The sequence below is a fragment of the Mustela lutreola genome, chromosome 1 (genome assembly GCF_030435805.1).
Source record: "Mustela lutreola isolate mMusLut2 chromosome 1, mMusLut2.pri, whole genome shotgun sequence".
NCBI classification, from domain to species: Eukaryota; Metazoa; Chordata; class Mammalia; order Carnivora; family Mustelidae; genus Mustela; species Mustela lutreola.
Window position 1 is genome coordinate 131,693,243 of NC_081290.1, and position 1,153,433 is coordinate 132,846,675.

At 33.9% G+C, this 1,153,433-nt stretch overlaps 1 protein-coding gene across 2 annotated transcripts; it reads right to left on the reverse strand.

Annotated features, from left to right (window-relative positions):
• Window positions 1-54,951: 54,951 nt before the first annotated feature.
• On the reverse strand, window positions 54,952-818,914 carry FSTL5 (follistatin like 5). 2 transcript variants are annotated; one of them, XM_059174403.1, is made up of 16 exons: window positions 818,233-818,914; window positions 771,806-771,947; window positions 690,719-690,749; window positions 572,589-572,837; window positions 425,789-425,985; window positions 411,378-411,498; window positions 323,191-323,357; window positions 256,941-257,061; window positions 213,088-213,249; window positions 208,150-208,284; window positions 170,199-170,225; window positions 159,975-160,093; window positions 138,032-138,181; window positions 125,807-125,914; window positions 118,098-118,222; window positions 54,952-57,498 (listed from the first exon to the last, which is right to left on the reverse strand). In XM_059174403.1, exons 2-16 carry the CDS (start codon window positions 771,935-771,937, stop codon window positions 56,796-56,798), a joined length of 2,547 nt encoding a protein of 848 aa, XP_059030386.1. In that variant the 5' UTR covers window positions 771,938-771,947; window positions 818,233-818,914; the 3' UTR covers window positions 54,952-56,795. The 2 variants fall into 2 exon arrangements, with proteins under 2 accessions (XP_059030386.1, XP_059030375.1); XM_059174392.1 differs by having other exon boundaries at window positions 690,719-690,752.
• Between the last annotated feature and the right edge of the window lie 334,519 nt (window positions 818,915-1,153,433).

Sequence of the window (1,153,433 nt, forward strand, 5' to 3'; positions counted from 1 at the left end):
TTTTCCTTATTAAAACTTGTTTTTCACTAAGGACAGTCTTTACTTTGCCTTCCTTTTGAGTGGGCCTCTTTAATTGGTCACCAATTATTAAAAGCTGAAGCTTATAAAGGAAGCTGCTAGCATACTGCGAGTCTTCTCATCCATGACCAGAGTGTGAGGGAAACTCTCCTGTTTCTCCTCTAATCTCAATAGGTCTTTCCTGAAGCCAGACATGTGAATTTTCCCATACATCCAACAGTTCTCTAACACTAGCTGAGGGTCTGGCAATTCAACTCCATTCTGAACTATCTACCCAGAGTTATCATCAGAACCCACAGGTTAAGAGCTCAGTCCCCAAATGCCTCCACTTCAGATACAAATCAAAGTCCTGGCTGTCACCTATGCTCATGACTGACTGGCTCTGAATAGGAGCTCCCCATGACTCCCTATTCTGGCTCATTAATTTGGGGACTCACAGTATTCAGCAAAACAGTTACTTACTAGCTTATCAGTTTATTATGTAAGGATATAATTCAAGAACAGTGAGATGGAAGAGATGGATAGAACAAAGTATATGGGAAAGGCAAGAAGCTTCCATGCCCTCCCCAGGTGTGCCACCATTTCAGCTTCTCCACAGGTTTGTTTGCCAATCCGGACATTCTCTAAACCCATCCTTTTGGGGCTATATGGTGGTTTCATTATATAGGCAAAATGGATACAATCATTGCCCCTTGGTCATCCCTTACTGCACTGACATCAATCTCCAATACATTGATAAATAGAATGGTGAATGCAAACGCCTTCCTTTTTCCTGGTCTTAAGACAAAGTATTTGGTCTTTCATTATTTAGTAGCATTATTTATGATACCCTTTATCAGGTTGAAAGAGTTCCCTTATTATTATAAATTTATTTTCCTTCAGCTTTTGACATGACCATACAGTTTAAGTTTGAAAGCTTTTTTTTTTTTTTAAAGATTTTATTTATATATTTGACAGAGAGAAAGATCACAAGTAGGCAGAGAGGCAGGCAGAGAGAGAGGGGGAAGCAGGCTCCCTGCTGAGCAGAGAGCCTGATGCAGGGCTCTATCCAAGGACCATGAGATCATGACCTGAGCCAAAGGCAGAGGCTCAACCCACTGAGCCCCACAAGCTTTTTTTTAAAAATATGTTCAATTACACCGATTGATATTCAAATGTTAAACCACCTTTTAATTCTTTAGATAAGCTTCATTTTTACACTGTTCTGTATTTTTGTTTCTGATATGTGTTTACCTAATTTTGAAATCAATGCAATAAACTCAAAAAATGAACTTAGAAGTTTATTTCATTTCAGTTTTCTGCAAGAGATTATGTAGGGTTTTATTTTATTTTTTCTCCCTATGTTTGCTTTGCTTCATTTATTGATGAAGCCATCAGGGTGTGGACTTTTCTTTGTGGGTAGTTTTAAATTGTAGTTTTACTTTCTTTAATAGATACAGACTCTCATTTCTTCTGTGAATTTTGGTAGTTAATGTTTTTCAAAGAATATGTCCATTTATTTTTAGTATGTTGGTGTATATTTGTTCATAATAATTTCTTATTGTCCTTTCAGTCTCTCCACAATTTGTATTGATGTCTCCTCTCTAATTGTTAATATTGGTCATTTGTGTCTTCCCTCTTCTTTCCCTGATTAGTCAGGGAAATTAATAAATTTAATTTTTCCCCATAATGGAATAGATTTTGGTTTCATTTTTTGTTGTCTAATTATCCATTTACCTTTTATATTTATTAATTTATTTCTTTTGCTTTATTGCTTACTTTTCACCTTAGTTGCTTAGTTTGGGAACTGAAGCAACTGACCTGAGACTTCTTGTCTCTCTCTCTCTCTCTTTTTTTTTTTTTTTTTTAGGACTTTGTTTATTTATTTAAAGAGAAAGACAGATGAGACAGGTAGTGACATATATAGCAAGTGAGAGCACAAGCAGGGAGAAGAGTGAGAAGCAGGCTTTCACTGAGCAGAGAGAGCCTGACATGGGGCTCAATCCGAAGACCATAGGATCATGACCTGAACCAAAGGCAGATGCTTAACCCACTGAGCCACCCAGGAGCTCTAAGATTTCTTTTCTAAAGCTTTTGTTTCTAAAGCATTATTCTAGTAAATTTACTATATAACTAACCCTCTAAGTCCCACTTTAGCTGAATACTATACATTTAGATGTGATATTTAATTTTTTTATTTAAATTCAATTAATTAACATATAATGTATTATTATTATTTTTTAAGATTTTTATTTATTTACTTGACAGACAGAGATCACAAGTAGGCAGAGAGGCAGGCAGAGAAAGAGGAGGAAGCAGGTTTCCTGCTGAGCAGAGAGCCTGATGCAGGCCTCGATCCCAGGACCCTGGGATCATGGCCTGAGCTGAAGGTAGAGGCTTTAACCCACTGAGCCACCCAGGCGCCCCATATAATGTATTATTAACGTCAGGGGTAGAGTTCAGTGATTCATCAGTTGTATATAACACTCAGTGCTCATCTTTACATCATGTGCTCTCTTTAATGCCCATCACCCAGTTTCCCTATCCCCCCGACCCACCTCTCTTCCAAAAACCATTGGTTTGTTTTCTACAGTTAAAAGTCTCTTATGGTTTGTCTCTCTGATTTCATCTTGTTTTATTTTTCCCTCCCTTCCCCTATGCTACTCTGTTTTGTTTCTTACATTCCACATATGAGTGAAATCTTGATAATTGTCTTTCTTTGATTGATTTATTTCACCTAGCATAATATCTTCTAGGTCTATCCACATCATTGCAAGTGATAAGTTTTCATTTTTTTGATGGCTAAGTAATATTCCCATATATATACTATATTGTCTACTCATCTTTGGATGGGTAGCTGGGCTCTTTCCATAGTTTAGCTCTTGTACATGTGCCCCTTCAGATCACTATATTTGTACCTTTTAAGTAACTACCTAGTAATGGAATTGCTGGGTAATGAAGTAGCTTTATTTTTAACTTTTTGAGAAACAGCCATACTGTTTTCTAGAATGGTTGTACCAGCTTCATTCCCACCAACAGTGTAAGAGAGTTCCCCCTTCTCCGCATCACCGTTTGTTTGCTGACTTGTTAATTTTAGCCATTCTGACTGGTAGGAGGTGGTATCTCATTGTGGTTCTGATTTATACTTGAGGAATTGTTTCTTATAAAGGCCCTCAAAACAGGTTGATGGCAATTCAGTAAAAATAACCCTGGTGGCAGGTGAGGAGATATCCTATTTTTTTTTTTTTTTTGAGTTTAAAATACTTTATAATTCTACCATTGATGCCCTTTTTGACCCATGGATTATGTAGAAACATAATATTTAATTCTCACCTACATGAGGCTTTTCTAGGGACTGTTCTATTATAGATTGCTGACTTAAATATGTTGTAATCAGGCAAAATACTTTTACTCTTTTAACTTTTACTCTTATAAATACATGGATGTTATTTTATGGATTATAATGTAGTCTATCTTTAAATGTTTCCTGTGCAATTGAGAAGAATGTGTATGTTGTTCAGTGGAGTATTCTATAAATATCAAGTAGATCTACTTGATTGCTAGTGTTGTTGACATCTTCTGTATCTTTATAATTATTATCAATTATTGAGAAGTGGATGCTGAAATCTCTGACTATAACTGAGAATTGTACCATTTCTACTTTCAGTTATATCAATTTTTGCTTAGTGTTATCTTAAAGTGTTCTTATTAGGCACATAGACATTAAGTAAATACGATATATATATATATATATATATATATATATATATAGTTTCATTCATTTGTGTTTGAAATTTAGTTTCTGTCTAATGTGGTTTTTCTTTTGACTTCAGGATTTCTTTTAACATTTTCCATACTGATAGTCTGTTATTGGTGTATTTCATTTAGTATGTCTGAAAAATATTATCTATACAAAAGATATTTTTGCTGGATATAGAATACAAAATTAACAGTTTTGTTCTTTTTGTACAAAAGAAGGAAAAAAACAAAAGATGCAGACGTTTCTCTGCAACAATGTATTTTTTGTGTGTGTGTGTTGCCTGTAAGATTTTCTCTCTATGGTTTTTCTTACATAATTAATGAGGCTATGCTTTGATGCAGTTTCTTTCATATATCTTTTATTTGGGATTCTTTGATCTTGGAACTATGGTTTTATGTCATCAAATTTGAAATATTTCTATTATTTATTCAAATGTTTTTGTGCCCTGTGAATTTTTCTGGGTTTCTATTATGGTTGATGAGGCTAGTATCTACTTCTAGTCCTGTTTGAGGACAGATGATACTACTCTCTGATCCATTTGGGTGAGTCCTCTCCAGCATGACTTGACCTTATCCACACACACTGATCAAAACTCAGCTAAAGACTTGAGGAAGATCCTCCACAGATCTCTGTCTGGATGTCTTTGTGTAGTTCTCCCTTCTCTGATCATCTGTCTTGTGATGACTATCCATTTTTCTTCATAGACCTCTGCTTCATCTTCTCAATTGAGGGAGACCCTCAGGCTCTTTCTGAGGTCCTGGGCCACGTGATGTGGACTAGAACTCTGCCCATAAACTAAGGCAGTCAAGTCTTCCCTCAATTTTTCCCTAACTTTCATGGATTCATTGGCTGATGTCCATGTCTTGAAAAGTGTTTTATATATTTCATCTGCTGTGAGTTTTTCAGGAGGGTGGTAATCCAGTCCCTGATAATAAACAATATTTTGAGTATTTTTCTCTTTCTTTCATCTTTATATTTTTTTTTTAATTTTTTATTTTTTATAAACATATATTTTTATCCCCAGGGGTACAGGTCTGTGAATCACCAGGTTTACACACTTCACAGCACTCACCAAATCACATACCCTCCCCAATGTCCATAATCCCTCCCCCTTCTCCCAAACCCCCTCCCCCCGGCAACCCTCAGTTTGTTTCATCTTTATATTTTTTAACTTAGCAGAATACTGGGAATAGATTAGGTACAACACAAACAGTTTGTATTTCTCCTTATATATATATGCTATAAAAGTATGTGTTTGTATGGGAAAGGGAGACTACTTTCCCTGGGTTTATATTTTCAAGGGAAGAACGATTACATTGGAATAACATTTTGTTTGTCTCTCTTCTCCCTATCTCACTCTGCTTAACATGACAAAAAGTGAATTATCTGATTTGTAAAATTGGGACCAAAAACTAATATGTGTGTCTCAACCATATACTCTCTTATCTTTTTTAGGAAATAGCTATTTGAAGGTGTTTGAAGGAAACTCATATTCTACTCTGAATTATAATGTGTTAGTTCCTTTTTATGTTGAGATAGAATTCACATATAATATTTACAAATTTAAAGTGTGCAATTTAGTGGTTTTATTTTATTTACAAATCCCTGTAACTAGTACCACTATCAAATTATAGAATATGTTCACTACTTCAAAGAAAAACCCCATAATTGTTAGCAATCATTCTCCTTTCCCCACCATCCCCACTGCTGGCCCCAAGCAACCACTAAAACACTTTTTTTCCCCCTTCTTTCTAGAATTTGTCTGTTCTGAACATTGCATATAAATGGAACCATGAAATTTGTGGTGTTTTGTGTCTGGGTTGTTTCTCTTTTCATAGTGCTTTCAAGGTTCATTTATGTTGTAATATCAACCAGTACTTCATTTCTTTTCATGCTAAAGAATAGTCCATTGTATGGGTATATCACATTTTGTTTCTCCATTAATCAGTAAATGGACATTTAAGTTATTCTCACTTTTTGACTGTTATGGAGAACACAGCTATGAGCCTTCATGTAAAAGTTTTTGTGTGGATATGTTTTCATTCTCTTGCATCTACACAGTAGTGGAATTGTTGAAACATATTTTAATTCTACGTTTATACTTAAAGGAACTGCCAAATTATTTTCCAAAGTGGCTATAGAATTTTAAATTCTCACCATCAATATATGAGGACTCCAATTCCTCCACATTCTCATGAACATTTGATATCAAATATCCTTCCCATTATAGTCATTCTACTGAGTGGGGAGTAGTATTTTAGTGTCGTTTTAACTTTTATTTCCCTAATGATTAATCATGTTGCACATTTTTATATACTTCTTGGCTGTTTGGATATCTTATTAGATATTAGAGGAATTTCTATTCAATTTTTTGTCCATTTGTAAACTGCCTAATTTATCTTTGTTATTATTGAATTGTAATAGTTTTTTTATATTTTATAGATATGAGTACCTTATCAAATAAATGAATTGCAAATATTTTCTTCCAGTCTATGGATAAACTTCACTTTCTTGATCCTCTGAAGTGTGGAAGTCTTTATTTTTGATGAACCTAATTTATATATGTTGTTTTTGTTGCTGTTTGTTGTGCTTTTGCTGTTATATCTAAAAATATTTTATCTAAATCAAGCTCACAAAGATTTATTCTTATAATTTCTTCTAAGATTTTAATAGATTTATTTATTATAGTTAGATCTCTGATCTATTTTGAATTTGTGTATATGGTATGACTTAGAGATCTTTGTTCTTTTGCATGTGGATATCTAGTTTCCCCAGCACCATTTGTTGACTTTTCTTTCCACATTGAATTTCTTTGACAATCTTATTAAAAAATTAATTGCTGCCAACGTGTGGGTTAATTTCTGGATTCCAAAGTTTAGTTCATTGGTCTGTGTGTCTCTCCTTAAGCCTTGGTTACACTGGCTTTGCAGTTTGTTTTGCAGTCCCAAAGTGTGGATCTTCTAAATTTGTTCTTCTTTCTCAAGTTTTGAATTTTCTAGATCAACTGTATTTCCATATAAATTTTAGAATCAGCTTGTCAAACTGTGTAAAAAGACATCTGGAATTTTGTGGGGATTAAGATAAATCTGTAGGGCAATTTGTGTGTTGTTGATATCTTAACAATATTGTTTTCTATATCATTAACATGAAACATTTGTCTATTTTTAGGTTTTTAATTTCCTTCAGCAAGATATTGTACTTTTAGTGTACAAGTTTTGATGGCTTTAGATTAATTTATTCATGATTATTTGTTTGATGTTATTGCAATTTGAATTACCTAAATTTTGTTTTTATATTATTCACTGTTATAGTTTAGAAAGATAATTTTTGTATGTTGATCTTGTATGCAATGTTGCTGATTCATTAAGTAAGTTATTACTCTAATATTGTGTGTGTGTGCATTCCTAAGGATTTTCTATGTACAAAAACATGTCTTTAGAAAAAGATTATTTTATTAATTTCTTACTAGTTTTAAAAACTTTCATTTAATTCTCCTTACCTAATTGCCAAGGTTAAATTTTCTAGGACAAAGTTGAATAGAAGTGGACATCCTTGTCTTGTCCCTGTTTTTTTGAGGAAAGCTCTCAGTCTTTTAACATAAAATATGATGGTAGCTGTGGGTTTTTCATAGACGGCCTTTATCAGGTTGAGGAAGTTCTTTTCTATTTATGGTTTCCCAAGTGTTTGAGAATGTAAGGGTATTGTATTTGGTTAAATATTTCCAGTATCTTTTAGATGATCTTTTTTGTTGTTGTTGTTCTTTGTTTTATTAATATGGTGTCTTACTTTGATTGATTTTCATATTGCAATGGACTAAACTTTTGTGTCCACCCCCATTCATATGTTGAAACCCTAATCCCGGTGTGATTATATTCAGAAGTAGAACTTCTGAGAAGCATTTAGGTCATGGAGATTCAAACTAGAGCTCTTGGGAATGAGAGTAGTACCTTTATAAAAGACCAAAGAGCTAGTTAGCTCTGTGTTGGCACAGCAAGAAGATAGAGGTCTTCAATCCAAGAAGACACTAATCAGAAACCTATCCTAATGGTATCCTGATCTTGGACTAGCAACCTCCAAAACTGTGAAACATAAATTTCTATTTTTTAAAGGAAGATTACAGTATTTTGTTATAGCAGCTAGAACTGAAAGAGATGTTGAACCAAACTTGCATTACTTGGATTAATTCCACTTGATCCCTGTGTATAATTGTTTTACATGTTGCTAAATTCTAGTATTTGCTAACAGTTTCTTGAGTATTTTTGTGCCTATTTTAAGAAGTGATATTGGCCTGTAGTTTCTTGTGATATTTTTCTCTGGTTTTGGTTTCAGTATAATAATGGCTTACAGAATGATTAAGAAGTTTTCTCACTATGTGCTATGGTGAGTGCTGTGAATTGTGTAAGACTGATAATTTACACACCTGTACCCCTGAAACAAATAATATATTATATTATATATTCATATATATATATATATTTTTTTTTTCTTAGTGAAATTAGTGTTAATTCTTCTTCAAACATTTGGTTGAACTTATCAGTGAAACCATCTAACCTGGACTTTTCTTTATGGGAATATCATTGATTACTAAACTAATGTTCGTATTTGTATGTCTTTCCAGATTTTCAACTTTTCTTGCACATGAGAAATCATTTTTCTTTTCCTAATCTCTATTTGTGTTTGGTTTTCTGCAATTTGATTATGATATGCTTAGATGTGACTCTGTCTTTTCTATTTTTTGGCCAGTATTCTTACTGCTTTATGGAAAAGAAAATTTTTAAATGTCCTTACTTTGTTATTTTTGCTGACATGATTTTATAACCTTGGCTTTTACTAGGGAAGACTCTACTCTCCTGGTGGTCAGCAAATATGTAACTCAGTGAATAAGTAGGTCTACTCTGGAGTTTAGTACTATGAAGTCAATTTTTAACTATTTCTATTGATAATTAAACTGATATTGTTATTTTCACGTGCACATGTCTTAACCCCTATCTTTCATTTGGTTCAGAACTTAAGCAAGTAACATGGCTGTAACTCAGTAGCCCTCTTCTTTCTCACAATTTGCTTGACAAACACTGTGAAATTATCTCTGGCTAAAGGCAAGGATTCTTGATCATACCTCAACTGATTTCATTGTAGACAAATTAGCAAGAACCCAAAGGGATATTTCCTCCCTAGTTTATGCCAAAATGCTATTCAGACTTAAAGTCAAATTCTTCTTCATACTCAGAGTACTTACTAAAATACTTTAGTAAAAGCTAATATCTAAGATTATCTGACAATACAGTATAATTTTATCTACACTAATAACTAAGCTCTTTTATTAAAAGTTTTCTTTTCTCTAATTATGTCATATGTTATATCTTCCCCAAAAGAGATGTGTCTTCAAAGAAGGAATGAAGCTTAATTTTTTTTTACTTTTAGTATATTAATTCATGAAAAAATAATAAGTATTCAGTTAATATTTATTGTTTAAGGATATGTAAGTAGGATTAGTGATTTCAGTTATATATATATTTTTTTATCTCCCAAAGACTTTATCTATTTACAGACAGAGATCACAAGTAGGCAGTCAGGCAGGCAGAGAGAGAGGGGGGAAGCAGGCTCCCTGCCGAGCAGAGAGCCCAATGCAGGGCTCAATCCCAGGACCCTGAGATCATGACCTGAGCAGAAGGCAGAGTATTTAAGCCATTGAGTCACCCAGGTGCCCCCAGTTATATATATATATTTTTATCACTTAAAAATAATTATCTTGATAAAGTTTCTCAAATTTTTTGCTCATCTATGAAATGCAATAACACTAATTAAATGCAGTATTATATAAAGTATAAGGCTTAATAAATGGCAGTTTGCTCCCTGCTTGTTCCAGGGACTAAATAACTACTTGAAATAAATATTGCTTACTGTGTTTAATAAAACCATTTCACTAATCTTCTCATATAGCCCACATATTCTCTCCAAATATATGTGATAGTACACAGATTGTAATGTTTTGTTTTGTTGTTCTCCATTTCATAGATCAATGATAAATGTTAAGGAATTACCGGTTTTTAAATAAGAATCTTGGTATTGAGAAAAATGTTGAGATTAAGTATAAGATCTTTATTCATGCTATTTTTTTCTTCATATAATGTCAGTTCTCACATTCAAACTTCAATAAATAGGATTTTCAGAGGTACAATTCAGTGAGCTGTCACTTGAAAAGGAATGTTATGTAAGCACTCTTCCTTGAGTTTAACAGAATCTTCAGAAATGAATAATATCTTAGATATCTTAGAAATGTCTGCTCAACAGATTTCATACATTTGATTTGTCTTCTGGCTTTGCTTACTACTTACACACAAAGAAGATGGCTGATTACCACACTATAGACTTTGTCAGTTCAAGGTTATATGTGAGTTTGCTTAGAACTTTAATACTCATCTATTCATCCTCTACATTGTAAGTTTTTTTTTTAAGTTTTTCTTGTTTACCTCCTGCACACTTTCATATATTTTAGGGAACTCTTTGAATAAAACATATTTTAATAGTTATCATTTAATAAGCACTTATTACATACCACTGTATTATATTTATATATATAAATGCTTACTTAGTATTTATAACATCATCTTAAGGTAGATACTACAATATTCAGAAGTTCATAAATGAGAAAACTGCATCACAAGCAGGTTAAATATCTATTAACATATTTTCCTGACTATTAAGGTAGAGACCTCATTGCATCATGTCAACCTTGCTAATCTCTATATTATGATGCTGAGTTTGAAAATCTGCAACTGCCTTCTTGTTACATTCTGACAAGAGAGAGGAGCCCAGTAGAGATTGCAAGGGAAACAAAGGGAAGAATGTCTTCCTTCTGCCCCGTGCTTGCTACTTATATCACCATAACCTCAATCAGTGGACTTCACCTCAAGAGAAAAAGTTGGTTCCAGTCTCCAGATCTTTTTTCTCTCCTAGGACCAGTATTATTGAAACTCCTCCTGGTACCTGAAGCAGCACATTCACACAGGCTCCTTGAGGTTCTGAGTTTTTGTTCTGCAGGACTGTTCTCGCTAGTCTATATTATAATTCCAAAATTTCCCCTTTATGCCCCCAGATATAAGGATGATAGATTCTTCTTGTAGTTATTCCCAGCTTACCTCAGAGTTTTTATTTTGTTTTTGTTTTAAGATTTTATTTATTTATTTGAGAGAGAAAGCATGAGCATAGCAGAGGGAAAGGGACACGCAGACTGCTGGCTGAGCAGGGAGCCTGATGTTGGGCTAGAATCCAAGACCCTGGGATCATGACATGAGCCAAAGGTAGCCACTTAACTGAACAACTACCCAGAAACCCTTTTGTTTTTGTTTTTTTACTCATTCAGTTTATTCAGCACCCACATAACCAATTCTCTTAAATTCTTCATTTCAAATACCTAATTCCGTTTCTGTTTTTCCTGCCAAGCCGCCTGATTTATAAACTCTCTTGGCTCATTTCTTCGAATTGTTAGATCTCTTAATGTAGGTCCCTTATGGAGTGAAAATAAAATTGTCCATTTCATAACATTTTTAAGTGATTATTGATATAAGTAAACAAATAGAACTACTTCTTACATCCTGGATGACAATAATGCTCAAGTAAGAATTGTTATCATATGCTCATGTATGATCTGAGAGTTGACATTGCTAACACCACACCACTTAGAATTGGGAAGTAGCCTGCCTTTATGCTCATATCTGTGTGGTTCTTGGTTTCTCTTGTGCCCAGAACCTGCCAATATTTTTTAGCTCTCCATCAATCAAAATCCAGATCTCATGCCCATATCTATATTTTTCTCACCAACAACTTTCCTTTTCACTGTACTTCATTTTTAGAATTTGAATTCAGAGCTAAGATTCAAAAGAAAATTAGGCATTACCAAATATATTAACTCATACAAATAGTATATGCGTGTGTGTGTGTGTGTGTGTGTGTGTGTGTGTGTTGGAGAGGCAATGGCAATTCCACGTGTTTAGTAATTCTTCTGTTTTAACCAGTCCAGGTGAACCATCTGAATTAACCATGCTGCACAGAATTGACTTCACCATTCATTAGTTCTGGGATTTGAATAAACTACTCAGGACCCACACACTGTTTCCTCACCTCTAAAGTGGAAATTTTAAAAGTATCTGAATTGAGGATTATGTGGTTAAGTGTGTCAGTAAATTTAAAGTGCTTAGAATGGCATTGTCACATGGTAATTGTTAAATGAATTCCACCTAATGTGGTTGCTATTATTCTTATAATATCCTAGAATGGCATCGATCAAACAAACATGTACTAGAAAAAATAATAATGCATTCTCAAACATGCAAGGGAAATGTCCATAAACTAGAAACAGTTTGCTCAAAAATATGGAGTACAGATTTATCAATTTCTCCTGTAAACAGAAATATCTGAAATGAAGTCAGGAATGTCAATGGAGCCACCAGGTCATTGGGGAGGTTAGTCTTATGCCTGTCCCTACCTGAATGGAACATGAACTTTTGGACTATACCAACCACAAACTGCTATGTCCTGTTGTAATCCTCAGAATGAGGCTAAACTCCAACCTAGAAACTAGCATAGTAACGTGTATTATGGTATCTACCAATGTTAATTATTTTTGTTTATACTAGTCATAACCCTTGGAAAACAGTTTATATAAGTCTGCAGTTTTTGCCTTTATAAACTCCGTGTCTCCCCTCTCACCCTTCAGAGCATATTTCAGGTACTCCTGGATCTGTGTCTCCTGAATTCAAATTCCTTAAGACCTACAAATAAACTTTTGGCTTGCTTAGCAATCTCAATTATTTTTTGTTCGACATTCCTTTATATTTGGCTTATTGATTGGGTGGAACTGTTTCACACTTCTGGAGAAGACAGCCCCTCTGGTAAAAGATGTGTGAAAATAGTCTCTTCCCCTCCCTATCCTTCATTTCTCCCTTACTATATATTCTTAGAAACAATGTGAAGGCTGATGTCAACAGCATATAAAATTTTTTATTATGGAGGGCATGTATTGCATGGAGCATTGGGTGTGGTACATAAACAATGAATTTTGGAACACTGAAAATAAAGTAGAAAAGTAAATAAATAAATACATTGATACTATTCATACAAAACAACTACAGATTAAGCAGGTTGCTATATTGTTTGTTTCATTTAGACAAATTTTCTCAATCCTGTAAAGAACAGTTTTCTAGTTCTTTGGCAGGAAACTGAACACTTCCCCTCAACACCAGCCATGTATGTATGTATGTATGTATGTGTCTATTTATCTATCTATTTATCATCTATCTATATCATTACTAGGCAGATCTTTTGTTTCTTGTCTTGGATTTCTCTGATTTCCATATAAACTGACATTTGTTTTGGGATATGCTTTTTTTTAATACTTTATTCAAACTGATCTTGGTTCTCACTCTCCCTTATGAGAAATAGAGTTGAATCCTAGAGGCCAAATGTCTGAATATAAACGCTGAGTCAATCAAAAACTAGATCTCCTGATCCTCGGCCAGGCATCTTTTGTTAATGTCTAAATTAGAGGTACATGTTTGTCCTTTTCTAGGGCAAGGATGAATAGCCTTTATTAGATTCACATATGGATATATGATGAAAAACTGGTAAATACCAGAATTTTAAATATTACAGTAAGTTTGGGATTTGAGTTTGGTTTTGTGAAACTGGTGATAGTGAATGCAACTGGGATAGTGACTGCACTGTGTCCATTACTATGTGGTGAGCCCATTTCAGGTCTATTGTACTAATCCCGTTTCTCTGTGGGTGGGAGAGAACCAAGTAATTCAGACTAAAGAGTTTTTTCATTTCTCCTTATCTTCTGTGCTGACTGTGCCTAGCTGAGACTTCTCTGAAGATAAAAAGACTAAATATTTACTTCAGAATAAATGTTTTTTCTTATTTTTCAATACACTGGAGACACAGGAGTTGGAGAAAATACAACACAAACCAAAATTGGCCTCAACTTGGCCAATAGGGTTCCCGTCACAGGATACTGCAATTTTTGGGAGGAGGGGTTGTTTTAATTTAAACATATTTTATACTAAAAATATGGAAAATAGTTATTTAAATGTGCTACATTTTTCTTGGAGCATAACATGTTGCAGAGATATATGAAACATACCGCACTAGACCCATATATATATATCCGGTCCTGGAGATTCTTGGATTCTATTTCTTTCTTTCTTTCTTTCTTTCTTTCTTTCTTTCTTTCTTTCCTTTTGTTTTAAGATTTTGTTTATTTATTTCACAGACAGAAATCACAAGTAGGGGGGGGATGGGAAAGCAGGCTCACCCCTCAGCAGAGAACCCGATGCAGGGCTCGATCCCAGGACTCTGAGATCATGACCTGACCCAACGCAGAGGCTTAACCCACTGAGCCACCCAGGTGCCCCTTGGACTCCATTTCTATTTCAGAAGAGAATTCCCTGGAGCAGGCAGCCAAGACAATACGGCAGGCAGGAAATAAAGAGAAAGCATTCCACACGGAGGAACCTGACTCCTCATCTATTCTACAAAAAATATAAGTGTAAAGAGGTATGAAATCTACTTATATGAACAGTCTCATAATACGATGCATTCATAACTGAAATATCTACACTTTTTATCTAGTGTGAAATGTAATCATCTCTAGAGTTAATATACCTTTCCTTTTCCATACTGAAAATCCATTAGTGTAGTCCTAGAAATTTATTTTTCTTTCCCTCTCTGTCTCTCTTTCATTCCCTCTCTTTCACCTATTCCCTCTTCCTTTTCTTTCTTTATACATCTGGTTTCCTCCATAATTTAAATAATTTTGTTTCACAAAATATAATATTTTAATTGCCCAAGCAGCATGCTATCGCAAGTCATAAAATTCTATATGCTTACTTATTCCTTAAGAACAGCAACCAACTGCCTTGAAAGGAATACATATCAGCAAAAAACCCAGTGGGAGGGGGAAGTTACAGGGACACCACATTTCCTAAATGATACTGATGTTCGTGTTTGTTACTAATTCCTAAATTCACCTCAATCCATCCCTGTTGAATTCTTATTTCTAGCAACTTTACCATGAAAACTTCTGCTCCTCTAAAAGCTTGTTTGCATTAAAACCAAGGAAACTCTAAGAATTAGGTTTATAAGAAACAGGAGAAATTGTCCTGCTTGATTCTGTTGCATTTTCTTGTATTTTTTAAACAAAACTCAATTTATCAATTCGAGAGAGGGTAGAACATAAAAGTAAAGGATGTTGCCATAAAAGTTGGAAATATATCCTCTATAACAGCTTCTGGGGCCGATCTGCATAGCAAGCTCTTGGTTGTTTATTCAGTGTAAAAGCTAATAAATCTATTTGTGAGAACTCCTAAAAGGCAATCATTTTCAAAAAGAGTGAATTCTGGCAAAAGCTATTGTTTCAGCAAATCCAAATGACAAGTGCTTTAATATGACAACATTTGCAGTTCCGGGGGCATAGTACATTTTGGAATCATAAAAGTAGCAACACATTCTGTGTGGCAAAACATACTGTGTTTAAATCTGTCCTACTGAAACGTGCTGCTAATGGTTATGCACAATACATTAAGGAGAGAAAGGATGACAAATTACAAACCTACACAGATCTCATCATTTTGCAAGAAAGTCTTTATTTTATTTATTTATTTTTTCTTTCCATCCATCTGTTTTAGTTATACACCCTCTCCAAATTCAGCTAGAAATCTGTCTCTCAAGAGCCTTCTCACACTGCATTCTACTTTTCTTTAGATGATATGCATTAGATTTCCCAATAACAATACTTTTTATTTTATTGATAGTAGCAAATAAAATATATTTTTAGATTAATGAATTAAAATAAACACCTTTTTTGGTCTGTATAAAAAGTAATGACTATTGAAGCTTAGTAAGGTGAAATTCAGTTCTCATTTAACTTCCTTCTTCAGCTTCTATTCTCAGTTTGTCACTGGGATACAGGACACCAAACATTGTGGAAAATGAGAAGTTGATAGTCTTTGCCCTGAAGCTTGCAGTCTGAGAGTAAAAACTTGAGACAGGCAGAGTCAAAGTAGGAAAGCTGTACCAAAGTGAAATAAACATTGTTAGAGGTAAGGCAGTAAGAAAACGATATACTGGGAACTTGGAAGTAGAGACAAAAATTGTGTTTATTTAACAATTGTCAATCTTTCCAACTTCACGCTGCAAGATGACCCCTGTTATAGTAAGCTTAAATTTTTTCCTAAAGGATTCATGGATGAGGCTTCTTGTTTGGACTTTCTGATTTGTGCTTCAAACCACAATGCAGAAAATTGCCTGGAAAACACAGCAATTTTTGAAGGCATTCCTGCATACACTGTAATCTGACTCCATTTTTTTCTGTCACATTTAATCTAAACCTGTTACCCAGTTTTTCAAAGCTCTCTCTTCTGTTAATCTGCCATTCCTAATGGGTCTACCCTCCTAGTCAATAATCAGGCTAGATTTCCTGTGACCCACTTTCCTGATTTGAAGTGTTCAGTTTCTTCTGTTCTACCTATTCAAATCTTGTCATTTAAGCCCAGATAAATATATTTCTTCCACTATCCCTACACTATTCTTTTTTACAGATCTCAATTACTATGTTATAGGAAGGTGTGCCTTATGGATTGTCGGCTCCTGTTTCTGTTGCTCCCTCAATTAGAAGATGTGCTGCCTGAGGAAATCTGTGATGTATTATGTGCCCACATAGTTCACAAAGCCCTGAATAGAATATGTCTTTGTAATATTCTCAAAACCATGTCCATGTGCTTAAATGACAAATGAACATGTTTTGTTTCTTAGATAAATTCTTCATTAGTAATTATATTATTAATGCTTATTATATTGAGTATAATAACTATAAGTGATGGGTTAATGAAAGTGTGATTTTTATCTACTTTTAATTTTAAAGTTTTATTCTTAAAATTATTTTTGAATACAACATTTGGTTCTAAGATAAATTTTCACTGTAATGTCTTTTTGTAATTTTCCTCCACTCAATTCCATCCCAATTAAGGTGAAAAGGGCAATAGGGTTACTCTCATAAGTTTCAATTGAACTAATACAAGTGAGGATGGTGTATATTCTCTTGAATACATACAGATATTCACAAGCATACACACAATGAATTTGGCTAAAATATTTTAATTATTTATAAGTTCTGATTGTTTTATAATTACAACATCACTTTCTCGGGCTCATCAAAACTTTTTTCTTCATAAATGACTCTCATATGCAGGCAAATAAGTATATTTACTTTCTGTGAACTCTCAGTAGTTCAAGTAATATTTAACTCCATTTTGGTTTAAAAATTCAGTAATATTACTTGGTAAATAATACAATGAAACACTTCCTGAAGTAAGTACACTACATTAGCTAGCATGGTCTCAGATAGTGATACTATTCTGCAATGTCAGGGGAAATAGTCACAATTTTTCTAGTTACATTTAGAGCAGAAAATGTTGTAGAATGGGATAAGAGTTGAACCCTGATCTGTCTCTGATTCACAACTTTTGACCACTTTGCAATCTACCTTTCAGTTTTTATTTGCTGAAAGTGGTGAAGTGATGCAAAGAATGAAGATCTCTCTCTCCCACATCTTCCACATCTCTCTACTACATCTCTGTGTTTGTGTGTATGCATAACATATTCCTACCTGAAATAAAGTTCTACAGCAAGTCTCACATTTTATTTACAATAGAAGTCAAACTCATTAGCTGTCTTCCATCTAACTTTCCTGCTGCCATCCTCACACTACATTGGATCCAACTCAAATTTCTCACAATTTTGAAAATATGACCTGATCTTTCCCACCAGTCGTTCATCTGTACTATTCTCTCTATCTTGCAATCTTTCCATTTTCCTCTTGATGCCTAATTTCAAAGCTCTTGTCAAAAATAACTTTCTCATTGATGACATGATTATTCCTTTGCTCAGTCTAATTTCTATCTCTTTCCTTTATCCTGATGTCCCTGAGTACTCTCTGTCACATCTGCATAAAAACTGGCCTCCTTGAGATCACTAATACTACCCACATTGACCATTCACATTATCAGTTCTCAATAAAATATCTTACACAGCATATGAGCCAAGTTTGGTGTATTTAGTACCATTGATAAGGCATTTTTTCGCATGGTTCAGAATACTATATTTTATTATTCTTCAACTAACTTACTTTTCTGACGACTTTTGTTTCTCTCAACACTGGTTAGTGTTAATTCTTAGTCTTATTTTTTGTTCTATTTATAAATAACCTTTGGATGATCTCATTGATCTGATGGTTTAACATAGGGCAAAAGCTAACAACTTACAGATTTATTTTCATGATACCTTCATTCTCTCAGTTACCCAGTTAGAAAAATTCTAAAATTACTTTTTCTCTCACCAACATACCCATCTGAAAATCATGTTATCATTTAGATTGTAGCCATTTCTCTGTCTCTTTACCTGTTAATATCTTAACTCGGATCTGAGTTGTTATCGTGTCAAGTTTCATTTGCTGTAATAACCACTAGGTCTCAAGTTCTTCTAGTCTTCTCTACAATCTCTTTTTAAAATAGACACTGCATTGTGCCTGGGTGGTTTCGTGGGTTAAGCCTCTGCCTTCAGCTCAGGTCATGATCGCAGGCCCCTGGAATAGAGCCCCACATCAGGCTCTCTGTTAGCAGGGAACCTGTTTCCCTCTCTCTCTGACTGCTTCTCTGCCTACCTGTGATCTCTCTCTCTCTGTGTCAAATAAATAAATAAAATATTAAAAAAAAATAGATGTTGCAAAAGGAAACAGTCAGCAAAACTAAAAGGCAGCCCATGGAAAGGAGGGGGATATTTGCAAATGTCATTACAGATAAAAGGCTCTTATCCAATATCTATAAAGAACTTCTCAAACTCAACACCCAAACATAAATGATCAAGTCGAAAATGAGCAGAAGACAGTAGCAGAAACTTCTCCAAAGAAGACATACAAATGGCTAACAGACACATAAAAAAATGTTCAATATAATTAGCCATCAGGGAATTTCAAATCAAAACCACATTGAGATACCACCTTAGACCAGTTAGAATGGCAAAAAATTAACAAGACAGGAAACAACACATGTTGGCAAGGATGTGAAGAAAGGGGACCCCTCTTACACTGTAAGCTGTAAGGAATGCAAGCTGGTGTAGCCACTTTGGAAAACAGTGTGGAGGTTCCTCAAAAAGTTAAAAATAGAGCTACCTTATGACCCAGCAATTGCATTACTGGGTATTTACCCAAAGATACAGATGTAGTAAAACGAAGGGGCACATAAACCCCAATGTTCATAGCAGCAATGTCCACAATAGCCACTATGGAAGGAGTTGGGATGCCCTTCAACAGATGAATGGATAAAGAAGATGTGGTTGGTACATATAATGGAATACTACTCAACTATCAGAAAAGATGAATACCCACCATTTTCATCAACATGATTGGAACTGAAGGGGATTATGCTGAGTGAAGTAAGTAAAGCAGAGAAAGACAATTATCATATGGTTTTACTCATATGTGGAACATAAAGAATAGCACAGAAGACATTAGAGGAAGAAAGGGAAAACTGAAGGGGGGAAATCAGAGGAGGAGATGAACCATGAGAGGTTGTTGACTCCAGGAACCAATCTGAGTTTTTCAGAGGGATGGGGCATGAGGGAATGGTGTAGCCCAGTGATGGGTATTAAGGAGGGCACATGTTGTATTGAACTCTGTGTGTTATATGCAAATAGTGAATCATGGAACACTACATCAAAAACTAATGATGTACTGTATGGTGACTAATATAACATATAAAAGAAAAACAAAACAAAACAAAACAAAAAAGAAAAGAAAACAGATGTTGCATAGGTCCTGTAAAATGAGACCTGATTCTTCTTCTCTGGCCCAAGCCAAGCAATGATTCTCCATTTCATTCAAAGTAAAAGCCAAAGACCTAACCATGACCTAGAAAATGTTGTAAAATCTGATCCTGCTGTGGGCTGAATTGTATCTTCCCACAATTTATTTATTGATTCCCTCTAATACAGCGTGATGATATTTGAAAATGAGGCTTTTGAAAAATTGTAGGGTTTGGATGACATCATGAGAGTGGGGTTCTTATAATGAGATTAGTACCCCTATAAGAAGAGATGTCAGAAAATTCATTCTTTTTCCTTCTGCCATGTTAAGACACAGACAGAAGGTGGTCATTTGAAACCCAGGAAGACATCACTCATCAGAACTCAACAGTGCTAGCACCCTGTTATTGGACTTTCAGCCCATGAAACTGTGAGAAAATAAATTTCTGTCATTTAAGCAATCCAGTCAGTGCTATTTTGTTATGGCTGGCCAAACTAAAACAGACCTTTTTTTAGTTTTCTGAATTTTTATCCTATTATCTCTTTGACTCCAGTCAGAGACTCCTTATTCATTCTTAGTCTACTAAGTAATGCCTATGTTAGAAACTAGTTCTATCTATCCTCTGTGCTTGACATAAAGTTTTGGAAGACATTAATTTGCCAGAAGATTTTATCTCTTTCAAGTCATTGCTCAAAATCCCACTTTCTTTGCAAAGTCAACTCTGCCTGCTCAATAAGCAACCACTTTTATACCCGAACCCTAGATTCGCCACCCTCCTTACTCTGTTCTATTTTTGTTAAGTTTTCATTTAAATTCTACTTAGTTAACATACAGTGTAATATTAGTATGACCTCTTCCATACACATGATTCTCATTACAACAAAGTGCCCCTCCTTCATCCCCATCACCTATTTCACCCATCTTCCCACTCACCTCCCTTCTGGTGACCATCAGCTTGTTTTCTATAGTTAAGAGTCTGTTTCTTGATTTGTCTCTTTCTTTCTCACCCTACTTTTGCTCATTTGTGTTGTTTCTTAAATTCCACATGAATGAAATCACATGGTATTTGTCTTTCTCTGACTGACTTCGTATAATATTCTCTATCTCTAACCAAGTTGTTGGAAATGGCAAGATTTCATTCTTTTTTTTGTAGCTGAATAATATTCCATTGTATGTTTTGTTTGTGTGTATGTATATTTACACACAAACATGACTATCAGTTGATGAATACCTGGGATGTTTTCATAATTTGGCTATTATGCATATTAGATAATGTTGTTAAATCATCCAGGTGCATGTTTCCCTTCAGACCAGTATTTTTGTTTTCTTTAGGTAAATAGTAGTGGAATTGCTGGACCTGGGGTATCTCTATTTTTAACTTTTTGAGGAACCTCTACCCAGTTTTCAAGAGTGACTGCACCAGGTTGCATTCCCATCAACAGTGCAAGAGAGTCCTCCTTTCTCCACATTCTCACCAATACATGTTGTTTCTTGTGTTGTTGATTTGAGCCATTCTGAGAGGTGTGAGGTGATATCTCATTGTAGTTTTGATTTGCATTTCCCTGATGATCCAGTGATGTTGAACATCTTTTCATGTGTCTGTTGGCCATCTGAATCTCTTATTTGGAGAAATTTCTATGTCTTCTGCCCATTTTTGATTGGATTATTCATTTTTTGGGTGTTGAGTTTTCTGTTCCATTGAAATGATCATATAGTTCTTATCCCTTCTTTGATTAATGTGATGTATCACATTGATTGATTTGCTAATATTGGACCACACTTGTAATCCAGGAATAAATCCCACTTGATTGTGGTAAATTATTTTTTATTACTGAATTCAGTTTGCTAATATTTTATTGATAATTTTTATATCTATTTTCATCAGGGATATTGGCCTATAGTTCTCTTTCTAAGTGGTGTCTTTATCTGCTCTATTTTTCTTTAATGGAACATATCATCTTCTAACCATAAGATATCATTTAGTGATTATCTTTATTATTGAATGTCATTCTCTGCTGAACTGGGAGCCTCACAAAAACAGGGATTTTTTCTTTATGTTTTTTTCCTAATGAATCCCAAATATATATACAGAATATATGTTATTTTTCCTTAAAGATTAAGTTTTAATGTATTTTATACTATCAATGGTAATTCTTTCCTGAGAGCTCAGAACATTCATATAATAATTATTCACTATTATGCAGATTTCATAATTTTCCTTTCTCTTGAAATATTTGTAATAAATAATTTATCTATTTTTTGATTTTCACTATTTATATTAAAACATTTATATATAATTAGCTTCTTTTTATTGAAATATAATTAATATACAATATATTAATTTCAGATGTACAACAAAGTGATTTTACATTTGTATGCATCGTGACATGATCATCTCCCTTAATCTAGATACTATATGTCACCATACAAAGTTAACATGATTTTACTAATTATATTCCTCCTACTGTACATTGCATCCCCAGGGCTTATTTATTTTATAACTGGAATTTGTACTTTCTGATCCCTTTAACCCATTTTGTACTCCAACCCTCATCTGACTAGCAACTACCAATCTATTCCCTGTAGTTATGAGCCTTGGTTTTGTTTTTTTATTTTTTTTTTGATTCCACATAAAACTGAATTTATAAAATATTTGCCTTTTTTTTACTCATTTCATATAATGTAATACCTTGAAAGTCCATCCACATTGTTGCAAATGCAACATTATACTCTTTTTAATGGCTGAGCAATGTCCATTGTGTGTATATATGCATCACATCATCTTTATCTATCTATCATGAACATTTAGGCTGTTTCCATATGAAATGATGCTTCAATGAATACAGAAGTGCACATATCTTTTCAAATTAGTGTATTCATTTTCTTTGGATAGCTACCCAAAAGTAGAATTGCTGGATCTTATGGTAGGTTTTTTTTTTTTTTTTCACTTTTTGAGGAATTATAATACTGTTTTCCACAGTGTCTGAACCTACTCACATTCCCAAAAAACAGTGTACCAGGGTTTCCTTTACTCAACATCCTTATAAAAAGTTGTTATTTTTTTATCTTTTGCATAATAGATTGTTGTGACAGGTGTAAGGTGATATCTTACTGTGGTTTTGATGTGAATTTCCCTGACAATTAGTGATATTGAACATCTTTTCCTGTGCCTTTTGACCATCAATATGTCTTCTTAGGGAAAATGCCCATTCAGATCTTCTGCCAATTTTTTGATCATATTTTCTATTTTCATTTTTGTTGTGATTGAGTTTTATGAATTCTTTATATATTTTGAATATTTACCCCTTAATGAATATCTCATTTGCAAATATCTTATCCCATTCAGTAGATTGTTTTATTTATTTAGTTATTTATTTACTTAATTTATTTGCTGTGTAGAAGCTTTTAATATGTTGTAGTCCCATTTACTTATTTTGCTTTTTTGTCCTTGTCTTTGGAGTCAGATACAAAACAAATAAACAAACAAACAAAAAACAACAACTAAAATAGCAAATCTAAGATTTTTTTCCCACTAAGATTAATGGGAAAGAGTTTACCACATATATATATACATATATATATGTATATATGAATACATATATATATACACACATACATACACACACATATATATATGTGTACATATATATATATTTTTAGAACAGTTATAATTTAAGTTCTGGCTTTAATAAATTAAAAGTTAATATTTTTGTGTGTGGTATAGGATGGTTTTCCAGTTTCAGTCTTTTACAGGTGGCTGTCCAGTTTTCCCAACATGATTTAGTGAAAAGACTATACATTCCTCACTGTATATTCTTGCCTCTTTTGTCATATATTAATTAACCCTATATGGGCAGGTTTATTTCTGAGCTCTGCTTTCTGTTCCATTGATTTATATTTCTGTTTTTATGCCAATACCATCCTTTTTTGATTACTATATCATTGGAGAATATCTTGGAATCTGGGAATATATAGGACTTTGTTTTAATTTTTCAAGATTGTTTTGGATATTTAGGGTCTTTTGTGGTTCAATACAAACTTTAGGGATACTTTGTTCTAGTTCTGTGAAAAACTGCCATTAAAATTTTGATAGGGATTGCATTGAATGTGTAGATTGCTTTGGGTAGCATAGACATTTTAACAGTATTAATTATTCTAATCCATGAGCACAGAATATCTTTCCATTTATTAGGCTTTTCTTCTACTTCTTTCTTTAATATCTTATACTTTCCAGTGTAAAGTCTTTTTCCTCATTGGTTAAATTTATTCCTAAATATTTTATTATTTTGACACAATTGTAAGTGCAATTGCTCTCTTGGTTTCTCTTTCTAATAGTTCATTATTAGTGTATAGAAACAAAACAGATTTTTGTATATTAATTTCATATCCTGAAGCTTTATTAAATTCATTTGCCAGTTCTAGCTAACAATTTTTGAGTGAAGTCTTTAGGATTATCTGTATATTATCAAGTCAACTGCAAATGGTGACAGTTTTGCTTTTTTCTTTATAATTGGGATGCCTTTTATTTATTTTTCTTATCTGATTGCTTTGGCTATCATTTTCAATGTATAAAAATGGCAAGAATTAGCACTCTTGTCTTGTTCCTGATCTGAGCATGATATTAGCTATCAGTTTGTCATATATGGCCTTTATTATGTTGAAGTACCTTCCCTCTGAACCCACTGTGTTGAGAGTTTTTATAAGCAGATGTTGCTTTTTGTCAAATGCTTTTTCTGCATCTTTTGAAATAATCATGCAATTTTTATCTTTCATTTTGTTAACATAGTGTATCACATTGATTAATTTGTGGATAATGAACCATCCTTGCATTCATGAAATAAATCCCACTTGATCATGGTGTATGATCCTTTGAATCTATTGCTGAATTTGATTTGCTAATATTTGCTAATATTTTGCCAATCCTAAAGACTTCACCCAAAAATTTTTACTTACCCTCCCATTTTGTTTTTAATGCAAAATTTACTTTTTTTCTTTTTTTTTAAGAAAAAGAGAGAGAGAACATGAAGGAGGACATAGAGGGAGAGGGAAAGAGAAAGAATCTCAAACACGTTCCATAACCAGCAGACAGCCTGACACAGGGCTCAATCTCACGACCCTGAGATCATGACCTGAACTAAATCAACAGTCTTAACCAACTGAGCCACCCAGGTACCCCTCATTTTACTCCTTTATATTTTATGTATTTTAATTATTATGGTTTTAGTTTATCTTACTACTTTTTTATTAAAGTATAATTTATGTGAAATGTTATATCAGTTTCAAATGCACCACATATTGATTCAACAATTCTGCACATTGTTTAGTGCTTATCACCATACAACATTATTATAATATTATTGATTATATTCCCTATTTTACTACTTTTATCTTTTAATCTTCATATTAGCTTATACCTACCACCTTTATATGTTTACTTTTTCAAGGGATATTTTCACATTCATATTTTTTCTTGTTTTTAAACAGTGTCATTTCTTTTCAGCTTAAACAAATTCCTTTAACATTTCTTGTAAGGCTTGGTTAGTGTGGATGATTGGACTTTTTCTTATCTGGAAAACTATTTATCTCTCTTTCTGTTGTGACCAGATAGAGTATTATTGATGGGTAGTTGTTGTTGTTGTTTTTTTTCCCCCTGCTCAGCATCCTAAATATGTCATGCCACTCCCTTCTGGCCTACAAAGTTATTGCTAAAAAATCTCTTTACAGACTTATCGAATTTTTCTTAAACATGACAAGTTACCTTTCTCTTGCTGGTTTTAAGATTCTTTTTTTATTTTTAACTTCTCATGTTTTAATCATAACATATCTTGGTGTCACTCTCTTTGAGTTTATTTTCTGTGACTCTTCATGCATTCTGAATTTGGACACCTGTTCTTTCTATACCTTTATGAAAGTTTTCAGCCATTATTCTTCAAGTAAGTTCTCTGTACTTTTCTCTCTCTTTTCTCCTCTTGGGAGCCTTATAAATACAGAAGTTATTCTGTTTGATGTTTTCTCAGGTCTCTTAAATTATCTTCATCTATTTTTTTTTTCTTTCCTTCTCTTTTTTTTTGGTGCTCTGGGTATGTCCCAAATCCTTTGTCTTCCAGCTCATTGATCCATTCTTCTGTTTCATCCAGTCTGCTGGTAAACCCTTCCAGTGTATTCAGTTTTTATATTTTTCAGTGGTACTTTCTTATATTTTCCAACTCACTATTGAAGTTTTCATTGTATCCATCCATTCTTCTTCTGAGATTGGTGAGCATCTTCATGACCATGGATTACTTTCTTCCTTTATTTATTTAAATGATGTAGTTTATTTACCTTCATCATATTAAGGTCTTTTTCTGAGATTTTGTATTATTCTTTCATTTGGAATATATTTTTCTTTTTCTTCATTTTACATTGACTTTTTATGTTTGTTTTTATGTATTACACAAAACAGCTATCCTTGAGTCTTGAAGGAGAGACCTTATTTGGTGATGAAATTTCTCATTCACCCTTGTCTTATTTCACCATTTTTCTCTCAAACCTTTGTGTTTGTCTAAACAACCTGATTTATTCTTGATATGTCTTCATTGTTGAGGGTGTTTTAAGACGTGTCTTTGTTCCAACGTGAAGAATCTCATTTTGTATGAAGCTTCAGGCTGATTGGAAGCCAGACTCTTAGACAGCAGCTTTTAAAGCATTCAAAATATACAATACTATGAGGACCCACTTGTTAACCCTTCTATTTTCTAGATCTCTCAATTTGGAGATATTCCCTAGGCAAAAATAAGAACTCTAGATAAGCCTTTTACTGGAAGTTCTTATCAAGTTGTAGCAAGGCCAATTGGGTGCAAAAGAATGGTGTCTCTCTTCTTATATTCCCTGGGAACTCTTCAATAGCCTATTGATGTGTGCAAAACCTGGAGTCTGTTTCTCAAGCTAAAGCTCCAGGATAAGTAAATAAGTATTTTTCACAGGAAAATTGGAGGTATGCTTTATTATCTGTGCTGTACCCTGCCAATAACTGTCCTTCTGATTGTTATCTAATTGTTACTTTGAAGTTCAGGAATACCAGGCACTTTGGCTACCTAGGCCAGGCAAACATAGGTTGTCTCCTGTTGTTTTTGTATACTCACTGGCTTTAATAGGGCAGCTGGGAAGTGTAGTTTGTAGCACACACCAGCTTCAGAAAGATAGCAAGAAAATGTCTTGACTAGTGTATACTAGTGGGCTTCAGTGATGTTGTACATAATTAGCTTCTTTTTTCTTAACACTTCGTTTGTGAATGAACAGAACATCATTGCTTTAGGTTGTTGCATTTGGAATACTGAAGATCTAGAGTTCTTGTCACAGTCCCCTTTGTAATATACCTGAGGCACTTGATGTATATCTGTGATCAAGACAGAAACATCCTTATCCTCCATCTTCAATTCTAGAGATCATGCTTCATATATCCTATGGGTTCAGATCTAGTTATTTGAGTGTCAAACACTATTATACTCTTTTGACCCTCTTTCATCTTAAAAGTTTCATTCATAAGACTCAAATTAAAAATTTCTTTCAAAATCCCTTTTTAAACCATTCCCATGCTCCCTATGTCTCCTCAAATTTATTAATTTTAATCTTTTAAAAAATTAATTTATTTATTTTCAGAAAAACAGTATTCATTTTTAATCTTTAATATTTATCCTTTATGTTAAGATGTTTCTCTTATAGTTCGATATGATTTATTTAAAGCTTTTTTTTTCTTTCTTTTGATGGATTATAAATTCCTTTCCCTTAAATGAGTTGATATTTGTAAAATAACTGTAAAAGTAAATGCAAGCTTTTAATATACATCCCTTCCTTGTCATAAAAATCATTTACTTTTACTATTTCATCGCCACTTTTAAAAACTCTAGGCCACAATACAAATTGCAAACTTTTTGTTAATATAATTTACTCCTTTCATTTTTATCATTATTTTGTACATATTTCTTTTAGTTTCCTTCTTTCTTTCTCTCTACTTTTTTTTTTTTTTGCTTTTACATACTGTCACTCCATTAGTGAAAATGAATCTAAAAGATTTTAGCCAACTTCGTAATTTTATTCTTCTGTGCACTCAAGTCCCTGCCTGAGAGTGAATTAGGCACTTAGAGAGGACCATTAGCACTTGCAGTGCATGTAAAATGCTCAAAACAGCACCCATGTGGCTTAAAGAATTTATGTACCTGATGCCAAAGATTCTTACAGAGCTTGACTTAGGTTCTAGAGAGAAAGGAAAACAGGATCCTGGGAGACTATCTGATCTAGCTTCTTGCCTTCAGGCAGGCACATGTTGAAGCTATTCAGAAATGATTTTTTCTAATTATCATTCTGAATATCTCATGTTCATTTTTTTCTTCTCAAAATTACACAAGGCAGTTTTCACAATGCTATGCACTTGGTGCTTTCTGATACTTCCTGGATTGAATGGTTGCCTTACATCCTTTTTGTTGTTATTCGTAGGTATCCATCTAGCAAGGCTTAATATATTTTACTACTCACTATTTTAAATTGAAATAAGACTAGCATTCTGTGGTTTTAAATTTAGATATCAAAGATAAAAAAAATAGGTAATGTAAAAGCAGAAATAAATCTTTTATTATGAGATTCCAGCTATTTCCATTGGAATCTCAATGCTTTGGACACTTAACATTTTCTTCCCTTGTTAAGTATTAAAAATAATATCTGCATTAACTACCTCATTGAATTGTTGTAAGGATTAAATAAACCAGTGCATGTGATGGTGCCAAGAAATCTACAGGGTACTATTCAATTATAAGGCCTTTAATCACTATCCCTTCTATGTCCCTGGCAGAATTTGTTTACATAGCTATTATAGCACTCAGGATATTGTTTCTTAGTATTAAATGTGTCTCTTATTTCCCAACTACTAGAAAGCAGAGGCTCTAATTTATTGCTATGCTCCCTGAATGTTAACAAGTTCAGTGCTATGGATGTAATAGCCAATAAATAAATGTGGAATAAATGAGTAAATGAAATGTGTAGATTTCATTATTATTTGCAAAACTAATATGTTATTATGCTAAGTCGGAAACAGAAAACAAAGGTATAATGAAAATAGTTCCAGCTATATATTACTAGATTTTAATGGTAAAAAAAAAAATGATATAAATCTGTACAAGAAATATTGCCAAAATAAATTTTAAAAAAGAACATCCATGATCGATCTTAAAATATTAGGAAGTGTTGCCTTACTTTATGAACATCTCAATCTTATTTCAAAGTTTTACTCAAGCTTTCTCCAAACACTATTCAAAGCAGAAATTTAGAAAGTTAGGGACAGAAAATTCAGCAAAAGCAATTATATAGTTTGGTGTAGCTAAAAGAAATGTAAGAACACCAAGTATTACTTAAAATATTTGAGTACACTGATTTTCTCAGCCTTCCTGAGGGAAGTATTTGTTCATATTAACTTAATATTAATAAAAGAAAAAAGCTTAAAGCATGGGAATATTTAAATGCTGACAAAATGATGACATATATCAAGCAGGAAAAGCTATGAAGAAAGATAAACAGTCTACTTACAAAGAAGTGAGATTTCACTTGATTTAAAATAAGTAGGGTTTGTTATATTAGTAAATGGGATTTTAAAATAACTCAAAACAATTTGCTTCTTATTTGTTAAATCTACATTAAAATTCTGAAATATGTTACTATAATGATATTATTATTAAGAGCACATAAGAAAAATTTACTTAAACTATCTTCCTCCCCCCAAAAAAGAGTATCTTTCCCTTCTCCATATATATATATATATATATATATATATATATATATATATATATTTAACCTTACCAAAAGCAGAAAAAGAAAACAAAAACAAAAGCAAAAACAAAATGCTGAGGGGTCTTTCAATTTCCAATCACGTACTTGTCTAATTGTCCTGAAATTTGGGGGGCTCGAAATCCTGGTGGGGTAGAAAACTGCTAATGTTAAAGAAAAGAAAATGTAAAGGAAAAGATTTTTTATTTATGTAGGCCTTAGCAGTTTACAGTGTGATTGTTCACAACATTTTTTACTCAATCTGATGTTATATCAGTTGTCATAAAAACAAAGTTTGTACGATTTTCTCTTTCTTTAAGAGCTTTTAAAATGGCTAACTTCATGGCATTTTAATCAACATATTTACTTCAGTTAGAAAATATTTACAAAAATTTATTAATATTTATTTTGTTGAAAAATCTCATAAAAATGTTGTATTTATGTCAGTGGTGGCTTTTGCTATTATGAAATTCTGATTCTTTGGTTTGGGAGATCGGGAGATCAAATGCCATTTTTGGAAAAAGTTTTTCCTTACTTTATTTATCCAAAGTAAGGAATGAATAAATGCAAGTACCAAATGAAATAAATATTCAAAAGACTGATATCTAAAAATGTGTGAGAGAAGTAATAACAAGCAGAATCTTATGTATAAGGAGAGAAATAAATGGGAGAAGACTGGACAGTCTATTCTCACTTTACAGTTCATAGTTAAATGACATTGCCAGGGTAACAAACATATGAAAACCTGTTTCACAATACCCAAGATGGTGTTTTTCCACTGTTTTCATTGATGGTTAAAAAAAATAAATCTTGGGGTGGTTGGCTCAGTGGGTTAAAGCCTCTGCCTTTGGCTCAGGTCATAATCTCAGGGTCCTGGGATCAAGCCCCACATCAGGCTCTCTGCTCAGCAGGGAGCCTGCTTCCTCCTCTCTCTCTGCCTGTCAAATAAATAAATAAAATCTTTAAAAAAATAAAAATAAAAAAGACTGAATCTTTTGTGAGTCACAACATCATGCAGTGGTTGAGTGAGTCCTCTGAAACCAAACTCCTTGAATTCATATCCCATCTCTGTTACTTACCATCAGTGTGACTTTGAGCAGCTTACCTTCTCTGTATCTTTGTTTCTTTATCTGTAAAAGGGCCCTAACAATAGCATATACTTTTTAGAGTTTTTGTAAGTACCTTATTTTATTCACGAACAGTGCACAGAATGGTACTTAACACATAGGGTGTATCTGTTTCCCATGGCTGCTTTAGTAAACAACCATGAATCTGGTGGTTTAAAACAGCAGTTTATTCTCTCAGTTCAGAAAACTGGAAGTCTTTAGGTAGATAGGTCTGGTAGGTCCACATTCTTTCTGGGAGCTCTATGGTACAAGTTATTTCTTTTCTCTTCTGTCTTCTGATGCTGCCCCAGCATTCCTGGGTTTGTGGCCATATCTCTGACTTTATTCTCACATCACGTACATTGTATCCTCTGTGTGAAACCTACTTCTGTTTTATAAGAACACTGTGATGACATTTAGGGCCTATTGAGACAATCCAGAGCTATTTCCCCAACTCAATATTCTTAACTTATTTGTATAAGGACACTTTTCCAAATCAGTTAACATTTATAAATTCCAAGGATTAAAATTTGAGATGTTTAGGTGAGCAAATTCAACTCCCTATATAAGGGCTTTAAAAAGTTACTATTTTTAGAATTAGGGGGCTTTTGGATGTCCTTTTGTTTTTTTAAGATTTTATTTATTTATTTGACAGAGAGCAAGAGGGAGAGCACAAGCAGGGGGAGGAGCAGCAGAGAGAGGGGGTGAAGCAGGCTCCACACTGAGCAGGGAGCCCAATGTAGGACTCGATCCCATGACCCTGGGATCATGACCTGAGCTGAAGGCAGTCACTTAACCAACTGAGCCACTCAGGTGCCCTGGATGTCCTCATTTTATGACTAAGTTTAGCAGAGTCAATTATCAAAATATTAGGTCATTAACCTCTAGAACTGGAGAGAGAAAGATCTTGAGCAAAGTAGGACAGACTCAAAGGGAAGACTCAGAGCTACCAACAATTCTTGCTAATGAAGGAAGGAAGGAATAGCATTATTAAGAAAAAAAGAAAAAATTCAGTAGGTTTATTTTAATATGCTTCTCTAATCAACATATCAGTGATTTAGTAATACAGCTTAATTGTGAACCAAAGTGAGATAAATAGGATCTTTTTTCTTGAAACTTCTATTGTATTTGATAATGTGTCTAAAAACACTCGCTGATAATAAAACCAACTATTTTTATGGAGTTGTTCAGTACCATTCAAGAGTCCTATTAAACTCAGGGTGCCTGAGTGGCTCAGTCAGTTAAGAATCTGTCTTTGGCTTAGATCATGATCTCAGGGTCCTGGGACAAAGCCCAAAGTCAGGCTCCCTGCTCAGTGCGGAGTCTGCTTCTCCCTCTCCCTCTGCACCTCTCACTACCCTCTCCCCTTCTTCCTGCTTGTGCTCTCTGCTCTCTCTCAAATAAATAAATATATATATTTTTAAGTCCTATTAGTCTCATTGAAATGAGAAAAAACAAACTAAACTCTCATCTTGAGTTTCTACTTTCTTTAGGCCTTTTCTAATTTTTTTCTGTGTAAGTCAGGGCCCTGAAAGAAACAGATCGTCATGTTACAATTAGAAGAAAGTTTGCACATTGAAAGGTGTGGGAATGAATTAGAAAAAGCAAGAAAGGATGGTGTCCTACTCCAAAAATAGTGCCATCAGGGAGACCCCACTGGGCATGAGTGGCAAGGTGGGGGAGCAGTGACTGGAAACAAAGAGCTGAATGGAGAAGTCTTTCTGACTCAAGCCATGTCCTTTAACACTATCGTGGTAGATAGGGAGCCAGAAAAACAAGTATCCTGGGTTTTTTGTTTGATTATTTGGGCTTTGGATTCTTTTTCTTCTTCTTCTTCTTCTTCTTTTTTTTTTAATTCTATTTAGTTAACCTATACTGTATTGTTTGATTCATTTTTGTTTCCTGTCTTCTGTATGGTATTCTGGTTCCCATGTTGAATACCTGAGGACTGGGGAGTCCAGTGATTGAATCCATCTGGGCCATTCTCCTAGAACACAGACATGAGGGAGGATAAAGGATGTTTTGGGCCGAGAAGGCATCCACCACACTTACTTGGAAATTTTGGATTCCTCCTGGGCTCTTTTGTATATTATTGCATGCAATTTTTCTTTTCTCTTCTCTCTCTCTCTCTTTTCAGTTTATTTTATTTTATTTTCAGTGTTCCAGAATTCATTATTTATGCACCACACCCAGTGCTCCATGCAGTATGTGCCTTCCATAATACCCACCATTAGGCTCAACCAACCCCCCACTTCCCTCCCTTCCAAAACCCTCAGCTTGTTTTTCAGAGTCTACAGTCTCTCATGGTTTTTCTCCCCCTCCAACTTCCCTCAACTCAATTCTCCTCTCTATCTGCCAATGTCCTCTGTGTTATTCCTTATGCTACACAAGTAAGTGAAACCACATGATACTTGACTTTCTCTGATTGACTTATTTCACTCAGCATAATCTCTTCCAGTCCCGTCCAGGCTGATACAAAAGTTGGATATTCATCCTTTCCGATGGATGCATAATACTCCATAGTATATATGGACAACATCTTCCTTATCCATTTGTCTGTTGAAGAGCATCTTGGTTCTTTCCACAGTTTGGTGACTGTAGTCATTGCTGCTATGAACATCAGGGTACAGATAGCTCTTCTTTTCTCTACATCTGTATCTTTGGGGTAAATACCCAATAGTGTAATTGCAGGATCATAGAGTAGCTCTCTTTTTGATTTCTTAAGTAATCTTCACACTGTTTCCAAAGTGACTGTACCAATTGGCATCCCCACCAACAGTGTAAGAGTGTCCCCCTTTCTCCACATCCTCTTTGATACATATTGTTTACTGTCTAGTTAATTTGGGCCATTCTAACTTTATAGATCTTGGATATCAGCATTTGTCTGTAATGTCATTTGCAAATATCTTCTCTCATTCTGTCGGATGCCTCAATGTTTTCTCGACTGTTTCCTTTGCTGTACAGAAGCTTTTGATCTTGATGAAGTCCCAAAAGTTCATTTTCATCTTGTTTCCTTTGTCTTTGGAGACATAGCTTGAAAGAAGTTGTTGTGGCTAATGTTGAAGAGGTTACTGCCTATGTTCTCCTTTATGATTTTGATAGATTCCTGCCTCACCTTGAGGTCTTTTATTCATTTCACGTTTATCTTTGTGTATGGTGTAAGAGAATGGACAAGTGTCATTCTTCTACATATAGCTGTCTAGTTTTTCTAGCACCATTTATTGAAGAGATTTCCCCCCACCCCACCCCACACACTGGATATATTTCCTGCTTTGTCGAAGATTATTTGACCATAAAGTTGAGAGTCCATATCTGGGCTATCTACTCTGTTCCACTGGTCTATGCATCTGTTTTTATGGCAGTACCATGCTGCCTTGGTGATCACAGATTTGTAGTAAAGCTTGAAATCAGGCAACATGATACCCCCAGGGTTTGTTTCTCTTTTTCAACATTTCCTTAGCATTTTGGGTCTCTTCTGGTTCCACACAAATTTTAGGATTGTTTGTTACAGCTGTTTGAAAAATGCTGGTGGAATTTTGATTGGGATAGCATTGAAAGTATAGATGGCTTTAGGCAGTATAGACATTTTGACAATGTTTTTTCTTCCAATCCATGCTCATGGAATCCTCTCCCATCTTTTCCTGTCTTCTTCAATTTCTTTCATGACTGTTCTGCAGTTCTTTGAGTACAAATCCTTTACCTTGTTGGTTAGCTTTATACCCAGGTAGCTTATGGTTCTTGGTGCTATGGTAAATGGAATCAGTTCTCTAATTTCTCTTTCTATATTTTCATTGTTAGTGTGTAAGAAAGGAACTTATTTCTGTACATCAATTTTGTATCCTGCCACATTCCTGAATTGCTGCATGAGTTTTAGTAGTTTGGGGGTGGAGTCTTTTGGGTTTTCCATATAAAGTATCATGTCATCTGTGAAGAGGGAGAGTTTGACTTCTTCATTGCCAATTTGAATACCTTTTATGTCTCTTTGTTGTATAATTGCTGTTGCTTGGGCTTCTAATACTACATTGAACAAGAGTGGGGAAAGTGGCCATTCTTGTTGTATGCCTGATCTCAGGGAAGGCTGTCATTTTTTCCCCATTGAGGATGATATTTGCTGTGGGTTTTTCATAGATTTTATGAAGTTGAGGAATGTTCCCTGTATCCCTGTACTTTGAAGGGTATTAATTAGGAACAGATGCAGTATCCTGTCAAATGTTTTTTCTCCATCAGTTGAGAGGACCATGTGGTTCTTCTCTTTTCTCTTAGTGATTTCTTCTATCACATTGATTAATTTATCCACCTTTGCATGCCATGGGTAAATCCCACCTGGTCATGGTGGATAATCTTTTTAATGTACTGTTTAATCCTATTAACTAGGATTTTGTTGAGAATCTCAGCATCCATATTCATCAGGGATATTGGTCAGAAATGCTCCATTTTGGTGGTGTCTTTGCCTGGTTTGGGGGTCAGAGTAATGCTGGCCTCATAAAGAGTCTGGAAGTTTTCCTTCTGTTTCTATTTTTTGAAACAGCTTCAGGAAAATAGGTATTATTTCTTCTTTTAATGTTTGGTAGAATTCTTCAGGAAATCTGTCAGGTCCTGGGATCTTATTTTTTGGGAGGTTTTTGATCACTGCCTCAATTTCATTGCTAAATATTGGTCTATTCAGGTTGTCAATTCAGTTTTGGAAGTCCTGATTCAGTTTTGGAAGTTTGTAGGTTTCTAGGAATGCATCCATTTCATCTACGTTGCTTAACTTATTGACATATAACTATTGATAATAATTTCTGATGATTGTTTCTATTTCCTTGGTATTAGTCATGATCTCTCCCTCTTCATTCATAATTTTATTAATTTGAGTCTTCTCTCTTTTCTTTTGGATTAGTTTGGCCAGTGGTTTATTGATCTTATTGATTCATTAAAAAAAAAAAAAAGCTTCTAGTTTCATTGATGTGTTCTACTGAATCCCTAGTTTCTATCTCATTGATCTTTGCTCTAATCTTGATTATTTCCCTTCTTGTATGTAAGGTTGGCTTAATTTGTTGTTGTCGCTCCAGTTCTTTAAGGTGTAAAAAGGTGTAAAGAGAGCTGATGTATTTTGGATTTTTCAATTTTTTTTTTTTTTTTTTTTTGAGGGACGGTTGGATGGCTATGCATTTCCCCCTTAAGGACTGCCTTTGCTGTATCTCTTAGGTTTTGGACCGAAGTCTCTTCATTTTCATTGGTTTCCATGAATTATTTCATTCTTCTTTGATTTCCTAGTTGACCCAAACATTCTTAAACAAGGTGGTCTTTAGCTTCCAAGTTTTGAATTCCTTCCAAACTTTTTTGTATGATTGAGTAACAGTTTTAAAACATTGTGGTCTGAGAATATGCAGGGAATAATCTCAATCTTTTGGTTTGGTTGAGTCCTGATTTGTGACCCAGTATGTGATTTATTCTGAGAAAAAGTTCCATGTGCACTTGAGAAAATGAGTATTGTTTTAGGATGGAATGTTCTGTATATATGAGGTCCAACTGGTCCAATGTGTCATTAAATGCTTTTATTTATTGATTTTCTGCTTGGATAATCAGTCTATTACTGAGAGTGGCATGTTAAGATCCCCTACTATTAATGTATTCATATCAATATGACTTTTTACCTTGATTAACAGTTGTCTTATGTGGTTGGCTGCCCCTGTTTTGGGGACATAAATATTTACAATAGATCTTCTTGGTGGATAGACCCTTTAAGAATGATGTAGTGTCCTTCTTTATCTCTGACTACAGTCTTTAGTTTAAAATCTAATTTATCTAAGAATCACTCCCCCAGCTTTCTTTTGAGGCCCATTGGCATGAAAGATGTTTCTCCATCCCTTCACTTTCAGTCTGGATGTATCCTAGGTTCAAAATGGGTCTCCTGTAGACAACATTTGGACAGGGCTTGTCATTTTACCCAATCTGCAACCTTCTGCCATTTTATGGGAGCTTTTAAGCCATTCGCATTGAGAGTGATCATTGAAAGGTACGTTTTTTTGACATATGTTGCCTTTGACGTCCTAGTTTCTATAGATTGTCTCTGTAAATTTCTGTCCTATGACATTCTTGGGTTCTTTCTTCTTTTATATAACCTTGCTTAATATTTCTTGTAGTGCCATCTTGATGGTCACATAATCTTTTAAACCTTGCCGGTCTTGGAAGCTCTTTATCTCACCATCCATTTTGAATGTCAGCCTTGTTGAATAAAGTATTCTTGGCTGCATGTTATTCTCGTTTAGTGCCCTGAATATGTCTTTCCAACCCTTTTTAGTCTTACTAGTTTTCGGTGGATAGGTCTGACATTATTCTAATGGATTTTTCTCTATAGGCAAGGAATCTCTTCCCCCTAGCTGCTTTCAAGAGCTCCTGTCTAAAATTATGATTTGTCAGCTTCACAATGAAGTTTATTGAGGTTTTTCTAGATTTTATGATCTTGGGGGGAGATCTTTCTGCCTCAAGGACATGAACACTGGTTCCATTCCCCAGATTGGGAAAATTTCCATGGAGAATTTGATCAACTGTATCTTCTAGTCTTCTTTCTTTCTCCTCCCCCTCAGGGATCCCAATAATTCTAATTTTGGAATATTTCATGGTTTCGTTTGTTTCCCTAATTCTGCTTTCATCGCTTCTAAACTGTTTGCTGCAGGCCTCCCCCTGATCCTTTTTCTCTATCAGTTTATCCTCTAGATCACTAATCTATCTTCTGCTTCATTTATCCTAGCTGTTAGAGAATTTAGATTAGATTGGAACTCATTGATAGCATTTTTACGTTCTTCCTGGGCAGCTTTCACTTCCGCCTTAATTGAGTCCATGTTGTCATTAATGGTTTTCTCCAACCTAGCCATTGCCTGGATAATTGTTATCCTGAATTCCCTTTCTGACATACTGTTTATGTCCATATCCAATAGCTCTGATGGAGAGGGCACAGTCTCTGAATTTTTCATTGTTCCTCTTCCTAGTCATTTTGGTGAGAGATTGTTGAGGGGGTGTGTAGCTGAATATATCAAATGTGATTCAGACAAAGTGTACCCTGGAATTCGTCTGAGGAATCGAATGTAACCACCAAAATGAAAGAAAAAAGAAAATATAGAGAAAAAGAGAGAGACAGGAAAAAAAAAAAAAGAGGGAGAGAGACAGAGAGAGAAGACCCAGCCAGATTGGGCCTCAAAGGTAAGATTTATACAATATACAAACAAAAACAGACAAATGAAAAGACCAACAAAAGTAAATAACAAGAAAAAAAAAGAATTGTCCAAAATGAACCCCAAGGATAAGATTTATATAATACCAGAACAAAAACAAATACAAAGAAACACTGACAGAATAAAAAGATGGGAGGGGGGACACCTGGGTGGCTCAGTGGGTTAAGCCACAGCCTTCAGCTCAGGTCATGAACTCAGAGTCCTGGGATCGAGTCCCGCATCGGGTTCTCTGCTCAGCAGAGAGCCTGCTTCCCCCTCTCTCACTGTCTGCCTCTCTGCCTACTTGTCATCTCTCTCTGTCAAATAAATAAACAAAATCATTAAAAAAAAAAAAAAAGATGGGAGGGTGATTTTAAATCTTAAATGTGGGGAGGAAGGTTATTTTCATTCTGCCTGGGTGTATCTTGATATCTTTGTTAAGGGACTCAACTTTCCAAAGATAAAGGGAGATTAAAACTGGTTTATATATGGGGTAGTATTGATTAGGGAAAGAGGATTATCGTGAAGCTTATACCTATATGTATATTAAAAAATAGAAAAGCAAAAGAAAAACACATATATATGTGTGAAAAAAGGTCAAGTTAAAAGGTTATTATGGAATTTGTTGTATTGAACCTCTTATAATTGTAAAGAGGTTTAAAAAAATAAAAAGAATGAGAATAGTGGGAACAAATTAAAAATAAGAGTTGTATCTATGAAATATATGGGTTTTAGGACAATACCGGGAGCTTAATGTTTTCTTTTCTCCTGATACTGGGGTTTTACAGTTTTTTGTGAACCCTGTGGTGGTTGTCCTCTCATTGTTTCAGCTGAAACAATTTTGGGGGGAGGGGACTGCCACATTGTTTTTCAGTCAGTCTTGCTTGGGTTGAGTGGCCTGCTCCCTCTTAAGGGGCTGGGCTCTGTTGAAGCTGTTTTTTCAGGCTTTTGTTCTCTGGAGGTTTTTGTTCTTTGGTGATTTTTTGCAGCTTTACAGAGGTTTAGTGGAAAGCAAACTGCACCCAGACCACCGTCTTAGAGAGAAGCCTCAGTCTGCTCCCCTCTTGGTGGTCCAGAACACACATACTCCCCTTTTCAAACTTCACTGAGCCATGCAACCTCCCACAGGCAGTGCTCACCCTCAACCACTGTCTCACGTGTCACAAAACACCCCCATTTGTCCCTGCACCGCGTGCCACTAAAACCACAAGCAATATTGGTCCAGGGACCCTGCTTCTAGTGGCTGTCTTTGCCAGGACTGTGATAAACCAGAGATAAATCACACTGAGACTTTCAAGCCCAGGCTGGGAGCGTTGAGACTCTTGGCCAGTCCTAATGCACACTGGCTAGTGCCCACACACAGAGAACTCACAAGCATGGGTGAGGAGCAAGGTTCAGTCCCCAATTGTGTAGTGCACATGCAGTGCATTATATTATCAATACATGTGCATTATATCATCAATACAATTTATTAGGGCACAGGTGGTGATTATCAAGATCTGCCATGACAGATTATACTTCTTCATGCAGAATTAATACCATTAAAGTAGAACTCACCTATTGCTATGATAACACATTAAGAGTGTATTGAGTATTTTCCCAAGTCAATGCAAACTCTTCCTGACTGTGTTTTATAAGACTGGGAAAAGCTAGCATGAACATGATCAATAACAGCATGCCATTGTCCTGCATGTAGCCGAGCTTCCACTACCCCAGTGATTAAAAGCATGGACTTTGGGGACAAACACCATGGATTAATAGTCTAGCTCTACCTTTTATTAGCTGCATGACTTTGCCCAAGTTACTTAATCTTACTGTACTTTGTTTTCCTCAGTAAAGTGAGTTTTAATAGTACCTACTTCACAGAGTTGTCATGAGCATTAAAACAGTTAAAATACTTAAAGCATATAATAGAGTGCCTATATAGAGCTATGTAAGAATTTGCCATTATTCTTATACCCTAATATTTTACATATACCACTTTTGTTAGAAATCATATTCACTAAGGTCTTTCTTAGAGCCAATACTGTTTCAGATTTCTCACTACTTTGCATTCCATACATCAGCAAGGTTTTAACATTTGGTTACAATTCCCACCTCACTGTCTGTGCTGTGTCTACTAGACATACTAGACAAATGTCATACTAGACATTTTTAACCTCCTCTTTCATTTTTGACTTGTTCACCACTACAGTCACATAGCTGTCTAAGGTTACAGCCAGCCTCTAGTGTCCATGTTTAGAACTAATGGCATAATCCACAGAGCTCAGGAGTCTCCTCCATGGTATTTGTCCAAATCCCATCATCTCAATCTTCTATGGAGCAGTTAACAATAACTAGGGAAATGCAATATATTTTTTTCTTCTTTTAAAAATTCTAATGTAATCTAATGAGGCAGACCTCTAAGAGATAAGTCATTATAATCCACTGATAATTCTACTTGCCATCATATATCTTAGTGTCTGAGTCACAGGGGATACATCCAATCAATCAAGCATCATATGTTCTTACCAAACTCCACTCCCTTTATCACCCTGGGATCTTTCCACTGAGATTTACTCTAGCAGTTTACGGTTTCCATGGCAAATCATTTAAACTACACTTAAATCGGTGCAGTCAGAATATGTGACAGAAAGAAGTACCATTTTTCATAAGTGATAGTGGTATAAAGTTCTTAAAACTTAAAAATCCTCATCTGTTTGGCAAAATAATAATATGAGGGAGAGGCACATTATATCTCCAGGATGCTCAAATGGGCCATGAAAACTCAGCCTTATACATACAAGGGTAGACAGCTACTGTAGTACATAGCAAGATCTGAAACACACTACATAGCTCATGAGTATCAGGGAGGTGTTGTGTCCCATTTGACTACAGGCTTGAATACACTCTTCATTTGCCATCTGTAGATTCTGAAGTGAATAAAACCCTGTCTAAGTGTGTTCTTGAACTCAGAGCTATAGAGTTAGAACAAGAGTCACATCACACTCAAATGGCTCTGAAAGTGGCTAACAATCTGTTAGGCAATCACATGGCCTATATTTAGCACTCAACCTATTTAAGTAAATTGTTAAACATAAAATTTTTGAATCTATCATATCTGATCACATTATTTATAATGACTCATTTATGCTGTGACTTTTTGAAATTCAGTGTAGGGTGGAAAGTCATACTGTTGTTTAATGACTTTCTTGAACTAGGGTAGGACATTTGTACTTAGAAGATATCCATTGCCTCTAAGATGCAGTGTGGATAGTGTGCCAAACTTGATAAAAAGGGCATTGGTTGCTGTGGATTAAATTTTCCAGGTTAGTTTTATGAACCTTCATGCATCTTCTGTGTTTTAACTGAGTCAGTTTGTTTGTGTATAGGTGTGTTTCTGACTTATATGCTTTTCTCAGGACTCTTGTACACTGAAAGCTACAGTGAAAAAATGGAGAAATGATAGAATCATCTGGAAAGGGATATATAATAATACATAGAAAATAGAAGTAGGAATTGAAGCCACCGGACGTGGGGCAAGAACTCAAAGAGAAGAGTTTTGTCCTCCTAATTCCCTGCTTCACCCCCACTATACAAACCCCCTTCAGGAAAAGTCTTTGTCTTTTGTAGAGGGCATCTGTGTGTCTCAGTCAGTTAAGTGTCCGACTTTTGATTTGGGTTTTGGTCATGATCTCAGGGTCATGGGATAGAGCCCCATGACAGTCTTCATGCTGGATGTGGAGGCTGCTTAAGATTCTCTCTCTCCTTCTGCCCCTCTTCCCCACCCTCACACAGGTGTGCACTACTTCTCTCTCTCTCTAAGAAAGAAAAAGAAAAAAGAAAAGGAAGGATGGAAGGAAAAAAGGAAAGAAGGAAGGAAGGAAGGAAGGAAGAAAGTCTTTGCCTTTTTTGTTCCTGTACAGCTAGCACCTAGAGCAGAACCTAGCCATAGTTGGTACTTGATAAATATTTCATATATGGATGAACAAAAAACCAAAGCAGCACAAAAAAGCAGCATTTGAAAATTAGAAGGTTTATGTAGCTAAGGACACAGCGAATTCTTCTGGTAAAAAGTCAGGCTTCTAATATAGACAATGTCCATTTGTCCCTAGAGTAAATATTTACCATTTGGTAAATATTGGGGGGGAGGGTTATGTTATTATATAAACATGATAACCTCATGCTCATCTAGCACCTTGTTAGCAAGCTGCCCAAACTAGCAGTGCTGCAAAACACAAACGCAAATGATTGCACTGATAAAGTTAAAAAGCTGCCAAATCAATCTCAAAATATTTATTTTATTTGTTTGTTTATTCCTCACTGGATTGAAAACTTCTAGGGATGGTGATAGTATCTCATTTATCTTTGTTCCCTGGTAACACACAGAATCTGATTCAGAGGCAGCATGCATTTATTAATTTAATTGAACTAAATCCCAAAGAACTTTCTCAGTAAGCAGACGTCCTGCCAGATCAAATAAAGCCTGTCCTAATCTTTGCAAGCCAAGATTGCCGGTGTTGTTACTTGTTAAATCTCCTGTAAAACAGGTAACTTCAGGCAATTCCTCCTCTAGCTTGAAAGAACCACAGCACTGACACTAATTTGATTTTTTTTAATGTTTTCTCTTCTATAATCGTATCACCTGAGGTATGCACTGCAAATCTGTCTTGTCAGACAGCTTGTTGCCACCCACTGCCTGTCAGCCTTTCAGCCTCTCAGAAGATGGTGGCTCAGTGAGAGAAAGCACATTTACACCTCTGTGATTCAGCTGGTTGAGAGAAGCACCACTTCTAACAGCTCAGCTTCCATATGATGAGAGAGACTTGTACTCTCATCCCTTGGGCTATAGTCTGATTTGTATTGAAAAGTGTTATTTATATGAGCCAACTGAGACTGGGGGAAATAATATACCAGGCCATAGAGGCAGACATCAATATTTTAAATAAAACAGAAAAAGCAGGATGTGAGATAGATAAGGAAACAAGGGAGCTTAGTGGTCTAATTTTTTCATTTCAAAGATAGATAAAAAATTCCAAAGAGATTATGGCCCAATAAGGATTACATAGATAAGTAGTAGGAAAAATACTGTAAATTAGAAGCAACATATATATACTATGTACTACATTAAAAGGATATGTGCTTTGTGGTATATACATATGTGCTATGGTGAGCACTCTGAATTGTGTAAGACTGATGACTCACTCCTGAAACAAATAAAGCATTATATGTTATTTTAAAAAAAAAATCTTAAAAATAAATAAGTAAATAAATAAAAGGATTGTTTCCCCCATATTTTTAAAAACTAGAATTGTGAAAGGCTGGTTCTATCAAATATGGTAAGCACTAGTCACATGCAGCTGAAACTGAACATTAAAATTTAATTTTTTTTTAATTTTAAAGAATTTTTAAAATATTTTATTTATTTATTTATTTATTTATTTTTAATACAGCTTGTTAGTCACTGAACAGTACATCTTTGGTTTTTGATGTAGTGTTCCATGATTCATTGTTTGCTTATTACTCCCAGTGCTCCATGCAATATGTACCCTCCTTAATACCCATCCCATCCCACACTACCCTCCTTTCTAAAACCCTCAGTTAATTTAATTAAATTAAAAATTTTGTTCCTCAGTTATACTACCTACCATAGATGGCTAGTGGCTATATATTGGACAGTGATAGTATAGAATTTTTCCATTAGCACAGAATGTTCTTTAGGATGGTATAGATGGAAAGATTATGTTTGCGGATGGATACAGCTCATATCAAATTAAATATTTCTATAAGTTCCTTCTACTTAACATATTTGACTTCCTACACAGAATTTTATTTAAAAATATGGTTTAAAAATAATATAAATAGCACAGCAACTTCCTGTTTTTGTTTCTATCTCCTTAGGAACATAGTGATACATCATAGTGACACTTACTCCCACAGATACAGCACAAAATAAGAATTTGTGGGACTGGATTATAAACCAAAGTTTTTGTAACCAGCAAATATAGTTTATTTACTACATCCTTAAAGATTGACAATCATATAAATTTAGTACACTATTTCAGTAAAAATTCAACTTTTTTATTTAAGATTTTATTTATTTATCTGACAGAGGGAGAGAGAGAGAGAAAGCACAGAAGCAGGGGATACAGCAGAGGGAAAGGGAGAAGCAGGCTCTCTGCTGGGATCATGACCTGAGCCGAAAACAGATGCTTAACAGACTGAGCAACGCAGGTGCCCCTAAAAATTCAACTTTTAAAAATACTTAACTTTGAAAGAATTACAGATTCACAGGAAATTTCAAAAACATACACAGTAAAGTCCTGTGTATTCTCTATCCAGGCTCTACCAATTTTAACTATAGTAAAATATCAAAGCCAGGAAATTACCTTGATTCAAAGTGCAGTTTATACAGATTTCAGCAGTAATGTGTATGTGTATGTGCATATGTGTGCAGCTCTATGCAATTTTACCCATGTGTAGCTTAGTGTAACCACCATCCTTGAGGATACTTAACTACACCATCACACAATTCCCTTATGTTATAGCCAAGTTTATTTTATCCCACTCCCCACCATGACAATCAAAATTCATCCCTATCTATATAATTATATCATTTAATAAATGTTTATATATAAACAAAATCACATTATATATGTTGTTTTATGATTGCCTTTCTCCACTCAGCATAATTTTCCTGAAGGTCATTCAGGTTCTTGTGTATATCAATAGTTAGATCCTTTTTATTGCTAAGGAATACTCCATGATATGGAAGTTCCACAGTTTGTTGAATTGTTCACCCATTGAAGAACATTAAAGAAGTTTTCTTTTTTGTGTGATTATGTACAAGTTTCTACATATATCTCTGGAATAAAGGCCGAACACTGCAATTCTTGGATAATTTATGAAGAACATTTTTAGTTCTAAAAGAAACTGCCAAACTCTTGTCTTGGATTACTCTTCCATTTTACATTCAAGCCAGCAGTGTATGAATTACCAGCATCAACACATCTTCACCAGCACTGGGGGTTATTGCTATTTTTTAATTTAGCCATTCTGATGGCTATGTAGTAATATTGTGATTTTCATTTGTATTTTTGTAAAGGCTAATGATATGGAACATCTTTCCATATACTTATTTATCATCCATTTATCCCCTCTGTGAAATGTCTGTTCACATGATTCTCCTCATTTTCTAATGGTATTGTTTGTTTTACTAACATAGAGTTTTAAGAATTCTTTACATAATATGTATATGAGCCCTTTGTAAGATTTAGTATTTGTAAATATTTTTTCCCAGTAAATTATTTTTTCATCATAGAGTTTTTAACAGAGAAAATTTAAGTTTCAATGGTTTGTTTATCAATTCTTCCTTTTATGGATCATGATTTTGGTGTTAAGTGTGAGATATTTTTCCTAGTCCTAGGCCCCAAATACTTTGTCCTATTTTTTTAAATTTTTACAGCATTATGTTTCATATGTAATCCTTTATCTGTCGCTCTCGCCAGCAAGAACAACCAGGAGACCTCAGCGAAGCAAACTTTATTTCTGCGTAGCTGTTGGGATCCCCCTCTCCCCCACCCGTACATGTCTATATATACCAAGGTTGCACAACCAATCACTCGCAGCCACATAGATACAAAATCCTAAGTTCCGCCTACTGGCTCGCATCCAGCCTCCATCTTAATGGCGTGTTTACTTTCGGGCACCGAAAAAGTCGTGCGGTGCCCGCCCCCCCCCCCCACCATCGCCACCGGGTGGCTGTGGCAACGGCTTGAGGCAGCAGCGGCCGAGGCATCGAGCAGGCACGGTGGAGCCCAGAAGCATCACCGCGCATGCGCTACAAGCCGCTCAGGCACCGACATTTATCCATTTTTATATAAAGTGTCAGAGATTCATTTTTGCCAATAGCTGTCCAGGTGCTCTAGCACAACTTGTTGAAAAGATTACCCTCCTAAATTAAATTGTTTTGTCCCTATGTCAAAAATTAATTCTAGTTTCTGTATTCTATTACATTTATCTCTGTCATTCCCTCCAAACGTTCCACATTCTTTTAATTATTCCAAATATAGAGTAAGCCTTCATACTAGCAAGAATGGTTCCTCTCAATTTTTTTAAATTTTTATGTCTTAAGGAATTTTTATAAAAACTTTAGAATAAGTTTATCTCTACCAAAAATTACTGAGAGTTTGATAACCGTGTTAAATCTGTAATCAATTAAGGAGAATTGACATCTTTTCTATGGCGTATCTTCCAATCAATAAAAGTAATATGCCTCTTCTAGTATTTATAACTTCTTTGACTCTTTTCTTCAATATTTTATTTTCATCTTCTAGGTCCTATACATGCGTTTTTAGATTTATACCTAATATTTCATTTTCTCTGGAGCAGTTGTACATGGTATTGCATCTTTAATTTCAGTCTCCAGTTGTTCACTGTAAATGCATAAAAATGCAATTGACTTGTGTGTATTGATCTTGTATTCCATGACCATACTGATTTCATTTATCAGTTCTGGAAACTTTTTGGTAAATTTCTTGGAATTTTCTCCCAAGAAATCTTGTTTTGTGAATATTTCTCCTTCCATTTCCATCATATTTTGATTTTTTTAATGTAATAGCTTTGGTGAGATATATTTCAAATGCCATAAATTCAGTCATTTAAGTGTATAAATCAATAGTTTTAGTATATCATAGAGTTGTGCAATTACCATTATAATTAACTGCAGAATGTTTTTATCACCCCAAAAAAAGTCAATGGCCATTAAAAGTCGTTCCTTCTAAGTCCCTCCAACTCCCCACCATGCCAACCACTAATGAGTTTTTCTATCTCTATAGATTTGCATTTTGGAAATTTCACATGATTGGAATTATTCAAGATATGGTCTTCATGACCATTAAGCATTTGCATAATGCTTTCAAAATTAATCCATGTTAAAGCATGTAGCAATATTCATTCTTTTATGCATGATATTTACTTACTCGGAATATACACTATGAAAATTATCCATTCAACAGGTGCGAAACATTTAAGTGTTTCCACTTCTGGTTAGAATAATACTGCAATGGACAATCATGTATATGATTTTGTGTGGACCTATGTTTTAAGTTACTTGGCTATAACTCTAGAAGTGGAATCTTTGAGTCATTTGGTAATTCTGTGATCAATACATCAGTAAAACACTTGATTTTCAGCCTGTTTTCCCAAGTGTCTATAACATCTTCTATTCCCACCAGCAGTATAAATCCATTCTAATTTCTTCAAGTCTACCCTGACAAGTGTCCTTTTCTTTTTTTTTTTTTTTTAATATTCTAGCTGGTGTGAACTGGAATCTTATTATGGTTTTTAATGGTATTTCTCTGGTAGCTGATGATAGTCAGTAGATTTTCATGGGCTTACTGGTCATGTTTATATCTTGTTTGTTTGTTGTTGTGACTTTATTGAGATATAATTGACATAATACATTGTGTAAGTTTAAGGTGTATAAAATACTTATTACCATATGATTAGTTAGCATACCCCACACCTTTTATAATTATGATTTTTTGTTGTTGCTGTTATGGTGGGAACATTTAAGATCTACTCTCATAGGATGTTCAGGTATACAATACAGGATTATTAACTATAGTCACCTTACTGTACATTAGAACCTGGAATTTATTCACTCATAACTAGAAGTTTGTATTCTTTGATCAACATCTCCCCATTTTCCCCCATTCCTCCACCTCAAGTCCCTGGCATTAACTATATATTCTGGTTCTATGAGTTCAGCTTTTTTTTTGGATTCTACATAAATGTGAAATCACATAGGGTTTTTCTCTGATTTATTTCACTTAGCATAACACAATCCATCCACGTTGTTACAAATAACAGTATTTCCTCCTTTTTTGTGATCCAGTAATATTCCTATTATTCCATTGTGTGTGTGTATCAGAGTTTCTTCATCTATTCATCCACTAATGGACATTTAAGTATTTTCCATACCTTGTCTGCTGTAAATAATGCTGCAGTGAACAATCTCTTTGAGACGGTGATTTCATTTTCTTTGATTAATATCCAGAAGTGGAATTGCTGGATCATATTGTACTTTTGATTTAATTTTTTCAGGAAACTCTACTTCTTTCTCATAAATTAGCTGGCATACAATGTACCTTAGCTCCACTTAGTTGCTTATCATCCAAATTTTTGTTTGTAAGAGAGGTCTCCAAGCTCAATTCATCACATTCTCTTTCCAAAATTGTCAGTTCTTCTGAGGATAATTTTGGAATTATCTATTCTTATGGCCTGCTTCTCCTGTGCAAAATATCTGGTTACTGCTCTGGAATTGGGAGTGAGAACAGTGACTCAATTTTCCCGGGTTGACACTAGGCTGGTATTGTAGTTTTTGGTCTTTTTGAATTCCCTCAATTTTCCTGAAACTCTAACTTGCAAGTAAGTTCAGACAAAGTCAAGCAAAACCAGGGTTTTCAATTTGCCTAGACTCACATAGATTTTTCTGCCCTATGAGTGGGGTAATATGAATATCCAGTTTTTGGTTCAACATGTTAAGTAATATCAATTTCATAATGCACAATTTAAGTCATATAGTAACTTCGTCCCACAGGGTCAAGTGTTTAGTCTCAGCCAGTAGTAAACAAGAAACTACTTTTAATTTAAATAATTTTTTTCTGATAAAAAGACTCTTCTCCAGTACCTCTGTGATTACAGGCTTAATACAAACAACATGGCAGTACATTTTATATTGTAACCTGGACCTTTTATGAATCAATTTAATATCTTACACCATTACTAGTAATGCTATTTTAAAAACTTTTATAATATAAGATTATTAACTTCTGAAATAAAATTTGTTTACCTTAGGTCTGTAGCTGACTTTCCCTCATACCTTACTGAATATATGAATATATGCATCTTCCATAATCCTCTGAAGTATATGAATTTCTTTTAGACTCAGACTATTAAACATCTTGGCTTGGTTTTAAAAGGTTAACTAATTTATAATAATATTATATTTAGATAAATATTACATTTAAATAAATATAATAAAAACAAATATAATTTAGATAAATATAATATAATATAATATAATATAATAATGGTTTCATTTCTTTGTCCTAAATTCTCTTTAATTCTGTCTGAGAATAGTCTAAGAGAATTCAAAAATACAATTTATAAATAACATAGTTTAGCATTTCAAATATAATATGTACATTTACTTATTTTTAATTATAATTTCCTTTAATTAGTATGATCTTTCTGGATGGTAATACTCAGTTCAATTAATCATAACTAATAATATTAGCAAAAATAAACATTGAGCTAACAATGGAAGGAAATATTAGTTTTATGCACAACACATGAGTAAGTGCAATTAGAGGCAAGTTGTATCAGGTTGGATATTACAGAAAGTATAAATTCATCAAACAATAAAATTTAAATAAAATTGAATTTGCTTTCAACAAGGAGTGGTATACTTTTGATTTTATAAGTTAGTATTTTTTTAAGATTTTATTTATTTGAGAAATAGAGAGAGAGGGAGACACACAGACATCCATAGATGGATTGTGTTATGCTAAGTGAGGCAGACTTCCCACTGAGAAGAGAACCCACATGCGGCTCGATCCCAGGACCTTGAGATCATGTCCTAAGATGAATGCAGACACTTAAACGACTGAGCCATCCAGACATCCCATAAATTAATCCTGAAACAGAAATATAATCATCCACAAATACACTGATATTTCTTTTAGATACCATAGATGCAGAATCCTTTATGTAAGCATGCCTCTTGTGGCAAGGTTAATATATAAAGAACAATCTGCCTCTATAAATAACTAAAAGATGATATATATTAATTTAGAGTTTAATAATACCTGAAAGGGACTAATCTTTAACATAACAAACATCATGTTTACATAAGCAATTACATTTGAGATGGCAAATGTTTAAAATACATCATCTATCCAAATGTTCATTATATATCTATTAGCTCTAATACTTTAGAGAATTAAAGAATATTAAATATAAAACACCTGCCTGAATGTTGCTACAGTTAATTATCCCAGTTTAATAACATTCAAGGCATGCATTTTAACATAATGATTTGAGATTCTCAAAAAGTTAAACACATATTCTATAGAGACCAAAAATATTTTGAGTTCAATTAAAACAACAATTCAATTGTCTCACATATGTTTATTGGCTGCCTAATACATACCTACCACATTCCAAGCCCTTTTCTGGATATGATTTAAACAAGACAGACAAAGTCCTTGCTCTCATTTGGTTGTATTATGTGTATGTGTTGAATGGGGTTATACAGATAATAAATAAATACACAATAAATTTTATAGCATGTTAGGTACTAATACATAATGAAAATGCATATCAACAAAGGTAGATGAGCATATTTTGGAGGATGATTTCAAATTTTAAATAGGAGAGTCAGCAAATCTCACTAGTAAACATCTATCTGAAGAAAGTAAATAAACAATTCAGGAGAATATCTGGAGACCGTATATCATAGATGGAAGAAACAACATCTATAAACTGCCATGTCAGGAGTAGTCTTTCAAAAGAAAAGAAAGGGAGCTATATGACTGCAGATGAATGATTGTGGGAGAAAGTTCTAAGGGGGTGATCAATTGATCAGAGAGCTAACTGGATGTTACATCATGAAGTTCCATGTAGACAATTTTAAGAAAGTTCCAGGACTGGAGAAGTCAGTTTAGAGGAACAGAGGCTACCATCTTCCATCCATTGCCTTGCTCATAAAGCTAGAGTGTCACTCGAAGAGTAGGGAGCAACTATTTCTACTTTTATGGTGGCCACCTCTTTATCCTGTGCATGTCAAGAGCTAGGTAGTTCTTTGTTCCTCATTGGATATTAGATAACTTGGTGAACTTGCAACTCTAGATCTATAATCTAGATGTTTAGGTGAAATTATAATATTGTTGACTTGTCCAACTTTTCCTTTTATTAGAGTGGCAATGACTTTCTTTGCCTATTTGTACTTTTTAAGCAATATCAAAATCTTCACATTATTTTTGAAGTATATTGTTTTCATTTTTATTATTATATAGAGAATCCAGATTGTATGTATCTCAATTTGATTTTTTCTTTAGTGTTGTTTTTGAATACTTGTAAAATGTCTATCCTTATTTATTTAGATACTTATAACCTCTTAAGTGATGGCAAAATTTGGCTATTTCTCAGTTTTTTCCAAATGGATTGAGGATGTTTTCTGCACTATTTTCTTTTTTTTTTTCAAGTTTTTATTTAAATTCAAGTTAGTTAACATACAGTGTCATACTAATTTCAGGTGTACAATATAGTACCTCACCTAGTGCTCATTACAAGTGCACTCCTTAATCACTACCCTTTAACTCATCCCCTACCTACTTCCCCTCTGGTAACCACCAGTTTGTTCTCTATCATTAAGAGTCAATGCCTTGGTTTCTTTCTCTCTCTCTTTTCCCTTTACTCTTTTTATGTTTCTTAAATTCAACACCTGAATGACATCATGTGGTATTTGTCTCTGACTGACTTATTTTACTTAGTATAATACTCTCTAGCTTATCCAATTAAATAATGGGCAGAAGACACAAATAGCCATTTTCAAAAGAAGACATACAGATGGCTAACAGACAAGTGAAAAGATGTTCAACATTAGTGATCATTAGGAAAATACAAATCAAAACTGCAATGAGGTATCACCTCATGTCTGTCAGAATAGCTCAAATTAACAACACAAGAAACAACAAGGTGTTGATGAGGATGTGGAGAAAGGGGAATCCTTTTGTGTTGTTGGTGGGAATGCAAACTGGTGCAGCTACTCTTGCAAAGAGTATTATGAAGTTTCCTCATAAAGTGAAAAATAGAACTACCCTATAATCCAGCAATTGTACCATTAGATAGTCACCCAAAGAACACAAAAATATTAATTCATATATTAATTCAAAGAGTTACATACACCTTGCTGTTTCTGGTTAGCATTATCTATAGTAGCCAAATTATGAAAACAGTCCAAGTGTCCATCAACTGAAGAATGGATAAAGAAGAAGTGGTGTGTGTACACACACACACACACACACACACACACACAATGGAATATTACTTGACCATAAAAAAGAATGAAAAATATTTTCTTTATTAAATGTATGCTTTTAATTGATTTTATAATGTACTAGTAGTTTCAAAAAATCAAGGACGTGATGTATATATTTGTATATAAATGTATATATATGTGTGTATGTGTGTGTGAGGGTGTATACACACAGATTCATTTGTTAAATATTAATATTACATTATTCAAATCCTATATATATATATTCTTAATTTACTTGATCTAATAGAATCTCCAGAATCAAGTCTCATTATTATTTTGTTTCTTTGATATTCCTTACTTCTGTGTAGTTTATACTTTTAAATACTTTGACAATCAACCATGTCATTCTAGATCTAACAGACATTCTACAATACTAATGGGATATGTCTGGATATTTAAATTTAATTCTCTAATATTTCCAGATATGCTTCCAGTTTTTCATAGTCTTAATGAACACACACACACACACACACACACACACACACACATCCAGTGAGGTGTCTAATTGCTGCAGCTTGTAAAACTGCATGGCATATGGAATAGTTGCACCAAAATAAACAAAATGAAATCATATATTTTTGTCAACAATTTTTTTAATTATGCAAAATTAATATGCTATATGTTAATATAATACTTTATATCTGTATATTTATTTTTGCTCAATTTATATTTCCTTCAAGAAAAATTAATGTATCCAAAGGATGTTTATTGTTCTAGAGAAAGTCATGAATAATATTTTATTTACAAGCTCAAATGTTGAATGCTATGCTACTCCTTGCTAATAGTTCTGACCATAATAAAGAACTGAGCAAAACTGATTTGAAAGTAGGTGGGTAAGCTGAAGCACACTAAAGTAATTCAGTGATAATTTCAAAAAGTTACATAATTTCATGTATGTTGAGTCCCTATCCTGATTATCATGAGACTTTTCACTTGAACCTCATAGCACTGAACAAGTATTTAGATCCAGGTTTAAAAAAACATTGTGATTTTCTTTGGAAATGAAAAATGGAAGTATAAAAATTGCACCATTAGGTAGTAGGTATACACATGAACAACAGACATTTTTAATGGAAGTAATAGTATATTCTTTTGACACTAAAACAATCTGGATTCTAAGTGGTTAAATGTGCATTTGCAGACAGTCTTCAAAACATTAATCAAACACTAAAACAGAATATATTTTGTGTTTTAGTATGTCCTTTCTCAATTTCAGCCAAATGATACTACGTACAAAATTTAATTATGTACCTAAACATGAATCTCCAAACATTGAGAATTTTATCATTACTAAACTTAAGTAAAAAAGAACAATTAAAACTTTTCTAATTCATCAAGTGTAGCTGTAAATCACTGTAAAATAGCTATAGTGTACTCATTAAATACCACAGGGACACGTATATTTTGCTGATGAATATTACTAAAAAGCTAAGTGTTTTTCCAATTACTAATAGGACTAGGTAATTTATTAAATGCAAACAAACAAATAAAGAATATGCTCATATGGTCTGGTTAAGATTTAGTATTCTGTGAAGATGGGAAAAGTTACCACAACTTAAGAATACAGACAAGAACTTTTATAGAATGACTTTCAGAATACATTTCCATTATGAAATTTCCCAGGAGAGGTAAATGATATTAGTGTGTTTTTGGAAAGAAAGTAAAGATAGGCTTTTGATAAGGTGCTGCTTTTGTTCTCTATTTCCATTCATACAGGAACACATAAATGGTAGATATATGAACAAGTGATATTAGAAGTAACCCTGGTGACTTTTTAAGGTTGTAATGTTGGGTCGTCCATTTTCATCTTGTATTGATTTCGATCATAGCAGTATTCTTAAAATTTTTCTCACTTTAAAATTTACATAATATGATAAATTGTCAGATATGACTAAACATACTGTTTCATCCTAGAAAATCTTCATTAACAAATGTAAAATCCAGGCAAACTAACTTCTTTCTCAAAAGAAAACCCTGTGAAGAATTTTTGGGTGAGGATCTGAAAGGTGATAAGATCTACATTGCATTTTTTAAAGTGTTTCAACTTTTCATAGATATAATTAGACAATACAGTTGGTTTGTTATGCGTGATGGCACTTCTTTGGGAATATATTTCATTGTCTAATATTTTCACTTAAAATATTATCTAAAATCCTTATTCTCTGACCCCAATCTGTTTCTCTTTCCTGTGTTTATCAATGATGTCATATATGAGACTGCTCATGTTTGTCTCTTTTTATTATGTCTAATACTTATTCAGTTCTATTTCAAAATAATACACTTTAAAAGTGTTGTTTCCACTGCCATTTCTCTTTTTAAAAATCACTGAGTCCTTATTACCTCGATTATATCCAAATCCTTTTTTTATCTATCTATCTATCTATCTATCTATTTATTTATTTATTTACTTTTTGCATTCTTCACCTCCTTCCCTCCATAATCATATCATAACCTATTTTCTTGCCTTATCTATATCACCTCCTTTACATAAAACTTTTATTTCTTCTTGGTCAAGGTCGAAGTTCTCCCTCAAGGACTCTCACATCTATTTTCATTCTCGATTTCCCACCTTTCTCATTCCCATGCCCTGAATCGCTATTGCTTCACTTTGCCCCTGCTTATTACAAATCTACTATTTGATGTTAGAGTTTTGTTTTTGTTTGTTTGTTTGCAGTCACCTCATAATTTTATCCTGGTTTTTCCTTTTTTTTTTTTTTTTAAGATTTTATTTATTTAAGACAGAGAGAGAGAAAGAAAGAGTACAAGTAAGGGAGAGGAAGAGAAAGGGGCAGAGGGAGAGAGAGAGAAGACTCCCCGTGGATATGGAGCCCTATGCTGGGCTCAAACCCAGGGCCCTGAGATCATGACCTGAGCTGGTCAGATCCTCAACCAACTGAGCCAACCAGATGCCCCTATCCTGGTTTTTTCTTCAGTTTTTACACATACTTACATTTTTGATGAGATCATTATTTGCAACACAATTTATATTTTATATAAAAAGACAAAACAAACGCCTTTCCTTGATTGATCTCACTTTACTTGCCCTCTACCCCATCAAATCAACTTTAAAAATAATGCAGAACACCAGACTATGTTGGAAGCACTGGGAAACAAAACAAAATATCGATATGCACATTAAAACATTGGACTCTCAAGGGTTAAAATTTAAGAGGTTTATTCTCTTTTTATCAAGCAATGTCTACAGACAGAGCATCCACATGGTATAAGCTACCAAAGAAGAATGTATGAGATGGACTTATATTAAATCATTAGACACTTTATATGGTTCATGTTCACAAGGGAGAAAATTGCTAAAAAGGAAAGCAGGTAAGTAGAAACATAAGCTGGTAGTTTATTAAATCTACCTCTCATAATGTTTTCTTAAGCTAAGAAGAAATCTACTGTATCACACAGCTCAGGATGCTATATATACATAAGATATTACACACACTATAAAATTTCAGGTTTCTAAGCAGTTTTATACAATTTAAATTTGAGTAAAATTTGTATTTAAAAAAGACCTTATTGGATTACCTTCAGTAAACGGAGGTCATTTCAACAACCCATTAGCATTTTTAGCAACAATTAAAAAAAAAAAAAAAGTAAAAAGATTCTCCAAACATGTAAGCTATTACTTTAAGCCAAGATAATTATCTGCTTATTTCAATAAACCAACTCTCTAGTTTTAATTCAGCTCTGCTAGCCTTTTATTTGCCCTTCAAAAAAAAAAAAAAAAAAGAAGAAGAAGCAATCATTTTTATTTCTATATAGTGTCTCAAATAAGAGAATTAGTTAGGTTTCAATCTATATGCACAGTTAATGAGAGGGTCATTTAAGGATTATTCAGGAGTTGAGCAGAACTCATTTAGGAAGATTCTTAAGAAATGAAGTTCCTTCATGTGTTATGTTTAAATTGCCAATGCAAGAGTAAATTATCTCTTTACTCACCACTGTGGAGTTATCCCTTACTCTCAATTTCCACTACTAATTCTCCTAAACCACTAATACTTATCAATTCTCTAGCTAGTATTTTCTCCCTGGTGTTAATTTCCCTATATGTGGTTTACTTTCAGCAGACACAAATGATACTTCTTTTTTAAAACTGAAAGTTCCTGCTGTTTCAACACTGGACTAGACTAAAAGAAAGAAACATATTCTGCTAATAATAAACATTTGTAAGCAGTTGACATCTGAGACAAACTTGCATTAAAATACAGTGTACTCCAATGATTAAAAGCAAAATGAGTAGAGAATACATTGCAAACATTTTTCCAGAATTATTTTTCCTCCCTTCCTCCCCATTTTCCATAGCATGCTGCAGACCATACAGTTAAGTATCAAATAGAGTTTGTTACCTGTATACAACCTAAGGCCAACTTATGCCTTCAAATGATATTTTGCTGAGGTTTAAAATAGTGTCAAAGACAGGATTTAGTGCAATAAATGTTAAACTTTTCTCTTTTAATGACAAAAGATTTATAGTTATGGGGGTGTTCGGAATGCAGCATTTAACCTATCTTTTCCTCTTGTGACATTCCCTTCAAGGCACAAAAGATTATAAACAGTGGATGGGACAGAATATTTTGAAGTAAGAATTTTAAGGTTCCACAATACCTTTTTATTTCTAGTTTTAAGCATACCAAAAGACAAAGGAAAGAATAAGAGATAAGCCACCCCCAAAATGAAATAGTGCTTAAAGTCATCTGAAATTCCCTGCAGTTATTTTTATGTATTTAAATTTCTATTTTATTAGCTTAAAATGTTATTGTAGATTTGATTCCTGTGATTAATGTAGTTCTTAATGTGTTTTAAGTATTTCTAATCAACCAATAGTACTAATTGTGTGTATCTTTGAAAAAAAAAAAATCTATTTTATTTGGCCAACCAAGTAACTTATGCTTGACTAGGGTATCATCTTGTAAAGTTAAGCTATAAATTTAAACAATGGATTAAGTGCAATGCACTGGAAAACTCTTTATTCAATAGTTATCTAACAGGGCTCCTAGGCATCTCCAACCCAAATGACTGTATTTCCTTTCTCAACTTCAGTAATCTCACAGTTTAACTTATTGAGTCGTCCATCTAGTATAAAAAGAGAGTCCTTGGAAGGTGTCATCAGGTATTGACCAAATAAGCCACTGTCCTGGATTTGCCTGTTCTTCTGGTTCCAAGGCCATTCTTCTGCCTTGAGTGGTTCCTTAAGACTCTTTATCATCTTAACCTTCCCAGAGGAGAGCTCAACAAAGAGCACATCAGTCTGTGTGCTTGAACTACCATAAATGTTGTATTGGTGGGCTTCAGTAAAGGATGGCTGAAATGCCAGATCAGATATGTGCAGATTTGTGTGAATATCAAAAGCCTCTTGTATTTCTCCTCTGATGGTAATGTACTGGACCCTTACAAGACCTTTCACATCATTAATGCTGACAAGATAGTGCCCATCTGGAGAGACATAGGGAGTGCCTGTCACATCACTATTGAATCCAATGACTGAGTCCGTTACACCATCCACCATAAGCTGTGGTGGTATTGCCCCAGTGCTGTCAGGTTTGCAGCCAATAAAGTAGTATCCTCCCAAATGTGTATACGCCAATGACTGAGGAATGCACTTATAGTCCATCAAGTTAATTGTCTTGATGTATGACATGGTTTCAAGATCAATTTTTTGTAGTGCAGCTTCATCTTTATGAAGAATAAATCCAAACCTGAAAAGACGAAAACCAAAGTTAGACAGAAAACTACAGAGTGGTTCCCGTATAAATATGCAATGTGGGCAGGTAGAAAGGGTCATCACTAGTCTAGGCATTAATTGTCAGGCTATGCAGCAATTTGTGTCACCATCGTGTTAGAATTAAACTTTAAATTGTGTTCCTTTCACCTCCTTTCTCTAGGTCATTTTTTCATTATAGCCAAACAATTGTAACTCATGGTGTAGAAAACAAAATAATTAAAAGCAATATATCAAGTTAATTGGAACAACAGATTTTACTTTTACCATACATAAAAAGGTAAACATTATTTTGTGAGTCTCTAATCCTTCTGATATTGAATAAGACTGGTTTACTGCTATTAAATTCAACAATAAAAGACTTGAATATATATCTATTATACTCGCTTCATTTACTTCTTATTTTGTCCAAAGACCATCTGAAAAGTCTGACACTCATTATTACTTAGACAATTATCCACATCTTTCTCATTTTCTGAGGGTTTTTTTGTTTTGTTTTTGTTGTTGTTGTTGTTTTGGTATAGAACTATTAAACTTCTATTTGTTAGATTTTAAGATTGCCTTGATTAACTACTTTTATGATTTTAACACTCTTTTATTTTAAGTTTTAAATACAGGTTACATTTTTCAACCTTGTTATACTTATATTATCATTTTTAGTAATATACCTGCATTATATTTGTTATCATATATTGAACAACAATGAACCTTAAAGATTTATGCTTTTTCTGTTAAAGTTACTTAAAAATAAATATTTCTTATTTGTTTTGATAGTCTCTTTAATTATTTCTGTGCTTTTCAAAGCATTTGTCCTGAATTCTAGCTGCAAATTATTTTAAGTCCTTGTGACAAATATAAATATATTTTGTAACTATGACCTATAACACCAGTGGGTTCTTAGAAAAAAAAAAAGTTAAATAAGATAAAATGAGATGGAAAGTAGTATAGAAAATTATATCCAAAATGGATACTGGCCAATAAAATTTTGAAGGACACTTACTTTTGTTTCCCTTAATAATATCGATGAAAACACATACTAGTATTTTTAAAGACTCCATAAAAAAACGGGGGGGGGGTCTATTGTTATAATGAATGTGCTCATAAATGAAAAAAAATTAAACATAAGATGACTTGTGGCACAGTAAAACAGAAACTCTAAAGGTAATTATTTTCACCTGTGCAATTCATTTTTGATATGCTAATCCTCACACAAAATTTTATTTATGTAAAAATAACCACTTCTACACATAATACATAAATATAATGAACTCAGGGTAACAACTCCTTAAAATTTCAAATATAAGCATATGGCAAGCCCCTCAAATAAACGCATCTTCAATATTATAGAAAGGATAAGATGAATGTTCTCAAAAAATCAGTCTTTGTGCTGTAATTGTGGAAGGCGACAAGTGCATCCATAGAAATTTTACTGAAATAGATGTAAAGATGTAGCCACTTCTATGTTATTATATTACATATAGTTGGGAAACTCCATATTACAATTTTAGCTAATTTAAACATTTGTGAAAAAACTATTTGTTGTCTTTAGAGAGATTACAACATCCATACAAAAGAAAAACTACCATGTACACTTACTCCTTTAAATTTTTTTTAAAAATTTTTATCGAACAACTACTGAATATGAGGCACTGGGAATATATCAGATCAACGTAACTCTCCCTGCTCTCAATGACTCTGGGAATTTTAGTAATAAAAACAGAAAACTTAGTGATCAATGTTTAATTATAGCATCTTACTATACTATCATTTAACTTAGTGATTATTGCTTTTTCTATTTACAGGAGATGGAATAAAGTAATCACTTTGAAAATAATATTTCTGGTGTATTTCAGAATAACATTCACCATTTCTGGCTCATTTCCTCGATCTTTCTCTTTTCCTGTGTCCTTAATAACTGTGTTTGTGTCACAACTCCCATCATACCTATTTAGGATAACATTTTCATTTGATTATAATGGTATGAAGAAGAATTTGTACTATTAAAAATTACTTCCACATGTTTCTATTAAAATATTAATGCTTAGCACAGGTTTTAAATACTACCTGAATATCAGAGAATAAAACAAAAACAAAAACAAAACCCTCAAACCAAAAACTGCGTCCCATGATTTTTTGTCAACCTCAAAAATATCATAAAATCCTAGATATCACTATCCATTCTCATACTTGTCTTAATAAATAATTAACTCTGATTACTGTAAAGGGATATTTTTCCATTAATGGACAATCATTAAGGATACAGAAGTATGTATATGATTGTATCTGTATGATTTATGAGATTTTGAAAAATGATGGAAAATACTTTCTTTTATGTTATGCATTGTACCTGTTCCCAGAGACAAAAGAAGTAATATGCGCATTTAATAAAAGCAACAAGCCAATCAAGTTTTGGCATTTCAGCTCCTCTTTTAACCTTGAGTCTTTCAGTCCCTTTGGGCAATGGTTTGTGAATGCTAATGAAGAAGAATGTGACAAGCTTTAACTACTCTTGAACTATTTTAACTCTAATACTGAAGAATGCACTCAAGTTTTCTGTGATACAACCCAGCTTCTTTTGAAGGTAATTAAAATTTTAAGAGAAGGTCCAGTTAAAAATGCAAAACCTCCATGTGGGGCGATAAAATCACATCTATTTTGGCGTCCATGATGCATGTTCCTTTAGGACTAGAAATCTAGCTACATAAGCAGATGCACGAGAATGCCTTCAATTTTTCACTACTGATTTATTGGGTAGGAAGTGATGTCTCTAATTCAAAATTTCCCCCTAGTACAGATTGATATTCAAAAATCTCCCACTGTTCATTAGTCTATGATTAATATTTACGAGGTTCTCAACTTCCATGCCTGCTTAGTATAATAAAATCCTGCCCCAGACTAAGCCTAATATAGTTTGTCTAATATTTGTCAGAATATGTATAGGAAGTTGCAGACTGTAAGAAATGAGAGTTAAAACTTACTCTTGGAATGACTGCTTTTACTAGGAAATGGATAAAGCTAGGAAAGTGTGACCCCCTCGGTAACGGCATTGTGTGGATTTTTTGCTGAACTTGAGGAGAATCAGGGCAATGTTTTTCATTTACAAATTATTTTATTTTTCTGAAGTGTAATCAATCTAATTTATTATAAAGATTTTAAAAAGTTCAATTTAATTACTGCTTTTGTACTTTAAGGCAAGGTCCTGAAGTGATTCATACAAGGGAACTTCTTATTTTGGAAGCAATAAAAATTTTCAACCAAGGGTGATTTAGTTTCGTGTTCCAGTTTTTCGATATAATAGGTAGCTGACCTTATGTAAAGTCCTTGAACTCCCTGAGTTTAAATTCCTTCGTTAGAAAAAAAAAGGACAAAAGTATTACCTTGCTTGAAGTATAGAAGTTAAATGTGTGTTACCAGGCAAACCGTACATTATCAATAAACAGAACTTGCCTATGCTTTATACATTAAGTAACATAATTTTCCCCTTATGAACCCAATATGATATTTCCTATGGGACTACAGATTATTACAATTCATAAATGGGAAGAACAGAAACAAATTATCAGTTTTTCTGTATAGCCAGTATTCCCAGGTTTTTTTTTTTTTTATTTTTTTCTTTAAATAAGCACATTGTGCTACTCCAATGTGGCAGGATTTTTCTCCTTGCAAATTCAGCAGATATCACACTTGTAATTGAAATCCACATTTTTATTCTTGCTCTCACTACTGACAACAGGTTCTATGGCTAGTACACCCTTTACCCAATTACAAATCTCTCACATTTTTAAGAAGGAAGGCAGTCTAGCTCACTCCATCTTCTTTAGAGGTGCTGCATCAGTTCTCACTGAGGGCATGAAGCAGTGAGCATGGTGTGCTGGGTGATTTTGACCTCGGCACAGAGAATGGGATTTGAAATAGATACCTGTCTTGCTCAAGAATTTTCACTTAGAGTAAGAGGAAATTTTGAGACAGACATGGATATCTAACGACATGGAGAATTGCAATCAGAGTATATCATGGCAATTCAAGAGATTTGTAAAAGAAGTTATTTGGCAGAGAGGGGAAAAGAACAGGTATTTAGAGAGAAGCATGACTGAAATACTATGGAGTCTATTAAAGAGCTCCTCGAAGACCACATCCCACAAGACCACGTGCACTCCTTGAATCTGATTAATGACTGATTTCCCCATATCTCTTGCTCAGTTCCTGAATGGGTCTGGTCACAGAGAAACTTTCAGAGCAATTTCCCAGTTATTGTCACTCCATAGCATCTACCATGTTATTCTACTCTGATTCTGCTTTCGGAGATGCTACTGAAAGAATCCCATAATGGCAATTAATAACCTGTATTAATTTGCCATGATCAGTGCCAACAGTGTTAATACTCCAAAGTTTGGTGTGAAAGAATCTCATAACATTTGTGCAATAACAATTTTTTTTTAATCTCTTGAGTCTTAATATAGTGTTGTCTTTCCCCAGAGTCCTCATAGAGTCTCACCTGAACAACTCTCTTTACTGCCGACTTTCACTATTTACCCACTGAGATCAACCCCCATACTACCAGCTGAGAAGTGTTCCTGAACATCCGTACATGACCTCTTTCCTCATACCCCATCTTCTAAACCTCCTTACATTTTAAAACAAGCACTTCTATGTATATCAGTGGACACAAATTGGAAGTGGTAAATGCAAGACTGGGTGTACGTGCCATCAAATGCTCTACCACTGAGCTATGTCCCTGTATATTGAAGGTGTCTGAACATGGGATTACTCAGACACTCTATCCTGTAATAAAAAAACACTGCTGCAATCCACACCTCAAACAAAAGCATTGTCCAAAACTTTTCTGACATCTTAATAGTAGAAAATATGAAATTCCAGGACAGAATACTTCAACAGGCCTAGGAATTACTTGTGATAGGATTTTACTTGTGAAAATCTACATCTAAAACTTATGATCTAGTACTTAGTATTTCATAAGAATAATGAGCAAGATTATTAAGACCCTGTTTTTCTAACTGGATTATAGTTAGCACGTTTTTCCAATTGGAAAGTAAGAGATATTTAAGAGAAAAGAAACTGAAATTATAGCCTCTTCTCCGCATAATTAAAATATAAACTCACACATGCAATGTGCTGTTGAAATGACATCTTCCATTATGTTACAGCTGAAAGAGAGTTTTCATGGACGCAAAGCATAAATCTGACATGAGCCATCATTCACTAGTTTATGAATTCCTTTATATTTAGTTGTTTTCTATTATCCCAGACTGACCCTTGTAAGAAAAGATTGAATGTTGTTCCCACACAAGTACCAGAGGATTTAGTTTTTATCTGAACTTCACATAAATAGCTCAGTAAAACATACCTGTTCATAAACAGTGGTCACATTCATATTCGGGAGATGGGAGGCACAGAGAAATAGAATTGACACATTTACTGAAGATTTACAACCAGAGCAAGGACAGTTTCTGAATAGACCTAATGCTTAGATGTATTTGAGAGATCATACTACTTTGAAGATCTCTGTTCTCAAAACATAGGTTGAAAAGCTAAAATAAGCCACAGGATGCCTCCTACCTGCCTTTAATAAGTATATTATAGAAATTCTATGTTAAAGATTTTAACGTTACTTTCCCTACTTTCAGTTTTAGAAATCTTTTCTTTAAAAAGTAGACTGTGTTTCTGAATACTAAATTGCCTATTTTCCTCCTTCTCTGGTATCATATTGTTTGGATCTGTAGGCCAAATTGAAACATAAATGCATAATTTAATTATAGTATATCCAGGATGTGTAATGGCTCAACAGAATTAATACAGTACCTAAAGGTATATCACTTCTAGTGGCCAGGACATTAAAAAATTTTAAAAATATATTTATTAAGAATTCCGTGCACACCGTATATACTACAGACCATATTTCAACAACCGAAGTCTTCCACCTCTTTCTGAAGAACTTAAGAGCTTAGGGGGAAAGAAAAGAAAGAAAGAAAGAAAGAAAGAAAGAAAGAAAGAAAGAAAGAAAACTGACAACTATGTTTTCAGATAGCATTTTATAAGATTGCTTGCTCTTCTGACCTGGTTTTGGAAAATCTGAAAATCTGAAAATAGGAGCCTCATGGATTGTACCCATATTTCTAATCCGGGCATGTTTTATGCAGGAATTGGCAATGGAACAGGGATGACATTGTAGAAGTGGATATAGTAAATAGAAGAATGGGAAATAATTTGTGAGTGCAGAGGTGGAAATACAAAAGGAAGGTAAAACAAAGGCAAGAGCAAAATCTGTGAAAACAAAAACAAAAACAAAAACAAAACAAACAAAAAACCAAAAACCTACCAAAGTGGCCATTGCATACCTGGCAAACAGAAATGATGGGTGAAAAAAAATTCAGTAAAGAACTAGGTCTGTCATGAGTTGGGTTCCAGATACCACGTGACCCAATTCAGTATTATTCACAAGCTGCTATGTTCAACACACTTTGTAAAACCTTATGAAGGAAATGGGAAGGAAATACATGGCTCCTATCCTTAAGGTAATTATAGTCAAGCAGAGGAGTGCTTATAATTGGATGCCCTGACTTTCAAAAGGTGTTTAGGGAGCCTCTTCAAAGATGAGAGGAAAGATGGGTGTAGCTACATCTCTGTTTCAGCTACTAATTTACATTTCAGTTAAGCTACGCTTTAACTGAAGAGAGAGTTTATATTAGTCTGGATCCCAGAAGGAAAGGAATAAATTTCAATTAGAATAAATCAAGGAGGGTATGATAAAGAGACTGTTTACAGTGAAATAGAAACTGGTCACAAGGGATAGTGCAGTAATATGTGGAGAGTCACAATGAAGCTGTTGTCATTGCTCTATCTGGGTAAGAGGGAGTTATGTGGAGAGATGTGTCTTGTGGTGTTTTGTTACCTGTGATCTAAAGAAACAGCTGGTCACCTACAAAACAGCACACATGGTGGGGAGTGAGGGGATAGAGAGTAGGAAGGTAGGGGGTATTCTACACTCTGGTCTCATGTTCCTTCTTTGTGCAATCTCCAGTCAGGCTTTTCATTGGCCCAACCAACCAGAAACCCTATTAGCCAGCCTTCTGGGATAGAAAGCAAGGTGGAGAAGGGTGGGAATAGAAATGCAAAATAGCAACCACAGATTTCCTTGGCCAAAAAGTCTTGAAAAACTCAATTCCAGTGAAGATACAGAGTTATATGGAGTGATGATTGTGGCATATATGTTTAGTACCTAAATGGGATCACGTGACAATGGATAAAGGAAAATTGTGTAACTTTCCAAGCTGCAAGAAAGCATTCTTGATTTATTTTCCCCCCCTAAAATGATAGCATTTTCTTACTTCCTATAAAGTTTCAGAAAATGTCTCTTACCTTTAGTTACTGGTAAAATGTTTTTAATAATTGCTATGTACTAAATGTTTGTATCCCCACCCCCTCAAGCCCCCAACAGATTCATATGTTGAAGTTCAAATCCCACTGTAATGGCATTTGGAGGTGGGGCCTTTGGAAAGAAATTAGGTTATGGAGGTGAGCCTTCATGGATTAGATTAGTGTCCTTAAAAGAAGAGACATAAGAGAGATGATCTCTCGCTCTCTCTCTCTCTGCCATGTGAGGACAGAGTAAGATGATGGCATTCTGCAAACTAGAAGGAAGGGTCTCTCCACAATCTAAACAGTTTGACATCCTGATCTCTGACTTCCTAGCCTCCAGAACTGTAATAAACACATTTCTGTTGTTTAAGCCATCCTGTCTGTGATATTTTGTTAAAGCAGCCTGAACTGACTAAAACATCATTGGTACCAGAAATGAGTTGCTGTTACAACAGGTTTCTGAAAGTGTGGAGGAGGCTTTGGATCCAGATAAGGCATAAGGGCTGGAGGCGTTTTGAGGTGCATGTTAGAAAAACTCAATATTATTGGGTTGGGGTCACTAAAAGTGATCTTGGTGAGAGCTCAGAAATGAAAGGAGAGAGCTGGAGAGGAAGTCTTTATCTTCTTAGAGAGTACATAAATAATCATAAACAGATTGTAGAAATGTGGCTGGTAAAGGGCATTCTGATGAGGTCTTAGATGTCAATGGGGGATATGTTATTAGAAACTGGAGGAAAGACATATCCTTACTATAAAACAACAGAGGATTTAGCTAAACTGTGTTATTTCTGGTGTTTTGTGGAAAGTAGAACGTGAGAATGATGAAATTGGATGTTTAGCTGAGATTTAAAAGCAAAGGGTCGATGAAGTGATTTGTTTCTTCCTGATTGCTTTTAGTAAAATGGAAGCAGAAAGAAATAGATAGAAGGAGGAATTGTTACGCAAAAGGAACCAGAACATAAAGATTTGGAGAGATCTTAGCCTGTCTATAATACCAATAAAAGAAGGGAGGGAATGCATACTCAGAAAAGAACATTACCAGTGTAGAAGACCAGCCATTTGATAAGGATATTAGCATGTTGTGAACCACAGAACTAATCAGCCACCCAGCAGGGGGACTGCCAGTTTGAATTGGAGGAGACAGAAACAGAATGGACTGAGGGAAGTCTGCTGGACTTCTTGAATTTTATAGGATAAGACCACACAGCTCTATATCTATACGAATGTGCATTCTTCTTCAAGATAAAGGAAACATGATTCTAAGGTGATTCAGTGATTATTAGGGCTGCTGTCTCAGTTTGAAAAGGGCCAAGACATCACCCAGAGCCTTGGAAATAAAACCATCACCATGCAGAGCTGTAGGGGCAAGACCACAACTGCAGTGGGGCTGGAAATCAGAACATCAAGTCAGAGAATTATTCTCAAGCCTTAAAATTTCATCGAGGTTGCTTTGCCAGATTTTAGACTTATTTCGGACTTATAATTACTTTTTCCTCTCCTACTGCTCCCTTTTGCAGTAGGATGTCTATCTTCTGCCTGCCCCACCATTTTATTTTGGAAGCACATAATCTATTTGATTTCATAGGATCACAGCTAGAAAGGAATTTTGCCTCAGTGTGAATCAGACCTGAGTCTTTCCCATATCCACTTTAGATGACATTTAGATAAGATTTTGGATGTTCAACTTTAGAATTGATGCTGGAACTAGTTAAGACCTCCTGGGGGCGCCTGGCTCAGGTCAAGATCCCGGTGTCTTGGGATTGAGCCCCACATCAGGCTCTCTGCTCAGCGGGGAGCCGGCTTCTTCCTCTCTCTCTGTCTGCTTCCCTGCCTACTTGTGATCTCTGTCAAATAAATAAGAAAAAAAAAATCTTAAAAAAAAAAAAAAAAAGACCTTTGGGACTCTAGGATAAAATAAATGTATTGGGACGCCTGGGTGGCTCAGTTGGTTAAGCAGCTGCCTTCGGCTCAGGTCATGATCCCAGCCTCCTGGGATCGAGTCCCACATCCGGCTCCTTGCTCGGCAGGGAGCCTGCTTCTCCCTCTGCCTTTGCCTGCCATTCTGTCTGCCTGTGCTTTATCTCTGATAAATAAATAAAATCTTTAAAAAAAAAATAAAAATAAATGTATTTTTTTTTCATGTGAGAAAGATATGAATTTTGAGTGATTAGGAGTGAGAATCTATGGGGTGGGGTGGGAATCTATGAATTACCTCTCCCCCACACCTCAAATTCTTATGTTGAAGGTCTAATTCCCAAAGTGATGTTATTTGGAGGTGGAAATTTGGGGAGAGAATTAAGTCATGAGGGTAGAGCCCTTCTCAATGGAATTGGTGCCCTTGATAGAAGAGACATGAAGATATGATCTCTCTCTCTCTCTTTCTCTCTCTCTGCCATGAGAGACACAGCTTAAGGCAGCAATCAGGCTGCCTTAATCCAGGAAGAGGACTCTCACCAGAATCCAAACATGTTGGCACTCTGATTCCTGACATCCCAGCCCCTAAAGCTGTGAGAAAGAAACTTCTGTTGTTTAAACCAGCAAAACTGTTGTTTAAATTAGCAAAACTAAGTTAGAAATCATGTGGTAAAAGTTACGCACATGATTAATACCAGTGATTGTTTTATTATTTTCCCATTGCTTCTGCATTTTTTTTTTTTTTTCAGGTAAGAGCAAAGCTGCTTGAGTAATTGTTACTTAACAGAGTAAGGGTTTGTAATATATCTTTAAAAACATCTGGATTTAGTAATTTTTTTTTTTACTTTTATTAATTTGTGTGTGTTCTCAGGTATGCAAGAGTAAGTGAAGGGGGAGGATTTCTGTTTGCTTGTTTGCATTTTTCCTTTATACAAATGACAGTATATATGATATGTATCTCATATTGTGTCTTTTTTTTCTTTCACACTACATTTTTAAAAGATATATTCATGTTGCTCTGTGCATTTTTACTGTACTACTTATAGTCATTCATCAGAAATCAATTGTATGATCTGCCATATTTTACTTAATCAGCTTCCTTAATATGTGTACTCATGTGGCCTCATTAAACTGGGGCTTGGTTGGTGGCTGAAGTCAACAAGGAAGCCTGGGATGAGTGAGCCTTCCTCTCTCCATGTGGTTTTCTCTCCTCAGGGATGCTCACAAGATTTCTTTTATAGGTGACTGCCAAGTTCTAATAGGGAAAGCTTTTGTCAAGTCTCTGCTTGACTCATGTTTGCTTATGTTGCATGGACATAAAGAAATCACATGCCCGTGGTCAGAGTGCAAGGGAACTACCCACAGACATTGACACTCATTAGTATAACAATCTTTCATATAAGGTAATGGTTCAACTGTTTTATTTTTTTAACTATTTTAAAAAAATATTTTATTTATTTATTTGAGAGAGAGAGAGAGCAGGCAAGAGAGCACAATAGGGGGAGGGATAGAAAGAGAGGGAGAAGCAGGTTCCCGCTGAGCCAAGAGCCAGATTTGAGGCTCCATCCCAGGACCCTGGGATCATGACCTGAGCTCATGGTAGACGCTTGACCGACTAAGACACCCAGGTCACCCCCCCTTTTTAAAAATTATTCTTAAGATAGATATCTTTTATCTCCTATTTTATTGGATAGTGCATCACTTTCTACTAACTTGGAATGTCACTTGGAATTTAGTCTATGTCCGTTGTTCTATTTCTTTCATCACAGATACATGTTGCACTATCTTATTCATTGAACCTATATAATATGTATAAATATCCAGGAGAATGAACCTAACAATTTTTTTCCTCAAAATTTATTGGCTATTGTTGAGTTTGTGTGATGTTCCATAAACTTTTCAATCAGTTTATCAAGTTAGAACATGATTAGTACTTTTATCTCACATTTTAGAATCAGCTTATCTAATTTTGAAATGCTGATATATTTGAGGGGGTTTATTACATTTACATACTAACCAGGTTATAATATTTTAAAAATAATATGATATATATTTTTACTTATTTGATTCTTATAATCAAATTGCTTTACCAAGAAAAATTGATTTGTTCTTAGATATATTCATAGATATTTTACCTTTTGCTTGTTAATATTAATGGATTCTTTTTTCCATTATATCTTCTGTGTGTTTTTATTTATAAAGTTATTAATATCTGAATATTGTTTTTGTGCCCCTTAACATTTGGATTATTCCATTTTCCTAATAGGTTTTTAGCTGGTATTCTAGTGTTACTTATATTCAATTATAGCATTTTTAGAGATGAATAATTTACCTCCCTTTTGCAATTTCTAACCTACTTGTCTTCATATTTTTCATTGCAGTGGCTAGTACATTCCTCTTATTTTTAAAATACACATCTCAAAAAGTAAAATAAAACAAAATACACATTTCGATACTGGCTTTGATCCAGTGGTGTTTCAGCAGTACATAAAAATATTGGTGGAATAGAATAAAAATTTCAGAAGCAGACTCATATGATATGTGAAAGTTAAAAATATAATAAAGATTGTTATTGAAATCTGTAGAGAAAATATAAGCTATATAATACTTTGAGATAATCAGCTGTGTCAGAAAAATGTATATATAACTCATTTTTTACACAAAGTAGTATCTAGAGAGATGAAAGGGTTGAAATTATGATAAACTAATAATAACAACAGATCAGTATTAAACAGCAGTATTATAACAGCATTAAAAGCATCAGATATTTAAATATTGAAGAAGATGATACCTTTTTAAGCAAGATCCCATATTCCAGAAGTCTAGAAGTGAAGCTTGATAAAAGTGACTACATTTTTTAAATAAACAAACAATGGTTAATGCAAACTATAAAATGAGTAAATATAACAGAAAAAGTCAATATTCTGACTGTATAAGAAATTACTAAAATAAGAAAAAGCAAAATATTAAAAAGAAAAAATAGTCACCAAATAGCTATTCCTCACATGAGGGGAGAATTAATGGTCCTTTAACATCAAACTTTCAAAACTTCATAAAGAATTAGGTGAATTAAGTTAAAACAAAAAAGAATGTGATATTTATTTTTAGCAGTCTACATTATCTACAGTGACAAAGTGTGTTTAAACCCAGCACTGATAAGGATGTGATCAAATATGTTCTCTCACATACTACTGGTGGAAGCATAGTTACCTTGGGCTTTTTAGAGAATAATTTGATATTACCTCTTAAAATTAAAATATGACTCTGCTTTAATGAAGCAATGATGCCTCTCAGTATCTCCTCTTTTTTTTTTTTTTTAATTTTTTATTTTTTATAAACATATATTTTTATCCCCAGGGGTACAGGTCTGTGAATCACCAGGTTTACACACTTCACAGCACTCACCAAATCACATACCCTCCCCAATGTCCATAATCCCACTCCCTTCTCCCAAACCCCCTCCCCCCGGCAACCCTCAGTTTGTTTTGTGAGATTAAGAGTCACTTATGGTTTGTCTCCCTCCCAATCCCATCTTGTTTCATTTATTCTTCTTCTACCCACTTAAGCCTCCATGTTGTATCACCACTTCCTCATATCAGGGAGATCATATGATAGTTGTCTTTCTCTGCTTGACTTATTTCGCTAAGCATGATATGCTCTAGTTCCATCCATGTTGTTGCGAATGGCAAGATTTCATTTCTTTTGATGGCTGCATAGTATTCCATTGTGTATATATACCACATCTTCTTGATCCATTCATCTGTTGATGGACATCTAGGTTCTTTCCATAGTTTGGCTATTGTGGACATTGCTGCTATAAACATTCGGGTGCATGTGCCCCTTTGGATCACTACATTTGTATCTTTAGGGTAAATACCCAATAGTGCAATTGCTGGGTCATAGGGCAGTTCTATTTTCAACACTTTGAGGAACCTCCATGCTGTTTTCCAGAGTGGCTGCACCAGCTTGCATTCCCACCAACAGTGTAGGAGGGTTCCCCTTTCTCCGCATCCTCGCCAGCATCTGTCATTTCCTGACTTGTTGATTTTAGCCATTCTGACTGGTGTGAGGTGATATCGCATTGTGGTTTTGATTTGTATTTCCCTGATGCCGAGTGATATGGAGCACTTTTTCATGTGTCTGTTCGCCATCTGGATGTCTTCTTTGCAGAAATGTCTGTTCATGTCCTCTGCCCATTTCTTGATTGGATTATTTGTTCTTTGGGTGTTGAGTTTGCTAAGACTTTATAGATTCTGGACACTAGTCCTTTATCTGATATGTCGTTTGCAAATATCTTCTCCCATTCTGTCAGTTGTCTTTTGATTTTGTTAACTGTTTCCTTTGCTGTGCAAAAGCTTTTGATCTTGATGAAATCCCAGTAGTTCATTTTTTCCCTTGCTTCCCTTGCCTTTTGCATTGTTCCTAGGAAGATGTTGCTGCGGCAGAGGTCGAAGAGGTTGCTGCCTGTGTTCTCCTCAAGGATTTTGATGGATTCCTTTCGTACATTGAGGTCCTTCATCCATTTTGAGTCTATTTTTGTGTGTGGTGTAAGGGAATGGTCCAATTTCATTTTTCTGCATGTGGCTGTCCAATTTTCCCAGCACCATTTATTGAAAAGGCTGTCTTTTTTCCATTGGACATTCTTTCCTGCTTTGTCGAAGATTAGTTGACCATAGATTTGAGGGTCTATTTCTGGGCTCTCTATTCTGTTCCATTGATCTATGTGTCTGTTTTTGTGCCAGTACCATGCTGTCTTGATGATGACAGCTTTGTAATAGAGCCTGAAGTCCGGAATTGTGATGCCACCAACATTGGCTTTCTTTTTCAATATCCCTTTGGCTATTCGACGTCTTTTCTGGTTCCATATAAATTTTAGCATTATTTGTTCCATTTATTTGAAAAAGATGGATGGTACTTTGATAGGAATTGCATTAAATGTGTAGATTGCTTTAGGTAGCATAGACATTTTCACAATATTTATTCTTCCAATCCAGGAGCATGGAACATTTTTCCATTTCTTTGTGTCTTCCTCAATTTCTTTCATGAGTACTTTATAGTTTTCTGAGTATAGATACTGTGTCTCTTTGGTTAGGTTTATTCCTAGGTATCTTATGGTTTTGGGTGCAATTGTAAATGGGATTGACTCCTTAATATCTCTTTCTTCTGTCTTGCTGTTGGTGTAGAGAAATGCAACTGATTTCTGTGCATTGATTTTATATCCTGACACTTTACTGAATTCCTGTATAAGTTCTAGCAGTTTTGGAGTGGAGTCTTTTGGGTTTTCCACATATAGTATCATATCATCTGCGAAGAGTGATAATTTGACTTCTTCTTTGCCGATTTGGATGCCTTTAATTTCCTTTTGTTGTCTGATTGCTGAGGCTAGGACCTCTAGTACTATGTTGAATAGCAGTGGTGATAATGGACATCCCTGCCGTGTTCCTGACCTTAGCGGAAAAGCTTTCAGTTTTTCTCCATTGAGAATATTTGCGGTGGGTTTTTCATAGATGGCTTTGATGATATTGAGGTATGTGCCCTCTATCCCTACACTTTGAAGTGTTTTGATCAGGAAGGGATGTTGTACTTTGTCAAATGCTTTTTCAGCATCTATTGAGAGTATCATATGGTTCTTGTTCTTTCTTTTATTGATGTGTTGTATCACATTGACTGATTTGCGGATGTTGAACCAACCTTGCAGCCCTGGAATAAATCCCACTTGGTCGTGGTGAATAATCCTTTTAATGTACTGTTGAATCCTATTGGCTAGTATTTTGTTGAGTATTTTCGCATCTGTGTTCATCAAGGATATCGGTCTATAGCTCTCTTTTTTGGTGGGATCCTTGTCTGGTTTTGGGATCAAGGTGATGCTGGCCTCATAAAATGAGTTTGGAAGTTTTCCTTCCATTTCTATTTCTTGGAACAGTTTCAGGAGAATAGGAATTAGTTCTTCTTTAAATGTTTGGTAGAATTCCCCCGGGAAGCCGTCTGGCCCTGGGCTTTTGTTTGTTTGGAGATTTTTAATGACTGTTTCAATCTCCTTACTGGTTATGGGTCTGTTCAGGCTTTCTATTTCTTTCTGGCTCAGTTGTGGTAGTTTATATGTTTCTAGGAATGCATCCATTTCTTCCAGATTGTCAAATTTATTGCCGTAGAGTTGCTCATAGTATGTTCTTATAATAGTTTGTATTTCTTTGGTGTTAGTTGTGATCTCTCCTCTTTCATTCATGATTTTATTTATTTGGGTCCTTTCTCTTTTCTTTTTGATAAGTCGGGCCAGGGGTTTATCAATTTTATTAATTCTTTCAAAGAACCAGCTCCTAGTTTCGTTGATTTGTTCTATTGTTTTTTTGGTTTCTATTTCATTGATTTCTGCTCTGATCTTTATGATTTCTCTTCTCCTGCTGGGCTTAGGGTTTCTTTCTTGTTCTTTCTCCAGCTCCTTTAGGTGTAGGGTTAGGTTGTGTACCTGAGACCTTTCTTGTTTCTTGAGAAAGGCTTGTACTGCTATATATTTTCCTCTCAGGACTGCCTTTGTTGTGTCCCACAGATTTTGAACCGTTGTATTTTCATTATCATTTGTTTCCATGATTTTTTTCAATTCTTCTTTAATTTCCCGGTTGACCCATTCATTCTTTAGAAGGATACTGTTTAGTCTCCATGTATTTGGGTTCTTTCCAAACTTCCTTTTGTGGTTGAGTTCTAGCTTTAGAGCATTGTGGTCTGAAAATATGCAGGGAATGATCCCAATCTTTTGATACCGGTTGAGTCCTGATTTAGGACCGAGGATGTGATCTATTCTGGAGAATGTTCCATGTGCACTAGAGAAGAATGTGTATTCTGTTGCTTTGGGATGAAATATTCTGAATATATCTGTGATGTCCATCTGGTCCAGTGTGTCGTTTAAGGCCTTTATTTCCTTGCTGATCTTTTGCTTGGATGATCTGTCCATTTCAGTGAGGGGAGTGTTAAAGTCCCCTACTATTATTGTATGATTGTTGATGTGTTTCTTTGATTTTGTTATTAATTGGTTTATATAGTTGGCTGCTCCCACATTGGGGGCATAGATATTTAAAATTGTTAAATCTTCTTGTTGGACAGACCCTTTGAGTATGATATAGTGTCCTTCCTCATCTCTTATTATAGTCTTTGGCTTAAAATCTAATTGATCTGATATAAGGATTGCCACTCCTGCTTTCTTCTGATGTCCATTAGCATGGTAAATTCTTTTCCACCCCCTCACTTTAAATCTGGAGGTGTCTTCGGGCTTAAAATGAGTTTCTTGGAGGCAACATATAGATGGGTTTTGTTTTTTTATCCATTCTGATACCCTGTGTCTTTTGACAGGGGCATTTAGCCCATTCACATTCAGGGTAACTATTGAGAGATATGAATTTAGTGCCATTGTATTGCCTGTAAGGTGACTGTTACTGTATATGGTCTCTGTTCCTTTCTGATCTACCACTTGTAGGCTCTCTCTTTGCTTAGAGGACCCCTTTCAATATTTCCTGTAGAGCTGGTTTGGTGTTTGCAAATTCTTTCAGTTGTTGTTTGTCCTGGAAGCTTTTAATCTCTCCTTCTATTTTCAATGATAGCCTAGCTGGATATAGTATTCTTGGCTGCATGTTTTTCTCGTTTAGTGCTCTGAAAATATCATGCCAGCTCTTTCTGGCCTGCCAGGTCTCTGTGGATAAGTCAGCTGCCAATCTAATATTTTTACCATTGTATGTTACAGACTTCTTTTCCCGGGCTGCTTTCAGGATTTTCTCTTTGTCATTGAGACTTGTAAATTTTACTATTAGGTGACGGGGTGTGGGCCTATTCTTATTGATTTTGAGGGGCGTTCTCTGAACCTCCTGAATTTTGATGCTCGTTCCCTTCGCCATATTGGGGAAATTCTCCCCAATAATTCTCTCCAGTATACCTTCTGCTCCCCTCTCACTTTCTTCTTCTTCTGGAATCCCAATTATTCTAATGTTGTTTCGTCTTATGGTGTCACTTATCTCTCGAATTCTCCCCTCGTGGTCCAGTAGCTGTTTGTCCCTCTTTTGCTCAGCTTCTTTATTCTCTGTCATTTGGTCTTCTATATCACTAATTCTTTCTTCTGCCTCATTTATCCTAGCAGTTAGAGCCTCCATTTTTGATTGCACCTCATTAATAGCTTTTTTGATTTCACCTTGGTTAGATTTTAGTTCTTTTATTTCTCCAGAAAGGGCTTTTATATCTCTCGAGAGGGTTTCTCTAATATCTTCCATGCCTTTTTCGAGCCCGGCTAGAACCTTGAGAATTGTCATTCTGAACTCTAGATCTGACATATTACCGATGTCTGTATTGATTAGGTCCCTAGCCTTCGGTACTGCCTCTTGTTCTTTTTTTTGTGTTGAATTTTTACGTCTTGTCATTTTTTCCAGATAAGAGTAAATGAAGGGGCAAGTAAAATACTAAAAGGGTGGCAACAACCCCAGGAAAATATACTTTAACCAAATTAGAAGAGATCCAAAATCGTGAGTGGGGAGAAAGGGGATAAAAAGAGGTTCAAAAAGGAAGAAAGAAAAAAAAAAAAAAAAGAAAAGAAGAAAAAAAAAAAAAGAAAAGAAAAGAAAAGAATTTTTTAAAAAAGAATACACCTAAGAAAAATGTAAAAAAGAAAAAATATATATATTAGATAAACTAGTATAAAATCGTTAAAAAAGAAAAAGGTAACAGTTAAAAAAAAATTTTACCCGAAGGCGAGAAAAAAAAAAAATGAAAAAGAAAAAATTAAATTAACTGCAAGACTAAAAAAAATCACAGGAAAAAAGCCATGAGTTCCGTGCTTGGCTTTCTCCTCCTCTGGAATTCTGCTGCTCTCCTTGGTATTGAAACCGCACTCCTTGGTAGGTGAACTTGGTCTTGGCTAGATTTCTTGTTGATCTTCTGGGGGAGGGGCCTGTTGTAGTGATTCTCAAGTGTCTTTGCCCCAGGCGGAATTACACCGCCCTTACCCGGGGCTGGGGTGAGTAATCCGCTCGGGTTTGCTTTCAGGAGCTTTTGTTCCCTGAGCGCTTTCCGTAGAGTTCCAGAGGACGGGAATACAAATGGCGGCCTCCTGGTCTCCGGCCCGGAGGAGCCGAGAGCCCAGGGCCGCACTCCTCAGTGCGCGCTCAGAGAACCGCGCCCAGTTACTCCCGTCTGCCTGACCTCCGGCCGCGCTCCTAACTCACCGAGCCTGTGACCGGTTCAAGGTAACACGGAGCTGTGAGCTTACTGTCGGCTCTGTCTCTGTAGCCGGCTTTCCCGTTCCAATACCCGCAAGCTCTGCGACACTCAGACACCCCCGATCCTTCTGTGACCCTGCGGGACCTGAGGCCACGCTGACCCCGCATGGGCTTCGCCCCGGTTTAGCCTCTGGAGCGATGTCCCTCAGCAGAACAGACTTTTAAAAGTCCTGATTTTGTGCACGGTTGCTCCGCTGCTTGCCGGGAGCCGGCCCCTCCCCCCGGGGTCTATCTTCCCGTCGCTTTGGATTCACTTCTCCGCCGGTCCTACCTTTCAGAAAGTGGTTGTTTTTCTGTTTCCAGAATTGCTGTTATTCTTCTCTTCGATCTGCCGATGGATTTTCAGGTGTTTGCAATCTTTAGATAAGCTATCTAGCTGATCTCCGGCTAGCTGAAGCAGTCTCAGCTTGCTACTTCTCCGCCATCTTGACTCCTCCTCCCTCAGTATCTCCTCTTAATAAATGCTCATAAATGACCACAAAGTAGCATGCACAAGGATATTCACTCCAGCACTGGTTACAATAGGAAATTTAGAAATAATTTAAATGTCAAACAATAAAGGAATACTTAAATATACCATGAAGCATCTGCCAAATGCAATCTCATACTACAGCTATAAAAATGATAGGTTATTAGTAATGACCTACTGGTATCTCCAAAATAGTTAATGTTTAAAGAAGTACATACCAGATTTAAAAGAATACTATATATTTAATGCGTTTATATGTAATTGCTAGAAGAAATGGACTAGGAGGTTACACAACAATATGTCTAGTCTTCTAAAAAGAAAAGTGCTGAGTACTTATAGGAGATTTGCTATAAGGAGATTTGTACATATTACTATATTAACTTCTTTATTGTTTTAATACAGCATGTATGTATCAAAATAATACAGAAAACATGCAGTCCCATTATTTTTCTACTAAAAAAAAATTAGAACAGTGATACATCATGTTCATTTAGTAAATTAGGAACACATAATGTTAAAGTATTCCATGAAATTGGCACTAAATTTGTTAGTAACACTGTAACTTGCATATAGAAAATAATTAGTAATTAGAATCAAGGTTCTTTCACATATTTCTACCCTTTTAGCAGTAATTCATTTTCCAATTAACTATCTTGAGAGTATAATAATAAATGTGAATAAAATTATATGTACAAATATATTCATAATATTATTATGTATAGTAGTAAAGATGTATAAACAACCCAAGAGCCCATACATAAGTGAATATTAAATGGTGATGCAGACATGATATAATAGAATACGCATGTTGGCAATACCAAGCAGAGAGTCAATTATCATATGGTTTCACTTACTTGTGGAGCATAACAAATATCATGGAGGACATGGGAAGTTGGAGAGGAGAAGGGATTTGGGGGAAATTGGAAGGGGAGGTGAACCATGAGAGACTATGGACTCTGAAAAACAATCTGAGGGGAATGAAGTGGTGGGGGGGTGGGAGGTTGGGGTACCAGGTGGTGGGTATTATAGAGGGCACAGATTGCATGGAGCACTGGGTGTGGTACAAAAATAATGAATACTGTTATGCTGAAAATAAATAAATTTAATTAATAAAAAAAACCTAATTTAGAATTAATGTCTATTCAGTAAAGTTATATGAAAAGAGCACAATATTATGTGAAAGATATGATTAAACCATTAAAAATAAAATAAACAAAGGTCATGCATGCACTGAAGATAACACACCCAAAGTTTGACTTTGGTCAAGTTTGGAGACTGAAACTTAAGTTTGCAATCTTTGGTAAATGAACATAGTGATTTTTTGTAATGACAAATATATTTTTTATTTCTACATATTAATAGAAATAAAACACTATTTATGAAGTCTAGATAAAAAGCTCAGGACATCCTCATGATAATTGCTCCTTATTTCATTCTTGAATATACATTTACTAGGTGTCTAAACAAAGTACAGACCTCAAACTCACCATTATATATAGTTAACTAATTTTCAACAAAAGAGGCAAGAATATTCAATGGGGAAAAAGACAGTCTCTTCAACAAATGGTTTTGGGAAGCTACATGCAAAAGAATGAAACTGGACCACTTTCTTATACCATACACAGAAATAAACACAAAATGCACTAAAGACCTAAATGTGTGACCTGAAACTATAGAAATCCTAGAAGAGAGCACAAACAGTAATATATCTGACATTGGCCATAGCAACTTCTTTCTAGATACATCTCTTGAGACAAGAGAAACACAAGCAAAACTAAATTTTGGGGACTACATCAAAATAAAAAGATCTGTACAACAAAGGAAGTAACCAACAAAACTAAATGACAACCTGTTGAACGGGACAAGATATATCTAAGTGACATATCTGGTAAAAGGTTAAGATCCGAAACATATAAAGAACTTACACAACTCAACAGCAAAAAAAAACCAAATAATCCAATTAAAAATGGGCAGAAGACATGAACAAACATCTCTCCAAGGAAGACATCCAGAAAGCCAACAGACACATGAAAAGATGTTCAACATCAATTGTCATTATCAGGGAAATGTGAATCAAAACTACAGTGAAATATCACCTCACACCTCTCAGAATGGTTAAAATCTCAATGAATAGTTGTATAGATAAGGATGTGGAGATGTATTGATAAGGATGTAGAAAAAAAGGATTCCTCTTACACTGTTGGTAAGAATACAAACTGAGGCAGCCACTTTGGAAGACATTATGGAGGTTCCTCACAAAGTTAAAAACAACTACTCTACAGTTTAATAATTGCACTACTGGGTATTTACCCAAAGAATATTAAAAAAACAAAAAACATGAATTTAAATAGCTATGTGAATTATTATGTTTATTGAAGCATTATTTACGATAACCAAACTATGGAAGCACCCCAAGTGTCCATCAATAGATGAATGGATAAAGAAGATGTGGTATATAGGTACAATGGAATATGATTCAGACATAAAAAAAAAATAATGAAGTCTTGCCATTTGCAAGAACATGAACAGATCTAGAGAGTGTAATTTTAAGCAAAGTCAGAGAAAGACAAATACAATATGATTTCATTTGTATGTGGAATTTAAGAAACAAAACAAATGAACAAATTAAAAGAGAGAGAGAGATAAACCAAAAAATGGATTCTTAACTGCAGAGAACAAACGGAGGTTATCAGAGGGGAGGGGTGTGGGGGATGGGTGATATAGGTGATGGAGATTAAGAGTATAATAATCATGGGGCGCCTGGGTGACTCAGTGGGTTAAGCCACTGCCTTCAGCTCAGGTCATGATCTCAGGGTCCTGGGATTGAGTTCCACATCAGGCTCTCTGCTCAGCAGGGGGCCTGCTTCCCTTCCTCTCTCTCTGCCTGTCTCTCTGCCTACTTGTCCCACTTGTGATTTCTCTCTGTCAAATAAATAAAATCTTTAAAAAAAAAAAAAAAAAAGAGGGTGCCTGGGTGGCTCAGTGGGTTAAGCCTCTGCCTTCAGCTCAGGTCATGATCTCAGGGTCCTGGGATCGAGTCCTGCATCGGGCTCTCTGCTCGTCAGGGAGCCTGCTTCCCCCCTTCTCTCTCTCTGTCTGCCTCTCTGCCTACTTGTGATCTTTCTCTGTCAAATAAATAAATAAAATCTTTAAAAAAAAAAAGAATACACTAATCTTGATGAGTGCTGGGTAATATATGGAACTGTTGGATCACTATAGTGTACACTTAAAATTAATATAACACTGTATGTCAAGTACACTGGGATTAAAATAATAAATAAATAAACAGACTGTGCTTCATGCTTCACTAAAAATTCATCTATGTAAAGACTTAATCTGCAAAGAAATACAGACATACTGAAACAAATTCTGAAAATACCAGAGTATGCTTTGACGTTAAATTTAATGAAAAATTGTGCAAATGCAAAGAATACCTGTACTGAATCACACAAGGAGATAATGGAACAATAAATTCATAGTATAATAATGACACAGTAGCTGAGTATTAGAAGATCAATGGGAGATGTTATGATGTATAATTTTAACAGAGAATTTGCATGCTAGAATGAAACTAAAAGTTTGTCTGGAAAAAATGCTTGCAGTTGTGATCTTAACAGAAGATACAGCAAAATATAACTGAATGGAAAAATTGGAAACAGGAAAGTGTTCTCTGAAGACATCATTCCACAATGTTAATTAGAAGTTATTTTTTATATTTCTCTAAACTACTCTGTCTTTGAAAATCTACTTTTACATTCAACATGGGATAACTATATATTTTTTACAACTTCTAAATTCAAAATAGTACCTTTGATAATTATCTTAACTCTCATTTCAGTAATACTGGAAGGTTTTCCAGTTTTAAGTCTATTATATGCAATTTGGTGACCAAATATCAGAATTTAAAATCGAATGTGAAAGGACATATTTATTTCAGAGATTGAAACAAGCATACATACTAGAAAAGTAAAGAAAAACAAGTCTGAAGTAGTAGTTGAATTTGTATAACTCCTTCATCAATTTTGCTTGAAAATTTAATCTTACTAACTTAGTAGTCTTTCCCTGATGACTTCTTTTAATTGGCACGATGTTGTTATAGAAAAACATGTAGTGAAGTTTTATGAGGAAGAAGGTAAGAATAGAAAAACCAAAGTGTGCCTATAAGTCTGCACCAAAACTATAATATCATTGGTTTTATTTCTGTTTGTACAATGGTGATTATGCCAGTTACCTCCCAGAATACTACAAGAATAAATTAGTTTTAAGAATATCAGTGTTTTAAGTCATGAAATTCCTATGCAGGAGGCAATGTACATATAACTAGAATGTTTATAATAATGAACAAATGGTAATATTTCACTTGGATGGAAATTGGATGGTTGTTGCCTTTTTAGAAAACTTAACTAATGCCAATTAATTTATAGTTCAATAATGACATGTATGCCATGTATTTTTCTAATTTTACTAGATTTTATTTCAATTTTTTATAACTTTGATTTTCTCTTACTTTTCAGTCATCAGATTTTCAAAAGTGACTTTTTCATATCTCTGTATAAACATCAGTCAATTAAGAGTAGGTAAAAAGCACAAAGGAGCTGTTACTGAAAGGAGCTGGGTAAAGCTAACATTCCTGAAGACAGCCTGATAGAAGGGAAAGTGAAACACGCACACACACACACTCAATGCAAAAATAACACAATATTTCAAAAAAACAAAAACAAAAAAATTAGGACATTTTGGGCAAAATAATGTATTTTAGAAGCATTTCACATGAAAGTTATTGTTTTAAACAACAGCCTGAATTATCACGAACAATTTGTATTACTAATAATATAATTATTTGGCCCTTACACTGACTTTTCCCTTGAAGAATCCACATTACTGAGCTTTACTTTATACCACTTAAAATATTAGGAACTGAGCAATACGTTTGGGAACAATGTCACATTGTGTTTGTTTTTTTCTGAATGTGTTCCTAGCACCTATGGATTATTTAACTCCTTTTTTTAGAGTGATAGATTTAGCAAGATTTGTTTCTGTGAAGAAAGAATTTGGAGTTCTCTTTGGCTCTATTCCTAGCCTCCTTTTTCTCCTTGTTTTGGTTTTGGGTACACTGCGTACTCCCCCTTCTATGTTAGATTCTTGGACTGAGCCTAATCTGATATTTGCTTCGTAATGGTCAATACCTCCTTTAGCGACCTCTGATGATGTAAAATCAAATCCCACTTACACCATTCAATATGCTATCTTAGGTACAAAATCAAAATCATGATTTGTACTTCCCAGGAGTATTAATAATTAACAAATATAAATGACAATCAAAATATTGAATCCTCTAAACACCTCAACATCATAAAAAGTATTATTAATTCTTTCTATAGAACTTCCTAGTTTTTGAGCTTTATAAGAAGAAAATTTTTCTTGCTGTTTTCACAGAACTTACACAATTTATTTTTGTATGAAAAGCAAGAAGAAATATTGAGAAGTCAATAAATTTGAGGAAGTTTTTAAAAATTTAAAGACCTACCTAATTATTGTAGAAGATATGATCTAGTTTACTGATACTGAAATGTATCAAAAGTAGTTATTTTCTTGCACTTTTTTACTGGTATCTTACCAATATTTTTTTTTTTAATTTCAGAAGAAAGATTTCAAAATGATCACCAAACTTTGCACTTTAAGAACTAAAAAGGAAAGAACAAACCAAATCTAAAACCAACAGAAATAAATAACAATGAGAGGTGAAGATATAGAGAATATGAAAATAATTTTTATTGTTCAACAAAATAATATTTAACAAAAAATGTTGATTCTTTGAAAAGTATAAGTATAAAAAGTGACAAATATTTTAATAAACTGAAAAAAAGAAAATAATCAGATTCTAAATCAATAATGAAAGTGGGATGGTACTACTGATCTTACAGAACTAAAAATAATTAAAAAGGATACTATGAACAATTATAGGTCAACAAATTAGATAACATAGATAAATTAGATAATATGGATAAATTCCTAAAAAACACCAGCTTCCAAAACTCACTTAAGGAAAAACAGAAAATCAAAACAGACATATAACTAGAGAAGAGACTGAATCAGTAATTAAAAGCCTTCCAAGAAAGAAAAGTCCAGGGCCAAAAGGCTTCATTGGTAAATTCTACTAAATATTTGAGGAAACATTAACACCAGTGTTCCTAAAGATCTTCCACAAAAGTAGTGGACTTCTTCCATCATGAAGGCATATTAAAAGGCCTTGCATATTAAAGACCATCATTACCCGGGTACTGAGGTCAAAATATGAAAGAAAGGAGAAAGTAGAAAGGAAAGAAAGAAATAGAGAGAGAGAGAGAGAAAGGAGGAAGGAAGAAAGGAAGGAAGGGAGGGAGGGAGGAAGGGAAAGAAGAAAATTACAAAGCAATGTATCTCTTTAAGTGTAGATGGAAAAATTCTGAATGAAATACTACCAAACCAAATCTACAAGCATAGTAAAAGGATTATATACCACGAGCCAGCGAATTAATCTTAAGATTGAAAGGGTAGTTTGTTATGAAAAACTCATTCAATATAATTGTCTACTTTAATGGAATAAAGGGGGTCATGGTCATTAAAATTGATACAGAAAAAAAAAAAAAAAACATTTCATAAAATCTAACACTCTTTCCTAATAAAAACACTTAGATAGTTAGTAAGAAAAAGAAATCTTTTTAATTTGATAAAGGATGTTTATGAAAAACCTAAAGCTAACGTCATACCAATTGCCACCAAAACCTTCCCTCTAAGATCCTGGATAAAACAAAAATGCCTACTTTTTAAAGGTTTATTTTATTTGAGAGAGAGAAAGAGCTGGGAGGGCCAAAAGGAGAGAATCTTTAAGCAGACTACCCACCGAGCCTGGAGTCCAACCTGTGGCTCAATCTCACTATCCATGAGATCATGACCTGAGCCAAAACCAAGAGCTGGAGGCTTAACTAAGGAGCCAGCCAAATGCCCCAAGGGTGTCTACTTTCATCACTTTTATTCAACATTATATTGGATTTTCAAGCCAGAACAATAAGGTGGTCTTAAAAAAAAAGAAACGCATTTGAATTGGAAAAGAAGTAAAACTATCTTAATTCAAAGGTGCCTTGATATTATATGTAAAAAATTCCTAAACAATACACTCACGTACACACACACACTATCAATACTAATAATTTCAGCAAAATTGTGGATACAAGATCAACATTCAACACTCTGTTGTATTCTATATGCTAGCAATAAACAATCTGAAAATGGAATTAATTGTTTTTATTTACAATTGCATAATAATAATAATAAAATGCCTAAGAATAAAAGTTTCAACACTGAAAGACTTTCACATTGAAAACCACAAAGCATTACTCACAGACTTTATAGAAGATTAAATAAGTGGAAAGTCATTTTTGTACATAGCCTAAAATAATCATATTGCTAAAATGGCAGTACTCCTCAAAGTGATCCAGAGATTCAGTGTAATCCCCAGCAAAATCCCAGTAGCCTTTTTTTTGCAGGAATGGAAGAGGCAAACCTAAAATTCATGTGAAATTGCAAGGTTTCCAAAATAGGCAATTAACCTTGCAAGAGAAGAACAAAAATGTCAGACTTAGATTTCCTGATTTCAAAACGTACTAAATACCTACTTTATTCACTACTGTGAATAAAGTTGTAGCCAATAGAAGAGTAAGGATAAAGTTGTAGCCAATAGAAGAGTATTGTGAGTCAAAAACTATGCAATACTTCTGTGGTTACATTTACTTTTTTCAATGAAACTAAGACTATTCAATTGGGTAGGATAGTCTCTTCAACAAATAGTGCTGTGAAAAATTCATATCCACTTGCAAAAGAATGAAGTTGGTTCCCTTCCTCATGCCATATAAAAATAAAATAAATTTTAAAAATATATAAAATAAATAAATAAATAACAAAATAATAATAAAAATAAAAAATAATTTAAAAAGTAAAATAAAAAGGAAATAAAGAAATAAGTAAGATCTGTAAGTATAAAAGCCTTAGAAGGTAACAGGTATAATTCTTCATGATCTCAGATATAGTGAGAGATTCTTGGATATGACCTCAAAAGTACAACTAAAAAGAGAAAAAATAAAAGATAATTTGGACTATATCAATATAAAAGATTTTGTGTATTGGGGGCACCTGGCTGGCTCAGTGGGTTAAAGCCTCTGCCTTTGGCTCAGGTCATGATTCCAGGGTCCTGGGATAGACCCCCCGCATGGGGCTTTCTGCTCAGCTGGGAGCCTGCTTCCCCTCCTCCCCCCGCCTGCCTCTCTGCCTACTTGCGGTCTCTGTCAAATAAATAAATAAAATCCTAAAAAAAAAAAAAAATTGTGTATCACCTACCACCATCAAGATACCATTAAAAAGGGAAAAGACCTCTCACAGTATGAGAGAAAATTTTTGTGAATCATATATCTGATGTTGTCTAATATCCAGAATAAATACAGAACTCCGAGAATTTAAGAGCAAAAAAGACAAACAACCCAATTAAAAAATGGACAAAAGACTTTAACAGAAATTTCTCCAATGAAGATATACAAATGACCAAAAAGCACTAAAATGTGTTCAATATCATTAGACATTAGAATTGCAAATCAACCCGCAATGAAATACCATTTAATACTCATTAGGATGGCTACCATCAAAGAGATGAATAATAACAAATGTTGATGAGGATGTGGAAAAATTGGAACTCATGCCTTCCTGGTGGGAATGTAAGATGGTGCAACACTGAAGAAAACAGTCTGGCGATTTCTCAAAAAGTTAAACATGGAACTATCACAGGATCCAGGAATTCTATTTCTAGATATATATCCCTCCAAAACTATAGATAGGTATTCAAACAAAAACTGTACAAAAGTATACATAGCAGCACTATTCTCAGTACCCAAAATGTAGCAGTAACTCATGTCCATGAACAAATAAATGGATAAACAAAATATATTCATATAATGGGATATTCAACCAAAATGTGGATGAACCTGGAAAATATTAATCTATGCTAAAGAAACAATATATATTGATATATAGATATAGCTATCTATAGATATTTATAGATATAGATATAGATATATAGATACAAAATGTTCCATAATCAATGATACAATCAGTATGAAATATATTCCATTTATAGGTAATACAAAAAGGTACATACAACAGACAGAATGTATATTAGTGGTTTTTAACGACTGAGGCAAGGGGGAATGGGAAATGATTGCTTCATAGGTACAGGTTCTCCTTTAGAGACAATGAAAAAAAAATTGGAATTTTTTAAACTGGAGGTGATGGTGGCACAGCATTCTGAATATACTAATACTACGAATTGTACATATTGAAATATTTAATTTTGTGTAATGTGAATTTTACCTCCAAAGTTAAAAAATAATCTAAATCTAAATGTTAATTGATGGCTAGGCTAAAACCAATAGCAAAAGAGGAGTAGGAATTGCTGACTCAGCCTAACTCAGGACAACATTGATGGTATCAAACAATGCTATCCCTGATTTATGGCACATTTGAATCAAATAGCCGTTTTGTCACACCCTGGTACCATTCTGAATTTTAGTTACTGGTCAGAGGAAGCAAACAATAAAAACAGAAGCATCCTATAAAAGACCATAATAGTCGTTAGATACAGAAACAGAAGAAAACAACAATACCTATGTAATTTAGCTTATTCACCTGAAAGAAGTAAAAAAACAATACATTTAATGTTTGCATTTATAGATTCTCTGAGTAAACAATGCTTCTAGAACCTTTGAGATATTTTAGTATTTAGTGAAAAGGAGTCATTTACTTACCATGGGAATATCAGTCAGGTATCTTAAATCTTTTCATACCTTATATTTTTTATCGAAAGAAAACCTAGATAGTTGTCTAAGATTTATTACTTAAACTCCTCAAAAAAAAGGAGAAAAATGATGTGAGAGGGAGGTAAGCAAAAAAAGCAAGAAAAGATTCAGAGAACAAATAAAATAAGACCATAATAACACCACACCAGCAATCCCAGAAGAGTATTAACTGAACATTTTTTTCTGCATGTGGAAAAAAAAAATATTGAAAAATAAGATTGAAAATAAGACTGAAAAATAATTCAGACTTATTATTTCCTTCCTTTAAATATTGGTATGAGTTCTAATGTGGAACAATATTCCAGTTCAAGTTCCTCATGATTATATAGTAAAAAGGTATGTTTTGGAGTCACATGAATTTGAGTATTTTTCTTGTGTAATTTTGAATAAGTTACTTTATTTCAGCTTTGGTTCTTCTCTTTGTTAAATATTCCAATAATGCAAACCAGTGAATATTAGAGAAAATACATGTAGAAAGTCTGATATATTGTAGGAACTTAGTAATTACAGCTATTATCATTAACGATGATTGAAAAATATTGAGAACATATATTAAAATTACAAATAATGCAAAAATAAGTCACCAGTTTCTTTTCAAGAATTTAGATCATTACCCTGAATAGGGAAGATAAACATATTTAAGAGCTCTGATCTTTTTTTTCCCTCGGCAAGTTTTCTTCTCTGCTTACATTCTTTTGAGGTTCACTTAGCTGTTTTGGTTTTAAAATAATTCCTCACCTTTTACCTACTCAAAAAGATACATGTTGCTTTATGAGAGTTAACTAGCATTTCAAAGCAACAGTTGCTAATTTGCTTTGATGTTATTCTTTAATTTATGTCTACAATGGGTGGGTGAGTGATGGATGGCCTGCACAGATCACTTCTTTATTCAGAGAACTTAGTGCTCAGATACTTAGAAACGCCATATGGAGAAATATTTCTGTTTATCACATTCAAACATATGAGCTTATGTTTACATTAAGCCTGATTATATATCTTTATTTATTGATGAGATTTCAATTCCAATCCATCAGCATTAATATATGGAATAATAAATGATTTTCCCTAAAGTACAATGATCTAGTATAATGTATAATTATATTACTATTCCCCTAAGAGAAAAATATAAAATGTTTATTTGAGGATAAGGTCATTGAATTCAGCTCTTTTCTTCTGATGACTATGAAAGATTAAGTATATTGTCCAGTTTTCAAGGCTGATTATAGAATAAACAATTTGGTTTAGAGAATTAATGGAGTCAGTGACCTTCCATTTAACTCTTTTGATCTATTGGTGCAACTAACAATGTTTAAGTTGTTATATTTCACACAAGCCTTTTCTGTTCATTTCTACTGAAGATTTTGCTCCCGAATTATTTGGTCATTTTATTTTAAATATGATTGAAATAATTTCTTGTTCTCTCATCATGTCATAGCTTCAGTTACATACAAAGTGTGGATTCATCAACACTTCTAAATTAATTTATGTAAGTTTTAAAAAATATTCTGCATAAAACCATACCCAACATTGTTGGCCTTTCTGGGCTTTATAAATTGCCCATTTCCTGAAGGAATCTCATGCTTATTTTCAATATTCAATACATTATACTAAAATCTGTGCATTGGACAGCATCTCTTTATATAAAGTCAATTTTAACAAACATAAATATTGCTATTTTAAATTTCAACAGTAGCCTAATTATCTAGTTGATATTTAACTGGTTTGTTTGTTTTAACTCTAGCAAATTTTGTTCAAAAATCCACAACTCTTTATGGTCATACATAATGAGTGAACTTTTCTCTCTCTCTTATAATCAGAACAATTCAGCCCCACAGAAAGTAATGTGTGCCATGTTTCCTACTAATTTTTAATAATGCCATCTTTTACTCCAGCTAGTTTATAGTTACTAATTTGTCTAATATGTTACATTATTTTTCAACTTTATTTTTTTTTTTAAATAGGCTCCAATGCCCAGTGTGGAACCCAACACAGGGCTTGAACTCATGACCCTGAGATCAAGACCTGAGCTGTGATTAGGAGTTGGACACCTAACTGACTGAGCCACCCAGGCTCCTTCCCAACTCTTTGACCCACTCTTCTCATGATGTTCCATACAGAAAGTGATTTGGGTACTAGAAATACATCACAGAACATGGAAAAGTTACTGTTCCTGAGGAGTGTAGAGTCTAGGATTAAAAATTTGGACCTGGACACTAAGCTTTCTAGCTTCAAATCCCATATGACTGTGTAGCCCTTAGCAATCTAGTTTTAGACAGGACTAGAAATGACATCTATTTATAAGGGTTTTGTGAGGACTGAGTAAATTCATGTAACACAAACAAAATTGTATCTTGCACACACTTACTCCCATATATGTTTGTTCAATGAATATTTAAACAGAGACATGAGTCTCTGTTTAAATGAGTACACAAATTAATATAATGTATTAAGTGTTATAATTAGACACAAAATTACATTAAAAAATGAGCAATTTATACAGACTGATGGAGATTTTGAATGCCTTACTGGAGGAAATAAAATAAATGTTGGAAACTTGTGTTCCGATGAAGGAGGAGGAAAACACATTTCGAAAACAGGGGACAAAATAAGCAGCATAGTCTAAAACAGAAAGCATAAGCTACTTTGCATCACAAAACTGAAGAGTAAAGCAGAGTCATCTATTTCATTCTGTTTTTAAGTTCCCTGAGAGGGAAGTCTTGGACTACCAGATGTGTGTACTGTTAGTCTCTAACCCAGAGCTTTACATAAAATATATTCATCATCTCGTGCATTATTCCTGTGATAGCTTTCTAAATGTCTCTCAAACATGTTCTCTATCACATTTCAATCTACTTCATGTAGAGCTTCCAGGATAATCTACAGTATACACATAATCCCTCAAAAGACGAGTAGGCTGAAGAACATTAGTTGATGCTTGTTACCAATGGCATTAAAGACATATTCCTGTTCTAACACTAAACATATTTTTTATACTTTATGGCCTCTTTACTTTTTTATTCAGCCTCCTCTTTTCTTCTGTCTCAATCATATATATTTATCTATACATATGAAACAAAATAATTTTCTAACTATAAAATATCCATTTTATATGGCATACTTTACTAGATTTTTTTTTTATTCTTAAAACATGTTATTTATTTATTTGAGAGAGAGAGAGAGGGAGTACAAGTAGGGGGAGGAGCAGAGGTAGAGGAAGAAGCAGAATCCCCACTGAGTAGGGAGCCCATATAGGGCTCCATTCCAGTACCTGGGATCATGACCTGAGGCAATATCAAGAGTTAGATAATTAATTGACTGAGACACCCAGGTGCCCCCAAATCTAAAAGTTTATAAAAATGCACTTGGAGGGGTGCCTGGGTGGCTCAGTGGGCTAAGCCTCTGCCTTCAGCTCAGGTCATAATCTCAGGGTCCTGGGATCGAGCCCCACATCGGGCTCTCTGCTCAGCAGGGAGCCTACTTCCCCCTCTCTCTGCCTGCCTCTCTGCCTACCTGTGATCTCTGTCTGTCAAATAAATAAGTAAATAAAATCTTTAAAAAAAATGCAGTTGGAAAAACAGAGAAAACAGCAGGAAAGAAAATACTCTTTTTTTTTTTACTATGTATTAATAATTTTTTATTTTTTATAAACATATATTTTTATCCCCAGGGGTACAGGTCTGTGAATCACCAGGTTTACACACTTCACAGCACTCACCAAAGCACATACCCTCCCCAATGTCCATAATCCCACCCCCTTCTCCCAAACCCCCTCCCCCCAGCAACACTCAGTTTGTTTTGTGAGATTAAGAGTCACTTATGGTTTGTCTAATACTCTTAAAGGAAAGAGATTTCTTGAATATTGGTCAATTCTTAGTACCATGTCCTTGAGTGTTAACTGTTCTGAAGGTCCTGCCCTTGGATTTGGACTTTTACATTAGCTATACACCTGTCCTCTTAGAAAATAATCTCCACAACCACACACTTTCTCAGGGAAAATTAGATTCCATCTAATCTTCAATCAAAATTTGTAATGGCTTCTATCACACTCAGAGTAATATGAAACTGGCAGTACTTCTCCAAACTAATTTCCTACCTCTGGAACTGTAGAGGTCTCCATGCTGTTCCTCAAGCATGCCACAGGATTTCTGTTCAATAACTTTGCACTCAGTTACCTCTATCTAAAATACTTGGCTTGATTGTTTCCTCACTATTTATTTTTTAATTCTATGATCTTTCCACAAATATACCCTACTATAAGTATTGTCAGTAAATTTACATTCTAATCTCTTAGTTGACAAGATTTTGGTCATCCCCGGATACTTCTGAGTCTCTAGGCCTTGCAAGTAGAGTCTAAACCCGGAATTCTGTGGTCAAATCCCAAGAACTTCTTAGTAAGATTCTGCTCAGCAGGCAGCTTTTGGGTTGGCATTATATGATTTCTGCATGTCATCCTATTAATACCTACAAATTCCTCGTTTGAAGGGTTACTGAGAGTACTAAATATTATACGTAAAGTACGTGTTAGACTGCCTGGCACAAAACAGTGAAGACGGTCCACTATTACTATGATTGCTGCTCTAAGGAGCACCTGAGTTTCTGAACAGGAAAACTAGTTTTACCCCCTGAGTTAATGAGAATTTTATTAAGAGTCCAGAACTAATTTTCTCATTTAGATTGTCTGGGTTAATCCAGAAATTAATTAGGTTTGGAGTTATCCCACAGAAAGTGAAGTTAGGAATCCAAGGGGGCTAACGTAAAAGTGTGAGATAGCATCACAGCTGAGGAAAAATGAGCATCTAGACTGGGCCTTAGGACTGCCTATACTGTGTTCCCTTGATTTCCCCTGGCTGACTTTGTAACCAAAAAACAAACAAATGAATAAAAGAAGCAATTTGAGCATTCCTGGCAGGATGCCTAAATACTACCCTTCAAAGTGCCCTAGAGAATATATTTTATTTTTCAAAAATAAATCCAACTCCTTCTCTCTTTGAAAAGGAGACTACGAAAGAAGGCATAGTGTTCGCTTGGAAAGGACCTATAGCCTAAAAATACATTTGCAGCAGATTACAATCTGATCACAGCTTCACTTATCTATTTGGAAAGGCATTTATATTGCACTTATTACCTAGTCACTGTTAAAGCTGTTTATGGAGACCACAAGGAAGAAATAATTTTTATGCTTCTTTTAGTTTGCTATAAATTCAGAAACAATTTTGCTTGAACAGCTGATCTGTGAATTAATAATGAGGGACTATAACTTTTTTTCACTACAGTATGTCAAGTACTTCTTTGTGTTTAAAAATTGATGAGGCTCAAAACTCCATTTCTTTACACAAAACAGATTTCAAAGGCATATGGGACAATCACCACTTCCCTCATATGGAAAGTACTTTCCAAGATCATGTCTGGCTAGTAATAAATAAATAAATAAATAGAGTTTAGCTTTGATTGTAGAATGAAATAAAATATTATGTTCTTTCTTTAAATACTTCATGAAAATATTCTCCAGAAAAATTATGTAAAGAATAATATTTGGTAAAATATATATCATAATTTATCGCAGAAATGCTATCTACCTTAAGAAACAGTTGGGGCCTCCGTGGCTCAGTGGGTTAAGCCTCTGCCTTAGGCTCAGGTCATGATCTCAGGGTCCTTGGATCAAGCCCCACGTCAGGCTCTCTGCTCAGTAGGAAGCATGCTTCCCCCTCTCTTTCTGCCTGCCTCTCTGCCTACTTGTGATCTCTGTTAAATAAATAAAATATTAAAAAAAAAAACAATTAACTGAGTCTTTCTGTAACGTGAATAATCCTCTTAATTGCTTTTGTTGGCCTTGTATGTTTGGATTGTTATATCTACTGTTTTTGAAGTACCAGTATTCTTTCTACTATATATTTTTTTCATTCATTATTAGCTTGAATTTCTTTTGAAGATTTATTTATTTTAGGAAAAGAGAGAGAAAGAGAGTAGGCGAGTGGCAGAGGAAGATGGAAAGAGAGAGAGACGCTCCCAATGAAGCATGGAACCCAATACAAGGCTCAATCCCAGGACCCTGAGACCATAAGCTGAACTGAAACCAAGAATTGGATGCTCAGTTGACTGAACCACCCGGATGTCCTACTACTAGCTTGAATTTACCAAGACTAATACATCACTGAAATGAGCTTCCTATCATTGGGATAACTGGACAGGTAGAGGCAAAGATGAAAATTCCCTCATTTCCAAATATGATGCCTTAGTCCTGAGCATGGACATATCAGTAATTGAACCAGAGTCAATCTGAAGGTGATCTGAGGCAGTGGACAGGGTTTGATCTTTTCTAGTACTTCTTATGGTTTATCATCAGATGGAGGGTAGAGAGGAGATAATGTTCATGTTGAAGTTGAAACATTGCCCAGATTATCCATGCAGTAAGAGTAATTCTTAAAGTTGCTTTAATATAATTATTTTGTCATTGGAAATAGGGTGTTAATGTAATCAAAATATTTACTGACTATTTACTGGGAAATAGGGGATGGCAGTTAATAATACAATGTCTTGAAGGCATATAGTCTATCCCGCATAAGTTTTTCATTTTTGAGGGGCAGGGAGAAAATTTCCTAAGTAGTGTCTTTAGAAGATTTGCATTGTCATTTATTTAAAGAAAGTTTATACCTCTTATCTAAAATTTTAAAAAAAAATTGATTTTCCTTTATATTGTATTGTTTTCCCATTCTATCTCTTTTTTCATATATTACATATATGAAATCTTCCTTCTTTCTTAATTTTCTTTTTATCTAGGACTCAGTATGGTGATAAGATTTTGTAAATATCCAGTCTCTAAGTATAGAGATTGGAAATTAAGTTCATTTGCCACAGATACACTCTGCAAATGAACTTTAATTTTAAGAAATTTAAAAAGACAAAAATATTATATAATTTTGGAAGTTTTTTAGAGGCAGACACTGAAGTTAGAGAGAAACTATAGCTAGGAAAGAAAACCATTTTTATATCATGGAATGTTGTTATCTTGTTCATGTTTTCCATAATTAGATATTAACTACATTAAGGTATGTAAAATACCAATCCAAATATTCTGGGGTGTGTGGAATGTGACAGGAATAAGTTGAATTGAGCTAGAATTTATTTGTAGTTAAGACTGTATTTGACAATATGGTGAGTTCTGCTGTGCTATAGATATCACTGATTTTTGAATAATTATGTATTAGATTTTAATAGGTATTAATTGCCCAGGAAGTTCCTATTCCAAAGATTGTTTGGCCTCCAAAGAATGATTAATACTTTGTAATTCTTATATAATATCACAAGGCATTAGAGAGAAGAACAGCAGAGAGCCAGATGTTCTGGTCTGAGGCAATCTTAAGACTTTGAGTTTGCTTTAGTACTGAAGGAACTTTAAACATGATCTGGTTCAATCCCTTCATTTCACAGATGAAAATCTTGAAACCCACTGAAATTAAAGGATATACCTGAAGTTACACAGCTTAGTTACTGAAGAGCTTGGATTAGAGCCTATGTTCTTAAATTCTATTGTATTCCCCTCTCAGGAGGGAGATGATCATGAGTAGAGCTTATAAGGTAAAAAAAAAAAAAAAAAAAAAAAGAGATAGAGATAGATAGATATATAGATGTAATATAGATATATAATATAATAATATAATAGATATATATTTAAGTTAACGCAAAAAGAAAAATAAAGATTAATTATTTAGTAGTGATTGAAAATTTTAAACCAACAGAAAGTGCCAAAAAAAGATATTTAAGAAAAAAAAATTACCACCTTCTAGGTAGTATCTCAGTGTATACTATTTGAATATTATTTGTCTTGTGTAACATAAACATTTTTGTAGCTACATATTTTTACTATATGTAGATATTAAATTTAATACATTTGATTAACATACATATATAGTAATTCTACCCAAATAATATTTAACAACCATTATCTATTAGGTACTACAATAAGTGAACAGTTTAACAAATTCTATTAAAATCTAGAAGTTTAATTTCTAGAAGGCAAAGATACAATTCTGTGATATAAAATATGATATTATAAGTGCTACAGTAGCTTAATCATATCAGCTTTGAGAAACAGAAAATGGACAGAACAATATAGATGTAGCTACAGAATGGTACTGAAACATCTGGAAAAAAATCCTCAAAGCTAAAAGACACAATGTGATGTGAATTTTAAACAAAAGACAGAACCTTGTAGGCAGGTATATGGAGGTGGGCATTTTTCATAGGAATTATTCCAAGTTTCCTTTCATTACATGTCCCTTTTCCTTTCCAAGCTTGAGGGCATAAGTCTTTCAATATAAGAAGGTAAATATTTATTTTATTTATCAAGAGGAGTAAAACAACCATTCTTTCTCTGATCTCTAGCTATGAGTGACTTGAAAATAATTTACATAAAATTTACTGGTTACTTAATGATCTCTAACCACACTTAAAATATTTGCCAACTATCTCAGTTGAATTCAGTTTATGAACTCATCATAAAATGGTTTTTGAAAGGATTTATATTCTCTAGCAAAGATCATGTTAAGTATAAATCATGTCAAAGTTTGAGAAAATAGATTTAAAAGTCTACATCTATTGTTGAGATTAAAATACAAATAATGTATTATCTATGAAAGAAAACCAAGCATTGCTAATATCAAGATATTATAAATATATAAAATAGAGATTAGCTAGAAATTAAGAAACTCCTAAATTGGATACTAAATATTCAATAGTAGAAGTTAACTTTAAAATTTTACCTAGATTTCAATATGCTTCCTGAGAAAGATAGTCCCCTCATTTTTATTGTTACTTTTAATTTAGCTTAATTTAACTAATTTTATTAAGCCCTTGCTGACTATTGATTTCTGTAGGATCCATGTCCCATGCTGTGCCAGCCATGAAAATAAGATCATCAGTTCTTCTCCTGTAGGGACTCTAATTGACTAAGGGTCTCAGCGGCTGTGCTTGGAAATCTATAGCTGTATTTGTGACCTAACCATGTTTTCCACATGCTGCTCTGAGCCAGTGTTGGAGGGTAGTACTAATAGGAAAGCAGCAGACCCATTTCTACTAGAGGAGAGGCTTCTCTGAATGGGGATTTTGGCTCTAGGACTTCCAACAGCACTGTTCAATCTTCTGCAGACTCTGGGAGTCTAGGATGTTTCACCCAGACTCATTTTTTTTTTAAATAAGATTTCATTTATTTAATTTGAGAGAGAGAGTGATGGAGACAGCCGGAGCAGGGGGAAGTGGAAGAAGCAGACTCCCTACTAGGATGGTGAGCTGAAGGTTTTTTGGCTCCGGGTCCTGTAATCAAGCTTAACTAATCAACACTTAACTAACTGAGCCACCCAGGTGCCCCTCACTTCCTTTCTTTTCATTCTTCTTCACTCAGGGTCAGACAGGAACAACACATTTCTGCTTGATGTCTGCTTTACAAAAGATCCAGAATAAGGCACATACATATAGAGGATATGTAAAAATAATGTCCCATTACAATAAGCTATATCATGAATGTGACAAAATTTCAACAGAAGTAATAAATTATTATTACACCAGATGTTTAGTCCTCATAGTAAACAGTCAAAACTAGACTGCTCCTTGGCAACTCTCAAAAAAGCTATTCAAATTGGTCAATGAATGTCACACTTTATGCTTCTACCATACAGATTCCTTTGGGATGTCCCCAAAGGAATCAAAACAGGTTTTTAAGTGTATTTTTTTCTGATTATAAAAGTAAGCATGCTATTGTTATTTTTTTTTAAATTAACATGGTATTTCCTCTACCCGCAATAAATTTCCTGTTTTTTCCCCTTGTTCAGTATGACAAGCTATGCAACTTTTCATAGCTGTCTCAGAGTAACAATGGTTGATAGATATTCTCTATTTGACACAAGCAAAAGGTCACTCATTTTTTAATGAAGTTAAAAATTTAAGAACATGTCTCGATTGGTTAGCACTTCTTCCAGAAGATACAACAGAATGCTTTCAGTTGGGGGAGTAATTTTACCAGCCCACCAGTCTCCATAAGAGGAGGGGCCCGCCGAAAACCCTGAAGATAGAATAAAGATCTAGACAACTCCATTCTGTTTATTCCTTCAGTTCTCAAGGGATCTATATATCTTCCTAGATTCTTCCAACTCTTTGGTGGATTTTTGGCTATTGCCACACCCTTGCCTGATCTAATAAACAAACATTCCTAAGTGTTTACTAAAGGAGCGAGCTGATGTTTATTTTCTGTGTAAGCTATGTGCTAGCATTTTCATGTCCCAAGCTTTGCTTTCTTTATTTCTTTAAAACCAACTGTATGCATCATTGCTACTGCCAACTTTCTGACCTTTCTGCAATGATTGTGTCCTTCACTTCTATTAGAGATGTCTTGGCACTACTTCCATGATAGCACTTACCATTATGCTTTAAACTATATTTATATATTAAACTATTTTACAAGGTTATGAAGAACGTGATGAAAACATATTCTTAATGATTTCTGTATCAAACTTTTCCACCTATGCCTACATTTATCTGCAGATGGTCAGATTAAACCAATCAAAAAATTGGGATAATTCCTTCACTAAGATTAATAAGAATTACTAGCTTTATTTAAGATAGAGACAAGGACTCTTTCCCCAAGTAATTTCAAGTTTGCAGAGGAAATTTTTTGAAGTCTGTACAAGTAGCTTCTACTAATTATATTTAATCATTCCTTTACTGAGTATTTATGTGCCAGGCAATGAGGTATGGGTTAGGTATAAAAATACAATGATTATTATGATTCTGTTATTAGGGACCTTATTCTCACTTATTCTCATAGGGAAGACAACTATGTAAACAAATACTTTTTGAAAAAATGAGTTTTGCCATCCTAGAAATTTGCATAGAATTCCATTAGAATTATCCAGGGCTACAGTTGTTTCCATAGACGGGATGAAGTGTCGACACATTGCAGCATCGGTGAGACTGACACAACAGAGACACTGGGAATAGTTTGTCTGAAGCCCAAGATAAATATTAGGAAGTAGCTGATGGTGAGGATGAAGAAAAATTGAAAAATTAAAGATTAAAGATGTCTTTAATCCCATGAAAAATATTCTGGTATTTCTTGTAAAGATATTGTAAGGACCTATTTAGAAACTGTCCCTGCTCCCCTTCCCCCAGGGTATTTACTTGGAGACAAGTCCCGGGAACCAGCTTCAGGTAACAAAGCCCATATACAAAGGTGGGTCAGGCCAGGTGGAGACATCTGATCAGTTGAGGGATGCATACTGTCTCCCTGGTAACCAAGGAGTATGGGCCCCGCCCTTTGGGCGCCAATCCCAATCAAGGCATAATAGGCTGGTTCAAATGTCTACTAAGGTAAATTGTAACTCAATTGGTCACCCAGCATCACTGTGGAGTTTCCTGTGTGTGTTACAATCTTATTGGCGACCTGTGCGTGGCCAGGCCCGACCTCATGGCCTTTGCCTTTAAAAGCTAGTCTGTAAAACAGAGAAGGGTCGCCCTCTCTTGTAAGAGGTGCGGCCCCAAACATTCGGTTAGATTCTTGATGCTTGGCGCGAAAAAAAGCTTTCCTTGACCTTCGCTTTGTATCAGTCTCGCTCCTTTAATCACGGACCCATTATTGGGGCATAACAGATTAATAGGTGCTGTAGGAACAATTATTAGACAAATTAGATTATATTTTGGAGATAGAATCAATAGCACTGGTTGATCTTGTGGAAGTGTGAAGTATGGTGGGTGAGTAGTCCACACAGATGCAGAAGTCACATGGCTGGAAAGGGCATGGAGACGAAGGTACCCCACTGAGGTTTTTAAACAGTAATTGTTGTTAAAGGGTGGTTTAGATGTTGTTAGGTAGCAATAAGAAGTGGAAGTGATTCAGCTGAGATGAAGGATTATACATTTCTACAGGGGATCACAGGTATTTTTCTCATGGTAATGAAGGACCAGTTGTCTGTAGATGACCCTGTGGGCAAAAATGGGAGAGGCAAACAACTCCCACCTCTCAGCCTCACACACTTCAAGTCTGTTTAGAATAAGAATACTCAGGCATGTGTGCAAAAATAGCCTACAAGAAGGAGAATGGAGTTTCATTAAAGGCAAGGAAGGTGAAGAAAAATGCTTTTAACAGTCTGTGGAAGTAAGGAAATTTAACTCAAATAGCAGTCTATAAAAATAAGATAATGTTGAGGCATCTGAAGTGATTCTCTGCCTATGAGCCCCATCTGTCCATTTGAGGTTTTTCACATTTATCTTTAAGTGGGCCAGAGACTATACTTAGGTTGTTGGTTTTTTTTTTTTTTCCCCTTTTTCTTTTATGTCCACAATGTACTGGGAGAAAATAACAACTGCTACTTAGAAATGAGTGAACAGCTTATTGTACTAGATGCATTGATGGTAAAAATGAATATACATTCAAGAAAAGGATTTTATCTAAAATCTTTCGTATGTTGCTTTTTAATTACCCTTTATGTCTTGCTGATGATTTAAAAAAATAGACTGCCCAATTATCATTTTATATGGCTACAGAATGGCATTTTTCCAATGTCCCATGGCAGGGAATATTTATAAAAGTCTAAAGAACAACAGAAATTATTTTCCAGCTCTACAATTCATAAATTTAAATGAACAAAAGATAACTGAATTGCATTAAGGTATATCATTACTGGACAAGGGATCAAAAGTAAAATTAAATTGATGACTTTAATGTAATGAATTATGATATTCCAGATGCTTAAATATGTTTACAGAGTATTTAATTATCTTGTATGAAGGAATGTTTTTGGAAGAGAAAAGCACTCTACCCCGATATAATAAATCAGAAATGAAAATCTATTTTATAGTAATTTCTGTCTCTCATACTTGAAATTGAAGTATATATTTTATTCTTTCTAAAGTTTATCCCAGCACTATTTGGGTAGTGAGTACAAAGACTATTTTTAGAGTATTTAACAGTATTGCCAGTATATAACTGGCAGCTATACAGAAAGCTCATAGATGATGATTAAAATAAGGAATGAGCTTGCTTTCTTTCAATTGGAAGTCATTTTTAAGCACTGAAAACACCAAAACATAGCCCTAGCCCTACCCAATTATTAGAAAGCACACATTCAAATCAATATAATTTCATTGATTCAGTGTCTTTTAACATGGTATGCCACTGTTTGTGCATTAATGAACGTCTCTCAAAAAGCATCCCATAAAACAAATTTCAGAAATATATCTGACTGAATAGTAGACTGTGCAAAATCTCTCCACAAAACAAACAAACAAACAAAAGGAGACATTTTAAGTGAAGGTTAAGTGTGTGTGTATGTGTGTTGGGGGAGTGGATCACTCAGGGCCCCTCAGGAGGAGAGTGTTTAAGAACACTCAAATGCAATGCTCTAACCAGACTATGCAGGTTTGTGTCCCAGCTCCATCATGCAATAACTTGCGTGATGTTGAGTAAGCCATTTACGTTCTCCATGAGTGTTTTCTTAATGCATGAAATTGTATTAGTGTGGTTGTTCTGATTAATAATAGGCTAAAATGTGCACAAGATAAAACACTCCTTTCACAGATTAAGCATTCGATAAACTTCGGTTATTTCTGAAGGGATATTAAAAATATCTGACATCTGATAGGTCATGGGCACCAGCCAATTGGAATGCATGACAACCTGGTATCCACTTCGTTAATGCAAACCCTGATTATTTAATACACACACATACGTGCATGTGTAAAATACATGTACATACAGAGTGATTTGAAACCAAATAACTCTTTTAAATTGGTATTAGTCAAAAATTAAGTTGTGCATGTAAAAGTTATCAAGATACCCTTTAGTGCATCTACAGATTATCAGAAAAGTTCTCCAAGTAATGGCCAAAATGAGCTGGCACTGAGAGAAGCATTTATTGATACTACAGTTTGGCATATTTTCTATAAGTGATTGGAGATAGATTATTGCCATTTTCAGAAGCTATAGGTCCTGACAGAAATAGATAATGTTGAACAATAAAATATCTGCTATTAGAGTTGTGGAGAAAATAAGATGACTTTGCAATTCACTTCACAATGACAGGGCTACTTTTGATTTTATTTATTTTTCTTTTCTTGAGCAGAAAAAAAGAATAGACATGATGCTCCTAGGGGGTACTGAAAATAAACATGCCATCACTGAACATGTAAGGGATTCATTGATGTACAGACCTTTGCTCCACTCTATCATCTATCTATCTGCCTTTCTGTCTGTCTGTCTATCTACCTGTCATCTATCATCTATTTACTGCAGCTAACACAGTGAGAGTAATCACATATGTGGACTTGTTGATGAAGTGTTTTATTTTCTTTCCCTCTGTACCTACAGAAAGTCTCTGACAACCTCATTTTCAAACAGACTGGGGTTTTGTCCTGTTTTCCTCATGCTGTTCTGAGTTTTCTAATGAACATCTACTATGTCAGTGGTTTGTTCATTCTGTATAAAATACTGATGTGCCTCTGGACCTGCCATTTAGTACCTCTCCATGATTTTTTTTATTTTAGAGGTTCTTGTTTTTACCACATTTTTCCGTTTGTCCTTCTGAAAATGAAGGACTCTGTCATGGCTCTGATTTCAGCCACTAATGATGTTTTACTTCAAAAGGTCTAAATGAACTATACATAGGACTGACGTTACAGTGGCACATACTGGACATAATAGAAATAACTGTGAGTGATTCTTTATTAATTTGTTTGAATATTACTGATATTCCTAGTAAACTAAGTAATAAATCTGAGTGTTCAAACATTTACCTGCTTGATGCTCTTCAGGTAATAAGCCTACAGGCTTATCATTTGGTTGCTTTGACAAAAAAAAAAAAAAAAAAAAAAAAAAAAAAAAAAAAAAAACCAATTCTCCAGTATTTCATTTAACAGGTATTTATTCAGAATTCTTCCATGTCATCTTTATTACAGGATTATTGAAATATTTCTCTCCAGAGATGAGCTACTCAATACAGCTCTCCAAAGGAGTTATATGAATCATTAGTCCTCATGATTGCCAAAAAACCAAAACTATACTTGGTTTTGAACTTCTTCCTATATCTTGTTTCCAGAAGAGTATGAATTGCTTTCTCTAGAACACCAATACTAAAAATCTAAATTAAAATGAACAACAACCCAAAGCTTCCTGAGCTTTATAATACTCATAATATACTATGAGTATATACTCAATACTGAAAATATACTGTATAGTAAATATAATACAGTAAATATACTGAAATATACTGAAAATATACTGAAAATATAATACAGTAAATATACTGAACGTCAACCTCAGATGATATTCTTCTTTGTAGTGTTACAATTTGATAAATTCAATTTTAAGAAATGAACTACACTCTTTGGAGATATATTAGCCATGGGGTAGGTAGGGTTCTAACTTACTTATAAAACTTACCAATTATTCAGTATTGTTATGAATCAGGGTTTTAAAAAATTTTTTTTTTTTATTTGACAGAGAGTAACAGTGAGACATAGAACACAAGCAGGGCGAGTGGGAGAGGGAGAAGCAGGCTTCTGGCTGAGCAAGGAACCCCACACAGGGTTCAATCCCAGGACCCTGGGATCATGACCTGAACCCAAGACAGATGCTTAATGACTGAGCCACCTAGTTGCCCCTGTTATAAACTAGGCTGATGTTAAATTAAAACTGAGACACCTACCAAAATATCCACTCCAATACACAGTACTTTGAACCAGAAAAAAAAAAAAAATCACTGAGTAAACATCTCTAGAATATTTTCAGAATCTCATAAAAGACATAAATTTCAAACAAACATTCTAGGAGATTTATAATGAAATCTACTCAAGAGAGGGGAAAAATAGATTCTCTAAACCTTAGAAGAATTGTAATATTCCTGGAGTTCAGGTTTTGTTAAATCACAAGTTTCACTCAAATTCTAAAAGAAATAACAAGCTTCCCTTTGAGAAAGTCCTAGAGAAATTTCTCTTCTTAACACTTAGAGAAAATGTGGATTTGTGCAAACTATAGATATAGATACCCAGACTGAAAAACAATGGCCTTTCCTATAACTTGTAATTTAAGGGACTCTGAGGAAACCTCTAAAGATGAAACCCTATAGTTTTAGCATTACTCTTGAGTTGCCTTATTTGTCCAAATATCTTCAAACTGAGTCATCTTCTTAAGGTGTTACACAAGTGGTTGATAAACAACAACTCCCTGTCTCCATAGCACTAAAGCCATGGAGAAGTTTTTAGTAAGATACAAACTGGGACTTGACTCATGGCCCTTTTTTTCTTTTATGCAGAATCACCATGCTAGACAGACAGAGAAACATTACTAAGTGTGTTACATTTTTTAAAGATTTATTTATTTATTTATTTATTTATTTATAGGGAGGGAAGGGCTGAGAAAAGGTGACAGAGTCTCAAGCAGACTCTGTCCTGAGCATGGAGCCCCACAAAGAGCTGGATCATATGACCCTAATATCATGACCTGAGCTGAAACCAAGAGTCAAGTAAATGCTTAGCTGACTGAGCCACCCAGGCCCCTCTAAATACACTATTTTTTAACAAATATTTATTGAGCACTAATTAGTATAACTGCTAGGGTTATAACAACTATACTGTGATAAGAAATTCATCAACCCAAGGGAATAGGAAAATAGCATTTGTTAATCACATTTTGTGTGCCAGGAATTGCACAAGCTCCTGCAATCAACTCAAAAGAGTGTGAAGTGGGTAATATGTGTATTTTAGACATAAGAAAACCTGCTCTTAGACTCTTTCATCTGTAAATAATAGGATATGCAATCCAGACTTTTTAAACCACAAAAATATGGGATTTCATACAGATGGAATTCTAGAACCAGCTCAAGTATAGCTGAAATTTGGTCTACAGTAATGTAATATAGATCATATTTTCTTCTTAGTGCTTTGGCTCTGCCATCTACTATATGGTTTTCAGGTCTAGGCTTCACATGGTATGAAAGTAATTGCCCTAAGCTCTATATCTCCTAGACCAGTCTACACACAAAACCAAAGTCTCTTTCCGGAAAGTCCCAGAAAAAGTGTTCATTATAACATGCGAGTTCAGAAGGGGTAATACACCATGTCTACACTAATTATTGGGGCCAGAGAGAATTTGGGAACTTACTTGTCTATGCCTTTCTCTGGTGCTCTTCCTCTTTGGTTAGTAAGTGAAGCAAGGCAGGCAAAAGACACAGGCCTAAGAAGAGGGCAGGATGAACCTCTAGCAGACAATTGAAAATAATTTGCCTTGATAGAGTTTGGAGTCTGCATACAGAGTCAGGGAAGAAATGAAAGTGAAGGTGAGTGGGTCAGGCTTTCTCCTTCCACCATCCCCACCCATCTCCATTTAATTAACCTGGGTATTATGGCATTTATTTCATTTACATTATATACTTCAACAGAGGGTCACACTGCTCTAAGGAAGAAAAAAAGAAAGAACACAAGTATTTTAAAAATAGATGTCAATTCACCTGAGTAGGGACATAAATTTTGTAAAGCTGTAGGTGACGGGGTGGGAGCTTGGGAGAGGAATAAGGTAACAAAATCATTCCAGTAAATTAAAGATAAACCATTACTTGAAACAAGCAATATTTCTGGATGAAACACATATCCTTAGCAGACAATTTTTGAAAATATCCTTTAAAAAGTTTAATCTACTTAAAATCACATTGTAGTAAGTGGTAGCATCTGAATTTGAAACTATATTCTTACCATTCCAAAACCAGTTCCTAAAAGGAAAAATACATCTAGGGCACCTGGGTGGCCCAGTTGGTTAAGCACCCAACACTTGACTTTGATCATGATCTCAGGGTTGCAGGATCCAGCCTTGTGTCGGGCTTCACGCTCAGACTGGAGTCTGCTTGAGACTCCCTCCCTCTTCCCCTGCCTCTCCCCACTTTTGTACTCCTCTCACTCTCAAATAAATAAATAAATTCTAAAAAAAACATGTATTTTTAATTTTTTTTATAAACTGTACAATATACTATAGGAAAGTAGGACAAAAATCTGTACTCATGCTCCTATTAGAATCTAGAATAGCATCTATTATGTGAACAGTTCAACTGTATTGAATGAATGAATGAAATAAAATAACAATTGGTTCATGCCTTAACAAGAAGTGAATTCTAAGGAGAGTGTTATTATAAATGACAAAGCAATAGAAAAAGTTGCATGACACAGAATGCACTTGAGTTTGGCCAAGAAATTAGCATAAATTAAGTGGAAACAGGGAAGTATAGGAGCTACTCAGGTTCACACTGGCTGGGCCCTAGGGTGTCTGCAAATCACACACTTAGAAAGTGGCTTAGGTGTGGCTTAACTTTAACTTAAAAACAGTAATAAATATTTTAATTTTTTTTCTTTACAGTGCAAAACTGTAGGTGAGAAAATATGGTGTAGGTTTGTTGTGAGGAGGCGAGTTCTGTTGTAGCAGAGATAACAGAAAAGTGAGAGAGAATGTGTTAAAGGTAAGTGTGAGATAATTTGTAGAGGATATCAGTCATTAGGTTTTACCCTAAAAGTGATAAAAGGACTTGAACACTAAAATGTATTAAGTGCTAAGAAACTAAACTTAGACAGTATGGAGTTTATAGCTTGTTCCAATACTTACTAGTTAAGTGATTCACCATATGTAGAATAGGGATAAAAATTTACATAGTTGCTAGTTCTAAATGAGTCAGTGCATAAAAACTCTGAGCCCACTTTCTGGCATAGAGTAAGTGCTCAATGTTTCCTCATTACTCTTAACATATTATATAACAACCATAGTAATAAGAACAAAAACTGTAACCAAGGAATAAAACTGGAGGGTATGTAAATGATACAGTAATCTCTGACTTTAGAAAATCAGGTTTTGTTTCCATATTAAAATAAAATTATAGGGACTATAATATGAATAAGTGGTAGTGTATTTCCTGTATTTCTAATAATTTTCTCATATACCTAGTTCTCTTCTCCTTAACATTTACATTCCTTTACTTCCTGCTAAAATTCAAATTTGTGATTTATTCCTATGCATAACTTTTAGGAAATCATTATAAGTCTGTCATAACTTAAAGAGTGATTCTCTTTAAATTATTTACATTAACAACTTACAATTAAATGTAATGTTATTGTGTGTGTTTCACTTATATAAATACAATAAAGAACAATGTTTCCCTGATGAATTTGAAATTTTAATAACAACTTCATGAATTTGAAGCATAAATATAATTTACCTGCTTTCTGTAAACCCACATACGGTTGTTCAAAAGTGTTTTCATGCATTTAAAAATTGTTGAAGATGGGGCGCCTGGGTGGCTGAGTGGATTAAGCTGCTGCCTTCGGCTCAGGTCATGATCTCAGTGTCCTGGGATCGAGCCCCACATCGGGCGCTCTGCTTAGCAGGGAGCCTGCTTCCCCCTCTGTCTCTGCCTGCCTCTCTGCCTACTTGTGATCTCTCTCTCTCTCTGTCAAATAAAATAAATAAAATCTTAAAAAAAAATTGTTGAAGATGGCAAATGGAGCAAGCTGAAGTTAATTAAGTGGTAAAAGTATCGAAAAGATTATTAATATATCTTTGATGGTGACAGGGCACAGACTGGATTCAGTAAATGAAAAATGTAACAGATAGGTTAATGTGACCCCTCTTTTCATAAGGCCTCTTATAATGATAGCCAGGAAGTATATCTCTTAATTCACAAAACAAAAAGTACTAAGTTGTTAAAAGTATATCTAAAAGAACTATTACTAAATAATTTCTATTCCACTTTAAGTCTATTTTTAAAAAATCATTTGTATCCAACAATCTCTTTGAACTAGATTCTGTTATATCCCAATGCAAATAATAATTCAGATGGAAGTAGGGGTTTTGATGTCAAAAATTACCAAACAAAATTAAGGCTGTATATAAAGAATCAGGAAAGCACATTTAGTTAACATAAAGATATGTGTACCTATGATCTATTAAAAGTGTTTCTTAACAAAACCTTCTTATATAAACTAATAAACTATTTTCAAATTATTTTCACATATTAATTAAATTAGTTTTTCAAGCTTTTTAATAAATATTCTACAGATGTTCCAAATATTCTATTACTTTATATTTGTACAGCTAAGTTTTGAAGCAGAATTTAAACACTGTATACTTTAATTAAAAAACACAAAAAATGTTTTCTATCACTCAAAATTGATGAATAATCCTGATTTACATTATGAGAGGAAAATCTAGGTTATTTTAGGATTTTCTTGGCTTACTTATATAAATCAGCACTACTTTCATAGCACATGCAAACCCTGATTTCCTTTTGTTTCAAAGAACTAAAAACTACATTTATGCGTTCAAATTACATAAGCATAAAAATAAGCTTCTACATTATGACCAACAAATGAATTACTGTAATTTCATACTGTTTTCCTTGAAAATCAGTTGTGAATACAGGAAAAAAAAAATCTATAAAGATTCATTATCCACCTCCCAAATAACAGAAAAATGGGAAGGTAAGAAAGGAAAATTTTCTATAGTAAAGAAAAATTCAGCTAATCTCAGTCTAAACCAATACAGAGATTTTAACCATAACTAACCCAGGTAGCAGTTTAAAAAATGACAGGCAACTGTCATTTTGATCTCCCCTGAAGCTGTCTATTTTAATCAATTCTGTAAGTTTTATGTATCCTACAAGGTGCTAGTGTATACACCAAAGAATAAAACCCTGGCAGTTTGATATTTGTTGCCTAATGTTCTTAATCTACTCAGGTAGTTATGTTGAGTATTTCCACATATAATAGATGATAGATGAGACCTAATAGGTAGTTTCTCCATATATCTACTAATTTGGTGGGTTTTTCTGTTACAGTACCTTTTAAAGGCTCTCTGACATCCTGTCATGTACTTCATTTTTGCTTGAACCAAATCTTTAAAACCAAGGAATTTCAAAATCTGAAATTTTCCTGCAGGATTTCTTTTTCACAAGGAGAAGCAAGAGATAAAGCACTGCTACAGAACAAGTGATTGTTAATTTAAATGAAAAAAAAAAAAAGGAATGCATTTGTGTAAATATATTTGATTGGCTTACAATAACCAATACCTTTCTCTTACATGGATAGCCATAGTGAGGCCAAATCCATAGATTTACAACTAAATTAGAATGGCACAGGAGCACATGGGTGGCTCCGTTGGTTAAGCATCTGACTTGATTTTGGTTCAGGGCATGATCTCAGGGTGTGAGATTGAGCCATGTCTTGGGCTTCTCTTGCTCTCTCACCCCTCTGCCCCTCCCTCCACTCTGGCACTCCCCCCACTTACTTAAGTAAGAGTTCTTTCTCTCCCTCTCTCTCTCGCTGCCTCTAAATAAATAAATAAAATCTTTTAAAAAATGCTATAAAATATAAACTTGTGTGGATTCACAACGAATATTTTTATAGTCTTAAATCATTGTAAATAAAGTATCAGTGCCACCATGTTGTCCATCTAAAGACACCTCCCACTACTACCACTAATTTTACATTTAAGAGAAGTTTTTATAATTAATTAAAATTGAGAAGTAATGTGTGTGTATGTGTATATATATATAAATACATATATATATGTATTTAGTCACATTCACAGAAAATTTCAAAAAAATGTTCTATTGACCACAGTTCTATTGACTTTACACAATATTCAAGGATAAAATTATTTATTTTCAACTATATTGCTCTATTGAACTGCAGTAGGAGTCTTTCATTCAAAAAAGAGTTTTTGTTAAAGTTATGATATGTGTATGTTAAGTTTTAGCATTTTAATAAAATATTTCATCAAAAAACTAATGAATTCATAAAATAAGATACTATGGTAAAATATATCAACTTTTAACAGAATACTAACAAAGCCACTTCAGATAGAAAGAATTAGAAAACCCAATATACATTATTCTTTTGTATACACATTTTATGAGAACTAGTTAATGTCTTATACACTTGATTCAAAATACTATAATCTATTAAACATATGTACGAAATAGGCCATGTAGTACACATATTAAATTCACATAAGAAATTAGTTAGGTTCTCAGGATGAGTTTTGGCCATCTTTGATATATTGTATTGTATTTTAAATTTTGTTATTTTTCTTTCTTAACCTTAATTGTTATCTGAGTTTGTTTTTACTACCAAGCAAAAAAGCAAAGTAATCTATACAACCATATCATTTACTCATTTAAGGTAAAATAAGTTTGATTTACAATTCCAGCAAAACTTAAAATCATATGTGACAAAGAAAAAAAAAAAGACCATACAAATTTGCTATGTATATCTCACACCTGCCTCCTAAGAATCCTGGGTCTTGTCAAATGGACAGCCCTATGTTTTACTGAACACCTTGATGAGTTAGCATAAGGACCTCTTGAGAGAAGCAAGAGCTATTTTTCTTTGCATAATAAAACTCAAGAGGCAGATTTGCAATGCAGAGTGTTTCTAAATTACACATTATTAGTGCTCCATTGATTTCTTCAATAAAAAATGTTGTAGAATGAATCTACTTAGGGGTTTTATTAAATCTTAAAGCTTGGAGTCTACTAATAACACCTGTACAAAACTTTGCCTTTTTAAAAAATAATGAGATCCTCATATTTTAAATATAGTTTGCTCTTTAAATCCAACCTCATTTATCCATACAATAAAATATATATATATATATATATATATATATATATATATATATATATATCATAGCTAATATGACCTACTAATCTGGCTAAGTGTATATTCTGCCAAAAGAGGAGTTGGCCTTCTTGGACACTAGATTCTTGATTCTTTTTTTTTTTTTTTTTTTTTTTTTTTTACAGTACTTAGTGCAGAGACCTATTAATGTAGGGCAGAGACCAAGCATGGAAGCAGACAGTATTCTCTAACTCAAGAAATAATGAAATTAACAAACTGAACACACACACACACACACAGAGGCACATACACACGCAACACTTGGCTATAAGCGCTCAATGGTTTTCTGTCTAAGCATTTTATACTCAATGTGTTAGCTACACAAATATGCTTAAGAAAGTGGAAAATAAAAAAGCAAATCCCGTAACCAAAATGAAAAAGGAGAATAACATTACAGATCCAAATTGAAGGGTGTGTTTACTACTTCTTCTCCTCCTCCTCCTCCTCCTCCTCCTCCTCCTCCTCCTCCTCCTCCTCCTCCTTCTTCTTCTTCTTCTTCTTCTTCTTCTTCTTAAGAGTTTATTCATTTATTTGACAGAGAGACACAGGGAAGAGAGGGAACACAAGCAGGGGGAGTGGGAGAGGAAGGTTTCCTGCTAAGCAAAGAGCCCAATGCAGGGCTGGATCCCAGGACCTGAGCTGAAGGCAGATGTCCAACGACTGAGCCACCCAGGTGCCCCATGTTTACTTCTTTAAAAATTAGTATGTTTAGGGGCATCTGTGTGGCATAGTTGGCTAAGCAGCCGCCTACGGCTCAGGTCATGATCCTGGGATCCTGGGATTGAGCCCCACGTCATGCTCCCTACTCAGCAGAGAGACTGGTTCTCCCTCTCCCTCTGCCTGCCACTCTGCCTACTTGTGCTCTCTATCTCTCTGTCAATAAATAAATAAAATCTTAAAGAAAAAATAAGTGTGTTTGCTTCTTTAAAAGTAAGATGAAACAAGTTATCAAGAGCTTATGTAGAAGAAACTGTGCACCCATATAAAAAGGTTGGAAAGTTTACCAACATGATATGTATTTGTATTGCATACCCACTCACAAACATATACATATGTACTCTGTTTAATAAACAACTTATGGATGTCTTCTGTTTTTCAATAGTGCACTAGGCTATGGAAATGTAAGGGTCCCAAGATATTGCAGGTCCTGACAATCTAGAGTTTGTGTTTGTGTGCTGTGGAGAGGGCAATGAAAAACCTCAGAGACTCTGGGGGAGGAGATCATAATTTCAGAATTCATAAATGTTTCAGGTATTCACTATATGTGCGAATACAGACAGAGAGAGCTCCCATTCCTGGTTTATTTAGAATCTTCATAGTTTGTTAGTTTATTTCTTTGTGGGAGAAATTAGCATATAAGTTTGAATGGAGTAACAAACAAAACAAAACAAAACAAAAAAAACCACTGAACTGTGATTTTGTGAGATCTTTATCTAAGAACCATTTTTGAAACAATTTTGATGATTGCTTATCATCTTTAGTTTATATTTTTCCTATAAAGGATTGAACAACTGATATTTTCAATTTCTGATGTGCCAGGATTTCAGTTACCCAGGCAATTTTGCTGCTGACATTGTATCTCCATATACCTGGCCTGTCCATGAATCAAGTCACACGTGTAGGGTTGTCTTGATAAATGGCTAGCCATATATATAATTTTGCTTTAACAGATTTGATAAAATATGAGGAAGAATGATATACTTTACTTTAACTTTCACTTTCACAGAATGTTTATTTTTCCCTTGGAGAAGCTTCAAGGAAACATAAATCAAACCCAATCCCTTCTTAATCATTTCCTTACTGTAATTTATAACAGAAAAGGAGCGCTATAGACTTCTCTCCAGACTCCTAGAATGGTGCCCGCTACTTGTTATTTCAGCTTTCTTCATCCTTTAGAGTGGTGCCATAGCCGTTGGGCGGGGAGGAGTTATGACTCATCTGGAACAGGATAAGCCCTGAGCCCCTTATTCCACATTTGTCTGCAACCCTTTTACATTACATTCTTCTCACTCATTTGACTTTTGAGGGTCTTAAAACTGCCTTTCCAGCCCACCAAAGCTGAAAAGTAACACTGAGGTCCACTTTCCATGAAATCCCTGAATTACCCAATTTGAGATAATTATTTGACACTGACATCATTTTAAGGTATGTGGTAGGGAAGGGATGAGTGTTACAAGGAAACTTTTGGAATATTGTTTGTCTGTTTGTTTTGTTTAGTAGGTCAAGTCCAGAGGAGGAGAAAAATGTTGGAACTGGCATTATCAGTTTTTATGTAAATACTTGTTGCTTTCAAGTTCTCTATTATATATACTCTATTCATCTTATTACTTATCATGTAATCATAGATTGAAATAAATACACACACACACACATACATCCTCCCAAGTTCAAACATTAATGTTAAGAGACTACATAATCAACCAATCAACCCATAAATAAAAATGCCAATAAGAAAAATGTCGAATTTCCAAACGGCCCCCCCCATTTTCCTGTCAAGAACTAGGAGTACTTTCAAGGTAGATTTCTAGAGAAACATAACCCAAAGTAACAAGAGTAGTTTAAATCCAAATGCTGGTGTTGGAGGTGATGTCAAGTGTAGACAAGCCTTTTGAAGAATCTCAAATAGCATCATTGAAATTATTATCTTCCCTTTCTATCTCAACACTACTCCTGAAGTAACACATAAATCAGAAATAACTTCCTTCTTTTTTTTACTAAAAGTTTCTTCCGTGCCAGGTGAACTGGATAGGATTAAATTTGTCTGTAGTTGCAGTCAACTTCAGAGAGGACAGGAAATGCAAGACAAATGATTTGTAGATGTTACAAGGATCAGGCTATAAAACACAATTTTTCTTCATGTATTTTATCTATTTAAAATTGTATCAAAGGTATTATTTTGGTCAGTGAAAATTTAAATAATTTCTTAGAGCCCTAATGAAACTGAGTATTAGCTGTGCCTTTGTAATGTAGGTAAAAATATCTAGTTGTTCCCCCCTTCCTTATCTTTCCACTAATTTTATTCATGACAAGACATGACACGACATTCATGATGTGACAAGACAGAAATACTTATGCTAATTCTTGCATTTGTCATACCTTGTACTTTCTGGCCTTCTCCATCTCTTCCACTAAGCTTTATCAAGTTTCCTTGCTCTCAACCACTCTGGCCCTTAAGTAAGTCCCACTTTCATCACCCCACTACCGAAAATAAACCATTCTTTAGAAAAATTATTGAAGTATTTTCGGGGAGAGTCCCATGGAAATACTTTGCCATTCACTGCTTGAATATCTTTCATCTCACTAGCTTCTCCTCTCATTTTCTCAATTCTCCTCACCCCTCTAAACTCACACAAGGGAATATTTTAAAAATAAACACGCAATAATGCAATAAATCACTGCCAAACCTGTGGTTTTCATTTTCTCTGCTAATTATAGTAGCATTTGCATAGTAAGTTGTAATCTTTACATATATCACAATAAGAAATTGGCATTTAAATTTTTCTCTTCAGAATAGTACAAAAATGAAACACAATCAATTGTGTAAATGTCCATTCTTTATGAGATTTAGTTGCTTTGAAGATAATACAACCATTACGATACAACAATTTTTCTGGAAAAAAAATAAATTGCTTTGAATTTACTTTTTAATATCTAGCAAATTAAAAAACTGACGCAAAAATTACTAAATCCCACATGCATTATCCATATCATAAAAAACGTTCAGAGTAGTAGAACTATGTCTTTCACATATCTATTTGCATGTAATGATATTATAATAACTTAGCATTTTGGATACAAGTTATGAGTACAATAATGAAACATTTTCCTTTACATTTGTAGAACACTTGTGATTAAAAAAGAAAATGAATTATTATTTCAATTTTTATACATTAAATAGACATAACTGATTCTTCTGAGAATTATACATGCATTTTCATTTTTAATAGTTCTCTTTCAATTTTTCCTTTCTGGATATATTTGTATATAGAAAAAGATAAAAATGCAAATTGAAATTCCTCATATAAGAAATTTATATTTCTCATGTCATTACAAAACACATTCTTTTTCACCGCATAATCTCTTCAAATTTAGAACTATGATTTATGATTAATTAATTACTTGGTGGAGTTTAAGCTTTTTAAAGAAAATTCTTTATTAACTACAAGCCTGAAAAATGAGTATCTAGTTAATATATGTTGCCAGTTAACTGAAATGTGCTATGAATTACTAATATGAAAAGTACATCACTTATTAAATATTCAATGGATCTGTTTTTATGAAAATTAACAGAATATAAGGTATGATTTCTTTACTCTTTAAAAACAAAAAAGAAAACATAATTATAGAGTGATTTAAATCAATATATTTCAATAAACATCAGATTATCATCTGTGTTATTAGCTAAATATCAAGTAATTTAAGTTTTCCCTAAACAATTGGAGAAGTAGATATTAAGCAACTCACACTCAATATTAAAAATACATATGTTAGAATTTTAATAAACTTTTAAAAACAAACTTTTAGTCAATAAGTATTTAGTCAGTCCCTTTCAGAAGCTGAGTAGGTAGTTGGAACTTTGGGGAGACAGGATTGTAATACATCTTCTCTTATCTTCCAGGAAGTCTAGTTTCATTAAACCAAAGTGACTTCACAGTTGGGGCTCACATATCTGTATCTTAAAGAATGGCTGCGTGCTAGTTTAGAGTTATTATCCCCTGGTAAGCATGCATATTCAAGAGAGTGTAAGGCACGGACACAAGCTATAGCTGAGTCCAGTAACCAGAACTCAATCGTTTAAAGACCATTTTGATTTAGATCAAAGGAAGTATGGCATCAGTGTATCTGGTATATCCTCAGCCTAGGGCTCAGGTACTCTTCTGATTCCTATGGAGAAGGAAGGAATACATAAAACCAAAACGGGATTCTTTTTACTATTAAAGTGCCATTCCATAGGATAAAATGGGAATAACTGTATGTGTGCTCACTTAGGCAACATGTATACTTAAAAATAGGAATAACTGCATGTGGTCTGGACTGGGTCTCTCAAGGAATGGGAAGGAGATCACTGAGGAACTGAATGACTGCATAGAATCAGTCCAGATATTTTTTAGATATAAATGAGTTTTCCAAAATTAAACTTTCTCAGGTCATTCAAAATGGATAAAAAAGATATGAAACACATGTACACACACAAACACACACACACAATCATTCCATATAATGGAATATTACTCAACCATTAAAACAAATGAAGTCTTTTATGACAACATGAATGGACCTAGAGGCTATCTCGCTAAGTGAAATAGGTCAAACAAGGACAAATATCGAATGATTTCACTTATATGTGGAATCTAAAAAGCAAAACAAAATGAACAAACAGAATCATAAATACAAAGAGTAAATGTGGTTGCAAGGGAGGGGACAAAGAGGGGGATGGGTGAAATAGGTGAAGGGGATTAAGAAGTACTAACAGGAAATATAGTCAAACATATTGTGATATTTAGGTATGGTAACAGGCGATAACTATACTTACCATGGCAAGCATTGCAAAACGTAGAGAATTGTCAAATCACTATGTTGTACAATTGAAATTAATATAGTATCAAGTGTCAACTATATTTCAATTAAAAATGAGGGACATAAATTAAGATCCAAAAATTTTTTAAATGCTGAAACTTTTAAGCTGTTTTAAAAAGTGAACAACTTTCTAAATTTTGTGAATTTTGGTTATTTTTTAAGCTACAAGCTTGTTTTTTAACATAGATGGATAAAATAATTTTGGTTCTCTTAAATTCCTCAGTCTCAATTTACTTTACAGACTAGATTAAACAAACCTGAGAATTTTAGACATTGAAAAGGGAGAAAAATGTAGAAAAAAATGAGAAGTTAAGCAGGGAAAATACAAACCTTTAGCAAAATTGTCACTATTCACAGAGAAACCCCTGCTACAGTGTGGATTATGAGTAGTATCTATATCATGATTATGGGCAACTTAAAATTTTTTTGATTTTTTTTTTTTGAAGATTTTATTTATTTATTTGACAGAGAAAGAGAAAGAGTACAAGCAGGGGGAGGGGCAGAGATGAAGGGAAAAGCAGACACCCTTCTCAGCAGGGAGCCCAAGCTGGGACTCTATCCCAGGATCCTGGGATCATGATCTGAGCTGAAGGCAGCTGCTTAACTGAATGAGCCACCCAGGCCCCTGCAACTTAATATTTAAACATTATTTCATTCCAGTCCTCAGAAAGAAATGAAGTAAACTGGTTAAATTCACAACAGCCAATGGCGAATGTTGTTGCTGGGACCTTCAGACTTTGATCTGACCGGAGATGTAAGTACTTATTGTTTGTATTTACTGTTTCCACATAATTCATGTGCACTTAATACAATACTTGTTGCATCTCTGATACCGTGTTAGATGCTGGGAAATTCAGTACAAAAGAAATACAGTTCCCTTAATGCTATGTAATTCTCTCAGTCTTAGACATAGTCTGGTTTAGGAAATAGCATAGCACTTTCTTCTTTATTTCCATTCCTGTGAGAAACATGAATTAAGAGCCTACCAATTTTTAGGCACTTAGGGTATAAAATCCTGACACTTGTCCAGGATCTTTTCAGACATTTGAGATATAAATTATTTGAAACGAGAGTGTAGCAATCTGAGAGAAAAGTAGATTAATGTGATGAGGGGTCAGAGGAAGGAAACTCATATTAATTAAACACGTATTATGTGTCAGACCTTCTGCCTGGCCTGGAAATATATACCAAGCCCAGCATCAGAAAATAGTCTCAAATTCTGAAAAACTCAAGTTACAAACAAGATCAATCTCTGCAACACATATTTAAACACATGCTAGATTTGGTTAGAAAAATATGTTACATGAGATTGGTAGGAGAAAAGACTGTATCTGTCCCTCAGATTTTCCTGACGTAGAAAAAAATTCTCATTATATTAAAAATAATTTATATTTAATGTTTTGACTTTGAAAATGCATGCTAATTTTTACTCTCACTCTTCACTTAGTAATAGGAATAATTACTTTGAAATGCAGTAGAAAATTTGACCATCATTCACATTCATGAAAATGGGACTGTATATGGAAGCTATGCAAGTAGGCTTGCTATAATTTAATTTATTATATTTTACAAGTATGGCAAAACAACCCTGCCTATCCATCCCTAAAAGGAAAATGATGTTTAAAAATATCCTCAAGCATACTTTTCAGTGTTTCTCATAATATAAAGAAATAACTAAAATAAAAGTTTGCCTTATATGTGTTCCCATTATTTAGATGTTCTTCTAATTATTAGCTCCAACTCTAGCTATAATCATTTCAACCCTAAGAAGATATTATGTTCTGACTGCATATATAGCAATTCTATAATCATGCAATATAATTTTGTATATCAATTATAAATACAAACCCAGAATTACACATAGCACTTGCTGCATTTAAAGAAAGTTAAACTCTTGACCTGGTAGCTGTTTTACCACAATGATATAATTTACTGGTTGCAGGGGAAAAGAAATAGACCGAACTATACACTATTAACCCTATTAGTATTGTAGACCAGGAAATTTGCCCCAAATAATTCTGTTACTAGTGCATTCAGGGAAAAAAAAAAAAAGTGAAGTTGATAATAGTATATTGAATACAGTAATGTGTAATAGAAGAATAGGATAAATAGAAAGCAAGTGTTACACAGTAAATTATTGATGATAATAATTTATCAGCAACTTGAAAATAACAAAGGAATTAATTATAACACTCATTTCCAAATAAAAATGTATTTTTTTCATACTATCTCCAGCGGTCCCATTTTTCGTTCATATTCTAATTTCTTTTGTGTCTGTACTATTATAGCACTTACAGTCAGATGTAAAAATTATTATTTCAATACAATACTTTAAAAATATGCTGCATTTTCAAAAAGTTCCACTTATTTTCCATAAAACATGTAATAATTATAACAGGACATTATGTTTTTTAATCACTTTATTGTTGAGCACATAATAGACATTCTGAAAATAATGGTCATTTGCTTGAAAAATATACTAACCTCTTTGAAAACATACTTGGCTATGCAAATGACAGTTTCTATGTAGTGTCTGAAGATGAACACAATTCTGATTTATTAAACTCTCTTTTTTACTTGTGTAAGTTTGAGAATTCTTATAACTCTAACTCTTAGATAAGGTAATTTCCAATTTAATACAAGAGAAATATATATATATGTAAGAATCAAATAATGAGTCATATAACATCTGGAACAGTTCTCTCTCAATATAATTTACTTGAGAAACACAACAAAATGATAGTTTGGTTCAAATTCACTAACATTTAAAAGTTTTTCAGTAAATTATCAAAATATATAGTACTTAAAATTATGACATATTCTGTCTCTCTCTGTCAAGCATTTAAACCCTTCCATGGCACTTTGGAGTAATGTCATTAGAAGTAATTATCTTTTCACCTCTTATAAATACATTCAAGGGTAGAACACACCATGTTTCTTCAAAGTGTAGGCCTCAAACATTTCATTTCAATTTACTATATGCTTCCAATACATTTTTATGCTCATTTCTATAAGAGGAAAATAATTAAAGAATGTCATTATAATATTTGAATGGATTTCTATGAAAGTGTTTCTTTCATCATGCCAAGTTCGAATATCAGCATTTTACAAAAGCTTAATAAGAAAACTCCAATGGCTATTTGCAAAAATATTAACTATAAAATTGATTTTAAAAATCAACTGATTGTTTAAAATTCACTCCTTTTTGAGGCATAAAATGAAATACAGGACAGGAAATCCATTACTAAAGTTGATAAAAGTTCATCAAGCAGATGAGACAAGGTAAATCATGTGCAATTATGTGTGTATCCATGTATAACAGAAATGTGTTTTGTTTTTTGTGACTTCCCCTCGCTTCCTATCAAAACCAGAGAGAAATCTAAAAGTTGATCACTCATTTAGCATTTACCTTATGTGGGTGATGATGAGTGTTGTAGTAGGAATAAAAAAATCATCCACTCGGTCAAACTGCTTTCCCACAGGCTGGGTGTGAATAGTATGGTGTGGCACATTCCCGCTGGCCAGCGTTATTACCTAAACAGAGCATATTACAGTTAGACATTGCCAGTGCATTCCCTTAATAGTACCAGCATTAATTTTGTCTAGAGATGAAACAAATCAGGAAATGTTTCAGAGACTCTTTATTGCCCTCTCAAAACTAGTACATCATTAAGGAAATTGGATTTTTGTAATTGTTTGCTTATTTTCAACCTAGAAATGTGTTTTTCTAAAGAAATAAAAAATAGAGAATGATTTATCTTGAATAATTTCTGCCTAAATTATAAAATAGGTAGAAACAACTTCTGTATTATAAAAGCATTAACCTTGCTATAATGAGAAAAATAAAGCAACCGTACATATCTCTTTCTTGCTTGCTCCTCTCTTTCCCTCCCTCCTTTCTTCCCTTCCTCCCTTCCATTCTTTCTTTCTTCAGCTTTGTGGAGTTGATGATAGTATATTGAATACGGTAATGTGTAATAGGAGAATGGGGTAAATAAAAGCAAGTATTACAGGTTTTTCTTTCTTTCTTCAGCTTTGTGGAAGTGTAACAGAAAAACAAAACAAAACCAAAAAAAAATTCCTCCTAATATAGACCACAGCTGGGAACAAAACTGAAAACTCCGAAACAAATCATGAAATCATTTTAGTTCTTAGCAACTTTAAAATAGATTAAATTATAATATTTTTTCTTCTTATAAATTGAAAGTAACAAAGTTCAGTAAGTTATTATTTATTATTATTATTTTTTTTAATTTGTTTAGAGAAGAGAGAGGGAGAAGTGGGGAGGAGGAAAGGGGGAGAGAGACAATCTTGAGCCGGCTCCCTGCTGAGCATGAAGCCCAACATGGGTTCCAACTCAGTGATCCTGACCTGAGCCAAAAACCAGGAGTTGGATGTTTAACCAAACTGAATCTTCCAGGTGCCCCAGATTTAAGTAAGTTCTAATCAAAGACATTTCTTCTTCTTAGACATCATTAATTGGTTTTTAAAATCTTTATAATCCAGGATGCTGGGGTGGCTCAGTGGGTTAAGCCTTTGCCTTCAGCTCAGGTCACAATCTCAGGGTCCTGGGATCAAACCCCTGCCTTGGGCTCTCTGCTGAGTGGGGAGCCTGCTTTCCTCTCTCTTTGCCTGCCTCTCTACTTGTGATCTCCCTCCCTCTGACAAATAAATAAATAAAATCTTAAAAAATAATAATAAAAATAAATAAAACCTTTATAGTCCATTAAAGAGAAGATCACTACATTTAAATTCTTTTATTCCTTGTATCACATTATGCACCAAATTCTATCAGTTCTTTCTTCAGATTTTTCATACCTCTCCATTTGTTTTCCTATTGTTTCTGCTCGTCAACCATTGTTCTGTGTTAGCCTTTTAAAACGCATTCTGTCTTTATTTCTCCCCTTTTAAGTCCTTTCTATATATGGCCACCAAATTAAACTTCCTAAATAATTGACTCACTTTCTTAAGGTAATTACTTTCCTCCCTCAAAACAGAGTTTTTGGTTTTTATGACAGAAGTAAGTAGCACTTTGATTTTATTTTTTTCTGAATAGCTAATTTTTCTTCACTCATGTGAGTATGCTTTCATTGAGTTCCCTCTGGAAATTGCCTTTTCAATGAAAATAGCTTATTAGGATTATAACTGGATAGGCTCAGTTACGTTTTGGTTAAAAAAAAAAAAAATAGAAAAAAAATACTAAAGTCTTAGAGGCTTGAAGACTTCATCTCACACCCATGAATTTCCCCGAGGGTTTTGGTGGGGTATCCACTGTTTCACTTAGTATCCCATGCTGAACGAGCAGCCAACTACGTTGACTATTTCCACTGACAACCGACCACATTTGCCAGAACTAATCATATGGCTCCTCCCAACCAAAAGGAGCCTATCATGTGCCCAGAGGAAGAGAGAACCAAAGTCTTTTAAAAAGAGCTTGAAAGATACCATACCCATTTTATTAAGGAATGGCAGTGAGGACATTTTCAGTGGATTTTAGCCATTCATGTCTGTAAGATTTTAATAAAGGTCAACAGAAGTAATGGAAAAGGGATTCCTCAAATTTTCTTCCCCTTAGTTTGTATAGGGGTGCTTAGCTCTGAAATGCATGTACATGTATTCAAAATTAATACTCAAACTGACAACAGCAATAATAATATTTACTAAGAGCTTGTTACATGCCAATTATGTGTTCTCAGTAGTCTACAGGCATCACATAACTGAATATTCAAACAACACTATAATGTATCCCAACCTTACTGATGCAAAAATATTTTATGCCAGTGAAGGTATAGTAAGCATCTGAGCATCTCTTTGGGTTTGGCACAGTCCTAGGTTGTAAAAGATGCAATGCCATTTCCATAGTTCTTCTCAGTCTGGACTTTGTTCCCTGATGGTTCTAGGTCCTTCTCACTGCTGCAGGTGAACAAGATGTAGTGGACTGCCAGATTAAGGACTGAGCTGACTAACAGCAAGGATGCACAGGTTGATCTATGATGCACCTTAATCAACAGGTCCAATCTTACGACAATCCTTGGTTTATTCCTAATTGTATCCTGCTGCTGGTTCCTCCATATGTGACGTCTTCCACAAACCTACAGCTGCCACATCCCACTGTCACCCCATCTGGCTGGGGCCTACATCCTCGCCAACAACAAGGTGTAAAGAATTTATTCCAAGTTGTTTCCTGGGGACATTTCTTCTCTAATTTTGTGCATTTGAAAAGACATTACATACGGATTATAAAACTGTGTAGATGAGAGTCACATGACTTTTAGAATAGCATATCTTAAATTTTCATAAGGCATAAATGCCTTTTAAAAAGGAAAAAAATAACTGTGATAAATCTTTGAGAATTCATCTGAGAACACTAATTGGAAAATCACTGTCTTATACACCTACCATGACAGTTTATGGGTTTTTATTAATTAATTATTATTATCACAGAAAATAATATATTTTGCTCCATAATTGACAAAGATTTATAGATTGGATTATAGTCAAAATGAAAACACAAAGTAGGGGGCGCCTGGGTTGCTCAGTGGGTTAAAGCCTCTGCCTTCGGCTCAGGTCATGATCCCAGCGTCCTGAAATCGAGTCCCACATCGGGCTCTCTGCTCAGCAGGGAGTCGGCTTCCTCCTCTCTCTCTGCCTGCCTCTCTGCCCACCTGTGATCTCTGTCAAATAAATGAATAAAAATCTTAGAAAAAAAAAAAAACACAAAGTAGAAGTATACATAGGACTTTTGATCCTTGATAGGTTTCAGTGGCCACTATTATATACTACATTAGGACAAAAATTTACTGCCTAACTACTCATCACAACCTAGCATCAATGTCTCTAGTTCTAGTCTGATCTTTTAATATAGCACAAGGGCACTTGGGCAAAAATGGGATTTTGCCCATGTTTTGGTTTGGTGATTTTGATCTCAACAAAGGAAAGTCTGTTTCTCTTGTCAAACAAATCTTAAATTCCATTTCCTTTTGCAAATGTTTCCTGAGAATCTTGTTGGAAGACAATCATCCTGAATATTCTGATATTTCTGCTGAGTCAGGTCTTTCTAAGCAAAGAGCTCTGGCAAAGTTGGAGAAAGGATGATGGCATAGCAAAAATGCCTTGGAAGATGAAGGTGGGGTATTGCACCTGAGAGAAGTAGAGACTTAATTTCCTTGAGCCTTACTGACATTCTAGCATACTTATCGGGTAAAATTTGCATTCCAGAGTATAACAATATATTATTATTTATATAAGTATAGAGTATAACAATCTCTATCTGTCATGAGAGGATAGATTGATATGCCAACAGTCTTAAAAACAAACAAACAAACAAACAAACAAAAACTCTGAGACATGTAATTTCAGGTTTCTTCTCCTGTTAGTGCAAATGTGCTATTCATACAGGGTAACATTAGTCTGTCACCACATCACCCTTAGGATGGAGGCTGGAGCATAAACACTAGCATGATCTTAAATAAGAAATGGTCTGTTCTCTGATCCAGAGACCATGTGTTTCCTGTCAGTCTGTCTATCTATATATTATCTTATCTAATCTGTCACATATATATGCATATGCATTTGTGTATAAATTTTAATTTATGCAAATAAATCTTACTATATGTACTATTTTAAGAGTACTTCTCAATTCTTACATTTTATTTTACATTTACATTATTTACATCTCAATTCTTACATTTTATTTTCAGGCGTGAGACTCACCTTTCCCTCTACTCAGCAAATATTTTAAAAATTCATTAAATCTTAAAAGCATATTTTTATTGGACTTTCAGAGAAAAAGAACCCATTTTTAAATGGCTGAATAATGTGTGGAAAGTTACTTAACACCTTTTCAAAGACTTTTTCTCCCTTTCTGTATTATATTAAAGGAGTTTGCCTAAAGTGCTTTATGGAAGGTTTGCAACACTGAGAAAGCTATTAATCTATCAAAGTAGCAAGTACCAAAGGGGAGGAGGATTCAGTTCCAAAGAATATGCTATATTGAAAATTCATACAGCTTTAAAAGAAAAAAATATATATATACATATATACATATATTAACTTTTATAAGCTGTGTTTATTTTAAAGGTAATAGCATTAAATATAACTCATAAGTGAATTTTTAAAAAAATCATAGATATTGACCTGTTCTATGTTGTCAGGATTTAAGTACAAAGTATCAAATAACTAGACAATATTACCATATTGTGATGATAGATGAAGACTATATTCTTTCCATCAAAAGAAGAGCTTTGTTACTTCACCCTCTTGATACTAGGCAGTCAGTGTGACTTGCTTTGATCAAGAAGTTGTGGTGGTATTGGCACAAAAACAGACACATAGACCAATGGAACAGAATAGAAACTCCATAAATGGACCCCCAACTCTATGGTCAACTAATCTTTAACAAATCAGGAAAAAAAAAAATATATATATATATGCAATGGAAAAGTCTCTTCAATAAGTGGTGCTGGGAAAATTGGGTAGCCACATGCAGAAGAATGAAATTGGACCATTCTCTTACACCATATACAAAGATAAACTCTAAATGAATGAAAGACCTCAGTGTGAGACAAGAATCCATCAAAATCTTAGAGGAGAACATAGGCAGTAACCTCTTCGACGTTGGCCACAGTAACTTCTTTCAAGACACGTTTCCAAAGGCAAGTGTAACAAAAGCAAAAACAAGCTTTTGGGACTTCATCAAGATAAAAGTTTCTGCACAGCAAAGGAAACAGTCAACAAAACTAAGAGGTAGCCCATGGAATGGGAGAGGATATTTGCAAATGACATTACAGATAAAAGGCTGGTATCCAAGATCTATAAAAAACTTCTCAAACTCAACATTCAAAAAAAACAAATAACTCAGTTAAAAAATGGGCAGAAGACATGAACAGACACTTCTCCAAAGAAGACAAATGTCTAACAGAAACACACAAAAAAATGCTCAACATCACTAGCCTTCAGGGAAATACAAATCAAAACCACAATGAGATACCACGTTATGCCAGTGAGAATGGCAAAAATTAACAATAACAACAAAAAATTAACAAACAGGAAACAAAAAATGTTGGTGAGGATGTGGAGAAAGAGGAATCTTCTTACACTGTTGGTGAGAATGCAAGCTGGTGCAGCCACTTTGGAAAAGAGTAGGAAGTTCCTCAAGATGTTAAGAATAGAGCTACCCTATGACCCAGCAATTACACTACTAGGTATTTACCCCAATGATACAGATGAAGTGATAAGAAGGGGCAGATGTACCCCAATGTTCATAGCAGCCCTGTCTACAAGAGCCAACCTGTGGAAGGAGCTGAGATGCCCTTCAGCAGATGAATGGATAAAGAAGATGTGGTACATATATGCACTGGAATATTACTCAATCACCAGAAAAGATGAATACCCACTATTTGTGTCAACATGGATGGAACTGGAGGGGATTTTTTAAAGTGAAGTTAAGTCAAGCAGAGAAAGATAATTATCATATGGTCTCACTCATATGTGGAACATAACTAGTAGCACAGAGAACCATAGGGAAAGGGAGGGAAATCTGAAGAGGGAGAAATCAGAGAGGGAAAAGAACCATGGGGGACTATGGACCCCAGGAAATAATCTGAGGATTTCAGAGAGAAGAAGGGTAGAGGGAGGGGGTAACAAGGTGATGGGTATTAAGGAGGGGACATGCTATGATGAGCACTGGATGTTATATGTAACTAATAAATCATGGAACACTACATCAAAAAGTAATGATGTACTATACAATGGCTAATTGAACATTTAAAAAAAAGTTAAAAACTGAAACAAACAACAACAACAACAAAAATAAGTTGTGGTGGAAGTGACTTAATAAGAACTCTAATGCCTACATCTTAATTAGCCTCACAACTTCCACTCTCTTATACCCTGGAACCACCATGCTGACATACCAGTCTAAAGGATACCAGGCACATGCAGTAGACCTAAGCCATTCAGCTATTCACCACTATTACATAATGGACGTGGGGGTGAGGCTATTTTGAACTACCCAGCTACTGTAATAAGATGAGTGTGGCCATCTGAGTGTTCCCCAATTATGCCCCACAAACTGCCCAGATTGCTGAAGCACAAAAGTATGGGTAGTAAGTCATTCTTTAATTCTGTTTAACACATCAAATTTTAGGGTGATTTGATTTGCCACAATAGATAACTGGAATACTATTATATGTTAGATGTTTCAAATGACACATATTTCTAATGAAATATAATAGGAATCTTCATTCCGATAGCTCTCTTAAAAGATTTTCATAGTACTGTCTTTTGTAAGTTAAATATTGCAAAACTAAAAATCTTTCAAAAACTTTTAAGGTATTGGTAGTGACAATGGATTAAAATAAAAAACATGGCACTCAATTGACTTAATGAAAACCAACCAAAGTTTAATGATTTGTAATAAGTGGAATGTTCACAGCCATGCTATAATCACAAAGTAGTCTGAGATATAGATAAAACATTTTCAGGGACAAATGTTCCTTCTCATTCCCTCTCAGTTTTCTGTTAAACTTTTAACTCCAACAATTGAAACTGTGCCAAAGAGATATTGTCAAAATATATAATTTTTCCTCTGTCAAGTTCTATATAAACAACTTTAAAACATAAAACATAAGCAAATTCCACAAAGATTATACCGCTTATTCCCCAATTAGAAATGAGTCTGTTCTCAGATAAGATCATACTACCTGTCTGGAGAAAAATAGAGATCTGCCTTGAGACTATCTAACTCTCTTAGTCTCTAGCTCACATGCCCCATTTCGGAAAAAAGAGATGGAAACAAGAAAATTCTCATGAAAACTGAAGGGAGGCAGGTAATTGTTGAAATACAAATTATGACTATTTTTCACTAATGGCATCAGTTTTCCAGTCATTGGTTTTTCTGCTTGCATATAGTTTAAACTTTGATAAGAATGACATGCAATATTTTCCATTCAAACAAGTACTTGTGTATTAACTTCTTCACCCTTTTCTGTGCAGATCTAGAAGTGATTAAAGTACAGTCTTTAGATGAAGATCACTCTCGAATAGTTATAAATATCCAATGAGATAGCTAAAGGTTTAAATACCACGGTTTTCTCAAATATACTGAAATGTGCTTACCTGCAGTGTTGGGGAAATCTTTTCCATGGTTCCCCAGCTCAGCACCCAGACCTGATCATGTGATTTGTCATAGTGTAATTTAACTGGTACAGGGTCTGTGCTTACTGCCTGTAATAAACGGGAGTTGAAAAAAAATGTTTCAGACTGAAATATTAGTTTAAAACTATGCCAGACATTATGAAAGAACACAAGAGTTTAGATACCAATTTAAAAATTTATGTTGCCAATTTTCTGATTTTTCTAAACCTTGATTTTTCTAATTTGGAAATATGATACTTTACCCAGTGTGTTTATGCACAATTTTATATAGTGTTATGTTCCTTTATTACCTATGCAAATTGGGTGTCTGTGGAGAAGCTATTTAGGAACTTAAGATATATAAATGATATATATTCATATTTTATTCAATTGTTGAACACAGGTAAGAACTATGTTTATACTATTAGGTTGTTTTTCATTCTAATGCTGGGCATGGGATTTGGCCATCTATAGTGCTAAAATGCCTAAGTCTGATATACAGTGATAACCCTAATGACAGATTACCTAATTTAATTTCCTTAACGAGAAATCTAAAATCACGGAAAGAAATAAATGCATTTTTCAGCTATCCTTGATATGGTAAATGTGTTTTTCTGCTACCGTTTATAATATTTAGCATTTACTTAAAACAAAACTTCCAGAAAACAAATTGCTGCCAGGAAGTTATTTCGCTTACCTTAATTTCAAGTTATTTATATTTCAAGCTAATACCTTTTTAAAGTAATTTCCCGTGGTAGTTCTTTATGTATATTTTTATAATTTTATAACATGAAATAAATTGTATTGAATATCACTACCTTTATTCAATATTGAAAGCATTTCTTTCTAAAGAAACTCTGGTGAATAGCCTTAGAGAATTTCCCAAGTCCTAGTTCATAATGCAATCCTCTTCTCAGTGGGTTAAAGGTAAAGTACATTTGTGGTTGAACATGTGAAGGTTCATATTTTAGCTAAATGTTGGCAACTTAGTCGTACTAAAGTATTTATTTTTAAAAGACTTGCCCTGGATTTTATCTATTTAAAATTCTCAATACTCTTAGATTACTGATTGATTATTTAATTTCTGAAAATGCCTACTTAAACATTTCTGTATTAATGTCTTCCCTGACTTTCTTCCTGGCTAATAGAGCCATTATGTTGTTTTGAAATCTTGTAGCCAACAACTTTCTCAGGGAAGGCAGCTCACTTGGCAAGCACCAGAGATTTAAGCCTATTCCCCTTTCACAAATGCCAAGTTTCCCAGCCTCTCTAGTGGCTCCAGTAGTCACATGACCTAGACTCAGTTATACATGATAAGGATTAACACGATGAACGATACCATTTTTGACAATGATACTGTGCCACAGTTTCTCTTTTTTCCTGCTTTGAACGCTATCATGTAACAAGATTAAGCCTTCATTTCCAAAGTCATTTTGAGGCCTGAAACAATAAGCTTAAGAAGGAAAAGCCACACAACACTTTGAGGATTTGGCAGGAGAAAAATGAAAGGAGAATGAATTCTCCATAACAGCCTTGAGTTGCTGCACAAACCTAGAGTAACTGTCTCTAGACGAAGTTATTTGGGATAATTAAATAGCTTTATTGCTTAAGAAATAGTCTGGTGTTTTGTTAATTGTAATCCAGTGAATGCCAAATGTTTCATTTAAATTCTTCATGTATTCACTGATAATTTCAATGTGTATATAGCAAAAGTGCCATCATTAATTATTACACTAATAACAAAGCAATAAGATTCCTTTGATTTTTCATATTTTCCCTTTTATATGTAAAACTTGATCTGTACATGATTATAAGTTACCCTATTTTGCATGCAGCTTAAAAAGAAATAATCTCTAGGTTTTTACAATGTTAAAGATAAAATAGTTCAACAACAAAAGCAATAGTAACAAAGACCTCACTGTTATTCAATTGTTAAGAGTCAGTTACACAAAGAGCAAAGAGCTTTAGATTACTTTAAATATTAAGGAAAAATTTAAATAAAAATTTCCAACTTGCCAGCTCTCATAAGGTTCTTTTCTTTTTCTGGTTCCTCTCCTAAGTATTAACTTCTAGGGCATACCACAGTCCATGATTAAGTTAATATCCACATAAAGCAGGGCAAAAAACGGAAACAGCCTTACCAGGAGTCATCCAGCGGGTGATCAGCAGAGCTGGGATTGGATGATCTGTTTATCCCCAATGTGCAACCTCTCTGAATATGAACCGGCATCCTTCCTAGTTGTTAGTTTAATTCCCAACACTGCGTGCATACATTGCCCTCCTATTGTTCCCTCATATATAAGAAATATTCTTTGGACTTTTTCTTTTTTGGAAAGTGGAAGGAATCCAAGGGCCCAAATATATGCAGTATCATCTGTATAAGCAGTACAGACCCAGCTGAGAACCAATGAATGGCAGAATACACCATGTTTGTTTGTTTGTTTTAAGATTTTATTTATTTATTTGACAGACAGAGGTCACAAGTAAGCAAAGAGGCAGGCAGAGAGAGAGGGTGAAGCAGGCTCCCTGCTGTGCAGAGAGCCCAGTGCGGGGCTTGATCTCAGGACCCTGGGAATCATGACCTGAGCCGAAGGCAGAGGCTTTAACCCACTGAGCCACCCAGGCGCCCCAAAGAATACACTATGCTTACGAGCATGAATTCTGAAGCGGAAGTTACTAAGATTTTCTGTGGTGCACCATGGAAATACTACTATTACTGTCAGAAAAGCTAATTGAACTAGAGGTATTTCACGACAATAGCCTCATAGTGTTTTAAAGTTTGGAGATGCAGCACCTTTATTTAGCAAATGAAGAATCTGAGATTTAGAAAGTAAAAAAACACAGTCTCTAATTCCTTAAAGAATTAGAGGCTAGAGGGTGGAAGAACTTAAAATAGCTAGATGCCTAGTCACAAAATAAAAATAAGGACCAAATGCCAGGAAAGTGCAGAGGAAAAAGTACAAACCTGGAAGGATAAGGGGAGGAGGTGATGCTTTGATTGAGCTTTTAAGTATGAATATTTTTATAAATGGGAAGACAGAGATTATTTTTTAAAGTTAACTGATGAGAATATGTTTCAGGAGATGTCAAAAAGCAGTCCATGAACAACTGCTTTCAAATAATTAAGATATACGTATTTGAAAGAGAAATATATCAAATTTCAAAACAGTGTCCGATTTTGAAAAATATCTGCTCAGTGATCTCCAAAACGTTTGAACATTTTTGTCTCTCAGCATTTCAGAGGTTTGGTATTAAATTCAATATATTTTGGTTTGGGGTTATAATAGTTCACCAGAACTGAAAAAAGATATGCAGATCAAAAATGAAGAAAAATACATCTGACATACTTTATTTGGAAAATGTTTAACTCTTAGGGAAAAAAAAAAAAAAACCTGTTTACAACTTTTCAAGTGTGGAGATATAACACATTTTACTGAGGGAACATTAACATAGTTTTCAGACACAAGATCATGTAACAAAGACAGAAATATTTCCAAACAACCATCTTCAGGATAATCTTGCCATACCAATCTTCAGCCAAAAAACAGATATTTTCCTACTTATATTGTCAACTTTTGAAAGGAATAAATTGCACGTATTGGATTTCACAAAATACCTGCTAGTACACTCTGGAAATTACTTTAAATGATGAGTAAGCTTAAAAGCCATTAGCTTTTGTAAAAGAGAAAGGCACTATATTTGATACCTAAAATATTATATTTCTTGCCACAATTAATCCTGTCTCTGTGTTATAAGTAGTTTAAGTATTTCTCCACATTTTAAGAAAGGCATTGTAAAGATTCTCTTATCCTTGACCGCCCTCTCTCTCCCATGCCTCACATTCTCAGGAAACCGAGTTCTATCTGCCCTCTAAATACTGACCTCGGCAGTACCTTACCTGATACCATCAAGAACAGAGCCTCTATCCTCTCAACTCTCATCACATGGTTTCTAACTTTTAACTTTTTATATACTCACCACCTTTCTCAACAGATTTGTTAAAATGATTTTTATTTTTTGGTAAGCATTAGACAGATCATAATACTAATCTTAAAGCATTACAGCGTCTTCTCATTTCCCTCAGAGTAAAGACAGAGGTCCTTCGAATGACTACCACACCCTGGCTGACTTGCCCCTTCTGTCTTCTTTCTCTGATCCCTTCACCTGCCACTCCAGGGGAGGGGCTCTGGGTCCCCTGCTGCTCATCCAGCATGCCAGCCACACTTCTGCTTTTCGGAGGGCTTTTCCCTTGAACGGTCTTCCCCTAGACAGCCCAGTGTCTGCTTCCTCAACGTGTTCACTGCTCAGAGCTCCTGCTCCCAGTGAGGCCAGTCTGATACCCTGCTTAATGCTGTAACCAGCCTTTGCTTGGTACACATCTTCTCATCCTTAGTTTTCCTAATTCCACCTGGTCTTACATCACTGTTTTACCTTTTCTAAAGCACTTACCATCTGACCACATATTATAATTTGCATGTTTAGTATTCCTATTTTTCATTGTCTATCTTCATCTAATGGATTCTAGGTTCCAAGAAAGCAGCTTTTTTGCCTGCTTGTTTAAGTCAATAATACAACCTAGGCACTTAGAACAATACCTTTTAAATAGCAGTATGCAACAGACAACTAATGGGACTTTAAATATACATGACTGGGAAAAGCAAGTTGCAAAATTAAACAGTATTCCAAAACTTATTATTATTAAGAACATCATTATTATTTTATTTAAGAAAGACAATTATACTCTGTACCATGCTTATTATGAACAGAGAAGTTATTTTTAATGTTTTACAAATAAAAATTATTTTAATTTAATCTTTGTAACAACTTTTGTGTTGAGGTATGCAGTACTGTTATCTCCTTTGTAAAGATAAAAGTGAAGTAAAGTACCAATATTGATCCCCTCTTATTGTAAAACTCCTACTTTCGTCTTCAGGTGCCCTCCTGTCCATCGAGCATTACATCAGCATTCAACATACAGTTAATGTAGGATTACCATGTTGGTCCATATATTAAGAGATTATAAAGTGTTACATGATTTTTTAAAGATAAAAACACATATTAATGACATCCTAGTATTTCTTTCTCACAAGACAGCATCTTTCATTCCATTTTGGAGACCACTAGTGTATATAGTTTTTTGTTTTGTTTTGTCTTGTTTTGTTTTTCTCTACAGCCACCAACCATTTATCAAGAAGAAATGATATAAATTGAATAACAACATTCAAGAATATGGGATTTATATAAATTTATATAAATATATATAAATATATATATATTCCATATATATTTATCTTCCACCCCAGAATTAACCTATATAGATTGCTCATCTATTACTTTGCATAGATTTGTATTTAACTACTGATATTACTTTGTTAGGAAACTTGTTTTCAGACTTTGCCTTGAGAAGCCTATAGAAATGAGATTTATTTGTAGCAGGTGATTCAAATTCCAGCCATAATAGAACAAACAGAATCAGTTTGGATCTATCGAATGACTCCATAAGATTTGTTTAAATTAAGGATTCTGATACTATAGGTTGGAAATTTCTCTCCAGTATCATAAACACTATGGTTTTCTGTACACAGTGGGATTTGCTTGGCCTGATGATATTCGGATAATTAAGCCACATTCTTACTTTCAAAAATGAATTGATCTTTTAAACGCTTTAAGAAATATCTTTCAAATTACAATGTGTTATTATAATTAATAAATAATAGTGATCTACATATTCAGGTCTGAAAATGCATTTCTTAACTTCTATATAAGAACCATTTTTGGAGTGTTATATTGTCATGTTGAATTAACTTCTTCTATTCCTTCCTTAAAATATACTATATAATGTAATAATAAAAAAGGTCTTATTTGTAGCATTATAAAGATATCAATAAAATGTTTCTATTTAATATTTTAAAACATTGCTTGAGCATATAATTTACATATATTGTAAGGGTTTTTTTTTTTCTTTTTGTCAATCCACAAATATTAACTCCTTCATAATCCCCAACTACCCAGTATTAAACAAATTTATCAGTGTTTCTTGAGAAGATGAGACAAATAGAAAAATTTAAACTATACACTATAATGACCATGGACCAGTTGCATCTGGTACTGATAATCTATAAACATCTATACTGATAATAGCAACAAAGATAAACAAAACTTGGGGTTTGGTCTTAACAAGAAGGAACAGTGAAGCACAGCTTGTTTATCAGCCTGACAAGGAGAGTACCAGCTGGCTAATTAAGTGAACCTAATTTAAACTAATGATGTCGATTCTCAAGATAATGTGCTAATGGCTGGAGGAGACTGCTCCTGACACTTAAGAATACTCCCAAGGTGTCACAAGCCACTTTGGCATCCAAGCAGAACCCGATTTTACTCCATAGAAGACAAAATGAGGTCAGTTGTTTACTAGTCAGTCTTTAATACAGCCAAATATCACCTGCCTGCCACTCTGACAAAAATTCCACAGTAAGAAAGGCAATACGCATTTGATGGCTAAAGCGATAGCAATCTTAACGATTCCATTAAAACATTGTGACCTTTTATATTTTAAGCTGCAGATGAAAATATAAAAATGGTATCGTTGCATCCACTGAAAACAAATGTAGTCTAATGGTAATATTTTATCATGAATTTTCTAAAATATTGTCAAGATTTCAAGAAAATATTTGTCATTTTAATAATAAAATATAACAAAGCTGTTCCAAATCTTTAAATTTTTAACCCTCAATGCACATTTACTGCCAATCCACACAGTCTTTCGCATGTATTGTTTTGCATGTATTTGCATGAAAAAGAAGTAGTAAGAAATATGATTTCTTAGATAAGGTCGGTATAAAACACTAGGGATCTACTTTAATTAGATTGAAAAATAAAGCTTGAAAGATCAAAGTTAAATAATAGTAGTGTTCTTTTTTGTCTCTTTTCTTTTCTTTTTCTTCAAGATTGATTTTGAACTTCATTGTTTTGTTCCTTTTCTGTATCTACACCAGAGAAAATTCCATGGCATTTACTATCATGTTTGGGAGAAGGTTAACTAAATTTCTGTTATAGTTAATATTCTTAGCTGTTTCTGTATAATACACTCAGGTTTGAAAGAAAGAAATAAATGCCTACAGCACACAATCGGGAAGTATAACTTACTTGGATGCAAAAAAGATTGACTTAAACTTAGCCTCAGTTGAGAAAAGTGGTCAAGTTGAGAAAGAATGTTTAACTTTTTATAAAATTAACTTTGTACTTGGCAGTTGACTTTGAGTGTGCTCTGTCCTTGCAGATAAATATAGCTGTATTCATTTTTTAAAATATTTTATTTATTTATTTGATAGAGAGATCAAAAGTAGGCAGGGAGGCGGGCAGAGAGAGAGGGGGAGGCAGGCTCCCTGTTGACCCAATACGGGGCTCCATACAGGGCTCAACGGCAGGACCCTGAGACCATGATCTGAGCCAAAGGCAGAGGCTTAACCCACTGAACCACCCAGGCGCCCCAATAAGTATAGCTTTAAATCACAAAGTTGTTGTTGTTTCAATATAGTCTTTTAAGTAGCTAGAAATGCTCTTTTTTTAAATAGTTTTAAGACTTGAACTTCTTGGATTGTTAATTTATAAAACAGAGGGTTCAATATCTAAATCTGCAAAATCTATAATGCTGTTTTTAAATTGGGAAAGCCTTGAGGGAATTTACAATTCTAAGAAATGAGGTATTTTCAAGTATGAAAATAGAACCACTAGGATATTTATAATTCACCTTCAAGCATGTACTTTTGAGGACTGAAATTCACAGATTCTAAGTTATGTTAAGACAAATATAAGGCAGTGTTCTTTCACCCAGCAGGTAAGTAGACACATGGAATTCATTATCTAAAGAGCTCACAAACTGAAATTACAACATGGCTTTGAAAGTGAAAACTTAGACAAAGTAAAGCCCAGAAAATTTTAGTTTTTTAAAAAGACAATCTTTTGTGGTATAGATCTAAAATTTTAGGTTGATATTTACAGTCAGTAATAGATTTCAAGAACTAGTATTCCTATCAGTAAGAACAGGAAACTGATTCTACCCAGTATGGAAATTTTCATTTTATAAACAATGGTGATCTCTGCATTTCTACAGAACATATTGTTGCAGAATGTCCCAAATCGCTGCAGCTGCACTTTCACTTCCCTTTTTTCCAGTAAGGTATTCAGTAGCCCCTATGATTCAAAACCATTTCTTTTTATTGAGAGAAGCATAATATTCAACTCCATCACACATCTAGCCAGAGCTGTGCAAGTAACCCCATGACACTCTGTCTTTTTGTGCCATGGTTTAAGTTCTCACATTTTTCTGACAATAGGAACAAATCTAGTACGTTATTCTTGGTTTGCACTGTTCTCCAAATAGAAGGAGGCCATAGGAAGTGAGACAATAGGCTGATAAATGGTGGTGTGGGGCAAGATGCATGGAGAGAAGCTTTAGATTTGTCTTTGGTAATAGAAAATCTGAGAATATACAGAGGCTCTAGCCAGAACAGGTGGAGTGAGTAAAGCAGGAAATCAGTACCATGTCAGCTTTCACCTCTAAACCCATCTGGGGCAGAATATTTTTTTGTTGTTGTTTTATTTTAGAACTCTCAAATCAAGATTCCTTTTTTATTCCTATTTTGGTTACATGATATTAACATCTTTTCCCTTTAATTTGTTCTTTCCCATTTTGCTTTTAAAATTCAATACCATAGGGGCACCTGGGTGGCTCAGGGGGTTAAAGCCTCTGCCTTCAGCTCAGGCCATGATCCCAGGGTCCTGGGATCAAGCCCCGCATTGGCTCCCTGCTTGCAGGAAGACTGCCTCCCCCTCTCTCTCTGCCTGCCTCTCTGCCTACTTGTGATCTCTGTCTGTCAAATAGATAAATGAAATCTTAAAAAAAAAATTCAATACCATAGTTTTTTACCTTAATACTTTCTTAGTTTCTTTTACTCTAGGAGTGTGGTTATATACTTTTACTCAATTCTAATAGTGTTAATCATGACTTGTCATTTTTTGCAAAAAATTCCCAGCTTCCTTTTGATTGTTCTACTAGATTTTAAGAATTTTAATTTTTAGTTTTTTCAATAACTTAATTTTTACCTTTATACATTAATTCCTTTGTGTTTCTATATACGTATCCTTATACTTTCCTTCTTACATTCAGATTATTCTCCTTTTCTTCAGCTAAGTTCTAAAATTATCTGGTTAAATTAATCTATTACTTTTTTTTTCATTAAGGAGCAAAATTCCCTAACACACAGTCTTATCTGGATTCAACATATTTAATCATGATTATCAATATTACTTGATATTGATATTAATATTTTGCATTTATATGGGTGTTACTAATAATTAGCTTAACATTGTGCCAGAGAATCGGTATGAAGTAACTTTCATTACTATTTCTTGCAACTTCCTTTATAGACTATTATTTATCAGTAGTAGCTGATTCTATAAAGTAACCGCTAATGCTGAGTTTCTGAATACTGACCCATTGCTCCTAGGGGTAATACATACTTAGGTTCCTTTGAGCCTCTGGTCTCAAGATTTTTATCAACTGATCAATAGATAACTTTGTTTCATATGTGTTTCTGTTCAAAGACACTTTATTTAATATATATTGTTCATTAATTAACATTGAACTTGTAGCCAAATAACACTAGGACTCAGGGCTGAATGAAACTTACCATTCCTTACATCACAGCTTTCTTGCACAGGCATTTCAACACTGTGCTTAGGAGTCATTTTAAGCAACAGAGTTGCCAACAAAAGCACAAAAATTCAAAACACATAATACTAAAAAGTCCATGAAAAGGACACTTGTTTACAGTATAAAAACTGACACAAGAATGCAGAGTCTCTTCTTATTCAATTTCAGCTAGAAACGTGTGTGTTGGGTGACAAATTTTTAACCATTCTGTTCATGTCCTTGCATGACCACAAAAGCCCCATGAGTATTGATTTTATGCTTTTAAATAAATTTAGGTGAATTTTCAAATGAGAATCAACAAATAATTAACTGTAATTGATTTATCTCCAGCAAAGAAAGAATCACACTACACCTACATTTAAACAAAATGATCTTATGATTATAATGTAGAGCAAAGTAGACAGATACAAAAAGTGAATGCTATATATTTCCACTGATGTAATATTTAAAATCAGTCAATGTTTATTTATGGTAGCATAAATATACATTATGATTATCTATGAATAGTTAAGGAGTAGAAGGAGCAATAAAACATCATTATTATTTTAATAATAAGATCATAAGAAGAACTTATTTGGACTGAGGCCCAATTTTCTAGCCTATAAAAAAGTAATGTTAGATTTTGTTTAAAAATACTCCATAATGATTATATCATAAACATGATTTTTAAAAATATTTTAGCATTAGGGTTACATTCCATGGTATTTCATAGCAATTAGAGGCAAATAAAAAAATAATATAATTTATGTGACTTTTACATTTCATTATCAATATTTTCTATTAATTTTAATTTTTAAATTAATTTAAAATTTTATACTGTTGTCTGAAGATGGAAAGGATATGAAGATAAATAATATTAGTTTTTCTCGCTTTTGAGTATCTAGTAGGTAATACATAATTAGAATAGATTTCTAGTTTGAAAACAAAATTTAAAGACCAATTTGATTATTTCTGAAACATACTTCTAATTTTAACCTGCTGGCTATAGAGTCTAAATAATCCGAAACTGAATGCCTATAATTTGATCGCCTATGTTATAGCTGAAATCAAGATCAAATTAACTTGGTCAAAATCCAGTAGTCTCAGACAAAAGAGGTGAAATACACAGAAAAATATATATTCTCAAGGTGGATACTGAACCATCAGACTGGATATATATGTAAACCATGCAACCCTAGAGGCCTTAGAGAAGTTTTCTAGTAGAACAGTTACTGATCATTTTCCTCATGATTATACCAGTCACTCTCTTATTAGAAATTTAACCATTAGACTAAATATCCACTGTAAATTTGTAAAACCAGAGATAACAGAGTTTTTTGGTAGAAACACTTTCACTCCTTTATTTGCCATACCAAACATATCCATAGTAGGCAATTAATAAGTATACAAAGAGTGGATGGATAGATAGATGGATGATTGGATGATATCATGTGAAGCTATGAAGGACTCTTAGAATGAAAAGCCCTAACTTTGAACTTATTGCCCCTTTTTGTAGTTCTAGTTAGGAATCATTAGAGGAGTTACTTCAATATTTGATTTCAAACCAATATAAATGAAAAATATAAGGACAAATATAAGGAATGGTTAGTTTCTAGTGTCTCTCAGAAACTTGATAGTAAGTAGATGTAAATCACTTCTATATGCCAAGATCTGCTATAATTTTTTTTGCTATAAATGTTTTATATGCATGAAGTTAATTCTAAATACAATTTTATGAGATATTTACAATTATTAATCCCATTTAGTGGATTATGCATATCCAATAAAGCTGTTTTAAATTTGTTTCCTCTGATCTGAGAAGCAAGAGATTGTAGTAAGAGTCAAGGGTCCAGTTACTATAGCCAGGTCACCTAGAAGCAAACCCCATACCATCCCTGGCTGTTGTGCAATGGAGTAAAAATAGACTGCCAAAGTTAAACAACTTTGGAAAGAACTGGAAATGAAACATTTGGAGACTCAAACCAGAATTTTTTTCTATAACCATTACCATGACAATGTTTACTTTTTTTTTCTCTGTCATTGACCTATATACATATTCCTTGTTTTACTACTATAGTAAAACCTACTAAATTATTATTATCTAACAGTCTACTATTATCTTGGCTTTTGTGAAGAATCAAGTAAGGAAGAAATAATACTGTTTCTGGAATGGTAACTAGGAATACCTTAATTGGTGTCTGACTGGAACTTTCCTGGCTCTAACAGAAAAAATAAATCTGAGGTTGATTTTTGTGGAACTAATCATGTTACTATTATGATGTGTTTATGGAATCTAATTGTTGAAAATAAGAAAAATTATTTTTAAATCATTAAACTCAAGCAACAGACTAAGAGGAAAGTTTGCAGAAAATGCATACATTATCCAGTTATCCAAGTAATAAAACAAATTATCAATGACAGTCAGATGGCAGTGTACAAGTTACCTGGTAAAGAATTGCAAAAAAATAAATAATTTTTAAAAAATCACCTTCAAATGTAGGGATTGCTCATACCTGAACAACTTTTTGGGACTGCACATCAACAATGAGGACTCTGTCCAGAGTTGGCTGTGCAACATAAATGAACTTGTCTTTGACATTAACAGCTGAGGCCCACACACACCTCTGAACTTCATCTTCTTTAGCTTTGGGACAGACTTCATCCTATAATTTAGAAAACAGGGGAAAACGTGAGTATTTTAAATCAAGATGCGTATGGCATATTAGAAGCAAAATTAATATTTGATGCTTTATTACTTTCAACATCAAAATTATATATATATATATATACACATATATATGTGTGTGTATATATATATATATATATATATACACACATAGATAGTGTGTGTACTAAATTAAACAATCCCCTTAAATATAAATCAATGGAAATAACTCTTTGATATAAATTTCATCAGGCTCTTAATTACTTATTTCTAATAGGATATAGCCTCTTCATATGTTACTATCTTGTTCATAACTCAGTAACTTCAGAAATAGATAATAAATTCAAAGTTTTCTCTCAAATCCTCCAATCTCAAGCTTCTTTACCAGACATTAAATGTCACACTGGAGTATATTTAGAGGTTATCACATCAGCGGCTGGCCCCATGCCCTGTCCTTGATCTTTTCAAAAGCTACCAAATCTACCAGAAGTGATTGAAAGCTTTCTAATCTGTGGAGAATCAGAAGCTTCGAAAAATTATAAAAAGTTAGTTATTAAGAAGGCTTATTTTATTTTTCACTTTTTATCAAGGTCAAATTTTACAAAATCTTTTAATATGTCCAAGCATATTATTATTCTACTCCTTCACCCATAACTGTTTTCTGGTTGAATATTATATTGTTTGTGCTGGACTGTCATAAATGAGACAAAAACAAAAACAAAACACACACACACATAAAAACTTCTATTCCCTCCTATCCAGAATTTTGTTAATAAGTGAATGTTGAAGGGATGTATAGGCCCAGTGATCTGTGCTGGTAGACACATCACAAATGGAAGAAATGTCATTTAGCCCATTATTTTTCTTTCAGGTTTTTCTTTTATTCACTGATCTTTTTGTTTTGTAATTTTCTCACTTTACCTATAGTTAGAAAACCACTAAGAAGAAATATTTGTTGATCTAAACATAAAATATGTGTGTAATGATTCTAGTGTTTCATTTGTCTTATGATTTAGGTATGATCACTGATTACTAATATCTAATTTATTGATTTGTATATTCCAGTTAGTAACTGTTAAATTAGAACACTCTCCTTCTCTAATTCAAATAAAAACATTTCTTTTCAGCAGAGATTCCATTCACCATTTGTATTTAATAATCACGAGTTACAATTAACAAAGCTTACATAATCAAGCCCACTAAGCATTTCTTTTAAAGATAATACTGACAGCAAATCACATTTTACATATAGTAATTAAAATGGATATACCATAATAACACCTTTGGAAGGAGCACAAACATAGTAGGTGGTTTTTCTCTTTGCTTAAAGTTTAGAAAATAATATAAAAACCAGAGCACTTTGAAATGAGAGCTCAACGTGTGGTCTGCTGTTTTCGTTCTCCAAATTTCAGATATGATTCAGGGAGAATCTGGAGTGTCCACTGATTTTTAAGATTCAATCCAGAAGTTGCCACGCACTGTCAAAACACCCGGAACATATGATAGGGTCTTCCTTTAAACAGTACATGTTATTCCCAGGCTTCCAGAACATAACCAAACAAATTAAAAACTAAACATCTAATGCATGATTCTGGTAGTTCTGGAGGTAGAGAATTAACTCCATTACATGGGATGTACTACTATCATTTTAAAATGATTACCAGTGGGGTCATCCTGAATCATGTCCACAGCATCCTCAAGCAGGCTCACAAACCTGAACTCTGTCCTCAGCACATGCACAAAACAGTTTCACTCATCAATTCACTGAAACATTACTTTCTATACCAAACATATTGCTTCAGAAGTATATTAAATATCTTTGGCAAGAGCCTAATTTGTGAGAATCCAGCACAATATAAAATGTGTACTTCAGAGGCATGAATATGTGGGGGGAAAAAAAGTGGGATCTAACGTTGATGAAAGGCTCTGAACACAGGGAAATTGTTTATAAATTCTTTGCTGTTGTGTAAAAGCTACCAACAAAATCTGCCAAAATAATAGGAAGTGTGAGTGACCTGACACATAACTGTCAGCGAAACAACTGCTGAACAGGAGCAATTTCCACCCCTTTGTTTGCTATAAAACTATTCAACAGTAAAATAAACTGCTCTGCTGGGAATTATTTCCTATTTGTATGCTGTCTCTGTAAGATGTCCCTGATCAGCCTCACAATTATTTTTACAAAGCCATTAAAAGTTTCCTGACAGCCACCCTGAGTTTTCTTTGCTTCACTTTATGCCATTATTTCTGATTATAGTCTATTAGGTTCCATTTTACAACGGCACTTTTATTTTTTCAGATCACATAGATTAATATTTACTTCTATGGATGGGGATTTTAGAGGAATATTTTTCACATGCATTAGGCATTTAATGAGATAAAAGATGAGCTCAAAAAAACCAAATATGCAAAATAAAATTAAGATAATACATACTGATGAGGAAAATTGTGAGGAATTATATCAAGAAGTTTAATTAAATCACTTTTTATAGAAATGTGTACCACAATTTAGAGTAAAAGGAATTAATAAGATATTAAAACTAATAAGGGTAAGAGTCAATAAGAAAAAGAAAATTCTAGTTCATAGTTAGAAATTATCTATCTCCCTTTAAGTAATTTCCATATTTAATTACATCCTGTGTATACATTATCTCTTTCCAAAATTTTAAAGGCAAACAAGATGTTTCTAGTGATGATATTAATTTGGATTTAACATTTAAAACAATGCTGATGATACCTGATTGTTAAAAATAAGTAGGTCAGTTAGGTGGATGTATGCATTCATCTTCTATAGGACTTTGCCATTTTTATTTATTGTATTGATTTACTATTAAAAACACATTTCCCAGGATGCTTGGGTGGCTCAGTCCATTGAGCCTCCAGCTCTTGGTTTCAGCTCAAGTCATGATCTCCAGGTGGTGGGACTGAGCTCCAAGTTGGACTCAACTTAGTGGGGAGTTTGCTTGAGAAGATTCTCTCCCTTTGCCCTTCCCCTCATTCAATCTCTCTCTCTCTCTCCTCCAAATAAAGAAATAAATAAAATCTTTAAAAAAAAATGCATTTCCCTCAAATCTCCAAATACCCATCTCTCTGTCCTCTTCTTCCCCATAGTCTCTCTTTCAGCACGTATTCTGTCATTCATGTCGGGGACAAATGTTATTTGTCACAAGCACCTCCATTTTCCTTGCATCCAACTCAGTAAGTTTCTATCATTATCCCCTCCTCTCAACCTTCTCTCCAATCATAGATTTGTCCACTGTCCTTTGCCTTCAGAAAGATCTGTTCTGTATTTAATTTGTCATTGCAGTCACATCCAATGTCAACATTCCCTTGCAATTTAAGAAGAAAGAATAACAAAACATTACTTGGATTTATCTTCTTTCCCTTCCAATCATCCAATTCTCTTCAGACACTAAACAAGCTGTCTAGAAATTTACCTCCATTTCCTGACCTTTCAGTCTAAATTGTTCATACTTCAAATAGCTTTCATCATCCTCTCTCTTTCAAAACAGGAGAGATCACCAGTGGCCTCAGAATTTCCAATCATTAGTCTTTACTTCTTGTTGGGAAGCACTTATTGAGTACTCTCTATGTGAAAGATAGTGGGAAAATTATATTTGGAAATAAAACTATGAATACACAAGAATGCCTGCTCTCACGTTGCTTATAGTTTCTGATGAATTTGGTTATTCAGACATTTATTCTTCCTAAAATATTCTTTCATTTTTTCAAGGTAAAAATCAGCAAACAATGGTCCCAGGACAAATTCATACCATTGCCTTTTCTGGTACATGGCCCAAAAACTGAGAACGTTTTTTGCATTTCTTAATGGTGGGAACAAAAATCAAAGGACTACTACTCTGTAACATGTAACAATTATATGGAATTCAATTCAAATTTACATAAAGGTTTATTGGAACAAAGCCAAATCCATTGACTTAAATATTGTCTATGACCATTTTCATGCTATAATGGCAGATAAAGATCCTGTGGACCGCAAAGCTTAAGATATTTACTATCTGAACCTTTGCAGAATAAAATGTTGTTGATCTCATTTTTGAATAGTTCCCTATCCTAGTTATCATTTAAATTCTATTAGTGAAATTCTGTCATAGTGGCTTCTTTATGTTATGTTCCTTAATTATGATTCAGGAAAGGTAAGCCTCAGACTTTGGTTTTCTATTCTATTTCCTTTACATTAAATTCCTCTTAGAGTGCATTCATTTTTATGTATTGATTTGATTTTGAGAGGGGTTGGAGAGAGGCAGTGGGAGAGTGAGGGAGAGAATCTTAAGCTTTCCATGTCCAGCACAAACCCCAAGGCAGGGCTCAAGCTCACAACCCTGAAAACATGCCCTGAGCCAAAATCAAGAGTCAGACACTTAACCAACTGAGCCACCCAGGTGAGTCCAAAGTACATTCACTCTTACTGCCTGGTTGTAATCACGATCGAATGATACAAAGAGATTAATCTGTGAATTGTCAGTCACCAGGCTTTCCTTCCTCTATCAGTCTTTTCATAGAAAAAAAATCTGTTAAATGAACAATTTGAAATAAACAAAGTAAAAAAAGTATACTATATTAAAGGTAATTAAAAACTGAATAGAAAAAAAAGGTGTAGTACACATAGATACACATGAGCACATGCAAATAAATTATAGGTAGAGAATAGAGAGATGACAGAAAGGGAGAGAATACACAGATAATATAAACAGGCATTATCTATGTAAAGATATATAAGGTTTGGTTTATATTAGGGAACTTTATTGAAAAAAAAAAAAACTAAACGATTCCATAAAATAAAAGACTATCGATTGATAAAATAACAGAGTAAAATTAATAGTAATAATCATGTATAAGGCTATATACAGAAAATAAGTATGGTTGGTATATAAAATATCTTGTTTATAAGTAAACAATAGTCTAAGGAATGCCAGGCTTAGGAGCACAGGAAACAAAAGCACTAAAAAGGCTAGGTAATTAAATACAAATAGATTAGAGTTCTCTAAAGTTAAACAGAAAAGTAAACATCTGATCTTTTGCATAATTTGAATTACAAATACAGTGAGTATTACATAGAACTTGAATAAAAATAAGCTGGCATTAGTATTATTTAAAAAGGAAGAAATAAATATGTAACAAATAAGGTGATCTAACATGTATTCATCCAGTTTAGGCATTGATTTTGGCAGCATGTGGATTCACCCAACGGTGGTAGATAGACACTCCTAGGTAGGTAGGTACTGAACTACTGGACATGTATATTGTCAAAGAATGAGAGAAAGACAGTTTGATATTCTGATCAATACGTCGCATTTAAGTTTGAAAATTATTAGTTATATTGTAGACCTGGTTGCCTTACTGATCTGGTCACTAATTATTGAAAATAATTTGATTTTAGTAGTTCTGCATTGATAAATTTTTCTGCTTCTTTACCAGTCATGTTCTTAAGACTGTCATAATAGTTCCTTTCTTTGGCAGTAACTGAGAGTGGACGTAGAGTAGGACGTAGAGTAGGAGTAGAGGGACGTTGTGGAAGAAAATAAAGAAAGAAAGAAAGAAAGAAAGAAAGAAAGAAAGAAAGGGAAAGAAATTGTAAAAATGTTATTCAAAATGTATAACACGATTTTCATTATTTTCTAACAAATAGTCTGTTCTTGCTAGAATATTCACATCAAAATTTCATAAAAGCAAATGATTTTCCACAGACAGTAAAGAGCATACCACACATTTTATTAATCAAATTATTTTCAATCTACATTTCGCCATCATATTTCCAATACCTATGTGACTTTTGGTCTTCCTGATTTTCTTCTTGCCTAAACTTCTATTATATTTACATTTTGTGCCACAAAACTTGGCATATAACCCTGTACTATCATCCTCAGTTAAAATGTTAGCCTTTGCTCTTCCTATATTTTTACATTTTTCCAAACACCCTAGTAAAGATACAATATTTCCTCAGTAAATACTTGTTTAAATGTCACTTATTATAGAAAAAAAGTCAAAAGTGTATACTTCTCAGTCATGCCATGTCATTCAGAATGATTGAAAAACTGAATTTTAGAACAGCACAATTCAAAATGTTGTGTGCGAACAGCTGCCAGTTGGCATACCATTTGTTACCAAGCTGAGAATAATATAGAAATTGAAAATAAACATTTAGAACCTTTTATAGTAATTTGACATTGCCAAAATAGCCATGTGCTCCTATGATCAGTAAACTTATCTTTATGAACAGGATTTAGATCAGTTTGGGTGGTTTCAAAATTGCCTGGAAGGTTTCTTGGAATGAAAAATACTTACTGGTTTAAAAAAAAAAAAAATAGGTTGAACAAAAACCAAAGTGATTCTTCTCCTGCAAATAGTTTAAGAAACAACTGATTTTGAGCTTTCTTCTCTGTCTCTCTCTCTTTTTAAAATCCAAACTGTCATAATCTGAGTCAACTGAGATATATAGAAAAATAAATAATGAAACACTTTAAAAAATAGTATTCACTTAATCAATAGAACACAAATAATTATTCTCAATGAGATTTCATTCAGGTTATCATGAATCAAGACAAATGAAACAAAGGTTCTTTTGTACTGTACGGAATGTCTAGGTTGGGATTCCTAGGATATTTTTCATAGCCATCTGGAAATTAATGTGGTCAAGGTTAAGCTTTTTTTAATACACCAAAAACAGTATACTCTGCTGAAACCTGTAAAACATGTTTCACAATATTTTAAAAAAATGAGATTTTACAATAATGTATTATTAATTTAATATTAGTGGTTATCTCCCGGGTGGAACATTTTTTAAAAAAGAAAGACCTGAAGTTTAAATACTTTCATCAATTTTTAATTGAGATTACTGGTTATACCTGAACAATACAACTGGATTTTTTTCTAAAATTACATATATTAATCTATATAATTCTATCTGCCATTTCATATATTAAAGTATATAAACAGTCTAGCTCATATAAGTCCAAGCATAGGTAGTCATAGAAATGTAAGAGGTGATTTGTCTTAATTTGGCCTATCTTAGAAAACCATCATACAGCATGATTTTGATTCTAGGATATCAAAAGTACAAAGAAAACCTTACAGAAACTTTCAATTATTTTAACATAAGAAGATTATATTTATGTCTTTCAGTGTTATAATAAAAATGGAGTTGAGAACATTACACTGTCATAAATTGAGAACCAGTTTTTTTAGGGACAGTGTATTAGAGAGGTTATGAAAATAGTCCTTGAAGTCAACCAGACCAAGACGTCATGTCCAGGTTTACATTCATATTAGCTGTGTAAATACTCCTTTTGATCCTCATTTACTATAATGGTATAACAATATTACCTATCACACAAGATTATTATGCACATTAAATAAAATCATGTTTGAGAAGTTCAAGTGATCAATGATGTTACTTGTTATATCCTTTTCTTAAATATTTTGTTTATTTATTTATTTATTTATTTGAGAGAGAGAGAGAGCATGAGCAGGGTGGAGGGGCAGGGGAAGAGGGATAATCAGATGCTCCCCTATCCCCTGGCCTGCAGGGAGATGCATGCAGGGCTCAATCCTATGATCCCAAGACCATGACCTGAGCTGAAGGCAGACGTGTAAGCTACTGAGCCACCCAGGTGTTCCATACCTGTTATTTTCATACACAAAATTTTCTAAGGACTATATTTCGTAAAACTATAATAGCCTACATATTTTCACAATTTTTTTAAATTTTCCATAATGTTTTGGAGAATATTTCACTGTGAATAATTAAGAGTTTCAGAGAGGTACTTGAAGTATGGAATAATTGTTGCATCGAGAGAATTAAAGAGAATGTTTTCCCCCTCTATCATTTGGTAGTTCTGTGACACTGAGCAAATCACTTGACCTTTCTCATTTTGCCTAGAAACTGAAGAGATTGAAATAGGATTTGGGGGGCACCTGGGTGGCTCAGTGGGTTAAAGCCTCTGTCTTCGGCTCAGGCTCAGGTCATGATTCCAGGGTCCTGGGATGGAGCTCCGCATCGGGCTATCTGCTAGGCAGAGAGCCTGCCTCCCCCTCTCTCTCTGCCTGCCTCTCTGCCTACTTGTGATCTATGTCTGTCAAATAAACAAAAAACATCTTTTAAAAAATAGGGTTTTGTCAGCTGTTTTCAAAAAAGGAAACAAAAACAAGCTCTCTGAATTACTTCTATTTTGCTTAAATGGAAAACATTTTACCCACTTTATAAAAATATTATGTTAGATAAGAATAGCAGTTAAAAAATAAAGTTTAAGAGTGTTAAATTTCAAATGTCTACAGAATATAAAAGAAGAAAACTGTAGACCTTTTATAAATGTAGGACTAGACGGTTTGTGTCTTGGTTCTCTTGGTTCTTGTAAAGGAGTTGAAATCCTATCTCAGGGTTGATCCAGGGGCCAATAGACACAGAGAATCCCTGGGGCAGGAACTTAATGTCTGTTGGGAAAGGCATGAATTTGAATAATGGAAAGGCCAAATTAAATATCAAAACCAAAGGTATAAAGTTATGTTGAAAAACCAGTAAATAGTGTTTGACAAAAAGTGTTGGTATTAAAAGCTAATATCAGGCACTAAAACAATTGGACAATTATGGTAGATATCAGAAAGTATAAATTATATGGACCAATTTGGTTGATGGTGGATAACTTACATAGTGGGGATAGCTGAAACTAAAGAATTAGTTGTGTTTAATTTTGATCCCCAACATAATGAAGATTTGATTTGTATAAAAGTAATAATCATCTTTCCTGACTTTGTTTTACAAAACACAATTAGTAAGGTGGTTATGTAGAGGGAAAAACAATAAGATTAAATTTTTTTTTCCTTATCAAATAACACATGAGGTTAACTGACCAGAAAGAAAAAAGAAAAGAAAAGAAAAAAAAGAGAGAAAAGAAAAGGAAAAAGAGACAGAAAGAATGGATGAGAGCAAACAAGCTGAGCTATAGTATGTAAACAATTCTTTAAAATAATGAAAAATTCATAAGCATGACATCATTATGAATACTAATGAATATCATGGGAATATGGGGCTTATTTCTTTCTAATATGTTCTATACTCTAGTTTCTTTAAGTAGCAGCAAAAAATACGTGTTCAAGTGGTCCCTTGCAACTATTGATTAGAAGACTCGTCAATAAATAGATCAATTAAGCATTTCTTTAAATGCCAAATGTACACATTCCCTTGTACAATTTTTCTGATGGCTGGATACCTAGTCTTGTTGTTGTTGTTGTTTTAAGTTCAAGAAGAGGAAGACTTCTTTGTAAGGTAGACTATTTCATTTTGACTAAAGAGCATAAATCTCTCCCTAATAGCTTCCCATCATTCAATTTGGTTCTGTTTGAAACAATACATTTTTTAAATTTTTAAAATTTATTACCATATAATGTATTGTTAGCCCCAGGGATAAAGGTCTGTGAATCACCAGGTTTACACACTTCACAGCACTCACCATAGCACAACCCTCCCCAATGTCCATAACCCCACCACCCTCTCCCTAACCCCCTTCCCCCGGTAACCCTCGGTTTGTTTTGTGAGATTAAGAGTATCTTATGATTTGTCTCTCTCCTGATCCCATCTTGTTTCATTTATTCTTTCCCTACGCCCCCAAATCCCCCACGTTGCATCTCCACTTCCTCATATCAGGGAGATCATATGATAGTTGTCTTTCTCTGATTGACTTATTTAGCTAAGCATACCCTCTAGTTCCATCCACATCATCACAAATGGAAGATTTCATTTCTTTTGATGGTGCATAGTATTCCATTGTATATATATACCACCTCTTCTTTATCCGTTGTTGATGGACATTTAGGTTCTTTCTATAGTTTGGCTATGGTGGACATTGCTGCTATAAACACTCGGTTGCACGTGCCCCTTCAGATCACTATGTTTATGGAGTAAACACTACTTTAGGGTAAATACCAAGTAGTGCAAATGCTGGGTCATAGGGTAGCTCGATTTTCAACTTTTTGAGAAACCTCCATGCTGTTTTCCAGAGTGGCTGCATCAGCTTGCATTCCCACCAAAAGTGTAGGATGGTTCCCCTTTCTCCACATCCTTGCCAGCATCTGTCATTCCCTGACTTGTTAATTTTAGCCATTCTGACTGGTGTGAGGTGGTATCTCATTATGTATTTCCCTGATGCTGAGTGATGTGGAGCATTTTTCATGTGTCTGTTGGCCATCTGAATGTCTTCTTTGCAGAAATGTCTGTTCATGTATTTTTCCGAATTCTTGATTGGATTATTTGTTCTTTGGATGGGGGGGTTTGCTAAGTTCTTTATAGATTCTGGACACTAGTCCTTTATCTGATATGTCATTTGCAAATATCTTCTCCCATTCTGTCAGTTGTCTTTTGGTTTTGTTAACTGTTTTCTTTGCTGTACAAAAGCTTTTGATCTTGATGAAGTCCCAATAGTTCATTTTTGCCCTTACTTTCTTTGCTTTTGGTGATGTTCCTAGGAAGAAGTTGCTGCGGCTGAGGTTGAAGAGGTTGCTGCCTCTGTTCTCCTCAAGGATTTGGATGGATTCCTTTCTCACATTGAGATCCTTCATCCATTTTGAGTCCATTTTTGTGTGTGGTGTAAGGAAATGGTCCAGTTTCTTTTTTCTGCATGTGGCTGTCCAATTTTCCCAATAACATTTGTGGAAGAGACTGTCTTTTTCCCACTGGACATTATTTAGTGCTTTGTCAAAGATTAGTTGACAATAGAGTTGAGGGTCTATTTCTGGGCTCTCTATTCTGTTCCATTGATCTATGTGTCTTTTTTTTTTTAATGCCAGTACCATACTGTCTTGATGATGACAGCTTTGTAATAGAGCTTGAAGTCTGGAGTTGTGATGCCACCAACTTTGGCTTTCTTTTTCAATATTCCTCTGGCTATTTGAGGTCTTTTTCTGGCTCCATATAAATGTAGGATTATTTGTTCCATTTCTTTGGAAAAAACGGATGGGATTTTGATAGGGATTGCATTAAATGCATAGATTGCTTTAGGTAGATTAGACATTTTCACGATATCTGTTTTGCCAATCCATGAGCATGGAACATTTTTCCATTTTTTTGTGTCTTCCTCAATTTCTATCATGAGTACTTTATAGTTTTTTGAGTATAGATTCTTAGCCTCTTTGGTAAGGTTTATTCCTAGGTATCTGCTGGTTTGGGGTGCAATTGTAAATGGGATTGACTCCTTAATTTCTCTTTCTTCTGTCTTGTTGTTGGTGTAAAGAAATGCAACTGATTTCTGTGCATTGATTTTATATCCTAACACTTTACTGAATTCTTGTGCAAGTTCTAGCAGTTTTGGAGTGGAGTCTTTTGGGTTTTTCACATATAGTATCAAATCATCTGCAAAGAGTGATAGTTTGACTTCTTTGCTGATTTGGATGACTTTAATTTCTTTTTGTTGTCTGATTGCTGAGGCTAGGACTTCTAGTACTATGTTGAATAGCAGTTGTGATAATGGACATCTCTGCATTGTTCCTGACCTTAGAAGAAAAGCTCTCAGTTTTTCTCCATTGAGAATGATATTAGTGGTGGGTTTTTCATAGGTGGCTTTGATGATATTGAGGTATGTACCTTCTATCCCTACATTTTGAAGAATTTTGATCAGAAAAGGATGCTGTACTTTGTCAAATGCTTTTTCAGCATCTTTTGAGAGTATCATATGGTTCTTGTTCTTGAAACAATACATTTTATCATAAATTTTACATAAAAGTCCTTCAAATGTTAATGATAATTTGTTAATGTGGCTTTAAAACACGACTCCCAAAACTGAACTTGAGTTTTTTAACTTCAGTCCAACTTGCGGAGCTCATTTCCTTTGCCTTACTGATTATCCACTTCATAGGTATTATTTATTTTGAAATCTGCAATTGCTATAAGTAATATGATCAGAGCACAGAGAAATGAAATCTATTCAAATACAATTGCTTGCTTTTAGAAAACATTGTAAGTGAATCTCTTTGGATTAATTTACTTTGATGCTTTGAAATTCTTATATTAAAATGGAGTAAATTAAATCATTTATAATCATTATAAGTCCATAGTATAAAGAGTTAAACTTTTTTTTTTAAGGAAAAGGATTGAACAGTTGTAATGAGATAATATCAAAAACAATATAACATGTCTTTTCCTTCTTTAAATGGTCATGTCTCTCTCTCTCTCTCTCTCTTTTTTTTTTTTAGTAGCAATGTGTGAGATTTGATAATGCGCATTTTACTAATTTTTCTTTTTGGAGATGTTAGTTGAGGAGCAACACAGGTTTTATTGATTACCTTTTAAAAAATGCATATGTAATCTCTTCCTGTGAATACCTTATTTTATCTTGTAACTATTTAAGCAGTGTTGACCCTAAAAGCATAAATTGAGTTAATTTTACAGTTGTGGGAGTATCTACATTTGGTTAAACACTGTATAATATCATTTAGGAATTGAGCTTTTTTCTGTAGTACATAATCTCACAATGCAGATGGTGACATGTCATTTTGATTGAGTTCTTCCATCTTTCCATATTGTCCAGCACATAAGTGCCTTATGTGGAAGACAGGCATAATAATTTTTGCAAGATTACTATTTACTGTAACGAATTATTCTGAAGGGTGATAGATTTATCTTCTTAAAGTATAAAGCTGTTCATAGGATAACTATATGCATTTCTATTTTTAAGCTTTATTCTAACACACATATAAATTTTCTCCACATCAGAATATCTATACTGAATAACATTACACTTCACCTTTTAGGTGAGTATTCTTTTAAAAATTATTAAAAATAATTAAAAATTAAAAAAAAAATAAAAATTAAATTAAAAAACTATTAAAATTACTTTAATATAATTTATATTATTTACTGTTTAATTTTTATTGAAAATGACTTTATAGTCTATATCTTACTACAGTGAAAAAATACTGACCAAATAATTTATACACCTATGTATTTTATCATGTTTGTATCAGTTAAATAAAAGCCATGAAAACAGACTCATTTTAAAGCATATTTTGCAAATGTTTAGAATAAATTTTATGGTAAAAAATAACTACCTTCATTATAAGTAAGAAAATACAAGCTAAAGGTACATTTTCTTTGTCTTTTCTTTTTGAAACTAAATCTTTACTTATTATATTACCCACAGAATTGTATTTTGTATTGTCTCTTTCTTACTATGAATTAGATAGGAGTTCTGCCACACTATCAGTTTCAGAAACATTCTTGAGTAATAACATGAAAACTATATTGAGAATTCACCAAAAATGCCTCTGTAATTTAATTCAATGCAAATCCCCTAAAATGTATATGGATTATTTAAGCAGATCTGCTATTATTTTATTCTACCTTTAAGTTTTCCAAATAATTTCATAAGTAAGATATCAGTAATAAAATATATTTTTAAGAAATTACATTACTAGATAAGTATATGCTGAACATTACACATTAAACAGTTCTTTTTAAATGAAGTCCAGTGGATACACAATATTACACTAGCATCAGGTGCACAGTGCAGTGACTTGAAATTTTTCTACATTATGCTGTGTTCACCTCAGGCGTAGCTACCATCCATCACCTACAACACTCTTCCAATACCATTGACTGTATTCCCTGTGCTTCACCTTTTATCCCTGTAACTTTCTTATTAAAAGTTACTATTCTTCAATGAAAATGATACTAGTATAATAGCTTTTTAAATATGTTAAGCTCATTTTCTTCGGCTCTCATCATAGGGAGTAAATTTTTCATCTCAAAATCGAGGTGAGGTAGAAGTGGCCCTTAGGGTCTTTTTCGAGATGGAAGAAAGAACACTGAAGATAGAGTAGTAAATGGATCCAGTTTCTGAAATAAGAAACACTTTGGTGGTGATTTGGGGCAGCTTAGACTGCTGGTAGTTCTGCCATTGGATATGGCTTCTGTTTCATTTTCTTTAGCACTGCACCGATGAGATTTCAAGAGGGAATGGAAAGATTTCTGTGTTGTTTGGCAAGTCCAAGATGAACTTTAGGTTTTGTCTCTAATTTACTGTGTGTCCTCTTAAACTGTTTACATAAAATTTTAAAGACAAATTACTAAAATACAAAAAAAAGGAGTTTTACTGGATAATGCATTACTATCTTAAATAGTTAAGAGATAATAATTTTGAAGTTTAAGTTTTCTTATCTTTTTATTCTTGTTATATAGTTGTATCTCCAGTTTTCATCTGAGAAACATATAAGATCATTATATGAGAAGTATATGGAAAAATACAAAACTGTTCATTTTAAGTTCTTTCAGCAATACTTTTTTTTAAAGCAATTCAAACAGTTAATAAGGTACACTTGAGGGAATTAATTTGCTGTTGTTTTTCTTTTTACACCACCTCTTAAATTGTGCAAACTGAGATTTAAGACCTATCTGAAATATGAAAATGATATTAAAGAAATGACCAGCCATTGGTGTTAAATTGCAGTTTTGACTACTATCTATGAAATATAAAATACAAGCAATAAGAAATAATATGAAAAAATACAAACAATAAGAAATCAAGCAACAGCTTGGAAAATTAAAGTTACATAAAAATTTTAGAAAATTTCAAGAAAAACAAAGACAAAGATTTAAATAAATCATTAAAACTATAAATCTAATTCTCAAACCATTAAAATTATTACATAATTGTTAAAATATTTAGAAAGAGGAAAAGTTAGGAAATGCATAAGCAGAATTATCATCCATAAAGAAACACTAATGGAAAATATAATTCAAGAGCTATCACTATTGAGCATAATCTTTAAAGTAAATAAATGTAAAGTAATAAATGTAATGTAATTAATTGCATACAGTGGGACTGGGAATAGAGAGACATGAAGAAAGAAACTAGTACTTTTTATTATGCATTTTTGCATTATTATATCATGCAAATCTATTACTTTGGAAAAAGGAACCAGTACGTTTGTTGTGAGTAAAACTAAATCTTAGACCAGAACTATAGTTTAAGATTTATATAAGACAAATTGATGTGATTTTATAAATTTCAAGTAAAAAGTTTTCATGTGTAAGGATGTCTGAATGAATAATTTTTATAAATTAAACTTCAATTTTATCCTGAAGAAATATACATTGAAAATTCTAAATTACTATGAACTTACTTCTTTCTGAAGTGCATAGAATGTACTTGTATGTGATAGTGAGTCCTTATTTCTCATTTAAAAAAAAAATGTTTCAAAATGACAAAAGATGACCTAAGACATATGCAGCATTCTGTTAATAATTATCTAAATTACTTGGCTGGTTCTCATTAATAATTCCTGAAGAGGACTTAATCTGCTTTCTTATATAAAATCCCCTGTTACTTAAATCCATTAACACAACTGTTGCACAATTCACATGTTTCCCATTGTTGTTCTCCCAACGTCAGCCTTACATACTTATAGACTGTAAGAAGCACAATGTAAGAATTTCGTTTATTTATTTATTTATTTATTTATTTATGCTTTTATTTATTTATTTGACAGGGAGAGATCACAAGTAGGCAGAGAGGCTGGTAGAGAGAAAGGGAAAGAAGGCTCCCTGCTGAGCAGAGAGCCTGATGCAGGGGTTCTATCCCAGAACCCTGAGACCATGACCTGAGCCGAAGGCAGAGGCTTAACCCACTGAGCCATCCAGGCACCCCATAATGTAAGAATTTTAAAACACTAGATTTTTAATCCACAATCTTAAGGCCTCTTCAAGCTTAGGACTTCAAAGACCGACGTCATGAATTTTATTTCTCTCAACACCCACTGACTAATCTACTGAGAAACAAGGTAGTTTACATTACTCTTTAGGAAGTTCTTTGCAGGACATCACTTCAACCACTAAGGGACAAAAGCTTAAATCTTTATCATTCTAAACTCTTTTTAAGATAAGCCTTGCTAGAATAGAGACCCATTGAGAAAAGAGTAAGTGGGGAAACACTCCTCTCTGAAATGTATGGTAGGCATTGAATTCAAAAGCTTGTTCAGTGGCTTCATGAGGAAATGGTCTGTGTCATTTAAAGGGACTGGTTTTTGTTTGTTTGTTTTGTTTTGTTTTAAGATTTTATTTATTTATTAGAGAGAGAGAGACTGAGATCACAAGTAGGCAATGGGGCAGGGAGAAGCTGACTTCCCGCTGAGCAGAGAGTCTGATGCAGAGCTCAATCCCAGGACCCTGAGATCATGACCTGAGTTGAAGGCAGAGCCTTAACCCACTGAGCCACCCAGGTGCCCCTAAAGGGACTGGGGTTTTAACCAATATTTTTGCAGACAGAGTTTGGAGAAATGGTAATTGGATAAGAAACAGAATGAAATGCTGAAAAGGGAAATGTGGAAGGATAAGTAAGGGAATGGCTGAATGCCCAGAAAGCTGTAGTGCTTGAGGTAAGGGAGAGCACCAAGAGAGAAAGAAATATACACTGTTGTGTTTGCCTATTTCTAATTTCAGCTTCAATTTCTTGATATCTAAGTATTCTGAACACTGTACATAATCTGTTCCTAAGGACGAATTCCATTCTAATAGAGTTCTAGTAGTATTTATTTATAAAAGTAATTTTCATATGTGGGAATTCCAAACCTAGAAAAGAGACATTTTAGAGGTGATTCACATCAGACTTCCTATAGAAAGTACATTCCCCTGCAGTTCAGCACCATTGAAATCACCATTAAAACTAGTAATAAAACTTTCATGTCTCCAAATATAAGACCTGTGCATGATAAGATATATGGGATTGTCATTTAAGCTCTTCTAGTACCCATGAAAAAATAAAGAGCACTGTAGTATATGTGAAGAACAACAGCTAGAGCTCTAATAAGCAAACACAGAAGGAATGGAATTAAAAAATATTAAAAAAATAAAAGAATAGTAGTTAAAGATGATGAAATAGGTGAAAACTAGAGGAGCAGAAAAGAGTCATCTTGGAAAATCCTGTCATCCTGAGTCTATAATTTAAACATTTTTTCAACCCTTTTCAGTTTGCCTTCTGAGTTCATAAGTCTGGGAGAGAATTCTATGTGTTTGAAGTTCATACTGTAGGGGACAAGATGAAATCATGTGTACAACTAGGATAAATATAGCAAGAGTCTTATCTAGTAAGGGTATATAACAAAAAAGAAAAAAAAACTGATTCAAATATAACTAAATCATGTTGCATGAATCCTCGCCAACTCACTATCAAAAGCTGAAACCCGATGTAATCTGACATTGCACAAAAATTGAATTTTTATTTAAAGCAAGCAAATAGCATCTTCTGGAGGTTTGATGGAAAATTCTATATTCTAAGTATTTCAGTTTTTACCTAAATGTTACTAACTAATGAATTATATTGGAAATTGCATTGCTATTTTCTTAATATCAACAATGACTTTGAAAAATATTATATTCATGTTTAATCATTTCATGGGAAAAATAATTTCAATAGACTCATTTCTGCTACTCTCGCTCAAGAGATTTATTTTCTAAATCACAAGGAAGTAGTTTTTTTTTCCTGTAATAGAACTCCCAACTATCTTATACAGTGTATTTGCACAGTACATTTTGACTATGTGATCCTGAATTAAATAGACGCATAAGGTTATATTTACCCTGAACAATTTATTGGTAAATTATTCTATGGAACAATTTTCACAAACACATAAGAAGAACACTGTTTTATGGAATTGTAAAGTAAAGAATAATATTAAGGTGAGGAAGAAATTGGACATATATGTGTTTAAACTTCGAGAATGCATAGAAGAATGAAGGCTCTAAGCAATGGAATTTTCATTAAATTCATTTAACAAACGTTTGACTATCTGCCATGAATAAGGCACTGTACGCAACATGTTGGGAATACAAACAAGAATTAAATAGGCCCATGACCAAAAGCGATAGTCATAGTAAGATGTGACAGTTAACTTTATGTATTAACTAGGCTATGGCTAGGCTATCGGTGTTCTGTTGTTTGGGCAAGCAACAGTCAAGATGTTGCTATGAGGTTGTTTAGAGGTGATTAACACAATTGTTCTTTACAAAACAGATCATCTTCCGTAATATGAGTGGGCCTCTTCTAATAGATTAAAGGCCTTAATATTTAAGAATGAGTTTTCCCAAAGACAAAGGAATTCTTCCTAAAGATTTCCACAGAGAAATCTGCTTGTTTCCAGTCTGCCTACAGATTGCTAACTCAAGGCTTCAATATGAGTTTGTGTCTGAATTTCCGGTCTATTTGCCTCATCTGTGGATTTCAGACTCCAGACTATAGCATCCACTCTTACCTGAATTTCCTGGTGGCTGTTCTCCCCTAGGGGTTTCAGACTAGCCACCCCACCCACCATCACCTGAGACAATTTCTTGTAATACATCAAACAGAGATAGAGACAGAGATAGAGATAGATGGAGATGGGGATAAAGATAGTGACAGATATATATACAGATATTAATTCTATTGGTTCTGTTTCTCTGGAGAAAAGTTTTCTTTTTACATAATACTCAAAAATTTCCTCAGGACATTATTTTATAATTAGAAATGTAAATCTAGAAATATAACACCAGATAGCTTACACACTCTGAAATTGACATCTCTCTTGTGTTTAAACAGAAAATAAAATAGCTTCACATAAGAAATAATTATTTAGGAATAAAAAATAATGGAGCAACATGAAATAAAAGTTTACTTGCTGTAGTCTTTATTTCATATATATATGGACTATTTAGTTACATGGGAAATATCTTTCTTTGTTGGTATTCATAGAATGTCTCTATAGTCTGCATTTAACAGTTATAAGAAGGACATACTTTTAGTTAAGTCACAATTTTAAATATTATTCCTAATGCTTTAAAAATATATATTGGTCAGCTGAAATGAATTTATCTTGCAATTTCAACATCCAAGGCAACAGAAAGGCCATAACTTAAAGAACATACATTTGCGGCACCTGGTTAGCTCAGTCAGTTAAGGGGCCAACTTTTGATTTTGGCTCAGGTCATGATCTTAGTGTCATGAGATTCAGACTCATGTTGAACTCTGCCCTCAGTGGGGAGTCTGCTTGAAGACGCTCTCCCTCTACCTCTGCCCCTCTCACCATTCATGTTGTTTCTCTCTCTCTCTCAAATAAATAAATCAGTCTTTAAAAAAATTAAAAAAGAAAACATTGATATTTGTTCTCAAAAGTACAAATCTGATGTTTCTTACTCTTTTTGCTTATTCTTCCATTAGAATATTAACTTTTTTGTAAATTTTTATTTTATATAATATAGGTAAGCTAACATATTCTCTTTCATTTTGGCATTATGCATTCTTAGCATAAACTCATATGTAGCATGAATATAAGATTTCCATAGGCTGTGATTTGGAAAATCGGATGCAATAAATTAGTTCTTCGTAACTATCCTGGCTTTGATACACTGTTGATGTATGCTTGCTGATAAGGGGTTCCCAGGTTGAAGGAAATGAGTGAAGACTGTTGTTGTGGGTTTGGTTTTCACTTCTTCAATTTTTAATTTTTACAGAAAATCATATATAATGTATATATGTATGTATGTAATTTCTCACTATATATAGCCAGATATATAGAGATAAATAGATATACCTAATCCTATCTAACTAATAGATAGATATACATAATTTCTACTTTAGTTGTTTTAGGAGAAGCCTATATATTCAAAAGCTTTAAAGAAAGAGGAATTCAGGACATCCCTATTGTCTAGACATGTCACAGTGTCACATCGAGTTTTTCTTGTTTTTTCAGCTTTAGATTCCAAATAGTTAAATTAACTCAATGAAAGCCATCAAGAAATGTTCTGAAAAAGGACATTCTTCAACATTTGCATTGAATCAAATTACATTACATTTGTTATTACAAATAACAACTCTGGAATTGCAGAGTACTGGTTAATGGTTTAATTCCAGAGTACTGGTTAATGGTTTAATTCCAGTACTCTGGAAGAAAATTCTTTGTCTTTAAAATTTCAAATCAAATTCATGAAGTTTTGTTATGAAAAGTACGGGTTTCACAGATTATCTTATTAGTTAGTAACTGAAGTTTCAAGCTCTGTGATATGACCAACACATCTGTGTCAGCTACAAAACTGCTGGTCCTGTAAGACTCAGAGATATATTCTCCTACAAAATTGTTTCACTTTGATTCAAATCATTTTGATGCTACATTTCCTAAATTTGTGAATTAGCCCAGATTTTTCATCCATAATGCTTTTATGAAAATAGGAATGTGGTATAAAATTGTATGATTTGCTTTATCATCACAAGCAAATATTTATATTTTCATATACATTTATTTATTTACATACACATAGGCACTTTATTCAAGATGGTCTCAGTTATATGATTATAAGACAAAACAAAATTACATGTGCAATTTAAAATATTATCTGACTTATTAAACCATAACTTAGCAAAAATAACAATAATTCCATTCAGCAATTTATATTATAACAAATATTTTAAATTAAAATGGTTTCATTTGTTTTTATTATTTTATTTTATTTTATCTTAAAGATTTGTTTATTTATTTAAGAGACAGTGAGAGAGAGCAAATGAGCATACATCAGTGTGGGGAGGGGCAGAGGGCCTTCAAGCAGACTTCCTGCTTAGTGAAGAGCCCAGCATGGGGCTCCATCTCATGACCCATGAGATCATGACTACAAAAAACAAGAGTTGGATGCTTAGCTGACTGGGCCACCCATGCACCCCAGAATGGTTTCATTTCTTTTAAACAATCATAGACATATTAAGTTAAATTATTTCTTTTATTTCAAGTAAGAGGTTTTTTTGCTATAAAATATCTGGAGGGTAGCTGGACTATCTTATTTCACCCATATACTTTTTTTCTTCTTATTTTAGGGCATAGATTTAAGGTATAAATTGTTGTGTCTATCAATATAAAACAACAGTGGCTAGGTTGAAAATAGGACTTCAAAGTAGTAAATCTAAATAATGACATTAAATATTTATTTTATTCATATCTCATGGCCATACCAACCTTAAAAATGAGTATCAAGAGAGAGTCCATGATGAGGTCTACCAATATCTTATCTTATATTGGGTGTTTGGTGCATGTCCAAATGTGTATGGGAACACATGAATAACACAGATGATTTAATATTACATATTTTGATGTATATATGTTTATGTGGAGAGATACTTACAGTTATGATAATATAAAAATAATTATAATTTATTATTATCTTATTAAAATACAGTCTCTATATAATCTATATAATCAATACCCATTTTGTTAAATATTTTATTTTCTGAATCCTGTACCAATATTTTAGAGAAAAAAAAAAATCTTTCTGGATCGGTAAGATACACATAAATAAATAAATAAACTAATGTTTTGTATATAAATCTAAAGTATTCATTTCATTGATACCTCATAAAAATGAGATGAAAAATAAAAAGAAATCTATCTTTATAAAGCAACTAACAGACCTCCAACTTCCCATCAGATTATTTGCATTCTATTTTCTTTCATTTTGTTAAAGTAACCATTGCCTACCAAAATGTAAAACATCCTAAATTAAGGAGTAGGTAAACTTACTACACTGTGTTCATCCTACATATTTCACTTCTATTGTCTTTACTTTAATTAGAACAAGTAATTAGGAATCCACAACATACCACTTTTCTTCCTCAAATATTAAACTTGCATAGAATAACAGCCCTTATACCAGTTTTAATATTCTCCTCCCCGAGCATCTCATATATGCATGGATTTCCTTGTGTTTCTGAAATGTAATTCTACTTAACAAAAACTGCCCCATAAAACTGCAAAGGAAGTTTTTAAATACTTGCCTGAAATCCAAGGAGCTTTTCACTAGGCTTAATGTGTCTTTGAAATTCACATTCTATGGGTTGTATCACTTTGATTCCATCTTCATAAAAAACATAGAACATGTTTCCAATTCCCAGACCTTAGGAATAAAAACACATTCAAAAGTTCAAAATAAAATTATCAGAAATCTTTACAACCCAAACTCAGTGTTCCTCATAATACCAGCAGGAGATCGATTTGTAAAGTTGTGTAATGTTAATAAAGCAAACCATATGAAGCCTTTACCGTACACCAAAGCAACTTTCTGATATTATGCAGATATTCTACTTTATTCTCCCTAATCTGCAATTCAGTGATTTCTTTAATATAATTCAATAAATATTTCAGATAAAAATGAAAATAATAAACTCTCTGATACATAAATTATGTCTGAGACCTTCCCCCACTTAATTTAAGTGTTGACTAAGGAATAAAAATATTCTTTGAAGAATTATATTTACTGTATATATTTTTAAAGATTTTATTTATTTAACAGACAAAGATCACAAGTAGGCAGAGAGGCAGGCAGAGAGAAAGGAGGAAGCAGGCTCTGTGCTGAGCAGACAGCCCAATGTGGGGCTCGATCTCAGGACGCTGGGATCATGACCTGAGCTGAAGGCAGAGGCATTAACCCACTGAGCCACCCAGGCGCCCTTATTTATTGTATATTTTTATTTGAGTTCCTTAGGAAAAATAGAATTTCACTCTTTGTATAAATATAGTTTACAAAAAGACTGTTAAAAACAAAAAGACCAAGTCCTCCAGATTTTGAAGAATATATATTTTCCAAAATAGCTTTTGTAAATATAATCCTACATAGAGGTCTTATATTTTAGTTTTATACCAACAAAGTTTAGGATCCATTTCTATACTTTAAAACTTGAATTAATTTACAGTCTTAGAAAAATCTGAATGAACTATTTAAATCATACTTCTAATTTTGTTCACACTACAGATTTGGGTGTATGGTATCTTAGAAATTCATCTCACTTACTTTTTCAAGCCACATGTAATGGGTGCAGGATGGTACAAATTTGACACCTGGAATGCAATTGGTGTTAACTGATGCCTGCACATGGGTATCTTCATATATTCCACCTGTTTTCTATGTCTCTTCTGGTTCTGCTTTGTTCCAACATGGCCAGACCTAAGTGCATCCAGTGCCTTCCTTTTCTGATCTTCACTTGACCCTTTGCCCAGCTCTACTGGTTTGTACAATCATATTTGTTCAGTCTAACTATAGTATACACAATTGAATGATGGCATGTGTTCTTTAAAAGATAAGTAATGGTATTCGAATCTTGGTAGTTTGAAGAGCCAAACCATTGCTACTTAAAAGGTTTAGATTCTGAAAATATCAATAAAAAGAAAGAATTTACTTAAATAAAAAAGATTCCCCAATTATCATTTTCATTTTGATTGATAATACCTGCAAGGTTTATTAAGTCAACCCTGAGGACCATGATAGAGGTGTACTGATTCATAAAAATATTTGATTATTCAATTTAAACCATATTTATTCTTATTAAATATGTACCTATTTAATACAAAAGTCTCCAATTTTGTCCATTGAGTCATATATCCTTCTATATTTATGATTTAGAGGGAAATGTATTTAAGCATAATTATGACTTTGTTGATGTTTATACATAGTGGTTATAATTTTCTTTTAGCACATGAAATTATTTCCATCTAATACGGTTCTGCATTTTAAGTGACTCCAGATTGTTTTGACACATCTTATTGTTTTATAAATATTCTATAGTACTCATAGCTTAAAATAGGCAATCTTTATCAGTTAATTACATACTATAGTTCCAGGGAGCACTACATTATGATGGAATATTCCTGAATAATAGAAGTGGCAAAAACAAATTCAAGTCATATTTTTCAAAAAATAAATTTAGGGGGTGCCTGGGTGGCTCTGGAAGCCTCTGCCTTCGGCTCAGGTCATGATCTCAGGGTCCTGGGATAGAGCTCCACATCAGGCTCGCTGATCAGCAGGGAGCCTGCTTCTCCCTCCCTCTCTGCCTGCCTCTCTGCCTAGTTGTGATCTCTCTGTCGAATAAATAAATAAAATGTTTAAAAATAAATAAATAAATAAATTTAGTAGTTGCCAGCTCTTATTAATTATCATAATTATGCATCAAGGAATATAAGTTCTATGCCCAAAGGATAAAACTTTTAAAATGTCAGTTTTTATTCAAAGTGATAAGAATCGCCAAGCTTCCATGTCAACATTAACATAGGACTCACATGTGCTACATGTCAATGACTCTCAATTTAACATTATTGGTTGTTGAAATTTGGGAACATGACCAGGTCTCAATGTGGTGCTAGTTTTCAGCTGTGCCAGTTACGCGCTATGTTTGATGATTATTACAACGCTCCTAAAATTTTTAGTGAACATGACTCTCCCTCCCTTCAGCTGCTGCAAAATTTTGCTCCCCAATTAGGAATTCGAATGTGTTTGAACCTGACAAATACTCTAAGTCCAGACTGTTTGCAGTCTGGTGAAATATTTCTGCCCTTATTCAAATGGGTACTTTCATTATGTTATTTACCATAATATGTACAAACTACAGTCAGTGGGATTCCACTGCATGGTTTCACTGATGAAATTTCTGAGCTGTATTTTCCTCTAAAAACCATTTAATTCATCCAAATCACTTGTTCAAATCTGGTCTATTTTCTTACTTTTTATATGAGTTACACATTCAGCATTTTTACAAAGCATGAACTACTTTCCAGATTACAGGTTATTAAAGAAATACAGATTTCATTATGTAAGGTTTACTTTGTTTTTGAACCTCATTTTTTTCAGTGAAAATATAGTTTTTCAATGTTGATGAATAGTAATGTCAACAAAATACCATGTATAAATATATTAGGTAAAATAATAATTTTAAAATAAGTAACTATTTTTTAGTCAATGTGCTATGAATTAAAATTTTATGGCCATCCATGAGTTCCTCCTCTCTCTACCACAAGACACATGTTTACACTTTCTTTTTGGGGGGGGGCTAGGGAGTTTTTTTTTTTTAAGATTTTATTTATTCTTTTGAGTAATAGAGAAAAAACAAGCATGAACAGGGGAAGGGAAAGGGCAGAGGGAGAAGTAGGCTCCCCTCTGAGCAGGGAGCCCATAGGTGGGCCTGGATGTTGGAACCCTGGGATCAACCAAAGGCAGATACTTAACTGACTGAGCCATACAGGTACCCCTTGGCTAGAGAGATTTTTTAAATCATGTTTTCTGTGGGTTTTAGGAGCATGCATTTATGATCTGAATATATGCTATAGAAGTGCTTCTTTTTAAATTTACTGCCATATAAGATAATTACACTGGGCACAGAATAATATAAATTATCTGATAATGAAAATGTTGAAAATTAAAGACACATGTAGATTTTCATTTGGAGGATTCATTAACTTTACTTACAAACAAAATAATAATGTCTTTGTGTATGCTCACTATAACTGTTACATTCCCATGTCTGAACTTTTTTCTTCTTTTTTTAATGGGAGAATGTTACAGAGAGATAAACTCCATTCTCTGGGTTCGTACAGCTCAGAGGCCAATCATGGCTCTAGAACTGTGTTGTACCATGGGAAAGTTATTCAGTCTATATCATAATTTCCCCATCAAAAGTTTGGAGATAATAATTATACTTATATCATACAGCTATTATAAGAATCAAATTTGATGGAGAAAGTAAAACATTTAGCAGAGTGACCAGCACATAGTAAAATTTTCAAAAAATGGTACTGTCACTATTTTTATGACTGACATTATTTTTTCTTTTAAACATTAGTAGAAAAAAAATGGTGTAATAGTATATAACCAGATTTTGGTTTCTGTTTCCACGTTTTCCTCAAATCTATACTGTGAGATATATTGCTACATTTCAGTTTTCTATGATCTTTTTTTTCTATGATTCAGTTTTCTATTGCCACATTTCAAATTCTATGAATCCATGAGCCTGCTAAAAGATCAACTTCATGTTTATAAAAAAAAATTTTAAAAAAGATCAGTTTCGTATTCTAGTAGGCAATTCTCATAGTTGATCCTTTCAGAGAGTCTGCAAAATCAAAACAATTTTTGTAATAATATTAAGATGTCATTTGCATTTTTCTTTCTCATTCTTACAAATTAGATTCTTCCAAATGTAGAGTGTACCTACAGGCTACATGACATATGATGTAATGAGTGATATCACAATAATTCATTGAATAAGCATATATAGGCATCCAGCATCTTCTACTCAATCAGACATCAAAAATATTTTCAAAATACAAAACAATGTGAATCTCTTCATTTAAAAAATATATATAAACCATAAGTGACTCTTAATCTCACAAAACAAACAGAGGGTTGCTGGGGGGAGGGGGTTTGGGAGAAGGGGGTGGGATTATGGACATTGGGGAGGGTATGTGCTTTGGTGAGTGCTGTGAAGTGTGTAAACCTGGTGATTCACAGACCTGTACCCCTGGGGATAAAAATATATGTTTATAAAAAATAAAAAATTAATTAAAAAAAATATATATATAGCTTTAAAACTGTGCTATTTATGGGTACTTATAAATTAATTTATTATGGTTATTTTCAATAAATTAATAAATATCTGTAATTTTTTTACTTTTATTTTGATTATGGTAAATATAGGTAAACAAATAAACAAACAAATAAACAAGAACTTTAAGTTCTCAGTAATTTTGAAGAATGCAGAGGGGTTCTGAGTTCCAAAAAGTTTAATAACCATGTAGGTTTCGATCACAGTTCTCTCCTCATTCATGCATTGTATTGCCAGGATATTAAAAAAGTTCCTGGCTTCAGTTAAAAGCTTCACCACTCTCATCACAGTAAGAATCAGCAATATGTGCTGCCTCTAGTTTCTTTTTTCATCACCGGTGAAGACAGACACACGTACTTTGTCTTTTCTGGGTCGATTGTTAATCTAATGGAGTATAGTGGCTCCAGAAAGTGATCCATAATTTGTTTGTTTCTTGTAAGCTTTCTTTTTGCTTTGTTTTTCTTTCTCTACAGAGAAAGGACGCAAGCAAGAATTACTTGCAGTCTTATAAAAGGGAAGTATTTCCCAGAGGATTTTCTAATCAATACTGCACTTTTAAATATGTGAAATGCTCTGAGAAAAATGTATGTAATGCACACGTCTGTCTCAATCATTTAGCATAGTTGTTCATAAATAACAGCATATTGTGATAATACAATGATGTTATATCTTCTATTTAGCACATATATTAAATAATTTGTATTAGTGATGAAAGTCGGATAATTTCTGATTACTGGATGGACAACAGTAACAAAAGAAAGTTAATAATATATTTTGTGGTGATGTTTGTCTTCCTCTGATCTAAATTGCTATTGATTTAAGATTTAAGTTGTGGTCAAGAGCAAAGTATAATCATATGATGCAGTGATTTGGTAATCAATTGAAGATAATTCAATAAATTTTAGTCTTATAAAGTCCTTTATTAGTTGATTTTATTCTTTTCACTTTTAAGGGATCGAAACTCACTTTTTTTGTGAAATCTGGAAAAAAAATCTCTTTTTCTAGCTAAAGAAAACTGTAGGCAAAAGTAGATAGACAATCCATATTGCGTTTCTCATCTTGAATAATTTAGCAGAGGAAATATTGTTGGTTAGTGAATATCCCCATGTTTTGTATCTTTATCTTTAGAACAAAAACTTCTTTACACACAAAGTAACATCATTCCACTGCACCTCAATAAGATCTTTACATTATGTTCAACTAAAATAAAACTTACTATTTCATTCTTGCTAGAAAGTGAATGGTTGTCTCAAGCTCTTTACTAGCCACTATTAATCCAGAAATTGGGTACTATTTGCCTAGTCACAGTGATATTACCGAAAACCAGTCCTTTTGAGTCAATATAGCATTTCCTGAACTTCCAAAGATATGCTGAAAAAGCTGAATGCAGATCTGCATTGTTAATTTCACATTTAACAAATAAATAAGTTAATAAATAAATTCATTAATAAATAAATAAATAATAAATAAATAATTAACAAATTTAACAAATTTAGCAAAGGTTACAACATAATAGAGTATTTGTGCTATATAATTAATGTTAGATGGAATCATATATAAAATTATATATGTATTCATATGTGTGTGTATGTATGTATGCATCTATAGATCTAGCATGTATATATACATATTTATGTGCATGTATATATACACATACCTGCAAATCTGTATCTCTTGCCAGATCACAATTTTGATTTGAAAATTGTTTTAATGGAAGAATATAGAAAACTAAAAATTTTAGGTTGATGTTATTATTTAAAGCAATGAGGGCAGACCGGCTAATGAAAATACTGAGAACTTGATTACAATTTAATTGGCATCATACACTGACCATTAGAAGTCATGGTCTCTACCTCTCCAGAATGCTATAACTTTCTAAGTTTGATGCATTCAGAAGCCTACGCTCTGAAAATTTCTTTTTTTATTTTAAATAACTCATCAATATTACTGTGAGACAGTAATCTGGTCCCGAGAACTTCAGCATTATTTTTCTCTAAAAATAAGTTTATGAGAAACTTATGGAACTCACAAAGCTGCTATATATTAGTCCTAACCTCCCTTGCAATGTAGAATAGTCTGGCCAATGAAATGTGAATAATTTCAGGATGAAGAAGTTAAAAGATGACCTGCTTGCCATATCCCCTTTCCCCCACTTTGATGAAATTATAGATCACGAAGTTAATCAGATTATGGTTTAATATGTACGTCTTGTTTTAAGATTTCCCTGCCATTTCTACTTGCATTTTGTATTGGTAAGTGTAAATGAGCCTGACTAATATAATGTTTACCTCAATCATTTCTATATTTTCATGTGAATAGATTTGTAAATATTTACAAAGAATAGAAGGGGCATTCAATTTTTATAAACACAGAATTTTTTTTTTTTTTTTGGCTTTCGAATCATTAGTCTTAACCATCCAGTTTTTCCCAAAATAGTCTTTATTCAATATTGATCCTAAAGATATTCATCAAAATAATTCCATGTTATAACAAATTTAGGAAATGTTATGCTATATAGTGAACCATCTTACATCTCTCCTTGGAACTGAATTTAGCATATTTAAAAGTTAAGATTAATTCATCAGTGAGTAAAATGGCTTATAGTTATTTAATTTGGTGTTTTTCTAAATCAAAACATGTGTGATTGAGTTAGACCATATAGTATATTCCTTAACTGTTGTCCACTAAATAAACTTTAAGATGTATTTTGTTAGATTATATTTTATTACAAGATTAAAAAAAATATTGTAGAAGGAAATCAAATAGTGGATCTTTTAATGTGTATTTTCAACTTTTTAGTAAAATTAGTTATCAGTAAGAATGATTAAGATTTTAACTTACTAAATCAAAATTTTCTTTAAGGAAGATATTCCTATCTTTATAATTCCAGTATTTTCAAAGTGCTTTACATTTAAAAGCTCTTTAAAATATTTGCCAATAAATAAGTGACATGTTTCCTTTCTTAACAATGTCTTTCCACACGCCTGCAAACCACAATGATGACTAGAAAAGAACTGGAAGAACCCAGAGAAGTAGAGGACGCTGTGTTTCAAGCTTAAAAATCCATATGATTCCTAAGATAATACATATTAAATTCAGTAACATCAATTTAGATTACAAAATCCTGGCTAAGCTAGATAGATTCTAATGCTCATGTTTAAAAAATAATTTTTCAGTTAAACAGAATTTTATGGTTTTAATACTTGCATATAAATACAATGGCATTATAAGAGGTTTGTAATTTTTAACTCTATTTCCAAGATTTATCTTAGAATGTCTGAGATTGGGATGCCATGCTGGGATAAATTTCTCTTGGCCATGGTAAAGAGTGAAGCATGCAAACAGAAAACGTTATTATGGCAGAGATAAAAGTAGATCTTGGGATTACGCAGTTCATCCTTGTTATTATTCAGTCTTTAAAAAAAAAAGTAAAGGTAAAAAATTTTTGGAAACCCTAGTTAGCTATTAGTTTAATTACTTTTTATGAAATAATTGTATACACTGTTAAGATTTAGTGATTCCTCAAGCAGCTCTATTATCTCTGGCTACCATTACTAGTATTATATGTAATCATTTCTAATTGTAATGCCTCACCAATAAGTGTGGCATTGTAAAAAAAAAATAATTTACAGATGCCTATGAATCTAAATCAGGCATATTGTTTTCTCAAGTATATTATGTTAAATCTTGTTTATTCTAAGAAACAACAAAGGACTCTGATGATAATTGCACATGAAATAAAAGATTTAAAAACTTTACCCAAAGACATTCATTATATATGTCTTAAACTTATCTACAAAAAATACTAAATAATGATTATTTCTCAAGGACATATTCTCTGTCAAACAAAGTTATGGAGAGTAAGCAAATCATTAATTAATGGAGATGATAAAGAATAATTATCGAGAGTACACATGTTGAAAAAACTAACAAAATAAAATATTAAATAGATAAAAATGGTTTCATGTAATGAATCTCAGGGTGATTCTAATTAATCTGGAGATCTCATATTTTTAAAGATAGCCTGAATAATATAATATTATTATTACATATTAAACTTGTACAATAATGTTCATAGTTATTATTAGTCAAATTACAAGAAAGCATTGTTTTACATGCTTTAAGGACATTTGCATATCACAATTTTATAAGGAGAGTGCCAGCTGCATTTTAAGCAATGTATTAGAAAATTCTGGCTCAGAGAAGTAAAACAACATATCTAATTTTTATCAACAATTAGCCAGCAAAGCCAGATCTGTGCTACCTGGTCTCTGATTACTTGGGTTTTTGTTCCTCCCATTACAATAGCATGAAAAATCAATTTTTAAAATGAACAGAGATATATTTGTTTGATCTGAAGAGGGAAGAGAGTGTATGGAAATGTTGTTTAACAGCTATATTAATGCTAGTTTTGCAATGAATACATCTGTACGTTCAAATGTGAAATATCTAGGTGGACTAAAATGAGAAGGCATAGTACTGGGGTGGCTCAATGGGTTAAAGCCTCTCCTTTTGGCTTGGGTCATGATCCCAGGGTCCTGGGATTGAGCCCCGCATCAGGCTCTCTGATCTGCAGGGAGACTGCTTCCCTTCCTCTCTCTCTGCCTGCCTCTCTGCCTACTAGTGATCTCTATCTGTAAAATAAATAAATAAAATCTTTAAAAAAATAATAAAATGAGAAAGCACAGTCATATCAGAACGTCTTTAGTAAACCAGACTTTGAAGAAGCCTATACAAAGGATTTCAGAAGCAACCGATACCAAGGGGAGAAATGGTAGTGTGCCTCATCATTGAGAACAAAACTGGGATGCCTCAATTCTCAAATTACTTGAAGCTTATGAGACAGGACCCTCACAGGTGGCAGTGACTCCAGTTGATATGGGAAACTGTAATCAGGGAAGAAAAAGTTTATCTAGGATGGATTATGAGGCAATATTTTGATCCCTGCTTACCAGAACAGTAATGGTGACTTATTACATTTTACTTCTAAAAATTTATCTAAAGTATGTGAGTGCCTGGTGAAACACATCCTCCCCAGTCTTTACAAATAAGAAAAATAATAATTATAATAAATGGAAGTGGATACTGTTTATAGAATGTAGTCTATATTTAAGGAACTGGTAGCAGCCCTACTGAGTATTAACGACTATCCTTATTTTTAAGATAACCAAATTGAGACATAAAGAGGCCTTAGTTATAGTATACGGTGGTGGAGACTAGATTTGAAACTAAGTCCTTCAAGTTTACAACCCATTTTCTTAAATAATTTATTAAGTTCCCTTGATAAGGCAATGATTTTTAAAGTTTTTTTTTTCCCCTAATCTAAATCAAGGTCTATTATGGAAGTTATGTTTAAGTTTGCTTTTATTTCTTTGACTTAATTTTAAATTCTTAAAAACATTTCAATATATTATAATGTACTTTACTGATTATACATCAATAATAAATCAAACTGATAAAAAGGTAGTAAATATATCTAATGGTATCAGGTTTAAAAAAGAATATCAATTTACAATCAAACAAAAATATTGAGTCAACATAAAAATGAATAAGATGATTATTAAAACTGATATTCAACAAATCCACTAAAATTAGGCAAAATAATCACAATAGAAAAATAATGGAATTTAGTACCTTCTTCTCTCCATAATATGTTAGCTACTGCAGCATGTTAAAGGAAAAGGAGAGAAAGAAAAGTGAGTAAATAGAGCTTCAATTGCATAATAATATAAATAACTATTAAAGAGGTCACAATCTCTAGGATAGAACATGTACATAAAAGTGGTGATGGTGAATTCAACAGACTACTTTGAAACAGCAAAATTCTGGTACTAGCTAATAATGCTCTTTTCATTTCTTAAAATTGTCAATTATTAGGAATAAAGGTTTTTGTTAATAAAGAACATTTTATGCATCACTGGAAAGAATGGGATATTTAGTTTATGTTATTAAAATACATCTTTAGAACAAACACTAGTAGTTAAAACTATTTATTTAAGACAGTATAGTTAAAAGTTGTTAACTAAAAAGAACTTTAAATTCTCAGTAATCACAATATGTAATATTCTTATACAATATGCAATATTCCTGAGCAAGAAGATTTGTTTAAATAAAGGATTTTGAACACAGACATAACTTATTTTTAAGTACTATATGTTTTCATTTTTTAAACCAGACAATGAAACATCTAAATATATCTTGTGTAGTTCAATGCACAATAATGATTCATATTAAATTGATTCTGGACAATGGGTATATTAAATACTACATAGAGATTAAATCAATAGAGTTAAAATATTGAGATAGAAATAAAGTAAAAAATACCAATTAGAAATATTCTCAGAGAAGTGTCTGCCTCCATTACTAATTCAAATTCACCCAAATTCTGTTTTCAAAGCAAAATAATATATCAAGAGAAAGTGTAACTGATACAAAAGCTCATCTAAGTATACCCTGAATATTTTAACCATATTAAAGCACAATCACTTTTTTTTTAACTGAACCCCTGATGAATGAAGCAGAGCCAAGTCTATAGTCCAAAGTTCCTAGTTGGAGGCTGAAGGCCCATGTATCCAGTTTCAAAACCTGTTAAACATTTAAAAAAATTTTTTTTTGTAAAGTGACATTCATCCCTTCAAAACATTTTGTGGTGCTGTTCTTGTTGTCTACAGTGTTCTTGAAATGAATATGAAAATGATAGATCCTATTTGCAAGGAAAGGACACAGACCTCAGTTATCAGCAGTTAACCTCAGTCTGGAAGTAGATGATCCTGTTCCTAAAGTTTCATCAGAATGTAAGTGCCTATGTCATTCACTTCATCTCATCACAGGAGCATTTTATCATCTCACATCATCACAAGAATAAAGGTAAGTACAGTACAATGAGAGAGAGAGTATATTCACATAACTTTTATTATAGCATATTATTATAATTATTTTTATTAGTTATTATGGTCAATATTTTATGGTGCCTAATTTATAAAATAAAATTTATCATAGGTATGTATGTATAAGAAAAAAAACAGCATATATGGAGTGTAGTACATAAATAGTTTCATGCATCCACTGGGGGTCTTGGAACATATTCTCCGCCTGAGGGGGAACTACTATATTCAGAGAAATTTAAGTAATTGAGTATGTCTGAGAGCAAAACTGATAGAAGATGGGGTCAGAGAATTTTTCCATGAGCAGATTAAGAAAGTCTTTTTTACACAATGCAGAAGAAAGTAAATTTTCCTCTGTAGGTTCAGGAAAGGTTGGTTCATGACTTCTTTCTCTCTCTCTCTTTCTCTCTCTCTCTCTTTTTTTTTTTCTTTGTTTTCTGTTTTATTAAAAAAGAAATGCAACAGATATATGTTTCCTCATATCTTTATTCATTTGCTTAGGGAGTACTGATTGAGTGATCTACCATGTGTCAGACATTGCATTCAGTGATACAATACACAGATTATGTAGGTCCATTCTCTCTGTTAATAAAGTTTATATTCTAATTGAGGAAAAAAAATATTATTCACCACACGACAGAGAAAAATTTTTAAATTACACATTTAATGGGTTATAAAAGAGAGGAACAGTACTAGGAATGCTTTTAGCAGGTGAATTAAACATAGAGAAGTACCAAAGGTGAAGGATGCAAGATGAATTAGAGTGAACCAAGTGAGAATTGTAAGGATAGGTTTCTAGAGAGAAGAAAAAGCCTGCACAATCCTTAGTGGTATACCAAAGCCCTGCTAGTTTAAAGGAGTTAAGGACAGAGATATTTTCAAGATAGGCAATCATTTATGGGAAAGTAGCAAAAAATACATAGTTTGTGATATTGACATCAAACAAAGTAAAATTCAAAGCACTTCATATTGAAATTAATATTATATAAACTAAAACCATCATTTTAAAATATGAAGCAAAACTATTAGGACTGGTTACAAAATTGATAAATCCACAATCATATTTTATTTTGTTACCTTGTCACTCTCAGTATTTGAAAAATAAAAGAAAAAAGACTAAGTTTAAATAATATAATTATTAAGACTGAATTAGTAGGTTCATAATGAGTATTGTACTATACAAACAGAATGTTGAACTATAAAAACATAAGTGTTTTTCAGATTTTCTGGAAAAATTTTCAAGAGTGGTCACAAGGTAAACTAGAAAATGAAAAGTCTTTATTTTGTAGGTATATTCTAATCAGTATATTTTAAACATTTTCAGACAATAAAGTAAATATGAAAATCCATGAAATGTGTTTAAACACACAAAATTCTTCCACAAATTAATTTTTTAAATCAAATATGGGGTACCTGGTTGGTGCAGTACGTTAATGTCCAATTCTTGGTTTTGGCTCTGATCTCGGAGTTGTGAGATGGAACCACACATTAGGCTCCACACTCTGTGCAGAGTCTGCTTAAGAGTCTCTCCCTCTCCCTCTTCACTTCCTCACTAATCTCTCTCTCTCTCTCTCTCTGACACTCTCTGCCTAAAATAAATAAATAAAATCTTTAAAAATAACTAAATAATAAAATATGATTATGATTCATATAAGACAACAAAAATGAATATTCAATATGTGGACCTAAAGAGTTTTGGCCAAGAGATAAAAAAGAGACTTGACTGATGCATTATTGAACAAAATAGAAAGAGGAAAAAATGATAGAGAGAAAGCAGAAGTGGAACCAAAACCAGGAGGAAGAAAAAAGGGAAAGAAATGGAGAGACAAGGAAGATAGAAGGAGTGATGATAGCTATGATTTTAAATTAATGTAGGCTTTTTTGTATTTTTAAGTTTTTATTTAATTTACAGTTATTTAGGGGCTCCTGCATGGCTCAGTGCATTAAGCCTCTGCCTTCCGCTCAGGTCATGATCTCAGGGTCCTGGGATTGAGACCAGAATCAGACTTTCTGCTCAGAAGGGAGCCTGCTTCCCCCTCTCTCTGCCTGCCTCTCTGCCTACTTGTAATCTTTGTCAAATAAATAAATAAAACCTTTTAAAAAATTAAATTATAGTTATTTAACATATAGTATAATATTAGTTTCTGGAGTAGAATTTAGTGATTCATCACTTTAATGTAGAATTTTCACTAATAAACTTTGTAATCTGGATTTCACTCAAAAAAATTCAAAGAAATATAAATATCCAAACTTAAATGAAGAAAAAATGAATAAAAATAACCATGGTACTGATTGAAACATGTTTTTAATATAAATTCAGTTAATTAGCATATAGTATATTATTAGTTTCAGAGCTAGAGTTTAGTGATTTATCAGTCTTATATAATACCCAGTGCTCATTATATTATGTGCTGTCCTTAATGTCCGTCACCAGTTACCCTATCCCTCCACTGCCCTCCCCTCCAGCAACAGTTTTTTCCCCTATGATTAAGAGTCTCTTATGGTTCGTCTTCCTCTGATGTGTGTTGTTTTATTTCTTCCTCCCTTCCCTTATGACCCTGTCTTGTCTCTTAAATTCCACATATGAGTGAGATCATATAATTGTCTTTCTATGACTGATTTTTTTCTCTAGCATCATACCCTCTAGTTCCATCCATGTTGTTGCAAAAAGAAATATTTCTTTTTTGATGGCTGATTAATATCCCATTGTCTATACATACCACATCTTCTTTATCCATTCATCTGTCGATGGACATCTCTATTTTTTTCCACAGTATGGCTATTGTTAACATAGCTGCAATAAGCATTGGGGTGCAGGTGTCCCTCCAGATCCCTACATTTTTATCTTTTGGGATAAATACCTAGTAGCGCAATTGCTAGGTCATAGGGTAGCTTTATTTTTAACATTTCTTTTTAAGATTTTATTTATTTATTTGTCAGAGAGAGAGAGAGAGAGCGCTAGCACAGGCAGACAGAGCAGCAGGTAGAGAGAGAGAGAGAGAGAGAAGCAGGTTCCCTGCCGAGCAAGGAGCCCGATGTGAGACTTGATCCCAGGACACTGGGATCATGACCTGAGCTGAAGGCAGCCGCTTAACCAACTGAGCCACCCAGGCGTCCCTCTATTTTCAACTTTTTGAGGAACCTCCATAATGTTTTCCAGAGTGTTATATCAGCTTGCATTCGTACCAATAGCATAAAAGCGTTCCCTTTTCTCTGCATCCTCACCAACACTTGTTGCCTCTTGTCTTCTTAATTTTGGTTATTCTGTTTGGTGTAAGGTGGTATCTCATTGTAATCTGGGTTTGCATTTCCCTGATACCAAGTGATGGCATTTTTTCGTGTGTCTGTTCATTTGTATGTATTCTTTGGAAAAATGTCTGTTCAGGCCTTCTGCCCATTCTTGATGGGATTATTTGTTCTTTGGATGTTGACTTTGATAAGTTCTTCAGAGATTATGGATACCAGTCCTTTATTTGATATGTCACTTGCAAATATCTTCTCCCATTCTGTCAAATGTCTTTTGGTTTTGTCGACTGTTTCCTTTGCTATGCAAAAGTTTTTGTCTTGATGAAGTTCCAATAGTTCATTTTTGCCTTTATTTCCCTTGCCTTTAGAAACATGCCTAGTAAGAATTTGTTGAAGCTGAGGTCACAGAGGTTGCAGCCTGTCTTTTCCTTTACAGTTTTGATGGATTTCTGTCTCACATTTAGTTCTTTAATCCATTTTGAGTCCATTTTGTGTATGGTGTAAGAAAATGGTGTAGTTTCATTTTTTCTGCAAGTGGCTGTCCAATTTTCCCAGGACAATCTGTTGAAGAGACTGTCTTTTTTCTATTGGATATTCTTTCCTGCTTTGTCAAAGATTACTTGACCATAGCATTGAGGGTCCACTTTGGGCTCTCTATTCTGTTCCATTGATTAATGTGTTTTTGTACCAGTGCCATACTGTCTTGATGATTACAGCTTTGTAATAGAGCTTGAAATCTGGGATTGTGATGTCACCAGCTTTGATTTTCTTTTTCAGTGTTCCGTTAGCTATCCAAGGTCTTTTCTGGTTCCATACAAATTTTAGGATTATTTGTTCCAGCTCTGTGAGAAAAGCTGATGGTATTTTGACAAGGATTGCTTTGAATATATAGATTGCTCTAGGTAACATGGAACTTTTCACAATATTTGTTCTTCCAATCTATGAGCATGGAAAATTTTTCCATTTCTCTTTGTCTTCCACAATTCCTTTCAGGAGCATTCTATAATTTTGTGAGTAGAGTACCTTTGCCTCCTTGATTAGGTTTATTTCTTAGTATCTTAGAGGTTTTGGTGCGATCATAAATGGGATCAACTCCTCAATTTTTCTTTCTTCTGCCTCATCATCAGTGTATAGAAATTCGACTGATTTCGGTGCATTGATTTTATGTCCTACCACCTTGGTGAATTATTGAATGAGTTCCTGCAATTTTAAGGTGGAGTATCTTGGGTTTTCCACATAGAGTATCACGTCATCTCTGAAGAGTGAGATTTTTATTTCTTCTTTGTTGATTTGGATGACTTCTTCTTGTTGTTGTCTGATTATTGAGGCTATGACTTCTAGTACTGTTGAAAAAGAGTGGTAAGAGTGGACATCCCTCTCCGTAGGGAAAAACCTCTCAGTTTTTCCTCATTAAGAATAATATTTGCTGTAGGCTTTTCATAGATGATCTTTATGATACTGACATATGTTCCCTCTATCCCTAAACTGAAGAGTTTTAATCAAGAAAGGATGTTGTACTTTGTGAAATGTTTTTCCTGCATCTATTGAGAGGATCATAAGGTTCTTAACTGTTCTTTATTACTATAGTGTATCACATTGATTTGTTGATGTTGAACAACCCTTGCAACCCAAGAACAAATCCCACCTGGTTGTGGTGAATAATCCTTTTAATGTACCGTTGTATCTATTAGGTAGTATCTTGGTGAGCATTTTTGCATTATGTTCATCAGGGATAAGGGTCTGCAATTTTCCTTTTTGTTCTGGTCTTTAGCTGGTTTGGGGATCAAAGGAATGTTGGCCTCATAGAATGAGTTTGTAAGTTTTCCTTGCATTTCTATTTTTTGATACACCTTCATAAGAATAGCTATCAGTTCTCTAAATGTTTGGTAGAATTCCCTTACGAAGCCATCCAGCCCCATCTGGGGTCTTGTTTGTTGGGAGATTTTTGATGACTGCTTCAATTTCCCTGATGATTATGGGTCTGTTCAGGTTTTCTATTTCTATTTCTGAGTTTTGGTAGTTTATAAGTTTATAAGTTTCTAGGAATGTATCCATTTTTTCAAGATTGCCTAATTTGTTGGCATATATTTGCTCATATTATGTTCTTAAGATTGTTTGTATTTCCTTGGTGTTGGTCAAGATCTCTATCATTCACAAATTTGTTAATTTGGGTTTTGTTTCTTTTTGATAAGTCTGGCTAGTGGCTTTAATAAGCCACTATGAAGAATCTTATTAAGATTCTAATACACTAATAAAGAATCTTATTAATTCTTTCCAAGAATCAGCTTCTAGCTTCATTGTTCTGTTCTTCTGATTTTTTATTTCTGTTTCATTGATTTCTGCTCTAACATTTATTATTTCTCTTCTCCTGCTTGGTTTAGACTTTCTTTGCTGTTCTTTCTCTAGTTCATTTAGGTATAAAGTTAGTTTGTGTATTTGAGACCTTTTATATTTCTTGAGAAAGGCTTATATTGCTATGTACTTCCCTCTTAGGACTGCCTTTGCTACATCCCAAAGATTATGAATAGTTGTGTTTTCATTTTCAATTGTTTCCATGAAATTTTAAAATCTTCTTTAATTTCCTGGTTGACCCATTCATTCTTCAGTAGGATGCTCTTTAATCTCCAAGTATTCAAGTTTCTTTCTTCATCCCAAAGATTATGAATAGTTGTGTTTTCATTTTCATTTGTTTCCATGAAATTTTAAATTCTTCTTTAATTTCCTGGTTGACCCATTCATTCTTCAGTAGGATGCTCTTTAATCTCCAAGTATTCAAGTTTCTTCCAAATTTCCTTTTCTGATTAAGTTGTTGTTTCAAAGCACAGTGGTCTGAAAATATACAGGGAATAATCTCAATCTTTTGATACCAGTTGAGACATGATTTGGAATCTAGTATGTGATCTATGCTGGAGAATGTTCCATGTGATCTCAAGAAAAAATGTGTATTCTGTTGTTTTAAGATGGAATGCTCTATATACATCTGAAGTCCATCTAGTCCAGTGTTAGATTATCTGTCCATTGCAGTGAGTGGGTGTTAAAGTCCCCTATTATTAATGTATTATTATCATTGGTTTTTATTTTTTATTTGGTTATTAATTGGCTCATAAAATTCATTGCTCCCGTATTAGGGGCATAAATATTTATAATTGTTAGATCTTGTTGGATAAACCCTTTATATATGATAGAGTATCTCTCTTCATCCCATACTACAATCTTTGTCTTAAAATCTAATTTGTCTGATATAAGGATGGCCACCCCAGCTTTCTTTTGGAGCTTTTTAACATGATAAATTATTTCTCACCCCCTCAATCTCAAACTAGAGGTGTCTTTGGTTCCAAAACAAGTCTCTTGCAGACAACATATCCATGGATCTTGCTTTTTTAATCCATTCTGATACTTGTGTCTTTTGATTGAGGCAATTAGCTCATTTACTTTCAGAGTAACTATTGAAAGGTATGAATTTAGTTCCATTGTATTACCTGTAAAGTCACTGTTTCTGTATACTATTTCTGTTCCTTTCCAGTCTTTTTTGGAGGGGGAGTCTTTGCTTAAAGAATTCCCTTTACTATTTCTTGCCAGGCTAGGTATCTGATCACAAATTCTTTTAGTTTCTGTTTTTCCTGGACGCTTTTCATCTCTCTTTCTATTTTGAATAAATAACAGCTTTGCTGAATAAAGTATTCTTGGTTGCATATTTTTTGTCATGTAGCACCCTGAAAATATCATGCCAGTCCTTTCTGCCCTGCCAGGTCTCTGTAGATAGGCCTTCTGCCAGTCTAATGTTTCTATCCTTGTCAGTTATGGACCTCTTGTCCTGAGCTGCTTTCAGAGTTTTCCCTTTGTCTCCAAAATTTGCAAGTTTCACTATTATGTGTTGAAGTGTTGACTTATTTTTAGTAATTTTGCAGGAGTTCCCTCCCTCTGGACTTGAATGTCTGTTTCCTTCCCCAGATTAGGGAAATTCTCAACTATATGTATACCAGTATACCTTCTGCCTCTCTCTTTCCTTTTCTTCTGGGACCCCAATTATTCTAATATTGTTTCACTTTATGGTATCACTTATCTCTCAAATTCTCCCTTCATGATCCAGGATTTATTTATCTCTTTTTGTTTCCTCAGATTCTTCATTCGTCATTATTTTCCCTTCTATATTACTAATTCTCTCTTCTGCCTCATTTATCCTAACAATTAGATCCTTCATTTTTTATTGTATTTCATTAATAGCCTTTTTAATTTTGACTTGATTAGATTTGGGTTCTTTCATTTATCCAGAAAGGGATTCTTTAGTGTCTTCTATGTTTTTTTCAATGCCCGGTAGTATCTTTATAATTATGATCTGAGCTCTAGTTCTGAAATCTTGTTTCCATATTGACTAAGTCCCTGGCAGTCTCATCTTTTCTGAGGTGAGTTTTTCCATCTTGTCATTCTTGAAGAAAGTGGCTGCTTTTCTATTCATATAATTACAACAATTCTTTTCTTCCATCTCCAGTTGAGTTCACAGGTGTTCAGAATGATTTGATAGCTATCCAGCTGAATTCCTGGGACCCGACAAAACTAAAGTCTCCTACTCCTCTACCATCTTGGAAAGTCCCTGATTGAAATATTTTTTAAAAATAGTTTTTTTCCAATATCCTCTCAGGGTCTGAGATTTTGTAATGAATATTTACTAACTTTTAAGTTTTGTACAGTTCCAGTTCTGTTAAATATGTTTAGGCTATGGAAACACTTCTATTTATTTTATAAAATCAGCAAAAGCAATGCCAATAACTAATCATAGTAGCAAATCAAAGGGAATTATAGAAAAATTTTACTAGTGACAAAAATTAAAGATAAAATGCAAACAAAATTCATCAGGGTATTAAAGGTTGATCATAGACAGGAATCCCTTTGGAATGAAGGAATGTATTGGTAAGAATTTAGTTAAGAAATTTAATTAACTTAATGCACTTTACTGGTATATCAAGTGAGAAAAAGCAATGTAATTTAACTAAACAATTGTAATATGATAAGATGTGTTGCCTATTACTAAGTATAATCTAAATACTCTTAGTGACTGAGCAAACTATAAGTAGGGGATATTTTGCTGTCAAATCAGACAAAGAAAGACAAATACCACATGATTTCACTTATATATTGAATTTAAAAAGCAAATGAACAAGCAAACAAAACAAAACAGACTCATGAATACAGAAAATAAACTGGTGGTTGCTAGAAGGAAGGGGAGGAGGATAGGTGGAATAAACAAATATGATTAAATGGTACAAGCTTATGGTTATAAAATAAATAAGTCATGGAGATGAAAACTACAACATAGGGAATATAGTGAATAATTTTACAATAATGTTTTATGGTGAGGGAACATTTATTAATGTATAGAATTACAAAATCAACATGTTATACACCTGAAACTAATATAACATTGTATATTAGTTATACTTTGATAAAATAAAAATAAAAAGGAGAATGTAAATACAATAAAACCAACCTGATATTATCTGTACTTTAAAAAAAAGACTAGAGGCATACTTTATATTAATGAAAATTTAACAAATATTAGAATAATAAATTAAGAGCCAAAAGAGTGGATTGAAATTGTCATTGGGAATTAATTTTTTATGAACTAGACAATTTGCTAAGTCAAGAAATAAATATAAATCATATAAGTAGTCCAAATTAGAAAATAACCAAAATTTGAAGATAAAATCTGTCAAAAGATTACATAAAAAGTACACATAAGATTAGTTAAATAGTTCAATTTGGTAACAAGACACAAGATAAATACTCTCAAATCTATTCTTTTTTTTTTTTTTTAAAGATTTTTTTTTTTATTATTTATTAATTTGACAGAGAGAAATCACAAGTAGACGGAGAGGCAGCCAGAGAGGGAGAGAGAGAGGGAAGCAGGCTCTCCGCCAAGCAGAGAGCCCAATGCGGACTCGATCCCAGGACTCTGAGATCAGGACCTGAGCCGAAGGCAGCGGCTTAATCCACTGAGCCACCCAGGCGCCCCTCTCAAATCTATTCTTATGTAAGAATTAGAAAATGTTGGGGCGCCTGGCCTGGGTGGCTCAGTGGTTTGGGCTGCTGCCTTCGGCTCGGGTCATGATCTCAGGGTCCTGGGATCGAGCCCCGCATCCGGCTCCCTGCTCCGCAGGAAGCCTGCTTCCCTCTCTCTCTCTCTCTCTCTGCCTGCCTCTCTGCCTACTTGTGATCTCTGTCTGTCAAATAAATAAATAAAATCATAAAAAAAAAATAATTAGAAAATGCAATAAATCTTATTTACAATACCCCAAAGCATAATGTGTCAATGAATGAGTAAATTCTATATCTGGAATATTACACTGTATGTTAATTAACTGGAATTTAAATAAAAATTCAATGATTCATGTAAAAATACAGTAAATCTAGTGTAACATTCACTAAAAATATTCTATATGGAAAGCTATATATTTTTAAATCAAAAGAGTGAATGTTATAAAGAGAATTTATTCTGCAATTATGTAATTTAAAAATAGCATGTATTGTTATTGTATATTTAGAACATATTCCATTTTTTTTAAGATTTTATTTATTTATTTGACAGAGAGATCACAAGTAGGCAGAGAGGCAGGCAGAGAGAGAGAGAGGAGGAAGCAGGCTCCCCGCTGAGCAGAGAGCCCGACGTGGGACTCGATCCCAAAACCCTGAGATCATGACCTGTGCCGAAGGCAGTGGCTTAACCCACTGAGCCACCCAGGCGCCCCGAACATATTCCATTTTTATAGTATAAAGTTGGAATGCACATTAAGTGTAAAAAATAGTTTGAATTCAATTACATAGGTATAATAACCAAGCCTCTTTTCCTTAGATGTCTTATTATTTTTCTAATTTTTATATAAGTGTACATGTAAATGGGGGTATTTTTGATACTATGAATATACAGCATGTAAAAATAATTTTAATCCTGCATATTCATTTATTGTATCTCTACTTTGGTCTTCAATATACAGTTTAAATCAATATACACTATTCCTTCATATGGTTTTCTTCCTTCAAAAAATATTACTGTTCATTATTAATCAATCCAAACTTGATACCTATTGCCAGAAGCTAGTATAAGTTATAAGATTCAGTAAGCACCATTGACTTTTCAGTCATATACACATCTATATGATGTATGGATATATACATATTCATTGACAAACAAATGTGTGTGTATGTGTGCATGGATGTGTTTTAACTGTGATGACCATCATTCAGTGTAGTAATTTCATTGCTATATATTCCTACAGGAGGTGTAGGAATGTTTAAAGCCACTGGCACATGTTCAAGTTAACTGCCAAACATTGTTATCAGCACCACAAACATTGAGTGCAAGTATTCACTCCTCCATGCTCAAGGTAGACTAAAACTGTATGTATGTGTATGCATGCACATGTGCATAATATTACCAAACATTAATATATAAACATTATAATATGTGTTATATATAATATATGGTAGTTTGATTATGTTATATTATTTTTGCAAATATTGAAAGAAAATTTTCTTGTTTTTTAATGCCTTTAACCCATTATTTCTATTGCGATATTACTTTTCTATATGTATATACACTTTAAAGATTTTATTTATTTGAGAGAGAGGATGAGAGAGAGAAAAGAGCATGAATGGAAGGAGGGGCAGAGGGAGAAGTAGACTCTCTCTTGAGTAGGGAACCTGATACAAGTGCTTGATCCCAGGACTCTGGGATCATGACATGATCCAAAGGGCAGACATTTAACTGACTGAACCACCCAGGTCTATTTTTTTTTTTTTAACAACTACTTATATTAGAATAACTTTATAATATTGATCTATATTTCACATAATAAAAACTGCTATCTATAATGAATGCTGACTTACTCACACCACTTATTTACTTAAAAACATAATGCATATTTGTGTGTGTGAGTATATATTCTCAAAGTCCTTAGTATAGCACATACAGTCTTTTATGACATGCCTGTGTCATTTTAAACTCACACTCCTAACATCAAGACATTTTGAATTTCTTCATGTTTACCCATATGTTAAATCTGACAGTAATACTCTTACCAGAAGTCTTCACTTAATTCCCCTCTAATCCTCCTTTAAACCAGCTTATTATTTTTTTTTTAAATCTGTAGCTATCCTGTAAAACCTAGTCTGAGCTAAAGAAGCTGGTTTTTTTTTTCTGTACTTATTGAATCCTATTATTATGCCCTTATTACAGCATAAATGAAATTTCTGTTCTGAAATCTTTTATTTTTAATTGGACAATAAACCCCTCAAAATTGCAGACACCCCATAATTTAATATTTATTCATAACTTAATTGAAATATAAAATTTTTCTGAAGATAACATATGCCTTATAATGAAAATGTGGTTCAAAGAAACAGATGTCTGGATACTAGTAACAGAATCTTCTATGAATGCCCTTTTAAATAAAGTGCCTTATTTTATATATTAGGGACTTGTGATTACATTCAAAGTGATGGATCTCATGTTAAATATGCTATCTGTATGTGAAAATATATGTGAAGAGTTGAATGTTATATAAGTAACAGCAAAAGATGATTAAATACCTAGCAACATGCTATAGTACTGAACAGGTATTTTACTCACTCACATGGAAACTGGTTGGATTTGCAATTAAATAAGTTTTTCTTGTCCTTGTCTTTGAAAGTGTAAGGTTTTCACTAGTGGAAAACTTTTTTTTTTTTTTATAAACTGCATTTATGTAAGGATAACATTTTAGTTAGATGTCTTATTCACTGCTTCTCCTTTTGGATTTAAGAAGTTGACTTAACTTCAGAAGGCAAATGGAAAAGGGCAATGTTAAAAGAAAATGTAAATAAAAATTTAATGTATCTAAAAAATGTATGGTTAGTATTATGGTAGCTGAAATTTCTTTGAATGTGCATATGGAGAATGAAATGAGACATTTAAAATGGACTATTTTTAGGATGGAAAGCTATATAAGATATGTCAAGTACATTGCCTGCCATGTGCCAAATTCAAAGCCACTTTCAAATAAAACTGTCATTTGTTGGGCACTGATTGAAGATGATTCTCCCCTCTGACTACAAAGATTCCCAACCTAGTGTCTAACATTAGCTGATTAGGCTAGAGTGTCCAGCTAACATTAGGGAATGTGACTCGGAAACTGGCCAGGAATCTGTGGTCCTAATTTCTACAAACTGATGAAATGGGATAATCAGATTCTTTTCAGGGATAATTTGAGTCAAGAAATCATGTTTAAAAATGGAGAGCACAGAGAACCAGAATTGTAAGAATGCATAGCAAATGGCACCATGACGTAGAGTCAGGGCCCTTAATGGTTTGTGAAAACGAAGATAACTCAGAATTGCAATAGGGACTCTTCCATGAAGAGAGAGAGAGTCAGAAGTTGTCTGTGGAACATCAGTTTCTGGGTTCTGAATGAGGATACATCTCAGACTGCTTCACATTGCCAGTTTAACAATCACATGAATTTAAAAATAACCTCTACTTATCCAAATAGAGAACCTACTTCTGGAAACCAAATAGCCTGAGTGAAACCAAGACAATGTAAGAACTTTTGCTTTGTCAAAAAATTAAAGCCACAATACAAAAAAAAAAATAAAAACCATATCCATCTTTCCAGGAACCTGGCTGGCTCAGTCAGAAGAACAAGCGACTCTTGATCTCAGGGTCAAGAAATTCGAGCACCACAATGGGTGTAGTGATTACTTAAATAAATAAATAAATAAATACATGAATATGAATGAACTTAAAAAATACAATATCTGTCTTTCCTTCCAATAGCAAATCAAGTAAACCAATATTTGCAGTAGTTATTGCCTGATGCATAAAACATTATCTCAAGACTTAGCAGCTTAAAAATTCAAAAAATTGTTATGGTATTTATGGTAGTGGCTTGGCTAGAAGCATTCTGACTTGGGTATCTCATGAGGCTCTAGTTATCTGAGGGCTTAACTTGGGCTGGAAGCTCCACTTCTGAGGTGGCTCACTTAAAAGGTTGCCAATTTAGTGCTGGCTATTGGCAGAAAGCCCCAGTTCTTTACCTATGGGATTCTCCCCAAGGCTGCTGACATGTTCTCACATACTGACAATTAGCTTCCCCCAAATGAGTGACCCATGACAGCAAGGCTGAAGCCATAGTGCCCTTTTTGACCTGACTTCAGAAGTCATATACCTTCACCTCTACACTACTCCACGTGTGATAGAAACTGATCTATTTCAGCATGGGAAAATAATACAAGGGTGTGTGTATCACAGAAAGAGGAGGATTATTAGGATCATCTTGGACACCAGGGAATGTTAATGTAACAGACTGCTTACTAAGCAAATATAACTTCAAGAAAAATTTTCTAGCTAACATCCTCCCAGGCACACTACCAACACCTGAGCTTTTCTTGATAGAAATTCTAAGCCCACCACTGTCAGAAAGTGACTTGATTTTGATTATTCTTCACAGGAATGATTGATTGCCATTTTTACATGATTAACAATAAACAGTGGCAATATTAAACAATTGTAGTGAATAGCTGCAGATACACGGGAAAATCTTTGCCTTCTAACTTGCTCATATATACTACGGTTTTAAGTAGGTGACAAGCAAAGTTACTTCCTCTTTAGCTTTAACTCCCTCAGCTAGAAAATCCACCAAATGGTTGATTAGAGAATTAAAAAATAAAATGATTATTAAATATTTTAAATAGTCCATGACACATAATTAATTGCTCAATAGGTCTTGGCTATGTAGTTATATATTCATATATCCTAAGGAAAACTCAAGATAATCAATCATACCTATAGAAATTAAATTAATAGAAATGTTGCCAAACAAAACATTACATAAAAGTATATCTTAACCTATAATTAGGGCTATCAGAGGATTCTCCTTATTATCATTTGAGAGAACACAGTAAGTAGAAAAATAGAAGCCTACTTAGATATTAATTAGCATTTTGTATAAAGAAAACAATGAAAAACAGAATTTAAAGCTATTTCAGTGCTGCCTAATTTTTATAAAAGGGTATTATTTCTAATATTTTTAAAGATTTATTTATTTGTTTTATGAAGAGGGAGAGAGAACAAGGGCTAGAGTGGGGGGAGGGGCAGAGGGAGCCAATCTTCAAGCAGAATCCCCACTGAACATCAAGCTAGATCTCAAAACCCATGAGACTGTGACCTGAGTTAAAACCTAGAGTCATACGCTTAACCGGCTGAGCTACTCTGGTACCCCGCTAATAATTTTCATTACTTCTCTCATTTTCTGAATTTCTCACTACTTACTTTTTACTTTTTAATTTTTAAATATATCACTACTTAATATATTTATGTTACATATGATGTTAACATATAAATCGAATTATATTTAAATATAGAGTAAAATAAGAGATACAAAGTTTTTGAAGGAAATTGACTACTTTAAAACATGATTTATTAATAAGATAAAGGTTGCTAGGTAAATATTTTATGAGGGAAATTACAAATTATAATTACAAATCTCAAGTTAAATTAAATCTCTTGATAGTTAAGAATTTTGGATAAACACGTAGTTTCTAATTCAGTTAAAATTGCTCAGCTTTAAAGATATTATAAAAGAGATTAGTAGCAGTGAAATAAAAGGCATCAGACATCCAAACGAATAACTGCTGTAGTCAGCTATAAACTTGTCACCTGAAATTTCTAGCAGTCGCAGGATGAAAGGAAAAAGAAATTGGACATTATATTGTCTGGGAAGTATTCATGTAGAAAATGACATAAAACAAGTTGATCATAAGTTAACAGAAGTTAACTTCTTCTTAGAACAGATTTCTAAAGAAATTACATGAAATATACAGACGAATTAGACAGTATAAGGCTTTTATGAGAATTCCATGAGATGAAAATTTTAAATTGCTTAGAACAGTGACTAGCACATACTCAGACAGCCTCATGTATGCACACACACAACACATATGTTTGTATGCATGTGGACACATATCTTTGGAAAACAGAAATAAATTTTTCCTAAGCATAACTTCAAAGGTAAGAACTTGATATTGTGACTCAAATATGAAGTAAGTTGCAGCACAAATTAGCCTATACATCTTGTCTTTTTAATTAAGAAAAATAAAATAATGTTTGTGTGGACACAGAGTTGCAGAACACGTATTTAACCTATTTATCTAAGGTACCCTCCCCAACAGTCCTTGAAATATTCTTTTCCAAATATCAGGTATTAAAAGCCTTAGCAGACCAATGACAAGTTCTGAAATAAATTCAAATTTGTCTCTTATAATTTCTTAAACTTTTACATTGTGTTGAGTAAAGTGAATTTCCTATTGCTTTTGATTTGCTTTTAAACACAATAAGCACCAGACTTTTCACTCTGTTACAAAAATGTAAAATGGATATTCTCAATCTGCTGCATTCCCATTCTATAACAATAAGGTTACATGAAGGGATGCCTGGATGGCTCAATCAGTTAAGCATCTACCTTTGGCTCCCCGTTCATGATTGTGGGGGGTCCTGGGATCCAGCCCCACAATGGGGTCTTTATTCAGCTGAGGACCCTGCTTCTCCCTCTCCTTCTGTCCCTCCCCCCTGCTCATGCTTGCTCTCTCTCTCCTCTCTCTTTCAAAATGAATAACTAAAATCTTTTTTAAAAGTTCTCATGTAATGGGATTAAAGGGATGACTAATTCTATAACTGAATTCATTTTCCTCAAAGCATTTTAAATATATCTTAGTTCTTTTACAATTTCATGATAGAGAACCCAGATATCTGTGCTATGCAGTGAGCATTTTGATGTAAAAATGTTAACTGGAAAATTAGAAATTAATCATATTTTATAAAAGAATTTCAGTTTAATCATGGAAGCATTTGTGCTCTTAAATTAGAAAGTATCCTGAGGGTTCCAAGACAAGTTCACTGGACACTGCATGTCCACTTTGTTGATTGAGAGTGATCCTATCAAATCAGATTGGTTTGCACTGGCCAATTCAACTTTAGCCTGAGGTCCCTTTAAGTGGTTTTTTTTTTTTTTTTTTTTTTTTTTTTTCCTTTCTGGGATAGTTTTCTTTCTCTTTAACTTAATTGTGAATGTAGTACCTGCTCAAAAAATTATCATCTTGATTTTGCTTGCATTAGTGGGAAAGGAATGGCAGCTTCTGCCTAAAACAACATCATAAACTCCTGATTTTGTTCTCAGCTCTCCATGGTACTGTCACTAGTCTATGTTTTCCTAAAATTCTCAGTAGATACGCTTCTAACTCTTGGATTTTACTCACATGTTTTTAAAATATCATTGAGATGAACTAAGTGAAATGTGTCTCCAATGTGATAAACTAAGAATCGGTTCAATAATTTATTTAAAGAGGAAAATATAATGAAACCAAAAAATGTCTCCAGTCATCCCCAGTTATTTTTTTCCCTGAATTGGCTGACATGCTTCTTACATTGTTACATTAAAATCCCTGATCATAATTTTATTTAAATCTTTAATTTTCCAGAAGCCTCATATCTTCTCCATGGAAATACTGTCATTCTGTTTTAAATGTCTGTAAAGAAGCTTGAGAACCACAGTTCTTTCCCATTATGTGAGAAGGGGAAATTAAAGCATGAAGACTGAGTAAAGGAGGCAAGAATGTACCCTGCCACTGCAAAGAAAGATTAGGAATTGTAATTATCAGCCATATAATTCTAACACACACTGTCTTCTCTACTTGAAACATCATTCCTACCTCGGGGAGCAGGATCACTGCTTAACAACTGTTACAACACAGAAACAAATGCTGGACAACCATAAAAGGAATAAAGTGGTCTGTTCTCCTTCAGTCCTGTCTTTCCTCTCTCCTCTTCTTTCCCATCTCCACCCCTATCCCATGAAGATTCTATATTAATAAGAACAATGCCAGCTGCCTGTTCTTCCTTCCATTGTCATCACTGAAGAAGAAGGGCAGAACAGACAACAGACTGCAGTGACACTCTAGCAGCTGCAATCACTGGCATGGAGAAAAGGGAATGAGGTCAAAGATGTTCAGCAGAGAAATGACAGAGAGAGAAACAAAAAAACCCCACAAAACTAGGCCAAGTAGCAGCAGTGTAGCCACCCGTGGCTGTGGTAAGAATGAATGTTGGCACCGAAATGTGAAAGAATTCTCAGCTGAAACCTCCTGATATATCACAGTGACTCTGCACACGTATAACCTTTAATTATTGCTCCCTCTTGAAAATAAAATGTGGTGAGACATGACTTGTAGGATGCTATATACATATATATATATATAATACTAATTAGTATAATTAATATATTAGGGAATATTAGTTATATATATAAATATATATAATTATATATAACATATAGTCATCTATATAATTAATAATTAAATATATAATACTCATTAATTAATTAATAGTAAAAATTCATCGTTTCATTATTAATTTAATAATAAAATTAATTAATTATATATAATATAATTATATATTTATATATAACTAATATTCCCTAATATACTAATTATATTATATATTATACTAATATATAATATAATATAATATTATATTATATTACATTATACTAATAAACTATACTAATATAATTATACTAATATATATAATATATAATTATACTAATATACTAATATACTAATTATATATATTATATATTATATACATATATACACTAATATATATGTTACTACTATTCCCTATGAAACTTATCTTTCTTCCCATACTCTCCCAGAAGAAGCAGCAAAGATAATTATCAGACTTGAATGAAACTCTGAAATTTCATGTCCTAGGAGCATTTTTTCAAACTTAAGGATAAAATGTTAGGATGGGAATCAAAAACATAACTTAGCTTCACAAAAAAGTGATAGAACATATAAGATACAAGAGTAAAAAAATAGTTGAGACACTTGTTAATGAAAATGTAAGAAAATATCTGAATTTCAAAATACTTTGCTACTAAATATAAATCTGAGATGTCTAGTTTGGAACTCTTTCTTGAATGGGCCCAAATCTAGTTTATGGCATTAGCACATTTACCCATTTTTTTATACATTTTCATAATTTTTATCCATTGTTCAGTATTTAAGAAAAATTTAAGCTTAATAATCATTGACCCCAAATAATATTAATAATTGTAATCAAAACAAATACTTACTGAGCCCTCATTATATGTTAGACACTGTGCTAAGAATTTTATAGCATTAGATACATTAAAATGTTATATCTGCAAATGTCTCCAATTGAGTTAATTTCTATAATAGCTTACTCTAAAAAGGCAAAATAAAGCAAGCACTTGTTAAAAATATAAGAGGCTAATCACATAGTCTGGGGTAAAATAATAATATTCAAAAAATAAATTGAGAAACAGAACAACCACTTTTTAACGTATCACATAAAATGTTTTCATATTAGGCTATAGCCAGACTTCTTTATCTGGCCAGCATCCTACCAACCGTATTTATATCAGGGTGAAGTACAGATTGCTCAGAGGGCTACAAAAGCATTAAGCTGATGGTAGATTATCTTCTATCTATTATCATAATAGAATCTTTCCAGTGTCAGTTTTGCTGTAATTTAATGATTACAAATTAATAGGCATAAGTTGCCTAAGGCATAATTTTAGTCCTTGACTATTTTAATATGATTATTTATTATGAAAAATAATACTTTATGATTGCACTGGTTTTCTTCCTAGAAGTTCAAATAGGCTGATGAACCATGTAACACTACTTTGGGGAAATGCTATTATGCCAAATACTCTTGAAAAGATGGATAAAGGGAGATAACCTCGCATCGAATGCTCACATTAATTGTGTTCCACCAGCATGCTGTAATGAGTTTTCACAATACACATTCTGTCTTGAGATTAAATACAAACTTGTTTGTCTTATAAACTAAGCTGGGAATTAGAATTTTGGTTAATTCTACCCAATAAAAAAAAAGAAGGTCAAATGTCCCCTATATGTTAACAATAAAATCTAGCAAAAAAATGCTTATCATGATCTCTGAATATTGAATACAAATTCTCCCTTTGAAAGAACATAGCATGTAAGTCACTCTTAATTTGACTTTTTCATTCAGTTCAAGGCCTTCTTTAGTTTGGTTCTACCCAAAGATTTGTTCTCACTATGTATATTGTAAATTCCCAACAAGCATTTTTATGGTGATACATTACACAAAGTTCATGAAACATACCATGTATTTTATGATGGTTCTCTGAGTTTGACATACTTTTAAGTGTCCAACTATGGAAGTATCCTGGTAGCCACCAAATATCAGCTCAAATATCATCACCTCAATAAGGAAGGGCTATGCTATGCAACTTGGTTGGAATTTGTTGTTTCTGTGCCTGCGATCCTATCATACCTGGGTTATATGCCTAGTTTGTTCTGTATAGATTTCTTTGTTCTCCTTACAATGAAACATTTTATTCACTATAAATTTTGTAAATGTCCATTTCCTCATAGATAATTAAGAAAGGAGTAGCTAAGTTTGAAGTAATACTGACATTCATGCTGATGGGAGGGTAACCAGTTTCACACACATTTAAATTACAGCCATTGTAAAAAGTATTTAAATTAAATTTAGTTCAGTTGCCATAGAAATACAGATGGAATTGAAAGGCAGATAAAAAAAGAAATTACAAACTGTTGCAAAAATATTAAGTACATGGCAGGTTCTTCTTAAATGACTTCTGAACAAATGGCAATTCAATGTTTCTTTAATACATGAAGATTGCTGGCTCCCAAGTTATATGTGAAATCAACTCTAATAGATAATGATGCCAAAGTGCTTTCCAAAAGGTGTAAAGATGGCAGTGGTACTAACAATGTATAATGATTCCTTTTTTTTCAAATCTCACCAAGTCTTGTTATTATGCAGTGTTTTAACTTTTGGTATTCTAGTGCATGCAAAATGACATTTCTCTCTGGTTATAAGATATTTTTCCTTGACACCTAATGAGGAGTAACATCTTGTCATGATATATATTGCCATTTTATTTATTTATTTTTCTTGTCTCTGAAAGCTCTTTTGAAAATTATGCTCTAGTTTTCTTTTGGGTTGTTTCATTAACATCTGTCTATCTTTCTGCCTATGAGACTAAATTCTTATCAGGTATTTGTATTGACAATATCTTGGGAGTAAATTTTATGATCACAACTTCTTAATTTTAACATCATCATACTGTTTCCTCCAACGTTTACTCTGCTTTTGAAATACACCCCTAAAATCACACTTTGATATTAACATTAGTATAATTGTAATTTATATAATATTAGTTGTAATACATATAGTATGTTTATATATCTCTCTATATATGCAGTCTTTAGTTAAATTTCATTATAATAATTAAATTGGAAAGATATTATTTTTGTTTATTCTATTGTACTCTCAGTCATCTGAATCCAAAATGTCTCTAGAAATATTTTGACTTCCTATTGAAAAACGTTTGAAAAATTTTTTTAAGGTTTGAGATAAAAACAGAAATATTTTATTCACTAATAATTTATTTTATATTAAAATTTCACTATTACTAGAATTTTCCCCAAAATATTATGGTTTACAGCAGAGTTTAGTATAAAAATATGTATTAGATAGACCAATATAAGGCAAAGATATTCATATTGACACAAGTTTGCTGCATGAAATAGAAAATGTTTTTTTTAAGGACTTTCATTTTTTAAAAAAAGATTTATACGTTTTTTAAAGATTTTATTTATTTAGTTGACAGACAGAGAGGCAGCAGGTAGAGAGGAGGAAGCAGGCTCCCCGCTAAGCAGAGAGCCTGTTGCGGGGCTTGATCCCAGGACCCGGGGCTCATGACTTGAGCGGAAGGCAGAGGCTTTAACCCACTGAGCCACCAGGTGCACCAAGGACTTTCATTTTTAATAACATTTCATATGTAGTGTTACATTTCATATGTAACACAGGTATGGAAATATCCACTAAGTTGAAAAGTAAAACAAATAAAGAGGCAGAACAATAATAAAACAGACCCACTCGTCCTAGAATATTCATCTCATAATCAGAATTCAGAGATCTGGACAAACAGAGGACAACAAGACACACAAATGTGTAATCTGGTTCTGCAGACAGTTGATAAAAATGTATGGCATAAATTAGATTTTATAAAACTTGAAGAAGGTAAGTCACTGCAGCCCCTCACCCCAGAGCCTGTGCATTTGAAGGGCACATTTATTTTAGTAATGTTTCACACATTTACACTGTTTCCAACCAAATTCCTACATCAGAGAATTCTAAGAAATCACAGAGTGATGATAATTCTAACACCCTTTTTGAAACTAAGTGCACAATTATTTTGCGAAGGAATCACAAAGCTTAAAGCCTCTGGAATTATAGAATTTTAAAGTGAGTTCTAACATTCTTACCTGACCACCACCAACAAAATACTAATATGTAGATTTTCTAAGAGTGTCATAGAGATTTTATGCACAGCACTGTCACTGTTTAGAAGCTTATTTAGTCTACATGCCTGAAGTAATATAAATAAGATGTCACCATTGCATGCCTAATTTATCATCAAATAAATTAGGCAAATTGGCATTGTGTAATATGAGATGAGATGAGAATATTCCAATGAAGATATATAATGCCTGGCAGATGAAATGTGCACAATAAATCAAACTAAACAAGCTTTGAGTCTTACTTTGTTTTCTAGGCAAAAAAGATGCCCGATTCCTTAGGATTGTTATAAACCTGTCAATCTGATGACATTCAGATCACATAACAAGTCTCTACTGTTGTGCAAAAATGGAATAGCAATGTGTTAGACAGATCTATTTAATGACATTGAAAAGGATTTTATTTTAAAAATACAGCCTTCAGATATGGAAATCACAAGGCAGATAATTTCAGTGTGTTCTGGGTCAACAGATGAAAAGATTTATGGAACAAGTTATATCACAGGATGTGACAATGTCATTGGGCAAATTGAGACTATGAATATTAGAATTTATGATAAATAATAAAAGCTCATAAAATAATAACTGCTTATCAAGCACAGTTAACCTTGACATGAGTCTGATTATCCTAAGTGCATTTTATTTCACACTAAGTTTACTGATACGTAAAGGTCTGTGACAAATATTAAATAAATAGGCTTGGAGACTTTTCAAAAGGTATATGAATTGTTCATTCTGCTTTAAATGTTTTTAGTATAGCTTCTCTGCAGAATAATATTCAGTGAATGTTAAATTTAAAAAATGATTTTTTTCACTTATAGATTTATTTCATTCTTCCTGAAATATTTGTTTTTATTTGATTCTTTTTGATTCAAGCACTTAGCTTATAACTATCAGGGTTAAAATTTCACACTGGTTATCATAGGCACACCTTATCTTTAACTATGGACTTTTATTATTCCTTATTATTCTACCTATCTCACTGTACTGGTTTACAGACTATGCTCCTCTACTTACATTATCTTTCTAGCCTCAGAAGACATCAGTAAGATTCTGCTTAAATATTCTTATTAAATCTATACAACTGTTCTGGAGCACCTGGGTGGCTCAGTCAGCTAACCCAGCTCTTGATTTTGGCTCAAGTCACGATCTCAGTTTCGTGGGAACTAGTCTGCATTGGCTCTGGGCTCAGCTGGGAGTATACTTGAGGATTCACTCTCTCCCTCTCCTTTTGCCCCTCCCCCACTCACACACACACACTTTCTCTCTCAAATAAATAAATATTTTTTAAAAAATCTATACAACTGCCTTTTGGAAATAGATATTCTCTATTCTTAAAAATAGGAAGTAAAGGAGTTCTTGGCTGGCTCAGTCAGTACAACATGGACTCTTAATCAAAGGGTCTTGAGTTCAAGCCCTATGCTGGGTGTGGAGCCTACTTAAAATTAAAAAAAAATAATAATAATAAAGTAATAAAAATAAGAAGCAAATGAAGTCTAGAGAGTTAATTAATTTTTCTATATTATCAGAATATATCCTATTTTCAAAGTTTGCAATACTGTACTCAAATTGTTTATATATAAACATACCATGTTTTAATCTATTTTAAGATTCTTTACTCAACTTCTTTTCAGTTTCTTTTTATTTTTTGACATGTTTTTATTTGAATTCTACTTAGTTAACATACAATGTACTATTAGTTTCAGGTGTAGGCAATCTGGCTCTCTGTCACCCAATTGACTGCCAGGGTTGACTCGGCTGATGTGACTGGCTAAGCATGTGTCCCTTTCCTCCCTGTCTGCTACATGTGCATCCTTCCTAAGCTGCACCCTCAGTGGAAAAGGACGACCTTATCAAGGTGGGCTGTTTTGGTCAAGGGTATAGGAGTAGTTGTACTCCCCTGCTAGAACCTCCAAAGAAGTTCTCAAAGTCCCTTTCCTCTACTTCCAAAATAGGCAAACACATCTTAAACATTCACATTATCTTTTGAAATATTTAGGTATGAATGGCTACATTTTACCATATTTCTAAATTCCATGTACTATTAATTAGTCATTGTATTTTTGTAATATTACTAATTTACATTACCATTCTATATATAACTTGTATATTCAAGTAATCTTGTCATTGAACTTAACACATTTAAAATATTGTTTTAGAAAATTTTATAATTAATTTTATAATTGTCAACTAATATTAATTTACTGAAGTTAATTCTAAAATAAGGATGGTTGTAAAGGCTTTGTATTTCCAAATATAATGCTGACTGTGACAATGATAAAAAGTAAAGTTGTATATACTATTACAATATATTCTGACATTCTGTTCTAATATTTACATTAAACTAGATTAATCATATCCTTTACTAAAATCCTAGCAAGTTGTGATATAATCTGTGCTCAGTGCTTAATGCAGCCAGTAGCTTAAAAGCTTTCAATAGCAGCCTACGCTTACACTGCTTTTCATTTACCTTAATCCTGAAGATGAATTATTATCATCTGGGAATTGAACTCCGCTTGGGAATGGAAATGTATCAAGTGCTTATGCCACTTGCAAGCCGTTTTCAAATGAATAACATTTACCTCTGCCTAAAACCCCCTCATATATTTCATATCATGTGTTACAATCCCCTATGGCCCATTTCTACTCTTCTTTACATTTAAATCCTCCCTGTATATCACCCCATTAAATCTTAGTTCTCAAACCCTATCCCTAATGTACCTGTAAATGAGATTACTCTGAAGCACTTTTTTTGTAGTTCAATTTTTCATCTGAGAAAACTTCATGAGGTTTGTTGACAAAGTTGGGCACTGTAACTCAAGGTTTTCCAATTCAAAGATTAGGTTACAAGCAAAACATAAACTCCTGAGCACATGATGCTTTGCATGAATTGTTCACTCAACGATATCATCCTGCTGGGAAATGTAGTATAAGGGGAAAAAATGTGATTGATACTACTCTGACTGCTCTATTATGTAGAAAATAATGGATGATTGCTCTGAAGCTGTAGCTAAACAACGTAAGAATGTTGTGTCATTTAGTCCAAAAGTTGTAAGTCTCCCCCCATGTTTATCGCTGTCTATATGGAATTCAATACGTCTCTTCTCTGCATCTTTCAAAACAGAAAACGGAAAACTTTACAGAAGAATTTTAAAATGTAATAGGAGGATGAGGAGGGGCAAGATGGCAGAGAAGTAGGAGACCCTGTTTCAACTGATCCCCTAAAGTGAGCTAATTATCTATCTAGAAAACTCTGAACACCCATGAAACCAGCCTCAGACATAGGATTATACACTTCTGGATCTCTATGAGGGCAGAAGACACCAGTGGACAGGTAAAGCATACTAGGAATGATTGGACTGATAGCTAAGGATAAATAGAAGGGGGAGGGAGCCACCGGAAGCAACCCATTGGAAAGTAATACCCCAATATGAAACTGCTCTATGATTAGGGACCCGCATTGACTTAGAGTCTGGTTAAGAGCACTCAAAAAGAACAAAATATCTGAAAGGGCAACTGGTGGAATCAGGTGGTCATGGGCCTAAGGCCACAGACCCAGGATGGCCACCGCCAGAGACCACCCATGCCAAGGAGAGTGCAGCAGCAGAGCCTCCAATTCCTGGTCCCAGAGCCTGCATGGCTTGAGGGAATCTGGTGGGCACTCTCTAGAACCAAGCCTTTTGCACTCTGTGCTCACTGCGCCAACAAGGTCTGAACCACACTCCCTACCCATGCCTGAGAGTGCTCTGTGTGGGCACTAGCCAATGTCTCTAGGAATGGCCAAGGGTCTGAACACTTCCAGCCCAGACTTGAAGGGACAAACCCAGACAGCAGTCCTGGCAAAGGCAGCCACTGGAAGTGGGTTCCCTGGACCATTATGACTCGTGGTTTTGGCACAGGGGTGCAGGAACAGATGGGCGCTTTGGGTGCCCCCTGAGGTGATAGCTGGGGATGTGCACTGCCTATTGGAGGTTGCACGGCTCAGCAGAGATTATCGAGGGGGAGTCTGTGTGTTCTGGACAACCCAAAGGGGAACAGACTGAGACTTCTCTCTGAGACAGAGTTCTGGGTGCAATTTGCTTTCCACTAAACCTCCAAAAAGCTGCAAAAATCTACCAAAGAACAAAAAGTTCCAGAGAACAAAAGCTTAAAACCAGTTTCTACAGAGCCTAGCCCCTTGATAAGGAGCAGGAAGACTCAACCCAAGCAAAACTGAGTGAAGAACAATACAGCAGCCCCCTCGCCCAGAAAGGCAGCTGAAAGAATGAGAGGACAACCACCACAGGGTACCCATAAAACTGTTAAACCCCAATATCAGGTGAAAACAATATATTAAGCTCCTGGTATTGCCCTAAAACTGGTATATTACATAGATACAACTTCTATTTTTAATTCATTCATTATTTTTTTAACCTACTTACTATTACAACTAGAGGTTTAATACAACATATTCCATAATAATCTTTAAACTTGAACTTCTTTCATACATATACCTCTATTTTTCTTTTCCAAAGATTTTATTTATTTATTTGACAGAGAGAGAGATAACAAGTAGGCAGAGAGGCAGACAGAAAGAGAGAGGGAGATCTCCCTGCTGAGCAGAGAGCCCAATGTGGGGCTTGATCTCAGGACCCCAGGATCACAACCCAAACTGAAGGCAGAGGCTTAACCCACTGAACTACCCAGGCATCCCTCTTTTTCTTTTCTATTTTTTTTTTAATATACATATACATAAGCTTAAAGGTAATCCTCTTTCCCTAATCAATATTACCCCTACATATAAACCAATTTTAATCTCCCTTTATCTCTGGAAAGTTGAGTCCTTTAACAAAGATATCAAGATACACCTAGGAAGAATCAAAATAAACTTCCTTGCCCACATCCAGGATTTATAACCACCTTCCCATCTTTTTCAGTCAGTGTTCCTCTGTAATTGTTTTTGTTCTGGTATTATATAAATCTCATCCTTGGGGTTCATGTTGGCTTTTTTTTTTTTTTTTTTTTTTTTTGGTTTGTTTGTTTGATGTCTGTTTTGTTTTGTTTTTCCTGTCATTTACTTTTGTTGGTCTTTTTCTTTTTGTCCAATTTGTTTATATACCTTATAAATCTTATCTCTAGGGCATATTTTAATTGGGTCTTCTGTTTCTCTCTCTCTCTCTCTCTCTTTTTCTTTCTTTTTGATGGTGACTTCGATTTCTCAGAAGCATTCCAGGGTGGACCTTGCCTGGATCATGGTTGACATATTCAGCTACACATCCCCTCAACCACCTCTCACCAAAATGACTAGGAGGAGGAACAACCAACAAAGGAAAAATTAAGTGACTGTGCCCTCTCCATCAGAGCTATTGGATATGGACATAAACAGTATTTTGGAAAGCGAATTTAGGGTAATAATTATCCAGGCAATGGCTAGGTTGGAGAAAACCATTGATGACAACATTGAATCAATTAAAGCAGAAGTGAAAATCACCTAGGAATAAGATAAAAAATGCTATCAATGAGTCCCAATCTAATCTAAATTCCCTAACAGGTAGGGTCACCAAGGCAGAAGATAGAATTATTGATCTAAAAGAGAAACTGATAGAAAAAAAAAAAAAAGGATCAGGAGGAGGCCTGGAACAAACAGCTTAGAAGCCATGAAAGTAGAATTAGGGAAATAAATGTCTCTATGAAACATTCCAATGTCAGAATTATTGAGATCCCTGATGGAGAGGAGAAAGAAAGAAGACTAGAAGAAATAGTTGAACAAATTCCCCATGAAAATTTTCCCAGTCTGGGGAATGGAACCAGTGTTCATGTCCTGGGGGCAGAAACACTACCCCTCCCCAAGATAGATGCATCTAGAAAGACCTCGAAACATGTTATTGTGAAACTGATGAATAATAATTTTAGACAAGAGCTCTTAAAAGTAGCTAGGGGGAAGAGATTCCTTACATACAGAGGAAGGTCCATCAGAATAACATCCGATCTGTCCATAGAAACCTGACAAGCCAGAAAGTTCTGGCAAGATATATTCAGGGCACTAAATGAGAAGAACATGCAGCCAAGAATACTTTATCCAGCAAGGCTGACATTCAAAATGGATGGAGAAATAAAGAGCTTCTAAGACTGGCAAAGTTTAAATGAGTAAGTGACCACTACGCCAGCACTACAAGAAATATTAAGGGTGGTTCTATTAAAGAAGAAAGAACCCAAGAGTGTCATGGAACAGAAATTAACACAGACAATCTATAGAAACAAGGACTTCACGGACAATGTGCTGTCAATAAAAACATAATTTTCAGTAATCATTCTCCATGTGAATGATCTAAACACTCCCATAAAATGGCACAGGGCTGTAGATTGGATAGAATGACAGGACCTGTCCATATGTTGTCTACAAGAGACCTATTTGGAACCTAAGTCTACATCCAGACTGAAAGTAAAGGGATAGAGAAGCATCTTGAATGCCTCAAAAGAAAGTGGGGTAGTAATTCTCATATCAGATAAATTAGATTTTAAGCTAAAGACTGTAGTCAGAGATAAAAAGGACACTAGATCATTCTCGAAGGGTCTATCCACCAAGAAGATATAAAAATTATGAATATTTATGCCCCCAGTATGGGTGCAGGCAACTACAAAAAACAACTGTTAATCAAGATATTCATATCAATATGAATGCATTCATAGTAGGGGATCTTAACACTTCACTCTCAGTAAAAAACAGATCATGCAGGCAGAAAATCAAAAAAGAAAAAAAAAAAAAAAAAGAAACAAGAGCATTGAATGACACATTGGACCAGATGGACCTCATAGATATAAACAAAACACTCCACGCTAAAATAACAGAATACTTATTCTCTTTGAATGCACATGGATCTTTCTCCAGAAGAGAACACATTTTGGGTCACAAAAAATGCTCAACCAATACCAAAAGACTGAGATTATTCCCTGCATATTTTCAGACCACGATGCTTTGAAACTGAAACTCAACCACAAGAAAAAGTTTGGAAGGAATTCAAACACCTGGAAGCTAAAGACCACCCTGCTTAAGAATGTTCGGTCAACCAGAAAATCAAAGAAGAACTTAAACAATTCATGGAAACCAAAAAGAATGAAGATACTTTAGCCCAAAACCTATGGGATACAGCAAAGGTGGTCCTAGGGGAAGATACGTAGCTATCCAAGCCTCCCTTAAAAAAAAAAAAAATTGAAAAAGACAGAATATACCAGCTCTTGTTACACCTCAAAGAACTGGAGAATCAACTACAAATTAAGCCAACCCCATACACAAGAAAGGAAATAATCAAGATTAGAGCAGAGATCAATGAGATGGAAGCTAGGGATATAGTAGAGCACATCAATGAAACTAGAAGGTGTTTTGTTTGTTTGTTTGTTTGTTTGTTTGAAAGAATCAATAAGATCAATAAATCATTGGCCAAGATAATCCAAAAGAAAAGAGAGAGGACCTAAATTAATAATATTATGAATGAAAGGGGAGAGATAACATCTAATACCAAGGAAATAGAAACAATCATCAGAAATTATTATCAACAGTTATATGCCAATAAGTTAAGCAACCTAGATGAAATGGATGCATTCCTAGAAACCTAAAAACTTTCAAAACTAAATCAGGAAAACATTGACAACCTGAATACACCAATATCTAGTAATAATATTGAGGCTGTGACCAAAAACCTCCCAGAAAACAAGAGCCCAGGACCTGACGGATTCCCTGGAGAATTCTACTGAACATTCAAAGAAGAAATAATACCTATTCTACTGAAGCTGTTCAGAAGATAGCAACAGAAGGAAAACTTGAAGACTCTTTTTATGAAGCCAGCATTACCCTGATACCCAAACCCCACCAATAAGGAGAATTTCAGACCAATATCTCTAATGAGTATGGATGCCAAGATTCTCAACAAGATCCTAGCTAATAGGATCCAACGGTAGATTAAAAAAGTTTATCCACCATGACCAGGTAGGATTTATTCATGGGATTCAAGGATGGTCCAACATTTGCAAATCAATCAATGTGATAGAACAAATCAGTAAGAGAAGAGAAAAGAACCACATTGTCCTCTCAATTGATGCAGATAATGCTTTTGACAAGATATAGCATCCATTCCTGATTAAAATGATTCAAAGTATAGGGATAGAGGGCACATGCCTCAACTTCATAAAATCTATTCCTGAAAAACCCATAGCAAATATCATCCTCAATGGGGAAAAGCTGACAGCCTTTCCTTTGAGATAAGGAACATGAAAAGAATGTCCACTCTCACCATCGTTGTTCAACATAGTACTAGGAGTCCTAGCAATAGCAGTCAGATAAAAAAAAGGAATAAAAGGTATTCAAACTGGCAAAGAAGAAGTCAAACCCTCTCTCTTCACAGATGACATGATACTTTATATGGAAAGCTCAAAAAACTCTACCCCCAAACTACTAGAACTCGTATAGCAATTCAGTAATGTGGCAAGATATAAAATCAATGCACAGAAATCAGTTGTTTTCTTATACACTAACAATGAAAAAATAGAAAGGGAAATGAGATAATTTATTCCATTTACTATAGCACCAAGAACCATAAGATACCTGGGAATAAACCTAACCAAAGAGGTAAAGAATCTGTACTTGAGGAATTACAGAACACTCATGAAAGAAATTGAAGAAGATACAAAAAGATGGAAGAGCATTCCATGAGCATGGATTAGAAGAATAAACATTGTCAAAATGTCTATACTGCCTAGAACAATCTATACTTTCAATGCCATCCTGATCTAAATTCCACCGGCATTTTTCAAAGAGCTGGAACAAACAATCCTAAAATTTGTGTGGAACAAGAAGGGACCCCAAATTGCTAAGGAAATGTTGAAAAAGCGAAACAAAACTGGGAGCATCACGTTGCCTGATTTCAAGCTTTTACAGCTTTTACAAAGCTGTGATCACCAAGATAGCATGATACTGGCACAAAAACAGACACATAGACCAGTGGAACAGAGTAGGATCCCAGATATGGACCTGCAACTCTATGGTCAAAAAATCTTTGATGAAGCAGGAAAAAATATCTAGTGGAAAAAACTCAGTCTCTTCAATAAATGGTGCTGGGGAAATTGGACAGCTATGTGTAGAAGAATGACACTTGACCATTCTCTTACACCATACACAAAGATAAACTCGGAATGGATAAAAGACTTCAACGTGAGGCAGGAATCTATCAAAATCCTAGAGAACATAGGCAGTAACCTCTTCAACATTGACCATAGCAACTTCTTTCAAGCTATGTCTCCAATGGCAAAGGAAACAAAATGAAAATGAACTTTTGGGACTTCATCAAGATCAAAAGCTTTGGCACAGCAAAGGAAATAGTCAATAAAAGAAAGAGGCAGCTGACAGAATGGGAGAAGATATTCGCAAATGACACTACAGACAAAAGGCTGATATCCAAGATCTATAAAGAAGTCCTTAAACTCAACACACACAAAACAGGTAATCACATCAAAAAATGGGCAGAAGACATGAAAAGACACTTCTCCAAAGAAGACATACAAATGGCTAACAGACACATGAAAAAATGTGCATCATCATTAGGCATCAGGGAGATTCAAATCAAAACCACATTAAGATACCACCTTATACCAGTTAGAATGGCCAAAATCAACAAGACAAGTGTTGGAGAGGATGTGGAAAGAGGGGAACCCTATTATACTGTTGGTGGGAATGCAAGTTGGTGCAGCCACTTTGGAAAACAGTAGAGAGATTCATTAAGAAATTAAAAATAGAGCTTCCCTATGACCCTGCAATTGCAATACTGGGTATTTACCCCAAAGATACTGATGTAGTGAAAAGAAGGGTCATTTGTACCCCAGTGTTCATACAGCAATGGCCACAGTGGCCAAACTGTGGAAAGAACCAAGATGCTCTTCGACAGATGAATGGATAAAGAAGATATGGTCCATATATATAATGGAGCATTATGACTCCATCAGAAAGGATGAATACCCAACTTTTGCATCAACATGGATGGGACTGGAAGAGATTATGCTATGTGAAATAAGTCAAGTAGAGAGAGTCAATTATCATGTGGTTTCACTTACTTGTGGAGCATAAGGTATTACATGAAGGACATTGGGAGATGAAGAGGAGAAGAGAGTTGGGGAAAATTGGAAGGGGAGACAAACCATGAGAGACTGTGGACTCTGAGAGAAAATCTGAAGGTTTGGGGGGGATGGGGGATGAACCTGATGGTGGGTATTATGGAGGTCACACATTGCATGGAATATTGGGTGTGGTGCTTGAACAATGAATTTTGGAACACTGAAAAAAATAATAAAATAAAATTTTAAAAAATGTAATAAGAATATAAACTGACTAGTGTAAAGAGAAGTAAAGTGTAGCTTTTGTTTTCTTTTCTTTTTTTTTTTAAAGATTTTATTTATTTATCCAACAGAGAAAGATCACAAGTAGACAGAGAGGCAGGCAGAGAGAGAGGAAGGGAAGCTGGCTCCCCGCTGAGCAGAGAGCCCGATGCAGGACTCAATCCCAGGACCCTGAGACCACGACCCGAGCCGAAGGCAGCGGCTTAACCCACTGAGCCACCTAGGCGCCCCTAGCTTTTGTTTTCATTCTGTGACAAAAGTGGACTCTGGTGACAAGATATTTAAAATATCTTAATAGCTATATTAAAGGAAAAATGTATTCTCTAATCACTTGAGTCAAATTGTTTTAATGTAAAATGAAATAATGATTTTTATATTTGGATATTTAATTGCATAGATGTCTATATATACTCATCTCTCTCTTTCTCTCTCCCTTTTATCTCTACATATATCTTAATATCTGTATCAATCTCTATTTGTCTCTATATATCATTCATTTTAGAAACTCTAATTTTAAAAATTAATAGATTCTCGAGTTTTTAAAGAATAACTTTTGTTAATGTTTCTTGCAAGGAATAAATAATTACTTTCATAAAATAAGCATGAAGTGGAGGAAGAGCTACTTTATGTCTAGCACTATGGAGAGTGCTCTATAATATCTACACAGATACCCCTTAGTGAGTTAATATTCGTACCGTATCATGACAGATAAAGAAATTAGAGCTCAGAGAGGTTATGTAATAGCTCCAAATCATAGAACTATTATGTGGTAGGACAATGACTCTAACTCATGTCTAATGGCAAAGTTCATGCTCTTCTGTGATAGCAATCTGCTTTTTTGGATGCATGTTGTATCCCATCACTACTGAAAGGGAAAAATGATCTGTGAATTTATTTTTCACGAAAGCAGAATGGTAAATAATTTTTTAATAAGTGCAAATAAAAAGATGAAAGTATCACTGGTGGCTCTGTGACTGTTTCCTTTGGCTTTTTTGAAAATATCTACCTATCCAAAATGCCTTTTGTATAGCCAATATTGGTCTTTGTCCATGGAATTACTAGAAGAGAACCCAGAGCAATCCTTAAGAAGTAGGTTATAAAAGCCAACACCTTTTTCTAAAGTGATCTCCATTTGATTTTGGTTTTGTTTTTGTTATACAGGATTCTGACAGTTTATTGAGTACTAGTAGACATCCCAAGAAAAGCTTGTCTGCTACCTCACAAACATTCTTACATTTCAGTTTTTTCTTTTCTGTAACTCCTAATATTCTGCTAAGTTTGCTCATTTAGTATTATTCAGATTTAAATTATGTGCATATAATTCCAAAATGGGTGTGTTCAAGTCAACAAAAACCAAGAGAGTGAAAAGTCAACCTATGGAATGCAAGAAACCATTTTCACTGAGCATGAGAAATGCAAATCAAAACTGCAATGAGATATTATCTCACATTTGTTGGGATGGTTATTATTATAACAAAAGATAAAAGTATGGGCAAGAATGTGGAGAAATTGGAACTTTTGCACCTTGTTGGTGGTAATGGAAAATGGTATAGTCATTATGAAAAGTATAGAGATACCTCAAAAAATAACAATGGAGCTATCATATGATCCAGTAACCCAATTTCTGGGAATATAACCAAAAGGACTGAAATCATGATCAAAGAGCTATCTGTACTCATACATTCATTGCAAGAGCATTCACAATGGCCAACATATGGAAACAACTCAAATATCTATTGACAAATGAATGGATAAAGAAAACATTGTATATACATACAATGGAATATCATTTCACCTTAAAAAGAAGGAAATCCTAACATTTATGAGAACATAAATGGATCTGAAAGATATCATGCTAATTGAAGCAAGACAGCCACAGAAATACCAAGACTGTGAAACTATACTTATGTGAACTGTCTAAAAGAGTCAATATCATAAAACAAAATAGAATGGTGGTTGTGAGGTGATGTGGAGGAGGGAAAAATAAAGAGTTGTTCAGTGTATAAAGTCCAAGTTATACAAGATGAACAAGCTCTAGAGATCTGTTACACAACCCAGTGTCTATAGTTAACAAAAAAATGTCATGTACTTAAAAACTTAAGAGGATAGAATTGATGCTGTTCTCTTACCAAAATAAATGAGTTAATTCAGTTAAAAAATGAAATCTGTTAGTTTGCTCTCTCATTTTTTAAAATATTTTATTTATTTGAGAGAGAAAGAGAGAGATAATGAGCAGGGGTGAGGGGAGAAGCAGGAAGGAGAAGGAGACTCCCACTGAGCTGTGAAACTTATGCAGGGCGTGATCCCAGAACCCTGGGATCATAACCTGACTGAACCACCCAAGCACCCTTTAGTTTTCTCCCTTTCTCTCTGAAAATGTTACATAATTTAAATACATAAGGAACATCTACAAATAATTTGTATCCAGACGAACAAAATCCTCCAAATCTTTTACTTCTATTTTCCTATAACATGACTTTGAAAGTTCTATAAATATAGATGTTGTAAGGCCTGAATTACTAAAATTGAAAAAATGTTATCTCTTATTTTAATACCATGCAATCTCAAAAATTATTAAAAATGGATAAAGAAGATGTAGTGTGTGTGTGTGTGTGTGTGTGTGTGTGTATACACACACACACATATATATATATACCCAATGGAATACTATGCAACTATCAAAAGAAATGAAATCTTGCCATTTGCAACAATGTGGATGGAACTAGAGGGTATTATGCTGAGCAAAATAAGTCAAACAGAAAAATACAGTTATCATTTGATCTCTCTGATATGAGGAATTTGAGAGGTAGGGCAGGGGGTTTGAGGGGAGGGAAGGAAAAAATGAAACAAGATGGGATCGGGAAGGAGACAAACAATAAGACACTTTTAGTCTCACAAAACAAACTGAGGGTTGCTGGGGGGAGGGGGGTTGGGAGAGGGTGGTTGGCTTATGGACACTGGGGAGGGGATGTGCTATGGTGAGTGCTGTGAAGTGTGTAAGCCTGATGATTCACAGACCTGTAACCCTGGAGCAAATAATATATTATGTGTTAATGAAAATAATTTTTAAAATGTATTATTTTTACCTAAAAGCTTAAAGTAATAAGTAAAATAATATAAAAACATGATTTCAGAAGCTGTTTACAATTAAACAAACATTCATATGACTAAGTGTATGAATCAAATTATTTTAAATCTTCCTTAAAATTATCCTCAAATTTACATGCTGGTAAATTCTTAGTGATTAACCCACTAAAGGAATTCTGGCTAAGTATTTTATTCCTGTAACTAAGGAAATATATTAAAAAATTACTTGACCAACAGTAAAAGAAAATCAGTATAGAAAGTTGAAATTAAAATGTGTCACAAATGTCATCATAAAGGACAAAGAAAGCCAAAGTATCTAATTACTTGTCACCTAAAGTTATTTTTTAACAGAAAGTGAATTGCAAATTGATATTTAGCAGAAATATATAAAAGGAGTAGAAAAATTATGGTAGACCTTACCCAGGTTATTAAATCCATCTTTCTTTTCTGTTTTTCTACCTTAAGAATTTTCTTTTTAAATATTTGTTTGTAACGATCATTATCCTAGACAGACCAAATATAGACAAAAATATATTGGTAGTCAGGAGTTAGATAAGATCCTTCTTCCCCATGGGATCCACTAATATTTCATGTACTCACTGATTTAAAGAGAAATAAGATTCCAAGACAATGCTTTACCCTTTTTCAAAAACTTGGTTCAGAGAAATAAGCAAGCCAAACTAGAGTCCTCCAAATATCAGGACCCTTGCAACGAATTAGATTAATAAGACTTGTGAATATAACAAATCAGACTGAGAAGCAAAGAAAATAGTCATGCCAAATACATCCAGACCCACTCCTAAAACAATCAAACCATGGCATACGCAGACTGAGGAAAGTAAGTGTCTGCGGGATGTCCAATGAACGTTCATTTGATACATGCTATAGGAGGACTTTGAGGCCCAAGAAATTTAGCTGTAACTAAAAATCCATCTATATCATCCCTACCCTATCCATACCTCTTTCACTAGGTAACAATTTTTTTTTAAGAATGATACATTTTTGTCTTATTAGATGGTATAACTGGGAAAAATGTACAGCAATGGAAAAGGACTTCTAGCCCTAAATGGAGAAAACACCCCAGGGATTGATGTCTTATGGTGAGTGTCTTACAGTGGCAGTAACCATAGGGCTTACTGCAGAGAAGCCCTGCTCTAGGGCTCATGAACCACTGACTGCAAGGCAACTGAGAGAAAAAAAAAGATATGAATTTATTAAACCTATAGGATCCCTCTTTGCTGTATCTTGGAACCTTGAAATGCCCATGTCGTTTGGGAGAGGGATTTTGTGGCAAGTTAAATTCGTCTATGTGTGAATGGGAAGACAGGACCTGAAATACAGTGTACTATTTGCAAAGGAAATAAAATCATTCTAGTGTTGTATTAAAAATTTCACAAGCTTGTTTAATTCATAAATCTGATTTAATATTTTAAGATTCTTATATTTCTTATGCTTGAATTTTTTTTAATGCATTCTTCATTTTGCCAAATTTTCTGGTGCTTTTGCTTTTTGAAGAAAATAAAAAGCTTAATTGTAGAGTACAACGTGTGTGCGTAAGTGCACTGCAGGTGTATACATACGGGTCTTTCTAGCAGAATCTTCAACAAAAAGAGAAGAGATGTCTTCATCCACTCCTGCTTCATTCTTGGCAATACAAGTGTATGCTCCTGTATCTTCATAGCGTACATTGCTTATATGAACCTCACTGCCATTTGCTGAAAACAGAAGGCAAATGCAACTTGTAAACTATGATTTCAGTTTTGGTACAGTGCTTTCCGATTACACAGTCAAGCAGTTCTCTTAGCTTGTCGTAATTAAACTGTTTTCCTTCCTACTTCCATGCTTTGGAGGCATGCCAAATTATTCCAAAATCATTCAAGTGTTTCATAAACTGTGTTGTCATTCTATTGAGAGCCCAAAACTCTATGTCAAATGCACAAGCTTCATATTTTACCTTTATTTCCTATTTCCTGCATTTCATGTGTATGTCATATTGATGACCATAATTCCACTTATATATTTATTTTTAGTATTCAGAATCCACTTTACAAAATTTTAAAATAATAGCAATATGGTTCATACACAGAAGAATATGGATAAAAAGACTTTTCGTAAAGATATTCAGTGAGCTACATCATGAAATATAGTACAATTGCCACTTATTAGGTACATTATTGAGACCATATTATACATCTGGAATTATAAGGTAAGGAAGGTATTAAGTAAGGAGAACAGAAAGGTAGGGCGCCTGGGTAGCTCAGTGGGTTAAAGCCTCTGCCTTCTGCTTAGGTCGTGATCCCAGGGTCCTGGGATGGAGCCCCTCATTGGGCTCTCTGCTCAGCACGGAACCTGCTTCCCTTTCTCTCGCTCTGCCTGCCTTTCTGCCTACTTGTGATCTCTGTCTGTCAAATAAATAAATAAATAAAATCTTAAAAAAAGAGAGAGAGAAAGGTAATAACATGTGATTTGTCTGCAAGATTTCAGTCTTTTGCCAGAAATATCCATAAACAATATTATAATGATATTTGGTATACTGATATACAGTCATAAATTGATACAATCAGTATACAACCAAAGGATTAAGAGAATAATTAGCTCAATTTTTCAATCTTGGTAAGGTACCTTTTTTTTTTTTTTACTTTCTAGTTCTTCATTCAAGACACACACGTTATTTAAAAAATACATATTCTTAAGGGCAACATAGTAATTCATTTAGATGGATCTACTTTAGTAGTTTTACCTTTAAAATAGTAAGTCCCCTCATTAAGACAATGATATTATAAAGAATGCTATTATGAATATAACTCTTAATAAAATAACTTCTTAAGCTAAAATCTGATTTCCTAATGTAGAAATCAGAGCATAATTAACCACCAACTGTGTTGGAAATATGTTGGAAATATACAAGGTACCTTAACATATTTTATATCTTAATTGTCCTAAATAATTCATAATTTTCAGAACAGAATCAGAAACTCATAGATTGATCTTATGGAAATCACTCAATTCAAAACATAAGGGCTAGACACCTATCAGACCCTAAAATTCAGTGCTCGTTGTGCTCATTTGTTTAGGTTTCTGTCTCTCTCTCTCTCTTTCACTTTATTTTCATTCATTCTTTGTTTCTGTGTGTGTTTGTTTCATATTATCCAATCACAAGAACACCACGCATCATGTGTGACAGAGTAATATGACTATTTAAGACAGATAAGTGATAAAATAATCCATAAACCTGTTTGGGGAAAGGACATAGAAAACCAATGGGAAAAAGAGCTAGGGAATGCCAGTGGCTCTCAAGGGATTTGAATGGGATATGGAGAGGCAGTTAGTGTTTGGGGGAGGAATAATGATTCAGATAACTTGAACCCTTTTCCTCACATTACAGATGGTATTGCTCACCTCCATTCCCTGATCCACTGGTGAGAATCACTACTCCAAAACAGAAGGTTGACCATTTGGTTTAGGGTTGTGGGTGCTTTTTCTGTTTTGTTTTGCCATTAAAGGCTGGGTAGATATGCTTTGTAGGCAATAAAGTTTCTTTAACGCTACTCACCTCTGTCATAGCAGCATGAAAGCAGCTATGAACAATATTTTAAAACATGAGTGTGGCTGTGTTCTAAAGACAAAAACAAAAACAAAGCCCCCCAAGTGGCTTTATTTACAAAATGGGCCGTTTCCCAGATACATTATTTTTAAGCCTGTGTCAGCTTCTTGTTTTGCATGATATATAGCTTTCTCCAAAGAAAACACTTTCTCTTAAGAACCGCACACTTAGCAACCTAAATTCTCTAGATTTTTTTTAAATATCAAAATCAATTTATTCCTTTTTCAAATGTTCTTTTCTCAATATTGTTGTATGTCCCCCTAACCTACATGCTCCAACTGTCTTCCTCCTTCACTACATAATCTGCGATTGCTAGATATTTTCTACTCTATTGCTAGAACTAGCAATTTCCTCATCCATTTATCATTCTGACACATATACCTTACCAACTGCCAAAACTAGAAAAAGTGGACGTATCTCTGCACTTAGTGTCTCTGCATCTAGTTTTCTGAGTACATTAAAGACAACTGCATAAGCAAATTTACAAATTCACAGTTTTCAGTTTGCAGGATGTTCCATGCTTGGTATTCACTTCACTTGACCTTGACAGGTATATGCCTTTCATTTCCTGCTCTGTTTTTATTTCAAATCTTTACTCTGTTTGATGTTTCCCATCCTAATACTACCTTCTCACCCGAAGCAAGTGACCTTGTTTTTAAATCATGAAGTGCATACATGTAATTAACAAGTAAACCCAAATCATTTTTCAGTATATATCCTTATTAAATCATCACATTTTATACCTTAAACTTACACAATGCTATCAATTATATTCCAGTCAAAACTGAGAAAACAAGTAAAGCCAACTTCCTATTTCCATCTATAGCTTCACATGTATTTATTTCTCAAAAGAAGCTCTCTGTTTCTTTCCAAAGAAAATGTCCTTTCTTTTCTTTATGATTTCTACAGTTATTTAGTCATCGTTCCCCACTTCCATTATCTGCACATATTTTTTCTCTCTTAGTATTTCTTCACTCGATGTTCTAAGAAAAAAAATATCATTTGTCCTAATCCTTTCCATCAAGAGCAACTACCTTTTCTTTTGTCCTCCTTTCAAAATCTGAAGAGATTTTTATACTTTCTTACTTCCTCTCTTCTAAACCAAGGAAAATTGATAACTATGAATAAAGTTTTTCCTAAATGTCAAAAGGTCAAACTAATCACCTGACCCATGAATACATTTCAGTGGCTTTCCTCGACCTTTCTGTGCATTTAATATTGTTGAACTCTTTCCCATACTTCGCTTTCTTTTATGTAGGATCACCTTTTTCTCTTGCATTTTGTTGATTTTTAGTCTCCTTGTGTTATTTATCATGATTTGCCTTCTAATTAAACATTTCTGCTTTTCTAAGATTTTACTTCCTCTCATTAACATATCATCCCATCCACTGATGTATTCAGTACATGCCTAGACTTAGACCTTACATGTAATCGTTAACTAAGCATTTGTTGAATAAATGGATAATTAAACTATAGGATTTGGTAACATGTAATCATACAGAAAGCCACAGAGATTTCACATGCCTATGCACCCAGATTTATCTCTTAGGTTGTGCTCTCCACTCTTCATTTTTCATTCTCTCAAAACTTCAGTGATTTTCTCATTAAAAAAAAAAATGATAATAGCTACCTTACACGGGCCCCCACCCTTTCACTATTGAATCTGGAGTGTAATCAGCCCTTCATATGTGCCATTATGTGTATTCCTAGAAACAAAGATATAATATGCTCATCTAATACTGTTTGCTGCTATTAAATGGGCAAGAGATGACAAAGGCAGAAACTAATTAGGACTTTCTTCACTTTAATTACTGTTTATCAGATCAATCCTTTTCTAAGATTATAGACATTAAAAATGTAATCAGTAGATGTAAACATGTAAATTCCTTGAATTTACTTCTACTAATATAGAGATTTGTAGAATCTAGGTTTTAAAGGTCACAATTACTTTCATATGTCATTTCTGACTTACAAAAATAAAATAGTTAATATTTCAAAAAGATTTATTTAAAAACATTTATCAAAACGTTCACTGTTAAAGTGTAATAAGAAGTAAAGTCTATGCTTATACAAATAATGCAAAAACAAAAATATATTCACTTGTAGTATGAATCAAAGGAATTTAAAGCATGCAGTAAAGAATATAGTGTCATACAACAGACACTCCAATAAAAAGACTCGTCATGTTCTACTCTTGATGGTAGAACTAAGATTTATGCATTTTTAAACTTACTGGTATACTCAACATATATGCAACTGCTTTTGCATTATTTAGGTATTTGGAATTACAAAGTTTTTGTTGTTTGTTTTCTACTTACCACATATTCATTATTATTATAATCTGTATAATAATTCTGTCTCATCCTAGACTATTCAAACTTTGAATATTTATATGTTAAAATTCAATAATAACATTAAATACCTTTCAAACAATGTAAGTGTGAAACATATTTAGTATCACTTTTTTCTTTCTTCATTTGCAACTTATGCTACAAAATATTCACTAAGGCATTCTATACTATTGACACTCTCTAAGATTCATTTTTAAAGTATGATTTAAATATTTAAATGATCCCTTCAAAATGTATTCTATGAAGAAATCCATTTATTCTGTTCAGCGTTTCTGCTATAATTCATAGAACAATTACTTAAAAGATGCATAATATTTTACTTATTGCTGAAATAATAGCGTAACTAATTATTATGTCATTATTATTTAAAACAAAAAATACTAATGGACTCTATTTCAAATAAAATGTCTTAAGAACAACTATATAGATTTTTTCATATACATGACATTTGGTTGCCATCAACTAGCTTTTTTTTTTTTTCAAGTCATGTAAACTCTGTTATAAATTTCAGTATAAAATTTCTGAACAGTCATTTAAGAGGAAAAAGTGCAAATAAAAAGCACCTTGAAGTGTGAGTTGTTTGGACAGCTTTGGTGTTATATCAATTCCATTCTTGAGCCAGCCAAGCTGAGGGTTTGGTATTCCCTCTGCGTGGCACCTGAGACTTGCAGTTACCCCAGGTTCTCGAGCCTGACTCTCTGGATACACCCGGATTACTGGAGGGACTAAAAAAGAAATGGGAGAAAAAAAAATGAATTGGTAAGCCATATTCTTTGATTTTCTAAAAATTGCAGTATGAGAAATTGTTAATTATGTATTTTAATGATATGTATTTCCATAATCTTAGTTTCCAAATATCATCATCTGCAAAAATGTACCACTTACCTTTAACTGTACCAGTAACCTTTAGTACATACAGGTTACTCTGAGACTGTGCCAGGAAAAATACAAGCTGAGTTGGTAATAAGAGAAGTTTTCAAAATATGATAGAAACATTAAAAAAAAATACAGAAGCCAACCTAAAGGGACTTTTATTTGTCAAATATGAGAAAATTTGAGCATTAAAATAAGGAACAATTACAAAAAACATAAGAAATTTAAAAAGACTTAAAGAATTCAATTGTAGGGGCACCTGGGTGGCTCAATGGGTTAAGCCTCTGCCTTCAGCTCAGGTAATGATCTCAGGGTCCTGTGATCGAGCCCTGCATTGGGCTCTCTGCTCATCAGGGAACTTGCTTCCCCCTCTCTCTCTGCCTGCCTCTCTGCCTACTTGTGATCTTTCTCTCTGTCAAATAAATAAATAAAATCTTAAAAAAAAAAGAATTCAATTGTGTAAATAAATAAATGAATATAAAAATGAGGAACAATGAAAATCTTTTCCTTACCATAGCATATATAAAAGATCAGGATAACAATTTCATTTAGAGAAGCATCCAAAAAATAAAATATTTAGAAATAAATTTCAGCAAGGAGGTGCAAGACTTTCACACTGAACACGGCAAAATGAGTTGAAGTATATTTAAAAAAAATAATGAAAAGTCATGAGTTTATGAATTGAAATAATTAATTAGTAGGATAGTAAGAACTGGTAAGAATTGTAAGATGACAATACTCTACAAAATTGATCTATAAATACAATGTAATCCTTACAGAAATTCCAACTGCATTTTTTTCTTTTTGCAGAAATGGAAGCGCTAATCCTCAGATTTCTATAGAATCACAAGGGACCCCTGAAATAACCAAAACAACCTTGAAAAATAGTAACACTGGAGGTCTCATACCTCTCAATTTCCAAATATACTATAAAGTATGTGTATAGTATATATATAGGAATCAAAACAATATGATACTGGCATAAGGAAAAAAACTCTCAAGTCTATGATATAGAATTGAGTTGGGAATGCAGGAAAAAACCTATTAATCTATAATTAATTGATTTTACAATAAATGCCAAGAAATAGTCTTTTCAAGAATTGATGCTGAAACAACATCCGTATAGAAAAGAATGAACATGAACTCCTACCTCACAACTTATATAAAATTTAACTCAAAATTAGTAAAAAACCTAAATGTAGGAGCTAAAATAATAAAACACTTAGAAGAAAACTTAAAGGTAAATCTTCCTGAATTTGAGTTTTACTATGTTTTCTTAGATATTATTACTCCAAAACCCAAGCAACAAAAGAAAGATCAATAAATTGAACCTCATTAAAATTAAAATTGGGGAGTGCATCAAAGGACACACATTATCATGAAAGTATATGTACAACTCACAGATTAAAACAATATTTGCAGATTGTATCTGATAACATAGTAGTATCCAGAATATATACTAAGCTGTTATAACCCAGAAACAAAGGGCAAATCACTCCCTCTCCATAGCAAAGGAAACTGTCAACATAATGGAAAGGGAACCTACAGAATGGGAGAAACTATTTGTAAACCAGATTATCTGAAAGTGGTCAATATCTAAAATATACAACTCATGCACTTTAACAGAAAAAGCAATTTAAAAATGCCCAAAGTACATAAATATGCATTTTCCAAAGAAACTGCAACCTCAAAAAGGTCTAATACAGGGACCACCTGGCTAAGCTGTTCTCAAATTCCTTAGTTGTCTTATTTCTCTACTTATCACCTCATATCTCTATTTTCCTGTTATTATCTCATAAGATTAAAAAAAATGTTTGTTGGTTTAAGCCACTAAGTTTTAGGATAATTTATTGTTTGCTAATATGTAAAGTAAGTTTCTTGGTTGAAGAGGTTTTGCCTTATTTAATCTTTATATCCCCTTACATAGTTGAGTGACAAAAGCACTATAGAGCAAGAAGTGTTCCACAGAATGCGTATTACAGACACATTACACATATATTTTATTCACACTCACACTTTAGCATTTGTTATTTAGAATGACCATGAGAACATATGTACTCTGCATTTTCCTTAGTAAGAATATGACTTGGTAAATGTGGAGAAACATCCTGGTTCTCAGTGCAAGAATTTTCTGCTGAAGCTCTCAGCAAAAGACAACAGACAGGAATGTTCATCAGGACCATCCTGCTCTTTGGTTAATTAATATACTTTGAACTGCCTGGTTTCTTTTATTTTTCACCCAATGGAATGCCTGTCAAAGATGCAAAATCAAAAATCAGACTGAGACTCTCTTTAGGCTCTCAACTTGAGACCCAAGTCAATTTCAGCACTGTTTTTTCTAGCCATTGTATACACAAGTTAGATTGACTAATGAATAAACGTCAGCCTTCTAGGTCTACTGAAGTTATAAAAGCAATTCAATCCAAGAGACAAGTTGAAGCCACCACTGGACTACAGATACGCAGATCATCCTACTGGCACTTTCATTCTGGCTATACACTAGAGGTCCTAAACTGGACTCATATCAGCTCTTACATGGAGACAAAGGGAAGGAAGTGGTACTTGGAAATGCCCAGTAATCCTTTCAAATTGAAGCTGGGTCTTTGTTTTGTGAATTGCCTTTAATAGTTTCTGAAACAGAAATGTAATAAACTTCCAAATTTCCAAGCACTAGATTTTTGCTGTATTCTTTCACCCTCTCCTAAATAGAAGTCAGAACAAATGCAGTATGCACAAACATCCAGAACAATAAGAGGAGTAAAACCAGGCTCTTTAATTTTTTTTTAACCTTGATGACTACTTAAAAGGTGTATTTTGAAATATATTTTCAAAAATAGTCCTCATAAAATTTTGGCACATACTTTCTTAGTAACATAGAGCACAAATTTAGGCTTTTAATTTACATCTAAAAGGACAGAGTATTTTTTGTATCATTTTATTATATTGGAGGCTCAAGTTAATAACTTTTTAAAGAGATAGAATAATATATTTCCAGCCAAGCCACATTACCATAAGATCTGGAGTAAAGAGAATTTTTTCAAATACTCAGACCTAATCTCTTATCTCTTAACAACTCAGGAGTTAGGAGATGAGCTTTTTAAAAAGACTTACATAGAGTGCCAAAATGGAAAACTACTCTCTCAATAAACATTTAATAGAAGAAAATGTATCTTGCCATAAAACTTATAGCTAAAGCAAGGGCCAAGGTTTCTTACAACATTCTTTGGAATAGCAAAACATTGAGATGACCTAAGTATACTGAAATTAGTTTGAAACGAAGCACATCAATCAACTCAATGATAACAATAGATTCTACATCATTTATATTTAAAAATGTAGATATTATATAGGTCACGTATACTGTCACTAATAGTTCCCTAAGGACAACTTTTCCAATAAGATATTCATTTTCCTCTTGTGTTCCTAGTTGTTTTCTACTTTATTGAAACACTTGCATGTGAACTGAAAGGAAAACAATGAATAATAATTTTTGCCACATTGAACTTTTATACCCAAATAGACACTATCATATTTAAAAAAAAAATAATAATACTCATATAATATGCTTCGTATATTGGTATCAAGTGATGGTCTGAAAAATATCTCTTAACTTACACAAAATTGAAGGATAAGTGATTGGCATAACAACTATTTAACCTCCGTGACAAGCTACACATTTTAAAATAGGTTATTTTTCCCGGGATACATATTATGAAATATAAATGAGGATTGATGGCAGCCTGAATTAAAAAGTCAATAATCCTCCAGAGAACATTTCAAGCCATTTGTTACAGTCATTTTTAGTTAGGAGGTGCACTCTATGAACTTGTCTTTCCTTGCTGTTGCTATTGCATGAATAAAGAAACTGATGAAAAGGATCAAAGCGTTTTCACATTGGATTTAGAATCCAATCTGCATGTGCTACCATGAAAATATTTAAATAAGGCTCCCAATATCTCAAGGAAAAAGGTAATATTTAAACGTAAGTGTCTATGTACTTAAAATTTCCTAAGATATCCAGTGTCTCACAAATTTACTCTTGAAGCAGTTTTCTTGATATAATATTATCTAATAAAGTCAAATGATATCTATGTAAGTAGTGATTATTGCATATTGTTCAATAGCATCCCATAAAATATAACCAAATAAGTTTTTGTCACTTAAAATGGAACAGATATGAAAGGATTTAAATATGTGAATTTTATTTATGAATAAAATTTAAGAAACATATAAAATGTGATCTATTTATTCTGAATTTTAGGATAATATAGAAATATTTATTGAGCAACTTCTGTGTGTAGCATATTGTGGTAAATGACTTTCTCTCTCCATCTCTTACATGCTCTGTTTTATACACTAACATGTTGATTGGGTATTGAGCTCAGGTTTTGAAATTAGCCAAAATAAACACTGGAAAAATAGATTCTTTTTTTTTTTTAAGATTTTTTTTATTTATTCATTTGACAGAGAGAGATCACAAGTAAGCAGAGAGGCAGGCAGAGAGAGAGGAAGGAAAGCAGGCTCCCTGTTGAGCAGAGAGCCCGATGCGGGACTTGATCCCAGGACCCTGAGATCATGACCTGAGCCGAAGGCAGCGGCTTAATCCACTGAGCCACCCAGGTGCCCCTGGAAAAATAGATTCTTACCCTAAATTGTATTATATGGTACCAACCATAAAATAAACGTTCCCATTCACATAACTACTGGAATTTGTTGATTTGAAATCCAAATATAAAATCTGAATTACGTGTTTTAGTCATTATATATAAGGTATATTTGAGTCCTTGAAAATTATATTTTAAAATGTGAAGGTCAAGTAATTATCAGTGCATTTATAGAAATTTGGAGAGGTATTAATAATTCATCTCAAACGGTTACAACTTTTCAAGGAAACTGAACTGTTTCTTTCCATAAGCCAGGTAAGATAAATATCATCATATGACTGTATTAAACTGATAAAATAAATCTGCATTTAATTTACCTAATAGTTCTTAGAGCATAAAGTATAAATAATAAGATACTGTGTACAGAGGACTAGTTGCTCTAAAAATACATACTTAAGGCTAATACTTTTTAACTAGTTATAGAAATTAAAATGAAATGGGGTTCTGCAGACACTTCTCCAAAGAAGACATACAAATGGCTAACAGACACATGAAAAAATGTTCATCATTAGTCATCAGGGAGATTCAAATCAAAACCACACTGAGATATCACCTTACACTGGTTAGAATGGCCAAAATCAACAATACAGTAAACAGCAAGTGTTGGAGAGGATGTGGAGAAAGTGGAACCCTATTATACTGTTGGTTTGAACATAAGTTGGTGCAGCCACTTTGGAAAACTGTGGAGATTCCTTAAGAAATTAAAAATAGAGCTTCCCTATGACCCTTCAATTGCACTACTGGATATTTGCCCCAAAGATACTGATGTAGTGAAAATAAGGGCCATCTGTACCCCAATGTCCATAGCAGCAATGGCCACAGTGGCCAAATTGTGGAAAGAACCAAGATACTCTTCAACAGACGAATGGATAAGGAAGATGTGGTCCATATACACTATGGAGTATTATGCCTCCATCAGAAAGGATTAATACCCAACTTTTGTATCAACATGGACAGGACTGGAGTTGATTATGCTGAGTGAAATAAGTCAAGCAGAGAAAGCCAGGTATCATATGGTTTCACTTATTTGTGGAGCTTAAGGAATAACACAGAGGACACTGGGAGATGGAAAGAAGTGAGTTGGGAGAAATTGGAGGGGTACACAAACCATGAGAAACTGTGGACTCTGAGAAACAAATTGAGGGTTTTGGAAGGGAGGAGGATGTGGGGCTGGGTGAGCCTGGTGGTGGGTATTATGGAAGACCTGTATTGCATGGACCCCGGGTGTGGTGCATAAGCAATGAATTCTGGAACACTGAAAAGAAATAAAATAAAATAAAATAAAATAAAATAAAATAAAATAAAATAAATGGGGTTCTGATAGTAAATATTAAGTTTAGAATCAAAAAGCAATTCAGCTAAAGAAAATACAATATAACTAGTGTATTTTTCTAGGTCTTTCTTCCTGGAAACTTTGGGGTCTTTATGGAATCAGTTGTGAAGATTTATCAGCTCAAAACTATAAAGTATTGAATAATATTAATACATATAAAACTTGGTACTAAAGTTGGTGGATATATTTCTTAAAGGTCTATAATAACTTCATTGTATTAAAAATAAGTGTTTTCTCAATAGTAGGAATTACTTAATACAACCTAATCATCTTTCTAATCTAGTATTAGAAATGATTTTATGAAAAAATAGCTATCTATAATACTAAGCCCTGATTTTTCATTCTTTCACGTTCATTCTGTGATCTTTCTTTAGAAATTGCTGCACTGTTCCAGAATGTATAAAAACAGCATAACCTGCGTACTTTGGAAACCTGATTTTTGAATCAGGAAGCAGAGATCACTGACCCAATACAGTGACTGTAATCTAACTGAAAACAAAAATGAATTTAAGGTGAATTGTCAGGTCACTGGTATGTAAACAACTGAACATTTGGGTATATTTTTTTTCTCTCAACACTATTATCTTGTATTCTTTTGAAGGATTCTATCACTGCTCTTCCACAAATTATTCACACAGCTGCAACTGTTAGAGGAGGTTCTAAGAAAGCTTGAGGGTAAGAATATAAATGCCTCTGAAGTAGTGCTGACTCACAGCGGCATCTGGTTTGTTCTGTTTGTATTATGACTTCCTTTGTCATTAAAGCAACTTTCCTATGAAAAATTACAGACAGAGTTTAATAAATATTTTAAACACTACTGAGCTTGTCCAATGCCTTTTGTCTCTGACATTATTAAAGCCATCAATTTCTCTTTAACTTTGTCCCAAAGCAGTCTTTTTATATTCATGACTTTCACACTGCCTCTTGTCAATATTACAAAACTCTCTGATCACATTATATCAGCCTTCATAAAAATGTAGAAGAAGCAACGAATGTTGGAGGCAAAATATAAATTAACAAAAATATACTTATGCTCATAAACTTTTGTGATTTTTCTACTGGGTCTTCCTATCTATTCTATAATATTTTAACAGATCGCAACTTTTTAAGCTATTTTGAAAGGGAGAGCAGTCTATTCTAGTTTAATGAACTTAGATCTAATCTACCAATCCTTAAAGTTAGTGGCCCTTTTAATCTTTAATTTTTAAAAAATGTCAAAGGCCATCATTTATAGAAATGCTCTCTGAAATAAAATCTAGCCAAAGCATTCAAGGTAATAATACAGAATGTTGTTTTTCTAAATCTATGAAAAAAGAACTAATGAAATAAATAATTTAATGTCTGGCACATGATGGTTACTGTTTTTTTTCCTTAGATGTTACATTTAATATATATTTAATTTAAAGAAATTTTCAGAAGATAACAAATTAATTATTTGAGGCAGGGAATGTTCAGTAAATACATTATAGTAACCTCTCCACATACACACCTGAAAATCTGAATGTATTTTTAGCACTCTATGCTCTAAGGGATAAAATATCTAATTTCTTTAGTTCTCAGATTCCCCATTTATAAAGTTTGAAACTCTTCCTAGAATTAAATTGGTTAAAAGAAACAATGAATGGCAAGTGGAAATATTAGGTGTTGTAGCTCACACACTTTAATTTCCAGAAATCATATTTTTGCTATTACATGAAGAATGACTGAGACCTAATAGGAGAAATGACAAATGTATGTACTTTCACTAGTCAATACCAATTGATTAGTAGAGATGGACTTTTTTAGAGATCCAAGTTGGAAGTGGCCTAAACCCATATATGGATTCAATGGGATAGACTAGCTGTAATTGGTAAGCCATAGCTGCCAGGACTAGAGAAAGGGAAATGGAAGCAAGACACATTTTGCAAACTTGCTTTAAGATGTAAATATAGGGGCATTTGGGTGGCTCAGTGGGTTAAGCCTCTGGCTTCAGTTCAGGTCCTGATCTCAGGGTCCTGGGATTGAGCCCCACTTCGGGCTCTCTGCTCAGCAGGAATCTGCTTTCCTCTCTCTCTCTCTCTGTCTCTGCCTACTTGTGGTCTCTCTCTCTCTCAAATGAATAAATAAAATCGTTTAAAAATGGATGTAAATATAAGCCCTATCTAAATATAATGTATAACTAGATTTATTCAAAGCTGCCAATAAAAGAATTCTAGACAGGTCAAGTCAATCTTTTAAACTCTTCAATCACATTTGTAGCTCATTGGACATTTAATACACACATACCCTTTAAAAAGGCAGTTTTTGTGACTGGAGAGTAAGGAAAACAATTGCATTAGTTAAAACTTAAAAAGATACAGAAAAATATGTCTTTGTGATATTAAAATGTGTAGCAAAAAGCATAACTTTCCTTAAAGCTTTAGTCTAGCTAGACTTCTATTTTTCCACCATTTGTATAAGAAATAGAAGAACTTTCAAAACATGTTAAGACCATAGAATATAAAACACTTTGTATCAGGCAGGATTACTATACTCAAGAAGTAGATCTTAGGTCACAACTTGGAACGGAATGATTTGGGGAGACTTACTCCAACTCTTGCAGTGCCTGTTCCTTCATTTGAAAAATAAATGTTATAATGAAATACTGTGATGGCATTTTAAAATAGAAAATGCCTTGCAGATAGAAATGGAGAGAAATGAATTTATGATAATATTGTTTAGGCAAATGGTGAAAATCTCTTCAATAGAGTAGATGATGATAATTACAAATATTCAGTATTTTTTCTCACAGTTTTTTTTATTGCAACTACTTTATGTAAAAGGCAAAAAAAAAATCTGTAAGTTTAAAAGGTTAAATTCATCTATAGTTATAACAGTGCTAACACACTGGGGATTATAAATATAATTTCCTAATTTCAGAATGAGCTTTTTGATAGGAATTATAAATGCAATCTACCATAATTAGAGATAGTCATGTAATTCTAAACCACAATATTAATTTACTAAAATTGTACAGATAGTTCATCTGAAAAAGGCAGTCTTGAATAAAACAGCAGCAAGCTTTATTTTGTTTTTATTTAAATATTTAGTTTTTATTTAAATTCAAGTTAGTTAACATATAGTGTATTACTAATTTGGGGGTAGAATTTAGTAATTCATCCCGTTGGATATGACACCCAGTGCTCATCCCAACAATTCCCAATAAGCTCCTCCTCTCCTTAACGCCATCACCCAATTACCCCCATCCCCCACCCACCTCCCTTCCACAGCCCTCAGTTTGTTTCCTAGAGTTAAGAGTCTCTTATGGCTTGTCTCCCTCTCTGTTTTTATCCTATTTTATTTCTACTTCCTTTTCCCTATGTTCATCAGTTGTTTCTTAACTTCCACATATGAGTGATATGTCTTTCTCTGACGTACTTCACTTAGTTAGCATTATACCCTCTAGTACCATCCATGTCACTGCAAATGGCAGTAAGCTTTGTTTTAAGCAAACATTATTTTACCTGTATTTTACTCAACAACTGTCAAAAAAATCTTTGCTACAAAACTACAAACAAAACTGTAGCCTTAAAAGCTATGCAAAAATCACATTAAGTGCAATCCTTATTAAACAAAGAGAAAATATATGATTATGTCTTATTAAAACAATTGCTTAAATTTTTCATTTTTAAATTGACTAGGATTTTTATTTTAAGTTTTTTTTTTTCATTTGTAAAAGAGAAAGCCTTTCATGACATACATAAAAACTTGCTAACTCCCGCAGAGGAGGACTATGCTATTTTAGACTTAATGCATTTGATAATTTTTAGAATATCCCCTTACTTAATGGGCGGTGACAAGGCTTTTTTCTCTCTGGTCAAAACCTAATAATTTCATTTTATACAGGATCTATTAGCAGAATCTGTCCCTGTTTCATCTGCTAAATCCATGAACCACATGAAGCCAGACTGATCAGAGTTTGAGGCCCATGTTCAGCATGTAAAGCACCTGTAGTTAGAAACTTCTTAAGCTTTCTCAGTCTTGTTTTTGTCAGTCATAAAATTAGCATATTAGAAATAATTGCTTCAAGGATTTTTGAAAGAGAAAGAGATCATGTATGTAGAAAAGCCATTTAAAATGTTGCAAAATAGAAATTACTCATTCATGTTGGCTCTAATTTGTTTCTCTTTAATTTCTTTTGTTATTGATATCTTAATATACTGTGTATTTATTATTAAAAACACATTATACAGAGGAGGAATATAAAATATTAATTGCCTTTCTCACCACAGACTTTTGAAATGACCAGTTTTAATCTTTCAGTGTACTTTTTCACCTCTATCTTTATGCAACATACATGCACATATATATTTCTCAAATACGAACTTCTCTGTATCTTACTTCAGATGTTTTTCATTTTAGACATCTTAGACATATTTGAGGACAATATATGTAAATAAATTTATTGTTTCAATAGATTAATAATTTTTGCCATAAGGGTATATGATAATTTATTCATCAATTTTAATAATGATTCAGGTCAAATTTCATACTATTTTACACAACTTATATAAAAATCATTCTTGTACCTACATACTACTGTTGCTTTTAATTTTTCAGATTAGCTGAGTCAAAGAAAAATTGCTACATTGAAAAGTACATGCATTTAAAATTGAATGTTAGATTACTATGCTAACATTTTGTAGAAATCCCGTCTCCCAAATCTAACCATGGTATGAGAGGGTCCATTTGCCACAAATTCACCTGAAATGGGTATTATTAATCATTTAAATTTGGCAAATGGTTCCTTATTTTAAATAAATTGAATTTCATTGTTTGCTACTTGAATATGTTTTCCTATACTCATTAGTCATTTTGATTCCTTCCATGAAAGGTCTGTTCATAGCTTTTACCCAATTTTTTTCTTGTTAATATATAAGAATATTCATCTAGACAAATGTATAATAATCCTTTATCCCTTATTTGTGTTGTATTGTAAATATTTTATCTAGTATATTTTAAGTAATTACAATACAGAATATTTTTTATTTACAGTAGCCCATAAAACATCTCTTTTATTACTACTGGATTTATTGTTTGCTAGAGAAAAATATACATACACTGCCATCCTCAATATATTAAATAAATATTTTCCTTAACAATGAACACACTAAATTTATTTTTCCTTTTAACACAATTATATTTCTAATTAGATTACAATCTAGTTTACAATCCAGTTTCTGGGAAACATTTTTACATAATGTGTGAAGAAACATAATTTTCTTTAAGTGACTTATTTTTTTATATATCATTCAAGAATGAAACAATATATTCTCAATAATTGGATATCCTTTCTTCACCACAATGTGTATAATTTTTCAACAAAGTATATATTTTCATCATATATTTAAGTGTTTATTTTTATTTTACATATAATATATATGCACATATATTTTCAAACTTAAAATTATCTAACATATTTACTGATTGCATCTCTTTTTTGGTATTTTACCCACCTCAAGAATCTGTACTATATTCTTTGGTTAGTGTAGATTTAAATTGTTTTACTGTCCCTTAGAACAAATCCATGCACACTAGTGTCCATTTTATCAGTTTTTTTCCCTCATTTCTTCTTTTATTAAAAGAAGTGGGATGGGAGAAGTAGGGGGAGCAGAATGAAAAAAAAAGAGAGAGAGAGAGAGATGTAGGGAGGAAGGAAAGAAGAAAGAAAAGAATCAGAGAAAAGAAAGGAAAACAGATTTTTGGAATTCCTGTTGAAATTGAATTGAACTTATAATTAAAGAAGCTGCACAGTTAATTTAATATTGAATATCTCCCAATCTAAGAATGTAGTATATTATTCCATTTGTTTATATTATTTTTGAAGTCCTTTAGTAGAATCTGAATTTTTTTCTACTAACTTTTTTAACATCTGCTTATTGCTGTTAATGGAAAATCTCTTTATATATATTCATAAGTAAAGTGTCTATGAGCCCTAATTTTCTTTTAGTAAGAAAGCTTTTAGAATTTAATCTCTTGGGTTTCAAAAGTAAGCCATCATATCATCTGCAGATATATATAAAAATTGTCTATCTTATAATATTTATATGTTTAAACTCCAAAACAATTTGAATAATGGTGGAAATGGATAATGAATTATAGTCCTGGAAAAACAGATAATTGCCCTGGCTTGTTTAGATGTTAAAGGAAATATTCATTTTATTAGTTGGTATTTTAAAAGTAAGCATTGTAAAGTATAGGCTGATTCCTTTGGTATCTAAGTACATCATGGTATATTAATTTTTTCAGTTACATTTTAGCTACTTTTCAGCATTATATATATATATATTTGATACAGATATATATGAGAAAAAAGTATGTATATGACATCACTAATGCTACATCCATCCAGCCATCCATCTTTCTACCTATAATCTAAACACAACATGTATATCTCAGACATATTCATTGAGTTATTTTAATATTGTTTACTTTCACTTAGATTTTATTCATTTAATCTGTCAAACTTTTTTCTAACTATATATTAAAATCCTCACTAGCATTATAGCTTTATCAAATAATTCTTTGATTTTTATATTTTGCTTGTTGAAATTTCAATGTATATATTTGGCACATAGACGTTTTTAACTCTTACAGGTTCCTTTGTATGTTTTCACTAAGGGAAAATATTTTTCTTTATTCTAGCCAATGGGTTTAGCATAAATAAAACTTTAGCAAATATAGGTACACTACAATTGATTTCATTTAATTTATTATTTTACACATGTATTGATTAATCACTTTATCATCAATATGGTTTTGTCATTTCTTTTTAGGTTTTTCTTGCAACTATCACATAGTTGATTTTTTTAATCTAAACATTAAATTTGAAGCAGGAGTTCAAACCACATATATCAATTGTAATACATATGAAATTTGTTTTAATTTTTCATCAAATTTTATAATTGCATTATACACTGTTGTTGTTCTCACATTTTTTCTGACTTTTTCTTACCTATACTATACCAGTAAAGTTCCTTTTTATTCCTTCTTCCTCCATTCTTCATGAAATTCCCATCTTTAACTGTCTTATGAAAATCTTATTTGTCAAGTCATATCTAATAATTAAGTAACATCTACTCCTAACTCAGGATGTAAGATCTCCTCTATCTAAAATAGAGTTTTAGAATTTCTTTTTTCTTCATTTCTTTTTTGTTCCTCACATCCACTCTCAAACCTTCAAAAAGTAAAACAGGACCAGCAAAAACACTAACTCAAACACATCATGGAAAGAGGAATATTTTTATCTTTCTGGCATATTTAGAAATCTATGAGTTGTCCAGGGAAGAATCAGGTTTGCAACTATAGCAGAGATGGTCCAATTTGAAAGAATGCTGTCATCCCTTCCTTTGCCTGCTACCTATCAGGTCATACCCGTAGTATTTTCTCTTTTGTTAGTGTTAATGTATTATCCTTCTGTCATGGCATTATCACTGATTCACATCTCACACTGTATACAAAAATTAACTTAAAGTGTATTTAAAACTGCAGAATACGGAACTGTAAAACTTTAAGAAAATGCATAGCAAAAATTCTTCACTACCTAGGAATCAGCAAAGAATTCTTAGATTTGACATAAAAGAACTATTCATTAAAAAAAAAAAAAAAGATGAATTGACCACAACAAAATTTAAAACTTTTGCTCGAGAAAAAATATCCCATGAAATGGATTAAGAGACAAGCGACAAACAGACACATGAAAAAATGTTCATCATCACTAGTCATCAGGGAGATTCAAATCAAAACCACATTCAGATAGCACCTTACACCAGTTAGAATGGCTAAAATTAGCAAGACAGTAAACAACAAGTGTTGGAGAGGATCTGGAGAAAGCAGAACCCTATTATACTGTTGGTGGGAAGGCAAGTTAGTACAGCCACTTTGGAAAGCAGAGTGGAGATTCCTTAAGAAATTAAAAACAGGGGAGACTGGGTGGCTCAGTGGGTTAAGCCACTGCCTTCGGCTCAGGTCACGATTTCAGGGTCCTGGGATCGAGTCCCGCGTCGGGCTCTCTGCTCAGCAGGGAGCCGCTTCCTCCTCTCTCTCTCTGCCTGTCTCTCTGCCTACTTATGATCTCTCTCTGTCAAATAAATAAATAAAATCTTTAAAAAAAAAAAAAAGAAAGAAAGAAATTAAAAACAGAGCTTCCCTATGACCCTGCAATTGCTCTACTGGGTATTTACACCAAAGATACAGATGTAGTGAAAAGAAGGGCCATCTGTACCCCAATGTTCATAGCAGCAATGACCAATGTCCTTCAACAGATGAATGGATAAAGAAGATGTGGTCCGTATATACATCGGAGTATTATGCCTCCATCAGAAAGGATACCCAACTTTTGTATCAACATGGACAGGACAGGAAGAGATTATGCTGAGTGAAATAGGTCAAGAAGAGAGAGTCAATTATCATATGGTTTCACTTATTTGTGGCGCATAAGGAATATCAGGGAGGACATGGAGAGATGGAGAGGAGAAGGGAGTTGGGGAAAATTGGAGGGGAAGGAGAACCATGAAAAACAATCTAGGGTTTTGGGGTGTGTGGGGTGGGAGTTTGGGTGAGCCTGGTGGTAAGTATTATGGAGGGCACCTATTGTATGAAGCACTGGGTGTGGTGCATGAACAATGAATTCGGAACACTGAAAATAAATTAAAGAACAATTAAAAAAAAGACAAGCTACAGCTTGGGACAAAGTATTTACAAAACAGATATACAAAAAAAGAATATCTAAATAATCATCAAAAGTCAACAGTAAAAAACAAACAAACAAACAAGGAATTCAATTAGAAAATGGTTAAAGGATATACCAGGACATTTTATCAGAGATGATATACAGATGGCAAGTAATCACATGAAAAGATGTTTGGTTTCATTAGCCATTACATAAATGCAAATTAATACGACAATAAGATTTCACCACACATATCAGAATGACTGAAATAAAAACAGTGATAATACCAAATGTTGGCCAAGATACAATAAAACGTAATCCATCATGCATTGCTAGTGATAATGTCCAATGGCACAAGCACTCTGTCAGTTTATTTAAAAAAAAGAAAAAAAATCTAATCATGAAACTACCGTATGACTTAGCAATTAAATTTCTGAGTATTTATCCCAGAGAAATGAAAATTTGTGTTCATATAAAAACCTCTTCATGAACACTCTTTGCAGTATCATTTGTGATAGAAAATAACTGGAATCAGCCTAAATATCTTTCAACAGGTAAATGAATAAACAAACTCTAGCATATTCACATCATGAAATACTATTAAAAAAAAAAAGAACAACTATTGAAACCTACAACAATATAGATGAATCTCCAGAAAATTGTGCTCAATGGGGAAAAAAAGCCAATCCCAAAAGGACATATATTGCATAATTACATTTATATAACATTCTCAGAATAACTCATTATAAAAAGCAAGAACAGATTAGTGATTGCCAGGTGTTAATGGGGAGGGGAAGTGTAGACAGGAAAAAAGTAAGTGGTTTTATTAAAAGGCAACATTAGGGATCCTTGTGGTGATATAGTTGTGTTGTATCTTGACTGTATCAATATCAGTATCCTAGTTCTTATGCTGTACTCAAGTTTTGCAAGACGTTACCAATCAGAGAACATGGGGAAAGGGATTAAAGGATGTTTTGCATCATTTTCTTAAGTCGTAAGAATCTACAGTTATCTCAAAATAAAAAGTTTAATGAAAATGTTATTGACCTATTTTCAATAAAACATGATTTATTTCAATAGTGAAGAAAAGCCCATCCTGAGTAACTCAAAGAAAATTAGTCATGCCATTGTAACCATTATAATGCCATTCTAACTTTCCCAGGAAAGCCTTTGTTTCTGGTTTCTTCATACTCTCTGAATTTCCATAGCTTTGGTTCCCTAATATTGCACTTTGAAATATCTCACTACTGATCCGTGCTTGACAGGCTCTCCACGGGCGGAGGGGCGGTTTCCTTAGTCCTAGTGGTGGCTGCTGTCACCAACAACTAATGTTTCTTATGTCTCAAGCTAACGTCATGTTCAACTCAAAAATGGCATGTTTCTTACAAGTTTATTTGCAAATAATGCTGCCACCACATATCTCCAAATTTTTAAAAAATGTGAGCCATCTGTAACCTGCCCCTCTAATTTTTTGGTAATCTTCCCAACCAATCCGCTAATTATTTACCACAACATATTTACTTCTAATTTTCTCTCAGTTGCATTCTCTTTTCCTACCCTAAGTCGACTTAGAAGCTTTGCTATTTCTAGCCTTTGTTACTATAAAATCTATTAAGTGTTTTTTCCTACATTCCTGTGCAAACCCATTCTCCACATCACAGCTAAAATTATGTTTAAATTGAAAGTAGGATGTTGCATCTAATATACTCAAAATTCTTTGTTACATTAACCCCATTTTTTAGAATAATATCAAAACTACATAACACAAAATGTCCTTCACTGTCTAGTCTGAACTTGCCTTTCAAAGTTTACATCTTGCCAATCCTTTCTGAAACACCTATATTAATGTTTCCAAATTGGCAGATGCTGTTCTTTCTCTTCCTGCTCCCATTCTATTCCTCTTCCTATTTCTATTTCTGTATCTCCTCTCTGTTTTCTCCTGCTTTCTGCCTCACCACTTTCTCCTCTTTTTCTTTCTCTTCCCTTTTATATTCCATCTTCTTTTCCTTATTTTCCTTTTTTCTCTTTTTTCAGTCTCCTCCCCATTTTTCTATCCATGTTTTAGTTGTAAAATTTAACTTATTCTTTCATTCTTTTTTTTTTTTTTAAGATTTTATTTATTTGCCAGAGAGAGAGAGAGAGAGAGAGAGAGAGCAAGTGAGCACAGGCAGGCAGAGTGCCAGCAGAGGCAGAGGGAGAAACAGGCTCCTCGCCAAGCAAGGAGCCCGATGTGGGACTCGATCCCAGGACGCTGGGATCATGACCTGAGCCGAAGGCAGCCGCCCAACCAACTGAGCCACCCAGGCATCCCTTATTCTTTCATTCTTAGCTTCATTATTTTTGAGGTGTTCATCAAATGTTTTATTGAATAAAAACCACAGAAAAGACAGTCATGGGGTCACTCTCCAAATGTGAGAAGCAGCCCCTGTGGGAAGTAAAGAATATCCTCAGCTATGTGGGTTTGAGTCAGTTAAAAGGCATGTCTAAGGCACACATCTGGTGGCCACCTTTGTGTCAGAAGACGTGGTGGGTGTATTGCTCAGTGGAACTATTCCCCATTTTTATTAGGCTTCCAGTCACAGCATGCAGGTAAGGGTGGCTCTCTCTGCCCCTAGATGGGTCTCCCTACCCCTTCCTCCAGGGCAGAATGTCCACCTCATTATTTTTTAAATAGACAATACATTCACTTGATAGAAAATTCAAAAGATACAAAGAATATACTGTGAAAAGTCTCCCTCCCAGCTCTTACCTCCCAGTTATCTAGGTTTCTCCTCTCCGGAAGCAGCTAACAAAAGTTACCAGTTTTTCATGCATTTTGACAGAGATATTGCATTTATATACTATTATGATAATATACATACATTATATGCTGTCATATATATGATAGACAATATATTATCCAACCATACATGCATAGCTACCTACATCCAACTATATATGCATAGCTAATTACATACATATACTTATATACATCTCTCTCTCTCTCTCTCTCTATATATATATATATATATATATATATATATATGGATTTATCTTGTTACAGGAGTTTGACCTTACGCAATTCAATTGTGTAAACTGAGTAAACAGCCTCTCAGGCTATTGTCTTCCTGTCTGATTCTGGATCCTGAATTCCACAAGACAGACAGTGAAGGAGGAAAGGTAGTTTTAAAGTACCACAATAGGCAAATCTATAGAAATAGAAATTAGATTAGTGATTGCCTGGGGCTAGAGGATAGAGGGTAAATGCCAAATGGCCACTAATTGGTACAGGGTTACTTTTTGTGATGGTAAAAATGCTCTGGAGTTAGATAGGGGTGATGGTTGAACAGCTCTAGGAATATATTGAAAAAAAAAAAAAAAAGCACACACACTCTAAATTGTGCACTTTAAAAGAGTGAATTATGATATAAGAATTATAGTTTAGGGGAGGCTGGGTGGCTCAGTCAGTTAAATGTCTGCCTTTGGCTCACGTTGTGATCCTGGGGTCCAGGAATCAAGCCCCACATGAGGCTCTCTGTTCAGTGGGGAGCCTGCTTCCTGCTTCTCCCCCTCCCATTCCCCCTGACTGTGCTCTCTCTCTCTGTGTCTCACTCTCTCAAATAAATAAATAAAATCTTTTATAAATTACAGCTTAAAAGAAAAAATGAAAAGAACAGTAAGTATAGTACATTATCATCTGTGTGAAGAAAAATTAAAATAAATAAAATAACTAAAAATAAAATAATAAGTAAAGTAAACTAAACTAAACTAAACTAAACTAAATAAAATATTACTGGCTTAAGTGTCTTAATGCAGCTAGGCTGAACTACATATCCAAGAATTCCCTTTCTTGTATTTTTCCAGTTAAAGTAGGTGGATAAGAGATTGTTTTTTGGTTTTGTTTTTGTTTTTTTGTTTGTTTGTTTGTTAGTTTGTTTGTTTAAATAAGAGTTAGTTTAATTTTGTCTGAGGTTTGTTGGGCAGAAGTAAACCAAAAGCCATTCTGAAAGTTGGGAAAGGGTCCTTATGTGATCTTGTAGCCACACAGTGTTGCTTATCTGGGACTCAGATGTTGGTGATGAAGGGTAGCAGACAGGCCTGCAACTGCTCCGCTTTCCTTCAGCTTGATAAATTTTGGGCTTGGTGTGCATTTGGTTCTGTTCAACAGAGATCAGTATCTCATACTCTCACCTCATTGAGGTTGGAGGCAGTGAGAACTGACATGGGTATCAGGCCAACCTTGTGAATTCCAGGTCACATTCAAAGGTTTGTATTTTTCCTTATTCTTCTCCAATATACATCTATTTTCCTCTCTTCAATTCCCACAGTTCTGCTTCATTGATCTATAGGTCTATTCAATATCAATATAACACCATCTTGGTTATTGTAACTTGGTAGTCCTATTCATATTTTGCTTGTACAATATTTCCCTATTTTTTATAATGTCACTAATGATATATTAAAAATCAAAGTACTTGAGGAGAAGGCAGCTTGTATTTTTTTTTTAGTTTTTTAAAAGTTTTATTTATTTATTTGAGAGAAAGTGAGACCTAGCGGGGGAGAGAGAAAGAGAGAGAGGAGTAAGCATGGCTGGGGGAGGGGTAGAGAGAGTAGCAGACTCCCCACTGAGCAGGGAGTCTGATTTGGTACTTGATCCTCTGACCCTGGGATAATGACCTGAGCTGAAGGCAGTCGCTTAATCAACTGAACTACCCGAGTGCTGTATTTAACGAGAAGTTGAAATAGCATCGAGAATGACAGAAAGCACTTCAAAGAATATAATTATCATTAATTCACTATTGGGCCCTCAGCATCCAGCATAGTATATAATAGATCTAATCTACAGTTCTAAATATAGATAGATTACATATGTGTGAATAAATGAATGAACAGGATCTTGATAACATCTTTATATTCTATCACCATAATAGCACACCAAAGTTGGCCCTGGTTTCATTTCAGCCTCCATGTTAGTTCCTCCCTATTAAAGCTGTGTTTGTTTTTATTGTTTCTGCTCTTGTCAATGCATTGCTTTCTCTGCCGTACCTGTTAATGTTCTGGCATGTGTCACCTGCAACATAAAATCCAATCAAACCCTAGAGGTCAATGGATATTACCACTGCCTTCTCCTCCTTTCCTATCTGTAGTATTGTCCCTTAATTAGTATAGATTTTTTAAAAACTAGCTCTCCTAAACCATTCTGTCCCATCTTTGATAATTTGGCCAGAAAGGACATAGACTCTTCTATCCAGATGTACTGTAACAAATTGGAAAAATTGAAAGTTTAATTTAGAATTATTTAGAATAGCTAATCTAATTTAAAAGTTTTTTAAAACAGTAATCTGTTATTATATATAATCAAATGAAAATTTAAAAGAAAAATAAATATTAAAATGGTCATGGTAGTATGCTAAAAGGTAAGTATTCAAATTTTTATGTGTTAAAGTATTTTCTGCATATTAAATTAGAATAAACAAAAAAGAAACAATGATTCATCATTCACCATATAGGTATTTATTCCTTAATTTTTTTAGCAGAAAAAAGTGTATAATATTAAAGTTAATTTTCTGCAGTGATTAAATTTATTATTATTCAATTGGATAACAGCCTAACTAAACTTAAATCAATAATCAATATTTATTATGTGAAGTATAACATTATTAATTGCACACACGTAAAGACATACATAAACACACATAAACACATAAACACATCCACACAAGTATTATTTTTAACACAAGTCCAGTACTTCATGTGATACAATAATAATTTAAAATAATCGCAACAATAAAGAATATATATTTTTTGGAAATATTCCTATAAATTATTTTATTCCTATAAAATATTCCTATAAATTCTTAGTTTTTCTTAAAAGGAAACTGTAGTTTTCAGTTTTATCAATAGATGGCACTACTATTTACCACGTTTTTTTGTTTTTTTGTTTTCTGCACTACATCTTAAAATATTTGCTAAAATCTGTCAGTTGATCAAATAACACATTATTGGTATTCTTTCTAGAAGTATTCCTTTTGGAGACTTACTTTCACTGAACAATTATTATTACATTGACACAATTGATGTGTTACTTTAAAATATTCACTTTCAAAACTAATAGAGTTTTTGAAACTGTGATAATTACTGTAAAATGCTTGTTATCACCCATAAAATTTCCCAGATACTTTCTAAGAAATATTTTATTTTTATTTTTATTTTTAAGACATTCTGACTTAGCATTTGTGAGAAAAGGGAGTGTTGAATTTGTTGGGAGTAGTACCATCATTGGGTGTTTTGCTTATTTTTTGTTTTTTTAAAGATTTTATTTGTGTATTTGACAGACAGAGATCACAAGTAGGCAGAGAGGCAGGCAAAGAGAGAGAGGGAAGCAGGCTCCCTGCTGAGCAGAGAGCCCGATGCAAGACTCGATCCCAGGACCCCGAGACCATGACCTGAGCCGAAGGCAGCGGCTAACCACTGAGCCACCCAGGAACCCGGGTGTTTTGCTTATTATTTGCTTTTATTTTAAAATGATCGGTGGTCTTAAAAAGTGATTTAGAGGAAACTTCTAAAATCTGATGGCATATATTACCTATGAATGGTGATAGAGCCCTGCTGATAGTCACAAATTATCTATTTTCTATTGTTAATCCCTTGTGCAACTATATGACTGGTAAAATAATCGGTATTCTGTCATGAAACCTCTCAAGTCACTATTCTAGATGTTAGTTTAGAGCATTCTCTTTGTTTAACCTCTGGCAAAGCTACTTAAACTAATTTGTGTTAGCTGGAAATGTGGAGTCAGAAGCAAAAGAGAACTTCTCAGGCTGCTTTATGAACAGTAAAATAATCAGAGCCTTCAAATCCATATTGTCTTTTCATTTTCTTTTGGCTTATCTTGTCTATCACCAACATCATATTCATCATAACTAGCAAGTAACAACAACATCTTTTAGCATGTGGTCAATATAGAGTCATTATTTATGGCATTAAACTTCTAGAAGTATGCTTGCTTCATCATCTCAACTAAATTGAAATCTCCTTGTTCTTAATATAATCTCCATAAATATAATACCATAAATGTATATGCAGATTTCTGAGGAAAAAGTGCTATTGTATGACCACAGCTTTCTCTTTGGCTCTCATCTAAAATTATTAATCTAAGTGAGTGGCAATCCTGCTACTAAAAGAAAATGTACTCAAGCTAGGATGTGTTCATGGGCTTGTTTTGGAAAAGTTCTTCTTTGCAACTTACACAAACTTTTTGGATTTGTCTGACACCCAAATTTCAAAAAGCCTACATGGGTAGGATCTATGTCCTTGTTTATACCACACATTTAATTAATGACCTTATCTACTGTGAGTTTAATCCAAAAGCTGCTTTCATCATTATGAGACTACTATGCAGCTGATCCTTGAAGATCACAGATTTGAATTGCGCAGGTCCCTTTATATGCAAATTTTTCTGGTAAATACAGTACAGTACTATAAATGTATTTTCTCTTCCTTATGGTTTTCTTAATAAAATTTTCTTTTCTGTAGCCTACTTTATTGTAAGAATGTAGTATATAAACATATAACATGCGAAATATGTAACTAACGGCTTATGTTATCAGTAAGGTTTGCAGTCAATGGTAATCTATTGGTTGTTAAATTTGGGGGGAGTCAAAAGCTATACACAGATTTTCAACTGTAAGAGTGTTGGCACCCCTAACCTTCACATTGCTCAACAGTCAACTGTATATGGAGATACAAATACCATGGTACATGTAGAGTGGCGAACTTATATCAGCCCACAGCTATTTAGTTTATTATATTTTAGTATAAACAAAAAAATTTCCAGGGTACGTCAGTGGCTCAGTGGGTTAAGACTCTGCCTTTGGCTCAGGTCATGATCCCAGGGTCCTGGGATTGAGCCCCATATCAGGCTCTCTGCTTGGCAGGGAGCCTGCTTCCTCCTCTCTCTCTGCCTGCCTCTCTGCCTATATGTGATCTCACTCTCTTTCAGATAAATAAATAAAATCTTTAAAAAAAAGGTTTCCAGTTCAACAAGCAAAATAGATCAATATATAACTGTCTACTGTATTCTGTCTGCAAAGTACAAAATTCAGCATATAGAAAAAAAGAATTTATGAAACATGGACCTCATTCTTTGGATATCTAATTGCAAAGCTCCATATATATCAAGACCCTAAAGAAAGATGCTATGAAAATCAACCTAATTACTTCTAATGAAAAAATATATATATATACATATATACATATATGCATACATGTACGTATACATATACATATACATATGCATATGTATACATATGCATATATATATATATATATGGGGCAATGCGGGATGTCTAAGATGAAAGAAATTACTGGGAGCTGCAATGCTTGTGGCTACCTGCACATGAGCATGGAACACAAACTGAGCCTTAGCAAATGGATCTGAATGAGGTCAGAGAAAATGGGAGCCTCACCCATGCCTGTACTCAGACCCTGATGGCTTAAAGAAGTAATGTGCTACAAGAGTAAACTGCATTGAAAAAAAAAAAAAAAAAAAGGACTGGGTAGTAAAAATCATGTAAATGAATTACAACCATTACTCATAAGAAAAGCATAAAGAGGTATTAATTTGCAGAACTCATCAAAGCCTAAATACAGAATGTGAAAATATAATTTTATACTTTCCCAAGATATCAGACAGTCTACAATTAACTGAATTACTGCTACAAATACAAATGAGTCCTGTTTCATTGTTAAATTAATTTCTAGAATGTTCTTTCCATTTGGTAAGTTTAAAAATGATATAGATATCAAATAACAATCAAATAATGAAATCATATTTACTGATATATTGATATATTGTACTATGTAATATGGTATATAAATGACACATAAAGGAGTTAAATGGGTCCAGTCATGACTGGTCATAACTGCTTGCATTATACTAAGCTATCATTTCATAATTTAAAACATCTTACTATTTTGGATTGAACTGCAATTTAAACATAATATGGAAGAAATAATTGTAAATAATACATATATCAACTGCAAAATTCAGGGAAACACCATCACCAATAACAGTAAAACAGTACAAGGGAAGAGAATGAACAAATTCATTAATTTAAATGAAGTAAAATTTATTTTTAGAACATATGGATTAACAAGTACACATGTAAATTGCAAAAGGTGCTTAAAATCTAATTAAGCTATCTTGAGAGTTCCTTCATGCTAAATCTTTAAGATCAAATAAGCCTCATTATCACATTAACCTTCTTTCAACTCTCTTGTTATACAAGTGTCATTACATTAATTAGTCATTATACTGTTCTTTAAGTGCTGGCCACCTCATGAGTGTTTTGTAACATTACCTAGTACTTGTATACACAGAAATCATCTATGAAATAGCACTTCTATGGGCAGGTGTAAACCAGCCAAGTAAACTATGTTGTGCTAATCTAAATGGGCCTGTCGATATAATCATAATTTTATGAAGAAATGTAATTTTGTAGCATTTAAAAATAAGATTTAGTCCATTCATTCACCCATAAAAGTCCATGAATACATTCACTTATACCCTAAAAGAGTTCTGGCTGAATAAATTTAGGTCTGAGTCAATTGTGAATGAATACAAAACATTAGTATCTGAGAATGAGTCATCTACCTGAGAGATTTGCTCCTATTAACAAAAGTCTCCAAGTAACTCTGATTCATGGAGACGATTATATCTCTCCCAAGATGTTCAGAAGTCCACAAGTAGGAGGAGGGAGGAAGTATCGTCTTGGCACACTTGAAGAAAGACTGAGCTGGTTCAGTTCTTCCTTCTCACATCTGGGGTCTGGCAGTAAAGAGGATGTGTGTTGTTCTGCTCTGCGGAAAATCAGGTCTCAGCTTTGTTTCCCTGTGCTGAGGTCTATAGTAATGTTTATGAGTTATTAAGCATATTAAATTATGGAAATTAAACAATTGTCATAGATCTCAAACACATTCTCTAAGCAGGTTTTCCACAATGATATGCTGACATTTATATAACTCACTATCTTTCTCTCAATTGTTTCTGAAGATCAGATCAGGAGGGGAAGAAATTGGTGATATTTACCATCTCTTAGATGCTCAACATCTGATGCTTTAGGAAACTTTGACAAATTTATAGAGCAAAGTTTTGTCGACATAATAACACCAGGAGGAATCACAGCTTTTGAACTAGCTCTGGTGGGTAACTTAGATAATACATGCTTTGATGGTAATTTTAGAGAGAGAGAGAGAGAGAGGTTTCTATATGCTGCAGCCTTACTTAGCAAGCGGCTTTAGGCCTAAGCTTCAATAAATACTGGCTAATTAGATTTGATCCCATTGGGTGACTTTTTCCCCATAAATGAATAGCTGTGTTTATGTAGGCAGAACTGTGTGTAACAAATACAGACCTTAAGAAGCAGGTCACCCTATTTATATAGGCTGTCATAATTCAATTTTGAATTACACAGGTGCACTTTGGTTGGATATTTTAATCAAAGCCAAAGTAAAGGTAAATCCTTTTTATGTATCAGTAAGTGGCTTTTGCTGTGTTTCTCAACCATGTCTGTAGGAAGGGTTTTTGTTGTTTTGTTTTATTTTTTTTTTTTCCCTAATGCACAGGCAGCTAATTTCCATTAGTGTTACAAAGCCCTAAGTACAGGTTACTCCTTTATATTATTAGTGGCATACCTAAGTAGGCAATACTAAATTGACTACCCAAATTCCATTAACTACCTTTTTGTTACAAAAAGGGGAGCTTTCTCAAGGACTTAAGTACCAGCCCACTGCTAGTGGTCACAAGAACTCTGGTTTCCTTAATTATATAAACTCTGATCATGGCTTTAGATTTCAGAGATCTATAGTGTGTCTTGACCCAAAGAAAGATGATATATATTTTTAAACAGACAAATGGAAAATAAAAAAGTATCTTATCTTTATTTTAGAGAAATAAATCTCAAGTTCTGGATACACTAGCAACTGCTGGTGAAAATACTGCCAACTAAAAACCTAAACTGGAAATTAAACTTCCATACCCCCATTGTCTCTAAGAATTAGGTTTGCTTAGGATGTCAAGGAGGAACTGAAGCCATTTAAAAATATCCTGTCATTTTCTATCAGGACATGAATAGAAGCAAATGAAAACAAAAGAAAAGAAGACTGATTAAACTAGAAAAGAGAGATTTACTTAGGAGGACATCTTAGAGGACAGAGCAGACTGATATAAAAAAAAATTAAATCTTGAAGTCCAATGTACACACACACAGACAACACATGCACACGCACATGTCACCTACAGCCAGCTCTTAAAAAGGGTATCATTAAAAACCGAGGAGATGTTTTTGTTGTCTGTTTAATAAAACCATAGGTAGTACCCCCTGCCACCTGACAGCTGAAGAGAGTGGAAAAATCTGAGAAAGCAGACTAGAATGATTCCTCAAAGGGAACCTGAACTAGGAAACAAAAGGGAACGTTTATTTATCATTCCTATGTATTTAATCAGCACATTGCTTCATTCTGGGTATCAAAAAGCAGACAGAAAAATAATCTCCTCCAGTAAAGAAAGACCAAAACTGAACTATGAACATATGAAATAAGTAATTTGTCTTAAGTCTAAGATGTTATAACATATATTAATAACAAAGAAAAAATTGCTTCCAGTTTAATAGACACATTGGTTCTTATAACCCTAGACTGTAGAACGTATCCCTATTTCAAGGATATTAAAATATAACAGAAAAAACAGCATAAATAATATGTTAGGATGTGTGAAGTTATTAGAGGGTAATAGCACTATCGATAAATAAAGTTGAGAGTGACTGCAAGTGGGCGGGTGGGACTAGGTATAATTTTAAATTGTGTCGTTTGCATAGGTTTCATTAAAAAAAGGAACATTTAACCGAAGAGTTGAAGGAGGTTGGAACTGAGCCTGGTGAGGATCTGGAAAGTATCCTTAGGCAGAGGGAATAGCCAACTGAAAATGCTTTCTATACTTAAAGATAAAAAGAGCATTTAATGCAGCTGGAGTGAAGTTTGCAAAAGGAAGAGTAGCAGAATAGGAAGATACCATAAAAATCAGAACATTTAGTGTTTTGATGGGCATTCACATGATTGGCTTTTAATCTGAGTGACACTAGGGGCAACGATAGGATTTTAAGCACAGTAGGGACATGAGCTGATCCCATAAAGGTGAAATTAGGGATACAAAAAAATTGGAATGATCATAGTAAGTTGGGAATACACAACAATGAGAATAATATCTCACAGATATCTACCAAGTGTTTACACTGACTGTGGAAAAAAAAAATATATATATATATATTAGAAGGACAGAAGAGAAGCATCAGATTCTCATAGCATCCCTGGCTGTATTTCAAAATAACAGTTACTGCAGGTGGCCATGGAGAGAGCTATCCTCCGCAACTAAGGGCACATGACCAGGAAATCTATGGAAAAAAAGATTCTGAGAGAAAACAGAGCGTAGAGGAAACATGCTAAAAGGAATCTAGGCAAAATAATGGTGGATTATGTCCAGACACAGGTTAGTTACTGTTCTAATGGAAGAAGAATCTCTGGCTGGGATTACTTGAATCAAGAAGGAGAAGGTGGACAATATGCGTCTGGACTGTGAATGTTTTTGGCAGATCCAGATGCAATATTTTCAAATCCCTCCCTGTGAAAGATCCCACAGGACAACATATAAATGTAAGGACCTATTTAGCAAGAGAGTTTCATTAAAGTTAAACTGTCCCAGCTACCCTTCCCCCAGGGGATTAACTTAAAAACAAGTCCCGGAAACCAGCTCAAGGTAACAAAGCCCAGATACAAGAGTGGGTCAGGCCAGGTGGAGACCTCTGATCAGTGGGGGGGTTGCATACTGTCTCCCTGGTTATCAAGGAGTATGGGCCCCACCCTTTGGGAGCCTTTTTGGCTCCAATCCTAATCAAGGTGTAATAGGCTGGTTCAAATGTCTGCTAGGGTAAATTGTAATTCAGTTGGTCACCTAGCATCACTATGGAGTTTCCTGTGTGTGTTACAATCTCATTGGTCACCTGTGTGTGGCCAGGCCCGACCGCATGGCCTTTGCCCTTAAAAACTAGTCTGTGAAATAGAGAAGGATCACCCTCTCTTATAAGAGGTGCGTCCCCAAATGTTCAGTTAGATTCTTGATGCTTGGCGCAAAATAAAGCTTTGCTTGACCTTTGCTTTATATCGGTCTCGCTCTTTTAATCATGGACCCATTATTGGGGCATAACAATTAAGAAATACACAAGAACATTTCCTTACACCACACACAAAAATAGACTCAAAATGGATGAAGGATCTCAATGTACGAAAGGAATCCATCAAAATCCTTGAGGAGAACACGGGCAGCAACCTCTTCGACCTCTGCCGCAGCAACATCTTCCTAGGAACTACGCAAAAGGCAAGGGAAGCAAGGGAAAAAATGAACTACTGGGATTTCATCAAGATCAAAAGCTTTTGCACAGCAAAGGAAACAGTTAAAATCAAAAGACAACTGACAGAATGGGAGAAGATATTTGCAAACGACATATCAGATAAAGGACTAGTGTCCAGAATCTATAAAGAACTTAGCAAACTCAACACCCAAAGAACAAATAATCCAATCAAGAAATGGGCAGAAGACATGAACAGACATTTCTGCAAAGAAGACATCCAGATGGCGAACAGACACATGAAAAAGTGCTCCATATCACTCGGCATCAGGGAAATACAAATCAAAACCACAATGAGATATCACCTCACACCAGTCAGAATGGCTAAAATCAACAAATCAGGAAATGACAGATGCTGGCGAGGATGCGGAGAAAGGGGAACCCTCCTACACTGTTGGTGGGAATGCAAGCTGGTGCAGCCACTCTGGAAAACAGCATGGAGGTTCCTCAAAATGTTGAAAATAGAACTGCCCTATGACCCAGCAATTGCACTATTGGGTATTTACCCTAAAGATACAAATGTAGTGATCCAAAGGGGCACATGCACCCGAATGTTTATAGCAGCAATGTCCACAATAGCCAAACTATGGAAAGAACCTAGATGTCCATCAACAGATGAATGGATCAAGAAGATGTGGTATATATACACAATGGAATACTATGCAGCCATCAAAAGAAATGAAATCTTGCCATTTGCGACAACATGGATGGAACTAGAGCGTATCATGCTTAGCGAAATAAGTCAAGCAGAGAAAGACAACTATCATATGATCTCCCTGATATGAGGAAGTGGTGATACAACATGGAGGCTTAAGTGGGTAGAAGAAGAATAAATGAAACAAGATGGGATTGGGAGGGAGACAAACCATAAGTGACTCTTAATCTCACGAAACAAACTGAGGGTTGCCGGGGGGAGGGGGTTTGGGAGAAGGGGGTGGGATTATGGACATTGGGGAGGGTATGTGATTTGGTGAGTGCTGTGAAGTGTGTAAACCTGGTGATTCACAGACCTGTACCCCTGGGGATAAAAATATATGTTTATAAAAAATAAAAAATTAAAAAAAAAAAAAAAAAAAGAACACAAACAATAAAATAGAAAATGTCAATGATTTTAGGCTATTAAAATATGTATTTATGTAGTGTAAAAAAAAAAAAAAAAAAAAAGAAATACACAAGAACAAAATGTTTGGGCCCAAAGGCAGAGAGCAATAAAGAAGACGGAAGACACTTATTTCTAGAATACCGTCCTGCTGAAGGAAAAGGGAGAGTCCAAATTAAGACGATAATGAAGTTGGTGAACACTTCTGAAATAAATAATGGAACAACTAAAGAGAAAGAGAGCAATAGAGCAGGGAAAAATCTAATAGAAATAAATACTACACAAGGTCTGCAATCCTTCTAAACTGAGGAAATGACACAGTGTAGAGCTCATGGTGAAGTTAAGGTCAGCAGTAGTCCCCTGAAGGCATAGTTTTCAGAAACATTAATCTCAATTTTAGTTTCAAAATCAGCTAAAGGCTATATGTCAGCTGAAGCAATGTGGGGCCTTGGTAAGATCGTTGTGGTTTCACAATACAAATAATTCCATGTGGCACTGGTTCCAAAAACGCCTATTCCCCAGAGAAGATGTGATTGTCTTAAATGTTTTCTTAAAGAGGTGGCACTCTACACCACTTGGTCTTTCTCCCAGAAAGCTTACAAGCATTGTGTTCTCAGGACAAAATCAGGCTAGATGCACACTGTAAGTATTACTATTTCATTCTGAACCCAGAGCCAGTTTCTCTTCCTCAAACTTCCTTACAACAGAATGTACTAATTGTGAACCCTAATAAGTAGGTGAAAGGGCTATCTGCTACAAGGCCCACCCTATAACCTCCTACAAAATCTTTAAAGTGTTGTCTCTTCTGTTATCTGCTAAACAAACAGACAAACAACAAACAAAAAACAAACAAGAAAACAAACAAAGGAACAAAAAAAGCAGAGGCTCTATTAGAGGATCCCAAGGCTTTAGGAAAGTGATTATTTTCTTTTCTTTCCTTTTATTTTTTAAGATTTTTATTTATTTATTTATTTGACAGAGATCACAAGTAGGCAGAGAGGCAGGCAGAGAGAGATATTGGAGGAAGCAGGCTCCCCGCTGAGCAGAGAACCCTGGGATCATGACCTGAGCCAAAGGCAGAGGCTTTAACCCACTGAGCCACCCAGGCACCCCAAGGGAAGTGATTCTTAAACTCTTCAGGAGATCGTTTTTTTTTTTTTTTTTTTCATTCAAAGCTATAGTTACCAGGTAATAGGATCCTTTACCTAGACGGTGTAGAAATATGCAATTACTATAAAATATTTTTGAAGTTACTAATAATTTCTATACTTTCTTTCATGGATGGATAACAGTTCAGAGAAATAGTTCATAGACTGTAACAAGGCCATGGCAGTAGCATCGTCTTACATAATACTGTGGCCTATAGAAAGAAGGCTCCTGAATCACTGAATACATCAAAGAGAGCTTCTTTACCAGTCTGCAGCTGGACTGTAGGAGAACTGACAATGAACTTGATAAATAAAGATAAGATACTGGTTGAAATGATGTAACAGAGCCACAATACAGTCATGGCTTAAATAAGATGTAACTTCTGTTAGCGTAGTCATAAAATGGTATGGTCCCTTGATAATGTGGATGTTGTTATAACAAGGAGACCCAAAGACAGTTACTTAAACTAAATGTAAATCCTTGAAATGGTGAAAGGTTAATTTGATAACTTGATCTTGTTAGAAAACTCAGTGTTGCTGAAACAATTACCACAGGGTTAGTGGCTTAAAGCAACAAAAATTTATTCTTTTAAACTTCTACAGGCTAAAAGTTCAAAAACAATTTTAGGGAACTAAAGTCAAGGTGCTGCCATGGCTGGCATGGCATTTTCAAGTCTTAGGGAAAATCCATCCCATTGTTATTTCTGGGTTCTTGAAGCCACCTGCATTTCTTGGACTATGACCCCTTTATCAAATCACTCCAACCACTTCCTTCTGTTCTCATAAGTCCCATTTCCTTCTTTGACATTTTTGCTTCATTTGTGTGGGGGTGCTTATATTTAGAACTTACCTGGATAATATCTGCAACTCAAGCTCTTTAGCTTAACCACATATGTAACTCTCCTCAAAAGCCCTATTAGGTAACATTCACGAGTTCCAGGGATTAGGATATGAATATCTTTTGTGAAGATAATATTAAGCCTTCCAGACCCAGGAAATTTCTATCTTTTTCTTCTGCTAACTTTAAAACATAATTTCCTTTCTCTCAATTCAACATATCTCCTCAGCTACCACTATTAGATCCATATTCCAATAAACAGAAACAAAGAAAAAGAGAAAGAAAAGCACATAACTTCCCTTATATGTTAAAATCCAGACATTAGGGCACCTTGGTGGTTCAGTTGGTTAAGTGTCTGCCTTTGACTCAGGTCATGATACCAGCATCCTGTGATCAAGTCCCACATTGGGATCCCTGCTCAGTGGAGAGACTGTTTCTCCCTCTGTCTGCTACTCACCCTGCTTGCACACTCTCTCTCTCAAATAAATAAAATCATAAATAAATAAATAATAAATGAACAAACTCCAGACATTAAGCACATTAGTTATTAGCATACTCCATTAGCAAAAACCTTGTTACAGGACAATACCTAGCTTCAAAGACATCTGGGAAAGGTACTTTTAGGTGGGTAGTCATGAAGCTGGCTGAAACGGGGCCTCTATCACTGAAGAAAGCTGTAGAAAATTATTTGGCAGATATCAATCTCTTCTTCTCACGTAATCACAAAATTAACCTATTTTGGTTGTTTTGATCAATTAAGAATAATTTCTTTAGCCTTAAGAAATTGATATAGGAAGACTCATATTCCACCACAGACAAAACACAATCTGTTGCTGCTGTTGTTGCCGTTGTTTTTGTCATTTCTATCGTTGTTTTTGTTCATTCTCCTCTCTTCATGTACTACTGAGTGCCTGCTCTACTTGTAGCAGAATTAAGTACTGGACATCAAGAACAAAACAAGCATTAATCAAAATTTCTAAATTTATTTCACATAGTGTTGGTGCTGTCAGCATCAGTCATGTCTACCAACTTTCAGAAGGTTTACAAATAAGGGTCATGAGAAAGCTTGACTTTAACAAAACCTCTCAGTCTTTTAAAAAATGGTTCCTGGGGCTCCTGGGTGGCTCAGTGGGTTAAGCCTCTGCCTTCCGCTCAGGTCATGATCTCAGGGTCCTGGGATAGAGCCCCACATTGGGCTCCCTGCTTGGCTGGGAGCCTGCTTCCTCTTCTCTCTCTGCCTGCCTCTCTGCCTACTGTGATCTCTGTCTGTCAAATAAATAAATAAACAAAATCTTAAAAAAAAAAAAAAATGGTTCCTGTGAACCCCCTTACTCTTGTTGGCAGGAATGTGAACTCATGCAGCCACTCTGGAAAACAGTATGGAGTATCATCAAAAAGTTAAAACTAGAACAATCCTATGATACAGCAATAGCACTACTGGGTATTTACCCAAAACATTAAAAAATACAGATTCAAAAGGGTACATGCACCCTGATGTTTATAGCAACATTATCAACAATAGTCACAGTATGGGAAGAGTGCAAATGCTCATGTCCATCAACTGATGAGAGATGAAGAAGGGGTACACACACACACACAGAAGTGGCACACACACACACACAGTGGAATATTACTCAACTATCAAAAAGAATGAAATCTTGCCATTTGCAACAACATGGATGGAGCTAGAGTATATTATGCTAAGCAAAATAAGTCAGTCAGAGAAAGACAAATATCACATGATTTCACTCATATGTGTAGTTTAATAAACAAAACAAATGAACACAGGAAGAAAAAAAAGCAGAGAGAGGCAAAGCATAAAACAGACTTTTAACAATAGAGAACAACCTGATGGCCACCATCGGGAAGGTGGGTGGAGGGATGGGTTAAATAAGTGATGAGTATTAAGGAGGGAACTTGTTGTGATGGGCACTGGCTGTTGTATGTAAGTGATGAGTCACTAAATTCTATACCTGAAGGTAATAATATACTGTATGTTAACTAACTGCAATTGAAATAAAAATTTGGAGAAAGAAAAAAAAATGGTTCATATGAGATACAAAGTCATGATAGAAAATGTAGAACAGATAAGCCTTTGCTATAGATAAATAGAGCCAATATGAAACAACCATTATCAAATGTTGCAAAACCATCAGCAGAAGATCATGATCCCTGGGGGAAAAAAAAAGAAAAGAAAAGAAAAGAAAAATGAAGAAAATGGGTTGAGCTTATAATTGCCTTTTTTCTGCCTAGAGACATTTAGTTTATGTTGATATGAGGCAGAGGAATTGAAGGGTCTTGCTCAAATAAAAGAGTATTTCCTGGAGTTCAGGAAAACTGAAAGGAAATTCATTTCATTTCTTGGAATTCAGGAATCCTTGAGACCTGGAATTTGTAGGAAGAGTGCCAGAAAGGACAGAAGTATGTAGTGATAGAAAAAGCTACACAAATCTGAATCAGGTTTCTAGTAGGGCTTCAGCTAGAACCATAGGATGAAACACCACAAAGTCATGCAAAGTTCAATGACTATAGAAAAAACTACTACTACGGAGCTATAAATTTAAAAACTTCAAGAGCTTACTCAAGGATAGGTGACATATGAGTTAGATTAATCAGACTCCCAACTAGAGAGACCTAATAGAAAACAAAAACAAAAACAAAACAAAACAAAACAAAAAACAGATTAAAGGAACTTCATTAAACACCTCATAGAGATCCCAGAAACACAACATCCTAGGAAAATAGTGAAGTAAACCTTAGTGTAAGGTTTACTCTAGAAATACTCAAATTGAGTTAGAAAGAAAGCGTCAAAAAAGGTCTAACAGATATGCTAATGCCAAAGAAACACTTCTAAAAGGAATCTCACAAATTTCCATCATCTAAAACAAAAACAAACAACAACAACAGAAGACATATGTGAGAAGGAAAATGTGGCTCATATGCAAGAAAAATATTGATCAATAGACAAAGATATAAAATTTCAAAGACCATGAAATGATCTTCAAAATATCTGGTATAGATAGATTCAAATATTTAAGGGGAAACATGAACACAATCAAGGAGAGAAATGAAGCTCATAAAAAACAATCAGAATCTGAAATTGAAAAATATGATATCTGAAATATATCTTTAAAATACATTGGTTGGGTTTAATGGCAAATTATACATGCAGCAAAACAGATTTGTGACCTTGAAGTCAGAGCAGTAAAAACTATCTAAATTGAAGTATTATGAGGACAAAGCATGAAGAGGGAAACAAATAAAACTGATTGTAGTGGCCTATAGAAAAATGTCAAGCAGCCATGCATAGCTGTACTTGAATTCCTAGTGGAGAGAGAAAGCAGAAATCTACTTAAAATTGATGGCCATTTTTTTTTTCCAAATTTGCTGAAAAATGTATATTCCAGACTCCAAGAAGTTGAATAATCCCTACAGGATAAATAAAAGTAGAGAAAACAGAACCAAAACATATTAACAATTAAATTGCTGAAACCTAGTGAAAAATGAAAACCTTAAAAAATTTCCAGAGGAAAATTAAAAAAAAAAAAAAAAGACAAGAGATATAACTTACTTCTCTTTTATAAAGCATTGAAGCCTACAAACCAGAATATAATGCAACATCAGTAAAATATTGAAAGAAAAACAGAAAACAGAAACTGCATTATTAAATTTCAATATCCAGCAGAAATATTCTTAAAAAATACCTTTCCACAAATAAATTACTGATAAAATTGTTAAAAAATGTTTGTTAAGCTAAAAGAAAATGGAGAAATTTGGATTTACATAAATGAATGAGGAGGATCAGAAACAGTAAAAGTTTGTCTCTTCTTTTTAAAAAATAATATCTTTGAAGGATATTTAAAGACTTAAAGATTTTTTTTTAATTTATTTATCTGTCAGGCAGAGATCACAAGTAGGCAGAGAGGCAGGCAGAGAGATAGGAGGAAGCAGGCTCCCTGCTGAGCAGAGAGTCCAATGCAGGGCTTGATCCCAGGACTCTGGGATCATGACCTGAGCCAAAAGCATAGGCTTTAACCCATTGAGCCACCCACGTGCCCCCTTTTAACGATTTATATATTTATTATGTGTGCATGGGTGGGGGAGGGAGGGGCAGAAAGAGAGGGAGCATCTCAAGCAGACTTCTGCTGAGTGCAGAGCCCTACTCAGGACTCAAACCCACAACTCTGAGATCATGACCTTGAGCTGTAATCCAGAGTCAGACACTCAACCAACTGAGTCACCTGATTGCCCCAGAATATTTACTTAATAAAAGCAGAAATAAAACAATGTGTTATAGAGTTTGTAACATACATAGAAATAAAATATTTAACAGTATTATCAGAAAGGATGGAAAGGGAGAGACCTAAGATTTCTGTTTTAAGGTTTTTATTTTAAATGTGAAGTAATAAAATATTATTTGAAGATACATGGTAATAGGATAAAGTTGCATATTGTAAATATAGCTTACCGCTACACTTAAAAAAAAATTAAGCAAAGAGATATAGCTAACAAGTCCATCCTGAAAATAAAATAGAATTCTAAAAGTTATGCAATCCAACAGAAGGAAAATACAAGGAAATAATAAAGTATAGACGTGGCTATTTGAAAACAAATAGCAACATGGTACACTTAAATCTAATGAGAATTAGCCCAAGATAAAGATGTTGAATTTATACCAAAACCATAAACTTTTCAAGGACCTCTCTCACCAAAAGAAAATAAAATAAGAACTAGAGGAAGAATTTGATTCTTGAACTTTACTTGTAATTAAAACATTTGGACTTTCTCTAGATTTTATGTTGCAAGGGCAGTATACTTTAATTTTGTATATTAATTACTTTGGATTTATTTCTTTGGAACTTTGATCTTTGAAGTTTTATTTCTCGGTAGGAATTTAATAATTAGATTACATATTAAAGTTTGAGCATGTATATGCACTTGCTATTACATAATTGTAGTGTCTTGATGTCAAGATTTAATATAATTACAGAGGCTCTGAAGAGCTCTATCGAACAGTATAACTGGACATAATTTAACATGGGGAATAATAGAGACAGAATTTTCAGACTCCAGAGTCTATGAATTAATACAATGTTCAGTCATATTTCAAAGCCTTCTGGAAGCAAACATATGGTGCCTATCAGTAGCTTGCAGGGTGAGCTACCAAAGGACAACATTTATTATTAAGGTAAGGACATTCTTAAATGTGACTGTCCCCAAAAGCAGCTTTGAGAAAAGAACTTAGGTTCATGTTATGATTTGGGATGTGATTCCAGAAAGCATAAGCTAGAGACCAGAAAGGTAAGATGGATGCAAGAAAAATAGAAAAGAAAAGAAAAGAAAAAAATAAAAAGTAAAAGAAAAGATAAAGAAAAGAAGAAAAAAAAAGGGGAAGGAAGGAGAGGGGAGGGAAGAAAGGAGGGGAAGGAAAGGAAGGAAGGAAGAAGAGAGAGAGAGAGAAAGAAAGAAAGAGAGAAAGAAATAGGAAAAGAAAGAGAGAGAAAGAAAGGAGGAAGGAAGAATCATATGGAATGTATCTTAGAATCTTCTGAGTGAGTGCGAAACAGCGATTCTTACTTTTTCTCACTTGTGTCCCTCACTGGTTAAGGACTGTCTGTGTAAGACATTAAATCCCTGGCCCATTTAGACTGCCTCAAGTTCAGCTGATAAAGCTTCCTGTGTCAAATAAAATTCTTAGAAGAGTGGTTTGGGACACATTCCTGAAGCATCAAGCCATCAGGGGATGTCCACCACAGTTGAGAAGGCGTAGGTAGGCTTTTGAGCAAGACATCAACATCAACACGTCTGCAATCAGACCTCCTGAGAGGGATGACTGATTTGATACATGGCTGATCCTACCCCTTAAGAGACAGCTACTTCCCAAGATCACTGTGAGCTTAGTTTCAAGTCAAAATTAAGAGAAAAAAGTTGGAGGGTATGAGGAAGGAACACATAATCCCACTTCTCAGGTCTTTCAGGATTAACATTTCTAGAGCAGTGATTCTGAAACATGGTCAGAATCATGAGGAGAGTTTGTTAAAACATGGATCACTCTCCTTCAGGCACAGAGTTTCTTATTCGGTAGTTGTGGGTGCAAGTCTGAGAATTAGCCTTGAAAATGAGTTGCTGATGCTGTTTGCTGAAGAGCTACAGAGAATCTCTGAGTCAGAGTAACCTTCAAGGATTTTCTTTCTCATCTTTCCTCTGCTATCCAGGGAGGAAGAGTGAGAAGGGGGAGGTAGGCCTCTCACCACCTGCTTTCTGGATTTTACTGCTTACAACAAGGTTTTATTCCCATTTGCATTTTGGCTATACAGAAACCTTGGCAGGGAAGGCTGCCTGTGACTGGAGAAGGAAGTTCAAGTCTATGATGCAAGACAAAGCAGGCCATTGTTGCCCAGACTTAAGCCACTTTCTCAAACAACTTTGTCAGTAATGGAGGTGATGTTTCCATAAGTATACTTCTGGCTCTAGTGTCTTCTTTTAGATGTTTTCAAACTTCGAAGGAGAAAAATGGGATGTTCTATATAGACATCCTATAAAACCAGCAATTTTGTGCACATATTTCTGCCATGAGCAGGAAAAAAAAAATCCACTTAATATTATGTGTAAGGTCTTAAACAATATGAACGAGAGGGAAATTACAGCATACATTATAGGTCTATTGTGAATATGGACAAGCTTTCTGCCCAGAGGGTAGTGTAAACACTGAATGACTTTTAAAATTTCAAACATTCTGTTTCATAAGCTGAAGATCTGAAGACGATTTGCTTTATGTAAAAAGAAAAGAAAAAGCATGAAATGAATTCCGCTGGCAGAGTCAAGCTCCTTTGATTTATACATAATGTTTCTTCTGACAAGGACACAGAAGCACTCTCGTATTTCAATAATCTAATTTTGCATTGTTTGAAAAGAAACAGGACTATTGATAGACTTATTTGGCTTGCACCCTGGGATATTTAAATAGACTTTGCACTTCAAAAACACTTTCACAAATTCCAATAACTTGTGGTATTTTCAGAGCTTTTTATGGTAATCGATGATATATTTTATTTTTATTACTAATTGAAAAATTGCCCAGATAAATATGTTAAGTTTTCTGTGAAAACTTAATTTTCTAAAGGCTTTTTTAACCCTTTCTGAAAAGTGGATGAAGTATAAAAAATGAGTCAAATCAGTTTAGAGATTTATTTGGTTTATAAATGTGTCATTTGGCTAATCTGATTTGCATTTTCTTGCATTTTTCATTGTATTTTTCCAGTGTCACAGCTTATTCCTAACTATTCTTCTGTTATTGGCATATAATAATATTCTGAGTGATCTCAAGTTTATTCTACTTATTTCTACATAAAATATACATTTAAAGTTATTATTGCAAATATAAAACATCACAAAACCAAAGGAAAGGAAAACACACACACAAAAAAGAAATCACTTGTTCAGCAAATCATTTGTTCAGCTGCTGTTTTACAGCTAATCCTACCATTTCTAAGCAATATTATAAAGTGTCATTGTTCTACTACTGTTTTACAAAAAGTTTTGGTACACCAGACATTTTTGTGACAAAAGATGGCCACTGACATATCCAATATTTATTTTTTCTTTTAAGTAATTGAACCCTTAATTGTTGTGGATGGCAAAACAATAAGGCCAAAGAAATATACTTAAATCTCTGCATTTAGAGAGGGTCATTGGAAGTTACTGTTGTTACTTCCATTAAAGTTATTTCAAAAGTGCTCTCTCACGTGACAGGTGTTATTTTTCCTCCCTCTTTCTTCCTTTTTCCTTGTTGAAATATGAACATGATAATTGGAATTTCCACTGCCATTTGGAAAACATGGGAAGACATGGAGAATAGAAACCACGTTCTCACCATGGTAGGGGAAGCAAGGGATAATGATGACATGATGGAGTTGCCTTTTGAAGTGCCTTATCTGGGTTTCTTTTACATGTAAGAAAACACAGCACAGTATCTTCTTTAAGCCCCCTTATTTGGGGTCTCTGTTATCATGCCCAAAGGTCATCTCTTACTGATACACATACAATACATTTTCTACTTGCTTTCTGGTTTCTTCAAATACGTTTAAATATTAAATGTGATCCTTGAAATGCACTTATTATTTTCCCTTCTTGATAAAGATGCCGTAGAAGAGAGTTTTGATCTACTGTGGTGAACTAATGATTAATTAATGTTATTCTTCCCTTCATTTCTCCTTTTCAGCTAAGAATAGAACTGGCAAGTTAGATTTAGAACAGCTGGCTCCCTGAACACCTATCAAACCTTAGTGGTTCATGTATTCTTTTGTAGAAACTTGACCTAATTAAACGTGTTTCTGATAAAGAGAAATTACCAGATGCCTTAAGAAAGTGCTTTGTGTGAAGGAACTGCATTTTGCTGGTTCGAGCACCCCGTTTTAGAAGTACTTGATCAACTTGGAAACACCAGTCGCTATTTTAGTTCATTTCACATTTCTTATGGTCTCACTGTCTTCCTTACCTACCCCTTTCCTTACCTTACCACTTCTTCTGTGGTCCATCATTATAATAATTCCCTTGTAAACTTGTTTATTTTCCTCATTCCTGTCTTTCTTCCACTTACTCACTTGACAAAATAAAATGCTGGTTTAACCCAAATCTCTTCTTTCTATGATTGCAAATGCACAGCCAACCACAACTGAAGGAAAACATACTAATATTTATCACCTCAAGGACACCCAATGATCTGCCTGACATACCAACTATCAGCTGTTATTTCTATCACCCTCCTGATCTGCAAGATAATTATTTTATCTCGCTTCCTCTGCTCAAATCAACTCTTACAAACTCCTCACTTTTAATAGTTGGTATTCCTGGCTGCACTGAAGAAATCCAAGCAATGCAAAGAGGATTATTTCCTCATGTTTCCACCCTGAGCATCTGTTCCCAGTCTGTCTTGCTCCCTGTTTCAACAGATTAACTATTCATCTTCCAAAGACCAATCCTTCAATGTGTGTACTAATTACATCAACTTTTTACAAACTTGACTACTGCAATTCTCCCTTTTTTCCCTCTTAAATGATCTGCATTTCCTCTTTACCAGATTATTCACATCAGCGTAAAAGAGTATCATATCCGCAATTTTTTTAAAATCCCCCCACTTTAACTCCACGGCACTCTCTGTCTACTGCAGTTCTCTCTCTGTTCAGTCTCAACCGATGTTCAGCAGTAATGTCATCATTTTCCTCTTTGCAAACCCCGCGCTTTCATAAAAACATTTATACAAAGAACTTTGGAGCAGATTAAATGTAGTAGGAGGTAATTGAAAGAGAAGGGTTTTTCTCCCAGGTTCAGGGATCTGTTTCTAGAGAGAGAAAACATTAAATCTCAGCAGCAGTCAATGCTTATACTGAAATCCTCTAAATTAATTCATAATGCTGAGACCGATGGTCATAGCTCTGTGGCTGAGACCTCATGGTTCCCACATTCTCACATCCATCTTCAGAAAAACCTTGTGGTCAGAAAGAAAGCAGTTCATTCACAAGGTGGCAGTAAAATAGGGAAGGTGCGTTTCTCCAATGCTGTTCAGGGCACATCTTGCAACATGAAAGCCTGCAGTTTGGCTCAAAACCTTCTTACTGGGCTTCCCAGCTGAAGCCTAAAAATGAGTTAAGGTATGCAAGAAGCCTGCTTCAGACATGAATGGGGAACAGAAATGCCTAAAGAACAGTTACTTGAAATGGTTCTCATGTTTTACCAAGCATCACAATTACCTAGGAAGCTTGCCAAAGTGCTGTATTCAAATCAAGTTCCAGAAAGTGTTAGTGGAATCCAGAGTTCTAAGCTTTTGATAATTTTTCATGTGATTCTGATGTTGCTAGAACATGAACCATGCACTACTCTACAGACTACTAAGAACTCAACCAGCTGGTCCTTAGACTAAGAGAACTAGAACTGGGAGTGAATATAAAAGACAGAACTAATTGTTAACCAAACAAAACTGGAGAATCTCTCACAAAACAAACAAATAAGTAGCTCAGAGCATTAGTTTTGTCAAAGAGGCCATTAGTCTGTAAACAGTTACAACAAAGAGGGAAGTAAGAACCAGATTTGCAAAAACAACCATTTCCCCAGGATGCCACATCTAGATAGAGAACATCCCCCAGACAAGGTTGTTCTGTCCTACCAAGATTGTGCATCCTCAGGTACAATTGCTGTATCCAAAGTCCAACTGCAAACATCTGAGACCACTGGGAGTAGCATGCATCACCTCCTTTGTACCTTGTATGCTGTCTTCACTGGTGTCCTTGAAAGTTCGCTTCCAAGCCTTAACCTATCAGTAAGTTACAACTGGGTTTGCATTAGAAACCAAGGCCTAGATCTGCTTCTATTGAGTGCCCGTAACAGTCAAGTCAAACTGTCAGCTCTCCAGTCTTCTCAAACTTTTTTCCAATACATTTTAATTGATTTCTCAGGACACACTTTCCATGACAAGGTACTCATTCTAAGTCTTCTTTACTCCACTTGTTAACCTCAGCTCCAAGGCTCAATCCTCAATATGAATATTTATACTCATTCCTAAGGTGACCTCATCAAGATCAAACCTATGGCTTTAAATACAGTTTATACACATTGATATTATCTAAATATACAACTTTAGGCTGTCACTCTCCTTTGATTTCCATACTTACACACTAAATTGCAAACTTGATTTCTATCTAGAAATTATATTGAAGTTAATTTGTCCAAATACATATATATATATATATATTAATCTCAGTCTCCAAATGTGCTTCTATATTCAGTTAATGTTACAAAGATATATCTAAGTGTTTCAAATTTAATAGGTTTATTTATTTATTTATTTATTTAAGATTTTGTTTATTTTATTTGACAGACAGAGATCACAAGTAGGCAGAGAGGCAGGCAGAGAGAGAGAGAGAGGAGGAAGCAGGCTCCCCGCTGAGCAGAGAGCCCGATGCGGGACTCGATCCCAGGACCCTGAGATCATGACCTGAGCTGAAGGCAGCGGCTTAACCCACTGAGCCACCCAGGCACCCCAGTTTATTTTTTTTTTTAATTCTGTCTTATATTTGCATGCCATTCCTCAGTTATATCATCAGATCTACTTTCAGTAAATATACTAAATTTAACCACTTTTTACTCTTCATCATTAACATTACATTTTTAGCCACTGTTATCTCTTCCTTAGACTATTAAAATATTTGAACAGATCTCAATGCTTCCAGTCATTTTAAAACAAATCAGAATATGCCATTTAGTACACTAAGTATTTGATAGCTTCCCACATTATACTTAGGGTGGTAATACAAATCTTTAATTAGGTCCCCAGGGATCTATGTGATCTAACCCCAGGCTACCTCACCAAGCTCATATCTGTCAGTCCCTTTTTAATTCATCCAAACCACATAAGCCATCTTGCTGCTCCTACAACAAGCCAAGTAAGTTTCTGTTTCCTTTAGTAAATCATAAAGTTATACACACACACACACACACACAATATGGAAGTGAATCAGTATGAATTAATGTATCATACATATAATCCTATGTGATCAATTGAACTAATTAGTTAAAATTTGAATTAAGTCAGGAAAAGAAAAAACCCCTCTGATTATAAGAATGGTATCAGGGGCACCTTATTCAGTTAAGCAACTGCTTTTAACTTATGTTATGATCTTCAGGTCCTGGGATTAAGTCTGAGTCCAGCTTCCTGTTCACCAGGAATCAGCTTCTCCTTCTCTCTCCCTCGGCACCTTCCCCAACCACATGCTCTCTTTCTCTCTCAAATGAAGAAATTAAATTAAATTAATAAAATAAAATAAATTAAAAATCTTAAGGAAAATAGAATATCAGCCTACGTGGCCAATGTTCACAGCCATTAAATTAACAATTAAGAGTATAACATTTGTTGTACATAAATAGCAGTCTTTTAATATCATTACGATCAGCCAGATAATCTGATTAAAATTTCAAGATGCTTATTTTTTTAATTTCTAAAATTAATATGTTGCCTAATTGTTGATATTTAAATTTCAGAAAGTAATTTAAGTTTTTTATGTTTTAATTTTAAATTAGAATGAGTTACTCTGTACTATTTTACAATAAGAATAGTGGTAAAATTTATAGCATTTATCCCCAACCACCTGTTTTTTTTTTTTAATTGAAAAAGATTTTACATTAACAATAAGTTTCAAAACAAACAACAACAACAACAACAACAAAAACTGAGACTTTACCAAACTAAAGAAATTGAAAACTTGCCTTCCTAATCAACTGCGATATTCTTTGAATACATAGTGAAGCATAAAGCAACAATATCAACACCACATTTCTTACCATTTACTTGGAAGATGTGAGTTTGAAAGACTTGTTCATAGCCAACTGCATAGCAGGTGTAATTGCCCATGTGAGTTGTGGTAACTTTAGTAACATACAAGGACCCATCATCTCCAAAGTCCTATAGAAATAAAATAAAATAAAATAAATTGAAATCAAATGAGATCTTTGTATTTAAAATGTATTTTAACAATTCACCTTTTTTTTTTTTTTAGTGTATTCAGGAGCAAAGTAAATAGATTAAAGTACTGTTTTGTAAATTATCAAAATAATCATTGTTAGTCTTATAGAATTAGAAGACCTATAATTACCATATTCTTAAGACATGTTTTGTTTTAAAAAAGTATAACGTTACTCATACATGCAGCTTTTTTAGTATTTATTTGAATTATGAATTTATATATAAGGTAACTCAATTTCCACATTTTTTTCTAATTTAGTTACAGCAGTCTCCCCTTATCCATGGTTCTGTTTTCCCCAGTTTCAGTTACCCATAGTCAACTGCAATTTGGAAGTAGATGATTAATCTTCTGATGTATCATCAGGAGGTCAATAGTAGCTTCATGCTAAATCACAAAGTCTACATCATTTACCTTGCTTCATCTCATCATGGAGGTAATTTATCATCTCACAACATTATAAGAAGTAGCATGACATACAATACCGTAAGAGATCTTGAAAGAGAACACATTCACATAGCTTTTATTACAGTATATTGTTGTAATTTTTCTATTTTATTATTATTATTGTTAAGCCCTTACTATGCTTAATTTATAAATTGAATTCTATCATAGGTATGTGTGTATAGTAAAAACATAGAATATATATAGGATTTGATACCATACATAGTTTCAGGCATCCCTTGGGGTCTTGGAACATAACTCCTGAGGACAAAAGGGGATGGCTATACCTTTTTAATTAATAAAGTTTTAAAATGACTTTTTTCTTGTTTGTAGCTAAAATAAATAGCTCCTAATTATATTCTTTACTTTTGTAATTTTTTAATTTTATATCCTTTTATTATATATTTACCCAGAAAAAATGAAAACATTTATAGTCAAATTGATAGAATGTGATTTTTGATAAACCTCAGGGACAATCAATATTTTAGAACAAAATAGCCAAACCTATGGAGACAAATGTATGACCATTTTGGAAAAAAGGAGAAAAATCTGATTCGATCAAAATTAAACCAAGAAGCACCTCTAGAACATCAAACACTAGAAAATCTTTTCTTCCATAAAGTCAATGAATACACAACAGCACTTGTCAAAACCAACTTTTCAGAACAGTGGAAATAGATAAGAAGAGCTTGCACCAATCTATAGAGCATTTACTCCAAAAAATTGCTGAATCTCAGTAAGAACAAAGAGATTTGTAGCATCCCTCTTTCCACAGCTGTATGGATGCCTTTAACCATCAGCTTTGTAATTTTGCCTGCTATGAAAACCATCATTGTAGCACACACTGGAGTGGGGGAAAAGGGCTTGGAGCTCCTCCAAGTTCCCATCCCTGGAGAACTGTCACCATTTGACCTATCTAGCAGGCCCCTAAACAGTTCCATTTTTGTGACTTCCTTTTTATTTGAGCAAGACTTTAAGCTCAGTCTGTATAAACATAGTCTGTATAAACATAGTCCTATCCCTAAGGCCTTTATTGAAAAGAAACAACAGTAATTGTTTAACATTACAGATTATTATGTTGAAGATACTGATTGGAGATAACAATAGGTGCACTAAACCAAACCAAATCAAACCAACCAACCAACAAAAATTTTAAAGAAAAGTGGAAATGAGGGCGCCTGGGTGGCTCAGTGGGTTAAGCCGCTGCCTTTGGCTCAGGTCATGATCTCAGTGTCCTGGGATCGAGTCCCGCATTGGGCTCTCTGCTCAGCAGGGAGCCTGCTTCCCTTCCTCTCTCTCTGCCTGCCTCTCCGTCTACTTGTGATTTCTCTCTGTCAAATAAATAAATAAAATCTTAAAAAAAAAAAAAAAGTGGAAATGAGATAGCAATAGGGGCATATGAAAAGATTTGTGTATTTCTGGGAATCTAGAAAGCCATAAAAAATGTGCAAGACTGTGTGCATGCCCAAAAGAGGGGTGTGTGTGTGTATGTGTGTGTGTGTATAACATATACGAATTAGGAAGAGAATCCCTAATCTCTTGTCTCTGATTGGCTTTGAGGTCCTACGCAGACAGAAAGTGAAGGCTAAGGCAGACTTGTAATTGCCTATGGGAGTATTGAGTGCATAACACAAACAGAAAGAGAGCACCTTGGCCAAGTCTGGAAGATTAATTGATTCAACACATTTAATTAAATATAATTTAATGATTAGCTCATCACTAAACTGAGTGAAGATTTCAGTAACTAAATATAAGAAACTGAGTAAAAATAAACTCTCCTTCATCAAAATTAAAAATCTGTGCTTCCAAGGGATATTATCAAGAAAGTAAAAAGATCTCCAACAAAATGGGAGAAAACATTTACAAATCATTTACCTTATAAGGACTTGCATCTAGGAAAAAGAAAAAAATATATATATAGCTGAATAATAAAAGGACAAGCAATTCTGTTAAAACAATAAACAAAGAATTTAAGTAAATATTTATCAAAAATGAATTACAAATGGGCAATAGGCACATATAGGGAAAGTCAACATCATTAGTCATTAGGGAAAGGCAAATAAAAACCATTATGAAATACCACTTCACACTTACTAAGATGGCTAAAATAAAAAGACAGTAACAATTGTGGAAGAGGATGTGGGAAAGTTGAAACCTTCAAACATTGCTGATGAGAATATTAAATGGGATATCTACTTGGAATAACAGTTTTGGCAGTTCCTCAAAAACTTAAAAACTTGAACAGAATTAAAAGTTAAACTTCCTTAAATAGAGTCTCATATGTCTAAAGTAATTTGGTTCCTAGGCATATACCCAAAGGAACAACAACAAAAATCTTGTACATGAACGTTCATAGTAGCATAACTCATATTAACCAAGTAGTGAAAAAACTCAAATACCTATCAATTGATTAATGGATAAACACAAAGTGATATATCTATATAAAATAGAATATTGTTTGTCAATAAACAAGAAAAAAGTCCTGATATATACTACAGAATGAATGAATGTTTAAAACATTATGCTAAATCAAAGAAACCAAACTCAAAAAGGCACAAATTATATGAGTCTATTCATATGGAATGTCTGGGATGGCTAAATCCATAGAAATAGAAAATAGATTAATGGTTACCAGGAGCTGAGGGGATGGAGTGATAGGAAATGAATGCTAGTAAATATGGAGTCCTTTTAGGAGCGATGAAAATATTCTAAACTTTGATAGCCACTATGGCTGCACAATTTTCAGAAAATACTAAGACCCATTTGAACTAGACATTTGTAAAGGGGTTAATTTATGAAGATGATATTTCAATAAAGTTGTTACTGAAAATAAGTTATATATAGAATATTTAGATATTATATATATTTATATATAAAACATATAATGGATATGTGTTAAAATAAAACTGAATATCAATTTGGCCAAAAGAATCTTAATTTAGTATAAAAATTTAGAAATCAAGAAAGAAAGAATGACTAAAATATGCGTATGTAAAGAATAAACACTTTGGCATTACAAAACGTCCTAAGCCTTAAAGGAAAGAAAATGAACTCCAGGCTATATATATGCAAAATATTTTAAAATGTATTTTAATCCTCATTTATATAGTGATTATATGTCAGATACTGCTCTAATTAATTCAAGAATATTGACATATTTGATCCCTATAACAAACCTATGAATCTACTGAAAAGAATCTATGAAATTCCTGTCACGTTATAGCAGCAGATACTAAGATGTTAAGTAATCTCCTTAGTTTCTCTTGGCCCCTAATTAGTAGAACTAGGATTTGAAACAAGGTAGGCTTACTCCGGAGGCTGTGCTTTAAACCCCTACATTATGATCCCTTCCTTGTCAATCACAGACTCAAGTAGGGATAAGGACAGGAAAAGAGAAACAAAGAAGAAAGTCAAGATAAAAAGCCCCAAACAAAGAAGGTCAATTATGCTGTTAAGTCTGAAGAAAAAAAGGCTAGAAATATAATGAAAGCACCTATGGAAAAGAAAGAAGGAAAGCTGAAAGATCTGAGACGTAAGTCAAAAGACAATAACACTTAAAATAAGTCAACGGCCATGGGCCACCTGGGTAGCTCAGTTGGTTAAGTATCTGCCTTTGGCTTGGGTCATGGTCAGAGGGTCCTGGGATTGAGTCCCACATTGGGCTCCCCGCTTACTGGGGAGTCTGCTTCTCCTTCTTCTCCCTCAACTCATGTTTTTATTTTTTTTTTCTCTCTCTCTCAAATAAATTTTAAAAATCTTTAAAAAATAAATAAAATAAAATAAACCAACAGCTATGTCTCTTTCCTTTCTCAACAGCAGAAAATGAGGATGACTATAAGGGTGCTGTTGAACTCACTCTTCTCAAGATGTAATTGGCATATTTTCAACATCTTCTACCACAAATACTAGTAAAAAGGTTTTTATGTATGTGGTTACTGTTAAGATTTAGTTTTTAAGAATTATTTGATGGGGCACCTTGGTGGCTCCATCAGTTAAGAGGCCAACTCTTGATTTAGACTCAGATCAAGATCTCAGGGTCTTTAGATCAAGCCCCACATGATCAGCAGGGAGGCTGTTTGAGATTCTCTCTTTCCCTCTCCCTCTGCCCCAACTCTTGCTCATGTGCTCTCTCTCTAAAATAAATAAATAATCCTAAAAAAAAAAAAAAAAGAAAGAATTACTTGTTTATTATTTCTTCCAACTTTTAACTTTGGAGTTTGCTATCATTCATTCCCTAATTTTTTAATGCATTCTTTATCTTTTGTGTAGAATAATTTGGTTTGAAAATTGTTTCTTTCCTTATATCAACTTCATGATTAGAAAGGCCTTTTTATTCTGATTTAATATACATATTTTCCAACATTTCTTTCTTATTTCCTTATGTTTATAAAATTGCATTTTAATCTCTCAACATTTCCTTTTTATCTTTTAAAGAACTGAGCATTCATCTTTACATTTTTTTCTAAACTATAACTAATTGTATCAGCAGCATTTGTTCAAGAAACCCCCTTCCTCATTTGTAACTGTGATGAGCAATGAATCATTGAACACCACATCAAAAACTAATGATATGCTGTATGTTGGCTAACTGAACATAATAATTAATAAATAATTAAATAAATAAATATCCGTGTATCTTTAAAATATCAGAGTACCTAGTGACTTACCAGTATTCACATGGCAGTGCTCAAAAAATATACGTTGCATGCTTCTTACTTTAGCTATATTCACACCGTGTTCATATTTTTTTAAAAATAACTTTCCTCTAACTAATACTCATATAGATTGATTGCAATCAAGAAAATTACTATGAAGATATTGAACCTGGGCCTGAAAATAAGGTAAATGCATTCTGAGTCAAGACAGGAAGAGACGGAAGGAGACAGAAAAAGGAATAAAGGGAGAGAGAAGAATGAGAATAAAGAGGAGAGGGGCAGGAAGGAAGAGAAAGCTGGAGGGTGAAGAAAAGGACTGGCAGGAAAGAAGGAAGAAACATAATGTATGCTCTGACCATCAAGTCATTTAGCTGAAGAATAATATTTCTTTAATAACTGTCAGGTAAAATTCTTCGACAACACATGAGATTAATCATACCACATTTCAAAGCTGTCGGGGAGAGCTTTCGCAAAGCTACAGGGAAAGCCTCATGACCTGCACAATAGGAGAGGATTTAGAACTTGAACCTCAACAGGGGAGTCACTCTGTGACACACATGTGTAATAAAACTCTCTGCGTCACGGTGGGCAGCCACTAAAAGCACTGCTCACTCTTAGGGCAGCGCACTTTGGTTAGAGAATGGAAATGCCAAATATAAACCTGAAGCTGTGATTCTAGTTAACACTGAAGCAGACAGTTGATATGCAGCAGGATAAAATGTGGAAAAGTCAAACTTCTATAGAAATCAAATAATACTGATCAGACTTACAAAATATTTTGCAGAAGATTATGACCCAAAAGTAACAACTGATAACCTAAGATATGATAGTAAAATATCTAGTATGCATAAAGTAAACAAGCAGGCAGGGGGGCAAGCACATATGAGAAAGATTCATCACAAGCAGAGCAAATCTTGGAGACCAAATCAGAACAGAAATGAATCCCTTCACTGGACAAAAATAACTGGAATTGTAAAAACTCAAAGCATATTTGTCATTTGTGATTATTTTTATATTCATGTATGCTAAACTGTAATTAGATCTCATGAAGTATATTTTCAAAAAAATACTTTTTAAAATCTCCATAAAATCTGAAATAAACTTTTCCATGTGCTGTTCTACATAGGTACCTAGAAAGCATGACTCTTCCTTGTCCGCTACAATCAAGAGTCGGTTGCCTAATGGTATGAAAATTACCAGAGAATATAACTTTGAGAATGTTTATTTAAAGCATCTTATTGCTATGTGTTATTCTGCAACATGAAATTGCTTTAACTTAGAATATTTTCTAAATTAGCATATGTGTGACCCCCTCTAGTTTATATATACATTTGCTTATGTTTTTTTTTTTCCCTTTTCTTCTAAATGGAAGCAAAATCTTCTAGTCTCAATTTCTTTCAATATACAACTTATAATCACCTTTTCAGACAGCGTTTCTGTATAAACAAGACTTTAATATTCTCTCATCACTTCGAGTAAGGCATGGATCTTTCACTACACTAACATCAAGCCCAATAAATATTTACCCTTAAATATGTCAAGTGCTATGCTAAATAATATATAAATTACCAAATTTCATCCTTTATATACTCTTTTTCAAAACCACTACTGTTAGTCCCATTTTATATGTAAGAAAACTGAAACACCCTGATTTTAAGTTTGGGGTTACCAACTCCTATGGTCTGAATATTTGTGTTCCATTCTCAGGTCTTACATTGGAATCCTAATATGCCTAGTATGGTATAAGGAGATTGGGCCTTTGGGAGGTGAGTAAATCATGACAGTGGAACCTTTGTGAATGGGATAAGTGTTCTTTTAAAAGTGACCTAACATAGATCCCTGACCCTTTCCACCATTTTGAGACACAGGGAGCAGCCACTGGCTAAGAACCAGGAAGAGGGCTCTCACCAGTACACTAATATGGTAGTGCTTTGATCTTTGATTTCTCAGTCCCAGAACTGTGAGAAATAAATTTCTGTTTTTTATGCTACCCAGTCTGTACAATTAGGCTGGGCTAAGTAACCACCAAAGTGAGGGGTCTAGTGCAGAATGGAACTACTGCAGAATTGAACTACTCTTAACACATCCTCCTCTTTCCAAATTCTCCATTATTTTAGCCAATTCTCAAAATTCCTTAGAGTTCTTTTTAATATAAATTTTGAGAATATATATATATAAATTATATACACTGTATATTTTATATGTGTGTGTGTATATATATATATATATATATATATATATATATCTCCTGCTCTTTACCTCATCCTGATTCAGCACTTCTGATCTTTAAATCTCTCATTTTCTCACCATTTTTCTAATCTTAAATCAAATGTGCAATTTTTATACACAGTCATGGTTGAGAATTATGGCATTAAAATACAGTCTTAGAATTCAGGGACAAAATCTTGCACTTACTCTGGACCCCCATTATACCTTTATAATTTTGCTGCCAATAGACATTCTATAAATATTTCTTCAGTTATTAAATCAAAATTTAAAAGTTGCCTCAAGGCACTGATGTCTGGAAAGTCAAAATCATTTATTTTGTTGAATTTATTATTTATATCCTTTCAAAGCAAAAAGGAAGAGAGTTGTGGTTTAAAAGAAAATCTGTAGCACATTTCTAAAATTTCAAAAAATTTTATGGCTACTATGTTGTCTATAATCAATTATGTAAGAGTAAAAATTAAAAGATTTAACAACCTATAAATGACAAGCATTGATCACCCTGAATATGCAGGACAGCACACATCAGGGATAATTATACCAGAGCATAACAACTGAAATTCAGACCAGTATTTAACCACAAGCATTGGTTCCAATCTGAAAGAAAATCCCATCCATTAAAAAATGGTAACTTTGAAATTTAAAACTTACTTTCCTATTTCATATAATGTTCTCCATAGTTCTAAATTGCATGGTACCAGTGTTACTATACTTTAAATGAGATTTTCTATGTAATATTCATTGCTTTGATATATACTAACATTATAGTAATTTGTAATGCTGATTATGCTAGTGTGTTTTTACTTTGTAATGTCGTGTAAGCTATTTTCCTAGTTTTTATGTATATAAAATGTATTTTCATAAAATAGCAATAAAAGTAATTAAAAAAACATCTACATATTGAAATTGATGAAGTACTATTGTCTCATGATTTGTGTGATTTTTCTAAGAACTACGGCAGTTTCTCACTAGTCTATTGGATATTTATCAATAATAAATACAAAAGTGAAATATGAAATCAGATAATATAAATTTAATTTGTTAAATGCATTATTTTTCAAATCTTTTTTTTCCCTAAAGTCAGTCATTTCATGTGTTAATTTAAAAAGATACACGAGAAAATAAGTAACCTAGTGTGGACTGAAATTATTATTTCAAGTTGATAAGCAAAAAGTCAAGCAACTACATTCTTGGGTGAGAAAACCAAAACCAAAATTATGAAAGCCATGTATAACAGTATTATTTTGATGTATGTGTGAATAATTATATTAGTCATACTTTATTTCACTGAAGAAAATAACACTTACTAATTTGAAAAGATATAAGCACCCCTGTGTTTATTGTAGCATATTTATGATTGCCAAGATATGAAAGTAACCTAAATGTCTATTAACAGAGAAAAGAATAAAGAAGTTGTGGTATGTATATACAATGGAATATTCCTCACATATAAAAAAAGAATGAAATCTTGTCATTTGTGATACCATGGATGAACCTAGAGGGCATTATGCTAAGTGAAATGAGTCAGAGAGGTATAGACAATATGACTCTATTTATTTGTGGAATCTAAAAAAACAAATGAACAAATAAGGAAAAACAGAAACAGACTCTGATACTGATTGCAAACTGATGGTTGCCCGAAGGGAGGGAGATGGGAGACAGGTGAATGAAGTGAAGGGCATTAAGTGGCACAAACTTCAGTTATAAAATAAATAAAACAAGAGGACATAATTCACAACATAAGCTAAATGTCAGTAATATTATAACAACTTCATATGGTGATAGCTGGTAGCTAGCCCTGTTGTAGTCATGATTTGGTAATGTATATAAATATTGAATCACTATGTTGTACATCCAGTGCATATTAATCATTCTTCAATAAAAAAGGAGACCTACAAAAATTGTCCATTGATATAATTAATAAGATATAATATAGATAATAATAAGATATAATAAGTAATAAGATAAATTTAAAAGACCTATCATTCTCATAGAACTACTATTCAAAGGATTTAACATAATATGGAGTCAGATTTTCCATGAAGCTAATAAAGATTAAGTTTCAGAGCCCCTCATTTGTTCAAGCCCTTTCTAAGGATCTGAAAACAACCCTACAATGTGTTTATACTATGTGTTTCTATAAAATTTACAACTATATTAGATTGTCTTTGATTTCTTATTGTAGTAAATATCCAAGTTTGTATTTAATTTCTATTTATAATTTGTATTCAAACTGAAATGCAGCACCTTCAAAATGTAGGTGCTTTAAAACTTCAGGGTCATGTAACATTAAACCACCCCTGATTCTTTTATATTTTGGCAATACTATGTTTTACACACAAAGAAACAGAAGTCAAAAAGATGAAGTGACTTATCTATGAAGACTATTTTGTTAATGATACAGTATTCAAAACTAGGCTATTTGGCTCTAGAGTCCAAGTTCTATAAGTCCATGCTTTAAAGGGGTGCCTAGGTGGTTCAGTCAGTTAAGCCACTGACTTGATTTCAGCTTAGGTCATGATCTCAGGATCCTGAGATGGAGCCCTGAATTGAGCCCTGCTTCAGGCTCCAGTGCAGAGTCTGCTTGTCCCTCTCCTTTCTCCTGCTCACACTCTCTCAAATAAAAAAATAAAATCATAAAAAAGGGAAATTTCATGTTTTATGGATACAGACAAAACAATGGCAAATATATATGAAATACAATATGACAATATGACTCAATTTATATAAAATTCAAGCATATAAACAATATTGCATATATACACACACACACACACACACACACACATTTATGCTAAAACAATTTAAAAAAATAGCAAAGAACTACTTAATATATAACTCATGGTAAGCATTATATCTACAGAAAAAGAAAACTATAATCGTGAGGAACCTATTATAGGAAAGAACCTATAATAGGGAGGGTTTCAAACTTGTGAATGCTGTATTTTTTAAATGGTTATTAAGTCTATAATTACTAGTGCATCATTTTGCTTTAAGTTGTATACACTCTTGGGTATGTGTAATATTGAAATATAAGACAACCAATTCAATAAAAAATTCTACTAGACCTTAAATCACATACTTCAAAATATATAGCTTTCCCTAAGTGTATGTAGAAAGTTCCAAGTCTCCTTCTTATTCCTTTTAAATAGACTGGAATTTTACTTCTTAAAATTTTAATGGAAAAAATAAACACTTAGATGCTAAACTATATTCTGGCATGTTCTGAAAGAGAACCAACTTTTATTTGATTTCATCAAAAATATTAATAACATAATACCCAAAAGTACCTGGAATCCTGGTGACTTGGATATAATTAGTGAATTAATAATGTATATTACAAAGATCTGGCTCCATCTTAGAATAAAGAACTGGAAAGAATGTCACATCTATCCAAACAATAAGAAGTGGGGAATCTGTAAAATCGTCCTGTGTTCTTGAACTTATCAGAGTGCTGACTTCAAAGGCAACTGACTAGGGTAAAATCTGATTAAGCTGGAGTGAGCCTCCAGAAAGAGACAAGGCATAAGCATTCACCCACCTCGACCCCAGCACTGGAAGAAAACAAGGCTGCCATACAAATGAGTGTTTAAAAAAAAAAAAAAAGTAATTTTTAATGGATTACTGAAAGTTGAACATACACAATTTTGAGTATAGACCCTTGGGAGCACAAACACTTGGAGCCTCTTCTCTCTGGACCTCACTATTTGTTCATGAAAAAGACTGGGGCAGTAGAGATCAGGGAAAACATCTCTGAAAGTGTAGTTCTAAGTTGTGTAACATAATGTAGTTCTGCTGCTGAGGAAAAAAAAAAAAAATCAACAATTCTTCCCTGGAGTCTTCTCCCCAGTGGGATAAAATTTTAAACTGCTGAAGAAAGGCAGCAAATCCTGTCATTTTCAGTGAGTGAAAACTTACTAGTTGGGAAAGTGAGAAAGGAAAGAAATCCTCCTACTTCCAGAAAATTAAAGATCCCTTCCCACTGGGGACAGGCAGGATCACTGAGAAAACTCCACTTGAAAGACTCAGAGACACATGAACAGCCTAAAGCTAAGGTTGAATGAGGGGGAAAATATATATATATATATATATATATATATGTAAATTCTTTCTTGCTCCTCACCACCTAGGCTAGACCAACAACCAGGAAATAAGCCGTAACACAATAACTGAATACCACTAATGGAGGGACAAGAGCATAGAGAGACAGCTTCTCTGAGTCACCAGCTCACAGGAAAAGTCTAAAACTGATGGTGGACAGAACACAATCAAGATTATCTCAGATAATCAGTCTAGTTCCCACCCTAATCAAAAAGTGCCAGTTGAGGGACTTGAAGCTGGTAGCGCCTTGAAGATGATTGCAACCAAGAAAACTGAAACGTGGGTCAGCTCCTCAATGGAGGCCTAGCAGAGAAAGAGTCATGTCTATTCCCAGGCATAAATACTATTTACCTTGGTCTCTACTACCACACACAGAACTATGTGGATTTCAGCTAAAAATTATGAGGCACACTAAAATTGGAAGGAAAAATGATCTGCTGTTGAGAGGCAAAACAATCAATAGAACTAATCTCAAATATAAATCTATTGTTAGGAAAATCACATAGTGGATAAAATAACTATGATTAATATGTCACAGCTCTAGTGGAAAAAGTCGAAGACATTCGTGAATAGATGGGTAATTTTAGCAGAGAAATAGCAGCAATAAAGTGTCAAAGGACATGCTAGAAATAAATTTAAACACACACATAATAACAAAGATGAAGTGTTTTTGACAGGCTCATCAGTATGCCTAACACATCCAAAGAAAGACTCGGTGAACTTGAATATAGATCAATAGACTTTACTAGTGGAAACACACACAAGAAATTAGTGAAATAAAATGGAGAGAGAAAACAAAGCATCCAAGAGATATAGGCCAATATCAGTCTAAAATATGTGTAATGGGTATGGTGCATAAACAATGATTTTGGAACACTGAAAAAATAAAATTAAATAAAAGAAATGTGTTTAATGGGAATCCTAGATAGGGGAAAAATTAAAAAGGAGGGAGAATGGAAAGAAAAAAATACTTGCAAATGAATAGTCAAGAATTTTCCAAAAATGACAGATTAAAAAAAAAAAAAAAGAAAAGAAAAAGAAAACCTGGAAATATATTGATACTGCTGAAGACCAAAGATAAGGAGAAATGCTAAAGTTGTTGGGGGAGAAAAAAAAATATATATATATATAATATAATCTTTAAGAAATGGAAATCATCTGTGATTTTTGAGACCAAGTATTACCAGAGTAAAAGTATCAACTATCTGGTGAAAAAAAATATATGCATATTGGAGAGGAGTGAATGATCTACCAGAGAGGCTAAGAAAAATCAGAGAAGTGAGGTAACAATATGGATTCTCCAACATAAAATGAAAGAAGTTCTCTTTGCCCGGCCAAGAAAAATTGGACGACTGAGTCATCTATAACATTGCAAATATCAATCAATAAATTGATTGTATGAACATATATAAATAAAAACACATACAGGGGCACCTGGGTGGCTCAGTGGGTTAAAGACTCTGCCTTCGGCTCGGGTCATGATCCCAGAGTCCTGGGATCGAACCCCACATCGGACTGTCTGCTCAGCAGGGAGCCTGCTTCCTCCTCTCTGCCTGCCTCTCTGCCTACTTGTGATCTCTGTCTGTCAAATAAATAAATAAAATCTCTAAAAAATAAATAAATAAATAAATAGAAATAAATAAAAACACATACAATCTTAACAGAAATGATGCTATTTAAATCATAAAACTAATCATCTCTTGGTATTTGTACCTAAGTAATATTCATTTCTAATTATTTTCAATAGAATTCACTTCTTATTTTCAATACAATTTTGATAATGATATTCCCAATATAGTTTGAGGTTGATTTTAATATTCAGTTAAATTATGTTTAATATTCAGTGACAGATATTTTAAATTTCTTGGATTAAATCACCAAATATATTTTTTTAAAGATTTTATTTATTTATTTATTTATTTATTTATTTATTTGACATAGAGAGATCACAAGTAGTCAGAGAGGCAGGCAGAGGGGGAGCGGGAAACAGGCCCCCTGCTGAGCAGAGAGCCCTATGCGGGGCTAGATCCCAGGACCCTAAGAACATGATCTGAGCTCCAGTGGAAAGTGGGTCCAGTTTCTAAGTTTCTTTTTGCACCATCGTATTGCACCATCTAACTATTCTTGTTTTTTTTTTTTTATATAATTTTTTATTAACTATTCTCGTTTTTTATAAGTTTTTTTTTTATTATTTATTTGAAAGACAGGGATCACAAGTAGGCAGAGAGAGAGTGGGAGGCAGGCTCCCCACTGAGCAGAGACACCAATGTGGGGCTCAATCCCAGAACTCTGAGATCATGACCTGTGCCGGCAGAGGCTTAACCCATTGAGCCACCCAGGTGCCCCCAAATCACCAAATAATGTTATACAAAAATCCACTTAGCATTATTTCCATGGATCATCTGTCTTGAATCAAAAGAACTCTGGGAACCAGAAGAAGCAAGCACGTGATTCCAAAACCAGCCAAGAGGCAGAAACCACACAATAATTTGAGCATGGAAATGTTAATTAGTAATTCCTAGTTTTAACAGTGAATTAGAGTAATGGGTGATTATCTGCTATAAAGGGAACTCTAAACAATATGGGAATAACTGGTATAGGAGCAACCATTGTTTGAAGAGATGAGATAGTAAGCCTAAGAAAGAGACTCCTCTCCTGCATTGTTGACACCTGGACCTCTTTGTAGAGGGTGGGAATGTCTATGGCTCATAGGAGAGTAGAAAAATTCACTGAGGCTATAAAGCTTGTACAGGAGAAAATGTTCATAGGAGGTACCCTGCTTGAACCTCCTACTGAAAAGCCACTTAATGGTGTTGCTGGCGCAATCTGTTCATGAGAACTACCATGAGCTGCTATATATCACAACTTTTAGAGCCAAGGGACTAAGCCAGGAGTTTCATGAAGACTAGGCACTGAGAAATTTGCACATAGTGCAGGAGTCTGCCAAGAAATACACACCAGAACTTGGAAGAGAAACCTTCTACTCTAGTGTTCTTCTAGTCTTCTCTACTAACAAAGCATGCCATCTGCCATCGGAGAAATGTTTACACATATAGTAGTGCAGAACTGTCATTTAAGGGTGATTAGAGAGGAGAGAAAATGGATCAATAAATAGTACATCAAATTTTTCAAGAAAAATGCCAAATTAAGCAAACAAATAGTTAGCTGTCTGGTCTACTGCAAACCACGTTTTGCACTGCACACACTTTCTATCCTAATCATTCATCAGTAAAGGAAAGAGAGGAGATAACATACAGAAAAATAAATTCAAATGTATCCCAGAGCTAGCAACATTATTAATTTCAATTTGTGAAACTCATCAAGCTGTAAATTTATGGTTTATGCACTTGTCTGTAACATTTTTTTATATTTTAATAAAAATGCTTAAAATACATTATCCATGTTGCAGTTTAATTTCTGATTATTAGTACCTGTACATAGTACTCCATAGAATCCATGTACTCAGCCCTACTGACGTATATGTGTCTCTTGTGTAAATGTCTACTTAATTGAAATGCTCTGAATTGAGAATAATTTTCTTTCCAGGCCCTAAATAAAGGTTTGTTGAAAAAGAATTGAAGAATGAGTTTATTTTGGAGGTAAAGAGTTGTCAGTCATTCAAAGCAGGTTCTTTTCTATGATTTCTTGGATATTTCCCATTTTTCCTCTAAATGAAAATAACCCATTATATATCACGAAGCTGCTACCAACAGTATTCATTATTTTATGGTAAAAAACCGAATGACCCCATTTCATTCACTAAGTTCTTGCCTTTCAGTGAAATTTACTAGTTGGAGACCCACACAACTCTTCCTCAAAACAGAAAATTGAATTGTCTTTACTCTTCAGTGGAAAATCATTCCATGTCTTAGAAAGTGGGTCATTTTAACATTGTTGTTAACGTAAGATTCCCCTTTTGTGGTAGACTGATTTCATTGATGGTCTCAATTAATTGCATTTCTTTTTGTTCTTTTTCTTTTTAATATTTTACTTTTTATAAACATATATTTTTATCCCCAGGGGTACAGGTCTGTGAATTGCCAGGTTTACACACTTCACAGCACTCACCAAAGCACATACCCTCCCCAATGTCCATAACCTCACCCCCCTTCTCCCAACCCCCCTCCCCCCAGCAACCCTCAGTTTGTTTTGTGAGATTAAGAGCCACTTATGGTTTGTCTCCCTCCCAATCCCATCTTGTTTCATTTATAATTAATTGCATTTCTAAGCAATGTCCTTTGCTCTATAGCTTTCTAGTCTTCTCCTTTTTTGACTATGAGTTTTGCTGTGTAATTTCCTCTGGCTAAGTGATGTTAGCAAATGTGATGCAAGCAGAGGCAGTGAAGAAAGGAAAGTACATTTCTGCTTGCCTTGTTCCATGCCCTGTCCTGCTCTTTCTTGGATCCTTGCCATCAACAAGAGCAGAAACTGAGATTAGCCTGCAAGAAAGCGAGAAAACACATGGAGTAGAGCTAAGCATCCCAACTGAGGCCATTCAAGACTAAGCAGTTCTTAGCTTACGCACAAGTTTATGTCTTAGGAGTGAGATAATTTAGAAAGGTCAGTGAAGTTCAATCTAGATCAGCAGGACCTCCAAGCCAACCAAAAATCTTGCAAGGAATACTGAATGGTGGTGATTTTAATTCATTAAATTTTGGAATAATGTGTCATGTAGCAATGTCTGCTTAGTGTAATTTCTTACCCCTGGCTGAAGTTTACTCTTGATTATATTTTAATTATTAGAATTCAGTTCTGTTTTCTTAAGAAATTATGTTCATAGCACTTCCCTGGAGTTACTGCACAGGCAAACTGAATAATAACCAAAAAGCTACACTGAGTTTTTATATGAAGTGGTCACTTGGGTTTCTCGATAGCTAGAAAACATTTTTCTTCATATCAGCAATGAGAGATTTTAAATCTAAATTGCATTATAATCAAAATGCAGAATATTATATACCATGAACTTTAAAATTACTTAGGATGAGTTAAGAACTTAAATGTAAAATCTATGAATGTTGAGTGTGCTAAATAATTGATGAAAAATTAAATTAATTTATTAAATATACAATAGTAACGTTCTTAAGAAATTTTGCAAGGTTTGAATAAAAGATGTCTTTAAAATCGTTTGGAGGACATCTGGGTGGTTTCGTTGGTTAAGTGTCTGCCTTTGGCTCAGGTCATGAACCCAGGGTCCCGGGATTGAGTCCCTCATGGGGAGGGAAAGGTTCTCTGGTCAGCAGGGAACCTGCATCTCCCTCTGACACTCCCACTGCTTATGTTCTTTCTCCCTCTCTGTATCTCAAATAAATAAATAAATAAATCTTTCTAAAAAGAAAGAACAAATTAAAATCATTTGGAAACCTTTTACAATACAAAGGTTATAATTCAAGAAAGTCCGGGTAGACTTTCTGTTTCACTATGTGTGAACTAAACCCCAGGTTGTTATTAAGTTACATACCAAGTTTGATGACTGTCAGTGAAGTAGTAATGATGAAGAGCTGCACAAAAGTGGGCAGTCTCATGTTCTGAATCATTCTGAAAACTTGGGGAAAGGACTTATGATTTCATGATTAGTTAAGAAATATTGTGTATATGAGACATTAATTACTGACGTTTTCTTCTGTGTGCACTTAGATGATGACTTTCTTACTGCACAACTGTCTCTGCTAAGTTAGGAGAAAATGGGAAGTATTGTTCTGCTAATTGCACATACCACTGCTAAAATATAGATCCTATTTGAAACAATGACTTTTTTTCATATTAATGCTGTCTGTTTCTGAGATAAGAATAAAGAAGACTTTAAAAATGAAGAGCATTAAATACCTTCTCTAAAACAATTTACTTTTTCCAGAAATGTTTATTAGGTAGTTCCTCTTTATCAGCGACCTTGAATCTCTGACAAAGACTACCTAGCTGTCCTTTCAGATGTCTTATGGGAAGGGATAATTTCCTTTTAACTAATCACAAAGGAAAACATAAAATTGGTATTGAGGACCTGAATAAAGATGGTTCTTTATTCTACTTCTAACCTTAAAAAAAAAAAAAAAAAAAAGTTTTCAACTCTCTAATTCAGTGTATGCTCATGTAGAACAAAGATATTTACAAAATTTAAATGATTTGATGATTTATCACCTTGAAATGTTTATTTTTCTTTCTACTTACTCTTTCTGCTTTCTTCAGCTTTGTTGGATATTAGATATCCACACATGCATACTTTTCCCACCAAATATGTGCTTCTTAGAGAAGCCTTGTTGTTACTTTTGTTCACAACATTTCAATTCTAATTATTTACATAAGTCATCAACTTTTTGAAAAATCAAAACTCAGATTTGAAAACCATCTTTGTCACAGACTGACTCTAAGAAGATTGAGAAAGTTTTTTCTTTTCTCCAATCTTCATTTTGCAAATATGCAGAATGGGAATGAAAACATTTGCTCACTTTATCTCACAAGCAGATATAAGAAGAAAATGAAATGTTGTTTTGGAAAACACTTTGTAAATGACAATAAAATGTGAGACCATGATCCTCTTAATGATAAGGAATTCACAGTTGGTATATTGACACATCTAACTTTACATGCATTGCAGGTTTCCAAATGGAAGATAAAGTTGTTAAAGCAACAAGGAATAAAACTTTATAATTATTTCTAACTGTTCATTCCAACGTCAACCATCAGTGTATTTTTCACACAATAGGTAAAATTAAGATGTTCTGACGTTCTTTATTAAGTGAAGCTGTATATTTTTTATTCTGTTCAGAGGAACTGCTTCTCTTTTTCTTTTCTTTGGGCTACATAGGGTCAGATAGCTTCATTGTTCAGGATAGTTCCACATTTAGAGAACAATTGGAAAGAAAAGAGTAACTGGAAATAAAGCTGCACTTCCTCATTTGGAAAATTTTACACATTTCTAAAATTATCTAGAAGGAAAAAGTCATTTGAGACTATGAATCTCAAATAATTAGTATGTCTCTTTTAAAAACGTTTGACATCTAGGGGCACCTGGGTGGCTCAGTCAAACATCAGACTCTTGGTATTGGCTCAGGTCTTGGTCTCCTGGTGATGGGATTGAGCCCCTTTTCTGGCTGTGTTCTCAGAGAAGAGTCTGCTTCAGACTCTCTCTCTCTCCATTTGTGTGGGTGCACATTCTCTCTCTCTCTCTCTCAAAAATAAATGAAATCTTTTAAAAATGAAATTAAATTAAAAAAGAAAAACATTTTACACCTCATGTTAACATTTGTAGGAGAAAAAAGACATGTGGTACACTACTAGAAAATGTCATGTGAGTGTTTTAGATTTTATATCAAAAAAGAATATCTGATTGCTTCCCCAGTCTTGTCTTCTGCCATCAGACTCTACCCATAGTCTCTTTGGTTTCTTTCCAGCAGTCCAGGATCCTTTCCACCCTGCAGTCCTCATACCTATTGCTTGGCATACACTTTTCAGAATATTTCATATAATCCTTGAGATAGTACATTAAATCTCATTTGATAACATAAAATTTCTCCTTTCTATAATCTGTCATAGCACTCTATACTTTTATTCTTAAATTTTAGTGTGTTTTCTATTAGCTTTTAAATTTTGTGTGGCTACTTTTAATGATCAATCTCTTAACTATGAAGGCAGATAGCACATAGTTCACTGCATTTCTTTAGCATGTACCACAGTGTCTGGCATATAGGAAGTATGCAATGGGCATTTGAATGTATTAATTTAAAAAAAAAAGTAATTTCTGTTTTTTTTTAATTTCCCAGACTTTTATTTGGAAAATTATTTATCATAAATAACATTTAAAAATATGTCATGCTGAAAACAAGTTTATTTTACCTTTGACTGTATTTTTTATTAAGTGATAGATCATCAAGTGTTGTCATTTAAATTTATTTTATTTCACAACCAAAAAATATTCTTAAACCTTAAATTATTGATTTCATTGGATTCCATGGCAAATATTTTATTTAAAGATGGTTATCAAAATTAAATTCAATTCTGATATGTCATGCAGTTAGTTTGCAGGATTGTATTAGTTCAAGCTGTCAAGAGCTTGAATGGCCTATTTTTATTTCCTCCTTACAAGCTAATATGTAAGCCTGCTCTAATTTTGTGAATGTTGGTAGAAGACATGAGATTCCTGGGTCAGAGACAAAGGTCCTTCTTATAGGTGGTACAGCAAGCAGTATGAGCCTCCCACTTGCATGTTTCCCTTGCCTTCTCAGCATTACCAGAGCAAGGCAGAGCAGCCTGGGTCAATGCTGCAGACAGCAAGCAAACCTGAACTCTAGAGGTAAACACTATTTCTGTTTTCAAAGACTGTATACTAGACCAATACCCTTACAGATACAGCCGAGAACAAAAACCATCAGTGCCTCTGTTCAGAAGACATGCAAAAATATTAAAGACTCATGGAAAATTATTTTCTCAGATTAATGCAGATCTTGCAGTTTATACTTTGAAATAATCATTTTGTTGATGTTATCAGAGTAATACACACATATGTCAGAACATTTTTATTTCAATAGGTAAACTAGGGACCACTAAGTATTACAACTATTAAAAAATGCACTGGCTTATTGAAACTCTTCTTGCTAATAACAAAGAGATAACAATATGCGATCTCAAAAATGTTGAATGTTGGCTTTACTTCTTTTGGATTATATTTCTAGAGTTAATCATGTTGCACATTTGTCAAGTGCTCTGTTGGATGTGTGAGACTTACATATGCTCTAATCATAGAACTACAGTTTATTACAGAATGCTTAAGCTGGCAGAAGTGATAAAGATGATTTAGAGGTGTACATTATGTACAACATCAAAAATCACTTGTATCTCTTTTCCTTTCCCAACATGTGCTATTGACCTCAGAAGAAAACTGATTCTATCCCCGTTTCAGCCCAATTTTGCTCTAAATGTGAGAAAAGTGAAGTGATTGCATGGCTGAGGTCAGTAAATGCAATCCAAATTTCCCAAATCTAGTGCAAACCTGTTTTAACCAAGAGAGTGGGGAGGATCATATCAGTGGGGACAGTACGACAGTACATTGCTCCTGCCGTGGAAATCTACATTAAAAATCAAATGATAAGGGGTTGAAATTGAAGATGAAGACTCTGCCACAAATTTCATTCTGAAAATGATAAGGCAGCTTGCTTTCATATTTATATGGAATTACTAACTTAAATCACTTTCTTCTGTAATTTGTTTCATTTATACTTTGGTTGTGGATGAACTTTCTCTGCAGAGATTTTCATGTGTTGTATTTTCTGCATGATAATTTCAGGTGCAGATATAATAAAAGATTGACTATGCCTGTCTTCTATTTTCTATAGGCTCTTTTCTCATTCATAAGACCATAAAGCCATCATAATTAAGTTTTAACATTATGAAAAAAGTATATAAAATTATTTGTAAGATAGCTCAATTCAGATATTTATTCTATTAAGAAATAAATGGACACAGAAGATTTGAATAATTTGCCCAAGGTGATAGAGTTAGATCAAGAGAAAAAAATATATATATATAGAAATATAACTTCCTATTATCAGTCAGTTATTTAATTTATCACCTAAAGGGTTTTATTGGTAATTTAATCATTAATACTTTATCAAGAAAATTGAGATATCTTTTGCCCTTGCTGGCACAGAACATATGAAGCCATTATAACTAATCTTCTAAGTGAGGGCCTTGTATTGGACTAGAAGGAAAATATAGACCACTTGCATCAGGTGTGGCATCAATGGGATAATGTGTCCCAAGTGAGAGCTGTGGACCACTCAAAGTGTTGACTGAGAACAAGACATTGGATCAGAGATGCCATGATGGTCGGGTTTGGTAGGTTTTTAGTCATTGATGAAGAAACTGCAGAAACATCTCTAAGTTATGAGTGCAGAGTCTATAGAGAGGACAGAGAGAATGGAGGAAGGGTATCTAGCCCAATTGGGGATACCACACCCATTCTGAGATGCCAGTAAAGCCAAGGTAGGGGAAGTGACATTTAAAAACTAGAAGGTAAATGCTTTTTCCTAGATGTCTTTAAAACTCACGAGATGGGATGCCTGCTGGAAAATGAGACATAGGCACATAACCCTGGTGCAGGCAAAGCAGGTTTGAGTATAAATGGAGGAGACTGCATGCCAGGCAGTGGTGAGTGACTGATGTGGATCACCTTTCACAAGCTCACAAAATTCCTGGGCAATGGGCAAAATGATCGACATTAAACAGATGAGAAAACTGAGGCTCAAAGAGGTAACTTCCTACTCCTAGGAAGAAGCAGAGCACAGGGCTTGAGCCAACCTTTCCAGGTAGGTTTGATTCTTTTTCAGAAGGTGTTACCTATAGGCAGGTACCTGCTGCTGGAAGCCCAGTGGGTACAATAAAAGAAGCAAAGAACAGTAGTGACATTGTGAAGGGATTTACCATGACTCTGGCCCAGCAGAGAATGAGGAAGTGATCTCCTGATACCGCTGGGAAAATGGACACAAATATAAGATGCAGTGGGATGCTCTATCTACTCAGCTACCATTGGCAGGAGCAGTGGAGGGATTCTTAGATTCTCAGTTTGCATGTGGATTTCCTAACCATCAAGGAAAAACAGAGGGAAGTGATCTTCCATTTCTGCTCTGCACTGGTGTGGTATTCCTGGTTTAGTAGCTGGGGAGAGGGAGAAGTTTGAAGGGAGGGGGAGAAGTGAGGAGAAGGCACTTTTTCTTCAGTGGCCAGAGAGGCAGGCAGCCACAGCTCAGCACCACACCTCTGCACTGAGGTGTCCTGATCACCCACCTCCCTGGGAGCAACACAGGAGGTAGTGGGCTGGTGAAGGCACTGACAAGTCCCGCACACAGACCACAACTCCCCCGTGAGTCTGAGGACATTTGAACATGTCTTAGTAGTTAATATGTAGCATATTAACATACCATAATATGGTATGCCTTTCCATTAAGGTGTGGACTACATGAGGTAGGAGTATATCTTTTTTGTTTGTTTGTTTTTTAAGGATTTATTTATTTATTTGAAAAAAAGAGTGTACATAAGTAGGAGAAAGGGCAGAGGGAAAGAATCTTTAAGCAGACTCCCCACTGAGCACAGAGTCCAACACAGAGCTCAATCTTACAACCCAGGAGATCAAGACCCAAATCAACACCAAGAGTCAGATGCTCAACCAACTGACCCATGCAGGTGCCCCAAGGATTGTATCTCTTTAAAAACAAAAAAATTTCTTCTTTAATCTTGTATGTGTTTATCTAACAAATAGTTATTTATAACTTACTACAAACACTGTTATAGTAACTCTAGCCTCCATTGTAAATTAGCTAGGAGTTAGCAATATGTTGTATGTTTTTATTTATAAATGGATTTTTCTATCCATTATTAATATTGATAAAATACCCACTAGGCAATATACAGTATTCAAGGTTTTGTGTATATAAAAGCGAACCGACTCACCAAAAAATCACCGGCTATCAGGAAGCATAATTACAGTGAGAAGAATTAAACAGTAAACACATGAAAGAGGTAATTTCTGAGCAAAAAATTATAGGGAAAAATTAGGCTGGAAAAATTACTTTGGACAAAATGGTCATGCAAGGCCTCCCTATGAGGGCATACATTACTAATACAACTATAAGCTTGAAAAGGAACCAGACTTGAGAAAGTTTAAAAAAAAAAAAAAGAACAGCAAGATGCTAAAACTCAAACCCTCAAAGGCCAGAGACACTGAAGTTAATTTTGTGAATGTCACAGCACTTACTTTGGGCTAGATGAGTTCTTCCAGAGACAAGAGAAGGGGATTAAAGCTGGCACTGCCAAAGTCTAAAGGTTGTTAGTAGAGGACAAGTTGGCAAACAAAAAGACTGAGGATCAGCCAGAAATGTAAAAATAAAGCCAGCAAAGTGTAGGAAGCCAAGAGAATAAAGAGATTCCTCACCTTGTGTGGCCTCAGATAATTAACAACTTCTAATGCAGAACTTCACTTAGTTGGGAAATATGAGAAGAAAATAAATACAAAATCAAAAAACAAAGTTTAATGTTACTTTAGAATGTTACTTTAGAATAAAATAAAAGCAATAAAATATACATAAAAGTAATTTAAGTTAATAAATGGAAATATTGTATCCATATTTTTAAGAGAAAATATTTTATACCTACCGTTTTCAGGATAATAAATGGTATATAGCAATGGCAAAGTAATAAAAGAACAAGGATTTATTTTAAAGTAAAATAAAATCAGTGGCATTTTATAGGGCTAGAAAAGTCAGATTTCTCTATTTGCCCTTCATCAGAACTAGTGTGTGATCAGGATGAATGAATTTGGTACTTGAAATCCACACTACTATGCTCTACCATTGTGATATTCATTAGTGCACCCACTGGCATATTAACATAAATTTGTGATGCGATTTTCTAGATTCTTTTAACAAAGATAAAAGGTCATGTAGTTCACTTGCAGATTAGAAGTAGGGAAGACACAATATCTTTTTAGGGCATTACTTCAATGAGGGCATATAAAGCTATAAAGTTTCAGAGGAAATTCCTACTTCTGAACTGAGAAGCTGGTTAACAGTATTTAGGGACCGGGGGCTAAAGGGAAAGGCGTTGAAGTAGAATTTGTAATAAAAGCAAGAATTACGTGATGAAGGCAAATCACACACCTCTTCTTTTCTCAGAATTATCATCTATGAAACGGGAATCTTAGTATAACCACCATGTTACAAGATTGATTCCTTTTGTAACATATACTTACAAGTATGTCGACAACACTGCAACTGTACTGTAAGTATCATTGGGGTCTTGTTATTTTAATATTACATGGTTTAAGAATTGTACCTTAAAAATTGAGTACTGAATTTCAAACAAGCTTGGAGCTAATTAAGATATTAACAAATCTTTTAACCAAGCCTGATAGAAATTATATCTGTTGAACTCAAAATATAATCACAAATTTTCTTGGAAACCAGAGCTAATATGTGATGATTCACTAATGCAGCATCTAGTATAATACTCCCAACACTTAATGTGGTGTTATATGTGCTCACTAGATGATGATACTGATGATAAAAAACAAAGACCCAGGGGTAGAAGGACTACCGAGCACAGTGGAAAAACAAGGAGACCAGAAGACAAATTCCATGGCTTCTTTAAATAGTATCCAGTCTAAGAACACATATAGGTAAACCCATATGCAAAAAGTTGTGGGGTCTTTTTAAAAATTTTTTATTTATTTATTTGATAGCGAGAAAGACAGCACAAGCAGGGGGAGCAGCAGGCAGAAGGAGAAGCAGCCTCCCCACTGAGTAGGGAGACCCACTGGACTAGGACTTAGATCCCAGGTCTCTGGGACCATGACCTGAGCTGAAAGAAGATACTAACCTACGAGGCTACTCAGATGCCCCCATGTGCCAAAGGTTTTATTTACATATCAAAAATACTCATCTGAGCTCTCCTTTAAAGAATATATTCCCTCAGTATCTTTTAAGTTATAAATTACAAATTTTGTTTCACATTTAACTTTTCTGAAACATATCTGGTCAGCGAACTAATATTAATATAGAGATATATAACTAATATAAATATAGAGAATGCAAAAAATACAATTAAGTCTGAAGGTCATGTTTAAAATATTAGTTTTCTGTGAAGACTTTGAATTGAAACAAACAGAAAATATGCAAAACATGAACTATTAATGTAGCTCAATTATACTTCATATATCATTGACTAATCAAATTATTTTGTTATTATTTAATCCTTATATATTACATCCCCAAATTATTCTTTTTTTTCAACTTTCTGTTTTTACTTCTTATCTTTTTATAAACATATAATGTATTTTTATCCCCAGGTGTACAGGTCTGTGAATCGCCAGGTTTACACACTTCACAGCATTCTCCATAGCACATACCCTCCCCAATGCCATAACCTCACCCTCCTGTCCTGACTCTCCTCCCCCCAGAAACCCTCACTTTGTTTTGTGAGATTAAGAGTCACTTCTGGTTTGTCTCCCTCCCGATCCCATCTTGTTTCATTTATTCTTCTCCTACCCCCATAACACCCTACATTGCATCTCCACTTCCTTATTCAGGGAGATCATATGATACTTGTCTTTCTCTGCTTGACTTATTTTGCTAAGCATGATACGCTCTAGTTCCATCCACGTCATCGCAAATGGCAAGATTTCATTTCTTTTGATGGCTGCACAGTATTCCATTGTATATATATATATATATCACTTCTTTATCCATTCATCTGTTGATGGACATCTAGGTTCTTTCCATAGTTTGGCTATTGTAGACATTGCTGCTATAAATATGTGGGTGCACGTGCCCCTTCGGATCACTACATTTGTATCTTTCCTGACTTGTTAATTTTAGCCATTCTGACTGGTGTGAGGTGGTATCTCATTGTGGTTTTGATTTGTATTTCCCTGATGCGGAGTGATATGGAGCACTTTTTCATGTGTCTCTTGGCCATCTGGATGTCTTCTTTGCAGAAATGTCTGTTCATGTCTTCTGCCCATTTCTTGATTGGATTATTTGTTCTTTGGGTGTTGAGTTTGCTAAATTCTTTATAGATTTTGGACACTAGCCCTTTATCTGATATGTCATTTGCAAATATCTTCTCCCATTCTATCAGCTTTCTTTTGGTTTTGTTAACTGTTTCCTTTGCTGTGCAAAAGCTTTTGATCTTGATGAAATCCTAATAGTTCACTTTTGCCCTTGCTTCCCTTGCCTTTGGTGATATTCCAAGGAAGAAGTGCTGCGGCGGAGGTCGAAGAGATTGCTGCCTGTGTTCTCCTCAAGGATTTTGATGGATTCCTTTCACACATTGAGGTCTTTCATCCATTTTTAGTCTATTTTCATGTGTGGTGTAAGGAAATGGTCCAATTTCATTTTTCTGTATGTGGCTGTCCAGTTTTCCCAACACCATTTATTGAAGACGCTGTCTTTTTTCCATTAGACATTCATTCCTGCTTTATCGAAGATTAGTGGACCCTAGAGTTGAGGGTCTATTTCTGGGCTCTCTATTCTGTTCCATTGATATATGTGTCTGTTTTTGTGCCAGTACCATGCTGTCTTGATGATGACAGCTTTGTAATAGAGCTTGAAGTTCGGAATTGTGATGCCACCAACTTTGGCTTTCCTTTTCAATATTCCTTTGGCTATTCGAGGTCTTTTCTGGTTCTATATAAATTTTAGGATGATTTGTTCTATTTCTTTGAAAAAAAATGGATGGAATTTTGATAGGGATTGCATTAAATGTGTAGATTGTTTTAGGTAGCATAGATATTTTCACAATATTTATTCTTCCAATCCATGAGCATGGAACATTTTTCCATTTTTTTTGTGTCTTTCTCAATTTCTTTCATGTGTACTTCATAGTGTTCTGAGTATGGATTCTTAGCCTCTTTGGTTAGGCTTATTCCTAGGTATCTTATAGTTTTGGGAGTAATTGTAAATGGGATTGACTCCTTAATTTCACTTTCTTCTGTCTTCTTGTTGGTGTAGAGAACTGATTTCTGTGCAACTGATTTCTGTGCATTGATTTTATATACTGACACGTTACTAAATTCCTGTACAAGTTCTAGCAGTTTTGGAGTGGAGTCTTTTGGGTTTTCCACATATAGTATCATATCATCTGCGAAGAGTGATAATTTGACTTCTTCTTTGCTGATTTGGATGCCTTTAATTCCTTTTTGTTGTCTGATTGCTGAGGTTAGGACTTCTAGTACTTTGTTGAATAGCAGTGGTGATAAAGGATATCCCTGCCTTAGAGGAAAATTTATATCCTGACTTAGAGGAAAAGAATATCCTGACCTTAGAGGAAGTTTCATTTTTTCTCCACTGAGAATGATATTTGTGGTGGGTTTTTCATGGATGGCTTTGATAATATTAAGGTATGTGCCCTCTACACTTTGAAGAGTTTTGATCAGGAAGGGATGCTGTACTTTGTCAAATGTTTTTTCAGCATTTATTGAGGGTATCATATGGTTCTTGTTCTTTCTTTTATTAATGTGTTGTATCACATTGATTGATTTGCAGATGTTGAACCAACCTTGCAGCCCTGGAATAAGTCCCACTTGGTCGTGGTGAATAATCCTTTTAATGTACTGTTGAATCCTATTGGCTAGTATTTTTGTGAGAATTTTCACATCTGTATTCATTAAGGATATTAGTCTATAATTCTCTTTTTTGACTGGATCCTTGTCTGGTTTTAGTATCAAGGTGATGCTGGCCTCATAAAATGAGTTTGGGAGTTTTCCTTCCATTTCTATTTTTTGGAACAGTTTCAGGAAAATAGGAATTAATTGTTCTTTAAAGGTTTGGTAGAATTCCCCTGGGAAGCCCTCTGGCCCTGGGCTTTTGTTTGCTTGGAGATTTTTGATGACTGTTTCAATCTCCTTACTGGTTATGCGTCTGTTCAGGTTTTCTATTTCTTCCTGGTTCAGTTGTGGTAGTTTATATGTCTCTAGAAATGCATCTATTTCTTCCAGATTGTCAAATTTGTTAGCTTAGAATTGTTCATAGTATGTTCTTATAATTGTTTGTATTGCTTTGGTGTTGGTTGTAATCTCTCCTCTTTCATTCATGATTTTATTTATTTGGGTCCTACTCTTTTCTTTTTGATTAGTCTGGCCAGAGGTTTATCAATATTATAAATTCTTTCAAAGAACCAGCTCCTAGTTTCGTTGATTTGTTCTATTATTTATTTATTTTTTTATTTTTTTGTTTCTATTTTATTGATTACTGCTCTGATCTTTATCATTTCTCTTCTCCTGCTGGGTTTAGGGTTTCTTTCTTGTTCTTTCTCCAGCTCCTTTAGGTGTAGGGTTAGGTTGTGTATTTGAGATTTCATGTTTCTTGAGAAAGGCTTGTACTGCTATATATTTTCCTCTCAGGACTGCCTCTGCTGTGTCCCACATATTTTGAACCATTGTGTTTTCATTATCCTTTGTTTCCATGAATTTTTTCAATTCTTCTTTAATGTCCTGGTTGACCCATTCATTCTTTAGAAGGATGCTGTTTTGTCTCCATGTATTTGGGTTCTTTCCAAATTTCCTCTTGTGATTGAGTTCTAGCTTCAGAGCATTGTGGTCTGAAAATATGCAGAGGATGATCCCAATCTTTTGATACTGGTTGAGACCTGATTTATGACCCAGGATGTGATCTATTCTGGAGAATGTTCCATATGCACTAGAGAAGAATGTGTATTCTGTTGCTTTGGAATGAAATGTTCTGAATATATCTGGTCCAGTGTGTCATTTAAGGCCTTTATTTCCTTGTTGATCTTTTTCTTAGATGATCTGTCCATTTCAGTGAAGGGAGTGTTAAAGTCCCCTACTATTATTGCATTCTTGTCTATGTGTTTCTTTGATTTTGTTATTATTTGGTATATGTAGTTGGCTGCTCTCATGTTAGGGGCATAGATATTTAAAATTTTTAGATCTTCTTGTTGGACAGACCCTTTGAGTTTGATATAGTGTCCTTCCTCATCTCTTATTATAATAAGTCTTTGGCTTAAAATCTAATTGATCTGATATAAGGATTGCTACCCAGCTTTCTTCTGATGTCCATTAGCATAGTAAATTGTTTTCCACCCCTTCACTTCAAATCTGGAGGTATCTTCAAATTTAAAATGAGTTTCTTGTAGGCAAAATATAGATGGGTTTTGTTTTTTATCCATTCTGATACCCTGTGTCTTTTGATTGGGGCATTTAGCCCATTCAGGGTAACTATTGAGAGATATGAATTTAGTGCCTTTGTATTGCCTATAAGGTGACTCTTACTGTATATTGTCTCTGTTTCTTTCTGATTTACTACTTTTAAGGTCTTTCTTTGTTTAGAGGAACCCTTTCAATATTTCCTGTAGAGCTGGTTTGGTGTTTGCAAATTCTTTCAGTTTTTGTTGTCCTGGAATCTTTTTATCTCTCCTTCTATTTTTAATGATAGACTAGATGAATATAGTATTCTTGGCTGCATGTTTTTCTCACTTATGCTCTGAATATATCATGGCAGTTCTTTCTGGCCTGCCAGGTCTCTGTGGGTATATCTGCAGCCAATCTAATATTTTTACCATTGTATGTTACAGACTTCTTTTTCCGGTCTTCTTTCAGGATTCTCTCTTTGTCGCTAAGACTTGTAAATTTTACTATTAGATGATGGGGTGTGGACCTATTCTTGTCGATTTTGAGGGGGGGTTCTCTACACTACCTGGATTTTGATGCTTGTTCCCTTTGCCATATTAGGGAATTTCTCTACAATAATTTTCTCCAATATACCTTCTGCTCCCCTCTCTCTTTCTTCTTCTTCTGGAATCCCAATTATTCTAATGTTGTTTCATCTTATGGTGTCACTTTATCTCTCGAATTCTCCCCTCGTGGTCCAGTAGCTGTTTGTCCCTCTTTTGCTCAGCTTCTTTATTCTCTGTCATTTGGTCTTCTATATCACTAATTCTTTCTTCTGCCTCATTTATCCTAGCAGTGAGAGCTTCCATTTTTTATTGCACCTCATTAATAGCTTTTTTTTATTTCAACTTGGTTAATTTTAGTTCTTTTATTTCTCCAGAAAGGGCTTTTATCTCTCCAGAGAGGGTTTCTCTAGTATCTTCCATGCCTTTTTCGAGCCTACCTAGAACCTTGAAAATCACCATTCTGAACTCTAGATCTGACATATTACCAAATTTCTGTATTGATTAGGTCCCTAGCCTTTGGTACTGCCTCTTGTTCTTGTTCTTTTTTTGTGGTGAGTTTTTCTGCCTTGTCATTTTGTCCAGATAAAAGTATATGAAGGAGCAAATAAAATACTGGAAGGGTGGCAAACACCCCAGGAAATTGCATTTTAACCAAATCAGAAGAGACCCCAAATTGTGGGAGGGAGAAAGGGGATAAAAAGAAGTTCAGGAAAAAAAAAATTAAAAAAAGAAAACAAATAAAGAAAAAATATAAAAAAGAAAAAAATATATATTTATATATATATATTAGATAAAATAGTTTAAAAAAGTTAAAAAAAGAAAAGGGTAAAAATTTTTAAAAAATTAGCAAAGAAAAAAAATTAAATTAACCACAAGACTAAAGAATCTTGGGGAGAAAGCCATGAGTTCCATTCTTTGCTTTTTCCTCCACTGGAATTCTGCTGCTCTCCTTGGTAGGTGTACTTTGTCTTGGCTGGATTTCTTGTTGATCTTCTGGGGGAAGGGCTTGTAGTAGTGATTCTCAAGTGTCTTTACCTGAGGCGAAATTGCACCACCCTTACCAGGGGCCAGGCTAAGTAATCTGCTCAGGTTCGCTTTCTGGAGCTTTTGTCCCTGAACGCTTTCCGTAGAGTTCTGGAGGACGGGAATGAAAATGGTAGCCCCCCAGTCTCTGGTCTGGAGGAGCCAAGAGCTCGGGGCCCCACTCCTAAGTGCACCCTCAGAGAATAGAGCCCAATCACTCTCATCTCCCTGGCCTCTGGTTGTGCTCCAAGCTCACCCAGCCTGTGACCAGTTCAAGGTAACCCCTAGCTGAGATCTCATTCCTTGGCTCTGTCTCTGTAGCCAGCTTCTCTGGTCTAATACAGTGAGCTCTGCAACACTCAGACACCCCCGATCCTTCTGTGACCCTGCTGGCCCCACATGGGCTTCACCCCGGTTTAGCCTCTGGAGCTGTGTCCCTCAGTGGAGCAGACTTTTAAAAGTCCTGATTTTGTGCTCTGTTTCTCCGCCGTTTGCCGGGAGCCGGCCACTCCCCACACAGTCTATCTTCCCGTCACTTTGGATTCAATTCTCTGCTGGTCCTACCTTCCAGAAGGTGGTCAATTTTCTGTTTCTAGAATTGCTGTTCTTCTCTTCAATCTCCTGTTGGATTTGTAGGTGTTTGCAATGGTTTGATAAGCTATCTAGCTGATCTCCTGCTACCTGATGTAGTCTCAGCCTGCTACTTCTCTGCCATCTTGACTCCTCCCAGCCCCAAATTCTTCTTATGTTTAAAGAAAGACAATAGCTGAGTACTTAAATTTTTTAAAAAATGGTATGGGCTTGTATTCAATAATTGCAATTTAAAATACTCTTGTTGCATTTTATTAAACTCCCAAGTAGAAACATCACAGTGTAGATTTTATGTCAGATAAGCATTATCTTTCCTGTGATATTTTGAAATTCTTATTTAATAATTGTCTTAGAATTATAAAAAAATAAAATTAATAAAATTACTATATATATTAAAGCTTAATTATTCTGTATTAGTTCTGATAAACTTCCCAGGCTTGTTCTAGTATGAACCAAATGATCTGATGTTTAATAATTATATGATCCTGAGAAAGTTAGACTCCTTGAATCTTAGTTTTCTCACCTTTACACTAAGGCTGTAAAACTGAATTTATTTTGATTAAATAAGTTTAGGTCAGTAAATTTTCTAGCATACTATCCATAACAAAATAGGCATTCATTAAAGTAGAAGCAAAGAAGGCATTTGGCAGAGTGACAAGAGCAAGAATTTTGCAATCAGAACCCAGGAAGGACTTAGTTTCCTTTCTGTACCCTTGTGTTCCATTTCACAATTTAAACTACCTTCACTGATCAGTAAGAATAAAAATGTTATGTTTTATGATACATACACACGTAGTTTCTGGTAAATTGCAAGTAATCACAATCATTGTCTTTATAATTATATTCCAACAATCTATTCTCACTAATAAACCTTTTATCTATACTCTGAAAGCAAATCATTTCTATATTCCATCCATTATACAATACACTATGTTTAAACTAAGTTTATTCCCAGGGACTAAGTATTCATAATCTCTACATATTCATCAACACCTTTTCATCATCTGATGTCGACAATCTCAAAAATATGGGAGTAAAAGAGAACTTCAACTGAGATATAGGATTGAAATCAGGTGTCTGTTACTATCTCTTATGGAACCTCAATTAGAGAGATTTATTGAAATAATAGAAACTATAGTCAATCAACAAAGATGAAGCAATCAGGTGAAATTAAAGGATAGAAATGTCCTGAATAATTAGTAATCCAAGTATTCCTTTGAGATTTAGACAAAAAGCTACATACAAACAAATTTTTTTTAAGAATGTAATTATATTTAGGGTAAAAAATTCTGATTTTTTTTGCCTCATTTAAATATCAAAATCTTACACATGAGAAACATTTAAAGAATCAGGCAATACTTCTGTTATCTAATAAAATATTATTAATTTTTTTTCATTGTAAGCATATCAATCCATGTAGCACAGTAAGAAATGTTAAGAATAAGTGACAATGGGTGGCGCCTGGGTAGTTCAGTGAATTAAGCCTCTGCCTTCAGCATAGGTCATGATCTCAGGGTCTGGGACTGAGCCCCGCATCGGGCTCTCTGCTCAGCAGGGAGCCTGCTTCCCTTCCTCTCTCTCTGCCTCTCTGCCTACTTGTGATATCTCTCTCTCTCTGTCAAATAAATATTTTTTTTAAAAAATCTTAAAAAAAAAGGAAGAAGTGACAATGGGATTAATTACCCTCCTTAGATCAAATAAGCATTATAACTAAATGGTACAAATATTCTCCATTCTTCAGTTCTACCTATATTTACACTATCAGTATACTTCCAGCATCATCAACATTTTCCATAATCGTGTATATATAAACATTTTACTAGGCTATCATAGCAATACATTTTTTAAATGTAACACACTTAGCTTTCTTTTGTAAAAATTATTTTATTAAGCCAACTTTTAAAATTGTTTGGATTCTATTTACTACTCAGCAATCATATATTCTTATATGGTAATCTGGTAATCTGACTTTTAAAAGAGCAATAAATTCTCTATTCTTTCTTTTACTTTTTTCATTTTTTTTACTAACTGTATCTTCAGATTTTATTACTTTATATTAGAAAATGTGGCAAGAACCAATCTAAACACTTTACAAACTTAATTTCATGTTGAAAGTTCATCATCTTCATTTGACAAAGAAGAAAGAGCTCCAAATCTCAGTCTAGATCACGCATCAAGTAAAGGTCAGAAAAGGACCTATACTGTCTTAGCTCAGTACACAAATCATGATTAAGAACAAACTGTTATTGGGACACCAGGGTGGCTCAGTCATTTGGGAAACTGACTCTTGATTTCAGCTCAGGTGTTGATCTCAGCGTAATGAGATTCAGCCCCACATCAGGCTCTGCACTCCGTGTGGAGTCTGCTTGATATTGGTAATCTTCACTGTATCATTCCAATTTTGCTATATGTGTTTATGTAAGGGAGCATTGTAACATATTCATTACTATTTAAAATTTATGTAGTTTGCAAGGCAAAGTATGCATTAGGAATGAACATAAACAAGTTTAAGTTTAGAAGTTATAACCATCTTATTTGTTTTTTACTTAAGACAGGTCACCTGATATTTAAGAAATTAAGTTTGCATTATTTTAGCCCAACAATGCTCTTAGACTAAATCATTTTGATTTTTGTTGTTGTGGACACTAGACTGTAGCATGTGGCTGGATAAACATGGACCAGAATAATTTAAGTCACTACCCATCTAAACAAAGCTATATTCATCTTGTGAATTTCCTAACACAGTGTTCACAATTTTTTTTTTTTTAATTTTTCTCAAGCCTCAAGCCTCACTCATGAAACTATCATAATAGGCATAGAAAAATTTTATCCACTTTACGGAGAAGATGTAGTGCTCTTGTATCTTTTCTCCTCTCTTATTTAAAATATAATCCTTTTTTTTAATGTAATGTGCATATCACTTATATCAGAATCTCAATGAGTGCTTGTTTAAAAACATGGATTACTTTTTCCAGGCCAGCTATTCATTAGATCTTGGAAAGAATAAAACCCGTCATAATTAAAATCTTCCAGAGGTGATTTTTAATATATAATTATTTTTAAGACCCTCTCCATATATTTTGCATTTTTCTCTTTATTTTTTAATTTTTAATTTTTTTTTATTTTAGAGAAAGATCACAAGTAGGTAGAGAGGTGGGTAGAGAGAGAGGGAGAAACAGACTCCCTGCTGAGCAGGGTCCAATGCAGGGCTCTATCCCGGGACCCTGGGATCATGACCAAAGCCAAAGGCAGAGGCTTAACCGACTGAGCCACCAGGCACCCCTGTTTTTGCCTTTCTTAATGGAAAACAAGCAAACTAACTCCCCTTTATTTCCACAAAGGAAATAGTTTTCTTATCTATACTATCTCACATTTCCTTTTGTCATTCCTTTTCTAAAATGTCCTCCTTTGGAGTCCTGGGTGGCTCAGTCAGTTAAGTGTCTGCCTTCAGCTCAGGTCATGATCCCAGAGTCCTGGGATAGAGCCCCATGTTGGGCTTCTTGTACAGAGGGAAGCCTGCTTCTCCCTCTGCCCTCCACTTGCACTTGCACTTTCTCTCTCTCTCTCTCCCTCTCTCTCTCTCCCTCTGTCTCTCTCTCAAATAAATTGATAAAATCTTAAAAAAATAAAAAACAACAACAACAACAAAAATAAAATGTCTTCCTTTATCTCCAGCATGTTTAAAAGCCCTTATTTACTGGCTTATGCCAATGTTCAGGTCAAGCCCTTTTTTATCATGGCATTATCTGATGTAGAAGCAAAAATTAAAAATTAGCCAAAAGATTAAATTATCCAAGTGAAATATTAGGAAGTTTGTTATCATTTCCTCCTCCACTTTCTTTCTTTATTCACCTAAAATGGCTACATGATACCTAAAGTGCAACAACTCTCACAAAGGAAGGTACAGATTGAGAAATGGAGAAGCCTGGTTCCTGATGCCATAGCTGATCAATCATTCCAAATCCCAGCCTGCGCATGAAAGATAAACACCTCCTTATTTATTTAGGGCACTGGTTTTTTAGTTTTCTGCTATTTGTAGTTGCATTCAACCCCTAGTAAAGACAATGTGTAATCAGGGACAATTTCTACTTTAGTTTTCAATTGTTTTGATCACAATATTTTTCATGCATTTTCACTGCATTATCCTTCCTCCATTTTTTCAGGTATTCTGTTAATATCAATGTTAACACCTGGAAATTACCTCTGGGTACAAATGGGTCCTGGATAGCAATGGATGTCATCAAGATATGATATTTTCTTGTTTCTGTAACTCTGTTCTGGTTTTTAATATGATATTTTCATTTTTAAGCTGACTCTATCTATCCACATGATAGCTTCCATAACAGAATTTCTCAAGATATGACCTCTGTAGTATGTCTTTACACATCTGGGCAGGACAGAAAGAGCTCAACAGATTGATCATTTCATCCAAAACCTAGGATTGATGATGACTGCATGTTTTGGTGAATAGACTAAGTTATGTGTGCTCCATCTAGAACTAAGGATGAAGTCAACTTCATCGAAAGGCATGGACAATGAGTCATGGAGATGGATATCTTCAAAGATAAAGAAATGTTGAGCAGACAAAATTAAAACAACAACAACATAACACTTTCTACTCTACTACAACCTTAGTTTTAACTTTTTAAATTTACTTGGAATGCTACAATATCTATTTTAATCTCCTGTCTCCAATACTTCAGTTGCATTCTCAAGCCAATTGTTTCTTCCTATGTCTAAGTCCCTTTTAACTTCCATTTTCAACTATGCTTATGCAGGGGAAACTGAGTTGAACTTCTCACTACTGCCTAAGGCAAGAGAGTTTGGAATTTGAGACTGCTCACATAACTGCCTATAAGGTTGTGGTGTGTGAGTGGGGGGGGGGGGGACTCTTCAGAGGAAAAAAAAAGAATCCATAGTGTCCATAACTTATTTTTCTTATTGTCCACTATCCAGTGAAAAATTAACCAGATAGGCAAATAGAAAAAGATGACCAAACTCAAGGAAAAAAAAATCTGTCAATAAAAACTGACACTTAAATGACCTAAATATGCAGTAAGTAAATAAGGACTTAACATAAGATATCATAAATACAATCAAAGAGTCAAAAGGAAATAAGGAATGACAAGAAAAATCATTTCAGCTGCAATCCTATATGTGTGTGTATGTGTGTGTATGCACACATATCTGTAACAAAAACTCCAAATTAAAACAAAAATAAGAACTGAAAACTCAACATATAGAATTAAATAGTTATCAAAAGAATTAGTATCAGATTGATAATCCCTAGGGAAGCTCCAGTAACTTGAATGCATTTAAATAGAAATTATGCTCCCAGAAAAAACATTAAATAAAATTTAACAGGGTCCTGGAGACCTGTGGAAAAAATAACTGTAAAAATATATGCAATTTTAGGATGCCTGGATGGCTTAGTTCAAGTGACTGACTTCAGCTCAGGTTATGATCCTGGAATCCCAGGATCAAGTCCCACATTGGGCTCTCTGCTCTGCAGTGAGTGTGCTTCTCCCGCTGACCTCCTTCCTCTCATGCTCTCTCTCTCTCTCATTCTCTCTCTCTCTCAAATAAATAAGTAAATTTTTTTTAAAAAATACATATGCAATTTTAATACTAACAGAAAGAAGAGAGGAAATATGAATAGAAAAAAGTATTTACTGGCCCCAAATTTACAAGACAATATCAATTTATGAATCCAAGAAACTAAACAAAATGAAACTTGATAAATGTAAAGCAAGTAATAATGATACTCAGGCACATTACAGTCAAACTGAGAAATTAAAAGATAAAGAAGAAATGTTTAAAGCAGGTGTGGGGGTGGGGAGGTAACATACTAGATATAGTAAACAATAATGGGATTGACTACTTCATTCTTATTAGCAAGAACACAAAATAAGAAAAAGAGGTCAGAAAACAATAGAATGGAATCTTTGTATTATGAAAGGAAGTGAAAATAAAATTATGAGCACAGAATTATATATCTGATAAAAATAGCCTTTCTAGATGAAAAGTAGAGACATGTTCAGATAAACAAAATGGAGAATTACAAGTTTATTTACTGTATAAAAAATGCTAAAAGAGTTTCTTCAGGCTGAAAATAAATATATAAGTAATAAATATATCATAAATAAGTTTATATAGTATATAAAATATCATATATAATATATAAATATAAATCTATACAATATAAATCATATATGATATTATATATACCACATTATATATTACACATATACACATATATGTGTGTGTGTGTCTGCGTGTGTGTATCACCAAAAACACAACTTAGAAAATGTTTCAAGGTAAATGATAATTAAAATATAGGATTTCAAAATATGTGGGTTGCAGCTAATATGGTGCATGTATATTTAAATGGTATATAGGAAAGTAAGAAAAATTTAGCTTAAATTAGTTAAGATCACACCTTAAGAAGATAGAATATATAAGCAAATTAAATCCATATTAAATAGAAGGGAAAATAAAGACAAAAGCAGCAACCAATACTATAAAATGAAAACAGAAAAATTAGCAAAGCAAAATTTAGTATTTGAAAAGATTCATAAAATTGATCAAAGACAACACCTCTTATATCTAAATTAAATAGATGCTATTATTACAGATGGTAAAGACATTAAAGTTATAATAAAGTCATTTTAAAAGATTTTATTGCTTTATTTGAAAGAGAGATAAAGAAAGAGAGAGAGCAAGCATTGAAGGGGGATGATAGAGGGAGAGGGGCAACCAGCTCCCTACTGAACAAGGAGCCTGACTTGGGGCTTGATCCCAGGACCTTGCGATCATGACCTGAGCTGAAGGCAGATACTTAACTGGCTGAGACACCCACGTGCCCCTATAATAAAGTCATGTTTTCCATAACACTCTTTTTTTTTTTTTTAAAGATTTTATTTATTAGTCAGAGAGAGAGAGAGAGAGCGAGCACAGGCAGACAGAGCCGCAGGCAGAAGCAGAGGGCAAAGCAGGCTCCCAGCCGAGCAAGGAGCCCGATGTGGGACTCTATTCCAGGTCACCGGGATCATGATCTGAGCCGAAGGCAGCCACTTAATCAACTGAGCCACCCAGGTGTCCACAACACTCTATGTCCATAAATTAAGAAATAGGAATTTAGAATACTTGACAAATTGCTTAAAAAATCACTCATTAAGTCAATCAACAGGAGATAAAATAGAAAATATGAATAACTCTATGTCTCTCAAGAATTGTATTTATTATCAAAATCTTCCCCCACAAAGAATGTTCAGAGTTTAGATATTTTTACTAGTGACATACCAATCTTACACAGACTTCCATAAGTAGAAGAAGAAGGCACACCTCAATATATATTATGAACTCAGAAAAACCTTGTTATCACAGCATGACAAAAATGTTACTAGAATAGAAAAATGATAGACTTTCATAAATATAGACATAATAATCTTTATTAAAATATTACTATTTGGGGTAATGGGTATTATGGAAGGCACATATTGCATGGAGACTGGGTGTGGTGCATAAACAATGAATGCTGGAAAGAAATAAAATAAAATAAAATGGAAAAAATATTAGTACTTGAAAGCAGTGACATATATAAATGATAATATATAAAAAATAATAGAGTATGACCAAGTACTTATTCCAGGAATGAAAAGTTAGTTAAACCTTCATACAACATAATCTCCTAAATTATCAGAACAGCATTATCACCTTAATAAATGAAGAAAAAATTTCTGGACAATTTTCAACTCTCATTAATGATAAAATGCTCTAAATACTAGGAGCAGAAGATAACTACCTCAATCTGATAAGGGATATCTTGGTGATGACAATAAATCATGCCAAAGATGCTTTATTCAGGAAATTGAGATTGGTAGATATAAAAATCAACTTACAGTGAAAGATTAAAAGAGAAAATTCATAAGACCATCCTAATAACTGCTGAAAAAATAACACATTTGCTAAAATCATCATTGGTAACATTTTCAGAACATTCAGAATAAAATAAACATCCTTTATCTGCCAAAAGATACTCAAAATGCCTCAAGTAAGCATCGTATTTAAGGGTTAAAGCCTTAAAGCTTCCTTTAGAGACTGGTAAGAAGAGAAAAATTCCCATTATCATCACTTTCATTCAATATTGTACTGGAGTTTCTAAAAGGTACAGGAAGTCAAAGGAAAGAAAGAAAAGCAGAGATAAGAAAGAAAGAGTCATGCCAGTATTCACTGATGTTAGGACCAAATTATGAAGTTTCAAGTATCAGGTGAAAATACATGTAATTCAGACATTTATGTCTTCAGCATGAGAAATATTGTTTAGATCAACGCTTAAAGTGCTCTTTTTTAAACATATGGATAGATTTTTGAGGCACAAAGCCTCAGTTACATTCCTAGCTTTATTTCTAGAGTTTTCTGATATGTTCACAGAAATATCAAGCATCACAAGGGGTGGTGGCAGTTAAAATTATAAGTAAATACACACAAACACAGTTGTACCTTAAGTTACAGCTGAAATGTAACCTAGACCGTAGGAATTTTCTCAACTTCTTGGCCCATGTTTTATTTTATAAGATACTGGATCCAATTAGAAATTATATTAATGAAGACTGTTGTCCTCATTCTCAAGTGCACTAACAAAAATGACAAAACCATGACTAAAAGGAGAATTTTTATTTTGTTTTTTAATTTTAAAATCCTCATAATTTACAGACATACATTCATTCAAATTACTCCATTTTTCTTTCAACATTCCTGTGGAATTAAATTAAATAAACGACCACCAAATGATCATGCATTCAAAAAATTTAAATTTTTTATTGTACCTGAACTCCTTATAAAATATATTATGATTGTTCAAGATTATTTATAGTTTTTATATTGGTTAAATGAAGTCTCTGCCTGTCAGAATATAGTGAAGTATTATGTTAACGATGAAACAATTTCCTATGTAATGTTTTAAAAAGACTTATTTATTTATTTTGAGAGGGAGCATGAGCTGGGGGAGTGACAGAGGGAAAGAATCTTTAAGCCAACTCCCCGCTGAGGGTGAGCTCCACAAGGACTCATTCCCACAACCCATGAGATCATGACCTGAGCTGAAACCAAGAGTTGGACCCTTAACCGACTAAGCCACCCAGACACCCCTGTATAATTTTTGGTAAGAGTTTACTTTAAACTAGTTTTAATTTTAGTTTTTAATAGTACATGTATTTGTGTGTGTCTGACATGGTTCACAAAAGAAGAAATAAATTTAAAAAAGGAAAATAATAAAGTCATGATAATGTATTTCATATCTCAAAAGATTGATTTCTGGCATGATATATTTCAAGTCAATTATAAATATCTCTTCATTTCTGTTAATGAAGGCTATTTCTTCTCTTAAAGAAGGCTATTTCTTAAGTGGAACCTCTAAGAGGAGACTTTCCAGAATATCTTGAATCCTTTGCTTGGAGAGCCTTAATTTAATATATTTGAGATATTTGACATGGTAGAACTCCCAAGGACTTGCTTATACATCACAAATTTATTATTTCTCTTTAATTAAATTCACATAAGCTCTTAGGCAATCAAATTTGCAAGAGAAATTTTTAAGTGATGAGAAATATTACAAGGATGAATGTACAAAAGTGAAATTTTCCAATACTGATTACATGCTATTTTACATAAGGCAAAGACAGTGGAGAAGATAAATGCTTCTTCATAAAAGATAAGGTAGTTATTACTAATTAAGAAAATACATTTGAAGCAATTACTAAAGGATAACAGCAGTAACTCCATTCATATTTTGAGTTTCCCCTGTCTGCCAAACTGAAGTGTGGACCTCTACTCCATAATTGACTGCACTAAATTTGATCCTCCCCACTTTTTTATATTAATAGGACTACTTGTAAAGTTTTAAAAGCCTAAATGACTTCCTATCCTGAAATCCAGAGAGAAGAACTTTGATTTTGATATTTTAATTTTTCTCTTCATGTCTTTTTCTCTTCGTATATCCATAGCTATAATAATGTAATTCATTTTAAGGAGTGAAATTCAGGATATCTTCTGATATAATAATTCAGAGAATAATTAGAGGGGATACACAGTTACGTGCACTTCCAATTTGATGATTTTATAATGTATTTTTTCATTCTTATATATAGATACTTACTAAAGTTGCTTTATATTATGAATAGAGCTACAGATTTATAGCAATAGGTTTCTATTGCTTTCCCCTTTTTAAAAAATACTTTTTATTTTTTCCCCACATTTTTATTTAAATTCCAGTTAGTTTTATTAAATTCCAGTGTAATATTAGTTTCAAGTGTACAATATAGTGATTGAACACTTCCATACAACCCCCAGTGGTCATCACAAGTATACTGCTTAAATCCTACCCATCACCTATTTCAGCCATTCCCCCATCTCTGGCAACTATCAGTTTGTTCTTTATAGTTAAGGTGTCTGTTGTTTTTTTAACCACAGCACATTAAAAACTTTCATCCTTTAATGTAAGTTAATTAATTTCTGTGTGCTCATTAAAGTGCTTATAGTAGAACTCCCTTTCACAATAGAAAACTTTGCACTGCTTGTGAAAAAAAAATGTCATCTAATACTCTGCAGTAATTTAAGCATCTAGAACAAGAAAGACTGATGTTATTGCAAGATTAAAATAAGTATTCTTAGTTCTAATCTGTATCAGTGTCTGTTCTATGGACATTTTTGCTGTATACAAAATTTTAGTTGGAATCTTATGCAGAAGCCTGATGCTGTCTGGACTGAAAAAAGCAGAAAAGCAGGTGTTGTGATGAATAACATGTAAGCTGTGTGGGGCCTCTTTGGCCCGCATCACAGCAGCTGCAGTTGGAGTCGAGTAAGGGAACAGCAGTCCTAACTCTCTGATTGTCAATAGCATGCGGTATTTTTCATTAATGGGATAACACAATAAAATACCCATCATATGGAAATGATAGCCTTCAAAAAGTTCTCTTTAATCACATGAAAATCATAGTCTTAATAAATTAACCATTTTTCCATATTTATCAGTTTTTAATAGCAGTATTTTATAATAATTTTAGGAAATGTGTTTTTATCAGATACTCTGTGTAAAATATTGACCCTCAGAAAACTTAATGGTTAATTACATTGAATTAACTTTTCATAATTTACCATATTTTTATATCTATTACTTTAGGACCTAAGGCATAAATAGTATATAATCAGATGATTTTTCAAATGATAACTGGACATTATCAAATATGTTTCTGGAGTATAAAAATGGAATTAACTAAAGTAATAGTATTTTATTCTATAGATAACAAAGCATAATTTCACATCTGAAATACAAATTATTATAAAAATTCTGAATTTATACTAATACTATTACACAGATATAGATTGGAATATTTTTATGATGGCAACATATAACAAAATAACTCATTTTTTATTCAAATGTAATACACAAGGAAGATTAGGCATGAATCAAAACATTTGTATATAGACAAAATGATATAATTTAGGAGTCAACAAATTTGGCTTTTTTTTTTTTTTTAAGTGGAAAGCTTCCTCTCTTTGTGTGTCATTCTTACACCAGGGACATGCTAATCTCTATGCCATTCCAATGTAGTTTTATGCACTGTCAAGCAAGCACCAAATCTGGTTCTTAATTCTGGCTTTACTTCTAGCCCCCTTTGTATGATTTTGGTTAAATCAGTGTCTTAGCCTCAGTTTCTCATACATTAATTGGGGAGCACCTTTCCTTACTGAATTTGAATATCATGATTGGATATCCTGATTGAATGAAACAATTTACTATAATTTTTTTTAGCACTGTGTCTATCATGTGATAGGCACTCCAAAAATGTTGATTTCCCTAACGTGTTTTTATTTTACTGATTGGATTTGAAAATCTATAATCTCTATGTCTTGAATTATGGAGAATATTTTAGTTTTAGGAAATTGTTGCAAAAACACAACGAATTGAACTTAAAATATCAATAGGCCCTGATGAGTCTAAAGGATTTCTTACGGTGGAAATGTCACACTCCAATCAGAAACATGATCACAATTATAAAAACTGCTTAAAGGAAACACACAATTGGCAGCTCCAGTTTTTAAATTATGCTTAAAGAAAAATTACTATATAAAACATAATTTCAAAGTATAATCATTTTACTTCCTCAGATTAACCAAAGATGAATGACAGCCATATTACTTTTAATGTGCCAAGTGATGCCAAAAAGGACATTGGAAATCACTTTAGTCCATTAGGGGTAACATTAAATCCCAATGAAATCTAAGTTTTAATTTTATAATGCATCTCAATCTGAAACCTTCATTTCTAATTAGTAATTTATTCCTTTGAACTTCCTATCAGGTTAGCTGTGCCAATCTTAAGCCCTCGATTACAATTTGTCACTTACTCATTTCAGATGTCAAGATTCAGACTACTAATGGACAGCCATGTTATCCTGCTACCTGGATGTACCAAAAAATAAAAAAATAAAAAATAAATAAAAAGTCACTGGTCTCAAGGACCAATAAAGCTCTGTATCTTATTGATTGCTTAGTATATCCAACTCAATAGTATTTATTGGGAACTTCCAATGAAGGTATCACTTTGGTTATTGTATGGTACACAATATTTTAACTGAGAAGCACTGTCAATAAGCAAAAACCTTGGAATATAGTGAGGGAGCTAAGGCAACATATATATAATATGTGTTAGACAAAGTAGATATTAATGAATCATTAGTAAAATCTAAGTTTGTTTTATTTCTATTTCTATAGATCAGTAATTCTTTAGGGTACATCCAGGTAGCAAAAGCCTATGGAGGTCTAACATAGGTCTCACACAAGGAATTCCTTCCTCCTTTCATCATTTTCAAGTGGCTTATTAGACTACCATCTACATCTCTACTCCAGCTCCGTTTTCTATCTCAAGTTGTAGCAAGCATTTCCAAACATATTTTATTAGTAAGGAATAGTAAAATTACAAGATATTATAGGAAATCATTATATAGGTAACTTACAAAAAATGTTTTTGATGAGGAGAGCAATCTTAAGTAGAAGAAAATCGATTTTTTTTTTTTTTCAAGCTAAGGTATAAGTTTTGGGTTGCCCAAGTTATTGAGGAGTCTGTTTCCTGGTCAGAAATCAATGTATGATCTTTCAGGTCTGACCACAGGCAGTAGCAAAGATTCTGCCTGGCAGACCTTGCAAGGGAAAGCTGTCTTTCCCACACCAGACTTGGAGCACAGCCCGGGCACTGCCATCTCTATAGAAAATTACAGTCAAAAACTTGGCCAGCCATGCTCTTATCTATATTACTAGTCCCAAGCACCTCCATTAGGTACCTGCATCAGGAACCTCTCTCAGAAGCACCTCTGACAGGCACCTCTGCTGAGACCTCTTTTTGGGGAAAAGGGTGGGGCAGGGACTGGAAGATATTTTTTCTACTCTGGATTCAGTATTTAGTACTTTGTCACTCCTAGCCCTTAACTATCCCTCCCCTCCTCTACCCAAGTCCATAAAACTACAGGATCCTTTTGTTCAGCTTCTCTTGGGAGTGAGGCAATTACTTCATTTTGGCTAGCAATTCACCATGTATGCACTGATCCATTTGACCCTTGACTGGTGTCACATCATGGAGAAAAATAGAACAGTGAGACACTTGGCATTTTATTTAATTTAGGCTCTTGCTTATATTTTTACCCTAAGCCACTAAAGACTTGCATGTTACTGTCATTTTTGCTTGTTCTGTCAACCAGTTTCTATGACACCTAGCAGCTGAGGAAGCTCCAGCTCAACTCAGCCCTTGAAGTTATCTACCTTCTTTGAGCCTTTCTTGTCATAACACTGGGATATTGATACCTTTCTCACTATAAGTATGAGAGATGAAATAAGTAGATTTCTTAAGATAAAACTGAAACTCAATTAAAGCAATCTCGAAACCATAACTGTAACTGGAAACTTGAAGGATCTCCAAGACAGCAAGTAACAGTGATTGAACGTATGAATCATTTTACACTTGGTTAAATTTTTATAAATATGAACAATAAATCTTGTGTCTTCAAACTACATGTTTTCTATTTTTTAAGATTTTATTTATTTGACAGACACAGTGAGAGAGGGAACACAAGCAGGGGGAGTGGGAGAGGGGAAGGCAGGCTTCCTGTTAAGCAGAGAGGCCGATGAAGGCTCGATTCCAGGATCCTGGGATCATGACCTGAGCTGAATGAAGGCAGACACATAATGACTGAGCCACCCAGGCGCCCCTACACATGTTTTCTAGAGGACATCCTATAGAACATCTTCTAGAGGATGACTTCAAAGTTAACATAAGTGTGTGTATGTGTGTGTGTGTATATTCTTTTTTAAATTTTTTTTAGAGGACAGTAGATTCAAGGAAACATTGTTGCAATGGTATATTCAGAGATAGGTGTGTACTGGTTCAAAATCTTGAAAACTGGTATCATTCAGAGGTTAATAAGATTTATTTTCAAAGTAAATTACGTTATATATATACCATATTTTAATTCCAACAAGAAACCAACTCACAAGAGTCTTCTATTTTTACCAATGGTACTAGGTACTATATAGTATTAATAGTACTACACAATAGTTACTAGGACCCAAGCTTTTGAGTCCTATTTTGTTTCTGCTTGTTCCCTGATTTGTTGACACAACATAGCTTCTTGTGTATTTGTGAAAGAGACAGACCTTCACTTGTAACCTGTACCTGTTATATTAATAGGAATTTGACACAAAATGTCATCTTGTCTTTCCCAAACATTTCTGTAACATATTTGCTCAATAACACACAAATAAGCAAAACTTAAGCAAATGAATTCCTTACAGGCCAAATTGATATTATCAGATAGATCCAGGCATTTTTCAGTATTGATTTAGAGTCAAGAAAATTTAATTCCCCACTATTATCTTCTACTAAGAATCACTATGGCAATGGAGCTGGTTGATGCTAAATTTCCTGTATATTATTTGTCCATATCTGCCTTCATAAAATGTCCTTCTAACTGAAGTTACTGCATGCTATTTAGAATTATTCTGTTCCTCTTAATTCTTTAAGGCCAAAGTGTGAACTTCCCCATCAATATTTTGGTCCACAATTCATAATTTTTTCTTCTATCAATCATAGAATGACCCACATGTGACCCACAACAGTAATTTGATACTTGGTGCTTTGTTGTTTTATTTATTTAATGACATGAGTATTATTCAAAGTACCTGATAGCCTTTTTAGGATTACACAATTACCACAGTGTTTTGACTAGACAACTTCAATAATAAAAAAAGTTTATATTAATTATTCATTTAAGAAGTATAGTTTCAAATCAAACTTCTACCTGAATAAACTTGGTAATTAAAGCAAATTGTATAAGAGATTTCAGCATATTATTTAAGTGGGAACTTAGGCATTTCCTTTTAAATTTCAATTTATTCTTGATTTATTGTATCTTAATTTCTCTCATTTAAAGCTACTTCCAATTTAGAAATATATTGAATTTTTAGTTGGCTCATATAAGATTTATTTTAGTGTGAGACAAGGTCAACTTCAACTGCAACAAAACAATGCATTTTAACTGATTGCCAATCCACTGCACAAAGGTAACTTTTTTTTATATATGTTTTTTTAGAGGACAGTAGATTCAAGGAAACATAGTTGCAATGGTATATTCAGAGATAGGTGTGTACTGTTTCAAAATCTTGAAAACTGGTATCATTTAGAGGTTAGTAAGATTTATTTTCAAAGTAAATTACATGACCAGTTATATCTTTCTGTTAATGTAATTGTATTCTTTTGGGTATTCTTCACCAGATTATAACTTGCATATTCCACTATGTTTGTGTCAAGAAAAACACATTACATGTAATATTAAGAGACTGAAATAAAAAGAACATTTTCTTGACAATTAATTTTGTGTTTTTCATTTAGAAGGTGAATATTACATTGTCTTATGAAATATTCATTGGTGTTATATATACTTCTAACTTATTCAAATGTTGATTTTTTGGTTCTTTGTTTAATAAAATATTCAGATATAATAGGATAAAATTTTATTAGCGAATGAACAAGGGAATTTTAGTGAGGACAAAAGGAATGAATGGAGTAAATGTTCCTGTGAAGGAAGGAAAACTAATCTTATTAAATTTTTACTACCTATCTTATGTTAATTTAAAGATATATGTTTCATTTAATAGAATTTTTCACAAATCTATAAGGTAAGTTGCTGGAAGATCTTTTATTTTCTTTACAAATAAAAAAGTTGTGACTTAGTGAGATTTCATGCCTTGCCAACATTCAATTACCAAGGAACTGACAGAGCAGTAATTTCAGTGTTTCATGGGTGCATCTCTCTTTTGGGCCAAGGATTATGTTAAAGTTTCTAATGTTTCAACACAGCAAAGGCAATTAAATTCTTTCCACCCACCCCACAAAGAAGAAAAAATAAATGTTGTTTCCAATGCAGAATTTTATCACTGAATAGCATAAATAATAGCTCCTTCTTTTATTCAGCTAACTTGCTGGAAATGAATAGCACATTTTACCAAAATATCATGCTGGAGTCTATAGGAACTGTAGATGCTTAGAGCTTAAAACACTGTTGAATTATAACTTTAAAAGAGTTAAAACACAATTCCAAAAAACATATAAAATTAACAGAAAACAAAGATATTTTTTATCTCATTAATGAGGGAACAAGAAAGATGGTAAACACAGCTTAAAGTCCATTGGAACAGAAGATATTTATATCATTTAAGGCATGCTAATGTAAGTTTGTGAAGTTTAACACAAAGTGGTTAATAATTATTTTGGAGTTATCTTTTCCATAGAACAGAAATCATTTGCATTCACATGCATATTCATAGGGTCTGTGACCTAATAAGTAGTTAATGGACAAATTACAACCCTAGAGAATTGAGTAATCTTTAGGTGGAAGTATTAGCCCATATGTCAAGATGGTCTTGGAAGATATGTCATTATTACATATCTTTGTAACACACATAGTCCCAAGCAATTGACTCTAGACCATCAGGCAGATGCCCCCCCCCCTTGTTTACCCTAACCCAAAATATGAAACAACATCATAACATCTTGCAATCAGGGTTAGCCCAGTTTGTTTCACTCTAAAAATTATATTGCCCTTGTTCACCTCATACACTGAAGATTGTCTTTATTTTTGCTGCCAGTTTTTCTTACCATAAATTAAAATAACTCTTAAATCTATAAACTCAAGGATCATAGACCATATAATATGTCCCCTGCTATTAATTCATATATCTTTGTTAACTTTGTAAACATTCATTGGTAAGTTATCAAAGGATCACATTCCAGCTAAATAGTTAGACTTACTTATGCCATAGTGGAATAGAAATGAATAAAATAAGGGATGAATTAATATTTATCTTTGGGACAATAGCTAGTTAATTATTTTTAGACAAAAATTATAGAATCACAATGCATTTTCCCCCTTAAAAGGAGGTCTTATAAATCACAATAATGTCAGCATAAATATATTTGAACATTGGTTATATAAATTTAAGAATGTTTACTGGAGTTATCTATTATAAATATAATTTATTTTCAGTAGGAAAACAGTAATATAGAAGCATTGCCAATTAACATGCTTCACTAATATAACTGATTTCACATACCTCTATATCAAGTTCCTTCAATGAACAAAAGTTTTTTTTAAGTGTTCTTTATTAGTAGTGTTTTTGTCTTATTTTAATAATGTATACAGTTAGAAATAAAATATATGATAAAATCCCAACTTCTGCCAAAATCCTGCTAATAGAAATGAAATAACAAATCCTTGTAGGAACAACAAAATTGGATTTTACAACTTTTTTTCTTTTTGGCTAATTACTTCTAATAACCTTAAATTTCCCTCTCTAAAACGTAGAGTACTCAGAATGATAATGTCAATAGCATATATGAATACTGTTACAAGACAGAGATATCGATGATACTATTTCTTTTTATTTTATTTTATTTTTTATTTTTTTAATTTTTTATTTTTTATGAACATATATTTTTATCCCCAGGGGCACGTGCACCCGAATGTTTATAGCAGCAATGTCCACAATAGCCAAACTATCGATGATACTATTTCTTTACATTAAACTGTAACTTTTGCTTCTTGCACAAAAGGGGAAAGAAAAATAAAATAAGAATTAACAATTAATGTTAAAGTGATGAGTTGCCTTTCTATATTAAACAATCTTCACCTATTATGCCTTAAATTATATAAGAAGATTTTTATTTTGAACCTTATGATTGATGGTGGCTGTGAAGCAATTCTACCATAGAATTCCCCATCAGTTTTTTTTTTAAATAAACTAGGTAGCAATATATAGCTCTTACAAGCTGGACATTATATAAAAGGTTAAGAAGAAGTTAACTATAATTAGAAGGCAATGAAAAGTCTACTGCGAAATGAATGGTATGTATTTTAGGAGATCTGTAAGATCAACTGGCATTAGTTATATATCCTTCAAATGGCACTTGCTAGTCTCCTTTGATATGAAACTGAAAAGTTGCTTAAAATTTTATAGATGTATTATTTGTTTAAATTTTGGTTCTATCTGTAAATATGGACCAAGGTGACTGAAGAAAACCAAAATTATCATTGAAATTCTTCAGTTAAAAATCAATTTAAACATCATCTTGGTTATGAGTATAAATATGTTTCTCTTGTGTTGAGAAGTTAATATATTATATATTTTTAAATGATACATTTTAATACTTGGTAAATATTAAGTATCTATCCATCATCATCACTGTGTTATATGTTGTTAAGTATAAATGTAAACCTCTATAATCAAATGCAAAAACCTGATTTTATTTAATATATTTAAATCCTTTATCAATATATTAATAATTTGAAGCCCTTTATTAATCTATTATCTTTGCTAACTCTTATACGTAACTCCATTAACTATACCATGCTATCTGAAGCCTGCTGTACTCTTTTTTTTTTCATTTATTTATTTTCAGCATAACAGTATCATTATTTTTTCACCACACCCAGTGCTCCATACAATCCGTGCCCTCTATAATACCCACCACCTGGTACTCTTATTCGAAATACCTGTCTGTCACTCCTTCACCTAGTTCTTAACTCCACTGCAAGTCTAGTGTATTCTTAGAAGTCTTCTGTGACTCTGCAACTTAAATTTGACTTCCCTTTACTATTCTTTATATATTTGCAGATAGATTAAACAAATATATGTATAGATGGCCTCCAACTTACTATTTTGCAACTTCACCATGGTGTGAAAGCAATATACATCTTGTAAACACTGTACTTCAAATTTTAATTTTGATGTTCTCCTGGGCTAGCACTGTGCCATTCTAATATTCCCTGGTGATATGGGGCAGCAGCGGTGAGCCACAGCTCCAAGTCAAACATGCAACCATAAGGACAAACAACCCATACACTTAAAATCATTCTGCACACATACAGTAATTTATTTTTCACTTTCAGTAAATTACATGGGCTGTTCACCACTTCATTATCAAATAGGCTTTATGTAAGATGAGTATGCCTAACTGTAGGCACCTGTAAGTGTTTAGAGTGAATTTACAGTAGGTTGGGCAAAGCTATGATATTCAGTAGGTTAGTTAAATGTATTTTCCACTTAAGATAATTTCAATTTACATTGGTTTTATTGGATGTAACCTCACCATAAGTTGTGGAAGATCTGCATTTATGAAACTTTCACACTGCATTATTAAATATAATGTAGTTGTGTTCTTTTTTGATTCCTTCTATCTGTGAGATTTTCAAACTGGAATGATGTCTCTTATAGGTATACCCTCAGCATTTAACTGATTGGCTGGAAAAGTGTACTAGTTAAAGCAATATTTGTTTAATCCATGAAGATTAAACAATGACCAAATATGTGTTGCCTCTCATCTTTTTCTTCCCCCCTTATTGCATATCATATGAGATTAAATTGAAACCATAGTAAAAAATCAATATGCTTAATGAGAACTGTTATTAAAGAAATGGAATCCAGATATTGTTGAGCTGTGTTAGACTTAAATGATGGCCAATAAATATCAGTTGATTGATAATCCTGCATGTGGCTATAGTAAGTAAATAAAATCTCTAACAAGATGTTGAATATAAAAAAGTCTACAAATAACCTCAACAATTACTCATTGTTGAGGTTATTTGTAGACTTTTTAGTCTACAAATTTGTAGACAATTTACAAATTTTTAGACAAATATCACTATGTCATTTGTTATTTGCACATTTAAATTGTATTATCTCGTAGGTGTCAGTACAAGGCTATAACATCATAATCCAAAGCTGAATATGTAAATGTCCCTGAGCTCAGAGTTTCTAGAGAAGAACAGCAAGGATGTTAATAGCTCTATTATGAAGCAACAAGTATGGTAATTGTGAGACAAAGAACTTAAAAAAAAAAAAGAATTTAGCCATAAAAAGCATTTATCTATTTGTAAAGAATGCACTGGACTTAGATAAATTAAAAAAGACAAAGGAAGATCTTCCAGTAGAGAGTAGAATGTGTTTGAGAATGGTAATAATAACACAACTTAGTCAGAAAACAGCTAGTGTTTGGAGGGGTTGTAGGAAAGAATGAATATGTATGAATAGTACCAATAATTAATAAAGAAATAGGCTTTCCAGAATAAGTTAAATAATTTGAAACTTCTTTTTCTCATGAAAGCTACAAGCAGCCATTAGAGGATTTTAAAGAGGAATGCACAATGGCCAAATATAAATTTTATGGGGCTTTGTCTGCCTTTAATAGGAAGTGCAGGTTTTAAATGGAGGGGCAATCTTAGTAGTAAAGGATCAGTTAGAAGGTGAGACATGGTAAGGGCTTAAACTAAGGCAGCCATGGTGGAAATGAGATGACAGAAGAGATTTAAGATAAATAAAAAAGTTAAATTCACAAGGTTTTGTAGATTAGATCTGAGGGGCAAATTGAGAGAGACCTTGACCAGGACTCAGTTTTCTGACTATATTGAAATGGAATAGGAAACACTGCAAATGTTGCAGGTTTGGGGATGAAGATAATTGGTCTGGATTTTGATTTGGGAAACAAAGGAGAAAGAAGAATTACATTTCCTTACTACTTACAGCCCACTGACAAGTCCTTGAAACAGACAGGTTGACGTTGCTCTAGGAACTTAGCTGCCTCGATTTTAATACTTTGACAAGAGCAAAAGACAATCCTAGCCCAACCCCCATAATCCTATAAATCTAACATATAAAAATTCTTTTGGAAACTTCCTTTATGGGTTTGGCTTTGTTTTGTTTTGTTTTGTTTTACTATTTTTACTCCAAAGATACATGTTGGCAATCATCCTTCAAGCATATGACCCTACTAATATACATCTGGAGGGTCTCATGACCATGGTTTTAATAGACAGTAATAAATGATATTTCCTCAACAATAACTAGCCCCATCAAGGTCCTGGAAACCTTGTTTCCAAAATAATATTCAAGCAGCAAGCTAATAGGCAATGTTTATGATCATGTGCAAATTCACCAATTTAACAGCTATATAGGTTATAGGTGGAAAATGAATGCATGTTGGATGTTTGATATTTCTGGAAGAAATCCAAAATCTTTAGCCATGCCAAAGCTCCTTGCTTTCTTTGGCTTAGAAGATTTTGAATCATAAATATTCTCAAATTCCCCTTGGATTTTAAGAGTCAACAATGGCCTCAGGCTTATATTAAAAATAAATTAGTGATAAAAATTACATGGTGAATGATGTATTATATTACAAATATTAAATGTCTACATTTTCAGTTAAGGGGAAAAAAGAAATGGATTGTTTATAGTCTAAAGAAGAAAAAAGTCGATAACTTCCTTTTTAATAACTGGTGTTGATGTTATTTTCCATATTAAAATAGAACACTATAAGTTTCTAAAAAGTTGAAATGAAATCTTGCTAACTAAATTGTTTTTATTGGTGACATATAACTTGGGTTCTGTTATCAATGAATAGCCTAAAGGGTAAAAATGCTCCTTTTCTATAAATGAGAATTTTAAAATTCATAGATTTAAGGGAAAAAGTTATATCTTCACACTGCTGTATTAAAACTGAGTAACAGAGTCAGATATCTCTACTACTAAAATAATTTTCAGTCTTTGGGAATGAAGTATGACTTGGGGATTTGATTTTTAAATTTGAAGTTCAGTACTTATTCTGAAACATGTTTTTAAGCAGAATAAGGTATAGTAGTTTATATTAAGCATTTAATGACTTTAAAAATCCAGACATATTAAAATAAAACTAATAATAAAAATTTTATTAACATTTTAATTTTTATAAAATTTATTGATTATGCTGTGATATGCTATCTCTCAGTGTTAGTTTTGCCAGCTACATACATACTAGGAAATCAAACATTGAAAAAAAACAAACAAAAAACAAACAAAAACTAATGTGCAAACTGCCACACCTACAATTGGATTCTGGTTTGAATTAAAGTGATTATTTCAACTGATTGAGTGCCTGTGAGTAACTTAAACCATGTTTCAAGAGAACACTTTGCTTTAAATGGATGTTAGCTGTACATGGTGAGAATTGTTTCAAATAGGAAACAGGGAAAGAACGATCTTAAAAATGATCAGAAAAACTGATGAACCAGTGAACTCTACCTCTGAAACTAATAATACACTATATGTTAATTGATTGAATTTAAATAATTTTTTTAAAAAGAATGAGCCAAAAAAAAAAAAATCTGACTGAATAATCAAAATAAATAAATAAATAGATAAACAAAATAGTAAAATATTTAAGGAGCAGCCTATTAGTACAAAATACACAATCAAAGAAATTAGTTGAGGACTGATGAAACTACCAAAGGAGCAGAGGTGGTGTGAAGAACTGCTCAGATTTGAATTTAGATGATAATCATATTTAATCAATGCTGAAAAACAAACAAACAAACAAAAAACCCCAAAACAAACAAACAGACAAAAACAGACTATAAAGACAAAAGCAGAACATCTTCTATCTTCTTAGATGCCATGGATAGAGAAATAGAAATTGATGTCCTGTTCCACCTTTGTAACTGAAGGCTGAGCAGTACATCTGGCTAAACAGTGGTATTTACCAGTCTCCCTAGCACAGTTATTATAGTTATTGCTCATCAGTGACCCATAAACAGTTGCAGGACTTCCAGGAATAAATTCCTTTATCTTCTACCTGCTTTGTACTTCTGTGGACACGGACTGTAGAATGATGACATATATATATCATGACACATATAGATTGGTGGCTGGAGCTCCAATAGCCTGCTTGATCCTGAGATGACCTTAAAGATGAAAGCTATCCTCTTGGAATACCAGAAAAGAAGATAGAAGATTGAGATCCAGATGCTTCATGGAGCAATCATGTGAGCTATGGAAAGTACATTTTATGAAAGAATAAACTCCTTTGAGTTTAATCTACAATTTTCCTTAGCCTCTTCTCACTGTGAGGTACAATTACTAACAGGTTAGAAGGACGTAAAGGAAACAAAAATCACAGAACAAATGTTAAGATGGAAAAAAATAAGGAATCTACAAAGCCAATGTATTAAATTCACATGAATTTTTAACAGTTCCAATTTTTAATCTCAGTGATGTAATCCACAGGATCATTTGTAAGAAAATGGTTTCATGCAGTATTTAAGCCAATTTGACTTTCATGTAAAGAGAATGCCAGACATAGTAAATAAAATGCAGCTCCTAATTAAAGTTGAATTTCAGACAGATAAGAATGATTCTTGTATGAAGTATATCCTATGCAATATTCTGTACCTACTTATAATGAAAAATATTTATCATATATCTGAAATCTAAATGTATCTCTGAGTGCTGCATTTTATCTAGCAAGTCTAACTTTAAAGTTGTGAAAGACATGATAATATAAATTACATCACACTATTTCAAAATAATATTTTCCTAGGGCTTTACATTTGTTATTAAGCATGATGACATATTGAATCAAGCTACTGATAGTAATAAGACAAATAACTTATATTTTATGTTCAACCTAGTATGCGCCATTGAGTTTTATGACAATCCCTTCTTTTATAGATGAAAGGACTGTAACTTAAATTGGTTCAATCAATTCATGGCAAAACTAGGAATGGCAATAATAAATGGCAAAACTACGAATCTAGTTTTGGAATCTAAAAACCAGCTAAAGAGAAGGTCAACAGGGAGTCATGTTCTAAACCTCATAGCTCCTCATCTGCATCCCCTGGTCATAGCTCATCAAACCAGGATTAGGACTCAAGCTCAATCATTTGTGATTTATATGCCACATCCCATCCAAATCAAAGTAAACCAATTATCTATTGCAGGAAAGAGGACTGAGGCAATCAGGACAGAGACAGGCAGAAAGAGGACTGAGGACACATATATGAGGGAAAATATATGAAAATATAGTAGCTGAGTGAATTTAATGGCCTATCTTTAGAGCAAAATTAATACAAGATTGCTAATAGGAAGTTAAGTCAGCATGATTCCTAAAACTGCATTGAAAAGAGAAAAAAAAAAATCCCGTTTCAGGGACTATAATCAGAATAAATTTGGTGGAGGCATTTCCTGTTAGTTCCCAAACTCTCTTACTACCATATGCATCCTAACATTGAATTTCTGTTGTTTCAGGTAGGCTGAGTGTTTCTGTGCTGTTGAAACCTACATTAGAAAGAAGAGGAAAATGAGGAAGAGTTGGGAAGAGGACAAGAAAGAAAAGAAAGCAAAGAACCTAGTTTAACTGAAGATTTAAACTATGACTCATAATGTTACCAGTTTTAAACTGCTTTATCTCATTAGCTCTCATGCAAAAATGAGTTCATTCTACTGTTATCCTCAGTTTACAGGTAAGGAATCTGGGAATAAGCAGGTTAAGTACCTTGAGGACACAACACTCCCAAGAGACCAAATATTAATTGGATCCAGACAGTCTGAACCCCCAGCCCATTTTGTAAACCACTATGTCACTGCCTCTCATAGTTCAGGAATGTTCTTTAATTCATTTGGCACAAAACAGAAGACAGGTCAAATGAAAGACCCCTAACAATAAATGAATATCAATCAGTCCCACACATAATAGCGGAGAATATAAAATCTATTAGTAATGTATAGGGGCCAGAATTACTTGGGATACATTTTGCAAAGGGTAGTAGAAAATGACAGACCATCTCACCTCTGTGCAGTGGCAAAGCTCAAGAACTGGAGTCAATCATGCCATATAAACATTCCAACTGTAACACTTATTTATTCAACAACCTTTGGAAAAAAGTATTTTAGCATAAATCCCCACATATGCAAATGAGGCTAAGCTTCCCTGCTGCAAAAAAAAAAAAAAAAAAGAGTTTCCCTGCTTCATGGAGTTGTCTTTAGGGCTGGTAAGATAATGAAGTTGTGGGGAGGAGTTAAGATGGCAGAGAAGTAGCAGGCTGAGACTACTTCAGCTAGCCGGAGATCAGCTAGAGAGCTTATCTAAAGATTGCAAACACCTGAAAATCCATCGGCAGATTGAAGAGAAGAAGAACAGCAATTCTGGAAACAGAAAAACAACCACTTTCTGAAACGTAGGACTGGCAGAGAAGTGAATCCAAAGCGACGGGAAGATAGACCCCGGGGGGAGGAGCCGGCTCCCAGCAAGCGGCGGAGCAACGGCGCACAAAATCAGGACTTTTAAAAGTCTGTTCCCCTGAGGGACATCGCTCCAGAGGCTAAACCGGGGCGAAGCCCACGCGGGGTCAGCGTGGCCTCAGGTTCCGCAGGGTCACAGAAGGATCGGGGTGTCTGAGTGTCGCAGAGCTTGCGGGTATTGGAATGGGAAAGCCGGCTACAGAGACAGAGCCGACAGTAAGCTCACAGCTCGGTGTTACCTTGAACCGGTCGCAGGCTTAGTGAGCTCGGTGTGTGGCCGGAGGTCAGGCAGACGCTGTTGTCTAAGGGCGCACTGAGGAGTGGGGCCCTGGGCTCTCGGCTCCTCCGGGCCGGAGACCAGGAGGCCGCCATTTGTATTCCTGTCCTCCAGAACTCTATGGAAAGCGCTCAGGGAACAAAAGCTCCTGAAAGCAAACCCGAGCGGATTACTCACACCGGCCCCTGCTAAGGGCGGTGCAATTTTGCGTGGGGCAAAGACACTTGAGAATCACTACAACAGGCCCCTCCCTCAGAAGATCAACAAAAAATCCAGCCGAGACCAAGTTCACCTAGCAAGGAGTGCGGTTTCAATACCAAGGAGAGCAGCAGAATTCCAGAGGAGGAGAAAGCAAAGCACAGAACTCAAGGCTTTTTCCCAGTGATTTTTTTTAGTCTTGCAGTTAATTTAATTTTTTTCTTTTACATTTTTTGTTTTTTTTCTCGCCTGCTGGTAAAATTTTTTTTTAACTTTTACCTTTTTCTTTTTAACGTTTATTATCTAGTTTATCTAATATATATATTTTTTCTTTTTTATATTTTTCTTCTTTGTTTTCTTTTTTTAATTCCTTTCTTTTCTTTTTTATTCTTTTTTCTTTTTTTTTTCTTTCTTCCTTTTTTAACCTCTTTTTATACCCTTTCTCCCCCCTCACGATTTGGGATCTCTTCTAATTTGGTTAAAGCATATTTTCCTGGCGTTGTTGCCACACTTTTAGTATTTTACTTGCCCCTTCATATACTCTTATCTGGACAAAATGACAAGACGGAAAAATTCAACACAAAAAAAAGAACAAGAGGCAGTACCGAAGGCTAGGGACCTAATCAATACAGACATTGGTAATATGTCAGAACTAGAGTTCAGAATGACAATTCTCAAGGTTCTAGCCGGGCTCGAAAAAGGCATGGAAGATATTAGAGAAACCCTCTCGAGAGATATAAAAGCCCTTTCTGGAGAAATAAAAGAACTAAAATCTAACCAAGTTGAAATCAAAAAAGCTATTAATGAGGTGCAATAAAAAATGGAGGCTCTCACTGCTAGGATAAATGAGGCAGAAGAAAGAAATAGTGATATAGAAGACCAAATGACAGAGAATAAAGAAGCTGAGCAAAAGAGGGACAAACAGCTACTGGACCACAAGGGGAGAATTCGAGAGATAAGTGACACCATAAGACAAAACAACATTAGAATAATTGGGATTCCAGAAGAAGAAAGAGAGAGGGGAGCAGAAGGTATATTGGAGAGAATTATTGGGGAGAATTTCCCCAATATGGCAAAGGGAACGAGCATCAAAATTCAGGAGGTTCAGAGAACACCCCTCAAAATCAATAAGAATAGGCCCACACCCCGTCACCTAATAGTAAAATTTACAAGTCTCAGTGACAAAGAGAAAATCCTGAAAACAGCCCGGGAAAATAAGTCTGTAACATACAATGGTAAAAATATAAGATTGGCAGCTGACTTATCCACAGAGACCTGGCAGGCCAGAAAGAGCTGGCATGATATTTTCAGAGCACTAAACGAGAAAACATGCAGCCAAGAATACTATATCCAGCTAGGCTATCATTGAAAATAGAAGGAGAGATTAAAAGCTTCCAGAACAAACAAAAACTGAAAGAATTTGCAAACACCAAAGCAGCTGTACAGGAAGTATTGAAAGGGGTCCTCTAAGCAAAGAGAGAGCCTACAAGCGGTAGATCAGAAAGGAACAGAGACCATATACAGTAACAGTCACCTTACAGGCAATACCATGGCACTAAATTCATATCTCTCAATAGTTACCCTGAATGTTAATGGGTTAAATGCCCCTGTCAAAAGACACAGGGTATCAGAATGGATAAAAAAACAAAACCCATCTATATGTTGCCTCCAAGAAACTCATTTTAAGCCTGAAGACACCTCCAGATTTAAAGTGAGGGGGTGGAAAAGAATTTACCATGCTAATGGACATCAGAAGAAAGCAGGAGTGGCAATCCTTATATCAGATCAATTAGATCTTAAGCCAAAGACTATAATAAGAGATGAGGAAGGACACTATATCATACTCAAAGGGTATGTCCAACAAGAAGATTTAACAATTTTAAATATCTATGCCCCCAACATGGGAGCAGCCAACTCTATAAACCAATTAATAACAAAATCAAAGAAAAACATAAACAATAATTCAATAATAGTTGGGGATTTTAACACTCCCCTCACTGAAATGGACAGATCATCCAAGCAAAAGATCAGCAAGGAAATAAAGGCCTTTAACAACACACTGGTTCTGATGGACATCACAGATATATTCAGAACATTTAATCCCAAAGCAACAGAATACACATTCTTCTCTAGTGCACATGGAACATTCTCCAGAATAGATCACATCCTCGGTCCTAAATCAGGACTCAACCGGTATCAAAAGATTGGGATCATTCCCTGCATATTTTCAGACCACAATACTCTAAAGCTAGAACTCAACAACAAAAGGAAGTTTGAAAAGAACCCAAATACATGGGACTAAACAGCATCCTTCTAACGAATGAATGGGTCAACCGGGAAATTAAAGAAGAATTGAAAAAAATCATGGAAACAAATGATAATGAAAATACAACGGTTCAAAATCTGAGGGACACAATAAAGGCAGTCCTGAGAGGAAAATATATAGCAGTACAAGCCTTTCTCAAGAAAAAAGAAAGGTCTCAGGTACACAACCTAACCCTACACCTAAAGGAGCTGGAGAAAGAACAAGAAAGAAACCCTAAGCCCAGCAGGAGAAGAGAAATCATAAAGATCAGAGCAGAAATCAATGAAATAGAAACCAAAAAAACAATAGAACAAATCAACGAAACTAGGAGCTGGTTCTTTGAAATAATTAATAAACTTGATAAACCCCTGGCCCGACTTATCAAAAAGAACAGAGAAAGGACCCAAATAAATAAAATCATGAATGAAAGAGGAGAGATCACAACTAACACCAAAGAAATACAAACTATTATAAGAACATACTATGAGCAACTCTACGCCAATAAATTTGACAATCTGGAAGAAATGGATGCATTCCTAGAAACATATAAACTACCACAACTGAACCAGGAAGAAATAGAAAGCCTGAACAGACCTATAACCAGTAAGGAGATTGAAACAGTCCTTAAAAATCTACAAACAAAAACCCAGGGCCAGACTGCTTCCCGGGGGAATTCTACCAAACATTTAAAGAAGAACTAATTCCTATTTTCCTGAAACTATTCCAAAAAATATAAATGGAAGGAAAACTTCCAAACTCATTTTATGAGGCCAGCATCACCTTGATCCCCAAAACAGACAAGGATCCCATCAAAAAAGAGAGCTATAGACCAATATCCTTGATGAACACAGATGTGAATATACTCAACAAAATACTAGTCAATAGGATTCAACAGTACATTAAAAGGATTATTCACCATGACCAAGTGGGATTTATTCCAGGGCTGCAAGGTTGGTTCAACATCTGCAAATCAGTCAATGTGATACAACACATCAATAAAAGAAAGAACAAGTACCATATGATACTCTCAATAGATGCTGAAAAAGCATTTGACAAAGTTCCCCATCCCTTCCTGATCAAAACTCTTCAAATTGTAGGGATAGAAGGCACATACCTCAATATCATCAAAGCCATCTATGAAAAACCCACCGCAAATATCATTCTCAATGGAGAAAAACTGAAAGCTTTTCCACTAAGGTCAGGAACACGGCAGGGATGTCCATTATCACCACTGCTATTCAACATAGTACTAGAGGTCCTAGCCTCAGCAATCAGACAACAAAAGGAAATTAAAGGCATCCAAATCGGCAAAGAAGAAGTCAAATTATCACTCTTCGCAGATGATATGATACTATATGTGGAAAACCCAAAAGACTCAACTCCAAAACTGCTAGAACTTATACAGGTATTTAGTAACGTGTCAGGATATAAAATCAATGCACAGAAATCAGTTGCATTTCTCTACACCAAAAGCAAGGGAGAAGAAAGAGAAATTAAGGAGTCCATCCCATTTACATTTGCACCCAAAACCATAAGATACCTAGGAATAAACCTAACCAAATAGGCATAGAATCTATACTCAGAAAACTATAAAGTACTCATGAAAGAAATTGAGGAAGACACAAAGAAATGGAAAAATGTTCTATGCTCCTGGATTGGAAGAATAAATATTGTGAAAATGTCTAAGCTACCTAAAGCAATCTACACATTTAATGCAATTCCTATCAAAGTACCATCCATCTTTTTCAAAGAAATGGAACAAGTAATTCTAACATTTATATGGAACCAGAAAAGACCTCGAATAGCCAAAGGGATATTGAAAAAGAAAGCCAAAGTTGGTGGCATCACAATTCTGAACTTCAAGCTCTATTACAAAGCTGTCATCATCAAAACAGCATGGTACTGGCACAAAAACAGACCCATAGATCAATGGAACAGAATAGAGAGCCCAGAAATAGACCCTCAACTCTACAGTCAACTAATCTTTGACAAAGCAGGAAAGACTGACCAATGGAAAAAAGACAGCCTCTTCAATAAATGGTGCTGGGAAAATTGGACAGCCACATGCCGAAAAATGAAATTGGACCATTTCCTTACACCACACACAAAAATAGACTCAAAATGAATGTAGGACCTCAATGTGATAAAGGAATCCATCAAAATCCTTGAGGAGAACACAGGCAGCAACCTCTTCGACCTCAGCCACAGCAACATCTTCCTAGGAACAACGCCAAAGGCAAGGGAAGCAAGGGCAAAAATGAACTATTGGGATTTCATCAAGATCAAAAGCTTTTGCACAGCAAAGGAAAAAGTTAACAAAATCAAAAGACAACTGACAGAATGGGAGAAGACATTTGCAAACGACATATCAGACAAAGGACTAGTGTCTAGAATCTATAAAGAACTTAGCAAACTCAACACCCAAAGAACAAATAATCCAATCAAGAAATGGGCAGAGGACATGAACAGACATTTCTGCAAAGAAGACATCCAGATGGCCAACAGATACATGAAAAAGTGCTCCATATCACTCGGCATCAGGGAAATACAAATCAAAACCACAATGAGATATCACCTCACACCAGTAAGAATGGCTAAAATCAACAAGTCAGGAAATGACAGATGCTGGCGAGGAAGCGGAGAAAGGGAAACCCTCCTACAATGCTGGTGGGAATGCAAGCTGGTGCAGCCACTCTGGAAAACAGCATGGAGGTTCCTCAAAATGTTGAAAATAGAACTGCCCTATGACACAGCAATTGCACTATTGGGTATTTACCCTAAAGAAACAAACGTAGTGATCCAAAGGGGCACATGCCCCCGAATGTTTATAGCAGCAATGTCCACAATAGCCAAACTATGGAAAGAACCTATATGTCCATCAACAGATGAATGGATCAAGAATATGTGGTATATATACACAATGGAATACTATGCAGCCATCAAAAGAAATGAAATCTTGCCATTTGTGACAACGTGGATGGAACTAGAGCATATCATGCTTAGCGAAATAAGTCAAGGAGAGAAAGACAACTATCATATGATCTCCCTGATATGAGGAAGTGGTCATGCAACATGGGGGCTTAAGTGGGTAGGAGAAGAATCAATGAAACAAGATGGGATTGGGAGGGAGACAAACCATAAGTGACTCTTAATCTCACAAAACAAACTGAGGGTTGCTGGGTGGGAGGGTGTTTGGGTGAAGGGGGTGGCATTATGGACATTGGGGAGGGTATGTGCTTTGGTGAGTGCTGTGAAGTGTGTAAACCTGTTGATTCACAGACCTGTACCCCTCGGGATAAAAATATATGTTTATAAAAAATAAATTTAACAAAAATAATGAAGTTGTGACAAGGAGAATTAATATGAATCTATCTTACTAAATATATAAAATTATATTTGTAATACATGGAAGAAAGATTAACAATGTATTCACTGGATTCTTTTACACTTAAGAATGGAAATAAATAGATATAAAAAAGGAGGGATAATCATGCTTTTAAAAAATAAATCTATATTATCTTAATCTTTTATAATAAGAAAGTATTTGTATATTTCCTAGGTAAATATATGTTAAATCCTACTAATATATATTAAAGAATCAAGAAGATATTAAAAATTGTCATCCATTTCCTTTGACATCTAAACACTTATAATTTTAACTTTACATAATTTAATGGGAATTAAACCCACTCTTGTGAGAACAAATATATACTAATTGAGCATAAAACTGACTCATATCTGGAAATTTTGAATGTCCTTTTTGTTTATGAACAAAAAATGTATTTTATAATAGTAAGGTCATCTAAAATGTATATGTAATATATATATATATATATATATATATATATATAATGATGAAATATACATTTTAAGAAGATATGATTATAGATGTTTCTTAACATATTAAACACATAAAATTATTTAGACAACATTCCTAGATGCAAACACTAGAACCCATTCTAGCTAGTTTTAAGCATGAAGATTATTTAATGAATATATTAGGGAGATCATAGGATATCCAGAACTGAGTGTCATCCTTAGGAAATGAGATGCCAGGAAAAAAGCACAAGCCACTTGCTGAAACCCATGAAGATCCAACTGAAGCTGAACACTGACCAACTCCAGAACATTTATCACTGATGTCCTTGTAAGTAGGATCTACTGCCACAGCTCTCATGAGGAGGGATGGATGGGTGGAGTGAATTCTGTAAAGCATTTGTGATTCCCTGTTCTTTCTTACAAAATGAACTGCTGAGCAGTGTCTTTGTTAATGCCTTATTCACATATCTGCTCCCTAATAGCAAAGAAGTCTAATTAAGTAAGACTTCAGTTTCTAGCTTGGAAAAGCAAAGAACCAAAGCCCTGCCAAAATATTTGAAGGTTGTTCGAAAGATGTTAAGTAATTAGATAACACATCCAATGTCCACTAGAGACAATATCAACTCTTTCTCTTTCTATATATATATATGCACACACACACACACACACACACATAAACTATATAATAAATATTTTATAACAAATATATAGTATATATATATAGTATATATATATATATGGTAGGCTATCTAATAGTTTATTATATTTATTACAGTTCTATGTATAAAAATTATATAGTTTGTTAACTGTAATAAACTATAAATTCTATACACAGATGGATCACTATAAATAGATAATTCACATGGTGAAGTCCTTATTTTAAAAGCAGGAGCAAGAACAAAACAAAATATAATGTAATATTTTGTAACTTTTATTTCACCCTTTAGTTATATTGGTAAATGTATTTAAATGAAAACACTAGTAGTATATAGGAAAATTACATAACTATCCCTTTCAAAGATATCCCTGCAGTTTCATTTGGAATGCTATAAGTTATATGTATACTATAGGTTAAGAATGCTTGTCTGATTTATTTCAATATGCCTTGTAATGAAAATGAAACTTTCTAAATCTTAAAAATGTTTTTAAAATTCTCAAAATTTATCTTCTATATTAAATGTAACCAAAATAACTTTATCCAATATAAGTCAATTTATTGATGCCAGAATTTATCTAGTGCTTACATATATTTTAGACACCAAACTTATTTACAATCATTTTCTTAGAAATTTCAATTTCCTAGAACAGTCAGAAGTTAGGAAGGAAACAAAATAACTTACAAGATACAGACACAAAAGTATGCTCATGTTTACAATTTTTCCACAGATTATTCATAACATACCCTTCCTTACTGAAACAATTCAAATGAGCTTATTTTGAGGTATTCAAACCAGAGCACCATAGAATACATGGGCCTCTGGATATAACAGTGGAAAACTTGATAGTAGGAATGAAGGTAGAAAATAAAAGATAAAATGTAGACATAACAACATATAAGCATATCAGTGTCTCTCAAAGATTGTTGAATACTGCTGAGATTATAGCTATTCTAATGCACAGTATCTTAGTATCATAGGAATTAAGTATTAATCTCCATATACTTTCTGAAGAAATTTCACAGATGTAAACAAATTTAGAAAAAAATATTAAATAAAAAAATTACAGTTGGAAATCTTCTGTTTTGAATCATTTGAGGACATTAAACAAGAAGATTTAGTAAGGTAGTATACATAGGAGTGACTCTTAGACCTGTGGTTTGGAGTTTCTGTATGAAGCAACAAAGAATGAGCAAAAGGTTATGGTTTTCTTGAGCAATAATAAAAAATAACTAAAATTTACATGCATAGAGATCATAAAATCCCCAAAATCACTAAGACAAAGGATTGCCCTATGTAATTCCATGGGCATCCCATAACACTGACTTTTTAACTTCTTTTCATCATCTAGGAGGATGTACACTTTTTAACCCTCACTTGGAACACATAGCATGGAAGGAACAGATGAATACCCTGTTTCTGTTTCATTTTCAAAGCTGTACCCTTTCAAATTGAGTTTAAGATTCTGAGTCTCTAGGTGTGAACCTCAGTGGAGAAATTTATACAATTTTATTCTAGAAAATAAACCATTTATTCCTTGATTAATGTTTATTATTTCTAATACACTATGAAGTATCTGAAGCAAAAACTGCCCTTACCCAATCTAACACCTCACAAGCTTTAGGCTATTGCTCAACCATAATAGCAAATACAAAAAGATTAATTGTTGATAACTTAGAAATTCTTACCATCAGAAAGAATTGGTTTAAGTTGATATAATCTCACTAATACAGTGCTCCATAACCTGCTCACCACATCTACTCACATGATTTGGGTAATTTCAAATGATCCATGGTGCACCTCCCAGTCAGTAGTGTGGAAATGAAAATGTTCCAATAGCCCTCTTCTACTCTATGTCCAATATTCATTAAGCTCTTCAGACTTCACAAAGTCTAAAGTATACTGCGTGAAATATGCAAATTTTAAAGCAACATCTATTTAGTACTCACATTGATGTCTTCCAAATCTAAATTATTTAGAATAATATTGTTCCTTTTCCAGATGATGGGGGGTCTCAGTGCCCCCTGAATGGCACAGCTCAAAACAGCACTCTGTCCCACAGTTGTCGCTGTAATGCTTAGTTTCTGATCCTCAGGCAGACTCAACTGGATAACCTCTGTAAAGATAAAGTGTCAGTAATGTTGATGAGCATGTAGTTTTATAAGGTTAATTAGTACAAAGTTTTTGAATACTAGTAATTAAGGCTTTTAGTTTGAATAAAATGGAAAAAAGCTTGTGATGAAATGAAAAAAAGGAATAAATTGTTTCCAATAAAAGGTCAGAATGACATTTCAATTTAATTGATTGACAAGCATCCTCATGAGGCAAAGAACTATTAAACATAAAATGAGTATCAGAAGTAGAGTTATAATAAGCCTGGCAGATTGCGCCCAAAAGAGAGATAAATTATTTAACTGCCAAATTGACATGTAGTGTGACATCGGCATTGAAATAAAAATGATGTTGTTTATTCACTGATAGATTTATATTGTAGGTGAGGTGAGATCATTGCTGGCTGGCTTCAGAGAACACTAGCATAGTTGAATGGGTAAAATGTATCATTATGCTGGGAAACATAAATTTACTCTAAAGGGATAAGATTTATTTGGGAAGTTGACGAAGGAAAAACTGAAGTTCACCAACCAAACAGCAATTAAGTGAAATTCTGTCAGCTGCCTTTATCAGTCAGTGTTGGTATAGTACAGTTGCTTCCTAATCCTTAAATTTTAAAGTCAAGTATAATATTTTTAACTATTCAACACATTTCTCCTAACAATTATGCCAAACCAGAAAATATAATATGAAATCTGGATCTGGCTTTCCTTTTCTGTTTTCAGACAATCTTTACCGATTATGGGAATTAACAAGTCTGTCATTGTGCATTTTCATGAGAGATGACTGGATAACCCTACAAGTTTTCACCCATGTCTCATCAGCTGACATTCACAGACACTAACTAAATTTCTACCCTGAGTTTTGCATTTTGACTTTGCTCAGTCTTGGTCAGGTTAAAATATCACAAATTAATATTCTGAAATGAACTTTCCATGGTGGTAGTGGGGGAGAGACAATGATTGTCTTCTATTTGTTGTGATTGATGATATGTTTCATGGGGGCATTGAGTACAGGAAAGTGGTGGCTTTTAATTTGCAATAGATACATATCAGTTGCAATCTTTGCTGTGCCCTGCCCCCACAAACCCCTCTCCTTTCCTTTCACATTTCTATCTTCTTTCTCTCTCTTTCTGAATCCTATGTCCTCTTGAGAAGAAAGATGAATGCCAATCAAATACATTTTATAGAATGTAACTATTCAATAAACAGTAACGTTATTTTTTGGTACCATCATAAATTGTCAAGTCAAAAATAGCATACACTTTTGTATTGAAAGACGAGGATTGAACATACAATCCCCCCACAACCATATGGTAAGCATTAACATTAAATGATCTCTGTTGTCATAAGCCCTGTCTTCCACACCATTAGTTAATGAATATAAATGAAACAAATTGACTTTTACTTGTTGTAGAAGATCTAGTGCCTAAATCTAAAAGTCTTAATGACTTAAGGAAAAGCTTTTTGTGTTGTTAAAGAAGTGGGTGGGCTTGCCTTTGAAACTGGAAACCCTATGAGCCAGACTCAGCCCAAGTTTATTCTTTTTGTCAGGACATCACTTTTAGAAATGATACAAATGGGTAACAAGGACCTTGCTCAGTCATTTGTATTGGCACCCTGATGTTCCTTAATGATATTTATCAATATTCATATTTTATTTCAATGTTTCTTGAGCAAAAAGAACACAAGCAATATGCTTAATCTTCTTTTCTTTAGTACTCATACTCTTTTTTTTTCTTTCTTTCTATAAAACCACTAAAATATATTTGGCCAATTAGGCATAGTAAATATTTGAAATTTGCAGAAACAGTGTTTCTTTAGGTCTTTTTTTTCCCTTAAGATTGTATTTATTTATTTGAGAGAGAGAATGAGGAAGTAGGGGCAGAGGGAAAGGGAGAGAGAAAATCTCAAGCAGACTCCATGATAAAGATGGACCCGAACATGGGGTTCAATCACATAACCCTGAGATCATGACCTGATCTAAAGTCAAAGGTTGGATGCTTAACCAACTGAGCCACCAAGGTGTCCCTAGGTCTTTTTTATTTTAATATTACAAACCTATAGAAAAAGGGAGAATTACAAAAGTAATAATATCATGTAGACTATTATAAGGATTATCAATAATTTTCTATTAACATTTCTGAATTCCAACTTCTGGCTTATAAAATCATGTAAGAAATAATGGGACATCTGGTTCTAAAATCAGCATGTTAGCATTGGCTATTCTGACATTTAGAAATACAATTGCTACTAAGTCATCTTGGAATCTCTTCACTAACCTCCTGTATCTGGTATTAGAGCTCAGTCCATTGAACTTAGTTGTGCTTTACTAGTGACACACTAATAATGCTAATTAGATAATATGAACATGTTAGAGTAAATGTGGAGATTTGGCATAACAATGTGAGACATCTTTCTAAAATGTAATTTTTTTGAGAGGATGCATACTGAGAAATAATTACTATTCACCCAGGGCATATTATCTTGCACAGTATAAAACTTTTTCTTTAATTTGGAGATTACATTTTTTGAAATTGTTTAAAAAACTACCTCAGTAATATGTATTCTTAAATAATGATGTGTATTTTGAAAACTCTAGAATTTTTTCCTGCATATTTCATGCAACATATATTTCTCCTCTTCCCTGACATATCATATAAGACTACATGCACAAAGCCAATTATGTTCACTTGCTACTTCTCAAAATTAAGTGTTTTTTTCCTTAAGTAAATGCAGCAGCAAGATGTCTTTTACCTACAAAATTGTCATGCTTATCTTTACTAGTCTTCCTGATAGTTATTAACAAGGAAAGATTTAAGCACACACATTCACTAATATTAAACACTTTTATTCCTACATTCTAACTTTAATCAAACATGCTTTAATGGTGGAGAAAGTACACATAAAGCATATCAGATTTATATTTTATAACAAAATGGTGATTATGCCTAGAAACACATTAACAACCTAAAACAAAATCTACAAATCAATTCATAAGCCAACTTAAGATTTATTTTAAGTGATATTAGTATAGGTTGGTTGTCTCTGAGTGTTTGTGTATATTTAATGTTCACAGTTATCACTTTAGAAATGAGTTTCCAGGAAAAATATTGAAAATTTAATTTCTTATCAATTAGCATTAATATATATTTTCATGGATATACATTAATGATAGCATATTTCATTCTATAACATTCTATCTACATCTTATGCTACTTATGTACCGAAAATTGCTTTGCAGAAAATAAGATGTACCGTTTTAGGACCCTCTTCCATCCTTTCAGGTCGAATGATAACACACATATGAAAAGTTTTCTTTAAGTAAAATCATCTATTACATGATATCAAGAGTTAGTTGATGTCTTGAACAAAGATAAAGGCATAAAAATACATAGGCTAGGTATAACAGATGGTACTAAGTTTTTTTGAAACACTTCAGTACTTCTTTTGACTTATAAGCTTTGTGTCCTATTGGACAACCTTTTAGTATCCAAGGAAATAAATCAGAGCTCTAGCTGTCGTGTTTCCTCTAATCTCATGTTATGAAGACTACTAATGCCATCTCTAGATCTGCTTTTTCTTTTGATTACTTGGGAAAGAGAAGAGGCAAATAAAAGTGTGGAACAATTTTTGCACTTTTTTCATTTTCATAACTTGCCTTAGAGGAATATTAAGACATTGCTTTCAAAGTAATGAAAATTGTTTAGTCTCTTCCAGCAGAACCCAAAGCTAGAAAGACAAATACAGTTGAATCCAACTTCAACCACAGCAGGTAAGTATTTATGAAGGATTTATTCTAATAGCAACTGGGTGATAGAAATAGAAATAGGAACATGGGTAAAAATAGTATGTGTTCTAAAAAAGTACAAAAAAGGAATAAAATAATATGAATATTTGTGAAACACCAATTAAAAACAAGATGATTGTAGTAATTTGATTAAATTCATTTAAAATCATCAGAAAAATTTAATTTATCATAAACAAGATTCTGTTCTTTTGAAATTCCTAAGTACCTATTTATGTTAAATATTTGAATACTAGTTTTAATCTTATTGCCCTAATTACACATAACTATTATTATAGGAATGAAATATGGAAGAAATTTTATCAATAACATTTTCAAATTACATGTATTTTTCCCTTCTCTACTCCATTAAAAATAATCACTAATTAAAAACAGATAAAATACTTAAGTCAGAAATGTATCACACACACAAAAAAGATGAAAATCCTAAGTGGAATTATTGATTACTCTCATAATGAAACCACACTTATTCAATGATATACCCCTTAAAATAATTTGAAAATTCTGATGGTATCTTTTGTCAAGAAATATGTGATTTCAAAATAAATATTATTTTTTACTTAATTTAGACATATCAAGATATATACTAATTTACTGTGATCAAATGTCTAGAATTGCTTATCAATTCTAAATATCTAGAATTGCTTATCTTATATGCTTATATCAGAATGTGTGTTGCAAAAATAAAACAAAAATTTAAAAAGATATCTAGAAACGTTCCTTTGATAGCAATGGATTGGGTAATTTGGACTAACTCTGCAACTGAAGAAGTAACACAGCAACAAAAAAAACAACAAACAAACCTGGAATAAATACAAATAATATTCTTAAAACAATATATGAAAGACTTATTCTTTTCATTCTTATCTCATGAAAGAGATATAAGATAGTGAAGAACTATAACTTAGATACATAAGATTTCACCTTGAGTCACTTAGTGTTTGGGGAATTTTTTCAACTAGAGAAGATGACTGAGGTTTAAATGCCCTTTGGTGGCTTTTTACTCCTTCAGGCATATGGAATGGGTACAGTAATGGATTACCACCTTCTCTCGGCTGGGACTTCAGGATGCCTCACTATGCAAGTGAATATGGACTGCAGCTCACTTTTATCCAAGTGTCTTGTAAAATATATAATCTTCCTCTCTATAGTAAGATAGTATCATCCAAGTCATCTAATCATTATTACAAATAATTCTTAACAAAATGTCCAAGAAACAAAGATAACATGGCATACACAGAAGACAGTGTGATGAGAATAAGCAGAAAGAGGGTACAATAGTAATAAATCCAACAGGATTAAAAAATTAATTGTTTATGAAAATAAAATCAGTTCAGAAAACTCGACAAAGACTTTAAACAATTTATAAACATTATAAATTCATGAAAGAGACAAATAGAAATTATGTAAGTAGAAAATGTAATAATTGAAATAAGAATTAAATTGATATGCTTAAGAACAGATTAGACACAACAGAAAAGTAAATGACTAAACTAAGGAAAAGATTAAAAGAAATTTTACCCAATGAAACATAGAAGGATGAAGAATTAAAAATACAGGTGAGGATAGCAAAAATAGTTCCATGTGAAACCCGCAGAAGGAGAAAACAAAGAAAATGAAACAGAACTAATATCTGAAGAAATAGGACCTGAGGATTTTCCATAAATGTTGAAAGATGCCAATCAATAAATAGAAGATCATCAAATGTCTAGCAAAGCAAATGAAAAACTACAATAATTTATACCTAGACACTTTAGTGGTAAAATTGAAAAAAAAGATTAAAGAGAAAGAAAATCTTTAAAATTATGCAAATAAGAAAATACAGATTGACTCTATAGCAAGTAGAGCCAGAAAAGTAACTAGTGTCACCAGCAAAAAAAGGAACAAGAAGCTAGCGGGATGCTATCTTCTAAGTAATGAAAGAAAATAAAATCAATCTTTTAATTTTTATTTATGTATATAAAATTCTAACAAATATATTTTTAAAAACAATTAGAGGGGCACCTGGGTGGCTCAGTGGGTTGAGGCCTCTGCCTTCGGCTCAGGTCATGATCTCAGGGTCCTGGGATCGAGCCCCACATGGGGCTCTCTGCTCAGCAGGGAGCCTGCTTCCCTTCCTCTCTGCCTGCCTCTCTGCCTACTTGTGGTCTCTCTCTCTCTGTCAAATAAATAAATAAAATATTAAAAAAAAAGAATTAGAAAGTTCATCTCTAGTAAACTTAGTAAACTTGTCTCAAGGTAAACTCTGTAGGATATTCTTCTGGCAGAAGGAAAATGCTCTTAGGTGGGAGTTCAAAGATGCATGAAGGAAAGGAGAGCAAAGAAGGTGTTTAAATGAAAGTGTTAAAGTTTAACATTAAACTTTGTTACTTCAAAGTGCCTGATAATATAGAAGACTATCTTCATATTCCTGGGCAGAGAAAGATGTTTCAAAACACACACACACACACACACACACACAAAAATGAACACTAAAACCAAAACAAACAAACAAACAAGCAAAAAACAGGTAACAATAACAACAACAACAGCAATGAGTTCACCTCAAGGGAAATGATTTATATGTTTAACCACATCATAATTTAGATCCTTATTCCTCAAAATGTACTTTTAAGAGACCAAAAATGCAAGACACCAAGCAGGAAAATAAATTCATAAAACTAACAAAGATCTCAGATAGAAAATTAATAATGATCTCCTAAAAATTAATAAGTAAAAGATAATTCCAAAGAACCACCAACCAAATACTTGAATAAATATTCCATGAATTAGTTAATCCATATGGCTTAAGAAAATCTGAAAAAGTATTTAGCAATGTATGTAATCAGAGAGATGAAAATTTAAGCCAAAACTTTGAGAATGGCATAAATTATAAAGCCTAGTGGTAAGTATTGAAAGAATATGAAGCAACAGAAGATCTTACATTCCGTGAAAAAGAGTGTAAATTCATATATATACTTTCTTTCTTCATTAGTAAATAAAGCCTCATCTACACAAACTTGCTCTGCCAATTAATGTTTCCAAGTTAGCCATGTGTCTTGCAGAAGCCTAGAGTATAAGAGTGTTTAGGTGTTATTAAAAAATATATATACCAGAGGTAGCAATGCATATATTATGAAGATGCCTTTAATATACCAGACAGAAGGGAGGGGGAAAAAAGAGAGGTCTAAATTGGGAGAAAAGAATCTGGTGAGGAATAGAATAGAATAGAATAAAAAATTCCCAAGTTTATCCTGAAGAAAAAGACCCGCTAGACAGGAAAATTCTAAGAATACAAGTGAAAATGGGATTATTTCTGCCATGACTTCTGAGAGAAACCAGAAGGACCTAAAATCAAAACCATAAATATTCAGCAGTTAGTTAAAACAAAAACATCATTTCTTCTTATGTCATTGGAGGGATTTAAAGTTATGGGAAGATATTTAAAAAAAAAAAAAAAAAAAAGACCAGTAGGAGAATTTTCTGTATGACAATGAAGCAAAAGTTCTTGTACAGGGGCACCTGGGTGGCTCAGTGGGTTAAAGCCTGTGCCTTCAGCTCACGTCGTCATCTCAGGGTTCTGGGATCGAGCCCCGCATCGGGCTCTCTACTTGGCAGGGCGCCTGCTTCCTCCTCTCTCTTTGCCTGCCTCTCTGCCTACTTGTGATCTCTGTCAAATAAATAAATAAAATCTTTAAAAAAAAAAGTTTTTGTACAAAATTGGAATTTCGTTTTCTTAATTTCTTTATAGCTCTGTAATAAGGACAATACAACATTATAGACAGGACTGTATTTTGATAATACTTCAAGACATTTTAAATGTTAACAATGGCAAGTCATATTTTCTTTTCTTTTAATTCATGATTTTGATATTCCTTCTATGGTCTTATAAATGCAGTGCAATTACCATTCAACATTTCTGTTCAATTTTATTTAATTTCTCTCTTTCAAATAAATTATATACAGTTGAATTTAAACTGGAATATGTGAAGAATAAGCCTATTCATTCAGTGATATGTATAATACCAGTAATTTGGAAAATAATTCTTTCTAATGAATAATAGTTTCCTTTTGAAATTCGACCTAACAAAAATTGTATCCAGGGAGAACTAGGTGGTCACACAAACTAATCAAGTTAATTTTAACGTTATAATTTGGAAACCTTGAGACAATATCATCAACAAGAATCACATTTGTGACATCACCGGGATGCTTACTTCAGTTTGATCTCTAATGCACACTCTTTCGAAGACTTCTTTTGACAAGTTATTTAAACTCTGTGAGTCTCAATTTTTCCATCTTTACAATAAGGATGATAGCTAACTCTTATAAATACTATGAAGATAAGATATGATATTTTAAAATACTACTGTGCATGGTCTTTAGTAAATGCTGGATATGCCACACAGCGCGGTACTAGTGGAAAGCTATTGAAGTACTTGTAGGTTAAGATAGGCACCGTTTTACCATGCTTAGGAATTATGTTCGCTTTGAAAAAGGCACTACTTATATAAATTCTGTTGGTTTAATTTTCATAGATATTACGTAAGCATGAGAAGAAAAACCCACGCTCATGACCCACAAGGCAACATAGGCTCTATTTTGGTACTACTCTTACATAAAAATGAAGTATCCTTTATGTTGTACTTAATATGCAGGCTAAGAAAAAGGCTATTGAACATAATGATAATCACTCTCCTACCTTCAAAAATCATGAAAAATATAATGAAATGTTGAAGTAATCAAGTATCTTTTTCCTGTACAATTTGTGATATAAATACTATGTGTGATTTGAGAAAATTTGATATTATTCTCTAAATGCCTAAATTACTGAATACATGAAATACTGAATAAATTTACTATCTCTAATAATCTTTGAAAAGTTTCAGTGTGATCACTTACAAATGGAATTCGATGTAGTAAATTTGGAGGAGAAATTGCGCGACATACGAAGGAAAGAATCTAACAGGAAGAGTTTGCTGTGAATCCTCATTTGTCAGTCAGGGCAAAGCAATCAGCTAATCACTGTCTATTTCCTATATGTTAACAGTGTGTTCAGTGGTGTGTTAAAAAGCTATTACGGATATAAGGAAAGAATGTTAACCTGTGTTTATTCCTTCAACTTATCTCAAGGAAACCCCAGGACGTTAATGGTAGAGTCAATCAAATGGCACATTTTTTGCCCTGTCTCTAATAAATTGAAATTTTTTCACTATTTTTTAGATTACAGTCAGTCAGACAGAGCTAAATGAACTATTCCTTCCATGCAGTGTAAGCTAGATTTCTAAGCATTTCAGAATGAAAAAGATTTTAGTATTGTTTGCCTAATTAAAACAATTCAGGTAAAGGAGATTGCTGTTTGCCATAACACACTGCTATTAACTGATAAAACTGAAACTGGGGTCCAGAGCACTAGCCTACACTATGAAGTTTTACAGAGTTGGAGTCTCCCTATTATGTTCAGCAAATAGATGTGAAAGATGGGGAATTGAACATTGGCTGTTCATTTTGGCAGCTCTTCATAGCTTCAGAAGACTGGGTCTCAGCTATGCAAATTCAGAAACAAATTTAACAATTCATCCAGAATTAATTAAGCTATTGGGGATTGACTGAGCTAATCAAAATCACAGGATACCTTTGTTTATACTGAATACCAATTTACTCATTTACAATTGGGAAAGCATCAGGTTTAGTAAGTGGTGTCAGCTCTGAGCCTGGGAATCTCCCTTCTAATGCACAGGTCAAAAGCTTCTCAAGATTGATGAACAGAAAATTACAAAGAAGGGAGTCTGCTATTCTCAAGCTAGTCAAGCTCTAATCAGCTAATGAATTGCCCTTTTCAACTCTAAGGACATTTCTGTCTAGAGAGCTTTTCTTTTTCTTGTCACTTTCAAGTTTACTGACAAATTCTTAGCTGTTAGCCTCCTGTATTTTGTTTTGTTTTGTTTTGTTTTATGCCATGCAAATCACCATATGTTTGCAACTAGAGCATTAACTCAGGTAGGTTATAAAAGAGTTGAGTATCTATACTTCTTCACCTCAGGAAATGTTCCCATAGTCCTGGCCAAATGATGCCCATGCACTAAATAAGGCCCACCAGTTGTTTTTGTAAGTAAATTTGTATTAGAACACAGCTATATTCATTTATTACTGTATTGTCTTTGTCTGATTTCAGTTATATAGGTAGAGCTGAATAGTTGTTACAGAAATCTTATGATATGGTTAAGCCTAAAATATTTATTCTCTGGCCTTCTATGCAAAGTTGCCTAGTCATTGAAATACTACTTTGCACATTTTGTATCCCTTTAACATGCATTAGTTATTTAAATGTGGTCTATTGGATTCTTGCTCATATTCCAGGTTCAGAACACTAGGAATAAAATAATTACTTACAGAATACACAAAAAATGTTCCCATTTATATATGGGTGAATTTGTAAGCTACCACTGTATTTTTTTATCATCTTTGAAGCTTCTATGAATAAGGAAAGGATGAGTTTCTCTAATAACTATGACAATTGCTACTCTTAAAGTACAAAACAAAATGTAAAAGTGAGTCAAGTTTGTCCTGACCAAATACAAATTTCTTGTTCCAGATAGTAGCATCCTCCTGGGTCCATCTTCTCCAAGTTTATCATGTAGAACAATGATCATTTCTTCTCTCTTCTTAACATCCAATCAAAATACTAATTCTCAGGACACATTTCTCAGCCAGAAAGAAAGCAATCTGATTATCCCATGTAAGTCATTCACAGTAGTAATCTGTGAACAAGCCTGATTTCCAAGAGAGAATTTACATTTTAATAGGGAACATTTTAATTCAAATGTGTCTTTAACCACCAAAATGCTTAGCAGAAATACTTCAGAGAAGGAAAACCTTCTAAGGAACCCTTGTCAACACTGCCACCACTTTCTCAATAAGAAATCAAAGGGACCTACATCAACAAAGACAGATTCAGTTTAACTAAACTTGAGACAAAACCTGTAGAGACTACAGGGCTCTGACATTGCTCTTCTTAGAGCATTTGCTTTGAAAAATTGCTATTGTAAGTTCCTTCTCTGCCCCTTTGAGGTGCAAATCTTCTCCCAGACTCCTGCCAGTTATACCACCCAGGAATGCCTTTCTCAAGGACCTCAGAGCCATCCCTTTGAAATGTAATCATCAGGGAAGATGGTGTTCTTATCACAGTCTCTGTGAGAGGGTGTGAGGCTAACTTCAGTTAGTGCCTTGGAGGGGACATGCTTGGAGTCCTCAGGTTGACCACCACCTTCTCTACCCTATTGCCCTTTAGTACCTTTCAGTTTGCTCACCCTGGTGCTTTATAACTCATCTACCTTTTGTTTCAGTGGAGTTGAGTTCAGTCATTCCCCCCTATTGCGATAGTCTTCTGTGCCATTTTAACTTGTGGGGTGCAGTTATTCATTGAAAATCAGAAATCAGTTTTCCTTTTCTGAAAAAATCAGGGTATTTGCTTACCTTTATTTACTATTTCCCAACCCCACTTAAGCACAGGGAGTTTATAAAGTATTAATTGAGAGGATCAGTGACATTTATTTGGTCTACCATTCTGGAGAAGTCTAGAATTGAAGAAAAAGAGATTGCTCTCATTTGTTTTCATCTATACCCCCAAAAGCCATAAATTTAAGGATTTTTACAAGCTTATGATTGTTGCTATACAATAATGGTTTTATATCAATTATAAAGCTAGGAATCTGTCTTCTGAGCAAATGAATGTAATTTAAATTACTTTAAATACATACTTCTCTTAGGAACTTCTGGGCATAATTTTAAGCACTATCACTACCTGGAAACTACAGGTCCTTACAAATCCTATGTAAATACAGTACAACTGGAAGCTCTCCAGCAAATCAAACACTGTCTTATTGCCCAAGAACCCAGATTTAGGGTCATTTATCTTCATCATCAAAAAAAAGAAGAGAAGTGAACAATGATGTACTTTACCCAGTAAGTTTAAATAGATACTCTATACCTTGACGGCTAAAATTAATGTACTAGATTTAAATGATACAAACTGAAATGCGCTTATGTAAATTAGAACTTGCATGGCTTTAATTGAAATTCTATATGTATAAATCTCCTAATTGCTTAAGCACATTATTTGAGAAAAAAGATTCAGTATAATAAATGTCAAAATCTACATTTTGTGGCTTTTTCATGCAAAAATCTCACTCTTTTATGTCAATTTGATATTTGCAATAAGTTTCTCAATTTTGTTGAAGATTTTACTAAGGTACTATGTCTTCATCCTGCTCATTTAAGCAAATTTTGTCAACAGTACTGACTAAAAAAGTTAAACATATTTCTTTTTAAAAGAAGCTGCTCAAGTAAATCCAAAAAGATTTTTTAGTAATTCTTAAATAATAAAATTGATTATTATAGCATCATAGGACAAACAAGTAAAGCATGCATTTTTTTGGTTAAATAAGTAAAAGATTAGGTCAAACTCACAATACTGATGAATTCCAACCTCTGACACTGTATTTATTTCTTTGTGACAAACAAGTACTAATTGTCAAATGTCACTATTTTTATATTCAAGTCTGAGTTTTTGATTACAAATTTGTGATAGAAAATACATAATTTATCAATTAACATCTCTTTATATTTTAAGTAATTATTTTGGAGAATATATTTTCTATTTATTTTAAATTCATGAAAAAAGGAAACTTGTTTTAAAAATTATATGAAATTAGTACAATATTTCAGTATACATTTATAAAATGTCAAAGAAAATGCAAAAGTATTTTAACATTTATAATTTTTTTCAACTCTGTTTATTTGAAAGAGAGGGACAGAGCATGAGCAGGAGGAGCAGAAGGAGAAGGAGAGAGCATCTTAAGCAGGCTCTGTCCTGAGTGGGGAGCCCAACGCAGGGTTTGATCTCCCTATCCTGAGATCATGACTAGGGCCAATATCAAGAATCAGAAGCTTAACTGACTGAACCCACCCAATCCCCGCTTTAAACTTTATAATCTAATTCACTTAATTGAAGCTATTTTAAGGTACAAACAGTATATTTCATATAGCATTGTCAACAAGAATGATTTTGTTTTGTTTGGATAATATTTAGCAAAAACTAAAAGACACTAAAGGAGTAAAGCAAAAAAAGCACTCTCTAGGTTTTCACTATTAATGGAAATTTTTTAATGCAAATATATATTCGGCAGGATACTAAACTAACATTTTACAGCATTAATGTCGTAACTGAAAGAATTTCTTTGGGAAGAAAACATGGGTGGAAAGAATAGCAATGAGGAAAGAAAATAATGAAAAGATTTGGTACAGCAGATTCGTCTTATTGCTGGTTTCTTTTCTTAAGGCTACTCTAGCCTTTGATGTAAGTAATTTGAATAATCCACATCTCTTTTATATTTGCATTTGCCTTAGAAAAAAACAAATTGCTCCTACACACAACAACCAGAGCTGACTGGTCCAGCAGCATATTTGGATTTTCTCAAGCAATACTGGAGGGCCAGGCACTGCTGTCATATAGTATGTCACCATACCAAGGGGTTCCCTGATAAGCTTATTTGATTGAGGTGTCATATATTAAAAAGATAACTAGTGACCGAGTTTGAAGCACTATAAGCACTAGAAGTCGGTGACTTAACAGTTTATAAGAAAAAATGTAACAAAGGTGAAAACATGCCCCATAGATTTAATGAGGTTGAAATACTGGAAAGTTTAAAGCTCGATTTTCAGAGAACTGTTTTCCCCTAATTAGCTATTGGTCTTTTCAGACCCCACTAATAAACTCCTTAGCTATCTCTACAGAAGCCCGGACTCAAAGTCAATAGTATGTTTCGAGCCTAGGAATAAGCAAGGCTCTGCATTCTTTACATAAGTTAGTAAGTCCAAGACCCCAGTCAGTTTATACCAGCTCTCAGACCCTACCCGTAGCCCCTTCTCCCTGTCCTGAGATACCCTCCTGATGTCAGGGACTGAACCTTGCCTCATTTTGGTGCTGTTGCCACCCTCAAAGTGAACATAGGATGTACATTACATATATGTTTGCTCAGTGTGCTTGCTCCATCTTTCCTCATGAAGAGTCCTAAATTTCATCAATATGTATATAATCTCAATCCCTATGATTATAAAAACAAAACAAAACAAAAAACTTCTTCTCTTCCCATTTGGGGAGGCAGATTTTGAGGTTTGTCTTCCCTCTCCTGGCTGCCTCTCAGATAAACTCTTCCCTTGTTGCATCCCTGATGTTTCAGTGATTGGCTTTGGTCTCCATCATGCAGACTTGGGCTAGGTTACAAAGGCAATCAATATACAGAAAGCAAAAAGGGGGACTATTAATTTTGATAAAGAAACATTTCAGTCAAGATATGTACCAGTCCGTCTAACAGAGGGATGCATATAAATCTTATCTTTGGGAGAACGCTTCGGAACTTGAGCACCCAGTGCTGTTGCCGTACTTTGTTTCCACAGGAAACAAAACCCCTTTCTCCCATACAGAAGTTTTGTGCCACAGTATCTGAGATCAACTTTATAATCTCTGATTTACTCAGCTGAGGTATCTGTTACAAAACTAACATCATAAAAATAGAAAGAAAGGAATAGATACAAGACTGTAGATATAGCAGGATACTTCATAAATATTTAATTTCCCCATATAGGTATAACTCTAAATAGATATGCTTCTAATCACTTCAGTAAAAAAGTTAAAAATGTAATAATTGATAATTACGTAATTGCTCACTATTAATAAAATAATACACATCGTTTAAAAATATGTGAGAGGCATTTCATTAGTGTTATTTCCTCCATAAAAATTTAATAAACTGATATAGGTATTACTTATTTTTGATCTTGGTATATAAAGAATGTCAAATCATAGTCTCTAAATACATAGTTACTAGAATTTCATTTATTCTGGAAATTGGAATACAAATAAACAACAGAGCGCAATATTTTCCCAGTACCTCTTAATTATCAATTTAATATTAGATAATCCAGACATTTAGCTCACCATTTGGTTAAAATAGCAACACCTAGGAACACACAGAGATTCTTAGCTAATTCCTCTTATGCTCATAAAGGTAAAGCTCTGCAATTAGCACAGGTAAGAAAGTATTTTCATATAATCCATTTTTTTATTTATCAAAATTCTAATTTGGTAGTTTTAAGAAGCATGAATTTACTGTGTACCATAAAAGCATAAACTTGTGTGTAGTAATTTTCTTTGGAGTACAAATAATTCTAGTGAGATAAGAAAAAATATATTATTTTCCCTGAAGTCATGTTGCATTACTGCAAAATACTTATACAAAAGTGCTTTTAAGAAAAAAATTTAAAAACAAAACAGAACCTAGAATCACTATGTAATTTATGCTAATATGATGCTGTATGATAGAAAATCTTTAGAAGTTACCAATATATGTTTTATATGAATGATAAAATTCATATTTTCTCAAAAGAGGAAGAATTGAAAAAATATTAGGCTTAACAGCATGTAATATATTATTACATATGAAATATTACCTTGTTTTGTGGCATATAGCCAATATAAACTAATTTGTATGATATGATTATAAAGAACAAATCACATTAGAAGAGTATAAACTGGCTCCTGATATGATTCCAAATTTAAATTCTGAGTCTAGCACTTTCTTGTTATAGGACCTTGGATAGAAATCACAAACTACCCTCATAGAAATCAATAAAATTAATTAAAGGTAGGAATATTGGTGGGGAGGGTGAAGGAAATAATTGTAAATATGCTGTCTTGGCTTTCCTTCATCAAGAAAGAACATTCACAACAATCCTTAGACCCAATTTGCAAACATTTGGGCTGAGCAAAATGTAACAAAAGAACAGTAAACCAATCTTTGAAGTTTCTAAGGCCCTCTTTCTTTCAGGTCCTGCTTTGATCACTATTGCTACTACTGCTGATAATATAAATTACACAAATAAATCATTGAGAATATAGAAAGAGAATGTAATAATTAAATGAGTCAAGTTGAATCCAGAGAGGATTCTATCATTATGTTTGATCAAGAAAAGAAGAGTATGCATTTATCAAAGCTACAGATATATTTTCAAAATAAACTGTAAACCCAGTGGAAGGTGGAGAAAAGTTTCAGAGTGATGAAAAGTAAGAAATGGGAAAACAGCAATACAGGATGAGATTTAATTTAGATAAATGTAAGGTAATACACAGAAGGGATGCCAAGAGAAAGAAACAAATTGAAGAGTATTGGTTAGAGAACTCCTTTTGGAGATTAACTATGGATTATTGTGGGAGAGAATTTTTGCTACATGACAGTGAAGTAAAAACTAAATGAAATATATCTTGTAGTAGATGAAGAGGATTATTAACTTTTTATCCATATACCTAGAGTTTATTTTTAGCAAACAAATAATCATTTTAAAAAAACAATAATTTTAGTAGCCAGATGTTATTGAATACACACTAGACATTGTATTAAATTATCTAGTCTTGAACACTCAAGGAAATCTGAAGTATTGTTACTCTCTTCATTTTACTGTTAGATTTAGAGATGTTAAGTAATTTTTCAAGTTTACACAGTTGTATAAGTATTGGAGCAAAGATGATATAAAATTTGAAAATTCATAGCATAAAATTTAAATTAGAGAAAATAAAAGGAAAAATACAAAAGCACTACATATTAATATGTAGGAATTAAGGGTTTTAGTAAATTATGATTTTCACAAGTGATATTTGCTACCATACATTGAGCATTGATTGACTTTGTGCTACGTACTCTTTTCCATAGTTTACTAGTTTTTATTTATTTAATCCTCAAAAATCATATGTGTTAGAATTATTATTCCATTTTGAAAGTTCGGGACACTGAAGTTGGGAACAATTGTGTAACTCATCTTGGTCATACAGTGTATAAGTGGTAGAGCTGCGATTTGAACCTAGTAATCCCACTCCTAGCTTCTGGAACAGTGCTAGTTACCGCTGTGTTATATTGAATCTAGTATTGGGAAAAGGGTGTAAACACAGAGTAGAATATGATGAAATGCAAGAAAATGGAGTTATTGAAGGACTATGCCTAATACATAGTGTAATTATTAATAAATATTTATTAAATGCATAGAAAACAACCTAAATGAGTTTAGGTAAAGTTTAGAATCAGCATTCACTCATTGAGAAAATAAAAATAATAAACCGATATGCTATCTTTCTTCCTTCATTGACGATAGTTACTGGCACATACTATATGCTGGATACTCTTCTGGTGTGAGGGATACATTTTTGAAACAGACAGAAATGGTCCTATAGTCACAGACCTTCTTTCCCAGAAAATACTAAATAATATTTCACCAAGGCTCAGATATTTACATTTTTATTCCTGATTATATTCAGAAATATAATATTCAGGAAGCAAGCTCCCTGCTGAGCAAGAAGGCTGATATGAGACTCTATCCTAGAACCTTGGGATCATGACCTGAGCCACAGGCAGACGCTTAACGGACTGAGCCACTCAGGCATTCCAATGTTTTATCTTCCTATTAAGTGAGAAAAAAACGGGAGGGAGAATTATTATAAACATAATTTCATACATATTTCTAAATTTCTAAATATCCCTGGGAGAAAACCTCTGGAAAAGCAACTATTTTGCCACACAAGAAATCTGCAAATAATAAAGTACAAAATTTAGAGCACACGCTAACAGTGGCCTGATGAAGGCTTGAAAAATATGAGGACCTGAAAGACTGAAAATAGCAAGATTCAAAGGAATTCCATGTTTTCTACTCTTTCCTGTTTGTCAGTCCCTCTCTGGCACTAAAGAAAAACACATTAAATCATTCAGTTCAGTGAAGTATAACACTGCAAATGGTTATAATGTGTAGATGCAGTCCAAAAATCAAACTGAATTATAGGCAAAGCAAAAGTTTCATTACATGAAAGATTAACTATGGAAATCAATTAATGGAACAGCTAAGTCCAGCCCTGGGTCATATGAATCAAATAAAATAGTCTCTGGTTATATTTGTGGGTGTGTGTGTGCATGCATGTGTCCATAAATTAAAAATCATCTTCATACAACAGAAATGACTCCACTAAAACCTGTTTACATACTGGGACTGCAAACAAATACTTTAGGACACTATTTTTGGTTTCTAAAAGGAAAAGTCACACGAACAAAAAACTGTATCACAGATTTTGAGAAATATAAAATCTTATTAGGAAAAAGACTGACACAAAATTAATAAGAATGTTTAACACTCCTGATATATATTGTCAAATTATTTTTATAAAAGAAAACTAAATTATACAAAGATTATATATACATATATAAATTATATTACTGTCTTCACATTTTAATACTTTTATAATTTTATATATGAAACATATTCAGTGCATGATTTTTATAATACATGGGAAAAAACAGGAAAATAAAACTGTATATAAAAATTACTCATTATTTACCTGGAGAAAATAAAAACACTAATTTGAAAAGATACATACATCTTTATGTTTATTACAACATTATTTACAATAGCTGAGACATTGAAGCAGGCTTAAGTGTCCTTCAATAGATAAATGCATAAAGAATATGTGTTATACACACACAATAGAATATTAGCCATAAAAAAAGAATGAGATCTTGTGATTTGCCATGATGCAGATGGACCTAGAGGTTATTATGATAAATGAAATAAGTCAAACCGAAAAAGACAAATGCCATATGATTTCACTTAAATGTGGGATGCAAAGAGCAAACAAAAAAAAAACCTGAACAACTAAAAAATAAGAGACTCACAAATAAAGAGAACCAACTGATGGCTGCCAGAGGGTGAGTGGTAGGCAAAATAGTCAAGGGGATTAAGACGTCTAAACCTCAAGTTATAAAATAAATATATCATGGGGATAAAATGTAAAGAGAATATAGTAACTAATATTATAGTAAGTTTGTATAGTGACAGGAGCTACATTTATCTTGCTTGCCAATTTAACCACATCTTTCAAAAATGTTATGGTTTCTCTCTTACAAAAATATTTTAATGATACTTATAATTCTTACAATTTTCCCTCTTATAGTCACAATACTTTTATGGATAAATTAATAGGAAATATTTAATTATATTGTTGATGCAGTGAATGGTAGCTTTCTTTCACTGTATTTTCTAAACATTTCTTGCACTATAATCAAGAGTAGTACTGCTTGTGTATCCTTCTTGAACTCAAAAACCTTCTCAATTAAATGCTTTTTAATGGAGATCTTTAGATTTTCTTGACATACAATTACATCATTTGCAAATAATAATTGACTTTTTCTATCATCATTTATTACTGATTTTATTAGCCTAATTATGATTAATTAATTTCTAAATAAACAAGTTACAGAAGTCATGAACTACTTCATTTCATGTAGCACTAGGTTTTGTTGGAAAGAATTTATGTCACTAAGCACAGATAAATATATATATATATATATATATATATATATATTCATACTACATCTTTTTGGTATAAGTTAAGTGTATGGAAACAGGGCATAAGTAATATGAGTCAAAAAAAATGTAGCTTGCTTAAGAATATTTTCTTCACTTTCCTGAAATAGAAGGACAGATTTTGCTGTTTTCCATGTATTATAAACTCTATTATTATGGAATAAACTCTATAGGAATAAACTATTTTTTTTTTCCTAAGGTAACTTTTGTTCATTCCTTGGAAAGGATATAGAAAAAGCATTTGACAAAATTCAGTACGTTTTCATGATAAAAACATTCACTGAACTAGGAATGGATGGGGACCTTCTTTACATGACGAAAGGCACTTATGGTATGTGTGTTTTAGTTTTTATTCATCTAGTGATTTTTTATTTTCTAACCTACTGTTGTTTGAGAGTGTATTGTTTAATTTCCATATGTTTCTTATTTTTTTCCTTCTTTTATTGATTTTAACTTCATCCCATTGAGGTGTGAAGTCTTCAACTAATATACCAACTCCAACGGTACTATAGACACATATTTTATAACTATCTATCTCTTTCTTTAATTCTGTCAATGTTTGTTTCATGTATGTTGGGATTCTATTGTTTGTTGTATATACATTTATAAATATTATATCACTTTGGTGATTTGACACTTTTATCAGTATATAAAACCATTCCTTATCTCCTATAACACATTTTGATATTAAATCTTTATTGTCAAATATTGATATAGCCATCCCAGCTCTCTCTTGATTACTAAATAGTAACATGGAACATTTTTTCCATCCTTTCACTTTCAACATATTCATGTTTTTTAATCTACAGCTAATATAGAGTTGACTGTGTTTTTTTTAATCCATTCCACCAGTCTCTTTAACTTGAGAGTTTAGTCTGCTGTCATTTAAAGTAATTACAGATAAAGAAGGACCTCTGCTATTTTGTTGTTTGGTTTCTGTATATAGTATACCCCTTTGTCCTTCATTTCCTCTATTACTGTCTTCTGTTGTGTTTAGTGCCTTTTCTGTGCACTCATGAATTGCACTTGTGAATTTGCTCTGTGAACTTGTACACTGTGAATTATATTGATTCCCTTCTCATTCTCATGTTTTGATTCCTATATTTTAATGTTTTAAATTTATACAATTAAGTTTGAAATGATACCAAAGTAGTTTCAATATCATAAATTAACTCTACTCCTCTCAGCTCTTTCCTCCACTGCTTCACGCTGATATTGTCACAAATACATATTTATACATTGTATAGCTATTAGATTTATATTTATATTAGATTAGATTTATTGCTTCATAAATTTGTGTTTTTTTTTGTTTTTTTAAAGATTTTATTTATTTATTTGACAGACAGAGATCACAAGTATGCAGAGAGGCAGGCAGAGAGAGAAGAGAAAGCAGGCTTCCCGCTGAGCGGAGAGCCCGATGCACAGCTTGATCCCAGGACCCTGGGATCATGACCTGAGCCGAAGGCAGAGGTTTTAACCCACTGAGCTACCCAAGTGCCCCCATAAATTTGTTTTTTAAAGAATCTAAGAAGCAAAAAAAGAATTACTTTCCAACTTTTCAACTACAAATGTTCTATTTGTTGTCTTTTTGCAATTTCTATCTCTTACTGATACTCCCTACTTTTTCATACACCATTCTCCTGATTTACTTTTATTTGTTTCTTCATGGTTTCCTTCAGTTCTTTGAACATCTTTCAAGTGGTTTGTTTAAAGTCTTCTTTAACAAGTTTAGTATCTGGGCTTTTTCAGAGATTTCTTCTTATTAATGGGATATATTTTCATTTTTCTTTTGGTATTTTATATTTTGTTGTTGTTGAGAACTTGATATGTTTAATATCATAATAGAGTAAGTTTGTAAATCACATTCTCCTCCCTCCCTAGAGATTACTGATATTACTTGTTGAGGGCTGCAGTGGTCTGTATGTTTAGCGACTTTTTGAAACACCCTCCCCACCCACCGCCCCGGCAAAGACTGTACTTTTTATCACGTGTGATCACTGAAATCTTTGTTCTATTATCTGTACAGTCAGGAAAAAAAAAAAAACAAAGATGTTTTCTATTTCTTTAAATTATGTTTACAAATGTTAATTAGGAAGCCACTTGAGCCAACCTAAGCACCAAACCCCAGCAAACCAACAGGCAAATTAACACTGTACTTCTGATCTCTATAAGATAATGCATGTATTGTCCACATTCACCACAACCCATACTAGGAACTTGTGCTGCCATTCACACAGTAGCTACCTACCCTGGAACTTGGTAATAGGAACTGTGGCTACTATACGAAATGACAAAATTCCTCACACTTTACCAGCCTTTGTATTCATCAGGCATTCTCCTGGACACTACAATTATTTGATTGGAATCCAGAGGCCTGAAATCACAGATTTTGACAATTCTTGTCAGTTCAATAGTTGTTTTAGTGGCAGGACGATCTCTGCGAGCTTCTTGTTCTGCCATCTTCTGTGGTATTACAGAGGGCAATTTTGAAATGAATAATGAAAAACAATCAATAGGAAAGTCTAGAAAAACTGAATTCATAACAGTAATGAAAGTTTAGAGGAAATTGGGGAATGAAAGAGAATGAACTGAAGAAGTAATTTGATGAAACAGTCTAAAACTCCAAAGAGCAATAAAAGAACTGTAAAAAGCAGAAAGAATAGCAAAGGATCGAGAAACAGCTTCAAGTTCGAGGTCTGTCCTTAAGTAGCTGAGAGATTTTGACATAACATTTAATATTTAAAAACTTTGTTTCTTTCTTTTTAGCATAAAGGCATTATGATCTCTATAATTCCTTTCACCTCTAAAACTTTGAAATTTAAATACATAAAAATAAAAAGTATTAATTTTTTTAAGTTTTCATTTTGAATCATGCTTTACTGCAACCTATAATGCATACATAAAAGACGATAGTCCATGTAAATAAGTTATAGAAATATTTTTACTATTAATCATACATTATTCAACATTTGTTGAATATTTAGTATGTGCTACTTAGTGCTAATCACATGAAATGATTAGTCTTTTAGGCTCAAAGGCAAGACAAAAGTGGTCTGCATTTTTCTTCCCCCAATTTTCACCCCATGTGTTTTATGGAAAGAGATAAATGTTTTTTCCCAAGCAACAGCCTGTGTTGTGATAACTTGGAATCTGCTATCTAAGTTGCAGGATACTCTCAGGCATAGATTTTCATTATTTAACAAAGATGATCTGTGGGAAACACATTAATAAATTCACATTTAAGGTACGGAAAATGAGTGTAATTTTGGCCAATTCATTTGTACTGCATGACATACTGAATTTCTATAGAATACAATTACAAAAATTTATGTTAATTTGTACATTTATATGCATATTTTTATAATTTATATAACATGTTATTAATTATAAAATAAAAGATTTCTACATAAAATATATGTTTTAATTACATATTTAATTATATATTCTATTAACAATGATGTGATTCGGAACTTCTTATTTCTTTTTCAAGTTTTATTTCATTGTTTCCTCAAAAATAATGCTGAAATTCTAAACCAATAAAACTGTAATGAGGCATATTCTTTATATCTAGTGTTAAGATTAAATTAAGCTTGCATTCATTTGGTTTGCCTCTTTAAAATGTAATTTAAAAGCAACCAACTTTTTAAAAAAGATTTTATTTATTTATTTGAGAAAGAAAGAGTGAGAACAACCAGGGGCAGAGGGAAAGGAAGAAGCAGATTCCCCACTGAACAGGGAGCCTGATGCAGAGCTCCATCCCAGAACCCTGGGATCATGATCTGACCTGAAGGCAGGCACCCCCAAAAAAGCATTCACCTTTTAAAATTACAGAAAGTACCTTTATTCTACAGGCTATGCTTCAAGTTTAATGAATATTTGATCATATGCATGTTCATGATTTGATGCATCTTGATGTATCAAAGTATCAATAAAGAAAAAATATGTACTTTAATGGAATACTTGTTATTGATAGTTTTAATTTCCATTCATATGGGTGACAAAGATACTTGGAATTCATTGAGATTAATTTTTTGCATTTTCTTAAATGTCTTAAATGTTATTCTCACTCAGAAAAAATCTTAAATGTAATCAAAACATCTTCCTGATACAACATTTTCAAGTAAAACTAAAGCAATTATTTTTTTTTCTAAAATGAAAATTATTTTAATATCTGATTGTAAGAATTGAGAAGAAACTTGTAAATTATTGTTTTATCATCCAGTATAAAATCAATACAAGTTTTAGGTAAAATAAGGTGTGACTCTACAAACAATACAGGTTTCCCTATTATCCAAAAAGTACAACACACCTATAAAACATTTCGTAAACCAAAGTGACAAAAAGCTAGACTATCTCCCACTTACTGAAGTGTTAGGTAACTTCATTTTCACAAAAGACTTACCTTAGCATTGTAGTGCCTTTCTTCATAAAAGTGAAAATTCTTTGGGGGTTTCTTTCAATCAGCAAAAGCAAATACTAAAGCAGGTCTTTTGTAAAAGTGAAGTGGCCCAATGCGAACTTTTGGAAAGGGGGAGATACCTGTATCACTCTGTACTTTCATAGTGACCATTTATTCTTACAAATGGTAATGCTTTAAGCAAATTCTTCACATTGTCTCTCTCATTCAAGTTCAAGATTTTATTATTATTTATTATATGAGCAGGTGGTTAGAGGACTATGATTTGACTTAAATAGTTGTGAACTGATTCATTTTGATATGATATTCATACTATGTTTGAATACTCTGTGTATGGAATAACCAAATGTTAGGTCACAGTTCAAAAATGGCTTTATGCTTTGATGCTTGGTACAAGAAAGAGTTGTAATGGTGATTGGATTGATATTATAAGTGCATTACCTACATATAAATATGTTAATACCTTTATTTACAATGATGTATTTTATAAAATATTGTATGAGTTATTCATGTCATAGTATATTACATACTTCCTTAGTACATATTTAAATATGTTTCAACGTAGGCAGAAATATGTTCTGAAATTGGTGGTACTAGTGGAGTCTTGAAAAGTTGACCATGGTATCCTCCTACTTAAAATTATTAAGGACTGTGAATTGTGCAAGACTAATGAATCACAGACCTGTACCCCTGAAACAAATAATACATTATATGTTAGTTAAAAAACAAACAAAAAACAAAAACAAAAAAACTATTAATGGTTTTCCTTGATTTACAAAATAAAATATAAGCCAGAATTAATTGTTGTATGATACTAAGGATGCAAATAAAATCACTTTGGAATTTAAAAATCTCCTTGAGCCAAATGAAAGTTTAAGTGCCTGCAGTTGATGAGGATGATATGAACATTAATTACATAGTGATAATGATTTATTTTTTATTAATAGGTCAATTTAGCTCATTTGAAGTCTATTTGAAGTTGCCTTTTCCAACATTTCAAATTCCTCAGCACCATGCTTTGGCATGAAGTCCTTTAGGACGCTCCCAGGGATATAACAATTTATTAGTGGCCATTTATCTATGGGCAGCCACACAATCATCCCCCCAAAAAGAATGCCATCCCAGAAAGCCATTACAGGGTAAACTTCAGGACTTCTACACTCTGCATTTTATTTTTTGGGACATCCTAGAATGAAAGAATGAAATCAATCCTCCTGATTATGAGACTGTGTTAACAACCATAGCTAGGACTGGCTCCAAAGCCCGGCCCCAGGCCACCCCTACTGCAGAATGCTTGAAACAGCCACCTTTTCTTGAGTGATGACTTCTGTCATACCACCAATGTCTTCATATCCACACTGTGGTTCTTGCTTTCATCAAAAAGATATAAAGCTGAACTCTACTTCCTCCAGTCTTTCCTCAGAAAAACAATTGATACATAGTTGTTATGGACTGAATTGTGTCCTCAATTTATATGTTGAAGCCCTAATCTCCAGTACTTCAGAATGTAAGTATATTTGGAGATAGGCATATGAAAAGGGTAAATACATTGAAATGAGGCCGCTAGGAAGGGGCCTTAATCCATTATTATGTGTGTCCATACAGACAGTGAGACACCAGAGATGTTCATACACAGAGCTGACAATTGTATGAGGCCACAGGGAGAGGGAGACATCTATAAACAGGGAGAAAGAATTCAGGAGAAACCAAACCTGCTGACACCTTGATCTTGGAATTCTAGTCTCTAGAACTGTGAGAAAATATATTCTTGTTGTTTAAGCCACCCAAGCTGTGCTCTTTTGTTATGGTAGCCCTAGCTGACAATATTCTTCCTTGTTGCCGCAAGTTACTAAACTGAGATTTGTTTGATTACAGGTTTGTTCCTGATAGACTTTACCTCATGGGCTTTATCATCCTATTCCAGAGGTTCAAAACCTTCGTTAGGGCCAGGTAACACCTCTTGAAACAAAAATCCCGTATCTCTTTCTCTTCCTTCAACTTAAACAATTTTATTCCCTTCAAATGTGTGGACCTTTATAACAATAACATTTTGATGAGTTGCCTTGTGGAACACTGACTTACTGGCATTACTCTACTCTCCAGGCAGGAAATAGGTTCTGAAAATCTCAGACTTCATGTTGCTGAACCACTTACAGAGATTACATATACTTTTTAATATATAATATTAAAAGTATTAAATGAATGATGAATCCATAGACAGGCCTTCATAAAATGTAAGTCAATTTTTTAATTACCTGCTATAATATTAAGATTGATAATATAGACAATGATCCAGCTTTACCTCATTTCAGTCATAGATCTTCCTCTTCTTTGTACTTGAAAATGCATTTTTTCCCTTTATATATTAAAAGCACAAATAAATAAAAATATAAAAACACAAAAAGGTTTTCATAGAAAATAAATCCCTATATTTTTATCCAACCCACAATTTTCTGAGCATATTAAACCATAAAAAAAAAAATCTGAGCATAGTGTTAAAACCCTATGAAAATGCACAATGGGAATTTAAAAATAAATCTTGGAAGAGCTGATTGCTAACTCTTGTCAAAGTTTTATTACAGACCTGGGACAAGGTGCTAATGTCCAAGAAAGACAATTCAAGACTTCTTTTCTGACAAATTATTTTTATAGGAAGACCAGATAATTAAAAACGCTAGTAAACTAGGTACAAAAAAAGAAAGAAAGAAAGAAAGAAAGAAAGAAAGAAAGAAAGAAAGAAAGAAAGAAATGAATGAATCTTGGCCCATTACAGACTGATGTTTACTTAGGTAGTTTAAAGACAAATTCTGTCAGAATCAACTGTTTAATTTGATTTTCAGTAATGCTACCCTTTGTTAATCATATGACACAACAAAGTCCCCACAGATACATAAACATTACCTTTCTCAGGTCTGAGACTGTCTTCTTTCTCAACATTATCCACTAGAGGTTTGTTTTTTGGGCTTTTGTATCTGGAACTTTCTTATCTAACTTACTTTTTTTTCAGACATTACTTAACATTCTTCAAGCAGTAATCTATCCCTTGTATAAGCCTTCCTTGAACTTCAGTAACATTTAAATATTTAAATATTTTATTACACCTCAAAATTGTATAATTTGCAATAATCTTTCCCAATAAATGGTACATTCCTCAGATACAGATATAATATCTTATGTATATTTGTGACTCTATATTCCTATTTTTTAAATAAACTTACATATATTTATATTTCTAACTCTACATCAAGAACAAAGTGGACAGATATTAAATGAATGTTGAACAAAACTTGTTTGTGACAACAAATTAGAGAAGATGAAAATATTTATTTTTATGAAATATGAGCATTTTTATTTATAAAATATATTTATATGTATTATTAGCAAAACAAAACAAAAATTAACAGAAGATGTATTAATTTTGAAAGAAAAAAAGTGGCCTTGAAGTAAGAAAGCTGAAGGGACTCCATTTTAGAAAGGCTCTATCTCTATTATGTTCTGCTAGACCCCATTTACTCATGTTCCATATTTTGCCTCTGCATAAGCCAAAGAAGCTGTGTTACCACTTCAAGGGGGAAGCAAGAAAGTTAGTCATTCTCTGAGATTTGCCCCAGACCCCAAACACCTGATAATACCTAAGAAAAGCCAGATCCCAAACATGTTCCAGACAAACCTGGGCTGATGCTGACATCAATATCTTTACCTTCCGCCATTTATGGAAAAATACTTATTGTTCACCTGATAATCACCTTTGATTGGATCCTATCATGGATTCCTGAAGAAACACATACCCTAGATCCTTTTCCAGTGTCAACCCCCAGCCCCAAGCAACAAGACTTATTCTCCTTTCCTTCCCACATATCCTAGGCCCTCCATCTGCTATTCTGCACCTGCCACTCACCCTAGTCAATAAACTCTCTTTCACTTTTTCAGGCTTGCATTTGATTTCCATCCTGCATGAAGCCAATGACCCCTCCTGTCGTGTGGGACAGTCCTCTGGATCCTCTGGCCCAGCTGGCCTGCATCAGTCTCATTAGGAAGTCACAGGGAAAAAAATGTATAATATTCATAGAAATATCTATGTTTTAAATTGATCTAAGCGTCAGTTGGAAAGGACAATAAGCGCAATATTAGGAAATCATGAAGGAAATTCATTTTTGACCTCAAGTCAAAAGGTCTTGGTCTGAATTCCAAGTCTGTACCTGTTTTCAATTCAGCTTACTCACTTACAAAATAATAACAGAACCCCTGTCTTGCCAGCTTTCTTTACAGGTTTCCTGTGAATACCAAAAGTTAGAAGGTATGTAAAAGACTTTATCATTAAAAAACATTTTTTAAAATTTTGGTTTAATGAGGATTATAACAGCAATTATGTTTAATAGAGGTGAAAGGATTCCACTTTTTACTCTCTCTCTCTCTCTCTTTTTTTGGAATAATAGGTTTATGGAGCTATTTATCGTGAATCATTGACTTCATGTCAGTGAGTTGGGTTTAATTTAGAATAAGATAAGGATGGACCCAAAAAAAGAAAAAAAAATCTTATTTCACTGGCACCTGTTGAGGCTTAACCAACAACATCTATAAAAGCACTAGGTAAAAACATTAGTTTAAGAATTAACATGCATTAGCTTATAGAAGTTCAAGGAACTTGGAGTCCTCAAAATTAGTCTTTGCAGACTGAAATCAATTCATTAGCAATATCAAATAGCAGTAGAAAATAGTAGCTAGAGCAGTATTTCACTAAAAGGAGACTTGGAATAACAGTAAAATATCTATACACACTGGTTTTTGCTTTGTTTTGTTTCGTTTGTTTTTTAGATTTTATTTATCTATTTGACAGCAAGAAGGGGAACACAAGCCAGGGAAGAGGGAGAGGGAGAAGTAGCTTTCTGCTGAGCACTGAGCCCAATGCTGGGCTCAATCCCAGAACCCTGGGATCATGACCCAAGCTGAAGGCAGATGTTTAACAACTGAGCCACCCAAGTGCCCCTCAATTCTTAAATAAATATTACTTTTATAGATTGTAGTTCATTCTACAATATTACTCATTTTACTATATACCTATTCTAATGCATTTATTTAAACAAAACATCTGCACAAAACATTAATTTGTTTCTTTCTATAAATTAATTTGTTCAGAGAGAAATACTTTTCTAGAAATACAAATTGAGTATAATTACCAATACTTACATGATACTTTTCACTTCTCAAGCAAGAAATTTAATTTTCACACATCAGAAGAACTTTGTATTGAAATGAATTTTAAACCTAATTTCTTGGCCAAATTCCTATTATAGAAGCAAGACATGCATTCTTGAAAAAATCCTGTTTATGCAGTTAATGACTCGGTTATTTTGTTACTAATAAATTTGTAAATTATGACAATACATTTATTAGAAGATATATGACTTGGAAAAGAGAAAATACTGTAAAACGTTGAAAATATTTCACTCAGTGTACCTGAGTGTCTCAGTCCATCAAGCCTTTGACTCTTGGTTTCAGCTCAGGTCATTATCTTAGGGTAGTGAGATCAAACCCTGCATTGGGCTATGCACTCATTGCAAAGTTGGCTTGGGATTTTTCCTCTCCTCCTGCCCTTCCCTGGACCTTGACGTGTGCACATGTGCTCTCTCACTCTCTCTCTCAAAATTAAATAAATCTTTGGGAAAAAAAGAAAATGTATTTTACTCATTACAAATGCCTCAATGGCATAAAATTTTTTAAAGCATAAAAGTTGAAGTACATCCTACGTATAATACTTCTGTATATACAATCTAACTTATTAATGAAAATGAAACAATTTAAGATCTTACTTCAATGTTTCCTCATAAAACCTCACTATTCTAATGTTGTTATACCACATATAGTGATTTATGAAAATATTTAATTTGTGAACATATTAATTTGCTAACATAACAGATTTTGTAAATTTAATGTTATCACACAGTGGAGAACAAGCATTACTAATTTTTTAAATGATTAAAATAAGAGAATATATTCTTCTGTACAAAGGATTAAAAAAATCTCTGACAATATTTGGTCTTTAGATAGTGCCTTTTTTTAATTGACACTTGGGGTTTAAACCTGATAACATTGAAATACAGAAAAAAGACAAGAGGAAGAAAATAGTAGAAAGTAAAAGATACTCATTTCCCCCACAAAACCACATTTTAAGTTTTGTAAAGGTATACTTGATCAATTACAGAACTTTAATGACTGCCTGCAAAATTCCAGATTGTAGAAAGCTGAGTGAGCACATATCATTACAATGAGGAATTTTATAGTTAGAAGAAAAGTTAGACATTTTCTATCTCCCTCTTTAACAATTCAACACTGAAGGTACCCAGGGTTCTGTCCCAAATTCAGAGGAAAAAAAAAAAAAAACTATAACTTGTTTCCTTTATAATATGTCTATATCTCTTCTCTTCTCTATTACATTTTTTTACCTTTGTCTACTTGAGAAATCTATGACCTCTCAAAGTTTAAGACTATATAAAATAATTAATCCTTTGTATTGTTTCACTTCTTTTTTTTATATAATTTTTTATTTTTTATAAACTTCTTTACTTAGAATTTACTTAAAATAAGAGGTATTTGTTTTACAGTTTATATTTGTACTCAATATATCCTAAATAACGCTCCTTTTTAGGAGAATATTTCCATACTTAATGTGTCATTAATTGTATTCCAATATATTAAAGATATTAACAACACACACACAAAAATCAAAATAAGAAATCCACAAAACACCTAAACAAGTGTAAGCCCTGAGTCAGAGGGAAGTGATTCTACTGTTGAACGTCCCCTTAAAGCTATTTCAAGCATTATGCATTGTTTAGAGACTGTATTTCTTACTTACACTTTTCAGATCATTTACATACATTTTTAAAGTTTTCAAAAAACCCTCATCATTTTATATTTGCTTTCTTTGTGAGGATATGACTTTGTTTCTAACGTTTTCCCCCATTTCCAGTGATACTATATGTGTATCAAACATGATGCCAATTCTAGATCTATGGAAATATATATTAGGAATATTTCTTCTGAATAGATTTTTTTCATATGTTAAATTTACATAAAACTATGTAAATATTACTCAGAATATTTATGAAATGTCAAAAGCAAAACAATGCTAATAATTTGCTAATTTGCTTTTTCTTAGTGCGTTTATCACAACAGCTATAATATTATGTAAATATATGAAAAATCCAGTATGCATTGACGATTTATAATCTATACTGGCACAAAAATTTGCTACTGTTTTACCTCTAACACCTATGTGGCTATTTTTCATAACATAGCTCAAACAATTTCAGTTGGCCTGAAGAAACTTTTATTTTATAAATACAAATTTATTCCGCTTTTATTATCTTACATATACCAATTTAATTTTTAACATAATTCATAGGAATTTTTAAAAATCTATTTTGATCCACAATTTCAAAGACCTACATAAATGAAATATAAGTTTGGAGAAATGAATCTTACTTTTAAAATAATCTCAGTGTGTCATCAAATAAATTATTTATTATTTATCAAATGAATTATTTAAATTGTATTAGCTTCCATTTGTTAAAAGGTTTTTCATAGAATACATGCTAGGAAAAGAAAATAAATCAATAAGAGATACAATAAATTCTCAAATACTTATGAAATAAATATGATATTGAATTAGAAAATTTAAAAGTTGAGTATATTTCATTGATTTATTTTTGAACCTCTAGAGTGGAACAGGAAGCAGAAAATAATATTAACATTTTAATGAGAATAATGGTGCATAGAATTGTCAAATAACTGTTGTGCACCCAAAATCAAAACAAATAAACCACTGTATTTAACCATACTTAGAATAATAATAAATAAATAAATAAATAAATAAATGAAAACTGTAATACTTAAAACAAAAGAAAACATTTGCCTTTCTCCAAATAGTGCAAGAAGAATTATATCATGTCAATGGTATTTATTGAGTCATGTCCCTATAACTGTGGAGGAAAAATGTGATCTTAACCTGGGCCACATCTGGGTTACTATCTGCCTCAGGAACTAAGAGTGAGAGAAAAGATAGTTCTCTGGAATAATCCTTCTCAAAGTTTGTCTTAAAAATGCAAATTCTCAGCCATACCTCACACCTATTCAGTGAGGAACTCCTGTAATGAGACTTAGCAATCTGGTTTTTAATACATTACCCAGGAGATTCCGATAGTTGCTTGAGTTTGAGAACCAATGTGCTGATATAAAATATGGGTTTTAGAACTAGGAGAATACAGAGATTATGGATGATAAAAATAACAATCACAATAATTTCTTCCATAAACTATTTGTGATGTGCAAATATGCATGTGAGTGTATAAGTGTGGTTTTATTATTAAACAATAGTTTGTTGAGTTATCTGACAGATAATTGAATCCTGTATTCATTTATATCAGTCTTCTGCATAAAATATTGAACTTTATTTCTACATTATTATAACTTTATTTCTTTAAGATAAATTAAACTCATACATATTACAGATATATAAAAATTATGAGATTCATTGACAAATTTACTTCCCTCTTTTCTGTGTTTTCCTAATTACTATTTTTAAATGTGCAAGGAAAACACCTCAGGAATGGTAGTATGAGAGGTCCATAGACTCCTACCTCATAAAAACAGATACACTTCACAAAAACAGTAATGGTTATTACTGGTTTTAAAAAAATCATTAAAAAATGAATGTTTTCTAATTATCCTAAAGGTATATAGCAAATGGAGATACACTTATTCTAGGAGATCAGAAGATATAAATATCTGTAAAACCAGAGACAGGCTTTGGCATTTGAGCCAAGACCTCTTCCCTCTTTCCTGAACTCATCAAGATGGTAGCTCTACACTGGATATATGAAGCAAAGAAATGGCCCTGCCTCCCTCCCCAACTAGAAGTCTAGAGCTAGTTTTTTCCTGGGAGAGGAAGGCTGTCATCTCTTCTCCTTTCCTTCAGCTCCGTAGTAGAGAGGCTCTTTTCCAGACAAGCATGGGTAGGAAATCTGAATTCCCTTCTTTACCCAGTCCCCCCACTGCATTCATCCCTACTCACACATCAGGTGAAAACCTCACCTTAGAAGACACAAGGCAAGACAATCAAGGCAACAAACCCAACCCAATAAATCTCTCAGAGAACTGGAGTATCACTCAGAGGGAAATAGGTTGCTATTCTCACCGCCAGGACCAGTGCAACAGTGTAGAAATTCTGCCCAAGGGGAGAGGCAAACAACAAGGAAAATAGATCTCCATAGCAGTATCTAGGGTGACTAACATTCTTTAGAACAAAATATGGGAAACTTCAAGGCTAACGGGGGCTGATGAAAACAACGAACAATTGAGATGGGCTAGTAACTCCATGATTACAACACATGAAACTATAGGCAAGCGAGACACTTAACAGAAAATAGAGAAAGAAATAGCTAACAGCAGCCCTCCTAGGATTGAAGCAAGCCTCAAAGAATGCATCAAAATTACTCTTGCAAAATGACCCGAATGTAATTGTACCTGATTATGGATCACTGATTGATCTAGGATGTCATCAAACAGTAGAACAATTAGCTAACAATTAGTGGAAAAAAAAACAAATGGAAGTGATATCAAAAAAACAGACTGAGGTGTGCCTGGGTGGCTCAGTGGGTTAAAGCCCCTGCCTTCGTCTCAGGTCATGATCCCAGGGTCCTGGAATCAAGCTCGGCATGGGGCTTTCTGCTTGGCAGGGAGCCTGCTTCCTCCTTTCTCTCTGCCTGTTTCTCTGCCTACTTGTGATCTCCATCTGTCAAGTGAATAAATAAAATCTTAAAAAAAAAAAAAAAAAAAACAGACTGAGCTGAACAGAAATCAGGAAGGGAGGCAAAGAGAGCCCTACTTCAACCACTGATAGACTTGGGATGGGGTTTACCAGAAGGAATGTGTGCATGCCCAAGAATAAGTCCCTTGAGTTGCAATATCAAAAGCTGAGCTTTCTTTTGCAGAGAAAAGAGGCTTACTGAAATATTAAGTACAAATTACTAAACATAGTAAGCAAAAAAACTGTAGAGTGGAGATCAGTATTTAGAGTTGTTACTATATATTGTCCAAAATGACCAACTGTCTTTCCAACTCATTCTACAGAGTCAATATTATCCTAATGTCATAATTAGAGAACACAATAAAATATATTCTTTTGGTTATACTTCTTATGGAGATAGTTCTTTTGATTATAGATGCAAAAAATTATCAAGAAAATATAAGCACACTTAATCTAGATATATTTATATATATAATAAATTATATGTATATATATTATATATATAATAAAAATCATACTTTCATTGCACTTTAATGCTTTTCTTCATGTAGACACAGACATAACAATTGTACGAAAATGATTTTTTTTTTTTTTTTTGGTGTGTTGATTTCTTGCCAGAGCATTGATTAACTCTTGGGAGCTTAGAAATTTGTGATTGGTAATAACTTTCTTAATATGTAAAATATTGAGGCTATCAGCTCCCAGATGAGCTGTTTATCTATAGCAAGTTAATTACATATTTGTGTTCAAATAATGTACTTTTAATTAACACTTACGATATTGAAAGGAATGACTCTACCTTTTAGTCTTCATAAAATATGGTATTAAAAATAACCGTAGGTAATGCCTATAGAGTTAAAACTTCTATTAATATTTTCTTCCAGCTTATTTTCATGTGCATTGTATTTATTTGGTTGTTTTTTTTTTTTCCAGGATTAGGTCCAGGTTGTTTAGCAAAGTTGCATTCAATTTTTTTTTAGTTATTATCACATCAACATTTTCCATGTCATTAAATAGTCTTTTTAGTTTGAATCCATTCTAGAAGCAGAATAGCTTAGTGCATGTGGTGCCAGATAACCTGTGTTTACATCCTGACTATACTGTTCACTAGCGTTTTTTTTACCTCAGGCAAATTACTTAACCAATTTGTGCCCCTCTTTCCTAACTATGAATAATACTGCTTATCCCATAGGCATGTAATGGGAATTAAACGAGCCTATATATATATAAAGGTATATATAGATACATACATAAAGTGCTTAGAACAGTCCCCAGTATACTCAATAACTCCTATCATCATTCCTCTTTCTCCTTGAATATCCAGATGACTCCAAGGACTGAAGTATTGACTTTTTAGTGTTATGAAATTTGTCTTTTCACAAATGCACTGATACATTACGAAAAAAACTAGATCTTAAGAAAATAGTGTTTTTTTTAAATATGCTTATGTATTATGTATGTATTACGTGATATTTTCATGTATGTGGCTTATATATTCCTTTAACCTTTCAAGTAATTTTTATATGGTAACTATTTTTAATTCTAGGTTTAAATTACCTATCTGTTTAATTTTTATAGATCTCAAATAGAGTCAAGCTATCATGATAACTGCAAATTTGAATTTTCCTTCTTTTTAGTGATTTTTTAAAAAGTAATAAGTATATAAGTAACTATATGCACATGGTACGAAATAAATAATATTGAAGGATTTATAGGCTCAGTAGCACACAAGAATTTTGCCTTTTCTTTTTTACACCTCAAATAATTCACCTTCCTGGAGGCATCCATTTTACAAGTCACTTAAGTGAATTTCCACTGTAATTATAAACATGAACAAGAGACTGTGAGTTGTTAGCATATAATGTTCTTGGGTTGTTAGCATATAATGTTCTTGAACTTGTTTTTTTCTCTTTTCTTTTTTTTTTTTTTGGAAAAATATTTTATTTACTTTTTTAAATTTAATTTTTTTGTTTTTTTTTTAAATTTATTTTCAGCATAATAGTATTCCTTGTTTTTGCACCACACCTAGTGCTCTATGCAATCTGTGCCCTCTCCAATACCCACCACCTGGTTCCCCCTACCTCCCTCCCCCTGCCCCTTCAAAACCCTCAGGTTGTTTTTCAGAGTCCATAGTGTCTCATGGTTCACCTCCCCTTCCAATTTCCCTCAACTCCCTTCTCCTCTCCATCTCCCCTTGTCCTCCATGCTATTTGTTATTCTCCACAAATAAGTGAAACCATATAATTGACTCCCTCTGCTTGACTTATTTCACTAGATCTTGTTTTTTTCTATGAACTGTATTGTAGAGAGGTTTCATGTTAAATGTTTCTGCCTCATTTTTTAAATGCTTAATATCCTTTTCCCATATCCTTGAGAATTTGATTTTGATTCATTTCACTTACCTGGGTATAACTTCAAGAAAGTTTTACAGATAGGACATCGGTTGAGTATCTTTTCTGAGTAACTGTATTTATCTTTTTCCTGCTTTCATATTAAAAGTAAAACAAGCAAATAGATATAAAAGCTTGCATCATAGGCATTGTCTATACATCATATAATGTCTTTTTCTCTTTTTTTTTTTAAGGTTGGGGAGAAGAGGGAGAGGGAGAAGAATAGAGAGCATCTTAAACAGGTTCCCTGCTTAACGTGGACCTTGAGGCTGGGCTTGATCTCATAAGCCCAAGATCAGAGCCTGAGCCAAAACCAAGAGTTGGATGCTTTACTGACTCTGTCACTGAGGTGTTCTGGGCATCATAAATAGTGAGACTTGTCATCCCTTTGCTCTGTCCTCATCTTTCTATATTCATTCATGAAATGATCATTTAAAAGACAACAACTGAGATTTTCGGAAGGTAGATATTAAAAGCGCATTGAATCTCCAAAGATGGAACAACTAAAAAAAGCTAGAATGATCCTTGGCAAACTGAGTTTTAGATATGTAAACATCAATAGACACAACTATTTCTCTTAAAGTAGGAATTAACCACAATCCAGTGCCTACCGTACAGGACCGATATCTAGAAAGATGCCTGGGTTATGAAGGGTATATTGAAAGGAAAATCAACAAAAAAACAAACTCAGGATTTTAAAAATGATATTTAATCAGAGGGAAAAGATACTCAAGGAGAAAATAATCTGAAAATAAATCTGAGAGAAGAAAATAATTTGAAAATAATTTTACAGAAAAAAACAAGTTACTATTTGGATGCTCAGTGAAATTCAAAATAATATTAAATCCATGAAAGAGAATTGAAGGCCATAAGAAGAACAGTCTTTTTGAAAAGGATATAAAAGGTGAAATAAGAGTAAAATTGAATGAGACCCAATGATAAATTCTTAGGAAAAAAAAAATCATAAAGAAAGCAAAATATCATTAGCAGAATTAAAAACTATTCAAGACAGTAACTATTTGCATAATCTTTGCCAGAAGATCAGACTTGATAATGAAAAAGTTAAACAATGGTGTTGAGAAAAAAATTTGAGAAAATTTCCCTAAGTATTTAGAAAAAATAAAATAAAATAAAATGCAAATGAAAAGAGGTGCTAGATAAGGAGGACAGAGAGTAGGCCACACCTAAATATTATTCATGTTCCTGAGTAGATGCCAGAACAATGAAATAAGTGTTGTCAATAAATAATGCAATTATTAATAGGGAAGAAAATCTTTTTGGAACTGAAAAAATACCTATGTGTATAGGTCAAGAAAATTTATCATATTCCATACAAAATAAATGGTATAAATTAATGAAAATACATCCATAATGGACAGAACATTCACACATATACATATGCATGTGAATAGGTAATATATGTATATGAAAGAATTAAAAATTAAAGACATTATAAGATGTAGAGGGGCACCTGGGTGGCTCAGTTGATTTAGCCTCCCACTCCTAGTTTAGGCTCAGGTCTTGACCTCAGGGTCATGAGATTGAGCCCTGCCTCAGTGCAATATCTGCTTAAGACTCCCCTTCTCTACCTCTCCCTGCACTCTTTAAACTGTCTTTAAATGTCTTTAAAAAATAATTCGAATGCCTTTGTCAAAAGTTCAGAAATAACATAAATAAAACCAAAAAGTCATCAAAGTAGCAACAGTTTATTGTGTACACAATAAAAAGACAGTTTGCAAACTGGGAGCACTCAAACCAAAATGTGGAATGAGGCTCAGGAGTATAAAGAAGCTTACTACAGTGAGAGAGCTGTGATTGTTTATTCTTCACAGTAATTGGGTATAATACTAGAATTTTTTAAATTATGGGGAATTGGTCAGTGGTTACTTCATATCTACCTTGGAAAACAGTCTATGTTTTACTCATGATTTCCAGAAGTATACACAAGAGATGACCCAGGTCAGGTTAGTTTTGCAAAAGAAGCTAAATTAAGTTTTGTTTGTGTGGCTAAACTGGTTTTGTTTGTTCAGGGAATTTTCAAGGTTGATCTTCATTTGGTTTTGATTTTAACAACCTTAAAGATGTTATACCCTGCCTAGTATTTTGTCTGATACAGATCCTTCATCTCCTACTTAAAAGACAGAGAGAGGGAGAAGAACAAATTGCCTATGTTATAAAAAACACAAGTTGTCCACTGATAGTTTTTCCCATCCAACTCAATCAGTTTTATAGTCAGGGGGTAATCCTTCAGTATTCTGCCAATAGATCTCTTACCAATCTAAATTTTGGTTTAGGTATTCTTATCCTCACATATTTTGATGCATGGGGGAGCTGCTAAACATATGTGTTTATAATCCTGACTATTAACTGAAAAGCTTTATATGTATACATTTTCTCATTTCTTTACAAATAAAGTTTCATCAGGGAAAAAATATATCTTATATGTTCTCATAAATTATAAAGATGCCTCCTTATTCAGAAATGTACTTTCTGGCTGGCCCCTTGGATGACTGGGCCTTCCAGATTTCTATTCTTATGGAATTATGTATTCTCTAGAAAGCAATGTAGCTGCCTTTCTATACATGTGAGGCTGACACTTACAAAAAGTCACCTATAGCTCCTACTAAGTATTGTTCATAAAGACAGTTTTAACAATAGCTGTTCAGGGCCCAGAAGGCTTAGTGGCATTCCAGTGACCCAAAAGGATTAACATGCTTCCATGATTTTCTCCTAGTGACATTTAGTATATTTAGCTTAAAAAGCTAATCAATCATGCCTTATGAGATATGCCATTTAAAAAATAGTTTGGCCAAGAATATAACTCAATATATTTAAGTGAATAAAAGCCGTGAGAATGATTAAAATGGAAATTGTCTGGTTGGAGGAAGTAGCTAGTTAAGTGCCACAGGGTTAGTTCTGCATATAGATAGATCAGCAGTACCATTATAAGGAAATCCATCACTGCAATTTACATACATCGGAATATTTAAAGGTACTGGAAACACTGGTAGGGAAAATCACCTAAAGTGAACTAAAAGGAGATATATGAAATGTGAGCTGAACGTCAAATGAGATTCATCTATAGTGTAGGAGAGAAAATTATTTGAAATTCAATAATTTTATAGGCAAGTATTGTCTGGAAAGCAATATTCTAAAAAAGACTTAGATGACCCAACTAATCATTTTGAATCAATTTCATGTTGTGAATTAATTAAAACTTAATGACAAATGTTGAATAGGATTAATCATTAAAACAAATAGATACAAGAAAATTTTACAAGAGTAGAAAGAAACTTGCTAAGGAAAATGTTTGCATTTGCATTTAATTTCCCAGCTGTGTTTTCACATCAGTGAGAGGATGAAAATAAAGCAATATTAACATTTCTGGGAACTAATCCCAGACACCCACATAATCCTTAAGGCAAGGAAGGAGAAGCTAGACATGTTATTCCAGAAAGAATTGAAAGAAAAAGACATCTTAGAAGTCTTTTTTTTTTTTCATTTATATTTGCATCCATATCATGTATAAGATGTTATCACACTCTAATTATAATTTAATTCACCAGATATCCTCTGTGTCTTTTTACAAATTCAATTACTTTGACCCTTGGCTCACCAGTATAATGATACCTGATTATGTTCTTTTAGACTATCCCTTTGCAAACTATTTTAAAATTCCCCCACTTTTTTTTTTTTTTTTCATAATCTTTGCCAAAAGAGGAGTGGAAATTTTCCGCCAAGTTAAGTAGCTTTATTCCAATGAAAAGCTTGTCTACATGGCATGGTGGGTTTTTTTGTTTGTTTTTCACTTTCTTTTTCTGATATAGTATGTTTTCCATCCTAGTCCATGAGGTCATGGTCCCCAAAATATAATTCCAGGAGACCTTGCATTGCAAGAAAAAGCTCAGAGTTTGTCTACTGGAAATGAGAAAACACCTGACAGCACCTGGGACTTGGACCACCCCCTTCCTGACCCAACATAAACAGTTCAACATTTGGGGCACCTGGGTGGCTCAGTGGGTTAAAGCCTCTGCCTTCAGCTCAGATCATGATCCTGGGATCCTGGGGGTCTTGGGATCAAGCCCAGCATCAGGCTTTCTACTCAGCAGGGAATCTGCTTCCCTTCCTCTCTCTCTGCCTGCCTCTCTGCTTACTTGTGATCTCTGTCTGTTAAATGAGTTAAAAACAAACAAACAAAAACTTTTTTAAAAAGCTCAACATTTAACCATTTAAAGTTTCAGAGTTTTGTTTCTGATGCCACTATTAATGAAACTATGTACAAGGATTATTGGTAGATCAATATTTTCAGAATATAAACATAGGATTTTTAGTGGCTTTCATGGGAATTTCAAAGTCTTCACTAAATTATTCTTTCCACATCTCTATCATCAGTGCCCTGAGTTGAGTAAAATCAGAATAATCTCTTTTTTAGACTTTAGTAATAAATCTCATTTATTAATTCATTTAACAAGTACTATATATCAATCCTTTCCAGGTTTGTGATTGGTGCTGAGTTAAAGAGGTGAATGAAATACCTAAAGTCTTAAAGAGCATGCCATTCTATTGGGTTAGGTGGGAGGGTGGAGGAAGAAGACTGAAAAGTACATAAACTATCATCTGGAGATTATATGAAGGAAGGTAAAGTAAGAGACTGATAAAGTGTCATTATTTATAGGATAGTTGGGGAAAAAGACCTGTTGGATGGGGACGAAAAATAAGAGAGATCAAAATGCAGTAAAGAACAACTTATGTGCACATCTATGCTGTGGTGGGGAGGAGACAGTAATATCAGATAAAGGGAATACAGCAAGTAGAAAATTTCTAAGGCAGGAGCTTGCTCCCTATGGTCAAGGTTCAGCATAGAGATCAATGCACTGAGAAGATGGGTAGAGGAAGTAAGCAAGGTTGAGGGGTAGTCAGGAATTAACAGTCATTATGTTGTGCAAAACCTTGTTAAGAATTTTGGATTTGATCTTGAGTGTGATAAGAAACTAATCATTTACTTTATAATGGCATTTCTCTGTAGAGACTAGTCTATGGAATAAGGGCAGAGCAGGAAATGGAAGTGGAAAATTAGAAAGGTGGTTTTGGTAGTAGTCCAGGCTAGAACTCATTCAGATACATATATCAGAATTAGAACACATCTTTTGTTTGGGTATAAAATAGGCAAGAAAGGAAAATCAAGGATAACTTTTAAAACTTTGCCTTGAATATTTGGACAAATGGAATTGTTGTTGCCCTAGATGGGTAAAGACTGGAAATGGAGAAGATTTGGTAAATATTACATTTAGGTACCTATAAACATCCAAGTGGAGATATTGAGTTGACATTTAAAAGAGGGGTTGATTTTGGAAGTATAAAATGGAAACAATGAACTTTCGGGGGGTATTTTAAACCATGGAACAGGAGTTAACAGAGAGTGAGGAGCTCACATGAATATTCTGAGTTGTGAATACTTCTCTACTCTACTGTGTAAAAGTCAAGAAGATGAAGAACATCCAGTAAAAATATAAGAACAAGTAACCAGTGAAATTGGAAACAAGCAAAACTGTAGAATATGTTTGTAGGAAGCCAAATGAAGAGAGTATTTCACTAAAAAAGAGAAGACTCAGCTGTTATCAAATACTTGGACATTAGACAAAATTATCTTACTTTCTGAAGTTCTTGAAATTGCCCTTTTTTGTAAGCAAAATAATGGTTGTACGTAATCAGTTTTTCCTAGATCATCCCAATGCCCTTTTTGCACTTTGGCTTCCATTTTCCAATGGAAAGAAAAACGTACATTTATGTTCCAAGCTTGACAAATAAGTTCTCAGGGCATTTTTCTCCCTTCTCTCTTCCTACCCTCCTTAAAACATCTATTTCTTGCTCCAGCGATCCTGATTGTGCGTATAATAGAGCGACATTATTTATTTTAAATAATCAAAAATCATCGGTTGCTTGCTCTAACATTCTATCTAGTCGTTTTACTACAAAAAAGTGTTGCTTTATATTAGTAAACTATTTAAGTTTATTCTTTCAAACCTGGAAAGAAAAAGGTATAATGAGATAGACATTAAAATTGCTAGTCTTAATACCTAGTACATGTGGGATAGAGGAAATAACCCTCAGGCTTTCTTTGAAAAAAAAAAAAAAAAGAAAAGAAAATCCCAATTTATCTACTAAAATCAAGCTGCACCTGTTTGCCTCTATAATCAACAAAGCACAAAGCAAACTTTATTTCTCCCAGTGCAGAAATTATGGCTTGTGTCTAAAAACAACATTTTTAATTAGAGCTGGTATTTTTTTCTGTTTTTCTTCTATCTAGAAGAGACTAGTTAGTATATAAAGCTGACATTGGGAGAGCCACAAAACTCAGCAGATGACAGCGTTAGACAAAAAAGCAAGGAGCAAGAATTTAGTCAGCAGCCCAGCGAATCCTGGTCATGCTGTGAGCATTCATTATAGGAGACAGCCTAGTGGATTAGAAGATTTTTTTAAAGGATTAAGAGATTCAAATGCCATTTTTTTTCTTTTTCTTTTTTATTCCTCACAATAGACTTCATTGTGTAAATTGATTATGAAATGTTTTTTGTCTGAATATTAAGTAGAACATGAATGTAGCATTAAGGAAGACTGAGTACACTTTTAACTGAAAACAAGAACAACAATCACAACACAGGACTCAGAATGCAATGTTCTTATGTGTATTCTGGTTCTGAAGGAGAATTTGAGGTTTTGATTTATATTCTCTTTGAGGTGACCTCTGTCCATTTCTCACACTTTAATGAGTTTCTGCATGCCCTCTGAGTCTTCCCTTTGGATGGGAATCTCCTGAAAAAGCTTTCCCAAAGGAAGTTTTGGGAAAGGAGGAAATGTTATTTTTTTTTAAGATTTTATTTATTTGACAGACGGAGATCACAAATAGGCTGAGAGAAAGGAGGAAGCAGGCTCCTTGCTGAGCAGAGAGCCTGATGCGGGGCTCCATCCCAGGACCCTGAGATCATGACCTGAGCTGAAGGCAGAAGCTTTTACCCACTGAGCCACTCAGGCATTCCAAGGAAATGGTTCTAAAGTAAGGAATGTAAGTGGCCAACAAATAGGAAATTCCTTTTAGCTCACTAGTAAGTAAAAGAAATAAAAAATGATGAGATTGTTTTAAATATTTATAAATGTGGTAGGTTAAAAAAAGTGGCAGCACAATTTCCAAAAGGTTATGGGTAAAAGATAATCATTCCCCAGCAGTGGAAAAGGGTGTATTTCTGGGGAGCAATCTAGCATTAAAAGTCAAAAAGTTATCATGCATTTTTTTCTTTTAAAGATCTTATTTATCTGACAGATGGAGATCATAAGTAGGCAGAGAGACAGGCAGGGCAGGATGTGGAGGTGGAAAGCAGGCTCCTTGCTGAGCAAACAGCCCAATGCAGGGCTCCATCCCAGGACCCTGGGATCATGACCTGAGCTGAAGACAGAGGCCTTTTTTTTTTTTTTTTTTAACCCACTGAGCCACCCAAGCACCCCCATGATGCATGTTCTTTAATAAACAATTCTAAGTGGAGAAAACGGAAAACATTCTAAACCCATTGATAGTGGACTAATGAAATACAATGTATTACAGAAAAGAAAAGAAAAAAAGCTACCAAAAACAAAAAGAAATTTACATGAAAATATGCTTATTTTTTTTAATGTTAAGAGAAAAATATGAAATATCATATAGAAAATAATTAATGAAAAGCTCTAAAGATCTGTGAAGATATATCTAAGGAATAATGTGTGCGTGTGTGTGTGTGTGTGTGTGTGTGTGTGTGTATGTGTTATTTTAAATGGATAATCAATGTTTTTCTCATTGTTTTGTGGGATTTCTGGTTCTATTCATGTTTCCCTCCTTTTTTAAAGTATGCGATATTTTTACATTTGAATGATGTAAGGCTGTTCTGTAAATCTGTGGAAAAAATTGTTTTGAGTGTTTTAGTGACTATTGCCTTTTCATAGTAATATCACAAACCAAAGAAACCCTTGTGACCTTAAATTACTCAACATATCTCTAACTACTTAATCAGGAAACACCACTTGACATAACTGCCTCTATTGAAGATGGTCTGAGAAAGACCTTTTGAAATTTCCACATCTCAACTGTTTACACAGTGTCACCTCCCATCCCTAGGCAGAACTGTAATTACATGCATATGAGTAAAATGTGTTTTGGTATTTGGGTTTTCCCCTCACATTATTAACTATTATTATCCATAATTTATTATACAATTATATCTTATTTATAGAATGTTAACTAGAAAAGAGGTACTCCTTTGGTTTCTTTGGGGTTTTTTGTTTGTTTGTATGTTTTTTTTAAAGAATGATTTTTTTTTTTTTTTTTTTAATTTGAAAGAGAGAGAGAAAGCATCAGAGTGGAGAGGGTCAGTGGGAGAAGCAGACTCCTCACTGAGCAGGGAGCCTGATATGGGACTAGATCCTGGGACTCCAGAATCATGACCTGGGCCGAAGGTAGTTGTTTAACTTGGGTGCCAGCCTGGCACCCAAGAGGTAATCCTTTAAATCACAAGGTTACTTAGGGGGTGTTCAGACTTAATCCCTAATTAATTAACTCTACATTATATTACTAAACACTTACTGCATTTGGGTAAGGCAACCGTGTATGATTTAAAAACAAACACATGTTCTGTTTTTGTATTAGGCAAACCCTGGCATCGATTCTCTGATTTTGGTTTTCAAACTCCATCAGTCCTGAATTAATTTTGTGAGGGAACATCTGTGGGAAATCTATAGTGGTTCCAGCAGTCACTGCTGGGAGGGTTATCCTAATGGTCAAATGATTTTTTTTTAAGTTTTTTTTTTTTTTTTCTTATTTATTTGATAGACAGAGAGAGAAAGAACACAAGCAGGAGGAATGGGAGAGGGAGAAGCAGGCTTCCTTCCTCATCAGGCTTCTGATGCAGGGCTCAAACCCAGGACCCTAGGATCACGACCTAAGCCGAAGGCAGACACTTAATGACTGAGCCACCCAGGCTACCCATGGTCAAACGATTTAACTAGCTGAATTTAAGAATGCTTATCAGCACTTTTTTTTTTTTTCATTATAACAGATCTTAACTCTATATGTATTACTTTTTAAAGCACCTTTATTGAAATATAATTTGTAGAACATAAAACAATTCAATTCACCCATTTCAAGTGTTCAATTCAATTTTTTTTAAGTATATTCATGGAGACATGCAACCATCACCACAATCAATTTTATTTTATTTTTTTTAAGATTTATACACCACGATCAATCATTTCTACAATTCCAAAAAGAAATGCCTTACCTATTGTTAGTCAATCCACATCCACCCCAACCTTCTGTATGATATTGAAAAGAAGTATTAAAAAACATTGTTTCTTTTTCCTGGTCTTGGGAGGAAACTATTCAGAAATTAAGTATAATGTTAGCTGTAGGTTTTTCAAAGATATCCTTCATCAATCAGTTTAGGAAGTTCCCCCTTACTTCTAGTTGTTGAGTGTTTCTATCACAATACTTTTTGGATTATGTCAAGTATGTTTTCTGCACCTACTCAAATTAGCATGTATTTTACGCTATTTTTTACACTATTTTTTTACGCTATTGCTGTGGTATATTACGTAAATTGATTTTCAGATAGTGAACTGACCTAAGATTCACAGGATAAATCTGACTTGGTCATAATGTATAGTCCAAGTTTTAGTTTAAAATTTCAGGAAAAGTGAGCTATTTTGAGGAGATAATCTAATTGTCAGAGGTACTGCCTGCCACTTATGATGTTGCTGTGGGAGGTAAATAAAATACTTCTGTACTTAATCAAAGGTGAAGTTTGAGGTAGCAGATGATTTACCCAAGTGAGGAATCCTGCTGTTGCCTGACCTTATAAAGGGTTTTTGACAACAGACTTCTTTATTTACATCGTAATACTCTATATTTTGAAATAATAGTTGCCTTTAGTTATTTAATATAGTTTGAAATGATTTGAATTGCTGCTAGTCCTTCCCAAGCAGGGCACCAAAATTAGAGAGAGAGAGCAGGAGAGAGAGAGAGATTATGGGTCAACACATTTACTCTTAATTTAGATTCAACTGGGATCAGAAATACCTTTAGCTGCAGGTAGCCCCCATGTGATTCTGCTTTGGTAGTTTCAGAAGGGATATAAATTATTGAATATAGCAAGCCTGGCCAATTTGATGAATAGCTATTCACCTCAGTCACTTTATTGAATGACTAACCTGCCAAACTGCTGAAGAGTTTTTGCAGTTTTCACTTGTTCCCTGATGGCTTTTGTCTCTGCTCCTGACCCCCGGGCCTTTATATGAAAATGTATAGAAGTTTTTTCTAATCTAATATATTGTCCACTGTGGATTGAAAACACAAATCTAGTACTTATGTCCATTCCACTGCCCACCTCAGCATTTGCCTCTACTTGTTGTTAAAATAGCAGGACAAAAGTAGCACAAATAAAATTGTAAATTTAAGAGAAGGCTTTCTGAAGAAGGTAACTTCTTAGTTTTGCAAAACTTAAATGAGACACAGGACAGGGAAATGTGTTCAAGGAAGAGAGTAGCTTTTTAAAAACCATGGTTGGAAACTAAGCGTGGCAAGTTCCAAATATGTTGAGTCAAAATCTGTGAGGATGAAAAGGCTTACAAGTAGGAAAAAAAGAGCAAAGCAAAAAAAACAAAACAAAACAAAACAAAAAAAACGATGCTTAGAAGTTTAGCACAGAAGATAGCATAAGCCTCAGTTTGATTCCCAAAGTCACTGAGAACCATTGAAGGATTTATAGCAAGATAGTAACAGTTTTGGAATTTACAAATATTACCCTGTTGGCAGCTTAAAGATTAGAGCTTGAAAATAATTAAGATACTTTGCAATAATCTAAGCAATAAATGTTATAAGATTAATCAATTAGTAAAAATGTAGATAGAAAGGGGACATTTTTGAGAGGTATTTTAGTGAAGGAAAATCAGGGAAATAATTCATTCCGAGCAGTGCAAAGATCTGGGCCTGGAAAACTGTGCTCATTGCATAGAAGAAATAAGGGAGGAACAGTGGCTTGAAAGAGATAATGAAAATATTGGTTTATTTTGAATTTAAGATATCATTCGAGGGAACACATATAGCAATTTATCAAACTCTGTGTGTGTGTGTGTGTGTGTGTGTGTGTGTGTGTGCATGTATGGATTTGAGCTTAGAAGGGAGTGACGGATAAAGATGGGGGCATATGTAATTGAAGTCATATATCCCACATGACAAATGAATTAGTCACAGAAAAAGTAATAGGCATTGGAAAAATAAGGAAGAGAAAGGAAGGTACATGATGGAGCCAAGTCTATGTTGATTGGCTTCTGTTTCAAAGAATTGAATGGGAATGTTGTAACTGCCAAATACACTCCACATGACAGTTGTAACTGTCCAACTGTCCAATAACATATGCCTGCACACACACACACACACACACACACAAACACACACACCATAAAATATTCTTTGTCTCTTTCCCTTTCCTTCTCCCCTCACAAAATAATTATGGAGAGAGAAGACGTGGCCGGAACTCCCACGTACTGAAAACTTGCCCGCACTAGAAAAGCCTTTCATTTGCTCTCTGATTGCAGGTATCTTTGCTGGCATTCTATGATGTAGCTGCACCATCGCTTAGATTTCCACCACCACCACTTAGCCTATATCAGTCTCTTTAGTGTGCCACACAGGAATGAGAAAGGGCACACAGTTGTAACAATGCCTAGGGAGGTATTAAAAACAGAAAAACAAACGCGGGTAAAAACTAGTAGAGCAGCAGTCAGAGTTATCAGACAATGCTCTGCCCACATGAACATAGAGAAAACTGATTGTGGAGGAGAATGGGTAAATTGGCACAGGAAGTAAAATAAGAGCTAAGAAAGCAATTGGTATATTGGAATGCTCACTCTAAAGTCGAGGTTATCATAATCTCTGAAGAATTTGAATGCCACTCTGGTATGCTGTCACAAAAGGGTCCAAGAGAGAAAGTCACTGTAAACGGATGTGTATTCTGGTCTGATGACATAAAGTCAACAAAGCCTGGAGTTTTAGGAAAAAATCTGCTTCTGCTACCATGATTATCTCCATCTGAAAGCTCCTCTGGATATCAGCACACTAACCATGGGGGGAATATCTAGATGAACTAATAAGTTTTATCAAGACCTAACTTTGGAGTCTTAAGCACAAAACATCACTGTAACAGATGCACCTGGCAAGACTATCTACAAAGTAGGTACCTGGCTGTATGTAGAGTTCAAGCTAGTGAAGTGGGACCTAGTGCTTACACAGTAGATGCACAAAATACATCTCGGGATTTAGATTAGACTGCTATGCCATACTGGAGCAGGCAGAGAAATAACCCTCCAAAGATTCTGTGTCCTAATCCCCAGAACCTGGTGAATACATTATGTGGCAAATGGGCTTTGCAGAAGTAATTAATATGCTGCCCTTAAAACAAGGAATTTATCCTGGATCCAGGAGGGCCCAATCTATTCATATAACTGCTTAAAAGCAGAGAACATGGAGTTGGAGATACTCAGCAGAAAGGGAAGTAGGAGGGGAACTCAATTGCCCATTGCTGGAGGGGAGGCTACGTGGAAACATGAAAATGAATGTAGATAGATCTTGGAGCAAAAACTGGCCCAAGACTGACAGCCAGGAAGGAAATGGAGGCCTTCTTCCTTCAACTGCAAAATACTGAATGTAGCCAACAACCTGAACAAGCTGGGAAGCAGATCATCTCCATGGTCTCCAGAAAGGACCACAGCCGTCCCTACAACTTGATTTCAACCTTGTGACGGACACAGAGGACCCAACCGAACAACACCATACAAAGACTTCTGACTTAGGGAACTGTGGGATAATAAATAGTTGTTTTAAACTGTTAAATTGAATCCATTATGGCAGCAGTAGAAAACTAGTATGTACATACTAACTTGTGATATTCCTAATAATTTAGGTAGCACTGATAAAATTATGAAGTCAAGATAATAAGTTCTTACCACTCATGAAAGATAATCCAAGATACGCATTTTATTTCACCTTGAGTATCCCACTGACTTAACAAAACAATAAATACTGAATACAAGTTCAGATGACAAAGACAACTTTAAACTACCTTAGAGACATGATTCAGTAATATACACCAGGTAAGCTATCCTTATGAAAACTATACAATAAAACACAAATTTTAGGTGTAATTAAGATAAGAAAAATGACTAAGCCTTGGAGAACTACTATATAAGTGGGAAGTATATGAAAAAAAAATGGGTAGTACATGATACTACTGTTAACAGTAGATAATGTCTCTTTAGATCTTCTAGTAACACTTTAAACAGAGATTATTTTAGGAGTCTTCCCTAACATGATGAGATTATGCTGCTACCTTCAGTTAACATTGTTGGTGTTTCAACTCATTCACAGCAGTCTTGGGCACCTGTCCCATCGCCAATCTGAGAATGGCCTCTAAAATCCCAGAAGTTTGCCACAAAAGCATAGTGAACCTACTACCATCACTACACAAGACAACTTATTAGACACCTGGCTCTACATCTCCCTTCTCAGTTCAGAGAACAGCCCGTGTTTTTCACAGGTGCCTTCTTGTTTACTTTAAATAAGATAGAGCCCCTGCTTCCTCCCTCCAACTTGAGATATCCTCTCAGGGAGTGTGGCCAGAATACCAAAGTGTTTTCATAAAATTCAGGTGTAAGAAAGTTTTAGTGCCTACTCTACACCTCCTCTACTTTTACAACCCCCAAATAACTCCCATAAAATGAATGTTTTACTGTCCTCTACCCGTCAGTTTCCTGTAAGTAAAAGTTTAGAAGTGTGTAGGGCCAAAAGGTGTAGAGGCAGTTGAGTATACTTTATGATGCTGAGCATGTCAGATTTGAAGCTTCATGGGTTTTAAACACACAGTTCTGAATAACTCTGCCCTCATACCTGATCTTTCTAGCCCGGCGGTCTTAAAAAGGATGGCAATTACCACTTCATCATGTTCAGTGACATACTGATTTGCCTCCTTGTATTTTTTTCATGATTTAAAGATTTGCAAGGAAGAAAAAAATAGATATTTTAGGGAATGGCAATTCTGAATTACGAAAATCAGGTACAAAACTTATGGAAGAAACGAATTCCTTCACATATGAAATGAAAACACTCCAAAACCTACTCTTCTGTGTAAAACTATTCATTTTTTTTTCCCCACAGGCATTTCTGATGAAGGTGGGTGGTAGCAGGTCGTCCATGATTAAAACTGAATTTCAAGTAATTTCAGGTATAGAAAGATGGCAGAGATGGAGAGGTGTCATAGGTTCTGCTTCACTACACAGAAGATCCAGAGATAAAGGGGTGATGAACTTCTAAAGTAAGAAGGCAAAATCGTGATTACCCCTATGTATGTGTAGATGTAACACGGTAGTATTTTTCTATATATGTTTATTATTCACAAAAATTTAGAGGTAATTTCAGCCTAGAATACTCTAAATCAGGATTCATTGGGATTGCTTGTCTGTGGTCTATGTTTGTGTTTCAAGATGAATGCTTTTACTATTTTATGTCAGTTCTAGTCATGTCTGTGAATATGATTTGTGACAATCTTTTCAGTTTTTGTGTTTTCCGGTTTCATTTCTGTGTGTGTGTGTGTGTGTATGTGTGTATGTGTGTGTTGTTGTATATACAGAGTCACATGATAGAAGAGCTTTACATGAAACTCTTATTCTTTCAAGAATTATAAAGGATCTATATTATATTGGAAAATTTGTTGATAGAATATAGTGTCCAAGGAATTACAAATAGAAACTCTTTTGAAATCTTTTTTTAAGTACATAGTTCTCTTCTGAGCTTATTTAAAACAATGTGAAGGACAAAATATTATTAAGTATCTTAATCTAAAATTAGTTCTTCTGGAAGGAAATATTTTCCATTTTATTTTTATTTTGTCTATTTTATTAATTTATTTATTTTTTTTTTTTTTTTTTTTTTTTTTATAATTTTTTTTTTTATTTTTTATAAACATATATTTTTTATATACATATATTTTTATCCCCAGGTCTGTGAATCACCAGGTTTACACACTTCACAGCACTCACCAAATCACATACCCTCCCCAATGTCCATAATCCCACCCCCTTCTCCCCAACCCCCTCCCCCCATTTAAAATGACTTTTAATTTTATTTAAGGTATATTTAAAATAACTTTCTATAAAGAATGGATTTCACAAATCAGTACCTAAGGATACCTAAGATGGTATCCTTAAAAGATGGCCTTTACCTTCCTATAAAAAGTGAGTAGTAAGAGTTAGTGGCTGTCAGGAATCCATCTTCAGTTTTCGACCTTTGACCTCTCCTTCAGCAGGATTTGCACACATCTAACCCTTTCTTGGAAATGATGCATTGCCTCATTAGCCAGAATATGGGTCTACTATTCACAGACTATGACTCAACATTAATTTCCATTTTCTTGCTTTCACATGAATTTGGAAGGATTTCAGATTTGTAGCTCAATGCTGAGCTAAGAATCTTATGCTAGATAAGTAAAAATGAAAAAAAATATGAAAACTCTAACATTTTCATCAACATAGAAGAAACTGAGAATTTGGAAGAAGATGTAAGTGTCTCTCCCAAAACAAGCAAAACATCACATTGCTAGTGCCCATGCAAAAGAAATACGTGTGTGTATGTGTGTGTGCATGTATATATAAAATTTAAGGTCATCTATTCCTGTTTTTGTTTGTTTGTTTGTTTGTTTTGGTTTTGGGTTTTGTTTGTTTGTTTTTAAAGAAAGGGAGAGGTTGGGGTGCAGAAGGAGAATCTCAAGTAGGTTCCACACCCAGTGTGGGACTGTCACAGGTTCCATCCCACAACCCTGAGATTATAACCTGAGCCAAAATCTAGAGTCTAATGCTTACCCTACTGGAGCCACCCAGGCTACCCATAAAGGTTTTTTAAAGAGTGTTTTAGATTCATATCAGAATTAAGAGGGAAAAAAAAATAAAGGAAGAAACTACGTATGTTTAAGTGTATAATTAGATGAGTGTTAATGTGTATACACACCCTGAAAACATCACCACATTCAAGACAATCAACATAACTATCACCCCAAAAGTATTTAATGCCCCCTTGTAACCCTTTCCTTGCACTTTCCCTATTCATCTTTATACTATTCTCAAGCCAACACTGTCTCTCTTTCTGTTACTATAGATTAGTTTGTCGAGTTTGTACTATTTTGTGTTTGAACTTCTGTATGTAAATCCATAATCATTTTGATTTATCCATCTCATTGTGTATAAATACTTGATGAATTTTTATTTTCAGGGTCATTCTTTTTTTGTGGACATTCCACGATTTTTGTATCCATTTACCAGTTGATAGACATTTGAGTTGTTTCCTGAGTGAGATAAATCAAGCAAGAGAGGGTGCCTGGGTGGCTCAGTGGGTTAAAGCCTCTGCCTTCAGCTCAGGTCATGATCCCAGGGTCCTGGGATCGAGCCCCACATCGGGCTCTCTGCTCTTCAGGGAGCCTGCTTCCTCCTCTCTCTCTCTCTGCCTGCCTCTCTTCCTACTTGTGATCTCTGTCTGTCAAATAAATAAATAAAATCTTTAAAAAAAAAATCAAGCAAGAGAGTCAATTATCGTATGGTTTCACTTACTTATGGAACATAAGGAATAACACAGACGACATTGGGAGATGGAGAGGAGAAGTGGGCGGGGGAAATCAGAGGGAGAAACACATCATGAGAGACTGTGGATTCTGAGGAACAAACTGAGGTTTTTTTGGGGGGCTAGTGAGTTTTGTGGTGGGTATTATGGAGGGCGCACATTGCATGGAGCACTGGGTATGGTGCATAAACAATGAATTTTGGAACACTGAAAATAGAATAAAATTAAAATAAAATCCCACCTAAGTACAAGTAGTTGTGTGGCATATTATTTCATTTTTATTACTTCCTAGGTAGGGTTGTAAAGCAGTTGTATGTTTAACTTTTGAGAAACTTCCCGTTTTCCAAAGTGGTTATTCCATTACCCATTCCAGTCAGCTGTGCATGAGAATATCAGCTGCTCCGTATTTTTGTCAACACTTAGAGTCAATCTGTAATTTTAGCTATTCTAGTGAAAACATAACAACATCTCATTGTGCTTTTAATTTTCATCTCCCTAATAATTAAGGGTATTGAAAATTTTTCACATTAGGGCATCTGGGTGGTTCAGTTGGCTACGCATTTGACTTTGACTCAGATCATGATCTCAGGGCCCCAGGATTGAGCCCAAGAATGGTCTAGCTCAGCTGGGACTCTGCTTGTTCTCCTGCCCCTCCCCCCACCCATGCACACATGCATTCTTTCACTCTCTCTCAATAAATAAAATCTTAAAAAAAAAAAAAAAAACTTTTTCAGGTTAATTTGTCATTTGTATATCTTCTTTAGTGGAATGCTTGTTATTTCTTTTTCTTTCTTTAAAGATTTTATTTATTTGACAGACAGAGATCACAAGTAGGCAGAGCAGCAGACAGAGAGAGGGGGGAGGCAGGCTCCCCACTGAACAGAGAGCCCCATGCGGGATCTATCCCAGGACCCTGAGATCATGACCTGAACTAAAGGCTGAGGTTTACCCACTGTGTATCACACAGGTACCCCTCTTATTTCTTTTTACTTATCCATTTTTGTCTTCCTATTATTAGATTGGTAGAATTCCTTATAGTTTCTAGATAATGACCTTGTTAGATATATGGTTTGAGAAATGTGTTTCATTCCGTAGTTGTCTTTTCATTTTTGTAATGTTATTTTTTGATAAATGGAAGCTTTGATTTTGATGACACCAATTTTTTTTTTAATTTTGTGATTGGTGTTTATATATATATATTAAAGAAAACTTCACCAGCCCAAGGTAAGTAAAATTTTATTCTATATTTTCTCTTGGAATTTTTATAGTGTCAGCTCTTAAATTTAGGTCAAGGATCAATTTCAAGTTAATTTTAACCTGTGGTGTGTCAGAAGGATGGAAATTTAATAATTTGTTTTGCCTATGTGTATGTTCCAATACCATTTATTGAAAAGATTATTCTTTCTTTATTATACAGCCTTAAATCTTTGTCAAAAATCAACTGCTCTTATAATGAGCTAATCCTTGACTGTATTTTTCTATTCCATTTTTCTGTACATCTATCTTTATACACATACCACACTGTTGTTATTACTATAGCTTTATAAAGTATTTTAAAACTAGATGTAAATCCCCTGGTTTTGTTCTTCTTTTAAAAAAAATAGTTTGGTCTATTCTAAGTACACATTACTTCCATATAAATTTATAAACAGGCTCTTGATTTTTACTGAAAATCCTCCTAGGATTTTGCGTTGGTTTGTATTGATCCATAGACCAATTTTGATAACATTAACATCTGTTATTTCCTGAACATGTTCAACTTTTCTAATTCATTTGTCTTCATGATAGATCTCTTATTAAAAGTGTCATTTTCAGTGCACAGATTTTGTGCATCTCTTATCAGACTTATCTCTAACATAGATCACATTTTTTGTTATTATTCTAAATATTTTTGTTGCTATTGTGGACATATTTTTAAAAATTTTAACTTCAATTGATTGTAACTAGTTTATTGAAATCAAGTAAGTTTTGTATAACTGGTGTCTTTGTAAGACTAACTTACTAGTTTTTTGTTTTTTGTTTTCTTTTTTGGGGTAGATTTCTTAGGATGATAGTGTTGTTTTCAAATAAAGACTGTCTTACTTCATTGCTAATCTGTATACCTTTCAAGTCCCTTTCCTGCCTTATTGTACTCTATAGATTCCTAAAGGGCTTTTTAAATGCCTTTCAGCAGGTGGTGATGTCATCTCCTATATCCAGATTGCTAAGATGTTATCACTGCTGCATATGAGAATATTATAATTATTTTCATATTTATAATTTTAGTAAAATTACCATATTTTCTGATGTTTATCTCATTTTGTAATTAAAATTTATTAAAACATCTGATTATATTTTCTTGTATATATGGAATGTTGGTACTTCTTTTAGAAATGTAGGGAACTATAGGAATTACCTAGTCTAAACTGTACATTTAAATATTAGCATTATGATTTCCATTTTTTTTAAACGACTGTCTCAAGGTCATTCAGCAATAAAAAGTAAATACATAGATTCCCTTCTCTTTTCATTTTCCTCTTTTCTTTAAAGTAAATGAATAGTATTTTTGAATTTCATTTTCAATCTACTAATCTATATTATATATTCAGTGGGAAAATATGAACAGATCTTTGAGAATTAAAGAATGCTAATATAAAGTCATTTAAATGGGTAAAAAGTAATTTTTCTTTTAAACATTATACTCATACGAGCACTTTCATAAATATGTATTTTATAAATATTAATGAGATTTTCAGTTAACAAAAGAAGTGAAACGTAGGTGCCAATAATATAGCCAACATTATTTAAAGCTCTTTTGGCAATGATAATATAACATTTTCAGAGCAGTTTCATTTTGTATAATTCACAATAGATAGGTAGAAGTTTTGCTACCTTGAAAAAACATTTTAGTATCCAACGGCAGCATGAACTTAGCATCCAGACTGTTGCAACCAAGTTTCAGTGGATGATATCAATGACTTCTGAAAAATTAGACAACTTATCTCTTATGTCTAGGCCTCATTTTCTTTACTGTTTAAATATAGATGTTATGATTTTGAGCCAAATTTCTGTGATCTCTGGTTAGGTTGACAGTTTAAGAATATACATTTAATGAACTTTTTGAAATGTGCCTCACTGAAAAATAAAATAGTTAACTATGTGTATCACAAATGAATGTGATTGTCTCAAGACCCATTAGCTAATTCCCCTTCGATATTATGAGGAAATAAACTATTTTTTGCTTACCAAGTAGTCACTCTTTAAATTAAATTTAGATAAATTAAGTTTAATACATAATTTTTAAAATAGGTGATTTTCTTGTTGGTTATTATCATCTTCTGAGAAGATCAATTAGCTAAAGTCTAACTGAATCCGTTAATGCCATATACTTTTTAAGAAAGTGTTATATTTTATTCAGAATTTATAATTTGTATAGTATAACTTACACTTTTACTTGTTAAAATAAGTATGATCTCAACAACAACGATCAGGAAGACAATTTAAAACTACTGGTCCCTGAGCATTTTTGTATGCATGTAACTAAATGTATAAATTGTCCAGTATAAAAACAAACAAGCAAAAAACAAAAACAAAAGCAAATAAAAATCTCCTGTTATAATTTCCTCATAGTACTTTTGATTATAACATGTTATTTGCTTACAATTACCAAAATAAACATGTTTGATGTTGTGGAAATCTTAACAAAATAGTTACTACCATTTTGTATTGATAAAAACTCACATTATTACAGATGTTCTTGCTTAAGAAAAAGCAGTATTATTACATAAATTTACTGTGTAGATGAAATGAAACTCCCCTAAAGCTATCTATCTAATTGAGTGAATCTACCACTTAAGTCTACCAATTTGGGCTTTATTAAAACAATTTAATATATTTTGAAGTACATAAAATATAACTATTTTATTCCCTCCTTCAATCTTATAGATAACAATTTGCTGTTGGACAATCAAATGTAATTGAAAAAGTAGAACCCTTATAGCCCTCTCAGGAGACAAGTAAAGAAAATAATATTGATTATGTAAAATAATTTTCATTTTTCCCTAGTGTGCAGCAAAGGAACAGTCATTAGGAGAGTTCTTTTCCTATTTCTACAGAGCCAGCAGAAGGGATGCATAATCTGAAACTGATTATGAGAGAATCTGTCCTGCAAATTAGGTAGAGGTAGTTAGGATATTCTTCTGTATGGGTTTAGATTGGGCTTGGCAAGAATGTCTGCAGCTATAAAAGCCTATTAGTATCTAGGGGTTGTGTGTGTGTGTTAGATTAAGTTGCTGGTTTGGGAAAATCTAAATTATAAAAAGTCACATCTGCACCTCAAGTTAATAGTGTACAGTAGTCAAATAAACCAAAATCTACAGTGTACATTACTGTTCTGGATGACCCTGTGGGATTTAGATTGCCAAAAGGTGAGTCATGAATAACAAAATGGTTTTCAGGAAAAAGAGAAAATTTCCTAAAGAAACACTAATTAGAGAATAGGAAGACAGGGAGGGTTAGTGACCAGACAAATCAATGAAAGAATCACTGTTAATTCTGTGTAGGATTCATCTTTGGTTTATGGAAAATGTCAGATTTAAAATTCAGGTTTTAACTTTTTTCTATGTCAATTTTTAATTCTCTTTACTGAACCTCACCCTTTATGATTACCTAGCATGTCCACAAAGCACTGTGTGTTAGCTTTGTGGAAAATCGAGGAAAGGGTAAGGAAAGGAAACAAAGTGTAGCCATCAATAGACCTTTGTGGTTTCATACTGAGGTAGACACATGCAATCATAATGATGACTTGAAAAAAGAATTTGATCCTACAGTAGGGCAGGAAGAGCAGGAAAGATCACAGAGTGTGGGACAACTGTTCTTATAAAATAACTGCTCTACTTTATAAATTCACTCTGCAATAATAATACAAAAAAACAATGCTCTATCTTTCAGGGTCTTTTTTTTACCAGTTAGGCGCAAACAGGAAGTAGCTCTCAAACATTATTTTTGGCATATTTTATGTTAAATTAAAAGAATCAAAGGAAGATCAAGAGTCAAAGATAGCCAAACTTCCAGTTAAGCAAACTTTATATATTTGTTTTCAAACTACAAAACATTGTTAAATTCATTTTTTTTATATTTGATAACACCAATGTGGATCTCTACCCACTGATAGGTTTTTAAAATGATAGAAAAATAAGGGCAATTTCCAGCTTTTTCTGAAATAACTACTTCATAACATGTTTTATAACTTGAAGTTTAAAAATGGCCAAGTATGATGCATTTAAATATGACCATTATGAGCAATCTTAAAGGTCAAAATTTAAGACTGACCCTCTTCAGACTTTCAGTGATATTCTTTTTTTGAGCATATGATGAGCAGGTGAACATATAGATTTAGACTGTGAATAAAAAATGAGAAAACTAGTTTTTTGTTGGTTTTCTGAATAATCAGGAACATAATATTTTAAAGAGGAAGGTCATTATTTATCTGATAAAAATTATATTAGATTTTTTTTCTTGTTATATCGAATACATGACTTACAAACTATGTATTCTGGATACCTAGTTTTCTTCTGAATGTCAATTTTATCTGAGAAAGTAAGAGAGAGTAGGTCCATTAATCAAAGTTCTTGTGTTCAAAAGTAGCTGTTAACCTCTAAAGAATTCCAACAATGCATCAGCTTATGTTGGTGACTTTTGAAAACCCAAAAGGTTTTATAATATATTTGATTTGGGTCAATAATTGTGAAAAAGTAGCTCATAATATACTTAATATTAACTTCTCTGAATGACAAAATAAGAAGGGTCAAGAATGAACGTGGGGAGAGGATGTTCATTCACTCTTTCAGATATCACATTGAAAAAAAATTATATGAATAAAGGTAAAGTAGAAATTTAAATAAAACTGACATTGGAACTGATCAAGGGACAAAGATAATTAATATAATGATATGTGATCAAAGTGTAGCTTGTATTATACTGAAACACATCAAAATGAACAAAAATATGATGGGAACACTTACCTACAAGACAATCAAATTAATTGGTGTTGACCAAATACAAATAATAATGCTTTACCTACTTGGAAAATTGTATGCAAAATCAAAACTGTTTGGCTTAACAAAATATTAAACTACAAAATAAGCCTTTGATTACTTGCATGTTTTTGATAATACTTAAAACACTCTTCTTGTTTTTTTCTGACTACTCTTGTTTATTTGCATATTTTGGTTAAATCACTTGCACAATTTCCTTAACAGTGTAAGTTGCAATCAAGCTCTTTTATAAGTGCTCTATTATTTTTTTAAATTTACAGAGAATAGCATTTCTCTCCAAATTTCATTAAAGACACTATTTGTATAGGAAAATTCTGACAACTATATTCATCTTATTTATGTATGCATAATTTATATGCTTCAATTATTAAAAATGTTCTAATTATGACTACTTGTGTTATTGGTTGAATTGTATCCCTGTCAACTTCATATGTTAAAATTAACCCCCAGTACCTGAAAATGTGACCTTATTTGAAAACAGGATTTTGCCGATGCTATTAGTTTCTAAGCGGTCGTTAGAGTGGGCCCCAATCCTTTATTACTGATGTCTTTATAAAAAGGAGGCATTTGGAGACAGGCACATTCATATAAGAAAATGTCATTTGAACATGAAGATAACTATCTACAAGTCAAGGAGAGAGACCTGAAACAGAGTTTCCATTCAGCCCTCAGAAGGAGCTAAACTGCCTAAAACTTGTATCTTAGGCTTCCAGTTTCCAGAACCGTGAGACAATAAATATCTGTTGTTGAAGTCATCAAATCTGTGCTATTTTTATGGTAACTCTAGCAAACCAATATAACTGGTTAATATCACTTTATGCTTAAAATGTTCATTACTCATTTAACTGCCAAATTTTCTACACACTGAGTCCAGCCATTTTTACAAAGCTGACTTAAACAGGGAATGATTACAGCTAGAGAAGGGCAAGAACAGGAATCACCTCAGAGCTCAGTGCAACTACTGTCACACACACAAGAGAAGGACCCAGAGTCAGAGACTGATGTCCTGGATCTGGGCAAAAGTAGGTGTTCAAATGTAAAGGGAAGGAAGGATAGACATGGAGGTAGTTTTGTTTTATTTATTTTTAAGGATTTTATTTATTTATTTGAGAAAGAGAGGGAGGGGAGGAGAGGGGCAGAGGAAGAAGGAGAGGGAGAAACAGGCTCCCTGCTGAAGATGGAGCCACAGGCCTCCATCCCAGGACCCCGAGATCATGACCTGAGCTGCAGGCAGATGCTTAACCGACTGAGCCACCCAGGTGCCCCAGCATGGGAGTAGTTTTAAATTAGTGAAAAATATCTCTTTCCCCGGTTCAATATTTAAGCATGTATTTAAAACGTAAGTATCCAAACTGGTATACTTACAAAAAAAGAAGAAGAAGAGAAAGAAGGAGGAGGAGAGGAGAAAGAAACTAATATATATGGGCTCCACAGAAGCAAGAAAATTGTTTTCTTGTGTTTTTTGTAGGCTACCCTAAAGCTTAAAGAATCCCAAAATTTAAGTTCCAAAGATGAATCAAAGACAATCCCAGATAGCAATTAAGATACCTAAAATAAGATAACGGCTCTTTTAGGCTTTGATTGACAATATACTAAAAAACTATAAAGGTTTAAGAAGAGTTTTAAACCATACTATCTAGGGCGCCTGGGTGGCTCAGTGGGTTAAAGCCTCTGTCTTCGGCTTAGGTCATGATCTCAGGGTTCTGGGATCAGGTCCCACATTAGGCTCTCTGCTCAGCGGGGAGCCTGCTTCCTCCTCTCTCTCTCTGCCTGCCTCTCTGCCTACTTGTGATCGGTCAAATAAATAAATAAATAAAATCTTTAAAAAATAATAATAAACCATACTATCTAATTTGATTTTTATATTTTTATTGGATAAGCATTCAAGTCCTATTTTACTTTTCATGTTTCAAGTAGTAAACAAAGCAATACAACACATACATACACAATAACCTAATTCTTAGAAAGATAAATTAACTTTTCTCAAATCAAGAATAATAAGAAGCAGGGCTGACAAATAGTTCTAGTGTTTTATTTTTAATTTCCATGTTATTTACACCATACAACAATTACTAATTCACACAGAGCTACGTCTGTGCAATGATTTTCATAAATATTGCATTAACATTAATTTTATACCCAAATTATCATTTTGAATTTGATATCCTGAAATTCACTCTCTGATTGTTTTGTTCATAAAATATGTATTCAGAACACATTACCTACTTAGATCATGTGGCACCCCTGACCTAAAAAAATGTCTACATCCTAATCCTCAGAATCTGTGAATATGTTTGATTACATGGCAAAGGGGAATTTAAGCTGCAGTTGGAATTAAGATTACTAATCAACTGACCTTTAAATGGGAAAGTTATCCTGGAATATTTGGAGAGGGGCAATGTAATCACAAGGGTCTTTATAAGTGGAAGAGTGGGAGCCACAAAGGAGACAACCAGAAAGATGGCAGCTTGAAGAAGACTTGACCCAAAGTTGTGGATCTCGATGACAGACAAATGGAGCTATACATCAAGGAATGTGATGGTCTTAAGAAGAAAACAAGGAAACAGATTCTATTCCAGGATATCCAGAAGGGATGCAACCTTGGCACTGATACCTTGATTTTTAACCCAGTGATACCTGTCAGACTATCTATCATACTTTAAGATAATCACCTTGGGTTGTTCCAAGCCTGTATATTTATGGTAATTTATTATGGAAGCAATAGAAAGCAAAATACAGATAATATTCCTGATCAAATGGATCTTACAACCTAACAGAATTCAGAAAAATAAATGGAATTATAAAAAGACTGTGATAAGTATAGGGATTAGTATGAGTTAGTAAAGGAATATTTATGAAAATCCACCAAACACAACCTAGGGACTGGGATTGAAGTGGGACATGAAGGCAGAATGAGTTTTAATTAAAATAAGTGTGGATCAGTGTTATGACTGAAGGTGACTAAACATTGAGTTTCAAAAAAAAAAAAAAAAGAAAAGGAATGTGGCATTCATGGAGAGTAAGTTGGTAAGTTTATAGCTTGTGAGAAAACAAATAAACAAAAAAGCAACAAAAACAAACAAGCAAACCAAAAACTCTGACTAGTATTAGACTATGAGGACTAGTTATGTTAGAGATAAACTTGTTATTTGATAATTTGAGAGGATTGGGAGGCCATTAAAAATGATTTCAGGATGAGCTTTGCATTTTAGGAAGCATATTCTGGTAAAGGGAGTTGATTAAGAGGAGGCAACAATGGATGCAGGAAAATCATGTAGAAAGTTGCTATATTATTTGTTTAGAAATGATGGTGGTCTGAGATTTGTAGACAGCATAGAGAGAAAGGACTAGATTTTAAATTTTTTAAGGGAGAGATTCAACATGGATTTTTTAAAAAATTCTTTGAGGAACAAGGCAAAGGGGAAAATCTACTTTAAATGCTTTGGGAACTTGGTAAAAAGCCATGTCATGCTCTGAGAAAGATACACAGAGAGGAGTAGCCTTTGACAGGACACAAACAGTGAATTTAGTTTTGAACAGATGGTATTGAAGTCCAAGAAAAGAATCCAAGTGACAGCAGTCAGTGGGCCAAGGATGGCTGTAGTTCTAATAATTCAAGTCTGGAGATATGTATTACACTATGACAACATATAGATTATAATCCCTAAAGGAGGGTGGGTTATATGAGAAGAAAAAGTCATAGGGAAGAACTATGAGAAATCTTCACCTTCATATGAAGGAACTTAATTAATGGAAATGACCAGAAATTGATAGATTACCTGAAAATACGGTAACTGAAAAAACAAGGAGAACAAGAATTAAGTTGGAGATAATAATAAGGCAATCTCACATACTGAGGAGACATCAGATAAAATTGAGCTAACAATATTTCATTGGGTCTAGCAACAAGCAAGTTAATGTTCCCATTGACAAGAACAGCTTCCCTGGAGAGGAGACATGGGAACAAGGTTTTGAGGTAAGCAAAGGAACTATGAGTATAAGCAACTGTAAGTCTGGATAAGGGATACAAATAGGATGGCAGTTGGACGAAAACATGCTGTGTAATGGGGAAGAAACTTAAATTCCTTAAAATTATTAATGCTGGGTAACCATCATACTGTGAGAAATCAGAGGTATACTACAGAGAAGGAATACTTTTTAGACTCAGGTCTTATGAAATGTAAGAAAAAAAATGGACACAGAGAACAGGTGTAAGAAACATTACAAAAGTTTAAAGGTGGTTGTGTTTCCTTATAACCAGAGATAATGAAGGAAAGATGAGTACGAATGCAAGTAAAAAGATGGATTTGTCTAGAATGTGTAACCTGTCACTGTTCCATGGGGAGCTATAGCAATGCACTAATTGATGTCAATCAAGTAAAATAAACAAAATAGACTCATATTGGATAGCTAATACTTCTTGGGCACCCAGGGCAATAGTAGCAAATTCTCCATTCTATTCAGTAAATAAAAATACTGATTGGGCACCTGGGTGGCTCAGTGGGTTAAGCCGCTGCCTTCGGCTCAGGTCATGGTCAAAGGGTCCTGGGATCGAGTCCTGTATCAGGCTCTCTGCTCGGCAGGGAGCCTGCTTCCCTCTCTCTCTCTCTGCCTGCCTCTCTGTCTACTTGTGATCTCTGTCTGTCAAATAAACAAATAAAATCTTTAAAAAAATATATTGATTATAAAAATCAGTATGTCCTTTGATTATCTGCATACACATTACAAAGTATTTGTGGATTATTTATTTTTATTAACTTTTGAAATTGTTACTAAGTATACATAATGTAAAATTTACCATTTTGATCATTATTAAATCTACACTTCTGTGGTATTGAATACATTCACGCTGGTTGTGAGATTTTCGTTATCCATTCCGTCATTATACACTAACTACCAATTTTCCCCTGTCCTAGTTCCTGAAAACCACCATCCTTTTTGTCTCTATGAATTTAATTATTTCATAGAAGTATAATCATATAATATTTATTCTGTGGTGACTGACTTATTTCACTTAATATAATATCTTCAAGTTTCATCCACTTGAAGGAAATGTCAGTGTTTCCTTGCTTTTTGAGGTTGAATAATATCCCATTATACATATATATCACATTTGGTTCCTCCATTCATCCATCAATGGACACTTGGGTTGCTTCCATATCTCCTATTTTGAATAATTCTATTATGAACATGGGTATACAAATATCTCTGCAGTCTTAGCTTTCAATTCTTTTGAATATATACCCAGAAGTGGGATAGCTGGATTATATGGTAATTTTATGTTTATTTTCTGAGGAACTACCTATCATTTTCCATAGCAGCTATACATTTAGAAAATTTCTCACCAGAAATTTGGTGAGAATTTCTCACCACAAACAAATTTCTCATTTTCCCACATACTCATTGATATTTATTTCTTATTTTTGTTTTATATAATAATCATTCTAATGGGCATGATAAAGTACTTCATTGTGGGTTTGATTGGTATTTCCTGAAAGATTAGTCATAATGAATATCTTTTTATGAGCCTACTCACTGTATGTATATCTTCTTCAGAGAAATATCTATTTGAACTCTTAACCCATTTTTTTAGTTAATTGGGTCATTGTTTTTTTTAGTTGTTGTTCTTGTTGCTGCTATTGAATATTAAGGGTTCTTTATATATTCTGGATATTAACTTATCAGAGAAATGATTTTTCTACCATTCCCTGGTTTGTATTTTCACTCTATTCCTAGTATTCTTTGATGAAGTCCAATTTACTATATTTTTTTCCTTTGTTCTATCATAGCCAAAAAATCATTGCCCAATCCAAAGTCATATGCTTTCCCCCTGTTTTCTTCAAATATTTTTGTAGTTTTAGTTCTTACTTTAAAGTCATTGATCCATTATCAGGGTTGTTTGTTTGTTTGTTTGTTTGTTTTTTAGTGTGGTGTAAGTTAAGGATCCAACTTTTTTTTTTTTTTTTTATGTGGATATTCAGTTTTCTGAACACCATTTGTTCAAAAGACTATCTTTTATGCATTGAATGGCTTTGGTGTTCTTGTTGAAAATCATTTGACCACGTATGTGAGAGTTTGTTTCTGGGCTCTCTATTTTATTCCATATGTCTGTCCTTAGGTCGGTGCTGCTCTGCTTTGACTATGAGATTTTATATTAAGCTTTAAAATCAGGAAGTAAGAGAACTCCAATTTTCTCCTTTATCAAGAGAGTGTTTTGGCTATTCAGGGTCTCTTGAAATTCTATATGAATTTTTGCATGGATTTTTCTATATCTACAACAAACAAACAAAACAAAACAAAACAACAAAACAAGAACAAGAACCCACTATCAAGATGTTAATAGGAATTGCATTGCATCTGCCAATCACTTGGATGGTATTGAAATCTTAACTCCATTAAGTCTTCTAGTTCATGAATATGGACTGTCTTGCAGATATATTTTAAATCTACCACATTTGCAACTTTCTCCATAATCTCAGAAACATTTACAAATAAAAATTAATACAAAGATATTTTGTTTTTAAAGTTGCAAATTCACAGGTTGCTTGTGGAATGGATAGATAAGTAAAATAATAGTCACAAGTTTTTCAAGATGAAGAATTACGCTATTGCATCTGAGATAATGTTTTAACTGGAACCTAGTTTTCAAAAAAGTAGCAGACTTTTTGGAGTCAAACATGTTTCTATTCTCTCTTCTAGTAGAATCCAATGTGTAAATTTACCTGCTAGCTTGCTGATAAATTCAGAACTGTTTAATCTGTTATGCTCAACTAGGTGCAAATTCTATCACTATTACAAAAATATGACAAGTACAAGGTTTTTAGAAAATCATTCCATTCTTTCACTAATAGATACTTTGTTCACATTATAATCTAGAGAAGTAAAAGTGTATGGTCAGTGCAGCATAAAGAATGAGCACATCATTCTGCAGACTCTTTTGGACAGTAACACTTTCTGAGATTCCTATCCAATTTAAGAAATCAATTTACACCACAAATTTATAACTGTGATTTAATTATGCATTCAATGCCTATTGATATATTTTGTGGTCCAATGAATTGATTCAGTCAAAGCTGACACACTGTGTATCTTTCTTCAATTATTATAATGTTGGGTTATATTTCCTATATAATTATAACATGGCGGGGGGCGCTGGGTGGCTCAGTCAGTTAAGCATCTGTCATGATCCTAGGGTCCTGGGATTGAGTCCCAATTGGCCTCACTGCTCAGTGGGGATCCCTCAGCTTTCCACTCCCCCTGCTTGTGCTCTTTCGCTCTCTGTCAAAGAAATGAATAAAATCTTTAAAAATGAGACATTATATCATGGATTAGTAACAATGATGATCTAAATCCATTCACATTATATCTTTCTTTATTTACGAAAGTATGATTAAAAGTGAAAGGAAATTTCATACCAAATGCCACCATACATATCAACATTTATATAAAATGGCACCTGGCAACAAGGCAAGCACTTTCTATCAGGGACCTGACTGGACATTCATCCATCTGTAACCATCTGAGGTCTCTTATAATCTTTACAAGAAACCTAATAGTTCTTGATCAAATTGGCATAGGTCAGTTCTCAACACTCTGATATCACATCTCAGCTAAAATTGAAAGAAAATCCTGATAAAGTTGTTCATAAAACTCTTTCAGTTTAAATACACTAACACTTTTAGAACTATATTTCTTCTAAATATAAGTATACTCTTTGGACTGATAACTGTTTCTGTGGTGATAGTTACATACTATTAGAAAGAAAATCTCAATTTTTGGTTTTAGTATTTTTCAAAAATCTGTCCATGCATTAAAAAAAAAAAGTAAAAAGCCAAGTGATGCAAATTATAAAATGAGTTATGAAATTTGGGATAGGAAATATCAGTTGGAACTATTCTGCTTTATTGGATCTAGTAGCAGCAAGATAAATAGTTTCTGGAGATAAGAATGCAATTCTCTACTTAAATGGCTTAAAAAGTCACCACAAAGCCTGGATTTTGAGGAAGGACTTCAATTAAAATTGATAAATCTCACTATTTCCATGAGCTACAATAATGTCTCAAATGCACTAATACTTCAGCAAGTAATAACTTGATGAGTCATTTGACATCAAAATATGAAAAAGTTCATAAATCCCAAAAGACAGAAAAAACACAGACTAAAAAAGCAGTGAGATCTCACATGAAAACCTTTTATAGGCACAGTTTATTTTGTACATCTATTGTTATATTAAAATGTTACTTTTTAAGTTATAAAGTAGGAATTCAGTGCTAATATAAAATATTTTCCAAATGTGGTATTAATATAAAGCTGTTCAGTTAACAATATAGGGTGATAATAGCAAGTGGATATGTAGAGGAAAGTGTATAGAAAGTGTATATGGCACTTTCGTGTGTTGTTTAAACATGTTAATAGGTGTTAAATATTTAATTATAGATTTTTAGTTGAGTGTCAAAATATCTACAAAGGACAGGAAAATAATCTGCACTTTTAATGAGACTTCATAAAAATAATATCTTTTATATAAGGAATGTGTCAACTCATAAGTACAAAAAAAACCCTCACTCAATACAGCAGTAAGATAAACTCTGGATATCAAAAGAAAATATTACTACTTCATATATTATAGCAAAGATTCAATCATTAAAAGAAATGTTAAGCTGTTACTTATGTGGTTTTTCAGAATGTTAATACAGGAAATTCTTATAAAAGATGATTCCAATAAAATGAATTGTGTCAATGGAAATGAATTGTACATATACCGTTAAACAATCACTGGTTCATAGCTTTAGTTCGCTAAACTAATTTAGTCTGATATCATTTCAAGGTCTATTTTTCATCAGTAAGAAAAAGTTAATATATTTCTTTTTACTTGAGTAGTTCAAAAATTTTGTAATGAATTGCTCACGATTCCTTTCTGTTATCTAAAATTTATTACATCACATATATAAATTATTTCTACTATAATAAAATATCACATTAAGATTTCTAGAGATAGTGAGAATATTTTTGAATGTGAAGTTGAACAAAACAAGAATTGTCACCTATTCATTTATTTAGATGTCTTTTGCAAATCATAGCAACCTTGTTGATAGAATTACTACTAATACTAATTTTAGATTGCAAAATGTATATATTCTAAGGTTCTTTTCTAGGAATTGTCAGCCTTATCCTTTACCAAGTGTTTTGGGTCACTTCTTTCTTTCTTTCTTTCTTTCTTTCTTTTTTTAATCTGCATATTCTTAATTACCCAATTATCCTTGTTCAATCCCTCAAATTTATCACTAGCAGCTTACAGCCTTTAGTCAGCAGTGTTCTAGCAAATATTTAAGAAAACCAGATCTCGGGGCACCTGCGTGGCTCACTGGGTTTAGGTCTCTGCCTTCGGCTCAAGTCATGATCCCAGTGTCCTGGGATCGAGCCCCACATCAGGCTCTCTGCTTAGTGGGGAGCCTGCTTCCTCCTCTCTCACTGCCTGCCTCTCTGTCTACTTGTGATCTCCGTCTGTCAAATAAATAAAGAAAAAAAAAAGGGGAAAAAAAAAAAACAGATCTCTAAGCAGAGGTGGGGTGGGCTCAAGGGGTAGGACTGTCATTTGTAGCATTGATCAATGTCCTACCATGGGTTAATTTTCAGTTTTCAATGTGATATCAACTAGATAGCAAAATTTCTGAAAATGTAATCACCGACTTCAACAACCATTGATTGCACTAATCTACGATTTTTTTTTTTAAAGATTTTATTTATCCATTTGAGAGAGAGAGAGTGAGAGAGTATGAGAGGGGAGAAGGTCACAGGGAGAAGCAGACTCCCCACGGAGCTGGGAGCCCAATGCGGGACTTGATCTCAAAACTGCGGGATCATGACCTGAGCTGAAGGCAGTTGCTTAACCAACTGAGCCACCCAGGCGTCCCCAGTCTTGTTTCTTAACCTCATTTTGCTTTCACCTTTCTAAGTGATCCTTCCAAATTTAGACCTGATTATTCCATATTGCTGCCAGTGTCTTGCCTGTCACTGCATTATCTTGGTTTCTGGATAATACTATGAAATTTCAAGCTCTAGCCCCTACCTCCATCCTAAGCTTCTTTTTTCAGTAATTCCCCGTTTGCATTTCCAACTCCTTCATCATCACAGTGTTTGCAATTTCCCACACCTCAGTCTTTGCTCATGTGTTCTGCCCAGCAGAAAAGCACCTGATTGCTCTTTCTCGTCCACAACTCCTATACAGAGGGTGGGCCTAGTGCAGCTGGTATACCTGCTGAGAATCCATTCCTGAGAGTGGTCTCTTTTTCGTTTTATTTTATATGTTATATTTTATACAAGTCTCTTTTACTCCATGCCATATTATTTTGTAATTGTTTTTTTGTTTTGTTTTGTTTTGTTTAATTTTCTAAAGTTGAGAAGATAAACTTTCATATCTATCTCATTATTTGTAGCAAGGAGCCTTGATAATGTCACATGAGCATAACAATTATTGGTTGTTGTGTATAAAGTTAATAATTGTGACTTGAAATATTAATCTTAATATGGTAAAAATGTGTCAGTAGATTATTGCACAGCTAAGCTTCAAACCATAAAATACATAAAATAAACCTCACTTACTCTTCTTTGCCTGACTCTTCTTTCTTTAGTCTCTCTTTGTTGTCTTCTTTTTTTTGTCTCTGTCTGTCTCTCTGTCTCACTTTCCCCTCCTTCTATCCTACCTTGTCTTTCTAATTTTTATTTTTAACTGAAATTATTTACTTTTTGGGAATAGACCAAGTACAATTTATCATCCACTAAAATGTTTAATTCCCGTATTTATTTAATAATACATTACTGTCATTAATGGTGGATGAAACTAACAGTAAGAAGAAAGATTAGTCCATCAATGTCCTCCAAATAGTTGCAATAAATGTACATTACCTCTCAAGATTATTTGCAATGTTTAATTTCTGTAATACTTGAAACATAATAATTTTTTTTTTCATCCTATTTGGTCACCACCAATAAGAGTCTATTTATATTACATTTTTTTTAAGATTTTATTTATTTATTTGACAGACAGAGATCACAAGTAGGCAGAGAGGCAGGCAGAGAGAGAGGAGGAAGCAGGCTCCCTGCCGAGCAGAGAGCCTGATATGTGGCTCGATCCCAGGACTCTGGGACGATGACCGGAGCTGAAGGCAGAGGTTTTAACCCACTGAGCCACCCAGGCACCCCTCTATTTATATTACTTAAATAACCAATAACAAGTTTACTAAAATTTCCTTCCTTTTTATAGGAACTATTTCTATTAGAATGTACACATTTCTCAGTCAGTACATTGCAGATGATATACCATATTTAATGCCTCACAAAATCCTCAATCAGGCAGCTAAATAGCACTTAGTATAATGTCTCCTTTCCTTCTTGTTAAGAAATTTATTTAATTTCAATCTATTTTTAAATCATCATCTAATGATACAACAAATACTCATTAAAATTTCAAGACAGATATACTATTTATAAAAATCATCATTCCAAAATTTACTAATAATGATGGTAGTAGATTATGCTAAATATTCATTCATCAAATAGCACTGCAGAGTTAGAGGTCTATCATAAAGTAAGAGAGAGAACTGTAATAGAATTTCTTTAAGAAATGAAAATCTGTCACATATATATATATATAGTTTATATAGGTACTATTCACCAAATTGATTACATCTATGAAAGTGTAAAGATGGATGTGTATTAATTCATTCTGTCAATTCTTAAAATGTTTGTTAAAAAGTAATTTATTACTCCTTTGGAGTATCTATAAAAGGAACTGCCATACAAAGTATCAGCACTGAATGACTATAATGCATGTTAAGAGGTATTTTGAACATATCTTGTTAACATAAGTACTCACATATGCACATGCATTTTTTTATTCAGATGACCCTATGCACTATAAAATATTTCAATAACTCCTATGCATTAAAGGATATGAAGTTATATTTAGTATGGTACACTAAATCCCCTAGGGTTCTCAGAGGTAAAAATACTTGGAGCTGTTTTTAATACTTAAAAAAACAAACAAACAAACAACTGGATATAAACATTAATCATTGCCGTATATAAAAAGTTTTACAGGCTTCCTGAAAGTGTTACTCTGTTTAGTGCTGTACTGAAATAACTCAGACTAGTAATACCTTTAATTCTCACACTGAACAGCTTCTCACTGGAAGACATACATGATTGGTGCATTTGTTTTAAAGCAGATGGAGGAAAAGTAGTCCTTAAGAATGAGATATTGCAAATTCATAAAATAGGTGCTAACTGTGAGTAGGGGATATCTGATTTAAATGATCCATTGTCAGGGGCAAGATGGCAGAGAAGTAGGAGACCCTGTTTCAACTGGTACCCTAAAGTGAGCTAATTATCTACCAGAACACTCTGAACACCCATGAAATCAGCTTGAGATGTAGGATTATACACTTCTGGATCTCTATGGGGGCAGAAGACTACAGTAGAGGGGTAAAGCAGAGTGGGAGTCTGATTGATATCAGAGGATAAACAGAAGGAGAAAGGAGCCACCAGAAGCAACACTTTAGAAAGTAATGCCCCAACACAAGAGTGCCCTGTGACTGGGGACCAGCATTAACTTGGAGTCTGTTTAAAAGCATTCAAAAAGAGCAAAAGATCTTAAGGGAAACTGGTGGAATTGGGCAGTCATGGGCCTAAGCCCACAGATACAGGACGACCACCACCAATGACAACTCATGCCAGAGAGAATGCAGTGAAGCCTCCAGGCTATGGTCCCTAAGCACACGTGAGAGAATCTGATGGTGATGCCAGCCAGCGCCCTCTAGAACCACAGCCTTTTGCACTCTGCATGCGCACTGCACAAATGGGGACTGAACCGTGCTTCCCACACTCCCCTGAGAGAGCTCCATGCGGGCACTAGCCAGTGGTCTCTAGGACTGCCAGAGTCTGAACACTCCCAGCCCAGGCTTGAAAATCTCAGTGTGCTTTCCCTGGTTGGGATCTCTCCAGTGGTCTGGATCCAAGACAGCCGTCCCAGCAAAGGCAGCCACTAGAAGCAGGCTCCCTGGACCAATATCACTCATGGTTTTAGTAGCATGGGAGTGCAGAGACAAGCGGGTGCTTTGGGTGACCCCTGAGATGGTGGCTGGGGACGTGCACTGCCTACAGGAGGTTGCATGGCTCAGTGGAGTTTGCAGAGGGGGAGTCTGTGTGTTCTGGATCACCCAGAGGAGAGCAGACTAAGTCTTCTTTCTGACTCTCTGAGACGGAGGTCTGGATGCAGTTTGCTTTCCACTAAACTTCTGAAAAGCTGCAAAAAGCTGCCAAAGAACAAGAACTTCCAGAGAACAAAAGGCTGAAAAACTGGTTTCCACAGAGCCCAGCCCCTTGATAGGGGACAGGAGTACTCAACCCAAGCAAGACTGTCTGAAAAACAACACAGCAGGCCCCTTCCCCAGAAAGCCCGCTGAAAGAACAAGAGGACAACCACCACAGGGTCCACATAAAATGGTAAAACCCCAATATTAGGGGAAAAGAAGATACTAAGCTCCTGGTATTGCCCTAAAACTTGTATATTTCATAGATGAACTTTTATTTTTAATTCATTCTCACTATTCTCATTCTTTTTAATTTTTTTAACCTAGTTACCATTACAACTAGAGGTTCAATACAACAATTTCCATAATAACCTTTTAACTTGAACTTTTTTCATACATGTACCTGTGCTTTTCTTTTGCTTTTTTATTTTGTTTTAATATACATATAGAGATAAGCTTCAAGGTAATACTCTTTCCCTAATCGATACTACTCCTATATATAAACAGTTTTAGTCTTCCTTTATCTCTAGAAAATTGAATCCTTTAAAAAAGATATCATGATAACCCAGGAAGAATCAAAATAACCTTCCTCATCCACATTGAGGGTTTATAATCACCCTCCTACTTTATTCTTCTGTCAGTGTTTCGGTGTATTTGTTTTTGTTCTGGTATTATATAAATCTTATCCTTGGGTTCATTTGGCTGGGTTCTTTTTCTTTCTTGGCATTCACTTTTGTCAGTCTTTCTTTTCTCCATTTTTTTTTTCCTTATATCCCCTATAAATCTTACCTCTGGGGCCTATTCTTATTGGGCTTACTCTCTCTCTCTCTCTTTCTCCCTCTCTTATGTCTCTTTCTTTTACTCTTTTTTCTTTCTTTCTGTGGTGACTTCCAATTGCTCAGAAGCATTCCAGGGTGCACCTTGCCTGGATCACGGTTGATATATTCAGCTACACATCCCTTCAACCACCTCTCACCAAAATGACTAGGGGGAGAAACAACCAATAGAGGGAAAATTAAGAGACTGTGCCCTCTCCATCAGAGCTATAGGGTATTGACATAAACAGTAAGTCAGAAAGGTAATTCAGGGTAAAAATTATCTGGGCAATGACTAGGTTGGAGAAAACCATTAATGCCAACATGAAATCTATTAGGGCAGAAGTGAAAGCCACCTGGTAAGAAGTTAAAAATGCTACCAATGTGACCCAATCTAATCTAAATTTTCTAACAGCTAGGGTAACTGAGGCAGAAGATAGAATTAGCAATCTACAGGACAAACTGATAAAGAAAAAGGATCAGGAGGAGGCCTATAACAAACAGTTTAGAAGCCATGAAAACTGAATTAGGAAAATAAATGACGCCATGAAATATTCAGATGGCAGGATGGGATCCCTGAGGGGGAAGAGAAAGAAGGAAGACTAGAAGATATAGTAGAATAAATTCTTGATGAAAATTTTCCCAATCTGGGAATGGAACCAGCGTTCATGTCCTAAAGGCAGAAAGATAACCCTCCAAGATCATAGATTCTAGAAAGACCTCGAGACACATGATTGTGAAACTCATGAATCATAATTTTAGACAGAGCTCTTGAGCACAGCTAAGGAGAAGAGATTCCTAATGTACAGAGGAAAGTCTATCAGAATAATGTCAGACCTATCCACAGAAACCTGGCAAGCAAGAAAAGGCTGGCAAGATATATTCAGGGCACTGAATGAGAAGAACATGCAGCCAAGAATACTTTATCCAGCAAGGCCAACATTCAAAATGGATGGAGAGATAAAGAGTTTCCAAGACTGGCAATGTTTAAAAGAGTATGTGACCACCAAGCTGGCACTATAAGAAATATCACGGGAGGTTCTATAAAAGAAGAAAGAACCCAAGAGTGTCATAGAACAGAAATTTATAGAGACAATCTATAGAAGCAAGAATTTCACAGGCAATAGGATATCAATAAAAACGTATCTTTCAATAATTACTCTCAATGCAAATGCCTAGACACTCCCATAAAACAGCACAGGGTTGCAGATTAGGTAAAACAACAGGACTCATCCATATGTTGTTTATAAGAGACCCATTTAGAACCTAAGGATACATCCAGACTGAAAGTGAAAGGATGAAGAAGAATCTCTCATGCCAATGGGTCTCAAAAAAAAAGTGGGGTAGTGATTTTCATATCAGATAAATTAGATTTTAAAATAAAGACTATAGTCAGAGATAAAGAAGGACACTTCATCATTCTTCTCTGTCCACCAAGAAGATCTAACAATTGTAAATATTTATGCCCCCAATATGGGATCAGCCAACAAAGACAATTGTTAATCAAGAGTCATATAATCAAGATATAGAGTCATATTGATATGAATACATTAATACTAGGGGACCTTAACATGCCATTCTCAGTAATAGACAGATCATCCAATCAATAAAATCAATAAATCAAAAAAGAAACAAGTGCATTGGATGACACATTGGACCAGGTGGACCTCACAGATACATACAGAACATTCCACCCTAAAACAACAGAATACTCATTCTTCTAGAATGCACATGGAAATTTCTTTAAAAGAGACCACATTCTGGGTTAAAAAAACAAAAGGCTCAACCAATACCAAAAGACTGAGATTATTCCCTGCAAATTCTCAGATCACAATGCTTTGAAACTGGAACTCAACTACAAGTAAAAGTTTTGAAGAAATTCAAACACTTGGATGCTAAAGACCACCTTGCTTAAGAATGTTTGGAACAACCAGGAATCAAAGAAGAACTTAAACAATTCATGGAAAGCAATGAGAATGAAGACACTTCGGTCCAAAACCTATGGGATATAGCAAAGGCGGTCCTAAGGAGAAAATACATAGTCCTCCAAATCTCCCTCAAAAAAATTGAAAAGTCCAGAATACACCAGCTCTTGTTACACCTTAAAGAACTGGAGAATCAACAACAAATTAGGCCAACCCCATACACAAGAAGGGAAATAATCAAGATTAGAGCAGAGATCAATGAGATAAATACTCAAGAAACATTAGAACACATCAATGAAACTAGAAGCTGTTTTTTTTGAAAGAATCAATAAGATTGATAAACCACTGGCCAAATTAATCCAAAAGAAAAGAGAGAGGATCCAAATTCATAAAATTATGAATGAAAAGGAAGAGATCATGACTAACACCAAGGAAATAGAAACAATCATCAGAAATTATTATCAACAGTTATATGCCAGTACAATAAGCAACCTAGACAAAATGGATGCATTCCTAGAAACCTATAAACTTCCAAATCTGAATCAGGAAGAAATTGACAACCTGAATAGACCAATATCTAGTAACGAGATTGAAGCAGTGATCAAAAACCTTCCAAAAAACAAGATCCCAGGACCTGAAGGATTCCCTGGAGAATTCTACCAAACATTCAAAGAAGAAATAATACCTATTCTCTTGAAGCTGTTTCAAAAAATAGAAACAGAAGAAAAACTTCCAGACTCTTTCTATGAAGCCAGCATTACTCTGATCCCCAAACCACACAATGACGCCATCAAAAAAGAGAATTTCAGACAAATATCCCTGATGAATATGGATGCTAAGATTCTAGTTAATAGGATCTAACTCTACATTTAAAAGATTATCCACCACAACCAGGTGGGATTTATCAATGGAAAGTAAGGGTGGTTCAACATTCACAAATCAATCAGTGTGATAGACAAAATCAGTAAGAGAAGAGATAGTAACCACATGGTTCTCTCAATTGATGCAGAAAAAAATATTTGGCAGGACACACTATTCATTCCTGATTAAAATTATTCAAAGTATTGGGATAGAGGGAATATTCCTCAACTTCATTAAGTCTATCCATGAAAAACCCATAGCAAATATCATCCTCTATGGGGAAAAGCCTTCCCATTGAGATCAGGAACACAACAAGGATGCCCAGTCTCACCACTCTTATTCAACATACTAGAAGTCCTAGCAACAGCAATCAGACAACAGAAATAAATAAAAAGTATTCAAATTGGCAATGAAGTAATCAAACTCTCTCTTTTAACAAATGACATGACACTTTATATGGAAAACCCAAAAGATTCTATCCCCAAACTACTAGAACTCATATAGCAATTCAGTAATGTGGCAGGATACAAAATCAGTGTACAGAAATAGTTGTTTTCTTATACACTAACAATGTAAAAATAGAAAGGGAAATGAGAGAATTTATTCCATTTACTATAGCACCAAGAACCAGGAGTTAACTGGGAATAAACCTAAACAAAGAAGTAAAAGATCTGTACTCGAGGAACTACAGAAAATTTATGAAAGAAATTGAAGACAAAAAGATGGAAGAGCATTCCCTGCTCATGGTTTAGAAGAATAAACGTTGTTAAAATGTCTATACTGCCTAGAGCAATCTATACTTTCAATGCCATCCCGATCAACATTCCACCAGCATTTTTCAAAGAGCTGGAACAAACAATCCTAAAATTTGTATGAAAAAAGAAGGGACCCCAGATTGCTTAGGAAATGCTGAAAAACAGAAACAAAACTGGGGGTATCATGTTGCCTGATTTGAAGCTTCACTACAGAGCTGCGATCACCAAGACAGCATGGTACTGGAAAAAAAAAAAGAAAGAAAGAAAGAAAGAAAAGAAAGAAAGACATATAAACCAGTCGAACAAAGTAGCAAGTCCAGATATGGATCCTCAAACTGTATGGCCAAATAATCTTCAACAAAGCAGGAAAAAGTATACAGTGAAAAAAAGAGTCTCTTCAGTAAATGGTGCTGGGGAAATTGGATAGCTATGTATAGAAGAATGAAACTCAACCCATTCTCTTACACCATACACAAAGATAAACTCAAAATGGATAAAAGACTTCAACATGAGTCAGGAATCTATCGAAATTCCAGAGGAGGTCATAGGCAGTAACCTCTTCAACACCAGCCACAGCAACTTCTTCAAGATATGTCTCCAAAGGCAAAGGAAACAAAAGCAATAATGTACTTTTGGAATTTCATCAAGATCAAAAGCTTCTGCACAGCAAAGGAAACAGTCAACAAAGCAAGAAGGCAACCCACAGAATGAGAGAAGATATTCACAAATGACACTACAGACAAAGGGCTGATATCCAAGATCTATAAAGAACTCATCAGAGGCACCGTGATGGCTCAGGTCATGATCTCAGGGTCCTGGGATCTAGCATCAGGCTCTCTGCTCAGGAGCCTGCTTCCCCCTCTCTCTCTGCCTGCCTCTCTGCCTTGTGATCTCTCTCTGTCAAATCAATAAATAAAATCTTAAAAAAAAAAAAACTCATCAAACTCAACACACACAAAATAGATAATCATGTCAAAAAATGGGCAGAAGGCATGAACAGAAACTTCTCCATAGAAGACATACAAATGGCTTACAGACACGTGAAAAAATGTTCATCATCATTAGTCATCAGGGAAATTCAAATCAAAACCACACTGAGATATTATCTTACACCAGTATAGGATGGCCAAAATTAACAAGACAGTAAACAACATGTGTTGGAGATGCTATGGAGAAAGGAGAACCCTCTTATACTGTTGGTGGGAATGCAAGATGGTGCAGCCACTTTGAAAAACAGTGTAGAGATTCCTTAAGAAATTAAAAATAGAGCTTCCCTATGACCCTGCAATTACACTATTGGGTATTTACCCCAAAGATATCGATGTAATGAAAAGAAGGGCCATCTGAACCCCAGTGTTCATTATAACAATGGCCACAGTCACTGAACTGTGGAAGGAACCAAGATGCTCTTCAGTGGACAAATGGATAAAGCATATATGGTCCATATATACAATGGAGTATTATGCCGCCATCAGAAAGGATGAATACCCACCTTTTGTATCAACGTGGATAGGACTGGAAGAGATTATGCTGAGTGAAATAAGCCAAGTAGAGAGATTCAAATATCATATAGTTTTCACTTACCTATGTAGCGTGAGGAATAACATGGAGGACTTTGGGAGATGGAGAGAAGTGAGTTGGAAATTGGTGGGGGAGACAAACTGTGAGAGACTGTGGACTCAGAAAGAAACTGAGGTTTTGGAGGGGAGTGGGATAGGGTTTCGGGTAAGACTTGTGGTGGCCATTATAGAGTTTATGTATCCCATGAAGTACTGGGTGTAGTGCATACAATAAACTCTCGGGCAATGAAAATAAATAAAACAAAATAAAAATTTAAATAAATGAATAAATAATCCATTGATAAGACAACATTTGGGAGGCACTGGTTTAAGGTAGATGGCATTAAATATATTTTATTGAATTCTGTTTTTATTTTCTTATTACTTTTTAAAGATTTTATTTATTTCTTTAGAGAGAGAACATGAGCAGAGAGAGGGGCAGTGGGAGAGGTATAGAGAGCATCCCAAGCCAACTCCATGCTGAGAGGGGAACCTAAGGCAGGACTTGATCCCACGACCCTCATGACCTGAGCTGAAATCAAGAGTTGGTCGCTCAACCAACTGAGCCACCCAGGCATCCCTTGAATTCTGTTTTTAAAATAAATACTTAGTTTGAGGATGAAATTTTTTTGCTTAGATGACTACATTTATTCTATAAGTGTGTATTTTTTCTGATTTCCTAAAAAACAGATATGAATTTCACACTATGTTATTTACTTACTACTGGAATATGTGCTTAATCACATATTTAAAATAACTAAATTGTCAAATCAGTATGTTGTACACTTGAACTTAATATAACATTTTATGTTAATTATACCTCCATGATAAAAAATAAATAAATAGAATCTGTAGATTTCCTACATAGATGAGAGTGTTGTCCCTGAATAAATATAACTTTACTTATAAAAAAACTGGAGAAGAATTTTAAATTTTTTTTAACACTCTAAAATTATACTGTTCAAGATGGTAGTCAATGACTACTGACTATTCAGAATATGGTTAGTCCAAAATGAGAAATGAGATATGCTATAAATGTTAGATTTTGAAAGTTAATAGGAAGAAAATGGAAAGTATTTCCTTAATTTTCATATTGACCATATGTTGTGGATAGTAATATTTTTGGATATGTTCGAATATATAGAATGTTAATAAAATCAATTTCACTCATTTTTTTAACGTGACTGCTAGAAAATTAGAAGTTATTAGGATGACTAACATTTTTTGCTTGTATTATATGTTAAATGGAGAGTGTTGACTTTTAAAGAAAGAAATAATATCTTGGGAATAGTAATAAATGGATTGTTATGATTATAATTTTATAATTATGGTGACTTCATACATTGTAGGCCATTAAAAATATGTTAAGCTATGTTTGCTAATACTGAGATATGTTCCCATACTTAACTAAGGTATAATTAAAATAAATCTTGAGGATACAATATTAATGTAGTCCCATTTTCATAAAATATGTATGTGTATATCAAAGTGATTATAAATGAATGATAGAATTAAAATTAATTCATATTTTTCTTTTATGCCTTTCTGTTTTCTTTAACTACTACTACAACAAAAATAGTCATTGATAATGCTATGGAATGGACATGAAATTAGGGTAGTTAATGAAAGCAAAGACTGTTGGCCAAACTTTTAAAATGTGATTTGGTTTAAAATTTATTAAAACTCAAAGATTCATTTATGTCGTTTTGATTCATTTCTTTTTTTTTTTTTTTTAAACAAGACAGTCTCTAATCTTAGCGACTTGACTTAAATCTTACGATTTCTATATGTTGTTGATAAGGCCTACTTAAAACTTCTTGTTTTATTTGGTTACACCCATGTAACCACTCTATGAGAGTGGTAGAACTCTTTTTTTTTTTTTAAGATTTATTTATTTATTTATTTATTTGACAGAGAGAGATCACAAGTAGTCAGAGAGAGAGAGAGGAGGAAGCAGGCTCCCCGCTGAGCAGAGAGCCCAATGCGGGACTTGATCCCAGGACCCTGAGATCATGACCCGAGCCCAAGGCAGCGGCCTAACCCCCTGAGCCACCCAGGTGCCCCAAGTGGTAGAACTCTTTTAAATAAGACGGTAGGCCTCTGGCAGGTATTAAAAAAAATGTGAAGGTAATATAACTACATATTAAAATACATTTAGCAAAAAGGTATTTTCTAAGTACTAGCTTCCAACCCTTGAATTAAAAAGAATATTTTAAAAGATTGTCTAAACTTATATGATTATCTTATATATTTAAAAAACACTTGATTATATATATATAATGGCCTTCACTTTGTGGATAAATGCCTCTATAATGGATCATTGACAGAGCAGAATCTTATAAAGAAACTTTCAACTGGGGTGCTTGGGTCGCTCAGTTGGTTAAGCATCTGCCTTCAGTTCAGGTCATGATTCCAGGGTCCTGAGATTAAACCCCTGTTTGACAGGAAGCTTATTTCTCCCTCTGTCCCTATCAAGCTTGTGCCTTCTCTCTCTCTCAAATAAATAAAATCTTTAAAAAAAAAAAAAGAAAAGAAAATTTCAACTGAAAAATGTTAATGAAATGCATTTTCTCAGACTAACCTTGAGTAGGGAATTCAGAAAACAGCTAGTAGTGAAAACATTATACATTACATTCAAATTGTTTTAAACTATTAAACAATAGTTAACTAGTTAAAAACTAAATCCCATTCATGGAAACTCAGTTTGGAAATCTGAGACAGTTTGTTTATTTGTTTAAATAGGCTCCACACCTAACAAGGGGCTTGAACTCATGGCCCTGAGATTGAGTCACATGCTCTATTGTCTGAGCTGGCCAGATGCCCCTGAGATACTAGAAGTTGAAGCGAAAGCTTTGGTGCCAAGCTGCAGCAACTCTGTTGCCCAAAGGGATCAGATCTGCAGCAGTAATATAGCTGGTCGTCTCCCCAGGAAAATCACTATGCACAAGACACCATGCAGACAGGGTTTCAGAATCACACAAGCACAAGGCAAGGCTCAATTCAAGGAGTTTCTGAGAAATCAGTATAAAGAAAGAGGTTAACAAAGCCAAAGTACCAATGAATTACAGAACAACTTAGAAAGTCGGAAACAGCCTCAGGCTACCTCTGTTGCTGAATAACATGGTGAAGTCAGGGGAAAGTAATTTTAAGTCAGACCCGCTAAGTTATGATTGACAAGATACGGTGGAGTGTAGAAAAGTAAGAATGAATAATCAATTTCCATTTTATTGTTTCTTATTTCAGTTTTATTTTGTGACAGAAAAGGCCTTACTCTCAATATCTATATGACAAAAACATTCAGTACTTTAAGAAATAAATACAAGTGTTTCACTTGAGATAAAAGAGAAGCTAAAATATCTAATTGTCTGCTTTTAGGAGTTCCAAATAGTTAGGTCAGCAAGCAAAATTACCAGTAAGAAATCATAATAGAGGTTATAGGTAAAAGAAGAAAAATGAAGTTCCACTAGCTACTATTGATTAAGGTAACCTTAGTAATTGGAAGGACAGGGTCATCTTAAAATGAAGGAAAAAAAAAAATATATATATATATATATATAAGATTTTCATCTCTTTAAAGTTATAGTTTAAATTGGTATTTCTTTACCTTTTATCTTTCCCTTCACAGTTGTTACATAAAAATAATTTATTTTGTTTAGAACCAAAATTTGTCCTTTTGGAATACATGTCTATAGGTTGTGTCTTAGTAATCATGTTGGACAGTTCTTTCCCTGTAAGGTCTAAAGAACTTAGAACAATAGTCATATAAGGTGGAAATTATCTTTAAGTGAATGGTACAGAGCTTTATTTACCAATACTGTCAAGGTATATCTATAAACTCTAACATAGAAAATTATAATTATACTAACAAGTGATTTAATATTTTAATCAAAGTATGCCATAGAAGAATTGTTTTCCCAACTCTTCCAGCAATTAAAGTTGCTCTAAGGTTTCATATTACAATGATATGTGTGTGAGGCTATTCTATAGTAGCTATATCAATGTCAATAATAGCCTTTCCCAAACCAGTGTGGGTTTTTTTTTTTGTAAGGCTAAAAAGCAGAATGTTATGAGCATCCCAGAAGCCTTCTTCTCACTTTATGTTCCCACCCCATCCCCTGCCAATTCTTCCAGAGGTCCCATCATATGAACTATTGAAACCATAGATAAGTTTTACTTATTTTGGATTTTATCTAAATATATACTCGATACGTGCTTGCATGCTCTGCTTCTTTGCTCAGCACTTTTTTTTTCTTTTTCTTTCTTTTACTTTTCTTCTTTTTTACATATAATGTTTCAACTGCCAGCACTTTTGCTTCTACCTCTACATCTCTGATGAAAATGTTGTGCCCAAAGTCACCAATGGCCACCTTACTGACAAATCCAGAGGCCATTTATTTATCTGTCATATACTCTCTTCTTCTGAACTCAGTCAAAGAAATTGCTGGTCAACAATTTTTAAAGTTTTATGACAGTGTAGTCCTTTGGTTTACTTCCTACCTCTCTAAGTGTTGTTTTATGTTTGCTTGTTTTGTTTTTAAACTACTCAATTAATTTTAAGTTTTAGTTCCCTGTTGCTCTTTTGCTCATCTCTTCTTGTTTACCCCATTCCCTGCCAGAGTATCAATTTTTTATTTTATTTTATTTTATTTATTTATTTGACAAAGAGAGACATCACAAGGAGGTAGAGAGTCAGGCAGAGAGAGAGAGAGAGGGAAGCAGGCTCCCCACTGAGCAGAGAGACCGATGCAGGGATCGATCCCAAGACCCCAAGATCAGGCATGACCTGAGCCGAAGGCAGAGGCTTAACCCACTGAGTATCAAATTAACTATAAGCCCCATATCTCTATTTGTGGTCCTGAACTCCCACTTGAGCTCTAGACCATAATATGCTCCAACCAAAGTTTTCTATGTAAATATGCCAATATGTTGAAAATTTAACTCCGTATATGTCCCCAAACTTGCTTCTCTTCCTGTGTGCCCTACTTTAATAAATAACATCATTGTTTAACTTTGTATGCAAGCTAGAGAACTAGGCATTATCCTTGACCCTAACTTCTCTATCCCATGCATATGTAATCATTCATCAAGTTGAGAGGATTCTACTTGTGAGTTATTGTCCAAATATGACCACTTCTCTATATTACTACTTTTGTTCCTTTAGTCCTGGCCCTATCACCTTTAACCTGTATTACTGTAAGAGTCTTAATTCTCACTAAACTCTGTTAATTTTCTCAAAAAAATCTTTCATATACTAATGATCTAATATCTATGAATATTAATATAATATTCATATTTCATTTCTCTGATTATTAGATGGTTCCAATAAGTAATATTTTTATTATAGCAATTGTGATTTCCTAGAAAATGATTTTTTTCCTTATAATGTCATTACCAAAACTATATCCCATTAAGAGTGTTTCCTATAAAGAGAGATGACATTTTGAGTATAATCATGAATAGTTAGGCAATTTAAAATAAGTGTTCCATTTTTTTTTAGTACTTTAAAGTTTCAGAATACTAATTATTCTTTTTAAGAAAGGAGAGAAAACTATTATGCAATTAGTTTCAATATAAATGCTCACAGTTGATGCATTACACTTGCAAAAAATTAATTATTTTATGCCTAATAGAAACACATCATTTTTTGGATCCTTCCACACATAAAGATAATATTGAATTGATAGAGATTTATTTAAGTATGGCATTAGAACTTGAACTTCTAGAATACATATATATTTTGAAATACATGTATATGGATTTGGGAACTACAACTCATAAGAGTTTAATAGAATTTCAAGAATCTATCAGAATTGCAAACTCCTCATTTCATACAATTTTAAGACTTGGAACTCGAGTCAAACAATTTATAAGTTAACTTTCAATTTATAGCTTAACTTATAATTTAAGAAAATAAAGTACACAGAAAACATTTTCAAAAAATGTTCTTTTCTGGATAGCCACTTCCATCATTTTTTGCTAGCTAGAAATAAAAACTATTCCTAAAATCAATAATCCTATCATGGCACTTTATCATCTTAATTGAGTTTGACTACAAAAATAAGTAAACATAAACATTTATCTGAATATCACTTTTGAAATTGGATGCCTTAATTCAGTGTATGGTCATGTTTGATGGCAAATCATTTGGATTTACCTAGATTTAAAGTGAAAATATAGTGCTCCATGTAAATCAACCAATCAAACATTTTAATTTAATTTTGAATGGGAAGAAAATAAAGTGCTGGTTTTTTGTATGTTAATCCAAGTCCTTGTGATTAATAATGACACTGTTGACTCATTTTTAATTGTACAGGAAACCTTTACACTGAAAAGTCTACATATTTTACTGAAAATATTCAAGACAACAAAACGCCTGGGTGAAAGGTGTTCACCATCTGACCAGAGGATTTAGTATTTCCTCTAAGTATTCAAAACTATGTCACTGACCTCATTTAAAATTTATTTGATCCCATTAAATAGATTTCCAAGTTTGTTAATCAAACAAGGCATAATTTAGCATATTTGATACTCACACTGAGGATTTATTTTAAGTACCTTTTTAATAATGCCAAAAATTCTGGAGAAAAAAACTAAGAATACCATCCAATGCTTGTTGGAAAATATTAAAATAATTCATCTTATCCAAAAAGAGAAAAAAAGGCTATTTTACAGAAAACCTTATACAGTTGATGATTTGGTATTTTTTACCATTAACCTTTTCTTCTTTGTACATTACCTTTTACTTTACTTTCTTCCACTTTTATATGGCAGAAAGAATCATAAACTAGACGCCAAAAACCTGTATCTACAAACAAGTAATTAATGGATCAAGAGAAGTTTTTTAATTTTTTTTAACTTCTCTGGACTTAGCTTATTCCTTTGTATCTTCATTTAGGGACTTTTTAGTTTTCTGGGTGTTGTTTTTAGGAATGATCTGGAGGGAATCATTCCGGATGTAAAATATATATATATATATATATCCCCCATACTAAATCTGTCATTTTTGTCATTATCTGTCTGTGAGTATATACTCCTAAGAGAAAGAAAAATAATTTTTATGTTGATTTAACTATCACAGCATCACAGAACCCTATACACAGGAGTATTTAATACATGTTTTTTGAATAGATTGGTTTTCTCACTATCGTTACACATTTTTACTCATTAAACTACCTTAATATTTTATAACACAGTGACTTTTAGAAACACACCATTTTAAAAAGCCTGTCACTAAACTTCACAAAACCAAAGTGGGTTTAGTTATAAAGTATTATAACAGATGGAAAGAAAGAGATAGATACATATCTCCTATTGAAGATGTATAAATATGTCTTATTAATGCAGACACAATCCATACAGATTAATTCTGCTATCTCTGAGGGATCACTGTATAGTTTGATGACTTGTTTAAATTAGTGAAACACTGAAAATAGAATACTTCCCAGAAAATTGCTTAGTGAGACCAGAAAGAATATTAAAATCTTCCATATAATTCCAGCATTACTTAGAAAAACATTATCTTCTCTAAATGATTATGTGAACATCATTTTATCATTGTTAAGGGATAGTTTTGTGATTATACAAAAAGAAAAAAAGATCATAATATGATTGCTGATTGCCAAGTGCTTTCATAATCTAATATCTCTTTATGACTTAGAATATTAAGAATGTAGACCTTTTGTGTTATACATAATTTTGACCTAATGGCAGAAACATTACAATATTCATTAAGTTCATTGCATTTACTATAAATAATTTCCATAAAATCGTTACATATTAATTTCTAATAGTGAACCCAAATCATATAGATTTTTTCCCTTTCAACTTCAGCAGTTCCTAGTATAATTTAGCCCCTTTATAGACAAAACTTAACTATTTCTCTATTGAATACTTTTATTGATGATACAGATTTCTGAGTTGCAGAATTTTCTTTATCAGAACAATAAGCTGATCCACCTTGCTTTCCTTAGCAACATTAAATCATATCTCAAAATGCAGTATCATTTTTTTCCCTAGGATAAGTGCAAGCAGCTGTATTCTGGACAAGATTCTTATTTACTGATATTGCCGGGGATCATTATTCAGTCTTTGCAGTGCTGTCATAAAAATAACATATTATTTAGACATTATTTTTATTGTTTTAGTTTCTAACTCTACCATTTCATCATCAATAATAACCATATTTTAAATTAAAATTCTACACAGATAGCCACTTATCTTATGATGCTTGATCAATTGCATGCCACTAAAAATATTTTTTGCTCTCGCTACAAGTTTCAATCACTTTTACTTAGTCAAATCCACACATCTACACAGTTTAAGGGTGAGAGATTGGAGTTGGTAGATTAGACTGCTTGTTTCACAAAACAAGTTAGTAAAATAGTAATAATAATTGATATATTTTCATAGAATTTCAGACCTGGAACAGATCTTGCAGTTGAATTGGTTTCTGCAAATACCTGGGTTTGTCACACACTTGAGTTTTTATTTTTGCTATTCTTTTTGTCCAATTTCCCCATCTCCTACTGACCAAAGCCCATATCCACTTATCCTGGAGACTAATTCAAAAACTACCACCCTCAAGAAGTCTCTTTGATTTCCCAAACTGGAGAGTATATTCTCAATTCACTTAATATTTTATGTAGGTCTTTTTATGATATTTATCCCTTCTAACTTGTATCTAGTGCTTATATATATATATATATATATATATATATATAGTCTTTATATAATAATATAATAGGACAGTATTAATATAATATAAATATAAAATAATATAAATATAATTTCTTTCCTGATAATCTATAATACCTTCTCCTTGCCACCATGAGCACACAAACTAATGACTATTATGGAGTGAAGTTCTGTGGAAAGAACATATACTTCATAGTCTGACAGAGGTTTAATAATAAACTCAGCCACTTAGTTCTTAACTTCTCTGTACTTCAATTTCTTCATACAAACACAGAATAATAATACTGCTTTCTTGTTAACTTTGAAATATAGTTTCACCTTGTGACATACTTTTAGGAGATTAACAGTTTATGGAGTTGTCCTCCCTTGTGATCCTGCTTTTTTAATCTAAAATGGAAATGAAATTTAATTAAATCTGAAGAGCATACTGATATCTTGCCTTAAAGCTTTGTAACTTGCAGCTATTTCACATATATTGTTTTACTTGCACCAAATATTACATACCATATAATTTAATGTTTAACATAAAATTATCATATGACAAGAAAATTACTACCCTTGTTTATATGAATTTTCAGAAATTTAAGTAATTTCTCTAATATTAGACCACTGATAAATGGCAGAGGTATAATTCAAAAGAGATCTTTTCACACCAAGCACATATATTATTCCCTGACTTTCTGGAAAGTGATATATACATGTGTATACATATGACATATTAAAGATAGATAGATGACAGATAGATGATAGATGATAGATAGATAGATATAAAAAATACTGGTTTCAGTGCTAAATTAAATCCTTTTGAACTTTGTTTCTTTGGTAATTATCAAACACCAACCAGTTAATTTAATTTTTACATACATCTCCTATATCTTTCCTTTCTCGTTTTTGTCTCCTAGTCTTTCCTCTTTGAATTATTTTTAAAGAATAAACTACTAGGTAACTTTTTAAAGCCAGGTCATCTTCATAATTCCCTTTCATAAAGCACATATAGTCAATTTTAAGAAGTCTTTAAGCAATTGAAATGTATATAAATTATTCCAAAGTACCTTAATATTATACCAAACACCTTAACATAAATACAATTTTTCCATTTCTATGCTTGTTACCATAATGCAAACTCTATCTAGGAATCTGCTTTAGTTTCCCAATAGTGTAAAAACAAAAAAGTCACTGTGAAAATAATTAAATTAGTTTTGACATACAGTGAAAACTAGGCAAGTACTGCTCCTACTCCAAAGCTTAGAAACAACATTGTGGAATTAATGCTTGCAATGAAAATCAGTAAGAACGGATATCTAGGGTTATCAAGTATTCCCAATTTTTCATTTTAGAATCATTAAACTCCTTAGCTTTTACATATATTTCAACAACATTTAAGTACTTAAATTATCTTACTTATATATCACTTCTCTAAAAAAAGAAAAAAAACAAACAACTTGTACTCTGAGATCAAGCAAACACACAGTATTGTGTAAAGAAACAGGAAAAAGAATGAAGAATTAGAGAATGAATATTATACTCACGGAATGTTCTATAAAGTTCTTCAAGAGCCAGGTGCTTGTCAGAGTTAAAATCATCGTATTTCAGTAGATCATACAAAGTACAATCAGAAAGATCCTTGCCAAGTTCTTCCTGTTTTATCACCTGACAGGAAAATGAAACCATACAATTATAACCTTCTTAACATTTCTATAGCACAATTCATTATACATAATAATCATTTAATAGATCATTTTAAGTCTGCAGTAGGGCAAGTAACTGAACCTATGAAAAATCCAGATTTTCAGTTACTGGACAATTATTTTTAACCATTCCAAAGATAAAAAGTTAAAAAGTTCAGATAGGTACTTAGAATTTAGTCCAAACTTTCTAATACAAAAATTTCACAGTAGAACCCAGAAAAATCTGAACTTTACAAGGACATTTTGTATTTTACTCATTTTCTTTGCTCCATTTACACTGACTCAAGGAACTATCGCCACATGAAAATTGCCTCCTACGTCTCAGTGACCTCTGTCAAAATAAAACAGGACTCTTTCTCAACAAAAATAGTGCGATTGTTTGTTCCAATTTTCATCTTCAAATTATTTGTGAAAAATGAAGTTAGGGTTTTTTTTTTTCTTCTCTGCCTAAACTCTTCCTCAGCTGGAAGTTAAGCCATTTGGGATTGTGCATAAACTCCCTGGGTCACAAAAGAGCTATTAAGCAAATAACTGTTTCCAGGAGCCAAAGAGAATTAATGCTCCAACTGATGATGAAAATCTACCCAAGTGTGAGTGAGAAAAATCATCAAACTGCCTTTCTACTCTGTGCTCTGTCCTATGGACTGAAGCTGTAGCTTTTTTATACTCAACTGCTCTAACTATTGCCTCTCAAATAAAATCAAAAAAAGAAAAAGACTTTTCAAATACTCCTGTTCATCTGGTGGGCTGCAGAGCTGTGTCCATGGCTTTTCATAGCCTCCCACATACAGAGGCAGTATTTCACATTATAGTGTGTGTTTTTAAAAGACAGTGCCATGTAATCAGAAAATGCAGGCTCTTGAATTCAGCCAGGTCTGGGTTTTGCTCCTGCCAAGGCCACTTCTATAATTTCTGGTAAACTGTTGAACATTTCCTCAATTAGAAATTGTAGAGAGGGGGCGCCTGGATGGCTCAGTGGGTTAAGCCGCTGCCTTCGGCTCAGGTCATGATCTCAGGGTCCTGGGATCAAGTCCCGCCTCGGGCTCTCTGCTCAGTAGGGAGCCTGCTTCCCTCTCTCTCTCTCTGCCTGCCTCTCCATCTACTTGTGATTTCTCTCTGTCAAATAAATAAATAAAATCTTTAAAAAAAAAAAAGAAAGAAATTGTAGAGAGCAACATTTATCTCTCATGGCTACCCTGAAGATTATACACACACACGCATGTATGTATGTCCATAAACGCGCGCACACATACTCATATAGTTAGATGCAAGACCACACATAATGTTCACTCCAAAGTAAATCATTAAAAGTAAAAAAAAAAAAAAAAAAAGGTAATGTGCTTCTTATTCAAACAATTCACTGCCGATTTCCACACCAGCTTGCACAGCTTGTTTTTGAGAAAGCAGTTTGCTTCAGACTTTCTTTGTTAGATCGATGGCAGATTAGCGATACCAACTTCTAAAGATTCTCAGATGCTATTGAACTACTTTTTTAATAACCCTTTTGGGAACAGTCCCATGTTAAAAGTTCGTTACAGCTGAGCATGGATGGCTGTAGAGGTAGCTTGGAGGATGGAGCTTAGCATAAGGGTCCCTAGCCCCCTCCAGTCCCAGCCACCTGAGCAGAGCCAAACAGAACTTCCACAATATACTGAGTTATCTACTTTTGTGCAATGTATTTACATTTCATTGGTGAAATTCGTATTTGCTGCCTTGGGGGTGGGAGCAGGCAAAACATTTATGTGCTTTAATTGATCCACACAAATAGATATTGTTGAGAGTGAGTATTAAGCCCTACACTCTTGCACAGTCCAGCTGAAGGGATTAACAAAACTACCTCATGGCTGAAGTCACCTCTCCTACAAGCCTAGTGAGAAAACTAATACTGCTTTTCTATTAGAAAGTAACAGAGTTCTCAGTCCTTCTCCATCTGTTATTTGTTAGATCATGGATAATGACTTTTTCCTGGGTGGTAGGGGGCAGCGTATTTCGTCTGACCTCATGAGGCTCTTCTTAAAGAACTATAATGCAAGCATTGCGGTGACACCAGGTTTTGGTCACGTATTTTAAGGACATATTTTAGTGGTTTTTATTTTTGTACATATTCATAAAAAGAAGGAGATGGAAAAACCTGGAGAAAAATCTTCATCATTTTCTGTTTCATATTTTCTATTTTGATAGTTTACTCAGATTAAGTCATGTATTAGACAAAGAGAATGAATTTCCACCTTTTTTCCCTGAATGCCAGCATAAGACTAGATAGAACTTGATTTGATCTTGGTCTTCGTTTGATCATGAGTGTACAACGTAAACTGGATGTGTTTTAATGAGTGTGCCTTAGCAAAACAAATGGTCCTGGCTAGAAGTTTTTTAAAGCTAAAAACGAAAAGCAAAAAACCCCAACTCTGTTCACCTATATTGGACCATGTCCATGTACAGAAGAGAAGTGATTCTTATCATCAATATTTCAAGTACATATTTTCTTCATTTATTCCATTTTTTGGTCAAAAAACAGCCTACTTAAAACATCTTTCCTAGTAACTTCTTTTGCCCTTTAGGTTTCCTAATGGATCTGTGTACAGTCTGGGGTATTCTAAAAGAGAGAGACACCTTCCTATGACCTTTCATTCAATGGATCAATTGCTTTAGATATCTAGAGTTTTGATAAGCTTATCAAAGTGTCGGTCTGCAAGAAAGTAAGCAGACTTCCTTCCCAAGTATACAGTAATACATTAAGCATTCTTTGACACAGGGATCCAAACTTTTAGGGCTTTCATTGCTGCCAGCATTTCCTTTATTTATGTCTGGCCCTGATTCTGATTGCTTCCCCGTCTAGGCTCGCAAAACACACGTGTTATTTTTGACCTGGTGATCATGACAGAGCCACACTCACCGAATATATTGTAGGAAAAAAAATACATACATATACATATATATATAAATTTTTTATTTTTTTATATATCCTACATATCCTACAATGAAGGGTAATCAAGGAGATAACTCATAATTTCATTTGTTATCCACTGTAAAATATTGAGTGCTTTTCCCAAATTTACCAGTGTTTGGTGAACTGTCTAAGGCTAAAAGACAATTAAAGAGTCTCACATGCTTTAATGATCGAAAATCAAGTTGCGTGAATCTTGGGTTCCACAGAGATTAGAGTCAGTATGACGAAATAGAAGTATTAGTAGAATGTATGTCATCCAGGGAGCTCAGATACACAGCATCTCAGAGGGGATACATATTTAATTTCAAAGTAATAGAACTGCCAAGGTTGCATGAGGAATTGTAATAACTCAGGGATGATTCAGTGTTTTTGTATTATATTCTTTTTTGTCCAAAAACAACAAAAATAAAAACAAAACACCCAGTTCCTCCCAAAGTAAACTATTCTCCTTATTATTCTCTTTCATTTGTTTATTTAGATATCTATTCAACAAATTATTTTTATCTATCTACTGTGTGCCAGACTCCTAGATGCTGAAAATAAGACAGACAAAGATCCCTCCCATGTATAACTTCTATGCTAGTAAAGGGGAAACAAATAAATATATAAGTAAAATATATTGTATACCAGATAATAAATTATGTGAGGACAAATAAAACTGGAAAGAAAAAAAGAAAATGCCAGAGGTGGGTGGAGAGGATTGTCTCCCTACTGTGGAGATGTTTGGATATTAGTTTTCTGGACATATATCATGACTTAGAAACCAAAGATTATTATACCGACTCTCATAAAAGAGGTAAAGTACATGGGATCAGTTTTGATGGTCTCAAGTCAGGTCATGATGATGAGGGGTGAGGGCATAGAAGGACAATGGAGTAGAATCTTCCAATTCTGTCTTTTTCTTTATTCTCCTTGGTGAGACAGAAACTCATGGAAAGACACACCAATCATTTGTTCAAGAGCACATCAGAGGCTGAGCTCTTCCTGATCCTTTGCAAGCTATTTTTCATCTAACTAATCACGACCATGTCACAGTCACAGTGATCCAGTAGATCAGAGCTCAGTGTTCCTCTGTTTATACAAAGTACATCACATTTGTGAAGTTGAGGAGAAGAAGTTATATTCACTCTCTACTTGACAAATTGCATCAAAGCCTGAGGGGTCAGGAAATAAATATACTTTGTTAGAAATACGTATTCTTCAGGCTTTATCCTTAAGCTTCTCCTACACACTTGATACGGATGGGTTGGCTTCTCTACTACTTGGTTCTCTCAACATCTCCTTGTACACTACCTTTCTGTTTCTCCCCTCCCCCCTGCCCTCTCCTTTTGTCTTTCCCTTTTTAACAACAAACATGTGCCAAGTACTGTGCTGGGGTTGGAGATATGGTAGTAAATAAGAATGACATAGCCTTTGTCCTCATGGAATTAATTTTCTGGAGAAGATAAGTGGGAACAGGAAATCAAATAATTAAATAAACAAGATAATTACAGATTGTCAACAGTGTTCCAAAAAAAAAAGACAAAGTGAAAGGACAGAGAGTAAATAATTAACATTACAGATGATAATTGTTTAATTATATATAACCGATGTTATCCTGAACTAGGTGTATTACAAGAAAAGGTTTACATAAAAATTAATTAACATCTTTTAAGTTCTCTTCTAGGTTTTGTAACATTTAAAAAATCAATAGTGTCAAAGTTAATTCTTTTGAAGAACCTGCTGAAGATATAACATTAATGAGAAAAAAAATATTTTATTTTTAAGGCATTCTATATGGCTCATAGGGATTTTCTGAATGTGAATTCCCCGTTTTTAAATGCATATTAATATTCCAAGGGAAAGATTCTATAAACGATATGCTTAAATTTTTTAAAAACGATTTTTAAAAAATTTTCCAATTGTCTTGTGCATATTATGAAAAGCATTAAACAAGAAAAAGAAAAAAAGAATACTTGAAACTCTACTAATGTTTCCAGATAGGATTGAAAGTCCTGTTTCTTAATTGTAGCCTCAAGCTGCAACTAAACAATCACAAGCCTTACCTTTCTCTGTTAAGTGCTAACTGTTGCTGTGATTACCCTTCTGAAATCTTTAGCGTTTGAGAGGAAATTGCCAGTACTAGAAAGATCTACCTACTGGCATTGCCACTGCCAATCTAAGTCAAACACCTGGTTTCTGCTACCTTATTTCATCTACCAGAAGGTTTATGGGGCTTTAAAATGTTAAATAGGATTAATTACCATGGAATTCCCTGGAAGTCCTCACTTATCTCCCTTCTCTATCCAGACAAAAGCTTGTTTATTTGCATTTAGTTTGTTCCCACTAAAATAGCTTTTTTATCTATTAGACAAAACAATTCTTACCAATCTTATAGTAAATAAATATGTTGGCTAGATACTAGAACCTTTTAAAAAATCTTGAAAAATGTAATAGGCTTCATCAACTCAAAATAAAGATTAATTATCCATTCCCTATATAACAGCTCTAATAATTTTTAAAGAAAATTGTATGTACAAAAGTTGCAAAAACATCATTGCCATGCCCATTCTGATAGCTTAAAAATATCTGGTCTTATTTATTCTTGCTTTTTATTTAATTTTGTAAATGTATTCACATATGGTAGTCATTGAGCAAATAGCTTTTTAAGTCAAATATGTATAACATAATAATCTAAATCCTGCGAACAAGTAGCTCTTTTTATTATTTTAATAAAGAGTTGGCATGTGTGCACATTAGGGAAATATTTCATTCTAATATGCATGCTTAATGTGAATCAGCTTATTAAGATGACAGAATCTAAATGAAGAAAGAGCTAAATCAATATACTCAATACAGCTGCTTATTTAAACTCAGAATCACAAGGGAATGATTTTGCTTACTTAAATTCTACGGCTGGTTATTTTATGAAATAGGGAGAGGCCGAAGGAGTAGATTTTCCAAGCTGTTAGCACTATTTCACTTTAAGAACCCTATGTTTACTACTATTAAGTTAAACAAGGAAGCCATTAGACTGAGTTGGATCTAATGCTCTGGCCTCTATATAAACAAACCAATATCTAAGCCTGTAAATGCCGCAATTTTCAAAACTGACAACCAATCACAAATAGCCAAGTATGCTTTAAGCAGTAGCCAATCAAAGACTTCCTTACTTTGCTTTCTCCTTTTCTCTAGAAAAGTTTTCCCTTAGCTCCTGTCAGCAGAATGCATCTTAACCATTGCTAGTTTGGCACAGTCCAATTCAAATAGATTTTTGGTCAAATAAATTCTTAAGATTTTAATATGCCTCAGTTTACCTTTCAACACTGCTAACAAATTCAAGGGTGCCATTCTGCCAGGTGAAATCTGCTTATTAGTCCCTTCATCTTACCCTAAAGACCCAACATTTGAGACCACAGTGCAAGACAAAGTTGTCCATTCCCCTCTATGGGACAATCTGGACAATTTCCTTTGTGTTTCATACCCTGGTTTAGCTCTGTGACCCTATGAATTCCCCATACTGCTATGCACATTTCCTTCTCTGACTCCATTTCCATTCCTTTCCAACTCAAACCCAACATAGTGACCTCTGGAAATCCTGCTCTCTGATCAGAAAACTCTCTTTTATCTTCCATTTCTTATAAAAAACATGTTCTTCACCACGTTAACTTTAAGAATTCTGTTTAAGAAAACAATTTGTCTGATAATTTTATCAATCGGAGGCCAATTTTTCTCTCGTATCCATTCTATCTCAGCACGGAAGATGGTCAATAACTCAATGGCTCCCTTTTGGCACTTCTGGATTTTTTCTGCTTCCTACACCTGTCTTCATTAGATAGATAAAAATGAAAGATGGATGGATGGAGAGATGGAGAGAGAGAGAGAGAGAGAAAGGACCTACTTCTTTGAATCTCAGGCTATTCAGCTACATAATTCTCTCCCATTCTCTCCCCATAATTCACAAACAAATTTAGCTGCTGATTCACAATCTTTCTGCCTACCTTAACTCTTTTAGTATCCCCAGTGGTTCCCTCTATACATATGAATAAACCACCCAGAACCATTCTGAGCCACCCCCAACTTTTTTCTTTTTTAAAAAATAAATGATCATTAACCTTCACAATTCTAGTGACCTTTCCCTACATGCTAGACTGGCCAGGAGGAATATATTCATACCTTAGGTCACCTCATCCTGAAATCTTTATTTCAAGCATCACACATTCAGGTCTGTGTAGGGAAATTATGTTTTGAAAGCCACAAATATGTTACTATGTGGCTGAGCACCTGACTACACTAATCATATATATAACAGTTGGGAGAGATATCAGGTTTGTGATTATACTATGGAAAAATATACTTTTATGTTTGTTGAGGCTTTTATAGTAAGCTATTATTCTATGAATCATACATTAGAATATGATAATCCAATTTGGAGCATATTGTTATAAGAATGATTTTCACTGAAGCAAGCATCAGTAAAGCTCAGATTTCACCATAGATCCAAAGATAGCATCAAGTTCTCACTTTTGGGGAAGATAATTAAAGAAAAGAAAGAGAGACAGATACAGATAATAGAGATGAACCTCAGAAATTTGCTTAGATGTGGGGAGTTAAGCTAAGGTAGAACACCAAACAAATAAGGTTTCACACTTTATCAAAATGGTCTTCAGAAAAAGGCAAAACATTTGGTTTTACCTTTAGTATACAGAATTAGTTACCAGCAAGGACTACTTAGTTTAATAATTTCATTGTGAGGGCACCTGGGTGGCTCAGTGGGTTAAGCCGCTGCCTTCGGCTCAGGTCATGATCTCAGGGTCCTGGGATCGAGCCCTACATCGGGCTCTCTGCTCAGCAGGGAGCCTGCCTCCCTCTTTCTCTGCCTGCCTCTCTGTGTACTTGTGATCTCTGTCTGCCAAATAAATAAATAAAATCTTAAAAAAAAAAAATCTCATTGTGAATGGAATCCAGACACTATAGCATGGATCTGAGAAAAGATACAGACCTCTACAACAAAATAACTGCCCATTTACCTGTTTTCCATAAAGAGGGAATAGATATTTAAAGACAAAATGCACAAAAAATATTTAAATGTGATTGAAATACTACCTTTGTCATACAGTAATTAAGACAATTATATGGGAAGGAGTCAATGTTCTGTTCCTATAAAACAACAAAGTTTATAAATAACACACTTTCCCTACCATCCATCTCCATATCATTTGGGGAAGAGAAATTCTCACCGAAATGCTAAAAGTGGGCCATACACTTGAGGAAAGAGAGAGATACGGGACTTAATTAGGTTCTGAGAGTATAAAAAGTAAGGCACAAGACGGAGGCTAGGAATTTCCCTACATTTCAAAGACTGATGATATATTTCTCCTAAAGAGAAGAATATGATAGATACTGGTTTTTGATGTTGGTATTATATCCTATAACCTGTCATTAGTTTTTTAAAAAGTATAGATATTGGCAACTGTGGAATGTGAAGTATTTGTTATACAAATTCAGGGGAATATAAAATAGAACATACTGTTTTACATGATAAAGCATTTGGAGCCCCAGGCTGAGAGATAGATTTAGGCACTGAATCTATCTATGGTGTAGGAAAAGCAAAGCACACCTGGACAAGGCACAAGGAAAGGAAAAGTGTACAAAACACTTCATCTAAACTGGATTTCAATTTGGGATTTAAGTACTTTGTGATGTAAACACCCTATATCTCCCTTACACATCTTCAAGCAAGTCTATATTGCTTCTTGCAAATATATATATTTTACATATATATATAATTATACATGTATATGCATAAAATTTTTGTGGAGTTCAAAAAGAAGCACAAAGGGGACATAGACATCTAAATTATAGCAATAAAATAAGTATCACTACTATTATTAATACTATTACTATTAGTTACTATAACATAGTACTCAGGATTTAACAATTCATGCCAACAAATATGTAAGTACTTCAAATGAGATGAGCAAAATAAAAACACACCATCGTTTATTTTTTCTAATTTCTTGGGAAAACCAAAACTATTTCTCTTTTTTCGCAGGAAACTTTTTTCTTTCCTTTCAAAAAACTTTTTAAATGTTTATTTATTTTAGAGAGAGGGAGAGAGAGAGGGAGAAAGCATGAGTCAGTGGGAGGAGGGGCAAAGGGAAAGAATTTTCAAGCTGACTCTCCACGGAGCGGAGACCCCCACTTGGGCTCAACCTCATGACCCTGAGGTTACGACCTGAGTCAAAATGAAGAGTTAGACACTTAACTAACTGAACCACCTAGGCACCCCTCTATTTTTTAAAAATATTTTATTTATTTATTCTAGAGAGAGAAAGAGTGCGTACATGCATGTGCATGGGGTAGAGGAAGGGCAGGGTAAGAGGAAGAGAGAGAATCTTAGGCAGACTCTCTGCTAAGCCTAGAGAACAACACAGATTCCATCCCTGACCCTGAGATAATGACCTGAGTTGAAATTGAGAGTTGGATGCTCAACTGACTGAGCCACCAGGTACCCCAGACCATTTTTCTTTTCATTATAAAAGTTAGTATTAAAATTTTTGTATGTTTAATAATGTATATATAGATTTCTATGTCATAATGGCTGTGACCTAATGGTATTTAAGTTGTTATCACTTATGATCCAAGTATAAGCATTAAAAAAAAAATGCAAAGGAAGATGATCATAATGGAACTATTATTCAATCACTCATTCAATAACTTAAGTATATGTGCTCTCTTTGCTTATATTATCATCTGTGTCATCACATGAAAGTTAGCTTTGAAAATATAATTATAGCTAACACACTGTATTTTCTGTGTGCTAATCATGTTCCTAAGAAACATGTATATTGTAAATGATATAAATATTATATTAAATTTACACAGTAAGGACTAGTATTATTGCTAATATATAGAAAGGAAAACAGTCTCAGAGTTTAAGTAACTGGCCAAAGGTTCAGAGGTAGTAAGTAGTAAAGATGCGATTTGAACCCAGGCTCCATAAAACAAAGTTCTAATCTACTACACTTTGATCATAAAAAAAGATTATTTTGAAAAAAAAATTCTAGGGCTTTACCAATTTAGAACCACTCATGCCTTTCCATTTGTAACATTTTCTTCTGGTCTTTTGAAATGCATATGTCATCTTAATCTTTGTTGATTTATTTTCATCTGTTATTACCTTTTTTAACTCTTCCAGATCCTCTGTTACTAATGGCAAATCTACCAGAGCACTATCACTGAATATATTAACTTAGTAAAATACAATTCTTTTGAAAATCTAAAACTTCACTTTGCTATAAATTACTATTGCTATAAAATTGCTATGAAAATACCCAATTATAAGATATAATTGGGTATTTTCAACATACAAAATGAGCCTCAGACTGAAGGATGAACTGTGTGGTTACAGATGTCTATGTTAAGGTAGAGTGTTGAAGAGATGTATTGAACAAGATTTATTTCTATAAATGGTCAGTTTATTTTAGTAAATATTTTCTTGCTGACAAATTGTTAGCTGTGATACTAAGGATCCTATTCCTTTTATCTACTACATTTTTTATTCATTTTCACTCTCAACTAGAAAGGCCTGTAGGTTCTAATTTACTTGAAAATCTGCAAGAAAAATTCTAGAATATATATTCATTATGCGGAATAAAAATAGAATGTATGCAGCCAGCTCTCATGCTGCAATTGTAAAACCTTAAAGCCAAATTATATTCTTTAATTTTTCCTTGTCACTGGCAGTATCTTAGAGCTATGTATTATATTTCTGCTAATAATAGCTTGTAAATTATTAAAAGACACCAGTAAGATCCTTTCCCTTTTTATCTTTCTAAGTTAAATTATTTCAAAATTCCATTTTAAATTATGACATTATATGTTTCTAGGTTTATTAATAAAGCCATATATATTATTGGTTATAATATTTAGCAAAAAGTTCTTAAAGAGTAACTGTAACCCCAAAAGACACAAGTCAAAAACAATACTGTGCTATACATATCTAGGTATTCATTCTATCTATTCTTTTTTTTTTTTTTTAAGATTTTATTCATTTATTTGAGAGAGAGAAAGAGCATGAAAGAGGAGAAAGTCAGAGGGAGAAGCAGACTCCCTGTGGAGCTGGAAACCCAATGCAGGACTTGATCCTGGTACTCCAGGATCATGTCCTGAGTTGAAGGCAGTTGCTTAACCAACTGAGCCACCCAGGTACCCATCACTCCATTTTTTGAAGCGTGTTTGTTATTACCTTCTGTTGTTGTTGTTCTCCTTTTTTTATTTCATAGTTGATTACTGACAGATGGGATACTGATATTTTCACAATACACTGCTAAAAGTGAAAATGACTTAATGTGGTATGGGATGTATTCAGAAGGATGTTAGTAAACCTCCCAGAAATTTCCTTCCATTTACCTCATGGAGAGCCAAGATGCAAAAGAGTTTCTGAAGTTTCTGAATATAAAGTTTCTGAGGATAACTTTCAGATGAATTGGAAGAGTATTTTTCAGACATACAGTAAATCCAAAGCAAGGGAAACAGAGAAAACAAAAATACTTTTGTAGCAGATGAACTTTATTATGGGTTGAGTTGTATCTTCTTAAAAGATACATTGAAGTCTTAATCCTGGTGCCTCAGAATGTAATGTATTTTTGGAAATAGGGCTGTTAAAGATATAATTTGATAACTTAAAATGAGGTCATCTGGAGTAGGGTGGTCCAATCCAATATGACTGGTGTTCTTTAGAAAAGGCAAGGTGTTGGGAAGACAGGCACACAGAGAGGATGCCATGTGACTATAGAAGCAGAAAGATGTTACTACAAGCCAATGAATGCCAAGGAATGCCTAACACTGCCAGAAACTGAAAGAGACAAGCAAGAATCTTTTCCAGATATTTCAGAGAGACCATGGTATAGCCAATTCTTTGATTTTAGATGCTGAATGGAGAGAAAGGTTGATTTAGAAACCCACTTTGCATTATTTTGTTAAGGCTGCTCTAGGAAATAAATTCAAATTTGGTGTGGCAGAAACTTGAAACAGGTATAATTGAAGTGCTGTCACTGCCATTTTCTAGTGAGGAGAAGGTTTCCATTTGGATTTAGATGGAGCTACTGTGATAATAACCGGATTTGGTCAAAGCATGTTTTGTAACTAATCAATGGTTACAATGGTGTAGATATGTTAATAAAACTAATATATATAGAAATAATATATGTATTATATACATAATTCATATATCATATTACTTATAGAATATATAAAATAAAAAAAGCAAAAAGCACAATATATTCTGATATGTCAAGTCTATGTAGATCAAGGTGATATGCCTCAATTACAAATTCATTTTAATTAACTAGTAATCTCTTATCATTACTATAAATATAAAATTCTAGTTTCTTTCTTGAAAAATAAATCATGAGGTAAATGATAACATAGGTATATTAATTATAAAATTTAATTAATTTTACTTTTATTTTATTTATATTTTTAATTCATTTTATTTAATTAATTTTACCTAAAATTCCAGATTTTGATTCTTTAAACCCCAATGCCTGGATTCAGTAACTAGTCAATAAATGCAATCTGGATTAAAGGAGATAATGAAAATGATATATATTTTAATTAACTAGAATGACAAGAACTCTAATCAATTTACTTACAAATTTACTTTGATATAAAGTTCTAAACTAAGTTACACTATTCCAAATCTTAGAAATCTTTGCAGAATAAAACCAATATTCCACAATGTCAGATTTTTAAAATAAAGCATGAAATTAACCATAAGAGATGAATGACATGACGTTATAGACTACTGGATTTTTTTTATTAACTGTATCAACTGCTTAGTACTACAGCAAAATTCACCTCAATATAGTCACTATAGGGATTATCAAGAAGTCAGCAAAATTCCTCAGTGCTATCACCATTTTCCCAGATTGTTCATCCTAGATTGGCTTCTTTTCTTCATTACTCCCTAAAACCTGTATAATTTTTGAAGAAACCTTGTGTCTCCTATTTTACATTTCTACTACTTTCTACAACTAGTTTAGTTTCTTGAATCTGAGTGTTAACATTTTCCTTCAAACTAGTCTTTCTCCATGACACACATATAAAAGCATTTCTGTTTTTCCAAAATGATCTAAATAGACCTTTGTTTATTCAAATAGTTTCCTTAGTAATTGGTTTCTTATTACATCTTTCATTTTGGTGACAATTTTCAAATAAATGAAATTTAATAAGGTGGACTAAATATTTGACCTAAATTGACTGTATCCTAATTAATCTTTGGTTATTGAAACAAAGTAATTTAGTAACTTCCTAAATGATTTACTTACATTATGTTATAGATGTGCTTAATTGCTGATGAATAATTCCCCTAAAGATTGGGTACACAAGTTCTCATTGACTGATAGACAAACATTATAAAAGCTCCAGAGTAGATCTGAAGATCTCTTACACATTTTGTAAGATAAAGAACTAGTGATTCCTTTAGGTATTTAAGGTGTAGAAACCTATCAAAAGTAGTGCTGTGAAGTGTGTAAACCTGGCGATTCACAGACCTGTACCCCTGGGGATAAAAATATATGTTCATAAAAAATTAATTAATTAATTAATTAATTAATTAAAAAAAAGTAGTTACTGATTTTTAAACTACAAAATATCATATAATTGTTACTTGAAATTCTATTGCTGATAGAATAGTGTTAAAAGAAAAACAACACCAAAACCCAAAAATTAACCAACCAACCAAAGAATCTTAAAATGGCATCACTTAGGCCATGTCTTAATAAACTAAATTATAATAAGCTAATAAACTAATTTTAGTTCAACCTCTTCCAGAAATGTAGTCTTATTAGTCCATCATGAATTTTTCAATCAGCACCAATGAGTCTACCACCTGGGCCCTTTCCAGCCCTCAAAAGAAGATGATGTAATCTACATGAGAATAGCCCATGCTTTTCCCCTAAGGAAAAGTGGCCTTATCTGGAACAACCTTTCTCTTTTGATAATAATTTTCCTGCCCCACTCTCCTTCTACAAAACTTTCCATCTTGTACAACTGCCCTAGCACCCGTCTATTTGCCAAATGGGATGTTGCCCAATTCAATTTTGTTTAATAAAGCCAATTAAATCTTTAAAATTTACTCAGTTGAATCTTTGTTATTTAACAGTCATCAAATGTTGCCCTTAAAAGTATGTTTTGTCTACACTCTCATATAATACAGATTAAACACATATTTTATTAATACAGAATAAATTCACACATATGTGAAAATATTGTACATGATACATTTAAATAAACTTGTTAATTCAATCATGAATCATACCTGAGTTAGTTCATTAATATCTACAAGTCCATTACTGTCGGCATCAAAATATTTAAACATTCGATCCACCAACAACTTCTTCCAAGATATGTCATCACCGTTAGGGTTTTCATTTTCTTGTGTAATATATTTTTGATTTTGTAAATCTAAAAGCATATTTTTCATCTTGTTGTATTCAGTGGCCTTGCAGTTATTTCCTGTAACAAAAGAACTAAGTTATTTTAAAAGCAATGTTATTGAAAAGAAATCATTTATTATATTAATGTTAAGAAGCCGTTATCTCTAAAAATAACATACTTGGTACATGATTTTTCTCTTCCTACTTTGAATTCTTTACAATTCATACAAGGTTAAAATAACGGACTATCAATTTTCAGGGTAAGATAGAAAACTTTCATTTGTATCATATCTACTAACAACATATTTACTGTGTTTTCTCTATGCCAAAGTAATTGGTTCTATGAGGAGCAATAGAAAACATGATAGCTCCAATTGTTTGAATACATTATCTTAATTTTAATCCTCACTACACATTCTTACATGGATGGTTTGCAGGTTTTGAAGCACAAGGAGATGAAATGTCTTGTCCAAGGCAAAGAGTTAGATTGTGTTGGATTTTGCACTTGAACTCATATAAATCTGATATCAAAATAGGATAGCATATTTTTAAGTGGAAGTATCCTTTATATATTTGAATTTGTTTTGAAGAAGCTAGTGTGTGTATGTGTGTGTTTGCATTTTTTAAAATTCTATTCTTGATAGTAAGCTCATATTTGTATTCTTACAAAGGTCTTTCTCTTTCTGATATTCATTTGTCTCTCTTTTTAGAGCACACAGTGTATAACATGATATATGTTTGCATTTTTATCTTGAAGTTCTAACTTTACAAATTTTATCTCCACAAATGACGTGAAAGTTCATTGAATTAATAATGCACCACAGACTTTCAGTATTTCCCATAAAGTAGTGGGGACAATATTTGGCAACATCAGAGTTAGTGAAAATAATTGCTTAGCTTAATGTCTTCAAAAATAACTGCAATTGCTCTAATATCATCACACAATTATTTTACAAAGGATTTTTCTTACACTGGTTCCCATAATAATGTCTTTAAGTAGTACATTGAAAAGGAGTATATACCACTGATAGGAAATGCAATATAAAATGTATTATAGAAAATACAGTGACTGGGATGCCTGGGTGGCTCAGTGGGTTAAAGCCTCTGCCTTCGGCTCGGGTCGTGATCCCAGGGTCCTGGGATCGAGCCCCACATCGGGCTCTCTGCTCAGTGGGGAGCCTGCTTCCTCCTCTCTCTCTGCCTGCTTCTCTGCCTACTTGTGATCTCTGTCTGTCAAATAAATAATAAAATCTTAAAAAAAAAAAGAAAGAAAATACAGTGACTAATGTGACTTGTAAACGAAAAAGTAAGTATTGTATCAGCCAAGAATTTTTAGAACACATTTTTACAGAAAGTACTAACTTTATAATTGTTGTCAATTTTGACAATTAGGCTTTAACAGAATCTATGATTTAAAAAGATTTCTGAAGATTTTTAAATATATGTCTGAACAGCACGGAGTTGAAAAACAGTATTTGAAGTCTCATTCTCTTTCAAGACAAGATGGAAAACAATCTCTTCCAGAGAGCTGAGAGACTGTCTTTTTCAAAGACAGCGAAATAATTACTGTTGTTCAGCAATTTTAGTGTTTAGCAATCCTGTCAAGAACTTTTTTTTTACAATAAAATGTAAACTTTGTGCTGCAGATTAAGTCAATTTTGTATTATTCTATTCTCAGTTTTAAAAAAGATAATATTGAGAACGTTCTCATAATAGCAAAGAAATCATTGACAAAAGAGAGAAGTAATCAAGTCTAGAGGGATAGGTAGCAATTTTGATGTCCATGAAAGTGGCACAAAAAAGATTTAAAATGTGTGCATGCCTGTGTGTGTGTGCATGTGCACATGTGCATGCATCAGGAAGAGAGAGGAATATGTGATAAAAGAATGGGGAAAAGCATCATAGACTATTCCAATAGCCCTACCCAGGATTTCTGTATCTGACTTTGGGTCTGTATCTCCTTTCATCTGACTAACAGTGAGTAGGATGGAGTTTGGAGACGTTGACCTGGGTCCCAGGCAATGTGGAGATCAGAATGCTGGTGAGAGGCAATAGGAATTAGGGTTTAAATTAGGGTTTAAATGCTGAGAAACATGTAACTAATATTTACAATTTGAGGGAAGAGAATACAGTGTGAGTTGTTACACTCTAATTTTGATCTAATTGAGTAATGTAATCATCATAATGATCTCTATTAATACTTTCACTTCTCAACTTGTAAATTTCCTTGAAAATTCAAGTGATTGTTGGCAATCCAAAGAAAATAAAAATAAAAGCATTGTAGTTAAGGATTTATAGTCTATGGAAATGTACAAAAAGTAGTTATAAAATCACATAAAACTTTGTGAAATTTATAGATTTAATAAAATTTCTGTCATAGATTTTTAGTAATAAATGGGAACATCTGCTATTAACAATAAGTGATATGTAATGCAGCTTTCCTATGTGTCAGGAACTTTATATGTGTTAAATCAGTTAACTCTCACAACAGTCCCAAAAGAAAGACAATGCAATTATCACCATTTTATAGACCAGGAATTAAGGCATTGAGAAATTAATTTGTTCAAAGTTATAGAGCTAGAAAGGAACAGAATGATTTTTATATACAAGCAATATCTCTTTTGCCATTTATTCTCTACTTCTCTCATCATCAGAACTGAGTTTTATTTTTTTAAAAATTTTATTTATTTATTTGACAGACAGAGATCACAAGTAGGCAGAGAGACAGGCAGAGAGAGGGTGGGGGATCAGGCTCCCTGCTGAGCAGACAGTCTGATGTGGGGCTGGATCCCAGGATCCTGAGATCATGACCTGAGCCAAAGGCAGAGGCTTAACTGGGGCACCCAGGCACCCCCAGAACTGAGTTTTAAAATCAACTTACATATGTGATTCAGTACATTTGTCCAAGGATTATTTGTAAAGTAAAAGATAAACATAATAATAAACTATAGGCAAATAGAGAAAAAAGAACTCATAAAGGAAAAAAGAAAAAGGACTACCTGAGAAGTTGCAGGCAGTAAGAAAATACTGAAGAGGAAGCTAAAGGGATAACTTTTCAAGAAAGAGGATATGATGAAATTTCAAATATTTTAGAGTAAAAGTAAGATAAGCAATAAAATACACTCGTTGAATTCCTTAAATTGTAGGTAATTGGTGACCGTAAAGAAAAATTTTAGTAAATAAATTGAGTAGAATTCTTTTTTTTTAAGTTTAGAATCTTTCTTTTTTTAAAGATTTATTTATTTATTTTAGAGAGAGAGAGAGAGAAAGAGAGTAGGGGAAAGGAGCAGAAGTAGAGGGGGAGAGAGAGTCCCAAGCACACTCCCCACTGAGTGTAGAGCCCGATGTGAGGCTTGATTCCACGACCATGAGCCAAAAATAAGAGTCTGACACTTAGCCTACTGAACCACCCAGGTGCCCCTAGAATCTCCTTTTTTATTAGTGACCTCTTTTCCACTAGAATTCATATTTTCTTCTATTTTGTTTCATTTTATTTTAATTACAGTATATTTAGCATAAAATGTTAATTTTAAGTGTACAATATAGTGATTCAACACTTCCACAAATCACCCAGTGCTCATCAAGACAAGTTACAAAGGTAACCATTGGTTTGTTATCTGTAGTTCAGAATCTGTTTCTTTGTTTGTTTTTTTCCTTTGTTTTGTTTCTTAAATTCCACATATGAATGAAATCATATGGTATTTGTCTTTCTTTGACTTCTTTTAGCATTATACTCTATAGCTATATCCATGTCATTGTAAATGACAAGTTTATTTTTTTATGGCTAAATAATATTCAATATTTATATTATATCAATATAAAGATTTATATTGATATAAATATTGAATATATATGTTGAATATATATATCTCACATCTTCTTTATTCATTCATTTATTGATGTACAGTTGGACTGCTTATGTAATTTGGTTATTATAATTAATAATGCCATAAACATAGGGATGCATGTTTGTTTTCAAATTACTGTTTTTTGTATTTTTGGGGGGGGTAAATTACTGTTTTGTAAATTTGCAGGTAAATCCAGTAGTGAAATTACTGGATCAGAGGGTAATTTTATTTTTAAGTTTTTGAGGAAACTCCATATTCTTTTCTGGAGTGGCTGCACCAGTTTGCATTCCTACCAACTGTGAATAATAGTTCCTTTTTCTCCATATCCTCACCAACACTTGTTTCTAGCATTTTCATTTTAGCCATTCTGACAGGTATTAGGTGATATCTCAGTGTTGTTTCAGTTTGCATTTTCCTGATGACAAGTGATGTTGAATATCTTTTCATGTATCTATTGGCCATCTGTATGTCTTCTTTGGAGAAATATCTGTTCATGTCTTTGGTCCATTTTTAATTAGATTATTTGTTTCTTGGGTGTTGACTTGAATAAATCCTTTATACATTTTGAATACTGACCCTTAATTGAACATGACATTTGCAAATATCTTCTAAGTGAAGCAGAGTTCTTTTTACAGTGAGTTAAAGAACAAAAACAGTGAACATTTGGAAATATTAAATATTTATTAACTTTTTAGTGCAAGAAAAAGTACTAGAATTATTAATGAAGAAGGATAGATATTTAGAAATGAGCATCAATTAATAGATATTTAGAAATCATGGACTCATCCATGAATAATGTCAGGCAGGAAGGTAAGAGATTTTTATTTGTCTGCTTTGATAAGATTCCTTTCTCAAAGCTTAATTGACAGGGAGTGTTAGATTGGTGTAGCTAAGGGAAAGAAATACTTTCCTGGATTTACCTCCTATTCTGGATCAGAGGGTAATTTTATTTTTAAGTTTTTGAGGAAACTCCATATTCTTTTCTGGAGTGGCTGCACCAGTAAGAAATCTCCTCTGCTGTTCTTGTTCTAGACACTGAGAACAAGACAAATGAGATGCCTATTTGATGGTATCTATAGCATCATCCTTCCCATGAATGCTGGGGCTGTGCCAATTCTTGATTTAGAGACATTCTAAGGGCAGTTAAAATCCATCTGGTCTTAGGGGGCTGAGAAAGATGCAGATTCTCTGACATTCAAATGGCTGCACCTGTGTAGTTGGCAGGGCTTCTCCAAGTTTCTACAGAACCAAAGATAATTACATTTTATATATCCTATAGTACAAGCATCCATTTCAGTACAGGGTAAGTGTTTAAATTTATAGATTATATCATTTATGTTTTTATTATGTTTTTCAAAGACTGTTTTTATCTTTTGAAATTATACGTTTATCCTTCTCTCCAAGCATCCATCAATAAAAATTACCTATTCCCTTCAACACAAAATATTGAAATCTAAGTATATAAGAATATGATTTTTCCTCTTACCATTTATATTTAGAATATGATAAATTTTATCCTACCATAGGCTGAAATCTTAGATATTCAAAGAATAAAAATTGAATATTTTTATTTTAGTGTTAATTCTATCCATTTACCAGAATATATATTGGAAGTGTTCTTTTTCTCAAACTGTTCAATAGTTGTTAATAAAATCCTTTCACTTATTTTTAGAAAAATATTTTATATTTACAGCACACATAATATGTTAAAAACTTAGTATATTTGATTTAATATGTATATATGAATCAAATTAAACATGGAAAACTATTGTAATTATGTTAATCTGTAAATTGTTAAACTGTGTGAGAAGGAGGTAAAATCATCTTTATTAAAAGTTGTCTGGGGGCGTCTGGGTGGCTCAGTGGGTTAAAACCTCTGCCTTTGGCTCAGGTCATGATCCCAGGGTGCTGGGATTGAGCCCCGCATTGGGCTTCCTGCTCAGCAGGGAGCCTGCTTCCCTTCTCTCTCTGCCTGCCTCTCTGCCTACTTGTGATCTCTGTCTGTCAAATAAATAAATAAAATCCTAAAAAAAAAAAAAAAAGTTGAACAGAATTAAAACAGACTTAAATCTTTAACTGGAAGATCTATTTAAAAAGGTAATGTATAAATATTTTTGTGATACATGAACTCTACTTAAATGTTCATATTAAAAATATAATAGTTCTACACAAAATTAATGTTAGTTTATTACATTTCAGATACTATTCTAATTTTGGGAATTCACTAATACAAACACATGTAAACATACCATTTCACAACTTAGTACTTTTTTTTTTTTAAGTAGGCTCCATACCCAGCATGTTGCCTGGTGCAGGGCTCAAATTCACAACACTGAGACAATGACCTAAGCTGAAGTCTAGAGTCAGTCACCAACTGACTGAACCACTCAAGCACTGCAACAATTTAGTACATTTTAGGAGCTGTGATTTTCTCCAAGACGCAGAGAATTTTGTTTATAAATTTTTATTTAAATTCCAATTAGATAGCATACAGTGTAACAGTAATTTTGCGTGTACAATATAGTGACTCAGCACCTCCATGAAACACCCAGTGCTCATCCTAAGTGCCCTCCAGAACACCTATCACCTATTTTACCCATCCCCCACCCACCCTCTCTTTGGGAACTGTCAGTTTGTTTTTTATAGTTAAGAATCTGTTTCTTGGTTTGAGGCGGGGAATTTTTTTAAAGAATACACTTTACTCTTTAGAGTAGTTTTAGGTTCACAGCTAAACTGAGAGAAAGATTTTCCATGCACCTTCTATCTCCCACCACCCTGCCAACTCCCCCACTATCAATATCCTGCAACAATCAGTGAACATACTAAAAGTCCATTAGAAATCATACAGAATATAACATTCTAAGCTACATTCTAAGCTTGCCTTCTTTAACTTAAAAATAAGCATCTAATATTCTTCCATGTTTTCTCATGGTTTGAGAATTCATTTGCTTTTAGTGTTCAATTATATTCCATTGTCTGCATTCACCACAGTTTATTTATCCATTTATCCATTTACCTTATTGAAGGATGTTTCTAAGTTTTGGAATTTATGACTAAAGCTGCTATAAACATCTGTGTTCAGATATTTATGTGGCCTGAGTTTTCAGCTCTTTTGGATAAGTACCAAAAAGCATAATTGCTAAGATAATATGGTAAAATATGTTGTTTTGTGAGAAAACACTAAGCCGTCTTCCAAAGTGGCTGTACCATTTTGTATTCCCATCAGCAATGTTTAAGAGTTCCTGTTGTTATACATCCTCACTGGCATTTGCTGGGTTGTTCTGGTTTTTTGCCATCTAAAACACGTCTGGTGGCATCTTGCTGTTTTACAGGCATTTTTTTTTAAGTTAATAAGCAATATTTTAAAAAGGGTTTGGCTTTCTAGTTTGGCAAATGTGATTGTATATTAGTATTTCAAAAGTGCTCTAGTAACCAGGTCACTTTGCTCTCTTAATCCTGAGAGAACACTGATTAAAATGCCTTTGAGAGGTCAGATTAGGCACACTAGTTTGTTTCCAACTATATTCTTCAAAGGTGACACATGTTGGGGTAAGTCCTCAGCTCAGCCATTACTTACTATCACCATCATCTGTTATCATCCTCACAAACACAATCACATGTTCTAAAGATGCAGAGAGTATTGATGGAAAAACAAAACAAAACAAAACAAAAAAAAACAAAATAGCACAATACAGTGGTGGAATTATTAACCTAGAAAGCTTGGAAAACAAAATGAAAAATGGACATTTCTCTTACCTGAAGTAGATACAACTTATAATATTAATGATCATGAAATTGGCTAAATGTGTTATTTTATTGCTTCAGGAATTTAACAGTTTTTTAAGGCATTATTTTTATAGTAAAAATCAAGAAAATGTAATAAGTTTCATATGAAAAGGCATGCCTCCCATACAGCATATGAAAGTTAGTGCTGTTAAAACATTTATGAATTAAGTTTTTCATACTTAATTTTTTTTCTGGCAACTTATCTACAAATATTTTATACAGGATATGTAAGTCCTTACATCTTATTACAATCTCATAATTAAATTGCTAAAATATGAGTGCATTATTGCCTTAAATATTATAATGTATAACATAATACTTGTGGAAACCTGTGTTATGAAGGTTATTATCATTTATGCTACCTGTATTTATATCACTTCTCAGAGCAAAGATTGCTTAAGTAAAAATTGCTTAATTTTTCAAGATTTTGACCAAATCATTTAAAATAACCAGACTACAAAAAGTAAATCTATCCCTGCAGCAAATATAGTCAAAACTTAGTCTCCTGTAGCTCCGGTGGAAATAGATCTCTTAGTACTTTTGAACCCTAAATAATCTTTCCTCAGAATTTCATCACATCACTCAAATATGTGGTTGCCAATGAAAAAATTAGTTTGTATTGGTGTTATAAAGGATATGTTATTCATATTTGTGAAGCCATAGTCATATAATGATTTCTAATCCAATATTTATATGGCAATTGTGTGCTGGCACTGTTTTAAGTATTTTACAGCTAACTTTCAATCTTTATAATGACCCTATGAAGTAAGAACAATTACCATACCATATCATTGAAAGCATAATAAGCCCAATAATAGGCTTGACATTTGATATTACATGAAAGGCTAAGAAAATTCTAACCCTAGGATTGTAAGGTCATCTCTCAGAAATCAACTCCCAAGTTTCCCATGAAGTATACAGAACTCACAAGTTTATATCTATTTCTCTATTGAGAAGATAAAGAAGCTTTAACTCTTTTTTCTTTTCTTATTCTACAAATTTCTGTGAAATTCTGTCAAGAACTTAGTATTCTGAGGACTGCCTACATGCACGAAATCTGATATGCATATTTAATAATAAATATTTTTTTTGTCTCCTATATTAGGATAGAAAGGTCTTTTCCTTGGTAGGATTTTTAATTTCCACAACAGTCATTAGGGGCACTATCTAATAATGACATGAGTGACTTACCAAGCCTATCTAAACATTATGATTTTGTATGCTCACAACTTCAAAAAATGTAAATCAAATGGTGATACAATTACCAGGCAAGCTTGATAGACCACAGAGAAAAACTGTAATATTTTCACATGGGAAATGTAAATCAAACAGCCATTGAGCACTAATACTTTAGTCTGGAACAAATCCAGAAATGCATTATTATAAGAGTATAGTACTCTTCCTTAAGCATTAATTTTAATGCTAAATTTATCTATAGTAGAAGTTTGAAGTTTCAAGTTGAGTTAATTTCTTCCTGAAATTTTCCATAAGCCATGGTCCTTTGGACAGTTTGGTGCTAAAATTACTAGTTAGGAACATAAGTATATGTCTTTTTCTGGTCACTAAATAACCTGAATAAAGTCAAGAGTTCATATACATCTTGCTTCCTAGTAACTTGGCTAGTCTTTGTCTCATTTATCACAGAAAATTACAGAAGCGATAATGAATACAGGATTTTTGTCTGCGATTACTATATATGTGTGTGTGTGTGTGTATACATGTATTTGTGTGTGTACATGTATATTCTATATATAATATATTCATTATTTTTTGCCAAGCAAATAGAAGAGATAATAGTCATGAATGGGCATCAACTTCTGGCTGTGTCTTATCCTATCAAATGTAACAATAAATATTCATGCCTACCAAATATTTGATATTATCCTATCAAATGTAACAAGAAATATTAGTTCCAAATAAATATTAGAATCCAATTCTAATCAACTGTAAATATTCACCTATTATCTTAAACATCACAACAACAATGTTCATAGTGTTGAGAGTGTTTTATGATAGATACTTTCATATAGGTTCAATTTAGGATTGGGTTTTTATATATATACATATGTAAGTGTATATATATATGATATAAGATATATGATATATATAAATTTATAGCTTTTTGGATTTGGGAAAAGATTTTTTGTATATATTGTATGTGGGTCAGTGGTATCAGCTGATTGGATATTATATCTCAATACAATGCTCATGTATAAATAATTTATCTAAATAGATGCAATATGCAAAAGCCTTGACCCTATAGTAGCAACAACTATATGTTATTGTCATTATTTCTTTAAAGCACAGCTGAACTTCAGGAGATATTACTCTATAAAGGTCCTATGATATTTTATATATTGATTTGTCATAGCATGGATGCTAGCATTAATTACTTCCAACTGCCCAAACCAACCAAATGAACAAATAGAAATGATTCTACTAATGTGTGTTCCTCTGTAGAAGACAATTACTTTGTATTTTCAAATCAGTCCAGTTTAGTAGTTAAGTAGTTAAATGGTCAAGAAAGGACTTGTTCAACTAGACATGTATCTGTCATTCTCTACTACATAATGATTCTTCAGAATATTTCCAAAGTAGACCTTATGTTTGTCTGAAATTTCAATAACTTGTACATAAAGTATTGTATATTAAAAACTTTTGGTTATATATAACCTTTATGCAATGCTCATTGTTTTAGTATCTGGAAGGTTGTAAAGTTTAACTGTTCAGTTCCTCAGCATTACATATCATCATAGAAATATGACACTGACCATTTCCTCTTAACTCACACATACTTAGTTACACAAGATAAGAAACAAGTATCTATTTAGTCATGCAATTTCTTATGGATATACATCATGTTTTTTTTGTTGTTGTTTTTTAATTAATTTATTTGAGAGAGAGAGAAAGAATGGGGGGAAGGACAGAGAGAGAGGGATAAAGAGTTTTAAGCAGACTCCAAACTGAGTGTGGAGCCCAACGCTCCATGACTTTGAGATCATGACCTGAGCTGAAATCAAGAGTTGGACACTTAAACAACTACATCATCTCAGTGCCTCATGAATTTACCTCATTTTTAACAATATCTCATCATCATCTTGACCAAAAATACTTAGGAAATAGAAAATACAGAGGACAAAATATATAAGCACTACAACATTGGTTATAGACTGTGTATGCCTGCAAAATTGGGCCTGTGAGACAATAAACAAATAAATATAGAGGAAATTATAAACTAATTTTTAAATCAAATGAGTTTGAGGTAATTTGGGGTTATCCTGATAGAGGTCTCAATGAGGGACAAGGAAACATAAATTCAGAAGCTTTATATTTCAGAAAGAAAAAACTGTTTGATAAATTGGACTAATGAGTCATTGACAAATACATGGCAGTTGAAGTATGATTGATAAAGGAGGGCACTTGTTGTGATGAACACAGATATCATATGTAAACGATAAATTACCAAATTCTACTCTCGAAACTGGTATTACATATATGTTAACTAACTAGTATTTAAGTAAAAACTTGAAACAAACAAAAAATAAAGGAGGACACTTGTAGCATGTGAAGTGAAGGTAGAAATTTTCAAACCATGATCACACACATTTTCAAGGAGTATTAAGACACAGACTTCTTGGGGTACCTGGGTGGCTCAGTGGGTTAAAGCCTCTGCCTTCAGCTCAGGTCATGATCTTGGAGTCCTGGGTTCAAGCACCACATCGGGCTCTCTGCTCAGCAGGGAGCCCGCTTCCCCCTCTCTCTCTGCCTCTCTCTCTGCCTGCTTATGATCTCTCTCTGTCAAATAAATAAATAAAATCTAAAAAACAAAAAACAAAAAACAAAGACTTCTTAAAAAGAGACTGCTAAAATACTCAGTAGTTTGGTGGAGAAGAAATGAAGACAATTTCATTATACAACTTTATACAGTAAAGTCTATTTCTTGAAAATGGAGAAACTGAGTAAATACTACAAATCATGTGGAAGAATATAAGGAAATGAGATATTGCCTTTCTCTGAAATGCAAAGTCTACTGTGAAATTCAGCTGACATTTTTATTTTCACCATATGCAAGCATGTGTGTTTGTGTCTGCATAAAGCAAAATCTGCAGCTATATTTATATGAGTAATGTTGCTTATATTCCTTTGGTAGGGTATTGAGTAATGTTTAAAAAAAGCCTATGGGCTACATTATTAAAGGTAAGTTCAAGATAACTTTATAGGGTAAAAAGTTAATTCTTCATTAAATTGACTAGTCTCATGTTAATTTTGCTACTACTTAAAAGCATACAATCTATGAATATGTTACACACACAAAAAAAAAATTTAAATGTGTGAAATTTCTGAAGTCAATAGAGATGAAAAATTCTTAATTTTCACATTATGAATAAACAATAAATGATGATTACTTAAGTAGTTGTCCTTCTCATGTGTGTTTTCAGATGATGAATTACAAACTCCTTATTTTTAAACAATCCTTTTATAAATGAGTTGCAAAATTATTTAATAAATATATTTTAAAACAATGCCCAACTTTCTAATTTCTAAGGAAAAAGAAAAACCATAATGTTCTCCTTTACATTAACTCTAAAATTTTTACTTATTTTCTTGATTTAGTTACCTATTATGAGCAGCAAAAACAAAAAATACCCTTTCTTTGAATATTACATGCATTGATATTGATACACCTGTATTTGTATATGTCCATGTAGATATTATTGAAAAAATATATAATGGTTTAGTAATATTTTCTTTTCTTCAATTAAATTGGTTTCTTCTTGGCTCCTAATTAAAATAATGAGAATAGCTTATATAGTTTATGCCTACAGATTTTCCTTTTGTGTGATTTTAATGTTGTTCAGGCCACATACTGAGTTCTAGTACTACAGTTTGGTAAATAAGTTTGGAATGGGCAAAGAAATTATTAGGTGTCTACAATGGAAAATCATTCATTATTTATAACGACTTTCAGGGTTATCTGACTAGCCTTTCACTGCCTTTGAAATATTTTACTGCTCTGTAAATTGTAGATAACTGATACCAATGAAAAGTAATTCTTGTCTATGAACTTGCAAATGAATTCTGACTGGAAGAAATTCAATTGATTTCTCTCCCCTCTTTTGTGGTAAAAGCCAGATTCATGTGTACCTGTAAGTGCATTTCCACAATTGTTTACTCTAAGCATGTGGCTCTTTGGCTTCCTTGGATTGATTATAATATCTGCCTAGGTCTTTCATAAATAACAAGTTAGTTAAATATTTAACATGTATTAAACTATGACAGCATTTTGGCTGGTACCCAATACTTAATTCAAGACCAGGTCCCTCGGACAGACCCATCTTTTTGGAATTCTGCCAGATTTAAAGACTAAATAGAAAGTTATGTGAGGCATGATCTGAATTTTTATTTTATTTTAATAAATCTTTAAATCATCCTTAAATTATCTTTCTCAGACCTGGTAAAATATTCTCAAGGGAAGCAAAGAAAATTCAGCATTTGATTTCTCGAAAGAGGGCAATTGTTTTAAAGTCCAAGGAAGTATAGCTTTTTAAATAGTCCAAGGAAGATAGGAAATTGTATCGCAGAAGGGGGAGAAAAAAGCAAAATCACAGCACAATACAGTAAAAGAAACAGGGCAAGGGAAAAGAGGATGGGTGATGGAGAGAAAAAAGAGAGAAAGTGAAAGATAATTTCACACTGAGGAATAAACTTGTTTCACAAATAACCCATTTTCCTTCTTTGTTTATTACAGGGAATTGTCAAAGACCTACCTGAGGGAATTAGTTATGTCAGATTATCTTAAGTAATAGATTTAAAAAAAAAATCTATAGCAGATTTGGACAAACTTCTTCTGCTGAGAGCCAGAGAGTAAATAATTAAGGCTTTCTGGCCCATGCTGTTTCTGTTACCACCACTCAGCTTTGTTATCTTAGAGCAAAAGTAGACATAGGCAGTGTGTGACCAAATAGTTATGGGTGCATTCCAAAGAAACATTATATACCAAAGCAGGCAGTGGGCCATAGCTTGCTGACCCCTGGTGTATAGAATAATGGCATAGCACAGATAGATATCAATATATTTTTTGGCTCTTCTCCTGAAATCTAAGTGTAACATTTTTGGGAAACAGAAAACAACAACAACAACAACAAACCACATAGATATGGATATATTTAATACTGAATTCAAAAGCAGCAGTTTTAAAAAATCTTAATTCAAAAGCTCCTTTAACTTGTCATGTAAATCCATTTCTGAGTGGTGTGATAAACTAATGTTTTATTTAAAACTAAGGGACAGTGTCCGAATCAAGGAAGGCTACTATATCATATACATCCCAGGAAAGTCATTGATTTTTCTCTATTGTCATAAAAGGGTAGACCAGACATTTTACTTTTATTGAAGTAACCTCTTGGTCAAGAGGGGTTGTTTTAGGGAAAAGCATTTTGTTAAAAGTAGTTGGGATAAATTTGGTATTACATTAACTTGTGAACATAAGAAAGATCTGCTAATGTTTGCCTAGTGGGGATGGTCAAGAAAGCTAGACAAACAGGTAATTCAGACTCCAAAGAGTATTGTTGTCACAGCTTGAAGTTGCTTTTAAGGTGTACTAAATGAGAAAATAGGACTCTCGGAAGCAGCAGCTTTTAGTATGTGTTTCATATTATAGCCACCTGAGGAGCATTAAAACAAGTAAGGCCTGGGCCTCTTTCTCAGAGTCCGATTTAATTGATCTGTAGTGGGATGGAACATCAATATTTTTAAAAAGCACTTCAGATGATTCATACATACATCCAAGGTGGTGAACCACTGTTTCAGGGTTTTAATAAAGTAGATTATAACCATCTCCCTGCAAGAGGAAAAGCAGACTTGACATTAGTCCTAAATCTAGGCCATGATCTCCTAGTTGTTTCTGCACACACATGGGCCTAGTAGCTTATGCAACAGAAAAATGCCTTGAGCATTCAGGGATTTTTATGATTTCTGTATGGTAAATCTGAGTTAAATTTGTAAATCTGAAGAAAAATGTGCTTTTGTCAATGAATTGCAGTCTAAGTTTCATCCAGCCTAGGGGGACCTACGAAATGTCCCCAGTCCTTAGGGCTCAGAAACATAGAGGCCCTACCTGGGCCCTCAGTTTGTTTCTCTCTTGAAACTTCTGTAGTACTTTGTATGAATCACATTTATTTTATTTCTCTCTTTCTTGCTCACTCTCTCTCATTTTGCCTTTTAATTTTTAAATTTTAAAGATTTTATTTATTTGAGAGAGAGAGAGAAAACAAGCAGAGGGAGGGACAAAGGGACAAGCAGGCTCCCTACTGAGCAAGGAGCCCGATGGAGTGCTCCATCTCAGGACCCAGAAATCCCGAGCTGAGCTGAAGTCAGATGCTTAAATGAGTGAGCCACCTACATTTTATTTTTCAAAATATGACATCCCCCCCCCCCCCGCCTTTTGGACTATGATATGCTGATGGTAAGGCTCATTTATGATTCACTTTATGCCATTCACAAGCTCTTGACCTAGATTTTATTATTGTTTTAAATATTTTATTTATTGGGGTGCCTGGGTGGCTCAGTGGGTTAAAGCCTCTGCCTTCAGCTCAGGTCATGTTTCCAGGGTCCTGGGATCTGCCTGTGTCTGGCTTTCTGCTCAGCAGGGAGCCTGCTTCCCTTCTTCTCTCTCTGCCTGACTCTCTGCCTACTTGTGATCTCTCTCTCTCTCTCTGTCAGATTTTATTTATTATTTATTTGATAGAGAGAGAGAGAGAGATCACAAGTAGGCAGAGAGGCAGGCAGAGAGAAAGGAAGGGAAGCAGGCTCCCTGCTGAACAGAGAGCCTGGTGTGGGGCTCGTTCCCAGGACCCTGGGATCATGACCAGAGCGAAAGGCAGAGGCTTAACCCACTGAGCCACCCAGGCATTCTGAACTAGGTTTTATACAAAAATAATATTTTAATACATTGTCATAAACTAAATAACAGTATGTTGTTATACTTCTCCCCATCCTTCCACTGTATACATGGCTTAATATTTTATTACTATAATCAGGTAAACTCAGACCAGCTTATTCAAGAAACTATCTACAACTACATCTATCTTACTATACACACACACACAAATACAAAATTTTTTTTTTGTATACAAATATATACTTGTATTTTCACTACCTTCCTCAGTGCTAACACCTATTTACTTACTAAATGTATGTTGAATATCTTACCATCTTCTTTGAGGAAGAATAGAAATGACTAAAAGAGTGAAGTAAATGAGGGGCACCTGATAGCTCAGTCAGCTGAGCATCTAACTCTTGGTTTTAGTTCAGGTCCATGATCTTGGGGTTGTGAGATTAAGCCCTGAATTGAGTTCCATGCTTAGCACAAGCGCAGAGTCTGCTTGGGTTCTCTCTTCCTCTTCCTCTTCCCTTCCCTCAGCTTATGTACACATTCTAAATAAATAAATAAACAAAATAAATAAATAAATAAAATCTTTTTTAAAAAAGTGCAGTAAATGAGAATTTCCATTATTACTAGAATTGCTACCATTAGGGCATAAAAATGAAGAACAGCCAGTTAATTTAGAATTTCGGATACGTGGGGGCGCCTGGGTGGCTTAGTCATTAAGCATCTGCTTTTGGCTCAGGTCATATCCCAGCGTCCTGGGATCAAGCACCACATTAGACTCCCTGCTCCATGGGAAGCCTGCTTCTCCCTCTCCCGCTTCCCCTGCTTGTATTCCCTCTCTCTGTGTCAAATAAATAAATAAAATCTTTAAAAAATTTTCAGATAAGTAATGAACATTTTTTTTGGCATACATATTTCCAAATACCACATTGTAATTTATCTGTTAGTATCTTAGTTATTAACTCTGCCCTAAATGATCCAATTACCTTTAAGACAGTATTATGTTCATCCTGATCTCATATAAATATATTTTAAGAATCTGATATTCTCTTTCTTTTAATTGGTAAGATAACTCCACTTATATTTATTATTGTTATGTTCTGAATGTTTGTGTCCCCTCAAAATTCCTATGTTGAATTTCCACTACTCAGTGTAATGGTATTAGGAGATAGGGCTTTTGGGAGATGTGTAGGTCAAGAAAGTGAAACCCTCATGAATGGGATTAAAGCTGTTATAAAAGAGACCCTAAACCATTCTGCCCTAGGAGGACATAGTAGAAAAACAGCTGTTTATGAATGAGGAACCCCTCACCAAACACTGAATCTGTCAGTGCTATAGTCTTGAACTTTCCAACCTCCAGAATTGTAAGAAAAAAAAAATTGTTGTTTATAAACCACTCAGACTGTGGTATTTTGTTATAGCAGTCTGAATGGACTATTATGATGATCAGTGTCTTTAAATTTGTTTCTGTAACTTTTATTGTGTTCAATTTTGTTTGCTTTTGTATGTCTTGTATCTTATTTGTTTTATTTTTATTTTACCATTTTCCTGTTAGTGATTTAGAGAATCTATATGCTCTTTCTCTTTTTATTGCAGTGCTTGCCCTCAGTATTTTATCATATAAGTTTATTGTAGAAATATGTTTTATTCTTTTCTCTGTCTTTGAGAAATTTATTTAAGATTCCTTTCATTAATGGTCCAACTCTTTTATGGGATTATTTTACTCTCATTTTATTAGAGTCTTTAGGAAATGAGGAGGGGCGCCTGGGTGGCTCAGTGGGTTAAGCCGCTGCCTTCGGCTCAGGTCATGATCTCAGAGTCCTGGGATCGAGTCCCGCATCGGGCTCTCTGCTCAGCAGGGAGCCTGCTTCCCTCTCTCTCTCTCTCTGGCTACCTCTCCGTCTACTTGTGTGATTTCTCTCTGTCAAATTAATAAATAAAATCTTTAAAAAAAAAAAAAAAAAAGGAAATGAGATAAATGTTTAATCTCATTAGATTTCTTCCTCCTTTCCTTCTTAATGTCTATTATATTTCTCCATCCATACTAGCTGGTCAGTTAGCTCAGGACTCTGTCATTCATCTGATTCGAGCATTAATTTCTTTTCTTTTTAAAGATTTATTTATTTGAGAGAGAGAGAGAGAACACAAGCAGGGAGGAGGGGCAGAGGAAGAGGGAGAAGCAGGCTCCCCACTGAGCAGGGAGCCAAATGGGGGGCTGAATCCCAGGACCGGGATCATGACCTGAGTTGAAGGCAGAGGCTTAACTAACTGAGTCACCCAGGTGCCCCTGATTCTAACATTAATTTCTTAACTGCCTAACTTGCAACCCTCTTTAATTTCCATCTTGGTGACTTCAGTCTAATTACTGTTAATCTATAAATTAACATTATCAGGTGCTTTCTGCTTAAAACTTTTAAATGCCTTACCATTCCTTTCTATATTAAATCCAGACAGAAAAATGTGATGCAGCCTTGCTTTTCATCAACTCACCAACCTCACTTCTAGTGTAGTTCAAATACTTGAAATTCCTGAGAGCTATCTGCTTATTGGCTATTCTATTTCTTTTAGTAAAGATTTCATATTGTCTATTCAGCAGGGTCATGGTACAGAAAGCATATTGAAGACGCAGAGTAAGCATTATGTTTCACTCAAATTGTTTAAATGTCCATACACATAATAAAATTATTATAAATGGGGCACTATAACATTCTGGGAATTGCCTAATGATATTCAGTACAGCATTTAACTTTCCTAGAGTAGTTTGCTTATGTTAATTTGGTTTTAATCAGGTAAAACACTACTCTTTACCACACTAGCAGTATTAGCTATTCTTGCATAAAAATGACAAGTCTTCTACAAAATTAGAAATACATATTTTGCCAAAAATTCGACCCATTCGATGATTATATGATTGTATTTTAATTATAAAGTACAAAGAACACTATTAGAAAAAAAATTTGTTTTAAAACAAAAGGTGGATTCTGTATGCTGTTTCATAAGTATTGTGTTCATTGAAGAATTTGAAATAGGCTTTTTAATGAATGCAATACTCTCAAGAATAAGAAATTCATTTTCTCATAAGTAGCAAAGCCTATTTGTTGCTATATTAATATAGTATTTTTGAGGCTTTTGTGTGGGAAACATTTCAGTCATAACATTTCCAAGAATATTATGGTTGAATTAAAAATATAGAACTAATGCCAAACATGTTAAGCTGAGATTTGAATTTCAGTTGATCCTTGGTGGTAATTTTTATCATACTTTATCAGTTAATAAACTCTGCAAGCAAAAATATTTGACATTATGTAAAGCATAATACTACCATCAAAGAAAAATTAAAACTCCTATATCCCTCACTGTAAATATTTCTAATTTCTTTTCACATATTAATCTATATAATACTAAAACTACCAAATAGAATGGATGCTACTATTATTTCCCTTTTTTTAGATTAGGCAACTGTGGCACACAGAGGTTAAGTAATTTCATCTGGGTGACAGATTTCAGGAATGGTAACCTGGAATTTGACTTTTAGGTAGTTCGACCGAGAGTCTGTATTACTTTAGAAACTGCTAAATGATAGTGATTGATGTTAGACATTTGTAACTGACAGAATTGACTATAGTTTCCTATTCCACTAGTGTTTCCTTTAGTCTGTAAAATATGGAAACACCCAAAACATTAGAGAATGAAAAACAATATTCTTAGAATCAAAATTTTGCCAATCCCTAAATAATATAGGTAGTGAGAATTTTGTCAAAGGTTAAAAATTATGCTATAATAATTTTTAAAAAGCATTCAGGATTAATGGGAACAAAGTGATTGAAAGAATTTTTAAAATATACTATATTAGTCTATATCAGTGGTCACTCACTTTGTAGCCCAAATGCAAATTCTCAGCATCAATTCATACGTACCAAATCAGAAAGTCTGGGTGTATGGCTTAACAGTCTGTGTTTCAGAAAGTTCTTCAGGTAATTCAGATGAACACTCAAGTTTGATGAACACCTGATTTTACTCACAATGATATAATCTAGTTAAGAGGCCCAATTGGGGGACACTTGGGTGGCTCAGTTGGTTGGACGACTGCCTTCAGCTCAGGTCATGATCCTGGAATCCCGGGATTGAGTCCCGCATGGGGCTCCCAGCTCCATGGGGAGTCTGCTTCTCCCTCTGACCTTCTCTTCGCTCATGCTCTCTTTCACTGTCTCTCTCTCAAATAAATAAATAAAAATCTTTAAAGAGGCCCATTTGGAAATATAAAAAACAGAAGTTTAAGTACATTAGAGAAGAGCCTAAGCCTAATTTTTAGTGTAGCCTGGCATGCCAAATGCTAAGTGTTTTGTTGTAATAATCTGAGTTAATAAAGAAAACACATTAAAGAAATTTGAAATTCTAAACTGTGTGAAAGGGAAAGAAAAGTGGAAATTGCACAGCCAGAGGTGGGGCGTGGGTGGGATTTACACAGACCAGACACCTGAGAGAAATTATGATGGGCTGAAGTCTTTACAATAAAAGTCAAATGAAAGCTCAAAAAAGTGAGCCCTAGATTCGGTTGGATATTGAAACCATATATTTTTAAATTAGTGTTCTCAATTACTAAAAGACAAGGTGCCTAGGTTATGAACTTAACTTCAATTTATGCTAACTGTGGACATGTGAGTTAGTCATTGGCTCTTTCTATATCTTAGTGTTTGTTCTTTAATTTATACTAAATATCAAATATCAAAACCTAACTCATGTATTTTTGAAATAATTAAATTATATGTAAAGAGCTCACCACAGTTTATGACACATAACAGACTCCCTCCCCCACAATATTAGATTTAGATTCTCCTTTTACTGTAAACAGAGTACATCACCATAGTGATGAGTGAGCTATGAGAGATTAAAAAAATATATATTGAATACTCTATTTACAAATATTTTGGGTAGAGACTAGTGATATTAATTCAGTTTGAAGGTACTATCTTATGATGTTCTGATGCTTGCAAAAGTTAAACTATGGAATAAAATAGAATTTTTTTACCTGACTATTTTAATAGTAGAATCAAAGAGATGCTTGACTCAAATGGCTTTACTTTCTATCCCTATACTCTACTTTTCATCTCATTCTCATAGTCAACATCATAGTGCAATGTACTTTGCCCAACTACAAAAAGGAAATGTGGAAGGAAGACCTAATGTATACATGAATAACAACAAACAATTATAATTGAATGTTCATCATGTTACAGGATCTCAAACTGAATATTAACACATTTAATCCTTGCAGCTATTTTATGAGATGAATATTACTTCTCTTTCATGGATGGGCAAACCATGGCAATAGGGTATCGAGCAAGTCTCCAAAAGAGATACAGTCAGTGATAACTAGAGCTGGGTTATAAAATCAGGCAATTAAACTCCAGAGTCTATGTATTTAATCACTGTGCCATGATTCAAGTCTCTTAAAATAAGGATGTTTACAAAGTAATATTGATTCATAGCCATAACAGCAATTCAAATATTGACATAACATTCAGGACATCTGTTCAAATTTAGATTACCATATCATACAGATGTAGTACAGAATGCCATAGACAGGCTAAGATTAGACTTGGCTAACTTATCATTGAAATAGTGATGTCTCATCTTAAAGCACTAATTATACATTTGCTTTTTAGCCCTGAGATAAAAATCCCTTTCCTATCTTCATCTTGTTTGTTCCTAAGCTTTTTGGATGTAATCTCTTAGGATCTGGAAAAAAGAAAAAAATAATTAGTTTACCTGTTATTTTTAAGCAAATGGTTCAGGAGAAAAAGCTTATGTCATAAATTCTCCCTCTAATTTTCAATCTCATTTAATGGGATAAATATAGTAAATAATACACAAAACCAGCTTAAGCCAGAGAGAAGCACCTCTTCAAGATGACTCTAAGGGGAACATTTCTAGATGCCCCTTGTTTCTTCCTTTACCATGGAGGAACCAGACCTGCCTCCTTCAGAAGCAGTCCCCAGGTGGTCTTGCCAGTTTTCACCTTTCAGTGTTTATGTCCAAGGACATTTTAAATCCTTCTTGGGAACTACATTTAAATTTTAAAAGAATCTTTTAAAAAAGAAAGTTTTCAAGCTGGCAGATGGAAATGAATATACAAAGACTATCTTTTTCCCTCTACTGAGACAAAATTGCCCTGATTTCTTTACCTCTTAAGTAATGCTAACTTTTAATTTGAATTTTTGTTGGGATAAAACTTTGATAAATTAGCACTTCTAAGCGAGTCAAATAGCAATTAGAAATTTAAGAAGTTCACTTCCTTTAAACTTCAATCATATTTTAATTCAGAAATTGTCATAAAAAATAATTTTTTACACGTGAGCATAAATTGCAGAAGCACGAGTATCATTATAGGTTGCTCTTCAGGTAGTATAAACACCTTTAATATAAACAAATATTTCATTTTTCAGAAGAACCCAAACAATTCCTGATAAAAGAATCAGTGACTATTGTAAACTATGTTTTGGCCATATTTTTAAGTAGTTGGTAAGGTTACCATAGTCAAGGTGAATTTAGTTTCATTGGATAGGAATTTGGAAATACTGAGAGCTGTTAGAAGATAATGATAAATGGTAGTGGCTATGTTTCATTAAGCAGCTGCAGGATTGGTATTAGGTGATGAAAAGTGCTACACTTGTCACATTATGGAGACAAAAAATAAATAAAGCAGCATTTTTGCAGTCCCACTTAAAAAAAGAAAAAATTTGTAAATATCTAAGTGCGTAGATTTTTGTTACTGATGCATTTCTTGCAGGGAGAGGGGTTGGAATGTTTCTGGGAGGACAAGAGTGATGAACAAACTATACATTTCCTATATGAACTATATTATTCCTTTTAATCTTTTCACAGCTGGTATGCAGCATAATTGGCAAACAGTAGGGGTACCATTTGGGTTTAAGTAGTCATTCAATGCACATTTATTTTGTGGAGAAGTGAATGGAGATTGACAGTCTTTCTCAGATTTATGCTTTCCTGGGGTCTGGGATTGTCTTTATAGGAAAACCTCCTCAGAGAAATATGAGAAAGAATCATTTCTGCAATATCAAGAGATCCTTCTGTTTTTATCACTCTGTGTTCCTAATGGAAAAGCAAAATCCTCTCCTCTTTGAAGACATTCTAGGTCTCAGATTTAAAATCTCTTATCCAGCATAGCATTCAGTTTAAAAAATACTGTAATCAGAATTTTCAGTATGACTGATTCATTCTTCTGAAAGTGGAATTGAATATATCACTCATTACTGTGCTATATATAAATATTTGTAAGTATCTTAGCTAATATGGTATGTATAATAATAATAATAATAATAAAAAAGCCTTTGGACAAAAATGTCTCTACATGGCAGGCATTCCATCAAATTTCTTGAACACCAGATGAGCTGTGATTGAAATGTATGAAAGACAGACTAAGAAGAGATTCCTGTTGTGCCTCTGGTACTAACATTCTTCCCTCTCCCCAGCAAATAAACTGCAAGATATGGCATTCTTTATAGACGTCTTTCTCCTTGTTTGCACAGTATTCAAGGATTGAATGTTGCTTTATGATGGCACTCAGTTTATGACAGTAGAATACAATCATGCAGTCATCAAAAAGTCTCATGTCTATGTCTGTGCATACTTTTCAATTATTTAAGTGATGTGCTATTCTTTACATTGAAAGAAGACCATCTTGGCTAACCTTTACTATTTTCTTTATTAGGAAAAGAATGGATTCTTTGGATTCTCCCTTAACATGAACTTGAAGATGTAGCCACATCATACCTATATTACTTCTGTTATGTGATTAAACAAGTCTTCTGTGGTCATGAAATGAAGAAAGCTAACTGCCCTCCACAACAGTTAGTTACTGAGGTATAAGCATTTCTAAAACCACTTGGTTTAATGGTACTCTGTGTGTGTGTGTGTGTGTGTGTGTGTGTGTGTGTGTGTGTATTGATAATATTTTTCTGAATCTAACACAGTGAGCCCATTTACAATTTTCCAGACCAAAGGACTCTGACAAATGATAAGATAGGCAATACACTTAGGGGAAATGATGTGGAACTCTCACTTTGCTCTACTCTGATAACCATCCGTTGAGTTGGGTAAAAAGAGATAATAAACTTTACTAGATGCACAGTTTTGCTAAGCCTGTATGTTCCATCCTTCCAAACCTTGTGGTATTAATTGTCTTTATTATCAGATCAATACCTAAGATGCTCAGCTGTATTGTAAGTAAAAATTAAAGCCTCACAAGCACTATGTGTCAGAGTGTCTTTAATTCATATATTGCTGCTGCTAGAACATAAGAAACAAAGGATACAAATGCTGTTGTTGAAGAACTCTATTAATATGTGGATGGGAAGATTAAAAAACAAAAATTCTGTTCCATCATTAATGATGTCCATGGCATTATTCAATAGAAGGATGTTTCCTGAGATTCACACTTGAAGATAGAAGGATTGAATATATTTTGCAGCTATAGCTTGAAAATAATTTTTAAAACTTCATAATTTACTACCTGAGCAAAGTTGTTTTTCTTCTATTATTATGGTAAGAATCTCCAGAGATAATTAAGGCAGAAGACACATATATTGATCTCTGAGCCTTCCTGGTATCCTAGTACTTGGTATGTTTTGTATTTGTTGGTTTACAAATTCAGAAGTGAATTAATTTGCTGCTGTATTAAGAAGAATACTACATGATTTCTGCATAAGGCATTCTGAAAATTCCCTAAACCTTTATTCTATTTCTGTGCATGATACTGCTCAGTGTTTATCACTGACTTCGTGATTGATTAACTGGGTAAAATTAATCTTCTAGCATAATAAGCTTCAGAGTCATGCCTCAAATCCATTTAAAAGGACCCATATAAATAAAACATTAGAATATATAGGTTATAACTTCTTGAAGAGAGATAATATACAATCTGAACAGTCTTTTAATATCTGTGAGTCTGTAAAACACTGATGATCAAATATCCTGTTACTGACTTCATAATAGCCAAATTTCAGTTTCAAATTTCAACATATTCAAAAATATTTATGATGGTGGAGGTCATTTTTATCATACAAATAACTTTGCATGAATGGATAATTTTCTATATGCAAAAATACTGATTAATAAGTTATATAACAGTTATAGTAATAAGATGTTTGTTAATTTCCAATTGCTGTCTTAACAAATCATTACTAACAGAAGTTTGAAACAACTCAGGTTTTATTATTTCAGAGTTTCTCTAGGTCAAACATTTGGGTATACTGTAGTTCATCTGGGTCCTTTGTTTTGAGTTTCTCAAGGCTTAAAGTCAGAATGTCAGTTGGGTTGCATTCCTTCCTATAAGCTCTATGATAGATTCATATCAAAGCTCATGCAGATGTTGGCTAAATTTAGTCCTGATATTGGAGGACTGAAGTTTCCTTGTTGTTACCCTTAGCTCCAAAGGCCCTGTCTATGGTATGTACATGGGGTTTCCTAAATCTCAGAACTATCAATAGTGTGTTCAATCTTTCTTATACTTCAAATCTTTCTGATGTTCTTTTTTGTGGCTTCTGGGCTTCACCAAACAAACTAAGCTCTCTGATTTTAAGGACCCTGGGATTAGCTAACTCTCTCAAGATAATGCAGGAGACTCTATCTTTAGGTCCCTAACCATAACTACATCAGTAATGTTCATTTTCTCATAAAACATATTAACACACTCATTTTTAAAAAATATTTAATTATTTATTTTAGAGAGTTGGGGGAAGGCCAGAAGGAGAGGGAAAGAGAGAGAATCCCAAGCAGACTCCCTACTGAGTACAGAGTCCAACACAGGGCTCAGTCCCCTGACTCTAGGATGATGATCTGAGTTGAAATCAAGAGTCAGACACTCAACTGACTGAGACACCCTGGCTCCCCTGGGATGTAGATATCTTTAAAAGTGGAGGAGTGTTTTTACTTATCATAGATACTTATTAGTTATTTTACATATCATGTTTTTTCACTATTAAATTGTTTCAGTTACACTTTATTTTCATACTCTAAGTGCTCATTGCAGCTCATTAAAAATATCATGTACAAAAATATATATTGAGCAGTTCCTAATAAGACCAAATGCTTTCTGTACAATTATCATTTTTCTTCAAAATAAAAAATAACAATCTGGGGCGCCTGGGTGGCTCAGTGGGTTAAAGCCTCTGCCTTTAGCTCGGGTCATGATCCCAGGGTCCTGAGATGGAGCCCCGCATCAGGCTCTCTGCTCAGCGGCGAACCTGCTTCCCCCTCTCTCTCTGCCTGCATCTTTGTCTGCTTGTGATCTCTGTCAGTCAAATAAATAAATAAAATCTTTTTAAAAAATCATAGTTTTCCTACTTATGAGGTAATTCTTAAATTTATGGGTTGATTTTTCTCACCTTTTAAATAAAAATTATTAGATATCTAATAAGATTTGTTGATCAGACAGATGGCTAAGGGTTTTCAAAGAGGTATGCCTAATGTATATTTCAAAAATTAAATTCTATTTCTTAATCGAAAACAAAAAAGATTAATTGTTCATTTTTTTAAGTACCAGAGGAGATGGGACAGGAATGTGTAGTCAACCATGAAAACTATGAAGGGATTTTAAGACATTTAAGTTTTTGTTGTTGTTGTTGTTTATTTTTTACATTATTTGCACAACACTATTGAAGTACTTACACATATTTTAACTCATTTAATCCTAAAAAAGGATTGGTATAATTATTAAACTACACTTTATAGATGAGAAACAAAGCCAATAGAAGTAAGAGATTTTCTCAAGTTATGCAATAACTAATGGTAGCACTTGGATGAACATTCTTAACATTAAGGTATATAAAATGTTTCTGTGGAGTATGTTCTTATTTGTGCCCATTTCTCCCACTGTCATACCACTACCAGTCATATAGTCTATCAAGGACTCAGAGAACTCTCAAAAGTAGTTTGAGGAAAAAGGAATGGGTCAATTCGAGTGAGGAGTGCTTGAAAAAATCTACAACAATGAAGGGTGGATATTGAATCTCAGAAAGAAAAAGATGGAAAATGGCTGTTGGACATAGCAAGAAGCAAATCGCAGATGATCTAAAAATGCCTTGGAAGAGTGGGGATAAGACAAAATTATAGTTAGCACCTGAGTTGGTTAGAGGCAGTAGAAACAGTCAAGAGTGACTATGAAAGGGATAAAAAGTTCAGTAGTCAAGAGAAAGATGGGTTCAAGGGAGGGTCCATATATATATTATATACTATGCTAGATATATAGATAATAGATGATAAATGATGATAGATAAATAGTAATATAGATAAAGGGAAATCATATCTATTTTTGATTATTAATGGGAATAAAAGTTGTAGAAATTAAGGTTAAGAAAGAACAGATTAATAAGTATATAAAAATCCAGAAGGGAGTATGAGCTTGCATATAGTTGAGAAATCATGCTTGGGTTAGAGGAGTGTTTCCTATTATAAAAGAAAGTAATTAAAAGCAATGAATCTGGATATAGGTTAATCAGCTGGTTTAAAGACATAAAATTAATGGCAATAACTTTCACTTTGAGAATATGAATCAAGGCCATTTACTAAAAATGTCTGAAGAAAAAGGGAGACCATTTGAAATAGTTACTGTGGACTATGCAGATAGAGATAACTAAAAAAAAAATATATGTAGAAACGTTACTGGGCAGAATTGGTACTGAAGTTGTGGCTGAATTTGGGATGATATCATTTTGAGAAATTAGTGATACCATATAGGCGTGAATCTGCAAGCATGTTGTATAAAGGTCAGATAGTAAATATTTCAGGATTTGTGGGTCATAGGTCTTTGTAGCAATTACTTAATTTTTGTTTTAATATGAAAGCAGCCATAGAAAATACATAAATGAATGGACATGGCTGTGTTCCAATAAGACCTTATTTGCAAAAATAAGTGTTAGGTTAGAGTTAGCCCAGGGGCCATAGATTAAAGATCCTTGTTCTGCAGGACTGTAGATCCATTTGGTTATAGACAAGGAATCGAAAGATCCTATTGGCCCTGCATAAAGTTTGCCAGCCAGTGAACAGGATCAGCAATAAGGCATGGGTGTCAAGAATGTAGGGACGAGTATTTATGTGTGGTGATGAGCACTGGGTGGGATACACAATTAATGAATTGTTGAACACTACATCAAAAACTAATGATGTTTATATGCTGTCTAACTGAACATAATAATAAAAATAAATAAATAAAGTGCTGACCACGTTGAATGAACCGGACTAGAAGTGAGAACTTGTTAAATCAGGAAGCAAATATACAGCTATTAATTAAAAGGATCAAAGGGCAGTGAGGATAGATAACATGTACATTGGGGTTGCTGGATAGAAGAAAAGGAAACAAAAGAACTAGATAAAATAAAATGTAGTAAAATCAGGCTATAGCAATTTTCTATGTGTGTAAATAATGAAATGATTATGTTTTTTATCAGTGTAAACAAGAAAATAAAATCAGTGATATAACCTTCAAAGAAAGGATTGATACAAAATTAAAATAATAAAAAAGTACCTAAAAAGCTAGTAATAGATGATAAATAAATAAACAGAAGTGTATGATAACAAAGTAAATGGATTGCATAGAAATTCCTCTGAAAATAAAAGATAGAATTACCATATGATCCAGCAATTCCGCTTCTGGGCATAATCTCAAAAGAAATGAAAGCAAGGACTTGTTCATGTTCATAGCAGCATTATTTGCAATAGCCAAAACATGGAAACTTAAGTGCCCATCAACAGATAAATGGATAAACAAAAAGTTGAACTTTTACACCATGTAAAAAATTAACTCCAAATGGATCAAATACATAAATGTAAGACCTAAAACTATAAAACTCAGAAGAAACATGGGGAAAAGCTTCATGAAACAGGAATTGGCAATGATTTCTTTTATACGACAACAAAAGCACAAAGAGAGTAAAAACAGATAAAATAGACTGTATCAAAATTAAGTTTATGCATCAAAAAACACTATCAACAGAATGAAAAGAAAACCTGAATGAGAAAAAATTGCAAATAATATATCTTATAAGGCATTAATATCCAGAATTTACAAAGAACTCCTATAACCTAACAACAACAAAAATAACCTCACTTAAAAAAAAAATGGGTAAATGACTTCAATAGACATTTCCCTAGGGAAACAGAAATGGCTAACAAGCTATGAAAAGATGCTCAACAAAATAATCTTTAGGAAGCTAAAAATCAAGATCACAATATTATCTTATACCCATTAGGATGGCTACAATAAAAACACACATATACATACAACAAAAGTTGTGGCTAGGATATGGTGAACTTAGAACTCTTGTGCACTATTGGTGGAATGCAAAATGATGCATCCCTCTATGGAAAACATTATGGCAGTTCTTTAAAAAATGACTAATAGAACTACCATATGTTCTAGCAATTCATATTTGAAAGAACTAAAAACAGGATCTCAGGTTAAAAAGATATCTGCAGCATTATTTATAATCATAAAGAGGTGAAAGCAGCTCAAGTGACCTAGTCCATCAATGAATACACAAAATGTGGTATATACATCCAATGGAATATTATTTGGCTTTAAAAAAGGCAAAACAAAATCTGATACATGCTATAGCATGGAAGAAAATAAACTCAGTGATATAACCTTCAAAGAAAGGTTAAGAAAGAACAGATTAATAAGTATATAAAAAACCAGAAGGGAGTATGAGCTTGCATATAGTTGAGAAATCATGCTTGGGTTAGAGGAGTGTTTCCTATTATAAAAGAAAGTAATTAAAAGCAATGAGTCTGGATATAGGTTAATCAGCTGGTTTAAAGACATAAAATTAATGGCAATAACTTTCACTTTGAGAATATGAATCAAGGTCATTTGATGATGTTATTACAGTAAGTGAAATAAGCCAGTTACAAAAGGACAAATATTGCATGATTCATGATTCCATTTATATACAATACTTAGAGTAGTCACATTAAAAGGAATAAATAGTAGAATGGTAGTTGCCAAGGCAGGGGGGAGAGGGAAATGGAGGATTAGAGGAAGATTAATGGGCACAGAGTTTCAGTTGAGAAATACAAAAAAATTCCAGATATAGATGGTAAAGATGGTCACGAAATAATGTGGATGTACTTAGGTCTTTCTCTTAAAAATGAACTCTGTAGAGTCAAATATATTTGATCACTAATTTACTGGCTCTGGAGTTAGGGTGTGTAGGTTTGACTCAAAATTTAATTGCTTACAAATTGGTGATTCTGGGCAAGTCAGATAAGCTCTCTAAGACTTAGTTAAACATCTGTAAATGAGAATAATATGAAAACTTAAACCGTGATGGTGTTGCAAGACAGAATGAGATAATACTTATGAAGTACCTACCACCACACATGGCACATAGAAAGAAATCAACACAAATTAATATTTAATTATGATTATTACCTCAAGCTTCTAAAACTTCTAAAATATGTGCAGTGATAATGAAACTAATAAAATAGGGAATGCAAGAGGAGAAAAAGAAATGTTATATGAGAAGGTAGCCCTAGTGTTGAGTGCATTTGCTTGAGTAGCCAAGAAAGATAGCTGTAGAAATGTCAACAGGAAATTAGAAATTCTCAGGCCCAGGGTCTGAGAGAATGATTCTGACCAAAGACATTAAATTGGTGGTCGTGTTATGGTAAAAGGTTTTAATTTCCTACAATGTTAAAATGTATAACTAGACATAAATAGATTATGATTTCAAATTCTACTACCAGTGTAACTTTAAATATATGGCTTAGGTCTCAGTGAGAAAGACCACATTTATTTCATAGATTCTAAACTTAATTTATTTACATAATTGTATGTTCTAAACTTAATTTATTTACATAATTATATGTTCTAAACTTAATTTGTTTACATAATTATAATAAAATTAATTTATATATAATTTATATAATGTAGTAATAACAGTAATTTATATAAACTTCTTAGCATAGAGAAGGTGATTAGATGTACCATTAACAAAAAGCAATGATAACTTTTGAGATTAAGTGATTTAAGCACATGATAACACCAAGAAGAGTTACCATCTGAAGGCATGGACACTCACTATGTAACTGTGTCAGCCCTGTTCTTCACATTTCACTTGAATTTTCTCCTCTATCTTCAAAAACCTTTGGGACCTATTTTTATTCTCTTCCACATTTTTATAAATATGTAATAAGAAGTTAAAATATAGGGAGGAGATGAGATTTATGGGCAGTATCTTAAAGAATGCTTTTTGGTTGCTTGAAAGGAAGAATGAGAGAAGCAGGAGCACCCAAAGATGGAACAAGGCAGTCCCAAAAATGATTGAACAAGTACAATTTCACTGAAGTCAAAACATGAGAGAGTTAAAAATTATAAACCACATGAATTTTCTTGCAGGATAATCAAATTATAACATTATTTTATAATGAGATTTTTTAATGTTTTCCTTTCACGTACATGCTTGTATGTTGTGACAGCATTTTAATGGACTTTCGGCATACACTACAATTGAATCTAAATTTCCTTCACTCAGCTTTTGCTGAAACAAGCTACAGAGTTAATCTTAAAATGACTCTATTGAGAAGAGAGTGAATTTTGCATAGTGTACAATAAGTCTGAAAACATGGAGATGAAATCACAAATGAAACTTTGACCCAAAATCCTACTTAATGTTAAAATCAAGACAAGGCTTAAAAAATAAAAATATGTCATTAATCATGGTTAATCTATGAAACCACTACAAACATGATACTATACTGTGATCCCATTCTTCTGTTGTAAATCAGCAAATTTCATACACAATTCACCTAAAATTTAATGTTATATGCAATATGCTTCACAATCAAATATTTAAGAATTCAGTATAAACATAGAATTTATCTAAAATAAGTCAATATCACCAATTGGATCATGGGTCTGCCTCACTGATTATAAGTTAAATGCTTTGAGGATCACTATTTCTTAAAAGCAGTTCTATTACTACCCTATGGGTATTTCTAACCAGTGGGTTAAATGTTGAAGTAGCAATTGATAATGATCACTGGGAAATGTTTGGATATAATATAAATATTAATAAGAAATATTTACCTTTCAGAACTCTAGAAACTCTGTTTTTATATTAAACTACATAAAATCACAATGTAGCTGAAAAATTCAACAGATATTATAGAGATTTGTTCCAAAATTATGTTTTAGGAAACATTAGTTCTATAAAATATTAATATATGCTTCATTAAAGAAACGTTTGTGGGACAAAGACATTAAGGAGATACTGAAGTAATTATCTGTAAAGGGACTTTTGGGGCTTTTTAAAAGGGCACTATGTGTTTTCAAAAGACAATCACATAAACATATCTTTCTCCATTTTCTTTCTCTGATCATAGAGCCAGGTACAAGTACTTATACAAGTACTATGAAGAGATGGCAAGAGTTGAGCTCTGGGACCTCATTGGGGATAAAACTCAGCTCTGTCATTTCTTAGGTGTGAATCGTTTAACTTCACACTTTGTGTGAATCGTTTAACTTCTTTGTGTCTCAACTTTCCCAGCTGAAAGTAAGGAAACAAAAATACATAAAAAGAAAACAAAAATGATCTTCTGTGGTTCTAATGACTAAACATTGATATTTTGAGGGTTTTAAGTACTATTTGGCTCCTCCTGTGAGGCTCTCTCTCATTAATAGTTTGCTTTTGTTACAATGTGTTATGAATTGAATGCCTGTAATCTCTCTCCCTTAACTTCGTATGTAGAAACCCTAATCCAATGTCTTTGGTGTATGAGGTGAGGTCTTTGAGAGGTTATTAGGTCATGAGAGTGGAGCCCTCATGAAAGAGATTAGTCCCCTTATAAAATGATCCCACTTCCCTCCCCTTTTCTCCTATATATGGTGACAGCAAGAAAGTGGCTGTCTGTAAAGGAAGAGGAGCACTGACCAGATATTCAACCTGCTGGCATTTTGATCTTGAACTTCCCACCATCAAAACTGTGAGAAATCTGTCTTATTTAAGAATTCCAGTCTTGGTATTTTTGTTATAGCAGCCCAAACTAAGATATTATAATTCCCCAGAACATCACTAAGGAGCAGTGTGCTAAAGGGAAATTCTATTTTATCATATTTCACTACTATCCTATTCTACATTTTCAATAAGATGAGCCCAACTTTTGTTATTCTTCATTTGCTGCTTATGATGGATACTCTAGTAGGTATTTTATTGAGTAAGCATAGATGTGAATGTTTAGGTGTAAGGGAATAATTTCATCCAAACAAGATACCAAATCTCACCAAAAATGATTCTGTTTTAGAAGTAATAAGAACCAGTAGAAAAGTTTTTCTCAAGTCAGTGATCCTGTTTAGATGAGTCATGGACTCTATCAAGTGTTTGACAGGATTAAGGACATGGAGTTATAGGATTATGGAAGATTCTTTAGAATCACATAAGGTTACTCTAAGCCATGTTTAATAAATATGCTAAACTGTGAACAATTAAGAGATTTGTACTTAATAAAATGTTACTAGAGGTGGCATGTTCTAGTGGAAAAAGAATATAGACCTCAGGATCAGCCACTTATGCACTGATCATGAGAAAGTTGGTCAATTTCTTTGAATTCTAACTTTCATTTTGAGATTGTTATGAGAATGGCTAGTTGGTTTTTATCTCCATGTTTTGTGAGGTATATACTAATATATTGTAGAGCACCATCTTACTTTTTAAAAATAGAACACATCTAGAAACTAAAATTTTTAGCTTTTGTATTTCATAAAAATGACTTCCTTAAATATCACTGCTAGCAGAGTATAAAGGAGATAATGTATGCTAATTATACATGATAAGATCATGATTATTTTATTCTTTTATATGAGGAATGGGGAATTAAAGAAAAAGTTTTCAACAAAATCTCTGACCCTTACAAAACTAAAAAGGAAAGAAGTTCAAGTACAAGGCATATCTTATTTTAGCTCTTCCTCTCTTTATATATGTTAGCTAAATAGAAAACACAAATTTTATTTAAAGCACCTAGACAATAAAGAAATTTCTCTGTGTAATGAAGAATTAATGAAGGCTTGCAAAGAAAAAAGCAGATCAGCAAATGATTGAGGAAGTAGAAAGAGGAAAAAAGAAAACAATGACAGTAAAAGGCAAAAGTAAGAGAAGGAAAGAAGGCAAAAATTTGGGAACATGAAAGATGGGTGAATACATAAATATGCACAAAGATTAGTACAGGGAAGAAAGGAAAGAGAGACAGAAGGTAAAGAAGGATAACAATCATGAACTTAGAGAGAAAATTAGCATATACAACAGAATTTCCCTTTGGTACACCTTTCCTATGTGATACTTTGAGGAATCATAGTGTCTTAGTTCAGACTGTTGACAATATCATGTGAGAAAGATGGATAACTTCAGCTGATGCTTATTTGCATATGCCTGGAAAATAGTATGTTGTGTCTTTTCATTGATGGAATATCTACCTAGAGATAAAGATAATATTTAAATATGTAAATATTTATATCCTAGGTATAAAAATAGTCCTCTCCTTATAATATATATTATTCTCTCTATATAGAGGATAGTACGTATTATTCTATATATAGCAAATATTTGCCTAGAATTTTAACTCCATGAATACAAACAACCATTTATTGTTGTTTACTCATTTTTATTGTTGTTTACCATTTATTATTGTTACTCTAGTAATTTAATTGTCCTAAAATAAGATCTATTTGTCACTTATATCCTAATCACTTATATCACTTATATCCTAATACAAATGCCTGTTTATTTTGATGCCCAAATAAATCAAATCAATTTGATTATCCAATTAGGATTATTAAAAGTGCTTTTCTAAATAGGAATCATTTTATGCTACATTCATACCTCAAATATGAATGGTTTCAACATTGTTGAAAGATTAATATATACAACACATAATTTAGTATATTTCTTAGTAACCTTTTTCTATATATAGTTTTAAAAGATTGTTGACTTTCATTATGTTATTGGTTTTGCTACAACTGTTTCACATACTTATTGAATAATAGTCTTGTTAAATGTATTTTTAAAACACCTACTTTCAACTTTTATAGAAATTTAAATGGTGCTGACCACAGAACATACTTAAAAATTAAATGTGAAGGACTTGTGTGTGTGTGTGTGTGTGTATTTACTTTCAGATGAAAGGGCCTTGGATCAAAATTATTATTATTTTTTTATTTGTCTAATGGTCCCAGAAATGTTCTTTTTTTATTATTTTTTAATTTTTTTTATTTTTTATAAACATATATTTTTATCCCCAGGGGTACAGGTCTGTGAATCACCAGGTTTACACACTTCACAGCACTCACCAAAGCACATACCCTCCCCAATGTCCATAACCCCAGCCCCCTTCTCCCAACCGCCCTCCCCCCAGCAACCCTCAGTTTGTTTTGTGAGATTAAGAGTCACTTATGGTTTGTCTCCCTCCCAATCCCATCTTGTTTCATTTATTCTTCTCGTACCCACTTAAGCCCCCATGTTGCCTCACCACTTCCTCATATCAGGGAGATCATATGATAGTTGTCTTTCTCCGCTAGACTTATTTCACTAAGCATGATACGCTCTAGTTCCATCCATGTTGTCGCAAATGGCAAGATCTCATTTCTTTTGATGGCTGCATAGTATTCCATTGTGTATATATACCACATCTTCTTGATCCATTCATCTGTTGATGGACATCTAGGTTCTTTCCATAGTTTGACGATTGTAGACATTGCTGCTATAAACATTCGGGTGCACATGCCCCTTTGGATCACTACATTTGTATCTGTAGGGTAAATACCCAGTAGTGCAATTGCTGGGTCATAGGGCAGTTCTATTTTCAACATTTTGCGGAGCCTCCATGCTGTTTTCAAAATTATTTTTAAATTCTCAAATATTCTGATCTAAATTTGCATTATGAATCTTAGAATAATGCATTATTAGTCAAGGAATTATTCCTCTTTCTTTGAAGGTCTTCTAAAATTTCAGTGTAGTTTGAGCTAATGAGAACTACTCCAAAGCTGAAGAAACTCTGCCCAGTAATTACAACAACCTCTGCTATATGATTTTTATATCTACTGATAGGTGTCTTTCTATCTGTCTACCTGTTATTTTTGCTGTATATATTTGGTTTTCTAAGAAAACTGTTACTTCCATATATGCTAGATTTATTTTTTTTTTTACACCTTGAGTAATTCCTGTTTTCCAAATGCACTTGAAGCTTCATAAAACCCTTGTTTAATGATGAAAGGGAAAAAAAAAAAGCACATACTGAAGTAAAGTAAAGTATATAGTATGATTTAAACATTCAAAATGGCTATGCTATAGTACATATGCATTCATTTGCTTACTGCAATAAAATATACTATTAACCTTACTTTTCTATATTTTAATATACAAAGTAGTAATGTATTTATCTAATAATAATTACCACTTGATATTGTTTTTGGTTAAGAAACACATTTCTTTGTGTTTCATTATAAGAACTGAAAAATTAGAATTTTTCAGTATTCATGGAGAGTTAAAATGTGTTCTGGAAACAAGTAATAGCTTTCTTTGTCAAATAACTTACCAGCAAACAACAGGTAATTTGTTCTCTGAGTTGATTCCTTTTATTTTATACAATGATAGTTAAGATACTTCCCTGAAATATTATTTTGTGTAACTAACATAGAGTTTACAGTTTCTCAAAATTAATCTTCAGTTTCCAGTTTTCATCATCTATCTGTCTCTCCCTATAAATTTCAAGCATTCCAAAATGAGTGTGACCTTTTTAGCAAAAGTACATCAATCAGGTACACTGTAATTTATTTTCAAGTCATTGCATCAGATGGAAGGAAATTTGAATGAGAAAAGGAAATAAAATATCAGTTTTGATCATTTTAAAATACATTTTAATTGTAGCAATCTCCTTTCAAATTTAAGTATAAATAACATATTCTAATAAAGTCAGCATGAGAAATCTATGATTTAATCATACTTTCAATAATAATAACTTAGCAGAAATTTAGCTCACATCTTCTGAGTCAATTATTTTTCAAAATGTTATGTCTATATTAAAAACTGATACTATTTGGGGGCATTGGTCATAATGCAAAATAGAGTCTTTTGAGTACTTTTTAAAACTTACAGAGCATTTTTCTCTAAAGGGCACTGACGTAAAGTGCTGGAATCTCTAATATCTTGCTCTATTATGGGATGTGTTTAAAGTGGAAAATATTTATCTCCTGAAGCTTGCCAAAAGTTGTTCTCAATAACACAGAGGAACAAAAATTTACCATAATTTTCCTCTTACATTGCGTACTGTTTTGAGTAGTATCAGCTGATATGTAAATATTTTGTAACTTAGAAATAAGATTATAGAGTATTATTGGAAGCTAAAGATTGCAGGAAGTGATTTATTCTGTATCCCTCCCCCCATATTTAAGGAAGAACAATAATAAAAACAATCAAGGGAAGAATAAAAAGGAAATTCAGAATCATCAAGAACTTTTTGTGATTCTCAGTATTTCAATTGAAAAATAGGTCTTTGAGACACATAGCAAATAGCTACTTAATTTTTAAAATTTGTTTAAAATCTTTTGAGTTTTTATTTAAACTCAAGTTAATTAACATACAGTGAGTGTAGTATTAGTTTCAAGTGTACAATATAGTGATTCAACACTTCCATGCAACATCCAGTATTCATCACAGGTGCCCTCCTTAATTCCCATCACCTATTACCCCATCCCCCCCACCCATCTCCCATCTGATAACCATCAGTTTGTTTCTTGGTTTGCCTCTCTTTTTGTTCCTTTGCTCATTTGTTTTGTTTCTTAAATGTCAAATCTGAGTGAAATCATGCCATTTGTCCTTCTTTGACTGATCTATTTCACTTGGCATTATATTCTTTAGATCCATCCATGTTGTTGCAAATGACAAGACTTCATTCTTTTTTATGACTGAGTAATATTCCTCTGTGTGTGTGTGTGTGTGTGTGTGTGTGTGTGTGTGTGTGTGTGGTATTACTTCTTCTTTATTCATTCATCATTGGATGGACACTTGGGCTGTTCCCATAATTTGGGTATTATACGTAATGCTGCTATAAACATTTGAATTAGTATTTGAATTAGTATTTGTGTATTCTTTGGGTAAATACCTAGTAGTGCAATTGGTGGATCTATTTTTAACTTCTTAAGGAACCTTCATACTATTTTCCACAATGGCTGTATCAGTTTGCATTCCCTCCAATAATACAAGAGGTTTCTTCTTTTTCCACATTCTTGCCAATTCCTGTTGTTTCTTGTGTTGTTGATTTTGGCTATTTTGATAGGTGTACGGTGATATCTCACTGTAGCTTCAATTTGTATTTCCCTGAGGATCAGTGATATTGAGCATCTTTTCATGTGTCTGTTGGTCATCAAGATGTCTTCTTTGGAGAAATGTCTGTTCATGTCTTCTGCCCATTTTTTAATTGGATTATTTTTGTGGGGTTGTTGAGTTTTATAATTCTTTATATATTTTAGATACTAACTCTTTATTAGATATGCCATTTGCAAATAACTTCTCCCAGTCTGTAGGTTGCCTTTTGATTTTGTTGATGCAATTTTGTTGATTGAAGCTTTTTATTTTGATAAAGTCCCAATGGTTTGTGTTTGTTTTTGTCTCCCTTGCCTCAGTAAACATATCTAGAAAGAACACGCTAAGGCCAATATCAAAGAGCTTACTGCCTGTGTTCATTGCCAAACTGATTCCTTTTTCTTCCCAAATTCATGGCGGTGTGCATTTTTCAGTGTTTCCTGTAGCATGTTGTGGTTGAATGACAGAGATTTAGACAATGAAAAATGAGCAGAAGTATATATGATGATTCTAGAGCCCTGGACACATAAGTGATCCCTGTTGCTCATTTTCTTTGAAGACATATGTTGAAGATGAAGCCATAAAATGGAAGAATCTTTGTCCCTGAATTACCACATGGAGAACTGTTAGTCCTTTAGACACATGTTTTGGTTTTTATATCATATTTGAGCCATCACAATATTTTCATTTGTTACAGCACTCTAACATTCAGTAATCAATGCAATGATATTTCAGTTATTCTTAATTATTAGAATTCAAATGTTGATTTACAAAACAAAAGCTTTACAAATAGAAAATGTGTATATTTGTGAACATTTTTGATTAATGGCATTTGATTAAAAACAGGTTTAATTAAAGAACAATGAAGATTTGGTAGATTCTCCTGGGCCATATTAAGATTCTTATTTTTTTTAATGTTTTATTTTGGAGGAGGTTTTTTTTTTTTTTAAATTACAAAAAAGGCATTTAGAAAAATTATCTCACAATTTTAGAATCTGTTATTTCTTCCATTAGACTAAATATTCTCTGAGTCATATGTCATTAATTTTTGCAGGCCAGAGTTTACTTATATTTAGCAAATGATAGATGTTCAATACATTTTTATTGACTGTTTGAATAAATCTATCAATTTTTGTATCTCATTTTATGTTAGCCATTGTATTTATCATTTATCATTATTATGACACGTGCTTATTTGTTTTTACAACCTCTTATAAATGTGATATAAATGCAAACAGGAAGGGAAATCAATAGAGAGTAGAGACAAATATTTTGATTTGTCCTGACTATGGACAGGCTCAATTCCAGTACAAAGATATGTCAAAAACTGTGGTAGTCAAAGCAAAATATGAAGTCATGTCCTTCAATAGGCCTCAGGTTAAGAGTGAAGTAATGAGAGGAATGAACTTTTAGAACAATGTACTTTGTAGGTGTCAATGATGGTCAGTTTAGAATACTTGAGAAAGAAATTAGCTTCAAAGAGGGAAAATTGAACAAAGAATTAAAAAAGCTTTAGTTACATTAGACACAATGAGAAGGAAGGCAAGTGGATGCTACCTCTAGGGTCAGAGTCTTTCTGTATTTTATTTTATTTTATTTTATTTTTAAGATTTTATTTATTTATTTGACAGAAATCACAAGTAGACGGAGAGGCAGGCAGAGAGAGAGAGAGAGGGAAGCAGGCTCCCCGCTGAGCAGAGAGCCCGATGCCGGACTCGATCCCAGGACCCTGAGATCATGACCTGAGCCAAAGGCAGCGGCTTAACCCACTGAGCCACCCAGGTGCCCCAGAGTCTTTCTGTATTTTAGATAAATTATTTCTTGGAAAATAAAACTTCTGGGTAGTATATTAATGAAAAAAAAATCCTTGTAATATATGTATGCATTATATATGTTATTTTAATGTATACATAAATATTTGCTTAGGGTTGTATATTTATGTGTATTCTGATGTTTAAGAGCAAAAGCTCCTTAAAATATTAATTTTAATTGGGGCGCCTGGGTGGCTCAGTGGGTTGGGGCCTCTGCCTTCGGCTCGGGTCATGATCCCAGCGTCCTGGGATCGAGCCCCACATCGGGCTCTCTGCTCAGCAGGGAGCCTGCTTCCTCCTCTCTCTCTGCCTGCCTCTCTGCTTACTTGTGGTCTCTGTCTGTCAAGTAAATAAATAAAATCTTTGGAAAAAAAATATTAATTTTAATTAGACAGTAACACAAGACAATATTAAAAATTTCCACTTGGTAGATAAAAGCTGAAGGAAAAAAGAATCAAATAATCATTTTCAGGATTGTCAGTGAATAGAAAGAATTCCACCAAACAATAGCAAATCAAAGGACAAACCAAGATAGAACAAGATTTTCAAGCTGAAAATCAACACAAATCACATTATGATGAATGTATACAATTAACTATGATAGTAGGCAATTCAAAGTTACACCAATTTTTCTTCAAAATTATCTTGTTTTAAGCATTTCTTATGAATGAAAAATGATTTCCAGTTTTGTTTTTAGCCATCAAATAACAAACACCTTGTAAATGAGAAGGAAACAAGAATCCATTTGGCTACTGTGCCAGGAGGGACCCTAACAGCAGGTGATTACAATAAAAACCACCTTGTTGTTATATAGTTAACATCTGTGCTTTCTAAATGGTAAAGTAAATGAACATAATGGATATAGTTTTGGATTCACATTTTGCCACCTGCCTTTACACAAGCGTATGCAGATTGTCTTCAAACCACAGAGCCAAAATCTCAGATACATCCTGCCAATTTTCCTTAAATGATTGTATGCAACAATGATAAGGAACCAACACATTTTGCAATTTTGTTCACAAGGAAAGAGCAATAATTAAGTTTATAACACTGAAAGGCTAGAATCAGAAGCATTTTTCGAGGTGAATAAAGACAAGAAAGCAAAGATCCAGTAGAATTCCAGATTATCCTATTGTTTTGAAGGGTTTAAAAAATATATATGATATAAATACAACTGATTAAATAAAGGACAAATATATATGAAATTTTTGGCTGATATAATAGCATTCATTGAGATTAAACATAGGTAAAAATATTGGATATTGTGCAAACGTGATTCTTTGTATGGTTACTTAAGGTCTTCAATTATAGTATAGAGAACAATTTGCCAATTATTTTCAGACTTTTTTTTTTTTTTGCCCTTTTGAAACACCTAGAAAACTCAAAGATGTGCACTTTGAAAATAAATGAACTTGTTGCCAATTACTTCCAGATACTTGCTCTCTGTTATGATGTACTTTCTTAGTTCTTAAGAGGATAGTAAGAATTAAAAGTAAAGATATCTATAATTGAATTTAAAAAAAATATTAAATATCTTTGTGTTTGTTGAAAACATTCAACTTGACCATTCTTTCTTTATCCTCCTTAAACTAAAAATTTTAATAAACATGAAATTGTGTTTGCAGGCATAGTTTTGCAGTGGGTAAAACATTTGATTATGAGTGAAGAGAATCCTAGCCTCTCTGTTTCTTTGTTTTGTAGTTGAGAGAAGGTCTTAAAATCTGGTCTTGAGATTCTTTGTTTATAAAGTGAAGCATTAGTATCATTAGTGTTAAAACCAAGCTGTCCTTGTATGTTTCAAAAACATAAAGTTAAATGAAAAGTGTCTCTTTGACAATGTTTGGGAAGCAGTAATTGTATAGTCTCTCAACAGGGACACCATGACATCAGAATATTAAAGTCTTCAAAAAATCTTGAAGAGGGGTTCCTGGGTGGCTCAGTGGATTAAAGCCTCTGCCTTCAGCTCAGGTCATTATCTCAGGGTCCTGGGATCGAGCCCCACATAGGGCTCTCTGTTCAGCAAGGAGCCTGCCTTCCCTCTCTCTCTGCCTGTCTCTCTGCCTACTTGTGTTCTCTACTGTCAAATAAATAAATAAAATCTTTAAAAAATTTTTTTTAAAAATCTTGAAGAAAAACCTAAACGAATAAATAAATTAGTGAATGAATGAATCAATAAATAAAACGATAATTTCCTCAAATCATTTAACCAGAACCATGTCCAAAAGTTGGAATGGGGGTAATAAGGTTAGAAAACATATTAAAATATCTCCAACCCCTTTGATGCGGCACTGTTATTTTGACGGCAAAAGTGGTATCAGGTAGTTTATGGGTCCCTTTTGTTAATAAATTGCTATGATTCTAAATATATTTGAAAATAACAATTTTTACATGTTCTCCAGAAGTTGAAATGTGACTTGCATAACTTAGCATTAAGAAACATTTTGCTCTTTTAGTCATTCCCAAATATCTAATCAGTGGACATACTGTAAATTCTTATTTGGACATTTAAATGCAATTTCCCCCCCTTTGAAACATACCTCATACTACGCATCTGATAAGACAAGCAAACACCATCTGCTTGGTTTTTAAATTGACATTTTCATCACCTGAGTGTGTTCTTCTGTGTCATTTTCAGGAGGAAATAATACAAAATTTGAAATAAAGTAGAAAGTTTTAAATTTCTAGGATTACTCTCTCTACTATTAGGAAGTACATATGACTCATATAAAAACATTAAAATATGCTATGATTCCAAAAAGTTGTATTTTAGATCAAAAGATAGAATTAAATTTCTTATATATTCAAATTCAATATAGTATTATTCTTTTTTTTTAAGATTTTATTTATTTGACAGTAAGATAGACAGTGAGAGAGGGAACACAAGCAGGGGAAATGGGAGAGAGAGAGGCAAGCTCCGCCCTGAACAGGGAGCCTGATGTGTGGCTCAGTCTCAGGACTCTGCGATCATGACCTGAGCTGAAGGCAGATGCTTAATGACTGCCACCCAGACACCCCTAGTATTTTATTCTAATATGCATTTTCACATGATTTTCATTTTGAAAAACAAGAGCTGCTTATGAATATCTCTTTAAGTAGTGTCATTCATTAACTTCTGTTGTGTCTGTAATATATATATGAATAGCATATTAATAGATATATATGTCATTCTAAAAATAAAAATAAATATCCTTAGGGTTTTAGAAACAATTTGATGAAAAAAATATTTTATAAAACTAGTATAGAAATGACTTGTGACTTTACTGACCTATTAGGTGACTGGATAACAGTAAGACATATTGCTATATTAAGACTATTACATTCAACAGATTCTTAATGCCTCCTCCTTAGTATGTGCTGAAAGCAGGTAGCATAGAGAGGAAAGATGTATGTTAATAAGGCTAGTGGAAATTCCCACATATAAACAAACCAATACAAACACCAACATAGAATCACGACAATTTTAAGCATAGTATACATTTGTAAGTCTTGATGACTCTTTAGGTGAGAGGATGACTAACCGTCTCAAGATAAAGACAAGGGAAGAATTTATAGACAATATGAGAACTGAACTAAACAAATGAACTGTAACATAGGACAGTGTGTTGGTGTATGAGGAGAGTGAGTCATACCAGAGAGCCAGAAGACAAGTAGAATTTTATGAAACTGATAATAAGTAAGATGTATTCCTACACCTGTATATAGTGCATTATCCCTCAGGTAGAAGCTGCTGATGGAGTCTGGTGGATAATGAGAGCTCATGAAGAGTCTTAATATACTCTTCTAAGAAGTTTGGAGGTGATTTTAAAATGGCATTGGACTGCAGATGGCATTGTAAGGCTATTATATAAGCAAATTTGGACATTAAAAAAGTAGTCCAGAAGCAGTGTTGAGAATAGGTTGTTCTGGAGGAATATTTGAGATATTGTAAAATTTTGTCTTCTTTAGAAACATTTTTCAGGTATTAAAATGAAGGGTGAGACTGGGCATGTAAAAAAGAAGATATAATTATGGTATGTTTAAGGGTCAGAAAGAACCTTTTAAATGAATTTGGACTATTTTCTTATTTTCTGTAGATATATTGATTCCATTTTTTGAGATACCAAAAAAAAAAAAAAAAAAAAGGAAGAGGAACACTTTTTGTGAAATGGTACTGAGTCAGTTATTGATCTACTAAGTTTGAGACACACCTGCCTGGCCTCTAACTGCAGGTGCTAAATCTGTAGCTGGACCTATGAACCTGGAAACTCAGGACGAAGTTTCAAAATGAGTTAAGAAAAATGTAAATGTAGCTGAAATCACGGAGAAAATTATTATTTGTTTGAAACACAGGGAATAAAATGAATGGAAAATTCTTTGGATCTCAGCAAAAGTGATGTTGAGGTCATCCAAACAGAGAATAAACTGTGGAACGGAAGATCACTAAGTAAGGTATCTGAGAAAGACCCTTTCTTAGACCAAAGGTAAAAAAAAAAAAAAAAAAAAATAGGAACCCATGAAAAAGAATAAGATGTAGTGAAAGAAACATTGAAGGAGATAGGAAAAATAATACCACTGAGAATTTCCAGATATATAGAGTGCTAAGAATTTCAAATGCTATAAAAAGTTGTATCAATCCATTTCTGAAAAATGCTTGGTTTATAGCGTAACTAAGTATGATGCCTTTAATATTAGGGAAGAATGTTTCAGTGGATTTTCAGAGATGGCATTGCATTAGTTTTAGGTGAAGAGACAGCCAGGAATTGAAATAAAGAAATTAGACAAGATATTTTAAACTAGACAAAGCGTTTTCGTATCATTAGTCAATTAAAAAGATCACACTATTTAATCTATGAGGTCCTATCTTTGTACATCTATGATTCATGAAGAAAAGAGTCCAATTACACAACAAACCTTAATATTTGAAATACCACAAAGAAAAACAAAAATATTTTATAATGGTTAACTTTTACTGCAAGCTATGAATATGGTTAAAACCACATTCTATGGTCAACGGAAATGTATGCATATTCTCCATTATGCATTTAATGCCCTTTTATTTACACAGAAGCAATGCTGACCCACATGAAATTATGAATACCTCTTCTATAAAATGCATATATTATTGACTTTAGAGTCAATAAAATAAATACTAGTATCTCATTATGGAGGTCACAGAATGTTAACTATTTTATACTTGATATCTATCTGCTTAAAAGAATTCCTTCCTTTTATTTCATGATTTTAATATTGTGTGTTATTTTTTATTTTATAAAGCAAGGGCAGATTGAAGAAAATATATCTAGGATTCACACACACACACACACACACACACACGTAACAGTAATTCAGGAAAAAATTCAAAGTAAAAGTAAAGCAAAATAAACAAGTAAACAAACAAAAAGCTAAAATATTCCCACCCTCTGGGTATTATCAAATAATGATAAAGATGGAAAACTGCATATGTTTATGTGTTTGTCTCTCTATAACTCCATGTATGAAAAAAATTTAATTTTTATTGAATTATTTTATTTCTATATTTCATCCATCTAAGAGAAGGTTATTAAGAGAGAAAACATTGATGAATGTTATCATTTTTCCTCATAACTGGTTACTTATATCAAAAAATAATATCATTAAGTGCCTAGAAACATCTATGAAAATTTAACTAGAAATACAGATAAGAAATTTAAAATGTCAGAGAAGTAGAATAGATTTTGAGTGATGCAGAGATGGCATGTAAATGCTACTATAAAAACTGGGAAGTATTATAGCCTTAATGAGAGTGGTAATTTAGGTCTGGATTGGAATGGATATGAACAATGTAATAAAGACAGCATTGTCTCAGAATACAATACAGCTAATCATTACTGGTCACTCAGAAAATGATGTTATTTCTTTGGGGATGTCATCATGTGGTCCTGAGCTACATATGATTGTAATCCATATGTTTTTCCAATGACTACCCTGTGTGGTCAGCAGTCCAGAGGAAACCATAGTTACCAAGAGATGCGGTCTTGGCACACTTGAAGAAGTGGATGAAAACATATGCGTCCTTTCTTTCCCTCTCTGTAAAAGTGTATATTATAGAGTCACAGTGGCCTTCAACTGTTTTTTTTTTTTTTTTGCTCATTCTTTTTGCAATTGGGCACATTTCAAATTTCAAAAGAAAAATTAAAGAATTTAAATAAAATAAATGCTCAGTTAAGAAATGTACTACTCCACATAAAGATTGTACCTTGAAGCATAGTGTCATGTTATTACTGATTACATGAATAAAACACACATACTTTATGATTTTACTTTATTACTTTGTTTATAACAAAATATATTTATATAGTAATTTAGTTAATATTTTATTAAACATTATATTTATGAAACATTTTATCAATTTTATTTCCTATATATTTATTATTAAATTATTGTTGATAATGTTTTCCAATATATTAAACACATGCTATTAAATATTAGAATATTAATACTTGATATTGTTTTTATATTTTATTTTATAATTACAATTTACTTATATTTAACATATATTTTTATTTCTATTGCAATTATCTACTTTGGAGTTTCAATTTTGGGTTACTCATTTTTTAGAGAAAAACTTATTTTATAATAAAACACTTTCTCACAATATATTAAGTTGTTTGGCACTTTTGTGCTATTAAAATATTCAAAAGCCTTAACAAAATTATGTTACAAATTTATAAGTGGTTATTTTCATTCTTCTGCTAACACAAATCAGTAAAGATTGTAAGACTGGTGCTAGTTCTTTTGGGAGTCCAAGAGAAGGCAGGATGTTAGACACATTGATCAACTCTTTTCTCCCCAGGAGGAAGATGAGTACTGGGACTTTTTTTTTTGTCTTTTTGCTCTGTGCTCAGGGCAGGGATGGGGGTGGGTAGCTGGGATCTTGTTGCAGGATGAGGGTGAATCTATAGATAGTCTCTCCCAGCCGATGCTACTCTTAGGGCTAAATTATGTTGGGGCTATCAGAGCTCCAAGACTGGCAAGACAAGTGACAGTTAACTCTTTCCCTCCTCAGGGAGAATCTGAGAGCTAGGATTTTTCATCTGCTTGCTCTGTGCTGAACAGAAGGGAGTAAACATGGCTTCTACTACCCCAAGACACTGGTCTTCATTCTCTACAAGGTACTAGACTATGGATTCCATCAGAACCACAAGAGGGTAAGATAGAAGCCAGTCCTGGAGCCCTTAAGGAAAGTTTATGATACCAAAGAAGTGAACCAATCTCCTTCCTCTTGGAGGATCTGGGAGCTAGGGCTTCTCTTCCTGATTATAGGTTGTTACACAGGGACAGGGATATCCTCTGGAAAGAGGATGTCCTGAATCTCCCTACCTTTTTTGGTTAGTCTATTTTCAATTTACCCCATATGCAGGAGCCATTCAATTTCAATTCTGGATTTTCTCACAAAGGAAATTTATCTATGAATTGTTGCTAAATCAGTGTTTTGTTGTTGTTGTTGTTTTGGTTTTTAGTTTTTTTAAGATTTTATTTATTTGACATAGAGAGGGAAATCACAAGCAGGCAGAGAGGCAGGCAGAGAGGGAGAGGAAGCAGGTTCCTTGCTCAGCAGAGAGTCTGATGTGGGGCTTGATCCCTGGACCCGAGATCATGACCTGGGCTCAAGGCAGAGGTTTAACCCACTGAGCCACCCAGGTGCCCCTGAATCAGTGTTTTAATGGGAGAAAGGGAGCCCAGAGCTTTTCTACTCTGTGTTGAGTAACTTTATTTTTATTGATACTTACAGTGGATTTGAGCTGAATAAATATTAAAATGTTTAGAATAATATGCTAGCATTTATGTTGGAAGATATAAGGCTTATGTAGAAGACAAATGCATTCTACTGTTTTTTTACTTAGTTTTTTTTCCACTTGTACCGTTATAACAAACACTGTTTTTCAGTAACAACGGAGGCAAGTAAAGAAAATAAAAAGAGTTCTTGAGTAAATAAAGAGAGAAGAAAAGAGAGAAAAATTGAGCAAAGGAGTAAAACTTCTAGAGAATAGGAGTGAAAGTTAATATTGAAAAAGAGGAAAGAGAAAATATAAATGAATTATAACACTTCATCATTTTCAGAAAGTAAAATGAAGTTAGAATAAAAATATAATTAATAGAAATAAATTTGTATTTCAAAAAAATATATAGATATGTACTATTCTTACGTTTAAAAGGAGGGTGCTTCTTGGCTCTTCAGCTTCTACTGCACAAAAATCTTATTTTTGATCCATAACTTCTTTTGTTTGTTTTTTTACACCAAGTTATATATTAAACCATAGATATGGGGAAAAATCAGTCATTCTCAACTGGCTCTAATAGAAGGCAGTATTCCTTTATCAAAGTGAACTTGGGAGTTTTTCTGAGTAACGGTAAAGAATCTTCCCACACCCATTTAAAAATACGTAGCTGTAATAAAAAAGAGGTCATATGGGAAAGATTTATTTTCTTTCAGACTCAAGTTCAATAAAAAGGAAACTGTAACCACAGGTTACTTTACATGGAATCCTCTCTACCTTTGCAAACACATGGGGACATCACTGAACCAGGTCCTCAGTTTTGTACAACTTCTGCTGAAAGTACCTTGTTTCTTTTTTTTTTTTTTTTTCCAAGATTTTATTTATTTATTTGAGAGAGAGAGAATGAGAGGGGAGAGGTCAGAGGGAGAAGCAGAGTCTGATGCGGGGCTCGATTCCAGGATTCCAGGATCATGACCCAAGCAAAAAGCAGTTGCTTAACCAACTGAGACACCCAGGTACCCCCTTGTCTCTACTTCTACTACTCATTCTTCTTGCTTGAGCCAGCTCCTACCAGATCATAAGAGTCAACTGTTCATGTTCTTAGCACAAGCTCGTAACTACAACCCATTGGTAGCTAAAAATTGCCATGGTGGGGATATTTACACAACTGAAATCAGCAAAGGTTACAAATCAAGGGTTTTGTTTTGTTTTGTGTTTTTTTGTTGTTTTTGTTTTGTTTTGTTTTGTTGTTGTTTTAACAAAGATTACACATCAGGATTTATTTTTTCCTCTTTTGCTCTCTGTCAAGCAAAGGATATTCAGCATTTACACACACAGCATTACTTGCACTTTACTAGTCATAGCACTCCGAAATGTAACCCTCCTTCCAAACTGTATTCCACCTTGGACCAGCATGCAGTCCATGGCTTGTACCACCCACTGTCTTATTCCAGCAACCAACATGAAATTTTCCCTGAATGACAGAAAAGGAAAAAGAAATCTTCTAACTCAAATCATTCAGAAATTAAATTTATCAGAACCCTCTTCCTTACTTTGAAAATTTTTCCATATCCAACACATTCCATTCCTCTATCCTTGTATTGATGATAGATGTGTAACCAGTTCTCTACATTTATAAATTGTTCATGAAAGGCAACTTTATGGCACAATTAGTGATCATAGAGCCATGCAATCTTTATTTTTTAATTGAAATTGATTTTGGAGGTAATGGAAATTCACATGCATTTGTAATAAATAATAAAGAGATCCCCTAGTATACTTTGCTCTATTTCCCCTACTGATAACATTTTGAAAATTTATAGTATAATACAACAACTAGAATATTAACATTATTACAGTCCACATATCTTATTCAGATTTTACTTATTTCTATCAGTTTTACTTATACTTACATATAATTGTGTGTGTGTGTGTGTGTGTGTGTATAAGTACTATGCAATATTATCACTTGTGCAGGTTTAGATGTACTACCACAGTATAGGCAAAGAAGAGATCCAATTCTCAAAGGATCCCATGTGATGCAGTTTTATCTCCACACCCAACACCCTTCACCTCCTCCCCATATCACTACAAACCTACCTACTGGCAAACAAAAAATGTCTTCCAGTTCTAAATTTCATCATTTAAAACTGTTATGTAAATAAATATATTGCAGTATGTAAGATTTAAGTTCTTTATGTTCTTTTTGTTGTTGTTTTTTATCCTGGAGATTTATCCTGGTTTCTATCTTCATTTTTATTGCTGAATAGTATTCCATGGTATATGTATGGACCAGAGTTTGTTCCACCATTCACCTGCTGAAGGATATGTTGGTTGATTCCAGTTGTTGGTTTTTACAAATAAAGCTGAAATATTTGTTTACAGACTTTGTGTGAGGATAAGCTTCATTTCGCTACAATAAATGAACAACAGTGCAATAGCTGGGTTATATGGTATATTGGTTGGCTAAGGCTGTGGGAACAAATGCCACAGACCAGGTGGCTTAAACAACAGAAATTTGTTTTCTCACATTTGCCGAGGCTGAAAGGCCATGATCAAGGTGCCAGCAGGATTGTTGTCTGATGAAAGCTCTGCACTTGTGTTGCAGATGGCTTTCTTCTCACTGTGTGCTCGTATGTATACGTGCACAGGGAGAGAAATGGCATGCTCTCTGATGTCTCTTCTTACAAAAACATTAATCTTGTTGGATCAGGGTTCCATTCTTATGACCTCATTTAAGTTTATTCAAGTCTTAGAGAACTCATCTCCCAGTATAATCATACAAGAGGTTAGGGTTTCTACATACGAATTTGGGAAGGATAAAACTACAATATATGCCCACAATATATGGTTATTAGGCATTTTGTTTTATATAACACTGTCAAACTGTTTTCTAGAGTGGCTATTCCATTTTACAATCCATCCAACAATATGTAAGTGATCCAGGTTTCTTGTATCCTCACCAGAATTGGTGCTGTCATTATTTTTTATTTTAGCCATTCTGATATGTCTGCAGTGATAGCTCCTTGCAGTATTATTTTGCATATCCCTGATGACTAATGGTGCTGAACATCTTTTCGTGTGTTTATTTGAACATATTTTTTTGTGAAATGTCTGTTCATGTCTTTTGTTATCTTAAAATTTCATCAGATTGTTTATTTTTATTGTTGAATTTTGAGCATTCTTTGTATTTCTAAGTGCTAGTCCTTTGTTGGATATGTAATTTGCAAATATAATCTACCACTCTGTAACTTGTACTTTTTATCCTGGTCTCATGAACTTCCTTAGAGTAGACATTTTAAAATATTTTTATAAAGTTACATTTATCACTTTTTTCTTTCATGAATCATGATTTTGGTTTGTGTATAAGAAATTTTTATCAAATTCTAAGTCCTGAAGATTTTTGCCTAATTTTTCCTAACAGTTTTATAGTTTTACATCTTAAATTTAGTTGTGAGGTTTAAGTTGGTGGGTATGTGTGTTTGGGGAGTGGTGTTTTCCTACTCTGTTCTCTGAGTGTATGTGTCTGGGGCTCTGCCATTGAACCCTGTCTTAATATAAGCTAAGATCATTTTCCCAATTTATTTCTTTTATAAAGATTGTTTTAGCTATTATAAGTTTTGTTGCTTAGGAATCTTAGTGTTCGGTTATAGGAAAAACCTAGATATTTAAATGTTTACAGAAGGAAAAAGAAGTTTAAATTCAATGATATAATTTCATTTTAAGGAGCTGGAAAAAAGGAAAAAAATAACCTAAGTATGTAGAAAAAATAAATAATAATAAAATTAACATCAAAAAATAGAAATCATATAATAGAATTTAAGGGCAAAGGTTATTTCTTTTGAATATTAATGGAATGATTAAATTTCTCACAGAATGACCAGAGAGAGAGCAGAGAGAGAGACAAAGAGGGAGGGAGGTATTGAGAGAGGAAGGAGAGAAGAAGAGAGTGTTGTATGTGTGTTTGAGAGAACTAATAACCAGTACTTAAAAATGAACAAGACCAATAGCTGAGAAAGAAGGCTTAACTAGAAAGAAGAATACAAGACTATTCTGGAGTCATGCACATATTCTCTATCTTGATTGGACTGTTGATTACATAGTATACACATTTGTCAAGGAACTAACCACTTAGGTTAGTATGTGTCATTGTAGATAAATTTTACATCAATAATACAATTTTGAAAAGAAAATATAAGGGCAGATGATATATGGACTTGCTTCAGAAAAGCATACAGAGAGGAAAGCACTGAATAAAGGCTGGAATTTTGGATAACAGAATACTGGGAACTTTTGAGTTTGGAATATAATCCAACAAAACTATGTTATTATAAAACCTAAAGTTTAATAGAACTATGTTATTATAAAACTTAAAGTTTAATAGAGTTTTAATATTTCTGATGATGTTGATATTTTTATTGTTCAATCACGTTATTGGTAGAATTCTCTTTTGTTAATGACTTAAAAGCATCAGTGTATTTAGCAGTATTGGCTGAACTAAGGGATAGTGAATCCCATGTATTCTTGAGAGCATAAGGAAAATAGAGCATTGAGATGTGACTGGGAAATTAGGAATTAGGATAATAAGCAAGTATTCATATTTTCAATATGCTTGATTAACTTGGAAAGGAGAAAAAAATGAAAAAAAGAAACTCAGGTTTTAAAAAAAATCAGAAAGGATTGTGTTGGATCTATATCTACATATCCAATGTAACTGCTATAGTCTGTACAGAATTTGTGTGTCAATTGCTCAATGTGTAATAAAATTTTCTCATATTTGGATAAAAAATAGAACACTAAAAATATTAAGATCTCCATTCTCAAGAGTAAGTCTCAGTCTTCTCAAACACTTTGTTTATTAACATAGTGCTTTGTTAAGGAAATATATAACTATTTAGTGGCATTAATTATGTGTAAGGTTGAAGTTAGACTTAAAACAGATGATAGATAGTAATTATTAAGTAGAATGTTTTTATGTATCCCATTTATCAAGTATAAAGAAATATATATTTTATTTTAGATGAGGATGTTTGTGTTTAATTTTGTTTTATAAGGACAATTATACTAGTGTTCATTTGTAGAAGACCACTTTTGGAATCATAGTTCATTCTCCAAGACTATATAAATGAATGTATAGAAGAACAGATGTTTGAAATTATATAAGCAAGTATGGAAGCTGACTTGGTGAAGTCACAGATATGGTTTGGAATGAGCCTATGGTGTTTATAATGCAAATAGCCATCCTGATTAGACACAGGAAGATTCACAGACTGTACCTTCAAAATACAATAATCACCATCACATTTCAGTTCACATTTAGCCACCTGTTTTTGATTACTTGGTACCAGCTGTCAATTTGCAGCTATTTATATTGATGTCGCAAGGTGTCCTCATTCTGCTGGAGTCCTACAGTTGACACCATACAAAAGCCCCTTTGTGTTTTCCCCGAAGCTCACTGTGAAGACAGTGTCACATCCTTCAGTGCCAACATACATTCAAATATGAATAGACATGCTGCCCAGCTGGGAGCAGATCTTTAGGCCCATTGAGTGGATGCCAAAGCCTTATCAGCATCAAGAACAGTTATTGAAGAGCCAAGTAGAAGAATAAATACTAAAATATTAAATGTGCTCTTATTCACAATGCTCCTACTGCACTGGTCACTTTTCTATTCTTAAAATAACTCTTTTAAAGAATTAGGAACAGCAGGTAACATCACCTATGATTGAATGATTGATTGCCTATACTGTCTCATCTAAATAGAAGCTCTGTGAGAATGGTGGTCTCACCTCTTCTGTTTAACAGTATCTCCATCTCCTAAGTTATTCTTTATAAATATCCAATTTTTAAGATTTTATTTATTTGTTTATTTGAGAGGGAGACAGAGAGCAAGAGCACAAGCAGAGGTAGGGAGGGGGGCTAAGGGAAAGGGAAAAGCAGACGCTCTGCTGAGCCGGTAGCCTCATGTGGGGCTCGATCCCAGGACCCTGGGATCATGATCTGAACTAAAGGCAGATGCTCTTGACTGACTAAGCCACCCAGGTGCCCCTATAAATAATAGTAATTTTTGTGTGTGGTATAAGAAAGAGGTTCCACTCTTTGGCATGTGTATACCCAGTTTTCCTAACACCATTTATTAAAGAGACTGCCCTTTCACTAATGAATTTTCTTGGCATTCTTGTCAAATTGACTGTGTATGGTTGGGTTTATTTCTGTGCTCTCAATTCTGTTTCATTTGATCTATGAGCCTATTTGTACCATAGTACCATATGGTTTTCATTAGTATAGCTTTGTAATACTTTGAAATCCAGAAGTGTGATGCCTTCTGCTTTATTCTTCTTTCTCAGGATTTATAAGCTTTAATATTATTATTATTATTATTATTATTATTAAATTTTTCCTCTTTAACACACTTTGTGGTTATCTACTTAAAGGGTTGAATAACTATCCTATAATTTAGATAACTCTGTTGTACTACTTATCCTCCTTGTCTTAGGATATTAAGAATTAGGTAATAATAATTTACCTAGAAAGCTGTTCCTTGATTTTGCATTAAAAGTATAATGAAACAGACATACATACTGACAGAAGAAACAGATCATAAAACAACAAAAAATGCTATTCAGGTGAGTTTAACCATGCTTTTCTTTCCTGAGTTCAATGCCCAGATCTTTAAATGCATGCTTGAGAAAATAATGTACTTCAGTACCATAAGCTATGAGATTAATGTAATCTTTTAAGCTATAATAATTGACTCTTAAATATCTTTAAATCCAAGTGAAAGCAACATTTTTTTTTCTGAGTTTTATTTTAACTAAGACCTGTTGCTTCTTTTTATTCACGCTGTCTTTTCCTGCTATGAGGAGGTAATGTGCTCTTAAAACAAGCATGAGGGGTGCGTGGGTGGTTCAATGGGTTAGAACCTCTGTCTTCAACTCAGGCCATGATCCCAGGGTCCTCGGATTGAGCCCCACATCAGGCTCTCTGCTCAGCAAGGAGCCAGCTCCATCCCCCCACACCTGTCTCTCTGTCAAGTAAATAAATAAAAATATTTAAAAAAAATAATAAAGCATGAATATTGAGTGTTTGTTCAGGCTTCAGAGTACTTAGAAGCTGTCTTTTGGACCAATTTACAAGTCACTCTGGAAAATCAATCTCATTCTTTAATAGACTATTGCATTTGTGACTGAAAGTGATATTATCAAGGTTGACCACTCATCTTACTCACATGAAATAAGGCATAAAAGAGTTCTACTTTAAAGAAAACATATTTGTCACCATTGAATAAATTGTGCACTTTTACTTTAGGATTCAAATATAACTGCAAAAGACAAATTCAGACATGTTTTCAGAAATGTCAACATGTATAGATTTTCATTTGATAGGTGATGTATATTAGTTTATTATATGGTCCACTGTTTAATTACTTCACAGATTTGTAATGTTATTCTTTACAAGCATCTTTGAGTGTTTTATTTGATGTTAAGGACAGTGAATGAGTGTGTGTGTGTGTGTGTGTGTGTGTGTGTGCATGTGTACTGAGGCAAAGGACATGTAATTTCTAGTTTACAGTTTTATTATTATTGGAGCAATCTTTAAATTATTTTCTGTAATTAAATAAAAAACAAAAATAAATGCATTTAAATCAGTCTGTATTTCAAATGCCTCTTTTGTTCAAAATTGTGTCATTTTACATTCTTTTCGAGTGCACATGGAACATTCTCCAGAATAGATCACATACTGGATCACAAATCAACCCTCTATAAGTAAAAAAATATTGAGGTGTCAGACCACAACGCTATGAAACTTGAAGTCAACCACAAGAAAAAAATTAGAAGGATCACAAATACATGGAGGTTAAAAAACATCCTACTAAAGAATGAACAGGTTAACCAGGAAATTAAAGAAGAAGTAAGAAAATAAATGGAGGTGAATCTAAATGAAAGCACAACAGTCTGAAACCTTTGGGATGTAGCAAAAGTGGTTGAAAGAGGAAAGTATACAGCAATACAGGACTACCAAAAGAAAGGAAACAATAAAGATTAGAGCAGGAATAAACAATATAGAAACAAACAAACAGAACACGTAGCATGGACAAACTGTGGAGAGAACCCAAATTTCCATTGATTGATTCACACACACACACACACACACACTAGAATATTAGTCAGCCATCAAAAAGAATGAAATATTGCCATTTGCAAGAGCTAAACTATATTATGCTAAGTGAAATAAGTCAGTCAAAGAAAGACAAATACCATATGATCTTACTCATATGTGGAATTTAAAAAGAAAACAGATGAACATATGAAAAGGGGAAAAAGGAAAAAAGGAGAGGGAAACAAGCCATAAGTTACTCTTAATGATAGAGAATAAACTAAGGGTTGATGGAGGGAGGGATATGGGGGATGGCTAGATGGGTATTAAAAACTGTATTTGTTGTGATCAGCACTGGGTGTTTTATGTAAATGATGAAGCACTACTCCAGAAACCAATATTTTTTTAAAAGATTTTATTTATTTATTTAAAAGAGAGAGAGAGCGCACAAGCAGGGGCAGAGGCAGAGGGAAAGGGAGAAGCACACTCCCCACTGAGCAGGGAACCTGAGGTGGGGCTCAATCCCAGGACCTTAGGATCATGACCCGAGCCAAAGGCAGACACTTAACCAACTGAGCCACCCAGGCACCCCCCCCAAGAAACCAATATTGCACTGTAGGTTAACTAACACATTTTATTAAATGCAATTTTAAAAACCTCCAAATTAGGGGCGCCTGGGTGGCTCAGTGGGTTAAAGCCTCTGCCTTCAGCTCAGGTCATGATCCCTGGGTCCTGAGATTGAGCCCCGCATCGGGCTCTCTGCTCAGCAGGGAGCTTGCTTCCCTTGCTCAATCTCTGCCTGCCTGTCTGTCTACTTGTGCTATGTCAAATAAATAAATAAAATCTTAAAAAAAAACCCTCCAAATTATGCATTTTACTATTAAACTCTATAAACATTTAAGTAGCTATTTAGTATTTAAGTTTGTGGCACAAATTCTTATCATTGCATCATAAACAATCTACACATAAATTCATAATTATTGAATATAAAGTTAGGTTACTAATTAAGGTATAAGACATTAGTAATTTTCATTAGTCCTAAAACACTAATAATAATGACTTCAAATGCTATACAGATACCAACTTTTACTTCATAGATATCTATGAAGAGGATTTACAATTGTAACCAACCATGATTCATTCTGCAAAGACTTTCATTTTCATTGTTTCATTTTGTTCTTAAAAGTTCTGTATCAAGGGACCCTGGGGTGGCTCTGTTGATAAACCATCTGCTTTCCACACAGGTCATGATCCCAGGTCCTGGGGTGGAGCTCCCATTACGCTCCTTGCTCAGCAGGGAGCCTGCTTCTCCTTCTGCCTACTGCTCCCCAAACTGTTGCCCTCTCTCTTTCTGAAAAATAAATAAATAAAATCTTAAAAAAAATACTAACTACTAAATCAAGTAGTTTTTTTTATTATTGACACTGTAAGATGATGAAACAGAGGTACTGACAGTTCAAGTATTTATCTAAGTCAATAAGCTAGTCAAAGTTGAATGGAGGATTAGAACCTAAGCATATTCTTTTCTGCTACCAATACCATTTCACTGCATAACCATGAAGTCAAGTATTACTGAGTTAGCAGTCTACTGTTTTTTTAACCTAATTAAGAAACTAAAGAAATGTTGATAAAAGTAAATTAATACGTGCATGTGTCATCTGAATGTCATTTGAAACTTACATTTAACTATTACCCCTAGATTTCAAGTGATATTTGAGTATTCTACTAATCTACATTAGACTCTGTTATTACTTCAAACAACAGGTAGGAGATATTTGACAGTATTATAGAATGATTGCTTTAAAATCACACAATTTTTTTAAAAGTGTAAAGAACATTTAATGTTAAGATAGTTATATTACTTTTTACTGTGTTCAGAACACCTAATTATATGTATTGAAGGGAATATTTAGAAAACATTGCTATGAAGGCAAAAACCAAAACAAATGTCTATGCAAAGTTTAACCCAAAGTTTTATTAGAAAATCATTATAGAGAGAATGACGAATCGGCAATACTTCTCATGATTGTAATAACTTTTATTGAGTAAATCCAATGTATAAGCTATTGTTCTAAGCATTGGATTAGCCCAGTTAATACAACTCTTTCACAAGGGAGCTATTATTACCATCCTCATTTTATAAACAAGGAAGCTCACACCCAGGGTGGTGAAGTAACTCGCTCAAGGTCTCATATATACTAAAGTGGCAGAGCTGAAATTTAATGCCAGTCAACCTGGCTCTAGAGCTTGCTCTCTCAAGCACCAGAGTTTATGGACTCTAGAATCAAGATACCTCTAGATTCACTGCCATGGCTTTTCCAGAAAGTAGGGTTTTTTTTTTTTTTTTTTTTTAATTTTGTTTTCTCTCTTTCTCTGTTTAAGTGGAATCGCAGTAGAGACCAAAATGACTTCCAGGTTTACTTCAGTATTTATAGCAATAACCTTAACATTTTCATTTCAGCATAATATTAAAATCATTTCTGCTTAAAAAATTCAAGAAATATCTAAAAATACGTACAATTTTATTTTTCCTTAATATTTTAAGGAAAGGGAAAGCTTATAGTATTGCAAAATTACAGTAATGTGAAGACACTAAAATGAATCAGTATATATAAGAAATGTAATTTTTTCCAAGAATAATCCATAAAAATGATCTCAGATATAATTAGGTTTTTCATAAATATAATAGCTACTATGAAACGTTCATCTGCCTTATAATTTTCAGAATCCTGATTTCTTGGTTATTTTAGCTTTGATTTAGAAGGTAGAGGATTACCATTTTTGAAATGATATTTTCATTATGTAAATCTTTCTTCATTCTTCTAAGCTAATATTATCCCAAACTATTTTTCTGTAATAGAAACTTCAAAAAAATGAGTCCCATCATTATTTTTTTAAATATACTTGATAAACAATCCCTAATGAATTATTAGTGTTTAATATACTAACATGTGTTATGAGATTTCAAGAAATTAATATCATATGTATATTTACATAATTTGCATATTATATATAATTTCATTTCTTTGTTAAATAGTCGGGAGAGAATAAGTTTTTCCTGCAATGCAAAAGAATTCAGAAAAGCCCTTGCTACAAGGTCACGGTGAGTTAGATAAGGCTGTGCTCCATATCATCATCATTTGGGGCCCAAACTTGGGATGCTGCCTCTACCTAGAAATTTTCTGGTTCTCATGACAGAGTTAGGTAAAGAGAGTGTTGGCGAACCATAAACCAGTTTTTAATCTACTAAAAATGTGACACATATATCACTTTGGCCTCCCTTAAAATGATGAAGGCAAGTAATAGACTTTCTGAGTTCATTAGGGTGTGGAAGTATAATCATTGATGCTTGAGAGATGTTGCAAGTCATGTGATGAGAACTGCCATCACTGGTTAAGGGATAAGAAATATATTAAATGTCTTACAATCTACCATTGCCTTTATAAGGGGGTTAGTGACAAACTTGTACCTAACTCAAATAGTAGTTGCTAAATAAATATTTGTGAGTCAATAACTAAGGTAAAATTGTTTCTATATTAAAGAGATTTTCTTTAGAAAAAGTGTCCATTGACCTTTAAATCTGAGGAAACTAGAAAAACTAGAGGTGTCCTCAGAAAGAAAGCCACAATGACCCCTACTAGCATGACAGTGTTTCTTGGATCTCTGCTCCCTAGCAGTGATAGGGTATGGAGCTTTCACATGATCTCATCTCTTTGACTCACACACATGCACAGGATACTGAAATTTTACTGTATATATTTACTCTATATTTATCTTCTCTCTTTGTTTCTTCACTAAACAAGAATAGCACTATTTAATGATGATAGTTATAAATAAAGATTAGGTAATCTCTCTATATAAGTTACAGAAATAAAGATGTTATAATTAGCTAATTGAATAAGAGAAAAAAAACAGCTTCTAACAATATAAAGTATTAATAATTGATGTCTTTAACATACTGCCAGCCTATTTAACCTATATAGTCTGTAAATGTCTAGGATATTTTATAATCATGAAACTGTTATCTTTGTTTTCTTTAATATTATTACTGCTGTCATAAATTATCCCTAGGCAAAAGCAGATCTTCTAGGTCTTAATATGACAAAGTTAAAAATATAATTTTCTGTGTCAATATATACATTTTGTTCCACTAAAATTGAACTGTTTGATATCACAAAGATCAAAAAAGGAAAGGCTAATTTTATGTAAATTTGGTACAATATTTATTCCTTATAATGGCTAGTAAAAATATGTATTATAGAAAACTGAAGAAGGCTGTAATTATGAGTATCTTTCAGTATGCAAACTTTCAGTTCTAACAGTTTATATTTATTTCATCACCTATTTCAAATACAGAGTTAAAATATATTCTGTAATTTAGAGAAAGGGATGATGATTTCAGGGGATTTTAGCCAGAAAATGGGAGAAGTTGTTAATTACACAGATTAATAATGTGTTTTAGAATAGGCACCACTGAATGAAGACTGCAGTGTCTGAAGGGAAGGGAAACTAGAATGCACTGATTGTGTTGCTGTATACGGTTATGAAGCTTTAAAACATTAGCCCATTTAATTATCCAAATGCCCATTCATTGTAATAAAACAAGATAGAGGGGACTGTTTTTTAACACAACTGAATGGCTTCATGCAAAGTAGAGATGTTTATGTGTTCACATACATGGGCTTGCATGCTGAGTGAGGTTGGCATAGCACTCTGCTACTCTTCCTACTAGAAGAGAATCATGGGTCTGGCCTGAAGACATTTGGGGGGTTGTGGAGAATGTGGCAAAGACCACCAGATGACAATAATCAGCCCCTTCTCTCCAAGCCTGAGAGTGTTGATTATGCATCAAATAAAGTGACTTCTTCCAATAACCCAAGGTCTTCAAGTGTTAACCAGAAAAGGAAATCTATGAACCATGTATTAGTATGAAAGGAGACAAAATGACTGTAAACAAATAAAGTCAGAAATCTATAAATTTGAAGAGGAGCAAGGATACGATTTTGGAGGGTTCAAGTCTCCCCATATATTTAAGGGCAAGAATGATTCAAGTAAAAATCTCATTTATGATAGAAATTATTATTCCCATTTACTGCACTTGACAAAGTTGAAACTTAGAAAATGTAAATTCCTTTCTCACAATAATTTAGCTAAAAACTGAGAGAACTAAGATTTGGAAGTTGATCATATTGACTCCCTAGTTCTCTGTCATACAGAACATATAGAAATGTAGAAACTACTTTCTTAGGAAATGTTTCTGACATAAATCCAGGTGTGAGTTTGTCATATAGTCTGTGTTGTCATTGGAGTGTCACCATTAAGCTAATCTGTCTAGAGTATCTCCAGTAGTATCCAGTTAATAAAAATGTGTTTTCAAACTAGCACCACTGAATGAAGATTGAAGGTTACCTGAGCACACAAACATAGGTGCACATGATCACAAGCATATTGAAATAAATACTATTTCAATACATATTTCCTGGGCGCCTGGGTGGCTCAGTGGGTTAGTCTTACATCATTAGCGTAAGACTAATGATTCACAGATATCCCGCTCAGGGTCCTGGGATCGAGTCCCGCATCGGGCTCTCTGCTCGGCAGGGTGTCTGCTTCCCCCTCTCTGTCTGCCTCTCTGCCTACTTGTGATCTATGTCTGTCAAATAAATAAATAAAATATTTTAAAAAATATATATATATATTTCCTAATGACAAACTTCCAAAGCAAAACAAAAGATATACACATATATATAAACATATATTTTATATTTATATATGCATAGAATATGTGTATATATAATGTATAGCACTATTATATATATTTTCAGTGATTGTTCTTATATCTGAAATAACAATTCTGGATGTTAGTGTAGGCACTATTAGAATATTTAAATTCTAGTGAAACAGTAGAGTAACCCAGAAAACAAATGTTAGAGTTATAGATATTCCACATATTATTTGAGTATATTTTTGCTTTGAATGTTATATTATTTATAATTTTAGTTTCTCTCAAAGTTACCTAAGTTAAAGATACTTTTACTTTCTTCTACAACCATCTTAAGTGCTAAAGAAAAATAGTATAAAGGAAAATCCAGCTTATAATATGGACCCACACACAATTTTTCAAAGCATTTAACTTATAATAATGTTGTTTCATTCTCATGAGTATTTTCTCTTCATGACAGTTTGGTCACTTTGTTACACTACAACATTAGAAAATGCACTGTTCATTAATTAATTTATGCCATATTTGAAACTTATCTAAGAAATTTATTTCTTTAAGAATGACCATAGTTTCGCATTTTGTTAATTGAGGTTAGTAAGTGACCTCTCAACCTTTTAAAGTGCTCATTAAGTGAGCTCTTTGAACTTAAGCAGATGTCAAATATATACATAATTAGAGATTATACAGATAAATTCTAAGGGAAAAGCCTGCCAAATACTAGATGACCTAGAATAACTTATTTGAAAATGATGGAATTACATTATTTCCATTTTCTTGGGTATATGCCAACACTTGTTAGCTTTTTTGCACTTTGAAAAGTTTGCTATTATTGACATGATAAAGGGTACAAAACTAATTATTGGGTAAGTATTTACTCCTCTTCATCCTGGTTAGAAAAACAGTGTTCTTACTCATTTGAATATGACTCAGTTTCTGACAGAAAACAAGGGAACATTAAGATTCTGGGATTAGTGGGGTGCCTGGGTGGCTCAGTGGGTTAAGCCGCTGCCTTCGGCTCGGGTCATGATCTCAGGGTCCTGGGATCGAGACCCACATCGGGCTTTCTGTTCAGCAGGGAGTCTGCTTCCTCCTCTCTCTCTGCCTGCCTCTCTGCCTACTTGTGATCTCTCACTGTCAAATAAATAAATAAAATCTTAAAAAAAAAAGATTCTGGGATTAGATAAGACTATCTAGGTTCAAATTCCTCATATCAGAGAGATTATAATGAGGAATTTAAGAGGCAGGGAAGGGGTTCTTGGGGAGTAGGGAGGGAAAAAAAATGAAACAAGATGGGATCAGGAGGGAGACAAACCATAAAAGACTCTTAATCTCATGAAACAAACTGAGGGTTACTAGGGGGTGGGGGAGTAGGGATAGGGGACCGGGGCTATGGACATTGGGGAGGGTACGTACTATGATGAATGCTGTGAAAAGTGTAAGACTAATGATTCACAGACCTGTACCCTGGGGCAAATAATACATTATATGTTAATTAAAAAAAAAAAAAGACTAGGTTCTACAACTTACTGTCTCTGTAACATTAATTTATATTATTGAAACTTTCCTCACTAATTCAATGAAAATGATAATCTTTATTTTTTTATGCTTAGGATGAGGTTTGAATAATCCATATCCGGGGCACCTGTGTGGCTCAATCAGTTAAATGTCTACCTTCATCTCAGGTCATGGTCCCAGGGTCCTGAAATCAAGCCAGTGTGGGGCTCCCCACTCAGCAGGCATCTTCTTACCTGCCCCCCTGTGCTCTCTCTCATACTCTTGTGCTCTCTCTAAAATAAATAAATATATATTTTTAAAATCCACATTACAAGACAGAAAGTAAGAAAACTACCATCAGAAGACAGATTTATAAATGTAGATCAGAACCTGTATATATATCTTCATAGTGATGAGTTTAGAGTTAAACACAAACTCATTCTGGAACTCAGAGTTGGGTGAGGATAGGCTGTTGCGTGAGGATAGGGATGTGAGGAGAAAGACTTACTGGAACTCTAGGAAGGAGGCTGTTGATGGGAGTAGCTCAGCATGATTTGGACAGTTCTATTTTCATTAAGGAAAGGAAAAAGATGACTAACATTTACTTCTGAATTGAGAAGCGCCATTGCCCAAATGAGTACATTCAGTCCTAGGAAGGAACTTGTGGTGTTGAATGAGTCTTCCGGTAGACAGTCTCAGCACTCAGCATAGAGGAAAGGGCAGTATTAGTTCTCTGGATGAATGCCATGGACTGCTAGGGAGTCCCTACATAATAATTCCTCCTGACGGGGGTTTTGATTATAAGCATTCACATTCACTGAGAATGATTACATGCCTCTTCAGTGGCCTAAGAGAACAAAAGATATTTGATTTAATATCAAATAAAATAGGGGTGATAAGAGGTTTTAATTCTCCATGGGGATTACAAATGTTACTCTAACAAAAACATCAATTTTATAGACCAGCATGGACTTCTTGAGTCAGAGAATGTGACTCAAATGAGAAATATTACAAATGAGCAGGTGAGGAAAAGCTACCGTGTAAAATAGTAGCTGGCTTTAATGAAAATCTAGGGTCATGAGAAATATTTTTAAAAATTGTAAGACATAATGAACCATATAAACTATAATATATAAAATGCAATATGGAGGTACCAGGGTGGCACAGTGGGTTAAGCTTCTGCCTTTGGCTCAGGTCATGGTCTCATGATCCTGGGATCGAGCCCTGCATCAGGCTCTCTGCTTAGCAGGAAGACTGCTTCCCCCCTCTCTCTGCCTGCCTGTCTGTCTACTTGTGATCTCTGTCTGTCAAATAAATAAATAAAGTCTTTAAAAAAAAATAAAAATAAAATAAAATGCAATATGTGTTATATATGTCTATTTAAAGAAATAGGCATATAGTTACCATATAGATGTAACCTCAAACATATTACTAAAAATCAGAGCTGATTTTGAAAATATTCAAACTAAACTAACAGAAAAGCCAAATCATTTTTCTAAATCTAAACTTGATAATAATTAATAATTAACATGGAAATAACACTGTAGCTATAATCAATATTTCCCCCCCACACACAATATAGTTGTGGATTTTGTTTTGTCTTTTTCCTTTTAGTCTTTTGTTACCATTAAATTCTACAGTTTGGAAGAAAAGATTGAGAATGTTCTCAGAAATTTAACTCAAGGCAATAATACTAAAGAGAAGACAGTCTGATTAAGTCTTAATTGTGCTATTTGGGGTAAATTAATTATATTGCAATAAATACAAAGATTAAGATTAGCGAAGTTTTATGCCCTGGGCTATGTAAACATAGGGTAACATTGCCATAAGGTATCTTTGGAGAGCTTTTTAATGGGTTATTCAGAGTTACTCGTATTCCCATGAAATTTCACAATAGAAGAAAATTATATATTCTGGTCCATAAGGAATACATGGAAACAAAACAAACCTCTCCTTTGAGCATAAAAAGACTCATTTATTTCAATATAATGTGCACTTGTTTGCAATCAGAGAACTGAATCACATTTGTTTCAGAATTTATAGTTTGGAAATTCACAGAAACACATAGAAATCTGCTCCTAATTATTCATCACATCAATACCAAAAAAATATAGGAAGTGCAGGAAAAGATAAAGAGGCACAGTACTTGCTTCTAGGACTATATTTGAAATTTATGGAAAAAGTAAAACATCTACTTCAAATATTGTTCTGTACTTTGTTTACCAATCATACAGCAATTGGATCATTGTGCTATTCATATTACACTGAAATTAATTTAATAACATGTTTAATTTTTTTCACTTAGATTGTAAATAGACATTTCAAAACTGAATGAAATGTCAGGTCAATGAATTTTTTTTTGGTAGATATTTGTATATATAAAACCATGTATTAATTTGGCTGTATCAGGAATGGTTGATTCAACAGAGGGCAGGCAAAAGCACTAAAGGCCAAACCTTAAGGTTTGTAGAAGGAATTAAGTTTTAACAGGAAGATAAAAAGTAAGATATTTAAAATATTGTTGTTTGTTTGCTTGTTTTGTTTTTAAATGTTTTTCTGCATCGTGCCTATAAGAAACTTACAGTCTTATAGGAGCACCATATAAGCCACAGTAACTAATCTATAGTGAAGAGCTCATAACTAGGCAAAATATTTTAATGCTGAAGGAAGAGCAAATTACTTTCATTTGGAGGATGGGAAAATTCTCATGGATCACAAGGAGGATGAATTTTCCTTAAGAGATAATTCAGGCCTAATGTCTTGGTAGGAAAGGAGGAACAGCATAGAGAAAGGTATGGTGGTGGGCAAATGTGTGTGCTTAAGGGAATGGAGATTATCACAACCAAAAAATGCATACTTTTCAAAGGTATATTTTAAATATACTGATATTTGGAAATATTAATAAATATTTAATTATAAAATTAAGAAAATAATGATTTTAGGAAGGTCTACATTAAAGTAGTCATTTTTTAAAAGCCATTTTGAAATACCCTTTGGTTTAATCAAGTGCATTCATCAACCAGTTATTAAGCATACACTGGACTAGATACAGTTCTTGACCTTGAGATAGATACAAGAGTCAATAAAGCAGCCAAAGACTTGTGTCTCTTAGTGGAGTATATATTCTAATGTGGAAGAAAGAATGTTTCTCTTTCTGTGTGTCTATTGTTTATTTGCATGCTTGTGTATTTATGAATGAGTATATATGTGTATCCTCAGGTAAATAAGTAATGTAAATTCAAATATTAGTAAGTATCATGGAGAATAAAACCCAGAAGGAGGATTGAAAGTTTTGTTGGGCGGTGAAGACAGAAGGCATAAATGAGTCCAGAAACCTGACTGACAGGAGAAAGGCAACTGGCAAAGACCTGAGGAAAGAGCGTGGGGGAAGAGTCCTCAAGGTGCTGAGGCCAGAATCAGTTTTGCATGTTAAAGAATAGAATAAACAAATAATATATTAAATGTTAATAATAATAAAAAAATAAAGATAATACGTTCAGAGCAAAAAAAAAAAAAAAAATCTGCGATTAAGATAGAAGCCAGATATCTCATCTTTGCAGATCATTGCCTAGAATTTAGGATTTACTCTCAGAGTAGTTGGGAAGTTATTGGTTAGGATGATCACAAGTGGCAGTGGTGTGGTCTGACTTGCCTTTCTACAAGATCACCTGATGTAAAAGCTAGAAGCAGAGGAGCAGTATTTAAAAACCTACTATTACAGTACAGGAGAGAGATAAAAGTGACTTGCAATGGAAGTCATGATGAGAATTGATCAGATTCTCAAATTGGATATGTATTTGGAAGATGTTTCTATTAAGAGCCAATGATGGATCGAATGTGAGATTAAAAGGGAAGAACGGAGTAACAATAGTTTCTGTATTTTGGTCTAAGCACCTTAGTGAAAATATATTTCAATCCATTAAGAATTTTTTTCCCTTAACATCTCCAAAAGACAATTTGGGTGTGGGGGGGTGATTATTTGTAACCTTCTTAACTGCTGCATTATACTTATCTGCCTGGAATGGTACCTCCTCCCAGGCCACCTCCATCCCTCTCAAAAATCTAACTGCTACTTGATCTTCATTACTCAGTGTAAATATATCTTCGTACCGGTTATTTCTCTGCAAGCCTACATAAGTATCTTTTAACGCATCTGTCTCTATCTTAAGTACTTTGAGTTTTAATTTAATAATTTAGTGTAATAATGTAAGGTTTGCATCCCCTCTATGAATGTGAGAGAAAGGCAAGAACTGTCTGTTATATTTACAAATTATTGTTAATACCAGGACCTTGCAGACAGTGGAAAGCCAATAAATATTTATTGAGTGAGTAAGTAAGCCTCTATTTCTTGTATCTTCTCCTATTTTTCCCCACTCATTTATATGGCAGCTCCTGCTATCTGTTTCTGTCACCTATTTTATTGCCTCTTCCTATTTTTGTCAACTACCAATCAGTGTTGGTGACAAAGGGGCTGCTAGTCTAACTTTTAAGCAAGCATAAAATTTAAAGTCTTCTGGGCAGCTATTTATACATTAAACTAAAAGTCCTTGATTTGTTTGCATCATTCACTTTCACAAAAGGCTTATTTAAGGAGCATTTACTATTTCAAGGTACTCTGATAGGCACCAAGGATAGCATAGTAGCACAAGCAGACATGATCTTTGTCATTATGCAAATCAGCTTCCATTGTACTAAACAGATATTAGCAAAAAAATTCATAAAATATTTTGACCTCTGGTCTACTTTGGCTACCTTCTTCCATAGATAATGCCTTGAACTGCTTCACCTCTCTAACTGCAATTCTAATTCTCATTCCCAGACCACGAAATTGACCCCCTCCACCATTTTCATTCTACTGGTTCTGCTCCGTGAATACATTGAGATGTCTAGTTCACAGTCATGTCTTCCACTCTTAGAGGAGCGTATTGCTCGTGGCTTTTCTCTCTGTAGTCTCTTTCCTTGATATCCTTTGGAGCTTCTCTCTTGCTTAGAGTTTTATTTCCTTTGATTCTGCTTTGAGCTGCAAATTCTTAGCAAACCCCAATCTATGAAACACTTATGTATCTTTCATTCTCCATGTCTATGGGAGCAAATGAACACTGAGAGATAAAATCTTATAAAAATTTTATGGGACGCCTGGGTGGCTCAGTTGGTTAAGCGGCTGCTTTCGGCTCAGGTTATGATCCCAGCGCCCTGGGATCGAGTCCCACATCGGGCTCCTTGCTCATCAGGGAGCCTGCTTCTCTCTCTGCCTCTGCCTGCCATTCTGTCTTCCTGTGCTCGCTCTCTCCCCCTTTCTCTCTGATAAATAAATAAAATCTTAAAAAACAAAAAAAGAAAGAAAACTATTTATAAAAAAAAAATTTATTTAGTGGTTTTGCAAATTTGTGGTTTCTCATCTCTATTCAGACAAATGTTATTCAGTAGACTTTTTAGGTATTCCTTATCAGGTCTCTCTCTAATTTCTACTCCCTCCAGGAAGCTTTCATAATACTGCATCCTAGTCCTTTGAAGATGATATTACCTCCACTACTTGGAACATTTGGCCTATCAAAGCAAAATGCTTAACTTCTTACCCTGGTACCTGCATACAATCTTATAGTCACAATGTTCCCCATTGCCTTCATTTCTATCCTAGAGGAGTGGATGGGTACTTCTCCCCTCTTTCACATTGCATTGCCATTCTTAAGGTTTACACAAATGTTAATTTGCAAACTTCGTATGTGCTTTCTCAGCTCTTGAACTTGTATTTTTGATTAACTATACCTCTCACCACCAGACTAACCTTGATAAAATGTATTTCACTGGGTTACATCCATGTTCAAAAACTTCCAACATTTTATTTAAACCTTTAGTACATACACCAAATTCCTCATCTGGTTATCTCTTTGTAATCGTATTTAATGATAACTATCTAAAGTTGTTTTCTACAATCTTACTATAAAATATGAACTCCCAATTCATAGATCTTTTGTTTTTTTTCCCTAATATTTTTAAATTATTCTTGTTATTTTAACAGCTACACAGTTTAATTTCAAAACTTTAGGAAATGAATTCAAATTAAGGTGTACAAATGGAAAGAGCCCAAATGTTCATCAGCTGGTGAATGGATAACATACACACACACACACACACACAAATCCAACACCACTGGAATATTACTTAGCCATCAAAAAGAATGAAATCTTGGCAAATACAACAATATAGATATAGCTAGAGTGTATTATCCTAAGTTAAATAAGTCAGGGAATGACAAATACTGTATGATTTCACTCATATATAAAATTTAGGAAACAAAACAAATGAACATAAGGAGGAAAACCAAGAAACAGACTCTTAACTATGGGGAATAATATGTTGGCTACCAGAGGAGAGGTGGGTGAAATAGGTGATGGGTGCTAAGGAGGGCACTTGTGATGAGCACAGGGTGTTGTATGTAAATGATGAATCACAGAATTCTACACCTGAAACTGATATTACAATGTATGTTAACTAACTGGAATTTAAATAAAAACTTGGGGGGGGGAGTCAGCTATGTAAAAGGCATAACATTAACTGTTGAGGATAAATAATGAATGAGACAGGCCTGTTTCCTTCCATTAGTAGGCTTACAGAAACAGACGACGGTCATATTCCAACAATTAAAACTATAATATGCAGGTGCAGAGGGCTATGGGATATGTTGGAGGGAAAAGGAACCCAGAATGAGAGGTTAAGGCGGGATGTCAATGAAGGCTTTGAGGAATTAAGAAATACTAGGGTCAGATTTGCCTTTTTATATTAGTCAATTTTGCTTTATGGTAGAGAAAGCTTCCAGGGGCTTAGAAATGGGGACAAGAACCTGAATTAAGAAGAATTCATATTAAAGGTAATAGTAACATAAATCAAGGTAGTAATAATGGGGCTCTAAAACACTCTGGGAATAAATAAAACTTAATTTAACAATTCCTCTTGTTTTGTGCACTTATATTCTGTCTGGTGAATCTCTAAGAAGGGTATACATTATATAACATTTCTAACATGTGTTTGCATTCCTTGTTTTCCACAGAGCATCTCATAATACTACTATATTTACAAGACCTGCACTGCAAGAAATTCTGACAGAGTATTGTTTAGCAATGGGTAAATACTCAGGTATATACCTGCAACAGTGCAAGTCATTTGCTTTTTAGCCCAGGAGATCTTGGATGGATATTAACGCATGTATTACTACCTCCCTCCACCAACACAACATATTGTAGTTCTCAAAAGTACAACATTGAAGACAATATTACAAATGAGTATTCTTAAATACCATTTCTTTGTTCAGTGATTTGTGTGTTATATTTGTTAATATTTGTGTTGGCATCACCTATTTACTAGTTCTGCTAGAAGGTAATTTTCTTTTCTTGTCAGAAATTCTAAATGATAGTTTGATGACACCATTCAAATTAAAGAAAAAGAAGAATCATTCTGATATTAATCCTCATTCAAATATGATACCAGAACTTCAGCAGGCCAATTTTTGGAGAAAAAAGTCCAGATAGTATCATATTTTTCAGGCATAGAGTTTGACTCTTCCTCCTGGATTCTTGTGAGAGAAGCAGTTGGAGGATTTAGTGAGCAAACTTCAACTCATTTCAAGCAGTCCTTGGAAGTGGCTTTCTCCCTTAATTCTCTGATGATGAATGTGGTATAATAATAGTTGACAGCAAGATGGAAAGAAAATATATAAATACATAGAATAAGCTACTCACAGACAATCTGATCAATGCATGTGTCTGTGGCTAAGAAATCATTTCTCCCTTGATGCAAATTTAGTTCATTCTATCCCACTGAAAAGTAATCTGACATCATTAGTCTTCTTTACCTGGTAAAACTGACATAGCATATGCAGGAGAATTCAATTTCCTACTTTAGAAGGAACTGTAATACAGAGATCAAATCAACTGTCAATGGGAATGAATTCTTTATGCAAATAATTCCCATTTGATAAATACTATAGAAATAACATTTTAAATGATTCAATTAATTATGTATAGATAAAATATACTTTTGAAAGCCTTATGAAATGCATTCCTTTTTTAAAAGTAGTGGTATTTCATTTTTGTTTTCAAAAGTAAAATAGAATACAACAAAGAGAAAAAAATAATCATTACGCTTATAAGTGAATATGAAAGACTTGAATCTATAATTATTAGGCAATTAATAGCTTGGGTACAGTAAAAGGAGTTCAACACTTTGCTAGAATGTCAATTTTAAAGAACTAATAACATCACAACCAAAATCAAGCATGTAATATCAATATTTAATGTGTGTAGATACCATACTCAATGTGGACAGGAATGATCTACAAGAAACCAGTATAAGAGGATTGGAAATTGCAAAGAACTTGGAAAATCTAAGTTGCTGTCCTTTCTCTCTTTTCGGAAAGTAGAGAATTTACAAATGCACTTTTATTGTAATTTAAACTCTGAAAAATAAAAGTGATAAAGCTACGATTGAGTGAAGACAGTGTATGTCATAAATTCTCCATTCACTACAAAATACTCTCTGTACCAAATGTTGTGATAATGCCACAATTTGACTTAATTAAATTGGCTCTCATATGTAATAATCCCTAAATACACATCAAGCTCATTTTACAGAAATCCCCACTCCTCATCTACATGCAACAAAGCAGCCTGCCATTTTTCTGTCGGCTATGATATTTAAGTATTCATATTTCAATATAAATACAAATTCTCTATGTTGTTGCATTGTTACTGGTATCTAGGAAAAACAATCAAGGAGCATCATCTCAGGAAATAAATGGCTGTGCTTAGGGATAAATAAATGATCTTGTTTGAGGTAAACAGTGAATAATGATAATTGAACAGATTGGTTGATGTCAGAGGATAGAAACCTTGGATTGCAGACAAATTTTTGTTACAGGTGAGGACAGATCAGGTTGGTTGGTTGGTTTGTTTGATCTAGGGGTTTTCAGCATCAACACTTGTAGGTGGATGAATGTCTGTATTCAGCTCAGGGAGAAAGCCGGCACAGAATAAGAAAGGGAAAAGCAGAAGAATCAGTTAGAGGTTGTTGCAGTAGTTACAACAACAGAAATAGAGTACACTGAGAGGTTGAATGAGATGTGTGAGGCATGCCGGCAGCAGAATTGACAGATTGGATATGATACTAGCAAACAAAAAGAAGGGTGTCGGAGAAATTCAGCCCGGGTAGAGGGAGAAGAGTGTTTGCTTTTTCTAGTTCTTGATTCCATGAGAAGCAATTTACCTCACCCTCTCATTCCTACCTGGTCCACTCTTGGGAAGTAGAGTTCTTTATCTTGTTTGTAAATTTACAAAGTATAATTTGGCAAACTTGTTACAGCACCACTCACTTTTCCCCTGGGATCTGTACATCTGCCAGCATCGAGCCTACTCAGCTCCTCAGGCAGGAGCTTGCATTCTGCAGGAGAAAGATGTCAGCACCGCTGGGATGGGGCTGGTGAATCTGTGGTCAGGATTTTCAGGACCATTAGGCTCCATATTGCAAGCCGTGTCTTTCAACCGTAGTTTTGTCAGTGGAAGAAAGAAAAGCCTCCGGTTTTTTTTTTTTTTTGTTTGTTTGTTTGGTTAGTTGGTTTTTTGTTTGTTTGTTTGTTTGTTTGTTTTGCTTTTTGTTTTGTTTTTAATTAAAATTTGTTATAACTCCAGTGGAGAATACAAATTCTATTTAGATGGACCTTCTCTGCCCCCTGAAGAGTCCAGGAACTGTCTCAACCTTTATTTTCCTGTGGGTTAGTTTGCTATGGAGCAAAGTATTTTGTACTCATTTTTTAGGAACAGATTCCTTTGAGGTAGATCCTTAAATGCCTTTTAATACAACGAATGAGGGCATTATGGAATTCTGAGGACGCTATGGGAGTCATGGAATGCTGTTATGAAGAGGAATAACATTTATTTCAGCTTCATTCTGGCAGTAATATGTAGTTGGCAGCCAAGGTTCAGGATTTGGAGTCATGTGGACCAGACCTCAAATCCCATCCCTGACTCTGACTGCCTAGTGATTATAGATAAGCCATCTAAGACACGTGATTATAGATAAGCCATCTAAAACCCAGTTTATTGGGGGTATCAGGACATCTCACAAGTTGTGAGGATTAGATGACATACATGTAACAATTAGTCCTGAGCTAGGTATATAGATTAGAAACAGTTATTAATAATGAATGGAATAAGCCAAGCCAAATGTAGGAGGAAAGGTAGGAAGCTAGTGCAATAGATCAGAGTGAAATTGTTTTAAAAATATTAACAAGGGTGAATAATGAGTTTGATTTTGGTTGTACTATATTTATAATATTGGTGAAATATCTCAGAATACACATCCAGCAATAAAACACAAGATAAAGGGTTGTAGAATGTTACAGGAACCATACACACATATAGATGCATAATAATAAGGGTAAAACCTGTGGATTTATGTAAGAGGACCAAAGAAATTAGCATAATATTAGATGAGAATTAACTATTACCCTAGAAAAAACTGGAAAGTGCGAAAGAGAAACCAAAAAAAAAATGGGTCTTTACAATATTTTGACACTTAGCATGTAGTACCTAAACAATGAATGCATTTTTCAATGTAACCTTAACATCGGTTGCAATGTAATGAAATTACATTTTATTTCTGACAAAATGTAGTGATTAAATTAAAATATAAAACACATTTCATTACATACACATTTTCCTTCCTATATATTAAAGTTCTTTCAATAATTTTCTAATATCAAATTGTTACTTCCCACTCTACAGGACTAATACCAAATTAACCCATTTTGCAGTATATTGCAGTTGGGCAAATAAAGGAAGATAAAAAGTCTAGAAAAATGGTAATTTTCACATTTGTCAACTTGTGTTATGCAACTAAATGGCAATTTTTTTCACCTTGTCTTAAGCTCTAAGAAGAAAGGACAAGACCATGAAGGCAAGCATCAAGTGTGATTTATACTTAGCTAATAAGATGTCTTTTTGCCTTTTCTTATTTGCCTCTGGAAATACTGAAGTTTATTGTTAATTCAGGAGGAGAGAGAGAAAGAAATAGTATGAGGTATTATAGGCTTTAGTTAAAATCCCAGCCCTTTGCTTTATTATTTGAGGGCACTTATTAAGTGGTCTCAGTTTCATCCATATGACTTTTAATTTATATACATAATCATTGTGAATTTTACAATATTATTCTATTTTCCTGCTTAATTGCCATCTTGAAATTATCTTTTATTTATAATCTATTTCTCTAAATAGATAATATACCCTTTTAAAATTAATGACCTAAGTAATACACAGTATTAATGTATTTAATTTACCAATGTCTCAAATCATTAATTACTAATTAACTTGATGAACACTTTCTATGTGAAAGACACATGGACATTTGAACAAAAACATGAGCAGGCAACTTAGACATAAAGAAATATAGATATTTTAAATATATGTGGAAATTATGTTTTACCTCAGAACTAATCAAATACATATATTTATATATACATAAATTCATATATACATTTTTTGCATGTATTTGGCTATCATTTAAACAATGAAAAATAATTGTGTTAATATTTGACATAGAGAAAAGTATATGGGATAATTAAATATTTGTGTGAAAATAATTTAATAAAGTCCTTTATAAAAGAAAGAAGTGATATAGAATAGGAGCAATAAGTATCCATAAACTTTGGTTCTATAAACTAACCGAGACCTTATCTTTAGGAAAGAGTTCTACATACAGAAAAAAAAAAAATCATACTTTAAGATATTTACTTCAGGATCTTATAATGCAAAACTCAGAGAAGATGAAATATTGGCTATAGGGATTTACATATAATATAACGCAAAGTGAAAGAAGCACAATACAAATTTCTGCCTATAGTATCCTGTCAACTACATCACATAAACAAAAACTGCATCAGAAAATGATGAAGGTAACCAACCCAAACTCTAATCAAATATATATATGTGATTATATGTATATTATGTATATTTATATTTCTACATATATATGCAGAAATTGCATAATTTTAACCATAATACATTTTTTTAAAAACCTAGGGTGATAAATGAACATAGTGCTTCAAATGAGACAAGAGTACATGGTGAGAAAGTTCTCCCTTTCTCCTTCTATTCATTGATTCATTGTCCTTGACCATGTGCCTTCTTTTTTTTTTTTTTAAATATTTTATTTATTTGACAGACAGAGATCACAAGTAGGCAGACAGGTAGGCAGAGAGAGAGAGGAGGAAGGAGGAAGCAGGGTTCCTGCCGAGCAGAGAGCCCAATGCGGGGCTCGATCCTAGGACCCTGAGATCATGACCTGAGCCAAAGGCAGAGGCTTAACCCACTGAGCCACCCAGGTGCCCCGACCATGTGCCTTCTTAACAGCCCTCGCCTTCCCCACAACCATCTTTTTTTTTTTCCCCCAATATCTCATTATCATTGTATTGTACCAATTAGATGGCCAAGCCAAAAATCTGGGTGTTACTTTTTCTCTCTTTTACTATTTCAAATTATTTAATATCTATTGTAGATCTTTTCTCAGTCTGCCTAGAACTTGGTTTTTTCTTCAATTCCACTGATATCATTTTAGTTTAGGTGCTTATCGCCCTTCACCTTTTCCTGTCTGAAGCTGCTTATTCTCTCCGTCAAATTATCCCCATCTCCTTCAGAAATCTAATTTCCACAATATTGTCAAAATTATTTTCCAACAACTTGGTACTATTATTAATTTTTTGGTCATATTCCTTCAGTGACTCCTTTTCATCAAGTGGATATTATCCAAACCCATTAGCATGATGTAGGTCCTTGTACATTCTGCCTCTTCCAAGCACCTTCTCTTACGTACAATCTATCTGCAATAAATCCTGGTAATTCCTTAATGCAACACCCTCTCACAATTGTGTCTATTTGCAAATGCTAGACCTAGACCTTCTTCTTGGTATGGACTTTTTTGATATGTGCCAGACCATACTTAATCCTCTAGTCTCACAAACTATCATCCGCTTTAGCAACCTTCTTTGGTCTCCTGGGGAGATTTCGACAGTGCTACTCTTCTATTCTCAATCATCTCATGCAGTAATGATCTGACTCTGAAAAGATAATGAATGATGCTTATTTCACTGGGCAGCTGTGAGGAAGAATGTAGTAATTACATGAAAATATTTTAGAACATAAAGCACACTTAGAGAGTGATAACTATTAAGGAGGGAAATATATTAAAGTTATTAGAGTATTGGCTTATTTTTAGGCAGATCTCAGATTGCTAGTCATGCAATCATAACAAGCTTCTTATCTAAGTCTCAGTTTCTTTATTAGTGAAAGAGAAATAATGCTGCTATTGTTGACATGCTGACTTCCACCACCCTTCCCACATGTCAAGGTCTAAGTTCTGATTATTCTAACATCAGTGATTCACAGCCAATTGCGAGTTTGCTCTCCAGAGAATTTTTAACAATGTCTGAAGACCTTCCTGGTAGTCACAAACTTGGAAGTGTTACTGGCATCTAATAAGTGGCGATCAGGGATGCCGACAATCTCCTACAATGCACAGGAGAGCTTTCCATAACAAAGAATGTTCTAACTCCAAATATCAATACTGCAAAGCTTGAGAAACCATGACCCAATAATCAATCATGAATATCCTAGGAACTGTGCCAGTTTTAAGATATCAGCACACGGCATTCTCCTAGATAGGTATTTGTCCAGATTATTTGTAGCTTAAGTTGATATAATTGGACTTACATGCAAAATTATATTTCAGAGTAAAGTCTCTGCCTTATCCTCTCTACCCCCTCCTTTCTCCTCAATATCTTTCTACCTCCCTCCTCCTTCCATCTCCCTTTCCCCATTTATCCTCTCACTGAAGGTGAATGAGAAGTCCTGTAGCTCTGATAAACACCTACACTCACTTTAAGGCTGCAAGGGGAATCTCTTATAGCAGAAACAACAGAGAAAAGAGATCGGGAGAGTGTGGGGTTTCTGATGACCTCATTGACTTCATGAACTACCTCCCTGCCTAGACTAAATGCTGTAAGAGAGGCCATGTATTTGTTCACCACTTTTAGGTTGAGCTACTTTCAACCTAAGTATTCTAGGGGAACCTGTGTGGCTCAGTCCATTAAGTGTCTGACTTAGACTCAGGGATCTGAGACTAAGACTGACTTAGACTCTTGGGATTTGGGGATCGAGTTCCACATCAGGCTCTCTGCTCAGCAAGGAGTCTGCTTGTCTCTCTCCCTCCCCTTGCTAGTGCTGTTTCTCTCTCTCTCTCAAGTAAATACATAAAATCTTAAAAACAAACAAACAAACAAACAACAAAAAAAACTGCTTTCTGATCTCGGCCTTGCCTATTTCCTATCACATCATAGTGTTCATGCATGCAGGACATTTTTCTTCTTTTTCCATTAAGCAATATATTCCAAATGTCTGGGAAAAGAAAATGTCTGTCATATACTTGGCCCTCAATAAATTCTTAATGGATTAATAAAAATCACTTAACCTTTCTGAGCCATGATTGTTTCTGTAATATAAGGCCAACAATACTTACAGGTTTTATTAGGATTCGTTCAATTAATTAAAGTAAGCTAAGCATTAGACACATTACAGGTGCTCGATACATATTAATTCCTTTTCTGTCTTTATTTTTGCCAACAATTTTCTGCTTGAGAAACATTTCAGACAGCTGGATGCTAATCAAGTGTACTAAATGGGTCAAATTTTTCCCATAATGAAAACAAGCCCAAAAGGAATGGCAGACACAAGAGAGAGTAAAACTTGTTGATGCATAAATATGTTTTTTTCATAAATATGTTTTAAAGCAGTAATCGTAGTTAAAAATAAATTATAATTTAATTTATATTTAAAAACATATGTGTAGCCACATCTTTGAAAATCATGGACTTAGAAGAAAAACATTATATCCACATTACTTTTTCTAAGTCAAGAACAATCAACTATTATACAAATATCTAATTAATCTTTCAAACAAGTGATGTACAACTATCCAATTCATAAAAGCAAATGGCTTTATGAATGAATTATAGTTGTTTGGTATTATAAAGAATTTCTATAAGAGATTTATTAGCACGTGCTGTATACCGTTAATATAGTTTTACTTCACGTAATGAATGTAGAACATAACAGATGTTAGCTGAAGTCTGTACATCTTTGCAACTTCAGTAATGAAAATTTTCCAAAGATTAATTTACTACTTTCAACTTCCAAAATCAATAATAATTTCTGTGTTTATTTTATAGGTAAATGAATTCTTAATTTGTGGGAAATTTAGTATTGAAAATTTTTTATCAGTGATTTAAAAAAAAAATTATTAGAACTGTCATCAATTGCAAATTTGCCCAAACATTTCAAAAGGCAGTGCAGTAATGATAATGGACAGTTACCAAATATATTATGTATAATATAATCCTTCATATATTTCTACATATGATCATCATAACATTTCCCAATATACTATGTACTACCCAAGGTTTAATAATCTCCATTTTCAGGGAAAAGCCTTAGCTATGGAAAGTTTAACAAATGCTTGTTAAAGGTTTATTTGACTACCTGCAAGCAGATCATCCACTTTCCAAACTGATTTGTTTTTTAATACAATGAATATGTAAGCTGCATTTGTGACTAAGCAACAGGTTTAAATCATGATTCTTGCTTCTGTTATCTGTGTGACTTTGGGCAGGTTAAAATATACCTTACTTCTCTGATTTGTAAGACAGAAATAAATATTGTGTCTGTCTTATAAAGTGTTTGCATGAAGCTAGTCATTTCATTCTTGAAGAGCACACAGAAAAGTGTCTCGCAATCATAAATGCACAGTCTGAAAGCTAGTATTACAATCATTATTATTATTATTTCAAGAATGTAATACGATTAACTTTTTAACCACAAAACTATTACTGATTGTCCATTTGACAACTACACATGTCTTTAAAAGATTTTATTCATCTCTTGTAGAGTGACAACATAATTTAAAAAAAAAAAGCTATACTTAAAAAAAAATAGAGGTAGTGGAGAGAAAGTGCAAGAGGGGAGAGGATCAGACGGAGAAAGACAAGCAGATTCTACACTGAGTGCAGAGCCCAACACAGGGCTTGGATCTCATGACCCTGGGATTATGACTTGAGCGGAAACCAAGGGTCAGATGCTTAACCAGCTGAGCCACCCAGGCTCCCCTTAACAACTGCACATTTTATTCACACCAAAATATGTTGCTTTGTAGAAAAACAAAATTTATTTATTCCAAAAAGACCTTTCATAAGTCTAATGTGGTGGCTTTAAGAATGCTTAAGAATCCACTCAAAACCTTTATAAAATTTCATGTTCCTGCTCACTTTTCTGAAAGGATTTGATTGAGAAAGTACTGTTCAAAAATTTATACTATTCAGCTTCCTGGTTGGGTAGCATATGTACCATTCAACTAGAATATATATGTATTTATATGTATATGTATATGTATATGTATATGTAATGTGTATATACATACACATATATATGTATGTATATATGTGTGTGTGTGTATATATATACTGTATAGATTCGATAATTTCTACCTAATTTTAAAAACTTCTTGTTCATTTTATAGGCTTCTATTCGTCTCTTATTATGCTTCATAACTTTTTTCTTTATATATGTATTAAAAATACTTATTTGATTTTGTGTATCTGCAGAGATGATTACACCATATCTTGTTCTCTTGGTTCTCACTCAAGTTCTCTTATTACATTATGTGAACAATATTTTTTGAAATAGGAGTTATATTTTTTTGTTTTTGTTTTTGTTTTTGTTTTTTTTTCCTCTGTGGAACTGCATAGAGGCCTAAGGTAAATGTTTGTAAAGAAAGTCTTTGTCTTGTTTGCATTTCCTGGCATTACCATCCCAAATCCCATTTAAAATGGAGTCACTGATGTTTTTCATAGTTGTGGCTATTATGTGAATTGAAACCAGAATCTCAGTGGAGAGATAGTTTGTAATGATTATTTTTTTTTTTTTTTTTTTTTTTTTAATTTTTTAATTTTTTATTTTTTATAAACATATATTTTTATCCCCAGGGGTACAGGTCTGTGAATCACCAGGTTTACACACTTCACAGCACTCACTAAATCACATACCCTCCCCAATGTCCATAATCCCACCCCCTTCTCCCAAACCCCCTCCCCCCGGCAACCCTCAGTTTGTTTTGTGAGATTAAGAGTCACTTATGGTTTGTCTCCCTCCCAATCCCATCTTGTTTCATTTATTCTTCTTCTACCCACTTAAGCCTCCATGTTGCATCACCACTTCCTCATATCAGGGAGATCATATGATAGGTGTCTTTCTCTGCTTGACTTATTTCGCTAAGCATGATACGCTCTAGTTCCATCCATGTTGTTGCAAATGGCAAGATTTCATTTCTTTTGATGGCTGCATAGTACTCCATTGTGTATATATACCACATCTTCTTGATCCATTCATCTGTTGATGGACATCTAGGTTCTTTCCATAGTTTGGCTATTGTGGACATTGCTGCTATAAACATTCGGGTGCATGTGTCCCTTTGGATCACTACATTTGTATCTTTAGGGTAAATACCCAATAGTGCAATTGCTGGGTCATAGGGCAGTTCTATTTTCAACATTTTGAGGAACCTCCATGCTGTTTTCCAGAGTGGCTGCACCAGCTTGCATTCCCACCAACAGTGTAGGAGGGTTCCCCTTTCTCCGCATCCTCGCCAGCATCTGTCATTTCCTGACTTGTTGATTTTAGCCATTCTGACTGGTGTGAGGTGATATCTCATTGTGATTTTGATTTGTATTTCCCTGATGCCGAGTGATATGGAGCACTTTTTCATGTGTCTGTTCGCCATCTGGATGTCTTCTTTGCAGAAATGTCTGTTCATGTCTTCTGCCCATTTCTTGATTGGATTATTTGTTCTTTGGGTGTTGAGTTTGCTAAGTTCTTTATAGATTCTGGACACTAGTCCTTTATCTGATATGTCGTTTGCAAATATCTTCTCCCATTCTGTCAGTTGTCTTTTGATTTTGTTAACTGTTTCCTTTGCTGTGCAAAAGCTTTTGATCTTGATGAAATCCCAGTAGTTCATTTTTTCCCTTGCTTCCCTTGCCTTTTGCGTTGTTCCTAGGAAGATGTTGCTGCGGCAGAGGTCAAAGAGGTTGCTGCCCGTGTTCTCCTCAAGGATTTTGATGGATTCCTTTCGTACATTGAGGTCCTTCATCCATTTTGAGTCTATTTTTGTGTGTGGTGTAAGGAAATGGTCCAATTTCATTTTTCTGCATGTGGCTGTCCAATTTTCCCAGCACCATTTATTGAAAAGGCTGTCTTTTTTCCATTGGACATTCTTTCCTGCTTTGTCGAAGATTAGTTGACCATAGATTTGAGGGTCTATTTCTGGGCTCTCTATTCTGCTCCATTGATCTATGTGTCTGTTTTTGTGCCAGTACCATGCTGTCTTGATGATGACAGCTTTGTAATAGAGCTTGAAGTCCGGAATTGTGATGCCACCAACGTTGGCTTTCTTTTTCAATATCCCTTTGGCTATTCGAGGTCTTTTCTGGTTCCATATAAATTTTAGAATTATTTGTTCCATTTCTTTGAAAAAGATGGATGGTACTTTGATAGGAATTGCATTAAATGTGTAGATTGCTTTAGGTAGCATGGACATTTTCACAATATTTATTCTTCCAATCCAGGAGCATGGAACATTTTTCCATTTCTTTGTGTCTTCCTCAATTTCTTTCATGAGTACTTTATAGTTTTCTGAGTATAGATTCTGTGTCTCTTTGGTTAGGTTTATTCCTAGGTATCTTATGGTTTTGGATGCAATTGTAAATGGGATTGACTCCTTGATATCTCTTTCTTCTGTCTTGCTGTTGGTGTAGAGAAATGCAACTGATTTCTGTGCATTGATTTTATATCCTGACACTTTACTGAATTCCTGTATAAGTTCTAGCAGTTTTGGAGTGGAGTCTTTTGGGTTTTCCACATATAGTATCATATCATCTGCGAAGAGTGATAATTTGACTTCTTCTTTGCCGATTTGGATGCCTTTAATTTCCTTTTGTTGTCTGATTGCTGAGGCTAGGACCTCTAGTACGATGTTGAATAGCAGTGGTGATAATGGACATCCCTGCCGTGTTCCTGACCTTAGCGGAAAAGCTTTCAGTTTTTCTCCATTGAGAATGATATTTGCGGTGGGTTTTTCATAGATGGCTTTGATGATATTGAGGTATGTGCCCTCTATCCCTACACTTTGAAGAGTTTTGATCAGGAAGGGATGTTGTACTTTGTCAAATGCTTTTTCAGCATCTATTGAGAGTATCATATGGTTCTTGTTCTTTCTTTTATTGATGTGTTGTATCACATTGACTGATTTGCGGATATTGAACCAACCTTGCAGCCCTGGAATAAATCCCACTTGGTCGTGGTGAATAATCTTTTTAATGTACTGTTGAATCCTATTGGCTAGTATTTTGTTGAGTATTTTCGCATCTGTGTTCATCAAGGATATCGGTCTATAGCTCTCTTTTTTGGTGAGATCCTTGTCTGGTTTTGGGATCAAGGTGATGCTGGCCTCATAAAATGAGTTTGGAAGTTTTCCTTCCATTTCTATTTTTTGGAACAGTTTCAGGAGAATAGGAATTAGTTCTTCTTTAAATGTTTGGTAGAATTCCCCCGGGAAGCCGTCTGGCCCTGGGCTTTTGTTTGTTTGGAGATTTTTAATGACTGTTTCAATCTCCTTACTGGTTATGGGTCTGTTCAGGCTTTCTATTTCTTCCTGGTTCAGTTGTGGTAGTTTATATGTTTCTAGGAATGCATCCATTTCTTCCAGATTGTCAAATTTATTGCCGTAGAGTTGCTCATAGTATGTTCTTATAATAGTTTGTATTTCTTTGGTGTTAGTTGTGATCTCTCCTCTTTCATTCATGATTTTATTTATTTGGGTCCTTTCTCTTTTCTTTTTGATAAGTCGGGCCAGGGGTTTATCAATTTTATTAATTCTTTCAAAGAACCAGCTCCTAGTTTCGTTGATTTGTTCTATTGTTTTTTTGGTTTCTATTTCATTGATTTCTGCTCTGATCTTTATGATTTCTCTTCTCCTGCTGGGCTTAGGGTTTCTTTCTTGTTCTTTCTCCAGCTCCTTTAGGTGTAGGGTTAGGTTGTGTACCTGAGACCTTTCTTGTTTCTTGAGAAAGGCTTGTACCGCTATATATTTTCCTCTCAGGACTGCCTTTGTTGTGTCCCACAGATTTTGAACCGTTGTATTTTCATTATCATTTGTTTCCATGATTTTTTTCAATTCTTCTTTAATTTCCCGGTTGACCCATTCATTCTTTAGAAGGATACTGTTTAGTCTCCATGTATTTGGGTTCTTTCCAAACTTCCTTTTGTGGTTGAGTTCTAGCTTTAGAGCATTGAAAATAGAAGGAGAGATTAAAAGCTTCCAGGACAAACAACAACTGAAAGAATTTGCAAATACCAAACCAGCTCTACAGGAAATCTTGAAAGGGGTCCTCTAAGCAAAGAGAGAGCCTACAAGTGGTAGATCAGAAAGGAAGAGAGACCATATACAGTAACAGTCACCTTACAGGCAATACAATGGCACTAAATTCATATCTCTCAATAATTACCCTGAATGTGAATGGGCTAAATGCCCCTGTCAAAAGACACAGGGTATCAGAATGGATAAAAAAACAAAACCCATCTATATGTTGCCTCCAAGAAACACATTTTAAGCCCGAAGACACCTCCAGATTTAAAGTGAGGGGGTGGAAAAGAATTTACCATGCTAATGGACATCAGAAGAAAGCAGGAGTGGCAATCCTTATATCAGATCAATTAGATTTTAAGCCAAAGACTATAATAAGAGATGAGGAAGGACACTATATCATACTCAAAGGGTCTGTCCAACAAGAAGATTTAACAATTTTAAATATCTATGCCCCCAATGTGGGAGCAGCCAACTATATAAACCAATTAATAACAAAATCAAAGAAACACATCAACAATAATACAATAATAGTAGGGGACTTTAACACTCCCCTCACTGAAATGGACAGGTCATCCAAGCAAAAGATCAGCAAGGAAATAAAGGCCTTAAACGACACACTGGACCAGATGGACATCACAGATATATTCAGAATATTTCATCCCAAAGCAACAGAATACACATTCTTCTCTAGTGCACATGGAACATTCTCCAGAATAGATCACATCCTCGGTCCTAAATCAGGACTCAACCGGTATCAAAAGATTGGGATCATTCCCTGCATATTTTTGTAATGATTATTTTTAAGAGTATTTTCTTCTTTCTTACCTATTGCCAAGATTAAGACAGACAGTTATTTATGGCTTCCTCTGTAAAGCAGATATATTTTTATTTCATTTCATTATGGAGTTTGAAAGACAGCAATTACCTTTTTCTTTTTCTTTTTCTTTTTTTTTGTCATTTAGCTAATTGATTTTTTTTTTTTTTTTTTTTTTTTTTTTTTTTTTTTTTTAATTTTTTATTTTTTATAAACATATATTTTTTATATACATATATTTTTATCCCCAGGTCTGTGAATCACCAGGTTTACACACTTCACAGCACTCACCAAATCACATACCCTCCCCAATGTCCATAATCCCACCCCCTTCTCCCCAACCCCCTCCCCCCGGCAACCCTCAGTTTGTTTTGTGAGATTAAGAGTCACTTATGGTTTGTCTCCCTCCCAATCCCATCTTGTTTCATTTATTCTTCTACCCACTTAAGCCTCCATGTTGCATCACCACTTCCTCATATCAGGGAGATCATATGATAGTTGTCTTTCTCTGCTTGACTTATTTCGCTAAGCATGATACGCTCTAGTTCCATCCATGTTGTTGCAAATGGCAAGATTTCATTTCTTTTGATGGCTGCATAGTATTCCATTGTGTATATATACCACATCTTCTTGATCCATTCATCTGTTGATGGACATCTAGGTTCTTTCCATAGTTTGGCTATTGTGGACATTGCTGCTATAAACATTCGGGTGCATGTGTCCCTTTGGATCACTACATTTGTATCTTTAGGGTAAATACCCAATAGTGCAATTGCTGGGTCATAGGGCAGTTCTATTTTCAACATTTTGAGGAACCTCCATGCTGTTTTCCAGAGTGGCTGCACCAGCTTGCATTCCCACCAACAGTGTAGGAGGGTTCCCCTTTCTCCGCATCCTCGCCAGCATCTGTCATTTCCTGACTTGTTGATTTTAGCCATTCTGACTGGTGTGAGGTGATATCTCATTGTGGTTTTGATTTGTATTTCCCTGATGCCGAGTGATATGGAGCACTTTTTCATGTGTCTGTTCGCCATCTGGATGTCTTCTTTGCAGAAATGTCTGTTCATGTCTTCTGCCCATTTCTTGATTGGATTATTTGTTCTTTGGGTGTTGAGTTTGCTAAGTTCTTTATAGATTCTGGACACTAGTCCTTTATCTGATATGTCGTTTGCAAATATCTTCTCCCATTCTGTCAGTTGTCTTTTGATTTTGTTAACTGTTTCCTTTGCTGTGCAAAAGCTTTTGATCTTGATGAAATCCCAGTAGTTCATTTTTTCCCTTGCTTCCCTTGCCTTTTGCGTTGTTCCTAGGAAGATGTTGCTGCGGCAGAGGTCGAAGAGGTTGCTGCCCGTGTTCTCCTCAAGGATTTTGATGGATTCCTTTCGTACATTGAGGTCCTTCATCCATTTTGAGTCTATTTTTGTGTGTGGTGTAAGGAAATGGTCCAATTTCATTTTTCTGCATGTGGCTGTCCAATTTTCCCAGCACCATTTATTGAAAAGGCTGTCTTTTTTCCATTGGACATTCTTTCCTGCTTTGTCGAAGATTAGTTGACCATAGAGTTGAGGGTCTATTTCTGGGCTCTCTATTCTGTTCCATTGATCTATGTGTCTGTTTTTGTGCCAGTACCATGCTGTCTTGATGATGACAGCTTTGTAATAGAGCTTGAAGTCCGGAATTGTGATGCCACCAACGTTGGCTTTCTTTTTCAATATCCCTTTGGCTATTCGAGGTCTTTTCTGGTTCCATATAAATTTTAGAATTATTTGTTCCATTTCTTTGAAAAAGATGGATGGTACTTTGATAGGAATTGCATTAAATGTGTAGATTGCTTTAGGTAGCATAGACATTTTCACAATATTTATTCTTCCAATCCAGGAGCATGGAACATTTTTCCATTTCTTTGTGTCTTCCTCAATTTCTTTCATGAGTACTTTATAGTTTTCTGAGTATAGATTCTGTGTCTCTTTGGTTAGGTTTATTCCTAGGTATCTTATGGTTTTGGATGCAATTGTAAATGGGATTGACTCCTTAATATCTCTTTCTTCTGTCTTGCTGTTGGTGTAGAGAAATGCAACTGATTTCTGTGCATTGATTTTATATCCTGACACTTTACTGAATTCCTGTATAAGTTCTAGCAGTTTTGGAGTGGAGTCTTTTGGGTTTTCCACATAGAGTATCATATCATCTGCGAAGAGTGATAATTTGACTTCTTCTTTGCCGATTTGGATGCCTTTAATTTCCTTTTGTTGTCTGATTGCTGAGGCTAGGACCTCTAGTACTATGTTGAATAGCAGTGGTGATAATGGACATCCCTGCCGTGTTCCTGACCTTAGCGGAAAAGCTTTCAGTTTTTCTCCATTGAGAATGATATTTGCGGTGGGTTTTTCATAGATGGCTTTGATGATATTGAGGTATGTGCCCTCTATCCCTACACTTTGAAGAGTTTTGATCAGGAAGGGATGTTGTACTTTGTCAAATGCTTTTTCAGCATCTATTGAGAGTATCATATGGTTCTTGTTCTTACTTTTATTGATGTGTTGTATCACATTGACTGATTTGCGGATGTTGAACCAACCTTGCAGCCCTGGAATAAATCCCACTTGGTCGTGGTGAATAATCTTTTTAATGTACTGTTGAATCCGATTGGCTAGTATTTTGTTGAGTATTTTCGCATCTGTGTTCATCAAGGATATCGGTCTATAGCTCTCTTTTTTGGTGGGATCCTTGTCTGGTTTTGGGATCAAGGTGATGCTGGCCTCATAAAATGAGTTTGGAAGTTTTCCTTCCATTTCTATTTTTTGGAACAGTTTCAGGAGAATAGGAATTAGTTCTTCTTTAAATGTTTGGTAGAATTCCCCCGGGAAGCCGTCTGGCCCTGGGCTTTTGTTTGTTTGGAGATTTTTAATGACTGTTTCAATCTCCTTACTGGTTATGGGTCTGTTCAGGCTTTCTATTTCTTCATGGTTCAGTTGTGGTAGTTTATATGTTTCTAGGAATGCATCCATTTCTTCCAGATTGTCAAATTTATTGCCGTAGAGTTGCTCATAGTATGTTCTTATAATAGTTTGTATTTCCTTGGTGTTAGTTGTGATCTCTCCTCTTTCATTCATGATTTTATTTATTTGGGTCCTTTCTCTTTTCTTTTTGATAAGTCGGGCCAGGGGTTTATCAATTTTATTAATTCTTTCAAAGAACCAGCTCCTAGTTTCGTTGATTTGTTCTATTGTTTTTTTGGTTTCTATTTCATTGATTTCTGCTCTGATCTTTATGATTTCTCTTCTCCTGCTGGGCTTAGGGTTTCTTTCTTGTTCTTTCTCCAGCTCCTTTAGGTGTAGGGTTAGGTTGTGTACCTGAGACCTTTCTTGTTTCTTGAGAAAGGCTTGTACCGCTATATATTTTCCTCTCAGGACTGCCTTTGTTGTGTCCCACAGATTTTGAACTGTTGTATTTTCATTATCATTTGTTTCCATGATTTTTTTCAATTCTTCTTTAATTTCCCGGTTGACCCATTCATTCTTTAGAAGGATACTGTTTAGTCTCCATGTATTTGGGTTCTTTCCAAACTTCCTTTTGTGGTTGAGTTCTAGCTTTAGAGCATTGTGGTCTGAAAATATGCAGGGAATGATCCCAATCTTTTGATACCGGTTGAGTCCTGATTTAGGACCGAGGATGTGATCTATTCTGGAGAATGTTCCATGTGCACTAGAGAAGAATGTGTATTCTGTTGCTTTGGGATGAAATATTCTGAATATATCTGTGATGTCCATCTGGTCCAGTGTGTCATTTAAGGCCTTTATTTCCTTGCTGATCTTTTGCTTGGATGACCTGTCCATTTCAGTGAGGGGAATGTTAAAGTCCCCTACTATTATTGTATTGTTGTTTATGTGTTTCTTTGATTTTGTTATTAATTGGTTTATATAGTTGGCTGCTCCCACGTTGGGGGCATAGATATTTAAAATTGTTAAATCTTCTTGTTGGACAGACCCTTTGAGTATGATATAGTGTCCTTCCTCATCTCTTATTACAGTCTTTGGCTTAAAATCTAATTGATCTGATATAAGGATTGCCACTCCTGCTTATGGATTTTTTATGTGACATTTGTGACATTATGTTTGATTTGGATGGTTGTTCATGTTATTTATTGCATCACGTAGCCAGAACTGGAAGTCATTCCTTTTCTATTTTAGAAATGTTCAATTCATTAGTATCTTCTCATTTCTGGTCTAACGCTACTCATAAAACTATAAAGATATGAATATATGAAATTTGTTATGAATTTGTTACAAATTCAATATTGTAATTAAAACCACAGAATTTTAAACATAAATCCAAGCAAAAATAACTATCATTCTATATAAAAGCAGTCTTTGAATTATTAAATAAATCATCAAAAATATTCTTAAAGATATTTCAGTAAGCAAATTTATGATTCTGTTTTGAATATTTTACAGGATGTGTATATGTCATTCAAATAATTTTTTAATCCATTTTTAAAATTATCACCAGGAGGAAATATTAAAGTATATTTGATCAATGAAAAAACATTAAATAAAGAAAAAAAGTTTCAAGAGATGATTGGGGTACTACGGTATGCCTTTGTATAACTTTTATGTTAGTTCCACCAATAATTATCTCTATTTGAATAGCACTCTAAGACTGCTAATATTCATACCATAAAATAAATCTTAACTAAACACAACAACAAAAATGTCTACACTCCAGTGGAATGTTTAAATGTATTGTTGTTTAAGTGACAAATAGGGGCTCCTGGGTGGCTCAGTGGGTTAAAAACTCTACCTTCAGCTCAGATCATGATCCCAGGACCCTGGGATTGAGCCCCGCATCGGGCTCTCTGCTCAACGGGGAGCATGCTTCCCCTTCTCTCTGCCTGCCTCTCTGCCTACTTGTGATCTCTGTCTGCCAAATAAATAAAAATAAAATCTTAAATAAATAAAGTGGCTACTGGGGCGCCTGGGTGGCTCAGTGGGTTAATCCTCTGCCTTTGGCTAAGGTCATGATCTCCGGTTCCCACATCGGGCTCTCTGCTCAGCAGGGGGTCTGCTTCCTCCTCTCTGCCTGTGTCTCTGCCTACTTGTGATCCCTGTCTGTCAAATATATAAATAAAATCTTTAAAAAAAATAAAATAAAGTGGCTACTAATCAAAACATTCATTTTATAATAATTTCAATATTTTTTGAAAATTACAGTAGTTAGGTTATTTAAATTTCTTATATAAAACCATCATCACTTTCTCCTATATGTTACTGCACAAAATGGATGACACTATTATAAATAAGAAACACATGTGGTCGTGTGTCTATATTTCTGCTTACATAGAATCACATTATTAATATAGTGGAGAAGTATATTTGTATCCAATAAGTGGGAAAAGAATTCTACCTTAAATAAACATTGAAATTTTCCATACTGCACTACTTAAAAAAATTATTTAATAATATTCTTGTCTTGAGTAGTTTGCTAACAATTTAATCCAATGCTCAGTTTTGTTAAGTATATTTCTATTTGTATTTAAACACCTCTCTATGTTTAAAAGATTTTATTTATTTATTTATTTCAGAGAGAGAGCACAGTGTGGGGAGCAGAGGGAGAGGGGAAAGCAGAGTCCCTGCTAATCAGGGAGCCCCACATGGGTCTAATCTCAGGAACCTGAGATCATGACCTGAACTGAAGTCAGACACTTAACCAATTGAGCCACCCAGGTATCCCTATGCTTTCTTCAATTTTAATGTCCATTCCTATGGATATAAATTTAAATGAAATTAATGAGAATGATAGCAAATTCTAGAAACTTCTTCTCTCTATAAAATCTCAAATAATTTTGCCATTGATTTTTTAACATGGATATTAACACCCTAAACTTACAGATGATGTCACTGGGCCCAGAAATTTATATTTTATGGTGATTCTCAATTTTTTCTGCAATGATGATATCTTCCCTGAATATTAGATTTATATTTTGAATTGCCCATTCAACACTTTCATTTGAATATATAATATTCTCTATAAAATGTGAACTGTGGCTTTCTCCATTTCCTGAATTTGTTCTTTTACAGTCTTTCCTTGGTTGAGAAATAGCTAGCTGATTTCTGAGGTCTGAAACTTTGATTTTATCTTTGTCTCACTCCACGCTCACCCCATATTAGACCAGCAGCAGCAAATCTCATTGGATTTACTTGCAAATTATATTCAGAACCCAAGAAATTCTTCTCACCCCACTGCTATCACCGTGCTTCAAGCCAGCCTCATTTCTCACCTAGTGAATAGACTTTTAATAACCTCTTACCTGGGCCCCTTCCTTTCACTCTCCTCAAGCTGCAAATTAGATATCATAATAACAGCTTAGAACTGTGTGGATCAGGATCCGCACAGTGTGGATTTTTTACAGTATGGGACTGCAAATGTATTTTCTCTTCCTCATGATTTTCTTAAACATTTTATTTTCTTCAGCTTATTTTATTGTAAGAATATAAGATGGGGTACCTGGGTGGGTTAAAGCCTCTGCCTTCAGCTCAGGTCATGATCCCAGGGCCCTGGATCGAGCCCCACATTGGGCTCTCTGCTCAGCAGGGATACTGCTTCCCCTTCTCACTGCCTGCCTCTCTACCTACTTGTGATCTCTGTCTGTCAAATAAATAAATAAAATCTTAAAAGTAATAAAAATTTAAAAAGATTTTAAAAAATAGAAGATATAATACATATAACAATAAATACGTGTTCATTGACTTTATTTATTGGTACAGTTTCTGGGTCAATAGTGGGCTATTTAGTAAAGTTTGGAGAAAGTCAAAAGTTACACAGGGGTTTTCAATTTTGCTGTAGGTTGGTGACCCTAACTTTTGAGTGGTTCAAGAATCAGCTGTGTGAATCTATTCACTGTACTTCCCTAGGCAAAACATTTCATGGACTTTCTCTCACTTTAAAGGGATAAATACAGACAGGAAGTATCGAGGTCTCTGCAAGAGCTCATCTCAGGCAGACCTCCAATATCATCTCTCTTCAGCCTCTTCATTCTTCTCCAGTCATACAGACCTTGGGGTAATTTCCTGACATATGCCATATGTTTTTTACCTCAGAACTTTTTCAGTAGCTTTACATTTTGCAGTGAACTTACTTTTCTTGTATTGTCACGTGACTAGCATACCTCACTTCATTCAGTTCTCTGCTCAAATGTCATCTTATGTGATGGACCATTCAAAAACTTGCAACCCTAGGACACTTTCCTATCCTAAAAATAACTCTTTTTCTTATACTTACCACTATTATATTTAATATTTATTTATTTCCTTCTAGACTACTCTCTCTCACTAGAATATTAGTTCTACAGAAAGAATAGAATGTTTCTTCTGCCTGATTCTGAACTGCCTAAATGTTAATTTTCATTCATTGTTAATTTGTTATTTGTTATTTGTTATAGTTATTTGTTATAGTTATTTGTTAACTATAGTTATTTGTTAACTATATTAATAGATCTCCTCGAGTTCCTTAATCCCATTGGCGAAGACCTTTTTCCATATGTGGTAGTATTTCTTGTTTTTATAGATTAGGTCCTAATTATATTTTGGAGCCCATTATTCTGTCTACCACTTTGATTAAACACAAAACAGAACTATTTAATATAATAGAACCTTGACTCACCTATATAATATTTATCTTTTTAAAAAATATATTAGGCAAACACTCATATATTGCTTAACTGTAAAATAGTATAAAACTAGCAGACAGTTTCTTAGTAAGTTAAACATACGCTTACTATATGACCTAGCAAATCCTTACTAGGTATTTAGTTTGGAGAAATAAATACTGATGTCCATGCAAAGGCCTGTACACAAATGTTTATAAGTGCTTTATTTTTATTCACCAAAAACTCAAAACAGCCTACCTGTCCTTTAGTAGGTAACTGGATAAACAGATTGCAATAGCCATATGATGGAATACTATTCAACAATAAAAAGAAACCATTGCAATACAAAGCAGCATAAATGAATCTTGAAGGCATTATGCTGGTGAAAGATGCTAGTTTCAATGGTCCCATACCTTATAATTCCATTTATATGACATTCAGAGAAAGGCAAAACTATAGGGAAACTGTAGGGAAAGTGATGAGTGGTTGTCCTCAGGTTGGGGTAGGAAGAAGGTGTGACAACAAAGAGTGAGCAAGGGAATTTGGGGTGCATAAGGGAACTCCACTGGATCCTGATAATGAAGATGGTTTCATGAATCTATAAATGCATTACAACTCATAAGACTGTGCACCAAAAAATTTAAAAGTAAATTTGACTCTGTAAAATTTAAGAATATTAACTTTATAATGTTCTATGATATAGTAATCTGCAATATTGCTGTTGAATGGAACTTAATTTTAACAACTCTGGTAAGAGCAAATAATTTAGCTCTTCAGTATATCCAGCCAATAGTATGTTAACTGTTTCAACTCAGCATTCTGTTGTTTACTCACTATGCACAGACACCGCACATGCATACACAGTTTTTTTTCTTAGGGTAAGAGTAATTATGTACCAAAGTGGCATCAGTAAACTTCAGGACTTGGGGATTCAAAAGTATTTGGCAAGTACTTTTTGTATTTTTAAGAGCACACTATACTAATAATCTGGAACACCATATAAGACAGTAACACAAAAAACAAAATGTATACAAACAACTATCTTTCTCATTCACTTTAAAGTTTTAGAAATCATTATTTAAATAAATGCTGATTTTTCTGATCCTGACATTTGAACCTCATCTGTTGTTCAAAATACCCCTGGGGTTAGAAGTGCACAAGTCCAGACATTCTGCTAATAGTGGCAAAGGACTCAGGTCACTGCCCATTTGTTTTGTTTGAAACGTTTTCTTTCCTTTTGTGAAAGAAAACTCCTTTCTCTTTCACTGGCTTATCTCAGGCCATCTGGTTTGATTACAGTCACAATAGGTGTTACACATGCAACATGGTATCCTGTGTTATTGTCAGGGTCAGAAAATACTTTTCTCTCTATTTGGTTTCTCCTGCAAGATTCCTTGATTCTGAAGACAGCAATCAGAAATACAGACATTTATTTTCATCTTGTAAGACCTAAACCAACAGTAATGGACTTTAAGCTGATCACTTGTCTTATCTTAAATTGTTCCTTTCTAATGCAGGATTTTCTCAAATCACTAGTGACCTGCTTCTTGAAAACCATAAATCCTCAACTAATTCCTGACATGAGATTATTTGGAAACTTCATCTGCTGTACCAAAACAAAATTGTAATATTTGGAAAATTGAAAACATTCATATAGCTTTTGGCATCTCTTTTAACTAAGAATTTTCTTATTTGTTTGCTATTTTACAGTTGTTTATCCCAATAGTATTATGTTAAAAATCCAGACTAAATGTTTCAATCCAAAGCTATTATCCATAAATCTGAAGTAATCATGGCAAGTCCTTTATTAAGAAAACATAAAAACTTTAAATAATGATGAACAAGAATCCCATATCTAGGATACTTCTGATTTAGATAGATCAAAAAAAACTAATTAAAAATAAAAATGATTTTAAGCATGTTTAATCTTTATTTCTTCTACACATTTCTATTTCCATTTATAGTGGAATCATCATTTTACAGAACTCAACTTATCTTTCCAGTTGAGGAAAGAGCCACAGACTCTACATAATGGAGTAGACAGCATTATCAGTAGAATTCTCTGATTAACCATGTATGAGGCTCATTGCTAAATGGTTCACTGAAATGTATAAATAATTTGGTTTCATTTTGACTCCAAAAGATACCGCTCCAACATGCCCCATGTATTATCCTGTTTGGGTCAATACTGAATTATGGATTTTCAGTGAGAACACTAGTGAATGAACTATTTGTGGGTAAAGGCCATTAAAATGTGTTTTGGATGTTTGGAAAGCACATAACATTCAGTGGAGTGTGATTTTTTTCTTCCTGCTTAGAATACAATATTGAAATTGAAAAGAAGGGTGAAAGATAAATTTTAAACCAGGATATATAGACTTCTGGTTTCTAGTCCCTCTTTTAAGGAGCTTGGAAGTCACCACTCTGTCCTAAAAAGAGTCAAAAGTTGAACAGATTGAAAAATCCACAACTCTTTCTGGATCTGTTAGAGAAGGGAGGATACTGAGCAAATTGCTACCTCTAGATTGGGAAGACAGATAGGCAAGTGTAGGGAGTCACTGTTTTCCAGAGCAGAGACTCACCTGCAGAAGCTACCAAGGGAGTGCCAGAAAAAACCAAAAACCAAAATTTAAGCTGTAATGGTAAGTTGCTGAGGCGGACTGTAGACAAGTTTGAGAGTTAAAAACTTCCAGGATACCCACAAATAGGTGGTTTTTTTTTTTTTTTTTTTAGTTTTATCTGTAGGAGCTTCACCAGATTTTCACCGTAAATATTGGCGAAAAACTCACCCATGCTTCTAGTACTGGGGGGGGGGGGGGTGGCGGGGAACTACCACTTTGAAATAATGAGAAATCATTCTGTTCTTCTTAATGACATTTGCCTTCAACAATCAACTGTTTTTTTTTTGTTTGTTTGTTTTTTTTAATATAATTTTTAAGAAGAATAAATGAAACAATCAACTGTTTAAGGATAGCCCAATCTGCTGGGGTTTTATCAGATCTTAAATAACCTGCCAAAAAGAAATATCCAACTTTAGCCCACTCTAACCATCCTCTCCAACCTAAGAAAAGGGGAAAAACTGAGAGGCATATGTGAGGTTGATAATCCAGAAGCAAAGATTCTCTAGAAGCCTGAGACCTTATCAAAGGAGTATAGAAGATTTCTTTCCTTCTAGATTATTCTTCCACATTATTAAGGGCTTAATTACAACACTTCTCTTTACCCAGTGCATTGTACATTGTATCTTTTATAATTTTTTTTTACAAAATTTTTTTTAAAAATTTACAAAAAATATTTTACAAAATTTACATGGCATACTTACAAACAAAAAACAGAAGTGGAAGACATAGAAGAAATAGCATAATCACACATGGCAGAAATGTGATTATCAGACCAGAAATTTAAAGCAACAATGATTAATATGTTAAGGGCTCTAATGGATAAAGTAGACAGAATACAAGAACAGATGGGCAGTTTAAGCAGAGAAATAGAAATCCTAAGAAACAAAATGAATTTCTAGAGTTTAAGAAACACTGTGACAGGAATGAAGAATGCCTTTGATGGGTTTATTAATATCCTGGACATGGCTGAAGAATAAAAAAATTCTCTGAGCTGGGGGTTATGTCACTAGAATCCTCAAAAACTAAAAAGGAAAGTAAACAAAGAATTAAAAAAAAAAAAAAAAGGAACAGATTGTCCGATTCCAAGGACTGTGGGACAAATACAAAGATGTGTAATGTATACATAATGGGAATACCAGATGGAGAAGAACTAGAAAAAAGAACAGAATATTTGAAACAATGAATGATTGAGAATTTCCCCAAATTAATGACAGATACCAAATTACAGATCCAGGATTCTCAGGGAATACTAAGCAAAATAAATAAGAAGGAGAAGAAGAAGAAGAAAGAAGGAGAAGAGGTGAGAAAAGGAGGAAGGGAGAGAGTAAGGGAATCCCTAGACCTAGGCTCATCATTTTCAAACTTCAAAAAATCAAAGAAAAAGGAAAAAAAAAAAGCCTGATATATGGTGTGTGTGTAGGGACACCTTTCCTCCAGAGAAACAAAGATAGAAATTATATTTGATAACTTCTCAGAAACCATACAGCAAGGGGTGTGAAGTGATTTATTTAGAGTTGAGAGGACAATCCACCAACCTAGAATTCTGCACCTTGCAAAATTATCTTTCAAAACTGAAGGAGAAATACTCTCAGACAAACAAGAATTGAAGAAATCTCTTGTCAACATATCCACTTTGCAAGAAATATTAAAAGTAGTTCTTTAGAGAGAAGGAAAATTATAAAGATCAGCATCTTGGATATACATAATAAAAGCAAGGTATCAAAAAGGTCTAAATAAAAAATAAAATAAAATAAAAACTTTTATTTTTCTTATTCTTAAGTTATCCAACAGATAATAACTTATCTGAAATAATACCAAAACAGTATTTGATTATGTATGTTTATGTATATATCATATACATATGTTTGTACATGGGGAAATGAATTATAGCAATGATACAAAGGATGGGAGGGAGGAAGTAGGATCATTTTGATTTTATAACTTATTAACACTACTTGAGAAGTGGTATATAAATGTGCACTTGGGTTTGCTGTAATTGTATATTGTTAACTCTAGGACAAATACTAAAAAAGGGGGGAAAAAGTATAACCTATATGCTAAGAAAAGAAAAAAAATAAGAATTACATAAAATGCTTAAATAAAATCAAGGCAGCGAAAGAGTGGGAGGAAAAAAAAAAAGAAACAGAGAACAAAGGCAACATATAGATGACTGTAACAAGTATGGTAAGTGTGAAATCCAAATATATCAAAATCACTTCGAATGTCAGGAGTCTAAAGCTACCAACTGAAAGGTAGTAATTGTCAGAGAAAACCAAAAAACCAAGGCCCAGCTATATGTTGTGTAGAAGAAAACCATTTTAAAATATAAAATTATACATAGATTAAAAGTAAATGGATTAAAATTAAACACTTCTGCACAACAAAGAAAACAGTCAACAAAACTAAAAGATGGCATACTGAATGGGAGAAAATATTTGTAAATGATAATTCAGATAAAGGGTTAGTATTCAAAATATATAAAGACTTCATACAACTGAACACCCAAAAGACAAAAATAATCCAATTTAAAAATGGGCAGAAGACATGAATGGATATTTCTCCAAAGAAGACATCAAGATGGCCAACAGACATATGAAAAGATGCTCAACATCATTAATTATCAGAGAAATGCAAATAAAAACCACAGTGAGATACCACCTCAAACCTGTCAGAATGGCTGAAATGAAAAACAAAAGGACAACAACTGTTGGCTAGGATGTGGAAGAAAAAGAACCCTTGTGCACCATTGGAGAGAATGTAAACTGATGAGGCCACTGTGGAAAACAGTATGGAAGTTCCTCAAAAAATTAAAAATAGAAATACCATATGTCCAATAATTGCACTATTGAGTATTTCTCAAACAATACGAAAACACCAATTCAAAAAGAAATCTCAAAATCACAATGAGATATCATGTCACATGTATCAGGATGGTTAAAATGAACAATGCAGGAAACAACAGATGTTGGCAAGGATGTGGAGAAAAGGGAACACTCTCACACTGTTGGTGGGAATGCAAACTGGTGCAACCACTCTGGAAAACAGAACGAAGATTCCTCAAAAAGTTAAAAATAGAATTACCATACAACCCAGCAATATTTACCCAAAGGATACAAAAATACTAATTCAAAGGGATACATGCACCTCAATAGCATTATAACAGCATTATCAACAATAACCAAATGGTGGAAAGAGCCCAAATATCCATCAACTTATGAACAGATAAATAAGAAGTCATATACATATATACAGGCACACACACATACACACACCTATATATATGCACATGTGCATATATATGTATATATGTACATGTGAATGAAATATTACTCAGCCATAAAAAAGATGAAATATTGTCATTTGCAACAATGTGGATGGAGCTAGAGAGTATTATGATAAATTAAATAAGTCAGTCAGAGGAAGAGAAATACCATAGGATTTCACTCATATGTGGTGTTTAAGAAACAATACAGATGACATGGTGGGAGAAAAAGAGAAAGACAAACCACAAAATGGGCTTTATCTATAGAGAACAAACTGAGAGTTGCTGGGAGGTGGGCGGGGTGATAAGTTAAATGTGTCATGGGTGTTAGAGAAGACACTTGTTGTGATGAGCACTGGTTATTGTATATAAGTGATGAATCACTAAAATCTACAATGAAACTAACATTACACTGTATGTTAACTAACCGGAAATTAAACAAAATCTTGAAACTACAAAGAAAAGATATATGCACCCCTATGTTTACTATGGCATTATTTGTAATAGCCAAATTATGAAAGCAGCCTAAGTGTCCATCAATAGATGAATGGATGAAGAAGATGCAGTATATATGCATAGTCAGCCTTAAAAAGAATGAAATCTTGCCATTTGCAATAATACGGAGGAATCTCGAGTGTAAACTGCTAAGTGATATGTCATTAAGAGAAAGACAAATATCATATGATTTCACTTATATGTGATTTTAAGAAACAAAACAAATAAATGAAGAAATAAAGACAGACCAAAAACCAAACCAAAACAAAAACCAAAAACCAACCAGCCAAACAAACAAAAACTCAGACTCTTAACTATAGAAAACAAACTGGTGGTTACCTGAGGGGAGGTGAGTAGGGAGATGAGTAAAATCAGTGAAGGGGATTAAAAGTACATTTATTGTGATGAGCACTGAATTATATATACAATTGTTGAATCACTATATTGCATACCTGAAATTAGTACAATGCTGTATGTTAATTTTAGTGGAATTAAAATTAAAAATAAAATCAACACCAGAAAAAAAAATTATCAATGTAATCTTAAATAGTACTGAATAGCTTCTCATGAAAAATACCAACTTTAGGTCTAACCCATCCTCTCAGCTACCTGAGGCAATATCAATGATATTAAGTAATAAGCTTATTCCTCTTCTTTGATTTATTAAATTCAGACAAATATGATTTAAAAAACTAAATGGATGGAGAAAAATATACCATGTTAACACTAACCAAAAGAAGGCAGGGATAGCTATATTAACTTCAGACAGGAGAGGCTTTAAATTAAGAAAAGTTGTCAGTTATTCTTCTCGAAGATGGGATTGGGAGGGAGACAAACCATAAGTGACTCTTAATCTCACAAAACAAACTGAGGGTTGCTGGGGGGAGGGGGTTTGGGAGAAGGGGGTGGTATTATGGACATTGGGGAGGGTATGTGCTTTGGTGAGTGCTGTGAAGTGTGTAAACCTGGTGATTCACAGACCTGTACCCCTGGGGATAAAAATATATGTTTATAAAAAATAAAAAATTATATTAAAAGAAAAAAAAAAGAAAAGTTGTCAGGAATAAAGAAGGCCATGTCATGATGAAGGGGTCAATTCTCCAAGAAGACATAATAATCCTTAATGTGAATGCACCTAACAACAGAGCATCACATTCTGTGAGGCAAAAACTGATAGGATACAAGGAAAAATATGAATCCACTCTGAAAGCTGGAGACCTCAACATCCCACTATAAGAAATAAATCCAACAGGCAAATATTCAGTAAGGACATAGTTGACCTCAAGAACAACACCAATCAACTGGATATAATTGACATCTACAGACTACTTCAACCAAAGCAGCAGATTAAACAAACTTCTTAAGCTCTTGGGGAACATTCAACACGATAGATCACGTTCTAGTCCATAAAATACACCTTAATCAATTTAAAAATACTGAAGTCATACAATGTCTGCTCTCAGAACACAGCAGGATTAAACCACAAACCAATAAATGAAAGATAATTTGGAGATTAACATCATAATTCTAACGAAACTTGGATCAAATAATAAATTTCAAGACAAAATTTAAAAAAATATTTTGAACTAAATGAAAATGAAAATATAGCTTATCAAAATGTGTGTAATGCTCTTAAAGCAGTGTTTAGAGGATTTTTACTCCATATTTACTGAGATATAATAGATACATAACATTGTGTATGTCTAAGGTATACAATGTAATGCTTTGATACATGCATGAATTGTAAAATGATTACCAAAATAAGGTTAGTTAACACTTCCATCCTCTCACTATAGTGAAGATATTTAAAATTGACTTTTTCAGCAACTTCCAAATATATAATACAGAAATGTTCTACACTTTGTTTCTAGAAGTTTGGCTTTTGTTAGATTCCACATATAAGTGATATCACATATAAGTGATATCATACAGAATATTTCTTTCTCTGATTTATTTCATTGAGCACAATGCCCTCAAGCTCCATTCATGTTGCCACAAATGACAGAAAATATCACATTCCCCTTATCTGATCATCCACTGAGACATATTTTGGTTGTTTCCATGTTTTGTTTTCTGAATACTACTGCAATAAACATTAAGATGCAGACCTCTCTTCAAGACAGTGACTTCATTTCCTTTGGTTATGTACCCAGAAGTGGGATTACTGGATCATATGGTAGATTGCTTGATTGATTGATATTTGTTATTTGAGGACCCACTATCCTCTTTTCCATAGTGACTGTATTGATTTATAATTCCATCAGCAGTGCACAAGCTTTCTCTTTCCTTCACAGCCTTGCCAACACTTGTTATCTCATTTGTTTTTAATAACAGTCATTCTAAACAGGTATGAGGTGATATCTCATTGTGGTTTGGATTTGCATTCCATCATGCTTAGCAGTGCTCAACACCTTTTTTATGTACTCATTGGCCTTTTTAAGTCTTCTTTGGAATAATGTCTATTTGAATTCCCTGCCCAGGGGAGCCTGGGTGGTTCAGTGGGTTGGACCTCTGCCTTCTGCTCAGGTCATGGTCTCAGGGTCCTGGGATTGAACCCCCCATCAGGCTCTCTGCTCAGTGGGAAGCCACTTCCCCCTCTTTCTCTCTGCTTACTTGTGCTCTCTTTCTCTGTCAAATAAATAAAATCTTAAAAATGAATGAAAAAATAAATAAATAATAAATTATCTACCCATCTAAAATATCAGATTATTAGTATTTTTGTTATTGAGTTATAGGCATTCCTTATATATTTTGAATATTTAACCACTTATATATGATTTGCAAATATATTCTTTTATTGTTTAGGTTATCTCTTCATTGTGTGTGTGTGTGTGTGTGTGTATGTGTGTGTGTTTTGTCCTTGTTTTTTTGTTTTGTTTTGTTTTGTTTTGTTTTTTACTGTGCAGAGCTTTACAATTTGATATAGTTCCCTTTAATGTCTTTTTATTCTGTTTTTGCTATCATATCCAAGCAAATCATTGCTAAGATAATGTCAAGGAGCTTTTTCTCTATTTTCTTTTAGTAGTTTCATGGTTTCATGGCTTCATGGTTTATTTAAGGTAGGCTTTTTTAGTTTTTAATCAATTTTGAGTTAATTTTTGTGAGTGATATAATCTAAGGGTTCAATTTTATTCTTTTGAATGTGACTATCCTCTTTTCCAAACACTATTTCTTGAAGAGACTATCCTTTTTCCATTGAGTATCCTGGCTCTCTTATCAAATATCATTTGACTATATATACATAGGTGTTTTGGGGGTTCTTTATTTCTGATTTTTATTCTCCATTCTATGAATGTGATGTATCAAGTTTATCAATGTGCGTATGTTGACCCATCCTTGGATCTCAGGGATAAACCTTACTTTATCACATTGTATGATCTTTTAATGTGCTGTTGATTTTGGTTGGCTAGTATTTCATTTGGAATATGTGTGTGTGTGTGTGTGTGTGTGTGTCCATTAGAGATATAACCTATAGTTCTCTTATTGTGAATTATTTGTCTTTCGTTTCTGGATAATATTTCCTCATAAAAGGAGATGGAGAGTATTCTAGGGGGATAGTCATACCATTGGATGCATATAATAATCAAGAAGAAATATCTAAAATCAATAACCTAAGTTTCTACTTCAGGAAACTAGGTCTTCAGAACTTACTCATCTTATAACTAGAAATTTGAACTATTTGACAAAAAGAGCAAATTAAATCTAAATTAAGCAGAAGAAAAGAAATAATAATAAAAATAATTCAGTCATCAAAGAAATTGAAAACATGGTGGCCATCTGGTGGCTCAGTTGTTTAAGCATCCTACTTTTTTTTTTTTTTAAGATTTGATTTATTTATTTGACAGACAGATCATAAGTAGGCAGAGAGGCAGAGAGAGAGAGAGGAGGAAGCAGGCTCCCTGCTGAGCAGAGAGCCCAATGTGGGGCTCGATCCTAGGACCCTAGGACCATGACCTGAGCCGAAGGCAGAGGCTTTAACCCACTGAGCCACCCAGGTGCCCCTAAGCATCCTACTTTTGATTTAGGCTCAGGTCATGATTTCAGGGTCCTGAGCTCGAGCCCCAGGTTGGCTCTGTGTTGAGTGCTGTGTGGAGCCTACTTAAGATTTTCTCTCTCCTTCTCCCTCTTTCTCTTCTCTCAAATAAGTAAATAAATCTTAAAAAAAAAATTAAAACCGAAAATCAATAGAGAAAATCAAAGAAACCAAAGCTAGTTCTTTGAAAAGATGAATAAAATCAATAAGTTCCCATCCAGGCTTAGGGAAAAGAGAAAGAGAGAAATAGGAAATTGAGAGCAAGAAAGAGGGAGAGAAGAAAGGACACAAATTAATATCATCAGAAATGAAAGATATTTCTACAAATCCCATGGATATTAAAATGGTAATAAAGTAATTCTATGAACAACAATTGGTCCACCAAATTGAAAGTTATAATCTGCCAAGATTCACACAAGAACAAATAAGCAATGTGAGTAGTTATAGATCTAAAAAATGTAATCAATAATTTTAAATGTTTCAAAACAGAAAGGACAAGGCCCATATATGTTCATTGCTGAAAACTTTCAAGGAAGAAACTATATTAATTTTATACAGTCTTTCAGAGCTTATATAAGCAGGACTCCTAACTCATTCTGTAAGACCAACATTACCCTAAAATCAAAAGCAGACAAAGATATTACAAGAAAAGAAAGCAGCAAATCAGTATCTCTCATGAATAAATGAGCTAAGGAAGAAAGTGATCATATCAATAAATGCAGAAAAAGTTCTTGACAAAATCCAACACCTATTCATGATTTAAAAAAAAAAAACCAACCTGTACCCCTGGGGATAAAAATATATGTTTATAAAAAATAAAAAAATTATACTTAAAAATGAAAAAAAAAAAAAAACAACCAAACAAAAAAACCCCACATACCTCTCAGGAAACTAGTAAGAGAAGAACTTCCTCAACTTAAAATTATCTACCAGGGGCGCCTGGGTGGCTCAGTGGGTTAAAGCCTCTGCCTTTGGCTCAGGTCATGATCTTAGGGTCCTGAGATCAAGCCCCACATCAGGCTTTCTGCTCGGCAGGGAGCCTGCTTCCTCCCTCTTCTCTCTCTACCTGCCTCTCTGCCTACTTGTGATCTCTCTCTGTCAAATAAATAAATAAAATCTTAAAAAAAATTATCTACCAAAAATCTATCACTAACATCATACTTAATGGTGAGAAACTTTCCCACTAAGATCAAGAACAAGGCAAGATGACTCCTATTACCACTACTCCTAAATGTCATACTAGAATTCCTAACAATGCAATAACATAGGAAAGGAAATAAGATTGGGTAGAAAAATATAAACTGTGTTTGTTCAAAGATGACATGATCATCTGTATAGAAAATCTGAAAGAATCTACAAAAAAATGTGGGATAAATAAGCCATTGTAGCAAAGTTGCAGGAAATGTGGATTATAAAAGCCAATCACTTTCTTAAGTAATAGCAATGAACAAGTTTGAAATTAAACCACAGTATAATTTACATTAACACCTCAAAAATGAAATACTTAGGAATGCTACAAAACTACAATAAATTTATCAAAGAATAACTAAAAAAAATGATATATTCATGGGCAGGAACCTTCAATATTATCAATATGTCCATTCTTTCCCACGTGATCCATAGGTTCGATGTAATACCAATTAAAATTCCAGCAAGTTATTTGGTAAATATTGACAAAATGGTTCAAAGTTTATATGAAGAGGTAAAAGACCCAGAGTAGACAACACAATATTGAAGAAGAAGAGGCCTGACAACCTGATGCCTAGACCTATTGTAAAGCTTCAGTAATTAAGACAGTGTGTATTGGTAAAGAAAAGACAAGTAGATCAATGCAAGAGACTAGAATGCTCAGGAAGAGACCCATCTAACTATACACAGATGATTTTTTTTTAAAGATTCTATTTATTGATTTGACAGACAGAAATCACAACTAGGCAGAGAGGCAAGCTAAGAGAGATGGGGAGGTAGACTCCCCACTGAGCAGAAAGCCCAGCGCGGCTCAACTCCAGCACTCTGGGATCATGACCCGAGATGAAGGCAGAGGCCCGAACCCACTGAGCCACCTAGGAGCCCTCACATATGATCTTTATAAAGGAACAATGACAATACAATGGAAAAAAAGATGTCTTTTCAATAAACAGTGGTGGAAACACTGAACACCCACATGCAACAACAACAACAACAAAATCTGGACACAGACCTTCCAAGCTTCACTAGAATTAACTAAAAAATGATCTATGGATTATGAATGTAAATGGAAGATGTAAAACAATAAAGCTATTAAATATGACATAGGAGTAAACTGAGATAACCTTGGGTATGGCAATGGCTTTTTGTTACAACCCCCAAAGCCATGATCCATGAAAGAAATAAAGAAGGTGAATTTCACTCAAATTAGAAATTTCAGTTCTGCAAAAAGACAGTATCAAGTAAATGAGAAGACAAGCTATAGACTAGGAGAAAAGATTTACAAGAAACACATCTGAAAAAGAACTGATACCTAAAATTCATAAGGAACTCTTAAATTTGAACAATAAGAGAATAAGCAAACTGACTAAAAAATGGGCCAAGTCCTTGTAACAGTCACCTCACCAAAGAAGATACACATATGGCAAATAAGCCTACGAAAAAAATGATGAATATCATATATCACCAGAGAAATGCAAAATAAACAACAACAGGTACCACTACACTCCTATTTTGGAAGGCCAAAATCCAGAACTTTGACAACCACAAATGTGTGTAAGGATGTAGAGCAACAGGAACTCATTCACCTATTGTAAAGAATGCTAACTGGTGCAGCCACATTTGAAGTTAGTTTGGCATTTTCTTACAGATTTAAACATACTCCCTAATACCCATTGCAGGGAGCTCTGGGTGTGGTGTGGTGCATAAACAATGAATTTTGGAACATTGAAAAGAAATAAAATAAATTAAATTAAAAAAAAATACTCCTAGCCTATCATCCAGCAATTATGCTCATTGGCATCTATCAAAATGAGCTGAAAACTTATGTCCACAAAAATCCTGTGCACAAATGTTTATAGCAGCCCTATTTATAATTTCCAAAACTTGAAAGCAGCAAATAACCTTCTGTGGGTAAATGGATACATCCCAGACAACAGAACATTACCTGGTGCTTTAAAGAAATGAGCTCTCAAGCCATAACAAGACAAGAAGAAATCTTAAATGCATAATATCAACTAAAAGAAGCAAATTTGAAAAGGTTGCATACAATATGAATCCACCTAACTGACATTCTGGAAAACTATGGAAACAGAAAAGAAAAAAAAGATTAGTGATTGCCAAGGATTGGGAGTGGAAGGGGGAGAATAGGCAGAGCCCAGACAATAATATAACTACTATAGTGACACTACAGTGGTGGATACAGGTTATTATGCATTTGTCAAAATCTATGAAGTGTAAAACAGCAAGGGTGAATTCTAAGGTAAATCATGGATTCTGGATGATAATGGTAATGATAGGTGAGTGTAGGTCCCTGGATTGTAACAAAGGTACTACTCTGGTATAGGATATTGCTAGAAGGGGAGGCTGCCCGGCCAATGGTGCCAGGAGGAACACTCTCTGTACTATCAGCTCAATTTTACTGAAAACTTAAAACTGCTCTAAAAATACTCTTAAGAAAATAACAGCATAAATTCTTCAACTCCCCATTGATAATGTCAGTAAGGATTTATTTTGAACTGAATAGAAATAAGGAAACTAGGTTGAACAAGACACAATGACTTAAGAATCAGTAACAAAATATTCTTTAAGTTCCTAATATAATAGCAATTTATTTTGTTGTATTAAGTGTATATAGACGATGTCTTTTATCCATTTCATTTCTTAATGTCACATTAACTCTGTCATCATTACGAATCCTATATTAGTCTCATGAAGTTGTTTGCTAAGTAATTTAAAATCTAAATAAAAATAAAAATTTCGCTTGATATGTGCTATAATGAGAAGAGGAAACAAAAATAACCCTCTGGGATAATGAAATGTTTCAGTATGACTAATATCAAATTTAATAATCATGGATTGTGTTAGCATTTAATTGAAATCAAATTTTATTAAGAACTTATTACTAAAAAAAAAAAATGAATTAGAGGCACCTGGGTGGCTCAGTGGCTTAAAAAGCCTTTGCCTTCAGCTCAGGTCATGATCCCAGAGTCCTGGGATCGAGCCCCACATCGGGCTCTCTGCTCAGCAGGGAGCCTGCTTCCTTCTCTCTCTGCCTACTTGTGATCTCTGTCAAATAAATAAATAAAATATTTTAAAAAATGAATTAAACGGAGATAAAAATTAATTTATGGGTCAAAAACAGGTGCTGGTAAACCAAGGGATATATTAAGCTCCCTGAGGCCAGAGATGAGAGGTTAGTATGTCCAAGACTGTCCCTGACATTAACTAATGATGTTGCCAGTAAAGCGAGAGATTTCCAAAGCATGGCAAGAGCTTGATCACAGTGGAGGATGCATCATTCTTTGTTCTGCATCATAATTTTTTTCCTCACTTCTTTGACTATTTTTCTTAGATTTCTTTGATATTTATAAGAGAAAATTTTACATATTTCAGAATGTACTCAATATTTTTTTTCCTTTGAAATTATGCTTAGGGCTCAGAATTTTTGAAATTCCTTTGAATTTCTGATTTTTTAAATATATTTAAGTAGTTTTTGTCAGGCATCATTCTGTCTCCATTAGAAACTAAAATGAAAAGATGGAAGGAGAGAATGCTGAATTATAGTTAAACTTGATTCTTATTAGATGAGGAGCTTAGGATAAGATTTGATCGCCATGATTCTTAGTCTGCATCTATCCCAATAACACTGATAGAAATTTTGGGGGGATCTTATGAGGTAGCAGATGTGAAAGACTGAGACAAGAGATCTATACAATGTGTCCACTATCAGTTTCAGAAGCAAGTCTCCTTTCCTTCTTCTTTTCCTCCATTCTGTCTCCTAGGAAATGTCTATGCACAATGGAGTAAAATGCAATATAAAAGGGAGTTCACCATCTATTGAAAGTAAAAGAGCATAGACATCAGTTTAAACAATAGAATTTATGTATTTGTTTTACTTAAACATACAAAATACCATTTTAATTGGGCATTCATTAATAGGAGGGATCTTTTATGTAAAATCTAATGTTCCAGGAATGAGATATATCTATAAACAAAATGCATTTTAAATGAATGTATCACTTTTAAGATATTTAGATAACACCACATTTCTCAAACCTATATTTTTCCACTTAAATTAAAAATCTCTAGAGAGGTCATTATGCCACCACTGCCATAGGTCCTTATCAACTTCATCTTCTTCACTGAACAAACAGAAGAAATTGTTCATATCTATGTTGTATACATGTATGTGTGTGTGTGTGGTATCTATGACGAGAATATTCCGAAAGTATTAAAATGATAACAGAAGTCTTCCTATCTCTCATCAGCTTACTAAGCACTTTTTAATTAAAAGAGAAATAAGTATATTATGAAAATTATATGGCAAATAACCACTCTGCAAAACAATAGTGAGAAGATACACTTTTTTTTTTTTTCCTTAAGACTTCATTTATTTAATGTGACAGAGAAAGAGAGAGAGAGAGCACAAGTAGGCAGAGAGGTAGGCAGAGGGAGAGGGAGAAGCAGGCTCCATGCTGAGCAAGAAGCCAATGCAAGGCTCAATGTGGGGCTCAATCCCAGAACCCTGGGATCATGACCTGGGCCAAAGGCAGAAGCTTAACCAACTGAACCACCCAAGCACTCTCACATTCTTTCCATATCTAGTCAGTTATAAAGTTACAGGTAGAAATTGAAACTGAATGTCTTCTTGGCCAAAGACACATGAAAAAGTGCTCCATATCACTCGGCATCAGGGAAATACAAATCAAAACCACAATGAGATATCACCTCACACCAGTCAGAATGGCTAAAATCAACAAGTCAGGAAATGACAGATGCTGGCGAGGATGCGGAGAAAGGGGAACCCTCCTACACTGTTGGTGGGAATGCAAGCTGGTGCAGCCACTCTGGAAAACAGCATGGAGGTTCCTCAAAATGTTGAAAATAGAACTGCCCTATGACCCAGCAATTGCACTATTGGGTATTTACTCTAAAGATACAAACATAGTGATCCAAAGGGGCACATGCACCCGAATGTTTATAGCAGCAATGTCCACAATAGCCAAACTATGGAAAGAACCTAGATGTCCATCAACAGATGAATGGATCAAGAAGATGTGGTATATATACACAATGGAATACTATGCAGCCATCAAAAGAAATGAAATCTTGCCATTTGCGACAACATAGATGGAACTAGAGCGTATCATGCTTAGCGAAATAAGTCAAGCAGAGAAAGACAACTATCATATGATCTCCCTGATATGAGGAAGTGGTGATGCAACATGGGGGCTTAAGTGGGTACGAGAAGAATAAATGAAACAAGATGGGATTGGGAGGGAGACAAACCATAAGTGACTCTTAATCTCACAAAACAAACTGAGGGTTGCTGGGGGGAGGGGGTTTGGAAGAAGGGGGTGGGATTATGGACATTGGGGAGGGTATGTGCTTTGGTGAGTGCTGTGAAGTGTGTAAACCTGGTGATTCACAGACCTGTACCCCTGGGGATAAAAATATATGTTTATAAAAAATAAAAAATTAATTAAAAAAAAAAAGAAATTGAAACTGAAACTTAGTCTCTTTTGATTTTAAATTAACTTTATCCTTGAAAGATGCTATGATAAATGGAAACTATAGAATTTTAATTTACAAATAATAGTTGAATTTAAGATTGTGGGTAGTCATTAGTTTTCAGACACAGTAGTAAGACAGGAATGTCTTTATCTCCTACCCCCCATTTTTAAAAATCTTTAACTGATCCTTGTCATATTTTGAAATGTTAACAATATAGTTTGAATTCAATTTCTGCAATTGAAAAGTAAGAAAATTCAGTAGAAAGTTTTAGGTGAATTATTCTATGATTGTCTTTGCAGCTCATCTCAATTTTAAATATTTGAATAATTCCTATGACTGAAGAAGCGCGATCAGTGCAAACGATATAAATAACCATTAGGGGAACATAGTTGATTGACAGCTATTCCCCAAAATGTTCAAAGTAAAAGGCAGCTATTATCAACAAAATTATTGAGTATAATAACTTGAGGGGTGCAGTATAGTCTAAATCAATGCATTTCAACATGCACAAGAATGATTTTTATAAAACTTGCCATTTAAATTGTCATGAGCTGGAAATAAAAAAAAATAAACAGAGCTAAAAGCATATTTGATTTGTATTATATAATCTGGATGATGAGTAAAAGTAAACAAGGGAAGACACTTGAGCCATTTTTTTTCCTCAATACATTTTTTAATGGTATAACTGAGTTTTGGGAATCTAACTCCATTTTGTATTCCACAGATAAATTAAGCCTTGAAGAAGTGTATATACAATGACAAAACAAGGAAAGAACACAACAAATAAAAAAGTCACTGCATTTCTAATATTTTTGTTTCTTTCCTTGTTTTGCTCTACGTGTGTGTGCATGTGTATGTGTTTTACTTTGGGCAAGAATTTAATTTAGTTAACCACAACTACTGTGACGGGATTCTACTGTTATAACAACATGAAAGCTATCAGAGGAACAATACAGAGAGTTATTGAAGGACTATAGAAGAACATAACTGATTAGCCAGAAGACCTAACCAGTTCTTGTTTAATTCTTTTAATAAATAGTTCTGTCTAAAACACCTTTTACATACCAGGTCTTGGACTGGGCACTGTTTAAGTAACTGAGAATACTATAAAAATCCTGCTTTGAGGAAATGACTATCTAGTTTTGGGAAAGAAATGATTAAATGAAGTTTTATAATTCATATTGATGGATACCTGATCAATCCAAATTTACATTAGAAGCAATTTTTATTTTAATAAACAAGAGGACTTCAAGATAAATATTTTCCACATTCTTTAATCATACTTAGATAAAATAGGGCCAGTACTTTAAAAGATATAAGTAGATTGTGAGGTAGACAAGAAATGACTATATCTCCATACACATTTACCTTAATCTGAATCTGAAGGTCATCACTAATAATAATTAATTTATCATAAAGCTCACTATATTGTGAAAGGCCTACCACCTTTGTGGTATATTCTAGTGTTATATGCTTCATACTGAAGAAAAAGAACATGCTGTTTTAGGATATACACATACTAACCCTCATATGAACACACATCATTAATATTTGTATAGCAGTTCAAGAATCCTGGGTTGTCAATAAAACAATCCTAATGTAAGCTTTCCTCTACAAAATGATTGTAGCACTGCCTGGAACTTCAGTGTTTAAACATATTTTTCAAGCATGGTCAAGTTAACTTCTAAAATAGGTAAATATATGACTACTAACATTTTGTTGGTAATTTATAAGCAATGCGATATTTAATGGTTCTGAAGCAAGTCTGCAGCAAATTTGCAAATCCCAATCCCATAACAGCATTAGCAGGTAAGACTGTGAGTCATTTAACCCAAATTAATATTGCTTGTTTTCAAGGGTAACCGACAGTTATTTAAGTGCAGTTAAATTATAGTAAACATTTAGACCTCTGACCAAGGAAGAAAGAAAGACCCAGCAGAAAGAAAACAACAAAAACACCAATGCTACTTTACCCATTATTGCTAACCTTCCCTTACCAAAATGTAGGAATATTTTTTGATCAATTAGAATTTTTTCCATGAATTAGTGTTCTATTTCCGAACCTGTTATATCTATCTATCTATCTGTCTAACATCATCTATCTATCCATCCATCCTGTTTATACTATTAGGTTTCCTTACTTTTCCAATTTTAAATTTTTCTCAGGCTTTTCCATTTTTTTGCTATGATATTTTAGTAGTACCTATAGCATCTTTTAAAAGCTTTTTTTAAATAGATTCATCTCACTTAATATTTTCTAGAGTTTACTCTGCTATTTTTTTACTTTAATACATACATGAGTAAAATTGATGAGCAATCTCACTAGCTGACCATATATGCATTATGCATTCATATTTAACAGTTAATCTAACAATTTAATTCACTTTCTCCTTAAAACTAGTTTTTATTTTAAGATTTATTTATTCATTTTTTTGGCAGAGGCAAAGAGAGAGAGAATCAAGCATGAGGAGGGGGAGGGGCAGAGGAAGAGAGAGGAGTAGGTTCTCTGCTCAGCAGGAACCCTGATGTGGGGCTGGATCCCAGCATCTAGGGATCATGACCTGAGGCAGCTACTTAACCGACTGAGCCATTCAGGCACCTCTAGACTAGTTTTCATAAAACTGATTAACTACTGTTACTCTTCCACAGAAAAATGTTCAGTAGGGAACAAGCACAGTATAGATCATTCATTTCACAGGTGAGGACATCTAAGTCCAGAAAGGTTAATGTCTTGTTAAGGTATCAATACTCACTCAATCCCTGAGTACAATATCTGTTCAAGTTTATTTTTAATATGTCTTTTTCCCCCTCATTAACCCATTGATTTCACAAAAGTCCAAATGGAGGTTGTCCTACTTCTACTTTTGTAAAACAGATAAGGTCACGTGGTTGTTAGACATTAACTGATGTTTCTGAAACCTGTTTCTCTTTCTTCTGTGTATATACCAAGCTTTATTTCCCAGCCTCCCTTTAAGTGAGCTACAGCCAAATGGCCAAAACTGGACAATGTGATGTGCTGTGCCACTTTCAGTTTGGCTCATTAGAATCTCCCAGCAGTGATCATTCTTTCTCCATTCATTGACTGAATGGAGAGAACTTAGGGCATCTGATATAGATCAAGGGTCTCTGAATTACAACATGAAGCAGAGTCCATCTAAACCTAGAATGCATATGGACTATAATAGGTACAAGAAATAATATATTATTGTGTTACATCAAACTGATTTGGGATTTCTTTTTTGTCATTATAGAAAGTAGCATACTTGAGTAATAAATCTGTATTGATAATACACATTGGTTTGGATTTTTGCCCTTGGTGATTTTTAGGAGAGGGTTTTGTCAAAACTTTCACTGAAGTATACATTAATGAATTTGCTATCTTCATTCAAAAATAGTGAATATTCTAATACACAATGGGTGACAGAAATGTGAAATTGTATGTAATATATTCTCAAATTTTCATAATTAATTTTTATGCTTTGGGCAGACAAATTAGTGACAAATTTTGTCACTGCTTTGTTGTATGACTATAGTCAAGCAATAACACAAATATAACACAAAATAACACAAAATATTTAGTTAATGCCGTGAAATCCTTTTAGCTTAACATGTTCGGTAGCTTTGTTGTCTTTTTATTTTGTCTATGCTATTGTATAAATGATTAAAATAAAATAAAATAAGAATGATTAAAATAAAGTACTAAATATATATGTATTTTTCTATAGATCTTATGTTTAGGTTTCTATACTAGATCTTATGTTTAGGTTTCTATACGTTTCAACTACTGTATCCTTTGTCAGGAAAAAAAAAAAAACATGATAGAAAGAAAGAATCTTATAAGATATAAATACTGGGAAATGATTATTAATTTTATAACTTTAAATTAATTCATTGATTATTCAAATTTCCTTTATGAAAATTAACTCAGGATTTCCTTATGAGTCATCTATGTATACAGGATATTCTTTTTTTAATCTTTTCATAAAATATTTCATGAAGAGAACTGTTCCTGTGTTACAACAGATATTATTTGAATTTCTGATATTGGTTGTAGTAGCAATAAAGTTTTGTAGTAGCAATTTTGTAGTAGCAATTAAGGTTGTAGTAGCAATTGGTTGTAGCAATTAAGAATTTATTTATAGATATAAAAAGAAATTTCTTATGGATGTGAGTACAAAATACATGTGGCCTTTTTAGTTTGTAACTAAGAAAAATGAAAAATATTTGTTTTTCATTCAGAATTAGATAGCAGTCAAATTATCCTGGATTTAGCAAAACTTTGAAAGGCAAGTTATGATCATTCATCACATGGAGAAGGTCTGAAGCCTCTTTAAAAAGTATTTGGTCTGTTGAAAGACAAAAGGTTCTATCTTATAGAAATATAATGGAATCATTTGTATATCATTTGGCTGAAGATATCCAGGGTGAAGGCAATTTATGTTTGTCCTTGAACATTCTGGGTAAGCAAAAAATAAATATGTTTCAAGAGGATTATAACCTTATTGGTGAATTCACTTATATGTAAGTAAGTTGTTTCTGCTCCTGTTTCTGATGTACATACATGGTTGTAGTCCAGCGAGCTGAAAAATATGATAGACTTGGGACTTAAATGGCCTAAGCAGTCTTGCCATCTTGAATCACTAAATTCTGAAACTAATATTACACTGTATGTAAACTGACTGGAACTTAAAGAGAAGTTTGAAAAAGAAAAAGAAATATTATCATTTCTTATTTCTCTAATAAGAAAAAGAATACCTGCCATTTTGCCTACCTTCAAACAGGTTTTCTCTACTATCCTTTCCAACAAAATATTGCCTCTTTCCTACACCCATAAGTTTTTTTTTTTAATAAAAGGAAATTTAAAAAAAAACTTTAGTTGTTTATTTGTTATTACAAAATCTATGGTTTATAACTTGATCTCATAATTTTTTAAAAGATTTTATTTACTTATTTGAGAGAGAGAGATCACAAGTAGGCAGAGGCAGGCAGAGAGAGGAGGAAGCAGGCTCCCCGCTGAGCAGAGATTCCGATGTGAGGCTTGATCCCAGGACCCTGAGATCATGACCTGAGCTGAAGGCAGAGGCTTAACTCACTGAGCCACCCAGGCACCCCCTGATCTTGTAATTTTTTGAAGTATATCAGCAGGTAAGAAAGTTAGTGTCAGTAACACACGCAATGAAAGGGAGATTGTAGTTGATATGGTTCTGAATAATATAAAATTTTCAAAGTAATATAAAATTTTCAAAGTAATACATCTCCATTTTTGTCCCTCTTTGCTGTCTGTGTCAGCAAATGGAAATGAATCCATCTATATAACATATTTATAATCAGTTCCAACGATCTCTGTTAAGGTATAAAACAACAGAAGTTCAGGGGCACCTGGGTAGCCTGGTTGATTATAGATATGTGTCACTTGATTTTGGCTCAGGTCATGATCTCACGGTCCTGAGATCAAGACCCGCACTGGGCTCTGCACTGAGCATGGAACATGCCTAGAATTTTCTCTCTCCCTTTCCCTCTGCCCCTCCCCTCTGCACACACATTCCCTTGTTCTCTCTCTCTAAAAAATAAAAATATAAATAAAATAATAAACCAAGGAGGCTCACATGCCACTACTTGCCTGATTGGCACTTAATAGATGCACTTTATTAAGCTATGGGTTGATGGCATATTAAAGGTTAGATGTAAGATGAGGTCAAACATCACAAATTCAGTTTGAATGAGCCTTAGAATAAATCTTATTTCCCTATTAACTAACAATATGAAACAAATCTTCTTAAGAAAAATGTATCTATTCTTTTATTTCTAGGATCATTTGGCATAAATTAAGAAAAAGATGTATGGAAATACTTTGGAACCAGTAAAATGATTTATAAAAATCAGTTATTCAAAATCATAGAAAGACTTATATTAGAATAAACAATATCCATCTGTGTCCCTCATTTTTTTTCTGTCACTTTCCTTCAGTTGAACAATAAAATTATATGCTGTGTCTTTAAGTGCAAAGCAACTATTTACAAGTAGGGCCACTGATAATGTTGAGTCCATAGATAAAGTAACTAGAGTTGCCTGAGCTTCTTCCATTATAATCTGACATTCTTGAGTAATGGGTATTAAGGAGAGCATTTGTTGTGATAAGCACTGGGTGTTGTATATAACTGATGAATCACTGGATCCTACATATGAAACCAATATTAAACTGTGTATTAACTAACTAGTATTTAAATAAAAACTTGGAAGATAAAATTTAGGGACAAGAGAAGGAAAAAAAATTGACATACTTATCAGTTTAAAATACTGTGGTTTTCTGATCACTTTAATCAGTTTGATTTTTTTCTTCATTAATTATGATTCTTTCCATATTTGTATTTTTAGTTCTCAATACTTCCCTACAGCTTATAAAGTATTTATTTACTCTTTATTTATTCTGTTTTGATCTTATTTGTTTTATTTGATCAAAAATTTCCCTGTTTAATTCATTCATTATTTTTTATGCCATTCTTGAGGAATTTACTCCTTATTTTAGAATTTTATTTCCTTAGTTTTGTAATTGTTCTTTTACACATCCAGAATTGGATTAAGAGATTTCAGAAAGTTCTTTTCTTTTCTTTAGAGACAAAACATTTTTCTATTTGCAGAAATATCAGGGCAAAGTGGAGAAAAGACACTATGCTTGCTAGAGAAGTAGTCTGGTGTAATAATATCAGTAATGCAAAAAGATGGTTCACATATCATTTCAAATCTCTACTTTTCCACTTACTCAAATTATTAGCTCTTAATTTGTAGTAAGTACTTGATCTCTCATAAATGGAATAATCTCTCATAACTAAATGTGGATAATACCCTCAACTTGATGTTTTGAATTTTAGGCAAAATCACACTTAGCAGCCATATAATTAGAAATCAATAAATTATAGATGCATTATCAGTTACTTTGGTGAAACTTTGAAAAAATAAATTATTCCATCTTTGGGCTACTCATATTCTGACTGAATTGGCAAAATACTAATGTTGCACAACTCATTCAGTCAGGGAGGGATTCCATTATATCCAACTTTTAAAGTATGACTTTAAGTAATGTTGCAAAAATCTGAGTGTGTCCTGATGATTAAAAACCTTTTTATGCCCAGCAGGAAGAAAAAAGGTGTGTAGTGTTTTCTCTTATTTACCTCATAAATGCCTGCTACTTCCTTTCACAAGTCAAGGCTTAAACAAGATTAATCTTTCCCTTCAACATGAGTTTCTGCCATCAGAGAAGCCCGTTTGAATGACCCACTTTAACTGGCAGTGTAACTTCAATTTTCCTTGACTCCCTCATATTTGAAAGTTTTACTTCTAGTCCACATTAGCTATCCATGTTCATGGGTGCATCTTGGATTTTGTTTTTCTGATATATGCTTGTTCTCCAATATCTCACATTTCAATATCCTATGATTATAAATTGCTTTTATTTCAATCACTTTATTATTTGAACAACTACCAGCTTAGACTTTAATTTGATCACCAATAACCTTCTCATTTTCTACTAACTTTTCACCTTCAACCTGCTTTCATTTGCAATGGCAGCTCTATTGAAGCTGGATGTTCATTTAGTTACGTGGGAATAAAAATTACTGGTCATATTACGTTAGTTATTAACATATTTCAAGATCCATTCATTTGCCATTACATTATACTTCTATTAGCCCAGTTTAAAAAAAAAAAAGGACAAAATTTTTAAGTTTATTTAACATTTTGTAAATGTTTCATTTCATACTTCTTACTATAGAACAGCACCCCATCAATATCCTAGAGGAGAACACAGTCATCAACCTCTGTGACTTTGGTCACAGAAACTGCTTGCTAGATATGCTTTTAAGGGCAAGAGAAACAAAGGCAAGAATGAACTATTAGGACTTGATCCAGATAAAAAAACTTTTGCACAACAAAGGAAACAGTTAACAGAACAGAAAGACAAAGGGCAGAATGTAAGAAGATATTTGTAAACATCTTATCAGATAAAGGGCTAGTCTCCAAAATCTATAAAGAACTTAACAAATTTAATACCCAAAGAACTAATAATCTAATCAAGAAATGGGCAGAAGACATAAATAGACACTTCTACAAAGACGACATACAAATGGCCAACAGACATGAAAAAAAATGCTCAACATCACTCAGCATCAGGGAAATAATACAACTCAAAACCACAATGAAATACTACCTCACAACAGTCATAATTAAAATTAACAAGTCAGACGAGATCAGGCGCGTTCAGGGTGGTAAAAAAAGAAGTGCTTGGAAAGCCAAAAAAAAAAAAAAAAAAAATTTAAGAAGTCAGGAAATGACAGATATGGGAAAGGATGTAGAGAAAGGGAGCTCCATTACACTGTTGGTGGGAATGCAAACTAGTATAGCCACTTTGGAAAACAGTATAGTGGTGACTTAAAAAGTTGAAAATAGAGTTACCCTATAACCTAGCAATGGCACTACTAGGTATATACCCCAAAGATACAAATGTATTGGTCCAAATGGGCACCTGCACCCCAATGTTTATAACAGCAATGTCCACAATCTCCAAACTATGGAAAGAGTCCAGATGTCCATCAAAAGATGAATGGATAAGAAGATGTGTGTGTGTCACACACACAATGGAATACTACTCAGTCATCAAAAATGAAATGTTGCCATTTGTAACAATGTAGATGGAACTATAGAGTATTATGCTAAGGGAAATGTCAATCAGAGAAAAACAATTATGTGATTTCACTCATTGGAATTTAAGAAACAAAACAGAAGATAATAAAGGAAGAGAGGAAAAAAACAATACAAGATGAAATCAGAGAGGGAGGAGCGCCTGGGTGGCTCAGTGGATTAAGCCGCTGCCTTCAGCTCAGGTCAAGATCTCAGGGTTCTGGGATCGAGCCCCACATTGGGCTCTCTGCTCGGCCGGGAGCCTGCTTCCCCCTTTCTCTCTGCCTGACTCTCTGCCTGCTTGTGATCTCTCTCTCTGTCAAATAAATAAATAAAATCTTTAAAAAAAAAAAAAAAGAAATCAGAGAGGGAGACAAACTGTAAGAGACTCTCTATTTTTTCTTTTTTTTTATTTATTTGACAAAGAGAGAGAGAGAGAGAAAGAGAGAGCGCACAAGTAGGCAGAGAGGCAGGAAGTGGGAGAGAGAGAAACAGGCTCTCTGCCAAGCAAAGAGCCTGATGCGGAACTTGATTCCAGGACCCTGGGATCATGACCTGAGCTGAAGGCAGATATTTAACAATTGAGCCACCCAGGTGCCCCAGAGACTCTTAATCATAGGAAACAAACTGAAGGTAGCTAGAGGGGGGAGTGAGAGGATGTGGTAACTGGGTTTTGGACATTAAGGAGGGCACATGATGTAATGAGCACTGGGTGTTATGTAAGACTGATGAATCACTGACCTCTACCTCTGAAATCAATAATACATTATATGTTAATTAACTGAATTTAAATTTTAAAAAATGATAAAAAAAGAACACCACCAAAGTTTCATCTTTGCCACAGAGATTTTAGTCCTACCTCTCTCAAAATATATAAACCATGTAGAATTCTATAGGCTTAAATATATATTGAATATATCTATGCACATATTCTCCAAAGCTTTTCAAATTTGAGGACTTAACTCTGAATCACCTACTATAAACTCTTAATAATTTGCATATCACACTCTAAGTTTATTTGCTAACTTTTACAAATGTGAGATGTCATTATTTATATGTAGAAAATTAAAATGCTTTGAGTATCATGATTTCTCAGTCTATCATTCCAATAAATTAACAATAAAAAAAGAATATAGCAAGTAAAAATTCTTTAGGTTTCCTTTTGAAAAAATATGCCAGGCATTGCATAATATTTCATAGCAATATTTTATGCTTTACTTAAATATTTACTAAAAGTATTATTCATATATTTAAGTACATATTATAAAAATATTTTCCACAATATTGTACTCTTATGCTGTAAATATTCATATCTTCTTGCAATAAATAAAGAAAAACTATTTTTTGTATGACATAAGTCTGTGTTTTGCCACCATAGCTCAAATTTCTGTTTTAACACTTAGTCATACAGTAAAAAAGATTGATGAAATCCCAGTACAGCCATTTACCATCTGGTTAAACAAATACACTTAAAGATACTTCTGCAATTGTGATCAAGTGATAGCAGATCTAAGAGCAGACAGAGCTTGGACTCTAAAATGATGATTGTACAGCTGTAGTTGGCATCATTAGAGACCAATAAAATCTTTATGTTCCGTTTGAATGGCAAGGACCTTTATCAAAGAGAACTCGAATGGCTAAATAACAAAGAAATGATCCACTTAGCTGTTGTTTTAAATTTAAGATAGTGGACATTGGGGAGGGCATGTGATTTGGTGAGTGCTGTGAAGTGTGTAAACCTGGTGATTCACAGACCTCCTGTACCCCTGGGGATAAAAATAGATGTTTTTAAAAAATAAAAAAATTATAAAAAAAAAATTAAGATAGATAATGGAACTTCTAAGTCATAATTAGCTCTTAACATTGGAAAGATTGTTTTCAAGTTCTATATTCCATTCTGATATTTTAAACTTGTCATCTTACCATAATTCTTTGATTATGGTTTTGCTTCATTTTTCTAATGTTGTCAATGTAAGCTAAAGCCATCACATAATCCTTAACAGCCAAACTGCTGAAATTACCAGAATGCTTTCATAATATTTCCAATTAAATAATACAATAGAGAAAGAAAACCCCAAATGTCTTTGCCTAGTAAAAAAAATAAGCAGATACACACTTTTGTTTTCTTATCAGGTAATTCAAAGCTGTTTCTGAACACTGAATATTTACTGGGTTCTCTGTTAACAGGATAATTCCTGAGAAGCTATATAAGGTCTATTAAAACAGAAAAAATGAGCACAGCATACTGCTGGCTGATTTACAGTACGAACAGTAATCCCTTAGAAATCACACTTAAGAATTTCTGGTGCTCTAAATTGACATCAGCAATTTTTATTAATTGGTAGTTTTTCTTTCTCTAAAGATTCAATAATACGAGTGCCTAAATATTTTAATGATGTTCCAGACTGGAGGGTAAAACCAACTTTTTACTCCCACAAGCTTGTTAGTCAGAATTTCCTAGGGAATGCCTGCAGAGCTTAAATTCTATCCATTGTAGAAAAACAGGTATGTTTTTCTATGTAGGCTGTACTATAACCTTAATGAAGTCAGAGGCTAGTATATGTTCTCAGTTATAAAATTTTACACGAAGAGGATATTACTAATCTGACTCAAAGTTATGTCCACAGATGTGGAAATTTAAGTCTGAGATGAGTGTTCGGATAAAATTACACAGTAGGAGGTAGAGCATGGATTAATGTCAGGCATCCCTGACTCCAGAGTTCCAGTTCCTCTCCATTACATTATCAAATATTAACTCTGACTTTAGAAAAGTCAGAATTCTTCTTAGTCCATGTTCTTCTTATCACTGGACCTCTATCAGTGTCCATTTTAGTGTAGTATTTGGGCAATTCACACACACACACACACACACACACACACACACACACATACAAACATTTCTTGGTCATTTCTGTGTGTCTGCCTATGGGCAAAGATGCATATGCTTTTTCACAATATACTTATGAGGCATGCAAGCACACACATTAATTTATGTGATGCATATTTATACTATATCCCATGTTGTATAGGAAGCTTCTCTAAGACAGGAAATTATTTTCTTTAAGAACGTGCACATTATTTAGTAAAGCTCTCTTGGCTATATCAGTACTTGCCATAAATAAATCAATGCTTAGAGAAATCAATCATAATGATAGCTTGCATGTACAGGGTACTTACTATGTGACAAGGGCTGTGATTTGTGAGCTCCACTCTTAGAGAGTGTTCAGCCAACACAACAACTGTGTGGGATAAGTATTGGTATCTCCATTTTCCAGACAAGAAAAGTCTGAGTTGAATGTTGGTAAACTTGCCCAAGATCTCAGAGCTAAGAAGGAACAGGAGCACAGCCACCAGGTGTGATCAGACTCCAGCGTCCTTTCTTCTATCCACTTAGCTCCCCTGAATTCCATTATAACATTTCAATATTGTATATTAGAAAAGTCCTTTCTCCAGTGCTTAGGAGGTGCAGTCCGGTGAGCATCCGACATTTTTTTTTTGGCTCAGGTCATGATCTCATGGTAGTGAGATAGAGCTCCCCTTTGGGCTCTGTGCTCAGCATAGAGTCTGCTTGAGATTTTCTTTCTCCCTCTCTCTGCCTCTCCTCCTGTACTCTCTTTCTAAAATAAATAAACAAATCTTAAAAACAAACAAAACAAAAAACAAAACAACAACAACAAAAAAAAACAAACAAAAAACAGGAGCACCTGGGTGGCTCAGTGGGTTAAGCCTCTGCCTCTAGCTAAAGTCATGATCCCAGGGTCCTGGGATAGAGCCCCGTATCTGGCTCTCTGTTCAGCAGGGAGCCTGCTTCTCTCTCTCTCTCTCTCTCTCTCTGCCTGCCTCTCTGCCTAGTTGTAATCTGTCTGTCAAATAAATAAACTCTTAAAATCCAAAAAAGTCCTTTTTTCTGCATAAATTAGAAAAAAATCTATTGCTACAGTTCTTTCTACCTCTCAAAGAAGCATTAATTAAAAAAAAAAAAAACTATCATGTGTCATGTTCTTTTATTTGGAACAAGTTTAAAGTGAGATTTATGATTCCCATTTAATTGAGGAGCTCAATTAAGTTGCAAGACTCCACACTGTTAATAAGCAGCAAGGACAGAAAGTGAACCCAATCTTCTGAGTTTAAGTCCGAGCTATCTTAAATAGAGAAATGTGAAGTTAAATTTATACAGTTTTTGGAGTTGCCTGAGACTCCATCTAAAGCAGGTGTAACTGTGATGCTATCTATGATATATCGGAGTAGAAATACAGCAAAGAACAAAAAAGAAAATAATGACATTAATTATTTTAATTTACTTTACGGTGTGCTTAACTTTATGCCAGCTACTATAATAAAGGTGTTTACACGTTTTGTCATTTAGTCCTCACTACAGACTATTAGAATTATTTTTACATGGCACAATATTTTTGCTTGTCTTAGTCATTGACCAGAGGACCACTGGCTTCTAAGTGTCAGTGGTGGGTCTTAGAGCAAGTATCCTGGAATCCAGAGCTTGCATTTTCTGGTGAGTAACAAACAAAAATACAGAGGAACACATCTACTGCTTTTCTTCCTATATTATTTTCCCTTAGATATCTGATAATATTTTACTTTCTCACTGACACAGAACTGCCACCTGCATCACAAAAGAGTAATCACAAAAGCATTTTCCCCCTCCATCTATATAGTCATGGAAATACACAGTTGATACATAGTATCAGTATGTGTCTAGATAATCATTAAATATCAGTTTAGACAATATTTTGATATATTATAATGATCTCTGAATTCAATAATAATGCTAAACTCTCAAAGATACTGCTAATAATAATATAGACATCTTCATTGTTTTGCTACTTGAACTATTTCATTCTTTGATGATAAAAATGATACAAGTTAGACTGAAACAAACAAAATTGTTTTGTAGGTGAAAATGATAAATATAAGCAATTTCTTAGGCTTAGAACTGATAATATTATTTCCTAAAGTGTATAACTGATAATATTATTTCCTAAAGTGTATCATGTAGTACTTTCCTAATTGACCTCCACTAATATGTTAATGTTTTATGAAAGTTTTAATTTAAATGCTGGAGAGGTGTTTCCCACCCCACTGCCCACATACCCAAATTAGTGTTAAAGCAGTTTAATGCAACTGATAAAACTAAAATCTTTGGCTTTGCTTTATATCATATTAAGAATTGGTTTTCTTTTCACAATAAATATTAATAATTATATATAATGGAGTTTTCATCTAATAATGCTGCAGCTGCATAAAAGGTGATAAACTTGAGACTTCCAAAATCTTAAACCTGAAAAAATACTAATTTCTTTCCTAATTAGATAATCAGGGGCGGTGCCTGGGTGGCTCAGTGGTTTAAAGCCTCTGCCTTCGGTTCAGGTCATGATCCCAGGGTCCTGGGATCCGGCCCCACTTCAGGCTTTCTGTTTCATGGGGATCCTGCTTCCTTCTCTCTCTCTGCCTGCCTCTCTGCCTATTTGTAATTTCTGTCTGTCAAATAAATAAATAAAATCTTTAATTAGATAATCAGGCATCTACATAATTCCATATTTTTTAAATTCCCTTAAGACTTTTTGGATGATAGAGATTTTATTGTGCTATATTTATATTCCACATGTTTAATTCCAGTGTGAAAACATCAATCAATTGTACACTCTGAAATGTATTAGTTACTTTTCCTTAGGTGTTAAGGATCCCATTGGCATGTGGAATCATATATATATATATATACATACACACGTATATATTTATATGAAATAAACTTTTTAAAATAGTAAATATATGTTAAAATTAAATATCTGTAAAAAAAAGGAAAACATCAAACATTAGGATCCAACTGGGTTATACTCTGTGAAATCATATTATTGGAGGAATCAGTTATATATTTCATTCAATTTATTTGTAATAGGTAACTGGGGGAATACTAAGTAATATATATTCAAATGGCATATATATATATTTAAAAGTAAGTCATTCATTCTTTTGGTGTATATTCACCGTGTAACTAAGGTTCCTAAGTTTTTTGTGGTCAGATTCCTATAACTTATAGTGAAAAGCTGTTGTTAGTGTTGTTTTAATTAATAGGCTAAATATTTAGAAAAGTTGATGTCTACAGAGAAATTTCATAGTGCAAAGAGATCCTTTTACTCACCAGCTCCTATATTTTTTCTATTATTAACATCTGGCCTATTTTAGTGTATCTGTTACAATTAATGAACTGATAATGACACTTTATTGTTAACCAAAATCTAAAATTTACATTAAGGTTCACTATTTGTGAACCTTATAACAGTAGGGTACATTTCTGGCTGGTCTACGGGTTTTGGTGAATGCATAATGTAATCTCTAAAAATCCCCTTGGTTCCCCCCATTTATTCCTCCTTTCATCTCTATGTACTTGACAAACACTAATCTTTTTAGTGTCTCAATAGTTTTGCCTTTTTCAGAATGTCATATGGCTGGAATCACACAGTATGTAGCTTTTTAACTTAACAATATGCATTTAAGTTTCCATCAAGCCTTTTTGTGGCTTGATAGTTCATTTAATTTATGTGTATATATAAATATACATTATTTATATGCATATATCATATATATTCATTGTACTTTATCGATATTATAGTATTCATATTAAATGTATATATAATATATAAACATGTTATATAGTATAGAATATTATCATTTGTATAATTAAAATACATGAAACAAATATAAGTATTATATATTAAAATTTTGATCCATATCTTATATTCATATTTATATTATATATGCATATATGCATTTATCATTAAGATATGATACTCTATCCATTCACCCATTAAAAGATATCTTGATTACTTCCAGTTTGAGGCAACTGTGAATAAAGCTGCTATAAATATTTGTGTGCAGCATTTGTTGCATTTGTGGACTTAAGTTTTCACCTCAAGTGGACAAATACCTAGATCATATGGTAGAGCATGTTTGGTTTTATAAGAAACTGCCAAACTGTCAACTATTTGTGGTCAGAGAGTTTGAAATGTTGAAGCACTGGATATTATTGTAACAGTAGGGTACATTTCTGGCTGGTCTACATTTATGTTTTTAAAACCTGCATCTGTCAACCCAAAGTATGCTTTCTTATTTTTTTAGATCATATAATAGTTCTCAGGAGACTTTCAACAATTATTAAGATGTGTTTAAATTTTGAACATTCAGAGTGCGAATCTACAATTGAATGCGATTACCAGCAATAAATCAGGTCTACGCTTACCTGCACAGATACAGAAAGTAATTCAATCTTCTTACATTCAGATTGCAAGAAAGTGTAATTCAGTCTTGAGATTTTAATTACTACAAGATCTCAAGTGTAAAGTATAATTCTTAATTATTTTTTTGAACAGAATGCAGAAGTCACTATGTGACAGCAAATTTGAAGGGTTCTGTTTTATGTTGAATTCAAATTTATGTCAAGTCCTTTAGAAAAAAATCACCATTGTTATTGTCAGTTTGAGGGTGTATTTGTTTATTTATTTTAGCCATTCTAATAGGCATGTATTAGTATCTAATTGTTACATATATTTGTAATTTCCAAATGACAATTAATGTTTAGTATCTTTTTTTTTTAAGATTTTATTTATTTGACAGAGAGAGAGAGAGATCAAAAGTCAGCAGAGAGGCAGGCGGAGGCAGGGGGGAAGTGGGCTCCCTGCTGAGCAGAAAGACTGATGCGGGGCTTGATCCCAGCACCCTGAGATCATGACCTGAGCTGCAGGCAGAGGCTTAACCCACTGAGCCACCGAGGTGCCCTAGTATCTTTTCTTACAGTGTTTGCCACCTACGTATCTCCTTGATTGAGGTGTCCATCACTACTCAATCTCTGTCCCTTTTCTTCAGCCACTTACACTACAATTTTCTTTTAGGAAGATACTCTTCCTCCCTTCTATAACCTTCTGGATGGAGTAATTCCATCTTTAATGTTTGAAGCATGCCTGGCATAGGGAACTAGGCGGTAGGCAAAGAATCAGGGACCATATATAACCCAACGCTGTCAACTATGACATTCTCATTGGAATTTATGTGAAAGAGAAGTTACCTTTCCATCAGACAGGAAACTAGGGAAAATGAAGTCACAAGGTGCTGCAGACATATGAGAAAATATCTGCTGAGATGTCTACTTCCTGCCTCTCAGGTAGAGTTGATGCAGAGGAGAACAGAGGCAGGACATGGACAGTGGACACACTAGAATATTATTAGAACCCCTTTATCCAGCTGTATTCTACTCATGCAATTTTAATTGTATGTACCACTAAATTTCATATTATTTGCTCAATCCAATCCACTGGATTTTTCTTTCAATTCTGAAAGCTGTTATTAACAGATACATTCAACCATAGGTATCATTAGAAGGCCTAAAATTTCTCTGCCAGTCACAGTAGAACTTCCAGGAAGCTTCTCTCTTCCTATTCATCTAGCTATTCAAGCCAATGCTTATTTATTGAACATCTGCCATGTGTCAGATACTATTCAAGGGTTTGAGGACATACTGATGAAAAATTAAAAAAAAAAAGTCTCTGACTTCATGAAACATCATTTTCATGGGGAAAAATAAAAACAGAAAGACAGTATATGTCAATAGGTAAATAAACCAAAGACAAGTAAATCCCTTCTTTGGTGTAACCAGAGTTTTGTGGGGAAAAAAAAAAAAAAAAAAAAAAAAAAAAACAAAAAAAACAAAACAAAACAGCAAAGCTACCTGCCAATAAGAAATTCCACATAAAAAAAAAAAAATGTTAACAGCATTACCACCAAATTCTGAATCCAGGAATGGAAATGTGAGCCTATAGAGTGAGTTTAGAAAATCTCAGCTTTAAACAGTAGTTGAACAAGCATGTCATGTTGTCCACAGAAGACACATTTGGAGAGTCACAGAACAAAACCACATAATAAATGAAGCATAGGGTATAGCAGGAACCACCAAAAAAAGTGATTAAAAATGAATTCTCAGAAAGAACAGAAGACCCTTAATAAGGATAGCAATGGGTGGACACTGAGCCTTGCTAAAGGTATCTGTGTATACCTTGAACCTTAAGAAGATGCAAATATACTCAAAACAGAACTGTGGTGTTTGGTTATTTATGATGAGTTAGCACATTTCTCAATTATAAGAAGATCATAGGAATAGTTAAATATGTTCAACACCATCTGTGCTATTTAACTCTTCAGAAATCAGTCAGTCATTTATTCTCAATCTATCACTGTTTTCCTACACCACTTTTATTATCATTATTAAAGACATCTGACGGGATAGTTTTGAGTATGTGTTCATTCATTCCTTCATTCCTTCATTCATCACATATTAACTGAGTGACTCTCTCAATTCTAGACTTGTCATAGATGATCTACAAGAAAGATGTCCCTACCCTCACTGAGATTATATCTTAGTAGTGAAGCCTGCCAAAAAAAAGAAGATGTAAATTGATAGTCACACTTCTGGCAAAGTTTCAAAAGCATACTCAAAATGGTTGTTTTTAAAAATTAAGCCAGAACACTTAGTGTACTTTGAAGAATGTATCAAAGGTATTTTATAAAGAGCATCCTGTGAGGAGGTGGTATATGAGAGCTCAATGTAATAAGGGAATGAGCCACGCACTGATCTGAGGAAGAATATTATCAGTAGTCCAAAAATGGGAAATGTAAAGTTACTTAGATAGGAATGAGCTTGCTGTGTTTTAGTGTCAATGAAAATAGACTTGAAGGCTGAAGTGAGTAAGCATTTAGAAAAACTTCTAGGGGCGCCTGGGTGGCTCAGTGGCTTAAAGCCTCTGCCTTGGGCTCAGGTCATGATCCCAGGGTCCGGGGATTAAGCCCCACATCGGGCTCTCTGCTTGGCAAGGAGTCTGCTTCCCTTCCTCTCTCTCTGCCTGCCTCTCTGCCTACTTGTTATCTCTGATTGTCAAATAAATAAAATCTTTAAAAAACAAAAAAAGAAAAAATACTTCTAAAAGAGGATGGGCATTGATATGGGTTATTGATCAGATCACATGAAACCTACATTGTGGCTAAGCCATTGTATTTTGTTTGAAGTATCAAAATGCACTTGGGGTGTTTTAAGAGAAAGAGTAACATAATTTTGGATTTTATGAATCTTATTCTGATCTTTTATTTAGGAAAATAAAAACCTAGGGTAAGACTAGGTTTACATAAATTACCCCCACTAAAGAGGAGTATATATGTGGAATATTTCCAGTCTTATCTTTAGTTTCTAAATTTATATATCCTTTGTTACATGTACTCTGATAAATTTAATTGTTCTCAATCCTTTAAAATACCTACCAACTTAACATAGTTACCAATTATAAATTATCCATGACAGTATTTTGCCTAGTTTTTAATAAGTTTAATGATTATTGTACCTACCTAAAGACACTGTAAAATCCGTTTGATATATAAAATCATATGATATCTAATCTGATAAATAATTATTCAAGTCCACTAAGAGAAGATGGAGAATCCCATAGACATGTTTCATGTGTTAATAAGCCTTAGCCAAATTATTTTTCTCTGTGTGCTACAGTAGTAGAGATATTTTTAATACATAATATTTAAATCATCAGGGAAGGAACATATGTCTATTTAAAAAATAGATAAAGGCAATAAGGCTAAATTTAAATGTAACAGTGATTCTTTTTTTTTCTTCATCTTCAATGAATTTGTGTCTTATTAAAGTGTGGAAGAAAAGATTAATGCATAAAGCTTTTCTTTTTCCAAAAGAAATTTGTATTTCCAAAAGAATACATTTTGTGAATATACTTAATTTTTGCTACTCTCATATCTGCTCTCTTACATTTTGCTAGCTTGCCCACCAATATTAAGATTTTGATAACTGCTTTGAGATAGATGTTTGAACAGTGAGGTCTAATTAATCAGCAAAGTCAGGCTATTCACCCTAGTGAGAGTTGACAGTAGACTATATTAAACACCTTTTCAGGATTTTTATTGTGATGGTTTTAATAGGTGTTATTCCTACAGGATATCAAATCCCAAGCTCCAACATTTTTTTTCATGTAGTTCATTCATTTTTTTTCCTTTTGATCAGATTATTAAGTCTTCTATAACTTTCCCTCCTATTTTATGTGCCAGCACTTTTAACACATTTTAAAAGGCACTATTGATGTGACTACTCCCAAGTGTTCTATTCAACTGTAATTTTCATTTCCTTCTGGCATAAAGAGATAATTTTTAAGAACTTTCTTTTTCTAGACCCCTCAAAAGCTGTTACACCTTTGTCCCATAAAAATAAGAAAAATGAGAAACCTTTTTTTATTCATTTCCTCAATTATGATTATGTGAAACCATCCTTTCATTTATTTTTTTCTTTACTCCTACTCCATTTTAGTTACAATGGATTAAAACATCCTTGTTGTAACTATAATAAACCGTTAGTAGAATGTGGTTTTTTTTAACAACTACAGTCATACATCATGAATTTTAAGCAAAATACCTCAATATTCTTAAATTCTTATCAAAATCCAGATAGCTCAATTATTGATGTCACAGTGGATTTCCCCCCAAAGTAGACATTAGTGTTTTACTAAGGGCATGGGGCGTGTGTGGGGAGGGGTGAGTAGCTATAGGCAAGAAGTCTCTCTTCAGGAAATAGTATGTACATTTTCTCAAAACACACTTTGTCTTTTTATTATTTTTTTTTTCCCTCAAAACCCTAACATGCATGTATCAATCACTAACTAAAATTCAGACCCTGCATGTCTTGGCCACACAGACCGTTAAAGTGTTACTCTGGGCCCTTCATTTATCTTCCAAGTCATCAATCTTTGCCTCAATCATGTAAAGATAGCAGAATGTGAAAGGGAACTTTATGACAATGATAGAAACAGTATTGCTAGACCAACTTGGACCAAATTTTTGGAGCAAAAAGTCAAGAAAAAGAAAAATTTCCTCAATATCCTAATGTGCATAAGAAAAGTCCTATATGAAAAATAAAGCTCACTCTTATTGATAGTCTTAAATTCTAAAACTTCAAGAAATAAGTTTTCTCAACTTTCATTACAATTTCCATACCTGTTAACTTAGATTCATAAGCAGACAAAACCCTAATGAATTCTGTCACTTTTATTTTTCAAAGATTTTCCCTATTTATTTATTTATTCATTCATTCATGAATGAATGGGAGAGGGGCAGAGGGAGAAGGAGAGAGAGAATCTCAAGCAGTCTGTGAGCATGGAGCTTGATACAGATCTAGATTTCATGACCCTGAAATCATGTCGTAAGCAGAAATCAAAATAAGATGCCCCATCTACTGAGCCAACCAGGGGCCCCAATTCTGTCACTTTTAAACTCACAGGACTTGGCAGTTTAGTATCAATCTAAACATGAAATTATAGGTGTACAACATGAATATGATGATTTTTCCTTACCATAGTGAAGGATTCAAGAGGATCATTCTTAAATTGGCTCACAATTTAATTTGTGCAAGTGCTGAGAGCCAATTACTTAAAATATCTCTTTCTTCTTTTTTGCAGAATAAGAAAATTTGTTAAAACTTTATTTTAAATAATTCATGCAAAGCAATACTAACAGTGTTCAATTTATATAAAATTATTTTTAATTTTTTAATTTATTTTTTAAAATCTTTTTCTTAACATCTTAATTTTTTCAGTGTTCCAAGATTCATTGTTTATGTATCACACCCAGTGCTCCATGCGATATGTGCCCTCTTTAATACACACCACCAGGCTCATCCATACCCCCCAACCCTCTCCTCTCCAAAACCCTCAGTTTGTTCTTCAGATTCCGCAGTCACTCATGTTTTGTCTCCTCCTCCGATTTACCTCAATTCACTTTTCCTTTCCTTCTCCTAATATCGTCCATGTTATTCCTTATGCTCCATATGTAAGTGAAACCCTATGATAATTGACTTTCTCTGCTTGACCTATTTCACTCAGCATAATCTCCCCTAATGCTGTCCATGTTGATACAAAAGTTGGATATTCATCCTTTCTGAAGGAGGCACAATATTCCATTGTTGACCATATTTTCTTTATCCATTCCTCTGTTGAAGGGCGTCTTGGCTCTTTCCACAGTTTGGCGACTGTGGCCATTGCTGCTATGAACATTGGAGTACAGATGGCCCTTCTTTTCACTACATCTGTATCTTTGGGGTAAATACCCAGTAGTGAAATTGCACGGTCATAGGGTAGATTTATTTTTAATTTCTTAAGGAATCTCCACACTGTTTTCCAAAGTGGCTGCACCAGCTTGCATTCCCAACAATAGTGTAAGAGGGTTCCCCCTTCTCCACATCCTCTCCAACACTTGTTGTTTCCTGTCTTGTTAATTGTGGCCATTATTACTGGGATAAGGTGATATCTCAGTGTGGTTTTGTTTAGAATTTCCCTGATGGCTAAAGATAATGAACATATTTTCATGTGTTTGTTAGCCATTTGTATGTTTTCTTTGGAGAAGTCTTGGTTTATGTCTTCGGCCCATTTTTTGACATGATTATCTGGTTTTTTGGGTGTTGAGTTTGAGGAGTTCATTATAGATCTTGGATATCAGCCCTTTGTAGTGTCATTTGTGAATATATTCTCCCATTCTGTGGGTTGCTTCTTTGTTCTGTTGACTGTTTCCTTTGTTGTGCAGAAGCTTTTGATCTTGATGAAGTTCCAAAAGTTCATTTTTGCTTTTGTTTCCTTTGCCCTTGGAGATGTGCCTTGAAGGAAGTTGCTGTGGCTGATGTCAAACAGGTTACTGCTTATGTTATCCTCTAGGATTTTGATATATTCCTGCCTCACATTGAGGTATTTCATCCATTTCGAGTTTGTATATGGTGAGAGAGTGGTTGAGTTTCATTATTCTATACATAGTTGTCCAATTTTTCCAGCACCATTTATTGAAGTGACTGTCTTTTTCCCACTGGGTATTTTTTCCTGCTTTGTCAAAGATTATTTGACCATAGAGTTGGGGATCCATATATGGGTTCTCTACTGTGCTCTACTGGTCTATGTGTCTGTTTTGTGCCAGTACCATGCTGTCTTGGTGATCATAGCTTTGTAGTAAAACTTGAAATCAGGCAACGTGATACACCCAGCTTTGTTTTCCTTTTTCAATATTTCCTTAGTGATTCACGCTCTTTTCTAATTACAAACAAATTACTAGAACACATACAGCAAGTATGTGGCAGGATACAGTAATGTGACAGGACACAAAATCAATGCACAGAAACCATTTGCTTTCTTATACACTAACAATGAAAATATAGAAAGGGAAATTAGAGAATTGATTCCATTTACTATAGCACCAAGAACTATAAGATACCTTGGAATAAAGCTAATGAAAGAGGTAAAGGATCTGTACTCGAGGAACTACAGAACACTCATGAAAGAAATTGAAGAAGACACAAAAAGATGGAAAAGCATTGCATGCTCATGGATTGGAAAAATAAACATTGTTAAAATGTCTATAATGTCCAGAGCAATCTATACTTTCAATGCCATATCAATCAAAATTCCACCAGCATTTTTAAATATTTTTTAAGATTTTTATTTATTTGTTTGTTTGTTTATCAGAGATAGAGAGAGAGTATGAGCAAGGGGAGCAGTAGGCAGAGGGAGGAGCAGGATCCCCGCTGGGCAGGGAGTCCAATATGGGACTCCATACGCGGACCCACGGATCTTGACCTGAGCAGAAGGTGAACACTTAACCGACTGAGCCACCCAGGCTTTCCTAAAGTTCTTTTTATTTTAAAGAGCTGAGGGCATGTTTAGTATTCACAGAAACTCGGACCAGTGAAGGATGACTATATGTTAGTCTTAGAAAACCAAAGACCACAAAAAATCCCATGAATTACATACACATTTTCACCCCATAAAAAAAAAAATAATGACTTGCCTATTAATACCAATGTTAACATACCTGCTCATTTAATTTGATATTTCATGTTAAAAATCACTGGATCCTCAGCCAGTCAAGAACTGAGATGTATCAGTATACATGGATGGCAGTCTTTGAAAAAGTTATTGTTCTATTGTTATCAATGTGGAACAATAAAGATTAACAATATTACTATACATTTTATAATTTCATATAAATGTGTATATAAGTACATATAGCTTTTATTTCTCAATTTATACTTGAATAACTTAATTCCTGTCTCCTATTACAAATTTATTATATGTCTATTACAATAATAGGCAGTCAAGTGATATTGTCCTTTAAAAAACTTGATATATAAAAATTCACTTTATAATAAATTAAGTGAAAATGATCATTTTGCTAAGTAATTTTCATTTTATAGGATATGTTCTTTTACATTGTAGCTCCTTTAAACTTAAAAATATTGTTTAACTTATATATATAATTATCATAGACAAATGTGGTAGACAATAAAATCTATCTGTAATGAAACTTCATGTATAATAGGTACTGAGTCAGAAACCTGAACTTCGTGTGTTTACCTAGAAATGCTGCTACCAGTCACAGAGGTTCTATGATCAGGAAAAAGACCCTTGAGTGGCCTCTTTTTAAAATATGAATAAAAAGCTCAAAAACCATATTTATTTTGAAAGAGGACTATAATCAAAATTAGTGAATATGTGAAGGAAAAAAAGAAGTAAACCTCCCACAAAACACTGCTATCTCTGTTGATGTGAGACACTGAGCATGTATGGGTGGGTAAGAATGAAAGGCATAACCTTTACCACTGATGTTCAAAAGGAGAACACACTGATGAAGAGGACTAGTAGTGTCCTGGTTGAGATTTACTGACTGTAGAGGACTCTGGACCTTTAAAACATAACCAAGCAGAAGAGGAGGAATGGAGAGGTTTGTGAGAGAGGCTTTCTTTTTTGATCCAGAACGTGGCTGAGACGGAAAGTTTCCAGGGAACCTGCGTTTGGACAATGTTTTAACCTGTGATGTTGCCATATGAACTCTGAAATTAGAGCCCAAAATGTGCAGACCTGAGATAAGTTCAAAGAATCCAAATTCCAAACTCCTGAGTGAGTGTAAAAGACAGAGATTCTGTGATAGAAGAGTAGAAAAAAAGAGTTGAGTGTCTTGAGGAGAACATGTGCTTAAGTGGCCCAAGAAAATTACAAGAAACCAGTCAAGTCATACCCTACTAATGCTCACTGATACCGTTAATGATAACTATCTTTTTCTTCTTTATTCCTAGCGGTCAGTGACAAGAGGAAGTAATGAGACTATGCTGATCGAGGATAGCAAAAAATCACAATAGTAGAATGACAAAAACAAAGGAATTCAGGTTAAGCACTTTCATAAGAAGATACATCCTTGAAACAGCTAAAGGCTCTAGCTCAAATTGATCCACTCACTTTAATTTGATTGGAAATAAGGATGGAATAGAGACTGCTTTCTATTAATTTAACAGTTTGTTCCTTCAGAACTCTTCTTAAGAAGAGGGTCAGGGGATTGCATTATAAATGGGGTTGATGCCTTTGGCTCTTCCAAAAGATACAGTGTAATAACTTTTTTTTTTTTTCCTTGTCAGGGCCCCTGGTTTCAAGTCTCAGAGAACAGTGGAATCCTTTGGGCTGGGAGGCGAGGAGGATTGGGGAGGATGGGGTGACAAGAGGTTTTGAGTAACAAAAGGTTTTCTGTATCCACAAGTAAATTTTCTAAATATTTAAGATAACCTGGATTCAAATAGAGTAAGCTTCTCCTCCCTATTGTTTGCTGTATCATGTCTGGTTGTCCAAGTAAGATATTTATTTGTTTGTTTGTTTGTTGTGGTGTTCTGATGTTCAAATAATTAGAATTACATAGAAAGGGCATGGCATAATATTTCTTTCATATATTTATTGATATATGGAGATGAAACTCACTTCCATGCCTGCTATTTCCTGTGGAGGTAGACACAACCCTGACAAATTTATACAGGAGTTGGTATGCGTGTTTACCGTGGAACTAATGAACAAAACTGTTGCTATGCTGTACACTAGCTGTTTCTGAGCTATGGAGATTGTGCCAATGTGTCATGTAAATGTTTCCACTTGTTAAAATTTTTAAAGGCCAAAACACGTGCTGTATTATTCAAGCATATTTTTCCCTGGGATTTGAAAGTAATTTTGACATAAATTTAATTAAACCCCCAAATCCTACTCTTATGTTTTGTAGACTGTTATCACAGCTAAATGCCATAGTTATTATTCTGAATACTGGAAAATACATCCTATACCAACCTACAGGTTCCTTTGTGTTTCACTAAAAGTGCAGTAGATGCAAACCTATCAGTGTTTTTTGAGTGAAAATTAAACAATAGTCATTTTTTCCAATATAATTAATTTATGCACATGTGTTCATTTTGGAAATATGTTAATGTGGGGATACATAAAAGAAATGATGAGTTTTGATAAGGCATAAAAACTCTGCCTCAAAGCTAGAGTTGTAGAGTTAATATTCTACGCTTGCTTGGGAGCAGATAAAGGTCTAATGACCAGAGATAAAATATCAATAAATAGCCCCAAATGTCTTTGTCCTTCTTGGAATATTCCCTTATTCAAAATACACCATGTACTACATATGCAGCATTAGGTTCTCTGGGTTTTTATAGGCATCCATTAAGCTCAGGGTATACTATACTACTACACCTTACTTGATATCGTCACTTTTCTGAAAGTAGAGTGAATGGCCAATATCTTCTAGGTTGTGAGAGCGAACTTGGGCTGAAGATGTAAATGCTTATAAAGAAACACTGTCTGCCAAGTAGAACCATATGCAGTACCTTCGGAAGCTGCAGGAGTTAACATACAGGATGAGAAGGCAAAATGAGCTCTCCATACATTGCTTTTGAGTTCAAACTTCTCTATCATTGTTTTTTTTTTTTTTTAATTTGATTTTTATTTCTTGCTGAATACATTTCTCAGGGATCCCTGATCTCTCTTTTAACTTGGACTGCATACTGAATAAACTGCCAAGGCGGGGGGGGGGGGGCAACCTAAATGACCATAGACAATTGAATGTAATGTTGTTATGTGGCACATATACTCTATGAGGGGGAAAAAAATGTTTCACTTAACAAAAGGCAAATGGGATTGTTTTGACACAGAATAATTTCATGTACTTGAATATTAGGTATACATGTTAATCTAACCTCATGAGTCCAGAAATGATGGAAATCGCCATTGGTCATTAGTTGATTTCTCTAGCTACTCATCCCACCCGGGTAGCAAAAGTAACAACTTTGTCATCTACATTTTGGACACTGCATTAAGAGTGGGTCTGACACAGGATTACATGTCAATATATAATCACTGTGAATGACTAAAAGTATCATATTTGCTCATACATACCAATCCATGTTGTGTGTGTGTGTGTGTGTGTATGTATATTTCATTTTTACAGATATTTTATATTATTATTATCTGAAGTCTTTTGACAGGTATGTAACATTTGGAGCATTTATAAAAATCAAGCACATGTGATATTGTTCCTTTCAATTAATTACAGTAATGATCAATTAAATTCATCAAATGCTCATGCATCTTTCTGAATTTTTAGTAACACTTCCACTTCTTTTAGGAAAAAAATTTCGAAAATGAATTTAATGTCAACAACCCCAGAAATATCCACATTAAATTAGTCTATATTCCATCCTTATTGGCAGCTTGAATGGTTAAATTGAATATGTTCAAATGTAGAAACATTGTGTAGAAAATTTTGAGCCGATTCAAATTTTCAAATGATTTGCTTAGCTAAACAAAGCAGTTTCCACCATCAAAAACACTGACTTACAGAATTAATAATAAAGTGATCTTATGTTAGGTATGCTTCAAGGTAATTTCCCAACCACACTCTATTTCAGAGAATTACTTTCCAATTGTCCCTCTTTTTTTCCAAAAATATAGATTTCCAAAAATAAAGATATATAAATGATATAGATACAGTTGTAAATATCTTGTTTTCATGCCCATCACAGTGACTGCGAATTGATCAGAGAGGTAGAGAGTCATTGAAATAAAATAGCTATTATAGGCCTATATCCTTTCCAAAGATCATGGAAAGGTATGACTTGGTTAACTAGTTTAAAAAGATTTCATTACTGGAAATTTGACCAAGAGTCACAGATGTAAAATGAATGTTAGCATAAGGAAGTTAAGCCAAAATATGTGATACAATTTCCAGAATGTAGAAGTGGTTGGGAAATTCATTCTCGCCTATATGCAAGCTGAGGCAAAAGATACCCACCAGGAGATTTCTGGATACTAGAGGAGGTATACAAAAAAGAGCAGAGATAACATAATCATACTTCCCCTGAAATATATGGAAAATATTACTTTGGACTCTTATGTATAATTTTTTCCTGGGTGAAAAAAATCCTGATTAAACCAAATTTTTCATCTGTTCAATGCCTTAATCTAAGAAGCTGACTATATTTGTAGAAAAGTACACAACCACAAAAGACTACTCTCTTTAAATTTATGAGCAGAGATATGCAGTTCTTCAAAACTGCTGGAAATCCTACCATATTTCTTTAATTTTTTCTCCTGTTGTCTTTGTTTATTTTTTTCACGAACTCTTTGTTCATTTTTCTCAAATCTCCAAAACCTTTTCCTCTGTCACTTTCAACTGATGCTTCATTTCTTATTTCATATAAAAAATATATGAAATATATTTGAAATAGTGAAATATATAAGATATAATGCGTTCTTATCTGGTTGCATCTGTACATTTGAATGTATGTGCATATACACATATGCAACCAAATAAGAACAACTTTTACATCATAGAATAGGTCCATCTACCACAACCTATAAGTACTTAGTTTTCCAATCCTTGTCTATTTAATGGATGAAGAATCCAAGCTCTCATCTAAAGTCAAATATAACCCTTGTCCATTGGAGCCCATTCTCTCTCGCCTATTCAATGCTTCTGTTGTGACAGCTACCTCCACTTTCTCTTGCCCTATGAAATTTCTCCCTTTCTGTTCCCTTATTCCCATCCACATGTCTCTCCTGATCACTATATGTATCTGCTCCTCTTTAGAGCTTTCTGGAAAGTGTTTGCTATCTTACTTCCTTGGCTCCTATTTTCTTTTACAGACTCTCTTAACCAAGTTAACTAAATCAATGGTCATTTCCTAATTTCCATAATACCTGATTTCACCAACATTAATTCAGCTAATTATTCTGTCCTCCATGAAACACTTTCTTAATTAGTTTCTATATATCTATACTCTCCTGATTTCCCACCCCTATCATTGCAGACTATGTATATGTCTGGTTTACCTGTCTTACGCCATCTCCTGGCCCCTGAAGGTTGAAGTACAACAGACTTCCATCCCTGTACTCTTTGCTTCCTAATGTGCACTCTGTCTCTAGTTTATCTCAACTACGGAGTCCTTTACCTTGTCTCTTTATTAGTTATATCCTGTATGTACATATCTTCCTCCAAATTTTCCTTTGATTTCCTGACTCATGTTCCACCAAATAAATGGCATTTTCCTTGCTTGTCTAAAAGGGATTTAAATTTAACTAACCTTAAATGCATACATATGTGTATACATTTTCCCCTCACATCCACATTCAAAAGTGTGAGTCCCCCAGTGTTTCACATTTCCATAAATGACTCCTCAAATTTTCTTTTTTTAGGTGAGCTTGTTTTTTCTTAATTCCCATAAACTCCATGCCCACTTCACAGCAAAATATGTCAAATAGCCAGACAACTTTGTACTTCCAATGGCACTGCGGTCATCTTGATTCAAACTACTCTCATCTATCTTACTTTTGGGTAACTACAACTAGATATTAATTGCTCACTTAATTTATGCCTTACTTTTCTGTACTAATGAATTCTCATCCAACATCTCTTTACCTGTCATCAAGAGGAAGAAAAATACTGACAAAATGTAATCACAACTCATGCCTAGATTTTGGTGGGAGACTTTTAGAGAGACATTCTACAAATCACTGGAAATTCATATATTGATGAAAGAAACATACAGAAACAAGTCTTTAAAATGATTATCACATAGAGGAACACATGAAATGCTTCACATTTGTCTGAGTACACACCACCCTTTATTGTAACCATGAGGTTGCTAAGTAATTTATAGCCAGATGATGGTGTGTCATGAACTAAAAACAAACTGCACATTACCTGCATTAAATTAATTTAATTAATTTTATTAATTGAAATTCCTTATGCTTTCCTTAACCAGTTATCAAAAGAGAAACACCATTAATTACCTATGCCTTACATTGTGCTAGAAAATGCCAAATCTCCTTTCTTCGATATAATTCTCTCCAAATATTTTTTTCACATAATTATCTGGATGATAACATTAGGCAAAGCTTCTCACTTTTCCCATCTGGTTTAAAATTTTTATTATTAATAGGTTTTTAAATTCCCTCTAAGGTACCTAAAGATACCCCTCAGAAAGGATTTTATTTATTTATCTTTTTAAAATTGATTTATCTATTTATTTATGAGAGAGAGAGTATGCAGGGGAGGGACAAAGGGAGAGGGAGAGAAAGAATCCTAACCAGAATCCACATCCAGTGCAAAGCATAATACAGGGCTCAATCTTATGACCCTGAGACCATGACCTGAGCAAAAATCAGGAGTTGAACACTTAGCTGGCTGAGCCACCCAGACACCACCCACTCAAAAAGGATTTTTTTTTTAATATCTTTTTTTTTTAAGATTTTATTTATTTATTTGACAGACAGAGATCACAAGTAGGCAGAGAGGCAGGCAGAGAGAGAGGAAGAAGCAGGCTCCCTGCTGTGCAGAGAGCCCGATGCGGGACTCGATCCCAAGACCCTGAGATCATGACCTGAACCGAAGGCAGCGGCTTAACCCACTGAGCCACCCAGGCGCCCCTCAAAAAGGATTTTAAAAGCGAAATATAAATCAGCCTAAAAGAGAAAAATTTTCAGTTGCATTTTCTAGAACAGTTTATCCCCAATTACATATGCTGAATGTAATCAATGTAAAGTTTTCCATCATCCTATTTTGCACAGAAATATTAAAGAGAAAATTTTTAATGCATTAAAAAAATAATGGTTGTAAAAAATGTTCTTCACTTGGTATGGTACAGAAATGTCACATTCTGCATTTGAAAATCTGATACTGAGAAAATAAACATTATAAGTGAAGGTGCCAGTGGCTGGTAATGACTGATAAAATATTTCAACAGTCTCAAAATAGAAGAAAAATTATTTGAACTAATAAAAGTTTAAAAAATGTTCTCATTTTTTGTCATTATTGAATATTGTGCTTATAGCACCTAATGGAATGTTCATATAATCATAGAAAACATGAAAACATGCTCTTATCTGGTTGTACATTTGAATGTATGTGCATATATATATATGCAACCAGATAAGAACAACTTTTACATCATAAAATAGGTTCATCTACCTGCACCTGAAAGTGCTTAGTTTAACACTAAAATGTTAAACTAAAATATCTATTCTATGGCTTGAAACTGAAAAAAAATTATATCACATGAAAATATATAAAAACAAGAATATCCATGATTTTTAATGTTAAATTAAATTCTTATAACAGGAAACAAAAGGGAAATTTTGGTAAAAATTAAATGCATAAAGAAATGCACTTAATTTCTAAAGTTTTGGTTTTGAAGAGGGGAGTAAAATAACATTGTCACCTATCTAATAGATATTCTATTTATAGCATAAGATAAGCAAAACCAGCCTAAACAAAATCTATGAGGAAGGTTATTATAAGATAGCTCTTCAAATGTCAACCAAGAAATTAATAATAAATATATTTCTAGGGGTGCCTGAGTGGCTCAGTGGGTTAAGCCGCTGCCTTCGGCTCAGGTCATGATCTCAGGATCCTGGGATCGAGTCCCACATCGGGCTCTCTGCTCAGCAGGGGGCCTGCTTCCCTTCCTCTCTCTGTGATCTCTTCCCTTCCTCTCTCCTACTGTGATCTCTCTCTGTCAAATAAATAAATAAAATCTTTAAAAAAATAAAATAAATAAATATATTTCTAAACTCAATTTAGTTATTTTTTCTTTAAGTAGTCTTACCTACAATCAGAAATTTACTACCTTAATTAACCTGTTATAACCTGGCAAATTCAATAATGTAGTAATTCAACCAGAGTCTTTTGATGCAAGATTATAAACTAATATAAGCCTAAAAGAAAATATATGTGGCTTTACAGATTCAAATTTGAGAATTTATTGCAATCAAATGTTCACAGTTATTGTATAAAAGTTACAGTTTAAATTATTATCTGTTACTATGTTCTTCAGTTGGCTAAGAACTATATCAAGTGTGTTACTTAATCAATCCTTCAAAATACCACAGTGAGCAAAAATGTTTCTAAATAATGTCACATGTTCATGAAAATCACTATTAAAAGTAAAGTTTTAAAAATCTTAAGCAAGTAAGATATAATGGTATATATTTCAGCAGAATATTTGGAGCATACATGCACTAAAGAAGACAGAACCACTTGGTTCTTAACAAAGTAGCATTAATTTGCTATGCAAGAGTTTTGCCGGCCATTTTTAAAGTCTTAATCTCACCTTCTTTATAGTATACTGGCTTGTTATTATGATAGAACAATAAAAAACACTAATAATAATAAACACTGTGACAGTGTTTTAAAATAAATAATAATCAAATTACTATTATTATCACCTGTATTCTCTCTTTTTTTCTGGTAATATTTTTTTTTTTGCTATATTTTTTTACATGTTTATTAAAATAGTTTTCTGGTAATATTTTTTAATGTATTTGTTAAGAAGTCAATATCCAAATCTATTTCTTTTAGATCATTTTCATATTATATATAAAATCTCATTTATCCACTATCTATAAAACTATTTAAAAATAAATTTTTAAATATAAAAATCCCATATAATACATAATGTCTACAGAGTCCTTTATAGAATTTTCAAAAATTAGAGGAGAAATAAACATTTGGTATTATTTTAATAACAAATGGTAACTTTCTGAGTGTACACATTACAATGATTTCTACAGATACAATGAGCAATGCACAGAATTCTATATTTCACATTTTGATTAGAGCAGCAACAAAATTATATTAACTTTAATTAAATATTAAATGTGAGATAAATTTTGAAAGTGAAACACAGCTCAGTCAATTTCATAACACCAAATTCAGAAAGTTTTACTGTAAATCTACCCCAATTCCGGGGATTAATCAAATTGGTTTGATGTTGTCTGTGCTGAGGGCATTCAAGAGATCTAGAGCATCTGTGTGTATGTTATGGTCTTAAGGAGAGCACATTTGTAGTTGTCCAATTCATTCATTTCACTACCATCCTGCAGTTTCACTTGGCTAATACTGCCCAAATCCCAAACCAAAGCAAACAAACACATATCTAGGTGTTACTTTCAGTTTAAATATTTATCAAGGTTACTATTTTTCATGAAATGGCATAAAAGACAAACATAAAATAGAAACTGTACAAAGCCTTCCTTCAAAAAAAGAAAAGGTAATCTAAAATCCCATGTGTTTTAACAAAATAATTAGTTATATTTTAAAATAGCATTGTATCATTGGCAGCCTAGTTTTCTAGCTCAAGTCCTGTCTTAAAAAAAAAAAAAATCAGATAAAGAACCAATTAAAAAATGGAATATGAATGTCTCTCCAGATCATACCAAAGAAAAAGAACACAATGTCAGATCTCATTCAAATAGTGCACACATAGCCATAAAAACCATATTTCCCAAGTTGTTATTGTTTGTGATGCACATTTAAGTGCACAGAACATTTGCTTTTATGGCGGTTTTATTCTCAGCACAGTAAATGGCAAAAGGGTTTCTGTTCAATTGACTTTCTCATAAAAGGTTTAATTCCTTACTCATTTTGGCATAAGTTATATCTTGAGTTTCTTACTCTAGCTTATATCTATTGTCTGAGTAAATAAATTCTGCTGTGTAAGACAGACAGACCCGGGGTAAGGGTAAGAGAAAATTATACTTGTTATTAGTGACATGAATTGCAGAAGTGAGAAGCCCTTTGGGGGTAGAGTGGGGATGGGAAATGACTTTAGCCAAAACTGCTATCACAAGGAACAGCTAGGCCTTACACAAAAATAGAATGTTTTATGCTATGTGATGGGTTTAGTACAGTTCACCTCAGAATGTGTCACTTTGGCATGAGGGTTATTTCCAGACAATCTTATTTGAAGACAACAAAGGCCCGACAGACCCATGAAGACCTTTTTGGTCCCCTCCTCTGCTCAGCTGCATAAAAGAACTGAGATAGGGGGCCTGGACCAGTAGTATTTATTACAGAAGTTTTTTTTGTTTGTTTTTGTTTTTTGGTAACATAAAGAAAACTTCTCAGCAAGACATGGCAAACATTTGTTTACCAAACTTCTGCTCTTCCATCTCCCTGTGTCTTCTCCAGTTTGAAGTCCCAGACTCTTACCCTCTTCTTACTTCAGGATGCATATAAACCTCAGTTCCCTGCCAATGAGTCTCATTTTCTTATGGGTCCCCATGTATATGTAATTGAATTTATTTTTCTCCTCTTACTTGTCTCATGTCAATTTGATTATTAGGCCAGCCAGAAGAATAAAAATATAGAAAAACTTTTTTCCTCCCCAACATATGCCAAGTATCATCTTAAAGTTTTTGGTGTCATTAAAAAATACTGTAATATTCTATATCCGATTATAGTCAGTTTCTTTGTAATCACATAAATGTGAATAGAAATAAATTTAAATATGTTATATTCTTAGATCTATTGTATGTTTTATTTATGGTTCCACATATCATAAATCACTAAAGAAAATTCTTAGTGAATCATTGTCTCTACTTAAGAGTTAGTAATAGCAAGTGCAAAGCATACTACTGAGGTGTTTAAATATTTAACACATACAGTAGAAAAGAGAGAAATAGATACAGTTATAGGTATAGATACATGCATAGATATAAAGATGTAAAAGTAAATATAGATATAAATCTCCCTAACTTGAACTCTAATCTTAATTTTAATATAATCAATAAACATGATTATATAGATATAACTCATTTTAATAAGTTTAATATAAATGACAAATATTAACCTGATAAATTTGGTATGTAAAATCAGACTTAACCTTAAAGTTGAAATAATTAATGAATAATGTAAACGGTACTTTCTTTAAAATTATCTTTATTTGCTCATATTTTCAGTAGTTTTTCCTATTAAACTCTTTTTATTTTGAGATAACTGTAGAGTCATATGAGGTTGTAAGAAATAATAGAGATTCTATGTACTCTTCACCCAGTTTCTACCAATAGTAAGATTTTGAAAACTTTAGTACAATATCATAACCAAGATATCATCTTTAACACTACCCACTGATCTTCCTCAGATTTCCTGTTTTATATGTAACCATTTGTGTGGATATGAGTTTAATGTAATGTAACACATGAGTAGGTCCCTATATTTAACACCACAGCCATGAAGACATAGAGAAGATCTTTCAGTATTTTTAAAAATTAATTCTAAGGCACTGGTAATCTTTTATAGCAGATGTTAACAAACTTTTTATGGGAAGATCCAGACAAAATGTTTTTTATGCTTTGCAGACCATACTATCTCTGTTATAAATACTCAAATCTCCTTTCATTTTACAAAAACATCCAAAGGAAATTCCTAAATAAATAACTGCGACTCTCTTCCAATAACACATTGTTTTAAAAAAGTGGACTGTAACCTAAGTTTGGCCATTAGTTTCTTGTTTGTTGACTCTTATTCTAAGGTTTACATAATTACCTTTTATTAGATCTAAAAAAAAAAACTTTTGGGGGGAGGAAAACTCATTCCTGTTATTTAGCTTGTTTTGATTTTTTTTCTATTAAATATCTAATTAAACATAGGTTTTTAGCAGTTCTTGAACTTAATATTTTAATTTGCTTCTTCCTTTGGGCCATTATATAATTGCAGACATTCTACGGAAAATAAAGTTCATAATCACAAGGATTAATTTGGGCCATGACAACCAACCATGTCAGGCGTTTAGCAATCATGAATCTTGTTTTGCACCTTAAACTTGGTCTACTGCACACCAGTAAGACAAGTAACTTATTGTTTGGTTATACATCACTTAGTTCCTTTCTGCTGAAATAAATTCCTTTTGTAAGGTATACATGTGTTAGGCAAAATCCCAAAGTAAATAATCCAAAGACAAATTCTGAGACCCGAGTAATGCATAAACCCTTGGTAATTAACCCAGATAATATAAATGATTTTTTTTAAGATTTTATTTATTTATTTGACAGACAGAGATCACAAGTAGGCAGAGAGGCAGGCAGAGAGAGAGAAGGGAAGCAGGCTCCCTGGTGAGGGGAGGGGCCTCGAACCCAGGACCCTGAGATCAGGACCTGAGCCGAAGGCAGAGGCTTTAACCCACTGAGCCACCCAGGTGCCCCTATAAATGAAATTTTAATACTAGGTGTAATTAGTTAAGGAAGCATTTTGATTTGTATATGATGACAAAGTCTTTTGAAAAAAATCAATAAATTTGATAAATATACTCGGTATAAGTCTGAAAGACAAAAGTTTTCCAAACCATTGTTTTGTGAACTCATAGGGCAGAAAAGATTTCTAGCTATATTCAGTTCATCTATGTCTGTGCTGATATACACATTGACTTGTATTATGCCTAAGTATCCAGCAATAAAGTTGAACATAAGAATATACCAATTTTTTTTTCTCACATGATATCTAATATCATATGTTTTCACATAATTGATTGCTGGGTGTCAGTTGGACAAAACCTCATTTTGAGAATGTATCTAAATTACCTTAATAGAATATTATGTATATAGTTGTATGATGTCATGCATCAGTGGCACAGCAATATTGTTACTGTACCATCTTAGGTCGAAATGACAGAATAAATACACACACACACACACACACACACACACACACACACTCTTCCATGAGTTTTAAAGCACATTGCTAATAGAATTAATTTTGGTTAATTGTAAAATAGATTTGATAGAAGAAGGGAATAAATTGAACTTGAAACCAAATCATATGCTATTCTTTCTATACAAGAAGAGAACCTGATATCATAAAATACTCTGTGCATGAATTCAAGGTGCACCTAGTTCACCGTCGTAAAGAAACTATTAACACTTTACTTCAATTATATCAATGGGCTTCTAGTAGCCACACTGACTACAGAGTATTTCACCTTATATCATCTGAAAAGCTCTGTATATAATTTTATTACCACCTTGGAAATAATATTTTATTTATTCTACCATGTTTGAGAAAGGAAAGTTTTTAGCCATTTTACTTAATATCAGAAAAGTCTTAAGTGTAAATAAACTTGAGGAAAGTTATCAAAAAATGGGATAGGAACCAAGTGAAGATTAGAAATCAGGTTGATCACTATCCTATTCGAATGTTCTGTATATTTAACATCTCACAATTTCAGTCAGAGTTTTGACTATGAATAAGCAAGTATTTTCTCCAGTAGAAACAAATAAAGACAAAATAGGCTTATGAATAAATAACATTAGAAATGTTCGATGATTTATGTACTTATATAGCATATTAAAATAATTTCTAAAGTTACTAATTCAGCAATACTTTTTCATAAGCCGTAAACAGTGGTTTTGTGTACCATGTACCATGAAAATAAATACCAATATTTTTAGGTTTTAGGTTGTTGTAATCCCACATTTGCTATGTAAATTTAGCAGAATTCCTCAGAGTTATTTCAATGGACATTTACGGGTTCCATCTAACCCAAATTATGTGGTGCAAACTGAAACCCATCGTTTTTAATCAGGAAGAAATGAGATGTTATCCCAGCATGGCTTGGCATTCACTATTCACTCAATTCCACTCCAGGTGCTTTTCACTGGGTAGATTTGGCCTGTTGGCTGAATTGGCCTCCCTGTGTCCTAAGATAACTGCCATGATTGGGAAGCCATATGGTGCAATGCTGTAAGCTATATTAAATTTGAGTCATATTTTGGCCAACTTTGTACTCATAATTGAGATTCAGAATTGTGTCCATGTACATTTCTATATACTTACTGCTTATTGATGTAATTAAACTCACATTTTTTTCTTTCTCTTTTTAAATACTTGCTGATATGAAATCATGCTGCAGTTTAAACTTAAAGGCAGTAGTTGAGAGAAGGAAAGGAATAGAAGGTGACACTTTAGGTTCACCTCGTATTTACCTTTAAAGAAGCAGTCTTCGTTGTGAACAATGGTAATCTTTTGCTTTTTCAGGCAAGCAGCTCTATGGACCTCACAGTGGTTTTCATAAAATTCTCCATCAGATCCACACACAGGTTTATAGTGTCTCTTGCAAATGTCCATACAGGCACATTCTGGTTGCCCTGTCTCTCTGCTGATGACGCAGTGCCTTCCCAAACCACAGTATTTATTTTCACAAGACCCCAGAATGCCATCCTGAATCAGGAATCCTGAAGACAAAGAAGAGGAAAATCATTTGCATTCATATGTTTAAATAATATGTGCATGTCAAAATATGAAATAAGGAGAAGTCTATGAGAAATATAGTATAATCAGAGTTCAGTTGTTCTCAGTACAAAAGAGACTTGTATTAGACAGGTAGATGACCTTTTGAAAACACTCTCAATGGTCTTTCCCTCCTACCCCCCTGTGGTGGAGCTCTTTTCTCCCTTTTCAATGAGTAGTGTGGTCCTTAAGAACATGATCTCCAAAATTCTACTGCCTGAGTTCAAATACTGATTCTACCATTTATTAGCTATATGTCTTTAGACAAATTACTTCTTCGTGCCAAGCTGTCCCATCTGTTACTGATGGTAATAGTATGGACTCCCTCCTCAAGTTGTACAAAATATTACATGTAAGAACCCACAGGAATCACTTCCCTGTCATATAGTGAATGTTAAATAAATGTCAACTTTTACATTAATAGTAGGAAAAATGACATGTATATATATAAAGCAAGAAATAAGAATGGGAAATAATTGTGCCTTGAAAACTCTTTGGTGGGTTCTGGTAGCTGATCTTTTCTTGTTTGACCTTTGCCACTGGACAATCACAAATACATTTCTTAACTAAATGAATAAATCATGAAGAATTCGATTTTATTGCTACATATCAGCTTAACAATCTCCATTGGCATCAGAAAAGAGTAAGTAGATCCAACAGTCTTGTACTAAAACCAAACTAATCAGCTTGAATCACCACACTTTTAAGACAGATTTGGCTTTTCTCCTTTGAGAATTTATCTGACTGGAAAGTAAAAAAATTCAATAAACTAAATACACACACACCCACATATACAGATGTATATGTATATAGGTATTTTTAATTTAATATTAATTATAAATATATTTTAATATATTTATATATAAGTATATACTTATAGACACACACAGATATAACACACACAGATATAAGATATAAAAACACAGAGATATAATATATACATATATATACATATGCATGTGTATATATACATACACATATGAAAAGATTTGTGAGATAATATACTACAGTAATTTTCTTAGATATTTAGTGTATAATTTTAGCTTGTTGATTTAAAACCATCTCTCCACATGACGACTTCATAATAATTAAGAACACATATTCTGATCCAGAGCTTAAACCATAATCTCACCAGTTACAACATTTAGGACCTTGGGCAAGTACCTAAACATCCGAGTTTCCTCGTCTGTAAAATAGGAATAATACCATACTCTCATAGGATTATCAAAATAAAAGGGCTTGGCACATGTAAAACTCCATTCAATTGCCTATTATTATTATTATTATTATAACTACCTTTTTAAAGACTAGTTTTCATAAGGACAGATATATACAATTGAACAAGTATTTAAAAAATCATATTTATTTGTTTTTAAATGAAACCTATAATGCAATTTACTTTACTATATACACGTATTACCAAATGGAGGGTAGCAAATTAAATATTACAAAAAGAAAAGACCAATACTATTTTGGTATAAAATATAAAAACAATCAACTATGTTTTTTTTTTAAAGCATGTCTTTTAATAGTGGTATGAATTGGAATAAATCTTCTCAAAAGCAATTTTTAAGTACTTGAACTTTGATACCACATTCCAATTATTGAGAAAACTATCTATAAAATTAAAAAAAATAAAAAGAACTAAAAAGATACATAATTTTCTGAATAGATCTTCTCGATATAGTGTTAATTTATATGATAACTCACTGAAATATTTTAGTAAATTTTGTAAAATATACTTAATGTTCCTAAAATTTGGCATGCATTAAAGGGGCCTAGTATAGTTGTTAAAACATGGATTCTGCCTCCAAGCAACCTCAGAGTTTTTGACTCAGTGATCTGGACTATGTATAGCCCAAAATTTATATTTCCGAGTTCTCATGTAATGATTACACTGTTGTTTCTGGATCATACTTTAGGGCCTTTGATTTATTGAAATTCTACTTTATATTTAAAATAAATACAACACAAGGAAAAGGTTAGGTAAACAATTAGGTAAGTTCTTAAAGGGAAAAGATGAAAAGGTTAGCTATGATTAAAGGCATAAAAAATGCAAGTATTTAGAATTAACTAAGAACAAATAGAGAAAAACAGACAGCTAGGTGGATATAATACTGGGGAAAGTTTTCTCTTGGCATTATTGCTTTCTAATGTTCAATGCATTCCATTTTAAAAATGCCCCGAATTATTTCAATAGTGACTATAAAATAATGACTGATTTCAATTTGGAAAATACTTTTCCTCATCCTTATGCCAGTATTTATGCCAGTTGTTGATCTAACGTTTATAGAGCCTAAGATATGACTGTCAGGAATCTGACTCACATATCTGTATACCTTAAATTTCCTTTGTGTTCTTACTAAGTTGTTTTTTTGCCATCAAATAGTTTATCAAAAGAATAATTTTTTACTGTCAAGGAATGAGTCTAATGTTTATTGAAATTCTGATCATTTTACATTTTAGTTACAAATGAGTTGGCTAACTGAATTAGTAGTTTTCATTTTGGGGAGGAATGCTCTGCTAAAAATGAAGTCATTTCTCATATATCTAGGTTGGTAAATTGAATTCCTAGAGTCTTTCTTCTTAATTTTTTCTTCTCAAAGCCTGTACTCCAGCTCAGAGATTTGTATTAGGATATTGGCCATTTTCTAGAAGTTAATGAACTAGCTAGAAGCTGCATGTTGCATGTAGTTGCTACAATTAAAGGAAATTTAATTAATTCATATGCAATCCAAAAGAAGACTCATATTATGTAAATGAATAGCTAGAACATATCCTTTCTGACAGTAATTATCCATGACTAACACTGAACTTAAGTTTCAGCTGAGATTAAATCAATTTAATCTGATCAACATGTCAAAGATTTCTTTTAAGTACATTCAGTCAGATGACACACTAAATGAATTTTAATCAAGAACTTATATCCTGCTCTCTCATAACTTGATAAAATAGCATTTGTTCCAAAAAAAGTGTTGTATATTTAACACTTACATAATTTTATAAATTCTATGCCTTCAGAACATTATAAAAACTCCTCAGATTTAAAACTAAAATGAAACCTTAAAAGATAAAAGACACCAAGTCATAAAGCAAAATAATTTTATAGAATTCTAAAGATGGTCATTTCAGATTTCCCAATCATGACGCACTCCTCTTCACGTCATTTATATATGAAATATGCAATTTATCAAACAGTACTTAATATAGATTTGATGTAAATTGAAACTTTAATATAGATTTGATGTAAATATAGATTTGATGTAAATTGAAACTTTAATAAACTCTACTTATTATTTGCAAGGTTCTATGTTACTTGCTATAGGATAGACGAAAAGCATAATTGTTGACACTTTTTTTAGTGGCTCACAAAGGGCATATGGCAGAATTTGAGTGTGTACCTCAAAGTAGTGAGGTAAAAATTTAGGGGTATATTTAGGGGCACAAAAGAGAGTGAGATGGATAGTAACAGGTAAAACCTCACAAACAATGTATCATGTCGCAGTTGAGGTTATGTCTTACAAATGGGTTAGACATTCAGAAGGCTGCTCTAGGAATAGACAAGGTAAGAAATAGACTGATACTGAATTGAGAATAGGAGCAGCAGAGGAAAGAAAAAACCAGATATTGATATGTTAATGACTACCTCTAATGATTCCAGTGGAATAGAAACATAATTAATTTAGAATGCTGAGTTATTTGAGGTGTTAATTGTCTCATAAAAATTTATAATGTTCGAGTCCAAAATATGAGTATTAGGTTAACTTTGATTTGTTAAACAAAACAGAAGATTTTTGGCTAGAGAGCAGGGTTAGAGTCTTTGCTTTTCTATTACCTATTTGTCTGACCTCATCCAGGTTGTAATGTCTTCAGGCATGATATTCAAATAGTTAGATAAGAGGGAAGTAATAAATTATCTTCAGATTTACTCTTATCTAATCCCTTCATTTAAGAATGCTTGGCAAAACATGATTTTGATTTTAATAAAAGCTGTTATAAATATATTAATAAGCTTTTTCTAAAATGCTTCATATTTAAACTCACCTACATTAAATAATCATATAATTATCTAGTTTAAATATTTTCATACTCTAAAAACAGCCTCAGTCGTATAAAATGTGAAATTATTTTTCACTTAGATTTTCTAATTTCTCTTTTCTAAGATTTTGTCATTATGTATTCTATTTTTTATCATGTTATTAATTACAAAAATGGATCATGAAATCAGAGTCCTTTAATTTGTATTCCAACAGTCACTATAAGTGCAGTTTTAGGCAATTAGTTAAAATTGGTGTGCCTCAGTTTCCCTAACTAGAACAAAGAAGAAACTCTGGAAGTGTTATTTAATGAATAAATAAAATGAGTATAATAATAATGGCCATAGGATAATATAATTGATCCCACAAGAGGATTCTATGAGATAATGCACTGCACATGCTTAGCTTAAGAATTTGTGTTTAACAAATATAGTTATAATTATTAAGAACTATCACTTACTGTAGACTTGGCATGTAGAATATATTGACTTAAAATCACTGGAATGAATAAAGAACAGCTTTTGACAACTCTAGCTTTAATACATCTATTAAGAATGAATTTATGGGAGTGTGGAAATATGTTTTTCCCAAGTAACATTTGTAAAATTTTCAAGAATATCCATTACAGAAAAATTTCCTTTATCTGCAAAAACAAGACACCCTCAAATTTATATAATAACATTTTGCTTTATAAATAAGTATAATACTTTGGGGACTGTTTTGTTACCCACATATAGAAAAATCACAAAACTCTTCAGTAAATACAAAATACAATTTTCTGTTGCACAATGCAAACTAACAAAACACAGTCAGTCCTTACAAACTTCATGGCAAGTAGCAGTTCAAGTAAATATTCCAATGCCTGCAGAAGATTGCACACAGTATGATCTTTTCATGACTTTTTAAAAATGTTTTATTTATTTATTTGACAGAGAGAGATCAGAAGTATGCAGAGAGGCAGGCAGAGAGAGAGGAAGGGAAGCAGGCCCCCCGCCGAGCAGAGAGCCCAACACGGGACTTGATCCTAGGACCCTGAGACCAGGACCTGAGCCGAAGGCAGCGTCTTAACCCACTGAGCTACCCAGGCACCCCTTTTCATGACCTTTAATGATTGAGATATGTATATCCTGCTGCTGCTTTGTGAAGTCGATCAAAATAAATCTGCAAGAATGATAGTTTGCCCAGTGCACCACTACTGAAAGACGGTTTAAATGGTCACATGTCTGTATTCCAGTGAATTTGGAAACTTCTTCCTCATCTTATTTTAGACAGTCCATTGGAATTCTGTAAGCACCTTCATGTAATTCTGCAATCAGATTGATTTTAAAAGAAGTAAATATGAAAAAGAGATAAGTAAAACAAAACAAAACAAAAACCAGGAATTCAGTTAAGTTCCAACCATCCAAAATATAGTTTCTGTTTAAATCAAAGAAATTTTCGCCAGCACAGGTGATTTTTGATGTGTTGTTTTAAGAAGTTATCACTAGCTAATATGCTAACAGTTATTTACTTCTTGTTTGATGTCCTCAACTGCAGAATAATTCCAACAGCAGAACACTGAAAGAGACTAAGATGCACTCTCAGAAATCTTTGACCCCACCTAGTGACCTTGGTAACAGAGCACACAAAAATGTTTCCTCATCATTAATTTTATTCTTCCCATGTTCCATCTAGGAGCCAGGATTTCTCTAATAACTTAATATTTCTATCCTGTTGAGAACTTGTGTTTATACACTTCAGCAAATAAAAATATTCTCATCTTCTCTGTGATATTTTTAGATATTCCATTTTTGGAAATTGTTGGAAGCTAAATTGTACTTGATAATAGTGTCCTTCAGTAGCTAGGAATGCAATGGCATTAGAGATATGCTAGTAGACAGATAACTTGAGAAACATAGATAGATCGTAGGTGTGTATATGGCATTTGAGACCTTTCCTTTACATAGCAGTGACAATTAAAAACAAAACATTTACGTTTAGGGGCGCCTGGGTGGCTCAGTGGGTTAAGCCGCTGCCTTCGGCTCAGGTCATGATCTCAGGGTCCTGGGATCGAGTCCCGCATCGGGCTCTCTGCTCAGCGGGGAGCCTGCTTCTCTCTCTCTCTCTCTGCCTGCCTCTCTATCTACTTGTGATTTCTCTCTGTCAAATAAATAAATAAAATCTTTAAAAAAAAAAAAAAAACATTTACGTTTAGATGTTTTAGTTCTGTAAAGATTTTGAGTGATATTAAAGGAAAAAAGTATTTCTTTTGTTTAATGGTTGCTACTGTCTTCTATAAATGATGTTGATTGATATAGCAAATAAAATATATCAATTAGCAGACATAATATAAAAGCTTTATTTTATAGAAGTATATGCAATGAAAGTAAAGACATATGCTCAATCATCTGTGATACTTGAAGTATTTCAGGCTTTGGAATAAACCCAAAACTTTAAAAGTATCTTATTTCTTATTTATTTAAAAAATTAAATCTGTAGATGGATTATTCTCAAACAATGTAGATATTTTCACACTTGATAAAGAATATTAAATGACTGTGGCTTTCTGGCTGGCTCCATTGGTTAAGCATCTGCCTCCAGCTCAGGTCATGATCCAGAGTCCTGGGATCCAGCCCTCATCAGTCTCCCTGCTTCACCGGGTGCCTGCTACTCCTTCTCCCTCTGCCTCGAACCCCTGCTTGTGCTCTTTCTCTCTCTCTTAAATAAATAAATCTAAAAAAAAAAAAAAAAAGAAATAAGAAGAATAATATTAAATAATAAAATAAAATACTTAAAGTGAAGGTCAGACATTGTAATGGTAGGGTAGATCTGGGTACAAAACCTAAAGATTAATTATAATGCTGATTGCTGGAGTCAGACCAGCCACATGGCCAATAGGAATTGAGGGAGAAAAGACAGAAATTTCTATTAGAACTGTAAGAATGACTGCTAGAAGAATATTGCTTTTAGACCTTAAAAATTTTCAATTTAAAATCTACTTCAATAAATTTCTTTTAATATGCTTCATTTCCTTTGAAAAAATTATTTTTCTTGGTGTGCCTGAGTGGCTCAGTTGGTTAGGCTGGGATACACTTCTCCCTCTCCCTCTATAACCACTGGGTTATACACTTAACAATGGTTAAAAAGATAATTTTATATGTATTTGACAACAGTAAAAATTTGGGAAAAAATTGAAAGTACAAAGATTTCCTATATATCCCCTCCTTCCAAAACATACAACTTTCTCCACCAACAACAGAACTTGATCATCCACTATTTGCAAAAAAAGAGACTTTGTTTCCTAAAAATCAATTTATTACCACATCCAGGACACTATACTTCTATGATTAAGTTATAAAACTTCAATCTCTGTCATTTTTAGGGTTTTTTGTTTTGTTTTGTTTTCTTTGCAGGTGTAAGTCAACATAAGGGAGAGCTTTCTGAAACAGCAAAGCATGAGAAATCAAAGCATGAGACATCAAACTTGATGTCAAGTTCAGAATACACAGTTCATTACTTTACAACTCTAACTCTTATTCCCATGGTCACTCAAATTCTTTGCACGTTAAAAAAAAAAAAAGAAGAAGAAAGAAAGAAAGAAAGAAAGAAAGAAAGAAAGAAAGAAAGAAAGAAAGAAAAGAAACAGAAAAAGAAAAACAATCAAAACACAAGACACTCTACTTGCATCAACTCATTTCTTTCAACAAACCACTTACTTCTCCCCTCCATCAACTCTGGCTTAAGTCTATTTCTTATACAATTTTTTCATAAAACTTATCTTCTGAATTCTTTCATTTCCCTTGATGTAGGTGTTTAGAACAAAAGCAGGTGTTTTTGGCTTCTCATGCACTTAACATCTTAAAGGTAACAGACACAGGTTCAATCCACAGCTTGAACTGGACAAAGTTCAAGGAGGAAATAAAAGAATACTACCTCAAATGTATTATCTCACCACCTTATAATGGAAGGACACACAATCCAGACCAGTAGGGTTCTAGAAAGTATTCTGGAGGAGAAAAGGCTGGCACTGTATGGGAATTAATCATGTAAAGAAGAGAATCCAAAAATGAGATTTCGAACAAAGGTGTAGATATATGCACATGATGATTCCATGTTACAAGAATGCAGAGTTTGTTAGAAGATGTGGTTAGCATATTAGAAAAGGTTTATAATGAACAACCCTGAAGGCTATGTTAGGGGTGTTCCACTCTGGCAGTGGAAGCTAGTATTTTATAGTTTTAAGGAAGATCTGATATGCTAGATAGAAAAGAAACAATAGTCAGGAAGCTACCAGCCTGGCCTTTGTGGAACTAATGTGAGTCAGAACAAGGACAGCTATAAGCAAATCAATTTATGGAGCAGTTACAGTATCAGTCATAAAGAGAGGAGGCAAAAAGAGTAGCTTTGAATATTAGAAGAAAGAGTTTAGAAGTATTTATAAATAAAGATAACTTTGTGAATAATATCATAAGCCATTGAAATTCTTAACAGTCTCAATATTCTTGAATAATAATAACAGTAAGCACAATAAATAATGGGTTCTGGATTAAAATAACACAATTGAGGGTGGAATTCAAATATCTTTAATTGCATCAATTTACATTATTGTATTATTTTTCCACAATATTTGGTCATCTCACATAGAAGAGTGGGGAAGTAAGACTATGGCACTATTCAGAGTAATAGTTCTACTTGTTAAGTGTGGTGAAAGGATTTAACATGCACAGATACTCACCATGATACTGATGAGGATGAAGTGGTGGAAGGATTTGAATGTAAGAAAAGCAGAAACAACTATAAGAAAGTGCTGCAAATAAGGTGCAAAGAACAGAGTACAGATACGAAAAAAAAAAAAGGCAGTTTTCTGAGTTCTTGCCTGGTAAATTGTTTTAGTACTTTAATATCAGGTAGAGTCACAGAGTTAAGTCTAGCATATTCTTTTTCAGCTGAAATGACAATCCATCATGATGTTCTCTAATACATATAGAAAATAAATACTCTCTTTCTATCCACTAAAATAACAAGAGACTTTATATATAAAATTGCCAAGGTCTTGAGGTTCTATTTTTTAAGTTACTGTTTATTATTTCCTTTATATTAAGAAGCTCTAATAGATATGTGCTTTTTTCATGTGTCCAAAAATTAAGCTGTATATAGCAGAAATATAATTTACATAGCTTAAAACTAATTATCCTAACAAAAAATGATTGTCATACTAGAATTGTTAACATATTTGTTTGAAAATCTTATTTAAATTTTTGTAAGTTCTTATTTAAATTCCAATTAAGGAACATACAGTGTAATATTAGTTTCAGGTACACAATACAGTGACTCGACACTTCATAAAACACCCAGTGCTCATCCCAACAAGTGCACTCTCCTTAATCCTGGTCACCTCTTTAACCCATCTCTCCACCCACTTCCTCCTCTGATAATCATCAGTGGGCTTGGTTTGCCTCCCTCTTTGTTTGCTTTTTCTTTTTTCTTCAGTTGCTTGTTTGTTTTGTTTCTTAAATTCCACATATCATCTTTTTCTCTGACTTATTTCAATTAGCAGAATATTCTCTAGCTCTATCCATATTGCAAATGGCAAGATTTTATTCTTTTTCATAGCTCAGTAATACTTCATTATGTGTATGTATATCAAACTATCAAAACTGAAGCCATACACACACACACACACACAGACACACACACACACACACACACACACACACATATATGTATGTATTATGTGTATATATATATACACACACATATATATGCATATTATGTATATATACATAAAAATAACACATTGAGGATGGAATATGTATATATACATAACATATATACATAATATTTACATAATATATGTATATAATATATTTATATATACATATAATATATGTATATACACATGCATATATTCATATGTACATATACACATATATACATATACATATGTACATATACACATATATACATAATATATACATATTATGTATATATGTGTATATATATACACGTAAGTCACTTCTATCACTTCTTTATCCATTCATCAGTGAGTAGATGGACACTCGTGCTGTTTCCATCATTTGGTTATTAGAGGTAATGCTGCTATAAACACCAAGGTATATATATCTCTTTAATTAATATTTTTGTATCCTTTTTGTAAATATCTAGTAATAAAATTGCTGGATTTGGAGGTAGTTCTATTCTTAACTTTTCAAGATCTCTATACTGTTTTCCAGATTGGCTGCACCAGTTTGTACCCCCACCACCAGTGCAAGAAGTTTCCTTCCTCTAACTCCACATCCTCACCCAACACCTGTTGTTTCTTTTATTGTTGTTGATTTTAGCCATTCTGACAGTTATAAAAAGATATCTCATTGTATACAGCAATACAACCCCACCTCAAGAAGCAAGAAAAATCTCAATAAACAATCTAACCTTGTACATAAAGGAGTTAGAAAAAGAAAAACAAACACAGTCTAAAGCCAGCAGAAGGAGGGAAATAATAAAAATTAAAAATTAGAGCAGAAATAAATGATATAGAAACTAAAAAAAAAAAATCAATAGAACAGATCAATGAAAACAGGAGCTAGTTCTTGACAAAAAAACAAAAGATAAACTTCTACCCAGACTTATCAAAAAGAGAGAGTGAGAGAGAGAAAGGACTGAAATAAATTAAACCACAAATGAGAGAGGAGAAATAACAACACCACAGAAATACAATTATTAGAGAATATTATGAAAAACTATGCTAATGAATTGGATTACCTGGAAGAAATGGATAAACTCATAGACACATATAAACTACCAAATCTGAAACAGGAAGAAATAAAAAAAAAAAATTGAACACACCAATAATCAACCAAGAAATTGAATCAGTAATAAAAGAACTCATTCGCCCACCCCCCCCAAAAAAATCCAAGGCCAGATGGTTTCACAGGGGCATGCTACTAAACATCTAAAGAGGAGTTAATACCTATTCTTCTCAAACTATTCCAAAAAAATGGAAAAGAAAGGAAAACTTCCAAATTCACTCTATGAGGCTAAAATTACCCTAATGTATTTTTATTTAAAATATCATTTAGCTATGTTTCACTATGATTTTTAGGTCTTTGGTCTTAACTGATTTACCTCTATTTTCTAAGTTTATGGGTTTTTTGTTGTTGTTGTTATTGTTTTGCTTCATATCACTGTTTATTATTTCACACTTTCTAAAAAGAAAAATTGGTTTTTCAGCTCATTCTATATTTATCACATCCACATATGTGCAATCTCATTTTTCCACAAAATAAAGTAAATATTTTAATTCATGGTGTGACTAATACAAAAGCTTTTTCAGTTATTTTTAGAGATTATTTTATTAATTTTATTAGATAAGTGAGTTGCTCTCTTAGCATTCCAAATATTTTGATTCTGGTGTTTTCCCAATCACTGGATGTTGGTTACTTTCAAAGCACTGATAAACTCTTTATAAGTTATATAACAAAGGACAATATTATACTACAATATACAAAATTTTTTTATCTTTTTATAAATGTTTTAATTTCCATTTGCACATGATAATCTCTACACACAACTTTATATCATGTATAATTTGCTTATATATTATTGCTTTTCCATTTTACACCACTGGCAGACGGACATGGCAGATTTGGTGTAAATTTAGAAGTTATTTCATGATCTGGCAACTCACTCTCCCTACCCTGCCAACATACCTGGCACTGGTACTCTTTTCCAAGGGTTTCTCTCTCATTATGCCTTTTAGGCACCAGTGCCTCATGATCTCATTGGACTGATATTGTATGGTTTTTATACCTTGATGACTATCCATGTTTCTTTCCTCTGTCTGTCTTCTCTTTCTCGGATGTAGAGGTTATGTTACAGAACTCTCTACAAAAAGATGACCAGCCAAGTCCTAGAAAGTATGCTAACATACGTGTCATTTGTATTTAGTCTCCAAAGGACCTTATGTTTTAATAAAGATATGAGATAATTAAACCATAAATATTTATAAGGTTAAAAAAGCCTTATCTTGTGGAAGATACAAAATGATATGAAATTTTAGAGCAGGAGATTTATTTTGAGGGAAAGAAAAAACAAAAGCTTTCATATTTGATCAAAGAGTTAAAAAAATTGGCTAGGATTTTGACAGGTGGAAATTGGTTAGAAAAGTTAGAGCATGGGAAGACAAAAGAGCAACATTTTATGTCCCACAAAATTTGGCTGTTGTATCACTTTTATATGAACCTTACAAGTAGTTTCAGAATGATAATTTCCTAAAGTGGTAAGTCAATCCTTATCATTGTCCCAGGGAAAGAAAGCTAACAGAACTTATGATATTTTTGCTTAAGTAATTTATTTTTAGGTAATTATCCACCATATATTTTTAAAATTACATAAAAAGCAACAATATGTTTTTTTTTTTTTATGTAGTTCTTTGAGTGGTAGCTCTGAAACAGAGAAACACCTACAAACTAAGTTTCTTTTCTAATAACTATCATTTATAAATACAAACTAAAGCATTTTCATATTTTCCCTTTCTTAATCTTTGTGAACTATGAACTAAGTTTTATTCATTTTCTGTTTTACAAATAAAAAAGAGAATAGCTCAAATTGTTACTTATCATGTCCTAGGTCACACCGTTGGTAAGCAATGACACCAGGCTTCAAACTCACAGCTTCAAACATTACATCATTTTGCCTGGATTTCGTTCCTATTGTATTTTAGAATTCTGGTGTTATATATAGGAAATATGTATTATAGACAACTGGAAAAGTAGAATTTGAGCTTAATAGAAAGTCTAGGAGTCTGAATTTGACAGTCATCTATATAAAATGATAGGTGATAACCTGAATGAATGTAATGAAAAAAGTATATATAGAAGGGTGAGTTGGAATTATAGCAATTTGGATTTTGGAAAGTTTTTCCACAAACGTAGAGCACATTCACCTTTAGTCATAAAAGAACTTGTAATTTAAAAAAAAAAATCTTATTTGCTCATTAGTAGTTAGGAGCATTGGACCCGGAATCCCACTGCCTGAGTTTAAAACCTGGCGCCATCAGTATCTGTTCGTATGATCTTGAAACTTTTCTTGGTTTCTTTTTACCTTAGTTGTCTCATCTGCAAAATGGAGATGGTAATAAAACTTATTTCATTTCATAGACTTATTATAAATTAACCCATGTAAAGACCTTAAAATACTACCTGTTAATAAGTACCATACTACTGTTAGTTGTTATTAACATAAATATTATTACTACTGTTGTTATTGTTGTTATTCTATTTCATTCTAATAGATAACCAAAAAAGGAGGAAATTTTCAAGAGTAGCAATCCAAAGTTCATGTGCTATTTAATACTCCCTGGAACAATATTTAACAAGATAACCTCTCAGGCTATCCCACAAACTCTATTTAGCCCTTAATGACTCACTAGTATGGTACCATATTGTTGATATTACTGAAAATGTTCTCCAACAAAAATGTGGCCAACAGTTAACTTTGGATCTTATGACCATATTTCTTTTTTTGTAGATTTCCTGTCCACATTGTCATACTATATGGTACCTGAAGAATACTGAATGTTGAATGCAGTGAAGAAAAACTCTCTCCCCACAATACATTCAATCCTAGCACCATACAAGAATATTAGCAATCATAAGCATAGCTTTCAAGCAGGTGATTCAAAGATTCTTCTCTGAGGGATTTATAACCTACTATTGGGAGTTCCCTAAAATTGATCCACCCCAGTCACTCACAGAGAAATTTACATTTGAAAAACCTTACCCAGTACTCAGAAATTTCAAGTCAGCTTTTTGATATTTCTCTTATGATCTGAAGCAGAAAGAAAACATTAACTGGACATCTGAGTAAACTGTCTAACATGGATAATAAAGCCAAAATAAACATACTTACAAAGATAGTGTGAAATGAGAACATGCAGGGAGAAAAATACCACAAAAATCAAACTAAACCAAACCTGTAATTTATATTATGGTAGAAATAAAAGATAATAGTTAATCCCTAAAATAAGAGCAAGAGATTTTTTTTAAACCAAAACAGCTATTGGAATTTAAGACTCTGATAGTTAATTAAAAACTTCAAGAGGAAATCTGAATAAGAAAGTTAAGAAAAACTTACAGAAAATAAATAGAAAAAATAACACATTAAAAAAGATAAAACTTTAAAGCAAAATATATTCCACTTCCAGAATTCCAAAGTCCAAATAATAGAAGGTCCAGATGGAGAGGGAAGAAAAACAGATGGTAGGAAATAATAAAATTATTAAAATATTTCCCAGAACTAAAGGATATTTATCTCCAAATTGACAGTGTTCACCCAGTACCCAGTAAAAGGAATTAGAATAGACAAATACAATGATATTGTGAAATTTAAAAATATTAAAAACAAAGAGAATTTTTTACAAGCTCCCAAAGAGAAGGAAAAAAGTGTTCAGTAACACAACGTGGATTAGGAAACAGAACAGCTTCTGATTTCCCAGCAGTAACAGGGAAATCAAAAAGTCCATAAAGCACTATAAAACTCTGAAGGACAAAGGACCTTGTGCTGATGCTGTCCCTGTACCTGCTCTCCTCTCCATATCCTGCTCCTGAGGACACCTATTTCTCTCCATAGAGGTATTTCTGCTTTGACTTATTTCTGAGAGCTGGAGTTAGGGAACAGAAAAATGTGAAGCAAAAAAATTAAAAGACCTCTCTGCCCAGATGTTTCCTGCATTTCAATACTTGGTTCATACGACAGTCCTGACATCTGCTTTACTGAAAACTCCCTGGTCCTTTAGATATTCTAAAGGTGATCTCTTTAAAATTATCTAACCTACCTCCCAACACACAACATTCTTTGTCTAACTCCCACTCATCACACAGGTCTCACATACATGGCTTCTCATCAAAGAGACTTTCGGTCACACCCTTCTTTTACATAGGTCTTTACTTAACTACTAATATAATTCCACCACTGGGTATCAGTGCCAATGTACTTTTGTAGAACTCTGTGCCTTTTCTCCATAACACCTAAAACAAAATTATTGTTATAAGGCTACTTGTTTGAATATTTGTTTAATGTCCTTACGCAATAGAAATGAAACACAATGCTGAAATTTAAAGTTATATATTTAGGTTGATACAACTTCAATAAAAAGATATTCTATGTTCATGGATTTGAAGACTAAATATTGTTAAGATCACATTAGTACCCAAAGTTTTCATTGTGGCTAGCTATTATTATTATTTTACATTATTTTAAGATTAAAAATGTATTTATGTATTAATTAATTAATTTATTTGAGGTGGGGAGTAGGAGGAAGGACAGAAGGAGAGGGAGAAAGGGAATCAGAAGGTTACTTCTGGCTGAGTGCAAGCCCAATACAGGACCCAATCTTAAAACTCTGAGATCATAACCTGAGTGGAAATCAAGACTGGGATGCTTAACTGACTGAGCCACCCTGGTGCCCCTATTTTATCCCCTCCCCTTTTTTTTAATGCTGATGAGAAGCATGCATATAGCATAGTTGTCATTAATTTTAAGGTATTCTGATTATTTTTGTAATTTTAACCTGCTATGGTTAAATAGGAATTTGTTTTCATTTATTTTGCTCAAGTGTTTTCTTTTATGATCATTTAGATGATTGACACATTTTGAAAAAAATCTCAAAAATTACTGACTCATATCCCTTGGGGCTATTACTTCAATCACATTCCCAGAAGTCCTAAAGTTTTCTATTGGTTATTTCCCACCATAACCTCTCTATCTTTACCTACTCTTAAACTATTCTTTTTTTTTAATTTTTTATTTTTTATAAACATATATTTTTATCCCCGGGGGTACGGGTCTGTGAATCACCAAGTTTACACACTTCACAGCACTCACCAAAGCACATACCCTCCCCAATGTCCATAATCCCACCCCCTTCTCCCAACACCCATCCCCCCAGCAACCCTCAGTTTGTTTTGTGAGATTAAGAGTCACTTATGGGGGATGCCTGGGTGGCTCAGTTGGTTGGACGACTGCCTTCAGCTCAGGTCATGATCCTGGAGTCCCGGGATCGAGTCTTGCATCAGGCTCCCAGCTCCATGGGGAGTCTGCTTCTCTCTCTGACCTTCTCCTCGTTCATGCTCTCTCTCACTGTCTCTCTCAAGTAAATAAATAAAATCTTTAAAAAAAAAAAAAAAGAGTCACTTATGGTTTGTCTCCCTCCCAATTCCATCTTGTTTCATTGATTCTTCTTCTACCCACTTAAGCCCCCATGTTGCATCACCACTTCCTCATATCAGGGAGATCATATGATAGTTGTCTTTCTCTGCTTGACTTATTTCGCTAAGCATGATACGCTCTAGTTCCATCCATGTTGACATATCAGATAAAGGACTAGTGTCCAAAATCTATAAAGTACTTAGCAAACTCAACACCCAAAGAACAAATAATCCAATCAAGAAATGGGCAGAGGACATGAACAGACATTTCTGCAAAGAAGACATCCAGATGGCCAACAGACACATGAAAAAGTGCTCCATATCACTCGGCATCAGGGAAATACAAATCAAAACCACAATGAGATATCACCTCACACCAGTCAGAATGGCTAAAATCAACAAGTCAGGAAATGACAGATGCTGGCGAGGATGCGGAGAAAGGGGAACCCTCCTACACTGTTGGTGGGAATGCAAGCTGGTGCAGCCACTCTGGAAAACAGCATGGATGTTCCTCAAAATGTTGAAAACTATTCTTTTTTAAAATTTTCCTTTCATCAGCTTTTCTTTTTCCAGTGCCTTACGTTAAGGATTGGAGTTTTGGAGTTTTTCTGGGTCTCTTAACAAGCAAAGAATCAATTTAAGGCTTCGTTCTTTCTTCAGGATTACAACTTCATAGTTTCCAGTATTCTGATGTATAAATTAATTGCTCCTTTCTCTTAAATGACAAATATCAGCTTCTACATTCTATCTATCTTGATATGAAATTCTTGGGTTCACTACATCAACTTGTATTTTATTCTGAAATTTAATGTCTTTATAGCTGAAAAGTTGCTTGCTGATAACAACATAAATCTACCTATTTTGCAAAAACACCAGAATTTAATCATGGTTATCGTTATATTTGTAAACCCTAATATCAACTGCCAGTAATCATCTGTATTAGCCTCAGAACTCATCTTGAAATATTTTTGCCATAAAAAAGAAACAAATGTCTATTTTACATGTATAATTAAAAATTGAACAGCAATCTTGAAAATGAAAACATTATCTTATACTATTTCATAAAATAAGATGTATTTGACATCATGAAATAAGATAATGGTGAAGTAATTGATTCGCTCTTCTTGGCTAATTAGAAAAGTATGGAAGCAGACAAAGAATTTAGTATGTGTTTTAGAATAAACAAGGCCACATGGTGTCACAGAATGCTAGAGTAATAAGCATCATATAGTTGTATAAACAGAGAAACTGGTAGAAAGTTGCTTTATAAAAAGTGAACATACATATTTTATACTCAGAACTATTGTCATGGTATCATGTATCATTTTGAAAATAATGATTTTATTTTAGCTAAATAATGCTTGTTAAGTTAATGATATAAAATTTGAAACTACTGGCTTTATAATTTGGTTAGTAGATATGATGCTAGAAGTAGCATCATTTTTTTTGTTTGTTTTGTGTGTGTGTGTGTGTGTTGTTTTTTTTTTTTTTTTTTTTTTTTTAGAAAATTCCCAAACATTAAATAAGCAGGGATAGGGAAACTAGCACAGTTTTGTCTTTCCATAGTGTTTGTCTCAGGTGACACTTTTATTTTTATTGAAGAGAAACGTACTCCCTATATCACAAAAGAATTTGTTGCTGTGGTTAAAATAATCCAGTAAAAACCAAAAGCTAAAGGCTTCTGATTAGTCAAAGAATGGGCAACTATTATACTCTTTTCCAAAGCTAACTACTATCTCATATGTATGTCTGGGATCTTTTCCTCCTAGAATTTATCCATGGTCAAACACCAAAATTGCTAATTTTTAGATTTCCTTTACATGAGGGAGAATCCCATCCACATCTCTTTTCCCTTTCCCAAATCCATAAACTACAGATGAGGAATCAAGAAATCCTGGTGCATCATGTCACAACATTCTTCGAGTTGAGTCAGAAAACTAAGAGCAAAATGAGAGATGACCTCAAAGTGGAAAAGGGAAAGAGAGAGAAGAAACGAGTGAAAGACATTGTTTGGAATATTTCTGAATATTGTCATATTATAATTTTCTTTAAAATTTTGCAATTTTTTTTCTGTTCTAATCAATGCTACTAATATTAAAATTTGTACAAATAAAATAATTTTTGGTATATACTTACACAAAAAGTATATAACCCAAGTTTTTCAAAGGTTTCTTTAGAAACTCACCATATATTCCTCCCTGTATAGTACAATCTAGTTTGACAAAGGGACTTGAAATATGCATTAGACTTAAAGTGAGGGGGTGGAAAACAATTTACCATGCTAATGGGCATGAAAAGAAAGCTGGGGTGGCAATCCATGTATCAGATCAATTAGATTTTTAGCCAAAGACTATAATAAGAGATGAGGAAGGACGCTATATCTACTTAAAGGGTCTGTCCAACAAGATCTAACAATTTTAAATATCTATGCCTCTAACATGGAATCAGCCAATTATATAAACCAATTACTAATGAAATCAAAGAAACACATCAACAATAATACAATAATAGTAGAGGACTTTAACACCCCTCCTCACTGAAATGACAGATCATCTAAGCAAAAACTCAATGAGAAATTAAAGGCTTTAAATGACACACTGGATCAGATGGACATCATAACATCACAGATATATTCAGAACATTCCATCCCAAAGCAACCAAATACGCATTCTCCTCTAGTGCACAGGCAACATTCTCCAGAATAGATCATATCCTGAGTCACAAATCAGGTCTCAACCAGTACCAAAAGACTGGGATTATTTCTTGCATATTTGCAGACCACAGTGCTTTGAAACTAGAACTCAACTACAAAAGGGAAGTTCGAAAAAATTCAAATACATGGAGGCTAAAGAGCTTCCTACTAAAGAATGAATGGGTCAACCAGGAAATTAAAGAAGAATTTTAAAAATTCATGGAAAGAAAGAAGATGAAAACACAACTGTTCAAACTCTTTGGGACACAGCAAAGGTGGTCCTGAGAGGAAAGTATACAGCAATGCAAGCCTTTCTCAAGAAACAAGAAAGGTCTCTGATACAAAACCTAACCCTACACCTAAAGAAGCTAGAAAAAGAACAACAAAAAAAGCCTAAACCCAGCAGGAGAAGAGAAATAATAAAGATCAGAGCAGAAATCAAGGAAATAGAAACCAAAAGACCAGTAGAACAGATCAATGAAACTGAGAGCTTGTTTTTTGAAAGAATTAATAAGATTGATAAACCCCAGGCCAGAGTTATCAAAAAGAAAGGAGTAAGGACCCAAATTAATAGAATTATGAATGAAAAGGGAGAAATCACAACCAACACAAAAGAAATACAAACAATTATAAGAACATATTATGAGCAACTATACACCAGCCAAACTTAACAATCTGGAAGAAATGGATGCATTCCTAGAGATGTATAAACTACCAAAAATGAACTGGAAGAAATAGAGAACCTGAACAGACCCATAACCAGTAAGAAAATTGAGGAGTAATCAAATATCTCCCAAAGAACAGCAGCCCAGGGTCAGATGGCTTCTCAGGAGAATTCTAGCAAATATTTAAAGAAGAATTAATAACTATTCTGCAGAAACTGTTCCAAAAAAAAAAAAAGAAATGGAAGGAAAACTTTCAAACTCATTTTGTGAAGCCAGCATGACCTTGATCCCAAAAACCAGACAAAGACCCCATCAAAAAGAATTATAGACCAATATCCATCAAAAAGAATTACAGACCAATTACAGACCAACATGGATGCAAAAATTCTCACCAAAATAGTAGCCTATAAGATCCAACAGTACATTAAAAGGATTATTCACCATGATAAAGTGGGATTTATTTCTGGACTGCAAGTTTAGTTCAACATCCACAAATCAATCAATGTGATACAGTAAATTAATAAAAGAAGAAGAATCATATGATACTCTCAATAGATGTTGAAAAAGCATTTGACAAAGTATAGCATCCTTTTCTGATCAAAACTTTTTTCACAGGGTAGGGATAGTGTAGGGATAGAGGGATAGCTTGCATGATGCCTCAATATCATACAAGCCGTGTATTAAAAAAAAAAAAAAAAAAAAAAAAAAAAAACACAGTGACTATCATTCTCAATGGAGAGGGGAGGAAAAACAAAAAACAAGAAACAAAAAACAAAAAGCAAAAAAACCGAGAGCTTTTTCCCTAAGATCAGGAACATGGCAGAGCTGTCCACTATCACCACTGCTATTCAGCATAGTACTAGAAATTCTAACCTCAGCAATCAGACAGCAAAAAGAAATAAAAGGCATCCAAGTTAGCAAAGAAGTCAAACTCTCACTCTTTGCAGATAATATGATACTTTATGTGGAAAACCCAAAAGACTCTACTCCAAAATTGCTAGAACTCATATAGGAATTCAGAAAAGTGCCAGGATATAAAATCAAAGCACAGAAACATTTCTGTGTTACATTTCTATACATCAACAATAAGACAGAAGAAAGAGAAATTGAGGAGTTGATCCCTTTTTACAATTGCACCCCAAACCATAAGATACCTAGGAATAAACTTAACCAAAAATTAAAGAATCTGTACTCATAAAACTATAAAGTACTCATTAAAGAAATTGAGGAAGACATAAAGAAATGGAAAAAATGTTCCATGCTCATGGATTGAAGAACAAATATTGTGTAAATGTGTATGCTACCTAAAGCCATCTACATATTTAATGCAATCCCTATCAAAATACCATCCATGTTTTTCAAAGAAATGGAAGAAATAATCCTAAAATTTATATGGAACCAGAAAAGACCCCAAATACCCAGAGGAATGTTGAAAAAGAAAACCAAAGTTGGTGGCATCACCATTTTAGACTGCAAGCTCTCTTAAAAGTTGTGATCACCAAGACAGTGGTGGAACAGAACGGAAAACCCAGAAATGGACCATCAATTCTATGATCAACTAATCTTTGACAAAGCAGGGAAGAATGTCTGATGGAAAAAAGACAGTATCTTCAACAAATGGTGTTGGGATAATTGTACATCCACATGCAGAAAAACGAAACTGAACCATTTCCTTACACCAGACACAAAAATAGACTCAAAATGAATGAAAGACTTCAAAGTGAGACAGGAATCCATCAAAATCTATGAGGAGAACACAGGCAGCAACGCCTTTGACCTCAGCCAGATCACCTTCCTAGAAACATCAACAAAGGCAAGGGAAGCAAGGGCAAAATGATCTATTGGGACTTCATTAAGATCAAAAGCTTTTGCACAGCAAAGGAAACAGTCAATGAAACCAAAAGAAGACTGACAAAATGGGAAAAAATATTTGCAAATAACATATCAGATAAAAGGCTAGTATCCAAAATCTATAAAGAACTTATCAAACTCAACCCCCAATGAACAGAGTCTAGTCAAGAAATGAACAGAAGACATGAACAGACATTTCTGCAAAGACATCCAAATGGCCAACAGACACATGAAAAAATGTTCCACATCACTCAGCATCAGGGAAACACAAATCAAAACCACAATGAGACAACACCTCACACCAGTCTGAATGGCTAAAGTTAACCAGTCAGGAAATGACAGATGTTGGTGAAAATGTGAAGAAAGGGGAACCATCGTACATTGCTGATGGGAATGCAAGCGGGTGGAGCCACTCTGTAAAACATTATGGAGGTTTCCCAGAAAGTTGAAAATAGAGCTATTCTACGACCCAGCAATCTCACTACTGGATATTTACCCTGAAGATACAAATGTAGTGATCCAAAGGGGCCCGTGCACCAGAATGTTTATAGCAACAATGTCCACAATAGCCAAACTATGGAAAGAACCTAGATGTCCATCAACAGATGAATGGGTAAAGAAGATGTGGTATATATACACAATGGAATACTATGCAGCCATCAAAAAGAAATCTTGCCATTTGCAATGATGTGGATGGAACTAGAGGGTATTATGCTGAGTGAAATAGTCAGAAAAAGACAATTATCTATGATCTCTCTGATATGAAGAATTTGAGAGGCATAGAGGGAAAAATTAAACAAGATGGGACTGGGGAGGGAGATAAACCATAAGAGACATTTGATCTCAGGAAACAAACTGAAGGGTGCTGTAAAGGGAGGGAGGGGTGGTGATGAACACTGGGGAGGATATGTGCTATGGTGAGTGCTGTGAATTATGTAAAACTGATGATTCACAGACCTGTACCCCTGAGACAAATAATACATTATATGTTAATAATAAGTATAAATGACATATCCAAATTTTATGGTCTCCAGTTCAGCCTGGTAACTTTGGAACTTTGAGTTGTAAGTGATTAATTTTGTATTCACTAATTGCTATCCTTCCCTCACCTTCTTCTGTTAATATGGCTTCAGAAGATATAAAGCTTTCATAGAGTTTATAAATAATGTAGAACTCTAATGAGCAAATTTACATCATAGATGTTAAATAAATTAAATATGGAGGCCATTTAGACTGAGGTAGCTCTAATGCTGTGATAGCTTACATAAGCAAACCAAAAGTCTAAGCCTGTAAATGACTCAAAGCTCCAAAATCAAAACACTAAAGATAACCAGTCATAATCACAAACAACTAGGCTTTGAACTATAAACAATCAAATGATTTCCTTTCTTTCCCTCTATAATTCTTTCTTGGCTGTCAGTGGTGGAATGTTGCTAAACACTTCCAGTTTTTACAATTCAAACTGAATTTTGTCCAAATAATGAAATTTTTTTAGTATTCCTCAGTTTACCTTTTCTCAATGTTTTCCATTTGTTTCTGCAGAAACCTATTGGGAGTCCCAGAGTTGGTACGAAGATTACTTTTAAACTGAAGACATTTGTATATAAAAAATATATGTTTATAAAAAATAAAAAATTAAAAAAAAAAAAAGTAGGAAAAAAAAATAAATAAAAAAAAAAAATAAAATTAAACTGAAGACATTTGAAATTCAACACATGCAGAAGAAAGCCGACTCTGAGCTTCTCTTATTTGACTAAAATCAGCAACTTCCTAGAAATGAGGCTGCTGTAAATTCCCTCTTCAAGGTGAGTCTACTCCCGAAAGAGGAATAAAAATAAGCCTACATAAAGCACCAAAGGAGAGCAAGACCTCTCATATCTGTATAGACAAATATCAGCTTTCTTATTCTTCCCTTTGTTCTCCAAAGGACCCATTTATCTTTCTTAAAGAAACCTTTTTATTCTTCCTGTACGAGCCTTTTTTCCCCTTCCTTTTTACCTACTACATTAGGTCTATAAGCTTGCAACTCTAATCATTTAAGGAACCGGTTATTTCTTTTGTTGCCTTAATGCATAGAATGCATATATAAAAACCTTTCTTTCCTGTTAATCTTTTTCGTCAACTTAATTCTTAGGCACCTAGGTACTGAAATAAAAGGAAAGAGGTAAAGTGCTTTCCTCTCTTACACTTTAAAGCATTACTATGATTTTATGCTACTCTTAAGAGTTGCTGTGCTTTTTAAAACTGAGTTACCTAATGCAAAATATTTATTGAATTCCAGATACTTTTATGAAATCAGATTGTGAGTTTAAATTACTTTGTCTTTTTGAAATATTGTCATTGTAACTTGTAATAATTTCAAAACTTGGAAGACCACCCAAGAAGACTGAGGATCCATTCTTTAAGATCTAATTCTGTTTCCATTCTATACTTAAAATACTATTAATTTACAAGTCCACAAAGAGTAAAAATGTCTCACAGCTGACTATAAATCATGTTAGCGTACCTTCTGTGGAATCTCTAAGTAGAACATAATGAGTCATTCCATTTGCTTGCTTTAATAGGCACATCTGAAAAGGGGAGGTGTTTGGACTGTACTGTTCTATATAGAGCTGTAACTAATCTTTAGATTTTGAACTTTATGTCTGATAGAATGCTTACAACATTCAGAACCTAGCAAAAAGAGAGAACAGGTTTATTTGATTGTTGTGGATTTGTTTTTAATACAATATGATCTGGTTTACAGAATGTAATTTATGAGCAGTGGGTATGAGATGTCTTACAACAACCTCAGATAAGAATGTGAACACCTGGATTATAAGCTAATTTAATGAAGGGAAAGGACTTACCCAAATCTCTTCATTAGATCTTGTTTTATGTCTAATTTGGAATTGGAACTGAGAGACTCAGTCCAACTGGGGACTGATGCATGTGGGTTTATGCATGTGGTTGAGGAAATCGAACATGCAAATTAGAGGATATGGACTTATCAGTGCTTCTTCTACACAGAACATGGACAGCTTTCTGCTGAAGGAATTGAAAATGGCAAAAAGAAAAAAAATACTATCTGAGGGTTGCCGGGGGGAGGGGGTTGGGGAGAAGGGGGTGGGATTATGGACATTGGGGAGGGTATGTGATTTGGTGAGTGCTGTGAAGTGTGTAAACCTGGTGATTCACAGACCTGGGGATAAAAATATATGTATATAAAAAATATATGTTTATAAAAAATAAAAAATAAAAAAAAAAAAAAAAAAAAAAAAAAACAAAAAAAATACTATCTGGATATCTAATAACTTTATGTATCCTTGTTCATGTCCCTACTTGTGGATCAGCCTTTGGCTGGTTTCATAAGACAATCTTAATTCATAATTTTCCTGTTCTTGCTATCACTTAAAACAATTTGAGTTAATTTCTGTTCCTGCAAATACAATCATATTTTTTAGATTATATTAATGTACCTATGGAGAAAATTATTCTCAATACTACACTTTAGATGTGTATAACATTCATTGAGTTCAGCATACCTATAGGAACATGGGATATAAAAGAACTGGGATATAAAGATCTGGGATATAAAAATATAAGCCATACTCTAATATACATAATGGATGTGGAATTACAGAGAACACACAAAAATGTTCAAGGACTAATAGGTTATCTTTTAGCCTTCCTTGTCTAAGAAATTTTCCTCCTAATAATATCACAAAGCCACACATGTTTATTTCTGTTGATGTATCTACATGGTTGCTTAGTTCTGTTTCATATTGTTTTAAAATTTTACCTGCAAAAGTTTATAAAATATACCATAGAAATTTAGGATCTACTGAAAAATTAAAATGCAAATGTACTTAGCCGAGAAAAGCTACCTTCATTTATAAACAATACATAGATGACAAATATGTTAATATATCTTACCCATGAATGCCATTTATTATACCCATATGAATGTGCATAAACATATAAATAAACATAAATTATGGTTCATACTAGTATTTTTGCATATATCTTATTTAAGATTAACATTTAAGATGCCATGTGTGTTTTATTTCAACGCTGAATTTATTATAAATAGCTAATGATAATTATAGCTGTAAACAAGATTATATTTCTAACAATTCTTGCAAGAAAAGAGACAGAAAAATTATGTAGAAATGTGCATGGCCTTCCTTTCATTCTACACAAAAGAGAATGTCTGGCCCTTGTAACTCAAAGCCCAAGGTTGTTTCTAATATTAGACATGCTCTTTTCAAATACTCTTCAACGCCATCATGAATCTTTTTTTTTTTTTTTTCTCTAAACCTGTTTTCTTTGCTTTTGGCCTCATTTTCTGCAGTAGTCCTTCCACACAGCAGCAATGGTGATCCCAAGTGTCTGTAGACTTATGTGGGGCTAACCACCATTTATCTAAATAGAAGGTATAGCCATCATTTGGGATATCAATCTCTTCAAAAGAATTCTAACTGGTCCTAACTCGATCAGATGTCCATGCCTGATTAATCCATTTACCTAGAAAAAAGGGGTAATTTGATAGATCAGCTGAGTGGCATACTTCTTTATAGAAAAGCTCAAACAGGTTGTTACAGAGCCTTATCAGTTTGACTGGGCCATTTCTAAAAATAAATATTATAGGACCCCCCAAAAAAAGAGTATCACGTTTTCTGTCTTGAGAAAGAGAAGTAAAGAAAAATTCCTTTTAAATTATTTATTATTGTTTAGTTCTGCTAAATTGTAAAGATAAAGCTATTGGTTTCCATTCTGAAATGATCATATATATTATATACACACAGACAATATTAAACTGGACCAAAAGCATGTACTTTGTGAGGCTTTAACATTTCTTAGGAGATCTGGGATAAAAAGCAGAGAGCCATGAGGGATGAAATGGTCTTTCAGGAAGGCAAGAATTAATTTCTAATGTCACCCAATATTATAATTTTCTTTAGGCATATATTTGGGCATATGATAAATTCAAATTTGAATTTGGGTATTTGATTCATATATTTAGCTTGTTTTGAGATCAAATTTACATATTAGAGTGCATAGATCTCAAGTAAGGGAGTGTTGACAATCTTGCACACTATCAACACTACCTTTATATATAATATTTCCATCCACATCAAGCTCACATCTGATCAGTCTTGTCAATTCCAGGCTCAACTCCCAACCTCAGGCAGAAGCATCATTCAAGACATACTGCTTGGTGCTCTCTCTACTCTTTGGTGCCCATGGAAATGTTTTATTTTAAATCAGGAAAGAAAAATAAGTTTTAAGCCAAATTTATTACTATTTTTGTCATTACACTAGAAGAGTCATAAAGTATAAATGTGTTTGTGTGTATATATATATTTTTTTCATTTTATTTTTTTGCAAGTGGGGTAAAAAACCCATCATCAAGGTAAATGTATTTAAGACCTCAAAAGTCATAATGCAACCGATTTCTTTCACCATAGAAAACTTTGTCTTCTTTGGACTTCATGAAATCAATCATGCCATATGTTTTCTTTCATGTTTGGCATCTTTAATTCAAGACTTTTTTTTTTTTTTAAGAATTATCTGTGTTTCCATATCTTTTCTTCCATTTGTAATGATGAGTGGTATCCTATTATATAAATATATTAATATCTACTTATTTACTCTTCTGTGGACAATTACTTGTTTTCCTGTTCGGAGCTGTTATGAACAACGCTGTGATGAACATTTATGGACACATATTTTTGGAACTATGTTTTCATTTATTAAATAAATATTTAGTGGGGAATTTTTTTGTCATAAGATAGACATATATTAAATTTTATAAAATATTATCAAGCTATTATTCAATGTAGCTTATTTTACACTCACATGTGAGTTCCACATGTGAGTTCCACATCTTTGTTAAATCATATTATCATCCCTCTGAATTTTAGCTTTTCCAATAGATGTGCAATGGTGTCTCATAGTTATATTCATTGTAACTTTCCTGATGAATGATGATGATGGGCATCTTTTAATGTAGTTATCGGACATCTGTATGTTCATTTTTCAGTTTCTATTCAATAGCTTTTTGTCGATATTTACTGGGTCATATATAATTTTATAGTGATTTTTGTTTAAGTTCTGTGTATACTCCTTTAGCAGATATGTATATATGGTGTGTATCCTATTCTGGGGTTTTATGCCTATTAATTTCTTTAATGGAATCTTCTAATGAACATAAATTTATTTTCTATGAAGTTCTGTTAATTTGTTTGTCTTTCTTTTATTTTGCCTTTTGTGTGCTAATAAGATACTCTTGCCTAAAATTAAGAAGTAGACTGAAGGCTACAGCATTTTGCTTCATTTCATTTTTTTCTCTCAAAATAGTTTTGTTCAGCTCAAATCTGTTGTATTTCCATGTATATATATTGAAATGAAAGAAAAAAACCAGCAAACTGTCTTTTAGGATTTTGAGCTTTATTTATATCTATAGATTAATATGGAAGAATAAGCAGTATAATAAAATTAAGTTTCTCAATCCACTAATGAGGTATGCTTTTCCACTATTTAAGTTTTCCATAGAGAGGTCTTTTACTGCTTTGTTAAATTTATGGTAAAGCAATTTTAAATGCTGTTTTATCTTCTAAGTAAAAAAAGAAAACGATATTGATTCTAATACTCTTCATTATTTTGTTTCTGAAAATCTAGGTTTTGATCAAATACAATTATCCTTTAACCTGTAAAACTTTGTTGCTATTGTTTCTGTTATTTCAATAATTCTTGTAATGTAGATCTGTAGAAAAGAAAGTTGTTGTTTTCATTTTTTATCCTTCTGAAAGTGTCTTTTTTTAATCTTTTTTTTCAGTGATATTTTTACTAAAAATTGAATTCTGGATAAGCAGTTTATTAGTTATTGAAACTTTATTTTTTTTTTAATTTAGACTTTTAAAGATTTTTTTAAAAGATTTTATTTATTTGTTTGACACACAGAGAGAGAGAGAGAGATCACAAGTAGGCAGAGAGGCAGGCAGAGAGGGGGAAGCAGGCTCCCTGCTAAGCAGAGAGCCCTATGTGGGGCTCCATCCCAGGACCCTGAGATCATGACCTGAGCTGAAGGCAGAAGCTTAACCCACTGAGCCACCCAAGTGCTCTTAAAGATGATCTTCCACCACATTCTTAATCCATTCTTTCTGTTGAAAGTTTTGTCATTTTTCTCTTCTTACCATTTTTCAATATGATCTGTGGTATACAATACATTTTTCTTTTTTTCTTTTTTTTTTAAGATTTTATTTATTTATTTGACAGAGAGAGATCACAAGTAGGTAGAAAGGCAGGCAGAGAGAGAGAGGAGGAGGAAACAGGCTCCCTGCCGAGCAGAGAGCCCGATGTGGGACTCAATCCCAGGACCCTGAGATCATGACCTGAGCCGAAGGCAGCGGCTTAACCCACTGAGCCACCCAGGCGCCCTACAATACATTTTTCAATATGATCCATGGTATACAATTTCCTTTGGTAGTTCATATTACTATCTTATTAAGATTGTGACAAATTACCACAAACTGGATGACTCAAATAAACCAGGGAAATTCAAATCAAAATTACATTGAGATACCACCTTATACCAGTTAAAATGGCCAAAATTAACAACATAAGAAACAACAAGTGTTGAAGAGGATGTGGAGAAAGGGGAGCCCTCTTACACTGTTGGCAGGAATGCAGGTTGGTGCAGCCACTTTGGAAAGCAGTGTGGAGATTTCTTAAGAAATTAAAAATAGAACTTCCCTATGACCCTGCAATTGCACTACTGGGTATTTACCCCAAAGATACAGATGTAGTGAAAAGAAGGGCCACCTGTACCCCAATGTTCATAACAGCACTGGCTACAACAGTCAAACTGTGGAAGGAGCCAAGATGCCCTTCAACAGACTAATGGTTAAAGAAGATATGGTCCATATATACATTGAAATATTACACCTCCATCAGAAAGGATGAATACCCAACTTTTGTATCAATGTGGACTGGACGGGACTAGAGATTATGCTGAGTGAAATAAGTCAAGCAGAGAAAGTCAGTTATATGGTTTCACTTACATGCGGAACATAAGGAATAACATGGAGGACATTAGGAGAAGGAAAGAATAGTGAACTGGGGGAAATCAGGAGAGCAGGAGATGAACCATGAGAGACTGTGGACTCTGAGAAACAAACTGAGGGTTTTGGAAGGGAGGGGTGTGGGGGATAGGTGAGCCTAGTGATGGGTATTAAGGAGGGCACATACTGCATGGAGCACTGGGTGTGGTGCATTAACAATGAATCTTGGAACACTGATAAAATAAGATAAAATTTTGAAAAATTAATAAAGTTGATACAAAATTAAAAAAAAGATTTTGGAAGTAGAAGTTCAAACCTATTGAGTTAAAATTTAACCATTGGTAGTATTGTGTTTCTTCTGGAGGGTGTATCTGCCTTTTGCATCCTCTAGAGACTGCCTGCATTTCCTTGGTTGTGGTCCCTTCCTTTGTCTTTAAAACCAGTGACACAACATCTTCAGATATCTCTCTTCTCTGTTCTCAGCTTTCCTCTTCTCAGACCCTCAGGTTTTTGTTTCACTTTTTCCCTTGGAAGGAGGACCTTTGTGATTATATTGAGCCTACCAAACAATCCAGGATAATCTTCCCATATCCATATCCTTCTTTTAATGTCATCTTCAAATTTCCTTAGCCACATAAAGTAAGATATTGACAGGTTTTAGAGATTGACATATAGACATCTGTGGGGAGTTACTATTGTGTCTACACACAGTTTTGTTTGTTTGTGTTGTTGTTTTCCTGTTTTGTTTTTTTGTTTGTTTGTTTGGAGTGTTTTTTTTTTTTTTTTTGCTTTTTACAAATATTCTCTTTATACTTGATTTGCTTCAATTTGACTTTGATATAGCTGTGTATGGTTTCATTTTTTTTCCTCCTCCATAATGCCTGATGAGACATTTGATTCTACAAGCACTTTTCCAAATTTTGAGAATCTTAGCAATCATATCTTCATTTTTTTTTCCTATTCCTATCTATCTATCTATCTATATATATATATTCTTCTTTTTTCTTCTGGAGCTCAAGTTTACATATATAGAATATATCTTATTGTACAAAAGGTCTCAAAATGCTCTGTCTATAGTTATATTTTGTATTATATTTTGTATTATATTGTATTTGTATTATATTTTATATTATATTCTGTATGCTTCAGTTTAGATCATCTTTAAAGTCACTATTCAAATTCTCTGATTCTTTACTTTCCTGCATCCATTTTTTTTTTTTTTCTGATATCCAAACTGAAATGTGTCTTTCCTAAAATCTCTATTCGGATTTTTGAAAATAATTGATATTCTCTGTTTCATTTTTTCCTCTGTTCACTCAAGTTATTTTCTCTTCAACTATATATTTAAACATATTTACTGAAGATTTTTAAAATTCTCTGTTTGATAATTCTAATATTTAGGCCATCTCTACATTGGTCTCAATTAATGGTTTCATTCCTTGATGATGTTATATTTTATGGCTCCTTTCATACGTTAAAAAAAAAAAATTAGAAAGAGAATGAAAGAAATAGTATTAGTTCCAGAAAAGGGCAAATCCTTTCTCTTTCTGAATAATAATGTAAGTCTCTAAGACAATAAATGCATTGTTGAGAAATTCTAGGCTAGACTAATGCTTAGACTGAGTTCAGTACTGATGAAGTTCATTACTTAAGTAGGGCACGGGATCTTACTACCAAGGACACTGTAAAAATCTCTTTGTTGATTTACACACAGAACTAACACACTAAACCACAGGAGATCTGGTTCTCAGCTATTTGGGTTATAAGGAATTCTACTTGCTATCTACTCCTACTTCTGTCCATAAGATATTCAGGTGTTGTCTCTTGCTTGCTCTCCTCTGCCCTGCTGCCCTAGGTTACCCTTTGAAAGGCTATCGTCCAGCATTCAGTGAAAGTCTTGGAAATTTTTTTTTCTAAACTTTCCTATTCTGTCACATTCTTAGGATACAGGCACATTGTGTCTTCTCAGAGACATTGCTTCAGTTCAGGAGCTACACAGTATAGCAGCCCTGCCTGATAGTTTCCAGAATGTTTACCTCCATGGAGTTTATCTTAATTGTTTTTCCCTCCCACAGTGTTCAACAGCCTTAGCCTCCTTGTTCCTGAAGGCCCAGGAAGCCTCATTTTGGTTTCCCTCAGTTATCATGACCTGCCCTCAGTCTCCAGTGTATTCCAAATGCCTCAGGAAAGTTCTCTCTAGGCACTCGTCTGCTGTCTTTAGCTTTTTGTCTCCATCTCCAGGTCTCACTGAAGAATTTGGAGAGTTGGGAAGTAGATGAAGACTTGCTTAGAGGGTTGAGCTCCTCAGGATTCTAAATCATCATGCCAGACACCACTTGACCACCATTACTACTGCTGCTGTTGCTACTACTTATACTATTACTACTATTACTAGTATATTTTAATTTTGGCTTCTTTCTCCTTACCCCATTCTCTGGTGAATTCCTCACCCTCCATCCACTCCACCAGGGATAAAAGCAGACTTGAATCTCTTTTTTCCCCCTAGGAGGTTATTGTTGTTTCATACATTTTCATTCATTAAAATTTCTTGCATCCTCATTTTTCTAACAGGTTGTTAAAACTATGATTTTCTTGGTTATCTAGTTTTTTTTTTTCTCTTTATCAAAGTAAAAGTGATGTTCTCTTGAAACATTCTATGTCTTACTGAGAAGCAGAAGTCTGCAATGTTTGATATTAAGTGTGTAGTAATTCTCGCCTGAAGGCCTATCATCAAAATTAACTTAGTTATTAATATTAGATAAATTAAAAACAATAGTATAAATAAGGTTTAAAAGTCAAATAACAAAATGTGTTGAGATCTAGAACTTTTGACTAAAGAATTGCATAACATGTTTTCCTGAAAAAATATTGAAATATATCTTGAGATTTTAAATTTATCTATTTTGTACATGGGAATTTTTATATAGCATTATGTCCTTATATGGGAATACAGTTTATTTTTAAAAGAGAATTACATTTTTTTAGAATAATAACACTGGGAAAATAATGACCTTTCTTAGAAATGTCTTTATCAACGTAATTCTCAACTCAGTTATATCAAGCAGAGCTTCACATTTTAATAGAATTTTTTAAATTTTATTTATTTATTTGACAGACCACGATCACAAGTAGGCAGAGAGGCAGGCAGAGAGCAAAGAAGGGAAGCAAGTTCCCCGCTGAGCAGAGAGCCCGATGTGGGGCTCGATTTCAGGACCCTGGGATCATGACCCAAGCTGAAGGCAGAGGCTTTAACTTACTGAGCCACCCAGGTACCCCGAGCTTCGCATTTTATAAGAAATATTTAGATGTATGTATAGCCAAATTGACTGATTCCTTATTTGGTTGTAATATATAGCCTTCAAGGCATTATATGTTTACTCATGGAAGGTAATGAAAATATAAGTTCCTTGATAGAATGTTAAAATAAAAATTATCTCTGAAAAAAGAAAGTTTTACAGAAATATAACAAATAAATATAACAAATGAGAGGTTAAGAGATGTACGTGGAGAAATAATGGATCTTCCTTTCTAATGTAACAACATCCATCTCACTAGCTTTGATTAGAATTTTAGGTATTGTTCTCTTCTCTTTCTTTTTAACAGAAAATACTTTTAACACTTGTCAGACACAATCAATAGTTCTATATTTGACCTTATTGAAAAATATGTCTCAGGAGAATTAGAGATGGAAAGTGAGAGAAGATAAAAACCTGGACAAGGGAAAGAAGGGAGGATATGAGGTAGTAGTTTTCTTTTTTTTTTTTTTTAAAGATTTTATTTAGTTATTTGACAGGCTGAGATCACAAGTAGGCAGAGAGGCAGGCAGAGAGAGGAGAGGAAGCAGGCTCCCCGCTGAGCAGAGAGTCCGATGTGGGGCTCTATCCTGGAACACTGAGATCATGACCTGAGCCGAAGGCAGAGGCTTTAACCCACTGAGCCACCCAGGCGCCCCGAGGTAGTAGTTTTCAAGTGATCATTGCAGACTGATCTGAGGTCATTGAAAAATAGCTTAACTCATCATATAATAATAATAATAATAATAATAGTAGTAATAAAATACTGCATAGTGCTCTTGGCCAAAGCCTTGAAAAACATCTAAAGCTTCTAGTTAAGCTTTATTTCATATATCAGATAGTAACTTAGAAAGTTATCTAAGAGATAACTTTAAGAAGTTATCTCATTTTTTTAACATAAACATTCTTATGCAGTGAAAGATACTACATGATTTTGGAAATAAATATGGTTAATGTCTTAGGTTAATTTAAAAAATCAATGCATTAATTGAATTCATTCATTCATTTAACAAACATGTAAGAAATGACTAGGCACAGTAAAGGAATAAAATGATCAGAGTGTTAAATGATACCTTTTAATTTTGATCAGGTCAGGTAAGTGGAATATTACTATTAACTGCTTCTGAAAATACCTTTATGTAAACCAAATTTAGACATTACAGTCATAACTTTAAGAACTATCATTTTATTAAAAACATAACCATGTACAAAAATATGATGGGTTTATTGAGAGCTAAGCATACATTAAATTATATGATCATTTACTGTTGGCTCAAGGCAAGGTTCCCTATCTTCATAATACAAGATACAACTCTTAAGAAGGATTTAGACATTTATCTGCCTGAAGGTCCTAAAGATAGATGGCTTATCACAGGGTTATTTTACTTCCTTTTATCCCCTTAAAAATGTATTATCACAGGCAATCTAAGTAGGTCCCTTACACCAAACCTTAAAAAATATGGCTGTTTGCTCTCTGTATTTAGAAGATTTGCCCTCTAATCTGTAATATGTGTGAGTCTGTGGATTCAATTCAAGTATACAACTTTAAGAATAAATGTTACAAGTCTTTCTATTAACTTTAAAATGAACTCATTGGATAACTATAAAAAATAAATTCTTCTATGATTCTTTGATTCATAACTTTAAAATTTAACTCTATATTCCATTAATTTGTGGCAAGTTATGCTTATGTTATTTGAAATATTATGAATTATGGGAAAATTTGCCTTTAGGACCTTTATTTTCTGTATGAGACAGTGTATTATGGACACTGCTGACTTAAAAGCTGTATGAATCTATGTGAATTCAATTCATGAATCCGTCATATATTTAACAGAACTGGCACACTTCTTTAAGTAGATAGTTTTGCCTCAATAGAGTCAAATAAAAATAATTTTATGTTACTTTAAAAAATTGCACAATTTTAGGTCACCACAGAATTACCAAACATATCTTTTCAAAAACTAGGTAAAAATAATTCAAATTCAGAGGGAACAAAAACAAAATTGTTTCATTTTGTGTATTTCAAACCCCATAATTATAATTATCCCACAATTTCTTTTTCCTAATGATTTTCAACTGTTTTCGATATAAGGTATAAAACTTGTACCCACTTAAGCCTCCATGTTGCATCACCAAAACTTGGTAGATCTGGGAACACTTTTATTTTTATTTATTTATTTATTTATTTTTTTAGATTTTATTTTATTTAACACAGAGAGATCACAGGTAGGCAGAGAGGCAGACAGGGAGAGAGGGGGAAGCAGGCTCCCTGCTGAGCAGAGAGCCCGATGGGAGCTCGATCCCAGGACCCTGGAACCATGACCTGAGCTGAAGGCAGAGGCTTTAACCCACTGAGCCACCCAGGCGCCGATCTGGGAACACTTTAGAAAGTGCAGTTAAATTTGAGCTTTGTATTGCCAAAGAGTAAGTAATTTATATCCATTATTTATAACACTAATAACTAAAATAATTTTGGTATTGATGATGCAATATAAGTTACTGATATATTATATACTAGATGGTCCACTGAATATTAATGTTCACTTTTCAGTTAAGTGCTATATATCAGTGAATAATGTAAAATGATCATATTACAAGATTCAGCTATATTACAGAAAAACATTAGAATAATAATAATAATAAGATAATATTTAAAGCATTAAAAAAGCATGTATCAAATGAATATATATTATGAGATGATTACCACAACAAAGTTAGTTAACACAATTATCACCTCACATTTATATCACCTCACATTATTTGTATGCATGTGGGGAAGCCAGGAGATAACACTTGAGATTTATATTCTCAGCAAATTTCAAGTATATAACACAATATTGTTAACTGCAGTTACCATGCTATACATTATATTCCCCAGAACATATCCATCTTATAAATGAAAATCTGTGCCCTCTAACAAACATCTTCCCATTTTTCCCAGCCTCCCAGTTCTGGCAACCACCATGCTACTCTCTGTTTCTATGAATTTGACTTTTCTAGATTCTCATATAAGTGAAATTATACAGTACAGTCTTTTGTCTGTTTGTCTTTCTCTGGCTTATCACACTTAGTAAAATTACCTCAAGGTCCATTCATCTCACAGATGGCAAGACTTCCTTTCTTTTCTATGGCTGAAGAGTATTCTTTCGCATGTATACAAAAAATTATACCATGTCTACCTATCACATTTTCATTATCCATTTGGCTGTCAGCAGGTACTGAGATTGTTTTCACATCTTGGTTATTATGAATAATGCTGCAGTGGACATAGGAGTGGATTGCAGATATCTTTTTGAGATAACAATTTCCTTCTTTCATATACATAACCAGAAATGGGATTGCTGGATCATACAGTAGTTTTATTTTTAACTTTTGAGGGACCTCCATACTGTTTTCTATAATGGCTGCTGCAGCAATTAACATCCTCACCAACACTGCTCAAGGGGTCCCTGTTCTCTGCATCCTTGCCAGCAGTTATCTCATCTTTTTCATAATAGTCATCCTAACAGTGTGAGGTGATATCTCAGAGTGGCTTTGATTTGCATTTCCCTGATAATTAGTGATGCTGAACATCTTTTCAAGTTCCTGTTGGCTATTGGTAGGTTTTCCCATTTGTATATCTTCTTTAGAAAAATATCTATTCAGGTCATTTGCACATTTGTAACTGGATTATTTGCTTATTTTTATTATTTTATTATAGGAGTCCCTTATATACTTTGGATATTAGTATCTTATCAAATATTTTTCCCATTCTGTAAATTGCCCTTTCATTGTGTTGATTTTTTTTTTCTCTGCAGAAGCTTTTTAATATGATATAGTTGCACTTGAAGGTTTTTAATTTGTTGCTTGTGGTTTGTTGTCATATCCAAAAAGTCTTTGCCAATACTTTGAGATTTTTCCTTGTTTTCTTCCAGAAATTGTATGCTGTCAGCTCTTACATTTATATTTTAAATCAATTCAAGTTAACTTTTGTGTATACTGTAAGGTAAGGGTTCAATTTAATTATTTTGCATGTGAATATCCAGTTCTCCCCATATCTTTTATTGAAGAGACTACTTTTTCCCCACTGAGTATTTTTGATTCTCTTGTCAAATACTAGTTTACCATATATTTGTGGGATTATTTCTGGGCTATTGATTTTGTTCTATTGGTATATGGTTCTGTTTTTATCCTAGTACCATGTTGTTTTGATTGCTATAATTTTGTACGTTGAAATCAAGACACAAATAAAAATATATCCGATGTTCATGGATTAGAATAATTAATACTGTTAAAATTTCTATACTGCTCAAAGTAATCTATAAATTCAGTGTTATCCTTATCAAATTCCAATGACATTTTTCACAGAAATGAATTATTCCTAATTCAGTTAATTTTACTAAATGGATCATCTAAGTAAGATAAAGTTAGTTACATATTAAGAACCAGAATACATACAAATTATTAAAATATTTTAAAAATTTATTTCAAAATTCCAAAAGTATCCATAGACCAAATGCCTCCAGTTTCTTGCAATGTATAATTAGCACAGATACTTTTATAAACTACTTGGAAATTAGTGCCTATAAATTCAGCTCTCATTCTATTGATATCTTCAAGCCATAAATTATATGTTGGAGTCTACATATAAAGTATCCATGTTTATTTGTGTCTCTGTGTGTGTGAAATATATCTATGCATCCATCTCTATCTATCTGTCTATCTACATCTATCTTTCTATCTGTCATCATCATTACAAGCCTGGGTTTTATACTCCTGTAAAGGAATTCAATATTTCCTTTCTTACTTCTTTTTTCAATGTTTTATTAACTTATGTCAAACACATTACATATTTCTCTTGGAAGTGAAATCAATTAGTTATCATTTAAATATGTCTACCATTTAAAATATGTCTAGGAGCACCTGGCTGGCTCAGTTGATAGGGCATGTGACTCTTGATCTCGAGGTTGAGTTCAACCACAAATTGGGTGTGGAGTCTGCTTTAAAAAATTAAGTAATTAATTAATATATACACACACACATGCACGTATATGTACATATATACACACATGCATATATCAATATATACACATATATAAATATATGTTTATATACATATGTGTGTCTATTATTCCACCACTTAAAATATGTCTCAATAAATATCATAGGCAAATTAAAAATTAAAAAGGATATAATAAACAAAATAAGACATGAAAGGACTAAAGTTAGATAATGTGGAATTTAGGGCCAGATAGCAAATGGGAAAAGAGGCAACATTTCATGATGATAAAAGTTTTAATATGTAACGAAAACATAATACATTTTAAAAAACTGAAAATATAATCAAATACATGAGGAAAATTTACTGAGAACTGCAAGCATTCAAGAACAAAAGGCATAAAAATAAAAGAAAGGCATCCTCCCACGTTTTAACATTTTCTTCTGGAAATTTTATGCCACAATTGATATCAAAGTATTTTGAGTATTATAGTTTTAATTTATGAGTCAAATTATAAAATATAGGGTGTCAGGCTGACTCAGTAGGTGAAGCATGCAATCCTTAATCTCAGGGTTGAGTTTGAACCGCATGTTGGGTGTAGAGATTACTTAAAATAAAAAATCTTTAAAAAAATATAAAATGTATAATTTTCTACAGGCAATATTTATTCTTGGGAGAGAGAAACAGAGAGAAAGAGAGAGAGATACTATGTCCCTTACAAAAAAGTGAAGTTCTTTTATATGTAAGGAACAGTTAAAATAATTATGTACCTAAACATACACACACAAATACATATGGCCCCTTAATTAAGTAGAGGCCCAAATTCCTTCATATAATATTATTAGACCTCAAGATGATTAAAAGGTAAATTAATAATAACAATAATAAAAAGAATGTTCAAGTAAATAATTTAAATAAAACCAAAAACTCTATTCTCAATAAATCTTGCATTAAATAAAAATAAAAACTAAAATTAGAACTTTTGAGAAATCAATGCAAAGTAATAACACTGTATAACAATACTCAGAGGATGTAGAAATTGCACACAAAGGGAAATGTTTATCCTTATATCTTTAATATTCAGTGAAAATATTGAAATAAATTAACTTAAGTATTTCATTTATATGATTATAATTTCATATAAATAAGCAAGTATATTGTTTTTTATATGCAAATAAATATTGAATAACAAAATATATTAAGAGGGAATCTCCAGAAAATATACAACTAGCAAAGGACCCATGACTAGCAACCTAGTTAAGAAGGATTAACCTGGTTTTTCTTTTTTCAGCATAACAGTATTCATTATTTTTTCACCACACCCAGTGCTCCATGCAATTCGTGCCCTCTATAATACCCACCACCTGGTACCCCAACCTCCCACCCACCTGTCAATGCAAACCCCTCAGACTGTTTTTCAGAGTCCATAGTCTCTCATGATTCACCTCCCCTTCCAACTTCCCCCAACTCCCTTCTCCTCTCTAACTGTTCTGCCAACAGAACCTGCATTTGGAGTGTATGAGTCAAGCTTAGGACATTCAGCATCTGGAACCCCTGCAGCTGGGGTGCTCATGTGACAAGGTTTTGATTAATAAGCGAGAGATAAGAGAATTAAGAACCAATAAAATAGATGCTTGTCTTTTACCCTTCTTTATTATTGGAACACAGAGCAATGCCTGAAAGTGCAGAAGTCTTGAAACTGGAAGAATTAGAATAACATTCACAGAAAGAGAAAGAGCTTGGGAGACTGACGTCGTAGTGAAGCTGTTGTCCCAGCTACCTATTTTGTTATTACCAGGAAAAACAAATGAAGCCTCTAATTCATTTAAGTCTATATAAAGATTTAGATTACAAATGGCCAACTGAACTAAGTAAAACTGAGAAAGGAATGAATAGTAAAATAGAAATAAATGAATTTTAAAGTAAATAGAATACCAAAAAGTCTAGCTCTCTAACAATATATATCTGGAGGTTACTTAATAAAAAATGAGAATAAAATTGAAATATAGACAAGATATGTGAAAATTGGTAAGTGACACACAAAATGACTTTATATCTACTATGAAACAAAAAATAATACTTAGGAGTGCATGAAAGCATCCAATCTCCAAAGTTAAAAAGGGGGACATTGACAGATTTTAGCAAAAGAAATTTCAATATTTCTGTATTTCAAAAAATACAAAAAGAGAAATATATGTATGACACGTAAAACACAAAGGATTAGTATCTGCAATATATCAATCATTCTTACAAACAAATGTTAACATAATTTAGTGGAAAATTATGAAAGTGATGCCGTCAAATAATGCATAGAAGAGGACACATTAAGTCAATGTGAAAAAAGCTGACACTTTCTAATAAAGGCATGCAAAATAATGCAAACTGATCTGTCAGATTGGCTAAAATTTTAAAAGGTGTTAACACTAAATTTTGACGAAAATGTATTTAAAATGGCATTTCTCAAATAATGACACATTTAAGTTGGTACTATTTATTAGAGTGATGTGGTACTACTTAGCAAAATTTTAAGTACATAGTCTATAAGGAAAAGTTTTCTTTTACTCTCTTGACAGAAAAAAAATAACAACTCAGCTTTATCAGCATAAGCATGAGGGAATTTGTCACAATATTGTTTTTAATAGTGAAAAATATCCACGGGGAAAGGGCTGGTTATATATAGTATTTGATTTAACAAAATTAAATTAGATTTTTATGAACTGTTTTGCAAAGATAAAAAGATACTCTTGCCTTATAAAAACAGTTTAAAAAATTCTGAAAATATATAGTTGGATTGAATGGGCAGATGGAATGGTAGTTTTTTTCTTCAGTTTTTAATTCTGTGAATGAACGTAATTTAAAAACAGTGTATAAACACATATCATATAGCGCTATTTACCTTTGCATAAATCCAGGCATTTGCATAATTATATTATCTTCCATTTTATATTGTGGTTGTAGTACTTAAACTCTCATATCAGTCCTCAAAACAAAGTAGGTGATATGTTTTGCTCCTCTTATTCATGTCTTTCTTTAGCTAACAGAATTTTTAGAAATCAAGATGCAAACAGGGATTTGAAAAGTCTTGTTCTCTTGTTTCTCTTGCTTCTTAATGAATGAAAACATGCCCAGAATAGCAACTAAAGGGATGAGAAAGACATGTGGGGAGAGAAAAGGCTGTCCTAAAGGAGCCTGAAATAACATGTTTAAGATAACCATTATATGGTATGCTTGTAATTTTTAAACAGCTTTGAAGTATAATTGGCATGCATCTAACTACATACATTTAAAGTACACAATTTTAATTTTTCAGCAAAATTTTATAAATTGAAAAATTACAGCTTAACATATAAACTTTAAAAAGTCAACTGTAATTTTTGACATACATACACACTTATTTTTATTTTTCCAGGCTTTAGGGATTGTTGAGTTTCGTGGATATATTAGTTTACAATTTTTATCAAATTTGAAAAATAATTTTCTGGGCTCCAATTACACAGCATTTCTAGGGCTACATTTACACATACATTAGGCTGCCTGAAGTTGCCTTAGAACTCAATGATGTTCTGAATATTATTTTAAATCCAATTTCTACCTTTGCTATATTTTGGATAATTTTTATTAATATATATTCAATGTGAGCATCTTTTCCTCTGCAGTCTGATTTGCTGTCAATCCCTCCATTGCATTTTTCATACCAGGCATTGTAGTTCTCAGCTTTAGAAGGTCAATTTGGGTCCTAGTTAAATCTTCCATATTTCTAGTTAACACATTAAATCTTTTCTCTGGTTTCTTGAACTTTCAGTTGGCCATGATATGTGAACTTCACAGCCAGAAAATAGTCCTCACATTGTTGATTTTTGGTCAGTTGGAGATTACTGTCCTTTGTTCCCTGAGGACCAAGTTCTTAGGAAAAAAAAAAAAAAGTCATATATTTTGTCTTTATTTTCTAGTCCTTACATATAGGAGGCGGAACCCTCCTCCTGATCCTTCATCTTGGCTGGAAGCACAGGTTTTGTCATAGGGTTTAAATTCTTACTCTTACATAGCCTTTATTTTATTTAAGATGACAATTTTTGTTATGTTATGGTGAAGAAAGACTTTTTTCTTTCAAAGTAGTATACCCATTTACTTGATTCTAAGGTGCACAATATCCCACATTTTAATATAGATATAATGATTTAATTTATAGATTTTATTTTTCATTTTAACTATTTAGTGCATGATGACTACTCTTTCATGTTAAAAATATGTAGATCCTTATATGACAGAACTTCTAATAATGATTTAAAATGGTTAACAATGGCAAGGAGTTCAGTCAAGCTTTTAAATTAGTATATTTTAATAATCTCAACAATTTCCAATTACATTAACAAAAAGTAGCTTATATGCGTGAGAAATGTCATCTATTTAAAGATGTTTCTTGGTATATAAATGGTTTTGGAGATTTCTTTTTCAATAACGTCTCATCCTTCAGAGTTCTGTGCCTCACAATTTATTGGGTGAGAATTAGCTGTCTGAGAAAGCTAATTCAGAGGTGTGCTATTGAACTGGCCTTTAACACAAACAGTAATTCACTAAGTGGTGTCCTGGTTGCCTAGAAGAATGAACCATGTTTTAAATTTACATCCAGGGAGCAGTTTACACAGAAGACCAATTCTGGCTTCTTGTATGCTCAGCATGAGAAAGCTAGCATTTCAAAGTATTCCCAAACCCCAAACTAAAATCACATTGAAATGCCAAATCAAACAAATGAAAGCAGATTATACATTTATTATCTACAATGTAGTTAAGTAAAAATAGGTTTGGCACTTGAATGTTCAATTAGTTTATTTGTTATTCCAATATTTAGTTCTATGCTAAAACAGAAATAGGCAGATGGTGATATACAGAATTTTATTTTATTTTTTTAAAGATTTTATTTATTTATTTGACATAGAGAGAGAGCATGGATGGGGGGACAGAGGAAGAGGTAGAAGCAGACTCAGCAGAGAGCCCAAAGTGGGCCTTGATTCCAGAACCCCAAGATTATGACGTGAGCTGAAGGCAAATGCTTAACATACTGAGCCACCCAGGCACCCTTAGAATTTTAATATACTTTAACCAATGAAATCTCCCTAGATAATAAAGTATGTATATATTGTTATATACTAAAGTATAAATCTAAAGTATAAATATACTTTATATATTTTATACTTTAGATCTAAAGTATAAATATACTTTATATATTTTATACTTTAGATCTAAAGTATAAATATACTTTATATATATATATATATGTATGGAGAGAAATAAACCTACTGCTGAAGTATCTGTTTTCCAAAAAATGCAAGCTGGATATAGCATTAAAATAGTAAGAAATTTTGAGAAGAAAGTTTAAAGCAAAAATAATTTTAGTAGATTCAGATATGAATGGGAAAACCAAATTAACAACTCAAATTGTGAAGATTTGTCAACCCTTGATGAAAACAAATTAATAAATGCAGTGAATTCATTTGTAAATGAAAAGCTTTTTTGGTTTTGTTTTGTTTTGGTTTGGTTTTTTTTGGAGATTTTATTTTTAAGTAATCTCTACACCCAGTGTGGGGCTCAAACTTGCAACTAGATCAAGAGTTGCATGCTCCACCTGAGTCAGCCAGGCACCCTGAATAAGAAAAAAATTTAAGCTTTCATTATCACCTTACATTTATATCTAATTAAATATAACTACTTGATGAAGCTTTCTTATATATTTATTCATTTGATTATATGGCTTATATGTTTTTAATTAGTTCTATTTTGCTCTTTATTTTCAAAAGGAAAGCAAAGTCTAAGAGATAACTTTGGCTATAAAAGATCTTAAAATTTTAAATGATACCATTGCATCGTTACCAGCTTAACGAGTACATTTGACCCCAAAGAAATAATAAGCAAATAAATAATGTTATATTCATTATTTTACCCTAGAAAGGAATGTATGTTAATATTTTATATATATATATATATAAAGATTGAATTCAGAAGAACATCTTCCCTTTATTAAATAGCCATAATTTCTTACTAGATTAAAATTATCTTAACCTTGTGAATTCTCTTCTCATCCCCAAAACTGTTAGAGAAGATTTCTCCATAGAACAGAACAATATCAATGTCTCCAAAGTTGATGATTTGGTGATAATTTGGTGATAGCTATTTTTTTTTTTTTTACACATTGTAGAAGTCAACTGGTACTTGAATACTAATAAAAAAAATTCTTCCTATCAACTTCAGTTAATAATTGTATCATGGTCCTTATTTTTATTATATGGACTAATTCCACCAAAGTAATTTTAAAATCCATAAAATACACTGAAATTTAGAATTTATTTAATTGCCCCAATTGGGTGAGTTTATGGACTTTTAAATAAATTAATTCTCTACCCACTAGTCTGACATTTGTTTTATACTAAAAGTAGCAATATATGTTATTATACATTAATGCACAGAATATTGCTATTTATTGCAATAGAATCCTTTGTTTTATGAAAATTGAGCCCCAAACATTCACAGAAAAAGTTAAATGTGAATATAATCTAATAAATGTAGCATTTAAGTATTTGTGTACTCTCAAATTTAATAACATTTTACCATATTAAAATATTAAGAAAGTTACACAATAAAATTTGACTATTTCTATAAACATCCCTAAATAGATTGTAAGCTCCCTAAGACTAGAGTCCCATTTGTTCTTTTAAATATTTTGTCTAAGAACCTAACATTGTTGTCAATGTGTAATTATTTTGATATGATTTAGAAAGTCTTTTCTGCTTACTACTCTAGCCAAAGCTTCCTTTTTTGAGATCTAATAAATCTCTTTTCCTCTTTGTAACCCTCCAATATAGTAATTTGTACCTTGCTATGAACTTGGAGGAATAACTGTCCATACTGCTCATTTGAAATGGATTACAGGCATTGTATGATAGTATCTTTTATTATTACCTTTACTGTTGATTATCTGTCTTTTAATTTTCATAAGTTGATGCCCTGTCTTTTAAGTTTCTTTAGGGCAGGACCCATGAATTAAATTTAATTTTGTCACTGAGACAGCTTATTAACTGAATCCTTAATACTCTTTAAACCGCTATTTAGATAATCACTAACTGCAATTTCAGGCATGTCCATAGAACTAAAGGACTTTCACTTCTCAAGGCACTTGAAGGACTATCATTTAAACACACTCATTTTCTAATTGAGGGGAATTGATGTAAAAATTTTATATTCTAGACATGCGATTTGGAGATCAGAATCCACTTTTCCATTCTCTAAACTAACCCCCTATTATAATTATAGATAAAAGTGGCCATTTCTCTAAAAACTGAATCTTATCAGCAAGAGTAATATGTATTTTCATAAGTGTATGTATGTAATTAACTGGCATTGTTTGGTTACTATATATAATTATTTGAAATGCTGTTTGTACATATGTAAATTTTGCTATAAAGAAGTTTAGAACCCAGTTAAGGAATGTTTTAATTTACAAGGATATTTCAAGAGAGGAAATAAAGGTGGGTATGGTGTATTGTATACTGTAATTTGAGAGGTAGGTCTTATTAGGAAAGAGGAAGCATAAGTTTTGGGATGTAACTAAGCTCGAATTCCAGCTATGCCACTTGTTAGCTGCATTCTGTTCAGCCCAGTTTACTACTAATAGAGAGGTAATACAATAACTCACAGATTTGTGGTAAATTTAAATGAAATCATTTAAGTGAAATATTATGCAGGACATCTGAATATAGTAGATGATTTCTATCTTTTTTCTTGTACTTTCTTTTAAATGAATTCAAAATAAATGTAAAATAAAAAGTCTTTCTTTGGGACTCCTGGGTGGCTCAGTGGGTTAAAGCCTCTGCCTTCCGCTTAGGTCATGATCCCAGGGTCCTGGATTTGAGCCCTGCATCTGGCTCTCTGCTCGGCAGGGAGCCTGCTTCCTCCTCTCTCTCTCTCTCTCTGCCTGCCTCTCTGCCTACTTGTGATATCTCTCTCTGTCAAATAAATAAATACAATCTTAAAAATAAAAAAAGAAGTCTTTCTTTGTTTTAGCAAGTTAATAGTCACTTTCAAGACGCCAAAAATGTTTTTTGATAAGATGATATTTTTTTTTCTGAAATCTTGCATATATTATAGATACTTATGAGTAGGCTATTTTTAAAAAGTTGATTTTGAGGTTTTTTTAAAAATAGAAATCAAAACAGTCTTCACAGCTATTTTCCTCCTTTGCAGGGTTACAATTTATTATGCATAATGCTTGCTGCTACTAAAATACTACAGTAACCTCAACTCTTCCTTAGATAATTTAACTACCCTCTAATACATTTTTAACTTTAAAGGGTGAAACATTATACTGCAGAAACTTAAATTAGGATTTATACTTGAACAGTCATATAAAGAAAAATTGTAACATAAAATATGAGGTTCTTTAAACATTATGCTTTTGCGAACTCTCCATTTCTGATGTCTGACTTTTGCAAGAGATTGATGCAATTTAATAGAAAGAGCTCCTAAAGTTTATATTTTTCACAGAAGTTTGGCTAAATATTGTTTTCAACACCAAGTGCAAACTTATTATTACCAGTTAATGGCCTGGCCTAAGTATTATCATGATACTATGGTATGTGGAACAAATTTAAGGCATTTCTCCCACTCACGCTTGACATATGGCCAATTGTAAAATATACTGATAAGTGATTTAAGTAACATCTAAACTTACTAAAACACTTTGGAAATTGGTTGCAATAGTGATAGGAGAACACTTTCATATAATAATAGATCTCCATGAATTCTAAATAATCTACAATATTTTTTATTATTATTAGGACAAAAGATTTCAGGAAAGATAACTTTTAGGAGTATCCTTTTTTTTTTCTCTAGTCTTATTTAAATTTTATGAATGCTCAATACTAACTATTCACACTTGGAATGAATTTTATCCCTATTGAATTCTAATATGACACTGAAATATGATGGATATCAAGTAAAGAGTCTGCACTGATGGTGGCTTTTATAATAATTTGAAGAATATCTCTGAGAGTATGTTCTGGATTGGCAATTATTTGACTGAGGTGGAAAATTTCAAGTCAGATTTCACCTCTAGCAGAAAGTGACATCTTCACACTTCAGCTCACTGATATTGTTTTTTAATTATTTAATTAACAGCCAATTTATCAAAGTCTTTATTAGACTCTACAGAGCTTTGCAGCACTCCTTAAATACGGTTTACAAGTTACATGCAGATTTTGAGAGGAAAACCACAGAGTACAATGAAGCTACATTAAAGAAGACAAAGTTTCAGATGAAATTCTAGGGATTAGCTATTTATTATTTACCTCAAGAAATCTCAGGCTCCTGCATGTAGTAATGTGAGAGATTTAGTAATATGGAAGGTTAACTGTTTTAAAGACCCCCTGTGGCTCTTGTTTTTCTGTTACCATAGGAAATCGTCTGCTGGATTTTGGTCAGTTTACTATGCTCTTCTATGAAAACAGGTAATATTTAATTTATAATGTTTCCCTCACTCTTAGTCTATAAATATTAATAGCTTCCTGTGTTTGCCTTCTACTATCCTTCACAGCAGGATAGTAATAGAAATTTGTGAAACACGAATTTTGGCTTCTAGTTATAACAGTTACATTTGGAATAAAACATTTCCTAATTTTATAACACATATGGTCACTATTTCTCAGATTTTTTTCTTCTGAACTCTTAGAAAAGCTAATAATTTCTCTGTAACAAATAAGACCATCCTTAACTGTTGGTTCATCATTACACTGTTTCATTTTATTCTAGAGTAGGATATAATGCTTATCTAATTACAAGGAAGCAACCAGAGTCCATGTAAAACTATTAAGAGATCCCCTAAAGCATTATAACAGCTAAAGGAGAACTGACTATCAGTAAGCATACATTAATTGTTTTGAATATTTTTAAACGCATGTTTATTCATGAGAATATAGAATTTTTTATTACACCTTAATCCTTCATATCTCTAATGGGCCTATTACCTTTGTTACTTGACCTTAACTTCCATTCAATATCTGTGTCCCTTTTAAAATTATATTCAGAATCTCAAGCATATAGTCATCCTCCAGACACTTTTTTAAGTGTCTCAAATGTATAGGACTAGAGAATAGGTCTACCTCTACATATTATAGGGAGTATACCTTGTAGCAGTCTCATTTGAGCCCAAGAGAGGCTCAAAGAGTTTTGGTAACTTCCCCTTGGAATAGTAAATAGCACTTTTGTCTGAACTAGAAAGAAAATTAACATTTCTTGGTATTGTTCACTTTTACTTTTTATGTAATTAATTGTTCATTTAATTTGTGTGGGGGGTTTAGGAGAGGGAGAGAGAGAAAAAGAGAGAGCAAATAAGTGGTCATAAGATTTGTCTTAAGATATGCATTTGCTATGCCCAGTAGAAATACATTTGGAAAAAAATATGACCTATATATCTACTGAGGAGGCCATCACTTTTATTCTTTTTTTTTTTTTTTTTTTTTTTTTTAAAGACAGGATTGGAGCCATTTTTTTTTTAAGATTTTTATTTACTTGATAGAGAGAGATACAACAAGAGAAGGAACACAAGCAGGGGGAGTGGGAGAGGGAGAAGCAGGCTTCCTGCCAAGCAGAGAGCCTGATGAGGGGCTTGATCCTAGGATCCTAACCTGAGCCAAAGGCAGGTGCTTAACAACTGAGCCAACCAGGCACCCCATACTGGAGCTATTTTAAAATAGAGTTGAGTGGCCACTGCAGAGAAACTGCATTATGTTTTGTATTGTTTTGGTTTGTTTTGAACAAACTGGACTTTTGGACTGGGCAAAACTGCAATAGTTATCAGCACTTGCTTGAAAAGTTAACAGGAGAATGGACAGTAAAATTTCTGTTATTCATGCCACCCTGTTTGGCGTACTTTGCTATGGTAGCCTGAGCAAACTAATAAAGAACATCTTCCTTGCCATCATGATTTTACTTGGGTACATTTACTTCATCCTTATAAAGTAATGTTTAATTTCATTTAATGACCTACTCATTGTTTCACATGCAAAAAAATCTAATTTTTCAGTGGAAATATTTTTAAACAAGATGGATTTGGTCACAACTAGCTTTGCCATAAAAACCCTGTTAGCCCTCTCCACATAAAAATAATATAGGATTAACAAACTTGTTTTCTATTTCCCCTCCAGCCTTTTATACTGTATATAGAATCAGGTACTAGCTTAGCCTCATGAGTTCAAAACGTCAGTGATAAAAAACTAGAGTATGCTCTCTAAAGTCAGGAATTACATCACTAAAATACAACAAAATATAGTACATTCTAGTACTCTCTCTCTTGATTTATATTTGAACGATTCCATAACAATTCTTGAATAAATTAATTCATTCTATGAATAAGAATAATTTATTTTATATATATATATAAACATTCTCATATTCCATCGAGATTCATGTTTCTAACCAGATTATTGACTATGCGAAGGGTGATACAGATAAATTATTTTAAAATTAAAGTTGTTGTTTTAGGTAATCCTCTCAATATTTAATTTTTACAAATAACAGATTCATACAAAGTTGACTAATTTAATAATTTGAGATTTTATATCTCAAACATGCAGAAAATATCTCATAGTTAAACCACATTATGGAATTATCTAAATATAGAAATTTGAAGAAAACTTTTGGCTTTAGTTTAGTTTAGCTGAGATAGTCATCTAGTTATATCTATCCTAAAATTTTCCAGCTTACAACCACAGTTTTGAGGGAAGTTTGATATGTTTCTTTCATGTACTGTTGAGAAACTCCATCTTATGGAATTTCTTTTTCCATCATCTTAAAGATTTATTGAGCTAGAAACAAGATAAGAAGGCTGACTTTGTACACCATCAATAAAATCTACACTTTCCTTAAAAAAAAATCTCTCCCCCAAGAAAAGAGAGAAAGAGAAAGGAAGGGGAAGAAAGGAAGCAAGAAGAAACAGGAGAGAGAAGGGAAGGAAAGGAAAGAAATTAAAGAAGAAACGGAGGGGAAAAACATTAAGAAGAAGAAAAGTAAAAACAGGATGGTCCTAGCTCTAAGGGATGGAGAAAAATATTCAATTATATAAAACAAATTTGTAAGTTGTTGATTCGTTAAATGATATAAAGGAACTAAAGATAACTTTTTGTATTAAAAAAAATAAATAAATAAATTGAAAGTTTTAAATAAATGCAGAACAAAATCATCGTCAAAGTGTTATTATGGAGTCAGTTTATGTAGAATAAGTTAAGTTTTCTTTTTCAAAATCATTAATCACTGGAAGTAGTTGGTTTAAAGAGGCTCCCAATTTAAATTTTTATTCTGAAAATAAAAAGTTTATTTTTCTATTTTTTAAGGCTAATAGAAATTATTGAAAAGGGTAATAAGAAATCTCAACCCTTCCTATTTAAAGAAATATCTTCTTTCAGACAATTTTAGCAAAGAGAATATTTTGTGTTGAAAATAGCTAAAGAACTTTCCAAGAGTTTGCCTTCAATATCTTTTGTGCTTATGGATATTTCAAAAAGAAAATAAATGCTACTTTGTTGTTGTTATTTGTTTGTTTAAAACACAATGTAATTGTTGGGTGCTTGGATGGCTCAGCTAGTTAAGCTTCTGCCTTAGGCTCAGGTCATGATCCTAAGGTCCTGGGACCCAGTACCGCATCAAGCTCCCTACTCAGAAGGGAGTGTGCTGCTCTTCCCTCCTCTGGCTCCTGTGCTCTTGCTTTCTGTTGCTCACACTCTCTCACACTCTCTCTCTCTCAAATAAGTAGATTTAAAAAAAAATCTTTAAAAAATAAAATAAAATAAAACAATGTAATTGTTAAGAACAAGTGTTTGGTGTACTTCTGATTTTTTAAAAAATACCCTCTTACTAACTGAGGGACTATGGGTAATTAGTTTATTAATCTGCACATGTTTCATCTGTAAAATGTGTTGCACTTAAACCTACATGATATGCTAAGATAGGATAGGATACCAGTAGACTTCAGTGTCTGGCAAAATTTTAGAAAAACTTGGTTAATGGAGAAATATACCTTCATTATTATGTTAAATATGTGGGTAATATTAAATGAAGTATAAAATATAAACATACTATTCTTTAAAAAATGTCATTCTTACCATTGAAATAAGTAATATAATCTATGAAAGGTAAAAACACATGTACTTGAAAAACAGTGTATTTATAAGACAAATAAATACATTATTTTATACATGTAGTATTACATACTACCTACAGAAATATAAAGTAAAATATTAGAATTTTCTTATACCAGAAATTTAGGACAGGCATTTCCTATTTAATATTTAAACTGGCCACTTGGGAAGAGAATATATATATTTTTTTAAATAGGTAATCTGAGGTTTAGAAGGGACCTCAAAGACACTCCAAAACAAGCCACTCATTTGATATTTTAATCTTCCCCAAAGCTTTTCAGCCAAGCAATTATTTCATATATGTTTGAACACCTGTTCTAACAAGCAATAACACATCTAAGTTTGTCTCTAGCATCCCAATTACTTAAAGCTAATATTTATATAGAGCAGAATATTTTCACTTAGCCTCTGCTTATTAATCCTGTTGGGTATTCCTCTCTCTCTCCCTCTCTCTCAAATAAATACATAAAGTCCTAAAAAAAAAAAATCCTGTTGGTATTAAAAGAGAGGAACAATCCCTCTTGTCATAACAGACTTTAAATAAGGAAAGACAACAACGACATTTCTCCTAATACCTGTAACGCACACATGCACGCGTGTGCGTACACACACACTCAGAGTATTTTATCTTCAAAAGAAGTGTCTACAGACCAGGAATTTATGGGTTGTCTTTGCAATATTTGACCACGTTGACTGGCATTATCTGTACAATTTCCAGGGGTAGGGAAGGGAGGTTATACGATCTTGGAATTTAGGCCTACCTGTATGTATGTCAAAATATTACTCTGTATTCAGTGTTGGTAGAAAGTGCAGTTTTCAGTTTACCTATTCTGCTATGTGACCTATTAAGTATGTACAAATAGTCTTATTCATTCTTTCTTCTGCTACTTCATTGTTTGCCTTCTCTACATTTCTCAAGTTGTTCTCTTCACCAAGTGCTGGAAATAACATATTTTTTCTGGTTATACTAAAACTGTTTGCCAAGATGTTGACAGGCTTAAGGCCACAAAATATTTACCTAGTTTATTTTCAATCAGAATTTCAAGATATATACAAATTTGACAAGCATTTCCTCTGTAATCTAAAAATATGAAATAACACCAAATCACAAATGTCCAAATATAGTTCATTTTGAAAGAAATGCATTTATAAGGAAATATTTTGATGTATTTGGGCCATATGTATCATTGGGAGAGATTAGCTAAAATCACAGGCACAGAAGATACTTAACTAAATATCATAGTTAGTTCTTTAAGAAACTCAGCCTGTAATAGATGAAAGAGTAGCATATGCACAGAGGAGATATTTCATTATAGCATCAATAGAATGGTTGAAGACATAAAGAGGAACAAGCTGGCATATGGGCTGTGTTGATACAGATGTTGGTAAAGTGAAACAAGCAGTGAAAGTTTGAAAAAATGATCAATACATCATAGGAATATCCTGTCTCTCCTAACAAAAGCCTACCTTAAAGCATTGGTGAATCAACCATTTGGAATAAAGAGTAAAATGATAACAATTAAGATTATGTTTATAGTTTTTAAGGCAGTGTGTTCAAAAGAGCAGAGGATAGGACCAAAGCAATAAATAGATTCCTGTCCCAAAGAAAGAAACACACAATAAAAATAATAACCAACACTATTTGATTGTGATTTGCAGCATTTAGGGGGAAATACAAATGAAAGTTGAATGTTAAGACTATATAAATTAGGACAGCAACATATCTATGGGATCATGTAAAAGATTTAGTTTATCGAAGGACAAACAGGGGTGCTTTGGTGGCTCAGTCAGTTAAACGTTCGACTTGACTTCGGCTCTGGTGAAGCCCTGTGTTGTGCTCTGCACTCAGCGGGGAATCTGCTTGATATTTTCTCTCATCTTCTCCCTCTGTCCCCCTGCCACACCCCATTCTCTCTCTCCTGTAAATAAATAAATCAATCTTTGAAAAAAGGAAGACAAATAGCAGACTTTGTTAGGGAGTGCATAAAGATGAAAATAACAATTTAGGCTTTTGCTTTGGAAGAAATCAAGGTGCTATACTTCCGGCCAAGCACACAGTTAGGCTTAGAGAAGGAAAACACAAAATACTCCTCAAAATCTAGTACTATGTCTTCCCCTATTTCATAGAATCTAAAATACAACCAATTATACGGTACACCTTTATTTCCAGCAGAATGAAGAAAGAGAACACCTGCTAATACAGAGGTATTATAGGATGCTGTAGCGAAACAGAAGAGGAAGAACTTGGTCTCAGCATGAGTAAAGTCTTTCTTTGGAGGAATGATTGATTAGCCCAACCAAAGGAGGAGGGAAAGAAGGAAGAGGAAAAAAATGAATAAGGGAGGTGGTAATGATGACTAGTAATACATACAGAGTAAATGAAGGAAGACTACAAGAGAGAAAGGGTATGGTGTGTGTTTTAAAAAAATGTAATTAGTTCATTATTCCTATAGTGTAAGTATCAGTGCAGAGAAGGAGAAGCCATGAGCTGGCGAAATTGGTGAGGACAAGACTCTCACATGTAAGGCTAAGAAATTTGGACGGGGTTTGATGAAAATTCAGGAAGATTATGTGATTAAAAAAATGAGAATAGTTGTAAAATGTAGAAAATGTTTTTGAGGGGGAGAGAGTGAAATATAACTAGTTTAATAAAACAGTTCAGATATAGATAATGAGGACCTGAAACAAGATCATGCTAATAGAAATAAGAAAAAAAAAAGTTTAAGAATAGATTTCTTAAAAATACTAAAAATTAAAAATCCCACAATAATTCTATATTTAGCAAGTTTATGTTGACTATATCAATAATAATATTTTTCAAGATTGTAATTGAACTTTGCAGTGTAGAAGCACCTTAACTGATTCAGAATATCTGTGAGTTGAGTTTGGAGTTAGGAAGAAAAGAGCAATAAGAAGAATAGAGACTTATGCACTAAATGTTTTGAAATGCAATATTGTGGTGACAACTAAAGATTCATTAGGGTACATTACATTTCCTGCAAGACAAAATTTTTTTAAAGGCTTAATTCACATAAGATTATATTATTTAAATTTTCAGGAATCTGGTGCCCAGATTGAACTAAGAGGAAAAAAAGCAAAATGTTGCCTTATGGAGATTGCATCTGTGCAATGATAAACAGAGATTTTCCATCCTGTACAAAAACTCTCTCAGGCTGGAAAACTGAGCAGAAAGTTTTCTAAAAGGCACACATTTAATCCTGGTTTAAGGAAAAGACCATTAAAGACAGAATATTAGAAACAAAATCCCTATGGTAATGCATTCAAATATTCATAATACAACCTCTGAAATGCAAAAAGAATAACATGATTTCAATAGATGGTTGAAAATTAATTTATATTCCAAGCAACTCTGAGTATATCAGTTATATTTGAACAATGAAATTCAAGCAAATCGTGTAGAAATTAGAGTTAATACCTGGTATGAATTCTATTTCATTTATGTATTCTCTGTAAGTGAAGTAACTACATAAAAAGAGAGCTAGTTCATCATTAAGAAATGACTTTTCCACCTGGGTCTGTGAATTATTTTACTAGGAAACAATAATAGATTTCTATTAATGCATGTATCAATTGCTGCCATAATATAATAATAGCAGTGGTAAACATGAAACACTTATTTTTTTTTTATATTTTGCTGATATAAAATGACTCAGAATGGAGTTTCATGAGAAAGAGTGGAGTTCTCAAATCAGAAAACAAATTGTCAATAACCCTTGTGTAATGTCATATTGAACTATACAAAAATACTTTTTAATAGGTCACAAGTGGAAATAGCAGAAATACCGAAATACCATAGTCCTAGTTTAATAGACAAGAAATTAATTTTACAAACCCTATATTAAAGTATTCCTAAGCTATTTTTAAGATTTCTAACATATTTTATATAATCCTGGATGATTTAAGATAACAATTATATTCAGAAATATTCTCCCTAAGGAACCCAAGAGCCATGTTCATACATGAATACACTATAATGAGGTGACCAGGATCATGGAATAAGAATTTTGGTTGCCTCAAGATTCTTGAGGAAAATATTGAAATAAATACTATGGATTTCCTCTTTAAAAACTACAAATTTCCTGAGTTTAAATGTCAGAATGCAAAAGGCAACAGTCATAGTCTATCAATTGACATAATGCAAAAACTCTAGCTATAAACTGTGCATGTCTTAAACAAAAAATTCAAATAAGCAGTCACAGAAATAAACATTGATTTATATATCAGTAAATACCAGCATCTTTCCTCCAACTGATTGCTGAATATTCTTGAAATCATTCCCCTACTCTTACCTCATCCAATTCATTGCCAAGTTGAGGATCCTATTAAATAATCTAAAAAAATTCTTCTATACTATTTTCCATCCATCATAATAACTGTATCAAGTCAATGATACTATAGGACACAGACTTTAAGATGGTCCTCAATGGTCCCTACCTGCTGGAATTCACTCACTTGTGTAATTCCTCCTCTCAGCCCTCCACTCCCTGCTTAAATGTGGAAGGAAACTATAAGTTGTTTCTTAACAATAGAGTATGAGAAATGTTTTGGGATGTCATAAGATGCCAACATCTGTCTCATCTTTCCCCTGCTGACTTTGCTGAAGCAAGTTCTCTTGTTGGAAGCTGCCCTATGGAGAGACATGTGGCAAGCAACTCAAAATGAGACACTCTGACTAAAAGACAGCAAGAAGCCAAGGTTCTCATTCAAACAGGCTTCTAATATCTCAGGAAACTAAATACTATCAACAACTGAGTGAGCTTATAAGTGGATCCTTCCCCATTTGAAGTTTCAGATGAGACTCCAGCCATGCTTTACACCTTGCATGTGAGAGATGCAGATGCAGAGACCCCAATTCAGCTTTCGACTCACAGAAATTTTTAGATAAAAATGTATTTCATTATACTTCCTTTGCCTGTGATACTTCATCACAACAAATAAATAATACAATTACCATCACTTTCACATGGATTACTAATATGCTGTTGTTGTTGTTGTTGTTGTTTTTCCAAAGAGTTCTTTATTTGTCAGAGAGAGCATGAGTGAGAGAGAGCGCAGGCAGAGAAGAGAGGAACACCATACGGGACTCAGTCCAAGGATCATGACCTGAGGGGAAGGCAGACCCTTAACCAACTGTGATACCCAAGAGTCCAAGGACTTCTGATGTTTTAATAGCCTCTCCTCCGCACTGACCAAAACATTCTCCTGTACTCAGCAACAACTGTTTGTATAAAATGCAAATCTGATCATAATACCTTCTCTTTTTCCACAAACTGCTTATAATCCTTCCCTTTTTTAGTAAATGTTTTAAAGATTTATTTATTTATTTGAGAAAGAGAGAGAGCACACAAACAGAGGGAGTAGGAGAGGGAGAAGCAGGCTCCACACTGAGCAGGGAGCCTGAGGTGGGGCTTAATCCCAGGACCCTGAGATCATGACCTGAGCTGAAGGCAGATGCTTAACATACTGAGCCACCCAAGCACCCCAATGATATTCCCTCAATAGGACCTAAAAATCTCGCATCTCTGACCTTCACCTAAGTCTCCAGTCTGATCATTCCCCCTTGAGAAGATTTTTCAGATCCATTTACTGCCATGCAGTCAAAGTCAGAAGATCATTTGCTAAAGTGTCCGGATTCTTTTACATTACTTAATGAAAGTTATGTTTCATGGGGGTTTTAAATGCTGAGAGATAAGCACAGAAAAGAAAGGTGATTTTGTCATAAAAAGTGTTAAATGAACCTGCGGTGTCTGTAAAAATATCACTGGGTTCTAGGATAGGCCTCACCTATTCTCTTAAATATTCTATAACATGTAAGAGAAACTGGAAATAATACACATTTATTTACAAATAGCATAAAATTAAGAGGGATGCTTTAATGCATTGGGAAATAAAGTATTTCAAAATATTGGAGAAATAAAATCAATAAAAGTTCAGTTTCTTCACAAGCAAAGAATTCTTCATTAGCAATAAAAATACTTTACATTATATTTATATAACACTTAAGGTATACTGAAGATAAAATGAGTTTGTGTGGAAAGCATCTAGTCTTAGACATAGTACAAAGTAGGTATTCAGAAATATCCCCCCCAAAAGTGTTTACATTCCCCAAAAATGTAATTCAGTACAATATGAAGTACCCCTACTGTGGTAATGTTAAGGAAGTAAGATCCACCAAGGAGGGACCTTCTGACTCCAATAACAAGAGTCAAGGGAAAATCTTCACTGTGAGTATTATACTGAGACCCAACTTTTACCACTAAACAATTAAATAAAGGCATGGAACAAATCAGAGTCAGTTAATGATTACTTCATTAAGACTAGGAACATATTTTCCTTTGCAGTAAAGATGGGAGATTATGGATAAGGGGGATTGTTATGGCTACTTGTTGCTTTCTTTACTGCATCTAATCCCAAAAGTATCTCTTTCCATGGTCTTTGTATTAAGAGTAACTAATTCAAGATTTTCATAAGAGCTGATAAAGAAGGAATGAGATAAACTGTTTCTCTATATATTGATAAATGTCAAATTTTCTTTGCATGGAACCCAGATATGAGTAGTTTTTTGAACATTTATCAGGTCATTTTAAGATATATCTAGGTTTGTGGTGCCTGGGTGGCTCAGTTGGCTAAAGCCTCTGCCTTCAGCTCAGGTCACGATCCCGGGGTCCTGGGATCAAGCCCAGCATCAGGCTCTCTGCTCGCTTGTTTCCCTTCCTCTCTCTCTGCCTGCCTCTCTGCCTACTTGTGATCTCTGTCTGTTAAATAAATAAACAAAACTTAAAAAAAAAAAAAAGACATATCTAGGTTTGAGAAATTTGCCTGAGCTCATAAGGCCTCAAGGGACTATGAAACAGAAGAAAGTCTTCTAGACATATAAAAATTACAAATTCATCCAAGACCAAGTTTTCATGATTCAACCTTTATTTCTCTGGAAATGAACACCATGTTTTCCACAATGACTATTATAGTTATCTTCATTTTCTTCATTTAGCAAAGAGCAGTTATAAAGTCCTAAAGTTATAAAGTCTCAATTGTAAGTGAACCCATCATCTCTTTATGATGGGCCATAATTCAAAAAAACAGAATTAGGTCAACCAGGATGAGGCTCTATCAACATGATATTTTTATTAATCTATATCCCAAATAAGGATGGAAAATCCTTAAAGCTTATGTACATTTTTATATAACCACAAGGAATTACCATATAAAATCTACAAGTTATTTTGATGCTGTCATCAAATTCAGAATCCAAATGTTGACAATGCTGAATCCATTTATTACTCATGTTGTTGTCCCAACAGTATCAAAATGAAACTAATAGTATTGGCCTTTCCACTTTTATTTAAATTGTAAACCTCCAAAGGCAATCTATTGTTTTTTTGTTAAATGTAGTTTATATATAATAATCATTAAAAGTGGGCGCCTGGGTGGCTCAGTGGCTTAAAGCCTCTGCCTTCAGCTCAGGTCATGATCCCAGGCTCCTGGGATCAAGCCCCGCATCTGGCTCTCTGCTCAGCAGGGAGCCTGCTTCCCTTCCTCTCTTTCTGCCTGCCTCTCTAACTACTTGTGATCTCTGTCAAATAAATAAACAAAATCTTAAAAAAAATAAAAAAATAAAAGTAATGGCTAATAGACTTCTTATTAACAACACACAAATCATGACAATTTTCTAGACATAAACTATAATATTAATGCCTGATTTAAGTAAATTAAACTATAAAATATGCAAATGTATACTTATATGCATATACTCAATAACTATGTCATGAAGCTATTGATTATATGTTAACCTTTTCAAAAGAATTAAAATAACTCTCATTAACCACACACACACACACAAAATGACCAAAAGCAGAAAACTATTTAGTGGACATCTATGGATAATCAGAGCTACTTATTCTTTTGTTTAAATAATCACATTAAGGCAAATGATATGCTTTATTTACATGCAAAAAATAATGCATCACTCATAATATCTTATTTAATTATTCACAATATAAAAACAATTTTAAATCTCAATACATTTGCCCTATTTTATCTATTCATCCATCTATCTATTCTACCTATCTATCTAATGCATTTGAAAATAAGTCAGAGACGTCATAAATTTCACCCCTAATTATTTCAGCATGTATCTCCCAAGAATACGGATGGTCTTCTATATAATATAGCATTATTATAACACCATATGAAATTGATATGTTTATAATATCATGGAATATAGAAAATTATGGTTTTATCACACCATAAGTTTTCCAAAGTATGCTTGATTTTCTTTAAACCTAAGATCCAATCAAGCTGCATATCTTCTGTTTCATTGTATGGCTCCTTAGTTTCTTTCCCTTCACAATAATAGCTCCATCTTCTAGTGTGTTTTGAAAACTATATGCTGCTTGTCTTCTAGAATATTTTACATTCTTGATTTGCCTATTGATTTCTCATAGTTAATTTAAGTTAAAGTTAAGTACTCTTTTTGGAAAAGTTTACCATGCAGGTTATTTATGTACTTATTATATCATCTTAGAAGATATGTAATAGGTTGATTTTATCACTTAAATGGTGATAGCAAGATGTCTTCCCTGAATTATTATTTTTCTCTCTGAACCAAAAAAGTAATCCATTTGTAATGTTTGAATATAAATATCCTTATGTCCACCAAGCTTTCAGACTATTAATTAGTTAGATCTATCTAATCTGTGATAGATAAATCATAGAAGAATGATCTATTTCTGGGGCACCTTGGTGGCTCAGCCAGTTAAGCAGCTGCATTGTGCTCAGTTCATGACCTCAGGGTCCTGGGATTGAGCTCCTCATTGGGCTCCCTGTTCCGTGGGGAGTCTGCTTCTCCCTCTCCTTCTGCCCCTCCCCCCACTTACGGGTTCACGTGCTCTCTCTGTAATAAATAAATAAAAATCTTAAAAAAAAAAAAAAAGAAGTGTTTATCCCTTCTTTTTGGATGTGAACTTGATTGCGTAGTTTGCTTTGGCAATGAGATGTCAGTGGATGTGATGAAAACAGAGGCTTGAAATGTCCTTGCCAAACTGTGCTTATCCTTTTGCACTCCTGTCTTTCACCGTGAAATAAAAATTGTGACTCAGATAGCTTCTGATCCAGGAGAATAAGAAATGAGGGAGAAATAAATGTTCTTTGTATATGTTGCAACATAAGACTGCATTAACTTGGAATGTAGCAAATACTGACGACCTTTACTTCATTTAGTAATTACTTCAGGGTTTGAAAAATAGTGATTCTCTAAATTTGCTTCCCCACTCTATATTAACTTACCCTAAAAACAAAAACAAAAACAAAAACAAAAAAAACCTCTCCACCCCTTTTCTTGTTTTTTTTTTTTTAAATCAGTCATTATGAATTCTTTTTTTCCCCAAGATTTCTAATTTAATATGTTATTATATTCATTTCTATCATAATTCATTTTGAAACTTAAATTATCTCAAATTGAACAAGTAGATACCCTTAAGATATAAATTATTAGTTTTTCTGAACATGACCCTATTGTCTTTAAGCAATTCTTGCTTTCTGTACTAATAGCATATTCACTGATGCCCAGACCTGGAATCATACATTTCACTGATCCATGATAGTCAGAAATGGTATTTAAAAATCAGGATATGGGCTCTATATATTTTCTGTCTTACTGCAATTGATTGTTCTAGTCCTATTGGAAGACAGAGCTAAGGAATGTATTATTTTTAAAAATGCATGATTTCATATAAATGCCTTCATGCAAATCCAACATTATACTTTTTTTTTTTTTTTATCTAAAAGCCAACACATTTTCTAGAGAAATATACTTGAATCATTTCCCATCAGAAAGAAAGAAGAAAGTTTAAGGACTGAATAAATCGCCCAGAGACAGGTGGATTTAGAAAGAAACACTGGGAAAGAGCAGCTGCTTAAGACCAAAAAACAAATGACAAGTTATATCCATGGCACTTGTTCTTTCTTTTCCCTTATTCCTAAACATGGCTGTTTTTTTTCCCCTCTCCCATTTATTTCTTTCTTTGCTCATTGTGACTCCTTCCCTAGATTTTCATCTTCTCTTTCTTCTTTTTGTTTACTTATAATTTTTTGTTTAATCTCTTGTTCCTCATTCATCATCTGTATCATATGGAAATTATGGGGAAAGTGAGTGGTATTTTTATACTTTAGCTTGTTCTATAAATTAATTTATTCAGGGCACTTAAACCTTCTGAAAATATTACTAATTATTATAATTATTATATAATTTATAATAGTAATTGTTATTTAAAGAAACTAACACCATATCATTTTAAAAAAGTGTAATATGATTGTGCTTTATTCTAGTAGTTTTTGACAAACTTATCATGTATAAAATCTTTGCTCTTTTTTTTCTGCCAAAATCAAAATAACACTTTATAGTTCTAAGATACACATTTTCTAAAATGTCAGTATAGGAAAAGATTTGATGAGACAACTAACTAAAACACGTTTGTTACCTCCTTACTAAAATACAGATAAAAAATTCTAGCATCCTCAATTGAAATTCACTACCATGCACAGCGCACATTCTAAACCAGAAGTTAGATCCACTAAAAGATAATGAAAATGTTTTACTGTTATAATGATGATCTTGCAGTTTATGGTAACTTTCCAATAAGAAATCAGAGTAGTGAGAAGAGTTCCATAGATTATCTAGCAAAGCTCTGCCTTTTGATATGCTACACCAAAAATGTGAAACTTTCATATTCTCAGTATATTGTTTAACTCGGAAGTTTCTGTGTAATTCTGGAGGTGTAGGTAACTGTTATAAAATATCACACTTTTATACATATATATATAATGTATGTGTATGTATAAATTAAATAAATATACATTAAATATACAGATATAAATATATATGCCATATTTCTCCAATATTTTCCTGTTTCACCCTAGTTATATGCCATTACTTCCTTATCTTTCCTTATTATATATAATTATAGTTTCACTTCAGAGCATAGGACTAGTTCATCTTGATGATACTTTGTAACAAATGTTTGGATTTTGTCTCTCAGGTCCTGAGAGACAGGACCTGAGAGACAGTTACCAGGAATAGGCTTCAACTTAATATTTTAGTGTTTATATAGAATGAGCTCTTAAAAGTTAATATACCCTTTATACATTTAAATGACATATTTATATAATAATTGGTTGGTTCTGGTTTTCTTCAGTTAGAAATAGATACATTTTGAAGTAAGTTGTATCTAACTTCTATAAAATCTTCAACAAAACAAGTTAATTAATTTTGATTTATTTCTCCCTGATTACTGGACTTTTAGAGCCTGCCTTATGATGCTTATGCCTCCAATGAGTACTCAGAATCAAATTTTAGCTACAGCAATTTTGTTGAAGTTTAGGCTGTGATTTTCAAATATTACACATGACTTCATAAAAAACAACAAAGCCACAACAGATTGAGACCTGGTCTAGGAAGAAAAGAAGTTGGGTGAGGAAGTCACCTCGTGAGAATGGATTACACAAAAGGGATCTGCCCAAGTGATTGATTATTTGGAATTAAGTCTTGTTTTTGAAAATAGTTGTGGGCCCTCCTCTACCAACAATATCCACAAAAGTGGAGACCAATATTGTAAAAGTGTCTACTGAAGGATAAATGAACTTCATTTTAGAAAACAGAATGGTTCTGCATGTATAATTGTCTTTTTCTGCAACACAGATACTGACAAGGGGAACAAAGATGCACTTGTGAAAATGAATGCTTAGGGTACCTGGGTGACTCAGTGGGTTGAGCTGCTGGCTCTTGATTTCAATTCAGGTCATGATATTGGGGTCTTGTGTTCAAGCCCCTTGTTGGTCTCTGGGTTTAGAAGGTAGTCTGCTTAAGGATTCTTTATCTCTCTCCCTCTGCCCCTGCCCTGGTCCGTGTGTGTGCATGCTCTTTCTCTCTCTCTCTCTCCCCACCTCTGAAATAAATAAATAAACAAATAAATAAATAAATAAATCTATCTTTAAAAAGAAAAATTAATGGTCTCCTACTCCTGCTTTTTTGCTGTATTCTACTTACTCTTATACATCCATGTTTGTATTTTATTATATATTCTTTTGCTTAGGAATAACTGTCCTATACCTGTAAAAGACTATCTTTTTTAGTATTAATAATATTTGAATAATGCTTTAGCAGTGTTACATATGTAACATGGAAAAATATAGTATTGCTTTATATGCATAATAATTATGGGCTTTCATATTCTATTATGGTCCACTTTGATAATAAATTAAGAAAAATCATAAAATAACCTGCCAGTTTCTTCAGTCATTGATTCATTAAGAAATAATTATGGGCTACTTGTTAGTCTGTGTAATATTTTTTTTAGCTTCTTAGGCATTTGATATTGCTAACAACATACTAACTATATTATAGCAGTGTTTAAGATACTGTATTATGAAAAAAAGATACTATATTTGTACTCAATACCATCAAAATATACAGTGCATTCCCTAGGTTTTGGAAGCTTCTACAATGTTATGTTATTCCAGCCTAACTCAAATACTATGTTTTATTATTTTAATTTTTTTTTTAAAGGAGGATATTATTAGAGCAAGTAGTAATTCAACAAAAGGATTCAGGAACATACTAGTTTTTGCATGAATTGCACTGAAAAGTTAGGATAAAACAAGAGAAAAAAATTAAAGGAGGCTTTTACAGTATGGGAAAGAATGAACGCTTATGGAAACCATGCATCATTCATATCAATTATAAGTATATTTTTAATACTTGTGTCTGTGGTTTGAGATTCATACTTGCTATTTTAGCACTAATGTAAAGTATGTGTCTTCTCTAAGAGAGTTTTAAATATCTATACATTTCATGGAAAGGGCAGAAAGATGATTAAAATTAGGAACCATGACACTCATTTATACAACCAAAAAAAAATGTGAAATATACCTTATTAATTTATTTGTTTTCCAGTATTATGCCTTTCACCATGAAACTCTGGGACATGCAAAGCAAGCTTCTTGAAACCTCAGGACACAAAACTATATTGTTTGGATTAAAGTATACTCTCATTGTTTACTTCTTGTATTTGACTGTATCTATGGAAAATCCCCTCACAAAGTAAGGCCATAGTCAACTGTCATATAATACCATTCTCTTATATTTTTTATTCTTCAACAAAATATCCAAGGCCTACATTCTTTTACTTCTGATAAATACATTTCCTTAAATCTTCCATAATGAAGTTTAAAGGAATTATAGTAAATACTGTAATATCCTATAGTATTACAAAAGAAATTTAACTATTATTTTCCATATCATGCTATTTAATATTTGTGTTTCTCCATTTTTTTTAATTTTTAGAGTCAAAATCACCAAAACCTTTTTTTCTAATCAAGTAATATGTAAGATGAAATCAATTAGCAATTAATCAGTATTATATACTTTCAAATGCACCTATGACATATTTTTGGGTTTTTTTCTTTTGCTGTAAGTTTTTCTGCTACAGGTTTCACTTCACTTTTTTTGACACATACTTAATTTTATTTATATTACAGATACTATGCCAATAATCAGTATCTATAATATGAATTTATACATTTATTATTTATTCTGCCAATTATTTTTAGACAAAACTTGATAAGGATGAATAAAAAGAGAACCCTAGAAATAATCTCATTCAGTTTACAATCAAGTTTCTATAATGCTATTCATTATTTTTAACTGACTTTACTTTCCAGATCCTCAGTCATTTCCAAATGATTAAAATAATACTAACAATAGTCACCATGTAAACCAAAAGTACCATCAAGATTGATTAGATTCACTGTTTTCACATCTCATTATAAAATAAAACATATTTTTAAATTCTTTAATCTCACTGTCAAGGATATTAACATTTTGGCAACTGTATGAAACACTCTATTGAAATAATGTTAGTTATGAATCATTTTAAGAAAGAGGGTGTATTTTATTTTATTTTATTTTTTTATTTAAATTCAATTAACCAAGGTTTAGTATATCATTGATTGGTAAACCAAAAAAGAAAAAGAAAGGAAATAGAGTGTATTTATTTTGAAAACTTTGTATTTTTTATAAGACAAATTTGTGGTTTACCCAATTATTCCATTATTAATACTGCATAGTTTCACCATAAATTTCAGTTGTTGACATAAGTGAATGTTTGTTTTTGAGGAAAATAACTTTTTTAAAAATATAATATAATTGCCTGGGTGGCTCAGTGGGTTAAGCCGCTGCCTTCGGCTCAGGTCATGATCTCAGGGTCCTGGGATCGAGTCCCGCATCGGGCTTTCTGCTCAGCAGGGAGCCTGCTTCCTCCTCTCTCTCTCTCTGCCTGCCTCTCTGCCTACTTGTGATCTCTCTCCGTCAAATAAATAAATAAAATCTTTAAAAAATATATATATAATTGACTCAAAACCTCACTGAAATAAAGACTAGCTAAACATCTTGGTTATATACATAAATTTAACTTTGACTATAACTATACTTTTAAATATCCATATACCATTCTGTAGGCACTTAATAATGGGTTTTGATGGCACATTATGTTTTTCGTAAGTTGAATGGCATCAAAATTATTGAGCAAAGGGTCATCTTATGACATTTGCATATAAAATATTTATTATTATCCAATTTTCTGCACCCCATGTATATTTATAGTTTGAACATGTATTTTTTTAAATAAAACAAACATTATTTTAACATTCATTCCCTTGAGACATAAATCTTCCATGAAAATACTTTCCTCCACCACTTAGTCTTAGCATGTGTATCTATCATAATTTGTTACCTCTTTATAAGGCTATTAATGTTTTCGTTTGTCTGCAAATATGTTTATTTGTTTGTTTTTAGAGAAAGAAGGAGAAAGAATCCTAAGCAGGCTCCACACTCAGCACAGAGCCCCAATGTGGGGCTCAATCCCATGACCCCGAGATCATGATCATAGCCAAAATCAAGACTAGGACACTTAACTGACTGAGCCACCCAGACAGCCAAAGTGTTTCACATTTTTAACTGACAAATGCGACCATGTTCCTCCAAGCTCCTACATACACACTTTTGTACTAACATGATTACCTCACACAGCTATTTTTATACACCTTTGTTGCTGACATATAAGGTCTTTGGAGGTAGGGAATGGGACATATGACAATTGTAATCTTAGTATTTACCAAAGATTCTGGTATGTAGTAAACATCAAGTAAATATTTATTTAAAGAATGAATGATTGAAGAAATTAGAAGGATTTTTTTCAATTCTTCTTTAATTTCCCGGTTGACCCATTCATTCTTTAGAAGGATGCTGTTTAGTCTCCATGTATTTTGGTTCTTTTCAAACTTTCTTTTGTGGTTGAGTTCTAGCTTTAGAGCATTGTGGTCTGAAAATATGCAGGGAATGATCCCAATCTTTTGATACCGGTTGAGTCCTGATTTAGGACCAAGGATGTGATCTATTCTGGAGAATGTTCCATGTGCACTAGAGAAGAATGTGTATTCTGTTGCTTTGGGATGAAATGTTCTGAATATATCTGTGATGTCCATCTGGTCCAGTGTGTCGTTTAAGGCCTTTATTTCCTTGCTGATCTTTTGCTTGGATGATCTGTCCATTTCAGTGAGGGGAGTGTTAAAGTCCCCTACTATTATTGTATTATTGTTGATGTGTTTCTTTGATTTTGTTATTAATTGGTTTATATAGTTGGCTGCTCCCACGTTGGGGGCATAGATATTTAAAATTGTTAAATCTTCTTGTTGGACAGAACCTTTGAGTATGATATAGTGTCCTTCCTCATCTCTTATTATAGTCTGTGGCTTAAAATCTAATTGATCTGATATAAGGATTGCCACTCCTGCTTTCTTCTGATGTCCATTAGCATGGTAAATTCTTTTCCACCCCCTCACTTTAAATCTGGAGGTGTCTTCGGGCTTAAAATGAGTTTCTTGGAGGCAACATGAAGAAATTAGAAGGAAAGATGTATAGATTAATTTAGTTTTGAAAATTAATAATTGGGAGGTTTCACAATTTCTTGAAATATAGGAGCATTTTTGTTCAAATTTAGTTTGAACTAAGATAACCAAATGGAGAGTGGAGGTAAAAGTTTTCACTTCAAAAGCTTTCTGAAAAGTAGCAAACAACGTGATTGTAACTAAGATTTTAGAAGGCTGGATACAAGGACCACAGTTAACATTTACGGCTCTGGTCTACTCCTCTTGCTCAAGTAACTGCTGGAGACAACCATGAGATTTATTAAAAAATAAACCACAGGCCCAAAACAGAGTCACTTGTGGTAGGCACATGTCACCAAAATCGAGATTTAATACATATCCTAACTGCAATTTCAACGTTCCCCAAGAATGTAATCTTAACTGGTCAGTCTGGAATTTCCTGATCTCTGCTGGTAAGGTAATCCACATAAGAAGATTCACTGTCCCCTCAAAGGAGGAGACCTTGGCCAAAATAATCCTTTTGTTGTTGTTGTTTAAGACTTCCTTGTTCTATCTTTAAAAATCTTTCCCTTTCTGTAGCCCTTTGATGATCCTTTCTACTTGCTAGATTGTACGTTGCTTGATTCATGAATTGTTCGTTGAAACCAATTAGATCTTCAAAACTTAGTTGAATTTTTGTTATTTGACAGATTTAATTAACACTTGAAGTTTGGGGAATCTTGCCACAGACTGAACATAAGCCTTAGAATTTAAATCCTAAAAATGTATTTGAAAATTAAAAGTTGTGAAATTGACATTGACGGAGGGAGCCTAGAAGCAGTAATTCCAAGGAAGCATACATTCCCTGAATCTCCTACTCCTGTTCCAATTTATCTCCTGCCCTACACCTAGTTTTGATGTATCAAAGACAATCCATTAACTTTCACGTACAGAAAATCTGTTTAAAAAAAATAAGCCAGTTTCTTTTTTTTATTATTCCTTATATCTTTCTGCTCTATACCTCACAGATCATGATGATGGTGGTAATGATTGTTTTCATTTGTTCATCTTCACAAAAGCAGTTCTAAACCTAAATAAACATAGCTCCTCTAGCAGATTTTCAGAAACAGTTAAGGAAGCTGTGAAGAAGATATTTTGGAACAGTAAGGGAAGGAAAAGAAACTTCCTAAATACAAGAATAAGTTTATAATTCTTAAGTAACAACTTAAATATTACATAAAAAGAGAATCCAGGTGGCTTAGGAAACCTAAAAGAATAAATAAGAATCTGGAGAAATATTCCTACTCAGTGGCTCCAACAAATTCTAATTTGTAAGGCTTTGAGTTCTCAGTGAAAGACTCTATACTTGAGCATCCCTTCCATGAAAATATCATCTAAGCAAGAGATGTGCCACTTTTAGTTGGATTTTGAGAGATCAATAAAACACAGACTGCCATGTCATGATAAAAATTAGAATTTACCTAGTCAAACTTCATCATTTTAAAAATTTAGAAAATGAGTGTCAGAGAACTAAAGAAACTATTTCTCAGTTATTTCAGTTGAAAGTTTCAAACTGAATATACAAAGGGTTCTACATATTTTATAGCGAGAGAATAAGTGAATTCAGAAACTACTAAAAGAAAAACAGAGGTAAGTTGTGAGAGTTGAAATATGCTTCCCATTTCAGATAAAGTATAGTATTTTCTTCAATTTCACAAAACTGGAAAGGGAATGGGATCTAGACAAGGTAGAAAAAATTGGTGTTAATGAGGTAATTAGAAGATTTTTTTTTGTTTTGTTTTCATAGGTTACAAACCACAAAATAGGAAGCTTAGAATGGGAAAGTCAAAGACAACCAAGCAAGCAAATATATTCTCACGGTTTAACTCACAGAATGACTGACAACAAAAAATGGATCACCTGCCCTGATGCAGGGTAAAACAATAACAACAACAAAAATCCAGAATATATGTAAATGAATTATAGTGACAGTTAACAATTCTCAAAAAGATGTTAAAAATCTCTAAAAGAAAAAACCCTATAGAAAAAAGCATGAAAAATATTTTATCAATAAAAAACTGCCATGTCATAATTTTAGTAGAAAATAATTGGATTTATTAAAATACATCCCCCTGGGAAAATGACCTCCTTTAATAAATACATTTAAGATTTTAAAAATCAGAAATATGAAAATTCTGAAAAGTTCTTTCCATACATACATCCAAAATTTTATAAATAAAGAAGTAATTTTTTATTCACTTAAATTTTCCCTTTCCTCATGATTTATTTTAAATTAAGCAATATAAAATGCTAAGTCAGTTTCACTTAAAGTTGCAGTAGAACTAATTCTAATAATAAAATAACCCCTTACAGCAAGTCTTTGAATGATTAGAGGATTTTCAGATAATTTCTTGTGAATGCAAACAAGATAATCATAGAAGTGCATATATCAAGTAGCCCTTTCTTCAAACACTAGTGGTTATGCATATTTAACAGAATGCAAATATTGACTTTTCTGATAGCAAGTGGATCAGATTGAAAAGTGTCTGATGGGAAACTATAATCATTTTGTGGAATGCAGCAATGACCTTCATACCTCCTATGCCAAGGGTGTATTCTACTTGAATCTCTGATTCTACTAACCTTCAAACAATTTACACAACTTGAGAAATAAAATAGACAACTAGAAAATGGCAGTCGCTGCCAATACAACAAAGGTTTGGAAGAAATAAACAGACCTCATGTCTCAATGTTTCTTAGGCAATCCAAAGCAAGAAAGCCTAAGGTTGCAATTGACTTCTCAAAAAGACAAACTAGCACATGAAAAACTTCCTCCCTCTGAATAAACAGAGAAGAGAAAAGGTCAGCCAACTGTAAACCAAGGAATCAATATGCTCTGGAAATATAATACACAATTAAAGTATTTAATGTTTCAATGAGAAAAATATCCTAGTACATTTCAATCAAGATACCATTAGAAATATCACATGTTTTACACTTCATGAACACAGATTTTTCATGTTTCAAATAGCAGCTAAAACATAGCTATGGATTCAAAGCTTAAAGAAATATGGCTGACTGAAAATAGACATATATAGGTACTCTGACAAATAAAAAACAAATGCTTTTTTATTGAAATGTTAAATGCATTAGACAGTAGAAGTTCCAGTCCAGTCTCAAAAGGATATATACTGCATGATTCCATTCATAGGTTACTCCGGAAAAGGAGAATGTGTAAGGACAGAAAAACAAGTCTGCAGTTGGCAGAGGTTGTGGGGATGATCTGACTATGAAGGATAAGCATTACAGGTTATTCCTGGGTAATGGATCTGTTCAGTACCTTGATTTTGGTGGTGTTTACAGGATGCTAAACAGCTCTGTGAATGAAAATAAGTGACAGTGATACATTTCATGTATATGTGTATGGGTAGATAGAAATATAGAGGTAGATATAGAAAGTTATTTACTCATATATCCCTTGCTTATGTTGATGGTGGTTATACAGGAGAATATGTTGTCAAACTCATAGAAAATGCCCATGAATGTTTACAGGAGTTTCATTCATAATTACCAAAACTTGGAAGAAACCAAGATGTTCTTCATTAGGTGCATAAATTTATAAATTGTAGTATATCCCAACAATGGAATATTATTCAGCACTAAAAAGAAATGAGCTATTCAGTCATGAAAAGACATGGAGGAAAATGTTATCGAGTAAGAGAAACCAGTCTAAAAAGTATACATACAGTATGATTATAACTAAATGACATCCTGGAAAAGGCAAAACTACAGTGGAATTACTCTGTATAGAGACAATAATATTGTATGCATGTCATATACAATAATATTGTATGCATGTCATATTGGTATTGGTATTTACCAATACCAATAATTTAATTATACCTCAGTGTTGCTACTAAAGCATATTGAAAAGACTTAGAGATATAGAAAATAGCTTTAGATAATCTCTTCCCATAATTTTAAAGTAAAATTTAAATACTCAAAATAAAATAAGATGAAGTTTACATGCTACACAGTTTAATGGTTTCTATTCAACTAGTGATGCTGGGCGTTTATTTAGTTAACCCTGTTTTAGAAAATTAGACATTTATACAATCTTAAAGAGTCTCCATGTGACCCTCATGTTGCAATAAAACTACAAAATAAGTTATATTTTTTGCAAGAGAGATATATTAGACTATATATAAAATATCTTCTTTATCTAAACACTTTAGTAACAAAGCTGCTCAGTTTTATATTGGGGGTTTGATGCACCACAAAAAATGGTGTTATAAAATCATTATCAATAAAGTTAATGAATAAATGTGAGTGAATTGTTACAAGAATATATATATAAAATAAAAAAGGGAACATAGTAACTGAAAATAGAATAAAAGATATATATTATTCTATTTTATTTATTTATTTATTTGAGAGACACAGAGAGAGAGCAAATTGGGGGAAGGGAGAAACAGAAGGAGAGGAGGGGAGAGCCAAGCTGACTCTGCACTGAGCATGGAGCCTGATGTGGGGCTCAATCTCACAACTCCGAGAACCTGACCTGAGCTGAAACCAACAATCAGACGCTTAACAGAATAAGTCACCTGGCTTCCCTCAGCTATTCTTCTTTTATAAATTTAACATTAACTTATATATATGTAAACTCTATTACCCTTATATATATATTTTTTTCCATCATAGTTCATTAAGAAATACAATGGATGATACAATTAGATATGAAAATGCATAGGATGACAAGAACATAAATACTAAACTCAAAGCCATTATTTTGTTATTTTCTTGTACAAACATTTTTAGTTTAGCTCATTGTGAAGCATCATAACCTTAGTCAGAAATGACTGAATCAACAACTTACTTCTAAACTCTTTCTAGTGGATGGAATTTATGAGCTACAACCCACAAAGCTTTAAATTGAATCACAGCTACCAAGTGATTACTCCTTCTAGTTGGGTGTTAGACATGCATGTCCAAACTTACTATCTCCACTGACCTACAGGTCAAAATACAGCAGCTACTATCAGGATGTTAACAATGGAGTCCCAGAAGTGAGAGAAGGGAAATAGACTTTATAAAAAAAAACAAAATCAAAACCAAAACAAAACAATGAGAACCCTCTACATGTGGTCTAAATTCCCAATATTAACTTCCTAAAGAAAATTTATTACACTGTTATTTGATTTGAAAATACTACCAAGACTTAAAAATAAAAGGGCTATGAAGACATTCAAGTTGGAAATACCATGTTTTAGTTTCATATAATTTTCATTTCATTTTAATATAAAATAGCTCACATAATGCAATTGGTTTGTCTAATACCTAGTGAATAATCAATGTTATTTTATAATGTGCATCCCACCTTCTATGTAGGATAACTGGACTTTGGGAAAGCGGAAAGAACTGAGTTCCTAGAGAACAAATACCAACATTATAAAGTCATGTCAGTGGCTAGAGCACCAGCTCTTCTCAGCTCTGCATATCTTCTCTCTCACTTGGTCATTTTAGTGTTTCTGTTGGCAGATAATTATGTGGACGAATTCTTCATGTATTCTATCGAATATTTTAAAATATAAATATAAGTCAAGCCTCTTTATTACTGACCATTTACAAATATTCATCAAAGATCCATTATATTACTAATATTCTAAAGGCAGGGTGTACAGTGACCCACACAGATGGAATCCCTGCCTTCAGGTAGCTCACATTTTAGTGAGGGGATGGACAAGAAACAGGATAAACCAACAAAATATATAGTTTGTTAGACGGTGATTAAGGCCATGAAAGAAGAGAAAAACATGGATAGAAGAGAGGAAGTGAGAGGATAGGAAGTTTCAGTTTTTAAGAAAAGGGTCCCAAGGAGGATGGCGTGGCAGGAGCAACATGAAAGAAAAGAAAATAGGGTTGCAGTAAGGGGGGCCCGTCCTGCAAGACCTTGGAAGTAGATCTGGCTTTCCTGCAGGGCCCAGTGGAGAACTCTGGGAGTGGGCTGAGCAGGGCAGCGGCTTCATCTTAATCACTCTGGCTGCTGAATTGGGAAGAGTTTGAAGGAAGGAAAGGTCAGGCACAAGAAGAGCTAATTGGGGTAAGCTCAGGAGAGGTGATTGTGGTTTGTACAAACACAGCGGCAATAAATTGGTGGGGCAGCTCAGAGCTTGGAGCTGTTTTTTGTTGTTTTTAAGATTTTATTTATTTATCTGATACAGAGTGAGAAAGCAAGAGCGAGTGAGAGAGAAAGAGAGCACTCAGCAGCAAGGGGAAGGGGCAGAGGGAGAGGGAGAACCAAAGGCACCACTGAGCAGAGAGCCCCATTCAGGGCTGATCCCAGGACCCTGAGATCATGAGTCCAAGGCAGACACCTAACCCACTGAGCCACCCAGGCACCCCAACAATATGTTTTGAATATAAAGACTAAGATTTCCCAAGAGACTAAGTGAAAGAAAAGAATCTAAGTTGATAGCAAGATTTGACTGAACACATGAAAAGAACAAGTAGCCATTAATTGAGAAGGGAAAGACAGCAAGAGAGATGTATTCTACTTTGGATAGAATAAATCTGAGAAGTCTTTAGCCGTTCATGTACAGATATTTTTCAATACGTCCTGCAAATGGTATGTATGTTTTGTCTTCTACATTTGATATCAAGTGATCATTCCATGGCTTGGATGTCAGATGTAAAAGAATATTTTTCAAAATTTGTCAACAATTATTTTTTTTAATAACTCAGTGATATGATTGGTGCACAAACTGAAAAAAAAATCATGATACCATTATGTAAATTCATTTCCAGAATTCATTTCAGAGGCCCTTAGTAGATCATGCTTCAAAGAAAGAAAGAAAGAGAGGCTTATGAGTCAACTTTATTACTAAATAGCAACAAGTCAACTTAAAAAAAGGAAAAAATTACTTGAAAGTACATAATATTTGAAAAAACAGAATATGATTTAAAACTGTAAATTCATGTCTTTCTCAATAGTACACAATAAATTTACCTTTGCATGAGTTTTAATCTTAATAATAGTCAAAAGTAAACTACTTAAAAGTAAATGGAAAAACAATAAACCATGTGCTTTCAGTGTGTATGGAAATCAAAACCTTCAAAGCTGTATGATTATAGGATTTTGTCACACTTTATTACAGGCTCACCAGAGAAAGACTTTTTAAATAAACTTGGCTTTTGAAACTAAGAATGCCTTTCATGGAATGCTGTTTGTGTAGGTTGGAGGAGTGGCAGTGAATAAAATTAACATTACATTTACTTTGACCTGATTTGCAGTTTTTGTAAATGTGTGTGTATGTGTGTGTTTGTGTATGTGCATGTGTTTGTGTGTGGTGTGCAGATGTCTGTGGATAAGGTAGTTGTTTTATTTGGAATACATAATTGACTCAAAATGTTAGCAATTTGTGCATTAAGATTACATGTTATTTAAAGAGGGCTACTCTGTTGGGATGCAAGTTTAGGGAGGGAAATCAAATTCTCACTCTGTTTAAAAAAGTGATGATGACAAAATAATACTGATACATTATACATCATACACCAAGGAAACTGCGTAAGATTACACATACTTTCATATGCACAGCATGGGTTACTGATAACCAATCTATAGATAAATTTGGAATTCTGTGCTTTTGCCAATTAAAAGAGTGAGAAAGAAAATGACTTGTCCATATTCACATAGTGGAGAGACAATAGAATGAGGATTCCAAACCAGACAGTCGACCACTAAAGCCCGTACTTGACTTGCTATTAATGTGTCATGACTTTATGTATCACCTATTTCCTTTGGGTGACCTATCTTCCATGAACAAATGCTCCCTTAGTACATAAGGGGAAGATTATTCTTATCAACCTTAAACAGATGGATCAGAGTTACCAATTTGTCAGCATTTAGGAATATAGTAATGAAAAATCAGCATCAGTACTTTTGTACAGAAGACACTGTATCACATCAAATATATAAAATAGAATAAAGCACTAAGTTGGTAATGAATTGTTAATTTGCATTTTCTAAATATTTCCCTCAGCATGTTGACAGTTTCCAAAGTATTTAATATGTAGTCAGTTTTTTGATATTTGGATATATATTCCCTTTGATAGCTAATGAAAACGTACTGCTTTCAGTTAGCCAAAAGAACTCTCTGGCAACCCATACCACACTTCAGATAACCTATCAGAATCTTAAGGTCTGCTATTCTCCTAAAAAGACGACTTGGTACTCTTAAACAGCAGTCACCTCAGATGGATCTGAAACCACTTTGTTAGAGAGAGAGAAATACACAAGAGTTAAGGCTGTTAAAATTACTTGCTAACCAAGGCACTGAAGTGCCAGAGAAGTAAAGGCTGGTGCCTAGAAAAAGGTAACTTTTGCTAACAAATTCAATCCTGAGAACAACTATATGAATTAGCACCTATAATCTCCATTATGCAGAAAGGGATCTGAGATTCAAACATATTACATAAACAGCCCAAGGTAATATATCGTGTATCTGGCCAAGCCACATCTTAGCCATGAATTATCTGACATCTGTGGGTATCCTGTAGGCTCTTTAAGCTAAGGTTGATCACCAGTGAAATAGTTTTTCTTTCCAGAACGTGCTCTCCTTCCAAGATTCACCTTCACAATGTACAGTGAACATCCGCCACTTTTGTCCCCTGCAGCATCTTTTCCTGTCCTCTCCTATCCAAATTTACCATCGACTCTGAGTTCCACTGCAGTCGAATTTCATTGCTATTGTCATAACTTAGGAATTCATATTTCTCACAAGCCTCCCCTTCAACTGCTTTGTCTGTTTCCTTTGTTTCATCCATAGTCTACATAGCTGCTGATGTGTTCCTTTGGATATGTAAAAAATGATTATATTTAAAACCGTTCAATAGCCTTTGCCCTACAGGATCTTTCTTTTTTCCCCTCTGGAATGGAAATTCACCCTTTCACGTACCACCTGCTGTGCACTCCCCCTCCCCCCAACTATGGAACCACTGGCTCAGATGATTGCTTAATAAATCTGCCAACTTTATTAGCTTTCTGCAATTATTGTACTGAAGGGCTATATTTTTGTGTGTCTTGAACGTTTGATTATAAATAAGGAATCCAACTGTACTTCAAGAAGACTATCTATTGCTAATTAGAAAATATTTTTAACCTCACAAAAATCATTCTCTCGGGATAGTTGTTATGACAGGAGAATCTTATTTTTATGGTTAAAAATATGTACCACGTTTTAGTAGGCAATTATATTTAAAGTATGAAATCACCACTCCAATAAAATTTATGTGAGTACAGTCAAAACATATGCTAATTAGATCTTTCATGGATGAGTCAGACAAATGTATATTGTCTGTACATTTTATTAATTTATATTTTTACAATGTTTTATTTAACTTTTTATTATTACTTTTTTGAGGAGCAAATAAAGTATGTTAAGTTAATTTTTTTTTAATTTTTTTATTTTTTATAAACATATATTTTTATCCCCAGGGGTACAGGTCTGTGAATCACCAGGTTTACACACTTCACAGCACTCACCAAAGCAGCCATCAAAAGAAATGAAATCTTGCCATTTGCAACAACATGGATGGAACTAGAGCGTATCATGCTTAGTGAAATAAGTCAAGCAGAGAAAGACAACTATCATATGATCTCCCTGATATGAGGAAGTGGTGATGCAACATGGGGGCTTAAGTGGGTAGGAGAAGAATCAATGAAACAAGATGGGATTGGGAGGGAGACAAACCATAAGTGACTCTTAATCTCACAAAACAAACTGAGGGTTGCTGGGGGCAGGGGGTTTGGGAGAAGGGGGTGGGATTATGGACATTGGGGAGGGTATGTTAAGTTAAATTTTTAAAATTATTTTGAGCTAAAGAAGTCCTCAGATTAGAAATATAAATATATTCATAAACATAATTTTCATCACAGGACTTATTTGATGAATTAAACAATTTATTTTTCATACAAAAGTTTTATGGTTTAATAGATTTTCCTTATTAGTTTCAGAATATATCGAGGATGAGTAGTGCAAATGGATACAATTGACAAAAGAATAACTTACATGAAGCACTGAGGAAGGAATGCAGGATAAACACATATCCAATCTCAATCCCTAAAAAATGTAGGCAATCTATGTAAATTCCAAATATCTTCTGCATTTATAGCAAATATATATATACAGGTTCATGTATGTATATATATTCCTTGCAATGGATGTTTCAGTTGAAAGAAAGTCAAATAAGCCATACTGTAAATGACAAAGTTTTTTAAGTCTCCATACTTAACAATGTGTGCACATGTGTGTGTGTGCACATACATGTAAGTGTATGAATGTGAGTGTAGGTCATAGGGCCTATACTATGCCTCATGTTCAGAAATGAAGCAACAGTTTTCTTGATACCTCCAGTTAGAACCAGACAAGAACAATGAATCTTGAAACACTGAAAAAATTTTAAAAATTAAAAAATAAACTTAAAAAAAAAATATTGGGGCACCTGGGTGGCTCAGTGGGTTAGGCCTCTGCCTTCAGCCCAGGTCATGATCCCAGCGTCCTGGGATAGAGCCCCGCATCGGGCTCTCTGCTCAGTGGGGACCCTGCTTCCCACCCTCTCTGTCTGCTTCTCTGCCTACTTTTTATTTAAATTCCAGTTAGTTAACAAACAGTGTAACATTAGTTGGGTATACAATTTAGTGATTCAGCATATCCATAGACACCCTGTGCTCATCACAACAAGTGCCCTCCTTAGTCCCCGTCCCCTATTTCCCTCACTCCTCCACCCATCTCCCCTCTTGTAACCATCAGTTTATTCTCCATTATTGAGTCTGATTCTTGGTTTGCCTCTCTCTTTCTTTTTTTGGTCCCTTTGCTTATTTGTTTTGTTTCTTAAACGCCACATACAAAAAATCATAGGGTATTTGTTTTTCTCTGAATTATTTCACTTCACATTAAACTCTCTAGCTCCACCCATATTATTGCGAATGGCAAAATTTCATTCTTTTTTATGGGTGAGTAATATTCCCTTATATATACACAAACTCTTCTTTATCCATTCATCCATTGATGGACATTTGGGTTCTTTCCATAATTTGGGTACTGTAAGTAATGATGCTATAAACAATGGCATTCATGTTTCCCTTTGAAAGAGTATTTTTGTATTCGTTGAGTAATTACCTAGTAGTGTAATTGCTGGATAGTAGGGTAGTACTATTTTTAACTTTTTGAGGAAATCCCATACTGTTTTCCAGAGTGCTGTACCAGTTTGCATTCTCACCAATAGTGTAAGAGGGTTCTCTTTCTCTGTATCCTTGCCAAACCTGTTGTTTCTTGTGGTGTTGATTTTAGTTATTCTGACACATGTGAATTGACATATCATTACAGTTTTGACTTTAATTTCCTTGATGATGAGTGATGTTGAGCATCTTTTCATGTGCCTTTTGGCCATCTGTATGTCCTCTTTGGAAAAACATCTATTCATGTCTGCTGTCCATTTTTAAATTGGATTATTTGTTTTTTGGGTGTTGAGTTTTATATGTTCTTTATATATTTTAGATACTAACCCTTTATCAGATATGTCATTTACAAATGTCTTCTCCTATTCAGTAGGTCCCCTTTTAGTTTTGTTGACTATTTGCTGTGCAGAAGTTTTTATTTTTATAAAGTCCCAATAGTTTATTTTTGCTTTTGTTTCCCTTGCCTTGGGAGACATTTCCAGTAAAAAGTCACTATGGTGGTTGTCAAAGAGGATAGTGCTTATGTTCTCTAGGATTTTAATAACTTCCTATCTCACATTTAGGTCTTTAATCCATTTTGAATTTTTTTATTTTTTAATAAAGATTTTTTTTTATTTATTTGACAGACCGAGATCACAAGTAGGCAGCCAGGCAGGCAGAGAGAGGTGGAAGCAGAGAGCTCTCAGCAGAGAGCCCAATGTGGGGCTCAATCCCAGGACGCTGGGATCATGACCTGAGCTAAAGGCAGAGGCTTTAACCCCCAGGTGCCCCTTGAATTTATTTTTGTATAATGTAAGAAAGTGGTCAAGGAATGTCTTTCTAAAGGACCCGGGAGCTACCTATTTAAAATCAAGAAAGTTAGTGTCCTTATCTCTTACTCACTTCCAGAAGGTAGGGACATAACTTTGATAAGCAACCTTAGCAAATGCAGATGGCCTAATCCCATTGACCAACTTTGCTGTGAAGTGAGATCCTCCTGTACCTAACCCATTACTTCACTCCACCATTTACAGCCCTCTTACCTTTTGCTCTAGGGGAGTTGAGTTTGAAGTTTCTCCCCTATTGCAAGGTTCTTAACCCCTATTGCAATGCCTTAAATAAAATTTTGCCATTTTTAACAAGTATCTACTGCAATTTGTTTTATAGTAACTATCCAATATATATAGCTAAAAGAGTATTTGATTGAATTGCTTTTGGATGAATAACCAGTCAATTTAGTCAATTGATTCCTTCATGCAAAGAGGGACTTAAATAGGTTGTAGCTTCTCCTTCTATACAACATAAATTGCACAAAGAAATATGTACTATTGTATTTACTTATTAAACAAAAATATTTTTCAAAGGAATATAAAGATGTAAAAAATTATTTGTTAGTTGTTCAAGTGATTAACCCTGAACAAATGTGCTAATGAACACTATTATTCCCCCAAAAGTGGCATGTTAGAAAATAAGTTTGCAAATTCATTTTACCAGTACAAGTGAAATAAATAATTTTTAGTATGTTATTAAATAAATTATAACAATTCACTTATTAAGATGAAATATCTATAATAAAATATTAGATTCTAAATTTTTTCTTATATTGCTTCTGTTTTATAGTTGCATTTCAACATAAATGTTATACTACTTTATTTTGTAGAAAATTTACTTTTTAACATACAACTCTAAAAATATTCCCAATTATTTGGATAAGTTTGGGGGTGATCTATGGCTTTTTAAATTCTAATTCTGGCTTTATTCATAAACTGTCTTTTTTTATAAGTACATTATCTTCAATTTTCTGTGAACTGCACTGTTTTTTAAGCACAGTGTTCTATGAGTGATAGGATTTTGTGACTTCTACTCCGGTGTATAAGTTTATTACCACAATGTCATACAACCAGATGAAACTTCCAAAAGCTTATATAATCCAAGATAGGCATTAAAAAATATCAGCTACATGTACAAGCTATTTTAAAATATTCTACTTCTTCTGGCTAACTTAATTTTAGGGAAAAAATTAAAAAGATTAAAAACATAGAAATGAGAATAAAATATCACCTGACAGCTTAGATGCAAAGCCAATTGTGAAGTGCTTGAGAAAAAGCTTTACAGAGCAACATAAGAAAATAAATGAGGCTATAATTAGATCGAGAATACTGGCAAGCACTCTTGACTTTGAAATTTTCCTACTCAGTCTCTGAAATAACTTAAATTACCAGGGGTGCAGCCCTGTCAGTAACCAATAACCAAACTGGATGATACACCTGTGATTATTATGTTATCATATACTGCTTTCATTAAAGGAATGAGGCTTCCTATCAAGAGTAAAATATTCAAGATCTGAGAAGAAGAAATCAATGGGCTGAAAATATTGTTTAAATTAAAACAATGTTTTCAGAAATGTCTAGGATGATGTCAAAGATGGCAGAGGTTAGAGCTTTGGACTCATTATGGTGCTAAAAATACAAAAATATTATATACTCTAATAAGAAAGAACATATGTGATTTTTCTATTGTCTATAAAAATAATAGGTAACATGTATTGATCAAAATAAACTATGAGAATTCTATTAAAAGCATGTCCAATATCCAAAATATCAATAATAAATTATTGCTACATTTCAAGTCTTCAGACATGTTCATATTTTAATAAAGGTTATTTATAAAAGCATTAATTTATTTTATTTCCACTCTGAAAGTAAAATGAAGTTAGCTATTTAATATAAAGTTTATATGCTTTAATTAAAATATATTATCTGCACAGATAAATGCTGTGCCACAAGGACCAAAAGTTACATAATACCCGGATATTTAAAATACCAATAATAATTAAAAAAAAAAAAAACAAGCAATCCCCTGAAAGTAAAGTTAAACATTGAAAAGAGAATATTAACTTTAATCTGGTCCTATAAATTGATAATTAATGAGAAAACAAATTCACTCTGAAATTATCTTCTTTTGTGTATAGTAAATCTCTTTCTAATTAACTGTGTATAGTAAACACTTTATGGTGCCAATAAGATATTTGTACTAATCAGCAAATAGATTGTCTAAAATTGTCTAATAAGAGAATTACACTCTTCTGGGAAAATTACAATGCATTATATATGCACAAATGATCATTTGGATAAAACATTTTAATGTGGCTGAATTAATACCATGATAGCCAACAAATTTCATTTATGCCTCAGTTATATGTTAATTTTAGAAATGAAAAATTCAAGCATAATCCATAAATTTTATAAATTTAATAGCCTACATGAAATAATGATGTAAAAAGCAGAGTTTTTATCCTCCTTGTCTAGATAATTCATGTGAAAACTATTACAGTCACCTTTAGTCTAGTCAAAAGTTAGGAAAGATTTCAGAAGTCAAATCCAGCTCTGATTTCCCAGATAAAACAAGTAGATTTTTCAATGCAAGTAACGGTTTTTGCTGGATATTTCAGGCATCATAAGGCCAGCCTGCACTGAGTGATTTAAGATGGAAATTGATTCTGAAGCTGATTTGATATATTGGATTTGAAGTTCTTTTCCTTAGGGGCTATCAGGAGAACAGATGTCAAGAGGTTTGACTTTTGGCAGCATCAACCAAAATCCATGTGCTTACACTGATGCCTGCCAGGCACAAAGATACAAGTATCCATAGGTTCAATAGTTCATGCTTTAAAATTGAACACTGAATATTTTCCTTTTTAAAAAATTATACTACTTACAAACTTAAAAGAACTAAAAATGCCATATTTGTTGCATTTATTTAAATGTAAACTTCTGCAAACTTACATATCTATGGAGGCTAAGGTAGTATTCTTGGATTTATTGTGCAAAACCACCTTTGTAAAATGACCCTGATAGTCTAATTGGGATTGAGAAGCTCTTACTAAAATGCATGCTTTTATTTTCTAGAAGTAGGTCATAATTATAAGCTGTCTTACAGGGGTTGTGGAAGTAGATGTAAAGTAGAAATTATAGCCCTTGGTACAAAATCAGGGAGCACCATAATAGAGAGACAGAAAAAGGGGGAGGCAGAATATGCCTGGAAATGCTTCCAAAGTTATCAAAACTGGAAGTGTTGGAAAGAGGTTAGTACAAGTAGCATACAATTGTATATAGACAATTCAACTTGATATTCCATTGATTCACATCTATTAGAAACTATATATTTTAAACTAAGTGGATCAATAAGCTCATTTTTTAATTTGATCCCCCAAATACCAAACAATAATGATAAATCCTGAGATTTTAAAATCTTGATTTAATTTCACAATAACTAACAACTACAAGCCTACTACAGGCCAGGAACTGAATACTGTACTTTATTATCTTTATCACAATCATTTTTATTAATTTTTTATTTTTTATAAACATATATTTTTATCCCCAGGGGTACAGGTCTGTGAATTACCAGGTTTACACACTTCACAGCACTCACCAAAGCACATTCCTCAAAATGTTGAAAATAGAACTGCCCTATGACCCAGCAATTGCACTATCACAATCATTTTTAAAGAGGGAAACTCCTCAGCAAGTTTTAAAGTGTATTGGGTACAATGTAAGATTACAATCCAGTTAAAAGAATTATAGGTGGAACCCCAGTATTTCATAAGTGTGTATGTGTCTGCTTATCACCTTTATTTTTAACAACATGCGTGGAAAGGTGACTGGTGTTATTTCCTCTTGTATACAAGAAGGACGTCAAAGATACGAAGTAAAACCGAGAAGACAGTAGGTACTAAGGACTGAGAAAATGAGGCATTGCTGAATAGCAGATAAGAACCACATACCCATGAATTTGAATCCCAACTCAGTCATTTGGTGGCCATTAGATCTTAGACACATTGCATGATGTTTATGGTTTTTCATTTTCCTCATTATACATGAAGTATACAATAGTGAGCATATTTATCTGTTGTGAGCTGTCAACTGCATAATACACTGAAGTCTCCTGATAAGAGTAGAAGACTAGGAATACCTGGATGACTCAATTGGTTAAGCATCTGCTTTTGGTTCAGGTCATGATCCAAGGGTTCTGGGATTGAGGGCTACATCAGGCTCCTTGCTCAGTGGGAAGCCTACTTCTCCCTTTGCCTGCCACTCCCCATGCTTGTACTCCCTCTCTCCCTCACTCTCTGACAAACAAATAAATAAAATCTTTAAAAAAATAATATGCGCCTAGGGCACTTATGTTTGTATGCCTGTGTATATACATGGATAACATTCAGTTAACTGTGGGTTACTAAATGTTACATTTAGTAACATGTTCAGTACTACAGGAAATCATAGCATTATTGCTAAATGTTAGCACCAGGATTCAAGCCCAATATTATTTTTACACCCAAACCAGTATTTTCACTGCACTAGTGCCAAAGCCAGAAATGCTCATTGTCTTAACTGCTTTGATGCAGATTAAGAAAAATGATTTATTCTTCTTTCCCTTCATTTTTATTTAAAATTCTATACCTAATTGGATATATCATTTCAGATACTGTCACAGTTTAAGGAAGTATAAGGAGACACTGTTTATCCATTAGGACAAAAAAATTATTACGAAGGTAATCATAATTTTATATGGTTGTAAGATAGAGTTGAAAACACCTACTCATTTGTTAAAAGGTATATCATTATTTGGTTTGATCAATTGTTATAAATTCAACATTTTTATAGGAATATTGTACCTTAGTTGATGATACACAAAAATTCTATATTTCAATCAGCTCTTCCACAAACACAAAGATTGGTATTTTATGATTTTATACACAACTTTTATAACTAATGAGAATGCCTACTCCATTAAATAGTTATAACTCACAAACTAACTCAAAAATTCCATTTGAAAATAATTTCAGAGATTTATGTAAAACATCACACATCTCCTTTCTCTTTCCTTTTTCTAGTTAAATCACATTATGTTAATTTTTTTATGGGCTGAATCACTATTTTTGAAATAAACTTCTTGTGATAGTTAATTTTATGTGTCAACATGACTCGTCATGGGGTGTCAGATTAAATATTACTTTTCAGAATGTCTCTGAAGGGGTTTCTAGATGAGATTAGTATTTGAATTTGTGGATTTAGTAAAGTAGATTGCCTTTCTCAATGGGAGTAGGCACCATCCAACCCACTGAAGGCCTGAACAGAAAAAAATAGGGAGAAAGGAAGAATTCACCTCTTTTTTCTACCTTATTGTTTGAGCTAAGGCATCATCTCATATTCTCCTCTCCTTGACTGGAATTTATACCACCAATTCCTCTGGTTCTCAAGCATTTGGACTCAGAATTAATTATACCATGGCTTTCCTGGGTCCAGCTTGCAAATAACAGATTATTCAACCCCTCTGCCTCCATAATTATGTAAGAATGGGTTTTCTAAATTGGTTTTTGAGATTTTCAGTTTGCTGTCCAATCTGATTAAGTTTAAAGACACTCATGACTATGTTTCAGCAGTAAAAGGATACTGATAGTCAATGGCATGAACTGTTCATAGAGATATGCAAAATATCTACACTTTTTACAGGATACTCCTAATCAATTACTTATAAAAAACAAAGAGCAAGGAGATTTTCTTTTTTTAAAGAGTGACCTGTGGTGATACTACCCTTTTGTTATTTTATTTTTATTATGTTATGTTAGTCACCATATAGTACATCATTAGTTTTTGATGTAGTGTTCCATGATTCATTATTTGTGTAAAACACCCAGTGCTCCATGCAATCTGTGCCCTCCTTATTACCAATCACCAGGCTCACTCATCCCCCGACCTCTGAGCTAGGAGATTCAGTGTATGATACCTTCAAACTTTTTTTTTTTTGAAAACTGATGAATACAGTGACATTGGTTTGTTACTCCTAATGTCATTGGACAAAGTGGTGAAAGAAAAGGATGAGTTCTGGGATTTGAATTTCCAACTCAAACATTACATAAATGACCTAAAATACCATTGGTCATTCAAGCTATGTAGCTGGGGGAGAAGATTAACCCTACATTTATAGCAGCCTCCTATAAGACAGCCCTAATTCTTCCCAGTATCACCCGTCACCACACTTTTTCTGCCTCTAGACCTTAACTACACTCATGTCTCAACAAGCCCCTAACGGCAAGGCACAAAATGTGATCCACAAGGAGGTGTGTTACACTCCAAAAGAACAACTTGAGTTTTCTAGTGTATACAGACAGATACCTGCAGAACATGTGTGGGCATAGATATTAAGGGTGGGAGATAACCGTGACAGAACATAATGTTGAATAAGGCTGAATTTATTGACCTGGGCTCACTAAGAAGAGATTACACATTTAATGTTGTCATTTTGACTGTTAGAATTAGAAAGGGCTCTAAAAGTTTACTTGGTTGGTTGATTGAAACATGGACCAAAAGGTGGTCCCTCCATGAATGAATCAGAAGTGCCAGACATGCCTTGGTTTAACGTAGAAAAGGGGATTCAAAGGAAGATTGAAATGTTACAATGGAAAGGTTCTAGAAGACATATCTTTTACTGATGCTAGGAAGAATAGATTTGTGAGGAAAGTCCTGATATCCTTGAAGAGCTCTGTGATAACATTTCTCTGTAGAAGAGACTTCATATGGGAACCAAGTTTCTGAATTGGGAAACCTAAATATGATAGGAGTAATTGCATCCTGGGGTGGCAGGGGCCTAGTGGCAGCACTCAACTGCCAAAGTCAAGGTGAACATGGTTACTGTAATGGACAGCAGATTCAAAGCAGCAATCAGAATAACCCAACATATGCAGACTGTGGCATTGGTGAGTTGGTTATGGTGTTCCTATAAATGAGATAGGAAACTTACTAAATCCTTACTTGATCTATATAAGCAAAAAAAAGTTCTAGTTCAAGTAACAAAAGTCCAACCTGAATCCTAAAAACAGAGAGTCATGGGACCTCAATCAATTCCTAGACTTGAGATAATTTACAGTGTTCTAACTCCTGGAATGATGAGGAATCCAGGTCACCTGGAGGAAGGACACTATTGAAAATTTTTACTGTTAATCTTTCCCTACCCTTTCCCAAAGGGACCTACAGCTTAGATAACTTTACATCAGGGAAAAGGAAATAATCAGACTTTCCAGGGATGACTGGATACTGGGTCTGCACTGACAATAATTTCATAAGACTCAAAAGGTCACCATGACCCACAGTCAGAAAAGAAGTTTGTGGAGGTCAGGTAATCTATAAAGCTGATCCACCACTTGAGCTATATAATCCAGAAGATGCAATAGTGCTTCAAGTCTTAGTGGCAGATAGCAATGCTGTTTGCAGGCTTTTGAAGGCCCTTATAAGTAACTCACAGTGCAGGCTTTTAGAATTTGGAAACAAGGCCCTGCCATCATCCACAAAGGACTACTCTCCTTTTGAGAGACAACTTTTGAAATCTACTTGGCTTTACTAGAGACTAAAACTTAACCATGGGTCACAAAGTTACTGTGTGACCTGGGATACCCAACATAAACTGTGTGTTATCTGATCCACCAAGTCATACAGTTGAGCATATACAGAAATATTACATCATTAAATGGAGTGATATATACTTGAATGGGACCAAGTGAGCTCTGAAGGTACAAGTTTTATGGGGAAGTAGCTCAATCACCCATGGTTCCCAGGCTTACTACATTGTCTTCTCTTTACCAGCCTGAACCTATAGCCTCATGGGGAGTTTCCTATCATAGGTTGACATTGGAAGAGAAAACTTGGGCCTGATTTACAGATAGTTCAGTGGAATATGCAGGCCCTACCCCAAAGTAGATAGCTACAGTAATACAGCCTCTTTCAGGGACATTCCTAAGGAATAGGACTAAGGTGAATTTTCCCAATGGAAAAAAACTTCGAGAAGTTCACGTGATGTCTCATATGAATACTCATTAAAGGGTGACCTCAGCAGAAGAGGATTTTAATAATCAGGAAGGTAAAATTACTGCATATATTCTGGATTTGGATTAAACTACAATTAACCTCTTTCCCAGCCACCTTTATCATTGCCCCATTAGCTCATGAAAAAATTGTCCATAGTGGTGAGGATGGAGACATTCATGGTGGATGAACGTGATGACTTCCACTCATCAAAGCTGACCTGGCTGTGTACCACAGCTGATCATCCTTTCTACCAGCAATAGAAACCAACACTGAGATGCACTCTCAACATACACTCTCTGTGGCGATCAGTCAGTTCTCAGGTAGCAGGCTGGTTACATCAGACCACATCCAATATGGAAGGGGTCACATTTTGTTTTTACTAGATAGCTACTTACTTTAGATAAGAATTTGCCTTCTCTTCCATATACTGCTTCTGCCAAAACAAGGACTTATAGAATGCCTTAGTTGCTGTCATGCATGACACATGTTATTGCTTCTGATCCAACTTATTTCACAGCAAGAATTCACTGGTTTTACATTTTCCCCCTCATCATGAAGCAGTTGGCTTGAAAGAATTGGGATGGCCTTTTGAGGACTCAGATACAAAACCTAGGTGCTAATATCTTGTAGGATGGAGGCAACATTCTCTAGAAGACTGTATATGCTCTGAAACGTTGTCTGATATATGGTGCTATTTTTTCCAGAGTCATAATTTATAGGTTTAGGAATTAAGAGCTGAAAATAGATGTGGCACCACTCACCATTACCCTTAATGATGCACTAGCAAAATTTTTGCTTCCAGTTGCCATCACCTTGTGCTCTTCAGGTCTAAAGGTCTTAGTCCAGAGGGAGATAAGCTTCCACTAGGAGACACAATAATGATTCCATTGAACTGGAAGTTAAAACCACCAACTGGTGCTTTGGGCTTCTTCTGCCACTGAATCAACAGGGTGAGAAGGAAGGTACAATATTAGCTAGGATGACTGGTCTTGGAAATGAAGGAGAAATTGGACTACTACTCCATAATTGAATAAAGAGTGTGTCTGGACTATAAGAGATGCCTTAAATCATCAATTAGTATCATCATGCTCTGTGATGAAGGTCAACGGTAAAACCACAACCCAATCCAAGAAGTACTATTAATGGCCTAGGTAGGAACCTACACACTGAGGTGCTTGCTGAAGGCAAAGAGAACACAGAATGAACAATGAAAGAAGGTAGTTATAAACACTAGCTGTAATCATCTGACCAGTTACAGAAATAAGTATTGCAATTGTCATGAGTATTTTCTCCCTATTTTGCTATGAATATATTTATGTGTCTATCTACCCATCATATCTTTGCTTTCTTTATTCTCTTATTCCCTTATCAAATAACATAAAATGTATTGATGTTATTTATATAACAGGATATCAAAGAGAAAAGCAAATACCACTCAATAATTTTTAACTTCTCTTCAGGGGAAGGAATTAGCGCATTTCAGTTTTATGCAGCATAGTTGTCCTGTTAGGTGGAATTACAGCTTTGCTACTGTCTTTATGTAAAGATCAAGTATGGGTTGAAATGCATATAGGTGGTAAGCTGACAAAAGGCAAACTGGACATGATTAATTTTATGGGCCAATTTGACTGGCTATGGGATGTCCAGATTAAATACTATTTCTGGGGGCACCCAGGTGGCTCAGTGGGTTAAAGCCTCTGCCTTTGGCTCGGATCATGGTCCCAGGATCCTGGGATCGAGCCCCGCATCGGGTTCTCTGCTCAGCGGGAGACTGCTTCCTCCTCTCTCTCTGACTGCTGCTCTGCCTACTTGTAATCTCTGTCTGTCAAATACATAAATAAATCTTTAAGAAAAAATACTATTTCTGGGTGTTTTCAAGGTGTTTCCAGAAGAGATTAACATTGAATTAGATGTTATTGTAAAGGGAATTATTTTCTAAATTTCTCTTTGTGATAGTTTGTTGTTAGTGTATAAAAACTGGTAGTTTTTATAGTGTATAATAACTGATATCTATGTATTGATTTTGTATTCAGTAATTTCACTGGATTCATTTATTAATTTTAATAGCTTTTTGGTGGAGTCTTTAGGGTTTTCTGTATATAGTATGTTATCTGTGAACAGGGACAGAAGTTTCACTTCTTTCTTTCTGACTTCAATATCTTTTATTCCTTTTTCTTGCGTAATTGCTCTGGCTAGAACTTCCTGTACTATATTAAATAAAAATGGCAAGAGTGGGTATCCTTGTCTTATTCCTAATATTAGAAGAAAAGCTTTCCACTTTTTACTGTTAAATATGATGTTATTGGTGTGCTTGTCATATAGGGCTTTTATTGCATTAAAGTACATTCCTGCTATATCCTTTATACAACCTTAAATAAAAATTCCACACAGAGGCATTCCATTCTCTGATTAGGTTACACCCTTATGTTTATGTTTAATGTTTCTATAAAACCTTTCGCTTATGTATTTATTTTATGTCTTTATTACTAAACCACGACTTAAATGAGTCATGTCCTATATATTACTATATTATTGGTAGTTGCTTGTCTGTATTATTGCATTATTTAATGCATTATAAAATAGATGAGTGGTAGATATAATCATGTGATTGAATAAGATTCCCTGAGAGAGAGTTAAATGAGGAGAGTACTGAGATGGATGTGGGAGCCTAAGAACCTTCAGTTCGAGAGGTCTTTAATGTCAGTGAAAGAAATGGGGGAGAAATACAGAAAACAAAGAATTTGGGGATGAGAATCCTGAAAACATTAGTTCTTTCCTCTTTTAATTCCTCTACCTCACCTGTTTTGGTAAGTGAAGAAACACTGATATTGGTAGTAAGTGTCAGGTACAATTCTAAATCCTTGTATGTATTTTCTCTTATTTAACCCTCAGTGTGTCACTGTGGGATAGGGACTATTTATACCTCCCTGAGGCAGAGGAGGCTCCTAAAGACTTTCAGTAAGTGGCTAAAATAGGATTTAAACCCAGAAACCCAGTTTCTTATTCCCTTGTACACTGCTTCTTCTGTTGCTATTTATAGAATTTTAATTCTATGAGTTGTGCTCTTTTAATGTTTTAGTCTCACGTTGTGTATATGCACACACACATTCTTCCTCCCAAGACAAACACATTCAATTAACTGGTGGCAGATATATATATAAACATTAAGTATTACCAGTTTTCATTGCATATATCAAATTTAACACAAATTTTATTTTTGAATAATATAAAAAAACTATGATAGTGATTTGCTATAGTGTCCCACTATAAAGCTAGAATTATAATTGCATATGATTTATATTTGGGGGATAGATTCCTACAATTATTATGACACAACATTTAATTTTACTATTGATAACATTTCTATCCTGACTAAATATATAAAAAGTTTTCTTCTAAACATAATTAGTGTTTATTCTAAATATAATTTATAACCAAGAACTCCTATAAATTCAGGGGAAACAGAAGAACAGGGGAAAACAGGGAAACAGAAAAAATTGACATGATAGTATAGTTTTAAAAAATAATTTTCTGACCTTCACTTAAAAAGTTAAACTGGTAAATAACCAGGCATTGTGGTACTTAAAAAATGAGAACCAGATAAATGAATAATTTATATCAAATATCCAATTACATAAAATATATTAGATTATACATGTCCTCTGGGTTTCCTGTAAGGAAATTTTATATGTTATCATTTTATAAGCAAAAAATATGATTAAAGTCAATTTTCTTATGGTTCTACAGCAGAATGACTATTCAAGAATTAGAAGTCATATTCTTTTGGTAACAAGAAATAGATCATATTTTCTAAGTCCCAGTGTTATTCACTGCCCTAAGTGGCTTAATAATAAGCCAACACAATTTCTTTTATTTTGCCATGCTCATGTTGTTTTTCAAGTAGGATTTCCTGTTTTGAAAATTATTCCATTCCTATGGATCCTATTTGCAATATTTCAATTTTCTGTTTTTGTGGCAGTTTTGTTTTGTTTTGTTTTTCAAATAATGCACGGTGGCAAAAACAATACCATAGCCTCATAGTTATGGAAGGGGATTGCCAAAATCTTCACATTATTGGATCAGTATTTTTAAATTAAAAATAGATGTATATACTATCTGTTAGTTACCATGTCAGTCCTTGGAATATTTTGACTTTCTCATAGCTAATCAGAATCTTATTCTCAGATGGTTAGGCACCAAGAAATTTAAGGACATAGCCCCATTTATCTGTAACTTGTTGCCAGGCTCACAATTAGCCAACCTATTTCATCAGTGGTTGATAACATATTAGTTATTATAAAGAAGGAAATGAAAGAGATAATTCTTCCACTCAATATTCTGAAGTTCTTAATATGCAGGCGCTATAAAGAATCATAGTATATATAAGCATTATATATATCAAGATATTTTAAATTCAAGAAAGTGTATTTTTCAAATAAAATTACAGTATAGGAGCCCTTGGGTGGCTTAGTCGGATAAGCATCTGCCTTCAACTCAGGTCATGATCCCAGGGTCCTGGAATTGAGGCCCCCCTTGGATTCTTCCCTCCTCTCCCTCCATCACTGCCCCCCATAGGTGCTCCTGCTCTCCTCTCTCTCTCTCTATCTCAAACAAATAAGTAAAATCTTTACTAAAATTGCAATTCTGAAAAGTGTACAATAAACATATATAAGAACACCAGCTTTTGGAATACTTAGATTTTGGGGAAAAAATATTAGCACTGAAATATTTTTTGTGGTTGGGTAACTTTCATAGTATGGCTATGTTTATCTCCTTGGGTTAACTCTGCAATGCCCATAATACAATATTTCATCATATTTGACTTATTTTTTTAATTTTTTATTTTTTATAAACATATATTTTTATCCCCAGGGGTACAGGTCTGTGAATCGCCAGGTTTACACACTTCACAGCACTCACCAAAGCACATACCCTCCCCAATGTCCATAACCCCACCACCCTCTCCCAACCCCCCTCCCCCCAGCAACCCTCATTTTGTTTTGTGAGATTAAGAGTCAATTAGGGTTTGTCTCCCTCCCAATCCCATCTTGTTTCATTTATTCTTCTCCTATTTGACTTATTTTCAAAAAAGTAAAAGTATAGAAGAAGTAGTGCAGGCTCAAAAGACAGAAAAACTTGGGTTTGAATCCCTGCTCTGTATTAGCCAAATACTGGTCAACAGCACAGTGGGTGAAGTACATCATGGTATGTTCATACAGTGTAATACTAAATAGCAATAAAAATGAACAAAATACAGCTTTGAGTAACAAGTGTAATAAATATCTTAGACTGTTGATCATGAAATAATTAGATTATTTCACTTTTATATGGTTAAAACAGGTACAATTCAACTCAATTTTAGAACTTACAGTCATGTCTAACTCTTAAACTTGCTAGTGAATGGACAGAGGATGGCATGGCAGGAGCTCAGGGGGCTTCGGGAATATTCTATTTAGTGATGCAGTATACATCAAATTGTAAACTTGATATTTATTTATTTGCTTATATAAAATATGTTATAATAAGATATTCATTTAAAAATAATGAAAACTGTATATAATTAAATATTGGTTGTAAGTATATTGTTGAACATTTAAACTCAGAGTGTTTGGATTAACATAATGACTGTGAATGAGATAACTCTTTCCAACTGTCTTCACCTTTATTTTTACAAAGTTAAAAAAAAAATTGGTATAGCATAAATCAAATACAAATGTTCTACACAGTGGTAGTAATGGTTAGATGATCAAGGAACCATAGTGCCATGACAAGGCTTGGACAGAGTGAAAAAAAAAAGTTAAAAATCTAAATTTAAGATCCATTACTCATTGCCAACAGTATCTTTTCATGTTTTCAAATATTTGGGTTCAACTCATTTTGGTAAGAAAGAGTGTATTTGGTAAAGGGTGGTTATATGATTAAAGTTAATTCAATAGGAAAGTCATCTTTAATTTTGTTTTAATATAGAGATGGTTTTTAATTCATGTACTCCTCTCCTGACAGGAACATAAAAATCATATCTGAATTTCCTGTTCTGTAGAAACAATGATAAAATCACTATGATGCTTGCACATATTATATAGGAATAAAAAAATGAGTTTCTAAATACAATTTCCATCCATGTTCCAACAGATAGAGATCTTTACCCAAAAGACAATGAACTAGACTTAAAAAAAAAAAAAAGTGTTGGATTCCAATTTCCTGAAGCTTGAATGATTTTAGGTCATCCTTTTTTCTTTTCTTTTCTTTTTTTTTTTTTTTTAAGATTTAATATGGAGGATAAATTGCCTAAACTTGGGCTCGATTTACATAATCCTCCACTAGGATAGTAATTTGTATTGTAGTATTTTAAATTAAACAGGCACAACTATTCAGGAAGCAATTGAAATAAAAGACTTTTTCTCTTCCATCTATTTAGCTTACATAAAGGGATTTAATTTTGTAGAGAAATTAAATTGAAAAGAAAAAAATAAATAAAAGGAGGGAAATAAAAAATTGACCTTTGATTGACAGAAGCTTCTAACATTCTACAAAAAGTGCCCAATAATTATATACCTTTAAACTACTAGTTAGCAATGGACGTGTTCTCTTTTAGCAAAGCCTTCTTAGAATGCCATTCCTTTAACAACAATCAGAACCGACAGCCTGGTCCACCTTTTGTGATAATGTGCCATGCAGCCTTGTTAATGTGACCCATTGAAATAAATGAAAAATGTGCTTCTGCCCCGGTATAATTGTTGGCAGCAGCATTTGAGAAGGCTTTAATTTGCACTTCACTGTAATATCTCTTCTCAAGTCTGATGTAAACGTTAACCAGAGCTGGCACTATTAATAGCATGCTAGGATCTGGGGTAAGGGCAAAGGAATATAGCTGGAATGAACCAGAATATGACCTTAATTGTTAATGAAATGCAGCAGTTGTATGAAAAGGCAAGAGCACAAAATGACTACAATAATTGTTTCAGTAGAAACCTGCATAATCAGAAGGCTACAACTATAAAATATACCACCCCAAAAAGCACTCCTTAGATTCATATTTCAAGGTTATATGTGAGCTCTGATTGCCCTTTAAATTGCCGGTAGACGATAGAAGAGAAAATAATACATCTTAATATATAATTAATAATATTTAAAAGCATTAACTCATAGACATGAAGCTAATAGGTGGCATAAAAATAAGAATAATAAAACTGCTATGCACAGGAAACAAGAATTATTTTTTTATTCCTACATTACTCTGTGGCTATATAAAGGTTTTGATATCATTTAGTATTTTGTTTCTTCCTACAGACACCATATAAATAAATAATCATTCACCTTAACACACTTCTCACCAGTTTTCTAAAAATTAGGTGTGTAAAGATGAAAAGAAACATGCTATTGTTTGATTTGGGTTTTTGACTTGCAATTTAAGACAAATTTTCTTGGTATTTGTTTTGTTTTGTTTTAAGAAATAGAACCTATTACGCTTTTTGACAACTTTCCTATATTTTTACTAGTTTAGAATATAAACATAAGTGGTGATTCTGAACCATTTCTTGATGCTTTTTTCCTACTTACAGGTTAATTCAGTTTTTATAAAGTTCAACACACCAAACTTGGGAGTTTACCAGGCAACACTATTTCAAAATAACAAAGTTGTATCTTGCAATATGTCTCACACCTATTTCTCCATTTTCTAAGGACCTTATATGCCTATAAAATTATAAATTTGTCAAAGCACCCTAAGATGGTGATGCATTAATGCTAAAGATCATAGAGAAGTTAAAGAAGAAATATAGTCCTATATAATAGTGATCATCATGCTAAGGAGAAAAAATGCTGAAGGAACATATGAGAAACAATTCTCACAGAATACACTTCACCCATTTGAAGTACACAATTCAATGTCTTCTGATATATTCACAGGGTTGTACAACCATCACTACAATCTAAAACATTTTTGTTACCCTGAAAAGAAACCCCAAACCAGCAGCAGTCAATCTCCACCTCTTCCCATACTTCTCCCTAAGTAACGGCTAATTCACTTTCTGTCTTTATAAATTTTCCAACTCTGGACATTCCATATAAATACAATCAGACTACGTATGGCCTTTTATGCATGGCTTTTTTCATGTCATATACTGTTTTCAAGGTTCATCCATCCGTGCTGTAACATATATCAGTACTTCATTCCTTTTTTATTACAGAATAATATTCCACTGCATTATACCAAATTTGTTTATCTGCTTATGAGTTGGTGAACATCTGGATTATTTCAAATTTTTTTCCTATTAGGAGTAATGCTGCTAAGAACATTTGAGTGCAAGTTTTGTCCGGATGTGTATTTTTATTTCTCTTGGATATATACCTAAGAGTTGTATTGCTGGGCCATATGGTAGTACCATTTAAAATAATCACATTTTGAGGAATGTTCTATAGCACAATAAAAGTCAAAATCACCAGATCAGATTATAGTTGCTCCCAGGAAGTAAGAAAACATCTGTTTCACTGTCTTTTTACCAAGCTATAGTATTATGGGAAGTGTGCATGACAGCAAAAACTAGAACACAATGATGCCTGGAATTTGGAGATTCAGAGTTAGGGGAACTCTCAAGCCAGAAAGTAAGTGTCACTTTTGTGCTGAGTTTTTGTTCTTTTCATCATCAAACCATTAAGATTTTAACCCCCAGGGTTATAGTAGGTTATGTACTGAAAGATCTGACTTGAATTTGTGCAATAAACTCCTCACAATCTTCTAGAGGACAGGTAAAATATTTCAAGAGCTTGTGTCTTTGGTATGCCTCGGTGAGTACTTTGCACTTAGGTTGATGTTCAACAAGTATATAGATTCTAAATCCCTGTGTGATGCACTGTGTTCAAAGGGTAATAGCCAGAAAAGCACTCTCCAGCACACACCAAATATTGATATATAACGTGCATCAGTCCTCTGTGGGGGTATCTCTGGAAGGCAGCAGAATGAAGAGAGACATAAACTTCAGTATCGCCTTTCAGTTTAGGGCAAAGGAAAAACGCAGTTTATCCTGAGGAACATGCTACTCACAGAAATCTTGATGATTTCCTAGAAGTGCAAGTACTGAATTTTAATAACATTAGCTCAACTTCAGGTTATCAGCACTTGATTCTCTTACCTTAATGCAATCTCAGATATCCTTCTTAGGATAAAAAATTCTTCAAGTGAACATGGATTATTAGTGAAAACAGAAAATCAGAGTTAAAATGAAATACTGTGACCCCAAAATCCATCATTCAAAACATTCCAATTATTTCTTCAATTAAAAAACCTGTAGAATATTACCCAAAACAAATCAATCCAAAGCATATGAATTTTAATTCAACTTTTCTGAGTTTTGATAGGAAAATCCCGATTTGACAAAACTTGAAAATTTCATAGAAAGGCTTATTTTATCTCTTAGTTAAATTATATAGGAAGAAACTGAGATATATCAAATGCACTTCAAGTGAATGTCAAATATCTGAGCACTTAATAATATTAAATTGGAAACTTATAGACTTTTTCCCAGAATGGATGGGGAATCATGTTTTTCACCACCTTCTTTAATGTGGTATAATGTGTTATTAGAATTTTTGAATATTATAGTATTATGAATCTTATCCAGTAAAATATAACCTCTCAGAATAGCTTCACAAGTGTCTGTCATACTTCAAACATTCAGTGCCCATTTCAGGAGTGAATTTGTTCTCCTGAGATTTAGAGACTGACAGTGTTGAAGACCAGGGAGTAGAGAAGAAGCAGAAGGATCTTCCTCCTTTCCTGATATTCTCTCCATATAGAGGAACTCCATTAATACAACACATGCTACTCCTGGTTTCTTTCTGCTCCATGGCATCCATCCTTAAGAGAAAGCAGGATTGATATGACAGTTGAATTTGGGGCTTATTCTGTTTTACTTCTTTTTTATCTTTGATTTTGTTTGTTGGTTTGTTTTCTATTTTTTTTTTATGATTATTATTATTTCTTCTGCTCTCCATGGTTTTTATTTTACAACTTAGGATCATCACACATGGTTTTGCTTCACACAATGGTAAACAAGAGGTATTTTGCTTTTGTGGCGCCTGAGTGGCTCAGTGGGTTAAAGCCTCTGCCTTCAACTCAAGTCATGACCCCAGGGTCCTGGGACCCAGCCCCGCATTGGGCTCTCTTCTCAGCAGGGAGCCTGTTTCCTCCTCTCTTTCTGCCTGCTTCTCTGCCTACTTGTGATCTCTGTCTATCAAATAAATAAATAAAATCTTAAAAAAAGAAAGGTATTTTGCTTTTGTAGAGGCTTCAATTAGGTTATGTAAATGAATTTTAGGTTGTCAACAGCCTTAATCAAGCACTTCTGCTTATTTTTCTACCTTGGCTGGTCATTGCAGCTTATGAAGGATTTGTCCATAGGCAATTTCTAAAAAAGATACAAAGACATGCCTGCAAACACCAGGTCTTAAGCAAAGGTGCACTGACCTTGACAAGGTACTGGGTATCCTGGAACTGACCAAAATAGAAGCCACACGGATCTCTGAAATCAAAATGCACTCTCTGTAGGCAGAAAATTCCAGAGCACACTCAAAAGCCTCAAAGGTCTCAATAAAGGGGCAATCCTGTTGAATCTGGCTCTGAGGGCAGTCAGTCACTTGCAGCCCCTCAGTACAGGTGTGAAGACAGCGGTGTCTGGGTAATGCCACCAGGGGCCTACAGAGGCCTGAGCCTTGAGACTTAACTCCAGGAAAAGTTTAGTTGTGCGGAAAAGGGAATCTTGCCATATACCTACCATTACACTTTAAAAAGCAGAGCAAGTTATTTGTCATTTGCACTGTGCTTTTCTGTCTTGTCTATAGGGAATGACTTTTCAACTACAAAGCAGCTGGATTCCAAGCATGCTGCATCATACTAAAGAGGTTCTGATTTTAAATCATGATTGTCAGGCTTAGATTTGATGCTTGAAATTTCATTTTGCTTTCAAGGCTAAAGAGGGAATGGTAGAAGAACTAAGCTTGAATTCATAAAGTTAATCCACATGCCTGAGATTTGAAAAGGAATAAAATAATTTTAGGTAATGAAGTTACATTTAGTTGGCTATCCAGGAATTTTCTCTGCCTTAGGAGGACATGAATGATCAATCTGTAGAACTGAGATCCTAAATGAAAGCATAATAAAAATGAAGCATATGACAGGAAGGCAGACGGGATGATGATAGATTCAGTCCATGCTATGGTGAGATAACAGTATTTCCTGGGTGGGATTGTCCAAAACAAGAAAGTCGAAGTACACAAGATTTTCTTGAACAATGGATGCATTTGGAAGAGTCAGAATATACGGAGTTTAAAATCCTAAAACAAAATCTGAAACAGAAACATAAGGATGGTAAAAGAGCAAAGCATTTAGAGCCAGGAAACAGATTGCCTTTTTTTTTTTTTTTTACATGGTAGACAAGGAAAAAGACCAACTTTATAACAAACAGGTTACCAATGGCTTTTCTAAAAGAAGAAGAGAAAGAGTAAGAAAATAAAACAATAGACGTTATCTTCCATCATTGAATTTTAAAAAATCAACTAGAAATAGCACTCAAGACCTAAAACATTCAAAATATGAGGAGAGAGACCTGAAGAACTCATGGCAGCCCTATTGTCCACACTGTGTTCTTAGTGCAAATTCTGAAGCATTAACAGTAGGTTTAAGTTGGGAATCTTCTGAGAGTCATGTTAGAACATAAATAGGAATAAAATCTTCCCACGAGAGTAGTTTCATAGGTCTGAACAATTTTGCAGTAATAAGACAGTATAATGAGCCCCCTGTGGCAAGGTTCTATAAATGTTAGTCCACAAGAGAGGCTAGAGTCTTGGTCACTAAAAAGATTGCACATTCACTGCAGCATTGATGGGCTGGAAACACAGGGCTCCAGGAAAATGGAAAGGTACCCGATTTGGCTTTATTCCTTGCTCCAGATATAACTACTTGATTTGGTTTCTTACTGAGGGACTCAAACACTAACTTAGCTGTTTCCTGGTCATGGGGTAAGTGGCCATTGTCCTTGGCACAGCCACTGGTTCCTGCCCTTTTTCTCTGATGTTCATACATTTGCATCAATAATATGTCATGCCATACTTCACACTGTACACCAAGGTACCAGATTCAGCTCTGTGTACACACCTAGGTAGCCTGAAAGGGAGGGGCAGTTCACATCTCTTGACAAGTTTGACTAATGGAGGTCAGTGGATAAGTTCAGATAAATTCTTCTCCCTTCTTTCCCATGGATGGATTATTTGAAGATGGAGTACTTTCATATGGTTTCACTAAAGATGTCCTTTGAGACCAGATAATTTCTGTGCATTATGGAAGAGTCAGAATATATGGAGATATATATATATATGCATACTAAGCTAGATAACTAGCTTAGTAGGAAGTGTGATGACCAGCTTGGTAGAATACTGCCATCTATGGCTCTCCAACATCTCTCTTTCTTTCTACCTTATCCTTTACTCCTCAGTCGCTGGGGATGTCCTCACCACTAAATGGTAGCACATAAGCCTTTCCAAAGGTTCTCATGTTAAAGAAAATTTGGTTGACAGAAAATTAAAAGATGTTCAATATGCTGGATGAGAAAGAAAGCTATGTAAATTAATACTCTCTAAAACCATTTTACCGTATAATTCCGAACTTCAAGAGAAAATGGTCATGTCTCAGCCCTTAATGAGAAAGGAAAGAGTGTTCACCAGAGCTTAGTTTTCTCCCGGATATGGTAAATACTGTGCCGTTCTTAACCTCTTGATCACAGTCCTCTTCTGGTTGAAATTATTTAAGTTCATAGGTGTGGGCAACTGACATTAATTAAGTGGCATTCTAGAGCAGTTGAAGCAAAGCTTATTTTCGTGCTCTATTTTCATTTCTTCAGGTAGCACTGAGCTTCCATTTGGGTCTTTTCCAAACCTAAGTCCTAGGCTCTACAAATATGAGTCTGAGTGGAGTAACTTTGTCTGCATTCTAGAAATAAGCTTCTTTACAAAATGTATTGGCTAGGAATACAGACCATGATAATCTTCAGGCTCTCTGAAAGAAAGGCACATTAGACCTGATATTGATCTAATTGAGATTCTGAGTTTGTGAGAGAACCACAGTAACCCTGTGGAAAACAGATGCCCAGACTGTGCTGAAAGCAGTCGCATTACAGGCGGGCTCTGGCTTCCCCTAGGGTGCATGCTGAGTAGGGAACATTCTATTTTTTCTTTGGATTTAAAGGGGTTCAATAATTGATTTTAGGGTGTTTTAATTCCTTTGGATTTTAGTGTCTTTGGATTTTAACTTACATGGGAATTTAGTTTTCCAATTAAGTTTCTCTAATGGCTTCCCCAGGCTTCAAATAAGAATGAGATTTATAATTATATTTGAGTATCTCTGTGGTGTTGGCGTTCTTTGGAGTATCTTTATAATGTTACATAATCTTAATATAGAATTTTGGATGAAACATAGCTCACAACATGGCTGGGCATAGTTTAGGAAGTGTGAGAGAATTGGAATGAATTTTCAGTTTGGAGGGAATCATCTTAGAGTTAAAGCTATTTTTTTTCTGACTCATTTCGGCATCTTCTGGGGACAGAATCTACACTAACCCCAAGACATCAGGAGCCCCGGTTGATGGTGGGGTTTTGACTTCATGAAGTCCTGTAACTGTCCTGATAAACTTCAATGAGAATGCTCATACTGCGTATTGAACATAGGTTTAGTAATTTAGTTGAATGGTTTAAAAGTAAAGCTAAAACCAATCTAGATGGAGAGTGTGGAAGTTTTCTCTCCTCTTATTCTCTAGTAAATTTCCCTTCGAGTCAGTCTTCCCAGGTGCCCATGTAGTTACTCTGTGTGGGATGTTCCTGCTGTGACTGAGATCATAGGGCCTGCCGTGTGCAGACCACACACCAGATGGGCTGTATGCTGTTATCCTGTAAACTATCTGCCAGCATGTTCTTTCCAGAATGACCAGACTGTAGCCAAACTCTGCAAAATCTCTACCCGACCTTGGTTTTGTTTGTTTTGTTTTCAGATAAATTCACTGAAGACGCAAAGCCCTCCAGTAAAGTGAAAGCATTTTTCTCTGATGAAGTATCTCCTAATGTTTCTGAATTCTATTACATCACACTAAAATTATTATAAAAGATCTGTTACCTGAGAGATGACCATGTAAAGAGGACTTGTGTCAGATATGCAATGAAGTCACTGACCCAACATATAGTTTCTACTGCCCTTTTGAGTGTTTTAAAGTGTGCTCATCCTAGATTACCAATGCCATCAGGCACATGATTTTATGCATTTTTTAAAGATTTATTTATTTATTTAACACACACACACAGAGAACACAGATAGGGAGAGTGGTAGAGGGAGAGGGAAAAGTAGGCTCCCTGCTGAGCAAGGAGCTCATAGGCCCTGATCCCAGTACCCTGGGATCATGACCTGAGCCGAAATTAGATGCCTAATCAACTGAGCCACCCAGGCACTCAATCTTGTGCACTTTTTAATTAATTAATTTATTTCCACACTTACAGCAGACCACTTCCTAAGTCAGCCTAATAAAATCAGCAGAGAGTGTGATCAGCAAGAACTGTAAAATATTTTGAAGAATGAGATAACAGTGGATAACACTTTTTCCTAATGTAGAATGATTTAATAATAGGTCATCAAACTCTGAAGTTTTTTAAAATGTGAGTTTATCTCATGGAAACCATTGTTCTTCTAAGTGTAGTCCACTTTCCTTAGCTTCCTCAAATGCAGATTTCCCTAACTCACTGTACCCTTTCTAAGTGGTATTTTCCAGTTCATTTCCCCTTCTAAAGCAGTACTGACTGGGAGTAGGCAGTGGGTTACTGTCATGAACCCCTTGTATTAGAGAAACTTCCGGCCCTCCTTATGTTGTTCAACTCTTGCAAGGCAAGCAGTTCTTGGGGGTATGTCCAAGTATGTATCTTGCTCTCTTCCAGGCCTTACACATGGTGATTGGACCCCAGAACTCCCTAACAATATACTCTAAGCCTGCTTCCTGGACCTGCCCAGTTCACTTCTAAGGACACGTTTTTGTTTTTAAAATTTTTCTGAGAGGTGGAAGGATAAGAAAAGGGCATGCAATTATGTATAAGAGAAGAAGAAAAGAACAACCAAGGTGTGGTGGTAGTGGCTGAAATGCTTTATCTGTGCTCCTGGCATATGCCCCACAAAATTTAGAGTGGGGTCCATTTAAAACACATATTAAGGAAGACTACAAATTAGTACAGGTTGAGCCAAACTTTGTAGGTTTTTGTTGTTAGAATATTGTTTTTTATTAATTTCCAAAAATCCTATTGACACCCAACATTGTATTAAATTGTGACAGTAATTCAATAATCATTTTATTTGTGAATAATTGTTTTCTTACTTTGCAGCATATAGGGTAAAAAATAACTCTTAAATATTGTAAGATGTTCTTGCTGATGTATTTTGGTACATAATGGAAATCATAAATGCAATCTAGATCATTCTTCACTTTGCTATTATTGATACTAAAGTCAAATTACCATATTTTTGTTGCCTATCTGTTTAATATTTCTCTGTTTTGTGTCCAGTAGTTTTGCACTCCCTTAAATAAAAAATTAAAAATATATCAATGTCATCTGCTAACTCAGTGTTCTTTCTTACATTCCAGAAAACTTGAGAAGGCATTCTAAATAAGCTCGGACCCAGTTCCTGTTCTTTAGGGGCTCTAGTGTTAATCTTTCATAGTGAGGTAGTAACATAATTGACTTTCTTTCATTTCATTGTGGATAGAGCTGCCTTTTTCACTCCTATCTCCATCTATTCCATACTGAATAAATTCTCCAATAATGGAACATGAAAATAATAATCTGTTAAAAGTCTAACTTGTTCACATTTTTTTTTTTGCATTGCCACAGTAATTACTCCACTGATATGTAAAAACCTTTATCCCAATCCAACACTTAAACAACTTCCTATTGTTGGTTCTATAGCTCTTTAATGTTATCACAAATTGTTTTTGGCCTGCAAATTTGAATTTGTGAGTCAGACATGAGAAAAGCTTTTTTCTCTGCATCTGAAATTTGGAATTTTTTAATGAGAATGCACATATTTTCCTTCAACTGGGGAAAATTAAATTTTGGTAATACACATATCATCCTTGAATTTTCCTATAAAGTAAAAAGTTTTCCACTGATCACAATTTTTACATTACTTATTACAAATTTAGCTAAAGATAGGGAGAGGGTGGTTGGGTTATGGACATTGGGGAAGGTATGTGCTATGGTAAGTGTGAAATGTATAAACCTGGCGATTCACAGACCTGTACCCCTGGGGCTAATAACACATTATATGTTAATAAAAACTAAAAAAAAAAAAAAAAAGTTAAACATATGACATACATACCCATTCATTCTTTTTAAATTCATGATGAAAATGTGTGCCTCCTCATTTGCAAACCTCAATTCTTGAAATTAAATGTAAACTATGCATGACCATAAATACAAAAAGCTAAAAATAAACTATGCTGTGTTGCTTGTCTAGATTATACACTGAAAAAGATAACTGAAAAAGTAATATATTTGCTACTGTTTTGCGAAGAACACTAGTGAAAGTAATTAATTTTGAGAAAAATAATGTATCACATTACTAATTAGAAATATTCTAAGTAATTCATCATGGATTGCATGAAATGCTCTTATATAAAATTATACTGACATTTTGTAACTGAATATGGCTTCTAGTTCATTCATCATTTATTCACAAATATTTCCTGAAAAACTTTTATGAAAAATACACTTCCAGTGTTTTAACAAAGATACCCAAACTAGCTAAGTTCTGATTTTAACCATAAAGAAACTAGTTTTGTTTGTGTGAGTGTGTGTTATAAGTAGCTTCTCCAAAGGTAGAAAGTAGTTTAATTTTACATCTCTACATATATAAGAATATATGTATAAAAAATACCAATTTATTTTAATTTTATTTCATTTTATAGATGCTTATTGAAATTATAATGGATTATACATATTTAATAATATATACAATATTAAATCTATATTTTTACATACACAGTTATCTATATATATATTCATAAACCATAATTTTATTTAAGCTTATCTAAGATTAATTTAATATCTATGAGATTCCAGGTAATGTGCTAAGTACTTTTTTTTTTAAATATTTTATTTATTTATTTGACAGACAGAGATCACAAGCAGGCAGAGAGGCAGGCAGAGAGAGAGAGAGGAGGAAGCAGGCTCCCCGCCGAGCAGAGGGCCAAACATGGGGTTCGATCCCAGGACCCTGGGACCATGACCTGGGCCAAAGGCAGAGGTTTAACCCACTGAGCCACCCAGGCGCCTCTGTGCTAAGTACTTTTTATATATTATTACATTTATTATCTTATTTGACCCTCAAAAAAACTTATAAAAAAACCCAAATTCTAAATGAGAAAATTTATAGAGAAAATGAACAATATATGATTTTTACTTTTTCTCAATTTAAATAAATAATACTTAACATTCATATCCTAATTAACAAGGGCCATAGAACACAAATCCTATGGATAAACTCACAGTATAGGTAAAACTAATGACTCAAGTTGTTGAAAAAATCTGTTTCATCAAAATTAAATCCAATATTTAGAAAAAAATAGATGATTAAGTTTACCACTGTGAATGATATGAATGGGGAACGAATAGTTTTCCTTATGACAGATACTTTCTACTCATATCCAAGATAATTCACAATATAGGCATTGAAAAATTCCCCAAATATTAATTCATATGTCAGTTTACTCAATAATGTATAATAGTATTTAAACTAACAGTTATAAGGTTTCAACTACGTGCTGAAACTTTTCTAGACACTTCCGTGCATAATCATAGTTAATCCTCACATAAGCCTAATTAGATGAGTGCTCTTGATTGTCCCTCACTTAAGGAAAAGGGAAATAAGACTTAAACTAATGAGCTAATTTGCCTACACTACCTAGGTAGTGTGACCTAATCACACGGCGTTATGATTTGATATTTTAACTGAGCAAAAAAGAGAATGAAGGTACTTCCCATTCGACAACAATAACATCAACAAACTACACAAAGAACAAACAAACCAAAAAGCATTTCCAATAAAAGTTACACTTTTTCAGCATGTATTTAGCATGTGCCCTTTGCTGATTGAACTAAGTGATTATTGCCTTATCAGGCCCCCCATAAATAAAATAAATCTTTCATTTATTTAAATCATCGGACCATTAAATTCTCTATTTTGGGACAAAGGCTTATATTTATCCCCCATTAAATTTGTCCAACCTGTGCACTTTTTTTATTGGCTATGAAGCTTGATTTTTTCATTTAAATTCTGTTATTTAAATAACTTAGTCATTTGGTTTTTGAGGAGACAAGACTTTCTTTCCATCTTGCAACAATGTAGTTTATATTGCTTACAATGCATTTGCAAGCAATGACCATATTCTCATATAGATTTATCCAAAAATAGAAAATTTCACATACAATGGGATGTATAACAGAATGACAATAGCAAGTGAAAGTAGTACCTTTATTTTAAATTAAGCATTTATTAGCTGGATAATATTCAATGAATTATTTAACCTTCATGATTAATTTTCAATACATATGAAATGATGCCTACTTCTCAGATCTTTTTTATAGATACAATGAGCTGAAAAAATAAAATAAATAGATGTGTGATTCATGATAAGAGAATAATATATATCAGCTCTCCCTTTAAATCTGTACACAAATACAACAAAAAAATACACAAATATAAAATAAATCACATCTATGATCACTTAATATTATGATGGCATTAATTATATTGTTTATATAATATGATAAACATCATATGATGTATCATATAAATCATATATGGTGCTGTATATTATTTATTAGCATTTTATGTTAACATTTATATATAACATTTATATATACATATATATAAGATTTATATATTATATATTTATATGATTATATATATAGTATCTTCCACATTACGATTTTTCAAGGAAAAATTTAAAACCTTATTTATTAAAAATTATACTGGGGTAATAATGTTCTACCATGCCTGTGAGAGGATAGAAATGTACATAATAAAACAGAAAGATTACCACATAGAAACCAAGATAAGTAACAACGCCTCTGTAGGTAAACCATAAGCCCAACAGCTGTGTGCTCTAAGTCATCCTATGAAAGCATTGCTGCTTCATTTTCCTGAGAGAATATTTAATTGAAAACCAAATAAACCCAAAAAATGACATTCAGTTCTTTCCTCCTAAGGATTCATGAGAATTACATCATGAAAATTACCACTTAATTCCCCTGATTTTGAATTGTAGAGAAGAGATTTGGGGGCAAGATTAAAAAATACATATTTTGGTTAATCAGAAATTATTTCTTGCTAAGGTCTGAAGGTCTGGGAGGAGGGGTTTATATCAGATGTAGCAGCAGTTAAACTTCTCAGAGAGGGAGTTTATCCTTCATCAAGTTGATTCCAATTTATCACTTTCTCTTTACCCTCCTGAGGACCTCATCCCCTGTGGTACTGGTATCTTACTCTAAATTTTAGAGTAAATCTCTTCTTTAAACTTTAAAGAAGAGAAAGGAGATGGTAAGAAGATAAGCAGAGAAGAAAAGTTGTCTGTGCTTTTCATGAGATTTTAGCTGTTCTTTGAAGATACCAACCATCCTGTGCTATGGGCAGATTTCCTACGAACTACAATCTAAGATCCAGGAAGGCAGAATATTTCTCCTGGTTTGCCCACTACTATCTCTCCAGTGCCTAGAACTAGAGATAGCTGTGTCTGGCACACGGCTGATACTCCACACAAGACTTTGAATAGTTTGAACAAGCAACTGTATGAACCTCAATGACTTCTGACTTAGGAATTCCCTACTGTTTTGCTTGGAAGGGAGATAGGACCACCTGGTTTTACTATGTGTCTAAACAATGCCTGTTTGCTCTGCAATTTGAGCATAACAACGTTTGCCCCCTGGCTGTCATTGTGGGCTTCTGCCTTGCAGTTAGGTTTGCTTGCTTACGCTCATTCATATCAGGTCCCTAGTTGTTTTAATCCTAGGATGGAACAACACATGGATCAAGGCTCTTCATGACAGACAAAAGACTCTGCCCTATTTAAAGAAAAGATATATTAAAGGATATAGAAAATGGTTCAGGATTGAAGGAAAGGGCTGTATATTGAGCTCTTAGAAACAACTTATAAAATCCCACCACAGACCTGTAGTAACAAAAGGCTCACTATCTCTGTGACTATTAGGATAAATACATAAGGAAGCTGTCACCCTAGTTGCTGGGTTCAGAACCACACTACCTTCATCATTGTCTGTGAAAGATTAGTTCTTTCCCCTAAACCATGCTTACTTTATAATAAGGATTTCATAAAAGGCCATGCTGGTATGAAATGTGATGGGAAGAACCTAAAACATATCCAGAGACGAACTGTAAGGAAATCTGGGAAATGTAGTTTTTAATTTACTGGATTATGTAAAAAGTCTATAAAAAGAAAGTATGCTAATTGGTGTTTGAAATGGTTGTTGAGTGAACAATTCATGGTATCCACCACAAAGCATTTGCCAACTTTTAAGATATAAAAAGGCTATTCATTAACACTTCCAAAAGAATAAAAAGTTTTTGGTGGGTTTTTTTTTTTTTTGGTTGTTGTTTTTCATTTTGTTTTGTTTTGTTTTGCTGAAATATATGCAAATGTAAAAAATGTTTGAATTCACATAAACCAAAATGGCAATGATGGTCATTTTTAGATAGATGGATTGACAGCCAAATCTATTCATTTTAAGTATATAAAATTCTTCTGAGGGTTATATTAATTAATATGTGGAAAGCAATGAGCAGAAGAACTACAATAAGGAAGTACTCATAAATGTTACATATATGTAGTTAAGATAAGTCAAGTGAAGAACTTTACACAGGGCCTGGCACTTATCATTATTATTATTATTTTAAATTTAAATTTAATTAATTAACATTTGGTATATTAGCCAGCAAAGAAACTTGGTATCTTACCATTTGTAATGACATGGGTGGCACTTATTATTTATACAACAATCATGAATTACTGTAATTATTTTTCACTCTCTGAATGTGACTTTCAAAATGACCGTGCATTAACATTATAAAAAGAAAAAATATCATTGTTTTTCTCTGCATCTGTCTCTTATATACATATGCGGTTCTTCTACCCTAGAAGCAAGTTTAGAAACATGTACCTTTCCATGAAACATGAACAGAGAGGCTATAAAAAAGAGAACTGTGCAGTTGCTATATTTTACATCACTTGCACCCCAGAAGAGAACCAAGAGGAAAAGAAAAACATTCTGAATGATGATGATGGTGGTGGCAGTGGTGGTAGAGTTAAAAATATTTATTGGGTAGGTTTTTCCCCTACTATTCTAACTACTCTAAGAGACAATTTTCCCTGCATGTCCCATTTCTGCATGTCTTGAAAAAAGAGACACTCTGGGTTTGTTTTTTATTTTGTTTTGTTTTTATTCCAGACTTTCTTTTCAGGAATTTTGTAAATATCTGATCCTAGCTATGCTGAGTCTAAACCCTGTGATAGATCTTTTAAAAAGTGTTACACAAATCAGTAGTTTTCAAAATGTTCTTATAATTTTAGTGCTCTGAATCAAAATAACTGTTTCCTGAAAGGTCTGTGATGGGGGAAAATAGATCCTTGATCAAATACAATGAAAATGCTCAATGATGCAAAGATAGGTATCACTAAAGGACTATGTAAAAATTTTGTAATATCAAAATGCATATTTGACCAAAATTGTCTCTTATTTTTCAGGGTCTATTGGATAAGGATTCCATGCACCAAGAATTGAAGAAACAATGATATTATTTTTGTAGGATGGCATGAATTTTCCAATAAAAATACTTATATCTAGCTATCTAAGTAATTGAAAAATATTACCCATATAAAAATTAAAACTACAAAATGCATCTTATAATTATTTAAAAGGGACATTATTTAGCCTTTAACATAATAAGTAAAACTCCAAATTGACTTATCTATCACAGTTTTAGACAAAGAATTATATGTCTATTTCACCTCATAGGAGTCACTGAGTATAACATCACAAAGTAACAACTTATTTTATATAAAATCTCTAACTTTATAATTAAAAAATCAAATAATCACAAAATACTTAACATATTATTACAATAATGGGAAGAAAGAAGAAATGTATATTTTATTTATTTTTTTAAGATTTTATTTATTTTACAGAGAGAAAGAGATCACAAGTAGGCAGAGAGAGGGGGGAAGCAGGCTCCCTGCTGAGCAGAGAGCCCGATGTATGGCTCAATCCCAGGACCTTGAGATTATGACCTGAGCCAAAGGCAGAGGCTTAACCCACTGAGCCACCCAGGTGCCCCAAAACATATATTTTAAAAACTAAGTAAATATAGTTTCTTTAATAAAGTCAAATTTCATGCTTATAGAATGTGAGGAAACAAAGTAAAAAGGAAAACTGATAGTTTTTCTTTGGGAGATAAAGCAGGGATTTTGGCCAAAAAAGATATGTAATGTTCAAAACAATTTCAAGAATTACTCTTTCACTAAGGCGACCCATTGCAGCTAAGTGAAGTGACTTCGTTAAACTAAATAAATGAAACCATCAACACATTTTGGTTAATGTTACTTCATTTATCTTGAAACATGGCATTCAACTGTTTCAGACTGTGGAATTTTTTTTAAAAGACTTCAGAAACATTTAGATCTGCAAAGTCTAAATAATAAAAATATTTTGTGTTGGTAATTGAAAAAATCAATGTTGAGATGTTAGTGTACAGGTAATTAAAATATTGAGTTATATAAAGAAAAACCTGAACAAAATTAATTTGATATTACATTCATCATTAGATTATTATTTTTTTAATTATTGTATTTACAAAATTAGATGCAAGTGTTCTGGGTTGTTTTCCCAATATCAACAAAGGGATTATGTCTCCATTTCTTTTAGTTAGTAATGCCTCCTGGTGGGCAAAGTGAGTGGCAAAATTAATCACCCTGAAACCAAAATAAATGATCTATTGGACAAGATGATTTATTAGTATCCTTCTAAAAGCTAGAGAATGTATGCAAAATGGGGAGAGGGGTGATGTGTTTCACATAATATAAAATGAGCCCTTCATGGCATAAATGAGAAATAGATAGAGAATCAGATACTTTCTGACACCTCCTTTGAGTGATGATAATAGCATCATTAGGTATTGAAGTGGTTTGTCTTCCTGTTTGCCATGGCAGGAGGACATGCACCATAATCATTTCAAATTGTACCGAGTTGGTCAAATGGAATTTAAAGAATTGAATAACAAATATCATCTTAATTCCCTGAGAAAAGTTGTTACTCATATTGAAATCTATACTAATTAAAAGCTATTTAGTAGGATATTTGGGAGCATGATTTAGATTATTTACAATGAATATATATATATATCTATTAATTTATATTTTTCAATAGAGTTATACATTAGAATTGAAATTGTTTTATTTTTGAAAGTTTGTCAAAGTAAGGAATGCTATCATGATGATAGTAATTTAGCTTCTAGAATTTGCATCTATGTATTATTATTTTTATTTTGAAACTCACATTATCACAAAACACCACTCAGATAAAGAATTATGACCATTTTTAATAATACAAAATCATAAATGTAACAACTTCATCTAATAAAATCATTAAAGTATGGCATAGTGACTAGAAATTACATTTTTAATTTATCTCTTTTTCAGTAGTCATTTCATACTTATACATTTTTTGGGTGTAAAATGAAATGGATTGAAATATGTGATATGCCCATATTAATAATTAAAGAGTTGTTAGTCAATTATAAACTAAGAAGTGGTCTATATATGACATTGATATTTTGCAACAAGGTAACGTATAATCATTCATGAGAATACATTTGTCCCCTTAATTTTAAAAGTGCATTTTTAATAAAATAGAGTAAAAATAGAATTTTTTGATGTCATTCAGTTGCTGTGTTATAACATGTCAGGCATACCTCAGAGATACAGTGGGTTAGTTTCCAGACCATCCACAATAAAGCAAATAAATGTTACAGTAAAGTCAGTCAAATTAATTTTTTAATTCCCCAGTTCAAGCAAAAGTCATGTTTACACCATACTCTTTATTACACTGCACTGTTTATTAACAGTGCAATAGCATGTCTGAAGAAACAATGTACATATTTTAATTAAAAAATAGTTTGTTGGGCACCTAGGTGGCTCAGTTGGATAAGCATCTGGCTTTGGCTCAGGTCATGATCCCAGGGTCCTAGGTTTGAGTACCATATCGGACTCCCTGATCAGCAGGAAGTCTGCCTCTGCCTCTCCCCCTCCTCCCTCCTCATGCTCTCTCTCTTTCTCTCAAATAAATAAACGCAATCTTTAAAAAAAAAAAAATAGTTTGTTGCTAAAAAAATACTAAATCATCTGAGCTTTCAGTGAGTTGTGATTACTGATCGCAGATCACCATAACAAATACAATAATCATGAAAAAATTTGACATACCACAAGAATCACCAAAATGCTACACAGAGTGAGCAAAGGCTGTTGGAAAAATGGTGCCAATAGACTTGCTCAATACAGGGTTGCTCTAAACCTTTAATTCGTAAAAAAACAAAACAAAACAAAAAACAATATCTGTGAAGCACAAAGTGAAGTGTAATAAAACAAACAATGTATATTCTATTATAAAAATATTATCACTCTTGTACATATTTTTATAGCATTTAATTATTTTTCAATAATTATTATCACCAGATTGCTGTAAGTCCACTAGCCTGGGGTTTATCCAGCATTACTCTTTGCCAAAAAACAAACAAATAAACAAAATAATCCTTTGGTTGACATTTTCTAGAAGTGAGTTTTCCTGCCTTTTAGATACTTAAAACTTCTAGGACTATAACTGTTGAAAACAATAGACAAAACCCACAGTTTTTGTAAATCCTACAATTATTTGTCTTGGCAATAGCTTTATAAACTGAATACCAAAAAACCTAACATTCATTCGTATGATATTGTAATTCATTAAAAATACAGCAACTCTGAATTTCTATAGTGGTAACAGTCTCCATTTCAAGCAGTAGTATTGTACTGGCTATATCTTATTTCCTAAACAGAAAGATATCTAACATTTAGAGGGAGTCCCATAAAAGTCTGAGATAAAAGAATTACCATCTTTCAGTTTTATATGATAGTTTCATTTGTTAATGAATGTGTCTAGTAACTTTCAGGAATACAAATTTGAAGGTCTATTCCTACCCAATAACTGTTCTTGACTAGTTACCTAACCTGGAAGAAGTGAGTTAATGTCAATGTATGTCAGGAGCTCTGCAAGATTATTCTAGTGAAAAGAGCTCTGAATAGTCAAGCAACTCAGGTTAGGAGTTTATTAGCATTTCAATTATATATATATATAGATATACACCCACACATACATATAAATACACACATACATACATATATATACACACGCATATATGTACATATATATTTTTTATTTTGTTATATAGAAATATATATCTATGTGTATATATATGGCACAGATATATAGAAATAATATAATATAATATAAATATAATATACATTAGATAGAATACATAACAAAATACATGTATAATATATATAACATGGATACACACACATACACACACATATATATACACACATACACACACACACATACACATATATTATTTCTCTATCTATATATCTATATATCCCTGCATGTATCAGATCACTTTCAGTGCCCTCGATTGGCAATTTGGAAATAAAAGAGAATCTGAATGCATGGTTGTATAAAAGTAAATAGCATGTATGTGTGTGTGTGTGTGTGTGTGTGTGTGTGTGTGTGTATGTTTACATGTAAAAACTACAGGCTCCATAGTATTTTAATATCATTTATTGTCCCAAACACACATCTTTAATTTGATTAGGTATGATCTTAGCATAATAGTGTTCTTCCTTGGGGTGCTTGGGTGGCTCAGTGGGTTAAGCCACTGCCTTCGGCTCAGGTCATGATCTCAGGGTCCTGGGATCCAGTCCTACATCGGGCTCTCTGCTCAGCAGGGAGCCTGCTTCCTCCTCTCTCTCTCTCTGCCTGACTCTCTGCCTACTTGTGATCCCTCTCTCTGTCAAATAAATAAATAAAATCTTTAAAAAATAGTGATCTTCCTTGTTCACTATATACAAGAATGTATGTATGTACCATAGGGAGAACAATTGTGCAGCTTACCTTTTCCTTATATACAAATGCATAAGACATAATATTTGCCGTGTAGAACCTATTTAGAATTAAGAATTTTGAAAGATGTTTGTAATAATAGCATTGTCCAGTGTCTTTATGGAAGTATAAGCATTAGAATTTTATATATGTGAAAGGACATTTGATGTCATAGGGTATGTTTTGTTAATATTAACTAAAAAAGAGAAATTACTTCTGGAGGATTAAGTCATTTGTCAAAGATCACAAGCATTTATTGCACAAGCTGGCACAATTCTCATCCCCTAGAACATTACTATACCACATTTATTATTATCAAAATCTTCTTAATGTTACAAAGCCCCGAAAAGTATTTATACAAAATGGCAGTAGGGGAAATATTTGTAACACCATACGATCAAAGAAAAATAGTGTATAAATAATAAAATTCATATATATCAAATCCATGAAAATGTCAAAAACATTGCTATATTTGGTAAAATGGTTAAATAAAACATGACCCATTTAAAAATAGGACAAAATGATAATATTGGTCTGAATTATTTACTTTGGATGTTATGTCTCAATGTGCTGGCATGTTTGAATGCTAAATCTTACCTTATAATATGTGTTTGAGGATTACAATGAGGTAATATATGTAAAAAGCTCAGTCCAGTGTCTGACTGTCGGGGTCGCACCCCTAAGATGGCGCCAGCTACATAGCCAGAGCAGCACGGACAGCCTAAAAAACATCAGCCCTGGCCACACGACCTCGGGCTCGTCACATGAACACCGCATGCCACCACTGCCTATGAGCCCCAGATACCTCCTGTTCACGTAAACACCTCTGTGATTGGCTGTATACCTCCTGTTCACGTGAACACCTCTGTGATTGGCTGTATACCTCCTGTTCACGTGAACACCTCTGTGATTGGCTGTTATGCCCTATATAAGGCAAGGGAACTTCCCCCGCACGGGAAGGAGAAAGAGAGGGAGAAAGATCGACCAGGGAATAAACGAGAGCTTGCACATGGACCTGTGTATGTGGTTGCGTCATCTGTGGGCAGGGAGAGAGCGACATCTGATATCTAGTAGATACTTAACAAAAAATAGATGTCAATAGCATGTGCTATGGTAAAAAAAAAAAAAAAAAATGTCAATAATATACCATATAAGTGACCAATAATATACCATATAAGTGACCAACTTTTGTCTCCTAAGATGTGACTAGCAACGTAAGAGGAATATATTTTATTATCACTTCTGAATGAGAAGAGCGGAGAGTCTCCCTTGAAAAGAGAGGAAGGGAAATTGTCATTATAAAAGAACTGAATCTTTTTGGTGAAGGAACAAACATTCTCTTAATGACAGAGCGAGAGGTAAGTAGATACTCAGGAGCACACTACAGCATAATCATATGCAGACTTTCCATAGTGATATTATCCTTCTGACTATAGTATTTTGAATTATTTTTTGGAAAATTAAAAACTTGATTAAGCTGACAGAATTTTTAAGCTTTTTGTAAAATAAGAATCATTTCAATTTTTGTCAAGAACTGTTACTGTTTTATCACTGAGATGATCTCAAATATAATGATGATCACTGAAATGATCTTAAATATAAATGAATAAACAAATCACAAATTAAAATACTCCCCTGAGAAATATTTGTAGAAATAACTGACTTGTGCTCCTTATATTAGAACTATTCTTCAAAGGAAATTATTTCCTAATAGTATCTTTCAAATTCTTTTTTTTTAATTTTTTTTTTTTTAGATTTTATTTATTTATTTGACAGAGAGAGATTACAAGTAGACAGAGAGGCAGGCAGAGAGAGACAGAGAGAGAGAGAGGGAAGCAGGCTCCCTGCTGAGCAGAGAGCCCGATACGGGACTCGATCACAGGACCCTGAGATCATGACCTGAGCTGAAGGCAGCGGATTAACCCACTGAGCCACCCAGGCACCCCAGTATCTTTCAAATTCTTAATGGATTTTAAAACATATTTGTAATATCACTGAAAAGCAATGTGAAATAGATAGCTTTCTGAATAGTTGGTCATTCTTCTAAACTTGTTAGGACTATCTTTATTTTCCTGCTATAATTGTCAATGTAAACTTAATAATGGACATCCTAACAACCATAAACTTCAAAACTATGTGCTAATTACAGGTTGGGCTCTAACTCATTTAACAACATGAAAATCAATTGAGAATTCGATGGTTTACTAACTATTGAACCAAAATTTATTTTGTTAGTTGAATTCCATATATATATAATTCCAAACATTTCAATGTATATTTCCATGTACACAGAGGAAAGACTGGTCAATTTTCATTGGACTTCTTTGTGCATTAATGTGATTTCAGGTCACTGGTACAATGAAGTTGGGATTCCTGTCATAAGCAGGAATAGGTACAGAATGCAGAAAATTAGATGGTTAAAGACTTCCTTTGCATACCTTGCTAACTATGTAATAAACGTGTTCTGATCAGGAAGTCTAGGGAATTATTACTTGAGAATTCATTATTAATGTCAAGTGAAAACATAACTCACGTTTCAATCATTAGTTACCAAAATATGTACAATACTTCATTTTCAGAATTTTTCTCATCTATGAATGGATAAGCTCTTGCTTTTATTCTTTTTTTAAAAAATATTGACATTTAAAGACTTTCTAAAAGATTTTATTTAATGATTTATGTGGGTGAGAACAAGAGCATAAGCAGGAGGTAAAGGAGAGAGAGAAGCACACTCCCCACTGAACAGGGAGCCTGATATGGTGCTCTATCCCAGGACCCGAGATCATGACCTGAGCTGAAGGCAGACACTTAACCGATTGGACCACCCAGGTGCCCCTAAAGACATTTTTAGTGATCATTAATAGCTTTTAGTAAAACAACATTTCAAGATGATTTTTATAAGAAGTTAAGAAAAATACTGAGTTTAAGTAGAGTTAGGGAACAGGTCCTGACAAAACGGTATGTCTCTGATTTACTTAGAACTCAGTAGCCTAGAAGCCATAATATGAGAGTTCTGAAACATGTGTCAGCCACTTAAAAGAAGTGGCAAGCATCATCTTGAAATTTTATTACATTATAAAAGAAAACATGCTCCTAAGCAGTAGTTGAAAAAATATAATTTCTACTACTTCAGATGATAGGATTTATATGTCTCAAGACAATATAGCATCAAGAAGAAAGCTATACTAAACTTATTTCAACTATAACAGAATTATAAATATGATTTAAGATTAACCTGAAATACTGGGACCCTTCTTGAGAAGGAAGATGTGTACTCAGTATGCTTAAAATGTATATATCATTTAAATGCACACCATACAGCCCATCTTGGAATAAAATTCCCTTTTGCAAGACAAAGGTATGAATCTTTGAGTTAATATGAGTGCTTTGAGGATAAATAAGTGCAATAATTTCACATATAAAATAACAAGAAATACTTCAGTTCACTGAAAAAGAACACACACAGTTTGGGAATTCCTGGAAGGGCAGTGTTACATAATTCATTTGAATAAAATATACCTAGCAAAATAAAAATGTATGTCTTTTTACATTTTTCAGTGATATAGGCACACACAGATGATCGAACATGGAGAACAAATTGTGTAATTCAGTTGGTTGCAGAGAAATGTGCAGAGATTATGTTCAGATTTGTTATTAATAAGCAAGACTGATATTGTCAATTTAGAGACCCACAAAAAAATAACTGCCTTTCATCTTTTCAGAAGTATGTGTAAATTTGGTAACTTTTTTTATTATTTTGGTTTTAGTTTTGTAGAACTCTAAAAAAAAAAATAGTAAAAAGTAAAAATAAACCTAACTTTCTATGAAAAACAGGATGCAATGAAATAGGGAAATCATCCTTCATTCCATAGTCAGGCCTGTTACTAAATACTACCAGAAAGGGATAGATGGGTGAGGATATCCAACTAGTACAATAAGAAGGGCCAGGACATGAAGGGAGAGCCCAGAAGGATTAACCAAGGAAAAAATTGTTAAATTTCACTATATAATCAGCAGGCACACAAATTAATGAAGTATTTTGCTATATGATATAATCTATCTAGAGCAATTTATTATCTCAACAATAAACATCAAAACATAATAATGTCATTGTGGGGAAAACTGTTTCCCTATGTCTGACTAGACTTGACTATGCCATTTAGCTACCATCAAATTTTAACATTTATTGTCTTTCTTTTTCATAGAAAATAAAATGAGATAGCAGTGACTAAATACTTGGTTTTCCATGAGACATCTTTTTTAAAGTTTATCTTCTAAATCCTAGATAAAACAGAATACTAATTCTTATGGACAATACCTATCGAGGAATTCCACGAGAAAAACTCAGAGTTAAGAAAAAATTATGTTGAAATTTCCAATAGCACTATATGAAGAAAGGAAATCTCAGTGGAGGATGCTCAGTGACCTTGAAGGATTCCCAAAAGGCTCACAATGGCTTTAAAACCACATTGAAGATTTTGATTTCTTAATATTTTCTCATTTTTAGCTATATTTTCAAAGCTAAATAAATTTTTTTCTTCTTTTATCCTTATATGAATTTATGAAACTATGATCTTAAAACAATCATTGCTTACCTTTGATTCTTGAACTGTCTTGACTCTTTTCCTGCTGGAATTAAAAAGAAATAGGTCAAAATCTCTGAGTATGTGATCAACAGCATGATACAACAGATCATGGTAACTAAAGACTTGTCAAGATATTTTGTTCTACATATACCCTGGAGTCACTCTAACACAAATCTCAACTTAAAAAAACACTTATGTCCAATCTTTTATCAGAGTAGAAATCATTCTTATTGTACACATACTTCTTAAGAAACAAATACATTATATTAATATGGATTCAAAATAAACGGTAATGAATATTAAATAATCATGCCTCTCAAATGCCTTAATCCATTTCATTTAATTTCAACAGATATTGAGTGATGTCTTCAGAATTTACTTTCAACATCTCTGCATTGAAATTGTTGGTGAGGAAAAAGGTTTAAGGGCAAACAGTGGACGACTCACTAAAAGACCACAAAAGACATTTCAACTGCCTTCCTTCACTTTAAGAATTGGTCCCTCCTCACTACTTGAAGGCTAAAGTTGACAACAATTCTATTATTTATTCAAAGACTGCTTCAGTCAGACCTGTCTTTCAATTTGACATACTCCTTATTAGTTACCAGGCAACCCCAAAAGAATTAGCTTGCTTTCAAGTTTTTAAGTAGAAATTGTGCTCTCTATACCTTCTCAATTAATATTCAAGCACAGTTTGCTCTGTGTATGTTTCAGGGCCTCACACTAAAAATAATTATGAAACGTATTTCTAATAAAATATGACAGATATATATAAATAGAACTTCAGAATTGTATAAATGCCAATAAATATTGATACAATTTATGAAAATAGTGAAAAATACAAAGAATTTATTTTGCTGCAAGCATTAATCTCAGAGTCAGACTTGAGAACAAAAATGCATATTGACAAATGTATATTTATGGAACACACGTATCCAATGTATGATTCTATTAAACTCTAATACTTTGTGTGCTACTTCACTTGTGCTAATTTACCTAGCTTTTGTTTTGGCTCCTGTACTGTCCTTTGTTAATTAATTTATTTTTCCAGTCCTGATTTATTTTTAATTTAGAGTAACTGTTGTTCATTAAAACTAAAATTTAAATATAAATTACTTGATTTAAAAATAAATTATCCATTCATGATATATAATAAGAAAACTTAAGCTTTCCAAAGAGATATTTACTAATAAAAACAAAAAAAAAAATCCTTCTCTCTGTCCTCTCTCCTTTTCTTTCATCATTCATTCATTCACTCATTTAGTCATTTATCCTTTGAGTAAATATGTATAGATTGCTCTTATGTGCCAGAAACTTCTCCAGGTGATCAGGCTACAAAGGATGAACAACACAAAAATGAAATGAAATAAAACCAAAAAATAAATAAATAAAACAAAACAAATCCAAAAAAGTGTCCTTAAAGTAGCATACTGCATAAATGTTCAAAAATTCTATTTAGGAAAAAGATCTAACATAGAAGGTAGTTTTAGAGTAAGTGATTGCAATTTTACATGGTTCTACATGACAAAATGACTTTTTTATGTTTCAAGTTTTTATTCAAATTTTAGTTAGTTAATATATACTGTATTAATTAGGTTCAGGAGTTGAATTGAGTGGTTCATCACTTACATATAACACCCAGTGCTCATCACAAGTGCCTTCCTTAATATCCTTCACCCATTTAGCTTATTCCCCTGCCCACCTCCCCTCCAGCAATCTTCAGTTTGTTCTCTGTAGATGATAGTCTTTTATGGATTGCCTCCCTATCTTTTTTTCTTTCCCCTATTTCATCTATTATTTCTATTTCTTAAATTCCTACACGAGTGAAATCATGCGATATCTGTCTTTCTCTGATTGACTTATTTCATTGAGCACAATACACTCTAGCTCCAGCCATGTCATTGCAAATGGCAAGAGCGACTCTGGAAAACATTATGGAGGTTCCTCAAAAGTTAAAAATAGAACTACCCTATGACCCAGCATTGCACTACTTGGTATTTGCCCAAAGTGTACAAAAATACAAATTCAAAGGGGTACCTGCACCCTACTTCTTATGGCAGAATTATCAAGAATAGTCAAATTATGGAAAGTGCCCAAATGTAATCTACTGATAAAACTGACTTTTGAATAGAATTTTGAATGAGATGAGAAGATATTCTGAGGATTTGTCTGGGGAAAATATATGCTAGGAGATAAAAAAGATGGCACACTTCCTGAGGTACAGAACTTCTTGGCATTGTCAAAACTACCAAGGAGACCAGTGTGATTAGACTAGACTGAGTAAGGGGAGTTTAATAGGAAATGCAATGAGGGAGCCAATAAGGGTCAGATAGATTAGCACCTGGGGCATTTGTTAGATCTTTGGTTCTTACACTGAGACAGCCGAGAAAACATTGAAAATTTCTTCTCAGAGGAATAACATTATCTGAACTGCATTCTGGGTATTAAAAAAGGGTTTAACAGGGCAAGGACAAAATTAGAGGGACCAGTGGAAAGGGCATTGTATTAATCCAGGTGGGAAGCAAGAATGGCAAAGAACAGTGTGGTAGCAGTTCAGTTGGAATATCAGAACTGTCAATAGAATAAATTTGGGATATGAGATGCAGGATAGATGAGGGTGATTTCAAGTCACTATAAGAATGAAGTGATCTGAGTCACTATAAGAATGAAGTTGTCTGTAAGATGAGAAAGATACGGCTTAAGTGGGTAGAAGAAGAATAAATGAAACAAGATGGGATTGGGAGGGAGACAAACCATAAGTGACTCTTAATCTCACAAAACAAACTGAGGGTTGCCGGGGGGAGGGGGTTTGGGAGAAGGGGTTGGGATTATGGACATTGGGGAGGGCATGTGATTTGGTGAGTGCTGTGAAGTGTGTAAACCTGGTGATTCACAGACCTGTACCCCTGGGGATAAAAATATATGTTTATAAAAAATAAAAAAATTAAAAAAAAAAAAAAAAAAGATGAGAAAGATACGCAAAAAAGAAAAAAACACCTTTATACTTCATTACTTGATTTTTAATACTGCCTCACACTGAATTTTTCTCTTTTTTGTCTGTCCACCCCTTTCCTATCTGCTTTACTGATGCCTCCTCCCCTGAACGTCTAAAGCCTGGTTTCCTAGACATTGAGCCCTTACCTTTCTTCCATATATACTTCATTGCTTTGGTGATCTTATCTAGTCTTCTGGCCTTAAATACCATCCTTTTCCTAAGTACTCTCAAATTTATATCTCTAGCCAATTTTCACCATTGAACTTTAGCCTCATGTACTTGATATTTTTTGACATTTCTACTTGGATATCTAATAACAGCTTACTTATCACATCTAAAACTGAACTTCTGATCTTCCCTTATTTCTTTGGCCATCTTTCTCATCTTCTTCATCTTCCTCATCTCTTCCTCCTCCAAGTTGCTCAGACACTTAAAGTAATCCTTGTCTACCCCCTCTTTTAAGAGTAAAAAGTCTGAATTTTTCATGGGTTTGATGTTTGAACATGCTGACTTTGATTTTACTTTAAATATCACTCTGAGGATGCAAAGTAGGCAGATGGTTAAAATGTCTGGAACTCAAGAGAGCTATTTCAGCAAGACATATAAATTTAGAAATCACCACCATGTGTATAAATCATCAGTATTGCATCTGGAGAACACATAGTAGAGTTGAATGATCTAGAACTAAGTATTGGAAACAATATAAGAAAAATATTAAGTGAATTAGCCAACAGAAGAGAATAGAAAGATAGACTACTGGGGAAAAAAATTAAAAAAATAGCATAGAATCATAAAAACTCGGGAAATATATCATGTAGGGGGAGGTTTTCAATAGCACAGAATTCTTCTGACAGATCAAAGATGATTATATCCAAGGCCATGTCCATTAGAAAAAGTGGTATGGGGTGCCTGGGTGATCAGTCAGTTAAGTGTTTGACTCTTGATTCCAATTCAGGTCATGATCTCAGGGTCCTGAGCTACAGTCCCGCCTTGGGCTCTGCCCTGTGTGTGGAGCCTGCTTAAGATTCTTTTTCTCCCTCTCCCTCTGAACCTCCTTCCCTACCCCCACTAGCTCTTTCTCTCTTGCTCTCTCCTCTTCCTCTCTAAAAAAAAAAAAAAAAGAAAAGAAAAGGCACAGATGGAATCATTGACTTCAAAGAAAAAGCATATTTGTGGTGTTATATGTTTGGAAGTAAAACTGAAGTTACTCAAGGAAAAAGAGGGAAATTGAGAAATGTATGACCTAATAAAAATGTAATGGGAGAAAAATAAATAGCAAAGAAAGGCCTGGTGTGGTGTGTGTCTGGAGATTAAATGAAATCCACCCAAGTGTCATGTTTGTTTTTTGTTCATCTCTGTATTTCATCTTTAGTTTTATATTACTTAAATCAATGAGATTTGAGAATGTATAAATGATGGGAGATACATAATAGAAATGGAGAGGATCATGATAAAAGGGAGAGATGATATGATGGATTTCATAAGGTTATTGAATGTGACACAGAACACAAGTGGAAACATTTAGATAGGAGAAAAACCAGTTCCTGCTATATAACATGTGGACACAGAAAAGTGGGATCATAGATGCAAACGATTTTAAGTTTGATATGATTAATTTTAAAAATTTAGTCTGTGAGGATTATTATCTTTATCTATTAGAAAGAAAGTCAGATGAGTGCTGAAGTAGGATGATTTCTCAGATATTTAAAGAGATAGAGAAGATTATAAACACATTGCTTTTTGTGAGAGTAGATGAGTAGGACAGCTTAGTATTGTCAAAATCTTAATTCGGATTTGCCATCTAAGTTTGTATGATATTGATATTAGCCTTAATTTAATTTGTTTAATTTTAATTATAGGCAAATAAGTTTAATACTCACTGATATATTTTATTTTTTCTTAAAACCTAATTCTCTATTTATATAATTGTATAGAGTCATAAATTACCAAAGAAAATATTCTTAAATATTCTACAAACAGGAAATGTTCAAGAAGCATGTATTCAAAGAAAAAATAGAAATTAATTTAATAGACTGAGAATAACAGCTGCAAAGTAAAAAGAAAATAAGCATAAATTACTTCATTCACTGCAAAACTTGTATTAGAACCATGTCAGCAGGGTGCCTGGGTTGCTCAGTCAGTTGAGAGTCTGCCTTCAGTTCAGGTCATGATCCCAGGGTCCTGGGATCGAGTCCCATATTGGGCTCCCTGCTCAGCTGGGAGTTTGCTTCTCCCTCTACCCCTTGCCCCTGCTCATGATCTCTCTCTCTCAGTCTCTCTCTCTGTGTCAAATAAATAAATTAATTAAATATTTAAAAATAATAAACAAATAAAATATTTAAAAATAGAACCATGACAGTAGGTATTTAATAAATATTATTTAGGATTTTCAAAGTAATAACTATTCCAACTTGCTTCTATGACTAAATGTTGCATTATTCACCTGGCAATATATTTTTTCAATTTTATTTTATAAACTATTACTTCATGTTTTAAATGTTAATTTTTTAAATAGGGAAATGTTAAGGAGAAAATTGTGATTATTTAATTATGTGAAATCTCCTATGAGGTCAGAAAGATTTGTTATCCTGTCCTCATGATACATTTGAAGAACATTCCTACATTAAGAAAACTTCGATCTTGTCTGCAATGGTAGAATTCCAATACCTTGGTATAACTCAATTTTAATATTCTTTCAAAAGATTTTCTGATAAATTGATCCTGTCTTAAGAAATATATTTTGGCTACATATCAAAATTAAATAATAGCAAACCATTTGTGTTTTACTTTGTACTACACCATTTCTTGGAAGAATCCCAAAGTGCTATGTTAATTACATAAATAGACTCTATGAAATCCAGCTCAATGGTAGAAATGAGTAAATAGATCCATATGATAAAGATTGGCAGACCATATGATAAAGATTGGCAAAGGCAGTCTGGGCAGTAGTGTGGATTCAGAAAGAACACATGATTGTATAACAGAATGTCTCAAATATTAAAAAAATACAAGATGATAAATGTAACTTAATTAAGCTAGTGTAAAATTAAGTCACGTTGGAGGTACACAGTAATTCTAAAATAAGACGCAATGGTCCTAAAGCATCTAGGCAAACAAGACTATAACAAATAACACTAATGCATAGGTTGCTAGTACCACTTAAGGGCAGAATGCTATCACTCTAGAAGATATTTTTAAGAATGTTGCTTATCTAGTATTTTCATTTTAGCATGGCATATACTAATATCTCATGATGCTTCTAATATAACAATTGATCTCTCTTCATCAGCATTAAAACTAAATGTCTGGTCACCATATCTTCAAACATAGTTTACTTGGTTACTTCCTTCTTACTAAGAAGTACAAGGTCTATAGAAAGAGAAGAAACCATCTAAATACTAAGTGAGCCATTTCCATCATAACAGCATTGAGTTACAAATGTTAGAGAGTGAATTGTCCTCTCATTCCATACTATAAAACTTAAATTACTTAAAAAAAAAAGACATAAACCTCACACAAGTAATATCCATGGATATTCTTTTATTTTAAATTTGCATATGCATAAGTCTAGATTAATGAAGCTACTTATGTGCCTTTTGGTCATCCCATATGCTTCCCTTCACATGGAAGGATATAAGAATGAAGCCTGTTCAAGTCCCTTAGAGCTAAAACAATTTTCCCTCTACTTTGGGAGAATGTACTTAGACTTTCTTTTGAATGTACATAAAAATAACATCTATTCTACAGGGAGGACTTAGGGAACATCTATAAAATGCAGCATCTTTCCCCCTCCAATACAGGAGTGTTAAGAAAAGATTCTTGGTTACTGTTTTGTCTCTGTGACCTCGTTTGCCTTTGGGCATTAATAAAAAGCCATATGGTAATGCTATGCTACCTAGATAACAAAGATAGTATTAAAAACTCATTTTTTTACTTAAGGACTCACCCTTAAACAAATCAGTGCCTTTGGTTGAATGGTGACACATTCTGAGAGACTATAGACCTTCTTTAAAGTCACTGGGGGCAGATATTTTTAATTTGTTTCTCATTGCCCAAATTATACAATAAAGTACACTCAGACTGTATCTAGGTTGATCATGTATCGAGAAAACAAACAAAATAAACCTTCAGTCACAGGATTTAAGAAAATTCAAATCAAATATGCAGAATAATTTTACTCAAGTCCATAATGAATCTTAAAATTTAAAGATTAACAAAAAAGAAAAATAAGTCATTCGTATCCAAAAATGATATGTCCTTGACTAAAGTAAACTTGCTCACAATCCATATGATCCACACTCGTTATTGAAGTAAATAGATGTCATCATTCGCCAAAGCTGAATCATTATTTATTAGTAGTCTAACATTCAGCACACATAAAATTTGATTAGAAATATTTGCTGCAAGTTCTGTTGTATTTGTATTTATTTGCATTGTATTTAAATATATATTTCATATAATGTATTTATATACAGTAATGCGATAAAAGCTAATGCATATAATTGCATATATATAATTTGTGTATATGTATATAATGTATGTCTATATATGTGTATGATGTACATAATTTTATATAATTTTAAATGTATATAGTTTTAAAGTCAAGAATAAAGACCAAGAGATTCTAACAGTGAAAACAGTCAATGGATGGAAAGAAAGGATATTCAAATATAAATTTGGTGACAAACAAATATAAAGGTAAAGGTTTTTAATTTTAGAAAGTTTTCTATTTTAAATTGCTTCTCAGGATTCTTCCTTTCTCTTTGATGCAGTCATTGTTTATCAGACAAATACCACCAAAAAAAAAAGTTGTGAAATATTGATTTGCAGTGGAATACTTATGTTTCTCATATATATATATATATATATATATATATATATATATATAAAATTATATGATTATATATTTATTTATTTCCATGTGCTGGTGATTAAAACATAAAATATTAATTTTAACATTAGAGCGATTAAGTAATATTTATGCTTAATATTAAATAATATTAAACTCATGGAAGCTGAGAATAGAAGACTTGCAGCAGAGCCACTGCACCACTATCTTGTAGTCAATCTCTTCTATTCTGAAGCATGCATACACATGAACATTGAGTTTCCTCCCTGTGGCCCTCAATGCACAAGTGTGTGTGCACACCCACATATACACACATATGCACACACTTTCTCAAAAACATATTTTGCTTGTGGCAATTTAATTATAAAATGCCTAGAAAATAAGAAATAGTTGCAATTGAAATGCAGTATATCAAGCTTCCTAAATCTTGGAGATACAGGCATGTTTTCAGTAAACTCTAATGGTGAATTTTCAATCTTACTTAATTTAATCAATCCTCTCATCTTTTATTTAAAATACTTCCCTTAGAATCTGAATTATGTTCTTGATCCAATATCACCTTCTCAACAAACCTCAACCCTCATCATTGTTTTTTTTTTTTTTAAGATTTTCTTTATTTATTTGACAGACAGAGGTCACAAGTAGGCAGAGAGGCAGGCAGAGAGAGAGGAATGGAAGCAGACTCCCTGATCAGAGAGCCAGATGTGGGGCTCGATCCCAGGACCCTGGGATCATGGCCTGGGCTGAAGGCAGAGGCTTTAACCCACTGAGCCACCCAGGTGACCCTCATCATTGTTTTTTTAATTTAAATTCAGTTAGCCAACTTACAGTATCTTTTTAGTCTCAGATGTAGTGCTCAATAATTTATCAATTGCATATAACACCCAATAATCTTTCCCCTTATAAAACAGCACACCCATTACTAGTTGCTTTTATTTTATTTATTTTTTATTTTCAGCATAACAGTATTCATTATTTTTGCACCACACCCAGTGCTCCATGCAATCCATACCCTCTATAATACCCACCACCTGGTACCCCGACCTCCCACCTCCTGCACCTTCAAAACCCTCAGATTGTTTTTCAGAGTCCATAGTCTCTCATGGTTCACCTTCCCTTTCAATTTACCCCAACTCCCTTCTCCTCTCTAACTCCCCATGTCCTCCATGCTATTTGTTATGCTCGACAAATAAGTGAAACCATATGATAATTGACTCTCTCTGCTTGACTTATTTCACTCAGCATAATCTCTTCCAGTCCAATCCATGTTGCTACAAAAGTTGGGTATTCATCCTTTCTGATGGAGGCATAATTCTCCATAGTGTATATGGACCACATCTTCCTTATCCATTCGTCCGTTGAAGGGCATCTTGGTTCTTTCCACAGTTTGGCGACCGTGGCCATTGCTGCTATAAACATTGAGGTATAGATGGCCCTTCTTTTCACTACATCTGTATCTTTGGGGTAAATACCCAGTAGTGCAATGGCAGGGTCATAGGGAAGTTCTATTTTTAATTTCTTGAGGAATCTCCACACTGTTCTCCAAAGAGGCTGCACCAACTTGCATTCCCACCAACAGTGTAAGAGGGTTCCCCTTTTTCCACATCCTCTCCAACACATGTTGTTTCCTGTATTGTTAATTTTGGCCATTCGAACTGGTGTAAGGTGATATCTCAATGTGGTTTTAATTTGAATATCCCTGATAGCTAGTGATGACATGGTCCTCTCAATTGATGCAGAAAAAGCAATTGATAAAATCCAGCATCCGTTCCTGATTAAAATGCTTCAAAATATAGGGATAGAGGGAACATTCCTGAACTTCATCAAAACTATCTATGAAAGACCCACAGCAAATATCATCCTCAATGGGAAAAAGCTTGCATCCTTCCCACTGAGATCAGGAACACGACAAGGATGCCCACTCTCACCACTCTTGTTCAACATACTATTAGAAGTCCTAGCAACAGCAATCAGACAGCAAAGAGAAATAAAAGGTATCCAAATTGGTAATGAAGAAGTCAAACTCTCTCTCTTTGCAGATGACATGATTCTTTATATGGAAAACCCAAAAGACTCCACCCCCTTCTAGAACTCATACAATTCAGCAATGTGGCAGGATACAAAGTCAATGTACAGAAATCAGTGGCTTTCTTACACCCTAACAATGAAAATACAGAAAGGGAAATTAGAGAATCGATTCCATTTACTACAGCACCAAGAACCATAAGATACCTGGGAATAAACCTAACCAAAGAGGTAAAGGATCTGTACTTGAGGAACTACAGAACATTCATGAAAGAAATTAAAGAAGACACAAAAAGATGGAAGACCATTCCATGTCTTGGATTGGAAGAATAAACATTGTTAAAATGTCTATACTGCCTAGAGCAATCTATACTTTTAATGCCATTCTGATCAAAATTCCACTGGTATTTTTCAAAGAGCTGGAGCAAATAATCCAAAAATTTGTATGGAATCAGAAGAGACCCTGAATCGCTAAGGAAATGTTGAAAAACAAAAATAAAACTGGGGGCATCACGTTACCTGATTTCAAGCTTTACTACAAAGCTGTGATCACCAAGACAGCATGGTACTGTCATAAAAACTGACACATAGACCAGTGAAACAGAGTAGAGAGCCCAGATATGGACCCTCAACTCTATGGTCAAATAATCTTCGACAAAACAGGAAAAAATATATAGTGGAAAAAAGACAGTCTCTTCAATAAATGGTGCTGGGAAAACTGGGCAGCTATATGTAGAAGAATGAAACTCGACCATTCTCTTACACCGTACACAAAGATAAACTCAAAATGGATATAAGACCTCAGTGTGAGACAGGAATCCATCAGAATCCTAGAGGAGAACATAGGGAGTAATCTCTTCGATATCAGCCACAGCAACTTCTTTCAAGATCTGTCTCCAAAGGCAAAGGAAACAAAAGCAAAAATGAACTTTTGGGACTTCATCAAAATCAAAAGCTTCTGCACAGCAACGGAAACAGTCAAGAAAACAAAGAGGCAACCCACGGAATGGGAGAAGATATTTGCAAATGACAGTACAGACAAAAGGTTGATATCCAGGATCTATAATGAACTCCTCAAACTCAACACACACAAAACAGACAATCATATCAAAAAATGGGCAGAAGATATGGACAGATACTTCTCCAATGAAGACATACAAATGGTATCAGACACATGAAAAAATGTTCATCATCACTAATTGTTTTTCTTAACTTTTTATTCATTTTGCACAGAAGTTGCTACTTCCTGGAATAATATGTACCTATTTGCCCAATTTATGTTCCCTTTACTGGAATGCATATGGAATTATGCATAAAATCTAGAGAGTACTTAAAGGAACAATGCATTCTTTCGTAAGCAAAAAGAAGCTTTGAGAATGTAGAGAACTGGGAAATATATGAGAGAGCAGATGAGATAGTAAGAATAAGAAGTTGATCTCTACAGCAAAAGAAAGGAGAGGATTATATCAGAAGACATAACTTGAACAAAGTTAGGCATTTATGACAGTGTGTGGAAGACAGGAAATAGTGTAGTGTGCTAAGTGCACAATGGGATGATAAAATTATTCCAATAGGCCAACAAATAGATTTTACCTTTCCATGAAGAAATATATAATTTTCTGAATTTTAAAGAAATATTACATATATTAGTAATACTTAACATATGCATAATTTGATTAGAAATGTATGCTATAAGTTATATTATATATTATTCAGATTAATATGGATAGATATAGATATAGATATATAGATATTCAAAACATGACCTGTAAAAGCTATAGATTGTCAATCTAGAGCTACTTCTTATTTGGCTTAATATGTTGATGTGAGGTCATTAATTCCAATGTCAAAATCATAGTTTCTTCTTATTATAGATTCATATTATATTTGATATGTTTATGTGATTAAAAAAAAATGACAAGAACTTGTTATTGGATTGATGGACATCTTCAGTATTACTTCAAATTCTGAAGTCCTTAAGCAAGGTAACAAGAGATAGGCACTGGAAGTGAAAAAAAAAAAATCAAACAAACTGAATTTACTTATAAATTAAATCCATATTTAATAATATTTGTATTATGCTTTTGTTACATATATTCTAATTTAAATCTTACATTTAGAAGTTTTATGATGGAAATTTATATGTATTTACATTTAAAATAAAATCTATTATTATTATGGAAATATATAATTACATTCATGGTTTAAATCTAATGTAAACACCAGAAATACTTTTGTCTGATTTTTTAAATGTGTATTTGTTAAGTGGGTAAGGTGTATGCATAAACTATCACCAGAATCAAATACAATCAATAAGAATTTTCAAATGCATCACAAAAGACATCTTTGGTTCATAAACTCATGAAAAATATAAACAAACTGGATCTTAAAAGATGAGCAGGATATAAGTAGGTGAAAGAATTATGGGCATTTAGGGAAAAAAAAAAAAAAAAAAAAACCACCAGCCTGCACACATTGAGGAATTAGGTAATGAAACATGTTAGATAGAATATAATGCAAATACGCAAGATAATTAAAATAGTCAAAGGAGAAAGTACCCAGTAAATACTCCATACTTAATGCACATATATATGAGTACTCCTCTCCATATAAAATATAAAATTACTTATTTATTTTACAATGGATAAGATTTGAGGATTTAAAAATCACAAGGAAAAAAATGTTCTTTGACTTACACTACAATCTTAAAATAAAAGTGATAATTCTGTAGTCCCTTCTTGCAGCATCATTGTTTCATTATTAGACTTTGAGTGGAAATATGGGAAAATCTAAAATTAATATATGGTGATGGGCTACTTTTTTCTGTGGCTATAATTTTGAAATGAAAAAAAACAAATAAAAAATAAATAGTTTTTGATAATTTTAGTTCTGTATTATAGATAATATTTCACTGTGAAGGATATTAAGCATAAATATGGGAACATCTAATTTAATTTTTGAAATATTGATTATTTTTTCTAAAATACTGAGTTAATGTTTTTTAAATTGATAATATACATTATAACTGGCTTTATCCATTTATCTCATTAATATGTGAAGAAATTTAAATTATAATTAGAGCATATTAATCTTATGATCATTTTACTACTTTAATAAGGTGTTAACCTATTAACTCACTCCTTGAATACAGGTCTGTTTGGAATATACATGGCCAGAATTACATTATAAGATAGGAATGAAGGATAGGTAATGTAATTTTTTTATCTCAGATTCTATCTGGAGAGACTGATAGTTATTAATTATAACACACCGATAAAAAATTTATAGGATGATCTGGAAACAAGAATAGGAGGAGCAATTGTCTATGCTGAGTATGGGGCAAAGGGAGAATTCACCATGAAAATTGTTGCTTCAGCAAAGAAAAAGTATAACTAATTTTCTGTGGAAAAGAGTATTAAGCTGTGCAAAAGCACAGAATTATAAAATATTTAGTCCTTTGGGAGAAATAGTGAATAGGTAAGCATAGCTGAACTACATACTTCTTTAAACATAAAGATTATATAAAAATATATTCAAGAAACTTCTCTCCTATTTCCAGAAGAAAATTTATACCCATTTAAGTGTTATAGCTAAAGCTATTTGGTAAAGAGCCATATAAATTAAATAAACATGCCAATTATTATAACAGTTTTCACAGTGTGTTTTTGGAGTGTGAAAAATAATGATGATTTTCCTAAAATGAATCACTAATTAAAGGATTTGGAATAAATAGAAATATAAATCACTAATTAATAATGATTTTGACATGGAAATTAGTGAACTTGTATATTTAAAATGCACACATTTCCATTACAATCATCTATGTTTATCCCTCAATAGATTTCAATTTATAACTTACCAAGTCTCTAAATGGATCGTAAGTTATTTTTGTTATAATAATCTAATGATTTGGGGCACCTGGGTGGCTCACTGAGTTAAAGCCTCTGCCTTCAGATCCCAGGGTCCTGGGATCGAGCCCTACATTGGGCTCTCTGCTCAGCAAGGAGCCTTCTATCCCCCTCTCTCTACCTGCCTCTCTGCCTATTTGTGATCTCTGTCTGTCAAATAAATAAATAAAATCATTTAAAAAAATCTAATGATTTGATTTTTAAATTTCCAATGGAGCATAGTATATTTTTTCTAGTAATAAAACTTTACTGAGACTACCAATAACTAACAAAGTTTATTGAAATATAACAAAGTATATTGAAAATACACTTTGTGCATAAATATTTACATCTTGCAATGTAGAAAGTATAAAAACTTACAGCCAAGTATCCCAAAGAATAGGCTACTCTGGGCACAGGCAAAGAAGGAACTTCCTAGGGAAGATAAGCACAACAGAGGTCAATAGATGGTCTCTAAGCATAAATGCAATCATTGCTTATCCAATGGATGGATAAATTGGTTGCAAGTGTTTATGAAAAGATTAAGGCTTGGGCATAAAAATAGAGAAAGGAGGGAGAGGACCCTAGAAGGGAGAGTGGAGACTGAGGGGAAGGAAAATGAGAGAAAGATTAAGACACATATTAGTCTTACTACATGGCAAGAAATGTTTAAGTTCTTAGCATATATTATCTCACTGAGGTGACCAAAAGTCCTGCTCTAGCTTCACCTACTTATATCCTTAACTTATAGTTTCATGGAGGATTCTAGTATATACAGCAACATTTTCAAGCAAATGTGATTAACATGAGAGCAGAACCAAAACCATGGGTTAAACTGCCATTTTAAAAAGATGAATTCCCCAAGTGAGATATCCCTAAAATAAGTAAAAGAATATTTCATAGGATTTTCAGTCCTTCTTGGGTAGGTGGGTGGTAGCAGCTATTATAATATCAAACTAATTTTTACTGAAAGGTGAGTGAGGCCAAGGGCATTATGTTTACAATGTTTACTTTTTTTTTCAATTTTATTGAAGAATAGTTGACAAACACACTGCTTTTCCACATGGTGTAAAATCTTTCCAAGGGATCTCTCTTAATGGTGAGCTGCTCTGGACTTGAGAACATAGTGATGGAAGTAAAATGCTTACTATAATTTTCTTTGTGGCCACTCTCAGTTTATGAGCTCCACAAGATTTCTGCTATTTCTTCATTACAGCCCAGAGCTTTCCTAGAGCTATTTTTCATCAGTTTGTGGTTGTTTATTTACTATTTTTATTGCATTGGGCCCTCCTTGCCCTCCATGTTGCTGACATCACCTTCTATTTACAGTTGTTGATGTCAAAACCTCTTCCCTCAAAAAACTTACAATCTACTCTAAGGACTAAAACATATGTACAGAAAAAATTAAATCTCAGAACAGTTTATATGGGTGATATTCCATAACATGTTGTAGACAAAGAAACATTTTGGGTGGTGCATAATTCATCTAATTCCTTCACTGCTGTCAGCATTATTTTCTCCTCTTTTAGGAAAATGCATACTTCATAAGTACATTTTGTATTACACACACATATAAACACATCCGCACACACATATATTCCAATCTGACAATTAAAATACTTTGAATTTATAAATATATAATACTCTTCCCACAGCTTTTATGGATTTCAAGTCACCAAAACATTTAGGTCACCAAGAAAATTATAAATAACAAAACAATAATAATGAGTAACACAAAAGTATTGGGGCTATTGAGCTATGCTAATATAAACTAAATGTTCTGAAAAAGCCAACCTCTGAGTTACAGGGTCCAAAAAAAGTAAAATGTATTGGGAATATCAAAGATTGTCATCATTAGTGTAGAAGACTTATGAAAAGTGGCTGGATATCAAATTAATAGAAACTTTTGGATATCTGCTTTCACTTCTATATCTATCCAACCCCAAATAACTATAAATTCCCTTTTCAAAAGCAAATGTAATTGTACTAAGTGGTCTAAATTCACTTTTTAAAACTCTGATGAGTCTTACAGACCTGTACCCTGAAACAAGTAACATATTATATGTTAATAATAATACATAAATAAAACTCCAAAGGGTCAAAAACAAGGTCTAGCAATATGTCATCTTCAAGAAGTACTTAAAAGGACAAAAGTATATATGTATAAATATATTTATATACAAGTTAATCCCAAATGTACATATTTGTATATAAGTATACCCATATATAAGTAAGAAACAGAAGGTATTTTATGCAATATCTCATACTAAAATCTGAGATGAAATGCAGATAAAAAATATGACAAATATGGTAAAAGATTTAGGGGAAAAAATCTAGTCTTAATAGGAACTATAAAATGAGAAGATATAACTATCATCAATATATTTTCATCTAATAACAGACTCAACACTAAATTAATATATAAATTAATTATATAAAATTATTATACACATGCAGACACACACACACAAACGAATAGACCAAGTTATGTTGCATTTTTTAACAACCTCCCAGAAACAGAAAATTCAAGTGAAGAAAAAAGAATAATCTGTATAAAGAGTTCTATGGAGAATTGGCTTGAGCAATTATATAAAAAGCTTATACTCAATAAAGAAAAATATCATCATTTTAAACCACATTTGTGACATTTACAAAAACTGAAATGCATTAAAATTGAATGCATTAGGGTGCCTGGGTGTCTCAGTGGGTTAAGTCACTGCCTTCAGCTCAGATCATGATCTCAGGGTCCTGGGATTGAGTCCCACATCGGGCTTTCTGTTCAGCAGAGAGCCTGCTTCCCTCTCTCTCTCTCTCTCTGCCTGCCTCTCTGCCTACTTGCAATCTCTCTCTGTCAAATAAATAAATAAAATCTCAAAAAAAAACAAAAACTGAATGCATTAAAGGAAGCTTCATAAGACAGAAGGAAGGGTTCAAGATGGCAGCCTAGGAAGACCCTAAACTCACCTTCCACTGACACAAAAATCATGCTTTTACATATGGGGTAATTTTCCTCTGAAAACAGCCTGAGAACTAGATTAACAGCACCTTCACAATGAAAGAAAAAAGAGACAAATCAAGAAGGGTAGGAGAAGCAAAGAAATAGCTTCTTCCAGGACACCATCGCAAATGAGGTGACCCCACAATCAAAAGGGATCCAAAAAAAATATGGACCCCTTCCTTGAGAAGTAAAGACATTATGACCCACATTGGGCACCCTGATCCTGAGGGACAGTGCCAGAAAGGCAAACCCCAAAAACCTCTGAGGTTTTCAACATCAACAGAGATGAAGACCAGGAGAATCATAGAACTATAGCAGATAAAGATTCCACTCTTCAAGGGTTTATATGCAAATCTACAAACCCTGAGGCCAGCACAAGAGAAACAGATTGACAAGTGCGTAGGCTGTAAGAAAAGGGACCAACTTACTAACTTTATGGTAGTTTCTGGAAAGGCAGGAAACTTTTCTAGGGATGGAAGCATTGGTAGACACCACTTTTGCAATCTCATTCTAACTGGCTAGTGTTTGGAGTCACAAGCATCATTTTTGGTGACCTCCCTCTAGTCTGCTACTATATGGAAGGTATGCACTATCCATCCCATTTCACACCCATCCTGTGCTGCATGTAAACCATAACAGAGCTGGATGTGTACCTGACTACTGCTCAACCCGCCCAGAGACTGAGACACAACCAGGATGATTGAGCCCTGCCTTCTTTTCTCAGCAGCTGAGACCTAAATGGGTGAGGCAAGCCCCCTGAGTCCCACCCTCACTGATAAAGATTCCAAAGTAATTTTCATATCAGGAGAAAAAATGAAAGAACACAGAGAATACTTCAAAATAGAGAAAGAAAATATTAAGAAGTACCAAAAAAATTATGACTGAATTGAAAAATGCATTAGAGTAGTTCAACAATAGAATGAATGAAATAGAAGCTTACTGTATCAGTAAGCAGTAAGATAGAGCAATGGAAAATACCCAGACAGAGCAGCAAAATTAAAAAAAAAAAAAGAATTAAAAGAAATGAGGAGGGGCACCTGGATGGCTCAGTCCTTAAGCATCTGACTTTGGCTGAGATCATGATCCCGGTGTTCTGGTATTGAGCACTGCATCAGGTCCCCTGCTCAATGGAGAGCCAGCTTCTCTTTCTCCCACTACCCCTTCTTGCCTTCCCTCTCTCACTCTCTCTCTCTCTCTCTCTGTCAAATATATAAAATCATTAAAAAAAAGAAAGAAATGAAGAAATCTTTAGGGACCCCTGGGACATCAGACAGAGTAACATTTACACTATAGGTCCCAGATGAAAAAGAAAAAGTCAGAAAAAATTTTTGAAGAAGTAATGGCTGAAAACACCTCTTATTAGGGAAGGAAATTACCAGGTCCAGGAAGACAAAAGAGTTCTAAATAAAATGAAAACAAAAAGAAATAAATCAAGAGACATTATATTTACATGGAAAAATTCAAGAATAATTTAAAAAATTTTAAAAGAAGTAAGAGAAAAGTTATATATTATGTATAAAGAAAACCCCATATGGCTACCAGCAGATTTCTGAGCAAGAATATTGTAAACCAAAAATGAGTGGCATGGTGTATTCCAAAACCTGAAATGGAAAAAAGAAAACAAAAGCCACTGAAAAGTCTCTACCCAGAAAGGTTATCATTCAGAATTGAAGGAGAGATTAAGAATTTTCTAGATAAACAAAATCTAAAGGAGTTCACCACTACTAAACTAGCTTTACAAAAAATATTAAAAGGACCTCTCCAAGCTAAGAAGAAAAAGCACTAGTTAATTAAGAAAACATATGAAAGTCAAAAAACTCATCAGAAAAGTTAAATAAGTAATAAAGGCAGTAAATCAATCCTTTATAGAACAAGTATAAAGACTAAAAGACAAAATTTCTAAAATTAATTAAAAATTCAATAATTAGTTAAGGGAGAAGTGCCTGGGCTCCTCAGTCAATTAAGAGTCTCCCTCTGCTCAGGTCATGATCTCAAAGTTCTGAGATTGAGCCCTGAGTTGGGTTCCCTGTTTAGCCAGGAGTCTGCTTCTAGCTCTCCCTTTACCTGTCCTTCCAGCCCATTCATACTCTCTCTCACTTTCTCAGATAAATAAATCAAACCTTTCAAAAACACAGTAACTAGTTAAGAGATATGTAAAATAAAAAGATGCAACACATGTCATCAAAAATATAAAATGGGGGGCAAAAATATAAAACTTTGGATGGGTTCAAAATGACTATCAAATTAAAAGAGACTGTTATAGGGAGGAGGAGTCTAGGTGGCAGAGAAGTAGCAGGCTGAGACTACTTCAGGTAGCAGGAGATCAGCTAGATAGCTTATCTAAAGATTGCGAGCACCTACAAATCCAATGGCAGATCAAAGAGAAGAAGAAGAACAATTCTAGAAACAGAAAATCAACCACTTTCTGAAAGGTAGGACTGGCAGAGAAGTGAATCCAAAGCGCTGGGAAGATAGACTGTGGAGGAGGGACTGCCTCCCAGCAAGCGACGGAGCAATGGAGCACAAATCAGGACTTTTAAAAGTGTGTTCCCCTGAGGGACATCACTCCAGAGACTAAACCAGGGTGAAGCTCAAGTGGAGTCAGCATGGCTTCAGGACCTGCAGGGTCATAGAAGGATCGGGGGTGTCTGAATGTCACAGAGCTTGCAGGTATTAGAACAGGGAAGCCAGCTGCAGAGACAGAGCCAAGGAGTGAGTTCATAGCTCAGGGTTACCTTGAACCTGTCACAGGCTCGGAAGTGCGGCCAGAGGCCAGGGAGACAGGGGTAAATGGGTGCTATTCTTTGAGGGCTCACTGAGGGGTGGGGCCCCAAGCTGTCGGTTCCTCTGGGCTGGAAACCGAGAGGCCGCCATTTTCATTCCTGTCCTCTGGAACTCTAAGGAAAGCGCTCAGAAAACAAGAGCTCCCGAAAGAAAACACGAGTGGATTACTCTGACCGGCCCGTGGTAAGGGCGATGCAATTCCGCCTCCAGCAAAGACACTTGCAAATCACTACAACAGGCCCCTCCCCCAGAAGATCAACAAGAAATCCAGCCAGGACCAAGTTCACCTACCAAGGAGTGTAATTTCAATAACAAGGACAGCAGCGGAATTCCAGAGGAGGAGAAAGCAAAGCATGGAACTCATGGCTTTCTCCCCATGATTCTTCAGTCTTGCAGTTAATTTAATAGTTTTTTTCTTTTTCAATTTTTTTCTCTCTTCTTCTGCTAAATTTTTATTAACTTTTACCCTTTTCCTTTTTGTTAGAGTTTTTTTTAACTATTTTATCTAATAGATAGATAGATAGATAGATAGATAGATTTCTTTATTCATTTACTTTTTTTAATTGTTTCTTTTTTCTTTTCTTTCCTTTTTCTTTTTCTTTTTTTCTTTCTGAACCTCTTTTTATCCCCTTTCTTCCCGCTCACGATTTGGGATCTCCTCTGATTTGGTTAAAGCATATTTTCCTGGGATCTTTGCCACCATTTTAGTATTTTACATGCTCCTTCAGATACTCTTATCTGGACAAAATGACAAGACGGAAAAATTCACCACAAAAAAAAGAACAAGAGGCAATACCGAAGGCTAGGGACCTAATCAATACAGACATTGGTAATATGTCAGATCTAGAGTTCAGAATGACAATTTCCAAGGTTCTAGCTGGGCTCGAAAAAGGCATGGAAGATATTAGAGAAACCCACTCGGGAGATATAAAAGCCCTTTCTGGAGAAATAAAAGAACTAATTTCTAACCAAGTTGAAATTTAAAAAAAGCTATTAATGAGGTGGAATAAAAAATAGAGGCTCTGATTGCTAGGATAAATGAGGCAGAAGAAAGAATTAGTGATATAGGAGACCAAATGACAGAGAATAAAGAAGTTGAGCAAAAGAGGGACAAACAGCTACTGGACCACGAGGGGAGAATTCGAGAGATAAACAACACCATAAGATGGAACAACATTAGAATGTTTCTTCTTCCAGAAGAAGAAGAAAGAGGGGAGCAGAAGGTATATTGGAGAAAATTATTGGGGTGAATTTCCCCAATATGGCCAAGAGAACAAGCATCAAAATCTAGGAGGTGCAGAGAACCCCCCTCAAAATCAATAAGAATAGGTCCACACCCCGTCACCTAATAGTAAAATTTACAAGTCTTAGTGACAAAGAGAAAATCCTGAAAGCAGCCCAGGAAAAGAAGTCTGTAACATATAATGGTAAAAATATTAGATTGACAGCTGACTTATCCACAGAGATCTGGCAGGCCAGAAAGAACTGGCATGATATATTCAGAGCAGTAAACGAGAAAAAACATGTAGCCAAGAATACTATATCCAGCTAGACTACCATTGAAAATAGGAGAGGGACGCCTGGGTGGCTCAGTTGGTTAGGCGGCTGCCTTCGGCTCAGGTCATGATCCCAGCGTCCTGGGATCGAGTCCCACATCAGGCTCCTTGCTTGGTGGGGAGCCTGCTTCTCCCTCTGCCTCTGCCTGCCACTCTGTCTGCCTGTGCTTTCTCTCGCTTCTCTCTCTATGACAAATAAATAAATAAAATCTTAAAAAGAAAAAAAAAAAAGAAAATAGGAGAGATTAAGAGCTTCCAGGACAAACAAATACTGAAAGAATTTGCAAACACCAAACCAGCTCTATAGGAAATATTGAAAGGGATCCTCTAAGCAAAGAGAGAGCCTAAAAGTAGTAGATCAGAAAGAAACAGAGACAATATATAGTAACAGTCACCTTACAGGCAATACAATGGCAATAAATTCATATCTCTCAATAGTTACCCTGAATGTTAATGGGCTAAATGCCCCAATCAAAAGACATAGGGTATCAGAATGGATAAAAAAAAAAAAAAACCCATCTATATGTTGCTTCCAAGAAACTCATTTTAAGGCCAAAGACACCTTCAGATTTAAAGTGAGGGGGTGCAAAAGAATTTACCATGCTAATGGAAATCAAAAGAAAGCAGGAATGGCAATCCTTATATCAGATCAATTAGATTTTAAGCCAAAGACTATAATAAGAGATGAGGAAGGACACTATATCATACTCAAATGGTCGGTCCAACAAGAAGATCTAACAATTTTAAATATCTATGCCCCCAATGTGGGAGCAGCCAACTATATAAACCAATTAATAACAAAATCAAAGAAACACATCAACAATAATACAATAATAGTAGGGGACTTTAACACTCCCCTCACTGAAATGGACAGATCATCCAAGCAAAAGATCAAAATGAAATAAAGGCCTTAAACGACACACTGGACCCGATGGACATCAAAGATATATTCAGAACATTTAATCCCAAAGCAACAGAATACACATTCTTCTCTAGTGCACATGGAACATTCTCCAGAATAGATCACATCCTCAGTCCTAAATCAGGACTCAACTGGTATCAATAGATTGGGATCATCCCCTGCATATTTTCTGACCACAATGCTCTGAAGCTAGAACTCAACCACAAGAGGAAGTTTGGAAAGAACCCAAATACATGGAGACTAAACAGCATCCTTCTAAAGAATGAATGGGTCAACCAGGAAATTAAAGAAGAATTGAAAAAAATCATGGAAACAAATGATAATGAAAATACAATGGCTCAAAATCTGTGGGACACAACAAAGGCAGTCCTGAGAGGAAAATATATAGCAGTACAAGCCTTTCTCAAGAAACAAGAAAGGTCTCAGGTACACAACCTAACCCTACACCTAAAGGAGCTGGAGAAAGAACAAGAAAGAAACCCTAAGCCCAGCAGGGGAAGAGCAATCATAAAGATCAGAGCAGAAATCAATGAAATAGAAACCAAAAAAACAATAGAGCAAATCAATGAAACTAGGAGCTGGTTCTTTGAAAGAATTAATAAAATGATAAACCCCTGGCCCAACATATCAAAAAGAAAAGAGAAAAGACCCAAATAAATAAAATCATGAATGAAAGAGGAGAGATCACAACTAACACCAAAGAAATACAAACAATTATAAGAACATACTATGAGCAACTCTACGCTAACAAATTTAACAATCTGGAAGAAAGGGATGCATTCCTAGAAACATATAAACTACCACAACTGAACCAGGAAGAAATAGAAAGCCTGAACAGACCCATAACCAGTAAGGAGATTGAAACAGTCATTAAAAATCTCCAAACAAACAAAAGCCCAGGTCCAGACGGCTTCCTGGGGGAATTCTTACCAAACATTTAAAGAAGAACTAATTCCTATTCTCCTGAAAGTGTTCCAAAAAATAGAAATGGAAGGAAAACTTCCAAACTCCTTTTATGAGGCCAGCATCACCTTGATCCCAAAACCAGACAAGGATCCCACCAAAAAAGAGAGCTATAGACCAATATCCTTGATGAACACAGATGCGAAAATTCTCACCAAAATACTGGCCTATAGGATTCAACAGTACATTAAAAGGATTATTCACCACGACTAAGTGGGATTTATTCCAGGGCTGCAAGGTTGGTATCAACATCTGCAAATCAGTCAATGTAATACAACACATGAATAAAAGAAAGAACAAGAACCATATGATACTCTCAGTAGATGGTGAAAAAGCATTTGACAAATACAGCATCCCTTCCTGATCAAAACTCTTCAAAGTGTAGGGATAGAGGGCACATACCTCAATATCATCAAAGCCATCTATGAAAAACCCACCGCAAATATCATTCTCAATGGAGAAAAACAGAAAGCTTTTCCACTAAGGTCAGGAACACGGCAGGGATGTCCATTATCACCACTGTTATTCAACATAGTACTAGAGGTCCTAGCCTCAGCAATGAGACAACAAAAGGAAATAAAGGCATCCAAATCGGCAAAGAAGAAGTCAAATTATCACTCTTCGCAGATGATATGATACTATATGTGGAAAACCCAAAAGACTCCACTCCAAAACTGCTAGAACTTATACAGGAATTCAGTAAAGTGTCAGGATATAAAATCAATGCACAGAAATCAGTTGCATTTCTCTACACCAACAGCAAGACAGAAGAAAGAGAAATTAAGGAGTCAATCCCATTTACAATTGCACCCCAAATCCTAAGATACCTAGGAATAAACCTAACCAAAGAGGCACAGAATCTATACTCAGAAAACTATAAAGTACTCATGAAAGAAATTGAGGAAGACACAAAGAAATGGAAAAATGTTCCATGCTCCTGGATTGGAAGAATAAATATTGTGAAAATGTCTATACTACCTAAAGCAATCTACACATTTAATGCAATTCCTATCAAAGTACCATCCATCTTTTTCAAAGAAATGGAACAAATAATTCTAAAATTTATATGGAACCAGAAAAGACCTCAAATAGCCAAAGGGATATTGAGAAAGAAAGCCAACGTTGGTAGCATCACAATTCCGGACTTCAAGCTCTATTACAAAGCTGTCATCATCAAGAGAGCATGGTACTGGCACAAAAACAGACACATAGATCAATGGAACAGAATAGAGAGCCCAGAAATAGACCCTCAACTCTATGGTCAACTAATCTTCGACAAAGCAGGAAAGAATGTCCAATGGAAAAAAGACAGCCTCTTTAATAAATGGTGTTGGGAAAATTGGACAGCCACATAGAGAAAAATGAAATTGGACCATTTCATTTCATTACACCACACATGAAAATAGACTCAAAATGGATGAAGGACCGGGCGCCTGGGTGGCTCAGTGGGTTAAGCCGCTGCCTTCGGCTCAGGTCATGATCTCAGGGTCCTGGGATCAAGTCCCGCATCGGGCTCTCTGCTCAGCAGGGAGCCTGCTTCCTCCTCTCTCTCTGCCTGCCTCTCTGCCTACTTGTGATCTCTGTCTGTCAAATAAATAAATAAAATCTTTAAAAAAAAAAAATGGATGAAGGACCTCAAAGTGCAAAGGAATCCATCAAAATCCTTGAGGAGAACACAGGCAGCAACCTCTTCGACCTAAGCCACAGCAACATCTTCCTGGGAACATCACCAAAGACAAGGAAAGCAAGGGCAAAAATGAACTATTGGGATTTCATCAAGATCAAAAGCTTTTGCACAGCAAAGGAAACAGTTAACAAAATCAAAAGACAACTGACAGAATGGGAGAAGATATTTGCAAATGACATATCAGATAAAGGACTAGTGTCCAGAATCTATAAAGAACTTACCAAACTCAACACCCAAAGAACAAATAATCCAATCAAGCAATGGACAGAGGACATGAACAGACATTTCTGCAAAGAAGACATCCAGATGGCCAACAGACACATGAAAAAGTGCTCCATATCACTCGGCATCAGGGAAATACAAATCAAAACCACAATGCGATATCACCTCACACCAGTCAGAATGGCTAAAATCAACAAGTCAGGAAATGACAGATGCTGGCGAGGATGCGGAGAAAGGGGAACCCTCCTACACTGTTGGTGGGAATGCAAGCTGGTGCAACCACTGTGGAAAACAGCATGGAGGTTCCTCAAAATGTTGAAAATAGAACTGCCCTATGACCCAGCAATTGCACTATTGGGTATTTACCCTAAAGATACAAACGTAGTGATCCAAAGGGGCACGTGCACCCGAATGTTTATAGCAGCAATGTCCACAATATCCCAACTATGGAAAGAACCTAGATGTCCATTAACAGATGAATGTATCAAGAAGATGTGGTATATATACCCAATGGAATACTATGCAGCCATCAAAAAGATATGAAATCTTGCCATTTGCAACAACATGGATGGAACTAGAGCGTATCATGCTTAGCAAAATAAGTCAACCAGAGAAAGACAACTATCATATGATCTCCCTGATATGAGGAAGTGGTGATGCAACATTGGGGCTTAAGTGGGTAGGAGAAGAATCAATGAAACAAGATAGAATTGGGAGGGAGACAAACCCTAAGTGACTCTTAATCTCACAAAATAAACTGAGGGTTGCTGGGGGGAGGGTGGTTGGGAGCAGGACGGTGGGGTTATGGACATTGGAGAGGGTATGTGCTTTGGTGAGTGCTGTGAAGTGTGTAAACCTGGTGATTCACAGACCTGTACCCCTGGGGATAAAAATATATGTTTATAAAAAATAAAAAATTAAAAAAAAAAAGAAGAAAGGAAAAAAAAGTAAAGAAAAGAAAAGAAATAGAAGTTTCATTATTTGCCAATGACAAGATACTATATAAATATAGAAAACCCTAAATACTACAAAAAACAACAAGAATTAATAAATGAATTCAGTAAACTTGCAGGATACAAAATCAATACACAGCAATCTCTTGCATGTCTATATACTAATGAACTATCAAAAAGGGAAATTAAAAAAATAATCCTATTTGCAATTGCATCAAAAATAACAAAATGGGGACTGTATGGCTCAGAGAGTTAAAGCCTCTGCCTTCACCTCAAGTCATGATCCCAGGGTCCTGGCATCAAGCCCTGTGTCAGAATCTCTGCTCGGCAGGGAGCCTGCTTCCCTCTCTGCCTACCTCTACCTACTTGTGATTTCTGTCTGTCAAATAAATAAATAAAATCTTTTAAGAAAACAACAAAATGCCTAGGAATAAATTTAATCAGGAAAGTAAAAGATTCAGATATTTAAAAGTATGAGACATTGATGAAACTAATTGAAAACAAAAATAAATGAAAATATATACTGTGCTCATGAATTGAAAGTATTAATTTTATAAAATTGTGTTTATCATATCAGAAATCTACACAGTTAATGCAATTCCTATCAAAATATCCGTAACATTTGTCACAAAGCTAGAAGAAAGAATTCTAAAATTCATATGAAACCACAAAAGAATGAAGAAAAAAGAGCGATCTTGAGAAAGAAGAACAAAGTTGGAGGTATTATGCTCCCCCATTTCAAACTATACTACACACCTATAATTATCAAAAGAGAATGATACTAGCACAAAAACATATAGATCATAGAACAGAATAGAGACCCAAGAAATAAACCCCTGTTATGGTCAACTAATATATGGCAAAGGAGTCAAGAGAATACAATGAGGGAAAGAAAGTTTCTTCAATAAATGGTGTTGAGAAGCCTGACAACAAAAGAATGAAACTGGATCACCTTCTCAAACCATATAAAAAAATAAACACAGAACAGATTAAAGAGTTGTAACACCTGAAACCTTAAAACTCTCAGAAGAAAACATAAGCAGTTAGCTTTCTGACATCAGTTTTTTTTTGGATATTTCTCCTCAGTCCAGTAAAAATAAACCATGGAACTATACCAAAATAAAAGCTTTTATACAGGGAAAAAAAAATCATCCAAATGAAAAGGAACCTACCAAATGGGAGAAGATATTGCAATTGATATATCTGAGAGGAAGTTGATATCTAAAGTATATGGAAAACCCACACAACTAAATAACAACAATAACAACAACAAAACAACCTGATTAAAAAATGGACCATGGGGGCACCTGGGTGGTTCAGTGGATTAAAGCCTCTGCCTTCGGATCAGGTCATGATCTCAGGGTCCTGGGATTGAGCCCCGCATCGGACTCTCTGCTTAGCAGGGAGCCTGCTTTCTCCTCTCTCTCTCTCTCTCTGCCTGTCTCTCTGGCTACTTGTGATCTCTGTCTATCAAAGAAATAAATAAAATCTTAAAAAAAAAAATGGACCATGAATCTAAATAGTCATTTTTCCAAGAAGACATACAGATATCCAACAGACACATGAAAAAATAGTCAACACCAGTAATCATCAGAGATATGAAAATCAAATTATGGGATACCACACCACATTTGTCAGAATGGCTGTTATCAAAAAGACAAGATAACAAGCATTGGTGAGACTACGGAGAAAGGGAACCCTGTTGTTCTCTTGGTGGGAATATTAAATTGGTGAAGCCTCTAAAGAAACAGTATAGAAATTCCTCAAAAAATTAAAAATAGAACTACCATATAATTCAGTAATTCAACTTCTGGGTATTTATTCAAAGAAAACAAAGACATGAACTCAAAAAGATATGTGAAGCTAAATGTTCACTGCAACATTATTAATAATAGCCATGATATGGAAGCAACCTAAGCATCTGTCAAAAGATGAGTAGATAAGGAAGATGTTATATATGCATACACAAAGGAGTATTACTGAGCCACAAAAAAAAAAGAGAAAGGAATCTTGCCATTTGCAGCAACATGGACCTAGAGGATCTTATTCTAAGTGAAATAAGTTAGGCAGAGAAAGACAAATAACATAGGATTTGATTTATACGTGGAATCAAAAACAATGACAAAAAAATGTCCTTTGATCTAAAAACAAAACAACAAACAATACAAAAAGAAAGATTTGTGGACACAGAGAGCAAATCAGTGGTTGCTGGTGGTATGGTGAAGGGGAGAGAGACAAAATAGATGAAGTGATTAAAAGGTAGAAACTTCCGGTTATAAAAGAAATGTCATACGTGTGCAATTTACAGCATAGGAATACACTCAATAATGTTATAAAAACTTTATATAGTGACAGAGTAACTAGAACTATCAAGTTGATCATTTCATAATATATAAAAATATTAAATCTCTGTGTTGTGCACCTGAAACTAATAGAATATTGTATGTTAATAACTCAATAACAAAGACAATAAAAATACTATAAAATAGGAAAATTATTCAGATAATTTATCAGATAATATTCAGTAATATTAGAATAGTATCACAAGGATGCTAAAATTAGTACTCTACAGCTAGAATACAAATATAAGATTACTAAGTAATCCTTTGATTAACAAGAAAACCATATAGTAATTCTGAAATACTGAGATGGAAGCAAAAGAAAGCACTGCATGACAAAAGTCATGGAACCCTGGGAACACAATATTTGTGGGAAATTTATAGCTTTAATTACCAGGAAACAAGAAAAGTTATAAAATATAAATTAAGAATTCAACTTCAGAGGTTAAAAGATAGTAACAGCATAAACAGAAAGAAACAAAAGGGAGCAAAAATAAAAGAAGAATAGAAATACAATTTCAATTAAGATTTCCTTTTTGGTTGAGATTAATAAGCTCTCCCTGACAAATCTTTCCCATGAATTTGAAAATAAAAGGTAGACTTTTAGAGTAAATAGAATGTGGTATGTAAAAAATTAGAAATATAGAAAGCAGTAATTTAATGTAAAGGGCAAATTTTATATTCTAATAAATCTTATCTAATAATCTTAGATGTAAATGATGAAATTCTGAAAAAAATTAAAAATACCAGAATGGCACAAGAATAAGAAAACCTGCATAGATAAGTAAAATATAAAATGTAAAATGTAAAAACAGTAGCACAAAAACAAAAGAAAAAATGGCCATGAAAAATCTCTTTCCAAATACCCAGACCCTAAAACCTTTCTGGATAAATTCTACTAGACATTCAGGAAGTAAATGTTTTGCGTATTAGGAAATTTTTTTAAAAATTAAAAAGATATAAAATATTTACTGTTTTTGGTGTAAGACTAGATCAATCAAATAGCAATAGTCCCCAGCAATCCATGTATTATTATGATCTCAGGGGCATGAGACTGAATCACACATCAGTGGGGAGTCTGCTTGAGGTTCCCACCCTCTCACTTTGCCTCTGCCCCTCTGCCCACTCACATACACACACTCTCTCTCTCAAACAAATAAACAAATCTTTAAAAATAAATACATGTCAGTAGAGGGAACAATAGAGTAACTATGCTGTCCCAAATCTCAAACATTGGGATTACTGGATATAAATTTAGGAAATTAAAAATATTTAGAGAGTTGTAGAGAATTATGAATACAGAAAAAAGGCAAGGGACCCTTTTAAATACTTTTAAAATGAATAGGCTAGTTCAATGTAAACTAATTAGTTAGCATGTTGAACAGCACCAAGCTGAAAAGAACTGGAGAACTGGGAGACAAATCTGAAGAAGTCCATCAAAAACATTGGAATAAAAGCAGATGATTTCCACTGGATGATCAGAAATATTGTTGTTTGAGGGATGCCTCGGTGGTTCAGTTTGTTAAGCCGCTGCCTTCTGCTTAGATCACAATCCCAGGCTCCTGGGATCGAGTCCCACATCCGGCTCCTTGTCCAGCAGGGAGCCTGCTTCTCTCTCTGCCTCTGCCTGCCACTCTGCCTGCTTGTGCTCTCTCCCCTGACAAATAAATAAATAAAATCTTTTAAAAGGGGGGGCAGGTGCGCCTGGGTGGTTCAGTGGTTAAAGCCTCTGCCTTCAGCTCAGGTCATGATACCAGTGTCCTGGGATTGAGCCCCACATCACGCTCCCAGCTCAAAGGAGAGCCTTCTTCTTCCTCTCTCTCTCTCTGCCTGCCTCTCTGCCTACTTGTGATCTGTCAAATAAATAAAATAAAATAAAATAAAATAAAATAAAATAAATATTGTCATTTGGGAAAAATTGAGAAAAATTCTTAGAGTCATTTGTGAGTATCAGTTATGCTTGAATATACAAATAACCTATGAGATAACAAACCTACTTTTAATAATGTATCTGAGAATAATTGCTGCATATTTGTACTTGTAAAAATGTCTAAAGATGCCCCTAACAATACTCTTTATAATAACAAAAATGTGAAACAAATTATCGCTTCATATGGCAAATGTGACATATTTATATGTTGGAGCATTAATTCTAGAATAAATAAATAAAGTAAAACTATAGGAATCACTATGAATAAGTAATATGTTACAATTTATAGTTTCATAACATGCAAACTCATTATTATTATTATCAAAATACCCATATATATTAAACTGATAAAACATATTATAGGGGTGTCTAGAACAGAATCAAGAAAACATTTTTTTTGGGGCGCCTGGGTGGCTCAGTTGGTTGGACGACTGCCTTCGGCTCAGGTCATGATCCTGGAGTCCCAGGATCGAGTCCCACATCAGGCTCCCAGCTCCATGGGAAGTCTGCTTCTCCCTCTGACCTTCTCCTCACTCATGTTCTCTCTCACTGTCTCTCTTTCAAATAAATAAATAAAATCTTTAAAAAAAAAAAAAAAAAAAAAAAAAAAAAAGAAAACATTTTTTTTGAAGAGTTAATCAGGTAAAAAATATGATTGGGGGAGCTTTGGAGGAGCTAAACAGTATTTTCAGTATATTATTTCTTACTTTGTGTTAGATTCATAGAGTTTTATTCAATTATTTTTATACATTATTGTCCATCAGAAATATTTTCTACTAAGTTAAAAGGAAAGAAAATTTATCTAAATGACAAATAGGAATAAACTAATAAAATATAATTTACTTAAAACAGCTGTTGTTAATTTTATTATCATAGAGAAAAATATATAGATACATGCAGACATGTGGTATGGTGTGACTGCACAGGCATATGATTTAAACTGATGCTTAAAAAAGACCTGTGTACAGCAGGTTGCAAATAGGTCCTGAGGGGACAGAACAACCCAGCTGGAGTGTGTGGCCCACCTGCCTGATTAGCACTGTGGCTGAAAGGAGCTGACAAGCAGCTTCTATTTTTATCTAATCTTTAAATTCCAGGAACCTCATTTCACTAAATCATAGCTTTCGAGCAGGATTGTAAAAGCTTTCCCTCTGCTTATTCCTTTTTAATCTAGATTTCTCTCAAGAGCTCTTCTCATAGAAGGCTACAGTCCTGATAGTCTTTATATCCTCTGCCACTAGGTAACTGGGAAAAAGAAACAAAAACAAAACAAAGCAAAACAAAAACCTGAGCTCAAATTAAAGCAAAAGAATAATTTGACAATAATCCAGACTGGTAAAAACTAATTTTAAGAAGATTTAAAATTTATAGTTTTCTATTATCATTAATATTTTTTGCATTATGCACAATGCATTATGCAAAGTTAAATATATTTATGATTACTTGGACTATTTTGCTTAAAGGGATAATAGAAATGCACCCATGAGTTTATTAAACCATCCTACAATTGGTCTTCTAAATTTAGCTTTAATTTCACTTTGTATTTAATATTTTTTATTTGAAAGATACAATGCTGGGGTATTGGCAATAACAAGGTAGTATACCATAAATGCATTCTTAGTGTGATATTTTATAGAAGTTATAAGAAAATTCTAGTATTTTACCAATTGCACATGTGTGGGCATTTGCAATTGATTTCATCCATGGTTTTGGCTAAATTAGGTATAATATACAATGATTGTGAGTATGGGTATAGGTAGTGAGATATATAATGGTGAGGGTATTGATAGAGGAAGAACCCATATAGTTTGCTCTTTGACTTGACACCAGTGATGGGGAACCAAGCTCATTTTCCAAGAGTTAGGGACAAACAAACAATAGGGACAAACAAACTTGGACAATATCCAAGAATTTTTTATGTTGTTATACAATTTAGAATTGACATCCCACGTTAGGAGTTAAATTTCTAAACTAATACAAGGAAGATATACTACTTGTATCAAAGAGTAGAGTCAAAAGAATATGTGCTATATTCACAATATGCCCTTAGTTAAGAGGAAAAAAAAATTATTGAGCCTATAGGCTTTTAATGATATAACTTATTATTATATTCAAAAAGAATGGCATAATGTATTGGAAAGCAAGTTCACTAATTATTAGTCCTTTGAACAGGTGTGATTTAAGTGATTTAATCCATTTTAAATTTAAGAAAATAAATACCATTTCAAAATAATTGAAATACTTTTAAGATATCACAGAGATCTCGTAACATTTAAACTTATTAGTCAGAGGGCTACATGTGTATCTTTTAAGTAATAGGCAAATTTTCTGAAAGTCTGAGAAAGTATCAGAAGCTTGAGACAGCCTAAAACTATTTGATATTTAAATCCCAACAAATTTTGAGTGCCTAATACTGTGATACAACAGGAGTGAAAGAAGAAAGGGGAAAACCCGGGAGTCATGTTTTAGTATTTGATACTTATTAATAGTCAAAAATTTTCTGTTTGCAAAACTGAAATATTAGTTATAGAACATCATATATAGAAGTCATACATTCTTATCTGTTAGTGTTGTGGTTGTGTTCAAACATTCAAATTTTCAATTTATTAGATTTATTAAGTTTCAATAAATTAAATCATATTAGGTTTAAATCTCTAAATTACAGCCTCATCTTGGAAACTGAGAAGAAAATTGAAATAAAATTACCAGGTCTATTAAATATCATCAACATTTTCAAGTACAATGTGAAAACTACATTCTGTTTCAAATACTATGTAACATATTAATCTGCTATGTCAGTGCACAATCACAGAGGTCAAGAAAGTCAAGAGTCACAGTGGAATGAGAATGCTAATAATAGTCTATAAGTAGCATAATCTATAACTTAGGTAAATAAACAATTGTGTCTATAAACATGAGGAAGACAAAGCAGGATCATGCTCAAAATTTAAGTAGACTGTAGGGAAAGATGGGCTGCAAAAAAGATCAAGGTTAAGAGATAAGAAACACACACAGATGCCTGACTTCTGAATAAAGGTCACAGGTCTGGAAAAAGTTTCAAATTTCTCAAATTTTAGTGTGCATAAGAATCACTGGGGAACTTGTTAAACCACAGACTTCCCTGGATTCCACTTTAAGAGAAGTGAATTGATTCGGTACACTTCGTCTAAAATATCTTTAAAATAAATTCCTCATGGGAGCCATTTCTTATAGTTTTTTCAAGATTAAATTGGAAGTACAGAATAAAAACATACCGCAATTGAAGGTTGCAATCAGCTTGTTTATTTGGGATTAAATTAATTCCTTATTTTCAGTTCTGCTATTTTTTTCTGGTCTCTAAATGTCTTTCATTCCATAAGTTTCTTAAAACTTTAGCTGAAATTTTTAGTTGTAAAATTTTAGAAATAATAGTGGACTCATGTTAGATTTATATGCAAATCTGTGGATAAACTGGTAAAACTATACATGTCACAGTGTAGGAGAGGCTCTATAATTTCACAGTATCTTCTTTGAGTTTTGGAATAGTGATTGGCTTTCTCAAATAAATTTCAGAGTATTCTGATTAGTTTCTGATAAGAATAAAGACAACTTTGTTATGTACATATCTATAACTTCTAAATAGAAACTTCTAAACTTCTAAATACATGATTAAAATTTTATTTATGCAGTTATCTATTTATTAGATAAATCCATTTACTTCTGTTTTCTGATATTGGTCATTTTTAGATCTCAGCTATATCTGAAATTATGTCATGTTTCAATAAGCATTGTTCTTATAAGCTATTCTCCCACTGTAAAGACAGAATAGTACAGGCTATTTAGACTACTGTGTCATCCTAAGTCAGCAAATGACTGTAAAGCAAAAGATTGCATGGCTACGATGTGAAGTCTTCAACCATAAAACAGTTTCCAAGTGTCTGAGATCCAATGATTAGCCACATCAAGACATTCTAAAAGCCCTCACAGTGCAATGGAAATATCTCTTCTGGCCACTTTTTCTAAAATACCGAGGACTGAAATTCTCCTTTTATAGTATCAATATTGAAAAATGTGATAGTTATGATTTCTCTCCCTGTTTGATGTGCAATTACTTCATTTTTAACTCATAGCTACAAAAGAATGGTTTTAAACCACTGACTTTCAATGTCCCTAAAAAAAAATAAAATAAAATTTGTAGCCATAAGCCAGATAAATTTGCAACTCTACCCTATTCCATCTTGACTGATTTTGCTTTTAAAAAGAATTTCTCCTCAAGCTTGAGAGTTTCTCAGTTGGCTTGGATTGCAATGGTTTTGTTTTACTTCTTAAATCAGTTTAGGCCCTAGCCTCTCTTTTCAGAATATAAGAATTCTAGGTACAACATTGGTTCTTCTTTGGTTTATAGGCTTTGTCTGTATTACATTTTTTAAATTTTTCTGGATTGATACTTGATTTTTATTAATTTTGTTTTTTGTCTATTTTTTGCCATATTTCTTGGGGTGCCTGGATGGCTGTCAGTTAAGCATCCAACTGTGTTTCAGTTCAGGTCATGATCTCATGGGTTATGGGATCAAGCCCCCACATCAGACTCACGCTCTACCTGTCTAAAATACATAAATAAATCTTAAAAAAAGATGTTTCCTCGTGAGATATATCATGTATCTTGTTTAAAATCTTAATGCATTTTTGAAAAAAACTTAAGAACCTTTTTCAACATATCTGAACAGACTTTAACATCATAAAATTTAACTCTTCTTTTACTGATAAAATTATCTAAATGTAGCAAATGCTTCAATATAGTCATATTCAATTTCTCAGAATCCAAATTATGAATTGGAGACTAGGAATGATAAAATATTTCACTACATATTTGTGAACCTAAGGTTTTTCTATTAGTGATTTCTTTTAAAATAAGGTTACTCCAAATCGTAATAAGTTATTATAGTCTTTTTCCATTATACACCTTGTGTTCCTTTCCCTCTTTCTATGTATGCTGACATGTATTATAGATTGAATTGTGTGTGTATGTTGAGGTTCTAAACCCTAGTACTTCTCAATGTGACCTTAATTGGAGAGAGAACCTTTACAAAGATAATCAAGCTAAAATGGAGTCATTAGGGTAGACCTAATCCAGTATTACTGGTGTACTGGAAAACTTGGACAGGCAGAGACACATGTACAGAAGGAATATGATATGAAGATACAGAGAAAGATCATTTACAAAAAATGCTGAAGATTGCAAGCATACCTCAAGAGAAAGGACTGAACAGATTTTCCTTTAAGGTCTCAGACCCTTGGCCTTCAAAGGCGCTGGTCACTCCATTTCTGTTGTTCTCAGCCACGCAGTTTATAATATTTTGTTACAGCAGTCTGGTAAATGAATACACTGTATGATCCTTTTTATTAAGTGGAACATGGGTTTACTTGAGTGACCTCTGTTGCTTGGAACCAATAAATCATCGTATATAAAACTAACACTTTCTGAACTATTATGGAGAATTAACATACTCCCCTTTTAACTTCTTGTTAACTTTTGGTTTATATTTATCTAGGAAACACTTAAAATTCCGTGTATGCTCCTGTAACAAAGTAACTTTCCTGTGACTAAATTGGGTCTTGAATATTTTTGAAGATTGGAGCAATGTTGTTCCTCTTCTAAAGATCTATTACACATGAGTTTATATGCTTTGATGGTTTTGAGTTGTTACTTTTCTTTCTTGTTTTTTTTTTGTTTGTTTGTTTGTTTGTTTTGTTTTGTTTTGCTGGAAGTAAAATGAAGGGTTCTGGTTCAAGATAAAAGGTAAGAAGATGCCACAATAGAAAAGGAGAAAGAAAAAATAAAAGAAACACACAAAAGGGACAAAGAAAGGTAAGATAGAGGAATATGAGAAAAAATGAAAGGCAAAAGAACAGCCAACAAGGTAATGGAGGAATTATGACCGAGGGCACATCACTGCCCACTGTTGGTGGGAATGCAAGTTGGTGCAACCTCTTTGGAGAACAGTGTGGACATTCCCCAAGAGATTAAAAATAGAACATCCTTATGACCCTGCCATTGCACTACTGGGTATTTACCCCAAAGATACAGATGTAGTGAAAAGAAGGGCCATCTCTACCCCAATGTTTATAGCAGCAATGGCCACGGTCGCCAAACTGTGGAAAGAACAAAGATGCCCTTCAATGGACGAATGGATAAGGAAGACATAGTCCATATACACTTTGGAGTATTATGCCTCCATCAGACAGGACAAATACCCAACTTTTGTAGCAACATGGACAGGACTGGAAGAGATTATGCTGAGTGAAATAAGTCAAGCAGAGAGAGTCAATTATCATATGGTTTCACTTATTTGTGGAGCATAACAAATAGCATGGAGGACATGGGGAGATAGAGAGGAGAAGGGAGTTGGGGTAAATTGGAAGGGAAGGTGAACCATGAGAGACTATGGACTCTGAAAAACAATCTGAGGGTTTTGAAGGAGCAGGGGGTGGGAGGTCGAGGTACCAGGTGGTGGGTATTATAGAGGGCATGGATTGCATGGAGCACTGGGTGTGGTGCAAAAATAATGAATACTGTTATGCTGAAAATAAAAAATAAATAAATAAATAAATAAATAAGAATTTCAAAATAGTGACGGTGCGGTATAAACCCAAACCTGTGGCCTAGCCTAGCGTGGGAATTCAAGCAATCATACAGGTCTCATGCCCATAAAGCACCCTCCCTGGACACGATTCATAGACAGACAGATAACGGCTAGGAAATGATATGATATACCAGTATAACAAAATGAAATTATCATTACACATGCCTTCAGTTCCCTGTAATTCCTCTATTTAGTAAGTATGATAGTATTTAAAGGTATGGAATTTTAATTTTGTTTTTTAACTGGCTTAAAAAATTAAAATGGTGAATCTACTTAGAGTGTCCCTCTCAAGAATATGTTTTAAAGCATTAAAGAAATAAATGACTCACTATTTTGAGATTTTATTTTCCAATTTTTTATTAAAATGACTATTTAATAAGGAAGTGTTTTCTAAACCCTACCTGAATTACATACATGAAGTCGAACATCTTCTTAATTGATATATAGCACATATTATTTCTGATTAGCAACATTTATACAAAGTTGACATTTTCATAATAGATGAAGCAAACAGAAACCAATTGTTTATCTTATCATGAACTTACTGCTGTCTCTGATACGAATTCTAAGCTGTAGTTGAGTCATCTTATTTCAAGCATGGAGATACAGTAGGCAGACAAGCCATACAGACAGAAATAGGAATTTTTAACACTTCCTTGAAATTCAGGATCCTTATGTTGTTTTTGCTTAGTTCAATTTCTATTAGAATTTCCCAAAAGAAACAAAATCTTTCCTATCCAACACTGTGCCTGCTTTATCTGCTTTAGCAAATGCCTGAAATAAAAACTTAACATATTTTTCCTTTTTTACATTTCTTCTAACAATTTATATTCACACAATCTGACATTTCCTGCCCTTGTTTCATATCCATTGTCATATATCTTCTAAATAAGAAATCAATTTAGAATTGTTATTATAATTAAATATTGAATAATATTTTTATGTTCCTCACAACCCTTCTTTGTAATTAAAAGGGAGGATAAAATAAGGCTTACTTGTATAATGTTTACAAAGTGTATTTTTACTTATACAATTTAGTTGGATAACAGTTTTTTTGCCCATACTAAGCAATTTTTTTTCAAATTCCTTCATGTTTTCTAATAAAAGTAATGACAAATCATGTGATTCTCTTTTCATAAGGGTTGCAAATGGTCCTCCGTGTTTTCTCTATAAAACAAGATATTTTCATATCTGAATTCTATCTAGTTTCTTATTAATGATACTGATATGATAGTGCCTTTACTTCATAAAATTCACCTCTTTATTATTTGTATTATATGCTACTATTGTGTGTGTCAGAGAAAAAGAACAAGAGCGGTGGTGTGGGTTGGGTAGGGGCAGAAGAAGAGGGAGAGAGAGAAATCTTAAGTAGGTTCCATGTCCAGCATAGACCCCAATTTGGGGCTAGACCTCACCACCCTGAGATATGACCTGGGCCAAAATCAAGAGTTCAATGCTTAACTGACTGAAGCCACCCAGGTGTCCCTATATGCTACTATTTTAAATTGGGCCTTTTCCCTTTGTTCGTCAAGATATATTCTGAATGCCCTCTCATTATCTTACTGACTCCTCTAATTCCACTGTTACATCTTAACATCATTTAATCACCAGTGTCCTTAATGTTCCTGGGATTAGTCTTTTAACTACAGCGTGGTTATTACTGTTTGCATTTATTGTCTTGTTCCATTATTTTCTCTCCGTTTTCTCATTTATCTCATCTGTAAAATTATGAACAAGTTATGGAAATACTTGTTTTCCATCTATTTTCAAACTTGAATGCACATAGTTTTGCATAGTAAAACCTCTTTCAATGAAGTTTTTATAAACTTCTTTTTACATAAGAGAATTTTCTCAATCCTGTTTTCCACATATAAAACAATGATTGCATTTTAATTTCCAAAGGCCTACTTTAATGGCTTCATGAGTTTTACTGATAGCCTGTATTGGCCAATGCGCTGTATCACCTAAAATATTTTGTACTGAAATTTAAGAAAAAAAAAAAAAAAAACACACAGTAAAACCATCCTTTCAAATCTTATGATGCATAGTAAAAGTTCTAAATTTAGGTGCTAATTTCTAAGATAAACAATTTATATCATTATAATAGAAGACTTAGTTATCTTAAATTTGGCATAGACAGTTAAATCATCGAATTTTTTTTTCCTAAAATCTTGTTGATTTGTTATTATTTAATCAAAACTAACTGTAGTCTCTTTAAAAAATGAATTTTTGTACTCTTCTAAAACAGCAAATGCTTTACTCAGAGATTTATATTTGGACAAATATGTTCCTTTAATTTCTCTCTGGGATTAAACAAGGTTCTCATTTCATAAGACTCTTCTAGGAAGCTATTGTCATTACTTATGAAGTGAATCCTTAAAATTAAACTCTCCTTGAAAGTGTTTTTCTTTTTTTTTTCCTGTCCTATGTTCTTCTTCTCAGAGACTTGTGTCAACTTTCCAAATCTTTGTTTCATCATGCAGACTAATAAAAAACAGACCAGGAAATCGAGAAACATACATTCTTTCTTTTCTCCTGCACAGTATTTACCTTAATTACATTTTTCTATATTTTCTTTCTTTCTTCATTATTCAGCTATTTTTCCATTGGTCTTTTCATTTTCCTTCTCTTGGCTTCCCTGTCTAAATATCTATAACAGCTTTTGCTATGCTCATATGCCTTTCTGCTCATCCTCAGCCCCCAGTTGTTCTTAAAATAAAAGTGTTATTTATTGAGGAAAATTTCTTGATCAAAAGTAACCTTTGTGGGGGCACCTGGGTGGTTCAGTCAATTAAGCACCAAGCTCTTGATTTTAGCTCAGGTCATGATCTCAGGGTTGTGACACAGTGGCTGGGCTCCAAACTGGGCATGGAGCCTCTTAGAAGTCTCTCTCTCTCTCTCTCTCTCTCTCTCCCCTTCTGCCCTTCTCCCCCACCCCTGAAAAAGGTAACCCTTGTACCTGTATATTTTGCTGTTAGTATCTGGCTTGTTAGTAGAAGAGGTGAACATTTATCAGCAGATGGCACATGTGATGGTTAATGTTATGTGTCAAAATGTCTGGGCCATAGGGTGTCCAGACATTTGTTCAAACATTATTCTGCATGAGGGTGTTTCTACATAAGAATAACATTTAAATTGGTGAACTGAGCAGATTATTCTCCCTAATGTGACTGACCTTATCGATCAGTTGAAGAACTAAACAGAATAAAAAGGCTGGAATAAGAGGGAAATCCTCCTGTCTCACCACTTGGCCTGGGATGTATGTCTTTACCAGCCTCCACACTAAAACTGAAACACTGGCTCTTCTTGAGTTCCTGGTCCTCCAGCTTGCCAACTGCAGACCTTGGGACTTAGCCTCCATAATGATGTAAACCAATTCCTAATAATAAGTGTCTTCCTCTCTCTCTCTCTCTCTCTCTCTCTCTCTCTCTCTCTCTCTTTGCTTTATATATTTGGAAGCTTCATTTGTAGACACTTGAATATTAAGGATTGTTCTTCCCTCTTGATAAACTGACCCCTTTATCCTTATGAAATGGCTTTCTTTATCAACAGTAATCTGCTTTACCCTGAAATCAGCTTTGTCTCACAGTGATATTGTAACTGAACTAACGTGAGTTCTCTCTTTGATGAGTTACAGGTAGACAGATTACACCAGGTAGACTTGTCACACAAAGGAAACTGTTTGCAACAAATGAGGAACTCATGGGAACTAACTACCAAAGCCAAGCCATGACTCCCTGGGGGATGAATGGGTTCCTTTTATTTTGAGTTAGAATGAATATTCAGAAAAGAAGTTTTGTCACTACACATAAAGGCAGGCATAAAGTTGCTCACCCATATTTAGAAAAAATGCCAATACAGTTATCTTGTGCTATATTAATGAAGCTTGTGCTCCTTATTGAGCAGAGATTTTAATAACAACATAAAGCAGAGATAACTGTCAGATGAGGGGAAAGGCCTTTGGTCACATTCTGAGAGCTGGTATAAATCAGATAGGGTCTTGGGCTCACTATTGTCTTGATTAGCTTTGAAACAGCACTGGGTGTTTTTTCATTGATTTATTGTCTCTGATATAGTTAGGTTATTTGCTGGAAGTTATTTCCTGGTCTGGTAGAGACTGTTAGCCTCTGTTCCCTTCAAATCCTTAACTATTGGGGTTTAGCATTTCTTTGTAATTCTGACAGTGTTAGCTGTTGCATTCTCATTGTTCCCTACAAATCCTTAACTACTGGGATTTTGCATGTCTTTGTGATTCTGACACCTCCTTGGAAATTCTGTAAGAAGTGTACTGAGGCAAGGAGACCCCTGTAGGGCATAGAATAGTGGGGGTGGGGAATAGCTGGGGGCCTAAAATGACTTTTCTTCTGTCAAAGTTTTATCTCTCTTTGTCCGGAGACCTCTAAATCTTTCTGCTTACAATATTGCTAGTCTAGCTTTTTTCTTTAATTAATGTTACCATGGGATACATTTTTCTATCATTTAACTTTTAATCTATTTAGATATTTATATTTAAATTGCATTTTATAGGTGGCATGTAATTATTGCTTCTTAATCCAATGATGACAATTTCTACCTTTGAACTAAAATTTTTTGACAATTTATATTTAATGTGATCACTAATGTATTCAGATTTGAATTTATCTTACTATTTTTTGTATTTATCCTTTCTGTTGTTTGATTGCTTTCTTATTTTTTCCCCTCCTTTTGGATTAATTGAACATCTTTTCCTATGCCGATTTGCCATCTGTTTATCTTCTTTGGTAGGGTGTCTTTTCAGATATTTTGTCATTTTTAATTGGGTTGTTTGTTTTCTAATTGGTGACTTTCCTTTTTTTTTTTTTTTAATTTTATTTATTTATTTGACAGAGATCACAAGTAGGCAGAGAAGCAGAGAGAGAGAGGGAGAAGCAGGTTCCCTGCTGAGCAGAGAGCCTGATGCAGGCTAGATCCCAGGACCCTCGGATGATGACCTGAGCCGAAGGCAGAGGCTTAACTCTCTGAGCCACCCAGGCGCCCCCTAATTGTTGACTTTCAAGAATTCTAGAATATTTGGATATAAGGCCTTTATCATATATGTCTTTTGCAAATATCTCTCCCAGTATGTGCCTTGTTTTCTCACTCTCTTGACAGAGTCTTTTGAAGAGAACAGATTCTAATTTTAGTGAAGTTCAGTTTATCAATTATTTATTGAATAATTTATTGGAATATGCCTTTGGGGTTGTAATTAAAAAGTCATCACCATATCCAAGGTCTCCTAAGTGTGCTATGTTATCTTCTATAAGACTTACAGTTTTATGTTTCTCATTTTGGTCTATATTCCATTCCCAGTTAACTCCATTCTTAGCTTATTAGCTACAATTCTCACCTTTTAAATTTTTTATTGGTTATTAGGGGGATATGCACAGCTTGAACATATCTATCATCAAGTCATATTACCTATGTCTTCTGTAAGAGAACCTTACAATAATATACACCTATTTTCCCCATTCTAGCCTTTATGCTGAAATGACTCATTCACTATAAAAAATGTTCAAGTTAGTCTTCTAGGCAGAAGGAAACAATACTAGTTGAAATATGGATCTACAATAAAAGAACAAAAGCAATGGGAATGATATGCACATGGGAATATATATATGATTTAAATATAGTGTTTTCATTTCTTAAAAATGAAACTTCTTTTCTTCCCCCAGAATTGCACTATATAATGGGAATGCAAAGGAAATAAATAGAGAGGTAGAATGTACGAAAGGCTTACTCTTTCTCTATTCCTCCACCATAACTATGTCTGCCCCTATATTTATCCCATAAGAGTCCTTTTGGTCTCATTCTTTCTGAGATTGGCTTATTAAGATTTCCTTGGCATACTTAAGAAACACATGTTTGAGAGTTCTCAACATAACCATAATTCATCCCAAGTAGTGTACACTTAATTTATTAATACGATTTATATTCCACAACTTCTCACTTTTTAGTTTCCAAAATCAACAATTTCTAAGTATACCAGCTATTTGGTCTGGTGTAACCCTGGAAACAGTGCCAGTAAATAAAAGATTAGACACTGAGAGGAAGCAAAATTCTCAGTTCAAAGTTGGTGATTCAACGTGAAACTGCAAAGGCATATTCCACATATGAAAATGACTTGGTACATATAACATTGGTTTATAAGAAACCAGCCAGCAGCTTAGAGGAACATAGGACTCAAATGTGACTTTTCTGTTCCTCGTTTCACTACTCCTTTTATTTATAATATGCATATAGCATATTATTCTGAACCAGAACAATGAAATAATCAACTTTTGATATTATATTTTAACAAAAAATTAGGTGAGGACTGGCATCTGTATTGGCATGTTTGGTTAGATCTATATATGCTACAAGAATATCATAACAAAAATATTTACAGCAAGTGATGATGGAGAGATACCCAGGAGTCTTACTAGATGGAAGATACATTCAGGAGTCTTAAATAGCCTGTCCTTGTCATTTTTTTTTTTTTTTTCAGTTTACTTGATATTGGTTCAACAGACTAAATAGTGCATAGTTAATAAGGGACATCTAATCAGAGCTCACAATTTTACTTTACATCTAAACAAAGAAAGTATAAGTGCTTATTTAATAAAGTTTATCTTTCTTTTTCCATCATTAACACACATAGAACAAAACCAAGATGAAATCTTACCATGAGAATTCCAGCTATGGTTATTCTTCTAAAATGTAGAGATAAAATTTTCAAATCAAATTTTCAGCTAATTTTTCTGTGTAGTTTCTGAAACTGAATCTAGCATTTTTATAGGTGTGCTTAAGTTTCTAAGATGTTATGGTTAAATAACTGGCCCTTTACTACCGAAATATTAAAAACTTGGTTCCATATTTAATTAATGATAAATGAATTACTCTTTAAACAAAAGGTAATATATAATAAATTATAGATAAAGATAGAGTTGCTCTGAAATCTATTGGATTACTATAAAGGAAGAACTCACAAATTAAAAAATGATTCATTTATTCACTACTAATTATTTTTTGTTCACTACTAATTTAGGGAATAAATATACAGCATGATTTTATTTCTAAGTGTGGAATCAGTTCTTTGAACAGAAATAAGTTTTATAGTTATATGACAAATATAGACACTCTTCAATGAAGACAATTTTAATAATATAATTGCATTCTGGTACGATAGCAAATAATTGCTGTGTATAATAGTGTTGAAACATAAGATATATTGAGTTAAAACCTAGTTGACATTCTTGGTCAAACATTATCCTGGAGTGTTTCCATAAAAGTGTTTTGGGTGACATAAACACTTAAGTAGATAGGATGAATAAAAAGACTGCCCTCCTTAAGGCAGGTGGGCCTTATCCAATCATTTGAAGACCTAAATAGAACAAAAGGGCCTACCCTCCCCAAAGAAAAGAGAATTTCTCCTGCCTGATTCCCTTAGATCTGGGACATTAGCTTTTTCTTGCCTTCAGACTTGAACTGAAACATTGGCTTTTTCTGGTTCTCAAGCCTATTAAAATTTGCACAGGAACTATTCTATCAGTTCTTCAGGATCTTAAGCCTTCAGACTCTGAACTACACCACCATCTCTCCTAAGTCTTCAGCTTACTGACTCACCCTGCAGACTTAAGACTTATCAGCCTCTGAATCATGTGAGCCAATACCCTGTAATAAATCTCTGTCAAAATATACAACCTACTGGTTCCATTTCCCTGGAGAACCCTAATAAAGAATGTAAAAATGCATGTTACTAATAAATGATTGTTCATTATTACACTATCATTTGCATGTGTGTGTTTTATGGGTATAAATTCAATATGATAATATTGATTTAAAAAAGAATAACTTCTTTAACATTAACCAGTTTAGGAAACTCATTTTCTCTTGTTACTTTGTTTCTTTTAGTAAAATATTTAATTGATTAAGTTGCAAATATCACAGTAAAGCTATTTATATAAAGGCAAACTGTGATATATTTATTTGTGACATATCTTTAATCTTTGCAAAAATAGAAAAATTTTACAAGAAATATCCAAGAAGCAGCATAGCATAGGACCTAAGTGATGTACTTTGAAAACATGCTATGATTAAAAAGTATATAGAAAATATTTAACATAATAGCAAGTATAAAAAATGAATATTTGTTGTATTATAGTTCACTTTGGTGAATTAATTTTTTTTATTTTAAAGATTTTATTTTTTTTAAAGAGAGAGAGATCACAAGTAGGCAGAGAGGCAGGCAGAGAGAGAAGGGGAAGCAAGCTCCCAGCTGAGCAGAGAGCCCGATGCGGGGCTCGATCCCAGGACCCTGAGATCATGACCTGAGCTGAAGGCAGAGGCTTAACCCACTGAGCCACCCAGGTGCCCCTGGTGAATTAATTTTTGTCATGATAAGATGCAAGGGGTTAAAATTGTAGGGAAATTAATGGTTCTAAATAAAATGCTCTACTTCTTCTTGTATCTCATATGTAAAATTAAATATTCTTGTTGTACTCCTCTCCTTCAAAATTAGACAGGATAGATCAGGCAATGTTTGTAGTGTTTTCAAGTTTTGGCAAAGCAATAGTGCTACCTCTAGAGAAATCTGAGATTCTTGAGCCAATACACTTAAAAAATAAACATGATGCATTTTATAAATTTCAGCTTGTCAGTAAGAAAGCTTATCTGCTAAAATCTACCTTTTTTACTTGTATTTTAAGTCTCAGTTGGCCCTTGCTTATAAAAACTCTTCTTCTATTATAAAAGGAAATTAAATTAGTTCAGCACAATTAGCCCTTTACAAAATCAGCTGGATTACACACAGCTATTTTCCAATTTTAGGTGATTCTAAATTATGCCTTTAGTGACATCAAGTAACTCCCCAAACACAAGTATTTTGCTCACCATTTAGCAATTTATAGATTTGTCATTCTTCCTTTCCTAAGAAGATTTTAAAATCACTTTTCTATCACTTGTATTTATTATTTTTCATAATCATGTTTGTGCAGTTTCCTTTGCATATTTATCATTTAAATGATGGTATTCTTAGCAAAGCTTACTACATTTTATTTATTTTTAATTTGAATTTTTTGTTCCTTCCTAAATTTATCTGTGTGGATTTTATAATTATAACCAAAGCATTTTTTCAGTAAAGAGTGTAAATTTCATATGAAATACCAATGATACCATGTACCAAGGGTTAATGAATATCTTTTGAATTAACATTAATATATAGATATTACCTTAATTATTAAAAATTAAATTCCATAAAATATGACCAAATTGTTCTTCCTACTGTGTACCTACTATATATTATTAGAATCATTATCTTATCATTTTATAAATTCTCTGTAAGCAAATCCTCTATATTTTTTCCTTTATCTTTTTAATTATGGCAAAATAACCAGCATCAGAGATCAACAAAAAATACTACTAATAAAAGGAAGCCATTATTTTCATCTTTAGGTAGATCGGAAATTATTTCAGCAGAATATTTCCAAGGAATTCATGTTGTGAGTAAGATGTTTTAGAGCTTGCATGTTTTAGAGCCTGCCTTCCCTTGACTTCTCCCATATATAAATGAGAAAATGGTCCAAAGCTGATAAAGAAAATCATTTGTTACTGGAAATTGATATCAAGTAATCTAGTAATAAAATTAAGAAAACATTTTTAGGAGAAACCTATATGGAAAACTACCTATTTCCCATCAGACAAAAATGGGAGATATATATATCTGATGAAGGAAACTTACCAGGCAACACTAAGTGGGATGAAATGATTACAATAAAGTAAATTTGGCTCCTAGCTTCAGTATTCTGTCACACACACACACACACCCCTTTAGAGAACACCTAGACATTCTGGAGAAAAAACACGAGAAATTTTATTTAAATGCATATCTGAGCTTTCAAGAAAGAAAGAGAGAAACAAAGGTACTAGAAACAAATAGGAAAATGAAAATCAATTTGCAAGACTCAAGATGAATACTTGCACATTCCATTAAGATGCTGGTATGGCAATTCTGGGGCTTGAAATATATTACCTATTATTACCTATATACCCAATATATTACTTGAAATATATGAAGCAGGAGATAAAGCTTTGGCCTTCCAAAAACTAGTTCATATCTGTGATGATTGCAAAAAATCTGCACCTTCAGTGGGCTATATGATGAAAATCTGAACTAGGGGGAAAATGTTATATTATATATATATATATATATGTATATATATATATAACTGTTTATGTGTATATATATAATATACATATAATTTATATATAAATTATATATGATTTATATTTATATATAGTTATATATAATTTATTTTATATATTATATATATATATACACACACACACACACAGTCTCCACTGCAGCATGAAAAAACCAAGGCAACTCTCTCTGATTTCTAGGGGATTGAGGAAATCTCTGAAAACACATAATAATAACTATAAACCCGCCAGGGTAGGTTTGGCCCTGGCTAGATATTGTTAAGGTGCCAGATAGAATAAAAAACAAAAGATTTCCAGAGGGATGTTTTCCACAGGTTGTATCAGAGCCTTTTGATTTTCAACCTCCCGTCCATATTGTTGGATGGATATATAGGAAATATAATATTTATAGTTCCCTTGATATTTATATCAAGACTATTTATAGTTCTCTTGAACTATTTATAGTTCTCTTTTCAACCTCCTGTCCATACTGTTGGTTGGATAGATAGGAAATATAATATTTATAGTTCCCAAACTTTCTTTCCCATGAAGGTTTGAATGTGAATTGGGTTCTCCAATTAGATACACTTGCATGAGATTTGGAACAAAATTGCTGTAGCACAGGCCACCTTTCTCATCCTGCTGCTGCCAGAAAGCAATGTGTGACATTGAGTGATAGAGAGAGTTGAGGTGACCAGAATTAGCATTTTAGTATCCAGCTGTCATCTCCATGAGGGTCTAAGGCATGCCTCTCATACAAAAGTTAAATGTGACAAGTAAGTGGAGGTAGGTCTCCAAAATTTAGAATGGGCCCAAATGGATAGTTTCAGGTACACAGTATAGTACCTCCCTTGCCAAAAAATCAACTCTATATCCAACTACTCCAGAGATGTCTAAAGACATTATAGTAACCTCACTTGTAATAGTTACTTTACAATGACATACCAATATTTTTCTACCCCCTTCCTATCCCTGAGTGTCAGATCCATATACCCCAGAGGGAACAATAACAAAATCTGACTAAAGAGGAAGTAACTAACACATAAAAATAATTGTAAGATGTTGCTAATTTATACCAGCGGAAACCTGGATGGCACATGTGGAAATGAAGTCTAAGAATGATGACCTACATAGGAAAGAAATAACTAGATTAGGCCATATTTATCAATATGGATATAATTATGAATGTTCTGATTTATTAGATTACCTTCAGAATAGGACAGTTGATTATTTTGCTTGATTTATTGACCAAAACTAGAATACTCATCAGTACCTTATACTGAATAATGTTACAAGTCCTAATTTTTTTATATAGTCCAAAAAACTAAATAAAACACTCAAAGTGTAGTAAAGTTAGAATAGACTTATCTTAAAGTACATAATCAGGCTCTGTAATGATGCTTCCTCAAGATCAGAGTGTGAACTCTTTATAAAGGCATTGAGTTGATCACCAGCACCCTTGAAAAGTTCGTGGTTATGCCAAAGAAGAAATTGACTTTTAAGTCTCTAATATGTCATCTGTATGTAGATGAACCAGCCAATTACCTGGGGTAGGTTAATTACATTGGTCAGATTTCATTATGAAATGATATTGTAGATATTTTCCACACTGGAATAGACAGTAATCTGGATATAGATTTAACTTTTCTGTCAACGGTAGTTTTGAAGTCGTCACCTTCTTTAAAGTCACCAATGTCTTATTTACTACGATATATCTTGCATAATATTATTTTGGACCAAATAACTAATTTTCATGTAAGAGAAATGATTACCATAACTATCAAATTCACTGACCTTACCATGAATCCTAATATTCAGAAGCACCTGGCTTTATAGATTAGTTCAAGGTTTATTTTATTGAGTGGTTAGTTATTTTACCTATTAGGAGGAAACAACTGTTTGTAAATTAATGGTTCAAGATGAAATGGATATTATCAATTGATAACCAACATATGATGCTGTTTTCTCATATATCAGAATACCAGGGAACAAAGGAATAAAAATGGGAGAAGTATTTCTTACTATTATATTTAATAATCTATTCTCAAATTTTTGTTCACTCTTTTTCTAACTTCAAGCTGTGTTATTTTAGTATTCAAGGGAGAAATGCTCTCACTAAGGCACGAAAAATTCTTACATTGAATTGGATGTTTAAATTGCTACTTGACAACTGTATATCTGAAAATAAGGAGACTGATTATGATTATCAAGGGAACAGGGCTACAGGCACAAAACATCTGTCTGAAACTCAGAAAGTCCTTTGGACTAAATCAGTATTTTCATATGCACTGCCAAATATTGAAAGAAGGCTATAGCAACCAAATACTGATTTTAAAAAAATCACTTAAGACTCAGGACCTTCAGAAAAGAAGTTAGAGCCCAGCTTACTGGAGAAACCAATACCAAAAGGACTTTATTGGCTGAAGTATTATTGAGGGATCCGGAAAACATGAAACAGTTAACAGAGGAAGGTTGTTATAAACACCAACCATGATATTGTGATCGGCTGAAAATTATAAACTATAGAAACTCCCTGTATTTCCCACTTTGCTCTATTCTTTGCTTAAATATCAACCTTTTTTTTTTTTTTAATTAATCTACCTTTCTTCTATGATTTCACACAAGACATATAGGTTATAGTTAACTTTCTAATTTAGCTTTAAGGTGAGAGCACACCAAGTTGAGAGTATGACTGAATTAATTATCATCTCAATGATGCCTTCCTGTCAAGATGCCTTCCATGACTAAAAGAACTCAGTGTGTCTCCATCTAGGTATATGGATTTGTGTTGTAAGATAATTAGTTGCATTACACTATAGGGAAAAGAACTTCTGGAGAAGAAAAGGGAGGGGAATGGAGAGAGGGTCTCTGGGTAAATATAGGTTTTTTTTTTTTTTCAAATTTTTTTTTATGAACAGAAATACGGAAGCAACTTGGAAAAGCATTAATGTCTCTTTATATGGTTATGAGTGTGTGAGCTTCTAGTACATATTTCTCTGTACTGTTCTATGTGTTTGAAAGTTTTTAAAAAATCAATGAAACTATAATAAGGATGCATTCATGTTTACTTATCCCTAAACTTGCATGTATAAATATTTGGATAAGTGAAATTATTTTTTTTTAAATTTTTATTTATTTTTTTGAGTGGGAGAAAGAGAAAGCAGAGAGGGGCAGAGGGGGATGGAGAAAGAATCTGAAGCAGACTCAACAGAGTACAGAGCCTGACTTGGGGCTTGATCCCTTCACCCAGAGATCATGACCTGAGCCAAACCAAAAGTCCAATGCTTAACTGATTGAGCCACCCGGATGCCTCACCCTTTAATTGGTGAATTCTTCAGGACAAGAGCAGGGCAACTTCAAAGTATTTAAATTTCCAAAGAGAAAAATTATGTAAATGAGAATTGAAGCAGGATTTAGGTAAATTCAATTCATTTAAGAAAAATGAAAGAATAGGAGAAAAATTGCCGAATAGTAATATACAGTACAATAAAATAGGGAAGAAATTTTAAGATAATGAAGTGTTCTTTGGATTTAATGTAATACTAATATGTGATTGAAGGAACAAGAAATTGTCAACTTACACTAGTTGAAGAGATGAGTACAGTATACACTTCAGAAAAACAATGAGATGATATTAGTTGACAAAAAAGGCAATGTGTATATTCTTAAAGGTGTCAGAACTTTTTCCAAAAGTAAAATGATACAAATTGCAGTTAGGTAAAAAGGCACCCCTCTCCCTAGAATACTAGAATTGTTTTTTTTTTTTTTTCCCGCTGCTCTATATGGACCTCCATAATCTGTCTTACTTCTCACTACCTGAGCAACATCTCTTCAAACAACATGGTATTGAGGTTATCTATGTGTGTCAGGTTCCCCGAGTCCCTTCAAATACGACTTATTCCAATCACTTTTAAGGATCATTTTACTTACATTTTTCATTATACTTTTCTATGGTGAATTGTATAGGATTTATTCTGTTAATATATTTAATGTGTGTCCAAAAATTGCAAAGAATAATTAAATCTCATTATGCAGGGCATAAACTGATCACTGGAAGGTATTATTTTTTATTTTTTAATTTTTTCCAGTGATGGCTAGAGCATTTTAAAGAGGTATTTTCCCTCTGTGCACAAAACTGCATATTGACAAATTAAAAGGGGTATCTGAGGGAGAATCTGCTGTTCATTACTCTCTAAGTACTGAAATAAAAGCACTAATCTGGAAAATTCTATAGGAGAGGTTCATTCTAGACATTTTATGTTTTGTGTTTTTTTTAAAGATTTATTTATTTATCTGTCAGAGAGAATGAGAGAGAGAGAGCACAAGCAGGTAGAGTGGCAGGCAGAGGCAGAGAGAGAAGCATGCTCTGCACTGAGAAAGGCCCGATGCAGGACTCCACCCCAGGACCCTGGGATCATGACCTGAGCTGAAGGTGGACACTTAACCAACTGAGCCACCCAGGAATCCCATTCTAGACATTTTATAAAGTGTTACAAAGTATATTCTTTGTAAATGTATCATAGATTGGCATTTTCCTTTAAATTAATTATAAAACAATTTCTCAAAGCTTTTCTACTTTCTTTTATTATATGGTTCATTTCATTATCTTGTTTCTATATTATTACTTTTTAGTTTAAGTATCAATAATTTGAAAATGAATCTAAGCAAAATTACTCATGCTTTCAAATTTGCTAAAGTTTTCTGCTATTGAAGTTTTTAATGTGAATTTAACAAATTTTGTGCAGTGGCTTAAATATAGGGACTTGTAGAGCATAAATTTTTACCTGGTGATTCCGAAAAAAAAAAATTGACTAAAAAAACCCTAGGGTATTTTAATTGTCAAAATTTAAAAGCATTGCTATCAACTAAGCATATATAATCCTTGTTGCTTTAGACAATATTAGTCTGTACAAATTACATCCACAGGACTTATTTTTTTTTCCAAAATAAGAACTGAAACTCCAAGATTGAAATATAACACTAGATTAATCTAGAAAGTTAATTTTAGTGAATATCTTCATGCCTGGCCTCTAAATAATCTTCACTGTAGGAAGCATTGTAATGTCTTAAAGATAAATATTTAATCACTTTTCATCTAATATCAGCATCTCAAAGACTAGCAATGTTGGAGTATATACAAAACCAGAGTTTTCCTGGGTCAGTGGCATGAAAATGCTCTTAACAGGTAGGTAGATCACAACTCACATAATATAATGGATCACAATGACGAAGAGTTCAAGGGCCACTGGAGAGGGTCCTCTGCTAATGAAGAGATCAGAGGCAGTTATCCAGTAAGGACAATTTGGTTCTCATTTATTTCTGGCCCAACAATTGGTTAGTAAAAGGCCAATTTGTAAAATGATTCTCTTTTTTTTTTTTTTTAAATTTTTTATTTTTTATAAACCTATTTTTATCCCCAGGGGTACAGGTCTGAGAATCGCCAGGTTTACACACTTCACAGCACTCACCAAAGCACATACCCTCCCCAATGTCCATAACCCCACCCCGCTTCTCCCAACCCCTCTCCCCCTAGCAACCCTCAGTTTGTTTTGTGAGATTAAGAGTCACTTATGGTTTGTCTCCCTCCCAATCCCATCTTGTTTCATTGATTCTTCTCCTACCCACTTAAACCCCCATGTTGCATCACCACTTCCTCATATCAGGGAGATCATATGATAGTTGTCAAAGACACTAAAGTGATTCTCTTTATTAGTGAACATAACTCAGGTAAATCAAATATATATAGAAAGTGAAAACAGTCCATCTTTTCTCTTTGCTTTCCCAAAAGCAAAATACATGTAGGTGGGAAACAAAGCTCACACTTTTCTCAGGGAGGAAGTTGTTAGACTCTTCTTTATTTCTAAGGAGGCCACTTCCACGTATTATTTTACAACACTGTAGAGTCAACATAATAATTCGGTAAACCAGGGCCCATTTATACCATGTCATCTAGTTGCCCACAGATACCATAAACTAAAAAAGAAGTCTATAATATGAAAATAGAACCAGGAAAAGAAGTCACTTAATCTTCTTTACTTTTGGAGCGCCTGGGTGGCTCAGTGGGTTAAAGCCTCTGCCTTCAGCTCAGGTCATGATCCCAGGGTCCTGGGATGGAGTCCCACATTTGGCTCTCTGCTCATTGGGGAGCCTGCTTCCCTTCCTCTCTGTCTGCCTCTCTGTCTACTTGTAATCTCTGTCTGTCAAATAAATAAATAAAATCTTATAAAAAAAAATTCTTTACTTTCTCCATCTCTCTCCCTGTCTCTCTCCACGTGTGTGTGCGTGCACGCACACGTACACACACACTTTTCTTAGGCAGAAAAATTAGCAAGAATATATACTTCGAAGATTCCCAAACAGAGTTCGGTAATCAATAAGCAATCCTAAATCCCAATGACATAACATTTCAAGTAAATAATCAATACATTCAACAAAATTATTTTGAGCCCAGAATATTTAATAAAATTTGAGTTAATTTCAACATTTAACAATGGAGGTTTTTTACACCAGGATGAAAAACTGAATTATTTTAATACCATTGATATTACCTGGTTTTTAAAAATTAAGTAGTTATGAAGCTAGATAGATAGAGAACTCAGCTGTGGAGCTATCTGATTCTGGTCCATTTATCAATGTCGATCTCTAATTTCCTTTCCAATCTCTTTTATAGTAGTTGGAGAATAAGTTTTCAACCTTCATTTTAGTTGATTTTGAAAATTTGCCTTTTTCTAAGAAATCACTAATTTTATCTTAATTTTCAAATTTGTGTAACTGAATTCCTGTTAAAAATTGCTCATGATTCTTTAGATCTCCCCTGATATTTCCTACTATTGCTTGCTTATTCACTGGTCAGGCTTAAAAGGGGATAACATATTTTCCTAGTAAGTTAAAGAAAGAGATTTGGATATATTTACTTATTCTATTGACTTTTATCATCTAGCACATCAATTTTTGTTTTACTTTATAAATTCTATATTCTTAATTTTATCTGATTTATTCTTTGTCCAATTTTAGGCTAAACAAGGTCATTTTTTTTTTCAAAATCTGCCATAAAAACGGTATTTGCAATTATCTCTATATTTTTTTAAGTATTCTAGTTTCTTACAATATTCACCAGGTCCAATTTGTTCATTTTTGTCACTTATTTAGTTTCCAGAATCATTTGAATTTTTAAGTTCTGAACATTGACACATCAATTTATGGGAACTTATGGCTCCCAGCAGATTAAATAGGTAAATCTTTTGATGTTACTATCATATTAAATTTAATCCATACCTATCCAAGCCCAAGACATATAAAATATAGATATATTTTTTCCTTTTCTTTTTTTTTTGAGACAAAACAAAGTATTCTTTCAACTTCATGTGGCATCCAAACACACTCAGAAACTAACCACTGAGAAAATACTTCAGTACATACTACAAAGTAAATCAATATCAAATAGAATGCTAAATGAAAATTCTGAAGGCACCACATAGTGAGATTTGTATAAGCCTGCTAAATGGGTAGTATCAGGAAAAGCTGCTGCCAGTATTTAGTGTTTACTCAACGGCAAGTATTTTGTGATATACATTTGTTTGAAAAAGAGCTTATAATAAAGATAATCATGTCAGAGATAGTATATTATTTTATTCCTTTTTACACTTTTAAAAAACATTTGTTTATTTGAGAGAGAGAGAGAGAACAAACAAGCAGGGAAGCAGCAGAGGCAGAGGGATAAGCAAGTTCCCTTCCGAGCCTGATCCCAGGACCCTGAGATCATGACATGAGCTAAAGGCAGACACTTAACCAACTGAGCCATCCCCCTTTTCACATTTTGAACAAAATGTGTGGGTACTTCTTTTCTAATATTGATTTAAGGTAGTTCTATTGGAAACATGCAGAAAACATATGCCTACTAACATTTATTTGATGATTGTCTTGTATTTAATGGCTAAGCAAGTGTAATGAAAGTCTTCAAATGGAGAATTCATAAAAACCAATGAACAATCATTAACACATGACATGCTCTAATTCTCTCAGAAATGAATGTTATATAAATCACTTCATTTAAAGCATGAAGAAATTGAGATAGTTTAGCTTTCGGATATAAAATATTGCCTTTCTAATAGCTAGTTCAAGATAACAGAACTTTGTTGGAAGAAATAAATGAGTTAATGCAGATAAAACTCATCTGATAGGAAGATATTTTCTCCCTAGAAAGATATTCAATTGAAAAATGTACAGAACCGGGGTGCCTGGGTGGCTCAGTGGGTTAAAGTCTCTGCCTTAAGCTCGGGTCATGATCTCAGGGTCCTAGGATTGAGCCCCACAGCAGGCTCTCTGCTTGGCGGGGAGACTGCTCCCCGCCCCCCTGCCTGCCTCTCTGCCTATTTGTGATCTGTCTGTCAAATAAATAAATAAAATCTTAAAAAAAAAAAAAAGTACAGAACCAATAGAAGAATTCAAGAACAAAAGTAACTGCAAATTATTTAGATCTTTATACCTTTGCAAGGAATAATTTAAAGAAATATAATTTTAATGTTCAAAATATTACCAAAACAGACCAATGTCCAGTAGAAGAAAATATGAAACTCTTAGAAATCAACTTAACAAAATGTGTGCATCATTATCAGGAGAACTGTCAAACATTGCTAAGAGATATAAAAGGATGTTAATTGAGAGATTTATTTATTTCTTCTTGGAAAAAGTTAAATTCATTATAAGATGATAATTCTTCTCAAAGTAAAACTGACTGACATGGCTGTAAACAAATGTTTGATGTAAGAACAAGTTAATTATTAGTTTTAATGCAATATATCAATAAATCATTCTGTAAGTCAATTATTCCAAAATATTCATAGAAGGAAGTATCAACAGGTAGAAAACATTCTGAAAATGAATAATAGCAAAGTGGATGTGTGTCCATTGGAGTATTAAAGTATATCATAAAGCTATGGTAAATAAAGCTATTGCACCCATCCCAGAGTAAACAGACACATCAATGGTATAAATTATAAATTTTAGATACAGTTTTCCTTGGTTAACTATTAGCTGATCCATACAACAGTCCTTCTGATTGGTAAATGCTCATACCATGTTTATTTTTGAACATTTAGAGTATTATCTCCTGGAATCATGTTTATCTGGCAATATAATTTATAAGTTAGATAGCATTCAAAGAGGTTGGAAAATATGAATCACTTATAAATAAAATTTGAAAAGGTATTTAATAGTTGGGATAAAAGAAATGGATTTCTGACCCAAAAATCAACACAAAAACAACAAAATGTATTCCAAACTTTTTGGAACCTATAGTTACCCTTTCAAATGTAAATGCAAATTATAAAATTGTATTAATTCTAGGATAAATATTCCAGAATAATATTTAACTATAGCATAGTGCCAACATAGGAAAAACAAAAACAAAAACCTCTTAACAAATAACAGTTGTCATAAGGACTGAAATACTGGGAATCATTCCTATGTAAATAGGACAAAATATTTTTAAATCATAAAGGGATTTAGTGTGAACAATAAATATTTTGAATTTCCATCACTAAAAATGCTATTCACTAAAAGACTTTGAAGTTATTTAACAGATTGGAAAAATTTCTGTAAGAAATAGGACTGAGGGGGGTGCCTGGGTGGCTCAGTGGGTTAAGCCTCTGCCTTCAGCTCAGGTCATGATCTCAGGGTCGTGGGATCAAGCCCCGCATCAGGCTCTCTGCTCAGCAGGGAGCTTGCTTCCTCCACTCTCTCTCTCTGCTTGCTTGTGCTCTCTCTCTCTCTCAAATAAATGAATAAATAAAATCTTTAAAAAAAAAAAAAATCGGACTGAGGGATGCCTGGGTGGCCTTAGGCTCAGGTCATGATCCCAGAGTCCTGGGACTGAGTTCCCCATGGGGCTCCTTGTTCAGCAGGTAGCCTGCTTCTCTCTCTGCCTTTCTGCCTGTGGGGGTGCTCTTGCTCTGTCTCTCTCATTTTCTCTCTGACAAATAAATAAATAAATAAAATCTAAAAAAAAAAAAAAAAGAAAGAAAAGAAAAAGAAATAGTGCTGAAAGATTAAATGTCTTTAATATTGCAATAATTCCTATAAACTAATAAAAGTTAAAATACCTATAGGGAAAAGAAGCGAAGAAAATTTAAATATTCAATAAACATTTAAAAATTACTGTCACTTAAAGTAGATTATTTTCAGGTTCAATATAAAGAAAGCTTAGAAAAATATATTGATCTTTATAATTTCTGGACAAAATCAACCAGATATTTCTTATTTTCTCATAATTATAATGGGCAGAGTAATGTGTAATCTCTGTGTGTGGGGGGTGTATGTATATGATCATTATATATAATATAATATATTTTATAATATATATTATAAATATCATATATATTATAATGATCATATATAGGTGTGTAGCTGTGTATATAATCATTTTATATATATCATATATAAATATAGTATATCATGCATAATTATATATGACATATATAATTACATATTATATATATATTATTAAGTATATTGTATATCATATATTATATAATGATCTTATACATACCCATATACCTATATATGATCTTTATCATTAGTTAGGTTTAAATCATCTGAGTCATTAATAGGGAATGTTTTCAGGGATGGAGCATGAGAAATAAAGAACAGTACTTGAGTAGTTGTAATGGGGCAGCCAGAATTCCTGCCTGTTCCTGGTAGCCCTGCCATTGAATAATTCTGTTACCTGGGTGATGGTTTATTCTATTTCTAAGGATTCAGTCTCCCAGACACTAAAATATAGAACTTTGAATTGGATACCTTTAAGACAGCCAACTCATATGCTATGTGATCTTGTTCTACAAAATTTCACAATTTAATTTACATCACAAACCATCATATTTCCATTAAATAGGGGCTCCTGAAGCAAAGTAACAAAGAGTATAAATGTAATCCATGTTTTGAAAAAAATTTACAGCATGTTTAGCAGGTGGTCTCTGAAATTGAATCTGTTATTAGCTTCAGGGCATTGTCAAAGTAGGCATGCAATATTTAATATACTTTTCCCTCTTTTCCTTAATAGTTAATAAATTTAATGTGTTCTTTACTCAATCATTATCAAAATACATGCTTCACTTACCTAATTTTCCACAGCACCAGGCTAACTCTCTAACATACATAAATTAGAGGAAACATATTCCAATTTTTTCTCTCCTTTAGATCATTGCACCTCCCATATCATTGCCTTTGCTTTTACATTCTTTCTTTTCTACTCCTTCTTCTTAAATATCTCCAAATTTACCTATGCTAATCTTTCTCCAGCTTCAGTTTTGATAATGGATGTGGTTTACTCAATTACATCCTAACCTCGTATTCCACTGGCAACATTAACAATACATAGAATATTCGTAAAACTTTCAGTTCTGGCAAACTGACTATGTAGGATGCTATTATATATTTATTTTTTAAGCATTATGGCTTATATCTCTGTGGGATACTTTTGAAAATTGACACTATCTAAAATGTAATTCCTTTTTTATTGCTTTTTTAATGCTGAACTTGTGGCAATTTTTGTGGTTTATTCCAAATGTCTTTTGCCTCAGGGATTTAGTTTTCCCCTTTTGGTTTCCCTATGTCTTTTAAAATGTTTATTGATCTGAGAGCTATAGATTTTTATCTTTCTTCAAAGATCTCAAAACTTCATTCTTATGTATTCAACAAACACTTCCATTTAAGAAAATAGTAACATAATTTAAGATTCTAAAAGATTAAGTTAATATTTCAGCAGTGTTTTATAATTAAGGAAAATGGAATAAAGTATATCTGAATATTTGGCTAAATTCAAATATGTCCATAATACTTTAGCATTGTAGATTATCCTGTGAATTATCAAGATAATCATTCTTTGGAGATTTTAACACAACTTGTTTCTGATAGAATATTTCTTTCATTTTTGTCTATAAAGACTTAATTTACTAGTGCTCCAAATATGACTAAATCTATGAATAAATGTACTAGTGTGAGTATATAAAATTCAGCATTCTGGAGTGTCTGGTTGTCTCAGCAGGCTGAGCATCTGCCTTCAGCTTAGTGCATTTTCCCAGGGTCGTTGGATCCAGTCCCACATTAACCTCCCTGCTGAATAGGGATCCTGTTTCTCCCTCTCCCTCCGTCTGCCACTCTTTCTACTGTGCTTTCTCTGTCAAATAAATAAATAAAATCTTTTTTTTTTTTGAGATTTTTATCCATTTATTTGACAGAGATCACAAGTAGGCAGAGAGGCAGGCAGAAAGAGAGAGGGGAAAGCAGGCTCCCTGCTCAGAGATTTTTAGAACTTTCTCCAGATTCTCAAGTTCTTCACCATCATGACTACCTTACTGCTGCTAAGAGGAAATAAACCATTTTTTAAATTCTCTTTGAATAAGAGAATTTTATTTTATTTTATTTTATTTTTTTAAAGATTTTATTTATTTATCAGAGAGAGAGAAAGGGAGAGAGCGAGAACAGGCAGACAGAATGGCAGGCAGAGGCAGAGGGAGAAGCAGGCTCCCCACTGAGCAAGGAGCCCGATGTGGGACTCGATCCCAGGACGCTGGGATCATGACCTGAGCCAAAGGCAGCTGCTTAACCAACTGAGCCACCCAGGTGTCCCATGAATAAGAGAATTTTAAAAGCAATTCCTATTCTGCCCAAATGAAACACTTCAGTGATAATTTCTTATAGTGGCCTACATAAGATTACTCCAATTAATCAAAGTTAGGGTGAGAAAAATCCATTTGGTTATTTATTGGTTTATAATTTTGCTTATATTTGGAGAAAATCAAGCAAATAACAGGTTTATTGTTTTGTCATGATCATCATGCAGAAAGAAAGCATTCTCAATTTGCTTTTGCTACATTTTGTGTTCAATCAAGAGAATGAAATCTTAGAAAAATATTCATAAAAGGTAAAACCTCAGGAATACTAAAGGAATTATAAAAAGTAACATTCCTATTTCAGTCAAGTTCAAACTTAGTGGTCTAAGTGAATCCCATCCTTTCCATTCTCTCACCTCCAAAAACAAAACAAAATAAAATACAGACTTATATATGTTTATAAAAAATTAAAAAAAAAATAAAATAAAAAAATCAAACAATTTTTTAAAAAGTAATTATTGGATGATACTTTGGACACCTAGAAGCTGAGATTCTATAAAAAGCAGAATGGGTTGAGTAAAAGTTACTATATATATATATATATATTTTTTTTAATTTTCCCTTTATTTCCCCTTATCTTCATTTTGGTAAAGTAATGATTAAATTTTATAATATCATTAAGGAACACCGAATTACAAAGGCTGATTCTAGAACAACTCAGTGCCTTGCAGTTACTTGAATAATTATTCACATTTTCAATATCAACAGCTGAATCAATAATTTCTAAACTGTAGTACTTGTCTTAGGCATATACAAAATAACATATTGATTTGAGAATAAAATGAATGGAAATAGAAAAATGTATGAAATAGGATTTTTTATCTTTAATGAAAATAAAAGTGAGGTACTGGCTTAATTCTCAATATACAAGGTCTACAAAATTCATAATAAAACAGACTGACTTACAACAAGGTGGGAAAAACCTTTCCCCTTAAACAAATAAAAGACACGGGGTGAGGGGAACCCACAAAATTAGATTTTGAATTGTAAATTCTGGAGTACATAAGGTGGATGGTCTTAAGTAAGATTGGGGGAAAAAAAAAAGGAAATGAAACAACTAGTTCATTACTAATAACTCAGCATTTTGATACAAATGTCACATCCAGAAGTAAGTCTGAGTTTAGTTAGAGGAAGATCACACCTAGAGAAGTGAGTTTTAGTCCGGGCACCACATTTCACAGGGAAGGGATAAAATGAACTCCAGTCAGCAGGGTTAAGAACACAGAGGAATTTGAAGCCAAAGTCATATGAAAAATGGTTAACAGAACAAGAGATTTTTAGCTTGAGGAATAGAAAATTTCAGGGGTTATGACAGCCATGTTCAAATATTTCAAGGCTTCTCTGTGGAGAGGATATTAGATACTTTATGAAAAAACTGCAAAGCTAAATTAGCACCAGTAATTGAAAGCTACAAGGACATACATTTCAGTTCAAAATAGCATATTTTCAAAGTTGCAAAGTTTCACCCACTTACAGGTGGTTGCAAGTTACTCAAAGTAACAGTACAAGTAGAAAGACTAACAGGCATGTTTCAGAGCATTCAATCTAGAAAAGGATAATCATCTGGTAAACTGGATGATCTTTAACATATCCGAAAGATATAATATAAGCTAACTATTTTATGTTAAGAGAAGGAACAATTATGACTTAAATTCTTAGATACTTATTATTAGAAATTATTTGTTATGTTGGGGAAAGGAATTACATTGTTATGTTAAAATCCTCATGTGAGGAAAACTGCAACATTTTGACTTGTGCTTTTCCCTTTAAGCAAGAATTTTCAAATTTTATCAAGAGTTAGAATTACCAGGAAGACTGATTTAGCAGATCTGGGTGGGATCTGAGAATTCATATCTCTAACAAGCTCCCAAGGAATATTTTTTTTTTTTAAAGATTTTATTTATTTATTTGACAGAGAGATACCACAAGTAGGCAGAGAGGCAGGCAGAGAGAGAGAGAGAGGAGGAAGCAGACTCCCTGCCGAGCAGAGAGCCCAATGCGGGACTCGATCCCAGGACCCTGAGATCATGACCTGAGCCGAAGGCAGCGGCGTAACCCACTGAGCCACCCAGGCGCCCCTCTCCCAAGGAATATTGATTGAGTTGATTCTGAGTCATACTTTCTGAACTTTTTTAAGGGATTAGATTTGTAACATTACTGCCAATTGTCAAGCAGGTTAAGTTCCTATCTACACAACTGTAGTTTGAGTCCCAGATTATTGTGCAGAGTATCTAGCCTTTCCAAAGTATGATTCACTGAAGCATGATAAAAATTAGCTTCTTTACAAAATTATGTTAACCTAAAAATTAGCAAAATTTTTCTAATCTTTAAAGTATATAAAATTACTTTGTTATTCCTTCTTCAAGTCTTTCCATTGGCTCTTTGTCAATCCTATAATAAAATCCAAAAGTCTTATTACTGCTTGTATAGTAACCTCTATCATGTCTCTGCTCCTCACTTTTTTAACTGAGTCATTTCCCTATACATTTCCCAATACATGAATTCTTGAAAACACTGAACCCATTCTCAGCGTTTTTGGATAGATATATCCTCCCTGCTGCTTAGAACACTTTCATCCCTTCTTTTTATGAAGTAACACCAGCATATTTTTCTTCCTAAGTTATTTCTTCACTTATGCCACCTCTCAAAGAAACAGGTTGAACGACCATCCCATGCACTTCCGTTGCACCCTGAAGTTACCTCAAGATTTTGGTGAATACATTATCTCCTTGAAGGTGGCTTAAGTACTATAAACTGTCAAGTCTCTGTATTAATATAAACTTAAATAAAGTATATTAATATTGGAAGATTTTAAATATCTAAGCATGTGTTTTATAATCTTCAACTCCTACCAGTTGTGGCTTAAACCAGATACTTTCCTAATTACAAACAGAACCAACTTTCCTAAACAAGGGGGTTAGCTTCTTCTGGGATTTCTTTCACCATAAGTTGCCATTAAAAGTCTCCAAGCATTTTGCCCCAGCCAACCTTGCAATTAAATTGATGTTAATTAAAGGGATGATCCAAACATTCCCTCTGGAAGTTCTGTTCTTATTATTTGTTTGGGCTTCATTCTCCCAGGCCTTGTTTGTGGCTTGACAGATTATAGACTTTATTTTCCTCTGCTAATGTCATAAACATACTATAGTCAACTTCTTACTCCATGCATTGCACATGAATATTCTATCTGCTTAATGTTGTTGCATTATTATTTTCTTTGGTCTTCCAACACCAGCACTAAGAAAATTCACAAACATTACAAAATTTTCACCAAAGTGGGTTTCCTTTTGTACAAAAACATTTTTATTTGCTGGTATTATTCAAATTATATATGTCATATATATCTCTATATACAATTTTATATCCTTTTTCCATTTATTCTTTTCTTCCCATATATTCTTATTGTATAAGAGTTCTATATTCTGTTTCCATATATTCTTATAAGTCATATATCCTATATAGTTTATATAACATATATCTTATATGATATATAACAAGAATATATGGGGAAAGAACATAAAATCTTATAATCCATATAGAATTTTCAATATTTCTAAGCCATTTGCACAGTGCTTGTCTACCCTGACTGCACTTTAGAATCATCCAGGAAACTTTATAAACATCCATGTCTGAGACCTAATCCCAGAAACTCTGATTTAATTTCCTAAGGGAATGGACAAAACATCTGCATGTTTATATGCTCCTAGGTGATTCTAATATGCAGTCAAGATTGATAACCATTGCTTTAGAGGCCCTTAGAATCACCCTCTACCTATAATTGCTTTCTTGAAATATTTTTATTGTTAAAAAGAAACAAATTTGTCAGAAATATACAATCTTCTTCTACAGGTTTGTGTACTGTTTCATCATAAGGATACTAAATACAAGTTTTCTGCTAAGAGTCAGTAGAATCTATTACCAGAACAGATGATCTTCTGTTGCCAGAATTTCATTTCATATGGCTTATGCTTCTGATAACAGCAAGAACACAATGATGGCACTAATTTTCAGATCATTGCTATGGACTGATATCTGTGTGTCCCTTCCCTCAAATCCTTATGTTCATGCCTCATCCCCAGTTTAATGGTATTTGGAGGTGCAGGATATGGGTGGTAATTAGGCCATGAAGATGGGGCCCTCATAAATGGGACTGGCTCTCTTATTAAAAGAAATATGAGTGGGTTTGCTTCCTCAATCTCTGTCTTGGCCAGTGGATGACATAGTAAAAAGACTGTTGTCTATGAACCAGTAAGACACCAGACACCAGATCTACTGGCACTTTGATATTTCACATCCAACCTTCAGAATTGTGATAAACTATGAGGTAACAGGTCAAATGTGTGCTGAGAAATTCCAGACTTCTCACATATAAAGTATTATGCTTTCCAGTGGTAAATATTCTTCTCAGAGATATAAAGTTTTCTGTAGTAAAGTCTGATTTTGCTAATTATCAATAAACACTACAAAAATAAGATGTTGAATTCATTCTTACTAGGGATTAAGGAGAGATGGAAACTGCTTGAAGTGCTTCAGTTTGAAGATTATAAATATAAAAGGTCATACCTGAGAGATTTATATTAAATAAGTAGACAATAGGAACTTTGAGGTTTACATTATGTACAAAAACTGTAGGAAGCTTAAATCATTAAGTTTCCTCACATGTCAAGAAGGGGAAATAACTTTAAGAAAAATTTAAACTCATAGTTCTGTGATTTTTTTTTTATAATTAGTAAATTTGCAATGGAAGAATGAGTCTTTTTTTGAGTCAGACACTGAATACTAATTCACATTGTACTAAACTTTCAAAAATGGACTAAATAAGAAATTTTGGAGTCTCAATTTTAGTATTTTTATTTCTTGAAAGCAGAATATTCAGTCACTTAATCATCCTATAATTGCTTTGTTCAACCATTAGTCAGCAGCAACAATAATATAACATCTGCTCGCACCTCATATTTTCCATCTAGGTAGACAAAAGAAAAACCTAGAATTAAAATAATCACGATGTCATTGTGAAATATTTTACAAAACAAATATGTTGACACAAACATTTTGGAAAACTCTTTGGCATTATCTATTAAAGCTAAATATACGCCAACCCCATGATCTTACAATTACAGTTCAAGAGGAGTAAATGCATATGTCTGACAAAAGGCATATGTAAGGATGTCATATTAGTCTCAAACATCCATCATTAATAGAATGCATAACAAGTTGTGAATTTTGTGTAATAGGGCACTATAGAGTACTAAAATCAATAGGCTTCTGTTACATTTATCAATGTGGATAAACATCACATGGTGTTTAGCAAAATAAACAAACCAAAAGCCATACATGAAAGAATACCTGTAGCAGGATCCCATTTATATGTGGAGTTTGAAAACAAAATTGATTGATGACAAAAAGTCTGGGATAGTGGTTACCTTCAGGAGATGGCATTGATTAGACTTGACAAAAGGAAATTCCTGGATTGCAAGAAATATTTTGTATCATAATCTCAGTGGTGGTACTGCAAATATGTACATATGTAAAAATGTATTGAAGTATACAGTGATGATCTGTATACTTCACTGCAACTAAGTTACCTCAATTAAAATTATAAAAATTGGTGTATTTTGATATTTTAATTTAAGAATACAGCCTAATTACTGATAGCAAGATTTTGAAGAATGGTGATTAATACATAGCATGTGATTTAAAGAAAACAAAAACATTAATTTGAAAAGATATATGTATCATAATTCTTAAACTATAATGTCAACATTCCCTTTCTAGAAAAATAAACCCTAAAATAGAGACTGATAAAAAAGAGCAAAAATTGATTTATAATACCTTATCATTATAACTATAAAATGATAGCAAGTCAGATCTTTAATACTGTTATTTTCAAGAGAAGTCATAACTGGCCGCTGTGTATAGCAACAATTAATTCTAAAGCCACTGGAGTATAGTTCCCCAAATTGTGTTTCCTAGAATACCAGAAGGCATTCAAAATTTTCTATAGTCCATTTAGTCAGGAAATTCTAGGTTAAGCAAAGTTTAGAATATTTCTCAGACTTTAATGCGCTCTTGTGCATTGTAGATTTTCACAGAAGCATACTATGCAGTTTTCACCAAATGACTTGGTCATTAGAATCCATTTTCAGCAGAACATTTCACAGAAATAATGCTCTCAAGGGCAATGAATATAGACTTCTGAGAGGTGAATAAGGGACTTTATCAATCAAAAGTAAAAATCACAAGATCTTAAGGAACAGTTTTCCAAAAAGAGGGACACTAGACACAACAACGGGGTTTGAACTATAGCACAAAACCAATTCTATTTGTTTTAAAAAGGCTGGTTTTATTGTAATGATGGACTTAAACAGTGGCTGAGATTCCACAGGGAGAACTAAAAGGTATTGTTATTGTTGCTAGATTTTTTTTTTTCCTTTGAGAACATATGGTTATTTGGCACATTAGTTATTTAAGCAGAGCCTGCTTGAGATTCTCTCTCTCTCTCTCCCTCTCTTGGGGTACCTGGGTTGCTCAGGTCTGCCTTTGGCTTATGAAGTCATAATCTCAGGATCCTGGGAGCCCCAGTTGGCTCCCTGCTTAGCATAGAGTCTGCTTCTCCCTCTCCCTCTCCCCACCCCACTCTTGCTGTCTCTCTCTTGCTCTGTGTTCTCTCAAATAAATAAATAATATCTTAAGAAAAAAATTATTTCTCTCCCTCTCCCTGCCCCCTCTTTGCACATTCTCTCTCTCTCCCTCTCTCTCTCTATATATATACACATATAAAATTAATCAGTTAATTAATTAATTAAAACATATTTGGTTTAGTTCATCTTCATCCTTGGGGGATAAATTTGAGTTTAGGGGGGCACATAGGAAGCTCAGTCTATGTAACGTATCTGACTCTAGATTTCAGCTCGGTCATGATCTCAGGGTCATGGGATTGAGCACTGCATCAAGCTCTGTGTTCACCAGGGAGTCAGCTGGAGATTCTTTCTCTGCCTTTCCCCACCTCTCCTCTCTGCTCTCCTTCTCTCCCTCTCAAATAAATAAATAAATCTTAAAAAAAAATTGAGCTCTGGAACTAGCTAAAACACTTGAAACCATAATTCACAAAATCACTAGATAATTAAGACTATCCATTTCAATATATAATTTTTATAATTCAACAAGCATATTTTATCCAAATGAAACTGTTTATAACTCAAAATAAGTATAAAAATTAATCAGAAATGTTCTAGGTGAAAAGGGAGTAGAATAAGGAGGGCTTTCTGTTCAACCTCTGCTTGCCTTCCATTTTCATGTGTTATCTCTTGATCATATCCTTGTAACCATAAGCTAAGCATAAAATGGAATGGAAACTAGTAATCTGGTACAGTCACTCAGAGATGTCTACATTCTCTTTCCCGTAGTACCTCTAATACCTGATTAATACATGTTCTCCATTCAAAGGAAAGAAATAATTCCATGGACATTAGGCATCCATATCAGCAAAGAAGAAGTCAAACTCACTAGCTGCAGATGACATGATACTCTATGTAGAAAACCCAGAAGATTCCACCAGAAAACTTCTAGAACTGAAAAACAACAGTATAGCCGCAGGATACAAAATCAACATATAGAAATTGGTTGCATTTCTCTATTCCAATAACAAAGCAGCAGAAAGAGAAATTGAGAAATGGATCACATTTACAATTGTACCAAAAACAATAAGATACATAGGGATAAACATAATCAAAGAGGTGAAAGACTTGTATTCTGAAATCTATCAAACTGATGAAAGAAATTGAAGAGGACACAAAGAAATGGAGAAACATTCCATAGTCATATATTGGAAGAACACATATTGTTAAAAGGTCAATACTACCCAAAGTAATCTATACATTTAATGTAATCCCTATCAAAATACCAACAACATTTCCACATAACTAGAACAAGTATCCTCAAATTTGTATGGAACCACAAAGACTGAATAGCCAAGGTATCCTTGAAAAAGAAAAACAAAACTGGAGGCATCACAATTCCAGACTTCAAGTTACATTATAAACCTGTAGTGAACAAAATGGTATAGAACAAAAACAGACCTATAGATTGATGGAACAGAATAGAAAACCCAGAAATGAACCTACAACTGTATCATCCATTAATCTTTGAAAAAGCAGGAAAGAAAATCCAATGATAAACAGTATCTTCAAAAAATAAATGATTCCTTGGGGCATCTGGGGCTCAGGGGGTTAAGCCTCTGCCTTCGGCTCTGGTCATGGTCTCAGGGTCCTAAGATGGAGCCCCACATCGGGCTCTCGGCTCAGCGGGAAGACTGCTCCCCCCTCTCTCTGCCTGCCTCTCTGCCTACTTGTGATCTCTCCCTGTCAAAATAAATAAATAAAATCTTTTTATAAATAAATAAATAAATAATCCTGGAAAAACTGGACAGCAACATGCAAAAGAATGAAACTGGAACATTTTCTTATACCATACACCCAAATCAATTAAAAATGGATTAAAGACCTACATGTGAGACCTGAAGCCATAAAAATCCTAGGGCAGAACACAGGCAGTAACCTCTTTGACACTGGCCATAGAAACTTCTTTCTAGATATGTCTCCTGAGGCAAGGGAAACAAAAGCAAAAATGAACTATTGGGACTACATCAAAATAAAAAGCTTTTTTTACAATGAAGGAAATAATCAGCAAAACTGAAAGGCAACTGGAATGGGAGAAGACATTTGCAAATAATGTATCTAATAAAGGGTTAGTATCCAAAATATATGAAGAATTTATAAGACTCAACACCCGGGGCACCTGGGTGGCTCAGTGGGTTAAAGCCTCTGCCTTCTGCTCAGGTCATGATCTCAGGGTCCTGGGATCAAGCCCCACATCGGGCTCTCTGCTCAGCAGGGAGCCTGTTTCCTCTTCCCTCTCTCTCTGCCTGCCTCTCTGCCTACTTGTGATCTCTGTCAAATAAATAAATAAAATCTTTAAAACTCAACACCCAAAAAACAAATAATTCAATTTAAAAATGAAGAGAAGACATAAATTGACATCCTCCAAAGAAGACAGATGGCCAACATACACATGAAAAGATGTTCAACATCAGTGATCGTCGGGGAAATAAAAATCAAAACTACAATGGTATAGCAACTCACAACTGTCAGAAGAGCTAAAACCAACACAACAAACAAGGGTTAACAAGGATGTGGAGAAAAGGGAACTGTCCTGCATTGTTGGTGGGAATGCAAACTGGTGCAGCGACTCTGGAAAACAATATGGTTATATATATGTACACCTATGTACACACACACACACACACATACACACACACACAGTGGAATATTAGTATCCATGAAAAAGATTTAAATCTTGCCATTTGCAAAGACATGGATGGAGCTAGAGTATTATGCTAAGCAAAGTAAGTCAGTCATAGAAAGATAATACCATATGATTTCACTCATATGTGGAATTTAAGAAACAAAAAAATGAATGGGGGAGGGAAAGAGAGGAATAACAAAAAACAACTCTTGATTATAGAGAATAAACTGAGGATTGCTGGAGGGGAGGTTTGCAGGGGGGATGGGTTAAACAGATGATGGGGATTAAGGGGAGTACTGATGAGTACCAGGTGTTACATGGAATTGCTGAATCACTATATTGCACACCTGAAACTGATAATACACTGTATGTTAACTGGAATTTAAATAAAAAACTTGAAAAAAGTTATAAAATTTAATCATATATATTCTTAAACATCTATAAATCCAAATTAAGTTTAAATAATAAATACAAAAATAAAAAAATTAACAATATTCACATGATGAGACAGAATTGGTACAATTAGTGATGTATTATTGAAGCTATATTAACACCTGCTACATATCTGTGGTACTGACAGGAATGTAGAACCCAGTAGGATTAAATATCCTTTGTTTCTTATTCTTCAAAGATGAAATAGCACTTTATTTTTAAGACTTGGTAAAATTCTAATATAATGTGATAAAGCAGGAGATATTTTCTCATTACAGTATTTATATGTCCTTTTATTCTTTCTTTTCCCAACTGGAGTTTTAATTTCTTCTTGTCAATGTTAATTCTGCCATTTCTGGTTTACATATTGTTAATATCACAGAATTGAGTTATAGAGACGATATACTAGGAAAATATTTTTTTAGATTTTGAATTGGGTGTGACTGATTAAATTAAGTGGCTCACAAACTAACTGCAATAGATAAGTTTCTAAATTTGTTAAAAATGAAACATGAGTGAAATAAATGTGATATTTTAAATTATAAATATGTTCTATATTAATATATAATTATATAATATATAATCCTAAATATACATAATTTTAAAAGTATATCTATGTATATCTTAAGGTGCATTGTAATAAAATATAGCATTATTTTAGCCACATCTAATTTGTGTTGTTATAGCTTTTGATTATTATTATTATTATTTGTTTAGTTAAACATTTATAACTCTGTTCAGAGGAAGACTTTTTTTAATTGTCTTCACATTTTTTTAATGTAATCACACTAAAGACTCCAATAGTGGCTATATGTAGTTTAAAATTTAACAGTGATATAAATATTTCCATAAAATAATCACATATTTTTGAAGTATTGAGGAAATATAAAGCATTTGAATGACAGTAAAATAAAAACAAAAACAAAGTTATAAAAAACAGCAGACAATTCTGGACACCCCATAAACAAAATTTATGAGTAGTACACAAATGAAAAAATTCTCAATGTCACCACCAGTCACCAAAAAAATTTGAATTAAAAAAAAATTGTATTAGAACTACAATAAATACCACTCCAGAATGGCTAAAATTAAAAACAGAAAACAGCAAAAGTTGCATAAATGTAAAGTAGCTGGAAATTTTATACATTTCTGTTGAGAATGTAAAATTATGCATCTTGTTTAGAAGAAGTTCTGATGGTTTCTTTTCTCTTCTTTTTTAAAGATGTATTTATTTATTTGAGAGAGAGAGAGAGAACATGTAGAGGGAGGTACAGAGGGAGAAAGAATCCTCAAGCAGACTCCCCACTGAGTGTGGAGCCCGAGGTAGTCCAATCCCTGAGATCATGACCTGAGCCAAAATCAAGAGCTAGACCCAGTGAGCCTCCCAGGTGCTCCATGGGGATTTCTTTTTAAAGGAAAGAATACCAAACTTACAAACCAGCAATCCACTAATACTATTAACCCAAAGAAAATGAAAATATATAACCGAAAAGACTTGTACAAGAATGTTGATGGACACTTCATTCATAAGACTTCCAACCCGGTTTTATCCACAGGAAATTGATTTAAAAATAAAACAAAATACTGTGATACATTCATATGATAAAATGTTACTCAGCAATAAAAGGGAATGCACTATTGAGAAACAATAACATATATTAATATCAATAACATTGTTTTTAGTGAAACAAATATTACACAAATCTGCATGTATGGCATGATCCTATGTACATGAAACTTCCAAACCGAAATATACTATGGTAAATAATATCAGGACATTGTTGGCTCAAAGTGAATGAGGGAGTCAGAGATTGACAGGGAAGAGACATGAGGCAACTTTTGGCAGGGGGTGGTGATGACTTTCAATATCTTGATACAATTGTATTTTGATGTTTATGGGGGAAGTATACACATTTGTCAAAATTCAAATAAAGGTTTAAGATTGGGCCTTTCCATTGAATATGAAATGTATCTCAAAAAAAAACCAAAAAACCAAAAACCTCTAAATAAATATTTAAATCTAATTTAATGATATGTACCAAAATATTTAAGAAAGAAAAGCTTAATGTCTATAATATAATTTGATATGAATAAAAAGTAGGATAGATAAATAAGAGGGATGGAGATACACACAAACAAACACATATATATGCGAGAACCAAGCATAATAAAATATTTATCTAGGTTATGGTTACATGGGTATTCATTATATAGTCCATTGAAATTTGCTGTATGCTTAAAATTTTATTCCAAAATTTGGGAAAACTAAAACATAAGGGATATATAATTCCCTTCAAAAATTTTCTGTACCTTTACACAATGAGGAGAAGCATTTATATTACTTTAAATAATATACCTTAAAACTTTATGTTGTTGTATTTGTTTAATTATCTGTTTCAGCATTGGCACAACTCTTGTTTCTGTGAGGTCTTTATAAAAGATTTTAAAGCTCATTGGCAAAATATCCTGCAAATTTTTGATAGTGGGGGAAGGGATGTACAGGTGTGGTGACAAGAGGAATATAGGTCCTCTAAACTCTCGGCTCAAAATGGTTGTTACCCTAAAACTGCTCTAAAAATAGTGGTCAGTGTAGCATAACATATAGAGTTGTTGAATCACTATGCTGTACACCCGTAACTAATATAACACACTAAAATATAAAAATAAATAAAAAAGGAATTTTTTTTGAGGGAAAAGCCTATTAAAATTGAGAAAAAAACTGAGAAAGAGGCCTCTACCTCAAGAGAAAACAAAACCACAATGCCAGCATTTCTTATAATATATGTAAGCAAACTTTGGACAGAATGTTGAAAATAAACATTTGTTTTTTGTTCATTATTTCTACCAATTGTTAGTGTAACGATTGACGGCCCCATATCTGAATGGGCTGTTTGTTTAACCCACACAACTGATAAATTCGCAATCACTTTCAGACAGCCTGGTGACTAGTTCAACATCTTAACCAAGCAAGTTTTTCCCACTACCTCATCTGGCAAATATGCATAGTCACCCCCATTTATTCCCCTGTAGACTAGACCCTATGGAGCAAACTCTGCTTGTCCCTGAAGGCTGGTCCCCTTGCTGGGTACTAAATAAGGTCTTTTATTGTATTTTCAGTCAGTTCATTTGAGATGTTTACTTCACCAATAATCACAGACAAACCAACATATGTACTTAAGAATTTAATTTGAATCATTTTGTTCAGTCTCTTGTGTGTAGCAGCTACTTAAGAGATACTTGTTGAACTAATGAGTGAATGCATGTTTTCGCTGATAAAAAACTGGACTCGAAGAAACATGTTAATTTACGGGGGCAGTGTGTTAAAGGAAAATGGAACTGTTTTGGATGATCGGAAACCCGGGTTTTAATCTTAGCTGAGCAACACCCAGCTGTATGAACTTCAATGAAGAACTTTGCCTCCCAGGCCCTCAGCTTTCTTGTCTGTATTATATATATATGGAATGAGTATTTTCTACTATCATATAATTCTAAAAACCTAACTCTCAGCTCATATACAGGGAACTGATGCCCAAAATAACCAGTAAGTAATATTAGTTAAAAATAATACCACACTTTCCAATTGTGGCTCATATACCATAGGGAGTTTATCGTTTAGACATGCTGAATGTCAAGCTCATAAATCAGGATATTCCCTTTCATTTATAATACACAGCTTTGCTAATTGAATTCACAATAGAATTTTAATAATTAAAGATGTACAAAACAACTTATAATTAATTTACACATTGAGGTAGTAAATGCAAATGCTAGCTTGCAATACATAAATATTAATGATTAGATAAATGTATTTTTACTTTATTCACCTGCTAACTCACAACCTTTTTCCCTACATCGACAGTTTAGGATAGCCACACTGAACTCTGTTAAAACAACATACCTATATTTTATTTATTTTATTTTTTAGATAAGAGGTAACATAATGTGCTTAATTAGAAGATAATGAAGGTGTGTTAATAGTTTGTTTTTCTAGCAAACTAATAGGATGTAGCCAACATCCTTTCGACAAAAATGGTGAGAAAAGACAACTAGATCTAAAGATAAGGAAGCTTTGGAACTCAATCTAAAGAAAATGAACAAATAATGACAAATTTATTTCATAGCACCTAGGTCCTACTATTCTGGTGTTTCTTGATCAACGTAGGTTGGTCAATGTTCAGAAAAACAGGGGTAAAGCTTCTTTTTAACTATCGAGGTAATCTTTTTAAATTATGGCATTGGATAAAAGGAAGCACTGTAACCCAAATCACTTGAAAATCCATACTAGGATAGTAGAAAGCATGATATGTGCCCAAGGGTGACACATAAGTAGAGTTTTCTGAAATCCCGACAAGCTTGGCTTTAATGTACTATATAAATTTGACTTTATTTGTATACTTTATTACACTTTGTGAATGGGTGTAAGTAGAATACTAAAACATCACATTTTTAATATTTCAAGACTTTAAATCTTCAAAGGAAAGTAGCTCTATTTTTTCAAGCGATAGCAACTGTTAAATCTTTACAACAGCAGTTTAATGTAGAGTCAGAGAAGTGTAAGGGAGCATCCTTCCTGCACACCACCCTACAAAACAATAATAATAGTTCTGCTTTGAGACTTAGTTCTTGAAGAGATCAAATGACAATTTTCTGTAGTAGGTCTTCATCTTAAGAATTTTAGAAAGCAGATATATCCCTTTGTTTACTTATTTTTGTTAAGCAAAATAATTCAGTCCATTGCATGCCAATTTCCCCCAGTTTATCAAATTCCCCCTGGTTTGAAGGAATAAATATGCATGCAACACATCCAAAGGCGAGCAAAATATTTTTTCCCCTTCAAGTTCCAGAAAAGACAAGGTTAACCAGGCAAAAAGTAGGATGAAGCTATAACCATGTACCATGTGTTTAGTGTACCAATCAACTTTGAAGCACACACAGCTTTAATTCGGGCCTTAGATAGATATACCTGACGGCAACTCTCACCTCCTGTTAAAGGTGGTCCTCTCCATGTGTATCAGGAAACCCTGATGGTGCCTCATAGTTCTGAGGCCTCAGGAACCGAGACACTGATTGCCATTTGCTCTGGACTATTTGTTCAAGGCTTTTGTTTAAAAAACTTCCTTGAAACTCAGAGATAATATCTCTCTCTAGAGAGAAGAGCAAGTGTCTTTACAACCTTAGAAGAGAGAGATTGTATCTCCATTCACATGCTTACTGTCTAGTACAGAGATAATGTCTTCCTTGGGTGCAAAGAACAGGCAGGCTCATGGCCCATGCAGTAAAGCTGGTGTCCTTCGGCTCAGAGATCATGTAACATTCCTGGTGGTATGTGCTGGTGGAACCTTGTCCTATTTATCCTGCCTTGTGGAAACTAGGCTGTGGGAACTAGCTCGATTAATATCAGAATCCCATTTTTCAGAAATAAAATTTCAAAAACGTTCTGATTTTTCAAACATAACTTCCTTGATTAGAAAAAAATCTGAGATTTATTAATAATATTCAACCATTATGATGAATATGGGATACATATATCAACATATATATTAGTCAGTACTGTCTTTAATATTTAATTATTTGACCAGTAATCTTTCTCTCCCTTCATCGCCATCATTTTTGCTCTTAGATAGTGTGCCAGATTGCTTCCCGACCTCCACAAAAATATATTAACATGTTAAGGGCCTTCTATTGAACATGCTGCAAGCAGTCAGAGGTTTCAGATAGAAGGGTACAATTTTTCCTCAGTCAGGAAATAATGCTCTTGGGTTTGCCTGAAGGTTTCCAGGCTCTAAGTGGTCATGGTTTTGATGTATTGTTTAATGTTTCTCTCTTTCCCTAGAGTTCTCTTCTGCCACTCTTCACCAATCCACAGCTATCATTCTTTTATACCAAAAGTCAAAAATCATCTCCCACAAATGATGTCTTTGAATTATACTGTACAATGGGGCATAGCAACACTCTCTGGACTTATTAAGCTATGACAACTCTTTGCCCATTTGCACAGTATCTACTCTCATAGACAAACATTTTGATTCAGAAGGTAAAGGAATCACAGGATACTTGAGGTTTGCAGGGGTAGCTTTGTACCATAAAATGGACATAGCATTCCCTGGTCACATAAAGTTGTAAGAATTTTAAGGTCTCTAAGTGGTCCCACTAGATAGATGTACGTAAGAACACTCCTATTGTCTTCATAACATTTTTCAGGCCTGACTTTGATTATCATCAGCAGCAAACAATGCAGCAGTATGATGGGTGTGATGTGAGAAAAGTGAAGTAAGATATATATTATGTACATAATCCTGTTTCTAACAGAATTCATAGCCAATCAATCAGAGTATGGGACAATGCGCTAGAATGTTAGGACATGCCTATTGCAGTGTTGTAAATACAACAGGAAGTTACATTGTGATGGGCCATTATGACCCAACAAGTAGTAGAGACAAATAGAAGTAGAGAAAGAGGGTAAGAAAAATCTGAAGAGTGGAAATGAAACACGAAGCCAAGATGGCACAGAGAAGGAGCCCAGGATTTCTGATGAGGTGATGTGAGTCTGAGTTCTACTTCTGTCTTTATTGGCGAGGATGGGCTACAGTCAATGTGGAGTTAATAACTTCCAATCTCAGTGGTTTAAAACAAAAGTATTTTGTTTTGTTTTGTTTTGTTTTCTCCCTCTCATTTCACATTTCAAGACAATCACTAATTGCCAGGGTGTTTTACTAATCCTAGTTATTTAGAAACTTGGGATGATTAAGCAATCACTACCTTGAACAGATGCTGTTTTTAATGCTAGATGAAAAAGAGAGTTCAGAAACATTTTATAATTGTGATCAAATATTCAGTCCAAATGCATTCCATGGCACTTCCCTTAACTCATTGTCCACAACTAGACACATAGTTCAATCCAACCACAAAGAGACATAGAATCCCATCTTCCTACATGTGATAAAAACACGGGGAGAATAGGAAATATATGGTACATAGGTTAAATTACTATGAAAAGTTCTCACTGCATACTCTGCATTCAGTATTTAGTCTCTTGGGGCTCCTGGGTGGCTCAGTGGGTTAAAGCCTCTGCCTTTGGCTCAGGTCATGATCCCAGGGTCCTGGGATCAAGTCCTGCATCAGGCTCTCTACTCCCCAAGGAGCCTGCTTCCTCCTCTCTCTCTGCCTGCCTCTCTGCCTACTTGTGATCTCTGTCTGTCAAGTAAATAAAATCTTTTAAAAAATTAAAAAAAAAGGTTTATTAAATCTCACAGCAATGCATAATTTATCTTCAACATCCAAATTTAATTCAAAATAATTTGTCAACTAAATAAATAAAATTTTTTTAAAAAGATTTTATTTATTTATTTGACAGAGAGAGATCACAAGTAGGCAGAGAGAGAGAGAGGAGGAAGCAGGCTCCCTGCTGAGCAGAGAGCCTGATGCGGGACTCAATCCCAGGACCCTGAGATCATGACCTGAGCCGAAGGCAGCGGCCCAACCCACTGAGCCACCCAGGCGCCCCAAATAAAATATTTTTTTAAAAAGTACTTTATCTTAAATCCTAAATCCTTTCTCTAACTTTCTAGATACATGGCATTAAAAATTACTATATATTTGTGAACTCCAGTTTCCTCATCTATGGAAAAACCATAAAAGCACTTAGGAATATTCAATAATTAAAAGACCTAATGTATAAAATAAAGCTGCTACATTCCTACATTTGATATTCCATAAATGCCTGTTGGATAAACACAAAAGTGAAACACATGATCAACTCCTTCAGATATACTGTGGACTATAATTACAATTTCTATAATTAACATGATGGATGTATATGATATTCATATTTATGATGCAAACATGTTTTCAGTCACATTTATGTATACCTGAGTTGTAAGTGATATAAATATGTACATATATATTTACATTTAAATCTACAACATTTCTATGTAATCTGACAAATAAACCACATTTCACTTTTTGGTCCCCAGAGAGGATTCATTACACAGTTGGCATGCAAATATTTGGTAAACATGAGTTCTTTTTTTTTTAAGATTATTTATTTATTTATTTGACAGAGAGAGATCACAAGTAGGCAGAGAGGCAGGCAGAGAGAGAGGAGGAAGCAGGCTCCCTGCCGAGCAGAGAGCCCGATGCGGAACTCGATCCCAGGACCTGAGATCATGACCCCAGCCGAAGGCAGCGGCTCAACCCACTGAGCCATGCAGGCGCCCGGTAAACATGAGTTCTAAACGTGTATTTGTTCATACCCAAAGTCCTGACACCTCTCTGGGAAAAATGTGGAAAATAGCTAGTATATATCAAGATGTATCATATATATTATTTATATTATTTTATTGTTTTCTAGTCAATAAATATATTCAAAACAGTGGAATTTAATCCGAATAGAAAATCTTCTTATCCATTCCCTAAGTCTTACAGAAATTTAGACATATTGTTTGCAATTTCAATGAAACTGAAGGTTAAAAAATAACAAAGAATAGGGAATTTATCTTTGTAATGATATTAAAATAATTTACTTTAAATATGTTATTACATATTGTTCTGTTGATTTTACTCTCATAAACAGAACAAATTATACCTAATTAATGTATTATTCATTATAATAAACTATGTAATATAATAAACTCTATAATATATATATCAGATATATATATGATTTCAGTTTATTCTAGTCAGCAGATGGAATCATTAATTCCATATGTATTTATGAAGTGTTGACTATGGGCCAAACACAATTCTAGGTGTTATGGTATAGCAAGATGAGTAGTAGTTCACATTATAATGGAAGGAAGGAAGGAACCATCCAAAAAACAAATAAACAAATCACACACACACACACATATATATATATATATCTCATAACCATGACAAATTGTGAAAACATATTTCAAAAGGGAGATAAGCAATGTCTGTGACTGTTCTATTTTTAATTACGGTTTGGGGAGGTTTCACCAATAACGTTGCATATGAGCCCAGTTGCATGGGGATGTTGCTAGTGAGCAGAAAGTACTTGGTGAGGTTTGACAGGGACTGTACAACTGTGGGTACTTCTTTGCTCCTGTCAAATACAAGTTTTCACACACACACTTTCACAAATGACTTTAATAGCTTAATTTTACCTCTGTCTTAAATCATTTAGTAGTTAGGTATTACTAACATTCTACCTCTCTGCTTTTAAATACCAGTAATCATGTATTACGTTTAACTATTTAGAGGTAAGAGCCACCGAGATGGAAAAGATTGGGAATTAAATTCGATCATTTTTGGTGATTATTAGTGTTTCTAAAATAGGCTTAATTCATTATGTTGTTTCTTTTCTTTAAAGGTTTACTAAAGGGGCACCTGGGTGCCTCAGGGAGTTAAAGCCTCTGCCTTCGGCTCAGGTCATGATCCCAGGGTACTGGGATGGAGCCCCACATCGAACCCCGCATCGGGCTTTCTGCTCAGCAGGGAGCCTGCTTCCTCCTCTCTCTCTCTCTGCCTACTTGTGATCTCTCTCTGTCAAATAAATAAATAAAATCTTCTAAAATATTAAAAAAATAAAGGTTTACTAAATCTCACAGCAATGCATGAAAATTTATCTTCAACATCCAAATTTAATTTAAAATAGTTTGTTTATAAATGTACACTGACACATAAAAAGCTGTGGTATTATATTTAGCAGGAGAATAATAAAAACTGCATAACTACACATTCTGCCATCATTTTTCTGCCACGGACACAATTAAACCTTATCTATTATGTTCACAGCATCAGGAATGAAAGGATTAGAAAGGCATAGTTCCTGACCTCAAGATTCATAACTTAGGGTAGACAAACAGCACAGAATGCATCTTCACTGGTATGCAACAAAATGAGCCAATATATTGTATTAGTAATATGTTTTGAGAATGTTCATAAATGAGTTCTTATCTCTATGCTTTGGAGTAGGATAAAACTAATTGTTAGTCTATGAGGTAGGGGACACAAATGATAATTGGAAAGATAGTGAAACAAGGTCAATTCTCCAGCTGCATTTATCCAGAAACTTACTTAGATTTACATGTGACTAAATTTCAAGAATGATTTTTGTAATTGAAGTATGTTTCAATATTTTACTTATTTTATTTTTTTCTGGCTACCAAAACTATACTGCATGTTACCTTAGTCAATTAATATACTTCATAAATGTAGGCATTCATAAAATCCCTTAACATTTCTAAAAATTGCGACTTTTCATATATCAAATGAAAAAGGTACATCTTTATAATACTATTTTGGAGATTAAATAAAATAGTACATTTAAGAGCCTACCCTATGATCTGGCACATAAAAATTCCAGTCAAGATTAGTGATTTTATCAAAACATTAGAATGTGAAAGATTTTCAGCAAAATATATGCAATGTGTACAGATGCAATGTAAATACATGTGTATTATACATGTATGTGTACAACACAGGTCTGAACTGAATGACCCACTTACACACAATTTTTAAAATTAATATGGTACTTTACTGTAACTGTATTTTTCCTCCTTATAATTTTCATTAGCATTTTCTTTTCTCTTGCTTACTCTATTGTGAGAATATACTATATAATACACATAACGCACAAAATATGTGTTCATTAACTGTTTATATTATCAGTAAGGATTCACTCAATAGTAAGCTATTAATATTTAAGAATTGGGGGTCAAAAGTTATGTGTGGCTCAGTGTGTTAAGCACTTGCCTTCAGATCAGGTCATGATCCCAGGGTCCTGGGATCTAGACCCATGTTGACTCTCTGCTCAATGGAGAGCCTGCTTCTCCCTCTGCCTCTGCCTGACACCCCCCGGCTTGTGCTTTCTCACTCTCTCTCTGTCAAATAAATAAACAAAATCTTAAAAAAAAAAAAAAAAAGTTATGTATGGATTTTCAACTATGCAGGGGCCAGCATCCCTAACACTTAATATTGTTGAGGGGCCAACTGTACTTATATTTATTTCAAGTTTTTTTTAAGACAAATAAGAAATTTTAAGATATATATTTTCTCCATAATTAATATGTCATTTTTTGTTTTGATTCCTACTTTGAATGAAAATCAAAATGTATTATAAACTTTTAATTTGATTGAATAAACAGCTACTTTAGTATTAAAGTTGCCCTATTATTAAAATAAAAGTACAAGCTTAATTAATGTAAATACATTATGTAATTTATAGTATCCCTAAAGCCTATTTATTTTATACTTGAAAATATTTAACATAAGAAAGTGAAGTATTTCCTCAATATTAAAAATGTAAAATTATGATTTTTTATGAAATTAAAACATTTAATGATTTCCATAAATATTAATTTCTTTACCAGCCTATCTAACTCCAGATGGTATAGACATCTTTTTTGTTTACTTTTACTTCAAATTAAAAAGCATAACAATGTTTTAGTTTAAAAAGTTCTAAATTTAATATGGGAATAACAGAAACTATCTAATCTGTCTAGCTGATAGGGTCTTAACATATTTACTTATTTTTATGTCACTATTACCATGACTTAATGTAAATTTAAATGATTTTTTTCAATGAGCCATCTCTATACTTTAAGAAATATTTAATTCCCCAAATTATAAATTTCCTAATTGCTACAATTTCATGTTTTAAAATGTGCATTTTTATACAGAAATTATATTCTGAAGGCATATACTGCAATAAGTGCTCCTAAGTGAATAATAAAGCAGACACCTAATAGTTTAGTTCATAATTGCTAGGCACTGTGAGCAAATTCAGAATGCTGACTGTACCTTGTGTCGCAATCTGATTAGAGGTTGGTAGGATTGAAGGCCATATCCTGCTTCTTTGGTTGGCCTTCCTTCTGACTCCAGAAAAATGAATCCAAGAACCAAAACTGCTGACCAGCACTTAAACATTCTCATTGGTTCTCACCTGTGAAAATTAGCATTGGAAGTAATGAGAAAATGTTTTATATATTGAAAAAATTCTTCAAGAAGTATTCAATAGTGCATAGAAATCTCCACAGATCTAATCAAAACTTGTAGGCAATTGCCAACTGAATCCATAATAGGTAAGCATCTCCAAAAAAAGATTATGATACCCTTGATCATAACAAACAAATAAACACTGTTTTGTTCACTCACACAGCCTTACACAACATTAAATACATGGAGATATAAATACCAATCAAAAGGTATGGAGGAGAATTAATTAAAATGAAGTTGGGGATGCCTGAGTGGCTCATTTGGTTAAGCGACTGCCTTTGGCTCAGGTCATGATCCTGGAGTCCTGGGATCATGAGTCCTGCATCTGGCTCCCTGCTCGGCAGGGAGTCTGCTTCTCCCTCTGACCCTCCCACTTCTCATGCTCTCTCTCTCTCATTCTCTCTCTCTCAAATAAATAAAACCTTTAAAAAAAATATTTTAAAATTAAGTTGAAAGAAAATGAAAAAACAAAAAACAAAAAACAAAACCTTAAGCCATGGCTAAATTTCTAAGCATCCATATAGACTACAATTATCAACATACTTATAAATCTTGAACTTGTTTTTGAGTACATTCGATGAATAACACTTAATAAAACTATAGCTATTATAATTCACTAGCAATGGCTGGTAAGAGTTTGACAAGGTGGTCTTCTATGGTAGGTACTTAATAAACTGAGGTACAACAAAAATAAGGCAGAGGGTTATACTGAGTTATAAATACATTTTCCCAATACTAGCTAAAAGAATATTTTCCTAAAATTTTCTTAATAAGTATTTTAAACTAAAAGCCGTGTGAGTCTGTCCACTGCTCTTTATCTTTAAATATACCAGAGTAATTGTAAAATGGCATGAATTTATTATATAAACTCTAAGCCCTCTTCCAAAAAATAAATCTATGCTTTGAATTAAACCATATCCCATTTTATCACTTTCACCGGCACATCTTTGTCCCTATTGTGACAATAAAGAAGCTCTTTCTCCCCCTGTTCTGTATATCTGACTTCTTGAGAATCTTAACCAATTAATTAAACCTGATAGTTACTGTTGTCTAAATGTCCCCACCCAGTTATTAACTTCCATCTTTAAAGATGCTCAAATCGCCCAGGTTTTAAGATAATTTCTCTCCTCTACTTCCTGAATATTCTGAAAGAGTTGTGTATATCCTTCTAGCTAATTTCCAAAACTAGTTCACTCAAGCATGTTTCTATCTCTATCACTCTATCAAAGTAACATTTCTTTGGTAAGACTGATGATTCACAGATCTGTATTCCCGAAACAAATAATGCATTATATGTTAATTGAAAAAAAACCAAAGTAATATTTCTTTGTTTCAAGAAATGGTCACTTTACTTGGTGTTTAAGACACCCCTCTCTTCTGTTTCTCTAGAATTTATGAAAATTTCTCAGTCCTTGCATAGCTTCATCCCACTCCTTTGCTTCACTATTAAATAGTATAGCTTACCAAATTTCATTCTTAGCCACTTACCTGCTCCCTCCATCCAGCCAGACATTTCAACATCATCTATCATTTTAATTACAGCTACCTCATGCTTTTAGACCACTTTGTTTTTAAGGAACAACTACACTAGCAGTACCTGTTTTTACTACCCAAAAGAAATCTGAAAAGGATTTTTGTTTTCACAAAAACAAACAAACAAACAAACAAACAAAAAGATGAGAAGAAAAAATAGTGCTCAGCATTTGTTTTGAAGTGAGCCCAGAAGCAGCATTCCTCCGGAGGGTGGAGTAGAGAGTGTTGCCCTGCCAAGCTCCTTCCCAGACAGAACTACCCTCAGCATCCCAGCACCAAGCTACCAGGATTTTGAACTGTGCCTGTGAGCATCTGTGTTTTATCTGGATTTATTTTGGCATCCAGTAGTAAGAGGTGTCCTAAGGTATCAGAAAAGCCTAAGAGGGAGGTCTGAGAACACTCAAAAATTTTCCATATAAATTAATGGTAATTGCTTCTTTCTATGCTTTTTTTTTTTTTTTTTTTTTTTTTATGAAAGAATACACAAGAATGCTGTAGTTTGGGATAGCAGAGAGAAATTTTGCATCATTGCTTCTCATCCAAACTCCAGATTAGAAGAGTCAGCTACATGTATATTTCAAAACAGTTCATGGTATACAAGCCTCACATAAAGTCACCCTTTCCCAGATTCTCGTTTGCCCATTTAGTCAAGCCAGAAATGAAGAGACACCTTTGACTCCCTTAACTTTCATACTAAACTCATCCCTAAGCTCTGTTAGTTCTGCCTTCAAAATGTATCTCTTAGAATCAGTTTCTTTCCAGTCTACTGTCAAAACCTGAGTTCACACTATCACCACCACATCTCCCCTAAACTGCCCCAAGCACAACCTTACTGGCCATCCCCATTCATGCTTATGCACCCTGAATCATTCCCTATGCAATAGCTCACATGGTCATGTCAAAGGCAAATATGATGACTTCATTGCCCTTGTTAATAACTTTAGGATATACTCATTTACCCTTAAGATAAAAACCAAAATCCTTGATCTATCCTGCAATTGCAAAATCTAGGCTCTGAATGTTTTTCTCTTCTAGAGAACTGCTCTCCAGCCACACTGAGTTTCATTTAATTCTCTGAACTTGGTCCATTCTCACTATGAGACTTTTGTACCTTACTTTCTTCTACTGGAAGTATACCTTTTCCCACCCCATTTATCTCCCAAAGACCTTCACATATCAGACATATCTCTTAAGAACCTTTCCCATAATATCAAGCTCGAGCAACATTTCTTAGTTACTCATGCTCATAGATCAGTCTTCCTTCATTTCAGAACAACCATTTGTAATTATACATCATTAATATGATTATTTAAATAATGGTGGACTTCTTCACTACATTATATATCTCTCTTCTTCAAACTTCATGAATACAGGGATCTGGTGATTGGTTTTTCTCAGCATTATAGCATCTGGGCCTAGCATATTGCCTGGTACCTACTAGACACTCAATAAATGAATGCATAAGTGAATGTCATCCTGCATTCAAGAGCAAAAAAAAAAAAAAAAAAAGATTGTGTTTTCTTGCATTCTGACAATATTGAATGCAATTCCTATTTCACGACCACTACAAAACATCTGAAACTGAACCAGAAAACTAAATAATTTCATTTGCAATCCATCCCTTTGCTGTCATTTTGATGTATAGTCTAATACTTCTCTCAGAGGTAAATATTTGTTTATAAGACAACTGGATGGAATATTTTAAATCTAAGATAGAGCCCAAGAATAAAGCAAACCGGACCAACTTAGCTGAAGGGATATTTTATTAGGGGTTCTGAATACTATGTTCCTTCAGTTGTCAAACAGGAAAGGTAGGAAAGAGGCATGGCAACAACCTTGTCTCATTATGACAGGGTAAAGGTTGGGTCATAAATTTCTTAAGCTCCTCATTTAAGGGTTTTTATTTTTCTGTCTTCTCTCTCTCTTCCTCTCTCACTCTCTCACCCACCACACACACACATTCACACACACATATATTCCACACAGCTAAAAATATTTCATATACTATAAAATATAGATTAAATAAACAATTACTTAATTTTAATAGATGACCAAAAAAAAATCTCACAAATTTTGAGTGAGAAAACTTCCACATAATGATAATTAGATCAATAATCTCTTGAAGTATTTTTTTCTGCCAAAAAACAATAGGCTAGGAACGTCTGCTTTACGAAATTTTACAAAAAGTTGGTAACAAGTCAACATGCAAATCTTCAGTGTATTATACAACTTATTTATACCATTTTCATCTACTTCTCATATTATTAGCCATGATTAATTTTTTCATTGATAATCTTATATTTTCATGACTAAAATTTCTTATTAATACAAAGTTTTACAAAAACTTAAAATATAATAATAAAAATACATACTTTTTATCTCATCAAAAGCTATTAAGACAAATGGAGTAATTTATTTGGTGTCACAGAAAAAAATGAAATAACTGATATTAAAAGTCAGATACCAGGGCACCTGGGTGACTTGGTCAGTTGAACATCTGACTCCTGGTTTTGGCTCAGGTCAAGATCTCAGGGTCATGAGATAGAGCCCTGAGTCAGCTCTGCACTAGGTGCAGAGATTCTCTATCTTTTCTTCTCCCTCTGCCCCTTCTCTACTCTCTCTCAGATTAATTAATTAATTAATTAGTTAAATCTTTTTTAAAAAGATCAGCTACTTTTGGGGGGCTGGGGAGAACCCTGATTTCTATTGCAGATAGGCATTGAGCTCAGCAGTAAGTGTTAGATAAGACAAAAAACTAAGACAAGCTTCTTCATTTATCTTCTGTGAATGACTACCTTGCAAGATTTTCTTTATTAAGATATTAGTAAGAAAAATAATTGAATCCAATTAGATAGCCATCAATTAGCAATCTAAATAAAAAGATGACACTTCTTGATAGACGCTCAGAAAATAATTATCGTTTTCTTATTTCTCCTCAGCTACAGGATCCAAAGATGTCATTATTATGTCTTTAAAAGTTCACTCCTTCACAGAAGGTGTTCTGGAAATTATAAATCAGTAGTAATCAATCCCATGATATACTGACTCATGATCTCACTTTCTCAGTACTATAACCTCTGACAACGTGTTAGGTTTTCATAATTAATTGGCAGTTTGTTGATAGCTCAGTAAGAACACTGAAAAGCACGTGACTAAAACAAAACCAGCTGGAACAGATGGTGCAATAATGATCCTATGACTTTTCCTTACAACCTCAACGTTTATATGGAAGCATCAGAAAACAACCTCGTTATTAGCTTAGAGAAAACAAAATGTTTACAAATCTAAAAAGTATCTGCTCAACATTAGATTTAACAAAGTTACACTTGAAAATAGTAAGGGGAATGGAGAAAGGTTTCTTTTGTTCAAAAAATAATGTTTATCTTTGAATCAAACTATTTTATTCACCATATGGTGTAACATGCTGTGCAGCTCATGGCAGTAGGATTTAGACTAGTTATATGATTTAGTAGATTCAGATTTCAGGGATTTTGATTTGTTTACACATTCTCTAGAATTTCACCTCACTTGGGAAAACAAACTAAGAGTGTTAAAGTACTGCCTTAAGAATGAAATATAGCATTTCAGATGGGGAAGGAAACTGTGGTATCATGCATAAGAATGAAAAGAATGTCAAGGTGAAGCAAATCCACAACATTCTCAAATGTCGCAGAGAAGTCAAGTATCTGAGGGTTTCTCCTGGAGTGCCCTCACGGCCTCGCACTCCAGCCTAGAAAAATATTGTAGGTCTTTCAAGACAGTTCCATCCACTTCCTTGGTGAAATCTTCCCTGTCAATTTTGTCTGGACTTGACTGCTCTCTGCTGCAATTTTTACACGTGTCTCTCATGTGTCTTTTCACCTTTGCACTGCTAATTATTGATTTAAGAAGATTTATGTGTGTGTGTGTGTGTGTGTGTACATTAAACCAGTTCTATCACAATCTCTTAGTTTCTTAAATTCCACAGACCTTTGTTCTCTTCTGTAATAGAGAAGTGGCCTACATGATTACTAGTGCCTTTTTCCTTTTTGGTATTCTATAATTCTATGAGACAGAGAAATTGACTTCTAACCTACCCTGTCACACTGTATAACCTAAGCAAAACCAATTACATTTCTTGGGCCTCATCTGTAGGAAGGGATTTATGACCCTATATAGTCTAGCATCTGTATCAGATTATTGCTTCTGACTAGATTTATTGATCTGGAAAAGGATATGAGGAAGAACAGATTTGAGGGAGAAAACTATCATTCCTTCTTTGAGCGACCTTTTGGTAGTCCTACTGGAGATGTTAAGTAGTCATGGTATATAGGAACCTGAAGTTCAGCAAAGAGGGCATGGGTTAGATATACCTCTTTGGAGTTCTTAGCATTTATATGTCATCTAATCTAGGTATGAGATAGGAAAAATTTGGAAAAGAGAAGAGGCCCAAAGACTAAGTTCTCAGGCAGGTTTAGTCAAAACAGAAGATCAAGTGCTGCTAGGAGAAGAGAAAATGAAAATAGTGAAGTTTTAAGTTTGGAGAAAAAGATGCATGAAAATTTCCATTGAAATGGAATGACTGGAAGTCATAGCTCTTATCATCTGGCATGCTATATTTCTACTGGTTTGTTTATTCTCCATTTCCAACCAGAATGTTAGCTCCATAAAGACAGGACTTTGTTAATTACCTGTGTGAATTAGAGCAGTACCTGGCAGACAGCATGAGCTCAATAAATATTTTTAGATAGATAAATGAATGAATAAATTAATGGTGATAAGTAATTAATTTGAAATAGTATGTATACATTAAGGGATTCTTAATAGTCTTCATGTAATTGAAAATATTCATTAAAACTGACTATGAAATCAATCTAGAATTCAAGTGGCTTTTATTACAAAAGGCCTTTCTTTTACACCTCGATCAAAACCAGGTTTTCAGTGGGAAGTTCCTGTGGAAAAGCTTCCCTTGTCAAGGACTGAGTTTTTCATTCCTTTAGCTCAACTGAAATTGGAAGGACCTGAGAGACTAAAAGGAGTAAAAGAATATTTTCTATGAGCAAATCTGTTGAGTAACTTTTTATCTTTTGACCCACTTTAACTTCATACCTACTACTTCGAACTCTGTGGTTGAGTTCTAATTTAATGCTTCTCTTAGGAAAAAAAAAATTCTAAAGAATCTACTTTCATTATGGGCAATGGAGTCTCCCTATCACAGAAGTAGATTTTTTGCACCTAGCAGTTAGTTACCCTTATGAGAACAATGATTTCTCCTAATGATTGTCCCATCTTGAAATGTTCATTCTAATAAGCATAGTTAAAAACAATATGAAAACAGCTACGAGTCACTGCCTTCATGCTGTAGGACCATACTGAAGAATAGTAAAGGAAAAACAGATCATGCATATCCTACTAAACATATTAGGAGAGCACCATACAGTACTTAATCATCCAAAAATATTTTCTCTGCTAAGTATTATTGCTTATATTGAACTAAATATAATGAAAGAGAAATGTAACAGGATAAAGTGCCCAAGTTCAGAAAGCTGGTCATTGTCAAAACTGATATCTGAATCCAAGGCTGACTCCACTCAAATCTGACCCATGGTTCTGTCATGTAATTCTACCTTTAAAATACACATAATGACACAGATACAGAAGTAAAACCTGTACAAGTAGTAGCCATAGATAGCAAGCAACTACTTAATCAGACTGAAAACTACTGGAAGAGAGAATCTTTCCTTTACATTCACTTTGGATCAATGCAAATGCAGATACAACAAACAAAGGCAGGGATCATGAGAGAGCAATAGCTATGTGACTTCTATGTTCCTACTGCATGGGTAAGTGTCTTTCAATTCTATACAGACACATACATAAAAATGGAAGTTTCTTTAGTTCTTAACTCTATCTTATTGGTTTATATTGTGAAAGAGACCAAAATTTTGAAATGTCATACCTTGTTGAAAGATGATAATATGTGCAGTACACTTTTTTTTTTAACATCTTAGATAAGAATAGAATTATAATTGTTAAATAATAAGAATGATGACCATCAAATTAATTTAACGTTCAAAGGAAGAACTTCTATTTCAATGACATAGAAGTCATTAATTTGGATGAACAAAAACTGTCCGGCTTCTCACCAATTATACCTTTCAATAGCCAGCTTAACTTGAAAAAGAAGGAAACTAAATATAGATAAAATATATTCATTGGCATTTTGGAAGGACTGCAGTGTGAAATGTATAATAATTTAAGCTTGCATTAGGAGAAAGTATTCACACTGAATTCCATTTAATTAAAAAAAAAAGAAAAAGATGTGTGTACTCTGCTTTAAAAAAATGAAAATCCCACATCATGAAGAGCATGTTGGGTGGTAAATATTTGTTTCCCAAAGCTATCTTTGATTTACAAAACCATGCTGAATCTTTACTTATTTTTTATTTTATTTATTTATTAAAACAATTTATGCTGCAATATTTATACAAAACTATTAATACTTCTAGTGCACTAAAGATATTTTTGAAGTAAAAAATTTAGCTACAACATCGAATATAAGACAACAGAACTGAAAACCATATTAGAGATTTAGTGTAACCCCTTCTTTTTATACGGGACGGATATGATACACAGCAGGAGTAACTGGTGGGCCCACAATGAAGGTAGTCATGGGCCTGGAATGTCACTGTCCTGTTTCCAAATATAATATTTTTCTTTTAAATGCTACAATGTATTTGACTAGAATCCATTCAGTGTGGAAAGAAAGGACCCACACATTCAATTGCTTTCAGTGTCTAAGGCACTGTTTAGAAGCCACAGTTCTTTGAACCCCAGCAACTTTGTATTTAGTACTCTATAGAGTTTATAAAAGCCAACACAAAGGACATCAGCATCACAATCTCTACAAAATCATATGGATTAAGTAGAATTTTCAGAATTTTTTTTTTTTTTTTTGCTTTGTACATTTGTTTTTTCACAATGAAATTCACTGAGAAGATAGTTATATATGGCTATGGTTAAAGTTATATATAGATGGTTATAGCAGTGCTTATATAACTAGTGATGCAGTAGTTTTATATATATATTTATTATATATAAATAAATATGTATTTTTATATAAATAAACAATTTTCATGAATATATATAAAATTTATGAGAGATATAGTAACATAACCTTATAGATGTTTATAGTTGTATATGGATGGTTATATACAGTGCAGGATATATATATATTTTAAAGTGTGTTTGACAACTGTGGAACAGAATGAAACTTGGGGTCTAGCTGACTTTACCAAGGAATTTTATTAAATTATATAACCTTATGGTAACCTGGACTTCAAATTGTAAGTACTGGTGCTTCAGACTGAGGCAGAAAAACAAGACAACATACAGTGACCCATGACTCATATTCTATCTCCCAAAAAACATCCCCAGACTTGACTTTATAATACGTTTTTGATTCTATAGCAAAAACGTATATGTGTAGGCTGAAATTAAATTAATTCCATATGTCAGTTTTTATGATGACCTTCAGTAGATGATATTAAAAAATAAACTTTATGCAATTATTTATTTACAGTTTATCAAACCATCTGTTGTCAGTTTTGTCTTCAAAATGAATAGATTTACAATGGAGCATTATGCCTCCATCAGAAAGGATGAATACCCAACTTTTGTATCAACATGGACAGGACTGGAGGAAATTATGCTGAGTGAAATAAGTCAAGCAGAGAGAGTCGGTTATCATATGGTTTCACTTACTTGTGGAGCATAAGGAATAACATAGAGGACGTTGGATGAAGAAGAGAAGTGAGTTGGGAGAGGGGAAGAAGAACCAGAGAGACTTTGGATTCTGAGAAACAAACTGAGGGTTTGGAGGGGAGGGGATGGGGAGTTGGGAGGGTCTGGTGATGGGTATTAAGGAGGACACGTATTGCATGAAGCACTATGTGGGGTGTGTAAACAATGAATCTTGGTACGCTGAAAAAATTAAATTTAAGAAAAATGAACAGAATGGAATTATTTTTAAATAAATTTGGTACAATATTCTGGATTATATATGTTGGTATGCACATCTAAAAGGGAACAATTTTTTTTTAAAAGGGCATCAATTTCCCACCTTGCTGAAAGCCACAGTCTGTAACATGGGGCAAAATGACTGGTGAAAATCATGTACTAATATGACCAACATAGTATGAAGCACTTCACTTAGATTTTCTGGACTGTAAGTCCTCCTGGCTTATGTGTGAAAACTCAAAAAAGAAGCAACTTCAATATTGTTCCTATATTTTTGTATGCAGTTTATTTGACATGATGAATTTCTCAATTTTAGCTCAATTTTAGAGAAATCTGACATCAAACAGGCAATTTGCTTCTTGTGGTTGGTAACCTGAAAACATTCATTTGTAAAAACTGTACCAAAAGTATTTTTAATGCTGAGCGGCAGAATGCTGTAATAGAAAGAACAATAGCTAAAGTCAAAAGATAAGGATTCTACCTGTGGCTGTGTTCATAGCTGATTTTTTTTTTTAACACTTCCTCTTCAAGTCTCAATCCACTGTAATTCAGCTTCTACCAAACTAATCCATTGAAACTGCTCTCAAGAAAGTGACCGTTTTACCTGACCTCTCTTCCTTTTAGCTTTTGTAACACAGAATTCTCATGATTTCCCTTCACCTGCCTAGCTTCTGAAGTCTCTTTTCCCACTCTCCTTCATTAATCTGCTCTTCTAAAGCTTGTATCTCACAGGTTTTGTTTACTAAATTTTAAAAAAGAAAAAAAAAACATTAATCACAATGATAAAGTTCATTTTCTTCTTTGTCTTCTAATTTGTATTCTCAAGAAAAATTTAAGGAACAACATCTATATGTCATGGCAATATAAAGGGAGAGTTATAAATATATATATTTTTTCTTTTCAAAGTAAGTACCAGCTGGAAGTAATCATGGAAACTAAAACTAATCAATCACATTGATCATTGTTTGTTTTGTTTGTTTGTTTGTTTTTTCTCCTAAACACTCTGGATGTAACTTTATTGTACTTTGCAAAATGTTAGTTAACAAAAAGTAATTTCATGTTATGTTTGGTGTTAAAGTCCTATTACCTTAGTTTGTAGCTAAGCTGTAGTGGTAAGTTTGCCTGACAAAATACGAAAAACAATGTCTTAAAGTTTAAAAAATAATAATATGTTATATGACCTTGAGGATATTGCCCTAGTTCAAGAGAAGAGAAAATCATTATAGGCACTGTCTTCTGAATTCATTGCCTTCTACCTTGATGAGCACTTAAAATGTAAATTAAAGAAGAATGCAGCTTTTAGGATTGACTCTGCCTAAAATCCCAAAGGTACTATGTTACAGATTTTATTTGCTATTAAAAAAAATCATTGCAATTTTGTCAATGTCAGATTTTAAATTCAACCTATTCCATACCAGGGTTTCTAGCAGCCTATGTTCTTTAAATCAGGGACTACATTTATTGTACAGGAAAAAAATCTGTCACAGTTTAACAATGAAGTGCTGCACAGGGAACAACTTAATTTCTTCTGTATTTAAAACTGAAATGCCATGGGGAAAACCTGTCCAATCATTTAGGTCTGCTGAATCTCAGAGGTATTCTACTTCATATTCAGACAAATATGGGAAAGGCCAAGGATGGAGTCCACAATTAGTAGCAGAAGTCATGGAGACCCAGAATATTTTCCAGAACAACCTAATGCTTCCTCAGAAGGAGAGGTGTAGGCCACCATGATGTGGAAGGGAAAGAGGGAAAATGGATTAATGTGACCTAGTTCTACCATGAGGATTTTTACAGAGTTTCTCAAAAGCAAAATCTCCATACTTTCATGAAAAATAGAGAAAGCAGTGGGTAAACCAGGCATAAAGGTGAACAACTAAGTCAACTGAAGTTGACTTCAGTTCATTGCCAGTGATTGGAACCAATGTAGACAAGAGTAGTTGAAACTTTCCAAGAAATGTCTATCAGGAATTAACAGAAACAGTACTAACTAGTTATGTGGCAAATGGTGACTAGGGATTAAAACCCGAGTCATGAGCAAGTATGCAGCAGAAGTTGAGTTAGTTCTAAGTGCCATAAGAGAACCTGAATTTTATTCTATACCAGTGTTTGAGATTTGGAAAATAAACGACAGGTAAAAGGTTGGATTTAAGAAAAAAAAATTAATAGGGTTGGAAAGAAAGGAAACTGAAGATGAAAAACAAAGAGCAGTGACATGATGTTTTATGATTAACAGTAAAAAGTGCTTAATGGATATTTATAGTGCTCCAGGTAAAGTTTACTATGTGCTTTCACATTCTTGGTAACAATCTATCAAGACAAAATCCACTAATTTAAGTAGACTAGACATGTGAATCCAAATAATACATCCTTATCAACCTCCCAGGGTATACATCTTTTGAAGCAAATGTTTTGAGGAAAAAATACAGGGAAGGTACTGGTATCAGTTTGATATCTGAGAATTTCACATATGAGTCTTTGGGGGTGTCTCTTTCTAATTAAATTTAGGGGAAAATACTTCATGGAATTTACCCATATAGAATTGGTAAATTGGTATTTGCTTGCAACTCCATCTGGATACTGTGTCTAGTCTAAAGGTAGGTAACAACATTTAGTAGCAATATCCAAACTTCAGATGGCCTGCTTCAGGACACTTTCAATTTCGCAAAAATCCTGTAACCCTGACAACTAATTTTTTTTTCTTTTTTTTTTTTAAGCAACTTTGGGTCTCCAATTTTTCTTTTCTGGGTAATGAATATCAAACTCCCAACAGAACTGGCTGGGCTCAAGACTGCCAGTAAAATTTATCTCCCTTCCTCCATTCTCATGGAATTAGAACTAGAAATGACCATAATGATTCCTTGCTGCGGCTGGAGGCTGAGAGAAATGCCTCTCAAGATTCTTTAATAAGGGAATCTATTGCAAAATGGCTCCTTGAACACCCAGAGAGCAGCCAAGAAAATACTGGGCGGTAGCTAGAAAATCTATCAAAACTTCCCTCAAGCACACTTAAATGCTTCTTTTATTTCATTACTTTTTTTAAAAGAGCAAGCTACAAGCTTGACGCAGCCCACTTATTGTCCTACAGTAAACACAAAAATAGCTGAGGCCAACCCCAAGGGGGCGTAATTGCCTATAAACTATAAAGGGAAACTAACGTCATAGAGTCCCCTCAACTTTGGCTTCTGAACTTTTTATTTCTTTCTTTCCTTTTTTTAAATTTTTTAAAAGATTTTATTTATTTATTTGACAGAGAGAGATCACAAGTAGGCAGAGAGGCAGGCAGAGAGAAAGAGATGGAAGCAGGCTCTCTGCCGAGCCTAGAGCCCAATGTGGGACTCGATCCCAGGACCCTGAGATCATGACCTGAGCCGAAGGCAGCAGCTTAACCCACTGAGCCACCCAGGCACCCTCATTTCTTTTTAAATAAAATTTTAATTATATTTTCTATTTCTGCTTTTAATATATATAATTTCTAATTATAATGTATATTATTTATTGCTTAATGGCTCATAATAAAACTAATATTTAAGAAAATCTCCCTTTCATAAAAATACTCTCCTATATATATTTTCATGTGTAGTTTTTCACTATAGTTTTTTCTAGATCTGGAATTAATTTGGAGGCATCTCCTGAGGGCAAGATTTTGTTTTATTTTTCTTGTATTTTCTTGTATTTTACTTTTTTAAAAATTTTTTTGTATTTGAATTTTATTTTTACCTTTACTTGTATTCTACATAACTAAAAAAAAAAATTAAAGATTTTATTTATTCATTTGACAAAGAGCACAAGCAGGGTTGTGGCAGGGAGAGGGAGAGGCAGGATCCCCACAAACCCGGGACCCTGGGACCTTGACCTGAGCTGAAGGCAGTTATTTAGCCAACTGAGCCACCCAGGTGTCCCTCAAGCAAAGTTTTTTTGAGAACTTTAGCTGGCTTATAATATGTCTTGATTAAATGTTGGGTTTCCCTGTATCATGGTTATGTTTTTAAATTCTCTATTTGATCCTATTAACCTCTTTATTCCTATGCAGATAGCACAAACTTTAATTACTAGACTCTGATAACAATTATTTTTTTTAAGATTTTATTTATTTATTTGACAGACAGAGATCACAAGCAGGCAGAGAGGCAGACGAAGTGCAGGAAGCAGGCTCCCGGCTGAGCAGAGAGCCCAATGCATGGCTTGATCCCAGGACCCTAGGATCATGACCTGAGCCGAAGGCAGAGGCGTTAACCCACGGAGCCTGCTGATAACAATTCTTGATATAGAGTAAGGAAAACCTTTGGTTCTTTTCTCTTCCATATCCATTTTGAAAATGAGCATATAAATTTCTTCATCAGAGCTTATTGTGATTCATATTTAAGTTTGCATTTACCTCTAGACTGTCCGTGTGATTTACTTTAGGTACTTACTTTCAAAGCAGCACATGATGTTTTTGTTAACCTTAATGAAAATCTATCCTTAGTAGGTGAATATAATAGTTTTACATTTATTAAGATTATTGATATATTCTAACATTTCTATAATTAGCTTTTTTTATTCCATATATGTGTGTATTGTTATTTTTTTACTGTTGTATATCTTTGATTACTTTGTTTCTTTTCATACTTTCTTTTAGACTGAATGTATTTTTAATACATTCCTTTCTTTCTCACTTTATTTAGAAGCTAAAGATGAATTTCTCCTGTCTAAAATATTCAATACGACTTTCTTCTGAACAAAAAAAAACCTTAAGCTTTCAACAGGTTTCCAAAATATAAGACCTTATATGAAATTAGTGATAATAAAAGCCTCACCTTTAAAAGACAATAGTATAGTAGATTACACTTAATGTCAATAGTTCATTTAACTTCTGTATTTGACATTTTTTCCTTGCACACCATACATTTCTAATAGTTTACTTCTATGTTGAAGAATACGTTTCTAAAATATTTCAGTGTGGGTCAATAAGAGGCAAATTGTCTTGTTCTTTGTGTCTTAAAATCTCATCTTGTTCTTAATATGAAATCATATTTTAGATAGGTAAGCAACCTTAAATTGGTAATACTTTCTCTCCAACACTTTCAGATGTTCTGTGGCTTATATTAATTTAATGAAAAGATTTTTGTTATTCTATTTGCCATTCCTTTGTAGGGAATGTGTTCTTTTTCCTTGGTAGCTTTCAACACCCTCCTTGTTAAATTTACTTATTTATTTTTAGCACTTTATTCTTGATAAATTTCTCAGTAGTATTCTACAATTCATCATATTTTGTTTTTCTGTATAACCTAGTGTATTAACTTCTCCATTTAACCTTTATTTAAATGATTATAGGTATGTTTGCTAAGATTTCAAATTATTTTGTCCTTTAAAAGTGTTCTTATTTTTATTTAGTTAACTCTGATTTCATTTTATAATGTATTATTTTTGGACATTATGACTTATCTACTTGATGTTCCTCAATGTATTTATTTAAAAATTTGTCAATCCTTTTTCTTAAATAACATTTCTTCTAGAATATAATCACCTTCAGTTATGTATTTACTTCTTTATTTGTCATGTTGTTGGATGTGTGTACATGCATGTGCCCAAGATGAAATGGATGTTTGGCTGTGTCTCATTCTACCTCCCCAGTCTAGTTCTGGCAGCTTTGGGCTTCTTCCATGTTACTATGCTGAGAGCAGCGCAGTAAGTCCTCAAGCTTGTGATTAGCTTGCCTGATCATGAGGGTTTCTTTCTTTTTTTTTTTTTTAAAGCAGTCCCCTCTCTCAATGCGAAACTTTATTTAATTTGCAGCACTGACCAATCTTTTTTCCTCCATCTCAAAACAATACTAACTCAAACCCTGAATTCCAACAGTTTGCTTCCAGCACCTTCCAAGAATTTGCCTGGAAGTTCTTTCCCATTAACCAAAAGAACTTACTCTCCAGGGAACTTTATCAGTTTCCCTATATAAACCTGGCTTTTGCCACCTACACCTTCTGCTTATCCTCAAAAGTATGCCTCTTTGATGGCCCCCTTTTTGTTTTAATTATATGTTTTATGCTGAGGAATACCCTCATGAGATAAATAAGGAAATGGGTTTTGTTTGTTTTTGAGTGTGCCTAAGGTATGCTCACAATGTAATCTATCTGTGACTATTGGACTTGCAAGGATAGAACCAATATTAACTAATTATTCAGTAAATTTAAAAAAAATTGAGTTGTCAAGAATTCAAAAAACAAATGGATCTCATAGAAATACCATTTGCAAGTCATTTAATGAGTACATATATCTTGAAACCATTTGGTTTTCTAATTTACTTAGATAAATTTAGTAGCATTTTCATTAACTTTTTCATGATAAAAGTTAAGTGGAATTTTTTTGCACTATTAAGCTCTTAAAAATACAAATGTAAATACTGAAACACTTATATGGCCTTATAGTATACATACTATAAGGCCATATAACCAAGAAATCTGAGAGGGAAAAGAAGTGTCAATCTCAGTGGAGTATTTTATAAATATTAGACAAGAATTGATATATTATTATTAAATTCTTACACTAACAAAAATGCTAGGGTGGTAAAAATTGATGAGAACTTTTGAAAATCATGACTTGATTTGATCTACAACCCTGAAAATAATTCAAATGATCCACTAAGGAGATTCTTACAAATTTCTTTTTTTGACATATCCCTCTATTTGTATTAATTTTCAAAAACTACAGAGCAAGTAATTAACATGCTAAATTTAATCTAATGCCAACATAAATCCAGTCTCATGAAACCTGAAAAACTAGAATTTTATATTTGAAAGATATATTAGAATTATGTAGTCTAAAGTCATTTCTCACAGATGAGGGAAGAGAGTCAGTATCATGAGCTGAACTCTGATGGTACTTAGCTAATTACTTGGTAATAGCATCAGGCTCTCTGCTCAGCGGGGAGCCAGCTTCCCCCCTCACCCCTCCTGCCTCTCTGCATACTTGTGATCTCTCTGTCAAATAAATAAATAAAATCTTAAAAAAAGAAAGAAAGAAAGAAAGAAAGAAAGAAAGAAAGAAAGAAAATATCTCCCAGAGAATTGTTGGAATTTACGATTTCCAAGTAAATCTCTGAAAGTTTTCATATTCTTAGCAAAAGTAATAAAAAAAAACTTTTGATGATACCTTTGATGCTGCATAACAAATTCTTAATTAAAATGTAGTCATCAACAGACACAGAATAATAATTTAAAAAGGATATTATTTATAGTCTGTCATTGAGAATCTTAACCCAATGTTGTATGATTGTGAAATTTTTCAAAATTGGCATCAAACTATATCATGGCAGTATTAATAAGAAAAGGCATCTCAAAAAACAAAAGGGGGCATCTCTCAGCTCCATGTAAAAAACAAAATAAAATGAATACAAAAAGGAAAAAAACAGTTACTTTGAATTGAATAATTTAATGTAACTTAAATAATACATTTTTGTATAAATATCTACACAAGTGCTAAATTTAAAAAAATAATAATTTTCCAAATTTTATAGTCTCAGAAATAGTGCTCATTGTCACGTCTGCTATGAAGGGAGGAGAGGAAGAGCTTAATCAAACAAAACCATCAATTCCTTTTGGATTTATTCTTCACAAGATTTAAAATGTGTTCTTTTTTTTTAAGAGGCAACACGCTAGCGCTATAAATATATTTTATGAAGACAATACAGTGAGATTAAAAATATGAAGCAATAGAATTGTAAAAACCTAGCAGGATAAAGTCCTTACAGGTATTGACCTTTTTTTTATTTTCTGAAATCATCCTGCCCTTTGAAGCAACAAACTGAAGGTCTAGTAAAATGATTGTATTCTGCTTTACCTAACCATCTGACAAAGAGTTTAGGAAAAAAATCATCAGTGTCTGGTCTTTAAGAAACTTTAACTGTGCATTGGGTTTTCAGTGTCTATAAGAGTTCATTCTTCAGAAGGAAGAATATACCATATCTGTAAGTGTAGTATTACCTGTACAAAATGTTTCATCATAACTATAAATTCACCCTTCATCAAATGCATAATAAATAGGTTCGTGGGTTTGAAAATTACAGTCTTTTAAAACAAGCTCAATCAAGACGGAACATGGTAAACCCTTCCTACGCAACTGATTAGGAAGGTGCATGAACTAAATTTCCCTGAGCTATGTAAACAAAAGCTAATTATCTTTACAATCAGATTTTTTCAAATGACTGATAGTCGACATTAAATAAGGAAAAGCTCCAAATTAATGTGTTTTTCTTTTTTTCCTAGTTTTCTGTTTAAATAAGTGTCACCTCATAGAGAACTATAGAAAAAACCCTTCCAAATATAAGGGCTACATAGTTAAAACAATAAAAATTAAATATTTTTTATTTTAAAAATATTTTTAAAATTAAAAATAAAGAATTAGTAACAATGACAAAAGTTTGTTGAATTATTACTTATTGTAGACTTTATGTTAAGCAGGTTATATGAACAAGTCAAACAAAACAACTTAGACTGATATGTAGTGATTTGTCCAAGATGACTACACTGACAAAAGATCTGGATTCTGGTTACTCATGATAACCAAAAATCAAGGATTCTAATTATCATTTCACTATGGAACAGGATTGGCTATATACTTTTAAATCTTCACCTTATCAGCATTTCCTTAATATAAATATAGCATAAAACACTAAATATGGTAAATAATCATGCATTGAAACTATTTCCCTGCTTATTTATATGACTTATTCCCTCAGACATACATATTACTCTGTTTTAATACATGTATGTCAGTCCTACCATTGTGGTAACTTTAAGCCATGTTTCTTATTACCTATATGAATCATATTAAGTGTAAAAGGAAAATACTTTTAAATATCATTATTGTATCAGAGAGCCACATTTTCTAATGCAAAGACTTATACCCTATGTAAATATATCATTTGAATTAGAATACAATTTGGATTATGCTCACTGCAAATGTGGTGATCCAGTGGGTTTATGTACTATTGTCTGCCATGGTAACCATAATATAATCCTACTAGAAGATTTAAGAACATACCTAAGCAAGCAGGGACACATTACTGCAGTCACTTCTTATGTAGAATTAGAATCTCAGACATCATCTGGGTAATTTAAGTAAACATAGAACACGATTTCTTCTTGGAGAGAGAGAGTAGGGTGTTCCATTATTTGTGGGCTAATAGAGCTCCACGAATATGTTATAGTAAAAGAATTAATACACTACAGTACTTGTTTGCACTCACACAGTAAAAAAAAAAAAAAAAAAAAAAAAAAAAAAAAAAAAAAAAAAAAAAAAATTATGGATTGTGGTTATAACAAGGTCACATTGTTTAATATCAAAAGCAACTACATTTTAGAATTTGGGACTCTTTGGCCACTGAAGGACAGTTCATTTGATCTTCTCTAAAGCTGGCCATCTGGTGGCATCATTTCAAATTGAAGTCATGTTCTAAAAAATGTATTGTGATTCTCTGAGGATGTGGCTAAGCAATTCAACTCTATTTCCAGAAATTATAGTAATCAAATGTCACAATGATATAAAATTATCCCATGGAATTGGAGAGTAACTTCTACAGCAGGAGCTTCTCACTGAGAGAAGGTTCCCTGGGCTGGAAGGATGCAAGCAGCATGAGAATAAAAGTAAAAAATGGCAGGCATAATGAGAGGGCCCAGGGGTGTCCATACTGATGTTGTTCTGTGCCAGTTTCCAGCTCACTGACTTTCCTAGCCTTTGGCTTCCCTTGCTCTGCACTCCTTAAACAGCAGACCTTATACTATGTCTACAGCTGTCAGATTTTGGTGGGGAAGAGAATTTTAGGCCCCACCAGAGAGGTTCTGATTCCAGAGGTCTTAGAGAAAACACATTTTATGGAGTTTAGAGAAAATGCATTTTAAACAGGCATCACAGAGGAATCCCAACTCTGGGACTACAAACCTCACACCTGTGAAACACTGCTTTAGGAAACAGGTTAACCTCAAAGCATGTCAGTTGTATTTGCATTCCAAGGCTTAGCGGAGTATTTATTTGTTTGTTTGTTTTTTGTTTCATTAATGAAAATGAGTGTGGTATTTCATTGCCTGAAGACTGGTTTTGTTCTTAATCTTAGCAGGGGTAGGCACAATTGCATTTATTTCAGTACTCTCATTTATAGGACTAGGGGCCAGTGGGGGGAAAGATGTTGAAACTACAGAGGCAAAATATTATGCACATTAAAATTTTTAAAATTTAATCTCTCATTTTGCCAGAGGGATGGAAGGTAGAGGGAAAGGCAAAAAGGGTTAATGGGGGTGAGAGGAACAGGCTTCCAGTTATGGAATGAAGAAATAAATGATGGGGCGAGTGGTATGACACAGGGAATATAGTCAATGGTACTAGGATAGTGTTGTATGATGAGCAACAGTAACTACGCTTGTGGCAAACATAGTATGGACATATATATATATACTCGTGGAATCACTATGTCACACATCTGGAACTAATGTAACATTGTACGTCAACTATACTTCAATAATAATTTTTAAAAATATAATCTTTCTAACCGGAGATGAAATCGTTAGTGGCATTAAAAACAACTGTTCCCAAGTTTAGAGATAGGGCATCTTTGCCGTAGGTGGCATAAGAAACCATCTTCAGAAGTATGAAGGAGAAGTCACAATCAAGACAATTGCAGATATTTATTTATATTTTTTTGTTGAGATTTCGCCATATGCTTTTCAGGAGGGACTAATTCCTTCTTATCTTCTAGAGGAGAAAGTTGTTTGGTCCCCCAAGATTGTCAACCTGTGATCTCTTAGACGCTATTAAGAGAATGTAACTATTTTTTTTTTAATCTGATTTTTGTTTCCTTATTAGAAATTGATCAAAATCATTTCAATATGTAGCAGAGAAGTAGTGGTAACATAATTCTAAGAGTTGTTCAAAAGCTTAGGGTTGAACTTAATATATTTTTACATGCATTTGAGCTTTTAACAGCATTTGTGATTCCAAAAACAGTGCAAGTAAGGGAGTATAGAACTCTGGTTTGCAGAGTGTACAATTGAGTTGTCTCCTCACAACAAGTAGATGAGTACCACCTCAAGTTTATACACAGAGTATGTAAGGTCAATCTCGGCTCTACTTATCTTTTCCACAGCATATGAAGAAGAAATTGACATGTACTCTTGTTTATGGATGGCTTCCCCCCCCCAACTCCCTGTACTTCCTCTCCCCCTCCCTTCCTCTCACTCTTTTCTTTTTTGAAGGCCTGGACCATCTTATTTTCATGTAAATACTGAAAACATTCACTTTAAAATGTAGCCCTTTCTCAGACTAGATAAGTGTTTCAGCTGATGAGAGATTCCCTGAATATTTGAAAAGTGAAAAAAACAAAACTCTGTCAAAGTAGTTCCCTTGGACCTATGAATCTTCCCATATTTGGGATATCTGATGCCGTAAAGTTCCTTTTAAGGAATTCACATAAGCAACTCTAAAATATAAAGGAGTGGAGATCACAACACACATTAAGCCTGTTTTTCTGTGGCATGACTGACTTTCACCAGGGGCCTGGGGCACTGGCCAGTCTCCCAGGCTCTCTGGCTTCTTTGTCTCTTTCTAAAGGAAACAGACTTACTGCGCTTACTTTGGAAGTGCAATGAATCCTGATGGCTAGAAGAACTTCTGGTGTTGCCCCCACTTTGTGTCATGTTAGGGAGGTCATTGAAATTGTTTTGATCAGTCATGGGATGTGGAATGGATGATCTTTGGGTCTCCTGGAGCTCAAAATTCTGATTTATAATCCATAGTTTCTACTCTTTTCCCTCTTCCCTATGTACTGTTGATTTTCTCACCAGTCTACCTCTGGGACACTGTACTGTAATATTGAGAAATAAGAATAATCCTGAGAATTTTAAGCACAGTGGTATCTCAGGCCACGGAGGCCTTGTAGAAGTGTTTGGGGGGAGAATAAATTAAAGTCAGGGGACTTAGAGGTGTACTCAGTAATACTAAATAATCAATTTTAAAATATGTGATTATCCTGCCCCAGAAGTTTCCCATCTCACAAGGTATATTTTAATCCGTAATTGGTTGATGAGCTTCAGGCTAGCAATTACACACTCTTTTCTATTAAATGACATGGAAAACCACCTGAGAATATTTCAAAAATGCTTTGATTTGTTTGCGAAAGGTATCTGAAAGAAAACAAAACAAATATAAAAGAACTTAGTAGTTCATTGATTTCCAAGGTGTATTTTCTCTAACAATACAAAAACATTGGAAGAAATTAACAATGTAGCCCCTTCTCATTTAGCTCCTGGAAATTTTAATTCCATAGCTCTTTCCCCTGCTGAAAGGAAGGGAGAATAACAAAGGTATTATCCCACCCAGGCCTCAGAGGAGTTGTTTTAATAGAATGGAATCATGGCTGCTGATCTCATTTTCCCATAAATGTTCACAGCTCAATCTCATGGAATGGCTGTGTTTACCACCACTGATGTTTATAATCAGTGTTAACACAGGAAACTTAGACAGTCAGCCAGGCAGTCCTTTTCTTCTCTTGTTAACGGGGCTTGTTATTACCGTTTCTTCAATTTCCTAGAGGATTCATGTACATAATCATGTCAGCTGCTAAACTGGTGGGAATTGAAGCTATTCTACATTTTGAAAGCATTAGCATGTGGCAACTTACTAGCTACATCAATTAATGCTTTGCTTTTCACTTTTTAAAAACTTCGAGCAGTTCAAGCATCTCTAGTTTTTTGGTAGATGTATGTTGTCAGCATAGAACAACTTGAGTTTTGGCAATTATCGACTTAATTAGATCATTATGGAGCCAATCAGAATAATGAAGTCCTCAAAGTAAGTTTACCAAGGTTTTCTTGTCAGTATTTGAATCATTTTATTTAATTTCTTCATATTTATCATATTATTATTCAGTAAATGTTATACCTCCATTACATTTACGTTTAAAATTTAATTAACAATAATCCTTAGAACACAGTTCATTTCTAAAATAATTTTTCTTATTATAAAACAGATGTGTCTTGGTTGTAGGCATTTATAAAATGCATAGGAGAGAAAACAGAATAAAAATTACTTGTAATTCCATAGTCCAGAGTGAAGATGCTTAATATTTTGATGTATTTCAATCTTTTCATATGCATACAGTTTAAAATAAATGCCTTACAGTTCAAACAATTTAACTATGACTTCTTCCCCTTCTATTCCACAAAAACTTATCTCACTGAGTCTCTCTCTTACGTACTCATTGTGGCTAATTTTAATGAAAACCTCTTTATACTTTCTTATCTGCCTTGGCTTTCCCTAAATAATTGGGTGTCATTATGTATTTCAAACTCTATGAGGTCAGGGATGGTCCCATCCTATTTACCTTTGTGGTCTAGTGCTAGTAGAGTGCGCGGCACGTAAGTCCCTGGATAGTTTGTTTAATAAACAATCATATCTCTCATCATCAAACAATACCTCCATTTTATTTGATGGCAATAACTCTTGTGGACTTTCCATTACTTATCAAAAAGGTGTTTAAAATCTCTTTCATTTTTCTCTTGTTCTTCTTTACTTTCAAAACCAGTGACTTTCTGTTCAACATCTTCATCTTTCCACTCTATCAGGCTCTCCATGTAATCTTATGATTTCAGTTGTTATCTTTCCTAAATCAATATCCACCTGAGATATTCCCTTGTCAGATTCATAAATGTATCTGTTTATTGTAGTTTTAAACTTTGATACATATGCATCCCAGAAGCAACATGTTCTAAGCCCAAAAAATTACCCTCTCACTTCCCTAAAAACAACTACATCTTTCTGTGAGGTCTTCAAGCAATAATCATAAATGAAGTGGGGTTGGCTTTGAGAGATGTTAAGATCCTAGTTAAAGTGAAAAAAATATATATAGGGATTGAAGACAGTCAAGAGACATGTCCTTGATAATTACTTTTGAGGTAAATGTAGCAGCAAACCAAATTATTTACTAAGTCTGTCAAGTGTAGGTTTTGTATCTCTTCAGTTGGGAAAGTTGTGGATTTAAAAATTCCTTGAAACAGGGACTTGGTTAGAGTATTAACCCAAAAAACTAAACAGAACTCTACAGCAATATACTGGGTTAATAAGCCAAACAAGCTACAAAAAGCTCTAACTCTACACCAGAAAATCTAGCCTGTGGATATAGTCATTTATATACAAAAAGGAAGTAATCTAAATTAAAGTTTTAGTGAAAAATTATATATTTCTTACCCCAAACTATGCTTTCCAAAATGCAGCCTGCAGAATACTAGGGATATATTAGCTGGGTTTATATAAGAAGGAAACAGCCTTAGATGGTCAAATAAAATTTAGGGAAGCTGATATAAAAAATAATTTTATAAAAGATTTCTCAGGGACTTCAAATGATAATGTGTATTGGAAACTCCAAGAGGAAGCTGTAGTATGCATGGTTTCTTAAATATTCTTAACAATTCTTACTTTAAAAAAAAAAAGAATATATTAAGGGATAAATAGACTTGTGATTAAACTTTGAAATACACTGCTATAAATAAATGTATGAAACCCAGTTGCATATAGTGGGTACTAAGCAAAATAAGATCTTAAAAAATAGTATACCAAACAATGAAGAAACATGTTTAAAATATAATTTAACTTTTTCTCAGCTACTTTTCTATGCTGGCTTTAAGTCAATAGCTATTATCATAATTCTCCCATCAAAAAAATAAATAAAAGCTGGTGGGCATTTTCTACATAGGGAATAATTATAAAATGTGCCCCCTAATTTTAACATGCGTTACCAAAATATCCACATATGGGGTGCCTGAGTGGTTGGTCAAGTGACTAATTCTTGATTTCATGGCAGGTGATGACCTTTAGGTGATGAGATCAAGCTCCGTGTCCAGCTCTGTGCTCAGGGCAGAGTCTGCTTGAGATTATCTCTCTCCCTCTCCTTCAGCCCCTCTCCCCACTAGTGTGCTCTCTCTCTAAATAAATAAAAATAATAATAATAAAATTTAAAAGTCCCTATATAAGTGGATCCATTCAAATCAAACTCGCATTGTTCAAGGGTCAGTTCTACACATATTCACATAGTAGATATGAATATAAATAAATATAACATAAGCCTTCTCTCTCTTAAATGTACTAAATAATATATGCACTTCAACAAATTAGCACTAATCTAAATATAAAGCAGTTTTTTGGATAAATCATGGTGTGATGTAAAGAACACTTCAGAGCTACAGAAACTTCAATTAAATAGTTAATGAATTAATTAATTTGATTAGTATGTATTATAACAGCACATTTAAAGATTAAAGACCATTGATACTAATACTGGAGCTCATTTTAGTGCACGCAGATATAATTCTCTTGATTAAATCTAAGATAATGCATGATAAAAACTCTTAGCAAACTGAGAATAGATGGAAACTACTTAACCTAAAAAAGGACATCCAATTTTAAAAAAATATTAAGAATGTCATACTTACTGAAATAATCCTTAATAAGATCAGCAACAAAAAAATGCTGCTATTATCAATTATATTAAGGATTGTACTGGAGTCCTAGTCAATGCAATTAAAAAGTAAAAATAAAATAAAACCTATAGGGGTATCTGGGTGGTCAATGGGTTAAAGCCTCTGCCTTCAGCTCAGGTCATGGTTTCAGGGTCCTGGGATCAAGCCCCGCATCAAGCTTTCTGCTCAGCAGGGAGCCTGCTTTTTCCTTTCTCCCTGCCTGCCTCTCTGACTACTTGTGATCTTTGCTTGTAAAATAAATAAATAAAATCTTTAAAAAATTAAAATAAAATAAAACTTAAAATCGGAAAGTTAAGGCAAAAGTCTACTTTTAGTTATGTGACTATCCATATAGAAATTGCCAAATGCCTTTTTATTCTTAGAATAAATAATTTGCTGAACCAAAAGAAAAAGTCCACATGCAACATAAAATTGTAACTTTTAGGCCATAACATTCAGTTAGAAAATGTACTTTTTAAGTTAAGATTTAGAGTATCAATAAAAAAATATAGAAAACTCCTTTATAGAAGAAACTTAAATATTTTACTGAAAACATCAAGCAAAGTAAATAGATGGCAACACTGACGATATTTTGGAAAGAAGAATTCTCCATCATTAATATACCACTATTCCTCAAACTGAGCTATAGAATCAGTGCAATTCCAACGAAAATCCAATTGAGGTTCTTTACAGAACTTGATAAGCTGATTTTACATTGCATATGGAAATAAAAAGTGGCAAGACATCTAAAAATCCCTGAAAGAGGACGAGGTGTAGATGTGATGAAAAAGTTTGAAGGGTAAAATGATAGACAATAATGAATCATGTAATAGTTCAAACATACTGAAGACTAAACCTAAGCCATGCATTTTTGTAATATGCAGAATATTGCTCACTTCATGATAGATTTCAGAGAACAATAAAATAGACTCAAGAGAAGACACATTTAGAGAGAGAAATTTGATAGAGTGGTAGAAATTTACAAAGAGTTTTGCCACAAGACAAAGGAGAGAAATAGAATGAAAGATAATCATGGTCAAAGGTGTTTTTGCTTGTTTGTTGATTTTGAAGATGGGAAAAATTACATTGTTCTTGTATGCTGATAAAAATAATCCAGTAAAGCAGAACTTACTGATGAGGCTGAAAAGAGTGAAGAAGAATTCTTAGAGCAATGTCCTTGAGAACTAAGAGAAGATGTGATACAATAATTGATATATTCCAAAGTTTTTTTAAGTGAAAATGAAAGAATAAGCATTATCATTCCTATGCATTCAGACATGCATGAACTTGATTTTGACTTTTGTCAATTATTAATAATAAAACATTAGTCATATTATTTAAGCCTCTCTCTACTTTAGCTTTCATCTGTGCAATCATACCATCTTATGAGGCTGTTGTCAAATTAAATAAGATAATATATGCATAACACCTAAATATTTGCTCTGACACACATTGGGCTCTGAAATAATGACAACTATTAGTATTCTGATTTGTAATGAGAGAATCAACTACTTCATCCTTGAACTATTTCTCTGATTGTTACAATCAGTTAAAAGACTCAAATGCAATGTCTATAGCTGTTTAACAGTTTCTTAAAACAGGCTATGTTATGCTAAAACAAAACAAAAGAAAACACAATGCTGATATCCAGTGATAGATAACATTAGATATATTAACTCAAACAACACCTACACTTTTCATAATTAACCATCTGCAAATTATACTTAATTGGGTCATTTTGTTTCCACTATAAGATATTAAGTTGCAATGATCCAAAAAAATCCACTTTTAAAAGTTATTGACTATAGCTTGATTTGTAGCAAGGCATTTATATATGTTTTATACATCAAATTTAACTTGGTTTAATTTAATTATTTTATTTTAAAATTTTTTTTTTTGCCCTTTTTTTTTTAATTTTTTATTTTTTATAAACATATATTTTTTATAAACATATATTTTTATCCCCAGGTCTTTGAATCACCAGGTTTACACACTTCACAGCACTCACCAAATCACATACCCTCCCCAATGTCCATAATCCCACCCCCTTCTCCCAAACCCCCTCCCCCCGGCAACCCTCAGTTTGTTTTGTGAGATTAAGAGTCACTTATGGTTTGTCTCCCTCCCAATCCCATCTTGTTTCATTTATTCTTCTACCCACTTAAGCCTCCATGTTGCATCACCACTTCCTCATATCAGGGAGATCATATGATAGTTGTCTTTCTCTGCTTGACTTAATGAGATATCACCTCACACCAGTCAGAATGGCTAAAATCAACAAGTCAGGAAATGACAGATGCTGGCGAGGATGCGGAGAAAGGGGAACCCTCCTACACTGTTGGTGGGAATGCAAGCTGGTGCAGCCACTCTGGAAAACAGCATGGAGGTTCCTCAAAATGTTGAAAATAGAACTGCCCTATTTTAAAATTTTAATTATAAGCTCATATTGTTACCTTCCAGTGCTCCTTATAGAATTTAAATCTGGGAGCAGATGATTCTTTTTCAAGATCAGAATTTGTACCAAAGACAATCTTACATATGTTTAGTGGTCAAAAAACCATAAATGCTCCATCTTAATTACATATAATCGGCATTACTGATTTAAATGTCCAAAGCATATTATTTCCTTTCCATTTTTCTCTTTTTACTTCAAGTGTTCCTTGGCTTTCATGATGATTATAAGTTGCATATTTTTTTTTAAAGATTTTATTTATTTATTTGACAGAGAGAAATCACAAGTAGATGGAGAGGCAGCCAGAGAGAGAGAGAGGGAAACAGGCTCCCTGCTGAGCAGAGAGCCCGATGTGGGACTTGATCCCAGGACCCTGAGATCATGACCTGAGCCAGAGGCAGCGGCTTAACCCACTGAGCCACCCAGGCGCCCTTAAGTTGCATATTTTTTTAAGTATTTGAATCTTTGAATCATCATACACACTTTAAAAGACTAAGCCTTAGAATCTCAAATCCTAACAACGAAGAAGACATTTTATCTGACTTCTAAAAGACACACACACACACACACACACACACACACGGAAGTGCTTGCTTTTACAGTTTCTAAGAAGAATTTCTCTAAAGCTTTTTGTTTTCTCTCAAGATTACACAATTGGTGTGTAAACATAACTATTCTTACAATATCTGCCTATTTTCGAGTCAAAAATATACTGAGAAAATTCAAGACGTTGAAACTACCCGGGTGATGACCCAGTTTTGGAAGGTCCATAATTATGTCTAAAGCAGAACCTGCTGACAGAGTTCAAAGCTTAGGATTTCAAAGTTATTGGATTTTGAATGCAATGAAAATGTAGCGAAGGGCCTTCACTGGCCTCAGTGAGGGAAAGGACTTGCCTAGTGACTGGTCTGAAGGAGATAAACAAAACGTATTCTAATGTGATCCAAAGTTAATGAACTTTCAAGCATGCACGAAAGGAACAAAATTCAAATGCACACATCAGTGATTTATATAGCTATAACTTAATTATTTGGGAGGAATTTCCATTTGTGTTATATGTTCTATTATCGATGTAACTCAATTGGATTGCCTTCTTATATTTGCATTTTAATGCACTAAGAGGATTTAATTTGAACTTTTCTCCCACAAGGCTATTCCAAATGGAAATTTATTTCTACGTTACTATTTGAGCTGTATTCCATTCATTACAATCAAACATGTCAGAGTGTACTATGTTGCATACAATCACTCAGACTGTGTGATTAGTATGGAACCAAACTCAACTTAATTTTTTAAATAACTTTGTCAGCTCAGGAAAATGACACCAATTCAAAGCTGTGCTTCATCATGATGAGGTTGTAAACATCAAAAACATCATGATTATTTTGAAAATTTGATTAGACATATATAATGATCAATAGGAAAAGAGTGGATTCATATTTCATCAAGGAACTAATGCAGAAAAGCAAAAAGAATTACATCAAATCTGATATATGGTGCACATATTATTGTAATATTGTTTGTTAAACTTATTTTTATAAATCCATTTCTTTGTTTGGAGTTTTCTTATAACAAAGCTTATAAAAGTATATGTTTTATTTTTTTATATTTTAAAGATTTTATTTATTTATTCAACAGACAAAGATCACAAGTGGGCAGAGAGGCAGGCAGAAAGAGGAGGAAGCAGGCTCCCTGCGGAGCAGAGGCACTCCAAAAGTATATGTTTTAGAATGCAAAGTTAATTCTAAAGAGGAGATATCCACACAGAATTATTGTTATTCTTTCTAAATTAAGAAGTGGGAATCCTGAAAAATTCTTTTAAAAGCATAAATTTCTGTATAATACAATAGCATTTTGAATAAGCCCACATCTAGCACCTGTACACACACACTCACACACACAAACACACAAGTGCAAATCCATACAAACATACATATTTACATATATAGACATACACATAAAATTGGAATTTATTTTTTAACAAATAATGAAATGGAAGTATTATAATTATCTCAACTTTTTAATGGGTTTTAAGAAATGAAAATTAAAATGCCTATTTAGAAATATTTAGGGCAAAATGCTTATAGAATAGTGTTGGTAAGTATGAGAGAAATAAAACTTTATATTCAAAATATCTTTAAAAAGGCAAGTTTATAAAGGTTTTTATATAGTATTTATAGTCTAGATTGCCTACATTATACCACAAAGAATTCCAAATCTCAGAAACCTATTTGTTTTTCAAAGTGAATATTTGCCTGTGCTATATATCCATTAATTGCTGGCAGGAAAAAAGTCTTTTTGTGGAATTACTAAAATAAATAAATAAATAAATATGACCTGACGAAGAGTTCCCCATCTTATGACACCGTCACTCAACATGAGCATCAGGATATGCCATTGCAGGGGAAAAAAGCATAGACAATTAGGCACCAGCTAATAAACACTGACAGATAGGAGTTCTCCTATTAGGTCTATGCCCTTTTCACTGGCCAAACAAGTCACATGAACACACCTAACTTCAAGAGGATAAGACAGTGTAATCTCTGTGTATGCTCAAATAGTAAAGTGAATTTTAAAAAATTGGTGAGAAATAATAATTTCTATCATACTTTAAGATCTTTTTCTTTTTTAACAAAACTGAGCTCCGAATGTGGAACTTGAACTCATGACCCCAGGATCAAGAGTTGCATGTTCTACCCACTCAGCCAGCCAGTTGCCCCTCAGGCCCTTTTGCACTGTAAAGATTTTAACATGCTAAAATGTATTATGATTCTTAAAGGCTGGTGGTGAGACTGTACTAAATTTCCTAAATTTTCTTAAAAAGTGATTTTTAAAAAAGACTTATTTATTTATTTGAGAGAGACAGAGATGGAGGACAAGCATGGAGGGGAGGAGCAGGGGGAAAGGGAAACTCAAGCAGGGAGCTAGAAGTGGGGCTCGATCTCAGAATCCTGAGATCATGGCCTGATCCAAAACCGAGTCTGGCTTAACTAACTGTGGCTCCCTGGCACCCCTAAAATGATGACTTTTTATGTGGGATATTTTTGCATTAAATTTCTGTGAATATACAATGAAATAGTAGTTTATGCTGTATATTAGCATAGAGATAAATAAACTAAAAATATGTTACTATTGCACTATAGTAACTAAAATTTTTACTTTTTTGTTACTGAAATACATCAAATTATAATAATTCCTTATTTATATAGCATTATAGTGAAGGAAATTATAATGATTTTCTGGAATTCAGACCTTAACCCATTAAGTATGTAATGTTATTTTCTTTCTTATACTTGAATGAGGCTATCTATATATTTATATCATCTCCATCTTTCTCTGTGTGTCTCTGTATATCTATCTATCTATCTATCATCATCATCATCACTGAATGTATCTAAAGAATGGTTGCTCTTTAACTGAAGTAACTAAAATTTTGGGGTGAATCTATTTTTTTAGAAAAATCAAATATAGAGTTTCCTTTCTAAAATAAATTCCTTAATAATGACATTCTGTCATAATTCCCATGTTCCTTATAAAAAGGAGTAAAAACAAATATGTTCAGATCTCTGATTTTCTACCATAAAATTACTAACTGCCCATAAAATAAATCACTATGTTTATAGCTAAACATAGCTTTGTTTTATAGCTAAAAATAGCTTTGTTTTACATTATCTTAATGTCTAGCTCATTTTATAAGTTTTAGGTTGCAGAAGTTTGCATAGATAGTACATATCCCATGCTAGATAGCCATGTAGCCAGCCAACACTCGATCCCCTATTGTAATCATCTTATATTAGTGTGACACATTTGTCAAAATTAATAAATCAAGACAAATATATTACTATTAACTAAAGTTAATAAAATCCATACTTTATTCTGACTTCTTTAGTTTCACCTAATGTCTTTTTCCTTTTCTAAGATCTCATTGAGGACATCGCATTACATTTAGTTATTATGTTTCTCTAGACCCTTCTTAACTGTGATTTCACTAATTTTCTAATTTTCACTTTTTCAAAATTTTGTAAATATTCTTATCTGGCAATTAGTTTCCAAACATCTTCTTGGGTCACTCTGACTCACTTAACATTGAAATGTTTCTTTTCAAATAATACCAATCAAGTCTAACATTAAGAAACATTTCACACGAAGCTGTTTTCACAACAAGTAAAAACTGGATTTTAAAACTATGGTGGTTCTTTGATGCTTGGTTTTTCTAAATGGTCCTATAATAAAAGCTGTAAGGTTTCTTTGTAGTACAGAATTATAAATTTACTCTATTGCCATGAGAAAATTTAAAAATAGAGTGAAAAGTACAAATTGAATTCACATTTTTATGCATCATTTAAGTTAAAATTCTATTTGATATCAATCCACTATCCTTTCTCTGAAGAAGTTTTCTAGAAGAATTTTTTATTATTTGTACTGTTTCCTTAGTTTGTCTATTTCTTATTCATTTGTATTTACAAAATTAATGTTCTAACTATATAGACCACTTAGGTACGTGACAGGCATTTGTACCTGTATGACTGACCCACCCTCATTACCTAAATCACAATCTGATTTACCTAGAATACGGCAGATTACTGGTCAACATTAAGCTAAATTTGATAACTAAAACTAATACATATATACTTAAAAATTGAAACTATCAGAACTTTACCATTCTAGATGAGTTTATAAAAGATCATTCCGTACTAGTTAACCAATTCTCCCCTCAGATAAACACAGTAAATGTATCATTAAAAAATTCTCAGACACAATTCAAAATAAAATGAGATAAGATGCACTATTAGTATTTTTTTAGTGTGATAATTATTGTGTCATATTAACTCCTTTTATGTCTCCAGTTAGTTAGAACTCTATTGCATTTTCAACCATTATATTTAGTATGTGAATGACTCTAGTGGCTCATCAACTTTTTTTTTAAATTTTTTTATTTCTTTTCAGTGTAACAGTATTCATTGTTTTTGCACCACACCCAGTGCTCCATGTAATCCATGTCCTCTCTAATACCCACCACCTGGTTCCCCCAGCTCATTAACTTTTAATATATTCCATTGAAAATGTACTTATCGACATATTAGTAGGTATAAAAATTTCAATGTACTTGGGGATTTTAGTGGATATATCAATTATAAATATAAATAAATAGAATATAAAATAGAATAGTACTTATTTTAAGGTAAACATGATTATTCACTCTCTATAATAAATCATCATGTATGTAGTTCACCCTCCAAACCCCCAAAGAGATAATCATTTTTATCTTAAGCATTTAAAAGTATTACACAAGGTAGCCAAAAAATGATCTGAAATTTCTTGAAATCCATGTGACTTAGTACCATACTTTGGATTTTTGAGTCAGGCATTATTCACTTATATTTCCTGAGGAATGACTACCAAGCCACTTTACAAGTGAATACAACTTATATAATTTGAAATTCTAAGTGCTGTAAGGATTACCAAAAGTAAATTCTGAAGAAATACCACGTGTATTACCCAGCCTGAAAAGCATATATATTAAAAAACAAGTGTTTGACATTACTCTACCAAAGTTTGTCAGGAAAAATACTGCAAATTAAAAATCAAAACCTTCTGTATGTATGATTACCATATGATAACAGGTATAAGATTCACAAACAGACTTCTAGCATTCACAAGTACAGCTCTACCCCAAAATGAAATGTCTGAAAGTATCTTGTTCGGGATTATACACAAAAATCTGGAAGTGTGCAGTGACTGGAATGAACTCCATACACAGTTGAGTCTAACCTCAATTAAAATTAAAAGGATTCATCTCTGTTTTCTCATTATTAAATTAATAATAATTAAATTATTAAATGATAATAAAGATTCCTTCTTCTCAAAAGTCAATGTAGATTCAGTTAATTTTTCTATATATTTTATATATATCGGTATAGATACATATTTGATTTTTATTAGAAAAATAATAACTTTTTTAAGAATACTTTTGTTCCTATAAAAAAACACCTTATGATTTACTTAATTTGTAAGTCAGTTTCAATATAATATCTAGTCTGACATATTTCTAAGATAAAATATTTAAAATATAACAGAAATAGAAGTCCTGATACTCTCTCATTTGATTATAAGAATTGAATGAAAAACCCAGATAAGATTACATTAATAAATCTAGTTTTAGGGGTGCCTGGGTGGCTCAGTGGGTTAAAGCCTTTGCCTTCAGCTCAGGTCATGATCCCAGGGTACTGGTATTGAACTCCATATGGGGCTCTCTGCTAAGCGGGGATCCTGCTTCCTCCTCTCTCTCTGCCTGCTTCTCTGCCTACTTGTGATCTCCGTCAGTCAAATAAATAAATAAAACCTTTAAAATAAATAAATAAATAAATCTAGTTTTATTTTCCTTTAAATTAAGAAAAGTTTTAATGCATGGTGATTTTGCTTTTACAAAACTGTAGAATTTCTTTATTAAAAAATAATGAATAATCAAGATTGCACTGGTATACTATCTTTGTTTAGAATCTTAGATATTCAAGACATGAGTCACTTTGAAGAAATCTTACCTACTTGAGAAACCCAAGTGCTTTCTAGAAAAATGTGGTGGGCCTAATGTATTTTTATTTAAGACCTTAAACACTGAAAAAAATCAGCTTTCATGGAAAATATGACTAAAATTATAGAATTCTTAATATATAGTCCTAGGGCACACACCTTTTTTGCTGTCAAATTATCAAAATCATAAGATGTAACACTATGATCAAATATCTCAAGCATTATTAGCTTCAATCTATTGTAATCATTATAGAAAATAATACAGCAGTAGCCATTTCTAAACTTAAGCATAATCATTTGATTTTACCAAGTAATTCAACTTCTGGGGAAATTTTAAAATAACAACAAAAGCTTCGAATGGATTTCAAATATACCTTTTCAAAGTTTATATATCACTCAATATTCATGTAAAAACTGCATGCTAACAATTAATAATATGTAAATTTTACTAAAATGCATATTTAATATGATCTCAATAAATCATATATATAACTATTAAATTTTAACTGTCCTATGGAAAATGGCAATTAATTCCAAAAAATGTCATTATGAAAGAAAAGAATCTATTAATTTATCATTAGTCAGGACAGAGTAATACTATCACACTGAAACCATGTTAAGAAGTTATTAGTACAGGGTGCCTGGGTGGCTCAGTTGGTTAAGCAACTGCCTTTGACTCAGGTCATGAACCTGGAGTCCTGGGATCAAGTCCTACATCGGGCTCCCTGCTCGGCAAGGAGTCTGTGTCTCCCTCTGATCTTTCTCCTCTCATACTCTCTTTTTCATCCTCTCTCTCTCTCTCAAATAAATAATTAAAATCTTAAAAAAAAATAGTTACTAGTAATAAAATTTGCCTTCCTTTTCAAGAATGCTGCTATATAATAACTCATTCTTAAAAATCCATGCTAAGTTTTCAGTTGAACCTTTGGGAAATATTTAATACTTTCTGATGCAGAGGAAAAAAAATTAAAATTTTAATTTGAAAAATGTTTTAATTTACCAAGTTTTATATTTTCAGAAAAACTCTGGAAAATTGTGGAGCAAGTCCTAATCAAAAACAACATGAGATTTCCTAATTTCAAATTTATGAAATATATAAAAATGGAACTTGACTCTCAGTATGAAATTGCTAATTGAAAACATCAGGACTGCTTAGGAATTGCTAAGGATGGATGTCCTCTACCTTTGTGCTTTTTTGGTTTTTGGAAGTTTAGAAGGATGCCACCACAGGTTCTTGCTAGAACACAAACCTATGTTTAAGTCCAGTGTATCTAAGCTAACCAGTAACATTTTCGGATAGAACCCAACTTATTCTTAAGGCTATCACAGATTTGGGCCACCTGGGTAGCTCATTCAGTTAAACATCTGCCTTCAGCTCAGATCATGATCCCAGGGTCCTAGGATGGAGTCCTGCATCAGGCTCCTTGCTCAGCGGGAAGCCTGCTTCTCCCTCTCCCTGACTCTCTCCCTGCTTCTGCTCTCTCTGTCAAATAAATAAATAAAATCTTTAAAAGACTATTACAGATTTAATTTAAGCCAACTAATGCTTTATAGCATTGAAGCATTAAAGCATACTAGGCGTCTATTTCTGATGTTCTTTTTTCTGGATCAAGGACCCTGTGCTAAGATCTAAAAAGTGGGGCAGGAAAGATTTGTTACCACAGAGTGGGGTCTTTATCGTGTTCCAACAATTTATAAATCAAACCTGTTTACCTTCTATTATAAATAGGACCCCCCAAAATTGGGAGAAATGGTGAAGCTTCTTTAAGTGTTTAAATAACCATGAACCTCACAATTTCAAAAAGGTTATGTTGCACTTAAAGATATATCCATTCCCTACATATGAAAAAGACAATTTTTGAGGGAAAGCAAAGTGACAAAGAAAGGTAGTATCAAAATATCCTTAATGCCTTCTTGAGCTCCCTCTACTGATTTTTAGACAGTTGTTAAACTGACAGAGATTTTTTAACAAGACATATATACTTATCAAGATGTCCAATCGAGTGCCAAGATCAAGGGTTGTTTTCACAGCTGGGCACAGAATTTTACTCCAGACATTATCAATTAAATTGTACTATTTGTGCACAGACAGGAAAACAAACTCAATGAAAGATTTTCCCCATCCTCAGGCTTCAGTAAATAAAAAATAGGACACCTGTCCAAAGAAAATAAAAATAGAGGGTATTTATTTTAAATCTTTGTTGTCATTAATTGTAAATATATATAGACTTAAAATTCAAAGCATTTCTAGAATTTTTTCTCTTCATTTTTAAAAATTTTTACGTCACTTAATAACTTTATGAGAAATCTCACCAAAAGAAGTAATTTAGGGAAAGCATTGCTACAATTTGTGCAAGTTCTTTCAAGTCATACTTTTTGGTTTTTTGTAAATGCACCAACTTTTGAGATTCTGCCAAAGGACTGAGATGTTGTGCATCTAATTGTTGTATTTATTTCATAAAGTTGTGGATGTATCTAGATCACATTTCTTTTGCATTTTCCTTACATGGTCCCATGATGTCATACTTTTTAATAAACATTGTGGTTTCTCAAGCATGTGCACAAATGCAAAAGGCATGCTAAGCATTTCTCCTCCCCTAATAATGCCATAGTGTCTAGGATAATGAATCACTTGACATAAATACCAGCTCACTGGGTCAGTGCCTCAAAGGACCATAGATTTTAAAGCCCTTAAGTTTTCTATGAAAGAATGTGAAGTTCTGAACAAATAAGCTATACAATGCAGAGTACAAACTAGTTTTCAGAAATTAGCTTCAAGTCCCAGAATTTGGTTGCAATATCTGCTCTGTATAGTGCATTTAAAAGCGGAAGGAAAAATTAATCTAAATAACACATTTCAAACATATTGTAGTGCCAAGCAAAGAAGGATGCTAATTTTCACTAACAAAAAAAAAAATCAAAAATTAAAAAAAATAATTTTTATCATGATGGGAGCTTTTGGATTTTGACAATAATTTGACATTCATAAATGGAAGAGATATGCTAAGGAATACATGTAAATGGCCAACAGTACATGAAAAGTTGTTCAACATCACTAATCATCAGGGAAATGCAGACTGAAACCACTATGAGCTATCACCTCACACCTGTTAGGAGGTCTATTATCAAACAAGGGAAAAAAAAAGCAAAAACCAATAACCCTGTGCATTGTTGGCAGGAATGTAAAATGATATAGGCACTATGGAAAACAGTATGGACATTCCTTAAAAGTTTAGAGTATAAATATCATATGATCCACTGATCCAACTCTTTCTGGCTATTTATCCAAAAAATTAAAAGCAGCATCTCAAAGAGATACCTTCATCCTCACATTCATTGCAACATTATTCACAATATCCATAAGGAATGTCAGTTTATCAGAAACTACTTAATGGGTACCACAGAATGCCAAAGTTGGCACCCAAGATAACCCCTACCTTCGATACCACTTTTATTCCTTAGTAATCTTTTTCCTGTTTAACTTTTGATGGTGACATTTATTACTAACAGACATGAACTTCTGTCTGTATTAGTTTGCTTATTGTCTGTCTTTCCTCAGAAAGAATAGGGTGGGAACTTTATATATCATTCTCACTCAATTCCCAGCACCCCAAAGGGCACCTGAAACACAGTAAGCACTTTTTAAGAAAATTACTGTTTATTAAATTTAAAATTGAATTGATATACTAGTTAATTTTCTTTAGCTTTTGTCAAGATAAAATTACCATAATTGTATGAAAACTATAAAAGATGTAAGTGCAATAAAATTTTTTATATAATAAATGTAAATAAAATAATTACCTAAGTATTTATCAATTTTTAGACCAAATAAATAAGAACAAAATTATTAGTATCAGAAATGTGATATTCTTTTAAAGATGACATTCTTTTAAAATGTAAAGTTTTTCTTTCAAAGTAAATATAATTTATTGCACCATTTTCACTTTCTATATAATATATAAAGCATAATATTAAATATAAATCCCTGATTTGCATGGAAAGATTCTATGTTGCATAAATAAGATAATAATAATAAACCCTTTGTGTGATTTTCAATTCGTCAGAGACCAAAGGCAAAAAAAATAAATAAAAACAGAATAGATTAATAAAACCTAGAATCTAAAAACATTAACCAATCCATGAGCACAAATTACATGTACAAAACATAATAGAGGCAGACATAAAGGATAAACTTCAATGAGGACTGTATAATATGTAAATGAAATAATTTTAAACCACAGAGTTTTGCACACATGGAAGGAATTCCTAGGGTTCTTCCTTTAAAAAGACCTTAAGATTAATTAGGAAGAACAACCTAAGTCACATAAAACATCCAAAAGCCACACCAGACTGTTCATTGCATAGTTCAGGTCATAAATGCTGGAGATTAGGGGACAACAGCAATAGAGAAAAGGTTCTAAGGTTCAAGCAGAACTTAGGTCAGAATTCTTACATGCATCCCAATGACCCACAGTCTTGTATAATCCCCTCATCTTGTGTGTAGGTAGAACTTTTAACTTGCTTTTGACCAAAGGAAGATGACAAAATGATACAGTGTTTTTGTGGTTATTACATTATATGGAAAGGAGGAGAGATTTAAGACATAATTAGGGTTCCAAGTCAGCTAACCTTATGTTATCAAAAAGGGGGTTATTGTAGTTGGATCTGACCTAATGAGATGGGCCCTTTAAAAGCAGATGTATAGATCAGAAACTGAAGGAATCAGTGAAATTTTTATCTGGCCTTGACAAAATAAACTTTCATGAATTCTGAGCTGAAAAGAAAGAAAAGAAAAAGAAGAAAGAAAGAAAGAAAGAAAGAAAGAAAGAAAGAAAGAAAAAGAAAATCTTACCTATGACCAGTGATCTTAGAGGAGGAACCTCGTCTCAAATAAGATCCCACTCCTGGCTGAAAACTTGATGTGAGATTCTAAGCAGAGGACCCAGCTAGTCTGAACCCAGACTTGTGACTCATGGAAACTGAGATAATAAATGCTTAAACCACTGAGGTTATGACAATTTTTATACAGCAACAGAAAACAAATATGTACATGTGAAAAAAATACAGATCTTGGTGATATCCAAGGTGATGCTGACTTGACATTAATTGCAACAAAAACTGGACCTCTGGAAAGCACATATGAGCACAATGTGCTCTTATATTATTAAAAAACTTGGCTGGAAATAAAGAAGTGAGATGTAGGTGGAGATTCTTGAACACACAACAGTGCAGACAGGACACTCATTTTGTACAGAGGAAAGGAATCATACTTTATATTTTGACCCATCTCTGTTTTACATACGTGCATTGCACACATGAGAAAATTGAAAATCAAATTGATTACTCGCAGGCTATAGAACCAATAACAACAACAAATAGAGAATTTCAACTTAATAGAGTAAAAAGTAGCAATCCACTGATGATTTCTGAAGACCACAGTGATAGTTAAAAGCTTACTTTACAAGACCAGTGCTCTAACCCCTGAGCTATGGAGCCTAAAAGCTTACTTTAACAGAGAGGAATCCAGAAGAGTTATGAAGTCTGTATCAGTGAAAATAGTAATATTAATCAGGCAGCTGGTTTCAGACAGAGCTTGGTCCGAGTCCCAACTCTGTAGGCAATGTCACTCTTTAAGCTTTGGTCTTTCACTATCTACCTTATACGGTGTTGTGCATATAGAATGTAATGATGTTTATAAATACTTAGCATATTGTATGATACACTATGAATTGCTAAAAAAATTACTTTCTATTTTTGTCATCTGTTATTATCACTGCAGGAAGAAATAAGAATCAGGGAGATCAATGTAGAGAGTGTCAAAATAATTTCTATTGAGATGGGATAGTGTGGGTCAAGGTAAAAGTGATAAGATGAAGGAATAGCAAATAGGAATTAGGTAAAGTTATATAACAAAGGGAAGAATGTCAAAACTTGGGGAGTCCCTGCATATAGTATAGTAAGAATGATGTATGTTTAAAACACCTGTGAGTTTTTCAGACCTAGGTGAATAAGAAAGTGTGTCATTAACTGACAGGCAAAAAAATTAGGATGGGAGACCACATTAAGGATGAGATGATAAGTTCATGGAGTTTGTGCTGTCACCATGAAATCAGAGTTAAAATGTCCAGCAGACCTTTTTAAATACATTAATGGAGTTCATATCTGGGCCAGAGCTATATATTTGGAAGATATCTGTGAAGAGAGAATAATTGTAACTGTTGGAGTGAACAGACTTCCTGCAGTGCTCCACAGAGAATGAGGAACAGCGAGTCAAATGAATAGTGTACAAAATGGTTCAGAAATGTCAAGATTAAAAACTTTTATCCCAGGCTTCATTTAAAAAGTAAAGCACCAATATTGCTAACTGATATGTAAAATATTTAATAAAAGCCGTATTGTCTTTCACGATTAAGTTAATTTCCTCTATAAATCAAACTTTTCTATCTCCTTTGGGATCCATTTAATAAGGACAACCCAAAACTTGGGTAATGAGGATTCACTATGGAATCTGATGCAACTCTGTGGCTCACCTGAGAAGTGTGTTATAATTATGGCCAGCAGTGTTCACCTCTTATCCTACTCAGTGAGCTTAATCCTCTATGAAAACAAAGAGCATCAGCTAGTGGTCAATGTTTCCCTTCATACCTCAAATAGAGTTAAAAAACAATAAATGCAGTATTTACTGGTTCCTAAGTGTTCAAGAACCACTTTAGACTACCTCTTTTTATTTTGATTGCTTTATTTCATCTCACAGTCTATTTAAAATATTAGTAGCTAACTAGTCTGAAGGTTTGAATAGGACACAAGTGGTAATTGCTTGAAGTGGGCTGAAGTTCAAGATGTCTTTATATTTGATATTCAGTAGGACTTTTTAGGGGGGGAACCTAGAACTCTTTAGACATATTAAAGTGTATTCTACTGTTCTTATTCTATTTAACTTGGAAAGGGAAATATTGTCTGTCCCTACTGCTATTAATGATCAATGAGATCAGGCAATGTAGCATCTTTCTAATATTAAATACAAAGGAAAAACTTCTTAAAACCTTTGTGCAGTCTAAAGTGTGTATACTAAAAAAAAATGCCATAAAATAATTTCTATATAACTTAATAATTAAGTGAAAGACTTGGAGAAAGAGTAAAGGTGGATTCACGTTTAGTAAATAAAGTCTCACAGAAAATGAATAGTTTTAAGTAAGACACACCCAGTTGAATATTTGACCTAAACAGAGGTGCTGGAGTGTACAGTATAGCTGCAAAAGGGATGAGTTAGGTATGATTGTCTAATCTACCTGTTCCTAGTTGTGTGATCAGAGCCTGGAGAGGTGTACAATTTTGATCTGAGTGTCTACTTTCTCATATCTCAAATGAGGACATTATGAATTTTTCAGTCATGCAAATGTTAGACTTAATGTAAATAAAATAGCCTAATATGAATAAAATATATACGTACATATATGTGAATAAAATATATGTATATGTATTAATACTTTGAATGGTATCTCTTTCTGTCTTCTTCTTGTCATAAGCAAGGCTCCAGGCTCAAAAACTTTATGCTCAAGTATTAATACGCAATTTACTGTGAGACAGCAAATGTGTTTATTAATCACAAATCACTCTCTTTCTTTGGAAAGATGAGTGCAACCCCCCTCCTTAATCCTAAAAGAGTCAGTTCAGAGTCTGGTTGATGTCCGGATCACAGCAATTACTATAGTTTGAGAAAAAGGGGCACATATCTACAGAGTACATGGGGGCATTTGCCTCTTCATGTTAGTAAAACATCTTTACTTTGAGGGTTTTAGAAATTATAAAAGATAAAGCCTTGATGGTCACTAGAACACTACCTAATGTATTTCATGGAAGTGGTCCAATCATGAAAGGCAAATTATTTCCATTTCATCATCATCTTTGGGGAACGTAGTTCAGACCTGTATGTTTTAATTGCTACTGTATGTATGTTTTAATTACTACCTTAGTGCTACTAACATAGAAAAAATACATCACTAAAGTAAGTTTCTCTTAACTGTCAATTACAATAGATATATTTAAATAAAATTGAACGAGAAAAGTGTTTTCAAATCTTTTGCGTTGTGTTTTAGAATTGCTAGCAGTGCTATGAACCAGTTATGAGTTGGAATAATATTCTCCGTATTGACATGCAAATGAACTCACTAAGCAACTACTTTGCTTTAGAGATTTACATAATTTGATACCAAAAGCTACATTAAATTAATATTAATTACTTGGTTTTAAAGCAAGAAAGTTGAGAGTGAAGCTGCTCTTCTTCCCACATTTTATGATATCTATGCATGAAAATACTGATATACAAGGAATCAAAATATCTTAGGTATAGGGATATTCCAGCTGTATCCCTTAGAAGTGCATGGCTTATTTCCCCAAAATGTATATGAAGTAAACCCGATGTATCTCTTTTAGAGACAGAAACTTTCAAATCCTTTATCAGCACTCATTTTTTTCAGAATCGATGTGATACTATAAACTCTTTATTACATACACATCAATTCTACTGCTTATTTCTGGCAAATTTTCATTTCCAGTTGTCCCTTCCCTTGCCAATCACACCATGAGAGCTTATGAATGACATTTTCGTGGCAAAAATTTGGTATGTACTAAAGTGTAACAGCCTAAATAAAAATAACAACAACAAAAAGACACATTTGCTACTAAAAATCTATATTGCATTATAGCTTGTTAAGTGAATTTTTTTTGTATTAAGTAGCATTTCTTGAACTTGCTTAAGATCATCCCACTGCAGGTTCGTGGTAGAGTACACCAAGAAATATATATGTATACACACACACACACTGTACACACAATGTACACACATACATACTCATTATATCACACACTCATACTATTATTTAATACTGTCTCTAAAAAAACATATTAAAACTCCTTGGAATTCTGAATTTATCAAAAATACTCTCTCATCTGCTATACTAATATTAACTTCCTCAGTACTAAGGTGATTAAAGCACAAAGGGACCAATTGTTTTGTTGTGAATGCTGTGGTGACCAATTTAATGGGAAAATTAGGATTTTCCACAAGGGACCCCACAGTTCACCTTAACTAGTCTAGGCCCAAAGGACAATGGAGGTGTTGAAGCAGAAGGTGATTAAGTCTGTTTGGTAAGATAATTGGTCACATGGCTGTTACAATAATGTTAACAACAGGAAGCATTTTTTCTGGCCTATTAGTTCACATGAGGGTTTAAAACTTTATAATACATTAAGTAATAAAAATACTAGAGTTATTAGGGGGATTGGGTTTGGGGCAGAATTGATAGAAATATATTATTGAAGGTGTTTTGGAATCATTTATAAATGAGAATTAAACATGAAAAATTGCTATTATTCAAAGAAAATTCTCAGTAAACTATAATTTGCATAATCTTTTAAGTATAATTTAAAAATTACTTTTAAAAAGTCAATCCCCTAAAACTTTTTAACACATTTCTGGTTTATTATCATTTTCTTTAATTCTCTACTGCACATGTTAGTTAATAGATTAAAAAAAAACTGTTTCATCTTTGTCTTAAATATTATCAAACTGCATAGTTATTCACCTTATCTATAAGAAAAAAAAGACATCTACCCAGTATTATCATTTTTAAAGTTTTGAGAAGCTCACTGTGTTTTAAGAAACCAAGATGCAATTAAGAAAGATAACTTGAGCTTGTCATGTGACATATAATTATATTAGTTCAGTAATTTTTCTATACATTTGGTAAAACTTCATCATCTTGGAGTAGAAACTGTTGCATGTACTTATAGAACCTATGCAATGAAATGATTTCATGCTTCAGCAGGCTATCTATAGTGCTATTGAATATTCCTTTGAATTTCACATGGACAAGTTGTAACTCCAAAATATGGTCATTTTTTGGTGTAGCAAAAAATTTATGAAGAGTCACCACATTTGAATATCTTTAATAGGTGTCCTCAAAGTTGGCAATTTTATTTGTTTACAGTAAGAGTTGTATTCTGTATCCAAACAGCATCCCCTATGTGCTAAGTTTGGGCTTATCATGGTCATCTAATTATCTAATTTTATCTTACCTCAGAACTAAGATATAAAAGCTAATAATGTAAAAAATAATCAAGAAAAATGTTTTTAATATTTTAAATTTTAAATCTCATTGAAACTACTTCACTAGTTTCATGATTGACAATAGCATGCTTTGATTTTAGTGCTTAACCATCTCCCTGTGACAACACTAAACTCATCTGAAAGAATTCCTGATACTGGTAGTTCAGGGGAGCTGTTTATACTCAAACAAAGATACACATCTTTAAAAACTTTATGAAAAAAGAAATCAATGAGATACTGAAATACATTTAGGTAAGCATAGTGTTTATTTCTGTTCTTGACTTTCCAGTAAGTTATAAAATTAAAAATAAATTGATATTTCAGTAAAGAAAAGAAAACTGAAATTAAAAGAAGCCGTTTGAAATTCCATAGTCAGAGTACTTATACTCACATAGTTTTAAAAAGAAAATTTCAAAATGTATCGAAGAAAATAATTATTCTAAATTAATTTAAAGGAGGATGTTTGGTAGGAGTTTCATGGCCTAGTGTTTCGTATATCTTCCTTTGCCTCTCTACCTGTTCAGTGTTTAAAAATTTTGTATCAATATTTAATGTATGATCACATGACTGACAGGAATCCTACAAAGAACAATCTGCTCGGGGTAAAACATGAGAACAACTTAAGGGCGTTTACATTTAGCCTGTAGTGTTTGCAATAATATCCATTTCTTGTAACAATCACTCTCATGTAGGACTGTGCTGTAAATAAAATAAAAAATCTCTATGCAGAGGAACTATTTTAAGTCATAAACTTTAAAGCTGAAGTTCATACTTGGTAAGTGTAATGCAACTAGAGCAGAAATTTTTATGATAATTTTAAATAGCCAAATATATAAACTTAAATTAACATACTCTTGAGTATGCTGAAAAACACAGCCCTAGTCAGTTGAATGATACTTATTAAGTCTGAAACAGCTTATATTTTACAAGCTCCTATTAAGATAGGATGTCTAGTTGCAACCTGATCTCTCTCCCTGGAAGGTAAACCTCTCCTCTATATTTTTCCAGCCATCATTTATTCTTATTCTAATGTCACTAAATGACATAAACAAAAATTAATAATTCTATTTTTCAGACAATCATCATGCCTGTCAAATAAAGTCATGAATAGTAATAAGAAATACACAGAGCACAGTTAACTTCCATCATTTAATAATTGTTCACTATGAGAAGTACTGTTCAGTGGTTTTCTGTACTGAATTCTTTCTTCATACACACTCAAACCACATTGCCAATTGACAAAAGGAACATAGCTTCAAAAGAAAATCTCCTAAGTAGAGAAAAGCTCTCTGTTAAACATGCAAGAGGTTAAACATTGCTGAAATAGCGAGACATTTTCTCAGCCCACGCTTCCCAGTTCCATTCAATTACCAACAGCAGTAGCGGCTATAATACAAGCTAATACTGTATTATTAAATCAGAGCTTCCCATTTACATCCACCTCTAACCTGAGGGGGTGGGGAGTGGAAGACATTTACTAGTCAATAGCAGAATAAACAGCCCCCAACTTGGAAATACACATGACCTTGGGGTGTAGAATTCTCAGAGACTGAGTTTCACAAGTTTTATTTGGATCTACTGCATAATAACACATCTAATGCACCCAACATGGTATAAATGCTCTTTATCCCTCCCACCTCCCCTCCAAAAATGCTAAGAGAACTCTGTACTTTGTAGTTTATGCCATAGATCTCAGAAGTAATCTTGATTAATCAGAGATTAATCCACTCAAATATTTTTTTAAAGATAACATTTGTTTTAAACAACTTGTTGGTTGATTTATTTAATGTAATTTACTAACATATTTGGGGCTTGCATTGAATGTTTCTTGTTTCTCAAGCCATGCTGGAAGTGTTGCTCTACACATATTTATATTTATAAACCAGATGTAACCTGATGACATTAACTTCACACACATACACACCCTCAACTTTCCCCTCTAGGATTCAGTGCTTAATCACCAACTGATGTTCTTGTAATAAGAATAGTAGTAGTAATTATTAAAATAATTATTGCAATCATTGCCAAAAGTCCCGTTTCAAATTATAAAAATCACAACTTGCTTTTTAAATTTTAGTACTCTGCACCCCCCCCCATTTGTAATAATTTATAATATTCTTTTTCTTACCTTATTTTAAGAGTCAAAAAAGTCTCCCAGAAAGATTCCTAAATCGTGTGGATATATAAATCACAATAATAACAATAGTTTTAAAAAAACCCTAAAAGATCGTTTCAGCTGGGAAAAGAGGAAAATAGTTTGGTCTAAAACTATAGAAATCTCCAAAGTCACGCTTGAACGGGAGCCTAGGTGGCAAACAGAGGACTCTCTCCCACGTCGGATACCACACTCCTTTGTCAAGTTGATATGGTCCTGCTGGTGAAGCGGGTCCCGCAGGGCACAGAGAGTGCAAGAGGGCGTTGCCTCGAGATGCTAGAGCAACCCGTCCGCTCGCGTCCCAGGTTCAGCACCGACAGCGCAGTGGACAGCACCAGCTCCTCTCACCTCCAGTTTGTCTCAGTCACTGAACCAGGCTGATTCTCGCGCCTCCTCCCACAGCAAAAGCGGCTGCCACTCAACCCGGGTGTGCCCCGCCCCCATCATCTGACGTAACTATTTTGCATACCAACTCCCTGAGAGGTGCGGGGCCGCCCCTTTGACTGGGCTTACTGCTAGGGTCAGCTGAGGCAATCGAGACGACAAAATCCAGGTTATTGAGCAACGTTGGTTTCATTGGACTTCATGATCGGTCCAGAATAAACTAAATGCTTTTGGCGTGGCCTGAGCTTTTCCCTTCGCTGGGACTGCCGTTTCTGTGCGCTCTAAAGATCGCTGCTGGCACAGCTTTGGCAGAAAGCAGGGGCGGAGGGTGGGGGCAAAGGAGCATTGAGAGGAGAGGCTGGGGAGGCGGGAGGAGAAGGGACTTGGGATTGGAATGACTCTAACCACTCTAAAAAAAAAATCCCCGCTCCTTTTGATCTCCCTGGCCAAACTTTCCTCCTGCTCCCTATCATTTGTTTACTGGAAAGGATGGGTTTGGTGTTCCGTTCCCTTTCCTCGGTTCACGGAGCTGCTAGAGGGAGTCGCTGCAGCAGAAACTTGTCCTGGAGGGGAAAAAAAAAAAAAATGCTCTGAACACTGGAAGAAAATGTGAAAACTGGCTATGCTTATCATCATTCGTAAACATTGTTTTTCTTATTTTTTTATGTGAATGCTGTATAGTATATATCAAGTATTCACGTGTTCTTATAAAATCTATGGAAGCTTCCCTATTCATTCTTATGATTTAAATACATCATCAAGCTATGTGAAGTTGGAGATTCCAGGGTTAAAAAAAATCATTTAATAATGAAAAAAAGTGAAAGTTCTCAGCTTCAACTTCCACTGCCCAAATCCTGAAGGTTATGTAATATTTATTATGTCTAATATATCAATTGTTCTATGAAAGATGGGGTATGCTGGAAGCATTTCATAGCCTTTAGCAATCCTCTCAGAGTATGTGATGTTTCTTGTTCCTTTGAGGCTCTAAGGGCCTTGACAGCAAGAGAAAGGGGGGCTGCCATGCCAGATTCCTGACTGCTTAAACTTGTAAACAAACACTTTTAGTGAACTGAAGCAATCAGTCATCTAGAAAGGTCATTATTCACATCCTGTCCACATGTGTCACCTACAGTCCTGTACAGGTAAGTACAGGACTTACCTGTACAAAGAAATAGACAAATTAAATTAAGCCCAAATTTTCTTAAGTTGGATAAAAATATTTTCATAAACAAAGTTATTTATTCAAGAAATATCATAGCAATCAATACATTGTTTTTTTTTTTTATCAAAATACATACCCTGATATTCCCAGAGTCTAATGTAATTCTGCACTTTATCCACCCATGAGTGTTTTCAGGGACTTTGATGAAATTAGTACAGTTGTCTATTTTCCTATCAAGAAACATAATTAATAAAATTGATTTTCTGTAGTATTTAAGAAATTATTTGAGGAAGAATATTTATTGTGTGGGTATATGTACCCAAATCCTTTCCTGAAAGTTAGCTAAATTGAAAAAAAAAAAAACAAAAATAAAAAAAAAAAAACAACGATAGTTTTGCTTCTGAGGGAACATCTTTTTTCTCCTTTGCATCCACATAAACTTTCCTTTCCAGCCTTATTAAAGCATTTGTCAGTTCCTTTCCTAAATATTCAGTTCCCTGGGAGTATCCCCCAACAGATCTAGGCAGTAATGGCTGCATTCCAGGTAATCTGCAATATTTTATTTTCCTCTGACTGCTATTGATTTTATATAAATATATAAATGACTAGTGCATGCCTTTTTGCACTGTTCATTGCACACGCACACACACACGCACACACACACATACACTCATACATACACATCCCAAAAGCACTTCAGTTCCCAAAGTGATTTTATAAAGGTGTCAGACACCAATGTAGGGCATAAAAGATGGTATTTAGGGGTAGAAGGGCATTCTACAATTATAATTACAATGAATATTCTGTACTTAGGCTGAGCAAAGCACACATGTCATGCTTCTTTTAGAAATGTCACATGGCATATTTTGGTCTGCTTCATGCCAGCATGCCAAAATGGCAAGAAGACGTAAAAGTTCACTGTGAAAATATATAGCGTGCATTATAAAAATTCTTATAAAATTTCAACAAAGCCCGTGTCATATGCTGTTTAATAGACACTATTTTTCAGTTCACTTCAGTAATCTATTGTTTGGGGCTATGAATTAAATTAAGGCAAGCATAATATTATTCAAAAGCCTAGGAGGATAAAATGGGAAAAAAATATGTTTCAAATGTTTCAAATATGAAAAAAAAAAGGAATCATTTTTCTTACTGTGTTGGGGTCAGGGGAGAAAATAAAAGGGAAAAAAAAGAAAAGAAAAGAAAAGAAAAGAACTAGAACTAGGAGGACTGAATCTTCCTAAGTGATTCTAGGTTTTGTTCTGTCATACATTAGCTGTGTGACCAAGATCTAGTTATTTAAACTGCTATATCATACTCATCATTTGTAAAATTTGAGGATTTTATTATACTAAATTATCTCTAAAGTTCCTTACATATCTGTCATCCTGTGATTCTACAGTAGAATTTTAAAACTTCATAAATTTCTATACTATAGTTATACTGTGATAGAATTCAAGATCTCAAGAACCTTCCCCTTAGGTAGGATGAATTGGCATCTGGTTACAAAGACTGTGAAAATGGTACCTTAGGGTAATTAGTTTGGGAGGTGTGCAAAGAAGATGAGTAACTAGGACAAAGGATGAGGTTAAAAGAAGTCAAAAAAATAAATTTTACCTATCCAGAAAGAAATTAAGAGAGGACTGGGGGAGTCTGTTAGTTACTTTTATATAAGCAATATTACAATATCCTCACATATACTCATAATTATTGTTTAGGATATTTAAATAATTGTAAAGCAACAATAAAATGTAATGCATGCAGTCATTAGGTGGATTTTTAGTTGTAAATTGTCATGGGAAAGATGACTAAAATATTAAGTAAATATGAACAAGGAAAATATTTTAAAGCTGAATGACCAACATGTACTTAAGGATTTTAATTTAAGTAATTTACATGAACATATTAAAATGTAATACACAGAAATTATGAAGTTCATTGTGTTGCTGCCTTGTGAATGTGTATTTATACTTGTATATAAGATTTACCTTTTAATCATATTGCTTTTTGCTTCTTTATTTTTGGGCTTCTGTAGCATCATCAAATTTTATAAGCTCCTTTTTGAATTATAATTATTTTAATGTATTTGTAGTACATCAGAAATATAAATACTCTAAAGATATTAACAGTGTATGCCTTGTTAATTTATCTTTTTGCATCAATTATGAGAAGGTTTGCTGTGAATTAAGAATATGCTTATTTTGAAAAGCCCATATTCACTTCTTTATGCTAAGTAATTTTCACTCTTAATTTTGGGAGATCAAATTAAAGCAAGGCCCAGGAAAAAATATCAGAACCACAAATGACCAAGTCTTTCTTAATTAAAGAGTCATAAAATTATAACATAAGCACAAAATGTATCTATCTTACAGATTTCAACCCTCTTGCAAGGTGAGCTTCCATATAATTGTGCTTTCCTCCTGACACATTATATGCCCATAGTGTTTTTAAAGCATGAAACCTGCACTTATAAATTAGTTCTTGAGAAAAAACAAATCCTGAAATTTAATATATGCTCTTGGCTTTTAACTTTTTAATAACAGTTCCAAAAAACACATATGCAGTGTTTGCCACATTATTTGAATATATGACACTTGAAAATATATTTTTCTTCCCTTACTTTTACTGTTTTTCTTCCTACATCCATTACTCCCTTCCCCTACTTCTTTCTAAGCTTTACATTCTTACAACCTTCTCTCTACCTATCTTTTATTTTAACATTCTATTAATAAAATGTTTATTAGTGATATATCTGTTGTGTTCTAGGATACTTAAATACAGTATTTAAGAGTGTTGTAGTGTTGATACAATGTGTTTATATCTACACATCTTAGCTAATGCAGAATTTCCATCTTAAATGCACTTTATGTGTATGTGAGGGGACATGCACTGAAGAGGATTTTCAAATGTATTTTCTTTAAAATATGTACATAAGCTTTAAGATATAAGAACCAAAACCTCAGGGCACCTGGGTGGCTCAGTGGGTTAAGCCTTTGCCTTCACCTCAGGTCATGGTCTCAGGGTCCTGGGATGGAGCCCCTCATCGGGCTCTCTGCTTGGCAGGGAGCCTGCTTCCCTGTCTCTCTCTCTGTCTGCCTCTCTGCCTACTTGTGATCTCTGTCTGTCAAATAAATAAATAAAATCTTTTTAAAAAAGGAATCAAAACCTCTATTCTAATATATAAAGTTACAGATTGAAGAACACTATTGAGTTGAAAGCATACACACTCAAACACACACATTTTTTTTAACCTCAGTGGTATTTGCAATCAACTATATGCTTTGATGAGATTATATTAGCTTAATTTTTTTTTTTTTTTTTTTTTTTTTATTTTTTATAAAACATATTAGCTTAATTTTTAAGAATTTCAGTATATGTTGCAAATTCAGATTATGTTTATTTTTTATCTCCACTGTCTATTATAGTTTAGGCATGTGTTTCACATAAGAGATTATTACATTTAGGCTGAATAATATGAAAGTTAGTTCTTTTCTTATTAATATTTACTTTAACTCACAGGAAAACACACAAAAATAAGACTATTCTTATAATTTTTAATCATGACCCTACCATCAAAATTGTACATTTCACAAAGAATTGAGGTCACTTCACAGAAATACCATGCTAAAGCTTGGATACAACTCTTTATTCTATACCTCGAATTCTCACATCAATGCATGTATGAATTCTTTAATTCCTATGTAAATGGAATTTTCAAATTGTACAAGAACCTTGGCAAGTGCATAATATGAACAAAAGTTGTAAGTTAAAAAAATTGGTTGGGACGCCTGGGTGGCTCAGTTGGTTAAGCAGCTGCCTTCAGCTCAGGTTATGATCCCAGCATCCTGGAATCGAGTCCCACATCTGGCTCCTTGCTTGGCAGGGAGCCTGCTTCTCCCTCTGCCTCTGCCTGCCACTCTGTCTGCCTGTGCTCGCTCTCCCTCCAAATCTTTAAAAAAAAAAAATTGGTTGATGTTAATCTGTATTGAGGTAATATTAAAGTGAGAAAGAATATAGCATTTTTCAAGAAATGTTACCTAACTTGAAAGCTAAAATCTATAACATTTAACAGAGCAATTTGGTTGGATTTTAAGGACTAGATTTGTTCATTATCATCAGTAATCTGGGGCTTATTATCATCACTAATTATCATTAATAACTTGAGTCAAATTAAGTTCTGAATTTAAATTCAGAATTAAGTACTTATGGGCCATTCAAAGGACCACTGTAGACTACAATGAATGGTATGTACTGTGGCTGTCAAGTGTGGAGAGACCTGTAAATATAATATTTTTCTTATGATAAACATAGATCTTTAACTTGCTAAGTTTTATCTTCTACACTGAAGGGAAAAAATAAAGCTGCCTCTTTACATAAGCATATCAAGGGAAATGAAAAATAATAGATTTACCAGACTCATGTTTGTGTTACCTATTCTAGTTTTTGAGTTTCCATGTACTTTTATATTCCTCATCTAATAACTCTTTTTAGACATACTCTTTCTGACTTCCAAATGATACCACTATGAATTTCCCCCAGAGCTATATTTTACCTTTCTTATTTTGGCTTGGTAAGGAATATTTACTTTTTCTGTCCCAGTCTGAAAACAATGGGAATAACTTCTATATAAGAACTGTCATCTACCAATATGTCCATGCACAAAATTCTCAGGCTCATAGGGATGGGTCAGAATATGTTGCTCTGAAAAAGGGAGGACCAGATGAAATGGAGAATTAAGAAAATATTTTTAAAGTAAATGTAATTAAATAAATTAAGAATTGTTTTTATATTGCCACTTGTCTATACAATTTGGGATAATCTCATTAGGAAGATAGCAGATATGGACATAAGCCTAGACAATAATAATTGGATTAATAAGAAAATTCTGGGAATTTTTTTTATATAAACTGAAGGTGGGGAGAAAACAACAGAGTTCTATTTTCCCAGATTTATATAATAAAAAAATTTAAGTAATATTTTTCTTATGAATAAATTTCAATGTTAAAAATATCTAGATGTAGAGAACTATAATTAAAATACCTTCCATTAATCAACTCAATGCACTCTCTGCTAAAAGCTATGTTATAGAAAATAATAGAAATTGAAGTAAAATCTGAAAAATCCAAATGTATCAGCTAATTCATCTGAGCAAATGCTTTACAACTCAACCTAATCTTCTATGATTAAATTAACCTGAGAGTTATAGTTACACACTATAGTGCTGGCAGTATTTGTTGAAATTAGAAATCATTAATCTAAGTGGATCAGATGTATCACTGTCTTCACTCTAGTTTTAAAAGCAATTCTGGAAAAGTTTTCTTTTCTTTCCTCTATTATCTTAATCATCAGTGTTTGGGGCAGGTAATTTGGAATTTGGTAATCTTAAGAATCTAGGATCTAAAAATATTGTACCATTTTACAACTGTAATGAAAACTGAACTATGAAAATAAAGCATAAGAAGCACTGATTCTGAAATACGTGATTTTAATTCTTTGAATTCCTGTGTTTAAGAGATCTCTTAGGGCATCTATTGGCCAATGTTAGTATTACATATGAGAATGAGTAAAGCAGTGTGAACCCTAGAGTTCTGTGTTTCAAAATAATAATTTAAATACATGCTGATAAAGAATTTATGATGGAAATGTTCAGTGTTTATTGTTGGATTTAAAGTGTCTTGCAAATACATGAAAACTAATATGGTATAGGAATTGGACTTACAAAACTTTTGTAATAAAGTATTTGCATTTCAACATTTTCAAAGTTTATGTTGTTTCTTAGAATCTGTATGTCACTGGATTAGCTTCCTTCAGTATTTTATTTAAACTTCTGAATATTTTAGGAGTGTCTAAATTATTATTTTTTCGAATTTCAAAAAGAACACACACAGCAACATATGTTCTCTTGTTCTCTGAGAGAGGAATGTAAAAAGATAATGAGAATATGGTTATACGTCTCCAGTTGAGAAATATTATAATATGTAAGGAAGTATACTGTTAGGAAAAAATATATTTGGCCAAATGGAGAAGTAATTTTACCCAAACAGCTACTTCCTAGACATTAAGCACAACATGAAAAGTAATAGAAAAGGATCTAGAACTTAAGGTCTAGCATCTGTGTATGTGTGTGGATGGATGTAGTATATAGTATAAATATACTATATATTTAATAGTATATAAAGTAATAATGCCATAACTAAAATTATAAGATACACTTAAAAAAGAAATCACAAAAATCACAAATATTAGAAGGATATATAAATCATCTCAATTTAAAAATTGGTAAAATGCCACATGTAAAAAGTGATGAATCCTGAAAGAGAAGTAGAGTTTGGTGAAATGAACAATTATTGCTGATTTTGCTTGTATGTAAGATTCTCCCAGGGCATATGAACCAAAGCAGCTGTCTCAGTTGGTTCCCGAGAATGGTACTAGCATTGTCTGGGAGGAAATATGCTAGGGACCAAATGGAGATGTATATATACATTACTTTTCTTGAAGTCTCACTCCATTAATGCCTATTTCTGTTATTTATTAATATTATGTGGAAATTTTTTAATTTACAAAGATATTGTCAAAAAAGAAACTTGAAAACAATCCATGTAACAGATTATGATCTTACAATATACTTCTTTTGTATTTATTAGTGCTGCTTGCTGCATAATCCCAACTTCCCTCCTGTGAATGTGTCTGAATCACACTTTGTGGTCTCCAGTGGTTGAATAGAGCCATGTGCCCAATTCTGTACAAAGGATTATGAATAGAAATGACACATGTCACTTCAGGGCTGAGAATTTAGCAAGATCCTGCAGAGTTCCTTTTTCTCTGTCAAAGAAATTGGCAACATCTAAGATAAGTGGCTGCTCAGTTATTCTGGATTCCTAAGGGGCAACTGTGAACTGAGAAGCATTTGCTGACTGTGATAGTTAATTTTATGTGTCAGTTTGACTGGGGTAAAGGATGCCCCGATAGCTGGTAAAACATTATTTCTGTGTGTGTGTGTGTGTGTGTGTGTGTGTGTGTGTGTGTGTGAAGGTGTTTCCAGAAGAGATCAGCATTTAAGTTGGTAGAATCTCCCTTACCAATGTGCATGGCATCACCCAATTTACTGATGGTATCAATAGAACAAAAAGGAGGAAAGGCAAAATCACTCTCTATTTGAGTTGGGATATCCATCTTCTGCCCATCCTGCTTTTGAACTTAAGATTTAAACCATTGTCCTCTCACACATTCTGATTCTCAGACATTTCCACTCAAACTAAATTATACCAGCAGCTTTCCTGGTTCTCTATCTTGCAGATAGCAGATCATGAAACTTCTTAATTTCCATAATTGTGTGATCCAATACGATCTATCGATCTATCTATTGATCTATCGAATTCTATTGGTTCTGTTTCTTTGGAGAACCCTGATTAATATATATTGATTCATGATGGGCACAAAACATGAGGAAGAAAATAAACCTTGGTTATTTTAGGTCACTAAGATGTGAAATGTGTTTCAGGTCTCTGAGATTTGAGATTTCTTTAGTCTGTTACTGCACATAAATAACTTAAACTAATTAATGAATAACAACAATTGAGTTTATTTTGAAATAATTATATATACATCAATCCCTCACAACACTTTAATTATACATTAGCTGACATCTCTGGTTTCCTACATGAATGTCATGGATCTCCTCAGATAATAGATTTGTTTATTCCCTAGGTTTCATAACTATACTAAAATAAGTTTAGGTAAGTGAGCAAAATAAAGTAGGCCTGTATTGATCTGAACAAGTTTCTGTCATTCTGACCTAGAAACATTTTTCTAGAGCTAATTATTTGACTTCTTTTCTAGGCTTTGGAATGGCTCATGATCTCTCAGTTAAGGATTTCATTTCCACCTACCGATTTCTATCCAAAACAAGAACAAAGCCTCTTCTTTAGGGCTAAATTCCAAGTATCTAATTATCCCTTCAATAAACACAAATCAGTTTTCTACTCTGAAACAAAAATGCTGGAAGTTAGAGATACAAAAAATAACATATAGTACCATAAACAAGATCCATCCAAGCTATTACACTACAATGTGACAAGTATCAAAATAGGGTAATGTGCCTAGAATCATCCCAGTCTAGTGTAAGCCTTACAGATATTTCTACGAGACATTCAAGTTCTGTCTTTAAAACTCATTCAGAAGGATTGGTTGGTATTGTCCATGACAATGCTTCCAGATATATAGATTTCAAGGTATTGCCTGCCTGTATTTTCTACTTCCATATTCTACCCACCTGACTCAGCAACAGCTGTTTAAATGCATATTATCCTATACTACCTACCTAAAACTGATGGTGAATAACTTGTTCCTTTGACTACTGTGACTTGACCAGATGGCTCAATTACAGCATTCAAGTGTCCTTGCTTTTTGAAGCTTATCTAGTGAGCTTATCTAGTTTTGTTAAGTCCCCCTGTTTCACTCCCAGACTCATACTGGTACTAGTTTTGATGAAATTGTTTTGATGAAAACTAACTACTTCATAATGTCCAAAGAATTTTATCTAGAGTGCTAAGAAAATTTATAGGGAAAAAACTAACTTTAAATCAGAAAATACTTTGTATAAACCATTGCTAAGACCTTTAAATTTATTTCTTTCATAACTCTCTATGACATTCTTAGTTTATTATTATAATCACCAATTTACAGTTGAATGTAGAGAAGTAAATTAATTATTCCATTACTGAAGATCAAGTTAGTGAAACACACCAGAATTAATCCAAGTATCATTCAGAAAATCTTTCCACTTTACCACCATAGTATATTTTCCAAACCCTCAAAATTTCAAAATTGTTTTGTTGAGGTATGATAAAAAGAGTTAGGAGATAAGCACTTACATTTGGAGCAAAAAGGAATTGGTTCACAGGTGAGAAAAAGGTATTCCAGGAAGAGAGGGAAAGTGCAAAAGAAGATAGGGAGCATGAAGAAAAAAATGGGGCTTGTTGTTTTATGGTTTATAAAATAATCCAGTCTAGAATAGAATGGGGTGCACAAGGATCATGGAAGAGAATCAAATGAAACAAAAACGAGTTTCTTTTTAGAAGTTGTATCCAATTATTATCTCTCTTTGTCCTCTTCTATTTAATCCTCCAAATACTGTCATCTTCAAAATGTCTGCTCCATATAGTCCTTGGAAATTGCTCTGGTCAGGACCATATTTCTTTTTTCAATCTCAAGGATATTTTTCCTGTACTGAGCTCTCAGAATCATTCAACTCTGTTGACCGCTCCTGCATTGAAACATAGTCTTTATTTGGCTTCTGTGACACTACACCCTCTTGTTTTAAACAAATTGCCTGATTATTTTCACTTTTTCCTCTTTTTCTTTGTTTTCCTTCTCATGTCATATCCCTTATTTTTCCTTCTCTCCTCCACTCCCACCCTCTTTCTCTCTTCTTTTGTTCTCATAACTCCTCCTTTTCTGCCAATCTGGAATGTTGTCTTTCAGCAATCAAATTCTACTCTTTTTTTTTTATATATAATTTTTTATTTTTTATAAACATATATTTTTATCCCCAGGGGTACAGGTCTGTGAATCACCAGGTTTACACACTTCACAGCACTCACCAAAGCACATACCCTCCCCAATGTCCATAATCCCACCCCCTTCTCCCAAACCCCCTGCCCCCAGCAACCCTCAGTTTGTTTTGTGAGATTAAGAGTCACTTATGGGGGCGCCTGGGTGGCTCAGTGGGTTAAGCCGCTGCCTTCAGCTCAGGTCATGATCTCAGAGTCCTGGGATCGAGTCCCGCATCGGGCTCTCTGCTCAGCAGAGAGCCTGCTTCCCTCTCTCTCTGCCTGCCTCTCCATCTACTTGTGATTTCTCTCTGTCAAATAAATAAATAAAATGTTTAAAAAAAATAAAAAAAAAAAAAAACCTATCTCCTTAAAAAAAAAAAAAAAAAAAAAAGAGTCACTTATGGTTTGTCTCCCTCCCAATCCCATCTTGTTTCATTGATTCTTCTCCTACCCACTTAAGCCCCCATGTTGCATCACCACTTCCTCATATCAGGGAGATCATATGATAGTTGTCTTTCTCTGCTTGACTTATTTCGCTAAGCATGATACGCTCTAGTTCCATCCATGTTGTCACAAATGGCAAGATTTCATTTCTTTTGATGGCTGCATAGTATTCCATTGTGTATATATACCACATCTTCGTGATCCATTCATCTGTTGATGGACATCTAGGTTCTTTCCATAGTTTGGCTATTGTGGACATTGCTGCTATAAACATTCGGGTACACGTGCCCCTTTGGATCACTACGTTTGTATCTTTAGGGTAAAGACATCCAGATGGCCAACAGACACATGAAAAAGTGTTCCATATCACTCGGCATCAGGGAAATACAAATCAAAACCACAATGAGATATCACCTCACACCAGTCAGAATGGCTAAAATCAACAAGTCAGGAAATGACAGATGCTGGCGAGGATGCGGAGAAAGGGGAACCCTCCTACACTGTTGGTGGGAATGCAAGCTGGTGCAACCTCTCTGGAAAACAGCATGGAGGTTCCTCAAAATGTTGAAAATAGAACTGCCCTATGACCCAGCAATTGCACTATTGGGTATTTACCCTAAAGATACAAATTCTACTCTTTTCTGTTATCCTACACACCCTCTGGGAATTCTCCACTCTTTCCACAACCCTCTACATTTTTTTGACCTGATTCAGGGCTCAAATTCATATGCCTTACTAAACATCTGCAGTTAAATACACAAGTAACTAAAACATAATCTACCCCAAATCCAATTAATTCACTGAATTAATAGTAATAGAAAGTAATCTATCTATAGATAGATAGTAATCTATCTCACTGAAAATCTTCTTTTTTTATGATCTTTTCCTTATTGAGTGGTACTTCCATTCGTCAGAATAATACCTCAAATCCTGGTTGCTTAACTTTTGTGTTCTTTGTATCCCAACTTGGATGTCACTTTCTTCAGAAAGAATTACTAATTCCACTCTCGACAGTCTTTTTTTTTTTTTTTTTCTTTGCAGTCTTTATCAAGCATCCCAACATGATGGTCAACTGCATCTTTAATTTCCTCGAAATTACTGTTTTATTATATTACATGTAATTGCATATTTAAGCATGTATCCTGTTTTGTATGCAAACCTCATGAAAGATTTCAATATGGGATTTCTAATCTCAGCCCATTCGTGGCTCATAGTATAGAATGAATACTTAATATGTTTAATTCTGTAAGTCCATGAATTTGAGAGTTTCCAAATTTCTAAATGGTAACCTTTAATAGGGGAAAAACAATGTGCACATTGAGAGTAGACTAGAAGGGGAAAGATGAAATAATAGCCTCATTAAGACTGCAAGAGGGGCAAGAAAAAAATAAAAAACTGCAAAGAGTGGAATTAGGAATTCTCCCGGAAGAAAGTGACATCTAAGTTAGGATATAAGGAACTTAAAAGTGAAGCAACCAGGTTTTGAGCTTTAACTGATGAATGGAGGTGCCACTCAATAAGAAAAGGATCATGAAAAGATAAGATTTCAATACGATAGACGAATTTGATTTGGGATATGTTGTGTTTTAGTTAACAATGAATTATTTAATTGCAGATGTTTAGTAAGGCATATAACTCTGAGTCCTGAATTATGTAGCTCAAGTAAAAATATAATAGTTATCATAAAAATAATAAAAGAGATGACCAAAAAAAAGTGAAAATCATGTGTAAACCAAGAACAAGTCAGGGAAAACAACAATGACCCCGTGAAATTTCTAAAGAACTGTACCGACTTTATGCAATTTAATTTCAAAAGGTATTAATAAAGCTTCATATGATAACTTCCTTTGAAAACTCAAGAGCTAATGCACTGAAGAAGAAGAAGAAATAAAATAGAATGGCCACACCAATAACAATGAAAAACCTTGAGAGTTACTATTGTCTACTAAATTAAATAAAAAACTCCTAGTTTTGCCTTAATACCTCAATTAAAATTATATTAAAATTGGACAGCACAAGTTTCACTGAACTTTTTACATCTGTTTTGTCACTGGCTCACACTTTAGTCCAACCTACCTTCATCTATATTAGGTATCATCTATCATCTCCCATTGTCTGGTTGCCTAACTGATCTCTTACTCTCTTAACCCTTTTAAAATATATTTTCCACACATATAATATATAAAATTTTCTACAGTTATTTTTTAAAATATATATGTCACATTATATCCCTTCTTTGCTTAAACTAAATTACTAAGCATTGTTTATAGGTCCTTCCACCATTGCCACTCACATCTTTGATGTTAAACTTTACCCCTGCCCTTATCTTCACTGAGTTCCAATTGTGGCAGTCTTGCTCTTTGAACATGTGAAGCTTATATTCATTTTAGTGTCTCAATAATCAATATTTCCATTTCCCAAATTCTGTTCTCCCGGATTTCCCTAAGGCTGAGACCTTAACATTTAGCTCCATGAAGTGGCCTTTTGCTGTCTACCAATACTCTACACTACCAAATTTAACAATTAGACTTGTTCTTCATAGAATATAGTAACGTTTGAAAATAGACCATTCATTTATTCATTTACTCATTCCTCAATATTGTTTTCTTTTGCTTGAATGTTAGCTAATCAAGTGTAAAACCCAACTTGTTTGTACCTATACTCTGTGTGCAGAGTTGCCTTTAGTATAAGTGCTCAATATATATTTATTGAATAAATGCAGTAATATATTTGACAACACATTCACTTACTACACCTTTTAACTTTTTCAAAATCTACCTATTCTTCAAGAGTATACTGAATGCTATTTCTTTCACAAAACTTTGTCTTATTTGCAAACTGTTTGTGACACTTTCTTCCTTTAGACCACTGGGGACATCTTTCATGGTGTGCATTTTGACTCTATTCAAAGATATTTTTGCTTGTTCGTTTTATTTCTTTTTAAATTCCTCCCTCCAATCACTAGGTAATGATTACCCTAGGAAGAAAAGACTAGGATTTATACATTTGATATTTAAAAAAACTAGGAGTTATAAATTTGATATCAATGATGTGATGTGAATTTCTGGCTCACAATAAACACACCATCTGTAAACCTGTGTATTTTAGTTTATCTGTGCTGTTGTCTATCCCTAAATGAGAGTTTAGCCTTCTTTTATTGCTCACATCTATATCTTCATCTAGACACAGTTGGCAGGTAGGAAAAGTCCAATAAATTGCTGCTCAAAGAATAAAAATCTGAACATTTCCCCCCTGAATTCAACATTTCCTAAAATATTATTTTACCTTGTCAATTAGAGTATTAGCATCATAATTTGGTAATTTATTTCAGGAATGTTATATTTGCTTAAATAGTTTACAATCTTTATTTTACCAATGTCTTCATATCACTGAAATTTTAATTATGCCCAATTACTTATCTAACAAATGGTTATTTAATATTCTTTAGGTAGTTTAGGAATTTAAAGAATAGTTTGTCAGTTTCTAAGAACAGTGGATAGAAAATTCTTCATCTGAAATAAACAATATACAGTTTGACTCTTAAGTCTCAAGTTCCTGACATTGCCTTAGCCGTCTTATCTTACTCTGCAAAGTATTTTATTGATTCTTAGTCTATACTTATCCTTGGTAAATATAAGAGAGAAGAATGTAAACTGGGTTAACACAAGTATACATGCTTCAGATTTAGACTGAAGTACAGAAATTTTAAACTAAACTCACATGAAAACCACTGTTAGTCTTACATGGGTATATATTCAGTTCCCCTTTACCACTATTTTGTTAATGACACAACTTATAAGATTCCAAAAAACTAAGAAAATGCATACCTAAGTTTTCAGACAGATATAAAAAAATACTATTACGTATAGGCTGTTTATATGCCCATTTCAAATAATTAAATAGTAATGTTTAGGTTGAGTGATATGCCAACCATGTAATCACTGACGATTTATTGGTTGAAATTATTGTATTTGTTGAATGGTTTTTGCTTAAAAGCAGTAGGGAAATTGGAAAGCTTTAACTTCTATCAATGTAGTACTCCTTCTTGTCAGTTAAAAAATGATAAAAACTCTATCTTGCTTAATGAAAGCAACAATCAACAGACAATATTTGAGATATTTAAAGTATGTGTAATCTAGTAATAGAAGAAAACATGTGGTGAATAAAAAAAATATTGTTGTATTGTAGAATTTAAAGGCTATATATAGAGTTATTTTATCTAAAAATAGAGATTAAGCTAATGTAATTTTTATAAAAATAGAAATTTAGAGCAATGCAGATGTTATACATGAAAACAATTGTACTTAAATTATCCTCAATGGTGTTTAGCAATTAGGAATAGCAATACAATGTTACTAAATTGTTTCATAAAACCTTATCCAAAAGAATTCTTTATTATTATTTATTTTACAGAATGTGGCTTAAATTACTGAAAATAGTTATATGAGGACATTTTATACTGAATAAATAAAAGTGTTCCATTAGTCAGTGAAATGTAAGAAAGAAATTAAGGGCTATGACGAAAAAGAAATAACACATTTTAAAATGAGTCTTAAAGATTAATATGTTCTATTTGCTATACTTACTATTGAGCATAAAATATCAAGACAAACTAGTAAACAAAATTTATGAAAGAGCATTAAAGTAATCAGATGCCTTAGACTTTAGCAACAACTCAGTGTACACATAATTCAATGTTTTGTTTGGTTATTTATTTATTTTTACTTCAAATCAGGTCCTATTACTGGCACACTGTTTTATACGCTTACTAGGCAAGTGACAAGGTTCACTTAGCTATAAAATGCATGTCTTGGAATAATCTTAGGTGACTTCACAGAGCAGCTCCCTCAGTTTGGGTTCACAGACAACCTGCCTTATTACCTATCTTTGTGTTCAATTAATAGTTCCAGTTCCCTTGTTTCATTATCATTTTAACATTTAATCAATCCTAATTAAGTCTGAGCTGGGGACTCTCAACATGCTCCACCTCATCTATTACAGAAGTTCATATTTTTTCCTACAAATGTTCATTACATTTGTTCCAACCTTAACATTTTTGTAAAATACTTTGACAAAGACAGATGACTGGATAGCAATTCAGCTTTAACCATGTTTCAAGTCTATTTTCAAATATGAAACAAAATATTTTAGTTTGCTTCTAAGTTACATTTACAGCTATACCAAGCTGAAATATACACATGAATTAGATTGACTCCTCATACAAGTGATGCTAAAATAAGGAAACTGTGGATTTTACAGGAATAGCTTAATGTGAAATGTAAAGGAGGGATTTTATTATTTGATTTATTACTCTAAGCTTTACAGAAATATATTTTGAGCATCTCTTTCGGTCAGGTGTTATAATAGGCCTAGGGTTGCAATAATGACAAAAGAAAAAAGAGAGTTCTCATTCTTATTTTATAGTAGGGGAGAAACTTAATCTAAAAATACATATTATTAGAATATAGCATATTATACTATAGTTACAAGAATTATGAAAAATAGTTGATATAAGTAGTTGCATAAAGAGAAAAGGATGATACATTTCAGATAGAATGTCCAAAGTAAGCTTCCAAATAAAATAAATATTTGAATCTTAGTAAAGAGGAATAAAAGAGTCTTATAAATATTTGGAGGAAGTTTTCCATGTAGAAGGAATAGCAAGAATCAAAAAAAAAAAATGCTAAGGAAAGCTAGTATGGCAAGATTGGATTAAGCTCAGAGAGGCAGGTGGGACAGCAATGTAGAACCTTGTGACCCATTATAATTATGTTTGGTACTGATTTTTAAGATTTTATATGAAAGAGAGCAACAGGGCATGTCAGGGGGAGGGGCAGAGGGAAAAGCAGACTCCCTGCTGAGCAGGGAAATTGATGTTGGGCTGGATCTTGGCATCATGATGGGAAATGAAGGCAGATGCTTAAATGACTGAGCCATGCAGGTGCCCCTTGGTACTAATTTTGATAGGAAGTCATTGAAAGATTTTGGGAAGGAAAATTTGGTTAACATCTGAAAATAATTCTCTGATGGTTAAATGAAGAGTTGTCTTTAAGAGAATATAACTGTATATAGGGAAAACTGTTAGAAGGCTGTTACCATATGCCTGGTGAGAAGAGGCTATAGGAAAAAATACATTAATAGTACATTAAAAGGGCTATACACCATGACCAAGTAGGATTTATTCCTGGAATATGAGGATGGGTCAACATATAAAAAATCAACTAATGTAGTATACTATAGTAACAGAATAAAGGACAAAAAACATCTTATCATAATTAATATAAGAAAAATTTGACAAAATTCAACACCTTTTTGTAATAAAAACTCTCCTGAAGCTAGGAATAGAAGAAAACTGCAGCAGTGTAATAAAGGCCACAAATGGAAAGTTCATGGGTAACACCCTACTTAATGATTAAAGACTGAAAATTTTTCTTCAGAGATCAAGAACAAGGCAAGGATGCCCATTCTTGCCACGTTCATTTAACACGGTACTGGGAGTTCTAGCCAGAACAATTAGTCAAGAAAAAAAAAAAAAAAAAAGAAAGAAAGAAAGAAAGAAAGAAAGAAAGAAAGAAAGAAAGAAAAGTGTCCAAATATGAAAGGAAAAGTAAAAATATCTCCATTTGCAAATGATATAATCTTATATGTGGAAAATCTTATATTCCACACACACAAACTCTTAGAATAGACAAATACTGCAAAGTTGCAGGATACAAAATCAATACGCAAAATCAATCTGTGTTTCTAAATATTAACAATAAATAATCTGAGAAGAATATGAAAACAATCCATTTACAATGCTCCTAAAAACAATAAAATACTTAAGAATAAATATAACTAGGAGGCAAAATATTTGTGTAGTGAAAACTACAAAAAGTTGATGGAAAAAGTTAAAAGATATAAAAATAAATAAAATATATACTATGTTTGTAAATTGGAGGCTTAATTTTAAGATGCCTCTCCTACCCAAGAAGATCTATAGGTTGAATATAATCCCTGTCAAAATCCCAATGGAATTTTTTTGAAGAAATATAAAAAAATCCTAAAACTTATACAGAATTTCAAAAGACACTGAATAACCAAAACAATCTTGAAAAAGAACAAAGTTGGAGACCTCACATATCCTGACTTCAAAACATATTACAAAGCTATAATTATCAAAACAATGTGATACTGGCATAAAAACAGACCATATAGACCAATGCAGTACAGAAATCCCAGAAATAAACCCTTACACCAACGGTCAAATGATCATCAACAAGGATTCTAAAATCACACTGTGGAAAAGGGCAGTCTTTTCAACAAATTGTGCTGAGAAAGTAAGAAAACTGGATATCCACCAGCAAAAAAAAAAGTTGGACCCTTATATCATATATAAAAATTAAATGGAAATTGGTTAAAAACCTCAATGTAAGACTACAAAGTCTCCTAGAAGAAAACATAAGGGAAAAGCTTCATGATACTGGAGTTGGCAATGATTTATTGGATACGATATCAAAAACACAGACAATAAAAGCAAAATTGACAAATGAAAGTATATCGAACTTTAAAATTTCTACATATGAAAGAAAACAATCAACTGAATGAAAAGATTTACAAAATGAGAGACAATATCTGAATATCATGTATCTGATAAGGGCTTAATATCTAGAAGGCATAAATAATTCCTACTGCTCAACACAAAAAAACAAAAAGTCTATTAAGAATGGGCAAAGGATTCAAATAGACATTTCTCCAAGAAGATATCCAAATGGCCAGCAAGCATTTGAAAAGATGCTCAACATCATTAACCATTACAGAGATGCAAATACATACTACAATGAGATACCACATCAGACCTGTTAAGACAGCCACCATCAAAAACAACAAACAAAACCAAAACCCAGAAAACATATATTTGCAAGGATGTAAAAACATTGGGTCCCTTGTTGGAGCCCTCGTGCACTGTCAATAGGAATGTAAAATGGAGCAGCTGCTCTGGAAAACACCTGAGGTCCCTCAGCAAATTAAAAATGGAATCATGGGGTCTTTGTTTGGGGTCTTTGCCTGGTTTGGGATCAGGGTAAATCTGGCTTCATAAAAAGAGTCTGGGGGCACCTGGGTGGCTCAGTGGGTTAAAGCCTCTGACCTTCGGCTCAGGTCATGATCCCAGGGTCCTGGGATCGAGCCCCACATTGGGCTCTCTGCTCACAGGAGAGAGCCTCTCTCTCTCTGCCTGCCTCTCTGCCTACTTGGGATCTCTGTCAAATAAATAAATAAAAATCTTTATTTAAAAAAAATAAATAACAATGGAATCACCATATAATTTAGCAGTTTCCCTTTCAGGTAGATATCTAAAAAAATTGAAAACAAGATCTCTAAGAGATACTTAACATCCATGTTCACGGCAGTATTATTCATAATAATCTAGAAATAGAAACAGCTCCAATTATCAACCAATAAATTAATGGACTTTAAAAAATGTGTTATATACTTATAATGGGAATGTTTTCAGCCTTAAAAGAGAAAGAAATCCTGTCACTTTGTGTTACTTCGTGGATGAACCTTGAGCAATTTATGCTAAGTAAACTAAGCTAGTCACACAAAACAAACACAAGATGATTTCACTTATCTTCGGTAACCAAAGTAGTCAAACTTTAGAAATACAATGTAGAATGGTGCTTTCCAGGGGCCTGGATGATGGGGAAATGGGTAATTGTTGTTCAATGGGTTTAGAGTTCCAGTTTTCCAATGAAATTATTTTAGAGATCTCTCATAAAACAAAATGAAAATAGTTAACACTGCTGAATTGTACACCTAAAAAAAAAAATACTTGATGGTAAATTTTTGTTATATCTTTTACCCATAATTTTAAAAAGTTCATCCTCAAATTTATCCCTGTCTTAGGAGAGAAAACTATTAGGTTAAAGAAAAAGGAGCCCTTATAAAATGTGGGTAGGAATGTCAGTTGGTATAGCACTGTGGAAAACAGTTTGGGGGTTTCTCAGAAAATTAAAAAATAGTATTATCATATTATCCAACTATTCCACTCTTGGGTATTTACCCAAAGAAAATGAAAACACTAACATGAAAAAACATGGGCTCCTCTATGCTTATTGCAGCATTATTTACAATCGCAAGATATGGAAGGAACATGTGCCCATCAATAGATGTAGATAAGAAAGATGTGGCATGGGAACACCTGGGTGGCTCAGTTGGTTAAGCATCTGCCTTTGGCTCAGCTCATGATCCCAGGGTTCTGGGATCAAGTCCCACATCAGACCTTTGCTCAGCAGGGAGCCTGCTTCTCTCTGCCCCTCTGCCTGCAGCTCCCCCTGCTTGTGCTCTCTCTCTCGCTCTCTCTCTCTCTCTCTCTCTCTGACAAATAAATAAATAAAATCTTAAAAAAAAAAAAAGAAGTGGCATGTACACACATCTGTATGCACTGCACCCACACACTCAACCCCCACAACCCACATACAGAAAAATTATGCATCCATAAAAAAGAATGAGATAGTACCATTTGAGATGACATGGATGGATCTAGAGGGTATTATGCTAAGTGAAATAAGTCATACTGAGAAAGACAAATAGCATTCGATTTCACTCATAAGTGTAATCTAAAATCACCACCACAATAAATGAATAAACAAGCAAAAAGCAGAATCAGAACTATACATACAGAGAGCAAACTGACGGCTGCTAGTGGTTGGGCAAAACAAGTGAAGAGGAGTGAAAGATATAGTTTTCAGTTATGGAATGAATAGGTCACAGGAATAAAAGACACAGAATATGGAATATAGATAATGATTTTTTTTTTAAAAGCAGGGGGAGCTGCAGGCAAAGGAAGAGGGATAGCAGGCTTCCTGCCAAGCAGGGACCCCAAAGTGGGGCTGGATCCCAGGACCTTGGGATCATGACCCAAGCCAAGGGCAGACACTGGACTGACTGAACCACCCAGGTGCTCCAAGTAAGTGATATTTTAATGGTGATGTAAGGAGGCAGATAGTAGCTACACTGTGGTTAGTAATGTAACTAATGTAACATTGTATATCAACTATATTCAAAAAGAAAATTAATGATAATATAATAATAATAATAATAATAATAAAGTATTCTATCTAGAAAGGATTAAAATTGCAATTCACATCTAAGTCTGTCTTGATCCAAAAAGTAACTTTTCACCCTCCATATTGACAAGTTGTCTCTCTGAGGCAGAAGTCCAGGTTTACTGGCTTGATCAATGCAGTATTTTTTGTTACTTTGTTCTATTCTGTTTTGTTTCCAAGGGTGAGACTAGGGGCAAGGTGGCTTAAGACAGATTTGATTCCAGAGGTATATAGGTACTTCTATTGTATCAGAGATTTCCCAGAGCCTATTTCCAGATAGGGTGTGTGTGTGTGTGTGTGTGTGTGTATGTGTGTGTGTATTTATTAATAATGAATCACTAGCATATAGATTTGAGGATCACAATATTTTTTTAAAATTTTATTTATTTATTTGACACAGAGAGAGAAAGAGAGCCAGCACAAGCACAAGCAGCGGGGCAGCAGACAGAGGGAGCAGAAGAGGGAGAAGCAGGCTCCCTGCTGAACCAGAGGCAGATGTGGGCTGGATCCAGGACCCTGGGATCATGACTTGAGCCTAGGGCAGACACAATCTACTGAGCCACCCAGGTGGCCCAGGATCACAGTAATTTTTAACCTCATAATTGGAGGAAGCTGATATCATTGGTTTATTTTCTACCTTTTAGAATCCTAAATAGAGGACAATAGATATAATACCACTGGTTCTGTATATGAGGACTTAAGGACAACAGAAGCAATGAAGGAAAGGACACAGCTGGCTGTCTACAGAGAATGTCCACTATGATCCAGATTCATTGCCTAGTTTATAGTAATCTCTATGATTATTGATTGATCATTGCCTAAATGAGTACATGATTCTTTCATCAATTATGTTCCTCTCTTCCGTGGCATAGAATGCTGTCAACCTCAATTATAAGATCAAGGCAACTCCGGATTTGAGTTGCTGGACAATAAAATGTCATGCTCCCCAGGTTTAGCATCATCATCTTCACCTTACATCCAGTTCATTCACTGAAATTCATTCTGCCCACTGAATTTTTCTCAAGCTATTTTATAGATTCTCTTTTTTCATTTTTCCTATTTTTATTTCTTCCTTTTTTAAAATTCATAACGTTAAAGTAATATTTTCCTTTTTCTGTAAGGGTGCAGTTTTCTCTGTCTCTCCTGATTCAGCCATGACTTCCATGAACTCCTGAACCTCACGGCTTCCTCCCTCTGTCTCTTAGGCAGCCATGTTGTCTAGAGCATTTTACCTCTGCTTTCACACATGCTCATTTTCCTGTTTCCCAGAAGCAGTACACTTAAACAAGTGTGCAAAGGAAATGGCAGAATAACACCTGGCATTTTCTAAGAATTAGGACATTCCTACAAAAACTGTAAACATTTAGAATGTGTACAATCCTTTTTTTTGTCAGGATTCCAGATACAGATGAGTAGATTAAGGATCTCAGCAAAACAGAACTTAAAGCTAACTACTCTTTTCCTCTTTCTTCTTTTTTATTTTCCAAAATATAAACTAAAAACCAATTTAGCATTTATTTTATTTTTTAAAGATTTTATTTACTTATCGGGGGGACATGAAAGAGGGGAGAGGCAAAGGGAGAGGAGAAGCAGGCTCCCTGCTGAGCAGGGAGCCCAACTCTGGGCTTGATCCCAGGACCCTGAGATCATGACCTCAGTGGAAGGCAGATACTTAACTGACTGAACCACCCAAATGCCATCAATTTAGCATTTATTTTAAAGATATATAATATCTTGGAAGAATAATTGTATATTATTCATATATATAACTCTTAAGTCACCTTATTACTAAAAAAACAAACAAAAGAAACAAAAAAAAAGGGAAAGAGTAATCATTTAGCAGACTGATTTTGTTTTGCTTTCTTCTCCTCCTCCTCTTCCTTCTTCTCTTCCTCCTCCTCCTTCTTCTTATTTACATTAGAATGATACCATTGCCATTTCTTTTCTTTTCTTTTCTTTTCTTTTAGATTTTATTTATTTTGACAGACAGAAATCACAGGGAGGCAGAGAGGCAGAGAGAGAGGAAAGGAAGCAGGCTCCCTGCTGAGCAGAGAGCCCGATGCGGGGCTCGATCCCAGGACCCCGGGATAATGACCTGAGCCGAAGGCAGAGGCTTTAACCCACTGAGCCACCCAGGTGCCCCACCATTGCCATTTCTATTCCATACACATTTCCATCAGTATCATCACCACCTCCACTCTGTGAAAAAGTGATCCCATTTTTCCTTCAACTGGAATAATTTTTCATCGTGCAGGAAATATGCTCCATTCTAATTCTTGGCATCGCCATTCCTCCCACATTTGTTTGACTACAAATAGCTCTTGTAGTTCTACTACTACTACTAGTACTGTGCCATACAAAAGGCAGCAGTTGCTTAATGTTTGCTAATTGATCAGTTCTGTTTCAGTGTTTTGTAGTAAATGTCTCAATAATATTTAACGAGAAAGCTATGAGGATTATTAAGACTAAATCATACAGATGCTTCACATTAGTCAAAGGGTATAAGATCAGGCAAAAAGAGCTGAGTATTGGAAGTTATTTACTATATATTTGACTTACAAAAATATATAGAAGCATGGTTTAAAAACATATTCTTGTCTGCTTCAAAAATTCCATGAATTTTGTTATGGTAATTTGTAAAATTTGCTTAAGCAATTTTATTTAAACCAAGGGGAAAGAATCTTGATTTTTTTTTTTTTTTTAATACTAGGGTATCTGTAATTGAAAAGACCTTGCTCAAAACATGCATTTGCACATGGGAGATAAATAATATTCTCTTTTGGCATTCCTGATCTGAAAATAGGTAGTCATCATACTTCAATACATGTGATATCATACATTGGAGAACAGCTGTTAATGTTCTGCTTCTGCTAAGAACTCTGTCAGGAAATCAGGTGGAACACTCAAATTGGGTAGTTTGAAGAGAGTTTAATAAAGGGATTTTTACAATGCTGAGCCAGCAGTGTTTGGATTGAAATGTATCTTCTGAAAAAAGATATGTTGGGGTCTTAACTCCTACTACCTCAGAATGTGACCTTATTTGGAGGTAGGGTCTTCATAGAGGTGACCAAATTAAAAGAAGGTCATTCTGCTGCCTTTAATCCAATATGACTACTGTCCTTTTAAAAAAAGGAAACTCGGATACAGAGAAAAACATACACAGGAAATCACCATGTAAACGTGAAGGCAGAGATGTGGTGATGTATTTCCAAGCAAGGTAATGTCAGCAATTGCTAGCAAACCATTAGAACATAATGTTTTATTCTCAGAACCCCTTTAAAACTTTATTGATTAACCTGGCACATCACTATTATTTACCTGTTAGTATGATTTCCCTGATTTTTTAATGTAATATAGAGTATATCAGCATCATTTACTTGGAGTACTTGATCATAGTAACCCAGCACTTCTAACCTCATTATATATAATGTAAATTGTGTGGGGGAAAATATGAGAGACATCATGACAACTTATAAAAAATTACTGTTTGTGCTAGGGGAGCAGGGCTTGCTATACAAGATAATATAGACAAAGGAAAGAAAAATCAATTGTGAAAATATTAGAGAATATGAGCTTCTATGTTAATATAGTTTTTAAAATCAACTGTACACATAAAAGTGACCTATATAGCTAGAAATTCTGCAGACAAATATCAACTGTCATCTTAGTGTCTGAAGTGGAATAATTTACAGGAAAATATTAAGTTAGAAAATCCATAATAATTGAAGCAAGCTTCTCAAAAAAAAAAAAAAAAAAAGATAAAAGATAAATAAAAATGCTCTTAGGCCCAGAATGCAATCACAATGCCTTCCACATGTTAGCAGCATCATATTACCAGTTACTCAGGATCCGAACCTTGTAATCACTGTTAATTCCTCACTCCCTCTCATAATTAGCATTTAGCATCTGTGTCCTATTTATTTTATATCTGCAACATTGCTCCATTCAGTTTGTAATATCAATTATTTCCTTTCCATTTTCCCTGTCCTATTTCAGATTTTCGGTACATTTCCTGAGATGATGGAAGTGGACACCTAATCAGTTTCTCTGCTTCAGGTCTTTCTTCTCTCCATTCCCATGTATACATTTGTTTTAGATTAATCTTTCTGGAGCATAGACCTCATCATGTCATCATGTCATTATCACACTAAAAAGCCTGTCATGGTTCCTCATTGCTCCAGTGATCATATAATCTGTCATCCAAACCGGAAGACATTTGAGAGTGAGAGAAGAATGATTAATAATCACTCTCAGGCAACAGGTGGAAACCAGGATTGTTCGGGCTGGATGGAGAAGTATGGTCATTCTACCCACCGCCACAAACGACCCATCATTCCCTACAACCTACTTTTCTATTAAAAAATGTTCCCATCCTTTTCAGACAAGCTGAATTACTTTATGTCCCTACTACTCACCTCGATTTTCATGTCAGTGAATCGTGGATTCTTAACTCCAGGTTTTCGGGAGAATAAGATGAAAGAGTCTGTAAATACATGAAACATACCAGACGTGCAATGTTACCATCCATCTTCTTCAGTAAATGTCTTTTAAAAATACAGAATATTCTCACAAAACAAACTGAGGGTTGCCGGGGGGAGGGGGTTTGGGAGAAGGGGTTGGGATTATGGACATTGGGGAGGGCATGTGATTTGGTGAGTGCTGTGAAGTGTGTAAACCTGGTGATTCACAGACCTGTACCCCTGGGGATAAAAATATATGTTTATAAAAAATAAAAAAATTAAAAAAAAATACAGAATATTCTCAATACAGAATACTGCTAATAGTGCCATGTAGGAAGTTTTACTCTTGTTGACACTATTAAATGATAATTAACTAGTGTGTTTAAAAGAACTTGAGGAGCACCTGGGTGGCTCAATCGATTAAACATCTACCTTGCACTCAGGTCTTGATGTCAGGGTTGTGGGTTCCCTGCTCAGCAGAGTGCTTCTCCCTCTCACTCTCTTCTATACTCTCTTTCTTTCTCTCTTTCTCAAATAAATAAATAAAATTGTTTTAAAAATAAAATAAGTTGAATAAGTTTCTGTAGAAATTTTTATTATTTAGTTTTGCCCTTTAACTTTGGTAAATCCAAAACTAGATCAATAATACTGTAATTTTTGGATGCATGTACATGCAATCTCATTTTAACACATTGGGTTTTTTTGTTGTTTTAGCATTGGAATATGCACAAATGCATTACTGTTTTTAACAATGTTATATGAATAAAGTAAAAATGTAAATTTGCATCAAATTAAATTATATTATCATGTTTTCCTTAAGAATTTAGAATTTGTGTCTCTAAAAGACTTATCTTTTAATTACACACTTGATGCCTCCTTCATCACAGTTACAGACATGTTAAATTATATCTTGATTAGGAAGTTAAAAATAAACACTTGCATACAGGAATATCTCTGGCATATGTCAAAAGGATATTCTGCTATTAATCCTATAATTAACTCATTATTTCATAAGTAGATTTATTGAAAATAGTCTCCAAGGAAATAAATTTGATCTAATTTGAATTATACTTTCAGTGTGTTATGAATCTGGTTTATATTCAGACATTTTTTACAGTTAAAAATCATATTGGTAAGAGTCTGTTTCCTATATTTTAATTTATTGAACTAAATGGGGTAGTAGTAATGATATTTTTTCACCTCTTCTTGTTTCCTTAGTCATTTGATATAATAGAATAAAAATTAATTCTAGTGCCTTATTTTTCCTTTTTCAATTTTTATCTCACTATGTACATATTAATGGATCATTAGTTCACAGTGATACAGTCCTATATTTTTGTAGTAAAGAGATTTTTGAATGTCTTATTTTTGTTTAATTATTTCAATTTTCATTATATTTATGGTTAGTAAACTACAAAAATAGCTTAAATTTAGTAAGATTTATCACTATTCATCTGATGATGGACATTCTCCCTCAAATACTCACAACAAATTAGAAATAAGGTATATTTTCTAGGTACTAATCTGTAGATCCCACTCAAACAACTGTGTTTTCTTCACTAAAGAAAAGTATAATCTTTTGTAACTCCTTGTCAAATCTACTCTAATGTATATGTCAAACATTTTTATATTAATGTTTCTGTGATTAATATTTTAAAATACTGGAATGTTCTTAACTTCATACAGTTGAGTCATTTGAATACCGTATAGTTAGTTTCAAGTGCTATTTGTTTAGAACCTTTTCTTAGTAGCAAAGCAGCTTTAACCCATTCCTCTTTTCATTATCACAAGTTCCAAATCAATGACACCTGAAAGAGTGATCAGTTCCTTATAATCTTGTAAAAAAAAAAAAAATCCAAAATCCCTTGACGCACCTGGGTGGCTCAGTTGGTTAAGCCTCCTACTCTTGATCTCAGCTCAGGTCTTGATCTTGCGGTCCCAAGTTCAACCCTTGCAGTGGGCTCCATGTTAGGTGAGCCTACTTTGGAAAAAAAAAAAAAAAAAAAAAAAGAAGTCTAAGATCCCTTGGTTCAAACTATATTCTTGAAATTACCTTCATTAAATAAGAGTCAAATTTAGCACAAAAAGCCCATTACCCAGAATTGCATTTGTTGAAATTCTCTATAAGAATTCTCCACTTGCAGGGCGCCTGGGTGGCTCAGTGGGTTAAGCCGCTGCCTTCGGCTCAGGTCATGATCTCAGGGTCCTGGGATCGAGTCCCGCATCGGGCTCTCTGCTCAGCAGGGAGCCTGCTTCCTCCTCTCTCTCTCTCTGCCTGCATCTCTGCCTACTTGTGATCTCTGTCTGTCAAATAAATAAATAAAATCTTTAAAAAAAAAAAAAAAAAAGAATTCTCCACTTGCATATTTTTAAGCTAAGAGTTCTCAAAGTTTATATTTTCTGAATCAAAGTTTATAATTATTATGGTAAGTATATGCAGAATAACACACTCCAGATTTAAATCTGAGATTTTATCTCAATACTTTTTTTTTTTAATTTTTTTATTTTATATAAACATATATTTTTATCCCCAGGGGTACAGGTCTGTGAATCACCAGGTTTACACACTTCACAGCACTCACCAAATCACATGCCCTCCCCAATGTCCATAATCCCAACCCCTTCTCCCAAACCCCCTCCCCTCGGCAACCCTCAGTTTGTTTTGTGAGATTAAGAGTCACTTATGGTTTCTCTCCCTCCCAATCCCATCTTGTTTCATTTATTCTTCTTCTACCCACTTAAGCCTCCATGTTGCATCACCACTTCCTCATATCAATACTTTTTAAACCTCCCCCCTGGTAACCATCAGTTTGTTTTCTATAGTAAGGAGTGTGTTTTTTTGACTTGCCTCTCTCCCTCTCTTCGTTCCCTTCACTTGTTTGTCTTTTTTCTTAAATTCCACAAATGAGTACATATGGCAGAATTTTAAATCTAATTATAATTAGATTATAATTATAAAGTAATTATAAGAAGTAGTTCAACCTACTTGGAGAACAAAAGTCACATGGAATGACTTGCTTGGAATTTCAAATATAACTAAACTTCCTTAGTAAGGGAGTATGTGCTGTATACTCTGGCTTCCATTGTCTTATTCTGGTCACTTATCCAGTACCCATCCCTACCCCCAACAAGCATTTCACAGGAATTTATAGTAACAGTTACAAGATGTCCTAACTGATCAGGTCAGTGTGTAGAAACCACATCTCATTTAGATTGTCCCTCTTTTATTTAGGCCTGAAGGGAATTTTAGGTCTATGGCCTGTCTTTGCTGCCTTCATTACAGGTCTGAGGACACTTTGGATACACCATGATACTCAACAACAAAAAAGTCTTTGTAAGTAATTTTGGTATTTGATTCCTTTCTCCACAGAATCTCAAATTTAGTAAGAAGAATCCAACTTTGCGGGGAAAAAAAAAACCTGAGCATCGAGCCAAGACCACCTCACCTGGACATCTCAAGTATAGGGCATCAGGAAGGCCCTCTTGGAATTCTGTAAAATAATTTTGATTTATTAGTGACTTTCTAAATTATAGTGATACTTTCTAGGTAAGTATTTTCTAGAAATCCTTCATATGGAAATAAAGGTAATGTTACTAGTTCTCACTATTTCATGTTCAGAAAATAAGTGTGGTGGTACTTTATATAGATACTGGAATAAAGAAAGTCAATGTTCTATAGGCAATAATCTGCTCAGACACAGGTGGATCTTATTACATCATTTGATATGATTATTTTAATATTACTACTTTATAAAAAAGTATTTTCACGTTTGATATGAACATTTCCAATTGTAATAATGAGACATTTTTGTTATGAGTAGATAAAGAGAAAGGTATTCATGAAGGATATTTGTTTATGTTTTCCAAAATTGGCATTTGATTCACAACCTTTTAACCACAAGTAGTAGCTCAAAAGCTTTCATTCTGAAAAGAGTAGAAGCATTATAAAAATCTATTGTTGAGGTTATATTCAAAATTAGCATGAACAGATTTCACGTAATAAGTAATAAGTCACATTTAACTTTTCATTTGTTTCTTCCACTCTCAATTAAACATTAAACAGTATCCATTATACATCTATATAATGGATTACTGAATCTATATAGATAGATTACTGAATCATAGTTCAGGATATTGAAGATTTTATGATACATGTTGATTACCTGAAAAGAATTTAAGGCCTTTAAGTGGGCTAATGAAGTTGAGGGCAATTAGAGATTTTTGCTGTCTGAATATCCAGTCTATTACTGAGCCCATTATTACACTTATTTTTTTTTACCAAAATGTTAAAAAAATGATACTTCAATTCATTCCTAAGTCTACTATATAGTACATTTGTTCATTTTGGAGATCTCTTTGATGATTTATTGAAATGTTTACAAATCTTTGTGATCTACCCATCAAGGTGATTAAACTTTTTAAAATTGTGAACAAAAATAACTTTGTCTACATTTTGCTGATGATAGGATATTCCTATTTTGACTTAATGTTTACTTAGAGAGGAATTATGTCATTGTAGATAAGCATTTGTGTGTGCATGGAATCATACCCATGAGGTTGATGCTTTGGAGTTGTACTGAGTAGGAAGGTCAGACATTGTATTCAAACACTACCTTCATGTTAATTCAAACTTTCCTGAAAGCTGGTGTGATTATTTTAATATCTAATATTCAGAAGCCAACTCTTGACATTTTCTATGTGATGAGAACAAATACACCCAGAAGAATTGATAAATCATTTATTAAACAAACATTGAACAAAAGCATTCCCTTTTCTAAACATTATGCTAAGAAGATAACATTTCTCTCAGTCATATAAAAAAAAGAACAATAATAATGCAATATTTTAATGAAATAATAGGAGTGTGTATTTAAACCTAAAAATAACTAACATTTATTTTGTGTTTTTTTTTCCCTGTGTGTACTGATCTATCCCTTTGTACAGACGAGAAAGATGAAGAAAGAGAATATGTTTAATTTGGCTAAGTTTGCGCAATGTGGACAGAGATTTGGGTCCATACTCCACACGTTATACTATTTTAACAAATGGCAAAGAAAAACATAAGTTAATACTACACATTTTTATGACCGATAGTTCATAGATAAAAGATCTCAATTGTGTATGAGGTAAATTTAATTTAAGTGAATTTAAACACACACACAAAAATATTAACTACATAATGTCTTTTGACCTATAAAATTAGTGGGGAAATGTATTTTCCAAATTTTTTTCAAGTCTGAGTGTCTATATCTATCTACATAGAGATAGGTATAGACATATATAAACTTTTTTTTTCTCTATTTCTGCTACACAATCTGAAAATAAGAAGCACCTGGATTCTCTCTCTCTCCAGAATTGGCACAATTACAATTTGAACTGTTAAAAGTGAAAATGTGTGGTTATTTTAAATGTAATCACTTGTCATTCAGTACTTGATGGCTATGGTTGTTTCTCCTCCTCCGCCTCCTTCTCCTCTTCCTCCTCCTCCTTTTTTCAGTGTGATGAAATATTTTAATTAAACTTGAAACATTAAAATATGACTTAATCTTTGGTATTTTGTCATGTTGTATCATATTTTTGTGTGTTGCCAAATTTGATTTGCTATATGGTAGAAAAATTCTTTGTCTGAATTCATGAGAGATATCTATCCTTTTCTTTCCCTGTAACGTCCATCCTAGCTTCAAAAAGAGAGTGAAGTTGGCCTTATAATATGTATGAGTTTGGTAGTATTCTTTTCCTGTGAGTTTTTCAAAGATAATTTCTCATCCTTCAATATTACACAGAAATCAATATTTGAACCACCTTACTCTACAGTTTTAACTGTGGGAAATATTTTGAATACAAATTCAATTATTAAATATAGTGTTAATTATATTTTCTATGACTATTCCTTATTACATTTGCCTACTTTTCCTTTTCAGCATTTATCCAAACTTTCCCCCCCCTCATGATAAAATCTTTGAAGATGGCCTAATTCTTCTGCAGCTTAAAATTATACGTGATAATAAAATCACAATGAAGTAATAGTTTTTGTAACCTCTCATGAGGATCTTGATATCTTTAGGACTGGCAACATACTTTCTGGGAATGCTGATGTACAGTAAGGCTTTTTTCAGAAAGCCTTTTCTGAATTCCTAACTTCACCTTTTCTCATTTGAATCATGTATTTCCAGAAGTTAAATAGTCTGTTCAGAAGGAGCAGGAACTTTCTATCAAATTGATACTGGTTTCTTTGACAAGAGTGATATACAAGTCATAAATTGGTCAACACTCTTAGTTTTGATTTGATTTGATTTGATTTTTCATCTCTTCTCTTATACCACATAGCTTATAATAGGACATTATTTGGCTTATATATAAATGACAAACTATAACATAGTTTCAGGTATCAGAATGTTTCTTCTTTTCTCAAGTCCCTTAGACTGTTGTGTTTTTCCCTTGTAAGGAAATTGTAGACATTATTCAAACAATAAATCTGTCAAGTGATGGTTAAATTTAACATGGCTAGTTGCAAAATTAGACATAATTCAATTGAAGTAAAGACAATGTTAACAGCTCTGACCAAGGTGTTGTATGCATAAGCATTTGCAATTGTATTTTGTTTGCTGTTTGGTTGACTGTGATTATAAAGTTGTAATATACAACCTGGTTTTTAGCTACTTTCTCACAATGTGCTAATTTGAAAATTTTCTTGTTTTATAGTATTAGCTAAGTTCCCTCCAGCCCAATAGTACTAAAAGTATTATTAAGAACAGCTAACGGGATCTTATTTTTAAATTCAATGGCAATATGTTCCAGATTATTATATTTAATATTTTTTCCTGTTATTTAGGGTAATTAGACTTCATTGTTTGCAATTAGTTTCCTGAATTGATATTTTAGTTTTTATTTTTATCAAAGTGTCTAAGTATAACCTGTATTTACTTTGAAGTATTGAGTAATTCAGTAAGGTTTGTTAAGAATATGTCCACTGCCCCCCCTTACATTTATTTCCCAAAAGAATTTCATTTCTATTCTTTCATCTGATGCTTTGTTACCAATTTTTACATCTCTAAATTGTTATTGAATAAACTCTACACCCCCCCACACACATAATTTCCAACTCCTTAATGTATTTTAAGTACAGTATTTATTAGATCAAATTTGAACTTCACTAATTAAAATAACTTTAGGTATATAAAGATCTCAAAGAAGAAGCCCCTCAGATCTGGGGTTCAGGTGGCCATGAAAGGAACACCAGTTACTTGAGCCTGGCACTTTGAGAAGGTTATGGGAGCCTTGTTCTTACAAGCCAAATGAAGCCAGAAGCTGGGGTGAGATGGAGGTTCTGGAGTGAAGCAGACAAGAACAGAAAAAGATGAAAAGAAAGAAAGTTGCTTCTGCATTTCTCCTGCTTCCTTATCTCCTCTGTGCCTTGATTTACATAAAAATAGCTGCAACCACCCTGTCTCACCCATAATCTGCCAGAGTCCCCTTCAGCCACCTCATTTCATAGGAACAATAAATAGCTTGTGCTCACAGGGTACAGAGGCTGTCACTTACACCAAGTGCCAGGACTGTATCCTCACAGGTAGCAGCTAAATCCTGCCTGCCTGGGCCCACTAGTCCACACGCAACTTACTGAAAAGGCTGTAAGTAAAAGATAGAGTAAAAGGGCTAAATCCTCATTACTGCAAATCCCTGCTGTCCCATTATAGTTCCTAACTGCTGCACACCTTTCTGTATGGAGGAGATTCCCATTCTCTTTCTGACCTTCAACTTGTTTATTTTTCCAGCAAATATTATCTGTGGTCATATATCATGCTGAATTTAAACCAAGCCAATTTAAAACAAAGGCACGAAATGTCTTTCACATGCCTGATCCTACCACATTTAAACTGAAACAATCGTTTTTACTAAACAATATTTCTGTATATTGTTTTACAACTCACACATAAAAGGCTTTTTGATACTAAAGATGTGTATTTTATGAAGAATTAGCAATTATTACATGAGTGTATTTTATGACTAAGTAGATTTTTGAGAGGAGAAAGCAAAAATTTTAATTAGGAATACATACGAGCTGTTACACACTTTGAGAAACCTTATATGGCCAATGACTTAAACTGAATATTTGAGCATGAGCAATATGATGTATTTAATAGTGTATACCCTATTGAAAGATCAATTAAGATTTTAGTGTCAGTGTATTCTCACTTATTGAAATAGACTATAAGAAAGCAGCCATCAATGTCATCAAAATGTTCCAGTTAATTAATCCATAATAAGCAGTTAAAGTCTTAGCCTTAACTTGCTTAAAAATACAGATTGTTTTTATTTTTATGAGTTGAATACATACTATTTTTTAAAAGATTTTATTTATTTATTTGACAGACAGAGATCACAAGTAGGCAGAGAGGCACACAGAGGGAGAGAGGAAGGGAAGCAGGCTCCTCGCCAAGCAGAGAGCCCGATGCAGGACCCAATCCCAGGACCCCAGGATCATAATCCAAGCCTAAGGCAGAGGCCCCAACCCACTGAGCCACCCAGACTCCCCTACATACTATTTTTAATAATATTTGACTGATAGTAACTATAGTAATCTTATTACATCTAAAGTGAAGTAATTAACATATACTAATTATATTCAACTTTTGAAATCACTACTCTGCTCTTTATAGGCACACATATAGGATAGTAATCTCATCAAGATTCTATAAATATCCTGTTTATTAATCCCTATTGGAAACTGTTTATGAAACATTACATTTTTACTGTATCTCACATTCCTTTCTGCTGTAGAAATTACAGCCAACAATTGGCTTTAAATGACTCTGAGAAGGATGAATTTGAGTTATTATGATGTAGTTAAATAATGCAAATCTTCTAACAACATGGTCCAATTTTTAGTTACCATTGAGCATTATATATGAGAAATGGTGAAGTACAAAATTCATTGACACCTCTTTAGTCCACAAGTCAGTAAGCAAATAATAGATATATAAAGGGATCTGTGAGCACTTACGTCACTGTTCTTTTGAAGTCTAAAAGGAACTGGTCTTTGTGCATGTTAATCAGTTCACACACTGTCTTCAGAGTGTGTAGCTGGATTGTCTCCTTCCCTCCCTGTGATAAACCCCAGTGACATTTTCCAACATGGATGATAAAAAAGGAAGTTGGACCACAAATATGAAAATACAGCAAAAAAAGAAAAAAGAAAGAAAGAAAAAAGAAAAGAAAAAGTAAAAGAAAATAAAGAAAAGTGATAAATCGACCAGAAATAAAATTCACAACAAACACAAGTGGAATTATGTGAGAAAGAGTGGGGTGTGGGAATGTTGACAATGGCACTCTTCAGGAGACTCTAGTTATGCTGCCAGATTGACTAAACAAAGTTAGACAAGTGAACATATGGGCAAAAATGAGGAACATGATTGTGTTGAAAAGGATGAAGATGTCCCACAGGGAGTGACACTGGCAAAAACGCCACATTAAAGACACTCTAGAAGGTATTGCATGGCTTTGAAACACGTAGCATAAAATATTTGGAAGCTGATATAAGTATAGAAAGGCATATGAAAGGTAATTCCTTTGTAATTTGTTATATAATGAAAAAATGGCAGACTGCTGATGCTACGCTTGGTAAATTAAAAAAAATAAATATAATACCATAGTTCCCAATGTTTCTAATATTTTAAATTAAACCTGGTGATTCACAGACCTGTACCCCTGGGGATAAAAATATATGTTTATAAAAATAAAAAATTATATTAAAAAAATAAAATAAAATAAAATAAAATTTTTTAAAAATGAATTAAATAAATAATACTTTACTTTTTTCAAAAAATTTTCATTCTTATTTTATCCTTAGTATCTAGGTGGTCAGTGCCTGACCTCTTGTTATCTAGATATACAAAATATGGGTAATGGGGCACCTGACTGGCTCAGTTGTTGGAGCATGTGATTCTTGACTTTGGGTTTTGTAGTTTGAGCCCCATGTTGGGTATAGAGATTAGTTAAAAATAAAATCTTAAAAACATGTTGGGTAATGACCTAAGTTCTTAAATATTTTTAAAATATGGGAAAAGGATCATCTGAACTGGTTGACTCAGTAGATAAAGAACCAGTAATTAAAAGATAAGAAGGAATGTATTAGGTTAAGTGCTGTCCAACCTTAGAAAGAATAATGAGTTCATGGATTGCTTGTGAATTTATTGTGGAGTGTGTGAGTATGACAGGCCCTGGACAATACAAAAGTTAGTTTGGGAACTGATTATGAGTGGTAACAGTGAAGGTGCTATATGTTACTTCACCAGCAAAGAGCAACCATTTTGATATTTTTAAATTAATATATAAGTATTATTTGCCCCAGTATTACCAGTCTGTGAGTCATCAGTCTTACACAATTCACAGCAGTTACCATAGCACATACCCTCCCCAATGTCCATCACCCAGCCACCCTATCCCTTCCCCACCCCCAACCCCCAGCAACCCTCAGTTTGTTTCCTGAGACTAAGAGTCTCTTATAATTCTTTTTTTAACTAAAGGAGTATTCTAATATTGGTTATTCAGAAGACAATAAGATTTTCTCTATTTTTCTGTCTTAAATTTCAAATTAGAGGGAAGTTAAATTATGCTTGATGTTTCAATTCCATCAGAATACAATGGGAACAAGCATGAAATGTAGACTTGTTTTCCAAGTAATGTATAGATGTATAGTAACTGAATATGTGAATTGGTAGAACAGCTGAAGGGGCAACATCATGTAGTGAAAGGAATATAGTTTTATCGTGGTTTAAGATTTTATTTTATTTTTTCAATTCTAGGCTTGACACTTTCTATGTGTATTGTCCTAGGATAGTTATGTACAACTGGTAAACCAGATTTTGTTGATGGTATTTTTTTGGTTGATGGTATTACATTCCATGCTGACAACCACTGTATAATCTTTACTGAATAAATACTTGATAAATTTAGGGAAACCAATCTTTTTTTTATCTTTGATTTATAAATAGGACCTTGTTCATCTCACAGATGAAGAATAAAAATTATTTTCAAGCCATATTCCAAACAATGCTAACCATAGAAGTTTGGGCAGTTAAATTTGTTAGTGCCATTGGTATATATTTATTTTAATGGTGGAATTGTTTATACCTCCTTTGTTGGAATGAGTGATTTTCCTATTTCTTGCAAAATTACATATGCATTCTGGAAATGCTGCAGATACTGAGTTAAGTGACATAGTATCTGCATTTTAACAACAGAATCATTAAAATTTGGCCAACCACATCCCTAAATGTGTTGTGGTTAAGCATCCTCTAATATAATTTAGTATAGTATCTTTTAAATTTTTTCTAATTTAATTAATACAGACAAATAAAAGAAAGTGCTGCAAAACCACATTAATAAACTCAGACATTAAATTCTTTTTCAAAATGGCTTCCTCATTCTTTCATCCATAGCCTCTCCACTGTTACAACACTGATATATTGCCTTCATTAGCTTCATCATTATAGTAGACCATAGAAAGAGGACTCCCTTGAGTATTGCTATTCTCCCATTGAACCATACACCACAGCTACACTAGAATTTACTAAATGTAATTTTCCATTTATCATGTAAAATTTTGGATGGCTTTGCCTGAAATCTTTATTTTTCTGATGTCTACAAATTTTATCATAATTCTTCCTGTGTAATTACTTCACTAGTTCTCTCTTAGTCCAACCTACTGGGTTACTCATTTTAAGAGCTTATTTTCAGTTCTATTAGAGTTTATTAGAGTTCTATTTGATTATTTTTCAAAATTATCTTATCTTTTTGATACCTATTTCTTCCTTTATTGTACTTTCAATGTTATCTCATGTCTCTGAACACATCAAATAATTTTAAGAGATAATTTAATTTTATAAAGTTATTTTAAGTTCATAGAAAAATTGAGAGGAAATTAGATTTTCCATATTCCCTTTGCCTGTACATTTGCAATATTTCCCAATATCAAAATCCTGGGCTAGAGTGGCAATGTGTAACAACCGGTGACCCTAGAATGACACATCCTTAGCACCTGGAGTCTATGGTGTACATTACGTGGGTATTGTACATTCTATGGGTAAGAACAAATTTATAGTGACATATCTCTACCTTTGTATTATCACAGAGAGTAGTTTCATTGCCCTAAGAATGCTCTGTGCTCTATCTATTCATCTCTCACCCCAAATCCTTGGCAACCATTGATCTTTTAACTATCTCCACAGTTTAACTTTTCAAGAATGTCATACAGTTAGAATCATACAGTATATAGCCCTTTCAGATTGGTTTCCTTAATTAGCAATATGCATTTAAAGTTTCTCTGTGTCTTTCGATGGCTTGATAGCTCAATTCCCTTTTGCATGGATAATATTCCGTTGTCTGAATATATCAAGTGTGTGTTTTATATTTTATATTTTATGTAATTTATATAATTAAAAATATATTTTGTATTTAAAATACACTCTACAGGGATGCCTGGGGGGCTCAGTTGGTTAAGCATCTGCCTTTAGGTCAGGTCATAATCCTGGGATCCTAGGATCAAGTCCCATGTGGGGCTCCTTGCTCAGGAGGGAGTTTGCTTCTCCCACTGCCTGCTGCTCTCTCTGCTTGTGCGCTCTCTCTCTCTCTCTCTCTGACAAATAAATAAAATCTTTAAAAAATAATAATAAATAAAATAAAATAAAATATACATATCTGTTGGTTCTCATTTTAAGTGCTTTGTTTCCAATGTTATTTGCAATTTTTGTATTGTTTTACTTCTTTTGGTGTTGTTCTTGTACATCTATCTCTGTCAATTCTTTCAGGCCTATATTTTAAAAGTGTCTAGTTGTGTCATGAGCTTTGGATATTATCAACTTGAGGCCACTTTAAATTTCTTCTGTTGACATTTCTTGACATTTCTCATTGTGAGGACTGCATGAGGTCAGATTGTTTTTTCCCCACTTTTCTTTGTATTATTTGAGTCTTTATTTTGTTTATTTGTTTTTATTTTCCACCCACCCACCAACAAAACAGAGGCAGGACAATATCACCACTATCTCCCTATGCAGTGTGTAAAGTTATCTAATACTCCCATTTAAGTGATAAAAATTTATGATACAGGCATATCTCAGAGATATTGAGGGTTTCAGGCTACCTCAATACACCAAATATTTAAATACAGTGATCCTAATTAATTTTTGGTTTCCCAGTGCATATAATATTTGTGTTTACACTATATAAGAGTTTATTAAGTATGTAGTAGCATTATTTCTTTAAAAACTGCCAGTATACATATGTAAAAGATGTTTTATTGTTTAAAAATGCTAATTAACATCTGAGCTTTCAGTGAATCATAATGTTTTTGCTGGTGGAGTATCCTGCCTCAATGCAGATGGCTGCTGACTGCTGACTGCTCAGGGTAGGGATTGCTAGAAAGTCAGGATGGCTGTGGCAATTTTTTTTTTTTTAAATTTTCATCATAACAGTATTCATTATTTTTGCACCACACCCAGTGCTCCATGCAATCTGTGCCCTCTCTAATGCCCACCACCTGGTTCCCCCAACCTCCCACCCCCCACCCCTTCAAAACCCTCAGATTGTTTTTCAGAGTCCATAGTCTCTCATGGTTCACTTCCCCTTCCAATTTCCCTCAACTCCCTTCTCCTCTCCTGTGGCAATTTTTAAAAATACAATAATGAAGTTAGCCACATTGACTCTTTCTTTCATATGCAAATTTTCTGTAGCATGCAATGGTGTTTGACAACTTTACCCACAGTAGAACTTCTTTCAAAGTGAGAGTCAATCTTCTCAAACCCTACTGCTGTGTTATCAACTAAGGTTGTGCATTATTCTCAATCCTTTGTTGTCATTTCAACAATCCTCACAATGTCTTCATCAGGGGTAGATTCCATCTCAAAAAACAAAACAAGACAAACAAACAAAAAACCCTCTTTCTTCACTCAGCTGTAAGAACCATCTCATCTGCCCAAGTTTGATCATGAGGTTGCAGCAATTCAGTCACATGTTTGATTTCCATTTCTAATTCTAGTTCTCTTGCCATACCCACCACATCTGCAGTTACTTCTTCCACTGAAGTTTTGAACCCCTTAAAGTCATCTATGGGGATTAAGATCACCTTCTTCAAAACTCCTCTTAAATTGATATTTTGACCTCTTCTTATGAATCACAAATGTTCTTAATGGCATCTAGAATGGTTAATCCTTTCCAGAAACTTTTCAATTTACTTTGCCCAGGTCCACCAGAGGAATCACTATCTATGGCATCTATACCATTATGAAATGTAGGTCTTAAATAGTAAGACTTAAAATTACTCTTAAATCTATAGGCTATAGAATGCATGTCATGGTAGCAGCCATGAAAGCAAATTTAACCTCATTTTCCATCTCCATTAGCGTTCTTGGATGACCAGGTAAATTATCAATAAGCAATCATATTTTGAAAGAAATCTTTTTACTGAGCAGTAGGTCTCAACAGGATTAAACTATTAGTAAACCATGTTGTAGAAAGATGTGCCATCACCCAGGCCTTGCAATTCCATTAATAGAGCACAGGCACAATAGATTTAGCATGTTTCTGAAGGTCCTAGGATTTTCATAACAGTAGACAAGCACTGGCTCCAAATATAAAGTAATCAGCTGCAGGGCACCTGGGTGGCTCAGCTGGTTGAATGTCTTCTTGATTTTAGCTGAGGTCATGATTTCATGGGTCTTGAGATGGAGCCCCATAAGGAACCCTAAGTTGAGCCCCACAAGAGGTTCCATGCATGGTGCAGAATCTCCTTGTTCTTCTCCTTCTGTCCGTTTCCCATGTGTACTCTCATTCCTCTCTCTCTCTCTCAGCCATAAATAAATACATAAATAAATAAATAAATAGAATATTCAATGTAACCATCTGCCTTATCCCCTAACAGGAGAATTAGCCTCTCCTTTGAAGCTTTGAAGCCAGGGAGTGACTTTCTGAAGCTATGAAAAGTCCTAGATTTCATCTTCTTCCAGTTTAAGACTGTTCTGTATAGCCTGCAAATCTGTTGTTTAGTACATCCACCTTCATCAATTCTTTGAGATGGATCTTCTGAATAACTTGCTGCAGTTTCCATATCAGCACTTGCTGCTCCCGCTTGCACCTTTCTGATATGGAGATGACTTCTCTTCTTAAATCTTTTGAACTAACTTCTGCTAGCTTTAATTTCTCTTCTTCTTCTTCTCCTTCTCCTTCTCCTTCTCCTTCTCCTTCTCCTTCTCCTTCTCCTTCTCCTTCTCCTTCTCCTTCTCCTTCTCCTTCTCCTTCTTCTTCTTCTTCTTCTTCTTCTTCTTCTTCTTCTTCTTCTTCTTTTCTTCTTCTTCTTCTTCTTCTTCTTCTTCTTCTTCTTCTTCTTCTTCTTCTTCTTCTTCTTCTTCTTCTTCTTCTCAGCTTTCACAAAAATTGAAGAAAGTTAAGAGCTTGGTCTGGATGAGACTTTGACTAAAGGGAATGTTGTGGCTAATTTGATTTTCTATCCAGACCACTCAGAACTTTCTCCATATCAGCAATAGGGCTGTTTTGACTTTTATTATCCATAAGTTTACTAAAGTAGCACTTTCAACTTTCTTTGAGAACTTTTCCTTTGAATTCACAACTTGACTAACTGGCACAGAAGTGCAAAAGGCCTAGCTTTCAGCTGAGCTTTGTTTTTGACATCCTTTCCTCACTAAGCTTAATCATGTCTAGCTTTTGACTTAAAATGAGAGATGTGTCACTCTTCCACTCCCCTGAATACTTAGAGGTCATTATAGAGTTTTTAAGTGGTCTAATTTCAAAATTGTTTTATCTTGGGGAATAGAATGGCTTCAGGAGAAGGAAAGATGGAGAATAGCCAATTGGTGGAGCAGTCAGAACACACACATGGATCGATTAAATTTGCCATCTTGTATGGGCGTGGTTTGTGACACCCCAAAACAATTGTAGCAGGAACATTGAAGATCACTCCTCACAGATCACCATAACAAATGGAATAATAAAAAATATGAAATATCATGAGAATTATCAAATGTGACATAGACACATGAAGTGAGCAAATGCTATTGGAAAAATGGTGCTGATAACAGACTTGCTCTACACAAGGTTGCCAGAAATCTTCATTGTAAAAAGCAAAGCTTCTGTAAAGTGTAATAAAATAAAGCACAATAAAATGAGATATGCCTATGTAATGTCTGATTCTTTCCCTACTTTGGCTGTTTACCCAGGATATCTCTTATCTCTTAAGTAAAAACTCAGTAAACACATGGCTCTCTGCTCCCTAGAGAAAGCAAATAAGACCAAATAAATGTCAATTTTTTGCCTAGATTTATGACTTTCCTTTTTCTCCTCTTTTTGATATTATGTTTTTTTAAGTTTATATTTTGGATTAACTTTAAACTTACAGAGGACCAGCAAAAACAGTAGGGTTTTCATAAATCCTTCACCAAGACTTTTCTAGTTGTTTAACATCTTAAATAATTATAATTGTCCCAAACAGGAAATTTACATTAGTATAATGTTACTGTCTAACTCCAAAATGTCCTTTTTTTTTTTTTTTTTAATGTTCGAGGATTCTAGTAGGATATCATGTTCCTTTCTTGCAGTCTATAACTTTTCCTCTGTCCTTCCTTGTTTTTCACATTTTCACATTTCTTTAAAAGATTTATTTATTTATTTATTTATTTTAAGGAGATTTTTTTTTAAGGAGAGAGAAAGAGCACACAAGTAGGTGCAAGGGCAGAGGAGAGGGAGCGAATCTCAAGCAGACTCCCCAATGAGTACAGAGGTCCATGCAGGGCTTTATCTCACCACCCTGAGGTCATTATCAGAGCCCAAATCAAGAGTTGGCAACTTAACCTGAGGCACCAAGGTGCTCCACACTTCCACAGTTTTGAAGATTAGTTTCAGTTATTTTTTTAAAGGTTTATTTATTTATTTGTGAGAGAGAGACCCACAGAGAGAAAGAGAGAGAGCATGAGCATGGGTGGGGGCAGGGGCAGAGGCAGATAATCTTAAAGCAGACTCCCTGCTGAGCACAGTCAAGTGGGGCTTGATCCCATGACCCTTGAGATCATGACCTGAGCCAAAACCAACAGTCGGATACTCAACCAGCTGAGCTACCCTGGGGCTCCTGTTCACTTATATTAATGAATGGCCTTTGCTCTATGTTTGTCTAATTTTTTATGAGTGAGTGAAGTTTTTACATTTTTTTTAAAAGAATAACAAAATGAGGTTGTACCATTTCTCTGCATTAAATTTTGAAATATAGGATGTCATATATCTTATTAATGATGTTGACCTTCACCACTCTCTTAAGGTGGTTTTTAGTTTATCTCTCTATTCTAAAGTTACTAGCTTTCCCTGCTTATTTAACATATATTTTGAGGGAGATTGTTGTTTTTCTTCAAATTTCTGCTAATATTAGTATTCATGACTGGATCTTGTGTGTATATGATTACTAAGGTTTTTGCCTCATGTTGCTTTAATTTGTCTTTTCTTTTACATTTGTTAACTGCAATTCTAAAAGTGAAAACTGTCTTTCTTTCTACATATTTATTTAATTGATTATTCATTTATATCAGTATGGGCTGATAAATATTATTTGACTCTATGGGCTATAATTTAAAGACATCAACATTTATTTAGTTATTTTGGATAACTAACTGTTATCCTGTGTTCTTTTACCAAATTCTCTCTCTTTTCCATTTTCCCCTATTCCCTCCCTCCCTCTTCTTCTATTTCCTTCTCCTTTCCTCCGTCCCTTCCTTCCTCTCTAATATTTCTTTTCACTGTGGTCCCCCAACTAAGTTCTTCTTCTATTTCTTCTTGTATTTTTTTTTTCTGTCCCAGCCTTGTAATAAACACTTCTGCAAGATATCCAGGTTTCATTTTTAAATAATAATATTTAGAAATCAAGCAAAGGCCTTAAACATGAATTTTACTATATGAAGTCATTATTTCTAGGTCCTCTCAGTGTTCAGGCTAAGAAACACACACACACACATACACACAAACACTAAGGCACAATATACACACTCCTGTATTTTTGTACTTGTGTATCCATCCCATACTCATATTTATATCCATACCTATATCTATTATATCCATATAAATAACTATCTACCTATGTATCTATAATCTTCCATCAGCTATCTAAAAATACGTGTTCATATTGAGATCATGGATTCTAATCCAGTACACAGGATTAATATTGGCTCTTCCTATTTTCCTTATTTGTAACTTCCCCAATATTGTCAAGCTCAAATCTAAGTATCTACAATATGTTTACTTATTACTTTAATTCTAGTCTACAGATATAATTGTTTCCAAGTTGTGAGAAATAAATTTACTGATGAGATTGCAGTATTTATGATTCTTTTTGTGTTAGTCTTACAATATTCATCCAAGATATTGTTTTCCAAAGTTACTTAAGTTAGTTCTTTCCTTTCCCAAATCCTTCAATATAGATATTTTATTTGCTTATTATAAAGTTAGTTCCATTTCTGGGGCACCTGGGTGGCTCAGTGGGTTGAGCTGCTGCCTTCGGCTCAGGTCATGATCTCGGGGTCGTGGGATCGAGTCCCGCATCCATCGGGCTCTCTGCTCAGCGGGGAGCCTGCTTCCTTCTCTCTCTCTCTCTCTGTCTGCCTCTCTGCCTACTTGTGATTTCTCTCTGTCAAGTAAATAAATAAAATCTTTAAAAAAAAATAAATAAAGTTAGTTCCATTTTTGGGGCATATATTCCATTTTGAATTTTCTTCACATCCCATTTATTTTGAATTATTTAATTTTTAGACTATGTGAAATGTACATAAACTATTCCTATGGTTCTAAGAGACAGAACAATACAAAAAGGTGTATTAAAAAAGTGTCACTTCCCTCGCATCCTTGCTGTAATGTTCCCATCCTAACTTCTTTCCATCCTTTCCCCACCAACCTCCATATAAATAAAAATTCTCTTTAGTCTCTGGTTTGTATTTACCATTTTTTTTTCATGTATCACAAATAAGCTGCCACATGTATGTGTGACATCCACTTAAGTTCTGTTACAGAGAGATTAACACATCATAAATACTCATTTCTGGTTTGATTTTTTTTTAACTTAGCAGCATATCTTGGAAATTACTTGATATGAGTTCACAGAAATCTTTCTCATTCATTTTTATAGATGTACAGTGTTCCATTGTATGAATGTAGCATAGGTTACTCAACTATTTTTCTTTAAACAGCAGTTAGGTTGTTTTCAGTATTTTGTGATTCCAGATAGTCCAAAGAATGACTTTGTGCACCTGAATTTTTTAAAATATTTTTATGTATTTATTTATTTGACAGAGAGAGAGATCACAAGTAGAAAGAGAGGTAGGCAGAGAGAAAGAGGAAAGCAGTCTCCCCGCTGAGCAGAGAGCCGGATGTGGACCTCGATCCCAGGACCCTGGGATTATGACCTGCGCAGAAGGCAGAGGCATAACCCACGGAGCCACCCAGGTGCCCTGTGCGTCTGAATTTTGTGTAACCATAGAAGTGCATCTTTAGGGGCCACCTAGGTAGCTCAGTCTGGTAAACATCACACTCTTCATTTTGACTCAAGTCATGATCTCAGGGTCATGGGACTGAGCCCTGAGTCAGGCTTTGCAGTCAGCAGAATCTGCTCATCCCCCTGGTGCATGCATTCTCTCACTCAAATAAATAAATCAAATCTTAAAAAAAAATAATAAAGAAGTGCACTTTTAAGATATATCACTAGAAGTGACATAAGTTGAAAGTTTGGTGCATGTAATTTCATCCACATTTTAAAAGTATTCTATAAAAGATTTTTTTTTTTTTTGGTATATCAAGTGTGCTACATTGAGATAAATTAAAGAGTTACTGTAATTCTTTTAAAAGCAGTGCTATTTCTATTTAAAAAATTTTTGCTAAATATTTTCAAGAAAAGCTTCTTAAGAATGACAATGATTCTAATTTCTAGATGTAAAAATTGGTGTTTCAACATCAACCAAACAAAGATGTGGCTATATTTAGAAATGCATCAGAACTCATAAAACAGGTTTGTTGTTTTAACCATGTACCACACATTTTCTGCTTTCCAAGAAAAAAAAAAATGTGACAATGAATGCTTTTGGCTATTTTAAATCTAAGTGTTATTCTTCTATTCTTCTCCCTCATTAAAACTAGAACATGTTAAAAAGGTGATGACCTCACAGTTTTGCAAGTTATTTTTTATGAGCTTGACTCTTTCTTAGTAGAACAGTAAAGTTATTCATTTCTCATCTATTCATCTTTCTCATTGGAAATATTTTCAGCAATTTAACAAGGAGGAAAAGTGTAAGGAAAGAGGTTTTTAATTTTCTCACCATTCATCTAATCTAGTATTTGTCCTCAATTCCAATTAGAAAGCTATATTCTCAGTCAAAAAGAATGACACACAAACTCTGAGGTATAGAATTAATACAAATTAGTAGGAATTCAAGTCTATAATTGTAAAGAGGTTTTAAGAGAAAACCAATTCTTCTAAATTAGTTCAAGTCTAGTTTCAAAAATTACATCACATTATCCTTAAAAAGAAGGTGCAAATTATATCTATGATTAAATCTGTGTTTATTACTTTTCAGACAAAAGATAAAAATATATATATATATGAGCAGTAAAGATACTACCAGTTCCTTAAGAAAACATGAGAAGAATTGGTATTGGGTAAATATAAGTGTTTCAAACTAGAACAAAAAGTTTGGAATTACTTCTGTAGAAATTAAGAACATTACTTTATTGAAAAAGTAAAAGGTCTGTTGAGTGACAAATAAAATGGTAGGTAATTGGGTAATAACATAATTACAAGCATTTGTTAGGTAGTTTGTTTGCTTTTGTAACAATCCAGTTGAGAGAAATAGATATGTGGCTTATATATACTTAAGGTTTATGTCACAATAGCTAAAGATTCAGATGTCTAGGTTATTGACAAATAGGTGAACATGTAATTTAAAAACAGAGTATATTGGATGCTGTTTAAAAGATTTTTTTTTACATTTTTCCATTCCCTGTTTATTAATTTATTTTTAAAAATTGACATAGAATTGACATATAACTTTGTATTAGTTTCAGGTGTACAACATAGAGATAGATATGTGTATATATTGTGAAATAATTACCACATTAAGTCTAGGATTATTTTTTAAGATGAATATATAAAAGTCTCTTAAAAAGCATTACCAAAACAGTATGATACTGACACAAAAAATAGATAAAGACAATGGAACAGAATGGAGAGTCTAGAAATAGATCCATGCTTTTATGGTCAATTAATCTACAACAAAGGAGGCAAGAATTTACAAAGGGAAAAATATAGTTTCTTTGACAAATGCTGGGAACACTGGACAGCTACATGCAAAAGGATGAAACTGGACAACATTTTTACATTATACACAAAAATAAACTCAAAATGGGTAAAAGACCTAATATGAGACCTAAAACCATAAAATGACTAGAAGAAAACACAGGCAGTATTCTCTTTGACATTAGCCAAAGAAACATATTTCTAGATGTGTCTCCTTTGGCAAGGGAAACAAAAGCAAAATTAAACTATTAGAATTACATCAAAATAAAAAAGCTTTTGCACAGCATAAGAAATGATCAATAAGACAAAAAAATCTACTGAATGAGAGAAGGTATCAGATAAAAGGTTAATATCCAAAATATATAAAAACTTATACAACTCAAGACCAAAATGGAACATAAACCAATTAAAACAAAGCATAGAACATGAATAGATATTTTTTTCCAATAAGATATACAGATGGCCAATAGACACATGAAAAGATGCTCAACATCACTCATCATCAGGGAAATGTGGATCAAAATAACAGTGAGATATCACCTCACACCTGTTAGAATCACTAAAATTAAAAAAAAAAAAAAACAAGGAACAACAGGGGTTGGTGAGAATATGGAGAAAAAGGAACACTTGTGCATTGTTGGCGTGGATGTAAACTGGTGCAGACACTGTGAAAAACAGTATGGAGCTTCCTCAAAAAGTGAAAAATAGAACTACCCTATGATTTGGTAATTGCATTATTGGGTATTTACCCAAAGAATACAAAACCAGCAATTCAAAGGGATAAATGCATCCCTATGTTTATTGCAGCATTATTTATAATACCCAAATTATGGAAGTAGACCAAATGTCCATCCGTAGATGAATGAATAAAGAAGAAGTGGTATATATATAATGGAATATTAGCCAGCCATAAAAGAATGAAATCTTGTTATTTGCAGTGACATGGATGCATCTTGAGGGTATAATGTTAAGTGAAATAAGTCAGTCAAAGACGAATACCATATGATTTCACTTATATGTGGGATTTAAGATACAGATGAACAAAGAAAAAAGGAGACAAACAAAAAACCAGATTCTTAAATATAAAGAACAAACTGGTGGTTACCAGAAGGGAGGCGGGTGGGCGGATGGGTGAAACTATTAAAGGGAATTAAAGTACATTTATCATGATGAGCACTGAGTAATGTATAGAATTATTGAATCACTACATTTTATTCCCAATACCAATATACTGTTATATATTAATTATATTTGAATAAAACAAACAAATGAACAAACAAACAAAAAGGATTACTTGATCCTTCAAAGAAATCTAACAATCCCTTGGTGCCAGTGATTGCTTATTCTTCTGATCCATTATAAAGTATTAACTTATTTTAGCTTCAACATTTTTGAAAAGGGAAATATACAATTTAATAATAATAATTAGATAATTAAGTAGCTCATTTTTGATAATAGATAAGCAAATTAGAAAGAAAGTCATCAAAGAAGTGGAAGACTTGAGTAGCACCGTAAGCCAGCTAGACTTAAATTTCTAGACCACTGAATTTAGAAAAAACAGAAAACAAATTCTTCCCAAGTTCACATGAAGCATTCTCAAAAATAAACTAGTTAAGCCTTTGAAAGACCACATGAAATTGAAAATGTGTACATCATAAAAAGTATGTTCTCTAATCAGAATAGAATTAAAATAGAAGCAAATCTTTTTTTTTTTTTTTGAGGTTCAAAGTACACGGTCCAAGTTAATCAATGCATCAAAAAGAAATCACAAAAAATAGAAAATATTTTCACATGAATGTAAAGGACAACATGTCATAATAAAATTATAGGATGTAACTAAAGCAGTGGTTAGAGGGAAATTTGTAGCTATAAACACTTACATTTAAAAAAAAGATAGATCTAAAATCAATAATCTAAGATTGCACCTTAACAAACTAGAAAAAGAGAAGCAAATTAAAGGAAGGGGATAATAAATATTAGAGTAGAAACAAAAGAAAACCAGAAGAGAAAAATGATAAAATTAAACATCATAATTTGCCACCTCCGATGGCGCACGGGAGAAGAATGAGGCACAAACAAGTCAGCTGCAAGAGAATGGGAGCAGGGGGTGACAGTAGAAAAGACTGTCGCCCCAAACAACTCCTCAGTCTCATATTTATTAGAAAGTGAGTAACAATCAACAAAGCTGGGGTAGATTACACATTTCCCATGAGTCTTGTACATATGTAAGAAGAAAGGCAAAACATGTCTGGTCATATAGTACATGACCTATAGTGAGCAAGCCCAAATGAAAGGATTGTCTGACTGCTGATGCTCTCTGGGGAAGGGGAGATAATGGAAAAATGAAGCAGGTGGCATTCAGTCCTGAGTGAGCCGGGAATCCCCAGCTACTCGGCTTCAAGGACGTCTAGCGTCCTCTCCTCCAGAGGCGTGTTGCCAGTACGTGTTTTTTTTTAAGGCTATATCTAGGCATGCTTGGTAACTAGTATAATTTCTCATAGGTTGTATTTTAAGCAGTGTGCAGTTCTGAGGGATGGTTACAACAACTAAAGTTTGTTCTTTGAAAATAAAGAGTTGACAAAGTTTTAACTGGATTCACTGAGAAGAAAACAGAGATTGAAAGAGAGGGCATTCTCTGTGAAATAAAAAAGGATTCTAAGAGAAGACTATGAACAATTAATTGTATGTTACAATACTAAACAATCCACATGAAATGGACAAATTTCTAGATGATGAAAACTGACAAAGAAGATGTTAAAAAACATCTGAGATAGAATTAATAATAAAAAAATACTTCTCACAAATAAAATCCAGGCCCAGATGGCTGCACTGGTGATTTCTACCAAATATTTAAAGAGGGTCAAGCAAGATAGTATGAGAATGACTGAAGAGAGGAGCAAAGGGAGAAGGACAAGCAGAATCTGAAATCAGGCTCCATCTCATGACCTTGAGATCATGACCTGAGCCAAAACCAAGAGTCAGACACTTAACCAACTGAGCCCCTCAGGTGCCAAAATAATCTTTTAAAGAACAAAATAAGTGGGCCCATAGTTCTTTATAAAACTATGGTAATAAAGCAGAGAGGTTCTGGATTAAGAACAGAAATGTCAGAAATATAAGAAACAAAACAAATGAACAGGAAAAAAAGGAGACAAACCAAAAAATAGACTCTTAACTATAGAGAACAAACTGATGGTTACTAGAAGGGAAGCAAGCAGGGGGATGGGTGAAATAGGTGATGGGAATTATTGAATACTGCATAATGTGTAGAATGTGTTGGATCACTATATTGTACACCTGAAATATATACATATACATATGTGTGTATATTAATTATGGCTTTAAAATATAAATAAGCAAATTAGAATCTTTAAAAGTTGAAGGGGATAAAAAAGAGTAGAAATATATATCAGTGGAAGAGTACTGAAAGCCAAGAGGGAAATGCTTAAAGTAACTGTCGTTAATTTTTGACTATCAGGGTATCAGGTATCAGAGTGATTTCATTGTGGATAGAATAGTCTGTTCAATGAATGGTGCCGGACAACTGCATATCAATACACATGACCCCCAACCCCTGACCAAAACAACTGGACCCACACCCACATTTTAGGCCAAATGTAAAAATTAACTCAAAATACATAATATATCTAATTGTAGAAGCTAAACTACTAACTTAGAAGAAAACAGAAATAAGTTATCATGACCTCTGATTGCATAACAGTATCTCAGATAGGAAATCAAACGTGTTAGCAACAAATAAATAGGTCATTTCAACTCTTAAAATGAAAAATTTGTAATTCACAGCACAAATGGAAGTGAAAATATAGCAAATTAAATGAGTGAAAGTACTCACAAATCATAGCTCTGATAAGGCGCCAGTATCTAAAATACAAAATGAATACTTCAAACTCAACAGTAAAAAGCTAAGTCAAATATGGGCAAAAAGTTAAAGTGGACACTTCTTCAAAGAAGACAGACAAATAACTTATACAAACATGAAAGGATGCTCAATGTAATTAGTCACTAGAGAAATGTAAAGCAAAATATCAATGAGATACCACTTAACCACAAATGAAGATTTTTAAAAAAGGAGGGGAAAAAGCAACAAGTATTGTTGAAGATGTGGAAAACTAGAACCCTTATACAGCTGAAAAATAAGCTAACTACAGTATTACCATATGACCCATTTCTAAATATATAATCAAGAGAATTGAAATTATGTGCTTAGACAAAAATTTGTACACAAAATTAAAATCAGAAGTATTTTAATGACCTAAAAATAAAATCAGACAAAATATTAATAACTGATGAATAAATGTAAAAATTGGTATAGCTCTATGAAAAAATATCATTTGACAATAAAAAGAAATTAGGGATGGACATATTCTACAACAAGAATGGATATTGAAAATACTGTGCTAAGTGAAAGGAACCTATAATGAAAAACAAAATATTATGCAATTACATTTATAGGTATATCTAGTATACAAAACCCAAGACAAGAATATAATAGTAATGAGGAGCTAGGAGAGGGAGTAATGGGGACATGCTGCTCTTATGTACAAGGTTTCTTTGCAGACAGAAGACATGTTCTGATATTAGACAGTGAATACACTCAAAACCACTAAATTGTACACTTTACAAAGACAAACTTTATAATATGCAATTGTATCACAATAAAGCTGCTAGAAAAAAAGAGAAGCTATAGTCAAAGAACTTCTGATGTTAGAAAATGAAGTCAATTTGGAAAATGAAACAAATTTTAACTGCTTATGTGAATAAGTTTTTCACAAAGTAGCAAAAATAAAGTTAACACCAGTTTCCTCATTTTTTTTTTTACTTTTTTATTTTTTATAAACATATGTTTTTATCCCCAGGGATACAGGTCTGTGAATCACCAGGTTTACACACTTCACAGCACTCACCAAAGCACATACCCTCCCCAATGTCCACAATCCCACCCCCTTCTCCCAAACCCCCTCCCCCCAGCAACCCTCAGTTTGTTTTGTGAGATTAAGAGTCACTTATGGTTTGTCTCCCTCCCAATCCCATCTTGTTTCATTTATTCTTCTCCTACCCACTTAAGCCCCCATGTTGCATCATCACTTCCTCATATCAGGGAGATCATATGATAGTTGTCTTTCTCTGCTTGACTTATTTCGCTAAGCATGATACACTCTAGTTCCATCCATATTGTCGCAAATGGCAAGATTTCATTTCTTTTGATGGCTGCATAGTATTCCATTGTGTATATATATACCACATCTTCGTGATCCATTCATCTGTTGATGGACATCTAGGTTCTTTCCATAGTTTGGCTATTGTGGACATTGCTGCTATAAACATTCGGGTACATGTGCCCCTTTGGATCACTATGTTTGTATCTTTAGGGTAAATACCCAATAGTGCAATTTCTGGGTCATAGGGCAGTTCTATTTTCAACATTTTGAGCAACCTCCATGCTGTTTTCCAGAGAGGTTGCACCAGCTTGCATTCCCACCAACAGTGTAGGAGGGTTCCCCTTTCTCCGCATCCTCACCAGCATCTGTCATTGCCTGACTTGTTGATTTTAGCCATTCTGACTGGTGTGAGGTGATATCTCATTGTGATTTTGATTTGTATTTCCCTGATGCCGAGTGATATGGAGCACTTTTTCATGTGTCTGTTGGCCATCTGGATGTCTTCAGTTTCCTCATTTTAAGCAGAAAATTTGAATCATAGTCATCTATGTAAGACAATGATCAAACTTTTTTCCTTGTTTTCTAATGCCCTTTACTGTTTTATTTAAAGCTGTTTACATGAGGATTTTGTTACTGCTAATGAGTGTTTTGCTCATATTGATCTTTCTGAGATGGTATTTTATTTGACATATTAAAGGCCTTATGCAGTCTTCATGTTCCCAGGGTTGTTGTAATGTAGGCTTGAGAGCCCAGGCAACTTTTATGAATCTCTTTTTGTTTCCTTTTCTTTGTCTGATCTAATGTGAATTATGCTTATTAGTGAATTACATGTATACATGAATTCTTATTAGGCTACAAATTTTGGCATTAGTTATAATTTATTAAAGATCTTTTAAAGGTTGTTCAGTTTAAAAGCATAGACATTTATTTAACCGTTCTGAAGGAATAAAACAAATCAGCAGTGCAAATGTATATGCACAAATCACCTAAATTTCTGTGATTAAAAGCTCTTTTTATCTTTAGATATTTTTTAAATGTAATACACTTATTGTTATGTGTTAATGCAATGCTTTAATGGGGACATTTTCTTCAATTCAAAATAGAAAAGTTAATTTTTGGAACCTATTTGATAGTTAATGTACAATAAATGCCCATAAAATAAGTGTCCTACAGGAAGTAAAAAATTTCTACATGCATTGATAATCATCAAATTTTAGTCTTCATTTGGCACTTCATGTCATTAACACCACTATTTACCTTTGCTGCTAGATATGCCCCCAAGATATTGTGCTATAGAAAAATCAAACATTTTTAACTACAAGCAGTGATCATCTTGGCCTGCCCATCTCCCCACGCCTCCTATCCCAAACAAGACACCATCTGTTCATTCACTCCTCACAAAATAACAGATCACAAGTGTTGGCACAAAGGTTCCTAGTCTTTTCTGGGTGATCATTACATTTGAAAAATAAAAAATCTTATCGAAATTTCTCCAGAAAGAGTAAGTTTATGCATTCACACACACACACACACACAGGCATACCAGAATACTTCCATGTGGCTCTTCCATAGACCTATATTACAAGCTATAATCCATTAATCTTCTGTAATCTCCTTTTTTATTTCCCATATCCATTGTTTTATAAGCCAAATCAATTCTGTCCCTAAAATCTATCATATTCCCCCATTTTGTGTCATTTTAGATCTTGCCTACATTATCTATTTTTTTTTATTATTTTGACTATGTACTAATCCCCTAATTGATTTTTTTGCTTTTTATCTCAGTCTTTTCCAATCATTGTTCATATTACGGCCAACTTATATTTTCATGTAATAATCAGAAAACATCACTGAATTTATGCATAAGGCTGCCCATTATTATGTTTACTTGATTAAAAAAAAACAATCAAGATATTTTTTCAGTCTCCTTGTGCACTTTGATTTCCTAAAATTCCCTTCCACAAAGTTCATATTAAACTCCTTAAGCCATTTTGTTTTTACCATCTTTGGGCTATTTTTTTTTTTAATTCTAATTTCAGCATTAACATAATGCTGAATCAAAGTTGGTCACTATTTAAATGATCATGAGAAATGGTATTAAAGTAGAACTCTTAGTAACCTTAACCTGTTTAGATCTACAACTATGACTAAAAATTTCAGAGAAAACAATATGCTACTCACTGTTTTCTTAGAACCCATTTTTATTGAGCTTCTACTTTGTGCTTGGCACTGCTTTTGGCACTAGGTGCATCAGTGAAGAACACAGAAAAAATACCTTCCTCCATGGAATGTAGATTCTGGTATAAGTAAGGATCAAATAAACGAAAGAAATACGTAAAGTCTATAGCAACCCAGGTTGTACAATGTGTTATTAAGAACAAAAATATGACAAGAAAGGGAGATAGAGAATATTTGCAGAGTGAGATTTGTCATGTTTAAAATACTGTAGCCATGAAAGCAATACTGAGGACATGATGTTTGAGCAAAGAACTGAAGAAGGAGAATAAATAAACTATCTATATGTCCTGAAGGAAAGTGTTCCTGGCAGAAGAACATCAAATAAAAAGAGTACACTTGGTTGTTGCAGAAAGAAAAAGAAGCAAGTGTGCATAGGAAGAGTGGCTAAAGTAGCAGAAATAAATTAAGGTGTGAGAGAATTTATTGGGTTTTTTTTTTTTTTTTGTTTCTAAAAATAAGTGGATAATGTCCATGGCTCTGAGAAAGTAAAAATCAGTACTACTAGGAATTGATCTTTCCTTTCCTAACGTTATCAACAAAGTTTCTAAAAGAACAGAGTCAAGAGCTGATCACAGTTATAAGACAGTTAAGTTTGTGTTAGATGTGATTGCTTTCTTACCAGCCTCAAATAATTTTCCCCATTTTTGGAACAAAGATTACCAAGATACCCAGTTGCTGAATCATGCTGCTTCTTAACAGTATCCTAAGTTGAAAGAGATCCTTGCTTCCCAAATTCTTCCTTAGAATCTTACAAGGTCCTCTCTATAAACCCTATCTTAGACTCCCCAGACTTCCTCTGATGTGCATTTTATCTTGATGACTCCAAGCTAAGTAAATCTAACACTGACTATAAGTATATTACTGGTGGGGTTAGATAATTTTGAGCACAGAAGTGATAGTATTATGATTTAGATTATACAGATCATCTGACTGTTAAGTTAAGAAGAGACTGCTGTTGGGGCACTTAGGTGATGCCCTCAGTTAAGTGCCTGAGAATTGGTTTCAGCTCAGGTCGTGATCTCAGGGTTATGATCTCAGGGTTGTGAGATTGAGCCCCATGTGGAGCTCTAGGCTGGATATAGAACCTTCTTAAGATTCTCTCTCTTCCCCTTCCTCTGCCCCTTCCTCCCTGCATTCTCTCTTTCTCTCTATCTAAAATAAATGAATAAATCTCAAAAAGAGAGAGAGAGAGAGAGAGAGAGAGAGAGAGAGAGTAGACTGCAGTAGTACAAGGCAAAGGTAAACCAATTACAAATCTAATACAAAAATGCAAAGGAGAGGAAATATGGGTTTGACCATGATGTTAGCATAGACATGATGGAATGTTATTGCATAGTGAATGTATTTGAGAGAACAGACAGTGTTTCCTGACAGATTGCATATGAACATACAGAAAAGACTCAAAGATGACTTCAAAAATTGCGCATAAGCTGCTGGTAAGAAAATATTGTTATTTATATAAATTGTGAAGACTGAAGGACAAACAGATTTGGAAGGGAGTTTTGCTTCAGACATGGTAAATTTGAGGATACCTCCCCTCTGGTAACAATCAGTTTGTTCTCTAAATTTGAGGGCCTGTTTCTTGGCTTGCCTCTTTTTTTTTTCTCCCCCACCATTGGTTTCTTTTGTTCTTAAATTTCACATATAAGTGAAAGTATATGGTATTTGTCTTTCTCTAATTTATTTTACTTAGCATAATACTCTCTAGCTCCATCCACAACTTTGCAAATGGCAAGCTTTCATTCTATTTTATGGCTGAGTAATATTCCATTATATGTATATATACATACTACAACTTCTTTATCCATTCACCAGTTGATGGACATTTGGGCTCTTTCCATAATTCGGCTATTATAAGTAATGCTGCTATAAACAGTGTGCTTAAGTCCCATCAAATTAGTATTTTTGTATTCTTTGAGTAAATACCTAGTAGTTCAATAGCTAGAAGATAGGCGAGTTTAATTTTTGAGGAACCTGCATAATGTTTTCTAGAGTGGCTTCACCAGTTTGCATTCCCACCAACACTGTATGAAGGTTCCCCTTTCTCTGTATCTTTGCCAACATCTGTTATTTCTTGTGTTGTTAATTTTAGCCATTCTAACAGGTGTGAGGTGATACCTTATTATAGTTTTGATTAGTATTTCTCTGATGATGAGTGATCTTGAGAATCTTTTCGTGTGTCTGTTGGCCATCTGTATGTCTTCTTTGGGGAAATGTCTATGTATGCCTTCTGCCCATTTTTTAATTGGATTATTTGTTTCTTTGGGTGTTGAATCTGGTAATATCTTCATAGATTTTGGATACTAATCTTTTACCAGATATGTCATTTGCAAATATCTTCTTCTATTCTGTAGGTTGCCTTTTAGGTTTTTTGATTATTTCCTTCTCTGTGCAGACTTTTTTTTTTTTTTTTAATGTAGTCCCAATAGTTTAATTTTGTTTTTGTTTCCCTTGCCTCAGGAGACATACCTAGTAAGAAGCTGCTATGGCTAATGTCAAAGAGGTTGCTGTCTGTGTTCTCCTTCAGGATGTTAACAGTTTCCTGCCTCAGGTTTAGGTCTTTAATCCATAAATGGTCCATTTTCATTCTTTTGTCTATTGCTGTCCAGTTTTCCAACACCATTTGTTGAAAAGACTCTTTTTTTTTCATTGGATATTCTTTCTTCCTTTGTCAAAGATTAATTGACCATATAGTTGTGGTGATGCATTCACTTTTAGAATAAAATAAAATAAATTAACATAAAAAAACTTGATTGCATATAGTTTTGCATGGTTATGCAACTTATGTACAAACCTCATACATTATTTAAATATTTTAGAATGTAATCTAAGCTTTAATTGAGCATATGAAAAAAGGAATTAGTATTCAGTCTCTGTCACTCATATAGCGGGGTTGTAATTTTTTATTCCATTCAAACCTCTAACAACATGGATATAGTTATTTCCATTTAATTATTTAAAAATAAGGAATCTGAGTCTCATAAAATGTAAGCTATTTTTTTCAAGGTCAACTTACTAATAAGAGCCAAAACAAAGATTTAAATCAAAATTAGTCCTATCAAAATTCCCTTTATCTTTCAGGAAGGGCATACTTCAACTTTTGAAGCATAAGTATATTGTGAACAGTCAATTTATAAACTTGGGATTTGGGACAGCATGGGGTCGGGGGGAAGGACTGTGGTCCACATCATTTAAGAAACTGGCTTAAGAACTGATTCAGTTAGGAGGCATTTAACTGAGTGATTACCCAGTTTGGTTAAATGTGGGTAATATCAAATAAAATAAAACATTGTCCCTGGTCTTAAATAAAGAACAATCTAGAAGGGAGAAACCTCATAACTCAACAATAGATGATGTGGAACATAGAGATATTAGTAAAATTCTACTCTGGAATCAGAAACAAATAATTAAGTTAATCTCCAAAATAGTAGTGAGATTCAGAGAATACATGATTTTATTAAATGTTTACAAATCATCCAGATAAGGAAATGGAAATGGAGTCATTATAGTAAGAAGGAATACCATGTATAAAAACAAGTATGGAAGCATTTGATGGAAGGTCCCACTTGGACAGGTGTGTTTGAAAAGGCTGTAGATAACTATGGGGACAAGTGGGCCAAGATGCTTGAGATACACATGGGCTGGATGATTAATGGCTAGAGTACTAAGCAAGGGGCTATAAATACACACTTATATTTTCTGTGCAATTGAGCTTTGAAGAATGAGAATATGGTATATTTAGAAGTACAGGGTTATAAAAAGCTGACTCTTAAGCAAATTCTGCATCAAGAGCAGAGTCTTAAATGATTTATTGAGATGTCATTCTCTAAATTGTTCTGCAACTTCTGCTTGTTATTTCCAAACACATTTATGGAGCAGTTCTTGTACTGAGAACAGGTAAGTTATTCTAGTAAAACAAACTTGGGTTATTGGTTACATTGTGTGTGGATAAGATTTGGTTAACAATCAGATCAATATTTAGAATTACATTATTATTTCAATTTCAACCAATTCTTACATTGATTTTTATAAAATTATAGGGACAATGATTTTTAAAGGAAAGGAATAGCTAAGTTTTTTTTTCCAGCTGTTTTCTATATTTTTCTTCTGAGGAAGAATTTCATATTTTATACATGTATTTAGGTATGATTAGAAGACAGAATATCATATGTAGTTTTTTTAAATAGAAAATCACATAATACTGATATTAGAGCATTCATTAGATCACCTATAAACCAAAGAACTTTTAAATGAAGAAGTGGAGACAAAGTGTTATGGGAAGGGCTCAAGATCACAAGCAGTTTAATGAAAAATCCATGTCTGGAACACAGATTTTCACAACTTTATGGTAATGGTTTTCCCCACTATACCTTAGTTTTTATTCCTGGGTTTCCTATTCCAGATACTGTTTTTCAGGGAATAAGTAAGATTTCAATAGAGTCGTAAGTCAAAGATGGGTACTGATGAGGAAAAATTCTATGCTACAGAAAGCAACAAAGTTCAAATGCTTAGAATTTTATTATAGTCAGTTTCAAAGTATTCTTGTTGAAAAGAGGGAAAAATAAGATAAAATCAGAGGTTGAGATCAAACCATATGAGACTGTTAAGTATAAGAAACAAACAGAGTTGCTGGAGGGAAGGGGGCTGGGGGATTGGGGTAACAAGGTGATGGGCATTAAAGAGGGCATTGATATAATGAGCACTGGGTATCATAATCAATTGATAAATTACTTGAATCTACATCTGAAACCAATAATAATCTATATGTTAAACAAGTGAATTTAAACAAAGTAAGTTTATTTAAAAATACTTGAAAAGATACTATGAAATGATAAAATAAGTATGTTTATCTTCTTTCTATATAGAAGACTATTTTAACAGATTTTTATAGACAGAGGGTTGTTACTTGGTTAATTTTGGTAGTGCAATCTCAGAAGATTCAGAGTTTATTTAGTTTGCCCAAAATGTTGACTGGTAATCTAAACAAATGAGATACATCAGATTTGCCTAGAAACACTGTAAATTGGTTTGCATTTCTCAAGATATTTAGAATTTTATTTTTAGTTGCAGAAACCCTTAGAAATGTGTGGAAATTTTAATATAAAGACTATGACCATCTTTAAATTGTTTTTCCTTCTTTAAATATTTGAAAAATGATTTGAGTAAATAATATTTAACTAAAATAATTACAAAATCATGTTCATGTGCTCGCTTTGGCAGCACATATACAAAATTATTTTCACCCTGTGAAGGAGTTTTAAAATAATATTAAATGAATATCTTAAAAAGATGGAATAAAATATGTATCATTTTTTGCCTTTGAAAAGAGCATCATTTTATAATTGCAGTTATTCAAACTTATTAACAATGTTTTTATTTTCTTTCTTCAAAAAATATGAATCATTTGTACATGTATTTAAGAATTATTCTTATACACTAACAATGAAAATATAGAAAGGGAAATTAGAGAATCAATTCCATTTACTATAGCACCAAGAAGCATAAGATACCTGGGAATAAACCTAACCAAAGAGGTAAAGGATCTGTACTTAAGGAACCAAAGAACACTCATGAAAGAAATTGAAGAAGACACAAAAAGATGGAAGACCATTTGATGTTCATGGCTCAGAAGAATAAACATTGTTGTTTATACTGCCCAGAACAATCTATACTTTCAATACCATCTCAATCAAAATTCCACCGGCATTTTTCAAAGAGCTGGAGCAAAAAATCCTAAAATTTGTATGGAACCAGAATTGCTAAGGAAATATTGAAAAAGAAAAACAAACTGGGGGCATCACATTGCCTGATTTCAAGCTTTACTACAAAGCTGTGATCACCAAGACAACACGGTGCTGGCACTAAAACAGACACATAGACCAGTGGAACAGAGTAGAGAGCCCAGATATGTAGCCTCAACTCTATCGTCAACTAATCTTTGACAAAGCAGGAAAAAATATTCAATGGAAAAAAGACAGTCTCTTCAATAAATGGTGCTGGGAAAGTTGGACAGCTACATGTAGAAGAATGAAGTTCGACCATTCTCTTACACCATACACAAAGATAAACTCAAGATGTATGAAATACCTCAATGTGAGGCAGAAACTTATCAAAATCCTAGAGGAGAACATAAGCAGTAACCTCTTCGACATTGGCTACAGCATCTTCTTTCAAGACATATCTCCAAAGGCAAGGGAAACAAAAGCAAAAATGAACTTCCGGGACTTCATCAAGATCAAAGCTTCTGCACAGCAAAGGAAATAGTCAACAAAACAAAGAGGGAACCCACGGAATTGGAGAAGATATTCGCAAATGACACTACAGACAAATGGCTGATATCCAAGATCTATTAAGAACTCCTCAAACTCGGGACGCCTGGGTGGCTCAGTTGGTTAAGCAGCTGCCTTCGGCTCAGGTCATGATCCCAGGGTCCTGGGATCGAGTCCCACATCAGGCTCCTTGCTCGGCAAAGAGCCTGCTTCTCCCTCTGCCTCTGCCTGCCTCTCTGTCTGCCTGTGCTCGCTCGCTCTCTCTCCCTCTGTCTCTGACAAATAAATAAAATCTTTAAAAAAAAAAAAAAAAAAAAGAACTCCTCAAACTCAACACACACAAAACAGATAAACATCAAAAAATGGGCAGAAGACATGAACAGACATTTTTCCAAAGAAGACATACAAATGGCTAACAGACACATGAAAAAATGTTCATCATCATTAGCCATCAGGGAGATTCAAATCAAAACCACATTGAGATACCACCTTACACCAGTTAGAATGGCCAAAATTAACAAGACAGTAAACAACATGTGTTGGAGATGTTGTGGAGAAAGGGGAACCCTCTTACAATATTAGTGGGAATGCAGGTTGGTGCAATCACTTTGGAAAAATGTGGAGATTTTTAAAAAAATTAAAAATAGAGCTACCCTATGACTCTACAATTGCATTACTGAGAATTTACCCCAAAGACAGAGATGGAAAAGAAGGGCCAACTGTACCCCAATGTTCAAAGCAGCAATGGGCACAGTCGCCAAACTGTGGAAAGAAGAAGATGCCCTTCAACAGATGAAGGGATAAAGAAGATATGGGCCATATAAACAATGGAGCATTATGCCTCCATCAGAAAAGATGAATACCCAACTTTTATATCAACATGGATTGGACTAGAAGAGATTATGCTGAGTGAAATAAGTTAAGCAGAAAGAGTCAAATATCATATGGTTTCACTTACTTGTGGAACATAAGGAATAACATGATGGACATTGGGAGATAGATAGTAAAAGTGAGTTGGAGGAAACTGGAGGGGGAGACAAAACATGAGGGACTGTGGGCTCTGAGAAACAAACTGAGGAGAAGAAGGTGGGGGGTTGGATGAGCCTGTGGTAGGTATTATGGAGGGCACACATTGCAAGGAGTACTGGGTGTGGTGCATAAACAGTGAATTTGGGAATACTGAGAATAAATAAAATAAAAATAGAAAAAATTATTTTGAAATTTTTTGTGAAAATAATATACAAAATTTTATGTACAAATATATAAAATGACTTCCCTGAAAAAGATGTGGGTAAAGGGTAAATGTTAATCTAAGTAACTTTCAGTATGATCACAATTTCTTAAGACTGAAACAAGCACTATGCTTTAGTTGATACAGTGGTTTTCCGGGATTCAGGTTCACAATTCTGCTACTATTATAGATATATACTGGAATTGAAAAACCATTAAAATGGATGCTGAATAGTGGAAGCCAGATTTCTCATTGTTGGATTGCAAAACTTCAGGGGAAAAAAAGGAGTGGAAGCTAGAATAATCTAGTTGGTAACAGATTTGAGCTAGAGATACCAACATGAAGTTATGTTTAGCTTAATATAGATACAAATGAGTACACATAGAAATATTTATAGATAAGCATATACACCCAGATCAGTATTTGCATACATATTTTTGCTCTATTATCTGAGAAAGTGTGAAAGCAATAACACTTCTAGAGCAATAAACACATATAGCACACAGAATTGGTTTCTAATACCATTCCCCAACAAAAGGAACTAGGGATCCTTGAGGAAGCGCTGATTTTAGGACTAAGTAAAAATGTACAAGATAATCCAGAAGCCCCTTGTAATACCAGCAAGCAAAAACATGGTTAAAAAAACACACAGTTTAGTCCAACTGATATAATTAGATAAATAAGTAAATATGGGATAAAAGGCAAATGTTTCATACAGAATTCCACAGGATTTATATAGATACTCTGCTCTCAAGAAAGAGATGTATAACTCCCCACTCCCTAATGGTTGACTTTGCATAGTGACTTTCTTCTAAAGTTTCCATAGGGGAAAAAAGAGTGAGTAATTATAATGAAGAAACTTTGTAAACACTCCAAAACTATGTGATCAAAGTCAACATCAACAGTAAAAATCAGGTTCAAAGTATGTATCCTTGATATGATACAATGAAAATGGCACTTTATCTGTGTTCTTTCTCAAACTCTATAACTTCCCACTGATCAGGAAACCAGATGTTAGGACTGATCCCAGAACCCTGGGATCATGACCTGAGCTGAACGCAGATGCTCAAGTGACTGAGCCACATAGGCACCTCCATAACTTCAATCTAACCATTAAAAATACATCAGACATTCCACAAAATATCTGACCAGCATACCTCAAGAAGGTCCAGGTGATCAGAAATAGGAAAAGTCTGATAAACTGGCACAGTTAAGAGAAGCCCAGGGAAACATAACTAAAGCAAAAGGATATTAGAGAAGATCAAGGAAAATATTTTAATTTATAAATTATAATTAATATAATACAATACTAATTCACACTAAGACAGATATAACATTGTGATGTAAGATTTAATAACAGAAGAGACTGAGAATGAAATATATGGAAACTTTTTATACCATCTTCACATTTTTCTGTAAACTTAAAATAACCCTAACACAAAAGTTTTATTTAAAAATATGATGGTCTAGCAACATAAAATACTGTTAGACTTATAGATAATAAGCATAGTTTATTTAAATAATAATGATGAGATTATATTAATGATAGTGTTGGAATATTTTTATGTGCCAGCCACAGTTATAATTTAAATATCATGTTTCACTTTGTTTAATTCTGTGAAATAGTTTAAGTACAGTTTTATGTAGACATTTATGGTAATGCTTTATTTGATATAGTGTTAAGTTTTTCCTCAAGATTTTTGTCTTTACTTCTCTTTACTTTCACCCTGGGAAAGCTGAGCAATATCACCAAATCCCCAGGGATTCAATCATCAACTATATCTGATGATGTTATTTTAACATCTAACCCTTTCCTGAACTGCCCATGGAACTTTTCATTACCCCAAATCTCAAGGTTTCCTGGCAAAAGCAACAACAACAGCAATAACTACAACAACAACAACAACAACAACAAACCACAAACTAAAATCAAACTAATTTCTTCCTCCCATATCTCCTGCCCCAACTCTTCTTAGAATCTCCTAACATGTATGCACATTGCCTTCTGCATAATCTACAAACTTTTGCATCAAGTTTACTTCCTCCATATTTCTCCTTCCACATAAACCACACTCATTTTATCACTTTTAAGTGTTTAGATAAGCTATTTCATGGTACTGCTGTCTCAGCCACCATTTTGTTTAGCCAGGTGGCCTGCATGGACCATGAACTAATACAAGCCCCTCATGCAAGCATATCCTCTGGATTAACACCCCACAGAATCACAAGCAAATGCAAGCTCCTGATAGAACTTCCTCAATAACCCTTGTGATCAAAAGTCTCCCCTGCCTCCTAAAGCCTTCTGCTTATATTCCCCTTGGATAAGACCCCATGGAGCACACTTTTATTGGTTTGAATTGACTAATTTGGTTTTAGCCTAGGAACCCCCAAACACTCCAACCATGGATCCTCATAAAGACATATGCCCCAAGTTCTGTCTCTCTCTCTCTCTCTCTGCCTTCTGCCTTGACCATACATGTAGCCCTTTGAAGCATGCAGTGTTCTTTCTCCAGGACCTATGAGCAATAAACTTCTGTTCCTCTTGTGGTCATTTAATAAACATCTAGCACCATGTTCTCTACTTAATAAGTGTTAGTTTAACAAATTCGTAACAGTGATTAAAGCCTACCTTCAGTTTTATTTTCTCCTTTTGCCAGTCTTTGGCAGTCCTTTCTTAGCTCAAGTCTACACATTCTCATTCTCCATAGGCCCAACGTGTAGGTTTCTGAAACAAAAATTAGCACCCTAGTGGATATTTTGATTAAAACATTTTGTATTTCCCCAATGCCTCAAATCCAAATGCCTTAGCATGTCTTATTAGCTGCATTCAATTTCTTTCCAAAAAATTCCTTGGTAGGACTCTGTTATGGGCTTAACTGTCCCTCACCTCCTGAACATATACTCAAGTCCTAACCCCAGTCCCTATGAATGTGATGAATGTGACATCTTTGCAAATAGGGTCTTTGCAAATGTAATCAAATTAAGATGAAGTCGTACTAGGTTAGGTTGGGCCTTAAATCTAATGACTGGTGTCTTTAAAAGGAAAAACAAATTTGAACACAGAAACAAAGTGTTCTTTTTTTTTTTTTTTTCTAAAGATTTTATTTTTTTCATTAGAGAGAGAGACCACACAAGCAGGGGGAGAGGCAGAGAGAGGGGTAAGCAGACTCCCCACTGAGGTGGGAGCTCAGTGTGGAGCTCCATCCCAGAACCTGGAGATCATAACCTGAGCCAAAGGGAAACGTTTAACCATCCACCACACAGGCACTCCAAAACAGAGTGTTTTAAGCCATTCAGTTAGTGTCACTTTGTTAAGACAACCCTAGGAAGCTAATACAAATTTCTTCCTATTCCCAAGGCCTACTATGTGTTTTAATGTCATTGATTCTGGTCCCCTGATAAATGTTACTCTACATTCCCCACAGCATAACTCAGTTTTTAACTCTGGAAAGTTTCTGTGACTCTTTTAGATGGAATTATTTGCTTGTATCGGTGTTTCTTTGAAAGTATTTTCAAGCAGGGTACTTCAGGTGCTCAGTTGGTTAAGCACCTGATTTCAGCTCAGGTCATGAACTCAGGGTCCTGGGATTGAGCACCGTATCAGGCTCCCTGTGAGGTAGAAAGTCTGTTTCTCCCTCTTCCTTCACCCCTCCCCCATGCTCAGGTTCTCTTGATCACCCTCTCTCTCAAATAAATTAAATCTTTAAAATATAAAATAATCAAAGAACATTTACTTGTTTATATATTTTATTGTTAAACTGTCACCTTCTCAAGGGAATATTTCATTCCTAGCACTTAATTAAATATCAAGTACAATATAACTATCCAATAAATTGTATTAAATGACTCAATGAATGGCATTTTCCATGTCTTTTCATTTGCATTATCTGAACTGATCATATATATAGAGAGAGAAAGAGATATACTTAGCATTTTGAAATATTCATATATAATTAAATAAAATGTTCTAGAAGATTAAGTACAATTGTATAAAATAGTACAGTCTATAACAATATTTGTTAAGTATTATTTAAGATTCAATATAATATTTAGAATATTACATTCATCTCAGTAAAATTGATGGATTTTTATAATAAATTTCTAAATACTTTTCTCTGTTTAAATATGTTTGTTTCCTTGGATAATATTGTACTTCTTGGAATTATCAAGGGAAGTAAAAAAGCTTTCCAATCTAAATAAGACACATTTACATATAACTGTTAGCAGATGTTAAAGGAAGCCACAGAAAGACAACTGCACTTCGTTACCAATTTAATAATCTTTCCTGCTCTAGTTGAAGGAGGAAATAAATGATCCCATGAGGGAGTTACCTGAAGTATTAATATTTTAAGTGCTTACTTTAAATTATCTAGATATATGCTTGGGGCACGAGGGTGGCTCAGTTGTTAAGCATCTGCCTTTGGCTTAGATATATGCTTTATTCTGTATCACATTAAACAATCATCACAAGTTTAGACAGAATCCAAATATGTTAGGAAAATCACACACAAAAGGAAATATAGTTTACCACTGATATAAAGAGGGAAAAATTATATAAAAAATTTAGCTTATGTCATGTTCCTCATCTAAATAATAATGAGAAAAAGAATGAAAGTAATAGAACAGGGACACAATTTGTCAAATATTTCATCAACAAGAATAGAAAGTGATACAAGGACATTCTGTAAGATAATCAACCAAATGTCAGATATGGGAGGAGCATTGCTAGTCTCTGCTGAGAGACACAATTGATTGTTCAAGACTCTGCAGGGAATTGCTCAGCACAAGAGGAATACAAATAAGATCTTCCCATAGTTCAGACACGAACAAGTTCCTCTCTCACAAAAAAAAGAGAAGCTGTGAATTGAAAGAGGTCTTTAAGTTTGTGATTTCATTCTCTGCCTGATACAACAAAATGGGGAAATATCCTCAGCATTGGACAGGGTAAACGAAATGGTAACAGTGGGTGGTGGTTAAAGAATAAATTAGAATGACGAGAGGTGTTGGTAAACAGTGCATAATAGGGATTACCAGAATTTTAGTAAAATAAAGAGAAACTGGAAGAAACTACAAAGCTCTAGTATGAGTCTGATGTTTACAAAGCCAGTTGTCTTCCTCCAGTCAAAAAGTAGGAAATGTAAAGAAGAGACCAAAAAAAAAAAAAAAAAAAAAAAAAAAAAAAAAAAAAAAAAATTGGTACAGCCCTGCACATGTGTAAAGCATAGGAGGAAATAGGGAGATGGCGATTCTCTTTGTGCATTTAAGATAGCAATGTCCATATCAATGTCAGGGTAAAACTTATAATGGAAGGTGATTTGGACTGTTGGAAAAGCTCTGTGATGCAGTGAAGCAGCCTGAGTTCATGAATGTCACTAACAAACAACATTCTGCACACACATGGGAACTTCTGTTTCTCTCAACAATGTTAAATAATACTAGAGCAGTTGGAAAAAGTTTCTTTATTTTCAACTACAAAGTTTTTTGACTTCCACATGCACATTCCCTCTATGTATAAGATTTTAGTAGAAAAAATATTTGGATTAGTCCAGAATTTAAACATTAATTCTATTATTAACTGGCTGTGGCCCTAGTCAATTCTTCTAATTTTGTAAACCTTAATGTCTTCATTTATAAAAGGGCACTACCACAGTAGCCAAAATGTGGAAGGAGCCAAGATGCCCTTCAACAGACAAATGGATAAAAAAGATGTGGTCCGTATACACAATGGAATGTTACTTAGCAATCAGAAAGGATGAATACCCAACCTTTGCATCAATATGGATGGGACTGGAGGAGATTATGTTAAGTGAAATAAGTCAAACAGAGAAAGCCAATTATCATATGGTTTCACTTATTTGTGGAACATAAGGAATAGCATGGAGGACATTAGGAGAAGGGAAAAATGAAAGGGGAGAAATCAGAGTGGGAGATGAACTGTGAGAGACTAGCATGGAGCACATTAGGGGAAGGGAAAAATGAAGGGAGAAATCAGAGTGGGAGATGAACTGTGAGAGACTATGGACTTTAGAAGGGATGGATGTTGGGAATGTGTGAGCCTGGTGATGGTACTAATGAAAGTACGGATTGCATGGAGCACTGGGTGTTAGGTATATGCAAACAGTGAATCATGGAACACTACATCATAATCTAATGATCTACTATATGTTGACTAACATAACACATTAAAAAATAAAATAAAATAAAAATAAAAGGACATTAAAACCCTGCCTCATACCTAAATTTGCCAGACAGTATCATGCCTGAACTGTTGATAGCACTCAAAAAATTCGAGATTCCTTTACAGGGCTATTTAATTCATGAGGGTGTATAGCTCCATCCTGTGGGCGACAGATCCTTCCAATGTTCAGAATTTATTCAGTAAATTTGGTCATATTCAAAGACCACTACATAATCTAATAGATGAAAAAGAAAAAAATATATATATATGGGTGTATGTGTGTGCATATTTAGTTTACATATGCATACGTGTTGAGTGTGTGTGCATATGTGTGTATATGAATAGAAAGGAAAAGAAAGAGACAGGGAGAAAGAAGAGAAGGGTATTAATACCAGGAGCCCAAACCAGACTCACTGAGGCTAGTTGTAAGGTCACTAGGTTGGGAAAAACCAAGTTTCACTTAAGTATGGTACTGCTTGGATACTTGAAAATTATGGAGTTTGACCTGGAACGGCTTCACATATATGTAGTTTATCTTGTCAATTTATCTTTTTCTTTCAAGTTCTGTGCAACTGATTTGGATTAAAAAAGTTACTCTGGGGGTGCCTGGGTGGCTCAGTGGGTTAAAACCTCTGCCTTCTGCTGGGGTCATGGTCCCAGGGTCCTGGGATCAAGGCCCGTGTCCGGCTCTCTGCTCAGCAGGGAGCCTGCTTCCTCCTCTCTCTGTGCCTACTTCTCTGCTTACTTGTGATCTCCATCTGTCAAATAAATAAAATCTTCAAAAGAAAAGTTACTTTGGTTGTTTCTATTTAGAAATAAGCTGTTATTTAATACAGCATCATAGATACTTATCATGAAAACTGAGGAAAGCAGTAAAAGGTAGCTGGGCAAGCCAACATGCTATGGTGGTTAAGACCACAGAACTCAAAGGCAAACAAATTTGGTTTCAAGCAATATCTCTGGTGTTTAACAACATTATAACCTTGGGTATGTTAACTATCTTCCCTACAACAGTTTTCTTATTTGTAAAATGTGAAAATTAATAGTAACAATATTAGAGTTGTTGTAAGAATTAAATATGGAAAAGCTTAAATATTAAAAATGATATCTTCTATTCTATACAATTTTAGCACTGTTGACACAGTGCAAGTGTTCCATAATTATAATTAGTATTGCCATTAATAGTCCAGTAATAATGATTCTAATACAGAAAATGCATTATACTTATTAATGACAAGAAAATAAGCAACTTTTCAGAACAAAAGAGTAAGAAAAGAGTCTTTGTATATATTTCAAGAAGCAGTTAGGTATGGACGGTATACAATGTTTAGATATGCATTGATTCTGAATAGCTAGGTGAAAACTTACCTGAAAATTATTTTTAAATATTTTATTGATTTTCAAAAAGGAACTTAACCTTAATCAAAGTTTATTGTAAAATTATAAGAATTAGTATCTAATTTGCACATTCTTATTTTTTTATTTTTAACTGCAAATAATTACTCTGGAGTGCTATTGGAGATTTAGGTCACTACCAATTTTAATTATAAAAACAAATGAAAGAATATATTACACTGACACTATCAACTTCATCAAGTGTAGGCTACCCAGACTTCATCACTTTATTTTCCTAATTCTATTTTATTAAAATATTGCTGTTTGTGCTTCTTGTCACGATTCTTTACATTAAACTCACAAAGTCTTTATATATTTTAATGGTTTTCATAAAATAAGAATTTAGATGTTTCATTATATTTTATCTTACTGTATGTGTATATTTCTAATTTTATGTTTATCACATTCATATTTTCCTTTGGGTTATTTTCAATTCTACTTGCAAAATCACAGTAGCCCACTATGTTTATTTAATGCTTCTTTTTAAAGATCATTTATAAGTGAATTCGCTCAAGAATTCTCACTTTTAGAGTCTCATACATTGCCACATCACATTTGCATTTATATTATTTTCTAAGTTTTCTGTTTTTGTGTTTTTAATTCCTCCTTTGAGTCAAATGTTATATAAAATAGTATTTTTTTTTTACTGATTTCTTATTTTGGCATAGAGATTAAATACTATATCTTGAAAAAATTAAAATTTTTTATTTCTTGACTTTCTTGATTTCCTCTTTTTTTGAGGATGTTATAATATATTTTTCTACATAAGTCATAAGATACTGAATGTGTTATTCCTTGAATTGTGATATCAATTATAGACATTGAATGCACCCTACTCATTTTAATTATAATTTATTCAATTTATGAAATATGGTTAATGAGGGGCGCCTGGGTGGTTCAGTGCATTAAGCTTCTGTCTTTAGCTCAGGTCATGATGTCAGGGTCCTGGGATCGAGCCCCACATCAGGCTCTCTGCTCAGAAGGGAGTGTGCTTCCCCTCCTCTCTCTCTGTCTGCCTCTCTGCCTACTTTTGATCTCTCTGTCAAATAAATAAATAAAATCTTAAAAAATATATATGGTTAATGAAAAAAAAGCCTTTCCATAAAATTTGAATTTTAAATAGTTTTTAAATATTTTTATACTGTTATTTGTTATTTACAATTTTTATTAGTACCCCTTATATTCTGCAAGCCCTTTGATGTTAGGACCATGTTAATGTTTTTTTTAAAGATTTATTATTTATTTGAGAGAGAGAGAAAGCACGAGTGGCGGGGAGAGGTAGAGGCAGAGGGAGAAGGGGAATCCCTACCAAACAGGAAACCCAACACACGGCTCCATCCAAGGACCCCAGGATCATGACCTAGCTGAAGCAGATGCTTAACCAACTGAGCCACACAGGCTCCCCAAGGACTATGTTAATTCCTTATTTTTACTTAGCACTGTACTAGACACAAACTCTCATTAAGTATATGTTGAAAAATTGGATATGCATTTTAAGGTTTAAGTAGCATGATTACTTCTTTTTGAATTTTCAAATTTAAATTAAAAGAAAGAAGAGCAAATAACGCCAGTGCAAACACTACATAACAATTTCTAAAACTAACAAATCTCATTATTAAGAAAATCCTAAATATAATTTGTGCTATTTTGTTTACAGAGAAAGCACTAAATAAATAAGGCCATCAATCCAAAATCATGAAAAGGAAATGGAAACTAAAGAAGAAGAAAGAGGAGGAGGAGAAGAAAAATATAATATAGAGTTGGTCGGTTATAATCCTTTTATTTTCCTTTTCTATAAATTTCATAAAAATAAAACCTTTACTTTTAATCTTTCTATATATTTACATATAAGTGACTCATTTTAAATGAGCTATTAAAATGATTCTGTTTCATAACTTTATTAAACTTCAAGTTTTGGGGGCGCCTGGGTGGCTCAGTGGGTTAAAGCCTCTGCTTTCGACTCCCGTCATGATCCCAGAGTCCTGGGATTTAGCCCCGCATCCGCTCTCTGCTCAGCAGGGAGCCTGCTTTCCTTCCTCTCTCTCTGCCTGCCTCTCGGCCTATCTGTGATCTCTGTCTGTCAAATAAATTAAAAATAATAATAATTTAAAAAAAAAAACTTCGTTTTGTATAGTCCAAATCTCCTCACAGTTCCAAAGATGCAGTTTATTAGGTCCCTGAAAGGAATATATATATTGGAAATTTTAAGTGTGCTATCATATGTGCATTCAGTATTATAATTCACTTACTCCTCACAACTAATGTATACATAAATATAATAACAGCTTATATTTGAATCTAGACTAGCATGCTTTTCTTCTCTAGTTTGACAGCATCTTTATGTGAACTGGAACTTTCTCCTAATACAAGGTGGGAGGTGACTGAGACTTGGAACACTTTTTTTCATCTTCCTTTATCTCAAATAATATTATGATGCCAAGTTGTATTCACCATGTCATTTGAGCTTAGAGGTTTATTTTTATTTTTATTTTTATTTTTTTAAAGACAGAGATCACAAGTAGGCGGAGAGGCAGGCAGAGAGAGAGGGGGAAGCAGGCTTCCCGCTGAGCAGAGAGCCGGATGCAGGGCTCGATCCCAGGATTCTGGGATCATGACCTGAGCCAAATGCAGAGGCTTAATCCACTGAGCCACCCAAGCACCCCGAGCTTAGAAGGTTTTTTTAAGAAATTATGGATTGCATGTGTGTGCATTTTGAGAGGTCTGTGTCTATATGTATGTATTCAGTCTTTCTTTTTGTCAGTTTTAGTTATACTTGTTTATCTAGGAAAGTGCTCATTGCATTTATATTGCTCAAATTTATCCTAGTTGCTTTTTATAGAACTACTTTATTAATATTATAATAGCTATAGGTTCTACTGTAACTTTTTAAATACTAGTTTCACTTATGCATTAGTTTATGTATACCTTCTCTATACATTTCCTGATGTGTTCCTATGGATGCATTAATTTTATTAGTCTCAAAAACCAATTTTGCTTTAATAACTGTAGTATGTTTCTGTCTATAGTATGTCTACCAAATACATACTGTCATTTTTTTCCACACTATTCCCATTTTGCTATTATTTCATTCTTTCCACACTTTTCCTAGTTTGCTCTTTATTTTCAGGCATAAAGACCAAACTTATGATTGCTGGGGAGGGGTATATAGGCACTTAGCCAAGGTGGGTGAAGCGTAGATAGGGATACAGGCTGCCAGTTATAGAATGAATAAACCATGAGAGTAAAAGGCACAGTATAAGGAACACAGTCAACAATACTGTAATAGCAATGCAATGGGACAGATGGTAGCTACACTTGTGGTGAACACAGCATAATGTATAAATATGTCAAATCACTAAGTTATACACCTTAAATTAATGTAATATTGTGAGCCAACTATATTCAAATAAAAAATGTGTAAAAACAAAAAAGAGGTGCCTAGGAGGCTCAGTCAGTTTCATGTCAGACTTAATTTCAGATCAGGTCATATTTTCAGGGTCCTAAGACCCAATCCCACATCAGGCTCCATGCTGGGCATGGAGCCTGATTAAGATTCTTTCTCCCTCTCCCTCTGCCCCTCCTACAGCATATGCACTCTCTCTCTCTCTCTTAAAAAACAAAAACAAAAACACAAAAAGAAACATAATATTTTTCTAAATTTTTAAGAAGAATGCTTAGCTCATTGATTTTGTCATATTTTCTATTATATGCTTTAAAGAGATTATCTTTCCAAGGCTTTATTTAGCAACAACAGTCAAGTTTTAACATAAAATATTTTTATCACCATTCACTTCAAAGTATTATTTATTATCCGTCATTTGTTCTTTGACCCATGAGATATGTAGAAGTATATTGCTTAATTTCCAAGTGTCATGTTCCCTAGTTTTATTTTTGCTACTCACTTCTAGCTTAATTCTACTTCATAGATCCACTCTGTATGCTTTATGTCCTTTGAAATTGGTTGAGAAAATAAACTTGGGGAAATAAAATTCAAAGGAAACAATATGATTGCTAAAAGAAAATAAGCTATCTTTTCAGAACTCTAATTCCAGTGAAACTATCCTTCAGACAAACAAACAAACAAAAATTCCTCAGTGGGGTGCCTGGGTGGCTCAGTGGGTTAAGCCTCTGCCTTCGGCCCAGGTCGTGATCTCAGGGTCCTGAGATCGAGCCTTGCATCAGGCTCTTGCTCTGCAGGGAGCCTGCTTCTCCCTCTCACTCTGCCTGCCTCTCTGCCTACTTGTGATCTCTCTCTGTCAAATAAATAAATAAAATCTTTAAAAAAAAAATTAATCAGTAATAGACTTACATCAGAATAGACCCACCAGTAAATTGTAGAGAAAGTACAACAGGTAGAAAAAAATGCTCAGTGACTTGTAGAGTGCCTGATGCATTTGTAAGGTGCATATTTTCCAACTCTTCATGGTTGTGCCTTTGTCTGGTATTCACAAGAATAGTAACTAGGGCCTCCTTTTCTCTTAGGCAGTCCCCGATCTACTTCTGGCCAAGGTTTGTGAGCAGAAAGCATGTATGTCACTTGCTGGACCAAACACTTATTTGATAGATAATAACACCTTATTAGCATGCATACATTTATGTACTTATATGTGTATGCATATACGTAAGTATGTATTTTCAAACTATTGAAAAACTTGAGATGTTATCTTGTCCCTCAGCTTATGTATGAATGATTTTGCTGAGTAGAGTGTTCCATAATGTTGTTTCACAGTTTTGAATATCATATCATTTGCTAAAAATTGCTGATTTTTTTTCTTAAATTAATCCAAAAGATTCACATAAGAAATGTAATCATTGGTTTCTGGTTTCTGTTTCCTTTAACAACTATAATCAGCGATTTAAATTTTTCTCTGTTTTCAAGATGTAGAATTTTTCAGTGATATAAACTTAACAGACTCTGCATTTTTCTACGATCCCTTTCTTTTAAAAAAATGTTGCATTTCTCAGTGATACATGCTTAATACTCTTTTCTCTACAATTTTTAATGGCCTGTTTCTTTTATTTTGATTTTCCTAAAAGAATGGATCTCACGGAAGGTGATGTTGAAGACATGTTCAAATTGCTCACTTAATGACTGAGAAAAAAAATTCAGATTTAATGGTTGCATAGTGGCTGCATAGAGCTTGAGCTATGCCTTCCGAAATAATGAGACCAGGATATTGAAAAAGACTTGTCGTTGTGCTTATATGCCTGGAACCTCTGGCAGTTCCACAAGTAAACCTAGCTTGTTCTGCAGAATAATTATGATTGTTCTGAAATACGAAACAAATTAAGCTGTAGTCCTCATTTCTTTTTTTTTTTTTCCTTTGCTTAAATCAGTTAGGCTTTTTTCAAAGATGCAAAACTATTCTAGGCATTTTAAACTGAAAAACATTTAATTCAGGGATTTAACAAAATCATTGGAAAGGCTAGAGGGAACTAGATAGCCATTGCTGAAGCTATTGATCTAGGGAGAAGAAAACCAGGATCTGCCACAGAACCTGCAGTTGTCTTCCACGTCCACAGAGATGTTGATTAGAATAGGGAGACACCTATGTCCTCATAGGCTTTTCTTGCTAGACAAAAATCAGAACCCCAGTAAGGTGGCATCAGCTTTCCTTTTGCTTCATCAATCTGCTGAACTCATAAAATTAAGTAAAAGTTAGTTTGCATCTAGAACATCCAGCAAGACAGTGTGGAAAATTCTACTTTTTAGCATCACCTTTTCTGTAGAGCAAGGCACATAGGAGATACTGAGAACTAATAAAAAAAACATCTAACATGATCAAAATGCTTCAGTTTTAATGGGAAAAACTTTCATTTTCAAGACTGTTAGGTTTTTTCCCCCTCACTTTAAGGAAAACCCATACTTGAGGGTAATGATTTCTCTATTTCTTAATATTGACTAATATCTTGCCTGGAGTACACACTGGGCTTTGGTCTAATTGCTATGTGCATTCTTATTATACCTTGGTTGCAATATCATTGACTATGCTCCCCTCTTAAGTCAGAGTTAAGATTAATTTAATGTTTTGATTTCTACATAGTACAGTTAACAATCTTCTTACAAACGACCATTATTCTGAGTTTAAATGCAGTTATGAGAATTCAGTCTTATTCTTAATTTGGCTAAATATTCCTCCTTTTCATGATATTATTGATTTTTCTCTGAAAATCCAAGAGGTATTTTTATGAACACTAAACAGAAGATCTAGGTGCTTCATTGTTTTTCTGTACTCTTTTCCTTAAAATTCATTTTGCTGGTTTTGCAGCAACTAGTAGAATAACCCCGTGGATTTGATAGCTAAAAATATGGAAAGACAGTACTTCATTTGGGGAAGAAATTAGCCCATCACGCTGGATAAAGATAAAAACCACCTCAAAGAGCCTATATTGCTAACTGAGCCTTATGACTTTTCCAAATATTTAGAAAATTTGTCTCTATCCCAGCCTTCTAAGGATTAGTTTTGATCTAAGTAGAAAGCCCTCACTAATAGAAAGTGGCACAGGTTCAGGCTTCAGTTCCCTACATATTATAACCTCACTTTAAGCCTGTAGTCAAAGTTCTATTATTTTTTGCCATTTCCATGAGTTCTGAGACAAGCACTGTGGTTAAGAGGCTAACTTCTAATTTACTTTACTAATTTATAATTGCTGCATGATCATACATTGTTGAATAATATCTCATTAGGATATTTCCTACATGGGTTGTATTATAATATTATTAGAAAGGGAAAAATGAAATAAATAATCATCTTCCTCATCTTATAGCAGAATATGCAATGAATATTATTAGGAACACTTCATTTTACTTGTTATATTTCGTTTATACATTCCTTACGTTAGGGGTTTTTTTTGTTTTTTGTTTTTTGTTGTTTTTTTTTTTTTTTTTTTTTTTTTTGGCTTTCTATCCTACTCTAATGATAAATGACAAGAAAAGTTAGTAATGGAAGTCTGGCAATGACTATGAATGCACATATCAACCTGAGCAAAAAATAATGTAAAGTGACTAACTTAGGATTGTAATGAGGATGGTATAATTTAATACTATTTTCTCGCCTTGTTAAAAGAGATGGATTTTGTACCATACTTAGCTTATTATAATTTTTGTCATAAAAGTGATTCACTGAATAGGGATGCCTAAAATCATACCTTGTTTTTGAATTATTCTTCTACTGCATGCTGTCCCATCTTCAAATTTAAAATAAAATGCCTGGTTGATCTGCAAATAATTCTATGTCATTCTGATAATTGAGAGTAAATTTCCCAGGCACGTGATTTCAAATTAAATATTTGCCATAATTTTTTTTTATGCTTTTTAAAAATTATATTTGATGTAAATGACCTGAAGTATAGTTTTCTACCTAATTTTCTAAATCTATTCTAAATTACATACATCTAGATAACTATAATTTATCAGAAGTTGCATATATGTTGTATTATTGTATTATTTATATTTTGACATTTTTATGTTTGAGAGAGGATGTCTTGTGATTTTTGATATTTTGAAAGCTGACAGATTTTATTCATTTACTCATTCAAGATATTACAGAGGAGAACTGGTAAGTACAAGGCTTTGACGAATGTACTAGCAAGGCTATGGAGACAATTTTGACATAAAGGAGTTTATAGTTCAGAAAAGAACTTACAGCTGAGTAGAACAGTTTAAATAAGCTTTATGTATATGGATTGATAAAATACCTTTGCAAGTGGTATGATTACCAAACTATTGTTTAAAAAATTCCCACAGCTTTCCTAATTTTTAATATTTGACTATACTCCTCAAATATATTTCAGAATTATTATAAATTTAATTCAAATGTATAATAAACATAAACTTGAAAATATAAAAATTATAAATTCATAAAAGTCATGACTTTCTCCCTTAGTACATCATTTCTTTTCTTAAGCAAATCAATGTCCTTTCTAATAATTTTCAGTCTCACACTCAATTTTCTCTTTAACATTCAAACAAACAAATTCTAATTTTTTATAATGATGTTTTTTGTCCTGACTCTGAAAATGACAGTTTGCCAAGTATAAGGAAATATGAAAAGCAGTATGTTCTCTTAAAATGTATTACATTGTCCTCTAATCTATTTTTTTATATCCTTTAGTGTAAGAATGTTCTCCTTCTTGCACCCACATGCACCACAACCACCAATATACAAATTCAAATAAGAGAAAGTAACACATCAGTGGGATAAAAAAGGTTTAGCACCACTAGTCAGAAAAAAACATCAAGCAACTAAAACAGCTAAATGGACCTTGATGGCTAACAGAGTAGGCTGAAACAGCACCCCCTAAACCTCTGATCACACAGAACTGCCTGTGCTTGATGCTGAGTGAAGATAAAATATTTCTTCAGAAAGAAATCACCTTGGCCTGTTAAATGAGTAGTGCTAGTCTTTACCATTTGGATCATAAAAAAGCAAGAAAGTGAAAGGAACTAATCTCATGAGCACTGACAGTCCAACCGTATTAAAAATTTTAATATTCAAACACTGAGTCCACTGTAATATCCTTGAAACTGATCAACTCATAGTAACCTTTCTTTGTGGATAGAGAAATGATATGGCAAGAGACATAAAAGATCTTTTTTGTCTGGGTATAATTATTCATCACCCATATTTGTTAGCTTAGTAGAGCAGACCTACCCCAAGTTTTCTAAATCTATTGAGAAAAAGATTTCACATTGTACAAGAAAGTACATTATTGTGAATGTTGTAGGAGAACTGATATGGAAATAGCGCTGGGTTTTCCATTCCAGTTTAATACCTCTATGCTCCTTGTAATGTAGATACATACCAATTATTAAAGAGTTGTTAACTGAAGGTAATAATAAAAGGCTAAAATAAAAATTGTGTTTCCAGTTGATGATATTCTTCCAGCAACTTAACATCCTAAGAAGTTTATGTAAATAGTGCTCACTTGTCAGAAATATGAGGTATTTCATTTTCCCCTGTCAAAATTTGATTGTCCACTCCAGCATCCATCTCCAAAGACCATTTACTTAGTAACCTTGACCATTTTTAATCTTGTTGAGTACATCACACATTGAAAGTGGAAATCAGGAAGATAAATAGTAGGCAAAAACTCACTGAAGCTTATAGGAATCATTTATTTAACAGCATGATATCATAATCACATCCTGATAGGACATATAAGATTCTAGTGGATGACTTTAAGTCAAAGTTTAGGGAAGCTGACAATTGTCAAACCCAAGGACCTTCCCAAACTTGTACATATTTTCTCCAACTAGTTGATTTTTCTTCTTTGAAAATGTATAGGCAATCCATTCTGCCCAGTAATGTCAGAGTATGAAGTATTACACAGAATTAACAAACAATAATATGAAGTATTAAAGATTGTACGTGATAATGTTCTTCCAAAGTAAGCAATTTGGTATGATATGATGTTTGTACATATATCCATGTTTACAATAGTATTTTTTTTAAGTTTCTATTTATTTGACAGAGAGAGAGAGAAATCACAAGTAGGCAGAGATGGAGGCAGAGAGAGAGGGGAGGAAGCAGGCTCCCTGCGGAGCAGAGAGCCAGATGCGGGGCTCGATCCCAGGACCTGGGATTGTGACCTGAGCCGAAGGCAGAGGCTTTAACCCAGTGAGCCACCCAGGCACCCTACAATAGTATTTTCTGCCAAAATTTCACACTATTTTTCTTCTTTTTTCATGTTTTTCATTGCTATTCTGTCTAGAGAGCATTATAATTTATATTCTAAAATGTGGATTATAATAAGTAATATGAGAAAATTTTATATACAATTTACTGTTATTTCCATTGCAAATTTATTTTGTAACATTATAGAGTTCAATTATTTAGTTCCATTTATTTAATAATACAGAAGAAGCACATGACTGTCTCATTTAAATATCAAATTTTGTTTTTATAATCTGAAGAACATAAAATGAACATAAAATAAGTAAACATTTATAATTGGTATATAGTTAAGTCAAAAGAAATGAACATTTAAAAGATTTAAATATTTGAACTATTTTACACAATTCCTCATAAATTAGCTAGATTTGTGGGGGAAGGTTTATAAGTGCAACTATTTTTTTCCCTTTTTCATTTTTTTAAAAAATTTCCAATGTCTTTCTTATTTTTTATTGATTTTTGTTCATTTGTTTGTTTGTTTTTTAAAGGATTTTATTTACTTATTTGATAGACAGAGGTCACAAGTAGGCAGAGAGGCAAGCAGAGAGAGAGGACAAAGCAGGCTCCCTGCTGAGCAGAGAGCCCGATGTGGGTCTGGATCCAAGGACCCCGGGATCATGAGCTGAACCTAGGGCAGAGGCTTAAACCCACTGAGCCACCCAGACACCCCTGTTTATTGTTTTTTATTTTGTACAGTTATAAATTATATAATATGGTAACATAGGTTATTATTTTTAAACATTCTCATTTAAATTTGTATTTTATGTTGAGCACATGATTCATACTTTGTAATAAGAAAGGTTTCTCTCTCTCTCTTTTATTCCTACCCTAATTTTCAAACGCATAAAGTGGAACAAGTTCTTCTTTTTCCCTTGGGTAAAGACTCATGCCCCTTCTCTGACTAGTCATGATTAATACACAAAGTAGTTTATAAAATCTTAAAGACATAAATATGGATCTGATTCAATATCTAAGTCCAGTCACACTTATAAGATTGCAACCTTATTTAGGACTGGAGCTACTCTTGCTCATGCAACAGGAGTTTGCCTCAGCAAGAAAATTCTAGATGACTTCTTTGGTCTATCTACTTTCTTTGCTGAATCACTCCTCTCATTGGATTCTCATAGTCTCTCTGAACTCTGCAATGAAGCAGGGGAAAATGGAAAGATAAGGGGGAACTAAGATGTTCTTAATTGGTTATTTCATAAACCTACTTACAGTCTTTGGATCTGACAGAAAAACAAAGCTGACACTTTCTTTCAAAAGGTTTGTTTCTAAAGCAAGTCAGCAATCTCTTTCTGTTTGGCTTCCTACACCACTTCATTGTTTCTTTGGTAATGTACTCCACCCAGAAACTATGTTAAGATTCCGAGGTCACTCTAGTGAAACTCTTTGGTACAATTTTAAACAATTCTACCTGGAATTTCATAGGAAATCTATCTTGTAGAAAATACCCAATCTTTTTTTTTTTTTTTTTTTTTTTTTTTTTAAATTTTTTATTTTTTATAAACATATATTTTTTATAAACAAAATACCCAATCTTTTTTAAACATTTTTTCTATGGATAAGCTGTAAGAGTACTGTCAAACACACATAAATTTCATCTAAAAACTACTGAAATAATAGTCACTGGACTTTGATTTTAAGATTGCTTGGTTGGAGTCTGTGATGCTTAATTTTACATGTCAATTTAGTTAATCCATGGTGCCCAGATTTCTTGTTAAACACCAGGATATATCATTCAAAGGAGAGGGTTCTGGGAAAATGATTAAGGAGCAATGGGAATGAATCTGTATGTATCTCTACCTAGACAGCAATTGCAAGACAGGATCTACCTGTAGTAACTATATTGGAAATCTCGAGTATATTCAAGGCTTGCACCTTTCAAGAAAAGGTGTGGAATGAAACCTGTAGGTAATTTCAGTTCTGGCATAGTAAAATCCACCAATCTGCTACCCCTGTTACACAGCAGGCAGAACTGTGTGTATTCTTAGAGTATCCTGCAATCAGCCTGAGGGAGTCTGACTAAAAGGGTGGACTAAAAGGATTCTGTCTTTAAATACTAGGGATTTATGCTTTGATTGCTGATTGCTGCTTTTGATCTTGGAAGTGAAAAAACCGCAGATAACCATTGTTGTTGAACCACACCCAGTGTTGCCATCTCCTCTCCCTCTGGCTGAAGTGACCTCCAAGGGATTTAAAGAATCAGTACCCTTTTTGTCAACTCCTCCACTTTCTTTTCTTCTTTTTTTTCTTTTGAGAGCCAGAGATGAAAGATGTGGACATTCAAAAGCAACTACTTATACAGGAGAAACTAGAAAGTCACTACAAATGACCAGGAAAAGGGGCAGGCTCAGGTTTCCTGACTTGTCACATCATTATAGTCAAATATATACTTTTCAACAAAAATCATAAGGAATAAAAAGAAATAAAGTTTAACCTATTCAAAAATAAGTGAGCAACAGAAAAACACAAGTTGCCTGTAGAAGGATTTATGACAAATCAATATATAAGACAAAAACTAAAAACAAGTGCTTGAATAGAGTCTTAAAAGATGATCAAATAACTAAAGGAAGAAGTGGAAAATTTAAAGAAAATGGTCTCTGAAATGGAAATAATAGAAAGAGATAAAAGCCCTAAAAAGAATCCCCTTCCCCAAATTCCAGATCTTTACAGTAAAATAACTGAAATTAAAAAAAAAAAAATCATTAGAAGGATTCAAAAGCAGATTTTAAATGGCAGAAAAAGAATTAGCAAACTTGAAAATAGGACAGTAAAAAATTGAGCTTGAAAACAGGAAAAGACTGAAGTGAAAATAGTGAATATATCCTAGGGGACATGTGCATCAAACCAATCATCCATTGTAAGAGTCCTAGAAGAATAAGAGAGGAAAAGACATAGCAAATACTTAATGAATCAATGGCTGAAAACTTTTCTAGTTTGATTAAAAACATGAAAATAAACATTCAACAAACTCAATGAATTCCAAGTAAGATGAACTCAAAGAGACTGACATCAAGACACAGAATACTCAAAATTTTCCAAGCCAAAGAAAGTTTCAAGAGACTCTTGAAAGCACCAAGACAGAATGGACTCATGACATAGAGGAGATCCTCAAAACAACAATTAACAGTTTGTTCATCAGAAACTTTGGAAGCTAGAAGCAGTTACCTGATATGTGCAGAGTGCTAAAGGAATAATACTGCCAACCAAGAACCTATATCTGGAAAAACTGTCCTAAAGTGAGGGAGAAAATACATTATCAGATTAAGAAAAAAAAAAGAAAGAAAGAAAAGACATTCTCAAATAAACATAAGCTGAGGGAATCTGTTACTATTAGACTCCTTGCAAGAAATGCTAAAGGGAATCCCCCTGGTTGAAATGAAAGGTCATTAGACAGTAACCTGAAGTCTAATGACGAAATAAAAATCTCAATAAAGGTATAAGCATGGACAATTATAAAATCTAGTATTTCATTGTAAGGTTTCACTTATTAGTGGAGAACAAGGAATAACACAGAAGACATTGGGAGATGGAGAAGGGAAGTGAGTTGGGGGAAATCGGAGGGGGAGACAAATCATGAGAGACTGTGGACTCTGAGAAACAAGCTGAGGGTTTTGGAGGCGGGTAGTGGGGAGTGGGGTGAGCCTGGTGGTGGGTATTAAGGAGGGCACAGTATTACATGGAGCATTGGGTGTGGTGAATAAACAATGAATTTTGGAACACTGAAAAAAATAAAATAAAAATTTTTTTAAAAGCTAGTATTATTTATTTATTTAGCATTATTTTTTAAATTTAAATCCAATTAATAACATATAGTATATTATTAGTTTCAGAGGTAGAGTTCAGTGTTTCATCAATGTTATATAATATCCAGTGCTCATTATATCATGTTTTCTGTAATCCATCATTCCTTACCCTCCCCTCCAGCAACCCTCAGTTTGTTTCCTATGATTAAGAGTCTCTTATGGTTTGTCTCCTTCTCTGATTTTATCTTATTTTATTTTTTCCTCCTTTCCCCTATGATCCTGTTTTGTTTCTTAAATTCCACATATAAGTGAATCATATGATAATTGTCTTTCTATTATTGACTTATTTCCCTTAGCAAAATACCCTCTAGTTTCAACCCCATCATTGCAAATGGCAAGATTTCATTTTTTGATGGCTGAGTAGTAGTCCCTTGTAAATATATACCACATCTTCTTTATCTTTTCATCTGTTCATGGATATCTGAGCTCTTGCCATAGTTTCACTATTGTAGACATTGCTGCTATGAACACTGGAGTGCAGGTGCCCCTTCAGATTACTTTTTTATTTTTATCTTTGGGGTCCAGACCTAGTATTGCAAATGCTTGGTTGTAGTGAAGCTCTATTTTTAACTTTTTGAAGAAACTTCATACTGTTTTTCAGAGTGGCTGAACTAATTTGCCTTCCCACCAACAGTGTAAGAGGGTTCCCCTTTCTTCTAAAAGCTAGTATTATAACAGCTCTGCCACTCTACTTTTTGATTTCTACATTATGTAAGAAACAAACACATTAAAGAATAATTAGTCTAAAAGCTGGTATTACTGCAACTTTGGTTTATAAATTTACATTTTGCTTTCTACATAACTTAAGAAGGTAATGTTTTAAAAGAATCATTAGTTTATACTTTAGAACACACAATGTATAAAGGATGGAATTTTGTAATATTAATAACTTGAAGAGTGGAGATGGAGTTATGAAAGAACAGAGTTTTTGCATGTTATTGGAATTAAGCTGGTATAAATCTAAAATGGAGTGTTACAACTTGAGAATGTTAAGTGTATTCTCTATGGTAACTACAAAGATAACAGCTATAGAAAACACACACAAAGAAATGAGAAACTATTATTAAATATATCATTAAAAAATCAACAAAGGGAAGAGTGAAGATGGTGGAGAAGTAGCAGGCTGAGATGACTTCAGGTAGCAGGAGATCAACTATAGCTTATCAAATCATTCTGAACATTTACAAATCCAACAGGAGATCAAAGAGAGGAAGAACGGCAATTCTAGAAACAAAAAATTGACCACTTTCTGAAAGGGAGGACCTGTGGAGAAGTGAATCCAAAGTGACAGGAAGATAGACCATGGGAGGAGGGGATGGCTCCCAGCAAGCAGTGGAGCAACTGAGCAGAAAATCAGAACTTTTAAAAGTCTGCAATTTACCAATTTACCCCTGAGGGACATCACACCAGAGGCTAAGTGGGGCTAGAGCACTCACAGGGACAGAACGGTCTTAAGTCCTGTAAGATCACTGAAGGATTGGGGGTGTCTGAGTATCACAGAGCTCACAGGTATTAGATCAGGGAAGCTGGTGACAGAGAAGGAGCCAAGGAGTGAGCTCTCAGCTCAGGGTTACCTCAAACTGTGATTTGTGGCACAGTCAGGCCAATGCTCTTTGAGCAGGGACCCCACAAGTGACAGATCAGGGGAGACCTCCCTGGAAGAGCACAGTGTTCTGCTGGGTTTGGAGATGCCAGGCAGGGCTGTGTGCCAGAGACAGAGACACTTGGTCAAAGACGGGTGAGCTTGGCATGCAGTCTAAGGCCAGGGTGCACTGAGGATTGGGGTGCTGAGCTCTCGGCTCCTCTGGGCCAGATATTGAGAGGCTGCCATTTTCATTCCCGTCCTCCAGAATTCTATGGAAAGTGTTCAGGGAACAAAACTTCCGAGAGTGAACTCGAATAGATAACTTAGCCTGGCCCCTGGCAAGGGCTGAGCAATTCAGCCTAGGGCAAATACACTTGAGAATCATTATAACAGGCCCCTCTCCCAGAATTTCAGCAAGAAATCCAGCCCAGACCAAGCTCACTTATCAAGGAAAATGACAGAATTCCAGGGGAGGAGAAAGTGAAGCAAGGAATTCATGGCTTTCTCTTTATGATTCTTCAGTTTTGCAAAGTTAATTACTTTTTAAATTTTATTTTTTTTCTTATTCTCATTTTTCAACTTTTGCTCTTTCTTCTTTTAATGTTTTTTAACTAGTTTATCTTAACAATAACTTTCATTAAAAAATCTTTTAAGCCTTCATTATTATAGTCATATTTTAGCCTCATTGTATCTAACTTTATTTTCTGTATACACATAGGATCTTTTCTTCTAAAAAATTTTGGGATACAACTTCTTCTAATAGATCAATATATACCCTAAATCTAGCATGGGGCATTGTTCTAATTCTAGTCTCCAGCCTGAGCAAATTCTCTCCACATTTTTTTTCTTTCATTTCCCTACCAACTCACCTTATCAACTCCTTTTTTAAATATTTTTAAAAAATTTTCATCTTTACAGTCATATTCCATCTCTTCATTGTGTTTACCCTTATTTTATATATATAATTAATAATATATTTAATATTATTATTTTATCATTATATTATTATATATTATATTATATATTATATTATATATAATATATTATTATGTTATATTATTATATATTATAATAATATATTAATATATTATTATATTATATCGGTATATTATAATTATATATTATTGCATAATATTATATTATTATTAAATTATGTTGTATTATTGAATTATTGTAGAGAATTTCCCTAATATGGCAAAGGGAACAAGGATCAAAATCCGGGAGGCACAGAGAACCCCCTCAAAATCAATAAGAATAGGTCCACACTCCATCATCTAATGCTAAAATTTACAAGTCTTAGTGGCAAAGAGATAATCTTGAAAGCATCTTGGAAAAATAAGTCTGTAACATACAATGGTAAAAATATAAGATTGGCAGCATACTATGCCACAGAGATCTGGCAGGACAGAAAGAACTGGCAATATATATTCAGAGCATTAAATGAGAAAAACATGCAGCCAAGAATACTATATCCAAAAGGGAGTGAGCATCAAAATTCAGGAGGTTCAAAGAACGCCCCTCAAAATCAATAAGAATAGACCCACACCCCGTCACCTTATAGTAAAATTTACAAGTCTTAGTGACAAAGAGAAAATCCTGAAAGCAGCCTGGGAAAAGAAGTCTGTAACATACAATGGTAAAAATATTAGATTGGCAGCTGACTTATCCACAGAGACCTGGCAGGCCAGAAAGAGCTGGCATGATATTTTCAGAGCACTAAACGAGAAAACATGCAGCCAAGAATACTATATCCAGCTAGGCTATCATTGAAAATAGAAGAAGAGATTAAAAGCTTCCAGGACAAACAAAAACTGAAAGAATTAGCAAACACCAAACCAGCTCTACAGGAAATCTTGAAAGGGGTCCTCTAAGCAAAGAGAGAGCCTACAAATGGTAGATCAGTAAGGAACAGAGACAATATACAGTAACAGTCACCTTATAGGCAATACAATGGCACTAAATTCATATCTCTCAATAGTTACCCTGAATGTTAATGGGCTAAATGCCCCAATCAAAAGACACAGTGTATCAGAATGGATAAAAAAACAAAACCCATCTATATGTTGCTTCCAAGAAACTCATTTTAAGCCTGAAGACACCTCCAGATTTAAAGTGAGGGGGTGGAAAAGAATTTACCATGCTAATGGACATCAGAAGAAAGCAGGAGTGGCAATCCTTATATCAGATCAATTAGATTTTAAGCCAAAGACTATAAAAAGAGATGAGGAAGGACACTATAGCATACTCAAAGGGTCTGTCCAACAAGAAGATCTAACAATTTTAAATATCTATGCCCCTAACATGGGAACAGCCAACTATATAAACCAATTAATAACAAAATCAAAGAAACACATCAATGATAATACAATAACAGTAGGGGAATTTAACACTCCCCTCACTGAAAAGGATAGATCATCGAAGCAAAAGATCAACCAGAAAATAAAAGCCTTAAATGATACACTGGACCAGATGAACATCAGAGATATGTTCAGAATATTCCCTCCAAAGCCACAGAACACACATCATTCTCTAGTGCACATGGAACATTCTCCAGAATAGATCACATCCTGGGTCACAAATCAGGTCTCAATTGGTACCAAAATTTTGGGATCATTCCCTCCATATTTTCAGACCACCATAGCCCTCTACTCAAAGGAGCTGGAAAAAGAACAGCAAAGAAACCCTCAACTCAGCAGGAGAAGAGAAATCATAAAGACCAGAACAGAAATCAATGAAATAGAAGCTAAAAAACCAGTAGAACAATCAATGAAACTAGGAGCTGGATCTTTGAAAGAAATAATAAGATTGATAAACCCCTGGCCAGACATATCAAAAAGAAAAGAGAAAGGGCCCAAATAAATAAAATCATGAATGAAAGAGGAGAGATCACAATTAACACCAAAGAGATACAGACATTTATAAGAACATATTATAAGCAACTATATGCTAGTAAATTGGACAATCTGGAAGAAATGGATGCATTCCTAGAAACACATAAACTGCCAAAACTGAACCAGGAAGAAATAGAAAACCTGAACAGACCCTTAACCAGTAAAGAGATTGAAGCAGTCATCTAAAATTTCCCAACAAACAAGAGCTCAGGGCCAGACGGCTTCCCAGAGGAATTCTACCAAACATTTAAAGAAGAACTAATTCCTATTCATCTGAAACTCTTCCAAGAAATAGAAATGGAAGAAAAACTTTGAAACTCATTTTTTGGGGCCAGCATTACCTTGATCCTCAAACCAGAGAAAAACCCCACCAAAAAAGAGAATTATAGACCAATATCCTTGATGTATACAGATGCGAAAATTCTCACCAAAATACTAGCCAATAGGATCCAACAGCACATTTAAAGGATTATTCACCACGACCAAGTGAGATTTATACCATGCCATGTAAGTTTGGTTCAACATCCACAAATCAATCAATGTGATACAATACATTAATAAAAGAAAGAACAAAAACCAGATGATATTCTCAATAGATGCTGAAAAAGCATTTGACAAAGTACATCATCTTTTCTTGACCAAAACTCTTCAAAGTGTAGGGATAGAGGGTATGTACCTCAATACCATCAAAGCCATCTATGAAAAACCCACCGCAAATATCATTCTCAATGGAGAAAAATTGAGAGTTTTTCCACTAAGGTCAGGAACATGGCAAGGATGTCCATTTATATCACTGCTATTAAACATAGTACTAGAAGTCCTAGTCTCAGCAATCAGGCAACAAAAATAAATAAAAGGCATCCAAATTAGCAAAGAAGAAGTCAAACTATCATTCTTCACAGGTGATATGATACTTTATGTAGAAAACCGAAAAGACTACACTCCAAATCTGCTAGAATTCAGGAATTCAGCAAAGTGTCAGGTTATAAACTCAATGTAGAGAAGTCAGCTGCATTTCTATACACCAACAGCAAGACAGAAGAAAGAGAAATTAAGGAGTCAATCCCATTTATAAAATTGCACCCAAAATCATAAGATACCTAGGAATAAACCTAACCAAAGAGGCACAGAATCTGGATTCAGAAAACTATAAAGTCCTCATGAAAGAGATTGAGGAAGACACAAAGAAATGGAGAAATGTTCCATGCTCATGGATTGGAAGAACAAATATTGTGAAAATGTTTATGCTACCTAAAGCAATCTACAAATTAAGTGCAATCCTTATCAAAGTACCATACTTTTTTCATTTTTTCAAAGATATGGAATAAATAATCCTAAAATTTATATGAAACCAAAAAAGACACTGAATAGCCAGAGAATGTTGAAAAAGAAAGCCGAAGTTGGTGACATCACAATTCCAGACTTCAAGCTCTATTACAAAGCAACACAGTATGGTACTGGCACAAAAACAGACACATAGATCAATGGAACAGAAAAGAAAGCCCAGAAATAGACCCTCAACTCTATGGTCAACTAATCTTTGACAGAGGAAAGAATATCCTTTGGAAAAAAGACAGTCTCTTCAACAAATGGTGTTGGGAGAATTGGACAACCACATGTAGAAAAATGCAACTGGACCATTTTCTTACACCACACACAAAAGTAGACTCAAAATGAATGAAGGACCTCAATGTGAGAAAGGAATCCATCAAAATCCTTGAGGAGAACACAGGCAGCAACCTCTATGACCTCAGCCACAGCAACTTCTTCCGAGGAACATTGCCAAAGGCAAGGGAAGCAAGGGCAAAAATGAACTATTGGGACTTCATCAAGATCAAAAGCTTTTGCACAGCAAAGGAAACAGTTAAAAAAATCAAAGAAAACTGACAGAATGGGAGAAGATATTTGCAAATGACATATCAGATAGAGGGCTAGTGTCCAAAATCTATAAAAAACTTAACAAATTCAATCCTCAGAGAACAAATAATCCAATCAAGTAGGCAGAAGACATGAACACACATTTCTGCAAAGAAGACATCCAGATGGCCAACAGACACATGAATAAGTGCTGAACATCATTTGGTATCAGAGAAATACAAATCAAAACCACAGTGAGATACCACCTTCCACTAGTCACAATGGTTGAAGTTAACAAGTCAGGAAATGACAGATTTTCGTGAGGATGCAGAGATAGGGAAACCCTTGTACATTGTTGGTGGGAATGCAAGCTGGCGCAACCACTCTGGAAAACAGCATAGAGTTTGCTCAAAAAGTTGAAAATAGAGCTATCCTATGACCCAGCAATTGCTCTACTGGGTATTTACCCTAAAGATACAAATGTAGTGATCTGAAGGGGCACGTGCACCCAGATGTTTATAGCAGCAATGTCCATGACAGCCAAACTATGGAAAGAACCTAGACGTCCATCAACAGATGAATGGATAAAGAAGATATTGTGTATATACACAATGGAATACTATGCAGCCATCAAAAGAAATGAAATCTTGCCATTTGTGAGGATATGGATGGAATTAGAGGGTATTATGCTTAGTGAAATAGGTCAATCAGAGAAAGACAATTATATGATATCTCTGATATGAGGAGGTTGAGAGGCAGTGTGGGGTGTTTGGGGGGCGTAGGAAAGGAATAAATGAATCAAGATGGGATTGGGAGGGAGATAAACCATAAGAGACTCTTAATCTCACAAAACAAACTGAGGCTTGCCAGGAGGAGGAGGGTAGGGAGACGGTGGCTGGGTTATGGACATTGGGGAAGATATGTGCTATGGTGAGTGCTGTGAAGTGCAAACCTGGTGAATGACAGACCTGTACCCCTGGGGCTAATACATTATATGTTAATAAAAGAAAATCGACTAAGAACAGATGAAAACAGTAATGTCAGATATAAGGGACAAAAATTGTCAAAGACATGTGGAAAACAAGTAACAAAATTATAGAAGTACCTTTTTATTAGAAGTAACTTCAAATAGGGACGCCTGGGTGGCTCAGTTGGTTAAGCAGCTGCCTTCGGCTCAGGTCATGATCCCAGCGTCCTGGGATCGAGTCCCACATCGGGCTCCTTGCTCAGCAGGGAGCCTGCTTCTCCCTCTGCCTCTGCCTGCCATTCTGTCTGCCTGTGTTCGCTCTCTCCCCCTCTCTCTCTCTGATAAATAAATAAAATCTTTAAAAAAAAAAAAAAAAAAAGAAGTAACTTCAAATATAAATGGATTAAACTCTCCAATCGAAACAGAATGGATAAAAAAATATGATCCAATTATATGCTGCCTGCAAGAGACTCACATTAGATACAAACAAAAAATAGAATGAAAGTGAAAGAATAGAAAAAAGATTTCCACATAAGTAGTAACCAAAAGAGAGCAAGAATGGCTATACCAAAATCAGACAAAATAGACTTTGAATCAAGAAAGTTTATAAGAAAAAGAAGGATATTATATGTTAACAAAATGTTTAATATAGCAAGAAGTTATAACAATTACAAATATTTATGTATCTAATAATAGATCATCAAAATATATGAACATAGAATTGAAGGGAGAAACAGGCACTATTACAATAACATTTGGAGAAGTCAATTCCCTATTCTCAGTAATGGATGCTACAAGCAGACAGAAGATAAATAAGGAAACATAGAACTTGACCAACATAATGAACTAGCTGAGTCTAATAGACGTATACAGAATACTCTACCCAACTACCACAGCATACACATTATTCTCTAGGACACATGGGACAGTTGCTAGAATAGGCCACGTGCTGGGTCACACATAAAGTATCAATAGATTTCAAAAAAAGGTATACAAAATATCTCCTCTGACCTCAGTGGGATGATGTTAGAAATCAAGAACAAAAAGAAAGCTGGAAAATTCACAAATTTTTTGAACTGAAGCCACACTGCTTCATTGTATGTCTGTGCATCCTATGTCAAAGATCATTTGACTATGTTTATTAAAATCTACTTATGAGATCTCTGTTCTGTTCCACTGACTTATTTCTCTATAGTTCTCCAATACCACAGTATCAATTGCTGTAGGTTTATAGTAAATCTTGAATTTGTGTGGCATAAATCCTCCAACTTTGTTTTTCTTCAATATTGTATTAGTCATACTGAGTATTTTGCCTCTCAAAATAAACTTCAAAATCAGTTGTTAACATCAATAAAACTTGCTGGGATTTTGGAATTGTGTTCAATTACATATCAAACTGAGAGGAACTGACATCTTAACAATATTGACCTTCTCTGTACATGAACATGAAACATCTCTCCCTTTACTTTGTTACTTAAGTTTGTTCATCATATTTTCATGATTGGGTCTGTACGATCTTATAAATGTTTTGTTAGGTTTATACCTATATATTTAACCTTCCTGGGTATTAATATAAATGGTATTATGTTTAAATTTCAAATTCTACCTCTCCATTGTTAGAGTGTAGGAATGCAATTGACTTTTAACCTTATATCCTGTAAACTTGCTGCAACTACTTATTAATTTCAAGAGTTCTTTTGTCATTTTTGTTTTGTTTTGTTTTTCTACATAGATGATCATGTTATCTGCAAACAAAAATATTTTTGGTCTTCCTTCATAATCTGTATATTTCTTATTTCCTTTTCTTGCCTTGTTGCATTAGCAGGGATTACCACTGATTTTGATTTTGGTTTTTGTTTCATTCACAAGGTTATTGGGTTCACAATAATATATGAAATTTAATCACTTTTATATTGATAACGGCTTATTTAAAGAGTATATGATTAAAGGGGTTTAACAGTGAGGTATCATCTCAATCTAATGTCAGGTGCATTAGATTCATCCCAAGTTTTTCAACCTCAATTCAAAAATTAAGCTGTATCTTTCAATCCATTCACCCATATTTTAGACTGCTTATCTGGGATGTGTGAGCTATTCTTAGAAGATAAATAGCTTTACATTTCTCAAGAAGATGAGAGATACAAACTGACTATTACTCTCTATTTACAAATGATCTCATGAGAGCAGATAAATTTTCAGGAATTTTAAAGCTGGTTATTTAACATAATTATTAAAATTTGTTTTTAATATTACAATTGTACTGTTTTTTAGGCACTGGGACTATAGCAAAACCTATGGGATGGAAGATTCTGCATTGGACTTGATGTAATGTAAAGCCCCATAAATGTTATATTCCTATCCCTAAAAACTGTTGAAAATCTATTTGACATGAAAAAAAAAAAACTATATGAACATATAATTAAATGATGTCAGAAAGAAAAAGGAATACTCAAGACTCATCACTTTCTTTTTAATCATTAATAGCTGTTTACTCTCACTGAAGTAATTGAACTTTAAGTGCTTGAAGTTATATATATATATATAGAGAGAGAGAGAGAGAGAGAGTCAGTAAGTTGAAGATAGTATAAAATGGAGTGCCTCTGTGTATTATTTCATAACTTCTCATTCGGTAGCTTGAAATTGATTATAGTATGAGTATTTACATCATGGGAAGCACTAAAAATAGGGTTTTGTTGTGTGGTGAGATAATCTTTAATTTACTAGCACACTAAGGCCCATTGTGTTTGTCTTTTACATCTTGCTTATACCTTTTTTTTTCCCCAAATTTTAAGGTGAACTCAGATTTTTCAATATACATAAGCCAATTTTAAAAGATAATAGATTGTCAGATATAATTAAAATTACTCTTGAGAGTGGAAATTTAAAGTGTATGTTAGATATAATTCACCAGTCCTTAAAGCTGGGCTTGCAAAAGCATGAAGATGCATATATATTGTGGTACAGCTGCAAATAAATTTTTTAAAAATCAATATCTAGATTCTCACCTTTTAAATGTATAATTTCCAACAAGTGGTCTGTCTGAAAACATGCCATGATTTATGTCTATTTGCTCCCTCCTCTTTCACAGTAGGCATTCCCCCACTTTTCAGAAGAGATTTGTCCCTTTCTGTCACCTAACTACTTGGTAAAATGCATTTTCTATGTCAAAACTTCCATATTACACTAATGGCAATCTTCCTTGTGAAAGAATACTTGAATTTTAAGGAAGGATTTATGCCAAGAGTGTGATTTATTTATTCAGGCTACCACCTCAAGGTAAGGATTACATTACAATGAGATAACTAAAGTCCTAGAGTTGTCTAGGGCATGACTATTAGCAGGCTTATCTGGAAAGAAAATGAGTTCTGATTTTTTCCTCATGACAGGAAGTTAGACTAATTTGGCTGGTTTGTTTGGCAAAGAAGGTTTACTTTGCCAATTAAGTAACTGTGACATTATCTATAAATTCAGTAAGATAAATCTGCAGCTTCACAATTTCAAGGAAAATATATTTAATGTGCATATACAATACAAAGTATGCTAGAATAAAATCCTTTGCAACTATTTATACTTATGATGAAAAATAATAGATGTCAATTTAAAAATGTATGAGGTGCTTCATAACATTACAAAATTATTTTAAGGTGTTAGTAGAAAAACATTTGAAGATCAATATTATAATCCACAGTTAAATATTGCATGAAAGTGAATATTTTGGGGGTGCCTGGGAGGCTCAGTGGGGTAAACCTCTGCCTTCAGCTCAGATCATGATCTCAGGGTTCTGGGATTGAGTCCCACAATAGACTCTCTGCTCAGCAGGGAGCCTGCTTCCCCCTCTCTTACTCTGCCTGCCTCTCTGCCTACTTGTGATCTCTCTCTGTCAAATAAATAAATAAAATATTTTAAAAATTAATATTTTGATGGTTGATATAATTGTATCCAAATATAAAATTTTATTATTCATCTCAGATGAAAAGGTATATATTTGGAATATTATCATTATCTACTAGCAATAGTTCTAATTTTCTGACAGTTCCAAAAATTAAATACCTCCAATACCACATCTACAAAACTGGTACAATAATATTTATTTACTGACCCAGGATCCTTTGAAGATTATAATTACTTTTTTAGATTTTTGATTAATTATTTTTTTTTCAAAAAATCAAAATGAACTTTCTCTGTGACAGAAATCATACCAGCTTTTGAGATTTAGAAATTAGTCTTTAAAAAAAAATCATTTGGCACTTATGGTAGGTCACATTCTCATTAAACATCAGGCTACAAGCCTCCTTAATATGTTAGGGGTCAAGTCAACTGAAAAAAAAAAAAAAAACAAAACAAAAAACCCTCCACCTGGTCTTGCCATATTTGGGAAATCAGAGTAGGATCATTCCTTCTAAAGACTCACATAAGCTTAGACCCCAGCACTTTTAAAGTGGCTCTGACTGATTAATATTTTTCATTGTGGAGTCTTGCCTTGGAATCATAGAAATGATGCCCTCCGGGTTGAATAAGTATATGGTAATTAACAGATATGTTATAAAATAATTCAAACACAAAAACCAATGAGGTCATTTACTTCCCCCAAATTCTCTAAAAATAACTTCTGAATGTCTGGATCTGACAGATACATATTTATATTAAATAAGCAACACACAGCTGACAATTACTTAGATCATAACTCCTTTTTATGACTCTAAATATGCACATATTCATCAGTTCTCAAATGTACCTTAGAAATTATTAGTCCACTTTTTCCCCAAAATCCTAAGTAATTGTGCTCAAAGTAATAAATTAAAAGTGCATATACTATTTTGCTGATATCCACATGCATTGTTTAATATATATTTCTAAGAAAATATTCATGATAAGTACTTAAAATTAAAACAAATATACATTTATGCAACCAGTGTTTTCATGAGTAGCAATGCATTTACAAATTTTGAAATATATCAGTGACTTATAGAACTATCTTACTATAGAATTTACAATGCTTTCTGAACATTTCTTAGAGAAAGGAGGAAAACAAAGAAGAAAGAAAGCTACTGGTAAAAGGTTCCCACATAACATTAAAAGCCTTTACAAAAGAAAACTTCATAAAATTTTTTTCAAAGTTGCTACTTCATTCTGGGTGACTTCATAGCAATAGGTTTCACTAGATTTTATAATGTTTTCCTGGAAAAGTTTTTACTTAGATTGAGTGCTATGGATTTCTTTTGCAGATAGGCATTTAATGTTCCATTTAAGACATAAACAGAATATAGTATGCCTTGGGATACTGTATTTGAGATTTGTGAATATTTTGTTTGTTGCTATTTTTGTAGTATAGTAACTCCAACTTGTGTATACTAGGTTGTCATTTTAGGGCTGTTGTTTTGTGGGAGATTTTGATATTATATACTTGTAAGATTTTTATTGCTAAAGAATAAAGAATAGGAAACTTTTGCTTTTATACTCGTTTTTTAGTTTATTAGTAGCATCTTAAAAAGTAATGGAAGAGTCTTATCATGGTCAGAATCATAAAAAATTATCTTTAAATAGCAATTTGTAAAAATATATCTTTTAACCATTCTAGTGGAACGTTATGCTGAGAGATGTAGGATATACTGGTTCTGTCTTTGAGTAGGAAGAAATAATTCAAAAGAAAACAAATGTGAAAAAAATATGCTATTTGAATGATTCATTAATTTCCCTTTAAATAATAATACTGCTCTTTGTTGAGCTATAATCTGATATTTTACTATTTTATGCACAGAAATGTGCTCCTATTCATGTCATTAAATAGGAATTTAAATTGCAGCAATATTATTAAGGGGAATATATCCATTACCCATTTTACTATGTTTTATGATATACATGAAGACATTGGAGTATATTACACACTGAGATAATGACAAGATATTTTGCTGTGTGGAATTTTAATGAATAAAATGGCATTTACATTGGTTATTTATCTACTCTTTTATTTAAGGGTAGTATGCCTGTAGTAGTGACCAAGGACTAACACTTTAATCACTTTATACAGACCTAGTGAAGACATTGGCAGGTTAACAGGATAAATCAGAGCTCTTACATCAGTCTCTATCTCACTTCTAAAGAGATTGCTGCAATGTTTGTGACAAATCAAAGATGGGTCCCATCCATGCACATTTGCTTCAGATCTTAAACCACGTCAGTACAAAACCTGACACTGACTTTTAATAGCTATGGGTTCTTGAGCATATTACCTGAGCAACTAACTTTATGTTATTCATATTTATAGAATGCAACATCAAGTAATCACAGAATGCACATTTTTTTTAACTGTATATCAACCATTTTTTAAAGATAGAAACCACATGCTAAACCATTAGGTAAACCTGAATAAATTTTACAAGATTGAGATCTTACAGAGCATATTTTCTGATCACAACATAATTAAATTAAAAAGCACAATAAGAGAGCACCTGGGTGGCTCAGCCAGTTAAGCATCCAACTCTTGATTTTGGTTCAGGTTATGATCTCAGTGTTGTGAGGCCAAGCCCTGTGTCTAGCTCCACACTGGGCACAGAGCCTGCTTAAGACTCTCCCTCTGACTCTCCTTCTGTCATTCCTCTCCCCACCATGCTAAAAATAATTAATTAATGAATTAAAATTTAAAAATAATAATAAATAAATCACATTAAGAGATCTAGAAAATCCACAATTATTTGGAAATTGACCACATACTTTTATATAAATCAAATGCCAAAGAAGAAAAACACAAGGAAAAATAGAAATCACTTCAAGTTGAACAGAAATTTAAACACAAAGATAAAAATTTATAAAATACAGTAGAAAAGGAAGAGCAAGATGGTGGAGGAGTAAGAGACCTAATTATCATCAGGTCCCAGGAGTCCAGCTAGATGGTTACCAAACCATTCTGAATCCTACAAATGCAACAGAAGATTAAAGAGAAGAGCAGCACTCCTAAGAACATAAAACTGATGACTTTCTGGAAGATAGGACATGCAGAGATGTGAATCTGAGGTGATATATGGGAAGATAAATCATGAGCAGAGGGACTGGCTTCCTGCAAGTGGTAGAGCAGCAGAGCACAAAATCAGAACTTTTGGAAGTCTGCTCCACTGAGGGACATCACTCCAGAGGAAAACCGGGAGTAGAGTCCTCGTGGGGACAGTGTGGTCTCAAATTCCTCTGGGTCAGAGAAAGACTTGGGGTGGGGCACTTGGGTGGCTCAGTGGGTTAAGCCTCTGCCTTCAGCTCAGGTCATGTCTCAGGGTCCTGGGATCAAGCCCTGCATCTGACTCTCTGCTCAGCAGGGAACCTGCTTCCCCCTCTCTCTCTGCCTGCCTCTCTGCCTACTTACGATCTCTCTCTGTCAAATAAATAAATAAAAATATTAAATAAAGAAAGACTAGGAGTGCCTGAGCATAGCAGAGATCCCAGGTATTAGAGGAGGGAATCCAGATGCAAGATGGAGCCAAGGAGTGGGCTCTTAGCTTGGGGATGCCATGAACTGTGATCCCCAGCACAACTGAGCCACTGGTCTTTGAATGGGATCCTACAGGAGGCAGATCCAGAGAGATTTACCTTTCTCTCGCCAAAGAGAGTGGCATGGGAGTGCACAGCAGGAATATGCTTGGTTTGGAGACTCCAAACACAGCTGTGTGCCAGAGATAGAAATACTCAGTTATAGGCTTGGAGAGCACGGAGTGCAGCCAGAGATCAGGGAGAGAGGATTGATTGACTCCTTTTCTCTGAGGGTGCATTGAGGAGTGAGGCCCCAAGCTTTCAGCTATGGGGCTGGAGACTGAGAGGCCTCCATATTCATTCCCATCCTCCAAAGCTGTACGGAAAGTATTTGGGGGAACAAAAGCTCCCAAGAGCAAAACTGGGCAGATTACTTAGCCTGGTCTCTGGCAAGGAAAAAGCATTTCCACCTTGGGCAAAGGCATTTGGGAATCATTGCAACAGGCTCCTCCCCCAGAAGATCAAAAAGAACATTCAGCCAAAACCAAGTACACTGATCAGTGAGAACTGCAAAGCATCAGAGTTATGGGAATGTAGCACATAGAATTCATGTCTTTTCCACATGATTCTTCAGTCTTTCAAAGTTAAATTTTTTAAACATTATCTTTTCTTATTCTATTTTTAAAATTTTTAGCTTTTGTATTTTAATGTTTTTAAATATTTTATCAAAACCTTTTTAAAAATCTTTTTAATTTTCATTGTTATAGCCATATTCTATCCCTTCATTGTATTTAACCTAATCTTTTGTATACATATAGGTTTCTCTTTCTTTAAAATTTTGGGATACAGTTTCTTCTAACAGATCAAAATATATTCTACATCTAGCACATGGCTATGTTCTAGTCTCCACTCTGATCACATTCTTTTCTCTATATCTTTTTTTTTTTTTTTTTTACTTTTCAACCAACTTCTTTTCTTAACAATTCCTTTTTTAGAATTTTTCAAATTTTCATCTTTACAGCCATATTCCATTCTTTCATCATGTTTACAATTATTTTTGTGTGTGTGTGTGTTTCTTTCTTTAAGATTTTTGGAGGTAGTTTCGTCTAACATACCAAAATACACCCCAAATCAAGTGTATGGTTATATTCTATTCACAGTCTAATATATATACATATATATCTATACATCCCCCACCCCAGCTTTCGGTCTCTTCTGATTTGGTTAGTGTATATTTTTTCTGGGATCATTGCTATGCTTTTAGTATTTAGTTCTCTCATTCATCTATTCTTATCTGGATAAAATGACAAGGCAGAAAAACTCACCTCAAAAAAAAAAAAAAAAAGAACAAGAGGTAATAACAATGGGGCTATGGACCTAATCAATACAGACATTAGTATGAAAGTTCAGAGTGATAGTTATCAAGGTGTTAGCTGGGCTGGATAAAAGCATGGAAGATACTAGAGAATCTCTTTCTGGAGAAACAAGAAATCCGTCTTTGGGTAATAAAGGAATTAAAATATAACCAAGTTGAAATGTTTAAAAAAGCTATTAAAGAGATGAAATAAAAATTGAGACTCTTACTGCTAGGATAAATGAGGGAGAAGTGAGAATTAGTTGTATAGAAGATTAAATGATGGAGAATAAAAAGCTGAGAAAAAAAGAGATAAATGGTTTCTGGATCATAAGGGTAGAATTCGAGATATAAATGATACCATAAGACCAAACAATATTAGAATAACTAGGATCCCAGAAGAAGAAGAAAGATAAAGAGGCGCAAAAGGTATATTGGAACAAATTATGGTAGAGAATTTCACTAATTTGGCGAAGGAAACAGACATCAAAATCCATGAGGAGCAGAGAAGCCCCCTCAAAATCAATAAAAATAGGTCAACACCCCATCATCTAACAGTAAAACTTACAAGTCTCAGTGACAACGAGAAAATCCTGAAAGAATTTTGGGATAAGAGGTCTGTAACATACAATGGTAGAAATAATTGATTGGCAATAGACATATCTAGAGACCAGGCAGGCCAGAAAGGACTGACATAATACATTCAGAGCACTAAATGAGAAAAACATGCAGCCAAGAATGCTATATCCAGCGAGGCTGTCACTGAAATAGAAGGAGAGATAAAAAGCTTCCAGGACAAAAGGAAACTAAAAGAATTTGCAAACACCTATGGCATATATTGAAAGGGGTCCACTAAGCAAAGAGAGGGCCTAAAAGTAACAGACCAGAAAGGAACAGAGACAATACATAGTAACAGTCACCTTACAGGCAATACAATGGCACTAAATTCATATCATTCAGTAGTTACCCTGGATGTAAATGGGCTAAATGGCCCAATAAAAAGACACAGGATTTCAGAAAGGATAAAAGAACAGGACCCATCCATTTACTGTCTACAAGAAACTCATTTCAGATCCACAGTTACCTCCAGATTTAAAGTGAGGGGTGGAAAACAATTTGTCATGCCAGTGGACATGAAAAGCAAGCTGGGGTGGCAGTCTTTATATCTGATAAATTAGATGTTAGGCCAAAGACTATAATAAGAGATGAGGGAGGACAATATATTATACTTAAAGGGTCTGTCCAACAAGAAGCTCTAACAATTTAAAATATCTATGCCCCTAACATGGGAGCAGTCAATCATATAAACCATTAACAACAAAATCAAAGAAACACATGGCCAATAGTACAATGATAGTAGGGGACTTTAACACCCCCCCTTAATGAAATGGACAGATCATCTAAACAAAAGATCAACAACGAAATAAAGGCTTTATATGCCATACTGGAACGCATGAACATCACAGATAATATTCAGAACATTCCATCTCAAAGCAACAGAATATATATTCTTCTCTAGTGCACATGGAACATTCTCCAGAATAGATCACATCCTGGGCCACAAATCAGGTCTCAACCAGTACTGAAAGATTGAGGTCATTCCCTGCGTATTTTCAGACCACGGTGCTTTGAGACTAGAACTCAACCACAAGAGGAAGTTGGAAAGAACTCAAATACATGGAGACTAAAGAGCATCCTACTAAAGAATAACTGGGTCAATCAGGAAATTAAAGAAGAATTGAAAAAAATCACGGAAATGAAAATGAAAGGACAACTGTAGAAAATCCTTGGGACACAGCAAAGGTGGTCCTGAGAGGAAAGTACATAGCATTACAGGCTTGTTTCAAGAAAACAAGAAAGGTCTCAAGGGTACAACCTAACACTATACCTAAAGGAGCTAGAGAGAGAACAGCAGAGAAAGCCTAACTTTAGCAGGAGAAGAGAAATCATAAAGATCAGAACAGAAATCAATGAAATAGAAAGCAAAAGAACAGTAGAACAGAGCAATGAAACTAGGAGATAGTTTCTGAAAGAATTAATAAGACTGTTAAACCCCTGGCCAGGCTTATCAAAAAAAGAAGAGAAAGGACCCGAATAAATGAAATCATGAGTGAAAGAGGAAGATCACAACCAACACCAACAAAATACAAACAATTATAAGAACATATTATGAGCAACAATATGCCAAAAAATTAGGCAATCAGGAGGACATGGATGCATTCCTAGAGATATGTAAACTACCAAAACTGAACCAGGAAGAAGTAAAAAACCTAAACAAACCCATAACCAGTAAGGAGATTGAAGCAGTCATCAAAAATCTCCAAACAAACAAGAGCCCAGGGTTGGATGGCTTCCCAGGGGAATTCTACCACATATTTAAAGAAGAATTAATACTTATTCTCCTGAAACTGTTCCAAAAAAATAGAAATGGCAGGAAAACTTCCAAACTCATTTTATGAGGCCTGCATTACCTTGATCCTAAAACCAGACAAAAAACCCTATCAAAAAATAGAATTACAGACCAATATCTTTGATGAACACGGATACAAAAATTCTCACCAAAATACTAGCCAATAGGATCCAAGAGTACTTTAAAAGGATTGTTCACTATGACCAGGTGGGATTTCCTGGGCTGCAAGGTTGGTTCTACATCCATAAATCAATGTGATACAATACATCAATAAGAAAAAGAACAAGAACCACATGATACTCTCAATAGATCCTGAAAAAGTATTTGACAAAGTACAGCATGCCTTCTTGAACAAAACTCTTCACAGTGCGGGGATAAAGGGTACACACTTCAATGTCCTCACAGCCACCTATGAAAAACCCACAGTGAATATTGTTCTCAATGGAAGAAAAACTGAGAGCTTTTCCTCTAAGGTCAGAAACATGGCAGGGATGTCCACTATCTCCACTGATATTCAACATAGTACTAGAAGTCCTAGCCTCAGCAATCAGACAACAAAAAGAAATAAAGGACATCCAAATTGCAAAGAAGAAGTTAAACTATCACTCTTTCCAGGTGATATGATTCTGTATGTAGAAAACCCAAAAGACTCCACTCCAAAACTGCTAGAACTCATACAGAAATTCAGCAAAGTGTCAGGATATAAAATTAATGCACAGAAGTCAGTTGCATTTCTATACCAACAGCAAGACAGAAGAAAAAGAAATTAAGGAGTAAATCCCATTTATAATTGCACCCCAAACCATAAGATACCTAGGAATAAACCTAACCAAAGAGGCAAAGAATCTGTACTCAGAAAATTTAAAGGACTCATGAAAGAAATTGAGGAAGACATAAAGAAATGGAAAAATGTTCCATGCTCATGGATTGGAAAAACAAATATTGTGAAAATGTTTATGCTACCTAAAGCAATCTACACATTTAATGCAATTCCTATCAAAATACCATCCATTTTTTTCAAAGAAATGGAATAAATAATCCTAAAATTTATATAGAACTAAATAATCCTAAAATTTATATAGAACTAAAAAAAACACTGAAGAGCCGGAAGAATGTTGGAAAAGAAAACCAAAGTTGGTGGCATCACAATTCCAGACTTCAAGCTCTATTACAAAGCAACACAGTATGGTACCGGCACAAAAATAGACACATAGATCAAAGGAACAAAAAAGAAAGCCCAGAAATAGACCCTCAACTCTATGGTCGACTAATCTTTGACAGAGCAAGAAAGAATGTCCATTGGAAAAAAGACAGTCTCTTCAACAAATGGTGTAAGGAGAATTGGACAATCACATGTAGAAAAATGCAACTGGACCATTTCCTACACCACACACAAAAATAGACTCAAAATGGATGAAAGACCTCAATGTGAAACAGGGATCTATCAAAATCCTTGAGGAGAACACAGGCAGCAACCTCTTCGACCTTAGCCACAGCAACTTCTTCCTAGAAATAGTGCCAGAGGCAAGGGAAGCAAGGACAAAAATGAACTATTGGAACTTCATCAAGATTAAAAGCTTTTGCCCAGTAAAGGAAACAGCCAACCAAACCAAAAGACAACTGACAGAATGGGAGAAGCTATTTTCAAATGACATATCAGGTAAAGAGCTAGTACCCAAAATCTATAAAGAACTTAACAAATTCAACTCTCAGAGAACAAATAATCCAATCAAATAGGCCGAAGACATGATCAGACATTTCTTTTTTTTTTTTAAGATTTTATTTATTTATTTGACAGATAGAGATCACAAGTAGGCAGAGAAGCAGGCAGAGAGAGAGAGTGGAGGAAGCAGGCCTTGCACAGAGCAGAGAACCCCATGTGGGGCTCGATCCCAAGACCCTGCGATCATGACTGGAGCTGAAGGCAAAGGCTTTAACCCACTGAATCACCCAGGTGTCCCTGAACAGACATTTCTGCAAAGACATTTAGATGGCCAACAGACACATGAAAAAATGCTGAACACCACTTGACATCAAGGAAATACAAATCAAAACCACAGTGAGATACCACCTCACACCAGTCAGAATGGCTAAAATTGACAGGTCAGGAAACCACAAGATGTTGGCGAGGATGCACAGAAAGGAGAACCCTCCTGTGCTTTTGGTGGGAATGCAAGCTGGTGGAGCTAATCCAGAAAAACAGTCTGGAATTTCCTCAAAAAGTTGAAAATAGAGCTACCCTATGACCCAGCAATCACACTACTGGATATTTACCCAAACAAATGTAGTGATCCAAAGGGAAGGGGCACATGTACCTAAATGCTTATAGCAACAATGTCCACAATAGCCAAACTATGGAAATAACCTAGATGTCCATCAACAGATGAATGGATAAAAAAGATGTTGTATATACATACAATGGAATACTATGCAGTTATCAAAAAAGAAAAGAAAAGAAAAGAAATCTTGCCATTTGCAAGCATGTGGATGGAACTAGAGGGTATTAGGCTGAGCAAAATAAATCAGTCAGAGAAAGACAATTATCATATGATCTCCCTGATATGAGGAATTTGAGAGGCAAGGCAGTGGCTTTTGGGGGTGGGGGGGGGATGAAACAAGATAGGGCCAGGCAGGGAGACAAACCATAAAAGACTCTTAATCTCTGGAAACAAACTGAGGGTTGGTAGGGATTTGGGGGGAGGGATAGGATGGCTGAATTATAGACATTGGAGAAGATATGGGCTATGATGAGTGCTGTGAATTGTGTACGACATGATTCACAGATCTGTACCCCAGAAGCAAACAATACATTATATGCTAGCAAAACAAATAAATAAATAAAGTGTGTTTTTTTTTTTAATGCAGTAGAATAGTGTTCAAAAAAAATTCTTAGCTATAAATGAAATTCTTATATTAGGAAAAAAATGATTAAAATTAATGAAATAATTCTAGAAAGGAGGGAAAAGGATCAACTTAAGTCCAGAGAAGTTAGAAGAAAAAAATAAAGATAAGAGCTGAAATATAAAAGGGAATGATGATGGGAAAATTAATAAAGCAAAAGGTGGTTCTTTAAAAGAGATGAATACAACTCATAAACTTTAAAAAGACTAATCAAGAAATAAAGAAAAAAAAACAATTTCTAATATCAAGAATGAAAGAAGAAATTTTACTAGAGACACTATATGCAAGTCAAGGATAAGAAGAGAACCTAAGAAAAATTTCATTCCAATATAAACCACTTAGATGAAATAGGAAATTTCCTTGAAAGACAAACTTATCAAAACTAACAAAGGAAGAAATGGAACTAGCCATATTTGAAAGAAATTTAATTTGTAAATTAAAAGCAAACAATCAAAAATCAAGCCAAAGAGAAAGGAAGACTTCTTAAAAAAAATTCAAAGCCCAGATGGCTTCACTGGTTGATTTCATATATGTATGGAAAAATGAATAATGATTTCCCAAAATATCTTTGAATAGTAAAGGAGAAAGAAATAATTTCTTATTTGAAAAAGCTGAACCTGAAAACAGCATGAACTTGACCAGGACACCAAAAGGAACAAACTGCCTGTCAATATTCCGTATAAAGAAAGAGGTCAATGCCTAATAACATAGTAGCCAGGAAAATCTGGCAATATATAAGGAGATAGACATCATGAACCAGTGGGGTTTATCTCTGGATTAAAAGCTTATTTTAGTTTAGGAAGACAGTGTAATTTACCAGATTAACAAAACTGAAAAATCGTGTGATTTTACCACCCAAGTAATATGAAGCTATTAGCAAACTAGGAACAAATATTTATCCTCAATCTGATTTTAAAAATCTATTAAAAAATTAAACTGGAATAAATTAAAGCTAATAGTAAGATGTTAAAATATAGAACGCTTTCTCCCTAAGAGGCAAAGAAATAGTATCACTACTTCTATTACACATTGTACTGGAATCCAACCAATAAAATATGATGAAACAAGCAAACAAAAAGAAACATATTTAAAATGATTTTTTTGGTGTGTCTGGGTGGCTCATTTGATTGAGCAGAGCCCCACTCAGCAAGAAGTCTCCTTGTCCCTCTGCCCCTCCCCTTTCTCAAATAAATTGAATCTTAAAAATATCAAATGTATTTTTTTTTCATAGAGACTATAAACTATAGAGGACAAACAGAGGGTTGCTGGAGGGGAGGTGGGTGGGGGGGATGGGCTCAATATGTAAAGGATATTAAGGAAAGCAATTGTAAGAAGCATTGGGTGTTATATATAAGTGATGCATCACTAAATTCTGCTCCTGTACCAATATTAAAGTATATTTTAACTAACTAGAATTTAAATAAAAACTTGAAACAAAAAGAGCTTCCAAGACTGGCAAGGTTTACAACAATATGTGACCACCATGCCTGTACTACAAGAAATATTAAGTGGGGTTCTATAAAAGAAGAAAGAACCCAAGAGTGTCACAGAACAGAAATTTTCAGAGACAATCTATAGAAACAAGAACTTCACAGGCAACATAATGTCAATAAAAACGTATCTTTCAATAATCACACCCAATGTTAATGGCCTAAATGCTCCCATAAAATGGGCACAGGGTTGCAGATTTGATAAAACAATAGGACCCATCCATATGTTGTCTACAAGAGACCCATTTTGAACCTAAGGATACATCCAGACTGAAAGTAAAAGGATGTGAAAGTGAAGCATCTTTTATGCCAATGGACCTCAAAAGAAAGCTGGGGTAGAAATTCTTATATCAGATAAATTAGATTTTAAACTAAAGATTGTAGTCAGAGATAAAGAAGGACACTACATCATTCTTAAAGGGTCTATCAACCAAGAAGATCTAACAATTGTAAATATTTATGCCCCCAAAACAGGAGCAGCCAACTACATAAGACTTTTTTTTTATGATTTTATTTATTTATTTGACAGAGAGAGATCATGAGTAGGTAGAGAGACAGGCAGAGAGAGAGAGGAGGAAGCAGGCTCCCTGCTGAGCAGAAAGCCCAATGTGGGACTCAATCCTAGGACCCCGAGATTATGACCTGAGCCAAAGGCAGAGGCTTAACCCACTGAGCCACCCAGCCACCCCCCAAAAGACAACTTTTAATGAAGATAAAGAGTCATATTGGTATGAATATATTAATAGTAGGAGATCTTAACATGCCACTGTCAGTAATAGATCATCCAAGCAGAAAATCAATAAAGAAACATGGAGCACTTAATGACACATTGGATCAGATGGACCTCATAGATATATACAGAACATTGCACCCTAAAACAGCAGAATACTTATTCTTCTCAAATGCCCATGGAACTCTCTCTAGAACATACTGGGTCACAAATCAGGGCTCAACCAATACCAAAAGACCGAGATTATTCCCTGCATATTCTCAGACCACAATGCTTTAAAACTGGAACTCCACCACAAGAAAAAGTTTGGAAGGAATTCAAACACTTGGAAGCTAAAGACCACCCTGGTTAAGAATGTTTGGGTCAACCCAAGATTCAAAGAAGGACTTAAACAATTCATGGAAACCAATGAGAATGAAGACACTTTGGTCCAAAACCTATGGGATACAGCAAAAGTGGTCCTAAGGGGCAAATACTTAGCCACCCAAGCCTCCATCAAAAAAATTGAAAGATCAAAAATACACCAACTCTCTTAACACCTTAAAGAACTGGAGAATCAACAACAAATTAAGCCAAGCCCACATACAAGAAGGGAAATAATCAAGATTAGAGCAGAGATCAAAAAGATAGAAGCAAGAGATACAATAGAACACATTAACAAAACTAGAAGCTGGTTCTTGGAAGAATCAATAAGATCGATAAACCATTGGCCAAACTAATCCAAAAGAAAAGAGAGATGTCCCAAATTAATAAAATTATAAATGAAAAGGGAGAGATCACAACTAACACCAAGGAAATGGAAATAATCATCAGAAATTATTATCAACAGTTATATGTCAATAAGTTAAACAACCTAGATGAAATGGATATATTCCTGGAAACCTATAAACTTTGAAAACTGAATTCAGGAAGAAACTGATAACCTGAATGGACCAATATTTAGTGATGAGATTGAAACAGTGATCAAAAACCTCCTAAAAAACAAGAGCCCAGGACCTGATGGATTCCCTGGAGAATTCTACCAAACATTTAAAGAAGAAATAATACCTATTCTCCTGAAGCTGTTTCAAAAAATAGAAACAGAAGGAAAACTTCCAGACTTTTTTTTAAAAAAAATTTATTTATTTGACAGACAGAGATCACAAGAGGCAGGCAGAGAAAGAGGGGAAGCAGGCTTCCCGATGAGCAGCGAGCCCTATGAGGGTCTTGATCCCCCGAGCCTGAGATCATGACCTGAGACAAAGGCAGAGGCTTAACCCACTGAGCCACCCAGGGGCCCTGAAGCTTTTGATCTTGATGAAGTCCCAAAAGTTCATTTTCACTTTTGTTTCATTGCCTTTGGAGACATACCTTAAAAGAAATTGCTGTGGCCAGTGTCGAAGAGATTATTGCCTATATTCTCCTGTAGGATTTTAATAGATTCCTGCCTCACATTGAGGTCTTTTATCCATCCTGAGTTTGTCTTTCTGTATGGTGTAAGAGAATGGTTGAGTTTCATTCTTCTACATGTAGCTGTCCAATTTGCCCAGCACCATTTATTGAAGAGACTGTCTTTTTTCTACTGTATGTTTTTTTCCTGCTTTGTTGAAGATTCTTTGACGATAAAGTTGAAGGTCCATATCTGGGCTTTCTACTCTGTTCCACTGGTCTACGTGTCTGTTTTTGTGCCAGTACCATGCTGTTTTGATGATCACAGCTTTGTAGTAATCACGCAACATGATGCCCCCAATTTTGTTTTACTTTTTCAACATTTTCTTAGCAATTTAAAGTCTCTTCTGGTTCCATACAAATTTTAGGATTGTTAGTTGCAGCTCTTTGAAAAGTGCCGGTGGAATTTTGATTGAAATGGCATTGAAAGTATACATTGCTCTAGGCAGTATAAACATTTTAACAATGTTTATTCTTCTGATCCATGAGCATGGAATGGTCTTCCATCTTTTTGTGTCTTCTTCAATTTCTTTTATGAATGTTCTCTAGTTCCTCGAGTACAGATTCTTTACCTCTTTGGTTTGGTTTATTCCAGGTATCTTATGGTTTTTGGTGCTATAGTAAATGGAATTGGTTCTCTAATTTCCCTTTAGGTATTTTCATTGTTACCGTATAAGAAAGCAACTGATTTCTGCACATTGATTTTGTATCCTGCCACATTACTGAATTGCTATATCAGTTCTAACAGTTTGGGAGTGGAGTCTTTTGGGCTTTCCATATGAAGTATCAGGTATCTGTGAAGAGAGAGAGTTTGACGACTTCTTTGACAATTTGGATACCTTTTATTTCTTTTTGTTATCTGACTGTTGTTGCTAGGACTTCTAGTACTATGTTGAACAACAGTAGTGAGAGTGGACATCCTTGTCATGTTCCTGATCTCAAAGGGAAGGCTGTCAGCTTTTACCCATTGAGGATGATATTCACTGTGGGTTTTTCATAGATGGATTTTGTGAAGTTGAGAAATGTTCCCTCTATCCCTATACTTTGAATCATTTTAATGAGAAATGGATGCTGTATCTTGTCAAATGCTTTTATCCATCAATAGAGAGGACCATGTGGTTCTTTACTCTTCTCTTATTGATTTGTTCTATCACATTGATTGATTTGCAAACGTTGAATCACTCTTAAATCCCATGGGTAAATCCCACCTGGTCATGGTGCATAGTCTTAATGTACTGTTGGATCCTATTAGCTAGAATATTGTTGAGAATTTTAGCATCCATATTCATTAGGGATATTGGTCTGAAATTTCCTTTTTGTTGGGGTCTTTGCCTGGTTTGGGATCAGGGTAAATCATAAAAAGAGTTTGGGGGCGCCTGGGTGGCTCAGTGGGTTAAAGCCTCTGCCTTCGGCTCAGGTCATGATCTCAGGGTACTGGGATCAAGACCCACATCGGGCTCTCCATTCAGAAGGGAGCCTGCTTCCCTCTCTCTCTCTGCCTGCCTCTCTGCCTGCTTGTGATCTCTCTCTCTGTCAAATTAAAAAAAAAAAAATCAAAAGCTTCTGCACTGCAAAGGAAACAGTCAACAAAACAAAGAGGCAACTCAAGGAATGGGAGAAGATATTTGCAAATGACACTACAGACAAAGGGCTGATATCCAAGATCTATAAAGAACTCCTCAAACTCAACAAACACAAAACAGATAATCATGTCAAAAAATGGGGAGAAGACTTGAACAGACACTTCTCCAAAGAAGACATGCAAATAGTTAACAGACATATGAAAAAATGTTCATCATCATTAGCCATCAGGGAGATTCAAATCAAAACCACATTGAGATACCAGATTACACCAGTTAGAATGGTCAAAATCAAAACAATGAACAATAAGTGTTGGAGAGAATGTGGAGAAAGGGAAACCCTCTTACACTGTTGGTGGGACTGCAATTTGGTGCAGTCACTTTGGAAAACAGTGTGGAGATTCTTCAAAAAATTAAAAATGGAGCTACCCTATGACCCTGCAATTGCACTACTGAGAATTTGCCTCAAAGGTACAGATGTAGTGAAAAGAAGGGCCATCTATACCCCAATGTTCAAAGCAGTAGTGGCCACAGTTGCCAAAATGTGGATAGAACAAGATGCCCTTCAAAGGACGAAAGGATAAAGAAGATATGGTCCATATATACAACAGAGTTTTATGTCCCCATCAGAAAAGAGGAATACCCAACTTTTATATCAACATGGATGGGACCAGAAGAGATTATGCTGAGTGAAATAAGTCAAGCAGAGAGAGTCAATTATCATATGGTTTCACTTGCTTGTGGAGCATAAGGATAACATGGAGGACATTGGGAGATGGAGAGAAGTGAGTTGGGGGAAATTGGAAGGGGAGACAAACCATGAAAGACTATGGACTCCGAGAAACAAACTGAGGGTTCTGGAATGGAGAAGGGTGGGGGTTGGGTGATCCTGGTGGTGGGTATTATGGAGGGCACGTATTGCATGGAGCAGTGGGTGTGGTGCATAAACAATGAATTTTGGAGCACTGAAATTTTTTAAATGAAATAAAATTAAAGAAAAATAAATGGTATTATAATAAAACAAAAAACACTGAAACAAAAAATAAAAATAAAAATATGAAAAGATAATTCTAAAAATTAAAGAAAATTTACCCATATTAAATAGTTAATTTATCTAGGCAGCAGCACATAAGATGACTATACAAACATCAACAAAAATAATGACAATAATATAAATTTTGTATGTATAAACAAAAAATCTTAAATTCAATTTAAAATAATGCTATTTATTATAGCAATCAATATAACATAATATGGGGGTGTCTGGGTGGCTCAGTAGGTTAATCATCTGCCTTGGACTTGGGTTATGATCCCAGGGTGCTGGGATGGAGTCCTCCATGGAGCTCCCTGCTCAGTGGGGAGCCTGCTTCTCCCTCTTCCTCTATGGATTCTCGTGCTTATGTGCTCTCTGTCATTAAATAAATAAAATATCTTTTAAAAATCACACATAAAACACATAATATAATTATGAATAAATGTATCAAAATATGTTTTTACAGACCTCTACATTGAACAGTGTTGAGATTCTTAACACTGTTGAGAAAAATCTAAGACCTTAAAAAGTTATATATACTCATAAATAAGACTATGAAGTTTAGTTAAGATGTTAATTTCCCCAAAATTGATCTATAGATTCAACAAAATCCTGACCATATCCCCACAGATTTTTTTTTCTTTTTGGGAGGTAGAAATTAATAAGATGACTGTAACATTTTTGTTCTTTTTTATTTATTTATTTATTTTTTTAATTTTTATTTTTTATAAACATATATTTTTATTCCCAGGGGTACAGGTCTGTGAATCACCAGGATTACACACTTCACAGCACTCACCAAAGCACATACCCTCCCCAATGTCCACAATCCCACCCCCTTCTCCCAAACCCCCTCCCCCCAGCAACACTCAGTTTGTTTTGTGAGATTAAGAGTCACTTATGGTTTGTCTCCCTCCCAATCCCATCTTGTTTCATTTATTCTTCTCCTACCCACTTAAGCCCCCATGTTGCATCACCACTTCCTCATATCAGGGAGATCATATGATAGTTGTCTTTCTCTGCTTGACTTATTTCGCTAAGCATGATACGCTCTAGTTCCATCCATGTTGTCGCAAATGGCAAGATTTCATTTCTTTTGATGGCTGCATAGTATTCCATTGTGTATATATACCACATCTTCTTGATCCATTCATCTGTTGATGGACATCTAGGTTCTTTCCATAGTTTGGCTATTGTGGACATTGCTGCTATAAACATTCGGGTTCACGTGCTCCTTTGGATCACTACGTTTATATCTTTAGGGTAAATACCCAGTAGTGCAATTGCTGGGTCATAGGGCAGTTCTATTTTCAACATTTTGAGGAACCTCCATGCTGTTTTCCAGAATGGCTGCACCAGCTTGCATTCCCACCAACAGTGTAGGAGGGTTCCCCTTTCTCCACATCCTCGCCAGCATCTGTCATTTCCTGACTTGTTGATTTTAGCCATTCTGACTGGTGTGAGGTGATATCTCATTGTGGTTTTGATTTGTATTTCCCTGATGCCGGGTGATATGGAGCACTTTTTCATGTGTCTGTTCGCCATCTGGATGTCTTCTTTGCAGAAATGTCTGTTCATGTCCTCTGCCCATTTTGTGATTGGATTATTTGTTCTTTGGGTGTTGAGTTTGCTAAGTTCTTTATAGATTCTGGACACTAGTCCTTTATCTGATATGTCGTTTGCAAATATCTTCTCCCATTCTGTCAGTTGTCTTTTGATTTTGTTAACTGTTTCCTTTGCTGTGCAAAAGCTTTTGATCTTGATGAAATCCCAATAGTTCATTTTTTCCCTTGCTTCCCATGCCTTTGGCGTTGTTCCTAGGAAGATATTGCTGCGGCTGAGGTTGAAGAGGTTGCTGCCTGTGTTCTCCTCAAGGATTTTGATGGATTCCTTTCACACATTGAGGTCCTTCATCCATCTTGAGTCTATTTTTGTGTGTGGTGTAAGGAAATGGTCCAATTTCATTTTTCTGCATGTGGCTGTCCAATTTTCCCAGCACCATTTATTGAAGAGGCTGTCTTTTTTCCATTGGACATTCCTTCCTGCTTTGTTGAAGATCAGTTGACCATAGAGTTGAGGGTCTATTTCTGGGCTCTCTATTCTATTCCATTGATCTATGTGTCTGTTTTTGTGCCAGTACCATGCTGTCTTGATGATGACAGCTTTGTAATGGAGCTTGAAGTGCGGAATTGTGATGCCACCAACGTTGGCTTTCTTTTTCAATATCCCTTTGCCTATTCGAAGTCTTTTCTGGTTCCATATAAATGTTAGAATTACTTGTTCCATTTCTTTGAAAAATATGGATAGTACTTTGATAGGAATTGCATTAAATGTGTAGATTGCTTTAGGTAGCATAGTCATTTTCACAATATTTATTCTTCCAATCCAGGAGCATGGAACATTTTTCCATTTCTTTGTGTCTTCCTCAATTTCTTTCATGAGTACTTTATAGTTTTCTGAGTATAGATTCTGTGTCTCTTTGGTTAGGTTTATTCCTAGGTATCTTATGGTTTTGGGTGCAATTGTAAATGGGATTGACTCCTTAATTTCTCTTTCTTCTGTCTTGCTGTTAGTGTAGAGAAATGCAACTGATTTATGTGCATTGATTTTATATCCTGACACTTTACTGAATTCCTGTACAAGTTCTAGCAGTTTTGGAGTGGAGTCTTTTGGGTTTTCCACATATAGTATAATATTATCTGCAAAGAGTGATAATTTGACTTCTTCTTTGCCGATTTGGATGCCTTTAATTTCCTTTTGTTGTCTGATTGCTGAGGCTAGGACCTCTAGTACTATGTTGAATAGCAGTGGTGATAATGGACATCCCTGCTGTGTTCCTGACCTTAGCGGAAAAGCTTTCGGTTTTTCTCTATTGGGAATGATATTTGCGGTGGGTTTTTCATAGATGGCTTTGATGATATTGAGGTATGTGCCCTCTATCCCTACACTTTGAAGAGTTTTGATCAGGAAGGGATGCTGTACTCTGTCAAATGCTTTTTCAGCATCTATTGAGAGTATCATATGGTTCTTGTTCTTTCTTTGATTGATGTGTTGTATCACATTGACTGATTTGTGGATGTTGAACCAACCTTGCAGCCCTGGCATAAATGCCACTGGTCGTGGTGAATAATCCTTTTAATGTACTGTTGAATCCTATTGGCTAGTATTTTGTTGAGTATTTTCGCATCTGTGTTCATCAAGGATATTGGTCTATAGCTCTCTTTTTTGATGGGATCCTTGTCTGGTTTTGGGATCAAGGTGATGCTGGCCTCATAAAATGAGTTTGGAAGTTTTCCTTCTATTTATATTTTTTGGAACAGTTTTAGGAGAATAGGAATTAGTTCTTCTTTAAATGTTTGATAGAATTCCCCCAGGAAGCCGTCTGGTCCTGGGCTTTTGTTTGTTTGGAGATTTTTAATGACTGTTTCAATCTCCTTACTGGTTATGGGTCTTTTCAGGATTTCTACTTCTTCCTGGTTCAGTTGTGGTAGTTTATATGTTTCTAGGAATGCATCCATTTCTTCCAGATTGTCAAATTTGTTGGCGTAGATTTGCTCATAGTATTTCTTATAATAGTTTGTATTTCTTTGGTGTTAGTTGTGATCTCTCCTCTTTCATTCATGATTTTATTTATTTGGGTCCTTTCTCTTTTCTTTTTGATAAGTCTGGCCAGGTGTTTATCAATTTTATTAATTGTTTCAAAGAACCAGCTCCTAGTTTCGTTGATTTGCTCTATTGTCTTTTTGGTTTCTATTTCATTGATTTCTGCTCTGATCTTTATGATTTCTCTTCTCCTGCTGGGCTTAGGGTTTCTTTCTTGTTCTTTCTCCAGCTCCTTTAGGTGTAGGGTTAGGTTGTATACCTGAGACCTTTCTTGTTTCTTGAGAAAGGCTTGTACCACTATATATTTTCCTCTCAGGACTGCCGTTGTTGTGTCCCACAGATTTTGATCTTCTTTAATTTCCCGGTTGATCCATTCATTCTTTAAAAGGATGCTGTTTAGTCTCCATGTATTTGGGTTCTTTTCAAACTTCCTTTTGTTGTTAAGTTCTAGCTTTAGAGCATTGTGGTCTGAAAATATGTAGGGAATGATCCCAATCTTTGGATACTGATTGAGTCCTGATTTAGGACCGAGGATGTGATCTATTCTTGAGAATGTTCCATGTGCACTAGAGAAGAATGTGTATTCTGTTGCTTTGGGATGAAATGTTCTGAATATATCTGTGATGTCCATCTAGTCCAGTATGTCCTTTAAGGCCTTTATTTCCTTGCTGATCTTTTGCTTGGATGATCTGTCCATTTCAGTGAGGGGAGTGTTAAAGTCCCCTACTATTATTGTATTATTGTTGATGTGTTTCTTTGATTTTGTTATTAATTGGTTTACATAGTTGGCTACTCCCACGTTGGGGGCATAGATATTTAAAATTGTTAGATCTTCTTGTTGGACAGACCCTTTGAGTATGATATAGTGTCCTTCCTCATCTCTTATTATAGTCTTTGGCTTAAAATCTAATTGATCTGATATAAGGATTGCCACTCCTGCTTTCTTCTGATGTCCATTAGCATCATAAATTCTTTTCCACACCCTCACTTTAAATCTGGAGGTGTCTTCGGGCTTAAAATGTGTTTCTTGGAGGCAACATATAGATGGGTTTTGTTTTTTTATCCATTCTGATACACTGTGTCTTTTGACAGGGGCATTTAGCCCATTAACATTCAGGGTAACTATTGAGAGATATGAATTTAGCGCCATTGTATTGCCTGTAAGGTGACTGTTACTGTATATTTTCTCTGTTCCTTTCTGATCTACCACTTGTAGGCTCTCTCTTTGCTTAGAGGACCCCTTTCAAGATTTCCTGTAGAGCTGCTTTGGTGTTTGCAAATTCTTTCAGTTTTTGTTTGTCCTGGAAGCTTTTAATCTCTCCTTCTATTTTCAATAATAGCCTAGCTGGATATAGTATTCTTGGCTGCATGTTTTCTCGTTTAGTGCTCTGAAAATATCATGCCAGCTCTTTCTGGCCTGCCAGGTCTCTGTGGATAAGTCAGCTGCCAATCTAATATTTTTACCATTGTATGTTACATACCTCTTTTCCCGGGCTGCTTTCAGGATTTTCCCTTTGTCACTGAGACTTGTAAATTTTACTATAAGGTGACGGGGTGTGGGCCTATTCTTATTTATTTTTAGGGGTGTTCTCTGAACCTCCTGAATTTTGATGCTCGTTCCCTTTGCCATATTTGGGAAATTCTCCCCAATAATTCTCTCCAGTATACCTTCTGCTCCCCTCTCTCTTTCTTCTTCTTTTGGAATCCCAATTATTCTAATGTTGTTTCATCTTATGGTGTCACTTATCTCTCGAAATCTCCCCTCGTTGTCCAGTAGCTGTTTGTCCCTCTTTTGCTCAGCTTCTTTATTCTCTGTCATTTGGTCTTCTATATCACTAATTCTTTCTTCTGTCTCATTTATCCTAGCTGTGAGAGCCTCCATTTTTGATTGCACCTCATTAATAGCTTTTTTGATTTCAACTTGCTTAGATATTAGTTCTTTTATTTCTCCAGAAAGGGCTTTTATATCTCTCGAGATGGTTTCTCTAATATCTTCCATGCCTTTTTCGAGCCCGGCTAGAACCTTGAGAATTGTCATTCTGAACTCTAGATCTGACATATTACCAATGTCTGTATTGATTAGGTCCCTAGCCTTCGGTACTGCCTCTTGTTCTTTTTTTTTGTGTTGAATTTTTCCGTCTTGTCATTTTTTCCAGATAAGAGTATATGAAGGAGCAAGTAAAATACTAAAAGGGTGGCAACAACCCCAGAAAAATATGCTTTAACCAAATTAGAAGAGATCCCAAATCGTGAGGGGGGAGAAAGGGGATAAAAAGAGGTTCAAAAAGGAAGAAAGATAAAAAAAAGAAAAAAGAAAAAAAAAAGAAAAGAAAAGAATTAAAAAAAAAGAAAACAAATAAGAAAAATATAAAAAAGAAAAAAATATATATATTGGATAAACTATTTAAAAAACATTAAAAAAGAAAAAGGTAAAAGTTAAAAAAGAAAATAAAAATTTACCAGAAGGCGAGAAAAAAAAACAAAAAATGAAAAAGAAAAAAATCAAATTAACTGCAAAACTAAAAAAAATCACAGGGAGAAAGCCATGAGTTCCGTGCTTTGCTTTCTCCTCCTCTGGTATTCTGCTGCTCTCCTTGGTATTGAAACTGCACTCCTTGGTAGGTGCACTTGGTCTAGGCTGGATTTCTTGTTGCTCTTCTGGGGGAGGGGCCTGTTGTAGTGATTCTCAAGTGTCTTTGCCCCAGGCGGAATTGCACCACCCTTAGCAGGGGCGGGGTGAGTAATCTGCTGGGGTTTGCTTTCAGGAGCTTTTGTTCCCTGAGCGCTTTCCATAGAGTTCCGGAGGATGGGAATAAAAATGGCGGCCTCCTGGTCTCCGGCCTGGAGGAGCCGAGAGCCCAGTGCCCCACTCCTCAGTGTGCCCTCAGAGAACAGCGCCCAGTTACTCCCGTCTGCCTGACCTCCGGCCGTGCTCCGAGCTCACCGGGCCTGCAACTGGTTCAAGGTAACACCGAGCTGTGAGCTTACTGTCGGCTCTGTCTCTGTAGCCGGCTTTCCCGTTCCAAAACCCAAAAGCTCTGCGACACTCAGACACCCCTGGTCCTTCTGTGACCCTGCATGACCTGAGGCCACGCTGACCCCGCATGGACTTCGCCCCGGTTTAGCCTCTGGAGCGATGTCCCTCAGCGGAACAGACTTTTAAAAGTCCTGATTTTGTGGGCTGTTGCTCTGCCACTTGCCAGGAGCCAGCCCCTCCCCCCGGGGTCTATCTTCCCGTCGCTTTGGATTCACTTCTCCGCCAGTCCTACCTTTCAGAAAGTGGTTGTTTTTCTGTTTCCAGAATTGCTGTTCTTCTCTTCGATCTGCGGATGGATTTTCAGATGTTTGCAATCTTTAGATAAGCTATCTAGTTGATCTCCGGCTAGCTGAAGTAGTCTCAGCCTGCTACTTCTCCACCATATTGACTCCGCCCCCAGATAACTGTAAAATTTAACATAATATAAATATCTAATATAATCACAAAGGAAGAAAAAATTGAATAAAACATAAACACAATATAACTGTAAAGGTAGATAAACTTATTAAGAAATTATAATAAATAAAACTGTAATATTAGCAAAAACATAGGCATATAGGTCAATAGAACAAAACAGAATGGCCAAAATAACATTACATATTGAAAGCTAAACATTTTTGTTAAAAGTTACAAGACCATTAAACAACAATAAAAATGAAAATCAAACACAACAACAGCAAAAATCTGTTGGAGAAAAAGGATGAGTATGTGAAACATATACCATACTTTCTACATTTTGTTATACACAAAATTGATTCAAGATGGATCATCAAATTAATAATACAACCAAAACTATAAAGATTCTAGTACAAGACTTAAAAAATACTCGTCTGGGTGCCTGGGTGGCTCAGTCATTTTATCATCTGCCTTTGATCAGGTCATGATCCCAGAGTCCCAAGATAGAGTTCAAGGATTGAATCCCAGCATCGAGTCCAGCACCGGTGTCCCCAACCTGCATCAAATCTGCTTCTCCCTCTGACCCTCCCCGTTCTTGAGCTCTCTCTCTCTCAGTCTCTCAAATAAATAAAATCTTTTAAAAAATAAAAGAAAATACTTTTCCAACTTTGGAGTAAGGTTAAAAATTTTTTAGATTTTTTTAGGGAGAACATGAAAAGCACTACCATAAAAAAAAAATATATCAAAATTTATTTTAACTAAAAACTTCTTGTCATCAAAAGACATTAAGTAAAAATATATATAATTTTATATTTATATTATAAGAAATATGTATTTGGTCTGTCTCTATTCCTGGCAAAGAGCTGCTAAAATCTTGGAATTTCCTCTGATTAGAGCAATAAAGTTTACTTTTGCTATGTTAATGAGATGACTCCTGGCAATGACTTATGGAGAGGGGAACCAACTGAATAATTAGAATAATTAGATGGGGAACCTGGGTGGTTCAGTTGGTTAAGCATCTGCCTTGGGCTTATGTCATGATCTTAAATTCCTAGGATTGAGTCCCACCTCAGGCTCCCTCCTCATTGGGGAGTCGGCTTCTCCCTATCTCTCTGCCCCTCCCTTCTTCTTGTGTGCACTTGTTCTCTCTCAAATAAATAAACAAAATCTTAAAAAATATAGAATAATTACGATATTGGAACTTTAAGGGGCACCTGGGTGGCTCAGTCAGATAGGTGTACAACTCTTGACTTTGGCTCAGATCATGATCAGGGTCCTGGGTCAAGTCATGCATCCACCTCCCCACTCAACAGGGAGTGTGCTTGAGATTCTCCCTCTTCCTCTGCCTCTGCAATAAATAAATAATAAATAATATTTTTATTATTATTTATAATAAATAAATAAATATTTTTATAAACAATTTTTTTTTTCAAAAAGAATATTGAAACCTCCAATCACACATCCAACCTCCTGGGAGGGGAAAGGAGCTAGAATTGAGCTCAATTACCAATGGCCAGTGATTTAACCAATCATGCCTATGTAATGAAGTTTCCATCAAAACCTAAGAGGATGATGTCTAGAGGGCTTCCAGGTTAGTGAACATGTGAAAGTTTAGGGTAAGTGGCACAGGCTCAGAGAGCATGGAAGCTCTGCACTCTGTCCCTATATCTTACCCTATGCATCTCTTCCATCTTGCTGTTCCTAAGATTTATCCTTTTGTGATAAACCAGTAATATAGTAAGTAAAGCGTCTCTCTGTATTCTGTGAGCCACTGTCACAAATTAATGGAACACAAGAAGGGGGTCACTGGAACCTCTAATCTATAGTCAGTTGGCCAGAAGCACAGGTGACAACCTGGACTTGCAATTGGGATCTGAAGTTTCAAGGTGGGTTAGTCTTATAGGATTGAAGACTTAACCTATGGGATCTAACACTATATATACACAGGTAGATAATATCAGAATTGAGTTGAATTGTAGGACACCTATCTGGTATCAGAAGACTTATGAATGTGGTAGTAGTGTGAGAGAGTAAAGAAACACATATAGGAGGAGGATCAAGTTTTTCAAAATAATATATAATCAAAATATACAAAAGTTTTACATATTATTTGTATAATAAAAATAGAAGATAATATTTTAAAATGGAAAAAAGTAGATAATTTATGAAAGACTTGATAAATACATATTGAAAGTGATAAATATCATTGATCATTGGGCAAAGGACTACTAAAATTTTAAGTACAAAATCACTCCAACTAGTATGGCTAAAATTAAAAATACTGACATCAGGAGTTGGTGGTAGGCATGTAGAGAAACTGAACTCTTATACACTATATAGAAATATCAAATGGTCCAATCATTTTGGAAAACTGTTAGGTACATTCTCATACAATAAAACTTGAACCTTCCCTATACTCTAGCAATTCTACTCCTATGTTTTTACTCCAGAGAAATGAAAATATATGTCCACAAAAGACTCATAGAAAAATGTTTACAGCAGCTTAATTCCTAACATCCCCAATCTGAAAACAACTCTAATGCTTTTCAACAGGAAAATGGAGAAGTAAATTCTAGTATATTCATATAATGAAATTCTACACAGAATCAAAAGGAATGAACTAATAAATAAAACACAGGGGCAAGTATCAAAAATATTATATTAAATGAAAGAAACTAGACCTAAAGAATACATATTGTAGGGGTGCCTGGGTGACTCAATGGGTTAGGCCTCTGCCTTCAGCTTGGGTCATGATCTCAGGGTCCTGGGATCGAGTCCCGCATCGGGCTCTCTGCTAGGCAGGGAGCCTACTTCCTCCTTCCCCTCTCTCTCTCTCTCCTTCTGCCTGCCTCTCTGCCTACTTATGATCTCTATCTGTCAAATAAAATCTTAAAAAAAAAAAAGAATGCATATTGTATTATTTCTATTTATAAAGAATAACAGGTAAAATTATTTGCAGCAATAGAAATCAGACTAATGATTTTCCATGGAAGATGGGGATTGATTAGAAGGGGGTGCAAGCGAGTGATGTAAGTCGATAGACATGTTATACATGTTGACTGGAGTATTGTTTATTCATAGACCCAAACTTACTGAATTATTCACTTAGTATCTGTGCCTTTCATTATATGCAAATTATACCTCAAAAAAACAGGAAAGGGGGCAAATACTTGGAGAAAAAGATAGTCAAAATAGATCTCCATGGCTATACATGCTACACTATTATGTAAATTTAATAATTTTATCCTACTACATTGATAAATTGCAATTGATATCCCTTCCTAAGTTTTTAGATAAAAATAGTCCCTTGCATAGACTAAATAGAGAAGATTATTCTATTTAGGTGACATAACTAATTCTAAGGTGCACTTTGACCCTGCTAGTATTTCCTCAAACAGATGATTTTATGCAGAAAATGATCTGTACAATTTTATGCTGTAGCCCTGGACCAAGAAAAGGTCAAGTTCTCATTAGAGATGAGTTTAGGGCCAAGAAAGATTATTGAGCAGAGGTGTAGCCTAACAATATTGTAGAGGAGATGGGCAGCTTGGAATAAGGGAGGTAATTTGGGGACTAAACTAGGGTGTTGGCAGTGGGAAGGGAAAATGAGATACAAATGCATTTGAAAAGTGCTAGAACTTACAGACTGGTGCTACATGGTCAGGGTGGGGATGGGGACAGCATGAACAAACACGACAGGTTAAGGCTTACTCTAGGGCTGTCAGGAAGAGTAGCACTTCTAAGGCATTAGTGAATGTTTAAGCATCACAGGAAATCTGTTCTCTGTCATGATGAGTATCTTCTCTCTGTTGGATGTTCTTTGAAAGTTGGGAAATAAAGAAGATAGCTGGTGCCTGCCTTGAAGTATCAATAGTCTAGTAAAGTGATAATTATATAACTCTCCAAATAAATGTTATAATATAATACAACTTTATAGGAAATTATCTTAGGAGCCCAGATAAAGAGCTGGTTAACATGACTACTAGGAGACAATCATTGACTTCAGTCTTAATACATTAAAGGGAATTCTGCCAGGAAGAATACATTGTAGACCAAAAAAATAAAATAAAATAAAAAATAAAAAAATAAACACATATAAAATCATGTATACACAAATAAGTATGAGAACAGGAAAGGATCCGGTTTAATTTTAGTGTTGAATATACATGTTAGGGAATGATGCAAGAGGTTTTATAAGTGTAGATCGAAGTTGCAAGAATAAGGCCACTTTATTCTGCATGCTGGATTTTGACAACTGGTTACTTTGGGGCTGAATTTTAACTGCAGATATTTTAATGTATTACAAATTGTGTTTAACAATTTCTGATTTAGTTATCAACAGACATTGAGGAATTTCTCACAAAAACCAAAACACCAATCTTATCTTGAAAAATCAAAAGATCTAGCAACACTATTATTTTCACAGTTTTGCATCAGGAGCTGAATAATGCTTACTCTTTTAAGGTAAAGTGTGCATCCCTTGCTCTCTATTACATTTATGGCACTAGCTGGGCATTTATCTGTATTTATGTCAGTTTTCCTCTCTGTACCTGATAGGTAGTTAAGCAAGTTAGATAGATTGCTTAGTAAACAGATGCATTAAAGTAGATTAGTGACAATATCATGAGTGCAATAACCTAGTTAAGATCTTATACAGTCTTGTGATAAGGCAATGACAAATGGGATGGATGGAGCAAGGGAACCCCAGAGATATATGTGATGCAGAATAAATAAAACATGGTATCTGATGAGTAAAGAGAGATTGCTGAGCAAGGACTCTTTCACAGTATCTAGAGTAGAAAGGATAACTTTGGTTAGGTTGATGCTACAAATAAACATACCTTCCATGTAAATTAGACATTCTGCCATTAAATATATGCTATAAGTCTTAACAATCCTGGGAGAAGAGAATAGTAGCTTCAGAAAGTAAAGAGGAAACAAAAGTATCACAAAAATGAAAGATGTGAGGTTCTTAACACCAAAAACCTACCTCTTAGGTTCTGTTTTAGGGCACAAACTTGGAAATGGTGATTTTAGAAATGGAAAAATATTTGGGGACTACAAGTCTGCTTCCTCCCCATAGCTAGAAGAGATTACAAAGCCTATGGAGGAGCACTAGTGCTGGCCGTGCTAAAAATTCTGTATTAGATAAACATAAGTATAATATTGATTAAGGTTTTCCATGACCTGTCTGTGATGTGCAGGGGATCTGTAAGATCCAGGTTGCCTTTCTGTGAGGATGTAAAGATGGTGTCTTGTAAATGTCTTGGTGGCCTTGTAAATGTCTGGGACAGAAAGAAGAAGCTTCCATGTGGGGGGCTACTTTGACTAAGGAAGGCATAATTGTCTTCTACCATGGGTGTAACATAGAACCCCAAAGCTACATGGAACAATTTGTATCTAGCAGCTCTTAGTTCAAAGATGGTCACAGACAAAACACCTCTTAAAAGATGACAACACAAATTCCTCTACAATCAGCACAGATGTCTTCCTCTTTCCCTTGTGGTGAGAATAAATACCTCCTATACTCTTTTGACATTTTGGGAATAGGAGAGATGGAAGGGAGATAGTGAGCAAACTGACATTTAAAAGACCCTGAGCTACTTCAGTGAAGTCTATTTATTTATTTTTTAATTTAAAAAATTTTTTAAGATTTTAGTTATTTATTTGAGAAAGCATGTGGTAGGGGGAAAGCAGAGGGAAAGGGAGAAGCAGACTCCCTGCTGAGCAGGGAGTCCATTGTAGGGCTCTATTCCAGGCCCTGGGACCATAATGACCTGAGCCAAAGGCAGACACTAAACCACCTGAGCTACCCAGGTGCCTGTAAGTCAGTCTACTTAAAATAAGAAATGCAAAAGAAAGAATTTACACTTAAAGTTAATTAAAAAGCAACAAATATTTATGTATTATTTTTGTTTTTTCTACAATTACCTAGGTGGGGGATTGGAAGGGTGAAAACATAAGAGAACAGAAGAGAAAACATTAGTTGCAGAAGTAAACAAAGCTGTAATTTTTCATACATCTCTGAGATAGAATGTACATCTTTAATCCATAGGCAAATAGGTTGATAATAATGCTACATATTTACGGGATGCTAACTATATTCCAGAAACAGCCTAAGTACATTATATTTATAATCTAATTTACTCCTTTTAGGAGGAAAAAACATTTGAAATACATCTTGTCATTAATGTTGTTTATGAATAAAACAACAAAGCAAAAAGAAAGTGAGTAACTTGTTAACAGAGAGCTATTAAATAGCAGAGCTAAGGTCTTAACTATTAGCAGCTGAAATTGAATGCCTTCCTTATTATTCACTAGTAGTTTATCCCTCTAAGACAGTGAACATAATAGGAATACCAATTTATAAGGTACAAGAAATGGGTCTGGTTTTTACTGATTGTACAAAAGGGAATGTATATCAAACCCTGAAGAAAAAACCATAGAAAATGGATTTGAAAAATATTTTCTTCATTAGACTATAAATGTATCTGAGCAATAAAGATATAAATATAGGAAAGCAGAAGGATTTCCCTTCCTTGCCTCTGTTTTGGATGACAAACAATCCCCTATTAAGAGTTATCAGATCATGTAGAATAATATTCATGAATAACTAACAACAACATTCATGTAAAGCAGTAATATGTTTGCAGGTTTGTTCTGAAAGAAATTACATAAATAAATAATATCCCCTCAAAAAATTAATGAGCAACATTAATGGGCAACAAGTTTTATAGGAAAACACTGATTTAGACATTGGGAAAATATGATATCTTTTATAGTCATATGTATTGTTTTGTTACCCAATAAATAAAGTAATATAAAAACTTGGAATCATGAAATGTTAGTACTAGAATAGATTTTAGAGAGCATGGAGTCCCATTTTACTATTCATTCTAAGACAAGATAAGTTTAGGTCTTAAAAATGAACAAAGTAAACCTGACTCAGAATACTCAGAGGGAATTTGGCCAAGTAATTAAAAACTAAACAAGGAACTGCGAGACATTCAAATGTAGTAAGAAAAATGCATTCTCACTCAGTATGGAGGAAGAGGTAGGTTTTGTTTTGGTTGCTTGGTTTGTTTGTTTTAGGAATGAAATATGAGATCTATTTGCCTTATCTTTTAAGGCAAAACAATGGCCTGATACACTCCCCAATTAGTCAGCATTCTCAATTCACATAACCCAGCATAACCTCAAACATCCCAGACAAAAATATGAGTGAGTTAAAACCTGAAACTTTCTTTCCTGGTTGTGTATGTGCATGTGTGTGTTCCTATAAAACTGTTAAGTTTTAAATAGGTTTCCAAGACACACAGCACTAAACTGAGAAACCCTTAAGGACCACAAAAAAATATTTCAAAGAGGATTTCGGGACAAAGTACTAAGCATTGTACTCTAATTATTTTTACTTTGACTTTCATAATTCTGCTTTCTTTCCTTTTTTTTTTTTTCTAAAGATTTTATTTATTTATTGACAGAGAGAGAGCAGCAGAGGGAGAGGGGAAGCAGGCTCCCAGCCTGAGTAGAGAGCTCAATGTGGGACTTGACCCCAGGACCCAGGGATCATGACCCAACCTGAAGGCAGACACTCAACTGAATGAACGACCCAGGCATCCCTCATTCTGCTTTCTTAACTCAGCTTCCTGTCAGTTAAGCATCATGTTTTCTGTTTGCACATGCTTTTTATTGGGGAAAGAGCAGAAAGTGTGAGTAGATGACAGAAAGTTTTGTATCCTCACTGCCATCCCTACCTGAAATCACAGCAGTCTCAAGTTTGTGTAATTTTACGTTTATGCTTTTCTATAATATTTAATTTAAAAAAAAGATTTCACAGAGTTAAAAATTTCAGAAAAAAATCTAATTGAGATAGTGGCACTTAAACAGCAACTTGGATTTTCATCACTATTTACCCAATGCTTTACATCTGCCTATTTTGTTTTTATAGAACCAAATCTGTCTTACATCTCAAGTAAGTGTCTTAAAAATAAGATACATGGGTGCCTGGTGGCTCAGTTGGTTGAGCGACTGCCTTCAGCTCAGGTCATGATCTTGGAGTCCTAGGGTCAAGTCCCGCATCTGGCTCCTTGCTCAGTGGGGAGCCTGCTTCTCCCTCTGACCCTTCCCCTTCTCATGCGCGCGCTCTCTCTCTCTCATTCTCTCTCTCAAATACATAAATAAAATCTTTTTTAAAAAAAGAAAAGAAAAGACACATATGCTCTGTCTCTCTCTGTCTCTGTCTCTCTCTCTCTCTCTCTCTCTCTCTCACACACACACACACACACACACATACACAAACACCAGGCACATTTTATCATTCAGGGATGTCTGAAGATTTCCAATTTCTACTTTTATGAAATATAAAGGAAATGCTTTTCTTTCATTATTCTACTTTGTAGTTTTTTCCTACTTCGTACTTCAAATTTAAGATTACGTTTCAGTATGGGAAGTCTTTTAAAAATTAGTGATGGCCATTCTGACTGGTGTGAGGTGATATCTCATTGTGGTTTTGATTTGTATTTCCCTGATGCCGATGATATGAGGAAGTGGTGATGCAACATGGGGGCTTAAGTGGGTAGGAGAAGAATAAATGAAAGAAGATGGGATTGGGAGGGAGACAAACCATAAGTGACTCTTAATCTCACAAAACAAACTGACGGTTGCTGGGGGGAGGGGGTTTGGGAGAAGGGGGTGGGATTATGGACATTGGGGAGGGTATGTGCTTTGGTGAGTGCTGTGAAGTGTGTAAACCTGGTGATTCACAGACCTGTACCCCTGGGGATAAAAATAAATGTTTATAAAAAATAAAAAATTAAAAAAAAAACTAGTGATGGCACACCTGGCTGGCTCAATCATTAGAGCATGCCACTCTTGATCTCGAGGTTTTGAGTTTAAACCCTACACTGGGTATAGAGATTACTTAAAAAAAAAAAATACAGTGTTTTTTTTTTTTTGTTTGTTTGTTTGTTTTGCTAGCACTTTAAAGTTAGGTAAGTAATTCTTAGGATAATTATTTACAAAAATATATGGGAAACTTAAGCTCATGTGTGAGCTCCAGTGGATTCAAAGGCATAGAACATGTCAGTCCAAGTGGTTGCCTGGAAAATTATTGATACACTGTGAAATAAGCTGTTTTTTTCCTAGCTGACAAATCACTTCAGAGTTGCAACAAGTGTTGCATGGCATTGTGTTGTCTTTTACAAACATTATACAGTTAAAGAAAAACAGAAAAATCTTAGAAGGTAGGTGCATCTATATCATACCCATTCTACATTTGAGAAAACTGAAGCCCAGGAAAGTTAAATAAATTGTCTAAGGTCCTCTAGTTAGGGAACGCAGGGCCAGAATTCCAAATGGATCTAATTCCAGTATAGTAGAATGTAAAATACCTTATGCCCTCTCTGCCACCCAATCAGTTTTCAAAAGAAATGCACACTTCCAAAAACCAAAAGAAGTTAGTAAGAAAGAAAATCTTTCTGCTCATGATATGAATTATGGAAGATTTCCCAGGCATATTGGTCAGAGGGGAAAATAAATTTAGAAAATGCCGAAAATAATATTGATTAGAAAAAAGTGTTATGGCAGAGGAGGAGAATGTGAAAAGAAGATAGTGACCCCAAAGTAAATGAATTAGTATTACCCTTCTTCCTTGCAACTTTGGAGAAAGGTGTGAGGGCATGTATGTTTATGGAAGAACAAAGTCTATGTTGATAAAACTTGAGCTATAAAAAAACAAAGCAGTGAGGATGATTTTGATAAAGCTAAAATTTATTGAGCTTTTAGTGTATGCCAAGATCTAGATCAGGCTCCTTATTTGGCTCTTTATTGATTAAGAGGACTAGAGTTCAAAATAAATGAAAGACACTGTTTAGGGGATCAGAACTGTTATCATTTGAATTCAAGAGAAAAATCAATTGTTAAAAAGTATTATATTTATATTATGTTAATATCTAAAAATAATACATTTAATCTATACTTAATATCTAATATTTCATGTGAGAAATATATTTGTCTATTACATGTAACATTATATAAGTATAATTTATAAAATATCCTAATAATAGCAAACTACTTGTGCAGGAGTTTTGTGTGCTTATTCTACACCAGGCATGGAATTTAAAGCCTCAGAATTTTAAATACATTATTTAACACCTAACAATTACTCCATGAAAATGGGTTTTCCTTATTTCTCTGTTACCTATGAGTCAAATAAAACTTATTAGAAAACTTAAGTAATTCACCCAGCTCATTGCCATGTCTCCAACTAAACTGTAAACATAGCTAAGTGAATGATCACCTATTTTACTTTGGGACCATTCCGGCAAGGTACTTTTTTTTCTTCAAAGAATTTCATGTTCTTCAGTTCTCAGTCACCTGAATAGATTTTTAAATAACCTAACAGTTTTAAAGCAACAGTAATTAAGTTTCAATTTTTAATTAGAAAATAACCAATGCCTATTACACAGAGTAATATTTATCTAATAATCACTATCACATTACAACAAAGCAGTACCTCCGTATGCAAGTTATAGTCTTCCCATGACAGAAATGAGTGTAACTCTGGTAGATTAGGAACAAGAAATGTTTGGAAAGTGGGAGGGAGGGGGATTATCAATGACAGTGAAAAATGGGGTGTAGGTTTGATTTAATGTTCTATTCTTACATGAGATTCTAATTTTAAGCTAAGGAGCTAATTATTTGTACAGCACAGTAAAATGAAACAATTTTTCTTTTAACAATTTTTAAAACCAATAACAAAAGGTAGTAATTGGAATTATTTTAAAGATTTTCTTTTTAATTTATTCACTTTAGAGATAGAAGGAGAGAGGGCAAGAGAGCACATGAGAGAGCACAGAGAGCACAAGGAAAAGCAGAAAGAGAGGGACAAGCAGACTCTGTGCTGAGCACAGAGCCTGATACAGGGCTCAGTCCCATGACCCTGAGATCATGACCTGAGTCAAAACCAAGTGTTAGATGCTTTACTGACTGAGCTGCCCCAGTGCCCCAGTAATTAGAATCTTGATAAATAAAGGGGTCATTTAAAAAGCCTCACTTTTTATGCCACCTAGGTATTCAATGCAATGAATGATAATGTGACATTTCTAACCTTAACTAATTAATTATATTTTATACATAGCTAATATATAATTTGTAGAAAAATATTCCAAATAATGGTACATGTTATAGAATGCTGCATATATCTTCCAGGGTTTTATAGTTATCATTTAAAGGGTTAACTTATAGTTTTTCAATTTTCTAAAAGAAAAGTTTTAGTCATTACTAGGAGAAATGTAAAGCAAAACATGCTCACAAGACATGAAGGGAAATTGAATTTCAATCATTATTGCATAAAGTACAAACCCCTATAGTATACCGGACTAGAAAAATAAAGCTGAATGAATTCTCCCTACAGTACAACTTCTCTAAAATATAATCTATCAAGGTATATCAACAACAAATCTTTTGTCCTCTGGCATCTTAGTCTGGAGTTGATGTTGTATTATTCCTGAAGTTGCCAAATACTCTAAAGTAAATGAGGCTTAAGGGAAATTAATTTTTCTTCTTCCATCCTGTCTCCAATTTCTCAGACCTTTTTTCTTATTGACATAATCATCACTTGTTACAGAAACAACTAAAATGCAAACAGAATGATACCAAGATTAGCCTACATTTTCAGTTGATGAAAATGAAAAATTGCTCGTTTTAAGGTTTTCCAGAGAGCAAAGATAAGAAAGATTGAAGATGATGATGATATATAGAGAGACCTATTGATAGATAACTGGGTACAGCGCCAACGCATAAATGGCAGGTGTAATCAACTCTCCCCCTGTGACATAGTCCATTCATTGTGTTGGAAAATGAACATGATGACTGAAGTCAGCAGATCTATCTAGAAAGAAAAAAGAAGAAACAACACAGATCACTGCCATATTTTTCATGGCATTTTCTTTCATTTTTCTAAATCTACTCTCTGGGAAATTTTTTCTTATACACAATACTTCACGACCAGGTAGAAGCTGGAAATAGATGACTCTTGGAGAATCTGCATTTTGTGCTCTACTCTCTTTACGTCGGGTTATGGATGTCTGGACTTGTCTTAGGACTTGCAAATTTACGGAGCATTACTGACAGGCCATTATTTTTTAAGTAAAAATGTATACACGCACATACACACACAATCAGAGAGAATCTTAATGAAGGGTACAATAAGTAGCCAATAGATTATGAATAGATTTAGCCAACAGATTATATCTAAATTTCATCTTTAAATCTGCTATGGCTCTGATCTTGGTAGACACCCTTTTTGACTTCCACGTTATATTAAAGTTTAACATCCATTTGTATCTTAGAATAAGGATTTCTAATTCTCAGAAACGTTCTCCACCATATCTCTCACTCAGCCAATGCCACAGATGGGGAGATGGTGTGGGGGTTGCGGGATACTCTCACTTGCAACACCCTATATCATGGTAGTGATTTGTTTCAGTTAGAACGTCTAAGATTGCAAGATTCAAAACAAACAAACCACAAAGCTTGCGTCATGTTTTAGATGAAATAAATATTTTCACTAAAGATTTAAAAAAAAATAACAACTTCTGTTTTGAGGCAAATTGCCCCAGATGTAGTCCCCAAAACTAGGATTGAAAAGTAAGTTTATTTGGCCGGTAATCCCGGGAAGTATCAGTAGTGCAGAGTGGAAATATAGCTGCAATAGGAAGGAAGCCAGTGGAGGGAGAGCAAATGACAAGCTTATACAATGACACCAATAGGAGATAATCTGCAAGCCTCAGAGCTGTATTGCAAAAAGGGAGAGTATATTCTTTCCTTTGCTGCCATAATTAATTACTATACATGTAGCAACTTTAAACAACACAAAACTATTATTTTACAGTCCTGAAAGTCAGTTGTCCAAAATGGATTTTACAGGACTATAATCAAGGTATTGGCTCTGTTTCCAAGTCTGGCAGCTGAGGGGAGACTTTTTTCTTTGCTTTTTCCAACTTCTGAAGTTGTCTCCATTCCTTTGCTGTGCCCTCCCATCCTCAAAGGCAGCAATGGCTGGTCTTTCTTGTATCACATCATTTTAACACTTTTTCCTCTCTCTTACACATTTAAAGGATTCTTGTCATTAAAATGGTCCTTCCTGGATAATCCAGGATAACCTCTGAGGTCAGCTGATTAGCAACCTTCATTTCAATGGCAAAGTTAATTTCTCCCTGCCATGTACCAAGACATTCATCATATCCAGGGACTAGGGTAGGTATATCTTGGGATGGGAGCAAGGGATTAATCTTCCTACCACAGTAAGGAAGTTGGGGTATTTATATACCAATTCTTATCTACCATTAGCTGGGGGCTTCTTTTAAGCACAATAAGTCTTTAGCATTTTTTTTAAAAGATTTTATTTATTTATTGAACAGACAGAGATCACAAGTAGGCAGAGAGGCAGGCAGAGAGAGAGAGAGGAGGAAGCAGGCTCCCTGCAGAGCAGAAAGCCCAATATGGGGCTCGATCCCAGGACCCTGGGATCATCACCTGAGCTGAAGGCAGAGGCTTTAACCCACTGAGCCACCCAGGCGCCCCAGTCTTTAACAATTATATCCTGGCCCATCTGTGGATGAGCATGATCCTATAGCGAGGTGAAGATTTAAGTCCATATAAAGTCTCAGATGATTATATTAAGAAGCATGTATGTGACTATTTAGTTCTGATAATGCTTTTACATTCCATTCTTTGCACGTCTGAGATCCACTCATGTTCCCATAATACATTTATTCCATTCTATCGTTTATTTATCAAGGTAGCAGCCAGTAAGAAATTTTTAATTAAAAAAAAAACTTACAAAGGAATTAGAGATAGAAGCTATACCTATAGATATCATTGCTTTGGTTGGTTCCAGATTTGGAATTTATAAACATCATCTCCCTCTTCTACTACACATTCTGTATTTCCCCTCACAGTCTGCCAGTGCTTAGTCTGGTTGTTCTTCTCATGTAGTAACCTTGACTTTCATTCCTTAAGAGTTTAGTCTCTGGCTGTTGTGTCCCTGTCAGGACATGGTTCCTGCATTTGTCTGTTAATGATTAATTCTGGACGTGAAACAATAAGAGGCATCTGCTCAGTGGGTGCCCTGATTTTTAGACATAATTCTTCCTGCCCCCTACTCTAAAGATTCAAACCTTATCTCCTTATAAAACCCACAATGAACTATTATTGTCTGAACAGAAACTTGCTTTTTTGCTTGTTGGTCCAGAGGCATGAGGACTGGAAAATGATCAGGTGGCAGTCTCCACTTCAGGTTTAGCGGAAACTTCACTGTGGACCAATGGTGTGCCAAGGAGAAAGGTTTTGGAAGTGTCCTTTCCTAGGTTCAGATAGTAAGAGGGTGCATTGTATAGAACTCAAAAACAGTAATTAGTTATTTTTTTTATTTCTTATTATTAACAATCACCAGCAATTCTAAACAATTTCAGTGATAAAAAATACATACCTGTCAGGAATGAACCATTCATGTGTTCCCCTCACTTTCTACCCTTGCTATGCCACTGCTACTGCCTGGTTGCAGCATCTACCCTCTAAGAACTGGAACCTCTTATTCTGGAAACTTGATTCCTATATATATTTTCTAAAATGGTATCACTGGGATCAATGGTTAGAGGAGGCAGACATAACACTATCTTCTATTTTTTTTTTTTTATGGATCAGTATAATTTAGTTGTTGAAATCATAGCAACATAAAATGGCTATTGGCTCAGAATATATACGACTTGCTCAGTTGTGCAAAGTGTCACCCCTTAAGTAACGCTCCTTTGAGAATAAATTAGAATATTCTTTCAGGCTGTCATATTCCATATAAAGTTATAAAGAAAATATTCTAATGTTTAAATGGAAAAAATGAATACCAAAAACAATAAGCCAACTGCTGCTGTATCTTCTTTCTTACAAAGTAGTCTCTTTGTCCAAGGTGTTCTTATGTAACACTCTATGTCAATAAGTCAGATACTTTTAGAGTTTCACAAAGCTCTGCTGTCATGTCAGGTAAGAAGGCAAAGCTAAAACCAGAATGTCTATCAAGCCCAGTAAAGGTGAATTACTTCTCTCTCTAAGATAATAGACGGCTAATAAAATCAACCTGATATCAAGAGCTGGTTGGTCTCCTAGGGAACAGAATCATATCAAAGGCTCAACAGTAGATTCTGTTCTTCACATACATGGTGGACCTACCATGTCTCTCTCTAGCATAGAAGTCCATTTAGCTGCTACTACAACTGAAAGGCTCCTGGCTGATGAGCCCTGATAAGAGACCCTATGATCTTTACATTGTGTCCTAAATTCCATGGGTCTATTACCATACCTTCCAGACTTCTGCACTTTCAGGACTCTAAAAATCCAATCAGGCAATTTCCTGGTATTTGGGAGTCAATGTATATACTTATCTTTGGCCACTTCTTTCTCTTTATTGAGTTGGTGACCAGTTGAAACATTTGGAATTCCTTTCATATTGCATTTTGAGGCCACCACTATGTGGAGCTGTGTTGGAATCACAGTCTGTTTTCAGTTCACTTTAGTACACAGAGAAGCAGTTTTGGGTTTTTCCTCCTCTGTTTGTAGGAAATCCTACCTGATGTCTATAGGTATTAGCTAGAATAGAGGCATTAGGTAACAGGGATAGATGTCAGGATGGCCAGCTCTTCTTATTTCTGAAAATGAGTTATTCTGAATCTGCTTGCACCTTATTCTGGTCCAGAATCTTGTAAAATTCCATTTTATAAGAGACTGCTGCTTTTCCTACTCAAACTTATGAAATGATGGAACTTACAATGTGCAGCTCATGGTGCCCAGCTCTGGACACAATCAAATCACATGCGAAGGTCATACAGAGTGTCTACCAGGGCCAAATAGCTTATCAGGAGCTGATTTTCAAATGATGAACAGTTTTTTGCTGCAGCAGCATGACTTTGAATCACACCCCGGGGTATATTCATACCCGTGCAACTCTCCTATTTAGGCTGGCCAGAGAGTGCACACATTGCCCTTATATTATTCCTTTTCTACTTCTGGCATCTGCTGGGTCATACGGACTAAACTGCAGTCATTTGATCATCATCCTGAATGTGCAGCAGAACACTCTCTTGCTAGTCCCCATTCAAAATTTGTAGCTTTATGATTCACCTAATAAATGGGCTGAAGTGCTATGACTAAGTGAGTTATATATTACCTTCAAAATGCCAAGAGGCTCAGAGAGCTTTGTGTTCTTTTTAATGGACTTGCAAGATGAAATAATTTCTCATTACCTTAGAAAGGATGTTCCAGCATATACTAGAAAAGAGGAAACAAACTGTCTTTGAAAAAGGCCAGACAGTATACTTTGGAGAGTTACCATAACCTAGGGAGAAATAGTAAATGTATATATTTTAAACTATTTTTATTGGGGTATAATTAGCATACAACATTATATTAGAGTCAGGTGTAAAATATAATGATTCCACCATTCCATACATTACTCAGTGCTCATCACAGTAAGTGTACTCTTAACCCCCTTTATCTATTTCAGCCATTTTCCACCCACTGCCCATCTGGCAGCCACCAGGTGGTTCTCTATATTTAAGAGTTTATTTTTTTGTTTGCTTGTTTTTCTATATATCTCAGGTGAGAACTCTTTCTGATTCTCTTTTTCTTATGGAAATTATAAAGAGAACCTTTGCTAGATTAATAGCAAATTCCAGAGTCTGAGTTGATTTTATTTACTTATTTATTTAAAAAGTAAAATGGTGTGGGGCGCCTGGGTGACTCAGTGGGTTAAGCCTCTGCCTTTGGCTCAGGTCATGATCTCAGGGTCCTGGGATTGAGCCTCGAATCAGGTTCTCTGCTTAGCAGGGAGCCTGTTTCTCCCTCTCTTTGTGCCTGCCTCTCTTCCTACTTGTGATCTCTTTCTCTGTCAAATAAATGATATCTTTAAAGAACAAAAAACTTTAAAAAAGGTGTGGAATGCCTGTGTGGCTCAGTTAAACATCTGACTTTTGATGTCAGCTCAGGTCATGAACTCAAGATTCTGAATTCAGGCTGCATGTCGGGCTTCTGCTGACTTTGGAACCTACTTAAGATTCTCCCTCTTCCCTTCCCCCAGTGTCACTCCCACCCACTCATCTACCCTTTCTCTCTCTCTAAAAAAAGACTAATCAATCAATTAATTAATTAATAATAAATGCTAACTTTGGACAGCAGCTTCCATCAGAATTATCACTTAGTTAAAATTAAATATAGGTCCACTTTATCTGCATACAATTCTTTCAGTTTCCATAGATATTAAAACTATAAATTAGTTTTATAAATTAGATGACATGATGGTGACTACCACCCTTATATCTTTTAATTCTCTGAACATGGTAGTGATCCTTGCTATTCAAACCAAATGAAGATTTGCTTCTGATTTATCATTTTGTACCAGTCTAGGGTGAAGGAAAGGACACAGTTTCAGGAATTTCTCATTTGCCTTTTTTATTATAATGGGTTTTACTTCATGAGTCAGAGAACCGATGTGAAGATTCTGTGGTTGAGTAAAATCAAGTCTGAGGAAAAAAGGGATCAAATTCTTCAGTAGACCCACTGGACCTATGATAAGATGGTTTTAGCCCTTTTATTCTATCACCTGGGCTTTTTTGGGAAAGAGCATAGTTTTATTTTGGTTTTATTAATTATTAATGTCAACTCATTTCTTTCATACAACAGTATATGAAAGTTCGATGTTTTCTTTTCCTAATGGATAGGTACTCTCACAGATGGGCGTAGGTCCCTTGAGAGAAGAGTTAGAGCAGTGATTGTATATCCTTGTTATGACCTTTTGATACTTCGTCAATAGTACCTGGCCTCCAGTTCAATCAATGGATTCTAGGCTGAGAAATAAAGTCTAGAATACTTTCAAATGACAGTGCTTATGCATTGTCACATTTAGCATCTCCTTCACATTCATTCATTCTTAGTCTTTTCTGGTTATTTACATTAAGCAACAATGTAATTGACCATCTATTTTGTCTCTAGTAAGCAACAATATGGTCACCCATCACTGTCAGTAATGCCTACAGTTAAAGTCCACATCGATTATCGTTCTGGTCTTTCTTCTTATTATTTTATTAAGGTCATCTTGTATCTAACAGTTATATGCTGACACCTGGCTTCTGCTGTTCCAGAATCCTAGTGTTCCTACCTAGTGTTCCTAGTGTTTTGCAGACAAATTCAAAGCTGTTATCTTATAATCACTACTTGCCCACAGAGAACAGTCACCACTAAATTTTTCAGATAACGTTAATGCCTTCCTCCCTAGTACATTTCTTATCTTTTTGTGCAGGAGTGCTTTCCGAATGATCTTGGGAATTCTTCTCAGCCACCAGGTTTCTGGGTCTTAGATAGCAAATTCATCTCAAAGCCACATGAACTGATAATCTCTACTCTGCTGAGGATGGCAGCTCCAACTCATTTACTGTAAACATCAAATAGTTGTTCTAAATGCATATTATAACTTCAGGAATCCTTGCCAATATGTTCAACTTTGAGTCATGAGAGAATGCCCCCTTATTGATAAACTTCCCCTTCCATTCTTGTATTTTTCCCTCACTAGTCCAGCCTCATGAAGATCTACTCCCAGGCATTATCTTGCAGTTCCCGCCAGTATATTAACCACAAGCATTATTTCCGTGGTGAGTAGTTCTCCTCTCGTAGCAGGGGCAGTGTGTTATGGCCAGTTGATGCTGAGGCTTCACTCTTGCTATTAATGTAGAAACAACAAAGACAGCAAGAAATCATGAAGGGAATAAGCATAATCATGCAAGGTGTCTTTCTCAGATGAGAGCTTTGCAAAGTTCCAGGCAATGAAACACCTTTCCTTTAAAAAAGGGGAAGGGGCCATTTCTGCCAATCCAGAACATTTTGAAGATTTGTGAATTCAAGGTTCTCAAGCATTTCCTTCAATACCAATCCCAGGTTTCTAAGTTCTCTTTTCCATAAGGTTTTAGTACAGGAGTGGGAGACTTAAATTTAGCTTCCTTCATAATTCCACCACATTTACTTTCAAATCCTGAATCTGTTTTCTATCATAGTGTGCCACCTGCCTGTAGGAGAAGAGTGTCTCTTTCAACAGAGCGATGAGAGCCTTTCAGCTTTCACACTGTGCCCTGGATTGATAGTCTACTGATGTCAGAACTGTTATTTTCTTCATTCAAAATATTTATTGCCATTAACAACTGGCCAACAACCTCTCAATCCTTATAATTGCCCCTCCTCCCTTTACTTTCAAGTTCCCCATCTACTACATGAAAATGCATCCCCTTCCATCTTTATATCTCATGCTCCGGTAAAAAGCTTTATAATTGGTGATGCCATATTTATTACACATAGTCATCACCCCAGTTACAACAGACTAATTCCTTGTTACTATCTGACCAGTGAGTAATCTTGTTCTAGAATTCTATTACAAGACTCTCTCTCCTAAGGTCATGTATGCTGCTAATTGTTTCAGGTAAGCCTTTCATCCCAGCAAAGGGGGAAAAAAAGATTTTAGACATAGATTTGAGAACACTGAGAAAATGAATGGGTGTAATTGAAGTTCAGTCCTACTTATAACCTGTGATGATAATGAAGACCAGATCTTCAAGTTGTACTATCCAAGGAGAAGGGAAGCTGGAATACATCTTTTTTCTAGGCAGAGTAATACTCCTTTCAAAAAGTCCATATTTTAATCCTCAAATCTGTGAATATTGTAGGTAACATGGCAAAGAGAATTAACATTGCAGGTGGAGTTGAAGTTGCTAATCAACTGGTCTTAAAATAAGATTACCCTCCATTGTACATCTGGGTCCAAAGTAATGACAAGAGACTTAAAGTCAGTCGAGGGAGGCAGAAGAAGTCAGGTCAGTCAGATCTGAAGTGAGAAGGGCAAGACCAACTTTTGCTAACTTTAGAGCAAAGAAGACATGTGCCCAAGTTGTAGGCAGCCTCTACAAGCTGGAAATGCAAGGAAATCCTTCATGCCCCAGAGACTCTGGAGATGAGCACAATCTTGCCAATACATTGCTTTCAAACCCAGTGTGTCTCTTTCAGATTTTGACCTAGATAACTATAAGATAATACATTTGTATTGGTGAAGCCGCTAAGTTTGGGGTAATTTGTTATAGCAGCAAGAGGAAAGTAATAATAGTCCTCAACATTTATGCCAGGCCCTGTGTAATGACGGCAGTCTTCCTACAGCTGTCAAAGCTCTCAGGCTGCGAGTTTTGGGAGTTAGCTATAAAAGTCTGACATAGAGAGCGTTCAAAAGAGCATCTAGTATAAGAATGTCTGCAAATACTTTTATAAGGTAAAATTATTTTGTAATAATAGTTAAAAATGTCGAACAAGACAAAAAAATCTTAAATGGAAAAGAAAAGGCAAATTTACTCTTATTTGCAGATACTATGCTTGTTTTTCGAAAAACTAAAGAACAAAAACTGATTTTTCCCCCTTTAGTTAATTATGAGGTGATTAAATGAAGTGATCTGGCAGAAAAATAAAGAAAATAAGTAACAAATAACAGCCCGTTAGAAGATAAAATGGATATACATGCCTGTATTAGCTTTCTATTGAAGTATAACAAATTAACACAAATTTATTGGCTTATAAAACAGTACTTATTAGCACATAGTTCTTTTTGTCAGTATGGCACAGCACAGCTGGATTCTCTGCTCAGACTGAAATCAGGATGTCAACTTGCTGAATTCTCATTTGAATCTCAGGATACTTGTCTGAGCTCATATGTTATTCATATAGTTCTGTTCCTTGTGGTTATCTTATTGAAGTCCCTTTTTTCTTGCTGGCGGTAGTCCAGGGACCACTCTCAGTCCCTTAAGGTGACCCATGAGTCATTACTGCTGACCCTGTTCATCCTCAAGCCAGCAACAGAGTGTCAAATCCTTCTGGTGCTGCAAATATCTGACTTTCTCTTCTATGACCAGCTAGAGGAAGTTCCATTTCTAAAGGGCTCGTCTGATAAATCAAGTCCACCCAAGGATAATCTCCCTTCTGCCATGTAATGTAATATACTCATGGTATTGATAGTGCAACATACTCACAGGTTCAATGCAAGGGTCATCTTAGAATTCTACTTACAACATTGCTTTTTTAAAAATAGAATAATATCCAAGTATAAACATATCACATATGTGACAGAGGTATAAAGAAACTTAAAATGGGGATGTGTGAAACAGAAAGAATATTTAAACAAAAGGGGTTTAAATTGTTGGAAAAAATAAAGACCTACAATAAATATAATTAAATTAATATTTAAATTAACAATTATAAATTAAATTAGTATATACATTAAGAGATCCCAATAAAAACACCAACGCTTTCTCTTACCTAGAGAACAAATTAGTTGATTTCAAACTTTATAAATAATACAAACTAGAAAATATAAATTATGACAATAGTAAATGACAAATAGTAATAGTAGATGATGTAGGTTGACACTTGCTAGATAATAAATATCATATAATACTATTCAAATAATTAAAGCATCATGGTGGTATCATAACATGAAAGAGAAGCAAGAAATGGATGAGAAAATGTAGAATATATCAAAGTGTGATTTCATAGCCATGGGGTACAAGCAGAAAATTTTTAAAATAATGTTCATTACTCAATAGTCTTCTGGGAAAATAAATTTATCTATATCTCCTACCTTTTATCAAATTTATTATCAGGTATATCAAAGATAAACTTTAAAAAAGGAAACAAGAATTAATTTCATTTATTTTAGTAATTTAGAATGGAAAAGGCTTTCAAAATATACTATAAATTACAACACACACAAAAGACAAAACAAATGAAAATTTAAACTTAGCTTGAAATGAATCCAAATTTTAAAATCTTTATGGAGAAAAACTTCATATACAAAATGAAGAAACAAACAAAACACTGGTGTAAATTTGCAACTTACAACAAAAGGGTGATTTCCATAATCTGGAAATGGCCATTGCAGCTATAAACATTGGGATACAGATGGCCCTTCTTTTCACAACATCTGTATCTTTGGGGTAAATACCCAGGAGTGCAATTGCAGAGTCATATGGAAGTTCTATTTTTAATTTCTTGAGGAATCTCAAGGCTGAACCAACCTGCATTTCCACCAACAGTGTAAGTGTAAGTCTCGGTTCATATTCTTACTTAAAAATGTAAGAAAAACTAATAAAGATTAACTATCTAATAAAATTTGGCAAATAATATATAGTTAGTTTATAAACCAAGAAATTCAAATGACCTGAAGATAGGAAAGTTCTATGTTATTCAAAATAAAAAAAAATTCAATTAGTGGTTTAATTTCTCAGATGATCAAAGTTTCAAAAGGTTGGTAAAACACTGTGTTGGGAGAGGAAAACTAGTATTTTCATAAATTGTTCGTAAAGAACAAATTAGTATAATTACTATGGAAGACAGTTTTTATGTGTGTGTGTATGTATATAAATGGTAGGTATGTGTAAAAATGACACAAAGTAATACACATACATACACACATATCTATGAATATTTTCAACTGCACAAAACAATGTATATATGAGGCTATTCACTGAATCATTATATATAGTAGCAAAAGATTAGATCAGTTAACCAGACTTTTCTAAAGAATTAGTTATATAAGTCACAAAGTCATTAAACAAATGAGACAATCTTTTTTTTTATAATATGGATGAATTTCCAAGATACTTTTTTTTGGTGAAAGAATTTGAAAGAAAAAGAGTGTAGAACACGTTACTATTTGTGTAGTAAATAAAATATAAACATACTTGTCTGTATATACATAGAATATTTTTGAATGCATACACAATGTCTTAAAATTTTTTGCCCCTGCGTTAGAGGACTGAATTAAAAAAAAAACAAAACAGGGTTAGAAAACTATTTACTTTGTATTCTGATTGCATTTTTACCCTGTGTATATACTGCTTTGTAAGTATTAAACTTTTTTTCTTTTTTTTTAAATTAAATTTCTTTATTTTCAGCATAACAGTGTTCATTATTGTTTCACCACACCTAGTGCTCCATGCAATCCATGCCCTCTATAATACCCACCACCTGGTACCCCAACCTCCCACCCCCCCACCACTTCAAACCCCTCAGATTGTTTTTCAGAGTTCATAGTCGCTCATGATTCACCTCCCCTTCCAATTTCCCCCCAACTCCCTTCTCCTCTCTAACTCCCCATGTCCTCCATGCTATTTGTTATGCTCCACAAATAAGTGAAACCATATGATAATTGACTCTCTCTGCTTGACTTATTTCACTCAGCATAATCTCTTCCAGTCCCATCCATGTTGCTACAAAAGTTGGGTATTCATAGGGTATTCATCCTTTCTGATGGAGGCATAATACTCCATAGTGTATAGGGACCACATTTTCCTTATCCATTCGTCCGTTGAAGGGCATCTTGGTTCTTTCCATAGTTTGGCGACCATGGCCATTGCAGCTATAAACATTGGGATACAAATGGCCCTTCTTTTCACAACATCTGTATCTTTGGGGTAAATACCCAGGAGTGCAATTGCAGAGTCATATGGAAGTTCTATTTTTAATTTCTTGAGGAATCTCAAGGCTGAACCAACCTGCATTTCCACCAACAGTGTAAGAGGGTTCCCCTTTCTCCACATCCCCTCCAACACATGTTGTTTCCTGTCTTGTTAATTTTGGCCGTTGTAACTGGTATAAGGTGATATCTCAATGTGGTTTTAATTTGAATCTCCCTGAGGGCTAGTGATGATGAACATTTTTTGTATGTCTTCATTGGAGAAGTCTCAGTTCATATCTTCTGCCCATTTTTTTATATGATTGCCTGTTTTGTGTGTGTTGAGTTTGAGGAGTTCATTATAGATCCTGGATACCAACCTTTTGTCTGTATTGTCATTTGCAAATATCTTCTCCCATTCTGTGGGTTGCCTCTTTGTTTTTTTTGTTTTTGTTTTTTGTTTTTTGTTTTTTGTTTTTTTTTTTTTGGCTGTTTCCTTTGCTGTGCAGAAGCTTTTGATTTTGATGAAGTCCCAAAAGTTTATTTTCACTTTTGTTTCCTTTGCCTTTGGAGACATATCTTGAAAGAAGTTGCTGTGGCTGATATCGAAGAGATTACTGCCTATGTTCTCCTCTAGGATTCTGATGGATTCCTGTCTCACGTTGAGGTCTTTTATCCATTTTGAGTTTATCTTTGTGTACGGTGTGAGAGAATGGTCCAGTTTTATTCTTCTACATATAGCCGCACAGTTTTCCCAGCACCATTTATGGAAGAGACTGTCTTTTTTCCACTGTATATTTTTTCCTGTTTTGTCGAAGATTAATTGACTGTAGAGTTGAGTGTCCATATCTGGGCTCTCTACTCTGTTCCACTGGTCTATGTGTCTGTTTTTATGCCAGTACCATGCTTTCTTGGTGACCACAGCTTTGTAATAAAGCTTGAAATCAGGTAACGTGATGCCCCCAGTTTTATTTTTGTTTTTCAACATTTCCTTAGCGATTCGGGGTCTCTTCCAATTGCATACAAATTTCTGGATTATTTGCTCCAGCTCTTTGAAGAATACCCGTGGAATTTTGATCAGAATGTCATTAAAAGTATAGATTGCTCTAGGCAGTATAGACATTTTAACAATGTTTATTCTTCCGATCCAAGAGCATGGAATGGTCTTCCATCTTTTTGTGTCTTCTTCAATTTCCTTAATGAGGGTTCTGTAGTTCCTCAAGTACGGATCCTTTACCTCTTTGGTTAGGTTTATTCCCAGGTATCTTATGGTTCTTGGTGCTATAGTAAATGGAATCGATTTTCTAATTTCCCTTTCTGTATTTTCATTGTTAGTGTATAAGAAAGCCACTGATTTCTGCACATTGACTTTGTATCCTGCCACTTTGCTGAATTGCTGTATGAGTTCTAGTAGTTTGGGGGTGGAGTCTTTTGGGTTTTCCATATAAAGAATCATGTCATCTGCGAAGAGAGAGAGTTTGACTTCTTCATTGCCAATTTGGATAACTTTTATTTCTCTTTGTTGTCTGATTGCTGTTGCTAGGACTTCTAATACTATGTTGAACAAGAGTGGTGAAAGTGGGCATCCTTGTCTTGTTCCTGATCTCAATGGGAAGGCTGCAAGCTTTTTCTTTGCTGTGGGTCTTTCATAGATAGATTTTATGAAGTTCAGGAATGTTCCCTCTATCCCTATACTTTGAAGCGTTTTAATCAGGAATGGATGCTGGATTTTGTCAAATGGTTTTTCTGCATCAATTGAGAGGACCATGTGGTTCTTCTCTCTTCTCATATTAATTTGTTCTATCACATTCTCAGTTACCCTAGCTTTGAGAGAGTTTAGATTAGATTGGAACTCTTTGAGAGCATTGTGATCTTCCTCCCTGGTAGCTTTAAGCTCTGCCCTAACATTGTGAACATCCTGTCTGGTTGCTTTCAGTTCAGCCTTAATCAATTCTGTTTGGTCATCCATGGCTTTCTCCAACCTAGCTATTCCCTGGATAATTGTTAGTCTGAATTCTCTTTCCGACATATTGTCTATGTTGATATCTGTTAGCTCTGTTGCAGAATGTCCATCCTCTGTATTTTTCTTCTGTTGGGCATTCCTCCTCCTAGTCATTTTGGTGGGAGGTGACTGAACAGATGTAGCTGGATGTATTAACCGTGGTGTAGTCAAGGTACACCCTGGAACACTTCTGAGCAATCAGGATTCCCCACCCAAACAAGAGACAAAAGAAAAGAAAAAGATAAAGAAAAAGAAAAGAGATAGAGAGAGAGACAGGAAAGAAAGGGAAGATGAAAGAGAAGGTTCAGCCCAAATGGGCCCCAAGGTAAGATTTATGAAGTAGACAAACAAAAAGACTGATGAAAGTATATGACAAGAGAAAAATCTATATATATGCAAATAAAGGAAGAACCTCATCAAAAAGAACCCCAAGTGTAAGATTTATATACTATCAGGACTAGCACAAAAAACACAGAAACACTTGTGGAAGAAAAAGATGGGAGAGTGGTTATAAATTCTCAGTGTGTGCGAGGAAGGTTTTTTTTTATTCTTCCTGGATCTATCTAGATATCTTTGTTAAAGGACTCAACTTTCCTAAGATAAAGGGGATTAAAAATTAGTTTACCTATAGGGGTAATATTGATTGGGGAAAGAGGATTACTTTGAAGTTTAACTCTATATGTGTATTAGAAGATAAAAATAAAAAGGAATGAACTAGACTAAACTAAACTAAAATTTTTTAAAAAAGAAGGAATTCAAAAAATAGAAATGAAAAAGAAAAACATAGGTGTATGTATCAAAAAGTTCAGGTTAGAAGGTTATTATGGAATTTGATGTACTGGACAGCTCGCTGTGATGGTTATTTGGTTTAAAAAATTACATATATATATATATATATATAAAAGAACCAGAATAGTGGGAATGAATGAAAAATAAAAGTTTTCCCATGAAGTAGTGGTTGTTCTCTTGTAGTCCTTTTTTTTTTCCTCTTTTTTTTTTTTTTCTTTCTTGATTTGTTTTCTGGGGGAGGGGCCTGCCACGTGGGTTTTCAGTCAATGATGTTCCCTGACTTAAGTCCTCCCGCCCCCCCTCAAGGGGGTGGGCTCTGAGGAAACTGTTTTTTTTGTTGTTGTTGTTCTCTGGTGGGTTTTATGTTTGTTCACTTTTTTTTTTCCTCACTTTGACCACTTTTGATAGTTTTTGTAGTTTTAGAAGAAAACAAACCGCATCCTGATCTCCCTCACAGAGAGAAGCCTCAGTCTGGCTGCAGAACCTAAATAAGTTCCCCCTTGGCCGCTGGCAGAACAGGTTCCAAGTCGTGGTCCCTGGGGATGCAGGATCTTTGCTTGTACCCAAAGCCAAGGCAGTGGCGGCTGTCTGGGCAGCTCCAGACCACCAGAGAGGTTCCAAGCAGCAATTGCACACTGAAGTTTTCCCGCTGGCCCGGGCTGGGAGTGCCTGGTCTTTCTGGGTCTAAGAGCGCCCGGCTTGCACGCACCAGTTTCAGGGGAGGCTGAGGTTAGCACGCGCATCTCAGGCTCTGAGAACTGGGCGCAGGTCTGAGAGCACCAGGCTGGGCCTTCACGCACCTCTCTCGGGGGAGGTCTGAAACAATGGTGCATATCAAAGGGCACTGGCTGGGCCTTTATACCTCTCTCGGGGGAGTATTTAGGCTCTGTAGCAGGGCTCTTGCGTTCTACCACCCAGCGTGTCTCCCATCCTATCCCAGGCGTTCTCGGGGGGGGGGCGCTGGTGGCTTAGGGACCAAGAGCTGGTTTCTCCGCTGTGCTCTCTCTGCCTCAGCGCCAGGGGAGGCTGTCCTGGTGCTGAGGGAGCAGGAGGCTGGCTGAGGAGGGAGCAGGGGCTGGTGCCTTGCACCCCCTCTCTACCCACTCCCCTTGGTAATATGTGTGACATTCCTTAGGCACCCCTGACTGCCCTAAAAGAAGAACAAATGGTTATCTTGCAGAGATCATAGTCCTATAAGGCAGAAGTCTCCCTTGGTTTGCAAATGTCCTTGAGATTTACAACAAAGAAGTTACCTTATCAATAGCCCAATTTCCAAGGACACATAACTCCGTTCCTCAAGCACTAATGTCACCCTCCCCTCCATAAAAAAACCAAAGGAGGCAGAGGTAAAAAGAAAAGTAAATAAAGTTAAATTTCTTCTAAAGCTAAATCTCACTCACAAGGATGCTTGATAGCAGGAATGTAACATTCCACCAGGAGACTCCCAAATGTCTTTATGTTAATGCCTCATTAGAGGGAAAGTGGCCTTGGCTTGATAGTAACCAGGCCTTCAATATCCTGATAGTCTTCTTTACCCCAATAGCCCTCTGAACACCCCTTTGTCCTCACCTACCCAACTCCTGTGTATATAACCAGCCACTCCTCACAGGTCTTGGGCAGCCACATCTCTGCCTGCCCACGGGTCCTTGTCCCCGTGCTTTAATAAACCACCATTTTGCACCAAAGATGTCTCAAGAATTCTTTCTTGGTCATCAGCTCCAGATCTCAGCCCACCGAACCTCACTTAGGTTCTAGAACTTCATCACTGGGACCGGGGACTTAAGCCCCTGTCCCTAGCCATCCTGATTGCCACAATTTCTCCTCAAGATCCTTTGCTCTTTTTGGAGTGCTTTCAACCAGTCTCCAAGTTAATGCTGGTCCCCAGACGCAGGGCACTCTCACTCCTATTGGGGTATTACTTTCCAACCAGTTGCCTCTGGTGGCTCCCTCCCCCTTTTGTTTATCTTCCGATATCAGTCCACCATTCCCACTCCGCTTTACCTGCCCACTGGCGTCTTCTCCCCCTGTAGAGATCCAGACGTGTATAATTCTGATCTCAGGCTGATTTCATGGGTGATTGGAGTTCTTTGGTAGGTAATCAGCTCACTTTGGCGTCTAAGTTGAAAAGGCACCTCCTCCTACTTCCCCGCCATCTTCACCATCCAGTATTAAACTTTTAAACATAAATTATAGGAAAAAAAAAAAACCTAACTGATGACATAAGGGAATGTACTGACTTATATAACTTACCAGTAGTCCGTTCCATGTTTCTAGTAGATTACCAAACATGACATTAGAGCCCATGGTGCCTTTGTCCTACATTAGGAGGGAGTCATTTTCAGATGCCATATGGTGGTGATGAAAATTAGTGGCAATATGTCAAAAAGATACACATCTAAGTTTGTTTTTAAAAGGAAAACATATAACTCTGTCACAAAATCTTAGCAAGCATCATAATTTCTCACAGGCTTTTCTTAGGAAGCATGCCTCTTCCTGAATCTCTCTTTTTAGCTAATAGTATGTAAGAGTTATCTGCTTTGGACCAATCGCTGCCCTCCAGAGTATTGTCAGGATGGGAAATATTATCCAAATAACATGAGTGTTTTCTGAAAGGCAATTTGGGGTACTATTTAACTAAAATCAGTTCAGAAAATTAATAAATTATTGTGAATAAATTTATTTATAATATAAAATATTTTAGAAATAATAGTATGTATTGAAATGATAGAAAGATATTCTGTAAGCTTCTACAAAAAATTTTAACCCAGACAGCAGAGAGCTTGATCTTGGGTTAATGTTTTTGTTGAATGTAATGGGAATTTCATTAACATTTTTTGAGGGAAGTTAGAAGACAAATTTTAATGTTAATTATAATCCTGCTGTTAAAGGTATTGCTAATTACAGTGATATTCTTTTTACAGGTAACTTCAAGAAAAAAAAATAATTTTCACCTTAAGATGAACAATTGATTTTTTATATTTTTCTGTCATTGTGCATTACCAATCTGTTCAATTTCTCATTTCATTTTAATTTCCAAAAGTTAGAGCCAAATTTAAGGTCTATTCTTTGTTTATATTGGATTTACATTATGCACCTTTATTGTCCTAACTGATGCCCCATTTTAAACCCCTGCTACTCTTTTTATGGTTACCTTGCCTTACTTTTATTTTCCATACATTTTATGATCAACTTTATAGGGAAATGCAAAATGTAAAGTGCACAGTTAAAGTATAGGCTGTTTAAAATCTAAAATATTTTGTTGAATTAGGGATCAGTTATATGGTGTATTTTAATAAATATATTTTCCTGGGTCACTTGCATCTTCCATCATAACTCAAAAGGCTGGATTATTACTCACAGTCTCTGTGACTAACCCAAGAGATAATGCAACTCCAATAGAACGATGTTTTCTCACAAGTATTCTAAAAGCCCTACAGTACATTCTTTCCATAAGAATTATACAAAACACAAAGGCTAAGAATAATTAAAAAGCTAGGGCCTTCAAATTTGTTTTCAAACTAACATTATTTGCTCCCCACAGATTTGTTGCTATGTGGGATATATAAGGTATACTTTCAAACAGGCAATAAGTACACAGATAATATATATGCATACACATACACACACACAATAGAAATTTCAATTTGAATGTTTCAGTATGCATCCTAAAATCAGATTTGTAAGTAACTGAATTTAAAGTATTTCTGTACAAATTATACAAATTCTATCTTATTTCTACAAATAGTAGTAGTAAACTGACATATAAATGCACAAATTCACATTTAATTAGCTGTCAAAACACCTATGGCTGCCTTTATCCAATTTGCAAGTGTAAAGGGAAAGCAAAGTATATGAGAAAGGTTACACACTGCACTTGTAGAATACATGCTGTGTCTGCTTTTGCCATTTCATATTCAGGTTCTTAACAATAAAGCTAAGATATATGATGCTTATTATTGGGTCATTCTGAAATGTAAATAATTTGCTATATGTAATTGTTAGAGACTGTGAGGAGAATAACATTCAAAATGGAGCAATAATAGATGCATTGTTGTTTTTATTTTTAAATGGAGTTGCTTATGTATTCCATAACAAGACCACAAAGAAAAAAGAGAGACAGAGAGACAAAGAGAAAATAAGGAAAATAAAATGAAGAGGAGGTAGGATAAAGAACACAGTGAGTAATGGTTAGATCCTTAAACAGAACTATTTCAGTCTTGGAATTAATGTAGTTTGGTCTTTCCTTACTGCTTAACTATTTCCTAAATGGCAGCTTCTAAAAATTTAAATAAATGCAAAGGCACATATGTAGTAAAGTAAGTGAAAAAAGAAGTGTTCTCATATGATAATGTGTAAGCATTGTAAAATGAAGTATTTTTTATTAAAATATTTCTTATTAAAATTCAACTGAATGAATGACTTCATCGTATGCATATTAAAGTTGTTTTTTATAATCTAAGTGTATATAAGTGAGGTATTACTTTGTATGGATCATAATTTATATGATTATTTAATTACTTATGCAACTTTCTCAGTTCATTGTCTCCTTGACAGTTTCTAATGAAATGTCCTATTTTAAATTATTTTATTATGTTTTTATTTTTTGATTATTTCATTACTGTAGAAAAAGCCCTCAAATATAGGGTTTATATTTTCTCATGTTTAAGAAGAAGGGTAAAAAAAAGAAGAAGAAAAAGTATATAATTTTGAAGAAATATTTGACAGTGAACTAGAACATTATATTTGTAAAAAAATTTCTCAAACTACTCTACTGTAATTTTTAAATTTTCATATAGTGTGTGTGTGTGTATAAAGCAAAAAGCATGAAGTTTTAGAATGTTTTGAACCAGAAGAGACTTTAGAGATCATATAATGATTTTCCAAGTGATTACTAGATCCTCTTTAGAACAACTCTCCAAGTCAGTCATGCTGCAAAATGATGTATTTGAATGAAATAAGCCAGAAACCGCAAACTTAGAAACATAATATCTCTCTTTTTTTCTCATTCATCTGTGTTCACACAGAGTGTGTGTTTATAAAATTCTTTGGTGCCAGTAGATTAGCTGGCCGGCCATTTGCCTTCTTCTCCTTCAGGCAGGGGGAAAAAAAAAAAAACTGGTTGCAGCTCCTTGACCTCCCTAGCAAAGACACAGCTGCTGTATGCACATCAGATTAGCAATTTATAGACTATAATCATATTGCCAAGAGGTTTTATTAACTTTTCTTTCTCTACGGATATTAATACCCTTAAATATTTCAACATTATGTAAAATATGACCTCTAATTTCTGCTTTACCTACACAATAACTCTATGAAATGTCCCCCTTATGTTTATAGCAACTTCTATATCTAATTTCTTCTAATTGTATTGCTATCATGTGCAAAACTGCCCCAACCACCAGAGTGATTGGAGATAAATTGTATTTTAGTAGGAAACTAGAAATCAACTACAAAAAAAAATTGAAAAAAGAAACACAAACATATGAAGGCTAAACAACATGTTACCAAAAAACAATGGGTCAATGAAGAAATTAAAAAGTAAATCAAAAAATTCCTTGAGACAAATGAAAATGGCCATGCAGCATTTCAGAATTTATAGAATACAGCAAAAACAGTTCTAACAGTGTAGTTCATAACAACATAAGTTTACATCAAGAAGAAAGAAATAAGAAATAAAAAACATGACCAGATCTATTAAGAATAATAAAACTGAATTGGCAATCAAGTAACTCCCAACAAACAAAAGTCCAGGAACAGAGGGCTTCACAGGTTAAACCTACCAAACATTTAACGAAGAGTTAATATCTATTCTTCTCAAACTATTCCAAAAAATTGAAGAAAAAGGAATTATACCAAAATTAGACAAATGATATTGCAAACAAAGAAAATTACAAATCAGTAGCCCTGATGAACATAGAGGAAAAAAAAAAAAAGGTGATAAAATATTACCAAACAAAATTCAACAATACACTGAAAGGATCATACACCACAGTCCAGTGGGATTTATGACAAGGAACAAGGAATGTTTAACATACATGAATCAGTATGATCCACCACATGAGCAAAATAAAGTATAAAAATCAATAATCATCTCAGTAGATTTAAAAAAAAAGAATTTGACAAAGTACAATAGCTACTCATGATAATAAATAAATAAATAAATAAATAAATAAATAAACAAACCAATCAATCTAACTTTCAAAAGGGATGCCTAGGTGCCTCAGTCAGTTAAGTGGCTTTCTTCAGCTGAGATCATGATCCCAGGGATCTGGGATCAAGTCCTGCATCGGGCTCCTTGACCAGAAGGAAGCCTGTTTCTCTCTGCTTGCTGCTCCCCCTGCTTGTGCATTCTCTCTCTCTCTCTCTCTCTCTCTCTAGCTCTCTCTCTTTCACAAATAAATAAAATATTTAAAAAGAACTGTCAACAAAATGGGTATAGAGGGATCATACCTCAACAAAATAAAAGCTACATATGTCAAAACAAAACTAATATCATACTCAATGGTGAAAAGCATCTCCTCTAAGATCCAAAACAAGAGAATGTCCACTCTCACCATTTTTAATCCGATCCACAGCAGTCAGACAAGAAAGAGAAATAGAAAGCATCCAAATTGGTAAAGAAAAAGTGAAAGTGTCATTTTGCAGATAACATAATAGTATATATAGAACACCTTAAAGAAGCCACCTATTAGAACTAATATGAATTCAGCAAAGTTGCAGGATACAAAATTAATATATAAAAATCTGTTACATTTTTATATACTAATAATGAACTATGTTAAGTACCCATTTACAATTACATTAAAAAAAAAAAAAAAACCTAGTAACAAACTTAACTACGGAGATGAAAAACCTCTACTCTGAAAACTCTGATGCATTGTGTTGAAAGAAACTGAAGACAATAGGGGTACCTGGGTGGTTCAGTCAGTTGAGTGTCTTACTCTTGGATTCAGCTCAGGTCATGATCTCATGGGTTGTGAGATTGAGCCCAATGTCCAACTCTGTGTTCAGTGGGGTATTTTCTTGAAGACTCTCTCCTTCTGCCCTTCACCTTACTCTTGTGAACATTCTTTCTTTCTCTAAAATAAAGAAATCTTTAAAAAAAAAAAAATTAAGGACAACAGAAATAAATAGAAAGGTATACCATATTCATGGATTGGAAGAATTAATATTGTTTAAATGACCATGCTACCCAAAGCAATCTACAGATTCAGTGCAACTCCTATCAAAATACCAATGGCATTTTTCACATAGTTAGAACAAAAATATCCAGAAATTGGTATGGAACCAATGAAGACTCAGAACAGCCAATGTAATCTTGAGAAAGAAGGACAAAACTGAAGGTATCATGATCCCAGATTTCAAACTATACTACAAAGCTGTAATAATTGAAACAGTAATGAAAAGAAAAAAAAAAAAAACAGATATACAGATCAATAGAATGGAACAGAAAATCCAAGGAAAACACACATCCTTGTATGACTAATAATATATGACAAAATAGGCAAGAATATACAAAAAGGAAAAGAAAGTCTCTTCAATAAAAGGTGCAGATAAAATTAGATAGCTACATAAAAAAGAATATAACTAAACCACTTTTTATACATATATCCCATATACAAAAATTAACTAAAAAAAGATTAAAGACCTGAAATCATAAGGTTTCTAAGGAAAACTTAAGCAGTACTCTCCTGGACATTGGTCTTGGCAGGACTTTTTTTTTTTTTTTTTGTATCTATGCTCTCAGGGAAGGCCAAAAACATGAGTACATCAAACTAAAAATGTTTTGTACAGTGAAGAAAATTATTAACAAAATGAAAAAGTCATCTACTACATGAGAGAAAATACTGGCAAATGATATAACTGATATCAGGTTATTATCCAAAAAATATAAAGAACTCATATATCTGAACACCAAAAACAAATGTAAATAAGTAACTAAACAAATAAACAATCTGATTTTAAAATGGGCTGAAGACCTGAATGGACATTTTTCCAAAGCCATAAAGATGGTCAGCAGACACATGAAAAGATGCTCATCCCTAGTCATCAAGGAAATGCAAATCAAAACCACAATGAGATATTACCTCACACCTGTCAAAATGTCTACAATAAATAACAAATGTTGGCAAGAATGTGGAGAAAGGAGAACACTCATACACTTTTGGTGGGAATGTAAATTGGTGCAACCACTATGAAAAATGTTATGGAGATTCTTCAAAATATTTAGAATAAAAATACCATATGAGCTAGCAATTCTGCTTCTAGGTATTTATCCAGAGGAGATACAAACTCCCCTATTTATACAAAGCAAATATATGTACCCTTATGTTTATTGAAGGACTATTTACATTAGCTAAGATACAGAACTGACCTAAGATGTCCATCAAGAGGTAAATGGACAAACAAGATGTGGTGCACATGTGCATGCACACACACACACACACATAGAGGAATATTACTCAGAAATAAAAAAGAATGAAATCTTGCCATTTGCAACAACCTGGATGGACTAAGTCAGAGAGAAATACTGTACAATTTAATTTATATGCAGAATTAAAAAACAAAAAAATGGACACATGAAACAAAACAGAAACAGACTCAGAAATACAGAGATAAATTTCAAAATGGGTGGTTGCCAGAGGATTGGGATTTAGGAAGTGGAAGAAATAAGTCAATGGGATTCAGAAGTACAATTTCTAGTTATAACATAAATAAGTTTTAAGAATATAAAGTACAGCATAGGGAATAATAGTAATATTACAATAGCTATGTATGATGACAGATGATAACTTTGTTTACTCTATGGATCATTTTGTAATGTACGTAAATGTTGAGTCAGTATGCTGTATAACTAAAAAAATATTTTATGTCAACTCTACTTCAATTTTTAAAAATTGTTTTATGTGGTGTCAACATATACTTAAAATTATGTGGCCAATATATATCTTTATAAAACTGAATGGAGTTTTTGCTGAACTGACTTAATATAAATAAACTTATTGTATATGAATATATGTAAAATAGAGAGCTGAAAAGAACATAGAGAGCAGTTTGCATTTGAGGCGAACTTACAGATTGAATCAGAGGAAGAGGTTAGTAAAAAGTAAGCAAAAGTTACTGTTTTAAAGAACAAGTATATCAAATAAGCAAACATGGAAAATAAAGTATATGAAGGATCTTATGTAAATTGTGCTTCACATTTAACTGGGGAAAATTCCCCTCTGTTTATCTAGCTGACAGGATGTGTGATTGCTTTTATGTACCACCCTAGAACAGTTTCATCCCATAAAAGATTTTATTATGCTCCAGATTTTACAGCAAATTGGTATGTAATAAATGAAAGCCCTATGTTCAAAATAATGAAAGATATATGGTAAGTGGTTAAAATACTCTTGATTTCTTTTTGTATCGAGTACTATAAAACTCATTTCACAATCTTCATGAAAAATATTTAATATTGCTTAAATTACTGTTTTTATTTATATATTTTATGTAAATCCTACATAGAACTGCACATAGTAATAATTTTGTGGCACTGAAAATAACACTTTTTCTGTTTTAAAGAGAAAATACTGAACACAGAAAATGAATGAACTTTGCTTTGCATTCTGCAAGTCTTCATTCAAAAAATTAAGGTAATATAAAAAATATTTTATGTCAACTCTATGTCAACTCTATGTCAATTTTTAAAAATTAGTAAACAATGCTATATGTAAATTAAGATAATTGTTCCCAAATTAATTACCACCATAATTTCATTCCATTCTTCTCATAGAAGACATTAGGTACTTAAAAGTAACTTTGATTAAACAGTAGTATGTGTCAAGTAGTAATTTACTAACTTTTCTATTAGTCAAAACATGTATCATTAGTAATGCTAAACACTAGAGAAACGCTGTCACAAGAGGGAGTTAACATAATTGCATCTAAAAGTACATAAACATATAAAATGTAAAAGTCCTTATAAAAGAATTGTGATTTATAATATCCTTACTGTAATAGCAAAAGTTGGGATGGCTGGGTGACTCAATCGGTTAAGCAACTGACTTTGACTTTGGTTATGATCCTAGGGTCCTGGGATCAAGCCCTATATCAGGCTCCCTGCTCACTGGGGATCCTGCTTCTCCCAGTCCCTCTGCCCCCCAACTTGTGTTTTCTCCCTGTCTCTCTCAAATAAATAAATAAAATCTTAAAAAAAAAGAAAAAATAGCAAAAGTTGTTTGAGATTACCTATTACTCTTTTTTTTTTTAATACTTTTTTAATTTTTTATAAACATATATTTTTATCCCCAGGGGTACAGGTCTGTGAATCACCAGGTTTACACACTTCACAGCACTCACCAAATCACATGCCCTCCCCAATGTCCATAATCCCAACCCCTTCTCCCAAACCCTATTACTCTTTTAAATGAATTATAGGAACCTGAGGTCCAGGCTGGTACAGACAGATTAAAGTATTTAAGCTCTGTTATTAATTCCCTGTTGCTCTTCTGTAATTCCCCAATCTGTTCTGCAATTACACCATACATATAAAAATGGGATATGTGTTTTTAATAATTAAAAAGAAAACCCATAAGTATATCCAGGATAAAAATAAATATTCTGGATTTATAGATCCTTTTTTTCTCCAATGCCATCACTCTCATTTATATTCTCAAGGGCCACCACTCTTTCACTTAATTTCTTCCTTCACTATTCTTCACAGTATCTTTTTTTCTTTTTATTTAATAGAACTTTATTGAGGTATAAAATACATACCGTAACATTTACTTCTATAGATTTGCAATTCAGTAATTATTAGTAAATTTAGAAGTTATAGAAATTATAAATAGTAAATCATAGAAATTAGTAAATTTGCAGAGTTGTACAGTCATCAGAATAATTCAATTTGAAAACTTTCCATCATCTCAAAGATATCCTTTCTGCTCATTTGCAGACAATCTTGCCTCTCACCCATATCTCCAGAAAACTGTTTATCTACTTTCTTCTTTTATAGGCAGACATTTAATATAACTGAAATCATGCAGTATGTGATATTTTAGTTTGATTTCTTTCTATTAGCATAGTATTTTGAAATTTATCCATGCTTTATTATATGTCAGTAGTGTATTCTGTTTTATGCCTGGAGGTGTTTCACTGTAGCACATTCTATTAGTTTTTTAGGGCTATAGTAACAAAGTACCATAGACTTGGTGGCTTAAAACAGCAGACATTAACTCTCTCACAGTTCTGGAAGTTATAGGCCTAAAATAGAGGTGGCAGAGCCATGCTCTGTCTTTAAGGTTCTAGAAGATCCTTCCTTGCCTCTTTCTAGCTTCTGGTGGTTGCCAGTAATCACTGCTATTCAGTGGCTTGCAAGGCATCCACCCAATCTCTCCCTTGATTGTCACATGAACAACTTTCACAGGTCTGGACAAGTTGTGACAGGTTTATATGTATAATGCATTAGAAGAAGGAAACAAAGACAGCTCTGATTCAAGCAAAGTGAATGTGTCATACTCTAAAAAGATCAACAGCCCAGTTCATTTTCAAATGACCTCCCATGAGAAGCTAGCTGCTGATTAAGATAGGCTTGAGAAGTAAGAGGAGGTTCTTATATTATTTGTCATATTTCCTAGTGATAAGCAAGAAAATTAATAGTAATAGAAACTTGGCCATGTATAGGTATAGTCTAGGAACACAGGAAGTAGTGTAGGTAACTGATTCACAATACCTTTTCTTCTAACACCTTATGTCTATCCTCTTGCTATGCAAAATAATCAATATTGTATCAGATGGTAGACTTTTGTGTTGAAGTTCTAAGATTTCCATTCTCCACCTACCATTTCAGCATCCTGATTTCTTATCTACATACATATATTACCTTCAAGCTGAAAATTATTGTTAGGAGACAAATGCAAATAAAGAATTTAAGTCTATATATTGAAAATCACAAACTCACTGTGGTTTAGATTTCTCTTATACAAATAAATTATTTTATTCTCAAGGTCAATATGCTACACAGTTTAATTAACATTACACTTTGCATGGTAAGAGAGATTCCTCCTTATTAAGGGAAAAGAGGTAAACAGCAATATGCATTTTTAAAAATTAAAAAATTACAGTAGTATCCAGTAATAACATTTTTTCTTTTCTTTTCTGTTCTTTTCTTAAGCCTCTATTTATTTATTTGAGAGAGAGAATGAGTTCATGAGCTGGGGGGGAGGGGAGAAGGAGAGGGAGAGGGACAGCCGACTCCATGCCAGGTGTGTAGCCTTACACTGGGCTCCATCTCAGGACCCTGAGATCATTATCTGAGTTTGAGCTGAAACCAAGAGTCCAAGGCTTAACTGACTGAGCACCCAGGCACCCCAATAACCTCTCTTCTTTCTAAGTTTTCACAGCTTCCCTAGAGTCATAAAACTAGGTTATTTTTATTAATCTGATAGAGAAAGTTAAGTAATGTTTTACTTTAAAATACTGATTTCAAGTTAACTAGTGTTAAAAATAAAACAAAACAAAACAAAAATTCATGTCTGGCTGGGCTTCTTATTCCAATAGCTACAACTTATAGATCTCTTTTTTTTTTTTTTTTCTAGGTGTGTGATTCTGACCTACACCATGATCTATATCTAACCTCTGAGCTCCAATAACCCCAGCCTTAACTCTGCTGCCTTTCTCCAATAGGACTGCACCCAAGGACCCAGTGGTTTTTTTGGTTGTATTTGACTAAGCTTCATTTCTACTCTCAAATTATGAATTGGTTTCATATTATAAAATCCCTTTTTTCATTCTCTGTACTTATGGATAGCTTTTACATGAAGACCTTTTAAATTATTCCACAGAATTCTCCCCCAACTTACATATACTTCTTAAGCCAATATGCTACCTGTTAACTGTTAGTGCAAATAATGCTAAAATTAAACTAAACATAGGCACTTTCTTACAGACCAAAGTCAATTAATGTTCAATTGTAGACATATATAAGGGCTAATATATGGTCTTTATCTCCTGGAAAATTATATATAAAAGAACTCCACAAATCAAAATAATCAATTTTTTCATTGGTTGTAAAAATAAATAGAATAGTAATGGTGTTTTCCATCAGGCAGAAAATCTACTGAATGAAGCCAATGACATTTGGTTCCACTTCAACACATTCTGGAAAATTACATTACAGAGCTGTCAAACACAAATTCCAACCAAAATGTCATGTTTGTACAAAAGCAACAATCTGAAGGACAAAGTGAATATTATTTAATTGTAGTCTTTTATGCATGAATTAGCTTTCATAGTAATTTTGGCCTGCTTTGACATAAGGCAGAAATAAATGCTAATTCCAGATCTTTGATAACAGAAAAACAAAGGTGGCATATTTTATATCTTTCTATAATGATAATTAAAATAAAATAAAGAATTTATTATCTTAAATAAGAAAGTAAATGATCCAGAACAATCAATTTTTAGAACATAGGTTGAAGGAAGAAAGTATATATATATATTTTTTCCCCACTTTTAAGCATGCCATGTTGATTCTGTCTTCTTGCCATACAGCTGCTTCAGTCATGGAGGAAGCTTAGTGATAATCTTTGCTTCACTGTGAATTTTCATTCACTGACAGGAATAAGACTGAAACATAAGCAATCTAGCACTTGTTATTTTCCACCAGTTAATTACTCCTTATTTGTGCAGCATTCATTTTTCTTTTATCCTGCTCCACTATTTTTAGCCTTTGGAAGTTGACCTTGTATATTTGCCTGAGTTGGACTTCTGTCTGTCCCTTCCTAAATGAATCTAGTTCCATAAGATTGGTTTAAATCAACCTGCTGAAGGTTCTATCTCCAACATTCTTATTTCCTATTACTTACCAGCCTGGATTCACAAAAATAAAATATCCTTAAGGGAGGGAATCGTGTGTGTGTGTGTGTGTATTTCATTCACTGTTTTTATCTCCAGCATATAGAGAAGTGCCTGACACATGGACACCTGTCTATAAATATATGTTTAATAAATGTATTAATTCTTTTCCAGATTTAATTATTGTCTATACTTAAACACATTCTTGACAAATATGATTATCTAACATGTATCCCATAATATGCAATTCTTGCCTCTGTTACACTTGTCTTATTCTACCTACTAGACCAACATCATCGGACATATTATGTTATGGACATAGTAGAAGAAAATTATTTTCTATAGGTAAAATATTAGCTTAAAATGGATGAAAGAAACTAAAATTCCAAAACTTCGACCCTAAAACTTATAAATGCAGAAAATTAAATAAATCACACAAGAGCAATTATTGGCTAAAACTTAAGGTATGTACTTCTAGCAAACAGTATATATTTCCCTATTAGCATTTTATCAGAAGGCTTACATTGAGTCATTTTATTTTTAAGATTTTATTTATTTATTTATTTGACAGAGAGAGAGAGAACAAGCAAAGGGAGCAGGAGAGGGAAAGGGAGAAGCAGGCTCTCCACTGTACAGGGAGTCTGATGCAGTACTCAACCCCAGGACCCTGGGATCATGACCTGAGCAGAAAGCAGATGCTTAACCAACTGAGCCACCTAGGTGCCCCTGAAACATTACTTTGAAAATAAATGTAATCCAATTTAATATAGTAAAAACTGAAATAAATGTGAAGTGTTTTTACCAAGAAATAAAATTATGACTAATAAAATATGACTAGATTTGAACTATCCATTCTTTCTTTATCACCTATGATCATGTGTTTCCAAAGAGAAGGGAGGGTATTTTTTCAGGGAAGAATAGCTAAAAACAGTCTCTTAATATATAATATATAATTAACAGTCTCTTAAATATAATTAACTTTTATATTTAAGGTAATGAATGTTAAGTAGTTTGAAAGGTTGTTTTTTTTTTTTTTTTTAAGAATTTTATTTATTTGACAGAGAGAGATCACAAGTAGGCAGAGAGGCAGGCAGAGAGAGAGGAAGGGAAGCAGGCCCCTGCTGAGCAGAGAGCCAGATGTGGGACTTGATCCCAGGACCCTGAGATCATGACCTGAGCCGAAGGCAGTGGCTTAACCCACTGAGCCACCCAGGCGCCGCAGTTTGAAAGTTTTAATAGATAAACCCTGGTTTAACTTAAGTAATATTTTGTTAGCTCAACTTAATAAAGCCTTCATTTTATGTATCCAGGGAATTTTTGTGATTCCTCTCTTCAATGCTTACAAGTTTACCTCTAAATATAATTAGTTATATCATATCTGAGAAATTACACAAAACTAAACTAACAAAATGCTTACCAAGGCAACTTAAACCGACTCCCCCAAACTCTTTCAGAAATTTCAAGAATGTATTTTTAAAGGCCAAGTGGTGTTCTAATTCTTCATATTTACTCAGTCTCCTAATTCTGCATTTATTTTGAAATTGTCCTTACTTGTCTCTCATTTATTGTTTTTTTTCTCTTTACCTATATGATCATCATTTTAAAAACTCAGCGTGCTAAGAAAAATAGGTATTGCCATCAATTATTTATATTAATAATTGTGAGTTGCCCATTCTCATACTAACTCATTTACTTTTTAACAGATCTATGTATACTTTCTATCTTAGGAAAAAAAAACCATTGAAGATTAGATTTTTTTTTTTTCAGATAATTCATTTAGTAAGTGAAACTGGACTTGAAACCACCCAGGTTTTGAATTTTTTTTATTTCTTTACATATCGCCAATGTTTAGCACAGAGCCCTGTAAACAAGAAGAGATTAAATATATTGTTGAGCAAATGTTTATATGGATGTATAGCTAAGTAAATATTTCTGAAGTTAGTACTTTTCCCACTAAAACACGCTGTATATCTTTGTACTGTTAATATTTGCAGATATTCGTTATGTGTGTTAGTGGCCAATTTAGTCAGTAGTACAGTGCAACAGGAATTGTAAGTCAACAGAAACTCTGAAAAGCACTTTCAGCTCAAAAAACTTTGTCATTTTTACCACTATTCATCCACTTACCTGTATCTAATGCTGACATTCTCTAGATTACCCTTTAGTATGCTTGAGAAAAACTGTTCTATGTAATGAAACATATGCTTACCATAATTCTATTTTGTTTGTTATCCTGTAAGCTAGTTGTACATATAATTGTACCATATAGTTTAAATAAATAATGCTTAAATCAATGGAAGGAAGTTAAAAAAAAAGAAAATTACAACTTTCTTGAAGTCTTCTACATTCTATAAATATTACTGGCTTTGTATTTACAGTATAAAGGCAAGTTACTAAAAATATAACTAAATTTAACAGAAAAAAATTATAAAATACTACAGAAAAATAATAGAAATTAAGAATGACTCTGAATTCAGATTACTTTATTTTTATCTTTAGAATTATTCTGTTCTTTAAACAACCCAAGTTGATATTTTAGATGACACCCTATGGATGTACTTTGGAAATAGTAAAGCATATTAGGCAATACTAGGAGAGATTATTGAAAGGATATACTTTTTTATTTTTTAAACTTTAAAACAATGTTTATAACTTTGTTAAGTATCTCCTGCTAGAGGCAATGTTTTCCCTTAACCAGTCAAATATTGATCCCAATTAACATGAGGTAATGTTGTCTAATAACATACATAAATTGGAATATGAAAGTTTAGGTTTAAAATAAAAGAAAGTAATGGAAATAGGAAGCCCATTTAGGAACTTGATAAAGAACTAGTGTTGTACTTGAAAATTTTAATGGAATCAGGTATATAATATAGGGCCATGAGATTACATTAAATGCTCTCTTGAGGACAGGATTCTGTAGCTATAGGAAAGCAAACAACTTCTCTACTTTAATATGTAAAATAATGTGTAACAGAATTTGTCTTTTTTCTCCATGAAAAGTAATATTAAAAACTAGAAATATAAGGCTCCCTATAAGAATGAAATCAGCTATACCTAAGAAAAACTAGAAAGCATTTGTACATAAATTTGAAAATCAAATGCTGTGTTGTCAAATGTCCATCTGTTCTGTTTATGAAAATACAATAAATAAAGGATTAAAACAAGCTGTTCATAAATTAAGATAAAATTCCCATGTAAAATGAAATTGGACTGTGTATTGTTTATTCACAATTGGTATACTGCTCTATTGTCTTTATCTGCTGTCCAAAGTAATGAAGTAAGGATATTCTTACCATCAGATATTATTCCACATGATCCTGTTACTACCTATCCCTATAAAGCTATTCCTATCTTCCTCAGATTTCTCTTTATCCAAGGAGCCATTTTACTAACTAATAATAGTCCAATTCCTTGTTAATAGTTAATTAATCTGTAATTTTAAAAATCAGCTAGTGATTTGTTTCTGGAATGTACTCTGATTGTTACAAAAATTGACCTTTTTTATTAAAAGTGAAGTCAATACACAACCCTAGTCTCAAAATTGTAGCAGGCAAGATTTTATCTCACAAGAACTTATTGGACTATTACTCGTCAAAATTTCTTTCAAATACTAGAATAGAATGAACCTCAAAAACAGTTTTCTATATTGCATCCACTTATGTTATGAACATCTTCCCAAATTAAGTTTACTTGAAAATAATGTATCTTTTCATGTAACTTCCATTTTATTAACTTTATTAATATATAAACTATATATAGCAAACTACATCCATTTAAAATTAAAAATGTGGTGAGTGTTAAAAATTGAATACTACTATAAAACCACCACTAGATTTAAGATACAAACCATTCCCATTACCTTTAAAAGATCCCTTATGCCTCTTCACTCTCTACTCTTTCCTCCATCCCCAGCCATAAGGAACTACTAGTTGTCTTTTAGATTGAACTTTCTAAAATTTTATATATATCTGAATTCTTTTCAACAGCATAGCAATTTTTAAAATTTTATTTATTTTTATTTTTTCAAGTTTTTATTTAAATTCTAGTTAGTTACAATAAAGTGTAATATTGGTCTCAGGAGTAGAATTAGTGATTCACCACTCACTCATGTAACATCTACTAGGCAGCATGATGATTTTGACATTTCATCTCTGCCTTTGCTTGTTTCAGAGACTGGTCACTTTTGATCGCTATTGTTCCATTACATGGGTATCCCATAGTCATTCCATCCATTCATCACTTGAAACATCAGGATTTTTTCAGGTTTGGCTATTATGGATAAATCTCCTATCAATACTCATTTACAAGTCTTTGTGTAGACAAAACTTTTTATGTCTCTTGTATAAATTACTAGTGGTAAAATTGCTGGCTTATTTGGTAGGTATTTCCTTAGCATTTTAAGAAATTACTAAACCATTTTAAGAAATTACCAAACCATTTCCCAAACTGGTATGTAATTTACATTTTCATCATCAATATCTGAATCCCAGGTGCTTCACAACTTCATTAAAACATTGTACTGCCAGTTTTTCTTAAAATTTTACTTAAAATAAAATTTTTTAACAAATACTTCAGGGCACCTATGGGGCTCAGTCAGTTAAGCGTCTTCCTTCAGCTCAGGTCATGATCCCAGGATTCTGGGATTGAGCTCCACAATGGGATCCTTGCTCAGGAGGAAAATAAACAACAACAATAAAAAGGCACAAACCATAATAGACCCTTAACTATAGAGAACAGACGGATAGTTATCAGCAAGTAGGTGGTAGGGAAAGGAGTGAAATAGATGAAGGGGATTAAGAGTACACTTATCGAGTGAGGAGTCAAGATGGCAGAGAAGTAGCAGGCTGAGACAACATCAGGTAGCAGGAGATCAGCTAGATAGCTTATTTAACCATTGCAAACACCTACAAATCCAATGGGAAATCAAAGAGAAGAAGAGCAACAATTCTAGAAACAGAAAATTGACCACTTTCTGAAAGGTAGGACCTGCGGAGAAGTGAATCCAAAGTGACAGGAAGATAGACCACGGGGCAGGGGCTGGCTTCCAGCAAGCAGTGGAGCAATGGAGCACAATATCAGGATTTTAAGTCTGCTCCGCAGAGGGACATCGCTCCAGAGGCTAAACCAGGGGGAAGTCCACGTGGGGTCGGCATAACCCCAGGTACCACAGGGTCACAGAGGGACCGGGGGTGTCTGAGGGTCACAGACTCACAAGTATTAGAACATGGAAGCTGGCTACAGCGACAAAACTGAGGAGTGAGCTCTCAGCTTGGGATTACCTTAAACTGGTCGCAGGCAGGGTGAGCTCAGAGCACGGCCAGAGGCCACGAAGAAGGAAGCGACTGGGTGCTTTTCTCCAAGTGTGAGTGATTGAGCGCTTTCCTCTTTGCGCAACCAGAGGCCAGGGAGATGGTGGCCATTGGGTGCTTTTCTCTGAGGGCGCACTGAGTAGTGGGACCCCGGCTCTCGGCTCCTCCTGGCCAGAGATTGGGAGGCCGCCATCTTCATTCCTGTCCTCCAGAACTCTACAGAAAGCACTCAGGGAATAAAAGCTCCTGAAAGCAAACCCGAGTGGATTACTTAGCCCAGCCCCTGGTAAGGGCGGTGCAAAGACACTTGAGAATCACTACAACAAGCCCCTCCCCCAGAAGATCAACAAGAAACCCAGCCAAGACCAACTTCACTTACCAAGGAGAACAGAGGAATTCCAGAGGAGGAGAAAGCACATCTTATCTGGACAAATAGAAAAGGCAGAAAAACTCACTACAAAAAAAAGAGCAAGAGGCAGTACCAAAGGCTGGGGACCTAATCCATACAGACATTGGTAATATGACAGATCTAGAGTTCAGAATGACGATTCTCAAGGTTCTAGCCAGGCTCAAAAAAGGCATAGAAGATATTAGAGAAACCCTCTCCAGAGAGATAAAAGCCCTTTCTGGAAAAATAAAAGAACTAAAATCTAACCAAGTTGAAATTAAAAAAGCTATTAATGAGATGCAATCAAAAATGGAAGCTCTTACTGCTAGGATAAATGAGACAGAAGAAAGAATTAGTGACATAGAAGACCAAATGACAGAGAATAAAGAAGCTGAGAAAAAGAAAGACAAACAAATACTGGACCACGAGGAGAGAATTTGAGAGATAAGTTACACCATAAGGTGACACGACATTAGAATAACTGGGATTCCAGAAGAAGAAGAAAGAGAGAGGGGAGCAGAAGGTATACTGGAGAGAATTATTATAGAGAATTTCCCCAATATGGCAAAGGGAACAAACATCAAAGTCCAGAAGATGCTAAGAACGCCCCTCAAAATCAATAAAAATAGATCCACACCTTGTCATCTGATAGTAAAATTTATAAGTCTTAGCGACAAAGAGAAAATCCTGAAAGCAGCCCGGGGAAAGAAGTCTGTAACATACAAGTGTAAAAACATTAGATTGGCAATGGACCTATCCACAGAGACCCGGCAGGCCAGAAAGAACTGACATGATATATTCAGAGCAATAAACGAGAAAAATATGCAGCCAAGAATACTATATCCAGCTAGGCTATCATTGAAAATAGAAAGAGAGGTAAAAAGCTTCCAGGACAAGCAAAAGCTGAAAGACTTTGCAAACACCAAACCAGCTTTTCAGGAAATATTGAAAGGAGTCCTCTAAGCAAAGAGAGACCCTATAAGTAGTAGATCAGAAAGAAACAGAGACAATATACAGTAACAGTCACCTTACAGACAATACAATGGCACTAAAATCATCTCTCTCAATAGTACCCTGAATGTTAATAGGTTAAATGCCCCAATCAAAAGACACAAGGTTTCAGAATGGATAAGAAAAACAAAACCCATCTGCCTACAAGAAACTCATTTTAGACCCAAAGATACCTCCAGACTTAAACTGAGGAGGTTGAAAACAATGTGCCATGCTAATGGACATCAGAAGAAAGCTGGAGTGACAATCCCTATATCAGATCAATTAGATTTTAAGCCAAAGACTATAATAAGAGATGAGGAAGGACACTATAGCATACTCAAAGGGTCTGTCCAACAAGAAGATCTAACAATTTTAAATATCTATGCCCCTAATATGGGAGCAGCCAACTATATAAACCAATTAATAACAAAAATCAAAGAAATACATCGACAATAATACAATAATAGTAGGGGACTTTAACACTTCCGTCACTGAAATGGACAGATCATCTAAGCAAAAGATCAACAAGGAAATAAAGGCCTTAAATGATACACTGGACCAGACAGACATCACAGATATATTCAGAACATTCTATCCCAAAGCAACAGAATACACATTCTTCTCTAATGCACATGGAACATTCTCCAGAATAGACCAAATCCTGGGTCCTAAATCAGGTCTCAACTGGTGTCAAAAGATTGGGATCATTCCTTGCATATTTTCAGACCACAATGCTCTGAAACTAGAACTCAATCACAAGAGGAAATTTGGAAAGAACACAAATACATGAAGACTAAACAGCATCCTTCTAAAAAATGAATGGGTCAACCAGGAAATTAAGGAAGAATTGAAAAAATTCATGGAAACAAATGATAATGAAAATACAGTTGTTCAAAATCTGTGGAACACAATGAAGGCAGTCCTGACAGGAAAATATATAATGATACAAGCCTTTCTCAAGAAACAAGAAAGGTCTCAAATACACAACCTAACCCTACCCCTAGAGGAGCTGGAGAAAGAACAACAAAGAAAGTCTAAACCCAGCAGGAGAAGAGAAATCATAAAGATCAGAGCAGAAATCAATGAAATAGAAACCAAAAAAACAATAGAACATATCAATGAAACTAGGAGCTGGTTCTTCAAAAGAATTAATATGATTGACCTTGCCAGACTTATCAAAAAGAAAAAAGAAAGGACCCAAATAAATAAAATCATGAATGAAAGAGGAGAGATCACAACTAACACCAAAGAAATACAAACTAGTATAAGAACATACTATGAGCAACTCTATGCCAACAAATTCGACAATCTGGAAGAAATGGACACATTTCTAGAGATATATAAACTACCACAACTGAACCAGGAAGAAATAGAAAATGTGAACAGACCCATAACCAGTAAGGAGATTGAAACAGTCATCAAAAAATTCCAAAAAGTCCAGGGCCAGATGGCTTCCCAGGGGAATTCTACCAAACTTTTTTTTTTTTTTTAAGATTTTTATTTATTTATTTGATAGACAGAAAGAGATCACAAGTAGGCAGAAGGCAGGCAGAGAGAGCGGGAAGCAAGTTCCCCGCTGAGGAGAGAGCCCAATGTGGGGCTCAATCCCAGGACCCTGAGGTCATGACCTGAGCTGAAGGCAGAGGCTTAAACCACTGAGCCACCCAGGCACCCCATCTACCAAACATTTAAAGAAGAATTAATTTTTATTCTCCTGAAACTGTTCCAAAAAATAGAAATGTAAAGAAAACTTCCAAACTCATTTTATGAGGCCAGCATCACCTTGATCCCAAAACCAGACAAGGATCCCATCAAAAAAGAGAATTACAGACCAATATACTTGATGAACACAGATGCGAAAATTCTCACCAAAATACTGGCCAATAGGATCCAATAGTACATTAAGAGGATTATTCACCTGGTGTTTATTCCACGGCTGCAATGTTGGTTCTACATCTGCTAATCAATCAATGTGATACAATACATTAATAAAAGGAAGAATAAGAACCATATGATACTCTCAAAAGATGCTGAAAAAGCAGTTGGCAAAGTCCAGCATCCCTTCCTGATTAAAACTCTTCGAAGTGTGGGGATAGAGGGCACATACCTCAATATTATCAAAGCCATCTATGAAAAACCCACTGCAAATATCATTCTCAATGGAGAAAAAGTGAAAACTTTTCCGCTAAGGTCAGGAACACGGTACGGATGTCCGATATCACCACTGATGTTCAACATAGTACTAGAAGTCCTAGCCTCAGCAATCAGACAACAAAAAGAAATAAAAGGCATCCAAATCTGGAAAGAAGAAGTCAAACTATCACTCTTTGCAGATGATATGATAGTATATATGGAAAACCCAAAAGGCTCCACTCCAAACCTGCTAGAACTTGTATAGGAATTCAGTAAAGTGTCAGGATATAAAGTCAAAGCACAGAAATCAGTTGCATTTCTTTACACTAACAACAAGACAGAAGAAGAGAAATTAAGGAATCAGTCCCATTTATAATTGCATCCAAAACCATAAGATACCTAGGAATAAACCTAACCGAAGATGTTAAGAATCTCTACTCAGAAAACTATAAAGTACTCATGAAAGAAATTGAGGAAGACACAAAGAAATGGAAAAATGTTCCATGCTCCTGGATTGGAAGAATAAATATTGTGAAAATGTCTATGTTACCTAAAGCAATCTACACATTTAATGCAATTCTTATCAAAATACCATCCATTTTTATAAAGAAATGGAACAAATCATCCTAAAATTTATATGGAACCAGAAAAGACCTCAAATAGCCAAAGGAATATTGAAAAAGAAAGCCAAAGTTGGTGGTATCACAATTCCAGACTTCAAGCTCTATTACAAAGCTGTCATCATCAGAAAAGTATGGTACTAGCACAAAAACAGACATATAGATCAACAGAACAGAATAGAGAGCCCAGAAATAGACCCTCAACTCTATGGTCAACGAATCTTCAACAAAGCAGGAAGGAATGTCCAATGGAAAAAAGACAGCCTCTTCAACAAGTGGTGCTGGGAAAATTGGACAGCCACATGCAGAAAAATGAAATTGGACTATTTCCTAACAGCACACACAAAAATAAACTCAAAATGGATGAAGGACCTCAATGTGAGAAAGGAATCCATCAAAATCCTTGAGGAGAACACAGGAAGCAACCTCTTTGACCTCAACCGCAGTAACTTCTTCCTAGGAACATCGCCAAAGACAACAGAAGCAAGGGCAAAAATGAACTATTGGGATTTCATCAAGATCAAAAGCTTTTGCACAGCAAAGGAAACAGTTAACAAAATCAAATGATAACTGACAGAATGGGAGAAGATATTTGCAAACGACATATCAGATAAAGGGCTAGTGTCCATAATCTATAAAGAGCTTAGCAAACTCAACACCCAAAGAACAAATAATCCAATCAAGAAATGAACAGACATTTCTGCAAAGAAGACATCCACATGGTTAATAGACACATGAAAAAATGCTCCACATCACTCGGCATTAGGGAAATACAAATCAAAACCACAATGAGATACCACTTCACTACAGTCAGAATGGCTAAAATTAACAAGTCAAGAAATAACAGATGCTGGCAAGGATGCAGAGAGAGGGGAGTCCTCCTACACTGTTGGTGGGAATGCAAGCTGGTGCAACCACTTTGGAAAACAGTGTGGAGGTTCCTCAAAATACTGAAAATAGAGCTACCCTATGACTCAGCGATTGCACTACTGGGTATATATCCTAAAGATACAAACGTGGTGCTCCTAAGGGGCACATGCACCCAAATGTTTATAGTAGCAATGTCCACAATAGCAAAACTATGGAAAGAACCTAGATGTCCATCAACAGATGAATGGATAAAGAAGATGTGGTATTGGGGCACCTGGGTGGCTCAAAGGGTTAAAGACTGCTTTTGGCTCAGGTCATGATCCCAGGGTCCTAGGACCGAGCCCTGCGTTGGGCTCTCTGCTCAGCAGGGAGCCTGCTTCCCCCTCTCTGTCTGCCTGCCTCTCTGCCTACTTCTGTTCTCTCTCTGTCAAATAAGTAAATAAAATCTTAAAAAAAAAAAAAAAAGAAGAAGAAGATGTGGTCTATCATATGATCTCCCTGATATGAGGAAGTGGAGATGCAATGTGGGGGGGCTGGGGGGTAGGAAATCAAAAATGAAAGAATATGGGATAGGGAGGGAGACAAACCATAAAAGACTCAATCTCAAAAAACAGACTGAGGGATGCTGGGGGGAGGGGGGACGGGAGAGGATGGTGGGGATATGGACATTGGGGAGGGTATGTGCTATGATCAGTGCTGTGAAATGTGTAAACCTGGCGATTCACAGACCTGTACCCCTGGGGATAAAAATACGTTATATGTTTATTAAAAAAAAAAAAAAACCTACACTTATCATGACTTATCATGATGAGCACTGAATAATGAAAGTAATTGTTGAATCACTGCATGGTATATCTGAAACTACTACAATACTGTATGCTAGCTATACTGGAAATAAATACTTTAAAAAATCGATCTGTTACTCTTTTTTAAAAGTGTGCTTTTATTTTCATTGGTATAGTTTCATATATACATTTGTTTATATATGTTTATATTTATATTCACATAGATATTTACCATTTATTATTTTCATTATTCATTCCTGAAGATTAGAATTTACCTCTGGAATCATTACTTCAGCTTTAAGAAATGTATTAAACATTTCTTTTCTGTAGGGTGGATCTTGCATCAACAGTTTCTCTTAGATTTACTCTGTTTAAATTTATTTCTCTTTTGTTTTTTAATTTTAGCATTACAATTTTTTTTTACTCATTTCTGCCTCCATGGTTTTCGTACTGAAGTCAGAGATCATTAGAATCATTGTTCCTACACACACACACGGAATTATCGTTCCTTCATATTTAATGTGTAATTCTTTTTCTAATTGATTTCAAGAAATTTTCTTAATGTTGGTATTTAGTAGTCTAACTGTAACAAACTTGGGGTTTGTGTGTGTGTGTGTGTGTGTGTGTGTGTAATTCATTCTGCTTGGATTTTGCAAAGTTTCTTGAATCTATACATTTATGTTTTCTCCATATTTAGGGATATTCAGCAGTTATTCATACAAACATTTTATCTGCTCAATTCTCTCTTTTTTTTTTTCTTTTGGCACTTCAATTACCCATATACAGATAAATAAATGATTAAAATGGTCAAAGCCTCTGGGGAAAAGGTACCCCACCTGTGCCAGGGGCTCTGATCATCTTATTCAATAATTTTTCTCTCTCTTTTTCAGATTGGCTGTTATTTCCACTACCAGTCTTTCTTCAAACTTGTAGAACCTTTCCTCTGACATTTTCTTCCTGCTATTAAGCTCTGTCTCTAAATACATTGAAACTGCATTTTTCCATTCTAAATTTTCCATTTAAAAGAATATTTTCTATTTCTTTGATGAAATGTTCTAAATTTAGTTTACTTACCTCAGTAACAAATATTGAGAGCTGCTTTAAAGTTTTTTTTTTTTTTTCTAATAATGTCAACATCTGAGTCATTTTCAGTGTATGTTCCTTTTCTTTCCTTGAGAAAATTATTCCATTAACCTGGCTTTTTATATGTCAAGTAATTTGGGATTGTATTTGAACATTGGGAACATTGTATTGTGGGTATTTATAATTATTTTATTTTGTTCTGAAGAGAGTTAATGTTTTTGTCCAGCAAAATCTAAGCTGGACCAAAAATCTGTGGAACCTTTGGTATAGAGGAGCTCAGATCTCAAATAAGACTACTTGCATTTTTCTCTGCAAATATATATAATGTTGGCAAAATCCTACACAGAATTTACAGTTTCTTTCCTTCCCAGATCTCCTGGTCACTCTTTAGCAACCCTGATTCCCAGACTCCTGTGTGTGTGTGTGTGTGTGTGTGTGTGTGTGTGTGTGCCTGTTGCAGGGAGAGGGGTATCCGGGTTCTTCCATCAAAAAATGCAGCTTTACTTTCTATTGGTGTTTCAGCTACCTGCTCTGTAAAATAGGAAACATAGTAATGTGGTCACTTCCTTTAAAACTGAACTCCTTTCCAAATTCTCCTTATATTTATTTACTCAGCAGAGTCCTCAGGTAGTCTTATTTTATATTTTGTCCAAATTTTATAATTATTCTTTTATTCTCCAAAATCACTGTGACATTTTAAATGTCAGAAAAATACATGAAAATTCTTTATAGCAACACAGCTGAAGTTTAAAATAGGTAATAATCACTGACTTTTAAAATATCAATAAGGGATATTAACATCTAAATTAGTAGTCTTTTTTAATATTAGTAACCTAAGGAATGTTCACAATGACAAAATATTAGATATAAAATGTCTATTTTGGAGCCATGGGAGACTTTGGACTCTGGAGAAACAAACTGAGGGTTTTAGAGAGGAGGAGAGTGGGGGAAGGGATGAGCCTGGTAGTGGGTATTAAGGAAGGCACGTACTATACATAAACAATGAATCTTGGAACACTGCCTCAAAAATTAATGAGGTATTTTATGGTGAATAACATAATGCAATAAAAAAAAAACAGAGAAATAAAGAAGAACTATTTTGGTGTATTCCTATTAAAATCATGTGTGAACTTACTGCAAGTCGGAATCTTGAATGTTTAATATTCATTCAAAGTTTCCATATTTTTAGGTCTAAATTTTATTTTTCTTGCTATGATTAAAGTTATTTATTAATAGTGTTTATAATTTAATACAGTTGACCTTTGAACAACACAAGACTGAATTTCATGAGTCTACTTTTATGTGGATTTTTGTTGATACTGTACAGTATTACAAAATGTACTTTATCTTCCTTATCATTTTCTTAATAATATTATATTTTCTCTAGCTGCTTTTATTATAAGAATACAGTACATAGGGGTGCCTGGGTGACTCAGTGGGTTAAAGCCTCTGCCTTCGGCTCAGGTCATGATCTCAGGGTCCTGAGATTGAGCCCCGAATCGGGCTCTCTGCTCAGCAGGGAGCCTGCTCCCCTTCCTCTCTCTCTGCCTATCTCTCTGCCTGCTTGTGATCTCTGTCTGTCAGATGAATAAATAAAATCTTAAAAAAAAAGAATACAGTACATAATATACATACAGAATATATGCTAATTGACTTCATGTTATCAGTATGGCTGCCAGTAAGCTATTAGTAGTTAAGTTTTTAGGGAGTTGAAAGTTACATGTATGACATATATGTATATGTTATATGTATGACAGTAGGTCAGTGCCCCTAACCCCCGTATTGTTCAGGGTCAACTGAACATTACATTTCAGTAATTTGAAATTTGAAATTACATTTCAGTAATTTACATTTCAACATTAAGTTATGAAAATAAATGTTACTGAAAGTAATTCAGTTACAAATTAAATGTGTACCTACCTTTATTTTGAGAATTCCAACTTGGTATTAAACTACTGCCATATTACAACATATATTGAATGGTATAAAGAACATATATTTTCACTTCAAGATTTTCCCTGAAAGAACATAAAAATAGGAATTTGCCCCATTTATTGCATGTTACCTTTTTTTACCTTTTTTTTTTTTAAGGGAAAGACCTTTAAGACTTGTTCTTGATACTGCTTCTAAATAGTACACTCATTTCCATAGTCTTTGATATTTTATTGTAGCTCTCAAATTATAACCTTTGCCAAATACCAAGCTCTGTTCAACATCTCTCAGTGGCTAATACTAAACTCTCTTCCTAATTCTTTAAACTGTCACCTAATATCCTTATTGTCTTGCTTCCTTGCACCTGTTGGTAATTCCCAAACATTCAAATGTCAGGTAATTGGGTTTGCTAGCTGTGAGAGCTTTCATCTTACTGTGGGTAGTGTTTTACCCATTACTAGGTATGCCTCTTTTTATGAGCAGGATAATGATATTCATGGGAAACTGCCTGCTAGAGAACTAGGCTGAACACTGCAGCAAATCTGCATCACAATGTACTGCCCTCTTTTTACCACTGTGAGATAGGAATAGAACTTTAAGGACATTTTCTATGACCTTCACTGTGTAGTTCATGTAGAAAATTGGTTTGGGATCTGATTATTTAGGAGAATATCTCACAAGAATATTAATCAAGTAATAACATGCACAATTTGTAACTTGCTTTTTTATTCCTTCTGAACTCTTAAGCTTCTTTTTCTAAACAAAATATTTCCATTTTGAAAATTAAATAGAAGAAACATATCAAATGCAGAGTGATAACTTTTACAGGACATATGGTTCTATGCTGACATAAAGAGGATAAAGCAGTGATTTCAGGAAAAAGCAATATGAAAGAAAAGAGAAAACCACTTGATTATATTCTGACCGGTACAATCACAGGTGAGCAATCTAATAATATTAATTCTGTAGGTTGCTGGGATCCACAGACCCAATCTCAGAACCACAGTCATTAATATTTTGGATATCATGGTGTGTGGGTAGCTGTGAATGGGTATTAAAGCAATAAAAGTTCAAGATTATTGTTCTGGCAAAACATTTATCAGTCAACTTATATTTTTTGATTTCAGGCAATCATTTGTGGCCAAAAATTCAATCATGGAATAAAAGACTGTAGGTCATAAAAAAAGACTCTTGGTCAAATAAATATGACTCTAGGTCATATAAACCGTAGTAGTGTAGAAAACAGAGAGTATTTACATAATGACAAACTTTAAATTGTAAATTATGGTAAGTGCTATGAAAGAAAATTGCAAGGAACTATATGGCCATATAACCAGGGGATAAAGTTTAGTCTTAGGCTTAATGAAGTCTCTTTTGAGAAAGTAACATTGAGCCATAAACTAAAGATCACGTAGGAATTAATCAAGAGGAAAGAGCAAAAGTAGCCATGTAGGGGGAGAATAGAGCAGTATTTCAAGGACTTGAAGTGGCACTGGTTTCAACATTTTTGAGAAACTGCTAAGAGGTTGTTGAGGTTAAAACAAAAAGATCACATGGAAGATAAATTGGCTCAATGAAACAGAATTTTGAAACCATATAAAGTTTGAATTTTTATGCTCTGAACTATAAGAAAGCTCTGGGGTAGGAAGAAGAACACTGACATGTTCAGATTTGCAGTTTTGATGTAATCTCTTGGTATGAGTTCAGTGACCATATTGGATAAGACATGTAGACATGAGAAAACTAATTTGGAGACTTATCTTTAGGAAGAGATCTGCTCTGATGAAACATTGAACTAGTGTAGTGGTATCATAAGTGGTAAGAAGCTGATTACTTGAGAGATATTTGGAAAATCAAATAGAGTGGACTTGGTAACAGAATACTTGTTCTATTAGCAGACCATCATCAAGATTATAAGGCTTCTGACTTGAACAACAGTTGATTAAGGATTCTTTCACTGAAATGAAAAATACTATCTCAATGTCTCTTATTCATGGGGAAAGTTTTATCTATAGTGAACGTGAGGTACTGTTGAGATATTCTAGAGATAAGTTGGAAGAATCTATTGGCTATATAAGTATGAGACTCAAAAAAGAAAACTGGAATGGAGATGTAAATTCTTCTTTCATGATTAGATGTTGAATGAAATAATGACCATGAATGTAATCTGCCCCAGTATCCTGTCTTAAATGAAAAAATAAACCAGACCTGAAAAATAATGTAAAGAAAGAAAATGACAAAGAAAAATGAGGCCCATAGTATACTATAAATCCCTTCATTTGTAGGACGCTGAAAGAGCTATTACTAGGAATATAAGACTCAATAATAATTCTTCCTTTCAAAACACTGAAGTCTAGTGTAAATGTAAGGTTTTCATCAAGTATTTTCTTCTGTTTCATTAAAAATGTTTTATTAAAAATTATTTTCTGTTTTATCAAAAACTATTTTCTTCTGTTTTAGTAAAAATTATTTTCTTTCAAAATGTTGACTACATATAAAAACTTTTGAGTTTCAATATATTAAATTTTGAAATCCTTTTCAAAGAACAAGTATATGTAACAGCAAAAACTCTGAATCTTTTTTAGACCTATCTAAGTATAATAAATTGCTTACAAATAACATTTTTAAAAATTTAGGTATAAAATCCAAGAGGCAAACATAGGCAGTAACCTCTTTGACATCAGCCACAGCAACTTCTTTCAAGGTATGTCTCCAAAGGCAAAGGAAACAAAGTGAAAATGATCTTTTGGGACTTCATCAAGATCAAAAGCTTCTGCACAGCAAAGGAAACAGCCAACAAAACAAAAAGGCAACCCACAGAATGGGAGAAGATATTCACAAGCGACACTATAGACAAAGGGCTGATATCCAAGATCTATAAAGAACTCCTCAAACTCAACACACACAAAACAGATAGTCACATCAAAAAATAGAAGAAGACAGGGGCTCCTGGGTGGCTCAGTGTGTTAAGCTTCTGCCTTCGGCTCAGGTCATGATCTCAGGGTCCTGGAATTGAGTCCCACATCAGGCTCTCTGCTCGGCGGGGAGCCTGCTTCCCCCTCTCTCTCTGCCTGTCTCTCTGCCTGCTTGGTCTCTTCTCTGTCAAAAATAGGAGAAGACATGAACAGACACTTCTCCAATGAAGGCATACAAATGGCTACAGACACATGAAAAAATGTTCATCATCATTAACCATCAGAGAGAGTCAAATCAAAACCACATTGAGATACTACCTTACAGCAGTTAGAATGGCCAAAGTAAAAAAGACAGTAAACAAGTATTGGAGAGGATGTGGAGAAAGGGGAACCCTCTTACACTGTTGGTGGGAAGGCAAGTTGGTGCAGTCACTTTGGAAAACATTGGGAAGATTCTCCAAAAAATTAAAAATAGAACTACCTTATGACCCTGCAATTGCACTGCTGGGTATTTACCCCAAGATGCAGATGTAGTGAAAAGAAGGGCCATCTGTACACCCCAATGTTCAAAGCAGCAATGGCCACACTCGCCAAACTGTGGAAAGAACCAAGATGCCCTGCAACAGACAAATGGATAAAGAAGATATGGTCCATATATACATTGGAGTATTATGCCTCCATCAGAAAGGATGGATACTCAACTTTTGTATCAACATGGATGGGACAGGAAGAGATTGTGCTGAGTGAAATAAGTCAAGCAGAGAGAGTCAATTACCATATGGCTTCATTTACTTGTGGAGCATAAGGACTAAGACTAACATGGAAGACATTGGAAGATGGACAGGAGAAGTGAATTGGGAGAAGTTGGAGGGGGAGATGAACCATGAGGGACTGTGGACTCTGAGAAACAAACTGAGGGTTTTGGAGGGGAGGGGGGAGGGGGGTTGGGTGAGGCTGATGGTGGGTACGATGGAGGGCACATATTACATGGAGCACTGGATGTGGTGCATAAACAATGAATTTTGGAACACTGAAAAAAATTAAATAAAAAATTTTTTAAAAAGATGTGTTGTTCAAATAAATTTTGCATGCAACCACAAATTCCCCAAGGGCATACAGCTATGATATTATCAAAAGAATCCCAAGAAACAGCTACAGTCTAAGCAACAGTGTCTTTCCATGAGGGTTAGGGTTCACAAGTAGAGAAGTTGAGATTGATTTAAAAATGTTGTATCACACACATTGCATTTAGTATTTTATCTATCATTACCATACTTACAGGAATTGCATATCAGTTTATTTGCTGTCAGAAATATCTATATTTAGAGGCCACTATACAGGTTCAATAAACAATCAAAAAATAATGTTTTATGTGAATGCAACCCTGTGTCACAAAATGTAAGGCGAAAACAGCAATATTTAATTATAGATATGGGTCTCTGCCTAAGCACAGACCTAGATTAAACCGATTACCACTTTATTAGAATATCAGAAAATCAATTTAAACCTAAAACTGTTCTAACTTTGATGGACATAAAGTGCACAGAAATATATGATCCAATCTTAACAACTTTATATATGTCTCATTCAAATGCAGTTTCCTACTTTGCCAAAAGATATACACTCCCGTGGAATTTGGATTTAATATATTAATTAACAATGAAAAGGAAAAAATATTAAGATCTTACCTTCATTGTTATTATCAACATCAGCTGTAATGGGATATCATTAGCTGACCAATTTTAAGATACAAGAACAAACTGGAAATTAAACTGTAGACTATAAACCATTAAAAAAGCTACACTTTACAAAAATAAAAATAATTGCCAGGTTTTTTTAATTCCCTTTCTTTTAGGTATGTGCATAACACTATAAGAAGAACAAACAAGAACTGACATTCCTGAAAATACAGCAGACAAGATTTTAATCAGGTTAGCTTCCTCCTCAGGAAGGAGTAAAATATGCAGCTCAGATAGTCTTTTTATCTCACATCACAAAATAAAACCACCTAGAAAGTAAAAGATCAAATATCCCTGCAGGCATAAATATAAATAGATAGATATAGATGATGATGATAGATAGATAGATAGATGAATGAATAAATAAATAAATAAATGGATAGATAGCTAAAATGCTGACATTACTAACACCTCCAGAGTAATTTTAGGAATATTTATATTGAGGGGTTGGATTCCTGTTATGACTTGACACATTCAAGCCTGTTAAACTAACGTATGAGTACTTGTAGATTAAATGCTTATGCTGGTAATTGGTAAAAACAGTTTCTGCATTTTGTTCAAACTCTCCATAAGCCCACTACTTCATATTCTTTTTCTGCTTGGACATGGGTAATAGCCATTATAAAATGAGAATAAAATTTTATGATAAATGAATAAATCAATGATCAGAAATTCAATTCTCCTGATATTCACTGTATTTACCAAAGTGTTCCCATTATTCCCTCTGTATGTAAATTAAGTAGCATCAAATCTAATCCATATTATTAAAATTCAATATAAGCTGGTATATTATCTATGTCGAAGTTTTTAAGCAGACCTGTGTTATGCCACATAAATCAAGTAAAAAGTACAATTTGATTATTTTTCTTTTTTTTAATATAATTTTTTATTTTTTATAAACATATATTTTTATCCCCAGGGGTACAGGTCTGTGAATCACCAGGTTTACACACTTCACAGCACTCACCAAAGCACATACCCTCCCCAATGTCCATAATCCCACCCCCTTCTCCTAAACCCCCTCCCCCCAACAACCCTCAGTTTGTTTTGTGAGATTAAGAGTCACTTATGGTTTGTCTCCCTCCCAATCCCATCTTCTTTCATTTATTCTTCTCCTACCCACTTAAGCCCCCATGTTGCATCACCACTTCCTCATATCAGGGAGATCATATGAGAGTTGTCTTTCTCCGCTTGACTTATTTCGCTAAGCATGATACGCTCTAGTTCCATCCATGTTGTCGCAAATGGCAAGATTTCATTTCTTTTGATGGCTGCATAGTATTCCGTTGTGTATATATACCACATCTTCTTTATCCATTCATCTGTTGATGGACATCTAGGTTCTTTCCATAGTTTGGCTATTGTGGACATTGCTGCTATAAACATTCGAGTACACGTGCCCCTTTGGATCACTACGTTTGTATCTTTAGGGTAAATACCCAATAGTGCAAGAAAAATGTTCCATGCTCCTGGATTGGAAGAATAAATATTGTGAAAATGTCTATGCTACCTAAAGCAATCTACACATTTAATGCAATTCCTATCAAAGTACCATCCATCTTTTTTCAAAAAATGGAACAAATAATTCTAAAATTTATATGGAACCAGAAAAGACCTCAAATAGCTAAAGGGATATTGAAAAAGAAAGCCAACGTTGGTGGCATCACAATCCCGGACTTCAAGCTCTATTACAAAGCTGTCATCATCAAGACAGCATGGTACTGGCACAAAAACAGACACATAGATCAATGGAACAGAATAGAGAGCCCAGAAATAGACTCTCAACTCTATGGTCAACTCATCTTCGACAAAGCAGGAAAGAATGTCCAATGGAAAAAAGACAGCCTCTTCAATAAATGGTGCTGGGAAAATTGGATAGCCACATGCAGAAAAATGAAATTGGACCATTTCCTTACACCACACACGAAAATAGACTCAAAATGGATGAAGGACCTCAATGTGCAAAAGGAATCCATCAAAATCCTTGAGGAGAACACAGGCCGCAACCTCTTCGACCTCAGCCGCAGCAACATCTTCCTAGGAACAACGCCAAAGGCAAGGGAAGCAAGGGCAAAAATGAACTATTGGAATTTCATCAAGATCAAAAGCTTTTGCACAGCAAAGGAAACAGTTCACAAAATCAAAAGACAACTGACAGAATGGGAGAAGATATTTGTAAACGACATATCAGATAAAGGACTAGTGTCCAGAATCTATAAAGAACTTAGCAAACTCAACACCCAAAGAACAAATAATCCAATCAAGAAATGGGCAGAGGACATGAGCAGACATTTCTGCAAAGAAGACATCCAGATGGCCAACAGGCACATGAAAAAGTGCTCCATATCACTCGGCATCAGGGAAATACAAATCAAAACCACAATGAGATATCACCTCACACCAGTCAGAATGGCTAAAATCAACAAGTCAGGAAATGACAGATGCTGGCGCGGATGCGGAGAAAGGGGAACCCTCCTACACTGTTGGTGGGAATGCAAGCTGGTGCAACCTCTCTGGAAAACAGCATGGAGGTTCCTCAAAATGTTGAAAATAGAACTGCCCTATGACCCAGAAATTGCACTACTGGGTATTTACCCTAAAGATACAAACGTAGTGATTATTTTTCTTAATTGTATCTAATTAACTGCAGTAATTAAGTTTCTTAAGTACTTCTGATTACAAATACAGAAATTTTAAACTATTTTTAAATATTAAGATATATTTACCATAAATATTTGATTTTATTATTAAAAAAGAACAAATTTTGGGACACCTGGATAGCTCAGTGGGTTAAAAGCCTCTGCCTTCATCTCAGGTCATGATCTCAGGGTCCCGGGATCGAGTCCCGCATTGAGCTGTCTGCTCAGCAGGGAGCCTGTTCCCTCTCTCTCTCTGCCTGCCTCTCTGTCTACTTGTGATCTCTCTGTTTCTGTCAAATAAAAAAAATAAAATCTTTTAAAAAAAGAAAAGAACAACTTTTATGCCAAGCAAATATTTCACAACTCTCAAATTATTAAACATTTGTTAGGAAAAAAACACGATCATCCTCAATTATATGTTACAGAAAGCCAGATACAGGGTCATGTCCCTTACTAATGTAAAATTTCTTTATAATTTTGGCCCTTTTCCAAATACATGGACCCATTAATGTTAATAATGTGCTCCTGACAACCAGACACACAACACCAGCCATAGCTATTTGCCATTATTTTCAGAAGGGGAAGACTATAAAACATGCCATGCCCTAACTTTCAAACAATTTACTAAAATTTGAGTGAAAAATAGTAAATACCTGTATATAACTTCTATCACACTAGGATTCATAACATTCTTTAAAACATTAGCATTTGCGGGGCACCTGGGTGGCTCAGTGGGTTAAGCTCTGCCTTCAGCTCAGGTCGTGATCCCAGCGTGCTGGGATCCAGCACCACATTGGGCTCTCTGCTCAGCAGGGAGCCTGCTTCCTCCTCTCTCTCTGCCTGTCTCTCTGCCTACTTGTGATCTCTCTCTCTGTCCAATAAATAAATAAAATCTTTAAAAAAATTAGCATTTGCTGTTCAATAACCGTTTGGTGTGATTGTTAACAATTGCTTTTTATGCTGTAACACAGAAGGTTTTCTGCTGACAATGTCAGACAATAAGCAAGTGAATTGCATAAGCTAGATAATTAAAGAAATAATTGCTATAAGAAACCAGAATTGGCCAACGAATGAAGAAAAGATTGAGATACAGACAAAGGGCTATGAGAGAATTTACCATTTAATAAGGAGTACATTTTAGACTTTTAATCAGAACCATTCTCTAGGACTTATGGTACAGCTTTACACATACTATCTTATTTAGGTCATAAATATTTGGGGAAAGAGCATTATGTTGCAGATGAGGAAACTAAGGTACAGATAGTTATGAAAATTTCATGTAGACATCTCTCTCAAATGACAGGTTTGTTGTGAATAACATATTAAAAGAGATGACACAATAACAGACATGTTTAGAGTTTAAGGTTCTAAAGGAGGGAACAGCAAAAAAAATAAAATTAATAATAATAATAATGTTCACAATGGAAACTTTGACATAAGTAGTTCAAGTAAAATGGAAGCAAAAATTATTGATACTGAAAAAAGTCAATGGACACTTTCCTAGTATTTTGGATGGGTTGTCCCAGATATTTTAAAATTTTGTAATTATGAAAGAGGTTGTTTTAAGATGAAGCAGGTGAACCAGATAGCTACATATCAGTTAGTCTTGGGAAAAAAAATAGAATGTGGGGGAGTAAAACCCATAGAACAATTATGATCAGAGGCTCTGAAAACAGATTTCCTAGATTCAAGTCTTGACTTTATCATTAATTCTCTTGACATTATTTACTGACTTGGATTCTTTGTGAAATGGAAACAGTAATAGTGATTATTACCTATATTAAGTGAATCAGTATGTGCAAGGTGCTTAGAAATTTACCTAGATTAATATTAGAAACATTATTATTATTTTTATTATTATTATTATTATTGTTACTATTACTAATACAACTAATACACATACTATCACTATGTTGACTTGGTCAGATGGGTTCCAAGTAGGGAAATTTGATAGGAGGTTGCAAGATTAGTGGCTGGGAAGCAGGTTAGAAGAACACATGAATGAAAAATGTTTACATTAATTAATTTATGAGAGGTTGAGGGAGAGAGAGAGAATCTCAAGCAGACTCTGCGCTGAGCAGAGAGCCCAACACAGGGCTCAATCCCCTGAGCCAGAATCAAGAATCAGACACTCTACCGACTGAGCCACCCAGGTGCTCCAAGAACAGGTGAATGAAGATTCTCCTCCTGACTCTATGTTGGGATACATAAGAATAAGTAAAAATTCCTACTGGAGTGAGTTTAAAGAGAAGTGGATTTCTTAAGAGATAGAGACTCAGGTAATAGCTGCAGATATACACATTTTAAAAACTATAAACTTGGCATCAGGGAAATACAAATCAAAACCACAATGAGATATCACCTCACACCAGTCAGAATGGCTAAAATCAACAAGTCAGGAAATGACAGATGCTGGCGAGGATGTGGAGAAAGGGGAACCCTCCTACACTGTTGGTGGGAATGCAAGCTGGTGCAGCCACTCTGGAAAACAGCATGGAGGTTCCTCAAAATGTTGATAATAGAACTGTCCTATGACCCAGCAATTGCACTATTGGGTATTTACCCTAAAGATACAAACATAGTGATCCAAAGGGGCACGTGTACTCGAATGTTTATAGCAGCAATGTCCACAATAGCCAAACTATGGAAAGAACCTAGATGTCCATCAACAGATGAATGGATAAAGAAGATGTGGTATATATACACAACGGAATACTATGCAGCCATCAAAAGAAATGAAATCTTGCCATTTGCGACAACATGGATGGAACTAGAGCGTATCATGCTTAGCGAAATAAGTCAAGCGGAGAAAGACAACTCTCATATGATCTCCCTGATATGAGGAAGTGGTGATGCAACATGGGGGCTTAAGTGGGTAGGAGAAGAATAAATGAAAGAAGATGGGATTGGGAGGGAGACAAACCATAAGTGACTCTTAATCTCACAAAACAAACTGAGGGTTGTTGGGGGGAGGGGGTTTAGGAGAAGGGGGTGGGATTATGGACATTGGGGAGGGTATGTGCTTTGGTGAGTGCTGTGAAGTGTGTAAACCTGGTGATTCACAGACCTGTACCCCTGGGGATAAAAATATATGTTTATAAAAAATAAAAAATAAAAAAAAAACATTTAGCAAACATTGTCTTAAATAGTCGGAGAATTTTTAAAGGAGTGAAGTTCCCAGGAATCAAAAATAAAAAGTATGCTAAAAATTACAGAGCTAAGCCCCTGAAGATACTTCAGCTCCTCTTGGGGATTTTGCTGATAGTTTAACGGCCATACAAGTGTGGAAGATAATGCTTTGGGGCCACCTGAGCCAAAGCAGGATACCCAGCATCTACAGGACAAATTAAAGGGGGATTACAAAATAAACCTGCATATAGGAAAAGGGAAGTGAGATTAAAGCAGGTCTATCTTGACCTGAGATCTTGATAAGGAAAAGAAAAAATAGTTCTCCTCTAAGAACTCAAAATCACAGGGCTGTCCTCAGATTCAGAGTTTCAAACTACCACTATGTGATGATTCAAATAAGAATCTAGTTGGAAACAAAATGCACTATTGTACCACCTAATTCCTAAATCACTGGCTAGAAGAAGAAGGCATAACAATTGCAAGGATATACTTTTTTAAAGATGTTATTTATTTATTTAGTTAGTTATTCACTTATTCATTCATTCATTTTAGAGAGAGAGAAAGAGCAAGCCTGAGTGAGGGAAGGCGTAGAGGGGGAGGGAGATGGAGATGGAGAGCATCTCAGGTAGACTCTGTGCTGAGCATGGAGCCCCCACCCGGGACTCCATCTCACAATCCTGAAATCATGACTCAAGCCAAAACCAACAATTCCAGGCTCCACCACGATAAACTCTTCAAACTGGATTTCACAGGATTTCCACTGATGGAAGCAACAAAATACAAAGTAACAATTCTAAATCACAAAATGCACAAAAAGACAAACCCCCATGAAAAAGAGTCAGGGGAAACAACAAATAGCTGAATTAGAACTTTGTCAAACTCTAGAAAATAAAAACATTGGCTATAGGTGAAAAATGTAGATTACACATTATAAAATATGGGAAATTGAAAACATGATAAAGTAATATACCATTAAGTGATAGAATTTAAAGAGAAATATAATTTCCAGGTATGAAACATGCAATAATCAAATTAAAAAAATAAAAGGGGTTAAGCATCTGTTTAGATACAATTGATGTAGTAATACATGAGGAAATAGATCTGTACATTTCTTCACAATAGATTGCAGATAAATAGGAGTAAGAAAAATAAAAGAATTTAAAGGTAATGAAATGGAAGAAATGGAAAAAAATCAGAAGAAAGACTAACAAAACAAAACAAAAGCAAGGAGGATGTGGGGGATAGAAATATTTAAGAGAAAAATAGCATATATCAACAGATTCAGGAAGCTTCACAAATTCCAAGCATAATAAAGAATGAAATCACTCCTAAACACATTGAAATTAAGCTGGTAAACACCCAAAAGAAAGAAAAAAATAAATTAAAGGTGGGGAGCATACAAATAATTGCGATTACAGAGAGAAAAGTTTAAAAGAGGAAAAATTGAATCTACAGTTGAGTAAGGTTCTTCAAAGACCTGAGCAAATTTGCCAACTAGAATTTTGAATATAAGTATCATTCAAGAGCAAGAAATTAGATGAATTAGAAAGTAGAAGAACTGTCACCAGTATCTTCACTGAAATAACTTCTAAAGAATCCTCTCCTCAAAGAAAAAATTGAACACAGATAAGATAAAAAATAATAATGACTAAGTCAGAAGAAAAACTTAAATATGGAATTAAGATCCTGGAAAATAATAGCAATACATAGTACCACAGTGATCTCATGTATTTGATTCTAATATCTATATGTTACTCAGGTGGAAGAAAAAAAGTAGTGATTAACTTTCACTTAATGTAATCCATCTTTAAGTAATCCATCAAATAAACTGAAATGTAAATAATAAAAAAGTTCAAAAAACTAAACTAACCTGATCTCCCAAAAGTCAAACATAGAAAATTACACTCTCAAATTTGAGAATGTACAATTACATGTAACTTTAACAAATACCAACCATGTACTAAGACTCAAAACATATTAAACACTTGGTGATTTTCAGACTAAGATTGTTTTATAATTATGCAGATAACTAGAATTTACCGAAAGATGATAAATAGCCAATACAAAAGCAAGTAGATTCCATATTGGAAAATGTAGGTTTGGGGAGGAATAATAACAAGCAGGCAATAAAACACCAGAAAGCCAGAAAGGGAATCACCTAATGTCTGCCGTTAGGATGTAAAAAAGATAATAGAGTGAGAGATACAGCTGACACTGTCTAGTCTCAAACATCCCAGTTCAGCACAAGGTATTTGGTATCATAAGTGACTGCTGGATATGAACAATTTCTAGGATTATCTTTGGGAGATGGTTTTGGTAGTGTAGTGAAGGGTGACAGTCTCAGGAGGATGGGAACTAATCTGAAATGTGCATTTCAAAGTGTGTATTATAAATGTGTGAATGAGTGAGCCCAGAAAAAAAAAAAGGAAGCTATATTTTAGGGTGCATAGATTGTGAGTATTAGGGTCTCAACAGAGTCTCTCTTGTAGCTGAAATAGTCATAAAGTCATTTTTCTGTTCATTATCAAAGGATGACAAGTTCTGGGTTTTCAAAAGAGTTAGGATTTTTTTTTTCTCCCAAGTATATTATTCTGCACTAAAAATATGATAAGCTTCATATATGCCCCAGAGTGTGCAAATAAATTCAGAATCAATTTTATACTTCCTTTGACCATCATTTATTTGTTTTTAGTGTTATGCCTTCTTGTTATTTTTTAAGACTATACTTTTACCATATCTGGTTTTGATGCACCATATAAAAAAGAAGGCATGTGGGATATACTATTAAAGCTCCCTACTACCTTGGCAAGCACAACCTAACACTGAAAGCATTTTTTTATAGCAGACTAGATTCATCATCAGACTTTACATTTGTTAGAAATAAGGCAGAGATTTAATAAACAGAGATTCAAATAAAATAGCCTTCTTTTACTGCAGAGAATAATATATATCATAATGCAACTTTCCTACATTATTCTATCATACAGCATTCCCTGAAAAAACAAAACAAAAATATCAGTCCTGGGCACAGAAAACACATATAGTTTTAAAATTATGGTGGAATATCTAAACAAATATATAGCACAGCAGCTGTACATGTTCAAATACAATATATACAATATTGAAGGCTCAAATTTACATTCTAGTCCTTGGGAAAAAAAACATTTAATTTTATATTTTCTTTAGAGTGGGAATTGGCTAAGATATGCTGTTTCTAATAGATGACAATGATATATTTTAAATTATATACTTTAACATTCCTATATTAAATTACAAAGTAATGTATTTATAAGTAAAGGTAAAATAGCTTCTCTTAATTAGCTTATTAGAGAACATAAAGCTTCATTTAACTGCCCAGTTTATAATTATTTCCATCATTTTTGGACCTTGAGGAGATGGTTGGGCTTTTACTGAACAACTCCAAATCTGTGTTTTCTAAGTTGATTTTCAAGTTTAAAATATCATAAATAAAAACTTTAAAACCTAACAAAGACTTTATATTAACATTTTTGCAAATAACTGCTTAAAAGAATATTTTTAGGGGCACCTGGGTAGCTCAGTGGGTTAAGCCTCTGCCTTCAGCTCAGGTCATGATCCCAGGGGTCCTGCTTCCACCTCTCTCTCTGCCTGCCTCTCTGCCTACTTGTAATCTCCGACTGTCAAATGAATAAATAAAATCTTAAAAAAAAAAGAATATTTTTAAAAATTGGTATGTGATTTGTGATTGAGGACAAGGCCCAAAATAAGGAAATAGCTTACCAATAATAATAAAAATATGTTTAATTTGAAATTAATAAAACATCCAGAAAAGTTTAAAGATGAATAAATAGCAAAAAATGACTTTTTTTCTTTAAAAAATTCATTATTTGAAGAGGCAGCATAGACTTCAAAGGATAAGAAACTAGGACCTCCAATACTCTGACAATTTTTTTAAAAAGATTTATCCATCCATTTGACACAGAGGGAGTGAGAGAGAGCACACACATGCATAAGCGGTGGGAGGGGCAGAGGGAGTGGGAGAGAATCTTAAGCAGACTCCGCCCCAACTGACCCTGATATCACACCCTGAGCTAAATCAAGAGGTGGCTATTTAACACACTGAGCCACCCAGCTGTCCCATTCTGACAATTTATATAGCAATCTTCTCATCTCTGAAATGTGGATAATAATGGTATCTACTTCATGGGGTTCCTATGTATATTAAGAGTTAATGCTTGAGGTGCACGGGGGGGCTCAAGTTGTTGTTGCAGGTCATGATCTTGGGGTCCTGATATGGAGGTGCCATTTCCAGCTCCACTCTGTGCTGGGCGTGGAATCTGCTTGAGATGCTCCCTCTCCCTCTGCCCCTTCCCCCACTCACACACACTCTCTCTCTTTCTATAATAAATACATCTTTTAAAATAAAATAAAACCAAAAACAAGTATCTATCCAGGAGACAAAGACATAAAGGGCAGAACACCTCCATTGTGCTATAAAATGTACATGATATTTTTATAGTCACCAAATCAGCTTTGCCAGCAGCACTACTGCAGTTGGGTCCATTTTACCACCAAGGGTGAAACTGAAACACAAAAAGCAGGGTGGTTGCAGTCCCTTTGAAATTTGTGAACACCTTACACAGTAACAGATTTAGATAGCAAATATTTGACATTTTTAAAAAGTGATAAGGTGGCAATCAAGCCTCCTCTATGTGTCGTCTTCTTTGGTCTTTCTCCTCACCTTGCTTATTCTTCCATCTTGAAATAGACTTGTTCAGTTATCTGACCCAACACCCAACATCAGCTGTTTAAAATGATAAATATTTAAAATACTTCAGATAGGTATACCCAGCTTGGAATTTCCCTACTTCTGAGACATACATGCAAGCCAAGAATTTAAGCAAACATATTTCAAGTACCATTAATAGAAAAAGCAGAAAAGTGCGAAAATAGTTAACTCCCACTCAAGCTTTTTTTTTTTCCCCTGAGCAGCAATGAATTTCAAGTCCACTCCAGAAGTATCCTTTTTAAAGATATAAACTTCACACCACCACACAGGACTTAATGAAATGTCAGAGGCATATAAATGAATATACAATTACTTAACTAATTTACAATGTGAAAATTTCGCTGTGAAATTTACTATAAGGCTAAATAACTTTGAATATCATCTAAGAGATATTTAGTTCCAGAAGCATCAAAAAGAGTTTGTGTTTGGGATGCCTGGGTGGCTCAGTGGGTTAAAGCCTCTGCCTTCAGCTCAGGTCATAATCCCACAGTCCTGGGATGGAGCCCCGCATCAGGCTCTCTGCTCAGCGGGGACCCTGCGTCCTCCTCTTGCTCTCTGCCAACTTGGGATCTCTGTCAATCAAATAAATAAATAAAATCTTTAAAAAATAAAAAAGAGCTTGTGTTTATGCAGTCTAAAGAGAACTTATTAACAGGCTGAAATATATAAAATTTCACATCTATAAGTGCTCATTTAGTAAATACATAATGCATAGAAGAGATATCAATAATATCTTAAAATTATTCATCTTTATCTAATTTACTTGAAATGGGCCTAAATTATGATATTTATTAAATTATATAAATGACTTGCTTATTTTATAATGTTTAATATTTCCTTCTAAAATGACCTCCTACAACCACTCATAATTTAAACACTAATAGAGAAAAATTTTGTCAACTACCTTACACTGTAAAAAAAATGACAGAAAATTTATTTATATTTTTGTAAAAGTGTTGTGTGTGTGGGTGTGTACTAACTGGGCTTTTCATAAAGTGGCATTTATAGCAACATTGTTTAAGGGGAAACAAGTGGATCTGAATCTGGTCCATTCAAATGCACAGTCAATAAACTACATAAAAAATAACTAGATGTACTGAAAATAAATACTGTATTCATTCTTACTTGTTAATGAACATATAAATTTATTTTCACCATTTTGACCACTAAAGCTTTCCTTTTAAATACAACATGATTAATTTAACCAGTCTTCTATTGAAAACCACTTTTAATTTCCAATTTTTCACTAGTATAAGCTGCCCTAATATATCTTTATAACCACACATTTTCACACTTGCCCATTATTAGCTGAAAATAAACTGCTAGAAGTGGATTGCTGGGGGGAAAAAAACCATGAATTTTGAAGGCTTTTGATGATAAATGGGATTAAAGAAAGTTTATGCTTTGGCACTGCAATCTTTGATAGTGTTCCACAGAATTTATAATAGAAATTTTGCAGGTAAAAATTATATATCATATTTTTCTTTGATTTGCTTGTGTTTGTTACAAGTGTGGTTAAACACATTACATATGTTTATTTGTCTTTATATGCTTTCTTTTCTAATTAATCTATTTCATTTCTATGTCATTATTCCTTTATCATGGATAAGTTTTTCTTAACTATTTATAAAGACTCCTTACTTAATAAATACAGTGAACTTATCATTCACCTGTGATACTTACTGGCTGTGATGCACTTCCTTTCTTTAGATTTTCTTATCTTACCTTTGACTTTCTTTCTTGTATTTTGATGATAGTAGCTTTTGCTGTCAAATCCATCACTTTTTTCTTTATGTATTTTACTCTTTGTGCTTTGCTTAGGAAGTAATTCTGTAGCATAGTAATAATAAAAAATACATAAAGAACTTTTTCTAATAATTGTGATGTTTTATTTTACATTTTACAAAAACTCTTATTTTTTGGAATTTTTTTTAAGTAGGCTCCATGCTGTGGATCCCAACTCCATGCTGTGGAGCCTGACGTGGGGCTTAATTAAACTCCTGGCCCTGAGATCAAAACCTGAACTGAGGATCAAGAGCTGGATGCTTAACCAACTGAGCCACCCAGGTTCTCCTAAATAATGTTGTTTTAACTTTGATTCATTTTGAACTCATTTTGATAAAGTTGAAAAAAAGAGGGTATAACTTTGGTTTAGATCCAAGTATCTAAAAATTGCCCCAGTTTCATTTTTGAATATTTAGGTATTTTACTATTAATGTCAGACTTGTGGTTTGTAGATTCTTATCTGTTTCTTTGATCTCAGCTTTTAGTCAGGGGCCAATATCACACTGGTTTAATATTATCAGGCAAGCTCCTTCTCATTTCTCTACTCATACAAAACAAGCTGGACTAGTCCTGTTGGCAGGAAAGTCTCTTTTTGTTCAGTGTATCTTCTGAGAGGTGAAAATACCAGATTTAAGAGATTCTTTTAATCAGAGCAATTTTAAAATTCTAATCATGTGGGACTCAATATTGTAATAGCACAAACTCTTCCTAAATTGATTTCTAATTTAAACACACTTCTTGATTTTAGCCATTCTGACTGGTGTGAGGTGATATCTCATTGTGGCTAAAATCAACAAGTCAGGAAATGACAGATGCTGGCGAGGATGCGGAGAAAGGGGAACCCTCCTACACTGTTGGTGGGAATGCAAGCTGGTGCAGCCACTCTGGAAAACAGCATGGAGGTTCCTCAAAATGTTGAAAATAGAACTGCCCTATGACCCAGCAATTGCACTATTGGGTATTTACCCTAAAGATACAAATGTAGTGATCCAAAGGGACACATGCACCCGAATGTTTATAGCAGCAATGTCCACAATAGCCAAACTATGGAAAGAACCTAGATGTCCATCAACAGATGAATGGATAAAGAAGATGTGGTATATATACACAATGGAATACTATGCAGCCATCAAAAGAAATGAAATCTTGCCATTTGCAACAACATGGATGGAACTAGAGCGTATCATGCTTAGCGAAATAAGTCAAGCAGAGAAAGACAACTATCATATGATCTCCCTGATATGAGGAAGTGGTGATGCAACATGGAGGCTTAAGTGGGTAGAAGAATAAATGAAACAAGATGGGATTGGGAGGGAGACAAACCATAAGTGACTCTTAATCTCACAAAACAAACTGAGGGTTGCCGGGGGGAGGGGGTTGGGGAGAAGGGGGTGGGATTATGGACATTGGGGAGGGTATGTGATTTGGTGAGTGCTGTGAAGTGTGTAAACCTGGTGATTCACAGACCTGGGGATAAAAATATATGTATATAAAAAATATATGTTTATAAAAAATAAAAAATTAAACACACTTCTGATCAATATGAAATGGATTATTTAGATAAAAGTGTAATTCTAAAGAAGGGCCATCTGTACCCCAATGTTTATAGCAGCAATGGCCACAGTCGCCAAACTGTGGAAAGAACCAAGATGCCCTTCAACGGACGAATGGATAAGGAAGATGTGGTCCATATACACTATGGAGTATTATGCCTCCATCAGAAAGGATGAATACCCAACTTTTGTAGCAACATGGATGGAACTGGAAGAGATTATGCTGAGTGAAATAAGTCAAGCAGAGAGAGTCAATTATCAAATGGTTTCACTTATTTGTGGAGCATAACAAATAGTATGGAGGACAGGGGGAGTTAGAGAGAAGGGAGTTCGGGGAAATTGGAAGGGGAGGTGAACCATGAGAGACTATGGAAAACAATCTGAGGGGTTTGAAGTGGCGGGGGGTTGGGAGGTTGGGGTACCAGGTGGTAGGTATTATAGAGGGCACAGATTGCATGGAGCACTGGGTGTGGTGAAAAAATAATGAATACTGTTATGCTGCAAATTTTTAAAAAATGGGAAGATGTTTAAAAAAGTGTAATTCTAACATTCGTATGAAAAATAAGTTAATGGGAGATTAAGTTAATAACTTAACAATAAGTTAATAAGTTAACTAAAAATTAGTTAAAATATAAAATGTATTTTGCATTTTACATGTAAAAAAATGCTCTGATCTCCCACCATGGATAACAATAAATTATATCAAGAACTTGGACTCAGATTCAAATCATAAAAAAGAAACAACTTAGGAGTAAGAGGCATCAAGGTGGTTCAGTTAATTAACCATCTGACTCTTGATTTTGGCTCAGGTCATGATCTCAGGATCCTGAGATCAAGCCCTGTTTCAGACTCCACGCTCAGCCTGGAGTCTGCTTAAGATTCTCTCTCTTTCTCTCTCTGCTCCTTCCCCTGCTCACTCTATCTCTCCCTTCTCTCAAATAAGTAAATAAACAAAATCTTAAACTTATTTAGTATGTGGAATTAATTCATGTAAATTTTACCTGGTTTCAGATAGATCACTTGGAAACAAGATTATATCAATTGAGTAATTTATTCCCTTTAAAGATAAATGAAAATTTTCAGAGAAAAAATTGCTATTTAAATTTAAGATAAATTATCAGAGGAGGAGTCTGAGGTCTAGAAAATTTAAGTGACTTTCCCCAGGGCATAAAACTATTTAAGTACTCAACAGGGAGTAGGAACCAATCCCCTAAATCCAGGTACAATTTCTATTGCTCTTTCCAGGTCCTTTCTACTTGATTTTTTATATTACCTTTTTTCACTAGTTTTATTGAAGTCATGCTGAGAATAAGAATTTTTTTTCTTCACACTGATAATTCAGATATAGTGGGGGAAAAAGGGTAGAATCATGTGTGATTAAATGCCTCGGGAACTATGATAGTGCTATTATAATTGCTTGCTGATATTAAAACATTTCCCAGTAAAAAATAGAACCTTAGGGAACTAGAAGTCCAATCATAAAGAAGGCTGATGAATTCTCTTGAGGAATATATTAAGAAGACATACCACTATGCTCATATATCAACACCATGAATTCCCTTAAAGTATATTACAGTGTCTTTAATGGTCAGTTTTCAGTAATTATACTGTCAACAACAGGAAAATAAATTAAGAGCAGCATGTATATTTTCAAGAATGCTTTGCAGTTTCCAAAATTATGTTTTAAAAAATATTTACTAGTACAGGGAAACATTTTTGATAAAAACCTTAAATGATATAAAATTGTACAATATGATTTTATTTTTCAAAAACATGTGTTTATATATTTGTGTATATATATGTACATATTTGTACATATTTATGGCTATAAGCAGAAACATACAGGAGATTGTTAACTTTGAAATTTCTAAGTATTTCCTTGTTGTGTCCCTTTTTTATGTTCTCTCAGTTCTATAATTAGCATGTACCTTCCAATCATAAGAGAAGTAGTGAAAAAAGTATTTCCTGGGGCGCCTGGGTGGCTCAGTGGGTTAAAGCCTCTGCCTTCAGCTTGGGTCATGATCCCAGGGTCCTGGGATCGAGCCCCACATCCAGCTCTCTGCTTAACAAGGAGCCTGCTTCTTCCTCTCTCTCTGACTGCCTCTCTGCCTACTTGTAATCTCTCTCTTTGTCAAATAAATAAATAAAATCTTTTAAAAAAAAGAAAAGAAAACAATTTTTCCTTAGATGTATAATAGCAGGGATGGAATACCTTGACAGTGCTTTTATATTTGAATAATATTTTGAAGTTAATACAAGTTTTCACATATGAAATGTATATTTTAGAATTGAAAAAAGATTAACCTCCTTACAAATGACACTGTCTTTGCTCTATGTAAATCAGCTAAGTCTTGGGCAATTAATTGAAAACAACTAAATAAATAAGTTAATTAATTAATTTAGTTTAAATAGGAGAAACTAAATCTGAATTAAGAGAAATGGTTTACCAGTAGATGGTTCAAACACTAAAAAGTAAATTTCTTCATGGTTCAAACACTAAAAAGTAAATTTCTTCTTCTCATTGTGTAAAAATTTTGCATAATTGTTTTATTTCTAACTGCCTAAAATGATAATAATCAGTTTTTTATAAAGACCAGACTCAGTGAGTTCAAAAACTAGATAATTCTTAATTATCATCATCAGAATCACTAGACCTTAAATCAATTAAAATATTAATAATAAATAGAAAATAAAAAAAAAATCCCAGTGCTAAGACAAACTCCAGGGGATTAGAGTCTTATCAATGTATATTAACATAGTCCAGAAATTAATTCTCCTAAGGAAAATAATTGCTTCCTTGTTGCATCAATCTCATGTGATTTGGGGGATAATTAAATGAAGCAATGAATATAAATTGCTTATCGGAGTACCTAGCACATAAGTATTCAGCTCAATACGTTAGGCTATCTCTAGAATTATCGTCAGTATTATTATTCCTGTCCATGAGTAGCCACTGTAATATTTTTGCTCAAGCTTCAATAATCTTAGCAGTTTCACTGTTCATATGAAACTTTTGGGAGAAATGAATCATGTAAGATGGACTGTATCAAAATAAATATTATTTATCCCAATAGATTTTGGTTCTTAAGTATCATTTTCTGTATATTTTATCTTCATTCTTTTTTTTTTCTGTGTGTTTGTTTTCTATTCAAAGACGCTTTTGAGCTCAAGAGAAATCTAAGATAGAAAAAACTTGTGTTCCTTTCCACCATGAGCTGAATATTCCCTAAAGCAAGCAAACTGAAATAATCTCAGGAATTTGCCATCCTTTTAAGGATTTAAACTAAAAGAAATAATATTTATGATTATTTAATGCCCATTTTAATTGCCTCCCAGGAGAAACTGTCTTATCTAGTTTCCAAGTCCCCAAATATGGCACCTCCCAATCTAGGTAAACTCCTGCTGGTGTTCATATCCCTCTATCCAGATGCACCCCTGACATTACTGCCATAGCATTCAACTTGTATGATTATATATATATATATATATATATATATATATATATATATATATACACACACACACTTTTTGTTTTATATATATATAAAGACACTGTGGGATGCTCCTTTCTCTCTCTTGGATCACTACTCTGTGGAAAACTAGCTATCATTTTATGAGGTCAACCAATCAGCCCTATGAGAGGACTGATTGGAGATGGCCAGAAAGTAATTCATATTTCCTGGCAAGTCCCATGTAAGTGAGCTTGGAAGAGGATCCTCTAGTCCCAGTCAATCTTTGAGATGACTGTAGCCCTGATTAACATCTTAACTGCAACCGAATTGATTCTGCAACTGCGTCAGAATCACTCAGTCAAGCTTCTGAATTTTTGATCTACAGAAATCTTAGCTAATCCAGGTTTTCTGTTTTAAGTCACTATGTTTTAAGGCAACTGCTTTAAAAGCTATACACAATGAACACCTGGTTTGGTGGTGGGAGTGGGTATTAGAGCAGCATAACAAAGTCCTAAACTATTGGAGTGGATTGAGAAGCTAAAAAATGTTTGAGGAAAGTGTTTGTGAAATCATCAAGACCCTTGAAGAAGCTGTATAATTTTATAAACTTTGAGAAGGTTGAAGTGAGGGCTTATAAGGAAGTGTGAAAACTCTTACTGGAAACCTGAGGAAGGAGGATCTCTGTTATGCAGTAACAGAATATTTAGCAACAGTATCATCTGCATTGGTATAGAAAATAGAAATATACTTACTAAACTGAGTGAGCTACCTAATGGGGTTTCTAGGCACAGTGTTAAGGTGCCATCTGGTTTATCTCTATGCATATAATAAAATATGAGAGAATTGAGATCATCTAAAGAAGGAAAGGAACTGAACAGAGATGAACTAAAAAAATAGACCCATATGTATTCGGCTAATTGATTTTTGATACACATACCTAAGCAATGTAATGGATAAAAGAATGACTTTCTTTAAATAGTGCCGAAACATGTAGGTATAGATATGGAAAATAATGAAAATGTATTCATCTTACATAATATTCAAAAATTAATATTGTCATAGGCCTAAACATTAGACCTATAACTATTTTAAAAAAGAATATTTTTCCAACTTTTGGTTTGGCAAAAAATCTTAGGATGTAAAATATATGAATCATAAAAGAAAATGTGATAGATTGGATTTTATCAAAATTAAAATTCATGGAAATGTACACCTAAAAAAGCAGATTTTACTGTATGTAATTATACCATATATCTTAGTCTGTTTGGGCTGCTATAACAAAAACATCATACACTAAATAGCTTATAAACCACAAGCACTTCTCACAATTCTGGAGACTAGGAAGTCCAAGTTCGTGGTTTGGCAGATTCAGTAGATGGCAAGGACCTACTTCCTGGTTCTGAGATGACACCTTTTTGTTGTGTCCTGAAGGTGGTAGGAGGGTCAGGGGGCCTCTATAGGGCTTATTTTATAAAGGAACTAATCCCATTTACAAGGGTCTGCTCTCAAGGTCTAAGCACCTCTCCATGGATTTACCTTCTACTACCATCACGTTGGGGGCTAGGGTTTCTGCATATAAATTTTAGGGGGAAGAGTACACATTTAGACCCATAGATAAACCTAATGGGTTTCATAGGCCCATGATAAACCTAACCTAACAAAACAATGTGTAAATTCCAGGTTAAGGATCTTTTCAATTTTGTTACTGATCTCTAGTCTTATTAAACCTGATTATTCACAGACCTGTACCCCTGGGGATCAAAATATATGTTTATAAAAAATAAAAAAATTAAAAGTTAAAAAAAAATCCTGATTGAAAAGTGTTGTTTATAATGATTTCATTATGTTAATAATGAATTATCATGATACATTTTTCTACATTATGATACATTTACTAGATGTTCTGGTTTTTTTTTTTTTACATAAAGAGTTATTATTAGGGTATAATATTTGATATTTTCCATATTATCCATCCTTTTGATATTGGTTAGACCTTTTATGTACTTACTTATTTGCCTACTTGAGGTATTTTAACACAAACTTGAAATAACTGAAACATCCCTAATGTTTTTCTTCTATTTCTCCCTGAATACGTTTTAGAAAAAAAAAAAAAAAATAGTAACTGTGTTACTTGGTACATACATAATAATGCCTGTTACACCTTGTTGGTTTTGCACTTTATTGTCAATTGAGTCATTTTGTATCATAAAGATCTTCTTTGTCTACTTTAATGTGTTGAGGCCCGGATCCTAAAAATCTGCTTAGTATTTCCATTTCTCTTCTATCTCTTTGTGTCTCTCTCAATCTCTTTCTCTCATCTATTTCTATCTCTATATTTCTCCCCTTTTTAAGTCATTTCTGAAGCATATTTTCAAAACAGGTGTTTCCCATGTTTCATAATAGAGTTGCATTTTTTTCTGGAAAAAAGATCTTTCACTAATCTTTTATTAACTTTTCCTAGCTTTTCCTTTTCACAGGGGTTTAAATCCATTTGTAGTTACTGACATGTCTGATATGACCATACTCAACACTGCGTTATTGTCTTATTTTATACTTTCTATTTCAATTATTTCATAATTAATACTTGGGGGATAGAAATAGAGGCAGGGGAGAAGATGAGGGATATATGTGCTTTTTCTCGAGGTAGTGTATTTCATCACTAATTTTTTAATTTATTTTGAAACAATGAAAACTTTTATTATGGCCTTCGGAGTTACTTTCTTATCAATATATTTCATTATATCTTTAGTTCTTTTTTTTTCCCTTTAGTTAAGCTTCTATTAGTTTATTTCCACTTAAGAATATATGAACTGTCTCTCACTTATTAACTCTTTTTATTCTTCTTTACTAAGCTTCTATTAGTTGAGTTGACTTTCACCTATTCAACAATGAGTTTTTCTACTTTCCTATTTTCTTTTTTCCTTCTACTTACACTTTTTGGCATAGATGACATTTGTACTTTTTTTGTCACAACCTTGTTTTTGTCTCATTGACAGTTCTTTAGCTAATGTTTACTAATCACTTTTAGGTTAGATGATACTTGTCCTTTAGTATATTATGCAAAAAAATTTCATGCTTACATTATTGCAAGAGTTTTTATAGGTATTTTTTTGAGTTTTTATAGGTATTAAACTGTATTTTTATATCCTTTATAGCCTAGCTATAAAATTATTGACTCATACTTCCTGTCCTAGAATGTATTGAACCACACTCCACTGTTGTCTTAATTTTTCCATTATTTTCTAGATGCCTGATTCCAACATGTGTTGTTCTTTTTTTTTCTCCTCAGTAAGTTACTTGCTTCTTTTTTGCATGGAGGCTTCATAAATATTTTTCTTCATTTACTTAATGTCTAAAAGTTCACTAGAATATCACAGAGTTGATTGTTCAATGTCAGCTTCTCTGGATAAACATCAATTAGTAGTTTCAGGACTTTAATTTTCAGAAATTTTCTTAAATCGTAGTTAAAATACTAATTTCTTTCATGTTGTTTTTTGTTTTTGTTTTTTTTCTATTTTTCATCTCTGCTTTTTTTCCATTTTATTTTATTTTATTTTATTTTATTTCCTTTCAGTGTTCCAGCATTCATTGTTTAAGCACCACACCCAGTGCTCCATGTACTATGTGCCCTCCATAATACCCACCAACAGGCTTACACAACCCCCCACCCCTTCCCTTCCAAAACATGTTCTATTTTTTTTTGAGATTCTAATTATGTACATGTCAGAATCTGCTTATCTTTTATATCTATATCTTCTGATCCTTTTACTTTCATTTTATTTTTATTTTCTTAATGTTTTCATTTCTTAATATCTCTTGCTATACATTAATTAAACTTTATTTTCCTTTGGGCATTCTAATTTAATCATCATTTATAAAATGGTATTGTATTTCAGTTGTCATTATTTACTGAGTTCTGACAATAATTTATGTTCAAAGTTTTCTGTTTTTTTTTTTCTTATATTTTATTTGTGTATTTGACAGAGATCACAAGTAGGCAGAGAGGCAGGCAGGCATGGGTGCAGAGGAAGCAGGCTCCCTGATGAGCGGAGAGCCCGATGCAGGGCCCAATCCCTGGAACCTGAGATCATGACCTGAGCCAAAGGCAAAGGCTTAACCAACTGAGCTACCCAGGTACCCCAAGTTTTCTGGTTTTGTCCACTTTGTACACACTTTTGACTTAAGGAGTTATCTCATTTCTTCAAAGGATGTCCAATATTATTTAATTTATATTGAATACTCTAAATTATAGTGTATAGTATATTTTTTGTTGCTTTTTGATTGATTTATCATAAGCACTTTAATCAGGTATAGCATTTTGATTTGCCTATTCTATTCTCATCATAATTATTTTGGGGGGATTCCTGATATTTGTGCTCATTATACAAAGCTTTGAATTTTTCTAAACTGACTGTATCAGATATGTCTCCATTGGGAGGAGGCTTGAAGGTTCTGAGTTCCTTTCTAGGATCTTCATTCAAAAGGACCCTCTTTTAAAGCAAACAAACAAACAAAAAGAACCTCTTTTGTTGGTATAGTAAAATAAGGCTTCATTGAGAGAAAATGTCATTTAAAAAAAAAAAAGAGGGTCGATTTCTGATTCTGTACTCTCTCTTGTTTCTGCAGGACTCACAATTTTCTCCACTTATGATGTCCCATTCCAAATGATTTCTTATATTAATGCCTTCCTGAGACAGTTACCTCTGGTCAAGGGCAATTTCAAACCTATTTTAAGGAAGTGCCCAGAAAACAGCACATGGATGTGCCATCTTTCATTTCTGTTTTAAGTATTATTGCCTTCACAGTGGACTATGGTGAATTAACATTGTTCTGTCCTAGCGAGGCACTGATATTCTGGATTTTTTTTTTTTCTTTTCCTCAAATAATCACTGTCTGACTCTACAAACTAATGTGAATTCCAGACAGGCTCTGCTTATCTTGGAGGTTAACATAACTACTTATATGTACATCAACATTTGTATTATTCTTTTTTGTCCTGGTTATGTTTGAGACATGAGTTATTGTAGTTTAGATCCCCTTTCCCAAAAGTTCATTTTTGATTTTGTTTCCCTTGCCTTTAGAGACATGACTTAAAAGAGGTTGTTTTGGCTGATGTTGAAGAGGTTACTACCTATGTTCTCCTCTAGGATTTTTTTAAAAATTATGTTATGTTAGTCACCACACAGTACATCATTAGTTTTTGAAGTAGTGTTACATGATTAATTATTTGTGTATAACACTCAGTGCTCCATGCAATATGTGTCCTCCTTAACAACCATCACCGGGTTCACTCATGCCTCTACCACCACCCCTTCTAAAATGGAGAATTACGCAGCAATGAGAAAGGATGAATTCCCAACTTTTGCATCACCATGGATGGGACTGGAGGAGATTATGCTAAGTGAAATAAGTCAAACAGAGAAAGTCAGTTATCATATGGTTTCACTTATTTGTAGACCATAAAGAATAGCATGGAGGGCATTAGAAGAAGGGAAAAATAAAGGGGGAGAAATTAGAGTGGGAGATGAACTGTGAGAGACTATGGACTCCTCTAAGATTTTGATGGATTCTTGTCTCACATTGAGCTCATTCATCAATTTTGAGTTTATCTTTGTGTATGGTGTAAGAGAATGGTCCAGTTTCCCTCTTCTGCATGTGACTATACTGTTTTTCCAGCACCATTTATTGAAGAGACTCTTTTTTACATTGAATGTTCTTTCCAGCTTCATTGTAGATTAGTTGGCCATAGAGCTGAGGGTCCATTTCTGGGGTCTCTATTCTGTTCCACTGATTTATGTGTCTGTTTTTTGCCAATACTGCGCTGTCTTGATGATCACAGCTTTGTAATAAAGTTGAAGTCAGGCATTATGATGCCTCCATCTTTGGTTTTCTTTTTCAACATTCCCTTGGCAGTTCAGGGTCTTTTTCCATACAAATTTTAGGATTATTTGTTCCAGCTCTGTGAAAAATGTCAGTGCTATTTTGATAGGGATGCATTGAAAGCATAGATTTCTCTGGGCAGCATAGATATTTTAACAATGTTTATTCTTCCAATCCATGAGCATGGAATGTTTTTCCATCTCTTTGTGTTTTCCTCAATTTCTTTCATAACTGTTCTGTAGTAGAACATAAGGAATAGAGTGGAGGACCATAGAAGAAGGGATAGAAAACTAAATGGGAAGAAATCCGAGAGGAACATAAACCATGAGAGACTGTGGACTGTAGGAATCAAACTGAGGGTTACAGAAGGGAAGCAATGAGGGATGGAGTAGCCAGGTGATGGGTATTAAGGATGGCACATGTTGTGATGAACACTGGGTGTTATAGGCTACTAATGAGTCACTGAACATTACATCAAAAACTAACGATGCACTATATGTTGCTTAACTGAACATAATAAATAAATAAATAAATCTTCTCTCCCTTTTTAGAATTTTAGAAATGTGTGGACACATTTGGATTTAGTGAGCCTTGGGTTTATTTTTATTTTTATTTTTATTTCCCTTATATATTCTAATTACTTTAATATTCATTTATTTTACTTTCAGTCTCTCTTATAAAATATTGGTTATCAATAACATTTTCCCTGAGCACATTTTTTTTTTCCTGAACAATATATGCTGGGATATGACTGGGTTTTTTGTTTAAGATTATTTTCTGTATAACTATTAATTTTCATGCCATAAGGGGAAGATTTTAAAATATCTTACTAGCTTTTCTACTTGTCCTCAGTTGAAGAAATGGCTTGACTTACCAAGTTAACTAGCTATGGAAATAGAAATTTTAAGCTAAAAGTTTTATCAATTCTTTATAGTTGAAAATTTTTAGTAACAACCAAAACAGCCTTATAGTTGTATTATGTCTAATTTGCCATTTTTTATTCATTCTATTTATTCATTTATTTCAAAAAGATCTGATTTCAATAAACAAATTCTGTGAGAGTCACAGTACCAAATCTTAAGCAAACTGAAAGGAATAATTTCAATAACTTTATTACTATGAAATAAATTGAAATCATAATTTAAAAAACCAAAAAAAATAAATCTATAGGCCTAGATAATTCCACTGGAAAATTCTACCAAATACATGTAGAAGAACTAGCAACAATTACACAAAATGTTTCAGTGTGTAAGAAAATATTCCTTAACAATTCATTATATGGGATCTGATACACAACCCAACAAAGTTATCACTAGAAAAGAAAGCTACAGCTTTCTTTTCAACAACTCTTTTGAACTCAGATATAAAAATCATCAACAAAACACTAGCAAACCAAATCCAGCAACATATACAATGACCAAGTGAAATGTATTCCAAACATGGAAGGCTGCTCCAGTATTCTAAAATCAAACAATGCAAAACAAAGAAACAAACAAACAAAAAATCAGCCATATAAACAATTTGAAAAAGAATAACCCTATGAGCCTGTCAATTGACATAGTAAAGCATTTGACAAAATCCAATACCCATCCATGATTAAAAAATAAAATCATCAAGTTAGGAATAGAAATGAATGACAGCAAACTGATAAATTACATCTACAAAAAAAGTTATAAATACTATCATTTTTAATGGTGAAAGACTGAATAGTTTCCCCCTAAGATCAGGAACAGACAAAGATGGTTGTTCTCTCCACTCTTACTCAGCATAGTTCTGGAAGGGTTAGCTACTGAAATAGGGAAATAAAAATAAATTTAAAAAATACAGATTGGAAAGGGATAAACAAAACTATATATGCAGATGATATGACTATCTCTGTAGAGCTAACAAAAAAATCTACCAGACCAAATGGAAAAGGAAGACTGGAAAAAACACAAGAAGTTTTCAGCAGGTTTCAGGATACAAGATCAACATAAAACCACTCATATTTCTTTATGTTAAGAATGAATGTGCAGAACCTAAAATGAAAAATGTAATTAAGAAAGGTGCCAAAGGAATTAAATGTTTAGTTATATACTTAACAACAGATATATAAGGACTTACATAATATACTTACATACTAATCATAAACTAGTAATTATAAAAAGCTGATGAGGGAAATCAAAGATCTAAATAAATAGGAATACAGTGTTCAAAAATGTCAAATTGCTTTGTAGGGTTAATACAGTTCCTATCAATATCTTAATATGGATTGTTATGAACATAGATGAGCTTATTCTAGACCAGCTATATAATAATAGTCTTAGTCATAACAATAACAACAACAACACAAAAGTAAATCACTGTATTTCAAAGAAACCTGATAATAAAACCTACTATCTAGGTATAGCAATAAAGACTGTGTGGTAGTGTTAAAGTGATAGAAACATAGATTCCTGGAACATAATAGAGGATCCAAAAATACACCCGAACAGATATACTCAAATGATGTTTGACAAAAATGCAGACTTGCCAAAGATGTTCAGTAGAGGAAGGATAACCTTTTCAAAAAGAGTTGGACCAAGATGGGATTGGGAGGGAGACAAACCATAAGTGACTCTTAATCTCACAAAACAAACTGAGGGTTGCCGGGGGGAGGGGGTTTGGGAGAAGGCGGTGGGATTATGGACATTGGGGAGGGTATGTGATTTGGTGAGTGCTGTGAAGTGTGTAAACCTGGTGATTCACAGACCTGTACCCCTGGGGATAAAAATATATGTTTATAAAAAAAAAATAATAATAATACACAAAGCAAAAAAAAAAAAAAAAAAAAAAAAAAAAAAGAGTTGGACCAACTGGATACCCAAAGTGAAAAAAATTGAACAAATATCTCAATCTAAATCTTACAACTTGTACAATAAGTAACCCAAAAGATATCTTGGACTTAAATGGAAGATGTAAAAGTATAAAACTTTCATGAAAAAAGACAAAAGAAAATTTTTGATATCTAGCCCTAAGCAAAGCATTAACACATGATACCAGAAACATGATCCACAAAATGAAAAGTTGATTAATTGAGTTTCTTCAAAATTAAAATGTTTCAGGAAATTTTATGACAAAAGGATAAAAAGACAAGCCTCAGATTGAAAGAAAATATAAGCAAACCACACACTCAAAACTATATAGACTAGACTATATATTATCTAGACTATATAAAAAAATTTTATCTTTCTGTTGTTTATTAAAGGGTGGCTTCCTTGGGAAACTTCATAAAGAAATTTATCATTTCTGTGCTCTAATGAATAGATTTTTTTTTTGGTCAAAGAACCAACAGTTTTTTAAATATTTTGATATATTAAGTCTAGACTATATATTAAAAACTCAAAACTCAACAGTTAAGAGAAAAAAAAAACTAGACTATCTATTAAAAACTCAAAACTCAACAGTGAAGAGGAAAAAAAACAGCTAGAAAGTGGGCAAAAAAAAAGAATATATATATATATATATATATATATGAAGGGACAATTCCCAGAAAAGAATATACAAATAGCAAATAAGCCCATGAAAAGATTTTCAACATCAGTAGCCATCAAATAAAGGCATACCAAACCCACAAGGAGATAAACATTATGAACCCATTAGAATGGTTTAAAAAAAAAATAGTGAAAAATCCCTAAGGCCAGAAAGGATGAGGAAAGAATGGATCACTCATACATTACTATTGGGAATGTAAAATGGTACACCCAGTCTGGGAAACAGTTTCAAAAGTTCTGCAATTATTATATGATCCCGAATCTGTATTCTTTGGCATTTATCCCAAAGAAATGAGAATTATGTTCTCACAAACATCCATACATCAATGTACATAGTAGTAGCCTTATTTCTAATTGCAAAATGTGAACACTTGAGGCATCTTTCAACAGGTGAATAGACTGATCTTTAAACAAACTTGTGCTGTATGTATACAAAAAATTAACATTTTTTTTAAAGGAAAGGAATTGATAACATACAACACCTTGGAAGAATCATGAGGTGGGGATGGGGAACCAACACAAAATTTTATACACTATGTAATTGCACTTATATAACATTTGCAATGACACAATCTGAGAAATAATGAATAGATTTGTGGATTTCAGTAGTTAGAGACAAAAAGCGGGTGTCAGTGTAGGTGTGGTCACTTAAGGACAAAATGAGGGATCCTTTTGATGATGAAATTTTCAGTGTCTTGACTGAGGACATATGGACATAGATATATGGTAAAATTGTATATGTCTTACACACACACACACACACACACACAAAGTACAAGTAAAAAGGGGGAAATTTGAATAAGATCAGTAAAATGTATCAATGTTGATAACTTGTTTGTGATATTACAGGATTGCAAATTTCATTGATGGAAACTGGGTGAGACATTCTCAGGATCTCTTCATTCAACCTCTAACAATAAACTCTTAAAAATGCATGCAGTTATACAATTGTCTTAATAAAGATTTCATTTAAATGTATATTACATTGACTTAATATATCAAAATATTTAAAAAACTGTTGGTTCTTTGACCAAAAAAAAATCTATTCATTAGAGCACAGAAATGATAAATTTCTTTATGAAGTTTCCCAAGGAAGCCACCCTTTAATAAACAACAAAAAGATAAAACCACATTTTCTTAATGAAAAAAATATATACATATATTATATATATAAAATAATATATATGTTATATATATATATATATACACATTCACATTGCTCAATTTACGGAAATTCTTTTTTTTTTTTTATTAATTCCACTACTACATGAATCTTGACTACTATAGACAATAGAAAAGTACACGAATGAGTGGTCTTGTTACCATCTTTTTTATTAACAGTAAAAACTCTTAATAATAAGCAATTGTCTCCATTTAACAACTTTCTTGCCTATGCAGTAGTTTACAAAAACTTCTTTAAAAGAAAGGACTTATTCTGGATTGAATGGTAAGGAAAAAGATTCTAATTTTTCATCCAAGTTATACAATCATACCAGTTTTTCCAGGTTCTTTTGGACACTGTCCAACCCTCCAGTTGTTTCTATGAGTAAGTTACTTAATAACTATTATAAATTTTTTCTAGCCTTTATGCAAGAAGTATGTGATGGCCTGATTGTTCTAAATTGCATTTGAGAGCATAAAGAAAACGACAGCCTCAAAGTGCATATTGTCCAAAAGAGAGTGCTTTTAACATTTTTACTTTCATTTTTTTTTCTCATAAAGGCCCAGGGATTGAAAGTTTGTTTCACACCAAAATTTGATATGTTGGCCCCCTGATCCCCAATATGATGGTGTTTGGGTGGTAGTAAGGATTAGATTAGGTCATGAGTGTAGAGTCCTCATGATGGGATTGATGCCCTTATACAAAGAGGGAGAGATAAAAGAGCTTTTTTTCTCTCTTCCCAAGCACTTCTTCAAGCACCAAGAAAGGCCATGGGGAAACAAAGAGAAGATGGCCAACTGCAGACCAGAAAGCGAGTCCTCATGAGACACTACATCACCAGGCACCTTGATCTTGAACTTCTTAACCTCCAGAACTGTGGGAATGAATGCTTGTTTAAAGTAGCCAGTGTGTTATCTTTTTGTGATAATAACAGTATATTGGACTGTATCTATGGCTAATTAATGAATAGAAGAAACTTTGAATTCTTAAATGGTTTGGTATTCACTTGTCTGGGTACGTAGCACTTGGACTTCATGTTGACCTATATGGTAAAATTGAGTTTGGGTGTTAAAAGCTAATTTTTATTATGTAATGGAAATAACAAAAGGAGGAAAAAATGTTAGAGGAGTTGAATCAGGTGAATCCCATTTAATCATAGCCCACCATGTCCCCCAAGAATCCTCTAAGGCTACCTCCTTAAAAACTGTATTTTTTTTTTAAGATTTTATTTGTTTATTTGACAGACAGAGATCACAAATAGACAGAGAGGCAGGCAGAGAGAGAGGCAGGGAAGCAGGCTCTCTGACAAGCAGAGAGCCCAATGCAGGACCTGATCCCAGGACCCTGAGATCATGACCTGAGCCGAAGGCAGCGGCTCAACCCACTGTATTAATGAGGTGAATAGTAATATGAAAAAACACACTTTTAGTAGTTGTTATGTGTAGTCTGAGGATGTTGGTGGAAGGTTATGTCACTAAACAGAGTTTCCAAATCACTAAAAATAATATCCTCATATGGCATGGGTAGTTCATCAGAGGCAATGAAGAACAGAAATATAGCAACAAAAGTGATCTAATCATAGGAAACTTCTAAGAGAGTGCATTTGTAGGACAGTTATTGCTAGATTTATAAACCAAGACAACTCTAAGTCTGGGGATTATAGTTTTGACTAAGGGTTCTAGATAACTAGAAACCTTCTCTTTCCCAGATGTGAAACCCCAACACTGTGTGCTCTCTGAGGGAAGTGGAGTCTACAGACTCTTGAGGTTGTTCCTGCTACCAAGTATTACGTATACATCATGGCATGTTAATAAAAGGACTTGGGGCTTGAGTCTGCCTTTAGTGCAGCAGAACCCCAAGTTAATCCCCCATACAATGATGAACCTTTGACTTGTGAGCATGTAATTGGGATAGATATTTGGAGCAAATGTAGAATTAATTTATCTTTATCCATGATCCTTGGTATAAAGAATTTTCTTTTGTTTTGTTTGAAAGAGCCAAGATGTGCTCAGAAATTATCTTCCCTATCAAACAGAGTAAGAAAAAGCAGTGCCATATCCTATGGTCACCACAGTGTTAGAACCACATCAAAGATTTATAATTTTCAAAGGTGATTATGCCTATATCACCATACAACCTACCTGTGGTACTCTGAAAAAGACAGATGGGTATTAAAAGTAAAAGTAAAACACTATTATCTTAAGGTAGGTTTCAAATTGCAATTTTTTTTTTTTTCAGACATGGCATCTTTATTGGAGCAGGGAGCATATGCCCCAACACCTGATAAACAGCTCTCTGTGGGTAATCACTAAGCAGCAACAAAAGAAACCATTTGCTTTCTTCTGGAAAGAATAGTCACTGCACCCTTTCAACCATGCCTCAGCATTATGTCAATATCATTAACCTCAGGGATATGTGCAACACAATCCAATCTAAGTACATACTTATTTTTATCAATCCACTAGTGTGTCATTACATAGAGTATATACTAAAATGTATCTAGGGATGCATAGTAACAATACTTGATCATTAAGATAGAAGTGGTAAAGACAAGGATTATCTTCATATAGGTCTTAAAGGAACGCATAAATTGCATGCCTATTCTCTCACAGCTATAGTTCCCTCATTCCCCTTCTAGAGTCTTGTGAAGAAGTTACCTATGATCTGTTGACTGACAAATAAAAACGATGATAATTTCAGGTGGCTCAGCACAATATGTTGGCAAAAGCCAGAAAGAACTGCTAGAACATCTCTGCCCCTTTCAGTGATGACTGAAGAGAAATGGAAAAGATAAATTATTTCATGGATTAAATGCTTTTTAGGGTCTACTTTGTTTGCAGTTTTGAACATTTATCTGGATATTAAGCTCTACTCCTATTGGGAATCTTCCTAAGTATATTGGTGTGGACATCTCATCTTCGAAAAATATAGATGAAAACAATCCTAAATATATTTAATTTATGTATTGGTTTAACACTATAAAGTTTTATATCTGAGGCAATTAATGATGAAGAGTTGGCTTTAATTACTTTTTATTAGTCCAAAAGCTATCTTAATCTTGGTATTTACTAAAAAACACAAATTACGTTTAATTTTAGCAATTTTATTTAGCATACGTGTGAATAAAATGTCATTTAAAATTCTTACCTTCACCTATGTAATTAAAGGGACATGGAAAGATATTAAGCATTATTTATAGCTCAACTATTTTTTAATATGTGATGTTATTATAGTATAAAGGACAGGGATAAAAGAAAAATAAAGCCCAGATAATGAAAGTTGACAAAGGCATAATTTCACCTAATAAGAATACTGTAGGTTTAAAAGATTAGCAGAGAATAAGTGTTTTAAAAAGATGATCCAGGATAGGAAAAAGAATACATTAATTCATTACTCATCTTTAATATCATTCACTCTTGTTCAATATTGAAAACAATTTTTAGAATTTTATATCAAAGGACATCTTTTCAATTCTCAATGTGAAAAAGAGAATTATTTATTCTTATTAAATTCTGGTTGTTAAGACAGAATTATTCATAGTACATTATTATAAAGGCACCTAGGGGGCATCTCTGACATACACACAACAGGATAAACTTATTTTGCTTGCTTCTTACTTCTCTGTTATGTTCCCATAGAAGCAAATAAAAAGCTTTCAAATCACTTCTTTTTCCTAACTCATTCAGCCTATTTTCATAAATCACATGTAAGAGGCCAGATACTTTTAAAGTCATGAAGGAAAATCCTTTCACAGGTTTACACAGGGCCCAGAAGGGAGGCAATCTATTTGTATCCAAAATGAACAACTGTTTGAGTCCTTTCATATAACTACTCTTACAAACATGACATGCAATAAGCTACAGGACTAAATGTGGGCTTTAATCACTGGCATGCAACCTGATAGTTTCATGTTTAAGTTCTATGTTAAGTCAAGGTGTACCCTCAATTTAAACAAAGAATATAAGAAGTCTCTTAGAAATGGCAGTAGAGCATGCTTGTGAAGTGAGCCAGCTCTGGAGACAGCATTCCTGATGCCCATCTGCCCCCATCCCCAACTAGCTTCATTGCTTAAGGCAAGTCACTTATCCTTTCAGCCTTAATCTCCTCCTCTGTAAAATAGGAGAAATAACAGCCCCTACTTCAAAGAGTTGTGAGGGTTGTATAGCAACAACCTGAGAAAAGTTGAATTACTATTAGAATCTGCTTGGTCTTCCATTACACTCTACAGACTGGGATAAAAAGAAGAAACCACATTATCTTCTTAAAAAAAAAAAAAAAGATTTTATTTATTTATTTGACAGGAAGAGAGAGAGAGAGCACAAGCAGGGGAAGCAGCAGACAGAGAGAGGAGCAAGCTCCCCACAGGGCAGGGAGCAGGATGTGGACTTGAACCCAGGACCTGCTGAAGGCAGATGCTTAACTGACTGAGCCACCCAGGCACCCCTACATTATCTTCTTAAAATTAGTATATTTATCTGCACGCTACCTGAGAATCCTGATACAGATATAGTAAATTGCCATTCTCTTAATTATGAGATTTTCTGCAAAAACTAGCAAAGTCCTTTTACTGTTTATGAGCATGCTTAGTTAAAAACATGCTGAATTATTCATGATAATTTAAATGTTGAAGCCTTGTTAAAATAAGTCAAGCAGAGAGAGTCAATTATCATATGGTTTCGCTTATTTGTGGAGCATAAGGAATAACATGGAGGACATGGGGAGCTGGAGAGGAGAAGGGTTTGGGGGAAATTGGAGGGGGAGATGAACTGTGAGAGACTGTGGACTCTGAGAAATAATCTGAGGGCTTTGGAGGGGGGCGGGGTGGGAGGGTTGGTGAGCCTGGTGGTGAGTATTATGGAGGGCACGAATTGCATGGAGCACTGGGTTTGGTGCATAAACAATGAATTCTGGAACACTGAAAAGAAATTAAAAAAAAAAAAAAAAAAGATTGCTTCAGCTATTTAGGGTCTTGGTTGTTCCAGACTGATTTTCACATTGTTTTATTTTGATTTAAAAATACTGCTTGGTACTTGATAGGGATTTCATTTAATCTACAGATAGCTTAAGGTAATATAGACATTTAACAAATCTTATTTATTTCAATCTATGAGCAAAGAGTGTCTTTCAAATTATTTCCAATTTTTTTTTTTTTAATCTACTGTATACACATTTTAGGAGACAGATCTTTCACTTTCTTGGTTAAATTTATTCCTAAACACTTTATTCCTTTGATGCAATTATAAATGGAATTATTTTCTTAATCCTTTTGGTAGTTTGTTAAAAATGGAGAGAAACGGTATAGATTTTTGTGTATTGATTTTATGCTCTGCAATTTTACTGAAGTTATTTATAAGTTCTCACTTTTTTTGGTAAAATCTTTAGGGCTTTCTAAATATAAAATCAGAGGTTCTGCAAAAAAAATAAATAAAATCTGAATACATTATAGTTTTACAGTAATAAGTAAAGTGTTGTTATTTATTAATCAACCTTTGCAAAATAACAAAGTTTTTGTCTGACAGAGCAAGTGAACCAAAATAAAGAAAATTAAATAACAGATTTAATACACATTTCATGATCCTCAAGACTGTGTCACAATTACCAAAATCTCATTATGTAGATGACAATAATTTTAAATAGGTCTACATTTATCTTCTGAATATACTTCTCACTGTTATCTTTATTGTTTGTAGATCTCTGATATATGGATATACATATGTAGAGAGAGAGAAAAATAGAGAGACCTCAATATATAATCAGAGATCTACAGAACAATAAAGATCTAAAAATTATATTTGTCTAATCAGGTTCTCCTTACTAAGTTTGTTTTTATGGGTAGGGAAATGGCAGTGTCAGTTCAGTGGGAGGAAAGGTGGAAAAAAGAACTCATGTTCACCAAAAATCATTGATAAACAGTATCCTACAGTGGATAACCTCAAGGATATTCTTCTCTTCTCAACCACCATCTGTGTGACAGTTCAGCAGAGCTCAACACTTTGCAAGACTTGGTATAAACTCTGTGAGTTTTAGCATTCTATAAATGTCTACCTTTTTAGAAAAATGACCAAAGTAGGTTAGGTGTTACTATAGAGATTATATAAAACCATACTAGTAAGGAGACAAAGTGATCTTGAGTCATAGAATCTGATGTATTCAGCAAGTAGGGAAATAACCGAAGGATGGGTTTGAGGACTAACTGGGCTCACTATGAATTGTGACAGAGCTAGTTCCATCTGTTTTCATAAACTCCCACTGAGATTTGTGAGTTTAGGTTTTACTAGTCCCTTGATATAAAAATTAGCACAGAACCATAACCAAATTTACTTTTTTCTACTTTGCCTACTTCTTTGGCTAAGAGCAACATGTGCTGTATGTACTGTGGTTTCTTTCCTTTTACTACTTCTGCTTTGCTATTTATTTTTTATATAGCTAGAGACAGACACACTGTGATGGCAAACCGTTTTCATGAACACCTTGTTATAGGTCTTCTCAAGTCCTCTGATAATTTTTTTTCCCTTTGGGAACACATTACTCAGGATTAGGATCACTGAATCTTAAAGGTTATACATGCTTAATTTCCCTAGATACTGTCAAGGATTCCCTTTCTTCACAGCCTTGTCACCAGTAGATTTGTATCCACATCTAAACATTTTCAATTTGCTTTAATTTGCCTTTTTTCCCGACTACTTAGGAAGTTTACACAGCCTCTGGGCTACAACTTTTGTAAACTTACTGTTCATTTCTATGTCAGTTTTATTCTTGAAATACACTTTCTTTTCTTTTTATTGTCCTATAATTACAGCTCTTTCTTATCTATATTATTAATATTTTGTTTTCATTTTAAATATTTGGAAGATATTTAGAAATATTGTTCATTGGTTATTTATTGGTTATTATCTGTAACTTTGGTTATAGGGAATGTCAGTGAAGATAATTTAAAACATTTGTGTCTGTATTATCAAATCTGTTTTCTCATGATCTTGTCTGCTGTGATTTTTAGGCCTCACTTAGGAAGTTCTTCTCACCCTTTGGTAATATTAAAAGCTCTTCCTAGTTATTTTCTATTATTTTTAATTATTTTTCCTTGCACTTGAGGACATTAGTATACTTTAAGGGCAACATTATTTGGAATAAAATAGTGATACAGCTGCACTCTTCTCCATAGAATGAGTCATTAGTTTTCTCAACACTACCTAATGAATAACTCATTCTTATCCCATCTGTAATAAACCATCTCTCATGTAAACATGTATTTTTCTCATATACACATATGTTTCTGTGTTTACCATTTTGTTCTCCTAGTCAATTCCTTGTTTTTGTACTAATTTACTACTATGGTTTCTCAATACACATCAGTATTTTTCAGCAAGAGTATCTTTCCTTATCTTGTTTATCAATGTTGACCTGCAACAGGGTACTTTCATATCCATTTTAGAATAAGACTGTCAAATGTCTCAGGATATCCATTGCTCAACCTGAAATCTTACTTTGATTGTACTGATAATGTGCATTATTCTGGAAGGAACTGACATATTAGATATATAATTGTAGTTATTAATCCCTGTGCATAGTATACTTTTCTATTTATTTAAATCTACTGTTATGACTTTTTGTATTTTATGACTTTATTATAGTTGCAATTTACTCTATAAAAGTGTTAGCTCTTTATGTTGGCATTTAATACTTTTGTTGTTATTTTGAATTATATTTGTTTAAAAATGCTTATTAGTTGATTCTGCTGCTACAAAAAAGTTCTATTAATGGGCATAAATTGATCTTTTATCCAGCACTTTGATGAGTTTTCTCATATGTTGTTGATTCACTTACTTTGATTCACTTACTTTATACCTCATTTTTATACCACATTTTTAAAAAATTCTTTTTTTCAAATCCCCATGTTTCTCATGCATTTTCCTTTCAGCTTTACCCCATAAAGTTACTAATCAGCTGAACTTTTGCTAAAGAATTATCCTGGATTTTCCATGTGAAATCAGTGAAATTTAATGGACCTGTAAGAGTGGGAAAGAAAACAGAAGCGACTATCGGAGACACCAACAGAGGGAAAAAGGAACAGAAGAGACTCTAAGTATGATGAAGACTTAGACAACCATTGGCAGCTTTGAAGCTGGAGAAAGGACTTGAGCTACAGGGATATGGGCAACCTCTAGAGTTGACAGCCAACCACGAAACAAGGACCACAGCCCTACAACTATAAGAAACTGCTACATGTCAACGATTCAAGTGAGTAAGGGAATGGATTCATCCCTGAGACCCCCACAAAGAAAAGTAGCCCTGCAAAAATCTTAATGTGAGCTTCAGTATCAGACTAAAGAATTCTAAGATAATAAATCTATGTCATTTCATTGTGATAGTATTTTATAGCAGCAATAACAAACTAATACATGATCTGAACTTATTTCAGCCTTTATATCCTGCCTCCCCTCAAAGCTCCAATGTTCCAACCATGTTAAATTACTTGCAGTTTCACAGGTACTTCAGAGATTATGAATTTTAAGCTTGGACACTTTTGGAAAAATAGGTTTCTCTAAAATTCTCTTACTAAGGAGCGATACACAACTGTCAAAGAAAAAGAAAAGAACTCTTCTACATAAAAATTTATCTGGCTCCGTTCTTAGTATCTCTACTGTCTTTCTTCTCTACTCTTCAGTAAAAATAGTAAGACTCTGAACTTGATAGGGCAAGGGCCATATCTTATTTTAAATTTATAGCTTAGAAATTCACAAATAGGAAGAAGTAACAAATACTCATTTTATGAATGAATGGCACATTGGCAGGAAGTCCCCTGACTTCATAAATCCAGGGAGTCAATCAGCATACAAAGCAGGAAATAAATTTCAGGCATAAAGATTGGGAAAAACATAGAAAGAAGGCTTTGGAAACATTTTATAACGATCTGACACCAAGGAAAAAAAAAAAAAGTAAGAAAGGATAATGCTTGGATGTGCATTTTCCCCCCTGGAAATTGTCTTTCTGATGATCCATGCTTCAGTCAATTCACTTTGACTAATAGCCTACTACATCAATAGTGACATATCACTAAACTCTGGTGCACATTTTGGGCCAGAGGAAACATCTTTAAAATTATTTCCAGGATTGCCTGACTGCCTACATGTCCTCATCTTTTAAATATTTTATTTTTGGTGTCTGCACAAATGTTATCTATCTCTAAAGGAAAATTCTCAAGGGTAAGCACCAGGTCTATATTTGATTTACCTCTCAATATTTTTTTTTTTTTAAATAGCAGGTAGCAGAGTATTCTACATCTTGTATACATTCAAATGATCAAAATGTATTTTTTAATTTTAGAAATTGAAATAAACATGATTTCACTTCACTAGAATTTTTTCCTTATTAGCCAAATAGTCAATTTGTCTCTCTGTGCTGTGCACCTATGTACATGGACCAACAATCATTGTTCAATACTCAGAGCACTCCAGATGGGTTTCCAATTGTAAAATCTGCAACCAGAAGTCTGGTTGAGCTTATCTCTTAATTACACCTGATTCTGGGCTGCTGAGATAGTCAAATGACTGAACTGCACAAGTACACCTCGATACATATCATGTGTTCTACTTTAATTTTTATACCATTTGTTGAAAATACTGTCTGTCTTAGTTGGAGTAGTAAAGAATTAATATTAAGTTGAAAACTATCTTACTTTCTTTCTCCAAATAATTTTTCCTTGATATTCATAAAAAAAATTAAATAAATATTTATGTGAGTTTAATAAATCACTAAAGAATGAACTGACAAATACATCTATTTTTAATGTCATATCTGTAAAAATAAATTGAAAACAAAGTACTATTGATTTTAAATGAAACTGCCTATCTTAAGTAATTTATCACATTACAAAAACATTATTTAGAACTTCCAAAATAATGCCCAATACAAGCAGAATTTGGTCCAATACTGCTCTTTGACTTTTTCCAAAGTGTTTCAAAGTCTAGAACCTGAAAAAAGATACACATTTACATAAAGCACAAATATTTATTTTCATCTTTATGACAATATTATGAAAAATAAACATTATAAAAATCATGTAACATTCCTACCCCACTGCTATTACTATTCATCTTTTGGAACTAAGAAAACTGAGGCTCATACAAGTTAATTATGTTAAAATAACCTACTTTAGTTCAGACGCAGAATTCAGATCTTTACCTGTTTACTTCAAAGCCAAATAACACAGCCACCATCCTATGCCTCGCCTTTCTCAAATTGATTTAAAATAAAATATATGACTGCCTTTTATTTAGTACATATATGCATTGAAGTATAGGCAATCTTTTGTATATATAATATTCTTCATTCTTCCCAACCTTGTACACGATTATTCCATACAGAAAGCACTGAATACAGGACTGGCTATAATCAGTATTTATTGTTAGCTTCTCATGCTACTAATATTATTGCCATTCTTATTAGCATCTTAGTTGTTGAGATTTATAAATATAGAACTCAAAAGCAAAGTAATTTCACTCAAGGTGATAGAAACAGTAAGTGGCTAAGAGTTTGAAATCAAATTTGTTTCTAGTCCTATTCAGTAGAATTTACCAATATTTGAATGTGCAAGTCCAAAAGATTAGCATCAGGAAACATTTTTGTTTCTCAGATCTTCAGCATCCTGATAATAACATATATGTAGTCACCCTGATGATCCCTGCTCCTTAATGAAATCTGCTTAACATGATTTAAAACAAATTCCTCTCTTACCTAACTATATTGTACGATTAATCTACTAAACCCAATAGCTTTGTTCCTAAGCATATTATTTACTTTTATGTATTTGACAGGTGTCCAGAAACACAAGAGATTAAAATTATATTAATTTCCATTTGTGCAAATCACCATGTGGCTTTCAAAATATGTTGATATTTCCATATAAATTATCACTGAACAATTATAACAACCATCTGGAAGCCCTATGAGATAAGATAAAAAAGCATTTTACTGCATTTATCAACCCAATAAAATAAGTTTAGAGAAGATGGGCAATATGGAAAAAACAGAAAAATACAGCTGAGGTGGCACAGTAGCAACTGGATGGAGTTTTCTATGTGTGGTGCCCCATTTTCTCCATCTCTCCACATTCTCCTTATCTTTGAACTAATCCCACTTCACTCCTGTGCTTGCAGCTTCCAGATTTAAAAAATTCACCAAAGTTTCTCAGAACTCTAATGGCTATTCAATGCTGTTCTCTTCTTATAAATGGCTTTCCTTTTCCTTTTATAAGACAACACATTAAATATGGGAGAAAAATTAATAAATATTCAAAGATCTCTTTTTGTCATTTCATTGTTTCATACTCCTTACAGAACACGAATTTGGTTACACTTGTTTCAATTTTGAAGAGGAAAAACTCTTCAAGGAAGTGATACTGGCAACTATGGACCCTGCTGGTAGTTTCCTTTCAATGTATATCCTTTTCCACCTATAATGTTAACTATGGAAGCACAGTATTTCATTCATTTCATAGAAGTATTAAAAGTGAAACTGCCAAGTAAAATGACATCTAATTGTCATTTCTAACTTGTGGTCTGTTAGACTTCTTGATTCACCACCATTTATATGATTAGTCTTATCTTCAGAATTATTGACATTTTTAGCCTTGTATTTAAGTAGATTGAAAGTTTTGTCTTCAAACAAAAAGCATATGATTTAAACTTAGTATAATGTCATTTGACTTTTATATTGAAGCTCATATTAAACCACATTTATATGGAGGAGGAAAGAAATACTGTGTGTGTCAGCAGGCTACTGTATTATTAATTCCCATTCACTTTAAATGTCAAAAGTAAAGGAAGCAGTAAATCTAAAGCACAAAGTTAAGTTCAAGAACTTAATGAGGTGTGATGTGATATTATTTAGAAAAAAAGTTTTATTATATAAATCTATAAAAGTTTCTGCCATGATTTTAGAACCTTTATTCTAAAACTTACAATGCTTTAATTTCCTTAATTCTTGAGTGGTAAATTTAAACATTTTATTTTATTATTATTTTTTAAGATTTTATTTATTTATATGATAGAGAGAGAGATCACAAGTAAGCAGAGAGGCAGGCAGAGAGAGGGGGAAGCAGTCTCCCTGCTGAGCTGAGAGCCCGATGCGGGGCTTGATCCTAGGACCTTGAGATCATGACCTGGGCCAAAGGCAGAGGCTCAACCCACTGAGCCACCCAGGCGCCCCTGAGTGGTAAATTTAAAGAAGAACCAACATCTTTTTCTAACTAAAAAATTTCTAGCTAATTTTTTTCTCTTTTATGCAATAGTTTTCTTTTGTTCAGCCTCTAAAATTTACTATCTAAGAACGTATGTGAGCCCATGTAGATTGATTATATGTTCTTTACCATTTGTAGTACCTATTCTTCTATTCCATGCTATCGCCTGAGTCTGGGTGCATATTTGATTCCTGAATTTCTTACTCTCTATGATTCAATATTGAGAGTTAAAATGTCTAGATTCTGATTCAGTTGTACCATGTTTTATTTTGTTGGTGGTGATTTATTTCTTATGTAATTTTTTAAGAAATATTTGATCCATACATAGAAGAAGATAGTGTAACAGAGCCCCATGTGCCTATACCTAAGTTTACTGAATGTTAACATTTGTCATATATGGTCAGAACTTCCTTTTTTGAAAACAAAAATATGATTGACACAGTTGAAGTGCTGTGATTTGCTCCACATCACATTTATTCTCACCATTTGTCATTCTCAATAAAAAACTCAACCAAGAAGGCAGTGTGTTTTCTTCATAACCATGCATTTTAGAATTATATTACATATGTATGGGTCTCCAACAGAGTATGCCAATTACAGTGCTTTTTAAAGCTGACATATATCATACCTGTGATATTATGCTGCAATTGACTTTTTTAAAGCATTGTGTCAGATGTATCCATTCCATGTGCATGTGTAGCATGAGTTCATTCTCTGTCATTTTTCTATATAGGAAATTATGCAAATATATATGCCTGGATATAGCTATTCTCATAATTGCTTCCAATTTTTCTGGTACAAACAATTCCATAATAAACATTAGAATAATCTTCCAAATGAAAATATGCAAGGGTTTTACAAGTGTAGCTGCTTGGGTAGAATATGCTTTTTATCAGATTTTTAAAAACATTCTCAAAGGTTGTTACACCGATTTATACCATCACTAACAGTGAGAATTTCTTGAGCTACTTCTCACCAGTGTTTGATATTGGCAGATTTTATATATTCCCCACATCTGCTGGAAGCTGAATTATATCTTACTGTTGTTTAATGTTCACTTTAGTGACTATTTATAAGCTTACCATAATTTCTTATGTTTTTTAGTCACTTTTGTGAATTGTTAATAACCTTTACCCATTTTCTATTTAGTTATACTCTTATTGATTTGTTGGGGATTTAAAAAAAAATACATTCTGCTCATTCATCCACTGCTCGTTATATATGTCACAAGTCTAGTCCCTAGTCTGTGATTTTACTTTTTCCTTGGGGATGATGCATTAGTTTGGACAGTTTTTATTTTTAAACTAGCCACTTTCATTAAGCTTTTCCTTACTGGTTTATCCACTTACTAGGCTGTGAAAAACTGACTTCTTTTTATTCTAAAGTATGAAAATTATGTTTTGTGTTTTATATCTAAGTATTAAATATACCTGAATAGTTTTTATTGTATAGGTAAAGAAGTGATCCAATTCTAATTATTTTTTTACATTAGAATAAGCAATTTCTTAAGCATTTTCTCTTCTTTCCCTATGCAGAATAATTCCAATGATCTCACCCTGAATTATAGATTCAAAGTAGCTTTGGTTTTCTTTTTCCAGTTGATTATCTCCTAACAAAAGCCCCTGTTCTTATTCCTATTGCCATAGATTCATTTCTACATTCTTGAAAATCACATAAAAGTAATTATATGCTTTATGATATATATAAAGTGTGTGTGTATATATACATATATATGTATATATGTATATAAACACACACATGCACATATCTATACATACACATATATGTATATATATAAAGTTTAGAGATACAGTTATGTGGTCAAATGCTTTAGTAGACAAGGTAGACTGGACAGTCTGGCATACTTCTCTTATTTTCTTAATCCTATTTGTGTCACTTAGTCATGCAACTTATTTGTTACTTCTGGATATACCTGATGCCATTTTCATGGATCTACCTCCACTTAAACGGAGGTAGTGGCCCTGATTCTCTCTGAGTCTCCTTCAGAGTAATATTTCCCTCTTCTTGAAGAACAACACATGTTCACAGTTGAACTAGCTCTAGTATTATATACTATGAAATCTGAAATCCAAGAAGTCCAACAACCTTTCTCTAGTTTGTCCCACCTCTGCCTCCTTTGGTTCAAAATGGCAGTGCTTCTGCTTGTAGTATCCCGTAAGCTCTTTATTAATTTACAGAGTAGACACACCCATGGTGTTTTCTTCATTATATGATTTCTCAGTTTTTCCAATATAGATAGTTTGAAAATGTTCCCAATCTTTAAGTTCTGTTTTGTTTTTTTCAGCAGTTCCTTCTTCAGTTAATCTCTGTCCTTTTGCATTTTATTATAAGCAGTCAGGAGGAGCCAAAGCACACTTTAATACTTTTCTTAGAAGTCTCTTCAGCGAGGAGTCAAGATGGTGGAGGAGTAGCAGACTGAGATGACATCAGGTCGCAGGAGGTCAGCTAGATGGTTGTCAAAGCATTCTAAACACCTACAAACCCAACAGGAGATTGAAATAAGAGAAGAAGCAATTCTAGAAACAGAAAATTGACCACTTTCTGAAAGTTAGGACATGAGAAGAAGTGAATCCAAAAGGGAAGGGAAGATAGACCAGAGGGTGAGGGGCCAGCTCCCTGCAAGCAATGGAGCAATGGAGCACAAAATTCAAACTTTTAAAAATCTGCTCCACTGAGGAACATGGCTCCAGAGTGTGGTCTCAGGTCCCATGGGGCCACAGAAGGATCAGGGTTGTCTGAGAGAAGCAGAACTGGCAGGTATCAGAGCAGGGAAGCTGACTACAGAGACGGAGACAAGGAGTGAGCTCTCAGCTTGGGGTTACCTTAAACCATGATCCATGGCACAGTTGGTCCAAAGCTCTTTGAGCAGCGACCCCACAAGTGGCAGATCTGGAAACACCCACCTTCATCTACCAGAAGAGCACAGCATCAGGAATCTGTTGGCTTTGGAGACTCCAAACAAGGCTATGTGCCAGAGACATAAATGCTCCATCACAAGCAGGGTGAGCTTGGAGTGTGGCCAGAGACCAAAGAGATGGGAGTGATTGAACTCTTTTTTCCAAGAGCACACTGAGGAGTGGGGTGCTGAGCTCTTGCTTCCCCTGGGCTGGAGATTGGGAGACTGCAATTTTCATTCCCATTCTCCAGAGCTCTATGGAAACTGTTCAGGGAACAAAAGCTCCCGAGAGTGAACCCAAGCAGATAACTTAGTCCGGCCCCTGGCAAGGACGGTGCAATTGCAACTCAGCAAAGGCATTTGAGAATCACTACAACAGGCCCCTCCCCTAGATCAGCAAGAACATCCAGAAAATGCCAGACTCACTGATCAAGGAGAACAGCAGAATTCCAGAGGAGGGAAAGCAAAGTATGGAACTCATGACTTTCTTCCCATGATTCTTAGGTCTTGTGAAGTTAATTTTTTTAACTTTTCCTCTTTCTTCATTTGATTTTTTTAACTAGTTTATCTTAACAATATCTTTCTAAAAAATATATATTTTTAAACCTTCATTATTATAATCATATTTTATCCTTCATTGTATCTAACTTTATTTTTTGTATACATAGAGGGTTTTTTCTTCTAAAAAATTTTTGGGATTCAATTTCTTCTAATAGATCAAAATATACCCTAAATCTATCACAGGGCTTTGTTCTATACTCAAGCCTGAGCAAATTACCTCCACTTTCTTTTTCTTTATTTTTCTAAACAACTTATCTCATCAATTCCTTTTTAGAATTTTTTAAAATTTTCATCTTTCAGTCATATTCTATCCCTTCATCATGTTTACCCTTACTTTTGTGTGTGTGTGTGTGTGTGTGTGTGTGTATCTTTCTTAAAAGTTTTAGAAGATAGTTTCTTCTAAGAGACCAAAATATACCCAGAATCAAGTGGGTGGCTCTGTTCTATTCACCAGCCAAATATATATAAATATATATATTTATATATATATTATTTTTTTAATTTTTTAAATTCTTTTTTAAACTTTTTACCCCCTTTCTTCTCCCCCAGATTTGGGATCTCTTCTGATTTGGATAGCTTACATTTTTCTGGGGTCTTTGCCACTCTTTTAGCATATTATTCTCTTGTTTATATATTCTTATCTGGATAAAATACAAGGCAAAAAAACTCACCACGGGGTGGTGGGGGGGAGAACAAGAGGCAGTACTGAAGGCTAGAGATCTAATCAATATGGACATTAGTAATATGTAAGATCTAGAGTTAGAAATGATGGTTTTAAATGTGCTAGCTGGGCTCGAAAAAGGCATGGAAGATATTAGAGAGACCCTGTCTGGAGAAATAAAAGCCCTTTCTGGAGAAATAAAAGAACTAAAATCTAACAAGGCTGAAATCATAAAGCTACTGATGAGAAAAAACGGAGGCTCTTACTGCTACAACAAATGAGGCAGAAGAAAGAATTAGTGATATAGAAGACCAAATGATGGAGAATAAAGAAGCTGAGCAAAAAAATAGACAAGTAACTACAGGACCATGAGGAGAGAATTTGAGAGGTAAGTGATACCAAAGACAAAACCATATAAGAATAATTGGATTTTAGAAGAAGAAGAAGGAGAGAGGGGGGCAGAAGGTATATTGAAGCAAATTATTGTAGAGAATTTCCCTAATATGGCAAAGGGAACAAACATCAAAATCCAGGAGGCACAGAGAAATCCCCCCCCTCAAAATCAATAAAAAGAGGTCCACACCCTCTCATCTAATAGTAAAACCTACAAGTCTTACTGACAAAGAGAAAATCCTGAAAGCAGCCTGGAGCAAGAAAGTCTGTAACATACAATGGTAAAAATATTAGACTGGCAGCAGTCTTATCCACAGAGACCTGACAGGCCAGAAAGAACTGGCATGATGTATTCAGAGGACTAAACGAGAAAAATATGCAGGCAAGAATACTATATTCAATTAGGCTATCATTGATAATAAAAGAAGAGATAAAAAGCTTCCAGGACAAACAAAAACTTAAAGAATTTGTACACACCAAACCAGCACTACATGAAATATTGAAAGTTATCCTCTAAGCAAAGAGAGAGCCTAAAAGTAGAAGACCAGAAAGGAACAGAGACAATATATAGTAACAGTAGCCTCACAGGCAATACAATGGCACTAAATTCATAACTTTCGATAGTTACCTTGAATGTAAATGGGCTAATTGCCCCAATCAAAAAACACAGTTGTACTAGAATGGATAAAAAAAAAAAAAACCAAACCCATTAATATGCTGTCTACAAGAAACTCATTTTAGACCCAAGGACACCTCCAGATTTAAAGTGAGGGGATGCAAAACAACTTACCATGCTAATGGACATTAAAAGAAAGCTGGGGTGGCAATCCTTATATTAGGTAAATTGACTATTAAGACAAAGACTATAACAAAAGATGAGGAAGGACACTATATCATACTCAAAGGGTCTGTCCAACAAGAAGATCCAACAATTTTAAATATTTATGCCCCTAGATAGGGAGCAGCAAACTATATAAACCAATTAATAACAAAATCATAGAAACACATTGATAATAATACAATAATAGTAGGGGACTTTAACACCCCCTCTGAAATGGAAAGATCATCCAAGCAAAAGAACAACAAGGAAAAATAAAAACAAAAAACCTTAAATGACACACTGGACCAGATGGATATCACAGATATACTCAGAATATTCCATCCCAAAGCAACAGAATACACATTCTTCTCTAGTGCACATGGAACATACTCCAGAATAGATCACATCATGGGTCCCAAATCAGGTCTCAACTGGTACCAAAATTTGGGGATAATTCCCTGCATATTTTCAGATCACAGTGCTCTGAAGCTAGAACTCAATCACAAGAGGAAAGTTGGAAAGAACCCAGATGCATGGAGGATAAAGAGCATCCTACTAAAGAATGAATTGGTCCACCAGGAAATTAAAGAAGAATTGAAAAAATTCATGGAAACAAATGATAATGAAAACACAACTGTTCAAAATCTGTGAAACACAGCAAAGGCACTCCTGAGAGGAACATATATAGTGATACAAGCCTTTCTCAAGAAACAAGAAAGGTCTCAAATACACAACCTAACCCTCTACCTAAAGGAGCAGGAGAAAGAACAGCAAAGGAAGCCTCAACTCAGCAGGAGAAGATAAATCATATAGATTAGAACAGAAATCAATGAAATAGAAACCAAAAAAACCAATAGAACTAATTAATGAAACTAGGAGCTGGTTCTTTGAAAGAATTAATAAGATTGATAAACCTCTGGCCAGATTTACCAAAAAGAAAAGAGAAAGGACCCAAATAAGTAAAATCATGAATGAAAGAGGAGAGATCACAACCAGCACCAAAGAAATACAAACACTTATAAGAACATATTATAAGCAACTATACGCCAGCAAATTAGACAATCTGGAAGACATGGATGCATTCCTAGAGATATATAAATTACCAAAACTGAACCAGAAAGAAATAGAAAACCTTAACAGACCCATAACCCATAAGGAGATTGAAACAATCATCTAAAATCTCCCAACAAAAAGAGCTCAGGATCAGATGCCTTCCCATGGGGATTCTACCACATATTTAAAGAAAAATTAATACCTATTCTCCTGAAACTGTTCCAAAAGAAAAAAAAAAAAAAAGAAATGGCAGAAAAACTTTCACTCATTTTATGAGTCCAGTATTACCTTGATCCCAAAACCAGACAAAAACCCCATCAAAAAATAGAATTACAGAACACTATCTTTGATGAACATGGATATAAAAATTCTCACCAAAATACTCGCCAATAGGATCCAACAGTACATTAAAAGAATTATTCACCATGACTAAGTGGGATTTCCTGGGCTGCCAGGTTGGTTCAACATCCATACATCAATCAATGTGATACAATATATTAATAAAAGAAAGAACAAGAACCACATGATACTCTCAATAGATCCTGAAAAAGTATTTGACAAAGTACAGCATGCTTTCTTGATCAAAACTCTTCAGTGTAGAGATAAAGGGTACACAACTCAATGTCCTCACAGCCACCTATGAAAAACCCACAGTGAATTTTGTTCTCAATGGAGAAAAACTGAGAGCTTTTCTGGTAAGGTCAGGAACATGGCAGGGCTGTCCACTATCTCCACTGATAACTCAAAATCGTACTTGAAGTCCTAGCCTCAACAGTCAGAAAACAAAAGGAGATAAAAGGCATCCAAATTGCAAAGAAGAAGTTAAACTCTCTCTTTCCTGGTAATATAATACTTTATGTAGAAAACTCAAAAGACTCCACTCCAAAACTGCTAGAACTCATATAGGAATTCAGCAAAGTGTCAGGATATAAAATTAATGCACAGAAATGAGTTGCATTTCTATACACCAATAGCAAGACAGAAGAAAGAGGAATTAAGGAGTCAGTACCACTTACAATTGCATCCAAAACCATAAGATACTTAGGAATAAACCTAATCAAAGAGGCAAACAATCTGTACTCAGAAAACTATAAAGTACTCATGAAAGAAATTGAGGAAGACACAAAGAAATGGAACAATGTTCCATGCTCACGGATTGGAAGAACAAATATTGTGAAAATGTCTATGCTACCTAAAGCAATCTACATGTTTAATGTAATCCCTATCAAAATACTATCAATTTTTTTCAAAGAAATAAAACAAATAATCCTAAAATTTATATGGAACCAGAAAAGACCTTGAATAGCTAAAGGAATGTTGAAAAATAAAACCAAAGTTGGTGGCATCACGATTCCAGACTTCAAGCTCTATTACAAAGCTGTCATCATCAACACAGTATGGTACTGGCACAGAAACAGACACATAGATCAAAGGAACAGAATAGAAAGCCCAGAAATATACCCTCAACTCTATGGTCAACTAATCTTGGACAGAGGAGGAAAGAATGTCCAATGAAAAAAGGACAATCTCTTCAACAAGTAGTGTGGGGAAAATCGAACAGCCTCATGCAGAAAAATGAATCTGGACCATTTCCTTACACCACACACAAAAATAGACTCAAAAATGGATGAAAGACCTCAATGTGAGAAAGGAATCCATCCAAATCCTTGAGAAGAACACAGGCAGCATCCTCTTTAGCCTCAGCCACAGCGACTTCTTCCAAGAAAGATTGCCAAAGGCAAGGGAAGCAAAAATGAACTATTGGGAATTCATTAAGATCAAAAGCTTTTGCACAACAAAGGAAACAGTCAACCAAACCAAAAGACAACTGACAGAATGGGAGAAGATATTTGCAAATGATGTATCAGATAAAGGGCTAATACCCAAAATCTATGAAGAATTTAGCAAACTTAACATCCAAAGAATAAATAATCCAATCAAGAAACAGGCAGAGAACATGAACAGACATTTCTGCAAAGAAGACATCCATATGGCCAACAGACACATGAAAAAGTGCTCCACATGACTCGGCATCAGGGAAATACAAATCAAAACCACCATGAGAACCACCTCACACCAGTCACGATGACTAAAATTAACACGTCAGGAAACGACAAATGTTGGCAAGGTTGTGGAGAAAGGGGAACCCTCCTACACTGTTGGTGGGAATGCAAGCTGGTGCAGCCACTCTGGAAAAGAGCATGGAGGTTCCTCAAAAAGTTGAAAATACAGCTACCCTACGACCCACCAGTTGCACTACTTGGTATTTACCCTACAGATAAAAATGTTGTGATCCAAAGGCGCACGTGTGCCCAAAAGTTTATAGCAACAATGTCTACAATAGCCAAACTATGGAAAGAACCTAGATGTCCAACAACAGATGAATGGATAAAGAAGATGTGGTGTGTGTGTGTGTGTGTGTGTGTGTGTGTGTATTCCACACACACAATGGAATACTATGCAGCCATCAAAAGAAATGAAATCTTGCCATTTGCAACGACATGGATGGAAGTAGAGGGTATTATGCTGAGTGAAATAAGTCAGTTAGAGAAAGACAATTATTATCTCTCTGATATGAGGAATTTGACAGACAGAGTGGGGAGTTGGGGGGTAGGGAAGGAAAAAATGAAACAAGGTGGGATCAGGAGGGAGACAAACCATAAGAGACTCTTAATCTCACAAAGTGAACTGAGGGTTACTGGTGGGTGGGAGGGTAGGGACAGGGTGGTGGGGTTATGGACATTGGAGAGGGTACATTCTATAGTGAGTGCTATGAAGTGTATAAACCTGATGATTCACAGACCTGTACTCCTAGGGCTAATAATATATTATATGTTAAAAGAGAAAGAAAGAAAGAAAGAGAGAGAGAGAGAGAGAAAGAAAGGAAGGAAGGAAGGAAGGAAGGAAGGAAGGAAGGAAGGAAGGAAGGAAGAAAGAGGGAGAGAAGTCTCTTCAGCTAAATACCGTTTCATTGATTGGAAGTCCTAACTTCAACAAAACACTAGAACACAATTCAGGTAAACTCTTTGCCAGTTTATTACAAATGACACCTTTCCTTCTGTTTCCAATAACATGTTCCTCATTTCCATTTGAAATGTCATTAGAATTGCTCTTAACCTCCATATACCTAGCATATACCTTAAACTTTCCAGCCTGACCCATTACCCAATTTTTAAACCCTTTTATGCATTCTTAAGTATTCATTACAGTAGCACCCCCTGTCCATACCAAGATTTGCCTTAGTCAGCTTGGGCTATCATAACAAAATACTGTAGACTGGGTGGCTTAAACAATACAAACTTATTTTCTCAAAATTCTGGAGACTGAAAGTTACGACCAAGGTACTAGTATGGTCTGTTTTAGGTGAAGACTTTCTTTTTGGGTTATAGATGGCTAACTTCAGGTTGTATACTCACAGGGCAGAGGGAGCAGGCAAGCTATCTGGTGTCTCTTGCTATAAGAGCACTAATCCCATCATGGGCGACCCACTCTCGAGACTTCATATAAATCTAATTATCTCCCAAAGGCCCTCTTTTCCAAAAAACAACACATTGGGTTTAAGCCTTCAACAAATGAATTTTGGAAGTTTTCAGTTCAGTCCAAAACACTATGTACTGGTTAATATGAAAGTTAAATATTTTTGGATTATTGTGCACTGTGTCTAACTTACTCAGATTTTTGGATATTGAAACACTACTGTGTACCACCAGTCACAGTAGAGGCAGATGAAGTTCAGGTAATCAGTCTAAGCTTTGTCTAAGGTCTGTCTCACAGTGAGTTTAATGCATCTCTGATCTTATCCTGTGATTATCCCAATTCTCAAATGTTTAATAGGAATAGACAAACTGTCAAAATTCTTATATTAGTTCCTTAATGCATGTCATGAGGATAATCTTGTAGCAAAAGCTTAACATAAACCACAGCACTTTCTCAATCTGCCAAAATAGTAGATCAAAGCAGACCTGCATTTCTGCAAAGATCACAGATATTAGTGCCATCACCACTGCCTTAAAAGGAGCAATATGTAGTGATTCCTATCACCTTCATATTTAATGTGCCTACTTGAACTTTGCAGAAGAGATATGTATTTTTGTATGATGATAGTAAATTATTTTATTATTAGTAGTATAATATATATAACATATATAATAATAGTATTTTATTATTATTTTTAGAATAATAGTGAATTCCTATAAACTTGAATAGGTGACGAGTTCAGTTGCACATGCTCCTCCAGATATAGTTCTGATGCTTGAAAAAAAAAATGAACATATCTTTTGGCACATGTATGCAGCTACTAAATGTAAAAACATTTTTCTCTATTATTGTGAACATCACCAGAGACAATTTGTTTTCAGTTTGTATGGTCCACAATACCCCTTTAGTATTGTGCCTCAAGACTGTATCAATAGACCAGGACTACAGTATAATCTAGTCATAAGAAATCATATCATATTAAAAAAATCATATCATATCTCTATTCCACAGGATAATATATATAAATGTTGAATCATATATAGATGTCAAAGCACTTCATAATGTATGTAAATGTTGATTATTGTATATATCTTATACATACAATAAAACACTGTATGTCAACTATACCAGTAAAAAATATATAAATTATAAATAAATAAAGCAAGTTTTTCTCCCTCAAAAGCCTCTATTATTAACCATTGTACAAAATTATCTCTGTGAATATAATCTAAGGTTTGGAAATTATTATAACACTCTCGTGATTTATAGTTCAGATTTTTGCTTTAGACTATTTTGATATTCATATTGAGTTGTAAAAACAAAGTGAATATTAATTGAATTATATTGCATAACAGTAATCACTTTTTGCAATGCCCCTCATTCTTACAGTGTAAATTTTGATCCATTTCTCAGCCAGCTCATGTGTATGTGTTGCATGCTTATATATAACTTGTTAGCCTGTTAAAAAAAAAAAACATGTATGATAAAGACTCTGAGTCACTAATTATCTGAAATGCATTTATATGTTTTTAAAACTTTTCTTTCATACAAAATTGTTTCAAATTTATTTTCCCTATAAGTGCATGATAATTTTGATCACTTATAGAAAGACCTCTATTTTTTCAAAGATTTTATTTATTTATTTGAGAGAGAAAGAGCACATGCAGGAGGGACAGAGGAAGAGGGAGAGAAAGAAGCTCAAGCAGAATCCACACTGAGTGCAGAGCTCAATGCGGGGATCCCAGAATACTGAAATCACGACCTGAACCAAAACCAAGAGTTGGGTACATATTCAACTGAGCCACCCAGGAGTCTGGAGAGACCTCAAATTTTGTTATTGTGTGTTTGTTTGTTTAGGGTTTTTTTTTTTTTTTTTGAGGGCTCAGTGATTGTAGAATTTTTATTACTACTATTATTATTATAAAACTTTTCTTATAGAACAGTTCATGGTATGTCTACTTTTCTGTTTATTTTTGCTTTAATGTGGGACTCTTTCTAATATAGTATTTATCACTCTTTTTTAGCACTATCAGTATACTTTTTCCTTTTGTAATTTTATTGTTCTTGCAATTCTTCCTTTTGTAACTATTAACCTTTACCTCAACATATCATTTTGAGCTTTCATTTTTCTTATGATTCCCTGCTTTTTTTAAAATTATAAAACCATTTTTACTCTTTTTTTGTTGTTGGTTTCAATCGTACATTATTTCCCCTTATGTTTTTCAACTGGCACAACACCATTTTGTCTTCAGGATGACATGCTGATCCTACTTCTGCAGTATTTTTCCATTAATCACATGCTTGGAAACATATCAGTGTTTCCACAGAAAGTTGAAAGCAGAATCAGTGTTTCAACATAAAGGATATGCAGAAAATCACACATCCTTAGTTTCATTTCCTATCTGCTTGAGTGATGCTTTAATTCACTTCTTAAATCTACTGTTTGATGCATGTAACTCCCATTAACCAGTCATCATTTGTCAAACACTGTCTAATTTTACAAAGATGGGATCTTTGCATCTTCACAGTATCTGGATGTCTTTTAGAAAGGAATACTAGACTTTTTTGTGGAACAAAACAAGCTGGAATTTTATGGCTATTGATGAATTTTCTGTTTATAACTTGCTTATAGCAGTGTACTTTGGTGAAGGAAATGTGGAGAATCAAATGCAAAGCAGTGTGCCCTTGACAGTTTCCTTACTCTTGTTCATTACATGATTGCTTCACAGTTTGATCTTCAAAAGACTTTTAATATAGGACAGAAGTCATTATTGTATTTGTCTTAGAAACAACATCTATGAATTAACACATTTTGTATGTTTTCTGGGTGAAACACTCAAGGTTTAAGAGCCTAGAAAAAGACAATATGCATAGGCTGTGGCTAGGGGTGAACAGGAAATACCTTTATGTTCTCTCAGGTGTACAGTGTTTCATACATCTTATCAAAATAGAATCTATCTTTTAATTATATTAATAAAACATCTCATAGAGACTTATGAGCACTTGAAATTACTCTCAGATCCTGACAACAGGATGCATGACAAATCTAATTGCCAAGTCTCAAGTCATCTCATTCAGCCTTTCAACACCATTTGTCACAGGGGATTGACAACTTACTAAAGTAAGTTCCCAGAATACCTCTTTCTCAGTTCTCATACTCATTTGTTGTTTCTTCTCAGTGTATTTTTCTGGTTCAACTTCATCTACTTGACTTCTTAATTTTGGATTTCACCAGGATTAATCTTCACACCATTTCTCTTCTCTCTGTACCTTAACTCTTACTGTGATCTGATCCTGCCTCGTGGCTTTCATATTATCTATAATATATATCAAGGTATGGATATGTACATATATGTGTGTGGAGGTTCTATATATATATATATATATATATATATATATATATATATATATAATCTCCAGTCCTATTTTATACACTGTGCTCTTGATTTATACAACTTTTTAAAGTTCTATACAACTCTACATCTAATTGTCATCTAATAGCCGTTAGTAAAATGTTCAAAATCTGTTTTTGTTTTTTCACAAGCATTCCATTTGGATAAATGGCAACTACATATTTTGGCTCAGATCAAGAATCTTTAGGCTATCCTTTTCCTTCTTTAGTAATTTACAACCCTATTTACTATACAACCAAATACTGATATTTCTACATTCATGACATATTCAGAATCTACCATTTCTCCTTCTCTTTAACACAAACTACTCTGTGCCAAGCTGTCTCTCCATTAGTTAACCTCCTAATTCATCTCTTTTATACTCATGGAATTAATTATCTACCCAGCAACCTGACTGGTTAATTTTCTTTTAATATAAGCCACAATATATCACTTGTCTGATAAAACTCACCAACTATTTTCTGTCTTACTCAGTATATTATGATACACATATGTGGCTTATAACTGCTTATTGGTACTAACATTTCATCACTTCAAGTGAGAAAATTTCATTTCCATTTAGGTTCTTTGCCTTCTTCAATTTTAAATATTTTCTCAAAAATCACATAGAATTTCAATTTTATTTCAATAATCAAATGTGATTTATAAATCTTATATTTATATATTCATATGTAAACTTAGAAGGTATATTTTATATAAATATTCTTATAAAAACTAAAGTGAGACACTATTGTATGTACCCATATTTCTGGTCTTTCTGTTGTTCATTCTTCCTTCCTTCCTCACATGACAAGGCTTCTTTTATCATTTCCTTTCTGTTTGAAAAATTTCCTTTAATGAGTTTCTAAAGATAGGTCTGCTATTCAAGAGTTCTTTCAACTTTCTTTGTTTGAATTTTTAAAATCTTTCACTCCTGAAAGATAACTTCACCAAATATAGAATCCATGGTTGGCCATTATTTTATTCAACATGTTAAAAAAAAAATTCATGACACTTTCTTCTGGACTCTGTGGTTTCATTTGAAAAATCAGATTTCCTTTGAATTGTTTTTCCCTACAAATAATGTATCACTTCTCCCTGGTTGCTTTTAAATTTTAATCATTAGTTTTCAAAAGCATTATAATGTTATGTTCTTGTGTGGTCTTCTTTGGGTTTATTGTATAAAAGGTGAAGATGTCATCTGCTAGAGAACTACTAATTTATAATATAGTACAATCAGTTTGATAGGAATAAGATAATAAAAATGGTAATGGAAATATCAAAAAGGAAGCCTGAAGCAGTTTAATATAAAAATTTAATAAATTCCACATGAATAAAGCAATTTACTCAAGAGGCACTTTGGAATTACTGGTTAAAAAATTTTGGAAAAGATTAAACAAAATAAATAGAATGGGCAGATTTTCTATTGTATAATAAAGAATTTGGCTAGCCTTTGTCACTGGTTCCTGGGAGGGAGCATCTACACTTTTTATTTTCCTAGTGATGGAAGTGTCTCTATTATTCCTGGTGTGTTCTCATAGTTTATATTAATGAGGTGACCAGTGGTAGAGGCCTAGATGGTTTATGCTAATAATATAACTCAGGATGGAGGCCTGCCATGCCAGAATGACCAACTATATGATTAGAAGGTTGGGGTTTTGAGCCACTTAGTATCAGCTCAACCCCCAGGGAATAAAAGGAGATAAAATTTAAGTTCAATCACATGGCCAAAGATTTAATTAATCACATCTACCTAATGAAACTCCAATAAAAATCTCTGGACACTAAAGCTCAAGTGATCTCTGTTGGTAAAATAGATTCTGTGTGTATTGTTACACATTAATATGACAGGTTCTTGAGGATATGGAAGCCTTATGTTGAGGAACCTCCCCAAAACACTGCCCCCCATCTCTTGGTTGGTTCTGATTTGCATCCTTTTCTATGTTGAAGCTGAATTCATAAGTATAACAGTGAATTCTTTAACTCATTCTAGTGAATTACTGAACCTGAGTGGTAACAGGAACTCTCAAATTTGTAGCCAGATGGTTAGAAGTGTGGGGTGCCTAGGAATCCCAAGCTTGCTGCTGTTGTCCTGAAGTGAGAGCGGTCTTTGGAGGAATGTGTCCTTAACTTATGAAGTTTGGCCTAACTTCACATAGTAACCTAAGTTATTATGACCTAGTGATTGATGCCACTTTTTGTCAATGCTATTAGCATAAGTCCTGAGGTTAGATTTTTCCATATTACTACCCGCAGATCAAAAACTATTTTTTTAGTAATTAGTATTTTTTAGTTTATTTTGCATTATAACATGGTACTAATTATATTTTACATTAAGGGAATTTACATGCTTTAAAATGCTGATTATGAGTGCAACAACCAAAGAATAAATTGTATTTGTTATAATTTTTACACTAGATTTCATAATTCATATAACATTCTATTTTTCTATTTTCAATTAAGCTAAGGTTTTCAACGGTGGTAAATGAACAAGAGGCATAAAGCAACCTGCATTTAATTTTCAGGATCTGTTTATATGACATAAACTATATTTCTAGAAGCACAGGTTTTTAATTGTATTTAATTAATTAATCTATTTATCTATTTATTTTTGTGTATCATGTTCCATACTGCATTATCTAATATATTATTTTTTATCTTCTTAATCAATATTGTCTTTTTTGGACTTTTAAGACAATACACTTATCAGAAGAATTTTGGAAGTAAGAGAACTTTCTAAAATGTTATTATTTCTGCAAATTTGGTTGTCATTATGGTAGGGGGGTGGTGACATGCACTGATTGATTCAAAATAGAATTTGAAAATGTGTTATGATCTGCTGTGACCACAAGCTTTTTTTTTTTTTTTTTTTTAATTTTTTTATTTTTTATAAACATATATTTTTATCCCCAGGGGTACAGGTCTGTGAATCACCAGGTTTACACACTTGACAGCACTCACCAAGACCACAAGCTTTTTATATTAGGAGCATGATCAGAGGGAGTATGCCGAGGTTTGTGTCACAGTAAAATTCCTAATGGTTTCATGCTTGAGAACTATAGAGAATAGGTAGATGATAAAGTAAAATAAAACAAAATAAACACAGGAAAGGATGCCTAAGAATATGTAAGACACAGTACAATGAGTACTCCTTGTGAAGGTCTCTAAGAGAATGTATTATGAGAAATAAAGATGCAATCTCCCGCACTTTGCCAGAAGGAGAGGGAACAGCTTTGGAATCACTACTACTTCATGGCATTCCTGGGCTTGTAAAAAGGAAACAGCTGTGGCAGCAGTAGCAGAGACACCACCATGGTCAGTAGAGCCACTACAACATGTGCCAAAGCCTGGCCTTCCTAATGTGGCATCGGTGATGCCTAATAATACAGTGGAAATGTTGATGGGGACAAAAATAGCAGGAGGCCTCAGTTCTGCCAGGCAGAAGAATGTAGTGTCTACTGAAGAATGATGAAAACACCAGGGAGCTGGTAGAATACCCCTGACAAGATTAATGTACTTGTAAAAGACAAATAGGACACCTCCTGGGGTCCTTAAAAAATCTTTAAGCACAAATAATACAGACATATTTGAGGATCTTAAGGACCCCCATAATAAGGTACAGGTAAATACTCATGCTAAATATTTACTCCTGTAAATATTCATGTTAATATTGTGAATGTAAATCATAGATATTTGGGATCTGGAGAAATTGAGATTTTATACTGGTAGCACATTTTAAAAGTTATATTTTTGCTCTTAGATAATAAATGTAATTGCAAAGGAATGGATGGTTTATTAAACAAAATAAAGTAGTTCAATAATTTTCTACTCCTAGTAGCTGTTATTGCTGACTCATAAATGCTGAAATAAATTTTTAAAAGCATAACTGGAAATATTTTTTAAATTATATTATGAAGAGGCACCTGGGTGGCTCAGTGAGTTAAAGCCTCTGCCTTTGGCTCTGGTCATGTGCCCAGGGTCCTGGGATCAAGCCCTGCATCAGGCTCTCTGCTTAGCAGGGAGCCTGCTTCCTCCTCTCTCTCTGCTAGCTTCTCTGCCTACTTGTGATCTCTGTCTGTCAAATAAATAAAATAAAATCTTTTTTAATAAATAAATAAAGTACATTATGAAGATGAAGCAAAACTTAGCCATTATTTTAAAATCTTAGCCTTGGGGCGCCTGGGTGGCTCAGTGGGTTAAAGCCTCTGCCTTTGGCTCGGGTCATGATCCCAGGGTCCTGGGATCGAGCCCCGCATCGGGCTCTCTGCTCCGCGGGGAGCCTGCTTCCCTTTCTCTCTCCGCCTGCTTCTCTGCCTACTTGTGATCTCTGTCTGTCAAATAAATAAAATCTTTAAAAATAAATAAATAAATAAAATAAAATTTAGCCTTGTCCAAGAAAAAAAAATGATAAATAATTTGTGTGTAGCAAAACCAATAATTTTCCATAATGTATATATAACACTGTTTTATAAAAATATCTTCTCTTTCAAAAAGAATATATTTTCTTTGCTTTATCATGAGACACAATTTTTTTGAGATACAATAATGAAAAATATTAGCAAAGAACTTGTCTTTGATATATGCAATCCATAGGTTGTGAATGAGTTTTGTACCCAGGGTTCTTGTTTATTCAATTTATTCAATTTGCTTAAACTCAGAAATGCATGCTCCCATACAGTTAATGTTATAAAAAGTACTATGTCCTCACAGTACAGAGTAACCCTCCTGTCCAATTTTCACAGTCCCTGAAAGGAGTCAACAACTAGTGGTGATAATAAAACAGTGGCAAGATTAGGGGAAGAAACACGAGTGAAAGGACCACAATATTCTTTTCCTTCATTAATTTCATGAACCACCATATTGATTACATATTATACTCCATCATATTACTTTATTCACCAACTTTAACATCATTACCCAGCTTCTCATATCTTCCCAGACCCAGGCCTACTTAAGCCCTGCTCAAGTTCCAAGAACCTGTAGCTTGAAACTCTGGAAACCTACTCTCCTACTTTCTTGTAAGTGTGCAGAAAGGATAAAAGGAAATTCTTCAGACCTGCTTTCAGAGTGAGAATAAAGTATGGAGATGGGTGTACGAATATCTGCCATTCCAAGGTAGAACTTGGTAAACGTTTTATTTATTCACCAAAAGTGTATTAAGGACTACTATGTGGAAAATGAATTCAGCCCCTGATCACATGAAACTGACAGTGTAAGGAGGGAGATACACAATCATCCAAAAATAAATACAAGCATAAGAGCTAATTAAAGTGCATGGTATTCTGGGATTATATGGAGCCCACAGAGAAGGCTGCTTGTACGTGTGACAACTGAACTGAGACCTACAGAATGAATAGGAATTAATTATAGGTGCAAGCGTGGAGGAAAGCCTTAAAAGTAGAGGGACTGCCAAAAGCAAAGTCCTGTGGAGAGCACCAAGGACTGGAGGGATTAAGAACTAAGCACTGTGCAAAGCCCTTGGAATGATTTGAATGTGAATAAGTGCTGTAGGAGGGAAAAAGAACTGACATACTTGTATTTATATTTCAAAAATAGCATCTGGCTACCAATGAGTGGATGCAAATAAGAGTTGGGACAGGAAGATTGGTCATTTAGGAGCCTATTGCAAGAAATGATGGTAGCTTAGTTTAATATGATAGTGTGTGAGATAAAGGTGATTGAATTCTGGAGGTTTTTGATTTACGACTCAGTATTGTGATGGATAAAATACAGGAAATGGCAAGGGAAGTTGTAAAAAAAAATCATTATTAGATTTAAAACCTGCAGAGCTGATTCACAATTTGCACAGAAACACTGATATACATGGAAAAGAGCAGACAGAGAGACTTTTTGAAATATGGCTCACACGTGTCATGATTCTTACCAAAACGATACCAGTTGCCCAAATGTAAAGCAGAAATTTTCTGTAAGTGAGAATCAGAGTTTTAGACATATGGTTACAAACCACAGGGTACAGAATACACAGCCAAAGTCTGAGACAATAAAAGGACACAGCTGAAATATCAGGAGAGCCCATATACCAGAGAGCAGATGGGGTCAAAAATGTAGAAAGAGACTGTAAAAGTAGCCCATTATCAACTGTGGTTTGTGTCCCCAATTGCAACTCAGATGTAATTAACCTAAGGTCATGGAGCATTCAGACTCTGTGTCCTGGGGGACAATCTTTGATCTTTAGAGTTACTCAACTCTACTATGCTACTAAATTTTCCAAAGAGAAGACTAAATTTGCCTGAGATGTTTTAGAAAACAAATTTAATTATCCCTGGAAATGTTTTAATTAAACATAGAGGTGGTGAAGTAATTCTAATCTCAATCAAATAATTAGAATTAATAGTATGATTGTTAAGCTTATAAGAATACTTCAGTAGTAAGAATAAGTCCTCAAGCAGGATGACACAGAAACTTGAGGTGGGAAGCAAACAGTGTGTACAAGAACCCATTGAAGCTTCAGTTGATTAAAAATAAAATGAGATCATCTAGCCCAGGCACCACTAGCATCTACTACAGCCTATGTCGTGAAGACCTCAGATCTACTCCTATTGTACATGTTCAATCTGTCATTTCTTTTTTTTTCCTAAGGATTTATTTATATTATTCATGAGAGACAGAGAGAGAAGGGGACCCGAGTCAAAGGCACACACTTAACCAATTGAGCCACTCAAGTGCCCTAAGATGTCATTTCTTGAGAAGGTCAAAATGACCAGCTGATAGTGGTAACTTTATGATCTATGAAAATCCTGCCTTGTCAACTGGCAGAATCATTTCATTCTTGGGATCAGAACATCTAATTCAACACAGCCAAGAGTTGTGACTGAAAGCATAAGTTTCTCCAAATTGTGCTTAGAAATAACGGTGAGAGGAACCAATCCTACTTTCTCTCTTTGATTTCTAGATTCATAGTCTAGGATTAGGGACATAACATCTTATAATGGTTATTTGTTCAATGTGGTTATTTCCCTAGTTCATAACCACATCTAGAAATACACCTAACACCTACTGGGCAACATTCCAGAGTTGATGCCTTAGCTATATGTTTTAGGAGGCCACTCCAATATTCTCTCCAGCCTTTAACTTCAGGGTAATAGTGTATAAAATATAACAAATAGATCCCTACAAAGGGCTTAGCCCTGGCCCCTGTTAATGATGGGTGAGATATTCAGTAGCCAAGTTAAGACAGGATACAAAGCTCTGCTCCTCTTGAACCTACTACCAGATCCATCTTTAAGCCTATTCTCCAGAACTTTCTGTATATGATTTTCTACTCTTGCACCTTCCAAGACCAAAATTATTCTCTGAGCCATTTTTCACTGTCCAGAAATCTAGATACCCTTGCTTTAACAACTTTTTCCTTCATTCAAAGTGGAGGGGTGAGCCATGAGTATGGCTCAAGATTGGCTGAAGGAAGGTTTTTGACTCACTGTTCTCTTAAGTGCCACCTCTAATTTTTATGGTAATGAAGCAGAGGTCCATTTTATGGCCAAACTTACCTAGGTGACCCATTCTTGATCCAGGCCCAAGATTACTCTTCTGCATTAGCAACTCATAATAAATCATTAGTCCTCCACCCCTCACCACATCACAGGAATGAGCTTAAGAAGCTGTGTCAACACAACAGAGATGACACAGACACACATAATTCTTCCTACTACTTACTTGTACACTCTACATTTGGATAGATTCCACTGAAAATATACTATCCTCATAATAAAATAGGTCGCTGCTGCACTGCCCAAATTTGGGATTAGTCACGTCTGATACAACAAGTTCATAAGTGTCAGCTCTGATCTTATAGTCACTTACTGTGCTGTTGTGGTCAGGTATTCAATTTCTTCTGGAATCTAGGAGCATGTCAGAAACTTTTGTTTTTTGCTGGTTTTCTGCTACCTAAATCATAACCTTTCTCCAGAAATGAAGAAGTCTTCACTGCTATTCTCCTATTATTATTTTCAAAAGCTCCATAAATCATTCTCATTTACCACTAGCACTTTTGGGTCTATCAGATAAAATGACTGAGCTGAAAAGCAGCTATTACCAGAGCTTGGACCTGTTGAAGAACTCTATTTTGCCCTGGGTGCACTAAAAATGGACAGCTTCTGAATTATCTAATAATTAGGTTGAAGCAGTATTCCAAAAAGAGTTATATTCTGTTCCAAAATACAAAAGGCCTACAAAGTTCTGTTCTTTTTATTAGAAATAGGAGAGGTAAAATTTAGTAATTTGTCCTTCCATTGGAGATATGCCCTGGCAATTGTCTTCAGACAATTGGAACCCTTAAAAATTCACTGACCTAACAGGTCCCTAAATCATTGCAGATATTTATTTTCTACTCTTTGTTAACATGAATCTTATCAGGGAACTGAAAGTATTTGCTTATTCCTACTTATCAGGTAATGTGATTAGTTGGGTTAACTGATCTAAGGAATATCAAAGTGACCAAATTTCTGTTAGATCTATCTTAAAATGTACTGGAAAGCTATAGCTCTAGGGCAAGACACTGAATCTGTACTGGTTTGGATCTCCCTTCCTTATAAAAATTGAAAACAGTATGCCACCAGATCATTAGCTATATACCAATTTCCAGAGCTGATTAAATCTTTTCTAATAAGGATATCATATCCACCACAGCAGCCACTTTTGGGACTAACCACTTCATTATGTCTAGGCAATCCACTGTCTTCTGTCAACATCCATCTGTTCCCCCCGCCCCAACGCACAATGGTCATACTGGTAAGTTAAATAAAATGTGATAGGAGTAATAATATTGAATCCTTTAAGAAACTATTTTCTGCCTTCCCAAATGGGAATAGCACGGAATCTGAATTACTATCTTCTTCAGTTAGAGGGAGACATTTTAGAAACCTTCATCTTGCATTTTTTTTTACCATAATGGCTTTCATTCTCTGGGCCAGTATGTCATTGATGGGCTCTTCCTCAAGGAAACCTGGTCTCCTTTTTAATTGCTCTAGTTAGATCTGGAAACTGTCCAAGAGAGTATAAGATTCTATTATAGCAGCTAGCATCAGTATTTTGCTCATTAACTCTTGGTCTTTTTGGTTTTATAAACTAAGTAATACTTTTATGAACTTCTGATTTACTGTGTCCTAGGAACAGCGTGGTCTGTTAATCATCTCAGATCCTTATAGGTTAGTAAACCTATCTTGCTTCTGAGGGTCTAGTGCTACCACTTATTCTCAGCTCTTCCAAAATAATATCCTACCCACAGAGACACTATCAATCCTAGTTCTAGAACAGCAGCTCAGATAATCATTTCTGGCCTCAGAGGATGGTTGTACACATGGCCCACAGGTACACTAAAAGTCATCAAACTAAATAATTTCTGCATGACAACTCCTTCCCATGCCTCCTTCCTCAACACACACAAACCTTTAGAAGATAGTTAACTGACCAATGTAATTGCCACCTAGCCATGGCATATAACCTCAGCAGAGAATGATCTTTTGCTTTTCATAAAAGTCACCATACAGCTACAAATTTCAGTGGAAAGAGTATTCAAATGTAGTTTCTGGGCAAAGTGTGGAATTTTCTAAATATTCTCATTATATTGCTTAGAAATTGGATTAGAGGCCAAAAGATCTTAAAGAGGCTTTTAGGGGTACCTGGGTGGCACAGTGGGTTAATCATCCAACTCTTGGTTTTGACCCAGGTTGTGATCTCAGGGTTGTGAGATCGGCTCCATCCATGTCAGGCTCTGCACTCAGCATGAAGTCCCCTTGAGATTTTGTCTCCCTCTGCTCCTCCCACTCATGTTTTATCTAAAAAAAAAAAGAGGTTTTGGGTTGTCTGGGTGGTTTAGTCAGTTAAGTGTCTGCCTTAAGCATCTGCCTTTGCCTCAGGTCATAATCCCAGAGTCCAGGAATCAAGCCCCACCTCGGGCTCCCTGCTGAGCTGGGGGCCTGGTTTTCCCTCTCCGTCTGCCTCTATTTCTGCGTGTGATCTCTCTCTTCCCCTCTCTCTTCTTCTTTCTCAAATAAAATAAATAAAATCCTTTAAAAAAAAAAAAAGAGAGAGAGAGAGAGAGGTTTTGGGGCCCCTGGGTGGCTCAGTGGGTTAAAGCCTCTGCCTTCTGTTCGGGTCATGATCCCAGGGTCCTGGGATCGAGCACCTCGTGGGGCTCTCTGCTCAGCAGGGAGCCTGCTTCCCTACCCCCTGCCTGCCTCTCTGCCTATTTGTGATCTCTGTCTCTCAAATAAATAACTAAAATTAAAAAATAAAAATAAAAAAGAGAGAGGTTTTTAAAGTCTCACATTTTAAAATATAACTACAATTTGTATTGAGTTCTATCTGGTGAGTGTAGAAATTCAACATTAGGATTGGATATTTTTTATCAATACATTCAATTATGAATTGAATATTTCATGGTCTCTATCCCATCAGTGAAGTATTTATACTTAATTATTCCATAATTAAATTAAAGTAATATAAAGGTGTTTTACAGAAGGTTAAAGGTGTTCTACAGAAGGAAACAAGATCCTAAAATAGGTAGTCTCCTCCTACCTAATGAGGAGATTCCAGTTGTTGTATTTGAATCACACATAGTGTCAAATGTTTTAAATACTAGGAAGATGCTGATTCACACTGTAGTCCACCCACTATATGACCGAGAATCACTGAAAAGTAAAGAGCTGTCACAGATGTCAGCTCAACAGAAGAAATTATAAGATACATGCATGCTATAACATTGGGAGTAGATAAAAAAGCAAACAAAAAAAATTCAGCTCAATGGAAAACAATAATTTTCTATATACTAAAATGTGGAATATGGAATGTGGAATATTGAAATAATGATCTAGAGCTAGAGAATAGGGAAATACCTTGACTGGAAAATTGGGGACTCTGATATTGCCTCTAACAGGAGTTAGCTATAAATAAGGTCTAAGAAAAACAAGTATAGTGGCCTATAACAATAAAAGTTCATTTTTCACTTATATTGTATGCCCATTTTTAGTTAATAAGCATTGTAAACATGGAAGGAGCTCTAATTATCCTCACCCCAGGCTCCGACCAAAATCATCTCTCTATCTGGAGCACTGTACTCAACAGAGACTAGACAGAGAATATCTGATAATGCAGAAAGTGCTCATACAGCATCTTCCCAGAATTGATATTTACATTTCATTGGCCAAAGGCACTAACATGGCCAATGGGACTTCGGTAAGGGAAGGAATAAACACTTCTTCCGGGATAGGAAAACAGGTATTCATGAACAGTAATACAATCTACCCCAGTGGACATTGGAACATATTTCATTGTTGCCAGTGTGTTGTCACTGCCTGTGACCATGGCTCTCCTAGATATGGGGGTTGTGTTAGTTGCTGTGGCAAATTACTCTACATATCAGTAAGCCAAATTACACTTTTAGGAATGCTTTTACTGCGAATCAAAGAAATACATGGAAAGATGTGGATACCAGTAAATGAACAGTATTGAATCACTCTCTTTCAGCTCAGGTTTCTTCATCCTAAGAGGAATGGGTAAACATTATGAGTTTGGATCCATTTTTTTTTTGCCAAAATAAGTCACAAGTGAAACAACAGTGGTCCCCTGAATGTATCTCATAATAAACCAAGTTGTTATTTCTCATTTATAACTTCAGATAAAACAAACATATGTTACTGAAGAAACAGTGAAAGAAAAGTAGAAAACAAACAAACAAAAATACTAAGTACTCTATTCAAAATAAAATATTATTGAATATATAAGAGAGGAATCATGAAAATGATAGTTTGTAAACAAATTACTCTTATAGACAAATTAATGGGCTTGGAATTCTGAGCTGAAAAAAATCCAGAGGACCATCGATTTAAATATTTATGTAAATAAGTTAGAATTCACCTTTTCCAGTGTTCCCTTATCCATAGACAGAGTTTAGAAAAAGTTAAGTCCTATTCTTAGTAAAAATAATTGTTTAAGAGTGGATCCCCTCTTTTAAAACCTACCATTGGAGGGCATGGTTCTCAGGATATTCAAGAACTAACAAGCATGTAACCAAGTGCTATCTAAGCCTAACATTAGATCAATCAATAACTTGGTAATGGAATTAAACTTTACTTAAGCAACAAGGAGTTTGAGCTATTATGAAGCAGACGCCCTGGGAATGCCATTTCTTTCAATATAAGGCCAAGAATGAGGAGGAGTGTGCTTAAGATACTAATTTAACAATTCCTCTATGGTGACAACCTCAAAGCACCTGTGAAAACAGAAAATTACAAATTATTGGACATCTGAATTTGACAGATTCTGATACTAAACTGCCAATGTGGGAAAAACTGACAAAATGACAAGTGTAGTCAATTTGGTATGACTGATTAGTAGAAAATTATCTGGAAGTGAACAGAGAAATGAGGTTCTACCTCTGAACTGAAGTTAAAACAGTCTCTCTTGAGATAAGAGCTATTGTTTGTAAGCTCATTAGCATATGACCTGTTTGGGTCTCTGGGTAAAAGATCTAAATCAGGTTGAGACTTTGCAAACCTCAGCCAATTAGGTATTCAAAGACACCTTCAAGTAAAAGGGGAATGAAGGCGCCTGGGTGGCTCAGTGGGTTAAGCCGCTGCCTTCGGCTCAGGTCATGATCTCAGGGTCCTGGGATCGAGTCCCGCATCGGGCTCTCTGCTCAGCGGGGAGCCTGCTTCCTCCTCTCTCTCTCTGCCTGCCTCTCTGCCTACTTGTAATCTCTCTCTGTCAAATAAATAAATAAAATATTTAAAAAAAAAAAAAAAGTAAGTTACATGGGTTATAATGTAAAAATATGTTGGAAAATAAGCAGTTCTTTTTAGACTTGCTTCTATACCATATTGCACATATGCAGTCCTTGCACAATATTAAGTCCAGCTCTTTCATGGCCTAATATTTGGATTTTTAGCCACAAAAAGAGGCAGGTCATACACTGGACAATAAATAAAGTCTTTTTCTTTTTTAAGATTATTTATTTATTTATTTGACAGACAGAGATCACAAGTAGGCAGAGAGGCAGGCAGAGAGAGGAAGGGAAGCAGGCTCTCTGCACAGCAGAAAGCCTGATGCGGGACTCCATCCCAGGACCCTGGGATCATGACCTGAGCCAAAAGCAGAGGCTTTAACCCACTGCGCCACCCAGGCACACCTAAGTAAAGTCTTCTAACACAGAAAAGTATTTATTAAGAAATGGTTACTATAAGGAAATGTGAACTACTAAGTTCTACCCATTTGCCCTTACGTCCAGTCCCTTAGTCTAAGAAAATATATAGTCACAACCATGTATTTCATCAACACCGAGGCAATATTAAAAACAAAGGTCATTCCTCCAGTGGTATGAAAAAGAATTATACCCTGACCCCAAGTTTAGTACTCACTATAAATCCTCAAGACATGAAGTATTTTAGTTTGAAACAAATTTAAAAGTTGTGTGAAAACATCATTAAGGAAATCTTATGTAACATACACTACTTTCCAATATATACTATACTATGTTCTTCTATAAAAAAATTATTCTTCCAAACCCCTAAATCATGAATTAATCACAATACTATAGCAAAAATCTAATGCTATATCCTTTTTTTTTTTTTTTTTTCATTCAATAAAGAGAGTAGAGGGAGAGGAAGTGATATATTAGGAAAAATCATTCAACAGCTATTTGTGGAGAATGAAATATGTTCCTGATATGGTTTTTAGTACTTAAAATTATTATTAAAACAGGGGCGCCTGGGTGGCTCAGAGGGTTAAAGCCTCTGCCTTCGGCTCAGGTCAGGACCCCTCCTGGTATCTAGCCCAGCATCGGGCTCTCTGCTCAGGAGGGAACCTGCTTCCTCCTCTCTCTCTCTCTGCCTGCCTCTCTGCCTACTTGTGATCTCTGTTTGTCAAATAAATAAATAAAATCTTTAAAAAAAATTATTATTAAAATAAACATCTCCTCCTTTGTGGTGCTGGGGGAGCATTTGTGCCTGAGTTTGTTGTTCTATAGGCAAATGTGGAATATATTTATCTAATCATATATATGTATATGTATATGTAAATACAGCCAGTTTATGCTTATCAATAAAAGGTATCCATCAAGTACATTTTAGTGTTAGCATTAATTTAGTACTGAAAAAAGGTAAAACAAATATTTCATTTTGTTAAAAGGATACTGAAATAAATAAAAGTCTCTTTTCACATTATAATTAAAACTTATGTGTCAGTCATATATTGCTCTTCACAGGGAGATATAAAATATCATCTAGCAGATGCAATTCTAATTGATAGTCATTCTTCTCTTTATTTGAATTAAAGAGCATCCTGCTGTTTTATGTTTTCAGTGTTATCTATAAAATACTGACAAAGAAGTGGAATTCATGAAGAAAATTTCTTTTCCTCTTTTTTTAAGATTTTATTTATTTATTTGACAGACAGAGATCACAAGTAGGCAGAGAGGCAGGCGGGCAGAGAGAAAGAAGGAAGCATGCTCCCTGCTGAACAGAAAGCCTGATGCTGGGCTAGATACCAGGACCCTGGGATCATGATCTGAGCTAAAGGCAGAGGCTTTAACCCCCTGAGTCACCCAAGCGCACCCCGAAAATTTCTTTTTTAAATTTAGTAAAAAACAGGGATGAGATTAGAAATGATAATAATAAAACAGTATCATAGCCAGAAATTCCTTAATCTAGACCACATACTTATTTGCTCTTTATTGAAGGGGATGACAAAGACACTATCTTTAAGAGATAGAATTTACTGAGAGGTTAAAAAAAAAATCCATTGAGAAAATAGTCAATACTTTACCACTGACCTATACCTTCAATGGTTAGATAACTTAAAAAAGGCTGGGATATCAGATATATCTAACATATAATGCCCTCCATCCCCTTAGAAAATATTTAGTGAAATCTGTATTTGTGGATTTAATTATTTCTTTCTCCCTGTTTTTGGAGGGTGGGTGTTTGGGGCAGGCAAATGGTGGGCATGCACAGAGAACAGCTCAGGATAATTTGAACCAAGTTGTAGAACCTACTCATATATTGGATTAAAGCAATAAACATTAGAGAGCACTCAAACCAATGGTTTCAAACAATTGACTATGTGGCTTGGAGAAAAAGATTGACTAGAAATTCTAATATAATGAAGTACAGAATAACATTGCTATAGATGAGAAAAGACAGAAAGACAGGACCACAAAACAGATGAACACCATCACAAAACGAAGTCTCTCTCTCTATAGAGAGAGAGACTTCTATATATATAGACCTATATATATACCTATATATACCTATATATCTATATATATACCTATATATACCTATATATCTATATATATAAAGAGAGAGAGAGACTTCGTTTTGTCATATATGCCATATATATATATATATATATATATATATATATATGGCATTTGATAGACACTCCCCTTTCAAATAACAATTTTAAAGCCTCTGCCTTGGGCTCAGGTCATAATCCCAAGGTCATGGGATTGAGCCCTGCATCTGGCTCCTTCCTCAGAAAGAGACCCACTACTCCCTCTCTCGCTCCCCCTCCTTGTGTTCCCTCTCTTACTATCTCTCTCTGTATTTCAAATAAATAAATAAAATTGAAAGAAAGAAAGGAAGAAAGAAAGAAAGAAAGAAAGGAAGGAAGGAAGGAAGGAAGGAAGGAAGGAAGAGAAAGGAAAAAGGAAACAAAGAAGGGAAGGAAGGCAGGCAGGCAGAAATACCCTTACTAGGTCATATTGACTCAGAATGACCAACACCAAGATAAACTGCCATGTTATTACTAGAAAAGAGAAAGGGAGGGAGAGGAGAGGGGGGAAAGGAGGAAAAAGAGGAGGAGGGAAAAAGGAAGGAGGGCGGGGAGGGGGCAGGGAAGGAAGAAGAAGGGGACAGAAAGAGGGAAAACAGGAGATGCATCATTTAAATAACAAGTGAAAAGATCAAATCACTTTATGAGATGAAAAACAAAGCATACAACAACAGCAAAAGTAATCAGACTGAAATTGTTGGTTTTCAAAAGCAATGTGTTATGTCAAAACAAATATAGTTTTGTTTGTAAGAAATGAAGAGATGAACCAAGAATTTCATTAATCCAAATTGGTTTTCAAATATAGTATATAAGTTACAGATAATTTGGAAGAGGAATCTAGTAGGGCTCAAATTTCACAGAAACAAAATGCCTTAAGTAGACACTGACATACAGATTCACAGTAAACAGTTGATAAAAATTTGCCTTTAGTACCAAAACTAATTGAAAGAGTTTTATTTTATTTTATTTTTTAAAGATTTATTTGTTTATTTGAGAAATAATGAGAAGGAGAAAGAGACACACATGAGAAGGGAGAGGTCAGAGGGAGAAGCAGACTCCCCGCAGAGCTGGGAGCCCTATGTGGGACTCCATCTAGGGACTCCAGGATCATGACCTGAGCTGAAGGCAGTTGCCTAACCAACTGAGCCACCCAGGCATCCCATAAATGAGGGTTTTAAAACAGAAGAACCATTATGTGGAGAATACATGCTCTGAGGATGTAGATACATGACTTCTTCAAAATGCAGCAAATGAAGAGTACATATGAAAAAAATACACAATTTCTGTTTTGAAACATAATGGTTATAGTAGTATTGGTATTATTAAATGAGAATAGTATACAAGAAATGTAGAATTAAGCAGTGAATAATTATGTGAATTTCTAATTCTTTTTCCCCTTCTGTCCTTGTAAGCTAGACTCTTCAGTGTGAATAAAGAGAGAAGCATCTGGGGCAGAAAATACAAGATTAATCTAGCACATCTTGTTAGACTACATAGCAAGGAAATTATCAAAGATTAGTGTTGTATGTATCAAAAGGTATTTAAAGTAAATGTGAAAAGGCAAGGTTGAAGGTATTAGAAGAGATAACATATCTCTTTATTTCATAGATCTTCAGCTTGAACTTAAGCAATCAAGTAAAATGGAAAATTAAGGTAAGGTAGCAAACCTGTTCATCATAGTTGCTCAGGAAGGATATAAAATACAAACATAAAGGGTCACACTTCACAAAAGTGTTTTTCATGTTTTATAATACAATTTAAACAAAAGATTTATTTACATATAGAAAGAGGGAGTATATGGGTGGGGAGAGGGGCAAATGGAGGGGGAGAGAGAGAATCTCAAGCAGACTTGATGCTGAGCGTGGAGCCCAATGAAGGGCTTGATCCTATAACCCTAAGATCATGACTTGAGCCAAAATCAAGAGTCAGACACTTAAACAACTGAGCTACCCAGGTGTCCCAACATAACATATTTCTAATCAGTATTCCCCTATTCTCGGATGACCTAGAGTAATATAAAAAATACGTAATCATCAATATAATAGAGACACCCAAGCATCAAGGACTAGGAACTCTAATTATCAAGAGGTGGCTCACAAGGGCAGATTGACTCAATCCACCTTATACATGTTTCAGAGCCACGTTGGGCTGGGAGCTTCGGAGCCTCAGCTGGTTAAACATCCGACTCTTGATTTTGGCTTAAGTCATAATCCTAGGGTCGTGAGAGCCAGCCCTATGTCAGGCTCCATTCTCGGTGTGGAGTCTGCTTGGGATTCTCTCTCACCCTCTGCCCTTCCCCCTGCTCATGCTCTCTCTCTCTGTCAAAATAAATAAATAAAATCTTAAAAAACAAAAACAAACAACAGCAACAACAACAAAATGAGCTAAAACCCATATCAGCAGAGAGAAATTTGAGAAAATAATTCCATAAAATCCAGTAATTCATCACATAATATAATTGTGTGGATACCTATTACGCTCTAGACACTATGATAAGCACTTGAAGTATGTTATCTCTAATCCAACAATCATATAATAGAAATAGTACCTCCCTTAATCTCCATATGAGGGAGTCAAGAGTCAGAAAGGCTAAATGACTTACCAAAAGCCACATGGCATAAAGTACAAAAGCCAGATATCAATTCATTTCACAGGCTCAGAGGTTCATCTGTTTTTTTTCCACTATAAAATATGAAAAAATATTTCCACTTAAATAAAACGTTATTTATTAAGACCTGATTAAGATAATGCAATCTGTTTCTTGAAATTTTATTAATATAACTTGCTCATCTTTCATTTTGAGTATTAAAATAACAATATTTTGTCAATAGTATGTTAAGTGGATTTTAATGTAGTTAATATTACACATGCTTATTAATTCTAGTTTTATTCAGTTAGAAATCTAAATTAGATGCTATATAAACCTCTCTCTCTGATGACAGAGGGTATGTTTCTAAAAATCAGATTTTGTTGGGGCACCAGGATGGCTCAGTCAGTTAAGTGTTGGCTCAGGTCATGATCTCAAAGTCCTGGGATTGAGTCCCATGTGGGGCTCACTGCTCAGCAAGGAGTCTGCTTCTCCCTCTGCCCCTCCCCCAGCTCGTGTTTTTTCTCTCTCTCTCAAATAAATAAATGAAATCTTAAAAAAATAAAATAAAATACAGTCAGATTTGGTTAATTCACATAGGTGCTAGGGCAACTAGAAATATAAGTTTGAGGATACACAGACAGGAAGAACACATCCAAATGTGCACTTTAGTGACTCATCTGAGGACATAATTGCCACAGTTGATAAGATGCTAAATATTGTAACTGACATGGACAATTCTACATTTCTGAACACCAGTGCTGCCACTTACGCCTTGGAAACTACTTTTCAGTGAGAGCCTATTATGTCACACATATTTTCACACTAGGGGTAAATGGACTTCCTTGGAATAGCTTGGGTTACATATGTGTCTTTTCTGCAAAGGGTGGTAGGAAAGTGAGTTTCTATAAATTTTAAGTTCTCTAGTATTTGGCATCCTTTGGGTTCTGACTTAACTCCCCCAGTCGGGAATACCCAAAATGTCAAGAAAGGCTTAGATGCTATACCACCAAAAGAATGACAAATAACTGCCACAGCAGTGTTTTCTATATTTTAGGTAATACTAACCTTCCTAAGGTTTGTATATTTTTTTCTTTAATCAGTTTATTGTGGCCAACCATAACAAAATAGGTTTAAAATCATTTGTAAGCTAGTTCATTGTTCTTTTCATGTAGTAGAAAGACATATTCTTTTCATTTAAAAATATTATTTATTTATTTTAGATGGAGAGAGAGCACAAGGAGAAGCAGAGAGAGAGTGACAAGCAGACTCCCTGCTGAGCATAGAGCTCCATATGGAGCTCAATCTCATGACCCTGAGATCATGAGAGGCAAAATCAAGAGTTGGAAGCTTAAATGACTGAGCCACCCAGGTGCCCCAGAAAGACATATTTTTTAACTAAAGGACACATACACTCCTTTGTTTTAACAATTTTTTTTCTCTCATTTCGTTTTTATGCTGTAGGACCAGATTATTTAACCATAATCTCACAAATACACTAGGAAGAGCAAAGAACAGAAGGCTATCTACCCTCTAAAATTCCAGGAGCTTAATCTTCTCTATGCTGATGGGTGCCCTTGTCTTTTCATATTTCACAAAGCAGAAGTAGAAGGGCCACTGTGCTAATGAGATTATTTTGTATTTATAAGGAGTGGCAAGTGATGAGGTATAGTTGCTTTAGATATAATGTACATTCTATTCAACTTAATTTGAAATATAAAACTACTTCATATTTATGAAGTACCTTTGATCTAAAGAGATCAAAATGTTTTAAGGCTTTCATCTCATGAACTTTTATAACACTCTTTAAGTTAGGCAGGTAGTAATTATGACTTTATTCATTTTACAGTTGAAGAATATAAAACAGAAAAGGTAAGTATAAAAGCTTGTCCTATCACAATAAATATCAATTCAAGGGTGGGTGAAGAAAGAAAGTCAAGGTCTTCTCACTACCACCAAATTTTCGCTAATCAAAATGATTTTGGAGAATGAATTTTCTCACATTAACTAATAAAATAAAATCTCAAGACATATGTTGAACCCAGATAAGCTAATTTTTTTCATAGAGTGATACTGATACATAGCTGATACATAATCATTCTTGGTCAGGTGTATAGTTAAATGAATAGGTAAATATTAAGGACAAAACAATTTATTAGTATTAGGGAGGATGGAGACTGTGAGCAATGTAATTGCTGGGGTTTCAAAACACCTTCCTCTGAAATACAAGAGCTAAAACAAGGTGTATTTGCCCATTCCCTCCTGGCATTCCAATTTAACAACTGTTGACGCTAAGGTACCAAACTAAAATGACTAAAGGGAGTGGGAACTTAATCAAGGTTAATCAACTAACACAGCAGCCACAACCTGCAATATGTAGTATAAAAAAGCATTACAAAACCTAGTTGCTGTGGTTTTTTTTTTAATATTAGGCAAATAAATGGAGATACAAGACAATTTCAGGGTATCATTATTTAAAAGGGTATCATTGTTTATCTCCAGAGTTGGATCTATTGCCATCCAGAGAGTGAGCTGCCACCAAATGGCACAGATGATTACTGAAGATAATTCTGTTTTCATTTCTTTCTTCTGAGTTACAGAAAAAAATATTAATACTTTTTCTTTGTGCTGAAGCAATAATATTTGTATTTTCCCTTATACATAAAATAAATTCTAAAATTCCTTAAAAATTCCAACACATGGATAAGGGAATATGTATAGTGTAATCATTTTCTCATATTTAGAATTGCTATGTATAATTTTAAATAACTAAATAGCTTTACAGTGATTAAATATATCAAAATACATCTCTATTTTTGAAAACAAATTCAATTTATTTATTGTCATTATCAGGATGAAAATTCTTCTCATAGAGCATTTTTGACAGAAATGCACTTCCATATGACTTTTAACAAGTGACTATAGGCTAATTCAGATACAAGTTAAAAGAATTAATTCTATTACTATTCAACCTTTTCATAGAGGCATTTTGCATTTAATAGAATGGAAATTTTGAATGCAAAAGTAGAATGCAAAATAGAATTACCTTTTGTCTAACACTAGCTGATTTTATATGTCATGTTTCAGATGCCATCAAATAAGATGGTCAACAAGCAGAGAGAAGGAGGGGGGACATATGGACAAATCATAAAATGGATAATTAACCCTTGAATTAATCCAAAGTTGACAACAGTAAATAAATGATAGTACCTTGTTATAGTCAGAAACAGTACACACTTCAAGAGTTCAATAAATAATGTAGGTTCTTTTTTGCATAATATTTCAGTAATAACTATTCAAGCAAACTGAAGGCAGTGTTTGATGTAAGTAAAATATTCATATCTATTGTATTGTGATTTAATAATTGTGCACACTTTAATGTTGTGATTAGGAAAGAAGCAATTCAACTTCTACACTTAAAAGACTTTAATTCTGTTACCAAACACAGCATGTATATCTGATTTTCCTTCTTTGAGGGAAGTTTTTTATTTATTTAAATTGTAGTGTTGGCATTTTGCCCACTAGAACAAGGAAAAATCCAGAAAGAAATGTAATTTACCTTGATCAAAATTGCACAAAGATAGAACATGAAAAAGAAAAAAGAATGAATGAAAATGTATCATGGTATTCATTTTAAATGCTAACAGTATAAAATCATACAACTGTAATATTATATATTCTATCATGTATAGTTGGATGCACAATACAATGGATTACAAAGAATTTTCAAGTTGGGAAACTATCCTTATTTCTTTGCACAACATGAGGAAGATAATGTACAGTAACTTCTGACCTCCTTATATTTACCTTCCACATAACTCAGCTGTAGCACATTAACAACATGAAAGAATACTGGGTTTCAAAACTTAACATGATTGGGGCGCCTGGGTGGCTCAGTGGGTTAAAGTCTCTGCCTTCAGCTCAGGTCATGATCCTAGGATCCTGGGATCGAGTCCTGCATCGGGCTCTCTGCTCAGCAGGGAGCCTGCTTCTTCCTCTCTCTCTGCCTGCCTCTATGCTTACTTGTGATCTCTGTCTGTCAAATAAATAAATAAAATCTTAAAAAAAAAAAAACAACTGAGTATGATGGAATGAAATTTAATGGAGTCACTCTATAGTATAGGTTATAGAAAGTTAACAGACATGGTAGAAAAAATAATTTAAGAACACTCATAAATTCTGTTCTCCCTCAAGTCTCTTCTGTTCAAATTATTAGAGGTGTATTCTATAGGAAATTGTCAAAAATTATTCAGACAAGTCAAATGCCAAATACTTAGAAGATAGAAAGGAAACAGAGGGTGGTAAAAAGATAGGTGGAGCAGAAAATAGATAAACTATAACTTGTTTGTTTTAAGAAAATACTAAAGGAAGCTCAGGAGTTGCAAATACCAGGCACATAGGTGTTTGGCCTGAAGTATGCCTGATTATCCCTCTCGCACCCCCCACTTGTGTTCCCTCTCTCATTGTGTCTCTCTGTCAAATAAATAAATAAAATCTCTAAAAAGAAATGCCAACACTAATCCATACTGATATAAGATAACAGATCTTTAGACTAAAAATTAGCTACAAAAAGTTTCTAAAGAGAAGCAATAAAGAAATATCAAAACCCCCAAAGAAATTCAAAGGAAAGAATCAGAATTATATTAGAATGTTTGTTTGTTTGTTTGTTTGTTTTGTTCTTTTTGTTTTTTGGGTTTTTTTTTTTTTTTTTAAGATTTTGTTTAATTATGGACAGAGAACAAGAGAGTACAAGCACGGGGAGCAGCTTGGAATGGGAGAAGCAGGTTTCCACTAAGCAGAAAGCCCAACATGGGGCTCGCCCCCCCAACCCCAGACCCTGGGATTATGACCTGTGTTGAAGGAGAGGCTTAACTGACTGAGCCACCCAGGCACCCCTACATTAGAGTTTTTAAAAGCAGTAATAGATGATGGCAGACTAGAAAAGAAAGGCTTTAAAATTCTGAAAGGAAATGAATTTTATTTTTATTTTTTTATTTTATTTTATTTTTTTTTTTGAAAGGAAATGAATTTTAACTTAGAATGTTATGTTCAACCAACATGTCAATCATGGTAAAAGTTAAATTAAAAACATTCTCAATAAGCAAGTACTCAGAAAAACTACAAGTGTTTGATTCCCTCAATGTCCTAGTAATTCTTTTGAGACTACTCCTTAAAAAAGAAAGAAGCAAAAAAGAAACATATGATATCCAGGAAGCAATAAATACATTATCAGAGAAGGGCAGCTGGGTGGTTGAGTTGGTTAAGCGGCTGCCTTCAGCTCAGATCAAGATCTCAGTGTCCTGGGATAGAGGCCTGCATCCAGGTACTGGATACTGAGCAGGCATCAGGCTCCCTGATCAGTAGGGAGCCTGCTTCTTCCTTTGCCTCTGCTCCTCCCCCTCACTCATCATTTACTCTCCTGTGCACGTGCTCACTCTCTCAAAATAAATAAATAAAATCTTTAAAAAAAAAAAAGAAAAATTAAATACATTATCAGAGACTCTAAGGATAACAGCTATGTAACAGTGCTTAAAACTAAATAGTCCAAACTGGAGCAGGATAGAAAGATGGAGTACTCTGAGAAGGATACTTCTGGGGAAACTGGGAGCTATGAATTGATAAATCAGGGAAAATTAAGTTCAGGCACACAGACCACAAAACAAATGAAATATTAAAAAGTCAAACAAGTTTTAAAGAAAGGAAAGATAATGAGTATATCATTTGATCTATAATTAATAATACTTATATTTGACATTTGATAGAATCACCTAGACATTAAGTCTCAGGGGAGGAGAAATGGCAAGGTGAGTTAAGGGAACTGAATCTTCATGTACCAGAATGTATTACTATGTAATGTATTACACATTACACATGTATAATATATGTAATCCTAACACATCATAGCAGCAAGTAAATATAGATAAGGTCTAAAATGTATAAATCAAAAAACAGCAATAAAGTAATATTTTTCATGGGAAAGTAGAACCCAAAAAAAACCCAGCTAAGAAACAATTTGTTGCCTTAAGAGAAGTGTGAGAGAGTGAGCTATAAATACGCCATGTTAGCATGGAAAGAGAGAAGGAGGAGAAAAGTTTTGTAGAAAGTGTTTATATTCTTTCTATCTCTGAAAAAACCTGCTATATATTCTAATTGAGGAATTTGTCTTTATTATGTAATCATTCCAGCTGAGCTTCCTGAGGATGCTGACTATCCAGCACAGCAGAAATATAACAAATCAAACAACTGATTAGGAATTGAGAAAGCAGAATCATTTACTCAGCAAAAAGTAAATATGTTCGAATTAAATATGTATATTTTATACTATAGAAATATTGCATTTTATTAATTTTACATATAAAGAGTTGTACAAATTCAGAAAGATGTCAAATACTACTTTTTGTTCAAGCTGTGTTGGGAAAAGTGATTGATTAGATAAGGGATTGCTGAGTATCCATGTAAAATAATAATAAGAATAATAATAACTATAGACAATGAAATCATTTAATACTGACTACAACTATGGGGTACCTGGGTGGCTCAGTCCGTTAAGTGTGCAACTCTTGATTTTGACTCAGGTCATGATCTCAGGATCACGAGACTAGGTCTCAAATTGGGCTCCACACTGGGCATGGGTGAAGCCTGCTTGGGATATAGAAAGAGCATGAGTGGGACTGGAGGGAGGGACAGAGGGAGAGGGAGAGAGAGAATCTCAAGCAATAAATATACACACACACACACACACACACACACACATATACTGAAAACAACTTCAAAAGGTGGACACTTTCATTATTCTCATTTTAGATGAGGAGACTATGGCACAGAATTTCAGAGACTTGCCATGGCCTCACCGATGGTAAATGGTGGAACCATAATTCAAACTGTGGTGATAAGGATGAAGAAGAGATGAGCCAATATACTGTGTACTATGTCTTGAACTCAATCAGTATACACCTGAACAGCTTTTCTCTAAAACCCGTCTCTTCTGTATTATTTATCTGCCCAGTCCTATAAGGCAAGGCTCCTGAATAATTTCAGACTCAGACTTACTGATCTTTTTCCTTCTTGTTCTTCCCTGCACTGAGTCTTCAACGTGGCCTCATTCTACTGCTTTTGCATCACTTCTTAGCTGTACTTTCTGCCTTATACTCTTTCCTCAATCTCAATTTGTAACCTATCCTTTTTGTTGACACGGGAATTAGCTCCTTAACACAACTCCTTTCATTCATTACTTTCTTGATATTATTAATTCTTACCATTTCCATGACGCAGTCTTCTTAATCTGTTCTTATCTAATTCCTAAATAACTCTATATCAGGATCATCAAAATTCTGGATGGTCCTCTATGTCAATGTCTTCAGGCTTTTTTTTTTTTTTTTTTTTAATCTATTCTCTTGGCTCAGAAAGCCATTCTTCTATTTCTTGTGTTATGGAAATTCTGTTCATCTTTCAAGCCTAGGTAAAATATTGATTTTTTTTTTAAAGCTTCCCTCTAGCTCTTGCTAAATTAATATTCCTTTTAATTTAATTTGTTTTCTTTGCATATGTTATATTTCCATACCATGGCTTTATAACTTCATTAATATGCTTTTCTCTTCTAGCTCATTATCATATTTGCTTTTCTGTGCTGCTACGCAAAGGTGCTCATCGAAATCTGCTGCAGGAAGCATGGTTGAGTAACAGCTCCTGCTAGGAGCCTTCTAGATCTGCCTGTGAGTTCTTGTCCCAGCCATGCTTCACTCAGGCTGCTCATAGCCAATGAGGAGTAAGCACTCTGGCTCACTCCTCAGAGATGCAGCACTCATTAAATAAACAACTTTGGGCTGGCCAAAGTCTTTAACTTTTCCTACTCCATCCTTTTTTTCTTCCCTCTCAACTTACAAGGATCAAATCTGCTCTTTCCTCCTTGTCTGGCTCCCTGTCCCCTTTCCTGCACAGGTCTAATTCTCTAGTAGGATCTGCCTGCTTTTTGAAGGATCGAAGTAATACTCTGACTTCTTGAGAAGAAGATCTGTTTCTTATTTAAACTTGAATTCCCTGGGACCTAATATAATAGTTTGCATGTAATGAGCACATGTCAAATATTGTCAGTCATGGTCTCCTATAGAAATAGAATACAGAATCACTGTTACTGGAATTTAGATGTTTTTAGTGGATATGGACCAAAGTATCTGAACTTTCTCTTCAAAGTGTTTGTTTTGTGAGTGTGAAAAGATAGTCACCACAGAGCATAAGTCATCCAGGGTTGTTTAGTCATTTCAGTGAATAGCATTCTTCCAGTATAAAAGAAAGAAAACCCAATTTAAAATGGTTCTTGAAGATGTATAAAATAAATATATTAGCACATACTTTTGAAAAATGTAGAGGTGTTTGCTATCAGACATAGCTGGACACAGAAGCTCAAATAAACTCAAATCCAGTCTCATACTTCCCATATACAGATTATATTTTCTTATTGATTTTTATATTTTCTCTGACATGTGACATATTTTTTCCATACATTTGGGACCTAAGCCACCAGCAGATTCAAGCTTACATCCTTTCTTCTTAACAACAATCAGTGATAGGATATGAGAGAGAATGAGATGGATTAGGGAGACTGAAAAATAGACAGGAAGAGAGACCAGACAAATCTTATTAGTCTAATAGCTACTGATTAGTCCTCCCTGTACCAACTTTGTCCACTATGTATAGACTACTCACTGGTTATGAGTGGACAAGTTAATAATTTGTAGTTACACAGACCTGACATCATCTATATAACTACACAGCTGCTTCAAAGACTAAAAAGAGTCTTAAAATCTCAAGGTTTAGACCATCATGCACTGGGAATTTTTGAAGAAATTCATCCACAGGTATAGTTTTAAATGCATTCATTAGAAGCTAAGGCTAACCAGAGCAGTTGGACCTTTATGCTGTATTGCAGCTATATTTAGTCACCTTTTTGGCAATGACAAGTTTTGCCATGTGAGCAGTATATTACCAGGTTTCTTCAGAGCTCCTGCTAGCTGTAGGCTCTCCTCTCACTCTTGGAAGTTAGAGATGTGCTGAAGCCCTGGCAGCAAGCGCTGGTTTCCCACCCCCCTCTTCCAGACAGATTGTTCCTCCAAGAAATCTCAAGCCTTTCTAGTCAAGTGTGTTCTCCTGCTTCTGTACTCATAGCCTTGTCTATGTTTTTGCTTATATTTTAATTTAAAAATTAAAATTCTGAATGTTATAAATCAAAAGTGCCTTGAGGATTTAGTCACCTGGCGTGTTACTATGATTTGGTAACTAACTGAAATTCAATGCAAGGAGGGCTTTTTTTTTTTTTTTAATTTTTTATTTTTTATAAACATTTATTTTTATCCCCAGGGGTACAGGTCTGTGAATCACCAGGTTTACACACTTCACAGCACTCACCAAAGCACATACCCTCCCCAATGTCCATAACCCCACCCCCTTCTCCCAAACCCCCTCCCCCCAGCAACCCTCAGTTTGTTTTGTGAGATTAAGAGTCACTTATGGTTTGTCTCCCTCCCAATCCCATCTTGTTTCATTTATTCTTCTTAAAAAAACCTTGGCTATAAATGATGGTCATTCAGCCACAGTTGTTTTGTTCTTCAGGGCCAAAAACAAATGTTACTTTTCAAGATTAAAATGGACCTTTTGATTGCACTCTAGTCATCTACCACTGCCTTGGATTTCTAGAACCCCATGAATGTTTTGGGAAGAGGGGAAAAAGCAGCCTAGTATGTCATCTGCTTTGCTTGTGTAGAAAGTGAATACGGCGTGGGGGAAGGAGGCATGTGAGTGTAATTTCTACCTTCCTTTCCGAAAAAAGAAGAAAGAAGGGAAGAAGGAGGATGGGAAGGAGGAAAGAGGTAAGGGAAAGAGAGGAGAGGAAGATAGTGGAGGAGGAAAGGGAAGTATCCTGAGAGAGGAAAAGCTAATCTGAAACTAAAAGAGTAAAAGAAATAGGAGCGGGAGACTGCAAACATGAAAAATCCATTCTGGTGTTAATGAGACTGTGATTACAAGCATGGGTCAAGTCAGCTGCAGAGTTCATAGCAAACTCTATTTCCCCCAAGGTCATGCTGCAATTCTAAAGTTATCGAAATAACTCCCCCCTTTGAGGCGCAACTGCTTCCTTGCCAGTGATACACCCAGCTCCGATTCACTGATCATGACTGAACCCAGATCAGTTACCCCATTACTAGCCTGCTCTCACTACGGGCAACAATCAGTCCAGAACTGACCGCGGGCCTCCTCTGGCTTTACCTTGGAAAGACCAACCAATCCAGTGTCCGTCACCACTTCCTGTGGCCTCCTTGGACTCTTTCAGCGCAGCTCACTTTTACATAGAAAAGCCTTCCAATTTGATCTTAGAGTGGACTCCACTGTTACTCTGGAGTTCCTTCCTTGTTACAGAAAACAAGTAAACCTCACTTTGTTGTACTACTGCTTTAGTTTTGGGTTGTCTTTAACTCCTTGACATAAATGATCACATAATGTATTAATTTATTGTCTTCTGTTTGCTCTATAATACTTCATATTTACTAATAAACTTTTTAAAAAATGAAATATTTTTATATAACTAATAAATTCAATTTATAACTGTGATTATTCAGGCCTTTAAAATGTGTATAGGGGCGGATGGGTGGCTCAGTCGGTTAAAGCCTCTGCCTTCAGCTCAGCTCATGATCCCAGGTTGTGGGATCGAGCCCTGCATCAGGTTCTCTGCTCAGCTGGAGGCCTGCTTCCTCCTCTCTTTCTGCCTGCCTCTCTGCATATTTGTGATCTCTGTCTGTCAAATAAACAAATAAAATCTTAAATAAATAAATAAATAAATACTGTGTATAAATGCTGTTTATATAATTTCAAGAGTATTATTTAAAATCACTTCCTGGGGCATGTGGGTGTGTCAGTTAGGCATCTGACTCTTGGTTTCAGCTCAGGTTGTGATCTCAGGATCATGAGATCAAGCCCCAGATGAGGCTCTGTGCTCAGCACAGAGTCTGCTTCCGATTCTCTCTCCCTCTCCCTCTGCCCCTCCCACTTGTACTCTCTCTCCCTTTCTCTCTCTCTAAAATAAATAAATAAATCTTCAAAAAAATAAAATAAAATCATATTCTAAATGCATTTCTCAGTTAAGCATTATAAATTAGAATGCTGATTAATCTATTTTAAGTAAATTATTTTAAATATTGCACATACATTAAAAACGAACAGATTCTCTGTAACAGAAAATTATTACTACTAATGACTAGCTTTAAGTTTCATCTCTCCATTCTAAAATATCTCACAGCGAAGAAACAACTATGGTATAAGGCGAATTTTAAGTGAATAGCCAGGTGATATGTTTGTGGTTATCTACCGAATCAATTTTCCTTCACTTTTGTTGATGTATATCGTACATAAAGACAGTGCTCACTTTGGCAGCACATATACTAAAATCATACATAAAGACAACTTGACAAAGCCTAAATGCATAGTTCAATGAATTCTCACAAAATCTATGTGACCAAATAATCAACACACAGAACTAGAAATAGTATGATCAACAATGTGGAAGATGCTTTATACACATTCCAGTCAACAGCCTACTAAGAAAAACATTAGTGGCATCTATCACCATAGATTATCTTTTCCTGTTTTTAACTTAAAATCAATTGAAACATGCAGTATGAAAATACCTTTTCAGTTAGCTTAGGTTTTATATAGGCCAGAGAATTTGCCCAAGATTCAGAATTTGAGATTCTTGCCTCCAACATAGACTGGACCCATTGAACCCTGTTTATAGATGTGATAACAGAAATTCCTTAACTCCAAAGCCTTAGTTAACTTTGCTTTCAAAGCTCACAAGCCTAACTTTTAAGTTATATCCAATTACCAAGTGCTTTTATGAGAAGTATACAATCCTAAAGATTAGATTATAAAGGAATTTCTGTGTGGCATCAGCTGTACGTGTTTTTCTTCTTTTTAATATATCTAAAACATTTTTAAAAAATTTATTTATGTATTTATTTGAGAAAGAGAGTACATGAGTGTGAAGACAGAGGGAGAAGGAGACAGAATCTCAAGCAGACTCCTCATTAAACACAGAGTCTGATGTGGGGCTCAATCTCACAACCCTGAGATTACAACCTAATCCTGAGCCAAAACCAAGAGTTGGTAGCTCAACTGACTGTGCCACCCAGGTGCCCCTCTCCAAACATCTTCTAACTGGATTCTCTGTAGTTTTCAAAGCTTTTTGGTTCTATGGCCACACTTTCAGGATCCAGTTAATAAGTTTCTCAGGAAAGTTTTTCTCTCTAACAATTTCCTTCTCTGTAAAAAACAGTTAAATAATATTATATATTTATAGGGTTGTTGTTTAAGACCGAAAGAGCTAAGGTATATAAGCATTCATACAGTGCCTAACACACCATAAATGGTCAATAAGTAATTTTTGTTATTAAGAATGACACCCTCTCTTCACTCATTAAAACGTTAAGAATTTATTATGGAATTGAAAGATAATTGTGCATTCCCAAACATAATCTTAATTATCATAACATTTTTCCCTAATAGTTTTAATTAAACCTGCCTGAGCAATGATGTATAATTTGCATATGTCCTGATATTTTGCTGAAATAGGGCCTATACAAAGTTGTAATTTATTCAATTGGGAAGGGAAAATTACAATAGAAAATAGAGATAATTTTTGTATGCATTGCTTGACTTAATTAAATAACATTGTGCAAACACTGTGCTTTTGTTAAAGTTCTTTATCCAAAGCTACAGTACAAAGGTACTATAGTTTTTAATATATTTCTTTAAGTCGTTAGGGAGATTACATGCAAAGAAATGGGCAAAACACTAAAATGATGAACAGAAATTAAAACATAGTTACACATATTAATGGAAATATCTGTAACTTCCTTGTCGGAAAAACAGATTTGCATTTTTAAATATATCTGATATTTACATTTTTCACTAGCCAAAAGTATCCAAAAATGACTAAAGGATGATTAAAATGTTTAAAACATAAACTCAATACAAAGTCTACAATGTGAATGAAGGTCTGTTAACTTATGATTTACATAACTTATTCTAAATATTTGTTCTTTTAATCTCATTAGATTTTTTTTTGAATTTTTTATTTCTTTTAGCGTCACAGTATTCATTGTTTTTGTACCACACCCAGTGCTCCATGCAGTCTGTGCCCTCTCCAATACCCACCACCTGGTTCCCCCAACCTCCCACCCCCCACCCCTTCAAAACCCTCAGATTATTTTTCAGAGTCCATAGTCTCTCATGGTTCACCTCCCCTTCCAATTTCCCTCAACTCCCTTCTCCTCTCCATAGATTTTAATCAGAGAATGCCTTGTAAAATGTTTCATCAGAGTATTCTAAAATGACATCCAACAAATGAAATATAAGGAAGCCTTAATTTATATAATAACTTTCTATAAACTCCATAAAATGTATGCAAATAGATGGCAGAGTGGGACACCAATCAAGGTCAGAATGATATCAGGTTATATACGCTTTTTACGGGAGTCATCTCACTGAATTATCTGGGGCTCACAGATTCAATGCATTCCCCTAAACTATAGGAGGAGCCTGGATGCAAAGCAATAAATGGCAGTTTGGCAGCAGTTTTAGTTCATATGAATAGGATCCCCTTGCTTATACTATTCATACAAGTAGGGGAAGAGAGAGACTTCTGATTCTGAAGGATTAATATTGGTCTGAATGTATCATTTTAACATTTTCTGCCTGCCTAAATAATTAGAAAGGCAGTCCTCATACATGACAGGGGAAAAAATCAAATAATTATATATTATTTGTATATGTGCTTGTATGATTTGGAAACATTTTAATGATTTTTAATTAATTAGAATACAAATTTAAGAATTTTAACATTTTGAAAATATACAAACTTTGACCAACAATAATAACAAATAATAAAGTTAGAACAGGAAAATTTGAACCAGGAAAATACCTAAAATTGAGACCTATGTATGCCATTAATTTGCTGTATAAACATGTACAAGTTATAAATTCAATGTACCTGAGATTTTTCTACCATTAAAATTGAGTCAAATTCATTTCATACATTATTTACAAAAACTAATTGAATGTTAATCACTTTCCTAAGAGGTAAGAAATGAAAGACCAATGAGGAAAGAATAAAAAAAATTATTTTCACATAGTGCTTTTTAGAGTTGACATGTATGTCACTTACCAGAGAACATGGAAAATGACTCCTAGAAATCCTAAAACTGATTAAGAAGAAGGTTCACCTCACTCATATGTAAAAAGGGAAGGGAAAGGGGAGGGAAGAGGAGAACGGGAAAGGGGGGGAGAGAAAGGAGGAAAGAAGGAAGGAAGGAAGGAGGGAAGGAATTACCTGGGGACATTTAAAACTCAGAAGATTTCCTACAAAAAAATCAGGAATTCTTGACTGTTCTTGGGGAATCAAAACATCTAACTGAATTGAACTCCTATTACTGCATGGCCACATTCTGCTAGAGATAACTAGATCTTCATTTAAGAAGGGAGTAAAGGAAATCCAAACAATAAAAAGAGAGGACATGAAATAGCATGGTTCATTCAGGTCAATCAATTGTGTCAGGATCAGTGGATAAATCCATGGGGAGAGATGACACTAGAGAAATAAACACCTAACAAGGTTAGGATTAGCCTCATTTTTGGCATTTCTATCATGGGAATAACTACTTGAATTTAAGATTCAAATTTATTAGCTTTAACAATAAAATACCATAATGCACTTAGCATTTAAAAAGCTTCCTTTATAATCCTAAAAATTGAATACTTAAAAATAGACATGTAAGTTTTTAAAATCTGGTGCAAGTCCTCTTTTGGATATTATTTCTCTGTTTAGAAGAACATGGGCAAAATAAACATATCCCCATATCCCTGTGTACCGATATGAGAGTTATTCTCCATCAAGGATCACTTCTACCCCAGGATCTTTAACCTATCTATAAATCATCTACTTTTTAGTTCTCTATCTTACAGAAATACTCAGAGTATTTTTGAGAAGTCCTCTCTGAAGAGCACTAGAATCCTTATTAACTAATGAAAGATACTCAAGGAGTCACAAAATAGATGTATGAGCCTAGGTTCTCCAGAAAAACAAACAAACAAAACAGAATGGGAATATATATATATATATATATATATATATATATATATATATATATGAAACTTATTATAAGAAATTGGTTCACATGGTTATGGAGGTGAAAAATTCCCAAGATCTGCAGTTGGCAAGCAAGAAACACAAAAAAGCCAATAGTAGAGTTTCAATCTGAATCCAAAGGTCTGAGAATCAGGAAAGCTGATAGTATCATTTCAAGTATGAGTCAGCATCTCCCAATGTCCCAACCTGAAAACATCTGTAGAAAATGAATTCTTCCTTACCCTGCCTCTCCTTCTATTCAGATTTTCAGTGAACTAGAGGAGGCTCACTCACAGTGCGGATGGCAATCTGCTTTACTCAGCCTACTAACTCAAAGAAAACAAAACAAAATTAACAACTAACAGACACATCCAGAATAATGTTTGACATCTGCACATCTGCACATCATATGGCCCAGTCAACTTGACATATAAAATTAATCCTCACATATCCACCCCTTGTCAACTTGGCACCTTATATGTCTCTTTAAGACATACTGAATTTCTGAATGAAGATGATAATAACAAGGTCCTAATTCTGCCTAATGATACATAATACAATTTACCAGTTTAAGCTGAAAACACCATTAGTCTATTCCCCAGGAGAAGAGGTAAAGTCTTTAAGTGAAGTTAACTTTTCTCCTTTATATTTATAACTTAAATTCATGATGTTAATTTAATAATACTAATGTCCTAGGACATAACTGATACACATCTTGTGTTAAATAAGAGAAAAGGAAAAGGAAGAAAACAGAAGTTTGCTTACTAAGGACACAGACATAGTCATAACAAAATAAGGAGGAAATACTCATGACAAGTACATTCCTCCTTTCTACAACTGGTCATATGACTGAAACTATATATAAAACTACCTTCATCCACTACCTATTCCACATTCCCTTTACCTTCAGTAAGCCTCTCAACTGATTGTGGGTCTTTGCATGGTTAAGTGACCTAAAACTTCATTCCTGAAGGCATGGGGCCTTAATAATCCTGCCTAGATTGGGTTGTTATTTTTCACTAACATTAATTACAGGGCATAGTAATAATAAGGAACGTCCTATAGAATTTCCTATATACTCTTCCTTACTTTCACTGTGGAGTAGCAGTCCAATTTCCCTTTGATAGTATTAATCACTTCAGCCAGCACAATAACTCCCTTTTTTGCCTGTTGATTCAAAGATTGGGTGCTTGAAGGAAATAGGTAAGAATCAGCTCCCAGTTTACTGGAATCATTATTGTATTTCCTAGTGGAAACATTCCTCTCTTTGAAAGTAAGACCTCTAGGCAAGTAGAACACAAAGTTTTGGAAACAGGAAGCAAACATTTTTCTAGTGGGTCACTATGGGAAAGGATGAGTGGTGCCACTCCCATTCCTGCCCTTTGACTCCTGGACCCATGACTCCTGGCTCTGGTAGAAACAGCACCAAAATGTGGATGCTGATTCAGATCACATACAGCCATCTGGGGAATCCTGGCCCAGCTCTGCAAGGTACCATCACCTAGCTGATACCGTACTTGAGCCTTAAGACACCATTCCACCAATCTATCAAACTAACTGCTTTCAGATAGTGAGGAACATGGGAAGACCAGTGAAATTCCATGAGCATGAGCTCATCACTACATTCTTTTAAAGTGAAGTGAATTCCTTGACCAGAAATAATTTTATGTGGAATAGCATGATGGCAGGTAAGGCACTCAATAAATCTACAAATTGTGTTTTTGACAGAAGTATTGCATGCCGGAAGGCAGCTCCATATCCAGAGAATCTGTTCCAGTAAGAAGAAATTGCTGCCGCTTCCATCATGAAAGCAGTCCATGTAACCAACTTGCCACCTGGTCACCAGTTCATCATGCCTGGGAATGGTGCCACTCAGGGTCTCGGTGTCAGGCTCTGCAGCTGGCAAGTCAGATACTCAGCAGGGACTGCAGCCAGACCAGCCATGAGTGGAAACCCAGAGTGCTGAGCCCATGCATAATCTCTATCCCTGTCATCATGTCCACTTTATACATGAGATTTCTGGTGATGATAGGGGTGGCTGGGGAAAGAGGTTGACTGGAATCCACAAATAGATATCTTTCCATTTGATTATTAAAACCTGCTCTGCTGAGGTTACTGTCTGATGTTCAGTCATGTAGGACACAAACACCTTCACATTTTTTTTTTCCAGAGAGAGCTATCCACGTAGTCCTCTTCATCAAATTTTCTGTCACCATTTTCCCAATCATGTTCCTTCCAAGGCCTTGACCGTTCAGTCAAACCATTGGCCAAACCACATGAATCAATATGTAATACACACCTTGCTACTTTTTCCATGCAAAGGGAATAACCAGGTGTAGTGCTCAAAGTCCTTCCAACTGGGAAGATTTTCCTTCATTACTGTCCAGAGGCATCCCAGAAAGATGCAGGAGTATTGCAGCTGTCCACTATCGGGTGGTGCTTGCATTTCATACAGAACCATCTGTAAACCAAGCCCAAACCCGCTCTTCCTCTGTCAACTGATCATACGGGTCTCCTCATGAGGCCATAAGAGAAGGCTAGGAGAGACTTCAGAGCCTGCCCAGGCTTGATATATACATATTGTATATATTGTATGTATTATATTATACATAATATACATGTCATATAATATATAATACAATATATTACACACACAATATATGTAATATATTATATGTGTATATTAATATACATATTAATAATATGTATTATTTATAATATAAAATTTATGTATTTTATACACACACACACATATATAATATCACCTCCATTTGATGATAGAATATTGCTATGCGTGCCCAACATTATGTCTTGGTGAGTGAGATTACACCTAGTTCATGATAGGTCATAGGTAGCTTAGGTTGCTAGGTAACTTGGTGATCCATGTTTAGTATTCAGTCTCTACTAACACCCAGTAGCAAGCCAAGAGATATTTTTCAAAAGAGGAGTAGTTATCTGCAAAGGATGGCAGGGCTTTGCTCCCAAATCCAAAAGGATGAAACTGTGATTAACTTGTAAGGGCCTACCAAGGTCCAAATAATATCCCTGTCTGCCTGCATATGCCATTAGATCTGGATCACATGGCCCAAGGAGTAAAGCAGTTTATACAGCAGCAGTTTATACAGGACCTGTTGCAGAGCCTTCTCTTGTTCTAGGTCCCATCAAAACTCACAGCTTTTCAGGCCACTTGATAAATAGGCTTATAACATGCATAAATGAGGAAATAAGTTACCTCCATGTGAGGTGAGTGGAGGATAGCTCAGACGGGGAATGAGTATTAAGGAGGGCACTTGTTTTGAAACCAATATTGTACTTTTTGTTAACTACCTAAAATTTAAATCAAGCAGGTTAAGCTAAACAAAAGTCAATACTCTTTCAGCAAAAGAAATAATTTTTTTGTTTGTTTGTTTTTGGACCTAAGAGATTAAGTAGGTTTAAATTTAACATTAAAAAAATTGCTAATACAAAATTCTCTGGCATTGTTGCAAAATCATAGTACCTTCTATAAGGTACGAAAAATTTTTCTATCAAGGTTAGTGTGGATGCCTATTGTATAATTCTGCCTGTTTCCTAAATGATTAGTACTGTAATAGACCAAATGAGATCTTTCTGTACTTATTTTTTGTTTCAGTATTTAGCAACTGATGATGTGCACTCAGTATAATGAAGCTTGATACTGAGGATCCTAATTTCTGAGGTAATTTAAGATGTAATAGGAAGACAAATTTCAGTAACAACGATGAGTTATCTTTATAAGGAAATACATAAAAACTCCTTCTTTAGTAAAATCTTTAATAAATTATTTCATTTTAAACAAATAGATGTTTGATTTCAAAAATCCTTCAGCCATATTGCTGATTAATCAAAATTTACTCTAAATGGCTTCACTTTGGTAAATCTCTACATTATTACCTAAGCCACCCTTCCTATTGTGCTTCAAAATAAGAGAGACTTCAGGCAGTAATCTAAAGATTTACACCAAAGTGAGGTGAAACATAGTGATAAATTTGAATTTTGAAAGGAAACCTGTACTATATCATAAAGAATTTATTTGTTCACAAATATTTTTTTAATAGCTTTTGGAATTTTATTTTTCCCAAGTAGTGTTCATATATACATTCATTTTTATTTGTGCTTTCTTTGACAACTGAAGTAAGAACTCCTTTCTAATTAGGCATAAATTAGATTTCATTGGCTCAAGTCCATAAACTACAAACCAAAAATCATGACTTGGTCATGATTCTCAGCCAAAGGTGTTGGTGTCATGTAGATTTATATTGAGGTCTTCAAGAGAACTACTAAATTTTCCAGAACATATAATGTCCCAATAGTGCAAGAGTCAGGGAAGATTAGAAATACGGCGTCGGGGTTTTCACGGATGGTGTGCCCTTTACAGAAAGGTGCATCCATGATAGGCTCAAAGCTTTTTTTTTTTTTTTTTTTTTAAAGATTTTATTTATTTATTTGACAGAGATCACGAGTAGGCAGAGAGGCAGGCAGAGAGAGAGAGGAGGAAGCAGGCTCCTGCTGAGCAGACAGCCCGATTCGGGACTCAATCCCAGGACCCCAAGATCATGACCTGATGACCTGAGCCGAAGGCAGCGGCTTAACCCACTGAGCCACCCAGGCGCCCGGCTCAAAGCTTTTTAAGCCTCAAATCATACCCAGGGCTTCAGTTATCAGGAAGACTGCAGAATCTTTTATGTAAATTTAAGTGAAATACTTGAATTGAAAGTAAAATTGGTTCCTCTAACTTTTAAATGGAAGATGCTCTTCTCTTTATTATAATCTAAGTTGGTTTTAAAAGTAACTTTCAGTTACTAATGGGCTCTACAAAAATTCTGGTGGGTTTAATAGTTTACAATAGTTTTATTCACATTTCTATTCTACTTCCCTCCCTGTTCATTCTTCCCATTATTTCCCCAAACCCTTCAGATAGGGTAACTGCAATTAGAAGTGACGGAATGAAAATAGATTAATTTCCTTTTACCTCTGGCACTGACAGTTCTCAGCCAAGAAAAGATTGGTAGAATGTAAGACTTGGACATCATTTATTTTTCTCTCTCTCTTTTTTTTTTTTTTTTTCTTTTTTGGGCCTTCCGTTAAATTCAAGGTGAAAGAGGTCACTGGTGATGCAAAAGGGTACAGTATATTTAATTTCTGACAGAAGCTACAACCCCTGCATATGTCAGTCACTGATAAATAGAATTTATAGACTTATAAACCATTTGTATATGAAAAAAGAAGAAGATGAGAGTGTCTAAGATGGTTACAAAACTGGATAAACATGATGAAAGGATAATATTACTTTGAGGGAAAAACTGAATAAAAATAATTATTTAATGATGACTATGATCAAGTTTGTTTCGGTAAGAAAATCATTAAAAACCATTTAGGAATCTATGATGAAATGATAAAGATTTGGATATAACTTATATTCTCAAATACATAAGAGTTAACTGATTCTTTTTCAAAAATATTTTATGATATTCTAGATTTTCTCAATTTTATTCTAAGGTCTAAAATATAGATCAGAGTGTTTAGCAGCCCATGGTGATGCTGTTTTTTCCTCTCTTTTGATGTTTTTGATGTCTTTTCATGTGGTATCATAAGAGGGTGAAGGCAAAGGATAATATGAATTTAAAATTGTTTTAAACATTATTGATCTCTGAGTGAATTGCTTTATATCAAATTATAAGTCTTATTTCCAAAAATCTTTTTTTCTTCTCTGTAAAATATTAGCCTGATTTTCCCCTTTCCTGGAACTTACTTTGAATTTAATTAATGCAAATCAGTGGTTTGGTTTTAATGGAAATTTAAGTCCTGTGGCTCCACTGCCCTTCTTTCTTGTCTTCTTTTGTCTCCTCTTTGTCAGTTTGAATCCTTCTTCCCATGTCTGCCACCTAATCCTGCTCCTTCCATCATCTATCCTTCCAAATATTTTAGAAATATCTGCACAAAGATGTCCCACATCATTCACAATCATAATAAGCTAAGTCAGACTTCTCATGCGGAAGGTAGAAACTGAGTTAAGACACTAGGGCTGCCTGCCAAAGCCATTTTACTGTCTATTTTTGCGTGGCTGTGCACTAACCATGTTTCTGTACATTTTTAAATCGTTGAGAAAAAAAATGAGAGAGTAATATTTCATGGCATTTTCAAGAAAATTATATACAGTCCAAACGTTAGTGTTCAAAAATAAAAGTCTTGTTTGAAAAATACACATGCTGATATATTTATTTTTCTAAATATTTTATTTGTTTTAGGGAGAGAGCACATGTACACATGCACATGGGGTGTGGGGGAGGGGGTGGCTGGGGAGGTACAAAGGGATAGGGACCAAGAGGGAAGGAGAGGGACTAACAGCAGACTCAGCATGGTGGGCTCCATCTCAGGACCTTTACATCATGACCTGAGACAAAATCAAGAGTCAGAGGCTTAATCAACTGAGCCACCCAGGTGCCCCACATGCTGATATGTTTAAATATTGTCTTTGGCTAATTTGGTGCTACAAAGATAGAAAATTTACACCCAACAAGATTATATATTTGGTATCTGATCTTTTACATATGTTTGGCAACCCTTGATGTAGAATACAAGGAATGCAAGGTCTAGGATTTTACTGCCTTATTCATTGTTGCATGCCCAGTATGATGGACAGAAGACAACATAATACACTGCACCGAGGACACTGTACTTGTCTGCTTTGAAAAATATTTGTTCAAAGAAAAAAAAAAAACAAGTACACAAATCTTGTTATCTAATTTCTCCATTTTATATCATTAATTTAAACTATAATAGTACAAAATCTGTCTCTTTTTTAAACTTCAACTCTTGTGCAAGTCTTGTTAGTTCTATCCCTGCATCTGTCTTCTAGGTTTCCTTTCAGCTTTCAATTTCCATAGCCCTTGCTTTAAGTAAGGTCTTTATTCCATCAGACATACATCATAATCACTAAATGCCACAGCGTTCATTGGCTATGCCATCAAATCACTCTTCATACTGCTACTCTCTGAAATTATTTTGCCAACTACTACACAATTCTCTGCATTCAAAAAGCATAAGCTAGAAAAGGGGAAGTGGTAGATATAGGGGACTAAAAGAGGATAGAGATAGAGATGTGCTATTCTCTTGAGCCCTTGCTGTGTGTTGGTCATTTCCTCTGTTCCTCACAAAGATGCTACATGACAAATATTCTGAACAATATTTCTCATGTGGGGAAAAAAATACTGATCAGAAAAATTGGCATTTGCCAAATACTGCATATCATGGAAACAGATGTGTTCACAATTCATAACTAATCCTTGCTCATTACAAAGGCTTTATTTTTAGTTTCTAAACAGACAGAAACTAATAGAAATACACCCCTTATATGTGAATACACGAATTATGGCGAGAATCACGGACAGAAAGGTGCAGGGCAATGACTGACAGGTGCCACAGTCAGCAGCAAATATGCAGAGGAACATTGCCAGTGACCTCCAGAAGGAGTGGATTAGATGTGAGCTGCTCAACCTGAAGACATTCAAATCAAAGGTTACAGCCACTGCCAGCAAAGAGCATTATTCTATATTCAAGGATAGGTGAGAGAAAGGAAAATATGATTACATAGCCCCAGAAAAGACTGAAAGAAAGCAAAGACTGTGACAAATGAATAAAACCCTATATATAATTGCCAACAAACAAGAAGGTCAAAAAAGTGGAAACAGCAAGCAGATAAGCAACAGTTCATTCCCTGATTTTTTTATATGTTCCGACTTATATTAGAGGTTCAGGGTCCAATAAATAATGATAAGTAGCTATTAAATTATAGTCCATTTGCTTATTGGGCCAGATTTCTTAATATTCCTGTACACTTTCAACATCTATAAAATGCTGGGGTTTAACTGTTCTATAAGATAGCCCTTAGCTCTTCATTCAATGGGATTTTGAAATACTAACGTTAAAAACTGTTTTTGTATGGTAAAGAAAGCAATTGCTACGATTATGGTAACCTTAGAATTCTCTGTGTATGAAAATAGCAATTAGATTGTCATATATCTGTGGGCATACATATGTACTTAATATATAATTCATTTTATCAGCTATATACAGAATAACATTAGATAATCTATAACTCAACTATTCTATCAAACCTTTTCACACTCAATTTTTCTCCTCAAATAAATGATCGTATGCAATAAGCAGTATTATAAGTTAACTTGGTCTAGATTGCAATTTGGTAGATTATAGTTTTACACCAGTAAATTTAATGAATGCATACCTTAAAATTATTTTATTTCTGTAACATGAGCAACATTATTTTCCCTACATATTCTTACTTGAGCCTCAAACCAAAGTATTAAGAGATGGAACCATAAATCTATTTCCTCAATATTCTGAAGGGTAAGAATTTGGTTAAAATATATTTCACCCAGTCTTTTGCAGTTAGGGGAGAATTATTTGCCGGATTCATATCTAGTTTGATTCTGGTGAGGCTGGAAAAGTGATAGGATATGTATTTGTGAGACAGTTTTTGGGATAAATCCTGCAATTGATATAACTACTCTTGCACTTAGAGGGGAACAAGCATTTTTAAAGTTAAATCCATCCGTGTATTAAGTAACTTGACAAGAAAAGGTATAGAAAAATTTTAAAAATCACAAATTAAAAAAATATTAGCTTATAACATTCTCTATAGTGTTTCAATTAATGAGCAAAAATATGTTTTATAAATACTTTATGACCTCTCTCATATAAAAAAGTTAAACTCCTAGAACTAGGGAACAGAATGGTGGTTACTAGGGTCTGGGGGTTAAGAAAAATGGGGAGATGTTGGTCAAAGAGTACAAACTTTCAGTTATAAGACAAGTAAGTTCTAGCGACCCAATGTATAACATGATAATTATAGTAAATAATACTGTATTGTATTCCTAAAATTAGCTAAGAGAGATCTTAAGTGTTCTCACAACACACAGAGGTGGCTATGTGAGATGATGGATGTATTAATTAACACGGTTATGGTAATCATTTCACCATGTATCATTTCACCACGTATCATTTGATGATATTAAATCATCAAAGTGTATACCTTTAAAAAATCACATTGTACCACCTAAATGTATGCAATTTTTGTCAATTAAACCTCAATAAAGCTGGAAAAATAATAAAACAGATTCATGCTCCTTCCAAAATAACTTTTTTAAACTATGTTTTAAACATTTATTATTCGGGTGCCTGGGCTGCACCCCAATAGTCTGCCTTTGGGGTTGAGGACTGCATTGAGCTCAGCGGGGAGCCTTCTTCTCCCTCTCCCTCTGCCATTCATTCCACTTGTGGTCTCTGGCTCTCTCTATCTCTCTGCCAAATAAATAAATAAAATCTTTTTTAAAAAGTCTACTATAATGACTGAAAATCATATCAAGAATGGTAAATGCACTAATGAACTACCTCTCCTCCTAACATAGAAATTTTCCTCCTCATCTCCTTACTTATAAGAGGTGATTTCCGGGTGCCTGGGTGGCTCAGTGGTTAAAGCCTCTGCCTTTGGCTCCCATCATGATCCCAGAGTCTTGGGATTGAGCCCCGAATCCAATCGGGCTCTCTGCTCAGCAGGGAGCCTGCTTCCCTTCCTCTCTGCCTACTTCTCTGCCTACTTGTGATCTCTGTCTGTCAAATAAATAAATAAAATCTTAAAAAAGAAAAAAAAAAAAGACGCGTTTTCACATTTGGCTGCAGATGATGTTAGTCAACTTTCCCCTCTTTAGAAATGAGTGCTTTCAAACAAAGGATTTCATAAAATGTTTTACAGGACTCTTTCTAGTTTATTAATGTATTGTGTGTGTGTGTGTGTGTGTGTGTGTGTGCGCGCGCGCGCGCAAGTGCGCACATGCTGGGAACTTGCAGTCTCATCTGAGACAGATTTATAATAAAAAAAAATATAAAACCAGTATTTTAGGTATTATAATAAATCTGGTGCTATAAAGGGACAACAAGGCATACACCAAAGTCAGTCAACAGAAAAGTTGTTTTTTTGTTTGTTTGTTTGTTTGTTTAAGATTCTAGGCTATTTAAGCTAGCTGTTCAGAGCAACATTCTCACCTGGGAAATTACTTATAAGAAGGAAGTGAGTGTCAAAATAGCTAGTGATTTTTTTATTCTACAAATGACTACTTCATAAATTCTTATTCTTTCCAAGCTAACTTACTCCAGGGATATGCAATTTGCCAAAATCATTCTATGTATTTTTCAGTAGGATGGCCCCTGGCTGAACACCCTTACCTTATACTTGAAATAAAGGAAGAAAACATCTTGGGCTTGAAAGGTAGAAATTATTTGCTGTTTATGCTCTAAGGCATAAAACTAATAGTATCCATTCATTTGTCCTTTCATTTAATATACTATGTGCTTGAGACTCTTCCCTGGCCTCATATTGCGCATTTTTAGATTACACTTACCTAGAGGGGAAAAGCTAATTATTTACCCGCCTCTTTACTCAGGTAACTTTTGTTGGATTCACTTGACATTTCTCCAACATTGGCATACTCTCTATTCAAGTTTCGCTTCTCTCCCCAGTATACTAGCAGGTTTAAGCAAAGATAAAAAAACACTCAAAGGCGAGGTTAAACTGATGGTGGTCAAGTACTCCCTTGAGCCCTCTTGGGCTGTGGGTGGAGCAGTATTACAAAGACAATGTGGCTTGCTCACAAAAACAAAGGCATATGAATGTCACGTAGCAACCTGCAGACTGACAGGCTAGAGCCACCACGCAGAGCACGCAGAGCATGTACCGGTGGTGCAGAACGCCAGTAGACCTGAATCCCACAGCTAGCTGGTTCTCTGGGGGGAGCATCAGGGACAGCTCTGTTGGCTATGGAGCCTACGTCCCGTGTAGCGATTTAGTAAGATTACTTTTGCCATCAAAGGAAAAAAACCTCTCTTTTTTCACCCACACCCAATAACTTCAGGTCTTAACTAACAAACTCACTGTTCCTGCTCAAAGGAGAAAAGTTAAGAGTTCTGTTTAGTTACACGGCGCATATGTAAGAAGCTAGTTGAAATTTGCATTAGAATCTGGTTTTATCCGTTAAGAAGGTAATAACAGCGCACAGTTTTTAAAGCAAACTTTCCTTCCTAAGCATCCATTTATCCTCAGTTAGATGGGACCTAAGAGATAATCTCCCTTAGAACCATTGGGAAAGAAAAGCAGGTTCTCAATTACTGGGACTGTATTAAATATTCTGCTAATTATTTGTAGTTCCATAAGATATTCATTAAATTACAAGAAACATGACCATGTAATGTGGTTACTACAAAGATCTCTGCCTTAAGAACAAGAGAAATATATTAGATCATACTGCTAAGCAATTTTTCTTGCTGACAAGGGCAGTTTTTCACCAACAGCACTATATACAGAATAGCAACATAATGGGAGGAAAGAACAGATGCTAAAATTTAGTCAGACATAAATCTTTTTCATTTTATCTCCTTTACAACACAGGGAAGGCAAGAAGAAAAACAATTGCTCAGAGTGCAAACATAAATGATGGGTGTCTCAAGGAGATTTAATATCCCAATATTGAGATCATGTACATGTTACAGGATTGACATCTTGAAAAATAAATGGTGTTTAATATGATGACAGTAATTAAACGTCTGGCATTTTCCCCTAAATATCAACGTATAAAAACCAAAGGAATGAAATGATACTTAATCAATTTTGATAACCTCTTCAGACATGCAATTATTCAAGTTCCTATCTACATATTCACTCATGTTATTTGTAGAATCTAAAATATTTCCATTTATTATATCAATTAAAATGTATCATTTACTTAAAACTTTACCCCAAATTAAATATTCCACAAATCTTAATACTATCTCTCTGAAATCACTCTAATTCTTAGCTTTTTAATCTGTATATGTTCACACTGGGGCACAAACCCAGGGTCCCAAAATAAAACTTCACTTTCTTCATGAGCCCTTTTCCTAATACTCTGCTCCACATTGATTTTTCTTTTCTCTAAACTCTAAATTTATAATCATTAATCATACAACTTAAGTTATTTTCTATTTTATTTGGATGTAGCTTTCAATTTCTAATAATATTTAACTTCCTATTCTGTTGTAGACAGCAGTCATTTCAAAGATTTTCCACATTATTTAATATTCTCCCAATATCTAAAACAACAGACTGTGCATGTCAAGATTGTTTTTCTTTTAGAAATAAGTTTATTCCAGTTCTAAAAATCATACCTGCTTAATATGAAACTCAAATCCCAATAGAGAAGCTTACAAAAAAGTAAAAATCACCTTGAATCCACTACCAAAACCAACGTTAATATTTCAGTAAATACACTTCTAAACTTACTACTCTCTCCCTTGCTCTCTCCCCTGATCTACGTATCTGTGTTTATATTTTTCATCAACAGGATGAAATAATTATACAATAATGTTCCTTGAATGACTTGGTCATATTTACTTAACTGATACAGTATGGCAAATCTATATTTTTATTTATGCATATACATGCATACACATATACATGTATATTTGAAATATTTCATATATAATGTATATTATACATATTATACAAATATTTCATATATATAATGTATATATACAATCACTTTTTTATGGTACCAGTCAATGTGATTAAAAAAGTAACTTCTCTAGCTGGCAGCTGTGGGGGAGGGGTGGCTGGAGGAGTGGAAAGTTACTGTTTAATCCATACAAAGTATCAGTTACACAAGATGAAAACTCTTCTGGAGATGGACGGTGGTGATAGTTGGACAACAATGTAAATGTACTTAATGCCACTGAACTGTACACTTAAAAATGGTTAGGATGGTACATTTTATGTTATGTATATTTTATCACAATTAAAAACAGAAAAACTAGAGAATGAATTTAGACATTTCAACTCAGGAGTATCCGATAGCCTGGCTTCTTTCACACAGTACCTAACTAATAAAGAGATTGTACCAGGTTTGAAATGAATCTGAGTTATGTATGAATATCTCAATATCTCCTATATACTAGGAATTTTATAACATTTTTTCTTCTGGAGAGGGAAAATAATTATGGATGTTACTAGAAAAAATGTCTATAGTTATTGGAAAGAGCAAATGAAATTGGTTTGGATTAATCTTCTAATTTCTTTCCCTCACTGAAAACAACACAACAATCAAAAAAATCCTTTTACTTATAAAGGCAAATACAGATGTTACTTAGGTCTTGGCTTTAAAACAGGATGAAAAGAACTATATGTTTTAATAGGACTTTTTTTGGTAGCAGCATAAAAACAACAATAATAACAACAACCTGATAATTGGCTTATGCATTCAGGGAAACTCATTTCCTCAAGGAACTAAAGTTCAAGTTCAGTTTAATCAGGGCATTGGCTCATATCTCCAGTTTTTTTTTCATGTGCTAATTTCATCATTTGGTTGTATTTCCTGGTTTTGTACTAAAAGGCAGCGGTTGTTCCAGACTTCATGAACACCAGCCATATTACCCAGAAGGAGACTGTGTGTGTGCCAGAGTTTCCAGCCAGTATTCTGAACTTTATTCTAAAATAATCATCACTGCCATGTAAATGCCATGGGTTGACTGACTTAGTCCCACATGAACTGAAGCAATCACTGGGGCGGTATAAACAAACTTTCTGTGTTCTTTTTAGATCAATTCAGGACTAATCCTATAGCTAAGTGTAAAGTCATTCACTGTTAAACAATGGAAGAGTGTTGGCATCTTGTTAGTAAACAACGGTAGAGCCTATTACACATAATGGGTGTGATCCAAGTCACATTATCTGTGGGGTCGTGTATAGTCTATGACTAGAGAAATGAAGCAAAGAATGAGTCCAAAAATGGAAACAGGATGAAAATTAAAAGAGGTAGCCAAAAATAAGATATTACATCAGAATCAATTTAATAAGGAGCAACACGGGGACCCGCCAAAAGGGTCTAAACCTAAGGAGATTGCTCACAATTTCCCAGAAGACCCACTGTTTGACATAAGAGGTCAGAACATTATGCTTGGGAGCAACCGGCTTCATTCTTCATTCATTCATTCAGCAAATATTTTTTGAATTATACCATGTACCCAGTCCCTAGTGATAGTACAGTAAAAACAAACAAAAAACTCTGCCTTTGGCACATACATTCAAGTAGAAATAGAGCACAAAATAAGTTAGAGAGAAAAAAAAGGGCCTGTCAGGGAGTATGTTTTATCATATTTTACATGAGATGGTTGAATATTGCCTTAATAAGAAAAAGATGCTTGAGTACAAAACATGAAGAAAGCACTCAAGACAGAGAGAACATCTGGCACAAAAGCACAATAGTGGGAGCTTGCTGGGCATGTTCAAGAATCAATAAGGTTGCACTATGGTTGGGAGGAGATTGGATAAGAAAGAAACTAGTAGGACAAAATGCAAAGAGGCAGGGTAGCCACAACTCTTAGTGCCATTGGAAAGACTTTTTTTTTGCGGTGACATGAGAAATATCTGAAGAGTTCTGAAAAAAAGCCATGTGATCTAATTTATATATATATATATATGTATATACATACACACACACACACACACACACACACACACACACATATATATATATATATATATATAAAGATTTTATTTGTTTATTTGACAGAAATCACAAGTAGGCAGAAAAGCAGACAGAGTGAGCATGAAGAAAGCAGGTTCCCTGCAGAGCAGGGAGCCCAATGTGGAGCCTAAGGTAGAGACTTTAACCGACTGAGCCACCCAGGCGCCCCATCTAATTTATATTTTAAAGAATGGCTTTTATAGGTGGGTTGGAAATACAAGGCAAGGAAAGGAAGCAAGGGTAGAAAACAAGGTAGGAAAGAATCAGGTAGGAAACAAGTAATCCAGGTGAAAGATGAAGATAGTTTGGACAAGTGTGGTAACCACAAGAGCAATGTTGGATTGTATATATTGTATATATTGTATATATTGATGATCGAATAGACAGAAATTGCTATTAGGCTTGGACAAGGGATACGAAAGAAAAAGAAGAATCAGGGATAACTCCACATGTGGCCTGAGCAAAAAAGATCAAATTCTATTTGGAAAAGTTAAGTTTGTGATGACTATTAGACATCTGTATGGAGATGTTAAATAGGCAGCTGGTAAACAAATTTGTGTTCCCAGAGGAAATCATATCGAGATTTTGAAGATACAGACGTGTGGTTGACATACAGTTTTTAGGTTAAATGATAGTACCCAGTGTGTGACCTTAGAAAAAAAGTAATTCAAGTCCTATGTCCTGGGACTCTCCAATATGTACAGCTCAGACAGATGAGAAACAACTGGCAGAAGGGAAGTAAAAAGGGGCAGAACTGAAACAACAAACGGGGGAAAAATGTTTCAATAGAGGGAGATCACCCATTTCAAACACTACTGATGGGTCAACTTCTTGCTCAATAGGTTTTAGCCATGTAAAGACCACTGAAGACTTTGGTAAGAGGTGTTTCAGTGGAGTGGTTGTGGCATAAACCTGGTTGGGATGGGTTTCAAGAGCGAATTCTAAGGAAAGATGGAAATAGCAAGTATCAATACATATGTGGATTTTTGCCTTAAAAAATCAATGAAAGTGGATGTGAAACAATTAGAGTATAGTGTTTCTTTTCAAGGACACACAACAGGGTGCTTATACCCTGATACAATAGTGAAGGGAGACTATATGAGGGGGGTTGGTGAGGGGAGGGAGAGTTTAAACAGTTGCTGAAGTAACGTTCTTAATACATTTAAAGGACAAGAGGAAATGTGTTGTAGGGAGAAGGATTGTGAATGTACTTGGCAGAGAACTGGTTGGATTTATTCATCAGTAAGCTTTTAATTCAGGGAACATACGGTCATTCATACTAACTGTTAGAGTAAAAGATGACTTCCTTTATGAAAGAGTTTACAAATCATAATTTAATATTCAATACAAACAGATTCCATAATTTAATATATTCAGTAAAAATGAATATTTTTGAGGGGATAAATTTAAATATATAAGTGACAGAAGCTCATTTGACACTGAAAGAATAAAACATAAAAGGATTAGTTAATAAAAACAAATCCAACAGGATTTGAACATAGACAATCAGACTATTAAATGTTAAACCAAAAAATGAAAATGAAATTATTTTGTTCATGTGGGATAATCCTGTGAATAAAGGGAAGAGTTATGTATATTAGGTTTAAAAAAATGACACATGGAAACACCATTGAACTCAAGCTATTTCCCATTTGGCCCTTTGATCTACTTGAAAGAAAACATAACCATTACCTTTGCCGCATGTTCTCAATCCCAGGGAACAGCAAAATGAAAACACTAACCAGCCCTTCAATTACCCATCACTACTGTCATCGTCACTTAATTGGCTGGCAGCTACTATCCATGCCTACAAAGTAAAATAAAATCCATAACAAAATGCAGCTTGTTTATGATACAAATCCAGTAGACAGAAACTGGAGTGCACTGAGAATAGGATAACCATGGTATCTTCCTCTGCACAGTAGTTAATAACACAACTTTAAATGTAAAAAGTTTAACCCAGGTTCCACCCTTTGTAGTTTTGTGGTCTTTTACCACAAGCTTCTAGACATTTCTGTTCTTTAGCATAGCATGGGGATAAACCTACCTCATGGTGCGGCGGCACAAATGAAGTAAGATGGAATGACGAACTAAGTTCAAAGCCCAGCATTTAGCAAGCAGTGTGAGCTCTGTGATAGATGGGGCTCAGCTTCTGGTGAGTTATGACTCTGAGCACCTAGCAATACATCCACTACATATTAAAAAAGTTGGAGCACAGTGTTTAAGGTTTGTTCCAATTCTATAAGTACAAGGTCCTACTAATGTTAAAAGTACCAGGTAAGTAAACATATCTGCTAAATTTTCCTATGGCCATTATCCTCCTATTAGACATGAAATCCCACAAGCCCAATGCACTATTTTTTGGTCACCATAAAAATTTATTTTAGGGGTGCCCTTTAATTATTCAAGATAGAAAATTATTTATTAGGTAACATTGCAATTAAAGAGTCTGAATTCATAAATCCATATAAATTATATATTTATAAACAATGAATATATAAATTAACTTATAATAACAAGTTCACAAAGAGAAAAATACAAAAGAACTCTTGTTCCAGAAGTGGATTCTGTGTATGAATATGACCTACATTCTTCAGACATTAGGAAAAAGCTTTATAAACTTAAATAAATAACAATTTAAGTTTAAACATAATCCTAGCAGAAGTCCCATAATTTGAAGTTCTCAGTTAATTGCTAAATCATAAAAGATACTGCCCTTAATTCAGAAAAACAACTAATATAGAAAATTTTCACTCCTTCTAAATTGCTACTATTACAAACCTCTCAAAGGGCTTATCAAAATAAATACCAGGGAAAAAATAAAAGAGCTAATTTTGAGTTCCTACTCTGTAATTCCCAAGGAGGGAAAAAAAAAAAAAAAAAAAAAAAACACATGATTTACTGTCAAAGCCTAAGCAGTGTTCTGGTAAATCAGATGTTTAATTTTAATTCTACTTCAGAAGACTGAAGTTTTATTGCTGACTTTCTAAACAATCTAGAGCAGTGTAATTAGTTGGGATTGGCTAGGCTCAGGCAACAAAAGACCCTGAAATACATAATTTCTCAACCAAACAGAGTCTACTCTTCACATAACAGTCTGAGATGGATACCCTGGACAGCAAGCAGCATTTCTCTTTGTGGTGATTTAAGGTTCCAACTCTTTCCACCTTGGGTTTCTGTGATTTTCCATGGCCTCACAGTAGCCTGCACCCAGACAACAGAAAGGCGGAAAGCAAGTCAAGGGGGAACGTGCTTGTTAAAGCCATGACCTGCAGAAGGCACACATCATTTCTGCCAACATTCCATTGGCCAAAATTGGTTCACAGAGCCATACCTATGCCAAAAGTGTTTGGGAAATGAAGCCAGTCTATGTGGTAAGGCAACAGAAAAGGATAAAAAGGTTGCTGGGGAAGAGGAAACAATCTCTGCCACAGGCAAGTCAACTAATCTGTGCCTCTGGGCTCCTTCACTTATAGATGGGTAAAATTATTTACCCACCAATATGGAAAGTTTGTGAATATGTATACCTATGAAGCACTTGGTGTTCCGTGGAAAAGTACTGTGTATCAGTTGCGAATACAGTGCTATTGTTTATACCTCTGCTATGCTGTTGTTAATTTGAAATGTTACACTGGTTAAATGTTACATTGGGTTAAGTAACAGTATAAAATGTAGAACTTTCTACCAAAAAACATTACCAAAAGCACTATGTTAAAACACAATAAACAGATGAACTAAAATAAAAAAAAATTAAAAATTAAATTTTAAGAACGAAGAAACTTGGACCACAGAGTGTCTAACCCATTCCTACTGGAAATACATGTGACCTGTCCAGGTTCATCTTGCAGGTGTGTGCGGCTCCAAGGTTTGTGCTCCTTCTGTTACACCAAGCTTTTCTCAAGAATGACAGTAATGACGAGTGATGACAACATCTAACAGTGCTTTGAGTAGTTAATATTTGTGGTGGGTGATCAGGGACTAATTTGATAATTTAATGAATCTTCTGTACAGGAAAATGCACAAAAATTCATAATTTTGCATGAAATATTAAGAAAAATGTAAAGCCTCCAAATGCATGATAAACGAGGAATCCTAGTTTTAAAGATTGCTTTACAAGTTAACGGTTTCTTTTATTCTTTTCAAGCACTCTGAAAGGGAGGCACCTGGGTGGCTCAGTCATAAGCATTTGCCTTTGGCCCAGATCATGATCCCAAAGTCTTCAGAACAAGGCCCCACATTAGGCCATTAGGCCCCATGATAGGTGGGAAGCCTGCTTCTCCCTCTCCCATTCCCCCTGCCTGTGTTCCCTCTCTTGCTGTGCTCTCCCTGTCAAATAAATAACTACAATCTTCAAAAACAAAACAAAACAAAACAAAACAAAACACCCGTAAGAAAGTAGTATGGTCTTGCCTTCATTCTACCAGTGAGGAAATGGAGGCAAATGTTAAGTGACTGGTTGAACTTCCCACACCAAAAGTGGTGGAACCAAGACTTGCACACATGTATCAAGACCATACATCCTTCACTCTTTTATGAACACCAGTTTATCTGGCATTGATGAAAATATATTTTGTAGTTATATTTTACTTAAAATTACTTTTATATAAATACATTGCTTAAAATTGATGTAAAATCATCTGGATCCTTTTTGACAAGATTTCTTAGAAATGTCTTAGGAATTTTAAAACCAGTTCTCCAAAGGCCTTTCAGTTCCTTTGTAACCCCTATCTGCCTGGTAGTAAAATGTTTTCTAAATGAGCCAGCTATCTGCAACTCACTAAATAGGGCAATAGCCTTTCCAATGCAGACAGAGCAAAGCACACTCTGTCTCCATCCTACAAGAGCAAAACTGTATGGGCTATGAAGTGGTAAATGTTGCAGTAAAAATGAAAAAGAAAGTGATGACAAGAAAAGGAATGATGGAATTTTTCAGCAAAATGTTACTTTCAGGAGTATAGGAGTATTTCATTGACTAAACTGATTATATTTCATTTAAATGAAATATTTAGTTTCTAATGTGAAATAACTACTATGCCAATCATACCCAAATGAGTGTCATTTGGATGAATAGTGGGAGATTTTGTATATGTATAAAGATGGGACAAGAGAAGTTAATAATCAGGAAATATTCGTGAAATGGATGAAATTGATACTGTCCTAAGTAATATAATCTTAATTTGATTAAATGACGAGATAACTATAATTAAATCTTAGTATTGTGATTGATAAAGATGTTATCTAAATAGGGTGGAAAAATGAACTTATTTGAAAAGCTCAAATTATTAATATTTCAAGATACTAATGTGTTATTGAAGACATTTGGAAAAGTTTTAATAGAATTCAGAATGTCAGTTCTTATTGACATATCTCAAATTGTCCAATTATCTCTTTCACTTCTGCCAACTCAGAGGTCCAAGTTACTATCATCTTTGGCCTGGGCTAGCATAACAGCCTTCTAATTAATCTCCTGGCATCTAGCTTTGCTCTCCTGCAATCTTTACTGCAGTCAGAGTTATCTTTTCAAAATGCAAATCTAACAGTGTCAGTTCTTCCTCAAATCCTGTATGGTTTCCAGTTGCTCTTGGGGAAAGAGACCGAAATGCTCAACATGGCATATCAGGCTCCGCAGCCTACCACATTCTAGCTCCCCATTCTCATCTCAAAAACATTTCATCCATGCCCTAATTACAAGTACTTTTTTCAAATGCCTACAGTGTCACGATTCCTCCCATTCCAGGGTTTTTGCATAATCTGTGCTCTTTGCTATGCACACGGTTCCATGACCTCCCTCAGCCACTTACACATAACTAACAATGATCAATTCTTCAGGTCTCACTAGAAACAATATTCTCAGGAATACTTTTTGTTATTTCCCCAGGCTATTCTTTTTCTTCTTGTTATTACTCTTATATGTTCTTGTGGATTCATGTTCCTCTCCACTGAATATGTAGGTATCTCAGTTTTTAACTATATATTCAGTTGTATGAGTATTTGATTAATACCTGTCTCTTGTCCCCATACTAAACAAAATGCCCCCTACGATCCTAAACTCTGTGAATATGTCTATTTTTGTTCACATTGTATCTACATCTTTAATCAGTCTGGACACATCATCAGATTTCAGTAGCTATTTTTTCCTTTTTTTAAAGATTTTATTTATTTCTTTATTTGTGAGAGCAAGGAAAGGGGTAAACGGGGAAGGAGAGGGAATCTCAAGCAGATGCCCCACTGAGCAAGGAGCTAAGAGAGGGGCTCCATCCCATGACCCTGAAATAATAACCTGAACTGAAATCAATAGCCCAACACTTAAGCAACTGAGCCACCAAGGCATCCTAGAATTCAATAGATATTTCTTTGACAACTGACAGAAAGCTTTAACAAAAAATGATATAAAATATAAAATAACAAATTTGATTTTTGTTTTTAGTTTATATTCAGATAAAATGTTCTCTTATATTCAGCAAGTGGTTTATATTCAGGTAAAAAGGTATTTGTATTCACTACTCTACTGTTGTTATATTCTAAGAAATGTATGTACCTCTCATAAACACGTGCCAATAACATCAGCCTGAGATTCATGGTGCAGACAATGGAACCACTGGGATTGTCCCTATCACAGGCAAAGTGAACAAAAGATTCAGCCTTGAATTCATACCTCTCAGAGCTCAGTCTGAATGAGAAACCACTGGCCGTTAGATCCAATGCCAAATCCCCTTGAAGAAACTGTGGTGCTATATTAAATCCAATATGCCACTTATCCGTGTTTTCAATAGGCGACACTCAAAATTTAGACCCCTTTGGATCCCATTCTTTATCCTTCTATCATTCCCAAGTGGCTTCGCATGTGCTTGAGCACCGTGTATCATCTTTCCTTTTCCCCCAACTCTGCCTTCCACAGCCATTTCTCACATCTGTTGCCAAGGTCATTATGTCATGGAATTTCTCCTCTACTTCTATTCATTAACTGAAGACTGGCTCTGTTTTAAAAAGAATGTCTTTTTTCCAGGCCTCTCAAATATATTTCAGGCTTTCCCACTGATGCTTATTCAAGCAGTATCTATAATGACTATGCACACAGGTTCTCTTTCAGTCTACTGTGGTATAAATCCAAACACTCACACTTCATAATTTGTTGACCTTAAGAATCTGAATGAAGCAATCCATATGCAGTTCATAACACAGGTCCTAAAATGTAATATTAGCATTCAGACAGTGTAGAATAATACTATCATTCCAGACCATTACTACCTCGCTCTTGTTACTATTAATAAAAAAATAAAATAATAAGACCTGATCCATAAGGCTAATTTAATTTGGGTGCTATGTCTTGCTCTTTGCTTTCGATTACAGATATTGTAGTCATTATTTCTTTCACTGAACCACTGATGTCTGTCTCAGTGGGCCTTCTACCTTTAATCTTACCATCTTTTTGAGTGACATCAGTATCACATTTGTTGATATATGCAATTATTGAACTTGTCACTTCCTTGATGTAGTCATCTCTAGTGATTTATTCTTCCAAAAACTATACTTGATTAGTGTTTTCATGCAAGAATTCATTTCTGGCATTTCTCAGAATGTTAATATTTTACCAAATCCCTCAGTTCATGAATTAGAAAAATGAGAAAACATATTGTAATTCTCTTAAAATAATTAAAACTTAGTGATCAACCTAGAGATAATTTTCTTTGAAGATATCTATTGATATAAAGTCAAAAGCAAAAGTGGGCAGGAAACACTGGCACAGGGAGTAGAAACTTAACATTTTTAGGAACCAGGAAAAGAGCAGGTCCACAAATCATTCAAACTAGCTTGCAGACGTTGCTGTGTTATAAGTGTGTTTCATGACAGTATATAATACCAACAGTGAGTCACCCTTGCAAATAAAATGCATCATCAATAACCTTCTCACATATGCTTATGATGGAGAAGGATGAAAAAACAGGATACTTATCTTAATAAAAAAATTTAAAGAACCTACAAAATCATACCTTTTCTTGACTTCATCTGAGATCTGAGTTTGGAGGGTTCCTAAAATTCTACTATAAAAGTTCTTGATATATTCATTAATGATTTCTCATACTACTCAAGTCAATGGATATCTTTTTAAATCTCTTTAAAATCTTTTCTGAAAACATTTTTCTCTCCGTTTAATTAAAATAAAATCTCCTTTTAGTATTTTTATCTCTTCTGGCACTTAAATTTAGATTTCTCTAGGTTTATTTGGGGATCTCTTTCCTTTTTTATTATATACAGTCTTCTTAAGTGGGGAGGAACTTGTAACAACCAGCACATGGATCTTGGCAGACCCAATTCATACTTGCAACACCAAGTAATACTCCCTACCAGAGGTTTAACTCATTTGCAAAACCAAGTTATGGGCACACTCTGACCAGGGAACATGGTGGGATACAAAGCTGCCTGATTTGGATCCTTGAACAAGGAGTTTTGCCAGCCCTGGAACTAGATTTTCCCATGCCCAGGCAAGGAGTCCAATCACAGCCCCATCCACTGTGGAAAGGGCTTCCAGTCCCATCTGACCAGAAACATTGGCAACAACTGCTAGAAGCAGTATAATCCAGTGGGACTTGAGCTGAGAGGCAGGTGGGCAGAGCTGGTCACCTCCAAAACGAAGTCACTACTGGGCATGGACCATTCCTGTTCTATACATAGCGGGAGGATTAATTCATAGCCCAAGCTAAGGGTAATTCCAGACTCATCGAACCAGAAAGCCCATTTAGAAAATTGAGAGTAGCCGAAATGGCCCCTCCCACTCCTGCCCACAGCTAGGAGACAAATGGCAGCCTCACGTACTGTGAAGAGTGTCTTCCAGCACCATCACACTGGAAAGTCTGGCAAGAATTCCTGTAAGATACGAGACCCTGACAGCACTTGAGCTGAGAGGCAAGAAAGCAAAGCTGATAGTCTGCAGAGGAAAGCCTGTGGCCATGTTTGATTAGGGAACTTGCAGTATGGGTCGACTTGAGGTAAAACAACAAAGAGCTTGACCAGGTTTAGGGCTAATTGTCTTTACCTTAGATGAGGAAATTCAATTTGTAGCCTGCTCACCATGAATACAGTCTTCAGTCTATCTGACCATGGAATGTAACCAGAGCACACAGGAAGCTGCATAATCTACTCACAAAATTAAGTACAGTGGCACTTAAACAGAGAGCACAGGCCATGGTGTCCCTCATTTGCAAAAGAAAACTGGTGGGCTCACCTGACTGAGGGAATTCAGTGTACACTCTGGTTTAATTTGGGTCCAAAGACAGTGAGCTATACAGGCCCTGGGTCTCATCCTAATGCCCCGACAGAGCAGGGAAGCTAATTCATAGTCCAAGCTACTACTGCATAAAATAGTACCTAGTCCTAAACCATGGACTTGAACAACACTATAGGCCAAATGGACATATGCAGAACATTATATCAAACAGCAGCAAAAGGAAGGGATAAAGTACATAGGTTCTCAAGTGTACTCAGAATAAAGGTTCTCAAGTACACAGGGAATATTTTCTAGAACAGACCATATGTTAGGCCATGAAACAAAGTTTTAGCAAATTCAAGAGACTGAAATCATACCAAGTATCTTTGACACAATGGCATAAAGCAATAAATCAATAACAAGAAGAAATACAGAAAATTCATAAACATACAGAAATTAGACAACACTCTCCTGAACAGCAAATGGATCAAAAAAGAAATTAAAGGGGAAATGAAAAAGTTTCTTGAAACAAACAAAAATGGAAACACAATGTCCAGAATCTATAAGGTGCAGTGAAAGAAATTCCTTTTTTTTAAATTTTTTATTTTTTTATAAACATGTATTTTTATCCCCAGGGGTACAGGTCTGTGAATCGCCAGGTTTACATACTTCACAGCACTCACCAAAGCACATACCCTCACCAATGTCCATAACCCCACCCCCCCTTCTCCCAACCCCCCTCCCCCCAGCAACCCTCAGTTTGTTTTGTAAGATTAAGAGTCACTTATGGTTTGTCTCCCTCCCAATCCCATCTTGTTTCATTGATTCTCCTCCTACCCACTTAAGCCCCCATGTTGCATCACCACTTCCTTATATCAGGGAGATCATATGATAGTTCTCTTTCTCTGATTGACTTATTTCGCTCAGCATGATAAAGGACTAGTGTCCAAAATCTATAAAGAACTTAGCAAACTCAACACCCAAAGAACAAATAATCCAATCAAGAAATTCTAAGAAGAAAGTTCATAGCAATAAACTCCTACATTAAGGAGTGAGACAGATACCAAATAAACAACCTAAGTTTATTCATTAAAGAACTAGAAAAAGAACAAAGAACAAAGTCGAAAGAACAAAGAAAATAACAAAAATTAGATGAGAAATAAATAAAATATAGAACAGAAAAACAATAGAAAAGAATAATAAAACAAAGAGTTAGTTGTTTGAAAAGACAAACAAAATTAACAAGCCCTTCATTACAATAATAAAAGAGAGAGAGAGAGAGAGAGAAAAGACCTAAATCAGCAAAAGTATCAGTTAAAAGTTAGTATTATAACTGATACCATGGAAAGTTGAAGAATCTCAGAAGGATACTACAAACAACTGAATGCCAACAAACTGAACCACCTTAAAGAAATGGAGGGAAAAAAATCTTAGAAGCACACAATTTATAAAACTGTATCTAGAAAAAAACAGAAAACCTGAATAGACCAATTACTAGTAAGAAGATTGCATCAGAAATCAAACATCACCCAACAAAGAAAAACCTAGATGACTTTGCTGGTGAATTCTGCCAAACATTTTAAAAAGAATTAATACAAATCCTTCTCAAATTCTTGCTAAAATTGAACAGAAGAGAACAATCCCAAACTCATTTTGTGAAGATAGCATGATCCTGATACCAAAGCCAGAGAAGAAACTACTAGAAAAGAAAATGATGGGCCAATATCATGAATGAATATAGATGCAAAAATTCTCAATTAAATACCAGAAAACTGAATTAAGCAGCACATCAAAAGGATCATTTGCCATGACCAAGTGGGATTATCTCTGGGATGCAAGAATGTTTCAACACACACAAACCAATGTGACACATCACATTAATAGAATGAAAGTAAAAAATCATATGATCATCTTTATAGATACAATAAAGTATTTTGACAAAATTCAACATCCATTTATTTTTTTAAAAAATAATAAATTAAGCATAGGGAGAAAAGTATCAAAATAATAAAGGCAACATATGACAAGCCCACAGCTATTCTCATACTCGATTCTGAAAGGTTGAAAGATTTTCCTTTTATATCAGAAATAAATCAGGGGTGATGACTTTCATAATTTCTATTCAAATAGTACTAAAAGTCCTAGCTAGAGCAATCAGAGAAGACAATAAATAAAAGGTATCAGAATTTGAAAGCAAAAAGTAAAATTGTCTACACTTGCAAATAACAACATATTATACTAAAAAATCCTGCAGACAACTAAAATACTGTTTGATTTAATCAATAAATTTAGTATAGTTGCAGGATACAAAATTAACAGAAATAGTCTATATACTAACAACAAATCTTCTATATACTAACAACAAATTTTCTAAAAGAGAAACAATGAATAGATCTGATTTATTAATAGCATCAAAAGCAATAAAATACTTAAGAATACATTTAGCTAAGGAGGTAAAAATATCTACCCTGAAAACTTATTAAGACATTGTTTAAAGAAATAAAAAAAGACACAAATAAATGAAAAGGTATCCTGTATCCAATGGTTGGAAGAATTAATATTATTAAAATGTCAATATTACCTTAAGCCATCTATAGATTCAATGCAATCCCATCAAGATTCTAACAGCAATTATTAAAGATGTACACTCAAAGTGTACTTGAAGAGAGCACAGGCAGTAATGTCTCTGACAATGGCTGTAGCAAGATTTTTCTAGATGTGTCTTCTAAGGGAAGGGAAACAAAAGCAAAAATAAACTTGAGACTAAATTAAAATTAAAAGCTACTGCATAGCAAAGGAAACCATCAACTAAACTAAAAGAGAACCTACTGATTGGAGAATGACATATCCAATAAAGAGCATACAAAATATATAAAGAAATTATACAATTCAATACAAAAAATTCCAATTTAAAAATGGGCAGAAGACAGGAACAGACATTTTCCCAAAGACATATAGATAGCCAACAGGCATGTGAAAAGATGCTCAATATCACTAGTTATCAGGGAAATGCAAATCAAAACCACACCAGGTATCCCCTCACACCTGTCAGAGTGACTAAAATAAAAAACTCAAGAGATAACTAGCGTTACCTAGGATGTAGAGAAAGAGGAACCCTTGTATGCTCTTGGTAGGAATGCAAACTGGTACAGCAACTGTGGTTCCTCAAAAATTTAAGAATAGAATTACCATATGATACAATAATTCTACTCCTGGGTATCTCCCCAAGGAAAACAAAATGATGGAAGTAGCTTATATGTCCATTGATAGATGAATGGATAAAGAAGATATGGTATCCATTTACCTATTAGTCAGTCATAAAAAAGAATTAAATCTTGTCATTTGCAACAACATGTATGGATCTAGAGGGTATAATGCTAAGTGAAGTCCATCAAAGACAAATACCATATGATTTCACTTACATGTGTTAAGAAACAAGGCAAATGAACAAAGGAAAAAATAAACAAACTCTCAAAACATAACAAAACAAAACAAGACAAAAGACTTTTAACTATAGAGAACAAACTGGTAGTTAGCAGAGGGTAAGTCAGTGGGGGAATGGGTATAATAGATGATAGTATGCTTAACATGATGAGCTAGGAGTAATGTAATAATAGCAGAAAAACTAAATAACCCAATTAAAAAATGGGCAAAAGACCTGAATAGGCATTTCTCCAAAGAAGATATAGGAAGGATAATAGGTACTAAAAAATGCTCAACTTCACTAGCCATTACAATATTGCAAATTAAAACCACAATAGAGTATCACCTCATACCTGTGTGAATGTCCATCATCAAAACACAAGAGATGATAAATACTGGTATGGATGTAGAGAAAATGTAACTCTTGTGCATTGTTAGTAGGATTGTAAATTAGTATGGCCACTATGGAAAATAGTATGGAGGGTTCTCAAAAAACTAAAAATTAAACTACCGTATGATATAGCAATTTGACTTCTGGGATTATATCCAAAGGAAATAAAAACACTAACTTGAAAACATATCTGCACCAGAAGTTCTAAGATTATTATTATATATAATAACCGAGACATGAAAGCAACCTAAATGTACACTTATGAATGAATAGATAAAGTTGTGAAACACTCATACACACACATACACACAATGGAGAATAAACCATAAGAAAAACAAGGAAATTCTACAATTTGCAAGATTAATTGATGAACCTTGAAAGCAGTATACTAAATTAAATAAGTCGTACAGAAAGAAAGAAAAATTCTTTATAGTATCTGATCTAAAAACAAAATGAAACAAGGGCACCTGGTTGGCTTAGTCAGTTGAGTGGACAACTCTTGATCTCGGCTCAGGTTTTGATCTCAGGGTCCTGGGTTTGAGCCCAACATTGGGCTCCCTGCACAGCATGGAGCTCACTTCAAATAACAAATGAACAAAAAACAAACAAAGGCTCATAGAAAGAGATCAAACTTATAGTTACCAAAAGTAGATGGCATGAGGCGGAGCAATTGGAGAAAGTCTAACAGCACAAACCTTGAGTTTTAAATAAGTACTTGGGATGTAACATACATGATGATTATAGCTAACTTGTTCTATGAAAGTTAAGATACTAAATCCCAAGTTCTCACCATAAGGAACTTTTTCTTTTTTTCTTTCTTTCTTTTTAAATTGTATCTATATGAGAAGATGAATGTTAGCTGAACTTATTAAGGTAATCATTACACTATACATCTAAGTCAAAGCATCTTGCTGTATGCCTTAAACTTACAATGATTTATGGCAATTATGTATCAATATAACTGAAAAAAGTAAATTGTAACATATTTACCATAGTACACTTATTATTTTCAGTAAATTTCTACTTATGTCTCTGTATCCAGTTTCCTTCCTCCTTTTATGTAAGTTGACTTATAATTCATAAACAATAAATCAATCTTAAATGTACAGTTTAATGATTTTGCTTCCTCTTGAATTTATATAAATGGAGTCATACTTCTTTGCTGATCATAATAGCTGCTGTGTAATAGTACATATATATATTTATGAATTTACTACATTATGGTTATTTATTCACCTGAGAAGACATTCTTTTGCTTCTGTTCTTTTGGTTACTAGGAATAAGACTTCTGTTATTTATTCTCATAGAAGTCTCCTATTTAGGGTGCATGCTTTCACTTTTCATTTCATTCCTGAATCAAAGTATGATTTTTAACTGGAAAAAAAAAAACCCTGTTAAAATACTTTCCAAAGTAGTTTTCCCACTTTACAGTCTCATTAACATTATATGAAAGTGTCCCAACTACTCCATATTTTGGTGATCCTTGTATCCTTACTATTGTCTCTTTTTCTTTTAAATTTTAACCATTGTTATGGGTATGTAGCAATAATACATATCATTTTTGGTGAAATTCTGTTGAAACTCTTTGATATTTTAAAATTCAAGTTGCCCTTTTATTATTGGATTTAAAGTATCCTTTAAATATTTTAGATATTTTTATAAAAAAATGTTGCAAATATTATCTCCCAACATGTGCTTGATTTTTTTTTTTTTAAAGATTATTTATTTATTTATTTGACAGACAGAGATCACAAGTAGGCAGAGAGGCAGGCAGAGAGGAGGAAGCAGGCTCCCCGCAGAGCAGAGAGCCTGACGCGGGGCTCGATCCCAGGACCTGAGATCATGACCCGAGCCGAAGGCAGCGGCTCAACCCACTGAGCCACCCAGGCGCCCCTGTGCTTGATATTTTTAAGTGATTTTTCAAATTCCAGAATTTTAAGTTCACTTTAACCACTTTTTTATGATCACTATCCTCTTTGTGCTGTAAAAAAGTTTTGTCTAACCCAAGTTATCATAGATCATGTAGTATCATAGATCATGTACAATAGATCACTCTCGATTCCACAGTTTTTAAAGTTTTGGCTTTTATGTTTGGGTCTATAATCCATTTCAAATTAATATTTTTAATTGATGTTAATTTTGGTCTGAGATCGGTATTGAGATTTTTTATTTTTTTTAACTTCTATTGGAATATCTAGTTGTCATAAGCCATATGTTGAAAATTTTCATTTTTCATTTTATTAAATTGGTAGTTTGGTTTAAATAAATTGAGTATATACATATACGTATGTATGTATTTCTGGACATTATTCTGTTACATTGAAATATTTTTTTTAGTTGTAAGCCAATGCAGGTATTTTGATTAACATAACGTTATAATTTTTTAAATGAAAATGGCTTAACTTTGTGATAGTCCATTGCTATCTCCAGTTACAATCTGTAAGTGCTTTCATTTGTCAAAAGAAGAAAATAGGTATTAAAATATCTGTCTATTATGTATAGCTGTGCAATCCTCCTAGAGAAGAACATTCATGGTTGCCAGTCACATCTGGCTCTACTCTTGCACACCTCCCTAACCCCAAATTTGGGCTTATGCAGGGCTTTTTTTCCCCTCAACTCATAAAATACCTGAAATTCAGAAAAGTATTTTACACAAATTTTTGATGGTTGGGTTTTTGTTCCTGTGTGAAAATAAGATTGCATTATGTCTATATAAACAATTCTTAGAAGATGACACAATGCAGGGGGTTTTTGAGCTTTTAGATTTTTGCTGTTTTCTATCTCTTCATTATGCTTTTAAAAAAATTCATGTATATTTCATACACTTGTTTTTTCTCTCCCTATGCATAGAGTTTTCTCAGTCTCAAATTTATTTCCCTCTCTGCTTCCACATTCCCCTCCTTCAGGATTATGTTTCTTTGAAATTACTTTACTATTCTTTTTGTCTTTCATGTAGAAAGACCCCACAGGTTCCTAAATCTATCATTCATAATACTGATACCAAAATTTCTAATTTACTTCTTCTACTTCTCTCATTCTTAAAATTCGCTTTCTCTCCACTGGGTCCTGATAAGTCTACTAATTAATCTTCCATTATTCAGAATCTTATCTAGCAGTCCTAATTTTCTTATGCTTACTTAGTAAACTCTGGTGTGTAGAAAAGAAGCTGGTTTTTTAGGACTTCCAAATATGCATGAAAATCTCCTGTCACACACCCACTTGTACCAAGCTGTGCTGGTTATATAGCTGTTTTCGCTTCACTTCTAGGGAATATCTGAATATTCCATCCTGTAGTTGCTAGAACCTACAAGCCTACCAATTTCCATTTTCTTTCTCATGAATTCTAAAACAATAAATTTTCACACTCCAAAAAATGGTATCATACTAGGCATCTTAAGTTATTTCCATAGGTTAAATTATGTTTTTTGTTTTACTTGTCACTGAATTATACTCCTTGATGTACTATATGGTGTTTATTTCCATGCCTTAATAGAAATTCTTCATTATTTCCTCAAATATCAGGTATCATACACACACATACCCATACACACAATGGAAACTGTGTTCTTATTTTTCTTGATTATTGCCCTTCATGTTCAGATTGTTGTATTTTTACACACACAGCTTAATCACTGTTTTATACTGTATGGTAAATATCACCTACCTTTTTGAGCTTGTATGATTATACAGGCAATCATTTACCTCTGACATATTTGTTATATAACTCACTCAATTCTGATTTTTGCTTATGACTGATAGTTTTTGTTGTCCTCTGCAAGTTTATGACTTTAATAAATTCATCTGCAGTTACTTTCATTTCTGTCTGATGTATTTTCACTTCTCATTTCACATCTCTCACCCCTTAAAATCTCACTGTTATTGATTTCCTCCTCTTTACTGACACTTTCTCCTTTCTCTGAAATTTTAGAATAGAATTAAAACAGCTTTTAGCTGATCGGCTTTTTAAAAACCCAGTATTTTTGAGGCACCTAGGTGTCTCAATCGGTTAAGCATCAGCCTTCGACTCTGGTCATGATGGGAGATCCTGGGATTGAGCCCCACTCGGGGCTCCCTGCTCAGCAGGGAACCTGCTTCTCCCTCTGCTCCTTCCCCTGCTAATGTTCTCTCTTCTCTCTTTCTCTAAAATAAACAAAACCTTTTAAAAAATAAATAAAACCCAGGATTTCCAGCAATGAATTTATTCTATTTTTATTCTTTGTTATTCTTCTCCTACCTTTGATTTCTCTCCTGATGAGCAGGCTTCTATTACCATCTATACACGTCTGTTCTTAAATATGTTCTCTTTTTCTAAACACATATCTTAATATGTCATTTACATATTTTCAGTGTTATTTAAATATATTACTTTCATTAATATTTCGGAGTCAGTGAGAGCAGAATTCAAATACTGCCTCCTATGTAAATTAAAACTGCTGAAACTTTAATAAATTTTTGGCTTCCTAATTGTGTTCTCTTAAAAAGTGAGATAACATCACTTTCACAAGCTGTTGACAGGATACGAGGATTAAATATTTTAATATATATTATGTGCTTAACACAGTATCTAGCATTACTCAGAACTTTAAAAATACCAGTTCTTTTTATTGGTAATATTTTAACTAAATTATTGCATTTTAAAATAAAGACAGTCATAAGAGATTAAAGAACTTAACATTCAATTTTTTAAAAGATTTTATGTATTTATTTATTTGAGAGAGAGAGACTGCATGGGCATGAGCCAGGGAGGGGCAGAGGGTGTGGTAGAGGGACAACCAGGACCCCGTGCTAAGCACAAAGCCCTACTCTGGGCTTGATTTGACCATCCTGATGTCATACTTTGAGCAGAAACTAAAAGTGGGAGGCTTAACCAACTGAGCCACCCAGCCCCAAAGAACTTAACTAACGTCCTTCCTAAGAGAGTGAGGGAGACCATAGAAGGTGCAGGCTTCCCCACAGAGCAGTAGCCCTATGCAGGCTTGGATCCCAGGACCCTGGGTTCATGACCTGAGCCGAAGGCAGATGCTTAACCGACTGAGATGCCCAGACACCCTAGAAATTAACATTCTTGAAAGGAAGAATGGGCATAAAATTATCCACATAATTTTACTTTTAAAATGTATTTTATAATTAATTATTACTGAAATAATACATGCATATAATACTTTAATATTAAAGTAGCCAAACAAGTGGTTGATGAAAAGTAAAAATAATCCTTTCTTTTTTTTGTTAATAACTTTTTATTCAAATTCTAGTTAGTTAACATACAATGTATTATTGGTGTCAGGGGTAGAATTTAGTGATTCATCACTTACATATAATACCCATGCTGATCACAAGCATCCTCCTTAATGCCCATCCCCATTTAGCCCATCCCCCACCACCTCCCCTCCAGCAACCCTCAGTTTTTCTCTATAGTTAAGAGTCTTTTATGGTTTGCGTCCCACTCTTTTTTTTCCCCCTTTTTTCTATGTTTATCTGTTTTGTTTCTTAAATTCCACATATGAGTGAAATTGTACAGTAATTGTGTCTCTCTGACTTATTTCACTTAGCATAATATACTCTAGCTCTATCCATGTCATTGCAAATGGCAAGATTTTATTCTTTTTGATGGCTGTGTAATATTCCTGCATGTGCATGCATGTGTATGCATGTACACCACATCTTCTTTATTCACTCATCAGTTGATGGATGTTTGGCTTTTATCATAATTTGGCTATTGTTGATAAACTACTATAAATATCAGGATACATGTGCCCTCTGAATCAGTATTTTTGTACCCTTTGGGTAAATACCTAGTAATTCAATTTCTGGGTCATAGGGTAGCTCTATTTTTAACTTTTTGAGGAACCTCCATACTGTTTTCCAGAGTGGCTGTACCAGTTTGCATTCCCACCAGCAGAGTAAGAGGATTCTCCTTCCTCTGCATCCTCACCAGCAACTGTTGTTTCTCGTGTTGTTCATTTTCACCATTAGTTTATTCTATCCTGGTTCCCTTCATGACAGGAATAACTCATCAGTTTCTTTTGTGTCTCATCAGAGATCCTCTCTGTGTTCATAAATATCCATAGTATTCACTTTTATGTCTCAGGTAACCAATTATATACACAACAGTATATTCTTTATCTCACATATTATTTATATGTGTGAGTTATCTATGTTGATATATTTGACAGTGTCTGTGTTATATATGTTAATATATTTGACAGCTCTGCTCTTCAGACATAAGTGCACATATTTCCAGATAATCCTATGGACATACCTTGCTAACGTACTATTGGAAAATGTCTTGGGGGTCAAGATACAGTCCTAGGTTCTATTAACACTTTCATAGGCATATTTTTTAGAAGATTTTGAGAAACAAGTTTAATTTTAACCATATTAGTAAATACTAATCAGTAAACAGTAAATATGACAAGACAAAAAATGAGGTATGCTGCACAAGCCAACATAAGGCAAAATATTTATTATTTTCACAAGAAATACTAGAAAATTATAATGAAGTAACACACAGAAGCACCCCTTGAAAAAACAAACAGCAAATAGAAAATTAAAAAGTAACAGATTTCAGAGAGTGATATTAGTTCAGTCCTACTTTCACCAGTGCTTCTAAATATCATGCAAATTGCTCGTAATATCACTTTTTGTAGTAGTAAATCTGGCAATTATTTGAATCTTCAGAAACAGTAAAATATATAAAGCATAACATATTTATATTACAGATACCATAGAACCATTTAAGAATGAATTAGATCTTACATAATAACAAAAGAAAGGGATACCAAAAAAAGATAACACTTTTGAAAAAAGAAATTAGGTAGATATACAGATAGGTAATGTATAATAATAATACACATCTATCTCGGTGCATTTATAGAAAAATACTGAAAAGACTACACTTTCAAACTATGAACATTTGCCATCTGGATACAATGGGAAGTGAGTGTGGGAGTGTGAGATAGCATTGATTTTAATTTATGAACTACTTAGATTTTGAGTATTATAACTTCTATAAAAGCTACATTTTGAGTTTTTCTCATACTATTTCATTCCTCTCTTCATGCTATTAAATATAATTATGAATTTTATAGCTCTTTTCTGTTGCATAAAATTTCTAGAAATGACAGACTCCATTTTGAAACTGCATTTTCCTTTCTAACTAATAAACTCTTGAACTGGGCCAGAAGCAGCAATTGTTTTATAATCAGTTACTCATAAAATTCAACAGAAAAACTGGCATTCGGACCATAAAACTATTGGTATGAACTTTATGAAGACAGAATAACTAATGCATAATACCAAGAATAGTTTTTTATGATAGCATCAATTAACTGTTGTAGGCTCCTTTTTCCCTCTTCTCTATCAAAATCACATAATTACCCCTCTATCTCCTTCTCACAAAAAAACCCTTGCTTTCTCCCCAAGAGTGGGACAGTTTTCTGGTTGCTATCTAAATCTGTGCTCCCGAAACTGTGATTCTTTGATCTGAAATACATACTGATCTGCCTCTCATTGTGGCTCTTATTTTTGGGGGCTGACACTGTACAATGACATTTTCACCTTTTTCCTCCTCAAGCATCCTTCATCCCTTATCAGGTTCAATTACATGATTTGAGCTGATAATTACCTCATATTTCACCATGAAAAGAGAAGCTATGAGATAGAAACGTTTTTATCTTTTTTGACTAAGACTATGAACATACTAATGTCTGCTTTTTTTTCTTTCTTCTCCATTATTTATCTTTTCAATGATCAGTTCATTCCTCCAGGTGAGCTGAATTCTCTTACCTTATCAAGAATTTATACCTTCATTATCCTTTCTTGATCCTTTATCAAAATCTCATCCTCTTAAAAACAACTTATTTTAACATAGAAAAATGCAAAATTAATGCACTCCTTTAAAAATTGCAGAGGTGGCTCAGTGGGTTGAACATCTGGTTTTGGATTTCAGCTCAGGTCATGATCTCAGGGTCCTAGATGGAGCCCTGCTTGTTGGGTTCCATGTTCAGCAGAGAGTCTACTCCTCTCCCTATGCCCCTCTCCCAACCCACATGTGCATTCTCCTCTCTCTCTAAAATAAATAAAAAAATAAATATATTTTTTAATGGAAAAAGAAGTCTCCTCTAAAGTCCAATAATATTTTACTAGACATTTCTTGTTGTTTTTCTCTTTAGAATCCATTTTCTTAGACAGCTAAAGCACCTTTTCAACATGATATGTATCTTCTTTATGGAAAATTTTTACCTATCTCCAAAAAAATAGCTGGGAAAGAATGTTGCTATCTCTCTAGCTTCCTCATTCTCTCACACAAACTCTTTCCTTTTCTACTCTCTAGTGTCTTCCTATAAATGTTATGCCAATTATTTCTCCTATATAGATTTAAAGAATTGGATTTCTCTAGACCAGTTATTCACAAGAGTTTCCTGTTGAGGTGAGGATGGCTCAGATAAGTCTTCAAATCTAGCTTCATTTTTTTTTCCCCATGTCAGTCTGTCCTTCTGTTTTCTCACTGACATATCCTTTCATTAATATATGGCATACCTGAAAGGCCATACCTCTTATATTTCTAAGAGGTTGCCAGATTTACAGTGTTCTACTGCCAGCTATAAGCAACTTCAGTTTCTTCAAAATGCAGTCTAAGTGGCAAAGACCTTGCCTTCCAAAGCAATAATACATATTTTTTCAGGTGGTGTGTTTTTTGCTAGTGTTTTTCTCCTCTGGGCTCCCCTAAGCACTTTTTTACTTGCTCTCTTCAGGTTCTACAATTTTCATATATTATTTGATCCTAGCCCTAATCATAGCAATTTCCATTCAGAGTGGTTTCTTCTTAGAGAAAACTGTTCCAAAGATCTGACATCATTAGACCCCTGTGTATGGTCATGCTTTTTTACTGTGTTATTGCAAGTTCTTGTGGGACTTGATAAATACTCTGATTACCTGAATTGCTATGGAGAATATTTATATATAAATTATAATCTGAGGTCTCCTCATACTCCCAGTTTTCCTAAGAAAAAAATATATGTTTTCTTTTTTGTGTTGGATTGTTTCCAAGAAAAGAAAGGTGACTTGGAACTCATTGTCCACTGTTTCTACTGGTAATACATTAATAGGTATTTGAACTCAATCCTGCATGAGGACAGGCCGGCTCTTATAAATCCTTGCGGAAAACTTTTCCCACCTAAAGAATGAGCCAAGACTAATTTTTTGCCTTTTTTTTTTTTTTTAAATGATGGATGGTTTCTAGTTTTTCTTTATATCCAGTGTTCTAGTTTTTTTCTGGGATTTTAGTTCCAACCTTTCTCTTTCAATATATCAAGTTAATGAACCCTGTCTCTACTATTCATGAAAATCAAAATTGCTCAGATATAGTGTAGGCTCTAAGACAACTATAATTTTTGCAATAGCAAATCACTCTGTTTCAACTTTGCCTTTATTTTTGACCCCTAATGATAAAGATGACTCTACCTTTCTTCAAGTTTATTCTTTTGTCTAACTGAGATATAACCAACATGTAACATTGTTTCTGACATACAACATAATATGATATTTGTATATATTGTGAAATGATCACCATGGTTATCCTTTTTTTAAATGTTGATTTTTTCAGCTTTCTAAGCATTTTGCAGCAATTAGTCTTAATATGTAATTCTCGATATTACCCAAATTACAATCTCCAAATTCTTTCTAGCTATTTCAATCTGGATTCAATTTCAATCACTGGAAAAGTAACATTGTATTTTTCACAATCATTAATGACTTCCATTTATCAAATCAAATATATAAACTTAAATCTTTCCCATCTTCTTAATTGTAACTTTCCTGTATTATAGCTTTTATGGGAAACAAATAAACAAAAAATCCTTAAGACTTCCCTAATACATTGATGGTCGATCTCAGTTTTACCAGGAAAATCTCCTATCTAAAATTTTTAGGGATAAAATGGTAAACTTCTTTATTATCTCTCTGCATATGGTCTCTGAAGGTAATTACTTCATTCTCTTGGATTTAAATGAGTATAAATACTTATTTTAATGCATTTGCTATATTTTATCAGATTGCTGGAAATAATATACATATTGTATAGTAGGGAATTGATATTTTAATAATAATTTTTTAAGTTTATTTATTTATTTTATAGAGAAGGAGATAAAGAGGAGGGGCAAAGGGAGAGGCCAGACATGGGCTCAATCTCAGGACTCTGAGATCATGACCTGAGCCAAAACCAAAAGTCAGACACTCAACCGACTAAGCCACCCAGATGCCCCATTTTAATAATAAAATTTTAAAACCAATAAATGTCATTTTTACATCCTGCATGTAACCTTTGCACCTTTAGTATGAGAACCTATAAAATATATTATTACTTACATTAAGTCTTCAGAGTGTATTATACATTTCTTATTGTACGAAACAACAGAGAAATACTCCAATATGATAATCTTTTTATCTTAGTTATCAGAAAATATATAAACAATTCTATTGCTTCATCATTTTATGTGTTCAAATAGGGTCTTAACAAGAGTATTTATGCTTCTTCCTTAGGCATTCTGTTTCATTTATATAAATGAGTAAACTTACTCTTCCATTACTAACACAGTCTTAAATACTTTCAAATAGGAAAGGGAAACTTTGAACTAAGGTAAAAACAATACTAGCTAACGTATGTTTGTGCCCCTGTTATACTGCCTATTAAATAACTCAAAATATCTAAAACAAGTATATCTGAACATATCTGAATATATTTGAAATATGAATCAATTTTATAAAGGTTACACTGATCTTAAGTTGTTTAAAGGTATTTTTTTTAAGATTTTATTTATTTATTTGACAGACAGAGATCACAAGTAGGCAGAGAGGCAGGCAAAGAGAGAGAAGGAAGCAGGCTCCCCACAGAGCAGAGAACCAGATGTGGGGTTCAATACCAGAACCCTGGGATCATGTCTTGAGCCAAAGGCAGAGGCTTTAACCCACTGAGCCACCCAGGTGCCCCTCTAAATTTGTTTAAAAGTAATGTGTGAGTACAATGAAATAAAACCCAGTAATTTACTTAAGTGTAAGTGAATTATAGTTAATAAAAGTGGCTTAGTTAGCTTATCTGACTGCTGTAATGTATCTCTCTGACACTTCTCCAAATTCAGCAGTCATGTAAATATTTAAACAGAAGAAACTCAAAAGTGCCACAATTTCAAGTTCTAGAATTTACCCACACATTACATCATTGCCAGGACCCCTGAATCACAATCAGTTCTCATATGAGAAAGAAGTCTATAAAAGGACTTTCAGGGGTTACCTAAGCTCCAGAAGAGCAAATTTAGAAGGGAGTAGTTAAAAAACAAATTTCTTTCGAAAACAACAACAACAGCAACAAAAACCCAGCAGACAGGTAGAATGAGACTAACTACTAGAGTAACATGCTACCATCTCTCTTGCCCTTTCTGCATCCATCATCCTTCACTTTCTATTTAAATTTAGGCAGGTGTATTGAACATGAATCACAGCAAACTCAGGTAGACAAGATATACAGTGTTATTTTTTATAACTCAACTTGATTTCTGACTATGAGTCTACATTCTTCAAGGCTGACAAGAAAAAATAAAAAGTCAACTTTTACTAGATTTATGCTTCCTTGCTTCTGGGATTTTGCCATTCTTATGGTGTCCTTTGCAATTTCAATTCTTAAATAGTAGTGTGGAACAGGTTGCTAATCTTCATTTTTAAGCATTTATCTTTTCTGGTTCAATTGTCCTCTAATGTTTTTGCCCTATGCTTCAGGCACAGAATCTTCACTTTGTAACTTTGCATACGGTCCTATATGCTTGGGCACAACCCAGTTATTCGTCACAAGGGTTTTTCTGCCTGAATGGCAATTTGAATAGTTACCAAGACGAAAAGAAAAATAGTAACACAATAATACCTACTATGCATATTAGTATCTTGCTCATAATGAAACTAACATAATCTAAGAAAAATGCTTAAAAATACTTCAAAATAGGTGGATGCCAAACTGAACTCTCTTGCATATTCTGCCAACTCCACTGCATTTCTGGAGCTCTTATTCAGCTGCTCACTTTAACCAAAATGGACTCTAATCAGTGATTTCCACAATTTTTTACTTTTACATATTGAACTGATTTTTTGAATTGATTTTTTAAAATATTTGAATGAAAATGCCAATATTTAAAAAGTCAAATAAGTACAAAATTTGTGTATATGGTAAAAAGCAACAGAATCCTTTTTTTTTTTTTTTTTCCTACACTAACTCCAAATCCTACTGTCCTGATGTAGTATTTCTTAGTCTCTTTGCTTTGTCTGGTACTTTTGCCCAATTTCTAACATGTTTATGCAGTTCTTTGATGGATTTAGTACTCCATACCACTCTCTTTCTCCTCTCCTCCCTTCCTTTCAATTTATTTACACCATTCCTATCATTTATCTTAGTGGATAGAGTTTAGGCTATTGGGTTTAAAGTCTATCTGTCATGTGTTTACAAGCTCAGGTAGAAGAGGGACTTGGCGGTATCAAATGATACCCTCACTATGCAACTGAATTTCTGTTCCATTTCTCATTTCTCCTTTTAATGTCTGCAATGTTCTGAGCTTCTTTATGGTTCAATAAAGATTAGTTATCTTTTTTTGAGAACTTCTCCTCATATGCTCTAGGCTAGGGCTTCCTCTTCTCTGCTCCATCTAGTTTATTTTTCTTTAGATTTTATTTATTTATTTGACAGAGATCACGAGTAGGCAGAGAGGCAGGCAGAGAGAGAGAGGAGGAAGCAGGCTCCTGCTGAGCAGACAGCCCGATGCGGGACTCGATCCCAGGACCCTGAGATCATGACCTGAGCCGAAGGCAGCGGCTTAACCCACTGAGCCACCCAGGCGCCCCATCTAATTTATTTTTCTAGAATCTTTACCTTCCTACACATTTCCTCCTCTTCTTTTTTTTAGAAATCTTCATTCTCCTGATAGACTCTCTCATTCTTGCTTTTTGCTCATTTTTATGAACACTAATGAAACAAGATATAAAAACAACTAGCACAAACAAAAATAAATAATAAACAACTTTCATAATCATAATTTTAATGAGTTATCTAGAAAAAGATTATAAAAAAGTTTTTATTAATGTGCCTTTTGAACAGCAGTAACTCTTTAAAGGTCTCTTTAGCCAACTCCATTACACTTTCTATACCCTCCCCTCCATCGTAATTGAAAATGTTGCCATTTTATATGGCTTAAAACATAAGAATCCTTGCTATTTTATAATTATATCTCTATTGCTATAATTCTTCATAATGATTCAATGTGGAGTTATGTGGTTCAATAAAGCTACTGTCCAGAAACAAATTTTAAAAATTATAATGAAAAGCAATTTTCATTTTGAAAATTATTTTATTTTATAAAATAATTTATTTTAAAATTATAAAATATTTATAATATTTATATAAATGAATTATATATTTAAATAAATATATTTATATAAATAAATTATATATTATATAAATATATTTATATTTATATAAATAAATTATATTTATATAAATATATTTATATTTATATAAATAAATTATAAAATATTTATAATATTTATTATAAAATATTTATTTTATGAAAATAAAATAAAATTTTAAAAATAATGCACTCAGTTAACAATTTCTAGTCTAGGTTATAATTCAAGTAGTATTATGCTCCATATCCTTCTAGACTACATTGTACAGGATTCCTAATTATTGCCATCTTTTTCACAGAAAAAGGTGGGTTTGGACTGTACATTTTTCTGTTTTGTTTTTGTTTTTGTTTTGTTTTCTTTTAAAGATTTTATTTATTTATTTGAGAGAGAGAATGAGAGATAGCATAAGAGGGAAGAAGGTCAGAGGGAGAAGCAGACTCTCCACAATGCTGGGAGCCTGACATGGGACTCGATCCCAGGACTCTGGGATCATGACCTGAGCTGAAAGCAGCCGCTCAATCAACTGAGCCACCCAGGGCCCCATTTTTCTATTTTTAAGCAGGGCTATTTCACATCTACACTTACGGTTTCCTTTGGAAAATAAGAAACTCTGAAGATTCTGGACATGCTTTTTCCCTTCAATATTGATCACAATAAATTGGAGTTCAGTAGTTATGGATGTCATAGTTCCCACATCTACTTTTCAACTCAAGTTTCAAAGGGTTCCACTTAATGTTATAGTTGGTTCCTAGAACCATTTTAAGTTATTATACTCTGAAACACATCCACACACATACATATGCACATGTACATTTATACGTATGTGTATGTATAAATGCCACACATGTATTAAAACAAAAAGAAAAAATATTAATTTGGTAGTGCTGAATATGTCCAAATGTATTTTTATTGACAGTATTTTGGTAGCTTAGCATTTTATCCATCTTTTTTGATTAAGGATTAGATACTGTTAAATGATGGATAATAAGGGGACCATCAGATAAGTCAGTCATGTCTGAAATCCTAACCTGATCCATAAAACTGTAAACACTGTCTGCTGTTCTTCTGCTGAACAATATACATGGGTTCTCCTGCATATTTCCCTTCACAGTATAGCTAATCTTAACATAAGAGAAGTACAGACATGTACTACCAACTCATTAGCCTCAGCTAACCTAGCTTCAGAGAGAATTAAAAATGCAGATTACCACAAAAGATACTCTGTGCTCCCTAGCAAACTGATTGGAAATGTCCTATTGAGGTGACTATAACAAGTATTTTCCATGAAGATTTTTTTAAAAAAATAATCAATAATTAAATTCAATTCTTAAAACTACAAAAATAAAAATCTGTATGTATTTAGGATTTAGACATATATGTCCGCTATTTAATTTTTTGTTGCATCATTTTTTTACTTATCCTTTGTGACTATGTTTTTAAAAATTCTAGAAAAGTAATTTACAAATTGTGTAGCCAGGGCGCCTGGGTGGCTCAGTGGGTTAAAGCCTCTGCCTTCGGCTCAGGTCATGATCTCAGGGTCCTGGGATCGAGCCCCACATCGGGCTCTCTGCTCAGCAGGGAGCCTGCTTCCTCCTCTCTCTCTGCCTGCCTCTCTGCCTATTGTGATCTCTGTCTGTCAAATAAATAAAATGTTTAAAAAAAAAAAAAAAAAAAAAAAAAAAAAACAAATTGTGTAGCCAATAAATGTATTATGTTATAGCTCTTTTAAATTAATGAAATAGAATGGAATAAAATACAATCACCAACACATCAAATGGCTTCTTAGCAAGAAGTGTGTATACTGCAATAAATGGGTCATGATATAAAATGTATTTCTAACTGCACATAATAAAAATTTTGGTTTGTAAAGTTAAAAAATGCAAGATTTTATTTTAGAAATCTATGTTTATGTATTTAAATACTTCAAAAGGAACGTGATTTTTGCTGTCAGAGGTTTTCTTTCACCCTCTGACGGCAAACATGACATTAGGCCTCCTAAATCAGGACACATAGCACCTTTGCTTTTTTTTTTTTCTTTTCCCCTTTTCTTTCCTTCTTTCTTTAGAGTTTGTCACTCCATAATTAATTTGTTAATTTAAAATATGAGTAAATATACCTAAACTATGCTACAATCTTCCTTTAAAAAAGATTTATTTTTAAAGATCTTGAAGTTAACTGACTCCCTAAAAATCCAATTTAAGCACATGCCCTATTTTACAATTATCAGAAGGTATAAGAAATAGAAGTAGATATAAGAATTTATCTTTTTGAATTCCTAGTTTATCTTTTTTGTAGATGTTGAATGTAATTCCTTCTTTGATGGGATCTTGCCTCCCGCACTTATCCCTCCCCCATCTCAATCCTCACCATCAGAACTACTTCCAGAAATGTAAACAGATTGGTGGCAACTAATATAAATCTAGGCACTCAGTTGACATTCCATAAATATTTCTTGATGATTATAACTTTGTCTTGACCAGACTGCTCAGATAATTGCTTTAAATCTCCTGTGGCAATTTAGTTACACTGTGTGGAATCTGGCATGTCAATTAGAAATACCCTACCCAAATCTGGATGCAGGCAAATGATGTTTTCATCAAATTAATTTAGATCTTTTTGTAACAACCCATGACAATATTTTGACATTGGAAATAAAGCCAGTACTAAGGATAAAAATATTGAAATATATCATAACTAATTCAAACTATGCCACAAACCCTTATTATGTTATATCTACTACATCTGGAGTATTTTAGGCTTGAGAATATTAAATCAATAGATTCATGATTCCATCTGTCAAAAGTCTGTAAAGCCTAAAAATGCCACCAACTTTGTTATTAAAAGTAGACTTCCAAATCCTATCAATATTAATAAGGAGATAAATGAGTATGCAACGTAAAGTCACATATAATTCAATTTTCCTTAAGTGAATTTTTTCTTTCTTTAAACATAAATATCATATTTCTTAACCTTAAAATTCTCTCTGTACCTTTTGGAATTTGTGTAACATATAGTATCTGCAACATTAGGGTTTCTTTTCTCTCCCAGAAACATGCATTTACAATCTTTTTTTTTTTTTCTTTGAAAATCCAAAGAGTGTACTCAAATAAATGTAGCTGTACCATCCAGATGGCGAACAGACACATGAAAAAGTGCTCCATATCACTCGGCATCAGGGAAATACAAATCAAAACCATAATGAGATATCACCTCACACCAGTCAGAATGGCTAAAATCAAGAAGTCAGGAAATGACAGATGCTGGCGAGGATGCGGAGAAAGGGGATCCCTCCTACACTGTTGGTGGGAATGCAAGCTGGTGCAGCCACTCTGGAAAACAGCATGGAGGTTCCTCAAAATGTTGAAAATAGAACTGCCCTATGACCCAGCAATTGCACTATTGGGTATTTACCCTAAAGATACAAATGTAGTGATCCAAAGGGACACATGCACCCGAATGTTTATAGCAGCAATGTCCACAATAGCCAAACTATGGAAAGAACCTAGATGTCCATCAACAGATGAATGGATCAAGAAGATGTGGTATATATACACAATGGAATACTATGCAGCCTTCAAAAGAAATGAAATCTTGCCATTTGCGACAACATGGATGGAACTAGAGCGTATCATGCTTAGCGAAATAAGTCAAGCAGAGAAAGACAACTATCATATGATCTCCCTGATATGAGGAAGTGGTGATGCAACATGGAGGCTTAAGTGGGTAGAAGAAGAATAAATGAAACAAGAAGGGATTGGGAGGGAGACAAACCATAAGTGACTCTTAATCTCACAAAACAAACTGAGGGTTGCCTGGGGGAGGGGGTTTGGGAGAAGGGGGTGGGATTATGGACATTGGGGAGGGTATGTGATTTGGTGAGTGCTGTGAAGTGTGTAAACCTGGTGATTCACAGACCTGTACCCCTGGGGATAAAAATATATGTTTATAAAAAATAAAAAATTAAAAAAAAATTAAACAGAACAATATAACAGTAATGTGATGAGATGTACATTAAGTATGACTTTATCTAGACTTAATTTTACTTGCTCTTCTATTATTGTCAAACTTCCAAGTATGGGATAATTTTATAATCCCTTTTTAATGCATAAAGTTCTGTAGATACCATTAATTAAAACATTTTTTTTTAAAGAATCCTCCAGGTGTCCCAACTACCTTACTTGAAAAATTATAAGTAATTTCATGACTTTATTTTCCATCTCAATTGGTATTTTGTTGATAAATGACTGGAGGGAATATCACCTCTGTGAAATATTTTTCCCGACAGAACACACCTTCTCTAGAGGCTAAATTAATTCTGTTATCAAAGCAGCCCAGCCGCTGAGCAGGAATATCTGTACACTGAAACCTCAGAGATTCTGGGAGGGCCATCTCCGAAGTCTGGTCACACTAAATCATTCCTCATTCTGTCCTGAACACAAAGGAGTGCAGACCAGATCTGTATTACCGACTGGAGTGCACTCAGAGCCAAAGACAAGGCTCTGCTTCTGAAAGAACTCACATTGACTGTAGTACTGAACACACTGTATCTACTAAAACACCCTTTACCATATGAACTACAATACCGCTATAGGACTATGTATCAGTGTTGATAGATGGGTTGGGTCTATTTTCCCTCATTTTCATAAATATTTCGATCTGTTTTCCCTACATGAAAAATATGAAAATGTTTATCAGAAAATGGGGAAAATATTTTCTTCATCTGAGGTTACCTCGATTTGAAAATACTCTTTTCTAAACACATTTATTCCACACATTTTTCTTCATTTTTTTTTTTAAAGCAAAACTACTAATCTCTACAGAGTTATAATCATTTTTAGTTTTACTTAAAGAGTTAAAAACTAATTGACTTGGATATATTCAAATCTTATTTTATCTCATTAGATGTCATTATAAATATCATCAAACTATTTTGATCTCTTTGTATGTATGTGGATATATTCCAAATTTCTTGTTACATTTCCTCATAAAACTTTCAAAATCTTTTTTGTTTACTATGCATTTTTATAATAGATGCATGTTATATTAGATGTTGACTTAATTGACTTAATTTGTTGCACTGTCTTCTGGTTTACTTTTCAATTTTTCATCAACATAGGGGTAAAATCTAAGAACGGCATAGTTTTTATTTAAATTCAAGTTAGCTAACATACATTGAAGAATGACATAATTTTATTTCTTTTTTAAAAAAGAATTTATTTATTTATTTGTCAGAGAGAGAGAGAGAGAGGGAAAGAGAGAGAGAACAGTGGGGGAACTGCAGGCAGAGGGAGAAGCAGGCTCCCCGCTGAGCAAGGAGCATGTTGTAGGACTCAATCCCAGGACTCTGGGATCATGACATGAGCCAAAGTCAGATGCATAACCAACTGAGCCACCCAGGCATCCCATATAATTTTATTTCTTTCATAATGTAATAAGATAGGTACTGATCACATTTCTATGGTCACTCAAAAATAACTGTGAATTAAAATAAAGTGAAATGATAAAGAACCAGAATATACTTCTTGGTTCTTTCTGAAGAATGTCTTCACTCATCAAATATTTACTATTGGGAGTGCAAACTGGTGCAACCATTGTGGAAGAAGCATGGAATTTCTTCAGAAAGTTAAAAATCAAACTACCCTTAAAATATAATAATAACTACTGGCTATTTACCCAAAAAACATAAAAACACTAATTCAAAGGGATATGTAAACCTATTTATTTATGTTTGTTTGCTTGTTTATTGAGAGAAAGAGAGAAACAGAGAGCATAAGTGGGGGGAGGGGCAGAGGGAGAGGAAGAGAGAAAATCCCAAACTGACTCTACACCCAGCATGGAGCCTGATGCAGGGCTGGATCTGACGATCTGAGATTATGACCATAGCTGAAATAAAAAATCTGACACCTAACTGACTGAGCCACTCAGGCATCCCTGAACCTTGTATTTATTGCAGCATTATTTACAATATCCAAATTATGGAAGCAGCATATTATATATACATATATATGGATATATAATTCAACTATATATATGTATATATATATATACATATATATATATATATATTGCAACCATAAATAAGAATGGAATCTTGCCTTTGCAACAACATGGATGGAGCTACAGAGCATAATGCTAAGTGAAGTAAGTCAGTCAGAAAAAAACAAATATCAAATGATTTCACTCATATACAGAATTTAAGAAACAAAACAAATGAACAAAGGGAAAAATAGAGAGAGAGAAACAAACCAACAGACTTTTTACTATAGAGAACAAACTGATGGTTACCAGAGGGGAAATGGGTAGGAGGATGGGGAATACAGGGGATGGGGATTAAAGAGTACACTTATCATGATGAACACTGAGTAATGTACAGAATTGTTGAATTATTATACAGCACACCTAATATAACACTGTATGTTAACTACACTGAAATTAAAATAAAAAATTTAACAAAAATGTTTACTGCATGTCTAACATATATCACAGTTGAAAGTCGTGGGTCCTTATAAAGATGACTCCAAAAACCCATGAACAGGCTTCATTGGTACAATGAAAATGACTTAAGCCAATTTTTTTTTTTAATTTAATTTTTTATTTTTTATAAACATATATTTTTATCCCCAGGGGTACAGGTCTGGGAATCACCAGGTTTACACACTTCACAGCACTCACCAAAGCACATACCCTCCCCAATGTCCATAATCCCACCCCCTTCTCCCAAACCCCCTCCCCCCAGCAACCCTCAGTTTGTTTTGTGAGATTAAGAGTCACTTATGGAACTAGAGCGTATCATGCTTAGCGAAATAAGTCAAGCAGAGAAAAACAACTATCATATGATCTCCCTGATATGAGGAAGTGGTGATGCAACATGGGGGCTTAAGTGGGTACGAGAAGAATAAATGAAACAAGATGGGATTGGGAGGGAGACAAACCATAAGCCAATTTTGATGCCTCAGATCAACAAAGTCATTGCCACTAACTTGGATTTATGTTTCTGGATCTCAGTCTCTTCTCTAAAATGAAAGAGTTGACTTCAGCATAGATTCTAAAATTCCTGCGTTTTGAACAAATTAATGCTTTCTATTTCTATTACCAATATTGTCAACCCACAGTCTCTTTAATCTTGAGCTATATAACAATGATCAAACTCATCAAAATATTATTACATCAAGAATACCAATACACTGCTATAGTACATATGTTTTTATATTATGTATTTCTATAGTAAGGCACTTTTACTATGACCGACAGTAAAATGCTCTGTCACCAAATGCTGTCAATTCTTCCTCAAACGTGTCTCTCAAATTCAGTCTATCCTCTCCATCCACCTGTCACTACCCAGGTCTGGGTCCTCATCATTTCTCCCTAGGACAATTACAATAATAGCCTCATAACTCTGTTAACTGACACCCTATTTCTCCCTCATTCTAGTTCATTCTCTGTTTAGCTGTCAGAGTTATCTTTCTAAAAGTAAAATGGTTCGTGCCACCCAGCTGCTGAAGAACTTTATTATATATAATATAAAATCCAAATTCTATATCATGGCACATTCTGTCCTCAACCTATTTGCCCATTTTCATTTTATGTCAACACCTTTCAGACCCAACCTCCAACTTTATTGCTCCTACCACAGTTAATCATCTTTGACTATTCTACACATTCTAGCCCTTGGTGAAACTCACTGCTGCATGGGTGCCTGGCTACTTCTTATTGAAAACTCAATAATTATTTCTTATTGAAAACGAATAAATTTGCATGTTGTTACTTTTACTTGGTGTATACACCCTTTCATATCTTCTTCAATCCCAGTAATTTTTAAGTTTGGTTTTTAAGTTAAGTTTAAATATCACATCTCTATTCTTCAACTTCTCCAGAGAAAGTTGTTCTGTTTTCTGTTTCCATAGCATTTCAGCAATTTTTCTTCAATAGAACTATCTAAAATATTCTTACTTATCTGGAAAATTTCTATGGGAGGTATGGTATCTAAGCATGAATATATATGCATTCATATCTACCTTCAATACTTAGCATCCTCTCAGGAGTATAGTAAAAACTCAATAAATTTTATTGGATCAATAAAAGAGATAAAATGCTACAAAAAATTGAAAACATATCTTTATTAAGTTAAAACTGACATCTTCCCATTATCCATGAGAAAATACAATGAACGATTATTTCAAAATCTGACATTGAAATATTTAATTTAAGTATATAATTCCATAAAGACTAATCTTTATTATAAAGGACAAAATAGGATCAGTAACTATATAAAAAAACCAAATCCATCTAATCATCTGTAAATGGCTTATATTAAAACAGTACAAAACTGATGATTCTGATAACCATATTGGCAAATAGTTCCTGAATTTAAATTTTAAAATTATTTGAAGAAATTAAAAATATATTCTGGTGAAAAAAATGGTGAAAACTTTGTTATATTTAATTAAGTTTAAACTATACAGAATCATGACAGTGAAATATTATTTTACTTAAGTACTATAAGGTAAAATATATACCTACTTTTGGTAGATAAGATTTAAAATTAAAGTTATAGCAACATCTATAGGTTTATTAAAGTGGAAGTGTATAAAAATTATTTGAGCTCAGGGATTTTGATACCTTGTGTTTTAATAAAGCGTTTAGTAACAAAATCTAAAGAATGATTTTAATACTATGACCATTTAATAAATTTTGTGATGGTGTTTCAATATGTCACAAGTTCCTTTAAAATCTATGTTTAAATTATCCTTCAATAAGAAAAAAAAAGTATATTTTTTTAAGTGACAGTTTTTTCCAAATGGTGAAAAAAAATTTTTTTTCACCAGAGCTCTGTTTATATCTTAGTATTAATAGCTGCTTAGTTTATGCTATTTATAATCATAAAATTGTACAAGTGTCAGAAATCATTTTAAGTGATTTTTATACAGCTATGTTTCAATATAATAAAGACTTTATTTGTTTAAAAATGAACAAATATTAATATTTCACATTTTATATGATTTATAAATTAATTTCATGTCAAAGAGAAATATTTATTTGACTTTAAAGCCAAAATATTTACACATAGAAAACTGGAAAATTATAAAACTAGCAATACCTCTTTTCTTTCTGATTTTGTATGCATAGCTTTTTTTTTTTGTTTTTTGTATGTGTTATAACCAAATTTGATTAGCATTAATCAAAATCAAAAAGAAAAATTATGACTAATCATATTTTGCTCAATAAATTAAATTTTTCGTGAGGACTATTTTATATGCTATAAGGGTGACCCTCAAGTTGCTTCAACTATACCTCAAGTAAAGAAGGTGAGTAAGACAAGAACTGCAACAAGGAATGATCAAATTTTAGTAAGGATTCAAATGAGAGAGAGATAATATCTAATTGGAGAGAGAGGAAGAGATTCAGAATGAAGGGTAAAAGAAAGTCCTATAAGGAGAAATAAGATTTCTCACAATAGACTAGTAAAAAAGGGCTCATGCTAAGTATACATAGTAGGATTAATAATGCCTTTTTTAAGTGTCTAAAATGATGTGATTTGTCTATGTAGTGACCAATGAGATGAATGTGAAAATATCATTAAGATGGGGTATGTGAAAACAATGCATCTAAGTGTTTAATAAGATACATCAAAAAGAATATAGAACCTTCAGTTTCTTTCATTGCTCACACAACAGCGAACAACAGGTCCATTGGTACTAGTTTAGTTTGGCAACGAAGTCTTCAGATTTGGGATTTCAGTCGGTACCTGGATTTCTACCACTACGCATTCAGCAATAGTTAGGTTGGATGAAATCATATCATTTTTACCCCTCACCTCTCACCCTATTCGTTTTCTTTTAAAAGCTCATATTAGAGGGGAGACAAGATGGCGAGGAAGTAGGAGGAGGTGCCGTTTCAACCTGTACCCTAAAGCGAGTTGATTACCTACCAAAGAACTCCGTTCACCTACGAAATCAGCCTGAGATCAGAATTTTACACATCCGGATCTCTACAGGGGCAGAAGACACTAGTGGGCAGGGTAGCTGAGACAGAAGATAGAATTAGTGATCTGGAGAACAAACAGAGAGGAAGGATCAGGAGGAAGCCTGGAACAAACAGCTTAGAACCCATGAAAATAAAATCAGAGAAATAAATGATGCCATGAAACATTCCAACATCAGAATTATTGGAATCCCTGAAGGGGAGGAGAAAGAAAGAAGTCTAGAAGATATAGTGGAACAAGTTGTCCATGAAAATTTTCCCAATCTCACAAATGGAACCAGCATTCATGTACTAGAGGCAGAACGGTTTCCCCACAAGATTTTAGATACTCAAAAGTCCTCAATACACCTAATAGTAAGAATGAAGAATTATAATTGTAGGCAGACCCTCTTGAAAGCAGCTAGGACAAAGAAGCTCCTTATGTACAGAGGAAAGCCCATCAGAATAACATCAGACCTGTCCACAGAGACCTGGCAAGGCAGAAAGGGCTGGCAAGATATATTCAGGGCACTAAATGAGAAGAACATGCAGCCAAGAACACTTTATCCAGCAAGACTGACATTCAAAAGGGATGGAGAGATAAAGAGTTTCCAAGACCAGCAAGGCTTAAAAGAGTATGTGAACACCAAGCCGACACTACAGGAAATGTTAAGGTGGGTTCTATAAAAGAGAAAAAATCCTAAAAATATCATTGAACAGAAATATAGAGACAATCTACAGAAAGAAAGACTTCTAAGGTAACACGATGTCAATAAAAACGTATCTATCAATAATTATTCTCAATGTGAATGGCCTAAATGCACTCATTAAATGACACAGGGTTGCAGATTGGATAAAACAACAGGACCCATCCATATGTTGTCTACAAGAGACCCATTTTGAACCTAAAGATACACCCAGACTGAAGGTGAAGGGATGGAGAAGCATCTTTCATGACAATGGGCCTCAAAAGAAGGCCAGGATAGCGATTCTCATATCAGATAAATTAGATTTTAAACGAAAGACTGTAGTTAGAGATACAGAAGGACACTACATAATTCTTAAAGGGACTATTTACCAAGATGATCTAAAAATTGTAAATATCTATGCCCCCCATATGGGAGCAGCCAATTACATAAGAAAACTATCAATCAAGATAAAGAGTCAGATTGATATGAATACATTAATAGTAGGAGATCTTAACATGCCTCTCTCAGTAATAGACAGATCATCAAAGCAGAAAATCAATAAAGAAACAAGATCATTGAATGACGTTAGACCAGATGGACCTCATAGATATATACAGAATATTCCACCCTAAAACAACAGAATACTCATTCTTCTCAAGTGCACATGGAACCTTCTCCAGAATAGACCACATACTGGGTCACAAATCAGGACTCAACCGATACCAAAAGACTGACATTATTCCCTGCATATTCTCAGATCACAATGCTTTGAAACTGGAGCTCAATCACAAGGAGAAGTTTGGAAAGAACTCGAACACCTGGAAGCTAAAAACCACCTTGCTTAAGAAAGCTTGGATCAACCAGGAGATCAAAGAAGAACTTATACAATTCATGGAAACCAATGAGAATGAAGACACTTCAGTCCAAAATCTATGCGATACAGCAAAGGCGGTCCTAAGGGGGAAATACATAGCCATCCAAGCCTCCCTCAAAAAAAATCAGAAAAATCCAGAATACACCAGCTGTCTCTACATCTTAAAGAACTGGAGAATCAACAACAAATCAAACCAACTCCACACATAAGAAGGGAAATAATCAAGATTAGAGCAGAGATCAATGAGGTAGAAACCAGAGATACAGTAGAACATATCAATGGAAGTAGAAGCTGTTTTTTTTTTTAAAGAATCAATAAGATCGATAAACCATTGGCCACACTAATCCAAAAGAAAAGAGAGAAAGCCCAAATTCATAAAATTATAAATGAAAAGGGAGAGATCACAACTAACACCAAGGAAGTAGAAACAATCATCAGAAGTTATTATCTACAGTTATATGCCAATAAGCTAAGCAACCTAGATGAAATGGACGCATTCCTGGAAATCTATAAACTCCCAAAATTGAACCAGGAAGAAATTGACAACCTGAATAGACCTATATCTAATAACAAGATTGAAGAAGTGATCAAAAACCTCCCAAAAAACAAGAGCCCAGGACCTGAGGGATTCCTTGGGGAATTGTACCAAACTTTCAAAGAAAAAATAACACCTATTCTCTTAAAGCTGTATCAAAAAATTGAAGCAGAAGGAAAACTTCCTGACTTTTTATGAAGCCAGCATTACCGTGATCCCCAAACCAGGCAAAGACCCTACCAAAAAGGAGAATTTCAGACCAATATCACTGATGAATATGGATGCAAAAATTCTCAACAAGATCTTAGCAAACAGGATCCAACAGCACATTAAAAAGATTCACAGACCTGTACCCCTGGGGATAAAAATATATGTTTATAAAAAATAAAAAAAAAAAAAAAAAAAAAAAAGATTATCCGCCATGACCCAGTGGGATTCATTCCTGGGTTACAAGGATGGTTCAACATTCGCAAATCAATCAATGTGATAGAACAAATCAATAAGAGAAGAGAGAAGAACCACATGGTCCTCTCAAATGATGCAGAAAAAGCATTTGACAAAATCCAGCATCCATTTCTGATTAAAACACTTCAAAGTATAGGGATAGAGGGAACATTCCTGAACTTCATAAAATCTATCTATGAAAGACCCAGAGCAAATATAATCCTCAATGGGAAAAAGCTTTCAGCCTTCCCATTGAGATCAGGAACACGACAAGGATGCCCACTCTCACCACTCTTGTTCAACATAGTATTAGAAATCCTAGCAACAGCAATCAGACAACAAAGAGAAATAAAAGGTATCCAAATTGGCAATGAAGAATTCAAACTCTCTCTCTTCGCAGATGACATGATTCTTTATGTGGAAAAACCAAGACTCTACCCCCAATCTACTAGAACTCATAACAGCAATTCAGTAATGTGGCAGGATACAAAGTCAATGTACAGAAATCAGTGGCTTTCTTATACACTAACAATGAAAATACAGAAAGGGAAATTAGAGAATCGATTCCATTTACTATAGCACCAAGAACCATAAGATACCTGGGAATAAACCTAACTAAAGAGATAAAGGATCCGTACTTGAGGAACTACAGAACACTCATGAAAGAAATTGAAGAAAACACAAAAAGATGGAAGACCATTCCATGCTCTTGGATTGGAACAATAAACATTGTTAAAATGTCTATACTGCCTAGAGCAATCTATACTTTTAATGCCATTCCGATCAAAATTCCACGGGTATTTTTCAAAGAGCTGGAGCAAATAATCCTAAAATTTGTATGGAATCAGAAGAGACCCCGAATTGCTAAGGAAATGTTGAAAAACAAAAATAAAACTGGCAGCATCATGTTACCTGATTTCAAGCTTTACTACAAAGCTGTGGTCACCAAGACAGCATGGTACTGGCATAAAAACAGACACATAGACCAGTGGAACAGAGTAGAGAGCCCAGATATGGACCCTCAACTCTATGGTCAAACAATATTCAACAAAACAGGAAAAAATATACAGTGGGAAAAAGACAGTCCCTTCCATAAATGGTGCTGGGAAAACTGGACAGCTATATGTAGAAAAATGAAATTCAACCATTCTTTTACACTGTACACAAAGATAAACTCAAAATGGATAAAAGACCTCAATGTGAGACAGGAATCCATCAGAATCCTAGAGGAGAACATAGGCAGTAACCTCTTGATATCTGCCACAGCAACTTCTTTCAAGATATGTCTCGAAAGGCAAAGAAAACAAAAGCGAAAATGAACTTTTGGGACTTCATCAAAATCAAAAGCTTCTGCACAGCAAAGGAAACAGTCAACTAAACAAAGAGGCAACCCACGGAATGGGAGAAAATATTTGCAAATGACAGTACAGACAAAAGGCTGATATCCAGGATCTATAAAGAACTCCTCAAACTCAACACACACAAAATAGATAATCATACATACCAAAAAATGGGCAGAAGATATGAACAGATACTTCTCCAATGAAGACATACAAATGGCTATCAGACACATGAAAAAATGTTCATCATCACTGGCCATCAGGGAGATTCAAATTAAAACCACATTGAAATACCACCTTACACCAATTAGAATGGCCATAATTAGCAAGACAGGAAACAACATGTGTTGGAGAGGCTATGGAGAAAGGGGAACCCTCTTACACTGTTGGTAGGAATGCAAGTTGGTGCAGCCACTTTGGAGAACAGCGTGGGGATTCCTTAAGAAATTAAAAATAGAGCTTCCCTATGACCCTGCAATTGCACTACTGGGTATTTACCCCAAAGATACAGATGTAGTGAAAAGAAGGGCCATCTGTACCCCAATGTTTATAGCAGCACTGGCCATGGTCGCCAAACTGTGGAAAGAACCAAGATGCCCTTCTACGGACGAATGGATAAGGAAGGTGTGGTCCATATGCACTGTGGAGTATAATGCCTCCATCAGAAAGGATGAATACCCAACTTTTGTAGCAACATGGACGGGACTGGAAGAAACTATGCTGAGTGAAATAAGTCAAGCAGAGAGAGTCAGTTATCATATGGTTTCACTTATTTGCGGAGCATAACAAATAACAGAGAGGACCTGGGGAGAAGGAGAGGAGAAGGGAGCTGAGGGCAATTGGAAGGGGAGGTGAGCCATGAGAGACTATGAGCCCTGAAAAACAATCTGAGGGTTTTGAAGCAGGGGGGGGTGGGATGTTGGGAGAACCAGGTGGTGGGTATTAGGGAGGGCACGTACTACATGGAGCACTGGGTGTGGTGCAAAAAGAATGAATACTGTTACGCTGAAAAGAAATTAAAAAAAAAAAAAAGGTCAGAAAAAAAAAACAAAACAAAGCAAAAAAAAAAAAAAAAACCCTCATATTAGAGGTATTTTTAGTGATGTTGTCCACTCTAGTTTTAGGAGAGAGGAAAGAACTATTTCGTAAAGACGGTGAAGGGAGTAATGGTAACAAAGTGGGAAGGATGGTTAAATCATCTTAGTTTCTTTCCTATGTTTGCTTTGAATTAGCTGAATTAAAAAAAAAGTGATAAAGCAAGTAATAAGCAATAATAAAAACAAGCATCACTATTTTGTCATATGCCATCATCGCCCTCCCACCACTTTATTTTAAAAAGAGGAGGAAGAAATATCTAACAGACATAACTGCTGACTTTAGGAATGGATAGCTTTGAGAATTAGTGAATTTTCTGCCTGGAAATGTGTCAATAGAGGAATTCAAACTGGCCTGGTGTGTAAACAGGCCAGTTATAGAGAGACCCATGCTCTGAAGAGAACTATGATTAGTTTAATGTTCTTCAGTTACTGTCTTGAAATTCTTTTTTTTTTTTTTTTTAGATTTTATTTATTTATTTGTCAGAGAGAGAGAGCATAAGCAGAGGGAACAGCAGGCAGAGGAAGAAGCAGGCTACCTGCGAGCTAGGAGCCCGATGTGGGACTCGGTCCCTAGTCTCTGGGATCATGACATGAGCCAAAGGCAGATGCTCAACCAACTGAGCCACCCAGGTATTCCTGGTCTTGAATTCTTAATTTCGGGGGTGATAATGCTAACTTTTATTTAGCATTGACTTCTATAATTGTGTAGCCAGTGATGAATATCAGACCAAAAATACGAATAGTAGATTCCTAATTTAGACTCTTCTGATACTGAAATTCTTTGATTCTATGTGCTTACTTTGGGAAACCAGAGTGAGAAACAATCTTTGAAAAATAATATTGAGTGAGACCTCATGGGAATATGGAGGTTAGCAGCAAAAAACCCTGAAAAAAATTAAATCAACCTGTGATTGTCAAATTAATTATGACTCAACAAAAGAATATGTCTTGGACAAAATAAGGATAGTCCTAAATTCTTACATTAGAATTAAAGAAAAAAATGGAACAGTTGTGGAGGAAAATGGGCAGAATATCTAATTATTGCTATGACATCTGTGCAAATTGAAACAACCAAACAGGCAATTAATGATTCTACTAGTAATGGTAATGCAAGACATGATAGCATGGGCAAAGCAAGCAATTACTTGTACAAATGCCGGAGGCTAAATAGGCTATTAGCTAGATACATGGCCCACTTGAAACTGTTAATTGTAATAGATATGGTATTTTCTATCTTACTAAAATTGGGTTATTTTTCATTCCACTGCTATAATAAATCATTCAAAAGTCTCATTGACATGTAATAAGTTGACTTCAAAACTCAGTAAAATGAGTTACAATTTTCACATATTTTCCTCATATATCTTCAGAGCAAAATCTAAAGACACTTCTGAAAGGGAAAAACAAAATTGACACTAATCCTGTACGCTCCCTTATCTGTGGGGGATACATTCCAGGACCCCAGCAGATGTCTGAAACTATGCAGGACTGAACCCTGTATATCCTATGTGTTTTGCCTTTACATATACCCCTATGAATGAGTGTAATCTACAAATTAGGTACAGTAAGAGGTTAACAGCAAAACTAATATTGAAATAAAATAATTATAACAACATTATAAAAGTTACGTGAATGTGGTTTCTCTCTAAAAATACCTTACTGTACCATACTCACCCATCTTCCGGTGCTGATATGAGATGATAAAATGCCTACCTCATGAGATGAAGTAAGGTGAATGATGAAGGCACTTCTGACCATTGTCAGAAGGAAAATCATCTACTTCTGAAGCCAGGGTTCACTTCAGGTCACTGAAAACTGCAGAAAGTTTGAAATCATGGATAAGAGGGATCTCCTGTATTGTCTTGATCTTCCTCTTTTATGTCTCAAATACTCTCCACTGTGAGTCTGAACCCTCCTAAAATCCCCATTCGTAACACAGTGAGATCTGAAAAGCCCCTATGGCTCAATGCAATTTTCTCATAGAAAACTCCTGCTAATAACACTTTATCTTGAGTCCCTAGGTGAGATGCAAAGTTCCTTTGTCATCAGAGGTTAAGAAAAGTGAATCTCTTAATCTCACAAAACAAACTGAGGGTTGCCGGGGGGAGGGGGTTGGGGAGAAGGGGGTGGGATTATGGACATTGGGGAGGGTATGTGATTTGGTGAGTGCTGTGAAGTGTGTAAACCTGGTGATTCACAGACCTGGGGATAAAAATATATGTATATAAAAAATATATGTTTATAAAAAATAAAAAAAATAAAAAATAAAAAAAAAAAAAAAGGAAGCAAAGCCATTTAAGAACTAAGGAGGATTTTACATAAATACCTCAATTTTTAATCAAATCTAAACTTTCAGTTTAAATAAAGTTTAAGGTCAGTGAAGAGTAGTGGCTAATATATCAACTTGTCTGAGTAACAATTTCTAATGCAAATAAAAGCAATTTAATACTTACATGTGCATGATATGTTACTTACTAGAAATATGAAGATTGGGAAAGCCAACTTTAAAGAAAGTGTTAATAATGGTAAATCCATTGTTCAATGACTGTGAAATTTATAATATTCTCTGTTAGGACACCTCAATAAAACAGAATCAAATGATTATATAATATATAAAATATATGTATCTTATATGTACTATATCATATACATATACAACATATATATGATGTTAGTTTTTCATACTTGATTTTAAAAATATTTCTTGCTAGTAATTCCCATATCCTCATTAAATTTCATTCAACATTATTAGTCAAAGATTGTGTGTGTGTATATCTATTGAGAGAGAGAGAAGAGATTTTAAGGAATTGGATCATATGATTATGGAGGCTTGAGAAATCCAAATTTTCAGCATTGGCCAGTAGGCTAGAGACCCAGGATAGAGTTGTAGAGGCCCAAGACAGTCTGTTAACAGAATTCCTTCTTACTGTGAGAAGATCAGTCTTTGTTTTATTAAGGCCTTCAATTGATAGGATGAGGATCATCCACACATAGAGGGCTGCTTTACTCAAAATCTACCATATAAATGATAATCCCAACCAAAAACTTCCTGCATAGAAACATCCAGAATGATTTCTTCTTTTCTTTTCTTTTTTCTTTTTTTTTTTAAGATTTTATCCATTTATTTGACAGAGATCACAAGCAGGCAGAGAAGCAGGCAGAGAGGAGGAAGCAGGCTCCCTGCTTGATCCCAGGACCCTGAGATCATGACCTGAGCCGAAAGCAGAGGTGTTAACCCACCCAGCCACCCGGGCGCCCCTGAAGTTTTCTTTTATTAAAAGATTTTATTTATTTACTTGACAGACAGAGATCACAAGTAGGCAGAGAGGTAGGCAGAGAGAGAAGAGGAAGCAGGCTCCCTGCTGAGCCGAGAGCCAGATGATGAGCATAATCCCAGGATCCTGAGATCATGACCTGTGCTGAAGGCAGAGGCTTTAACCCACTGAGCCACCCAGGTGCCCCTCCAGAATGATTTTTAACCAAATATTTGGACACTGTTACTCAGACAAGTTGATATATTAGCCACTATTCTTCACTGAAGAGTCTGGGCCACTAGCATTTTTTAATGAAATAAAAAGTATATAAAATAATTCATAAATATGAATAACAACATGTATATAATATAGCCGTAGTGACATTTCTGAATAATAGATGGTCTTAAAAACTGTATGAAGAAAAAAAAAACAGTAATTTTTTTTTAAGATTTAATTTATTTATTTGAGAGAGAGAGAGAAAGCATGAGAAGAGAGAGGTCAGCAGGAGAAGCAGACTCCTGCTCAGCAGGGAGCCCTATGTGGGACTCTATTCTGGGACTCCAGGATCATGACCTGAGCCAAAGGCAGAAGCTTAACTGACTGACCCACCCAGGTACCTAAAATAGTAATTTCTTAACTCAAAAAAATCCATATAAAAATAGTGTCTCATAGCTTTTGAATCCCTTTCCTTTTATTTTCTCTGAAGAAAAATCTAAAATTGTTCATATGCTGCTTCCCTGAGCTTGAAAATACTGTCATAGCTAATGGTCATAAATATGCGTCATGCTAGATAGCCTAGGGAAAACACCAATGATTATCACTGAATTATTAGGGTCCACTGGCTTACAGACTAAGGTCTGGTTCTTAACTCTCAAAGAATAAATGCATGCAGAGTATCTCAATAAATTTAAATCTTAAAAGGGACATAGAAATATTGTCCCCAAACATCACCACTTTACTGGAAAAGATACAGAAAAGCACGAGTTCAATTTTGCTTCAAATACTAACTCATTTGATATATATATGTTCAATCTGAATATATTCTTCATATGGAAGAATTACCTAATCATAACTAAAAGATAAAAATTCTTAGAATAGTATTATGTGAGTGAGGTGAAGATGATTTAAATAATATTTTAGAAAGCCTGTGCTAAGTGTACTTAAAAATACTAAAGTCTCTAATTTGAAAGCTCTGTGTCTCTGGCCACAGAGTTCGGTCTGCCTGGAGAGATTAAATAAAAAAGGTTTCTTATTAGAAAAGAATATTTAAACAAATAATACAATAATAGCTTTCCTGACTCCGAGGAAATATTTCTAGATGCATCTCTATTTAAATTTCATGCAGCATAAACCATGTCCAATCGTTCTCATCTTTCATCTGAGAAGACGTGTTCCAGGTCAGAATGTTAACTCACATAAATGAATTAGTTCTAGATTTATGCTGAAGCTTGGATTTGCTCAGAGCATATCATATGAAAGGAAAAACCTGAAGCAAAAAGAATTACACAAGAAAATGCTTAAATGTTCAGAGTTTAAGATGTATGTTATTGGAATGTGCCGTTTAGCTCTATTTTACTCTTTAACTAGCTGTGAGCTGGTGCTTTACTTGACCACTCTGGAATAATGTCCACTTTCTTCTAAAATTAAGACTCTGATATCAATCATCTTTGATTTATACAGTTATTTAATTTACAAAACTAAGAAGAAAATACTGTGAAACCAAAAACTTCTAAACACATCTTGATTCTAGAGAAGGATGCTAAGAAATTAAAATCATTATGTTTACCCTAGAGTTTTATCCCAACAGATTCATGTCAAAATAAAGATTTATAAACACATGCATTCCAGTGTACTTTTACCAAAAGTACTGTAACATTATTTCATGTGTGAGACAGGATGATGAAACAATTTATTATTTTTATAGCTTTTTGCATTAAAACTAAATGATCAAAAATAGTCTACACATAGGTTAGAAATCTGATATGAAACTGTGAGGTACAAAGAGACAAATTCAACTCCCCCCACAAAAAAAGAGAGACAAAATCCATTATGCAATATACTTCTTAAATTTCTCTTTAGACATCAAACCCAGTATTTCTGTTTACTGAAAACAAATCCTAAAGTTCCTCAATTGAAGTAAAATACGTAAATCAAAAGTGCATGGTTTATCTTGAAGGGTCTCTGCTTAGATCTGGGCAACCATCCTGCTGCTTCTTTTATGAGGAGAGAATTGTATATTTTTTATTCTCCTTTTTAAACTGCAAGATTTTAACTCTAGGGGGCTTCCTCTTTGAAAATAACATATATCATGTACCATGTAGATTCCATATATATGTCATTCTGCAAAGATTTCATTTCTATTATTGCTGTATATGAAGTGGCGCCTGAAGAGAGAGAAATGAAGCAGAGAACAGGAGGCAGTTTATTATGAAACTGATGCTTAGTAGTTCAGTGATCCATGTTGTATTATGAGTGAGAACCACTGAATTACCCATCCATAATGTATTTATTGCCACACCTTCATGCTACTTACACTCAAATCAAAGGGTGAAAATGGTGATATTGCTCTAAATTAGAAGGCAATAATAAATTAGAAGACAAAAGAACTGTTAAATTGGGATTTAGAATTATTGGAGAACTATGCGTATATAGCATTGGAGAAAAAAGCACAAACCAAAGAAATCTTGACTACTGTTATATGAATTATGATTTTAGCTATTTTTTTCTAATTCATGAGCAATGAATATACAACAGTATTTTTACACACTATTTACAGGCCAGGGGAAATACTTTCTTTCATTAATTTATTCATTTTAGGTATAATTTACATAAAATGAATTCACAAATTTTAACTGTAATGTTTGAAAAATTTATTCTAGAACTTCCTGTAAGTATAAATCTAGGCATTGTGGGTGATGCATTATAAAAATGATTTCTGAGGATTTCTGGGGGGATCAGTCAGTTAAGGACCTGACACTTGATATCAGCCCTGGTTTTGAACTCAAAATCTTGAGTTCAAATCCCACATTAAGCTCCATGCTTTAAAAAAATTATTTCTGTTACATTCTTCATTTGAGTGTTGAGTGTTGAGTTTTATTTTTTTCATTTTATTTTATTTATTTTCAGTGTTCTAAAATTCATTGTTTATAAACTATATACATTTTTAGAAAGCATTTATGAGAATGAGAATTTGAGAGCAGCATTTGGGATTTTTTAGTGTTTGATTTTTTTTTTTTTTTTTTAGCCCTAGCAAATAGATCTTAGGCAAAAAAACTGGATAAACAACTATGCTTTGGGGTTCTCATAATACTATAAGAGTGTTACAGACAGTGCTTCCAAATATCCACTCTCCCCCTTTACTTATTATAAGAACCTTGGTATTTACAGAGCAGAAAAAAATCTAATTAAAATACTTAGTTTCCAAGGTCCTAGAAAGCTAGGTATTTAACATTTTAGGATAGTCATTCCCCTTATTCATTTACTAAAATTCTTCTACTCCAGACAAACATTCATGAGTTTCTTAAGTGTTTCTTCATTGATCATATTTTCCCCACGTCACATGTAGCTGAGACATATGGTCCTGGTGAATGAAATATGAGCAAAATTTTCTGAGTAGGACTTTGGGGCAAGCTCATTAAAAGAGGACAAGTCCAGCTGACTTCACTCTTTCCCTCCTACGCTCTGCTCTGCTCTTGATCATTTGCCCTTTAGCTGGCTACCTGCCTGGAGGACAGATGGGATGACCGGTAGGGGAGCAGCCAGATCACAACTGTAAGGGGAAACAATCTTATGCAAAGAATGGCAGAGAAGGATGGATATGCCAATCCTGAATTATTTTCCCTTGTACTTAGTGTAACACCAGGAAAATAAAGCCCTTATATCACAAATTAAGTTGTTGCCTATCTGTTACAATGCAGCCCAAAACCCATGTCCAACTTACTAATCAAGGTTCTAAATCTATTACTCTATCTTAAATCTTAAAAATAAATTGTTGAGATTAAAAATAAATAAATCTTGTGCTTTTCACCCTCCCTCTCCTCACATCCCTTTTCATTTCTCACCCTTTGAAGCAAGGAAAGTTTAATCACAGTAGGTAATTTCCATATAGGACAAAATTCTAGATTTCATATGAAATAGGAACTACAGTTAACATGTGGGGATGAATATAAATATGATACAAAGTATTTAGATAGAACATATATACAGTGATGATCTTTCTACACTAGAATGAATATAGGATTGTGACTGTTTGGTTACTGTAAAATCTTAGGCAAGTGTTTTAAAGTTTATAAACATTTGTGTCCTCATCTATAAAATGGCAATAATGTTTATTTTACATAGTTATTACAATGGTTAATGACCATAATTTCATAATGAATATTCAGTAACTGGTAAATGTTACTGAATGTTAAATGTTAATTAACATTTAATTATTTTTTCTTATATATTTTCAGGCATAAATATTCTTAAAGAGATAGTATTTGCCATAGAGCCTGACTTTGTCTTGGGTATGGAAGAGTCATTTGATTTTTAAAGAACTCCTTTTAGTAAGCTGACAATTCTTCAAGGAGGAAAAGAGTTATTATTTTTTCAACAGAAGATATTAAAATCTATTTTTATTGAGTGTGCTACTACAAAAGAGAGGTAACAAAAAACTAAAGTATATTTTACCTAACTCTAGAGTAATGCAGAGAAATTATCAAGGAGAAAAAGAGAGTTGGAGAAAATATCACTTATTTGAAACAAATACTTTGCATGTTACATATGGTCCATTGCTCTTTAACATCCATGCTTGACACCTCCTAGAGTCTACAGTCTTGAAAATGAATACTACATTTCTCAGGTATTCTTATAGACGAGGTTCTTAATATGTATTAGGAACCGCCATTTGCATGCACTCACATGATGCGTAAAATACACAAATAAAACAGAAGTCTTCTTTCATTTATTTTTGATTGGCTTCTGTTTGCTAGACTGTAATGATATGGCCATTTTCTACAGTATCACTGAACTGTCCAATTTCTAGCTTTAGAGGTGTTTAGAGGCAATTGTATTGACAGCTACAGTAATCCCATCTTTCATACTGATAAATCACAAATTCAGTTAATTTTTTAACTTGGAATTTTCCATTGCAGCTCTCTGATGCCTTCATAGTTGTGTTTCAGGTAGAAGCTCCTTCACTGGTCAGTTTTAAAGGATGTTGAGAGTCCTTCCAGGGAGATCAAGACTAAAAAACTCTCCCTGATAAATCCCAATGACTTTGTAAGCATCAGTGTTGAGTTAAATTTTTTTTTTTTTTTCTGTTTAACATGGTTTGCTTTCTTTAACTGAACCCTGATGGAGATAACCTATAAACCAGAAAGAACTTACAAATTCAATTATTATTATTTGTTTTTTTAGTTAAGGACTCTCTTTCTTCATCTCCTTCTTACACTGTTTCTGTTTTTTAACACTATCTAGCCACTATCTTATTAACACCATAGTTTTGTTTTTAAAACATTATTAAAGTGGTTGCTATATAGAATTGATTCTTTAAAAGTTTTATACCTCGGCTCCTATACTCCTTAGCCCAATGTGTTCATTTTATCTGTAACAACTGCTTTTTCTCTAATAGTCAAATGTATTTTGACTCTAAAGAGGTGTAGAACTACATTCCCTAGTAAATGAAAGTTGTCATGGATAGATCAAAGTTACATTAGAAATCCAGAGAGACTTTTATTCTAGATAAACGCTTCTGTGTTGAGAAGATACTACTTTATTAGGGAATAATAAACACTTTTCTCTGATATTTTCTTTCCAAAAGCTTTACTAATATCCCAAAGAAGAAAGTAGTTGTTGTATTTGTTTTTTTTTTAAACACATTTATGCATATATGTGCACTTCACTTTTGTTTGGTCATGACAGGTGTCAGTGGGAAGGAAGGATGATAGGAGGTAAAAGGAAATCTGTTGAGTAGAAAGATGAAAAAGAGTATTTGCAATTACAGAAATAGAAACATTGAACTTAACATAAGAATAGCAAAATTGGGTAGGAAGAGGCTATCTATAAATATACAACCAGCTCCCAAAATGCATCTCTCCATTCCCACTAGTATTTGCACCACTATGGTGCAGTCCTCTGCCAAATTATACCAGCATAGGTCTATGTGACCCATAGATTAGAAGGAAGCGAGATTATGCTACTCCTGAAGTCAGGTTATAGAGACTCAGAGGAGCTCTCTTTTGGCCTCTTGCTTGCTTGTGTTCTTATTCTCTCCTTCTTCACTTTGGGAAGGCCAGCATTCATGTCACATGAGCAGCACTATAGAGAAGCCCACAAAGCAAGGAAATGAAGCTTCTTGCGGTCAGCCCTCTACATGAGTTTAGAGTGATTGCCAGCCTCTTCTGGTCACTAAAGCCTTGACTGATAACTTGAAAGCAACTCATGGGAGACATTAAGCCAGAACCATCCAGCTACACCATACTCGGATTCCTGACCCTCATGAAATAATGAATATTTACTCCTAAATTCTGAGTAACTAGTTACACTCGAACAGTATCTAATATAGCATATAAATATAAAAATATGTATATTGATACATATGAATATGTGTGTGTATGTATATATATATGTATATATATATGCATATATATATGTGTGTGTAACTTTGGTGAATGTTGTTGATTAAAGTTAAATATAACAATTTTAAGTCAACTTTGATTTCAATGCAGTATTAGACTAGAGGGCCAAAAGCCTTTAAGCAACTTAAAATGTAAACTAATACTGCCATCTGTTGGTGATTTTAAAAACTCACAAGCTTATTTAGTAATATTTTATTTTCTTTAGGGTAAGGTATATTTGGAACATACACAAATGCATTTCAAGCTCTTAAATATAAGCTATTTCTTATATGAAAATGTTTTATTCCTATTACCTCCTTAGGTAAGGAAAATATATATTCATTATAATTTCAAATGTTTAAAAAGTCATTTTAGCAAAAAAAAATTTAAGTTCAAAATCTTCTCAAAGCATATTATTTGATTTGATTTTTAATTTTACAACAACCGCCTTATACATTATTAAAAAAAGAAAATTTACATTCAACATGATTTTAGTATAAAGTGCATTGAATTTTACCCCGAATTATATAGAAGTTTGATAAGCTGGAAATTGAATGTGTAATACAGAGATTGTGTATTAACTAAATTGTATTATTCCAAATAACAGTTAATAAATGGAATTTGTTTCTATTGAATAAATTAAACACATAATTTGGGGCCTGAGGTATTTACGAATTACTAATAAAGAATGCTTCAACATTGAAATTTAAAGTTCACACCAACAATTGGAACCATACCAAACATTTTTTTTTTTTTTTTTACAAAACTTTCTGCCAATAATGAAATGGAAAAACGTATTACAGCTCCCCGTTATAGTCCCTGCTTCAATTGTCTTAAATAATGGAAGGCAGTTAACAATTCTTACCGAATGTTTCATTCAGAACTCTTTTCTTTAAGAACTACTCTGCTGACACCTAATAAATGTTTATATTCAATTATATCAAATTACTGTCAGTTGCTGGATTTTTCCCATGCTTCATCTCCTATATTTCTTTTATTCTATACATTGCATATCACATTTTAAGCAGTTACTAAGTGTTAAATAATGATGAAATATGTGTCTCAGAAAGAACAAAGCAAGATATAATTGCACAATAAAAAATTAACAGATGGATGGATGGATGGATGGATAGATAGATATCCCATCTGCAAAAATTAGAATAAAGACAGCAAAAGCATTACTAAGTCCAACTCAGGTAGATCAAATTTATTCTTTTGTTATACTGGCTTCTCCTATCTATAAATCTTTCTGTCCCAGTGGGCTAGTCATTATAGATAATTGGTTACTGTGTTATTTCCATGCTGAGCAGAATAGTTATGTTACTAAAAGCATTTTTTATAGGCAGTATATTGACACTTGCATAATTTAAGAAAAAAATGAATCTCATAAAACACCTGGTATTCATTAGTACTTTTTATTCATGTATTTCCTGCTCAATATTTTGATCACTTACCCCCTTCTGTGCAGATGACAGAAAAAGGCTCTCTAATAAGTGAGAATTTATTTTTATAAGCCAAGCATACAGTAAAACACAACACATTTATTTTCCTACTGTTCCTCTTTAATGCTGAAGATGAGATAGAGCTAGTGAAGTATGTAAGAAAGTGTTGATTGAGAAGAAATTTATGAGAACCTAACTGGCATTATTTCGTTGTTGACTTACATTTCCTGTCATCTTATGGGAATTGTGGCTAAATCTGTCAAAAAGAAATTAGCAAAGACTTGGGGATAATTTCCTAATGTACAATTAATGAGCAATTTTCTTTGATGGTTCTTTTATAAGTGTTGGATAGTATAGGAAATTATCCACAAAGGAAACTCCATTTTCCTGTTTATAATTAATTTTGACTTTGTTAGCAAATATTTTCTTGCATCTATACTGACCTTATAAACTTGTATTTGAAAACCATGAAGAAAAATTTTAACAAGGGTTTATTTTGCACTCATCAAGGGTCAAATGACACAAGTATAATAATTTTTTACATGATAGACATCTTTTTAAAAATTTCTTATGTTATAATGAAATATGAAGATAATTCACCATAATGCATTTTTAAATTATAAAAATAAGTGCAAATTGATATAAATGAAGTCAGTAGTAATCATATCTGTATATTGTATCAGTCATTATATTTCATGACTGATTCACCAACTACTTTGGTACCTGTAATATATATTGGAAATGTTTCCAACTAGTCTTGTAGCTTATTTTAATTGTTATTATTGTGTTCTTTCAATTAAAGTATATTTAGAATGAAAAAACAAAGGAAACTGATGTTGATTATGAAAGCCAATTTAATTTTAAAGCTCCAATTTAATTTGTACTAATTACAAATATATCAGACATTGTGCCAATGTCAAAAACCTACACACTGTATTCATTAATACATTGAACATATATTCCAATAATTATTTAGTACTTGGTGATCCTGATGAATTTAATGTATTCCTTCAAAAAATGAAACACATATTCTATAGAAATGAACTAAATGACAAATATAGAATTAAGAGAAACTTTGGGGCTATATTAACACAAAGGGGTAAAAGAGACTTTCTGTGATCCTAAAATGGCAACAAAACAAAACAAAAAGCTATATGAGATGGAAGAAAAAAGAGGACTATTGTAAAACATTCATATTTAGAAAGTAGATATTAAAGAAAAATATTCCCAAAACATATTGATATATCCTATCTCATTCTGTAAATTGTATAAGGTAAAGATTTGTTCGGTGAGTAAAAAGACTTAAAGAACATCATTGGAATCCATTTATGGACTGAGTTTTTGGAGATGGACTAGTTTCTTGGTATCCACCTATCCAATTCAACTCTTCAACTCTTGAATTAATTGAATAATTATGATTTATCACTTTCCATATAGTAGACACTGTTCTAGCTATTGAATATTCCACAGCAAACAAAAACAGACAAACAATTCTCCTCACTGAGTTAGGATTTTGGTCTGATATTGCTTCATGCTGCAAGAGTTTCACTTCTCAGGTGTGATCAAAGGTTTGCTTTAAAAGGTAATGAAGATTTCCCCATGAGGGTGGGCTTAGGTATAGCACTATTACAACTATCCACTCCTGACTGGTAGCCTCCAAACTCAGTTAGTTAAATTGGTTACAATACTTTTTTTTGTATTTTGAGATTTCTGATAACAACCACCTTAATGGACTGCTTATCAATTTAGTCTGGAATTCTTTTTGTCATATGTCATCTTCAGGCAAACTGCTCCCAGATCAGTAAATCTGACATTTTTCCTTAATGAAGACCTCTGCTTATTGTTATTTGTCCTCATTTTTGTCCTGGTAATTGTTTTGATCTCAGAACAGAAGAACAATGGTACTCAATAAAGAAGAATGATTTTCCTCTATAATCTTGTGAAATTGCCCTGATAGACGATGTTATATAAAAACCTCATTTTGAAGTATAAGAATCTTCACATTGAGAAAATGGAGAGAGGTCTACGGCCATACCACCCTGAACGCGCCCGATCTCGTCTGATCTCGGAAGCTAAGCAGGGTCGGGCCTGGTTAGTACTTGGATGGGAGAAAATGGAGAGAGATAGAGATCCTATGTGCAATTTTTAAAAAAATGATTTTATTTTTATTTATTTGACAGACAGAGATCACAATTAGGTAGAGAAGCAGGCAGAGAGAGAAAGGTGGAAGCCAGCTCCCCACTGAGCAGAGAGCCCATTGTGGGGCTTGATCCTAGGCCCTGGGATCATGACCTGAGCTGAAGGCAGAGGCTCTAACCCACTGAGCTACCCAGGCGCCACTATGTACAAATATTTTTAAAGACCCAAGGGTATATAGATTCCTAGTTATATAAACAACTCACCCATGTCTCTATTTCCTGACTTAATAATGTGATAGATACTCCTACAAGTCTAAAAGTATAACTTGTAGAATCATCTGGATGAATGGCTCTTGGCCCTATTTCATAACCCAAAGTTTAGAAATACTGACAATATTGAACTTTAATACAGCTCTTTGATGCCCCCCAAAACAGGGGAAGTTAAAGAAATACACCCAGTTTTTTCGTGTTTCAACCCCCTCCAGTAGTACCATTTTGTGTTCTGGGGAATGGCTTACTGAAAAACCCAACCACTTCCACCATGTGACTTAGATTAAGACTCACTGTCTACTCTTTCCCATTGCTTCCCTAAGACCCACAATGACTCCTTTGTTTGCCTGTGACAAGGCAAACACAGACATGTTCCTTTCTGCCTGAACTTACTGAGAAGGTCAGACACAGATCGTCAAACTCTCTGTTCCTTATTTGATGAATGATTAGCTGAGATTAAAACTATTTGCCCCCTGAAACAAACTGGACACAGAGATAAACATTTCCCATACAGCTGACTAGAATTTCTTATTTTTACAAAGCAATCCCAACTCTAAACCTGTAACTTTTCTATTGTTCCCCACAAAGCCTAGGGTATATCCACCCTGCTGAGACACTATGATATCTAAATCTGGGGTGCCATTCCTGTAATAATGGTCTGACGGAAAAAAATCAATTTCTTTACTTCATTTTTGTCTTTGACAATATACTTGGACCAAACTCAATTAGCCTGTATCAACTGTGAATGTCAAAATAACTGTTCAGCGCTAAATGTATCATACACAAATAATTATATTTTCCCATGTGCGAATCCAAGAATGATGAGATATACATGATCTAATGAGATGACCTGTAGCTTGCATCTAGACAATACTATATGCTTATGGCGAGCTGTAATGACTACAGAAGGGCAAATACACTTCTTATATTTAAACATAATCAGCCACACCTCTGCTCCCTATTTATCTCCCTACTAGGTATCCTAATGGTGCTGATGTCCTTCTACCTCTCTCAAATAAACTTTCTTAAAGAACTCTCATCTGTGCCTGATATTTATTTCAACCTACGGCTAGCGCTGACATTGGTTAATGTAGTTGAATCCCATTCTTGGGTGGTATCTTGTGAGAAAGCTGACAACCAAAAGCTGTCTCCATTTTTGCGTATTCCATGAATTATTTATCTGATCTTCAGCAGCCTAAGATTAAATGCAAAAAAAATGCTTCAAGCAACAGAGATACAAAATTGCATAATTTTTCCTAATAGCACTGAGGCTGGTGACCTGGAACCAGAATTTCTCTGCCTCATAATGTATTATGACCAAGGCAAAAAGGAAATGAGCAACAAACTCTACCGTGTTTATCTTCAGTCATCATCATGTTTCCACAAAGCACCCTAACCATCTTTGTGTCAATTTATTCCAGGTTCTGAGAAATAATAGGAAAGGCATTATGTGCCCTATACCCACAAACTGGCTCCTATCCCACACACTGCCTCCACCACTAAGTCTACATTTTCTTTAAGGATCTGCTGTTTAGAGCTATTCTTCCTCCAGTGGTGGTTGTGAAAGTGACATGATAAAATACAAGTACATTCTATATAGGAATAGTGCCCGGCACATAGTACCTCCAAACCTAATGTTAGTTCCCTACATATATACATACATAGAAACATACATATACTCCTCCTCTTCCTCCTTCTGCTCCCCCACCCCCCACACCTTTTTTGGTTCCTGACCTCACATTTGAAAGCAAAATAGTATCTTTATTATTATTAGCCTTATCTATGCTCTGAAATGTTCCATGTAGCATCTGTTTTCCTCCACTTTAATGTTCCCAAAATATAAGGTCATTTAATATTAACAAATTATATCCACAGGGCAAAGGGAAAGACATTTACTTTGAGTTATTAGCTCATGTTTATCCAAGTCACATTCAGATGCAGTCTCTTCTAAAAGTCATTGACATTTCTAGGTAAATGAGATGACACATTTCAATGAATACAGGGAAAG

Bases quoted from the DNA above. Each gene is read 5' to 3' on its own strand.
- FSTL5 (XM_059174392.1), bottom strand. From the start codon at position 771,937: ATGAGAATGTTTAAGTGCTGGTCAGCAGTTTTGGTTCTTGGATTCATT. The intron at 323,358-411,377 runs GTGAGTATAATA...TTATCTTTACAG, and splicing joins AGAACTTTATAGAACATTCC to AGGTTATCCAGTTGAGTCTG. The intron at 160,094-170,198 runs GTACTAAATTCC...TTTATTCCTAAG, and splicing joins CATATTATGGAGAGAAGAAG to GTCTGGGAATTGGAAACATG.